This window comes from Tursiops truncatus, chromosome 7 (assembly GCF_011762595.2).
Source record: "Tursiops truncatus isolate mTurTru1 chromosome 7, mTurTru1.mat.Y, whole genome shotgun sequence".
Taxonomy (NCBI): domain Eukaryota; kingdom Metazoa; phylum Chordata; class Mammalia; order Artiodactyla; family Delphinidae; genus Tursiops; species Tursiops truncatus.
Window position 1 is genome coordinate 4,162,337 of NC_047040.1, and position 1,153,433 is coordinate 5,315,769.

General features: G+C 47.6%; 6 protein-coding genes, 3 long non-coding RNA genes and 1 other non-coding gene across 24 annotated transcripts; 4 read left to right on the forward strand and 6 right to left on the reverse strand.

The window, feature by feature from the left end:
- Positions 1-360: 360 nt before the first annotated feature.
- LOC117313018 (uncharacterized) lies at positions 361-7,430 on the reverse strand. The gene is made up of 3 exons (XR_004527505.2): positions 5,864-7,430; positions 1,218-1,361; positions 361-534 (listed from the first exon to the last, which is right to left on the reverse strand). It is a non-coding gene; the product is annotated as an uncharacterized lncRNA (long non-coding RNA).
- A 1,414-nt stretch (positions 7,431-8,844) lies between these two features.
- ACKR3 (atypical chemokine receptor 3) lies at positions 8,845-21,264 on the reverse strand. Of its 3 annotated transcripts, none has more exons than XM_019923652.3 (3): positions 21,142-21,229; positions 19,915-19,957; positions 8,845-10,798 (listed from the first exon to the last, which is right to left on the reverse strand). In XM_019923652.3, exon 3 carries the CDS (start codon positions 10,770-10,772, stop codon positions 9,684-9,686), a length of 1,089 nt encoding a protein of 362 aa, XP_019779211.1. In that variant the 5' UTR covers positions 10,773-10,798; positions 19,915-19,957; positions 21,142-21,229; the 3' UTR covers positions 8,845-9,683. The 3 variants fall into 3 exon arrangements, with proteins under 3 accessions (XP_019779211.1, XP_033715366.1, XP_004318379.1); XM_033859475.2 differs by having other exon boundaries at positions 19,862-19,957; positions 21,142-21,158; XM_004318331.4 differs by lacking the exon at positions 19,915-19,957 and having other exon boundaries at positions 21,142-21,264.
- A 49,542-nt stretch (positions 21,265-70,806) lies between these two features.
- DRC11 (dynein regulatory complex subunit 11) lies at positions 70,807-241,012 on the forward strand. The gene is made up of 19 exons (XM_019923654.3): positions 70,807-71,160; positions 80,047-80,371; positions 83,984-84,103; positions 87,908-88,099; positions 90,533-90,604; positions 107,810-108,015; positions 133,472-133,556; positions 142,557-142,679; positions 154,774-154,849; positions 161,854-161,960; positions 162,118-162,219; positions 182,279-182,331; positions 185,757-185,839; positions 193,487-193,594; positions 197,747-197,946; positions 211,587-211,673; positions 221,984-222,161; positions 229,478-229,716; positions 237,430-241,012. Exons 1-19 carry the CDS (start codon positions 71,150-71,152, stop codon positions 237,556-237,558), a joined length of 2,496 nt encoding a protein of 831 aa, XP_019779213.2. The 5' UTR covers positions 70,807-71,149; the 3' UTR covers positions 237,559-241,012.
- Positions 241,013-272,127: 31,115 nt separating this feature from the next.
- ASB18 (ankyrin repeat and SOCS box containing 18) lies at positions 272,128-335,876 on the forward strand. Its single transcript, XM_033860369.2, has 7 exons — positions 272,128-272,506; positions 273,672-273,674; positions 294,497-294,616; positions 298,290-298,557; positions 317,635-318,139; positions 333,657-333,770; positions 334,525-335,876. Exons 1-7 carry the CDS (start codon positions 272,302-272,304, stop codon positions 334,708-334,710), a joined length of 1,401 nt encoding a protein of 466 aa, XP_033716260.1. The 5' UTR covers positions 272,128-272,301; the 3' UTR covers positions 334,711-335,876.
- On the reverse strand, positions 310,653-353,184 carry LOC141279123 (uncharacterized). Its single transcript, XR_012332908.1, has 3 exons — positions 352,867-353,184; positions 318,700-318,816; positions 310,653-315,648 (listed from the first exon to the last, which is right to left on the reverse strand). It is a non-coding gene; the product is annotated as an uncharacterized lncRNA (long non-coding RNA).
- On the forward strand, positions 352,163-355,318 carry GBX2 (gastrulation brain homeobox 2). Of its 2 annotated transcripts, XM_019923434.3 has the most exons (3): positions 352,163-353,091; positions 353,394-353,414; positions 354,125-354,375. In XM_019923434.3, the coding sequence occupies exons 1-3, from the start codon at positions 352,565-352,567 to the stop codon at positions 354,231-354,233; spliced, it is 657 nt and encodes a 218-aa protein (XP_019778993.1). In that variant the 5' UTR covers positions 352,163-352,564; the 3' UTR covers positions 354,234-354,375. The 2 variants fall into 2 exon arrangements, with proteins under 2 accessions (XP_019778993.1, XP_004323562.1); XM_004323514.4 differs by lacking the exon at positions 353,394-353,414 and having other exon boundaries at positions 352,163-353,087; positions 354,125-355,318.
- Positions 355,319-391,795: 36,477 nt separating this feature from the next.
- Positions 391,796-947,284, reverse strand: AGAP1 (ArfGAP with GTPase domain, ankyrin repeat and PH domain 1). Of its 12 annotated transcripts, XM_033859479.2 has the most exons (19): positions 791,550-792,658; positions 758,865-758,923; positions 752,438-752,525; positions 729,656-729,741; positions 725,147-725,288; positions 719,989-720,123; positions 677,304-677,431; positions 675,263-675,418; positions 667,751-667,843; positions 590,267-590,371; positions 566,956-567,124; positions 545,771-545,929; positions 512,046-512,207; positions 459,193-459,347; positions 456,169-456,259; positions 452,336-452,558; positions 451,446-451,578; positions 450,949-451,033; positions 395,713-395,850 (listed from the first exon to the last, which is right to left on the reverse strand). In XM_033859479.2, exons 1-18 carry the CDS (start codon positions 792,517-792,519, stop codon positions 450,995-450,997), a joined length of 3,093 nt encoding a protein of 1,030 aa, XP_033715370.2. In that variant the 5' UTR covers positions 792,520-792,658; the 3' UTR covers positions 395,713-395,850; positions 450,949-450,994. The 12 variants fall into 12 exon arrangements, with proteins under 12 accessions (XP_033715373.1, XP_033715372.1, XP_033715367.1 ...); XM_033859482.2 differs by lacking the exons at positions 450,949-451,033; positions 451,446-451,578; positions 791,550-792,658 and adding exons at positions 391,796-393,146; positions 946,493-947,284 and having other exon boundaries at positions 395,595-395,850; XM_033859481.2 differs by lacking the exons at positions 450,949-451,033; positions 451,446-451,578; positions 791,550-792,658 and adding exons at positions 391,796-393,146; positions 917,260-918,084 and having other exon boundaries at positions 395,595-395,850.
- On the reverse strand, positions 399,208-421,113 carry LOC141279124 (uncharacterized). Its single transcript, XR_012332910.1, has 2 exons — positions 413,341-421,113; positions 399,208-413,007 (listed from the first exon to the last, which is right to left on the reverse strand). It is a non-coding gene; the product is annotated as an uncharacterized lncRNA (long non-coding RNA).
- LOC117312921 (large ribosomal subunit protein eL21-like) lies at positions 798,198-801,240 on the forward strand. The gene has a single exon (XM_033859486.2). It carries the CDS (start codon positions 800,007-800,009, stop codon positions 800,487-800,489), a length of 483 nt encoding a protein of 160 aa, XP_033715377.1. The 5' UTR covers positions 798,198-800,006; the 3' UTR covers positions 800,490-801,240.
- A 146,372-nt stretch (positions 947,285-1,093,656) lies between the features above and the next one.
- On the reverse strand, positions 1,093,657-1,093,728 carry TRNAA-GGC (transfer RNA alanine (anticodon GGC)). Its single transcript has one exon. It is a non-coding gene; the product is annotated as a tRNA-Ala (tRNA).
- Between the last annotated feature and the right edge of the window lie 59,705 nt (positions 1,093,729-1,153,433).

Genomic DNA, 1,153,433 nt, shown 5'->3' on the forward strand with positions numbered 1-1,153,433 from the left:
ATAAAAAGAAATATAAATACACATATACACGTGTGTGTATGTGGATATACACATATATATCAATATATAAATGTGTTCACCTTGACTACTCACTCACCTTCTACTTTCCATCTTCTAAAACTGCAACGAAATCAGAAGGCTTGCAGAGGGAGACACCAGTAAGAAACAAACCTATTTATGCCACAGATTCCAAAAAGCCTTAGAAATCTGAGCTACCAGGTGCCAATGAGAGGGTGATGTGGCCCAGTGGTGTGGTGCGTAACATACAGTTTGCAAGAACCAATTGCTACATTTCCAAGATGTCTGTGAGTCAGCTTTTAAACATGGCGATTAACAAAACTTAAATTATATAAACTTAGAATTTAAAGTATTTTATTAAAAACAAAGATAAAGGGCTTCCCTGGTGGCACAGTGGTTGAGAGTCCGCCTGTTGATGCGGGGGACACGGGTTCGTGCCCCAGTCCGGGAAGATCCCACATGCCGCGGAGCAGCTGGGCCCATGAGCCATGGCTGCTGAGCCTGCACGTCCGGAGCCTGTGCTCCGCAACGGGAGAGGCCACAAAAAAAAAAAAAAAAAAAAAAAAATCAACAGAGATAAAACTCTCAGGATGCATCACTTCCTAATTCTTCTATCACATTTTGCCACCGTCTGCTCTTGAGGGGACCCCGGTCACTTGTGTCTATGTGAAGAATATGCTACAAGCATCTCTTCCCGAATCTGCCTTCAGTGACGTCACATGGTAGCTTGAAATGGACCATGATGGGAATATTTACACCACAGGAATCAAGAGACAATAGAAATCAGGGCTGTTTTTTCCTTCCAGAAGGTAGTTGTTAAACATTTACCAAGATGCCACTGGATGCAACTGAAGACATGTGATCTTAGACCCTCCCCATATCCCGCCCCTACTTCACATTCAGAAGACCACCCGTCCCAATCCAGACAGAAGAGTGTGTCCTATGGGGAAACTGAATCGGAGTCCGGGAAATCGGAGTCTGGGCTTTGGGAACTCAGGCCCAGCAGACAGTGGGTACAGGAGGAAGGACTAAAAATAGGGCAGTTAAGCAAAACTGTCCCCCCAGATGGTGAGACTCGCTAACCCCCTTCCCTTGTTTCCTTTCCAGGATGCCACGCATCAGGGTTACACTTCCCACACCGAAGGAGGAAGATCTGGAGAAAGAGACCAGCCTGAGAAGAAAGGCCCACAGCCACTCACCCTCAGGGCGCCGAGGTGAAGCATCCCGGCCCCGTCAGCTAGTTCTTCCCCAGGGTTCGCTGGCCTCAGGGCCCCTCAACGCACAGTCAGTCGGACTTTCAGCGTCTCACTGTGAACGGTGGCTGGATCACCAAAGATCAGTAACTATTTGAGAAAAATCCTAATGTGAAAGACAGAAACCAATACCAACCAGCAGGCAAACAGGGGGAGAAGGGCTTGGCTGGAGCCCAGTCTGTGCCAGGTCCCACGCATGCAGGGCTGGGCTGGGAACCCCATCCCATCCATGGGCAGGAGCGTCCCCGCAGTGGGTTGACCAGTGTCCCCGCAAAAGACACTGCCAACGGGAGCCTGTGAATGGGGCCTTATTGGGAAAGGGTCTTTGCCTAGGAGTGTAACTTGTACCTGGAGTCCTCCCTGCCTGAAGCCCCTATACTCCCACATGCCCAGGCAGTGGCCACATGCCCTCCGGGGCATCCCCAGCCATCTTACAGACCAGGAACCCCAGAGACCAAGGGCAAGAGCATGAGGTTCCACTTAGCTTACAGATCCTGTGTGTGATGGGGAGAGAATGTGACGGAAATCCTGGGAGCCCAGCTTTAAAAGTGGCCTCCGTGCCCTTCTCCGTGAACCTCCAGAGACCCTCCAGCTGCAATCAGCCTGCAGCAGGGCTGCCGAGCAGGACGGGAGTCCAGGCTCTCTGAGAACCGCCCATTCCTTCTAGAAACACAGGTCTAGTGGTCCATCCTACAGCCGAGAGAGCTGAACACCCATTCCCCGAAGCCTCTGTCGGCTGCCCACATCCTTGTCTTGAAGCTTCATCTTCTGTTCTCTGGGTGTGGGTGGCCATGATGACTTTGGCTTCTCACCTAGAAATGGGCTCCGATCACGCAGTGATTAATGACATCAGTGTTGATTACTTCTGCACACCTCAGATGCCTTCACTTCTCCTGAAAGCATTTACTTCTAACAGTGACGCCATTCCAGAAACCGTCCTGGGGACTGCCAGCCCACATCCGTCCCCTGGGCCTGCCCCCTGGGGTCCCTCAGGCTGGGAAGGGAGGACCCCTCTTTGTAAACGTTCCCTGATTCTTCCTAGAAAGGTTCACTTCCCCCTCTTGGCTCTGAGCATCTCCAGAAGTGGCCACCAGGAATCTTCTCAGCATCCTGCCCATAACAGTTTCTCAGCATCTCCAGAAGAGGCCACCGGGAATCTTCTCAGCATCCTGCCCATAACAGTTTCTCTGCATCTCACTGTCCAAGCCCCCTTCCAGGCTGGGAGCATAGAAAAAACGAAAAACTGGGACTTCCCTGGTGGGCCAGCGGTTAAGACTCCACGCTTCCAATGCAGGGGGCGTGAGTTTGATCCCTGGTCAGGGAACTAAGATCCCACATGCCACGTGGCACAGCCAAAGAAAGTTTTTTTTAATTTTTAAAAATTAAAAACAAAATAAGAAAAACCAAAGCCACATCTGTCTCTGACATGTTAAAGACAAGCACAGAGCCTGGCACACAGTGGGCGCTCAGTAAGGCTTCTCCGACCCTGGCTGAATGAACACATGCACGGATGGATGAATAAATTAAGGGGAGCCAGTGTGGAATAAATCACAGGGAAAGATAATCACGGGCTGCACAGCTGGGCAACGGGCGATTTTTCATTGACACTCCAGCTCCGCACAAAATTCAAATTCTCATTAGCACACAGCCTAAAACACAATCCTCACTTCTAACCACGACCCTGAGAAAGGCAACGGTGGGGGAACCTTTAATGCCTTCTTCCTATTGATCACAGCCTCGCCAAAAGGAATGAAAAGCTCAGCTTCAAACACTTTGCTGTGAAAGGCTAAAAGGAAGCAAATTCAGCGTGGTATCGTGAGGCCCGGGTCCCTTTCAGGCACACCGCGGCCACCGACTCGCCGGGTTTGTGACTCGCCCCGTGACATGCCACCGTGCCAACACACATTCTGAGTCACCCAAGCAGATTTAATGCCCTCGCCACAATGACTCTCTCGGCCTTTTCTTCTAAACACGGTTAAAGGGAAGATTCCGACCTACCTAGGAAAGGATTTTAATCAGTTTAGTTCCGGAAATAACTATGGAAATTCAGATTTTTCCATTCTGCTGCTTCTGAACATTATATGCTAACAAATGGCTGATGAAGCCACCCCCAGCCCCGTTCTTTTCTTCCCCAGCCCATCGGGAGAAACGACTTGACTGGCAGCCCTTCTGAATCCCACATGGAAAGGTCTGAGTGAATAAGCATATGAAAAGGCAACAGAAATGAAGCTTCGGAAAATAAGAAAAACCCCCAAATCACCCATCACTCTTCACACACCCTACAGATAACCAGGCCCTCCCATGAAGAGCCCTCCCGCTATCGCCAATTATCTCAGTCCTTGGGAAGCACGAACCTGAGAAATCTAGACAAGGACGTGTGTACAGTGACCAACTGTACGATGTACGGGTGACCATAAACTCATTTGTAGACTTAAAACAAGCCCGGAAGGTACAGGCTGCTCTCGGGGTATGATATTGAAGACACACCAGGCTGCACCGTAGTTAAGCACTGGGGCAGCGTGAAATGAATCATGCAAAAAGCTTGGGGAATGTTCAGGGATTCTTTGGGTGGCTTCCCAGCATCTTGCAGCGTTCACCCTTTTAACCCGTCGCTCAACAGTACTTACTGGCCTAACTGCTCCTTTGATCTTTGCAAGAACCCTTTAATGGAGGTGGAGAAGTCTTTTTTTTTTTTTTTTTTTTTGTGGCCTCACCACGCAACTTGCAGGATCTTAGTTCCCCGACCAGGGATCGAACCCTCTCCCCCTGTACTGGAAGCACAGAGTGTTAACCACTGGACTGCCAGGGAAGTCCTGGAGGAGTCATTTTAAGGGTGAGAAAACTGAGGTTCGTGGAAGAACTTTTGCCAGCATCACAGAGCTATCGAGAGGCAGAACTGAATCTGTCACCCCGGTCTCCTCAAGCAGCCCTGTCACTAACACTGTTCTTTCTGGGGCCTTTAAAACTAAATGGTGTAAATATTAAATTGGAAGGTGAAACCTCCCAAGGGCGCTTCAAATGTTGACTGAAGTTTAATTGGTGTGTGCCTTTTTTACAAGCATGTCTTTAGCTCTTAACCAGATTTGCGGAAGTGAAATCTCTTCAGGCACCATGAGGCTCTTGGTCTGAACCCTGCACGAGGATTGAAGGTACGTCTTGCCCTTGCCTGTCAGCTCGCAACCTTCTGCAGAGTTGAGGGGCAAGAAAAGGGAAGCTGAGGGCTCGGAGGCCCCCCTAGGATATACCCCCAGCCCCGGGACTGCCAAAGGGCCCTGCTCCGAGCGGATCATAGGAAGTCATTGCATAGCAGCCAGAATTCGTGTGTCTAGTGGTTGGCTAGTCCGAGACCAGGGTCCCTCAGTCTCAGCTCTACCGGCATCTGGGGCCAGTAATTCTTTGCTGGGGGCCGTCAGTTCATTGTAGGATGCTCTGCAGCTTCCCTGGCCTCCACCCACCAGATGATGGGAGCATCCCCACCCCAGGGGAGACAACCAAAAATGTCTCCAGATACTGCCCGATGTCCCCCAGGGACATAATGGCCCGGTTGTGGCAGATGTGCCTCACTCTTTCAGTCACTGCCCGCAGGTAGATATTCTCTCCCAGTATTTCTCTGGAGTGCATTGTTTCTTGCAAAGAAAATGCAGACTGTGCCCCGAGGCTGTGGACAGAGCAGCCCTGGACCTGAGCACGTGCTCTGTGTGCCCCGGGGCTGCTGGCGAGCACCTTGTAGAGGCTGTGGAACTGGGTCATCACAGGAACCTTGTGCAGCAGGTACTATTATCATCCGACTTTATGCATGAGGAAACTGCGAATTCCCAAAGATTCCCCAGGACGGTAGTATTGAGGGCTCTTTGGGCCTCACGCTCAGCTGTCCCCACTCCAGCAGAGGCCCTCACTTCCCGAAGGCAGACCTCAGTGCTGTGGCCCAGACAACGGCTAGGCCACCCTAGACACGACCGTTGAAGCCGTGTCCGTGATGCGTGTGTTAGTGACCCCGTATGGTAACGAACCCACGTGTGTGTGTGTGTGTGCGCATGTGCGTGTGTGTGTGTGTGTGAGTGCATGAGAGCCGGCTCTAGGGAAGTAAACTCTTAGTATTTTACAGAAATGTCAGGCCACCATCAGTCACTCAGAAAGCAAAAAATAAAAAAATTTTAAAAATTGCTGCAAATACAAAGTGCCTACAATAAGTAATCTAATTTCCTACGAGCCCTTTTGCCTAAACGAGCATCATTCCATGTGAAATGTCCCTGGATATTTTAGGATCCTGGCAGGCACTGCTTGTACGTGCACCATCAGGGGTATAAAGGAGCTTTCCTTGGAGGGTCCAAGACCACAGGCAAAGAGGAGTAAAGTGTTTTTTAATGCTGACTGGACCTTTTCAAACATTTAGCTCACCGAAAACCATTGCTCTGGAGAGATGAAATCTCAGGGGCTTGTATCCACACAGAGTGTCACCCTGGAGCTTAAGACTGAAGCCTGGTCCTTCCAGAAAGGAGCTCTGCGGACCTTCCTGCACTAATCAGCCAACCCACTCACCCCATTCAGGGCAGATTCATGTGTGTCCCCAAATTCTGTGATACTGGGCTTACCTTAGATGGAATGTCTCCTGGACCCCTGGTTGGGGGTCAGTGTCCTCACAGGAGGAGCCCAGCAAAGGCAGAATTTCCACATTCCTGAAATGTTGGGTCACATCCCTGAGCTGTTGTCTCCTGGGGAGACCCTGAGAAAAGGCCAGCTGCGAGTGAGTTAAAATTCCTCGCTGCTCCGTCAGAGATCTGAACACAAACACGCACGGGGTCTCATCCCAGTTTGCTGCCAGGCTCCTGCGAGGACTAAAGTCCGTCGGCCAGCGAAGCGTTTTATGCCCACAGGATTTTCCATCTGGGGTTTTCAGTGGCATTATTTTTCTTCTTCACTTTCTGGGAAGCCAGTAAATTGCTCATACGTTGAACCAAGTGGAAAGCATTTATCCCTGACTGACAACAGCCTGCCGTCAGGGTGGCTTGCGGTGGTCCCGCTGGTCGCTGCCATTCGGAGCACAGTGCCAGGCGGGAGGGAGGGGTGCGGAAAAGCTTCCCCATCTCGGGCTCCAGCCAGGGCCTGTCGTGGAGCTGATGGCTGCTTTCCTCCCCAGCCCAGACCCCACCCTACGCTGGAGCTCCCGCCATCCACATGGGGTCCAAATGACTAACAGTGTTATTACTATCTGACGAGGCTGGCATTTTCAAAGATCTTTCCATCACAAAGGACGCCAGAAGAATGGGCCTCGCATGGCAGAATTGAGACTCTGGCCTCTGTGTTTGAGGAGGGCCAGGGTCTTCTGCCCAGCCCTTCTTCCCCACCAACGCCCACCTCGTACCCCAAACCTGGCACATGACCTCTGCCCACCCCAGGTCCACATCCGCGAGGTGGGCAGAAATTGTTTAAAATGTTAACTGATGATACCCCCATGGGTATTCTGTACCCTTGACCTGGGCCTCTGTCATCACATCTGCAGTGACACCATCCAGTACCACTGCTCCCGAGAAGGATGTTATAGCCAGAGATCAAAGGGAAGGCTTTTGAGTCTGTATAAGCAAGTCTTCAAGCCCCAGGCAGGGCAAAGAAGGGGATTTCTGGAAGGACCAGAGAGACCTTAGTCACTGGAGCATCCCACAGATGGAGCCTGCATCCCGGAGACCTGTAGGGTCTGCGACACTGTGTGCTGAGCCCTGCAGGGAGACGAAAAATCCACATGATGCGTCTAGATTCAGTTCAGCCTCCCTCCCTCTGCACCTCAGCGCAGGAGGAAGCAGCTGGTGATTCTCCTGGGCTTCAGAGAAGGCAGAAATGCAGAAAAGAGCCAGGGGCAGCCCCCCGAGTACCCGAGTACGCCGTGGTCCAGAGAGGTATGGGACGGCAGAAAGAGACCCTTGAACAGGGCTGTCAGAAGGAGCCCTGCATGAGGACCAAGCAGGCAAGAGGACATCTCAGCAGATGCCGACAGGGATGGGGGAGTTGGGCATCTCTGAACTGACCCAAGATGGGGCCTCAAAAGAGAAATTCAGTTGAATTGCTTCTGATACGCCTATTGTGGAGCTGAGCTTGGGGTGCAATCAGCGCCCCACTTCACACTGGCTACGTGCTAAGTACGTTTCTGTCTGAATTTAGGCCACCAGAAAGCACAGAGCAAATTGCAACCCTTTTCTATTCTCAGGAACCTGTATTTGGGTCATAATTTTCTCTGATTTCACTTTGCCATTCTGCTCTTATTTCTGCTTGATCTTGGTGTCTCACCTATGGTTATGCCGTTATCCCACTACCCACATTATTATTATCTGACCCGAATCCTATTTGGAACAAGGCAAGGCACATATGGACCTGAGAACATATGTGTGTATCAAGTAGATATTTAAAGTAAGTTATAACCCAGGTTTCAAAACTCTCAGGCATAAAGCCCTCTGAGAAGGGGGACCTTTCCTGCAGGAGGTTGGATCTGAGGCCTGGGGGCTGCAGGAGGCTATCCACTGTGGGCCAGCAGGGGAGCTGAAATGCACGAGGTGCTTTCCTATAGGATAGCAGCCCCCAAATTCACAGGTGAGACTTGGATCCTGGTCCGGGTCGACCTTTATGTTGGCAAGTAGCTCTCTATGCTCATCGGTCCCATCAGAGGTGGAGCTGGTCAGGGCAGCGTTGGGGCACCAGGTCCTTCTCTGAGCTCCCGCCGAGGCTCAGCTGCTGAAGCCCCCACTGCTCCTGTGGCCCAGGTAGAGCTGGTGAGGGCACAGCAGAAGCGGCCATTCTGAGAGCGCGCTTTCAAACTACTAGTAAAGTGGGTTTACTTGGTGATGCACAGGCCAGGAATATACTCACTGCAAGGCTGGAAGAAGAGCGTCATGGATGGGTTAACTGTTAAATGAAGAGTCTGTCTTGACCAGAGAAAGAGAGAGAACTTAAACCACAGAACCTCGGCAGGGAAGGTTCAAGGCCCATGTCGTATGGCCTGGGGGAACACGGGGCATATATGAGGATCGGTTCTGGGGCCCAAACCCTTTGGGCAGACACAGCAGGTGGGGACATTTCTGCACCAACTTTGTGCTGACAGGGGCACCAACCAACCATCTCCCCTCCCTCAAACACAGGGCATGAATTTTTTTTTTTTTTTTTTTTTTGCGGTATGCGGGCCTCTCACTGTTGTGGCCTCTCCCGTTGCGGAGCACAGGCTCCGGACGCGCAGGCTCAGCGGCCATGGCTCATGGGCCCAGCCGCTCCGCAGCACGTGGGATCTTCCCGGACCAGGGCACGAACCCGTGTCCCCTGCATCGGCAGGTGGACTCTCAACCACTGCGCCACCAGGGAAGCCCCAGGGCATGAATTTAAAAAAAAAAAACAAAAAAAAAACACTCACACTCAAATTTTTCTCCTTTTATATCATTTCATCCAAGTTAATCTCTTGGGCTTTGCCTTTACGGTAGTACTCTTTTCTTTAAACACATTTATTCGGTTGATCATCTATGCTGTAAATATTTGTATTATCGTCAAACATGCCACCTAATGCCAAAGATGCTTTTAAAACTTAGACCCGAACGCCTTTTTAGGAAAAAAAAAATCTTTATTAAAAAAAAATAACTTACAAATGGAAAGAACTCTCTGAAATACAAGGTTTGTTTCGTGCGCCGTGTTACAGACTGGAATAGTGTTGCTTTCTTTATTTTCAATGTAACTTTACAATAATATTAATGTCACAAACTGCATTACAGAGCAGTTTTCGTTCCATATCCCAGACCGGGTCAAAATACCACACAGATAGAAAACTATCGTAAATAAAACATTTCAGCCGAGACTGGCATGTATTTATACATATATTTATATGTATGCGTGTGTGTGTGTATATATATATATATGTATACTTTCAAAACAGCTAACAATTAATGTCATCCTTAGTCAAAACGGAAGTCAAACTAATGTCGAAACTACAACACTGAATATATGTCAGCATTATACCTCCCATACAATATTTAAAATATATTTAAACTTTCAAATACATTTAGAAGGTACATCAAGGGTGAGAAAAATAAAGTCTTAAGATTTAAATACAAGCCACCATATAAAACCTTCAGGGAGCACAGAAAAGTCCTATTTTACAGAAGTGCAGGCAAGGCTGTCCCGCAGCTGGTGTGACAAGCAGCGGGCACTGCTCGGCACAGCCCCGCACGGTGGGTGCCACTCCGTCGGGACACACGGCCAGGCGACAGACAGCCGCGTTGGCACGAGAGAGAGAGAGAGAAAGGAGCCACAGGGACGCACGTTCCCCTTTTCACGCAACCGCGGCATCAAGCCTGAAGCCACTTTGCTTTACTGTGGAAAATGACGCAGCCCAGTGCCCTGCTGGGAGCAAGTGCACACATCCCGGAGGCCGTGCAGAGCGCGTCACTTGGTGTTTTGCTCCAAAGCCGAGTACTCGGTCTCCGACACCCGGGAGGCATCGATGAGCTTGGTGAGACCCGTTTTGGCCGAGTACTTGAAGATGAAGGCTTTCATCAGCTCGTACCTGTAGTTGCGGTTGATGAAGCTGTACAGCACGGGGTTGACGCAGCAATGCACCAGGGACAGGCACTGCGTGACGTGCAGAGCCGTGAAGAGGAAGTTCTCCAGCTGGCAGGTGAAGGGGATGTAGTGGAGGATGGAGAAGATGTCCAGCAGTACCACGACGTGGTAGGGGAGCCAGCACACGAGGAAGACCACCACGTAGGAGAAGATGATCTTCCGGCTGCTGTGCTTTTCCTGGTCGCTGGAGGAGGAGATGGCTCGGGCGAGCAGGAAGTAGAAGACGGCAATGATGGAGAAAGGGAGGGCAAAGCCCAGGACCACGGAGATCAGCTCCATGCTGATCAGCCACTCCTTGACGCTGTGCTCGGGGTAAAACGACCGGCAGTAGGTCTCATTGTTCGAAGCGGACGTGACAGTCTTCAGGTAGTAGGTGTCGGGCAGGGACACGCAGAAGGCCAGGAGCCACGCCAGGACACACACGGCGCGACGCGTCATCTTCTTCTTGCGGCTGGAGGTGTTGGTGAAGTAGGCGACAGAGAGGTAGCGGTCCACGCTCATGCACGTAAGGAAGAAGATGCTGCCAAAGAGGTTGATGGAGAAGATGAGGTGAGTGACCTTGCACGTGAGCTCGCCCATGGGCCACTGGTTATGCTGCACGAGGCTGACCACCCAGACCGGGATGGTGACCACCACCCACAGGTCGGCGATGGCCAGGTTCAAGATGTAGCAGTGCGTGTCGTAGCCCGTGGTCTTGGCCTGGATGTTCACCCAGACCACCACGGAGTTGGCGATCATGCCAATCACGAAGATGAAGATGTAGATGAAGGAGAGCGTGTACAGCAGGACGTTCTTGTTGGGCATGTTGGCGCACTGCACAGTGTCCACGACGATGCAGTCACTGCTGTTGCACGGCCAGCTGATGTCGGAGAAGTTCCCCGGTTCCGAGTAGTCGAAGACGTGCAGATCCATGGTGTCACGGGCAGCGATCAAACAGCCTATGTGCAAAAGCGAACGAAAGGATGGAAGACCAGAACGGCTCCATTAGCAAACACTCCAGATCTGTAAAACGCTTTCCCAGTGCCCCTGTGTGCTCAGCGGTTTCCCCGTAGCTCCCTAGTATCTTTGCGAAGAAAGGAGAAAAGAAACCAAACATAACAGAATCTGCAAAAGAAAACACACCCAGATTCTAAATCTCTGCGGATCTAAATCCATCTCTCTCAAAGAGAGAAACAATGTTTGCTTTCTCTGTCTTTGCAGGGTTGTGTTCTCAAGACATCGTCAGCCTGGCTGTGCCCAGGGTGTGAAACCGACACAGTCCAGAGGCCAGAGGGACATCAGGCCCTGAGCGTCAGGCCCAGTAGTGCTGAGGGCCCGCTCACTCTCTGCTGGGGAGGGCAGAGCCATCTCGTCTATGTCCCCAAGAGCGGCGGGGTGGGTCTGTTCCTGGCACTGGTGTATTACAAGTGTCCTGCTCGCCTGTCTCAGGTCCACTGCGGTTTGCAGTCAGGAGGCCCCTGGAGATGCGGGCCGCGTGTGGCACGCCCTGCAGCTTCCCTGCACCCCAAACCTGCAGCCTCTGACTTTGCCATGTGGTTCACAACTCAGTGCAACCAACCAACTGTCTCAAAGTGTGGGCCATTGCCTAGTTTTCCATCTTCTATTTGTCCAACTGCTTCAAGAGTAACTGGTGTCAAGACCCAAAGCACAAAAACCACCACCTGCTGCATCTCTAGAGGGGCTGACTTTTCTCGTCTTCCCTGCTGACCCGGCATGAGGTCAACACTCTCAACTGTCACCATTTTAACACCCATGGAGAACCTAGGCCCAAGGCTCCACTATGCCTGGAAATGATTCCCCCACAAACACCAGCTTCGAGAGCTGCCCAGGGCTGTCTTCTGCTGACTGGTCCACCCAAGGGCCCTGAAATCCCTCCACCACCTGCCGTGGGATGGCAGCCTCACTGCATGACTACGGGAAGGAAGATGTAAAATGAAACTATTCAACCTGAGGGTGCCCCGATCGGAGTTATCACCTAGAGTAAGGAGTTTGTGCTTCCTTTTCACCTGTTGCAGGTAATGACTGACCACGGGCCAAGCTTATTTGCCAAGTTCATTTAAAGTGGACTCCAGGACTTCCCTGGTGGCACAGTGGGTTAAGAATCCACCTGCCAATGCAGGGGACATGGGTTCGAGACCCTGGTCCGGGAAGATTCCACATGCCGCAGAGCAACTAAGCCCATGTGCTACAACTACTGAGCCTGCGCTCTAGAGCCCACGAGCCACAGCTACTGAGATCACGTGCTGCAACTACTGAAGTCCGCGAGCCTAGAGCTTGTGCTCCGCAACAAGAGAAGCCACCGCAGTGAGAAGCCCGCCCACGGCAACGAAGAGTAGACCCCGCTCGCCGCAACTAGAGAAAGCCCGCGCGCAGCAACGAAGACCCAATGCAGCCAAAAATAAATTAATTAATTAATTTTTTTTTAAAATAAAGTGGACTCCAGGCCACATGTAAGAGCTCCCAGAGGATGAGGACTGACTATGGCCCCTGGGTCAGTGCCCAGGTGACCGGGCTAAGGGTCTGCAGAGGCCCAGCTGGGAAAGCACCCATCTGGCGATCAGACCTTCCTGGATTGGGCTTCAGGTTCCTCACTCATTAGTGTTTAATTTGAGACGAGCTAACCTGTCGCGTGCCGCTGCTTTCTCAGGACACCAGCACACATCTCACGGAGCTGCTTAAGAATTCACGGGCCTGAGACAGAACCTAACACAAGCAGACACTCAAAACTTCACGCCCGCCCCTCCCCCTCTCTTTACCTATTAGAAAGCACAGGCTCACTTAGCTTTTGCTCCACGTTCAAAACCGACTCTTCCCAGCTGCTGGGAAACGTCCTGCCCTGGAGGGAGACGCAGGAGCCACGCAGAGAGCACGGTTTGATGCTCTCACCTCCAGGCTTCATGAACAGAATCCCAAGAAGTGAGACTGTCTGCTGCCTCCCAGGGCTGCCTCCAAACTCACGGCAGAGGACCTGCTCTTGAATCCCGTTTACGGAGACAGCCCTCAGGCTCCTGTCCCTTCTCCTCCGTGGGTTGTAAGCGGCCTCTGGTTCCCCTCCAGGTGACCCGACCACACCTCAGTGTCCCCTGCCGCTGACGGAGACGGCTGGACCTCCCAGGAGGTGGCTGGAACCGCGGGCCCTGCAACCGGGAAACCTGGTGGTCCTCAGTCACCCCACCAGGAGGACCCTCGGGCCCTGGGACCACCAGCTTGTCGCAAGACCTGACCCGTAGCGCGCCCACGCAGAGTCAGCCGGGTCAAGTTAGGACAAATAAACTGCTCACGTTAAGAGACTCTGGAATGCCCTGTCCTAAGAGGCAGCTCCAGGACCCCAAGAGGACACGGACACACAGAGGACGCCTCTGAGAAGCCAGGCCCCCGACCCACCGGATGGGCCTCAGGGTGGGCAGCCACCCCCAGACCGAGCCTTCGAGGTACTACCGCCCCCTCCCGCTGCCCGGGCTGCGCACCTGCCTGGAGCTGACTGCGCCCGCGGCACCCCTGACCCCAGATGAGGGCAACAGGGGATTTGCGCTGTCCTCGCCTGCCTGGCTCTAGCGTGCTGACGCTTCTCCCCCGTTTCCTTAAAATGAAACACATTTGCAGCATGGCTTAGTTTTATAAAGCGCTTGCACCCCGTGACCTCATCTGCCCCGAGCCCCTGCAGAGCAGAGAAGCTCAGCTAGAGGACGAGCCACAGCCCCGCCACAGCCCCACAACGGTGGGCTGGCCCCCAGCTGGGGCTCCTTCGTCTGCCCGCACTGGCACAGCCCTAGCAGGCCTCGGCAGACACAGCCAGAAACCCTGGAGTTTGGGTCATTCACAGGGGCTGGAGGAAAAGGAAGGACCCCCAGCCTGTGCTGGCCTGACTCGGCTGCCGCGTCCTCACCTCTGTCTTCAACCCAAGGAGTCATTCCGCTCGCTGGGACACTCTTGTGCCCTGCAGGGTCCAGGTGGCGGGGCACTGCTCAGTGTGGACAGAGGGACGCACGCACGCAGGGGACCTCGGGGAAATGCCAGGCGTCCGTGTCCCTCTAGGACCCCACTTCTCCCACACAACAGACCGTCCGCACTCACACCACTGGGGCTGGGCCAGCCCTCGGTGTTCCCTGAGCCGGAGCCGCGGTGGGAAAGGGCTCGGGGACCCTGAATCGGTCCTTTGGTTTCTGCCCTCTGGGTGATGAAAACTTGATTTAGTGACCACTGGTCCTCTGAGCCCAAAATGTTACTCGTGAACCGGGCACGTCACTCCCTGCAGCCGTCCTTTCCCCTCGCTCCTGGACAGCATGAGGGAATCTTCCAGAAAGGGCTGAGGGGAGAGCAGAGGCTGGGGGGCTCCTCGCTGGAGCTTGAAAGCCAATTGGCCGGGCTTCCCTGGTGGCGCAGTCGTTGAGAGTCCGCCTGCCAATGCAGGCGACACGGGTTCGTGCCCGGTCCGGGAAGATCCCACATGCCGCGGAGCAGCTGGGCCCGTGAGCCATGGCCACTGAGCCTGCGCGTCCGGAGCCTGTGCTCCACAACGGGAGAGGCCACAGCAGTGAGAGGCCCGCTTACCGCAAAAAAAAAAAAACCAATTGGCCCCACTGATCAATCACCGATCATCTATCACTGATCACCCATCAGCCCAGGAGATGAGGCCAGAGGCCCATGCCTTGACCACCAGCCTCCTGCTGGGGAACCCACCCACCCCGACCCCACGGCCAAGGCTCCAGTGGTCCAGAGAAGGAAGAGAAGCACCAAAAGAGGAGGTTAAACAAGCAGTGCAGTAATCCAGTCCTTCCCCGATTTAAACGGGAAGCTGAAGGGGGAAAAAAAGAAAGAACGCCAGACGATAGCGTAGCTTCGGTCATTTGTTATTTGACATGCATTCTGCTCTGGAAACAAACAAGGGCTGTTTCCAGAAAAGAGAATATTATGATATAAAGACAATCTGCCATGTTACGTCACACGTGGTCCGTGGCTGTCTGAGCGTGTGTCCCAGAGGTCTGGGGCTAACGGTGTGCGCCCCTCACTGTCCCACTGAAGACAAGAATCTTCCTAAGTCACTGGCTTAGGTTTTAACAAGTGATGCTCTCAGAGCTCCTGACCCAAACAAACACATGACACAGCAACTACGAAATATCGACCCAGGCCCCTGGTTCCCCAAGACCTGGCCAAACCTGAGGGAGGAGGGGGTGAGGGAGGCTTTCCACCGAGCCCCTGGGGCCACTCAAACCCCCTGAGATCCTGCACCAGTCTCATCTCCAGGAAAAGCGGGAGTGGGGATCACCCCATCCACTGTGGAGGCCCCACTGCCTGTGCCAACCAGGAAGGACCTGCGGGCCCGACACTCCTCGTATACACAGTGACACCTCCCAGCCGTGTGGCTGGGCTGCGGACCCTAGGGCCTGGAGCAGATGTCCTCGTCCACTGGGACCTGACCCCCTCTGCTGGAATAAACCAGCAGTTCTGTTCCTGTCAGCTTGGGCCAGAGCTGAGGAGGGACTTCTGGGTGTTAGTCCCACCTGCCCACTGCCTGCCTCCCTGTGGGCCAGGCCCCCCGCCGGGGTGGACAGGAGAATGAGAGACTACTTCTGACACAGGTCATAACATCTGCATAAAGATTCCTGATGGAAGGAAAAAAACGGGGCTTGGAATAAAAGATTCTTACCATTGTTTAATTTTACAAGTTCACACGTTCTCCTCTCAAAATATATATTCCCAGGTCCCCAAATGTACATGCAAAAATGTTTACTGAAGCACTATTTATAAACCAGCAAAAAACTAGGGACAACATAAATGTCTACCCACGGAGGACAGCAAACCACTGTCTGGAATATAATGCAGCTGTACAAAGAAATAGGAAACCTCCTTTTACGAACGTGGAAAGGTACACTTATACATATACCGTAATCTCATGTATGTTAAAAAAAAACCAAAATTATGTGTTTTTTTATAGATAAATATATGGGCGTAAAGGAATGGGAAAAAGATCTGTGGTAAGTATAACTTTGGGCTGGGAGTGTGGGATGAGGGGACAAAGGCGGAACTGTAGTTTCTACTCTATACGCTTCCGTATGATTTGAAACTTGCTATCAAGAATTCGGTAAATGTGAATAGAGGGAGGAATGTTTCCCAGAACAATAAAGGTTCACGGCCCATTTTTTTCTAGACCAGGGAGATCCCACTGAGCACAAAGGAGTAATCATCACTTTTCATTCCCTTTTCCCCAACACGTACTGCTTTATCTCACAGAACCCCCCTCCAGGGATCACTTCCCGCAGATTCCATGCCCAACACCTGCTTCTGGAAAGCATCGCACTTCTGCCAGGACAGGAAGTGGATTTTCCTACAGCCTGAGGATGGAGGGCCAGCATCCGTCCATCCCGCCTCCCGCACCGGCCTGGGGTCTGTAAAGGAACTCATCTGCCACTCGCATCCCCAAATGGTGGAAGGGAGATGCACCACTCATTTCTCAGGCTTATTATTCATCAATCGAGTATCCTTGGCAACCACTTCAAGCGGCCTGACACATTGAGCTGCCTCCAAATGGTTGCCCTGCGCTCACCAGGCCAGCTGGGGGCAAAGCCAGAACGAGAATCTCCAAGTTCAGGGTCCCCATGGGGTGGCAGTTTGGCCTGCAAGGAATATGTCCTTTCACTGGCCAAAAGTCACTCCCCTCCAGGACACAGACTGCCACGTGTTCAGGTGTCTGGCCGGTGTTCCCCCAAACTGCCTTCAGTATGTTTGCAATTTCCGATCACAATCCCGGAAGACCCTTCCCGACCAACCCCTGAGCCCCTCGCTCCCCAGATAAATTCCATCCCAAATATCCCCTCTGTTTCTCCCGCCTCCTCCCAGCCCGGCCGCGCATCTCCAGTCTGTGTCACTGGGCTATTGGTGTGTCTCCCCTCATCCCAAGCTCCCACCCCACGACGTCTTACTCTCTGTGTACAGAGCAGCCAGCAATGGCACCTGGACAAAGTAGGTGTTCAATGAATTCATAGTCAATGAATCGACCTCCCCCAAGACCAGAAATCTGAGGTTATCAATGGAAATGGAGGCCCAGAAGGGACCTTTCTGAAATCCTCACAGAGCTAAGATAAACATCGCTGGTTTCTGTGTCCCCGGATGTTTGTGGAGCCCCTTCTGTGAGGGGCACTGCTCTGGGGCATAACAAAACCGTCTGCCCCCAGGAACTCGCCAAGTAACCGAGAGGTTCAGGAAGGCAGCAGGGCGGTGCTGGACAGCCCTTGAGCACAGTGGTGAGGGATTTCCACCCCAGTGGCTGATGGGGACCCCCAAGGAGAGAGGGGGTGGTGGGATGCTCAGTGATATGCCATGAGGAGGGTCACCGAATCTGGCTGAAACAGTCAGGCGGGGCCTGTCCACGCAGGAGCCACCAAGGCCTTGAGCAAGGGACTGGCTTGGGGGCAGAAAAGGAGGAAAGAGGTGACACAAACCACGGAGAAGGCTTGCACTGGAGGCTGGGTGCAGGTCAGACTGGAGGCAAACGCCAGGATGCCGTGCAGAGAGGCGAACACAGGCCAGGCCGCCCAGGGCACCAGCTCGGACGCCAAGGGGCCCTCTGGGCCCTCCAGGACCTCTGCCTGCAGGTGGCCTTGTTGACTGGTCTTCTGCAACTGGGACTTGTGTCCTCCCAGGGTGGAATTTCACGGAGCAGCTCAGTGTTGTCCCAACAGGATGACCCAGCTCGGCTAATCTCGCTGCTGGGCACCTGGAAACTGAGGTCAGACAGGCAGCAGGACCAACCATCTCAGGGGTGTGGCTCGTACCAGCTCTCGTCACTCTCCCCACTCCCCAGGGACTCTCCAGTGGCACTCAGCCTCTGGTCTCCTGTGAAAGCCCTGGCCCTTCTACTACTCAGCCCAGGGCAATGTGCGTAAAGAGGGCCCGCATCATCTGTAAAGGTCATTAGGAAACCGCACGTCATTGGCGTTTGTTTCACTTCTTACCAGTCCTGCATTAGATCTACGGAAAAGTCCAGGAAAGCTTCAGCCCAAGCCTGGGAGGCCACCTGCTGGGGCTGAGAGCAGAATGGGGGCAGCGTGTCCGCCACAACGTGTCGCACAGACAGAACAATGCTGTCCTGACTGCTTACTTTACACAAGTCAAGAATTGCTCTGAATCACTCGAACACTTAAAAAAATAATAGAGAGAGAGAGAGAGAAAGAAAAATCCAAGCCCTAATTCAGATATGGGCCACCTATTTCCAGAGTCCTCAGACGCACTACACACGGACACACAGGGCAGCCTTGTCCACTGTAAGTATTGGGGGAGATAAAACGAACCCCACATCCAGAAACCTGATCTGCTCTATTGTGCTTAGCAGCCCAACAGGGAAGCAGTGCCGGACCCAGAAGGGCAGATCCAGAGATTCCCACGGCACAAAGGCTGCCGTCTGCGTTGATGGGTGTAACCAGAGCCCTAATTCCCACCCAGCTTAGTATCAGGATGAGGTAGTGGGAGGTCAGCCAGCCCAGGACAGCCACTCACCTCCGGCTACACACAACGGGGTTCCCAGGAGAACAGGACGCAATCTTAGACAAAATTAAGCGAAGACCCGACCAAGATTTCTGTTACAATAAGAGAACTGGAAGATGCTAGCCACCTGGCTGGCAGGGCCCTCACCATGCGGTCCCCATGCGGCCCCCTGCACTTTTATCTGTCCCTTGACCTAGAGCGGTCCAAGGCCACCTGAGGTGGTCTCAGTCCCTCCACCTTTAAATGCTTGGAACAAAAAAAGAAGGGGTCAGCTTCCAAACCTACTTGGGGCTCAGCAAAATTTTCACTGTAAAAATACGTAATTCTCTCATCACTTGAAGAACCAAGCAACGTTTGTTTTTTTCCAATTCTAAGCTAGTAGATTCTTATGTAACCAAAGTATCAAAGATTCCCTGCAGAAAACCATTAAGGATTCAAAATCAGAGGACTCCCCCTTTTTTCCTTTCTTTCTTTTTTTTCTGCTTGCTTGCTTTTACTTTAATAAGACATATGTGTCCCAGAGCTACAATTTCCTGGACTTTAAAAACACTTGACACGACACACAGATGTCCACCTACACACATGCAATTCGATTGGAAGCCCTTCTAATACTGTTTTTGCTCCTGAATAAAACCAAGCTCCTTGGTTGCCTGTACGAAAAGGACAAATACTTTCTAGCCCCCAATTTCATTCGTGTTCTGCAAAATCACTGAGGACCATCTCAAGTCCTGAGTTACTCTTGGGGCTCACAGAATGACTCTCTTTCAGTCTCAGGTTTGAGTGACCAACTTCCCTTGTGTCTCCTGGAAAACGGGAGCCTCTCTGCCTGGAGTGATCACACAAAAAGCCACTGTTCCTGATTAAGTAGGTTTTTTTGTTTGGGTTTTTGTTTTTTTTTTCCATCCAGAAAGCCTATACTTTGCCTGTTCTGGACCTGATTAGAAAACATAATACCTTCTCCAGTCTCTCAAGACTTGCTGTTAATATGGGATAACCTCACCTCCGAAGTCCTGACTCAGTTAAGCATCGTCATGCTGCCTGGACTGTACTCTCTGGAACTTTTTTTAAAACTACGATTGCAATGCGCACCCCTTTAAAAAACTCAGATGGGCGGCAAAATGCAGGCATTTCTCAATTTTCTTTTGCTTTTCCACTCTAATCCCGTGCAGCCCTCCTCCCCCACCCGGTTTCCAGGAGGCTGTGGCATCAGGCTCCACAGTTGTGTGCACACTGGAGTGTTTATTGCAGAGACTGGGAAAAAAAGAGCAAATTGTTTCCAAGCTAGAGCTCCCATGTGCAACTCCGCTTCAGAAGAAGGTTCTGCATCTGGGGAAACTCAAGGGCTGATGAAAGAAGGGCAAGCAGTTTATCCGTTTAAAATCTATGGGAAGTTAAGCACAGACACCAGCAGCCTCCACTTTCCTTTCTAGGCAAGCCTATTTGATCTCTGCATTTTCCTGGAATAAATAAAGGGACACAAAGGCAGCATCGGCGCATTTAAAAAGAAAAGAAAAAGTTACCACATTGAGATTTTGCAGAATGAAGTTTCAGGGGATGTCAGGGCATCAAATACCTTCAAAGGGCTGTAAACCATTTCAGGGAGGCCTCTTCTACATCTGGAAAACGTAATTATCCTGGTGTGAGCAAGTGAATTGAGAGAAAAGAAGGAAGGAAAGAAGAAAGAAGGAAGGACAGACGGAAGGAAGGAAGAGAGAGAGAGAGAGAAAGGAAGAAAGGAAGGAAGGAAGAAAAGAAAGAAAGAAAAGAAAAGAAAGAAAGAAAGAAAGAAAGAAAGAAAGAAAGAAAGAAAGAAAGAAAGAAAGAAAGAAAGAAAGAAAAGAAAGAAAGAAAAGAAAGAAAGAAAGAAAGAGAAAGAAAGAAAAAGAAAGAAAAAAGGAGACAGCCAGTCTGACTTTTACAACTTCTCATTCTCCCTGGAACTTACAAGTCTTGGCTAACCACCCAACCCTGACCTCACTGCAAAGTTTTTACTTTCCGTCACCCCTCAAACCTTTATGCAGGCTAACAAAATTCATGTTTTACTTTAGGAGTATAATTAAATTGCAAAATCCTACACTTGTGTGTGTGTCTTTTTTTTTCCAGCTGAAGTTGGATTTAACACCTTCTGAGCGAACAATAGATACTCAAATTAGATCAGGAGGGATGCAGTCAAGAGACAAGACCACCGAGCTGTATTTAACATTCACCCTTACAGCTTCCGGACTTACAGGCCCTGGTAATCCTCCAAAGCAGTGAATTCAAACCACTCTGGACCCAAAGAGATTCTCAGCCCAGTTTTCTTCTTCGCTCAAGGATGCCTCTTCATAAATGGTACATCTTTCTGGAATTACACATTCACTGCCAATTCTATTTCCCAGTGGATATGCCAGAAGCAAAACAGGTAGGCAGCGGTGCCAAGCTGATCCCAATGCCAACCTTGAGCAAGCTGAATGGACAGTCTGCCTTCTTGTGAAGTTCTCTGCTTGCAAATAAACCCCAGATTCCTCAATCCAACGAACACACACACACACACACAGAGTGCCTTCCACTTCAGAAAACTGCCCTTTTTTACTTTCTGCAGCCAAGGTGAAGCCCCCAGTTAACAACCACACTCTGCAATGCAGCCCTGCAACACGCAGCCTGTGCTTTCAGAAACCAGACCTGCAGACTCTCCAACACCCATCACAGCTTATAAGAAAGAAGAGCTCTGAAAAAGACCACTAGCTTAAGAGCAGAGACCCTGCCCGCCATCCTCCCTTCCTTTCTAAGCAAGGCTGCTGACCCAGCACAGTTTCCTTACCTCCCGGCTGGACTCCGCTCCGGCTTGGGGCTCAGGGCTCGCCTTCCCAGCTCCTGCGCTCACTGCCTTAGGGTTGAGCACTTTGCAGGAAGTGTGAGCTCTCGGGCTGCACATTTGCGTTATATACGCTGCAGGGAGGCGGCCTCTAGATGGCAGCTTTGCAACCCGCATCTCCTCCCTCCCTCCTCCAGCCACCCCCTCTCTGCGCGCGCGCGCGCGCGCGCGCACACACACACACACACACACACGCTTGCATGCACGCACACACTTGCACCCGCGCACACACACCCCTCTTGTAAACCCCGATCTGTAATTTCCGGCCAAGCTCTCCCACACAAGCACACTCTTGGGAAACCCCAGCCTGCCTTCATTTGCAAAGTTTAATGAAGCTACAAGGTCCAGACCCCGGGGGGAGATGTGTCAGCAGAAGAGAAAAAAAAAAAGGCAAAGAAACCCTAGTGCTTTGCAAAATCATCAAATATTTATCTGGTCTCAGGTATATCTTAATAATCCCATTAACACCAAGAATTCCTTTGAATGCCTCTTAGCTCTAGGGAAGACTTTGTTCCCAAGACAAATTGCTCTGAACTTCTGAACTTCGGTGTTGATTTATTAAGCCTGGGTTGTCTTTGTTAATTCCTCCAAAACAGAAGTAACAATTTTGGTATGGGAGCAATGAACGCGTACCACAGCATATACAACCAAAGTGAGGGAAACGGCCTTGCAATAGATTTTAGTCGATTTTATTTAAATACTTTTATCTGTAAAGGCCTTTAGGTGCAAAAACCTTGAAAATCTAATGAAAATGATGTTCTGAAGCACACCCAGTGCCAGGCACACATTAGAGGCATCACACATGTCTTTTGATAATGTCCTTTACGGAAGTGAATTTAGCAAATATTTCTTTATTTTTATTATTGAAATCTACATCCTTATCTAGACGTGGGCAGCTGGCATTCCATCCGTGGGGGAATTGGACCTAAAAATGTGTTCCATATAATAATCACCTCTACTGCCCTATTTACATAGATCAGGATGACTTAAGCTTTCACTTTTCAAGCCGCCCTGAGCTTTTCCCCCCAGTAACGCGCAGGGTTGCGGCTTTTGTTTTGCTTCTGCTTCTCATGGCGTTAGTTCTGTGGCTCAGCTCCCTGCGCGCTGGCACCCGGTGTTCCCACTCTCACCCCAGCTGAAGCTTTTTGAGGTTCTTTTTATACCTCTACTAAAAATACCAGCAGACAGCCAAACGCTCCGTCTGGAGGATTGGGAGGTCAAACTCTCACGCGGCCAGAAGGCCTGGGTATGCAGAAAGCCCTTAACAAAAGAAATATTTTGTTTAGATGAAACTTCACAGAGCACAGTGGAAGTCACTGCAAAACGGGAGCTAAGAGCACACCTGCTCCGAGGGCTCTCACAGGGGTCTGCCCACCCTGTCCCTGCCCATCCGGGCGCTGTCCTTTAGAACTGGCACGGATCTTCTTCCTGTCCTGTTGCCTGGGCACCCAAAGCCCCATCTCCGAGCTCCCACAGTGAAAGCTGCTGTAAAGCAAGACCGCAGGCAGCTGGCTCTGCGCGCACGCAGGATTTGGGGAGACTGTACGAAAACCCTCGTGACTTTCTCGGTCCTGTTTTCTAACAGCAGGTGACCCTGTGTCTGAGCCTGATGGAAATGTACCTGTGGCGGCCAGAGCAGAGATCTCCTCCGTGACACTGACACCCAGGCTGACTTTCTATTTCTATGAACGTGATCTGTCCCTTAATGCGATTCTCTTTTGGCAGGTTTGGGGGCAAGACCGAAGCGCAGGATGGGTTTGAATCTGCTCTCAATTAAGTGCGCTACGTTGAAAAGAAAGCAAGCTTTGCCGAGAAACCCGCGACAGGACGCAGTTGCTGAAGTGGAGGAAGGAAAACGCAAAGTAGGTGTTAAAAAAAAAAGAACACGCTTCAGTTCAGACGCTGTAGGACCCGCGCTCCCCAGTGGCAGAGCTGGGGCGCCTGTCGCAGCACCAGGAGGACGGCGAGGGGTGCAGGAGCCGCGCGGGCACAGTCTGAGTGCAGAGCTGTGTGCATGGGTGCCCCCTGGGACAAGGCCTGCAGCCCTCCCGGGTCTGAGTTCTGCCTGGGTCTCCCCACCCCTGACGGAGAACCCAGTCCTGGGGGAATTGAGAGGGTAAGTAAGCCAATGTTCTGTAAGGGAGGAAGATTCCATCACCCCAGGACCTAGAATGTCTCTTGGAAAGTTTGGAAGTCTGCCCCAGCTGGTGGAAGGATTGCATTTGGAAGGGAGGGTTAGTCTCAGAGGAATGAGTTTGGTTCCCCCGCAGTGGGAAACTGAGAAGGCAGGAATGGATCGCTCTCCCTAGAGCTGTCCCGGCTGACCCAGAATTCATAGTTCCTGGACCTGTTTTGCTCGCCCTGACTACATAGTGCAGCGGGGGCGGTGAAGGGGTTTTCAGCCAAGCCCCACGCCCCATCCTTCCCTGTCTATAATCTGCACCTGGGATTTCAGACTCCGCAGAGCAGGCTGTCGCCTCTGGGCTCTGATTTGCCTGCAGATGTGGCACCATCATCCTCCTGCCTTGAAACCCCACCTCACTTTCAGAGGGATCCTGGAGGGCCAGAGTTGCGGCTGGCGGGCTGAGGGCTCCAGGGGAGCACAGTTAGGCTGGAGAGAGCGTGGACTCTGACAACTGCAAATATGGTCCCAGCTCATCTGCATCATCAGCCCAAGGGCTGAAGACTGGCTCTGCCCGAGGGCGGGCGTTTCGTGCATCCTCAGAGCATCACACAAGGTGTTACGGATTCCTAGAGCCAGCCAGTAGACATCTTGGCCCGGCGGGAGTCATCTCAGCCAGAACTGGACATCCCCCCAGAATAACAGATACTGACGCCTTCTGTGGGGGAAGGACCTGGAAGGAAGGACAGAGCCCTGCCCACAAGGGGATGGGGGTCCCAGCCTGGGCTCCATCCAAACAGGCCTGATTTGGAACCTGAATTATACATCGTTATCTCCTTAGGCAACCAACCTCTTTGGGATCTTAGGTTCGGGTCTTTAAAATAATTATAATAGAACGTTCTGTTCTCGGCAGGTGCCTCTCGGGGTTAAATGAAAAGGTTAGAGGCACCTCGCAGGTGCCAGGAAGGCTAGTTCTCTCCCTCTTCCTCCTCCCCTGGCCGCGGCCAAATTCTGGTGACACAGAGCATTTTTGAAGATATACAACCCAAGTCTTGCCACATTTTATGAGCTCTTTCATAAAGTTTGGCAAGTTTGCACAATAACAGCTCTGAGTGTGGAACTTTTGCCGGGCTCTGTGCTAAGGGCTGCGTTCTTTCAGTTAATCTTCACAGCAGCAGCCATTAGCCTAAAATGTCTCTAGTTTTGTCCCGCTTTTCTAACTGAGAAAACTAAGGCCCAGAGAGAGTGGGCAAACTGCTCTGGATAGCTGTCAGTGAATAGAAGTGGGATTCAAACCTGGGTTTGCCCAGCTTCACAGCACATGCTATTACCTGGTGCCGCAGAAAGACATACTCTTAAAACAGAAAAACCATTGTGAGACATATATCAGGGTGTGTTAAGTTGGTTCCCTGAAAACAGACTCTCAGATGAGAATTCAGGGCAACTGTTGTGTAAAGGATGTGCTCCCAGAAGAACCTGGCACGGATAGGGGAAAAGACAACCAGAGGTGCCATTTCTAGCTAAGTCTCAGCTGCAGCCTGACCCCTCATGTCTCCTTGAAGCCTAAGTTCCACCCTAATTTGTCCCAACTCCAGGCAAGGGAGCTGGCTTTTGTGCTCCTATATCCTTCAACCAGTGGATTAGGGCTACTGGCTGATGGATGGGGTAATGTAACCCCCAGATACTCCCCATTCTCAACCTGTGTGGGCAAAGCTACTCCAGTAGCCCAAGGTCAGTCTCTCAGAGACTCACCCAGTCTCAAGCCTGGGCAGTAAACCCACATCAAGCGCTGGGGAGGGGTGCACAGAACTAGAAAGGGGTCAGAGGGAGCTGAGCGCAGCACCACCAGGGTCCACCGCACTGGGCATCTGTGGCATCTATTGTATCAATTTGACCCAAATAAGAGAGTACTCTCTAATCAAGACTCAGACCAACTTGTTTCTATGCCAGGCCCTTCGCACCTGACATTTTCTGTTCTTGGAATGCTCTTTCCAATAACGGTTATATGGCTGCCTTCTTCTCACTATCCTGTTTCAGGCTTGAATAAAATTGCTTTAGAGAAACGTGCACCACTCTAGCCAAAAAATCCTCCCATCCCAGTTACTCTGTCATTATCCTGTTTTCTTCATAACAGTTAATCACCATCCAAAGTCGTCAGTTCCTTGTTTGTCTTCTCCCCACTAGAGTGTAAATTGCCACAGGGCAAGAATGTGGCTGTTTTGTTTCAAGGCAGTATGCCTGTGGTCACACTCAGTGCTTGGCCCGTAGTAGGTGCTCATAAATATTACCTGCATAAACTCGGAAAAATCTCACTTTTAAATCAGGTTTTCACCCGTCCCATATTTTGCTCACCTTCTGACTTGTAGAAATGGGGGGGGGGGTGCGGGGGGGACGAGGGAGAGGGTGGTATTTAGGAAAGAGCCCAGGTTAAGTGCTTTGAGGAAACTTAAAACATAAACCTTGAATTAGGAGGTTGAGATTAACATATACACACTACTATATATAAAATAGATGACCAGCATGGACCACTGTATAGCACAGGGAACTATACTCAAGATCTTGTAATAACCTATAAGGGAAAAGAATCTGAAAAAGAATATATATGTGTGTATCTATTCATCTATCTATCTATCTATCTATCTATATATATATATATATATATATACACACATATACTTATGAATTGCTGTGCTATACACCTGATTGTAAATCAACTATACGTCAATTAAAAAAAACATAAACCTTGAAAGTGGGCAGAAGACTTGAATAGGTACTTCACATAAAAGGATCTACAGATGACCAATACACATATGAAAAGTGTACGACTTCCTTAGTCACTGGAAAAATACAAATTAAAATCATAGGACCAGACAACTGGACACCCACCGGAAAGAATAAAATGAAAATGACTGAACGTTAGCAAAGGTGCGGAACCACCAGAATTCTCACACACCAATGCTACTTAAACTGTATGTGATGCAGGACCAGCATTCTTTCTTCTTTTCCAATTTCCAGTGCATTTCAGACCAAAATATTGTGCCACTGAGAAAGACTAGTATGGAACTCATGCTACCTGGGCCTCATCATGCAAGTGTGACATCTGCAGTGTCGGTCTTCACTGTCACACAAGGCTGCTGACTGTGGATTTGTATGCCACAGAAACGGCGCATTTCTATAAAAGTATCTAAATGCTCACTCTCGATTTCTGGACCTACCTCTTTGCAGACTAGTAGCAAATAGCTCACAACCCACACTTCCATTGACACAATGTGCCCTGATGGTGGAGGTGCAAATTGCCACAACCAGTTAGGCAGGATTTGCTAAAATTAAACATACACATACCCTCTGACTCAGAAAGTACATTGTAAGGTATATACCCAACTTGAAGGTGCAATATTGCAGCAAAAAATATACCAGAATGCTTATAACAGGACTATTTATAAGAACCCCAAATTAGAAATAACCTGACATTAGCAGAAAAGGATATTACAGACCAGTATCCCTCATGAACATAGACATGAAATCCTTTAAAAATAAAATCAAATACAACAATATAGTTATCATGACTAAGTGGGGTTTATCCTTGAAATGCAAGGCTGGTTTAACATTTGAAAGTCAATATAATTTAATTTACTATATTAATAAAATTAAGTATTTGAAAACATTCAAAATCAATTTGTGATAACAACTTTCAGCAATCTGAAAATAAAATGATTTTGATTTGATTTAATTCCTCAGTTTGATACAGGACATGTATAAACTTGATATAGGGCATGTGTGAATACTTAAGAGTTGACATCATACTTAATGGTGAAAAATTGAACATTTTACATCTAAAATTGAGAACAAGGCAAAGATATCTACTTTTACTATCTCCTTTCAACATTGTACTGATGGTCCTAGCTAGTGCCAATAAGAAAAAAAAAAAGAAATAAAGGCAATGGATTGGAAAACAAGACGTAAAACTTCTTTTATTGGCAGTTGATGTGATTATTTACATAGAAAATCCTGATTAATCTACAAAACAAATTCAAGAACTAATCAGTGAATTTAGAAAGGCCACAGAACACAAAGTCAGTATAGAAAAGTCAATCGTATTTCTATACATCAGCAGCAAACAATTAGAAAATAAAATTGAAAATTTTCTTTACAGTAGCATCAAAAAACATTTACTACATAGGAACAAATTTAACAAAAGATTTGTGAGACCTCTACACTGAAAACAACAAAAGCAGCAGTGAGAGAAATTAAATGAGAGGTATACCATGTTCATGGATTGGGAGACTCAATACTGTTAATATATGAATTCTTCCCAAATTGGTGTGTAGATTCAATGTAGTCCTAACCCAAATCCCAGATAATTCTTTGGTAGAAATTGGCAGGTTGATTTTTACATTTTTATGGAAATTGAAAAGACCTAACCATATCTAAAACTATCTTGAAATGAAAGAATGTTGGAGGACTCATATTTTGTGATTTCATGACTTAATATAAAGCCATGGTGATCAGTCTAGTGAGGTATTGGCATGATAGACAAATAGATCAAGGGAACTAAACAGTCCAAAAATAGACACACATGTACAATCAACTGATATTCAGCAAAGGTTCCATAGCAATTAGCAAAGTTTAAGAACAATGATATTTACTGTATCATGGTAGAAATCAAATAGTTGTCTATTGGGGTGAGGATTGACTGGAAGGGAATTTTCCGGGGTGAATGGCCATGTTCTATATCTTGATTGGGCTAGTGGTTACATGAGTGTATATATTTATCAAATCTCATCAAACTGTATGCTTAAGATCTGTGATATTCATTAAATTTTACCTCAATAAAAAATGCAAACTGTGGAATGTATATAAAGTGATATTATTTATATAAAATTTTAAAGCACTCAAAGAAAAGTATATATTGTTTAGGGAACTATAGTAAAAGCCTACTTAGATGGAAGAAAGGATATACACCAACCTGAAGACAATGGTTATCTCTGAGGAGAGAAAGAGAAATAGGATGGAGTGGGAAGCAGGAGCACATACACTGTCTCTATAATGTTTTTATTTCTTTAGGCAAAATGCTCTCATTTGTAAGATCTTATTGGTGGGCACATTGGAATACTTTATATTACTTGTTGTTCTCCGTATTTGAAAATTTTCATTCTTAGCTTTTAAAGTTTAAGAGAAGAAAAAAAAATAACTTGAATAGAAAATTCTGAGTGAGGCATTGCTTTCTCTACGTTTACTTCACTGTAAAGTTTGACACAGAAAAGAATGTTTTCTTATCTCTGAGGGAGACCAGGAAACTTCTGCCAGGAGAGTATATCAAAGCATGAAAGACCTAATGAGATACCAAGCACATCAGGTCAAACCTAAGTCTCGTTTTTTCTGAAACTTTGGCAACATTCTAAAGTATTGTGATTTCATATTCCACAAACTTCGATATAAAGATTTTAGCTTCAAAGCCTAAAAACAATTTCAGCTCAAAAATATCTAAACCTGAAAACAATCAAAGAAGAAATATCTGAGTATAGCTAATAAAATTATTTCAGCTGATATGAGTTTTAAGATTACAAATTTTATATATGCTAATAGGGTTATATATTTTCATTTCCACGTATGTTTGAAAATGCCTCTACATATCTTAAAACACCATATGAGGTCAAATTAGAATGGGAGACCCTTCCTTCCTTTCTCCCTCCTTCTTTCCTTCTTCCCTTCCTTCCTCTTTCCTTTTTATTTTTAAATAATTATAAACTTACAGAAAAATTTCAAGTAGAGAAAAAAGACTCTTCTTTCCCTGAACCATTTGAGACTGAGCTGCTGACATGATGCCCTATCACCCCCTAAATACTTAATGTGCATTTCTCACAAACAAGGATACTCTCCTTCTTTAACCCAGGGCAGCCACCAAATTCAGAAAAGTAACATCAAGACAGTCCTGCCTCTAAGTCTCCAGAGCCCATTCGAGTTTTGCCAATTTTCCCAATAACGTCTTGGGTAGAGGAAAGAGCCTCTGAATTGTGTGTTACCCTAAGTCATTATCTCTCTTTCCTTGTCAGCCTTGTAGACTGTCCTTACATTTGGGTTTGTCTGATGGTTCCTTGTGATTACATTCAGGTTATGCATTTTTGGCTGGAATCATACAGAAATGAGGGTGTGTTCTCACTGCAGCCCATCAGGTGGTGAACAATGTTCATCGGTTCCGTTACAGTACTGACAGTGTTCACTTTGATCTCTTGATCCCTTGATTCATTACAGTATTGACAGTGTTCACTTTGATCCCTTGACTCAGGAAGTGTCTGTCAGACATGTCCACTGTCTTACTCTTTTCTCCTACATAATTTTGACGGGACAGATTTTGAATGTATGCAGATATCTCATTCTTCCTCAAACTTCTGCTTTATTCATTGATTTATTTGTATCTATATGAATGCGTGGTTTCCTCTCTGTAAGTTACAGTCCATTGCTCTCAGTATTTATTTTGCAGCTAATTGTCCCTGATTTAACCAGTGGGAACTGGCTTCTGTGTTCTTTTTATATATCCCTATCATTCTTTGAACACTTCTTGTTTTCAGGCACAAAAAGATGGTCCAGGCTCATCTTGGACTTTCTCTAACCCAGCCTGGAATTGGCTTTCCAAGAAGCCTTAGTGGAAAATGGTATTTAGAAGCCAAAATCTAGGTGCAAAATGTGCTTATCGTGGTATTGCAACTCCCCGGCTCAATCCATTGTCAGTCAAGACATACATATGTATGCATACACACACACACACACCTATACAGACATACATGCACATCAAAATATTTATATACATATATATAAATATATAAAATAATTGGTTCTAACACCAACACTTCTAATTCCAATCCAATAGACAGGTTTTATTCAAGTACTCTCCCTTTCCATATTCAGAACTCCCATCTCCATAGCGGGGAGATTATCCTTATTATGATTACCGTCCTTATTATAGTTCTTTAGTCATCATTCCCTTTATACTAGTCTCTTATTGCTGCTGTAACAATTTACCATAAACTTAGTGCTTAAAAAAACCAAAAATTATTCTTTTATAATTCTGGACATTGTAAGTCTACAATCAATGTGCCCTGGGGGCTTCTTTCCTTCTGGGAGCTTCAGGAGTGACCTGCCCCAGAGGGTTCCTGCACACCTTGGCTCAGGCCCCTTCCTTGCATCACTCCAACCTCTGCTTCCATCCCCCCATCTCCTACTCCTGACTCCAACCTCCTGCCTCTCTCTTACAAGGATCTTGTGGTGACACTGGGCCCACCTGGGGAATCCAGGATCACCGCCCCGTCACAAGATCCTTAATTAATCACATCTACACAGTCCCTGGTGCACAGGTTACATTCACGGGTGTGGGGGACGTGGACATCTTTGGGGGTCTTGTCACCCCTTCTTCCTCTGGGGTTGGATGTCCTCTTCACCATGTCTGGGCCCTGAGACCTCCTGCAGGGCTGCCCGGTGAGAATGTCTTCCTCCCCCTAGTCTGAGCCTCCATGGCTTCCATGTGGGCCCCACCTAATCAATTTAGGACTGTACTGTCAGGAAAGAAAAGGAAGAAAAGGGGCAGAGCCAGAGCCTACTTTCTAATACGCTTTCCTTACAAATCATTAACAACTAATTTCTAGAGTTTCTATTTAAAGTTATGCTCACTTCTGCAGAAACCTTATCAAAGAAGTGAACCAATGGCCCTCCTACATCTTTTTTTCTTTAAAAGTCAGGAGGGCTACCGTTGTTATTCGTTGTTGGTAATTGCCAGGAACCCAACTTGAACTAGTTTAAGCAAAAAAGAGAAATTTATTGGCTCATGTAACCAAACCAAGGCAAAGAGGGGCCAGAACTGGGCTCAGAGATGGCAGGAACCAGGGGCTCCAATGAGGACACTTTCAGGACACTTTCCGTTTCCCATCTCTGCTTCTCTCTCATCTTGGATGCTTTCTCCCAGGCTGGAATCAGGGTGGAAGGGCTGCTTTTCCAGTTAATAACTTCTTAGCTTCAACACTAGGTGCGAAGAGAGACTTCTCTTTTCCAACACCAGCTTGAAAAGTCCCATTTCTGATGTAGATCAGGAGCTACCCCTTAGGTCAATCCCTTTGGCCAAGGAGACGGGCTCATTTATGAATGAAATGGTCCTGCTCCCTCTTGCACGAGCAGAGGACGTTTGGAACAGACATTTGTGTGGAGAAATTACCCAGTCTCATGCCTGGTAGAGTGAAAAGATTGTGAATGTCAGGGAGGTCATAGGATGTGTAGTTTACAAGAGGCAGAAGACTTGGAGAAGGAGCAAAGCAGGAGGGTCAGGTTCTGTCAGGTGGAAGACGGAAGATAATTATCTCCAGAACCAGAACCAGTGATGGATGCTGGCTCAGTATGTGGAGGGGCTGTCTGACCATCTCAGATGTAGATAAGCTGCCTTGCCATGGATGACTCAGAAGCTTGGCAACGCCACGCTGGGGATGTGAGCATCTGGATTCAATAGGACTTCTAAAGTCCTTTCCAAACATGGCACTCAGTGAGACCCTATTGTGATGCTCATTTATTTATTGCCTCCCAGCTACAGATTCAGCCCTTTTGCTTGTCCTGTGAAAGTGGATATGTGACGCCTTTTAATATCTTTCCTTTGCCAGTTAGCCTGATGTTCAGCTCTGTGGGCGGAAGGTGCATGAGGGAGCCCGAAGGAGGCAGGAGGAAGTGTTTTGCTTCCTAGTCTGGGTGCAGCCAGCAGCTTCCCCCAGCACCCCTGGGTGGTTTTTAGCAGAAACCTGGTGGTTTTTTGGTACAAAACTTGGGTAACCTCTGATGAGACATTTCCTCATGAACAGCTTTCTCCGGAACCCTAGAGCACAGGGTTCTGGTAAGTCCTGATGGGGCATCACCATAGCAACACCTCTGCCACCGCGGAGCCCCGGCCGTGCCGTCTTCAGTGAGGCCTGGGTCCCAGCCCTGGGGGTCACGGCTGCTCTTTCTATCTGCCAATCGTACCTTCTTCACAGTTCTCTTTACTTCTTACTGTTCATCTCTCCTTACTCGATCCTCTGTTATAGTTAATAATTCTTTACATTAGACCTCCCCTGTTCAAGTGGCCTGTGGCTTCTCTCCCCCATCTGGACCCTGATCAATACACCCCCCTTGTTCCCCATGATGACTTCCCTGATCCCTCCCTTGAGAATTCATCATTCCCTCAAGGATCCAGAGACCTTTTACCTAGATCTGTGGGCACAGGCCTCAATCATACTTCACTATATTTAGGTCAAATGCACAAAGGGTTAATAACCCCTCGAGGGTAAAGGAATGTGTCTTAATCACCTTTTTTCCCAGAATGGAGGAAGGGAAAGGGAGGAGGTATCACAACCAACTGGGAGCTTTCTCAAACCACACTTTCCTCCTTCCGATTAAGTTCCGCTGAAGCTTAAATCCACCATGGACTCCCAGCCATGACTCAACACTGCTCCTCAAGACACTGTGTCCTGCCCCCAGAAGCAAAAACACTCGGTGAGTCTCTGTCCTGGACCCTATCTAACAATGGCACAGAGACTAGATGTGAAAGAATTTTCTAAGCAAAGGCCCACACTCATGGAATAACAATGCTGGACAAATTCCCCAAAATGGCTAGAACAAGTTGAGATGAAATAATTAACCTATCACCAAAGAAAACACTTTCTTCTTCTGAAGTCTGTATTTTTTGAGACACTTCCTCCTCCCTTCACTGTATCAGATGCCCAACCAAGCTGCCTCCTTCCACAAGCCCAGCATCTGAACACAGCCGGGGTGGGTGGGTGGGGGGAGGCACGGGGTGGGGGGGGCTCCCATTCCCAACCTGCAGAGCCAGTTCTGCAGGCCTCTGACCAGCCATATTTCATGGACCGGGCCATCTAAATACTCTCAAACACGACCAAGGATGAGGGGTTTCCTCCCCACCTCAGATTTTAACCAGGTGCTTCCCTATCCATGCCTTAATTTATTGAACTTGGGGTTCTGCTCTGAGCAGCTGGGTCATTTTCCAGCTTCTCCTTGACTGAGACCCTCAGGAATCTGTTTTCTCGCTGTTCTGACTCTTTGTCATTGGCTTCTCCATGTCTTGGTCTTTCTACCTCAGGCAGAGCTCTCTTTAAAAGAGAATTATGACTAAACACACCTGTGCCACTCCAGACCCCAAAGCACCGGGAACGTGCCAAAGGGGCACTTGAAATCAGAACGGGAAGAGACATGCATTACCTGCTGGCGGTTAAAAGGTGTTCCTTCTACAAATGTCCCAAACAATTTGATACCAGGAGCCTCACCGGGGGCCCGGGAAGGGAGGATCCCGTGCAGGTGGCCAGCATGAGGTCCTGTGGACATGGCCGTGGCCCCTCTGCTTCCAGCTCCGGGACCCTTAGCGCTGCGGCTCTGTTACCCCACCCCTTCCGGTCACCGCACCCACATCTTGGTACATAGACCCTTTGTAGACAAACACACCTCATGGTGTCATCACAGTTTATCTTCTCTAATTTTTCAACAATCGCAGACATTTACATTGTTTCCAAATAAAAATCCTCTCCAAAGGAGAAGTGGTTCTGGGGTCACCACAGCCCATGGCGGTCAGTACGACGCACAGAATAAAACAGAGGAGGAAAAGGCTGGAAGGAAATACACCGAAACTCTAAGGGGGTTTTCCTTGGGTGCTGGGGCCCATGTTAATATGTTCCCTTAGTTCTGATTTTACGAATTTTCTCAGGTGTTCACCACGTAAAATAGAAATGAGTTAAATGAACTATAGATCAACGACAGACTTTGTCCCCTCCTGCTGCCCTCACACACACCCACGTGGACACGAGTCTTCAGCCAGAGGCCCCCTACCGGGGACGTCTCCTCTGCTTCACATCTCACTCAGGGTTTCACAAAGCCCGTTTACATCTTAAAAGTTCATCCCCAGTTTGCTCGGGGAACCCTTGAGTCTTCCCCCACAAAACTGTAAATACTCTGAATCAAGGTACTGGACGGGAAACCCTGCAGAAAGTTCCACAGGGGGAGGAGACCATGTTTCAGTTACTAAAGCGGAGAAGAAGGGAGTCTGAGGATAAGGAATTAAAGGCAGAGGCCAAACACGGGTACCTGAGTCCCACTGCAGGATGAGATCAACATCCAGACCAGGCGCTGGGCCTCTGAGCCACGGCCGTGGTCTCCCTGACCCCCTGGACAGGGCCAGCCGGCTCAGAGGTGGGATGGGGCCCAGCCTCCCTCGAGGTTCCAGCTGCAGGAATCAGAGAACCAGGGCCCCAGGCCTCCAGGCAGATGGAGGTCTTGGAGGTCTGGGCTGAAATATAAATCTCTGCTGGCTGACACTGAAAATGAGAAGTGCTGTACATTATTTCAAACAGCCTAAAATATATTTTGTTGTTTGGAAATATTCCATTCTGCCTTGCAGAAGCCATCGTTCTGTGGATTAAGGGGTCAGGGGCAGGGAACAGGCAGATAGGCCCCATACAACCCGTTTTGACTTTGGGGTCTGTTAGTGCATGAAAGGAGGTGCCTGATCCCATTCTTCTTCCAGAGACGGTGCACCTGGGGAGGGAGCTGGCAGCACGGCCCCCCCTCCTGTCAGGGCACGACAGCACATCCGGGTCTGAGGCCTCAGAATTCCAAGGGCAAAAGCTTTCTGAGTTCCCCGTGGGAAGCCAGAAGCACATTTTCCTTCCTGTGGCCACACGGCTGGCCCTGTGGGCAGCCACCTTCAGCTCAAAGTCACGGTGGGGTTCCTAGACACCTGGTCAAGGGACTTCCCCTGGCCGGGGCGGAGGGGCACGAGAGCTCTGGGACATGAAATGTCAGCCTCCTGGCCGAGCCCGGGTGAGGAGCCCCGATGCTCTGAGGATGAAGGAGAAGTGGGGTGCCAGTCAGGCAGCCCCTCATCATGTTACCCAGGCCTCTCTGAGATCAGCCCTCAGGTGGGATGTGAGATGCAGAGGCGGACGGTGCCCTGTGAAAGAAGGCACCAAGGGCAGGTGCATCTCCAGTGCTGAGGGACCAGGGAAACCAAGGTGGGAACACCCATGGGGAAGAAGACTCTGCCTCCAAAACAGGTAGAGGCTTGGTCATAAGAGGCCAGGAGCGCCAGATACGGATGGACATGATGCGGACTGGCTTTATTTTAACAATAAAAGTATGATGGCAATAATAAGTAAATCTTTAATGAGCATCAACTCTCTGACAGAGACCTTTTATTTATCTCTGAACCCCAGTAATAGCCCCACAAAAAGTATTAATATACCCATTTTACAGATGGGTATATTAATCCTCAGAGAGGCAATGTGCTTTGCCCAAAGCCTTGCCCAACTATTCAGTCTCTGGCCTGGGTTAGGGAGACTGACTCACTTGCTCTCAGAGAACCCTGCCTTGCCTGGAGCTGGTGTAGGGCTGCGTCTCACCCTTCGAGTGTGGCACTGGCCTGAAACAAAACTAAGTAGTCCCCCAGGCATGGATTTCCTCGAAAGGTAATGCCATCAATCAACGTGTATTTTACTGCCCGATGACACAAAGAACGTTGACTCAACAGGGGCAGCTGCACCACTGGAAACTGAGGTGTTGTCTCTAACCAGGCTCAGCAGGTCAGCACACTGGGCTGGCAGACGTGTGGGCCCCAGGATGCCCACCCACCCCCACATCTCCCACTGGGACCTCGTCTGGCAAAGCAGTATTCCTGCTCCAGCGTTCCAGCCCATTCCACCCCAGCTATAGACATGTGGAAGGACATTATCGATTTCTCCCCAGCACTTCCCACACTGCACAGCCTGCCTGAGGGAAGCCAGGCCCTCTGATGACCGTGGGGATGGGAAAGGACAGGGTAGGAAGCGGGAATCCACACTGCTGTGGCTTGGCTCCCTGCTGCAGAGCTAGAGCCCATGATTATCCACTTTGAGGGTGCATTTGTCAAAAGCCTAATGAGCGTCCCCAGTGGACAGTGCTGTGTCTGTCCTCGCCATCACAGTCACAGCACACAAGATTAGATCAGGGACGCGAGTCAGGTGGAAACGTCCTCAGTCACATTAGAGAAACTGATGATTTTCAGACACTATTTACCCATCGGTCCTCTGGCTCTCTGGAAACAAGTGGATTGATTCATGGTTCGCATCCAATTGTCTTCTACTGAACACAAAGCATAATGTCCACATTCAAAATGCACTCTCCAGGGATGTACTGGGCACGCACCACGATAACATGGACCTGCCACAGCTCTGCAGGCACTCAGGTGTTGGCTCGCCGCCTCCCAGCTGTGGCACAGGCTGGGCGTGCACCGTACACCAATCTCCCGGCACCAGCTGTGAGCTTCCTTCTGTTCTCATGCCCAGAACTGCAGCCAAGGGAGGAGGATGCCGCCTTGGCGAGCATCTTCACTCCGTTATGATTTAGTTAAGAACAAAATCATTTGGAAACCTACTGGCAACATGCCTCTCATGGGATCCAGACCCAATAGTTGGTAGAGACAACTCGCGGAGAAGAGCCCTTGGGCGGGATAGATCCTCCAGTGTGCTGTGCGTGGGGACCCCGAGGATGGGAGCCTTCTGCCCGTACAGGAGGGACACAGGGTACCTGAAATCACCCTCCATGCAAGAGCAAGGGACAGATGGCACGCCAAGAAAGGGGTGAATGACAGGAACCCAAAAAGGATGATGGACAGGTTTACAGACACCAACCAGGGATTGTGAAGCATATGGGGGCCAGCAAAGGTGGAAGCACCCCCTTTCTGCAACCCTTCAGGCCTGAAGGGTGGGGTCGGGGGTAAGAATGAAGCCTGCAGCAGGCAGAGCTAGAACAGGAGGAGAGAGTGGCTCCACGGACATCATGGGCTCAGACCAACCTCCCACACAGAGAGAGCAGGGGCAAAAATACCTCAGCCTTTCAAAAGCATCTCAACTCAATCTTATTGCAAAAGAGAAGAACTTATCTCATTTCAGATAAACAGAGTTTATCAAAATTTGTCATGGGTTCTTAGTAACTCACTAAAGCTGTCTCATATTTCCTTCCAAAGTTGAACTAAGATAATTAAGGTTCTCTATTGAATTAAACGACTCTAATTGATGACCAAAAGCTGGTCAAGTTAGAGTTTTAAGAATAGCCTATGTGTGCCCTTGCTGTCTGCCTTGAGGTCATATACCCCAAATGGTAATATGGCCTCTTTAGATACCTGTAAATGAGCTAATTGGCAAGAAACTCATCCAGTAAGTATAAATCACAATTAAATAAATACTGAACTGTGCCGATGTGAATTTTTATTGGCCGTCATGTCATAAAAAAGCCAACATCTGCAAGTCTCCTCAGATAATACTCTCCAGCCTCTCCGTGCATGTGTCACATGGAGCTCCTTTCCCAAGTGGAACGATGGCTCCATCCAGAGGTATGCAGTGTCCTCTCTGCTTCCTCTTGCTGGATTGGTTTGTTCAAAAACATGGGACAGTAGCCAAGGGGTCAGGTCAGGGACCTCCACACACAGCACCACACCCTCCGTGGAGAGGTCAGTTAGGGAGACGGTGAAGAATCTTATCCTCTTGGTCTTGGTCCTGCTTAGAGGGAGAGAAAATACTCCCCAGGATTCATAATAACAGGCCAGACTTATGTGAGTTTGGGGGCTGACTTCATCCCACTTTTGTGGTCCAAAAACACCTTGGCTGAGAAGTTAGTTTGAAGTAGAACTTCACGCAGGAGCCAGACTGAAGTAAAAACAAATCTCTCTGGAAGACAGTGCTCTCAAGCCAGGCCTCAAAGAGTTCCCTGAGATGAAGAGCACTGATCATGAGCTCACAACCAAAAGAAACTCAGAAAAATCACAGAATACATGAGCAGACAAGGGACCAGGAATGCTGAATGAGCAGAAAAAACAAACAGCAAATCCAAACTTGCAGACACAGGTATTAAAATTTGGGGGGAGAGACAAGAAAATAAGAATGTAGAAAAATGAAGACATGGAAATGGGAATGAGAAATGAAAAGATATGAAGGGCTAACAGGAATGTCTAAGATGTCTTCTGGAAATTCCAGAAGGAGAGACAGAAGAGAATGAGGAGGACACAATAATCAGGAAAAATAGTTCTGAATTGTCCAGAAATGATGAAAGACACAAATCCTCAGATTCAGGAAACACAACTGTTCTCAAGCAGAATACACAGAAAGAGCTCAACACCCAGATATATTATTGTAAAATTTCAGAGCACGAAAGAGCTCTCAGAAGCAACCCTCAAGAAAAGACAGAGTACCACAAAGTCATGGCCATTAGACTGAAATCTGACTTCTTAGCCATAATAATGGAAGTTAGAAGTCAGTGGGATAATTTCTTTACCATGATCAATCTGGAGCTCTCGATTTAGAATTGTCAGCCCAGGATAATTATCCGTTAAGAATGAGTGCAAAATAAAAAAACCTTTTGTAGCCACACGCTATAAAGTTCAACTGTTTAAGTGCTTTCTAGTATATTTATAGTTGTACAACCACCACCAAAATCCAATTTCAGAACATTTTCATCACCCCAAGAGATACACTTAATTTTAAATTTAGTCTCTACTCAGCCATAAAAAGAATGAAATTTTGCCATTTACAGCAGCATGGATGGACTTGCAGGGCATTATGCTAAGTGAGACAAGTCAGACAGAGAAAGACAAATACTGCATGATATCACTTATAGGTGGAATCTAAAAAATACAAAACACTAGTGAATATAACAAAAAAGAAGCAGACTCACAGATACAGAGGACAAACTAGTTGTTACCAGTGGGGTGATAAAAGGAGGGAGGGGCAATATAGGGCTAAGGGATTAATAAAGGATTACTATGGGTTTATATGAAATCGTATGTGTGAAATTTTTGAAAATTGTAAACCACTATAGAATTAAAATTTTTATTTTAAAAAATAAAAATTAGTTTCAAGTATTCATTTCCCAAATATCAACCACACACACACACACACACACACACACACACGTATATACTGTCAGAAATTAATCTTTTGTACTATCAAAAATTGAGTTTTTCACCAACAAACCTTCCTTAAAGGAACTTCTTTAAAGGTTCTACTTCTTGAATATATAAAATGATCTCAGGCAAAAAACGATCTGATACTCAAGAAGAAAGGATGAGCAAAATAATACAAATAAACTTATTTACAAAACAGAAACAGACTCACAGACTTAGAGAACGAACTTATGTTTACCAGAGGGGAAGGGTTGGGGGGAGGGATAGTTAGGGGCTGTGGGACTGACATGTACACAGGGCTATATTTAAAATGGATAACCAACAAGAAGGACCTACTGTACAGCACAGGGAACTCTGCTCAATATTCTGTAATTATGTAATCGGGAAAAGAATTTGAAAAAGAATAGATACGTGTATATGTACCACTGGATCACTTTGTTGTAAACCTGACACTAACACAGCATTGTTAATCAACTAGACTCCACTATAAAATAAAAAGGTTTTAAAAAAAGAAAAAAAAGAGCAAACAAAATCATAAACTTGTGGGTGAATCTAAAAAGATTCTGATTGTATATTTTTGGAGCTTATTCTTTCTGGACCAGGAAGATGTATGCTTTTGCAGATGAGCCTAGGGACACATTGCTTCTCTTCAGAGCATCTCTTAATTGGGAATTGAACTTCAATGATTGTGCTTAGACCTTTATGGTGTATGATTTGAAATAAGTTAAAAACAAAAACAAAAAAGGATAATATTTGTGAATAGTCATTATCTGTGCTGAGAGGCTCTGGGTGATTTTTATTTCCTTCTTTATACTCTAATATGTTTTCCTCATTTTCTAAAACCATCCTGGCAGAGATCTCAGAAGCATGGCCAAGCTGGCAGCCGGAGTGCCCGCTCCAGGGTGAATGGACATCCACCCACCTTTATATTTTATAAAAATACATAAACCTCGCAGGACGCTTTTACTACCTTAAATCTAATTTCTGACCGTAACCACCAAGAACTGAGCACATGCTTTATTCAATTTGTAGTGGAAAAGTAGCTGTGTATTAAAATAACCAGATGGGATAGGTCCTGCCCTTGTGCAGGGGGAGACTGATGGAGAGACACAGAGCAGAGTCTTCACTGGCCCCTGGAGCCGAGAGTCCTCTGTGGGTCGGTGCTGAGAAGACATCCTTCCAGAACGAGCCCTGAAGGGGGCTGGGGCCCCTCAAAAGCATGCCAGTCATCAAAGTCCCCATTTTACCTACGACTGAGAAACAATCTTCATATCGCAAATTCAACACGTTTAGCCAGTTACCTAGTTTCTCACAGGACCGTGGAGAGTCAGAAAGAAAATTCTGTTGTTCGGTGCTTTGCAATTCACAAAGCACTGCTGTGTATCTTCTGCAGTCACACACGTGATGAATCTCTGAAAAGGAAGCAAAACCCTTGTGGTCATAAGATGGCTCCCTCCTCTGCAGTCAGGCTGAAAACGGAGGCAGAGAACAGCTGCTCCGTAACTTCACTTCCTTTCCCACATGCTGTAGGCTTGGGGCTTTTCAGTTCTCACCATACTGTGTGTTTGAGGCAAGTGAACTGCAACCGCAACAGGCGAAATCACGCAAATAATTTCACCAATAATCGTGACTTCTCTTTCTAGTGATGCAAAAGTATTTATTGAAAACACAATACACTCTCCCCATAATGGCTATAAAATAAATTCCCAGAGGTTTTATTTTACATCCCCAGAGAGAAGCGATCCCATCTTACATACCATGAAATCTTCCTGTTTTATAACCAAGATGCAAAGAGCGTTAAACAGTTGCTGTACTGAGACTAAATCCATATGGTACCCCTCATTCCCTGCTCACTGTTGAAGACAAAAGTGTCTGTGAAGGAAGGAGAAGTAGAATATCAGGCCCAGCTGAACGTCCTGACCTTTTATTGGTTAGAACTACACTCAAAAGAGAAATCGATTGTGTCCACTTGCTCGCCTGCACTAAGTCCTTTCTGGAGTCCTAATATTGTGCGTGTCTTTACTACCACGTCTTGAACATCATCATGGAAATATGCCTGTGGCTCCCTGGGTCCATTATCATGGGGGCTAAAACATTTTCATTAGCCTCTTGCCTTTTTAAATACAGCACTTACAGAGGGTTCCAAGGACCTAGAGACGTGTGCACAAACGCGAAAGAAATACCCAAGTGGAAGCACTGAGAATTGCTATGGCTTTGAGACGGTGAATAAAGAGGGAAGCGTGAACGTTGTATTCTTAGGCAGGGTGACAAAAGGAGGGGCTGTGGACGCTCAGCAGAGGGGCACTTCAGAGCTGGGAATGATACCATGGGCACAAGTTCCCAAATGTGTTTGAGTGACAGAGCCCCTGAAGGTCAAGGTGTCTGTCTCACATCCTTCAGTTGCTAGAAACAGAAGCCCTCTCGACCTCACTTAAGCTTCCATCAATGGAGGATGTATAGAATGGGTGCAGGACGATCTAGAGAACCCAAAGGAAGCAAGAGCGGCATCCTGAGGGATTTCAGTGAACAGGAAACACCAGCCCCCTGAGATGCAAGGCTGCTGGGGGGTCACACGTCTCTTCCACCTCTGCTGTGGTTGCCCGCCACCATCTGCAGACCAGATTTCTCTCCTTTGGAGTGAAAAAGATGTAAAGATGTCCAAGTGTCTTCAGTTAAAAATAAAATAAAACCCCTATTGTGTCTTCTCGATTTCTGCCACGCTTTCTAGGTTTCTTAAAATAATAGCCTACACTTTGTACCTCTACTTTCTTCCCAATCTAGCCCAGATCTCTTTTCCAAGCATCAAACCAATATTGACTCCTTCCTTGACGCACCTCAAATTCCTGGATTGAGCCAATCATCGTCCCCCTAAAAACTGTTCCTCCTCGTATTCCCCTGGCTCAGTCATAAGACCAGGACCCGTCAAGCTGGTCAACCCGGAACTCTGGGGGGAGTCATCCCTCCTCCTCTGTGCAGCCTCGATCACCACTGATCCAGTCTCTGGATCGCTCTGGAATCTGCTGGCAGCTCTATGGTCCCAGATACAAGCCCTGTGCTCCTGCAGTGGCCCCCTCACTCATCTCCCTGTCTCTAGACTTGGGGCCATCCCACCCGATGGGCCACCCTGCCACCAAAGGCAGCCACGGAGATGACAAAGCTGTCCCTAACATGACCCACAGCACAACGGCCTCCCACTGTCGGCGGCAGCAGTTAGAACCTCTCTGAATCCTAGGCCTCTTGGTGTCCATATAAAGCTATGACCCTTTTCAGGGGAAAAAAAAAAAATTAGAGAGGTCTGTAACCACTATGTTGAAGAAGCATAATTCATGGATACAATAATCTGTTAATTTTATATAGAGTTCCACTGTGCCTTCAAATTACCCTGGTAGGCTGATTCTTCCCCTGCCCTGAGATGGAATTTGTGTCATGTCCTATCACTGTTCTGGTCACTTTCAACCAATAAAAGTGCCCATATCAGTCAGTAATGACAATGTCCCATGTAGTGACGTAATCAAAATATGTGATTTCATTTAAGAGTTCCCCTCCTGGCCAGCACATGCCCACTACAGGCCAGGCACCTGTTTGGGAGGGTGGGGCCTTCACCTCTCCTCCCCCCAAAATGCATATTTGCCCATCACCCCTTGGGGATAGGATTGGAACACACAACACATCAACGACCCCCCGAAATCTTCCCTTCGCCTCTAGGCTGGCTTTTCTGTAACCTCAGTGTGTACGAAGAATTAAAAGTAATAAAACAGCTTTTGTCTTTATTGTGTGTGTGATTTCAAATCATTTATTTTCAACAAAATCGAGGGAGGACTTGATTTAGCTGTCATATGATAGAAAATTAAAAATAATACTTGATAATGGGAACATATACAAGAAATTATTTCGGTGCATAACTGTTATAACCATGCTCTCCCTTCTCATCTACTTTTTATGGGAACAAGGTGGTTCTAGCACTTACATCTACATTAGTCCTTCTCAAAATGTGGTCCAAGGACAGCTGGGTCCCTGAGGTTCTTTCAGGCGCCCATCAAATCCTTTCTCCAGCTACAAGTTTGTGTGCAGCCAGATTTTTCTTCATATATTTCGATCAAAACAACATATTACAAAAGATTAAATGTATAAGCAAGTATGAGAATCCAGTTGCCTTTTAAGGAAGGCATTAAAGGGATTTGTGAAAATGGAAAAGAATGCCAATATTCTCAGTATTTTTTTGAAAATATAGTCTTCATTAAAAATATGTCCTCTGTGGTTATATGTAAGGATTTGTTACTTTTATTTTTCATTTTTTTAATTGAAGTATAGTTGATTAAAAATGGGTTAGTTTCAGATATACAGCAAAGTGATTCAGTTTTACATATATATGTATATTCTTTTCAGATTCTTTTCCATTATAGGTTATAGGTTATTACAAGGTATCGAATATAGCTCAGTACACAGCAGGACCTTGTTGTTTACCTAAAAACAGCTTTTGTCTTCACCACCTCCAGCACGGGGCCACAGGCTCCACTTTAGAACACGGCATCCATTTCTTGGAGTCTCAGCTGAAACAGAAACAAAGTGGTTCCATTTCAACACCCTGCTGCACACAGTTTCTGAGGCCGACAGCACATGAACCCCATCCTTCGTGCCCGCCGCTGCACCATGCTCTGGGCCCCAAAGCTCGAGGCTCTTCCTGGGCACCTTCTCTTCCATCTGCCGGAAGCAACCTCCCTTTCCTATCCTCTAGGGTGAGTCCTGTTCATCGTTTCATACCCCAAATAGCACCTCGTCCAGAGGACTCCCTGATCTCCTCTTAGGTTCAGGAAAGCATTTGTCACACTACCCTGCAATCGTTTTACTTCTTGGTCTCCCATGATAGATTTGTACTCCTGGAAGGCAAGAACCATACTCTTTGTAACCATACTCTTTGCAAACTGTTCAGCACAGGACCTGTGTGTAGTAGGTCTTAGACAAATCGTTTTCCATAGATAACTTAACTGGAAGACCCACCAGAGGGAACACAAACTATGACTGAAAGTACTAAAGCGTCATGGTGTGCTCTCAATTTTTTACAAGATGCTCTCAAAACGCAGGGTAAGAAATTCCAGGTTGGATTCTCCTACGTGAGCGGTGTCCCAGATCACTACTGCTTTCCCTGAAGGTTTATACTGTGTGTAAGGAGTGTCATATACTTTTTCACTTATATGTAAACTTAATTCAAACTGAAATGTAACTTCTCTTGAAATACCACAATGCTGCTCAGAACGAAATCTGTACGACTCCTTCCTAACCCGAAACACATGTAAGGAGGATTATAAGTTTCTTGCTGCCAATTTACTCTGATGGCATAAAAGACCCAAGAGATAGTCCAAATGCTATAGGATAATGATAGAACTACAGCTGGTTGGGAAAGCTTCCAACGCTTTTTGAGGATGTGTGCCTCTGAGTAAGTAGGGGTAGCACTTTTGAAAATGGGGTCCTTATCTTTTGCAACTGCTGGGGTGAATGAGTGGCTGGAAGGCAGATGTGGACTGGGATGCATGGCCCCAGAGCATCCTCCCTCTGGTCTCACCCACCAATGAGATGCCATCTGCAGAGGAGCCCTTTCTGGAGATCAGCTGTAAGGTTGTTCTGCGGCCAGATTCCATCATAATGCTCGGCACGATCATTTACATTAATTTGAATAAGTCTGGCCGAAGCAGTGAGACGTCTGTCCCCAGTGTCCCGACGTCATGAGCTCTCACTGCACATTAAGAGCACACGCGCGATCTCCACCTCTGCCCTGTCTCCCCGCCAGCAGCAAAGTCACCCCGTGATGTACTGGTAAATGTTTAACAACCTGTTCCTTGGGGAAAAATGTCCTAATTTGTAGCTCTTGCCAATTTCCATAGTGTAAATGCTCCCATCATGGCTGATGGCAAGCTACCAACATGGCATCCGTCACTGAATGTGGAGTTGGGAAGAGAAGCACAAGCTGGTTGGACCCTACATTTCCACCCCTGAGAGGGACCCAGGATTAGCCAATTGCTTATTTGTGCATCTATCCTACGAGCATTAAGCCCTCGCAGGATCACGGTGCTGTGCTGAGTTGCACAAAAGACAAAGCAGCGGGATCTGCACTGGGTGCTGGGACACAAGCAGACTTTCTCACAAGAAAGTACCAAGGTTTACAAGTATTGACCATTGAAAACGAAATAGAGATTTTTCCCTATACTAAGGTGACTCAGTCATCTTCCTTTAGCTGCACATTTCTGAGCAGGAGACAATGGGGTGGAATCCCAGCTATGGCACAGTTGTTACCGATCAGGGTTCTAGGTCTTCCTTAATCAATAGAAATTGATAAGAGGCCAGACGAGAAATTCAGGCAAGGCTTTAATGGGACTTGTGCTCCAGCACAAGGGAGCGAAAACAAGTAACAGGTGCCCTTGATGGCTTTCTGAAGGGACAGGGAGCTGGTCCCTTAAATGGGGTGAGAGTAGGGGGGATGGGGGGGTCTGGCTGGAGGGGTGACTTGGATGCCCTGCCCACCCCCTTGGTGGTGCTGGGTGCAGGAATCATGCTCAGGACCCTGCTTTTGCTCCCGACGTCTCAGAAATGACAGTTGGGTTTTTTAATCTTTTTGCATCTTCTTGTCCATAATTTGCCCCAACTGCGCATACCTGCAGTTGTTTTTAGTCCCTCATAATTTCTTTGTATTTTTTGCTTGAGGAGAGGAGACGTTTGTCCAGGTGCAAGCACTGCAGCAAAGGGTCCCAGGTCCCAGCCTGTCTCAGTATTGCTATAAAGACAGATGTAACGGTCAAAGAAGCAGAATGGGCCCAGGAATAGGCGCACATAGGCATACTCAATTAATTGTCAACAAAGACACCAATGTAATTCCCCGGGAAAGCAGAGTCTTTTCAGTAAACGGTACTGGAAAAACTGGACAATTATGTGGGCGGAAAATGAAGCTCCACCCTTACTTTCTACCACGCTTCCCAGCCTCCAGAACGGCAAAAGACGAATTTCTGTTGTTTATAAGCTACCCAGCCTGCGATGGCTTGTTATAGCCCCTTGAATGGACTAGGGCAGCTGGTAAGAGCGTACAACGGTACAACCATTGTGGAAGACTGATGGTGGTTTCTTGTAAAGCTAAACTTTACCATTAGCAACTTAACTCTTAGGGTTTCACCCAAGAGAAATGAAAATGTACGTCCACAAAATAATTTGTACATTGAAACACAAAACAGCTTTATTCATAACAGTTGAGAACTGAAGATAACCCAAAGGTCCAGCAAGCAGTAAATAGATAAACAAACTGTGGTACTTTCATTCAATAGAAAACTATTCAGTAATAACAGAAAAACAGCAAACTACTGATAGAGGCAGCAACGGAGAAGAAACTCAAAATCATACTGAGTGAGAGAAATAAGACACAAACAAGAACACTGCATGCTTTGATCTCTGTGAAGCTCTGGAAGCTGAGAGACCGATACAAGCCTGTTAAGAAAGGCTCGCCAGCACAGCCTGTTGGGGCCTCCTTTGCCCTGAGCTGGGGTTGCCAGGTTCAGCAGATAAAATTTCAGGACACTCAGTTAAGTTTCAGCTTCAGATAAGCCACAAATATTTTTTTTTAGTATAAGTATGTCCCATGCAATTATTTGGGACATGGGTGGCACGTATATGCATGGGACAGAACTTTACTAAAAAATGATTCATTTTTCATCTGAAATTCAAACGTAACTAGGCATCCTGTGTTTTATCTGGCATCTCTGCACTGTGGTTTCCCGTGGCCTCTCTAAAGGCAAGCCAACTACTGACCGAGAGGCCCCCCCAGGCTGGGTCCTTTCCCCCAGGCCCTCCTCAGAGAAGAGAGAAACAAGCCTGCCCTGGTCCTCCCAGCTCGCAGGCCCCAACCATGCTCAGTGCCAGTTCTGCAGTTGGTTTCTCAAAGGGTGGAGGGGTGCAAGGTTTTCCCTCCCTCCAAGGGTCGGGAGGTTGTGGGGGGAAACCCCACCCAGGGAACGCACGTGGCTTCCCCTGTGACCACAGATGGAGCCCAGTCTCTGGCTTGAATGGTTCCTTCTGACCACATTTTCATCATTTCACGTTGTGAAAAGGCACTGTTACCGTGTTTCTGTTTCATTTTGCTCATTCTTGCCTCCTCTGTCTTTCTTTTCAGGGGACATCTAAAGCTCCTGCAACTTTGCAGGACTCAATCACAGTTCATCAAGTTGGGGGTTACAGTGCACAAGACTCTTAGCCTGTTTCCAAGAAGTCAGACACCAGGTGTGATGTGCCCGGATATTAACCGCACCACACGAGGAAAGGGGGGTCTGATCCATTCATGTTGCTTTTCATAGTAGGGACAAAAGAGGCCTTTGAGTCAAAATCTGTTAAGAGTGGTTCAGGGAATTATATTTAAAAGAACCATTTTTTAAAAGACTACCTACTTGGAACATAAACACTTTCTTATTAGGTTATTTTTGTTTTCCTAGCCTGGCAACTAAAAGAGGTATAATTTGCAAGGGTTGACTCCCTAAAAGAAGCACATTCACTTGCTTAAAAGAGCATGAATACGTGTCAGTGAAAGAAAGAAACTAAATTTGTTGAGGAAATTATACCTTTTGGGGAAAGTGCAAAAAATAATAATAAAGTAGTAGACAGGAACACTTTGATCATAAAATTATTATGCATTTTTCCCTCTGTAGAATATCACTAACCTTGGCTCACATATAATAGTTGTAAAAAGATGAAAATGTAAAATTAAAAGCAGGCCACTTCAAGAAAGTGAAACTCGTGGAATCTAAAGCCATTCTGAGGGACGGGTTGTAATGCTCTCATTGTGTCCAGAGGTGTTCCAGGGGGCCTGCACCTTTTCTATTTATGTCAGGGTGACCCGACTAAAGTGGCTTTAAAACTTGGGGTCGTGGATCATTAAGACTCTAACAAAAATTATGAACCTGCTTCCTGGAAAAGTGCACATACACCCACGTGCACACAGCTTTACGGACTGTTTCAAGAGGTTCAGACGCTGCCCCTGAAGTTATTCATGGATCCCTGGCCCAGAGTCCCTGGGCTGAGCAAAACCCACGTGTTTACCATTCCCTGCTTCCTCATGGCTGATCCCCACGCGGCCTCTCGCACTTAGAGCCGGGGCAGGCTGCCCGCGGGGCTGAGCTTGGCCCCCTCCGTCTCCCTTTCAGCAGCTGGTAGCGTCAGTTTCCCAGCACTAGCGTTCCTAGAATGCGGTCACAAATCCCAGGAGGCTGGCCTCAGTGCTACACTGCCAGGTGACGCCCACCACGCTTTTTCCAAGACATAGAGAGAGCAGAGGCAGTGGAAGTCCCCCTGTGCCGCTCCCCGCAGGTCCCGGGTCCAGTCCCTTGTCTCTTCGAGTTTCTGTTTCCCCATCTGTAGATGGGGACGATGATGGTGACCACCTTAGGGGCTGCAGTGAGGATGACATGACATTACATATATAAAAGTTCCTGACCTGCAGCAGGCACTCCAGAAAGGTCAGGAGGCCATCTGTTCCAGCTGTCACATGGTTTAGATGTTGATGTCTGCCTTTAACTGTCAGTGTTGATTCAGCCTTGGACAATGATTTACAAACGGCAAAGCATCTCCACTGGCAATTCATTACTGATAATACTCACAACACCCACGGGATAGGAAAACTCGAGACTAATGCTCCCATTTTACAGGTGAGAAAGTTAAGTCTCAGGTTAAGTGAGTTGGTTCCTCCAGAACCAGACCACCGGGTGGAAACCCGATGTTCCCTCCTCCAGATAAAAAGACACAGGCCACCCACAAGCTACCAGTGAAGTTCGTGACAACCCAGGGGCTACTCAGTCCTGATGCCCGGACCCGCCAAAGGGCCCTGGAGCTGCATTCCAGTCCCTCCTTGAGCCCCACCCTACATCCTCTCCCCGCACCTTCTCCTGCAGCCGGGTTCCTGCCGGTGCCACCTGTCGGCACCTCCATCTGCGGCCCCAGGGCTGCCCTGTGTCCATGACACCTGCCTGGTACACCCATAGCCTAGAAGTACCGGGGAGGGACGCCGTGTAGTGAGGTTCCCGACGCGGGGCGCAGGAGCCCCAGGGAACTCCTCCCTCTCCCTCCTCAGGTAGAGCATTCTGGGAAGCAGGCTCCACGTGGCTCTCAGAGGGTGCTAGGGGATGGGACCCGACAACCCTCAGTGGTGGCCAGTGTCAGGAAGCACCTAGTAGGGCCCTGCCCTCCCAAGCTTCCCTCTCTCCAGGGCCCACAGCTGCCCCCTGAGATGACCTCCCCAAATAAACTCCATCCAGCTCTGCTTTCTGGAGGGGAATCCAGGCTGAGACAGGAGCCCACTCTCGGTCTCCATCTCCCCCCAGTGCCCACCCTCCTTCTGTGCCCACCTCCCTCAGCTGTCCCTGCTGATGGAGCCCACAGGCCAGTAAGAAAACCTACCTTCGAAAAAGCCACTGCAACTCAGGACTTAGAAGATTGCCGTCCAAAAGTACTGGGTTCCAATGTCAGGATTCCACACCTGACCGCCTGAGATGGCGCTGTCAGCTCTCCCCTTGCCTAAGGAGGCCCCAGCTGAGGCCTGGGCTTTCCTCGGTCATGGCCAACCAACTCTGGGGGGCAAAAGCACTGTTCCTAAGCCCCCAACCCAGGGCTTTGGGTCTTTCCACCACAGAGGAGATGCCGGCGAAGGCAGTGGCCTATGTGGGCTTCCACTAAGCCCGCCTTTCCCTACTTTGACCACCGGTGGGCTGCCTGACGCGTTAGCCAGGACCCCGGTCCCCACCCTGGACTGGAATCAGGTCGGGATGGCTGAGTCCTCGGAGACAGAGCCTTCTTCTGGGAGACCCTTGGCTTTCGGTGGGTCCCACACACAGCCCCACATAATCTCCCGCACCAGGGCCTGCTCATCCTGGCTGGCTGCTCCAGTGCCAGGCCCATATCTGCCTGTATACTTCACACACACCGCCAAGCTCTGCGCATGAAATGTTAGCAGCGTGATGAACCAAAACCATGGTTTTCCCTGGCACAGCTTCAAAAATCCTGCATCCCTCCCAATCCCCCTGTTCTAGACACCAACCCAAATCCCTGCTGAGGTTTCGACTCTCTTTCCAACCCTTCAAGAAGACCTCTAATCATGGGGGAGGACATGCCGGGAAGCACAGCAGGCAGGGCAAAGGCGGCCCCTGCCTTCAGGCTGGTATGTTCCTTGTCTCTGCTCCGCCCACGGTTGGGATGGGACTCACCTCAACCCTCCAAGTGCTGTGGCTGGGTTTGCTACTGTTTATGCTAACTGGTGCTCAACTCATTCCGAAACTCAACCAGCTGGTCACTAAGCTCTGTCTTCTCTCACAGAGAATTCCATACCCTTCACCCTTCTCCGTGGATTTTCTTACAGTTGTGCCTCTGCTCAGAATCAACTTCCCACTAGCCTTTCTCAGCTGATATGCCCACATCAATGTTGAGTTCAGAACCTGTGCCGAGGACTGAAGGAAGACTGGCCATATTTCACGTGGGCTGTCCTCACCTTTACGTGGAAGGTTTGAGGATGATATGACATCTAAGAACCCAGGTGTTCAGCTCTGAGCTCCTGATTACTTTTTGTACTTTCACTTGAAATTCTGATTTAAGTTTTTTCATTTTGTCAATAACCTTCAACATTAATTGCGTAATTGTTATATGGAGGCTGACTCTGAGATTTTTGCTTTTTTAATTTTTATTGGAATATAGTTGATTTACAATGTTGTGTTAGTTTCAGGTGTACAGCAAAGTGAACCGGTTATACATATACATATATCCACTCTTTTTTTTAGATTCTTTCCCTGTACAGGTCATTACAGAGTATTGAGCAGAGTTCCCTGTGCTGCACAGCAGGTCCTGATTAGTTATCTACTTTATATACAGTCGTTGATACTGCGATTTATTTGGCCGTTTTCCTAATATTGAACGCTGCTTTTTTACTGAAAATAAATTGGTACCGAGGGTTCCTCCTCTCTTAGGAGAGATTCCCAGGAGTGAGTAAACAGATTATAATATTCAAAATCACGGGCTTCCCTGGTGGCACAGTGGTTGAGGGTCCTCCTGCCAATGCAGGGGACACGGGTTCGCGCCCCGGTCCGGGAAGATCCCACATACCGCGGAGCGGCTGGGCCCGTGAGCCGTGGCCGCTGAGCCTGCGCATCCGGAGCCTGTGCTCCATAACGGGAGAGGCCACAACAGTGAGAGGCCCGTGTACCTTAAAAAAAAAAAAAAAAAAAAAAAAAAAAATCACTTCCCTTGGGGGATGGGAGATGTAATTATGTCCTTTGGTTACTCGTGGGAGGGAACATTTTTCCATCTTATTTACTAATTGTAGTTATTCTTATGAATAATACTCATAATCCTGTGCATTGGTTCACCAGCTACTGGATGCGACTCCTACCAATTTGTGTGGATGTCAGCGTAATATGGACATTTACTGTTATTTTTTATGCAATTCTTTCCCTCGTGTAAGTTATGATTGTAGACCTGCCTTGACCTTCCAGTTTGGGAGCTATTTCTGGATCCATCTCTGTGGTGAGCATTGCATAAGAGCATCCCGTGAAGGCCTGAAGCTAGTCAAGTTCATCATTTCCTGACTGAGTTCAGATGTTCTTATCCATACAACAGAGAAAGCTGGGAGACGGAGCCTCCTGGTACTGATGTCTGTTCCACCATCTTCTCAGATGCCCATCGTGAAACTTTCTAAACAACATCATTACTGTTTTTTGGGGGTTTTTTTTGTTGTTTTGTTTTTTTGCAGTACGCGGGCCTCTCACCGCTGTGGCCTCTCCCGTTGCGGAGCACAGGCTCCGGACGCGCAGGCTCCGCGGCCATGGCTCACGGGCCCAGCCGCTCGGCGGCATGTGGGATCTTCCCGGACAGGGGAAGGAACCCGTGTCCCCTGCATCGGCAGGCGGGCTCTCAACCACTGCACCACCAGGGAAGCCCCATCATTACTGTTTTATAGCCTCATTTTTATTTACTAATTATGTTTTCTCTTATATAAAAAAAAAACATGACCTACCCATTTTTAATGTATGGGTTAAATTTCATATTCAATGTTGAGGATCCGTAATAATTCTCTGTACTAAAAATCCTATATTGAGAAGATTCTATTAGAAAAATGAACGAGCCAAAAATGTTTAATACAGATGGCAACGTATACATGAAATTAACCTGACGCACTTTGTGAAGAACAATTTCACCTTGTTTAAAATGACTTGCAATTTAAACTTAATATATAATACTGGCCTTTCTGGTAGCCTTTCTTGTTCTTGAGTAAAGAATCTATTAGACTGTACACTATATTTTATCAAACCTGTGCTTCCCACTTGTGAAAAGCGATGGACTGGGAGGCAGAGTTTACAATCTGAAATCTGACAGAAGAGAAGAGACTAAAGCACAGAACAGACGAGCAGAGGGAAGCAGCCCCACGGGGAAGCAGCAGGTGTTCTTCTGGAACTCTGGCCCTCAGGTCCAACTAATCCCGGATTCTGGTTATGTCCCTGAATCTTCTTTTTTTTTCAGGAAAAATTGTTTATTCTTGTCTCTCACTAACTCCCAGCGCTCATGGTCCTTGAAACTTTGTGATCATATTCAGCAAACTATCAAATACAAATCCAAACCAACATGAAGGGCCCAGTCTCTGCCAGACACTGTCACACAAATAGAAAAATGTTTAAGGGGAAAAAAGCCAAGTCTCTTATTTTAAATCCTAGAGGGACAGTCCGAAATAACTTGTGGGGGCATGTACTTATGTAACTTTAGACTGTAATTTTTATTGCACTGTTAGTTCATGATCAGTCTTCTTCAAATGGGCCACCATTGAACCTTTTGAACAAACCCCTCTTCTTGTGTAAGTCAGTTTGTGCGGGATTCTTTTCCTTTTACCATGCGGTTCCAATAGGAATGTACTTTCCAAGGCTTTGTCAAATGCCATTTCTTATCGTGGGAGACTCTGGGGTATGAAAGTCTTAGGGCAACTGCACTCCTCGTTAGCTGTGTGACCTTGAGAAAGTCATATGACTTTCATTTCCATATTTATACAATAATAATAATAAGCTTGCCTCACTGGTATGAAGAGTGCTCATAAGCTATAAAATGCTACATGACCCTTTGATAGTATTTTGTCCTCAAAACAAGCCTGAGTGTTTTGTAAGGAAAATACCATCACAGCTGCTTTCTGGGTGAGGACTCATGCGATACGGAAGAGGAGGCCCAGCCCAGAGCTTGGTCCACGACAGCTTGGGCACAGAATCAGGGCTGAACCCCAGGCTGGGCCCTGGTCCAGGCTATTTCTGCAGGTCCACAGCTGTGAGGACCTGGGGAGGTAAGGCAGAAAATGAGTATGTCTGAAGTGATTTGGAGCTTTTCTTTCTGGAGAAAATACAAATATAAACAATAGGTTTTAGACATGGCAACAGACTCCCTCATCAGACCCTTCCAGGCAGAGAGCCAAGACGTTTCCAGGAATCACTCGCTGAGTCCCCAGCCAGGGTATTTAGACTATTGGCATTCAGAGCAATTACTGACATGGTTGGGTTGAGTCTGCCATCTTGTTCTTTATTTACTTTTTCTTCCTTTTTCCTCTCATCATGGAGAGGTCCAAAGGCCAAAAGCAGAACAGGCTCCATGATGGAGTTGCCCCAGGAAAGAGGCCCCATTTCAAGAAGGGAGAATGGAAGGATTTTTTAGGCTCCAAGAAAGCACAGAACACCCACCATCCTGTCCTTTGCCACTCAAACCAAGTTTATCTGATAAAGTTAAAGACGTATTTTTGACTTGAGTAAAAAACGATGGTTTTAGTTATTCGAATTGCCGCTGTCGGTTCTATTTCTCTGGAGGCACGAGAAAACATTATTTTGGCAAATGCTTTGAACTCATTTCTTCAAACAATATTTATAAACATTTATCAAAAAGGATTATTTCCTTCTTGTAAACTGGAAAAAGACAGGCAATCATCACCACAGATCAGAGGCTGCAACAGGAAGAGTATATGAACATATCGCACGTGTGTTAGGTTTTGAATGACACTGACACGAAAGACTTTAACATTCAAGCACAGATTTTGTGTCTTTTAGACTGCTGCAGCTTTTCCCCAGTGTGTTGTGTGCAGTCATCATGCTAATATTTGTTAAGAACACCAGGCACGTGTGAATAGGTGACACTGCCTCAGGATGATTCCGAGGTAAGAAGCACGAGGCATATTCTTGTGCTAATAAGTCAATTCCGTAAAGATTAGCCCCTCCTCAAAGAAATGCAAGAATAACTTTCAAAGTAAAACATTTTCATTTACCATAAGTCGTAAAAGAAAAAAGCTATCATTGTCTATCCATTAATATTACTTTCCGTCATTAACAACATAAATCATTACTGCACTTCCCAGGGCCCAGAAAAACAGAAAAGATACTCCAGTAGTCCGACCTTCTAATCACACGTGGGGCGAGATCTGTGCATTCATATACAAACAAAAAGAAAGAAATGAAGAAGTGATCCAGAGGGAAATATTACAGGCCCCATAACTCTTTAAATTAATGGATGGGGGCAGAAGCACGGCTGACTCAGGATCAGCTGGAGAAGCGATCCTTCCCAGGCCACCAGGCAGGGACTAAGGATTCAGTCGGAGATGATGAGACGCTAGTGTTTGCAAAAAGGAAAGCAAACCCCAATTTCAGCTTTGTGTGAAGGCTGTGTTAACCCCAAGGCTTTTCGGGTTTGCAGCCAATAAACGGTGCTTGTCGCTAAGCCCACTGGAGTTGGTTTCTCTGCCATTTACAACCTAAAAAAATAAACAACAGCCTGGCGGGAGTTTAGATGAAGAAGAGATTGCTGCGGCTGGGCTGGTAGAAAAGGCTTGTGGCAAGTGCTGGTGGGATTCATCTGGTCTTTGAAGGTCACGGAAGAATGAGGTTAAGTGAAGAAAGGGGAGGGTGAGATCATTTGTGATGGTGGCCAGGAAGGCGTCCTTCAGTAAAAGGTCTCAACTTGGTGGGGAAGAAAGAGAATTAAAATTTTGTTCTTCAGAAGAATTCAATATTAACAAAACAAACGTGGAGGCTCTGGTGGATGGTTTGGTTAATCTTTCACCGGGGAGATGAGAAGCAGCCCTCGTCTGATAAACAGCTTGAGATTCCAAATAGTCAACATTGTGCGAATTCATGGGATAAGCTTAGTCTTAAGCACAGCGTAAAAAAACCCACCTAGTGCAGCCACTCTGTAGAGCGACTGAGCATTCTCTCTTAAGTTGAAGAGAGATCTATCCTTCAATTCCACTCCGCTCCACTAGGATACATTCATTCAATCAGAAAAAAATTCTTGTACGCATACACAATGGCTCATGGGCCACAACGTTGGTAGCAGCACTGCCTGTGTTAGAAAAACTTGGAAACGATCCAGGTGTCCCACAAAGAAAGAATGGCCAGATATATTTTTACAGTAACTATATAGCAGTAAAAATGAATGAACTAGAGCTAAGAATATTGGGTGAAGCTCACAATATAATGCTGAGTGATAAAGGGAATTCACAGAAGAATACTTACATTATGATATCATTTCAAAAAAATCCAAAATCGTGAGAAACTAAAGTTTGTCGAAACTGTAAAGAAAAGGAAAAGAAGAGAAAGACTAGGTTCATACTCACCCTGGGGGAAAGGAAGGAAAAGAAGATGATTGGGGAGGATACATTGGGTCTTCAACTGAATTAGCAAAGATATTTTAAATCTCTGGAGTGGGAATCTATGTGCTCATCATGTAATTCTTTACACCTTTTTAGTTGCATGAGATATGTTACAATAAAATGTCAAAAAAAAAACCCAAAACCCTACCCAAGTGGGAACTTCTAGTCTAAGCTGAGATGTGGTTGATGATTGCTATGGAAAGCACGCCTTGTGTGCCTATATTTAAGAGAAAGGTAACTCTCTCTGAGCCTGGAAAAGGAGAAAGGCTTTCAGTAATGCCTCCTAACTTGCTACAAGTTCAAACCAGGTCAACATGTCACTCATAATTCCTTCATTCTGCAGATTACGTGGCTCCACCACCGGTATTTATTTTATGCCACGAGCAACAGCCTTGTTGCCAACCCTCAGCGAGCTGATTTCAGCAGCCGTGAGGATGCTGACGGTATCTGGGCCTTACACCACATGACTGTCAAAAGCCCACCGCACCGCCAGATTTCCCTGTAAACCAGATTCACCTCCACCTGGGAGGTTGGCAGCTCCAGGCTAGTGCAGCTCACCCTAAAGGCCACTGGTTACTACTGTGAACTTTTAAAGCATGTCCGTGTTCAGTTTCTTTTTTTTCTTACAGCAAGGCAAAGTAGCTCAAAATGGTATTTCGTGCCATGATGAGAGCCTCACTTACTCCTGCTTAGAGTGTATTGTTTTGTTTTGTTTTAACACGGAAACGTCTCTAAGAAGGCAGAGACCCTGAAGAGTCACTGCCTTTGGTGACATTTTTTCTGCTGATTGCGGGCACTCGTGAAATGCTCCGTAAAGGAAGCCAGTGAAATCGGCCGAGGAGGACCCTCCAGGACCCCGGCAGCCCCTCCCCGCTGCACGATGCCTGCTCTCAGCCTCACAACGTGCTGCTTTTAGGGTGGATTATTGTCCCTTTATTTTTTGGTGGCACTAAAGTGGATGCAACGATGATTAAGGTGCAAACTCTACGGTTGGAAAGGTTTCAAATTGGTAAGGGACAGATAAAAAGTACAAAAGAAATGACAAAAGAAGGTGGCATGTGTTAACTTCCTGTAAGAAGCTGAAAAGGTGATGGGTGGACTTCTGCTTGGGGGCGCGGAGGCAGGTGACGTAGACGGTCTCACTGCAGGTGCATGCACAAAGGCACACGGGAGTCCCGATTCTCTTCTACTTGTGGAAGCTTTGCGCGTGCAGGAGTCCAGTCGGTCTTGAAACAGCCGCACGTAGGACCAAGGTTTGGAGTAGCATCTGAATTTTACAGAGGCTGCCATTAAAAGACCTAACTCCTAATAATAATAATAATAATAATAATAATAATGTCTACTAATTGTTTTCTTTATTAGCCAAAGTGGTGGGTTGCTTTTTTGTAATTGAAGTAGAGTTGATTTACAATGTTGTATTAGTTTCAGGTGTACAGCAAATGATTCAGATATATATACAAACATATATATATGTATGTATACATATATGTGTATATCTGTCTATTCTTTTTCAGATTCTTTTCCATTATAGGTTATTATAAGATATTGAATATAGTTCCCCGTGCTATATAGTAGGTCCTTGTTGTCAGAATGGTTTTTTAAAAATCACCTGATTTCATAGCCTGTGGCAGGTAGAATTCTAAGGACTTCAATAGTCACGCCCCTTTATAAGACCCTCCCTGAGAGGGGGCAGGCCGGTGCCTGGGATGGGAGAGCCGCCCCCTTGATCAGGTTAGAAGCTGTAAGACTCCCTTGTGGCTCCCACAAGAGGGAACGTCTCTGGCTGGCTTTGGATAAGTGAGCTGTCTGCGCTGTAAGAGGGCCCTGGGGCTGGGACCTGAGGGTGCCTTCCAAGAGCTGTGTCCTGGGGCCTCAGTCCGCATGGCAGGGAAGCGAATTCTGTAACAAGCTGAATGAGCTTGCAGGGGGACCCAGAGCTCCATCAGGGAATGCAGCCCAGCCAGCACTCACCTTCAGCCTTGCGTGACCCTGAGCAGAGACCCCAGCTAAGCCGCGCATGCGGGACCTCTGACCAATAGAAACGGTGAGATACAAAACGGATGCTGTTCAAAGCCCCCCCGGTGTGTGATCATCATCACACGATAGAAAGTGCGTGGAGAGCACATCTTCTGTGATTTGTATCCACTTCTTCTTCTTCTTTTTGCCGTTTCTTCCCATCTGGCCATTTCTTTTCTCCATTTGCTTCTCCCTGAATTCTACACCCATTGTATTGTTTAATAGTAATACAGTCTCCAAATCACACAAGAAAGGAAAGGTGACCCGAGTCCAGCTCCTTTTCTAATTCATCCAGGCCTCGAAACAAGCTTAAATAAAGACAATCCCTCGATGACTTCTGGTTGTGTAGAAAACAGAATTGTATCCTCACCAGAGATCTCTGCATCTCTCTGCAGATGAACTTAAGCGACTGTCGAGATATGGGCACTGTCCGGTGCAGGAGGACGGGGGCAAGACCTTTGTGCTCAGCTCTGACTCTGAGGAGACCAGAACCTCTTTCAGAGTCTGCAGACCCTCAACATCCCACCGCCAGCCAGGGAGATGCAGGTCTGTCAAAACACGAAAATAATAACAACAGACATGGCCTCACCCAGGCCACCTCACCCTTTTATCCTTTGAGCCATAAATTCAGGCCTCTGGGGCACTTTGATTTTTTCTTGTTCATCCTAATGCCTTTTTAGAGGAATATGGATAATGGCTCCAAAGTCAAGAGGCTTGGGAAAGGAAGCCCTTTCTGGGAGGGGCCAAAGGTTAAGATTCTGGATGCTCTAATGCCAAACCCTTCTGCACAAGGAAACGAGAGATGGACACACATTTCAAATAACTTCTGCATTTGAAACGCAAGATTGGAAGGAGTATTTGTGAACAGTGACAATCATACATGGATGAAACATTTTAAAAGTTCAAGGAAATAACTGAAAATAATTTTGACTGCATATCATTCATTTAAATTCTAGATTATTATGATTTCATAGTGTAATATCATGTGATCTACCACTTTTCTGAAATGATTTTAAATTCAATCCGTCACAGTCATAGGAAGGTCATCAGCGCTGCAAACAGAGGTGCTGCTGTTTCTTATTAACTTCCTGTTATAGTTACTGTCTCTGCCATTAAATCTAGATGTAGCTAAGCATAAAAAGAACAGATGTTAAGAAAATAGTTCTGAAGCAGAAACTATAAAGGAAAAGTGTTTGGCCGAGAAGCAGTCTCTCAGTTCGCTGGAAGAGGAAGCTAAACACAATTATTTGTTAAAATAAACATCATAATTCTGTCCAGACCTGTTGAATTCATTGGTACTGGACCAGCCCTCCTGCCATAAACAACCATACAACTGGACAAAAGTTGGGGGTAAACTGTTTTTCAGACGCTAGGTAGTGAAGAATCTGAGAGAAGAGAAAAGCAAGAGTGGTGGGAATCACCTCCAAGATTATCCTCTCTGGCTCGCTCGCTCCCATGGAGTCCAGTCCCCTCCCGTGAGCCGCCCTATGGAGAGGCCCGTATGGAAAACCTAAGAGCCAACACGGAACTGAAGCCCTTCCATCCAAAAGCCCAAGAGGAACTTGATCCTGCCGACAGCCATGCGACTAAGCTAAGCCAACTCTGCCCCAGCCGAGCCCTCAGGTTTGTATTTCGATTAATTTTCAATAAATACATTCAATAAATATATTATTTAGTTTCAATATATTCAACATAGACTTGTCAGAATACATCGACATCATCTACAAATTAATAAGAAAAAGACAGAAAATTCAATAAAAATCGGTCAAAGATTTCCATAGGCAAATGGCCAAAGAAGCTTATGAAAGGGTTCTCGGGACCTTTATTTATCAGCGAAATGCAAATTAAAACCACAATAAGGGCTTCCCTGGTGGCGCAGTGGTTGAGGGTCCGCCTGCAGATGCAGGGGACGCGGGTTCGTGCCCTGGTCCGGGAAGATCCCACATGCCGCGGGGCGGCTGGGCCCATGAGCCATGGCCGCTAAGCCTGCACGTCCGGAGCCTGTGCTCCGCAACGGGAGAGGCCACGGCAGTGAGAGGCCCGCGTACCGCAAAAAAAAGAAAAAGAAAAAAAAATTAAAAAAAAAACCACAATAAAATAATAATACCACAATTTCAAAGAAAAAGAAAAAGACAGAAAATACCAAGTATTGGTAAACGTGTAAAGTGATCAAAATTCTTATTGGTAAAATTGAAGAAAATGCTACAACTTTGGAAAACTTTTTGGCCGTATCTGCTGAGGTTAGACATATGCATGCTCTGATCCAGCACAGGATGTGCACTAAGAGATATGCAGGAGATTGATCACAGCAGCGTTGTTCATAATAACCTCAGCCTGGGAGCACCCCAACCGTCCCTCACGGTAGAATGGATAACCAAACTGCAGTCTGTCCGAGGGAAGACTGCACAGCAGTGGAAACAAATTGCATCTCCGTGCAACAATGTGAATGAACTTCACACTCATAAGTAGGTCAAAGCTGCATTCAAAACAATGCACATCATCATATCATTCCGTCTTATAAAATGTAGTCTTCCCTTCTAAGGGAAAAATTAATCTTCGGTGTTCAGCAGTGTTGCCTTTGGGAAGCAGAGTCAGGGTGAGATTAGGAAGGGCTCAGAGAAGCTCTGGAATTTGGCTTTTCCTCTGTGTCTCGATCTATACAAGTGTTTGCAAGCTGAGAAGTTTCATTGAGCTGGACGCTTAAGAGTTTCACAGTTTTCAGCACTTATTATACTTTAAAGTATTTTTTAGATTGTAACTATTATTTTTTTATCTGCATTTCACCTGTCAAGACAAAAGAAAAGGATGAAATTTTTTTCTTAGCATAAAAAGCATACGGAAACAACTCCCTGGGAATATCTCAGGCAGGCACATGCCCAAGATGACATTAATATTTAAGCTTTAAGCTCACCTAAGGCTGCGCTGGTTATCTGAACCAGTAAGATGCCTCAAGGAAGAGGACCCCATCCTGAATGCTGTGGGGCCTCTCGTGTCCCAGCCCTGGTACAGGGCAATCCCACATCTCAGGAGGACCGCACTTCTAGAGAGAAAGGATAAACCGAGAAGGGCAAGCAGAGAGACAACTGGAAGACAGATGAAGAAATGCGTATAAAAATTCTTACTATCCTTCTGCCTCATTTTTTTTTTATTGAAGTACAGTTGCTATTCAATATTATATAAGTTACAGGTGAACAATATAGAGATTCACAACTTTTAAATCTATACTCCATTTATAGTTGTTATAAAATATTGGTCTATGTTCTCTGTGTCGTACAATATATCCTTGTAGCTTATTTGATACATAATTGTTTGTACCTCTTACTCCCCTCCCTGCTTCCCTCTCCCCACTGGGAACCACTAGTTTGTTCTCTACATCTGTGAGTCTGGGAGACGGATGGTGGAAGAAATGTGCATATAAAAATTCTTACTAGCCTCCTGCTTGATTTTTTTTAAAAGCAAGATTATATTTCTATTAAGTCCGGCAGTGTAAATTAATTGATTAAGTAGGTGTTTTCTCTGCTGTTAAACTTCATCTTACTGCTGTAGTCAGGGCCATTGGCAATGCAAGTCCCTAAATAAGCCTCATTAATGTACCACTTTTGTTTTATGAACAATGCAGCTGTTATTTGTAATTGGCTCTCTACCCTGGGTACCCAAGAACTATTGTTTCATTATAAGCATTGTGAGAATAAAATAGCAAAAGAGGAGGGAACACGTATGAGAGTCAAATGGAAACAAAACAAAACAAAACAGAAATTGGACAGACACATGCTGGTTATTCAGAAGTAGTATCAAAATATAGGAGACTGTCGTTTCTGAGGAAGGTTTAAGGCTGAGTTTATCAATGGCCTGTGGAAATCGTATTCATTTTTAAAAGACAGCAGGTGTTAAAACAATGAGAAGTGACCTCCTTTGCACCTGGGTTACAAAAGCTGCCCCAATGTGTGTGAAAAAACAGGATAATAATAATTTGAAAAACATCCTGCCTCCGGCTAGTTCCTTTTTATTTTTTTCTCACACTGAACAGTTTTATTTATAGATAATAAAGGCAGCTTATAAGAATCACACACACACACATACACACACACACACTCTTACACTCATTTCCCAGTGGAAGTGATGTTTATGTGACGTAAAGTAACTTTGGTGTTTGTAGACTCTGTTATCTTTGGAATCCCGTCCAGAATGTAACGTTCGGATTGCTCATATCCCTTTTAAATCAGTTTACTAGCATATTCTCAACAAACTCTACCAAATAAGACTCATTTCCAGTCCAAAACATCCTTTGATATGTGATTATAATGGACTAGAGAGAAGCCAAGATTCACAATCAAAACTTCTTGTTGCTTGGGAATGTCGATCTCACCTGCTGGAGGAGTTTGTAACTATCACCGTGGTGAAGGCGTGGTGAACCCCACCTATGGAGCAGGTCTTTGACACCCAAGATTTCTGTGAACCCCCAAATTAGGAGTACTGCTAGCTGAGTTGGGGATTTTGAGCAGACACCTAGGCTCTCCCAGGAGCTTAAGGACCAAGCTGTCACACAACAGCATGTGGTTCTAATTTGTGCCAAGGGCTTTACCTACATTATTCACCTAGTGCTTTTCATAATCCCTGGAGGTAAGTGGAACTGTCCCTCTTACAAATTGTAACGTTCATGGACATTGGGGTTGGTCAGGAAGAGTCAAGACAGGAAATATGTCAACACCAGAAGTCTACCAACGCTTTACTTTAATAATTATGAATTAATGAAATCCACTCTTGATTCATTTCCAGTTGTGTGTGCAAACATAACAAGTTAGCGTTTTATCCATTTGCTTTGGTACAGACAGCATCAGACACAAAAGCTGGCGTGTTACAGCAGCATCAGACACAAAAGCTGGCGTGTTACAGCAGAGAGTTTAATATCTGACATTTTAAGATACGCCTCTTCTGTAGAATGACATTTTATACTTAGAAGCATAGAAAATGCTTCTTACAGCTAAGTTGAGAGGAGAAGTCCTTCAAATTCGATTTGAACTTGAGCCCTTTTCACGTTTATCCATCCTGCTTCCTCTGCCTGCAGCCCTGCAGGCCCACCTGAGGAACACGTTGGAACTGAACCAAGGTCCACTCTGCTTCCTTCTCAAGGTGCCTTCAAGGCTCATCAGGCCAGGGAGGGACCACAGCCATCACTCCCCAAACTCCGTGGACACCTGCGTGCCAGCCTCCTCCCAGGCTAAGGGAACTCGCCTCTGAAAGATGAGTCCTGTCCCAGGCGCTCAGGGAGGGAAGTGGGGAAAACTGCCAACGATGCTTAAGCACCGAGTTTTCAGAAAAGCATCATGAACTAAACCTGCAGAACCCGAAGTACACAGAGTCGCAACATCCAGGATTCCAGCACAGGGCAATTCAGAGACCACCGGAGGACGAGGCTCACCACGGGCTTTGAGTGATGTGGGCTTTGCTCTCACTGAGGCTCAGAAATGGTACATAAGCTGCTTCAAGTCACCCTGTTAGGAAACGGAAGGATTGGGACGAGGTGTCTGACGGTTCCGACCGTCCGCTATTCCATTCATAGTAATAAAGCCCCCAGTTTTTTTTTTTTCTTTTTTTTGCGGTACGCGGGCCTCTCACTGTTGTGGCCTCTCCCGTTGCGGAGCACAGGCTCAGCAGCCATGGCTCACGGACCCAGCCACTCCGCGACACGTGGGATCTTCCCGGACCAGGGCCTGAACCCGTGTCCCCTGCATCGGCAGGCGGGCTCTCAACCACTGCGCCACCAGGGAAGCCCCAAAGCCCCCAGTTTTTATTTTCAAACGAACTATGGGCTTACAATTGGCCTGATTACACTGCAACCTGTTTTTGAGCATCAGCGGAGCAATTAAAGTATTAAAGGAGAATAAGCGACATCCTGTGCTCTACGGACTAATAAGCATGATCTTCACACGGGTGGTGTTTCAGGAAATCTGTAACTGGGCAAAGGATGGAAGAGACGCAGCGGGACACTGGGCAGGTCCCCGCTGAGAGGAACACACGTGTGCTGCTCCCTAGAGACGGATGTGCTGTTTTCTGGGTACATCTGGGGCGCTGGGGGTTACGGCAAACCCGCGGAGACTGCGTCGTGCTGCTGACTCCACTCACCCTTCAAAGGCCAAATTCCATTGTATGTATGGCACAAAATTTGCCATTTTAATCAATTTTAAGTATCCAATTCGGTGGCATTAACTACACTGACGATGTTCCACAAACATCAGCACTATTTCCAAAATTGTTCATCACCCCAGACAGCAATTCTGTAACCGTTAAGCAATAACTCTCCACTCCCTCCTCCCCTGCCCCAGCCCCTGGGAACCGCTAATCTATTTTCTGCCTCTATAACTTTGCCTATTCTAGATATTTCCTATTAAACGAAATCATACGATATCTGTCCTTTTGTATCTGGCTTATGTCAAGGTCCATCCATGTTGAGGCACATATCGGAACGTTATTCTTTTTATGGGTGAATGCTGTCCCACTGTATCTACACCTCATTGCGTTCATCCACTCATCGGTGCTTCTGGACTTTTAATTGGTCTCCCTGCCCCACGATCACGTGAGTCCTCTGCTCGAGTGGACCTCCACGGTCTACAGAGCTCAGTCCAACTCCTCTGGCTCTCCCTGAGCACACACGCCTTCTGGCCGAGGGCTAGGATGCCAAACCTATTCCCAGATCAGATCAAAATGTCCACCATCAGATGAATAGCTCCCCACACTTCTGCTTTTAAGCCTTTGCCCATGTTTCCCCTGCCTGGAATGTTCTCCTCCTGTTTCCTCAAGTCAAAGCCAGTTCAGATCCCACCTGCTGCATAACCCCTTCTACTTTCCCAAGGGCACGGTGACCCCTCTCACTCTTCTAAACTCCCAGGGGACTTGGCACCGTGGCATTTAATCACCCTGGAACTACCTCTCTTCTCCTCTCCTCTTTGAAGGCAGAATTCACCAGGGTCATCTTTTTTTACTGCCCAGTGTTGAGTACTGGGCTCTGTAGAGAAGAGGCATCAATCAACATCTGCCCAGTTGAGGTCACACATATCAGGAGGACGATGAGTTTTCCCAGAGAGCTGGCTGTTGAATTATGAGGCTGTGTAAAAAGATATGACCATTTTAAATGAAACAAAACACCAATTATTAGGACAAAGCATAGTCACTGTGGAAAAGATACTGATCAGTTTCGAGGAAATTGCAGAAAGGTGAGTCAGAGTAATGATTTGGGCCTCAGATGTCCAGGGAAGCAGAGAGTATGGTCACTAAACAAAATGAACTTGGTATTTTCCTGCCAGAAGAGAGAGAATCTAACACACCTGGGCATGGCAGGCAGGGACTCTGGGATAGACTCGGCAGGACAGAGAGAGATCAGGGAGGGTGGAGCAGAGCACGGGTCTCCCAGGAAGCCCAGGACTGTTCTGAGTCCTTCAGGGAACTAACCCCCGGGGCCATGTTGCTGCATCTGGTCAGTCCCCCAGCAGCACTGCCTGGCCGAGAGTTGGAGCCTTTCCTGGACAGGGTGCTTGGTCCAGCTGTAGAGTCTGATCATAGGGTAGAGTGCCTTCCTGCCCCATGTTCTAGTCTTGCTATTAGTGGGAAGAGCAGAAGGGGGTTTGCCGGCAAAGGAGGAGGGGCAAGGAGGCTGGGTCCTTGAGTGAGAAGGTGGCCCTGGGAAGCGGGAGGCAGTGCCCCATTCTGATTGGTTAGTGGTCCTTGAGCGAGAAGGTGGCCCTGGGAAGCGGGAGGCAGTGCCCCATTCTGATTGGTTAGTGGTCCTTGAGCGAGAAGGTGGCCCTGGGAAGCGGAAGGCAGTGCCCCATTCTGATTGGTTAGTGGCTTGTGCAGCACCTGGTGGTATGAAAAGGCCCTGCTCCTGGTGGCAGCTGGAGTTGTCCTGGGCTGAGGTTTGGACAGATGAGCGGCTCTGGGGTGTTTTAACTCTGGTGCAAGCCTTTTTGGAGATTCAGGTGTGCGTGAGGACCCAGGTCCCTGGGGCTGGCTGAATTACCATGCTTCACGGGAAAGCAGGGTCTGGTGGAGAGGTTCTCAGTGTCTGGTGACTCAGAAAAGAAAAGAAAAGAAAAGAAGGTCAGGGCTTCCCTGGTGGCACAGTGGTTGAGAGTCCGCCTGCCGATGCAGGGGACGCGGGTTCGTGCCCCGGTCCGGGAAGATCCCACATGCCGCGGGGCGGCTGGGCCCGTGAGCCACGGCCACTGAGCCTGCGCGTCCGGAGCCTGTGCTCCGCAACGGGAGAGGCCACAGCAGTGAGAGGCCTGCATACCGCAACAAAAAAAAAAAGAAAAAAAGGTCAGGTTCTGGTCTAGTGAACTTAACGCAGATCCAGAACAGATCACTAAAACGATTTGTGGGTTCTTAGAAAAGGAAGCAGAGACAAGTGGGTTCTCTAAAACAGGGCACACCTAAATTTCAATTTCCATAGTGACTAGCCTAGTAGAAAAGGACAACGCTGCAGTTGTAAGAGGGCTGTATATTAGCGACAAACTTGACAGCACCCTTATCTCATGGGCTTGTTGAGGACAGAGAGGAGACAGGGTGGCTGGGGAGGTTGATAACTTGTGGACTGATGCTAACTTGGACACATTTCTAGTGCTGTTCTGTCAGTCTGCTCAGCTTTCTCATAGAGAGTGTTTTCATCGATGGCCTGGACCAGATTTGAGGGATGACATGGAATTGGATGGAAAGGTGAGCACACGGAATGACAGAGGGCTCTGCAGGTTGACTGTGGTTGACTGCGGCCGCCCAGCAATAGATGGAAGGGGTGGGAACCAAGGTATGGCCCCTGATGGAGTGCCTACCAGCCCCCACCTGGAAGGTTCTGTTTCATCGGTCTATGTCTAAAGGACACTGACAGTGAGCAGAGATACAGAGGGACTGATGGCAGGGGAACTTGAAATCTGGTGTTGAAGAACGTGGTCGTGCTTACTCTGTAATTAAGAAGACTGGCGGGGAGGGGATACATGGGTTTCAATGTTTAAAAGTCTGCTCCTGTAGAAGAGGGTTGTTCTGTTTTGCCCTGGAGCTTTGATGGAAAAGCCAAGACTAATAGTGAGAGTTGTCCAAAATCAGATGGACTTCGTAAAGGGGCCAGGTGGTCCCTCCCGCTGCCAGAGTGTGGGCAAGAAGGGATGCTCAAGAAACAGGAATGTCCTGGGGGCTTAAAGCATCTGAGACAGAAGTAAACCAGACAATGGCTGGCTGGCTCTTCTGATGGCTCTGATGGCTCTTCCAGGCCTGTCATTCCTCCAGCAACGGGATAATGAAGCCTGAGATCATCATTCTCCTGGATGTTTACCTCCTCTACTCCTGGAAGGCAAGATCCGTCCATGCCAGACTCATCCTTTCCTCTTGCACAGTGGGAACCATTGTGCTTTGCATATAACAGGCATCATTTAATATTTGCCCAAGTGACTTCACATATATCCAGAGGACCGAGAAGATGAATTTGCCCAGAGACCTGGCAGTCTGATTAGTAAGCTGCATAAATTATTAACTACTGAGGACAAAGTCACCTTTTCAACTGGATCTACATAATTAAGTAGCAATGTTTTTTCTAAAAGGAAAAGTAGTTTGGGGAATACTCTTCTTAGTAACATTTGTCTCACAGGAAACCAAATTTTTAAACAAGTATCAGTTACGGTAGGTGTGGCTACCAACACAGAGATAATGATTAGGGGTGTGGTCTTTAAAGGGAGACTAGCAGGTGGTCCGAATACCAACTCCACCATCGACTGGAGGATGACCTTGGATACACAGTTACTTAACCTCTCTGAGTCTCAGTTTCCACGTGTGTAAAATGAGCATGAAAATATTACTCAACTCATAAAGTTAGTGGGACGATTTAATGAATGAGTATATATCAGGTCCTAAACTGTCCCTGGCGTGGAAAAAGTGGTCGATAAGTGTAGCAACTGGCAGAGCTCAAGGGATATAATCAGAGAACAGCTATGTTTGTTCTCCTGGTATGCAGAGTTGGGAGACCTTGTTTCCCTGTCGTATACTGAGTACCTGCTCCTCCTTTTCACATGACTTGTATCTTTCGATCACTGGATTTCATCCTCAAGCGTTTTATTTTCCAGAAGAGCTCATGGGATTTGGCTCATACGGAATGTTGCCAACCCAGCAGCCCAACTGCCTGATGCGGTTCTTTTATCTACCGCTCTCTCCCTTAATGCAGGTACATGCTGATTACGACAATAATGGCGGCACATTTCCCAGCCGGTCCTTTTTCTATCTTGAGATGTTACAGCGTGAGGCTGTAACATCTACAGCCACTGTAGAGGGAAGCCATCTGACATCCCAGGGATGACAGCTCCAAAAGATAGAAAGCCCATCAAAGATTGACGATGTCACTGAGCCACTGAAATCATTGGCTCCCAAAGAGCCTCACCTCTATTCTTGTTAAGGGAAATTATAAATCCTCTTTTTTTTTTTTTTTTTGCGGTACGCTCCCGTTGCGGAGCACGGGCTCCGGACGCGCAGGCTCAGCGGCCGTGACTCACGGGCCCAGCCGCTCCGCGGCATGTGGGATCTTCCCGGATCGGGGCACGAACCCGTGTCCCCATGTCCCCTGCATCGGCAGGCGGACTCTCAACCACTGCGCCACCAGGGAAGCCCTATAAACCCTCTTATTGTTTAAGCCATTGGACACTGGGTTTTCTATTACTTGCACTTGAAACAAGCCAATTTACGTGAGTGCTGTATTTCCTGAGAGCTTTCATATTTTGGAATATTAACTGCAATGAGTAGAAATATCCTGGTTCACATTTTCCCCCAAGAACTTTGTAAATACCTCTAGCTTTTCATCTGACGTTGAAAGGTACTGAGGAGAAATTCGAGGCCAACCAGATTCTCTGTATCACTTCTCCTTGAAGTTCAATAACATATCCAGGATATCTTAGGTGTTGGTTGTTCTATGTCAGTTTTTCCTGGAACACGATGAGAACTTTTGATCTGTAAGTTTCATTCTTTTATTTCAGAAATGTTCCTTTAGATCTTTGAAAAACTTAATTGGAGCTTTCTTTTTCAGGCATATCAAGTAAACCTTTCTAATTGCTTGAACATCTGTCTTTTCCTTTTACCTTCCCTGCAATTGATTTAAGCTTTTCCTCGAAGTCAGTAATTCAGATGAATTGTGCCCAGTCCATTCCTTGGTTTTTCTAATTTAGTTCCTATATTGGACTCCTTCTGATTTTCATGTGTTTCGTTAGCTATACAATCTTCTTTTCCTTCTAACTATGTTGTTTTATATTACTCCCAGCACTTACTCTATTAAACTTCTATTCTTATTAACTTATTCTATAGTATAAAACACATGTAAAGAATTCTCTTCTGTTTGGTTACCTTTTCCCCAGGCTAGGTTCTTCACCTGTCGTAATCCTTTTTTTCCTTCCCCTTTTATTGAAGACTTGGATTTAGATAGTGGATATACTGCTTCTTATTCATATGTAATATGGATTGCTCTTTGTATATCTTCCAGTTCCTCATATATAATGTGAGCAAATTCTCCTTGACTGCTTTCTCACTGTGTCTGACAGAGTTTGAGAGCTGGAAAAATTGTATTTTTATCCACCTTTCCATAGCCTGGACACAGGGTAAGGATAAGGACTGATCCTCTGAGTCTTTGCAAGGTCTGCGCTCTGCTTTCTCTCCTGAGATTTTGGTAAACTCTTTTACCACCATCCCTCACGCTTCTTGGGAGTATATCCTATTCCTGTGACAAAATGTCCTTTGACTTTGAATCTTTGCCTCAATTCAGTGTAAAGTCCTAAAAAGTGACAAGCCCTAGTGATTTTTTTCTAGTTCCGGAAGGGCCCTGTGGGTGGTAGTGATTGTTTCGACTAGTGCTAGTTTTATCTCACCTGGATTTCCCCAGGTAGCTCACTTACCCTACTCACCTTTCATCTCAATTATCAGATTCCTGACTTCCTTGTATTGAAAAGTATTAGTGAGAATTCTTGGTACTTTGCCTACTTGGTACTTTCTCTCCCTAGTAGGGATTTTGCAGGGGAGTGGGGATGAGATTAGATGCCATTGTCCACTGCAGGTTTCTATTTCATTGAGTAGCTTTTGAAGTTTATGGCATGAAGTTGTACTTAATTTTTTGTTTGGCTCTCCTTTTCTTTTCCTTTTTTTTCTTTCTTTCTTTCTTTTTTTTTTTTTACTATTCTTTTGTTCATTTCATTAGTAATTGTGGGAGAAGGGTTGTGTGATCCAGATTTATTCTGTCCTTTTTACGTGTTTGCCCTCTATATACTCTTTCAAGTGCATTAGTTCTAAAAATGTTCCACTAGAAATTGCAGATTATAAAATTTGCAAATAAACCTCAACAGTTACCAAAGATGATGAAAGAAGAACAATGCACACAAACACAGTGACTTGCTAATAACATCCACACGGCATCTTGCATTTACAACGCACTGTCGCCGTATTTCATTTTCATTTAGCCTCAGAAGGGCAGCATCTGCATCTGCCCTGCATCTCCAGAACCTAAGTCTGCGCTAGCCCAGAGTAGATACCCAGTAAGGTTTCGAAGGAACGAATGACTGTTACCCCACTTTACAGATGGGAAGACTGGGGCTACCATCATTAAGGACCTCGCCCAAGGCTACATATCTGAAGGTGGATGAAAATGGGCAAACGGGAAAGCGGAACAACGGCTTGGAGGACAACGAGCGAGCGGACAGGACCCGGGGCCAATCCCGCGGAACGCTGGGCGGGTCCTCCGGGAGGCGGGTACTACGCGTGGTTCCTGCGAGGATCGCCGGCCTTCGGCAGGCGCGGTTGCCAGGGAAACAGCAGGAGGCGGCGCAGGCGCCTAGCGCGAAGGGGGCGGGAGCGCGCCGGCGGAGCGGACCCGCGCTGCTCAGGCGTAGCGTCCGTAGCTAGGTTCCGCCTCGCGCCTTCTCACTGCCGGGCCACAGTAAGGTTCCGGAGCCTGGGGGTCCAGACGAGAAGCCTCGAATCCCACTCTCGGCGGCTGCGCGCCTCCCTGCCAATCGCCTTTCCCTTCCCGAACTGAAAAGATATCCCCAACCCTAGTCCCTCCCTCCAGAAGGAGCTTACCCCAACGCCCTCTGGCTGTGTCCCGACCCCTGCAGCCAGCCGCCCTTCAGAGGACAACAGAAGAGCTTCCCAGCGGGCGAGGGAAAGAGGGAAAGTAGCCAGCATGTCGAACGCGTAAGTGATGGGCCGCCCAGCCATAGCCATGGGGTGGGCTTCTCCGACAAAAAGATAGCCTGCTGTGCTTCTTTTCCGTTTCTTTCCTCCCCCACCTCTTCTTTTTGCAGTTTTAGCAAGTAAACATACACCTCAGCAGAGAGCATCAGCTTCTGTGGACAGGGAATGCCATACACTTAGACCTGCCAACTCCCCTGGTGCTATCTATCCCTGCCCCACATAGAGATGAGCTCCTCCAGGCCCAATGCTTATGCCCACTAAGCCCTTGTGGATGTATTTTTGAGGAAGCCGTGTCTATGTTCAGTTCATTGCCTGCCTTTTTGTTAATCTAACCCAGTAACATACGGTGCTTTGTGAAAACACCCAGGTCCCGATGTTTAAGAAAGATCTTGAGGAAGCTTTATTGTACCACGTTGCTTTTCACCAAGAAACGCCAGTCAGGTGGCAGTGGCACCAAAGAGTATTCACCCAGCACTGTGCCGTTTACACAGCACCAGCCCAGCAGTTACTTCATAATGGTCATCTCAAACATCTATTATAGTGCTGACCCTGCAGGCACAGTCTGAGTGCTTGAATAGTAACTCATGACTCCCCTGTAGCGTAAGAGCCTTTAATATTATTTCCATCTTACAGATGAGGACTTAGGCACAAAGAAGCTAAGTAGTTCATACACAGCAAGGACACGGTGTCAACCAGGCACTGCAGCTCCAACCTGCATTCCAGCTCTCAGTAACCCTGTTTTCCAGGCCAGGAAATAAGAGCAGCGGGGCTAAGGGCTTGCCGGGCTTTGCGGGTGGGGGAGATCAGGAGTTCAGCTCTGGACGTGTTGAGTTTGAAGTGCCTGTTGGACGTCAAGTGGACACAAGTAGACAGTTGAATTCAGATGAGAGGCCTGTGTATGAAATATAAATTCGACAGCTGTTGGCATAGACAGTCTTTATGAGACATGGGATGAGTGTAGACAGAAGAGAGAACAGGTCCAAGGACTAAGACTTGGTCATCCGATGGCAAGAGATGGAGGAGGAGAGACCAGCGAAGGAACCAAAGGAGTGATCATTGAGAAGGAAACAAGGTTTTGGTGCCTTGGAAGCCAGGAGAAAAAGTAGAGTTTCTTGGAGGAGGGAGTAACAGACTCTGTCAAATGCTGCAAGACAAGCCCGACGAGAGCTGAGAATTGACCATGGATTTAGCAGTGTGGAGTCCAGCGGTGACCTTGACCTTCGGGGGTGATGGAGTGGAAAGATGGACTGGAATGAATGTAGGAGAGAGGAAGAGGAGAGAAATCATAGACAGCACAGCACTGGCTTTTTAAAGGCATTTCGCTGTAGCTGGTGGCAAGGGAAATGGGGTCCAGAGAAAGAATTTTTTAAGATAGGAAACAATAGCCTATTTGTTTGCTGAAGGGAATGGCCAGTATAAATGAAGCGGGATGACATGGGAGGAGGAAGGAGAAGTGGGGTGACGTCCTTGCTAGTGGGGGCACGGGCCCCAGCAGACACAGAGAGGAGCTCAGGTGGTTTATGGTGGGAAGATGAGGCAGGGTAGAGGCTGTTTGATAAAGATGCTGTTCGGTGGGTAGATGTCCTGGTGGGGCCTGGAAAGATGATGTAGATGGTAGATGGTGGTGATGCTGAGGGGCCGAGGGTGATACCCTCTGATGAAATGAGGTTGCAAACCAGGGAGTGTCGGGGGTGGGAGGAAGAATGGTCTGGAGGTGGGCTTAGGAGCCAGGATCTGGCCCCACTCCGTGCTGTGGTCCGAGGGCTCTGGGACGGAGAGACGGCTGCAGGAGAGGCTGTGTTCTGAGGGGAGAGCCAGGCCTCCCTTAGAGCAAGAATGCCAAGGAATATTCCAGAAACAGTACAAACACCTAGATAGTATTGGAAGAATTTGAAGGTTTATCATATATAAAATAACTTGAGAATTCCCATTTTGCAAGATTTTGTATCGAAGTACATGTTTATGTCTGAATATTTAAGTCTTTTTTTCCCCCTCCGCCCACTTATGCATCAACCCTCCATCCCCCAGTTATAGGAAAACTGCCAAGCTGTAGAAATAACAATCTGGTCTTTTTCAACTGTCATATTCAGTCTTCTGCGCCCACAGTCCTTCTAACTTCAATATCTGTAACATTTCTAGGTCATGTGCTGAAATCTGAAACCAATCACGTACTTTAAAAAAATTCTAGGTGGTCTCAAGGATAAAATACTACCTTCTCTTTATAAGGCACGTTTAAAATTTCAAGAACACTTTAACGTCTGTTATCCCATTCCTCAGTAATCCTGTGGGGTGTCAGGGTAGGTGTCATTATCCAGATTTGCCACTTGAGGAAGTGAAGGTACAAGGTTAAGTGACCCTCCTGAGACCGACTACCTCAAGAGACGGGTTCTGATTGTAAGCTTGGAGCACTTACAGCTTTGAAAACCACCTTGCCATACGCCAGAGAAATAAAAACATAGGTCCACACAAAAAGGTGTATTGGAATGCTCAAAGCAGCATCATTTACAAGAGCCCAAAGGCAGAAACACCCCATGTGTCCATCGACTGATGAGCAGATAAACAAAATGTGGTATATACATGCAATGGAACATTATTAGGCAATAAAAAGAAATGAGATAGTGATACACACCACAACACAGTGGGCTTTGGAAAAGTTATACTGAGTGAAAGGATCCAGTCACAAAGGGCCACCTGTTCTATGATTCCACTTATGTGAAATGTCAAGAATAGGCAAATAAATAGAGACAAATTAGATGAGTGGTTGCCAGGGGCTGGGAGGAAGGCGGATAAGGGCAAATAGGGAGTGACTGCTAGCGGGTGTAGGGTTTCTCTTTAGAGTGGTGAAAATGTACTGAAATCAGAGAAAGGTGAAGGTTGCACAACTCTGTGCATATGCTAAAAAAAAAAACCCACTGAACTGTGCACTTTAAGAGGGTGCGTTTATGGTATGTGAGTTACATCTCCATAATGGTCCTATTGAAACATCATCTTGCCACATTCCGTGTCTCAGATCATCTTCGTGGGCACTGGCTCAGCAGAAGGATGCTGAGACCGTGGCTTTGAGGCAGGGTGGGGCTCAGGCTGGACTGAGGCTTCGAGGGACATGGAGGCTGCACTGGCTGAGCGATAGGGTTGTAACCAGTGGACACACGTGGAGGGGCAGCAAGGCAGCGGGGAAACTGGAAAGCTGAAGCCAGTCTCCAGGGGAGAGGGTAGCAGATGCAGGGTTGCATGCGCACACGGCTACTTAATATCTCCCCATCGACCAACAAGCTTGCCTGGTCTGCCCAACAAGGGTCCTCCGAAAGACAGCAGGTGAGGAAGAAAGAGGCTGCAGCCCAAATGTCAGGACTTGGAAGGATCAAGCCACCAGGATGGTCTTTGGCCAAAGGTTCCAGTTAGGAGTCAGCTCTGCCCTGGCTCTGGAGGGATTCCTGCCTCTTTAACCCTGGGTAGAAGCCCAGGAGTGCACGACACTAGGGCAACAAGGCTTCCCCAGGCTGGATCTGCCCCAAAGCAAAGTCTTAAATTCTAGGTGTGTCCCATCCATTCATTTGGCTTTTGTTTCCCCTGGTGGAAGCCTCCTTTTCCCAAGATCCCTCGCTAATGACTGGTGTGGGTCTTTATGGGATTCAAGTCACCCCCCTGCACCCTATGGAAGCAGCCTCCATGGGTGGCATAACACACCTGAATGCTTGCTGGTGCGTTAAATGCTTTGAAGTCTGATAAATACCCTCTATCTTTTATTATCAACTCCACCCCTACATATAGAAATTATCACTAGATTTATTTCCAGAGTCTCCTGGATATTATTACCAAATTCTTGGTCATATTAAATCTGCCTGTCAGTCTCAAGAATCTGCTTTCTTTCTATCTGGTCTCTCCAGGCAGGAACAGAGACCGCCTTCTGCCTGTTCCAGTCCTCTGCAGCTAGCATTCCAGAATTTTCTTCAGCTACGTCTTGTGTGGCTCTAGCCATATGTATTCTTGAATGTTTAATGTTCTTGATCAGCACTGCGAATGGGGTTTTGTTTTTCGTATTTTTTCTCTGCATTTAGTTTTGGGGGCTTTTATCTATGTCTTGCAACTCTGCTGTATTAATTGACTTCTTACTGATTTCCTTGGATTTTGCAGTGGTGTCATTACAAGCAGTTTTTTTAATCTTTTGTATTGATCCCTTTTCCATCTGTTTCATCCTTTTTGTACTTGTATTTTTTAGCTTTCTGGTGTTTCTCTACTGAAAATATTTATGGTCTCTGGTTTTCAGCATTTTGAAGAGGTCGTCATCAGCCTCTTTGGGGTGTGTGGACAGTATTCTTAATCAGGCATATGCCATAAATTAAATTTATTGAGCATCTTCTTGGCATCTGTGAAAATAATCCACAGTTTTTACTGTCCTGTGCGGTATTTTGTCCAGCTTTCCTGACTCTTGTGAATTTCCCGGGTGACCCCCCCCCCCCTTGGTCAGAGGGAACAATGCTTTTGATCTGGCGCTGTGTTTTGTTTGCTGAGTGGAATTTCAGATCCGAGTTCCAAACAAAATTAGCCTGTAATTTTCTTCTGTAACGTCGTCCTGCCACGTCTAGGCCCTGAGCCCTATTTATTCTACAAAACGAGTGGATTTTCTGTTTTATGGGAACATGTGTCGAGCCTGGTGGCACGTGGGGCCTGCGTCACCTGTCAGGTCAGTGAACGCCTTGGGTCCCTGGCCCCCTCTCAGATGCTGGAAGTCTGGGCTTTGGTAAACTAAGAACCTGCTCAGCTTCTTTGTACCCATTTATCATGCAGCGAGTGAGAGGTCCTGGGCTAAGTAGAATTCTAACTTTTTTTTTTTTTTTTTTTGCGGTACGCGGGCCTCTCACTGTTGTGGCCTCTCCCGTTGCGGAGCACAGGCTCCGGACGCGCAGGCTCAGCGGCCATGGCTCACGGGCCCAGCCGCTCCGCGGCATGTGGGATCCTCCCGGACTGGGGCACGAACCCGCGTCCCCTGCATCGGCAGGCGGACTCTCAACCACTGCGCCACCAGGGAAGCCCTGGAATTCTAACTTTTGGTAGTAACTTTTCTCTGTTATAATGAAGTTGTCTATCAGAGTGCTCTTTCACTAGCAGTATTTTTAAAATATTGCCAAGTTTGGAGAATCTGGTACTTGAACCGAGGGATGGAGTGCCAGGGACAATATTTAGCATCCAGCCTCAGTGGGGTGCTGGGAGGGAGGAAGAGTTTCGTTTTTAGCTATGAATCTTGGTTTCCTTGTGGTGTCCAGCACTCCTCTGCCCTGGGATTTGTCCTGACAAACTAGAGGCAATAAAGGTTCAGAGCCTGTACTCTGGAGCCTGGCTGCCTGGGTGTAAATCCTGTGTTCAAATCACACAACTTCGGGCAGTAACTTCTCTGTGCCTTGGTTTCCTCATCAGTAAACTGGAGTAATAATAATACCCACCTCATAGGGTTTTGAGAATTACATGAGTTAATATATGTAAAGTACTTAGAACAGTGACTGATATGATGTAAATGTGAGCTATTACCCGTCATCATCACCAGAACCCTAAAGACTTTTCACATCAAGAGAAGCTTTTCACTTTGGGCCAGGAAGATAAAAATCTCCCACCTCTGCTCTAAGCACATAAAAATGATAGAAACAGCAGAAATTAATACAACATTGTATATCAACTATACTCGAATAAAATAATTTTTTTAAGTATAGAAGTTAGTATAGAAACAGTAACAGATTTAAGTTCCTTTCTTGTTTTATGAGCACTAACATGTCAGTAGGTTTAGAAATTAAACAAAAGTCCAGCGAACTGAGGTTTTGTTAATACTGTGATTCCCATATTTATCTTTCTCTAAAATTAAGGATGTTGCCTTGTTCTTAAATTATTCCAAGTACTCAGAATTAACAAAGGAAATGTTTCTTTGGAATTTAAGGTGATTTATTTAGAGAGCAGAGGTAGCTCAGTAGAGTCCAGCACAAAAAATGAAGTGACAACATAGTACTTAATTTTGAAAAATGTTCAGAGTATAGCTAAGTGGCTTTCCATATTTAAATAACCTAGTGTATGACATCTACTTAGTAAATGTTAATTATTTTTAATTTAGAATTTTGATCAATAAAACAAAAATCAAATTATAAAAAAAGAAAAATATTTTTAAGGATTATTTTCATTTTTTATCTAAAACTTTTATTTTTTAATATTTTTATTTATATTTTAAATTTATATTTATAATATACTAATATTAGTATATTAGTTTATATTTATACATTTTTATTTTTTATTATATATATTTAATATATATATTTATATATATTAGTGTATATTTAATAGTATAATATTAAATTATAAAATAAAACTAAAATATTTAAAATTGAAAATAGAAAACCTGTGTGTTTGTTTTTTTAATCCAAGTTGAAAATCTCTGCGCCAGGAGCAGAGTGGAAACCCAGGGCAGTGAGCAGGCCAGACCAGGAGGCCGAGTCGGTCTGGCACGGGGTGGGCAGTGCACTCTGGGATTTCAGCTCCTGAAAGACCTGGGATCAGACCCTCCAGGAGGACGGGAGCTGGACTCCCATGGAATCCTGGGCAGGACCGCCCTTCCCAGCTGGGTCAGAGGCAGAGGGAAGGGCCGCAGCCCATCTGGGTCGTAGTAGGAAACCAGCTTTTCAGCCAGAAGGCAAGCTGTGGAACACATAAACTCAGAACACATGAAGAAGCCCCACAGTTTAGCAGGAAAACAATCCCACATAACAACAGGTAAAACAAACGGGTGAACAATTGAAGGAAGAGAAATTGCAGATGACCGGTAGCACGTGGAAAGATACTGTCTCGGTAGCAGCCGGGAAAGTGGGCGCAGAAGTCTCTCATTTCTTACTTGTCGTCGTGGCACACATTCTGGCTGTGTGTCTCAGGGCGGTGGCAGGGGCTCTTTTATTCTGGGGAGAGGTGGAGGTGGCAGTGTGGTGTGAATCGTGGTTTCAGCTCAGAATCGTGTAGACCCGGGTTCAGACGCTGACCCCGCCTCTGAGGGGCATCACCTCCCTCCCACTCCAGTGGAGCGGCGGGAGGCTTCCCCAGGGGTGCTTCGAGGATGACACGCAGCATGGAACATGGCAGGTGGTCAGTTTCAGCGCAAGATGTTCACACTTTCTTACCCACAGGAAAGTGGGGAGCATGCTTGAGGAAGGGCAGATAGTGGAGCAGAGGGCCAGAGGGAATGCCTGGGAATGACCTCGGGAAGGAGATGAGGGATCCGCAGTGAAACAAGGTGGATTGACCAGCATATTTATCTCCAAATGGCCTCCGAAATGGCAGTAAGGGATTTAAAAGGCTGTAAACACACGAGGGCCAAGAGAACATTTGAGCATTTGATAAGAGACATCAGGAAAATGTAAGAGGAGGGAAAGCAGACTTGGATGAGAGGGGAGAGGTGGGGTAGAGAGCGTGGCCTGCAGGCCAGCAGAACCCTGGGAAGGTCTTTCAGAGGTGGGGGGCACTGGTTGGAGATCAGCAGAGAGCAGGTGCTAAGCTGCTCCCATCCTGGCGGAAGAGGCCGGTGCAGCAGCCTGGACACAGGATGCAGGACACAGGTGGGCGTGGGAACGGGAGGCCGGGCTGACAGCAGGAAGGCAGTGAGAGCCCGCAGCCCCCTGAACCCGCTTGCTTCTCAGGCTGGAGGTTGGAGCCGCCCTCGCCAGTGCATCCTGGGAAGACCCTACAGACAGAGACGGGCATTGGCGGGTTTCACCCTCAACCCAGGGAGATGGCCAGGATCCTACCCACCCCATCACCCCCGGTTAAGCCCACTGGTTAAGAAGCCCCTTCCCAGACACAATGAACTTCCGGTTAGCTTTTCAGAACTGGGTCTTGGAAATAAAATAGGAGCCAAAAATCAGCCAAATTTTGAAAGAAAATAAAAGTCTCTGCCATGTGTATTGGTCAGAGTCCCAGCAGGAAAGAGGGCATACTCAGCAGGGTGGCTAATAAAGGGACCGGTGACAAAGCTGTGAGCTGAATCTCGGGAAACCAAACCAACAAGGATGGGGTGGTGTCCTGGGGGTGGCAGGGCTGTCACCACCCTAAGGCTTTGCTAGGAGGAGGATCGTTTGTTGACTCACTGGGGGGCCGCAAGAGAGGATACATCCCTATCTCACTCTCCCACTCCCCGGGCTCCCGGCTGCACCCTCCACTGAGCGGCTCAAACAAGAGCGGGGAGCCAGCCTCCCCAGCCACAGTCTGCACCTTACTTCCTATGGTCAGTGTTATGGTTCCGAGGTGTGTAGGTGTTGCTTAGAGCTGTACGTCGTTCATTTCTCACTGCTGTGTGTTTGTCTGTTGGAGACTATACTACAATTATTTATCCATTCTCTTATTGATGGACGTTTGGAATATCTCCAGGTCTTTGCTTTTATCAAGAAATGCTGCTGTGGTCATTCTTAATGCAGATTTACAAGAGTCTCTCCAGGGTATAATTGTTCATTCGTAGTTATGCCCATGTTCAACTTTACAAGGTATTTTCCAAAGTATTTGTTCCAATTCGTACTCCACCAGCTATGTATATGGACAGATCAGGTAACTATTCTGGTTATCAACTTCCTCATCTTTTAAATGGGTATAATAATACTGGCTTTACCGGTATAGTGAGGAATCACTTTATATCATTTAGGCAAAAGGCTTTTTAAACTATTTATTTGATGATAATAGCCGTGGTCGTATCCAAAAATCACACGCATAACAAAACAGGACATAAGTGGTCCAAAGAGCCTTGCAGCCATGCACAGTGTCCTTAGCGCACATTTACGGTGTGTTACATTTTGTTATACCAGATGCCCAATATGTATGCCTTGCAGAGTAATTTTTTCTTCTTGTATTGTTGACCCTGTCGTCCCTCAGAATGTATAATAAGATGTGGCATCAGACCCAGGAAGCCCTCAGTTCTTTGCTTGATAAAGAATCTGAGAAGATGATGGAACCACAAAGAAATCAAGTTTTCATCTTCCAGATGTTAGCCACCTTCTACATAAAATATGTGCAGATCTTTAGAAACCTGGAGAACGTCTATGACCAGATGGTCCATCCACAGAAACGCATACTGATCCGAAAACTCCTGGACGGGGTGATGGGTCGCATCCTGGAGCTGAAGAATGAGATGGTTGAATTGGAATTAACCGAGTTTCATTACTTGGATGATATCTTACAGGATCTAAAGTTGGTTCCCGTAAGTACTCAGGGTGTTTTTCATATTGGTTTCTTCTTATAAATAAGATATATAGGCCTGTAACCAATACTCTGCAGACTTTCTAGTCGCATTTATTAGTTGCATGTTGTATTGAAAGTCGAAGCACAGCCCTTCAGTGAAACTATACTGCCGTGGACAAGGATTGGGTTTGCCCAGTTTTGGGCGCAGACAGATCTTTGCACGGTCCTGGGGTCTGCTGGACACCGCTGTTGTGGCCTTACCTGTCACCATGGTGTCTGCCCAGGTAGGTTGGAATGGAGTAGGACGAGCCTTTCCCAAACATCCTCCCAATTTCCAATAGCCATGCCCCTACTTCTGTTTCCAAAGGAAATCTCTCTCTGGCCTTTGCTTCCCATCATCTTCTCGATGAGCAGCCTGTTGGTTCCAAATTCCCAGGAGGATGCATCTCCTCCTTTGCTTTGGGTCCATGGTGACTCAGGAGGTGTATGGCAATGGGACTTTGAGCCTCCGACACCAAAGAAGGGCTCCCTCCCCTTCTCTCTGATGCCCTGAGCACTCCCTGCCGGCACCTGTAACCACAGTGCCTACCTGTGAGCATTCTGTCCTGCAGCTGCCCTTACGACCACTGCCTGAGGCCCGGGATCTCGTCTGGCTGGGTCTCTAGGGGCTGGTGAACACCCCGTTTCAGTGTGAGGAGTCATATGAGTTCAGTCTTCATCTTGAAAAGATCGTTTCCCTAAAATAAAATTAGGAAGAGAAAGCGTTTAGTTTTCTACACGGGGTTTAATATTTCTTCCTTTTGAAAATATTCAGCCTTCTATAAAAGGATGTCCCTCTCTGGGATAAACTTTCCTAGCGTTATTACTGCATTGAATCAGAATGGACTAAAGAGAATACCAGGAATGAGTGAAGATGTTGAAGATCGTCTCAAAATGTTCGTGTTTGTTGCGTTCGTGTATAAGAGCATGGGTTAAAGCACTAGATTTTTTAGGTCAGGAGTACTTTACCCACCCGCAGTGTGAAAATATCAAGAACAACTCAGGACAAACATGAAATAAATAGTCATTAAGTCATAATAATAAATTTAATTAATGAGGTAATATTCAATGTATTAATTTAATTCCAAGAATATTAAGTAATACTCCTAAATTTAAGGAATAAGCAGTTTATGAAATTTAAATGGTGGGCTCCTTCAGTTTTTTCCCTGCTTTTCATCCTGTCTCAGCCCCTCTGCACTGGCTGGTTCATCTTCTTGAAGGCCATGAGCATTGAGAAGGGTGATGACTGAGTGACATCACCCAGGCAGCCTTCCTGATAGGAGACGATGAACTACGTGCTCTGCCAGCCCTGGAGGGTGTTGATGGAGCAGTACAATGACACTGAGCTCCAGGTGCTTAGGGGTGCTTCACGCTGCCTCAGCACAGGCTCCAGGAACAGTGCCCTTGCCAGGGAGACACACATGGACCAGCCTCTGGGGATACCTGTGTGGCCCAGTTCTGCATTTCAGGGTGAAAGCTTGACCAACCAGCATCCTCTGTGGCTGGGCCTCTGTGGCTATCACCCACAGCTCCTCTGTGTTTTGTTGGGCCAGCACGCAGATATTCATACAACATGACCACCCCTGACCGTGGCTCAGGGATGGAGACCTTGGTGGCTGCACCAGCCGGTCCTTCCTTGAGAGATTCGGAAACTGGGACAGAGAGAGAGTACTTTCTGTCTCCAGTTCTGAACTGTAGTCTCCCAAACTTGTAAGTAGTTGGAGCCTTTGTTCACCAGATGCTCCAAAGAAAGAAGCTTCAGAGAGAAAGAGCGAGAGAATAGAGAGAGAGGAGAACAAAGCAGGATCCAAGAGGAGTACAAGGAAATGGCAAGTTCCTGAAGGCATCGTCTCCCCTGGACACATCCCTGATGCTGGCAGACACCCAGCTTTGTTCCTGCCCTTGTCCCAAGAGGCCCCAGATCCTTCCATCAATGTCCCCTTTGGCTAAACTAGCCAGAAGACTGTTTCTTTAGGTCCCCATAACATAGAGAAACACGTAGAGAAGAGAGAGATTCTCTGTTCCAACAAATTTACTTTGATGCCACCCCATGGAGAATGGAAACCCCAAGGCATCTGTGATGGGCATAAAATATATCACGGATGGGGGCTTCCCTGGTGGCGCAGCGGTTGGGAGTCCGCCTGCCGATTCAGGGAACGCGGGTTCGTTCCCCGGTCTGGGAAGATCCCACATGCCGCGGAGCGGCTGGGTCCGTGAGCCATGGCCACTGAGCCTGCGCGTCCGGAGCCTGTGCTCCGCAGCGGGAGAGGCCACAACAGTGAGAGGCCAGTGTACCGCAGAAAAAAAAAAAAAAAAAGAAAAAAAAAAATATATATATATCTCACGGATGGGATGCGGCAGCAAGCCTGAAGCAAGGGATACCTATGTTCCCCTCTCTTGCATTCTCAAGTGCTCTGTTTCCTCACCTTCAAAATCCTAACTGTAACTTTATTGGTCCTACATGGACCAGACAGAGCCACGTCAGTAAAGTTTCGTCTTAAAATTTAGAAAAGCACAACACTTGAACATGCTTATTAATAAACAAAAATCACAACATTAGATAAAAGTGTCATCATTCTCCACTGACTGTCCACACTCACCCACTGGACCCTAGAAGCTCAGTCTTAGTTCACCCCAAACACTCCGTTAGCCTAGGAAAGTTTTGGTTTTCAAAAAGTGCTGCCACTTCCTGGAAGTCCTGGTTGTGCTATTCCACCAAGTCCTAAAGAGACAGTCCTGTATGCCAAAATGCTTTTTCAAGGGAAGGCCTATTCAGAATTCTCTGGACTGGGGAGATGTGGGGAGTCACACCAGAATGGGAAAAGGCAGAGCTGATCACCAGAACTTAGCTTCCCCCCAGTCAACTGGTCTACCAGAAGGCAGCCATGAGTGTTCTCATAGAGTATCTAGGACAGTGTTTCTAGATACTAGGGCCAAAGGCCCACCCATATTCTTGAATAACACTTCTACAATCTTGATTATTGACCTTGGAATGGTAAACATTCATTTGACCTCCACTAATTTGAAATATCTGTACATAAATGAAGAGCAGAAGTTTATATTTGTGTATAAAAACAAGTTTCCTAATAAAGCAAATTAATTTTGTAAATGATTTTTGTAACGGGGTAATTTAGGTCAAAATAAAACCAAATTATTTTTTTTAATTGTGACTGTTCACGTACACATGGTCAGTGGTGCTAATGATAAATTATTAGGTTTAATTCAAAGATCTCTATAGCTCAATTCTATGCTATCCTAATTTGCATTATTATTTTAGGTAAGCTCAGATAATATTATATTTCTTTAAAGAAAATTTGTTAAGCTGTCATTGGTTAATTGAGGCCTAATCGATATGAATTACTGGAATTTTACAGTAATGATCAAAATGGGCTATGGTTACACTTTCTCCTTTTGACTTCATTTATGTCTCCTTAGCGGGGAGGAACTGTCTTCACACCACTGGCTTCATCACCTCTTAAGTGAGGATGGGAAGTAAAGTGAGTCTCTGATGCCCTTGTCCTAACTGTATGTTTTAAATGGATTTGAGTCCTGGAATCATGCCCAAAATGCTCTTCTGCTTTCTCTTCTCTAGCAACAGTTAGATATCCCCATACCGAAGTATTTTCTGAAGGAGAGGTTGGAAGCAATAAAAGGAAGAGAGAAAATCCTTGCTCAACTATTAGCCGACAGTGGATTAGGCGTAACTGAAGAGGTTCGTATATCATTTTAACAAACATTATTCCATAATCTGTAAAACCTCCTTTTCTGCTGTTCCTAATTGTGCGACAAACAAGAAGACTGTTTTCGATGCGAGGAGCGTGGCACCCTTCCTCCCGTGTTATTCAGTCACTAAGGAGTTGCATAACCTTTGGGTGTGTTTTTGACCAGTCGTAACCATTCTTTTTTTAAGATCAAAACATAGTACTTCGTTGGTTAAATCAGCATCTCTAAGACTGAGTAGATTATTGACTCAGTTTACTGGTTCATCTCAAAGTCACCCAGCCTACAGTCAGAAGCAGAATGTCGTTCATATAAAATAATTAAGTGCTGAGATAGCTAGGAGCTAAAAAATTATGACACTCTGAAAATGCCGATTGACCTCTTGTAACTTCAAGCTGAGTGGCACTTAGATCACCTCGAATGGACTGTCTCTGGGGAAAGCGGGGGAAACCCTTAGAGACTCCCCTGGAAAGTCAAGGGCAGAACCCAGTGGGTGCCCTGGCCCCATTCCTCCTATATCCCCAGTATGTGCGCGGCTGCCCCCTTCCCGGTTTCCGCAGCTGTCTTCGCTCCGACCCTCACTGCCTTCTCGTGGATTCTGTGGTCATCTCCGTTCAGCCTTCTGGTGGGCAGCCCTTTCCACAGGGCACTGCCAGATGAACCTGATCAACCCCTCACTGCCGGCAAAACAGTGCCTCCCGCCTCTGGCTGGTCTTCACGGCCCAGGCATTAAGGCGGCAGGTGAGCATCACACAGGGACAGTTCAGAGTGGCCGGGGCACTGTTAGCAGCTATGCTGAGACTGCGTGCAGCCTGGGTGCACAGGGCAAACCGACACCTGTGGTCTTGGGGCAGGTAGGCCCCGTGGGGTACTGCCAGCCATGGTGTGAAGGAAGATTCCAGGTGCACCCAGGATGGCAGGGGGGAGGGAGAAGCGTGTGTCCTGTCTGCCTGCCGAGGGACCTGAAGTGCATGCGCCGGATCAGCAGACACACCACGCCCCGAGCTGTCTGTCCTTTTGCACAGGCAGCGTCTCGCCGCAGCGAGGGTTTGGTCTCCTCGCTGTATCCCTGTCAATGTGATGCTAATTCTGCAGAGCCCAAGGTGGCCCAACATCCCTGGAGAAACCTTTCTTGACCCACCTCACTCCCGACCGCCCCTCCTTCCTGTGCCCCTTCTCCAAACGACCGGCCCCCCTTCTACATTCTACGTTCCTTGAAGCGGATTCCTGGGAATCTGGCCTGGGGGTTGTCCAGCCGTTCCTTCACCACAGGCTCCTGGGTCTGTGCCGTCTGTCACCGCATCATCACCAGAACGGAGCCCTCCCTCCCCAGGAATCCACCCCAAAGAGGCCCTGGCCCAAAGCGTTGACAAGCAGTGCAGAATCCGCGGAAGATCTTCTAGGGAAGACAGAGAAGGGAGGTTCCACGGCACACGCTGCAGTCAAACCCAAAGTCTCCTCTCTGCCGTTTCTCCTCCCCACTGTCCCTCCCGGTTTGTGCAGGGTCGGCAGCAGGAAGGTTTCTCTCCTCCCTCACTCCGCATCCAGCCCTGGTGGCTCCTTTCTCCTTGTTACGTCGAGCCGTTCATCTCTGCTCCAGGCCCTGCTTCAGGGGTGCCTAATGCCCCGCAGAACACGGGGCTTCTGAGCAACACCCAGGCACCTGTGTGACCTTCCCATGCCCTTCAGTGTCTCACTGGACCCCCGCTCTCACCTTAAGCTGCTTATTTCTTGCAGGTATATGCAATGTATACCCCAAGAAGGATTTTGATAAGGGAAAATGACTGACCACTGCTATAGTGGTCATGCAGAATATTTCACTGATGTTCAAAAACTCCTTGTCGGACTGAGTAGATGACACAAAATCCCTCACTAGTATCCTGTAAAAGCTGAAATTATTTTAGAATGGCAGTATGGAACCTAAAGGAAATAGACGATAATAACTAACGTTTGCCGGGCACCTGCTCTGGGCTTAAGGGTTTTTACACACATCAGCTGCTTTAATGGCAGCATAATATTCATTTTACCCTCACGTGCAAAACGCATCATCGAAAAGGAGTGCTCACTGCAAATTCGAAGCAGTGAGATCCCTCTGAAAACCAAACCCTGAGCAATTGTTGTCTGAAAGAGCTTCCTCCCGTAAGGCTCTAGGTGTCCCCATGCTGGGGGCAGTGGGTGCTTTCGTGGAAAGAGCGTGGCCGTCTCGGTTCCAGTGGGCCCCACCCCTGACTAACCGTGGGAACTTGCGTAAATTATTTTACTGTTTCCACGCTCGGTCTTCTTAAGTGGTCACAGTAATACCTGTCTTGGCCTTTGCTCTGTGAAGTGGATGAGAACGCATGTGAAGAGCATCTGGCATCTGTGGGTCCTCAGTAAATGTCCCGTTTCTCCCCTACTTGCCCCTTTCTCTGCACCGTCCCCTGTTGCACAGAGAAATGACCAGACCGTCCCGGGAAACTTTGGTCCAGGGGCTGAATTGGAGCACCTCTACCTGGTCCCACAGCGTCTTGCCCTGGACCCTGATGGGGTGGCCATTGCTGTCCTCTGAGGCCTGGAAAAAGACTCAGACCATGATGGAGTGTTTTTCGAATTCGAAAGGCCTCTCCCTTCTGCCTCTATCCACGCAGGAGGCTTGGGTGAAGCTAGGCCAGGCCCACAGCTTATCCCTCCTTCCAGGGACAACGCCTGAGCTCACGCAGGACCCAGGATGCCCCCAGCAGCCTTGCTCTTGTCCCTCTCCTCAGAAGACAGCACCGCGCCTCACCGGACCTTGCCTAAACACACCCCGCTTGAGATCTCCAAAGACAATATCCTATTGCATGAGCCTGATTTTCTCAGTCTTGATAGTAACTATCACATTCAGATGTTTTAAAGTGCAAGTGTGCAGGCACTGGCACACAGTTCCCATATAAAGGTTTTTTTATTAATTAATTTTTATTGGAGTATAGTTGCTTTACAATGTCGTGTTAGCCCCTACTGTACAGCAAAATGAATCAGCCATGCATGCACATCTATCCCCTCCCTTTTGGACTTCCCTCCCATTTAGGTCACCACAGAGCATTAAGTAGAGTTCCCTGTGCTATACAGTATGTTCTCATTAGTTATCTATTTTATGTATAGTATCAATAGTGTATATATGTCAACCCCAATCTCCCAATTCCTCCCACCCCGCCTTTTCCCCCTTGGTATCCATACATTTGTTCTGTGTCTGTGTCTCTATTTCTGCTCTGCCAATTAGGTCATCTATACCATTTTTCTAGATTCCACATATATGTGTTAATATATGATAAAGTTAAATAGATACCCCTAAAGTGATTTTAATATTAGTCATATTCACTACATCATCCTGTAATTGATATTAAAGTCAGCATTTGACTTCATCTATATTTCACATTTCAAATTCTCATAGTAGATATGTTTTGAATTTGTACATTTCTACTATTAAGTGAATGAACAGTGACAGCAATTTCAAGTTTATTTCAATCCATTTTATTGGCATTCCTCGTATAATTTGCTACCAACCTAAAACCTTGTGGAGCTAATTAGTATTTTGTTCAAAACGGTAGAGGAGAGCTTAAGGGTCCTTAAGTATGGGCCCATGGCGTGAATGAGGCATAGTATCAAAATATATGTGTTCACGGGAAAAAATGATTCATATCGAATGGCTATCATGCTCTCTATCAGCAGTTTGGAGACTCTCAGCAGGGTGGTGTTAGAAGTTAGCATGTGATGTTTCTGGAATCAGCTGACGTCATGAACATGTTTAAACATTGATTTATCTTAAATGTTTTTGCAGAAATACCCTGTAAAGCCTATCCCCCTAGAAGAGGCTGTTAAATTAATCCAGGTCGCCGAGAGGGCGCGGCAAGGGCGCCTAAGAGCCATGTTCATGAAGCAGATCTATCTTCAAGAATTCAGAGCAATGCAAGCCAGGCTACTGGGCGAGAGAGTGGCCGACGTGGGGACTGCCGCACTGTGTATCCAGAAGGTGGGAACGGGGCGCTTTTGGACTCGGGGGCAAGGTGTCTTGACACAGCTGGAGATGCAGACCAGGGACGGGGGTGAGCTCTGAAACTCCAAATCCCCACATCCTACCTTTAGTAGGACTGGCCTAAATTCCAGAAGGACTGATTTTCTTACCCTGGGGAAACTGTTAAGCAAGCTTCGTTATGTTTTTTAAATTTTGTTATAAATAGGTGTGAAACTCAGGCATTTTGTTGAAATATTTTTAAAGATCACCGATAACTGTTGGAAAGAATGTTGCTATATAAGTCCTCACTGAATTTTTAAAAAGACATTTACACGCAGACGTGGTAGTTATAGAAGGGGAGCGGGTTAACACCTGGGAGCTTGCAGAAGCGTGTGCCGTTTGCGGAAGCTCCAGTGACCACCACTAATAACCAGAACACAGGTGGTCCTTTCAGAAGGGGCCCTTGAAGTTTCCTTCCCTTTGTCAGATGACCACCCTCGAGTTATACCCCATCTTTTTTCAAATTGTGACTGAGGTTGCTCATGGGAAAATGCAGAAGATGGCAACGTGACACAAGTTAGAATTAGGTTGGGGAGAAAGTAAGTACAAGGACATAAAACAGAGCCAGAAGATCAGGAATCTTGTCCCTAATTGTGTTTGAATGGGAGTGGTGGGGATGCTGGGGAGAGACAGATAGACTATTTTCTTTCAAGGTTCTGTGGGGATATAAGGTTTTTCAATATTTATTTTATTGAAGTATAGTTGATTTGCAATGTTGTGTTAATTTCTGCTATACAGAAAAGTGATTCAGTTATACATATATATATTCTTTTTCATATTCTTTTCCATTATGGCTTATCTCAGGATATTGCATATAGTTTCCTGTGTTCTACAGTAGGACCTTGCTGTTTATCCATTCTATACATAATACTTTGCATCTGCTCATCCCCAAACCATCCCCACCCCCACCCCAAGCCTTGGCAACCAGAAGTCTGTTCTCTATGGGATATAAAGTTTTAAATGAGCATCTGAGTCCAAAGCTTGACTTGTACGATTCTTGGGTGTTACTGTGTTATATGCCTCCATGTTACAGTGGACATTTTTCTGTTAAAACTCTGAAGTACCACCCTTAGATTTAGCCCCTCACTTCTGCAATCTAGAAGTTTCTCTTGAAGAAATACAGGTAGAGGAACCTCACTAACAAAAGCTATAGGCTATTTGCTCCCCAGCTTTACTGAGATATATTTGACATATAACGTTGTGTAACTTTAAGAGTAGGACATCGTGATTTGGTATCTGTGTGTATTTCAAAATGACTGCCACAGTAAGGTTACTTAACACGTCCATCACCTCACATAATTGCCCTTTTTTCTTGTAGTGACAGCATTTGAGGGCAACTCTCTTAGCGATTTGCAAGTATAAAATACAGTATTGTTAACTATAGTCACCATGCTGTACATTTTACCCCCAGAATTTATTCATTTTATAACTGGACGTTTGTGTCCTTTGACCACCTTCACCCATTTCCCTCCTCCACCCAGCCCCTGGCGGCCACCGAAGCTACTCTCTATTTCTATACATTTGGTATGTTTAGATTCCATATGTTAGTGAAGCATGAAGTATTTGTCTTTCTCTCTGTGTCTTATTTCTCTTGCCCACAAAATGCACACAAGTTGTCGCAGATGGCAGGATTTCCTTCTTCTCGTAGCTGAATAATACTTCACTGTATGTGGGCATCACATTTTCTTGATACATTCATCCATCAACAGACACTTAGGGTATTTCCATATCTTGGCTGTTGTGAATAATACTGCAGGGAACATGGGGGTACATGTATCTTTTCAAATTAGTGTTTTCCTTTTCTTCAGATAAACACGCAGGAGTGGAATTTATGGATCATATGGTAGTTCTATTTTTAATTTTTTGAGGAACCTGATTACTGTTTTCCATAGTGGATACACCCAGTTACATTCCCACCAACAGTACGGGAAGGTTCCCTTTTTTCTCCACGTCCTCGCTGACACTTGTTATCTCTTGTCTTTTAGATAACAGCCATCCTAACAGGTGTGAGGCTGTTGCTGGGTCAGCAGTGGACCCTCCAGTTGCTCCCAGGGACAAGGGTGGGTCCTGTCTTGTCCCTGGGTGGACAGAACTGCCTCTAGTACCCCTTGTTCAATAGGGAGGCCCTGGACAAGAGTCCTCATCAGGGTCCACCGTTGGGTCCTGGGAGAGTAGACAATGGTTTAGGCCACTTCTGTGATTCATACTTTCTTTAATATTTTTGCTTGTGATCACAAAAGAAAAAATACTCCATCAACACACACAGGTGCACAACCTTGACCGCATAATCATTACATCATTTGGGATGTGGAGGTTACATGGGAGAAACAGTATGACCATGTTTTCTTTATTTTTTATGTTTTAAACAAGTAACCATTTATTTATTTTTAGGTTTGGCGAGGTTTCCATCAGTGCAAGAGAACTGAAAGAGAGAGAGAAGAGGAGATGATATTCCTGGGTATGGTAAGTTTTCTTATAGACAAATAAGCATCTGGTTTTCTTAAAGACAGTAGAATCTGTAAGACTTGTGTCTTCCTTAGAGAGTTTTTGAGAGAAGAAAGGAAAGCAAAATACATGACTGGTGACTTAAGAGAATGGAATCGCCTGTATTATCTAGAAGCCTGCCCCAGGTGATCCAGAGACAGCAAGGTCTTGTCTGTTTACACGTCTGCCGGAATACACGGGCTGCTCCAAAGGTGGGACAAGCTGTGAGCTGCCCACCGATATCAGCCGTGCCCTGCACTTTGTTAATATATGTTCGTATATTGTCAGACTCATAGAGACAGGAAGTAGAAGGTTGCCAGGAGCTCAGGGAGGGGCAATGAAGAGTACTTCAATGGGTGTAAAGTTTCAGTTTGAAAAAAAAAAAAGTTCTCCAGATCTGTTGTACAACAATGTGAATATACTCAACACTACTGAATGGTATACTTACAAATGGCTAAGATGATAAATTTTATGTTATGTGGTTTTCACCACAATTTAAAAATTGTTTTTAGTTCACTGAACATGGAAATGTATATTGAGATGGTTCTATAGGAATCATCACTATTCACTAATGGCCAAAACATACAAGTTAAAAATTAAATGAGATACTGTATTTCATTCAATCTAAGATGTTGTTCATTATAAGATACATCATGATTGAAAATGAAAGAAAATGTTTGAGCAAATAAACCAAAACATATCCCTGATCATAATATACAGCCATCCCTGTATATTTAACATTTCAGGTATGTTAAACCATGAAAAATATGTATGTTAGAACTGATGATAGAAGGCAATTTGTATCTGTCTTATTGGGGGGAAAAAGTTTTTTCAAGTTATATTGGAAAAATCAATATCGTTAAAATAACCACACTACCCAAGGCAATCTATAGATTCAGTGCAATCCCTATCAAATTACCAATGGCATTTCTCACAGAACTAGAACAAAATTTTTTTGAATTTATGTGGAAACACAAAAGACCTCGAACAACCAAAGCAATCTTGAGAAAGAAAAACAGAGCTGGGGGAATCAGACACCCTGACTTCAGACTATACTACAAAGCTACAGTAATCAAAACAATATGGTCCTCACACAAAAACAGACACATAGATCAATGGAACAGTATAGAAAGCCAAGAAATAAACCCATGCACCTTGGTTCAATTAATCTATGACAAAGGAGGCAAGAATATACAATGGAGAAAAGACAGTCTCTTCAATAAGTGGTGCTGGGAAAACTGGACAGCTACATGAAAAAGCATGAAATTAGAACACTCCCTAACACCATACACAAACATAAACTCAAAATGGATTAAAGACCTAAATGTAAGATCAAGTTATAATTATTGACAGGAGTGTGATGAGATGCTTATTCTCATACACGGTGAGTTAAACTGATTCAGCTTTTCTGAAAGAGGCAACACGATCATTAAAATATATCCTTCCACCTGAGTTCTAGTTCTAGCTTAAGGAAATCATCAGAAATAAAGGTTTATGTGCATAGACATTTCCTACAGTGTTGTTTTAAATAATGAAAAATTGGAAATACACAATTCTAGCGTTCTAGAGTAGGGATGGAGTTGAATGATTTATGGTGGACCTACCTTAAAGTAGTGATAGACCACCATTAAAAAAATATGTTTATGACTCATTTTTGATGTGAAAATGCTCAGAGTGATAATACAGGATTTGGAATTGTACATATAATAGGATTTCAACTAAATAGATACACACATACATGCACATACAAAGGAAAGAAAGTTTATATCGTGTTCCTTTTTTCATGTCAGAACTCTGGAAGTTTTTTGTTTTAATTGTATTTTCCAAAATGTTTAAATTTTACTGCATTAACTGGAAAAAAAAAGGCACACATTTAAAAATAAAAGCAAACAGCCATAGAATATTATCAATTTTTTCTATTCAGATCTCCAAATTGTTTGGTGTATGTACATAGGTGGACAGTTTATGATACAAAATCGTTTCTCTGTTCTACCCGTTAGAGACACAGAAATATGAGATGTAATGATAAAAACAATGGTTATCTCCAATTTTCTACTTTAAAAATTAAACTTGCGGTCAGAAGATTCAATCTAAGATAATCTAAGTGTAACATGAAATTTTATGTAAGCAGCAGTTTGACTCAACCACTTCCATTTAATTTAATTCAGCCGACATTTACTGAATATGATGCGTAACAGGCCAGAAACTTAGGGAATGGCCAAATGCTATTTTTTTAACCTAAAGTCTTAATGGCTTACATTGATACCACATAAAGATAGAGTAACATGTTTTTTACTGTAATTTTCCTGTTTTACTTTGTCATTTGTATATGCTCAACTCAAATAAAGGAAGTCTGTTTTAATTTTTCAGCAGTACAGAGTTTGGATAGTAAATAGGACAGCTTGTCTGTTTTGTATTAAATGCGACTTTCTCCAGTTTGCTTTTTTTCCAAGCATGTCTTCTCTTGGTATTACATGTTCTATGAAATTTTACACCATTGAGAAATATATGCATTCAGTTTTTAAAAGAATGGTATCTTCTGTTTGCTGGCTGATAACCATAAAATCCATTACCCCAAATCCTGGGAATGTTTTCAATTAAATACATTTTCCACTATATCACTAATTAAGATAGTGTCTACTCATTTTAAAATTTCATTTTTCCATTATTTTACTTTGTTACATCATATCAGTGTATAAACCATTGACTTCTCTGATCAGAACAGTATTTGTATCTTTGTGGGAAGCTTGGCCTATTTCCAGGGGTGAGTATTTAGTAACTGAAATGAGAATTAGAGCAAACGACATAATTATGTCCTCAGTTCCTGACTAAATGTTGCCTTTACCATTGTCATATAAATTATTTTTTGATGTTGCCATTTTAAATATTTATATTCTAAAATCTACAAAGGAAAATAAATAGCACTCTAAAAATTCATGTGCAGTTATTTTAATTGGCAGAGCCAATGGAGTGGATGAAGGAGGACACTTAATGAATGTAATACATTTCATTCTGTGGGTCCCTTTGAAATAATGTGTCCTACAGCCAAGACCATGGTGTATTTTATGTTACCCTGAAGCTATCAATGTTTACATTATAATAAAGAACACTAGGGGACACTTATTAAACACGAAGAACTGTCACTTTGAAATGCATCAGCTAAATCCTCAAAACACCATAACACCCTGCTCACTTTCAAATTCTAACATGAAACAGGCTACATTATAGATTATTTTTCGGTCAATAAATTAGACTCATTTCTTATTAACAAATAACCCCAGGTAGGAGCTTGGGCACCCAATGGATGCTCCCGAAAGGCGGCTCTCTCCTGAGGCTCCCCTTGGTCCGGGGCCCTCAGGGGCTCCTCTTTGGGAACTGCTGTCAAAGCCAAAATGAGCGAAGCATCAAAATGAAACCGTCTTTATGATCACACTTCGATTTCAGCCCCAAACCATGGCGTCCGGCTTGGTCCTGTGCATTATTCATTATATTTGGCACCAGATGACCTTTGGTTGTTTCTAGAAATAAATGTATTAAAAACCAGATTTGCCATGATTTATGAGGTTTTGTTTTGCTTTGCTTTGGTTTTATTTTACTTTTTAAATACAAAAAAAAGCTGTTTCCCTAAGTGTCTGGGGACGACAGCATCTTAGAAATGAGTGCGCGTCTCCCCTTGGCCTTTGAAGGGTTGGCCTGCCAGGTGGATGGAGTGGCAGGTGTCTGGGGCGGCCCCTCTACCACGTGGGTCGCAGGGGGACACTTTGAGCCACTCACTCACCCTCCCCCTGGGCCTCAGTTTCTCCTTCTGTAAGGGCAGGATAGTGTCACCTGTTTCACAGAGCTGTTAGAAGGGCTTCCGGACCCGGCCTAGAGCTTAGACGGGTTGCCTTCAAGGAATGGTGGCTGATTGTTCATCGTCTTGGAAAATCACATTACGTTATCCCGATAACTGAATGATTTTGTACAAAGGAAAACTATCACGGTACATCACAACCTTTCTATGTAACAAAACAAAATATTTCAAAATAAGTTGTTGCCTAACACATGCAGGCCACTGATTTCAAAATATAAACTGACTTGGCCCTTGTTATTTGCTGCTCGTGTTACCGACCAGGATTCTCAGCCTCCTTAATCAATAGAAATTGATAAGAGGCCCAAAGAAATTCAGGCTAGGCGTTACTGGGGCCCCTGCTGCAGCTGGAGGGGGCAAACACAAGTAGCGGTGCCCTTGCTCACTCCCTGAGTGCAGGCGAGCTGGTTCCTTGTAGGAGGTGAGGGTAGGGGTGTGTCCAGGTGTTGGGCTGGAGGTCTAGCTTAGGTGTTCTGCCCACCCCTTTGGTGGTGGTGTGCTGGGGGCATGCGCAGTACCCTGCTTTTGCTCGCGACACCCTGCTTTTGCTCCCGGCTCCTCAGAAGTGGCAGTTGGGTTTTTGGTCTTTATGTATCTGGTTGTTCATGATTTGCCCCAACTGTGCATGCACGCAGTTATTTTTAGTCCCTTATAGTCCCTTTCTTTGCTTTTTGTTGCTGGAGGAGACGTTTGTCCAGGTGCAAGCACTGCAGCAAAGGGTCCCAGGTCCCAGCCTGTCTCACTTAGATTTATGAACCTGAAATTAGTCTATTAAAAGTACAATCTGGAAAAGCAGTGCCATTGGAACAGCCCAGCAGGGTCCGAGCCTCACCCAGCTGCAGAGGGAGGATTCGGAGATCCCTAGGGCAGCGGGTACTGCCCACCACGTACGCTGTGTGTGTTGCACCAGGAAAATGTTTGCAAACCAGGAAAAGCAGTGATCCTGATACAGGCATGCATGAAAGGCTCTTAGGTTGAGCAAGGGAATCAGAGCCCGGGGAGGACACCCTGAATAATTTCTGTGATTCGAAAGTCCACCTCAAGATGCTTTGGGAAAAAAAGAAAACTCACCATTTTCTTTTCTGTTAAATGAGATCTTACAGTCTAGTTAACTGGGAACCTTTAGTTTGTAAGTATTTTTTTATTGAAGTATAATTGTCATGCAGGATCATATTAGTTTCAGGTATATATCATAGTGATTTGACGTTTATGTACATTTTGAAATGGTCACCCCACAAAGTTATTACAATATTATTGACTGCATCCCCTAAGCTGTGCGTTTCACTCCTGTGACTTATTTATTTTATAACTGGAAGTTTGTTTCTCTTAATCCCTTTCACCTACTTCTCCTGGCATCCACCCCCACCACCACCCCCCCCCTGCCCAGTCCCCCTCTCCCCTCTGGCAACCACTTTGTTCTCTGTAACAATGAGTCTGTTTCGGTTTTGGTTTGATGTCCATGTGTATTGATTTTTAGATTCCACATATAAGTGAAATCATATGGTATTTGTGTTTCTCTGTCTGACTTATTTCACTTAGCATAACACCCTCCAGGCCCATCCATGTTGCCACAAATGGCAAGATTTCATTCTTTTTTATGGCTGAATAATATTCCAGTGTGTGTGTGTGTGTGTGTGTGTGTGTGTGTGTGTGTGTGATGTGTATTATATATTCATTTATTCATCTTCTTTATTCATTCATCTATGGATGGACACTTAGGTTGCTTCCGTACGTCAGCTATCATAAATAATGCTTCAGTGAACATGTATCTTTTCAAGTGAGTGTTTTTGTTTTCTTCAGATAAATACCCAGAAGTGGGATTGCTGGATTGTGTGGTAGTTCTATTTTCAATTTTTTGAGGAATCTACACACTGTTTTCCATAGTGGCTGCACCAGTTTACATTCCAGCAGTGTAAAAGTGTTCCCTTTTCTCCATATCCTCACCAACACTTATTTTTTTTTGGCTTTTTGATAATCGCCAGTCTGACAGGTGTGAGGTGGTGTCTCATTGTAGTTTTGATTTTCATTTCCCTGACGATTAGTGATGTTGAGCATCTTTTCATGTGTCTCTGTTGGCTGTCTGTATGTCTTCTTTGGAAAAACGCCTGTTTATGTCATCTGCTCATTTTTTAATTGGGCTGTTTGTTTTTTGACATTAAATTGTGTAAGTTCTTTATATATTTTGAATATTAACCCTTTATCAGGTACATAAGTTGCAAGTATTTTCTCCCATTCAGTAGGTGGCCTTTTAGTTCTGTTGATAGTTTCCTTTGCTGTGCAAAAGCATGTAGTCCCATTTGTTTATTTTTGCTTTTGTTGCCCTTGCCTGCAGAGAGAAGCCCAAAATAATATTCAGATTGATGTCAAAGAGTTTACTGCCTTATGTTTTCTTCTAGGAGTTTTACGGTTTCAGGCTTTACATTAAAGTCTTTAATACATTTTTAATTTATTCTTTTTTTTTAAACTGTTTATTTTTTTTTTAATTTTTTTATCTTTTTGGCTGTGTTGGTTCTTCGTTGCTGTGCACAGGCTTTCTCTAGTTGCGGCAAGCAGGGGCTGCTCTTCATTGCAGCGCGCGGGCTTCTCACTGCGGTGGCTTCTCTTGTTGTGGAGCACGGGCTCTAGGTGTGCCCGCTTCAGTAGTTGTGGCGCACAGGTTTAGTTGCTCTGTGGCATGTGGGATCTTCCTGGACCGAACCCATGTCCCCTGCATTGGCAGGCAGATTCTTAACCACTGCACCACCAGGGAAGTCCCTAATTTATTCTTGTATATGGTGTGAGATGGGGGTCCAGTTTCACTTTTTTGCATGTAGCTGTCCAGTTTTCCCACCACCATTTGTTGAAGAGACTGTCTTTTCTCCATTGTATGTTTGTGCCTCCTTTGTCGTAGATTAACTGACCATGTGTGCATGGGTTTATTTCTGGGAAGTATTTATTGTTATTCTTATTCTGCTTTATTCTTGCCCTGGGTCCCCAGGTCGTCAGAAACTCAATGAGCAAAACAATTCTCTTCCTTTAGTCACCTGATCCCAGGATTCTTTTATCCCTACTCTAGGGCGGGACATTTGCCCTTATTTATCTCAGATTAGGGCCCATTACAAAGTCCTTTACTGCAGCATAGTAGAATGGTTAAGGCCAGGAACTCTGGAGCCAGCCTGCCTGGGTTCAGACTCTGATTCCACCATTTACTTGCAGGGTGAACCGGGGTGGTGTCTTAGCTTCCTGGTGCCTCGATTTCCACATATGCAAAATGGAGACAGTGCTAGCACCCAGGCAAAGATGTGTGTTAAGTAGTAAAGAAATTGGTATCTGTAAAGCATTTAAAATAGTGTCTGACACACTGCACCCTGTGAGCCCTAGGTAAGCGTTCACTGTTATTTTTTGAAATGGCTTATAATCGTGGGTGTAAATGCTCACATCACTCATGATTTTAAAATGCTTATTAAATTGTCATTTTTAATCTATTTAAGTTGGCCAAGATCAAAATGGTTAAGGTCACAATGTTGGCAAGGTGTGGGAAAAAGGGCTCTGTCGTACACTGTTGGGGGGAAGAGTAAAGCAATCCTGCAACCTCTTTGCAAGGCAGCTTAGCAATATCCATTAAAATTACAAATGTATATTTTTGAGAAGTGTGATCTGTAGTACCCATAAAAAACCATTTTCAGACAAACTATTTTAAGCCAGAAGAAAACTATCAGTGAAAAGATACAAGAAAGCATATACAGGGTAAGAGCAGAGATTCTGGAGGTACATGCTTCGGGTCAAAGCTCCAGTCTGCCGCTTCCTGGCTGTGTGACCCTGGACAAGTTCTTTGACCTCTCTGTGCCTCAGTTTCTGCATATATAAAATGAAGATAGTAATGGTACTCATACATAAGGCTACTTATTATGAGGAACAAATTAGTTAATATTTGTAAACCAGTTAAAATAGTGTCTCGCAAACTTTAAGTGCCATGGAAGTGTTATTTTAAAACATTTTTAAAGAATGTAGGACACAAAAGTAGCAAATTTAGCTCCCACCACTAATCAATTACAGGCTCAACTATACAGTTCTATTCCAGCTCTTAATTAAGCAAATCTTAAAACTACTACAAGTTTCCAGAAAGTAGACTTAACGGACTAGAAATTGCTCTATTTTTAATTGTTTTGCACCCACTTGAAGTTGTGGCATCCTAAAATAAAGATTTACCGTAACTGTAGTATGAGCAGAGGGCAAAAGAAAACCATCAGCGGGCTTCCCTGGTGGTGCAGTGGTTAAGAATCCTCCTGCCAATGCAGGGGACACCAGGGGTTTGATCCCTGGTCCGGGAAGATCCCACATGCCATGGAGCAACTAAGCCCGTGCACCACAACTACTGAGCCTGCACTCTAGAGCCGACGAGCCACAACTACTGAGCCCACATGCTGCAACTACTGAAGCCCACGGGCCTAGAGCCCATGCTCCACAACAAGAGAAGCCACCGCAATGAGAAGCCCGCGCACCGCAACGAAGAATAGCCCCCACTCGCCGCAAGTAGAGGAAACCTGCCTGCAGCAATGAAGACCCAACACAGCCAAAAATTAAATAAATAAATTTTTAAAAATTAAAAAAGAAAAGAAAACCATCAGCCCTGACTCTCCCCACAACTTTTTTTCACTTCTTCTTGCTGGGTTCTTCTTTCTGAGTAGATGTGTTTATATAAACACAGATATACAAGTATAGATATATTACTGTGAAATGAAATGGTGAAACAGAAGAGCTTATTTTTATAAACCAAGGAACATCCATGCACACACACCCACATGCACACGATCTTAAAACGGACCAACCGAAGAGCAGTTTACTCCACAGCATGAGGCATTCCACGTGTAAAATTAGCGCAGGAAGCGCGTGGCGCGAGCCCATGGGCTGATGGGGTGGCTCTGAGTGCTCCCTAATGATGACCTACCGGGGGCTGCATGGAGCTGATTAATCTCTGCACTGACCACAGCGGTCATTTGTTGGAATAGACCCTCTGCCTTCCCCTCACTGCTCCATCCACGCCTTAAGTGACCACAATACCCCCAAGACCATGAGCTCCTCCAGGAAGTTGCCAGCATTAAATCACTTATTTGCAAGGGGATTTGTGACTGATAAATTGAACAGATTGTCATTTGGACAAATGTCCATTTTATCTTACTAATTTGACCAAGGATTTTTAAAGGCAAAGCCCATCAAACATTAGATAAGCATTTTAAGTTAATGGACCACAGAGTCCTATTTCTCCACAAACCCAGGAGTCATCATCTTATGTCCTATTTTTACAGCAACATCAATTATTAATATGTATATTTTTGCTGACAGAGGACCTTGCTATAAACTTAGGTTTCGTTAACCAGTTCTGGGTCATTAACTGTGGAAAGCTTGTAAATATAATGGTTTATTCACATGGGAAGCCTTCATTAAGATGCATTATTCTACAGCTGATGTATTTCCGTATATAGTATATTATTGTGTTCTCTATTTCCCTTTAATATTCGTAATTTATTTTTCAATGAGTTGCTGTCTATGCGGTGAGTTAACAAATTTGAATGCCATGAACAAAGTTGCTAAACAGGAAAAAGATGTTGTAGCCCAAAGGAAAAGCTACTCATTAACATAAGAATCTACATATATTATAACCTTTAAATTCAAAAGCAACTAGCGAAAGAAGCTACAAATGACCCCAAGTGTATTTTTGTCAGAGAAAGTCTATCTCAAGCAACATGCATGAATACACACATATTAACAGCCCAGCGTGGTGTAATAGGAGAAACACAGACCCGGAGGAATCCAGAAACCTTATTGCCAGCTTCTTCATTCACATAGGATGGCTTGGGAGAGTCATTAAGCGATGGACCTCAGTCCCCATCTGTTCAATGGGATAATCAGGTCCTTACTTCTGTCTCAAAAGATGGATGTAACATCAGTAAAGAAATGTAGAGAAAGAAGGTGTGGGACAGAGTGCCATGCCAATTACAGAAAATCTGATGAGCACTGGGAGACTTCTGTTTCACTCGTAGACCATGGACGTGCTATGAAGTTGGCTGAACACTGTGTAGAGCTTTGCCAGGACACCAGTCAGAGTTGCCTGCTCATTAATTCACTTTTAGGGATACAAAGGGGAAAAGGCCCAGCTCAAATATAGTTTGTATGTGTGAATCTATGAAAAAAATATGCTATGATTTACCATAAGAACAATGTAGTGGGGGGGATTTCATATGATTCACTGATAAAAAATCATAATATTAAAGCAAGACTTCAAGACAATTTTACACATTCATCAGAGACAAAGAAATTTGGGTCATTTGTAGCAGAGATGCATTTGAACATCTTCACGAAAACAATGGACTTCAGGGTAGTCATTGGAGAGATCAGATAAAAATCTCTGTGTTAGTTATAAACTTCTATTTCATAACACTAGGAATGTAAGACATTTCCTGAAAAATATGAGAATTGGATATTTCTTTAAATGATTAAATAAAGGGATTTCTTATCTCTTTATTTTGACACCAAGTAGATAATATAAAGTCATGGCTTTGAGCACTTACATCTTGAGTCAATTTAGATCACTGGCTTTTAACATTGTTCTTTAAAATGATTCTCTAATTCTTATTCTAGATCCACGTTCAAAGTCGTTTTAGGGGTTTTTCCCTATCAAGAGTTGTACATTCTCACGTCCTCATTATACTAAACTTAGACAGTTTGCTTAGTTTGTTACACATTCTAATGCATATTTTTATCAAGTATTATATGTGTGATTTTCTTTTCATTTTTTTCCCCCTGGCTTTATATCGTTAAGTGGATGCTGTATTCTGACAGCATCTCAATTGTGGATTCAAGTAGAGAAATCACAAACCAAAACAATGGTCACATTCCCACCAACAGTGCAAGAGGGTTCCCTTTTCTCCACACCCTCTCCAGCATTTGTTGTTTGTAGATTTTCTGATGATGCCCATTCTAACCGGTGTGAGGTGATACCTCATTGTAGTTTTGATTTGCATTTCTCTAATTTCATCTAATTAGTGATGTTGAGCAGCTTTTCATGTGCTTCTTGGCCATCTGTATGTCTTCTTTGGAGAAAAGTCTATTTAGGTCTTCTACCCCTGTTTTGATTGGGTGGGTTGTTTGTTTTTTTAATATTGAGCTGCATGAGCTGTTTATATATTTTGGAGATTAATCCTTTGTCCATTGATTCGTTTGCAAATATTTTCTCCCATTCTGAGGGTTGTCTTTTTGTCTTGTTTATAGTTTCCTTTGCTGTGCAAAAGCTTATAAGTTTCATTAGGTCCCATTTGTATATTTTTGTTTTTATTTCCATTACTTTAGGAGGTGGGTCAAAAAAGATCTTGCTGTGAATCATGTCAAAGAGTGTTCTTCCTATGTTTTCCTCTAAGAGTTTTATAGTGTCTCGTCTTATATTTAGGTCTTTGATCCATTTTGAGTTTATTTTTGTGTATGGTGTTAGGGAGTGTTCTAATTTCATTCTTTTACATGCAGCTGTCCAATTTTCCCAGCACCACTTGTTGAAGAGACTGTGTTTTCTCCATTGTATATCCTTGCCTCCTTTGTCATAGATTAGTTGACCATAGGTCATAAATCAAGCCTTAGGAAATTGAAATTGTATCTAGCATCTTTTCCAACACAACGCTATGAAATTAGAAATAAATTACAGGGGAAAAAATGTAAAAAACACAAACACATGGAGACTAAACAATACATTACTAAATAACCAAGAGATCACTGAAGAAATCAAAGAGGAAATCAAAAAATACCTAGAGACAAATGACAACAAAAACACAACAATACAAAACCTATGGGATGCAGCAAAAGCAGTTCTAAGACGGAAGTTTATAGCAATACAATCCTACTTTAAGAAACAAGAAAAATCTCAAATAAACAATCTAACCTTACACCTAAAGGAACTAGAGAAAGAAGAACAAACAAAACCCAAAGTTAGTAGAAGAAAAGAAATCATAAAGATCAGAGCAGAAATGAATAGAAACAAAGAAAACAATAGCAAAGATCAATAAAACTAAAAGCTGGTTCTTTGAGAAGATAAACAAAATTGATAAACCATTAGCCAGACTCATCAAGAAAAAAAGGGAGAAGACTCAAAAATCAGTAGAATTAGAAATGAAAAAGGAGAAGAAACAACTGACACTGCAGAAATACAAAGGCTCATGAGAGATTACTGCAAGCAACTATGTGCCAATGAAATGGACAACCTGGAAGAAATGGACAAATTCTTAGAAAAGCATAACCTTCTGAGACTGAACTAGGAAGAAATAGAAAATATAAACAGACCAATCCCAAGCACTGAAATTGAGACTGATTAAAAATCTTCCAGCAAACAAAAGTCCAGGACCAGATGGCTTCACAGGTGAATTCTATCAAACATTTAGAGAAGAGCTAACACCCATCCTTCTCAAACTCTTCCAAAAACTTGCAGAGGAAGGAACAGTACCAAACTCATTCTACAAGGCCACCATCACCCTGATACCAAAACCAGACAAAGATACTACAAAAAAAGAAAATTACAGACCAATATCACTGATGAACATAGATGCAAAAATCCTCAACAAAATACTAGCAAACAGAGTCCAGCAACATATTAAAAAGATCATACACCATGATCAAGTGGGATTTATCCCAGGGATGCAAGGATTCTTCAATATATGCAAATCAATCAATGTGATACCCCATATTAACAAATTGAAGAATAAAAACCATATGATCATCTCAACAGATACAGAAAAAGCTTTTGACAAAATTCAACACCCATTTATGATAAAAACTCTCCAGAAAGTGGGCATAGAGGGAACCTGCGTCAACATAATAAAGGCCATATATGACAAACTCACTCTCAGTGGTGAGCAAACATCATTCTCAGTGGTGAAAAACTGAAAGCATTTCCTCTAAGGTCAGGAACAAGACAAGGATGTCCACTCTCACCACTATTAGTTAACATAGTTTTGGAAGTCCTAGCCATGGCAATCAGAGAAGATGAAGAAATAAAAGGAATACTTGGAAAAGAAGAAGTAGAACTGTCACTGTTTGCAGATGACATGATGCTATACATAGAGAATCCTAAAGATGCCACCAGAAAACTACTAGAGCTAATCAGTGAATTTGGTAATGTCGCAGGATACAAAATTAATGCACAGAAATCTCTCGCATTCCTATACACTAACAACGAAAGATCAGAAAGAGAGATTAAGGAAACAGTCCCTCTTCTTTTTCTTTATCATCATCATTTTAGGCTTTGCAGGCCACATGGTCCCTGTCCCAACTATTCAGTGTGGCCGTTGTAGTGTGTAAGCCACCATAGACAGCATGTAAATGAATGGGCATGGCTGCATCCCAATAAAACTTTACTTACGAAAATAAGCAGTGGGCCAGGTTTGACTCGTGTGCTGTAGGTTACCAAACCTTTTTCTAGAGCAGTTAGTTTTTCCTCAAACCTGGATATTATCAGAATCACTTGAAGACATTCCCAAACTACTAGTTTCTTGCTTCTTCCTCACCCCCAGGATGGAACTGGGAATCCATATTTTTTTTTTACTGCTTTTCAGAATTTTGAGGAAAAACATGAACTTGGAAAAAAAAACCTCACTGGTATATTTGAAGATGTGTTGCATCTAAAATAATTTCCCTGAACAAAGTGACTACTAAAAACAAGAAAGGAGCAAATATAAAATAAGAAGGAATTTTGGGAAGATAAGAGCATGCTCTAAAAAGCAAAACAATAATAACCCCTCTAAAATTCTAAATAAATCCAAATAATAAATGGACATAACTGAAAGCCAAATTAATTGTGAAAGGTAAAGATAGAGAAATCTTCTGTAACATAGTGCGAGCAAGTAAAGGAGAGATGGAAAATACAAGAGAAAAGGCCAGATCAATCTGGCGCTCTGCCATTTATGTAATATTTGTTGCAGGGAGAAAAATGGAGAAAAAGAAATAATAGAAGGAAAATTTACAGAGGAGAAGACATAATTCTTTATATTGAAAGGACCCACTAAATGGAGAATGTGATGAATGAAGAAATGCTCACACCTAGATTCATTTTGATAAACTTTGAAAAGACGACGTGTAAAGCATCATAAGAGCAGAATAGCTTTACCTACGAAGGAACAGTCATCAAATTTCCAACAAGCTGTCGCTGGCAGCTCTGCCCATTAGAAGAAGTATCCTCCAGGGTAGCTACTAGGCTGCCGTTCAAGTGGGAAGGGCCAAGTGAGGACATTTTAGAAATGCAGGTACTTAGAATATTTGTGGCTGACCATATCCAGTCTGAAAGTTACACTCAAGGACATGCTTCACAACCTACGTGTCCATCGACAGATGAATGGTTAAAGAAGATGTGCCGCACATACACAATGGAATATTACTCAGCCAGAAAAAGGAATGAGATTATGTCATTTGCAGAGATGTGGATGGACCTAGAAACTGTCCTACAGATTGAAGTAAGTCAGAAAGAGAAAAAACAAACACCATATGCTAACACATATATATGGAATCTAAAAAAACGGTGCTGATGAACCTAGTGGCAGGGCAGGAATAAAGATGCAGATATAGAGAACAGACTTGAGGACATGGGGCGGGGGAAGGGAAAGCTGGAATAAAGTGAGAGAGAGGCATGGACATATATACACTACCAAACGTAAGGTAGATAGCTAGTGGGAAGCAGCCGCATAGCACAGGGAGATCAGCTCGGTGCTTTGTGACCACCTAGAGGGGTGGGATAGGGAGGGTGGGAGGGAGGGAGATGCAAGAGGGAAGAGATATGGGAACATATGTATATGTATAACTGATTCACTTTGTTATAAAGCAGAAACTAACACACCATTGTAAAGCAACTATACTCCAATAAAGATGTTAAAAAAAAAAAAAAAAAGAGAACAGTGAGACCAATAGCTCCCTCCCTCTGCTTGGCTCTAGCAGCCACACTTACACCTCTTCAGGAGCAGATGGGTGGATCTCTGTCTGCAGAAACCAGCTCAAAAGAAAGACATTCGGGTACTGATACTCAGATACCTCCAATAAAGCAGCTCTGACCTCACCAGTCAGCAACTCCCCTACACAGGTTCCAAACAGCTCTGGGAGCCTCCCTCCTAAATAAGCGTGAACCACAAAGGGTCACCAGTCACTTAGGAAAGACAGAGACCCAACAGAAAAGAAACTGGAAGAAAAAAAAGAGCAGTAAAATAAAACATAAAAAACAAAATTCTAAAAGTAATAACCTTATGGAAATAAAATAGGATTATCGAATCCAGAAATTAGAACAAAATTCCCCAAAACAGGAGAATCAAAGAACAGTTGAAGTGCTGCTGAAGAGTTCAAATATAATAATAGAAACTTCAAAATATAAAGTTGAAAGAAAAAATTAAGAAAATCTCCTAGAAAATAGCAAAATGACAAAGAGATGGATGAGGGATACGTGTAAAGAAAATTGCAGGAGTTCTGAGAAGAAAAGAACTAAGAAAACAGAGGAAGGAAATTGTAAAGGAACAGTAACCAAAAAAATCCTGGTAACAAAAGGATATGGATTTTCAGATTTAAAATGGTCCCTGGCTTTAGTTAGGTTGTATCCATACCTTGGCTATTGTAAATAATGCTGCAGTGAACAGGGGGGTGCAGATATCTTTTTAAGATCTTGATTTCATTTCCTTTGGATATATACCCAGAAGTGGGATTGCTGGATCATATGGTAGTTCTATTTTTAGTTTCCTGAGGAGCATCCATAGTGTTTTCTGTAGTGCCTGCACCAGTTTACATTCCCACCGACAGTGTACAAGGGTTTCAATTTCTCCACATCCATGCCCAACGCTTGTCATCTTTTCCCTACTTGATACTAGCCATCCTTTGCTGAATCAGACTATAGTTTTTGGATTCTGGAAGAATATTTCCTCAGTTTTGGGCGCTATGCACAGTGTAGGTGACACAGACACGACACACTTTTATGTTTATCTGCATTATTATTTTCTCTACCACTTTATTAAGTCTATACAATCAAATCACCATAGTAAATCAAGCCCTCATTTGTAGCATTTGCTAATTTCGACGGTATAAGTATTCCTATAGCCAACTGCAACACAGGAATACAGGAAGGTACGCACAGAAGTGACAGCATTATTACAGTATTTTCACCTTAGAGATACAACAGACATAATGACATCAAGAGCATAGATGACAATAAAATCCAGTAAAAATAATTATGAAGCAGTGAGTTTTTGGTATCGGTAACTTGGCATTGTTAACATAATTTAATCCTCAATTTATATAATTTAGCATTTAAAAATAACTGTGCCTCACAGCAAGCTTGCAAAATTTCTGAAAATCTGTCAACTGGATCTCATGAGTCATTACAGGCTGGCCCCAGCACACCACTGAATTTGTCCTTAATTTGCTAACTTACCTGGGCTGAATCTCTGAACTCCTTAGAGCTCAGGATCTTTAGCTCATACCTGTGATTCCCATGTGTGTTCTTCTTCTCCAAGTCCCTTTTAGTTCTTTCCATCCAGACCCACAAGGTAGCACTTTTATAGATCATTTGACATGGTTCCCTCTTGTGACGGACATTACTCTTATCCCGCCAACCTCATTTCTTGAGCGGTTCTAAAGAACAGGTATTATGTCTCAAAGTGACTTTGTATTTTCGGTGACCACAACCCTCCACATGTTGCTGGACCAGTGCTGAGCATTTGGTGGGCGTTCTACAGCTAGACGTTGTTGCCTTTCTGATCAGCAGATGTGGAGAGAGAACATTCTGACAATAAGATGTAATAGCGTGAATGTCTGGAGTCCGCTGAGAATTTCCTGCTCTGGAGGGTCTTTAACAATACAGGGGATGTTTTCAGGGTTGGTTTTGGTGTCATTTTTCTTGAAATCAGAACACCCAAACTCTTTTCATCAATTCTCGCTTCACTTACTTTCTAATGCTGTATTCTTTCCTCTCCCACTAACCAAGAAGATTTGGAAAACTTTACCTTCTGTAACTTGAATGATTTTTTGAACGATTTACCGAATAAGCATTTTTTAAGCTAATTACCAGTTTCTGGGAAATAGTACAGAGTGATCCCATACTTCCTCCCCATGGTTGTGAATTACTCCTTCAAGCCCTCCTGCAAGATCTGATTCTGTTGTTCTGTTTGTATTTCTTAATGGGCCTAATGGTAGAATGTATTTCTTAATGGGTCTAATGGTAGAATGTATTTCTTAATGGGTCTAATGGTAGAACACCATTGAAGATACTGACATATTTCATTATTGTCTAAAATTTTTCACCGCTCTGTAACCTTTATGATCTCAAACCTTTTGGCTTATATTTTCAGAACCCGCCTCCTTTGTTTAATGAAGTCAGTGCTGCATTAATCCAGGCTGACAGGGTGAGCCACCTGCGGGATGAGGTGCAGGTAAAGCATGAGGAGGAATACAGAGATGCCTTGGTTACAATCAAGGATGACTTGAAACTAATAGAAGGTCCCGACATCAAGGAGAACCTCCAAGATGAGATCCGGCGTTGGTTCATCGAATGCAGGTGAGTGTAGGACATCTATCCTGACAGTCGCTTCTGTGGCGGTTGACATTCTTGTGTGTTTTTAAGCACAGAAACATGTTGATATAGATTCATGTGGTTTTCTGGCTTCATTTTAGAAAAGTAGAATGTGAAGGCGAAGAATTTAGGCACTAATTCTTTTTTTAATGAAATTGCTTTTGTTCCTGTTTTTAAATACAGTCTATATAATACCTCTATAGCCACATGACATTGAACATCATGGGTGGATGACACAGCCCCAAGATGGTAAACCTTCACAGGCCAGGTCTGTCTGAAATCCGAGGGGTCCGGCCACAAGCAATTCATGCTGCCCTTCCTTCTGGGATTTGACCCTAATTGTATGAGGCTCCACAGTCTCAGTCATGCTCCTTCTCTGTCATAATCCCTTGAAGCAGCTGCTGACTCTGCGACCTGATGCCTGGCCCCCAGGCCTCCCGTGAAATGATGGGAAGGTAGCAGTTCTGGGGACAGGGCCTTATGTATATTAAGACCTTCTTGTGTTAAGGGTCTGCCTATATTAAGGGTCTTCTTTAATGCTCTTAAGTGAAATGTTAAGCAATTTAAAGCTTGTTTTCAAAAGGTGGCTTTTGTTTACAAAAGATGTGCTCCTTTATTAGAGAAGTACAGTAGAACAAACACTTAAAGAACACAGTACAAGTTTCCACACAGTAGAACAAACGCTTTGTAGGCAACCCAGTTGGAGCAGCTTTAAAATCTATTTCAAGGGCTTCCCTGGTGGCGCAGTGGTTGAGAGTCTGCCTGCCGATGCAGGGGACACGGGTTCGTGCCCCGGTCTGGGAAGATCCCACATGCCGCGGAGCGGCTGGGCCCGTGAGCCATGGCCGCTGAGCCTGCGCGTCCGGAGCCTGTGCTCCGCAACGGGAGAGGCCACAACAGTGAGAGGCCCGCGTACCGCAAAAAAAAATCTATTTCAAGAGGGGAAGGAAAGAGAGCAGATTGTGTGATCAGTCCCAGGGCCATGGAAGCAGACTCGCCACCTGTTTTCTTTGGTGGGTATTGTGCTGTACCATATTAGGTTCAGAGACACTCAGATTCCAACTTTGATGAGCTCGTCAAGACCAGGGAATTTAACTTGTTGGCAATAGAAAACCAAACTCCTTCTCAAAACATTACATTAAAAGATGTTTATGTCTGTGGTAGGCAGCCTCCCAGATGGCCTCTGCTGACCCCACCTCTTCCTCTGGTAATGTCCTCCCTTTGAGTGTGATGTAGACCTAGAACTTCACTTCTAAAGAAAAATATATGGGGAACTTCCCTGGTGGACCCGTGGTTAAGACTCTGCGCTTCCACTGCAGGGGGCACAGGTTCAGTCCCTGGTCGGGGAACTAAGATCCCACATGCTGCGCAGTGCAACCAAAAAAAAAAAAAGAATAAAAAGAACATGGCAGGGGACTTCCCTGGTAGTCCAGTGGTAAAGAATCCACCTTACAATGCAGGGGACGCGAGTTCGATCCCTGGGCAGGGAACTAAGATGCCACATGCCGTGGGGCAACTAAGCATGCATGCCACAACTAATGAGATCACGTGCCTCAACTATAGAGCCCACGCACCCTGGAGCCCTCGCGCCACAACTAGAGAAGAGAAAACCCGCACACCACAACTAGAGAGAAGCCCAAGCACTGCAATGAAAGATCCCTTGTGCTTCAATGAAGATCTTGCGTGCCACAACTAAGACCCGACAGAGCAAAAAATAAATAAAATTAATAAATCTTAAGAAAACAAATACGGCAAAAGAGGTGGGGTGGCACTGCCATCTTGCTTGCCTCTCGCCCCCCTCACTTGCTTTCACCCCTGGCTCTGAGAGGGGTCACCTGCTGCCCAGCAGAGGGGCCCCGTGGAAGGAATGGAGGGAGGTTTCTGGTGACAGCCAGCAAGCAACTTGGGCCTCCTTCCAGCCTGAGAAGAGCTGAATCTTGTCCACAGCCACACGCGTGAACTAGAAGGGCATTCTCCCCGGGGGGGGGGGGGGGGTCAGATGAGGCTGCAGCCCCAGCCAGCACTGTTTGCAGCCTCGTGGGAGACCCCGAGGCAGAGATACCCACCTGAGCCACATCTAGTTCCCTACCTACAGAAACAGTGACACAATAAACATGTGTGGTTTCGGTCACTAAGTGTTGGGGTGACTTAGCATGCAGCAACAGATGTCTAACGTACATCAATTATTTTACAATGATTCAGAAAAACTTGAACAATCATAAGCTTCTCTTGTGTTAATTCTGTATGGGATTCTAACATGCTATCTCCTCAATGATACTTAAATTTTATAACAAAGTTTCTTCAGGAATGTTTGATATAACAGTTACATGCTTTTGATTGGGGAGTTCTGTCCTTTATTATATAAATAGGGCTTTCAAATAGTTATGGGTTTTTTGTTTTTTTTTTTTTTTTTTGCGGTACACGGGCCTCTCACTGTTGTGGCCTCTCCCGTTGCGCAGCACAGGCTCCGGACACGCAGGCCCAGCGGCCATGGTTCACGGGCCCAGCCGCTCTGCGGCATGTGGGATCTTCCCGGACCGGATCTTCCCGGCATGAACTTCCCGGATCTTCCCGGGATCTTCCCGGATCTTCCCGGATCTTCCCGGCATGAACCCGTGTCCCCTGCATCGGCAGGCGGACTCTCAACCACTGCGCCACCAGGGAAGCCCATAGTTATGGTTTTTTAAAATTCAAAATCGATTAATTTTGTGAGCTTTTCTCTTTATATTGTATTTATCAGGGATATTTTATTGCCAAACGGGATATTTTAAATGAAAGGAATATTTTAAAATGAGAAATTTGACACTGTATTAATTCTATACTGATAACTGATAATAATAAAGAGATAGAGAAAAGATGCTGATAGGGAGGGAGATATTTACATACGCATATATCCCCTCTTCACTTTATCAGCTTCCTCCTTACTTTTTTTTTTTTTTTTTTTTGCGGTACGCGGGCCTCTCACTGCTGTGGCCTCTCCCGTTGCGGAGCACAGGCTCTGGACGCGCAGGCTCAGCGGCCATGGCTCACGGGCCCAGCCGCTCCACGGCACGTGCGATCTTCCCGGACCGGATCACGAACCCGTGTCCCCTGCATCGGCAGGCGGACTCTCAACCACCACGCCACCAGGGAAGCCCCCTCCTTACTTTTAATTCTGGTGATGGCTTCATGGAGACATAAGATATACATATACATGTGTGTGTGTGTGTGTATACATATGTATATATATATATATATATATATATAGGCAGATAGGTAGATATCTCAAACTTATCAGATTGTACACTTGAATATGAACAGTTTATTATATATTACACATCCATAAAGCTGTTAGAAATAGATCAAAGATATATCAACAAAGATGTTAGTGTTTCAGTATTTTAAAATAGCATGTTATTTTGTTATTCAAACACCAAAACCCAGTATTCCAATCACTAGCCTTGTTCTCAGACTACCCCGCTACCCCCCTGCCAAACTCCCACTCACAGTATAAGAAAAACTTAATCGGTAACAATTGTAGGTAACAATCTCTTCTGGCTTAAATAGCCTCTTTAAGGTTGACTGTCTATTTTGAGTAAATGTGCAGTCACTTCAGATGCCTCCCTATCACGAATGTCCCTGTTTTTCTTCCCTTGTGGCAGCTGACTGCAAAGGGAAGTTACCAACCTTCACAGCATCGGCTGGGGGCCAGCAGAGTGAACAGCATCTGGGCTCGGGCTATGTCAGCGCCCTGGCTGGTTTCCACAGGCGGGTGGTGTAGCCATCTGGTCCACGAGGAGAGACCAGTCCACCTGGTCTCTGGGGACCTCCTCCTGTGGCCTGTGGTTTCTGCCACGTGCCCTCACTCACTGGACAGCTACAATTCAGACCTCTCACTTCCTGAACAGGCCTCATCCCGCTGGACGCTGGTTCCTTCAGGACACCCACACTCCCCAGGAGCGTACAGGGTGCCCTTCTCAGGCCTTGGGGGACGGGCGGGATCTCTCAGACCTTCCAGCAGCAGGTCCCCTCCTCCTGGCTCCGTCCAACCCCATCATATGCTGCACACCCAGGAAGACAAGCACTGCCCAGATGGTCCCTGATGCTCTTCAGCCACTCCACGGTCTCTGCTGGGATCTCAGCACTCATCCCCTCCTTGGCTGAGTCCCCTGGAGGATGGGGCCCAAGACGCAGATGGTGTCCCCACTTGTCTACCTTCTCCTCCCTTCCCCCACCACTCTGCCTCACCAACTTCTTGTTCAAATCCATCCTCTGTATGAAACCCTCCCTGAGTGCTTCCCTACAGTTCCTCTCCATCTCCTCCTTGAGCTCTGCCCGCATCTTCCCCTTCCCGCTCCAGGCGATCTGCATAATCACAGAAACTGGAGCCTTGCTTCCTGAGAAATAGCTGTGCAGCCTTGGGCCAGTCGCTTAACCTCTCTGTGCTGTCAGTCTCCTCATCTGTGATATGAGAACAAGACTCAAACCTATTTTGTGGGGTTGTTAAGATACGGGAGACTTCGACCCCAGTATGCAGACCATTATTATTCCTACCGTATTGTACACACCTGCTCATTCATATGCCCCTCCCCCAGATAAATGGCAAACCCTGTGAGGACAGTGCCTCGTGCTGAGGAGAGAGTGGTGGATACAGTCCCCATCCAAGCAGTGGGTAGTGCAAGCCAGCAGTATTGCCCTTTTCCTTTCTTATCTAATTACATAATTGTGTCTGGAGGAAATATACTCAGGATGATTTTGTGCAATCGTGGAACTTTAAGCAGAAAGGCATTGTTTCAAAAGAACTGTCTTCTGATTTTATCACCTTGGTTTATAATTGAAACCTTCATTTTCATAGTTAATGAAGATGATATGCCCTGTGTTCATGAACTTTCCTTATCAGCAACTTTCCTCCCTTTTCTCAGGACATCAGAGAACAGATGCCCACAACCATGTTTTCTACAAATGAAATAATTCTTTAATTTTAGATAGACTTTTATAATCCAATTTATTGTTAGGTGATATAACCAAGTTGAAAGCACTATGTACAATTATAACTCCAAATAAGCTAAAATATATAAAATATATGTATACACACATATACAAAGATATATTCACACATGCATTTAATTTATTAAATATATGTATGCATATGGATGGGAAATTTCTGGAAGGATACACTAGAAACTTTATTAGCATGGCCACCTCTGGGGACAAGAGTAGTGATGTTACTTTTATCTCATATTCTCCTGTACGCTTAGAAGTCTTTCTTTCAATAAGTATTATTTTTATAATGAAAAAGCCTAGTTAAAACTATATTAGAAGTAAAAGAAAGGCAAGAAGTTAATTTGGGATGATCCAAAACAAACATTTGAAATGTTAAAACACCCTAATTTTTTAAAAAGTATATTGATGCAATACCTGCAGAACACTGCTGGAAATTCTTTTGATGAAAGGATAGGGCGCCTTGAGCTTGGCAGTAACTGTGAGTTGCTCCCCCGTCTGAGGTGCTGGGAGGGTCATGGGAGACTCCTGATGGCCTCCTGGGAGCAGCCCCTCCCATTGGCTCTGGGCTTTCTTTGAAGACCCAGCCCTCCCGGCCAGTCCCCTTGAGGACATTCCATCCTGCTGTTACTGACCTGACAGTTTGGAGGCTGAGTTAGAGCAGCTCCCATGGGTATCTGTGTGTAATTCACAGAGACGTAAAGATCCCTCCTTTTGAAGTAATGTAAGGTCGAGGGCGGATTTATTTTCATAATTGGATTACATTTATCTGATTGACTTTGATAAAATCCCTTTCCTTGCTTTTTTAAATCAAAGACAAATAAAAAGCAAATATTGTCTTTTGAAACATGAAACGTGATCAGTCTTCAGGATAAATTCCAACAGGACATACAGTGACAACTAAAAAATGACTAGAAGTTACAAATATAAACTCCCACAATTTTGAATACTAATTCTTAGCTGATTTAATCAATACTTGTAGTTGCCAAAAGTTGCCCAGTATTTTATCAAATACTAGGATTTGTGGTTCAAGTTGATTTTTAAATTATTTTAAAGGAAATCTTTTTTTTCCAGTGTTAAAACTAATACATGCTCATTGTAGAAAATTTACAAGACAGTTTAAAAAAGAAAATTTAAATTGTCTATAATTTTAGTAGACAGAGATAGCTACTATAAAAATTTTTGGTAAATTGCTTTCCAGTATTTTTCTCTCATGTGTATATTTTAACTACAGTTTTATGAATCCTTTTACTAATTTTTAAAAATTTAACACTGGGTTTCCCTACGTCCTTAAAATATTTTGCAAAAAGATGTCTTTCATGATTGCTTAACGTTCTGTTGGATGGATGGACTGGCTAATGAATCAATGATGATCTTTTTAATATTTTGTCAAATTGATAAGAGAACAGTGCTGTCCCTTAATTTGCATTCATTTTATTATTTGGAGGGATTGAAAAATCTTTTGGACTTTTTGTCAATAGCATTTCTTCTGTGAACTGCCCCGTCATTTATATGCTTCCCTTTGTGATGTCTTTTTTCTTAAGTGACCTCTAAAATGTAGTATATATATAAAGTAGTTTAACCCTTGCATTAATTTGCAATTACTGCTGTAAGGCATGACCACAAACTTGGTGGCCTAAACCAATAGAATTTTATTTTCTTCCAGTTCTGGAAGTCAGGAGTCTGAAATCATGGACTCGGCAGGACTGTGCTCCCTCTGAAAGCTCTAGGGGAGAGTCGGTTCCTCACATCTTCCACTTCTGGAGGCTGCCGACACTCCTTGGCTCGTGGCTGCATCACTCCCATCTCTGCTTCGTGGTCACTTGCCTCCTTCTCTTCTAATCTCTCTCTGTTCTTCTCTTATAAGACACTTAGGATTTCATTTAGGGCCCACCAGGATAATCTTATCCCAAGATTCTTAATCACATCTCAAATATCGATATCTTTGTTCTTATGAATAACATTCAGAGACTCCAGGAATTAGGACCCAGTATCTTTGGTGGCTGTTATTCAGCCTACCACAATCCCCAGCAACCCCATGAGATAAGTACTCTTCTTTCTTTCATTCGCTGGCAGCATTCCTAACGAAGGACAAAACGAGAAGTTCGTAGTCCTCTCGGTCAGCACTGTCCAATAGGACTTTCTGCAGTGGTGGAATTGGTCTGATGTGTTCTGTCCACTCCAGTAGCCACCAGCCACATACAGCTATTGAGCACTTGAAAGACGGTAGGGTGACAGAGGAGCTGAATTTTTAATTTAATTTAATTTTAATTCATTCAAATTTAAGCTTAGATAACCATGTGTCATTAGGGGCTACCATATTGGATGGCACAGTCGTGGGGATACTTGTTTCCAGAAACTCTCTTGCTATCATTAGTATTTCTTTTGGCTTGGGACCTGTCATAAACCGTCATCTAAGTGTTACGATCCACGGATGAGCTTCATTTTGAAGTATCATAAAGTAACCTCATCCAACCCCTTAGGGTGATAAAAGGAGAACCTTGAAGTCCGTGGGACTGTGGGCTCTTGTCCGTGCAACAGCCTCTTCCTCCATTTCCCTCACGAGCATCAGAGGCACCTGAGTAGCTGTCAGCTCTGAAAACCGGGCCAAATCGAGGCCTTTGTCTCTTTGCAATTGGTCCTGTGTGGACCACTTCTCCCCACCTGCATTTTTTAACTGAGTTTGTTGAAACTATGCCCGGCATCCAGCTCACCTTCAATCTAGAGAGAAGTAAGACCCTCAAATGGGGTGACAGCCCTGGGACTGGCCCTGTGGCAGTTCTCCTGGGGTTTTAGCAGGTTCCTTTTAATCTTGAGGAATCTGGAAGTGGTAGTAAATTACATAGCCTTATTCCATTTTTTAAGCCAACACACAGTCAGTCAGAGGTGATGGCTAAGAGGAAGGGCTCTGGGGGCTTTGGGATGCTGTTGGTCCTCAGCAGGGTGAGCCTGACTGCGAAATAAAATGCCTTTTAATCTTATGATGTGATGGCATCTATCATGCTCTCTATAATAAACAAATACATTACAAATCACACACGCACACACAGGAGGAGTGGTCTGAGAGCCAAGCTGCCTGGGTTCAAGTCCCGGCTCTAGCACTTACAGACTGTGTGTCCTTGAACCAGTTGCTTAACCTCTCTGTGTCTCCATTTCCTCAACTTAAAATGAGGATATTAACAGTATCGACCTCATGGATAGGATAACAGAGAATAATACATATAAAGCCCTTAGAGCAACGTGTGGCATATGATACAGCCTCAAATTATTTTAAACGTACAGGAAGGCCGGTACATTCTCAGACACACAGTTTGCAGTTTGGAAGAGTTGCCGTAGCCATAGTGCCCTGCGTTTTCCCTCCTGGGTCTGGAGCCTTTATATTCGCCGCTGTAAGCATCTTTTCAAGTGCTGCCTCCTGATCTGCAGGAGAGACTGGCTGGGGATGGAGGCGGGGGAGGAAGGGCTGCCAGTGCTGGGGGTGGGGATAAACTGAGGGATAATAACAGGGTAGGCGGACAAAAATTAGACGGGGTGGAATGTGCTCTCAGTCCCCAGGGCGGGGGAGCCAAGACGTGACATGTCTACAGATCACCAGCAGACGTACATCCTTCCTGGAAGAGGCCTTGGAATGCTTTGTTAATTTTTTGATTAAAAAAATTAAGATATAATTTAAATGCGGTAAAGTTCACCCTTTTGTGTACAGTTCTGCAGGTCAAGCTTTGTCATTTTAAGATATGTGGACCTGGAGAGACCTGCAGATTTGTCTCTCGCCCGCACAGTTTATGCCAATCTAGGGCTCCAGGAGTTTACACTGGAGGGGGCTCAAGAATTATCTGCAAGTGGAGAGGATGGTGCACTCACCACCCAGGAGAACTCCCAGACACGTGCAGAAATTTGCTGAGGATGGGGACGTGTTTGGAGCGAGGCGGAACGACGGAGTTTCCTATCAGCCTGGAAAAGTGTATGTCTCTTTTGGAAAAGACTTTCAGACCTCTCCCATCCAGCCTCCAATGCTGTCCCCCTGCCAGGACCTCCCGGGCCTGCACCGGCTTCCATCCCTGTTCACTCCTTCTGAACTTGCGTACCTGTCTACTGCTCCTCCAAGAGGGACCTCGCCAGGCGCTTCCCACGGATGCTCTTCTGGGATCCCGAGGCTTAGAAAGGCTGAGTGCCTTACTCGGGGTTCATGGCTCGTGAGAGGCCATTCATACTCCAGTCTCTTGATTCCAAAAGCGATGATGCTCCCCCAACGGCAAATGTGCCTCCTTGTTCTGAGCATTCGAGCAACGGAAGGCTTGTCCTGTGTGTCTTGGGCTCCGTGGTCATTTCATAGGAAAAGATGGCCGTTGCCCAAGGCCGTGTTGCTCACTAGGTACCACCCGGAAACCAGGAGCTCTCCTTGTTCCTGACTCCTTCTCTGTCCCTGCTTCAAAGCCTCTTCCCGCAGAGTGAGGTGATGGTCTGTGTAGGTAAGAGGGAGAAAGACAGAGGAATCGTGGGATTTGAGAAAACTGGCTGATTCCAATTATTTTACAGGTGACAAAAGGGACTCAGAGGGCTCAGGTAACTTGGCTAAAAACTTGGGTCGCTACGGGCAGAACTAAAACCAGGGTGAGCAGAGCAATGAAGCCTGATCATTGTGTAAAACGAGATGGGTTCTCAGGGAAAGGTTCAGAATTGTTCTGAGGACTTTTAAGGACATCGGAAAGAAACCACTAGAATGTTCACAATAGGTATCTTCCCGGGACTGGGACCACGGCTCTGTTGGTTCTTTTCCTTCGTATTCCAAATTTTCTACATTGAGCATGAGTTACTTTCAGAAAGAAAAAAGAAATTTCAGGAGGACAGTGGGAAAGGGATGGCCAGAGGAGGTGATTAGGGGTCGTTATTTTGAATTCCTTGCGTAATGATATTTTCAGTGAATTCTCAAAAGCAGCTGTGGTCTGTGGAGGAGATGTGAACACATGTGGATTACTCCTGTGAGAAGGTGAATAGCTTTTTTTTTCTCTGCCGTTCGCTTTGGTGGAAAATATATTAGGTTGAATGGAAGACATAAGAAGAGGTGGGTGAGAAATCAAGGTTATTCACAGAGGCCTTGGGGACAGGTGCACACCTGCGTGAAATCACGTATTTTGCTGTCAGTCGTCACAGTAAATCAGACTAAGAACACCCAGCAGCTACAGGCTCTCTGGGCTTATCCAGGCACCAAGTCATGATGAAAGACAGGCCCTGAGGCTCTTTTGCAAATGCAGCAGCCAGACTCTCTCTCTATGGTCCACGGTCATACCCCTGGCTCCCAAGGTCCCCCCACCCCCACTGAGCCTCTGTCTTTCCCTCTAGATTGCAAGCCTTTGCGGGGGCAGGGCAGCAATGTCCTCTTTGGTTTTCTTCAAACCCAGCACAGTGCCTGAGATTCAGCAGATGTAACGCGTGTGCTGAGCTGAGCTGCGGTCACGGGCAGAGGAGAGCTGAAGGTCCAGCGAGATACTGTAATTAACGTTGGGCCAGATCGCAGTGCCTCTCACGCTGCTGCATGCTTCAAAAGCAGCTGGACAGCCCGTCAAAACGGGTTTTACCCCCCACCCCCGAAGTTCTGATTCAGTAGACCTTGGGCGGGAACTAAGAGTCTGCATTTCTTTTTCTGTATAATTACTTCCCATTCGTTTTTGTTTGTTTGCGGTACGTGGGCCTCTCACTGCTGTGGCCCCTCCCGTTGCGGAGCACAGGTTCCAGACGCGCAGGCTCAGCGGCCATGGCTCACAGGCCCAGCCACTCCGCGGCATGTGGGATCTTCCCGGACCGGGGCACGAACCCGTGTCCCCTGCATCGGCAGGCGGACTCTCAACCACTACGCCACCAGGGAAGCCCACTTCCCATTCTTTTACTGATTTATTATTGTGCGTGTGATAAGAACACTTAACATAAGATCTACCCTCCTAGCAAACGTTTAAGTGTGCAGTGCAGTATTGTTAACTATAGGCTCTATGCTATACAGTAGATCTCTAGAACTTACCCATCTTGTATAACAGAAAGGTTGCATCATTTGACTAATACCTTCCTGGTTCCCCCTCCCCCCAGCCCCTGGCAACCACTGTTCTACTCTCTGCTTCTCTGAATTGGACTATTTTAGATTTCTCATATAAGCAACATCATGTAGTATTTGTCCTTCTGTGTGTGACTCACTTCACTTAGCACAGTGTCCTCAAGATTCATCCATGTTGTCACCTATGGCAGGATCTCCTTCTTTTTATGGCTGGATAATACTCCATCGCATGTATGTACCACATTTTCCTTATCCATATATGTGTTGATGGACTTTTGGGTTGTTTCCATATCTTGGCTCTCGTGAATAACGCTGCAGTGAACAAGGATGTGTGTAAAGAGAAAAACGTTTCCTCCTGTGTGTGTCTCCTTTACTCACCCACATCCACGCTGTCTTCTGACACCACGTGGGGGTGTCCACACATCAAGCAACTCTCTGCAACATCAGCTGGGTGTCCTACAATTCAGTGGAGTTCTGACACTCCCTGGAGAGAGCCTCAGACCCCCCAAGTTAAGGGCTCAGTCCCACAAAACTGCTTCCCCCAACATCAGATGTCAGTGTCAAATCCCAGGTTGTCACCTGTGCTGCTGACCAATCGGCTATAAATCGGGGTTCCCATGACTCCCCGCTTGGGTTCCATAATTTGCCAAAATAGCTTTTAGAACTCAGGGAGACACTTACTTACATTTACTTTTTGATTATAAAGGGAAATGGTAAAGGATACAGATGGACATCCAGATAGAAGAGACGCACAGGGCAAGGTGTTGCGGGGAGGGGCACGGAGCTCCCATGCTCCAGGCAGCACCCTCCCAGCTCCGCCACGTGTTCACCGACCCAGAAGGTCTCTGAACCCCATATACTTCGGGAAATTTTATGGAGGCTTCATCACGTAGGCGTGATTGATCATAAACTCAATTTTCATTCCTCTGCCCTTCCTGGACAGTAGAGGGTGGGGCTAAATGTCTCAGCTTCTAATCGTGGCTTGTCCCCGCCCCAGGAGCCCACCCAGCATCTCCTCATTAGAACAGAACGCTCTCCTCTCACGGAAATGCCAAGGGATTTAGGAGCTCTGTGCCAGCAGCCGGAGGCAGAGACCAATCGATACCTCTTCTGTTATTTCACAGTGGACGTGTAACTCTTTTTTTTTTTTTTCAAATTTTTGTATTGAGATATATTTGATAGACAGAAGACGTGTAACTCTTTGAGATCCCAATTTCATTTCCTTTGGATATATACCCAGAAGTGGGATTGCTGGATCACATGGTAACTCTATTTTTAATTTTTTAAGGAACCTCTCATACTGTTTTCCATAATGACTGAACCAATGTACATTCTCACCAACAGTGTTCAAGGGTTCCCTTTTCTCCACATTCTCCTCAACACTTATCTTTCCTCTTCTGATAACAGCCATCCTCACAGATGTGAGGTGACATTTCATTGTTATCTCAATGTACATTTCCCTGATGATTAGTGATGTTGAGCATCTTTTCATGTACCTGTTGGCCATTTGTATGTCTTCTTTGAGAAATATTTATTCACTTCCTTTGCCCATTTTTAAGCCAGGTTATTTGGGGGTCTTCTGCTATCGAGTTGTAGGAGATCTTTATATATTTTGGATATTAGTCCCTTATCACATGAATGCTTTGTGAATCCTTTCTCCCATTCTGTAGGCTGCCTTTTCGTTTTGTTGATGGTTTCCTTTGCTGCACACCAGTTTTTAGTTTGCTGTGCTTCCACCTGTCTATTTTTGCCTTGGTTACCTGTGTCTTTGGTGTCGAATCTCTAACACGCTCCTGGGAGATGCTCAGAGTCCTGGTCCTGAGATTATACTTTGAGTAGGCTTGGGCTAGAGGCGCTGCCACCCTCTGCACACCTTCCAGGGAGGTGGGAAAGTGTAGGAAATCGCCTTCAGGAGTGTCAGAAAACCACTGAAAAAATTAAAACCAGTATTATCCTGGGAATGTGAAAGCCCCGAAATCTACTGACTCTCTGCTAAAGTCACTGGAAGCCGCCTCCGTCATAGGTACTTCATACATCGCAAGGCAGGACAAACTGTTCTTTGGACATGGAGCCTTTGGGTTTGTTTCAACAGGCTCTTAAATTTTGTGTCGTGTGGTGACATATGTCGATACACGTGTTGCTTCAGACAGAAATGATCATGCCTTTATGTTTCATAAATAGGTGCTGGTCACTCGATAGAACTAAGGTCAGAGGATCTTCAGAATTAACCTTTATACTCTAAAGCTTCTCTTTTCTGTAATTCACTCTGTTGCTGTTTATGAAAGATTAATTTTGAAAGTAACGCATAGGCAATGAGTTTAAAATGTAAACATCTGTAAAGTTTCGTTTCCTAAACTTTCTGGACTCTTGAGTTAGGAAGGGCAGTGACTCACTCCTTTAAATGAGGAAAAGTCTATGGATGAATGATGTCTGGGCTTTAGAACTATAGGTGCATGAACAGAAATGGACGGCCGTCTATTTAAATGGAAAATTCTCTCCATTCCTTCCTAAAGTGATTTGTTCTTGCTTGGGTATGAATTTGTCTATACAGATAAATATTTCAGACAAAAGGTGAAAATAAAGCGTATGTAACATTTTCTCAACAAAAGAGTAACCAAAGTCTAAATAATCAATGACGTCATCTGTAGTATATTGTTCCTTTTAACAAAAAGTGAGCGCAGGGCAGGGAGGTTCCTGTAGGATTCAAGCATGAGCAACGATAATACTTTGGAATCAAGAAGGAAGCTTCCGGGTTTTTCTGGTGGCGCAGTGGTTGGGAGTCCGCCTGCCGATGCAGGGGACGTGGGTTCGTGTCCCGGTCCAGAAAGATCCCACGTGCCGCGGAGCGGCTGGGCCCGTGAGCCATGGCCGCTGAGCCTGCGCGTCCGGAGCCTGTGCTCTGCAGTGGGAGAGACCACAGCAGTGAGAGGCCCGCATACCACAAAAAAAAAAAAAGAAAAAGAAGGAAGCTTCTTTCTGGAGTAGCAACTGCTAATCATAGCCCACTGATAAGTAGAACCATCAATGAATAAATCAGATTTTGTAATGTGCCACTGAGAAATCGCCTTGCTTTGCACACGCCTTTTTCCACCTCTGCTTCGAGAGATGGCAAACCCCTCAGTTTCCCAACGAGGGCCGTGGTAATTAAGTCCATGTGTAGCCAATTGCCTTTATTGAGTGTAAGTGAATTTATAGGCAGCAAGTGACACTTTTGGAGGCTTCTGTGCGGTGGCACAAGCTGCTTTCTTTAGAACGCAGGAGAAATTTATGAGCCTGCTGACATTAAGGGAGGTAGTTGGATGACTTGGGGGGGACCGGCCGGAAACCCCTCCATCCATATATTTTTCATACTTGGTGAAACACAGATAAATCTCTGCCCTGGGCATCTGAAACGGTGGGACCGTTGAAGCTCAGTGTCAGAGCTCAGGGGAAAAATTTATCATTTTAGTAGTTCTGCTTTCTAAATCACTGCAGACTCTAGAGCTGGTCCTTTTCAGGTTTGTGAAAGAATTTTTGACAATATGCATAAATTTTTAATCAGCTCTAACTTTACCAGATGTTCTGTGCCTCACGTTTGCTAACTGAAACACAGAAGGCATGGGTGTTTTTCTCCTCAGGCTCCCTTAAATAAAAGAATATAAAGGCAGGTAGGTCTGTTGAAGGTGATTTTTATAGGAAAGTAACATTAATCGTTGAATATTCTGTAAGAAATTAACATTGCCCTTCCCCCATTAACATTGTCATACATGAATTATAGCTTCTAGAGCTGAAAGGAACTTTAGAAATTGTCTGATAGACACACATTACTTACTTTTTAATAACGAATGAATAAACCTAGTTCAACAGCATCATTTGGAGGAGAGGGAAACCTACCAGCCTCCCACAGTGATGGAGCGATTTGCTCAAATCACACCTCTGATTAGTGGGAGCAGCCCACTTTATTTTTATTTTTATTTTTTTATTTTTTTGATGTGGACCATTTTTAAAGTCTTTATTGAATTTGTTACAGTATTGCTTCTGTTTCATGTTTTGGGGGTTTTTTGTGTTTTTTTTTTTCTTGGCCGCGAGGCATGTGGGATCCTAGCTCCTGACCAGGGACCAAAGCCACACACCCTGCATTGGAAGGCAGAGACTTAACCACTGGACCACCAGGGAAGTTCCTACAGCTTTATTATTGGAACCTAAACCACCCGTGTGCCTTCCTTGGCCGTCAGCGCAGCTCTGCCTGTGTAAAGTGCCCGGCCGGGGAGCGGAGCCTGCAGGTTCTCGACTTGCTCCAAGCTTGGTTCTGCTGGGGCAGCCGGTGAAACTTGCTAAGCTTCAGTTTTCTCATCTGAAAAACGTTGACGGCAAAAGTAGCACCCACCTCACAGGGCTGTTGGGAGGATTAAAGGAGACCATGATCTCAGGTTCTGAGCGCGCAGTGCTTAAAAAGGAATATGTTACCATGGAAGATTCTTTGCAAATCATTTCAGCGCGGTCACTAGATCAGGTTATCCAGAAGTAACATTGCTTTTTTTGTTGTTTGTTTGTTTTTTGCGGCACGCGGGCCTCTCCCTGCTGTGGCCTCTCCCGTTGCGGAGCACAGGCTCTGGACGTGCAGGCTCAGCGGCCATGGCTCACGGGCCCAGCTGCACCACGGCATGTGGGATCTTCCCAGACCGGGGCACGAACCCGTGTCCCCTGCATCGGCAGGCGGACTCTCAACCACTGCGCCACCAGGGAAGCCCTACTGCATTTTAAATAAAGATACAAGGTCATCTCCTTCAAGCCATTCAGTTTATAGGAGAGAGCCAGCAGCCAATGTAGAGCGGAATCTGCCCAGTGGGGTCCTAGGACCTCGGCCTTTCCAGCTGGACAGGCCACTTGACCTGAAGGAGCCGCTGCCGCTCGTGAAATCATCAACTTTGCCCAGCAAATCCCGTCTTGAGGCTGATTTTGGTCACGTGATATAAATGACAGTCCAGTAATCTGAAAAGAGAGGAGAGAAATCCTCGGACACAAAATATACCCAAGTGTGTTGCTGGTCCCTCCTCTTAACAGCCAGAGGTCCAGGGCCTAGACCTTGCCTCCCTCTGTTCCCTGTCCCTCCTGGTGTCCATGGTAACCTCACCCAGGCTCACAGTGTTCCACTCCATCCCTGTTTGGTTGACTCCCACATGCGAGTCCCCAGCCCGGAGCGCTCGCTCTCCTAAACTCCAGACATGGGGATCCCACTGCCTACTCAGTATCCCCACAGAGAGGCACCTGGGGGTGGGGGCGGCATCTCAGGCTCCACACATCCAGAAGTGCACTGGCATCTTATCCTCCCAAAGCTTCCCCACACAGCCTCCCATCCCAGCAGATGTGAACCCACCCGTCCAGTCTCTTACCGTCACCCCCACTCTTCATCTTCTCTCAGCCCAGCCTGCAGTTGGCCAGAAAATCCCATTGGCTCTACCTTCCAGATATGCCCCAGGCCCACCGACCTCTCAGGCCTCTGACTTCACCACCACCTGGGGTCTGAGCTGCATCAACCCCAGCCTGATGAACCCACCTCCGCGCAACCACCCGGGCTCCCTGAAATCTGTTTTCAGGATGAGGACAGTGTATTCACCACCTATAGCTGCATACATAACAGTTATCACTCAGACTTGCAAACTTAGTGACTGAAAAACCACACCCACTGCAGCTCCCACGGTCTCTGTGGGTCAGGAGTCTGGGCTTAGCTGCATCCTCTGCTCAGGGTCTCACAAGGCTGTGGTCAAGGTCTCACCTGTTTCCATGCTCTCCTGGCTGTGGGCCTCGGTTCTTTGCGGTTGGCTGGAGGCCGCCCCCGGCTCCCTGCCAGGTGGGCCTCTCACCATGGCAGCTTGCTTCACCGAAGCCAGCAAGAGAGAGTCTGGGAGAGAGGTGGGAATTACGGCCGTGGAGAGCCATCAGGGAAGTGATATCCTGTCCTCATGCTTCCTGTGTTCTGCTGGCTACAAGCCAGTCCTGGGTCCCAGCCCCACTCAAAAGGAAGGAGAGACACAAAGGTGTGGACACCAAGACACAGAGAACTCAGGAGATGCCTCAGAGTCTGTGGACACAGAGAGGAAGACTCATCCTTCAGAAACCTAAGGCAGGTCTTGACCCTGCCTTAAAAAGTGGCTCCCTTTCCTCTCCAGAAAGGCAAGTTCGGGCTCGGTGTCCTGCGGCCACTGACAATCCTGGCTTTTCTTGGGGCAGCCCAGGGGCACCTCCTTCTTGGAGGATCGCCGTGACCAGGCCCCAGGAGCCTCCTCCACAGGGATTCTAGTGCCTGGGAGATATGCTTCCACAGTTTCTGCTCCCAAAACTGTCCCCAGTGCATGTTTTGTTGTTTCCTCTGATGAAATCTGGGAGAAGGGAAATTAGAGGCTTCCACTTATGTTACTGAATCCTCATTCTGCAGGATAGAAAATTATGTGTCATGATTATTTTTCTTGATTCATTTCCAACTTGTTTGTGTTTTGATTTTTCTGACTCACTTGTTCTTTCAGTTAGGACTTCTAGGTTTCCAAGTCATTCAGAGTTAGACACACGTGTTTATTCCTAGGAATAAAAATGGTTCAGTGGTAGGAGAATGCAAGACTACGTGCATCAGGAAAAACAATATTATCATTCCAGGTCATGCAAAAAAAATATTTGATGAAATGGAACGCCCACTTCTTATTGTAAAAATTTAAAGACAAGGGTTAATTCTTAGCACAATAAAATGTAAACTGAATAAAACAAGGATGTTTTTAATCTTCTGTTTACTGCTTTTTCCCTGTGCCTAGTCCAGTGTCTGGCACGTAGTTCTAAATGAGTGAACGAATGAATGAAACATCAAGTATTCTTTAAAACAGAAGAGAGCTATACACTTAATGAGGAAACACTGTAGGTCGTCCCACAAAAGGAAAGGAAACTATCGATGACTTTGTCCCCTAATAATTAGTGCCATGCTATAGATTATTATCAATATAATGACATCAAGAGGAAACAATATTTTTTTAAATGTAGCAAAATGTATTTTTTAAAAATCAACCACAGACTAAGTATGAAAGAGAAGTATATGAAAGTTCAAGCAGTCTATAAATGTTAAAAGGAAGACATTTTAAAAGACTTGAATAAGTGGTGAGACGTGCCATGTTTCTGGTTAAACAGAAAGATGACATGATTGCTCTGGGTAATTTATAGAAAGGACACAATTTCAATTAAAGTCCCAACAGGATTATTTATTGAACTTGAAAACGTAATTATTAAAGTCATTAGGATTAGAATAAGAAAATAAGAACCATAAGGAAGAACAGATGACACTTTATTTTCAAGAATATTATAAAGAAAAATAAGGTATTGATATAAATGCATTACACTAATATAAAAGCACAAGCATAACTCAGTGAAACAAAGTAGAGAGCCCAGGAACTGACAAACATAAATGGAAATAAATAGCATATGATAAATTAAGTTTAAAAAGTAATAAGAATGGAAGAAATATACTTGCAGTAACTAGATTGCCTTAATTGCTAAAGCCAACAAGCAGTAGAAAGCTGAATGGAGAACTTAACTTCCCTAGAGAAAGGTCACAGTTTTCTAACTATGGAAACAAAAATGTTTTCCGCTGGCTGTAAAAATTACAAGGTCTTTATAATAATCAAACCCTAATATAAGACAAAAAAGGGAGTCAAACAAAAATAAAATTTATTTTTTATTGTACATTATTTTACCTTACCATTTTATTTAATTACAAACATGATTTCTATTTGTCATAGCAAGGAAAGCAATACTGAAGTATGTACAGAAAAAAATGAATGGGCTTCTCCCTCCAGGCCACATCTCTGAGCTAATCCAGGTGGACAGTGTAGGCGTTCCTCCTGCACCTGCAAACATAAACACAGGCAGACAAGGCTCTCCTGTCCCCTTTTCTTTTGATAACCCAGGTCGCTCCCCAGCCCAGTCTTTCCCCTTAATATTCTATCTTTAACATCCCTGTCCACATAGAGCAGACTAGTCTTTAAGAGAATTGAATTTATTCATCCACCTAAGTACTTCTTAAGTGCTGGTGGTGAAAAGGTAAAGAGGAACAGGTGAAGTCTAGTCCTGATGCTGGATTCCACAGTGGGGCTTTACCATAATTACATAAGCATTCCCCATTGCGTGATTATTTGCAGTTTCTTATTACAGTTTTTTTTTTTTTTACAGCTTTTGCTAGTACAAATTGTGCATCACAACATATCTCTGCTTTTACTTCAGTAAGGATTCCCAATAGTGGAATTGTTGGGTTAAAAGTTGTGTACATGTGAAAGGTGTATAACACAAACTTGATAGCTAAAGAATTAAGGAATCCATTGTCTAAGGGTTTATGCAAAGCCAGTAAGTGACTGTGATTAGTAGAGACATCCTGGGCTTCTTTTTTTTTTTTTTTTTTTTTGCGGTACGCGGGCCTCTCACTGTTGCGGCCTCTCCCGTTGCGGACGCGCAGGCTCAGCGGCCATGGCTCACGGGCCCAGCCGCTCCACGGCATGTGGGATCTTCCCGGACCGGGGCCTGAACCCGTGTCCCCTGCATCGGCAGGCGGACTCTCAACCACTGCGCCACCAGGGAAGCCCCATCGTGGGCTTCTAGGCAGAATCCCAAGGTTAGAATTGAGGCACTTCTGTAAGGAACCGTTTGCCTTTGGAAAAGTCCCTTAAACTCTCGGATTTTCCAACTTCCTCCTTTGCAAAATGGACAAAAGTGCTTATCTCACAGAATTTCTGTAAGGATGAAATGAGAAACAATTTGTGAAAGGCGTGTGTGAAAATGCTTTGTAAACCTGCATGCAACAAACACACAATGATCATTTCTGCTAAATAAGTGGGTCCAAGAGGTAAGGAGACAGTTACACAAATGCACATGCGCATAGCAGGTAGCAAAGTGCCAACCTCAGTAGCAGCTAAAGAAATGCGAATTCAAATTGAGCTTCCATTTTATACCCAAAACCCATAAAGGCATCAGAGGAAGAGGAAAGCCAATGCGTTGGTGTGATAGGTGAAGCAGACTGCAGGGGGCGCTCAGAACTGTCTGGTGGGTTTGTGTTTGAATTCTGTTCTTTCCAGGAAACAACCAGGGCTTTTCTCTGTGTACTTCCATCACGGGCACCCCCTCCCCACCCCCGGCCCCAGAATAATTGGCTGGGACAGGGGGTTGTAGTTATACCGAATTTTAATTCTTCCCATTTAAAATAATGAGCCATCAGCATCCTGCCCAGAGCGTCCTGACTTTCAAGAACAGGTTGCGCCTGTTAGGAGATGCCTGTGAGGTGTGAACTAAGGTCACCTGAATTGATGTGAGTTTTGATGCTTGGAGGGCCAGGCTGGCCCCTCGGTGTCTCAGTGCTCTGCCGCCTGCCTCCAGACGTGAAGCCATTTTTCAGGCACAAAAAGGAAATGGCAACAGCATTGCCTGAGTCATGCAGATGCCGGACAAACGCTACTTGTAGGCTACAAGACGTGCAGGACACATATCATAGCTGCAGGGCCAAAGACAGATTGAAAGCCCAGTCATGGACCAAGGGTTTGGCTGGAGGTTTGGACCAAGGGTTTGGATGGGGGTTTGGGGAGGAAATTAGGTGGGAACAGTTTGGGATCAGACGATGGGATGGCTGGGGATTCAGACTCATTGCTTTACACACGTGAACCCTGCCTGGAAGCTCCTTTAGTGGAGAGATGGTGCAGGTCCCACTTAAGAGCCGTGGCCTTGGAGGCCGTTATCCTAGATAACTTTGATCATAAAATGTGGATGGGATGCTTTCTGAGTCAGTAACTAAGATTGGTATCAAGAGAAGAAGCTGGAAGAAATGTCAGATTACTAGAGCTTTCCAACCCTGGAGCAACTGCGCTGTGCCGTCACTTAGAGGGCTAATTCTCTGGTGGGGAGGGGGGCTCGGGGGCTTCTCAGCTTCTTTCCTTTGTAAGTTTCCAGGGGAGATCCAAATTTAGTGGTAGGGAGGTGTGACTCGTTTTTGAAAAATATTCAACAATCTCTAGTTTGTTGATAAATCTAAAGTTTGATAAATAATATATTTCATATTCAGCATTCCTATTCAAATTTTCCTACTTTTTATTTGATTTTTTTATTTTACTTTATTTTATTTTATTTTGTTTTTTAACTGACAAAGCAAAAGACTTTAACGGGAAGAGGTTCCCCGGGTGGAGAGCAGCAGGGTAAGGGAACCCGGGAGAACTGCTCTTCCTAAATACTTTTCAGGGAATGGATTTAATGAATACCTGGAAGTTTATCTTTTGGAAATGATACTTAATCCTAATGAAATATTGTTCCAAAAAGTTGAATTCTTGCTTTTAGAAAACATGTCATCCCCATGAGACGTGCCAGCACGTGCTTGGTGGTGACTAAATGGTGACTAGGAGTGCAGAAATATCTGGTAAATCCTGCCTGGTCGAGTTCCAGATCCCTTTCTCAAACTCTGTGATCTTGGGTGGTTTTTCACCTTTCTCGTTTCTCCTGTTCTGTAGATGCAGGTGAAACGTATATAGTGCAGGTGATGTTTCATGCAGCCATGTGCTGAGATCCCTTTTCTGCATCACTTGGTCCATCTGACGGTTTGGATGCCCATTTGAAGAACCTGCTTTGGCCTTGCCTATTGCAGCAATTTGAGGGCAAATGGAAATTAGTTGGTGGTGCGCGGGGGGAGGGGGTGGCACAGGGGGGAGGACACTAGCACACGCCTGCACGTTAACTTTGAAAATCAGCCGGACGATGAAAGTTCAAAGGTAATCAAATGTCTGTGGAGTTAAGATTCAAGCTATAATTGAGGGAAAGCTGTGATTTAAATAATCACCATGTACCACGTCAGGATCTTTACCATGTAATGATTTTGCAGAGGATTTTGTGTTAACATTTCCTTTAAGTAGAAAAGAATTCCCGCGTCTATGGAAGTACTTTCCAAGCTACAGAGAGAAACTGGGGTAATCATCCAGAAACAACTTAACATCCTCTCTCTTCTCCATCCCAAATGCACATCCCTCAGCAAGACCTTTGGTTGTGAGATAAGAGGGAACCTATTGTATTTGGTCAAGCATGTACTTTATGCAAGGTAGTCAGGGAAGGCCTCTGTGATATGATGACATTTGAACAAAACCTTAAAGCCAGTGGGTGTGTGTGTTTTCTCTCTGAACGTGAACATCTCTCTGAGCAGGGAGCATGGGGTGGATGGAGAGCAACTGGAATGATGAGTAGGTGGGGGAAGGCAGGAAGGCAGCAGGGCAGTACCAGGGAAGCCGCAGTAAGTGCAGGAACCGGGTCAATCACCATCCAAACCAGGAGACTTGTAAGAATGAAAGGGGGTGCTGTTGTTAATTACGTATAACTGGGCCTGTCCCCAGGAAAGCGGGCCATAGGTTAACCTAATTATGTGGGCGTTGGTTTCATTTGGAGGGAGAGTTTTGGCAAACTTGGAGCAGAGAAACGGCACGGCGTGACTTATGTTTTAAAAGCATTTGTTTTGAGTCCTCAAAAACACTCAAGCTTTACAATGAAACAATAACAATTTACAATGGAATTGCTTGTGAAGTTGGTTGTCAAAGAAATAAGGTAGGTGGGTGTGAAGAAGGGAAAGCGCTCTAACTTTTAATTCAGTTGTATTCCTGGTTTTTATCCAAGATCGTGTAGGCTGAATGATGCACACATAAGACAGAACTCGGTCAGGCAAGTTAACAAGGTTTGAGATATGAGTCTCGTAGACAAGCAGGATCTGGGGCCAAATCTAGGCATCAGCCCTGTGGTTGTGGAGTGTAAGCTGCGTGAGGACGAGGTCTGACATCTTTTAACCTTCAGATCACTGTCTTCCATTGCAACATCCAGAATCTAGTTGGTACTAAATAGATGTTTGTTGATTGACTATGTGCATGAATGGATGGACGCCTAGAAGGATGGATGGATGGATGGATGGATGGATGGATGGATGGGTGGATGGATGGATGGATGAGTGCACGAGGCCGCTCAGGTAGCTGCAGTCATGGTAGCTCCGTTGACAGAGTGGCACACATAGTGTGTGACCACCCGACTTCCCCACTGCCGGTGCGTATGTCCATAGAACCGCCCCCCAACCCCAGGCAGTGCACTGTGTTCAGTTCCTTTCAAAGCAGTACTGAGCAGCTGAGTCATGTGCCTGCTGAATGAGCCCATAGGAAAGTTTCAAGAGACAGTGATGTAACTGTCCTAAGATGTTTGAGAAGCAGTCTATGAAAGGGATGGGGCCAACGCCCTGTGGTGGGGACGGTTAGGGAGGTGCTGGCTGCCGACCTCTACCCAAGGCAGTGGCCCCAATTCAGACCCAATTCAGACTCGTCGCAGTTTTCACTGTCATGCACCTGCCTTTCTAAAAAGTTCCTTTAACAATATCCTTGAGGACCCCGTAAACAATAATTGTAAGACTCAACCCTTAAATACATAGCTTTTCAAAATTTACGTGAGGAACCTGGAGGCGAGGTGGCTGCCTTCTGCTGCACCCCGAAGTATGAGGGCCGCTCAGGATGGGCCCCTGCCATCTGTCCAGCTTCAGACTGAACCAGACACTTTTTCTGGAACCTCATTTTTCAGACTCAGGTTTGGGGCAACATTTTCTCAAAAATGAACCAAGCGAGCCTGAAGGAAGACAACTGAGGGCATTTGTCGCTAATAATATAAGTCAAGCTTTCTAGCGAGAATTACAGTTTTGGAAATCTTGTAGTCACCTCTGTGAGTCTGAGAGCTTCTCGTTACTTAGCTTTGGGGTATGAGATTGGTGGCGTCATTAATGAAGGTGATTTTTGGTGCGGTGAAATGTGTAAGCATTGGGAAGTTCCACATAAGTCAATGAATCATTAGCTTTGAAATGACCAAGATGTTACAGAATCATGTTACAAAGTCATTTTGGGGTGAAAGACCTATTCAATGCAGAGGCGCATGGGTTTTGATGTGACACAGGGAAGGGAAAGTTCTTGATATGATTTCAGATTCCACATCACCACCAGCCTTTAGGAAGCTACCACTTGTCGAGTTGTGGTGTAGAGTCAAAGCAGAATGTTCACAGCTATCTAAAAGCCTATTAAAACTCTCCTCTCGGGCTTCCCTGGTGGCGCAGTGGTTGAAAGTCCGCCTGCCGATGCAGGGGACCCGGGTTCGTGCCCCGGTCCGCGAGGATCCCACGTGCCGCGGAGCGGCTGGGCCCGTGAGCCATGGCCGCTGAGCCTGCGCGTCCGGAGCCTGTGCCCCACAACGGGAGAGGCCACAACAGTGAGAGGCCCGTGTACCGCAAAAAAAAAAAAAAAACTCTCCTCTCTTTTCCAATTACACAGCCGTGTGAGGCCAGATTTTCTTTCTATACTTCAACCAAAACAACATATTGTAACAGATTGAATACAGAAGCAGATATAAGCATCCTGCTAGCTTCCATTAAGCCAGAACAGTTACACTGTTCTCACTATTTTTTTTGTTCTGGGAAATACATTCTTCATTAAAAATTTTGTTTATGTGAACACATAACGGGCTTATTATTGTTATTTTTTAATGAAAATGCATATTTTAGAAATGTGTCAGGTTTAATGTTTAATACAGTAAATATCAATAGCTAGAACTCACATAAACAAAAGCTTTTGGGGATCATCAAAAATTATCAAGGGTGTCAAGAGCAACTAAGGCCAGAAGTTTGAGAACCGCTGTTACAGAGTCATCTGGAGCGTGGGCATCTCCTCTAACCCTCAGATTCTCTTCTTTTGTGGATTAATGGAACTAACTTGGTCGTTTTTTCTTTCTATATATGGAATAAATATAACACTCGTATCCAAGTCAGTTTCTCTTGGAAAAGTTAACTTCATTTCCCTTCTGAAATCCCTCAACATTAAATTTCAAAGTCTGCATTTTAAAACATAGAAACTATATGGTTACAGGAAAACATTACTATTTGGAACTCTTAACATACGGGGCCTTGGACTCGCTAAAATCTAAAGCGCGCATGCGTATCTCACGCACTAGTCCTAAATCTGTAATTCTAACAATGCCATGCTTCTGTTTTATGTCAAAATCCTGTGTTTATCCTAAATTTCAAACAGGAAGAAATAGTTTGTGCTTCTGTCTTTTCATTTTTAACACAAGCACAGAGTATCTCAGTAATTAAAAAGAGAAGGAAAAAAAAAGGCAGAAAATTACAATCTGCTTCAAAGAGAGGTGTGTCTGTCTCACAGTCACAACTGCCTTGAGGAAGGAAACCTGTTCCTGAATGTCACCAGGTCCTTCTGCTTCTTAGAGACCGGATGTCTGGCCAGCAACTGGCAGGGGGCCCCTCTCCTAATAACTGTCACTCATTTCAGTGAACCTGACCAGAGCCAGCTAGTGGGGAATGCAGCAGAGAGGGCTGTGCTCATGGATGTTCATTCTGCCTTTTTTCCTCCTCAGGAACTTAACGGGCACATTTCCCAACTACCCTACAGAAGAAGAAGGAGGTTCCGCTATTATTTTTTCCAACAAGACACGACAACAGGTACAAGTATGCGTGAGAAATAAAATGTAAATATATCATAATCGCATTTCTTTAAACTTTAGAGATAATGACTTTTGCAGTGTTATTAGGTCTTGGTTATTTCCCTACAGATGTTTACCTGGAAGTACTTTGGTTGTTTATCCACTAAGGTGCTTACAAAATTTTTTAGATGAATCCATGCTTTCTCCTGTCTTTGAAAGTGATGTGACATCACAGGAGTCTCATCTTCTTAGTCAGTGATGAGCAGCTCGATTCCAGGAACCCTTTATGTTCTGGTCCCTGCCTGCCTCCCAGTATCATTTCCTGTCCCCGTCACCCCATCTTCACACCGTCAACTCCAGCGGTCCACTTGCTCGTCCTCCTCGCTGCTCACGCTGCTGCCCCTTTAGTGCCTTTGTACATCTTATGCTCTCCCCTCACTCCAGGATGCCTTCTGCCCTTCCTCCTCTGCTTAGCTCCTGCTTGCCTGTCAAGACTCAGCTCTTTGCCATATTAATGCTCTTCAAGAGAAACACCCTTGGACCATCTCTGTAGATGTTCTAGTGGCATTTGATGATTGACATCCAAAGCTGCTTTTAGAAATGCCTTAATAAACCAGAAATAGGAACACTCTTCTTAACCTCAGAGTATTTATCACAGAAACCAAGAGAAGATTTGCATTACTCAACAGTGAAACGTTTAGAAGCATGACCATTAAAAGTGAAACTCAAGAAAAGAATAATTGCTATCAGCACTATTAGTTACTACTCTCTGGAAGTTCTAACAAATGCAATAACATAAGAAAAAGAAAAGAAGTTACAGATGTTTAAAAAGTGGTGATTTTATTATTGTTTTCAGATTATGTGATTATATTCCTAGAAAACACAAACTTATCAAAAAATTATATTGACATATTATGCAGAGTTGTACAGAATTATACAGACAAAATTCACTGAAGAAAATGAAAGAAGACGTGAATAAATAGACTGATGGTTTGTTTCTCTGGATAGAAGCATTCAATAAAATACACATTATCTTTCCATTGTTTATGCAGTTAGTGCAATTCCAATAAAATCAAAACAATTTTTATTGACAAAATTATTCTCAAGTTTATAGAGAAGAATGAATGCATGACAATATCCAAAAAGTTTATGAAAAAGAACTGTAATCAAGGGAACTTGCCCTACTTGGTTATAAATCAATTTATAAAGTAATTGAGCCATCACGGTACTGGGAAAGGAGTAGACAGATAACAGCAATAACAAAAATAGTATGTCATGTGCAGCATTTATTGGACAAATATTCTGTGCCGGGTCCTATGCAAAGAACATTATGTAAATTATAACTCATTCAATCCTCCCAACCCACGAAGATCAAGCCATTTGGCCAGATTCACAGTTAATAAGTTGGGGAGCTGAGATTCCAACCCAGATAATCTGACTTCAGGATAGTGTGCTCAGAAATTGATTCAGGTACTAGTTGGAATTCAGAAATATAATCCTGACCTAAGTGGAGAAGGATTAACTATGCAATAAATAACATTGGGACAACTGGCTCTCCATTTGAGGAAATTAGTTGAGCTTTACCTCCCTTAATATACAAAATAAATTTCAGATGCATTAAGTATTTACATGTAAAATATTAAACCACAAATTACCAGTAGAAATTGTTTGATATTTAATAATAATGGGGAGTAGTTTTATAAGTATATCACCATAGGCAGAAATCATAAAGAGAATAAGCTGACATCTCTGACTAAATGAAGCTTAAATAGCAAAAAAAATCATAAATGAAATTAAAATCATGTGATAAAATGGAGAAAATGTTAGCAACGTAGCTGACGTTAGGTATCTTTCATATGTAGAGTTCTTAGTAATTAGAAAAATCTGAACACCTCAGTAGAAAAGGCAAAAAATATTAAAATAATTTTAAAAATTTTTAACTCACTAGGAAAGAAATTTAAATATAATGTTACTGTATCTCTTTTCACCTATAGGATTGCTAAAACTTTTAACTTGTGATAATAATTGGAGTTGGTGAGCATGTGGAAAAAAGTCACTCTCGCACATTGTGGCTGGATACATAAGTTAGCATGACATTTTTTGAGGGCCATGGGCCAAGTAAATATCAAAATATTTACTGCGTATACCCTTTAACCCATAAATGCTCTTCAAGGAATTTATACTAAGGAAAAAATGGAAACAAGTTGCCATAGATGGGCAACAACAGACTTTTTCTATTAGCAGCAAAATAGTAAATATTTGTGGAACATACAGTCTCTGCTGCAACTACTCAACTCTGCTATTATAACATGAAAGCAGAGACAATATGTAAATGAATGGGCATGGCTGTGTTCCAATAAAGCTTTATTTACAAACACGGGCAGCAGGCCAGATTTGGCCCATGTGATGTGGTTTGCTGATACTTGCCATAGGTGACTGAAACAGCTGTTCTTGTCTGCACTGTTCACAGCATTGACAGAGAAGAAACAGGCTGATGTTCATTACTAGGGAATTAGTTAAGTAACGTGAAACATTAACTAAGCAGCAGTAAAAACCATGCTGTAGATGAGGTTTTGTCAGCACTACTGACGCCACAGTCAGCATCCCTGGCTTCCTCTGCTTCCCCGCCTGAGCCCTCAGGATCAAGGGGAAGAGCTCTTCTCCCAACTCCCTGTCAAAAGCCAACATCAGCTCCCAAAGCCTTCTCTCCACCCTCCTGTCCTTCTCCCCTGAACTGTGTGACCACTTAATAACCACCCTCTTGTTGGCAGTTCGAGCCCTCCCTTGAGTGACTGTCATTTTGATGTGATGTTATTTCACTTTTTTACATGTTTAGGTCTTGTCCCTCCAGCTAAATCATCCGGCACAAGTTGTGTCTTGAAAGCCCATGACAAGCAGCCAGACATGTTTCATGTTAGTTTTTAAAGGTAACAATTATAGAATTAAGAATGTTGGTGGAATGTCTAAATTGTCCATCAGAAACTCTCAGAAGTAGAATTAATGTCCAGTCAAACTAAAAGCAAAAGAAAACAGAAGACGTCTGGTTAACACGTACACTAAAATCAAACAAAGGGAGCCCCAAAGCAGCATGACTTTAAAAGGCAGATGACTGAAGAGTCAGGACAGCATTGTGGTGAAGAATCCGAGTTCCACTAGGTCTGCAGCCTTAGGCAAGTGACTTCCCCGCTGCGTCTCAGTTTTCTTGTCTGCGGATGGAGATGCTAAAAACACCTGCCTCCCTGGGCCGATGCAATAATTAGATGAGATGATACACGTAATGTACTCAGAACAGAGCTTGGCACCCTGAAATCATTCAGAAAGTCTTAGCAATGGTTACTAATGGGAGGAGAGGGAGCAGGAGGGAGAGGAAAAAAGGAAGAGGAGAAGGTGGGAGGGGAGGGGAAGAGGCAGAAGAGATAGACCAAACATAATCACTATAACATACACGTAAACAGTCAAATTTCTATTTGTAAAAACAAAACGGTGCAAATACTTTTTCTGAAGTGAGCGTAATCACATTGATGCCAAGCCCCCCAAAAGATGGAATACAAACAGAACCCCAGGTCAGTCTTCCTTATGAGCATAAATGCAAAAATTCAAAGAGAAATATTAGCAAAACACTACAATCAGTGGTGTTTACTCCCGAACGCAAGCACTGCTGTGTTTTGGATGTTCTGTGAATACATTGCATCATGTAAAGAGATCCAAAAGGGAAAACCATAAGCTCATCACTGTGGGTGCTGAAAGGGCATTTTACAAATTCAACTCCCTGTCTTGATATTAAAAAATAAAACAAAAAATGGAATATATGGATACTTCTTCAACATGACAAAATATTTCTTAGTTCAAAAGTTAATATCATGCTTAATGAAATTCACAAGAAACATTTCCACTGGTGTCATGAAAAATACAAGGATGGCCATTATCACCATTGACCCACAGGATCTATTGAACACTATTACACAAGAGGAAGAATGTAGAGATAGAGAATTGGAATGGAAGAGGGGAAATGGTCACTTTTTGCAGATATGTTCTGTACTTAGAAAAGCAAAGAGAATAAACTGAAAAACGCCTTAAACAATATGAGAAGTAAGACGGGGAGTTACAAAATTAATATGCAGAAAGAGAAAGCTTTTCGACGTTCAAACAGCAGCTACATGGAAAATATATTAAAAGAGTCCATTTAGGGCTTCCCTGGTGGCGCAGTGGTTGAGAGTCCGCCTGCCGATGCAGGGGACACGGGTTCGTGCCCCGGTCTGGGAAGATCCCACATGCCACGGAGCGGCTAGGCCTGTGAGCCATGGCCGCTGAGCCTGTGCTCTGCAACGGGAGAGGCCACAACAGTGAGAGGCCCGCGTACCGCAAAAAAAAAAAAAAAAAGAGTCCATTTACAGTGGCAGCAATGACACGAAGATAAAATATCCAGGAATAAATTTGATAATAAATGTGTGTTCTATGGGAAGAAAAGCTTAAAACATTCTGAAGAATGAAAATGAGCAGATGGAAACCATATTGTGTTCTTAGGTAGGAATACTCAATGTTATAAATACTTCAACACTCCCAAACATCATCTATACATGCAGTACGATCCAAATAAAAATACCAATAGCATTTTGTTGGAGTGGGGAGTCAGGGCATGCAGAGGGTGACTGATTTGATTCTAAACTTTAGGTAGAAAGTAAATAACCAGGAATAACTAGTAAAATTCTGAGAACGAAGGGTAATGAGGAGGAACCAGCCCTGCCAGGTATTAAAACATGTTTTAAAGAGCCCATTGATACAGGCACATGACTAAATGAAAAAGAAAAGAAAATCAAGAAATATATCCAAATACACATGGAAATTTAGTATATAATAAAGAAGCATCTCATCTTTCTTGCAGAAGGAAAAGAAAAAAGACCATTTAATGAATGGTATTATAATAACCAGGTTGTCAACTGGAAAAGAAGAAAATTAATCTCTATCTCTTGATACTTTAGCCCAGAATGATTCCAAATGGATCAAAGATTTAAATGTCAAACAAAACAAAAACACAAAAGAACCAGAAGCAGCCAACAAAGAAATATGTCATAACCTCAGAGTGGGAAAGACTTTTTACCTCTGTCGCACAACCCAGGAGACATAGAAGAAAAAAAACATAAATTAAACTACATTAAAAAAAATTTTTAACCTGCATGGCAAAACCGACACCAAGTAAAGTCAAATGACAGATGACACACTGCAAGAATTATTTGTAATGAGCATCACAGATAAGAGATCAGTTTTCTAATATATAAAGAGCTCCTGCAGCTCTATAAGAAAAAACTCAATAACCCAATATTTTTAAAGCCAGAGGATATGAACAGTTCTCAGAAATGAAAATCTAAATGGATTTGAAACATAATAAAAGATGTTCAACATACAAAAAGACAATCAACCTCACACGTATAAGAGAAATGCAAATTAAAGCTACACTGACAGACAAAATTGATAGATTAAACCTCATCAAAATTTAAAACTTTGGGGCTTCAAAAGATGCCATTAAGAAAGTGCAAATACAAGAACAGACTGGAAGAAGGTATTTGAAAACTTATACTTGATAAAGGATTTGTATCCAGAATGTACAAAGAACTCTTACATTTCAATAATAAGACAAACATCCCAATCAAAAAATGAGCAAAAGACTCGAATAGACAATTCACAAGTGAATATATATGAATAACTAATAGACACATGGAAGGATGCTCAACACCGTTAGTCATTAGGAAGATGAAAGTTAAAGCTATAATAAGGGACCATTTCACAACCACTAGGATGGCTGTAATTAAATAAAAAAAAAAAAAGACAATAACAGATGTTGAGGATGTAGAGAAGAGGCAATCCCCCTACATGGCTGGTGGGGATGTAAAGTGGTGCAGCCACTTTGGAAAACCAGTTTGTCCATTTTTTAAAAGTTAAATACAAATTGACCAAATGACTCAGCACTTCCACTCTTAGGACTTTATCCAAGAGAAATGAAAACATATGTCCATGCAAAAAAAAAAAATTGTATGTGAATATTTATAGGAGCATTACTCATAATAGCCAAAATGTTGAAACAACCTAAATATCCATCCGTTGGTGAATGGGTGGGTGGAATGTGGTATATCCATGCAATGGAATATTACTCAGCCATGAAAAAGGAACAAACGATTTATACATGCTATAACTTGGGGTAACCTCAAAAGCATGGTGCACAGTGAAAGAAGCCAGACGTGAGAGACCACATAGTGTACAATTCTGTTTATATGAAATGTCCAAAAAGAGTAAATCTATGGAAGCAGAAAGTTGATTAGAGCCTGGGGAGAAGGGCAGGAGAGGGAAGACAGATTAACAATTAATGGACATGAGGGGATCTTAGTCGTGGGGTGATGGAAATGTGCTAAAGATGATTTATGGTGATGTTTGCACAACTTGATAAATTTACTAAATAATGATTGAATTGTACACGTGAAATGGGTAAACGTAGAAAATGTCAAATATGCTTCCATAAAGTTATACATATATTTTCAAAAAGAAAAATAAAACAGGTAGCAGGCCAGATATGACCTTTAGTCCCCTTAGTTTACCAAAAACGTGATGGCTGACTTCATAGGCACTAAAGTGCCCCTCTAATTTTGGGAGGTTTTGCTATAGTTGAAGATCACGAGCAAAATAAATTCCATATTGACACCTAAAAAAAAAACCCCCAAACAAATACAACAACATGCCATTTTCCACCCGTTCAACTGGCAAACATAAGCGCCGTGTCGGTGAGCGTGTGGGGAAATGCGCAGTTGCCGGCATCGCGGGCAGACGTGTAAATCAGCAGGACCCGGTGGAGGCCGTTTGATGGTCTTATACCTGTATGTGCACGTGATCCAGCGTCTCTCCTCGTGGGAATTATCCTGCACGTATGCGCGCACACTTGCAAAATGACATTTGCATGCGTTGATTCATGGCAGCTTTGTGGGTAATAGCAAAAGATTGGAAATAACCTTAATTTCCATTGGTAGGAGAATGGTCAAATAAGTGACGAATGGGGAGGAAACATTTCACTACATGCTCTTTCGTAACTTCTGAAGTGTGGATGGTGTAAATGTTTTATCTATTCAAAATAGTAAATAAACTGGGTAAAGATCTAGAGGGAACAAACAATGCTGTTGATGCAATCGATACACTGAATTTTATGCTTCACAAATAAGGATTTTATCCTCTTTTCAGATGCATATGTATATATATATATATTCAAGTTTCTGAAAGTTTCCAAACTTCCGAGAACCAAAACATGTCCATTTTCCATAAGTGCACCAGAGCATAAAAGTCCTGGCAGCCACAGTTTGGTTCTATGAGTGGAGGTGAGCCTGATCCCCAAGGAAAAAATTACTATTCTGATAACAAGGGACTTTTAATCCTATCTAAAGACACCCTTTTTATTACCAAATAATGTGCACAACATATACATCACCTCAACTCCCCAGTACCCCCTCGCTGAGCGCCCCCCGCCCCTGCAGAATCTTCATTAGAGCCTAGGGGACGGGTGAGCCTGAGGGTGGTGTGGAGTTAGACACATGACTGTAGGTTTTATTTTTTTAAGTCCAGATGGTGCCTGAATAGTCTGCTTTGTTCATGATAAAGCTGTTTTGAACACTTTTAAAGGTACGAAGTAAGCTCCTAAAAACAACATAGCTATAAATTCAAAAATACAATACTAGAAAATAAACTTCAGCATTTTAGCAAATCACAGCAAGGCAGAATCAAAGCAGGCTTGATCCCAGGAGGATGGTTAAGTACAACACACTAGGGGTGAAATGATATTAGCCCTTTTTTTGAAGTGCATACCTTGCTCTCCAGAAGTAACCACTGTGCTGAATTTGGTGTTTATCATTCCCTCACATTTCTTACACTTTGACTGTGTGTGTATGTATCCTGAAACCGTAACCGTCAAGTATCATTTTTTTGTTTCACTAGATGCATTTCACAATGAAGGATAAATTTAGAGGTATCGTTCAGCATCTTGCCTCTTTACCTTCTACATTATGCAGGTCATCCCGGTTAGCACCTGTTTGAATCCCGGCTCAAGCCACTTACTAGCTGTGTGTGTTGACCGTGGGACTGAACGCTCTGCGCCCCATTTCCCTCATCGATAAAACAGGTCGCTAACAGCTTCCACCCGTGGGCTGTGCTCGGCAGTAACTGAGCTCGTCTTTGTGACGCTCTTAGAGCCATGCCTGGCGATCATTAGTGCCGTGGATGGAAGTGTTGACTTCATTCTAAAACTGAGGAAACTGAGGCTCAGAGAGGTTATCCTGCTTGTCTCAGTCACGTGACCAGTGGTGAGCAGAGCCCGAGGGTCAAACAGGCTATGTGTCCCATCACGGTCACCATCCTACCTCCCAGAATTCACAGTGGGAGAGAGCTCAGTAAATACCTGCTGTATTGAATGGAATTATATAGCTTTTTACAGACTTCCACTAATTCTCCGGTGATGCTAATCCTATGTGAACCAGGTATTTTTTAACCAATATTTTAAATTTTAGGAGAACAAATGGATTTTCGTAGGAAATACAAATTAAATCACAGGTGAAAGACACCACCTCTGAGGAGAGACGCATGATCATATATGGAGTCCAAGCAGGAGTCCTTGGCTGGGATCTGGGGAAGGGGTGTGCGTGGGCCGGTGCTTGGGCTGCGGCTGAGATGCTGACGGAGCCGAGACCTTTCCTGGTGTTCGTGGAACCCCTGGGAGCCAGAGCAGCTCTGAACCCACAGGGAATTGGTTCAGAAATGTCCACCCTCTCTATATATCTGCCCTCCAAGATCCCACTGCTGCCTCCACTGATGAATCCAGCCAAAGGCAGATGGCAGGAGGGAGACCAATGCTGCTAGGAGGGCTGGGTCTGTGGGCCCAGAGCAGGGCAGAGGAGGGACACTGCACAAATACTTCCTTCCAGATGGGAAAAATGGTCCTCATCTCGATCCAACTCTATGAAAAAGCCACGATGATTTTGTTTTTTACCAGGTTATCGAGGATATTATTGCAAGCCAAGAAGAGGAGGAAAAAACCAAAAAGAAGAAAGAGGAAGAGAAACCCAAAAAAGGCAAAAAAGGAAAGGAAAAGAAAGAAACAAAGGAAAAAAATAAGGTAACGTATTTGGAATTTGGGGATTTTTTTGCTTTTTTGCTTTAAATCCGTGGAATAATCTCAAATTTGTTGAGACTATAGTCACTCGTTTCCTTGGGAACCATGCTATCTACCAGCTGTTTTCCTTTTTTTCTTCTTTTTTTTTTAATGAAAGCTGACACTTTTATTTTCTTATTTGTTATTTATTTTATACATATTCGTGTATATATGTCAATTCCAGTCTCCCAATTCATCCCACCACCACCGCCCCGCCACTTTCCACCCTTGGTGTCCGTACGTTTGTCCTCTGCATCTGTGTCTCTGTTTCGGCCCTGCAAACCAGTTCATCTGTACCGTTTTTCTAGATTCCACATTTGTGTGTTAATATACAATGCTTGTTTTCCTCTTTCTGACTTACTTCACTCTGTATGACAACCTCTCGGTCCATCCACGTCTCTACAAATGACCCAATTTTGTTCCTTTTTATAACTGAGTAATATTCCATTGTATATATGTACCACATCTTCAGTTTTCTTTTCATGTTGGTCAACAGTTGCCATCTTTTCTATGACTCATAAATACCTATTAGGATAAGGAGTGGTTTCAACAACTCAGATACTTTACATTATTCACAAATGTGATAGCTTTGAATTTTCATTCTTCAAGATAAATGATTCCACGCATCTTTTCTCAAGGGTAGAGACAAGGAACGGTTCTTGGCAAACTAAGTGACCGCTACAAAGTCAAAATAATTGTGTCTGCTTTCACCAAAGTGTGTTCATTTCCATTTATCACTTCACGTCGACATCTTGGACCTGTTTTAACAGGACTTGTTTCTTACTACCCAAAGGAAAGCAGAGTTCAGAGTCACTGCGGGCCGGGCATACCCTGTGCAATGGGGTTGCTGGGTGGTGGGCGGGCAGGGGGGTGCTGCTGTCCTGGGTGCGATCGGAGGGGTTTTCACCCTCAAACATGTGGAGAGACCACTGCCAGGGTGGTGGTTCTCTCTCTGCATAAACTCCTTCTTTGGGAAATGGAATTCAGGCTGAAAGCTAGTGTCGTCTGAAAACGTGAATATGTTCACTGTAGCGGCTGGCCCAGACAGATACTGCTTCACAGCTGACCGAAACCCTGATCTGAATCGGAGCGGATCCCGCAAGGTTGTGTCCCTCTGTGACTGTCCAGAAGCAGAGGCCCAGGTCTAGCTCGAGTAGCCGTGGCCACGATCCTCATGTTCTGAGGATGCCCACTGACGCGCAGACTCGCAGATTTCTCTGTGGGAGAAGCAACTCCCTGGGGTCTGGTAGGTGCATCACAGTGAGAGAAAAATCGGACGGGCTACGTAGTCAAGGAGTGATTGGACCAAGGAGGCAGAAGTTGTGAGCAAGGGAGAGGGGGTGATGGTGAGTATAAAATGTCAATACCCAAAGTCCACGAAGATGCAAGTGATAGAAGCCAACCTCTTGTTTAAAATCCTTTGCCTTGATTGAGGCCGACACTGCAGGCGAGGGTCCTTTCCAGTGGTCACGCCTGCACGGTGATATGCGGAAATCAAGCACCTGCCCCTGCTGTCCTGCCCTCTCTAACTGTGTTCCATTGTTTTGCTGTGCGGACAAAAGAAGAGAGACCCCTCCCCACTCATGTTGAGAACAGCCCACTCCACTGTAGTGGATGCTGAATGGGGCCCCTCTGATGCCCCCTTCAGGACCAAGGGGCTCAATCCCCAGCTACCCAGGATGCGGTGCTGACCCCTCACACTTAGTCCCTCCCCAGGAACTGTTCAGGGTCTAGGGGGGTGCTTCAAGTGATGTGAGCCGCCGCCACGGGGCACGGGCCTTCAAGGACAGTCACATTAGGGACTTCCCTGGCGGTCCAGTGGTTAAGAGTCTGCGCTTCTACTGCAGGGGCACGGGTTCAACCCCTGGTTGGGGGACTGAGATCCTGGAGGCCTGCACAGTGCAGCCAAAAATAAATGAATAAATAAATAAATGAAATGAAATGAAATGAAATGAAGAAATAGCATCATCTTGGGAAAAAAAAAAAAGATAGTCACATCAGGGTACAAAGACCCAGCCCCTCACCTCCCAGGACAACTCTGAAGTGTTCTCCTAGCTCCTGGGCTCCCTGTGGGATCAGCTACCACTCTCTTGCAATTGCATCCCAGTTCAGCTCCCCCTCTACCCAGTTCAGCTCCCCCTCTGTCCAGCTCAGCTCCCCTTCTACCCAGTTCAGCTCCCCGTCTGCCCAATTCAGCTCCCCCTCTACCCAGTTCAGCTCCCCCTCTGCCCAATTCAGCTCCCCCTCTACCCAGTTTAGCTCCCCGTCTGTCCAGTTCAGCTCCCCCTCTACCCAGTTTAGCTCCCCGTCTGTCCAGTTCAGCTCCCCCTCTACCCAGTTCAGCTCCCCCTCTGTCCATCTCAGCTCCCCTTCTACCCAGTTCAGCTCCCCCTCTGCCCAATTCAGCTCCCCCTCTACCCAGTTCAGCTCCCCCTCTGTCCAGTTCAGCTCCCCCTCTACCCAGTTCAGCTCCCCCTCTGTCCAGCTCAGCTCCCCTTCTACCCAATTCATCTCCCCCTCTACCCAGTTCAGCTCCCCCTCTGTCCAGCTCAGCTCCCCTTCTACCCAATTCATCTCCCCCTCTACCCAGTTCAGCTCCCCCTCTGTCCAGTGCCACTTCTCTCCCTCCCTCCCTTACAGGTGATATTCCCAACAAGCCACCTGCACGTCCTCCGTCTCAGTGTTTCCAGGGAACCCCACCCAAGGGACCAGCTATTTGCTCTGTCTCATGGACTTACAAAGCTTTCAACCTTGTTACCCTTGTGATATTTTAAAAAGGGTCTATTTTCCCTTTATGGAGATTAGTTGAAATATTCAGATGTTTTTATATGAGATCTTTCCCAAGTTTTCTGACTATATGTATGGGGCTGACAACTGAGAGATGACCAAGTGTTATAAAAATACTCAAAGAATAACCATACAGCTTTGCTGTTGTGGTTAGGGGTTAGAGTTAGGGGTGAGTCAGTATCTGCAAGTTAAACAAAACTCGTTTCCTCTGTTTCCTGCCTTACCCTCTAACCAGGATGAATAATAGACGTCTTTTTCTACAGGTCAAAATACTAATTTCCACACAAGGATTTGAATAGCTGGTCTCAGGAATGCTTCCTGATTCTTTAGGAATGATTTTAGAATAAGACTTTAAAAGTCAATGGAAAAGGCAATCTGATCTATAAGAAACATACCAACATCATTTAATTGTATCAAGCTTTCGTAGAGATTAACATTTCACATTTTAATAATCACATTGTCACTGTGTAGACCTGTACTTTTCATATAAATTCATTTGTAAGTAATTCTGAAGGATTTTCCCCATCATTTGCAACTACTTCATAAATGCTGATGTACTCAAACTTTGCTTTTTTGTCCAAAACCATTCATCATTAAGTGACTATTTAAGAGCTAGTTAATAAAACACTATCACTCAACAAAGACCAGATTGTGTAGCAGATAGTTTCAGATTTTTATGGAACAAGCTTCACTAACAGTGAATTTTAATTTGCAAGTGTCAAACTCACTCATGCATATTTAGAGGAAGAGATGCTTAGAATAAAATTGAAATTCTTCCAGTTGTCCCTTTTCTTAGGCTCTGCTTCAAAATTATCTTGCCAGGTGGAGGAGGGTTTTAAAAATTAACTGTATCAAGTGAGCTGTCTTTTGGGTTTGGGGTTTTTTTTTTCTGGAACAAATTAGAATTTTACGGGTGCAGGCAGAACAGTAGGGCAATAGGGGGTCTATGGGTTCCCTGGAAACACTGAGACGGAGAACGTGCAGGTGGTTTTTTGGGAACATCACCTGCAAGGGAGGGAGGGAGAGAAGTAGCACTGGACAGAGAGGGGGAGGTGAACTGGGTAGAGGGGGAGCTGAACTGGGTAGACGGGGGAGCTGAACTGGGTAGAGGGGGAGCTGAACTGGGTAGACGGGGGAGCTGAACTGGGTAGAGGGGGAGCTGAACTGGGATGCATTTGCAAAGGAGCATAAATATCCAGGGAGTAGCTGTTGGGAGGGGCCTGGAGGGTGAGTGGATCGTAAGGCTGGGCGGGGGCAGTATTCCAGGCAATCTCCAAGCCACAGAACCAGAGGACAACTTCAGAGCATGGATGACAGGAGGCCAGGATAGCTATGCAGTGTGTGGAACCCGGAAAGGCTGCAGCAGGCAATGAGTGATCCCTTGGGGGGCCTGGCAGAGACTTCTGCAGAGAGAAGGTGGACAGAGAGAAGACCCTGTAAAGAGGCCGAAAAGACAAGCTATAGACTAGGAGAAAGTATTTTCAAATTATATATCTGACAAATAATTTGTATCTAGAATATATAAAGAATTCTCAAAATTCAACAGTAAGAAGAAAAAGTGTCTTTCTTTGAAATCTTTTGTTTTAAATCCATCTCTAAAAGTATTGAGGATTGCAGGTAAGGAGATCCCCTTAAACGAGGGCTTTGATAGAGGAGATGCTGGTGGCAGAAGGACATTTTCTGCAGACCAATAGCAATCTCTGCAAATATGATTTCAATACCAACATAATTTTATTTGCCTCACTCTGGACCTCATGTTGGCTTTAGAAACAAAAATACAGAAAAAGAGCACTCTGTGATCCATCCCTACAATTCTTTTCTCTTTCTTGTTTTTCAATGTTCCGAATGTTCCACCATTTGGAGCTACTTTCAGTGGTTTTGTCCTGCCCATGACACATGCTCACGCGAATACTAAGGAGTCTTCTGTAAGTTTCCTCCAGCCATAAAATGACCTGACGTGGTGCTCACTTCTTCTGGAAAGATCCTTGGACCTATCCATATGCAGCACGATTAGCTTGAAAAGCTATTGTTTGTCCGCAGTGCCACCCAGCCGCTCTGACCACAGTGCCCCTTGGCCCAAGGAGGTGCTCCACATTGAACCGTGGAGCCAACCACGTTCTTATATAATTTTAGAGTATTTCAAACCGAATTTTGCACTACTTCACACAGATGGAAAAGTGAGTGTCATGGGTTTCCAGAGGCTGCTATCAGGAACAAGGATTTCATTATGGAAATATACATACCGAGCATCTTCTGTGTCCACTGAAGTGCAGTAAGAGAGCGGATATAAGGAAGTGAGAGGCTTCTGGGCTGTAGAGGCAGGGGCTCTTAACCCGGGGAACACGGACCCTATGGATACACACCCTGAAATTGTACAGAATTATGCGAGATGCATTCTCCTGGGAAGAAGGTGTATGGGTTTTCTTTGTGTTTTCAAAGGATTCTTCCCTCTAAAAAGCTCAAAAACCACTGCATACGGAAAGGACATATTGGGTTGTTTAAGGGAAGGGCCAAGAGAAGCACTGCAAACTCAGAGGAGAGTGAGGCTCTATCAGCATTGGAAAAGGTGGAGGCTTCCCGGAGGGGGTGGCGTCTCAGGAGAGCTACCGGAGTGTACGCACATCTCGTCATCTCAGGGGAACAAAATCTCCTGGCCGCTGCCCCACCTCCTGTGCTGCACTTGCAATCTCTTCTTCCCGCAGCAGCCAGAGTGCCCGGACTCCAGTGTAACTCTGATCAGCACTCCTAACAACGCTTGAAACTCAGGAGCTGTGCAGTATTTATTTCTGAAGGAATGAGGAAGTACTCAGGTGAGGACCCTAGGGTGGAAATGGTGGATGGAAAAACATGGAAAAGATGCAGGAGATGTGGCAAAGGATAACCAGCCTGGTGGACTGGGTGTTTGAGGTGGAGAAGGAGACCAGGAGTGGAGGTGGCTTCCAAGCGTCTTGAGCAACAGGAACTGGCTTCAGAACCTTGATGGTGGGACATCCAGGTAGATGTCCGACAATCAGCTAGAGGTTCAGCATGAACTCAGGTGGGGTCAAGACATGGTGTCGTTGCAGGAGTTGCCCCTGTGCAGGAAGCCCTAGTGAAGGCGGGAGGATGGGTGGGTTTTAGGAAAATCAGTGTGGGTATATGTTGGAGGGTCTGGATTACATCCATCTATGAGGGCAGGGGGAAGAGGTGAAACCAACCAGGGAGATGGAGAAAGCCTGGCGGCAGGGAGAAATTCAGCACAAGGCCGCTCCTATCTAATTTTCCACCTGGGTGAATTTCTAGAAGGAGGAAAGGAACGTTTCCCTTCTGTTCCCCTCAGTCCATTCACCATGAGAAGTGAAAACTAAGAATACGATGGAGGCAGAGTCAGGAGATTCTTGAAAGAGAAGGGACCACCGGTGTCAAATGCCACAGAAAAGTCAAGGAGGAAGTCAAGGAGGAAGCTTGAGAAAGAAAGTGTGGTGACGAGCACATCACTGGGACTATTTCAGGGCGGCAGGTGACAGGCAGGCAGGGGACTCTGGCTGAGACATGTGGGCAGCTGGTGGACACACCTCCTTCAGGAAGTTGCAACATGATGACGTTAGTCGAGAGAGGACTTTAAGATGGGGAAGAACTGTAAATGTGCCGGGACCAAGGGAAAAGTGCCCCTGGCCTGGGAGAGCTTAAAATTATCAGGAGGTGATGCCGAATAGAGTAAGACAAGGTTTCTCGGCAGCAAAAAGCAGTCGAGGAGAAGCCGGGAGAAACACAGGCGTGTGAAGAAGTGAGAAGAGTGTGGAGAAGGGGAGACCATTGCATTCAAATGGCCTCTGTCTTCTCAGTATAACAGGAAGCAAGTTTGAAACTGGTGTGACACTGCTCCGCTAAGAAGGACACAGCGAGATGCATGCAAAGACAACAGGCAGGTGGAGAACCCACTTACACGGGGACCGTCTCGGGCTTTGGTTGCTACAGCTGTCCCACCCCACCAGCTGGGTATCGCCCGGACCAGAACCAGACTGATTCAGGTGGACTGTGTTCTCTGGACCCTGATTTCCTAAACTGTGACTTTCTGGAAAGGTCATAGAGATTTCCTTCCAGGAGAAGTAAGCGCTAAAGACGGGAGGATCCCGGGATTCCGTTGCTGGCCTGGCCCTACCCTGCCAAGGCTCATCTAATTAGCACATCAAGCGTTATATAACGTCACTCAAGCAGTACGTGTTCAACGGAGAGGGGAAAAGAATCACTGCTTAGCAGAAAGAGAAAAATAAATAGAAGTTGCCCTTGCACCCAGGACCCAAAGTTAATTGTCATTAACATGTTGGTGTATATACCCTTCCAGAAAGTTCTTTATGCATATATATATATATATATATATATATATATATATATAGTTTCTTAAGATACATTATTTCCAGTAACTGTTAATTGTCACGTCCTGTGGAGATGTGAAGTCAAGATACAGGTAAGGATTCTAAGCAGAAGCGTGTCAGTTAAGCTACGAGAAGGCTGAGTGTTCGCTTGAGCTAAGTCTTCTTAAAGGGCAAGGAGGTCAGCCAGGTGGACAAAGGTAAGAGTGGCTCCCCAGCAAAGGGGGCCTGTGAGGCCTCCAGGGGTGGGCGCAGAGCCTGGGTGGTGGTGAGTGGGCTGGGGAAGGAGACACGCTGGCGGTCCGGATGGCCTGAGGGAGAAAGTAGTATATTCCACAGTAATAGCCAGGCAGCTCCTTCTGACAAAAATTAAACCTAAACACCCACAGAGAACATTGGGACAGATGTATTGAGGACATCGCTGTACATTTTTAGACTTCAAATTGTAGGTTTTGTCGGATCCGCCGCACATCTTTCATGTGGGAAGGCCAAAAAGGTTGAGTAACTAATTCTCCAGTCTCAATGGAATGTGAGAGCAGAAAAGGCAAATGGCATTCTAAATGCAAGCTTGAAAACAGTCATGAGATGATGAAGTATTTTTACAAGTCAAATTTCATGAGACATCACATTATTTTCATACATGTTTATTTTTAAAGGCAGTTTTTAATGATGATAGCTTCTGGGATGATTTTTTCACTTCTGGATCTAAAAGCGGATTATAATTTCACTCTCAGCTCAGTGGGAAGTAATCAGCCTCTTCCCAGTCACAGCAGCCTCACTCCTACCCCAGGACAGAGACCCTAAGGGAACCATCAGATAATCTGAAAGCCACAAGCGATCAGTTGGACATTTGGACTTGTATGTTAATAGGTATATGCTGAAACACATACCCCCATTTAAAAAACGGAACAAGGAGCTTCCCTGGTGGCGCAGTGGTTGAGAGTCCACCTGCCGATGCAGGGGACGCGGGTTTGTGTCCCAGTCCGGGAAGATCCCACATGCCGCAGAGCGGCTGGGCCCGTGAGCCATGGCCGCTGAGCCTGCGCATCCGGAGCCTGTGCTCCGCAACGGGAGAGGCCACAGCAGTGAGAGGCCCGCATACCGCAAAAAAAAAAATTAAAAAAAACGGAACAGGGACTTTCCAGTGGTTAAGTCTCAGCGCTTCCACTGCAGGGAGCACGGTTCGAGCCCTGGTCGGGGAACTAAGATCCCGCATGCCGCATGGTGTGGCCGAAAAAATTTAAAAAAAAAAAAAAAAAAACCGGAAGAGTTGTGACCCTACTTGAATTTTGACACTTACCTACTAATGTGAAGTGCCGACCGTCCCTCCACCCACAGACCACCTCAGATGCACACGTTGGCTAATAGAAAATTTCAAGAGGGCTTCTGTTCATCTGAGTCCCTCTTTAAGCCAGGCTAGAAATCATCCTAACGGTTAACATTTGGGGAGGGGCGTGGCCAGGCACACTGTTTACCTCTGTCTGCTCTCCTAACTTCACCAAGACAAATACCTAGGATACGATATCTGACAATGAAAAATCTTTTGGAATCCTCTGCATTTTTCTCTGTATCGCTATCTCGATGATTAAGGAAAAAAATTGTGTTGTATAAGGACCCATGTCACACGATAGATGGTAGATAGATGGTAACTTACTAAAAATTGTCAGTGTCAGTGATATTTACAACATTTCTGAACGAATGCAAAGGCTGGACATGTCTAAGACGCTGTCTCTTATTGGGACTCACTGGGCCTACTGGGTGGCAACACCAGCGCACTCAGGTCAGCAGACAGTGAGATGGAGCCAGGGCGCGTGGAGGGCTCAGGACCTGGCCGGCGTGGGCTGGAGCCGGGAGTCGCAGGACCCAGGTCCACCGGGACCAGCTCTTCTGTCCACCCCCTTCTCTGAAGAAGGCCGTATGGTGGCTGGGACCACCTGCCTGCCTGTCATCTGTGTGCCCCCGCCAGTGCAGAGGGAGCCAATGTGGCTGCCCAGTCCAGCTCCTCGGGGTCAGGCTGCTCCAGGAGAGGCGCGTCTCTCTGGCTAGAACACTCTCCAGCCACTCGGCTGCGCTGGGAGTTGTGCCCGAGGAGCTTCCATCAGAAAGGGATGTTGTTCAAGGCAGGCACCATTGACAGGTGCAACTGTACTTGTATGACCCCTTCACGGTGAAAGATTCAGAAAAAAAAAGTGACTTTGGAGTTGAGAGGGTAACACCTCCTCATGGAATTTCTCTCTCCCAATAATTGTCAAAATGAGAAAGATATTAAGTGTTTCAAACAGCAACCAAAGGAAAGGATATGTCCAATGAACTATTGACCAAAGGAAGAAATATCTCTGAAAAGGAAAGCAGACGTGTTCCATCGTGCTTTCTCTCTGGTTAAAAGGTGTCTCCTGTGACGGCCAGTTATGTCATTACCACGTGGAAAGCCGTGGGAACCGCTAACGTCCACTGTCATTCTGTGCAATCAGGATCAGATGTTTCCAAAACTGGTCTTAACAGTGTTTTACTCCCCTTGAGAACTTGATATTTATTATAGAAATAAAGCTGTACAAATAGACCCATAAATCTTATTTTTACTTACGTGCGTTAAACGCCTGGAGAACAGGCCTGATGCTGGTTCCATATGGGGTGCAAAACGTCAGCAAGACGGAATCCTCCTCCATGGGGGCCCACAGCCCAAGAGAGCAGCTAAGGCAGGCACACAAATAGCCCATAACATGCACAGAGAAACAGGCGCCGGGAAGGATGAGCAGATCCTGCTGAGCGAGGGGAGAGTCTTTCTGACCTGGGACAATCCAGGACGGCTTCACAGAGGAGGGGATATTTGCCTCAGACCTAAGAAGAATTTTCCACAGAAGAAGATGGGAAAATGAATTCTGGTCAGAGATAGGTGGGCATCCTGACCCCCTCCGGCCTGTGCCCGTGCTCCAGCCAGAGTCATGACCCGACAGGCAGATCCATTCATGCCAGGCTCCTGCGGGGACCGCCAGGTGGCTGCCCTGCTCTCAGACCAAGTTCACACTCTCTGAGGAACACGGCTCATGGGCCTTCCAAAGCCCGTCCCCTCTCTGTGTCTCTGTCTCTGTGTCTCTGTCTGTCTGCTGGCCCTGTTCCGTACGCCCCTGCCCTACTAACTTCCAGTTACCAAAGGCAACGCGGCCTTCCAGCTCAGACTCACACGGACTGGTCCCTCTGCTGAAAGCGCTTCCATGATGCTCCCTTTGCTTTCCCTCCCCCCGCCTCACCTCTACCCATGAAGGCGCACACTCACCACCTGTAGGGGCTCCCAGAGGCCAAATACAGGACGATCTGAGTATCTAAAACCAAAAGAGAAACAGCACGTCCATCAGCAACGCACTGACTAAAAAATACAAAAGATCCGTGAATGCCTGATGATACCCAGGCGGGGAGAGAGATGAGGAATATCTCTGAGAGTATTCATTAGCTATTTTAGATGCCCCTTTCTGTCCACGAATCATCTGTTTCATCCAAGGACATGGCTTTTTCCAGCACTGGTCTTCTCCGTGCTTCTCGGGCTGATTCTTCCCGAATGCCTGGGTGTCCCGGGCTGTGTGAGTGAGTGGGGCTCCTTCCCCCGTGAGCTTTGATTTCCTGTGGATCCTGGAAAGTGGGTCAGTTGCGCCACAGGCGTGGAGCCCCCAGGAGTTCTGGGTCCAGGTTCTCCCCCCGCTTCTGCAAGGCAGGTGGCCTCGCGAGGAGGCTGTGTTAGCCCCTGCGTGTTCTGTGAGCTGTGGTTCAAGCAGGTCCCCCGTGTCACCCCACCCCCGCAGAAGGCAGAGTCCTCCCGCCACCCTGACCTCCTCCTGGGAGCTCCCATCGCTCTCGTGAGCTCGTTTCACGTGTCTTCCCGACTGCCACGTGGAGTAGGGGAGGAGAGGTAGGCGGGGATCCGGCACACGGGCGCTGCCGAACCACGGCCCATGGCACGTGGGGTCCCAGAAACGAGAGTGCGTCCTGTGCCCAGAGTCACCAGAGATGCTCACCGTCTTATGGCCGCTCCTCCTTCAAGCTGTACAGAGAGCACTTTGATTGCTTTGGGAAACTCCCCATAGACATGGTGTAGACCAGCATCCTTCCTTTTGCCCTTTGTGGGGTGACAATAACCAGGATTTTGGTCATCGGGCACCAGACTCTTAATACAGTACAAACATTATTGCCCAGAAACGTCAGATGGGGCTTGGCGAGGTATGGCTCTTCAGGACGCGGAACAGCCCTGGTGGTGTAGGGCGACTTCTGCTGGGGGTCGGGGCAGACCCTCCAGCTGCAGTGGCCGGTGTCCCTGCAGCTCTGATCTGGCTGCACAGGGGCAGCCGGGACCAAGGGTGGCATGGCCGGGCTCTCTCTGCAGCGGGGGCCCGGGGCAGGGAGGGTGGCAGGACCTCCAGCTCAGGCTGGGGCTCAGGACTGGCTTCCTGGCCCAGGGAGGGGACAGGCAAGCCACGAAAGGAGCAGCCCAGGTGCTCCTGCAAACCACCACCTGACAAGTGGTGGAGCAGAACACAGACGGAGAGCAGCAGCAAACCTGGGTCACGCGAACATGGCGAAGGAGGTGGCAGGACGTGGGTGGGCATCAGCTTTCAGAGCAAGGAAGGAGCAGAGCATCAGAGGACAGGACCAAACTCGGGGTGGGGTACCCCAGGGAGCCTGAAGGTAGAGCCAGGTCTCCACACCACCCCCGCCCTGGTCGGTGGACACAGCACTCCCTGCTCAGACTGGTCAGCAGGGAAACTGCCCAGGTGGGCAGACGAGGGGCTGGGCCTTCACCGCACGAACCAGAAAAGAGTCTACGTGCTTCTCTGTAGCCACAGCAACCACGATGTACGTGCCTCTTGCTGTCTGATCCCGACAGGTAAACTCTGCCTGGAGTTAACAAGCGTATTATTCTGCTTTCACAGGACGAAGGTGACGGCTGGCAGATGTCGCCGAGTGTTTTCCTTCATACGATGCAAGAAGGAAACGACGTATACAAAGGTCAGTTGAGCAGAATAGGTGTGCTCCTGTCCACCCAGTGCGGCCTCAGCCTCTGTTGGGCAGAATTTGGTGCCCAACCACGAGAGGCTGCAGACATGCAATTCACAGCCAAGACCTTCTGTCCATCTCTCTTTTAGAATTCCTTTGGGTGGCTTCAAGGCATATACCTGGTAAAAGAGAAAGATGAGAACATCATCTAAGCCCCTGTTCCGTGTTAAACCCTTGAGACTCCAGCTGAACATTCTCTTGCTAGGAATGAAAGGGAAGAAGGATTTTCCCTGGATTGTTTAAATTAAGAAAATCAATGCCGTATGTACAGTAAAATGTTTTAATCCTATTAGACTAAGACTCGTGCCTGAACACTGACACCTAAATCTTTTCTCCCATGTTCAGCATACTTAGCAGAGTATAATATGGCTCATTCGGCAAGTGTATGAATTGGTCTTTGAGATACTCTCATTATACTTTCCTGTGGTCCCACTCCACCCTCACAAAAAACCCCAACACAGAAGGACCTGCCAAGGCGACCCTGGCCATCAGTGTTATTTGGAAATTCCTGAAAAATGCAATAAGGGCGTGAAGTAGAATATTTCCAAACTCCAGTCACATGTGTGCCTCCTTCCTAATTCTGGTCTTAGGTGGACAGCACCGCTACTGTTATTTACTTAATATCTATTTTTAATTGATGCACGGTTTTTATCCCAATTAATTGAGCCTTATCCTCAGCAGCTATATCAAAAGTCGTTGCAGGTTTGATATGCCGGTTCTATAAAATAAGAATGTCCGTGGACTTCCCCCCAGCAATCCAGTGGTTAAGACTCCACACTTCCACTGCAAGGGGAGCGGGTTCACTCCCTGGCCAGGGAACTAACATCCCGCATGCCGTGCAGTGTGGCAAAAAAAAAAAAAAAAAAAAAAAGAATGTCCGTGTACCTCCTGAAATTCTTTCACTTACCACTAGTGGCAAGGGTCCCACTCTACCTGAGACGCTGAACGAAGGCAGAAGCACAGGGATAGGATGACCCCAGCAGGATTTAGCGACTGCTTTAATTGGGGAGGAAGGAGGTCAAAGGGTAAATTAACACCGATTAGGTGCCCGAGACGCAGAAGGCTTTGTGTTTTCGTTCCCATCTTACTTACCTTTATAACAACCAGGAGCGGTAAACATCACTTACCCACCATCAGCAGGTCTGATCTTCTATCAGGTCTACTGATAGAAGACCTGCCATCATTCACGTTTAAGAACATCAACTCTTTTTCTTTTCCATTATGGTTTATTACAGCATATTGAATACAGTTCCCTGTGCTATATACAATAGGACCTTGTTGTGTATCCATTCTATATAGTTTGCACCTGCTGACCCCAAACTCCCACTCCAACCCTCCCCCATCCCCGTCACCCCGTTGGCAGCCACAAGTCTGTTCTCTATGTCTGTGAGTCTGTTTCTCTTTCGAAGATTAGTTCATTTGTGTCATATTTTAGATTCCACACGTAAGTGATATCATATGGTATTTGTCTTTCTCTTTCTGACTTACCTCACTCAGTATGATAATCTCTGGGTCCATCCATGTTGCTGCAAATGGCGTCACTGCATTCTTTTTCATGGCTGAGTAGTATTCCATTGTATATATGTACCACATCTTCTTTATCCGTTGCTCTGCCAATGGATATTTAATTTGTTTCCATGTCCTGGCTATTGTAAATAGTGCTGCAATGAACACTGGGGTGCATGTATCTTTTCAAATTACAGTTTTGTCCGGATATATGCCCAGGAGTGGGATTGCAGGATCATACGGCAGCTCTGTTTTTAGTTTTGAGGAACCTCCATGCTGTTCTCCATAGTGGCTGCACCAACTTACATTCCCACCAAGATAATACCAACTCTTTAACAAACAATGGTGCCAAGCAATCACTATCAAAGCATCCATTCACTTACATATTCACGCAACAAACATTGATTGACTCCAGTGTGCAGGTGCAATGATAGCCTGGAGCTACAAAGCTGGCGCATGCCGTCAGCAGGCTCACAACACACCAGGTGCGGTGGCGGTAGATGGGTGGGGACAGTGGCACAAGTTGGATGGCTTGTTAGGTTGGCCTCAGCCGCCTCCGAGGGACCCAGCTAGGAATCGCAGTAAGTCACAGGCCTGGCTGTGGTACCCCCGGAACTCAGGGCTGGGTCGCAGACAATAGCTGCCGTTTGTGAAGACACCACTTCACATGACTTCATGTATTGGTCCGTACACACTGTCTTTTGTTTCGTATTCTGCACATCTATCTCCAACCTTCGAGATAATTTTCCAGGCCTTCGAACGCGTTAGGTAATTGACCAGCTACTCTTCTTCTGAACACCTCCCTTCTGGAGCCCTGCCAGCTGTCCTCCTTGGGGCTTCCTTTGCCTTCTCTGACTGTCACCCCTTCATTTTCCTGGTACTCCCTCATTTTGGTGGAGCCTGTCCTACTGGGTGTCCTGAGAGGGGCTGCCGGTGGGGAGTCTGAGGTGCCAGGTACATCTCAATGCACTCGCACTCGGGATTTGGAAGGCCTGGCTCCCTTGGCCTCTGATGTAACTGCATATGGAGAAAGAAAGAAAAATGGGGAAGAGCAAAATTCTCACCTACCTTAACAAGGAGTCAGGAGCCCGTGTCTAAAATTGACTCATCAAGAAGCAGCAGTATACGCGTGTTATCTAGACATTGGGAGAGGAACAACCAACCAAAAGAGCCCACGTGAAGCTAGATCACTTCACGCCCCCCTCCCCTGGGCCCCCCCCGACCTCAGGGCTGTCGTGCTTTCTGTTCCCCTTGCCTGGAATGCTTTTCCCTTCAGGCCTTCTCCCGCCTCACCTGTGCCCGCCCCTGACCCCACTTTACTCACCTCCCTCTGACTTCCGTGTGTGTGTTTGCTGTCTCCCCGCAGCGGGTGGGAGGGGGGCGCCAGGTCCATGAGGGCAGGGCATGAATTTCATAATTTACAAATAGATCAGATTTATGAATAAATCTGAATCTAGTCAATGCATTTTTGAATGAATGAATGTGGGAATAAATGCCACTGGACAGTGTAACTGGAAGGCAGAGTTTTTTTATTATAATCTTTTCGATACTCTGACTTTAAAATAAGGTGCATGCATTATTTTGATAAAAACAGTAATTAATTTGGGGGACATCTAATGTTCCCATGGGAAGCCTGCAGCCCCACCCAGCAAAGCTCTTGAACCGACCCACACCTGGTGTGTAATATCTGTTTCCATCAAGACTAAGAAAACACAAGCCACTCGGGAGCAGGAAACATGAGGCGTGATTTTCCTAGTTGGCTGTTGGGGCATTTGATGAGCTATCTGTCAGGTCTTCAGTAACTTACAGAAATTAAATGTTTTCATCTGAGAATTCTTTTCATAAAAATCAAAGCTTTTTCTTCTCAGATGAAACATTAGCATTTTAATCACTGAGATTAAGCGCCCTCCTCGGTCACCCCTCCACGGGCAAAAGCTGCCGCAGCTCCCGCTTCCCAATTCTGGGATAAAAGCTCATTCTCTGCTGTAGGAAAGAGCGGGCCGTTGTTTTCCTTTGAGAGCCATGAACAGCTTCCTGCATTCAGAAATGTCCATGAAATTCTTGAAGGGATTGAGAAGGGCCCTGTGCAAAAGCGTCATGAGAAAAACAAAGTTGCAGTGGAAAACGAGGTCCATTTACGCGAACTAGAGGTGAAACCGGGAAAGGCTGCTGCGAACTGCTTTATCTGTAGAATATAGTTACAGCTCCAGAAATGGGAACGTCACTGCTTTTACATAAATAATCGCATCTTGCTTTCCTTTCTGTTGAATATTCTGTGTTCCTTTCATTTTGAAACGCATTGCTTCCCAGTCTTAGTAAATCAATCCCGTGAAAAAGCAGTGTAGCTTCCTTTAAATAACAAAGCAGTTTTGCTCTAAAAGATCTTAATGAAACAGGTGGCTTTTGCTGTGGGAGGAGATTCAGTCATCATACAAGGGGGAAATCTGCTAGGAAAGAGTTGTTTTTCGTGAATAGCACGTTTTAACACAGTTACAGTATTTTCAAGGGGGAGAGCTTACAATTGGAAACCCATAAAAAAGAAGCATTATGTTATTCCTGCATTTCAAAGTGTTCCACAGTCTAAGCTTATGTAAATTTCAGAAAACGTACAGAGAAGGGGCGGTTGCCTTCAAGCCCGTGAGCCAGCCTCGCCTTTGTGTACTCACACCTTCCAAGCTCACTGCAAAATCCCCCTTCTGGGGGGGAGGGCGGACAGGTGCTCAGGCCAGAGCAGAAACTGAGGTCACCCTCAGACAGGCATACAGGAGGCACACCCCCAAACCTCTCCTGCCGTATCGTCCCGTCCCAGCGTCTGAGCCCTCGCGGCTGGGCCACCTCTCACGTGGCCACCCTGCTTGGGAAGGACATGTGGGTGAATCAATTCTATGAAAATCTCACCCCCTCTGTGATGTGTTTCTTGTCGATTTCTTATAAATCCACACTAGCCACCCTAGAAAAAGTTTGGGTACTTTCATCCTCATTTTCAAAAATCTGCCCCTGAAACGTTGCATCACCCGTCGGTTTCTGCTTGCTATCTTCCTGGCGCAGACTGTGACCAGACAAGGGCTGACCCCCTCCAGGCCGCACTGCCCTTGGTTGGCTGGTGGGAGGCCGGTGAGCCTAAGAGCCCTCGCCGGGCCTGGAAGCCAGACAGGCCGACCCCTCTGCCCAGCTAACTGACCAGGAAGTGAGCCAGGCCTGACCTGTGTGTGGCCGTCACCTTGTGATGCCCCCTCTCGCTTCCAGAGATCTCCATGCCAGCCTCTGGGAGCAGCGTCGGGGTCTCCAGCCTGTGGCTTGTGGAGCCGACCCACACTTTGGGAAAACTGGAGCTGCACAGCCACATCCCGTCTTGCTCCCCTTGCGTCCTGTGTGGCCCTGACTCGGACGCCGCGAAGAGGACACGCCCAGTGGTCCTCCGCCTCCTCACTTCCACCTGCTCTCTGGGCACAAGTGTTTTTAGAGTAGCCGCTGTCCTGCCTGGTTCCTCGCCCCTCGAGAGGTGGAGACTGTTGACAAGGAAAGGGAAGACTGTTAAGACCAGCAGCTGGAAAGCGGTAGCATGGGGGACCCACCTGCCGGGGCTGCCGCCTGGCTGGAGCCCTCCAGGCGATGCCCTCGCCCAGTCGCCCGTTCTTGTGCATCTGCATCTCGTTGCCCTTTTGCTCCATCTCCCCAGGATCTGCAGCCATTCCTGGCTCACACCACGTGCCGTCCCTTCTCCTTTCCTTTCTCGCAGCTTCTGCTCATCCCCGGCCTCCATGATTTACGTGGAGATTCCACCCTCCTCTCCCATCTGTTTGCCCACTTGACTCTCCGAGAATCTTCTCTGCTGTCCACCTTCACAGTTGACACCTTCTGCTCTGTGCGCCCAGATGTATGTTTCTGCCTGTGACCGTGACTGTCCTCTATGGCTTGTCCTCTAATGCCGCCCTTCTTGATGAGCTGTATCGGGGGACACAGTCCTGGCTAGTCTCAGGATCCCGTGAGGTGCTCGTAGGAGAAGCTGTGCTTGAGAAACTTCCATCCCATCGTTCACCGCCTGCCATCCAGGCCCCGCACGACCCCCTTTCTTCCCACGCCATAGCCGTTGTCAGACAGAGGTGGGGAAACCCCTGCCTGGGGCCCCGTGGCCCTCGGTTGCCTTCCCGAGTTGCACGGCATCCGCGCTCCAGGGATGCGCTCCCGGCAAAGTGGCCCAGCGGAGTGGTGGTTGCAGGTTTGGTTCCAGAAATTTTCCATCACATGCTGAACACAAATTCAGGGAAGAGATCTCATTTCCCAAACTGGCAAGTCTTTTTCCCCTGGGAAATCCCCCGGTCCCGCCAGGATCCAGGGATCTGCACCTCTGCGCAATTTGGAATTCCCCTTCTGAGAAAACAGGTTTATTCCCATTTATTCCAGTGATACAAAATTACCCTTATTTCCTCTAGGGTCACATTTCTCTAACCATCCTCCTAACTGCCAGGCAAAAGGGAAATGTAAACTGTGTGTGATTTCAAAAACATCCAAAAAGTGATACAAAAATAGAGCCGTTGAATTAGGGGCGCGTAGCGGGTACTTGTGTATTCAGTGTTGGCTTTTACTAGGAGCCAGGGTAAACTACTGGTGAGTTGAACTAGCAACAAAATCTCTCCTATCTTAGCACATCATTTGAAGAATAAAAATAATGTAAAGCATATTACAGAAACAGTCGCCTATAACTGTATAATCCCACAATTAACGTATTATTTTTTACATGTTTTTAACCGTATGGAAGAATACTGTTTGTTTCGTGCTTTTTTATTGGATCTTTACACATTAGCAGTTTCCTTCTTTATTTTCTAGATATTGTACAGGCACAATCCTTCTGTTTGGGAAGTGGAGAAGGATGCAGGGCAGAAAACTGAGTTGTGTTATATGTCACAAAACTGCGTTCCTTAGCGTCAACCGCAAAGGAATGGGCACTGGCCCTCTACCTCTACAAGGATTAGATCATGAGCCACTGCGGCTGCTGACTTCCAACACCCCCTGAAAGGAGTTCAAGGTGGAGAGCAGGCATGAGGCCCTCTGTGCTCTGGGAAAAACTGGCAGAGCAGGTCTTCAGAATAGTTAGATATTTTCAGGAGAAGATTTTATGAGCCCAATTCTTGTATCTCCTCCTATCTAGAAAAGCACTGAAATCCTTCATGGTGACGACTGCTCCTCGAGACGAGCAGAAACCTTCTGCCAAAAAATATGCTCGATTGCCTGGACTCCCCCTTCACCAGAATCACATATATGCTGACCTTCCCCCCCGCCTCTTCAGAGCAGTTTCTCAGAGCTCTCTGAGACGCTGTCTCCCGGGCTATAATCCTCATTTTGCCCCAAATAAAACTTGACTCACAACTCTCATGTCATACATTTTTTTTAAGTCGACATTAGTCTTCACGCTGAAAAAATTTCATTTTCTTTATCCTTCTGGAGTACAGACCTGTGGAAGAATAAAGATGAATCGTGGAATGTCCCCCAGGGCTATGATCCCGAACTGATCAAAGCGGACAAACGGAAAGAATTGGAGTCGGAGATCAGGCTGCAGGTAAGACTGCTTTTATGCTGTAGTCCCAGCAAGTCATTCGCTGCAGTGCTTTGTTACAATTTCCCGTTAATAACCTACCCAGAATTTAAGCTATTTTTAACTTCACAAAGAAAACACAAGTCATGCGAAGTCACCTAAACCTTTTGTATTCACCTAGGTTGACGAGCTGATGAGACAGGAACTAAAAAACTTAAAACTAGCTGTGAACAGAGAGATGGAATTATCGGGCAAAACAGGAAGGAAGAAAGGAAGTAAAGAGGTGAGTGGTCCTTATGCACGGGAAGCAGAGGGCAGATCCCAACCACGACCAAGAGCCCGGCCCCCGCGGGCGGTGGCCCATCCATGCGTGCTGCCTGCGGACCCCGGCTGTCCCAGGCTGATTCTCCGGGAAACGTGCCTACCTTTGGTGAATTTACGTTGGTCCACCAGGTAGCCCTCAGGGCTGTGGGCTCATAAATGAGATAAATCCAACAGTCTGGAAGTAACTTCCCCAGTCCCCCATCACTGCAGATCCGTGGTACCCAAGCCCCACAAGTGGGAGGAGACCTATCGGAGGAGCTGGGGCATGTGTCTCAAATGCCCACCCGTCTCTCCCTGTAGAAGCTCTGTAGGGGAAGCCAGTGGCAATGAGCAGGTTCTTTGTGAGTCGGGGAATCCGATGAATTGAATTTTCAGTTGCCACCCATCCGTCTCATAGTGGTTTAGAGTAGCCAGTTGGATTCCAGTATTCCATGTTCACATACTAGGGTCCTGAGAGATAAGAGAAAATATACATATTGGTGTCTGCCCCTGCTTGTTGGCAGGGAGCTCCTGGAACCCTTGGAAATTCCTAAGTGACTGAGTAATATTCCATTGTATATATGTGCCACATCTTCTTTATCCATTCATCTGATGATGGACACTTAGGTTGTTTCCATCTCCGGGCTATTGGAAATAGAGCTGCAATGAACATTTTGGTACATGATTCTCTTTGAATTGTGGTTTTCTCAGGGTATACGCCCAGTAGTGGGATTGCTGGGTCATATGGTAGTTCTGTTTGTAGTTTTTTAAGGAACCTCCATACTGTTCTCCATAGTGGCTGTACCAATTCACATTCCCACCAGCAGTGCAAAAGTGTTCCCTTTTCTCCACACCCTCTCCAGCATTTATTGTTTCTAGATTTTTTGATGATGGCCATTCTGACTGGTGTGAGATGATATCTCATTGTAGCTTTGATTTGCATTTCTCTAATGATTAATGATGTTGAGCATTCTTTCTTGTGTTTGTTGGCATCTGTATATCTTCTTTGGAGAAATGTCTATTTAGGTCTTCTGCCCATTTTTGGGTTGGGTTGTTTGTGTTTTTGTTATTGAGCTGCATGAGCTGCTTGTAAATTTTGGAGATTAATCCTTTGTCAGTTGCTTCATTTGCAAATATTTTCTCCCATTCTGAGGGTTGTCTTTTGGTCTTGTTTATGGTTTCCTTTGCTGTGCAAAAGCTTTGAAGTTTCATTAGGTCCCATTTGTTTATTTTTGTTTTTCTTTCCATTTCTCTAGGAGGTGGGTCAAAAAGGATCTTGCTGTGATTTATGTCATAGAGTGTTCTGCCTATGTTTTCCTCTAAGAATTTGATAGTTTCTGGCCTTACATTTAGGTCTTTAATCCATTTTGAGCTTATTTTTGTGTATGGTGTCAGGGAGTGATCTAATCTCATACTTTTACATGTACCTGTCCAATTTTCCCAGCACCACTTATTGAAGAGGCTGTCCTTTCTCCACTGTACATTCCTGCCTCCTTTATCAAAGATAAGGTGACCATATGTGCGTGGGTTTATCTCTGGGCTTTCTATCCTGTTCCATTGATCTATCTTTCTGTTTTTGTGCTATTTGTAATGAGGTGGATAGACCTAGAGTCTGTCATACAGTGAAGTAAGTCAGAAAGAGAAAGACAAACATTGTATGCTAACACATATATATATGGAATTTAAGGGGAAAAAAATGTCATGAAGAACCTAGGGGTAAGACAGGAGTAAAGACACACACCTTCTAGAGAATGGACTTGAGGATATGTGGAGGGGGAAGGGTAAGCTGTGACAAAGCGAGAGAGCGGCATGGACATATATACACTACCAAACGTAAAATAGATAGCTAGTGGGAAGCAGCCGCATAGCACAGGGAGATCAGCTCGGTGGTTTGTGACCACCTAGAGGGGTGGGATAGAGAGGGTGGGAGGGAGGGAGACACAGAGAGAAGAGATATGGAAACATATGTATATGTATAACTGATTCACTTTCTTATAAAGCAGAAACTAACACACCATTGTAAAGCAATTATACTCAAAAAAAAAAAATTCCTAAGTGATAAGCACACTGGAAGCGTCTTTTGTTACAATGAGGCAATGCTGGGTGGGTTCCTAGGTGGCTCCCAGGTGGGGGCTGGTTACAGGGGAGACCAAGCCATGATTAGAAGCCTGGAATTCTCAGCTCCACCCACCCCCATTCTCTAGAGAGGGGACAGGAGATGGAAATGCAGTTAATAATTGATCAAGCCCACATGAGGAAGCTTCCGTGAAACCCCAATAATGATGGGATTTGGAGAGTTTCCAGGTGGGTTAACACTTCCACATCCTGGGAGGGTAACACACCCCAGTGTCACAGGGGCAGGAGCTCCTGCTCTCAGGACCCTCCCAGACCTTGCCCTACATACCTCTTCATCTGGCTGTCCTTCTGTATCCTGTATCATATCCTTTAATGAACTGGTGGATGGAAGTAAGTGTTTCCCTGAGTTCTGTGAGCCACTCTCACAAATTAATCATACCTGAGGAGGGGTTTATAGCCGGTTGGTCAGAAACATAGGTGACAACCTGGACTTGGCAATTGGCATCTGAATTGGGGTGGGGAGCAGTTTGGTGGGACATCACCCTTAACCTGTGGGATCCGACTCTATCTCCAGGTAGACAGTGTCAGAATTGAGTTAGATTGCAGGACCCCCCAGCTGGTGTTGCAGAAAACTGCTTGGCGGGGGAAAACCCCGCACATCTGGCATCAGAAGTGTTGTGAACATGGTCCACTTTGATTCAGAGCCAGCCCTGCCTCTGGGGCAAGGATACTCCAGGCAGAGGAGCTGGCAGGACTGTGGGCAGCCTTTGCCCTTTGAAGGCTTTCTCAGGTTTCCATGGTCCATCACCTCTTCCTGGGACTCGCACACTCCCTCAGAGTTTACCACACTCCCAGCTACGTTACTGACTAGCTTCGCCAGCCCAGGGGCTGTATGGTGTCTTTACAGTGGCTCTATCCTAATGCTTTTTGTGTTGACTCTACAGTTTACAGTTTAACTCTGACTCTGAATGTCCTTCATGGGCCTCTACTGAGGCTCCATCTCTGTAGCCCACTGAGGGCTCTCTATAGGCTATTCCCTCATCAATAGGAAATAAATATGCCACCCATTGACCCTATTAATGGATTTCACATCTTCAGAAAGTGATACTTTCATGACTGAACATGGAAATCAAGCCAAACAAAACGGAAAATGAAGCCAGGAGGTGACTGTACCCCTCCAGCTGAGAACAGGCTTCCTCCTCTTACCCAGCATCTGATCATCAGTCTGGCCCAAGGGCACCCTCTCACTCCTCGCAGCCTGGTGTCTGCCCTCACCACGTCCTAACTCATGACATGTCACAGGGTGAGAAATTGCTATGAATTTCTCTCTTGGAATTAAACTGGTTGAACACGCAATAGATGCACTCAGGGTACCCCAATAGATTGATGGTAATTGTGTAACTGTAGAGTTTTCAGTTCTCAAAATTCCAATCCAAATGACCTTGGGAGACATAATTATGATTTAATTTCGTAAGCTGAAACTTAATTAGCTATACTAAATCCCCTCCTTAAGAAGACCATTAGCAGAAGGGGAATGGGCAACCTTGAACATAGAAAAGGAGAAAGAGGACTCAGAGGGATAGAATTTGACAGTATTATTTCAGCATTATCCAGAAACAGTGACTTGATCAGAGATTATACAGCAGCCTGAGTGCTCCTTTTGAAATATAAATATGACCTTAGCACTCCATGCTGAAACCCTTCAATGACACCCCGGTTCCCCCAAGGATAAAGATGACAGGCTTACAAGGCCATGACCAACCTTGCCAGTGTCCTCTTCTTCAGGCTCATCACCCACCTCTCCTCCCTGGCTGCACTCCAGCACCCTGATCTTCCTCTTTGTGCCTCAAACACTCTGTGCTCCCTCCCACCACAGGGCCTTTGCACATGCTGTTCCCCCTCAAGAACTGTCTTTACCCCCACACCCTCAGTCCCGAGTGTAGTTAACCCCTACTCATTCTTGGGGTCTCAGTCCAAGCCCTTCTTCCTCAGGAAAGCCTTTTGGGACCTCCAAAGTAAGTCTGGTTGCTACACATACACTTGATGCTGAGTACCGTGTCTTCCTGGTGCTTTATATCACAGTTTTAATGTTACATTTACTGGTGAGATCATTTTGTTTGTTTCTGCCTTCCCAAATCTACTACTGAAGGGCCATGAGTCCAGCGACTATGTGACTGTCTTTTCTGCTCACCTTTGTAACCTTTTCTGGCACATAGCAAGTCCTCAGCACATAATATTGAATGAATGAATTAATCAAATCTAGATCCTATGCAGATTGACCCCTATAGGCTAAATAAGTGCCTCAAGATGTCACAGTACGGCATAGGTAGCAGTTCGGAGCATCCAGCCACCTCCTTTGCTTATTCCATACTCAACAAGCAACCTTCTGGTGAGTTATTGTAGTTTCATGTTCATTTTCTTACAAGAAGGAAGGTTACAGAGTCTGTTTCCCTTGGCAATTATATTTCACATTATAATTTAATCTACTTACATTGCAGTCTACTCCACCTTCTCTTGTGATTTAGAGATCCAAAATCAGATCTTGGGGGACGTATCATCTTTACTGATTGTTTCATTTAATATTATTTATTGGGCACTGTATGCCAGGTAGAGTTCAAGGCATTTGAGGTACAGAAGATAACAAGACAGACAAAGAGTCTGTACTTTCAAAAACAAGTTTGCAGATATGCAGGACTGTGAATCAACCCTGGATTTGCTGTCACCCCCATTATGACATCACTGAGTGAGGTCCTGACTCTCAGAGGCCATCTCTCTCTCTCGAGCTCCTCTCTTGTTCTAATCACAAAAACTTTAAGGACATAGGAGTTCCTGAAGTGGCCATGAAGCTCCTTGAGGATAAGATTCTTGACTGGCTCTATATTTTGCATTCCTGAGTGCTAGCATATATAATGGGAAAAAATGCCATATTTAAATAGAAATTTAGAATCTACATTTAAAAGAAACAAATAAACATTCTGCAGTTGAAAAATATGGTATCCAAAAATAAGAAGTCTTCTAATTGGTTTAACAACAGCATAGACATCGCAAAAGGCAGGTTGGGGCTTCCCTGGTGGCGCAGTGGTTGAGAGTCCGCCTGTCGATGCAGGGGACACGGGTTCGTGCCCCGGTCCGGGAAGATCCCACATGCCGCGGAGCGGGTGCGCCCGTGAGCCATGGGTGCTGAGCCTGCGCGTCCGGAGCCATTGCTCCGCAATGGGAGAGGCCACAACAGTGAGAGGCCCGCGTACCGCAAAAAAAAAAAAAAAAAAAAAAAGGCAGGTTGACCTCAAAAACAAGTCAATAGGAAATCCAAACTGAAGTACAGAAAAAACAAATACTATAAAAAACAGAACAGAGAAGAAGAGAGATTTGAGACATGGTCAAAAGTTGTAACATATGTGTAATTAGAATTTTCCCCAAAAGAGGAGAATGGAACAGAAGCAATACATGAAAAAGTAATGTTTGTGAATTTTCCAAATCAGATGAAATACACACACCCACACATCCAAGAACCTTACTGAGGTCCAAGAAGGATGATTACAAAGAAAACCACATCTAGACACATCACAGTCAAAATACTGAAAGTCAAAGATAAAAGGCAAACTCTTACTAGATTTTTTTTTAAAGGCACATTTCCTTCAGGATAACAAAAAATAAGAAAGACTACTAAATCTCTCAACAGAAACCATGGAAGCCAGAAGGAAGTGTGAATAGCATCTTTAGAGACTGGAAAGAAATAACTGCCAACCTAGAATTCTATACCCAGTGAAAATATCCTTCAAAAATGAAAATAAAATAGAGACAAACAAAATCTGATTTGACTTGGCAGCAGCAGACCCATAATATGAAAATACTAAAAGGATATTCTTCAGGCTGAAGGAAAAGAATCCCAGATAAGAGAACAAAAGTGTAAGAAGGAATAATCATTTCTTCAAAATGTAAAATTTGGGCAAGTATAAAAAGCTAACTATTCTTAAAATATTCTGGTTTTTAAAGCAAGAATAAGGGTCTGTACCATACATACAAAGAAAATATATAACAGCAGCAACAGAAAAGTTGGGTAGGAATAAACGGACTTGTGAGATTGCTGCATTGTTCAGGGAGCCAAAAAGAGCTAATTTAAGGTAAATTGTAATAAATTAATGATGTATTTTATAATTTTCTAAATCATACTAAAATGTATAGCAAAAAAGTAATAGTGAAGATAAGCAGAAAATTTTTAAATAATTAATCAAAAAGAATACAGGAAAGGAAAAATAGGAATAAAAAGAAAAGAAAAGAAATAATAAAAAGAAAGCAAATATGAATTTGATAGAATTAAATCCAATTAATTTAATCCATAATTACCTAAAATGTAAGTGGACTAAATGTTCTATTTTAAAAGACAATGATTGTCAGACTGGAAAAAAAACAAAACTCAACTATATGCTATTTATAAGAAACACACTTTAAACATAACAAATAGATATGTTAAAAATAAACTATAAACTATAGATGGTAATCTATAAACCATCAAAGTACTAGCCAAAAGATAGCTAGTGTAACTCAGTATCAGACAAAACAGGTTTTAGTTAATAACCACCCTGCACCATCCAAACACCACAGAAAAAATGTGGCCCCACTCCAGTGCACACCAGCAAAGGCTCCATGGGGAGCCTAGACTTCTTCCCTCATGAAGACATAGGAGACAACCCAACACCCTCACTGGAGTGGTGTCAGAGAAGATCAAATAAGGAACAAAGACTTTCATTCCTGCCCATTGGTTGTGAAGCCTTCCCATCCACTGTGTCAGTGGAGACTACATGGGGAATCTATCTGGACTCCACCCCCAACCAGTGATAACAAGGCACCCCTCCCTCCCTGCTGGGATGAATCAGAGGAGACCTAGTGCAGAGTCAAAACTTCACCAGTTCCCAGTGGTAACAAGGACACCTTCACCTCAGTGTGAGTGGAGACCACATGGAGAGCCAGAACTCCCACCCCCACCCAGAAATATAAGGAGCCCCTCCCACAATGGATTGGGTAACCTAGACTTCTACCTTCCTGGCAGTAACAGCACAACACACACACACACACACACACACACACACACAATTCCCCTGCCAGAGCAGTGTCAGAGTTAAAACAAGAGATTTAAATTAAGTTCAGAGTCTCATAACATAATACAAAAATGTTTAGGTTTTATTGAAAGTCAGTCATCATAGAAGAACCTGGAAGATCTCAGACTGAAGGAAAACAGACAACAGATGCCAAGTCTGAAGTGTCAGCAATGTTAGAATTACCTGGCAAACATGTTAAGGCAGCCATGATTAAAATGCTTCAATGAGTAATTATAAAGCTGCTAGATACAAATGAAAAACAAAAAACCAGAAAGCCTTAGCAAAAAAGTAGAAGATATAAAGGAGAACCAAATGGAAATTGTAGAACTTAAAACTACAGTATGCAAAATGCTAGATGAGCTCAGCAGCAGAATAGAGGAGACAGAGGAAAGAATCAGTGAATTGGAAGATAGAACAATAGAAATTACCCAATCTGAACAACAGAGAAAATCAACTGGGAAAAAAAAAAAAAAAAGCTAAACAGGAATTAGGAACTATGGGACTATTAAAAAAAATCTTATATTCATGCCATCAGAATCTCAGAAGGAGAAGAAAAAGAAGATGAGGCTGAAAAAGCACTTCAAGAAAGAATGGTTGAAATCTTCCCAAATTTGACAGGAGATATAAACCTGCAGATTCAAGAAGCTAAATGAATACCCAACAGGATAAATCCAAAGACATATGATCTGAGACACATCATAACTAAGCTTCTAACTACAGAAGACAAAAAAAAAAATCTGTAAAGCAGCCAGAGAAAAAAATGACGCTTTACCTATAGGAGAAAAATACCTTAAATGACTGTGGGTTGCACACCAGAAACTGAGATGGAAAGAAAGGGCACAATACTTTTTCAAGTGCTGAAATAAAATAACTGCCAACCAGAATCTATACCCAGCAAAAATATTCTTCAGCTGTGAAAAAGAAATCAAGATATTTTCAGATGAAGGAGAACTAAGATAATTTTTCACCAGCAGATTCACCCTGAGAGAATTTCTAAAGGAACTTCTTTAAATGGAAAGAAAATGGTTCAGAAAAAAAAACCTGGAGCATCAGAAAGGAAGAAATAACTTGGTAACCAAAAATATAGGTAATCTGGGTATCAGTGAAATCACAAAACACTCCATGTCATGGACCTCCTGGGTACTTCAGAAATACTAGAGGTGGCAGGTGCTCAGTGATATAACCAAGGATCGTCTACCTCGGGAGTCTCAAACTCAAATGCCTTCAGTGTCAGTCAAGTTCCATAAATGAGAGAAGCAGGCATAGGACTGTGATGAACTAAACAGCACACATGACTCAGCTCTGGCCAGTGATTGCCAGGCGGGAAGGCATACCCTGTCCTGCCAGATCTTCCGACTTTTCAAGAAAAGCCAGAAATCCTAACACAACATTGTAAGTCAACTATACTCCAATAAAAATTTATATATAAATATATAAATAGAATAGGCTTTTCTTCCCTTTCTAAATTATGTTATTTGATTGAAGCAAAAATTATGACATTGTTTGACTTGGTTCTCAGTGATGCAGAGGAAATATTTAAGACAATATTACAAATGACAGGGGATGGGTAAAGGCATGTAAAAGGAAATAAGATTTTTCTACTTCACTCAAAATGTGACATGAGTAGACTCTGATTCACTATGCATATATAATGTAACACCCAGAGCAACCACTAGAAAAGTATACAAAGAAATATACTCAAAGAACACTATCAAATGAAATTCTAAAAATGGTCAAGTCATCTACAGGATGACAGTTTTCCCTGTCAGGAAAAAGAAATAAAAAATATAACAAAAAATAAATAAAATGGTAGACAAGTCTTAATATATCAATAATTACATTAAATGTAAACAGTCTAAACACATCAATTAAAAGACAGAGAATACCAAAGTAGATTTAAAAACATGACCCAACTATATGCTGTCTGCAGGAACCTCATTTGATATATAATGATATAAGCAGGTCGTAAGTAAAAGGATGGAAAGAATATATCATGCAAACAATCAAAAGAAAGCAGGAATGGCTATTCTAGTATCACATAAAGTAGATTTCAGAGCCAAGAAAATTATCAAAGTCAGGGAAGAACTTACATATGATAAGAGAGCCAGTCCATCAAAGACATATTCATCCTAAATGTGCATACACCAAACAACAGAACTATAAAATATAGGAAGCAAAAACCAATAGAACTGAAAGGAAAAACAGACAAATCCACATTCATTCTCAAGAACTGATAGAACACTAGGCAGAAAATCATCAGCAAGGATACTGAAGAACTCAACACCATCTACAAACAGAGTCTAATTGAAATTTATAGAACACTCCACCCAACAAACAGAATACATATTCTTTGCAAGTGCCCACAGAATGCATTCCAAGACGGACCTTATCTTGTGCCGTTAAACAAATCTCGACATATTGAAAAGAAATGAAATCATAGAGAGTGCATTCCCCTACCACAATGGACTCAGACTAGACATCAATAACAGAAAAATAATAAGAAAATCTCCAAACACACGGAAACTAAACAGCACACTTCTAATTCATAGGACAAACAAGAAACAAGAGAACTCAAAACATATAATGAAAATACAAGATATCAAAAATATCTGGGACAGGGCTTCCCTAGTGGCACAGTGGTTGAGAGTCCGCCTGCCGATGCAGGGGACACGGGTTTGTGCCCCGGTCCGAGAAGATCCCACATGCCGCGGAGTGGCTGGGCCTGTGAGCCATGGCCGCTGAGCCTGCACGTCCGGGAGAGGCCACAGCAGTGAGAGGCCCACGTACCACAAAAAAAAAAAAAAAAAAAAAAAAAAAAAAAAAAATCTGGGACACAAATAAAGTAGTCCTGAGAGGGAAATTTATAGCACTAAACACATACACTAGAAAAAGAGGAAAAAGTTCAAATCCATCATCTAAGCTCCCACCTTCAGAACTTCAGAACCTAGAAAAAGAAGAGCAAAAGAAAAAAAAAACCCACAAAGTGAGAAGAAAGAAGAAAAAGATAAGAGCAGAAATCAGTGAAATTGAAAACAGAAAAACAATAAGGAAGTCAATGAAACAGAGCTGCCTCTTTGAAAATTATCAACAAAATTGACAAACCTCTAGTAAGACTGACAAAGGAAAAAAGAAGTCACATATTACCAACATTAGGAATGAAACAAGAGGTATCACTACTGACTGCAGATATCAAAAGAATAATAAAGGGATACTACAAACAACTACACACAAAATTTGACAACTTACACGAAATGAACACACTATTCCTAAAAATACAAACTACTGCAACTCATTTAATATGAAATAGATAAATTGACTAGCCCTACATCTATTAAGGAAGTTAAATTGTAATTAAAACAATTCCCCAGGTAGAATCTCCAGGACCAGATGGTTTCACTGGAGAATTCTACCAAATATTCACAGGTAAATTAACACCAATTCTACACAGTCATTTCCAGAATAGAAGAAACACTTCCCAACCCATTTTATAACAAGCTAGTGTTACCCTTAAGTGAAAACCAGACAAAAGCAGTACAAAAAGAAAAGGAAAAATATAGGCCAATATCCCTCATGAATATAGATACAAAAATTCTTAAAATATTTTCAAATAGAATGCAAAAATAAAGAGAATTATAAACCCTGACCAAGTGGGGTTTATTCCAGGAATGCAAGCCTAGTTCAATATTTGAAAATCAACAATGGAATCAACTATGTTAACAGACTAAAGGAGAAAAAAAATCACATGATCATATCAATTGATGCAGAAAAAGTACTTAACGCTCACCCATGATAAATCTCTCAGAAAAATTAGAGAACTTCCATGACTTGATAAAAAGAATCTACAAAAACACCTACAGCTAACCTTCTACTTAACAGTGAAAGACTAAATGCTTTTCTCCTAAGACTGGGAATAAGGCGAGTGTGTCCACTCACTGCACTTTTATTGAACATAGTACTAGACGTTTTAGCCAGTGTGGTAGGACAAGCAAAGGAAATTTAAAAAATAAACAGTCCCTATTTGCAGATGACATGATTGTCTATTTAGAAAATCTCAAGAAATCTACAAAGAAACTCCTAGAAATAAAAAAGTGCGTTCAGCAAGGTTGTAGGGTACAAGGGGAACATATAAAAATCAATTATATTTCTGTTTACTAGCAATGAACAGATGGACACCAAGATTAAAAATATAGGAGAAAATCTTTGGGATGTAAGGCTAGCAAAGAGTTCTTAAAATTAACACTGCAAGCGCAAATCCATTAGAGGAATATTTGAACTTCATCAGAATTAAAACTGTTTGCTCAGAGAAAGACCCTGTTAAGTGGGTGAAAGACAAGCTACAGACTGGGACAAAACATTTGTAAAGCACATATCTGACGACGAGCTAGTATGTAGAACATACAAGGAACTCTCAAAACTCAACAGTTAGAAAACAAAACAATCCGATTATAAAATGGACAAGAGACATGGAGACATTTCACCCAAGTGGATGTACAGAGGGAAAAAGAGCACAGAAAAGGTGTCCAGCATTGTTAGCCATTAGAGAAATGCAAATTAAAACCACAGAGAAATCACTTCATACCTATGAGGATGGCTAAAATAAAAACAATGGCAACACCAATTGCCTAAGATAATGGGGGACAAACTAGATCACTTTTACATGATTGGTAGGAGTGTAAAATGGTATGACCACTCTGCACAAAATTTGGCATTTCTTAAAAAAAACATACAACTACCATAGAACCCAGCAATTGCATTCATGAGCATTTATCCCAGAGAAATGAAAACTTACACACACACACACACACACACACACACACACACACACACACACAGACATTTGTTGCACCTTAATCAACTCATGATAGCCCAAAACTAGAAACAGCAATAAAAAAAAAAAAAACTATTCATGCATACAATGACCTGGACAAATTTCTTGAGAATTATGATGAATAAAAAGCAAGAAAGTAACATACTCTATGATTCTGCTGATAGAACATTCCTGAAAGGACAAAACTGTAGAAACAGAACAGATAAGAGGTTTCTAATAAAGCTGGATTGGCTGTGGGAGGGAAGCAAGGGTTACCCTGAAAGAGCAACTGGAAGGACCCTTGGGGTGATTGAAACATCCTGGATCTCAACTGTATCAGTATCAAGTCCAGATCATGGTTGTGACCTTGTGAGAAAGTTCTGCCAGATGTTACCCTTAGGAGAAACCCACTAAAGGTTACATCTCTCCATAGCAATTCTTACAGCTGAATGTGAATCCACCATTATCTCAAAATAAGAAATTTAAATTTTAAAATACTGAAAAACATGAAGTATAGCTATGTGCAACCACATATGTGAATCTTGGAATTGTAATACTGATTGGAGGAAGCCAGACCTAAAAGAGTTTATGGGGTGCAGAGTCAAGGTGGTGGACTAGGAGGACACGGAATTCACATCTCCTCACAACTAGGGCACCTACCAGGCACTGGTGGGGGACCACGGACACCTAAGGGGACGGGAGGTTGTTTTTTTCCTCTTTTCGATTGGAGTTCTGTTTAACCTTGTTGATTCTTTGTTGTTGATTCTTTTATGTTTTTATTTTTCTAACAAATCTTTTATTTTTCTAATTTTGTTTCATTCTTTATACTTTGTTATTGTTCTCTGCTTTTGGCTTGTTTCCCACCCACCCTTTTTTTTTTTTTCCTTTTTTCTGTTGTGGTTTTATTTTATCTTGTTGCAGTTGTTTCAACTGCAGTTTTATTTTTCCTAATACATTTTTTATCTTTCTAATTTCATTTTGTTTTTTATTCTTTGATATTGTACTGCTCCTTTTTTTCTTTTCTTTCTTCCTTCCTTTTTTTTTTTTTTAACCATGCCACAGAGTTTGTGGGCTCAAGGTCGGGCTCGAGCTCCTGTGATGGGAGCTCCAAGTCCAAATAGCTGGATTAAAAGATAACTTCAGACCCCAGGGAATATCAATCACAGTGAGGCCTCCCGGAGGTCCTCATCTCAGCACCAAGACCCAGCTCTATCCAACTGCCTGCAAACGCCAGAAATGGACGTCTCAGGCCAAACAACCAGTAAGACAGGAATGCAGCCCCACCCATCAAAAAAAAATGAACCAACAAAAAAATATGTTACAGACTAAGGAGCAAGGTAAAAACCTACAAGATGAAATAAATGAAGACGAAATAGGCAACCTGCCTGAAAAAGAATTCAGAGTAATGATAGTAAAGATGATCCAAAATATCAGAAACAGAATTGAGAAAATACAAGAAACATGCAACAAGGATCTAGAAGAATTAAAGAGAAAACAAACAGTGATGAACAATATAATTACTGAAGTTAAAAATACTCTAGGGGCTTCCCTGGTGGCACAGTGGTTGAGAATCTGCCTGCTAATGCAGGGGACACGGGTTTGAGCCCTGGTCTGGGAGGATCCCACGTGCCGCGGAGCAACTAGGCCTGTGAGCCACAACTACTGAGCCCGCGTATCTGGAGCCTGTGCTCCACAACAAGAGAGGCCGCAATAGTGAGAGGCCCGTGCACCACGATGAAGAGTGGCCCCCAGTTGCCACAACTACAGAAAGCCCTTGCACAGAAACGAAGACCCAACACAGCCCTAAATAAATAAATAAATAAATAAATTTTAAAATAAATAAATAAATAAATACTCCTCTTCTCTGTTTAAAAAAAAAAAATACTCTAGAAGGAATCAGTAACAGAATAACTGAGGAAGAAGAACGGATAAGTGAGCTGGAAGACAAAATGGTGGAAATAACTGCCAGGGTGCAGAATAAAGAAAAAAGAATGAAAAGAATTGAGGACACTCACAGAGACCTCTGGGACAACATGAAATGCACCAACATTCGAAATATAGGGGTCCCAGAAGAAGAAGAGAAAAAGAAAGGGTCTGAGAAAATATTTGAAGAGACAATAGTCAAAAACTTCCCTAACCTGGGAAAAGAAATAGTCAGTCAAGTCCAGGAAGCACAGAGAGTACCATACAGGATAAACCCAAAGAGAAACATGTCGGGACACATATTAATCAAACTATCAAAAATTAAATACAAAGAAAAAATATTAAAAGAGGCAAGGGAAAAGCAACAAATAATATATAAGGGAATCCTCATAAGGTTAACAGCTGATCTTTCAGCAGAAACTGCAAGCCAGAAGGGACTGGCAGGACATATTTAAAGTGATGAAAGGGAAAAACCTTCAACCAAGATTACTCTACCCAGCAAGGATCTCATTCAGATTTGATGGAGAAATTAAAAGCTTTACAGAAAAGCAAAAGTTAAGAGAATTCAGCACCACCAAACCAGGTCTACAACAAATGCTAAAGGAACTTCTCTAGGTAGGAAAAACAAGAGAAGGGAAAGACCTACAATAACAAACCCAAAACAATTAAGAAAATGGTAATAGGAACATACATATTGATAATTACCTTAAATGTAAATGGATTAAAAGCTCCAACCAAAAGACATGACTGGCTGAATGGATACAAAAACAAGACCTGTACATATGCTGTCTACAAGAGACCCACTTCAGACCTAGGGATACATACAGATTGAAAGTGAGGGGATGGAAAAAGATATTCCATGCAAATGGAAATCAAAAGAAAGCTGGAGTAGCAATTCTCACATCAGACAAAATAGACTTTAAAATAAAGACTATTACAAGAGACAAAGAAAGACAGTACATGATGATCAAGGGATCAATCCAAGAAGAAGATATAACAATTGTAAGTACTTATGCATCCAACATAGGACCACCTCAATACATAAGGCAAATGCTAACAGCCATAAAAGGGGATATTGACAGTAACACAATAATAGTAGGGGACTTTAACACCCCACTTTCACCAATGTACAGATAACCCAAAATGAAAATAAATGAGGAAACACAAGCTTTAAATGACACATTAAACAAGAAGGACTTAATTGATATTTATAGGACATTCCATCCAAAAACAACAGAATACACTTTCTTCTCAAATGCTCACAGAACATTTTCCAGGACAGACCATAGCTTGGGTCACAAATCAAGCCTTGGTAAATTTAAGAAAATTGAAAGGGTATCAAGTATCTTTTCCAATCACAACGCTATGAAACTAGATATTAATTACAGGAAGAAAACTGTAAAAAAATACAAACACATGGAGGCTAAACAATACACTGCTTAATAACCAAGAGATCACTGAAGAAATCAAAGAGGAAATCAAAAAATACCTAGAAACAAATGACAATGAAAACATGACAACCCAAAACCTATGGGATGCAGCAAAAGCAGTTCTAAGAGGGAAGCTTATAGCAATACCATCCTACCTGAAGAAACAAGAAACATCTCAAATAAACAACCTAACCTTACACCTAAAGCAATTAGAGAAAGAAGAACTAAAAAAAAACCCCAAGTGGGCAGAAGGAAAGAATTCATAAAGATCAGATCAGAAATAAATGAAAAAGAAATGAAGGAAATAATAGCAAAGATCAATAAAACCAAAAGCTGGTTCTTTGAGAAGATAAACAAAATTGATAAAACTTTAGCTAGACTCATCAAGAAAAAAAAGGAGAAGACTCAAATCAATAGAATTAGAAATGAGAAAGGAGAAGTAACAACTGACACTTCAGAGATACAAAGGATCATGAGAGATTATTACAAGCAACTATATGCCAATAAAATGGACACCGTGGAAGAAATGGACAAATTCTTAGAAAAACACAACTTCTGAGACTGAACCAGGAAGAAATCGAAAATATAAACAGACCAATCACAAGCACTGAAATTGAAACTGTGATTAAAAATCTTCCAACAAACAAAAGTCCAGGACCAGATGGATTCACAGGCAAATTCTACCCAACATTTAGAGAAGAGCTAACATCTATCCTTCTCAAACTCTTTCAAAATATAGCAGAGGGAGGAACACTTCCAAAATCATTCTACGAGGCCACCATCACCCTGATACCAAAACCAGGCAAAGATGTCACAGAAAGAAGAAAACTACAGGCCAATATGTCTGATGCAAAAACATAGATGCAAAAATCCTCAACAGGATATTAACAAACAGAATCCAACAACACATTAAAAGGATCATATACCGTGATCCAGTGGGCTTTATCCCAGAAATGCAAGGCTATTTCAATACAGTCAAATCAATCAATGTGATACACCATATTAACAAATTGAAGGATAAAAACCATATGATCATCTCAATAGATGCACAAAAAGCTTTTGACAAAATTCAACACCCATTTATAATAAAAACTCTCCAGAAAGTAGGCATAGAGGGACCCTACCTCAACATAATAAAGTCCATATATGACAAACCCACAGCCAACATCATTCTCAGTGGTGAAAAACTGAAACCATTTCCTCTGAGATCAAGAACAAGACATGGTTGCCCACTCTCACCACTGTTATTAAAAATAGTTTTGGAAGTCCTAGCCATGGCAATCAGAGAAGAAAACGAAATAAAAGGAATCCAAATTGGAAAAGAAGTAAAACTGTCACTGTTTGCAGATGACATGATACTATACATAGAGAATTCTAAAGATGCTACCAGAAAACTACTAGACCTAATCAATAAATTTGGTAGAGTAGCAGGATACAAAATTAATGCACAGAAATCTCTTGCATTCCTATACACTAATGATGAAAAATCTGAAAGAGAAATTAAGGAAACACTCCCATTTACCACTGCAAGATAAAGAATAAAATACCCAGGAATAAACCTACCTAAGGAGACAAAAGACCTGTATGCAGAAAACTATAAGACACTGATGAAAGAACTTAAAGTTGATACAAACAGATGGAGAGATATACCATATTCTTGGATTGGAAGAATCAACATTGTGAAAATGACTATACTACCCAAAGGAATCTACAGATTCAATGCAATCCCTATCAAAATACCAGTGGCATTTTTCCATTGGTATGAACCAAAAATTTCACAATTTGTAGAGAGACACAAAAGACCCCGAATAGCCAAAGCCATCTTGAGAAAGAAAAATGAAAGAATCAGGCTCCCTGACTTCAGACTATACTACAAAGCTACAGTTATCAAGACAGTATGGTACTGGCACAAAAACAGAAATATAGATCAGTGGAACAGGATAGAAAGCCCAGAGATAAACCCACACACATATGGTCACCTTATCTTTGATAATGGAGGCAAGAGTTTACAATGGAGAAAACACAGCCTCTTCAATAACTGGTGCTGGACAGTGCTTTGTGACCACCTAGAGGGGTGGGATTGGGAGGTGGGAGGGAGGGAGACAAGAGGGAAGAGATATGGTGATATATGTATATGTATAGATGATACACTTTGTTATAAAGCAGAAACTAACACACCATTGAAAAGCAGTTATACTCCAATAAAGATGTTAAAAAATAATAATAAGTGATGCTGGGAAAACTGGACAGTTACACATAAAAGAATGAAGTTAGAACACTTCCTAACACCATACACAAAAATAAACTCAAAATGGATTAAAGACCTAAATGTAAGGCCAGACACTATAAAACTCTTAGAGGAAAACATAGACAGAACACTCTATGACATAAATCACAGCAAGATCCTTTTTGACCCACCTCCTAGAGAAATGGAAATAAAAACAAAAATAAACAAATGGGACCTATGAATCAACTAACAAAGGATTAATCTCCAAAATATACGAGCAGCTCATGCAGCTCAATATCAAAAAAACAAACAACCTAATCCAAAAATGGGCAGAAGACCTAAAGAGACATTTCTCCAGAGAAGATGTACAGATTGCCAACAAACACGTGAAAGGATGCTCAACATCACTAATCATTAGAGAAATGTAAATCAAAAGTACAATGAGGTGGCACCTCACACTGGTCAGAATGGCCATCATCAAAAAGTCTACAAACAATAAATGCTGGAGAGGGTGTGGAGAAAAGGGAACCCTGTTGCACTGTTGGTGGGAATGTAAATTGATGCAGCCACTATGGGGAACAGTATGGAGGTTCCTTAAAAAACTAAAAATAAGTGGAAAAAAAAAAAGCTAAAAATAGAACTACCATATGACCCACCAATCCTGCTACTGGGCATATACCCTGAGAAAACCATAATTCAAAAGGAGTCATGTACCACAGTGTTCATTGCAGCTCTGTTTACAATAGCCAGGACATGGAAGCAACCTAAGTGTCCATCGACAGATGAATGGATAAAGAAGATGTGGCACATATATACAATGGAATATTACTCAGCCATAAAAAGAAATGAAATTGAGTAATTTGTAGTGAGGTGGATGGACCTAGAGTCTGTCATACAGAGTGAAGTAAGTCAGAAAAACAAATACTGTATGCTAACATATATGGAATCTAAAAAAAAAAAAAATGGTTCTCATGAACCTAGGGGCAGGACAGGAATAAAGACACAGATGCAGAGAATGGACTTGAGTACATGGGGAGTGGGAAGTGTGAGCTGGGACGAAGTGAGAGAGCGGCATGGACATATATACACTACCAAATGTAAAATAGATAGCTAGTGGGAAGCAGGCGCATAGCACAGGGAGATCAGGTCGGTGCTTTGCAACCACCTAGAGGGGTGGGATAAGGAGGGTGGGAGGGAGATGCAAGAAGGAGGGGATATGGGGATATACATATGCGTATAGCTGATTCACTTTGTTATACAGCAGAAACTAACACAACACTGTAAAACAATTATATTCAAAGAAAGATGTTAAATTTTAAAAGAAAAGAGTTTATATTGTAAGATTCCATGTTCAAGAACAGGCAATGTGAATCCCCAGAGAAGTCAGAGTGGTGGTTACCTACAGACCCCGGAAAGCAGTGTGAGAGAGAATTCAGGAATGGTGAAAATATGTTCTGTATTTTCAGCTGGATGGTAGTTATATGATTATAACTACATTTAATTTTTACTATGTAAAAATTAAATGTAAAATGTTAACCAACCTGATGTGGGTATACTTTATGTATACTTTATGTACATTATGCTGCAATAAAAACAATAAATGAAAGCATGAATGAAATGATAGGGAGCAAGAGTCACCTGAGAAGGCCTGGGATAGAAGAAGAGACAACAAAGGAAGATAGGGGCCAGGCTGCAGAATTTTAACTTTATCCTGTGGGCAATGGGGAGGTACTGATGGATATTTTATTTATTTATTTATTTGTTTGTTTTTTGCGGTACGCGGGCCTCTCACTGTCGTGGCCTCTCCCGTTGCGGAGCACAGGCTCCGGACGTGCAGGCTCAGCGGCCACGGCTCATGGGCCCAGCTGCTCCACGGCATGTGGGATCTTCCCGGACCAGGGCACGAACCCGTGTCCCCTGAATCAGCAGGCGGACTCTCAACCACTGCACCACCAGGGAAGCCCACTGGTGGATATTTTAGGCAGAATAGTGCAGCGATAAGCACTGCTTTAACGGACCACGTTCTGAGCACTGCCCTCCAGCCGGCACAAGGATCTGAGTGCAAAGCCCTTTGGGAACCAAAGTTGGATGGTTGCCTCAGTCTTTGGGCTCCAGGTTCAGGTCCTGATGCTAACAGAGAGGTGATCGGATACCAAAGAAAAGCACAGCTTGATAGCCTGTGCACTCGGCACTCTCATCCTTTGTAGCAAGCGTGCCAGGGCCCAGAAGAAGAACCAGAATGCCCGGGGCCTGTTGGGACTCAGTCCATGCAGGTTTCCGGGTGGCCACCTCACCTGCCAGTCCCTATGTTCATGCAGTAAGTGTTGGAGCTCCAGGTACCGCGATTGACTTCCCACCTCCCATTCCCTACGCCACCACCCAAAACCAGCTTCCTTAGCTAATCTCTAGAGCTCATTTTTCTTGTTTATACAAAGCTTGATTTTACTAAATGGGTTTTTTTTTCCATTTTCTTCCAGAAAGACAAAAAAAGGAAAGTGGGGAAGAAGGATAAAGACCCAACGGCTGACAGGTGAGGGGTGCATACGGGTGGGGGGCACTGCAGAAAAGAGCATAGGACATGGCCTGAGTCCTCGGCCTGGTCTGGGAAAGGCAACCCCCCCCCCCCCCCGCTCTGTACACCACACCCCTTCATCCTGGAAGAGTATGGTGGGGGAAAGCACGGAGACCTCTCTTCAGTCCTGCATGCAGGCCAGCATCCTCGACTGGGGAGACGCAGTGGAGAGGGGGGGCCTGGGAGGCAGACTCAGGCCCCATCGCTTCTAAGGCCGTGTGACTTTTTTTAAGTTTTAAAATTCATGGGGTTCTCAAGAAAGTTTTTTGAGAAGATAGCATCCTGCTACAGCTTTTGAGGGAACACTGAGACTGCAGCCCTTGAGGGCAGAGACGGTTCATATTACATGCCCGCCCCTGGGCCCGCCCGCTGAGGCCCTTCGTAAGTGCTCCTTGAAGGAGAGGGTGAGGATCTGTCTCATTGTGAAAGGATACTTCCATTTCCTTAAGCCTCATCGGCTGAACTTTGATATTAACGATTATAAATGCTCATTTTTAAGCTGAAATGGCCTTCGGTGCTTTAATATTGGAAATAAATAGGGCCTAGGTTTTCAAACATTTTCAAGGAATTTAATTAAAATCCCTAGGAAGTGAATGTCAGAAATCACTTTGAACATAGACCTTTTTTCCCATGGGTTTGTTAATGGGTCACAGGTGTTGCTCCCTGTTTGGGGTGTTCCCTTGTTCCCCTTTTGGTGCGCTGATAACAGTCCCAAACTCTGCTTGAAAGAAGACCCATGAGAGAGGAAGCCAGCATGGAACCATCCACAGGAGAAGTGGGGACCGGAGCACCCCAGAGCTGGTGCACACACCCAGGGCCCTGGCAGGCAGCCTCTGGAGAGACACCCAGCCTTGGTGTGGGCTTTGGCTCTGGGGAGAAAAGGCTCCCACGGGATATCGCCAGAGGGAGGAGCTGCAGGCTTCCTCACATGACGTTCCATTGTTTAGGGAAAAGTTCAAGTTCAAGAGCTTTGGCTGACCGCTGCCTGGTCAGCATTCTGAGACTCAGGCGCCCAGTTCCTGGGAAGGAGTCCATCTACCGACGCGCCAACACTGACGCCTCCTCGGGGGGATGTTGTAGTCCCTTCCCTGGAGGAAGGTCCAGCCCCTGCCTACCCGCAGGGCCACTGCTGTCTTTCGGGGACTTTCACATGCCACGTTTCTCCTTTGTCCTTACCTCAGTCTTTCAGGAGAAGAAGATCCTGCTAAGTGTCTTATTGAGTGACCACCCAGAGCTAAACCCAAATCTGCCAAGATGAGCTGACCACTAAGTAAAAGTTATCTATTCACGTTCTCTGCGCTTAGAGAGTCGCTTAACTGAATACAATTCTGCTTTAACAACACAGAGCACGCACGTGGCTCGTGGACCGTGTCTGTTAGCCAATGAATGTGTTCTTTGCATAGGTTTCTTTACAGTTGAACTATTATAAATGAGCTACAGCAATTCTCTAGTGAAATGAAGAAAGACCAGTAGTATTTTATTCACTTTTATACCCCAAAGTACAGAAATACCTGATCATCCTATTCCTGGAAGACTTTTCATTTTAATTTTAAAGACTCTATGTTATTCATTAAGTGGGATTCAGTAAATGGGCTAGTTCTCTGCCAAGACACTGTAAGACAACTTATGTTTCTCTCATCCAGTTAGTATAAACCTTAAATCAGTATTTTTATCATAGTTTATAAGGTGGTTTTATTTTATTTATTTATTTTTCCCCCATCACAAAACTACTCAACAGTGTGCTGACAGTCAAGGTATTCCAGGGGCATTTTATGCTCCCTGCCATTCACAGGGATTGTTATTGTTGAGTATTGTAATGGCCTCCTGAAAAATCAGTTTAAACAGATTCATCACTCTTAGCTCCCTCATCTCTTCCTGGTCACTGTATGTGGCCGTGCTCAGAAAGGGACCATCTCTTCTCAGCCACTTCCTGGTTAATGATTAGGATGATCTATTATTAGTTTACAACTTGGGATTCCTCCCTGCCTATTCCCGGGCATGATGCTTTTCTGTTCAGTCAAGGCAGCCCCAGGCTGGTAGGTTGGCCGCCCAGACAAAAAGGGACCTAGGGCTTTCAAACTTGCTCCGCCACATAAGGTCGCCATATAAGGTACTTTTCGAGTTGAAATTTTTTATTCTGTCGCAAGAGTTTATTTCACTGGAAAGATCCAAATATAGATTTCTGTTCCCGGAGTCTTAAGATATTTGGTTTGGATTATTTTAGAGAATCTTACTCAATTTTATGTTAATATTTTACGCATATGTTTATGTTAAACCAATATTCAAGTCAAAACACTGCCGTCGATACTGCCTTGGTATAGGTCAGATACTGTCATCCCAAATTCCATTACAATTAAAACGTTCTTAATTCTCAGCTGAGGGCACACGATTTTAAATATATCTGATAGAATAAAATTTCAGTCAACCAAAGACTGGCGTCACTGAATTAACATCTATCCCGATGGTTTTTGGCTTGAGTCTCACTGATGTTCTTGAGTCTCTTTTAATCACACTAACTTGGATCACTGAACAATCAAAGAACACTTTAAAAATAGTTATATTTACAATTCTTCAGTCTAAAGAAAGACTGGGGTTGAACCAAAGCATCAGGCCCCTAAAAATGGAAAGGGAAAAGACAAAACATCTCGAAGGTCTCTGCTGCACCGTATTTGAGCATCTGTTCCAGCAAGCCAAGCCCCAGTTAATTTCATTGGGAGTTTCATTCATTAAGTGGGAGACTATCTCCATTTTTTTTCCCCAAGTAGTATAAATTACCACCATGCTGGCTACATACCCGAGGCCGCCTTAGAGAAGAGGCTTTGTCATCTGTAAACACTATGGAAGAGTATAACGTCCTCCTAAAAAATTATAATATTTTGTCTTTCATATTAAAATGATTTCCATTATAAGCCTTTGTTTTTTATAGATATTTCTTTTAAACTATTAGGCTATGGAGTTAAAAGGAAATGTCAATTTCACGAAGGATTGATGATTTTCTACAGCGTGCAGACGCTAACTGAATATATAATTATGGCCCCGTTAGGTTACTGTTATTGGGTCATTTCTAATTCATATTTGTGCCATCATGAAGGCTGATGAAAGGGGAGACTGCAGGAGTCATAGCTGGTCTCAGATGCCCAAAGGTATAATTCTTATTCATGGGAAACATCAGGTAAACCCATGGACGAGTGCAAGTATTGTTTTTAAAAAGCCTAATTTATCCCCCAATTGTAGTAACGCTTCAAAAATCAATTTATTTGCATACATACAAATGTACTTTGAATGAGATCTGGTTGAAGTTCTCTTGAGTATGTGATGATTAACGTCAGTACTGCTGATCTGATGTGTTTGCTCACAGAATACATGGTCTGCTTTATCCCCAGGACCATCGAATCTCTGTACAAGGAACTAGTGGAAGAAGGCTTACTGATCCAGGCTCTGAAAGTCAACCTCTCTGATTACATTGGTAAAGTACACAAGGAATAATGCACGTATGTGTCACAGATGCATGTCACCCCTTGGGTTCTGAGGACCCAACAGCCGGAAGTATGTTTCATCTGTGCTTTTGTGCAACCTAAAATCTGGACCTTAGTGGCTTGCAGTAAATGTTTGTTGGATTGAATCGATTTGAGTTCATGCTGTGCTGGGATCTAATGGGTCCAGCTCTCTCCCCTCATGTGGTAGAAGCAGGTTTCCAAACCTACTAGCAAGGTTCCTGGAGGCATTCTTTGTGGCTTAAGCTGAATTGAGGAAATGAAGAATTGTTCATGCTCTCTGTTTATCAAAGTGCCCTAGGGGGCAGCCCCTGGTACTTCCAACACAGAGTCCTCACAGGAGAAATTCCTTCCAGAATTCCATCTAGGGGCCACCACAGGAGTAGCTGGAAGGAAAAAGAGGGGACATTTGCTCTCACCATCTTCAGCTAATGTTTTTTTCTTAATTTTTAAAAAATACCATGAGGATCTGAAAACATATTTAAAGCTTAAAATTCGTCATACTCCTACCACCCTAATGCAGATATCATTTTCACTTTCACACATCTACAATCAACTGAGGACATTTCGCCTACATAACCACGAAAAGATAATCACACTCAGAAAATGTAACATTAATGTTGTACTGTTACCACTAGGTAATATCTAGTTAATACTCAGTTTTCCCGATAGTCCTAATAAATAATGTCCTTTGTAAATGTTTGTCTTTCTCAATCCCAAATGCAGTCAGGGATCATGGATGTGACGGATCTCTGTCGTCCCTTTCATTCCTTTAATCAGCACCAATTTACAGGTTTTTCCAGTCCTTCACAGCATTGACATTTTAAAAAGTCAGCTATTTTATAGACTCTCCTTCAACTGAATTGGTTTGATGGTTTGATGGTTTCCTCCTAACTCGATTCATGTTAAACATTTTTTACAGGGAAACTACAGGTAATATTGTGTCCTGATTCCCAGTCTTTCACATTGAGGGCACAAAAATGACGCTTTGTCCCATCACTGGTGATGTTGGGTTTAATCACTGGTGAAGGTGCTGTTCCACAGATTTCTCCATTGTAAAGCTCCATTTTCCACTTTGTAATCAATGAATAATCTGTGGGGGATAGTTTGAGGCTCTGGAGATTCTGTTCCCAGCCATCTTAAAGGTTTAGGCATCCGCCGTGATGACTTCTGCCTGCATCAGTGTTTGCTATGGTGGTTGTAAAGTGGGAATATTTCTATTTCTGTCTCCTCTTCTAGCAGGTACCATTTTTCTGGAGAGATTTCCCTCCCACCCTCCTTTTAAAATTGTTTTGGTATTAGAGTAGACAGATGGATTCTCTCTTTCTAAAATTGTATTACAACCCATTTCCGAGTTATTCATTCCAGCGTTTACACTGCCCCAGTTTTGGCCTGCAGGAGCAAAAAGACTGACATTTCCCTTGGATCAAAAAACTGATCACTTTAATCCCTTTGAAATAAAGCCAAATTTCCTTCTCAGGGACTTGGAGGAGCCTTCGTATTTCCTAATGGTGTAAGATTTTACCAGAATATGTACTGGAATATCTGTTGGGTTTCTATTTATTTTATGTGTTTCTTATTCAAGTACTGCAGGGTTTTCTCCTGGATTGCCTTGATTATGTTCTGTTAATTCTGTTCATGTGAAAAAATAACACTTTTAGCAGAACCTACCTCTTTACTTACGACTGGGATCTCTAAGTGCTCTCTCTCTCCTTGTCTGGTTTCTTTCTTCATATCATGTGTTTTTTGCTTATCACTGAATTCCTAGTTTTTAGTACAGTGCCTAGCGCATGGCAGAGTCTCAGAGAATTAATGGACATATTTCTCATCTTCTTACTAATTTCTTATCCATCTTGGACTTCCTCACTGATCTCTTTGTCAGTTTCCAGGCAGCATCTTGAAGACGCTTAAGGTCAAAGCAAATGAAATCAACCTCTTAAGAGTGACCTCAAATGTAAATGACCCAGTCTAGCAAAATCAGTCAAACTGCCACAAGGATTGGCTCCCTTTGGTCTTTTCCACGTTTGTCTTCTTTCTCCCGGTTAAGATCCTTAGCTTGAAAAGACGGCAGTGCATCTTCCCAGATCCCCACATAAAAATAGACTAAAGCAACTAGATGGCAAAAGCAAAGGCCTGTGGACAACATTAACATGAAAACGAAATAACCAAGTTTCCCCTCAAAGCCCAAAGTGCAAGCCACTGGGGACAAAAAACAAAAGAACCCCAAAATAGCCAGCAAGCACTCACTGGAAAGCACAGCAGACCAGGGTAGTAACTGCAGCTGGAATTGGGAGGGGTTTGCCCACGTCAACAGCAGATGCGTGAAAATGGATAGAATCAGAAAGTATGAACGGGCGAGAACACTCCAACCTCTGGACGCTCTTGAAATTGACCCTTCCAAGACACGGCCTTATACTGAGAAGAAACTCTTGGGAGTAGAATCACAATTGAATAGGAACAACAGAGATGAGGGAGAGAAAAGGTCCAGAATAAATTGGGGGAGGGGAACAGAACAAGGACACCTCAAAAAGCAAGCCACCATACTCATAACATATATGAAAACAACAGAAGAGGGGACTCTATGAAATTTAAAAAGCTACCCTGACCCAAAATATCTTCTAAACATATAGGAATATTAACTCATATAAATTTAAGCAATGGAAAGTTTCAAGGTCAAAGCCCATGCAAGATGTCTATTAAAAAAGAAAGAATAAGGAGCAAAGTGTCATCACAAAAAGACACGCCCACAAAGCAGACATAACTGGAACCTCCTCTTTCAAACCAAGCTAATATACATTAAGAAAATTATAGAAGATATGTAAGAATACATAAAGTGGAATTAGAAAAGTGCAGAAATGAGTTACACAAAATTCCAGGAATATTTTGGGGGCTTTTTGTTTGTTTGTTTTTGTTTTTGTTTTTTTCTTTTCTGCGGTACACAGGCCTCTCACTGTTGTGGCCTCTCCCATTGCGGAGCACAGGCTCCGGACGCGCAGGCTCAGCGGCCATGGCTCACGGGCCCAGCCGCTCCGCGGCATGTGGGATCTTCCCAGACCGGGGCACGAACCCGTGTCCCCTGCATCGGCAGGCGGACTCTCAACCACTGCGCCACCAGGGAAGCCCCAGGAATATTTTAAATAAAGGAGAAAATTCGTTTTAGGACAAAACTAAATTACAGTGAATATAAGAATGAATAAAGTCCACAAACCATGCTTTACGAGAAATGAAATGTGAAAGACAGAAATTTTTTTTAAATAAAACTAGAAATGAAGAACAAGATTACAAGGTTTCCAAAGAAAGTAACAAGTACTAAAGATAGGCAAAGAAAATTCACATAGGCAGGCAAACATAATACACATCCCTGAAGAAGAAAACCAAAGCCAAGGAACAGAACAAATACTAAGAACTTTTATTCATGAAAAATTTCCTAAAACAGAAATGCAAACCACATAATGAACGATCACACTTTGGATGTGAGAATATCAACTCCAATTGACCAACACCAAGATGTATTCTAATAAAAGTACCAGACCTTAAAGTAAAGGGGAAAAAGAAACCTTGGGGCATTACCCCTTCTTCTTTTCCAGCCGGCCCAGAGCTGGACAAGCAGGGCAGGGTGGGTGTTGGCTGTCCCTCAGCAACTCCCCATGCAGGCAGGGACGGAGCACAGACCCTCAGACTCACAACGTGGCCGCATGGTTTGGACATTCCCCACAGCCCAGGAACCCTGTATTCACAGCCAGCCCAGCTCAGCACTGCCGGGACACGAGTTGTTTGGGGGGCTTCCACTCTTTTCTAAACACCACTCAAATCCAAATACACACTAGAATCACAGCAGTTAGGGCTGAAGGAGACTTGGAAGGCAGGAAACTCAAGTGCGTAATGTCTGGTTCCCCCAAGGCCCAGCTCCCAACTCCCCCCACCCCCAGTTCCTTGCTCTGTCCCTGCGCACCTGCCCAGCTCAGAGCGCTGACCCTGTGCCCAGGAACCAGCTCCCGCCACAAGCTTGGGTATGCAAGAAATAGCACATTTCCTTATTCTTTAAATCACCGTAACTTAGCATCACGAGGGCTGAACTGCCAAGGTTATTCAAATTCAATCCTTCTTACAAGTCTCCACCCCTGCCCCCAGGTACCATCAAGGTCCCTGATTCCCAGATGGTGCCTGGATGCTGGGGAGAGATTCTGGGCACTGGCGTCCTCCAAGACCCCTTGGTGCCTGCCTGGGGCCCTCTCTCAGCGAGGGGCTCTCTCCCCTGCTCCCTCGTCCTCCGTGCCACCAGGACACGGGGCTGATGCCCACTGACCAGAGACCCACTGACCAGCTGTCCCGCCCAGGCTGGGAATGTCTTCTCCCTCCTGCCTCTGAAGCTCACACCCTCTGGGTTGCCAGTCCCTTCTGTAATCTTTCTGTGCCTCAGTTTCCACAATTATGAGGATGATAACAGCAACCGCCTCACTGAATTGCTGTGACGGTTTAATGAGTGCGGAAATGGAACACCTGAGGGCGCGCTGGTACAGAGCTAGCTGGCTGCCCCCCTGTGTTGCCGCGGTGGTAATCTCACCTATCTTCCGCGGGCTCAGGGTTCTCCAGCAAGAGGGCTTGTGACTTCCTGGTGCCTCCGTGCCCCTCCCTCCCTGTGCACGTCGCAGAAGTGCGAGGCACCTGGGTCAGCCACTGCTCGAGGGGAAAATGCAGAGGGAGCAAACACAGCCAATACTCCCCTAAATTACCTGGCTCTGCCTGTGGTTCTGGAGCTGCTGCGTTCAGTGGGAACATTGACACCCAGGCCAGGGCTGGTGTTTCTTGCTTTCTCCTTGGCATCCAGGGCCTGTCCTAAGAACAAGAAGATTCAAAGGGTTCCTCAAAATCCCACCTTACAAGACTTGACTTAGACATTACACGTGGAAAACATCTGAAGCTTCGGAATACCTGGGCCCCGGGGCGCATAATCTTGGCAGAGATATAATAATCTCTTGCAACCAAAGGTTAACCTGAGAAGTCTCTCTGTCGACCTCATTCTGGAAGCTGGTAGCCTGCATCCAACGTAAATTTTTATTGTGTAAACAATTCAGGAACCTGGATTGTAACCACGTAGCATGTGTCACCGTGCTCGTCATCATCAGAAGATGCTCTGTGCAGCCCTGGCAGTGCCCAGGGCAGAGCTGGCGTGTCCTGGTGCAGGTGGGAGGCCCCAAGTCCTACGAGGATTGTCTGCTGACTTGAGGCCTCCTGTTTCTCTCGCTCCTTTTCTTTGAGTAACTTTTTTAAGAGGCTGTTATTTTTTTATCAATTGTCTGTTCTTTATTCTCTTTTCAATGCTCTGTGGGGTAGAATGGAAACGTTAGAAGCTGATTTCACCTTGCTTTCTCAAATATTTTTTATTTCTCCTTATTTTTTAAGTGTGCTCGTATGTTCCCAGTCTCTACAATTAGTTCCTCCTTCTGTGTTCATTTGCTAGGACTGCTCTAACAAGTACCACAGTAGGGCAGCTTAAACAGCAGAAAAGTACTGTCTCCCAGTTCTGGAGGCCGGAAGTCCAACGCCACGGTGTCAGCAGTGTTGGTTGCTTCCTCCTGGAGGCTCTGAGAAGGAATCTGTTGGCTGTAGCCTAAGAGCCCCTTCAAGCCCCCACCTCTGTCCTGCTCCCTGGACTTGTCAGTCCTCCCCTGCCAGGATGCTGAGCTGCCCTGGGGCTCACGTGGCCTAAACTGACCTCTTCCCCTCATCCCTCGTCTTGTCCCCTGGTGGTTTGCTGGTGATCCTTGGCTTCTGCTGTATCACCCTATCTCTGCCTTCAGACCTGACGTGACCTCCTCCCTGTGTGTGTGTCTGTGTCCGAACTTCCCCTTTCTATAAAGGACACCAGTGTGTTGGATCAGGACCCACCCTAACAACCTCGGCTTCATTAACTACATCTGCAGTGATCCTATTTCCAAACAGGGTCACATTCTGAGATACTGGAGGTTAGGCTTTGACATACGGATTTTTAAGGGGACACAATCCTACCCATAACACAGTCCTGTTTCTTTTCCCGCTGTTGTCCTAGGTTTCCTTGCCCTTTTTCATGCTTTCTATCTCTAACACCTCTTCATCTGTTTCCTTCTTCCCTCGCTCGTGGAAGACCTGGTGTCTGTGCAGGGAACCCTGAAGTCTCTAAATTCTGAATGAGTCCGTGGGAGGGGCTTATGGCTTCCGTGCTGGGCAATAGCAACACGTAGTAACACACTTTCAGAATGAGTCTCCTCACTTGGCAAAGGGTCGTTCCTTCTATCAGAACCAACAGCCAACAGTTAACTTCCTTCGTCTAAGTCTAGAAAATATGGCGCATCTAGGTATTAACTTGGATTTACTTAAGCAGGAAAATGGGGTCACTTTTATGCCCCCCCAGTGTCATGTTTACAGCAATAAGTGCTGGATTTAACGGTGGCTGCAGGATCCCTTCCTGCTCTAGTGAAGGCGAAATGAACCGCTCTTCTATTTATTACCTGCTCATTAAAAAGCGTGCAGATCGGAAGCCATAATAGATGCTTTTCATTATCACTCATTTCCCTCACCAAGACCATTGCCCTTGCCAAGGACTTTCTTTCATGCGGAGGCTTTGAAAGGCTGTGGCCCACAACAAAACAGCAATCATGATCTGGATTTTAACTCTCATGTTCTTAGCATTTGAAAATGCTCTAAAGCCGTTGATATTTTCAGGATTTCATAGACGCCTACATGTATTTCTTCAGTGTTTGCATACACGCATAAAGGCATTTGTTTTACATATATAACATTGAAAGCTCTGCAGATCCATACATGTTATGAAAAGAAAAAGTCAGGAGGAAACAACATCAAGAGATTGTGATTCGTTTATCGAATATTTTTCCTTCAGATTCAGGTACAAATCAAGAGAGAATCGTATGAGCATGTAAAAGTCCATCCTCATGACAAGTGAAGGCGGCAAAGTAATTTTCGTGTGACCTTATCTAAATTAGTTGGAAAATAACACTTCAGATTTATGACTAGTTACAATGAAGCTCTTGGATGCCTTCTAATTAAACCTGTAAAGATTTATTTCGATATTATTCCTTCGGTAATCCTTTAAAAACGATAAAAATGTTAATGACTATCACCCTCAAAAGGAGACGTTTCTGTTTGTCCTAAATTAGACTCAGATCCTACCTTTCAACTGATTGCATTTCAGGATCAGATTTACACGGCTTCAATACAAATTCCACATCCATCTTAAGTTATTTTTAAAGTTTGTGCAAATGTTAGACATAATCTCTTGGAATAGAAATTAAACCAAACATACGTTGTATGTTCTTCATGTTAGAACTTTGCTCTTCACATATTCAACATTCAGAGGTGATTTTTTAAAATAGTGGGAGGTTAGTATCATACTCAACATAATTCTCAGCTATTGTAGCGAGTATAGAAATGTTTCTGTGGCTGGACAGTTTCTCTTCAAGCCTTTATCTGAGAAGTTCTTTATAATGACTCTGCGTAATATAATTATATTTGCTCAGAAATGTTAAATTTGTATCCTGTGTTAATTTTGCAAGTGTCCAAATTATGCAACTCAGAGTAGCGTAGTTTCCCATTCATTTGTCCTCTATTTTTTTTCTCCCCAGGTGACTACAGCTACCTGGGGAGTACTCTTCGCCAGATGTCCACAGAACCCATGCCTTCCCTCCTGGATGTCCGACAGCTCATCACCCTGTATGGGATCCTGCCGCTAGGTAAGGACTCCACTTGCCCTGCTGTGCCTTTGCTAGTAGCAGGCGTGTCTGCTCGTGTGTTCCAGGTCGTCATCAGTGTGCATTGCAGCTTACCTCTTCTACTGAGAATTGTGAGTGAGGGTCGTTCTGCTGGGCTAGAGCATCCTGGAGCACAGAAAGGTACCGCCCAGGAAGCATATCTGTAGCACCTTTGAATGTCTGGTTAGCATTCTGAAGGTCCTGGAAGCTGTCATCTGGAGAGATGATGACCGAGGCAAGCACCCGCGATTCAAAGCGACCAAATTAGACAAAGGCTGAGGTTAGGCTTACCTGTTACACACAGGCTCTGTCACTGGGTCCTTAACAGAGCCGGCCCTTCGGGAGTCAGTGAAAGTGTATTTCTTGGATCTAAAGAATCAAGGCTCTGCCAGTTTCCACGGAGATTCAATCATGGTTGTTCAGACAGATGGACCAGAGTCTGCAGAAAAGTCGGGGCTCTCCGTAACAGATACCCACTCCTCTCGTTCACTTTTATTTATGTTTTCATGACTGCGTCACCTGGGGCAGGGGCAGGAACTCCAGCCAGGCCGTGCTCTGATGACCGTTCTGAACTAGAAGTCGCATTTTGTTTATTTAATTTGCTTCAAAGTAAGATGGGAATCGTTTGGACACTTCTCACCTTATTCCACTTTGACTTAAAGAAGAACTTAAACCTATTGGCCAGAAATAGTTCATTCTTCTTTCAACTTCATGTCAGAAGCAGTCAGTAGAATAGGGGTCAACATAAATAAGATACATATATAACACAGTATATAATACTTGGGGATCAACATAATTTGGGGTCAACAGAATCAATATACAATATTTAATGGGGTCTGCGTAAATAAAATAAACAGATGAGCCCTCAAACCTCATCGCAGAGTGATGGAAGGCAGTGGAGCCAAGGACATCAAGGGGTGTCAAGATTTTAAGGGAACTCCTCCCAGGTGAGCGCGTGGTGTGTTTGCATCCTCCACTGGCAGATACAAGGCGATGGGTGTCGTCTCCAAGCTGACCTGAGGGTTCTGGAAGAAGCGGGCCTGGGAGGCGTCCCACTGGACCCTCCGTTTGTCAATGAGAAACCTGAAGTCTCCCTGGTGGCTGACCCGCCCCACCAGGCCCCAGAATCAGCGGGGCTTTTTTTCTCGTGACGGGTTCATGAGTTTGCACTGTACAAACAAGTCAGACAGAGAAGTTCGCTCACACAGCAGCCTGCCAGGGCTTCGTCTAAATTTCATACGTCTAAACTAGTATCCGGGCACAAAAGGGAATGTGTTTGTTGGTCTGATTATTCAGGTCACCCCTGCCAGGACTAGGCAAGGCGGCCACTTGGAAGAGGGCACTGAGGACACACCGCAAGGCCACTTCCCACCCTGCCAGGCAACAAAGCTCGCACCGGCCCCCAGGGTTCCAGGAGCCTCGGCCAGGGCTCCCAGGACGAGCTGTGAACTTTCAAAGCCGCAAGGGCAGTGAGGGAATGCCCAGGAAGCATCTGGTCAGCATTCACCCGCTCACTGCCCCCCGCCCCGGAATGTCACTGTCCCTGCAGCGTGGAGGGAGAGAGGGAAGCGCGGGGGGAGGGCGCTCACGGAGCAGAAGCTGCGTTTTATGTGCGGTTTCATTTCCCAGCGGAGGGGGACGTTGAACAGCTCTCACAGATGAGTAAGCCTTTCCAAGATGCTGAGGAACTTTCTCCAAGTCCGAGGTTGGAAGGGACAGAGCTGGGCTCAGGACACGGAACACTGGCTTCCTCGTGACTCTTTAAGCCTCCGAAAGTTGAAAAGGGTGAACGCACAAAAGCCTGGAAATTTCCTCTGTCTCTTAGCAATTCTAGGCAATTTGTACAACTGCCCTTGAAAGGCGAGATGAGCAGCTAGAGCCATGGACGCCGTGGCAGGTCTGTCCCCAGCAACTCCCCGGCCCCTCCCTGCCCTGCCGTCTGATGAGCTGTCCAGAGGCCAGCGAGGCGCCGGCGAAGAAGCCTTTCTGGACCTCCCTCTCCACCTCTGCACGGCGCTGGTGACCACCCCCTTCCTTCTGGAAAGTCACATCCCTGGGGTAGATGACGTGTCCGGGTCTCCCCCGCCTGTGCCCCTCCCCCAGCGCTGTCCTCCCCTCCCTCCACCCCTTCCGGAACTCTCCTGGCCCCCTGGCTTCGGCCACCACTCTAACCCCCATCATCTTCCAGGGACCCTGCCAGCTGGCGTCACTCTCCGCCCCACCCCCTTGCTGACCCCAGCTACCTCGCAGCCAGAATCATCTGACCTTCCGCTGCAGGCTGTGGTCACTGCGCCCCACCCCCTTGCTGACCCCAGCTACCTCGCCAACCAGAATCATCCGCCCCCCCAGGACCTGCCTGACCTTCCGCTGCAGGCTGTGGTCACTGCGCCCCACCCCCTTGCTGACCCCAGCTACCTCGCCAACCAGAATCATCTGCCCCCCAGGACCTGCCTGACCTTCCGCTGCAGGCTGTGGTCACTGCTCCGCCCCACCCCCTTGCTGACCTCAGCTACCTCGCCAACCAGAATCGTCCGCCCCCCCAGGACCTGCCTGACCTTCGCTGCAGGCTGTGGTCACTGCGCCCCCTACTTGCATCCTTCTCAGACGCCCCCTTCCACCCTGCCCACTCTTCACCGGCCAGCCCAGACGCAGCCCCTCTCTCTGAAGTCCGGTCTGACTCACCCCCATGCACCCACCTCATCCCCCAAATGGGAAGTCCTTTCTTCCCTGAATCTCTGTCTCCCTCACGGATCTTAGCACGGATCTTTTCCTCCCCTTCTAGTTACTTCTCAAGTTTAGCTCCCCCCGGCCATGAACTCTTTACAGCAAATCCTGGCTCTTCCGCATGAGCGGCCCCCAGCCGAGGCCACAGACTGAGCCCTCAGTTATCCAGGTGTTGAGCGGGAGACGGGAAGAATGGCATCTCTCTGCTGCTGTGGAAAACGAGGTCTGCTTCACCGTAACACATTGCCGTTTCCCACGCTAACCACAATGGAAGCGTGCCCGTTTAGCTTCATTTTAAAGAGAACTTGCTCCAAACTACCTTCCAAGTTTTTGCAGAGTGTAGTAGGTAACTATAAAAATTTGTTTCTAATGATGAGATAAATTCCCTAAGTCTTGTCAATCACACAAGAAAAATGAAAGAGAAGCACAATAATAATTAGAATGTTGATATGTTTACAGCTGATCCAGAAGAGCCCAGCAGCTGACCCAAAGCAAACTAGTGTGATAGCCGACGTTCCAATCACAGCCTTCTGCAGGATTTCATTCTGTTCACTCTCTAATTACTTAGCGCCGACGTCTGCTCTGCTCGTGTTCAGGATGGTGGAAGAAATCAAGCCCGAGTTCCAATCTGGGCTCGAAGGAGATGGGCGATGAGGTTGAGAGCACAGGGCAGGGACCTCTGCGTGACCTAATAATTCACGTCCTTTATTATCAAGGGTCAGGTTGACTCTGCCCCTACCGACAGACTAGAAACCAGGACAGACGAAACCAACAGGGACCGACTGCATAGCACAGGGAACTCTGCTCAATATTCTATAATAACGCGTACGAGAAAAGGACTTGGAAAAGAACAGGTACATGTATATGTGTAACTGAATCACTCTGTTGTATACCTGAAACCAACACATGGTTAATCAACTATACTCCAACATAAAATAAAAATTTAAAAAAAAAGCCAGGCTGCTGCTGCCTGGATCTTGTTTTTTCCCCCTTTCCCCCTGCATCTTCCTGTCCGTCGCACATTCGTCTTCCTGAGCCTTCATAGGCTGTAGTGCTGCTGAGAAGCAGAGAAACCCCCAGCCCTTCCCCCAAAGTGCCAGAGGTTAGTTACCGCAGGAATGTCCTCTAAAATTACGAGTGTGGAGGGAATGCTGGGGTGAGGGGTGAGAGAGAAGCAATGTACTGAACACCCAAGGAGACCTGACAGCTCCACCTTGACATACAAATCAAACGTGTCACGGAGCTGGCTGAGACAGGAGGCGTGCCCCTGGTGAGAAATGCCTTCCACGCACCCATCACTGTTGCCGAGGCTGGTGTCGTGCCATGGAGTCGCGGCCTTGAGGAGTCCCCGTCTAAGAGCCACTTATTTCCTTGGCGGGACCTTAGAGCCTCTGCCTCTGCATTTTTTAGGTTCTGAAGCAGTGCATGAGAAAGCTCCTTTGGTGAAATCCCTGCTCCTGGCTGGCCCATCTGGGGTGGGGAAGAAGTTGCTGGTCCATGCCATCTGTACCGAAACGGGAGCCAACCTCTTCGACTTGTCCGCAGCCAACATTGCCGGCAAATACCCGGGCAAAAGTGGCCTCCAGATGATGCTGCATATGGTCCTCAAGGTATTTATCACATTTCTTGACCTCCAGTTCTCCTCCACCTTTCAAATTGCATTTTCAAATGCTGCCGTTAATTTCCTTAAGCCGACTAGCACAGACCCTCACAGATCATTTCCTTAGGCAGACATGCACATCCCTCTTAAACTTCCCCATTGCATCCTCCTGTAAATTACTTTATTATTGCATCTGGCTGAGCGTCCAACAACCAGACACAGCTCCTTTCTTTGCGTAAACGCCCTCCTGTGCCATTCAGATCAGCCTCCTCCTGCCACAGGAATCCTTCCTGCAGCGATCACAGGTCTCGTTAAAAATCAAATCCTTTTTCAGCCCACCTCCCTCCAATAGTGGCATCAGATGTTTGCATTTGCGGGTATTTTTTCTCACGTGGCATACATTGAGGTCAGCTTCTCACACAGGAGATAAAGGAGGAACCCACAGGAAGCTAAGCTGACCACAGTAGTGTAGATATTCAATTATAACCCAGTGCCAGAGGATGCCATGTCCTCGAAGGTGCATACACAACCCAGCACTGTGATCTTAGATAAGCTCTTCACCTGCCTGGGTCTCTGTTTTATCGTCGCTGAAATGAAGGAGTCAAACCAAATGATACTGTCAGCCCTAGAAGCAATGCTTCTCTGATACAGTTTAGATATAGATGATGATGAAGATACATCAGTGGGTGGATGGATGGATGGATGGATGATAGATAACAGATAGCTGGATAGATAGAGACACAGTATACATACGTACACTTGAGGATTACCAAGCTTTAGAGCATTCTGATACTCTGTATTTGATATTAAAACTTCACAGGATTTCATTTTCATTTGTTTGAGTCCCTCAAGGTTGTCCTTAGGCTGTTCAGTTCCTTTTCAGTTGCTAGCATGTCCGATAAGCCAGCTTTTACTATATCAAAATGTACGCGGAGCAAGGACTGTCCGGTACTTGGGGCTAGATGTTAGCTCTGCCTCTGCTTTCAGGGGAGATGGTTACACACGAGCAGCCGCTCGTAGAAATGGTTCCTTTTCCGTCTCCTCCTAACAGCCCCAGGGAGGAAGTGATGGCAGCAGGGTTTCCTCTCCCAGCCACATGGACCCCACGCTGCGCAAGTTAGGACATGCCCCCCCGCCCCGCACTTTCGTCCCTTGCTTGTCCTGAAGGAATCCATGGAGAGAGAAGTTTGGGGAGCTGGGAGGTGAGAAGAAGAAGGAGGGTGGGGAATAAAGAGCGAGCATTAAGCTATTTAATAGAGCGCCCCATACACGCTAAATGCTCCATGTCTTGTGTCATTGGATTTAATCTTCACGGCAGCCCAGTGAAGAGTTCATTCTCATCCCCATTTTACAGATAAAGAAACTGGGGCTCTGACAGTTTAAGTAACTTGCCCAAGGCCACCGAGATCAAGTGGCTGAGCAGAGTTCAAACCTAGACCTTTCTCTTCCTGACCCTCCTGCACTATTTTTATTAAGGTAAAATTTACATACAGTGACATGCACAGATCTGAAATATGCATATTAAGTGTGAACTTTGAAGAAATGGATACAAATGTGTCACCACCATTTTCATGTGCTTTTTGGTCCTCGTATAACTTCTTTTCTGAAATGTCTGTCCAAGTCATTTGCCTGCTTTTCCCTGGGCTGCTGGCCTTGAGATTTGGAAGAGTTCTTTGTGTATTCTGGATCCAAGTTCTTTGTGGGACACACATATGGCAAATGTTTCCTCTCATTCTCTGACTTGCTTTTTCGTTTTCTATTTTTTGTTGTTGTTTACTTGTCCTATCAGTTACTGAGAGGGGGTATTAAAACCTCCAGCTATGATTGTGGAATTCTTTATTTCTCCTTTTAGTCCTGTTGGGTTTTGCCTCACATATGCTGAAGCTCTGGTTTGCATAAGATGTATCCACACTTAGGATGTTATGTCTTCCTGATGGGTTATTTTATCATTATGAAATGTCCCTTTTTGTCTCTAACAATACCCCTTATATTGAAGTCTACCCAGTCTGATATTAATGGTGCCACATCAGCTTTCTTTATACTCTTTTATTTTCAATGTCTTTAGAGTTAAAATGCCTTTTTGTGGATAGCACATACTTGAGTCTTGCTTTCTTATCCAATCTGACAATATCTACCATTGAATTGGAGCATTTGCTCCCTTTATAATTATTCCCATGGTTGAGTTAGGTCTCCCGTTTTGCTGTGTGTTCTCCATTTGTCCCACTTATTTATTTCTCCTTCTTTGGGGTAAAGTCAGTACTTTTTATTATTTTATTTGAATTCCTCAATTGTCTTTTTAGCAATGACTCTTATTTTTCAGTGACTGCTCTACAAATTACAATAGTCTTTTTTTTTTTTTTTTTTTTTTTTTTTTTTTTTTGCGGTACACGGGCCTCTCACTGCTGTGGCCTCTCCCGTTGCGGAGCACAGGCTCCGGACGCGCAGGCTCAGCGGCCATGGCTCATGGGCCCAGCCGCTCCGCGGCATGTGGGATCTTCCCAGACCGGGGCACGAACTCGTATCCCCTGCATCGGCAGGCGGACTCTCAACCACTGCGCCACCAGGGAAGCCCCAATAGTCATTTTTAACATAACACAGCATTAATATTGTACTATTTTCCTTAAAATGTGAGAATCTTACAATATAATCCATTTATTATCCCTTGTCCTTTATGATTTTATCATACATTTTACATCTAGAAATGTTGTCAACAATACAATAGAGTGTTATTATTTTTGCATTGAATAGTCATTTGTCTTTTAAAGAAATTCAGCAGAAAAATTTAATATTTTATACTTACCCACACAGTTACCATTTTCAGTGCTTTCCATTCCTTTCTGCCAATCCAGGTTTCCATTTGGTGTCATTTCTCTTTCAGCTGCAGAACTTCTTTTACATTTCTTTCAGTGCAGGTCTGCTGGCAAAACATTTTCTCAGCTTTCATTTTATTTTTAAATGTTTTTACATTGCCTCCATTTTTGAAGGATATTTTTGATGGATATAGAATTCTGGGTTGACACATTTTTCTTTCAGCACTTTAAAGATGTTATTACATTGTCTCTGTAGCTCCATTATTTCTGATGAAAAGTTGTCAAAAATTCAAATTATTGATCTCCTGTGTGTAATGTGTCAATATTCTCTGAATGGTTATAAGATTTTCTCTCTATCTTTGTTTTCATTCATTTGGCTATAATGTGTCTAGATATTTTTGTTTGTTCTTTGTACTTTAACTACTTGTGGCTCACTGTGCTCATTGAAACTGTAAATATATGTTTTAAGCCAAATTTGGGAAATTTGAGCCATTATTTACTCAAATATTTTTTCTGCCCCACTTTCTCGCCTCTCCTTCTGAGATATATATATATATATATATATATATATATATATATATATATATATATATATATATTTGACTGCTTCATATTGTTCCACAAGTCACTGAGGTTCTGTCTCTCTAGTTTCCACATTGGATAATTTCTATTAATCTACATTCAAGTTTACCTACCCTTTCTTCTACTATCTCCAATCTGCTATTAAACCTATCTCGTGGATTATTTTTTTGTGTTTCTGATACTTTGCTTTGCAGTTCTAGGATTTAAATTTGCTTATTCTTATACATCTCTATTTCTCTGTTGTAATTCTCCATCTGTTCATTCAATGTAGCTATCTTTTCTTTTAAGTCCTTGAACTCAGTGGTTGCCTTAGAGTCCTTATCTGCTAATTCCAATACTGTGTCATCTTGCGGTTTGTTTCTATTTGTTTTTTCTTGTCTATGTGTCACATGTTTCTGTTTCTTCATATGATTGATCATTTTTTATTGTACATTAGACATTGTGGACGATACATTGCTGACTCTGAAGCATGCTAGGCTTGGTTCTATCAGGCAGTTAAGTTGCTGGCTGATCAGCTTGAACTTGCAGAGGTTTTGTTTTCTGTTTTGTTAGTGTGGGTGTATTTTGAGTTCGCCCTTAGTCCTGGAACCTTGTCTTTACTTTGAGGTCTAAAAGGACAGCTTGACGTGTTTACCAAGCTCTTTTAACTTGGCAGAAGCTAAGGTATGTGCTCAATTAGTTTAGTTTTCCAGCTGTTGCTTTCCACTGAGCTTGTTGGAATCTTCCCCCATGCATGCACACTTGCAGGGTTACCCAAGAATTTGAAGATGAGCTGGAATTTGAAGCCCAGCAACCTGACTTGTGACCTCTGTGTACTTAACCACCAAGCTCAAAGCACTAAGTTCTTCAGAGGTAAAGTAAGAGAAACCCATCCTCTTGCCCAAAAGAACACCTAAATGCACTCATTCTAAATGCTGAATTTTGTTGACATTGTCAGGTAACCAACAGAAGCACATGAGTATAAAAATATTGGCATTTCGTGAGCATCTATATATCACAGACCTTACACTTCTCTCTGTTTTAACTCATTCACTCCTCACAACAACCTTATGAGGTGGGCAATATTGTTATTCCCATTTTGCTGATAAGAAAACTGAGGTACAGAGCATTTACGTGATTTTCCTGGGTTGCAGTGCCATGATGTGAGCCTGGTCAGTCTAGATGCAGAGGCTCCAGGTCTAACAGCTGCATTATTCAGCCTCTGAATTAAGCCGCTCGTCTCCAGCCACCAAATGGCTCAATTGCTCAGACTCCAGGACAGAGCCAAGGACATGATCATGATGTTCTCACTCTCAAGAAATTATTTGCTCGTGCCACTGAGAGGTTTGTCTTGATATCAGACGAGCTATCTTTGTATTAATTAGAATCACTGCAGACTGACATTATGTGGACCACAAAATGCTGGATGTCAGATTATCAAAATGTGGAACAGTACATGCATCCGCCTAGACCACTCCACGTCGGAGGACCTGACACACACCTCATTTACTGTGTATATAGCCGATTAATGAAAGACCAAGAGGTCTCTGGAGTGAAAGTCATTCATTTAAAGATCACATACAGTGAGCCTCTGTGTCCTGGCAGGACTGACGGAGCAGCTATCTGCATTGCAAAGAGGTATTTGCCTTTAATTAACCAAAGGAAAGAGGGATTTTATGGCTGTGCTGGTGAATCAGGGGCGGGAAGCTCCAGTGCGGTCCTGTTATGTGGGCCGGGGCCGCAGCAGCTTGAAGGCAGCAAAATATGGATCTGAGGCGTTTGCTGGAGAAGGTGAAATAACAGAAGGGCCCGATTACTCATCACGTCTTCTTATAAAGAATTCCTCCGACTGAATTAATCTCGGCAGAGCAAAGAATGCAACGCGTAGGAATCATCGTAATTTCGCTTCTGGCCGGAGGCATCTGCTTTGCCCGCAACACCCTGTGCACGTGAAAACACGCTGGCAAAACGAGTTTCTGATCTGTTTCCCAAGCACAAGTTCAAATCTGTCTTGTTCTCATTATTTTGGGAGGGTTCCTTTATTTTACACACGATAACTCCAATGCATTCCTTGAAGAAATGCCTTTACCGTACCGGTTCACAAATGTTATTTAAAATTCTCTCTTCCAGCAAAGCTATATGTGGAAAGGAATATACATCTATTTAGCTAGGAAATATTAGAAATACATCTAACAATTAAGAGACACGGGATAAATGATTAATATTTAATAGGTGTTTTACAGACTGAAGAAGTTATCAAGGCAGGGTGCCAGCCTCCTCAGGTGTTTATGATGGTCAGGCAGGGGATGGAGAAGCGGGGAAGACTCGTTTTCTGGCCAGAAGCTTTATACACACTTTCCCTTTTAATTGCCCCAATCCCTGATAGGCAGGAATTCATGTCTCCATTTTACAGACCAGAAAACTGAGGCTCAGGGTGCTTAATTCAACCAAAAATACAAGAGAACTAAGGGGCTGGCATCTGGATTTAAGCCTAGATCTGACTCCAAAGCCATCACCTGGCCCCCGGCTGGCCTCCGAGAGAGTGAAGGCTGTGTCGTGCCCGGCCCTGTGGAAGCTGGGCCCTCGTGGTGGCCCGAGTGCAAGGCCATTCCTGGGCCAGAGTGTCAGCGTACCCTTTTCAGCATGAGACATTTCAGCGTGAGAAGGTGAAGAAACCGGAGGCTGTAGCGTCCCGTTGGCAGCTCCCGTGGCACCCCACGCCCTCCAGATTTCCCCCTTCCCTGACCCTCCAGACCGCCCATGAGCAGGCGGAGGGGAGGCCAGCAGCACCGGAGAGCAGGACAGAGCAGAGCGTCCTAATCCTGAGCTCTGGGTCCTGGGAGAGATGGTCCCTCCCTCCCCGGGGTCCTGGCTTCCTCCCTTTCCTCCTTTGTCAGAGGTCCGGCCACTGAGGGCTGGACTCAGACGGAGACCTAAGAGAGCAGGGCTAACGAGGCCGCCCAGCCGGTGTCTGGGCCACGTGGCCCGTAGTGGCCGGCGAATCTGGACAAAAGAGCTGAGATGCTGCTCGTGCCTCAGCGCCACCCACCAGGGCTCCGTGCTGGGCTCCCAGCCAACGTCCGATGGCAGCTGGCCAAGGGATTTTGCCCAGATGTGCTGGTGTAAACAGCTGGCCCAGGAATCAGCAGATGGGGAGCCCAGCCAGTTACATCTCTGTAGCTCGTGGAGACTTATACTCCTGGTTAATAACCCAGACAAAGACATCGTGGCTGTTCGAGGATGATCTTCAAAAAACAACACACAGATGTACAATAAATGTAATAAATATGTTAGTCACCCTTTTCAAGGTGAAATTCAGTAAGGGTAAAGCAAAGACCTACACCTGGCCCCCCAAAACAGAGCTGCTCAAATGATAGAGGGGGTAAGAGAGGAGGGGGAGAGGAGAGGGAAACAGAGAAACAGAATTTAGCCCCTTTCGTGCAGCATCAGGTGTGGCAACACAGAAACTGGGGGCTGCTGCCCATGAGCCCTCAGTGGGCTGCTATCAGAGAGTTGGGTCCCCTCCCGCTGGGTCGTGTAGACAGTTTCAGGTTGAAGAAGGGAACGCACGTAGGCAGCAAAACCTTTTTTTTTTTACTACAGACTTTCCATTTTGCAGCGGTTTTAGGTTCATAGCAAAACTGAGCCGCAGTCAGAGCATCCACACGTCCCCACAGAGGATGGGCGGCTGGGTTGGGGGGAAGGGCGGGTCCCAACCCCCGATGATCCGGGCGCCATCTGCAGTGAGGTGTGTGGAAACGCGCTGTGGGCTGTAAGGCACGTAAGCGTCGCTGCATCTGCTCTTGTTCTGTGGTGGGTAATGGGAACGGGGTCGATGTCACAGGCATTAAAGAATTTTTAACCAGCCTGGAAACGCTTAGAGCGGGGAGTGCCCTAAATGTGGCTAAAAGGTGCATGGGGAAGGTGAGCATGGCCTTGCACCCCGGCGTTAACCCCTGTGCTTCCCAAAGTTGGCACAGAGTCAGGGCGGGTGGGCGTGAATCCATTAGTTCTAATGGATTAGCTGGGAGTCGGCTGGGAAGAGGGGGTCCCAGGGGAAAGTCTGGGTGATCTGTAAGCCTGACACCTGTCACCATCCAGGCACCATCCCCTCGAATTCCACCTGATAATCAGCAATGGTATCAGTGGCTTCCTGGCACCAGCGCTGACCTGGTTCCCCCATGTCACCTGTCCCAGTCCATCAGCTGTGCCTCCCTCCTGGTCCTCTCCTCTGCCTCAGTTCACCTTCCTTTCTCTACAGGGTCAGCCCAGCCGGGCTCCTGACTCTTTAATCCACCTCTGCTCTTCCTGTGATTGTCATTCGCGGTTTATCCCAGCTCACACCCAGCAAGGACCTGAAGTAACTCCTACAATCACATAAAAGATAATGCAAGGAAATAGAAAGTTTGAAAATATCATTTGTAAATAATGGAAATAGAGAACAAAATGTCTTCACATATTAAACGGAAACAGAATCCGAGGGACTGTAGTTCAGAAAGCTAAGCCCCGCCCCCCGCCCCCAGGAACCGCCCCCGAGCTCCTTCCCAGCCTGGCAGCACCTCGCTGACGGCTGCCTGACTGCCCAGCAGCTCCCATTCAGACACGGGAGGCCACACACTCTGCAGGCCGGGACCATGTTTCCCAGACATCCCTGCCTGTCACCACAGATGCTCAGCAAAATCTGTGCGGGTTGGATGGATGGAAGGGCGGACGGACGGATGGAGAGGCGGATGGATGGTCCTTTTCAGTTTGGTAAACTAAGACACAACCACTGAAAAACGGAGCTGGGTTTTCCTGGCGTTCTCTATGGCAAACAAAATAGGACCCTTTCAGAAAGAACTCGCAAAGCTTCCAGGGGTCATTTGGGCAGATCTAATTAGTAATTCAAGCGTGCCAAACACAAACTGGTTTCCATTGTTGGGCCATTATATCCCAACCAAGAGAATCTAATTCCGATGGCGGATGCTTGACAGCATTTCTTTGGAGAACACAAAAGATCAAATCCATAAAACTCACATGGATGGAGAAGTAACTGTTTGCTAGCCCTTCCCAGAACTTGAAAAAGCACGTTTTGGTTGAAACGCATCTTTATGCCGGAATTGATATTCAATAGGACTGCAGAGCCCTCTACTGGCGGCTGAAACAAACTATCCCCTGTAACTTCTGGAAAGTTCCATTACGAATTAATTACATTTAATTGCCTGTGACCTCAAACTATCTGTGGGTAATTTAAATAAAGCCTTTTCGTTGCTAAGTGAAAATTAAAATAGCAAAGGCTACCATTTTTCATTAACAAATTGGCAAAGAGTTTTTTATGGTTAATACTTGTTGAGAGTAGAAAAACAGATCCACTTATTTGTGGCTGGAGAGAGTGTGAACAGAGGGCCTCCGGGAGGGCAGGTGGACCACACGGGTGAGGACGTGAAGAGCTGGCAGGCCCTCCGACCGACTAGCTTCATGGACCCAAAAGCGCCCGTCTAAGCGCTGTTTGGTTTAGCAAGAAGGCGGAAAGCCATCCAAATGTTAAAAAAACAGGGGTTAGATCGATAAATGATGAGACCCCTTGCTAAAATGATGTTGGAGAAATAAATTTCGTACGAAGTGAAGAAGAATATAAAGCAGTGTGTGAAGAACAGTCTTGTGCTTGCAAGTTTCGATACTGAGAAAGGTCTGTAGAGACAGGAAAGGTCTGATGAGCTGTCCTCAGTGGAGGGGGCAGAGAGTGTTTATGCCTGTCTGAATATGTATTCCGAAATTTTTACTAACCAGCGCTGCTTGTGCATGACAATAAGAAAGGGCTAAATTTCCGGAGCACGTGTTTTCAAAGCTCAGCCTTGCTTGCCTGGTGCCCCCGTGGATGTGCCTTGGCTCTCCAGCACCTGCTTGGCCCACAGGCATCCTTCCCCTCCCCGTGGCTGTGAAGCAGGGAAGGCGTCTCCCCCGAAGGTCATCCTCTCCCGCCTTAGCTCCCCACCCAATGCCATCTCTAAACTCTGCCAGTGTTTCCTGTCTCTGTCCCATGCACTCCTCAGCTCCCTGTCCCCTGGCTTCTGTCCCCTCCACACCCTGCCAAGGCCACCAGTGACCTCCTGGTTGCCAGACCCTTGGGCCAGCACTGGCTGCCGTCGCCCACCCCTCACTGCCCTCCACCGTCCCTGGGCTGCAGGACGGCTCCCTCTTCCGTGCCCCTTTGTTCTCTCTGGGGCTTCTCTTCCTTCTCTCCTCCATCAACGTCTTCACCCTTGGTCCCCGCTCCGCAGCCCTGGTCTGGCTTCCTCCCCTCTCCCCCTTTCCTTGGGAATCCCCTCCATCCATTCCCATGGCTCTGCTGCCATCTTCAGAGCCCTTTCCAGCCCCCCACCTCCCTCCTGCCCCCCAGACCCATCAGTCCTCCCGCCTGGATGTCCAGCTGCCCTCGGGCTCCCCTGGCCTAACCTGACCTCATCCGTTCATCCCTCATCTAGTCCCCTGTTTGGATTCCTGGGCCATCGTCCTCCTATTCTCCAGGCCTCGCAGCGTTGGAGACCCCCTACTTCCTCATCCCTCCCCCAACCATCACCAGGTCTGGCAGATCCTAAATGCCCCTCCTGTCCGTTTCCTGCCCTCCCCGCCACTCCTCTGCTCCAGGTCTCACCTCCTTTTCCTCCAACAGCCTCCGAACCCTCTCCCTGCCTCCAGCCTCACCTCTCACCATGCCATCTGCACACACACACCCATCTCTTTCCCAGTCTCCGGGGAACAGTCATGCTTCACACCCCACCAGGGGGATTTTTCTCTAACACAACCAGCATCAAAGGTCACGATTCAAGACCCTTACAGACTCTCCACAGCTTCCAGGGTAGAAGCAACTCTGTAGCGCGGCCAAGGACTTTGTGGCACCTTCCAGAATGACCCCGAGCAGCCCCGTTCGGGCACACCTAGCCCCGCACCTTGGCTCCTGTCCTGAGCATGGCAGATGCATCCCCTTCTCCAGGCTCTGGGACCTTCTGGAAACCATTGGAAGGTCTGTCTCCTTTAACCCTCATCTGCAGTCTCCATTTCTACTTACCCTCCTCATCTACTTCTCCCTCTTTCTGTCATCGGTGGTCCTTGCTGACAGCCCATTTTCCTTGTGCCCCCCTCCCAGCTACACATCTGCCCTCCCCTTCTGTCGGTGGGGACCCCTTGAAGTCAGGGACCCCAGCACCTACCCCAGTGCCCGGCACACCAAAGCCCCTCTATCAATGTTGTGAATGAAAAATGAGAGAGTGGCTTTCATTCTACACGCTGGACCCAAAATAATAAAACCAGACTTTCTTCCGCCTGACAGCCTTTCAACTATTTGAAATCAGCTCACTTGCCCCCTTGAGTCTTCTTTTCCCCGAGGAAAAGAGCCTCGGCTCCTTCCATTCTTCCTGGTGGGAGAGGTGTTCGGCCTGGGAGGGCCCAGCCTTCTGTACCCCTCTTCTCTGCCCAGAACTGACCAAGGTCACCAGAGGTCCCCTGACCAGGCACGCCACCGAGGAAGGTCAGGGAAATAGAGATTCATGCTCTGGAGGACAAGACAGTGATGGTCTTAGAGCCCTTCTTCCTGTTAGAGGGAAAGGTGATAGAGGAGGACACGGGCCAAGGGTGAGGAGATGCTCTGGAATAGGCATCTTCTCTCCATGGCAACGTGGGAGCCTGCTGCCTGGATGATGGTGCTGGTCTGGGGGTGTCGGGCCGACCCAGGGCTCGCTCTGGGCTCCACGTCTCTCTGTGCCGGGGGAGGAGGGGGTTTTACTGACTTCCTTCTCTGCCTCGGCACCTTATGTGTCAAGGGGAGTCGGGTGGGGCGCGCTTGCCTCCGCGTGGGGTACATGGAAAGGGAGTAGCAGTGCTGTCCTAGATCTCAAGGCAATTTGCAAATGACCATTCTTTGTATTGTTAACATCAAAGAACTCGCTTGGGAAATGTTTTCTGCTCATTTGATAATGACTGAGCCCTTCCAAACCATGTGGCCACCCAGGTCCTCTGCACAGCCCTGGGAACCCCAGAGCAGGTGACCGTCCGGAGGAAGGAATTCCTTCACAGGTGCATGTTAGAAACACAGGAAGTGCGGAATTCCCCCACCGCTCAGAGGGAGCGCTCAAGTTCAGGGAGCAATGCATAGCGTTCCCATTCAATGGAATGGTGCGGCCAGGTTTTCAGAACAACTTGAAATAAGGTGCGAGAAATAAGACTGCTGCTTTCAAAGTTATCCCAAACTAATAAGATGCCTGTGTTTCAAGTCCATCTATGTAGCTTGCCTTGTTAAAAGCGGAAAGAGAAAAGGAATGCTGGAATACTTGGTACTCACATCTGCAATTTCCATTAAGAACAGCTGGATCTAGAGAAAAGAGGCACACAGATAAGAGCCATGGAAGATCCGGTGTTTGCCAGGTGGACACAGGAGAGGCCGGTCTGCTGCCTCGGTGAGCGCACGAGTTAGCCTGAGACAGGAGAGAGCTGTTTATGAGAAAACTGTGTTTACATTGGTTTCCGTTCTAAAGCTAGGATTTTCAAGAGGGATTGAAAAGAATAAGATTTTTGCCTTTGTTATTATAACGTATCTTTGTTCAGAGAAGCTGAAAACCTTTTATGTAAAGTATCTCACTTTCTTATTTTCTTTGGGGGCTGGAAGTAGGGAAGCTCTTGACTTAAACCCCAGATAGCTTTCAGTGGCACAGTGGTTCCTTGGAGCTGCCCCTCTGACCCTTGAGTGGGCCCCGCTGACTGCAGTGCGCAAGACAGCTGGAAAGAAGTTGGGGGTTAAAGTCAGGAGCTGAGAGAATGGATGCACTGATGTGGTTGAAAGAGATTAGGAGGGGGGACGGATAGACTTGAGGATGGTTAGACGTGGGAGGTGGGGCAAGGGAGGATGCTCGAGCATCTGGCTGGAGGAAGTGAGAGGACCCGAGGACGTGGCCATGCCCCCAGCACAGACCCGGCAGCCATCCATCAGCCTGGCCTCGCAGCCTGCTTCTGCCACTTCCTAGCTGTGTGACCTTGGACAGGTCATGTAGTGTCTTTGAGCCTCGGTTTCTCCATCTGTAAACAGGGATGATAATAACGCTACCTGCTACATAAGGGCTGTAGTGAGCTCAAATGAGTTATCACAGGTGACATCCTCCGAGCAGAGGAAGTGCTGGTCTGTGCCGGCCCTAATCTTGTGTGTGATGCCCTGTACGATGCGTGTGGCCCGGGCCTGTCTCGCTCGCTATTTTCATTGCTCCACGCCAAGCTGCCTCGGGTACTGGGATTGAAACTTGTAATTCTGAATTCTTAAACTCTGTGGCTCAGGGCCTAAAGAATAACGCTGACCAAAGAGTGGTTGTCTGGTACCGTTTCCTCTCTGAACGTCCTGGCATCCCGGCGTGTGTGGGACTGGAATACGGCCAGCCCGGGGGTCGGACTGGCACGGGGAGCAAGCTGAATCCACTTTTGTCTTTGAACATGCATAATCTGCTTCCCTTGGTACGTAGCGCCGGCGGAAACAGACTCAGCCAGTGTTCCTGGCGATTTTTCCATCATTTATTAAATGTCTGCCTTGGTGTAGGAATCATATCTGCTGCCTTAATGATGTTTAAAGAAATATAAAAATAGGAGTACGTAACACTGTATGCGCTGTGGCTGGAGACCACTTTCATCTGTCACCATTTTGCACAAAGCACAAATTGTTGCAAAAATACCCGAACTCTGCTCTCATGGGGGCGCTTTGAAGAGATTGTTAGGTGTGTGGCAATTACTCACGGGCCCACGGTAAGTCCCAGCGCTGTCACGAAGCCCCGCTCGCCCTGGAGGGGCTCAGAGCCACCTTCCAGACGAAACCACGGCCGCAAAGGCGCAGCCACACGGGGACGAACAAATGGCATCACGGGGGCCCTGGTGCTAAAACAACTTTTCTCGAAATGAGCAAACTTGAACCAACCTGGGCGCGGGGCGTAGGCTGTAATTACAAGTCCTGGCCCAATTCCCTTCGTTTGCAGGAGAAAACTATTGGTTTATTTCAAGCCAAACTGAGTCGAGGCTCGGGGTCCAGGAGCAGAACGCACAGACACCCAGCGCATCCTGACCACAGGTGGAAGAGGGCCGGGCAGCGCCCCCATCCCGCGGTGAAGGAGGCTACAGGCCGTATGCGCAGTGCAGCCCCGCGAGCCCCCCCACCCCACGCCAGCCGTCCCCGAGCCAACACAGCGGGCCGCCGAGTCCTGCTGTTGCCGGGGGTCAAGTGTGCACCCCAGAGGGAAATGCATTTACAACCCACCATTTCTCTTTGCAGGTGGCCCGCCAGCTCCAGCCCTCCGTGGTGTGGATTGGAGACACCGAGAAAACCTTCTACAAAAAAGTCCCCAACGCCGAAAAGAAGGTGAGGGCTTCTCATTTCTTAACGTGGCCCTTTCCCTCCTACAAAGGGGCCCCGTACCAGGGACTACCTCGTTTTTTCAAGACGGTCTTGCTTTTTCAAAGGAGGAAGGAAACGGAGGGGCAGCCGTCTCTCTGCCCTAAGCACTTGACTGCATTTGAAAGGATCCAGTGTCTGATTTTACGAGGCATAATTTAGAAGAAATGAAAAAAAGTATGGAAAAGGGGGGAGGGGAGCGTTAAACCCAAACCTACCGATTCAGGGGTAAGAAACAATTGAGAGAACTGTACTCAGTTACAGCAAATGGCACACACAGGAGTTATTATTAGGATTTCCTATTGTTCATTATAATAAATAGCAAAAGGCCTGCAATTTATGAACAAAGACCGTCCGTAGAACTGCCAAGCGCCCCACATTGGGTGTCCCCGGGGAGTCTTCTGTCAATTGCTTCCTTCCTCCTTTTCTCTCCTTTCAATGGCTCCCCTCCCCCGCACTTCCCCCGGCAAATCACCAGCAAATTTCCCACAAGTTAAAAAAAATTTGCAGATACACATGATTGTTATTCCACATCAATTTGCACCAAAGCAAATAGTGGTTAACTGTGAATTTCTGATTAAATTCATAAGGATTTTAATCACTTTTGCTCCTTATGTATTATACATCATTTTTAGCAGGTAGAGATGATTTGGATAAAGAATGAAAGCTGAATCTTTTCTTCCCCAAATGAGCCTTGATTGCCGTCATTTTAGAAACTCTGAAGAGGACTCATTTATTATTTAATCTGGGAATCTGGTAGGTAGCTCCCTCTGCTGGCGAAGTTGCTACGTTAAAAAAAAAGTCCACATACAGTAAAGCAACTATACTCCAATGAAAATTAATTTTAAAAAAATAACAAAATAGGGCTTCCCTGGTGGTGCAGTGGTTGAGAGTCCGCCTACCGATGCAGGGGACACGGCTTCGTGCCCCGGTCCGGGAAGATCCCACGTGCCGCGGAGCGGCTGGGCCCGTGAGCCATGGCCGCCGAGCCTGCACGTCCGGAGCCTGCGCTCCGCAACGGGAGAGGCCACAACAGTGAGAGGCCCGCGTACCACAAAAAAAAAAAATAACAAATAACAAAATAAAATAAATCCTTTAAAAGGCCACATACATGCGAACTTGAAGGCAGCAGTTACCACGGTCAATCTAAAGAGAGATGCAAGGCAGCGTTTAATCCAGGTGTCACACACTTCACGTCACCAGAAGCTTTGTCTCATGAATGGGCGAGGGCTCTCGCACTGGACATCAGCCTGGAGAATGAGAATTCAGGAGACGTATGTTCCCGGCCTGCTTTGCCCTTCACCTTAGTTGGCTGTGTGTCCCTGAGCAAGTAATTTAACCTCTCTGAGCTTCCACTTCCCTTAAGTATCTAATTAAAGGGCTCCAGAGAGAATAGCCTCTGAGTTCGTGAACCCCTCTCGAATTCTCTCCCGTGACCCCCTCGAGCTGTCGGTTTGTCGCCAACAATTACGTCTGCTCTTCTGTACCCCTCAGTGGGTCAAGAGTAAGAGGGATGGACACACCCGTTTGAGAGAGCCAGAGGGGCCCTGGGGGAAGGGCTGGCGGGCTCTGAGGGAGCGTCAGGCAGGAAGCGAGATGTGAGTTCAGTAGATGCCCCCCCAAGGGGAGTCACTGTGAAAGAGCAGGAGCCGGCAAAGGAGAGACTCCAGAACCCTCCCCTGAATAGGCCCTTCCTTGCTGATCCCGAGGGGTTCTCTCCAGCACGATCTGATTCCCACAGATATGGTCACCGACTAGTCTTACTCCTGCAGAAAATGAAGGCCTTTGGTGGTACAGTCTTTGCTGTGGACAAATCGGACATTTATTCTGTCCACCTCTGCATTAGAAGAGTCTGTCGTCCGTCCGAGGAATTAACTGCACTGAGGACTGAATCACAACCTGGGAAAACCCCAGGATGCCTGATGAATACAAGCAGAAGGGTCCCTGGGTCCCCAGATGTCCAGAGGCCGGCTGGGGGCCTGAGCCACCCCAGGCACAGACAGAGCTGCAAGGGGCATGCCCACCCCTGCAGCAGTGCAGCGGCCCCAGCTCCAGTGCCCCAGCCAGGGGAAAGCACGGTGGGCAGAGAACCGTTGCCTGGGCATCCTTCAGCTCGACGTCCTTCGCCTGCCCCTCGGAGAGCAGGGCTGCAGGGTTCCTGCTGCCTTCCTGCCTCTGGGGCCACTGCTGGGCCAGCTCTCCTCTCCTTCCCACCCCACCGCCAGCTTCTGACTCCTGTCCTTACCCAAGTCCCTCAGCCTCCAGGGCCTGAGGCAGTCATGAGCATTGGACGTCCATGCTCTGGAGGTGATCACCAAGTTCCAAGGGCAGCAGCTGCATCCGCCAACGAGAGGCACCAGGAGGTAGCACGACCGGCTCCACATTGCATCACCTGGCCATCCAGGAACCCGGCGTCCTTACTACCACTCAGCCCAGCCTCCGTCCCAAAGGCTCCCCCGATCCCCAAGGTGCTGAAACCTAGAGAAGAATGTCCACCTGCAGAGAAGCCACCACCTACAGCCACAACACAGAGCACTCCCAGCGTCCGCCCAGGGCAGTGGAGGGATTCCAGGAACGCTCTTCGAGAAAACCTCTCACCCACAATGACTAGCTCCACCCCCGAGGCCTCCACCTCTGGGCTCAGGCCCTTTAGGAGGTACAGTGTGGAGGCTCATGCAGCCATAAGGAGGGAGGCAACGGAGAAGGCCAGGTGGCAGCGATGGCTCCTGGGTGCAGAGCCGGGCACAGGGACCCCTAGGGCTGCTGCCACAGAGGACGCCCAGGGGCACAAGGCGTAGGTCAGGAAGGTCCTAGCACCCTGGGAGGGAGGCGGCCTTCTCCTGTTTTGCAGAAGAGGACAAAGGCCCGAGAGGGCGCACAGCTGGTCAAGTGCAGAGCTCAGACTCTGAGGCAGGACCCCTCTCCCTGCTTGGGTGCAGCTCCGGTGTCAGCACCGGCTTCCCGTCTGACCCTCCTCGCTTCTACTACACCTGCGTCCTCCCTCTTCCCCTCTTCCACCCCCAGGCTACTTTAAACCACATCCTGAAGACTGCCCGAGGGGCCCTCAGGTCTTAGAGGCAAATGTGTCAGGCTCCAGAGACCCCTGGACCCTGACCACCCCTGCCCCCCACGTTGTCCTCAACACCCAGCCCCCAGGGACCTGGCAGATGCCTGGACAGCGCCCTCTCCCTCCCCTCCCAGGAGGAGGGCCCTCCTTTCCACCATCTGAGGCTGGAGCCTTGGTCAGCTGTTGGTGTTTGAGGCGAAGGCAGTAAGGAATGAGGCAAGACGGGCTGCTGATGCATTTTCTGCTCCGTCACCCTCATGACTCCATCTAGCAGGAGCCCTGCCCACGTGACAGTAGGGCCTCCACGAGGGAAGCGCTGGCTGGGTTGGAGCTGGCCGCAGAAAAGCAAATGGAAACTGCTGCATGGGTGCCAGACACTAATTTGAAATTGCCCACAGTAATAAGGCGGTGTGGGGCTGGCAGGTCCAGCGGTGGGGGCGGCTGAGGAGGTTGCCAGGTGATGGGGAGGATGTCGGCTGACAGGATGGTTGAGCACACCAGTCTCATGCATAATGGACGCGGCTCTGAACCGGAACAGGGGTGGCCCAAGTGCAGAAGAGTGTTGGCTGAATATACTCACCTTTCATTTCCATCCCCTCCTAATGGGACTCGCCATCAGTGAAGATATCACTCTGGACGCGGCCCAGGATCAACATTTGTTATCCAAACAGGCTAATTAAGTTCAGTCATCCCTGCCGTTGTCAGGAGACACAGACAGCAATAGCATCTCCTGCCTCAGAACAGGCAGGGCTGCACCACTGTCACCATGGCAACCAGGCTGCTGGGGATGGGCTCAGACCTTGCAAGCATGTGTCTGCCCCCGCAGAGTAGTAGTCTCCAGTCTCACCAGGTTACCTGTGTGAGGTAGGGGTCAGTCCTTCTTCCACCGGTCTTTGGGCAGCTCCATGTGCACCCCACACACGCCCCAGTCGCCCCTGCCACCTTGCATTATTCTCCGTCAAGCTTCTTAAAAGACTCTTCTCACCATCCCCACTCACTCTTCAACCCACCACTGTCCACTCGATGCTCTGCAGCTCCATGGAAACTGCTCTCACAAATTTCTTTGAAAGCCATTTCGCCAGTGGGCCCCAGCTTGTAAAAAAAGCTCTGTCCTCCCTCAGCCCCCATAGCCTTCTCCTGGTCTCCTCGCACCCCGCCAACACTTTCTTCTGTGTCTCCTCCATGCGCTTCCACCCACCCCTTAAATACACGGGTGCTCACTGAGATTCCGTCTCAGGCCCACAGACCTTTTTGCTCTCCTCGCCCTCCTTGGGCACCAGCTTAACAAATCACCCCTGAGCCAGCGAGTGCCCCCACTCCATCCCCAGCCCGCAGCTCTCCCCTGAGGCTCGGGTGCAGTCACCCGGCATCACCCAGAACCACCCATGGGATACCTCCCCCACAGTGCTGCCGACTCAGGCAGGGCCTGTCCCAACTCCTCCTCCATCACCACCTACCACATGACCCTGCCCCTCCTCCTGCCTTTTCAAAGGGTTACGTTTTTAGTAGAACAACTTTTCATAAGAGAGCTTTGGATCCACCCTGGTAAAGTGAATTCTGAATATCTCCAGACGCTCCAAGCCTTGTCTAAACGCAGTGGGTTTTTCCTGGCACAGGTGTAGATACTCCTGTAAGGAATATTCTTCCAGAATCTCAGCAGAGGCCTTTCCTCAGTGGCATGAGGCCCAGAGGCAGCTCCTCAGAGATGAGCAACTGACGCCTTATCATCCAGTGCAGTGGAAACTGGGGGAGATTTTTACACCGTCATTTTCAGCCCCATTGGCAATATTGCTAGTTTCCTTCAAATCATAAAGCCCCCGTTTTTCTGACTCTCCCCTTTAGAAACCTTTCTCTTCAATAGAGCAGACCTAGCATTGATTTCCTACCAGCACTTATATTTCAAGCACCTGTCAGACAGACACATTATGCCGTATACTCCTCATGGCATCCCTCAGGTTAGGACCTATGATTATTCCCATTTCTCAGATGCAGGGACTAAGGTTCAGAGAAGTTGAGTAACCTGCCCAAGGTCACACATCTGTTAAGAGCAGAACCAAGACTGAGATCAGATCTGTGTGACCCAAAGCCCGTGCACTGAACCATTTGCTACGTCATCTGCCTGTTATGGTGGAGTTTGTTCCTTGAGCTTTTCATTTATGCACAGAGCCCGACCCCTGAGGGAAGTTCAGTAGCAAAGTCAAGCCCCACCAAACATGCGTCCCTATCCTAGGCCGCCCAGAGGCATGGGTCTGAGCAAAGGCAGGTTTCTGCAAAGACCTGGGGTAGGGGTTGGGGAGCTGCCCCTTCGAGAGCAGGTTTCCATCCTCATGCCCATTTCCGGGATTTCAGGGAGTCTCATTCTGGGTCATCCCTCTCCTGTGCTTTGCCCTCTTTTAAGCTCCTCTGTTGTCCCCAACCCCCATTCATGCTTCCTGGGTGGAGTCCTGCAGGGCCATTGTTCCCTCCTGATGGAGCCAGGCAGCCTCTGGACTTCTGTGAGGGCAGGAGGAAGGGATCAGAAGCTGCCTGGTGATCTGGCTTCAGGCCCAGCCTGTGAGATTTATTTTGCTGTAAAAATCCCATCTCTTTCTCTGCTGTGAGTTACATTACAAAACGTCCCTTTAAACTGAATCCAGCAACACAGAAGAAGGATTATACACCATGACCAAGTGGGATTTATCCCAGGCTTAACATCCAAAAATCAATTAATGTAATATACTATATCATTAAAAATAAAGGACAGAAACCACACCATCCTCTCAACAGATGCAGAAAAAGCATTTGACAAAATACAACACCCCTTCATGATTAAAAAAATAGAAAGAAAAGGAAACTTCCTCAGTCTAATAAAGGGCAACTACAAAAAAATCCACAGCTGACATCATCCTTAATGGTGAAAGGCTGGATGTTTTCCCCTTAAGAGCATCTCTTCTATCCAACATTATATTGGAGGTTCTCACCAGGGCAATCAGGGAAGAAAATTAAGTAAGGCATCCATACTGAAAAGGAAGAAATACAACTATATTTGCAGATGACATGATCTTGTATACAGAAAATCCTAAAGAATTCACTAAAGCAGTATTAGAACTAATAAACTAGTTCGGCAAGGTCGCAGGATAGGATACAAGATCGATATACAAAAAGCAACATTTCTATACACTGGCAAGGAAAAGATTAAAATTAGAATTAAGAAAACAATTCCAATTATAATAACATCCAAAAAATCGGAATAAACTTAACAAAAGAAGTGCAAGACTTCTACTCTGAAGACTCTACTCAAAAGACGCTACTCTGAAGACTTCTACTCTGAAGGCTACAAAACATTGTTGAAAGAAGTCAACGAAGACCTCGATAAATAGAAAGATACATCATATTCATGGATTGAAAAACTTACTGTTAAGACGACAAGAATCCCCACATTGATCTACAGATTCAACACAATCCCCATCAAAATTCCAGCGACCTTAGTTGCAGAAATTGACAAGCTGATCCTAAAATCCATATGGAAATTCAAAGGACCCAGAATAGCCAAAACAATCTTGAAAAAGAACGGAGTTGGAGAACTCACACTTCCCAGTTTCCAAACTTACCGTAAAGCTGCAGCAATCAGGACAGTGTGGTACTGGCCTAAGGAGAGACATATGGGCCAATGGAATAGAACTGGTCCAGAAATAAACCCTCACATTTACAAAAAAATTGCCTTTTTGGACAGAAGTGCCAAGACAATTCAATGGAGAAAGAATAGCCTTTTCAACACGTGCTTCTAGGACAACTGGATTGCCACATGCAAAAGAATGAAGTTGGACCCCTACCTCACACAGCTAACCAACAATGCACCACAGACCTAAAAGCAAGAGCTAAAACTGTGAAAGCCTTAGAAGAGAATAGAGACATAACTTTCTGTGACCTTGGATTAAGCAATGGTGTCTTGGATGCAATATCAGGAGCACAAGCAACAGAAGAAGACTTAAACTGAACTCATCAAAACTGAAAACTTTTTGCTGTAAAAGACATCAACAAGAAAGTGAAAAGACGACTCAGAATGGGAGAAAATATTTGCAAGTCATTAATCTGACAAGGGACCTGTATCTAGAAAATATAAATGACTCTTACAACTCAATATTAAAAAGACAAGTAACCTTGGGCTTCCCTGGTGGCGCAGTGGTTGAGAGTCCGCCTGCCAATGCAGGAGACACGGGTTCGCGCCCCGGTCCAGGAGGATCCCACGTGCCGCGGAGCGGCTGGGCCCGTGAGCCATGGCCGCCGAGCCTGTGCGTCCGGAGCCTGTGCTCCGCAACGGGAGAGGCCACAACGGCGAGAGGCCCGCGTACCGCAAAAAAAAAAAAAAAGACAAGTAACCCAATTTAAAAAATGGGCAAGGGATCTGAATACACGTCTTTCCAAAGAAGGTACATATGGCCATTAAGCACGTGAAAAGATGCTAATAACATCTTTAGCCTCCAGGGAAGTAAAAGTCAAAACCACAATCCAATACCACTTCACACCTACCAGGTTGGCTAAATAAAAGGAAAAAATAAGAAAAACAGTAACAAGTGTTGGTAAGGGTCCAGAGAAACTTAAATCTGCCCTCTGCTAGGATTGTAAAACGGTGCAGACGCTTTAGAAAACAGTCTGGCATTTCTTTAAAAGGTTAGACAGAGAGCAACCATAAGACCTAGCAATTCAATTCCTCTGTACGTACCCAAGAGATACGAAAACGTTAGTCCATACAAATTTTATACACAAATGTTCATAGCAGCGTTATTCACAACAGCCAAAAAGCGTAAGAAAAACAAATGTCCATCAGCTGATGAGTAGATAAGTAAAATGGGGCATAACCGTACAATGGATACCGTTCAGCAATTAAAATGAAGTCCTAAAACACGCCACAACATGGGGGAATCTCGAAAATGTTACCCTGAATGAAAGAAGCCACACACACACATACAGACACATATGGAATGATTCTATTTATGAAATATCCATAAGAGACACATCTGTGGAGACAGAAAGTAGATTAGTGATTGCCTAGGATTGCAGAAGGAGGTTGGGGGAAATGGGCAGTGACTGCGAATGGGCGGGGTCTTTTGGGGGCAACGAACATGAAAACGTTCTAAAATTAATTGTGGTGATGGTTGGACAACTCTGTGAATATACTAAAAACACTGAATCATACATTTTATTTTTTTAATATTTTAATTTTATTGGTGAATCATACGTTTTAAATAGGTGAATTATATGGTATGTGAATTACATCTCAATAAAGCTGATCTATACCATGATAATGATATAAACATAATAATAGATAACATAATATAACAATAGTAGATATTTTAAGTCTCCTTTGCAGCGCTCAATCGCTATAGGCCCCTAAACAGGAAGGGAATTGGGGGTGGGGCAAGCAAGGCCCCCCACACATCCCCTCTGAAAGGCAGGGTCCCCAGAGCAGGGGCAGGAGCAAGGCTGTGGAGTCACTAACTCCGTGCTGGCAGCTGGGGACCGGCTCATGAACTCTGGGTCTCGGATGTCCCTTGGTCTCCTTGTGCCTCAGGCCAGCATCTCCGGAGTGAGGGTGAGAACGGGTCCCTCTCCTGGGGTGGCTGCGAGGATAAGGTGAGAAGGTTCATGTCAGGCACCGAGCAAGACCCCTGGAACACAGGAAGCATGCAGTCGATGCTACCAGTGCCATGGAAGCAGCCTGGGCGTAAGAAGTAATGAGCGAGGCTCACGGGCCGGGAAGTAACAAGCTGCGCTGTCCTGGGAGGTCAAGGCAAGCCCCCAACCTCTTGCCTCATTGGAGCCAAAAGTTTCTGCAACTTCCCACTGGGCTTTCCTCCGAACGGCCCCTCGGCCCGGCGTCTCGCTCTTTTCTCATCCAGTATTTTCCCTGCACCCCGTCAATCCAGACATGGAACTGGGCCTTTCTGTTGGTCAAACAAAAGGAAGGAGGAAGGGGCACAACACTGGGCCCCCTGCATGGCCACAGCCCCTTCCCTCCCCGGCATCACCCACCCAGCTCACACCCGCCCTGCAGACCACACTCCTAACACCACCCTCCCTCCCTCTGCCCAGCAGGCTGCCGTTCCAGGTCTGACTCCCAATTCCACGGGGCAGCCAAAGGGCCTCCCAGGGAACAGATTCCCCAGCACACGAGTGTCCTTGTCCCAAAGGCCCTGCAGCCGTGCACAGCTCTGTCACCCCCATGCCTCCAGTTTCCTGCCATTCGCGTTTATTCTCGAGCGTGGAATTTATCCCATGCCCACTCCTTTCCCTAGATGTTACCAGCCCCTTCCTGCAGGCAGACGTGCGGGGCTGTCTTCCGGCCAGGTGTGCAGGACACACAGGGCCAAGCAACAGGCGGCCTCATCTCTATAGAGTAGCTCACATGTGCTGGGGCGGTTCCAGGAAAGCCCCAGGATAGGTGGGATCTTTAACTCTCTGGCTCAATTGCCCCTGAGCCAAAGGGGAGCAAAAAAGGCCCAGATTGTTCTTGGGTGTCTCTGTGGAGGCCCCCCCATCACCCCTAGCCGCTTCCTCTTCTCTTGCTGCACTAGTTGTGGTTGATTAAAAGCCCATGCGTTGCCATGGCAACGTGGCCAAATCTGACATGCCCCCCACCCCACCCAGAGGCCAGAAGTTATCTTCCCTCAGGTACCTCAAGTCTTACTCCTGTCCCTCATTAGTGCTGAGATTCTACTGAAATAATACAGGTTCAAACTACACCCAAACTGCTTCAGAGAGAAGTTTCACACTCTTATGTAACCAGCTGTTTTCAGATCTGAGATCCAAGACCTTGGTCCTCGTTGTCACAGCCGTCAGCAAAGGAAATCTTGAGTTCACCTTCAAAACAGCTCAGAGGAACACACTGGAAACCAATTCTCAATCCCAGCCAGTTTCCTTCCGCTTGGAAATCCGCCCTGTTTCCCATTCTTAGGGCTAAGATGCTGGTACGTTCGGTCAGGTGCTTCCTTCCTTCCCCCTTTCCAAATCGGAACACCAGATTTAAGGAAAGGAAGAGCCAGCAGTTCAGACCAAGCAAACCAGGAACCACGTCCCGAGACCCGACGCAGAACAAACTCTAAGAAAGTGTGTTTGGGCATCACTTTTTAACAAATGTATGCCACAGTGCATCCAACGCTATATTTTCTTTTGTTCTTGATTCCTTTTTTCTATGTGTGGGCTTACTTTTTCCCCTCTCTCTTCCTCCCAGATGGAACCTAAGCGCCTGAAAAAACAGCTTCCCAAAATCCTGAAGCTCCTGAAACCAGATGACAGGATTCTGATTGTGGGGACAACACAGCGACCTTTTGACGCTGAACTTCAACCTCTTTGCAAAGTTTATCAAAAAATTATTTTGGTTCCCAGACCAGACTATGCTTCCAGACATGGCAAGTACCCCTCACCCCTTCCAGTATGCAGTAACCGAAGCTGGGCCGTCCGGTGTGGGCTTGCAGGCACGTGGGCTTGAGCCAGGAGGGTGGCCTTCGTCACCCAGTGACCATCAGAAGGTGATGTAAGTCCCAGTGCCCCAGGACAGTCAGCGAACTCCAAGCCATAAACATAAACTCCAGGTCCCAAGAGCAACAGATCTCTGTTCTGTTGTTAATGTAATTCTTTTTACCCGAGACAAAAGGAAACAGGACAGGGATTATTATTTTGAGCCCTGAAGGAGACAAAAGCCCCTATGGGTAAGAATTTTCCTTTCGACAGGTGGATTAGGGTCACTCAGCTCGTCCCCGCGGCGGTGATGTCTTTCCCGTGCAAAAGCATTTCTTTTCACCTGGTCGATTTTTTCTTTCCAGGCTCAAAATACCAGTCCAAGGGAATGTTGATTTACTTAAACACTGAATACAAGAGCTTACTTTTTTTCCATTTTTTTCCCTTGGACAGACAGATTCAAAATCACTTCTTTTGAAACCTATTTTTAAATGGGAACAATACAAAAAAGTGACCCTGGGAGGCAGTGCAGTGAAATTGGGAAGAGCCGTGGCACGTGGGTTCTGACGAGCCCTGGTTCTGATCCTGGCTGTCCCGCCGAATAGCTGATGACCTTGAGAAGTAGGCTGACATTCTGAGCCTCCATTTTCTCAGCTCTAAAGTAGGAGAACTGTTCAGTTCCCAGGGCTGTGGTGACCCTTATATGAGATGGCTAGAATGCCCAGCACCATCTCAGCTCCCGGAGAGGACGGGTGGAGGGGGAGAAGGCGGTGATGGGGGCGTGGAGGAGGAATATTTAAATGGAAGGTCAGTAAATGGCCCAGGGAGCCGGCAGTGGTGCCGGTGGTGGTTTCCATTATCGATTGCTGTGTGACAGACCTCCCCAGTGGCTTGAAACCATAAAGTACGCCTCTCATGATTCTGAAGGGCCACTGGGCTCAGTGGGGGCGTTCTCCCCAAGGTGTTTCATGATGGAGCAGTAAATGGCGGCTGGGACTCCAGCCATCTGAAGACTGGACAGGACTGGACATCCAAGACCATTCCCTCCATGACTGTGCTGTTGCTGGCTGTCAGCTGGGAGCTCAGCTGGGGCTGGTGACCAGACCTCCTCTACCCGGCCCCTCCCCGTGGCCTTCCACGGCGCGGCAGCTAGGTCCCCAGGGGGAACATCCTAAGGGCAAACATTTCAAGAGGTTCAGGCAGAAGCTGGAAGGATCCTTGTGACCCAGCTGCAGAAGTCACACAGAGTCACTTTCACCACATTCTACTGGTCAAGAGAAAGTCACAGGCCAGCCCAAGTTCAAGGACAGTGGACTACACAGCATGTGAATACCAAAGGTGCGACTCATTGAGGGGCCGTCCCGGCCGCCCATGGTAGTGGTGGTGGTGGTAGATTTGGTTTAGAGATGATGATGGTGCTGTTGGAAATGGCGGTGATGGTGACCACAGCCTGGAAGTGGTGGAGATGCTGGTGGTCATGACCGCAGCCTGGAAGTGATGGAGATGCTGGTGGTCATGACCGCAGCCTGGAAGTGATGGAGATGCTGGTGGTCATGACCACAGCCTGGGGGTGATGGAGATGATGGTGATTGTGACCGCAGCCTGGTGGTGATGGAGAAGCTGGTGGTCATGGTGGCAGTCATGGTAGAGGAGATGGCGGTAGCGATGACCTGGTAGCCATGGTGCATTGCTGATAATAATAAAAACTATTAGGTCAGACTTGGTTTCTATTCATCCTTCATTAGTCACAATAGCACCACCAAAACAGAGAGGATATATGTCCTTTCTGGTTGATCTTAAGTTCCTGGTCAGTGTGATTTGCTAGAAGAACAACCCTTTACTCCCCATACATTATAAACTCTTAGCTTATTAGCCACTCCGTTTGCAATATGCATTCGTTTCTGTCTTGATAAAGTGTGATCATAATCACAATGTTATACGCAAAGCACAGGAAGACTTTGGGCGCAGTTATTTCTCCACCCATCTAGGGACTTCTCCATCTTCTGGGGCCTGCAAGCCCTCCACTGGATCCTTTGCAACCAGCCAGCATCAAAGGAAAAGAAAGAAAGATAGTATAAATGATCTCTCAGGAGATTTAGGGACCAGACTGAGGAGGGGCCAACAGTTCTTCTAGCCACATTGGCCAGAATGCCTCACGAGGCCCCACCAGGGTTCAAGGGGGCAGGGATGTGTAGTTTAGCCAAGGAAGGAGTCGACACAGAGATGGGTGTGCACCAGCGTTCTCTGCCCACTACAGAGGATTCCACGCTCCTGGCTTCATCAGAGCTTTCCCACTCCCGTGCCCCTTGGTTAGATTCTCTGTGTCTCTCTGTCTCTCTCTGTCTCTCTCTCTCTCTCTGTATTGTATATATATTTTAAGCTATCTTAATGGAATAAGGTAGAGTATTATTAATTTTCAGGGCCTAGAACATTATTCTTGACTTTGAACAGTTTCGATTGTCTGACAAAACCATAGGCCCTTTCGAAATGAAGCTATTGATGTATAACAAGGACAGGTGTGTTCTTTTGATAAAGTGCCAGGCCTCTCTAGGGACTCAGATCACAAGACAGATTCCAGCTTGAATCCCCTCACGGCAGCATCGTGGGAGAGGAAGGAGGAAGCATCCCTTCACCGGTGGGCGGATGATAAACCTGCAGCAGTGGTCATCTTGGGCCCAGGGCTCTGTCCACTCAACCACATGTGTCTCACATATTTCTTTCTCGGTGGGTGATTTGTTCAGGCTGCCATTCTCACCAACATCATAAATGCTGCCCAGCGTTTCCTCCAGTGACCTTGAAGTTACCATAGCCACAGTGGCTGGGACATCTATCTTAAAGAAAGACTATTCCTGTCTTTGCAATGATCAAAAACAGTCTCTTGGGCTTCCCTGGTGGCACAGTGGTTGAGAGTCCGCCTGCCGATGCAGGGGACGCGGGTTCGTGCCCCGGTCCGGGAAGATCCCACATGCCGCGGAGCGGCTGGGCCCGTGAGCCATGGCCGCTGAGCCTGCGCATCCAGAGCCTGTGCTCCGCAACGGGAGAGACCACAACAGTGAGAGGCCCGCGTACAAAAAAAAAAAAAAACGGTCTCTTGCATCCTGTAAAGCCTGGGCTGCAGATCCATAACTTGGGCCCTTGCTTGTCCACCTGTCTGCTGGCAGCCGAGGACCAAAGGTGCATGGGACACTCGACCCAACTTCTCAGATTCTCCAGGCGGTGTGGGGGAGTGACAGGGCTGAGAAGAGAAGGGCAGATCAGCCAGAGGAAACGCGGTCCTTAAGGTTTACCAAATATAATTCAATAGCTACCTGCTTTCCCCAAATCAAGCGGTTTCCTTCAAAATGTCTCTGCAAAGAAAATCCACCCCCAGGTTGATTAATGCCATGTCTAGTCCCCAGAAATCCCTCTGGGCTTCCTTCTCGCCACGTTCCTCATGCCTCCTCCTGTCTCTCTTCCCTGGGGTCTGCTCCGCTAATAACCCGATTCATCACAGGCCCCCCACCTTAGACCCTGTGTCTGCTCGGAGGGGTCCAGCCCATGTCTTTCTTTTTTTTTTTTTTTAACATCTTTATTGGGGTATAACTGCTTTACAATGCTGTGTTAGTTTCTGCTTTATAACAAAGTGAATCAGCTATACGTACACATACATTCCCATATCTCCTCCCTGTTGCGTCTTCCACCCTCCCTATCCCACCCCTCTAGGTGGACACAAAGCACCGAGCTGATCTCCCTGTGCTATGCGGCTGCTTCCCACTAGCTATCTATTTTACATTTGGTAGTGTATTTATGTCCATGCCACTCTCTCACTTCGCCCCAGCTTACCCTTCCCCCTCCCTGTGTCCTCAAGTCCATCCTCTACGTCTGCATCTTTATTCCTGTCCAGCCCCTAGGTTCATTAGAACCTTTTTTTTTTTTAGATTACATATATATGCGTTAGCATACGGTATTTGTTTTTCTCTTTCTGACTTACTTCACTCTGTATGACAGACTCTAGGTCCATCCACCTCACTACAAATAACTCAATTTCGTTTCTTTTTCTGGAATCCTAGACTGCGGAGGCCAGAAGCTCATCCCAATCACATTATTCACCCTCTTGTGCTTTTGCAAAATCCCAAATAAAAATGAATTTTAAGAGACTGTGTCGTCTCAAGCACTAGCCAGGATAGAATCAATTGGGAATGAATCAACTGGGAATGCCAAGAGCAGAGAAGGGGCCCCGAAGACCAGATTCCTTTCAGCCTAAAGAAGGGGAAGGGGATGGAGATTAGTCTGAAGAACTGAAGAGCCCTCTACATCCGAGAAAGGAAGGTAAAACACGGCAGCAGGTCCAGAGAGCCCCTCAGCTGCCTTGAACCGTTTTGTAGCCCCGGCCTCTGGTCCTCACGGCCACGCCCGTTGCCAGTCCCCAAGCCTGTTGTGCTTTTGTGCCCACCACCACCCCTCCCCCGCTGGACCAAAGGCTTGGCAGCCTGCTCGTGCCTCCAGTACAGGCTGTGGGGCTGCCACTGCAATGAACCACCAGGCTAGAGCTCCCTCCACGCCTGAATCCCCTCTTTGCCCCAGAGCAGCTATTTAAGGGCCAAGAACCCATGATCCGGTGGCTTTGTACAAGCAGTAGAAGCTGTTCTTTTAAAGGCTAGTAAGTCTAGTTCATCAGACATGAGAAGGGAGTCAAGCCTGATTCTCTCTCCCCTTCTCTGGATCTGGAGATGGCTGGGGGCAAGTGGGCAAGTCCCACCGCAGCTGTGACTGCACCACCATTAAAAAATGATGAGCTTGGGGAAGTCATCAATGTTTTAGGTATTTTGATGAAGCTTGACCAAGACTTTACACGAATGTCATACACGTTCATTGTCAATAGGGTGTTTACATGCCCACGCTAGACCAGAGTAATTGTCGTTTTTTGCATCACTATTTTTTTATTGGAGTATCGTTGATCTACAATATCGTGTTAGTTTCAGGTATACAGCACAGTGATTCAGCTGTACGTATATATGTATATTCTTTTCCAGATTCTTTTCCCTTATATGTTTTTACAAAATACTGAGTAGAGGTCCCTGTGCTATACAGTAAGTCCTTGTCGGCTATCTGCTTTATATATAGTCGTGTGTATCTGTTAGGCCCGACGTCTGCATCACTATTACTGAATCTTTACTCGCAGAGATTTTTGTGTTAAAATACAGGGAGGCTGTGACTTTCATAGCTTAACAGGGAGGCACGGGAGAGCTGATCTTTGTCACTGGGAAGCCCTTGGCCCCCACTGTTTGTCCCGTCCATGCTGCAGGTAGGAATTTCACCCACGGGTGCCCACGTCTGAAGCTGCTCTGGGTTCCCAGCCTGGGGTATCTACCAGGTCCCCAGGTTTAGGGGTTCTCACCAGTGACTGTCCCATAAAACGTGTTCCCTTCTCAGGACCCAGAGTCACCACTCAGACCTGTTTGCACGGCTTCTAGATGTTATGAATGAGGACAGGAGACAGACGAGATCCCAAGGGATGGTGTCATCTGGTTGTTGTTGTTGCTGTGTGTTTTTACCACGGGCTGTGTCTCCTGATGTCTAACTCTACAGCAGTTGTATTTAGATAAGGGTAATCCTCCCCTGTTCCAATCTGTCTTTTACACAGATATGCTTAGAAATACGCTGTAGTTTATTTTGTGTTAGCTTTTATAATTGATGTTTGACTGAGCATTAGGAAACTTTGGTACCAAGTGGAATGACTTGATAGTAATAAAATTACAGAAATAAGAGTAATAAAGCTACAGAAGAGAAAGTGTCCACCATATGCCAGAAGAGTTTCTTCCAAGTGATTTGTACACATTCTTGTCCTTATTTCTCATAGCAGCTTGAGAAGGAAATCTTTCTACTCCCACTTTTACCTTAGATGGGTTCAGGTTCAAATAAACCCACCAAGGAAGTAGCAGTGTAGACGCAGGAGGAAGATGTTGCTTTAGGCAAATTTGGGGGCCCCCGTGGCCCTTGCTGGTCTCACTGCAGCTCTCATCCCTTGATGGCTAACCTTCCACCGTTGGAAGACACCACAGGCCCCATGATAACATGCACCCCTTCCCAGCAACTCAGCTCACCTTGGGGCCAAGGATCTCCTGCCAAGGAGGACAGTGGAGGCACATTGTTGGAATAACTCGTGGCCCCAAAAGCCAGACTCTGATGTGGGTCCTAGTTACGTTCCAAGTCATTCTATCCCTTGACAGTCATTGGACCTTTTCATCTCATCAGGTACTTTTGGATCAATGTAGTTGGATGCTGCAGTCACGTCACACACCTGACAGTGCTCAGATCATGCAGTAAATCTTCAGTTGTTTAAACACTGTTTCAAATATTCCTCAAAGAAGGTCAAAATGCTCTAGAGACATCTGGCCAGATCTTCTCAGTACCGCGGCTGGTTCTGATACGGAAGGCCTTACCCTGTCTGCATCCTTCCTCACTGTCTGGATGGATAGAACTAAACACACCACAGCAAGTCTCATTTATTTCCCTGGAGCCTCTCTTGACAGAATAGACATAGTTCTCAAAGTGTAATCTCGTCTCAAATGTTGTATGGAAGACCATCCTATCTCTAAGGTTACGTAAACATCAGGGATAATTTCATAATTCATCTTCACAGCATCCCTGTGTTCTAAGTGAAATCTCCCGGTCACCCCAGGTCCCACTGACCCACACAGCAACAGGACACCCATCTGGTAGATCTGTTAATCTGTGCTGTTTTTCCATTGTTGGGGGCAGAGAATAAAGGGTCCAGTTGCTCTGTCTAATAGGACGTGTGGGACAGTGTCTTACACCCAATGGGAACCGAGCCCAGCCATGGCTGATAGAAATTGGACTCTGCGTTCCAATTCCACGCATAAAAATCATGTAAGAAATGAACTTTATAGCTCAAAGAAGTCCGACTCCTACTTAGCCAAATGCCATAGACACCCACGTAAATTTCCAATGTTGGAAGATTTTGAACATCTTTGAAGGTACCACCCTAAAACTATACTGACCCTAGTTTAATTTTTCCTTGTCAATTCAAGGGGCTCGTAGTCTGCAGACCTCAGGGCCATCCACGTGCATCCCTTATGCTTGAAAATCCCTCGGGGCAGAGCATTTGGTCAGGTGGCTTCCTGCTCATTTGAATTACAAATCGGAGCAGACCTCCTGTGCTCTCCTTTCTTGGTGAGCCACCGCTTTGTCCTGGGAACTGGGTCAATGCTGCTTTCTCTGTGGTGACTCCTGTTCTCTGTCTTTTCCATCACTTTGGATACAACAGTTTTGTGGAAAGAAATCATTCAGCGCCACGGCGGAGTCATCACCGGTGCCCTGAGTGTCAGTTGCTTGGCAAAGATCACCGACGGCTTCACCCAGGGCCACATCGTCCAGGTGGTGAAGGAGGTGCTCACGGAGCGCAGAATCCGGCAGCAATCTCACAAGCCGCTCACCGCCCTCGAGTTCATCCCGCCTCTCACCAGCATGAGTCCCGTCTACCAAGAGGAAGAAGAGAGCTTTAAGGTAAACGCAACGCCTACCTGGCCAGGTCCTAGCAGCAAACACTTGTCACGTCACCTCCTCCCTCCAGTCCCCTGGGATTCATGCATTTGGACTCTACCATACCCAGTAAAATTTAGAAACTCGAAATTTGGGGGCCACAGTATTTTTCTGGCCTTAGCAGTAAAGCACGTCTTCCAAATTTTAGGAAAATTGTGATCCATGACCTTATAAATGAACAGCCAAATTGCAGAACTGAGTAGCAGCTTCAAAACCATTGGATTTGCACACACACACACACACACACACACACACCCCTCTCTTGGTTCTCACTGGGTTTTACTTCATAATTCACGTAATGGAACAAGTTTTGCATGGAAAAAACCAGTCCCTAAACAGTGTACTTCCAGCCAATGCTGCTTTTGCTCCATATTTGCCCTGGTACACGTCATCTTCTAGTACACTTGCGATAGGAAATCACAAGAAAATTCGCCAACATTTAGTTTTCGTATTTTTTTTTTTTTTTTTTTTTTTTTTGCAGTACACGGGCCTCTCACTGTTGTGGCCTCTCCCGTTGCGGAGCACAGGCTCCGGATGTGCAGGCTCAGCGGCCACGGCTCACGGGCCCAGCCGCTCCGCGGCATGTGGGATCCTCCCGGACCGGGGCACGAACCCGCATCCCCTGCATCGGCAGGTGGACTCCCAACCACTGCGCCACCAGGGAAGCCCTAATTTTTGCATTTTTGAACACACTCTGATATGTTCACGGAACTTTTTAGATCTGGAGGAAGCTTTGAGAATTAACTCTTCATATCCCTCGATATGGAAGGAAAAGAACTAGCCAAGAGTGATGTGCCTTTTCCAGGTACAATGAGTTTTACAGCCTTCGTCCCCAAGGCCCAGGCCAGCAGGCAACCCCTCCAAATCCTGTGAATAAGAATGAGTACAGTTGTGTTCTCTTTCTGAACCTAAAGGTAGTTTTCTTGGCCAACTGGGAAAAAAAGGGAGGAGAACTGTATCCATGCAATTATATCCACCACCATCTTAGCCATGCAGTCACCAGAGAGAGAGTTGTAATTCCCATTCAAGCCTCTTGTCTCTGAAAGCCTGCTTGGGATTAGGAAAATTCCCTCTATGAAGTGTCACTTTTCCACCAACTCTAGAAACTGTTTCCCCTCTGCTTTGCTGCTGATGCTTCAGTGAAGGTTGAAAATAGTCTCAATACTGATCCCCAAAATAATGATCTGCACAAGGGTTGCACAAGTAGTTGATCTTGATCTTGATCTGCACAAGTAGTTTCATTAGGTCCCATTTGTTTATTTTTGTTTTTATTTCTGTTTCTCTAGGAGGGGGGTCAGAAAGGATCTTGCTGTGATTTATGTCATAGAGTGCTCTGCCACTGTTTTCCTCTGAGGGTTTTATAGTGTCTGGCCTTACATTTAGGTTTTTCATCCACTTTGAGTTTATTCTTGTGTATGGTGTTAGGGAGTGTTCTAATTTCATTCTTTTACATGTAGCTGTCTGTTTTTCCCAGAACCATTTATTGAAGGGGTGTCTTTTCTCTATTGTATATTCTTGCCTCTTGCCTCCTTTATCAAAAATAAGGTGACCATACGTGCATGGGTTTATGTCTGGGCTTTCTATCCTGTTCCATTGATCTATATTTCTGTTTTTGTGCCAGTACGATACTGTCTTGATTACTGTAGCTTTGTAGTATAGTCTGAAGTCAGGGAGCCTGATTCCTCCAGCTCCGTTTTTCTTTTTCAAGATTGCTTTTGCTATTCAGGGTCTTTTGTGTTTGCTTACAAATTGTGAAATTTTTTGTTCTAGTTCTGTGAAAACTGCCATTGGTATTTTGATAGGGATTGCACTGAATCTGTAGATTGCTTTGGGTAGTAGAGTCATTTTCACAATGTTGATTCTTCTAATCCAAGAACATGTTTTATTTCTCCATGTGTTTGTATCAGCTTTAATTTCTTTCATCGTGTCTTATAGTTTTCTGCATACAGGTCTTTTGTCTCCTTAGATTTATTTATTCTAGGTAGATTTATTCCTAGGTATTTTATTCTTTATCTTGCAGGGGTAAATGGGAGTGTTTTCTTAATTTCTCTCTCAGATTTTTCATCATTAGTGTATAGGAATGCAAGAGATTTCTGTGGATTAATTTTATATCCTGCTACTCTAACAAATTCATTGATTAGCTCTAGTAGTTTTCTGGTAGCATCTTTAGGATTCTCTATGTGTAGTATCATGTCATCTGCAAACAGTGACAGCTTTACTTCTTCTTTTCTGATTTGGATTCCTTTTATTTATTTTTCTTCTCTGATTGCTGTGGCTATAAACTTCCAAAACTATGTTGAATAAGAGAGGTGAGAGTGGGCAACCTTGTCTTGTTCCTGATCTTCGAGGAAATGGTTTCAATTTTTCACGATTGACAATGATGTTGGCTGTGGATTTGTCATATATGGCCTTTATTATGTTGAGGTAGGTTCCCTCTAGGCCTACTTTCTGGAGGGTTTTTATTATAAATGGGTGTTGAATTTTGTCAAAAGCTTTTTCTGCATCTATTGAGATGATCATATGGTTTTTCTCCTTCAGTCTCTTAATATAGTTTATCACATTGATTGATTTGCATATATTGAAGAATCCTTGCATTTCTGGGATAAACCCCACTTGATCATGGTGTGTGATCCTTTTAATGTGCTGTTGGATTCTGTTTGCTAGTATGAGGATTTTTGCATCTGTGTTCATCAGTGATATTGGCCTGTAGTTTTCTTTCTTTGTGACATCTTTGTCTGGTTTTGGTGTCAGGGAGATAGTGGCCTCATAGAATGAGTTGGGGAGTGTTCCTCCCCCTGCTATATTTTGGAAGAGTTTGAGAAGGATAGGTGTTAGCTCTTCTCTAAGTGTTTGATAGAATTCGCCTGTGAAGCCATCTGGTCCTGGGCTTTTGTTTGTTGGAAGATTTTTAATCACAGTCTCAATTTCAGTGCTTGTGATTGGTCTGTTTATATTTTTTATTTCTTTCTGGTTCAGTCTTGGAAGGTTGTGCTTTTCTAAGAATTTGTCCATTTCTTCCAGGTTGTCCATTTTATTGGCATAGAATTGCTTGTAGTAATCTCTCATGATCCTTTGTATTTCTGCAGTGTCAGTTGTTGCTTCTCCTTTTTCATTTCTAATTCTACTAATTTGAGTCTTCTCCCTTTTTTTCTTGATGAGTCTGGCTAATGGTTTATCAATTTTGTTTATCTTCTCAAAGAACCAGCTTTTAGCTTTATTGATCTTTGCTATTGTTTCCTTCATTTCTTTTTCATTTATTTCTGATCTGATCTTTATGATTTCTTTCCTTCTGCTAACTGTGTGGGTTTTTTGTTCTTCTTTCTCTAATTACTTTAGGGGTAAGGTTCGGATGTTTATTTGAGATGTTTTCTGTTTCTTGAGGTAGGATTGTATTGCTATAAACTTCCCTCTTAGAACTGCTTTTGCTGCATCCCATAGGTTTTGGGTCATCGTGTCTCCATTGTCATTTGTTTCTAGGTATTTTTTGATTTACTCTTTGGTTTCTTCAGTGATCTCTTGCTTATTTAGTAGTGTATTGTTTAGCCTCCATGTGTTTGTATTTTTTACAGATTTTTTCCTGTAATTGATGTCTAGCCTCATAGCATTGTGGTCGGAAAAGATACTTGATACGATTTCAATTTTCTTAAATTTACCAAGGCTTGATTTGTGACCCAAGATATGATCTGTCCTGGAGAATATTCCATGAGCACTTGAGAAGAAAGTGTATCCTGTTGTTTTTGGATGGAATGTCCTATAAATATCAATTAAGTCCATCTTGTTTAATGTATCATTTAAAGCTTGTGTTTCCTTATTTATTTTCATTTTGGATGATCTTTCAATTGGTCAAAGTGGGGTGTTAAAGTCCCCTACTATGATTGTGTTACTGTTGATTTCTTCTTTTATGTCCCCTTTTATAAAAGGGGAAATAACTGTCTACCTAAAATTTGTATCCAGCTAAACTAACATCCAAGAGATCGGAAAAAATAAAGATACTTTAAGACACACAAAGATTGAGATCGTGTCCTACTCACTTAGCATTTGCCTTATGTATTGAGGTGCTCCTATGTTGGGTGCATAAATATTTACAATTGTTATATCTTCTTCTTGATAGATCCCTTGACCATTATGTAGTGTCCTTCTTTGTCTCTTGTAATAGTCTTTATTTGAAAGTCTATTTTGTCTGATATGAGAATTGTCACTCCAGCTTTCTTTTGATTTCCATTTGCATGGAGTATCATTTTCCATCCCCTCACTTTCAGTCTGTATGTGTCCCTAGGTCTGAAGTGGGTCTCTTGTAGACAGCATATGTATGGGTCTTGTTTTTGTATCCATTCAGCCAGTCTATGTCTTTTGGTTGGAGCATTTAATCCATTTACATTTAAGGTAGTTATCTATATGTATATTCCTATTACCATTTTCTTAATTGTTTTGGGTTTGTTATTGTAGGTCTTCTTCTCTTGTGTTTCCTGCCAAGAGAAGTTCCTTTAGCATTTGTTGTACAGCTGAATTTGGTGGTGCTGAATTCTCTTAGCTTTTGCTTGTCTGTAAAGGTTTTTATTTCTCCATCGAATCTGAATGAGATCCTTGCTGGGTAGAGTAATCTTGGTTGTAGGATTTTCCCCTTCATCACTTTAAATATGTCATGCCACTCCCTTCTGGCTTGCAGAGTTTCTGCTGACCCCACATCCATTTCTGCTTCCTGTCATATCTCCAGGACTTGGCACAGCGCCTGGTCCCACCTAGGTGTTCAGTTAACTTCTTTAGCGGCAAATGGGTTGAGCAGATGGATAGAAGGAATGAAACTGTCACTCTGCTGAGTAATGTGATTCCATGGCTGTAGTTGCTGGTAATCAGGTCTATCATTTTCACCCTGAGAAATTTCACCCAGCTGCGCTTCTGACAACATGTCAGACTAGGGTCTTGCAGATTCTCCAACACATGTACCTGCACAATGGACATGATGGAGAAGATATTGAATGATAATGATGTAATAGTTTTAATAGTGTTAGCTAATACTTATGACTACTTATGTGCCAGGCACCCTATTAACTCAGTTAGACCACACCATTTACCCTATTTTGCAGATGGGGAAACTGAGTTATAATGAGGTGTAGTAGGCAGAATATTGGCTCCCCAAAGAGGTCTACATCTGGGTCCCTGGAACCTGGGCCTATGTTAGGTTACATGGCAAAGGGGAATTAAGGTTTCAGATGGAATAAGTTTGCTAATTAGCTGACCTTAAGACAGATTACCCTGAATTATCCTTATGAGTCCAGTGTAATCATAAAAGTTAGAAGAGGGCACAAGAAGAGAAACCAGAGAAATGGCAGTGTGAGGAATCATTGAGACTCCAGGTAGCACAACACTGCTAGCTCAAAGCTAGAGATGGGGCCACAAGCCAGGATAGCCGGTGGCCTCTGGAAACTACAAAAGACAAGGGGACAGATTCTCCCCTGGAACTCCAGAAAGGAACACAGCCTGCAGACACCTTGATTTTAGCCCCATGAGACCCATTTTGGACTTCTGATCTACAGAACTATGAGATAATAAGTGTTTTTTTAAGCCATGTGGTAATTTGCTGCAGCAGCCAAAACAAAACAAACAAACAAACAAAAACCACAAGAGGCAAAATGACTTGTTCCAGGTCACACAGCTTAAAAGGAGTAGAGCTAAAATTCAAATCTCACTCCAAAGCCAATTTTATTGACCATATTCCATACTGTGCCTCAGTAAATTAGGAGTCCATCACCTTAAGTACTTGGCCACCTCACCTTACGTTGAAAGGTGAGTCAATGCTCAAAGAAGAATGAGAAAATCCCCAAGTGCCAGAAACAAAGATAAATCTCAAACACAGGGACAAACAGATGCCTGGCAGGTAGCATAGAGAGAAATAAATGATAGAAAACAAAGATTAGGAGTTGTAGCAGATAAAATGACAAATCTGCTGCTTCTGTGACTGGATCTTTGATATCCCAATATCACCAAGGAGAATTAGCTTCTATACACCCTATAAGTCCTGGTTCTAGATGTGGGTTTAGAGAACCACGTGGAAGCAAGTGCAGTACTGCTAGGGAGGTAGGTATAATGAGAGAGAGAGAGAGAGAGAGACCAAAACAAATCTGAAAATCAAAATTCCAAAACATTTTAGGAAATCTAGTGTTACATACAATCTTCAAACAAAAATGATTAAAAGACAATAGTTTAAACAAAAACATTTAGATTAATATGATTAAGATGTTCAAGAAAATAAATGAAGGCATAACTTCCATTAGAGATACACACAAAGTTTTGAAACAAAGACAGGCAGAAATGGAATAAAAACAGATAATTATGAAAAAAATCACAAAAAGAAAGCTTTGAAATGAAAAATAAGGTAACTAACATAAAAAGCCAAAAAATAAAAGAGGTGTGAACTCTTTTCACAACTCTTTCACAGCTCCCCCCAGAAGGCAACATAGAAAAATAAAAACATAAAACCTATAAACTGCAAGTAAGAACCTTTGAAGACACTGACACCCAACTAATGGCAGTTCTAGCAGAAGAGAAGAAATGTCAGAGCAACAATTATTTGAAGAAATACTTGCTGAGAATTTTCCTTAATTAAAGACCTGACTTCTTAGATTAAAAACAAACTCCACATGACCAGCAGAACACATGAAACAAATCTACACCTACATGCATTATTGTGAACCTAAGAACAAGGTAACAGGCCAGTCTTAAGACACCAGATTACCTGCAAAGAAGCAACTGGGAGATCAGACATCTCCTTGGCAAAAATAGACACCAGAAGAAAGTGAGAGTATATCTGCAAAGCGCTGAGGAAAAATAACTGTCTACCTAAAATTTGTATCCAGCTAAACTAACATCCAAGAGATCGGAAAAAATAAAGATACTTTAAGACACACAAAGACTGAGATAGTGTCCTACTCACACACTTCAGACTACAGTTTGGAAATACCAAATAAAATTGAAGATGCTCATGGCCTTCAACCAGGAGTTCTATTTCTGTGTGTATGCCCCAGGGAAGTTTTCTCATTGGTGTATAAGGAGATATAAAAGTTGTGAATTTCAACACGGTTCATAATAACAAAATATTGGAAATGACCTATATGTCCATTAATGGGAGAATTGATAAGTAAGTTGTAGCATAGTCATTTAATGAAATAATATAACCACAGAGCTTGTAAACCAAAGTGTTTCTCAGATTTCAAATAAATGTGAAAGTTGAGAAAAATGTCATCACAGGGCCAGCTGCAATCATTAAGTGCTTTGGGGTGCTCCAGTATTTCTGCCATGTTTTTGACAGTATCCCTCAGTCCAGCTGCTGGTGGCCTTGTCTGAACCATAGGGAGCCATTCACATTACCAAGAAAACCCACACCTTCAGGATAGAGCAAGCTTCCCAGGAAGTCAGGTGACTTAGTTGGGAAGGGTCGTTGGTTAGATCTGGCCAGTGATCCTCCTTAACCGTTAACTCCTTGAGATAGAAGTTTCAAATTGTATAGAAATACAGGTTGGTAAACCCACGTAGAAAGAATTTGTATTGAACATACATTAAATGCCCAACGTTTAATGGCTGCTTGCCCCTTTCCGTTCAGTGAGCTTTTCTTTATTTTTAAGGGCATACTAGTGAATTCACATCATTTTGATATTTTCCTGAACGTCTGTTCGATTTCAGGACTGGTACGCCAAGACCCCTATGAGTAAAAAGCGAGCCTTGGCATTAACAGGAGATAACAAAGAAAACGAAAAGGACAAAGGAAAAGAGAAGGAGAAGAAAGGGATAAAGGAGAAAAAGAAAAAGTAATGCCTCTCTGAGGAGCCAGGGATGGAGGTGGGCCCGACTCTCCAGGGGGGAGATTGACCATTGCCTGTGTGAAGACCCACACTGATGCCCTACGTCCGCCAGCCCTGCCCTCGCTCAGTTAGATCTTCGTAGGCTGACCACCAAGTCAGTTGTGCATAACAAGTGTTTCTAGAGCTTGTAATTATCTCTTAATCTATATTAAAGTTTGTATATAAGCAAAACTCACTCTTCACACACTCCACAATCTATCCCAGTTGGACACTTCATCTCATCGGTACTAGTTGCTAAATTTAAATTTTGATACTTAGAAAATACCCTAATCTGACAACTAGTAAATTCATTCAGTCATTGGTGCTACTAGCTTTTTATTAATAATCTTGCACATATCTTAATAAATTAATTCTTTGCTCTATTCATGTATTCTATATAATGGAATAGAAACTTTTTCTTGGACTGACTCAGTAATTTGGTTGCTGGAGCTAAAAAAGATCTTTTAAATTAATGCTTTCAATCTTCTGACTTTGAAGATGGGGAAACTAAGGCCCAGGGCCACACAGCTAATATTTGGAACATTGGGACTATGTCATTGCCTCTTAGTTCCCGGGTTCCTGCTCTTGGGAAACACTGGAGCAGCGGCAGGCCAATGGCTAGATGAAAACTACGACCCCAAATAGGGTAAAAATAGGAGAAGAGAAACTCTAAATAAAGAAGTAAGAAATTCTAAGAAAGAAAAAGATTAAAGAATAGAAAGGTGAGGGTCAAAAGATAAATTTCAATTTTGTAAGAATCTGAAAGGTTACTTGGCGGCATATTGTAAGTAACCCGCTTCTAAATTGTGGTGAGAACACAATCAAAGGAAGGAGACAAATTGAGCTGCGATAAATTCACTGGAATTTAATTCAAATTAACTACTGCGCAGTTTTTGGTTACACCACAGAAAGTTCTACAATCTCCTGGTCCATAGACCAAGCTAGATCTCCAGGCTTTCCTGGGATTTTCAGCGGGTTAGATCTTTAATGCCCAAAACTACCAGTGGTTCCCAGCTGTCTTCTGGCCACCAGCACATACCCCTCAGCCTGTGTCTGTACAGGACACAAACACAAATTAGGACAGAAAGAGACAGCCCCAGGCTCCCGAGTTCTGCATGTGCTCTGTACACACTGGAAAGCCATCCCTCAGAGTCTGTCTTCTTGAACAAACTCCACCTTCCCGGTGCCCCGCCATAGATTTGCCTTCTCATACCAAAGGAACCCCAATTTCTGCAGACGGTCTGCCTGCCCTCCCCTTACCTACCCCAGACTGTGTCTGGCCAAGGCTCAAAATGGCCTGAGGGGTGGGCGGACTCCCCATCCTAAGCTCAGAGAGCCGTGAAATGTTCGTCTCTCCAGGGTGGCCCACGGAAACCCTTTCTTTCACACGTCATGGGAGCAGACTCTTGGTTTTGACCCAGGATGAGAGCTCCAGGGCTCTAGGGTTTGGTGTTCATTGCAAAATAATAGGATCTGGATTGTAAAGCAATGAGAATCATGACTGTAAAGGAATAAGCGTTATGAAAATGTTAATGGTGGACAAGACCTTTTAACTTGGTCTGACTGTGAAAAACAAGCACACTTTTCAGAATGCATACAAACCTGTGTAGGTAGAGCTTACTCAACAATCACTAATTAATTTATAAAAAATGAGACAGACCCACAAACATAGAAAACAAACGTATGGTTACCAAAGGGGGAGGTGGGAGGATGTTAGGAGTTTGGGATTAACAGATACACACCACTGTAGCTGTAGCACAGGGAACTGACTGTATTCAGTATCTTGTAATAACCCACAATGGAAAAGAATATGAAAAAGAATATATATATATATATATCTGAATCACTTCACTGTTCACCTGAAACTAACACAACATTGTAAATCAAGTATACTTCAATAGAAAATTTAAAAATTTAAATGGCCACATGTGGCTAGAGTGCCTGCCATATTGAACAGTGCAGCTTTGGAGTAATTTTGAGTCTTAAAAATTGGCAAAGATCGTCTACATATCGTCCCTATGGGCTCACTCTCTCATAGCACATTCACACTGAGACGTGATCTCCACTGGCCCCTCTGTTTTCTCCCAAACTGTGACTCCCTGCCCTTTCCAGTGCTAGGTTTTCACTCTGTTCCACGTGACTCCCATCAGCCAGCCCCACCTGGTTACCAAGAACCACTATGTCCTCCCACCCCAGCCGGCTTTGCCCAGCTCACAGGTGCCCCCAACTCTGCACAGAGTGGGCCCCCTTGTAGGTCACTGCAGACTGCACAAGAGCCTGACAAGCTATAGCCCAGCGCTTGGCGGTATTTGTACCATGGCGTCCTGCTCTGTGTGTGTGCCAGGGGATGGGTAGATTCCTGCACGTGTACTCACAAAAATATATTTCACTTTTTTTATACAAGTGGTAACATAGCATATATATTGTTCCACCCCCTTGCTCTTTTCACTTAATTATATACCTTGGGTATTGGTTCATATCAGCACACACAGATTGGCCTCATTTTATATTAGCTACGTAATACCCACTTGGTGGATATAGCATAATTCATCTGACCAGTCCACTCTTGGTCAGACATTTAGATTGTGTCCACCCTTTGCTATCCCATCAGTGCTACAATGAATACCTTTATACATTCTTCTGTGTGGACGTGTACAGGAGAAAGATCTGTAGGATAAATTCCTAAAAAAGAAGTTATGGCAACGGAATGCTATGCAGTCATTAAAAAGGATGAAATAATGCCATTTACAGCAACATGGACTATTAACTACAGATTATCATACTAAGCGGAGTAAGTCAGAAGGACAAATATCACGTTATCACTTACATGTGGAATCTAAAATATGACACAAATGGACTTATCTATGAAACAGAAACAGACTCACAGACATAGAGAACAGACTTGTGGTTGCCAAGGGGGAGGGGGGAGAGGGATGGGGTGGGAGGCTGGGTTAGCAGATGCAAACTATTATATATAGGATGGATAGACAACAAGGTCCTACTGTATAGCACAGGGAACTATACTCAATATCCTGTGATAAATCACTTTGCTGTACAGCAAAAATTAACACAACATTGTAAATCAACTATACTTCAATAAAAACAGAAGTTATTGGGTCAGATTGGCCATGCACTTTTATTTTTTAGTTTTTTTAAGATTTTAATCCTGTTGGGACAAGTCCCTTTATTTATTTTTTTTTAATATTTATTTATTTATTTATTTGGTTGTGCTGGGTCTTAGTTGTGGCAGCCGGGCTCCTTAGTTGCTGCTCATGGGCTCCTGAGTTGTGGCATGTGAACTCTTAGTTGCGGCATGCATATGTGATCTAGTTCCCTGACCAGGGATGGAACCTGAGCCCCCTGCATTGGGAGCACGGAGTCTTATCCACTGTGCCACCAGGGAAGTCCCTAGCTGTGCATTTTTAATTTGGGTCACCCTTGCCAGGACACCAGGCGCTCACCCACCCGTCCTGCAGGAGGATGCTCATGACGTCATCATCCACTGGGCAGCTCATCAGACTACGAGCCTGTCATCAATCCATGTCTAAAATCCAAGGTCCCCCTGGGAAAGCGATGCAGCCATGTGCTACAACTCCCATTCTTATCTGACGCAGAGACAGGAGTCGTGACAGCCCTGATGGGAGGAAAGCAAATAAGAGAGTGTGTGGGGTGGAAGGGCAGAGGGACTGGGGGAAAGAAAGGGAAACAGACCCTTCCTGGGAGTTCTGCTGGGGCCTGAGCTGTTCCAGGGTCATTATGTGACAATTAGCTCCTCTGGAGTGTGTTCTGAAATGAAGGGGACAGTAATTAATGTCATTAACCCTCATTAAGGAGCATCTATGGAATGCAATCTGATTAAAGTGGAATTAAAGCTCTCGGTGGCTCTGCCCTCTGCCTGCCCTGAGGAACCAGCAGGTTCCAGGTCCAGAACCACGGCATTCCTTCGAAGATGTTCTTGAGACCATCCGGGCTTAAACAAACACCTCCATCCAGAACTAGCAAGTTTAAGACCCCTAACGCTGAGGAAGCTACTTTTTTTTTTTTCGTGGTACGTGGGCCTCTCACTGTTGTGGCCTCTCCTGTTGCGGAGCACAGGCTCCGGACGCGCAGGCTCAGTGGCCATGGCTCACGGGCTCAGCCGCTCCGCGGCATGTGGGATCTTCCCGGACCGGGGCACGAACCCGTGTCCCCTGCATCGGCAGGCGGGCTCTCAACCACTGCGCCACCAGGGAAGCCCTGAGGAAGCTACTTTTGAGGCTCTTCGTAACCCTCCATCCACGTGTGATACGAAGACAGTCACGGTGGTCGGTGTCACGGGCTGTTTCAAAGAGCGACACTATTTTCAGCCACTAAAGACATTGTGGGACCCAAACAACTGAGAGAAGTGGCTTCTGATGTCCTCGCAGGTCTGAAGATTTTAATTTAAGAGAGGCGTGGATGATGCTAACGAAAGCAGAGGAACCACGAAAGACCAGTGGGCTCGAAACCAAGCTGGCAGCTACCTCAACAGTGAGGTTTGGAAAATCAAAGGGAGCTTGACCCAAAATACGTGTCTCCAAGCACCTGTAATCCCCACCATTAGACTCACTCATTCGCCGATGCGTGGTCCCCTTAACCACCCCGGGTCACTAGAAGTCACGGCTGCAGCATCGCAGCGGTGTGGGGTTCACTCTCCAAGTCTTTTATTGAGCGCCTTCTACGTGCCAGACACCGAGATGCCCAGGGGAGCTGCTTTGCAGTCTAGTGGGAGAAGGGACATCCATGAAACGGTTGTGCAATGAATGTGTGTGTCCAGATCTGCACAAGGGGTGTAAGTACTGGGCACCCGACCTTGTCTAAGGGATCCGGCTTACGGCCGCCTGGCCTCATCCCTGCAGGAACGTTTTCCGGATGGAGAAGCTGAGACTCCATGAGTACCTGGCAGGTCTGATTCCTTTCCTCTTCAAACCGGCCACACTTGGTGCCCATATAACTACCTAAGATGGTGTATTTCGGGCCCCCAGCACATGGGATGTACTCAGTACGGGTTTATTGCCTCGTACACATTCTGCAGTGCACTTTTCATATGGGGCTTTGGGAGGCAAACGGGAGCCCAGGAGTCGGCCTCCAGGAGTTTTGGCCTCTACCCCCCGCTCCCCTACCCCACGCACTGGACTGTAGTGGGATGACTCTCTCTTCACCCCAGCTCACCCAGTTCCTCCACGTGGCAGACAGACACAGGACCTTGCTCTTCCGTTTGGCCTAGGGATTAAGCATCTTAGCAATTTGGTCTCTGCAGTCAATTCTAGTGGTTTAGAGCAAAGGCCTTGCCTGACCCAAGCCCGGGCAGGCAGTTGGTCTCCACCCTGCGGGGCTGCTGGGAATAGTGACCCCAGCTATGACCCGTGCACCCAGCACAGCGGCCGACACCAAGTGAGGTCTCCGTGAGCACCACTCGCTGTTCCATGACCACAGATCTTGCGCTACAGGGGAGATGACAACACAGCGCTGCGATGAAGGTGGGGTGGGGGAGGGGAGGAGGGACACGCCTGCATCCCCAGGGCCAGGGTGCACAGTCCTGTGGGAAGCCCGGAGGCTCTCTGCCGGGTCCCCTCTCACCCTCCATCCCCAACCATTTCACTTGGCTCTGTTTCCCTTGTTGAGGGCCAGTTTGGGGGTCTGGTAGACCTCCGTCACCCCTCTGGGATACCCCTGCTCCCTCTCTAGAGCCCTTGGGTGGCCTCACTCCGACCCGTCCTCAGGCCTCTCCCCACCTGTCTGGAGGGAGGTCAGCCAGTGTCTGGGAGGAGGGCCGTGGCTTCTTGGAAAGCACCGTAGGCTGAGCTGGGCTGGGTCCAAATACACAAATGAGCTGGGTGACCTCGGGCCAGCCCAGCCACACATACACACACACACACCACATATTCACACTGCACACAGAAACACACATGCCCCACACACACACATGCCCACACACATGAACACACCAAGAGACATATAAACACATGCACAGATACGCACATAAACAGCCCACACTTATAAACACATGCACGTGTTCACATGCATACACGCATGTACACAATGCTATACATGCGTGTTAACATGCATGTACACATGCTGTTCACACGCATGCATGCATGTACACACGTGCTATATGCACAGCCCCCTCCCGCAGCCCCCATTTCCTCAGCAGGGCTGATGGCAGATGCCCGTGACCCTCGCATCCCTGAGCCTCAGGCCTCCCCCCAGGGGAGGAGTGGGCACTGGGGAGCAGCAAACTGGGGAGATGTCCCCACCGGTGCTCCTGGGCTCGGAGCTCTGTGTTTACCGTCTACACTGAGCGAGTGTTTCGTGAAAACATCCGCTTCCTGCTCCTCGAGGGAGGGAGTCGCGGAGACCCCAGCTGCGGCAGGAAAGGCTGACGTGGACGCCCACGGCTCCCGGCTGCACATGGAGCAGGTAGGGCAGGAGGGTGGCCCAGGAGAGCCTGCAAGTACATCCACGGCAAACCGAAAGCAGACTCCCTACTCCCCAGGTGGGGTCAGAGAGGTCAGCAGTCTTGCCAGCGTCACAAAGCACTGCTCGCAGACACCACCAGACCACACACTCAACTCGGAGGAGGGAAGCTGAACGCAGGGTGATGTGGGGCCCATCCTGGGGGCCCCCAGGGAGCCATGTTTGTTTCCTCATCTATAAAAGACCTGGGGTGAACCCCATAAGGATCCTTCTAGCTCTGAGTTCCTATTGCCCATAGGACAGAAGCATTCCAGAGATGAGGGATCTGTAAGCTTAATCCATGACAGTCATCAGGGTCATTTGTGATAAGAGGACCGTGACCAGGTTCACCCCGCCTCCTAAACAATTGGGATCCAGACACATTCTTGAGAAAGCACCCCAAATATCACAGGGCAGAGTCCTCTACCTGCAGCTGAATGTTCAACACCACACAGCAAATGGAGCAAAGCGCCGAGGGTTGTATCCCGAGAGAAGCAGACCCCGTGCTGATGAAGAAAGTAAACAGCTAGAGGTCAGAGCCGGCGTGCTCTCGCTCCGCACGTGATTCTCCGAGCATCCTGGCTTATTTTATGTCCCAGAGCGACAGCTTTAGGGCTGGGGCCCTATCTGGTCAGAGGTGGCCCTCATCTTGGAGAGCAGGGGCAACTTTCATCCTTGACCGTTGGCGCCTGACGATGTCTTACTCAGGCTGCGTCAGCACCGCTCAGGTGGCCCCGTGGGGAGTTCGGCTGCTTCTGCATCCTCCAGGCACCAGCCGAGCATCTTGCTGGCCCTGCTTCGGGGTCAACTCCATCTCCAACAGTAGTGCCCACCCTGCCCCTCTGTCCTCCTGTCTTGTTTCATGTTGTATTGACCACACTTTATTTACCACCACCCGACATGGTAGACATCCGTCTGTTTTCCATCCTCCCCCAAGCTGCACTAGAACATACAGTCCACCAGAGGAGCAAAGTGAGAGGCTGGATGAATCCAGGGAGAAGTCCTCCCTCACCTTCAAGTGGACTCCGAACGGCCGAGAAGCTTCTATTGTGCGAAGCCCCCGAGAGCTTATCGGGGTGGAGGAGAGCAGAGAGGACCAGTGGAAAGGTTTTAGGGGCCAGGCCTGCAACAGTGTACACATCAGGTCTATTTCCTTGGTCACTATGCAATCACACGGCCACGCTCAAGAGCAGGAGAGGGGGAGAAATATAGGAAAGCTGTATGCCCAGCCTCTACCACAAATGGAAACATGAAAAATTACCTCCAGTTTTTAAATTGTGGACTCAAGTGTATGAATTCAAGAACGTTTGCTACTTCCAAGCAAAAACACTAAAGATAAATGAGCATTCCCTTCTGGACAATCCCATTCATTGCTCTCTGACTACCTGAAATTTCATTCAGAGAGTCGTTCTTTTGAAAGAAAACTTTCCAATAGTCTTTTATCAAAATGTGAATATCCGTAAGAGGGGATGTGCACTTGTGTTTTTATTGAGTTATGACGCAAGTAGGAGAAAGGCACAGTCCAGGATATGAAGGGGAGGTGTTGTCAGCCCCTTAGAAGCCCACATGCATAGATGTACGTTGACAGATGAATGGATAAAGATGTGGTATTATATACAATGCAATATTACTCAGTTACAAAAAGAAGGAAATAGGGCTTCCCTGGTGGCGCAGTGGTTAAGAATCCGCCTGCCAATGCAGGAGACACGGGTTCGAGCCCTGGTCCAGGAAGATCCCACGTGCCGCGGAGCAACTAAGCCCGTGCGCCACAACTACTGAGCCTGTGCCCTAGAGCCTCCAAGCCACAGCTACTGAAGCCCGCGCACTTAAAGCCCGCGCTCTGCAACAACAGAAGCCACTGCAATGAGAAGCCCGTGCACAGCAACGAAGACCCAACGCAGCCATAAATAAATAAATAAATTTTAAAAAAAAAGAAGGAAATAATGCCATTTGCAGCAACATGGATGGACCTAGAGATTGTCATCCTAAGTGAAGTAAGCCAGAGAAAGACAAATATCATATGATACTGCTTACATGTGGAATCTTAAAAAAAAAAAAAAAAAGACAGATGAACTTCTTTACAAAACAGAAAGAGACTCAGACATAGAAAACAAACTTATGGTCACCAAAGGGGAAAGGGGTGGAGAGGGATAAATTAGGAGTTTGGAATTAACATATACACACAACTGTATATAAAATAGATAAACAGCAAGGACCTACTGTATAGCACAGGGAATTCTACTCGATATTTTGTAATAACCTATAAGGGAAAAGAATCTGAAAAAGAATATATATAAAAATAACTCAATTATATATATATATATATATATAAATAACTGAATCACTGTACTGTACACCTGAAACTAACACGACACTGCAGATCAACTATGCTTCAATAAAAAATAAATCAATAAATATTTTAAACAAAGAAGCCCACTTGTAGCGCTTCTGCACTGGGTGTGGTGCACACGGGCCACGTCCAATGCCATCCACCCAGTGAGATGTGTGCTTCCCCACCAGCCAGGCCCCCATGTTTATGGGACTCAGCAGTGGGGAGGTCTCATTGGGTGGTACCCTAGCGGGGCTGGGCCTGAACAGAAGCTGATGCCACCCAGAAACCTCAGTCTCCCCGTGGCACACGCGGGGCTGCCATGCTCGGAGCCCAGACTTACACCCAGTCCTGGGGGCTCCCACAGCTCACTGAACACAGCACGTCACCCCCCGGGACCATCGTGCTTGACTCAAACAGCCAGAGCAGGGATGACATCCTCCCTCCTGAAAGATCATTTTACTCCAAGCGGAAACACTGATTCTGCCTCAGCAAATTTCCCAATTTGCGAGAATTCTACAACTGACAGATGAGCTGATGGGGAACGTTACCTTTATATAAAACAGTGAGCCACAGACTTCAAAGGGTTCTCGAAGGTAAATTTAATTACATCCTCCCCAACAAGACATCCAAAATACCCTCGCTTAGCTTTTGTGCGTGGACTTATACCAAGCACAATGCCCACGTCCTGTGACATTAGTATTTCTCTTAACATCATTGAAAACAGGAGTCCTTTGGAACTGGTTGGAGCAAATTATAATGCCCCTAGCCAGGGCCTTTTGTTACACAGCTCTTCAAAGGGGGTGCCTGCCTGGCCCTCTGAAAGCTGTCGGACCACTGGAGTTCATTTGAGAACCCTCTACCCCAAGTTGGTCTTGCAAATTATTTCTGCCCTATGCAGAGAGTCTTTTTACTTTCCTCATGGCATCAAGTGACTTTGAATCTTGCATAATACGTACTCACACATACACGAGGAAGGGATTATTGTGTTGCCAGGATTAAATCACGCTTATGATAATGAGCTGGTAAGATGTGGAGTGACAGAGGTTTTGTGTTTGTCCCTGGAGCACGGTGGTGCCGTGTCCAGTGAGGGAAGAGCTGCAGGGCTGTCTAGGCTCAGTCTGCACCTACAGACTGGCCTGCGCCATCCTTCAAATGCTCCAGATCTGGATTGGGGCTACATTTGACCTTGGTGAAACCCATTCCTGCCTTCTCTCCTGGTCCTGGGAAGGGGAAGAGTGATAGGTCAGCTAACACTAAGATGACAACTTGACCACACCAGATTCCACTGATGCTCGTGAGCTTGGTTTCCAAGGCTGGGCACCAAGGGGCTCTCCAGCCCAGATCCTCAGCTCTGTGAGGAAGGTGGACCCAGCCTCTCTCCCACCAATAGGGAATCAAACTGGGACAGTCACCCATGCATGGATGGCAGCAGGGAGCTCACTGCCCCTGCAGAGACTGGCATCGCTTCTCCAGTGGCCAAGGACATCCAATGCTCTCTGTGCAAAGCCAGCACAGACTAGCCAGTCAGTTGACTCAAGGCCTTTGTCCTTGACGAGAATGGAAATTCTCCTGTTCCTCAAGGAGCACGTTGAGAGTTTGATGAAGAGCTGGACCCGTCAGGCACTTGCCCAGGGTTCCAGTTGAAAGGGACGCCAGAACAACCCTGGGACCACAGTGCCCTCAAGTGGAGATTGGCAAGCACCGCTCTTGGTCAGTTCCAGGTTGGGAGCATGCTCTGTGACATCGGGAATCTTATTCTGAAGGTAAAGATGGCGATAAGTCATGTTATGAATAAGTATCTTTGTTTACTCATAGAATATAAGCTATTCTACCATCTCCAGTAAGTGAATGTACAAATATTTAAAGAATGCCCATTTTTTGTCTGCTTGGGGGGTCTCCACACCTCCGCTTGTCCCTGACATCTCACCCATTCTGCATATGCTCACAGGCAATGTCCATCACAGGGTTGTCCCTTCCTTGGGACCATGGAGCATTTGGGGGATGGACAAGTACATGTCGAAAAGGGAAGAAAGAGTGACCATGCGTGAGAAGAGACACTTAGTGAACAGGCAATTCCTTTAGTTCTATTTTGTACAAGACACAGGCATCTATCAACCTCGTGATGCAGGTGGTTCTCAAGTGTGAGCTGACTGAGCACTGCATGGACTTGGACTCGAGGTGGATCCTGGCCACCGGGGGAAACTTGGAGCACAGAGTTGCTGTGGCCTCCGCTGACTGTGCCTGGTCCTGTGGTCCCTGCCAAGCCCTCGCCTGTCTGATAGGAAACAGTACAAGTAAGATTCTGGAGTCCTCCTTGTGTGTTTCCCCTGGTCATCCGTCACTAACTTCTTCTACTGGATCATTATCACTGGCTAGGGTCTGCCGGGGAAGACCATGACTTTGCCTTAAAGGATGGATCCTGAAGGGCTTCCCTGGTGGCGCAGTGGTTGAGAGTCCGCCTGCCAATGCAGGGGATACGGGTTCGTGCCCCCGTCCGGGAAGATCCCACGTGCCGCAGAGCAGCTGGGCCCGTGAGCCATGGCTGCTGAGCCTGCGCGTCCGGAGCCTGTGCTCCGCAACGGGAGAGGCCACAACAGTGAGAGGCCCGCGTACCACAAAAAAAAAAAAAAGATGGCTCCTGAAGACTGCTGCCGGCCGTCCACCCTGCAGCTGAATAACATATTCTTAATCTCAGCAGTATTAGCATCAGCTGACCATCTGGGCCATGACAGTCATGCCACAACAAACGTCATCTCACACAGAGCTTTGCTCAGTGCCTCATCTATTTCTGCTTGATAGAGTCTCAAAAGTGGCCCAGCTCGGTCAAAGTTTCATCTACACAAAAAGCAGAAAGTAGAGGGGAGTGAAAATCATAGACTACAGGGCCGTGGCCTCCTGCCAGCCCTCCAGGGGTGAGGTCCCAGCCGGGGTCATGGACACCCCCAGCAGAGGATGCCTGTCAACCATTTCTGTCATCATAGAAACTGGCCAAAGGCAGATGTGAGTAAGGTTGGGAGAGCCAGCCCTCATCGGACACATTCACTGAATCATTCGCATCTGTAGATGCCTTCAGAGGGGCCCCAGCGCTGCCATGGTTCCACCCTCTCTGGGGTCACTTGCCAACGGGAAAGCAGGTGGGCCATGACACCTGTGCTGCCGTGTGTTGAAAAGATCCAGCGCCTCCTGCCACACCAGACACAAAAGGAAAGAGAAAGGGGCAAGGAAGCCACTGTCAGGAAAGTGTTGAAATAAACTCCAAATACCTTGAGAGCAGAGCAGGAAAAGTGCCTCAGTCAGAGTCCCATTTCTGCACTCACTGGCAGATAGACATCTCTGGAAAGCGCCTCCCTAGAAGATTGCTGCCGGGAGCTGGGCGTGTGTGCACACCTTAACCCTGCTTGTGATGGTCGCAGAGGATAGCACTGCTGCCGATGCTACCTGGGATTGCTGGCAAACATCTGAATTTGCATCAAAATGAGGCAATGGGTGGGGGGAGGGGGAAATGGGGAGCTGCTAATCAATGGATGTAAATTTCAGTGAAGCAACATGGATAAGCTCTAGAGATGTGGTGCACAGCACTGTAACTATAGTCAACAAGGCTATATTGTGTGCTTTAAAAAGGTAGATCTCATGTTAAGTGTTCTTTCAAAAATGAAACAAATTTTTTTCAAAAATGAAGTGATGGGGAGAGGAGCTTCAGACTACGAGGGATAGAAAGTCACCGTCTTGACACTGCACTTAAAAATATGCTCTAAGGGCTTCCCTGGTGGCGCAGTGGTTGAGAGTCCGCCTGCCGATGCAGGGGACCCGGGTTCGTGCCCCGGTCTGGGAGGATCCCACATGCCGCGGAGTGGCTGGGCCCGTGAGCCATGGCCGCTGAGCCTGCGCGTCCGGAGCCTGTGCTCCGCAACGGGAGAGGCCACAGCAGTGAGAGGCCCGTGTACCGCAAAAAAAAAATATATATATATGCTCTAAAAGAGCATTTTAGCAAGAGTCCCTCAAAAAGAAATGGAATGTGCTGTACAGGGCAGCTGGCTCGAGGGTCAGAGACCTGCATTAACCAGCCTCTACCTGTGCCCCCTCCTACCTCCTGGGAGGTGCTCTACCCTCCCACGTGCTCTTATGACTGGTGACCTCAGGATGCAGAGGAGATGCTTGAGACGGGAGCTCTATAGGGGCTACGCCCACACTAGACACAGGAGAAAAAATTTTTAGCACAGAGAATCCAGGAATGGATGAATCCATCTAAATGTCGCCCCTAGAGTCCAAGCACACTAAGGGATGGTCCTGCTTCAAGTGGGCAGCCCTGCATGCACAAGGTGAGGAGAGGACAAGACCCACCTTTGAGGACAAACAGCTCTGACGGTCAAGTGCAGACTCCACTGCAAGCTCACTCCCCCATCCCCCTTAAGGATGCCCCCACTTTGTCACAGGGGTATGAGTTTTAATGGTGGAGAAAATGGGGTGCAGGATGGGAGGGGTCATGCAGTGAGGAAGGGGACGTAACTTGTCTTCACTTCTCTGATAATTTACACACAGAGTAATAGTAGTGAGTCAAAGCTGCAAAGAAGTGTGATATTAACCAGACAGGCTTAATAGTCAAATGGATTTGGACGAAATGCAGAAGAGTGGAAAACTTGCCATCTGCTCTCTCTTCTTATCAGAATTGCGGATTCGACAAGCCATGCCCAAAGCTACATAAATCCGTGTTTGCCCATTATTTTCTGTTTGCCTTTGGCCAATTACAGTAGGATACGACGACAAACCGCCATCGCTGCCATACCCAGATGCACGCACACACACACACACACACATCTCAGCTGACGTATATAATTGGGAAATGTTAAATCCTAATGACTTCCATTGACGGTGGAGAGAAGAGCTAAGGTCCTTTGAACAGAATGCATTTTTCAAAGCCTTCCTCCCTGTTGCCTTGGTGAATCCCAGTGGAATGGAGATTGTCTTGGTGATAAGAGGAAGCCAAACCAGGAGAATGGAGGAGGTGGTATATTGGGGCCAATAAAACCTCCTTGAAAGTTGGTTTCTTGGAGACAAGTTGGGGACACCACGGTGGTTTCACCCAGCTGTCCCGCTGGCATTATTAGGTCAATAAACTCTCCTAAGTTTCTATGAGCCAAATGGCCTCTCTCTCTGCACATTACCCCCAGCCCAGGCCCCGACCTCCGTGAAGGGGAGGGATGCTGCTGTCACGTGGCCACCTCTAGGATGCCTTAGGGCATCTGCAGGTCAATAAAATGTCCTCGGACCCTGCCTGCCAGACCCCATCTGTGCCTGAGTCCCTGGGATTTTAGTGAGAATACAGCTTGTAAGATGGGGAGAAGGTCCACTGTACAAAACAGATGCCTATTAACTAAGAAGACCACCGGGGGAGGAAGGGAAGAAGGAGGGAGTGATGGTGGGTCATCAAGTTGGCCTGAAAGGAAAAAGTATGAAAGATCCAGATTGATCTCACAGAACCCGCCTGGGTACCAGGCAGGCTCCTGGCAGAAGCTCAGTGCAGGTGCTGTCTGCGGACTGTCACCAGCAGCTCAGGGTTCCTGCAGTCGCTGCACTGCTGCATCCCGGAGCAGCCCGTCTTCATGTCGGATGTGCATTTGAATCTCCCAAGGAGCTTGTTAACATGCAGGTTCCTTATCCGTGGGTCAGGATTGGGGTCCAAGATGCTGCATCTCTGACAAGCTCTCAGATGATACAGATGCAGCTGGTGCCTGAAAACTTCATTAGGAATAGAGCATCTTGGGCTCCACCGCAGACCTAGAGAATCAGAATCTGCAGTTTATCACAACCCCAGGCGACTCAAATGTACATAAATTTTCAGCAGTTTTCTTCTAGACACTACTTACACGCTGGAAATCAGGAAGAAGGCAAGTCAGAGGAAATTGTCCTGAGCACCCATGTTTGGTACACTTGAGCCAACCAAGGGACCATACAGAGCCATCACCTTTGAGTGTCTGCCGTCAGGGAGCAAATCCGTCACACCTGCAGACGCCACCAGACTGAACATGCCAGACAAGGATGGGCAGTTCATTAGGCAGGACTCACGTTGTACACTTTGTCCCAGGGGCCCCTACATGTCATCCATTCACGTGGCCATTTGGTCATTTGTGTCACGGCAATAATGCCCACAATTTTCTCTGATTTTCCAAAGGTAAGAAACCAATGGTTTTTGTGAAAATGTAGATGTACCAAAACATGTTAACACAAAGTTCCAGGAATTAGTCCTTACGGGTCAAGGTCATGTGTGCTTATGTGAAAATTCAATGAAGTCACTGAAACACAAGTGGAAAATACTTTGGGAGCCTTTGATTTTAGGCCTGGCAGGAAGCAAAGCATTGTTGGCATAAAGGAATAGACATAGAAAAGCATTTCAAGAGTCTTCCCACTGATAGAAAAACCCTAAGTATTATCAGCAAAAGGAGCTTCCTTAAATTAGTAAGAAGTGAAAAATAATCTATGCTTTATCCAAAGAAACAAGAAAAAAAAGTGAGAATAAAGAACACAGAACAGAGAAGAAGACCCCGGCACAAGCTCAGTTTTGTCACCAATGGGTGTGTACAGACCTTTGGCAAAACTCAATCTGCCCAAACCTCAGTTTCTTTGTCCCTAAAACTGGTCACCTGACTAGTCCACAGCTCATTCTCAGGTCTTAAGAATCAAAATTGTCAGAAGTTATGACTTTACATTTTGCTGCTTTTTCTGTGGCTTTCAAAGTAGACATACAAATGCATTTAAAATATCTTTTTAAAAATAAGGAACTGAAAAGACAACCCACAGAATGGAAGGAAATATTCGTATTGGGGTCTTTTCAGTTGGGGTTTATTATCCAAAAAAGCTGCTATGAATATTTTTGTACAGGTTTTTGTGTGAACACAAGTTTTCATTTCTCTGGAATAAATTTTCAGGAGTGAAATTTCTGGGTCTATGAAGATCACGTGTTTGGTTTCATAAGAAATGGTCAAGCTGCTCTCCGGAGTGGCGGTACCACGTTACATTCTCAGCAGCGATGGATGAGGGATCCAGTTTCTCCGCATCCCGGTCAGCATTTGGTGTTGTCACTATTTTTTATTTTAGCCATTCTGATAGGTGTGCAGAGACATCTGACTGTCATTTTTTTTTAAACTTGCATTTCCCCGATGGCTACTCATGCCGAGCATTTTGTGTGTGTGCTTATTCGCCATCTGGATCTCCTCTTCGGTGAAATATCTCTTCATGTCTTTTGCCCATTTTCCCTCCTTTAAACTAAATTTGATTAACTAAAACACTCAGGGCTTCCCTGGTGGCGCAGTGGTTGAGAGTCCGCCTGCCGATGCAGGGGACACGGGTTCGAGCCCCGGACCGGGAAGATCCCACGTGCCGCGCAGCGGCTGGGCCCGTGAGCCATGGCCGCTGAGCCTGCGCGTCCGGAGCCTGTGCTCTGCAACGGGAGAGGCCACAACAGTGAGAGGCCCGCGTACCGCAAAAAAAAAAAAAAAAAAAAAACAAAACTCAGTGCTGCTTTTAGAGGAATAGGAAGCATGCATCCCTGACCAAAAAAAGTGGGGGGATGTGCATCCTCAAACATTCACGGGAAGACCGGCAGAAACAGCCATAAAAATCAGCTGAATTTATTAAACAGTCATTGTCGGGAAGAGCATTCAAACACAGACGCCAAAGCCCCACTAGTTTCTGCCGGATCTCAGAAGGCTCCAGAAGAACATTTCTGTACAATGCGCTTCCACAAGTCAATGTCTGTTCTTATTTGAAGGGGGGTGGCGTCTTCATACTTGGGCTAATGGGTCTTAGAGGATCCATTAGGATTCAGACCACTGGGTGGTCTGAATCAATACCCAGCGCGGATTCTAATACATGGAGCTGTAAGAGGCTCATTAAGATTCTATTTTGGTGGAAAATAGACATTAGGGAGCCCCTGGCTTCCAATATTGCAGACCACAATCATTTCTTCTCTGCCTGTGTTGCAGCATTCTGGAAGATACCTGGGCATTCCAGAAAGTAAATAGATCAGAGTTGCTTTTGTTTGAGAGAAATCCCAGGGCTGGGAACAGGAACTCCTGCAGCCCCTCTGAGCAGGGGTAGGGGGTCCACAGCGAAAGCAAGGCACAGGGCGGGCATTGCATGGGCACCCGTATTCACAGCAGCACAGTAGCCACAGAGATGGAAGCAACCCAAGTGCCCACTGATGGATGAAGGGATAAACAAAATGTGGTCTATATATACAGGGGAACTCAGTTTTTAAAAGGAGGGCTTCCCTGGTGGCGCAGTGGTTGAGAGTCCGCCTGCCGATGCAGGGGACGTGGGTTCGTGCCCCGGTCCGTGAGCCACATGCTGCGGAGCGGCTGGGCCCGTGAGCCATGGCCACTGAGCCTGCGCGTCCGGAGCCTGCGCTCCGCAACGGGAGAGGCCACAATAGTGAGAGGCCCGCGTAACGCAAAAAAAAAATAAAATAAAATAAAAAATAAAAGGAAGAGGATTCTGACACAGGCTACAACATGCATAAACCTTGAAGACATTAAGCTAAATGAAACAAGCAAGTCACCAAAGGACAAATTGTGTATGATCCCACTTCTATGAGGTCCCTAGAGGAGTCAAAGTCATAGGGACAGCAAGTGTAAGGGTGGTTGCCAAGGGCTGGGGGAAGGAGAATGGGAAGCTGGTGTTTAATGGGGACAGAGTTTCAGTTTTGGAAGATGAAAAAAGTTCTGGAGAGGATGGTGGTGATGATTGACCAGATGATGTGTATGTACTTGAAGCCACTGAACTATACACTTAGAAATGGTTAAAAGGGCAAATTTCATGTTATGTATATTTTCCCACACTTTTTTTAAAAAGGAAAAGAAACGATGGGTTCTTTACTTTCAGACACACTTTGATCTCACCCTCCCAGTGACTATCCAGGTCTGTTCAGAAGCAGCCTTGTTTTGATTCCCCAAACCTCCAGGAAAGAACAAAGCGGAACAACCCGGCAACTGGTTCTCATTACCTTAGGAGGCAAAGACTCTTCTCCTATCAGCCAGCAGCTGAGTCCAGCTTGATTAGGTCCACTGGCAACACTCCTGTCCCCTTCGGAACAGCAGGAGAAACCGGCTTTGGAGCAGAAATTTAATGAAAATGCAGGTCTTGTTGGCAGAGGAGAGATTTGCTGGTTTTTTCTTATCTTCACCATACTTGGTGGACTCTGCCTTGGGGGATTCTAAGCATTAACTTTGTTCAGATATCAGAGTCTTCCGAGCTAGAATGGACCCTAAAGATGGTTTACTCCAAGCCCAAATGGACAAGGAGACCCCACATGACAACAGGAAGGGACAGACCCAGGCCACTGCCCTCTGTCCTCCATCCAGCTTTGGACATTTTGTGCTTCGTTTATCACACCGTCTAGACCCCCGGCGAGGTCGTTATTACGATCAAAGAGCCCTGGGAGAAAAATGCCTGACTTCTTACCTGTGTCAGGCCCGTGAGCTGTCAGCAAATAGATCCACCGTCCTCTGCAGGGAAGAGGGAGAAAGTCCTGCCCTCACAAAGGTCACGTCCACGGTCACGGGGTCCTGATACTGTACACTCGGTGCCACGTTGATGCCTCACTGAAAGACGTTCAGATAATCAAAATAGGAACATTGACTGCGCCCCTGCCTTGGGGCCACACCGTTCATATATCAATGCACAAGAAAGTGCTGTGTCCCTCCCATCTTGCGGATGAGACAACTAAGGCTCAGAAAAATCAATTAACCCACAAGGCACGTGGCTGGAAGATGCTGACCCAGACCAGCTCCGAAGACTGAGATGGCAAGGGGTGTTGCCCAACCTCAAGGTGACTGAATCCCAGGTCCCTGTGGTCCCAGCTCTCGCTGCTATAGCCCTGGTCCTCCTTCACAAGTGGACGTACAGCATCCTGAGGGCTGTGCCCTGTCACCATCATGAAGGTCACTCCTACCAGGGGTTATCTATAGTTCTGAGCCGGGGTGTGAGTGGACCAGGTGGTAGGTTAGCAGGACGGGCATCTGGCCGCTGCTGCCCCCTGCTGGAGGGCCTGGGTTCAGCAGCCATTTGCTGGGGGGCCCACCCTGGAGAGAAATCCCCTGTGGGCAGTGCTATGAGTGGCCACTGCTGGGAGGTCACCTCTCCCACTCCTCTCCCCGCCGCTGGTCCTCCTCCCGGGGGGAGTGGATGGAGGAACTGTGAGTGGATTTCTCAACATCCCTAAAACAGCTTCACCAGGGCGGCATGTGCTGGTCCGGGAGCCCTGGACATGAGCCTCTCCTCCAGCCAGGGGAGGATTTCCAACTATACCTCGAGTGGGGAAGGGCCGAGGTCGTTCAAAAACAGAGCCAAGGGCTTCCCTAGTGGCGCAGTGGTTGGGAGTCCGCCTGCCGATGCAGGGGACACGGGTTCGTGCCCCGGTCCGGGAAGATCCCACATGCCGCGGAGCGGCTGGGCCCGTGAGCCATGGCCGCTGAGCCTGCGCGTCCGAAGCCTGTGCTCCGCAACGGGAGAGACCACAACAGTGAGAGGCCCGCGTACCACAAAAAAAAAAAAAAAAAATTTCTAGATTTGGAACTAGTTGTGTAGTTGTCTTGTCAACCGTCATATAAAGCCTAGAGAGGAGGGATTATGTGGTTTTTCTGTCTCGACTCTCCAACGTCTTACAGTGTCAGGGAACAGAGAAGGCGTTGAGCGCAGACTTGTTAAACGTGATGACTCTCTATTTCATCCTGACCTCCACGTATGGGGGGTCCCAACCTCAGCGGTGACAGACTCCCACTCAAGGAGGGTTACCCTGGCCTGGGTCCCTGCCACTCCAGGCCATCTGGCAAGGTACCAGAAGAGTGAGCCCTCTCCTCTTCCCAGGCACGCGTTCCTTTCCCCCCACCCCCACCCCAGTGACAGTGTCGTCTGGCTGCTAGGAGAGGTGATGGGATGACCTGTGCACGACGGATTAGCCCCATGGCCCATCGGTCTGAGGGAACATGACACCTCTGCAGAACCACACCTTCTCAAACACCCGGGCTGCTCTTACATGTCTGCTTGAAAACAGCATCCCCTCCTTTCTGTGTTACTTCTTTTGATTCCTCCCAACTTTCCCCTGGGGACAGTGTGAACCACCCACAGAGGTTCAGTGGTGGGGCTCATTTCCCTGCCCAGCTGGATGTGGACGTCCACCTCCTTGAGTGTCCTAGATGACCTTGGGTGGTGCCTGGAAATTCTTCTTGGTGACACTGGACTTCTCATTTATGCTATACATGGAGACCAGTGAACCCTTCCAGACTCTACTCCAGCTGGACCCTGCAGGCTAAAGACCTGGGGAGGGCTGAGGGAGCCAGACTAAGAACCCGTCACTGCCTGAGAACACAGTCCACATCCAGGGACGGCAAGCTCCCAGAGAAGGGAGAGAGATAAGATACGTGGGGAACGACTGCAAGCCCTCGGAACCGTTGAGTAGAAACTACAGATAATTCTGATTGTTGACTTGTGGTTACTTCCCCTCCTCCCTCCTCCCCTCTCACCACCAACGGAGAGGGAGCTTCGAGCCAGAATACATTTGAATGGCAAAATAATTTATGCTTAATTAGGGTGCTGCATTTAAATTAGAAGTTTCGATGCAGAAGCACATGGACTGTTTAATCGCATTGGTTTGCCACTCATTAGCCACTCTTCTCAGATGTCTGTGACCCTGGCGCCTTCTCCCGATTCCTAGGCACCCCCTTTCTTCTCTATAAACTATGGCAAATTCATCTTCCTAAAATGCCACCCTGGTCATTTCATAAGCTGCCTCCAAAAAACTCGAAGAGTTGGGCATCGATGGCGTTTAAGACCTTCCCACGGCATCACTTCCACCCCTGCTGGCCGGGTCCACACAGCTGGTGGTCCCTCCATATCCCTTTGCTCACTGTCTTCTCTACATCTGGGAGGGAACCTTTTTACCTAACAAAATTCTGCCCGTTCCTTAAGACTCAATTCGAAAATCACCTGCCCATGAATTCTCTGGTGACTGCAACAAGAAGTCTTCTCCCCAGCACCACCGCGGATGCCCAAGCTGATCGAGTTCCTTATTATATCTTCTCGTCCAGTTGGTCCTGGAACCAGACACCTTGTTCTACAAGCCTTTGTAGCCTACAATCGGGGCTCACTAAGACGATTCTTTTGGATTAAGGGTAAATGAAAGACAGGCCCTGTTTCTCCTTAGCCCTTTGTGATAGCTCAGAGAACAGTAAGACGTGTGATAGGCTCAGAGCACGAAGCTTCCCCTACTGCAGATGCCACTAGAATTCACAGGCTCTCGATGCCGTACACAGATTTTCTCTTTGCTCTTGGTCAGCTCCCTCGCCCACCAGCCACACCAGATATTTCTAGTTTTCACTGCTGTGTTCAAGCTCTTTACCCCAATCATCTCTCCCACCCCTCAGCAAATGACTTTGACCCTCATTTCAAAGAAAAGACACCATTAGCTCTCCTCCCTTCCTCTTCTGGACCTGGAGACAACCTTACCTCTGTCTTTGGGGCATCTGTGCCTTTCTGCTTCCCTCCAGCATCAGGTGTGCTCCTGCTTCCGCTAGAGGCCGGGGCCCCCAACTCAACCTGGTGACAGCCCGTGTGCTCCATCATTTATTCCACTTTCTGCAGTACTTACAATAGTTCTGTCTCTATAAGCTTTATACCTCGTAGAATATAAACATGTTCGAACCTCTGCCCCCTCACACAATTACAGGCCTATCACTGGAATGGTTAATTTTATGTGTCCGTTTGACTGGGCCACAGAGTGTTCAGGTATCTGGTTAAAGATTATGTGTAGGTGTGTCTGTGAGGGTGATTCCAGATAAGACTGGCATTTGAATTGGAAGCCTGAGTAAAGCCAATGCCCTCCCAATGTGGGTGGGGCTCATCCAATCCACTGAGGACGCAAATAGAACAAGAAGGCAGAGGGAGGGACGATTTGTTCTCTCTGCCTGTCTGGGCTGGGACATTGGTCTTTTCCTTCCCTTGGACTAGAACTTACATCACTGGTTCTCCCGGTTCTTGGGCCTTTGGGCTCAGGCTGGAGCTCCCCCACTAGCTTGCCTGGGTCTGCAGCTTACGGAGATGATGGGACTTCTCAGCCTCCATAATCATGCAAGCCGATTCCTTACGATAAATCTAGACAGCTAGTAAAATGACTCAAGTACGTCGTGGCACTGGCCAGGGCGGTCTCAAGCTTCCTTCTCACAAAATAGATGGTTTTTCCTGTGGGTCTTTACCATTTGGAGTCCAGAGCCCAGAGGTCTTTTCCCTTTAACAGGAGACCCCTGTAAGCATTTTGCCTAATTGACTTTGTCTCGGATATATTGGTTCATTTAGTCATTTTATAACTGAGTCTTGCTGACCTGAGAACCATTCTCTCCTTTTTTACATTTTTATGGAAACTATATCTATTATGTGTTTTCTTATAAAAGATGTAGATGCTCATTACAGAAAAAATATAATGTAGGTAAGTGACCAGAGTAAAATAAAATACATCCTTCAAATCTTTAAATAAATAAATACAGGGTTGGTTTTTTGTTTATTTTATTGTTGTTGTTTACAAATATTGGATCACAGCATACATTCAGCTTTGAAACCATATTTTCACTTAAAATAAGCTGTAAACAAACTTCCATACCGTTAAATATTCTATCATCACAGATTTCCGTGGCTCTGTAGACCTCCATTGAACCAATGTACCATAATTTATTCAGCCAATTCCCTGTTAATTGGATATTTGGGTTTTTGCCAACTTGCTGGGGTTCATCAGGTAGTCCCTCCCAAAGAAAAACCCCACCACAGAAATGGCTTGCAATCCTCCAAATGATAGTTTTTCAGCTTCAACGATTTTTAGATCCAGCATCCACTGAGAACTAGTTCTGACCTTCTCCTCTGCTCCATGGGTTTGCTATTCCCTACACCCGTACCACACCACTAATCATTGTTGCTTTCTACCTTCTAGGGAAATTCCATCTTTTACACATTCCTCAAAGTTTTCTAAACTATTCTCATATCTGTATTCTTTATTTCTTTAGGGGGGCGGGTACTCTCTCAGCATACTTACAAAAGTATCATTTTATTGCAGAAAACTGAGAAAATACAGATTTTTTAAAATACTCGTTTAGAGATAACCACTGTTAACGTTTGGAATCCGTCCTTCCAATCTTTCTCCAAGCTTAATTTCGTATATGCTTTACCAAAAATAAAATCATGCCATAGCATGCTGCCCTCTGGTAATTGTACATCTGCCAGAAATGTATGTAAATACCCCTTTCCCTAAAGTCACCTCAGCACCCAAGCATGCACATTTTTAAAGATTTGTCAATTTAACATCTGGTTTTAATTTGCATTTCTCTGAATACTAGTGAAGTTTAACATCACTTTAAGAGATTTATTGGCATTTTTATTCTTTTTTGTGAGATGGCTATGAATGTCCTTGGCCCCTGTTGCCATTGGAGACTTGGAGTTGTGCTTATTGAACAGTAGGAAGCCCTTTACATGTGAAGGCTCAATCCTCTGAAAGATTTCTCACAAGTGCTCTTACCATTTGTTTTTGGGGCTTTTTTATATTTAGAAGTTTCAAATTGCTTATTTGAGCAAATCTAGATTCTAGATTCTGTCTTTGTTTTAGTATTTAGGGAGCTCTTCTTCAGCCCAAGATAATAAAAACATGTATCTATATTCTTCTTTAGTGGTGATATGATTTTATTTTCAGTATTTTATTTTTTTAATCCTCTGGGTCTTCTTTTGGTGCATAACACGACAGATTTCACTTTTTATTTTTTCAGCTACCCCAACTCCATTTATTGAAAATCCTTCCCCTCCTGGTGAATTAAATGCCAATATTTCATGATCTAAACCTATTTATTGTTTCTGTTTCCAAGCTTCCCACTGTCTTCCATTGATCTTCCATGGAAGCTTTTGCTGCTAACGCACCTGGAAGAATTATTGGTGCTCTACCCTGTATTTTGCTATCTGGTGAGGCAGATTTTCTCTCAACGTTCTTCTTTTATTGAATTTCCTGAACATTGATGTGAATTTACTTTTCCAGGATTCTCTCCTCTACACCTTGCCCAATTGTCTAACTTTGCTGGAATATAGAAAAGCCATTAATTTTTTTTATTTGGGGAGGGACATAGGCTAGCTTACTGAACATTTTTATAAGTTCTAATATTTTTTCAGTTGATTCACTTGGATTTTCCAAATAACTGTATCATCTGCAGATAATGGTTGCTCATGTTGATGTTTTTTAATACTTGTTGTTCTTATTTCTTTCCCTGACTTATCACACACTGACGAACTTCTCGAAGGGTGTAGAACGTTGTTAGAGCTCACCTTGGCCTCATGCTTCCATACACCAAAACTTGGACTTGTGTGATGCTTCTGGCCTTCTGATCTCATACCTTTCACTCTGGGAGTACTTTATTGGTATCTCTGGGAGAAAGAATTTGCTTGCATGACTTAGCCACTTCTAGATTCATCTGGGATCTGTGTATCTGAGGAGAGGGTACTCTGCGTCTCTCTGCTTCTTGGGAAGTGTCAGTCCTTGTTGGGTGTGGGTGGGGAAAGGAGGGTCAGAGCTGCCAGGGACTGCGTACGTTGCCTAAGTCAGGGATTCCTAGTAAGCTCCTCTAGCTTCAGATCTAAAGCCACCTACTTCAGTTGGCTTTATCAGTAGTGAAGCTGACACTTTGAGCCCCATCTGTCTGATGCCTCCTCTCAGTTGATTCCAAACTGATACATGGAGGACATAATAATACAGGGTTGGCTTGCCTGTTGTTCTTGTCAAAATAATCTCTGTTTCAGCATTAAATATGAGGTTGGTTGTTAATTTTAGAAAGATAATCTCGATCATGTAACAAAGTATTTTTTTGATCTAGTTTACTAGAAGTTTTAATATGCAATATGTTAGATGTTATAAAATATTATTTTAGTATCAGTTGAGATGATCATATTGTTTTCTCCTTTGACATATTATGAGATAAAATATATTAGTAGATTTTTTTTTAAAAAACTAAAAATATTTGGCAATCCTACAACAAACTCTACTTAGTCAATGTATTATTCTTTTAACACATTGCTGGATTTGATTTGTTGATGTTTTACATAGAATTTTTGCAGTTATATTTGTAATTGATATTGATCTAACTTTGTTATTATTGCTATGACTGCTATTATGTTTGTTATGTTTTATTTTGGCTTTTTGTGAATATTTCTTTGACTTTTTTTTTTTTTACTTTTGTCAACAAAATTGATGTACTGTGGTTTTCTACTCCTTCGTTATTTCGTTTTTGTTTCTTTTTATTTTCCTGAAAAATCACCCATCCCATTAAGACTTTCAGACAAATTAAAACATATTTTCTTAAAGATTTAAAGTTCTATTCCTTATCTAGTTATAGCCTCTTTTCCCTTAAGGTTATGTATTTGTGCCTATTCTCTTGGCTTTTTACTGATCTTTTTTTTTTAATTTTTTTAATTAATTTATTTTTGGCTGCTTTGGGTCTTCGTTGCTGCTCGCAGGCTTTCTCAGTTGCGGCGAGTGGGGGTTACTCTTCGTTGCGGTGCGTGGGCTTCTCACTGCAGTGGCTTCTCTTGCTGTGGAGCACAGGCTCTAGGCATGCTGGCTTCGGTAGTTGTAGCACATGGGCTCTAGAGCGCAGGCTCAATAGTTGTGGTTCCTGGGCTTAGTTGCTCCACGGCATGTGGGATCTTCCTGGACCAGGACTTGAACCTGTGTCTCCTGCATTGGCAGGCAGATTCTTAACTACTGTGCCACCAGGGAAGTCCCTCACCCATTTTTTAATCTTTACATAAATAATGTCATACGGAATTCACTCTTTCATTTGTTCAACACTATGTTTGTGAGAGTCAAGCACTGTCGCAGGCAACTGTAGTACGTTCCCCTTCATCATTGTATCTTTTCCATTGTAGGAACACCATTTATTTATCCATCCTACTGTTACTAGACAATCGGATTGTTTCTAGTTTGAGGCATTAGGAACAATGCTGTTATGAACATTCCTGAACATGACTTTTAGTGGAAATGTGTACACATTTCTGTTGAGCATTTACCTGGGAGGGAGATATTTTTGTAACTAGATGTCTTTGCCTTCAACTTGAGTAAATAATCTCAGTTTTCCAAAGTGGTTGTACCGGTTTATGCCCTAGTAGGTTTTGGAAATCTGCATTGCCCCAAATCATCAAAATGAAATTGTAGGCATTCTGGTGGCAGTGTAGTTGTATTTTAGTGGGGCTTTAATTTGTATTTCTCGGTTGGCTAATGAGAATAGGCCCCTTACATTTATGTATTGTTACTTGCATATCCTATTTTGTGAAGTATCCACTCAAGTCTCTTGTCCATTTTTGTACTTGGTTGTCTCCCTTTTTCTAATTGATTTGTAAGAATTCTTTATCTGAAGGTGAACATTTTGTCTGTTTTACATTTTGCAAATATCTTTCCCCATTTTTTCTCAAGAGATGATGTCTGTGAAATATTTTCCAAGTCCTTTCACGACTGAAGATCTCGTTCTGATTCCCCACACATGAACATTAGATTGGTTGAGAATGGACTTCTTGGGTTATAGTATATTTCTCCCCCTGCAAAAAACTTTGTGGGTGTTATTCTGTTGCTTTGTGCCACCTTATTATATAAAGAAAACTGCTCTCAATTAGGTAATGTGGCTTTCCTACAGTAAACTTATGAGAGCTGTTCCTTTCTTTATCCTTGAAATACCAAAATGTCATCAGAATATGTTCAGGTATGTTTCTATCTTTTCAAAGAATCTCTTGAAGGATACTTTAAAGACAATTTTTAATTTTAAGGGTGCTTAAAGGGAGTTTTGATTTGGAGAGAACACATTCTTCAGCTCAGGAAACTTATCATAGCCCATTTTTGTTATGGGCTACCATAATAAAATAGCATAGACAAGGTGGCTTAAAAAATAATGTATTTCTCACAGTTTGGGGGACTGGGAAGTCCAAGATCAAGGTGCTGACAAAGTGGGTTTCATTCTGAGGCTTCTGCTCTTAGCTTACAGCAGCCACCACCTCGCCATGTGCTCACATGGCCTTCCCTCTGTGTGCCCAGGGAGAGGGGTCTCTGGTGGCTCTTCTATAAGGACACCAGCTTTATCAGATCAACCCCCCTCCCCACTCAAGACCTCATTTAACCTAAGCCACCTGCTTAAAGGCTCCATCCCCACCAGAGTCACATAGGGGGTGAGGGCTTCAACATATAAATTTAGTGGGGGACACAATTCATTCCACAGAAGAACTTACCTTTATTATTTCCTTGTTTATATGTTATATTCTCTCTGCTCCTTTTTCTCCTAAGATATAAAGAAGTTTCTGAATCTGTCCTCAATGTTACTTTTCTTTACGTGCATCTTTTTGTCCCTTTTATACTCTGAGTATGAGAAATTTTCTCTGTCCGGTCTTAAATCACTGATTTGATTTTCCGCAATCTCCAATCACTGTGTCAACTGCATTTTAAAACTTGAAGTAATGGTTTTCATCTCAGAGCAATCTTCCTTGATCTCCTGTTGCTCCTTTTCCGTGGACATAATGTTCACCTAGATTCTCAGTGGCGACATAAATCAGAGATTTTCTCAAATTTTCTCTTGTTTCTTGCAGCAACTCTGGTTCATAAAGAGACATTTGCTCTGATGACTCAAAAGAATCCATCCTTCTGTGGTTCTGAATCAGAGTTCATGTCAGTTTATCCTTGAGTGAGGAAGGAGAGAATGAGAGAGGGAAGAATGAGGTCCATGGCTTTCTTAAAAAGGTCGTTCAGGTGATGGATTAATTATGTATTATTTCATAACAAATTACCCCCAAAACCTAATGGCTTAAAGCAACAAGCACTGACAATTGTTCAGTTTCTGTGGATCAGGAATGCAGGCATGGCTCAGGTGGGTGGTTCTAACTCAAAGCCTCTCATGAGGTTGCAGTCATGTCAAGACTCAGCTAGGCTGGCAGTTCCACTGCCAGGCCCCTTCACTGACTGTTGGCAGCCTCAGAATGTCCACTTTCAGGTTCACTCACCTGGATCCCTCCACGGTGCCGCCTCATCACATGGAAGCTGGCTGCCCCCAGGATGAGCAATTCAAAAGGGAGAGAAAGACAGCATGCAGAACAGAAGCTGCAGGCTTTTTATAACCTAATCTCCGAAGTGACAATCCATCCCCTCCGCTATATGATATCCATTAGACGCAAGTCACCAAGTCCACACTCAAGGGGAGGGGATGACACAGGGTGTGAAGATCATGGGCAGGTCAGTAGGGCCATCTCCGAGGCTGCCCACCACAGTTGGGTAGATCATAGATTGCATGTGTCTGAGGTCAGACATTTTCAGACCCAGACTAAGAGACAGAGTTTAACCTTACAGACGTGGTACTTTTCTATAACAGGTTTGTGTAGATTTGGAGAGAATTAGCCACAGACATGGCCAGGAGCTTCACCACTGGGCAGAGTGTTTCTTTCCAGGTTTTTGTTTGTCTTGTCGTCTTTTAACGTATAAGCCTCTGGAATGGCTGCTGCGATGCTCCTTTCTGAAACGTGCATGACTGAAACTAGAGGTCATCAGATGCAGAGTGTGACCTGAGGTGCTGATGTTCTGGGAGTACCGCGGGGCTCAGGGCTCTCCCCCAAACTGCTGAAGAGGCAAGATCCACCCCACACCCACCGCAGGGCTCCTCTCCTACTTACCCATGGTGAACCCACGGGGAGCTGGTCAGCCCTTCCTCAGTCTTGCCTGCCCTACTTCTCCCAGGAATTCCCCAACACTTCTGTCATGGTGCACTCCGTCCTTAAGTTCAACCAGACACACAGCTCTCCATTTTTCTCCCTCTCCTATATTTCCAAGATTATCTAAGATGGGAGGAATTAAAACTTGAAAGCAGATTACAAGCTGTGCTTCTATATCCTTGAAGTTGTCAAGGTCAGACAAGCGGTATACAGTCTGCTTTGCTCTATCAGGTTGATTTTAACTTTTAACTCTCGGAAGGCAAACTTTCCACCTTACAATATTTTGCCTGATGGGCGCTGCACTGTCTCCCCCAGTCAATGGCCGAGATATCCATAATTAGCTGGATTACTCTTAAAAAGCCGTGACCCTGGTGGTCTGGGCTCAGCACGGTGTCTTGATTAGGGGAACACCCTCCAGCAACCGCAGATGACTTCAAAGCAGTTGTCTTTCTTTCTTTATCCAATTCCCACATACGTCATAGCTGCTCCCAGGCCTTTTCTCCCAAAGTCCTCCAAATATTCCTGGTCCCTGCCTTAGCCCTTGTACCTCTTTTCTTCCCTCCCATGCCTTCCCCATCTCTTTTCACAAGACTGCATCTGGAGAAAAGAGCAAACTAGAAAAGAAGGAAGAGGAAGAAACGGATGAAGAGGGTGAGGAATTGGACCCAGTGGGGGTTTGAACGAGAAGCATGGCCACACAGTTCTAATGAGCGCAGTTAAACTGCCCGCATTTGCGTCTTAGCTCTGCCGCTTAGCAGCTGTGAGGCCGCCAGGAGATTGCTTCACTAGTCAGGTTCCCCATCTGCCAGATAGTAATAACGATAGCCCCTGCCTCGCAGGATTGCTGAGAGAAAGAGAGTTTACATGTGCAATATCTTTAAAAGAGGACCTATGCAATAAGTACCCAGTATATAGTATATATAGTATACAGTATGTAATATACTATATTCTCAGTACATCAAGAGTACCTGGCATATATGAGGGCTCAAAAAGTGTTTATTGGAGTGGGGGAGGAGTAAATTAGGAATTTGGGATCCGCAGATACATTCCACTATATATAAAATAAACAACAGGGACCTAATCTATAGCACAGGGAACTATATTCAATGTCTTGTAATAACCTATAATGGCAAAGAATCTGAAAAAGAATAGATACAGATGCAGATAGAGATATGTGTAACTGAATCACTGTGCTGTACACCTGAAACATTGTAAATCAACTATACTTCAATAAAAAAGTAATAAAAATAAATAATTAAATAATTCTGCTTCAAAAATGTGTTTATTGAGTGAAACTCATTTGTCTGTTATTTTGTCTTTGATGGTTATACTAATGGAAAATGTCCACATCTCCAGCTGCATAACTTCATCCTTGTGTCAGCATAAATCATGCCCCTAACAGGAAGAAAAAAAAAAAACAGGCAAGAGTTGTAAAGGGCTTTCGTCACATCTAGCTAGTGCCCACGTGCCATCACGTTGTTTCAAGGACACAAAGGAAATGAAAGTGGCCCGTGTTTTCTGGGTGCGTGACTTGCTGCCCATAAAGACCACGTAACAATGCCCCTTCACAAAGCAGTCCCCACAGCCTAGCAGGTTGACGGGTGAGCCCTTCCCGCCACACATAAGTCTTGGCTGAAACTGACAAGCCTGAAAAGCTATGAGGAACCCCTTAAAAAGGAATTTAGAAAAATCTTCCACCGAGTTGAAAAGCTTCCGATCCCAGGGAGACACCTCTGTGTTGCTGAAGCTGGGAACTGGGAGAGCCGGACTGCGGGGACGGGAGAGAGGAGAGAACAGCCCGAGGTGGATGGAAACACCACGGCCAGGAAGGGAGCCCCAGACCAGCCCCGAGCTGAGAGGGTCCACAGCTGAATTGCACGGTGAGGTTTGAGCCAAGAGCACTTGGGGGCTGACCTACGGGGAACCCGTGTGTTGAAGGAGCAACTCTCCAGGACCTGAGGATCTAAGAGGGGCCTTTCAGGCTCGAAGAAGCAGCCAGGCTCAGAATTGGACCCACTCACAGCGGAATGATGCCACAGTCACTTTGAGTGAACCTGGATATGCCTGGTGTTTGTCCCTGACCTGAGGTCACAACGGGGTCTGCCTATCTGGGACTGACCATTTCTCCCAGACCATGACCCTCCATTGGCAACCGACTCACTGATTTTCATCCTAACACGGGGCTGAGACTAAATTAGACCCACACTGTATTCATGTATTCATCAGGCATTGTTATCTTGCTGCAAAATAGTTCAATACCAAGAGTGTTGACAGAGAAAAAGTTCCAAGGCTGGTGGTCTCTGAAGGCGTGCTACCGGGCTCTGCACAGCTATACCAACCTCACTGGATGCAAACTTCATGACGCAGCAGAATTCTAGCTAATGTTCATGCTTCTCTGTGAGGATCTGTTACCAGAGTCCTCATCTAAACACATCTGTAAACATAACTTGATGTAAATCACATACAATATATCACTGAAAATCTGTGAATTATGGTACCCTCTGATGAGCATTTCAACATCCAAGCAGAACAATGAAGCGACCTTTATCTGATTCAGAGAAAGCCAGGATCCCTCTGCTATTGATTGCTCAAATATATTCTGCACCTTCAAGGACAGTCAGCGAAGGAGAAAGTCAAATACAAGGCTTCCAAGAAGTTAAGGGGGAAATATTGATACTGCGTCCCTCCCCCCTCAAATGATTGTTCAGCCAGTGGGGGACTGAGGCAGGGTGGGCAGTAGGGGGTCCCATGAACTAATCAAAAAAGGAAAGACAAAGAAATAGAGATCAGAAGATTTCACACTGAAATAAAGAAATTCGTGTTGCCTTAAATATAATTGGTGTTAGTTACATTTCAATTCCTAATTTATACATAGCGGGGTTGATAAAGAATTACATTATAACAAAATTAGCCAGAATAATTAGCATAGTATATATGCTACTGATTAAACACCCAGCAGATAGCTTGGTAATTAAGATCAGCGAGTGCCGTATTTTGAGGCTTTGTCATCTTATTATCTGCCTAACAAGTGCTTCCTCTTTAGCTCCCTTCTGATTTGAAGTTTGATAGCAATCTCTAATAATTCTCAGTTTATTTCTTTAAATTACCGTACCCAAATTCCGATCATTTTCCTGCGGTCACTACCCTCCCTCTCTTTGTATCGACACAAACGTGCTGGTGTCAGATTTCCTTCTAAACGTAAAGGCATCTGATGCTACAAGGCATTTGTGCTTGGAAATTCAGGTTCAAAATCTCTTTCAAAACCCATCATTCTTTGGCTGAAAGAAAGAACCAGAGGCCAACCACACGCTCTGCAAGTTAGTCAAACGTCTGAATACAGATCTATAGAGTTCATACCTCCTTTCTAGGCAGAGCCCCATTGCCAGCAATTCCAGGAATGTGTCCACCAGGGTCCAACAGCAGCCCCTCAAGTGGCCCTGGCTGCTTGCTCACTGATGACCCTAGCCCGTGATGCCACTGCTCCGTATTCGGGGAGTCTGGGGTCAGCTGCTGCCCTTGCAACACACAGTGAGATTTTGTCATGGAAGACAAGAGTTCAACTACCAAAGAACAGAAAGCTTGGGGGCTGACTCACATTCTTTTCACAGGCAGAGCTGTGTCTGCTGCATCTCTTTAGACTGAAACCAGAACGTGTCCATGGTTTTAAAGGCAGAGTGAACACACCTGCATCAACCAGGAATACTTTTAGCTGCAAGTCACAGAAAACACATGAATAGTACTTAAGGAATAAAGACAAGAAGTCTGGCAGTTGGCGGCCTGGAGCTGGGGCAAAGGTTCAGAAATGTCATCAAGGAACCATCCGTCTCGTCCCCTCTTTCTGTCCCACTCACCTGAGTATGTCGAGCCTTCATTTCATGTCCATCACCTCATGGCTGTAAGTTGGCTGCCACAGCTCCACACATTATGTCCGTGTTCAAGGAAAGAAGAAAGGGAAAGGAAAAAAGTGCCAACCGCTACTTCCCCTTTCAATCAGAAGAGCAAAGAACTTCCCAGATGCACCAGAGCAGACCATGCCTGCCCTCACTGGCCAGAACGGGGTTGCAAGGGAAACTAATTCTAGAGTAGCTAACAAGGAGACTAGGGCGGAAGTTACTGACTTAGATAAACATGATTCATCACCAGGGACCAGGCACACGGTCACAACAAAGAAAACCCAGGGTCTCTTAGGTAGGAGGAAGGAGAACAAATATTAAGTAGTAACTTCAGGGCTGGCTCCTCAAATGCAGATGCAGACATGTCGGGAAAAGCATCAGTGTATGGAACAGAAGCTGCAAAATCATGCAGAGGAGCTGAGAGGAGGGGGTGTATTATTCAGGGCTCTCCAGAGAAACAGAACCAAGAGGATGTGTGTGCATATATATATATATTCTTAAAATAAAGGTATATATGATTTATTTTAAGAAATCAACTCACGCAATTGTCACAACCAGCAAGTCCAAAACCTGCATGTAGGCCAGCAGGCTGAAGACCCAGGAAGAATTGCAGTTCTAATTCAAAGGCCGTCTGCTGGCAGTATTCCATCTCGCTTGGGGGACATCAGTCTTTGTTCTAGGAAGGCCGTCAACTGATTGGATGAGGCCCACCCACATTATGGAGGGTCATCGGTTTTCCTCAAAGTCCACCAAATTAAACATCATCATCTCATTAAAAAAAAAAAAAAAAGAACTTCACAGGAGCATCCAGTATATGTTTGACCAGGTATCCGGGCAGTGTGGCCCAGCCAGATTCACACATAAAATTAACCATCACACAGGGAGACAAGACAAAGTAAGAAAGGGAAGAGGTAGCAAGACTGGGACACAAGGTGAAGAGGGCTCTATAAAAGCTATGTGATATATATACATATATATGTATAACTGAATCACTTCACTGTACACCAGAATATAACACAACACTATAAATCAACTATACTTCAATTTAAAACTTATTTTTAATTTTTCAAATTTTCAACTTTAAAAAAATAAATCTATGTGAGGAAAGAGGAGAGATGTCATTGAAGGGCACAAACTTGCAACCAGCAGGTAAATAAGTCCTGCAGATCTAATGCACAGTATAGTGTCTATAGACAACAATATTGTATTATGAACAGCAAACTTTCTAAGACATGAAGAAAAGTTCATTATCCCACCACAAAAAAAGAAGTCATAACTCTGCAACATGACAGAGGTGTTAGCTAACAATGGCAACCATGTTACAATATATAAATGCATCAACTCAACATGCTGTGCACCTCAAACTTACATGTATATGTTATATGTTCAATGTATTTCAATTTTAATATATCCAAAAATTAATTTTTAAGCTAAACGGCATAGCCTGGGCCCCTCAGGTCATTACAGCATACAGGCGCTGCTGGAGCAGCTGTGTTTTGTGCCCAGGTTCAGGTGGGGAGATACAGGACCACTAGAGACAGAGGTTATGGAAAAAAAGTCCACTACCCCCAGGAGTGCATAGAAACCAACATGAGTGCTTTGCACTTCCACGGGGCACAGAATTGGGTGCTTTAAGCCAAAGTTAGCAGCCTTAAGAAGTACAGAGGCTGCTGCTGATACTTCGGTTACTTTCTGGTTCACTTATGTGATGCTTTCGTCTTCTCGAGACCAGCCAGTCCATCCTGAATTTGGAAACCAAAGATTTCCCTGCATTCTCAATTTCAAGGCATGTCCAATTTATAGTCAACCAGGCTCTCTTTTTAGATGAAGTGAAGGAATACGTGGTGTAGAACGTTACAGTATGTTCCTTTCAACAGAAAAAAGGTTGCAAGCCCAGGCTCGGGAAAAGGATTTTAAGGTTTCAGGACAGAGTCTCACTTTGATAAAAGAAGATGTTGATCAGCAGTACCGACAAGAGATTTTTTTTAAAAAACACTGTCCCCTCGGCTTCTCCCACTCACAGACAGGTCTACTGCTCCCCTGTCTAGAATGATCCTTAAGTGAGGCCTTGGGGAGATTAATTCCCATCTCCCTCTGAGGAACGGGGTGGGGAGGACTGCTGGCGGGTGGCCGTTCCCAGGGCTGTAACCGGAGCCACGTTTCTTCTATTTATAGACATGCCCGCAGCCCTCTCCGCCCAGCTGCTGACTTTGGACTCAGTTGGGAAGCAGAGCAGTTTGGTCAACACACAAACGACATCACAATGTCCATCTCTGATTGCCTTCCCGATTACCCGGTCAAGTCGGATTTCGTAAATAGACTGAAGTCAGCCCTGGAAGCCAGGGATGAGGCGACAGTGAGGGATTTGATCTGTACTGAAGTTCGGCACGTGGACGCCGTGATAGAACTGGCCAACGACGACTGGATGAAGGACCCCTCGGCCCAGCTGCCCCCCGGGGTGCTCCTAGGTAACTGCGATGAATCCGCTGCTTCCCCATCGTGTGCACAGGGTGGGGTGGGGAACATTCGGGGGTGGAAGGGCAAATGGTTGAAAAAGGCGAATGATACGTGCCCAGCTGTATGATTCGTATTTATATACATATGCACTGTGTGTATATACGTATACTGTATATATACATGTACCTAGTATATATCTGTATATATATACATAGTATATGTCATAGTATATATATATATATCATAGTATACACATATTTACTGTATTTACTATACAGTACATAGTAAATATACATATACTATGTAAATATATACACAGTAAATATGTATATATGTACTATGATATATAGATCTATACTATGATCTACACTATGTGTCTATATATACACATACACACACATATATATACACACAGTATGTTACATAGGCAACAACTAAAGTGCAATATACAAAAAATTTAAAAAGAGAAAAATTAAACCGTGGCACCGTCATCCCGACCCAGCACCTCTTTTCGTTTCTCCACTTTTCTCCAAGCTAGTCTATTTGCATGTGTAAATTTCCTCTCCTTATAACCGTGTGGTAGATAATAAGTTTGTGTCCTGTTCTGTTGAGTTAATACACCTAAAGTACTTTCCATATTGCTACATGTCTTCTTAATTTCAATCACCTATTGAGGTGATTAATGACAAAATACTTAAACCAAACGCCTGCAAGAGGGGGCTGTGTGTTTACATCTTTACTACTATCAGTAATGCTATAATTAGCGTCTATATTAGCATTCATATGCTTTTTTCTTATTCAGCGTTCTGTCCTTAGGATAAATTCTTAGGAGCTGTATTACTGGGACAAGGATAACAAATGTTCCAAATTGTTTTCTGAAATGATTTCTATTCCTCCTGATAGCGAGTGTGTGTCACATCACACCCTGAACATTATGGGCGGTTAATATTCATATTTAAATCTCCAGTTTAGTAAGTGCACCCTGGTCATTCTCCACTGCCTGCTCGTCCATCCTTTTATGTTTGTTTTTTAACATCTTTATTGGAATATAATTGCTTTACAATGTTGTGTTAGTTTCTGCTGTATAACAAGGTGAATCAGCTATATGTATACACGTATCCCCCTATTCCTTCCCTCTTGTGCCTCCCTCCCACCCTCCCTATCCTACCCCTGTAGGTGGTCACAAAGCACCGAGCTGGTCTCCCTGTGCTATGCAGCTGCTTCCCACTAGCCATCCATTTTATATTTGGTAGTGTATATATGTCCATGCCACTCTCTCACTTCGTCCCAGCTTCCCCTTCCCCCCAACCTTTCTTTACTGCTCAGAACCAAGTCTTATCTGTAGGGTTTGGGTTTTCTTTGTAGACCTTTTTACATGTGGGCCCTTGTCTAGTCAGGTCCTTGGGCAATATCTCCTCATTTTTTTATACCTTTTTGGTCATTTTGTAGGTCTCCTTCACATAACATGTGTATAATCCCGTTGTCATATTTGCTGAAAATGATATCCCTGACCACAGCTTAACTGTTCACTGCATCGTGCTAATTCTAGCTTGTCAGATGTGCCCTCCACAACGTTAGTCTTGACTCCTAAGGAATGTTCAGGGCTCCCCTCCCCCCACTAGACAGACTCCTTCCCAACACATGTGAGTGCATGCACACACGCGTACCACTGCACACACAAGGCACAAACACACACGTGCACAAACACATGCTCACACACCCAGGAAGGACACCAAAAGGGAACGTGCCTGGGACGTTGGTGCTGGCAAGTGGAGCTTTAATGTGATGAAGGGACAGATCAGAGACTGGAACTTCTAAGGCGGTCTACTCCCCTGTGATGTGGGTGCACCCCCGGTGCTGTCTCTCACTGGTGGTGTAAACAAGCTGCGGAAGGCTTTAGGGAGAAACCGGCTCCTGCTTCTTCTTTTCCTTGGTTTTCCTAATATCTGGGGCGCCGATCAGGGTGAGGCCCCAGGAGGCATGAGCCCAGAGAGCACCACACCTCTCTTCAGACCTTAGCTCTGCCTGCATGGGCAGGGGTCCTCACCGAGACAGCACCTGGTACACGCAGCAATCCAGGAGCCTGCCCTGGGGTGCGGAGGGGACTTTGAAATCCTAAACTGCGCTTTGGCCGGGAGTGTTGAGCTCTGCATTTTGCATGTGCACTCCAGACCCACCCTGCCCGCTGCCCAGTGCCTGCCCATGAGGTGCTCTTATGAGTCACATCATCCTGGCCCACGCTCTCTGACCCCCATTGGGTGTAGCTAACGCAAGGTGCTGCAAGGAGCGGGGAGGGGAGGGTATTTGCTCTGGGGACCCCTCCCTGCCAGATCATCGCTGCGATTTGGCTTCACCATTGGGCTGAAGGCTCAGCTCCTGCGTGGCACCTCCTACCTCCCTCCTTGCCCCTTCAGACACAGGGAGGGGGGCTCCCACGGTGGCCCTGGGGACCCCAGCTGGCTTCCCTGGCCCTGCCCGCCTTTGCTACGCCCTGGAGTTGCGCCGTCTGCTTTCTGCTGGGATTCTGACTGGAGCAAGTGCCCACTCATCACAGCCCCTTTTACAAGCCCATCCCAGCAGGTTGGGGATTTGTGTATTTGGAGCCCCTGAGTTAAAATATCATTTCTTGTCCTTTAACAACAGCCCTAATCTGTTCTTTAGATTCATTTATTAAATAGCATAAGTGTTTTCACAGTAGGACACGTCATCAGTGTTACACATTAATATAAATTACAGGTAACATCTTACTATTTTAAATGAACTACGTGAAAAGCTAATGATGTGGTAATATTTTTCTTTCAGTATTAATAACATATTTTTTATTAATCCAAGATAAAAATCTAGTCTTTCCAACAAAAACTAAAATAAAATATCATTTCTTTTCACATTACTAATTGCCCTGCACCGTCTTTACTGTCCCCACCACTTTACTAAACACTTGAAACCAATGAAATCTGTGTTAAGAGTGTCCCGTTCCCTCCCACGAAGAACCTGTATGTTCTAAATCGTATCGTGTCTACTTCTCCCTGCCGAACGGCACAATTCAGGACGAGAACAGGTCGATGCTGCTGACATCTTGTCAGGACTTGGGCTTGTTCTGGGTTGTTTTTGTTTCGGGATGATGGTAACTGAATGATTAAGCCTGTGACCTCAGGACACATACTGTTGCCAATGATTTTATTGCAGGGGAAGCAGGCTGGGCTTGAAACCGGGGTAGAGATGCAGCACGCTCACACCTGCATTGGGGGGCCGCCTCTCTGGCTAACATGTGAGAGTAGGATTTGAAGGAAACAAGAAAGGTTAGGAAACAAGATCTAGTTAGGAGGTGATTGAAGGCAGTCACTCAGGTGAGAGATGACAGGGTCTAAACCAAGAGAGTGGGGTACACACAGAGATAAAGGCGAGAAATGACAAAGCTGAGAAATGATGGGAAGGGGTTGGGGGTGAGTAGAGGATAGTGCCACCGATCCAGACAGAAATCAGGGGGCTCTGTGACTGTGACAAAGTTTGAGCCTTTGCTATGAGCCTGGCAGTAATGAGGGGAGGATAGAAACAGGAATAACACACAGGACTGCCTCCCAGGAGTTCAGAATCCAGCCTGTGTCATCACAGGTAGGCTATCAGGTGCTTCAAGTAGCCTTGGAGTGAGACGCTCCAGAGGGAAGCTTGGGCTCTGCCACAAACGAGCTGTGTGACCTCAGGGAAGTCACTTTCCCTCTCTGAGCCAGTGCCTTTACTTATTAACTAGTTCTTGAGATTCCATTAGTGATTCCCAAACAGAGGTCCCTGAACAAAGCTCCACGGGGGAGGTGCCCGGAGAACCACGCTGTCAGAGAATACGCAAGGGCAGGTTAAAGGCTGGCTGTGGCTTCACCACCACCAGGGGGACGGGTGGCTTGCAGATGCGCCTTGGGCAACGCTGGCTCAGATCACTGTTGAGGCCCCTTCCATCTCCAGGCTTCTCTGAGGCCGTGATCCCAAAGTCTCCCTGTCTCAGCCCAAAATGGAGCGAGGCCTCCTTTCTCCTGAGTACGGGAGTGAATGGGCTCGTTCTCGGGGGGTAATTGTGAGTCATGGGGGAACAGCCCTGAGAGAAGCAAGAGCTGTTTGCATTCAGACATACACGTGGGGTCTTTAGAACGTGTGAAGAGGGGTCAGAACTTGTAGCAGCACCTTGAAGGGCAGCCCACATTGGGAATGGATACTGGAATTTCAGTCCTCCTGAGGAGGAAGGTGAAGATGAAAGGATGATGATGACCAAGAAGACAGGGCCGGGCCCGGCGAGGGGCAGGGGCTGCAGGTGCCCACCCCGGCCAGGAGAAGGCAGAGCCGAAGGTCAGGTTGAAAAGGCTTTTTGGGGAAAGGGGAGGAAGAGTTGTCCATCCCAAGGACAACGCTTGTTCAAAGAACTCTGAGTATTGTTCACAAGATGACAATTTGCAAAACTAAGAAGAAGAAAAGTGGGCTTCCCTGGTGGCACAGTGGTTGAGAGTCCGTCTGCCGATGCAGGGGATGCGGGTTCGTGCCCCAGTCTGGGAAGATCCCACGTGCCGCGGAACAGCTGGGCCCGTGAGCCATGGCCGCTGAGCCTGCATGTCCGGAGCCTGTGCTCCGCAACGGGAGAGGCCACAACAGTGAGGGGCCCGCGTACCGCAAAAAAAAAAAAAAAAAAAAGAAAAGTAACAATTCTTTCTGCTTGTCAACATAAATATACAAGGACCTTGCTTCTCTCAGTGAGATCTCCATGCTTGTGTGTGAGCTTATTACTCCCACCAAATAGAGCAGAAAAAATAATTATTATTTATTTATCTGCAGCCATGTCACATCACAATAAAACCATAGGGAAAAGAGGTACCAGCCAAAAAAATGGCAGGAACGACTTGTTCTGGAGAACCCCTCAGGTATACACGGGTCCCCTTAAGGAGGGCAGAGGGCAAAGGAACTTAAAAATTCAGCCCCAGCAGGTAGTGGGTCAAAGTACGGAATGTACCCTCCCTGCCTGGCCACGAGGAAGAAGAGTGGTCCTCAATCAGGATTCCTCTAAAGACGCAACTCACCTGTGCCCTTGTGAAGCCACCTGCTCTCCTGCAAAGATGTACTTCGGATGCCCTGTGGGATGCTGGGAAGGGCATGGAGGTCTCTAACAGATGATCAGCCCTCTCCCTGCTAGTCAGACTGAGACTGGCCCGCTGTGAGGGACCCGGGAAGGAGGCCTGGGACTGGGGCACAGCAATCTCTCTCATTCTCTCCCTGTGTGTGTGTGTGTGTGTGTGTGTGTGTGTGTGTGTGTAATGAGAGGAACAGAGCTGAGGCCCCAGCTCATCCACAATCTGCTCCCCCATCTTTCCCACCTACCCCCTCCCAACAAGAACCTTCCTGCCAGGACGACACCCAAATCCCAGGGCTTGTCAGGACCTCCCCTGCCTCCTCGGTTCACCTAGGCCATGCCCTCCTTCCAGACCCCACACACGAGGGCCCCCCTGCACACCCGACCCACAGACCCACCACTTCCCTCCACAAGAGCACAAAGCCCTCAGTCTCCATCAGTTTCCGAAACACGCAACCTCGCCGGGCTAATTTTTTTTATTTATATATATTTTTTTGCGGTACGCGGGCCTCTCACTGTTGTGGCCTCTCCCGTCGCGGAGCACAGGCTCCGGACGCGCAGGCTCAGCGGCCATGGCTCACGGGCCCAGCCGCTCCACGGCACGTGGGATCTTCCCGGACCGGGGCACGAACCCGCGTCCCCGGCATCGGCAGGCGGACTCCTAACCACTGCGCCACCAGGGAAGCCCCCTCGCTGGGCTAATTTTTATACCCACTGAATATTTCATTCTCAAATATGGCCTCGTCGAGGGCAAGACCCTTGCCTGGTATCCAGAGCCTGGCTCAGGGTCTTCGCCCTGATAAGTGTTCAAACTCTGGGTGCCCTGGCTGCATGGGTTGGCCAAGCTCTTTTGCTAACATTCACCCGGGTGGACACAGACTGCGTTTCCACAGACATGACTGGGATGAGTCTTTCTGCAAAGAAAGATTCGATTCTACTTTCTGCTAAAGGCAAGTCTCTACTGTTGAATATTAGCAACAACGGCATTACTCGTCCTCGCCCCTTTGCAGTGCCTATCATCTCACTAACCAGCGAGCACACAGCAAGGGAGAAAGGGTGGCGGGGGAGGGGTGGCGAGACCCCGCTTGCCCCCCAAACACATCAACTGTACAATTTGGTAACTGGCGTAATCAAACTACTTAAGAAACAACTGATTACTAATTGCTATTATTAAGGATGTCAGCATTCCATGATTTTGCTGCTGATATCTTATGTACAAGTCAAGATGCTACTTGAATTCTTGATTGAAATAGAAAACTAGAGGCATTATGGTGTGTTTGGGGTAATGGTATTTAAGCATCTGGAGGCAAGTTAAAGAAATACTAATTGGGTTTTTATTAAGAGATCTCACCCAGCAGCAAGTATAGGTGGGGAACGAGTGTGGGTGAACGTGGGATGGACATAGACCCAGTGGGTCCGTTGGCAGGATTTAACTGTTCATTCAACCAGCTTGACGCTGAGCGCACTGTGCCATCCGAGGTACACCTACTCCCTTTGTCCCTGTGTGCGGAGGGGAGCATCGCCCACGGAAAACCCAACAGCTGAACGTCAGCTGAGTAAGCACAACCCTGCCTTGGAGGACTCACATTTGAACCAATGACAAGTGTGTGTACGTTGCTGGTGTCATGGATACAGCAAGAGATTAATGGGGAGGTGACCCTGGCTCTCCCACGGGCTGAGTGGTCTTGAACCTTGAACCTGTGTGGTCAGTCCATCTCTCTGAACCCTAATTTCCTCATTTAAAAATATGGGATCAGTGGGGTCATCTCTCAGGGTGTTTCCAAAAGGGACGAACTAGGGTTCTAAGAACAACGACTTGTGTTTATGGAGATTAACAAAACCCCGCTGCCTTCACAACACCTTCAGGTGTCGTGCACCCTGGCAGAGGCCTGTGTAGACTGGGCCCCAACTTCAAAGGAACGGCTGGCTCCAGGCCAGATGGGCAGGGAAGGTATCGCCTGGTGGGAGGCTGGTTTACGAGCTCGAATCACCGAAGACCAGCAGCCTTGCACAGGGCCAGTCCTGTTCTTGTTGTTAGGAGACTAAGTCTGAAGACCAGAGCTTGTTAGCACTGGAGCCAACCGCAAGTGGGGGCAAAGATGGAGGAATCACATGCAGTGAGCACTTCTCTTAGGTATGCGTTTCCCAAGGACTATTATCTTTCCCAGCTGAGAAAAATGAGGCTCAGAGAGGGTGAGTTCCACACCTCAGATGCCACAGCCGGAGGAGGTGGAAATCCAGAGCTCTTCCTGGCACTCCTTAATGCCTGTAATTGTCCTGTGGCTGCATTATACAGATGGGGACACCAAGGCTCACATGTGTTCCCTTACTGGGCAACAGCCAGGTAGGAACAGCACACAAACCGGGTATGTTTTCTGAGTTGTAGTCAAGGGTTCTTGACACATACCCACCCAGAGATGTGTGGTAGGAAGATCCATGAAAAACGTCCCCACTGAGGCTGTGACAACCGTTCGACTTTACGTCAGACACACACACACACACACACACACACATGCACACAACATCAATAGCATGGAGTCCATCGCTTCAAATCATTCAAATAAGAGTATTAAGAAAAAACATGGATGAATGAACGGGGCGCTCGGCTGCAGAATAAAAACAAAAATGGGAAGCAGGAGGTCAGTGATGACAGGGAAGGATGGAGAGGCAAGAGCTCTGCCGTCTCGGCTGCAGCCCTGATCAGAGCGTGTGGGGGCAGGGAGACCCTGCTCGAAGCAAAATGAAATTAAACCTTTCTAAGTACTTATAAATCAGCACCTAATGACACCATCCCACCACCAGCCGGAGCATTGCTCTTATTACTTTGATTCACAAGCCAGGAAAAGATCCGGAATTATGCACAAATTATTGTCCCATCTTCTTAATTAACGCTGATTGCAAAATTCTTGCTAAAGTCCTTGCTAACAGACTCAATTATGCGCTGCCTGAATTGATTCACCCAGATCAAGTGGAGTTTATTAGAAATACACTTTCCTACAATAACATCAGATTATCTTTGAATATAGTTAAATTATTTAGGAATAAAATGGCTCCAGCAGCATCCCTTGTTTTAGCTTCAGAAAAAATATCTCCCACCACCTAGAATGAAGATATTCCTTTGCTTTCTGCCAGACACACACCCTAGGCTCTATTTTCTCAGGAGCAGGTTGAATTGCTGTGGTGAGATGAGATATATGGCTTTGAGCTAATGGTCCAGCTTCAAAGCATATAGGCAGGAAGAAATATCCGACAGGGTCAAGTCTCAGCTCCCCCCAGTATGAACCGTCACTGCCTGTGGAACACAGTGAAATTGCAATTAGGCTAAATCAGGATATTTTCAGAATCAAAATTGAGAAACAGGTTAATAAAGACATAATGTATGCTGATGACATACTTCTATTAGCATCACTCCCCAGCACACTGGAGAGTTTTGAAAGAACAAAAAGAAACGAGGATAAGAGGGAAGAGGCTTTTCTACCTTTTTCCAGGATGATGGTGGTTCCTGCAATGGTGCACTCTGCTGAGGATAAACATTCCAAAGAAACGAATTGGAAATGGCAAATGCACTACCTATAGCCTGGTACCAAATACCAAATTGAAAAGCTGGATATTGAACAGGGTCTGGGCTTGTCCTAATCACCACATCCTGGCACATAGTAGGTGTGTAATAAATATTAACAGACCAAAAAACATATGGAGGACACAAAATCTCCTGGGTTGGCCCTGGAAAGATGAACGTGTTCTTGACAGGCTGGGATGGAAAGGAAGTTATTCCAAACTGAGGGAGCAAAGGGAGCAGATGTGGAGCACACAGTCTGCACTCAGGGAAGTAGGCGCTGGCTGGAAATAGGGTGTGTTAGTCAGGGGAGAGGGAGGAATATCTGGGCAAGCACTTTGAGACTGCATTGTACTGTGTGAGGCCACAAATCCTAGACATAGGCATTTACACTTAAATGCAAAGGCAGTGAGAAGCCACTGAGCAATGGAATGAGATCATCTAATTTGGAAAAAAATGAAAAACTCCTACATATGTAGGAAGGATAGAGGTGGAGAGACTGGTGCCGGGAGTCATGGCTAGCTGCACACACCCACTCCCCCTCCTCCTTTACCAATAAAGTCCCTATGACAACACCATGTGCTGTCATAAGGTGGAGAAAAAGCAACATTTCCCCACCTCCCCTGAAGCCAGGGCTGGCCTTGTTCAAGTCAATAATGGACTGAACAGCAGATCAAAGATGACGGGAGAAAGAGTCAGTGAATTTGAAAACAGATCAATAGAGAGTATCCAGTCTGAAGAACAGAAAGTAAAACGATTGAAAATAAAATGAACAGGGACTGTGGGACAATATAGAAGGTCTGACACATTCAACCAAAGTCCAAGAAAGAGGATGGAGCAGAAAAAATATTTAAAGAAATAATTACCAAACGTTTCCCAAATTGGATGAAAGATAGAAACTTACAGATTCAAGAAGTTTAGCAAACCCAAAGCAGGATAGGCATCACAGGAGACAAATGTGTGCCTGGTGTCTGGATGCTCTGTTGGCTGCTGTTCAGTCAAACTTGTCTTGAAAATAAAGAGCACATTTCATTGCAGTGAAGGGAGGGAAAAAGGTATGCAGAGAAAAAGACGCAATAACAGCTTCTTATTTGTGGGTGCATGTAACTCTCCTTTTCACAAGCCTGCAGTCGTTCCCTACTGCCTACAGCAAAGGTCGGCAAACTATGACCCTAGGGCCATCTACCTGTTTTTATAAATAAAGTTTTACTGGAACACGGCCCTGCTCATTCATTTACACAGTGTCCATAGCTGCTGTCATACTACAATGGCAGAGCTGAGTAGTTGCCACAAAGACCATATAACGTACAAAACCTAAAATATCTATCTGGCACTTTACAAAAAGGTTTGGCAACCCCTGTCCAACAATGTACAGTTGCAATTTTATAGCAGGCGTCCAAGAGTCCAAAAGATGTGCTGTGAACTAACCCACCCCACCATCTCTCCCACATCCTTCACCCACCCTGTACACCTGGGACTCTGATCAATAAAGACACGACTCATAGCTCAGTGGGGAGTAGGGGCTGCTCTGCAAAGTGTTTGCCATGAAAATTGACAGTGAACATTTAGAAACGCTGACAGCAATTTGACAATTAATATAACACCCACGTGTGTGATTACTGGACTTGTAATTATGCCCTTTTTCCATTTTATTCTTTCCTGTAATTAATTTTAATTGTATTTTGAAAGAGAATCACTCTGAGACAAACTGGGACCAAAAAAAAAAAAACATCCTTGGTCCTTCACCTGATGTGGTTGAGAAACCCTGGTCCGAACCAGGCCTCAGTGATACCCCCAGGCCCTCTCTCCCCTCTTGGCCTTGGGGCAGGCCTTCTCTGATCTCCTGTCTTCACGTGCTCTGACAACATGCCCACCCGTCCTTCCAGGTGGCCCAGGAGCCTCGGGGTTCACAGTTGGGTGCCGTTTGCCTTGCAGGGTATTTGCTGGGGATCCACACCTTCGAGGGGGAGGGGAGAAAGAGGGATTGGCCGGTGACCCAGGCCCTGCCATGCCTCGGCCAGCCCCAAGGGGAGCTTTGGAGCTGATCCACGTATCATGGTTTTCCCACATGGGGTCACAGTGGCAGGACCTGTCTACCGGTACCCATCAGTCACTGGATCTGCCACGTCGAGAAGCGTATTCTGGAGTAAGACGCCTCTCTACCCAGAAGGAGCACACAGCTGGGGCAACAAGTCCTCCCTAACAGTGGGGTCTGGGCAGCACACCTCTGTGTCCACCAAAGGTCTTGGCCCTGCCGTGCACCTTGGCTCTGATCCCTCAGACCTACTCTCTGCGGCTTGCATCTTCCCCAGATCCCCGCCCTGCTCTCCCGAGCGCCCACCTTCCAGACTGCACCCTGGGCCCCACCAACACAGCCCTGAGGCCAGGGACACCTGTCTGCCTTTTGCTCAGAATAAAGGGACACTCATCCCCCACCACAGGCCAAGAGGAGGAGACATACACCCTCAGGGGCCATGAGCCATCTTTTCCTTCAGTTCCCTCTGTGCTTAGCTCAGATGCCACCTTCGGAGAAAGCCCGTCCTACCCCTACTTCCTGTCACTCTGACACCTTACCTGATGCGTTCTCATCTTCACACCTGTACCCCTATCGATCAGTGATCTCACTCCACTTGCCAGCTAACAGCCTCCTTGTCTGTCTCTCCCACAAAGTGTAACCCTCCTTAAAGGCAAGGATTTCTACTCTGAGTCTCCACAGGCCTCTAGTACCTGAAAAATGCCCCTTATGTGTACACTCACTACAGAATAATTCCAAATGGTATAGAAATGTACCCTTCCACCTGCAAACTCTGAAAATACCAGTTTCACTAAACACTTCCAAAACTTGATTTTTTAAAAACCTTTCACAACTGGATGGGTAAAAAAGATGTTTTCTTTTAACTTGTGTTTCTAATTAGTAAAAATGGACATTGTGTATATGTTTAGTGGTCATTTCTATTTCTTATCATGCTCTTTTCCTATTTTTCTGTTGGAAATTCAAAGTTCGCATTCTTTGCAAACCGAAACATAAGGACAATGAACTTTAAGTGCATCAGACACCACTGGGCTCGCTTTGGTCTGTGCACACTTGCAAAGTAACCAAAGGACTCCACCAGAAGCAACCCCCCTCCTCAACTACAGGACCAGTAAACTTCTCATTTCTCGAAGGGAAGTAAAGGATGATAGGGCATAACCGTCGGACCGAACCAACTTCAGGAGAGAAGTATTTTGCTCCCCGTGTGAGATTCATAAAAAACAATCAGTCTGAACAAGCAATTTGTCTCAAGAGGCAGGAGCTGCAATTTTATCATGTAATTAAATCCCCATGACAGTTGTAAAGAAACTTCGTCACCTTTATCAGGGAGAACTTCAATGAGAGGCTTTCCAGCTCCATCACCAGAGTCCATAAGTGTCCTTCCAGGGCTGTTTACTCGTGGCTGTGCCTGCCGAGGTCCGGGCTGCCCCACCTCCCGCTCAGCCACAGAGGTGGGCAGTGCTCAACGGCACCTTTGCTTCTGAGCTCCCGGAAAAGCCCTCCTGGGCCCCGCTGAAAGCAGCACTTGACCTTTGGATGAGATGGCATTCGTGATGAGAAGTGACCACGCTGCTTTGCAGGAGCTGCACCAGGCTGGGTAGCGCTGTCGGGAAAATAAGTTAGCGAGGTGTCGTCCCCCGGTATCGTACTCTTCCACATGACGGGAATGAGATTTCTCAATAATGTGAAATGAGTACAGACAACTTAATTCATTATTAATAGATACACTTGATCTGAGGAAGTAAAATGTTTTAATGTTTTGTTAAATGAGGTGTGCTGTGCTAACATTGTTATTTGGAGAGAAGGTTAGGATACGTTCATATTTTTGGATGTTAATGTCTGTGTGACTAACTCTGGTGAATGGGTGGGTGGGTGTGTCCTGGGCTCTTAAAAGCAGAGCCTCACATGCCGGCTCAGCTTATTATTTTTTAAAAATGTTTTAATATTTTTGGGTGAATTGCTTCTTTCACTTACGTAGTATTTTCTCTTTTTTTATTAAAGTATAGTTGATTTACAATGTTGTGTTAGTTTCAGGTGTACAGCACAGTGATTCAGTTATACATGTATATATATATTCTTTTTCAGATTCTTTTCCCATAGAGGTTATTACAAAATATTGAGTATACATAGTTCCCTGTGCTATACAGTAGGTCCTTATTGTTTATCAATTTTATATATAGTAGTGTGTATATGTTAAGGTTAAATCCCTCATTTAGCCCTCACCCCACCTTTCCCCTTTGGTAACCGTAAGTTTGAAAAAATGTTGTAATTTTAAAAAGCTAAGGGAGTAGGGATGAAGGAGGAGTGGGCTTTAGAAATTAAATAAGGAGAGTGAGGGTCAAAAAAGGTGTGAAAGTAAATCCAAGGTAAGACCTGGGGCCAGTGCCAGGCGGTGGGAACATTGAATTTAGTCTGTCGGATTTAGTCCATGGCCATTTACAGAAACAATTCGGGTAGGAAGCAGAATATTGATCAGGATAACAGGATGCATTCGTTTGTTTGAGAAAGTAATCAGAATCTCATTATGTCCCCAACGGGAATGACTTCCTGGCCTAGTGTTCCCATTTACTTGGACGCTTGACCCCAGAAGGAAGCTAGATATTTGCCCAATGGCCTAGGAAAGATTCCACACAGTTGCCCTTTCCCAAGAGCACAAGGAAACTCTACCTCGTGGCCCAAACACATGGGCAGTCACGGCCCTGGATAACCAGCCTGACCCTGTAACAAACACACCAGCCCCACATTTCAGGCTCTGCTGGGTTGTTCCACAGAACATCACCAGAGCTCATCCTCAGATGCTTCTGAGGAAAAGGAAATCATTCATCAATTCAGTGGCAAGATGCAAAGATCCTGATATTGCGTGAAAATAATAATTACCATTTGAACGCTACCATTTTTATCTCATTATCATTTTAAGGTGGATTTTTTTTTTTTGTCTCATTTGATGGAGAAGCAAAAATTCCCCCTTGTTAGCTACCAACGCTACGAGACTTGGTATGGAGAACCAGTTTTGTGTCTCCCATGGGCAAAACATTATGCTTATAAGTCCCCAAAATATTGTTTACAAAAGTATATTCAGGACTTGAGGACACAGGAAGGGGGAAGGGTAAGCTGAGACGAAGTGAGAGAGTGGCATGGGCATATAGACACTACCAAACGTAAAATAGATAGCTAGTGGGAAGCAGCCGCATAGCACAGGGAGATCAGCTCAGTGCTTTGTGACCACCTAGAGGAGTGGGATAGGGAGGGTGGGAGGGAGACGCAAGAGGGAGGGGATATGGGGATATATGTATATGTATAGCTGATTCACTTTGTTATACAGCAGCAACTAACACACCATTGTAAAGAAATTATACTCCAATAAAGACGTTAAAAAAAAAAAAAGTATATTCACATCCAGTGGACTACCTGGCAAGCTAGGTAGAGAGATTTAGTCTGTTCATTGAATCATCCAGATAAAATTTGGATATCCTCTTCTGCTTGCATTTTTGTCTTCTCCTAAGTTCACTCCACACTCTGCAATAAAAGGCCTCAGCAATTAAATTTCTTTACAAATGGGTTTCCTCCATCAAATAGGTACCATCAGAAACTTCATCTGAAACACTAAAAGTATTCAACATATTGATGTGGAGAAAATTGTATTCATCAGAACCCCTCTCTTTCACGAAGGGCACTGTATTTGTTCTTGACCAGCTCTGTGAAGCTGAAACTAGCAAGGCCTGAGAATGTGTGGAACCACACTGAAAGGGAGATCAGGGAGGAAGATTGCAGTGTTTGCGCCAGAGAGCAGGGAAGCGGAGATGGAGGAGACTCGTGGGACAAGCCTGTACAAACCGTGATAGACCCCTTCACATCCTCAGTATAGTTACCCAACTCGCTAAGTAATATTGTTTGTTGGCTAACTTGAAAGCAAACAAACCAACCAGAAAAAAAATTCAGTGAGCTAACTTTGTGCCACAGGCAGGACAGAGCACACACATTCGAGCAGACACAGAAGTGGGGAAACACGAGGAGGCAAAGCACAGGGGTGTTCAGGGTTCTAGGGAGGACTCTGGGTTGCACAAAACCAAGGGTCCCAGTGAGTAAGGGAACTCAAACGGACACAAATTACTCTATACAGGCATGCTTTGAGGGTTTTAAAATAAAGTCAAATAATTTGCTGCACTTAGGCCACCTAAAGTTAGGTATAAACGTCACCACATCCATACCATGGCTACCTCTGAGCTTAAAAACAAGAAAGAGAAAACTCGGGGCTTTCCTGGTGGCGCAGTGGTTGGGAGTCCGCCTGTCAATGCAGGGGACACGGGTTCGATCCCTGGTCCGGGAAGATCCCACGTGCCTCAGAGCAACGAAGCCCGTGCACCACAACTACTGAGCCTGCGCTCTAGAGCTCTCGAGCCACAACTACTGAGCCCACGCGCCTAGAGCCCGCGCTCCGCAACAAGAGAAGCCACCACAATGAGAAGCCCGCGCACCACAACGAAGAGTAGACCCCTCTTGCCGCAACTAGAGAAAGGCCCGCACGCAGCAACAAAGACCCAGCGCTGCCATAAATAAATAAATAGATAAATAAATAAATAAAATTTTTAAAAAAGAAAGAGAAACCTCTAGTGCCAGAAACGAGGGGACCCCCGGCAGTGAGTGGCAATTTCAACCAAGTGATTCACGGGGACAACAGGATCCTATGGACCTGGGATGTTGGTTTCACCCACCAATTTGATACCCACTCGTCCACGTGTTCACTCGAATCATCAGGAAGCAAATTATACAGGATCAGGCTGGAAACAGATTCTGGTCTTCCCTTGTGAGCAATGGTTCTCAACCTTGGCTGTATGTTAGAAGCACCTGGAAAGCTTCTAACCCCCCTGATGCCCACGCTGCCCGCTCCAGCCCATTACATCAGAATCTCTCAGGCTGGGATCCAGGCATCAATGTTTTTAAAGCTCCTCAGTGATCCCACTCTACAGCTGCTGCTTTTTAGGGACCATGTCTATTATTTCTCCAGTTCAAGTTTTTTAGCAATATTTTCCTAAACAAAGACCCATATTTTTCCATCTTCTCTAAAAGGTTTTCAACCTTCGATTACAGGTTGAAATATTCATACCTATGCCTACATCTCCTTGCATATTAATGAGATAACCATGACACAAAAGAAAATTCTTTGAGTCCACCCTCACTTCTTCCTAGTGACCCACAGAGCTCCAGGTACCCCCACTTCCTTTTCTAAATACTCCCAACCAATCCTTTTCATGATCCATTTAGGGATCTTGCCCAGAACTGACGTCAATTCAGACTTGAAGAATCAAGTTCTTTTCCTATTTGAAAACGAAAAGTCTAGTCTTCTGGTCCTTCTTCTGTTTTATCTCAGTTTCTCAAAGATTTTGACAATTGCAGAGAAAGTTCGTACGCAAATTCACCCTTGGAAGAAACTGAGTTTTCTTATGGACTGAAGTAGGCAGAGAAGATAAGACTTGAGTTACGTCTTGAAGGCTATGCGTTGCCTTTTAAACAAGCTGAGAAGGATGAGGATGATAAAAATGAGATACGAATGGCTTGATCCAAGCAAGGTTTTGATGGGCAGAATTGGTGTGCAGCAGGAAAGGAGGAGCCCAACCAAGAGAGCTGGGTGAGGAAACAGTGTTACTCACATAACTAAAGGACATCGTTCAGCTGGTGGGAAGGAAGATAAAGAACTCCTGTGTGTTGGGGTCCGATGGTCACTGCTTTTTTCCATGTGATCTTCTTTATCGAGTTATGATTAACACACAATATTACATTAGTTTCAGGTGTATAACATAGTGATTCGGTATCTTTATACATTATGAAATGTTCACCACAATAAGACCAGTTACCATGTGTCACTATAAAAAGTTGTTACAATATTATTGACTATATTCCCTGTTGTATTATTACATTCCCTTGACTTATTTATCTTATAGCTGGAAGTTTGTACCTCTTAGTCTCCCTTAGCTATTTTACCTGTCCCCTCCACCCCTCTCCCCTTTGGCAACCACCAGCTTATTCTCTGTATCTACGAGTCTGTTTCTGTTTTGTTTTGTTTTGTTTTTGGCTTCTACATGTAAGTGAGATATTACAATATGTGCCTTTCTCTGTCTAACTTATCTCACTTAGCATAATAGCCTCCAGGCCATCCAAGTTGCCCCAAAGAGCAAGATTTCATTCTTTTTACGGCTGACTAATATTCCGTTGTAAACACACCACATCTTCTTTATCCAGTCATCTCTGGATGGACACTTAAGTTCCTTCCGTATCTTGACTGTTGCAAATAGTGCAGCAACCAACATAGAGGTACATATATCTTTTCTAATTAATGTGTTTTTTTTCCTTCAGATAAATACCTAGAAGTGGAATTGCTGGATCATATGGTAGTTCTATCTTTAGCTCCATACAGTTTTCCATAGTGGCTGCACCAGTTTACATTCCTACCAACAGTGCACAAGGGTTCCCTTTTCTCCATGCACTCATTAATATTTGTTATTTGTGCTCTTTTTTGGTGATAGCCATTCTGACAAGTGTGAGGTGGTATCTCATGGTGGTTTTGATTTGAATTTCCCTGATGATTAATGATGTTGAGCATCTTTTCATGTGTCTGTTGGCCATCAGTATGTCTTCTTTGGAAAAATGCCTGTTCAGGTCCCCTGCCCATATTTTAATTGGATTGTTTGTTTTCTTGATATTGAGTTGTATGCATTTTTAATATATTTTGGATGTTAACTTCTTGCCAGACATATCATTGGCAAATATCTTCTTCCATTTAGTAGGTTGCCTTTTTGTTTTGTTGATGGTTTTCTTCACTGTGCAAAAGTTTTGTAGCTTGAATTGGTCCCATTTGTTTTTGTTTTTTTTTTGCTTTTGTTACCCTTGCCTTAGGAGACATATCCAAAAAACATATTGCTAAGACTGATGTCAAAGAGGTTACTGCCTATGTTTTCTTTTAGAAGTTTTATGGCTTCAAGTCATATTTAAGTCTTTAATCAATTTTGAGTTTATTTTTGTGTATGGTGTAAGAGAGTGGTCCAGTTTCATTCTTCTCCATGTAGCTGTCCAGTTTTCCCAACATCATTTATTGAAGAGACGTTTCTCCATCATATATTCTTGCATCCCTTGTTGTAGATTCATTGACCATATGTGTTTATTTCTGGGGTCTCTATTCTGTTCCACTGATCTATGTGTCTATTTTTGTGCCAGTACCATACTGTTTTAATTACTATAGTTTTGTAGTATAGCTTCAAGTCTGAGAGTGTGATATCTCCAGCTTTGTTCTTCTTCCTCAAGATTGCTTTGGCTGTTTGAGATCTTTTGTGGTTCCATACAAATTTTAAGATTATTTTTTCTAGTTCTGTGGAAAATGCCATTGGTATTTTCATGTGGTTTGCATTGAATCTATAGATTGCTTTGGGTAGTAGAACATTTCAATGATATTGGTTCTTCTAATCCATGAGCACCAAATGTCTCTCCATTTGTTTGTGTAACCTTCAATTTCTTTCCTCAATGCCTTACAGTTTTCTGAGTACAGGTCTTTTACCTCCTGAGGTAAGTTTATTCTTTCTGATGCAAATGTAAATGGGATTGTTTTCTTCATTTCTCTTTCTGATAGCTCATTATTAGTGAATAGAGATGTAACAGGTTTCTATATATTAATTTTGTATCCTGCAACTTTAGTGAATTCTTTTATTAGTTCTAGCAATTTTCGGAAGAGTCTTTGGGCTTTCCTGTATATAGTATCATGTCATTTGCAAATAGTGACAGTTCTACTTCTTCCTTTCCAATTTGAATGCCTTTTATTTCTTTTTCTTGACTAATTGCTGCGGCCAGGACTCTATGTGTTCCCTGAGAGTAAATGTGTATATTTTTTGTCTCTGAATCCCCCAAACCTAATAGCACACCCTACAACATAATATTACACAAATGATTATTGAATAAATAGGTGAATGAATGGGTTGATTTTCAGCCATTTGTGGGGGTTTTCTTGGTTTTGTTTTTATTTTACTTGGCTTTTATTTAATGTAAGAGTCACACATACAGGTCTTCTTGTTCTTTAAAACAACAACTCTGCCGTGCTGCCGTGTAGAACTAATCCCATGTCCTACTCGTGACACCAATTCTCTCTACCGTAAGCTATTTTTAAAGCTCTCACAAAGAACCAAGTCTGTTTCTGGACTACTACCCCATATCCACTGAAATCAAGCTTGAGTATTTAGGGTGCTGTTGACAAATATAGCACTTGGAAAGCTAAATTTAGCATAGAACACAGGGTGGAATGGCTCTTATCCCTGGACTCACCTCCAGGGTCCCACCCCTTTTAAATATAGCCCATGACAACATGTATCAGGTACAAAAGAATGCTCCAGTTTAAAGTACAGGCTCCAGTTGGATCCTGGATTATAGTTGCATATGAAAAGTCTTTCAGAAATGTATCTAATTACAAGCTATCGGTCTGAGAAAATAACAGGGCAGAAAGGCTATGTTTAAAGAAACGAAATACCTAAAGAATTAATATTGCTACTGAAATGAATAGAGCAATGACATAATATGGAAATGAAGAAGGAAGAGTAGATGACTTTATTCTAGTGGACGTTCCAGAAAGGAAATGGTTTCCGTAGTGTTGCTGTTTGTCATCCTCCGTAAGCTCTTGTCGCTTGCGTCTGATAAAGGCTGCATGCTCCTTGCAAACATGGTCTGCATAATCTTTACCACTGCATTTTCCATAGCACTCCTCAGCAGTGCTCTGGGACACCCCCAGCCCCTACACTATCTTCACCAACGTGAGCCCTTCAGCCTTTGAGGCACTGTCAACACCACTTATCCGCCTGCACAAAGCATCACAGAGGAGCAGAGGCTACACCTCTCCCATCCCAGCACCCTGCAACCCCCTTCTGTAGAGAAGATGTGGGCTTTACCATTTGGGGGAAGCTCCAGGCCTTGGGTCAGCCCGTGTAATACAGTTATGCCTGCAAATCAGGTCTATGATGAGAGTAAAACATCTTTATTAAATTATAAGGGCATCCAATCTCCCCTCCACTCTTTACTGCAAGCCTTGCTAAGAAAGGTCAAGGGTATTCGGCTGAGTCCCCCCCTTTGTGGAAAATCTCAATGAAAGGGGCACCCCAGGGGCCAGATTACTCTGAGAGATCCTGCTCAGGCTTTAGAGGGACTTAGAGAGAGGCAGGGGGTGGTCAGGGGGCAGCTTTGGGGAGTGAATGAGAGTGAGAGAGAGGGACACGGGAAAAGAGGGTGCTTACGAAGTCCAGCTCTGACTAAAGAGGTGCTGCCTCGTGAGCCCTAATCCTTGACATCAGGTCTTTTCTCCTGCTGTCTCTATGCTGTTTGACTGCAACACCACATAGCAATGGGTCCCACGATCCCTGGGCTACCGCTGGCACTGAGAGGATGGTGGCTACTGATACGCACACCTCCCTCCCCCGGAGCCTCTGTGCCTAACTCTCCTGGGCGCATGCTCCACCCCCTTTGCTGGTCCAGGCAGTGCCCTCCCGACTCTCCTTCCTCCCTCTAGCCTCTGGTCACATTTTTTATTGTAAGTCACATAGACGTGGCACAGGATCCTGTCAGCCAACTGCACTGGCCCATCCCAGCTTCCTAGCAGGGGAAAAACAAGAATTGGAAAACATATATGAGAATTGTGTTTTATCTATGTTATAAGAAAACAGTGACCTTATTAATTTTTTAAAAAACTTTCCATTGAAGTATAGTTGATTTACAATGATTCAGGTGTACAGCAAATTGACTCAGTTTTATATATATATATATATGAATATATATATATTATTTTTCAGATTCTTTTCCATTATAGGTTATTACAAGATATTGAACATAGTTCCCTGTACTATAGTAGGTCCTTGTTGTTTATCTATTTTATATATAGTAGTGTGTATCTATTAATCCCAAATTCGCAATTTATCCTTCCCTCCCCCGCTTTCCCTTTTGGTAACCATGAGTTTATTTTCTATGTGTGTGAGTCTATTTCTGTTTTGTAAATAAGTTCATCTTTATCATTTTTTTAGATTCTACATGTAAGTGATATCATATTTGTCTTTCTCTGTCTGACTTACTTCCCTTAGTATGATAATCTCCATCTATGTTGCTGCAAATGGCATTATTTCCTTCTTTTTTATGGCTGAGTGATATTCCATGATAGATAGATAGATAGAAAATAGGCAGATAGATAGATAGATAGATAGATAGATAGATAGATAGATAGATAGACAGATAGATAGATAGATGATAGATAGATCACACCTTCTTTATCCATTCATCTGTCGATGGACGTTTAGGTTGTTTCCATGTCTTGGCTATTGTAAATAGTGCTGCTATGAACATAGGGGTGCATGTATCTTTTCGAATTAGAGTTTTCATCTTTTCTGGATATATGCCCAGGAGTGGGATTGCTGGATCATATGGTAACTCTATTTTTAGACTTTATTAATTTTTAGACAATAAAATAAAGCCCTGAACTACAGTGTAGCAAGTAGCTAGTAAGTTACTAATAAAGAACTGTTACCATCCATTAAAAAAAAAATTGTGGCATCTCTCATCTTCAGCAAGGGATGTGCATTTTGGGATCAGTTCTCAACAACTGGAAGAAACTCACAGGCCACCTGGGGCCCCAGATGATGCCTTTGGAAATCACTGGTGTGTCCTACTACAGAGCCTCCCACCCGGGGACACTTGTGCACAGCCCGGTCATTTGCAGTGTCCAGCTGGGCCTCCCTCACACAGCCTTGGGACTGACACAGCCCTCAGAATACACATCCGTTCACCACTGGCCACAGCAGCTAAGGAAGTGGACGGGATGAAAGCAAGAAGACACACTACAGAGCAGGAAAGAGAAGCCCTGCCTATTTCAGGCTGTGTCTGCCCTTGTCGTGCGGAGAGCTGTTTGGAAGATATACAGATGTGCCTGTCTCTAGAGTTTACATCTATACAATCACAAGGGGGTGGCTGAGCTCTTTGGCGTATTAGTGGTCACGTGATGCTGGCCATATCAAGTAACCATTATCACATCAGAGCCCACAGGAGTTAAAAATACACCACCACCCGAGCCCCAACTGGATGACAATTGAGTAATAACAATAGAAATAGCTCACACTCCATAAGACCATCTTTCCCCTTCCTGGAGAACTTTTCTGAGATCATCGGCACTGCAATGAAGAGACAGCCAGAGCCAGTTACAGGGAAACTTCAGATCTTTCAGAAGATGGGAAAAGAGCCTCAAGCAAGAACTGGGTGGCCGGTGCTCGAGTACCATGCTGCCTTGGTCACGGGAGACCTGGACCGTCTTAAGCTCCTCATGGACCAGTTCTTCCAGGACGCCAACGTGGTGTTTGAGATCAAGAAGGATGAGATGGAGTGGCAGGTGAAATCCCCGGCCACGTTTGGACCGTCAGGTACCTTTCCTCCTTTAAAGCCCGGTTATTTATTTTTTTAAGGAGCTACTAACACACCTCTGTGTGTAGACTGCTCACACGGGTGCTGCCTTTAACATACTCGAGCAAAAGACATCTAGAAGCCAAACTCTGCGTGCATGATTTTTAAGAAGTAGTTTTTGTTTTGTTTTGTTTTTTGCGATACGCGGGCCTCTCACTGCTGTGGCCTCTCCCGTTGCGGAGCACAGGCTCCGGACGCGCAGGCTCAGCGGCCGTGGCTTACGGGCCCAGCCGCTCCGCGGCATGTGGGATCTTCCCGGACCGGGGCACGAACCCGCGTCCCCTGCATCGGCAGGTGGACTCTCAACCACTGCGCCACCAGGGAAGCCCTAAGATGTAGCTTTTAGGTGAGAGATGAGAGAGATCAAACTGGAAAGGCCAAGCTGTTGGTGAGAAGGGCCCTTCCCACGCTGGAGGTGCCTCTTGTCTTTAAAAAGAGCTTTGGTTTGAATGCTGATCTGCCAGAGCCTGGATCCAGCAGCGAGGGAGGCAGAGATAAAGTACAGCCTCTCCTTTGGGTGCGCCTGGAGCGGGCCCCTGGCGAGCAGCCATGGGCTAGTTTCCCCTGTGAATCCGTGAGCACCACGGCTCCAGCGGGGAAGCTGGGACACAGCCAGCGTCGTGGAGGAACAGCTCTCGGGAGACGCTCCTCCTGGAACCCAGGGGAGCCTGGGAAGGGGAAGGAGGGGGAGAAACCAGAGGTCCTTAAGTTGTATATGTCTGCATTCTTGTCGCCTGGACACTGTCGCTATGTGCCGGGCAGGCAAACCTACCCCCAGGTAGAGAGAAGTCCCCTCACCCCATCTGGGATGAACAGACCTTCTGGCCATCAGGCTGCAGTGTGACCCCCTTGGCTGGCACTCTGCCTTGGGCACCCTTCCTCCCGGGCATCCCGATGCCACATGTTTACCGAGAGGGTTCGTGTGTCGGAACCTGTGAGGGTTTCAGACTCTGTGGTCAGTGGGCCAATGGCCAGTGCCCCGTGGCCCTGACTCGTGATCTCTGGCAGGCCAAGAATGAGGAAGGGCAGTTGCCAGAGCACTGATCCAGTCTGTGTACACCTCACACAGGGAGAAGGGAATAAACCCAAACCCTGCCAAAGGGCTAAGCAGCTCAGAGCCACCAGCGAGGCGGCAGAGGCTGCGGGGAAGGCACACGCAGGTCTAGTCTGGGCCAAAACCCCTCCCAGCCAAAGGCACCCCAGAGCCTTTTTGGGTCTCCTCTCCCTCACCTGTCCCAGATGGGGCCCACATCTTCCTCCAGAGGGCTGTGTGACCATTCAACCAAGAACGCCAACTGCTTGAATGTTCGATTAATGTCTTTTTTAATCACATGCCTCGCAGCCCTGGACACACACACACTCAGATGTTGCATTGATAGATATTAATGTCAGTTCATGGTCTGAACCAAAGCCTCCTTCCTGTTTTCCCCCTCAATCTTTCCACCCCTAAGTTTGCTGTTTTTCCATGGCACCGCTGTACGACAGGAGATTAGAGCATTGTGGCAGTGAGGGGACCTGAGATATTACCGAGCAAAAGGGCAGCCCTGGGAGTTAGTGCTGGCCTGAGGCCTCAGTGCAGGCTGGGAAGAGAGGATGGACACTTCTGGACTCTGGGCTCTTTCAGCTCAGCCACCTGAATTCTCCCAGCTGGTCCAGCAGCAGAAATGACCAAACCCAGGCTGAGAACAGTGGCCCCGACACTGCCCTTGCTCATACGAGGACTTCCTGGAGGCCAATTCAGCTCCTCCTGAAGGGAGGCATGGGGAAGGGGATACACAGGTTCACAGTGGCTGGCTCCTGGGTACCACACCCACGATGGAATGCTGGCCCATCAAGCTCGCGGTGCCAGGAAAGCATTAGCATGGAGGAGTGGACGTTTAGAGGGAGGTATCACATGGGGAGAAGCCTGCTCCTGTGCTCTCCCTGGTGGCAGAACCTGGACCAAGGGTGCGATTTACAGGAAGCTGATTGATGATTCAGGTTTACTGAATGAGAGAGCTGCCTTTGAACGGGACTCTCTGGAAGGCCTGATAGAAGCTCATCAGCATCTCCAGGGACCTGGAGAAGGGGGCTGGCCCTAAGCTATGGCTGAGCTAAATGCCCAGCCAAGGCCCCTTCCCGTCAGTCCAGGGGAAGACTTGGGAATCTTGGGTGGGTGAACAGAGCTGATGGTGGGAATTTAGCATGCCCTAGAAAATGGAGTACCCCCTTCCTTGACCCGCAGTAAGTAAACTTCCTATCTCAGGAAAATGAGTAGAATCAACAACCAGGAGCTGCTCCTACAAGAATGTAGGTCACTGTTACGGTCATATCCATCATGCCCCTCAAATCAGACCCAGTCTTCACTGGGCAGGGCAGCTCAAACCCATGCAGGCCCACGTCCGCAGGGCCTCCAGCCACCATCACCCACCACCAGGACGACAGGCCCCCTCTTCCCCCACCGAGCGTGCACAACCTCCAGGCTGGGCCTTGGGGACGCGGGGCGGGCTGGAACCGTGCGCTGCATGGAGGTACGTAATTACGAGTGGTCTTTCAAACTGCTCAGCATGGGTCCCGGGAAGGAGGTGGCCTGTGAAAAGGGTCTCCTCCACAGCTCATTACAGCCACAGTATCGATTCTTCCATCATTATCAGAAGGCATCCCTGCCATGTGAAATCCTGTCCCTTGAAGTGTATTCACCAGGGACAGCTCTCCCCCATTTCCAGGAGTGCCCATGGCTGCTAACAACCTTCCACAGGCCTTTTGAAAGCCCAAAGTTTTCAGAGAAGTGAAATGTATAGTTCCTGCTCCATTCATCCCTCAAGAAAGAGCAACCCTACACACACACACACACACACACACACACACACACACACAACCCTAAAGAGCGCAAAGGAACAAACCAGAATTGTGCTCAATGCAGACCACCACATCAAAGGGTGCTTCTGAAACCCGGCCACTTCCAAGACAACTAAACTTTCCGAGTCCTTTTCTCGAGCAACCTTGGTGATGGGGGTCAGTTTGTTTTGTCTGTTGTCTTCTCCTCTTAATGATAAAGGGGTAAATTCGGGGCTCGAAAAGAGAGGGCTTGGATTCCAGAAAAATCCACAGCTCACTTTCCTCCCTCAAGCTGCCCCTAATTCAGAGTCTGGAAAATGTGAATTCCTCACGTAAATTCTCCCACTGTCCACCCTGCTTGTTCAGCTTTTAACTCCTCAAATCTTAACCAAGTTACCCTCATATTTCGCAAAACCCTCGTGCTTCTCAATAACCGCCCACCCCAATCTCTCCTTTGTATTTCTTCTCTCCCTGCTTCTCCATCTCTGTCTTTCCAGTGTGTCTCTGCCCTGTGTGCTGTTACTCTCTTTCTCCCCTCTTCCTACACTTCTTTCCCTTGCTACCTCTCTGCCCCTCTCTGTCAGGGCCCTTTCACCTCTACCCCCAGGCCTCCCTCCATCCCTCATCCCTGATCCAGTTGCACCTCACTGGGTCTCTCTGTCCCGAACCCTGAGCATCTTTGTGTATCTCCCTACGTGCCCACCTGGTACCTGCTTCTAAGAGATGGTTTCACCCTATTTCAGTCTTAATGGACACCGCTCCCCACCAGCGTCCCCCGACTCACCTGACCTCTCCCCACCTCCCCTCCACCCCCAGGCCTCTGGACCCTGGAGTACAAGCGCGAGCTCACCACGCCCCTGTGCATCGCCGCGGCCCGGGGCCACACGGCCTGCGTGCGCCACCTGCTCAGCCGCGGCGCGGACCCCGACGCCAGCCCCGGCGGCCGCGGCGCCCTGCACGAGGCCTGCCTGGGGGGCCACACGGCCTGCGCCCAGCTGCTGCTGCAGCATCGCGCCGACCCCGACCTGCTCAGCGCCGACGGCCTGGCGCCCCTGCACCTCTGCCGCACGGCCGCCTCGCTGGGGTAAGGAGCCGGGTGGCCCCGGCCACCCACCCGACCCTCGACCCCCGACCCCTGACCCTGCCCCCGGACGCCCTCAGCGCCCGACCCCACTCAGACCCCGGACCAGGCCTGTGTCACCGCTCCAGGCCCCGCCCCCAAGTCCACCCCCGCAGGCCCCGCCCCCAGACCCTCGGCCTCGGCCCCGCCCGCCGCCTGACCCCGCCCGGACCGGGACCCAGACCCGGGAGCTCTCGGCCACGTCCGTCAGAGCCCCTTGGAGGCCACCGGGCCCCCCGCCCGGGCCTCGGCCCCAGCCCGGGCCCCGCGCCGGCTTAATTAGCGCTTGATTGCGAGCGCGGGGGGGGCAGGCGCCACACGGAGGTAATGAGCCGGTGATCACCGGCCCGCAGACGCCGGCGCTGGAGAATGCTAAAAGGCCACTGGCGGGGTTGGAGGCTGAAAAATTAGGGTTTTTAATGATAATTTTATGCAGAATAATTGTCACAGTGTGACATAAATGGTTAGCTCCTCGGGCGGGGCTTCGGCGTCCCACAAGCCAGCCGAGCTGCGCCCGCGTTTTCGGGGCCCACCCCCTCCCAGGTGCCGGGGTTCTGGAAGTTCTGATGGTGCCGGGTCCAGCCTCGCGGCTGTCCTTGCGGAGGGTCTGTCCCCTCGGGGTCCAGTAGGTCCTGGGAGAGACGGCGGGGGCCCACCGCGTCATTGCATAGGATTTCTGTTCCGGAGGCCCAGCTTGCGTTGTGTCATCTTGACATTTCTTTTAGTCCCTGTTCTTGGGATCAAAATTTCTTGGCCTCTGTCTCTGTGATGACGATTAAATAAAATCACCATGTCAAGCGCAGGCAGGCAGGACTACTGGGCTCTCAGGGACCAAGGCGGAGGGGCACCGCCTACCAATGTCACGTGGAGCAGGGACTCAGAAAGGCACGTGGACGACCAGGAGTCTTGAAGGAAAGTGACTGAAAACAATATATTTTTCAAAAGCAGCTTTACTGCGTTGTAATTGCATATAGTAAACTGCGCATTGTATATCAGTATACAATCTGATAAATTTGGACACAGGCATGCACTCATGAAACCATCCCTGTAATCAAGATAGTGAACCCAGCCATCACCAGCAAAAGGTTCCCTTGTCCCATTGTAATCTCTCCCTCCTGCTCCTCCAATTTCCCACTGATCTGCTTTTGGTCACTATAGTTTAGTCTGAATTTACTAGAATTTTATGTGAATGGAATGTAGTCTCTTTTGTCTGGCTTCTTTCATGCAGCAATATTACTTTAAGATTTGCTTTGAAGCATATATTGTATTTTTTATTTTCATTTTATATTGGAGCATAGTCGATTAACTGTGTTACTTTCAGGGGTACAGCAAAGTGATTCAGTTCAACATATACATGTATCTATTCTTTCTTCAAATTCTTTTCCCATTTAGGTTATTACAGAATATTGAGCAGAGTTCCCTGTGCTATGCAGTAGGTCCTTGTTGGTTATCTATTTTAAATAGAACAGTGTGTACATGTCAATCCCAATACTTTGAGAGCTGTCATACTGTTGTGTGTATCCATAATTCACTCCTCTTCATTGCTGAGTGATATTCCAGGGTAGAGGATAACACAATGTATCTATCCACTCATATGCTGAAAGACACTTGACTGTTTCAGGCTTGGGGCTGTTACAAATAAAGTCGCTATGAACATTTGTGTACCAGCCTTTTCCTGGGTATCCGCTTTCGTTTCTCCTGGATAAATACCTAGGCAGAGCTGTGTCACATGATATGACTAAAAGATAATCTTTTAGGAAATGACCTTCCAAATTGGATCTACCATTTTACATTCCCACCAGCAATATATGAATGTTCTAGATGCTTCCCATCCTCTCCAATACTTGGTATGGTCACTCTTTAGCTGTAGACATTCTTTAGGTACTTAGGAATATTCCATTGTAGTTTTGATTTGCATCCCCCTGATGACAAGTGATGTTGGGCATCTTCTCATGTAATTATTTGCCATCCATTTATCTTCTTTGGTGAAGTGCCTGTTCAAATCTTGTGCCCTTTGAAAATATTGGGTTGTTTGTTTTCTTCTTAAATTTTGAGATTTCTTTATATATTCTGGATACAAGTCCCTTGTCAGGCATGCGATTTATAAATATTATCTCCCAGTTTCTGGGTTATATTTTCTTTCCTTAAAAGTGTCTTTTGGGGCTTCCCTGGTGGCACAGTTGTTGAGAGTCCGCCTGCCGATTCTGGGGATATGGGTTCGTGCCCCGGTCCGGGAAGATCCCACATGCCGTGGAGCGACTGGGCCCGTGAGCCATGGCCGCTGAGCCTGCGTGTCCGGAGCCTGTGCTGCACAACGGGAGAGGCCACAACAGTGAGAGGCCCGTGTACCGCAAAAAAAAAAAAAAAAAAAAAAGTGTCTTTTGGAGAACAGAAGTTCTTGCTTTTGGTGGCATCCAGCTGATCATTTTTTTTCTTTTAGGGATTGTGTTGGGTTATTTTAGCTTTAAAAAAAAAAAAATCTTTGCCCAACCATGGCCACAAACATTTCCTCCTATGTTTTCCTCTAAAATTTTTAAAATAATTTTATATGTTACATTTAAGTCTGTGGCCCATTTTGAGTTAATATCTGAATATGGTGTGAGGTATGGATTGAAGCTTCTTTTTCTCTGCATGTGGATATCCATCTGTCAAAAAGCCTTTCCTTTCTCCATGGATTTGCCTTTCCGCTTCTGTTGAAAATCAACCGACTACATATGTCTGGGTTTATTTCTGGCTCTCTTGTCAAGTACACACACAGGGCAAGGCCTGACCGATTCAACTGGTAAAGATCCACAGAGCCACTCGTAGATTCGGACTTTTAACGCTTACATAAACAGTGAAAAGAGTAATAGCCAGAAGTACCAATTCTGCACGGTCCCTGTCCCACACACCACAAAGGACAACACCCAAACGAAAGGGGCCAGACAATGGCAATGTGAGTTGCAGGAGACCCTGATACAGAACACCCAAATCTAGACCTCAGGTGAGCGGCTTTACAGACTGCAGCTCTACTCTGAGGGGGGCAAGGCAGGAAGTCCCAAACCTCATCAGAACCCAGGAGGTGATGAGAAACGTCTCAGGACGGCCTCCCAGGGGCCGTAGGGAGGTGAGTGGACGATGGTCTTGTAGCAACTCCTTACAAGACTTTCATTCTGGAAGATCACATAGGTCAGCAGTGGTTCAAACTTTTGTTTGCATGGCCTGTGTGGATACGTGCAAGTCGCTGGGGCTCCACGGCAGAGCTGTGGTTCTGTGTCTCTACTCCATTCCATTGCTCTATTGGTCCTTTTTGACCCCAGTACCACATTGTATTGAATATTGTAACTCTGTAAGAAATCTTCAAGTCAGGTAGTATAAGTTCTCCAGCATCATTCTTCATTTTCGAAGTTGATTTGGCTGTTCTAGCCTCTTCGCATTTCCACATAAATTTTAAAATCAGTTTGTCAATTTCTACAAAAAAAGCTGCTGGGTTTTGACTGAGGTTAATGTGAATCTATAGATCAGTTTGGGGAGACTTGACTTAAAAATATTGAATCTTTCAACCCATGAACCTGGTAAATCTCTCCAATAATTTAGATCTTTAGTTTCTTTCAGCTTTGTTTTATAGTTTTTAGTGTGCAGGGCTTAAACATATTTTGTCAGATATATCCCTAAGTATTTCATATTTTTGATGCTTTTGAAAGTGATTTTTTTTAACATTTTTTTTTAAATGGGCTCTCAACCACTGGACTCTCAACCACTGGACTCTCAACCACTGCACCACCAGGGAAGCCCTGAAAGTGATATTTTTATTCAAATCTCTGTTGTGGTAGCTACTATATAAATTGATAAGAAGTTATTTTTGTATGTTAATTTGAAACCTGCAACCTTGCTAAGCTTACTAACTGTTCTAGTAGCCTATCATAGATTCCATAAGATTTCTATGTAGACAATCATGTCATCTGCAAATAAAAAGAGTTTTACTCCTTTTCCAATCTGGATGCCTTGTAGTACTTTTTCTTGCTTTATTGCACTAGATAAAACCCCCAGTACAATGTTGAATAGAAGTAACGAGAGCAGACAACTTTCCTTATTTGTAATCTTAGAGGAATTAAATCTTTCACCGTTAAGTATGATATTAGATGTAGATGACATTTTTCGGATTGAAAGAGTGCCTTTCTATCCCTACTCTGCTGAGAGTTTCTACTATGAATGGATATTGAATTTTCTAAATGCTTTTTCTGCATATATTGAGTTGATCATATGGTGTATTTTTTAGCCTGTTAATATAATTATTTACACTGATTGATTTTCAAATGTTAAACCAACCTTGCATTCTTCAGACCACAGTTTATAAATTGCTAGGTTTGATTTGTTGAAGTTTTTTCAATCTGCACCTATGTTCATGAAAGGTATTGATCTGTAGTTTTTTCTTGTAATGTTTTTGTCTGGTTTTGATATCTGAGTAATGCTGGCCTCAAGAATAGTTGAGAAGTGTCCCCTTCTTGTCTATTTTCTGGAAAAGCTTGTGCAAAATTGTTATTATTTCTTCCTTAAATGTTTGGTAGAATTCATCCGTGAAGCTATCTTGGCCTGGAGTTTTCTTTATGAGAAGGTTTTTGGCTATGAATTCAATTTCTTTAATGGCTATAGTGCTATTCAGGATATTTCTCTCTTTTTGAGTGAGCTTTGATAGCTTGTATCTTTCAAGACATTTATCTCTTTCAATTGTTAAATTTATTGTCATAAAGTTGTTCCCTATTATCCATTTAATAGCTGCAGAATCTGTAGAATCATCATTCTCATTCATGATACTGGAATTTGTGACTTTTATTCTTTCTTCCCTGTTCAGTCTTGTTTTGCGTTTTACTGGTTTTCTTTCTTGTTTTACTGTTTTATTTTTTCATTCATTCTTGATAGGATCTTTATTGTCCTCCTTTCTTTACTTACATTGAGTTTTATTTGTTCTTGTTCTTCTATTTCTTAAGATGGAAGCTGATGTCTTTGATGATTTTTATTTTCTAATATAGGCTTTCAGTGTTATACATGTACCCTCTATGTACTACTTTAGCTGAATCCCACAAGTTTTAATATGTTAAAATTTCACTTTCAATCAGTTTTAAATATTTTCTAATTTCCCTTTAAATTTTTTCCTTTTGATTTTTTTTTCTTTGAAACATAGGTTGTATAAAAACATGTTATTTAGTTTCCAAATATTTGGATATTTTCCAGATATCTTTCTATTATTTATTTCTAATTTAATTCCATTATAGTGAGAGAACTTACTTTGTATCACTTTACTCCTTTGAAATTTATTGAGTCTAGTTTTATGATCCAAAATATATTCTATCTTGGTAAAATTTCCATGTGCACCAGAAAAGAATGCATATTCTGCAGTTGTTGGGTGGTGTGTTGTATAAATGTCAATTAAGTCAAGTTGCTTAATAATGTTGTATAAAACTCCTATATCCTTACTGATTTTCTGCCTACTAGTTTTACAGGTTATTGAAAGAGGAGTGTTGAAATCCTTGACTATAATCATAGATTTGTCTATTTCTCTTTGCAGTTCTATCAGTTTTGTTTCAAATATTTTGAAGCTCTATTATTAGTTACATAGATGTTTAGCATTTTTATTGCCTCTTGAAGAACTGACATCATTATTAAAAGATATTCTTTATCTCTGGTAATATTCTTTGCTCTGAAGTCTCCTTTGTCTGCTTTAAAATATCCAGTCTGACATTAATATAGATTTCCTTTGATTAGTGTTAGCATAGTATACCCTTTTCCATTTGCATTAGTTATCTGTTGCCATGTAACAAATTACCACAAACTTAGAGACTTACTACAACACCCATTTATTGTCTCATGGTTTCTGTGGGTAGAGTTTGGGTGTGGCTTCACTGGGTCCTCTACTGCAGAGTCTCTCAGATGACTGCCATCAAGGTGTCAACAAGGGCTAGGGTCTCACCTGAAGGGTCAACTGGGGAAGAATCTGCTATAAAATTCATATAGTTATAGGCAGAATTCAGTTCTTTGGGACTGTTGAACTGAAGGTCTCAGTTCCTTGCTGACTATTGATTGAAGGCCATGCTCAGTTTGTGTCTTTATTTTTAAAGTGGATTTCTTGTAGGCAGGTTATAATTGAATCTTTTTTAATCCAATCTGGTAGTATTTGCCTTTTAGTTGGGTGTTTAGATCATTTACATTTAATGGGATTTTGATATGATTATGTCCAAATCCTGTTATTTCTTTCTATTCATCTCATCCATTCTTTGTTCCCTTTTCTTCTTTTTCTACTTTCTTCTATACTGAGTATTTTTCATGATTCCACTTTATCTCCCTTTTTGACTTTTATATATAACTTTTGGTTCTGTTATTTTAGTAGTTGCTTTAGGGTTTATAGTATACATCTTTACCACAGTCTACCCTCAAGTTGTATTATACTACTTCATGTATAATATAAAAACCATATGACACTATACTTCCATCTCTCTCCTCCTGACCTTTGCACTATTGGTATCATAGATTTTACTTCTGTATATAAGTCCCACAATGCATTGTTATTATTTTTGTTCAAAGTCAATTATCTTTTAAATATATTGAAATAATAAGAAAAAAAAGTTTTTATGTTTACCCATGTAGTTCCTATTTCCAGTTCCCTTCATTCCTTTGTATAGACTGAAGATTCCATCTGGGATCATCTTCCTTCTGCTTGGAGGACTTTCTTTAATATTTCTTATAGTGAAGGTCTGCTGGGAATGAATCCTTTTGGAGTTTGTATGTTTGAAAAAGTCTTTATTTCATCTGAGTGTTTGAAAGGTACTTTTGTTGGGTAGAGAATTCTAGGTTGACAGGTTCTTTTCTTCTTTCAGTGTTTTACACTCATGGCTCCACTGTCATCTAACTTGAATTTTTATTTATTTCTTTTTTTAAATAAATTTATTTATTTATTTATTTTTATTTTTAGCTGTGTTGGGTCTTCGTTTCTGTGCGAGGGCTTTCTCTAGTTGCGGTGAGCGGGGGCCACTCTTCATCGCGGTGCACGGGCCTCTCACTGTCACAGCCTGTCCCATTGCAGAGCACAGGCTCCAGACGCGCAGGCTCAGTAGTTGTGGCTCATGGGCTTAGTTGTTCCGCGGCATGTGGGATATTCCCAGACCAGGGCTCGAACCCGTGTCCCCTGCATCGGCAGGCAGATTCTTAACCACTGCACCACCAGGGAAGCCCTAACTTGAATTTTTAAGCTTTAAATCTTCTATCTATCTGATCTTTGTTCTTTTGTATATAGTGTCCTTTTTTTCTGGCTTTAATATCTTCTCCGTTTCACTGGTTTTAAGCAATTTGATCATGATGTGCTTTGATGTAGTTTTCTTCATGTTTCTTGTCCTTGAGATTTACTGATTTCTTGGATCTGTGGGTTTATACTTTTCATCAAATTTGGAAAATTGTTGGCAATATCCCTTCACATATTTTCTATATGATCCCCTCTTCTGCCTCAGGGACTCCAACTGCATATATGTTACACCACTTGAAGTTGTTCCACAGTTCACTAATGCTCTGTTTCTTTGTTTTTTTTGCATTTGTTTCTTATGTAATTGATTTACCTTTTGTTCTGAAATCCCTGATCTGCCGTTAATCCCATCCAGTGTATTTTTCATCTCAGACATTATAATTTTCAACTTTAGAAGCCCAATCTTAGGTCTTTTTAAAATATCTTTCATGTCTTTACTTAACATGTTCAATCTTTCCTCTAGCTTCTCAGATATATGGAATACAGTTCTAATAACTATTTTAATGTTTCTGTCTATCAATTCTATCATCTGGGTATGAATAACATTTCCTTTATTTTAACTTTGTTCATTTTGTAAATTTCAGATTCACATAAGGCATAGTTGTGAGAGATAAGATATGTAGGTATAAGAGTCAAAGTAGAAATGCTTATGAATATATTTCTCAATGATTTTTTTAAAGCTCTAAGTCGATAGCTATTCTGCATGGATACTAAATAAAGATTAACTTCTACCTCATTTTAACTTACAATTTCTATCCTTGAGTCATTTGGTAGATGATTTGCTGGTGTACAAAGTTGCCATCTGGTGACAAAATTATAGAAACCCCATCTATTTTTGAAAAGCACAGCTCTAAGTTCATCCAATAATGATTCCTTCCCTACAAGCATCCAATTGCAAGTTGTTGAACTCTACAAGGTGCTGGGGCTGCGCTGTGTTATACACAGTCTATTCCCGCAAGATGCTTTTGGTTTCAAAGGAAAGGAAGGTAATTTACAGCAGGTGCTAGACACTGAGCCAAGCATATGTAGAATCCACTATGTGCACGAAGTTGAGAGTGTGGGCTGGTAAATCTCTACTGGAAATTTTCTAGGAGAGAAAGAGGCACCAGCTCTATTCAAGGACATAAGCCAATCAAATCAAAGCAAATGTCTTTCTATATACTAAGAAAACGGGCAAAATTATTAGGCAGTTTTACATTGATTGCACTCAGTTTTCATCATATTTTTATACCCTACAATTTTATATGTTACAAGTACATAGTTTGCTACATCTGAGGTCTGGGTTGAATCCCAATTCCAACACTTACTAGCTGTGCAAGCTTGGGTAAGTTATTTCATTTTTCTGTGTCTCACTGTAATATGTGAGCCTACTATGTAGGGTGGTTATTATGAGAATTAAATTAGCTAATGTAGGAAAAATGTTTAGAAGAGCACCTTGCATATAGTTAAGAATTACGTAGGTGCTGACTGCAATTCCTGAGGCCTCTTGTATAATCATTGTGTCTATCTTACGAGAATTGAAAAAACATTTCACTGTTTTTAATTAATATGGGGTTTGTGGTTTCTTTTATCTCCATATTTGTTGGTCATCTATCATTTATTCCTAGTAATATCTCTAGTCAAGAACATACTCCCAATTATAACATATTCCTATGGAAAATATAACCCATTTGATGATATTGCATGTCTAGGAACACACCATGCTTCCCACCCCCCCAAGAATGCATGTCTATATTTACTTTTCTCTTGTTCAAAATTAACTTCTCTAAATGCAGCATGGTATCCTGGGTTGGATCCTGGAACAGAACGTGAACATTAGTGGGAAAAGTGGTGAAAGTCAAACAAAGTCAGTTAATAGTTTTGGACTGATGTTAATTTCTTAATGTGGGCAAAGGTACCATAATAATATAAGATGTGAACTTCAGAGGGAGCTGGATGAAGAGCATTTGGGAACTCTGCACTATCTTTGCAACTCTTCTGTAAATCTAAAATAATTTTAAAATAGAAGGAGTTTTAAAAACCAAGTTTTCTTCATACCTTGGGCTCCAAACTTCCACCTTACAGTATTAGAAAAATATTGCTCTTTACTAAGAAATGAGGATTATCACCTACTCAGAACACAAAATATTGTGAATCCTGACAACAGCCCTTAAGACAAACCAACAAGCTTACATTCGGAGCTGAGACACATGCAGACCGTTCAAGCTACTCGGCTTACACACTGTGCGATAGAAACTCATTTCCTGGCTTCAGCTGGTGTTTCAGAAATCATTCAGATCTAGTACATTGTTTAATAAAGAAAGACTTTTAAAATGTCTTTATATTAACATGGGGCTTTTAAAATCTCTTTTCTTTTGTCTTTCTCTTCCTCTCTGTTCTTTTTCTTCTCCTTTTCTCTTCTGTCTCCTTACGTCTCTCTACATGACTCTTTCTCCCCGGTGATTTCATTTGACAGTCTTGACTTCGTTAAATCCACGCTATTGGGGGAAAGTTTAAGATATGCGACGAACACACCAGAAGTTCAGGCAGAACTATGCAACAGCTGACTTAGAATATCAATGATTTGATGGAAGATGCTGGCGGGTCCCCTTGAACACCTCTACAATAACATAGCCAACTACCTTGAAGGATAAAAGTTAACAGATGTCAGAGAGGGCCTGAGGTTTAGACTACGGCTTTTCAGCTCTGAAGAGTCCCCCTAAAGTTAGACTCCGAGGAGGTCTGGCTTCAAGTAGTATAAACATTATCACTTTGACAGGAAAGAGCTACTTTCTCCAGAACCTTTTTATACATAGTAGATTTTAGGTCATCCTTAATTTTTTTACCTTACAGTAGAGAGGGGGTCGTTGACCTACATACAGAGCCACTTCATTTTCTTACTCTTGATGACAATGGTCTCCACACCTAGGGACCCAGTTCTGCTGCCTCCCCTTTTAGTCAGCAATTCTCCATGGGTGCAGGACTTTAAAACCTTTGAGTCTCTGAGTTCCTGGGATTTAAAAAAAAAATTATCTGTGCTTCCTTCCAACCAGCAAGCTTCAGAATTCAGAATTCAACACACAAAAAGGGATATCGGAGCTTTAATCTAGGAGCCTTTTGAAGAGATTTTCCCAAAAAGAAAAGTTCCAGTAAAGTTACTCTCTTCACGTTAGTAGCCTGCATGCCAGCCTCGCCCTATTTATTATCAGACTCCTCTCCTTGACCTTTTTAAAATTCTGAGATAATTAAAATGAGAAAAGAATGAACAGAGTCCTGATTCTTTTTCTCATCTAAAGCTGTCTTGATTTAAACAAAAGTGAGGAGGGTTTGCTTCCTTCACAAACGTATTAGTTAAAAAGCATGCAAGTTTACTTCTTGGTCCCAGTTGTGTCAATTCAACTAAATAAAAATTCATTCGTAAGCCAGAATTGGACTTGTGGAAGCAGCTAATTATCTTGGGAGGAAAAAATTATTGAAGAAAATCATTGGACAATTCTTTTCTAACTCAGACCTGGCACGTTGAAATCTGGGCAGAGAGAAAGGAAGTATGACTCTTCCTGAGGAAAGAAAGGCACTCTCTGGTCAGGATTTGAACAGGGACAACTATTCTGAGTCCTCGCCCCAACCCCCAAAGCCTTTGCCTAATAACAGGAGGTTTGCTTGCATGAGGTTCCAGCTCATGAGCATCGATGTATATTCCACTAAACGGTCCACTCTCCACATCCCAGATGAGTGACGGATCGTTGTTCAAGTGGAGGGGAGAAAACATGGTCTGCTTCAACAGGACTTTGAGGCATCTCAAGGAATATTAAAGAACAAGGTGTCAGCTAGGGGCTACTCCCACTGGATGATTTGATATTTGTAGAAGAACTTCACTTTTTTTTTTTCCTTTTCTGCCATGCGGCACGTGGGATCTTAGTTCCCTGACCAGGGATCGAACTCGCGTCCCTGCAGTGGAAGCACGGAGTCTTAACCACTGGACCACCAGGGAAGTCCAGAACTTCACATTCTGAGCACTTGCAAGTGTCTTACATGCTATGATCCTCCCCGCAGGCCTGCAAGGCATGGTTATCCCCAGTTTACAGGTTAGAAACCTGAGGCTCACCAACAGCCCATGTTTTGCCGTTAAGTGGCACAGTGTAAACCGTCAGAGCCAGGTTTGAAAGCCAAGCGCCATAAGGGAGACGGATGTTGAGAGGTAGCGTCTCCCTTGTTAACCTAATTTTTTCAAAAACTGCCGATAGTCAGAAAGTAGCTCTGCTCATCTCTAATCACGACCTTTCAAACATGTCCTATCATAGGTTTAGCCTCCTTCCTTGCCACGTCTGGCATCTCAGGCAGATTCCTCAGTTTTCTGGTCACTTGCCAAGTTCTATTTGAATACAGACAACTCGCTGTCAGGAATTAAAAGAGGTAATCCAGGCCAAATCAAACCTTCACCCTCTGGGCAAAATCCTTGATCAGACACCTCAGGAAAGATATACAAATGGCCAATAAGCAAACGGAAAGGTGCTCAACATCACTCGTCATCAGGGAAACGCAAATTAAAACCACGAGGAAATATGCTTTACGTCACACCCGTGAGGGTGGCTAAAGTCAAAAAGACAGACAACACCAAACACTGGCAGGAATGTGGAGCAACGGAAACGTCACACACTGCTGTTAGGAGTGTATAATGATGTAATCACCTTGGAAAACTGTTCAGCAGTTTCTTTTAAAGTTGAATATACACCTACCAGCAATTCCACTTCTAGATATTTATCCAAAAGAAATGAGAACGTATGTCCACAAGAAGACTTACATTAAAATGTTCATAGCAGCTTTATTCATAAGAGCCAAAAGATGGAAATACCCAAATGCCCATCAGTATCAAAAGGAGAACGAATTTTTTCATTATGGTGAGTCCATACAATTAAATATGACTCAGAAATAAACCAGAATGAGTTACTCACGCATGCAACAATGTGGATGAGCGTCAAAGACATTCTGTGGAGCTAAAGAAGCCAGACACAAAAAGGTAGAAAATTCTAGAAAAGGCAAAACATGGTGAGAGAACTCAGAACCATGGTTGCCTGTGGGGGTGATGACTGGCTGGTAGCAAACACAAAGGAAATTCTTGCAGAGATGAAAATATGCTACGTCTTGGCTGGGATGTTGGTTACAAACTTGTATTCCTTTGCCGATTTCTGCACCTGTGCGTTTCTCTGTATGCAAATTTACCTGACTTAAAAAATATATGCATATAAAACTGTTCTCTCATACAAGTCCCAGCTCCCCCCCACCTCACCCTCATCCCTGCCTAAAAAGCGAGTAGAGTCTTTTATTTCACTTTTCCTCCTTCTCTTCACCTCACTCTGATGCCTCTGGGTCTCCCTCTTCATCCAGTGTGCTGGGGCCGGGGGAGGAGAGAAAGGCTGCCCATTTCTTGTTGAGGCGGGGACACTGGTGAAGCTTCCAGAAAGTCAGATACTCCTTCAAGGGCAAGTGAAGCAAACAGTGGAGCTATAACTTCTCTAAGTTTGCTCCCTAAATCAGTCCTCAGTCCCCCAAAAGGCAGAATTTCACTCGCTGTCTGGGGAGAATTTGCCGAAAATACCCGCTGCGGCCACAACCATCCAACACTTCCGAAGCAAATTAAACGGCAGCTGTTGCTCTAAGGGCAACGCAAGGATGGAAATGGCCGGCAGGTTCCCTCTCCATCTCCCCGCTACCCTTAAGCATTTGTCCGTTCACATCAGCCCTTTCAATTGTAAACCTTTATGCTTGATCGTCTCACAGCTTAGCATCCCGGGAGATGCTAAGGGAGGGAGAAGAAAATACAGAGCAGAAAGGGGCGGGTGGCAGGTCCCCCAAGGAGAGGCTCAGCAGAAGGTCCTGGGAAACCAAGTGGAGTCGCTCCTCCATCAAAGTCAGGGCAGCGGCTTCCCCACCCTTCGTCTGGAGCCAGCTGGGGAGTCGATCCGCAGAGGGAGTCTCCTTTCAATGGAAAGCACGGCTGTGTTTTCCTCCCAGGTCTCTCCCCTCTGTCCCCTGCCTCCCCCCATTCCTGCCTTGCCCAGCATCCAGCCGATCTGCCTGCCCCCACCAGCGGACCCAGGCTTCGGGCTCCAGCCACCCTGCCCCGGGGACACGTCTCCAGCCCATCTGCCTCTGCGTCAACTCTGAGTAGGAAAAGCAGCATAAAGATGATTCAACAAGACTGGTTCATGACACCCATGACTCTCGCTGAGCACACTGCCTGGCGCGAAGCCCCTCCCATCTGTCAGAAGGGATTCGGGCAGCAACCACGGGAGGAGGACAGTGAAGGATTGCCCAAGGACTCTGACGACGTCCAGCCACTGAAACCGTTGCTCAGGAGACAGAAGCTGAACACACCTGACAAAGGGCTTAGAAGCAATGCCTGTTTCCCCTTGAAAAACTTTAAGCGATCTTGGTGAATTTCGCCTTACGTTTAATAGTTCTTTGTCACTGTTGTCTTTCAGGACCATCATTAGGTCGTTGACTCACTCTCTTAGCCAGCAGTAGCTGGGGTTCACATCTCAAGCAGCATGTTCTGTGGCGTCACCATCACATCCCAGGTCCCCGCCCTTGAGATCACTGCTGACCCCTCAAACACATCTTCACTGAAAACCAGGGAGAATGAAATCTATGGCGCAGAGGTGCCCACAGGACTGGACGAGCAGCAGGTTCCTGTTGTGTGTTGTCGTATAGCACGAGGTCCACGCGCCAGGAGACCTCCTTGGCCTTCTGCTGCCTTCAGTGTTCTGTCAGTGAGTCTGTCCAGGAATCCCGTGGAGTGCTCAGAGAAGAGACGCTCCCCCTCACCTTGACAAGCTGCTGGCGTACAGAGCATGGGGGAAATTCTCTACTTATTGAATGAGCCAATGAATGAGAAGTTTAGAGAGAACTTACGGGAAATGCCTAGTACCATGCCCGGCTCATAAAAGTGCTTAACAAATAGTACCAACGGGAAGAGCAGCCGGGCGGGTAGGGTGACTGAGAAGTAAGCCAGACACAGCAGCCAGGGTCTCTGCCCTGCCACCTCTGGGCTGGATGGCCCTATACAAATCACTGGTCTTCTTCTAAGCCTCAATCCCCCCCCCCCCCGCAAACTCCACCTACAACACAGATTTGTTGCAAGGACTAAAGATAACATTCTTCTAAAAATAAATAAAAAGACCATGTGCTGGGGAATGCACTGACCGCCCAGCTCAGAACCAGAGGCTGTGAGATACCACTTTTGAGGGCTTTGTGCAACTAGACGGATGGTGAGGAGGAACGCGGGAGAAAGAAAGCCTGGAGCTGGCTCTGTCTCGTGGGGCGCAGGGCGGCTTGGCAGGTGGTGTGAAAGGGTAAGGAAGAGGTGAGCAGTGAGGAAGCCCGGGCTGAGGCACTCGGCACCTTTCTGCACCTGCGAGGCGAGTGGGAAAGCCAGCGCTTCGGGAAGATGCTGGAGGTGGCTGGGAGCGGTGTGTGGGATGTAGGCTCAGAGTCCCACTTCCCTCTTTAGAAATAAGTTAAAATGACATTCATTCAACAGCCCTTGATGGGTTCATCTCTATTAACTCCTGCCTTTTGGCTCAAGCCACTTTTTCTGTGTGCTGTCAACCTTGGGCCCCATAACAGCTTGTCACCTCGATCATTATCAAAGATGGGGATGAGGGATGGTGGTGGGGTGGGGAGTGTTTGCCCAAGTTGCTTCATATCTGAGGTTGTTCAGACAACACAGCATCTCCTTAATCTCGTAAGACAGAGACAAGTCATTCTGACATCGTCAGATGGGAACTTACCCTTGGTTCCCGACAGCGACTGTCCTACACTGGCTCCAGGCCCTCCTTCTTGTGTCTATCAGGATAGCAGGAAACCTGCTCACAAAATCTCCCCTGGGAGGAAAGCGCTTGGCCAAAGCTGGGTTTCCCACACAGTCCTGCAAAGGCTTGGGTGGTACTTTCCCTGCTGGACCACCTCTTCCTTGACTGGAGACACGGACCCACACAAGGTCAGGTCTTGCAGGTCCCCAAGACTGTTACCACTGCTCTGCTTAGCCCTGAGGACCTTCCACCCACCCCCACCCGCTCCTCTCGACTCACCTTCTCGGAGGCACTGCCATACGTGCTTTCCCAGATCGTTGCTTACGCCTGGACAGATCAATGGAAAATTTGAGAGCATTCTGGAAACCTGGAAAGCTGAGCTGACATTCTTAGAATCCAAGAGATGCTGCTGTAGCAGTGGGGGATGGTTTTGTTATTAGTAAGTAACCTCTGTTTTGGTCCCTCTGTCAAATTGCAACTCTGACTCATTTTGGAAAATGAATTTGAAAATACAGGCAGGCAGAAAGGAAACAAAAGCACCATCACCCCATTATCCAGAGGTAAACTCGCTGGCTTGTGTATTTCTAGGCTTTCTTCATATGCACATACACACCTGCTCTTTTTTTTTTTAAATGCGAGTGCTCCATGCGGTTTTGTAACCCGATCTTTTCACATGACCACTGCAAATAGTTTTCCATGTCATTAAACAGGTTCCCACAACTTCATTTTTAATGACTGCCCAGTGTGTGCCAGCAGCTATGTGCCCCAGTCAATTTGTTGTGTTGTTTTTTTCTCCTGCCTGTGGTCTGCAACTTACATCATTATCTGCTCTAAGGAAGTACCAAGGTTTAGCCAATTAGAAGCTCTCCATTAAAAATGAAAAGGGCATCTGCAGCCCTCCAGAGGGTGGGCCAGTGTCCTCATTCTTCTGAAAGGTATCTTTGTTGCAAAGAGCAACCTGGCCGGCAGCCTGTTAGGCTGTGGACGTGGAAAAGAGACCCACTTATATTCCCCGGTGGGCTTCTTCAGAGAGGTTGGGCTGCTTTAAAAAAAAAAAAAAAAAAGAGCAGAAGAAAATGTTTTGTAATTGTTTGTGAGTGCACACAGGCTCAGTGGCAAAATGAGACGGAACCCTTGATTTCTAACCTCCTGCTGCACTGTTCAAAATTCCTCCCAGAGAGGCCAGGAGGAAGCAGATCTGAAGCACTCTGATTGTCAAATTTGCATCTTCTCTTAGCTGGTTATCGTCCCGAAGGACATTTCACATCAAATTGTACTTGTCTGTAAAGATCTTCCACCCAAGACAGACCACTTCCCAAGATACTGCTGACATGGAGGCTAGAGAAATACAGAGAGAGGATTTAAAACATTGAGAGTCCCTGGGTAGAAATGCAAACAGATTTCAGGGCAGCAGCTTCCGGCCTGGAAACCCCCAGAGGATCCCGTTCAGAGCCCCAGTCAGGTAAAGAACAGGACAGACAGCCACCACACGAAGGAAAACCGGAGGAAGTTCATTAACGAAGTGCGTGTGTGCGACGTGCTCTCAGGGAACACCAACAGTGGGCTAGCCCTGCCCTCGGCGCGGAGAAGCAGAGATAAATAACCCCCCATTTCTACACCCAAGGAGCCAACCGTCTAAGAGAGGAATCAAACGTGCCGGCGAACATTTGAAACACAGTGTGACAAAGGCTGCGCCCAGACACTTAGGCACGAGGAACACGACAACACGGACGTGTGACCCAGAGGAAGAGGAAGGAAGGACAGGACGTGGCCTAAGAACCACACCTGGTCAGGGAGGATCGAAACACGGGATGGAGCATCAGGAAATGAAACTGGTGAGGCCCACGGAAGCTGGAGCACGCGGTGTCCTGCGTCCCGCGGAAAGGAGCCTGGGCTTTCTTCAGCCGCCGGGAGGAGCCTCTGGGTTTTCAGCGGGCACAGGTCTTACGATTCACACCGGAAAGGCTCTTTCTGGGTAGTACGGAGCTTGGTAGACTGGCGCAGGGAACAAATTAAGAGACTGTCGTTAGCTTCAGGCAAAACATGACTGGGGACCTCAACAAAGGATGGTGACAACGGGGATGGAGGGAGGAAGCAGTTCAGGTGATTATTCAAGAGATGGAATCGACGGGGCTGAGTGGCCCACTGAAGAGGGGGTGGGGGACAGGGGGAAAGCGAAGAGCAAGTACTGCCCAGAGCGAGACCCCCAAGGAAGCAGAAGAGGACTACACCTGGGGCAAGAGGATCCGGAGGGAGCCCCTTCCTCAGACCTATGGAAGTAGGAGAGGGCAATCGTGTAGACGCAGACGCTAACAGGTGTGGGGGCCGACTAGACGGCACAAGGCGGGAAGGACGGCAGTTCCTGGGAGAACGTGCACTCTGAGTGAAGCAGGGGTAGATTGCTGAGAAGGAGGAGAGTAGAAATAGGACCTCTTGGGGACAGCGGTCAACATTTGGAACAGCCAGTAAAGGGCAAGGAAGGAGAAGCTGGTGCTCAGTCCTGGGAAGTAGAACCAAAGGGCCCTGAGGACCAGCTGAGCCCAGAGGCCGATCTCCATGCATGGTGTTCCCTCCAGCAGCACCCTGCCGCCAAGGCGGGGAAGAGCAGGTGGGTGATGATTGGGTTCCCAGCTGAAAATGTGGCCAACTGACGCAGGGGACGGCCACGTCCCCTCAACTCAAGGGACCTGAGGATGCCGAGAAGAGAGTGGAGGGCTGCCCAGGGAAGGAAGTGAAGCCAGGAAGGGCTGAGAAAGCCAGGGGCCGATGACCCAAGTCTCAACAGAGCAGAGATGAGTACAGTACCAACAGGAGGGCTAGCGAGACGGACCAGAGCCTTACGCCGTGAAGTCAGCATGCTGGCGCGTCCGACGCCAGAAGTGGAGTAAACACACTGATGGCAACGTCCAGGAGGTGACCCGGGAGTGGGGGACTGAAGTGGGGCTGGTGTTCTGGCAGTGCCCTTGAAGGACAAGGGCCAGCAGATGGAGGAGGGTGGTGGGAGGGTCTCTGAGACTGTCCTACTCTCAGGCTGGTCCAGGCTGAGTTCCCCACCAGTGTCTGAGGCCCCACGTCCAGCATGGGCCTGCCCAGTCAGCAAATGCCACCTGGGCTTGGAGTGAGGGGCCTGGAGCTCTCCCAGGTGGAAGCTGCTGTCCTGGGAGAGGACAGTCTTGGGATCCACCTGATGGACCTGGAAGCAGCAGGAGACACCCACCTCTGGGGGAGACCACAGTGTCCCACGGGAGCCTACAAACCCCAGGACACCATCGTGGCATTTAGCAACAGCCAAAATCCACAGTCTGTTCAAGGAGAGCTTGGTTGAAACCAAGATAGTCCCACAGTTGGGCATGGTTGTGGGTTTCGCCCATGCATCCAGTGCTGTCTGAGGACACCCCAGTGCCATTCTGTGTCCGTGTCTTGAGGGATGGATAGATTCCCTCCCAGGGAGTAAGGCAAGCCTTGCCTCACACCGTTGCCAAAGCGCAGGTACCTGCCGGCTGATAAAGAGCCCGACGGCCTAAGGGGCCCTCCTTAGAACCCTGACTCCCAGACCCTTCAAGTGCCACCTGTGACAAAGCACCCGGGTAATTCGTGTTTCCAGCACCGTCACCTGAACCACATTACCTTCCAGGGTAGCACCAAGTAGTTACAAATTACAAGGTAAATATTAACGCGGCGCGTGGGTTCTTAGGAAAAGTTCCAAGCTGTTGCCACCATTTGGTAACCTGTACCCCCAGGTTTGCCTTAATCTTTTTTTTTTTTTTTTACAGCTCAGTTTGAACTCCTATAGCCTGGGCACGGGAGACCTGGATTCCTGTCCTGGTTGTTTTAGGAGCCAACACCCCCCTGTGGGGAGGGAGGGGGGGTCCGAAGCGCCGGAACCCGCAGGCAGGGAGTGCCGGGCTGGGGGAGACAGGGCGCCGGTGCCGGGGCGTCCGCCGGGCCCAGCCCGGGTGACTGACCTCGGCCTCCCCGCAGGTGCGCGCAAGCGCTGCTGGAGCACGGTGCCTCGGTGCAGCGCGTGGGCGGCGCGGGCCTGGACACGCCCCTGCACGTGGCGGCTCAGCACGGCCTGGACGAGCACGCGCGCCTCTACCTGGGCCGCGGGGCGCTCGTGGACGCGAGGAACGCCCGCGGCGAGACGGCCCTGAGCGCGGCGTGCGGCACGGCGCGGCGGCCCGACGAGCAAGCCCGCTGCCTGCGCCTGTGCGCGCTGCTGCTGCGGTGCGGCGCGGCGGCGGACGCGCGCGACGAGGACGAGCGCAGCCCGCTGCACAAGGCCTGCGGCCACGCGCGCCACGGCCTGGCGCGCCTCCTGCTGCGGCACGGCGCCGACGCGGGCGCGCTCGACTACGGGGGTGCGTCGCCGCTGGCCCGAGTGCTGCACACGGCCGCCTGCGCCCCCGAGGCCGCGCCGCAGCGCACGCTGCAGGAGCTGCTCAACCACGGCTCCCCCACCGTGTGGCCCGACGCCTTCCCCAAGGTAAGAAGGGGTCGGGGACAGGCCACGAGGACTTGGCATGGCAGGGACCCGGCCTGCCGCCGGGGGGCATTCAGCGCTTCTCAGACTTTCAGGGGCCCGGAACGCCCCCTGGAGACTGGTCCAGATGCAGATTCTGATCCCGCAGGAGGGGATGGCAGAGTCTGCATTTCTAGCAAGACTAGAGATGAGGGTGAGGTCTTGGAACCACACTTTGAGGAGCCAGGGCTGGGCAACCCTTTCTAGAGTCACTAGAAAATGAAAAGGTTGGGGGGTCAACAAGCATACTCGAGTGAGACCTTGCAGAGTTGTCACCTGGGGACGCCAGGCCCCTGTTTCTATGATGCCGTCATGGCTCAAAATATTTTAGCAGATTATCTTTTGGTGTAACTGATGAACAATGAAATCAGTCTCTTGTCGCATCTGGTATTTGGCTTGAAATGAAATACGCAACGTGACCATCCACCTTATTAATAGGATTAATGATAGCACTTCACAGATTTCTCTCATTCAGTCCTCACCACACGCCTGTGAAATACACCAGGTTCCTGACATTCCCTTACCTGGATTTCAATCAGGTGAAATGCCCTGTTGAGGGTCAAGGTTGTGTTGGGACCTCAACCCCACTTTGCAGACTTGGCTCTGAGCTGCCTGTCGCCTTTCCACGTGTCAGATCTGCACTGAAATGACAAAGATGAAGAATAAACATTTCTTATCAGAGAAAATAAAGACAAAATGTTTCCAAAAGGAAAGTTCCCAAGATACTAGTTAAAATAAGCGATTGTCCTCCCCCGAAAGACTTCATTGAAGGGAGGTCATTCCATTCGATGTAAAATTGGCTGTGCTAAATTTAAAAATTATCCCAGACTCACCAGTCATATGCCAGAGACGTGTCTGGCCTGATAAGCTTTACACAAATAGCCTAAAAGCTGTTATCCTAAAAGGACAACAGCTAGATGGTCTAGATGGTCTGAAATAGTGAGATTCACACATTTCTTTCAGATGCTAACTTTGCATCCCAGATGCATACAGAGTAAAACTCTTGTCTCTCAAAACACAGGTGAGAAATGGAAAATCCACCCAGACAATTCCCTGGGTGCTTCCTTACTTGACAGACTTGATGACAAGTTTCTTACGCCGAGTCTTGCACTGTCTTCGAGTCATCCTCTTGAGGCATTCTACTAATGCAGTGACTTCCATGCCGTGCATGGACTCTTGAAAGGGAAGAAACGCCAGCCTTTTTGTATTCTGTAACACTTCCCTTTTATATTCATGATTCACATTTAGACGTTTCCCAATATTAGCAGGCTTAGTTCATCTACCGATAAAATGGAAACCTACCACCCCTCCAGTTCACACCGTGTGTGCCTTAAACCAAGATGCACCCTTCAGCCCTTATGGTGTGAAACGACATAAAGAATGAACAAGAAACAACGAAACAACAAAGAAAGAAACAAGACTTTACATGATGCCCAACAGTGAAAAACACCTGGGACAAATTCTTTTAAAGAAAAAAGAAAATCAGTATATTTCAGTGGTGACCAGTACTAATCCTTTGTTAGCCTCGAAGGCATTCGATTGTTAGAGACCGCTGTCCAGGTTTCAATGTCCGAGGTGCAGCCCCACAGGCATCATCCCGGGGGACAGGACTTCTAGTACCTGAACTCTGTCTCCAAGGCTGTGGGAATCACCCCACGCTGACCTAGAGATGCAGAGCAAACCCAGTGCCTCCCCTTTGGGCCTCCAGGGGCCCTGTCCTGGGATCCCCTCACGACATCCTTTGTCAGCCACACAGGAATGGAGCAGGTCAGTGGGTGGGGTGCGGGGTGGCTGTGGGTTTGGGTCTGGGGACAGTTAGTTACGACGGGGGCCCGGAGGCCACGAGAGGTGCTTGGCTTCTGTGGACGATGATGGGTCTCCCAGCAGAGCCCCAACCACTGCGGAAAGAACCGGAGTTTCTTTGAGAAATCTTAATACTTCCAGGCTTTCACAGAGCACAGTGCAGGGAACCTTCAGTCAGTTTGTTGAATGAGAGAAGGGGATTCCAGCAACTCCGGGGCACGGCGCTGCAGTTAAAATCTTTGGAAACGGGCCTCCGATGTCTTTGCGCTGAGACCCGCCTACACCTCGAGGTGGGGGGGGGGGGCAGGGGGCGGTGCGGAGGAGGTCCGCAGCCCCCTGCCCCCAGCACCCCACCCCCGGCGCCCCCGGCTAGGAGGAGGTTGCGGGCAAGAGCGCGTTTACTACCAACCTGGACATCCTCCAAGCCAACGTACAAGTGCCTGTGAGGCTCTGGCCTCGCCCCAGGACAACCAGGGCGAACGCTCTGGAAATGTGGCCATCAGCATCCAGACCCCCTGCATGTGCTCCACCGGGAAAGGGGTCTAATCAGCACGCAGGACATCAAAGCGCAGACCCGACTCGCTCAGCAGCCCCGTGGAGCGCGCAGCAAACACGCTGAAACGAGCCACAAAGATGCTCTGCAGGCAGGACTCAGCGCCATGGCGAGGCGTACACAGAGGCACCGGGGAATGTCACAGAGCACGCCGGCCGTGGGCAGCAGCCGCGCTTTAAATAGATGTAAAGAGACACCCACGGAGCTCAGAATTACTGAGGCAAAAGGTTTCACAGCGAGCTTATGACATAAATCACAGTTCCCCGGTGCCCAGACAAAGGCACCAGCGCCGCAGCAGGCGGACTCGAAGCATCCGTCGGAGCCGCGCGCACTGCGCTGCCGCAAACATCAAAGCGGTGTCACGGCTGGGAAAGCAAAGCATGTGGACAATGCCAGGCCTTTCTGCCCGGCTGACCGCTACTTAACACCAGAGTCAGGTGGGGACGCGAGGGCAGGTGCAGGTGCGATGTCAGGATGCGGCCAGGTTTGAATTCTGGAAGTTGCCGGGACGCAGGGGGCCCGGCCTGGAGGAGAGCGGGCAGGAGGGCAGAGAAACGCCCACGAGGGTGGATCCAGACTAGCTGCCGCTAGTTGACTTCGTGGGTTCGATACTTGGTCTGGGATAAAGGCCTTTGCTCACGTGCCTCTCTCCTCCTGCCCCTCACCTGGGCAGTCATAAATAACTCACACTTAGATTTGCCCAGGAGCTGGGGAAGTGCCAGGCCAACACCGGTGATGAAAGCTCTCCCCCACAGGCGTCCCTTAAGCACTTATTCATTCAACAAACATTTCTAGGGAGCGGCTGTGCTCCCGTGCGGGTGGTACAGTGTTGAACCGGAGCATGGGTATTTCCTGCCCTCATGGAGCGCCAGTCAGGTGGGTGAGATGGCCTTGACTCAGACAACCACACACACCACTGGGAAATTGCTGTGACGTGAAAAGCTGCAAAGCCAAGGCCCTCCAGACCTCGAAGGTGCCAAACGAGGGGCCAGACCTGGCTGAGCAGCGAGTCCGAGGCCCCCTCGAGGGCTTATAGAGTGATTCTGGATCTGAAGACTGGAGACTTAGCTGTGTGAAGAGGGGAGGGGAAATCATTCCAGGCAGAAGAAACAGCAGGTGCAAAGGTCTTGGGGCAGAAGGAACTCTGCAATATGTGCAGCGGTGGGGGTGGGGGGATGACCCAGTAGCTGGAGGGGAAACAGCAAGAGCCGGGACTCTAGGCAGGGCCCCCATTAAGGGTTTGCGCCTTTGTCTTAAGAAAAATGGGAATCTATTACGTCATCTTAAGCAGACAGGTGACATAATCCAGTGAGAATTGGCAGGTGATTTCTCTGCTCAGGGGTAGAGAACATGCTCTCTTGGGGGCTGCTGGGAAACCCCTGGCTGCTGTGCGGTCCAGGTGAGGGATGCAGGTAGCTGGAGCAAGGGGAAATGGGAGGTGGAGGGCGAGAATGACAGATTCTAGAAATATCTGCAAACCTCTGGTCTTGCCTCTCCTTCTGGGCATTGACCACGCTGCACATATGGACCTGAAGTTGTTGTTTTCTTTTTACCGAATTACAGAATTAGGTAACGTGACTTCACACTCCAATTTCCTAGAGTTTTCCGTGGAGCGAGCCTGGGGTCGCAGTAGTCAAAACCCAGGGCTCCCTTCCCTGCCTTTACACAGCAGTGCCTGCACGCTGCCCCCGTGGGAGCGGGGAGGGGAGCTATCAGCAGTAGCGCGCCTCTGTTTTCCTTGCTTTTGTTTTATTTCTCCATCTACATAGAAAGCAGTGTGCCCGTGTGATTTTTCCCCTTAATTTTCTTTCTGCCGCCTCATTAGCTGAAGAGAGTGTGCGCGGACCCTAATGCCATCAGCGTGTCAGAGTAACGTGGCAGCCGCTTCTCCACAGACAGCAAGGAGGCAGCGGAGATTTTTAAACTGTGTTGGCGTAAAAATAATGAAGGCAGCCAGCTGCCTGGCAAACGTGAGGGGAGCACAGCACGGAGGGGTTGGGAAGGGCCCGGGAGCCCCAGAGAGGTGGAACAGAGGAGAGACAGGAAATGAATTCCCAGAGACAGGCAATAAGACTTTGTCACAGTCCATGACCCAGGGAGGAGGGGCCTGGAGGAGGGGAGCTCTTACTGAGGGAGAGCAGCTGTTCCTGGGGGCTGGGGCTTGAGGGGAGGGATGGGGATGTCCAGGTAGCATGCAGTCACTGGGAACCATTGAATATTTTGCAGAGAAGTGAGAGGGCCAATGGGAGGGTAGCTGGAGGGTCCAGATTGGCCTGAGGAAAGTCTGAAGTTGCAGGAATTGCCTAGGATACCATGTAAAGACAGACAGACTAGATCTGGAGGGATCCAGTGTGAACTGCTCTTTTCAATGGCATGGTTTCCTTCCAACACAGAAAAGGGGCCGATGGAATTCACTGTGCTCCCGGAAATGGCATGTTAGTGGTGGCTCGTGTAAGCCAGAAATACCAGCCTGTCAAGAGCACACGGTGGGGTGTGAGGCTGGGCTGGGAAGATGCACACCTGCCTGGCTCTCCCTCTGCAGCTCAGCCTACCGTGTTCATTCTCTCCTTCTCTAAAGCCCACTTCAGCCGGAGCTTGTGACAGTAATGGATTAGGGAAAAAACAAAATTGGGGTAGGGAGGGGACCAGAGATGATAATAGTAATATGATCACCAATTTAAATGGGCAGCTGCTCCTGTCTTCATGTTAAAATACCTGTGAAGACATAGACAGGAGGAAGGAAGGATGGAAGGAAGAGGGGGAGGGGGAGAAAGCAAACCCACGGCACCAACAGGAAGATCTCATGTCTGAGTCAGGAAGGGCTGACGCGGCTCTGCTCCACGGCCCTGAGTTTTCAGGCAATCAGGCAGACATTACAGACAAATAATTTAAGTCCACCGGGCAGTAGGGGATGCTTGTGGAGGTGCAGTGCATCATGGGAGATGCAGTAAAGTGCAGAGGTGGAAACTGAGGAACCCGAGTTCCACAGCAACCTGCTACTTTGCTGGAGGGAGCGGGGGAGGAAGAGGCCTCCTGGTGGAGCACAGGTCACCAGGCTGGGCATCGCCCTCGCCAGCCTTCCTCCACTTTGCCCCTCCACCATCTCACAGGTGAACAGAGAACGGGACCATGGACTTCCCCTGCATGTTGACAGACCTCGTGTCTGGATCTCACCTTAATCAGAGATGAATACAGAAAAAAATTAATGGATTCATTGTGGGGAAGGGCAGAAGAAGAAAAATGAGATAGCATCCTGAGAGTAGAGATGAAATCTGTACCTCTCATCAAAAGATCCAGAAGAAGATCTGAAAAATTGTGTGCCCTGTGTGCCATCCTTTATGGAATGCAAGAAGATCTCGTCTTTAAATCCATAAAACCAGACAGGTTAAGCTGAGGAGTCAATAGAATGGCATGAAAAGGAAGATGGAGATAAATTTATACCAAGAAAGCAAGAGCACAGTGGTAGGTCAGATTACACATTAAAGGAAGTAGAAGGCAGAACTGATTCATTAAAAACATCAAATCAATGATGTAAGTGAGGGCGCTGTGCTGTTTGCATGTGTGCCCCCAGATCCAGTCCCTGCTGCCTCTGTGTTCGGCTCTGTGTCCTGATAGGGTACAGGGCCCCTTCAAGCTAACACGGAGCCCCATATCAGCTGGCTTCTGACTGGGTTCAGCCAACGGAGACACCATGGGGAATTGGAGGGGGAGGGGGAAAAGCCAAGGTATTTCTCCCCCTCTTCCTCCACCTCAGGTAGCTTCTACTGCAGCACGTGCATCTCCATGGCTCCAGTACCCCCAGGCGGCTCCTTCTCATAGTCACAGCCCCACCAGGCAGCCCCTTGGTTCCAGCCTCCCTTGTATCTCTCCTAACAAGAAGCACAGGCTTCAGGATTGGTGGTTTCTGAGTCTCAGTGACATCATCAAAGAACCAGATGCCTTTCAAGCTCAGCAAGTCAGCCTTGCCCTCAAAATGGTCCTTCTCTTGGTCCCTAAATGGCTTCCAGCAACTGGGCCAACCAGCCTCCTATTCAGATCCAGCTGTTTTCTCTAGAAGCCCTGAGGAAGTCTTTCTTTGTGTCTTATTGGCATCAGTTGGCTTAAACCTGCCCTTCCCCAAACCATTAAATGATGAGTGGAATAGAATTATCATGATTGAATTAATCTAATCATTTGGAGTGTTGGGAAGTCAACCACAATGTTCACTACAAAGGACTAATATTAAAAGATCTTCTGGGGCTTCCCTGGTGGCAGAGTGGTTAAGAATACGCCTACCAGTGCAGGAGACACGGGTTCAAGCCCTGGTCCAGGAAGATCCCACATGCCACAGAGCAACTAAGCCCATGCGCCACAACTACTGAGCCTGCGCTCTAGAGCCCCCAAGCCACAACTACTGAGCCTGTGTGCCACAATGACTGAAGCCTGCGTGCCTAGAGCCCATGCTCCCAACAAGAGAAGCCACCACAATGAGAAGCCTGCACACTGCAACGAAGAGTAGCCCCCACTTGCGGCAACTAGAGAAAGCCCACATGCAGCAACGAAGACCCAACGCAGCCAAAAATAAAAATAAATAAATTTATTTAAAAAAAAAAAAGAGGGCTTCCCTGGTGGCGCAGTGGTCGAGAGTCCACCTGCTGATGCAGGGGACACGGGTTCGTGCCCAGGTCCAGGAAGATCCCACGTGCCGCGGAGCAGCTGGGCCCATGAGCCATGGCCACTGGGCCTGCGCGTCCAGAGCCTGTGCTCTGCGACGGGAGAGGCCGCAGCAGTGAGAGGCCCGCGTACCACAAAAAAAGAAAAAAAAAAAAGAACTTCTGAAGTGCAAAAGAAAAAACAAAGCCAAGAAACTAAAAAACAAAGTGATGGTCGTAAAGGACAAAGAGCAGAGAGCCAATTCACAGATAAGGGATATTATTGAAGAACATACAACAATGGATCAGAAACAATAATCAAAGACATAATAGAAGAAGACTTAGCTGCACTAAAATATCTTAACATAGAGAAGTTGAATGGACATTCTCTGCAAATCAGTGATGGGAGACACAGACCTATATACATTCTAAAAAAAATGTTCTAAAAAGGCTTGCAGAGTATCCAAGCAGCAAACAGGTTATCATAAGGGAATAAAAATCAGGCTGGACTCAGATTTCTCTGCTGCAGTGTTACTGTAAGACAATGAAATATCACCTACAGACTTTTAAAGAAAAGGTTCGGACGCTAGAATTCTAGTTTCAGCCAAGATAGCTTTCATTTTGAGGCAAAAGAAAGACACTTTTAGATATCAAGGGCTCGTAAGACATGCCTTCCTAATGCATTTTTTTAAAAGAAAAAATATTTCTGTTTACTGCATTATTTATTCAACAAATATTTATTGAGCGCCAGCCATTTGCCAACAACATACGAGACGCTTAGGATACCTAATGAGTGAATAAATCAGGGGAAAAAAGCATTGCTTCCCTCATGGAGCTTCCATGCTAATGGGGAAGACAGACATTAAACAACAAGCATAAAAAAATAAAATAAAATAAAATAAAAATAAAATAAAATAAAATAAAAAAAAAACAAGCATAATAAATGGGCCAATAAAATGATAAGGGCTAGGGGAGAAGAAGCAAGACGGGAGACAGTGCGTTTTAAAGACGGTAGTTAGGATGGGTGGTTTTTGAGTAGACTTGAGAGAGGTGAGGGAATCAGCTAAGCAGATGTCTAGGCAAAGAGCAGCCCAGCAGACAGGCCAAGAGTCTGTGGCCCCAAGGCTGGAGTGAGCCTGATCCACGTGGGGAACAACAGAGGAAGCCGTGTGGCTGAAGGTGGAGAGAACCAGTGAGACAGTAGCAGGAGATAAGATGGGAGAGGTGGGGGAGGGGCACAGACCGTGTGGGGTCTCGTAGGACATTGCAATGACTTTGGCCATTGGAGTGGTTTGTGCAGAGGAGGGGTATGGCCTGACTAACATTTTATGAGGCTTCTTGTGGTCTCCACGTTGAGAACATACTTTAGGAGGAACAGAATGGAAGTGGGGAGATGACTTAGGAGGTTGTGACCTTAATCCACCTGAGGGATGACGGTGGCATGGACAAGGGAGGTGGTCTGATTCTGGATGTATTTTGAAGGTGGAGCCAACAGGATTTCTTGACAGATTGGCTGTGGGACATGAGAGAAGAGGAGTCAAAGATGACTCCAAGACTTTTAGCCTGAGAGACTGAAAGGTGAGATGCACCATCAACTGTTATGGGGAAGCTTATGGGGAAAGTAAGTCCGGGGGTGAGGGGGAGACTTGGGATTTACGTTTCCAATACATTAAGTGTGAGATAGAGCCAGCCACAAGGAGATATCAAGTAAGCAGTTGGATATTCAAGCCTGGAGCTTGGGAGGGAGGTTTGACTGACCTGGAGATATGCTTTCGAGGGCCGGTGGCATATGGATGGTATTTAAAGCCAGGAAGCTGAATGAGATCACCAGGAAGGGAGAGTAAATAGAGAAGAGGAAGGAGGACTAAATCCAAGGCCGTTCCAGCAGGGAGAAGATGCAGAGATGAGAAAGTAGCAGAGGAAACAGAAGGAGCAGCAGTGAGGGAGCTGAAGGAGTAGAAGTGTGGCTTCCTGGAAGCCAACAGAAGAACACATCAAGTGGAGGACGTGATCAACTGTGTCAGAAGTGCTGATACACAGCACGAGGCGAGGCAGAGCCGTGACCACCAGATGCAGCCTGCTCATGGGCGCTCTTGGCAAGGGCGGGTTGGGTGGAGTAGTGGAGACAAAAGGCCAGATGGGATGGGAGTACCCAGCTGACCAAGACGTGATGGGAAAGACTGTCTCAGGATTGGGAAACTCAATCTGCACATTGTCTCAGGTCGACCTCTTAAATATCTCTCAAAATCCTTCTTCTCTTTCCATCCTGGCTGCCACCAGCTGAGGTTAGGCCACCACCATCTCTCTGCTAGACTGCAAAAATACCCTCGTAACTGGGCTGTCTGCCTCCAATGTGGCCCCATGAAACTCTTCTCGACACTGTAGCCATGGTGACATTTCTAAAATTAAAACCTGACCCTGTCACTCCTCCACTCATCCTTCAAGGCCTCTTGGGTGCCCTCAGGGTAAGTCCAGCCTCCCTGTCATGGCAGACGGTGGTCTTCTAGATCCGACCCTGCTTTCCTCTCCAGTCCCAGTTTTCACCACTCCCCGTGTCCAACTCCATGCCACAGCCAATATTTTTTGTTCCTTTTCACCTCCCAAGTTTGGTAAATGTTTTCTCCACCGAGAACATCTTGGTCCTCAGAACTCTCCACACCTTTCGTAACTCCTACTCCGTGTCTTAGCTTGAATGTCACTTCCTCCAGAAATCTTTCCTTGATCAACTCACCACCCCATTGCAAGTCTAGGTCTGAGTTAGGTGTCATTTCTAGCACCTGGTGATTCTCTCACCATAGTACTACGGCACCTATACATTTATTTTTATTCCTACTGTTATTTGAGACTGTATCATTTGGGACCGTGAAATTCTGTGAAGCCAAGGCTTGCCTTTGTTATCACACAAACATAACACAATCTTTAACGTCTAGTAGGAAATTGATTAAATATCTGTGGAATGAATGGCTTAAACAATCCAGTTAAAATAGAGACAACTTAAATAATTGTCAGGCAGGTGGTGAAACTAAATGCAACTACCAAAAGTTATTTCCCAAGGAGATATATAGCATAAAATAAGATCTTGTACTAATTATAATCCAGAACACAAACTTCAGATGTTACTAAGGAGGGAGAAGAATTGGTTAAGAGAGGTGAGAGAAGGGATAATGGTACATCTAGAGCGCAAAAGATACTACTTTGATGTTTAGAGAAGTATAGGTTAATATTTTTTTATTCTGAAGGTAACCACTAGTACAATTTTAAATAAGATATAGACTTCCAAAATATAAAAGATAGGGACTTCCCTGGTGGCACAGTGGTTAAGAATCCACCTGCCAGTGGAGGGGACATGGGTTCGATCCCTGGTCTGGGAAGATCCCACATGCTGCGGAACAGCTAAGCCCGTGCACCACAACTACTGAGCATGCACTCTAGAGCCCACGAGCCACAACTACTGAAACCCGAGCGCCTAGAGCCTGTGCTCTGCAACAAGAGAAGCCACCGCAATGAGAAGCCCACGCAAGGCAACAAAGACCCAATGCAGCCAAAAAAAAAAAAACTTTTTTAAATATATAAAAGATAAATACAAAGAAAATACAAACCTGTGTAACAGAAATCAGACAACAAAGGAAACAAGAAGCATAAAAAATCGTAAGGAATAAAACGATAGAAGTAAAACCAGACAGATTATCTATAACAATAAATACAGATTTCTTAAGTTACCCTATTACCAGTAGAGACTCTCAAACACTTTAAAACAACGTGAAACAAAAGGTTAGAATTAAAGAGTGGGCAGAGGTAATTCTAGCAAAAACAAACTGAAAATAAAATGATGTACTGATATCAATATGCAATGTAGAAGAGTCCCAGGGAAATACGCAAAATGAGAAGAAAAGATTCGCTCGACACTGATAAAGGATACAGTCCACAGTGAAGAGATAACCATTAAGAAGCTTACATGCCAAAAAGAGATTATGTTACAATGGAGAAAGTAACTGAAAAATAATAATTCTAGATGATTTTTAATTCATATCTCAGTCTTTCCCATAGATAAAGTAGGGAAAAAATTTTAGAAGCTTCCAATCATAAATGTGGCATATACATGTTGAACTTTGAACCGTCAAACAGAATACAACTTCTAGTACTTCAAAATCAGACATTATTTAAAGCCGGAATACAATACTCCAGAAAATTAATAGCAGAAGTTAATTTTTAAAAATAATTTATAGAGTTCCTTGGTGGCCTAGTGGTTAGGACTCTAGGCTTTCACTGCCGTGACCCGAGTTCAATCCTTGGTTGGGAAACTGAGATCCCGCAAGCCGCAAGGCGCTGTGTGGCCAAAAATTTTTAAAAATTAACTTTTTGAAAATTTCATCACACGCTCCCAAATGAATACTGCATCAGTAGTTATTTAATTGCAGACTGTTTAAGAAAGAAAGACAGTGACAACATTGTGCGTCAGAACTTATGGCTCTGACCACACCTCTGTTCAAAGGAAGATCCAGAGCGCTTGAAAAATTGCTTTATTGTGACACAAGGGAAAACATATTGTCAAGTTAACTGAGCAGTCAGTCCAAGGAGCTGGAAAGAGAAATGGAGAAAGGGATTAATAACGATAAAGGCAAAAAGTAATAGACTGGAATATTTTTAAAGAGAACTGATCAATGTAATCCGATAGCTGGTTTCCTGAGGAAAAAATTAAAATAGACAAAATTCCAGCAAGAGTAAACATGAAAAACAATTGCAAATACAATCACAGTGAATCTCAAATGAGACAGGGTGCTTATTCCTATATACAGTGGAGATACGCCCCCGCCCAGATTTGCTCTCCACCTGCGTGGACACATCTGCAAGGCTCCTGGCCCTTGCTTCCTGGGTTTCACCAGTGCAGTGTCCCAGAAGCAGGGGAGGAAGGAGAGTGAGGTCAGAGGATGTATCCACTTGGCGCCCTCTCAGCTTCAGGCTGGTTGTGTGTCCCCAGCCCAGGATCACCCACCCCATGCTCTCACCCTGCAGACCCAGGAGTGGAAGTAGCTCTGCTGCCGGCTCTATATCAATGCACTGTTCCCTGTGGTTCCCCTGGCTATAAATAAGCCCCGTATCAATAAACCCTCCTGGAATGATCCTGTATCGAGTACGCCATCTATTCCCTGTTAGAACCCTGACTGATACACATGAAATGCTAAATTTCTTTTCTTTTTCCAGGAAAATATAGGTGAACAAAATTGAGCCAAGAAGAAATCAAAACAAAATATGCCAGTAACCATGAAAGAACTTGAAAATATTAAATTATCACCTACAACTAAAGGCTAGGCTTAAAAACTTCAAATGAAAGGTCCGTCATGCTTTCTTATTTCCAATAATTATCTGCTTTTCAAAATCTACCAGAGTATTAAAAAGATAGTTTTCTCAGATGGTTTTACTAAGTTAACATAAAGTGATATTAAAACCTGACAATAGGGCTTCCCTGGTGGCGCAGTGGTTAAGAGTCCGCCTGCCGATGCAGGGGACGCAGGTTCGTGCCCCGGTCCGGGAAGATCCCACATGCCGCGGAGCGGCTGGGCCCGTGAGCCATGGCCGCTGAGCCTGCGCGTCCGGAGCCTGTGCTCCGCAACGGGAGAGGCCACGGCAGTGAGAGGCCCGCGTACCGCAAAAAAAAAAAAAAAAAAAAAAAAAAAAAACCTGACAGTAATAGCTCAAAAAGCTGAAACTGTAAACCACATTTAGCTATCAAGAGAGCTGCAAAAATCTTAGCAAGTTGAATCTGCCATTCTATTTAGAAGAATAGCCAGAGTCTGTTTTGTGAAGGTAAAAATGGGTTAATACTGGAAAGCCTTTTGGTATCAACTTGGCTAGAAAAAGGCAAAAAAAATAAATCCTAAAATTTGTAGTAACCTAGGAATACAAAGATATTTCCTTAACTTAGAGTATTTATATGAAACTAATACCCAAGATCATGGTGAAATGTTAGAGACAATCCTATTAAAATTAGGACTAAGATGCTGATGCCTGCTATCAATGTTGCTATTTAACATTGAATTTTAACGCTCTAGCCAATGTAATAGGACAATAAAAATAAATATTAATATTGAGGAGGAGGGCTTCCCTGGTGGCGCAGTGGTTGAGAGTCCGCCTGCCGATGCAGGGAACACGGGTTCGTGCCCCGGTCTGGGAAGATCCCACATGGCGCGGAGCGGCTGGGCCTGTGAGCCATGCTGGGCCTGCGCGTCCGGAGCCTGTGCTCCGCAACGGGAGAGGCCACCAGCAGTGAGAGGCCCGCATACCGCAAAAAAATAAAAATAAAAATAATATTGAGGAGAAGAAAATACCATTATTTGTGAAAATGATTCCCTACCTGAAAAATAACCTTAATAAATAAAGTGTACTTATAAATCAATAGAAAAAATGAATACACTGTAGAAAAAATGAGCAAAAGACATAATTCAGCAATTCACAAAAGAAGAAAGGCAAATGGTCAGCCAAAAGTAAACATGCCATATTGTACCTATCAGATTTAAATAATTAATGAGATGGTCTGGGTAGGAAGAAAGAGGCACTCTCATACTCAGTTCTTTAAAAAGTGTAATAACTTACTTATAATTTGACAGTATGTTTTAAAAGCCTTAAAACATACACAGCCTTCGACCCTGCAGTTCTACTTCCAGCAATGCAGAATAAGCAATCTAAATAACTACAGCTGGGGGCAGAGAGAGAATTGTGTTCACAGATGTTCACTGTTTATAATATCAGAAAATACTGAGGCAACTTACAGTAGTTCATTCATTGAATTCATTATGATATGTTCATACAATATTTTATGGCCACTAAAAATGATGTTTAAATGCTCATTTATAATTTTTGAATTGTTCACAATCTATTTTGATAAAAAATAAATTTTCAAAATGATGTACAAAGCACTGGCTCATTTTGGCATATATATTAATTCCTTGTCTAAATGCATATAACCTTAGTATATACAAAATGTTGACAGCGGTTATCTCTGAACAAAGAAATGTGAAATTTAAAAATGTTGCTTTCCTGGGTCTTAAAGGGATGTTAGATCTGAAAGAAGCTAGGTACGCTGTAAAGGGAGCAACCGTATTGGGTGTGTTCAAGGAGCACCGGTGAGCGTGCTGCAGGCCAGGCTTGCCATTGGCTCCGACTGTTGTCTACTGTAGGTATTTGGTGCCTGACCTTAGAAAAATTGCTTCACCTCAGTTTTCTCAACCAGGAAATAAAAAGAACAATTCTGCAACACTTGGTAAGTCCTAAACCTCACAAACAGAGAATAATGAAGTCGCCCTGCCCCTCCCCAAAATCAAATCTGAATTTGGTCAAGCTTCTGAACCCAACTACTAATTTACAGAAAGCCGAGAAAGAGCGGCATGCCCCAGGGATACAATCAGCAAAATCCCAACGGTGAGAAACTCTACAGGACAAATAACCTAGTTTCTTCCACAAATATGTCAACATGAGACAGAAAAGAAAGACCTGAAAATATATCAACCCCAATGTAAAGGCGTTGGTCTGATTTGAATTCTTATTCAAACAAACAAATGACTGTTTTTGATATAATGGCATTTAAGAGAAATTTGTGAATTTAACCATTGACTATATATTAGGTGCTACTAAGAAACTATTGTTAATTTCTCAGCTGTTACAGTGACAACTGTGTTTGCATTTCTTCTAAACTTCCTTTAAGAGACACACAAATATTTACGGATGAAATGATGATACACTGAATTTGCTTTAAAATAACATTAGGGAGGGGATCTGGAGGTATGGATAGGGGAGGATTGGCCATGAACTGATGTGGGTACGTGAGGGTTTCCCCTACTATTCAGTCTACTTTGTGTACTTTCGAACTTCTTCATAACAACAACACCAAAAAGAAGTTTATGTTTTAAAAAGCAAGTACTGTTTCCATCTCTATGATGAAGCTGATGGACTTGAACTGTAGACTTTGCAAATTAGAAAATAAACATTCTTTGCCAGTGGGGACTCTGAAAATAAAACGGAAAGGCCAAGTGGAGAAGAAATGCAACAGCGAAGCAATTCTTCTCCCCCAGTTTCCCAACACATTAGAAAATCGAAGTAAGAAACTGGGAACACCATCCCTGGGCCAAATTCCTTCCCAGCAGAGCATATTTCCTTTTCTCTGAGCAGCTCCCCGGAGCCAAAGGAGCCTGCCCGGCCATCAGTATATTCCTCCTGGGAACTTGAATGCCTACCGCTTGGCCCAGACGTTTCGTGTTGATAAGACAGCCCCTTACAGAGCTCTGCCCTGTGCTTACCTGTGCACTAGCTCCTGGGGCCCTACAACGGCCCTATTGTACTGTTACTGGGATTGCTACTGTTCCCTGGAAGGACAGTGACGTCGCACAGCCAGGAAGTGGCAGCGGTGGGACCCAAGCACACCCTCCTGTCTCCCCACCCTTGCCCACCTGGACCCAAAACCCAGCCCACCCAAACTGTGCCTCCCACCATTTCCAACCAGGTGCTGAAGACCTGCGCGCCAGCCCCAGCTGTCCTCGAGGTTCTTTTCAACTCCTACCCTCAGCTCCGTGTGTCAGAGTCCTGGAAGGAGGTGATCCCTGAAGAAGTGTTTCAGGTGAGGAAGCTGCCCCTTCTTCCCCCGTTAGTACAAGACTGTCGTCTGTTTCTGTTCACCCACGTGTGTTTTGCACTAATACTCAGGTAAGTAGAAAACATCTGGAGAAGAGAAGAGAAAGGCTAATTGGGGGCATATCTGATGTGTCTGTTTTTCTTCTGGAGGCCCAGTAATCACACAGCCTGTGGTTCTGATTGGGGTCCTGTGGGCTGCAAGGAACAGAAAACCGACCCACACAGGCTTAAGAAGCTCAGGGCTGCAGTAACCACTGTCCAGAGGAGGGTGGGCCGTGGAGGTCCTGGCTCCTGGGTGTCAGTTTCTTTCTCTGACATCTTAAGATATGGCCGAGGCAGCTGCTGGCACTGCGTCCACACACAACAAAGTCCACAGGTGACTGTCAATTTAGAAAGAGAGAACTTTTTGTTTCTAGAAGCCTCTAGAAAATGTCCCCTCATGTTTCACTGACTTGAGTCCTGTTCAGATTACTGAACAACAAAGTGTGCTCTCCAAAGCGGGTGGGCAGAGGGGAATTCTAGGAGGTTCTACCCATAGTATCTGAAATCACCCAAAGCAGACTTCCGTCTGACTGGGCAGGAGCTGCACTTGAGAAAAGTATCCGGACCCTCTCGGGGAGGGTTGTCCCGCATCAGTAGCCGGGAAAGGATCACCTGTGCCGCCAGGGCTCTTCTGTCTGGGAGAGAGACGTGCGTCGGTTCCGTGTGCCCAGACTGACGTTCCCCCGCCTTCCTTTCAGATGCACCAGCCTTTCTACCAGTCCCTCTTTGCCTTGGCCCACAGCCCGCGCTGTCTGCAGCATCTCTGCCGCTGTGCCATTCGGAAGCTGTTTAGCAGAAAGTGCTTTTTCCTCGTGCCCCAGTTGCCCTTGCCGAAGTCCCTGCAAAATTACCTTCTTCTGGAGCCAGAGGGGGTTTTGCACTGAAACCCAGAGATTTGGACCAAGACACTTGTGCTCTTCTGTGGAGGCTCCAGGGTTACGAGGGGCCCTGGATGGAACTTGGCACCCACCCTGTGCACGGACCTCACCCAGCTTCAGGTCCACCTGGGCATGGAATTGGCAATAAAGGCCCTTTCTGCCTCTCAGGGTTGCTTGTAAGGACTGGAACTGTGAATATCGTAGTACTTGTATCAGAAAGTACCTTTCAACGGAGGTTGAACTAAAAGGTATACATATTTTTCCAAGGTCTGTCTCCTGCCCACAATGCGTTGGCAGCATTCGAGCTGCACCCCGCCCCCCCCCCCAGCCTTCAGACCCTCTGCCTCAAGGGGAACACCCCACCCTTCCTAGTGCTCAGACCCTTGGAAAGACTTTGTCCTCCAAACGTGACAGACGTACACACTGAGAGAGGACACTTCTGTATCGAGAGCCCCTGCCTGGGAGCCCACTGGTGCTTCCCAGCGTATCACAGTCCAGAGTCCCTAGAAGGACGTCAGAGGGGCGGTGAGCCAGACGTTCTGATCCGATGTGGGTCTTCTGTGCAACAGCCTTACCAAACGCCAGCGGATCCAGCTGTGGGGAACAGTCCAGGAAGCCAGATGCCAGGGACAGACACGGGTTCCTGGAGGTTGCCGTCAGCTCAGCCCGACCATCCGGGATCGGAGAGCATCCTTAAAGGTCGAGGGCTGTGTTAACTGTCTTTTATTTTCTGTATTCTGGTGCTTCGACATCTGGGGCCTTTCGGACCCTGGAGGGACTGCTCCTCCCAGGGTTAGCCAACTCCTAGAGATTGTAAACAACATGCCCCCAGGCATCCTTTTCAAATACAACTCGACCAACCCAGAGTTCACTACCTACCACCTCCCTGGAGCTCCAGCCACTGCCCCTCCAGAGCCAGTCCCGACAACCAAGGCCAGCCCCTCTGCCCTGGAGCCCACTGCAGTCATTCAGACTAGCCAGTCCTACGCCTGTGTGTCCTGCCTCGCCTATCCTTTCCATGGAAACCACAATAAAGTCTCTTGCCCATGTCCCCTCCCCCCACTTCCTGATCAACCCTGGTGCCTCCCCGTGTGGTGTGACCCTTCTCTTGGGAATGGTGACTAATAAACTATCTCTTCATTGATAACTGTCTCCCAATCTGTTGGCCCTACTAGACCTCACATTTTCTATTAAAAACCATCTCTTAAAACAAGGACTCTTTGTTTTCATCCTCTGAGGATAAGCAGTGGCTGCCCATTTTCCAGTTTGAGCCCGTGCAAGGTGCGGCTGGGACGAACCTCAGGAGGGCGGGCACGCCATCCCACTGTTTGCAGTGCGCAAGTGGGGGTTCCACACCCCAGTAGATAACTGCGGTCTAAGGTGGGATGCTCTGTCTGTGAGTGAAGCCCACTGTGGAGGTGAAAAGAATGAGGGTGGGCGTCACGAAAGGAGTAGACCGGCTGCGCCTTGGTGGATGGCCAGATCTCAACACAGCGGGTCAGGCCAAGGGAGGGATAGGACAGCATCCCCCTTCAGCTGACCCACCCACATCCTGCCCTTTGAGACCGACATCTCACCCAAACGACTACGTAAGCACGGTTCAAGATCCCACACACCCTCACCCCAGGCAGATGGCTCTCCCCGAGCCCCTCCCACGTAGCATTCTGGAGCTGCCCCTGGATCAAAAGGAAAACTTGAACAAAGGCAGGGGTGCAGGGAAGTGCACACACCATGGAGGAACAGTGATTCGTCCGCCTGGAGGGGAGGGTCCCTATGCTTCGGCCACTGGAAGGAGGCCAGTCGGGAGGGTCTTGGCTTCCAGATCAAGGATTCTGAACTTCATTGCACAGGCCATGGGGAGCCACAGAGCAGGTGAGCAGGTGTGACCCCAGTGAGATTCTAGGAAGTTCCTGCGTCCTGGAAAGGGATGCAGCACACCAGAGGGCGGGTAGGAACCCATGGTGACACCCCAGAGGTGGGGCTTCAGATCCAGGCTGCTGCACTGAGCAAGGAGAACAGTTACAGGTATCTACCGATCGGCTGCAGTTTGCTCAGCTGGGAAGTGAAAGCGTGCGTACCTCTCTCACCGGGCTGGGACTCGGTGAGATAATTCGTGAGGGCAGCAGGCTTCTCCAATCTGAAGGGATCTTGTTGAAATGCAGATTCTGACACTGGCGTCTGGGGCGGGGCCCCAGATTCTGTGGGTCGGCCAACTTTCACGTTGCTGACGAGCTTGGGTGACGCCCCTGCCCCTGGTTGGTCCTACTGAGAGCAGAGTGCAAAGCCCTTAGGCCCAGAGGCGGCCCAGAGAAGGAAAGCAATAAATGGTTCCTTCTCTTATTATGGTTGTTTGATTATTAGGAGAAGAAAATAGCCTAATATTGGGATAAAGACTGCAAAAATGGAAAAGCAAAGCAACGTTATTTATGAGAAAAATGAGAAAGGCGGAAACAGTAAGAAATACAGCCCCAGCAGCTACTAAGGAGCCCTGTCCTCACGGGATTTTGCAAATGAGAATCTGAGTGAGCCTCTGCTGCCTGACACAGCCTGTTCTTCAGCCTGCCCTCTCCACCCCCCTCCTCCTTAGAAAACAGGTGGTATTTCTGAATGCACTAAATTTTAAATATGTTTTGGAGTCCCGGAACAAAGTAGAACTCTTTTAAAACACATTGACTTTAAATTTCTAAAAATCTGATGAATAATGACCAATTATTACATTTTCAAAAACATGTTTTTCCCCAAATTACAGCTTAAAAACAACAACATGATTCTCAGAGTGAGCCCCAGACATCTCCCCATAGACGCCGAAATTCCACCCCTGTGGAATTCTTATTCATTATTTCACCCCCACCCCCCAAGAATTTTCTTTTAAAAAGCACATGCTCCCAGGTAGAGCTAATCCATGAAGTTCCTTGGGGATAAACCATTCACTCATCCATTCAGTCATTTGTTCATTCCTTTAACCAACCCTGTCTGAGCCTGCTGGGGGTGGAGCCCAGGGCTTAGGGCTCAGGACCCACCACCCACAAGACAGGCTCCTAGTGGAGCTCACAGCCAAGCCAGGAAGGCCAACTTGTCAGCAAGGCTGTTGGAGAGACCTGGGCACATCGGGGGAGGTGTGGAGAGAAAGGGCCACTTTCTCCGCTTTCTCTCTGGCTTCACCTCTGCATCGAATGAGGGCCTCTGTTCCCAAGGCAGGTGGCAGTGCGGGCGCTTTGCAGCTTCCCTCACCAACACACTCATCAGGCAGTCACGTGACATCCCCGATGAGCACCCACTCCGCCCTCCCCCACCAGCCAGTACCATATGCGGTGGGTCCAGTACCTCCAGTGTAGCAGCGCTCTTGGTCAACATGGACCCATGTGCAACGGAAACAGAGCAATGAAAGATGTCAGGAAGTCCTTTACCCTGCCCCCAACTCAGGTACGTGACTGCTGCACAGAAAAATAGGAAATAAACCGGCGCTAGAAATTAGTTCTGAATCAGCCGCGTTCTAGTGGCTCCAGATGTGCTGAAAACGATTCCTGATGTATGGTCATGAGTGCATGGGACAAAAATGGCAAGTGTGGTGGTTTGGGGGTTATCTTAACCATCAAATGGGATGGAATTCATTCCTAGTTTTTCAGAATTTAATTACTGCTAGCAACTTGCTTTGTTAAGCAAAAAATAAAATAACTGAAAAAATTTGTAGTATTGATGACTGTCTAGCTTTGCCCTATGGGTCATGTGGCAGGAGGTTCTAAAATGAAGGAGACTTGCATAATTCCACACAGATAAGGGGAGGAGGGGAAGGACGAGACTAAGAGAAGGAGGGAGGGAGAAAAGGTGGGAAGGAGGAAGCGAAGTAACTTAGCTGAGTAAAACATCCGAAAACACATTATGCTTTGCAGCTAGAGTTATCTTGTCTGTCTTCTTTTCCAGTGAACAAAACATACCCTGGTATTTCTTTTTTTTTTTTTTTTTTTTTGCGGTACGCGGGCCTCTCACTGCTGTGGCCTCTCCCGTTGTGGATCACAGGCTCCGGACGCGCAGGCTCAGCGGCCATGGCTCACGGGCCCAGCCGCTCCGCGGCATGTGGGATCTTCCCGGACCGGGGCACGAACCCGCGTCCCCTGCATCGGCAGGCGGACTCTCAACCACTGCGCCACCAGGGACGTCCCCTGGTATTTCTTTTATTAAAGGGTAAAAGTGTTTTCCATTCTTAAACAGTTCATATTAAACATCATTATTTTTCTCTCTGAGTATATTACATAAACTCAATTCCATAAGACCTAAACTTTTTAAATTTTAAATTTAGTGTTTAATGATGCATTCACATGGTTCAAAAGTCAGAAGGTAATAAAAGAGTAGATGATGTTTCTACTAAAAAGGAAAAAGATAGCAGAGGAATATTTTCCCTCAAACTTTGAGTATCTTTGACTATACAACTGTCATCTGACCGCAGAGAATTCAAAAATACGCACATGAGGTTCTCTGCCTACAATGGTCCTGAGAAGTTTCACCCCTTTCCATCCCGACCATACCCTGGACAGGATGAGATGTCCACAGCACAGCTAGATGGCCAGACACAACCCACAGCCCACAGGCAGGCAGGGCACGGACATGGCACGGTGTGATGTGTCATGTTTAAAATTCTGAAGGCGGCATTGGGCTTCTCTTATTAGTGAACTTAAAATCCATTTAATTTTAAGTTCCATGACAATCAACCATTCTGCATGTTTTGAAGAAAATCAAAACCACTGACTCTTTAGGAAGCATTTGCTAATCCCAGTAACTGTATATAATCACCACAGTTTCAGTCTCCGAAATAACCCTTACGTTTTCACGTTGATGGGGCAGGCTGTTGAACTTTTGCAAAGAACACTTAACCCTCTACAAAAACGGTATAAAATACAGGCTTGGAGAATGAGTGGGTCTGCTCCAGTGACAGGTCCTGACACGGACATCTGAGAGAGAGCTTAATCACTGCAATTGCGGACGTTATTAGCTTGCCAAGTACTTTTCATCTTTTAAGGGCTGCCCAAGGACCAAGTGATAAACCAGGAATATTGCATCTTTTATTCCATTATTTCAAGAATAAATTATTCCTTAGTCAAATTTTCTATGTGCACTTGGGATATTCAGGAGTCCCAAAGTTTCAACTAGGATAAAGGTCGCGTCTTATTTTTGGCTTTCAGTCGGCTTTTCAAACTCTAGGGTTTGTCTTGAAATTGTCAGTATCGTTCTGATTTAAAACAAAAATTAATCTCGTTAAATTGCTAAAAAATAAGCCTGAGTGAGGTCAATTCCTGCAGCCCAGCGGGAGGATTCCAGCGTTGAAACTTATTTTCATGGAGTCCTGCAGGTGGCGCCATAAGCAAACGGTCTTAACCGGCCCACCAACCGGCTCTCCCCGGAATCAGAAGACAAGATTTTAGCTCACATGCTAAAGGGGCGGAGAGTATAGGAAAACTATAGAATCGTGACATATCATATAGAATTATGTTGCTATAATTTTAAAAATCCGTAATTAAAATATTGATTATGGGTTTGCCTACTTCCTTTGTATTAAGTATGCACGTTTTATAGGCAATGTGTTTATAAATGAATATAATTTTAAGTTGACTCTTTTACGATGCCATAATGACAGCCCAATCCTCATTTATGTGTTCAACGTGTTCTTTAACAAAATTATACATTCACCATTGCCATGTAACTAGCTGGGTTTTCAGCCTTCATCTAATCTTCCGGAATGGTATTTCTGCAGTCCTAACACTCTGCTTAATCACTCCAATAAAAAGAGTAGATTTCTTTGTAATGCAATTTGTAAGCAATAAACATGATTGAGAATGCAGTGTTTGCTGTCGACTATGTTTAACGCAGGGTTTTAATTCGGTGTGTAATTATTCATTTGGTAGGCACTTTTCCCATTCACGTATCTTTTCCCTGCTCTGAAAAAAGTTGGTAAGTTGGGAGAACATTGGGGAAACAGGATTTTCTAGTACTTTGTGCAAGCCGGAGTTTGATGCAGATGTTATGGAAAAAGAACCTTTTTTTATCTGCTAAAAACAGGAGGTCATATTAACTCCCAGTACAGACACATAAAAATGTGATTATGGGTTCTAAACACAACGCAGTGGGCTCCTAGCTAACAATGAGATTTCTAGGAAGTGATGCATAAATTCTTCAAAAATGACACATTTCTCACGTTTCATTCCAATTAAATTACTGAGGCAGCTAACAGCGAGGAGCACAAAGTACGGGGGTAAAATGAGGGTTTTCTTCTTGTAACTGTATCTCTGTGAAAGTATATTTTTATGAGAAGCAGTTAATATTACGCTATTATTTTTCAACTGCGCTGGGAGGGATATCTTGAGTCTTTCTTGTCGAGAGCTCTCCCCGGAAGAGTCTGCTCCTTTGTTTCCTGCGTTTACTAATAAGGGAGAATTGCTCCGCAGGCTACAGCCCCAACCCGGGTCTCTGGAGTGAAAGAGCCCAGCCTGAAAGGGGTTCCGGGTGTCAGTCCTCAGGGTCCCAGGGTTGGGCCCAGTAGCTGCCCACAGGCCTACGGCCGCGTGACTCAAATACGCCCGGAGCTCCACTTACAAACTGCGGCGCGGGGCCGGGGGTAAGGGATTGGGGGTCCGCACCCACCCGCGATCCGCTAACACGCGGGGCGGGTCCTCCAGCGCCCGGCCCAGGTCTCCGGATCCTGAGTGCGGGGGAGGTTCTCCGGGTGGGCCGGGAGGGGGATCTAACGGGGGGGAAGACCTGCTAGGCCAGCCCGCCGTGCCCCCCCTCCGGGCGAGCCTGGGGGCGTGAGGGTCCAGCCCCGCTCCCAGGACGACTGGGCTCAGGGCTGCTCCCCCGCAAAGGAGGCCAGAGGAGCGCAAGACCGCCCGGGGGGAGGCGGGAGGGGGCGTCGGAAGACAAAAGGATGTGAAGCTTTAAATTCAAAAAGATGTTTCTGAAAGCCTCGTCCTGGGGTTTGAAAGGCGCACCGAGGACAGCGGCAGAGCGATCCCAATCAGAAATGCGATTTGAAGTCCTAATGAACTTGATTGCGTGAACATTTATAATCCCCCATGGCCCTAAATGAAATCAGATATAATCAGAAGATACCGGGAAGGGAGTGTTTACAGCCGACGCCGGGCGGCTGCGGGACGGGGTGATGCGGCCCCGGTATTGATGTCGAAAATGATGGATAACGCGGGAATGGCAAATATACTATTTGTCTAATGGCTCGGCAATTAAATTCCCCTGTAAATGACCCATGCCTCATTTCATCCTAATCTATGGAATTTTGATTGAATTCGTCAGCTCTAATTGAAAAATACTGCACTTTAATGTCTGCATTGCAGTTTCAGGACGACAGTGGTTTTAATGAGACAGTGCCCCCCTGACCCGGGAATATTTGAGACTTTCACTCGGAATTTAAAGCCAGAAGATTGCTCAACTGAGCGCTGCGATATCCGCCCCTATATCCACGTTCATCTATCTCCAGACGCGATTTAATAAACGCACTTGGGGATAAATGCGCCCCGACCCTCGCGCCCACGTGGCAACCAAGGGGCGCCCCCTCCCGGAGATAAGCGTGGAGGGGGCTCGGGGCGGTGCATTGGCGATCCAGGGGAGGGGGCCTGTCCCCTTCCCCGCCCCGGTGCCCCGCCCCCGCCCCCGCCCCGCCGGCTCCAGGCCCTATCGCTGACCACTGCCTGCGACTTCCCGGGCCAAACTCAGGCATCCCCGCCCCCCAGGAGGCGGCCCAGCTGCCTGCAACCCGTGCACGGGAAGATGGGGCCGACTTCCGACGCGCTTTATACGCAAACGACGAGGCGAAGACATCCCTAAGAAATTAGCTACTTGCCGAAGCATATTTACTACACTGAAATGAATTAAAGAGAGAAATTTTAAGTCGTGCCAACGAGATAATTGGGCCACCTTAAAACTGGAGATTTTGCCCCTTTCCATAAAAAAAGCAAGCCGGGGGTGCGGTAAAAATCGCCCCCCACACCCGAAACGAGATCAGGCCCGGCTGCTCAGAGAACGGAAGTCTGGGAGTGCGAGGGAATAGTCCCGGCGGGGACCTTGACGCGGCGACCCTCCAGCCCGGCTCCCCGGCTCCAAGGGGCCGATCCCGACAGAGGCCCGCAGGGGGCGCCGTCGAGCCAGGGTCCTGCAGCGAGAGCGGAGTGCTGCCGAGCGGAAAGGGCGGGTCAGCCCTTGGTCCCTGGCTGGCAGCTCGCGTCCCACCTCCCAGCTTCGTCCGCCCGCAGCGTCCCCACGGGGTTCGAAACTCCAGCGGTGGGATCGGGATGGGGGCCCTGGGGAGATGGAGTTTGGGGGGAAGCAAGACGCCAAAGTGTTCAGGTTGCCCACCCCTCCCCAAAGAGGAATGTATTTGAGCTTTGTTCGTTTAGCACATGAACACAGTTTACAGATATTTTATTTAAAGTAAAATAATCTGAAATGACAGAGAAGTCATCTCCCTGGGCAGGCAGTGCCTAGCGCCCTTCTAATGCTAAACTTAGTGATGAGGGCCGACTGCAGAGGGACGCTCCGGGGCCGGCGACTGTCGGCGCCTCGGCCTCCGTTTGTGCAAAGAGGATGAAGCTGTGCCGACGCAGGGGTGGCGCTTCGGGACCTCTCTCCTCCCGGGGAAGACCTCGTGTGTCGTTAAATACTGTACCGCATCCTGATCCATTGGTGGCCTGTGCTTTGTTTTCAGTGCTAAAGAGTCTTGAGATCAGAGGCTGCCTCAAATTGATACTGTCGCTCTGAGCGCACAGGCTTGCCGCCCTGCCTGCCCCGCGTCCACCCAGCACCTGCAGCGCTCCAGGGCGGCAGGCTTGCTTGCAATTTAGACACCCTCCCGAGCATTCGCTCCGGGCCAGGCGCCCTGCCACCTCGTGCTACGCGATCTAGTTCAGACCACCCGTGACATAAGCAATCTGTTAATTATCTGCGTTTTAGGGATGCAGTCAGGCCGCTGGTGAGACAGAGCCGGCATTCCCGCCCATTATGCGGATGGAAAAACTGAGGCCGGGGTGAACTCAGCGGTGCACCCAGGCCCCTCAGGCCCAGGTGTCAGAAGGTTTCTTATCCTTTCCGCTTCTAGGCCCTGCTCAGGAGGAATCAAAGAACTAGGAGAACTTTTACATGGATTTTTAAAGAGAGACAATGTGGTTTTTCTGTGATCACGTCCAAAATCTGATCATATATCTTAAGGCCTTGCGCAATCACGCAAGTCTGATTTTTACCCCCTCATTTGTGACAAAGCCTTCTCTTGTAGCCTAGACGTTCAAAATGAAAAGAAATTGGGACTTTTTCTGTGCAGTTGTAGACATGAAAAAGGTAGACTCCTCGGCCCTTCTAATTCCGCAGAAGGGGAGCCCGCTTCCGTCCCCTTGGAACCGCAGAGCCGAAAGAGGCCCTAAAGCCGATGCCATTATCCACATGACACATAGGCGGCACTCTAGATCGCCGCGCGCTCCGCACACCCACGGTGCTTTCCACACTAATATTTTTGAAATTTCAAAGTCTGAAATAAAACTGTTTCCTGCCATTCTCTCATTAATTTATTAATATATAACACTTTTTTTGACTTCTGTTTACAGATTTTAAATAACCTTGTTAGATTATTAAAATTAAAATGTCAATGTGACATTTGCTTCCACAATAAATGATCCATTTCTTTACATTTTAAAGTATAAGTTTCTGAATAACTTACAATATACTGAACGAACTGAATTTTAAGGGTTTTGGGGTAAGAATGAAGTTGAACTTTAAGAAGTCTCTCATCTCTTAAGTCTTCTGGGGTTTTCTTTGCAGTTTAAGTGGGTCTGAGAGAAACTTGAGGAAAGAGGGAAAATTATAACAACCAAGAGATGAAGTAGCCTCATACGCTCAGGGGGAGAGCTGAGGGGCAGACGGCCTGAAGGCGCCCACTCACCGAGCCTTCGCCTCTGCCCTGCTATGGGGTCTGTGACTGTCCTCAAGGGCTGCTCTGCTGTGGCCTGGTCAGAGCAGGCAAGGGACACCCAAGGGAGCCTTCAGAAGCAGCCTGGGAGCCCCTCTGCTGGTGTCAGTGGCAATGTCCCCTGCAGGTGGAAGTCACCTCAGTAGGGCTCACCTCAGTACATGAGTGTGAAGGAGCTACGAGAATAACCTCCCCTCCCAGGGGTGTCATCATGCAGAATAAAGACTACATAGCGAGATGTGAGCAGCCTTTCTTTAATGCTCTGCTCATCGTTCAGAAACAAAACAAAACACTCTTTCAACAAACCCACACACACAAGGGGCAACATGGCCCGTGCAAAATATTTTCATGTCCTACAAAACCCAGAAATGTCCCCTAGGGAGGTGTGGGGACAGCATTCTAAAGTTTTCTGGGTTTTTCCCACTGTGTCTCAGAGAACTGCACTCCTCATTCCCTCATTTTCCTGTCTGGGTGCGAATGCTCATGTAGGTTGTCCCCAAATTAAAACACATGCGGAGGGGCGGTATTAAGGTCTGCTCTCTATCCTGGTTCTTGGTTCCTTCTTTCTCTAAAGTTTGGGGACTTCAGGCTGCACCCACAAGGGAGATACAATTGTTGGTAGCAAACTTATGCAAATTGAGCCTTCTGTATATTTTCAGATGATAAATGGAGGAAATTCAAAGAAATTCTTTTGTTTCGGAGGCCTAGGAGATCAGCATTTCCAATTATTTCTGCAATCACCACCAAGGAGGGGTTGTATATTGGGGGACATGGGGCGGAAGGTTTTAGAGGTTTGTTTAGAGACCTGAAAACAAGGATTCCCTCCTCCTAGTAGATTCCAACCTTCTCAGGCAGTGACAAGGAGCAATGAGGACAGTGGGTGTGTACGATCGAAACTGGGAACAGTGTATATTGTCCCAGCTTGGCAAAAACAGATGCCCAGAAAGCTGGCTCACCCCCTTGAGCCATGACTTACACCCATGACTTACCCATGACTTACAGCCACCCTCAGGTCAGTGAGCAAAGGAGCCTGGGGAGGTGAGGGCTCAGAGTCTGAGTGTCGAGGAAGGGGGAGTTGAGTCCTGTGGCCAGCCTCTACTGACTGTCCTTTTCATGAGCTCTGGTTCTTGGTGGCTTTCAAGCCCCTCAAACAAGGGTCAAAGATCTACACTGGAATTTTCCTCCAATGTGGAATGGGTCCACCCCAGTGGTTTGGGGGTAAGCACTCTTCTCTTCCATGCTTCTGTAAGTTGGGGGCCCTATTATAAGTGAAGTGTTCCTGGTTACCTTTTCAAGTGGCTTCCACATCTACAGTTAGTTCCATTTAATGGTTGATTATAATAGAATGGCTCTCTCCCCACCTCCATCAGCCCACACCGGCTCCTGTCCTCCCATGGGAAACATCTGTCATTTAAGTCAATCCTCCCCCGAGAGTCAGATCTGTCCTCTGGGAAAACCTCGTGGAGCTGGGTTGGTCAGTTACAGACATACCTACCCTTGAGGTTCCCAGATGAGCTTATTGATAAGCGAACTTTTTACAATGACCTTTCCCCCAGAAATCCACGGGAGGGATTCGTTAGGACGAACAGAGGCCATCCCAATTCTCCCTCCACATTTAGCCAACATCTCTCCCCTCTGTTTACACCCAGTGCCATGCCCCGTCCGGTGACATCCTTTCTGGGTCACAGTTTCTTAATCAGAAGGGGCAGGAACCAGAGGACATCCAGGCTCTGCTTTGCAGGCATCTCTGGAGAAAGGAGAAACACAGTGCCGCCTGGGAGCATCTCTGCATTTTATTCGGTCCCTGTAGAAGTTGAAGTCGGAGCAGCGCCCTTGATTGTGGTGGCAGTTGATCCAAACACCCTCTTGCTCCCTCCAGTGTGGTTTCCAAAGGGTTAAATGGATGAACTCTAGGTAAACCTCGTCCTCTTTAACAGACAACACCCCTGCAGGGGGTCGGGGCCATCGAGGGGTGGCTGCTCGGCCGTGGTTTGCGAGGGCCCAGGAGTCCCCAGAGGCTCCAGTCTGAGTCCCTTGGCGGGCTCTCCCGGGCCACGCGGTCTCCTCCCGAGAGCTGGAAGCTGGGAGGGCGCACTGCTGAGCCCCGGCCACCGGTCGCTTCCTACTTCCGCATCCCCTGGACGCCGGCTGTGTCCGGCCCAGGACCGTCACAGTGTGTCCGGCGCCTTCCGGATAAGGCGGGCGGGATGGGACGGGAGGGGGACAGTAGCTGACCCGGGCGTTCCAGGAGGGTTGCCAGTACGGCGGTTCCCAAGGCCCCCCGGCTCAGGCTGGCGCACCCCCTCACCCCTCGGTGCCCTCTGCCCGCCTCCCGGGCCGCCGTTTACGCGGCCCCGGGATTAGCATCTCTGTGAAGTCCCGCAAACAATGCCCGCTGTGCGGGGGAGATGAAAGTCGGGCGCCGGGTAGCGGGGCGCGTTTGAAGTCCCCGAAAGGTGGGGCCGCGGGAATCCGAGGGGGCAGATGCGTAGAGATAAAGGCAGGTGAGAAGTGCCGCGCGGCCTGCGCCTCCCTCCCCGGCGCTCCCGGGCCTGGGGTTAGTGAACTCGCGCGGCCTCCCAGACGCGCGGCCCGAGCCAGGCCCGCGGGAAAGATGCGGGCGCTACTCCCCCACAGCCAGGCCCTCGCCCGAGGCCTCGGCCCCGCAACTACGGCCCTCGGGCCGGCTCCCGGCCTGGCCTCCGCCCGGTGCTTCTTCCTCCCAGCTTGGGAGCTCCGGGGTGGACGGGCTCAGTCCCCGCTGAGAATCCGCTTTGCCGGGGCTGGGTGCTCCCGGGGAGATGCGTGGTGAGCGCGGGCGCGGGGCTTCCAGGACGAAGGTGTCAGGCGATCCAATACCCCCAGTGGTCACGAACTCCCCACTCCAAGCTCCGGGGCTATTCTGAAAAGGAACTAGGACCCCTGCCTGCGCCCTTGGACTCCTGGACCCCGGCTCTGGAGCCGAGGCCCGCGTGGGGTGCGGGGGAACCTCGAGCTCCACGCGCTCGCAGCTGGCGTCTGGGTGCGCCGTCGGCGCGTCCGCGTCCGCAGTCTCGCGGCTCCCGGGAGGTGTAGGACCTCCCCGCCCTGGTCCCCAGATCCCACCAGGGCTCGGCTCGCGGGCCACGCGGCCGTGGCTCCGCCCGTTCCTCCGCGCTGGGGTGGGGAGGGCAGCGCAGGTGTGAGGGTCACGTTTCCCCGACTGCAGTCCTGCGGGGAACAATTTCCAACTCCTCCAAGGAAATGCAAAAAAAAAAAAAAAAATCTCTTCACGTTTCTGGTTTGCGGTTTTGTTTCTGCTATTTTGAGGGTGGGGGACAAAAAGCAAAACTTTCTACAGAAGAATGTCGCAGCACACACGGTGCTGCAAAGTGTTTCTTCTTCAGGGCGCTTTAGAAAACCCCCCGGTCCTGCTTTCTGCACGGCCAAGGAGCAGAATAATGAAACCAAAGACTTTTATTTTATAAACCACTTGATCTTTGCTTGGGAAACTCTATTAATTGAATGGGTTTGCCTTTTTTGCCAGTCCCCTTTATCATTATTTATGGGCTTTAAATTGTTTAAAGTTCCCTTGACGTTCAATTTACAAGTTTGGGGACTTTTTTTGTTCTGCCTTTTGTCCTGGAGAAAGACATCGTGTTGGAAGTGCTTTGAAAAGCCAAACATGAGAGGTTGGCAATGAAAGGGAAGCGGGCGAGATCCCTTTTAATTCCGTTCTGTTGGTGAATGGCTCTTTTACATAATTGCAGGAGCTATTTCAAAGCCAGCCAAGGGCTGCCTTCACTTAGAACCACATGGAGTCTATTTTGGGCTTTCAGATTTAAAAAAAAAAAAAATGGCTGAATAAAATAGTTAAAAAAGATGAGGCTTCAATGCTTTCTACTACTTGCAAATTGGTGTGTCTGATGGGGAATTTTACACAAGCACCCCTTTGTAAGTGCATCTTGGGCTTGGGAGGGACTGTTCTGGGTTAGCTGGGTGTGAATCCCAATTGCCCTTCCATAAATAAAACCCATCCCAAGCTATTTCCCAACTATTGCCAGGAGCAAGAGCTGCGGCAATGACCTAATGATCAGGCCACTCAAAGTCCCTATAAATAAAAACAACATGGTTGCCCGAGAAACCGGCCTGTAGCCTGGGACTGGGCGGCGGGCCGGAACACCCGGCCCGCTAAGCCCGCGGGTTTCTCCGCACCCACGGAGACCTGGGGCTCCCACGCTGCCTTCTCTCCACGACCACCCGGGACCTCGACCCTGGCGGCATCGTGGAAGCGCGCGGTTCGCGGTGCTTCCTTCTCCGGGCTGGACTCCACAGGCCAACACAAGTTTGCTGCATGAATATTCATTTCCTTGTGCATTGAGCATTTTACACTCAGCCTCCACACACCTGCGTGCAAACGCTGACTGGGACAGCCCCGAAGCGCGGCGACAACTTAATTACCGTCACATTTACTGACGTCTGATGTTTTAAGTGGCCTAATACTGTCTTGACACCAGCTTGGCACCGGCCGAGGAAAGTGTCCAGGGGCTGGGCCAACTTCATCCCGACTGGAGTTTCCCCGGGAAAAAAAAAAGTTCGCAGAAGTTAACTGGAGTTGGAGGACGCAAGATCTCCCTTCGGGTGCATCCTTCGCTCTTCCTCCTCGGAGGGAGGGGACAGGGGACACCTAAGGCAAAGTTGCAAAGGTCTGTGCCGGCCGGTTTTCCCGCGCAGCCTGGGCCGAGCTGAATCACCGAGAGCTCTACAGTTGGAGGGAGTTCCGAGCTAGGCAGGTCGGAATCCGAAGGATGGATAAGCGGTGTACCTGTCTCTCGCTGCCCAGAAATCTCTCCGAGGAGCAGTGGAAAAACTCTAAAGGCTTTTATTATCCACTGTCCCCTCGCTCTGAACGCTTTGTAGGTAGCTCAGGTGCCCCGAATGAATCTCGTTAACCACGGCGAAACACAAGGATCCTTTTATGACGCGAACAGTCGTTTTCTAAGCAGTTAAGCATTAGAGGAGAAAATATGACTGCACTGCATTCGAGAAAAAGCACACTGGTAAATAAAATTCATATTGAGGAGAATTCCCTTCACTCCTTAACTAATAAAGGACATTAGGACTATAACCCCTGTAGTCAATACTTTCCACGGCAGTTTACGGGTGCAAATAATACGCCATTAAATTATTTCAAGTGTACCTATAATTCAGTGGACCTCAATCTCCTTGCTGAACTTTAAATGTGGAATTATCACCGAAATAATCAAAGGAACCTCTGTCCCTTGGAGGGTAATCAGGGGATGGAAGTCCCTAGAACATTTTTACGCCAAAATAGCAAAGTGGATGGCAAATCTGCTTAGGTAAAATGAGTAACAGCTTACACAGACATGCCAGTGTCAAGCAGCGAAGGGACCCGGCTGTATCAACGTAAATCAAGCAGTCGAGCGTTTTTTTTTTTCTTTAGTATTCAAAAAACAAGGTAACCCTGCCCAAGACGGTGTGACTGTAACTATCTCACAATGAGAGGGAGTATTTATTATGCTCATAAAGAAACCAGACTTTTGCCCTGGGCTTCGATTTTTTTTTTTCTTTTCCTTTTCTTCTTGTGCTTCCTTTGCAGGAGTGGAGAAAGAGGGATAGCGCTTACAGAGCCCACAGACGTCTCCTTCGCCATGTATCCCAACGGGAATTCATTTCCCCTCACGCCGCCTAAGCCACCTCGGGGTCTGGGCGTGAAGGGAGTGGAGGCAATACAGGCAGCGTCCTAATGAATTCCTTTCAAACCGCCTGCGGCCGGAGCCATCTATTACTGCGGCCTGGAGTGGGGAAAAACGCTGGAGACGCCTTTGTCCTGGTGGGGGGGCTGGGGGAGGAGGCGAGGAGAGGGAGGGCGGCTGGCGGCAGGGACAGCGAGTTTTCTCAGCCCTCCGGGGCGCCGAGGATGCACCCTCCCCTCGCTCCTCCAGGGCCCGTTGGGTGGGCAGTGGGTCCCCGGCCAGACTCCCGGCTGAGGAGGTGGTCCAGGATTAAGACGTCCCCCAGGGGGCCTTCGGGTTAAAGCCAGAGAAAGAAGAAGAGCGAGAAAGAAGAGCTTCAAAGAATCAGGTCGATAAATTCATAAAGATCGATTTATCTTTATCTCCCAATTAAATGTGCTTGTAAGTGATACACAGCACACGTCCAACACGGGCCAACTCCCCGACCACTAGCTCCTTGGCGTGAGCTGATTTTTAATGACCGGCGTAACAGTGCTCTTCTCTCCTCTCCTCCCGAGTCCAGTGCTTGTCGGCCGTTCCGGGCGAACGTCTAGACCCAGGAAGTTGGAGCCGAGGCCCTGGAGGCGCGTGGAAGCCCCGCGCGCGCTGGCGCGCTTTGCACGGTCTGCCCTTGCCACGAAAGGATTCCATTTTAAAAGGGAATACAAGAGCTGAAAGTTTTGTTTTTATCATGGTGAAGGGGATAAGAACATTCCTAACACTCACCCCATCCCCGCCAATTCCCTTACTCCCAAATTCTGGGTTTTTACCACTGTCGAAACGGGGGAAACATCTTGAGGGAATCGGCTCCATCCTGCAGTAGGCAAAGGGGAACCGCGCACCCTCGAGTCCTCGCGCTGGAAACCTGGCGGCGGCGCCGGGGTGAGCGCTCCCTCCGTTCTCAACGTGCTTAATTAGCGCCTATTTACAAAACGCAGCATTTATTTGCGCAAACATCATAAAGCTTTCATCAGGATAATCTCACGTTATACAAACTGGAGGCACAGCAACTCCCCCCTTCCTCCCCGAGGATGGAGCAGATAAAGGACTCGCTTTATTATCATAATTATCGTGGCTGTTATTTTGGTGCGCAGGCAAAGTGTGTAAATAGGTGCGATGATTAAGAATGTCATGAAAAATGAGGAGGGATCGCTCACTGGAGGGCCCAGCTCGGGATGGGGGCATCAGCAGCCTCCCCACGGCGCCGGGAACGCGGGGGCGCCTCGAGCAACCCGGCGGGTTCCCTGCGGCGGGCAGGGGCTGCTAGCTCCCGGCCGGCGCCCTAGAGGCGGACCTGGAGGGGCAGGACCTTGCCCCCAACTCCGGGAACCTCGCCCGGACCCCGGGAGCAGCAGCAGCAGCACGCCGCAGGTTTGCTCCAAAGCATGTACCAAAGAAATAAAATGCCCGCGGTTTAGACGCGGCCGTCGCTAGACCCGAAAGCCGCCCTTGGAGGCGGCCTCGTTGAGGCTGCCGAGCCCCGAGTTTCGAGCCTAGGAGGTGCCAATGGCCCCTTTCAAGTTTGCGCGGCGCGGGCCAGGCGCACAAGCTCCGGCTCTCTGGGCCGCGCGCTGCGCTCGCGGCGTCCACAGCCTGCTCTCGGCCAGCCCTGGTGGAAGGGGCGGAGCCCCACTTTAGCCCCGCCCACTCCTGGCGCAGCCAATAGGCGGCGGCTCCCGGCCCCACGTGAGGGGAGCCCGGCCGGGCAGCAGGCAAAATGTGAATGAGAAAGAGGAGCGCGATTTAAAGGTGCTGGCGGCGCCCGCCGAAGACAAGTGCGCCAGCTTCGCGCGCTCCCCTGCGGCCCGCAGGAGGCGACCGACAGCCAGACAGACAGACGGACGCGCAGACGGCTGCGAGCCCGGGCCGAGGGCCGCGGAAGCGACGCGCGCGGGCTCCGACGGGCAAACGGCGGGCGGCAGCTCCAGAGAGCCCGCGGGGCCCGGGCGCCCGCTCCACTCCGGGGCGCACGGCCTCACCCGCCCACCGCCCGCACCAGCTCCCGCCAGGCATGCAGCGGGCCCAGGACTGAGGGGTATCTGCTCTCCGGGTCCCGCTCGGCCCCTGCCCGGTGCACCAAGTTGTGCTCCCGGCGCCTGGCGGGCTTCCCGGTGGCGGCGCGGCGCGGGGACTTTTCGCCTCTCGCGGGCCTCTCCCGAGCGCGTCTATGAGCGCAGCGTTCCCGCCGTCGCTGATGATGATGCAGCGCCCGCTGGGGAGTAGTACCGCCTTCAGCATAGACTCGCTGATCGGCAGCCCGCCGCAGCCCAGCCCCGGCCATTTCGTCTACACTGGCTACCCTATGTTCATGCCCTACCGGCCGGTGGTGCTGCCGCCGCCGCCGCCGCCGCCGCCCGCGCTGCCCCAGGCCGCGCTGCAACCGGCGCTGCCGCCCGCGCACCCTCACCACCAGATCCCCAGCCTGCCCACCAGCTTCTGCTCCAGCTTGGCGCAGGGCATGGCGCTCACCTCCACGCTCATGGCCACGCTGCCCGGCGGCTTCTCCGCGTCTCCCCAGCACCAGGAGGCGGCGGCTGCCCGGAAGTTCGCGCCGCAGCCGCTGCCTGGCGGTGGCAACTTCGACAAGGCGGAGGCGCTGCAAGCCGACGCGGAGGATGGCAAAGGCTTCTTGGCCAAGGAGGGCTCGCTGCTTGCCTTCTCCGCGGCCGAGGCTGTGCAGGCGTCGCTCGGTGAGTCGGCGGCGCGCGCGACCCGGGCGGGAGGGCGCGGGGGCGCGCCAGCTCCGTGTTCCCGCGGGGACCGAGGGGATGAGGCCGAGCCCCCGCCCGCCCCTCGCCCCGGATCCACCGGCCCGAGGAGCCGGAGGATGCAGCGGAGCTGCGCGGCGGGGCCTCCGGAGGGCATTTAGAGCCACGCAACAAGCGCGGGGGCGGGGGGGCGGTGTGCGCATTCAGAGCCCCAGGCCAGCTGCTGCGCTGAGCGGCGAATTTATCTGCCGGCCAGTTTGGCCGAGTCTTGCACTCCCCCATCTCCAGCGCTGTGACCTGGGATCCCGGGTAGGTTTCGGCCTTTGGGGAGGGGGGTTGGGCTGCGCGACTTCGCAGGGAGGGTGCCGAAGGGCGTCCAGACCTATTAAACCCCTTTACCAGGCTTGCTGCTTGCCTGGGAGAATCGGATTCCTAGGAGGCTGTGCGTCCGCATGTGTGTGCTGGGGTGTCCGGTGGGAACTTCTTCTAAGGCTACAAAACTTCCCTTTGACCAACATCATCTGTCTCAAAACCCGACATGGTCTGGGATCTGCACCTCCCTGGGCACTCACTCTGGCTGTGATGAAATTGAAGTTCACAGAATTTTGGCGGCGGCGGCGGCGGGGAGGGAGGTGGGCGGGCAGGATGAATCGTGAACTCCCCCTCAGTCCTCACCCAGCCCCCACCCCGGGGACAAAGAGGACGCTCTCTTGGGCCTCACGCCTCCTGTTACTTCTGCCTTAAGCTGCGGGAGGCTGGGAGGGTGCAGAGGAGGCCTGGTGGCCCCTTGAGTGATGGTTCTGGGCAAAGGGCCGTCGCCTGTACTGTCTCCTCCTCTCCCTTGAGCTTTCTCACGCCCCCCCCCCCTTCTCTACCCCTCAAAGGCCAGGAAGTCACAATGTGTTAATGTCACAGAAAGACAATCCGCTAAGGGGGGAAAATGCCCGAGGGACGGTGGGAAAGGGAAAGGAAGGCCAGTGTGCGAAATGTAATAAAACGCCGTTTGGTTTTGCTTTCAGTCGGGGCTGTCAGAGGGCAAGGGAAAGACGAGTCAAAGGTGGAAGACGACCCGAAGGGCAAGGAGGAGAGTTTCTCGCTGGAGAGCGATCTGGACTACAGCTCGGATGACAATCTGACTGGCCAGGCGGCTCACAAGGAGGAAGACCCCGGCCACGCGCTGGAGGAGACCCCGCCGAGCGGCGGCGGCGCGGGCAGCACCACGTCCACGGGCAAGAACCGGCGGCGGCGGACTGCCTTCACCAGCGAGCAGCTCCTCGAGCTAGAGAAGGAGTTCCACTGCAAAAAGTACCTCTCGCTGACCGAGCGCTCACAGATCGCTCACGCCCTCAAACTCAGCGAGGTGCAGGTGAAAATCTGGTTCCAGAACCGCCGGGCCAAGTGGAAACGGGTGAAAGCTGGCAATGCCAATTCCAAGACAGGGGAGCCCTCCAGGAACCCCAAGATCGTTGTCCCCATCCCCGTCCACGTCAGCAGGTTCGCCATTAGAAGTCAGCATCAGCAGCTGGAGCAGGCCCGCCCCTGAGGGCCCAGGGAGGGCTAGGGCCTGGACCACCGTGGAGAAGCCACAGTGCCCGAGGGAACCCATGGTGGACTCCACCGTGTCTGAGGCAAAACTCAAAGTCACCCCCCAACTTTGGACATCCCCAGCAAATTGAGAGTATATTCATGAAACAGGCTTGAAAGACTGCTTTTGAAGGGGCCACAGCTACACCTGAAGACACACTAAATATTTATTATACTACCCTACTTTGTACATTAGATGTCTATATAGACTGGATCTCAGCTGCTGTATTTTGAAAGTTATAGGACCCAACTACCCAGTAATGTCCTCCAGCCACATTCCAGAAGAGAACAAAACCTCTGCTGTAACCTGCCACGCACAGCAGCCGCTTTTCCATACTTTTCCAAAGGTAAACATCACATGCAGGAACGAACACTGGGGTCTCCATTTCTTTTTGTTTCTATTCTGGCGTTTTTAGTTGACTGAAAAGCAGACGTTTTGGGGCAGCCTGGAAATTCGCTTTGCTTTGGTTTTGCCTGGCTTTCTTTCCTGGGGTTGCATATCCTATGAGCCATGTCTGAAGCACGTCTCCGTTGTGTTTAATTTATTTCAATGTAGCTTATTTTCGTATAAGTTATGACATTAAAACAATCTCAGTCTTGTGAATAATAAAAAGGAGAGAGAGAGGGAAAGACCAATTCTTGGGTCTCATAAGTTTGTCCAGATTTGACTGCTTAGAGGGAACCGCCTGCCGGCGTGTGGCCAGGCAGCTGGTCTGAGACCAGTACTGGATGAACACCCCGTGTCCAGGGCCTCCTCAAGCCGGCCGGACGTGAGCCGCACAGCACCTCACCAGGTTTGAAATAGGCCAGCAAGAGCTCCAACTGGGTTATCAATTTGAGCAAAGCTAATTTTCACTTTAGAAATCTAACATCTTCCCCTCTGCTCAGCCTAACCAGTACCTAGGAGGCTGGCAAACTTTGGCCGGAGGAGGTGGGCGCCGGAGGAGGGAAAGTGAATGCGGGTATGGGTGGCTTTGCACAAACTCCTGATTCTCTAAATCGACGACAGCCGGGGAGGGAATGCGTTTCCTTACAAACATCCCGGACCCGAAAAGAAGCGGTGCTCGCTCGCGGGGCAGGGCCGAGCGCTCATAAATCAGCCTCCGGGCGTGATCTTCCGACGGGAGCAGAAACCCGACTAGCCGAGCTGGGCTTCCCGGCAGCGCTCAGCTCGGAGGCGGAGGCGGGCTGTGAACGCCCGCGGGCCGGGCACCTCCCTCTCCGGGCGGGGTCGGAGCGGGGCGGGACCCGACCACCGCCCCACCCCGAGGAACGCCGGCCAGCTGGGGGGGCAGGTCCGCGGGGCTGGGGGTGGGAGCTGGGCATCTCCTCTTCCTCGGGGTGGGGGGCGCGGCCAGTAGGGCGCGGGAGGGGCGTGTCAGGATTCCCAATCCCGCTCCCCGACCACAGCAGACCGCGCCCCCCGAGCCCGGCCAGTTCCGCGCGCTGCTCCTTTCCCGACCCGAAGCGCCCAGCCGGACGCGAGCGGCCAGGCCTTCCGGAGATTGCCGCGGACAGGCCGCGGGTGACCCAGGGGCGCGGTGCCAGAGCCCTCGCGGCCACCAAACCAGCAGCCCGAAGAGCGAAGAGAAGCCGGCGGCTTCGCCAGCCTCAGCCTTCAGAATGGAGGCCGGGGAACGGACTGCGAAGCAGCCGCGCGCCTCACTCACCGCGGTTCTCGGTCCAAGAAGGCGAGATCTGTCGCCGTGGGTCAATACTAATATTGACTTAATTTATACGGCTTACAACCCGTCACCTCTGCGAGGAGGAGGGGCATTGGGGACCGAGGTTTCAGCCCGAACTTCAGGCGCAAAGTGAGGGCCGGGCGCGACCGAGACACCGATTTCCGCCGCGTTCCCAAGATTTCCAGGGACGGGAGATGGCCCGGGCTTGGTTTTTGAGCACAGTGATACCGAGTGGCCGTTCCTCCGAGGGCCTCAGTCCGCTCTGCGGGGAGCGGAGAGCTGGGGAGGCTCCTTGCTGCCCCCCACCCAGCGCCCTGGGGCCTGAGGTGGGAGGTGCGCCCGGGCCGCTCCCTGCCCGGCGCACGGTCCCCAAGGCCCAGCCGCTCCCGCCGATGCCGCCGGTAGCCCGCCAGTGATCGCGCCCGGGTCGCCAGTTGGCGTCATCTGCTCGCGGCAGGTCCGCACTGGCCACTGGCCGCCGCCGCCGCAGCAGCAGCAATGGAGGCCCGTGGAGCCGCCGTCCCCGCCCCCCATACCCGGGCCTCTCCATCCCCAGGCCGGATACGTGCCCCTGGCAGAACCGCGACCGGTGGCGCAGAGTCCGGGCCTGAGGATCTGGGGGGGCTGCGGCCTCCGCGGCGGGGACGCCCCCACCTGGCGCTCCGGGTCTGGGGAAGGAACCCCGGGTGTTGAGAGCAGGGCACTCCCCGCAGATCCTGGCGTGCCCCCCCATCCCATGTACCCTTGCACCATAACAGGTGTAACCCCTACCCACATTCTCCAAAAGCCCATGGTAGGGATGGAAGGCACAGAGTGGAGGGGCCCAAAGCCTTGGCTTCAGAAACCTTGGGGGGAAAGTGAAGCTCCCTAGCAGGGAGGGGGGTGCCTTCAGGGAACCTCATGGTGGGGCTCGAGCTCCCAGGCCCACACCAGCTGCGCTGGTCCTTGGCCTTTGGAAGCAGGAGGAGTAGAGGGCCTGGGGCTACCCTAGCCTGGTGGACAGCGCGGCACCGGCCACCACTGGGCCCCCCTGCCCTCTCTGGGCTCTGTCTCCCTCCTCCCCAACCTCCGAACACCGGGCGGCCCTGAGAGCCCAGCGCGGAGGCCCAGGCCCGAGAGACAGGCCGAGGGGAGGAAGATAAACAAGCGGCGCTTGATGGCCGCTGTCATCATGGCCGTCATCATGGCTTTCATTTGGCTGCCTAATGAGTCACATCACAGGCAGAGAGAAAAATTGTCAATCGCCCGGGCCCTAATGAATTTTTTTGCAAATTGTAATCAAGCCAGGCCGTCTCAGCTGGCTGATTAATGAGACCCACGAGGCTCGGCCAGCACCTCAGCTTTTTATTCCATCCCGTCCTCTCTGCACTAAATTAACAGCAACTTGTCTGCGCTTCAAATTAACTCCCGATGATTAATTCTGATGGGGGGGCCTGAAGAATAGCTTGTTCTAATAGGCTCTGGCCTGAGATGCTGTTAGAAATTAATACACTTCCCCTTTGGCTGCCGGCTTTAATCCAAGGTTGGGTTTTGACATCACTATATTTGTTGTTACAATAAATCCCACTTACATCTGCAGATCAAATAATTACGCTTGGGAGCGCTGCGGACCTGCACCCACCCCCTCCCTGCGCTAGGGCTCTTGGAGCCCGTCTGCACCCTGCATCCACCAACCAGGGTAGGGATCCTGGGGGCCGGGGGTGGGGGGCGCGGAGGAGTAGTCACCCAGCCCCAGCCCTAGCCCCTAGCCTCGGGGAGCTGGGTGCCCCTGGCCTTTGCAGAACTGAGGGTACTTTGAAAACCTGCAGCCCCGTCTCCACGTTCTGGGGGCAGGGCCCTCTTAGATGGGTCTTGGGCCTTAAACAACATCCTGCCCCTGCTCCCCGCTGGGGCTGGGAGAACCCCTCGGAGCACCAGGGCTTGGACTTTCCCCTCCCAGCCCTGTGCTGGGATTGTGGAGACTTCAGCACATGCTTCTGAGCCCAGTTTTTGCCACCCAGTCCTCAGCCCCAGGGTGGTATTTCGCAGGGACTGTCCAGCTAAAGGGGGTGGCCTGAGGGGGAGGGGGCAGGGGGGGTGGCCTTCTAGGCCTCTCAAGACCAGGTTTGCCTGGCGGAACCATCCCGATTCTACGGCTGTCTGCGCGCCGGCCAGTCCGCACGAGGCGTGTAGCTGGCCGGGGCACCTGCATTCCACCCTTTCTCTCAGGGTCAGTGCCCGCTCGGTCTCGCGTCTGTTTGTTCGAGCTTAATTGGCTTAATCATTTCAGCTGTGTCTGGCAAGCCTCGAACAGGGCCTCCGGGCCGCTCCCTCCGGCCCCGGGCCTGTCCCAAGCAGCGCGGCGCTCTGTCCTCCCTGGCAGAGGGCTCTGCTGGGTGCTGGAAGCTGGGAGGGACACTCTGGCGGCCTCAGGATCTGACCACCGCCTGATTCTCGCCTCGGGGCCTTCTCAGCTCCCTGTGGCGGTCCCGAGTAGGGGTCTCTCGTGGTTGGAGCGCCGCGCATTCCGCGGCCTTGGCCACAGAGTCGGTTGCCTTCTCTTGTCACCTGCAGGAGGCTTGGGTGACCACACGGCCTAGTGGCATGTCCGCGCTCAGCCTCCCTGGCGAGGACACTTTTGTGTATGTGCCCCTATTTCTGTCCCGGGAGACCCCAGGCCTCTGCCCAGGCATGCACAGCAGGAACAGGTGGTCCGCTTGCACCCTCTGATGTGCCAGGGCTTCCCACACAGCCAGGGCACAGCGGGGCCTCTTTCTGCCAAAGCTGGATGCCGGGCTCTGAGGTCTAGAGGGGAGCCGAGGTCTGGGGTCTGCCGGGAAGGGGTTGCCGGGCAAAGGGAGGTGGCATTAATCTTCATTTCGGCCCCTTATGGTGTAAACAGGAGAAATACGATCTTGGTAACCGAACATGAATGCAAATCACACCGTCAGAGTAATAAAGCACCTGAAACCCCGACACACAAAAGCAACACCATATGTATGAAGACAACCTGCATAAATTATAAATTACATCATAAAAATTGATTGCCGACTTGAACAGTTCAGAAGTGAGGGACCTAAGCTGACGTCCACACTCCCTGGCTTTGGGGAAAGGTCTGGGAGCACATTCCCTTCGATGGGCATCGGACCAGGGTAACTGGGCCCAGGGTCTCCTGCCAGCACTCTGGACCCATCCGCTTGCATCGGAGGTGGGGCGCGCACCGCCGGCTCTGCCCGGAGAGGAGAGGAGAGGCCCGAAACTCTGGAAGCCCTACGAAGTTCCGTGCAGGTGGGGCGAGAGGCGCCACAGGCACCGGGGCTGCTGCGCATCAGGGCCGGGTCTGGATTCCAAAAACCGCCCCACCAGACCAAGGAATGCCGCCCCTCGACCCCAACCCTTCCAGCCGGCGCTCAGATGTCTAGCTCTGAGCCAAAGTTCCCTGCGAGGGTGTCCCTCCGCGCGGAGTCGGCTGTGTGATGAGCAAGGGTGTGAGTGTGGGCGGGTGTGTGAGCGCGCGGAGAGTGCTAGCATGTGTGTAGTTGTGCGATTCCCCTCTCAACGTCTAAGCCCGCTTTGCCGAGTTTCTCGGAATTCCTGGATCGCGGAGAGCCAAGAGTCCGACCCCGCTGGAGAAGCCGAGACCCCGCTGGAGGAGCCGAGACCCCGCTGGAGGAGCCGAGACCCCGCTGGAGGAGCCGTTCGGGGGCGCGCACTGCACCTTCCCCCGCGGGAAGCCGGGCCTGCGCCTCGGAGCTCTACCTCCACTCCTGTCCCACCGCGTGGAGGCCCCCGGGTCTGGTCTCTGGCCTCCACCGCCCAACCTCTAGCGCACTCCGTCCCCTTTGACCTCTCCGCACACACCCCTAACCTTTCTGATCTCTGGGATGACGTCCTCCCCCCACCCCACCCCGGCCTTCGAGCTCTCCCGGGTCTGGACTCTGGGCTGCGCCCCTACCCGCCCCCGAAGTCCACCCCGCCTCCTCCTCTAGGAGCTCCCCCAACACACACAGCTGGGGGGCCGGATCTACCGCCTCCCGCCGAGCAGACCCGGCCCGGAGCCGGGCCACACACCGGACCAGGGAGAGGAAAATGAGGCCGGCGCAGCCCCGGCCAAAGCGCGGGGAGACCCTAGTTCTGCCCGAACCGTCAGCGTCCCCTAGGCCTCGAGGGAGAGAGGAAGGAGGTCGCGATCGGACCCCGCGGTTCCGAGGAGGCAGGGAGGCCGTCGGCCCGCGTGCGGTTCCCGGCCCCGCGCGACCTTGCCGGGGACAGGCTCCCGGGCCCGGAGTCCCAAGCTGGGGGCCCATTCAAAGGCGCGCCCGCAGCCGGAGAGCTGCCTAGGGCCCGGGAAGAAGCCGGGGGCAGAGCCCGGCCTGGGGGGCAGACGTCATGCTGGGCGCTCCACCCCCAGCCTCATCTCTTTATTTCCCGCCACTGCATCCCGCGCCTTTGTCATGCCTGTCCCGCTCTGGTGTGGCCGCGCGTCCTCTTAAAGGGCTCGGCCCCCCAGCTCGGGCTCCTCGGCCGCCCGAATGACAAAAGCTGAAATGAGATTACACCGACCAGATCCCATTAAGTCGGCCCCCCGGCCCGCGCTCGGGCCGACTCAGATCCCTCAGCCCACCCGTCCCCCCTCTCCGCGCCCCCAGCCCGACTTCCGCAGACGCACCTGGCTCGGCGGCGGGGACCCTGCAGCAAGCTGAGCGCCTTGGGGGTTTGCAAGTGGCCGCCTGACCCCAGGGAGGGAGCGCGGCCCGGGCTCTGAATGACAAAAGCCCAGCCCGGCCACAGCGCAGAAGGAAACCGAGAGGGGCTGCCCCCAGCCCGGCTTGGACTGGGCCTCCCTGCGGGCAGAGGCGGGGTGCAGCCCAGGCGGTCAGAACCCAGGCCAGCTGGTTCTGTATGGAAGTTTCTGGGGCGCCTCGCCCATAGGGCCAGACAGGTAGCTGGAGCCTAAGGTGCACGTAGGAACAGGAAAGACACCACCACCGCGTACCCAGTGTTTTACCTGCCCACTCATCTCGCAGTTACTGGGAACACAGGGGGAGGCTCCCTATCTGCAGATGTAGCAGCCAGACTGAGGGAAGAGGCTCCAGTCAGGGTGTCGCTTGCAGTGGGTCCCGGGTCACCCCAAAATCCGATCGCTCCATCCGAAAGCTTTGGGTGCTGAGGCCAAGGCCATTGGCACACACAGCAGCCCCCAGTGTTGGGAGCCAGGGCTCAGGTATTGGCCTTTTGGGGCAAGGCTGGTGGTGGGGAAGGGCTGGTGAGTCAGAGCTTCGAGCACCCTTGTTGCTGCATATGGGATGGTAGGACGGGGCTGGAGATGCCTGGCCCTGTTTCAAGTTTCCCTTTTGCTTCAGATAAAGAGTCCGTCACCTTTAGATGAAATTGGGTAGATCTTCCAGAGACGGGGCGCAGGGCAGTGCAGAGAACACTGGAGGGAAGTCACACCCTAATAGGAGCTCCCCTTCGCTAACCTTGACCAAACCACTTCCCCCATCTGAACCGTTGCTCCTTCACGTGATGACCTGGGACAAGGTTCCAAACTCCAGGTTGTCTTGGTTTCTGGGGGAGTTTACGATGAAACACAGATGAAGCGCACGGTAACATCAGGGCCTCGGCACCAGCCCATTTAGGACCTCGGTGCACAGCTTTGAATGCAGACCACCTGGGTTCCCACGCTGGGGGGTTTAACTCTCCAACCAAAGGTGATGTGGGCAAAGGGCACTGGGCAGAGCTGGGGCACGCAGGGAGCCAGTATTAGCCACTGTTTCCGTTTGTATCTGAACAGAGGCAGGTTCCCCAGCTGAAGGCTGGACGGAACCAAGGGCTGCCCTTCTGCCTCTGCAGCTCCTCCTCTGGGTTGGGGTCTGCTGTGTGACCTCAAGCTCCTCGGTGACTGCCCTTCCACCGGCCCAACCCAGGTTTGTCCTGTCGCAGCTGAGGCCATCGTTCAACCCTGTCCTTTGTGGAGATGGCCTGGAGTCCCCAGCACCCTCTTCGCTCACTTGGTAAACGGGCTTCAAGTCCTGCACCGGCACCTTCTGTCCTCGAGGGCCCCAGAGTCTGTGGGGAGGAGACAGCTGAATGGGCTGGGGACCACTGCAGCAGGAGACAACTCTTCAACCCATGAAGGCTATCGCAACTCTATTCTTCTCCATGACACCAAATGACTTCAGTGACCCTCATGTGCTATCTGATCGGATCTGCTGTGATATCTTAGCCCTGGAGTCGGGGGTCCCGGAGGCTGGCCTGGGGTGGAGGCAGGACTCTAGGTCTAACTTGTTCTTCTGCACAAAACCCGACAGAGGAGGTCTCAGTGAAGGTGTAAATTACGGATAAAGACGTGAAGTCTCTTTTCAGAAGGGCCTGAATCATTCCTCATATTCTCACAGTTCCTTCTTGGTACGGACACCCATCTCCCTCCAGAGGAGCCTGGTGGGATTATTTAGAAAACTGGCAAGAGCCCAAGCACTGTGAAAACTAAGATAAGCATTTTAAAAGCATTGTTGTCGCTGTGCTTAGGCAAAGAATCCCTGAGCTGAATGAAATCTCGCCAGACTCCTCATTTGGTTTTCCAGTAACGGGGGGCACGGTGCCACCCACGTGCAGAATGACCACAGACCTTCATGCGATCATTCAGAATATTTGTGTCACCAAAGCAATTATTTAACATACATGTATGTGATTACTTCGGGCCTTTAAACTATTGATCATTGAAAAACCTTTATCAATGGTTTTGAAGTGCATTTCCATTTTCCATGACTACGGCTGGAATTTTTGCCCACAATAATTTTCCTATTTCAGGATTTTGAAAGCTATAAATTGAGAGAAAAGAATGATAATTGCCCATCTTTAAATGAGAAATTGTTAATTTGGGATTTACAAAGGACTTTCCTTCATGAATAATAAGTGAAGACAAATTTGTCTTCCTGCCTCATCTCTGGAGGCTGCCGTCTCCTTACAGCGCCACCTATAGGCAGGGCATCTCTACTTGGTGTTTTTGGCATCGCCGGCAGGACAATTCTTTGGTATGGGACTGTCCCATGAATGTCAGAGATATGACCCAGTTAAATGACAGCCAACAGTGCCCTCAAGGAGAATGCAGCTGTCCCCAGCTGAGAGCACTCCTGCTAGGCATGGGGACCCGATGGGCACCTGGGTGCAACGCACACCTTTGGGCACTCGGTGCCAAAGGGGAAGACAGCTTGTTCCAATGTGGGGAGACCAGTGTGCCCTGAAGCTCATGGCAAGACCCTCGTCCCCAGCCAGTTTGGGCAAGAAAGGCGCACAGGGCAGAGGCTCCTGCGGGGAGGCTACGGGTGAACAGGCCTTTACCAGGGTCTCTCCCCGCACCCCAGTGACCACAGTGGGGCTGCTCCGGGCACCCAGGGCCACCAGTCAACACAGCAGTGTTTGTATGACCAACTGCCTACAGCTCAGCGCCCGGAGGGCTCACCTGGCTCCTCCGTTCAGTCGCTCCCCGGGCTCTAGGCTTCCTGCTCCCCTCTAAGCCTCGTCCTGCTTCTGAAGCTGTGGGAGCGATCCTGCCCATTCGAGCTCAGTAGTCACAGCCAATCACAGCTGGCACAGCTGCATGGGATCGCAGCACTCCGGGCACCCTGGCTGAGAGCTGACAATGAACATGGGCAGGTCCACCCCGCGGGAGTTCTCCCTTCCCAGGGCACTTCCCTTCTGCAGAAGTTGCCCAGCACTTACGTGGTTCAACGTCCCATCCCTTAGGCTCAGGACCGAAATGGCCTCCAGTGTGTCTCAGGGGGCACGAAGGCCTTCACGGGGGTCCACACTGGCAGCCTGGAGCTCCTGAGGGGGCTCTGCTGACCTCACTCTCCACCTGGGCCTTTCGAATGCTTTCTCAAAATGAATGAATGATAACAATAAATAATAATAATAATAGTTCTTCCCCCCCTTACTACCCAGCCCCAGCCACTGGACTGCCAAAGAAATCGAAGGGTTTATAGACGAATTTGGAGATATGTAGCCAAGTCCCTGATGAGACCGGAGATCACAATTTTCAAGTAATTCAGTCCATTAAGCCTATAGCCTGCCAACATTCCAGAGCTTCCATTGCTTCAGCTGGAGGAATTCGATGATACTTTCAGGAAATGTTCTCAGTGACATTACTTCTTGGCAAGTCCACCTTGGTCTTGAAATAATGATTTAGTAATATGAGCTCATGTCCCCTCCAGCCCCTCCAGCCCCTCCAGCCCCTCCAGTCCCTCCAGCCCAGACTAAGAGAGTTCCTGCTCCCCCCTTTCTCTCCTCTTCTCCCTTTAGCTCTGCTCAGACATGTCAGAGGGGACTGGAGTCCATGGGAGAGCAGCGCGCGGCAGGGGGAGAGGACAAGGGTAGTAAGGACGTCCATGCTCCCCAAATTAACTGCTAACATCAAGGTAATCTCAGTCAGAATCCCAGAAGAATCGTCTGAAATTTGACCAAACGATCCTAGAGTACATCTGGAAGATGGACGAACAGATGGACGTAACTGGGGAATTTTTGTTTTGTAATTTTATTCATTTATTTATTGAAGTATAATGGGTTTACAATATTGTGTTAGTTTCAGATGTACAGCAAAGTGATTTAGTTATATATATTTTTTCAGATCCTTTTCCTTTCTAGGTTATTACCAGATATTGAATATGGTTCCCTGTCCTATACGGTAGGTCCTTGTTGTTTATTTGTTTTTATATAGAGGAAAGTGTATCTGTTAATCCCATACTCCTAATTTATCCCCCCCTTTCCTCTTTGGTAACCATAAGTTTGTTTTCTATGTCTGTGAGTCTGTTTCTGTTTTGTAAATAAATTCATTTGTGTTATTTTTTAGGTTCCACATATAAATGATATCATATGATATTTGTCTTTCTCCATCCGACTTACTTCATTCAGTATGATAGTCTCTAGGTCTATCCATGTTACTGCAAATGGCATTATTTCATTCCTTTTCTATGGCTGAGTAATATTCCATTACAGACACACACACACACACACACACACACACACACACACCCACCCCACATCTTCTTTATCCATTTATCTGTCAATGGACATTTAGGTTGCTTTCATGTCTTGGCTATTGTAAATAGTGCTGAATTGAACACTGGGGTACATGTATCTTTTCAAATTAGAGTTTTCATCTTTTCCAGATATATGCCCAGGAGTGGGATTGCTGGATCACTTGGTAACTCTACTTTTAGTTTTATAAGGAACATCTATACTGATAGCCATTCTGACTGGAGTGAGGTGATACCTCATTGTAGTCTTTTTTTTTTCTTTATTTTATATTTTTTTAAAGAGTTTCCACTTTATTTATTTATTTTCGGCTGCACTGGGTCTTCGCTGCTGCGCACAGGCTTTCTCTAGTTGCGGCGAGCGGGGCCTACTCTTGTTGCCGTGCGTGGGCTTCTCATTGTGGTGGCTTCTCTTGCTGTGGAGCACAGGCTCTAGGTGTGCGGGCTTCAGTAGTTGTGACACGCGGGCTCTGTAGTTGTGGCGCACGGGCTTAGTTGCTCCACGGCATGTGGGATCTTCCCGGACCAGGGCTCGAACCTGCGTCCCCTGCATTGGCAGGCATATTCTTAACCACTGCGCCCCAGGGAAATCCCCTCATTGTAGCCTTGGTTTGCATTTCTCTAATAATTAGAGATGTTGAGCATCTTTTCCTGTGCCTCTTGGCACACGTGTGTCATCTTTGGAGAAATGTCTATTTAGGTCTTCTGTAGCTGGGGAACTTTTAAAGAGAAGCGTAATGATGAGGCGCACTTCTTTGATAAGAACGCACATCTAATGTCCGTGGGTGACGGGCCCTCTTCTGAGCCCTATAGTCATTAATTAGTTGAATCCTCACAACAGCCCTAAGAGCTAGGTATTGCATTTTACCATACGAAACTGTTGGTACTTGCTAGCATTATTTTACCTACAAAGTGGCAATTTTGTATTATGGCCATCCACATTTTGCAGATGAGAAAACCAGGGCACAGAGAGGTTAAGTACTGTCCCAAGGTCACACAGCTAGCAACTGGTAGATCCAGGATTTACACCCAGACAGACTGGCTGCAGGGATAGTGCTCATAAAATGATATGATGTGACTGACAGATTACTCAGAATTAGACTCTAGAATATATGAAAATATAATCTATGATAAAGAAAGCTCCACAAATTTGTGGAAAAGGAAGAATAGTTGCATACATGGTATTTGGAAAAACTGGCTAATTAGGGGAAGAGACAACAGATCTTCACCTGCCACCTTTACCGCAGATCAATTACAGATGGATTAAGGAGTTCAATGCATAAAAGGAAACCTCTAAAACCTAGAAAAGAGGATTAGCTGAATAATTATCTGCCGAGTGGAGAGGACACAAGGAGAGAATAGCAAAGCTGTCTACATAAAAAAAAACTGGAGCTCTTGTTCATTCAGAAGATCATAAAACAATTAAAAATACAAGGAACAACTGGGAAAAACACTTGTCAGAAACATGACAAGATGGATTAATACATTTCCATATAAAGAACTAGAATAAAAGGGAAAGGAAACTGAGAAAGCGCATAGATGGACAATTCATGGAAAGTGAAAAGCAAACTCATTGATTCCACAAACATTTATGGGGCACTTATTACTTGCCAGACACTGTTCTGGGCTTGAGAAGGAGCTTGCCTTCTATGCGGTGAGACGGGCATGAAACAAACCAATAATGCCAGGTGTTATGAAGACAGGTAAGTGATAGGAAGGAGAATAAGCAGAGTAAGAACACGGGGAGTGGGAGGTGCTGTTTTAGATGGAGGGTTGGGGACAAGCTTGCTGCTAAGGTGAGAGCTGGGTAGCTCCCCGAAAGAAGTAAAGGGGCAAGAAATGCACAGGTCTGGGGGCAGAGTATCCCAGGCAGAGGGACAGCAATGAGACTAATGTCACTGGAGCAAACTGGCAAGGGGGAGAGTGATGGGATGATGGGGCCACAGAGGCAGTCAGGCACTTGACCATGGAAAGCTTTGGAGGCTCTGGGAAGAACTTGGATTTTATTTTAACTGATACAGGAAGCCACTGAAGGTGTCAGAGTACAGGAGTGCATACTTTTTTCTTTAATTGCTAATAAATAAATAAAACTGCTAATACTAATAAATATATAAAACTGCTAATACATTTTTCTTTAATTGCTAATAAACATATAAAACTGTTCAAAGAGATACAAATTAAAACCAAAATGAAGTACCAAGGTAATTCTTCAAATTAGTAAAGTTTATAATATAAAAATAATATAGGAATTTATAATATTAAAAAATTTGTAAAACCGGACAGGGATATGGTTCAGGGAGGTGGACACTCATCTGTGGCTTGAGGAAGAGCATCCGTTCAATCAATAGTGATTGAAAAGGCGCCATGATTCCAAAATGAAAAGACAACCTGCAGGATGGGAGAACATATTTGCAAGCAATGTAACCAACAAGGGGTTAATTTCCAAAAGCAGCTCATATAGCTGAATGTAAAAAAAAAACCCAAACAACTGAATCAAAAAAAAATGCAGAAGATCTAAAAAGACACGTCTCCAAAGAAGACATACAGACAGCCAACAGGCACATGAAAAAATGCTCAACATCACTAATTATTGGAGAAATGCAAATCAAAACTACAATGAGGTATCACCTCACTCCGGTCAGAATGGCCATCATCAAAAAGTCTGCAAATAATAAATGCTAGAGAGGGTGTGGAGAAAAGGGGACCCTCCTACACTTTTGGTAGGAATGTAAATTGGTGGAGCCGCTATGGAAAACAGTGTGGAAGTTTCTTAAAAAACTAAAAATAGAGTTTCCCTGTGATCCAGGCATCCCACTCCTGGGCATATATTTGGAGAAAACTAATTCAAAAAGATACATGCAGGGACTTCCCTGGTGGTCCAGTGGGTAAGCCTCTGCGCTCCCAATGCAGGGGCCCTGGGTTTGATTCCTGATCAGGGAGCTAGATCCCACATGCATGCCTCAACTAAGAGTTTGAATGCCACAACTAAGACCTGGCACAGGCAAAATAAATAAATAAATACTAAAAAAAAGATACATGCACCCCAGTGTTCATAGCGGCACTATTTACAATAGCCAAGACATGGAAACAACCTAAATGTCCATCAACAGATGAATGGTAAAGAAGATGTTTTATCTATACACACACACACACACACACACACACACACACACACAATATGGAATACTACTCAGCCATTAAAAAGAATGAAATCATGTCATTTGCAGCAACATGGATGGACCTAGAGATTATCATACTAAGTGAAGTAAGCCAGACAAAGACAAATATCATATGATATCACTTACCTGTGGAATCTAAAATATGATACAAATGAGCTTATTTATGAATCAGAAATAGACCCACAGACATAGAAAACAAACTTATGGTTACCAAAGGGGAAAGCAGGGGGAGGGATAAATTAGGAGGCTGGGATTAACAGATACACACTCCTATATATAAAATAGATAAACATCAAGGACCTACTGTATGGCACAGGGAACTATACTCAATATTTTATAATAACCTATAATGGAAAAGAGTGGGGAAAAGAATAGATATATATGTATATGTATAACTGAATCACTTTGCTGTACACCTGAAACTAATACAACATTGTAAATCAACTCTACTTCAATTAATAACAAAAGAAAAGGAAACCACGAGCCAGATAGTCTTTGAGGGGCTGCAGAGGGGTAGCAAACAAGAGAAACAAGGGATCCATGCTCAGGAAGTAGGGTAAAAATTTTCTCTCAGCCTATTTTAAACTTGTTAAACAATAAGCAATAACCTTCATTATAAAAAACAAATAGGAAAACCATTATTACTACTTTTATTCAGCATTGTAACTAGTGGTCCTAACCAAAGCAGTGAAATGAGAAAAACAAATAAAAGCCCTAAGGATGAGAGGGGGAAACTAAAATCAAATTTATGAGAGACACATTTAAAAAAAACAAAATATAAGGTACTCAGGAAAAATTATAACATTTTCTTGAGAGACATTAAAGAACATCAGAATAAACAGAGAGAGAAACCACGGCTATGGATGAAAAGGTTCAATGTCATAAATACGTCAGTTATTCCCAAATTGGGTTAGAAGATTCAGTGTATATAGAAAACAAGCTTATGGTTATCAAAGGGGAAAGGGGGTGGGGGAGGGATAGATTAGGAGTTTGGGATTAGCAGATACAAACTACTATATATATAGTCGATAACCGACAAGGTCCTACAGTATAGCACAGGGAATTATATTCAATATCTTGTTGTAAACCATAATGGAAAAGAATATGAAAAATATATACACATAAAGAATATATATATATATTTGAATCACTTTGCTATAAACCATAAACTAACATAACACTGTAAATCAACTGTACTTCAATTTAAAAACAAGAAGTTTCAATGTGATTCTAATAAAAAACCAGGAGGGCTTTTGAAGAGCTTGAGTTAAGAATAATAATGGGGCTTCCCTGGTGGTGCAGTGGTTGAGAATCTGCCTGCCAATGCAGGGGACACGGGTTTGAGCCCCGGTCTGGGAAGATCCCACATGCCGCGGAGCAACTGGGCCCGTGAGCCACAATTACTGAGCCTGCACGTCTGGAGCCTGTGCTCCACAACAACAGAGGCCGCTATAGTGAGAGCCCCGTGCACTGCGATGAAGAGTGGCCCCCGCTTGCCACAACTAGAGAAAGTCCACACACAGAAACGAAGACCCACCACAGCCATAAATAAATAAATAAAAATTAAAAAAAAGAATAATGATGACATACATGAAGAAGGAGATATGGTGAGAGGACATATCCTACAAGATATCAAGCCTTTTAAGGTTCCGGTTATGAGGGAAGTATAGTGTTTCCATGGGAATAGATAAATTGAACAGTGAAACAGAATTGAAAGCCTAGTACATATACCCCATGCATATATATCACAGAGCTTTCAGTAAAGAGTGTTGAAGCAATTAACGATCTCCAGTAAAAAAAGAAACTGGATGCATCTCTCACATTACACACACACACACACACACACACAAGTTAATTATAAATAGATTAAAGATGTTGATGGAAAAGACAAAATTTTAAAATTCTTATAAGCAAATATTCGAGTATTCTTTCTAAGGGAAAGGATTTCTTCAACAAGTTGCAAAATGCACTGTTCATCAAATGAGAGCATTTTTGAAAAGTCACAAACTAGAAGAAAATCTTTGCAAGGAATTTGTATAAAGAACAATAAAAAAAAACTGTTATGAGTGAAAAAGAAACAGATTAATCAGTAAAAAAAATAATAGGAAAGGGGCTTCCCTGGTGGCTCAGTGGTTGAGAGTCCACCTGCCGTTGCAGGGTACATGGGTTCGTGCCCTGGTCCGGGAAGATCCCACATGCCGCGGAGCGGCTGGGCCCGTGAGCCATGGCCGCTGAGCCTGCGCGTCCGGAGCCTGTGCTCCACAACGGGAGAGGCCACAACAGTGAGAGGCCTGCATACCGCAAAAAAATAAAAATTAAAAAAATAATAATAATAACAGGAAAAAAATATGAACAGGCATGTTTTAGACGAGCAACATTATTAACAAGTAAATTTAGGAGTAGATGCTCAGTCTCACTGGTAATCAACGAAATTTAATTAAGTCCTAAATGAAATACTATTCTACATCCATCAAATTGGCAAAAACTTAAAAATCTGACAATACCAAGTGGTAGCAAAGTTGTAGAGTACCTAGAACTCTCATACATAGTTGGGGGGAATGTAAATTTGTACAACTACGTTGGAAAACAATTTGCCTGTTACACTGTGAAGTCAAACACATGCATAGCCACATGGCAATGTTACTTTTAGGTATTGAAAAAGTGAATGACTAATGATCATCTAATAAACCTTTTGCAAGTCAGGTAGTTTCCAATTCATTGTTTCCAATGACATGGAACAGAAACCAATCCAGTTACCAGCTGGTACATCGTTAAAAATTATGTTTAACAATTAAAGAAATAAGGTCACAGGAAGTTAAAATAAATTTTTAAAATTCATGTTATATACATATTTGCATTGCCGAGAAGTATAACAGGGTGATCAATAAATGACGTTTAAGGATACAAGTCAGGATAAAGTTTTCAGGAAGGAAAAGAATGAAAGCACAATTTCAATAAAAAAAAGGAAAAATGTAAGATTTCTGAGTGTTGAAGAGTTTGTTCATGTAGCTTTAAATAGGATGATGATGGATAATAAATTGCCATGGTGCTTGGATTCCACTGGACACATTTTTTAAAAGAGTGCTGAAGAGCTAGCAATAAGAGCTAGCTAGCTATAAGAGCAAACTGTGAAGTGAGGCAAATAGTAATCTATTTATTGGCCATTAACTGTCAGAGTAGGCTCCTTCCAGCTTTATATCTTTGGCAAAATTCCTTATTTCTTCTATGTTTCTTATATAATAGGAATAATGTTAAGTATAGTATATTTGGAATACAATGAAGTAATATTTTGTCTCAAAAAATACTTTATTTTTAAGTGTTAATATTTATAATGTGCCCAAATTATACCATTTTCAAAAACTTATGATAAAAAATTGAGATTTCAACTGTAAAAGGTGCAAGAGGATGCACAGTTTTTCAAATTCTGTTAGAGAGTGCATGAGGGGAAAGTTGGAAGTTCAGAGAAACTCTTGAACGTATGTGCTGGAAAAATGTACAAAAATATTCTTGGCAGCCTGGTTGGTGATGGTGAAAACTGGAAACTCAAATCAAGAGGAGAAAGAATAAATGCATTGTGGTCTATTCACATTCTGGAGCAGTACAAATGCAGGAACTTTGGTGACATACAACCTGGACAAATCTCCAGTTTTATAAAGCTCAGAAACAAAACTAATGTGGTTTGTAACTAAACTATTTTTTGAAAAGCAAGGGAAAAATTGGCACACAATTCAACATAATGGTTACCTCGGGGGGTAGAAACATCCAGGGGGCAGAATTACCCAGGGGGCATTGGTGATTTTCTAGTTCTTAAAATGGGATAGTGAGTTACTTTATTATTCACTTTTATAGCTTACATATATGCCATTCTACTGTCACATCTTAACCAATTAAAAATTTTCAATTTTTATTTTGAAAATTTTCAAACATATGGAAAACAGCGTCCAATATGCAGTTCATATTTGGATTTCCTCAATTTTTCATATTTGATAGCTTTTTAAAAGACCAACATCCAGTCGAGACTCATAAATTGCATTTGATTATTATTAATTTTAGTCTCTCTTATTCTAGAATAATTCACTCTCTTTTTATGACATTGACTTTTTGAAGGCTTCAGGCGAACACTCTTATAGACTGTCCTCCTGTCTAGTTTTGTCAGAGTATTTTTTCCTATTCTCTTAATTCCTCTTGGTGATTAACCTACTGGGGGTTGGGGGGTACTTCTAAGAAAAGAAAAACAGTGCATTTTATTATATAATGGTGTCACATTTTTATGTAGTCAAATCTGTCCATTTTTTTAAACTTTGCGTTTTTTATCTTAATGAGGCAACCTTTTTCTAGCCCAAGATTAAAAAACTATTCCATATTTTTCTAGTAGTTTTGTTTTTACATTTTGCTTAATTTAATTTAATTTAATTTAATTTTATTTGGCTGCGTTGTGTCTTAGTTGCGGCATGCAGGCTCTTGGTTGCAGCACGGGCTTCTCTCTACTTGTGGCAGCATGTGGGCTTCTCTCTAGTTGTGGCATGCGGGTTTTTCTCTCTCTCGTTGTGGCACGTGGGCTCAGTAGTTGTGGCACAGAGGCTTAGTTGCCTTGCGGCATGTGGGATCTTAGTTCCCCAACCAGGGATTGAACCCGCGTCCCCTGCATTGGAAGGTGGATTCTTTACAACTGGACCGCCAGGGAAGTCCCTACATCTTGCTTTAATCTATTTGGAATTTATTTTTGCATACGGTAGGGTAAGAGTCAAAGTATACTTGCCCCCAAATATATGGCCTGTTGTCTCCCCTGTTTATTAAATAGACTTTTACCATTGATGTGAAGTGCTACTTTTATCATATTCTAAATTCCATATATCTATAATCCATTTTCTAGAACTTAGCAACAACTCTGATCTATTTGTTACTTTCTGTTCCAACACTGTATCACTTTAATTTCTGTAGTTATTTTGATATCTTTTATGGTAAGTTCTTCCTCATTGTGCTTCATTTTCAATTTTTTCTTAGCCAGTGTGTCACATTTTCTTTTCCAAAAGAATTTCAGAATCATCTCTCCAAGTTATTTTGAAAAATTCATTTGGAATTTAGATGGCAAATGCACTAAATTTATAGGATAAAGGGTAGCATCTTTACAGTATTGAGTCTTATCATGTAGGATCATGACCTGCTTCTCTTGTTATTCAGATCTCTGCTGTCCTTTCGTAAAGATTTAGCATTTTCTTCATATAGGCTTCATGTATACCTTATATAGGTTTATTCCTAGCTATTTGGAAATATTAGTTGCTATTATAAATGGGAACCTCTTTTTCTTTTTACATGAAAAATTGCTAGTTTGTTAATGGTGATGGTATTAGAATGCAATTGAATTTTTATGTGGGTTTTGCCTCTCCTTTTCAATACTTAGACACCCTTTTTTTCTTGTCTTATTGCACTGGCTCCACCCTCCACTCCAATATAATAATGAATAGTAGTGGCGATGATGCGCATATTCCATTTCTCCCTGATTTTAATGGAAATGCTTCCCTTTGTTTTTTTCTCTATCTCTGTGTCAGGTTCCAATTTAGCCTGTGTGCCTGTGCACACCCCCAAAAGCAGAGCTTAGATTACTCACTTTGGGCTGTAGTCGATCACATTTCAAGGGTGCTCAGGCCTTGGGTCAAACTCCAGCTTTGCCTTTTCACACAGTTGTATGGCCTCTGGCAGGTTCCCAACCTCTCTGGGACCTATTCTGCTCTTCTGTAAGAGGGAGACACTGATGCCTCTCTCTAGGAGGACAATTACAAAGCTCCCACTGAGGGGAACGCTTATCCCATGCCAGCACCCACTCCCCTTCATGGCTGCGCTCCCGTGGGGCAAGGACTGCACTTGAGATCATGGCCTTAGAAGGGGCAGGAAGCTCCTTGCGCCCTGTGGAGGGAGGCCTACTTGGAAAAGAAACATTTACAAAAAATAATCATAATGCGGGTTGCAATGCTGTCAGACAGGCCAGGTTTTTCTGGCTCCACTTTTCCTTGACAACCAGCTCCTCTTTCTCACCCCTCAGATTCAGAAGTGTCCTGGGCAAACACATTAGCAGCTGAATCCACCATCATTGTTCATGATAAAAAGTGTGACTAAATATATCATTAAAGTTGGTAACTCAAGAAGGTATATTTCCCTTTGTGTGTCCCTGAGAATAGCAGTAACAAAGGGTGCATCACATGAAAATTAATTTGTTAAATTCAGTCTCCTTACTCAACCTCTTCTGGAAGCCTTCACTTTGCCCATGCGAGGCCTAGGCTCCAGAGCGGTGCAGGGTCCCTTATTCAGCATTTTCCATGCGTATGTGAGCACAGAGCAGACGCTTTCTTTCAGGTGTGCGGTAAATGCTTAACAGTCGGGGGGAAAAAACCTCTGCTGTATAGTGTTTGCCAATTTCCTTGGTGTAAACACTCCAACCACGACCAGTTTCAGGCTACCTATGGGATGTCACTGAGCACGGAGCTGGGAAGGGAGACTCACAGTCAGCTCTCCGGAGCTGGGAAAAGCTGCTTCCAGCTCATTACTGCTCAGGGAGAGGAAATCCAACAGGTTCTCTGATCCTTAAGGGCGGGGAATGGTGATGCACTTCCCTATGCCCAACAGGGGTCCCAGTTTTTTGTGTTCCCTTCCAGAAGTTGCTTTTATGTGCGCATCAGTGTATATAAATGGATAAACAGGATGGAATCATATGCAGAATCACATCGTTCTGCACCTTGTATTTTTTCACTTAATGTATTGTGGCCAGTTTTCCATAATCAGAACACATGGAAGGGTCTGGATCTTGTGGTCAGCTGCTCCACAGTCTCTCTAACCAGCTCCCCACTGCTGGACATTCCAGGCATTTGCAGGCCTCTCCTGGAACAATGTTGTTCTCTGCAAGCACACATTTCCTAAGCCTCCCTCAGAGGCCCTTGGGCAGCCTGGCCCAGCCCTGCCTGCTCTTCCACTGCAGACACCTGCTGAGTGGTTGAGAACTAACCCTCTTTTGGTATTAATGCCTAATAATAAACCAGTCAGTGCCCTTCCCTGAGCACTGGGTACCTTCCCTCTTGCCCAGAGCTACAGACTTGCAAACGCATTCAGCAAAGACAACCACCTGGTGCGACTGAGATGGAGGAAGACGTGGACGCTCGGCATCTTGGAGCAGGAGGGATCTCAGGGGCTGCCAGCAGCGTTGTGGAATCCATCCCCATCTCTGGATTCCGCGTCCTTGGTGGGGCAGCCCGTCCTGACTCAGAGTGGCCGGCATGACTGTTTGCCAGACTCATGAGTCCATCAGAACCTGTTCCAGGCTGGCCTCTACTGAGGCCTTTGACCAGGAGACCAGGCACAGGAGGGCGGGCATCCCCAGTGCCCCCTCTGTAGGGGCAGACAGTGCCTCTCGGTGCTTTTTGTTTGGACTGAGCTGAAAGGGTGGCTGGAGTGGTGGGCAGAGGCCCCAACCTCAGGGCTGAACTAGTATGCCTCTGTCACCAGGGGGCCCAGGCCTGACATCTGCACTCCTGCATGGCTGTCCCTGTCAACTCTGGAAGCCCAGGGCAGACATGTGGGCTAGACAGGCCCGGGTCTTCTGAGGGTGCCAGCCAAGGCCACATGCCAGGAGCCAGCTCCATGGGGCTCAGCAGGGAATAAATCTGAAAGCCAAGGAGGCCGCCCCCCCACCCCCTTAGGATGCCGAGGACCAATGCCCGGGGCTGCTGGGCAGAGCGGGAGATTAGGGGGGAGGGCATGGCAGCTGCCTTCAGCAGAGCTGGGGGTTTAATGAGGAGGACTTCACGTGCATGCATAGCTATCATGCAGGGGAGGAAAGTCGGGGGGACGGGTGATGGGGTCGGGGTAGGTGGGAGCAAGGAAGGGTCTAGGGTTTTCCTTCTTGGCATGCCATGACGCCTCTGTGTTTCACTGAATGAATGAGGGACAGATGGGCCGTGTTCTGCTCCGGACCTGGGCTCTGGGATGTGGCTCGCTCAGAGCCTGGTGGTACCAGATAAGCTGCCTGAGTCCGGGGGAAGGACATCTCTGTGAGGGAGACTGGAACTGCCGCCCGGTGTCTGCCCTTCAAGAACATGTGTTCTGCTGGGACAACGCCATCCAGAGTGGAGACTTCACACCCGGCCTCCCTCGCAGTTGGACGTGGCCACGTGATGGGCTTCTGGCTGGAGAATGAAATGGAAACCTTCCGGGCCAGTGCCCTTTATTGTCTCTGCCTCTCTTCTCCAGTCTGCATGCAGACGGCGCCTGGGGCCACACGAAGGAGGGTCTCACCTAGCGATGGTCAAGTGCTGGGCTCAGAGGACTTGGGTCCCCAAAGACTCGGCCCTCCATGGCAGGACTCCCAAATTTTATATGATCCATAACGGAACGTGAGTCTAAACTTCTGCCTTGTTGGAACCACCACCGCCATTTTGTGGTTTTCCCTTTCTGGCGCCGTCTGAAATCTACCCAACACGGTACGCCCACGAGGGCTACTGGACCCCAACCTGGCTCTCGCTGACACACCGTATTAGCTGTGAACCGTGGGTGGTGCCTGGGACCCACTGCCAACCATGAAATTGGAACCTTTGGAGATGAGGTCAGCATTGTAGTCTTCACAAGCTCCCAGTGAATCCAGCGGGAGCTGTAGGTGGGAGCGAGTGATCGACATAAATAAAGGAAAATGGAGTGTATCTGTCCCTCCCCCAGCCATGCTGAAGTCAGGCACTGGGGGCCTGTCTAGCTGCTCCTCCGGGCAACTCAGTGTCGTGAGCTCCAGGCTGGGTGGGGTAGACTAGTTAACAGTTAATGAACTCCCTGAGCAATGCGGAGAGGTCCAATGCATTTATTCGATACATTTATAAGCACTTACTGTACGCGAGGCATTGTTTTAGGTGCTGGGAAAAGTGGTCGATGAGACGTGCATAGGGCCTGCCCCTCCGGGGACTTGTGTTCCCGTGGGCGGTGCACACTTCAGCAGGTAACAATGAACATGTGGTGTAATTTCAATCGGGGTACGTGCCATGAAAACCAATAAAGTAGGATAAGTGGGGAGAGAGTGGTGGGGCTGTTTCAGGTGGGGTGGTCAGTAGACCTGAGCTCCGAGCAGAGACCTAAGGAAGGAGAGAGGAGGCACGTGAAAGGCAGGATGAGGAACAGAGTGGGTGAGGGAACGGCAAGTGCAAACATGGGAATGGATCTATTGGCAAAGCTCAGGAACGAGCAAGGCCAGTGTACCTGTGGGACGGGGAGCTCGTGCAGGAGCCGTCAGGGTGGTGGTGGGCAAGATCTCATGGGACCTTTGCAAGACAAGGCAAGCATCTTGAATTTATTCTAGGGATGCTGGGAAGCCATCAGTGTGGACAGCACAGGTGTTTCAGGAGCTGCCTTACACTTTAAAAGGGTCCCTCTGGCTTCCAGGTGGACGTTAAACAAATGGGGCAGCAGAAGAAGCAGGGAAACAGCCTGGTATTGGAGGCATCCGGCGCCTGGATCTGGGTGGCTGTGCTGCAGGGAGTGACACGTGGTCAGCTCTGGGAGGTATCTTTGGAGATGATGGGTGATCGGAAGGGACAGAAGTCCTGGATGACTCCTGCACATCTGGGCAAGCACCTGGCAAGGGCGAGCTGGTATTTACGAAGATGGGGCTTCTTTGGGAGGGTTGTATTGGGAGGGAAACATTAATTTCTGTTTTGGAAACGATGCGCTTGAGATGACTATTAGATATCAGAGGAACTATTGATTGGCTACCCCAACACCTATTCCCAGCCTCCTTTTGTTCTTTTCCACCCACAGGACAGAGGCTGGAAAAGATAGATACTTGCTTCATATGACCAAGTTCTGGCCAATGAGTTAGTCACAAAGGGAAAAATTGCTGGAAAATGGTGGAAAATCTTGGAATACCTTTGCTTTCTTGATAAAAAAGATAGATGTGGCCAGTGCCACCCCTTTATCCCATGGACATGAATATAATGTCTGGAGCTATGGCAGCCATCTTTTGACTGTGAGGTGGCTTGCTAACGAAGTGGAGAAGCATGAAAGAACCTGAATTACAAAAATTAACACTGCTGAGCCACAGTACCAGACCTGGACCGTCTGCCTCTAAATAATTTGTTATGTGATACAATTAAGCATCTTTAATGCTTAAGCCTCTGTTACTTGAGTATTCCATTATCTATAGCCAAAATAATTTGTAACTATACAACATCCAAATACCTACTTAGTGGTGGATATAGGAGTCTAGAACTCAGGGCAGAGACAAGGCTAGAGATATACATTTGGAACTCAAGGGCAAATATTGAAAGCTCTGGGCCTCAATGAGATCATTTAGGAAGGTCTCATGATAAAGAATAGTCTAAAGACTAAGTCCTGGGACATCTAGCATTTGGGAGTCAAAAAAGGAGGAGCGGCCAGCAGAGGAGACCAAGAGGGACAACAGAGTATGCTCTGTGTGTGTGTGTGTCTGTGTGTGTCTGTGTGTGTGTATGTGTGTACATACAAACACATACACACATGGGACCTTTGGTTTGGGGGTCTCTTGCTACGTGTCTATGCACTGATCTGCAACTTGACTTTTTGTTAACAGTATATCATGGACATCTTCCCCCATCAGTACATACAGGTCTACTCTATTCTTTTTAATGGCTACTATTATTCTATTATATGGATATTCCATAATTTATGCATCATATGTTAAAAAGGACTTCCATCCTATTGTTTCATACATGGAATTGGTACGATTAGCTAGCCATTTGGAAGAAATAAAATTTTCACAAATGGAAGATGGATGAAAGGTTTAAATAAAGTACCGTAAAATAATAGAAGTGTACTAGAAGAGAAATTGAGTTTTGTGTAATTTGGGTGAGGAAGGACTTTCTAAGCGTCACACGACGGGCAAGAATCATAAAAGTAAAGACTATTTGAGGATAGAAATCTTAAAATTCTGTACATTAAAAAAATCATAAAATTGGAAAGGAAATGAAACAATGAGAAAAAATTTTATAAATGTGCTATATAAAGGGTTAATATCCTCTAAGTTTACACATCATTAAGAAAAATGTAACTGCTCAGAAAGAGAAGGGAGCAAAGTATATGCAAGGGTAACAGCAACAAAATACAAGTTGTTATTAAGCAAAAAATTTCCACCCCAATAGTGTTAAAATGCAGATAGACTAAGAGATCCTATTTTTTTGCCTTTCGCATTGGAAAAGAAAATGTTAGCACCATATCGGTAAAGTGCTGGGGACCAGGCAGCCACATTCCTGAGTGAGTGTTTAAATCATATGAGCTATTTTTTTTTTTTGACATGAAAAGTTGTTCGTGCTCAGGGCGCCCAGTGATTATTGATTGGATCTTGGATGACAGGAAAATCAGCTATAGACATTATTGGGACAATTGAGGAGATTTGAATATGGGCTGCATATTATATCATATCAATGGTAACTATCTTGGGAGTGATAATGGTCTTGTAGTTACGACAGAGAAAGTCCTTGTGCTTATTTATTTAAGGGTGAAAAATCATGATGTTGGTAATTTACTTTCAAGTGGTTCAGCATCGTGTGTGTGTACATTATCATCTTTCTATTACCTATTTATCTATCATCTATCTATCTACCATCTATCATCTTTCTAATCTCTATATCTATCATCTATCTTATATCTATCTAACCTATTATCTATCTATCATCTATATAGAAATCACCAATGTGTTAAAATGTTAACAATTGGCGAATACAAATGAGGTATCTCTGATGTTCAATGAAATATTTCTTCAACTTTTCTGTAGGCTTGAAAAATTTCTGAACAAACATCTGCAGGGAAGAGCGGCTGCAAAGGTTTGAAGAATGTTATTTTATTTTTTAAAAGAAAAGTACATCTGTATGTTTTAGAAGGCTGAAAGGACACGCATTCAAATGCGAAGAGTGCCCATCTCTGAGGTGTTGGTAGTTGTTTATTTCACTTTCTTTCCTTAGTTTAAAAACAGTTATAGTAGTAATAAATGTTCAGATGAATCAGAAAATTCAAATAAGCAGAGAACAAGCTAAAATCATGAATAATCTGAGAGAGAACTCCTGTTAAGGTTCGCTGCACCATCTTTTGGAGCGTTTCTATACCTATATACATATATGTCATTCTATGTACTTTTTCCCAGCCAAAATAGAACTCATGGTCTACACACTGATGACTTGCTTTTTGCAAACTCTCACTCTGCGTTATAAACGTCTTCTCATCTCCTGCAAAATGTTTCCTGCTTGCATGTGGATTAGGGGGGATTTTAATATTTGTATGGTGTTGCTTAATTTGATGTTCCAGATTTTCTGTGACCTTAATGATGGTGATGATTTTTAATCCTTACTGTGCACTCACTAAACACTGTTCTAAGAAATGTACTAACTTTAGCCTTCACAACCCTCCAGTGTGAGTATTACCATTACACCCCTTAGACAGATGAGCATTCAGACTGTCATAGGGAAGAACTTTTGTATTCTATCACAAGGTTTTTTTTTTTTTTTTTGGCCATGCCGCACAGCGAGCGGGATCTTAGCTCCCCAACCAGAGATCGAACCTGGGCCCCAGCAGTGAAAGTGCTGAGTCCTAACCACTGGACCACCAGGGAATTCCCTCTATTACAAGTTCATCACTACAGGGATGTTGCCTAGAAGCTTGAATGATATATAATGGCCCATCTCTGGGAACCCTGCCTCCCAGGTAATGAGCATTAAGCTAAAATGCCTTTGTTTAGCTCACAGGAAACATCCTGACCAGGCCCACCTGTGAATGACCACAGGAAGGAGGAAATGAACACATCCCCTCCAGAGTCTGACTGGAACCAGGAGATGTTTGACTTTACTCCCTCCCCTTCAGTGTAAAAGCAGCCTGAATTCTAACTCAGGAAAGACGGTTCTTTGGGACACGAGTCCACCGTCTTCTCGGTCTGCCAGCTTTCCGAATAAAGTCCCTGTTCCTTGCCCCAGCAACTCATCTCTCGATTTACTGGCCTGTCGTGTGGCGAGCAGTAAGAGCTTGGACTTGGTAACAAGAGGATCTAGGAAGCCCAGGCTGTCTGAGTGTACAGCCCACGTCTTAATCCAATACACTGCTTTGGCAATGAGCATGACAGTTTGTTGCTAAAAGGCAATATTTCATTTTCATACCAAACAGCTCAGGCACTGGGAGCTGCAGCCAAGCTCTCTGGGAACTCGGCATCCAGGCCAGCACCTGCTGCTCAAGGAAGTCATTTCCCTGAGTGTGGTTTGGGAAAGCCAAGACGAACGCGATGGAGCCACAGTGACCAAACTGCCGTGCATTCCGCAAGTCCACACAACCAGGGCGCAGGGCCTGGGCTACTCTGTCCTCCCAGCCCCTCCCCAGCCTGCCTGGTGCAGAGTCACCTGGACAGATGGCACAGGAGTGGGCAGCCACTGGGGTGCTTGATCTGTTGAGCATTTAGCAAGAGAGGACCCTGCACACAAATGATCACTGGATCCTCAGCCAGGAGCAGTGCAATGCCAAAGTTCTCACCATTCCTGTTCACGTGGTGTGTGTGTGTGTGTGTGTGCGCGCACGCGCACGTGCGCACGTACGTGTGCTGTGTGGTGCACGTGTAGTACGTGTATTGTGTGTGGGTTGTGTGTGTTGTGTCATGTATATGTGTGTGGTGTGTGTATGTGTGTAGTGTGGTGTGTGTGCACGTGTGGTGTGTGTGTGGTGTGTTATGTATATGTGTTGTGTGTGTTGTGTGTCATGCATATGTGTGTGGTGTGTGTGTGGTGGTATGTATATGTGTTGTGTGTCATGCATATGGGTGTGGTGGTGTGTAGTGTGTGTGTGCACGTGTGGTATGTGTGTGGTGTGTTATGTATGTGTTGTGTGTTGTGTGTCATGCTATGTGTGTGGTGTGTGCATGTGTGTAGTGTGGTGTGTGTGCACGTGGTGTGTGTGTGGTGTGTTATGTATGTGTTGTGTGTCGTGCATATGGGTGTGGTGTGTGTATAGTGTGGTGTGTGCACGTGTGGTGTGTGTGGTGTGTTATGTGTATGTGTTGTGTGTGTTGTGTGTCATGCTATGTGTGTGGCGTGTGTATGTGTGGGTCGTGTACCCTCCACAGTGCAGTAAACCAGGTTCTTTCTCTCCAGCTTGGAGCACAGACAGACCTTGAGGCCAGAGCAGAGCTTGGTCAATACCACATGCAAATAAATAAGTGCTAATTGCCTGCAGTGTCTCTGGGTGTCAGGTGCGGTTATCGGACTGCGTTTATGGGCCAATTAGGCTCCTTACGGGACTCGATGGTGATAAATCGTGGCTTAGCGGCTTCGGGAATGTGCTAGGGCTGGTGGGGCGGTGGCGCTCCACGCGGGCTTCTGGTCGTCCCTGCACGAGCGCGCTGGGACCCGAGGGGCGGGGGGCCAGAAAGCCCCGCACATCAATGACCGACCCTGGCCCGGGGCCTCCACCGAAGTGCCTGGGGACCTCTGGGGGGACCCGACTGCCTGGCGGAAGGGGCGAGGCGCTAAGCGTCCAGCTGCGGGCCTCCCTCTGGACCCTTCCCCCTTCAGCCCGCTTGGAGTGACAACCAGGCTTGGTTTCCCGAAAAGCAGAACCCCCCAAAGAAAATGGTGCAGGGGAGAGGGATGAACTGGGAGTATGGGGTTAACAGAACGCACATTACCATATACAAAATAGGTAATCAACACGGTCCTACGGTACAGCATGGCAACAGTATTCAATATCTTGTAATAAACTATAATGGAGAAGAACTATCAGAAAGAATGCATGTAGACTTTGCTGTACACCTAAAACTAACGCAATATCGTAAATCAACTATACTTCAATAAAAACCCTTAGACTTTGTGTTTGTTCCCCGTATTTTGTTATTATAGAAACTGCAGCCACGAACATCTTTCACACAAATGTCGAAGTGCTCACATTACCCCTTGGCCAGATTCCTAGACATTGAATTTATTCATGTAATTAACACATTTATGGAGCCCCCCACTGTGATGAAGCCTCGTCTAGGCCCTGGATTCCTGGGCCAGAGGGAACATTTTCAGTGTCTTTCAACACAATTGCGTATCGCTGTGCAGAAATGCTGTTTGACTTCGTTTCCACCAACAGCGTGTTAGGGACAGTCCCACTGTAGCCTGGCCAGCACTGCATACGATCACTTAAAAAATCTTGGTTGTAAAATCTAGGCACTCAGTCTCACTCTAGTTACCTCACTGAGGCCGCAGAACTTTCCGTGGCCTGGAAAGGTGAGTGATTCAGTTCCCCACCCCGGAGGCGGAGAAGCTGTGATCTCCCAGGAGGGAGATGGACGCTCCGAGGCTGACTCAAGAGCACTGGAGGGAAGGTGGGGGCGGTCAGGACGGGGTAGAGACCAGGCCAGGCCAGGAGCCGCTGAGCAGGGGTGAGGCCGGGCCAACCCGCCTACCGGGCAGCTCTCTGGGGAGTCTGGGTGTTGACAGAAGGGTGTGTTTGGATGTTGGGGAAACTTACGGGCGGAGGGGCAGAGACCGACGGCTGCCCACTCAACACGTGCTCCCCGCTCTTCCTTACCACCAGACCCTGCCCCACTGAGCCCCCCTTGCAGCCCTGAATGACGCCACCTGGTCTGGCCGGCTGTGTGGCAGTGGTCACGAGCGGGGCTTCGAGGACGCCAAATAGAAGGGCCGTGTCGGCTGCACCTCCCCTTCTCCCCACCTGGAAGGCAGACGCTGGATGTGGAACAGCCCTCTGTGGGGGCCAGGAGGTGATGGTTGACCAGGTGGCCGGGAGGAGGCTGGGCCCAGATGGCCTTCTGGAACTGTCCATGCAGCCCTGGCCTGCCTACCTCTAGGTGTCATCCCTTACTTAAAAGAACTGTTTTGTAAATCTCTTACCAAATAGATAACCAATATGCACGTGAATGCAGCTGATTCCTCCAAAAAGCAATGTTCTTGGTCCTTTTTTGGCTTATTTACTAGAAGACAGGCCACCTTTGTCATGGTTTGAATTTGGCCTGCTGGGGGTCATGTGACTGCGTGGCTGGGTGGCTCGCTCCCTTCTGTGTTGTGCAATTCACCAGACACTCTGTGGCGCTGTAGGCGCCCCACGCCACGGGGAAATCCCAGCAGAAACTGTAAATACTACCTGTCCTGTGATCACGCGGCTCTATCTTTACTGACATGGAAGCCTGGGGGGTTGGAAAGCCATCCGTCTGTCTGTAGAGAGAAGAGTCTGGACGGTGCTCCAATCACTAACTGTGGTGACGTCCGGGTGGTGGCATTTTGGGTGAGTCTTACCTTCTTTATACTTTTCTGAATTGGGGGATAAAGATAGAATGTTATTTTGCATGAGAACATTTTAATATTAGTAATAACACCGTCCTGGAATGGGTTTATTTTCTAGCCACCGCTGAGTCCTTATCACATATCTGGGGCACTGTGGGTCCAGTGCAAAGATACAGCTGAAGCATCTGATGTATCAGAACTTCCGGGCCCAGGCGATCCCTGGCTGGAGGAACCAGGGCCTCTCGGAATTTCTTGTAAATAGGTCAGAAGAGCTGCTCCTTGTTTTTTTCCTTCTTGCCATGACTGTAGCACCTTGGGCCAGTGTGCTCATGCACGGGGCTGCCCGGGCCTAGTAGCAGAATCCCTTCCGTAAGCACTGAGCTGGGAATAGAAACCCAATTCATCATGACAAAAAATGCCCTCCCCTCCCCTCCCCACCAAAAAAAAAAAAACCCAAGAAAAACCTCCACGGAAGCGGCGTAGACGTATTTCCATTTCTTTATTAGAAAGAGGCCTCTACGCTATAGCCACCTCTCTCCGTTACTTTACACATTTTTCTTTTTCTTTTTTTTTGTCCCCTTAGAATACTGTACAGCTGACACAAAAAAATCCCAAGGCAGGAAAATACAAACTGGCATATTTAATCAAAACAAGATCGTAGGAAATAACAAGCCAAGTGAAATGTCTGTCAATGGTTTTAATTACAGTACAAACAATATAAATAAAGCATCATTGAGTCATTGTGAAACAAACTTGCTGAATGAGGTAATATAAAAACAACCAAAAAAAGAAAAGGAAAAAACCCATCTCTGGATGAACCCCAGGCTCCGCTTCCGTCTTCTATACAGGGCTATTTACAGAACAGAGAAGTGTGCTAAAGTGTGGCGAGGCGCGGCCTTCCCTAGTCCCTCCTAGAAATGCCTCCGTCATCGCCTTTGACCTGCTCGGCTTCCCTTTCAGAAACACAGCCAGTGGCAAGATGAGAACCCAGTTCCGAGTCAGGGACAGGAGAGCGGGGCTTGTCTGGGGCAGGAAGCCACACCCTCGGACCCACGTGACGATGCCTGTGGCTGGTGCGGCCGAATTCCAGCCCTTCCCTGGGCTGCCAGCCCGGTCCTTCCGGGGCTCGGCCTCTGATCAAGTGCACACGGCATCCCCAGCACACGGGAACTCAAGCCAGGGCAGGGGCAGCAGCCCCAAGAATCTGATATATTTTACACACAAAAACTCAGTCGGAGGAGAGAAACCGTGCTGCGTTTGAAGGCTTGGAGAAGGCATTATTTCTAAGACCAAGATGCGTGAACAGCCACAGAGCAGTTTGTAAGGGTACCTACCCCCCGCCTATCCACCACGGAACAGCTCTGACCCTCACTCAAGCCCACCAGTGCACTCGTAATAGTCCTGGTGAGAAAACTGCCGGGACCCCGTGGGTGGGACTGGGGGGCTGAGAGGTGCGTGTTGGGCTCCCATGAGCAGTAAGCGCTAACTCCCTGGCTTGTCCCCAGCTCACGGCACCCTGGGTCCAGCCTCTGTCCTCCCAAGCGGGATGTACCTTTTCCCCAGGCGGCTCAGTCAGGTGCAGAGCTGAGTGCAGTGTCCCCAGCTGGGCTGCTCACCAAGGTCTCTGCACGAAGCCAGGCACTGTGGGTTTCTAACACAGGCGTCGTTACAGGGGTGGGGAGACCCGGGACGTCCTTCACCCAGCCCCTGACACACCTTTAATTTCCACGAGCCAGCTCTGAGTACGAGCTTCTAAGGGATGGGCAGAGTCTCCTTATGACAAGAGTATTTGAACCAGCTCAGACATTAGCTTCCGGGCCGGTGTGGATGCCGTCCGGCACTAGGGAGACAGGGGCATAATCTGATTGAGGGGTGACTGTTCCCGACCGCGGGTGTGTTACGGGGGTCTGCTCCATTCCAAAGCCTCCCCAGCCCTCTCACATCTTGTTTGGTTCCTTTCTTTCATCTGCATCTCAAAAGCTGAAGGTCATGGAACGCTCACCGACACTGAAATCTAGATGAGTCCTAATTGCACTCGGACAGGTGAGGACCTCTCTTACGCCTTGATCACGACCCTCGGGAGTCCTTCTCTACAGACGCCACAGCCAGGCCCAACACAAGACAAGCCTCAAGCCCACCTCTCACTCATGCAGCCACCTTGCCTCTCCTTGCGCACAGCCGGCGCCTGCTGGGAGCCGGGTGTCCCGCGGTGGCTGAAGCCCGCGATCCCGTCCTTTTAACGGGGCAGGCTCATGCTCGCACACCTGCAGCCTTTAGAACCACCTTGGGTCTCTGCTGGGCACGCCTGCCCCAACCCTGCCCTCTCCCCGGCACCGAAGGCCTTCTTCTGGATGGCTTGAGGGCCTCAGATAAGGACACTTTCACCAAAAAGGCGCAAACCCCCAAACGCTGACAACAAAAACAACACCTCGTAAGTGACATGCCTTAAGGAGGGGTTTTCAAGTTCATGGTCACCGCACCCTTGCTTTGCCGAGGGTGCTTGCTACACTGGTGAAACAAATACTTCTAAAATCTGGGCTTTAAAAAAAAGAATCACAGATTAAAAACAGACTTTTTCGTTTTACAGAATCCCCTGCTGATGAAATGTCCTCTAATTTCAACTCAGACCCAGACTGCAAACGCCAACTGGAAAAAAGTGTCAATCTATGTTTAAAAAGCAGCAGACATCCAAAATGAGACAGGGAAGTTATTCATAGTTTTAAAAAACATCTGTTTTAGGACAGCATTACTTTTCTAAGGGGGAGAAAATCTGTGGTTTGGGGATGATCACGTCTTAGGTGGTTGAACGTCCAACGTGGAGGTGCTGACCCTGTGTGGCAACATTTCTCTCTCAGATGTCACAGCACCTTGGGTTCCAGTGACTACTTCCTGGCAGTGGTGGAACTGAAAGTCTGAGCAGTGTTTCATCTACCCCAAGGGATTAGCCCACCCGGCTTCTCCCGTCTGCATAACTGGAAGGAATCTGATGTCTTGACTGAAAGGCAGCTGATTTAGAAACTTGAATGAAAAAGGACCTGTCAGCGTAGGGCACAGAGCAGGGCAGAAGCAGACCCTGCCTCAGCCGCTTGGGGAATCCAAAAAGAAACATGTCTAAACCACGGCTAAAAGAGAAAGATGCAAGTCTCGATGCCAAAGGCCCTTATTTAGCTTTTTGGTTAAGGATGGGGCTGAAAATCACTCCAGGACACGACTTCACAGCGTGTGAAGCCCACGTGGAAAGAGGCCGTTAGAAATGAATTATATTTCCTGGGAAAGAAAGATGTGTATCTTCAGCACGTTTCTATCAGAGTTCCTTCCTGACGGCTCTTCAGTTTGTTTGCCTGAAGGACATAAATACGGTCCAGAGGAGCTGCAGAAAAGTCGCGATGACCTTGCGGGGCACCTGACAGAGGATGTGAGCGAGTGGAAGCAGCCCGTCCAGAGGTGACGGATTTGCTTTCCAATCATCTGTGTCTTCTGAGCAGTCTTTGAGACCTGACCCTACTTTACCCACTGAGGACCTACATTGTGGCAAGGCTTCGGAGCTCCCCCCCACCCCGCTTCCAGAACATTCTAAATGCAAAGAGAAAGGACTGGCGGGGTTGGAGCCACCGGGGCCCATGTCACCCGTGAGCACAGCTCGGCTGGGGGTTGGGCAGGAGCCAATGGCCACTCCCAAGGGGGAGGATGGTACCACCAAGGGCAGGCCCAGGACAAGGTCACTGGCCAGCCACAGCAGCTCAATGAGGGACAGAGGGAGAGAGAAGGCTGCCCTGGAGCCTCAGGCCACACCCTGCCAGCCCAGAGTGCCTGCAAGAAGCTCTGGTTTTAAAGCGGAAGCAGGATAAGGACACCGAACGGGCCCCAAACACGAGTGTGCCCAGCGGCCTCTCAGTGCCGGAGGAGGCGTCTGAAGGACAGAGGCCTTGGGATCGATGACACAGCAGAGGGTGCGGGAGAGAGAAGGGTGGTCTCGGCCAGAAGCAGCGGGGGTGAAGGGCCTGAAGGGGACACTCACCCTTCCGTCCCCTAGAAAATCAAACTCAGACTCAGGCTGGTGGGCGCATGGCGGTGAGTGACGGGGAGGGGGCAGTGTGGGCTCACCCCTGGGGGAGGGGCTGCCCGGAAGCAGGGGTCCTCGGAGAGCCTCGCTCCCACCGACGACGAGGAGGACGACAACGGCGACGGCGGGCTCAGCAGAGACAGAGGAGGGTCAGAGCCTCGATGGGAGGGCCTGGCCGCCCCCGCCCCCCCAGGGCACTGGCTGGGGACAGTTTCCTGGCTGGCGCTCTTGGCCCCGTCCTATCCACGTTCTGCTCTCCTGAGCCTCCCGCCCCCGGCTGGGCATTGGGCCGGCATTTACCACCCTGGTCCAAACGTCACCACACCCTGCAAGGCCACAGGGTTTCCCAGCTGAGGAAGGACCCTGGGCAGCTGGATGGGACGGCAAGGCCAGGTGAACCCAGGTCTGCTCGGCCCCAGGGCTGCCTTTCTTGTTGGACTATTGTTCCCTAATGAAGTAGTGACAGCTCCTTTGCAAATGTGGGGAATGAGCCTGAACGTGTTCAGGTGGCACCAAACTGGGAGGCCCGGAGCTGATGCTGGAGGCCGAGGCTGGGTCCAAGCGGACCGCGTCAGGCGGCACAAAACCTCAGAGGAGGGGGCAGAAGTGCACGGCCCTGCACCGGTGCTACAAGGGCCGCAGCCTGGACTCGTGGCCCTGCAGGAAAGGTGCTGCTTTAAGGATTCCAGGCCAGAGTAATTCAGGAAGAGCTGCTCTCTCCTGCACCCGACAGCCCAGCGGTCAGCAAGCACCCGCTGCCCTCACCTGCTTTCTGGGATAATTGCACATAGGGCGGGCTTCCTGGGGGACAGGAAACTGTACCTGCTTGTGGGACCAAAGACTCATGGCAGGAACGTCACTCACTCACCCTCGACTGCTCATCTGCTGGGAAGACCGGAGACGGAAGGAACCCGGGACCATCTGTCTGTCCACCCCAGTACTCGAGGTCCACCCACGCACCGTCAGAATCAAGGCTCCTTTCTCCGCAGGGTTCTCTTGGCCACAAGAGAAATCCAGAGAGGTCTGCAATACACCCAGCTCACCTGTGCAGGTGCCCTCACACGCGGCCGCCTTATCATATGCCTTCCCCAGCCAGTGGGTTTCTCGTCAAGGAAAAATTTGAATTCTGAATAGAAAAGGTTACGTGGATTCTGCAGTGGTGGCTTCCTGTGTCCTTGTCATGTCCCTGAACTTACATGGAAATAAACTATGAAAGCTGGACCCCCTTCCTCAACTGGTTATTTCTAACACTGGCCCTGGGTCCTTGCTTCTCTGGCCTTGGTGTTAGTAAGGCTTTAAGATGGGAATGAGAGCGTTGTCAGCAAAGAAAGGACTTCTAGTTTGACACTGACATACAAACAGACGAGCCGCCGGTCACCTTTATTTTAAAAGAAAACCCTTGAAACCCACTACCGCCTTTTCTCTGTTGCCAAAACTCGGGCTCGAGAAAGCAGGCTGCCCCCTGCAGCAGATCAATATCGCTAAAAATAGCAGGAGAGGGGTCGAGTTTTCTAAGGAGGAATCAATGAAGTCCCAGCGCTGGAGGGAGGGAAGGGAAGAAACCAGTCTAGCATTCAGGTCGTGAAAGGCTAAGTGAAAAAAGAAGTCATCTGGGAAAATATTATATTATAAACACATATAATAATCTGTACACACCCATATACATCCCAAAGAGAAGCCTTACAAGGAATTCCGTTTCTTTTCAAAAGAAGGCTTCACTGTGATAAAGCATTCCTACAGTGGGAATTAACTACAATGAAATAATTTAAGAATTTCGTTTATACTCTATCTGTGTCCACTACGTAACGTCTATGCTAACGGGGAGGCGAATGCGCGTGGCTGGATTAGAACAGTGACGCGTTCTTCAAAAACAGGAAGGACTTTCTTCTTTCCTCTATTCACATTCAAAATAACCACACAGCGATGAAACAGAATTAAAAATCGGGTGGAGGGATTACGGACCTGTTGTCAAGGCTTCCAGGCTGGAGGCTTCCGCACCTGTTATCCTGGGAAAACGCCGAGTTCCACAGAGCTGCATCAAGGTTAGAAATGCCCATGAAACCCCGACCCAGGTAGAAACCGTGTAAAGCTTTATCTTTTCCCCACCTACTTTAATTTTTTTTAAAAAAGTGAAAGAAGGGGAAACACTCTTACAAAATAGAAGGTTTAATATATGAGAGCAAGGAACTTCCCCGGAGGCGGCAGGGTGAACGTGGCCCTGTGTTTCTGTGCTACCTCAGTCCTGTGCCGTCCTTCAAGGTGACGCCCTCTCCCCCCTCAGACTGCCAAAGGGCTCAAGGCACAGTTGCCCCCTTTTCTTTTTCACCTAAGGTGTCACGAGCTGGTTTACTATGTTTGGCCACCACGTTGAAGGTGGCCGAAGTCTGAAGCAGCCAGAAACCGTGACGACGGCAAATCGGGTGATGTACTAAAATGATGGGCCTGGACACCAGGCAAAAAAAAAAAAAAGTCTCAGGGCGTTTCATGAGTCAGTCTGTGCTCCCAAATTGGCAGCGGTGGTCAGGATGGACCTCTGCAAAGCGCCCGGGTCTGGGATTTGGAAAGTCACCCCGCCCCCCGCGTTGCCACAGCCTGTTCCTCTGGGTGGGCAAAAGTAGGGTCAGATCTCAATCGTGCTTTCCAGTAACAAGGAATGACATGCCTCTTTCCCCCGCTAATATGCTTTTATCCCCCCCTTTCTTGATTTTAATAAGCAAATTGTACCACCATCTTACTCTGATATGCTCCTTTTTAGAAGCTGTATATCACATTAATGGAAGTGTTTACTGCTGGGAATATTTCCCGTGTACAATGATCTGTAACCCTCTTATCTCAACTAGTTGCATATTATTAGTTCACATCCAGTTCAATTTATAAATTAACAGAGGTGCCATTTGTCTGTATAGAAATCAATGCATATTTATGAACTTCTTTTATTCAAATAGATTTTGAACACATCTCATCTAAAGACAGAATACAGAAGCCTGTGTGACTTGGGCAACGTGGCCCCCGAGTGACTGAGACCCAAGACACCCACCTCGGCAAAAGGACACAGACTACCTCTCAGGTTTGGGCAAAAAAACAGCCTTTTACGCATTTACTTAGTTCACTAAATGTGCTCAAAATGCTGTCGTTAGCTGAATTCGTGATTTCCTTTTGAACTTCCAAGTCACCCTTATTTATCTTTTCCGTTTTGTTTTTGCGCCAAGGAGACTGCAGTCAAATAACACTCGGCAACTGGTTTCCTCTCTTTGGACTGAAAAATTAAACAGATACTAAATTATGACAGTGAATTTAGAAAGGAGGGCTCCAAGGGCTTGAAAGAACATGTCTGGGATAATACGATGCTTCTAAGAGCATTGCAGTCACATCGCGGCAATCGCCAGAGCGTGCTGTGTAACTACCTCCTCGGCTAATACGCTTCCTTCTCGGTGATGACTAATCATGTTCTATTAAACAGCGGTAATGCTGGAAGAACTCAGCTGTACGAGTGTAATGAAGCCGGTACTCTCCCTGGACAGATTAGCTACAACTGATTTGACACATACCATCATAGGGGCTTCAAACCTGACAAACTCTTCTTGCTTCTGATTTATGCCGTCAAGCTCCTCGGAGAAGAGATGAAACCCAAGCGTTCCGTCTGGTAGAGGTGAAATGTACTGATGTGCTGAACCCCCAGTTAAGGAGTGTTGCCCCTTCTCCTGGCTGCGCGCCTCCCCTCCCCCATGTCCCGTCCCTTGTGCCACGCTCTGTCTCCCGGCCACCGGAGGGACCGGGGTCCGGCGCCGTGTGCTACCATCAACGAACCCAGGCCCGCCGGTCGCTCCTGTGTGTTGATCAGGGGAATTTATGCAAAGGAATCAATGCTGCAGCCTCCGAGCCTCCTCTTCGCCCCTTGAGGACCATCCGGGTTTTGTGATTTCACTTGGCGTGAGTGGGGTGGGGTGGAGGCGTGGGGGGTTGGCTGGGGACCACCAGGAGGAGTGAGGGGACGCGACGGGACTCACGTGGCGTGATCCCTGAGGGCGCGCGGGAGGCTGCGGGCACCGCCGGTCCTCAGATGATGGTGGGCACCCTCCCGCCGCTGTTGTTCCGGTTATTGTTCTTCCTGGACAGGTTGGGGGTGGCCATGAGCACGAAGCGCTCGTCGGGGCAGCCGTACTGCAGCAGGACGTCGGTGCACTCCTGGCTGGAGGCCTGCCGCGCGTAGGCCAGCGCCGTGTTCCCGTGCGCGTCGCGGGCCATCACGTCCACCCCGTACTGCAGAGGTAACAGAACCGCATTAGGGTCACGGGAGGGAGGAGACAGGGCGCCTTGTTCAACCCCGCAGGCAGCTGGGGCAGATGCGGACCCCGGGACGCGCTACCGGGAACCCGCGGGGGAGACCAGCGTCCAGTGTCCCTGCCCCCGTCCCCCCTACCCCCGCCAGGTGTATTCTTTTCCGAAAAGAGTGTGCTTTTTGCATCGAAAAGCCCTTCCCCTGTGCAATAGGAACGGACCAAGGATAACTCTAGTTTTGCTATTTCTATTTTGACTTTCCAATTATAAACACAGAAAACGATCACTCTTTTGATCTCAGAGGCGATTCATTTTCATTGAAGGAAATACATAGGTAATACGTAAGAGCATAAGAAGAAAAAATCACGTATAATCTCGCTATTCAGAGATAATCTTGGTTAATCTTTCAGCGGATTTCCTTCTAATGGTTCTTCTTTGAATCTAAATGCATATATGAATAACTGAGATAAAACTTGCACAAATAATTTTTATCTTTTTTTTTTTTACTGAACTTGGTGCTCTGCTCATTTTCTCAGATCATTAAAAGTTATTCAAAAGCATGACATATAACAGCCACATAATATTCCTCCGTATGAACATAACTCAGTTACTCTGTCCTCGGTAGCTACACATTGTGTTTTATTTTTTTTTAAATTATTTTAAAAAATTTATTTATTTTGGCTGTGCCGGGTCTTCGTTGTGGCATGCAGGATCTTTTTTTTTTTTTTTTTTGGTTGTGGCATGAATGTGGGGATCGAATCCTGACCAGGGATTGAACCCAGGCCCCCTGCATTGGGAGCACGGAGTCTCACCCACGGGACCGCCAGGAAGTCCCTACACATAGTGTTTTAAAGTTGTCATTGGTCTAAATAGTGCTGTGATGTACAGCCTCATACTGAACCTTTCTCAGGATCTCTGATTGTCAGAGTGATGACTAGAAGGGGTAACACGAGATTAAATTACACAAATAGTTTTAAGCTTCTGGATCTTGAGAAAGGGTGGACTGATGTCCACTTCCACCACCATGGATGGGAGTCTCATCTCTCGTCTTCAGGAAGCATGAGCATTAAAGGAACTCTTGGCCAATTTGAGGGGGAAAGATGGCATGCAATCTGTTAATGGAACTGTGTTCCCCCAAACTTTATATGCTGAACTGTATTTGGACATAGGGCCTTTAAAGAGGTGATTAAGGTTAACTGAGGTCATATGGGTGGGGCCCTAATCGAATATGACCTGTGTCCTTATGAGAAGAGAAAAAGACAGCAGGGATGCATCTGCACACAGAGGAAAGGCCCTGTGAGGACACAGAGAGAAGTCTGCAAGCCAAGGAGAGAGGCCTCAGGGAAAAAAGACCCTGCCCTCACCTTGACCTTGGACTTGGACTTCCAGCCTCCAGAACTGTGAGAAAATAAATTTCTGTTGTTTAACCCCCCGAGTCTGTAGTGTTTTGTCAGGGCAGCCCCAGCAGACTCATATGCAACTGCTAACATGAAGCTGAACACTGAGTGTTTCTGATATCTGTGTATCTAATTCTCCCATCACAGCCATCCCAAGAGTCAGGTAAAAATATGTAGAAACTGGCATCGTTCTCAGCTGTGCTGGACAGACCCATCGCCTGCCCCTGGGGCTGGGAACAGAAGAGCCCCCAGCAGGTGACCCACCTCTGGACAGTGTCCCACTGCTGGTGAGCACACACCCCTCCTCCCTACCCAGGACCCTCTCAACGGGCAGCTTTCCGCCACCCTTCGAATGGGGGCCTGCTGTGGCCAAGGACCCCAAAGGCAGGCAGGCAGCGGCCAGGCAGGGGGTGCGGGCGTCTCCGAAGCAGCTCCTGGCGGCACAGTCATTGTCTCCCTTTCTTCTCCCCGTTCAAGCTGATGGCAAATGCTTCAGTGGGGATTAGAAAGATAACTCTCCCCAGCGGAAATTAATCAGGAGAGTCCAGAAGAAGCCCTTTGACAAACTCCCACCACATCAAGGCTCAAAGTCTAGGGTCCAGCATTTTTGTGTTATGTGAACGAAACATCCAAAGGTGTGGCAACGGGCAAACCACACAAACCGTTCAGTTTATAGCCTCTCCCTCCACCCCTTCCCCACAAAACCATGGTGGGAGCCTTTTGTAAAAGCAACAAGAGGAACATCACCAACTACACTTGACCCAAGGCGGGGGTCATCCCAAAGATGAAGCCGGCAGAAACGCTAGCAAATGCCGTGCAAAGTGGACCACTGTGCCCGCGTAAGGAGACTTCGTTCCTCCCTTTTAAACTGGTGCTCTGTGTGTGCCCTCACACAGGTGGGCTGAAAGGGAGCCCCCCCACCCCAAAGCCTAAATTCCCTATTACTAATGCTTCCCACTTCCAGGCGGGCAACGATAGCCTTCTCCCAGAATGATGCCCGCGGAGCAGTGCCGAGGGCGCGTGGGCGACCTACCCAGATGAGAAGCTGGGCCAGGACCACATTGCCCTTCCGGCAGGCCAGGTGCAGCGCCGTGCGGCCGTCCCCCTCCCCGCAGGTCTCGTTCACTTCGTCCCGGGAGCCGTGCGCCAGCAGCAAGATGACCGTCCGCAGGTCCTCGTCGGCGGTGGCCCGCAGCAGGTGCTGGCCCGGGGACAGCTCCGTGCACGCCAGCGGGGCCAGGAAGAGCTTCTGCTCGTACTTGGCCCGGATCCACCTCTCCTTCTCTTCCCTGCAAGAGTCACCAGACAGGCGAGGTCACGACCGCGAGGCAGAACCGAGGCTGCACCCCTCTGCCCAGCCACCACCATGTGTGTGGTGTGTGGTCCGGAGGCGTCCAGGAGGCGGTGACAAGTGTCTTCACCCGGCACCAGGAAGCCCCCCTCGGGGGAAAGGCTTCCCTACAGTGTACAAAGTGGGTCCCCACCAGGAGCACCACCTGGGCACCTGTTAGAGATGCAGGTTCTCAGGCCCCGTCCCAGCCCCCAGAATCAGAACCCCTGGGATGTGTTTTAACCAGCCCTGCAAGGGATTCTGATGTCCTAAGGTGTGAGAACCAGGGATCGGCCTTGAGCTCTCATGTGATTTCTTTTTTTTTTTCTTTTTTTTTTGCGGTACGCGGGCCTCTCACTGTTGTGGCCTCTCCCGTTGCGGAGCACAGGCTCCGGACGCGCAGGCTCCGCAGCATGTGGACTCTTCCCGGACCGGGGCACGAACCCGCGTCCCCTGCATCGGCAGGCGGACTCTCAACCACTGCGCCACCAGGGAAGCCCTCTCATGTGATTTCTTCTGCTTTTTGTGGCCCCAGAAGAATCACCCCGCTGCCCGGGGTCCCGCCCAACGCAGGATGGATGCCACAGGCTCGGAGGCCCCATCCACTTTAAGCGGCCACAGTCAGAGCCAGGATTACAGACCACTTGGCTGGAGTCCAGGGGGCAGGGTGGCCGGTGGGCTCTCCCACCTGGTGTGACCTCGAGGGCTTAGTTCTCAACCTCATCGGCCGGGGAGGGGGTGTGTGTGAGCTCGGGGGTCTTACAGACACTCCCGTGGAAGAAAATGCTGCTACAGACGCCACATGAAAAGGCAGCGAATCCAACGGGGAAAAGAGATGCAAGCGAAGCTCGTGACCCTGCGCGGCTTTCTTAGCTCTCGGGACACCTGGGGGAGCCTCGGACACCTGGGGGAGCCTCGGGGAGGGCGTCAACGACTCCTTCAAGACGAAGAGCAGCCGGGGGGGTTTTCCAGGGAAAGTGGGCTGAGGCCCAGCCTAGGAGGCCAGGCAGGGGGCCCCCTGAGGCCAGAGCTGAGTCAGGGTGCAGAGGGCAGGAGGACACGGGGAGGGAAGGTGTGAGGCACGATGGGCATGGCAGCTGGTGCCCCTCCCCCAGGAGCATAACCCCAGCGGGGTGGGAGTGCTAACAGGCCCACTCTCTGGGGCCCAAAGAGGACAGTATGTTGCCTGAGACATCTGGAAGGAGGGCTGGGGAAGGGAGGAGGGGGCAGGATGGGAAGAGAGGAGCTGAAGAAGGAGAGAAGAAACCAACAGCAAGGTGTGTTTATATTGACCGGAAGGAGAAGACCCCGGGCCGTCTACTCGTGCACTTGGGCCGCTAAGGGTGGATTTGGGTGTTGCCTCTTCTAATACAGGTGAAGACCACTGAAAACAACTCAGTAATCCTCAAGACTGCAGCACTGCTGGGGGGAAAAAACTGGGGGGGAAATGCACAAGACAGAAGTGAGATTTCACAAGTAGCTCTTGAAATGAGAGAGTCTGGGAACAGAATGGGGCCGGGGTTGGGAGGGGGGGTAGGGGGAGTGGGGTGGGGGACCTTAGGCCGGACAGATGCTTTTTTTTTTTTTTTGATGTGGACAATTTTTTAAGTCTTTATTGAATTTGTTACAATATTGCTTCTGTTTTATGGCTGCGAGGCATGTGGGATCCTAGCTCCGTGACCAGGGATTGAACCTGCACCCCCTGCCGTGGAAGGCAAAGTCTTAACCACTGGACCGCCAGGGAAGTCCCCGGACGGATGCTCTTTGATGAGGCTGATGAAAGAAGCAACAGAAGCCCTAGAGATAAGAAGTGACTGTAATTACCCACAGAGACGTACATATACACGGATCCACAATTGCCCTGTCCTAAAACTCAGCATTTTCTCCGGGGGAGTCAGGAGGGTACATAGCTACAAACCACACAGGGGCATCACCTGGGGCCTCCGCTGGACTGGAGAAAGAAAACTCGTTACCCGTGACATTTTTCCTTTCCAAGTACAGAATAAAGGCCCTGTTTACACCTTTTACCCGTGTTGACATTGCTCCTGGTGATGTAGTGTCGGGTTAGCCCTAATCTGTTTCTAAATACTTAGGCAAACATTTTCTTCCAGGAGTAAATCTGGATTAGTTTTGCTTCGCTTCCTGGTCCCTACGAGGGACCCCCGAGCGACCCCCCGACCCTTTTCATTAGGCCATTTCTAGGACGAGCACGTGGCTGCAGCTGAGAACTCACACCAGCACCCGGAGGCCGGCTGCACAGCCTCCCTCACTTGGGCCAAAATACAAGCACAAAAGCGCCGGCGACACCTTGGAAATACCGGAAGAGGTGAAAGGCGAAAAAACCCCAGGCCGGGCCTTGCTGTTCGTGTTACTTAAAAACCTTATTTCAAATGTATTAAACATATGTTGATGCATTTCATAAATCGCCGAAGAGCAAAACGCGAATTAAATGAAAAGGGACAGCAGTGGGCGAGATACAGCCAGATTTTCAAGTTCCAATCTGCTAATTCTCATTTCTTGGTAGGCATTAAAATCAGACCTCTTTTACTCTGCTCCGATTGATTTTAATACTCATTGCCAAGTCATTCAGGGACAAACCAGAGGATGGAACACGGTAGCTCCAGTCCTAACTGCAATTATTCCATTTTCTTTTTAATATTGGAAGACCCCAGCCAAAGAACGAGGTCAGACCCCCCAGCTTCTAGCTCCTCTGCCGTGGTCCATGTGGTCTCTTGGGGAACGCCCCACCCCAAGCTCACCTGAATTCACTGAACTCGACACGTGTCTGAATGATGAGTGCATTTAAGCTGTTCTTTGCTTTTAAAAATCAGTGTCGTTCGCAATACGTAATAAAGGCAGGTCCAGGTTTCGTGGGGCTGAAAACACGTACCATTTGGGGAGCCTTCTGTAAGAGGAAGACTCTGAGATTATGTACGTGAAACGAGGAACAGGGAGGAGGGCCTGGGGCTTGGGCTTCCTTAGCCTGGAGCGGGGTGATGATTATTTGTGAGGGTTTCAGAACCTCCAACAACTCAAATACAGAAAACAGGCTTGATACTGGGAACCGTCCCCAAGTGATGCTGCCAGGAGACAAAAGCAGCGAAAGCCTCTAGGCAGCCTTCTCGCTGGGGCCCACCTTTCCCAGCCCCACGTCCACACGGCCCCTCACCTCCACCAAGGGCCTCCCCAGATCTGTTCAATGCACGGTTTTTATTATCTGACAGGACCACGGCTCTTCACCAAAACTTCTTGTGTTATTTAAAAATAAGCATTCGATGCCGGCTTCTGGGTCCTGCAGGACGGTGATGTTTCAGTGTTTGTTTTTTTTTTTTTCAGACACCAGGAGGCCGGAGAGCAAAGGAAGGCAGACCACTGGGCCTTGAGTCTGTGTCAGGCGTGCTGCTTCTCCACAGCTGAAATCCAACTGGAAGGAGCAGGGGATTCAGGAACGTTTCTGTTTTGTGGGAGCTAATTCAGCAACCCCCATGCGTGCATCAGCGCTTAATATTAGTTACAGCCTATGTCCTGCGGTCACTGTCCACGCTGACAAACCGGGAGGAAAGCTTAATTCTGCATGCTCCCTGCAGTGGCCAGAGGGAGGGAAAAGAGAGTCCACACTGAGCTAAAAGGCTGCGGGTTTCGGCCTTGGAGAGGCTGGCGTTCATGTGCTTGCTTTGTTCTTCTTTGTGGTGCAGATCTTTGCAACTTCAGTCACTTCCTGGGCCCTCGTTTCCTCATCTGTAAAACGGGCACAGTGACGTCTACAGCAGGCAAGGTGGTTTTGGAATTTGAAGTCACGTGTTCGGATGAAGTGCTGGCCGTACACAGTGGTTCCCTGACACATGGCGGCCGTGGCTGTCCTGATGCTTGAAGAGAAGAACATCTCTCAAGACTCGCCCTGCTGTCGTGCACACAAGCGCTCCCCGTGGGGGCGTCGCGGGTGATGAGGCGGCGTTGGGGGCAGGGGGGTGGGGCCTGACACTCCCGCTGGGTGGGCGAGGGGACCCTGGCCAGAGGCCTTGACAAACCCATGGGTGTCCTGTGGGGCTCCCCCTCCAGGGTGCAGAAGGACCTGAGACACTGGGGTGAGGAGTGCTCAGCAAATTCGAACGACCCCATAGCTGTCAGGACCTCTGGGGCCAAGTCTGGTTGGCCTCTGCCCGTGGCCTTGAGCATCTAAAGCCTTCCTGGATGTTATGGACTGACTGTGTCCCCCCCGCCCCCGATTCGTGGACTGAAGCCCTACCCCACCCAACGTGACTGTATTTGAAGACAGAGCATTTAGGAAGTAATCGAGGTGGACTGAGGTCACGGTCCTGGTCCGTATAAGAAGGGGAAGAGACAGCTGGGGGTCTTCCTCCCCGTGCACAGAGGAGAGGACACAGCCGGTAGGTGGGTCTGCAGGCCAGGAAGAGGCCTCAACAGAAACCAACCCTGCCGACACCCTGACCTTGGATTTCCAGCCTCCGGAGCTGTGAGAAAATGAACTTGTATTATTTAACCCCTCCGCCTCCTCTACCCCGTCTATGGTATTTTGTTATGGCAGCTGGTCTGACTAATACACTGGACAGCCACATGGTCCACTGTTTCCACTTGGCTTCTGTGCCAACAGTCACCATGGGAAAGACAGATACTCTGACGATGATTCCTTTTCTGCGAGAATATTCTGTCTAAAACCATTCGCCCCAAGAAACCACGATGCCAAAGCACAGATACCCTAATGGTGACTCTGACGTCCCAATCTTGCTTCTGGGATTCCCGGCTTGTCTCGGCCCAGCCTTTCTTTTTCCCCAAGGAAGGCCAGTTCAAGAGCAGTGTAGCTGGCAGTACATCACCTCACCTCATTCCAGTCCCCTGGAGGCTCACTGCTCACAGCCTCCGTTAGCTAATGAGCTAAAAAATGAATTATTGGCACGGCTGGCCATCAGCACAGAGGAGGAGGCCCCGCTCCTCATTTGAGCCCTGCGGTGACACACCTTTAAATAAATCAGCTGCACGGGACCAGGGAAAATGAGAGAATGGGCCACTCATCACAAGACACCAACCCAATCCCCCCAAAGAGAAAGACAAGATACAGTCGAAGGTACAGGAGTAACTGTTTTCTCTCCTTCTTGCCTAAGATGAAACCCTTTCCAGGTAGCCTTCCATGCCCTCTGGGCCCAGGAAACTGCCTCGTGTGTGAGCCTGGGGCCCAGGTCTCGGAAGCCGTGACTCCAGGGTCCTGTGGGGTTTGCCGGGCTCAGCTGGTCTGCTAGGACTGCAGCCTGACAGATGAGGCTTTGCCGCACTTGACCTTGAGGGGTGTTGACTCGGCCAAGGCTCCACCAAAGGTGATCCCGGGGGCGCACCTCACCTGCAACCCGCAGATTTAGTGCCTGCCGAATGGAATCAACTACCAGCACCAGTAAATACCGCGAGGCCCCACTGAGGAGGGGCCGTCTCCAAGCCGCAGGAGCGCTTCCTGTGATGGTGCTGCTGGTGACGGTGACGATGGTGACAACAGTGACCGGCTTTGTGGACGATTCCTGACCCTGGAACACCCGCCGTGTTCTTACGAGTGACCTACATGTCGAATGCTGAACACCATGCATGTGTGACGGCAGAATTGTGGCCATATTTTGGGAAATCATGACATAAAGGAAAGGCTTCAGGAAAAGAGATGGGTCATTTTTGTGGCAAGCTTCAGAAGATGGGGAAAAGGGTGGAGTCTGGAATTGACAGACACGGCTTTTTTTTTTTTTTTTTTTGTGGTACGCGGGCCTCTCACTGTTGTGGCCTCTCCCGTTGCGAAGCACAGGCTCCGGACGCACAGGCTCAGCGGCCATGGCTCACAGGCCCAGCCGCTCTGCGGCATGTGGGATCCTCCCGGATCGGGGCACGAACCCGCGTCCCCTGCATCAGCAGGCGGACTCTCAACCACTGCGCCACCAGGGAAGCCCGAGTTACCTGTTTTATATATAGTACTGTGTATATGTTAATCTTTGTTTGCAGTTTTATAGTAAACTTTAAGCCTTTCTCATCCTTCCTTGACCTTTATTTACCAAGCAATGGACAGGTCACTGATAAAATAGCTGGACTCTGTTGCACACACTAGGAAAATCCCCAAGAGCATCAGAGCTAATGTTTATTAAGTACTTCTGATGTGTTAGCCGCTGGGCTAATTATCTGGTTTCATTCTGACAACACCTGGTGGGGTAGGTCCTGCTATCATTCCCCCACAGTTTAGAAGGTGAAGACGGTCTTGCTGGGCCCCCGACCTGAGACGGCCCAAGCGGCTGTCCCCGGTGGTCACTGCCTGAGCTCTTCCTCCAGGCTCTGCCACCTCCCAAATAAGGAAACTTGATCCCATCTGGAAGGGCATCGCCTGCGTTGTGGGATTCCAGCCGAGTCCCCAGCACTCCGCCCACCCGTTCTCTTCAATCACCTCACCACGTGGTGATGGGTCAATGTGAGTCGCTTTGGAGAATCTAGAGCTGTACCACCCCGGGGGCAGCATGAGCCACGCACAGGTGTTTGAATTAATCCAGATGAAACAGCAAGTCCCGCTCCTCTAGACGCGCCACACGGGTCAAGTGCTCAGTGGTGCCAGGGCTGGCGGCTGCTGTCTCGGGCAGTGCAGACGATCTAGAGCGTCTCTATGACTGGATCTAGAGCTGCTCCATCCTGGCAGGGATCGTGCTCATCCAGACAACCTGTCTAGATCAGCATGAGGGAGGGTTTTTCTCTCCCATTTTTGTCTTACCCAAATTATTTGGGAATAACCATAAATGCAGAATGAAGAGAAAGGAAATCACCAATGTCTGTGTGGGAGACGGAGTGGAACGGAAGCCAATGCAGAGGCCAGCACTCAGGACAGCAGCTTCTCTAGGCAGCCGGGTCCCGGGGGGCGGGCACCTGTCACTGCTGGTGGCCATGACGTCACTGGAGCACCGCAAACGCACGCTGTCAGTGAGGAGCTAAGGGCAGGGCGGGTCTCAAAGACCCTTCGGGAAAGCTGAGGCGAGCCGCACGAGACCCGCGCCACGCCCCTTAGAGAAACGCCGTCTTGATGTGGTCGGTGGCCCCTCCTCTGTCCACCGGAGGGCTACAGGGATGCGGCCACACTCAGCCGCCACCAGCTGTGCTTGGCATCTGGCAGGGAGGGCCCGGGGTAACAAGGTTAATGCGCTGGCTTCCCAGCAAAGACCATTTTAGCAAATAACCACAAAGCTTCTGATTGACTTCCAGCACCGTTTTGTGGTCCCCAGGAGCAGACACGGGAGCCGCGGCCAGACGTTCCCTGGGTCCTCAAGGGGCCCACCGTGGAGGCAGGATGGACGATGTTTTGGGGTGACGTGCGGAGCGGTCAGCCTTCCCATCTCCACAAACGAGGCTTTCTCTGGCTCGGACCCTGGGCAGGCATGGCCTTTCCCAGAAGCCCCCTCAGTGTCGAGCCGAACGTGTTCATTTTGATGGGAGACCCTCCTCCCGAATGTTTGAAGGCCAAGAACTTTTTGGGGGCTTATCACACTGCTTCTTCCAGAAACATCTTTTTTCTTTCCCCCTCACGGGGTGGGAAAGGATTTTTCAATAGTGACTTTATTTATTTATTTGGGCGCCCCACGCGGCATGTGGGGTCTTACTTCCCTGACCAGGGATCAAACCCGCGCCCCCTGCACTGGAAGCGTGTGGAGCCTTAACCACTGGACCTCTAGGGAAGTCTCTCAACAGTAATTTTAAAGGAGATTTTGTAGCAAAGTGTACCAGAGTGGAGGAATGTCCTTTGGGGTGAGGTGGAGAAACTGGAGGAGACCTGCACTGCTTTAAATGGTGACCCAAGAGGCCAGGAAGAGGAAAGAAAGCGCTAGCTAGCAGCAAGGAATTTCCCAAGTGTCTTTCGGCCTCAAGCAAAACAGGAACTGGAAGGGGAGGCATGGTAGAGGGGGCTGGAACAATATGTTAGGAAAACAGAGGGGCTTCCTCTCTCTGCAGGGGAAGACCCCGGCCCACTGCGAGCCCCGGCACGCATGCTTTCTCCCCCGGCCGCGTTGCCAAGGGGGCCGGCCTCGGGATGGGGGAGGGCAGCCAACAAAGACTGATGGCTATTTATTCCTTAATTACCAAAAGCTTTTAAGAAACTGGCCACTGTAAATCCCACATGCAGAGAGCAGAAGGCAATGGACAAGGATTTATGCTCACGGGGCAAAGACAAAATAAATATCCTGCCTGACTTCGGATCAATATTATGAGTGTTTTTGCCAACCTGCAGGGTGCTTTATGAGCTCGGAGGAACAGAACAGGATCATTATTAATTAAATAAAGTCAACTGCATTAGGCTTATTATTTCGGCGAGTCACAGTTAAGTGTGCCAGGCGGCAGGGGTTGGGGGCGGGTGGGCAGATCGCGGCCCCGGCAGCCCAGGAGTGAGAGTCTGTGCTCAGGTGCAGGCCCCGTGCGACAGGCTCAGCCCTGCGCCGTCCCAGAAGGTGCGGGTAAGGGCACTCGTCTCCCCGCACACCTTAGTCCGAGGTCCAGGTGGAGGCCTGGGGCCCTCGTGGCTTTGTTGTCATGAGCACTGGGCATCTCCCAGCACCTGCCTGTTTGGAACCTGACCGGGCTGAGTGGGAATATATCCCAGGATACAAGCAGTGACGCAAATGCAACATCATCCCTCTACAGGTTTGAGGCAACCTAGGAGGATTTTGCTTCGGAACCTCAAAGCCGGAATAAAGGAGACGTCAGGCTGGGTCACCGGCTCGCGCTGGCCTGGAAGTGAGCAGGCATTAGATGAATGAATGCACAAAACCCGGCTCAAGTTCCACAACCTGTTGGTTGTCTGCAATGTGCTGGTGCTTGCAGGGAAAAAGAGACCCGGGCCTTTCGGGGAGCATGGCTGCACTCATCCTCTCCGCAACCTCGGTTTCCCCTCTGGAGAGGCTGCTTCTGAAGTTCAAGGCCCCCACGAGCATCCGCTTGGGAGGTCAATGATGGATGGAAGGTGCCCCCCTGGGACTGGGTGAGCCCTGCACAGTCGGGCCAGACATCCCCCCGCTTCCCGGGTCTGTGCGACGGAATGCCTCCGCTGAGCCTTCTGTTTGGACAAATCAATCTGTACCTCGCGCAGCACCCAGGGCAGCCACCCACTCATAGCTTTCAACCACCTTGTTTGGGACCAGCTCAACCTCGGGCCACTCCCAGACGAGGCAGAGATGCAGCCGAGGGGCCTCTCCAGTGGATGCTGTCCTGCTGCCACCAGCACCGTGACCCCGGCAAGCGGCCCAGAGAGTCTCCCTCCCCCGCTGCCCCGCTGCGAGCCACCTGCACTGCGTTCTCAGGCTCCACTCGTGAGAAATTCATTCCAGAATGAAAGAACCTGCTGCATTCATTTGCTGGTCCCTGGAATCGCAGCCCCCAGAGCCCACCTGTGTCAACCCTGCAACTGTCCGCTCAGGAGGCCACCAGGTTAGAAAAGGTGGGTATGGGTCAGGGGAAGGCAGGACAGGGGTGGAGGGCTGTCTTCCGGGTGCAATGGACAGAGCTGGGGGCAGTGCGCAGGGAGCCCAGAGGCCGGCGTAGGCGGCAGGTGGAGTGGGGAGGAAGCAGAGTGGGGACGCTGAGAGCAATTTCGAGAAAGTCTAACTCTTAAGTGAATCATTTTCAGAAGCAGGTTACGCCAGTAGAAAAAGGCAGAACATCAGATTGTTCCAGAAGCAGCTGAAATATGTTCAACATTTTTTTCAATTTTTAAAATTTTCAATGTTTTTTATTTTCAATATTTTTATTGAAAATATTTTTTATTTTTAAGTTTTCACTATTTCCCCCTATTTTCTCATCTATCGTAAAATAAGACAACAAGACACAGGAAGTTAAAGGGAAACATGGCCGTGGCACTCCTCCCTCCACTCACAGACTCTCTTCTTGTCTCTGTGCTTCCTCCTTGTCATTTCCACTCACAGACACAGCTCATCTCGTTGGACTTTTAGCACAGACGCCTTTATTGTTACGTGCAAAGCTGGTCTGATAAACTAAGTCTGTGAGTCAGTTTGCAAATTGAGTGTGGTTTTTACACAGTAACCCTAGCTCAGCTGCGGGAGCCACACACACACTGGATGCTTCTGTAGGTCAACACTAGAAAAAAGGCGGACAACTGTTTGAAAGCATAAATCCCGATAAATCTGTGCCAAGTGAGAGGGAGCCTGAGGCAGTCAGGTGAGGCGGTCCTAGATTCTGCGTAATGTGGCATGAAACGGGACGCACCCCGGCGGCACTCGCGGCAGCCCTGTTGGTAGGACCCCCATCACAGCGAATTAAGTTCACCATAACAGTGGCTGATGGGATCGGCTTTGGAACATATCACATCATAAACAGATAAGGGAAGAGAAATGGCCCTTTTCCTCCACTCGGAATACTGTAAAATGGATAGAAGCCTTTGCTGGGTGTGCACCAGTGCCCTTTAAACACCAGGGAGCAAGAACTCCATGGCTCTTCTTAAAAGAAAAATCGAGTGACAGGATGGAGTGGGGCAGAGGGCCAAGCATGACCCGGTGGCTGCTGGCTAAGTGGTCATTAAACACACAGAGAGAGAGAGACAGAGAGAGAGACAGAGAGAGAGAGAGGGAGAGAGAGAGGCTGTAGGTTATGGAGTGGTGACTCATTTGGAAAGCAATGGAGAGTTGAGTAGGTTTCTAGTAAAAACTGCCAAGTGGCTTTAAGAACTACAGTCTTTGGTAATATTATTATTTTTTAAGACAAAAGATGATTGATTTTAAACAATAAAGAATCATCTTAATGTAGATTTCCTTTTAATTTTTTTCTGGGGGTGGGTGCACAGAGGGAATTGGAAGAATCACATGGTTCCTCAATGGCAAAACAAACAAAACAATAACAACAACAACAAAATGGATTTTAAAAGAGGAAAAGCATTCCAGAGGGTTTGCAAATGGATAAGGGCATTTAGAACAAATTTGCATGTTATCTTTTTTCAAAATATGAAAACACAGAAACATGCTGAAAGACACTAATATGATTGGGGTCAGCTGGACTGACACATTCCTTACAGTGGGGATGACTTGCCAGCAGCCACTCACACGGGCCAAGATGAATTCCATTCCAATGTAATGACAACTGAAAATTTATTAGAGACCCTCTTAGAGAAAACCCAACAAATGAAGAATGCTAGTTTTTCATTCTCAACTAATCTTAAATGTTAAAAATATTAGACCCACATCGACACATCCACTAGGTAGTGTTTTTTTCTAAATTTGGTTGTGAAGGGGTGGGGCTGATCCCAAGAACGATCATCAGGAGTGTATTCGTGAATTCTCTGGAGTAAGGAAAGCATTTACTATGAAAGAAGCTAAAGATAAATTTTTTCCTTAAAATCACCAAACTTCTATCTAATGGGATCGGAAGGCAGAAACTGGTCAGATGTTTTATTTTCCACAATCGACACAGAGTTTAACTTGCCCAACGGCACTGTCTTTGATATTAAGACATTAAAACATTAATGGCGACACTCGAGTCTATCTGCTCAGCTTTTTCCTGGAGCGGGAATCTTAGCACAGTGGCATGAAGAAGACCTCGGGGGCTCACCAGCCCGAGGCCAGCTTCATCTGGGCGGGCGCAAGCTCTGCAGCTGCACCCTGAGCTCACAAGGGGCCTGTGCTTGGTGTAATGGTCTAAGGGTGCTGTCTTGAAATTCCTGCTAATGACTGGACAAGGGCTGCACAGTTGCATTCTCTACTGAGCCCCATAACTTCTCTAGCTGGCCCAGGACAGGCCAGTCGCTTTCAAGTATCAGTTGGTGGCAAAGCTGTCGCCAATCCACTGTAGTGAGCTTTCCATAAAGCTAGATTTTTAAATTTTTAAGGCAGGCCTTTTTCTGATGCTACATTCTTTCTGCTTTTCTGGATGCTAACACGTCCTTTCACGAAATCATGGTGATAGTAAACGATTTATTTAATTTCCTAACTTGGCAACGTTAAGAACCAGCTACTACCACATCTACCCCCTAAATATATTTTACAACCTGACGTAACTGGGAAGCTCCATCAGCCCAGTCCCTTTCTGCGGATGGTTTTGTCCAAGGCGGGACCGCTCGCTGGGGCAGCCAGGAGACCAGGGCAAGTCTCTGCTCTCAAGCCCATGCTCTGGGCTTTCCAATCTGTCCTTGTGCATGAGGATGTTTGAGAGACTTTAAAAAGTCTCTTAGAAAAAAAGCATCTCATCGAGACAGCCGACACTCCATTTTTAATGTGTCAAAAATCCAGACCCACAAAAAAAAAAAAAAAAAAAAAAAATCCAGACCCTGGGAAAACAGTATGGAGGTGCCTCAAGAAACTAAACAGAATTACTGCAGGGCCCAGCAATCCCAATTCTGGGTTTATAGCCAGAAGAACTGAAAGGGGTACTTGTACACCTGTGTTCACGACATTCCTCACAATGGCCAAGAGGTACAACTCAAAGGTTCATCGACAGATGAACAAAATGTAGTCTAGCTATGCAGTGGAATATTAGTCAGCCTTAAAAATGAAGGGAATTCTGATATTGGCTGCAACATTTGTGGACCTTGAGGACATGATGCTAAGTGAGTTGCACGCAAAAAATATTGTATGATTCCTCTTACATGAGGTCCCGAGAGTAGTCAAATTCATAGCGGCAGAAGGTAGAAGGGTGGCTTTCAAGGACTCGGGGAGAGGGGATGGGAGTTACTGTTTAATTGGGACAGAGTTTCCGTTTGGGAAGATGAAAAAGTTTTGGAGAGAATGGTGGTGACGGCTGCATGACAATGTGAACGCACTTCCTGCCACTGGACTGTACACTTAACATTGACTAAAACGGTCAATTTGATGTTCTATGTATTTTACCACAATTAAAGATAAAATCCAGAACCTGAATGCTCTCTTGTTCCCTCATACAGATACCACTGTGTGAGTCTCTGACATTTCATGCCTGCCTTTTGACGGCTCATACACTATTATACTCCAGGACCTCAAAAACAATATAACATTATTATTGCTAATATGTGGTCTATGTTCGGTTTCCCCCAAATGATCCCAAAATGTCCCCTAGAGTTGAATTTTCCTTCCAATTCAGAAGTCAGTCAATGAGGATGCGATGCACCTGGTCACCCCACTTCTTTCATCTCCTCTAATCTAACAAACAGTTCCCTCCCCTTTTTGGTCTTTCATTATATTGACTGTTTCAAGGACTCCAAAAGCTAGTTCTATGGTAGAAGGTCCCCCACCCTGTTTTGTCTGATTTGATTCAGGTCACATATTTCTGTTGCGAACACTACACAGGTGGCACGTTCTCCTCTGTCACATCAGGAGGTACAGACTGGGGGGTGGTCCCAAGGCCAAACCTGAGCACAGGGTTAAAGCAGGGCCCCTGGTCCTGTCCTCTCTCTGGAACCTTCTTCCTCTTAAAACTAACAAGTGATCTGGGGGTGGATACCTCGAGCCGGTGAATCTCCTGTTCCTCTAAGACCTTTCCCTCTGGGGGCGGATACCTCGAGCCGGTGAATCTCCTGTTCCTCTCAGACCTTCCCCCACAAGTGCTGTGGCATCACTTACGATCGCCGATCAATTATTACATTCTCAGTTACAAGACAGAGCTTTTCCGATTCTCTCATTCTTTCTGTTTATTAGTTGGCATCTTCTGTAAAGAAGAGGTCCCCCCCTGCCCCTTTCTGGAGTATCACTGTAGATTCTTAGACTTTAGAAAACTAAGTGTGTCATGTAAACTATTATCAACATGATGCTTTTTGATCCTTAAATTGCTCCGGTTTGGCCAGTGGGAGGCCCTGTGCGCTGCCTGCTACTCTATCTGACATGTCTCCCTTCCTCCCTGTCGGTCTCTTGCTTTCTGGTACAGCAGGATGTCCTAGGTCCATCCTACTTTCTCAGATCTGGAATAAGCCGTTTCCTTAAGGAGTCCTGATTCTTTTTTACGGAAGCCACCATTGATTTTGCTTTGTTTTTATCATTTAAAATTTGAGATAATTGTAGATCACATGTAGTTAGAAGAAATACCGAGAGATCCCATGCACCCCTTACCTAGTGTCCCCCAATGGTAGCATCTTGAAAAACTACAGCACAACGTAACAGTCAAGGTATCTTGCTATCGATACAATCCAGCCATCGTGTTCAGATTTCCCATTTTACTTGCAGTTGTTCAAATCTGTGTGTATGAATTTAGTTCTACGCAATCTCATTAAAGGTAAGTTTCCGTATCTACTCCACAGTCAAGATAAGGAGCATCTCCCTTACAAGGGTCCCTCTGGTTGCCCTTTTATAACCACACCCACCTCCCTCCTGCCCATTCTCTGCATCTCTAACCCCCTGGCAACCACTCGTCTGTTCCGTTTCTATAATTTTGCCGTTTCGAGAATGTTTTGTAAATGGAATCATGTGGCCTGTAGTCTCTGGGGATGGGCTTCATTCACTCAGTGTAATTCTCTGATGACCCACCCAAGCTGCTGGGTGTATCACTGCTCACTCCTTTGCACTGCTGAGTACTATTCCATGGCACGGATGTGTCCCAGCTTGCTTAACCGGATCACCCACTGAAGGACGTCTCCTATTCTGGGCTGTTACAAATAAAACTGCATGAACATTCGTTAAAAGGTCTTTGTGTGAACATAAGCCTTCTTTCTCTGGGATGAATGCCATGGGGTACAGCTGCTGCCGGGTCATGTGGGACTTGTGTGTTTCGTTCTAGAAGAAACTGCCCACCTGTTTTCCAGAGTAGAAGAAATCAATTTTTCAAAACAAGAATTGATAAAAAGCAATTCCTTTATGAAAAAGGCACTGTGGGGCTTCCCTGGTGGCACAGTGGTTGGGAGTCTGCCTGCTGATGCAGGGGACATGGGTTCGTGCCCCGGTCTGGGAAGATCCCACATGCTGCGGAGCGGCTGGGCCCGTGAGCCATGGCCGCTGAGCCTGCGCGTCCGGAGCCTGTTGCTCCATCCGCAATGGGAGAGGCCACAGCAGTGAGAGGCCCGTGTACCACAAAAAAAAAAAAAAAAAAAAAAAAAAGGCACTGTGAGGGCCCTTATGATTTAGAGGGACGTGACATCCCCGCATCAGAACACGGTACCCTGGGCCACTGCAGCCTCTGTCTTCATCCCCTCCGACACCCCTGGGCAGACTGAGGGGCACAGATTAGCTTCAGGAATTTGATGGGACAGAAAAATGAGTACAGACACGCCAATGTGTGGGGGGTGTGTGGGTAGAAAGCACGGCTGAAGAGGTGGCACGGGGGATCAAAAAGGGGGTTCACACGTACATCGACAAGCGAGGACTGAGTTTACACGGTGGTCAGTGAGAAAATGGCAGCCCCGTCTCTGCTAGTTTCCAGTAGAAAAAAAGGGATGAAAATAACACAAGTCTGAACACCCGAGAGCACACTGCAGACGCGTCTCCTGCACACCGCCGTCCCCAGTTCTTGGCTCCGACGGGGGCCTCTGGCTCGCCTGGAAAAGCTGTGTCTACGTTCCCACACCTCTCTCCCGCTCCTCCCCAGTCTCTCCGGGGCACATTTGGAAATTATTTTAAAAGATAAAATGCCTCTAATCTGTTACCCATTAGGAGAAACACGTGAATATTATTTTCTAATTTGTGACTCTTGAGTGTGTCTCAAACACCAGAGAGAAGTAATTGAAATAATTATGTCTGATCCTGCATATTTCTATTATGTTCCCGAAATAAGAGGGTGGATGTGTCCTCTTTGCGTGATATGCCCGGGGGTTGAAAGTATCCCTGAGAACATCAAAGCGCTGGACAAGAATGGCCACAAAACTGCAATTTCTACCCAGCCCGGCGGTGGCCCGAGCAGCTGGGGCCCTGGGCCAGGCAACGGCTGAGTGGAGACGTGGGGGGTAGTGGGGCTTCCCGGTAAATACGGGCTCTTCCCTGCAACCCACTTGCCCCAAACTCCCCTACCCAAGTGACTAATTTGCTGCTGGAGACCTGAAGTATGAGGCATCAGCCTGATTTATAACATGAGCCGCGTGGATTTTTTTTTTTTTAAATCCAGTTATAGTGCGACTTGAGTGACTAACTCCTGAAAATTGGTAATTTCTTGGTGGTTAACAGCAGAAGGTCCACCAATGAGAGGCGAGGCCCGCTAACAAATTTATAGGGCGTTATATGCCAATTAGACCTCGTCAGCCATTCAAAAGGCAGGGACGCCAATCAGGTTACCATTCCACAAATGCACCCTTTATCACTGACACTCCTGCAATTCAATCCCCCTTTATATGTTTGAAAAGCAGCATATTAACGCTGACTGTACAGGAACCTAATTTTCAGACGGCCTTTCTGGTTAAACCACCTCCCTTTTCTTCTATGCAAACTCGTCTTTGTTCTCCAGCGGGAAACAAGGACCTGACATGAGCATGAAATGTACATGGGACAAGATGCATTCCAGACTCTGGGTTTCCCCGCCAGACACCGGCCCTCAGGGGAACCTCAGGGTTTACTGGTATCACTATGCTATTATTTAGTCAGGCACCACCTAGTCATATGCTAGCACACCCAAGGCCTAGTGGGCATTCATCTCCACCTCGTGGTCACTGGACAGTACATCTGCTGGAACGCAGTCCTGGCATCTGGGGGACCAAGAGGCACAGAGGTAAATACGCTCTTTTCGGAACAGTGAGGAAACAGGTAGACCTGCCCAGGGAAACAGCATGGAAGTTTGCTCGTTGCATTAAAGCAGCTGACTGGACTTTTAATTTTGTATGTTTTCTTTGAAGGAAAAAAAAATTCACAGAAGTGCACGCTCTCTGAGAAAAAGCCAGCTGTGTAGAAATGTACAAAATGGACTTAGCTGCTGCTGCCCACATCACTGGTCTGGCTTGCACCCTCTCCTCCTGGACATTTCCTGCTCTGCACAGCACCCCAAGTACGGTCTCCACCCCTTCTTTTTCCATTCCCTGAAGTGATGAATGTCAGCTCCCTTCCACCTCTATACTTTGAAATATAGACTCCTTCTTCCCCTTACCTGAAGTGAGTTCTTTGAATCTGATTTGATTACCACCAACATCTAACGCCCTATGAAGCATTCGTTCTTTCAAGGAATGTCAATCGAACACTCACTAGGAGTGAGGTACCGCACTGTGTCAGGTTCTGGGCTGCAGGTGAACAGAGGCAGACGGATAAATAAATACATCACAGTGGGAAAAGAACTACCTTTGTAATATAGGCTGTGGTAATGGGATTCACAACACACTGCATAAGAGAGAGAATCTGTGCTCTTCGTTTGGAACTACGTGGACGGCCCTGGATTTAGTTTACTAAATTTAAAGTGTAGCTAAACCCAGATGAAAAAGGAACCCTATTTCCTGCAGCTTAAGAACACAAAATGCATCAGTAAATATCAGAGCATCTACAATTGGTGGGCAGCCTGTGAATCACTTAAACAAATACTTAAGTTCACAGAGGCACCAACCTCACGATATACCTACCATCCACTAGCCCAAGAGTAAAGGCAGCCTCTTGGGACACGCCAGCCCACTGACATGTGTATCAGAAGTGGCTGGTGTTTCAGGATGGTGTCACAGACAGTGGCGACACCAGGCCCAGACTCCACATGTGTCCTTGCTTAATGGGCCTTTTGGTTTTCCAGCAGAGTTGGAGTCAGAGACTCCTTCACAGCACTGTCCAAAGAGACCTAATTCCCTGCAAAGAGATCAAGATATCTGGATGGAGAAAAACATGCAGGCAGGGCCACGATTCGGGTCGGGGGTCGATGATGGGGCCACAATCTCTAAAGAGAAAAGGATAATGAGGAAGACAGATAAAAGCTCCCCAGAGCTGTCCATGTTCTAATACCTGGAACCGGTGACTCTGGGACCCCACTGTGGCCGTATCACTGCGGGGCTGGAGTCAGAGAAGATGTGATGGCAGATGCAGAGGTCGGAGTGACGCAGAGCCACGAGCCAGGGGAAGAGGGCAGCTTCCAGAAACCGGAAAAGGCAAGCAGATGGGCTCCCGTGGAGCCTCTAGAAGGAATGCAGACGTGTCCACCCACTTTGGACTTCTGACCCCCAGAACTGTAAGATAAGGAATTTGTGTGACTTGAAGCCACTGAATTTGTGGTCGTTTGTTACAGAAGTGGTAGAAATCTAACATTCACACTGTCAGGAAGATCAAGATATGCCACTCAGGCAGAAGGACTATTTTGAACTGAAGATATCTGAGAGTCAACAAATGCAGGAAAAGGCTTTCTCTGAGCTACCTGTATCTGCCTACAAACAGATCCTCCATGAAGAAGAGCTCAATGGCTGTAAATCCCCTCCCTGGGAGTTTCATCGACCAGGGAGGAGGGACTCTTACCCCAGGAGCGATGAGAAGTTGGCATCACACCCATATAAACTTTGTCACCTCCTAAGGGCCCAGTGATCTTTCCTAAAAGTTGTTTGTTTTCCCGTAAGCGGCCTTTCTCCTCTTCCCTTTCCGTTATGAAGACGGCTAGTACATAAGCGCTCAAATCTCACCATCCTTTTGGGATTCACTTCTTTCTTGGATGCCCCCATGCATGTAAGATTAAAAATTAATAAATTTGTATGCCTTTTCTCTTGTCATTCTGTCTGCTGTCAATTTAATTCACAGGCCCCCAGGTACTGAACCTAAGAGGGTAGAGGAAATGTGTTCTCTCCCCTGACAACACCCCGCCCCACCCCCGGCCCCCAACTGCTTGTGGAGGGGATAACTCTCTGAGACCTGGCAAGGCTGGGACCCAGGAGAGGGTGACCAGCATGGGTCCAAAATGAAAGGACACTGGAGTAGCTCCCCACCTTTCTGGAAATGACAGTTACGGAAGCTGAGGGTCTCTCTTGCTCCAGTGGGGAATCCTGCCCAATCAGCACATCAACAAACTGGACAACCAGGCCTTTCTGACCCGTCCCTCAGGCCAGGGGACGTGGATAACCCTGGCCGGGGAATGGTGCTGACGTTTTACCTGACTTGCCAGGTACAGTCACGTGCCTTCTGTGAGGCTGACCAGCCCTCAAGGTCTCTGCACACCTTCAAGCTTCTAGAAGGGGGAGCTCAACCACACAAATACCCCCTCCCCACAAAGACGGCTGGCCTCCCACCTCCGGCCACAGCCCATTCTGGGGTCCTGGATAATGATTAATCAGTCTGGGTTCACTGAAGCCCACCTCCCCCCACCCCTGATTTGGTCCTTCCTGGACAAAGGGGACGGCTATGTCTCTGTTGTCACCTAACAGAAGATGCCCCGTAACTGCCTTAACAGACTCCCCACTGCACCACAGGTTCACAGAAGAAAGCCTTTACAGATGCCAGGTGATCATGCCATCACGCCTGGGAGGATCCCCGTCCAGAGCCTCGAACTGGTCCTGTCCCTACTGCCCACCCCGACCCCCATTTCCGCAGGAGCCGTGGGGGGCAGGGCGGGCTCTGGGGACGACGTGGGTGGATTCGCCGAGATGGATGTGTCACCAGGTGAAAGGGCGGAGCTCCCGAAGGCTGCCCTTCGCTCTCCGGGTGGTCTTCCTTGGAGGGGGTGTCGGGGTGCAGACTGACACTCCCACCTGGGCTCCCTCACACTCCCACTTCGCCCCTAAACAGCAACGAACGCCCCGTCCCCTGATGGGCTCCATAATGAGAAGCGCTGTCAATCACAGCTCCATTAGCCGGGACAGACTTTCACTTCCTGAAACAATTTATTGGATTCCCAGAAGCAAACGGCCTTCTTCCTTTTCAGCTCTGTTTTTAGGGAGCTATTCAGAGGGAGTGTGTGTCCCTTCTGTTCCCGCTGGGCGGCCTTTGTTTCCTTCATTTACTCACGAAGACAGTTTCCTGAGTCTACCTACCTCCTCTGTCCTGGGTTTCCCGAGTATTTGCCAAAACTTTTCCCCCCACTGGTTCAGTGGTTACAAAAAACCCACCAGCTGTTTCCAGCTACTGAACCAGGGAGGGAACCGTGAATTTTATTTGCAGATTTTGGGAGGGGGCAGGGCAGGGCGTGGGGGAGGGGAGAGGGGAGGCACATACTTGAAGAAATTAAACTCGGGCAAAGAAATAAAGAAACCAGGCTAAAGAATGGAAGGCAGACGATGCGCCTAAGCTAGAACTCTGGGGTCCCGGCCCTCCCTCACTGCCTCACTTCCGACGAAGAATTCTATAAAGAATAAAGATGCCTGGGCTGAAATTGTACCTTAAGAAGATTTACAATTTTTGGACCATGTTCACGCTTACAAGATCTATGTTACGAGTGACACAGTCTTACTGGGATAGAATTTCCAACTGTTTAAAAAACCTACATGACCTACAAGAAAAGTGCTGCCCAAAGGATTTCAAAGGTCAGTGTCTCTCCCCGTTATGAGGAGAAAGAGAGGATTCAAAATTACATAAAATAATATTTTTCTTCTACTGCTCTTCTTCAAGAATAATATACACCTAGCAACTGCACTTGAGCCGGGAGGCCCTATCCTTGAAGCATAAATCACTTTCACTTTTAACCTGGGAAAATAGGCTGAAGGAAGCAGTTATGTCTTGCCTCTGAGAATTGCACGTCAATAGTAAATCGGGGGGCACGTTGAGTGCCACTGAGATCCGATCAGGGTAGAATTACGCAGCCACGTAAGAAATAATATCTATTAGGCTAATGTAATCACTGAATATTTTACAGATGAATTAGAATTTAGAATCCAATTATTTCCAACATTTGGACTGTCAGAGCCTGTTTCTAAGCAGGGGGAAGAAAAAAAAGCGGGGGGGAGATGAGGGCAGGTTTTAAAGATGCAGTGACTGGGATGGACCCTCTCCTGCTCCCAGGCTGCCAGAAGAGCAGAGACATGACAACTGTGATCAGGGTTTTGGCCATCGCCCCGCCCCACCGAGCCCAGTGAACCCAAGGCCAGGATTCGGGATTGTTATCCCTGACGGACAGCCATTGTCCCTGCCGGGAGCCCTCCTCCCAGGCTGGCACGCTTTCACAAAGGAAGCTGGCCGGGCCACATCCTGGGGTGGCCCATGGAGCAGGACCGCAGACCGCTCTCCAGGCCTGGAAAACCACAGGGTGCCCTCGGGGGCCACTGCAGGGGCCTGGCCACGCCCAGGCCTGCCTACCCCTCTTCCAGCAGCATCCCCCCACCCCCGGCTCCCTTTAGAGCTGGGTTTCTTTTTATGGATGGTCAGGGAATGAGGCAGAGACAAATGAGGAGAAGGAAGCAGCTCGAGTGAGCTCTGGGATCTATGTGAGCTGGTACCACCACCTGGGACGGGCTCTGTGGTTCCAGGTGTGGGGAAACAGGGGATGGGTGGAAACTGAGGCTCGGCTGTGAGGTCAGCACTAGAGCAGCTGCAATGGAAATGAGTAAACAAAATTCTTACAATTGATATCGGAGTGATGAATAGATTTGTCTCAGAGTTCAGAGTTGTTTTTTTAAATTCAGAGTTTTTAATTACTTAGATCCAAACAGAGGTTTCTCTAGAGGAAAATGACTGAAAAATAATTTTTTTTTTTCTTTTGCCTGTTACTTTTTTTTTTTAGGACAGAAATGTGCAGGAGCCCTTTTCATCATGGCTGCTTTGCAACGCTCAAGAATCTCCCACAGTCTCATAACAGAGCGGGAATGTTAGGGAGAAAACCCTCCACTTAGAATGCATTCCGGAATGATCCTTACAGTGTGGAATGAACGAACGGGCCGTGCATTTAAATTTTAATATGCCAGCAGGTCACGGGGCTGGCCGTCCAGACTGAATACACTTGTGTAGGTTTATGGCAGCTGGGCAGACACCTCCTCTGCAGGAAGACACAACTAAAGCGAGTTACAGCCATTACCTGCTGGGACCTCCCAGTCGTACACCCCCGACGGGAGGGAAGTTTGGTGTTTACAGGCCACGGGCTTTTATGACGGGGGTGCTTCCTGCCCGGCTCAACAGACAGACGGGGCCAACCTACAGACTTTGTGAGTCCTGCACAGTCTCTCCCACCTGGCATACAATGCGTCCTTATTGTCCCTTGAATTACTGAGCTGGACCGCCCTGCTCCCTCTCAACTAGAACCTTTGTGTGCGCGCGTGTGTGTGTGTGCACGCACACATACACACACGCACACACACATTTATCTCTTTGATTCATTTAATTGAGGGCAGGGCATTGGATAGGATCTCAGGCCTCAGAAGAGGCCTCCCTTGTTCTAGGATGATTTATCACAGCTCTTGAAAACACCTGTTCATCAGTTTATCCTTTTGTACAAGATCAGACAATATCCAGTTTCTTTAAAGTACTTATAAAAATCTTCCTATGTAATACATTAAGTTAAAAAAACCCCACAAAATTATAAGAAAACAAACTCTATTTCTCTGTTTAACAGTAATTGTATGAAAGCTTCCCAAATTGGGGTGATTGTATCTCTATGTATCCACGCACACACACATACACACAATTATACGGAATTCCGGTGATTTCTTAGTCATGGGTATTCTCTGCTCAGCAAAGGTTAAGCTGGTAATTGCTGAAAATAGTGTCTTCAAGGCAAAGCGTGTGTGTCTTCTTCTCTGCAAAGGAGAATCACTTGAAGCACTCATGCATCCTTTGATGGGTGCAGACCAAAAAAGTCACTTCCTTATGGCCAAACGAAAACAATCCTTTAACCTTTCCCTTAGGACAAAAGTCAGCCTCCGACGTCACATTATCAACGTGACAGGCCTGCACGGGAAACAATACTTACACGTGACAAAAACTGAGCTCCGCACACGTTATGGGGAACACACAGGCTGACTGAAAACCCAAGACGGAAGGCTCCCTGTCGGTCACCGCTTCCCGTAAATTCACCGAGTTGGCCAGTCTAGAAGGTGAGACCTCCTTGCTTCTTTATTTACTTATTTAAACAATTTTTATTTTATATCGGAGTATAGTTGATTAACAATGTTGGGTTAGTTTCAGGTGTACAGCAAAGTGATTCAGTTATATGTATTCTTTTTCAAGTTCCTTTCCCGTGTAGGTTATGACTACAGAATATTGAGCAGAGTTCCCTGTGCTATACAGTAGGTCCTTGTTCGTTATCTATTTTAAATACAGCCGTGTGTACATGTCAATCCCAAACTCCCAATCTATCCCTCCCCCGCACCTGAACTTTACCATAAGTTCGTTCTCTGTGAGTCTGTTTCTGTTTTGTAAATAAGTTCATTTGTATCACTTATTTTAGATTCCCCAAGCGATGTCATAGGATATTTGTCTTTCTCTGTCTGACTTACTTCACGTAGTACGATAATTTCTAGGTCCACCCACTCTTGCTTCTTTAAACTTGGTTAAGTCTCCTAATCCAATCACCACTGCAGGTAAAGTTGTTTGCCCCTGATGGGCCTGGGGGGAATCATCTTCCTTTCTGGAGGGGACGGAGCAGTGCTCCCCCCAGCCCTCATCCGCCTGGGTGCTTGGGAAAAGCTCTCCCTCCCTGAGAGATCACGTGGGCAGCAGCCTCGAAGCAGGACCTGGTCTGTGAGCTACTGCAGCCGCGTGCTTAATTAATGACCCTGCTGGTCGCAGCTGGAAGAGCTGAGCTGGGGGTGATTAATTAAATTAGCTGGCAGAGGAAATTACAGTGGAAAAGCCAAAGTTTGATTGCTCCATAATTAACCGCAGTGCAAATAATATCTGCATCTATAACTTCCAGCGATGAGATCAGAAGCCAATTGAATTTGGCAGTGATTGAGGCTGGAAATATCCTGTGGTGAAAAATGATAGGTTTGTTCTAGAGGGAAAACTTACAGAAATGGACATCTAGCAAATGTGATCGGGGAAAAGGGCACCAGGGGAAACTGCAGGAAGGAAGCCTTACCTTTCAAGCTGCCTTTTTCCAACATTAAAACAACTCTTCTTTTTTCATATTTCTTTTGGATTAGTGACTAGGCGTGATAGCCTATATACCCTGTCTCTACATTTCAGATTTGACTTCCCATGCCTGGAACCTACGTTAGGGTTCCATCTCCCTTCCTCGTTCCAGGGATTAAAACGCAATTCTCAAACAATTTCATAGACTGATAAGAGGGGATCACTTTCATCTCCCCTAGAGAAGGAATCCTCTATTTAGACCATCAGATGTGTGAGCTATTGCTGCTTTTCTGGATAATGACATTTTTTTCTTCTTTGTAACAATTTCATGTTCAAAATATGGTTTCATTAGCGATAGGATTCTACTTAAAAGAAAAAAAAAGTATTTTATACAGATAATTGCCCTGCAAAAAACTGCAGAACTTTAAGCAGACGGAAACATTACATCTTCCACCATCCACATATTTTCACCAGCAAGTCGTTTCAAAGCAGAAGTCATGCATTTCTACAGGAAAAGCTCTCGCTAATGACTTGGTGGCTTTGGACTAGGAGGTGTGGCATCTGCCTGGCAAGTGGTCAACATTTTACCCCAATCTTGACACACAGAGACGCTCTCAGTCAAATGGAGGGGACACTAGAGCTGTAAAAATGTGACATACAGGGAGTTTGGGATTAGCGGATGCAAACTATTATATATAGGATGGATAAGCAACAAGGTTGCTACTGTAGAGCACAGGGAAATATATTCAATATCCTGTAATAAACCATAACGGAAAGAGTATGGAAAAGAATATATATGTGTGTGTATATATATATATCTGAATCACTTTGCTGTACACCTGAAACTAACACAACATTGTGAATTAATTCTACTCCAATAAAATAAATTTTAAAAACGTGACAGAGTGGCAACGTCTTAAACGTCGTATATGGTTCAGAAACGTATCCCTAGGAATTTCTCACTTGAGCTGCACAACAATCTAGTGGGTAGACAGGGCAAGTATTGTTACTCTCAGTTTTTTATTTAAGTGAGAAAGTTGAGGCTCTGGGTGGTCACTGTTATGGCAGAGTTTGACCCAGCCTTCCTGCCCACAGCCCTCATTCCAGCCTAGGATCCCCCCTCCACCTCCTGACTAAACACGATCTTCCTGCCAAGAGAGGGCTCCATCCTCACCCCAGGTTGGGATGTGCCCACAAGCACCACACCTGGATGGAGAAAAACATGTAGGCAGGGCCACGATTCGGGTCGGGGGTCGATGATGGGGCCACAATCTCTAAAGAGAAAAGGATAATGAGGAAGACAGATAAAAGCTCCCCAGACCTGTCCATGTTCTAATACCTGGAACCGGTGACTCTGGGACCCCACTGTGGCCGTATCACTGGGGGGCTGGAGTCAGAGAAGATGTGATGGCAGATGCAGAGGTCTGAGTGACGCAGAGCCACGAGCCAGGGTCTTCCCCTGGCTCGTGGCTCTGCGTCACTCAGACCTCTGCATCAGGGCAGCTTCCAGAAGCCGGAAAAGGCAAGCAGATGGGCTCCCGTGGAGCCTCTAGAAGGAATGCAGACGTCTCCACCCACTTTGGACTTCTGACCCCCAGAACTGTAAGGTAAGGAATTTGTATGACTTGAAGCCACTGAATTTGTGGTCGTTTGTTACAGAGGTGGTAGAAATCTAACATCCACGCTGTCAGGAGGAGGACTGGGTGGAAGATGCACGAGGGGCTGCTGGCTGGTGTCCCGGCTGAGCTGGCGGGGGCCTGGCAGACAGAGGGCCCATCACCCTGGGCGCCCGGCAACCTCAGCCCCTCGTGGCCACAGGGTCTCCAGGAAATCATCTCTGCCTTCACAAACTGCTCTCCTATTTCCTCCCCAGCTGCCCCTCTGAGCCCGAGTCAGGAAGGTTCTGGACTCTTCCAGAATCGAGGCTGGAGACTGGAGGGAAGGGGCCGTCTGTCCTGTCTTCCTTCCTCTTGCTGAGAAACGATTCTTCATTGGTCTCTTGCATCTGCACGGCTTTCCAGCAGAGGCTCAACTGCCTTTGTGTTCGATTATCTTTCCAGGAGTGCCTGCAGGGCGAGCAGCCTTGGACCAGAGGCGGCCGAGATAAAGTGCTTTCTGCCCCTCACTGAAGTTTCGGGTTCCCTGAGCGCGGGCTCCTCCACTGTCTTGTAGCCCGCTGTGTGTGCGGATGTCACCTGGCCTCAACCGCATCACCCTGGAAACTGAGGGCACTGCTACTGCTGCAGGTAAGAGCTTTTCTTTGTTTCTGACCCAGGAATCACATCATGAAACAGCTCCATGGAACTGTGGCGGGCTAACTTGCCCATTGGGGAACATTCCAGACCCATCAGCTTCTCACTCCCTGCTAACTCCAGCCTCGAATGCTGGTCTTCAGCAGCAGTGAAACACATGGTAGCGTGTCGTGGTGGGTCCCTCTTCCACAGCTCTGCACAGACCGCCCCTCTCTCCATGGCATCCCTCTCCCAGGTCCGCCAACTTCCTGCCTGGAAGCCTCCCTTGGTTTCTCTGTTCCCCTCTTCTTGCTGCCGTTGGGTATGTATGACATTATCCAGCAGTTTTCAGCACTGTCTGTCTCCCCTCTAGGCAGTGAGACTCCGGAGGGCAGGCATGGTGTCCCCAGGCCAGGGTATGGGTTGGTGCTCTGTCTGGTGTCATCCCTCATGAGGACAGGACTGGAACCTCACTGCTCCAGCCCTGGGCTCACCGTATTTGGCCAGACCTGCTGCTGGGACGGAGGCACAGTGGGTGGCGAGGAAAGGCAGGCAGTGGGTGTGGTCACTCATTTAACCACATGGGATGAGGGCCGCTCCGGGCGGAGAGAAAGGCATAAGCGAGGTCAACGACATGGTACAGGGCAGGAGCCTTTGTGGAGTGATCAGTCTGGCTCAAGCATAGGATTCCTACAGGGAGAAGGGGGCTGGAGGGTGGACTGGGTCCCGTGTGTGAAAGTACCAAGTCACAGGGGGCAGGTAGGGGACCGAAAATGTGAGGCCCGTGTGATGTCAGGGAATACTGAAGTCGTTCAAGATGCCACTTGGTAGTAATACTTATCCAGGGAGACTATCCCTTAAAAGGCAAAGGGACCCAATAAAATGCAGTCTCCTCCCCCTGCCCCCGCCTGCAAGGACAGACAGCTGGTGGCTTCTGCTGGGACGAATTCTCCTGGCAATTGGAGCCAAGGCAGGTATGATGGCCAGTATCATGTGTCCACCTGTCCAGGCTGTGAAGCCCAGTGGTTTAATCCAACACGTGTCTAGGTGTTGCTGGGAATGGTTAACGTCATCTACAATCCGCTGCTTTTAAGTGACGATGGCACTCCACGATGTGGGTGGACCACACCCAATCAGCTGAATGTCTTAGGAAGAGAAACCCGAGGTTTCCGGGAGGTATTCTGCCTCAAGACCGCGGTGCTGACTTCCATCTGAGTCTCCAGCCTCCGGCCTGCCCTACAGATCTCAGAGTTGCCAGCCCTCACTATCACATGAGCCAGTTCCTTACAATAAATCTTTCTCCCTGTACATGTGTCTGTGTGTGCGCACGGGCACGCGCACACACACACACACACACACACACACACACACACAGAGTTGGTTCTGTTTCTCGGGAGAAACCTGGCTGATAGAGCAGGTTTCTGAGGAGAAAAGTGACCTGATCGAAGCAGTGCCATAGATTCATGAGCCTGGACTCAAGGACCGGCTTCAAGGGAGTAAGGATGACGCGGTGAAGGATGGAGAGAAAGGCGGGATGCGTGGGGGGAGGGGTGGGCAGAGGGCACCATTCTTCTGGAGAGCACTGAATTGACACGAATTAAATTCCTCAAAAAGTCTATAACGTTTGATCTAGTTAGGCTCCTTCTGGGGACCCAGCCTTAGAAAAGCATGAGTCATAAGCCCCTCAAAGATGTACACACAAAGGTGCTCACTCCAGCCGTCTTTCACTATTTCATTATGAATGTTCCCTAAGTCCAAAGGTGAAGGACCAAATGATGGCTCAACTGTCAGATGAATTACTACGACTCCGTTAAGAATAATGCTCTAAAAGAAGTATGTAGCGATGGATAGAGGATCATGATATACTGCTAGTATGGCGGGTCCTTAAAAAACTAAAAATAAAACTACCGTATGATCTAGCAAATCCCACTCCTGGGCATATATCCGGAGAAAACCATAATTTGAAAAGATACATGCACCCCGATGTTCACTGCAGCACTATTTACAATAGCCAGGACATGGAAGCAACCTAAATGTCCATCGACAAGAGGAATGGATGAAGGAATGGTATACATTTGGATATATACCAAGGTATATATGGTACAGATCTACAATGGAACATTACTCAGCCATAAAAAAGAATGAAATGCCATTTGCAGCAACATGGATGGACCTAGAGATTATCATACTAAGTGAAGTAAGTCAGACACAGAAAGACAATTATCATATGATATAGCTTATATGTGGAATCTAAAAAGATGATACAAATGAACTTATTTACAAAACAGAAATGGACGCACAGACTTTGAAAAGAAACTTCCGGTTACAAAAGGGGAAAGCGGGGCGGGTAGGGATAAATTAGGAGTCTGGGATTAACATATACACACTACTATATATAAAAGAGATAACCAACAAGGACCTACTATATAACAAAGGGAACTCTACTCAATATTCCCTAATAACATGTACGAGAAAAGAATCTGAAAAAGAATGGATATATGTATATGTATAACTGAACCATTTTGCTGTACACCTGAAACTAACACAACATTGTAAATCAGCTATACCCCAATATAAAATAAAATTTAAAATAAATAAATAAATAAGCTAAAAAGAAAATAAAATATGTAACAACAGAAAGGATCATGATATGCTAGTGCTCGCCTAAAAAAGGCTTTAAAATTGTTTTTTAAAGCATTGTTTCTTTTCAAAAATTGTGTATGGGAAGACTGTATGCAATACATCAAACTCTTAACAGGGGGTGAAATCCCAGATGTGTACGCGTAGATGCATGTACAGTGTATACATGTATACACGTATATATACACGCATATGTACATATTTTCAGTTCTCTGTGGGAGAGCTTCCAAAAATGTGGCCCTTGACCTTTAGAAAGTATTTCTTTGGGAAGGTTCTGTTAAGTAAGCCTGGGAAGCACTGCCCTTGCTCGGATGCCCACAGCACAGAGCCTGCACCCCTTACTGGAAGAAGCCACTGTTTGTTTACTTTGGTTCTCAAATACACCTCTGTTTCCAGAAACACCTGTCACCACTTGCTGGAATTAAAACTCACAGGAGTACGCTCTGGCTTTGACACAGCATCCTGGTTCCTACGCTGAGAAGGTCTGGCTGGCTTACAGCCCATGTTTAAGATATTCAGGAAAGAGATGTTCTCAAGACTTAAAAAAAACCACATAACAGTCTCCGGTTGCTGAAAATAATCTTCTGTTCTTCTCCAGACCTTACTGAGAAGTACGTGTGAAGGAGCCCGTGACGGGGTGGGAGGGTCCCAGTGGAGATCCGAGTTGCCCCACGGCTCCCGGAGGTCCGTATGCGATGTCCCGGCACCGCCTGTGACCAACCCGCCCCTGCTAGGCCTCCTTGGCCCCATGGCTGCTGCCGACCTGTTCTCACTGAGGCTTCCTCTGAATGGGTTTCTTCTCCAAATACATTTCGGATTCTGAGCCGCTTGCCCCGGCAGAGGATTTCGAATCTAAAACCACTGGCGGCATCTTCATGACACGCCGGGCCATTGGCACGGTGTCCTCACTGTCAGAGGCCCCTTGGAGCCTCTGTGACATGTTGGACCGTCTTGGAGCCTCGGGAGGAGTGATGAGGTTCCTCCGGGGCCCACAGGGGGACCTCAGGCCACTTCTGGTACCTGGAAGCCCCAGCAGGTTCCCTATTTACCAGAAGGGCTTTGGAAACCAAGGACTAGAGACAGCCCAGATTCCCTGGCCCTCATCCCAGGCTGGAATACCATTCCCTCCGACAACTGGATCAGGAGACCCTTGGTGGCTGTGTGGGCCCCACTGATGTCGCCTCTTTTTGTCCTATGCTTTCTTTAGCTTTCTTAATAAACTGGGAGCCCCCTGGGGTGGGGGAGGGCAGTACTAAATCTTTTTTCCCCTAATAGCTTTACTGTGGTATAATTTACATACCATAGAATTCACCTATTTAAGCATACATTTCAACAATTTTTAGTAAACCTACAGAGCTTCGCAGCCATCGCCACAATCCGGTTTTAGAACATTTTTATCACCCACCAAAGCTCCCTCACACCCATTTACAGTGAATCCCCAATTCCACATCCAGGCCACCACGAATCTGCTTTCTTTCTCTACAGATCTGACTTTTCTGTCTGGCTCTTTTCACTGAGGACTCCAGTCCTTATGTCCATTCCATAGACGACTGTTAAGTCCACGAAAACAGGAATTGCAAATAAAAGACACATCTGAGAGAGGGCTTTGTGTTGAAGAAGTGTCTGGTCACCGTTCAACTAATTCAACGCACGTTTCGTACCATTTCTACACGTCTGTTTTGGTTTGGAAAAACCTACTGTATTTAGGTGCTGGGTTTTATGTAGACTACTAGGAAGTACAAACGGACTCTTCTGATGTTTAAGATGAAATTGCTGAGTTTAAACCCTGAAAACGAAGAACAGCCTACGCCGTGCCAGATAAAAACTGATCATGAACTTCCCAGAGTCCACGATGTGAATTCGCCCTCAGTATCTTTACATTAACCCGATGATGAAGTTGCCCATTCTGAAGAGACGGTTAGGGTGATTAAACGGAGGATGGGAGAAGTCTCTTTGTAAGACGTCTTTATCTACACTCAGTCTAACTCACACCAAGGGAATGTTGAGACCTTTTGTGTGGATCGTAAGTGCGGAGGGAGAGGAGTCGCAGACGGGGCTCCCTGGCGGACCTCTGCTCAACCTCATCTCTTTGCAGAGGACACGGATGTTAGGATAAGTGACCTGCCCTGACATGGGGCTCAAACGGGTCATGAACCTGCAGTTTCTACTACGTGGAGCTGCTGACTCTCACAGTCGGCTGGTGCGCAAACACCAGTTTGGAAAGGACTAACGTGGTACAAAGGATGTCGGGACAGACGTCTAATGAAAACTGTCATTGGACCTTTAATGAGAAGGAGAGTCGGCTACTCTGAAGGACTGTCTGAAGTCAAAAGTCAGGGGCTAGGGCTTCCCTGGTGGCGCAGTGGTTGAGAGTCCACCTGCCGATGCAGGGGACGCGGGTTAGTGCCCCGGTCCAGGAAGATCCCACATGCCGCAGAGCGGCTGGGCCTGTGAGCCATGGCCGCTGAGCCTGCGCGTCCGGAGCCTGTGCTCCGCAACGGGAGAGGCCACAGCGGTGAGAGGCCCACGTACCGCAAAAAAAAAAAAAGATATAAACAAACAACTAACTAAATAAATGTCATCCTGAGGGGCAGAACCAGCCCCAGGTGAGAGCCTCGCTCTAGGTAAGGTCCCAGAATGCAGAGCAGGGGTTCCCGACCTGCGACACACAGTGTAATAACACCTGGGAGGAGGGGGTGGGGCTTTATAAAATGCCAGTGTCCAGGCTCGACTGGCAGAGTCTGGTTCCGGGGGCCTGGAGAGAGGCTGCAGACCCCCAGCGGATCTCACGTGTAGTCGGGGCCATGAAAAGGCCCACAGGTGATTGTGAGGGAAGCCACGTTTGTGGCCCAGATAAAAAAGCATGATCTGCTCCACCTGCTGATGAAGAAAGACAAGTTCCAAAAGACTAAGTGCCTTCCTTGCTGTGACGGACCCTGAAATTGAGACCGGGTTACTTAATAACCATTCCCAGGTTACTTTGTAAGACATTTATATGTGAGTATCCCTGTAAGGTCTTTGCAGGAGACTAACTTATGAAACCAAGAGCATCATAATCGGACATCCCACCCCATCACTGTTTTACAAGTTGAGAGGGCAAACACCACCTCTGTTCTGATGAGCTGTCTAGACCCACAAGTTTGAAAATGGTGGCCACTGGCCACATAGGACCACAGGACGCCTGAATTGGGCAAGTCTGAACGAAGGTGGGCTGTGTGAAACAAGAGACCGGGTTTCAAAGTCTTAGTATCAAAGAAGAATGTATCTATCTCATTAATACTTTTAGATATTGATTACTATGGTGAAACAACAATTTACAGATAATGGGTGAATTCATCATATCTTTAAAATTACTTCCCAGGTTCTTTTGACTCTTTAAGATGCAGCTAATAGAACTTTTTTTTTTAAACATCTTGGGAACTTTTAAATTATTTTGTTGTTTTTTGGCCGCGGCGCACAGCTTGTGCGATCTCAGTTCCCCCACCAGGGATTGAACCCGGGCCCTTGGCAGTGAAAGCATGGAGTCCTAACCACTGGATCGCCAGGGGATTCCCTAGAAAGTTTAAAATGATATACGTGGACCACGTCATACTTCTGGACAGTGCTGGTGTAGACAGCGGTGAGGATGGGTGGGAAATGTAAGGAGAAAATGTAAGACTGTTCTCCAAGAGAAGAAACTGTTTTCTGAACAATGCAAAAGAGAAGGCCAGGTTAGGTGAGGTTCCTCTCTCCTGCGGGCCTGTGTTCCATTTGCTCCTGGAGGTGGGCAGGGACAGCCGTGTGAAGGAGAGTCACCATGAGCACTGGCACCTGTGGACAGTTCTCAACCGCCGGATACTTCCAAAATCCGGCTTGGCTTTTAGAGCTGAGAGAAACTCTCCCTTGGTGCGGCAGCCGTACACAGCTGGAGCACCCCAACCTGCTCCACTGAGGAGGCTGCCGAGGGTTTTGAGGGGGCTCTGGAAAAGAAGGGGCAGCGCAGAGACTCCAAGGCAAAGTTAGGAAACAACCCCTCCCCCTGCAGTCCTTGTCACCTTTTTCTTCTTTTATTAGAACTCTCACCTTTAATTAAGCTCTTCCAGAGAAATAAGCCCAATCGGCCTCACTAGGCTGTTAAAAGTCAATGAGCTTAGCATAGCACAGGGAGATCAGCTCGGTGCTTTGCGACCGCCTAGAGGGGTGGGATAGGGAGGGTGGGAGGGAGAGGCAAGAGGGAGGGGATGTGGGGCTGATTCACTTTGTTATACAGCAGAAGCTAGCACAACACCGTAAAGCAATTATACTCCAATATAGGATGCTGGTCCTAACTACCAGCCCCACCCACTCCCCTGGCAATCCAGCCTCAGGGAAGAAAAAGAGAACCACCAGGTCCTCTTACAAAAGAGGAAACTGAGGCCCGGGGAGGGCTTTTTTAAGGCTGTGCGGCTCAAGTCCGAGTACGATGCCTCTTCCAGCTTCAGTGCCTTTAGCACAGGGCCACAGCCAGCGGGTACCAGGGCGCAGACAAGGGTGCCCTTCGGGCGGCACCCGCCAGTCTCGCTCTGTGTGAAAAGCACGATCACGGTCACGCCGTTCGCACCAAGAACGCACCCTGCGCCTTCAAAGGTTTCAATCTCATAGACACTGTATACAAAATCTAACCACAATTTTAAAATGGTAGAAAATCAGAAAGTAAAGACAAGCAATAAATAAGTCAAAACCCCATCCCCCAGAAAATAAAAAACAACAACTTGGGGTACATTCTAATTTATAAGATGCTTTTAACTTAATATACTGTGACCCCCCTCTCGGGGTTACTACATTTTCAGCTGCACCATTTTTAGAGGCTTCAAAATATTTCACTGTGTATACTATTTACTGTAATCACCTACACATTTAATATTTGTAAATAGATACATTATTTATATACTAAAGAAAATACGACTTATTTGATCATCTATTTTGGATTGATGCTTTATTTAAACATTTTTGACTATTACGAACAACAATTCAGTGAGTACTTTTGCAATGGAATCTTTTCACACAGGCTTCATTTTTTTAAGGATAAATGTTAGGAGAAGAACTGCTGGGTCTAAAAGCAGGTCCTCTCAGCTTCACATGTGAATTCTACCAAACATTCAGAGAAGATTTAATGCCTATTCTTTTCAAACTCTTCCAAAATGTTGAAGAGAATGCTTCCTAAGTCATTTTGGGAGGCCGATATTACCTGATACCAAAACCAGACAAAAACCATACACAGAAAGAAAGTTACAGGCCAATATCTCTGATAAGCATAGGTGTAAAATCCTCAACAGTCAGTGTGATGCACCACATACAAAATGAAGGATAAAAACCATACGGTCCTCTCAACAGATGCAGAAGAAGCATGTGACAAAACTCAACACCGTTTTATGATAAAATAAATATAGAAGGAATGTACTGCAACATCAGAAAGGCCATACGTGACAAACCCACAGCTAACATCACACTCAATGGTGAAAAACTCAAAGCTATCCCTCTAAGATCAGGAACAAGACAAGGATGTCCATTCTCACCATTCTTATTCAAGGCAATATTGGAAGTCCTAGCCAGAGCAATTAGGCAAGAAAAAGAAATAAAAGGCATTCAAAACAGAAAGGAAGAAATAAAACTGTCACTAGTTGGGGACATGATTTTATATATAGAAAGCCCCCCAAAAACTATGAGAAATAATAAATGAATACAGTAAGTTGCAGGGTACAAAATCAATATATAAAAAAATCTGCATTTCTATACACTAACAATGAACTAGCAGAAGGAGAAATTTAGAAAACAATCCTACTTACAATTGTAACAAAAATAATAAAATACCTAGGAATGAATTTAACCAAGGAGGTGAAAACATGTACACTGAAAACTGTAAGACACTGTTGAAAGAAACTGAAGAAAACACCAAGAAATGGAAAGATATTCCATGCTCATGGATTGGAAGAATTAATATCATTAAAGTGTCCATATTACTTAAAGCCATCTAAAGACAATGCAATCTCTATCAAAATCCCAATGACATTTTTCACAGAAGTAGAACAACGAATCCTAAAACTTACATGGAACCACAAAAGACCCCAAATAGCCAAAGCAATACTGAGAAAAGAGAACAAAACTGGAGGTACCACACTCCCTGATTTCAAATTATATTACACAGCCATAGTAATCAACAGCATGGTATTGGCAGAAAACAGACACATAGATCAATGGAAAAGAATTGAGAGCCCAGAAATAAACCTACACTTATATGGACAATTAATTTACGAAAAGGAGCAAAGAACATACGGTGGAGGAAGGATGTTCTCTTCAATAAATGGTGTTGAGAAAACTGGACAGCCAGATGCAAGAGAATTAAACTAGACCCACTATCTCACACCATATACAAAAATCAGTGCAAAATGGATTGAATACTTGAATGTAAGACCTGAAACCATAAAATTCCTGGAAGAAAACATGGGTAGTATATTCTTTGACATCAGTCTTAGCGATATCTTTCTAGATATGTCTCCCCAGGCAAGGGAAACAAAAGCAAAAATAAACAAATGGGACCACATCGAACTAAAAACCTGCTCAGGGGCTTCCGTGGTGGCGTAGTGGTCGGGAATCTGCCTGCCAATGCAGGGAACACGGGTTCGTGCCCCGGTCCGGGAAGAGCCCACATGCTGCGGAGCAACTGGGCCCTTGAGCCACAACTACTGAGCCTGTGCGTCCGGAGCTCGTGCTCCGAGGCCACGACAGTGAGAGGCCCGCGCACCGTGATGAAGAGCGGCCCCCGCTCGCCGCAACTAGAGAAAGCCCTTGCACAGAAACGAAGACCCAACACAGCCATAAATAAATAAATAAATAAATAAACAAAATTTTAAAAAATAAATAAATAAAAAATAAAAACCTGCTCAGCAAAGGAAACCATTAACAAAACAAGAAGACAACTTACCAAATAGGAGAAGATATCTGCAAATCATATAGCTGATAAGGGGTTAATACCCCAAACATACAAAGAAATCATACAACTCAACAACAGCAACAAAACCAAACAACCTGATTTAAAAAAAGGGCACAGGAGCTGAATAGACATTTTTCCAAAGAAGACACACAGTTGGCCAACAGGTATATGAAAAAAATGTTCAACATCACTAATTACTACGGAAATGCAAATCAAAACCATAGTAAGCTACCCCCTCACACCTGTTAGAATGGCTATCATGAAACAGGCAAGAAATAACAAGTGTTGGCAGGGATATGGAGAAAAGGGAACCCTCATACACAGCTGGTGGGAATGTAAACTGGTAGAGCCACTCTGGAAAGCAGTATGGAGGTTCCTCAAAAAGTTAAGAATAGAACTACCATGTGATTCAGCTATTCTACTGAATACTTCCGGGTGTTTACATGAAGAATACAAAAATACCAATTCGAAAAGATATATGTACCCCTATGTTCTCTGCAGCATGATTTACCATAGCCAAGGTATGGAAGCAACCTAAGTGCCCACTGATGAATAAATGGATAAAGAAGATGTTATAAACACACACACACACACATACACACACACACACACACACACAATGGACTGTGACTTAGCCATAAAAAAGATGAAATCTTGCCACACCTGAAACAACACGAATGGACCTTGAGGGTACTATGCTAAGTGAAATAAATCAGATCGAGGAAGACAAATACTATGTGATTTCACTCACACGTGGAATATATAAAGGAAAAGAAGAAAACGAACCAAGCCAGACACGTAGCTACGGAGAACAGAGTCATGGTTACCAGAGGGGAAGAAGGGGGAGGAGGTGAAACGGGTAAAGGGATTCAACTGTACGGTGATGGATGGAAACTTTCAGTGTCCAACACACTGTAGTGTACACAGAATTCAAAATATAACGTCAGATAAATTAGGAGTTTAGGATTAACAGATACATATTACTATATACAAAATAAACAAATGACCTACTGTATAGGTAGGTCATTTAATTTATGACCTACTGTATATTACAATATCTTGTAATAACCTACAATGGAAAAGAATCTGAAAAAGAATATATATATTAAAAAAACGGAATCACTCTGCTGTACACCTGAAACTAGCACAACACTGTAAATTAACTATATTTCAATAAAAAAATGGCTAAGAAAAATGAAATACAATGTGGTATACATGAAACTTATATAATGTTATAAGCCAATGGTACCTCAATGAAAAAAAAAAAAAGCTGTCCTCTTAAAGATGTCCTTTTTCATGCCACGTTCTTTCCAGGAAGGTTTCCCAATTTTTACTCTTACCAGCAGTGTTGGCAGGGGGGGGGGGGGCTGAGGGCACATTTCCACGAAGCCCTGGCCAACACGAAGCGTCACTATTTTCGGAAACATAACTATCTTTTTTTTTACCCATCAGATGTTGCACACTGACTGGCAGCTAATTATTTGACGCCAGTAAGAGTCACTCCATTTTATAGGAACGTACACGACATGCCCTTCTCTTTGCCAGACCAGCTAGCAGAAGACCGATGGCTGACCTTGAAAGTCCAGTGGCTGTGACTCGGAACATGGTGTAAAATACGCCAGGGATGGTCACTGCTCTTTGGCTCCTGTGACCACACATGAAAATCACTTGGGATTCCTGAGTCTTGCCTTGTATGTACAAAACATGAAGGTTGTAACGGATGCAAAAGATGTCTAAGAGATAAGCCTGCTTGCCCAGAATCAAAGGAGAAAGATCACTTCATTCTCTTCTTCAGATATGTGTCACTCGCAGTCTTGGCCACAGAATTTAGCCCATGGTAACGTATATTATTTTACACTACATCGTAAGAAAATAATTGAATTGTCTTTCCAGAAACATCCTTCCTGTTGGTCCCAAAGGGGTTGGCACAGTACAAGTATTACTACAGATACTGATGACATTCTCTGATCACTCATTTGATTTAGGACCTTGTAGCCAATGTGATGTGTGGACGCTGTAATTTTTATATGAGCTTGTTGAACTTGACCCTAAAGTACGTGAACTTGTAGAAATGTTTCCCCTTTAAACGCTCGGTGACTTTTCCTTAGAAAAACTATAGATGACATTTATCTAGAACTCAGACCTTCATTTAGAAGATTAGGTATTCAGCACGGTGCCACACATACTGCTCATTCAATCCTCAAAATCGTGCTACGAGGCAGGTACTACAATTAGCCCTACTTCGCAGATGGGGTAACTGAGGTCCAACACAGAGGTCCAACGGCCCAGGATACACAGCAAGTCAGGGACAAACTAAGATTTGACCCTGGTCAGTTGAACCTGAGCCTGAACTTGAACCTCAGCTTTGGAACCAGACCCACCTGGACACGTACGAAGCTTGGTACATGCATCTGACATGGTACTGAGCTCTTAGGTCTTAGTGATTAAAAAATTAAAAAGAAATCAAAAACCACCATTGATGAGAAACTATATTTCAGATATACCTTTGAAAGAATAAAGCGTGCAAAAAAAAAATACCACTGATAGAACCCCAATCCTTTTCAATACATTTTTTGAGGGACAGATGTCAGCCACAAAAACAGTACATACCCCCTAATGCTATTTATATAACTTTTTAGAAAAGGCAAAACTAATCTTGTCCTGATAGAGAGCAAATCCACGACCATTGCATAACAGAGACATTAACTGGAAGGGGTACGAGGCCCCTTCCTGGGGTAAGAGAAATATACCCCCAGGGGTGTGGGTTACACACGTGCATGTGGTTGTCAAACTGCTGGAACTCCTGGCTCCCTCAGAGGTGCAATGCACTGTATGCAGAATACACCCTGATATAAATATTTTAAAATGACCCCTCCTGCCTCGCTAAATCATCCAGTAGTTGTGAGATTTCATGCTTTATCTCAACCATCTCAGCAGGACACTTTGAATGAGTCTTCTGCCCATCCTTGGACTGAGAATAAGATATTCAAGCGACTGGTATGGGCCTGGCACATTCAGGGCGTCCTGCAGGACAAAGCATCCCGCAGTCCGTGCTTCAGTAAATGGATCCGCGAAGTGAGTGGTCCTTCCTGAGCTTGGGAAGGGTGGCCCTGTGATGACAGGGAAAGACACTGTGGACCAGGAGTCCGGCCAGGGGAGCGGGGTTTTGCAGGACGCACGGGCAAGTCACACTGGGAAGCACAGTCACCAGGGTCACGAGCGGTGACGCTGACATCACCGGACACACGCTGACGTGGGGTCATCCTGACCACGAGATAACTACTCCATCAAATCTCAGTAGAAGCACCATGGGGAAAAGCCACGGTGACCTGCAAGTCTGTCTTCAGGGACCAAAGGAGTGTCCCAGCAGATGAGTTTGATGGACAGCACTAGGGCCTGGGAAGGCCACACTAAAGCCTGGAACGTTGGTCCTCGGTCCCTCATTAAACAACCGCCCAGCTGGCCATCACAGGACTCTGGGGCTCAGCGTGTGGCAACTGTCAAAACATCCCCCTTTTTAAAAGGACCAGGGAGATGGGCTGTTCCGGCAACAACTGGACCCCACTCCCTCGCCTTGGGAAACAGGATTTCACCGTAAACATGCACATGAAAAGCGTTGCTCCTGTTTCTACGTGCTCTGGCCCCCGTGGGGCCCAAGTGCCGGCGGGCTGGCCAAACACCATCCCTGTTCTGCAGAGAGCCCGAAAGAGTGTTAGCAACGTATCAGCAAAGCCCTCCAGGCTGCCTGCGAACAGATCGTTTAGGGGAGCGTCCTTTGATGACTGCTTCACAGCCAGATGAAACCCAGCGGCAGGGGGGAGCGTGTTTCAGAAATAAGGCGCGACCCGGTGGGTGCAGGGGACCGAGCAGGCGCGACAATGGGGTGAGCGACACGCAGGGAACCGCAGGCCCCTAGCTCAAAGCCAGTGGCTGTGTTCCTTGACCTTGAATAAGTCATTCAGCCTCCCCCTGCACCACAATTTCCAAACCACGTGTGCAAACATCAGGGACAGAGTCCTTTTCAAACTTGTGTTGAAACCAGGGAGATTTCAGGAAGCCATGCTAAGGTCGGATGTTCACGTCCATCTCACCGGAGTGCCTCCACCTCCAGGAGATGAACCGCCTGATTTCTGTCTGTAGAAAATCAGACTTGAGAAGCTGCTGCAGAGGCAAGTCGCCTGCTGGGTTCCTTTTCCTCCCTCCACCTGCGCTGTGGCCAGGCGAGGATCTAAGTCCCTTGCCGCCTCCCTGGGGCCTGACTCTCTGCCCACAGTCCTTGTTTCCCGCATCACGTTCTTTGCCCACTTAGAGGGAGGCGCTGGATGACACGGCTGGCTTTATCTGGCTTAGTAGGTTTTAGGTGAGGGTACCAGTCAGTGTCTGGAGGGCCGCTGGTAGGTCTGGGAAGCTGCATATTAGCATTTATGGAGGGGGGCAGGCGAGGCCCAGACGTCAGGTCCCATATATGCCAGCACAGTGGCAAGGACAGCTGTGCCGTTTGGTGGCTGCAGACCACACCCCTTAGCACCCGGTGCAGCACCACCTGCTCCAGTTCCCCAATGCCCTGGGGAGAGCATCCTGGCAGCCCCCCAGCCAGCAGCCTCCGCACCTGCATGTGCCCCTCCCACGGCTCTGCACGGCCCCAGGCTACCTCCCGGGAGAGTGTGGGGAGAAAGGCAGGGAGTTAATCCTGGGTGACCATCAGACCTCGAGACTCATCTCTTAGCAGATGTGGCTCATTTGACAACGTGGCTGCAGGTTAAAGAGGGCTGAAAATGACTCTGGAGCGAGGCTTGGCCTTCACCTTGCCCTAGAACAACCCTCCTCTACCTGCTCCATTCGCACCTGGGCCCTTGTGCCTGCCCTGGAGCTCAGAGGATGACCTGGGAGCCGCCACCCCTCCCGGTCCCGCTCTGCCCCCGTCGGGTGCTGCGGGGCAGGTGAGAGGTGCTGCTGGGCCACCGGAGGGGCCCACCTTCCCCAGGTCCCACCTCCCAATGCCTCCACCCTGCCCGGGGTGCGGGGAGACAGGGTCCAAGAGTGCTCGGATAATGAGGTGGACTAGACTCACACCCGGGGGAAAGCAGGACACACCTTCCACCTTTCAAGTGACCAGGTCAGAGGCTGGAGTCAGGAGCAGGGCACGCAGAGCAGCGGGGCTGGAAGGACGGAGGAAGGCGCCTGGTCGGCCCTCATCTCGGCCTCTGCCCCTGCTGCAGCAGGAAGATGAGTCAGCGCCTCTGTGGGCTTCCCACGCATCTTCTCATGAACGCACAAGCATCTCAGGAAGCAGGCACCACTGCTCCCATTTTACAGATGAAAAGACTGAGGCCTGGCCATGGTCTGCTAACTTGCTGCTGGGGACCAGAACCCAGCTTGGGCCATTTCCATAGCTACTGTCTTTGTCCTCTCCTGAGAGCTGCTGTCTGAAGCTTCCACCACAGATGGACGAGAAAAGCCATTATGCTTATCTTGGTTTATCTTTAAAATAAACTTCCGAAAGCACCTTTCCTGACCTCCAGATACTTTAGGAGACTAACCTGATTAGGAATGGATGTTCCTTAAGTGACAGCAACAATGCTGCTTGGGGCCTGGGAGTTTGCTCACCACCTTCCAGGAGCCTCTCCAGGGTCATGAACCGGCCTCCGGCTTTCTCTCTGCCTATCTCCCTGCCTCTGTCCAGCGGGCTCGCTCCCAACTTCACCTGCTCACCACGAGATTTTTTCCAAGTAAGGAGGTTGCTGTCAGGAAGAAAACCTTCCGCGCCTGGGTTACAAGTCTAAGCGAGATCAATATTTCCAGTAAGCACCACAAAATGCCTCCCTTTCCTGCTCTTTCTTCATACAAAGTGCTCAGAGGACTCTCCTCTCCCAAAACAGACATGGAGTCCAAGGCACAGGCAGGCTGCAAACTCGACAAAGCCGACTAGTGATTCCTCACCTGGAGGAGGAAGGTGGGTCTGACCAACACGCGTCTGGGGAAATCAGAGCTCAGTGTATCAAGATGGAGATTAAGGAGACTGACCAGTGGTCCCTCGGTGTTTGCTGAACCTGAACAATAAACTAAAAATGTTGGCTGTCGTGTTTCTGGCCACCATTCTCCACCATGTTCAGAGGGCATCATGGTCCCCAAGCAGCTGAAAGATGACAACGTGCCACATGGCAGGGGTGGGCGTGGGAGAGGGTGAGGCCCTGCCCCAAGGTGACATGGATGGGAGGCGGGGGGGGGGGACAGGCACAGACACACTGCCCCCTGGTCATCCTGCGTCCTGCTGAGCCCGATGGCAGCTGTACTGTGTCTCACTGCTGTCCAGTGTCACATGCAGTTCCCTTTGGTCACCGACCCCACAACGGCCCAGCAGCAAAGCACCGAGGCTCAGAGTGTGGGCTTTGGGGACAAACTCCCTGTCACCAAGTACCTGCTGTGTGACCTCCGTGTCCTCAGCTATAACATGGGGACAACAACTGCAGCTTTCCAAGGGGTTTCTGGAGACTTAGATCCGGATGCCGTGTAAGACAGCGGCTGCGCTCGGGGCCGTTAGGATGCCAGGGGCTGCTGTAACTCACGCGTGGGCCAGCGCTGCAGGGGTCGGCCGGCCCGCCCCCGGTGCTGCCACAGGTGGGCAGGCAGTGGACGAGCTGGCACATTGGGTCTCTGCAGCACCGAGGGGCCACGTCCATCCTGGAGGTTGCGCTTTGCAGGGAGCATGGAGAACACCAGCCTTTTCCATCTGCTAAGGATGCGCTCCTGCCGCCCCGGGCCTTGGGGGCTCAGCTTGTCTCTGGCCTTGATGGCTTTAGTGTGATGGGTGTGAGAGGCCAAGGTCACCTTGCTTTGGGCCGTAAGATCTCTAGCTGGAAAGGCCTCTCAGAAGCCCCATGACCACGTAAGACGCAGCGGCCTGCGTGGATCACCACACATTCATGGTCATCACTGAACACGTGGGCCCAACTCGGGGCGTTTTAACTCTTCTGACCGCAGGACCTCACAGGTGTCACCGAGCATCCCGGGAGCTCCCTGCCTCGGACGCGTCTCTCCTCACCGCTTCTTGGCTGCTGGTGCTTTGCCATCTTGGAAGTAGGTTCCTAAACATGACGAGGATTGCATTCTAATCCCTCACCACTACCTCCCAATCACAGAGACTCTCCTCCCCTCGACACTGACTTCACGCGGAAAGGGCACCCCGCTTTGTGACGTCAGAGTCTAGGGATAAACGCGTCCTCTCCTGATAGGGTGGAGGTCTCCTCTGTCAGGACTGCTGATGAAATTACGTGCAGGTGCCCCCCCTCGCATGGCACAGACACTGGTTCTTGATCCACTGTGGAGAACGGGGTTGATCCCAGGAGATTAAAAAAAATCTCACACACGCTTTGTCAAGAAGAAAGCTGGTCGTTAGAAACCAAAACTGTCCACGGACACAACTGTAACAGAAGGACTGAGAATTTTAAAATCACAGATAATTTTCTGCTGTTCCCACTGGATTAGAGCAGCCTCGATGGGATCGGAATCCTACCTTTACCTCCTCTGTCCCAGGGACACCGCTTCTGTAAACAGTGCTAGGATGCCCCGCGCCATACAGTTCTCCAGACTGTCTTCCGACTGTTAAGTGAGTCTGGGTTGCACACAGCCGTACGGAGCTGTGCGTCCATCCTTTAACTGTGAGGCCATGTCATAATCTCTAAGTACTGAGGTCAGCCCTGTTTTGTGTGTGGAGTCGTCCACTGGATGGACACTCCAAGGAACCTTTGGCTGGCCACTTACTTTCACTTCCCTTTTATCTGCCATGCGGCATAGCCCCAGCATTAGTTTCGGGAAACAAATAATTAAAAATACAAGCTCTCAAGTATTTATTGAGCCTCTATTATGGTTCCTCGGAAACTCTACGGAATAGGTCATTATTCTTATTTTCATTTAACACGTCTGGAAAGGTAGAGTCTGACATTCTAGAATGCGAACGTATTCGTCTTCCTTGATTTATCCATTCCACACCCCCAGGAGGAAACTCCGGGGAAAGTGACTGGATTCTTAGAGGACTTCGCACGCGTTCTTTAAAAGACGCTGATGATCTCAGGAGGCGAGGGCTGTTTGGGGTCGTTTTTTCCTTGCTCCGTAGCAGGGGTGCTGCTGGCATTCTGGGCAAAGCAATTCTCCCTTTTGTAGGACTGTCTGGGGCTTCAGGGTCTCAGGCCCCTAGGACTCAATGACAGTCATACCCCCCCCACCCCGCCCCATGGTCATTTCCAAATGCTTCCTGGGCTGAGAACCACCAGATGGTTAAGAAAGGCTGGCACAAGGACCGTGGCCGTTTGCAGACAGAATTCCATGCTCACAAGCCATGCAGTCGACTTCTCTTCGGTGCCTCCAGGTGACCCGTGTGAGCTACGTTCAGCCTGCTCCCAGGCACTGTGTGAGATTACAGGAGTCGCCTTCCCTGTCTGGGGTCCTCTTCTCCGATCGTAAACACAGACATCTCCTAATTTCACTAAGACCGTGAGGACCAGTGTGAAAACACAAGGGGCAGCACGTGGAGGTCCTTGAGGAGAAAGTCACAGCTAAGTCACCATGGTTACGTGTTCATCCTCAAGGGTCATAAGATCACGCACATTAGAGATGCTTTTCATGTGAGTCCCTAAGATTGAGGGATGTGTACTCCAGGTAATGTTTATCTTCCGGACTCCAGGTTGATGAAATTTTGTATCAGTTACAAACGACATTTAAGTATTTGAAGCTTTAGTGCTGCTGTCACTGCTGTTCCCACTCTCCAGGGCCTCAAGCAGTTTCTTGGAGAAATCGGGACTCTGAAGCTGGGAGAAGCTTGCTTTGTCCTGCTGGCTTGGGATGGTACGCCCTAAAGCCCAGAGACCCTGCTCCAAAGCCAGGACTGGACAGGCAAGGCTGGGCCTCGGCCACGCTGGACCACCTCCTCAAAACCACGGTGCATAAACGGGTGCAATGTCCACCTTTATTAACACGAAATCAAACTGCCAGGATTTCACGGCTGAAATTACCTTTTATTTGTTCTGCCTGTCATTTAAAGGCCTCGCCATCCACCCAATGGCTCAAGAAAGAAAACTAAGTATCACCTTGGATGTCTGTCCTTCCCCAGGCCCCCAGCTGGGGTGAGCCCTGATGATGTTATGTCCCCGAGATCCCTTCGGTCCAAATGCCTCTTGAGGAAGGGCTGTGCAGCCGGCAGGACCCGGGTTGGATTCTGGTTCCTGCATTCACAGGCTGAGCTTCTCAGGCCAGTTTCCTTGTCTATTAAAGGGAAGACATCGGTTTGTCCTGTGGATTCCAGGAGCCAATGGCTGTGACATGCCCGGCCTCTCAAGGCTCTGGAAGGCCCTCATATCACTGATTATCACTGATTCCAACCCACCAATTCACCTGGACATGAGGCGCCTCTTTCTCCCTGGCCTCACCCTCCTTTGGTCTGCCCCCCCAAGTGCAGGGGGTTTTGGTAGCAGTGCAAATCCTGCTCAGAGCTCTATGCTGGACGACCCCCTCCCGCAGCTCCCCCAGCCAGATGAGGGGCAGACATGCTGGCCAGGCCGACCTTCCCCCACCATCCGGGCTTCAGCCACCCTCGTGTGTTTCTGCCTCTTTGCCCAGAATGTTCCCTCTTTGTGGAATGCCCTGCCCCATCTGTGCTCCTTGGAAATTCCTTCTTTTTTAAAAAAAATTGACACAATTCATATACTTTTTCACATTTCCTACAATTCATGCTGTAAATGTATATGCTTTGGTGGACTTTTAGTTTAGTTACAAGATTGCAGAGCCATCGCCATCATGGAAATGCAGACAATTTTCACTATCTCCCCCCAAAAAAACTTGTATCCTTTAAGCAGTCACTCCCTGGACACCACTGCCCCTCATCCCCCAGCCCCTGGCAATCACTGATCTACCTTCCATCTCTACGGATCTCCACATAAACGGAATAATACAATACGCGGTCTTCTGTGTCTGGCTCCTTTCGCTTAGTATAATGTTTGCAAGGTTCATCCAAGTTGCAGCACATACGGTGTTTTATTGTTTTTTTGTGTCTGAATAACATTCCACTGTATGGATGTACCATCTTCTGTTTCATCATTAAAATTTTTTATTTTAATTCATCATTAAAATTTTTTATTTTATTTTATTGAAGCATAGTTGGTGTATATCCATCATTTGATGGACATTTGGTTTGTTTTCACTCTTTGGCTATTATGAATAATGCTGCTATGAAAACTCGTGCACAAGTGTTTGCCTGGACGTGTGTTTTCATTCCTCTTAGGTGTGTATGTAGAAGAGGAACTGCTCGGTCATACGGTAAGTCTATGTTTAACTTTTGGAGGAGCTGCCAGACTGCTTTCCAAAGTGGCTGTGTCATCTAACATTCCCACCAGCAGTACATGAGGGTTCATATTTCTGTACATTCCACCAACACCTGCCACTGACCTTCTTTTTTATTACGGCCACATCTTAGTGAGTGTGCGGTAGCATCTCAGTGTGGACTGACTTGCAGTTCCCTAATCAGTAATGATGTCTGGCATTTTTCTCATGTGCTTATTGGGTATTTGTATGTCTTCTTTAGAGAAATGTCTATTCCAACGCTTTGCACGTTTTAAAACTGCGTTACTTGTCTTCTGTTGCTGAACGGTACACATTCTTTATACATTCTGCATATTAGACTCTTATTCGATATATGGTTTTCAAATATTTTCACTCATTCTCTGTTTTCAATTTCTTGATATTGTCCTTTGAAGCACTAAAATTTGTAATTTTGATGAAGTCCAATTTATCTATTTTCTTCTAAAAGTTTTACAGTTTCAGTTTTTACACTTAGGTCTTTGACTCATTTGGAGCTAGGTTTTGTCTACGGCAGGAGATGGGGTCTAAGCTTCATTCTTTTGTATGTGGATATCTAGTTGTCTCAGCGCCACCTGTTGAAAGACTATTCTTTCCCCAATGAATTGCTGAAAATCAATTAACCACAGAGGGACGAGCTTATTTCAAGACTTTCAATTCTATACCATCAATCTATATGTCTATTCTTATGCCAATATCACAATCTTGGATTACTGTAGTTTTGTAGTAAGTTCTGAAATCAGGATATACGAGTGTTCCAACTTTGTTATTCCTTTTCAAGATTGTTTTGCCTGTCTGAAGGTCTTGTGAATGTCCACATAAACTGTAGGATCAGCTTGTCCATTTATGCAAAAAAAAAGCATCTGTAATTCTGAAAGGGATCGTGTTGAATCTACACATCATTTGGGGAGTGCTATCTTAGCAATATTAAGTCTTCTAATCCATGAACATGATGTCTTGCCAATTATTTAGGTCTTCTTTAATTTCTCTCAAAGATGCTTTGTAGTTTTCAGTATATAGGTTAACTTTATTCTTGAGTATATTAATATTGCAAATGCAATTGTCCATTTCTCACGTAGAGAAGTACAACTGAATTTTGTATATTCCTGAGGTCCTTTATTAGCGCTACTAGTTTATTTTGAATTCCTTTAGATTTTCTATATATAAGATCACATCATCTGCAAACATAATTTCACCTTCTTCTTTTCTAATCTGAATGCCTTTGGTTTCTTTCTCTTGCCTAATTTTCTGGCTCAAACTTCAATGATGAAGAGAAGTGGTGACAGTGGATGTCCTTGTCTCGTTCCTGATCTTAAGCGGGGAGCTTTCAGTACTTTACCATTAAGTTTGATGTTAGCTGTGGGTTTTTCATAGACACCCTTTATTAGGTCGAGGAAGTTGCTTTTTATTCCTACTTTGCTGTGTGTTTGTATCATGAAGGGGTACTGAATTCTGTCAAATGTATTTTCTCCATCTCTTGAAATGAGTGTGTAGCATTTGTCCTTTATTCCATTAACGTGGTATATTACTTTGACAGATTTTTGTATGTTGAACCAACCTTGTATTCCTGGGGAAAATGACATTTGAACACAGTATATAATCTTCTTGTAATGGGGGCAGACACAGAGATGTTCTCTGTGGGTTGTAGCACCTTTGAGATGGCATATTGGATATAGAGTACGGTAAAGAAGGAGGACAGATACCTGGGTCTTAAGAAATGAGGAATAAAGTCCAGGGACTTGGGCTAAGACACGGAGAGGGACTCCAGGTGGGTTGTGGGCGTTCGTGGATACTGCTTGGTGTAGACCACTGCTTCTCAAACTTTAATATGCATAAGAATCACCTAGAGAGTTAACACACATCGTTGGGCCCCACCACAGGGATACACTTGGAATGGGGTCCAAGAACGTGCCTTGCTGATGCTGCAATAAACCACTCTACAAAGCAAAAACAAACCCGGACCGCATATGCCACGTCAGCAGACCCTCCCCAGCCCCCGAGAGCACACAGGCCACCTGCCTCTCTCACCGCCAGCATGCAGGGACCCAGGAACAAAGCTGATTGAGCTTTCCAGATAAAGAGCCCAGGAAACTTCATAAATAGTATTTTCTTTTAGCATTAGATCTACATGATTAAGTGGGTGGGCTAATGACTAGTTTCATCTTACAAATGAGAACATTCCCTGGTTTTTAAAAATCAAAATCACAGAAGATGCTGGCTATGAAACCAGGACTAGAAATCCTCTGGCCTGGCTCCCTATTTCATCACGCAGATAATAAATATGTGAAGCTTTCGGAAATACAGGCTAAATGTTTTCAACAGACAGTGTTGGGTCAGGGACATGAATGGAGGGAGGTTCAGGCAGGAGAAGGATGTGGTCACGTGAAAAGCTGGGGCTCGAACCGTGTGACTACGTTGGCTGATCTGTACGTTTAGGTCTCGGCACTGTTTTCCGGAGAAGCTCTAAGGATTAGCACTGACTGCAGAAAATTAAGACTTGAGAATCACGACTGAGTGACTTGACCAGGTTTGCTGTATGAACGCAAACTAAAATGAATGATGCTTTATCATCTTTAAGTTGCCATGAATGAGGCTATTAGATTTTATAAGTGGACAGACATCGTAGTTATGCTGTTATACATAATAAATTTACACTAATAATATATAAACACCGACACACTAATGGCGGGTAGGAGCATGAGCTGGGGTCAAGGGGAAAAGAGGGAATGTACACTGGTGAACACAGTGGTACCTCTAGATGCCACAACTGACCGTGGGACATGGCCATATGACGCTGAGCAGAAAGAGGATGGGAGCAGCAGAAGGACCAGGGCAGAGTGTCAGGAGTCAGGTCCTGCGTTCAAGTGATCTCTGCCCCTTAGTCCCGGGCGAACCTCGACAAGTGACTCCAGGACCCTGACCTCACAACCTTGTCACATGGGAAACGGGGGTCATCCCGTGTCGCAGGACGGCTCCGTCCTAAGAAAAAGCACCCAGTACACTGTGAACCCTGGACCCAGGCTTGTCTGCTTCTGCCTCTTCTTCATTGTTAGGAAGAAGAAAGCAGGACCCTCCTCAGAAGAGAGGAGGTTTCTGGTGCAAAATGATCAAAGCACCACTGAGAGAAATGACCTTCTGGAAAATGCTCTACTTTTGGAGGAATCAAAACAGAGGCAGTTGTTTTAGCGTATTTCTAGGCCCCCGTTTAGAAGGGCTCCACGATCTAGAATTCGAGTCTAACAGGTCGCCTCCACATTACATTGCTTCATCTACGGACGCGGGCTCGGAAGTGGTCAGGGCACCTACAAGAAACTGATGCTGGCAGGTGACTCGCATTTGCAGCTACCAATGATAATAAAAATTCTCAACCATAAAAAATTCCTTGATTGTCTCCATGGCTACATTTCAGAGAGTAAATGAGAGGGGTTTTCAACCCAAGACAGCTCTCCGGTCGCAAAGCTGGCTCCCACATTTGGTTTCCTACAGGATCAAATAAAAGACGGGCTTGTGTGTGGCAGGAGGACGTAATAAACCAACAGCACTATTTCATCCATCTTCTTCAAAGGCAACTGGAAGGAACAGTTATGCTGTAAAACGCGGAGCGCGTTTTACTTAACCTTACGGAGAATCTTGTTAGATCCGCCTTTCTTATAATTAGGGCTAGTCTGTCCTGAGAGCTTAATCGGAGAGCACTGCCGACGCACAGATTCCCTCCACGCTCCCTGCCTGCAGCGTACCAGGGGAACTGCTCTCTCTCTCGTCAACCGTAATCTACAGGTATTATTTCTGAGGCAGTGTTAATGCGCGTCTCGTTTGTACGTTTCCCTAACTGACTTAATATTGATAGTGCAATATTTCCCATCTGGGTGCAGAGCTCAGGTAAACCCAAGCATATTTAGCAACGTGCTAATGAGGACCATCCCGTCAAGGAGGGTGGCTGAGTTACGGCTCTCGGGGTCTGATTCCATGTCGGCCTACTCTGAGAAGTCCCTAAAATATCTTAAGTCAAATCCGAGGTCCCCGAGCCGCTGCTGGGTTTGCGGAGCCGCGGACGTGTGAACTTTATTGGCAATAAACGTCGCTCCTGCACGCGGATGGCGTGCCTGCAAACCCAGGGCTCCTCGGAGCCTGCCACTGTCCCCACTCACTCAGGACACTGTCCCCGCCCGGACCCGAGGCCGGGAGGGTGGGCCCCGCTCCGGCGGCTGGGGCCAGGGCATGCCCGCTGACAGGCGCGCCACGATGACAGAAATGCACTCTGAGTTGCAATTAGTGGCACTGTCATTTTCGGGGGCTCCTGCCAATTAATTAAGCCTGTCAAACAGAAAAACCACAGCGCTCACATGATAATTTATATTGGAAGAGACGAGCCTCATGGAGCACAGCGGCTCCCTCTGCAAACAGAATTCTCCCTCCGAGCATGGAAATACATAAGAGAAAATAAATAAAATAAAACAACAACACAAAAGGGTGGATGGAGGGGAGGTGGAGATGGGGTCCTGCACGGGGAAGAAGAAAGTGAGGCTGTCCTTGTTATAACTGTTAACTCTGATCGCCAGAGTCGAAGACAGGCTGATTAAAACTCCAAACGAGCCCCCAGCTCCCTGAACCCTCTGTGTCCGTCCGGGATGATAGAATCAGGAGTTTATTCATACCATTAAGCCCCAGAGAACTTAATTGAAAGAAGAGCACAGCCCGGACCTTGACAAGCGGGAGGTCACGGTAATTGCTGCCGGACATATTTAACATTAAGATAATCAGGCCATTAATTACCCTTCGGATCATTAAATCAGCCAGTTGCAAAATGAAATTTCTGCCTCTATTACTCACTTGAGAGACCACAGGGGTGGCCTTTAATTTATCAGTGAGCTTGAGATACAAAGGCTGGGGCTGGGGGAGGGCAGGAAGGGAGGGGGCCGAGCGGTGGCAGTGGCAGCGGCGGCAGGGCATCAATTCGCCATGCTCGGTGATCCTGGCAAATTAACTAGGTAAGATAACCTCCGCTTCCAAAGGCAGAAGCTGGGGGTATGTAAATAGATGAGGGCAGACAGGGAGATCAGAGTCTGCACACCACTTAGCAGGATAATAAAGGAAATCATCCTTGATTATCAGTGCTAATTTGGACACTGCCGGTAGCTTGTTATGCGTGTTCTGAGTAGCATTTAATTAATTCAATTGCTTGTTAATGAGGGAAGTGACATGTGGGGAGCAGATGCCACCCAACTGCAGATGGGTTCTGGTCATCACTGCAAAGTCCTTCCCCCCCCCCCATTTCTCCCCCTGCCCATTTTTCTTTTTTTTTAAGGAAAGAAAATAGGAAAAGGTGTCAAGCATAGAGGAACACTCAAAAGAGACAAAACACTGACCTCAGCAGGGCCAAGAACTGTTGAAAAATAATAAGATGAGACAATCCTGGGACCGCGTGGGCCCTCATGTTCCCCGAGGCCGCATTTGGATCAGTGCATCTTTATGCCAGAAATTTGAGCCTGAGATTACTATATTGTGATCTTATGATCAAACCTAACGAGACAGAGACGTGGCCAAGTGGTGCTGCTTTTAATATCTCAGAGTTAGCGGTGGGGATCCAATTATTTTCAGTTTGGATACATTTCCCCTTTATCAATATCTCCATGTGCATAAATAAGATGAAAGTGGCGTTCGGAAATGAAAAGGACACGGAACTTGGATCACTGGGCAGACTCGCTCCGCCTGGAAGTGAGCAGCCCGTCTCTCCCACGCGGATTTCTGACGTCCGGCCCCCAATCTTCCTCCTGAAGTGACATCTTTTTAGAGGTTAAACACAAGAGGGGAGTTTAGGGGCGCAGGTGAACTGACAAATAACGAAACCCAGAGAAAGGATGCTAAGAGAGGGAAGGGAACGTACGCTAAATCAGCAAACTCGGTCCCCTTCCATGTGGGATCAAAGAGGTGACGGGGTGATTTCAGTTGGGCCTAGAGCTTCTCCCGAGGGCTCTTTCATGGAATTGAGAATACAGCTCTCCACTTCCAGGTTCCTTTGATTTCCTAGACCAAACCGGCAGGCCCCAAACCACCTTGTAAACAGGATACCTGCCCTGAAATGCAAATAGCAACTGGTCCCTGGTCCCTCCCGGGCCAAAGCCCTCGACTCGGAGACACAAAGGTGGAAGACGAAGAGAGAAAGCCGCACAGCCCAGCTGAGTTCGGCTTCTGCCAGGAGGAAGGCGGTTCCAGAGAGCGCCGATCGGTCCTGGTGGGAAATTATTTTCCCTGCGGTCAATCGAAAAAGCTTCTAAGTGAAAAGGGGGATGAGAATCAAGAAGGACCTGCCTTAAGTGATGCAGACGGGCCCCGAAAACACCAGTGCGTGGCCGAGCATGAGAGGATGCACAGAGAGGTCTGTTTGCGACGGCTTCACCGTGTGCTGGGAATTTCACTCACAAACACATGGGGGAGTTCTGAGGCCCTGAGGATGCAAAGCCCCCCCGACACATGTATTCCAAGCTGACCAGTTTCCTCTTTCTCTCCTTCATCCATTCGTTCACGCACTCCGGAAATATGCACGTGACTGTTTTAACATCTCTACCTCCGAGCTGTGTCCTGACACCGCAACCAGAGCCCTGCCTGGTGGCTCCAGGCCCCGCGTCCAACTCCACAGGACAACGTACTCTAAGATGCAACACACCAACTCACATGCTGACTGTCCTGCCGACAGCAAACTGCCCCTCCTTAAGGCCCTAACACCTAGTTCATTCTGTTACCACTTCTCCCCTACTCCAGCAGCCCCATTTACAATCAATATTTTAAGTGTGTGCTTAAATGGTATCAATAGCAATTAGAGGGGGATTCTGATTCTACCCCAGAGGTAGTTAATTGTTACAGCATCGATCTTCTCTACCTGCTCCTTTCTCCAAATTAAACCTCCATTACAGAGGGGGATGAAGGGCATCCTCTCCCCTCCTGAAACAATAAATTTCATATCGAAGGCACTGGAAAAAAAATAGCAGTTGTTGCAGAATCCATCCAAAAAGATTTTTTTTTTTCTTCCTGGGAGTAATTAAAAGATGCTTTTCTTGACTAATGATTCCCCGGTTTAGGAATGGGAAGTCAATACTGCTTTGCCGCCGTCAGCTTCGATTGATCTCAAAGCTGTTCAAGTTTGAACGGCAGTTCTCAGGGCAGCTGAGAATCGCTGGAACCAATTACGTGCCGTCCAAAGCTGCCCTAATCAGGGGTGAAGGCCCAGCAAGCAGTAGGGCAGACGGCTGATCAGAGGAGCCCGTCTGGGTGACACCAATGCGAGATGGCTTCGGTTGTTTCTTTGGAGAAGGGTCTGTCGTGTTCTACTTCTCCATGGTCCTGAGTCTGTGTGTGTGTGTGTGTGTGTGTGTGTGTGTGTGTGTGTGAGTCTGTGTGTGTGTGTGTGTGTGTGTCTGTGTGTGTGTGTGTGTCTGAGTCTGTGTGTGTGTGTCTGAGTCTGTGTGTGTCTGTGTGAGAGTGTGTGTGTGTGTGTCTGAGTCTGTGTGTGAGTGTGTATGTGTGTGTGTGTGTGTGTGTGTGTGTGCGCGCGCACTGGGGGAGGCATGGCACATTTCTAATTATATTCCACTGTCAGAATGAATCTTCTGAACAAGACAGAATGGATGGAGCTTCTCGGGAAAACAGCTGGGCCCTTTTTCAAAGAATCAGACTGGATATATTGCACTTGGCTTTTCCTCAGACAGAGATAAAATTTTATTAAAATATTTCTTTTTAGTATTACCTGAGGGCCACATTAGAGAGCCGTCCAGCTTTTTTTGTGCTAGTGATCACAGGCCCTGCAGAGAGAGCGAGGCAGGGTGGGTGGGAGGGCGTGTCTTTCCTTGTCTTGGAGAGGCAGGAACCAAACTAGATATCCATTCTCACACCGCAGACTGAATTCCATGTGGACATTCCAGCCCAAACTTTGGGATTTTGATTCTGTTTGAGGAAACTGCAGGAGGTAGTGAAGGAGCTGGGGATCTGGACTGTTTTACAATTACACTGAGTGGTCTTTGAGTGTATCTGAGGCTTTGCCCACGTTCCACCTGGACTACAGTCTTCCAACTGACCTCCTTGCCTGTCTCCATCCTTTCCTAGGATGCTGCTGGCTGCCTCTAGTGTTCCTGACAACAGGCGGAACATATATGAACACAGAAAGAGATCCAACAACCCACCCTCTGCCCAACCGCGAGAATCGCTGTTAAAACACTAGCCCGGCTCACCAGGCCTTTGCTCTATTATGGCCTTCCCTTCCCCACTTCTCACTGTGCTCAAGGGTCCAGCTCCCCATGGGCCCTGAGGCTTCCACGTTCCTGTTTGTGTGTAGGTCCCTCCCATCCTCCAGCACACACACTCCCCACGCCCCTAGGCCTGGAGATCACAGTACAGTTTAAAGTCAGCTCAGAGGACATTTCTCCTGGACCTCCTGGAGCAACGCAAATCCCTCCAGTCTGTGAACGCCACCGAGTCCTGGCACCCTTGGCTGGCCCTGAGAACATTCGCCAATCACTGCACACTTACGGTCGTCACCTAGCAATCACTTCTTTTCTATGAGGAAGCACTCAATGAATATTTGCTGAATTTAATTAAAAATAAAACTCCCTGGGAGAATTACTAAAGCACAAAGGTATATTCAATTCTCAAACATGTTTATCTTCTTAAAGATGGACAGAACTTAGAAACCCCCAAGTTACCACTGGAAATACGACGTAACCACATCACCTCACTGTAGGAATTTCACAGCAGTGACTCCACTGGTGAGAAAGAAAGACTCAAATGTCTCTAAAATGTAAAGATACGACGTGTACAACACTACACAGAAGAGGAAGTTACATACTCAAGAGGTTAATTCAAGTGTACAAGTTAGAAGGATAAAATACCCTTACATACACCATCTTCACTTATGAGGATGCCATTATTATATAATATTTCCCAGTTAAAAAATTAACCTACGTCTTTGTTTGTAATCATTCTAAATGGTTTCTAATTGTGATAGACGGAAAAACAACCAAACTTTTCTAATCCATGTATTAAAAATAGTATAACTGCTCCTTTTACACACAAACAGTAAAATGTATAAAGTTAATTTTTTCCCAACTTACTTTAATGTTTTCTGCATTCACACGTTAAACTCAATCCGATTTCCAATCATTTTTCTTTTTCAGATCTAAATACCCTCCAAGGAAACTATATATATGAAAAAATAGACATTAAAACACGAATTAATCTTTTAAGAATGCTCCTAGTGGACAACCCTGCGGATTTCTATATTAGTGTTAAATCAAAATTAAAAAACTGTAGAAGTGTATCATTTCTTCAGTCTGTGAGACAGCTGCCTGCGTGTACACGACACAGCATAACTTATATAAAGAGCTCATAGCGCCAACCTGCTCGATTTTAAACAGATGTACTTCGTGCACATTTCTTGCCCACCCCCGTCCCCTCCCCACAGAGCACCTACTAGGAAGGGCAGGGTTAATGACACCAGCTTCATTCTCTCAAGTCAACCGAAGGGGGCACCACAAATTCATTTTTTAGTGTTGATGAAATGAAGCCCACAGGTTTTCCATGTTATTGGCGGTAGAAACCAACTTCTTACCCCTCGCATGTGGCCCGACCACAGACGGACACCTGGGTTTCCTTGTTGTCTGACCACCAGCAAAACAGATCCGTGCTGATGCTGGGAGACCTCTTCTCCCCCCTCACCTCTGCACACACCTGAGAAGTGAAGGCTGAGCCCATCCCGTGCCCCTGCTTCAGACGCTGGGATGCCCCCCAGCTCCCCGAACAGCCGTGGAGACAGGACGGTCCATCCTGCCTCCGTGAAAGAGGCTTTCTCAGAAAACGCGCCATTTTACCACCCTTAGGTACATTAAATATGCATGTGTACTAAGAAATGGCTTATAATTGCTGTCAGTGAAAAATGAGAAACGGAATGGACTCAAAATAAATGCGTTTTTTACACTGGGTAACAATTAACATTAATGAGGGGCCACCATTAAGTTATGCCACACTTGGTTGATTAAATGTGTTAGAAACGTATTTCAGAAAATAAAATATATTTGGTTCCTATAACCTCACTTAGTGGGGGTCGGGGGGGAGAGGGGAACCAATGGAGTAGATGCTTATCAAAGACATAAGAATAACAAAATTAAAGAACCCAAAATTCATAATTAGTGTTAACAGCCTAGCTTATGCCTATTAGAAGTATATTAATTAAAGTGATATATTCATAAGGTTAGAAGCTTAATACATTTCTAAGAGAGGAAGAGGAATCCCCAAAGTGTAAAAACAAGAGTAAAAAATTAAGGAGTTTGAATTACCCGTGTCTGCGGAAGAGCAATTTTTAATACAGATGTTTCTGTCCGGGGTAATCAGCTTCCCACTGGTTGCTGGGGCAGTTCCAGTGGTGGCTGTCATTAAGGTCATTTCTGGTTGTTGAACTGCCTGCAGAATGCCCCATAACCACATGCCTTCCCACGTCCCTACCTTGTGGAGTCCAGCGAGGGCTTCGTCCGCCCCTGGGTGCTCTCCTCCCAGATGCTGTTGGCCAGCTCATTCCCAATGGACGACATCACCTTGATAAGCTCAATGGGCCAGTCATCAAGGTCCAGAGATCGGACTCGAGAAAGGTGGGTGCCAAGATTCCGGTGGATCCCTGAGCACTCAATGCACATGAGGGCTCCCAAGTTCAAACTGGCCCAGTTGGGATCTGTGGGAAGAGGAAAAGGGCGCCATATGCAATCAGACCGTCATCACTCATCCCAACTGTCCTTAGGTCTCAGGAACAAAACGGCCAATCGGCCTTCCCATGCAACAGTCCCTCCCTAGAATCACATGGTTTGAAAATGCTCCCTGGCCGGTACTTGGAACTGTCTCAGGCATCTCAACAGATCTGACATGTTGGCGGCAACTTTCAAACAACTGGCTTTAACCAAAGCCTTGGAAACAACGGAAAGCTCGGGTTTGGATAGAAAGACGCACTTTTGGATACTTCCGCAGCGGCACTCCCCTTGAGCAGGTGGACACACGTGGCAACGAAATCAGGCACGACTTGGTGCCTACTGTGGACGGCAGCTGAGAGCGGGAAAGAGAAGGTGTGCTGAGGGACAGCTGGGCCACTCCCAAAGCTACCAGGTCCCCCGTGACCACCTCTGCAACCACGGGCACAGCAAAGTTTTTAGCGACATGATGCGCACATTTGCAAATTTCAAAGATGAAAGAAAGGCACACCACGATGAAGAAGTGTGCTTTTCAGGGATCTTATTTAAGGGCAACCACCAAAGCAACTCCCGTTTCTCCATCCTTCACTGCTGGCAAGATGGCGGACATGGTCCTTTGGTTAGGTTACTACCCAGGATGATCGACCCTGATTCTCGGAATAAACGGTGATGGGCTTTGGGCTGTGACACTGCACCAAGGGCACTGAATGAGTCCAGAGCACAGCACCGGGACCCCTGAGTGGGATCAGTCCCTGTGTGAAACTGGCTGACACAGTCAGAAGACTGTGGATTTGGACCCAGGGCTGGCTTCATGCTAGAATCACCAGCTGATTTGCAAAGACGGGGCTGACCTTGACAGTCAATGGCTTTCACCACCGACAGAAGCAAATAAGGCTTACATCATCCAAGAATAATCAACATTTACCGCAGGTGCACTTGAAGAGCCAACAAAAAACCAGGTAGCTGACATCATATTTATTTGGAATCACTCTGGAAATGGCAAATGACCAGGAGTGGCCTTATGCTCATTCAGCAGAAATCAGCCAGTGATTCACTTAATATCTGATACAAAGGCAGGAAGGTGGTGATAGAGACCATGGTGGGGGGCACACGAGAAGAGGGGTCTGTGACCTCAGAGACCGTCTGGTTGGGAAGAGGAAACAGATGCCCCTAATAATAATAATAATAATAACACATAAAAAACAAAACACCTTTGCCAATGCGCCATCTCTCATGTCCTTGACCTCAGCCCCTCGACCTTCCCCTTGTCCTCTGAGAAAACACAGCAGGGCAGCCAAAGGCCTGATTTGAATCCAGCTACACAGCTGGCTCTTATGATGACCTGGGGTATATAACCTGACCCTTCAGACTCTTCATGTCACCCTGTAAGTGGGACATACTGTAGCAACAACTATTACAGTCACAAGAATGGAAAGAGACAGTGCATGGTGGGACTGGGCACAGACCTGACAGATAATGTGTTTAAGGAATGGGAGTTTAAGACCTCTTTTCTCTCCAGATTTGTCACCCTTTGTCCCTGGATTCCTACTCAGGTGGCCTCATTCTAAACAAACTGGCCCCGGAGGCTCCCCCAACCTCCCTCTTCCACCTGCCCTCCCCACCTGGGCACTCGCCTGCCCAACCCGGCTCTCAGAATGTTCTCTCGACCTCCAATTGGCCACACACGGCAAAGCTCAGGAGCCACGGAATCTTCCCGTTAAAACAATCCTGTAGATGATGGTGGAAACCACTGCAGACGTTTCTCCTAATGGAGGTTCCGATATGTCTCCGATTTTGTGCTTTTAAAGACGTTACTTTGAAACTTCCTGATAAAAACACACTTCAAATAACGACTTCTCTCTTCTAACTTCATGTCATGACACATATTGAAAGTAACATTTAAAAATTCAAACAAAAGAAGATGCTTTAAAGTCCCTCAAGAGCTTCCCTGGTGGCGTAATGGTTAAGAATCCGCCTGCCGATGCAGGGGACACAGGTTCCATCCCTGGTCTGGGAAGATCCCACATGCCGCGGAGCAACTAAGCCTCTGAGCCACAACTACTGAGCCTGCGCTCTAGAGCCCAAGAGCCACAACTACTGAAGCCCACGCGCCTAGAGCTCGTGCTCCGCAGCAAGAGAAGCCAACGTAATGAGAAGCCCGCGCACCGCAACGAAGAGTAGCCCCGGCTCGCTGCAACCAGAGAAAGCCCGTGCGCAATGAAGACCCAACACAACCAACAATAAATAAATTAAAAAAAAAAACTAAAAAAAAAAAAGAAGTCCCTCAAGATACCTGAAGAGGAGACCCCTTCTTTCACCCGGAGGCCTCAGACATGGCCTTGCCGTCCTGCCCTTACCTGACCTGCCAACCAGTGGTCTCTCCCCTTTTATCTGTGACAATCCTGAGTTCTTCCTGTTAGGTCACACAAATCCTACCTGGCCAGCTTCCTACCTGAGCAGCAGCTGCTCTTTCCCTGAACAAACCAGAGCCATTCAGTTGTGCGTCCTGCTGCTTCCCTGACTCACAATGACCCCCTCCCCACCTGCTCCAGTCCCGCCCATTTCCTGCACAAGGTGTGCTCTGAGTTGCTGTGTGCCCCTAACGGCCTTGCTCCGTGGCCCCGGGCCTCGTGGCCACTGGGTCCAGGCCTCGCCCACTGGGCTTCAGGCTCGGGATGCCAGGGCCACCTTACACCCTTCTATTTTGTTTCAACTGGACTCTAACAACAGTAAAAATATATGATTGGAAAAACTTTACTGAATGGGCCCAGCACTGTGCCAGGGCTGGAAGGTGAAGAATGAGAAGTCAGTCCTTAACTTCAAGGATACGAACTACAAAAGGACTTTCTCAAAGGGAACGTGGCATTATTCCCTGGACAACGGAAAGCATGGAGGAAAACTGGGTTGCTCCAAGGCACAAAGCATAATTATGAAGTCTGTCAGTTCAATCAAATGCTTTTAGTGTGTAGCGAATTCAAGATAAAATAAAAAGAGACCATTTGATAGCAAAATCTAGAACATATGATTTTGAAATAAAGAAAACAAAGCCCAGAAGTCTCTGGGCAGGATTTAACCAGCCGTACTCTATGTTTATGGAAAAAGCAAACAAACGTATGATCGTTGATGAAGCCAAAGGTTGGTTTCTGGATGCGGCACAGAATCCGGGCAGGTGGCCTAATCCCTACGGCATCTGTGGTGTGACTGTGGCTCATGGGAATGCCTGAGGCATAAACAAGACTTGTGATGAACCAGAATGGAAAAGAACACGAAGAAGAATACACACGGGTCCAGCTGAATCACTTTTCTGTACAGCAGAAATTAACACAACATTGTAAATCAACTACACTTTAATAAAATTTAAAAAAATCAAACAAACAAAAAAGAATTGCAGTGCCATCAGAGAGGCGTTTGTGTGAAGGGCACTGTGTTAAAATATAAGTCCAAACAAAAATATTTCAGTTCCTTAAAAGCCATTAAATCATGTTATAAACCTTACATGCCAGATGACAGATGTGGGTTTGCTGCAATGCACGCTGCGTCGGACCACCCCATCTCCCTCTGCCGAGGGCCAAGCCCTACCCCGTCCTGGCTCACACTTACTTTGGGTCTCGCAGTCCACGCAGTGGGAGTTCCCTCGGATGTTCCGTATCGACTGCAAGGCCATGGCCTCACTCTGGCTGGTCAGTCGGGACTGGCATACAGGGAGACATACAAAGCCAAGATATGAGAACTCCGAGAAAAAGGTATATACCTGCTAATAAAGCCTGGGAAACACCAAACAGATGGCGAGCGAACATAACCCGAGGGCAACGTCAACAAGGGACTCCTCGTTAGACGTCTTTAGGATGGAGCCTAGCGGGTGGAGAACGGACCGGCACTACCTATTAGGATGCGTCAGATGAGAGACTCATGCCCTAAGACACATCTCGTGATTCCTCGTCAGGAGACCACACGTGTGTGTGGCTGGGGGTGTTCATGCTTCAACGTACACTTACTTGTCTTCTCTAAGCAAGTTAGAAAAACACAAAGAGGGGAAAAGAGGAACACAAAAATTATAAACTATCATGGTTAAGTTTTATTAACATTGTGATATCTATTCTTCTGGCCTTTTTTAAAAAAGCACATGTATACAGATAGACGTGCTTTAAAAAAAAAAGCCAGTGTGGGGTACGTTGCTTTGGAATCTGCCTTTTTAGCCTAACGACATAGTGTCACCTCTCAATGGCATCACATAGTCCCTGGCATTATTTCATTTTATTTATTTCTGATGTGACAGATGTTCAGAAGTTTTGTTTTTCTATATGTTTAAATTTGATTTTGGAAGGTAGCTATTACCTATGTTACTGATTTTCAGTCTTTCAGCACCAAGACTCCTTAGGAAAAGGGTCAGAGCAACTCTGGCATCATTTTAAATGGCTGCATAATATTCCACTTATGAAGACTTAGTTACATTGTTTTCCTTGATGGACATTTAGGCTGTTTCCAACTTCTGTCTGCTATCAGCAGTGCTGTGAATAGCTTACTGCTAACTCTTTGCACAAATTCGTGATTATTGACTAAGGATGAATTCTTCAAAACAGGAGGACCAGGTAAAAAGACGTACATGGTTTTAAGGCTTATGACGCATCCATTTAATATAACGGCTAATGCCAAATAAATCCCAGAGGGCACTTAGAATAAGCTTGATTTTCATGTAAAAATTATTCACAAGTGGAACCATCTTATGTCAAATTGTTTGCTGTGAAACAATTGCTTACTGCTTAATCGTAAACTGTAATTTATTAATTGCCACTGTCTGATTAGCATAATGCATCATTGCGGTTTTATTCCCTTTGGTTAGATGCCCAAGTATTCGAAGTGTGTTTAACAATTTCTACTGGTATCTGGAGTGTGTGTGCGCACGTACAGAGATGTGTCTTCTGTCTACCTCTATAATCTCTAGGGCATAAGTACGTATATCTACAATTGCTCCCAATTCTGAATTAGCCACGGGCAGCTAGAACACCTTACAGCCCATTCTCAGCGGAGGCTGTATTTTCCCCTGCAGCTGTTCCTTGTGGCTATTATTTCCATGCTGTGCACCGTCACACCTGTTCACCAAGCGCCCAAAGTGCTCAGTGAGCCCTTCTCTCACGGGGAACGCTGGCCCCTGATGGCACACGTCTATCGAGAGAAAAGGGGAAGCCCTGTAAGGTTGGTGCTCGCATCAGGCCGAGGTGACACTGTCTGTTTTCACAGAGAGCGGGGAGGCATCTGGCAAGGGTGTGAAACAGAAAAGGCACGTGCCGTCCCCCACCCTCCTGAATCCGATGACCCGGCATACATTCAGGGTCTGACTTGAGATACTGTGATTTTATGCAAAATTTGGAGATGCGTTTGTCTGTTCAGCCACACGTGCCCTCCCAACGCCTGTTCTGAAACCGAGTTCCTGAGCTTTGTGGGTGACAGGTGTCCTCAGTCCCCATCGACAGGAGATGCGGAAGCATCCCGAGTTTGCTTCAGAAGCCGCATCTGCAGCCGTGACTCAATAAAGCCAAGGTGCTCAGAAATGAAAGGCCCTGATTCTCCTCACTGTGGGTATAAAACATCTTTAAAAAAGAGAGGCAAATTACATTATAACAATAATGACTGTGGTCTGGTTTACCCTGGTTAAAGAGGGTAATAAAATAAGACACTCCATCTTTTTGAAAGACAGACTCCCTTCTTAATGACAAAGCGGAACATAAATCACTGGCAGAAATGTCTTTAAATGGCTACAAACGAAATTGCAGGTTGGGAGGCAATGTTCTTTCTCCTGGCTTCTGGTTGTTCACAGTTTGAAAACTCAAAATGCTCTCCGAGACTTTAAAGTGTCCCAGAGAAGGGGTTAAAAATATCCAAGCATTAAAATAATGATTTGTGAAGGAATCTCTGCTGGGAAAAGGGAAATGAGAAAAATGACCTTTGTATAAGGAATATCACTGGGCAGTAATTCAGAAAATGCAGGTTAAAGTCTGCTTTTCCTGCTAAACAAATGCAAAAGAATGAACTCTAACTGAATAAACCCCATACCAGGCTTTATCAACAGAATTTAGAAAATGGACATTTTCTCTTCCCTAAGCCCTTTGCATATGCTCATATACGTGCATGCGCTTTTCATCCAAGCCTGTACTAAGGGTCAGTTTTCTAACTCGACGTGGATTTGAATTTGAGACATTTATGAGAACGGAACAGTGCCTCCTCTTAAGTCTGCACTTCTTTTCCTGAGGGTATTCAGCCTAAAGCAAAAATCAGTGTGAACAAAGAAGTCACAAGGGTCCAAAAGATTCTACGATCTCCAATAAAAGGTCAATACTTTACATTTGGGATGAGTCGAGAGAGCAAAGATTTAAACTGGGATATTCTGCCATCCGAACGTGGTTAAGCTAGGCTACTAATCTATGACACAGGACACATATCGACACAATTCTTTTTTATCTTTGCAATTATTTTGCATTCTGCTCAGAAACATTTAAGAGTCTTGCCAATTGCACGTCTCACCCGATGCTCTCCCCTCCCCCACCCATTTCCGTTTCAGGATCAGCGCTCTTGATTTTGGTGGTGGGGCCTTGGGGGGGGGGCGCGGCAGGCTGCTCCGGGTTTTACCTTATTCTTGCTGCTCTCGCACGACTGTAAGCTGGCGAGGATCTGACTCTCGATGGCCTGGACCCACGCGTCTCGCTCCTCGTAGGTGGTGGCTTCAAAGTGCCACGTCTGGCCAGTGAGGGACACAATGATAAACTCAAAGTTTTCTTCTTGTTCTGAAACACAGAGTGGTGGGGATGAAGAGTTTAGCTTTCATGAGATCATGGCCCCTCCGCCAGCCCTCGGTCATGAAAGTGCCTTTGGGTTCAATCGCGCCTGCATGGGGCCGAGGCACACACAGGACCGGCCGCCCCGCAGCGGAGATCTGAATCTGCAGACCTCCCAACACTCCAGATTTGGTTCCTAAAGCCAGCGTGGCTTAGCTAGGTTTCAATCAATGCTCAGGGGATGAGGAAAAATGAAAATCAGCGTGTGATGTCAGTGTCTCTGTGCTGGGCACAGATGAAGCAACTCAGGGACGTAATATTGTAACTCATGGCCGGCTGCTGAAATTGACAGGGGGATGAAAATCAAGTGAACACTGCTCATCTCAGGATACAATTTAATTTCTTCATAAGCACCTGTGCGCCAATCCACAGATACACCCCGGCAAAGAGGGAGGCCTGAGGACGTCTGTCCTTTTAGGGCAGAAGACCAGCTACAGCGGGGAAGGTTTTAGTCTGGAGGAGCGAGTGAAATTCCAGGCGATTTGAAGGGGCCACTGTGTACCAGGAAGGGGGGTCCTTACATTTAAATCCTGCTCTGCCACTTGGCATGCTGGAGTCTGGACAAGTTCTCAACCCGTGCTGGGTTCATTTCCTCACCCTTAAAATGGGAGGGGAAAGCTGCCTCCTTTGCTGTGTTTTCCACTGGCGAAATGACGTACACTAGCTCAGGCCCACGCCCAACACCCTCCGTGAGCGCTGGTGTGCGTCCCCTGTTCTGATCTAACCTCCGACCTCTGCCACGGAATGAAAGGCAGAGCAGGGGCCACGTGCAGACAGCGTAACCAGCCACAGGTAACCATGAAGACGTGTGGAGCTGGACTTTCAGGCACCAGCATGTCTCACGTGATCGGCAGTTTCCCATCACTTGTTGCAGAGCCAGCTGCATCACGAGCCCCTGGCGAGCAAGTGTTACTAATAACGTGAATAACCTGCTGCCCACCCAGCTGACCTCCACGTTCGTCAATTACCTCTGTCACCCACACTCGGCTTGCTCGCATCTGCACAAACCTCCCCCTTCCACACTCTCGGGTCCTCTAGCCTGTGTCCCCAGCACTCCTCATGGCCCCTGACCTCTGCAAGGCTCCGTGCTGCCGGGTTGGCCCCGCCCCTTCTCAAGGCCCTGCCTCACTGGAGCCCTCGGCCTCCGAGACAAGGATGCTCCCTCAGTCTCCGAAGCAACTGCAGTCACCTCCAGACGCCCTCTCCTCCTCCCCTTTCGTCTCAGAAGAGAAGCAGCTCCCACTACTGTGGCTGAGAGCCCCTCCCACCTGACCCCACTGATCTGGGCAGGTGGGAACAGGATGCTTGTGTCTTTGTCGAGCACACCCAGGTCTGGGGAGCTGCTCCAACACAGACTGCCACAGACACAGGGCTATGCCACCTTTTCATGAAATCTTTATGTACCCTGATAACAACAGTACCGTGTTCTCGGTGACATCAGCATCGCTGCTCTTTTAGAATTCAACCTGCTGGCGGGCTGGGCCTCAATCTGTGGAACCTGTTCTCAACAGCACGTGAAGGAAGGTCAGGGACTCTCCTATCGGTGCGCCCAGCCTCACGGGGGGTAACGTTTCTCCAACAAGAGGGTCCACGGCCCCCGTCAGCTTCTCAAAGCTCTTAAAAAACAGCTTAAAAAACAGCTCTTAAAAAATAGCTCTTAAAAAACAGCTTCTCAAAGCTGTTAAAAGCTCCTGGGACAGGGGTGCATCGTGGGGCTGTGGAAAAGCAGGCGTGGAGCGCAGGCCCACCCCGCGTAAGGGGCCAAGCAGGGCGTCACCTGGAGCGGACCCGGGACAGCTCAGGGAAGGGGCTGAACGAGATGGTCTCGGTCCCCGAAGGGGGAGAGGAGAAGGGCAGCTGGGATGCAACCGACACACGGAGACAGGAAATCTCTCTTTCAAGAACCAGAGTGGAATAAGGATATTTTCATATAAAAAACTGAAAGAATCAAGAGCCCCTCCCTAGAGGAACTGGTAAAAGACACACTTCAGAAGATTCTACAAAGGTCTGAACCAGATGGGTTAGGGAGCAAATGGATAAGTATGGAAATACACCTAAATAAAAATTATATCAAATACTACTTTTCTTATCACGTCTAATTTGGGGAAGGTGCAAAATACTAGAGAAATGAAAGTGGACATGGGGACCCTGGAGTTAAAATGCCCTAGGACTTTGCATTGTTCCACAGGGGAGTTAAGAACTAACTTTAGACTTTGGTAAACTAGGCACACATGAGAAAATACCAGGGTTAACCTCTATGAGAAAAGAAGTAGAATGTATAACTCCCTGACAAAGAAGAAGGAAAATTTAATTAAAAATATGATTAAAATCTTTTATCAAACTAGGAATAGAAGGGAATCCTCTTTCCGTGGAAGAGTACGTATCCGAACCCACAGAACCGTTATTCTTTTTTTTTTTTTTTGCGGTACGAGGGCCTCTCACTGTTGTGGCCTCTCCCGTTGCGGAGCACAGGCTCTGGACGCGCAGGCTCAGCGGCCATGGCTCACGGGCCCAGCCGCTCCGCGGCACGTGGGATCTTCCCGGACCGGGGCATGAACCCGTGTCCCCTGCATCGGCAGGCGGACCCTCAACCACTGCGCCACCAGGGAAGCCCAACCATTATTCTTGAGGATGAAATGTTAGAAGCAATCATTTCACACCAGGTCAAGGGCTCTCAAGGCCAAAATGTTCACGGTACCAGCCCCCGTTCAGCCCTGCTGGCCGGTGCAGTGACACAAAACAGGGAAGTGACAGATCCAGAGACTGGAAAGATAAAAGACACCAAACTGTCATTCACAGATTACAAGATTGCTTACACAGGAAACCCCAAGGAATCTACAAATGTCAAGAAATAAGAGTAGCAGTTAGTAAATGGGCAAGATTTAAGACCAGTATAATGAAACGTTAATTGCATTTCTGTACATGAGGATCTAACAGAAATCACGTTTAAGATATATGTTTATAAACTCATTTCTCTCCATCTGTGAGGTAGGGAAAGAGAGATGCAAAGAAATGTTGAGTAAGCCAAACAATTCCCTAAAAGTAGCAACACAGAGGATGACTCGGAACCTGCAGTCTCTGGTAACAGGTAGTAAAGAGAAGACTCCACACTGCGTTCGACGTGACGGATTAACCCAAGCTCGGGAGTGGCCAGAGAGGTTTCCTGCTTGTCTCTGGAAGATGAAACCCTGGCTGATTCGCTAACAATAACGAAACACCAGGAAGGCTCAAAAGATCAAAAAGATGCAGGACATCCCGTGCCCCCAGCCTGGTGGAGAGCAGCTCATGAGAAAAGGCTGGGATTGGAAAGGTGAGCCCCGTGAACACAACTGCATGACCCTGGAAAGCACAGCCACGTTTCACATCCTGATTAAGAACCAATGGTGCAAGCGCGCCACACGTGCTTCATCTGAGACAGTTTCCTTTTGGAGGGGGTAGGCCAGTGGGGTGACTGCCAGTCTGGAAAGGCACACAATTATACGAATAATGAAGAGGGGAATCAGAACCTACAGTCCCAATACTTCGGTGACCAAGTCAGCTGCATCAATAAGCGGTGATGGCCGTGACCGTCTGTGTACGAGTTGTCTGCTTCTGAGGGCTTTGAAGCGTGCACATGTACTCAGGTACGTGTCAGGACTTGTGGTCAAGGCTCTTCACGCTGTAGCAGCTCACTATGCAGTGAAACGCTGACCAAGCGTGCTTTTGCGAAATATTTATTGTTTTAACCGAAGGGCTTGGCCTAGCCCTGGAGAGGCAGGGGACGCTCCTCTCCAGTCTTGTCCACACAGGGTCTGGCAACAGCTCCCAAACAGAAAGGCCTCTGATGGTGCCTCTGTTCCTGGGCTGGCCTCTCCCAGGTGCGCCACACTGAGGGGCTCCTTGCTGAACTGTGGATGCGAACATCAGGGCTACCTGGAGGACAGGGGCCCAGCTCGCCATGGAGAAGGCAGGGAGGAGGGGATGGAACCGCCCCCTAACACCGTTTCAGTACAGAGGCAGCCCCACAGGGGTGCTACTCCAAGCCTTCTTTTGGATTTCAGGCCCCGGTGAAGATGTCTTTATAAGAAGCCGGTTAGCTAGGATTCCCCGTTTCCTGAGTAAGGGATTCAAATCTGGGCATGTTTAGTTGTAATCACTCTATACCACCAGCATCAATGGAACCCAGCTGATGCTTAAGTTTCCGTGTGTTTCCCAGGGTACTGTCTGTACGTGGCTTTTTTTTTCTTTTTGAGGGAGGGTAATGTGTTAACCCTTACAGATACAGTTAGGGTTTCAGAACGAAATTATACCTGCTTATGACTTTCCTCTGCCTCCTAAGATCAAAAAAAACAAACAAACAAGGATTATAGAGAAGTTGCATTTTTAATCATGTTACATATGACTTCCATGAAGGACTACTTGTTTCTTTGTAATGAATCTACTGCCTGGAATAATAAATATAAAAAAGAATAATACCAAGTTCGTGTCAGAAAAAATGCTGAGGCCGTCACAGGCATCGTCTCTTTCAGTCTGATTATTTTCCTCTCTCGAGGTGGCCAGCAGTGCTTTGTTTCTCAAAAATAAAACAGTAAAAAAAAAAAGTTCTCCTAGGGTGTCCAGCAGGAGATGGATGGGTCTCCCCACTTCCCAGTGACCTTTTCTGTTATTTTCCCTCACTCCTGATGTCAGAAGAGCAAGCTGCCAGGGTCTTTTAAAGGTAATTTCCCCAGAAACCCCTAACCAGCTTGTTGCTAGTGTCATATTTCTTTTTAACTGGTCACGTCTGGAGAATGCTAGGGGACATGATGCCATGGATGTGGCAGTCTAAGCTGGGGACATTCCAGCTTCCATCTTCCTGCGTTTCTGGCTCTGTGGCCAGTGATTGGTCTGCACGGGAAGGAAGAACGGTCCCAGCTACACCAAGACAATCAGAGCATGGGAGGCTCTTGGCCACTGATCTGTCCTAGTGGGGGGCACATCACCCAAATGTCCTACTCCAGGTTTTCTCATCTGAGCTGGGGTCGCAGAGCCTCCTTCCTCTTACCTTGGACTGAACAAGACAGAGCTCACAAGTTATCCACGGGAAGGAAAGCCTCTGCTATCTAGGCCACTATCTGTGGACAGGTGAGAACACTGCTGACCAGCAGAGAGAGGCAGGGATGGGATGGACCCGATACCTGCCAGGTTCCTGGGTCCCTGCAGCCAGCCCAGCTGCCTGTCCTACAGTTGGATTGGATAAATGAATCCATTCTCCCTCCTTTTTTTTTTTTTTTTTTAACCTAAATCCCTTTATATTTCTGTCACTTCCAAATCCAGTTCTAACTAATCCAGTGGAGAAAAGATCTAGCCCTGATGGGAGCCTCCAAGCTGCTGCCTGGTCATCTTCTTGAATCAACACCTGGCAGATCTCTAGATTTAATCCTGGCTTATATTTCTGTATCATGGCACTGACCATGAACACTCATTAAGTAAACAGTACATCTGGGGACCTAAATATCACCCCCTCCTCTGTGTGGACAGAACAGTCACAACATAAGCTCCTCCTCACGTTCAAACAAGAATTTCTGTCAGATGATACAGCCCTATTCAAACCACCAGTGGACCAGAAGGATCCCATCACATTCTGAAGTGACACTGTGATGCTATTTTAGTATCAGCAACTAGATAAAAAAATGATAAAAATAATAATTGGCAGTGGGGGGCCAATCAGTCAGAAAGACAGACGGAGCATTACTCTCCAATGTTACCCTCACTTAAAATGTGAAGAATGAGAGCTCAGAAGGTGAGGACGAACAGTGGCTACGTTTCAAGTGGTTTCGGTTCACTGACACAAACCGACTCTTTGTGACAATTACAGCAGCTTATATGTAATTCATTCTGTAAAAATAGAATTCAGGCTGTAGAAATTCCTGATGACATCTACGTTACAGGAGGTTTCTTAGTTTTAGATACACAGGTGATCATCAAAATTCAATCCCCCAGATTCCCCCCATCATAAAAAATCAAAGCCCGCCACACCCAGAGCCCGAAAAGAAAAGAACCGTGTTGTTTCCCAGTGTGGCATTCCAGGGCTTAGTGGTTTAATAAAGTTCTGTGATTGGGCTCATAGGGATTTAAACAGTTTTCCGTGTTTAACGGTTAGCTGTGGAAAGGTCCACTATAATAGTATTTTAGCACCATGAACCTGTCGAAATCAACCTGCCCAATTATTCCAAACGACATTAATAACACCGGATATTACACTAATTGCGTCCAGTTTCTATGCAGACGAGGCCCCGTGGGGCTAATTTCGCCTCCTTAGGGGCAAGCAACTCAGCCACCAGACTGATTTCACAAGGAATCCCTCCTCATTACACAAGTCCGGGCTGTCAAACTTTTTTTTTTTAAAGGTTAATGGGCCAATCAGTCATCAATTATTTTTGCCGAATCCTAGCAGGCAAAGGGTTAAAGGGCTAAACACAGCTGTAACTCATTTACATTTGAGGTTGCTTTCAACAGCAGACATCTGACAAGGATGCCTTTTGGGGGAGCGGGTGGAAGGGTAGGAAGACGGACAGACGCATACCTCTGTCTTGAGGGGCAGGAGATCTGGGACCAGAACCACTGCCCTGTACTTCTGCAAGGGCCGAGGATCCGGACCCTTGTGCCCATTGGATGCACAACGGCTCAGAAATGCCTGCGAGATGCAGGTGTACTGTGTACGGGGAGGCTGAGATTTGTTTCTCTTCTGAATTTACAAGAACCCAAAGTGTCTGCAGAGGTCACTCATCCCACTTTCTTCGTTGGCGGGATGAGGAATCTGGGTCCGCGTTCCCGGGCTCCCCTGCAAACCTGGAACCCAGACCCGGATGCCTATTTCTGTCCACGAGGCTAAGTGTCCTTCCCGACACATTTAATGACAAACATGATGAAAACCTGTTATTTAAATGGTGCAGAGATGACAGTGTCCAGCACGGAGGGGCCATGTGCCCACTGGCAGAGGTGGCCAAAGGGTCCACCAAGCCCAGAGGCTTCTAGATGGTCACCATTTAAAAATGATCTGACCATCAAATAGCCAAGGCTCGCAGGGAAATCGCTGTCGTCTCCACCTGTGACTTCTGTTGTCGCAGAACTGGGACTTTTGTTTTAGGGTACAGCACAGCGCCCTGATGATACAGCAACTCAAACCACTGGTCAAGGGGCTTTTCCTCATTAACGAGTATTTGCAATGGGTTTCTCTCCATTTCTGCCTGAATCTCCACATTCTCTTTCCTTCGTGTCCTTGGGGTCTGGGGCTCCCATTTTTGGGGTCCTCACTCCCGCTTTTGGGGCCTTTCCCACTCTGCCATCTACTAACTGGGGCTGAGCTGCCCACTTCACCCTGCTGGTCTCAGCTCTGTGGTCCAAGGAGGCGCCAGCAGGGACTGACTGGGATGACAAAGGCATATGCTGTCCCTCCCTGAAGGCCAGGGAGGACCTTCATCACTGACCCCAAAGGGCCTGAGGGAGCCTCAGAATCTTTCCTAGCCCAGTTCTCCAGGTAGCCACTATCAATTCATCAAAGTTGGAAACCGAGATGGAATGTGTTTGCTATTCTGCCCCCTCCCCAGGTCCCCCACTATCTACACCCTTCGAGATTACGCCAGGCTTGGTCAAACACAGCCCCAGGCTCTTATGCTAATTCTGAAGAGTCCCACAATTTGTAAAATACTTCAATATTTCTGCTTTCAAAGCATATATTAAATAAGCATGTGGTTTAGATATTTTGCCCAATTATGATGAAAACGACACACGTTTAAGATTTCAGCCCCAAACCCACCACAATACTGAAAGTCAGATTTTATCCATTTTCGATTTTTCCTCCCATTTTTGTAAGAAAAGATAAATGTGAAGGATTTGCTCCAGGACCGTGCAGAGCCAAGACCTATGGCAAAAAAGTAATAAGTTAAAAAAAATGCCCTCTTCCACTTGAGCTGTTCATTTTCAACAAAAAGAAAACGTTATTTTTTGGTCTTTATAAACACACACAGGTCATGGTTCTTGGGTAAATATTTTTGCAAGCTCTCAACTTGGTAAATATCTTTGTTTAGCCCAGAGTCCAACGGAGGTGTCGTACTGTGGTTTAATTTAGGACAAGAGTAGAATTAATTTTGTGAAGAAGCAAGACCCCAGAGGAGGTCACCGAGTTAGGACTGTTTACTGCTAAATGTTATCACAGGAAGATCCTCAGGAAACACAAAGGAAGTTCTGATTTTCCAAACACATTAGACAGAGGCGGGAGGGCAGCCGGAGAACCAGGCAGCACGAAAGTTGCTGCTTCCGGAAGCATAGGGGGCCACGTGTTCCCTGAAATTAAGGAGAGTGTCTAAAATAAAACTCCTGAAAAAAATAAATGACTGGATCCCAAACTGCAAACCTCTCAGGAGGCAGAAGACGGATGTGTTACCATGTTTTCTGGCACCTGCTCAGGCCCAGGCACCCCGGGAAAGCTCGAGGCCCAAGCTTTTGGTTTAGAAAGAGCAAACCTGGAGGCCCCCGTTGTCATTTACCGGTCGCTCTACACGCTTACTGTTTGTTACTCTTTCTAACTTACACTCAGCACTTTTCTGAGGTCCCCTGCTCTCCTAATCACAGGGACACGGGGCCCAGGGCCCCTCCTCTGCTCAGAGCCTGGGGTGGGGATGGGGAGACTTGGACTGGCAGGCTCCAGAACCTTCCACGCTGCCTCCGCCCTCAGCTCTTCTCTCGCGGTTGCGGCTCAGCGCGTGGATGACTGTCAATCTCATCATTCTTTTAAAAGTTGAGGGCTGGAAATACCCGCAGTCTTGCATCTCTCCCCCAGAAAGTCAGTCCTGGAGCTAGTGCTCAAAGGGTTTCTTTCCTAAATCTGAATTTATCTGCATGAGATCTTAACCTGTGCCATTCATGCTTGACGAGTGCTGGCTTTGGCCCATCTTGCCCTGCCTGCACGGACACATTCCACAGGCCTAAAACCTGTGTGCTCCACGCACTGTGTTCCTGGAGATGGTTTTCCATGACGTAAGCATTTGTGAGTTTCACAGCAACCACCGCGGTCACCCTCGCCGCGTGCCCAGCTCCCTGGTTAGGGCTTCGTCCGCCTCTCTCAATTTCTTCTTCAATTGTCATTCGAGGTAGGTTTTACGGTCTCTGTTTCGGAGAAAGAAAACTAAGCAGGGGAGGAGACACCCAGCAACCCCAGTAATTCACACAGCTCGGAAGTGGCAGAGCTGGGATCGGATACAGGCATACTGGACTCAAAAACCCAATTTCTGCATCTGACGGTTCTTTGGAGGATGAGAGTAAATGCAACTGGGGAAGGGTAGTGAAAAAAGTCTGGGAAAAAAGAAGTTTGACTTTTAAATCCCATCTTACATTTTCAGGGGCAACGTTTCCTGCCGAATCTCTGCTCCTCACTACGTAAATGGCGCTCAGGCATCTGAATCCTCTTTGCCGTAGAGACTCCCTGGCGCTCCTCACGCTAGCAGCAGTGGTAGTGGCGACCGTGGGCACCGTGTTACCTGCCTCTGGATAGATGACCTCACCGACTGTCCCCAGTTTACAGATGGGGAGACTGAGGTAGAGGGCGGGCACAGGAATGACCCCAAGGTTAGAGCTAAGCAGTGGGGACGTGAGAACCAGACCAGTACCACCTGCTCAAGAGTCTGGGCTTGAAACCACTGTGCACACCGCCGCTCACGAACCCAAGGTTGCACGGCTTCTGACCAGGAACCAGGGTTGGACTGCAAGTATGTGAATGACTTAGGGTGAAGAAGAGCCCGGCCTGAGCGTGGAAGGTGGCCTCAGACGGTGGCCCCGCACAGGCCTGCAGGCACACGGGGCTCGGGGAAAGCTGCTGGGGTCTGGGGTGGGCACTGCATTCGGACACTGCAGAGTCCTTCAGAAGGATGACTTGTCACACCAGCTCAGGCCTTTTTCCTCCACTGCGGTGACAGCCGTCTGCTGGGCGTCATGGTCCCGACGGGGATGTGTGCTCCACGTCCATTGCTGAGCCCTCATCCGGGCTTCAGCTGCAGCTCTGACCCAAACACCTAGCCCACATGCCACGGTCTCCACGTGCCAGTGTGCCTTCCCGGGGCTCCTGACTGCCCCCTCTGTGCCTTGGTTTCTCCTTTTGTAAAAGATCAAGGACACGACCTCTCTTAGGGGTTACTGGGGAGCCACACGACAGGATGCCAGGAAGTCTGAGTACTCAGCCCTGCAGGCCGTCATGACTCCGAAACCCCTGAATCCAGTGTAGTCTCGCACTCCACTAAACCCGCAGGGCACCCAGGGCCTCGCTGGAACTCCTCCCTCGCTCTGCCTGACCCGCCTGGGCTGACCGTCAGCCTGTCCCCTCCATCTGCCTGGGGCCCAGCATTGGGCACCCACACTGTGGCAGGAACCCAAGACCTGGGCAGGCTCGTCACCGGCTCAGGAGGGATAGTGTGATCGTCATCTGTAATTTAACTGGACTGGAATGAGGCGGACGTCTCAGATCTGTGACTGTGGACATCGGAGGGTGGAGAGAGCATCATGGAGCTAGGCTGGCCACGGGAAAGGCCTGCTCTCATTTGCTCATACAGAAGGGATGGTCTTGGCCATCTGGTGGAGGAAGGGGGTGCCAGTCCTGACCTGGGCCCGAGGGACGAACGATGCCCACCACGTGTGTTCTCCAAAAGGAGACTCGTGTTTCTCCACGGTGCGGCCTGTCTGGCAACACTGTGTCCGGCACCTCTGAGTTCATCCATCTGGGCCACCACGTTGTGGCAGGGGACCCCAAACAGGCTTCACAGGCCTGTCTCTGGGGCAAGTTCCAGATCCAGGGACACGGACTCTACGAGCAGGGCTGAGTCGGGACTCTGGGCTACACTGAACCCGGCTGGTACTTGCGTGGCGCGGCCTGTTGGATGCATACAACGTGGGTGGGCCTGACACCCCAGGAAACGCCCCTCATTCCCTAATACATCTCTTCTTTACCCATTTACGCTTCATCACGTGCCTTCTTCTGCAGGAGCAAGGAGAGCTAAAACACCCCGGAAGAGTCCGCTGTTGGCCCAACTCACAGTGGGTGATGGTCTGCCCTGTCCCCAGCAGCGCAGGGAAGGAGAGGCCTGAGGACACCCGCACAGAGTCTGTGTGATCCCTCCTGGGCGACACTGCTCACAGACCGCCAGCCGGCCGCCCTGCCGCGTGTCCTTCTACACAACGTCCACCTTCTGCTCGGGTCTGAGAAAAATGTTTCCAATGGAGTCGAACATTCCCAAGTCCAGCCTCATCCACCCAATTTGATATACATTTTCCTCGTGGCTTAGGAGGCAGCTACGAATTGGGAGAATCACAGCATAAATAAACTTTCCGTCGCAGTCCGCAGGCTTCTGAGATGGAAAAGTTAAAGTTGCATTCTTGTGGAAGGAACTTGAATTTCACCAACCCTGGGAAAGAGCTGAATTGTTACAAAGTAACAAAGATTTTAAAATTAGGGCAATACAATACACACCAATGAGGTTTCCAGCTTGGTTTCAGAGATAATTAGCCCAATGGACAAAAAAAAAGGGGAAGAGAAACATATTTTTGTTTGTTTTCTAATCCTGTCTATGTGCTTCCCCAATTAGTTCGGTTTAATTCGTTTTTATCACTCCTGACGTCCATCTTTGACCATTTCCATGAGCACCCAGGAGTGGGTCCTGGAGCTGAGAGATCTGGGCATATGTCCTGTCTCCAGAAGATGCCAGCTATTCGTCCTGCAGAATATCACTTGACTTGTCGAAACTCCAACTTCTCTTCTGTAACGAAGTACCTACCTGCCAGTGAAGATTCAATGAGATAATGTAGCACAGAGGCCAGAACGATGAACGTAAGAATAAAAGGGCTTTGGAGAAAGACCATCAGGTTCATTTCTTGGTCCTACCTGTCTTTCACCAGCCTGAATCCTCGGGTGAGTCCCGTAACGTCTGGGCTGTTCTCTCTAGATCTGCACTGAGGGGCGTGGACATGCTTCTAGGACAGGGCCTGGCGCACAGCGGGCACTCTCCCCTCTCCCCCCTCAAGTCCTAACTTCCTCTATAAGAAACTCCGGTGTCAACAATATTTTGTGGGTACCTCTGAACAGATTACTCAAGTGGACCAGTTTAAAAACTAGTCCATTTGGGGATGGGTGTACTTAGTGGAACACTCAAGGTCTCAGGTTACGACAAAAGTTAGAATGTTCGGGATATGAATTTTCCGAAAGGATGATTTTATAGACAGAGAAGATGTGATGACATCATATAGCAAAAGACCGGAAATCAGAAAGGCATTCTGATAATTTATGTTATATAATTATATGAATTCAGTACTATTATACTGAAAGCTGTATGAAATGAGACTGGATGCAGACAGACATTAATCTCGAAAGAAACCTAAAGTAAATGAAGAATGGTCATGTCGCTTAACTGAAGATTCATAAATGTAATCGAATGCCGAAGAGAAATGAAAGAAAATGTGAAGGAGACTAGTCATTATTTACTCCGATATGTTCAGGACTGCCTTGCGTAGCGTTGGCCATTGACGAGGGACCCTGAGTGGGTAGTGTTAACCGTATTTACAGATTTCAGACAGCAGAGAGCATCATGGTCCCTCCCCACCCAGGAGGGCTGGGCAGGGCAGTGTTGCAGGTTACCTGGTTGGTCAAGGCTGAGAAGTTCCCACTTCTGCAAACTGTCACACCTGTCGTGAGACACCTCCCTGCCAGCGTCTCCAGGAGATCCCCAACAGCAAGTCTCGGGGGGGCTGTCTGCCTGCCTCCTCCTGCCCCCCAGCTTTGTAAATAACCACAGGTAAAACCAGACCTCACCAATATTTTTTAAAGGCTGAGAGTCAATAAACACACTTGTTGTGATAAATGCACACACATACAAAAGAAAAGCGTATCTGATACGGACACAGGGGAGAGATGATTACGCACGCTAAGTTGAAACACTAACATTAAAAAATAGTGAATGAGAATACTTAATACCCTTTAAAAGACAACAAGACATAATACTGCATGTGACTGTTTCTAAAATTCTGTTCTCTTCCTCTCTCATTTTGTCTCTCTTAAACGAATGCTTTGAAAGAAGATACGGGGGGGGGGGGGGTCAAGTTCCATTGGTACCTTAACAGACGACCGTTTCCCCTTGAGGAATGAAAAAACAAATGATGATTAAAAACAGGTCTTTAACAAGCCATCGTGAAAATGTAGTTTTGTTTTCCGGATTCATTTTTTTTTCCTTCTGGCTGAGAGCAGGGCTTTCGGTGGCGAGACAGGAGTAATTGTGAAAGGAAGGAAAAAAGGATGGTGATATAAATCAGCAAAGGTTAATGACTGGGATGTGAAGAGGGGGACTTGTTTACAGAAATAGTGTGCAATTTAAAATTTACAAGAGATTTAATGCCACTGCTTGCCAATTGCTAAAACCAACAGCCCAGAAAACAGTGACATTAAGAAAAATATTACAGTTATAATCACCCCCAAATAAGTCAATTAGTGTTAGGGCACGAGCTTGCGATTACTTGACCCATTTGGCTTGCATTTAAGTGAAAAAAAATGTCCCCCTATTATCCCGAGATCACTGGATTGTGACCTATTTTGCATCACACGGATTGTACGCCAGCCTCCCTTATAAGGGCCTGGGCCGATGGGGGTGGTTTTCCTTTGCTTGGCATCAAAATAATTCTGACCCTTGACATTTGTAATCATAAAAAAAAAGGGCAATTTATAATTGTGTTGTTTCAAATGAAGGCTGGGGTGGGGGGAAATTCAATCTGCTATTATACAAAAGCAATGACGGCTGTCTTCGGTGAAAAAAGCAACGCAAGTCAATTTGTGAACTTTGGCACCAGACGACCTTTAGAAACACAACAATATACTGAATTTACAAGCAATAGCAGGCCATGCAAATGACCCGGGCCTGGCTGCCTCTGTATTAGAGCTGCAGAGAGCATTATGGAGAATGTTTCCACAAAACAAATTAAGACTGTTACTTAAATGTCACGGCACACTACTGTATTTGGCTACAGATCATTACACCTGATACTAACACTTTTAAAAACTGTAATAACTTGGGAAACATTACATTGAGTGCTCACATGTATAAAGGAAAAGAAAAAAGAGAAGAAAATAGGTTTGTGAAGTAATTTAAACATCACTACGACTGCAAGGGAAAGGTCAAAATTTAAGTAAGCTGGAAGGAACATGAATGGGAAAATAAAACACACAAACAAAAAGATGGAAAGACCACGGGAATGACTGTGCAAACACAATCAGGGTGCATGCGGCTTTGGGCGAATCGCATTTCCAGTTGTGCGCTGGAGAGGCAGGGAGGCAGGGAGGCTGGGAGGACGCGGCGTGGGGGGGGAGGGGGGAGGGGCGGCGTTACCTTCGGTGTTGGTGCTGCTGTTGTGGATATTTCGCAGGCTACCAACACGGTTTAGTTTCCATGCTTTGCGTTTGGCTGCATCCCGAGAGCAGATAGGGGAGAGGGGGAACAAGAGAGAAAACAAAAAGGAAAAGAAACAGATGAAAAGGGGAGAAAAGAAATGTCCAAGTAGCACGTGACGTCACCTCCGGCCTCCCGGCCGGGCCTCACCACCCCAAAGCGCAGAGAAACTCAGGAAGGGCAGAGGAAGGCCAAAAAGCATCCTTAGCTTTGCACAGAATCCAACAAACGCCCAGGCAAGGAAGCCCATGCACCCCTTTCGCCCTGCTGGGTTCCACACGCGGCTACTCAAGACAGTGCAAAGCTGGTCTCTTCCCTGGGGGCTGGTAGCATCTTTTGAAGGAGCTACGAGGCGGGTCGCCATAAGCCCTCTGATTTGGCAAAACGCTGGGAGCATGTCAAATCAGAAGGGACTCTAGTGATTAGCCGTTCCTGTGTATGCTACAGACGGTAGGTGTGCAAAGCCCAGCACTGTTAAAAAATGAAGTACTTTCTCCCCAGACGTATTTTGATCTGGACAGGAACCTACACTAGCAAAACTCGACTACCATCTTGCTGTGGTTGAAGGGTGGTCCATTCTCCTTCCTATGGGGAGGAGGCTGGAGGCTCTGAATGGAGGAACCCACAGAGCACCTGCCTCCTTAAGCTCTCAGCTCACTGAAGAAAGCGTCCGAGAGAAAAAGACAAACACCAGGTTACCCACAGAGCAGTCCTGGGTTCAGAAGTGAAGTGCGGGACAAGTTTAACACAGGCATGACATGCCCACGGCTGACACGGCGTGCTGTGACTAACAGGGGTGAGATGCCCCCCTCCCACCTCCGCGGACCCTCTTCTCCACTGACACCTCCTCACCTCCTCCGCCCTCCCAACCCCCCACTCAGGAATGCAGACACCTGTGGCCAAGAGGCTGCCTCCTGCCAGCCCTTCAGAGGAGACACGTTGCAAAAAGCAAAGAGTTAAACAGGGTTTTGAGGAGCAAGTCTTCAGGCTAATGTGACTACAGATCTAAGCGCTGGACGGACAGCGTGGTCGGTGACAGCCAGTCACCCACGCTCCTGAAGAAGGGGCATAATCGGACCATCTGTCTCTTCTGACTTCCACAGCCGGGAAGAGAAACTCGTCAAACCTTGCACGCGGCTTTCATTGGATGACCACTTGTTTATGCAGGTAAGAAGCGCTCACCTGGCGAGGCAGGTGTGTGCATTTCCGCAGGTGTGTCTGAAGCTCACCGCAGAAAGCTAGGCTAACCCACTCGGTCACAGGCTGACCAAAAAGCGAGGCATGCACTGGCCAGTGGCCAGCTCTCTCACCCCAAAGCATTCCTGGCTTAGGACAGATTGGCTGTTCTTGCCTTTGGTAGCATTAAGGCCAAAAGGCTCAACCTCAACTAGTACGGTGGAGGCTTCAGGTCTTCCCAGAACCCCAGACCCCCGGTCTTCACAAGGGGTTCTGCTGCTGGAGCGAATCTCAAGCACTTTGGTGCACATTGGATTGCTCTGGGGCGACAATATAAGATACACGCGAGAAACAGGAACACGGAAGGGAACCAACGCAATTCCCAAACGGTACTGTATAATCAGGAGGCAAATTTTATGTTAATGAGAGTACAAACTAGCTGTGAGTTAGCTGTCACCTGATTCGAAATGAGAAAAAGTGAAGCTATAACTAACCAACTAACAATGACCTTGTGGCTTGAAAACCCAAATAATTTAATAAAAAATGTCTTGGGAATTTGGGGTTAGCAGATGCAAACTATTATATATAGCATAGATAAACAACAAGGTCCTACTGTATAGCACAGGGAACTATATTCAATAACCTGTGATAAACCATAATGGAAAAGAATATGAAAAAGAATGTATATACATGTGTTAACTGAATCACTTTGCTGTACAGCAGAAATTAACGCAACATTGTAAGTCAACTGTATTTCAATAAAATAAATTTAAAAAAACAATAAAAGAAATGTCATCTCTAACCTAGTAAGGTTGGTGACTGAGACCCTTCTATAATATATGCGTCTAAATTTAGTCTTCCATCAGTGGAGAAGTTTCCCTTATCTCTACATCCTTAAGGTATCTTATCTCTAAGGTTACCTGTCCCAGGTAACACCACACATGGCAACGGGAGTCTCAGGTACACCCACTATTACAAATGTCATTCGAGACAAAGGAAACCGGTCACGGTTTTCGAGTGTTTACTTTGGAAATGTTCAGTGGATATTTACTGAGTTCCTCGTATAACTGAGACATTCACAGAATTAAGCGTGTGCTTAATTATTTCAACAGCCCGAGCTCTGGCGTCTTGGCCCATGTTTCACAAGTTCCAGAAAGTCGTGGCCACAGAGGCTGCACTCCTCAGTGGAAAAAGTTACCTCTTTCTAAAGCATTTACATATAAATAGGCAGAATCTGGGCTGGGCACCTCTGTGCAAGGGAGGGGAGCTCTGGTGCAGAAAACCTTTCCTGCCTGCTTTCCGCCTTGCATTTTTCATACCCCAGTCTCCCATTACCATATGGATATATAAGCAGGACGTGAACTTGCAGCCTGGTTTTCTATTAACCTATTGATGAAATAATCAATTTTAATGTGTAAAATGTCATGCCTTTTTCTTCCTCTTAAACAAATGGACTTTTTCTGGCTGATACCAAGGTCCTGAGACGTGCATTTGTCTCCTGGGGCATTGATTGCTCTAAGTCCACTTGTTTAGAAGCTTCTCAACGGGCAAATACAACCATATTATCATCAATAAAATCTCTGGTTATGTGCAATGCTGCTGCCTGGATTCACCGCTAAAGGAAACGAAGACACCGCACCACACGGACCCAGGAATTATCCAACCTGCTGCCGCGGGCTGGATGCCGAGCTCCACTGACCAGCACACGCATGGCCGTCACGCTGGCAGCACCCCGTGACCGCAGGCCTTTGGAATAGACGGTGATTCTTTTTTTTTAAAATAAACTTTATTGTTTAGAGAAGTTTTAGGTTCACAGCAAAATTGGATGCAAAATAGTGAGTTGCCATGTAGCTGCTGTCCACCCCCTACTCACCCCACACACAACCTCTCCCAATATCAACATCCCACACCAGAGTGGTACATTTCTTAGAATAAATGAACCCACACTGACGCATCATTATTTCCCAACGTCCATAGTTTACATGAGGGTTCGCTGTTGGTGTTACACTTTCTATGGATCTGAACAAATGTATACTGACGTGCATCCACCCTTATAGCATCAGACAGAAGAGCTTCACTGCCCTAAAATCTTCCGTGGTCTGGCAACCACTGATCTTTTCATCAGTTTTGCCTTTTCCAGAATGTCATATGGTTGGAATCATACAATTGGCAGCCTTTTCAGATTGGCTTCCTTCGCTTAGTCATATGCATTTAACTTTCCTCCGTGTCTTTTTAATGGCTTGATTGATAGCTCATTTCTTTTTTTTGTTTTGTTTTGTGGTTACGCGGGCCTCTCACTGCTGTGGCCTCTCCTGTTGAGGAGCACAGGCTCCGGACGCGCAGGCTCAGCGGCCATGGCTCACGGGCCCAGCCGCTCTGCGGCATGTGGGATCTTCCCGGACCGGGGCACGAACCCGTGTCCTCGGCATCGGCAGGCGGACTCTCCACCACTGCGCCACCAGGGAAGCCCGATAGCTCATTTCTTCTAGGTGCTGTATAATACTGCCCCAACTTGGAAGCAACCGAGACGTCCTTCAGTGAATGAATGGATAAACAAACTGCGGTAATCTGGACGGCGATTCTTGAGGACGTCGCGTAGACTAGCTCAAATGACTAAATTTTCTGGATGATTTTTATTTTAATTAAAAAATTTTGTTTTAAAAAATATTTCAGGAATATAGTTTCTTTCTTTTAAACAAAGATGAACTTACTTTGCTTTTCTCACTCATGTTATTTCTCATGAAACTATTACTTCAATACAAGAATCTCCCCTGGTTTTGGACAAAAAGGCAGCAGACTGTGGGCATTCCATCAGTGTTTTCCATTCTGCTGTTCTGCTGACTGGATAAACAAGAGTCTCTTCTGTGAGCAAGTTGCCACGATGCCTTATATAACTATTTAAATGGCACATGTCTCAGCATCTTGTCCGGTGTTTGAGAACATGCATAACCTCTCAGTGGACACAGAACCCCACAGCACGTAATCCCAGATCTAGTGCAAACCAACTGTCATCCCCAATGCAGACGGTGAGATGGGCCACTTCTCCTTGCAGCCTGCAAGTTAAATGGAACTTTCTGAACCCCAGTCTGGGTTGGCAGAAACGTCAGCAGACCCAGGAAAGGGAGCCATCAGCAGGACAGTGTAGCATTCTCCCCATAATGGCGCCAAAACGTGAACCGTGAACTTGGGTTAAACACCAGGCTACTACGTGAATATCACAGCAAGAGGCGGCACACGGGACACACAGCTGATGGTTGAGAATTAAACACAGAGGAGGGGGTGAAACTCGTCATTAGGTTGGTTGGAAGATATTTTCTGGGGATTAAAATTTTGCAAAAGGCAGGTGAAGACAGTACTCATGCCCCACATGATAAGAAAACACAAAGTTTACCGCCCTATAGTAACAGTGGTATTGTCACTTCCCCTTAAAATTAATAAAGAGCCCTCTTGCATATGAACACTGAAGGTGTTAGTAAAACCGAATTTTTAAGGCGATCTTTGAATTACAAAGGGAGGAAAAAGAGAGGTGACTCTGGTACTAACGGTGACCAGTGTAGGAGCGTGCGCACTGGGGGATGTCACGTGACACTGTCCCCTCCTGAGCGCAGCCCTGAGGTCCACATTCTGCACTGATTAATTTTCTGGGGCAGTGCGCTACCAGATTGGCAGGTGGGTGGCTGTGACCCAGCTCACGCAGCTCCCAACTGCTGCCCGTCCTGAGTCGTACATCTAAAGAAGAAAAGCTGATATGAAGCTGAATTCACAGAACATTTCTCTAAGGTGTCTGGGAGTTATAAATGATGATTTTTGTGCTCGGATGACCGTATGAGGTATAGCAGCATACACTCAACTCCTCGAAATTACTAACAGACAGTCACCATCTTTTCAAAGGAAACAGAGAGAAAGGGAAAACGTGCAAATTACGGCTTTCTACCAAGAGTAGCTGGAATCATTTAGAGTTAACGACCCCCAATCATTACACACCGATTTATTTCTGGAAGCTACAGCTTTTCATACAAGTTCCTGTCATGATCACGAGGCATTTAAAATTTTATTTTAAAGGAAAAGTCATCCTGTTTCTCTAAAAACAGCAACAACAAAATTTTAACTACGGCGAATGAATGTCTGAGAACGAATCACACGGCAGAGCTCCAACGTGAGAATCCTCTGACTAGCTCTTTACAAGTGGAATAAAAATATTCTGCAGTCTGTTGGCATGCTCAAACAGGCAGGGTTTTATCCTAAACTCTTCCTGCATCCTAGTACCAGGAGGCCACAGACTTGTATTAACGCCCCCTCTGGTCTCCTTCGGACAGCGCTCTCTGTTGATTAGATAAATATTCCTCAGAGAGCTGATTAAAAAATGATGCAGCCAGGAGCTGTGTGTCCGAGCCCTGTCAGCCATGTTGGACGCTCAAGTGTGCATGAATTACATCCCTGGTGTGCACCGAGCGGGGCTGGCGAAATGCACGCTGCGGCCCTCAGAATCAATTACGAGAACTAATCGGACCTTTCTACCTAGGCAGAAGAAGGGGCTGGCTTGACGAGGGTGTGCCACTCATTTCTAAGACTGTCTTGTCTCAGCACGAAACAAATAACCGTCTCCATTCCTACCAGGGAGTGTAAACTTCTACCTCCTGGAGGAGCCACGTGATAACCTCGTTTGATAGCACTGTTCCTCGTCCACACGGATGTGTATTTATTTATTTGTAGAGATGCCATCAGTATAAATGCCACATGTGCAGGGGGGACTGCATGGGCTCCCTGGAGCATTGCAGCCGGACCGTGGCACCAGGATGCTGGATAAAGGCAGTCCCCCAGGAACCTCTGCAGGCAGGGTCGGATTCTGCTGTGGTTTTGTGTCCCTTCCACTTTAGTGCGCCCGGTGTCCCGCGATCTTTTGTCGGTGCAATTTCATTGTGAGGTTAGAGATTGGAGATTTCTTTTGTGCCGGCCATCTGAACATTCATGTGCTCAACAAGACTGGGTAAATGTTCTGCTCTTTTATAAAAAGGCAGTGGGTTTTTTTTCTTTTTTTCCCATAAGATGCAACCCCGAAGATTCTTCCACTATGTGAACTCACTACTTTAGCTGTGAAGGGGCTTGACATAATGGTCGTTTCCTAGAGGCTACCACACAGAGAGGTAGTCATGTTGAAACGTCCATTAAAAGGGCCTTTGAGAGGATTAAACAAAACCCGAGGCCAAGCAAAATAGGACAAATGTGCAGGAAGCAAAATAACTTCATCCTTCCCCGTTTCCAGCAAGATGAATGTTCTTTTCGTAATTTGAAGTCACGGGACACAAGACAAAATACCAAACCGAACAGAACTCTGAAATAAGGAATCGACCCTTAATTAGACAATTTTAATTCCATTTCCAATAACTCATAACTGCTTTCTTAACAGCCAATACAATTTCGGTATCGGGGGCTTCTTTACAGCTCTTAGGATTTGAAAACTGCCGAGGGCTTCCACATAGTGGGCTAATGTAGACGCGCGCAGAAAACACCATTAACCCCGGAAAACATGGAAAATAAAAACGAAACAAAAACTCCAGGATACGCCATAAAACCAGAAGTTCCAATTAGGTGGAGCGTTAGTTTCCCTTTCGGCCTAGAAACACACTGAGTTGCAGAGCGAGGGTTCAAGGGTACCCCAAATTAATTGGGTATTTCAGTTTGACAACTGCGAGTATAACTTTCAATAGGGACTGAAATAAAAAAGTGACTTCACGTAGAATACCCCCGTTTTAGCTTTGACACATTCTCAGGTGGAGATGAGAAATACATCAGTACATGATGGAAACTTCTTTCCACGTCTTCAGGGAGTAGCTACTCATTTTGAGAAGGGGAGGCTTTTGCGGGGCGGGGGTGGTGGCTTGTCAGGATGTTGAAATCGGGGCTCCCTGGCCTCTCGGCTTCACTCTCTTTTGGGATGTGAGAAGGGTGTGAGAACAGAGGCCACTCGTGACTGTTGGGTCCCCAGCATCACGAGGAACACTGCTTTTTTTTTAGGCCTGGTTTCTTAGCGAACAGGGTAACGTATACCCTAATCCTTCCGTAGTAGAGGACTGGACACGTGGCATTCAAAACAGAAACAAAAAGTAAATCAAATTCTCACGTAAGCAAGAAGAGTGAGGTTCAAATCAGTTTGTTCAAGCTGGATGATGTGTGTGAAGGTCATCTTTTGTGAGATCCGTGAGCAACCGTGCTCGCCCAGGCAAGCAGGGGCAGCGTCTGGGCGAGGTGGAGGGTCTCCCGACCTGTCCCCGTCTCGTGCCCCTCTCCGAGGGCCGGCTGCTCTGAGAAGTGGTAGGCAGGCCCAAGGCTGCCAGTGCTGGGAGGGGAAGGCCGGCACGCGGGGACCACCTTAGGCTTTCTGAGACTGAAATGAGTGATAATGGGAAACATTCGTCTTTCCTTTTTTCCTCTTTCCTTCCTTTTTCTTTTTCTTCTTCTCAATCTCCTCCAATAGAATACATGGCAGGCCTTTTTCCGATTTTTTTTTTTTTTAAAACACAACATCTTTCTCAGCAATTCTAGAAAAAAGTTTTTTAATAAAACTTCAAATTGCACTATCACATTTCAAAGGCAATGAGCAGTGAGAGCACCTAATCAAAGGCAAAATGATTTAATGACTGTGGCTTGTGCTCCCTGGAAGGGCTGTAATTGAGGGGCTGTGATCACTGGACCACCAGCTTCAACAATGGCAGACATTGCATTTGATCTGCCATCTTTGTAGCTGACTTCCTACAACCACCAAGTGAAATGATACCCTTTGGGGTTATTCAGTCCATCATAGTCCCCCTGTGGCCATCTGAATCTGAGAAGACTGGTGAAAATATCTTCTAGAAAATGTTTTTAACATTTTGCATTTAAAGAAGGACTTCACCGGAAATTCTCAATAGCATTCTGATTTGTGGCTTGAGAAATCCTGGAAGCCATAAGATCCTTGGTACTTACTGAGTCAATCAAGTACAAAGATCAGAGGAGGAAAACAAAAGAAGAATTCGAAACTTTTGATTCTTCTTGCTATTATGGAAATACATTCCTTTAAGCGCTAACAGATTTCTTCCCCCTAAAACTGCTTGACTATAACTTCACAACTTCTCAGCATGCTCCTTGGTTATTGTGAATGATTAAACAATGTCGTTATTATCCAAGGAGGGCCTGGAAAAGTACTGCAGTGCTGACACAACAAAATAACAAATGTGTCATTTCTTTCATTTAAAAATAATTTAAATACATTAACTTTATTCAGCTTCCAGCAAGAACGCGTTCGATTACTTGAATATTATTGCAGAAGCAAAATTAATTTCATAGCAGTATATAATATTAAGAATAAACCAGGACTAATCTAACTACCCCTTCCATTTTCCTTTTAAAGTTCTTATCCATATACATATGTAATTATCACACTTGTAAGTATAGCTCTGACAGAGCTGTACTACTTTTGTATGTAAGGTGTTACAGTTACCAGAGTTTTCAAAACTATCCCTTTTAACAGTTGCATTGTGGAGTTAAAATATATCATAGTTGTAGCCAATCCTTACTGTTAAACATTTAGTGATTTCCAATTTTATGCTATTAAAGATACTATAATCTGTTTCACTTAATATAGGTACAGATAATTACATATAGAAATATTTATATATATGTGTATATACATGCTAGAATACACACATGTATTTCTTCTCTTTGCTAAGTCTGCTGAGAAGACCAAGAAGAAATGACATCCCAGTAGCAACGAGCATACCTAGACCCCAGATCTTGGTTTCTTATACCATCTCCAATCAACAGAACCAGGGGTCCTTTGGAGAAATGGCTAATTCTAGGAAAAATGCAACATGCGCCTGAAGCATCTTGTAGTTCTAGAGAGTAAAGAAGTGCTAAGACAAACAGGTAAACAAAACCCACCTGGATGGGGGTAAGGACAAAAGGGCGCGGGAGCTAAGTGAAAGAGCCCCCGATGGCTGAAGCTGGAACAATTTGAGCATGAAGAAAAACAAAGTAGTACTGGATGATAACCTCAAGTATAAAGAAATATCCAAGAGTCCGTGCCGATATAAATGACTGAATAAATTAATAAATGGGGAGAAGAGGCCAAGCTTCCATGCAGAAAGAATTTCAAAGAGTTTACACAGGTGTCCCACCTGAAGCAGGTGGTGCATAACTCTCCACTGCTTAACTGAGGGCTGTGCAGAGAGACTCCCCGTGAAGCGGAGAGTGTGGAAGTGGGGATGCGGAAGGGAGAAACCCACAGTGGAGGAAACTGACAAACACAGCGTCAAGCTAGGTGATCAAGGTCAACACTGATAGTCACAGGTCACGCTGATAGTGTGTACCCTCGATATGACGTGATGACGTACCCTCGATATGATGTGATGAAAAGGGCACTTTATCTCTGTGGTCTTCCTTCACCAAACCTGTAACTCCAGACTGATCCTGAGAAAAATATCAGACAGATCCCAGAGAGGAATATGCTGCAACATGCCTGACCAGTGCTCCTCAAAACCGTCAAAGTCATCAAAGACAAGGGAAGCCTGAGAAAACGTCCCAGCCAAGGGCAGCCTAAGGAGATGTGAGGATTACACGTCACGAGGCATCCAGGATGGGACAGAGAGAGGCATTAGGTAAAAACTAAGGAAATCTGAATAAAGTACAGACTTTAGTTAACATTTATATATCAGTATTGGTTCATTAATTATACGAAATATCCCATACTAATAAAAGATGTAAATAGGGAAAATTGTACGTGTGTGTGTGTGTGGCATATCTGTACTATCTCCTCAAATTTTCTGTACCTCTTACATTTTTCTAGAAAATAAAGTCTATTAAAAATACTACAATCAGCATCTTTGGGCAGGAATATGTTTTTGCCTCCCAATTATTTTAATTGTTTCCCTGGAATAAAATGGCAGGAGTAATATTACCGAATGAAGGGAATATTCTGTAACGTGGAATATATACGGAGAGAACCATCTCATCACAATATATCATTTATTCTACTCACTAAACCCACTTTTACAAGCTAAAGACAATTTGAAATCTTAGTGTGGCATCAATATTACCTGTCACATGTGCCACTGAAGTTCTCAATAACTTGAACGCCTACCCCAACTGGCAGTTGTGTGAAAAGATGTGCTATTTATGATGGTGAAGGTAGGCTTCAGAGTATGTTTGCTAACTAATATTCTTTAGAAGCAATAATATACCAATGCTGGTTCTTTGGGTTACTGTGCTGTCTCCTTGTATTTCACTTAGAATTGTTGACCTTTAAATTTTTTTTCCCCTTTAGTGGATTACAATGTATATTTAATAAAAATGTACCATGTTTGAACAAGTTTCCAGCTAACTTCCAGGATTAGCTTTTAACAATTAAAAAATGAGCTTTGATCCACTGAGAAAAAAGTGTTTGTGCTCACGTTGAATTTAGATCTCAGCTTCTAATCAGCACATAAAATCGTCTTTTAAATAAATGTGACAGGGTTTAATAAAATTAAAGAGGAGAGTCATGCTAAGCTGGCTTCCTGAGATTCATCTGTGGTGACTTACCTATTCTGGGAAGGTCTGAACTTAAGAACGGCCTTAAGACTTTTGTCAGGGGACAAAATTAGCATCTTTTAAATGGGGATGAACAGTGATAGTTATATACGAAAAACAAGTTTCTAATCACTAGTGCATCCAGAAAATACGGTCCAAAATACATGTTTTACTAGGACACACGATATGAGGTGCTATTCTCACCAATGCCCATTTTGTATATAAAAACCCCAAATAAATTGCAAGAAAAAGAAATACTGGGCTTCCCTGGTGGCGCAGTGGTTGAGTCCGCCTGCCGATGCCGGGGACACGGGTTCGTGCCCCGGTCCGGGAAGATCCCACATGCCGCAGAGTGGCTGGGCCCATGAGCCATGGCTGCTGAGCCTGTGCGTCCGGAGCCTGTGCTCCGCAGCGGGAGAGGCCACAACAGTGAGAGGCCCGTGTACCGCAAAAAAAAAAAAAAAAAAGAAAAAGAAATACTAAACTGACTATGTCACAGAAGTACTGAGTTCAAGGCCTGATGGTTTTAAGGTTTTCAACCATCACTTTCATGAATGGATAGGGAACATATAAATCTGTACCATATATGCATTATTTAGGTTAAAAAAACCCTGTATTGTTTAAACTTCTCTAAGTCTTTGGGGGAGACAGTGATGTTTTACAGAGTGGGCAGGGCAGGTAAACGGCCAAGAAGAAAGCATCAGGACGACAATGCACCGCTCCCTTCAGGGAAGAGAACTGGCTGCAGGGCGTGGGTCTGGTCTCAGCGGGTTAATGACTGAATTTGATCAGTGTGGCGTCTACACTGCTTGCTCCCAGAAGTGCCAGGTGTGAGGTACGATGAAGAACAGCTGGGCAGTGGGGTAGGAAAAGCTGGCGCTCAGGACTCTCGCCGCCCTAGCCGGCAGCAGCGCAGGGTGGCCGTGGGGGGAATGGGGCTCTGTGACGGGTCCCGTTGGCATCAGCTCCATCCCAGAGCTGCCACGAGGAGTAAAGCAGACAACACACCAGGAAGGGCAGGAAGTCTGTGGGCTCAGGACCACTCTACGTACACAGACGCATGGACAGAAAGTCTCAGACCGCATGAAGGACACGAGTGAAGGCAACTCCGGTTGAACCCGTAATTTGAATGATTTTCTAATGAACTTCTGCATTAGTTCTGTGGACACCCCCAACTCTCCTTTTTTTTTCAGTGAGCAAAGTAAAAGAAGTGCTGGAAATAGAGCAGATGTCTTGAGGGTGTGCTTCAAATCCAGGCACTCTGCCCCTCCTACTCACACAGATTTCGTTCTTAGGAAGCACAGTCATTAAAAAAACAATCTGAGGGGGCTTCCCTGGTGGCGCAGTTGGTGAGAGTCCGCCTGCCAATGCAGGGGACATGGGTTCATGCCCCGGTCCGGGAAGATCCCACATGCCGCGGAGCGGCTAGGCCCGTGAGCCATGGCCGCTGAGCCTGCGCGTCCGGAGCCTGTGCTCCGCAACGGGAGAGGCCACAACAGTGAGAGGCCCACGTACCGCAAAAAAAAACCCCAAAAAACAATCTGAGGACATGCTGAACTCAAGGCAAGAAATAGTATAAATGGAATGAAATGTGTTAATGAAATAGCTTTCCTAACTTTTGGTAAAGTTCAATAATTTTATGAAGTCATGGCTCCTGTGGCATCTCCCTCCTTTTAATGTTTAAATGCCCCATCCAAGAGGTACAGAAGGATGCAATGAGCTCCATCCTCAAAGGCCAAGAACCGCCAACGAAGAGAAACAGATGAAAGGCTTTCTTACCAAAAAAACTCTGTAACAACAGCTGATGACCCTGCCATAGGGGGTGGTGGTGACGCTATTTGTGAACATATTCTTTTCACATCCCTTTTGCCATAAAACTAGAATTTGAAGCAGTTTATGAAACATACAGTAGCTCTCTCTCACACACAGGAGGGTTGGAGAGAGGGATTTCAACAGAAGGCACTACTGGAATTAAAAGACCAGAACCTTTCATTTGAATGGACTTAGAATTTTTCAGATATCAAGAAGACAGGTTTTTTTATTACGTATCCTGGAGATGGCACTGGAGTGGCTGGAGCGGCTTAGAAGGTCGCAAAATGACATCTTCTTAAACAATAAACCAAACATTTTAGCAGGGATCAATATATAATCAACCACTAACCATATAGTATCTGGACACAGGTGCTATGGGAATTGAAGGTGCAAGATATAGCCACAGCTCTCAAAAAAATGTACGACAGAGAAGAAAAAATACAGATGATTAATCTTAAGATAGTACGGAGATATTTCTGAAAGTTGTAGAAATACAGTTCAGAATGGTTTCTGGAATCATAATATTTTATAAGTCCTTCATTAAGGGCACTATGCATGTTGCTATATACACACACACACACACACACATACACACACACACACTTCTCCACTGCTGGCCATGTAACGCTCTACTGGAATCATCAAATAAGGCCCCAGTGATATATAAATTCAGTGAGGTTTCTCTTCTACTTTTAACTAGTGGTAGAACTATATTTTCTGATAAACTCAACTTGGGTGAAAAGGTAACAACAAATTGGCAGACATCAATCTCTCCCAGCGGTCCCCAAGTTTTTAAAAATATGCACTCCCTTCTGGACGACAATGATGCGGCAACATTCTAAAATGACTTTGCTTCCTGTCAATCACAACGTCAGTACACATACACTTCTGTCTATACAGAGGACACCTGGACTCAAGACCCTTGGCATCTCCAGAGGTCCTTTATCTGCAGGCTGGGAGCTATGGCTCCATCCTCTTTCCTCCCTCCAGATAAACTGGGTTTGATGACCAACAGAAAGTCCCAAAGGGGCAGCCTGAGAGTTGGCAGGCTTAGCTCTCCAGCTCATGCTTCCACCCCTGACTCAGGGGCACGCAGAAGCAACATCACCTCTCTAATCAAGACAGGTGGCATTTAAAGGGCAAAAAAATTTAAATAAAAGGCAGGGTGGGAGGTCAAAGAAGAATGCCCACCCAATGACTAGAAACCATGTCAAAGCGTAACTTTAAAAATTAGAAGACATACACCAGACACTTCACTTCTCTCCCTTCGTCGAGCTGCCATGACTGGCGAGTCTGGCAACCCTCCTGGGGAGAGCTGGGCATCAGAGGTGTCCTCACCTCCCGTGCAGATGCCGGGTGCCCGCTCAGCCAGCAGCTCTGAGTGGTTAAATACAGATGAGTGAATGACAATGGCTGCTACTAATCGTTTACTGAGTAATGAAACTGACACAACTGATAAAAGGGTTCAATCTTGAGAAAAATGATTTATCGTTTTTCAGTTTACTGGCACTGCCATTTGTGTGACAAACGGTTGCAAAGCCCCCAGTTAATCTCCGCACACCTCCAGCCTGAAAAGGCAGCTCCAGCCTGCGCATTCAGGTAAATCAGGAACAGCTAATACCCCGGCTGCGCCGAGGCAGCCAGGGCTAAATACTGGTGTTTTATCAAGGCTGATCTCCGCATCAATTTGCACAATGGATTTTTTTTTTTTTTTTTTGGCGATGGATGAGGGAGAGAAGAGACAGAGAAAAGAAAGAGGTACAACAAGAAAGAAAGATAAGGCACAGCTAGAGAGAGCACGGTCCTAACACGGAGAAATGGAATTGTCAGTAGGATCAAAGCATGAATGACTTCGGATCGTCTCTGGATGGCAGATAGATTTTCTCCATGGCAAAGTCTGATCTGCGGGATCAAAGCGCCCTATCGAGGTTGTTTGTCACCTGAGAGTGCAGGGCTGCTGTGCACAGAATGCTCCTTCCACCCATGAGGAACAGAGGATGTTTATCCTTTAGGTATATTTTTTTCTGTTTTCCTATGGGTGGGCTGCAGGTGGGGGGCAGTGTGGCTTTAAGGACATTAAAGATTTTATTTATGTACAACACTCAAAAAAACACACTTATTTCTATGGCGTTACACGTTGAGTCTTATTCTAATTTTGGTAAGAATCAAATCAATTCAACAGGCTCTTCCCCCGAGAAACTGACATAACAGGAAAACCAGAACAGCTCGGCGTTTTGAGCCCTCTGCTGCTGCTTGGTGCCTGTGTCATCAGATGGGGGGTAAGTAATTAAATAAGATAATGCACAGTGTAATTAGTATAGAGTTGGCAGAGGATAAACAGTAAATGTTAGCTATGATGGTGATGATGATGATGATCTACTTCTCAACTTTCAAGCCAGAAAGGAACAAGCCTCTACTATACTATTGTCATATCAATCGGTAAATTTAAGATGTACATAAGCGCAAGCTCGACGGGATTTCAGTTACAGGAACAGAAATGAATGTGAGGTCCATGTTATAAATTCCATCATCTCTATCGGCTAGTCTACAGCGAGAAGAAGTTGGGAAAGACTTCTAAATGTAACCAGGAATTTCAGGAATGCATAGAAACACAGGCAGGGAAAAAATGCTAAATGCAGTGGATTTCAAAGATAGGCATTCTCTAAGATAACCGTGTTTGCTGAGATGAGATTTAATTAGGACACATATGGAAAGTGTGTTATCGAACTTCAGGTGATAGATGAAGCGTACTTTAACCCAAGCACCGAGTCCTGGAGGAATTAGAGGCTGCGGATCGACGTCTAGATGGAGGCGCTGGGGAAGGTGTCTATACTAGAAGCGCTGCCTCGAGGGAGCCATCGTAACCTTCCTTCCGAGGCTGAATAAGCTAAAGGAGGGGCGGTTCTTTTCCTTTCTTTAAATGGAGGGCTTCTCAGCGCCCTCAAGTTGCTAATGTGCATCTAAAACTCCAAGACGGAGCCAGACTAAACAACACTCTGCAAACTTTCGTCTTTCAGAGCATCTCGTTGGATTCATGTTCGATAACACAAACTTTTGGAAAACACTGGTTTATATCACATAAAACCATCCTCATCCAAAAGAAGCACTTTGGAAGCCAATCAGTACCTCCAAGCGGGCCCTTCGAGGCACTCTTCTTTTTCTACCTGGTGGACCAGCAGCCACGAGGTACACACCACGGGCGGGCAAGGTGCTGGGCTTTTTGGGGACACGAGCACATAGGAGGGTGTGTCTCCTGCCTTCTCGGGCTTTCCGTCTAGTGGGACGGGTAAGACTAGCCCATGTGAAATGTTTCAAACCAAACATGTCACGGACACAATACAAGGCTGCCCTGTGGCAGAAAGTAATTGTCAACCGAACTGCGTAGAGCGACGTGAGTTGAGGAAAAGATCACTGTGCCCCCTGCCCTCCCCCTCCCCCTCCCCCACCAAGGGTCAGGCTTTTCAGCTGTACGACCGTGAACTGTGGGCATTTTATACATCTTGCTGTCAGTGCCGAGGGAAAAAAATGCCACGCAGGAACTAGAGTGTCTAAGATGCAGAGTCTTTGGTAAAGTTTCATTTTCAGGCCATACACGTGAAAATCCATGTCTTAAAATTAGGAAGTTTTTCTTCACCTTCAACGGTAACTTTTGCCACTACTTTACCAGGGACCTTCCATGACCTTGTCATGATGGTGGTCATGACAGTGCAGACATTTCTAGGTTTGCCTCTGTGGCCGGACAGGCTCCCCAGCCCTGGACGAACTAGAGGCAGACGGAGCATGGTTCACCCTGAAGATCTACCAGAAGGAGCTGGAAGAGCCCAATGAGCGGGACCCACTTCTGCGTGGCAACAGCTCTTACCCACCCCAGTGCGCACTGGGAGTGTGCACTCTCCCTGGTGCCCACCTGTGCTCACGCACCCACAGGTGGGTAGGACATTAGCGGGCGGGGTACTCTGGGTGAGTAGAACGATCAGCTTAAAAATTTCATCCATATGCTACTTAATGCAATAACCTCTAGGGGTTACTGTCTACAACCTTTGAAAGAAAGACAAGTATCATATGCTATCACCTATATGTGGAATCCAAAAAAATGGTGCAAACGAACCTATTTACAAAACAGAAATAGTCACAGAGGTAGAAAACAAACTTATGGTACTAAGGGGGAAAGGGGAGGGGAGGATAAATTGGGAGATTGGGATTAACATATACACACTACCACATATAAAACAGACAATCCACAAGGACCTACTGTACAGCACAGGGAACTGTACTCAGTGCTCTGTAATGACCTATACGGGAAAAGGATCTAACAAAGAGAAGATATATGTACATGTGTAACTGATTCACTTTGCTGCACACCTGAAACTAACACAACATTGTACATCAACTAGACTCCAATAAAAATTAATTAAAAAGAAAACCATCACTGTGCTGTACACCTGAAACTAACACATTGTAAATTAACTAGACTCCAATAAAATTAAAAAAATAGAAAATAAAAAAATGAAACTTTGATTTATATGCTTAAAGACAAAAACAAACAAACCAAAAAAGAAGAAAAGCACAATTTAACAAGTGATCCCTTAAGTCAGAACCCAGTGTCCCTGGGCCTTTGGAGATGTATAATCTCTAAATTTACTGCGAGTAACTGGGTTCCCAAAAGTAATATTTTAATATATATGAACTGGGTCCCAAGACAGGAACTCGGGGCAGGCTCTGTCCTACACATGCGCTCACGGAGCCCTGACAACAGTCCTAGGTGGCTCACTGTCCCAGCTTTTACGGCTGAGAACTCTGGGGCAGGAAAGCACGGGGAACCAGCCCAGGCCATCGCCCCAGTAAGAGGTGGAGCTGGAATTCAACCCAAGATGGACTGAGTTCCTGACCATCCCCCCAGCTGCCGGGCATCCTTACCTGCACCAGCACAACCCCTTTTGGTGCTTGGCCGCCTGCCTGGGTTGGCCACACACTGTGGGAAGAAACATGCCAGGAGAGCGGAGTCTCACTGATAATTGAGGAAGCATAGGCATCTGGGCACTTGCAATGCTGGCTGTTTCGCTTTCATGGACAGCGAGATTCTAAGCAGTTTTTAAAAGTTTGAATCTGTAGAGAATCTTTATACTTCTTTTCCCCGTGACTCACAATTCAAGAAGATATTAGAGGAGACCATCAGAGGTAAAAGGAACATTTTCCGAAGTCGGAGCAATGAGTAGAAATAAAACCCTTGCAAGAAATATTTCAGCAAAAGAGAAATTTCTTCTTCTTCATTAGAGTAAGGAATTGCAGAGTGAAATGCCTTAATTACCCATGAAGCAAGATAGCCTTATGTGATTGCCTTCGCTTTGAAAGCACTAGAAAGAATACCCAGTGCTAGATGCTTGTGTCTTTTTCCAACTGTTGGAAAACTCCCAATGCCATTCGCCAACCTCTGAAAGTAATCCTATGCAGAATAAGACTATTTAAAAACTTTAAAATATTTAATCTACTTTATCTTAAACTGTTAAAGTGACGTACGTAAAAAGGGACCCATTTTTCTTGGGCATCCCTCTGTATGTGGTGGTTCTCTGGACCACTTTTAAAAACAGTACGATTTTCTGATTCATAGTGCTGCTTGCAAAGAATCAATCCTGTAACTATGGGAATATAATTGGATGTGGGGAACAAGCTAGCAGATATTGAAATTAAAGACTGGAGAAATAAGGAACGTATAACAATTCTTCTTCTTTTTTTTTTGGCCATGCTGTGTGGCTTGTGGGATCTTAATTCCCCTACGAGGGATTGAACCAGGGCCCTGGCGGTTGAAACAGCCGAGTCCCAACCACTGGACCGCCAGGGAACTCCCAACAATTCTTAAAAGAAATAAACTATTTCCCCAGTTATTTTACCAGCAATTCCAACGCTGAGATTGAAGTGAAAGTCAGCTTGTTTAAAATGATACGGTAGCACGTAAACATGCATATAGATCACTGTATTGACTAGAGACAAGTGCTGAGTTTAATGAGGCCCCCATAACTAGAGCGAGATCATGATTCCTTCGCCGGGAACACGCGGACCCCAGAGGGCCACCTGCCGCCAGCCTCGCCTCTGCGGGCTCTCTGCTCCGAGTCTCCTCGGGAGCCTTCCAGGCCCCTGTCCCCGAGAAAATAACCTGGTGCACCTGACTCTTCTTCCTCTGGCTCATCTCATTCCACTGCTTGATCACAACCGGACGTATCATATATTTATTTACTACCTGGGACACATTTTCCACAACGGCAACAGCAGTATGGGGGTTCACAGGCTTTTCTAGAATATTGCCACATTCCGGCAGGAGTGTGCCTGGAACCAGGACTTCGTGTTTCCTAGAGATGGACAGCGTGCGTCCTCCGAGGCGAGGACACAGGAGGAAACGTGGCTCCCGCAATGCTGGCCCACCATGCTGGGAGGAGGCCTGGCCACGTGGAGGGGTCCTGTGTAGGTGTCTCGGCCGACGGCCAAGGTCCCAAGAGGCAGCACCAACAGTCAGACACGTGGTGACCGGCCCCCCAGACGTTTCCAGCCCCTGGATTTAGAGTCTTCTAGGGGAGGTCCCAGACACCGCAGAGCAGAGACAAGCCTTCCCGGCTGTTTCTGTCCTAATTCCTGAGCCACAGATGGCAGAGAAGCTTCTTACGGGGTGCTCTGCTCCAGAGGGTGGACATTCCACCTGTCTGTCTATGTGGCCGGCCACAGCAGTAGGTCACGTAGAGAGGGAGGGGCAGGTGCTTTTCAAGGGGCAGGACTTGCCTTGAAAACAGCAGCTCAGATACTAATTCTGGTATGTTGTTTAAGAAAACAGATAATGATATTTGAGCTTGTATATGTTTGAAATTTGGTTTAAACCAATGAAATTAGGAAAAATATAAAACCAATATAACAGATGAGGGATTCTAATGGTAGAGCACCCGGGGCAGGATAATGATGTCAAGTCGTAAGAACGTCTTCTGGGGGCTGCCAGGTCCTGGCGTGTGACCTGCACTCTGCTGGGTCTGAACCTTGCGCGTGTTCACCCGTGACACAGTCCTAGTTGACCTTCACCTGGACCTCCGGTTCTCACTCCTGGCTCAGTTGCAATCACCTGGCGCCCAGGCTCCCCGCAGGCCAGCTGAACCCAAATCTTGGTTTCCAATCAGTGATGTAAACATTGTCCAGGGAGCTGGCTGGCCGGCCGGCCTCTCCCCGCGCTTTCCTCCTCCCCTGGGCCACAGCGATCCCGCGGCTCCGCCACCCCGGGTGTTGCCTCCGGGGCCTTTCACTCCTGCAGGCCTTTCCCGCAGGGGCTACCTGGCCTGCCAGCATCTTCATTCCTTCTCCCCACGACAGGGTCCTCCAGTGCCCCTGTCCTCTCGGTCTCCTGCACTCCCTCCTTTCTCCAGCTGTGACCCTCAGGCAGGCACACCCCTAACTGTCCTGCTTCAGTTCCTGACCCCCACAGCCTGCAGCTTCGGCACAGTCCACGCGGGGCCTCCTTGCCCATGCACCGCCGTGCACAGGACCCTTTTCCAGGCCTTCTTCCCTGAACAACGCTCCCCCAGCCGAGCACATCCTCCCTCGACAGCCCACCTCTCTGTTACATGCGTCACTGCCGAGCTACCGGTGACCCTCCTGCTGTCATCACCGCCTCTTCTCGTCTTCCCCCTCCCGCCACAGCAGCTGGGATGTCGTTTCAGAAATCGGAGGCTTAGAAAGTCCCCGGGGGGCCAAGGAGCTGGGGACGCTGGCCTCGGGGAGGACAGCATACACATCATTCCCCCTCCTTCTGGACCACAAGCTCTCAGTCGGCAGGGCTACCCCTAGCTGGTCTCTGGGTCTCAGAAGCAGCATGTAACAGTGTCCTCTGGGTAGCAAATGGCCAGTAAGTGTCTGTTATTAATCTGATTTAAAGATCCTTAAATTCCAAGATCAAAGGAGGCTACTAGAGGTAACACATTATGAAGATCTGGTATTGCCTAAGTCTTGAGGCCAGTTTTTACTACTAAATATAATGATGATAATCTCACAACTTTATCTGATGGATAAAGGAGAGGAGGCCTGAGGGGATTAAATTCTGAAGGACAGAAAAACCAATAAACTACAACCGTCGAGGGAAACACGAAAACACGGCATTTGAAGTGATCTGATGCTTTCCTTAACAGACCGAAACCAAAGTTTGTAACAACATAAAATCAAAAAGGCACAAGAACTAGAGAATCATCACCACTCAGCCCGAAGTGCTCTTAAGAAAACTGAGATTAGTACCAGGTATCTGAAATCGTCTGCTGGAAAATGCCCTGAATGGTGAGCATCACAGTGGTGACAGTGACACCCCATCTAGGAAATAAACACGCAATGACCACAGAGAAATGAGGGGCGACCGAAGGGAAGTGAATGCTAAGTCACTAATTCTGCAGCGAAACAGAGAAGCTAATCACGGCCCAAGGGAGGTTGGCGGAAAAAGAAACAATAGTCTCTGGTCTTTAAGATTCCATTTGCCCACTGGGCCGCTCATTACTGGGAAGTTATAGAAAAAATGCAAGTGTCCCAGAGATGATGGAAAAGCTGACCTCTGCAGGCAAACTGAAACGGGAGAGATGCCCGTGTGCCTTGACTACGTAACTACTGCTGCTCGGTAGAGAAGCCGGGCTGTCCAGAGAACACTGACCCTCGAGATTAGAGACCGGGCTCCCAGTGGGGAAGAGCACGGGATGATGGGAAATTCCAGAGTACCTTAGGGAGTCTGCGACTGATCCACGGGGGCAGGGAAGGGGACCAACGTCACTCACGTGCCAATGAAAGGAAGTCTTAACTCAGGGTACTTAGGATTTTTCAAAAAGAAAAACAGGAATGATTTAAAAATACATTAAAGTCATAGACTTCTGTAATTAAGAGGGAGCCAAAAAGTGGATTCACTCAATTGTAGGAGATTCTTCCGTTTCGTATTTTAGAGGAGGGAGAAAGGGAAGTCAGACAGCAGCGTAAGAAAAGAGGAAACTTGGCAGTTCTTCAAAAAGCTACGCATACTCCTAGGTATAGGTAGAAAAAAACCTGAAAAGAGACTCAGATATTTGCATGCCCGTGTTCACTGCAGCATCACACAACAGCTGAAAGGGGTCCATCAGTACCTGAAGGGACACACAAAATGTGGTCTATCCACACACTGGAGTACTGCTTGGCAGCACCAAGGAATGACGGCTGGCACAGGCTACAACATGGATGAACCTTGAAACCGTGACGCTAAGTGAAAGAAACGAGATGCAAAAGGACAAATATCATATGATTCCATTTATATGAAAAAATGTCCAGAACAGGCAAGTCCACAGAGACAGAAAGCAGACGAGTGGTTATCAGGGCCTGCGGGAGGAGACGGGGAGTTATTGCTTAATGGTTGTGGGGTTTCTATGTGGGGTGATGACAAGATTTTGCAAATAGCTAGTGGCAGGTGAATGTGAACTTGGGAATGTAATCAATGTCAATGACCTGTATGCTCAGAAATGGCAAGTTTTATGTCATATTCCACCCCCCCCACAAAAAAGTTCCAAAATAAAAAAAAGTAAGGGAAGAGAATAAGAAAGTAAGGGAGGAAAAAGACGACGACGGCGTGGATGGGAAAAGAGGAAATAAGAGAAGGGAGAAAAAAGCGAGAAAACTCTTGGATGGAGGAAGGAGAAAGAAAGAGAAAGAGTGAACTGAGGAAAGAGAAGCAAGAATGAGGGAAATGAGAGGGGAGGGCAGCCCTGGAGAAAGGGCTGGAAGCAGAGGATGGGTCCCAGGGAAAGGTCCTGGAGCAGCTCTGCCCGACGGCCCCTCCTGATACCAGTCCAGGGTTCCCTGCAGTAGCCTCGGTCCTTCCTCGACACCTGAGCCTCTGCTCAGCTCCCACCTGCCTGTCCCCTGGGGTCACACCCGGCCCCGGCGTCCCAGGAGACCCGAGCCTCTCCCGGGGCGGCCTTCCCTTCCCAGCTTCCTCCGTGCAGACCACCTGATGGCCCTGCAGTGGCCAGCACGTCCGCACGGACTCCAGCACTGTGGGATGTGCTCTCACATGTCACAGTGGGCTTGTCCACCTTTATTGTGTGGAGCAGTAATTCGAAAGACTTTAGGGGTTAGAAAAAAGTGACACCAAGATCTAGACTTGGCCCATAAATTAATGGCTTTCAGATCCTACCTTAGAATTCTTCAAGCAAAGAAACTTGGAAAAACATAGCTCTCCTGGGCGAACTAAGCTGATTTGTTGTGATCAGAAATAGAAGGTAGCAAGTTACTGATGATAACAACATACTCATCTCCAAAAGAAAACCAAAGACCCTCCACGGACATTCGGGAACCACTCCTGGTTTGGAGGACATGGTGGCCCCGGCAGGGGTGGCTCTGTTCTCCTCCATGAGGGCCCGTGATGGGGGTGTTTCTATGCCGTTCAAAGACAAACGGGGCCAAACCGTGTCTGCATCCCTTCCCGGCGAGTAGAACAGGAGGGAGGCTGCGCACACCCGTCTCCGTGCTGGTGGAGAGACAACAATGATACAGGCTTCATTCACCGTTCACAAGCTGCTCAAGGAAAGGTCCCAGGCCACCCGCCACCATGGTGGCTCTTAACGCAGGCACATCAACAGGTGACCACGGGCAGGTGAGTTCTCTCCCTCCATCAGGTCACGGCGGGCAGGTGAGCTCCCTCCCCGCTTCTCACTCCTGCTGCAGGAGTCTGATCCCACAGTGAGGCAAAAACTAACAACTGGGGAAGCGGTGGAGGGATTCAAGAAAGTAGCTAACTTAAATTGTTTACATTCTTTAATTAATCGGCCTTTTCAGGGTAATTACATGGTAATGACAGCACGTATTCTGCACTCGTGATGAAACTGTATTTTCCAGGTACTGACTCTCTCTCTTTAAATGTGAGCACTGGACTCATCTGCTCAGGTGAAAACACCAGGCTGTAATCAGGTCGTCATAGTGCATGCCAGCTTTCTAAAGTTCCTACCTTAAAACTTGAACCATTTGCTAATTGTGAATTTGATATTTTCCAACTGCCATAAAAATACATTTTGTCAATCTACTGAAACATTGCCGGGGTAAAACGACAAAAATTTTTAATGGCTTGAATATTAACTTATTATAATTAAGAAATATCCTTTTTGACAGCCTATTGTACAATTCTTTGTTTTATATAAATTTAATCCTTAGGGAAAGTCCTAGATAAGCCAAGATTTGGAGTGAGGGAGACCACTGAAAAGACACACATGAACTTTCAAAGGGAGGGGTGGTCGCTGTGGAGACTCAAGCAGGAGTTTCCTGTGAGGGTCACGAGAGGACACACAGGGAGCGTTTCATCGCAGTGCTGATGTGTAGCAAGGGGTCAATAACTGGGCGCAATGATTGTTGCTAATAGATGGTCAACCGTGGCTTTCTGCTTTGTGATTTTCTCTTTTAAAGAAACATCACGAAATCTAAATTTTGATAGAAGATATTTTATTTTCATGACATCGAGAACAAAGAAATCCTCTGTGTGTGCGTGCGTGCGTGTGTACACGTGCAGAACATGAAGTTAAGGATTCTGGTAGGTTCTCCTAGGGCTGTTTAGTAACCATGCCTACAGTACACGTCGATTTTGCAGAAAGTCAAGTGACGTGGAAAATCATTCCCTCCTGCAGAAAGCAAGGGCAATCCACATGGAAACCAAGTCAAAGAATAAAGCTACCTACTTATTCAATTCAGAAGAGTCAAATCAGGCTATCGAGGTGCCCAGTGTGCAATGCGAGGGTTCCATCCTCTACGTCCCCCCAATGACTGAGGCCACAGGGAGCACCAAACCCTTGGTGGATTCAAGATAGATTTCTGAAAACATCCCACACTGATCGCTTGCTTGGGCGTGGCCAGTTCCTCACCTCGTACACAAAACAGTAGAAAGAACGTTCACATTTTCCTAGCTGATGACTCTCAGACAATCTACACACCAAGAATCTGAATTGAGAGTATGACATATGAGGAAGAAAAATCTTGGTTTACAACAGTTTTCTGCATATTATCATGTGCCTGACTGAGTTAGCTTCATAATGGGCAACGTCAGCGATCATGCTGGCAGGAAAAAATCCCACCCTTTCAAATATCACTCGTCTTCGAGACCAATAAGGGGAGGTACACAGCCGGGGAAACGACGTGGTGACAACCCTTTGGGCAGAGACAGCAGAGTTCACAAAACCCAGCCATGTCGACGTGCACTCCCCACAATTACTGAAGACAAGCCAGTCGCCTGAGGGAAGAATTCATTACCTCCTTTTTTTTTTTTTTTTGCGGTATGCGGGCCTCTCACTGTTGTGGCCTCTCCCGCTGCGGAGCACAGGCTCCGGACACGCAGGCTCAGCGGCCATGGCTCACGGGCCCAGCCGCTCCGCGGCATGTGGGATCTTCCCGGACCGGGGCACGAACCCGTGTCCCCTGCATCGGCAGGCGGACTCCCAACCACTGCGCCACCAGGGAAGCCCTCATTACCTCTTTTAACGCTTTTTGCCGAGAAGGAAGCTAACCGACAGAGATCTTATCTCCCCAAAGCGCGAAGCCTCCCTGGATGAATCCGGGAACCTGAACACAGTGGTCCCGTAACTGAATCTGTCCTCCATGCTCAACACGTGCGCTCGGCGGCCAATGCCATGAAATACCTTCAGTATTCTCAAACATGCTATCATTAAACAGAAATTAGACGGAAACAAGGGAAGCCTAAAAACTGACTAGGAGTTCGGATGCTCTAAATGGCTAATACGTCCATTTTTCGCCCGAAACCCTCTCCAAATGCAGTTTTGCTATTAGGCAAAACCCAAAGAAAGGTGATCAATTCCCACTAAAAAGCACTTATCCTGGGAGGATGGTGTGCACGGCGCTTCAAATCCCTGGCTGCCTGCCAAAATCCAGACACCAGCCATCTATGTTTCTGACTAGGCGAAGAGCACAGGGGCCATGCATAATTGACTAGAAGATGGGCTAGAACTGTGGCCAATCAGTGTGTGATCAAAAACGCGTGGAATATTCAGCACCACTTGATTACATGGAGGCTCGTCCTCTCACTCTCCTCATGAAATCTCTTCAAGGTCCAGAGTACTGTAATAAGATCATTACTGTCAAGCGGTACGAATCGCAGGCAATGAGTCTTGGGATAGGAAGTCATACTTCACAAGCTCCCCTGGTCTCTCTCTCTCTCTCTTTTTTTTTTTGTATTTTACTGCACGCAGAGGCAGCAAGGCAACGAGGCGGCGGATAATGATCACATCGCTGTGTGGCAACTAGAAAGGCACTTTTAAGAAAAAGCAGAGAGACATCAGCTTAAGAGAAACTAAAACATTTTCCCTTTGCTTTTTTTCCCCCTTAAAAAAATTAAATAGAATTAAACTGTGTGCGGTAGTCGCTTTCATGCACTCTGAGATAATGTCATTGGATTTAACCATTTGAGAGATTTTCATATGGCAGCAAGGCCCATTACCCCACAGACAAATGGCCAATTTTCTCCATGTCCCAAGTACAAAAGAAGCCTTGTTAGGTTGTGTGTGTATCTCAGTGGCGATGCCTGAAGTTTGCACCGTACCTGCTTCTTTCGTTGGTGATGACACCCTGGGTTTAATACCTGGGGCCTGTTATATGTCTGAGACGAGAAAGGGGTGGCGTTGAAAGGCAGGGCCGCATTAGCAAAGATTCCTAAATAAACGCACCAAGTTGATCTCCAGCCACACCCACTCTAGAGCGTCAATCATACGTCGCAATAAAATGAGAGCGCGGTGATCACACCCGGCAACAAGGTGTGGCAGACATCTGATCATACTTAAATCAGCAAAGCAGGATTCCAGTGAATGATGGGGAGAGCTTAATCAAGAGCTCCCCTTCTCCCTCCAACTGTCCTGAAAAATGCTCACTCCCCTTGTCCAAAAACCCACAAAGGATATCATCCTCACAACGAACTTAAAAGCTGGGCTCACTGCATCTGAGTTAAACATCCCTAAGTTCAAAAAAGTTACGTGATGTTCCCTGCCTGTTCTCTAACCCTGCATGTTCTAATTGTCTGCAGAGTAGCTGAAGCAGTGATCTGCATCCTTCGTGGAATGTACAACACACACACACACACACAGACATAATGAGAAAGGCAATACTGCTTATAAAGAAGCCATGTCACAACAAGCGTCCTGAGAAAAGAGGCTGAGATCAAAATTAGTAAAGGAGTCACTGCTTCCAAGTTCTTAAGAGCAATGGTGGGGGGTGATGGGCACGCAGCCCCCGACCAGCTGTGATAGGGAAAAGCAGTGCCAGGAGACACAGGGCTGAACCACGACCTGCAGAAAAGGCTCCTCTTCACACCCAAGCCGCTGAAGGCCTTTCCAGGTGGACAGCACAGGTACAAGGCAAGCCACACTGACTTCCAAGTCCTAGAGGCCTGATGTAGACCCCAAGTTCGCACTCACCTGCCCATCTCTGGCAAATTACTTAACGTCACCGAACCTTTGTCCTCATTGTGAAAACAGAGATAACACCACCTCCCTGCCGGACACTATGGGTTGTATGAAGGATGCAATGAGGTAACACCTGTCTAAGAGCAGGCACTGAATCTTGGCTTCCTTCTTTGATGCTTAAAGACCTATTCTAACAACGGAGGCAAGACCCCGGGGAGGGAGGGAGCAGTGAACAGAACAGGCGTGATCTGCAGTGACCGTGTCCATGAAGCCCACAGATAGGAATAGAAAGTTACAAGGCTTTGTGGACCGAATGTTTGTGTCCTCCCAAAGTTCATCTGTTGAAGCCCTAATCCCCATGTGATGACACCTGGAGATGAGGACTGTGGGAGATAATTAGGGTTGGAAGAAGTCGTGAGGGTGGGGCCCATGGGATGTGGTTAGTGGCCTTATAAGACAGAGAGAGAGAGAGAGAGAGAGCGCTCTCTGTGCACTGAGGCCCCTCTTGGACCTTGGTCTGAGTAGATCACATCACACCCTGGGTCTCAGTTTCATAGCGGAATGAAGTGACATCCAAAGACTCTGACAGCTCCACCATTTTGAAAACATCAAGAAAATGACTGAGAGATTATCTTGGAATCCCCTAAAAGTCGGCTGACTCGGGGTCTCCCCCCCCCGCAGAATTCCAACCCCAGGATGCCTGGGGAGAAATGCCTGTCCTAAGTCCTCCTGACGGACATTGGAGGCTGTGGGTCGTTCATGCAGAAAAAGCAGCTCTAAGTTTAGGGCCAATAAAAGGAACTGGGGTCGGCCGCAGATCTGTACTTGTAGACAGCAAGCTTGAGAGCAGTTTGCATCTTTCAAAGGCGAGTCCACTCTTATGTACAGCAGGAGGCTGAGTATGTCTTGTTGCATCAGGAGTGTCTGCAGGGCCCTGGAGCTCCAAGCCACCTTATACCAAGATTTATCGTGTGTTCACTTTGCATATTTTTTCCCTTTTTTGGAACAGCAGATATTTCATTCTGGAGCCTCCAACACCCAGGGTGCTGGGTCGAGGTCCCTTGGGCTCCCTGCACAGGCTGCTCTGGTGGCCACAGCTTACTTAGAGATCTGCTTTCTCCACCAGACAGTGGGCATGCTGAAGGCAGGGGCCCTCAGTCACTCTTCCATCCAGTCCCAGGCATAGCTCTTGGCCTGCAGTAGGTGATTAATGCACTTTCATGGAACTGAATCTAACTCTTTAGTTTGCGTGTACTTAAAAAAAAAAAAAAGGACCAAAAAATCCTTCTCTTGTTGTCAGCTCATCATGATGGGAATCCTCTGTTCTGGCTTCTCCTACTGTGATCAACTCATCTTTGTTTATTTCCGACCCACAGACTTCCACAAAGGATCTGTGAGCACTGACAGCTTGTGTGTGTTTGTGTCAGAAGGACTGTACCCTGCAGGATGGCTTTTGAGTCAACTGTGCCCCGTCTAGGATGTCAATGTCTAGAGTAAACCCAGGTCTACTCAATTTTAGCAAGTTCATTCTTGTGGAAGCTGGAGTTACAACCTGAGAACTCTCTTTGGAAAAATGATCTGGTTTGTGGGAAGTAGGCAAGTCCATCAGAATATCCAGTGTCTCCTATCACTTCCGCCTCAAGGGCGAAGAAACCCAGCCAACCTGGCTCCCTCATCAAAGTTGCTGCATTTTAGGAATATCATCCAGGAAGATGGTCCAGTTCTTGGTTTTTCCCATTTGCTCTAATGAACTGCTCAGCTTACTGATTTAGAGGCACGTACCAACTAGTTTACTAACAAGGAAGTTCAATTAAGAAGTCCTTCCTGTTAGAAGGAATTACTGTTGATTATGGAATTTTGATGGAATGGATGATGGAGACTTCTGATTTTCTTTCCTTTCACTGAAGGGAGCTGCCAAACTTGTAACAAGGGGTAGATGAGGAGTGCTGCTGAAATGGTCACAAATAGGAGAGCCAAGAGTGACCCACAAGAGTCACACTGGACAGCTTTCATAATCTCCCCTAGCTTTCCCCTCTAGACACCTCCAAATAATACAAAATCACACGAATCACACGAGAAAGCCCCTGTGGACAAGAAGCAAGCCATGGTGGTAGCTCCTTGGCCATCATGGGTTTCTTGCCAGTCATGTGTGCACCATCGCATCTAACATGGAGTAACCAGCATGTTAACTGTGCCCAAGGAGAGAGGAAGGGTGAGAACATCCTGGTGATAAGACACTTAAACCACAAAACTGCTCTCCTAATCGTGCTGTGCAAAATCCCCAAATTACCACTGATGCCCCAAACTGCCCAACCCTCCACATGACCCAATGGTCACGATGAACCCGAGCTGTGATACACCTGTGGACGGCCTTCTTGTAAAAATGAGTACGCAGGGCGCTTCCCTGGTGGCACAGTGGTTGAGAATCCACCTGCCAATGCAGGGGACACGGGTTCGAGCCCTGGTCCGGGAAGATCCCACATGCCGTGGAGCAACTAAGCCCGTGCGCCACAACTACTGAGCCTGTGCTCCAGAGCCCACGAGCCACAACTACTGAGCCCGCATGCTGCAACTACTGAAGCCCGCGCGCCTAGAGCCCGTGCTCTGCAACAAGAGAAGCCACCACAATGAGAAGCTCGCGAACCACAAGAAGAGTAGCCCCCGCTCGCTGCAATTAGAGAAAGCCGACGTGCAGCAACGAAGACCCAACACAGCCAAAAATAAATAAATTTATGTATATATAAAAAAATGAGTATGCAGGGAAAATGTTGTACAATGCTCCTGCGTAATCATTCTTCATTTCCTCTCCAAAGTCTTCCAAAATATCAACTAATTAATAAAAATTTTTTCAGAAGATAAAAGGTAACTGATCAATTACAGCAACATCTGTTTTCTTAGCATCTAAGTGAAAACAAAACTTTGTTTTGTGACTAATTCAATCACTACCACTGGTGTTTCAGGTTGTTGTAAATAGAAGACATTTAATGAAAGAGTGATGCTTTTTGTGGCATTTTATTAAATAAGATAACCATTATCTATTAAACCTGCAGAATCTACAATGAAGTTCTGCAACATGTTAGCTTCCCCCAACCTTTACAACTCAATGCTGTGCTGTCTTTCTTCTGGACCACCCATGCCTCTCTTAAATATTCTGCCTGAAATCCTAGGTACAGTCTCTGGTGCAAGTCTTCTTCCCATATTAAGGCTATGAATGCCTTGGGGTGAGAGAGAAACTGAGTTTTAATTCTCTCGTCTCCCATGGAGCCAAACACACAGTGCTTCCTCTGTGCTTGTTGCTTAATATTTGATGAAAGAATAAAATGATTCACAATGTCAGGTTCTTCTCTGAAAGAATGAAGGAAAACTAAGTCCTGTCTGGCCTCTGCAACTTGAAGTTAATGTAATTTGTAAACATTTTGGAGACCTCATCTCTGATGGCTTAGTGGGTACAGCTGTGATGGGCAATTTTTCTACTGTAATGGACAGAGGCCAGTTGTGACTTTTTCTCTACAGGATAGTATTTCAATATCTATCCAGGATCAACCATACAATGAGTCTATAAAGACCCAGAATGAACAACCAGGGCGTGGAGATGAGAAGGATAAAATAAATTTCCTTCTGACCTTTAGTAAAAAGCACCATGAACCCAAGGGGACCAAAAAAACCAAAAAACCAAAAAACAAAAAACCTCACAAAAAAGAAACAAAAAAACCCCACCACCACCAACAACAGGATTTCTGCATACCCTCCTGTATAATCAGATTGGGTAAATCCAGACTGGCCCTGCATTTTTAAAGAAAGATCTTTGCTACACAACTTCTAGATGTGATGGTCTGTATAAAAGTCAGTGTCTTTACATGGAATCTGAGAAATATCAAGGAAGCCACTCTGCCTGCCCCACTCCTAGATTCAAAAGCCGCTCCACACACCTCAAAGACTTGCTTTTTGCCTGGTGGAAAGAGTTTGAGGCAGAGAATCAAGAGACAGTTCTGTCACCTACCAGCAACCTGACCCTGGACAAGAAAGCCACTTAACCTCTCTCTACTTCTGCCTTTTCACTGGGGAAACAGGAAAATTAACACTGGATGCAAACTTGCATGAATGTTATAAAACTAACGAGAACCACCAGATTGGGGAACCACAGAACTGGGACCGCAGAGACCACGGGTACATTTCAGCCGCAATAACCTCACTCCTGAACCCTGGATAAGAAGGTACCCAGAAAGGAGGGTGATTCAAAGGCAATGCCAAAAGACAGCAAGTCATTAGAGATCTGCAAAATCCCCACTACCCAAGAGCTTTCCAGGCACACACCCTTCAACTTGGTTCTGGCCATGAACCCAGGGCCCCTGGGGCTAGCATCCTTCTAGAACCCGGATTCCGCTACAGTGGCCCAACCAGTGCTGGACTTGCTACAGGAGACCAGGAACCTTGCCTCTCAGGACAGCCCTGGCTCTTACAAAGTTTTCCTTTTAGTATCTGAACCAAAATCCACCTCCTTGAAACTTCCACCCATTGGTCCCAATGAAACCCATCAGGGCCACCCAGGATGATTCGGGACTCTCTTTCCATGGTTTGAACACAATTAGGATGCCCCCATGCCTCTTGTGCTGTGTCACCATCTTGCTTACCGACACGTGGACTGGCTTCTGTTGATCTACGATCATCACTGAGATCAGCATCCAGATCTGAACATACCCATTTTCTTAAATATAACTAATAATCCTGAGCAAATCAAATCCAATTTAAAATCAAGACTGTCACTGATATTTTAACATCTGTTGTTCCCAATGGTCTATTAAATAAGAATACAACTAGTATTCGGGATTCAGAAGTTTTGTTGAAAAAGGTTAATAATACCACCTTCACATTTTTAATGGTAAGGCTGGAGGGTGCTGATTTCCAAGAAGCTTACCTCAAAGTTAAACTCAACGGTGAAGTCCCTATTTCTGACGTTCTTAACGAACAGTCGTTTTCCCAGAGAAAAACATCACAAAGGTGCATATCATTACAAACAGGGCCACAGAATTTGAAAAACTCTCACATATTTTTAGAGACAGTATGTATGGAAAGAACAGATCTAAACCTGGGGGAGCCTCCAAGTAGGTAGATAGGGGGCCAGATGCCCGGTGATGCGGAATGTGCTGGAGAAGTACAGAGGATCCTCCAGCAGTTAGCATGGCAGCCCTTCACCTGCCCAGGTCTCAGTCCTGGGAACACCTAGGCACACACCCACCTGTCTGAGGCACTTCTGCTTTAAATGACATACGTCACCCACACTAGCTTGTACCTCTCCATTCTTCCACACTTACCTAAGGAAGGGGCTGGAATACTTTACAATACTGACTCTTTTAATGAGAGTAATAATTATATGTGAGCCCAGTGACCATGCTGGAACTCAAAATACTCATAAAGGAATTCTTCAGTCATAGATTCTACTCCGATAATTCACCAGACTCATTCCATTCATTTTATTTAAATTTTTAAATTTTATTTATTTTTTTATATAACAGGTTCTTATTAGTCATCCATTTTATACCCATCAGTGTATACATGTCAATCCCAATCTCCCAATTCATCCCACCACCACCACACCGCCCCCCCCACCCCCGCCCTGTGGCTTTCCCCCCTTGGTGTCCATACGTTTGTTCTCTACATCTGTGTCTCAGTTTCTGCCCTGCAAACCGGTTCATTTGTACCATTTTTCTAGGTTCCACATACATACGTTAATATAGGATATTCGTTTTTCTCTTTCTGACTTACTTCACTCTGTATGACAGTCTCTAGATCCATCCATGTCTCAACAAATGACCCAATTTCATTCCCTTTTATGGCTGAGTAATATTCCATTGTATATATGTACCACATCTTTTTTATCCATTCGTCTGTCGATGGGCATTTAGGTTGCTTCCATGACCTGGCTATTGTAAATAGTGCTGCAATGAACACTGGGGTGCATGTGTCTTTTTGAATTATGGTTTTCTCTGGGTATATGCCCAGTAGTGGGATTGCTGGGTCATATAGTAATTCTATTTTTAGATTTTTAAGGAACCTCCATACTGTTCTCCATAGTGGCTGTATCAATTTACATTCCCACCAACAGTGCAAGAGGGTTCCCTTTTCTCCACACCCTCTCCAGCATTCGTCGTTTGTAGATTTTCTGATGATGCCCATTCTGACTGGTGTGAGGTGATACCTCATTGTAGTTTTGATTTGCATTTCTCTAATAATTAGTGATGTTGAGCAGCTTTTCATGTGCTTCTTGGCCATCTGTATGTCTTCTATGGAGAAATGTCTATTTAGGTCTTCTGCCCATTTTTGGATTGGGTTGTTTGTTTTTTTAATATTGAGCTGCATGAGCTGTTTATACATTTTGGAGATTAATCCTTTGTCCGTTGATTCGTTTGCAAATATTTTCTCCCATTCTGAGGGTTGTCTTTTCGTCTTGTTTATGGCTTCCTTTGCTGTGCAAAAGCTTTGAAGTTTCATTAGGTCCCATTTGTTTATTTTTGTTTTTATTTCCATTACTCTAGGAGGTGGATCAAAAAAGATCTTGCTGTGATTTATGTCAAAGAGTGTTCTTCCTATGTTTTCCTCTAAGAGTTTTATAGTGTCTGGTCTTACATTGAGGTCTCTAATCTATTTTGAGTTTATTTTTGTGTATGGTATTAGGGAGTGTTCTAATTTCATGCTTTTACATGTAGCTGTCCAGTTTTCCCAGCACCACTTACTGAAGAGACTGTCTTTTCTCCATTGTATATCCTTGCCTCCTCTGTCATAGATTAGTTGACCATAAGTGTGTGGGTTTATCTCTGGGCTTTCTACCTTGTTCCATTGATCTATGTTTCTGTGCCAGTACCATATTGTCTTGATTACTGTAACTTTGTAGTATAGTCTGAAGACAGGGAGTCTGATTCCTCCAGCTCTGTTTTTTTCCCTCAAGACTGCTTTGGCTATTTGGGGTCTTTTGTGTCTCCATACAAATTTTAAGATTTTTCGTTCTAGTTCCATAAAAAATGTCATTGGTAATTTGATAGGGATTGCATTGAATCTGTAGATTGCTTTGGGTAGTAGAGTCATTTTCACAATATTGATTCTTCCAATCCAAGAACATGGTATATTTCTCCACGTATTTGTATCATCTTTAATTTCTTTCATCAGTGTCATAGTTTTCTGCATACAGGTCTTTTGTCCATTCATTTTAAATTGTAAGTATAAGAAAATGATCGTTCTTAATTTAGGTGATAGCATTTTCTTTTTTAAAAAATTTATTTTATTTATTTTTTCATTTATTTTTGGCTGCATTGGGTCTTTGTTGCTGCGCGCGGGCTTTCTCTAGTTGTGGAGGCTACTCCTTGTTGTGCACGGGCTTCTCATTGCGGTGGCTTCTCTTGTTGTGGAGCACGGGCTCTAGGCGCGCGGGCTTCAGTAGTTGTGGCTCGCAGGCTCTATAGCACTGGCTCGGTAGTTGTAGCATACAGGCTTAGTTGCTCCGCCGCATGTGGGATCTTCCCGGACCAGGGATCAACCTGTGTCCCTTGCATTGGCAGGTGGATTCTTAACCTCTGCGCCACCAGGGAAGTCCCAAGGTGACAGCATTTTCTCCCATTCTGTGTAGAACTACTGTTTTTCTGCAGAAAAGAACTACTAAAATCGAGTCCGATGAGGGCCAGGGCAGTGAGAAATTCATGGAAGGAAGATCCTTATTTCCATCAGGAGCACCAAGGATCCCCAGGTGGACAGAGAGTTTCTGGCTTTTCAGGCAGCATAAATACTGATGATACACTTTAGCCTTTACTTTCTGAACAAAGATGCCACAAAGGTAAGGAATATCCAGCGCTAGAACCTCTGTGCTCAGCTAAGAGACTGGGAAGGGCGTGGGGGCTCCCTTTCGGACTTGGCTGGGCGACGGCTCAGAAGTGCATCTGGGGAGCTCTGACCCCTCCCTCGGTGGGGTTCAGGCCAGGCCCTCGGGGGCCACGGTGGACAGAGGCTTCTGGTCTACCGTGCTGATGAAAGATCAGCGGACAGACGTGCCCAGGGGCTTGTAAGAGGCACCGTGAAAGGTGTGGGCAGCACATGGCTTCCGCTGGCTCACCTCCACCTGCCCTCCAACGCCCTCAGAGGCAGGCCTGGGTGGCGGCAGCAGTAGTTCTCACACCCTTTGGCTTCTGGTTGGGTCTGGTCAAGGAGGTGGTGGCATGAGACCAGAGGCAGGGAGGAGAGTGAGGTTAGGCTCCTCCCCTGTGCCCCCTCACCCTTTGGGTCACTGGGGTGGCACATGTCCCTCTGTTGAAGGACACAGCTCCTGATGGAGACCTCCCCCAGACACCGCCCTCTCTGGGTCCTCATAACCGGCCCCTCCTTTCCCCATCACCCCACTGGGAGTCTGCACCATCCCTATAGCTCTTCCCACACCCTGCCCACACCTCTGTAGATAGTCCCTGTGGAAAATTCCTATCAACGACCCAGTTGAGGGTGCCATGTTTTTCCCGGGACCCTGACTGAAATAGCTGAATTTTATTTTTCTTATACTCTAAAGAGATTTGAGTCTAGTCATCTGTTCCAATGGGGTATGTCAAAAACTACACAATCCACCTACTTTATGGACACCATCTAGAGAACTTTTTGCATCTGCAATTGCGACTTTCCAGCACGAGGTCAAACAAAAGAGAATATACTGGTAATAACAAGTCATAGTGCTTTGCAGGAAAGAGAAATATTTTTTTACCATCAAAATGAAACAGCCCTCTAAAAATATACAACTAGCTTTCATTTCAAGAAGAGAAGGCTTAGTGTTGATGGTTCCCACAATACACTTTGATTAATAAGAGTTGCTAAGAGTACTAAAAAACATTGTATATCATTGAATCGAAAATGATCTCAATTGAACGATGCCTTCTGACTTCAGGGATGCGAAAATGTGAAGAAAAGAAAAACAGTGTGTCTTGGATACAATCAATACAGCCTGTCTCCGAAAAACGACTCATTTATAGGTCGGCAGGTAACCTTTCCTCGGGAAAAATGATACGTTCTCTTTTTACCGAGAACTTGTCTTATTTTCTGTTGGAAAGACGTCACACTGTGGCATCACAGAGACAGTCCTCTGAACTACAAAGTGAGGCCCGGCTTCCTCTCTAATCATTAGTGTTGAACTTCTGAACACACACAACCACCACTCATCGTTCATGCCTGAGATGCTGTTGTGGTTTCTAAATTGGGTGTTTCTTTGGTGGCCGGGAGTCTGTCTTTCTGTCTGCATCACTGCCTCAGCAGTAAGGCCCTTTAATGAAAGGGTCTCTGGTTGGTTTGGGGTTGAGGATATGACTCAGCCTCGTCACAGGCTATTGCTTGGAGCACACAGTACAACCTCAGTAACTCAGGCGGTGGAAGATGGAAACATCTCAGGCATCCGACAAGCTTACAGTCACTTGGCAAGTTTTCTGCAAACTCACTGGATGACCGGGATGCTGATTTGAACCCGCAGCCCGATTAAACACCCAACCACTACTGATTTACTTTCAGTCTGTATCTTACTCACACAGCTTTCACTATGTCAGTAGGTGGGTGGGATGATTAGAATGTGTAAAATGTGTGTAATGTAGTGAAGGGTGGACTTGATCCCCAGTTTCTACCAAGTGGCAGACACTTTTGAAAAACGTCATTGGTTGGAAACACATGACAGACACGGTACAATATTTATCCATGAAATGGGCATGAGGCCTTTCCATAGAGCAAATCTTACTCTTCCCCTGGGTATGTGGGGCACAGGTTCCCCACCCTGCTGAGAGGCCATGCATCTTCCTGGCTTTACCTCAGTCCTTTTGTTGGTGGGGTGTGGCCATCTGTGCATGGCTGGGGGCTTTTTGCTGAAGTTGTTGGAAGGTGTCTCATCAATGCTCGGCATCTGTGGCCGATTTCTTTTCCAAAGGGGAAGGTCAGTGGTGTCTGGGTGGGTGCTTTGATCCATAATCATTATTTTTCACCACTGCTGATACAATAGAATCATCCTCATTTATCGTAACAGGAGAGAATGGGTTTTTATTGGCTAAACTTGTTAGCAGGGAGCTATGGGAAGCAAAATGGTAAGAAGTGTGGTGAAGAAGGGCTTTCAGACTCCTCCCTGCCACCGTGGGAGCCCCAGCAAGCTCCCTGACACTCTGAACCCCAGTCTCCTCGTTACAAATGAAAACGCCACCAACCAACTCACAGGATTACGGGAAATGACACAGAGCGTGTACTGTAAACTCCGTTCCTTCCCTGCTAACACATACGTTGTGGGTCTGCGGGCTCATCTTTCGATATTAGGAGGGAACAGGCACTTTCTTTAACACTGAGACTTACAGTTTGAACAAAAGAGTATTCAGAAAAAGTGTGGCAGAAATAGAGAAAAAGGGTATCAGTTATGAGGGTATTTCTAGCGTATATGGAATCCTTGTTGAAACCAGATTCTTTTACTACTATTGGTCTCACCAATGATTATTCATGTTATACAACCATGTTTGGGAATTTTAATTTTCCTTTGAAGTATCTGTTTAACTTGTTTATTGAAACTACATTAATTTCACCTCCCACAATGTGTGTGTACGTGTGCATGCGTGTGTATCTCTACTTGCATCCATGGAATAAAAGAACACAAGTCCATCAGAAGGGGCCGCTTCTGAAAGATCACATCGGGCCATCGCTGAGAATAAAACCCGACTTCAACAAGTCAAAGGAGAAGCAAGACAAACTGTGTCAGCGGGAATACTAATGCAGCTCACAAAACAAAAAGAGTGACGGACGCTAACAGAAGGGGCGTTTATCATCACACGTCGCTGAAAGTCAGCATCGGAGTCGCTGTCGCACTAGAGTTAAGTCTACCGGTGTCAGGGAAGATTCCTAAATTAGGAGGCGCCGATCTTTTTTGGAGGAAGACAACATGGCACAGCTCGGCTGGAGCAGACACCTCGACCCCAGGTTGCCGGGGTCGGGGAAGACCAAACAACTTGACCAGATGTCACGAAGGGGACACCAGCGGCACCATCGACCAGGCCACAACCGCCAGGAGGTAAGACAGCTGCTGTGGTTGAACAGTCTCGAGAATCAGTGAGTGAAGAGAGGGTCCCCTAGCACCGCCTCGTTAGCAAAAAGCACACGCACTGACCTGCGTTATTGTGCATGTGTGGTTCTGAGGATCAATGATTCCACAAATGAGAAAAGTAAAAATCGATTTTCAGGAACGCGGACTCTGGCCCTGAGGTCCCGGGAGGCCTTACCGTCAGCAGTGCCTGAGAGGCCATCGGCTTTGAAGTTGCTGGTACTTTTCTTCCTCCGATGCTTCTTTCTGTTGGCGTGAGGGGAGGGGGGCGGGTCGAGCTTGGGGCTGGTGGTGCTGGAGATGCTTGGGCTGGAGCACACGGAGTCACCGAGCCCCGTGTCTGCCACCGGACCGGAAAAGGCAAAAGAACGCAAAGGTCAACACTTACAAAGTAGACTTCGCACAAGTACTACAGCAACGTTCCTCCAGTGCCACATCATGCTCCGCAAATAACCCCTGGGCCGGAGGCCCAGAGCATCCCGTGTTAGAGGTCACAGCGCCCCTGCAGTTCAAAGGCAGGCTCTCCTCTTGGCGTCATCCTTACGCTCTGGAGAATTTAAAGTTCTCTCTCTCTCTCTCTTTTATTTTTTAGGCCTGTGCTTCTCCAACTTTTTTTTTTTTTAATTTTTATTGGAGTCTAGTTGATTTAAAATGTTGTTAGTTTCCGCTGCACAGCAAAGTGAGTCAGTTATACATACACATATATCCACTCTTTTTTAGATTCTTTTCCCATACAGGTCATTACAGAGTACTGAGTAGAGCTCCCTGTGCTCTACAGCAGGTCCTTATTAGTTATCTATTTTATATATAGTAGTGTGTATATGTCAATCCCAATCTCCCAATTTATCCCTCCTCCCTTCCCCCCCGATAACCACAGTTTGTTTTCTACATCTGTGACCCTATTTCTGTTTTGTAAATAAGCTCATTCGTACCATTTTTTTTTGATTCCACATATAAGCAGTATCCTATGATACTTCTTTCTCTGTCTTACTTATAAAGTTCTCTATTTTGCATAATTGGAGTTCTGGAAAAGGAAAGCGGGAGGTGGGAAGCTTTTTCCTTATTTTTCTCTTCCCATAATTACTGTGATATATTAGGAATGAAGTAAAGACTCTTAGGAATACACGTGAGAGTGTCATCTTAAATGGGGTTGATTCCGTGTGTGTACACACGAGATAAAGGCATTCCTGATGCTCTGTCCTCTACCCCCAACGTTATGTATGGCGTACGTTAGTTTATTAGTAGTGAAAATCGGCATGCCACCTCCCTCTCCCACTGATGTCCAGCAATAGGGTTGGAAGTCCATAGTAGACCTGCCAATGTTTGATTCACAGAAGCTACTTACAAAATTTTAAAACCAGTGCACAAACGTGATCATTCACTGGAAGTGAAACTCTCAATTTATTATGTCTGTTTTTACTTTATCAGAGAGAAGAACAGAATGCCATGAAAACACCTGAAATGAACATGAAATTCAACAGAACGGAAAAGTACCCAGAGAAAGTGATGGGGGAACACCATCTAAACACCTCCAAAGTTCTAAGAATTCTGTATTTCATGATTCAGCATCTTTGTAACTCAAAAGACAGAACGTTCTGTGCGATATATTTCATTCATTCAACAAATATTTTTTGAGGCCTACTGTGGGCCACCACTTTTCCAGATGTTTGGGATCCATCACTGAGAAAGACAGATAAAGGTTCCCGTCTGAGTGGCACTGACACAGTAGTGGGGCCACAACCCACAGCTCATTACGAGGTGGTGAGAGCTGGAGAGGGAAAAGGAGGGCGCGAAGGGTGGACACCGGGGAGGCGGCAGCACGGTGAGGGGGAGTTGCCATTTTAAATGACAGGGTGGGTCTCACTGAGAAAGTGACGCGTGAGGCAATAGTTGAAGATGGTAAAGGCGTGAGAAGGTGAATGTGCACCTCGGGGAGGAGGTAGTTGTCAGAACCTGGCCCGAACACCAGGTGTGCGCGCCTGGTGTGTTCCAGAAGCAGAGGGGGGTGCCAGTGGCCGGGGCCAGTTGAGGATGGGAGACTCACAGCAAATGGCACTGGAGAGAGGAAGGGGCTTGGCCACTATCTAGAGCCCTGGCTTTTACTCTGGGGGAAATGAGGAGCCTGGCAGGATTTTGAACAGAAGGATGACATGATTTCAAATATAAAGATACTCGAAATCAAAATGAATTTAAAATCTTTTCATTTTCTGATGTTCTAGGACATTTTATCATGTACTGAGAACTGTCAAAGAACACAGTATCTTTTTAGCTACAAATATGGTTCCAGGAATGCCCTAGGATGCAAATTCCTGATATCCTAAGACCAGTGATCCCATCCCATCTCTGCACGGTCAGAAGGACCAACCTTCTTTCCATATCCCCGTCACCTGTGGAGCAAAGGCCTCTGGGAGCCTGTCCTGGGAGGGGTGTGAAGAGTCAACCCACGGCTCCTGCAGGAGAACCTGCCTCATGGAGTCTGGGGCTCCAGGTTGCATCTTTATCCACAAAGTGGCCATTTATTCTGCATTCTCTTTCCAACTTCCCACCTGCTCTCCACCGAAGCCACACTCAACCTGGGTCCGATCCTTACCCCCCAGGCCTGGACGGTACAGCTAACTGCAGGAGGGCTCTCTCCTGCTGGCTTGCCACCTTTTAAGTTGTCCCAGTCTTCCGCAATACGAATCTTCTAAAAGTGGCAATTCTTACATACATTTTTTTAAAAAATGCTAGATCCTACTGAATATCAGATGAAAGCTGTAGGCATCCCAGAAAAAGAAAAAAAAAAAGGCTAGTCTAGTTAATACTTGTGCGCAATTTCAGAGGGTTCAGAAGCTGCCTGATGTTGCTAAGAGGTCCAGGGACCCCAAGACCACTGGCTGATCGTAAAGCAACCCTTTCACATGTTAGTCAATGCTCAAACCTTACAATGAATATTTTTGTACATTTCAAGTATTTGCTGCCCAGGTTTCAAAAGTCTTCACCCTCTGACTGCATCCTCTCTGACTCTGAAGTGTTAAGAACCCATCCTGTGCCGGGTGTGGTGACAGGCCATGGGGAAACAATGGTCCCAATGACCCTCCAATCGCGGAGGCAGATGAGGGGCGCAGGCAGAGACAGCTGCCCTCTGCTGCAGCACGGCTGGCGTTTCATTATTTCACTCTGTCCCTCAGGTGTCCCCTCAATTCAATGCACAATGTTCATTCCCAACTACGCCTCTTAATCCTTATGTCACAATCTCTCCCAAGCTAACATTTCTCATCTCTGAACCCCTACTGATCCTAGAGCTGGCGCTTCCTGCCCTTGGCCGTCTGTCTGTTACCTGGATGTAGCTGGCATGGTTGTTTCCCAGGGCAGCTAAAGGTGCTCACCCCCGTCCTGAGCCGCCCGATGCTGGGCACGCCGTGGATGCAGCATTATAATAGGGACACCTGGGTCCCTTCCATCATCCAGCAGTTCTTTAAGGTGGGTACCAATATCTCTTTTTAAGATGCTCAGAATATATACATAAGCTATACGGTCATATAGCAGGCTTCCGTATATGTGAGGTGGCTCTATTTCTGGGTTCTCTATTCTTCTCCAATAATCTTTCCACCTATCTGTGTTCTATCAGCACACGGTCCTGAACGCCACGGCGCTTTAGTCACCTCGGTAGCTCATAAGGTAGGGCAAGTCCCCACACTTCGTTATTCTTCACAATTGTCTTAGGTCTTGTTGGCTGTTCTGAGCACACAACTTTGTGTATTCATCCAAATCGATGGAAAAGATATTCAACAAGGTGAGGTCAAGACAGAGCCTTGAATCTTCACTCACCAATCCACAACCAGAAGCTCTGTTGAGTGATCACTGAGCAGGACCTGGGGACATCATACTGTCTGTGCATCCAGCTCAGACACCTGTGAACTTGCCTATGAAGAAACTACGGTACGGCCTTGTCAAACACTGTTGACAGCTAGACGGGTACCCAACTTAACAGATATGTCTGCCAATGTAAAAACAAGAAAGGGAAATCCATATAATACTTCTCCTCCTTAATGAACTATCTCTGTTCAATTAAATCACTGTTTCCTTTTCTATACGCACACAAAGCACAGAGTATTACCAATCTAATTCAGAATCCGACCTGGGCTGGATTTTAAACTCACTGGTTTAGGGCTCAGAATTCAGCATTTTGGAAACCAAAATGGCAGGCGCCTGTTTCTAGGCAGCTCCCCTCACCCCTTCCGACTGCAGGAAACTTTCCGCAAAGTAACTGACAGGGACACGGCAATCTCATTTCCAAGGTTTCTGAGTATCTTACAATACGTGCAATTGAGGGGGAGATTCCTGACTCGCTCGAAGAAAGTAGCTAAGTGCCAGTCTCGAGAAGGAACTACTTGCAAGTGGTGACACCCACCTTCCCCTAAGGGACCATCAGAGCCAAGCTCACCTGCATCCTTTACAGCCTTCCTTTCTGGGAGCCCATCCTCAACACCAGTGGCTCTATCCCCACGTGGCTCCACGTTTCCAGTAACCCGCCGGCTCACCACTGGGAACCCTCACCCAGCGACATCTGGAAACGTCTGGAGACATTCTTAGTTATCAGACCGAGCAGGGTCGGGGTGCCACAGGCATCATGTGGGCACAAGCCTGAGACGCTGAACACACCCTACAACACATAGCACAGCCCTGCCGCGGAAAACCGTCCTGCCCGAAACGTCAGTAGTGAGAAACCTGTGGACTCGGAAGGGCTCTTCTATTCTTCTTCAACCTCTCAGACTCCTCCTCCAGAATCCTGTTCTGTGAGGGCTGGGGGCAATGTTCCTCACACCAGAGACCCTCCCGAAGGCTCCCTTTCCCTGGAGCTACCCTGGCTCTCCCCCAGGACACGTCTCCCCCTGCACCACAAAGCACGCAGGTGGGCGGGGCGTCCTCCCAGCCCCGCGCTGCTGCTTGCAGACCACTCTTTCTCCCCCCAAGTCCTGGCCCCTCTGAAGCCTGTGCCCTGGGATCGCGCTCGCTCCCCAAGACCCCAGGTCCCACCCCTTCACTGCCCGTTTCAGGAGCAGATCACCCACCCTGACCTGTGATCACGTCCGGCGCCTCCTGGGCACTCCCTCCAGCATCCTGGCCTCTGGGCCCCTCCCAGGTGACCTCGTGAAGCTCTTTCCTCCCCTCTGCCACCGCATCCGCTGCTCTCCTGGTCCGGACCCGGGCCCGCCTGCTGTAGGAACCGGCCCCTTTGGGTTCTATTCCCCGCCCCCGCCCCCCATGCCCAGTCTGCCCAGCTCACCCACACCGGGGCCTCAGGTCCCATCTACCGGCCCCATCGGTCTTCACCGACTAACATCCACCTCACGTTCCATTTCTCTCCCTACCCCGCGGGACGACATCACAGGCACTGCTCCTGCAGATTTCAGCCTCCACGCCCCCTGCCTCTACCTCTCCTGACCACAGCCCCCAGCGTGACTGATGATTTCCACCCCTACCTGTGCCGCACCAGGACTCAGGCCCGGGATGGAAGAGAACAGCACCATGCCAACTGCTTCCTCTACTGTGTGGCCCCTTTGTGGTGCTGGGGTGGGACAGGGGCCCAACCTCTGGCCTGTGCTTCGATCCACTGCATTCTGGAAGTAACTCCATCCCTCCCCCTCCAAGAGGCTCTATCACCCCTTCTCCACTCCCCTCAGACACCCTGCCCTGCATCCCACCCCCCTCGAGGACCCCCATTTTCATTTCACTGCAGACACAAAAAGAAACAATAAAAGCAGCAACCAGAAGAGGGCACCCCCCTTCCCGTCCCGGGTCCCCACGGACTCGGGGCCTCCTCGCCCCACCCTGTTGCCAAAGCAGCCCCTCCCCCGTGAACTGGCTTCCACCCGGCAGTTCGCACCCGCTCCTGCCTGCATTAAACGTGCTGCATCGCTGTAACATCGCCGCTCCTGACGAAACCCTGCCGTGACTCCAGGCCCTCACCCAGCCACCAACTGGCTTCTGCTCCTCCTTAAAGGAAAGCCCCTCAGAGCTGTCCTCCTCCTGGCTGCCTGTGCCAGGTGTCATCTGCCCGCGTCTGACCCGCCAGCCTGACACGCCCCTGCTGAGGCCCGGGAATCCCCACAGCCTCGTCCGTGGGCAGGTCCCAGCGGGATGGCGCCCGTCTCAGCAGCGTCCCACGTGGTTCCTGGCTCCCCCCCTGGCTGGGAAGACGCGGCGAGGCCTTACACTAGTTGGGTGGGAGGAAAACTAGGAAGCTGTGGGTCCTGGGATCCAAAGAATGATGGCCGGGAGAGGCCCCCATTCTGGCCCTCGTCCTCGGTCACCTCCTGTCCAGCCCTCCTTGCCTCCCTGGTGAGGCCGCCCTCACCACACGGTACACCCCATCAGCCGTGCCTTTGTCTCTTAGTTAACTGGACACCTTCTGAAGGCAGGAACGTTCTTCAAACCTCTTCACCAAGACAGAGCCTGAAACGTCCTGGGGATGAATGATCGGGGTTCCAGGCATGTCTGTGGAACTGAGTTTTATAAAGAGTTGATTCTCTCTTGCAGAGGCTTTAACACAGGTGGATGACACTGCTTTGGGTGTGTAACAGAGAATCACCTTTGCAACTTAGTTTTAAAAGTAACCACAAGCGGGCTTCCCTGGTGGTGCAGTTGTTAAGAATCTGCCTGCCAATGCAGGGGACACGGGTTCAAGCCCTGGTCTGGGAAAATCCCACCTGCCGCGGAGCAACTAAGCCTGTGCGCCACAACTACTGAGCCTGCGCTCGGCGTCCGCGATCCACAGCTACTGAAGCCCGCACGCCTAGAGCCCGTGCTCTGCAGCAAGAGAAGCCACTGTAATGAGTCGCCCCCACTCGCCGCAACTACAGAAAGCCCAGGAGCAGCAACGAAGATCCAATACAGCCAAAAGTAAAAATAAATAAAAAATAGATTTATAAAAAAAAAAGTAACCACAAGCATGCTTCTGTGTTAAACTGCAGTCAGTCGGGTAAGTTTCCAGCAGTCTGGAACCTATTTTTAGGTGAGCAACTAAGACGGTGGATAAAGTCTATTTACGTTTCCAAAGTATCTCCCTTAATAGCCCCCTCCATCGACCACACCCACCTCGTGGGTCCTCTGTGCTCTGGGGGCCAGCTCTGCCTAGGCACCTGGGTCACGTCAGAGACTAGAGGGTGAAAATCCCTGTCCCCGAGTTGATTCCGATGACTGAGAGGATGCCTATCTGATCAGAGGACGAAAAGGGGAATCAGATGTACGGCGAGCACACCAGCTGCCTGGATTTAAACATATGTACACAGAAGCGCCACCTGCGTGCAGAGAGAAGTGAGGTGAGGAACCGTCCTCACGTCCACTGTCACCAAGGCGAGCACAGGCAAGCCGGCCCCATGGCCTCCCTTGAGAAACAGGAATATGACCCTGGGACGGCTGCTCGGGCCACTAGGACTCAGAGTGAGAGTGACAGAGAGCCAAGGTCAGGGGAAGGCCCAGGAGCGGGGCGGGGGAGGGAGAAGGGGAGGGAGAACAGAAGAACATGAGTCCTGCCCTGGCGCCTGGAGGAAGGGAGGGAGGAGGACACGGGTTGCCATCTCGTAATAAGAGCAATAATGATAATGATGAAATCAGGAAGCAGGACCAGCCCTGGTAAGCCCCACAAGTTCTTCCGCAGGCAAGGAGGAGCATGAATAAAGTAAGGGATATGCACCAGTCTCCTGGAGACCAAGAAGCATTTCCCATCCATGGCCTGGTTTGCTGCTCACAGGATCAAGGTACCGCCAAGAAAACCATCACTGCCCTGATGCAGAGACTTTCCAGGCCCTCCTGCAGGTGAGGCTGGAGCCCCGAGCGCCTCCCTTCCTGTGTCAGTACTCCACCACTGTGGTCCAGGCCCTGGACACGTGCTCCTAACGTTTTTGCTGGAGGTAGCCACTATGAGGTCAGGCGTCCCGGTGGCCGGGCTAAGGGGGTGCGAAAAACCAGATGCTCTGGGGTGGGGACAGTGGGAGCAGGCACAGCTCAAGGCTGGTCAGCTGGGCGAGGAAAGGCAACTGCCCACAAACCACGAGGGCCCACTATGCGAGGGGACCTGCACCAGGGCACAGAGGAGGAGGTCGGAGTGTGAGTCATGACAGAGGCCAGGGAGGGGCGGGGCCACGCGTGGTCAGGGAGGCCTGGAGGAGAGAGGGGCCCTGGTAGCCCTGACCGTTCTCGAGGATGGGGGTCACGTTGAGGAAGCTCTGGTTTCTAGCTAACTGGGTCCCAAGTCCCAGTGCCGGTATATGAATGCCTGGCTTCTAGATTTGGAGAACTCCCTTCCAAGAGGAGTCATTTAAAATTCCCCTGGTTTAGGGCTTCCCTGGTGGCGCAGTGGTTGAGAGTCCGCCTGCCGATGCAGGGGACGCAGGTTCGTGCCCCGGTCTGGGAAGATCCCACATGCCGCGGAGCGGCTGGGCCCGTGAGCTATGGCCGCTGAGCCTGCGTGTCCGGAGTCTGTGCTCCGCAACGGGAGAGGCCACAACAGTGAGAGGCCCGCGTGCCGGAAAAAAAAAAAAAAAAAATTCCCCTGGTTTAAAATATGAGCAATCAAAACGCACCAGGCGTCTGTGCTGTGCTTTTCCATTTCCAACAGACTCCGCTTGCCTGACAAGGTATCCTTCAAACTGAAGAGACCCCAAAAGCCCAGCCCCAGACACTGAAAACGAGCCCACAGAACGCAGTACAAATAACGCATCTTATTCTGTATCAACTACTGGGCGTCGGGGCAGACAGTACCGTCGACAGCCTTAAATACGGGAGGGCGCGTGCAGAGAGCAGGGGAGCGGGGGGGGGGGGGACGCCGAAAGGAGAAAGCCATGCCAAATTGAAAGAGGCAAGCGCCTCATTACGCCCCCTCTAAACCGGCTCTGATGAGGGACCGGAGCCCCCAAGACGAGGCGCCGAGCCGGGACAGGCCGGTCCACCGCCGTCCCGAGCGCTCAATGTCGGCCATTAGTTCTTCCCAATCGGGCGTCAATGTTCAACGCACACCCCAAAAAATATATAATACGAGCAATAACGATAACAATCTGCAGTGTCTCCGAGCTTCAGTACGTGACGTATGAGTCAAAGAAGCAGTTTCACTTTTCACTAGGAGAGCTGACAAGCATGACTGGAGGGGGAATAAAATAACATTCCGTTCGCATAAATATCAAGTAGCCTGCTTGCGCCTGCTGCGCCAGGAACGTATTCTCAGCCGTCATTCCGGCAGACAGGCCCAAGGACACTCATAACTTATTTTACAATCATTTAGTTTCAGCTCAAGTGGAAAACGTGACAACTTATCTCTGCTGACAAGATGCCATATCAAACCTTACAATTAACTCTCGTCCGATTATCTGCCCAGCCGATCATTAGCGGGGCCATCTTTGATGAACTGCTGCAGAGAGCATGCCTCGGTGATGGCCGTCAGCGCCAGGTGTGAGGATGGGTTTTCTGCTATCCCGGCTGATATTCAAATAGACCGGGCTCCACGCCTGTGATTCCCGTGGCCCTGCTTCTCCCAAGGGTCTCCAAACGTGTATGCCGGGGGAGGTGTCCTCCTGCACCTCGCTGGGAAGGAGTGGGGCATCCCTGCGACTGTCATGACCGCAACAACTACTGGCGTTCCTACCGCCATTGCACGTCCAACGCCCTTCCCCGATTCCCACTCTGGAGTGCATTTCAGGGAGCTGTGGACCCTCTGGAGGGATGTCTCCCTCCACTCTTCCGTACTGGGCTCGATTTGGAGAGTGGACACCCAGAATGTGCTGCAGGGAGCCCGCCACGCTATCTGGGGGAGCTGCCAGGAGTTCTGAGGGCAGGCTGATTGTTATTTCCTGTGTGCTGACGAAAGATAGGAATTAGGAATTGCTTTAAAATGCATGTTCACAAGAAGCCTGAATCTCTATTAAAAAAATAAAAAAAGGAAAAGGACCGACTGTGAATGCATATTAGCTCTCCTCTCTCTCACTTTCACATAGTCCCTAACTTACTCATCTGGCAGGATCAGGAACAATATATTACTAAAAATCTTTGTTTTTTGGTATTACAAGAATTCAAAATGATCAAAGACAGGGCTATTTGTCAGTGCCGGGCTGGGGTGGAGGGAATCAGCTGAGGGTTAAAACCTTCCAAAAACTCAAGATGGAGTCCCTGTAGGAGCTGGTTAATTAAAACCTATTCCCTTCAAGACAAAGCCAACAATCCAAAGCTAATTTGGATCTTCACTAAGGGCTCTGTTCTTTCTGAAGCTCAGAGAGATGTGTGGGCTGGTAAATAAAGAACAGGCCACCTCTGCCATCCAAGGAAATCACAACATCCCGGCTGCTGTTAAAAGGTGAGTGTGAAGTGAAGTTCAAAACCTCACCCCTTCTCACAGTCCTTTTGACGGGAGCTTTCAACAGGAGGACGTTTACTTGAATCCCAATCTCTGAAGATGTTTCAGAGCCCGGCATATTGTCCGGTTCCCTTTGCAGCTAGCGGCGCTCACACAGAGGTACACGGTGTCAGAAGAAGGGGCAGCGGGGACACTGCGGGGGGCCCAGGAAGATGACAGGTGTTGGGGAAAAGGGAGAGACAACACAGTGTTAGACTGAGTTACAAAAGTGGGAGGAAAGGAATACAATAGGAGGGGCTAGAATGGAGAGGAAACATAGGGAGAAGTATTTCCTACCCGGGCTGTGTTCAGTTACACCCAGAGGTCTCTGTAAACGACGCTGGAATTGGTCTTCATTTACATGAAGCCCTTACTTACTGAAACATGTTTCTATGACAGCCTTAAAAAAAAAAAAAAAAAACCCACAAACTCTGATCGCTAATTAGGGTTCGGAGTTTCATTTTGAGGCAATGAAAAATGTTCTATGGTCGACTGTGGCGAAGGCTGTGAACATACGAAAAGTACTGAATTGCAGACTTTAAATGGATGAAGTTTATGTGCTGTGAGTTTTAGCTCACTAAAGCTATTTTAAAACAAAAGAAAAGGGCGGGGGTCCATTGTGTTCAATGCTACAACGCCACCAAACAGGGAAGACAAAAGAAGGTAATGGGAGGGACCAGCAAATGCAGGTTCGGTGTCAGAGCAGGGGGTCCGGGTGGGGGGGGCGGTCGGACGACACTCAGAAACTTAAGCTAAGGCCGTTCACAAGACTTAGGTCACAAAGTTGAGTGTGGGGACTGGATGTGGCTCCCTGGGCCTCCAGACAGCCACCAGGACCTGGTTCCGGGTCTCAGAGAAGAGGTGGACCCTGGGATGTTCTGTCCTTCTCTGAGGGAGCCGTCCCGCCCTCCCGCGTGTCCTGTGCAGCAAGCACATGTCCAAGGGCGGAGCAGCCTCACTCCTCTCGTTTCCTCACATCCTCCCCCCTCCCTGAGCTACATCCGCCTCCGCTCTGGCCTCCTGGTGCACGCCGTTTCCTTGCACCCGGAATCACCTTGTCCCCGTCCCTTCTTGCCCGCTACAGCAGGCTCTGTGAGTGCGTCCGTGAGCCTCATGCCGGATGGTCAGCCTGTACTCATACCATCACCCGATCTGGGGAATGCAGGTCAGGACTGTATATTTCAGCGTCAAAAATTAAATTGTTCTCTGGCGGAATTTTAGCTGAATCAAGCGCACAAAGTTTAAATTAATCCAGTGTACTCCGAAAACGTGTACAGGCACTCTGAGCAGCACCGTTCGGTGGAAATGAAATCACTTCAAGAAATGCCTGCACCTCGTTTTACATAATCAGTCATAACCATTTCTCAAGTGGGGCGCTTACGGCTGCTCAATGACAAAGAGATTCTCTTTCACGTGGGAGGCTCCACTGGCTGAGCAGGTTGGGGAACGGCTGAGATGACTAGAAGAAAACTCAATTAGATAGAGAAGTTAATTAAATGCATGATCCCTCTTCGATAACGTAAATTTCCCATCTTTAGAAACCTAGCTGCTTCTATTAAAAGTCACTTGGAATCAAATTCCCAACTCCTGCACAGGAAATGGTCCTGTCTGAGGCAGGAAAGGCCAGCTTCAGTTCTGCAAGTCCCCAGCGGGCTCTGTCCAGGGTCCTGAATATGTTCACTTGGTTCCTTCTTCTCAACGTACAGAAATGCATCAAAACAAGGCTGTTTCTTCATGACCCATCCCTGCTCTTACTCTACTGATATCACGTGGTTTGAGAAAGTAGAGCGATGGTGTCCCCAGCTTTAAGAAAACCTGATATACAGAAGCCCAGACTAAAACAGGAGGTCATTTGGTTGTGATACACCATCCCATTGCTCCAGGGCCAAGTGTCAAAAAGGTCAATAATCTAAAGAGTAGAGTGTGCTTCAGTGTGCTTAACTATTTCCCTAATGCTTAGATGGACTGAAAAATTCTGACCGTAAATCAATACTTTTCATATATTTTCCATATTCGGAATTATTGCATGAGGGCAGTTTTCAAGGGATGTGGGCCCAAGAAAATGAGTATTCGTGGGGCTCGGGATACCTGATGCTAAACTGCTCCCAGAAGCTTTGTGCTCCCCCCACGGCAGTGTGCGAAGGCATCCAAACCATCACGTCCCTGAAGCCCAGGAGCTGATGCACATTCCAGCTCCTACCCTGACCATTTCCCGATGAAGAAGTCCATGGTCCTCAAGATGGACAACATCAAGGGGCCCAAGAGGGATGCAGATGGGGGGCAGGAAGAGAAGCACAGGACGAGTTCCTCAGAAGGAACTAGCACAGCTGTGGAATCAGAAAAGCAGTTCAGAATCCCACCTGGCTATGTGACTGGGTAGTTCATCTCTTTTGGCCTCAGTATCTCCACATGTAAAATGGGCAGGACAGCACCCCTGAACACCTGCCCTCGGCCTGCCGCAGCCCGGCCTCTCCTTCTCCATCCTGCCCAACACCGACTCCACCCTCCAGGTGTGCAGGCCAACAGCCCCGGGCCATCCTGACTCTTCTCCTCCTCTCACGTCCCACACCAGTCCAAGAGGACACACCACCACACAGGGCTTGGACCCTGCCCTGTGCTCACTGTGGTACTGACCAACTGCCAGACAAATGGGTGGACAGACAGACCCACTCACCCCGTCAGGCTCTCTTCTAGAGCTGTAACAACGGAAGTAAATAAAACAAATCTCCTGTCCTAGAGAGCTGATGTCCTGGTGAGGGGATATCATCAATAAACACACACTAGACACAGACTCACACATTAGAGGGATGATGATAGATGCTGAGTGGACGGGTAATCTAGGTGGTCCTGGAGGGTCACTGACATGCTCTTAGCCTCCTTTAATCCTGAAGACCATGTAAACATGGCCACAAAGGGCAATCAAGTTTTTTAAAACAAGCCATCCACAAATAACAACTGCTGGTGAGGGTGTGGAGAAAAGGGAACCCTTCTGCACTGTTGGTGGGCATGTAAATTGGTGCAGCCACTGTGGAGGTTTCTCAAGAAACTAAAAATAGAACTACCATAGGAGCCAGCAATTCTAATCCTGGGTAGAATTTATTTAAAAAAATAAACAAACAAAAACCACTAATTCAAAAAGATACGTGCATCCCAATGTTTACAGCAGCATTATTTACAACTGCCAAGATATGGAAGCAACCTAAGTGTCCGTCGACAGATGAATGGATAAAGAAGGTGTGAGAAATCTATCTACCTCTATCTATACATCTAGATACCCACACAGTGGAATACTACTCAGCCATAAAAAAGAATGAAAATTTGCCATCTGCAACAACATGGATGGCCTTGGAGGATATTAGTGAAGTAAGTCAGACAGAGAAAAACAAATACTGGTATCACTTATATGTGGAGTCTAAAAAAACTAACTACTGAAGATAGTAAAAGAAACAGACTCGCAGATATAGAGAACAAACTAGTGGTTACCAGTGGGGAGAGGCAAGGGGGAGGGCAAGACGGGTAGGGGATTAAGAGGAACAAATTACTATGTATAAAATAAACTACAAGGGTAGATTGTACAGCACAGGGAACGCTGCCAATAGTTTGTAATAATTATAAATGAAATATAACCGTTAAAAATTGTGAATCACTATGTTGTATACCTGAACCTTACCTAATACTGGACATCAACTATGCCTCAATTAAAAAAAAACAAAAAAGAATAACCATCCAATAAGTTGAAACTAAGGAATCTGAACACAGAACTGCAACACAAAAAACATATATTACTGATACCAAAAGAAGATTATAAATTTAGGGGGAAGTTCTGATAACTACTAGAGAGGATCTGGGACGTTCACGCTTAGACATCCCGAGATTAAAGCTGGACGAAGTACAGTGCCGACAGCAGACAGCTCACGGATTCCTGCCGGGGTGGGAGCCCAGGGCCAGACGACCCTCATCGTGAAGTCCTCCTGGCCCCTCTTCCCAGCTCCCACACAACACTGCACTCCTTTCATTGCCTTCTGAGTGCTGTGATTTGGCTCTGGGGATGCTTCCCTTATTTGGTGGTGTCCCTCTGAGTTTTAACTTCTTTACGTACGCTTAGCAGCCAGTAGGCACCAAACACCCAAAATAGATGCTCAGTAAAAAGTCTTCCAAAAAAAAAGAAACGCCAACACAAACTGCAGCGCGTGCGCGCACACACACACACAAACAAAAAAATCCACAACAGACAAACAAACAAAAACCCCACATTTAAGGAAAGTCTTTGAATGCTGGAAGAAACAAAAATCCGTATATCTATCATTGTATATCTGTGACCTAGAGGTTTTAGATATTATTTAAATGCCAGCTGAAAAAATCTGCATTAAATACCCTCACAGTTTTGAGCCCTTTGTAGAATAAATGATTACCCTATGAAGACGATAAATTGTATCTTCTTTTAAAAAAGATCTAGATTTCCCTTGGGCATCATCACATGTCACGTTATGTTATGTTTCAACTCAACAGATGGCTTTTTTATTTTGGATGAAATCAAATGGTAATTTGCAAAATCATAGAAATAATATCTTCTCAACATTTAAAATGATACTTGAAAAACTTCTTGTTCTATGTCATCTCACTACTGTCTCCTAAACCGTGGGACAGGAGGTTTGATTGTGGTTCCCAAGCCTTTGTTGATGCTGGGTGGCACGCCAGTGAGAGATGGTATCAGGTGCCTCAAACGTCGGGCTGCTTGAAAGAGAGGCCCCACAAGTCTCAGAAACTCTATTCCTTTCCGTCACACCTGGGCCCTAACAATCGCCCCAGTCAGTGGATTGGAGGCTCCTGTGCGGGACTCCCTCCCACCTTGAGCCACTAAGCCCACGGCGGAGCTTTGAAGGGTTGGGTTCCATTGGTAATCCCCCCTCAGCGGTCTTGCACAGAAAGCCCTGGAGCTGGAGCAGGGCAACTGGCAACCACTGGGGACCAAAGGTGACAAAGCTCCCCACTTGGACGAGCATGACCTTGACGACATATTCAGAGAGCGTTTGCACGTGCGCACACAGACACCAGCCCACAAATAACCACCCGGCGCCTGCTTTGTGGGAAGCACTGTTTTAGGTCCTGGGAAAATAGCCGGACGATACTATGTGTTTAAAAAAACAGATCCAATTAACACTGCAAAAACCAAACAGATCCAACTGTAATTCTATACTGCATGTGTGGATGCAAGAGACACTCAGAATACATTTACCTAAATTTGCATCGTGAGCTGCCTCGGTCACCTGTTTCATACCTATACACCCTTCTAACAGAATAAACCTTTTTCATAAAAATATGGGACAAAAACTCCATAGGTAAACGCGAGGATTTGTCCCATGAAAATCTTTTTTGGAAAAGTGTGAGATGATTTCTTTAACTGCCACCGAAAAGAGAATATTTCTCTTTCCTGCTGTTTCAGAATTTTGCTAACGTGCTGCTGATGACTAACGACTGTGCTACGTACTTTATGTAGATTCCAAGGCTGGGGTTAACCTCTAACTTCCTCTGCCTGAACGCTAGATGTATTCAACTCACTCATGTCTCCAACTAGCGGCAGCTGAGGGCTGGGGCTGAATTCATTTGAATAAAGAACTTGAGACATTCAGGTCGTCTGTACTTTGAATTCTGGAATCAGTCTCGTGTGGTATTAAGAAGATGAGGCCAATGACCTTTCACTTCTGATTACACTGTTAAAACAACTGCATTTAAAATACTGACCAGGTCACAAATACATATTAGGTAGGATGATAAAAGGTTCCCCAAGCCAGAGGGCAACTGAGTAGATCAGAGTGGGCTGTTTTGTTTCCACGCCAAACCTGTAGTTAAGATTTCTCCTTCTTTCGAAGGAGCCTGAGTGAGAGCTTCCTACATGTGGCAAGTTCTACATTCTGATGGTGCCAACACTGCCCAGTCCACGCAGGGAGTGGCAGGCTGGCACGGTGCCATGCAGCTGAAGCCCAAGATTCTGATCACCTAGGTTACAAGGATACTGCTGACTCTGTACCGGAAGAAAATGAGTAACTCTCATGGACAGTACCCATGAGGAACAAAGGCTGCACACATGGTACTCAGATGAGCCACCTTGACTAGGGTGACAGTCACCCTGCTTTGCCTGGTACAATCCCTGGTTATGCCTGTTTCCCAGCATAATTAGTAACATATGGTCACCACAACCTTAATCCCACTCTGCCATCATTTCTGAAAATGACAAAAAGAACAAAGTTCAAAGGAAATCTGATAATTATGGTTATTAAGCTTTGGGCAAGTAAGGTTTCCTGAAAGTCGAAAAGCCCCTCTAAAATCCTACCCTAGGACTTCCCTGGTGGCGCAGTGGTTGAGAGTCCGCCTGCCGATGCAGGGGACGCGGGTTCGTGCCCCGGTCCGGGAAGATCCCACGTGCCGCGGAGTGCCTGGGCCCGTGAGCCATGGCCGCTGAGCCTGCGCGTCCGGAGCCTGTGCTCCGCAGCGGGAGAGGCCACAACAGTGAGAGGCCCGCGTACCGCAAAAACAAAACAAAACAAAAACCTACCCTACTTTTTTGTGTTCTTTGCTATTGAATCTCATGATGATTTCATGTCAATCTCAAAAAACCAAAACAACAAACAAACAAAAAACACGCCTGGGACTTGTAAAAGCTGGAGAAGTTTGTTATGTGACAGATAATCATGTTAACTCGCCAGAAAATCTGTTGAATATTATACTTGGGATAGTTGTCCCTACTAATAACCCCATGGATGAAGATACCATGAATAATATCTCCATTCAAAACCACAGACCAAAAATCATTTCATTTCTGAAGTGGTGTTTAAAGTACAGCCTTTTTCAGCAGTTTAATAATACTGGCCCTTTTTCAATGGTTTAATAATATTGTGGCCAAATGAGTGACTCTTATTTTGTCTTTTCCACAAAAATGAGAAATCGGAGTGTAACCTCTAAAATTAACGACGGTGTTTGAAAACTAAGATTAAATTACTTCTGACAAAAAGCGATGAATAATTTAGCCTTCACTCCAGAACATTCTTTTTAAAAAAGAACTGACTTCATTTGTACTCCTCTAATTTTGTCCTTTTAACTTCTAGCACTGTCTTGGAATTTGGGCTTTGTCCTGGCAAAAGTGAAATAAAACGCAATAAAATACAATAAAAAAGAAAGTGTCTGGAGATCCTGCGTTGGATCTGCTTTGAGTTCAAAGCATTTTCCTTATCGTGGCTAAAAATTTTGTCAATATAGTTCAATCAGATACTGGGGTGGATCTTTGGGGAAATTGCTGTAAAGTAAAATGAGAGATAAGATTGTGTTCCCAAACATAATAACTGACATTTTCCTCTTCTTCCTTAAGCAGAAGCCCAGCCCCCCTGTGGCCGGCACCAGGGTCGGGGAAGGATGCGGCGCCCCGGCCGAGGAGTGGAATCTGTCGCCTGCTATCCATCCAAGGACCGCTCATCCCCATTCTTCCCACTGCTGCCTCTTGTCCCCTGGGGTGAGGTTAGAAGCAGTGACGCCCCACCAGCCTCCCCAAGCAGGACGAGGCCTCCTTGCTGCCTCCACGGTGCCCCTGCCCCCGTTCCTCAGGAATACATGTCTTTGCCTCTTCTCCCCTCCGCCCCTACAGAAGGTTTCCGTCCGTCCATAATTTTCTCTCCAGCACACTCTCGCCAACTGTCCCCGCCCACACCGCCGGTGATGCGCTACAGCACAGCCAGAGGCTGGGACCGGGCGGCCTCTCCAGCTCTTCACTGGGATTCTGTCACTTGCGAGGGTGGAGGAAACTCCGGGAATCCGAGGAGGGAGGGATTTTAGGGTCCCCTGAGCACAAGACTGGAAAGGCCATCTAGGTCCACTGGGGCTATAACCCCACGGTCACCCCGTTTCCCGCAGCCTCAGACTGCAGCGCAGATGCGTCCCGACCCTGAGCGGCTTTAACTAGCCATCACCTCACCCTCCATATCCCAGCAGCGAAGGGCTCTTGGGGGCAGTTTTGTTGCTGTTTTTAGTATCTTCTCTGATTTCCTGGCTCTGGCTCAGAAAAGGAAAAAATAGGCGTTACGTATTTTCTTCCATGAAATTCAAGTTCGTTTTCTAATCCTGGATCTCAGGACACTTTTTCACAGGTGAAGGCATCTCTTCTGTCTTTTCCAGAGGAACCGAGTCTGACCTTTAGAACTACAGTTGTCCGAGTTCCCAGAACATCCCGCAGGCCGCGGGGTGCATCTAGGGGGTGGGGTGCAGCATGGCTGGGCTCGCTCGGTTCTGCCAGGGTGTTTAGGTAGCTAGGACAGCTCAACGTGTTTCTGTCCGTATTTCATGAGGGTCAGTGGAAAATGGAGAAAAAGAAGATGTTGATATTCGTGAAAAGAGCTCGGCACTTATAAGCTTTGTGTGCAAGATGGGCACAAGGATGGATTCAGGAGGCGCACTCCAAGTGGCAAATCTACAGCCTTGGATGCTCAGGGGGTTTGGGCAGATCTGTTCTATTGTGAAGAAAGAGAACACAATGATGACATGGAGACACGGTGCAGAAAACTAGGCTGGGATGAGGCATAATTAGGAATTGCACAGTATCTTCTAGCTCTTTCGAAAAGCACAGCCCTGCCACCACTCTCTTCTGAAGTGTTACAGCCATTGTTCTTACAAATTCAACTTTTTTTTGGCCATGCCGTGGCGGCTTGCAGGGTCTTAGTTCCCTGACCGGCGATCGAACCCACGCCCCCTGCCAACGGAAGTGTGGAGTCCTAACCACTGGACTACCAGGGAATTCCCACAAATTCAACTTTAATACATGAAAGAAAATCAGTAACAAAATTATATACTTAAGTATCTGACTTCACATCTGGAAAGTCTCAGGAAGAAGCCTATTTGTTCAAGCCGTGCTTGTGTGGGCAGGAGACGGGGCCGGGCAAGACCGGGATTCAGAGCCTTGTTCTAGGTCCACGCAGATGAGAACATTCACTGACTATTAAACATTGCAATTTGCTCAATGCAACGAAATGAAATGCAATGAAACTGTGATTCATCCTCTACCGTGGACGCTTCACGCATGTGAATAATTCCACTTACTGCCGGTACAACGTCTGCTTTCCGGGACACAGGACAGGCCCCGCGCAGCTTCCCCATGACTCTACCCAGTTGCTCTGAATTGAATTGGGTCTCCTGGTATCTCTGTAACTGTCTCCCCTGTGTGGCAAGTGGCAGAATGGGGACAGGGACTCAGGCATCCTGACTTTGGTCTCTGTTTGCCCCACCAAGTCCCAGCTCCCCTTCTGCTCCCTGCCCCCAAAGCCTCAAATGCCCCCCCCCCCCACCTGCTCTCCTCTTCTTGGCCTTGCCAATGCCAGTCAAGGACCACGCTTTTCTGATCAATTAAAGTTGCAAACTGAATTAAGTTTGCTACTAACGAAGTGGAAATTCTCAAATGTTCATGGCTTCATTTGTGTTTTTTCTAACTACAGAATTCATATTTGAAATAACTTTAAAAAATTTTTACATAAATAATAGGTATTCATTTCTGAAAGCTCAAAAGAGAACAAGGGGAAAACAGTTAAGATCTCGTACAACTCCCTCACCCCGCACTCTTTCCACCCAGGAGCCCTTTACACGCACCCTGCCCAGCCCATCGACGCATAAAACACGTGATCCTGCCAGCTGTGTGACCTGGGGCCAGTTATTCAGACTCTCTAAGACTCAGTTTTCTCATTTAAAATGAGGATAAGAGCACTGCCACACAGAACTGTAACAGGTTTAATGAGCAATGTGTCTAAAGCACTGATCCAGGGCTACTGCAGGGCGGAGAGCATCAGTACATTACATAAGCCCGAGGGGAAGCTCACTGGGCAACCCGTTCTCAGCCCTGGGAACAGAGAGGTGAACTAGATGGAGTCCTCGCCCTTAAGAAGCGTACATTCTAGTGGGGAAGATGACAGATGATAAAATCAACGAGTGAATTACAAAGGTTGGAAGGGGAGAGTGGTATGGAGGCAGTAAAGCGGGGAAGAGGGCTGTGGGCAATTTTAAGCTGGGAGACACAGAGGCCTCACAGACAAGGTGGTATCTGATGGGACATGAGGGCAGGGAGGCCATGTGCGCCTGGGGAGAGGTTCCCCAGCTCGGCACGGGACCAGGCCGCAGAGTGGGTGGGACCACACGAGGGTGACGCTGAAGCCGGTTCACAGCACGGTGACGCCTACTGTTTACATGAACATCCTTCCAAGTTATTACACGGAAGGCAACATTTTCAGGGCTACGTGGCATCCCTTTGTGGGGCTTTACTGTAATTCATTTAACCAGTCCTCTGCTGCTCGTCACAGAGATGGTTTCCTATGCCTGGACTATTTTCAGATAGAGTAGAGAAACTTAACACATCTATAATTAAAGCCAGTTACGATGTAATCCAACTTTTGGAAATAAGTAAGAACACAGACATACGCACTGGAAGGGGACACATCCCCCCAAACTAAAAGCTTAGGGTAGGAGTTTTTTTGTTTTAACAGCAAAAAGCTTCTCTGCTTTTTTAATTTTTCTAAAATGTAACGTTTTATAATTAGGGAAAATGCAAAGTTATTATTGCAAAAAATGAAAGAAGGGATAAGGTACTTAACCCACTTGCTAGAAGGAGGAAGAAAGGCTTCCTAGAGTAGGCTGAAGTATGCATAACTGACACCAATGGGATCCTCTGTGTTTTAGCCCCATGATGGACGGATGTCACATTCATTGACTGGTGAAACTTTTTACATAAGTATGTCTATCATCCAGGCTTCTAGAAATCAAAGAATTTTAAAAGTGAAAAACAGAGCATAATGAACACAGTGCTAAGGGAAAAAAATGAATATTGTTTGAAAGGACAAATAATTTCTTAAAAAAAAATTAACTGTCCAGGCACTTGTATTCACGTGATTTGATGGCCAACGCTTTGGTTTACAGTTTTGCCAGCGCCCTGGGAAGACAGACGTGAATAAAAACCGGGTGCTGGGGCTTCCCTGGTGGCGCAGTGGTTGAGAGTCCGCCTGCCGATGCAGGGGACGCGGGCTCGTGCCCCGGTCCGGGAGGATCCCACATGCCGCGGAGCGTCTGGGCCCGTGAGCCATGGCCGCTGGGCCTGCGCGTCCGGAGCCTGTGCTCCGCAGCGGGAGAGGCCGCAGCAGTGAGAGGCCCGCGTACTCTGGGGGCCTGAACTGCATGTCTTGCTGGCGCTACCCCTGCCTTCTGATTGATGGGGGCCTTACGGGGCCCCAGACTTCAATTTCCCTCTGCGCCCTCACCATAAAGGCGTCTTCGAAGGGAGACGGTGAGGTGGTGCTTCTGGGACATTTTGACATAGAAGGAGAACAGCCCTCAGACAGGATCTCTGAGGGCTGCTTCGGGGCGTGGACATGCTTATTTCACTTTCTGCATCAGTGCAAAGCTTGCTATGAAATGAACCAAGAGCCAACAGCTGGTTGCAAGGCGAGTTTCCCAATCTTGTAAAATTAAGCTTAAAATCCCACAGTACATTTTTCTGTTTTCTAATTACGTGATACACAGAAAACATTTCCAAAGTAGCAATGCTTTATAATTTCAGAGTTCAGCTAGGGACTATATGCTTATAAACACTCTGAAATATAGAATGCCCGTGTGGAAAGGTAACTGGTATATGGTTGCAATCTTGGCTAAATGCTGCAGAGAGCAACTCGCACGTCAGAGCTGAGATCCTGAACTGCAACCGAGATGGAGAGATCAGGTGTGGGAACTGCGTAATGTATTTATCAATAATATCAAGCTCCCCAATACTATATTTTAAATTCAATTATAATTATTTCCTTGCAAATAAGTACACATTTTAAGAGATTCTGACGCAGACAAACATTTCCCTGCAAATGTAGTAAGATTTTAAAAATCCCACTGCAGAAATAATGTAGCAATTAAAATAGCATTTATAACAAAATATGTTTAAAATGTTTCTTCCTATAAAAGAGTAAAATTTTAAGTCATTTAAAATAACCATCTGTTTCCTCATGACATAAAATTTTTAGTATCATGTAATTAATATTAATATCACTTTCTGTTAATAACCTTATCTGTCAGATAATAAAGCAAAGATGTAAGGAAAGATATACTCATTGAAAGAAGTTTAAGAATGCAAAACCGAAGTAATGTACAAGTACTAAAGGAGTAAATACACAGAGGGTTTGATGATGACCCTGATCTGTACAAAGCTACCTGTCAGCCGTATCTATCAATCATCTCTCACCCTACCTACCTACCTACCCGCTTACCTACCTACCTACCTTATCCATCCATCCATCCAGCCATCCATCCAGCCATCCAGCCACCCACCCCGATCTATCTCCCTATTTTTATCTCTATCTATCATCTATTACCCTATCTACCTACCTAATCTTATCTGTCCATTGGTCCATCCATCCATCCATCCACCCACAATCTCTCTCTATCCCTATCTATCTTTATCTATCTATGTCTATTAACTATCTATCTATCTATCATCTATCCACCTACCTATCTCCTTCTAACCATATTACAACCAATTGTATTTTTATAACCACTCCTCTGCTACATTTACTTCCACTCCTTTCTTCCTTATCAGTATCTAAAAAATGTTAAGCCCTTTAGGTCTTTCCCTCTTTGTATGCATTTGTAAATAACAGGAAGCAAGGGAAGGATGGAAAGAGATCTGACCAAACTTTACTCTAATAACTGAAAAAGTCACCAGGGAGACAGCATCACTGAAGTTTCTTAAGCTATTTGATTCCTAGGTTGAGGACTTGAGCAAAGCAGAGGAATAAAAAATGAATATTTTCCTGGCTCCAAAGTGGTATGAAATCACGAGAAAAAGTCCTATATTGCTTAAAAATATACAGTGTTATAAAATCAGATGGTTTAATGTTGCAAATACAAAAGCTCAGAAAGTTTTCTTTCCAGTTGGGAAATGGCGGTATATACATTTGACAAATCTTTTTATGCTACTCCACCTCGAAGTCATTGGATGCGGGGCAGTAAATGATGCTTTCTATCTGTTAAAAAAATTACCCTAAAATTGAAAGTTTGCAAGTAAAACTGCTGGGACCAAAAAACCACCAAACAAAAAAACTAAGTAACTGTAAAATTTTAGACTTCTGTATTTTAGGAAGCTGTAACAATTTACATTAATAACACGTTGTTGCGCTGAGACCAATGAGAAATGATGTTACTAAAAACACCAGTGGGATGGGAAATGCAAGTTTCAGCGACAGCTCTGCTGGAGACTTCTAGACTTCCGGGAGAATCAGGGGTTGCTGGGCTTGGATTACCTCCTTCTCTCCTAACCCACCTCTGCCTCATCTTTCTACACCAGATGATAACCCATGCTGACTCAGGAGTTGGCTTGTAAAAGTCACAATCTCTGCTCCCTGAAAATCATGAGGGGCGCACTTGCCTGCCCAGACTCAAGTCCAGACCTTTTGTGGATCCTTTTTCTAATCACCCTTCCTACCTTCATGCCTTGTCTCCAGCTAAGTTCCTTCATTACCCACGCCACAAAGCTCCCCAGACACATGCCCTTCCCAGCCTTCACACACACGCTTCCCTTCTCTGTCATCAGAGAAGCCAAGAGAAGAGAGAGTTTCCAGCACGATGGAGCGGTCACTGGGCTCCCCATCGCTAAGAAGCAGATGGCGACGGGAACCATGCTGTACCTGGGGTGGACAGCGTGGGTGGCCAGGCACTGGATGAGAGCAGTGTCCGGGCAGTGCGGGGAGGGAGGACAGATCGGGACGGATCAAAGAGAAGGCAACTGGTGAGTAGCTGGAGACACTGAGTGTAGACAGGAGTCCCAGGAGGGTGTATGGAGAAGAAGGCTGAGAAGGGGCTGGAAGGGCAGAGGGCCACGGAGCCAGGATGGGAGATCCTGGAGCAGGCCTGTCTGCTGAACAGAGGGACCCAACGTCCGGGAGAATCTGACGGTACAGGAAGCAGACAGGGTAACTGCAGAGGCAGAGTTCTTTGGAAGTGAGAGGTGATGGGTCCAGAGGTGGAAGGAGCAACACTTCACAAGGGCAGGGACCATGCCCCCCAAGCCCCTGGCCAGCAGGAAGCAGCACAGAGGCTGCAGCTCCAGGTGCAGCTGGGGCGTGGGGTTGGGAAGATGAGTATGCGCCTTCCCCTATTTCACTGGTGAGACTTCAAGAGGGTCATCAGGTGAGGGAGAAAGTGAAAGATTCAAGAGGAAAATTTTTGAAAGAGTCATTTTGAAAAATTATGCTCTATCATATTACTTTACGCTACTTTGTGTCAAAATTGTCCCAATTCCTGTGCTATACGGTAGGTCCTTATTAGTTATCCATTTTATATCTAGTAGTGTGTATACTACCCAATACTCTGTAATGACCTACATGGGAAAACAATCTAAAAAAGAGTGTGTATATGTATATGTATAACTGATTCACTTTGCTGCACAGCAGAAAGTAACACAACATTGCACAGCAACTACACTTCAATAAAGGTTAAAAAAAAAATTGTCGGGCTTCCCTGGTGGCGCAGTGGTTGAGAGTCTGCCTGCCGATGCAGGGGACACGGGTTCGTGCCCTGGTCCGGGAAGATCCCACATGCCGCGGAGCGGCTGGGCCCGTGAGCCACAACTACGGAGCCTGTGCGTCCGGAGCCTGTGCTCCGCAATGGGAGAGGCCACAACAGTGAGAGGCCCGCATACCGCAAAAAAAAGTCACAATTCTTTCCTGTAACTTTGACCCACTGTCCCGAGTTCAATTCCCTGGACGTACACAGGGTAAGGCTCCTATCTGTTACCTTGACCGCCATTCGCACGCAGTGTTCAACCCCGACCCCAGCTCCAGAAGAGTGGATCTCAATCCCAGCTGCACCTTACAAGCCCCCTGGGAACATCTGGTGCGCAGGCTCCACCCCAGGGCCAAAGAAGCCCATCTCCAGCCCTTGGCCCCAGGAGCTAGTACTTTTGAAAAGCACCCTCCAGAGCAGGATCAGGGACGCCCCTGCCCCAGAGGCCCCTCCCACCTCCCAATTCCTCCATCCCTATCTCTGACGTGGGTTCCAGAGCCTTCTCTACATCCCCATCCACTGCTGTGAACAATCCCCATTTGCCAGTGTCCTTCTGGAAATGTGGTCCCACAAGAGAGACGCCTCCTTCTCTTAGGGCAGAGGAAGTCTCGACGGCATTTCGGCAGATGAGCTACACCCAGGTCAGCCTCGTCGAGGCAGGGTTCCCCATTCTACGTGCGCACGGTTGGCTGGCTGAATCTGAATGCAGGATGTTTATCTTAGTTTCACTTTGTTAGCCCCGACCCATTCTGTGGTCTCTGAATAGGGAGGCTGCTGAGATGACGCCCGCCAATGTGTCGTCCGCGCGTCCTCAGCACGGGCCGACGGTCAAGGCCACCCCGGGTCTCCCTCAGGCAGAGTTCTTGGGGCAGCTGAGCGTGGTGGTTCAAAGTACAGCACAGTGGAGGCTGAGACACAGCCTGAGATGGAATCCAGCCTTGGCCACCGGCCTGCTGCTACCTCTGTTTCCTCATCTCAAATGGGGATGGCACTAGCCCGCCTCTTCCGGGTCCTCATGCCTGACAGGCAGGGAGTGCTGGATGGATGTCCTGTGACATCATCACTGGTAGTAGCAGCAGAACTGCCACGGGGCTGGTACAACCCCCGCCTTCTGCCTTGGGGGACGTTCTGGGAAGCTGAGTTGAAAGTCTCGCTGCGGGCAAGGCACTGCTTGGGTCGGCTGTAGTCATTCTCTCAAGAAAGGAAACAGCCTCCCTTTTCTTTGGGAAGGATTATCATTTAATTCACGGTGGAGCACAGTGACGGTGGCTGCTAGGGTCCATAAAACACAAGTCTTCATTGTTCAGACCAGGGTTTCTGGACCTCGGCGCTACTGACTTTGGACCAGATGGTCCTCTGTCGTGCGGAGCTGCCCTGTGCACTGCAGGGCGTTCACAAGCTTCTCTGGCTTCACCCCCTCGATTCCAGTAGGAAACCCCTCCAACCCCCTCAACTGTGACAACCTAAACTATCTCCAGACACTGCCACATGTCCCCAGGGGAGGGACACACAAAATCACCCCTGGGTGAGAACCACTGGTCTAGATGAAGATACCGAGGGCCAGAGAGACCAAAAGATATGGTCCAGGTACCGTAGCAACTGGCAACGGTATCCTGCTCTAACATCTGTTTAAAATGATTTCTAGACATTTGCCAGGCAGCAAGAGAATTGCTGGCCTGCAGGTATGCAATCTCCTGCTCCCGGTCTGATATGGGGGCAGCGTTTCCCCTAGTCAGCACCTGCTGCTAGAAATAGCTGTTAGGAAGGAACTGAGGAGGCAAAGTACAAAGTAACAACGTTCTGATTGGGAGGAAAAAAATACACCTTTTACCCCCTGCGGCCAGATACCCTAGGAAGCTTCTGCTTTCTCCTCGGTCCCATGCAGAGAAAGGGAAGCAGGTTCTGCCTGCAGAAGGGAACTGGGGTCATCCCTTTAATTAGGCCGAGGAGCCTGGTGGGGGGAACAGACCGCAGCGGCCGAGACCGGGCGTGCCCAGCTTTGAGATGAGAGCCCACAGGTCCTTTAATACTGAGCTTAGCTGAAGGTTGATGACAACCCCCAGGGAATGGTTTCTGAATGCCAGCCAAGATTTGGGAGAAACAGATGAGAAAGGCAAAGTGCAGCAGAAGTGAGAGAAGGGAAAATGTCTACCTTCCCTTAAAAAGCAAGCTCTATGAAAAGATAAACAATTTTTATGATACGTTGTTTTAATACTAAGAATTCATTTCTCCTTTAAAAAAAATAACAGAGAGGAAAACTATAAGCTTTGGAATCAGAAAGACCTGGGTTTGAATTCTGGCTATTAAGAGTGTGGTCTTAAGATCCTCGACCTTTTGGAACCTCACTTAGGAAACAGGGATAATGATTCTCAGGAAATGGGCATTAGATGTCAAGCTCCTGACACAGAGACGCAGCTGTACAAATTCAGACTCTACGTAAGATGGCCAAACAGGCACATGAAAAGATGCTCAACATCGCTAATTATTAGAGAAATGCAAATCAAAACTACAACGAGGTATTAACCCACACCAGTCAGAATGCCCATCATCAAAAAATCTACAAACAATAAATGCTGGAGAGGGTGTGGAGAAAAGGGAACCCTCCTCCACTGATGGTGGGAATGTAAATTGGTGCAGCCACTATGGGGAACAGTATGGAGATTCCTTAAAAAAACGAAAAATACAGCTACCGTATGATCCTGCAATCCCACTCCTGGGCATATATCCAGAGAAAACTCTAATTTGAAAAGATAAATGCACCCCCAATGTTCACAGCAGCACTATTTACAATAGCCAAGACATGGAAGCAACCTAAATGTCCATTGACAGATGAATGGATAAAGATGTGGTATATATATAAATGGAATATTACTCAGTTACAAAAAGAATGAAATAATACCATTTGCAAAAACGTGGATGGACCTAGAAAATATCACACTAAGTGAAGTAAGTCAGATAAAAACAAATATCGTATGATATAACTTACAGGTGGAATCCACAAAAACGCTATGGCTGAATTTATTTAGAAAACAGACAGACTCACAGACATAGGAAACAAACTTATGGTTATCAAAGGGGAAACAGGGGGTATAAATTAGGAATTTGGGATTAATAGATACATACTACTGTACATAAAATAGGTAGCCAACAAGGACCTACTGTATAGCACAGGAAACTACATTCAGTATCTCGTAATAACCTATAATGGAAAACAATCCAAAAAAGAATAGATATATATGTATAACTGAATCACTCTGCTGTACACCTGAAACTAACACAATATTGTAAATCAACTATACTTGAATTAAAAAGGAAAAAAAAAAAAGTGAGCTGTAGTGTCACACTACCGCCACCTGCTGGTCACATGATAAAATTGTTAGCATAGAATCCAAGAAGAGAAAAAAAAAAGTGCTCAAGCTGTAAAAATTAAAATTAATGAACTGACAGTAAACCTTCCCAGAACCCAAAGTTACGGCATGCTCTCTGTAATCTCAAATGCAGGGCTGCCTGCCCCTCCTGGGGCTGGCTCTATGAGAAAGGAGAAACCAAAGGAAGTGCAGGACACAACGACAAGAGCTGAAACCTGTGTTTCTAACTTCTACCATTAAAACAAGCCTTGTAAAAAATGTCCATGATGACAAAAAATATTTAAAAGTTAGCAAAAATGCAAGCGCTTCAGATTCAAGATTGGCTGTCTAATAACCATAGATTCTGGTGGGAAGATGTGTGGTTAAATGGTTAGAAGGAAATGGGCACACACACACCTTCCATGTGGAGGAGTGAAAGATGGGTATGGTTTTTATACTTGGGGCTGACAAGGCTGGACGGTGGCCTGGTGGAGGCAGGTGGAAGTGAAATGTTCAAGAGTCATCTGAAGCAGTGCAGTACTGCCGGTGATGGGCAGCCAGGGTGGCAGAAGATTAACTCTTGGAATGAAGCAATCAGAGATGGGGTGGAGCCATCAGAACAACCTGACAGTCAAGAGGGGTGGGGAGTTTGGCTGCCACGGCAACGGCCACCACTGAGACCCTCGGCCCACAGCTGGCAGTCACAGGAGATGGTGTGGCAGGCTGCCAGGCTTGCCGAGACACGCAGGACCCCTCGCAGACGGATGCACAGGGTTCACGGCATTGGCTCGGGCCCTCAGCACAGGTGGGATGCACCCGAAAATGCATTTTGCCTCGGAGCAAGATATGACAACTAAGTATACTACAAATGACCCCCCCGGGGGTCCCCTGCCACCCACAGTCATGCTAACTCTTGGCTAGCACTTCTAGAGAAAATTACCTATAGAGAAATGCTTAATCAAAAAATCACAGGCTCCCAATGAAATTGCAGAGAATTCTCAGCCAATAGTTGTTGCAGAGATAATTGTTCTGAATCTATCAATAAAGCTGAGCTGCCCCTTCATTGACTGCAAACACCAATTTCTTTCACCCAGGATTATAAGTTGGTGTTCACAGGCTCACTCCTGCCATTACCGTGATAAACAGCTGAAACCACAACAGGGTCTGACATGTAGATCAATTCTGGGTCCATAAAGAATCTACACAAGAGGTTCCAGGACAGGAATTTACAGCCACCAGTTTTTATTCTCTCTTGCTGCAAAAATTACTTCTGTCAAACACTTAGGAGAGTGAGGAAAAATGTAAAAAAATTAATTTTTCATGTACTACGGGAACAGCCTTTTTCAACGCAGAAGCTCAAGATGAATACGTTTCTGCATTTAAAAAATTACGCTGAGCAGCCTGTGGTGCTTAGCTGGAGTGGGACCCAAGCCTCTGTGCTGCAAGCCGGCAGACAGCGATCTGAAACCCTGAGCTGAGCTGTCTGCATTTCCTCTAAGGGCAGATGCGGGTCTCACGATAGCAACGCCAAATTATATTAGACATCTAATTTTAAACCTCAGGTACTTAAATGTAAAACCTTACAGCAGTAATAGTCATAAAGCAGTGGGGCATTGCATTTCACAGAATGGATTCTTCTTTCTTCCCCCCTTAATTTAACCAGAACCTCCTGTTTTGTAGTTTCACACACCACAAAGTCATCTATCTAATTAGGAGTTGCTCACAGCTGCTTAAAAGACAGAAACCCCCAGGGTACCTGTGCGTCTAAAGGGGAAGACTTTACAGAGTTCTCTGGAGCCAAAGTCTTAATTTAGTGTGGACAAGGGGGCAGGGAAAAATGGAACCCCAACGTCATGTATTATCATGTACAATAAAAATGTGGGACAATGGGAAGGCATATTCACCAACACATGGTCATTTGGATTCAAAAGCTGCTTACTTCTCCCTGTCCCTGCTGCTAGCACAGTGTAAGCTTTTTTATGACCCTGACATCCAAACCAGAGACTGGGGTGAGGGAGAGAAAATGATTAAAAAAAAAAAAAAAGAGGGTGGAGTTTGTATTTCACTGCGACGTAAAGAGAAAAAGCATGACAGAGAGCTCTTAATCATTGTTTGTTTCTTTTGTGATTATTTTCCAAGCATGGCAGGGAACGTGGATGCCCAAGTTGAGGTCTTGAAATCCATTCATAAATGTGTTTTCTTGAAGTCAGCTGTCAGATCCTGTGCCCTGATTTTACTAACAACTGCTTGGCGTCTGGGAGGATGGTACTAATGGGAGGGAAGCCAGGACGTTACTCTGGCTGCAGGCAGACAGGGCTACTCCACACGCAGGCGGACCCGAATGGCCCAGGATTCTTGACGACGTGCACTCTGACCCAGGAAGTCTTGCTGGAGCCTGGGACTCTGCATTTCTAGGAAACTCCCAGGGGCTGTCAGATACCAGTCAGTCTGTGGACCACACTCAGAAGCAAGGATTTCGAGCAATGGTTCTCAAACTTCAGCATGCAGCATCATTCCGTGGAGGGTTTGCTGCCACAAAGGTTGCTGGGCCCCACCCCTGAGTTTCAGATTCAGTGGGTCTGGGATGGGACTTACGAATCTGCATTTCTAACCAGTTCCCAGGGGATGCTGCCGCCACAGGTCTGGGAAACATATCTTGAGAAGTGCTGACGTAGACTCTAAGGCCTAGAATCAGGCCACCTGGGTTCACATCCCAGCCTTACCAGGACGTGACTCTGGACAAGCAGTATTGAACCCTTCTGTACCAGAGTCTCCCCACCTGGAAAATGGAGCTAAGAGCAGTATCCACTCCACGGGGATCAAATGCCCTCAATAAATACTAGCTCTCGTTATCATTGCTACTGTTTCTCTTTTCAATCATATCTTGGGTATGACATACCAGCCATCCTCCAAAAATACAGGCGTCAAGGAAGATGCCTGAGAAACTATAGGAATCTTACTTCTGTACAACATTCCGTTTTCTCTCTGGATCTTTGCTATTTAAAATGTCAGCTGTAAGCCTTAAAATAAGATGCTAATTAATGTGCGATTCTGACCCGTTAATACTCATCTCTCTTCTTCCTCTCTGTCCTCATTTTCCTGTATCCCAACTAATACCTTGCACTTCCTTGTGGCCCCTCGACTGTTCCATGTTGCCCTTTCCTCCTCTTCAAGTCTCTGTCCAAACTGCCTCCATGTTTAGAACAACTTCCTCCTGTGGTTTTGCACACACACAATCCATCTGGTTCTTGAAACGCTGCTCAAGTTTCAGTCTCTTTGGGAAGTTTTCCTTGATTAACTCTCTCCATCCTTAAACTACCTGCACAATTTCACCCCGGGCTTTCTCCATCCACATCCCGCAGTAGGCTCGTACCAGGGCACAGACTGGCTTCTCATCTCCTGTGTTCACGGTTCAAGCTCTGGGGCATCAGGAAGCCTAGCTAGTCTAGTCTTTCACAAACACACAATGTGACAGAACAATGGATACCCGGTGCATCGGCATGTGAGAAATCGATTTGTAAATTTAAAAACAGCGTTCACCCGTAGGCAACCTCAGTCACACAGGTACTTTATAAATATGCCCGTACGGACCAATACGATCACCTTCCGTGGGAAGAGGCTTCTCAGCAAGTCAAGGGTCTGGCACTCACGGAGTCCCTGATGTGACGGTGTGGAGGTGCCCTGGCATACACACATGACCAGATGCAAAGAGCTCTCGGGTAGAGGGGAAGTTAGCTAGGGAGTCTTTATCAAAGAGATAATTATGCGAATGGAATATCTGTCAAGTGTGGCTTTTAGGTTAATAGGCTGCTTCCAATGCTTTTTCTGGAGGAATATTCTGAGTGTGGGGGGAGGCAAAGACTTGGGGTGAGGATCTTGCTTAGGAACTTGTTCTTCTATCCCCTCCCCAAATATAACTCCTACGGCGCATAAGGAACAGAACCTAGAGACCGCCGCCCTCATCAGGTGTGGTGGTGACTCAGCAGTTCTCACTCACAAGAGGAAAGCTTTAGAAAGGGTGCTGCTGGGCAAAGCAGCGTGTGCACCAGGCCAGGAGGAGCCAGCCGATGACTCCTGCCCCCCTCAAACGTGGGAGCGCACCTTCTCAGAGGGTGCCGGAACGAACCCACTCAGACAGTAAGGGTAATGCTGGTCGAAAAACGGCTGCATTTCCAAGTATTTGATAATGCAATTAAGCATGTGAACTGCTTGCCCCCCTAAAAAAAGTAACCATGGCAACCACAGCAGATGCTCAGTGACAGAAGCCACAGATGGACACTGCCCTACATACCTACTGACCACGCAAGGGAGAGAAGGACACACCCATTTAAGATTAGAACACAGAGGCTTGCAGAGGTAAGGCCGCCTGTCAAGGCCACCTGCTCGGCAGGTCGGGGGCCTCTGCCTGGAGCACGGACGTGTCTGCTGAGGAGGCCCGCACCAGGCCTGCCGGGGCACCTGACGACTATGAACGCACAGCTGTCGCGTTACAAGGGAATAAACTGTACGCGGTTCATTTATAATGACTTTAGCCTCTTCATTGAGCGTCTTAAGGTGCTGTCATGATTTCAGACGAAAGGTGGAAAGCCCAGTCCCTGAAGAGGCTGGAGACAGACGTTCGTTCTCTACCGAAGCATCCTGTTTTGTCTGAGGAAGGAGCCGGGAGCGTGCTGGGCACAGGGCAATGCCGTCCGTGCGCCCCAGGCCCGCGCCGCTGTGGCACCCGCTGGAGCTGCCTTTCGAGACCTCACTCCTCCTCCTTGGTTTGGAGATGCCTTTTCTTTAAGGCCTCTGCTCGGCAGTGTCTGATGGAGGAGCATGGAGTAACTAGAAATAAGATGATGTTTATCCAAAGCACACGTCCTGCTGCAGCAGCTCTGGGTCTACAGGGAAGACCTGATGCTGAATCTTTTAATTAGGACAAATTATGCTACTATTACTCTAAAACCCTGTCTGAGAGATGACACACTACAAGTGGGAATTCCTTTAAATACCGGTGAACAGGTCATAGACAAAATGCCACAGGCAAAGCATGTTGTGGTAAAGTGCAGCCTCAACGCTGCATAGTTCACGCACTCACACATTTGTCAAGATAGTTTCCAGCGTGCACATCTGTTTCCCTAGAAGCTGCCCACACTTTTAAAAAAAAAAAAAAGGCAAGAGGGAAGACTCTCCAAAACTTAGATGATATACCAGGAATCTTGGAAAACGGATAAGGAGAATGAATTATGTGTTTTCCTTTGATGCAAAAACACCGCAAAGCCTAACCACATAAAAGGCACACTAATGATGGAAAGTGTAGGCCACCTCATGTAGGGAAGTGTGGTCAGGGGCATACCACCTGCAGTCGGGTCTCAGCCCTGCCTGCAGTCTCAGTTTCCAAATCTGTCAAGTGGGAACGAACACCTACTGCTCCCTGCACCAAAGAAGGTCACGAGATGCTGTGGGTGAGACAGCCGATCGAGGATAAAGTGCTCCACGGGCGGAAGGCGGGCCAGGCATCGTCGACAGGGTGGCCGCCCTCAGAGCGGAGCTCGGAGAGCTCGGGGCGTCACGTCCAGCCCCTGGCTTACAACCGAGGACCGCGAGGTGGCCGCAGGTCCGTGGGGCTGTGCCCTCTCTTACCACTGCTGATGGCTGAGTTTGCAATGACCGTAGCCTCGCTCCACTGGTCGGCACTGGAGACAGAGTAGGACCGTTGCTGCATGCCGTCCGGTCGGCTGTTGAAGGAGCCCAGGCTGACGCCGCTCGCCATCTGAGACCCAGGCGCACTAGTGACATTCCCTAGGAATAAACAAGTCAGGTGAACACCAGCGCGCACTGCACACCCGAACCGGCACGAGTTAGTCTAGGGGCTTACACGCCTGCACACCGTGGACCTGACACCGAGAGCAGCCGGCGTCCCGATACAGGGCAAGTGGAAGCATCACATGAAACCATGTTCCAGAGGAAAATAGGGTGAAGCAGGTCTTATGGTGCCTGACAAAGGAATCCGATGCTTATGATGGCTACACCCACCACGGTCCAAGACAGAGATGCACACCACCACCACCGCCACCTCTAGATGGAGTAGCGGTGAAGACAAAAGACCCACTTTTGGGAAAAGCGATATTCCTGGCAGGCCAGCGAGCCGGGCACTGAAGGAGCCCTGCTGCATCCACACGTCAATGGAAATGAAATGATCACCAGTCGGGGGTCAACTGTCTGATGCCAGAGGAGTACTTTCGCGGGGAAGCTATACTTTATGATCAACACAAATGGAAGCTGCCATATGCGACATCGCTGGAAACGCAGACTCTTAAACCAGGTAAGTTTACTCTTAACCTTGAGAAGACCGCGCAGAGGCAAAGTAACCTTAGCAACTTCACAGCACGCACACAGACTGCGGTGGAAAATGGTTCCGTCGTACACGTAATGATTTGAATCAGTTGCTCAACATCAAAATGAATTATCATCTATCTGGTCACCCCAATTCTAGACTCAAAAACATAATTAAGTGCCTTTCTCCAAAGCTCAGCCAATCACACCTTGCTGCCAGTCAGTTGGTTTGTTAGATCTGTATGCAGATCTTCAAAGGTATTAGGTTTCTTTTCTTAAACGTTCCTCCCATTGTTTTAGTTTGGAACCAATTAAGTTCAAAATTGTTTTCATAGAAGGTTTTCATAGCACAAGATTTTAAATACACAGACCAATTACCAGAATTACCCGTGGAGCTTTTTAAAAATAGAGGCTTCAAGAAATTCAAATTTCGATTCAGGAGGTCAGGGGATAGAGCTTGAGGGGATATGCATTTTCAAAGGGACTTCGGTGATTCTGGTGAGCAGCCAGAGGTAGGAACCAGGGCTCCACCACAAACACGGTCCTCACTCTAATCGCACACAGCGTCCGGAAGTGACAAAATCATCAGTGAAACACAAACGTGAGCAAATAGGACAAACGAGAGGTTAACGAACAGGAAGGATTTTGCTTTGAAAAATGTATTTCTACCTTAAAAAATGATGCCGATTTTACGCTGTTGGGGGAACTGGGTACATTTTGAATGTCGTAAAAGTAAGTATTCCTAGGCAGGTTTACCGGATTCCAGAAAAAAAGCCAGAAGTACCACCTAAGAGAGGAAGAATGGGAGCCCATGTATCTTCCCAAGTGCGGGCCTCATAGCAGAAGCAGCTGCACCGCCTGGGAGCGTCTTCGAAAGGCAGGCTCCCTGGCCTCACCCCCGCCCCTGCTTTTTTTTTTTTTTTTTTTTTTGGCGGTACGCAGGCCTCTCACTGTTGTGGCCTCTCCCGTTGCGGAGCACAGGCTCCGGACGCGCACGCTCAGCGGCCATGGCTCACGGGCCCAGCCGCTCCACGGCACGTGGGATCTTCCTGAACCGGGGCACGAACCCGTGTCCCCTGCATCGGCAGGTGGACTCTCAACCACTGCGCCACCAGGGAAGCCCGCCCCTGCCTTTTAGTAAGAGCCCCAGGTGACATGTGCACACGTAAAAATATGAGTGGGCCCGCAGGAGAGCTCTGATTGATTTAAAAACCAAACACTTAAACCAGAAAATAACCATGGACACGAAACAAAAACTACAACGAAAGCTCTTCCCTGCCGCGGACACTGAGATCGACGGACGCTCCCGTGAAGGGCACCCGCCCTGGCTCCTCGGTTGAGCTGCAGAGGGTCTTCAGCCAGTTTCCCGTCTCCCTCCCAACTCTGATGTTCTGATTTTAGGACCTGTCCGAGCCCTAAAAACGTGGAAACTCGTGCCTCCTGAATGGCAGCGTCAGCCAGAGCTGGCGCCCGCTCCAGCACCGGTCCTCAGCAGCCTGGGTAGCAGGGCCAGGTGCGTAGCATCTCTCAGGTACAGAGGAGCCAAGCCTCAGAGAGGCAGCGCTAAGGGACACACCACACGCTCCTCCGGGTTTTCTCCACGTGTCATCCATCATTTAGGGCGCCCTGGAGCTGTCTTCGGGGTGCGCTTCTCCTCAGCCAGATCCCTGTACAACAGGGCACTGGAACAGCCGGACGGCATATGCCCAGCAGCTGAGCAGGCGTACCTGTCGGGCAGCGTGGCCGGGTCTCCTCCTGACCCTGTGCTGACACCCGCGCCTGCCACCACCTTCTCCCCACACCTTCTATGCCCTGCTCCCTTCTGAGGAGGGCACCTGTTGGGTTACCTCTGGCTCCCAGCTGGGCTGAACGAGGGGGAGGCACAGGAGTGTGAAGTGGGGATGTGCACCCCTGGCCCCCTCCCTGAGCGGGCGCCCTGGGCCACCCCCGCCCTCCTTTCCCTTCGGGTCCGTGGTGGTCCTGGTGCCACTCTGCCAGCCCTGGTGCCTGTACTACCTCCCGGCTTCTCTCTGCCCACACCTCTGTCCCTTTGCAAAGAAACCCTTCTGAGCAGGAGGGTGTGGGCCTCTGCCTTCCCTTCCCTGTGGACTCTGGTCCCACACGCCCACCATTTAAGAGGGGTTCACAACTCCTCCTGAGGCTCTGAGGCCCCTTCCACTTTCACCACGTGAATTCATGAAAATGCTAACATTAAGGTACTTCCCTGGTGGCACAGGGGTTAAGAATCCACCTGCCAATGCAGGGGACAGGGGTTCAAGCCCTGGCCCGGGAAGATCCCACATGCTGCAGAGAGACTAAGCCTGTGCACCACAACTACTGAGCCTGTGCGCCTAGAGCCCGTGAGCCACAACTACTGAACCCGCGTGCCACAACTACTGAGCCCACGTGCCACAACTACTGAGCCCGCGTGCCACAACTACTGAGCCCGCGTGCCACAACTACTGAGCCTGTGCGCCTAGAGCCCGTGCTCTGCAACAAGAGAAGCCACCGCAATGAGAAGCACACGTACTGCAACGAAGAGTAGCCCCTGCTCGCCACAACTAGAGAAAGCCCACGCGCAGCAACAGAGACCCAATGCAGCCAAAAATAAGTAAATAGATAAATAGATAAAAACTAATTGTATAAAAAAAGAGCTTTATTTTAAAAAAAAAGCTAACATTTTTATGGTGGGTGGAAGGAAAAGGAAGTGATGGAAAGAGAATAGGAGAAAAAGTACAATGAGAAGCTGCATGTGGGCTGCGACCCCACTCTGAGCCGGGCCCCCTGAGCCCGTGCTCCCACGGGGACACCTACTGTTTGGTGCACACGTCAGGGGGATCATTCCTTCCTCCCTTCAGTGCTCATCTGTACCCCTGACAAGTCGTTATCAAGGGTGGGATTTGTCCACAAAACCTCATTTCATACCACCTGTAGGCACACAAGGCAAAACACCTGAAAAACCAAAAATAAATTCACCATCCATCCGCCTTTGGGCAGATGAGTCCAGCAGTGCCCCTTTCCTTGTTCACTCTGTCTGGGGTGTGGCTCCGAGGACGACCAGCCCCAGACCCTCCTGACATACTCCAGTCAAAAGGTGGAGAGGATTATCTTAGTGCGTCCAGCACTGACTACTTGGTGCCAAAGTCCAGGAATAAGTAGCCACAGGCATTCGGGACAGCCAAGTCCATCTGAGCTCTGGGTCAGGGACGCAGGAAACATTCCAACAGAGACATTGGATAAAGAGGTAGTCTTAGGATGACAAGTTCTTCATCTGAAGGCTAAACGTCTACCAGGGAAAGAGCAGGTTCCTTAAAATGTACAAGCTAATGAAAAACTATGTGATGCTGACCACACAATCTGGTTTTTAAACGTCCAGCTGTTCGTCGAATGGAATTTTCAGCACATTAAGCTGCTGGTGGATCCACTCTGGGGTTTAGCTCCTGAGGGGGCCCCCAAGGAACCAAACTGAGATCTCTGGGGTAAAGGAACTCCTGTCAAGGCTGTGTGGTCCTGGTGTCTGATTGCAGAATCCGTATGAAACCCTAAACAGCTGCATGGAATCATTCCGAAAGCCCACTCTGAGGGCCTTCCAGCTGGCGAGGGTCTTCTTAGCCCAACCACACCCAATTCCCAATTGTCAAGACTAAACAGAGACACCACAACGCCATGACTGAATTTTGACCAAATGAATGTGTGTACATGGACACGTGGTTATGGAAGTAAAACTTTAAAACAGGTCCATAATCTTGGGGCCTGGCGTCGGGGTTGAGCTCATAGATGTGTTTTTGCTTAGGGGGAAATGATTTCTTTTTTAAGTGGAATTAAATTTGGGAGGGTGCATCTGAAAATCTGTGGTTTCTGGCAGTGTTTGAAAAATAAGAATATGTGGCAGCCATGGGCCTATGTTTACGCTCAGAAACAGTCAGTTGACTCCATGCCTCGAATCTGTCTGGGTTGTGTCTGAATCTACACGGCAAGAAGCCAGGGCCCACACCAGCTCTCCTACCCCCCAAAGTCACTCAATTACCTGCCTGCCTAGTTCCTGATCTTTGGTGACCACGAGTTACAAAATCTTCCAAAAATATACAGAGGCCGGTTCTCATTTCAGAAGGAAAACATGTCTCATTTTCTCTCAAGAGAGTAAATCTCTTTTTTATACATGCCCATCTGCTTTAATTTCAGTTAAAATGTTTCTGAAAATCAAATAATAAAAGATCAACTAATTGTGACATAAGGAAACAAAAAAAATTGTGAAGGGTAAGAAATATTGTTTCTGCCCTAAATGTATATACTTTGGAGTTCCACAAACAGGTGCTTGCCTGTAAATGTAAACGCATAAAGACACACGTTCCAACTCTGAAGCAAACCAGGGGTCCGTAGGCTTGGTCACGACACTGTGAAAGTAGCCTTGCTGGCTTAGCGTGGCTCGTGACACATCTTGGCCCAAGCATGAGCAGTCTTGGGCCAGTGGTCATATTTTGAGGCCTTTCTACTTACTTTGAGTAAATCCTTCAGTCAAAGCAACCAACTACCCTCCAACTGTTCCATGAATATCTTTAGTAACTGTACAGAGTTAAAATCTAATGATAGTATTTTATGTCATAATTTCTGATGCTTATTTTCAAATGCATGCACGCACACACCCACCCAACAAAGGCTAGTGCACACGTTCATTTCTGTTCCTGAATGAACCTAACTAACTGGTCAAGTAATACTGACCTGTCCCTGCTTCTGCCCTACGTGTTAGCACTCAGGGAGTGTTCACCACTTCTGAAAACACCTCTAAGCATATAAGGAGATGCTAAGTTTCCAATCAGCTTCTCTCCTCTCAGAGTACTCAAGGGTGACCTCTCTCATCGAATGGCAACTCATTTCACATTAATAAGTTACTAATTAAGGCTGCGGGTCTGGAGTTCTCACTTGTGACTTATCTGATTCCCTGAGAGCGAAGGGTCTTAAAATCAAGACCACCCGCGATCAAGTGATGCCTAAACGCTGTTCTAAGGGCAGTCAGGGTCAGCCTGAAGTGAGGCAGAGGCCTCGGCGCCCCGTGATCAAGAGAAGAGCTGGGGATCTAAAGCCCAAATGGCCCACAGCGATCCACAGAAACACCTCGCTCTGGGCGGGGCGGCTGCCCTGTTGATTAACTCATCACCGCAGGGGCACTCGGTCTGAGAGGAGCCCTGCCCGACCAGGGCCCTGGTGATACCCAGGGGAGAAAGACTGCTTCCTCTCCCAGGCAGCTGACCACCTAAACCGTATCTGTTTGCTACAGAATTTCAAGAAAACAAGACAAGAGGCTGGGGTCTCTCCAACGGGGGGGACTCAGAAGAGGGCTGGAACTTGCTGTCTTTCAGGCACGTCTGTGTTTCTCTAGAGAGAGGAGATTCCACAAGCCAGACTGGGACGTCCCCTCCCCTGGAGCACAGGGGGCAGGTCTGACAACTGGTTCTAGCTCGCTGAGCTCCGAGCAGACACAAGGCCTTAACAGGAGGCGGGTGGATACTCACCTCCCCGAGATGCGCACCAGGGCTGTGCCTGCCTGTGGGTGGGAAGGGCACTTTTCATCTTTCCTTCCCTTCTCTCCCCTCATATCCCCGTCTTCCACCCTCCCTGGGCCTGAGCTCTCCCAGGAGACCCCCTCCCGCTGGTAGACCGGTCCATGGGTCCCTCATGGCATGGCACAAGGGGGTGGCAACTTCTTGTTCTGATGATCTTCTCAGGAATGTCTGTGCAGTGAACAGACTTGGCTGATGGAGAGACCGTCTTCCTCCAGAGGAGGGCGGATTTGTGTGCTGTCGGGATGATAACGTCATGTTCCAGGGCAAAGGCTGGGCAGGCGTGCCTGTACCCCATTACACAAGACTGGGGTTTCCTAAGCTTGGGGTTCCTCTCCTGTAATATGATGCACTGTGTATGCTGGTGTCACCTGGCCCCGAGAGAACTGGTGCACGACACTGCTGAGACTCTGGCCACTGCTACTGCTGTGAGTAATGAGCCGTCATCTGTCCTGACCCAGGGGTCTCACCATCCAGGAAACAGGCAGGCTGGCTGAACTTGCAGGGAGGGTAAACTCGGACCCTGCACGGTCCCGGCCACCAGTTCTAACACCGACCTACTTCTACCTTTCCTTGTCTCACTGCATGGAACCCCTGCTGTGCTGGGCACAATGAAGAAGACAGCCCCTGGACCAGCCACCATCTGGTCCAGGAGAAGGTCTCAGACAAGCCCACAAGTGGCCAAAACGCAGGGCAAGGAACACAAGAGCCGTGAGAAGGTCAAAGAGGCAGGATAGCATGCCTGCTGGAAGCTGCAGGAGAAACTTCATGGAACTCTGCAGACTTATTTTAGACTTCGGAATGGGCCCATCTCTGTAAATAATAATATCGAAAGAGGCGACACTACCTAACACTATTCCTCTGGATTAAAATCACACCAACATAAACAGATGAATGGATAAAGAAGATGTGGTGTGTACACACACACACACACACACAGAGGAACATTACTCAGCCATACAAAAGAATCACATTTTGCCATTTGCAGCAACATGGATAGACTTGGAGATCACTATGCTAAGTGAAATAAGTCAGACAGAGAAAGACAAATGCTATATGATATCACTTAATGTGGGATCTAAAATATACAACAAATTAGTGAATACAACGAAAAAAGAAGCAGACACACAGATACAGAGAACGAAGTAGCTGTTACAGGGCTGTGCTGCCTGTGGCGAGGGGAGAGGGGAGTAAGTGGTACAAACTATTAGGTATAAAATAAGCTACAAGGATATACTGCACAACACAGGGAATACAGCCAATATTTTATAGCAACTCTAAATGGAGTATAACCTTTAGGAATTGTGACTATATTGTACACCTGTAACTTATATAATATTGTACAGCAACTATACTGTAATAAAAAAAGTAAAAATAAAAAAAGGACAAAAAAATCACACAGACATGCAGAAACAACCCACCAGAACACATGTACAAGAATGTTCATGGCAGAATTATTGAGAACGGCTGAAACGTCCATCCACCCACCATGGGTACCTCACAGTAGAGCCACACCGGTAAGAATGAATGGCCTCTGACGTGGGCCACAACAGGACAGACACCACAGACAGCACGTGGATCCGAAGGAGACACACACGAGGGCTCCGCCTGTCCTGGTCCCACACAACCGTACGAGGGGTCAGACGCAACAGGCAAAGCCCATCTACGGAGCGGGAAATGAGACGATGCTCACTCTCGTGTGTGTGTAGGGGCAGATGCGAACAGTGATGCGATGGGGCCGGGGGCTTCCTGGGCTGCCGGCCACGTGCTGCGACTTGACTTATGTGCTGGTCACCCGTACACTTAGCTAGAACTTAGGATTTTGTAAGTGTATGTTAATCAATAAAATTTACCCCCCAACCCCCCCAAAACTCATTTGAATGGTTTGTGAATCCAGAGGTCAGATCAGGAAGTATGAGAACAAGTCACCAAGGAGCGAGGAGACGGCTTCACCGGTGTTACATCCCAAAGAGCGAGCGGCCCGGCCCTACGGAGTGCGGCATGCTGGCACCCAGAGGGAGCGAGGCACAAAAGGACCCATTTGCTATTGTCTCAGTATTTTTTTGTCCCAAACAGTATCTGCGTTATGATGACATGCGTGGCCGACTTCCTGGCCCATTCTGAACACAGGAGAGTGTGTCCTCAAAGACCCCCTCTACTATCAGCCGGCTGCCGGCCTTGCCGAGCAGGGGCCGCCGCATTAGGATGCTAATCCAGGGAGCCCCACGCCAGTGCCTTGATATGGAGATGCGTGTGCCCACTGGGCCGGCTGATTAGCGCAAGCTTCCAGGCGTCCAAAGCGCCAGATTCTTCCCAAAGAATAATTTTAGCTTTGCTTTTACATCCCTAAAGTGTAAGAGTTGATTTGAAAAGGTACTTACCTCCACCATATGCTATTTTTCTTTAAACCATTTGCATTTCAAAGCGAATATGGCATTTATAGCTGCCTGATCTCACACGAGCATGAAAAAGATGCTGGTTTTCTATTGAACAGGAATGTTTTCATCCTCCAAATGACATCGAAGGGAGAATTCCTCTTTTAAGCTATAGGCTTATTACATTAAAAACAGCCTATTCTGATTTTTAAAAATATACCCTAAAATAAGGCTTTTCATAGCATTTAAATAGAGATTCATCAACAATTTTTGTTTTTTTTCTTAATACAGAATTCTGCTCACTGCACATCCTGACTTTGGTCTGCCTTCAATAATGAGACTTGACCCTACCAAGGCTTCAACTAGGAAAACAATACTTGGCATTTGACTTACTGGTGAAACAGCCTGGAAAAGGGCAGAATCGCTTGGTGATGGTGATAATGAAGTTCTTCGTACACTGAGAGTGGAGGAGAAAAACCCAAAGAAGATTCTATGAGCACATGAGTGTGAAAGAGACATTTACGTCCATTGTGGGACTTCGTAATTTTTTTAAAAAATCATAATTACAGAAATAGGATTGATAGGAACTCACTCTTCCCCTCGAAGGCCTCACCCTCTGAAACAGCGATTGCTCTTATAGGCTCTTTTTCATTCCTATGTGGCTTCAAATGTTATAAAAACTCAGAGTTCAAGGCTACTGTGCAAACCTACAGCCACACCATGCCCCATTCCGAGCGCGGGTGGGAAAACCAGGTCTGCTGGAAGCAGGACTGGACGACCGAGGCTCTTCTAATGGCCACATCACTTCAAACTAGGCCTTCGCCATCTGTTCCGTCCTCTAATTATAAAGCCAAAAATAATATAATTCACAACACTACCATAAAAAGTGAGATACGAATGATTTAAGTGCCTGTGAGGAGGGCCCATTCGCCTCACTATTTGCATTGGAAATCTGCCCTCCTTTTGGCAACCAGGATTTCAGGCTAAGAGGATTTTTTTTCCAAGGACATCTTCAGTAGCTTTTCTTAAAGACGTAACATTATGTAATACTTGTTTTGTAAACGCGTGCAATTCAACACATCTACTATTGAGATAGGAATCTTGTGTTTCTCAGAATGCTATGCATTTTATTTTTTTGTTATATGTTTTCTGCAGTATGCTTACCAGAGAAAAAAAGAACGTACAGAGTCCAGACCCAGTGGTAATGACACAGGTGATTACACTACATGCAACACTGTGGCCACGCCCAGAATTGAAACTCCTGGAAGTAGACAGTTCACGGTTATTTTTCCTAAACTGTAGAGATAGCTCCTTCTATTCTGATTTCTCCCTGCTCTAATGATGATGCCATGGGGAAAAAATGGGAGCATGTTTTGTTCTCTAAGTTACTGAAACTTACTTTGCAAGGTTATGCAGATACACAAATCATGTAAAACAGAAGTCTACCAAAATCCCACCTAATAGATCAACTCATTATTGAACATACGCATATATTTTTCTTAATTGTGACAACAGAAAAGATGTAATATTCTACAACACTTCTGTATTATGACTTCCCAGCCATTTCCCCATGTTGTTCCAAAACCTTCAAATAATTTCAGACATATAACATCTTACAGATTTAATGTAGATAACTTGCACTGCCATTTTCCTACATCTGGATAGTTTTGATTGCTTGCAATTTCTCATCATTATAAACAACACTGCAAAGGACATCTTCTACTTTTAGACGCTTCCTTAGGCTGACATCCCAGAGGAGTTATTATTGGGTTAAACAGCATTAACATCTTTCTGACTCGTGATATATGTTATTAATTAATTTTCTTAATGACCCGTGGGCTAAAAGAAGATGGAACCTGGGCATCCTGAAAACAAGTCAGTTCAGAATCTGTAAGATGGAAAGAACAGTAACAATGATGATAAAATGGAGATAATAATGATGATGATCATAATATGCCCCCTGTGGTTAATACAAGGACCAAATTACATAAAGCACTTCGCATACTGCAAAGCCTCTGAAGATAGTAGTTGTTATCAATTTCGCCAACAGTGAGCTGCCCTTTTCTCTACAGTTTAATTTTTTAGCAAAAATGGTGATACTGCTAATTTTGTTTGAATTTAAAATCTAAGAAGTCTGGATATTTCACTCCTGTTTCTCTCGTGGCGGTGTCTCTTCGTGTGTAAACTGCTCGGACTGTTTGCCTCCTATCTGTGTTTTGGTGTCCTAGTCATTCATCACTTCACATGAGCCCACACACTCATTCACCGATGGTGTTTCTTGAACACCTACTCCTGTATATGGACCAGTACAGCATTTAGCATTGGGACAACTCGGCAACACTCTTCCCACTCTTAGTCTCCCCAAATTCCAAATGTAATGCCAAAGTCATCAGAAGTAGAGTTCATAAAAGGAAAGACAGAAAGGAAAGAAGTCATGTGCTTGGGACATAACGCAAGCAATGGATGAATGAGATTACCTGACGGGCAAGGACAGGTGAGCTACAGTACCCATGGTCCTGCTTACATCCCATCCCTGGGATGCTGCTCCACCTTGGGGATGGATAGAATTTGGTGCTTGGTATAAATTAAGAAGAAAATATTAAGCACAATCAGAAGGTAAGTTCTGATATTTGGAAAGAGTTTAAATATTTATTGCTATGACAAAATCTGCTTTTTCCAGTTGGGTGTCCCAGCATTCATCACTGCAGAACGACACCTGCACTTCTCATCCTGCCCATTTATATCTATCTGCCTGAGGAACACTTGCTACTACGGATTCTGAAGGTGTCTATGGAGACTGTCACCATAATGCTTACTTATGCACGTGATGCTTACACAGTGCTTACTCACCTACAAGCCATTTCTTGGTACGGGTTACATGAACAAGTTTATATGCAATACAGTTATAATGAGGTATTGTGACATTACACAAAAGGAGGCTGAAACTAAGGATTTTTTTGAGCAATAAAATATGAATATAGCACTCAAGTAATAATGTTTTCTAAAACAGAAAGTCCAAGATGCTCATATCATCTTCTCTCCTAGCTTCTTATTTGGTTCTATGCCCGCAACAACTTAATTCAATAGTTCAGTTTCCTCCTTTGCCATGAATAGTAGTCCTGTCTTTAAAATATTCTTTCTCCTCCATCTGATACCTACAATAGGTGTGTTTCGCACAAAATTCAGTGTGACTTGACAGCACTGCTTTGAGGGAAGTCTTCCCTGGCTCTCACTGAATTTTATAAGCCCTTTCAGGGAGGTGGCCACACAGTCCCACCCCCAGAAGTGCTCACTTGGATTTCTTCCTCTCCCATCCAGGCTGCATAGAACCATCTCTTAGGACGGAACAGAGAGAGCCTGTAGGGGGTGAGGGCACTGAGGAACTCCATGCTTGCAACTCTGATGATGTGAAGGGGAGCTGCTTGTCTGTGGGCCAGGATGTTTTGGGGTTTAACCACTCACTAGGAATATTCCAGAGAGAGAAGCGCGGTCTCTGTATGCATGGTTTCTCAAAATGTCAGGCCACAAGGTTTGGAGCTGGTACAACATCATGACTAAGACATCATCCATGACTTGGAAAAGTTCTCCTCTGCCAATGTGGGAATGATTATGGAGCAAGTGGGCCAACCACAGACTTGACTGTAGCACAGAAAGGCTCTAACCCAAGACCCTGGTCCCAGGTGAGGCCCCGGCCAGCTACCTTGCTGAAGGCCGTTGGGTCAGTGAAAGCCACCCTCTTTCCTAGAGCTCTCCCAGTGCTGACCATTTTCCCAATCTTGAAAGCATCAGGTCAACAGCTGAAACACTATTCTTCACTGCACACACACATTTTTGAGATGGGGGAAAAGTTTCTAAAGCAACTTTTATTTACTAATCGGGATATCTGTTCCCATAGAGATGTATGGCTCAGTACCTCCATCATCCTTCTACGTTTTTAACGGAAATCATCAAGGATTAACTTGCTTTTGTCAGTTCTTACAGAAAAGAACACTCCATTTAGAGTTCAAATGATTGAAGACAGTCTCCTTAAACTGGAAGGCATGGCTTTGATTTATATGTGAACTGTACCCCAGTAATCTTGATCACGGAATGTTGCAATGGAGGAACTGTTATCTGAAAGCAAACAATACTTACTCTCAATATTTATCACTTACATCTCACATGATGGGCGATACTCAGGAATATTTACTTAATGCAAAAATAATTGCTAGGTCACGAAGCTAGGAGGGGATAACAAAGGAAGAGAAATAATGGTCTACGCCTCGAAGAGTTTACAATTTAATGATGGAAACCATGTAGCACACATTTGCCTAAATCTCAGTGGGAGAATCGTCTAAACACAGAAACCACTAACAGTAAGAAGGCATTTCTCCTGAAAGCAGATGCCAAAACTCTTATAAAGAATCAAAGAACAACTTCAGAGCCATTTCATTTCAGATGTCACCAGCTTCTTCAAATTTTAGTCTTAGAGAAACCCCACAAAACGGTTTTAACCGAAAAATAATGAATTATTAATTAGCCGTCAAAACCTACTCCAATAAAACCTGGTTTATGGAAGCAGACATCACCACGTGGTACTGGTTTTGGGGAGTATTCTCCAGCAAATTAATTCTCAACCAAGAAGGCGATCGTCTGCAGGGGCTCCACCGAAGATGCTAGAAGGCTGTTTGGCCACAGCATCCAATTTATGTTACCGGCGGATTCATGCTGCAAACAGAATCCAAAGTGTGGGAAATCATCGGGTGACCAAGGGCTCTGATGTCCTAACGAGCCTGCGACTCGACCCACCGGGAGGAGACGGCTCATCCGGTGCACAAAACAGATTCCACAGACTCCAGAGTTATGAAAATGTCTTCTAGCCCATTTGAAACTAAACAAAGAGAAACTTTGTCTCTACAAGACAACCATGGATCTAGTTTTGATGTTGCATGTTGCGTTATTATTATTATTTTTTTAAATAGCTATTACCGCTGTAGCAGCAGCTTAGCGACTCAGCGTCTGCAGTGTGAGCGGTTTTGATAAACAGCCTCTGCGGGCCACACAACGGGGATAATGTGTCCTTAAGTACCGCCAATGAGCTGCCATTCTGCACAGCCAATTACTTCTGTGCGTCTGTCACTCAAAGGAAAAATGACTGAGCCCATTAGATCAAACCTTTGTCACTGTTCCTAATGCACTCTTAGGCCTCATTAATCTCCGGGAGCAGCAACAGAGCTGCCGGGGTCTCATTGCCTCCCCCGACCAGGCCCACGTGAAGCCTCTCATCTCTCCCCCAAGTGTTCCGCGTTAATCAAGCTCTCCTTATTACCCCAGTCCCTGTCACGGCGGAGAGCGCGCTCCCTCTTAAATGCTCTCATTATGACCCATCTTTAGAGCCGGCTAAGTGGAAAAAAAAAAAGAGAGAGGGAGAGAGGGAGAAAGAGGATGGGAGAGAAAGAGGAGAGGAAAAAGCAAGTCCGATCACATTAATATTCATGACACTAATTACTATTCTAGGTCACTGAATATTCATGCTATTAGTTGGGTTTTTTATGGGTTTGCTGGATGCCCTGATTACTGAAGTGTGGAGGGACACAGCATGGTTGAGACTTTCGATGTCCACAGCGGTTCAATACTCAAAACACATTGAGATCCCTGCCCCCACCCCTGGAAAATCAGCCTCAACCCTCCAGACGGCTTTCATATTTTGAAACCTCTGGGGGCCTGAGTGCAGGGGGGTGGGGGGGCGGAAGACGAGGCGGAAAGGTCTCCCCGTCACGCAGGTCTCAGCATCAATCTGGTTAGGATAAAAACACACCCACAGTTGCAAATACCCAACAAAGACACACTATAGGGATGAGAAGATAGCTGTCATCTGGGAAGCAAATGTCGCAACCAGGAGTTACGGCGAACACAGGAATAAAGAGAGGATGGACACACAGAACTGGAGCAGAGCCCCCCATGCAGATCCAGGGAAGTCCTGAAGGGCATTTCTCTGGCTGCCCAGCTCTCTGCCATCATGGGGGCAGCTGTGGGTTGCGGGGCGTGGGTTTAGTTGATTCTGACCCACTATGTCTACTCAAAAGCTAAATAAACACTTCATGGCATTTACCAAAATTAATTCAAAAACATAATTTCTCAACCCTCTTCCTTTCTTTTCTTCACTAGTGATGAGCACGGCTATTATGATGGATTCCTGATACAGTTCTGAAGAGTCACCCCGGGTCAGGCTTTGGAGAGGCATGCAGTGTGTTACCCTTACAAGGATGGGGGTAGGCACTGTTTTCCCATTTTCAAGATGAGGAAGCTGGGGTTTAGGTCCTAAGATGGGGAAGATGGGATTCAGTTTGGTGTTTCTGGCTCCAAAGCCCCTACTGTTGGCCATTATGTTTTCCTGCTGTCTACTGAAATGTCAAAATACCTGTCAGAGCCGAAACAATCCTATATTCTGTCATATATGAATATTATTCTACCAACCCAGCCAAAAACTCGTGTCAGAAAATATTTTTGGACATTTGACCCCCTTCTCTGGAAGCGTCCCTGAAATGACAGTTGGGCAGACTCTAAAATGTGGTTTCCGATGGGTTCCCATTAGAATGGCAATGTAGGTTCCACGCCGAAGGAACGCAAATGGTGGATACTGCCCTGGGCATCCTCAGCAAGTGACCTTGGAGGAAGGGGAAGATGTGATGGGGAAGGTGGAATTTAACCAGGTCTGAATAAAGAAATATCTTCTCGATTCTTCTCCTCCTTCTCCTTCTTCTTCTTCTTGCAGTAGATGCTTAAGTAATTTTTTCAGAAATCCGTTGAGAGGGAAGTGTTCTATATCCCTGTATGTGACCTAAAAATGTCTTCACACTTGATTGATAATAGTTTGGCTCTACATAAGCTTCTAGATTCAAAATTATTTGTTCTTGTAACAAATACAAGGTGTTACTCTTGAGAAGGTCAAGGACTATCAGAGTTTTCTTCCTTGATAGGTAACCTCAGTCCTCCCGTTACCTTGGATGCTTTTGGGGATCTGTCCGTGTTTACAGCTTCCTCTCCCATCCAGTCTGTTACTTGACTCTTCAGATGGGAAGACACTGGCATTTCCTTTGTCACCTCTAGCATATTTTCTTGTTACACTGCCAACAGTATCTCTAAGCCAAGTTCTTTATAGTATGTAATCCATCTACTGAAATTTTTAGTTTTGCAAACTTTCTCCTTAACTTCCAAGAACTCTTTCTCCCCAGGTTTTTCATGTCATCTTTTGTCTGTTTGTTTCATTTTGGAATACAAAAGCCAACCTCTTAAATCTTTCTGATGATCCCAGTTGTAATTTCCTCTTAAGTTCTCTTTCCCCAAATTATCACTCTCTTTCTTCCAAGATCAGTTGTCCTTTTGCTTATGTTGGTCTTTCACATTTTGACTGCTGGTGTCCACAAACGTCTTGGCTGTCCACTCATGTTTATGAGTAAGATCAGGGCTGAACAGACCCGGCAGCCCTGGAGCACGTGTGTGGCACATGCTAACTGGTGGGTTTGTCTCTGACCAACAATACAAGTTCATGGGCGGGCTGGCACACCTGCATTACGTCCCTCATGGTCAGAGCTGCCCTTCCTTGCCATTCGTTTATGTTTCCCCGGGTCTATGCAGAGGTCTGCGTTTTCCAACCTGCTTCCTTCTCTTGCAAGCATGAGCACCCACATCAGGATATCCTCCCCAGGCATGCTGCTCACTTTCCCAGTGGGGCTGGTGGTGGGGATGCCACTGGGCAACTCTTCCTGAACGTGTCCCTCAGCCTGCAGTGCCTGCATCCCACAGGTGCCCAATGGAGCTGGCAGCCACCCCATCTTCACGGCAGCTCTTCTGCTCTGGTTAACTCGCGAGCCCCCAGATGAGACCCAGGCTGGGTTATCAGTATGCAGGTATGCAGTATCAGGCATGACAATGTGTTTCTCCTCCTCTTCCCCAAGTCCCTGGCGAAACTCGGTATTAAGAGTATCACATTTCTAGCATTTTAATGTTTGAAAGGTAGTCAGCATTCCAATACTGGCCAACCACTCCCCGATACTAGGAATAATGTAAGACCACCATCTCCTGCAAGTAGTTTTCTATCCAGTTGCCCCTTTTAGACCCTTTAGCAATTACCACCAGCTTCAGTGGTCTTGCTTGTGTGTCTATCTTCTGATTCTTCCACCCCCCATCGGCATGTAAGCCCTTGGAGGAAGGGCCCCCTGAATCTCCAGAGCACTCCTCAGGGCTGGGCGTGCAGCAGACTCAACGATGATGGTAAGTGAATGGTACAGGAGGCAAAGCAATAAGGTATCCAAATCATTAAACTGGTTGGGAGAAACTAAAAGTCAACATCGACACACAGTCAGGCATCATAATGTTTGAAACATGGAATGCATTACGACTCCACACTAGAAAACTAAGAGAAACATCTGGATAATTATTCCAACTCAGGAAGAGTTCAGTAAGATGGCTGGATATAAAAAATACAAAAATTAGGATCTTTCTTATTTCTTACTGATTAGATGATAGAATAGACAACCCCTCGCCCCACCAAGTATCAGCTTCACACTTCACCAAAAATTATAAAGTAATAGAACGGATTAGCAGGACACATACAGGATCTAAATGGAAAAAAGTGTTAAAAGTTTACTGAGGGGTATATAATAAGTCTGAATAAACTGGGAAAGAATTGTGTTCTATGATAAACTCAATATAGTTAAGATGTCAGTTCCTCCACAATTAATTCATAGATTAACAGCAATGCCAGTTAGAGTCACAATGAGATTATTTTTAGGGGGGGAAGAGAAAGGTTTCCAGTTATTCTGAAGTTTGCTGGAAAAAATAAATGGTGGCAATAACCAAGAAACACTATAAAATAAAAGAGTAATATGAAACCATGTTATATGTTACGTTACCAGATATAAATTGAGCCATGAATCTAAGACAATGAGGTAAACCCACACAGCGCGGAGAAAGTAGGTCAATGGAATAAATTTTCAAGCCCAGAAACGTAGCTAATTTGATTAAATGAGTTAGTTGTGCAAGAAAGGTGACAAACAGAATCAACAGGAAAAGGAAATAACAAAGAGAGAGAGAACAATTAGCTATATATTTGAATAAAAAGTTTAACTAGATTTCCTATTATATATAATAGACCCAAACAAATTAAAGGTGGATTAGAGGTTAATTATAAAAAAGGGGAAAAGGAACAACAATAAAATTATAACTCTGAAATATATATATATGAATTATGATCTTATTTCAGGATTATTAAAGGCTTTCTAAATATCTAAAGTAGAAACTACAGAAGTACAAGTCTTATGATTCGATTACATACTAAAGAGGGGGAAACTCTGTATGTAAATAAGACTACAAAATTCAAAAAGCAAATAGTAAACTGGGGAAATAGCTGCAAAATATATTACAAAGTGTTGTTATCCTTAATATACGAAGAGTTCTTACACGTCAATAAGCAAAAGACAAGCACCTAGTGCAACAATGGACAAAGGATACATCTACACACTTACAACACAAGAACCACAAAAACCTCATAAATATATGAGCTGTTCAACCTCACTACTAACTGAAGAAATCCAAATAAACAAAACACGAGATATTTTTATTGCTTATAATATTAACATAGATTCTAAAAATGTGTAGAGGTGAAATGAGCACTCACTTTATGGACGGAAGGGTATTTTATATAAAACCTTTCTAGAAATGAATTTGGAAATATGTACGGAGAATCTTGTAAGTGTTTATATCCACTGGCTGAGTCACTCTGCCTATGGACTTTTATGCTAAGACATTAGTAAGTTACACACAAAGATTTCAGTACAAGTGTGTATCAGGTCTATGTGAATGAAAAAAATGACTAGAAGGGAAGGCACATAACATTGATCTAATTCATAACATGGAGATAGAAAACGAATAAAAAAGAAAAAAGCTAAAAAGAAACAAAAGACGCCCAGTTACTCCAGAGGTCTAAAACAAAATGGCAGAATTCAAATGAGTTGAGAATGAAAGATGAGGTTAAGTAGTGGGTTAAGTTCTTCGGCAAGTTAGCTCTAAAATAACTAATACCTATCTTTAGCTAAAAGTCCATCACTTAAAAGTAGCATCCATTTACTTGAAATTAAATTTGCTGGGTTGGAATTCTCCACGTGAGAGAGTTCTATGAACAACAGGGTAGAGCTCTGGGTGATGCCAGCCAAGGACGTTGCCCACAGGCTTAGCTGAGGGCACCATCCCTGGGCACTGCTGTGACCATGAGGGACTTTCCACAGCACAGTGGTGCTGTGCTCCTGCGGACATCATATTCCCACTTCCGAGTCCCTACTTGTGACCCAAAGAAGATGAAACATCTACCAGGCTCCTTGAATGGGGATTTCCCCAGCTTAGGGTCGACAGGATGTGCTGTAATAAACCGACCATGGGTGTGACCATGGAAAAGGGATTTCAATCGTGACCCAAATCTTCCCATTCACCCAATAGCAAGAATCTTAAAGAGAAAGCAACTGGGCATTGAAAACTCAATCCCTAGCCGAGGCCCATGACATAACCTCCTCTGGGGATATGATAAAGTTCATGTGGCATTTTGTATTCTCTATTTGTTATCAAACATTACATTTTCCTTAGGACAGTAAGTGGCAGTTAAGCCCCAAAGATGTCTCTAGATGACATTTCAAACTCCAAACCTACATAGCCGACACGTCTTCAAATCATCAGGACTCTTCCCTCGTCCTGTGTGCCTGGCAAGTTCCCATCCTTTCTTCACACCCCACACAGGCATCCCTCAAGCCCTGAAGCCTGGCCCCACCTCCTGGGGTGAAGCCGAGCACATCACCCCTGGGCCTTCACACCTCCTATGAGCTGCTGCACTGCACTGGCTCATCTGCTCACCTTTCCCACCTCCCAGAGGGTGAGATTCCAGAGGATAGGGATTATGCCTCATTTTTCTGTACCCCCAGAGCTCAGGACAGTGACTGGCACACATTAGAAACTTCATACATGCTTGCTGACTTGAACAAATAAATGGACAGATGTGTCCAATGGTTAGAAGGGGAAGTGGAAAGTTGGTTATAGGGTGACTGCCTCGCACAGGAGTTCTGGAGGTCAGAGATTCTGGATCCACAGAATGCACAATTCCTGGCACAGAACAGGTGCTCAGCAAGGACTTTCTGAACAAATAAATAAATTAATGAAGACATTAGCTTTTCATTCAGTATGGAAACATAGTTTTTCTTGGGCGCTTTTCTCTCCTCCCATCCCATGGAGTTAGCACACCATCTAGAAAAGGAGAACTCATGTACCACTTGGAAGGAAGGTCAGCAGGTCATGAGACCACATAAAGTAACCGTATCACCTTTCTAGAATGAACTAATGTCTCTGTTATCAGAAAGGCCAGTTTTATTTTGATTAGTCACAAGAGCTGATGTTTGTATTGTGCTTCATGAGTTTCCACAGCACCTGCCGTCACACCTCTGTGATGGGGGCAGGGCCAGGCAAGATCAGCCTAATGTAAAACATGGTTCAGTTACCTGCTCAACACCATGCAGCACCGGGCGGTAGAGCCCAGGCTGCTGGACCCCAAATTCTGTCCCCTTTTTCTTACCCTCCTTTTGCCAAACAATGTCATTCATGCCATGGAACTGTGGGGTCAGCATTATTCCTCTTTAAAAACATTTAACATTTCAGAAAGGAAAAAAGGCAGCATCTTTAAGAAGCAGAGACATATGCTAGGAATGACTGCAGAACAGAAATCTATTTTGAGAAGATCAGATGTAGGTTGGAGACAGGAAAGGAAACAACTGAAATCTGTGAAGGGATTTCATATGTTGGAGGAGTCTGAGTTTGTTGGTGGAAGACTTAAAGCGGTTCTTACCACCTTTTCTCTGATAAGCGATCATGGGAAGGTAACAGCCACAGCACAGTTTGCCAAGACTCTTAAACAAAAACAAACCACGACACTCTGAATGGTTTGCATTGCACACCGAAGCCAGGAATTTCTCAACACATCTATTCCGAGAAAACACTAACTTTCTCTGATCCTGAGCAAAAACCAAATTCTCCCTTAAAAGAGGATAAAGAAAACCAAAATTGTGTGAAAGAATCACATAACATTTACAAGAGAAAACTGAGAGAATCTGAACTTTTATACAGGCCTAGGGGTTTCCTTTAAATCTTGCTCCAAATGGCTTTTCCATTTTTCTAAACACAGTCACTACGAATTAGTTAATACTAATCCTTGACACCTTAACAATGAATTCATGTTTTTTAGAAGGCCCTTAAACCTCCATCATGTGTAAAACGTGACTTTCAACCGCCCAGCCCTGGGAAAGCCTAGTGGTTTGTGCAGCTGTGACTCAAAGTGCCACAGTTTGCTTGTTGGCAGTCCAGGAACCCAAGGGTGTAGCGGAAACAATCATCCACAGAAGAGATGAGACTTGTAAACCTTAGTTTACAACCTTAATGGTCAAAATCTCCACTTAATCCAAAAACCTCAGCACTGTCCTCCAGCCAGGACCACCCATTGCTGCCATTGCGCTGGATTTCTTCAGCATGTCGGCTGTGAGCTTACCTGAATTTGGTGAGATGTGCAAGCTGCTCATGTCCTTGGACAGGCCGTTGGTTTTCGGGCTGGAGATGGGCGCGCAGGCCGATGTGGCTCGGGGCGGCCTCTTCCCTGGGACTTTCACAGTGGTTCTCAGAAGATCAATCTCTTTGCCATGAACATTCTGCATGTAATCCTGTTCAAAATGTTAAACATCCAAGAGAGATTAAAAGAAAGACCTTTTACAATCTAGGACAAGAGGTTCTATCAGACATCCTGAGTTGTAATCCTATGACCCTTCCACGGTGGCAAGTGCTTAAAAATAAGGTTTTGATCTGTCTTGTACTGGTGGCATCATCATTACACTGATATCAGCTCTGCCTCTGTGTCCTGAACTAACCCAGGCCCTGGAAATACAGGAGACACAGTCGATGCCTTCTACCCAGGAGGATGAGACACCAGTACGGACATGAAATCCTATTTTGTGAGCTGCTGCACATTAGATGGTACATTAGGAACCTGGGCTCTTCCTGTAAGTTTTGGGTAAAATTCCATGGAGTAGGAACTATTTTGTAATAACCTTTTTGTCTCCGAGAGCAATACCATTAGACATCTAGGTAAGACTGAAGTTGTCTGGTGGGAACTCAGGTGAAAACTCTAAGTAAGAGGTCAAGCATTTTGTTCAGGAAGATGTCTGAGGGGGTCAGTGGTACGGTGCTGAAAACACATGGAGGTCACAAGAGCTGGATGCTAAAAAAGAAGGCGCATTATTTTTACTCAAGCATTATGTTTCTCCAAGTGATTCACTGTACTCGGAAGAAGTATCTTGCTTTTGTCTACACTTTGGAGGTCAATGACTAGCAGTTATCACGGAACTAAAGGGAAGTCTAGGTACACAGGGAATTCTTTGTGCCGTCACCTAATTCAATATGGAGGAAAACAATACTTAAGAATCGGCTGTTGGGTGGGGAAAGAGAAGACAACTGAGAGCGAGAGTGAGGGGCCTCTTGACAAATTAGAGGAGTTATTGACCCTTTCATATATTTTGGGGGGGCAATGAACCCCCGTCTCTGCAGATATATCATTAAACCAACATCACACATGAAGAAAGGATACAATCTAAATCACTCTTGGGTAAATAATATTTCAAGTGTTTTAAGACTAACCAGGAAATGAAATAAACAGATTCCTTCCTTGGCAGAATCTTGGTGGATTCCTTTTAGGATATAAAGGGAAAGACCAATAAATCTGTACTGATTATAAACAATAAAGTTCACGTCGATCTATTTTAGAAGAACTGCCAAACGATCCGGCATGCGACTGCAAGCGACCCAGGGAGTTTGGAGAAGCGAGCTGTTTCCTTATAATTGCCAATCAACAGAGTCAACAGATACAGAGAGAGAACTAGATGAAGGTCTACCGGCAAAGTGCACGGGTCAGAGGCCTCGGCCTGCAGGACGAGGAAAGTCAGTCCAGGTGAACGGCAGAAGCTTCAGAGCGCACAGAAGGTGCTAGGGAAGCCAAGAGAAGGACTCCAGTGGCTTCTTTTAATTGCAAGACAATGTCCATATTCCATAAGGTGAAGGGGTTGAGAAGCAGTCACTGGTTTAACCACAAGTAGGAAGTTTGCTGACAGAAGTTATGGCACAAAAAGGAACTCAAAGTACTAGATTCCAACACAGGGGGAAGAACCCGCATATGGGTCGCTGGGACTGTACGGGACAGAGAGAACTGTCCTCCCTCCAGCATCTGTAGGAGGGAGGGCCAGCTCTGAGTGTCAGACCTCACCTGAAACCCAAGCAGTTGGACTTGTGGCCGCATGGGAGCCACCCCAGACTTAGGAAAGGGAGTGGGCGAATTCTCAACACAGGAGGAAGGGCTGGAAGAGAAACTCCATAACGTGAACGGGGGCCTTGTGATGGAGATTACAGAACCCTGGAAGGTTCACCAAGCAGCAGCCCAGGAGATGATGACGCAGCATCCAGGGTGACTTCCTAAGGACAGACCTCAAATGGCCAATTCTTAGTGCAGAGCTCAAGGTCAAAAAGCTGAGGCTAGAATCAGGAGGAACGTGGGACTGAAGACAAACAAAGGATCAGAAGCTGCACCAAGTAGGGGCAAATTCAGATCAGCTCCTCCAGGGAGGGGCGAGGCTGGGCCTTCCTCAGCAATGACAAACCATCCGGAGAGAAGCATCTGCACCAGCACGTATGCTGTCAGCCGGGGAAGCCAGGAGCAGAGGTGCTGATGCACCCTGGGCTGCCCAGCTGTGCATTTCATCTCCCAGGGCAGCTTAGGGAGGGACATCTGCCGGGGTCGGCCACGGGCATCTAGGAGGAGGGTCATCACAGGTTTGGAGAAGGGGTGGGCTGTGTCTAGCTGGGAACAGACTAAAGACTCCACTTGAAAGGCAAGATGCTTCGACTACCCCTCCCCCCCGCCCCCTGCCGCAAATATAATCTACTATGAAAAAAGTTGTGGTTTTGAAAGGATGAGGACAAAGGATGGAAAGAAAGTTATTATCATTAAATTAGGCTAAAGGATAAAGCGGACTGAAAGAAATGTAGAAGTCTCGTGACCAAGCTCACCACGAGGATGGCCGACAAAAAGCACACGGAAGAAGGAAGTGGCCTTTGGTCAGTACAGGGCCAAGGGTCAAGGTTATTTAAAAAAAAAAAGGTTGTTCTTAAGCATCTTTCATTTACTTCCATTAACATTTACTCCAAACAGGCAAACCCAAGTCCCAAAACCAAAGTTAATGCTTGTAAATAATGAATTCCTTCTTGCATAGTTACTCCTTTAAAAATATCAAGTTGCTACAACTTTTTTCTTTAATGCCAATTCTTAACAAATTAAAATACAATAACAGGAGTGTAATTGAGCATTTATGGCTTATGGGCTCTAAAATGAGGCTAATCAGAGAGTGACTAAGCCTCAGCGTGGTCTCTTTTTTAATAGGCATGTTTTAACATACAATAACCAGGATATTTTATTTAAAATTAGTATAGAAATGTACCAAGTGTTGGCTCTCTGGATTTGAACGCGGCGACAGAACCCATTTATCTTTGGCTCAGCATGGGCTGGGGGATCTGTTTTCCTGCCTGAGTTAGGCATTGAAAGTGCAGAAGAACCAGTTCTTAAGAAAATCAGAATATAAGTCTGGCAATTCACTAAAATTTATAAAAATGTGACAAGACCCATTTCCTAATCCATAAAAGTCTTTCAGAAACAGGTGGATATGTGAGCCTGAGGCTTCTAGCTTCTCCCAAGAGAAACAACACTGAGTTTTCCGTTTTTGAAAGAACTACCCTTTTCATCTCTCCCCAGCTTGGTACTTGAGGAATTAAAGCTACAACCACCAAACAATGTCGCCTCCTCAGAAGTGGGACGCGCAGCCTGATGGTCCGAGGTAGGGACCGTGCAGGGGGAAATAAAGCCAGCGAGCTTGATTTTGATATGCAAACGTTACAGATACAACCCCTCTCCGTGTTCCTTGCAGAAAATGCTGATCGAGGATAAAAGGGGAAAAAACCCTTTAACAAGGCATGAGGGTAATTCAAAGCCAAGTACTTTTAAACAGCACTTAACAAGTCCCCGGGGCCCACTCAAGAGCCAGGCCCCCCAGAGGTGCTATCTCCTGCCCCTCAACAGCTTGAAAAAGTAGTAATTGCAAACCTATTTGCATTTTTCTTCTCAAGTTGTCCATGCTCACCTCGTGGATTATTTTTTGCAGGCAGGCGCCGGAGCAGAGGGACCCGTCCCCGACCGCGTGGATGAAGCTCCAGGACCCAGCACAGCGTCCCCCTGCCACCCCGCTCCTGCACCTTTGCCATCCCTTGTTTTTTACATTTTCCTCCTAATTATGTTGCATCTATTGCCGTACACTTAATTAGCTGCATTAATGTGATTTCTTTTCACATAGTCAAGCAATTAAGAGCTATGATTGAGTTTCATTCAATTAGCCTCAACAAACATGCTAATTGATGTCCCAGATGCAAATGAGGTGCAGTGAGAGGAACCTGCTAGCAATGGAGAGCCGTGTCAGGGACCCACAGCTTTCAGCTTGCTGACAGAAGCACAGCTCAGTGTGGCTCCCACCTTCGGTGGGGCTGCCTTGGGAGAGGGCGTGGAGTCCTGAGTGCCTCGGTGGGTGTAACCAGATCCCTCCGGATTCGAGAATTAACGGGTTGGCTGCTGTCACGCTGTTGTCCTAAAATCTCACAGTTACCCATTACCAGGACTGGGAGGTCATCACTGGATGGCACTCAGCTCCGGCAATTAGAGTGGTACCAAGTCCTCATCAAGATACCGCACAAAGCTCCTAAAAACACCTCACCGGAGTTCTCCCCAGACGGCCAAGGGAACGATGTGTGGGGCTCGTCTTGCCCATCCCAGAGCCCTCTGTGTGCGTGATGGCCTACAGTTCTCAGTAAATGGTGAGTTCATCTTAGTCAGCTCTGGGGCATTGGCACTTGAAGTTAAGCTCAAAATACAGCAATCCATCAATAGTCCCTAAAAATACTCTTACTATATTGATTCTCACTGCCTCCCATCCCTTTGTTACCTTTGGCTGTCTGGTGAAAGATGGTTTGCTTCGTGTGTTCATAGGGTACCAAAAAGCAGTTAACGAGATCTTAAAGCTAAACCCAAATGCATCAATGATGTGACTGGCATCTCAAGATTAGATCATCAGCATAAAACACACAGCTTTGAAATGCAATCAACATTGCTCCAGTTTTAACATATACTTTTTAAAGGTATAAAGAGTCTTCATTCCCATAATTAAATGATGGAAAAGTTACAGAAATCTTTGTTCTAATTAGGTTTTCTCAATAAGCTCTGGTTTCTAACTGTACATAAATGTTGAGAAATTCATTATTTTCTATTACTATCTAATATTTTGTCTAAGTGAGGTAACTGTTAGGACATACTGATGCTTGCCTTGGTCTTTTTGCCACGGCTAATCTAGTCACGTGTTTTCTCTTTGCATAACCTAAGTTCAGCAGTCCTCAAAGTGTGGCCCTCAACACCCTATCAGGGGCTTCATGAGTTCGACACTATTTTCAAAACAACCCCAAGACATAGTTTGCTTTTTCCCTCTGTTGAAATTTGCTTCGATGGTGCAAAAGCAATGTGGGTAATAAATATCGCTGACTCCTCAGCACGAATAAGGCAATGGTAACCACGTTGTACTTTGTACCCTGTCAGTATTTTACCGATTGTCACGCTCTCTAAATACAAACAAAAAAAAAACAAAAAAGTTTCACCTAAGGATGTTTTCTTTTTTTTTTTTGTATTTCCTTTGATTTTATTGGTCTGAACTCATTTTACATTAACACTTCAACATTTTAATTTCCCGTAACTGTAAAGAAGAAAATAGAGGAACTTGAGAGAATACCGAACCAGAGTTGGTGTTATAAGAACACTCACATATCTTGCTAACAGAAGGATATTCACTGTTAAATCAAGAGCCTGAAAAAATGGCCACATTTTTTCCCCCAGGAATTTCCCTTCTAGGTAATAATTCTAAGGCTCAAAGATACGACAAAATTGAGTTCAGGAATTTTCACTGAAGTTAGATAATGGTAAGGATAAGCAAGCACCTAAATGCCCATGACAAATATTTTGAATTATGTGATAATTTAGCCACTCAAAATCATATTTTGAAGAATACTGGCTAACTTTAGATAACAAAGTATGTTCTTAATAAACCAAGAAAAAACCCCACAAAAAACCTACTGATTAAAAAAATTCTAACCTTTGAGCTTTTAAATTTCCCAGGTGATGCCGCGGCAAGTGTACTTAAGTGTTTGTGCTGCGCCGCGAGGCTGACCATCCTACACAGGAAAGCTCTTCCCTGAGTGTTTCATTCACAAGCTGAATTCGCCACTTGTTTGCTGGGACAACACTTCAACTTGAAAGAATGACTATGTCAGACATTAACTATGGTTATTCGGTCTTGGGTATGTGGTAGATATTTTCTTGAAAAAGAACAAGTACTTTTCTTGTGTTTGTACTGTAAGGAAAGCGGCTGACAGTATTTGTGGCCAGTGAGAGAGTCTGAGCTTTCCAGCAACAATGAGAATTTCGAAAACTTGTGTCTCTCACCATGACACCTTCCAAATACCTGGAGACTTTTCTGACAAGACTGGTGGTGATATTAATGAATGTGATTTTGGGGGTATTACTTGATGAAAAGTATCACCATTTGGAAATCTGCATACCTCAGTTAAACAAGCTTTTTGAAATGACTGACACATGGTGTGTCACATGCATGGATACAAGATCATTCAAAGTGCAAGACAGGTCATTGGATGTAATGCAGCAGAGAAGGAAAATTTCACTGAATTCCTAAGCTTTAATAAACTGTCACATGTCAAGTTTTAGTGTAGTATCCAACAAGAACATGCATGATCTGAATGACCTGAAATGGCTATTAAAATACTCCTCAACCCTCCTCCACTGTTGGTGGAAATGTAACCTGGTGCTACCACTATGGTACACAGTTCGGAGCTTCCTCCAAAAACTAAAAATAGAATTGCCATATGATCCAACGATCCCACTCCTGGGCATATACCCAGAAAAGACAAAAACTCTAATTCAAAAAGATACATGCACCCCAATGTTCACTGCAGCACTGTTTACAACAGCCAAGACACAGAAGCAACCTAAATGTCCATCGACAGGTGAATGGATAAAGAAGATGTGGTACGTGTATACAATGGAATACTACTCAGCCATTAAAAAGAATGAAATAATGCCATTTGTAGCCACACGGATGGACCGAGAGATTATCATGCTAAGTGAAGTAAGTCAGACAGAGAAAGACAAATACCATATGATATCACTTATATGCGGAATCTAAACTATGACACAAATGAACTTATCTACAAAACAGAAACAGACTCACAGACATAGAGAACAGACTTGTGGCTGCCAAGGGGGAGGGATGGATTGGGAGTTTGGGGTTAGCAGATGCAAACCATTATATATAGGATGGATAAACAGCAAGGTCATACTGTACAGCAAAGGGAACTATATTCAATATCCTATAATAAACCATAAGGGAAAAGAATATGAAAAAGAATGTATATGTATGTATAACTGAATCACTTTGCTGTACAGCAGAAAGTAACATAACATTGCAAATCAGCTATACCTCAAAAAAATAAATTTTCAGAAAAGCACACTTAAAATAAAACTACTCCTTCCTCTTCCAACCAAATATCTCTGTGAGAGCCTCGTCACATACTTTAACCAAAACGACATGTCTCAACAGACTGAAGGCAGAAGTAGAAATGATGGTCTAACTTTCTGAACTGAAATCAAAGAGCTTTGAAAAAATGGAGAACAATGCTACCCTGCTTATGATTTCCTTTTGTTTTGGAAAGTATCTTTTTCATTAAAAAAAATGTTATTTATGGAATAATATTTAATGGATAGGTTATTATTTTAAATGAATTATATGAATATTAAACGCTTTCTCAGTCATTTCTCAGTCATTTCTCCCATGATAAATCAATAGACATAATCCACAGAAACAAAAGCTCTTTCAGATTCTTCAGTTTTTAGGAAGGTAAAAGGGCCCTAAGGCCAAAAGGTTTGACACCCACTAGTCTAGCTTGATGTTCACAAAACAGCCAAGGGCTCTGTGTGTGTGATTTTACGCACACAGCTGGGGGAGGGGCGTTGCAGCCTGAGCTGTGCAGATATTACAAATGGTCTGCAGATATGTCTGTCTTCTCCTGGAGGAGAGGAAGAACTCAGTCTTCCCTATTTTCACTCCACTTCATGAATGTGTCCAGGTTCAAGAGGAACAGTAGTTTATATTAATTCTGTTTTTTAAAACCCTTACTTCTGGGCTCAAAAAAAAGATGTAAGAGAAGCCATTGTCAGATGCACTGCTATTCCCAAACTCCACTTAATACTATTTTCAAAGGAAACTCATCTATAAAGACATACATAGTACCATCCCTTCAAAGAGACCAAGCAAACGCTTAAGTCCGACATGGATGAATAATAAACAATAGCCTCATATATAGTCACAGGCACAGAGGAAAGTTAATACCCTAAAAACACTATGAAAATAGTATCGTAAAACTATGCGAAATCTCCCGGCCACATCCTTTCAGATCACATCCCTCAAAGAAGACAATTTCTCCTTCTCTCCAAAGGATCACAGTTACAATAGCAAAGGTAGCAGGCAGCTTCAAAGAGAAAAACCTTATGAGAATCAGTCTGCTTTCCCAAAGACAGCCAACAGAATCCCACTTATGAGAATCAGTCTGCTTTCCCAAAGACAGCCAACAGAATCCCACTTATGAGAATCCGTCTGCTTTCCCAAAGACAGCCAACAGAATTCCACTGTTTCACTTCTGGAGCTGCTTCGGAAAGACCACTTGACCAGCGGATGTCAACGTGACCTGTGGCCACCGCAGGAAGAAGACACCTGGCAAATTGGATGTCAAATGGCATCTGAGGCAAAGGCAACGCTTAGGACACCTGATTCTGAACCAAGGCTTTACTGGGCCTGGGTAACTACCTAAGAGGTGGTAACGGAAAAGGTTGGTGAAGCGTCGTGAGGGATCCGTGGTGGCACCCTTTGCTTCCATAGGGAGCTCAACACCACTGAAGCAGGGCAAACCTCTCCGGTGCATGTGTTCAAAGCGCTGGCATCCAACACATGTGGGCTCAAGCCCAACATTAGCCCAGGGGGAACAGGTTAATATAATATATATCAAAATAGCAGGGAATTCTACGTTGAATTATGAATATACCTTTGCTTCTTGACTGCATCTGCCTTGACTGACCCAGTATATTGAGCTTCACACTGCAAGAAAGATTTTTCTCATTTTAGGTTAAATTGAACATTACCCAGTTGTAGCCCATGCGTGCTCAGACCTAGCCTATACAACAGCAGTGTGTTGGATATGCGGGCAGGTCTCTCCCAGAGGCACGCATGAGTGAGAGTTCACAGCAATAAACCACAAGGAGCCAGCCCCATTCCCTGGCTCCACGACTCTTTTAATAATTAAATATGGCTTGAAACAACTGGACCAGTAGTTGGATCCTGGAAATTCTGAGTTATGTAGGAATGTTCACCATAATGATAATTAGCTCTATCTGAACCACTTTAAAACTTCAGATTTCCTGGGATGAATTTGCTAGAACATGAAGCACTTAAAGAAACAGATTTATTTTTATTTTTTTTTTTGTGGTACGTGGGTCTCTCACTGTTGTGGCGATTTTTAAAACATTTTTACAAAATGTTTATTTGTATATTTATTTAGTATCTGTGAGCTCTGTGAGGGCAGGGACAGTATCCCCAGCACCAAGCAAGTGTCTGACGCAAGACAGACACACAGTGACTTTTTACTGAAGAAATGAAGCAGTAGGATTCACACACTCGGGAAAGCAACTCAGACACTGCAAAGGAATGGGAAGGAGTAAAAGCATAGGGACACCACTTAAAGGAGTGCCTGAAGGAAGGGATGGCGACAAGAGATTTCCTAGCGGGAAGAAACAGATTTTTAAGACAGAAGAAGAGCACACACGTCTGCCTTCAGAGGACACTAATGATCGCTAAGCCTTTTCTTCTACCATTTGGCCCAACGCAGGACAGGAAAATTCCCACTTCGGTTTTTGCCCATCACAAAATTTAAGTACTTCTTCTAATTTCAAAACTTTCACCAGGCCTGTCTGGAAGTCTCCTTATTTATTTTTTTTCCCAATGCATTGCTTTTTTAGGAGTGATTCTGTTTTCCTAACGCTGCTTACTGCCCGCCAAGGCGGTTCACAGTAGTATGATCAGATTCATTTCAAATGAATAGCAGTCAGGTCACTGATTAACATAGTTTTCTGGTTTCCTAAACCAAGGATGGATGTCCACAGAAAACAAAGTTAGCCTCCTCCGGGCCAGAGGATGGCCTCAGAGCGAGAGTGCCTGGGAGCCTCTGCCTGTCAGGAGCTGTGGGCTTGGGCCACGCTATTTAACCAGTCTGGGTCCCGATTTCCACATCTTGAAAAATAAGGGTGTTAATAGTTCTTGCCTCATGAGATTGTTGTCCCGATGAACTGAGACAATATACAAAGAGCTTGAAAGAATGCCAAAGCGCTTTAGAAATGCTGGCTCTACTGCTCTTGTCCAATAAAAATACTGAAATACTTGCCCTCTGATTTTATGTGGGCATTTCCCGAAGTGCGGGCAGCATCCCCACTGGGGGTGGCCATTCCGACAGGATAAGCCATGGGGGTGACCTGCAAAGCTAGTTTTCACTTCACAGCATAGGAAAAAAAAAAAAAAACTGTCCTCTGCAAACGCGTGACATTTTCTACATTTTTCTTCTTCTTTTTCTCCCCCCTCCTCCTTTTTCTTTTCTTTTCTTTTTTTTTTGGTGGGGGAGGCATGTACAGGGTAGTCAGACATTTTTATTGCAAAATGCCGTCTGGAAAAGATGCAAAACAAAATTGCTAACATGCAAGGGAGAAAAATAAGGGAGAAAAACAAAAGGCCCCCTTCCCTTTGCTTATTGAGTTCAAAGGCATAACAGGCAAGCACCCTGCAGCAAATGGGAAGCTACACTAATTTTAAAGCCATAAAACGCTATCAAGTTCCCTGCGGGGCAGGACTACACTGAAGCTCGTGGCACCTAAATAAGATATGGTTCATTTACTTCGCAGCTTAGCCTAATGTAATCATCAGCGGAGTTTTAGCCTAGAGTTGTAACAGGCAAACAGCCGCTGCGGCAGAGGCGGTACTCCCAGCCATCGGCGGGGCCGCGGCTAGACGGCTGTTGATTAGAAGATTTTTCAGTTTTGACAAGCACTTAATGAACATCAATCGCACCTTGACTGGTTTCCATCTGGGGCCACAGGCACACCTGAGAAGAAGCAGGTCTCTCCGCCTCCGCCTCTCCTTCCTTCCCAACACTGTGGCAACCAGCCGGCAACCAGGTTAGAACCGGAGAAGCACATACTTACAAAGTCGAATAATGAAATTCCATTTCTTGGCAGCAGGGAAAAAGAATATTCCCGCACTGTCCCCCACGTCCGATCTCTCCCACTGAGAGTTCTCCGGAGCGACTTGCCGTCAGTGAAGAAAACGGACGGGTTTGATTTATTTACCTTTCGCAAGAATTTCCGGCCATAATTAGTAACCCTCAAAAGGCCCGAAATGGAAAACCAAGTGATACAGCTTGGGCACAAGGATGAAGCATCATGCTGCGTAATGATAAGACGATATTCCAAGGACTCCTCTGGAAGCTTTACTCAGATCCACAGGCTACACGGTTAACTCTGCACAGTTATAAAAACATATATATACTTTTTTTTTTTGAAAAGCAAGAAGGCAGAAGAATTTTTCAATGTAGAAAGATTTTTAAGTTAGGTAGGGTCTAGGCTACCCGGTGGTTTAATTTCTATACAGATAGGAAGACCTTATTTGTCTGATCTCACCCTACTTATGGTCACTCTGTTCTCAACATCAAGACGTGTACTATGGTGAGCCTGCATTTTGGCCATTTTAACCATCAATCTAAACACTTTCAAAGCCCAAGGGCTACCTAAAATAAACAAGGAATTCCTCAGGGCAGAAATAAGAGTTTGATAAAGATTCTAACATTTTTGTGTATGTGTAATAGGTATGAGTTTTTCAGTAGTCATCTTTTTCTAACAAAATTTGTAGCTAGGGGCTTCCCTGATGGCGCAGTGGTTGAGAGTCCGCCTGCCGATGCAGGGGACACGGGTTCGCGCCCTGGTCCGGGAAGATCCCACATGCCACGGAGCGGCTGGGCCCGTGAACCGCGGCCACTGAGCCTGCGCGTCCGGAGCCTGTGCTCCGCAACGGGAGAGGCCACAACAGTGAGAGGCCCGCGTACCGCAAAAAAAAAAAACAAAAAACAAACCAACAAAAAACAAACAAACCAAAAAACCTTGTAGCTATTCCCGGAAAATATTTATACTACTGTGGCAGTATCATTCCATGGGTTTGAAATCACTGATATACGGGAGAAATAATTTATCATACTATCTGAAACTTGCTGGATGAATGCCAAAAATATTTCCCAGGTCACCTAAAGAGCAGAGAGGGACAGCCTCCCTCACCTTTGGCGGGCACTTGGCAAACACAGAGAGAGCCCATGGCCCGTGTGGGCAGGGCTGGGTGGGTGTTTGCGTGCCACGTGGGTTCCAGACCATGATTCAGGTTATGAATCCTCCAGAACCCACCATGCTCATGACTGGGCCTAGCGATTTCTCTGTGTTATTTCTCATCCAGGGCCCTCATGAATGCTGGGCATCTTTAAGTTCAGCCATTCTCAGTAGTTCTCCCACACTGTAGTTTTTACATTAAAACCTCAAGCTCCAGAGAGGTATCTGTACACCTGTGCTCACAGCAGCATCATTCACAACAGTTAAGAGGAGGAAACAGCCCAAGTGTCCATCCAACAAATGGATACACAGAATGCGGTATGTATACCTGGAACTAGTGCCAGGACCCCGACGGACACCAAAATCCGCAGATGCTCAAGTCCCTTGTATAGGGTGGCACAGTACGTGCATATAACCTGCACGTACCTTCCTGTGCACTTTGAATCAGCTCTAGATTGCTCGTAATGCCCAATGCGATCTAAGTGCTATATAAACAGCTGCTGGCATGCGAGAAATTCAAATTTTGTTTTCTGGAACTCTCTGGAATTTTTTTCCCGAATGTTTTCGATCTGCAGTTGGTTGAATCCCTGGACTGTATACATCCAATGGTATTGTATGTATATACAATGGAATATTATTCAGCCTTAAAAAGGGAGGAAATGCTACAACACAGATGAACCTTCAAGACAGGAAGCTAAGTGAAATAAGCCAATCACAAAAGATAAACACTACACGATTCCACTCCTACGAGGTACTCAGTAGTCAAATTCATAGAAACAGAAGGTAGAAGGGTGGCTGGAGGAGGGGGAACTCAGAGTCAGTGTTTAATGGGGACAGAACCTCAGTTTTGCAAAATGAAAAAGTATCGGAAACGGACGGTGGTGATGGGTTGCACAACACTGAATGGCCTCATCACTCCTGAACTCATCTGCTTAAAAATGGTGAAGACGGCAAATTTTATGTGATGTGTGTTTTACTACAAATAGAGCAGAACAAAACCAAAAAACATCTCAAACTCCTGTCCAACCTTGGTGACCTGCTCTTCATTCTGCAGAAATGGAGCCTGGAAGTGACTGTGACACTTTTCTGTGGCTTAAAAACATCACATGGCGGCTTCCCTTCCTACAGTTTCAGAACTGCAGGCCTACAGGTGTGAGGACAGGCCACGCGTTCGGCTAATCGTGCCATCATTCTTTCACTCTTTCGACAAAACAGCACTGGCTCAATGTGACGGCAACGCTGGCAACAGGACCCAGAATGTCTCCGGCTCCGAGGAGCTCCCAGTTTTGGGGGAGAATCGGGGCCGTGAAATAAGGCAAGAGAACAGGGAAATGAGCCAGAGGGTAAGGTGCGGGCACCCAGCAGCGGTGCCCACACAGGCCTGCCTAGCAGGGGGGGAGGCTTCCGGGAGGAAGTGACATGTAAGACACCACCAGGAGGGGGCAGGAAAGAACACTGCTGGTGGCAGCGACGGCATCTGTTAGGACCTGGAGCCCCCAGAACACGGCCAGTGCCAGGAACTAAAAGAAAACCAGAGCTGTGGAGGAGGGATGGCGGGAGACTGAGGGAGCAGGTGAGGCCCGGAGGGGCCTGCTAGGGAGCAAGGACGCCGTCTGAAGTGAAGCGGGAATCCTCTCGGCACAGAACGTCTAAAAGAAAGAAATGCAGGGACGGAAATCAACGTGTGACGTGAATTACAAGTGAGGGATCATGGGAAGACCTGCTCTCCTCCGCACTGTGCAGACAGGTTTTGGGAAACGCGATGGGCAGGTACCACTCTAGGAGAACTGAGCAGACGTGCAGTTCTGAAAGTTCAGGACAGGTAGGGGTTGGGAAGTCGTCTCTCTAGCTGTGACCTCTGAGGTCTTCCTGATGAATTCCCAGGGACTACGGTATCGAGAAAGAGAGGCCAGCAGAGCAATCACCTTGAAAGGGGCCTCCTGATTCCAGGGAGCCGCCCAGTCCCAGGGCTCCACAGGGGATGGGGCCGTGCCAGGAGCCGAAACCACAAATAAGGGGGCCCGGTCCATGGCTGCTTCTGTCCACCTGCAACCAGAAGGTATCGACTCGGGGGGGCGGGGTCGGGGGAAGCTGACGGAACGCCTTGGAAATCAAGGAAGGAAGGAACTATAAGACGGAAGGAGGTAATGAAGTTTGGGAGCCCAGAGATGCAACACACCTTGTTCGCATTCTGTAGATAAAACACACTGAATGAAGTTCCGCCCAGAGCCATGTGTGTATAAACATAAGAGCCTATGCTCCTACGTTGACTAGAGAGGGGTGTATTTAAGAACACACTCTCCCATCAAGCGCCTGCTATAAGCTGCCTCGGTTCCTGCCCTGGAAAAGGCAGAGCATTCAGTACGCCTGGAGGTGGACAAATCAACACCTCCAGATCCTTGAGGTGATTCCCACAACACTGGCTTGAAAGGCCAGGTCTGCCCTGAAACGGATCCGTTTGGATAAAGGGCCTGTGGTTGCTTCTGGGGAAGCAGAGAACGCTGGAGACTGAAGGACGTGAGCCTCTGTCCCATCCTCGACAAAGCCCCGCACACAGGGCTTATCCCTTCAGGCCCAGAAGCAGGAGACACACTTGGGATTTTCGGTGCTTCTGAGAGCTGTCTCCTGCCATCTGAGAAACTCTTGCAGAAACACCTGTCGCGGTCCAATGTACTGGTCGCGGCCCGATGTACCGCTTACAAACCCTTTCCCACTTGTCTAAACAGGCAGTGAGACGAGAGAACAGAAGTGCTCATCTGTTGCCATACAGCTCCAGACCTTTGCTCCCTGACACCTACGTATTTTCCTAACCTCCTTTACCTGGATTGTTCTGGGTTCCAACACTCTTCTAAGATTTTATGGCATCCGTATCATGCCATTTGTGTGTGTGTTCTCTTCCGACCCCGACGTAAGCTAATCTATTCTTAGGGAGGTCTAGCTGTGCAATGTGGGTGGCTTTCTCCGTCTCAGTCTCACCAGAATTTTTAAAGCAGAGCCAGGATCACCAAGGACAGGTTTGGAGCCCAGGGCCCTAGGAGCACAGACTTGACATGAAGCTACTGAGCAGCCATGCTCCCTGCCACGTGGCCCCTACGTACGGGCCTGTGTGCTGAGCCCATGCTAGCCCTGGGCAGACGGGGGACTGGGCACAGTCCTTGCCCTCGGTGAGGCTACACTAGACGAAGCGGTACAGACGCGAGAGGCGCCAGGACAGGTGGGCAGTCTGGGAACCAGGTGTACCTCCAGCGGACAAAGGGCATGAAGGTCCACCTGCATGACAAGCATCAGACCAGAAACACAAGAAGCCAGACTGGAGAGGAACGTTCAGACCGAGGACGGCTTCCGGCACTGCGGCTTCTACAGGGGTAGCAAGATCCCGTAATCATTCATCACAGAATGATGCAGGTCGACTGCCGCGGTGTGGCACAGCCAGGACACGCCAGACAGCATCTTCTCAGAAAGAAAGGGAGGCCTGACTGCTCTCTCAGGGTTATCAGTCATTCCATGACTCAAAGCTTCTACATCTGGAAATCTGGGCTTGGAATCTGTCTGTCTAGCCCTGTAGCCTGGCTTCTGCGATGTTCTGGGGAAAACAAGGGAGAGGTTTTCCGAGTGTAACTCAATTCACCACCTCAAGAGATAGGGGTCTCCCTTCACGGGTGTGCAGCGGGCTGAAGGGACAGACTCTTAGTGAATCCTCAATCCTCAAGTAAAACGTCCCCATTTTATGTGAGGATTGTGTTATTTTATTTTTTTTACTTTTGGCCGCACCTTGCAGCTTGTGGGATCCTAGTTCCCTGACCAGGGATTGAACACGGGCCCTCGGCAGTGAAAGCGGAAGAGTCCTAACAATTGGACTGCCAGGGAATTCCCAGGATTGTTATTTTAAATGACACTTACCAGCAGTGGGTACAGGCAAGAGTTGTTCTTACAACGAATGGTATCTTCCTTTTCACCTTTAACTATTTCTTTTGAGAAGCATACCTACTTAGGAAAGCATCTCACATCTTTTTGTTATTTTGGCATTAGTATCAATAAACAAGTGGATTTTTCTGCCTGACTTTGAAACTAGAAACATACTGCAATCAGCATTCCGATGACAATTCAGAGTTCAAGTCCATGGGGGAAAAAACAAGGAAATGTCAGCAACCTGCAGAATCCAAGGCTTTGTGGAGCCGGAGAGTCTAAGGCACTTGATTAGGAATGAATGTCCTGTAAGAAGGAAAAGCCCAGTTCTGCAGGGCAGGGAGAAATGACAGCACCCCAGCTGCTGCTATAACTCAGGCAACATACAGAACGGGAAAGAAATCCAGGAGGGAGGATTTCAAAAGTGTGAGCAACTCGAGCACGTGTCAGCCAGGTGGGCTGTCCACACCTGCCACGTGTGCTCAGGAGGAAGCTGGGAGAACCCCCCTGGTCTGGGCACCATAAAGTCCTTGGCTTGACCTGCGGCCAAGAGAGAACTCTTACAAGTCCATTTAGGAATCCCCCGCCACACCCCTTTGCCAGCAGGAATTTCAGCTGTGCCCTCGACGGCAGCTCCTTCGACACGGAAGATGAATGGGTGGCGATGCTGAACTGTGCAGCCCCGAGGTCCAAGTTCCTTCTCATTATCCTCTCCATTTCTCTATCAAGGTGCTCCCTAAGGCTCACATTCAAGTCCATAGAAAGGGAATTCAAGGATCTCAGAACAGGCTGCCTTTCACCCACCCAGACTAGAAACCAGCAAAGTGTCACAAAACCTTGGGACACTAAGACGGGTCTCCCCCGCAAAAAGTTAAGCAGGTAGGGCTTTTTAAAGGTCTTGTAGTTGTACAATTTTCTCCGAGGATCAAAAAAATACAGACCACGGAGCAGCAGCAGAAGTCAACAGCTTGCTTTTTATTTATTTATTTACTTTTAAAGTGTGTTTGTCTATTTTTGGCTGTGTTGGGTCTTCGTTGCTGCACGCAGGCTTTTCTCTAGTTGCGGCGAGCGGGGGCTACTCTTCGTTGCAGTGCGTGTGCTCCTCATGGCGGTGGCTTCTCTTGTTGCGGGGCACGGGCTCTAGGGCACAGGCTCAGTAGTTGTGGCGCCCGGGCTCAGTTGTTCCGCAGCATGTGGGATCATCCCGGACCAGGGCTCGAACCCGTGTCCCCTGCATCGGCAGGCGAGTTCTTAACCACTGCGCCACCAGGGAAGCCCAACAGCTTGCTTTTTACTATTTCAGTCTTATTTATATATTTAGGGCTGTCTTTGCAAAATGCCACGTGGAGATGAAAGAGCAGTTAAGCTGGTCAGTGCTGAAGCTCGGGTGACCAGCTTCTCCCAGTTGCCTGGGACTTCCCAGGTTTTAGCACTGGACGTCCTGCATCCTAGGAAAACCAGGGCAGTCGATACTCTACAACGCCAAAGCAGCTTCGTTATCTCGGTTGAGTTTTCTATGTGTTATCTAAACTGCGCTCTAGGTTTTATTTAATTTAATAACAGCATCTTGAGAAAGAAAGACGAATCAAATCAACTGGCTTGTTTTCTGAGCCCGGGTCTTCGTCTTACCATGAAACTGATCCCACCCAGCAACTCCAAACTTGGAATGGGGTTGTCCTTAGAAGTCCAACTGACTCTGCGAGCCTCCATTCGCTAGGGGTTCCTGGTGACAATTTCAGACGCACACACCCTTAAGAGTCCGAAGTGATCTTGAGAAGACAGTAACAGCAAGCATGCCCTTGCAGTTAAAGGATTCTTTCTCTGGATTTCCAGAGCAGACGCTGTGCAGCCAGTTTCTCGATGTCTACCTTAAAACGCACACTGAGAAGAAATGAAGCCTGACTGTATGCAGAAGGGTAGGATGTGTGAGCTGAAGCTTCGCAGGCAAGTTCCACCTTCTGAAAAGGCGGCAGCCCAGGTCCACCACAGACCAGGCGCTGATACACTGAGTTACAGAGACAATGCCACGGACCTGTGGGTTCCTTCAGTCCTCCCCCACCGGCTGCTCTGCTCAGCTATTCTGCCCCTGCCATCAGACCGCACGGCTATCCTTCCCCAGCGCGGGAACCACCGATCTTTAGGAACACCTAGGTTGAAATCCACCATCACTTCTTCCTCCTATGCCTGCATCTCCTCCTCTCTACCTACAATGCAGGAGGGAGGGGGACCCCATGAGCCCAAGCCAGCCACTGCTGGCGGCCCCCGAGCCCCTGGGGAAGAGCGGAAGCAGGCCAGGAGGGGTGGCAGTGGGCGAAGGGTGGGGTTGAGACTTCACGGACCACAGAGTGAGTAAATCTGGGGTCCAGAGGCATCGCTGATATCAACTTGTAGGGAACTTTCTCCGTCTGGGTGGGATCAATGTTTGGCCCACTTTCCCTCTCATTTCCAGATGATCACTTCGTATGATCTGGCCACACACAGGCGATTCTACTCCACTGCCCGGAGAGGGTCTCTCCTCCCTAAGAGAAGTGTTTAAGGTTTTCAACAACAGGAAACATGCCTGGGGTGAAAAAGCTTCCTTCAATGATGTCTATCTGTGGTACAGGGAAGGCTTAGGGACACCTGTGCTACAGAAATGGCAGAATGAGGCCAAGCTGTGTGTCAGAGGGACCAACGATTTGGGGCCCCTAAATAATCTGTGTAGGAGCTGAGATGAGGCTTGGGGTGAAAACCAGAAAGACACGTCCGGGATGATGCCATCGAACTGGGCCGACTTTGAGGGCTTGGGAAGAAGATGTGGCTGGGAAAGGGTGTGCCAGAAGGGAACTCTGAAGCTGCGGTGACCAGTGGGAAGTGATGTCCTGGGGACACCACCCGAGGTCCCTTTCTATTAATCTTGTGCATGTGAGCTCTGAAGGGGACAGGTCATCCAGGGGCACCAGCGTCAGACTCCCTGGCAGCTGACCCATTCCAAGCACTCGGTGAACTTGGTCTCACACCAACCCCACTGCCGGCTGCAAAGCTGAGGCCCCCCAGTTTCATGACTGCCAGCCTGTTTCTTAAGCCCCAGTTTCTGACAAGCCAGAGCATGTCATCCTGCTAGGATTCCACAAGCTGGGCACACAGCTGGGGCCACACACTGACTGTTTATTTTGTCCAAAGGCTGGGTCTGTTTTCTACCCCACCAACGCGTGCGAGACATCTGCTGGGATTGAAACTTGTGGTTCGGGTCCAAAGGATGATCTTTACATAAACACTTCCATAGACACCTGTGTAATGAGGAAACCGTATCTGTTTCCCTCAATAGAAATGACCTCTTCTGGGAGATCTTTTTTTTTTTCGGTATGCGGGCCTCTCACTGTCACAGCCTCTCCCGTTGTGGAGCACAGGCTCGGGACGCGCAGGCTCAGCGGCCATGGCTCACGGGCCCAGCCGCTCCGCGGCATGTGGGATCTTCCTAGACCGGGGCACGAACCCGTGTCCCCTGCATCGGCAGGCGGACTCTCAACCACTGCGCCACCAGGGAAGCTCCCCCTTTTTTTTTAAAGGAAGTGGTCAGTCTCCTGCTTCCACAGCGCCCGAAGTAAGTTAAAGGTAGAGCCCAGTGCTGCTGGAGCATCCTGTCCAAGGAAACATCTGAGAAAACCATCATTGCTGGCAGCCCAGGGGAGCTGAGGGGTGATGCGGCAAGGCTGGGGGAGGAGAGGCTTGCGGGGCAGGCCGCTCGGGCCAGCAGCAAACTCCGTACCCTGTCATAAACTCTTGGCCTTGCCTGCCTGCCGGTCCAGGGACACTGGTCAGGGTGGTCATCTGGGATTTTAAATCGGCTAGCTAACGAAGGAGCCGTCTAGATCAGCCCCTGCAGAGGGGGTCCAGCCTTACAGACCACGCTCTCTGATGCAGGCAACACTCTGCAGGTGACGCACCTTGACTGCAATAGAACAATTCAGGGCCCTCACCACGCTGGCCTGTTTCCCCACAAGCTTGATTCAGTCGTTTACTCTTGCTCCAGTCCTCCTGGTGTGCAAGACCCCGCCGAGACCCTTGGGTTCAGCAGGACACCACGTCGAAGGTGACTCGTGATAGAGTCAGGGTCCAGCCTGATGCAGTCCGTGTGCAGTGCCTGTGCGCACAGGAAATGAACGCCTGTCCACCAAGAGGAGAGCCACACGGCCACAGGTAAATGCTGGTTTTGAAGGGGCCGCTGGGGCTGCTACAGGCCCCACCTAACATCTGTTTGAATGATACACGTTTTGTGTATCTCAAGCCTATTGCTCTCAGACGCCCAACCCCACCCCATTACAGGCGCATTACCTTATTGGAATCCCACGCTCCAGAAAGCATGCCAGTTTCCTTTTTGGTAAATAAATTACCTCATCGTCAAAAGTTACGAGGATACACGGGAGCTGGCACAGCTATTCCACCAAAAGGACAAACACAATCTTTGTAGAAAAGTATCTGAAAATGTCAGGCTGTTTAGCCAAGTTCTTTTCCTTGGCTCCCTGGAGAGGAACAGGCTGTAGGTTCTGCTACTTGAGATCAATGCAGGTCCCCTGCTCCATGGCCAGTACGAGGGTGATGACCGACAGTACTGAAACCCAAAGCCACCAACCTGGGCAAGATTTCCCCAACATTTAACCACTTAGGTCCTCAGCACAAGTAGCCAGTAAGCTTAGCGGTCCTCCTGCCATAATACATCTCGGAGATAACCCAGGGAGTGAGTGATAGTGTGATCAGTGTTGGAGACCATCTGGTTCTATCACCTTTGAAATTTTCCAGACCCGTTCTCCATGACGCAGAACTCTGGGACCTGAGTTAGCCACACATCTGCATGCTCCCAAATTTCTTATTAAGGAAAGTCAGGATTCTGCCCTTGGACATCCCCTTGAATACCTCCTCCCATCTGGAACCAAAGAATGCCAGTCTAACTCAGCTGCTGGGGATCTGTAGCTCCCAACAACTTCGACTAGGACAGATCCGTTCCAGGTACCTGCCAGAGAATATACCTGAAACTCAAAACTCAAAATATACCTTCACCCAAAGCTTAGCTGTATAGACAAAATCGGTGAAGGATTACAATGAAGGTCATGCCACCCCGTCATGCTCCAGTAATTCAGATCCACTTCTAGATTAAGCCACTCCCTTAGGGAACTGTGTCCCTGCATCAATAATTCCAGTTCCCAAGAGACTGGCGTTAACTGAAATGCACTTTAAAATGACACTGGCTCTTGCTTGCCCTACAATTACATAACAAAGCCCCACTGTGCTCCTTTGCCGGATTCCAATAATATCCATGCACACATAGGAAAAAAAAAAAAAGACGGCACTGAGGGCCGTGAGAAGCAGCAGACTGTGTGGGAGAATGTTTGAAGAACCGATGCTGATTACATCACCAAGCGGTTGAGATGAAAAGTATGTGGGCATCAGCTCTCCTACAGGAATGTTCCAGTACCATCTTTTGTTGTTATCATCTTTCCCCCTTGGCAAGTAGGAGCAAATGCCCCTCTGATGGCACGTGAGCTTAGCAGGTGAGCGTAAGGTGACTTAAGATGCATCGTCAATCAGATCTCACTTTATTTTTACTTCCCAGCAAGAAGATGGTGATTGCACGTCTCCCTCTAAGTAACATAAAGCAAATGGGTCAATAATTAGGCTTCGCTCTCTGACGGGGTCTTTGGAAGAACTACGCCAGTGAAAAAGGGCCGCCTCCTTGCTGATGGGGCAGCTCTGCGGAGAGAACCCCAAAGACCTGGAGAGGGACAGGACTGCCACAGGCAGGCCTCATGGGATGGTATTAAGTCTCTGATTTGGAGGTCACTGGAGAAGCAGGCGGACTCTACTCCCCAAATAACCCCAAATAAATCAAGCACAAAGGAATTTCCTCTGTAAAAGAAGGAGTATATATCTCAAAAGTCTACTTAATGGTGAAGCATGGGAAGCATTCCATCGACAGGAGAAACACACCAGAGACACCTAAAGAAACATGCTTTTGAACACGGTTCAGAAAGGTGAAGCCACTGCTGTAAGACAAGAGGGAAAAGGGCAATTCACCCCAGCAAGCAAATTACACAGCGAGGGTACCGTCTGTTACCCATCCTATTGGAAAGGTTTCTGAAAAAGGGAAATGTTCCTGAGAGTGCAGGGGAAAAAGCCAGAGGAGATGAACGGATACCGTCTTTCCAGGAATTTGGCACTACATACCCAAAGCCCATAAAAGCATACACTGTTCAACTCAGGAAGGCTACGGCTAGGAATCTGCGGGAAATGGATGAGGACACAGAAGTGTCAAAAGGAGACACTGATTAGAGTTACTTACAACAGCAAAAATCATTCAAAATGGAAATTTCCTGCCAGATGTCTGTTCTGGAGATGCTGTTAAGTCAGTTAGGGCACACGTGCAGAATGAATGCTATATAACTATTTAAAATGGTGGCATACATTTGCTGACATGGGAAGGTGCCTATGATCTTGCATCGTCTAGGAGAGCAGGCCACATGCCATGTGCACAGGGGGGCTGCATGCTTGTGGAAGGAAGAAGCACAGAGTGTAGAAATGGCTGGGGACATACACCCCAAAACGCGAGCAGTCACGTTTTCCAGAGCGTATTTGGGGATTTTCATCTTCTGCAGTACGTTTACTTCTAACTTCTTGCCAGTCACCGTGCAATGTTTTTTAAAGTATTTAAAATGAAAAGCTTAACACTGTGATATAGTCAAACAACCAGCTAATACTATATATTCTAATCTACGCCTTTGCCTACATTAAGGCAGGTAAACATCACGCAGGATTCAGGGAATGTGTCGTTCTGGAATAGGCATTACACCCCGTCTTCAGGTTTTACCACTTTCTGAAAGAGCTCACCGTGGGTGGAATGTCTGCTTTCCCCCCAGTGATGAAATCAATTGTCTTTTAATCTATCTTATAAAAATCACCAGTATAAGAGATTCTATTACAGAGAAAACGAACTTGCCTCACAAACCGGTATGTGTCCTTATTGGACAATAAAAACTGACTCATGAATTGCATGTAATTCTTGTTTTGGTTCTCAGCGGCTCAAGCGGACCCTGGGTTCCCCAGTCTAGATTTTCAGACAGATCTCTTTTTTTTCTCCTTTCTCTTTTACCGCTTGCTCCTGTCTCTTTACTCTCACTTAACATTTTTAGTCTCATTTAAATACTACTTTAACCTCCAACAGAGCTGAAAGGCTTGACGGTGACTGTGCTGGGACCCCCTCCGCCCCTCCAGCCCAACACCTGCTACTTTCTCCGAAGGAGCAAATACTCACGTGTAAACTTGGATGATACGTCAGCACACCATTGTCACACAGGGTGACGTATTTCTTTTTCCATTCTTTGTTCAGCGATTTGCCACTTCGCTTCAGCAGCATGCCCTGTAAGGAAAAAGGAGGCAGACAGAAATGAATAAATATAAGTTATAAAGTCCTGGGTCCATTTTTTTAAAAAAAGAGCAGGCACATAGGTAATTTTTAAATTGTTAAACTTTCATTTTCTCTATGCCATCTTAAAATGGAAATGACACATTTTTAGCCTGGTCATTTGATTTTCTCCCTCTTTTTCATACGATATATTTATAGTCAACCAACTTCCTTTTGTGTATGTGTGTGTAGAACCTAACTTTCTGCCATTAATGAGTGCTAAGATACGCCATTGGTTCAACAAATACGATACAAACCGTCCTGATGTGCCACATCATACCTTTTCTTATAGCTAAGTTACAAGCACATGGAGCCCCTAAAGGTATTAAAAAGGAACCTGCATTTCCTTTTCTAAAATTAAGACAGTAACCATATTCTTACCTTATGATATTTACACATAACATTTTTTTATAGTTTTTCATTTCAGATCTGAATTTATTAAAAATGAAATTCCATTTGCAAACTTAGCAACGGCATTCAATAGATGAACTGTGTATAATTTCCTTTAACCCATTTTTAATGAAATCACATTAGGGCTTCTTGAAAACCATTCAAAACTGGAAACCAACACACTTCTGAAGTATATTTGATCCAGTCTTCCTTAGATGACTGATGAGAATTTATGCTTGTTTTAACTACCAATTCCCAGCAAACCTTCTGCCTTGTTTGTAGGTTTTCCTGAGTTAAGAAAACCGAAGGCAGCCCTGAGCTCTGCCAGGCCCAGCACCTCGACTTTGCACTTCCTCTTTCCCTTTTGGGGCTTCGCGCCTTCTGTACTCAGTCAATTTCAACTTGAGCTTTCACATCTGGGTTCGTCTAACCCCTGTTCACGGAAAAGAAGGAAAACAGAAGAACCTCCTTCCTTGCCCTTCCTCTTGCTGCCCATTTATAAACCTACATAATGATGATTATGACTGAGAACGCATAAGACTAATGCTACTGAATTCACCCAGATGGAGGCAGAAAGAATGTTGTAAGTTTGAGATAGAATCCGACACCTTAAAGAAGCAGAGGCATCCTGAGTCCCCTTGGGAATTTTTACCAGCCTCCATCCACCTCCTGACTCTCTTGATCGGAACCAAAATACAAGAAAAAAATCAAGTAAGCATTTTTTTATGCAATAGAATTAAGTTCCAATTAACTACCAATATTGTGACATTAGTTTTACACCAAAGTTTACAAATATAATGGATTATGAACCAACTCGGGACTCCGACCACAAACGTTTATTGTCGCTGAAAGAAAATATTTCAAAGTTTGAGGCAACCCACAAGTAAACCTTTGGAAGAGCATTTCTTTCCAAGTTCTTACTTAAAGAAAGCACGTGACATAAAGCTGCAGACCTTGATTTCTTGGAATCTCAACCAATATACACCAAACATGGCACTGAGACCAACAAAGGGAAGCAGGCCCAGAGGAAAATTTTACTTACAAACCAAGGCGACGCAAGTTCCAGGACATAGTAAGAACCAGTGGGAGAGGGGTGGTCACCACTGGTGACAATGAATTAGTGACAATGAAAAAGCAACACTTAAAATCATCAAATGTCCCTCCCTGGTGGGATTTCTAAGATATTAAAACTTAGCATAATAAAACGTGACACAAGTTCTCCTGCAGGCTCACATTTTCCCACCACCATCCATTTTAGCTGGAATCCCAACAATACCAGGCGCTGGGGTTACTACGTGTCACTGGTAGCAGAGAGCCGCCCTGGGCCTCAGAAAGCTTTTCCTCCGGCCTCAAACGAAATGCAGGCCTCAGGTCACACCCCGGGGCTCCGTGCAGAGGGACGTACAGAAGTCTCTCAGCTAGCACGTGGGCACTTTCAAGAGCAAATCCTACGCTCCCCGGTGAAAGGTATAAAGACTTATTTCTTAAGGGAATAAAGGGAAAATTTATCAGGAGGCCATGTGAAGAGACGACGTCATAGTTTCCTGGGAAATTAAATTAGGCCAATTTGTTTGGTCCTAGGAAAACTTAATGTCCTGTTGAAAAAAAAAAAATCCAAGTCTTGACAAATCTTGTTGGAAAAAAAAAAATTCAAATCCAAATCTTGATTATTCAAATGCTGCACCATTCAGCAGACCTGAACACCCTGGTGGCCTAGGAACCATATTTCTGCCCTTAAGTCTTGGCCCCAGCTGGGTTTATTATCCCACCCCTCACAGCCCACCCCAAGGCTGCAGTAGAGACTGAACCGATTGGCCGCCTGGCTCCCCACGTCATGCTGCACGCAAGAGGGGGTCGCCCAGCTGCTGGTCTGGGCAGAGCTGGACCAGGGAAGGCACACTTTTCTTTCAGTGGCTTGAGCGCTAGCAGGTGCTGATGCGTTTCTAAGTGTCGGCATTTTTCTCTCTCTCACTCGCTCGCCATAGGAAGCAGGGCAGGGGTAGCAGTTACGACGGCTCCCTCGTTACAGACGTGTACTCTGACCAGAGGTAAGGGAGCTCGTTAGTGATGGGAAGTGACAGGACCAGCCTCCGTGCTCTCTTCATTCCTGCCATTACACGGGGCTGCTAAGCTCTGGCCTGTGGGCAGTGACCACAATGGTCAAACTGACCAGTGTCCCCACCACTGCCTGGCCTACAGCCTTCAGTCTCGAAGCACCAGCTCATCCTCCCAGGGCACAAAACCCAAACCTGAGAGCGGCGGGTCACCCAGGATCCTGGCAGGCACCTCCAGTCTGGTTCCTCTCTGGAGAGGGCACTGAGAATCCAGGATCGCAAGGGAATATAAAATACCCGTAGCACTCGGGCTGGTATTTTACATTCACGCAGTGAAAGAACAGATAAGCACCATTCTAACGTGAACAAATTCAAATCTGTTCCTGAAAATACATTGTATATGGATCCAGAGGAAGGGGTTTCTGTTTGCAAGTCTTAAGAGTACCCTGAAAATGCCCTAAACTCTGTGTCCTGGAGAGAGGGGAGACCGGGACGAGGATTTATGGAAGCAAATCTCCAGCTTTACTAAAAGATCCCAGGAAGCAGGTGGTCAGGCTGTTGCAAGTGGAGAAGGCCAGACCTCTTGATGGGGTGGAGAAGGTCAACGACGCATAGCGGAGCCAACGGTCCAGGGACGGCGCCCTGGACTGAGCAGGGAACGCAGGGTCCGCACCTGCGTTTCCAGATTTCCTGATGACCCAAGAGAAGAAGAAAAACTGGAGCTTTAAGTGACGGCTCCTTACTTTAGAATGTCAGCAACGGATTATACACCATCTGCGTGTAATTCAGGCCAAACCCGACACGTCTGCAGGCCAGACGCGGGCACCTCTGTGTCTGCGACCTCCGGCCAAGAGTTAGCAGAAGGCGGTAGCGGGGTCTGGACCAAGGTGCTGGCCCTCCCACGGCTGGGCCACGTGGGACCTCCATCCTATCGCCCAGACGACAGCCATCCACAGGCTTGCACTTCCTGGAAGGGGAGTCCTGGGAAAGCCCAGGGCTGTGGATTAATGCCCACAGCTCTGGACGTCAGGGTCCACTTCTGCACTTACATGTGTGAACCTTTAGAAAAGGTCATGCAAAACACTAGGAGAAACCAGCAAACCGTGTGGTCTCTCCATAAATAGTAAGAAGAGCCCCATCCTGAGAAACACGACGAGACGCGAGGTCTCTGATGAGTCGAGGGCGTGGGAGGCAGCAGAGCAGGATGAACTTCTGTAATCAGAGGTTTACCTGAAGTTCAAACGAGGAGACTCAGGAAACAGCTTCTGTGGATTAAAGATGTGTTTCCTTTTGCTTTCTTTCCATTTTTTTTTCTTAAATTAATTCTGAACCCTGATTTTTAGAGAGTATTTGTATCAAGTGGGAATCACAGAATTTCAGAATCACTGGAGACTCTGGAAGTCAAACCATTCCATCCTGAATCTGCTAGACCAATATTTGTGCTTGATCCCTGCCCGGGGTCACCCTGCTCAAGAATCCCTGGGGACAGTGAACCCATGGGCCTGGACCCCTAGAGCTGCCTGAGCAGGGCTTCGCTGCCCTCTGGGGGGCGGGCCTGGTCTGTAACTCTGGAGTGCAGCCTGCGCCCAGCATGCCCTTCTTTTCAGGGACCAAGGACAGTTGCCACAAAGACCCAATGAGATGTCACACAGCTACACAGCCAAGCCCGTTCTTAGCCCCAGACTCCTCCCAAAGCAAAAGGTTCCAGCGCTCTGACGTGGTGAGACTCTCCTCTTGAGCACAGGTAGCATCCCCCAAAGTGCTGAAGGGAGAGAACCTATCACCTCCCTTTAGGACAAACTTCTACCGATGAAGCAGGATGCTCTAACATGCTAGCAGCCCCTCACTGCAGGCTGAGCCCCTAGACTGGATCCCCCATGCTTCTGCCATCCCAGACTTACACAATTTCTACTCTAACTACCAGGAAAATGGAAAACCCTAAAAATAGTTCATTTTAAACTTTTGAAGGACACGAAGCCCTGATCCCACAAGCTAGAAGATGACAGAGGCCGGAAGGCGCTCTGCCAGAGACACACGGGTGGGCAGCTCCCATCAGCGAGTGTAAATGGCCCTTCTGATTCTAAGTCTCTTTGATTCTGTGTGACCCAGGGCAAAACCACACGGCGGAATGTCAAAATGTATACTTGGTCTATCTTTCAGATGCCACTTTTGTACATGTAAAAACGATTTCCTGTTTAAGATCGTTTCTTGTGGACCAGCTATCCCAGCGTAGACATCAATTACAGTTAATGCTTTATTTGAATTTCGTATGGCTTATGCATGTTTTTAAAATTTTTTATTTCAAAACAATATTGGGCTCATTGTGAGCCAGATGCTGCTCTAAGAGCCTTAGAGGTAAGTATTAACTCACGGAAAGCTTATGATGACCTGATGGTAATTACTATGACTCTCCCCATTTTACAGATGAGGCCACTGAGGCACAGAGAGGCTATGTAACTTGCCCAACTCACACAGCCAGCTTGGTAGCTGATTTCAAGACAGCTTCCAGTGCACCAGGCTTCGTGTCCCTGTGTAAATCAGCCCACACTGACTCAGGGGTGCCTGAGACTCACTTTAACCAACAGTAGCAGCTGCAGTGATGCTACCTACACTGGGTTTAAACCTTAAGAAATCCTGGCAGCTTCTGCTTTGGGGAGCTCTGACCAAGAAGCCATGCTGTGCTCTGTCCATTGTTCTGAACCACAGAATTATGAGAAATAATAATAGTTTTTTCAAATCATTAGGGATTGGGGTAGAGTGTTAGGCAAAAATAGACTAGAAAAACAGAACTAGTGTCCTGCATTGCTGTAAGAAAAATCAAAAACACATGTCCCTGGCTTGCAACCAGGCAGCTGGCTGAGGCTGGCAGGGACTGAACAGCTGGAAGGACCGTGAGGAAAGTGCTCCCTGAGGTTGGAGAAAGGGGTCCACCTTGTGTGCTGGCAGGACGGACAGTCAGCAGACCTGCTCCCTGTGGGAACGTGCAGCACAGCCAGGATGCGCAGTGAACCCCTGCACGGACCTGGCTAAGATTTCCGAGCAGAATGCCAAACACGCTAACTGCTCTGATGAGCTCTGATAAGTCTGGGAGGAGGGAGAGGAGATCAAGGTAGTTTACAAGCAGAATTAGAAAAAATATTTCTGATTTAAAAACCTCACTGGACCAGACCACGAGAAAAGCTGTTTCTCAATCCCAGCTTCTCCTGCAGTAGAAAACTCTGAGAGTAAGAACTGGCCTCAGAACAAAGATCGAATCCAGGGAATGGCAGGGGATATGATCTCAGAATAAAGACCTCACCAAGAGTGTGGCAGTCAGACCCCCTTCTTGAGAACTCAGAAAGATTTCAGGTAGACGTTTCCCATTACCAGAAGACCTATGGATCAGAGACAGGAACCTGTGGATTGGCTTTTGCCTAATGGACCAAATTTGTAATTTGATACAAAGGACACCCACAAAGCTTTTAAAGGAATTACACCACTTTGGATTAAAAAGCACAGAGGGGACTTCCCTGGTGGCGCAGTGGTTAAGAATCTGCCTGCCAATGCAGGCGACTCGGGTTCAAACCCTGGTCCGGGAAGATCCCACATGCCACAGAGCAACTAAGCCCGTGCGCCACAACTACTGAGCCTGCGTGCCACAACTACTGAAGCCCGTGCACCTAGAGCCTGTGCTCCGCAACAAAGAGAAGCCACCGCCATGAGAAGCCCGCGCACTGCAACGAAGAGTAGCCCCTGCTCGCCACAACTAGAGAAAGCCCGCGCACTGCAACAAAGACCCAATGCAGCCAAAATAAATAAACAAACAGATTTATTAAAAATAAAATAAAATAAAAAGCCAGAGAAAAGAGGCCCTGGGCTTTCAACCCAAGTACAGGCTGAGAAAACTACATAGCTGTACACAGGCCATTTCTTATGGAGAAGGAAGGATGACTCAGATAGCAGAGCCCAGGGCCAAGGAGGATGGCCCTAGGAGCAGAACATACCCTGTGCTGTGGACCACTGATATCTACAGGTGTTCTGTCCCTCTCCTCCTTTTTGGAATAAGGTACCTGCTGTGGTTCTCCTGCGCCGGTGTCAGCACCGTGAGCGTGTGCGTGCGTGCGTGTGTGTTTATGCGTATGATAACTTGTCCCTTGAGTACCTGGTCTTCAGATGGAAAGGCCATATCCCAGGAGCCCCATCTACATGTGCACCTGATGTAGATGACAATCTCGGATTCAAGCCTGAGCCAGATGCCATGATGGAATGAGACCTGGTGAATCTGGGGACAGGGTGAGGGTATTTTGCACGTGGGAGGGCAGATCGAAGTAGCTAGTCTCCAAAGATGACCCTCAAAAACTCAGCTCACTCTGTCACCCCAGGCCCTCAGACTCAACTCAACTAGTAGAATATGGTGGGAATGATGCTACTGTTCCGGCTGAAGCCTCGAGAAGGCCTGGACGCTCCTGCTTTTGTGCCCTTGGGAGCCCTCGCATCCTTGGAAGAAACTGGACCACATTTCTAGGGAGACAGTGAGAAGGGAGAGACCCTGAGACTACATGGAGGAGAATCGGGGTCTTGGATACACGACGGTCGTCGACCTGCTGGCGTCAATCCCCAGCCGTAGGAGCCACGTCTGCTGAGGCACCAGATGTGACTGAAGAAATCATCTTGTATGCCTCAGCCCTAGAAGGCATTTTGTGGAGCAGAAACGAGCTGTCCCCAACATCCCTGCTCCAAATTCCTGACCCACAGAGTCATGAGCAATAATGAAATGGTTACTGCTTTAAACCACTATGATTTGGGTTAATTACCAGCAACAGATAACCAGTGCAGTGGGGCGAGCCGGGAGCGATAGTCTATACCCATAACCGGAAGGTACACCACCTCCCAGTGAGTCATTTCACCCTCCAGACCAATTTCAAAGCTTTAACATCTTATACTAGTTTGCATAGTAAGAAATTTAAGGGCTTTGTGACATCTCAAATAGTCCTCTTCTCTTACTTAGAAATGGCAAACGTTGACCTAATTCCTACCACCTCATTCATTTACTGATGCATCAGAAAGACTGATTTTTAATGATCTACAACCAAAACATCAGATTCTAGGCAGGCATTTCTTGCTTTTTTGGCTCAGGGAACTTTTTCTATGGTGGAGCAAAGAGTAGAATTGTCTTTTGGATGCAATCTCTTTATTAGTCATGTGTATTCTCTGCGTAGTCCCAAGCGGTCATTGAAAGCCAAAAGCAATGTTATTAAGGGTACAAGCTTTAAATAACTTACAAAGTTAACGTAATGAATGTAAGTGCTACCTGAAATCCACCACTCAGTGGCCGCTGCAGCCCCAAGCTGTGATAAAACACCACTCATAAATTTATATTAAAACCCTGTTCGATAGCAATTATTTACCAACAAAGATTTACTGATTGCATTAGACACTGGGGGTCTAAAGCAGGCAAATCAGTCTTTGTTTTGAGTTGCAGGGGCCAGTGGCGTTGGCGTCTGTGAGCACAGAGATCATCGCGACACCGGGGGAACATTTAACAGCCAGCCAGGGTCCTACGAGGCAACGGAGGACCAGCCAGCTGCAGGCTGCGCCACGGCAAGATCAGACCATCGACAGACACGAAGCACTGATCTTTGCTCTGAGGCAGCATTTCTCATCTGCTTTAACAGCCACTGGAGGCCATGCATGCATCTGACTGAAAGCAAAGGAGAGGCCATGTGTGATTCAGCAGTGATATAAATTGAATTATCCTGCTGCACTTGAGGGGGTGCCAACAGCTTCCTAATTACCAAGTTTAAAATGACGATGTTTTTCCAGGGTTTGAAACGTTCCACACAGGTTCAGAAATGTTTAGCATTTCTGCTTCTAAAAAGGAAGTGCGGTTTGAGTCCTTCTTTGGTTCTACAATGAACACTTGTTAAGGGCGCCTCGGTGACTTTATGACTCACGTTCTTAGTACTTTTGAGTAGATTCTCATGATAGCAGTTCAAGGTTTTCTATGGAATTTCTAAAATGTCGCAGAGAAAAGCTGGCATCTTTACCTGAGATCCAAAGAGTAAGATCACCAATCATTCGATTTTCACATTTGCATTTAGTACTTTTATTCCCATCAAGATTTTTCCTGTAACATGTATTATACTTGTAGTTTACTTATGCTTTGTTGACTTAAAGGAAGAAAAAAACAACTAGGAAAGGGCATCTGGGTGAGTGGTCCATTTCATCATTAGAAACTGGGGAAGCACAGGAGTCGGACGACCATACAAGGCACAGGGACATTCTCCCCTGTCAGGGGCTCCTGCAGAAGCCCCTCCGGCTGCGTGTCACTCCCCGCTGTGTCTCCGCCAACAGCCCACCCTTCCAGCATGAAACTTCTCTCTCCATCCTGCTCCTGCTCTCTCATTACGCTAAGCTGTCCCTTGCAGATAACAAATACACACTTTACCAAGAGTGTGCCTGGACCCAAAGGAGTGGAAATCCACGCACAGAAGTGTCTGTTGCAGGGGGTGAAGTCTGTGCCTGCCTCCCCTCACATCCTTCCATCACTTACACGTGGGACCGAGACGACATCAGCAAACTCCCTGTTAGGAGCGTTGGATGTATAATCCTGAGCGTTGGGCTCATCCCCATGTTAACAGGAATCTCAACGCCAGTGCACCCTGCAGAGACTGCTAGCGCTGGGAATTCTGCAGCACTGGGGCTGGCAAAGTCTGGCCTGTGGGCCAAATCGAATCGTCTGCCTCTTTCTGTAAATGAAGTTTCATCGGAACGCAGCCGTGTCCATTCTTACACAGGGCTGCTTTCACCCAGTACAGCTCCGGAGTTGCAGGAAAGACCGCGTGACTTGCAAAGCATAGAATACTAGCTATCTGGCCCTTCACAGAAGAAGGTTGCTGAGCCCTGCTACAGGATCTGGAACCATGAAGAAGCAATTGGCAGCCACTGACTTAATTCACTTTATTTTTTAAAAATAAATTTATTTATTTAATTAATTTATTTTTGGCTGCGTTGGGTCCTCATTGCTGCGCGCAGGCTTTCTCTAGTTGTGGTGAGCGGGGGCTACTCTTGGTCGCGGTGCGCAGGCTTCTCACTGCGGTGGCTTCTTTCGTTGTGGAGCACGGGCTCTAGGCACGCAGGCTCAGTGGCTGTGGCGCACGGGCTTAGCTGCTCCACGGCACGTGGGATCTTCCCGGACCAGGGCTCAAACCTGTGTCCCCTGCACTGGCAGGCAGATTCTTAACCACTGCGCCACCAGGGAAGTCCCAACTGACTTAATTTAAAGTTGGCAAATTCTGTTCTTTTCCCCCAAGTGCCCATCTTGCATCCTCCCCTTACTCCTGCTGAAGACCCCCTTACACTCTAGCACTCTATGGAAGCTGGGCTCTGGGCTTCCATAACCTCTGCTGAAACAAGCATCACCTGGACCCTTAGAATAATGGTTGCTCTGGGCTGAATTATATCCCCCCTAAATTTTTATTGTGAAGTCCTAACCCCCAGGACCTCAGAATGTGACTGCATTTGGAGACACAGGGCCTTTAAAGAACCTATGGCTAACGAGGCCTGCAGGATGGGCCCTAACCCAGAAGGACTGATGTCCTTATAGGAAGAGATTCAGACACAGACACACATGGAGGGAAGATGATGTGAAGACACAGGGAGAAGATGGCCAACCACAAACCAAGGCAAGAGCACTCCAAAGAAGGACATCACCTTGATCTCAGACTTCCAGGCTTCAGGACTGTGAGAAAATAAATGCCTGTTTTTTTTTTTTTTGCGGTGCGTGGGCCTCTCACTGTTGTGGCCTCTCCCGTCGCGGAGCACAGGCTCCGGACGCGCAGGCTCAGCGGCCATGGCTCACGGGCCCAGCCGCTCCGCGGCACGTGGGATCTTCCCGGACCAGGGCACGAACCCATGTCCCCCGCATCGGCAGGCGGACTCCCAACCACTGCGCCACCAGGGAAGCCCTAAATGCCTGCTTTTAAGGCTCCCAGTCTGTGGAACTGTAACCGAGCAGGACCCTATGGGGCCTTCCCGGGACAGATGCCCTCCCGCCCCACATGTCCTCCACCTGCCCCTTGTCTGTAGAAAACCTTTAATAAAAGTTTTGAATAAATGTAATCAGAGAAGTGAGGAAACGCAGGAAGAAAACAGTCAAGCAAGACCAAGTAATAGTTTAGCCATTAAACAAAGTCAAGGACCTTTAATTCCTCCTCAAGGGCTACAGATAATATTCTAAGTCATCCTTTGAGCTGTTTTGCAGATACGGAAACCCATACCAGGTGGGAGAAGTTAACTGCATGCTGCCCACCAGCACACAGACCCCAGATGGGCTGGAACCAGAAGGCTGGTGATGCTGACTCCCGATGACCTCACCACCAACCAATCAGAAGAGTGTCTGTGAGCTGATCACACATCCTCCAACCCCCCTCCCTCTCCCCGTCTTTAAAAACCTGTCCCTGAAAGCCAACGGGGAATTCAGGCCGTTAGAGCACCAGCTGCCTAGACTCCATGCTTGGTGCCCTGCAATAAACGCTGCCTTTCCCCCTTCGCCACAACCCGGCGCCAGGAGCCTGGCTTTAGTGCGGGCAAGGGGACCCGGGTTTGGTTCCGTAACAGTACTTTGTTACGGCAGCCCTGAAAGACTAGTACAACGGTGTACAAACAGGTTGTAAGCTGCCGTAGGACAGAGAAATGGTCTCACCCACCAGCACCCAGCACAGCAGGTAGTACAGCCCGGACCTCACCACGAATGCCCTGCAGGTCCCCACGTCACACAGCATCTTCAGCTCTCAACTCCCTGCTCGCTCGAGTCTCACTTTTCCTCCCCAGTAGGACGCGTTCCCTGAGTATCCATCAGGCACCTCAAATACAGCACACCCCAACAGACTGGGAACTCTGGGGCGCCAGGTGTGCCGGAGCTGGCATGCGGTGAGTCCTAAGTAATCACGCCCATTTACAGACGTGCCTGGTTCTAAACTCTCTCCCCAAATCCGGAACGTCTCCAGATAGCAGAGGAATCCATCGCAAACCTAAAACCAAAATCCAGAACGCAGGGAGGGTGCAGCAACCCGCCACTCAATTACGACGCCACTGAATCACATCGGGATGAGGGACCCACCTGCTACAGGTTTAACAGGAAAAAGCAAGTGGGACAAAAATGACAGGACTATACACTGTGGATCAAAACAGCTTGCGGTTCTAGACGTAGAAAAATACTCTTAAGTCAAAGAAGAAAGTCAGTAACAACCGTTCATTATATGCAAGAAGATAATTCCTATGAAATGGTTTCCCCAGATGCTCCTCAAACAGAACAATTCTAGCAAATTCATACACGTGAGGTTTGGATGTCAGTGTTGGTAAAAGGAGACGGACCAGTTCGACCAGGACCTGGAAGCTCTGCCAGGACTCCACCATTTTAACTTTCCACCTAGTTTAGAGTGTTTCCATAGAAACAGCGGGAAGCCCCTCTTAGCTGAGCTCTTTTTTTGGAATGGTAATATCTGCATCCCTAGCCCCCCATCCAGAGGATCTATTATCCCACAAATGGAAGCTTTGCTCCAGCCGGTGGAGGGAGTTGGGGGACGAGGCCAAGGCACCAGTGAGGATTCTGGATCCCTAAGCAGCTCCCTCGCGATGCCCTCCCCTTTCTGGTTAGTAATATTTCTGTCATTCTGCCAGGTTGTAGGGTACAAAGGGTTCCACTTTAATTGAGCTGTCAGCATCTCCGACAATCCTATAAAGCCTCGATTATGCACGGCGGGGTTAGTGACACACTTGTTATTGTGGATGCCCTATTTGCGAAACCCAAGCCTGCACCACGCGCGGGTCAGCTCACCCGCGCGACCTTCCTGTCATTAGCCGCGTCGATTTCTACCTCACCGCTGAGAAAATCACACGGCGCGGCTTCAAAGCGCCGGCCGGGACTGGATTCGACCAGGAGCTAATCACCCACAAATCCAGCTCAAATGGCAATAATTGGCTAAACTGCTCCCCTCTCCAGAGCTCAGCAGTAATTTGGGATAATAAAGAAAAGAATTATTCAGCCAACTGCCCCGGAATGGATGCTTTGTGACCGACACACTTCACATTTTAATAATGATGGACACAGAATCCAATTTAATTCCGTGTCAACTGAATAACGAGACGGAGAACAATGATGGGGAAGGGAAAAAAAGTTTGTTGGTTTTTTCTCCCCTTTTTAGAAAAGCACGTTAACCCTGAGGAACGCTGAAGAGATGTGGACTTCACGTTAGGTCTGGCTGAATTATGAAGTCCCCACGAGGACCAAATGAATTCTAAACAGGGGCGGAAAAACAAAACAACGAGGCTGCTATATACTGGGATAATTTAAAACAACCACCAGAAACACTCCCCTCATCGAACGAAAAGAAAGGAAACGAAGAAGAAACCGTTGCCACCAGGATGGACAGATCCTTCTTGATTTTTCTAGTTAATATCACCTCTTGATCACTTCGTTTGTCTTCCCTCTTACCTTGCCTCTTTCTGCCACCAGGGTTGCGGCAGCTGGGATGAGAGCTCTGCCTTGACGGCAGCCTGGTGACACCGCTGCAGTCACCCCGCAACACTGACTGCCGTCCGGGGGCCCAGCGGGCGCGCGGCGGAGCAGGGCTGCTCCGTCATCATCCCGGCCCTGACCTGTCCTCCCAGCCAGACCACTCCTGGAGGCGAGAACCACAAACAAAAACTGCGGGCGGGAGATGGACGCCACTCGCTCGGAGCCGGTGAGACTTCTTTTCCTAAAGAAAATCAAACTGAATTCAATCCCCCGCCTCGGAAGCCAGAACACCCCAGTGTCCAGCCAGGTGACAGCGTGAGGCCAAGGATGGAGGGGCCCCTTTGTGCGATGGGGGGGCATTGCCCCAAGTACAAACTGTGGGGCGACACACGCGAACGTGTGTGTGCAAACATGGCAGAGAGGAATTCCTGGACAAGCAACAATAAAGAACCTGTGGCTGCTTCTTTATTCAAGCAAATGATCCCCAAACCCAGTCATCAGCCCCCACAGGACACCCACCAGGGCGACTGTTAGCGTGCGTGTGAGCAAGGTGTGCGTGGAACATGGAAGTTACCTGGTGTGAGACACCAGGTGAGCTGCGAGATTGCACATCTCCATCAGCTAAGTGTTAGTCTTCTGCAGGGGAGATCTGTCTTTTCTCCCCTAACCAACACTTCTAAACGCGTTCTCCTTGGGATATGCTCTGTTCTCACTTCCTTCTCGTTTCTCTCCTACCTGTCTGCCAACTGCTCACCCACCTGCCTCACATGCTGCCACTGCTGAGACCTGGTTTCTTTCCAGGTTACACTCTGCCCCTAGAAAGTCACCAGCAGCTGTGGGGAGCTCTCCCAGGGCACCCCAGGTAGTTCCTTCCCACCGTGTTCAGGCTCCCCATCACTCCCAGACTGGGCAGCACTGCCAAACTGGTGAGAGTTGTCACCAACTGTGGCGCCCCTCCCCCTGCCTCTCCCGCCTCCTCAGCAGGCATCTCCTAGTCAGCTTAAGTCCCCTCAGCTCTGGGCCTGCTCTGCCCAGCAGAGTCACCACGAGCCCCGGGTGACAAGTGAGGACTCCACCTGTCCTCAGCTCTGAGGCTTGCTGTAGGTGTAAACCAAAACCACACACCAGATTCTGAAGGCTTAGCAGGAAAAATGGGCAACTTTTTAAATTGGTTACATGCTGACATGATTTAATTTGGGATAGACTCAGTTAAACAAAACATTATTAAATTTCATTTCACTTGTTCTTATTTACTCTTTCTAATATGAATACCAAAAGAGGGGTGCGATTGTATCTGTGGTTCACATTCTGTTTCCATCTGACACTGCTGCCTACCCAGATCACATCTGCTCCCCCCTGTCGGGCTCCTGGGCTTCTGCAGCAGCAGCTTAACCAGGGAAGAGGCCATTCTCGTCTAGCTCATTTTTGTTTCCTACAACCTGGCACACGACAAGTGCTCAAGAAAAGGCTGTTGGACAAATGAACACATAACTGTATGACATAACCATCGCCGTGAACGGTAAAAGGTTTCGTGGAGATTAAATAATCGTGCGATGTAATATGGCCAGTGAGGAGTAAAACCCAAATCTGCACCCACGTTGTCTGTAGGGCTCCAATCCTCTTACGGTAACCACATGCCTTGCACCACACAGCAAAGGTGAATAGAAATCGCACGCTCGTAAGGAGATCGCATCAGACACCGAATCAGTACAAATCGTCTTCCTGTACGCATGGTAAGTGTAAAGTGCTGCTTTGGATACAGGGAGGCATAAAGAAGAACACTGCGCGGGGCCTGCCCCTCGGGATTCTTCTATTTTGGAAATTAAGATGTGGGCACAGGCAGAGGAAGGCAATTCAAACCTGGATTAGAGTTTCTACCGGAGAAATCAAAGGAGGGAAGGATGACTCACTTTGCTCCTGGTTAAGAAAAGAAGAAAGTTGGTGCCAAGAGCCATGTTTCGCTTTTAAGCCAAGACTTAAACCAGGGGTGGTACCCGCTTGGCGGGCAGGCTCCCACTTCGCCACCCTCTAGGCACTTGCGAGGGCGAGCATCGAGCTTTCTCCACACAGCCCTCCAGGCAGGCTCTACTGTGGATGAGAACCGGCACAGAACAGGAATCCACAGCCGTCCCGCCCCTGATACTGCTAAGCCCTGGTCTCCAGAAACATTCCACATGCCATCTTTTTTTTTTTTTTAAATGTTGAACCTTCTTTTAATTTATTTATTTTTATTTTTGGCTGTGTTGGGTGTTCGTTTCTGTGCGAGGGCTTTCTCTAGTTGTGGCGAGCGGGGGCCACTCTTCATCGCCGTGCGCGGGCCTCTCACTGTCGCGGCCTCTCTTGTTGCGGAGCACAGGGTCCAGACGCGCAGGCTCAGTAGTTGTGGCTCACGGGCCCAGCTGCTCCACGACATGTGTGATCCTCCCAGACCGGGGCTCAAACCCGTGTCCCCTGCATTGGCAGGCAGATTCTCAACCACTGCGCCACTAGGGAAGCCCCACATGAGATCTTTTTTTGTTTTGTTTTGTTTTTGTTTTTTTTTGCGTTACGCGGGCCTCTCACTGTTGTGGCCTCTCCCGTTGCGGAGCACAGGCTCTGGACGCACAGGCTCAGTAGCCATGGCTCACGGGCCCAGCCGCTCCGCGGCATGTGGGATCTTCCCGGAATGGGGCATGAACCTGTGTCCCCCGCGTTGGCAGGCGGACTCTCAACCACTGCGCCACCAGGGAAGCCCAACACATGCGATCTTTTTATGAGCAGCACAAATATTTCTTTCCACGACTATCTTCTATCCCAGCGATGCCGATGATTACTACGACCACTATTACTACTACTTAATTTCTTGGAAACTGAATACTGTTGTGAACTGATTAGAAAATGACAGAGACAGAGACAGAGAGATAGAGACAGAGAGAGACTGCGTTTCTGGAAAACCAAAGTGAATCTAGTCAGTGCCACGTCCTGGGGCTGTGTGTATACTCAGAGCTATCACTGAAGGCCCAGGACGGCAGGGTCTCTATAAGCTAGTGGGTGAGTTTTCATTTCAGACCATTACCTGCCAAGTGCTCAGTTACTAGGTTAGTCTGGCTGAAGGGGGCACCCCTGCTCTCAGTCTTTGCCTAAAGGCGTGAGTTCAAACAAAGATACCCAAGACACCCAGGACAGGGTGCAAAATGATTCTCTTCCTCCCAAATGGTCTTGCTGTCTTACATCTAAGACGTCAGGTGGAACTTGTCTACAGATTCCAGTGTCTTCCCCAGCAGTTTCATTTGAGGAAATGTCAGGTTGCTGAAAACTGCCATCAAACGGATATATGTGCTTACAAGTGTAAATAGGCATAAAGAAGGTAAAGGGCCATCCCTAGAACTACTCCCTTGGTGAGCGGGAACGAGCATGCCCACCCATCCACCAGCTGCCCACCAGGGTCACTAGTGGGTCGTTTCACAGACAGCTCACGTGTCTGAACATACCTGGAAGGAGAGGGAAGATAGCCGTCAGCGTGCAGAGCCCCGAATTGCAGGCATGGGCTACGCTGCTGAATACACACAATGCATGTGGGCGACAGAGGTGATGGTGACTGTGGGGCAGGTCGGATGTGCTTCTTTTCTACCAAACATCCTCTCCCAACGTCTTCTGTGCTCCAGCTTAGAGGCTGTTGCCATCAACGAGAAATGTGCTCCCTAATTACGGAGTAAAATCAAGTGGCGTCCATCACACCTTACTGACATCAAAACTCTGGATAAAATTCTCAGCAGTCATCAAAAATGTGCTTAAGGAAATGTCCACATAAAAAAGACGATACCTTATTTCACGCCGAAGTCCTCAAATAACAAAATTTAAAACATAAAAGAGGGTGAAGTCATGTTCAACCAATCCTCTGATGCATCACATTAGAAAAACAATGACTCCAACGGTCTCACTCTAGAAGGTGATTGTTAATCAGGGCAATTTAACGATGAAACACTGCAAGTATTGTGTCAGCAAGTTAAAAATGGCCTTGTTTCAATACAAGAATCACTCGGTATATACTATATATGAAGTATTGTATTTCATGCCCCATTTACTGTAACACATTAGTGGGTTCAATCATCAAGTAACAACTGTTTCCTTGCCAGGTTCAGATATTGGGGAGGGGGGGTGTCTGCAGTGGGAGAAGAGCCCCTCTAGGCTCAGAGGGCCGCAGGCACGTACAGAGATTTGGTTCTGTTCATTTTATGGGCCCTTCGACAATAGTAAATAATTGCACGTCTAGATTTTAGCAAATAATAGTCTTAGTGAATGCTTGTTTTTTAAACGCCAACTAACTGAAACACTATTAGACATGTTGTTCTTCATTGAATTATTTAAGATCACACAGAAAGAAGACTAGACAGCAGAGCCTTCCTGCAATGATGTGACTGATTCACTTCACTATGAAAATGTCACAAAGAATAAAACAGACTGCAAGAACCCTCTGCAAAGCAAAAAGCTGTACAGTCTTTAAATATGAACTGTTTGCAAACTCCAGTCACTTCTTATGTTAAAAAAAATCCAAAATTGAGACTAAGACAGGATATTTCACAAATTGGATTCTCTTTGGTTTAACACTATCCTAGATACTATTCCTATTGATCTGTGATGTGACAGTAGAAGGTATGGGGAGACAGCGGTGATTGGAAACCTATGTGATTAGAAAAGCTCACTCGTATACTGAATCCATAAACTATTTCCTTGCGGGGGGGGGAAAAAAAAAGAACAGCAACCACGGTTTCAAACGGTTGGTTAAGAGGTTTACAGGAAATGCCGGGCACTCGCATAATGACTCTCAACAGAGCACAGATCTGTATTTTCCTTTTCACCTTGACTGCCAGGATGCTCAGAGATGTTACATTTTTCTGAGTAGGTTTTCTGGTAAGTGCCTTTTCCTTCGGTGCCCGGCACTTTACTTTTTATAGTTTTCACAAGTGTCTGTGTTTCTTTTAGTGTAAGATAAAGTTGAAAGAAAGAGAAGAAGAAAAACACTTGAGAGGAAGGTTTAGCCCCCAAACTCAGGCCATAAGAAAGCAGTTAAGAGACTGGTTTGGGAGGGAAAGGGAGCCCGTGTGGCTGGTGATCGCAGCCTAATTCCCCTTCAAGAGGCACCCAGGGGCAGTCACACAACCTCTGCTCGGTGGTGTCCGCCTGGGCTCCCAGGCAGGACCCGAGCTGCCCTCGAACCTGAGCTGTTTGTTACTTCTTGCTGCCGAAAAGAGGCTCGGAGCCAGGGCTGAGGGATTTCGGTCTTTGAACTGCTTTCAGTGCTGTGAGGGGCAGGCCAACGGCTCTCCAGACAATAGTTCAGAACTTGTTCAGCAAAGCTTGATTTTTTTGCCTTCAAAGGTTGAAATTTGTTCTACAGATAAAAGTAATGCCTTCAGGGAAAATAACTCTAAGGCATTCCTGACAAATTCAAGTCCCTCCGAGCATCAAGCTACTATTGTGCTAAGGTACAGTCAGCTATGAAATACAGTTAGAAAAGGAAAGCCAGAACTTAAAAAAAAAAAAAAAAAAACTGCCCAGGAAAAACAAGCAAGTAGAAGGCCTGATGCTACTTGGTTGTTTCTATCTGAAAGCTGGCAGCCCCAAGAACATACACGTTTATAGAGGTAACAGGCTCCCATGTTGAAAGGGGAGGGAACAGAAAAAAGAGATGTTTGTAGATTTTAGGATGCGGGCTCTAATAGGACAAGAGCGAGCTATTCTTCCTCAAGGACAGAGAATGGTTCTCTAGCCTTGGCAAGTATTTCCTCCTATTTAACTTCTTTTAAAACTTCTCATGGGTGGAGAGGGAGTTAATAAAAGAAACAATATGTATAAGAAAGTGCAAGGTGCCCAGCATACGGCTAATAGAATTTGATGCTGGCTTTAATTTTAATGAAGAAAGTTGCCAGTAGCAACAAAACTGTCAGCAGCCGCTGAGGACCATTAATAAAGACGGAGACGACATTAGTGCCCGGCACCAGTACAAAAGGTTCCCCTCGCTCCATGCTGTGCTAAATTGGCTGCCCAATTTTTCTTAAGTGTCCATTCTATTTAGAAGACAATTTATTAATTTTTGCCATTTATTGTCAGTTGACAGGCCATCATTTTGTAGCCCGAATTTTAGATGAAAACTAATTGAAAAGACTGGCAGTATTTATGAGGGGTATTATTTGTCAATTACAGCGGCAAATACTCCTTGCTACCACCGAGTTTGATGCCCCAGCTCCCTGGGTGTGAGGACTGGTATGGCTGGCATTAAAATATGAGTGAGTCTCTCCCAGCTCATCAGCTCATCAATTTCACAGGCACGGAGGGAAACCACCTTCACGTTATAGGGACCTTTCATGGTAGATGGATATGTTATAACTTTTGACAAAGGGGAAGTACACAGCAAGTAATGAGAACAGATAATTGTGCACACAGAATGTAATTCACTGCGAAATAATTCATATTCACTACTTTTTATCATCTCTGGATAAGAGTCATCATAACTACTTAAACAGTCTGCTTTCTTAATTTTATACATTTTAAAGTAATTTCCCCTAAGTTACTATATTTCAAACAAATCCAAGTAGATGTATATGTTCTGCCTGTCGATTTTCCAACTTGAAGGCTCAAATGTCTTTTTTTTCCAAAAAACACTAAGCCTTATCCTTTATAAGGAAAACTGCTTTTACTCAGTCCAAACCCCTCCAGAACCTTGCAGCTAAAATGTTCGATAAATATGTCTCTCTGGAGATGTTATGTTCATATGCTACAGTATTATCTTTTCATGTTTTAACTAATGTTTCCAAAACCTTGGATACAATGTGTTGAAGCAGTGAACAGTAATTTGCTTACCAACTAAAGAAAAGTTAAATGAGTTATAATTTTATGTGCCCAACTTAAGTTTCCTTTCTGTAGTAATGTTGATGGTGGAATTTGTTAAAGATTGCTATATTGCCTGAATTATGTTCCATTTGAATTTATACAAAGTTAAAGGTTTTAGCAATTAAGATAAGCATTCTCCCCAAACGGCAATACTAAATTAAATGACGTACATGGCGTCTTGCCAATTACCCAGTCCTCTGCCAGAAAAACGAGAATTCCCTGGGATCACCCAGGCAGCCGCGCGGAGGGTAGCTATGCTCACCTAAAACATTCAAACGCTTAAACAAAAAACATGGCACAGATCAAAAGAGATATTTCAGGATGAACTTCAGTAAACTTCTGCATCCTTCAGTGCTTCTAACTGGAAAACCTTTCTTTGTACCCAATCGATTCCCAAGTGACTTCTGTGCTGAATTCTCGGAAATCAGTTACAGGCATCCATAGAAAATGCTTGTATCGGTCTTTCCTTATCAGTAACTGACTGTATTTGCTGCCATCCCAAAGCTGACCGGCGGGCAGAGGGGAGCTCATCTGTCAACTCAGGTACGGTGCACACACGCAAAGAGGGACGACATGTGTGTGACACGCAAGCCACGTTTTTGTGCGCATCCACTTTTGTAGTTTCTGGTTTGAAAGTAACGGCTGTGGGACTGCCAGTGCAGGGGACATGGGTTCCAGCCCTGGCCCATGAAGATCCCACATGCTGCGAAGCAACCTGTGTGCCACAAGTACTGAGCCTGTGCTCTAGAGCCCGCGAGCCACAACTACTGCCTCCCGTGCACCCAGAGCCCGTGCTCTGCCAGAGAAGCCACTGCAACGAGAAGCCCGCGCACTGCAATGAAAGAGGAGCCCCCGCTCGCCACAGCTAGAGAAAGCCCGCACGCAGCAGCAGAGATCCAACACAGCCATAAATAAATAACTATATATATATGAAAAAAGTAACGTCTGCGACCAGGGTGGTGTGCCCTGGTCTCCTCAATGGACGTGCTATGAGCAACCCAGGAGGGTCGGGGACAGGAGAGGGGAGGGACCACATCCGAGGTCCCCGTGTGATGCTCAGGGAAGGCTCCGAAGAGCAGCGTCCCAGGGATGCGGTGCCTCTGCACTGAGCTGCTGACTGCTGATGCAGCATCTGGGTGGGCTCCAATGAGGGCGCTCCCCGGAGGGCTTGTTCCCATGCAAGCAACTCTGGGCCCATTACATGGGGTGTGATTTGAGTCTGTGTGTCTCTCTGCACGTCTACAGCAGACTGCCCTCGAACACCGAAGATGGCCAACCAGGCTACACTGTCGGGACCAAGTGGCTTCCCAGATACCACACGGCATGAGCCGACCCTTACTGAGGAGACGTCCCTGGGGTTTAGCCTCAAACAGGCAGCACTGTCTGAAGTAGTTTATCTTCTGGTTTCATTGAGAAACAATTGACATAGGTCACTGTGTAAGTTTAAGGCACACAGCATTGTGGTTTAACTTGTATATATTGTGCAATGACTCCCACAGTAGGTTCGGCTAACATCCGTCTTCTCATATACATACAATAAAAAGAAAAGAAGGACAAAAAGAAGGAAGGGGGGGGAAGCTTTTCTTTGTGATGAGCTCTCTTAGGGTTACTCTCTTCACCTTCCTATACACCACAGAGCAGTGGTGACTGCAGCCATCATGCTGTTCCTTACATCCCTAGTACTTGTTTATCCTGTTAACTTATTAACTGGAAGTTTGTACCTTTTGACCACCTCCCTCCAGCTCCCCGAGCCCCTACTGTTCCCCTTTGGTAACCACAAATCTGATCTCCTTTTGTATGAGTCTGGTTTTGTGTTCTTTACGTTCCACATATAAGAGAAGTGTTGGAATTTAATGGCAACCCCGGCAGGGACACTTATTGGTGACCCTCCCGCACTCACCCCTATTCTCATTTCGGCCGGTGTACGCGGGGTGCCCTTGGTCAAGGTCACTGCCTTGCCAGTGCACACTGTGTCCCTGACTCATGGGGGCTGGGTCAGAATTGGACTGGCATTTGGTCCACGTGAACAGCACTTGGGGGGGTCTTCTGTTTGAGGCTACTGCTGGCTTAGAAGTGGTAACCACAGGAGGGCCCGGGCTTCAGCACACGGAGCACGAGAACACGCAGGGCCTGAACCCAGAGAGGTCAGAGCTGGGAGATGCTCCCTGGTGCCACAGTTTGGGGTTGCCCCTCTGCTTCCTGGCTGCCACCAGGTGAGGTGACTTTTCTCACACACACACACCCCAAATCATTGTGGGTGAGCCACCAAGGATGGGGACAAACCTCAGGGAAAGAGCCACGGCCTCAGCAATGCTAGATTAAGATGCAAATTTTAAATATCTTCAGTACTTCTGAGACAAGACTGGCCTTCTGGGAATGCAACAGCCTCTGTGCCTCCAGAGACCCCCAAAGGGTCCCTCCTCCCTACCCAGATGCCTGGTCCTCCACGTACCAACAGGCCTCCCAGTTTCCAGCATCGTGGAGGCAAGAGAAGGAGGTCTGGGTTGATGTGTCCAGACAATATAAAAACCCAAAAGTTCAGGGAATGAGTCTAAAGGACAGGAAGACAGATACTCTATTGCTATTTAAACCTGGAATCACTCCATTTTGAATTTAGTGTAAGTCAACTTTTAAAACTTCAGAAATATATCCAAGATAAAATAAGCTTAGAGTTAGGTTTCTTTTTTTTTTTTTTGCAGTATGTGGGCCTCTCACTGTTGGGGCCTCTCACCGCTGTGGCCTCTCCCGTTGCGGAGCACAGGCTCCGGACACGCAGGCTCAGCGGCCATGGCTCACGGGCCCAGCCGCTCTGCGGCACGTGGGATCTTCCCAGACCGCGGCACGAGCCCGTGTCCCCCGCATCGGCAGGCGGACTCTCAACCACTGCGCTACCAGGGAAGCCCTAGAGTTAGGTTTTGATAAACCTGAACAATGATAAACCTGTAACTGACTTAATAACTAGATCTAGAAATTTTGATGATGTTTAAATAAAGGTGAGCAAAGAGAACTTAAGATTCCAGGTGGCGTTTCCTTTAGAATAAATACACTAGTGATTCGGAAATGCCTGCCACACCACCACAAGCCCCCTGATCCAGCCGCATCACCATTTTCCATAGACTTTTGCTGACAGTCGCCCCTCCGGCCAGACTTTCCTTTCCATTCCGGGCCCAACACACAGCAGCTCACACATCAGCAAGGCCAGGGGCTGCGTGATACACCTGAGAATATGGCTTGTTGGACATCACAAAGGAAGGACTTCACCTTGTCTTCGTTTCAACTTTTTCTGCTTTTCTTTTCTTTCACAAAACTAGGTAAGGATCCATTAGTCATCGTAGTTTAAAATAAATGATGTTGAAATTTCAGAAGTAACAGAGAGAGAAGAACTGAAAGCTTTCCCGCTGGAGCACCCTCTCGGGATGAACAGGTCACACCGGGAGAGCTGACCGATGTCCTGGGCCCTGGCCGCGGCAGGGAGCTAAACGTAAAGGGATCGAAACTTCCCGGGATACCGGCTCCAAAACCAAGGAAGACTAAAGAACTGTTTCTCGTAATTTGCTCTATCAACTTCTATGCAAAAAAAATAATAAAGTAAAGCGGGGGAGAGGGGTATTAGCCATTTCTGAAACCCTACATCGAGACTACCTGCCATTCACCCACTCAGGGGGACAACCCACAGCTTAACAGATGACGCAAGTAAAGCTTAATTAGGCTGGTTAAGAAACTTCCTCAAAGCATGGCTAACAGGTGGAAGTGTAGGCACTAGGTGCTGGGTTGGCCTGGACTCAAAGCCCCTTGTGCCCTCCATCTCTCTAGGCCCTGAGCTAACTTCCCCCACGGGGAGTCCGTCTGTGGCTACGACCGACCGCATCTCAATCAGCTGTTGGAGAGTCAGCTGATGGTTTGCAGCTACAATAGCAGTTCAGGGCGGGCTGAGAAAAAGGCTGGTTCTGCCTCTCTGACGAAGGGCAGGATAAGGGGGATGGGAGAAAAGGGGGAGGACGCACCCACCCTCTCTGCCTCTTGCCACGTGGTTTGCCGACAGGGCCGTGATGCACGATTCAGTTGGAAGCAGAGAAGGAACGTTGTCTCCTCCACGCAATGTTTTCTATCTGTTGACCTTGATCAAGAACTGGGCCTGAACTGTCTCAGCTGTGACAGCAGCCTTGCTCATAGGATCATACGGATTTTTGTGGGCTTCATACTCGGTTTGTTGGACGTCACCCCAGGAATTCTGGAAGGGAAGGGAAGGCTGGTTGGGTGGAGTGTCTGCTCCACAGGGCAGTTCCACTTCCTCCAGCTGAGTGAGTAATCTGGACTTCACATCTGGGTCTCAATCATCCTATGAACCTATGCATGTGATTCCTTTTTTCTTCCCCCAAAGAAAGCCCAGAACTGGCATATTTACCATACGTACTTGCTTCATGAAAAAAATGGAGTCGTTAGGTACGGCTCAGTTACAGCATCTAGTATTTCTATACTGGAAGGTGATGAAGATGATCGGCATTTACTAGGAATTTTTGTTAATAACGTCATTTCCCAAATTGATTCTGAGAGCAGTCGATGTTTGTTTCTAACCGAACCCCAAACAAATAACCATTCTCTCCCCCATCACAATACACCAGACTGGGGGTTTCTCATTTTACTCCCCCCAAATATGAACTTGTTTGTTCTATAAATTTCAGCACTTGTAAATGCACTTATCATACTTTACTCCCTAAATGAGGTTGAATAATATATCTGGTCTGATTAAATTTTCATTAACATTCAAAATCATTATTCAGTCATATTGTCTGGTAAAACACTCTGGCTTTTGAGTCCCCAAATAACGACCAGAGGGTCTTGGAAAGTGAAACCTAGTCTTGCTAACAAAGGAAAACAAAATCGTCTCCTAGACTACCTAAAATAGATAGCAACTGCAGATGGAAAAGAAAGATCACATCCTCTTATTCACCATATCCCTGGGGTATTGAGAGATTTATGTGTACCTGCTTGGGGCTTAATTAGAAAAAGAAAACAACTAACATCACAAGGAAGTTGACATTACAAGTCCAGGATTTTTCTAATTCAGTATCGGAAGCCTTAAGAAAGGCACAACCTTGTTCCTTAAAAAACTCCTCCCTGAACTCACGCTATCACAGGATTTTTAATCTTTAAACAGAGAAGGGGGAAGGTTTCCCCCCCATACAGTCTGTAAAATGCAGACCTGACACAATCTTTGATTTTAATGCCTTACATTTGCACTGTTTATTGCTTGTCCTCCGAACGTGTAAAGCGCCAATAAATGGAGGGAGAAATGAAGAAGCAGCAAAGGTGCTCAAGGAAAGAGTGGAAACGCTCATTCATTTCCCTCCTTTGCGGAGCCAATCGCCCGGCTATAGAAATTAAGGGGTATTGTGTAAGTTGCCCAACTTTCCGGAGGAGCGATCCATCTCTACCTTCTGTAACCTCTTTGTTGGAAGACGTCAAAGGTCTATCAGAGATGCGCTGAAGTCGGGACCCACAGAAGCAGCCTGGGAGCTATCAGGCCGATCTGGAGTCCACCTCTGTGTTCACTCCCACCGCTAATTCATCATGGCCTGGACAGCTGGGCTGATTGCCGGCCTCCTAGCACAAAGCAGGGCCGGCTGACCACCCCTGGGCCCTGGCCAGGCAGGGGGAGGGCTGCCGGCCCAGCACGGGCGGCCCTAGATAAGTGCTGGCTGTCAGTGCAAGGACAAAGAAGGGCAGGCCCTGGGGAGAGAAAGGAGATAAAAAAAAATTCCTCACAACTGCTTTATCTGATGAGGGTTATGGCTAATTAATTATAAACTCAATTACCTAACCCTTACTTCAGCAGTCTCTATTCATTAAGAGATAAAACATGACTGACGGCTAACTTTCCCTCGCACACATACCCACACAGCAGGCTTGCTTGCGTTTATATTCGCTAACACCCCATTTCCTAGAAAGATGTCCGAAGGCAGCCATACCCGTCAGGTGCCTGTCACAAGCTGGCCCGGGTCGGGTACCCCCCTTTCCAGCCCCGGCTCCCTCTGCCGCTCTCCTTTCCCATGCTGGGCCCCGCTCTGTGCGGAAACACCCAGACCCCAGACAATAGACATTATGGGCACGCGCCCCTGTCTCTGCTGCATTTTACGGGGTCCTTTAATTTGGGTGTAAAACTGGGGAATCGGCTGCAGCGCGGGTTTTCCTCTTTCCGAGTAAATCTCCCCAACCAGGAAAAGGGAAGCGAGGGCCAGGCAGGCGCTTCATACTTTTACATGTCAATTTCCACTCCCCCACCTCCAAAAATTCTGGACAGGCCTGACCTTCTTTTCAGCAGCTCACACCTCATTTCTGAGCCCGCAGCGGCTCACAGGCCCGCTTCATCAATAGGCTCTATTCAGCGAAGGTTGTTAATCTCTTTCACCCTCTCCGCTTTGCCCACTTTAATGTATTTTCATGTCTATAAGTTCTTTTAATAAGCTGGGAGGGTCTGGGAGAGAAATACTTCAGGTTTCCTTACTGCTTGTCGCCAAAATTACCCCTGGTGTTCCGCGGACGAGCTGAGCGGGCTGCGCATCCAAACACCAGGATCTCTTTCTTTTCTTCACAGGAGGCGACCGGAACCCCCAGCCTTCAGGTTGGCGAGCGGTCAGGACGCGCTTCCCCCCCTATTCCTCGTTCACATGCTCCTGCACTTGGACCTCCCGGCGGCCTCCTGGGTGTTCACGGTGCCCACGGGTGACATGTGGCTGCAGAGCCCCACGCCCCGCCCTGGGCAGCCTGGCCTCGGCTGCAAGTGCCCCGAGGTGGGGAGACCGAGGGATGCTGCTGGCAGGGCAACGCCACGTGCAGACAACGCACCCCGCCTGAAAAGTGCCCCCAGCCAGCGTGGTCCCCTCACACACCCCCACGGCCCCTCCTGGTGCACGGGGCGAGGCAGTTTACGGGAGGGCGTGGAGCTTCCTCTGCCTTCCCCTCGAGCAGGCCCTGCCTCGCGTGTTCACCTCTACGTGTCCTCCAAGCCCAAACCGCAAGTTCATGGAGCCTCTCCTCCTCTCGCCATGAGAGCAGGGGGGCCCCGGTGGAGGCTCACACACGGTCAGGACCGACGGGCTGATGGGCGCTGAGCACCGCTGGCGCCAGCATTCCAGGCTGGGCTGGAGCTCAGAGATCCCAGGGAGGCCGGCTGGTGGGCCCAAGGCTGACCAGCCGGGAGGACACGTAGAGGCCAGGTCTCCTGGACGTGGGAGGGCCCTGCGAAGGCCGACACAGCACACACTCTGCCCGGGAGACCCCCATCGGGTGTGGCGGGGAGGGAGCACGGTGCACGGTGACGGAGGCTGTACCGAGGGGAGAGACCCAGAGTCAGGGACGTCCCGGGCAGGGCCCCTGCCCACAGCAGGCGATGGTCCCCGCAGACGGACACAGACCTGCAAGCTCACAGACCCCCTGGGATAGACTTGGTGGGAGTGGGCTGTGGGGCAGCCATGGAGCTCCCCGACCTCGCTGTACAGCTGTCACCTCTCCAAGTCCACGATGGTACAACACCCATCGCGCAGAGACAGTGAGAACACAAAGGGTGACGGTGAACGCGAATACTCTTTGCAAAGCAGATATTTTTTTCAGGAATACACAGCAGCTATTCCAAGTCGCCCCAAAGTGTTTCTCGTCAAAGGCCTCCCTGCCAGCAGCCTCAGGTAAAGGAACGCCTCACCATCACTTTCCAACGTGGGCTCTGAACGAAAGCTGCTAGAATAATGTCACTGCAGTGAGCGAGTGTTGATCTGAGACCTCGAGGTCACAGGTGCCGGCGTCCAAGGAAGCCAGGTGATTATTTTTAGAGCTTGAGAAACGTCATCAACTTTTAAAGTAAGATTAGGAAGAGGGACGGCGGTTAATAACTGTGGCTATTGACAGTTCCGTCGTATTTAAATAAGGCAGAACTTCCCACGGCTGTGTTTGAATTCTGTCTCTACAGCGCAGGATGTGTGGTTCTTTCTCCATGAGTCTCCACTCCTCTGGCTCCTGTGCAGCATCTGTGTTTTCTTCTTGGTCACACTATTCGCCCGCCCAGGCTTGCTGCCATCTCTGCACTGTAAAGAGCTGCTGCTGCCAGCAGTGGCCCAGGGGCCGGGATGGGGAGGTGGACAGGAGCGGAGGCAGGTGTACGGGCCCTGCGGGCGAGGGCCGGGAGGCGGGGAAGCCTGGGTCTTCTCAGAGCGTTCACACGTCTTACTTCCTTTCCAGTCCGCATCCTTGGGGATCCTTCCTTTCCGTTAGCATCCTCCCTGCATGCTAACGGGGAACAGCAGCAAAGGAGACCGAGGTGGAGAAGCCAAGGGGGCGGGGCAAGACAGGTGAGCCTGGAGAGGTAGAGGTTGCATCTCAAGGAGAGAGACGGCCTGTGTGCCACGTGCAAGAGGAATACGGGCACATGGGGTGCCAAGAACACATCTTCCCACCCAGGAGCAGAGGGTGTGGGGCGTGGACCAAGAAGTATGGAAAAACCCTGTGTCCTGGGGAAGGGTGAGGCAAGGGGCCAGGTGGGGCCGGAAACTCCAAGCCCGACAGGTAACAACCTGCATGGGGCGGTTACCCCACCCCGGCATCCTCAGAGCAGGAGAACGTCATCAGGATGCACTCGGGGAACCTCTCCCAGCCACACGCTGTGAAGCTGCTACCCACCTGGGACGTGATGCAAACCCACACCATGGACCAGCACGAGAGGAAAGACCACTGATCGAAAACTCCGTGTCCGCATGTTTACATCACCACCACCACGCCCACAGAGGCATCACTTTGAAATGTGACTGGAAATGATGACTACTTGGAGAGACGTTCAGAAAAACCAGTTAATTATAGTCATGTGTGTAGTCATAATTGGGCCTTGCTGGCCAACAGAAGGAAGACATTTGCAACTTTTCCCAGGAAATTATATTCTAAATCCTTCACGAGGTGGACCTCGTCCTTTTTTTCCGAGAAAACTTGATGGTGGTCTTTAGTATTCACTGGCATAATTAGGACTGCAGTTAATTTCATTAAATTCTCTTGCTGCTAAATGAAGCAGATTATGAGACATCTTTTATTGCAAGGCGTGAAATTACAGCCTGTCAGCTGCCAATGGTGGGGTGAAACTAATGAATTACAGGGTAAATAACACCAGAATTAACCAGCCAATTTAACATAGCGCCACAGAGCAAAGTCATTTTACTCAGAGCCTTAAGAAGTAACATGGGCTTCCCTGGTGGCGCAGTGGTTGGGGGTCCGCCTGCCGATGCAGGGGATGCGGGTTCGTGCCCCGGTCCGGGAGGATCCCGCGTGCCGCGGAGCGGCTGGACCCGTGGGCCGTGGTCGCTGGGCCTGTGCGTCCGGAGCCTGTGCTCCGCGGTGGGAGAGGCTGCAGCGGTGAGAGGCCCGCGTATCGCAAAAAAAAAAAAAAAAAAAAAGAAGTAACATGGCCAGGACACCTCTGAAGCACACGTATCAACAGGGAGCCTGCCCATCCGGACCCCAAACACTGAGAGGGCAGTGAGGGGCAAGAGAAAGGAGCCATGGATGTGACTCTCAAACAGGGAAAAGGCATTAAGAGCCCAAATGAGAGAAACTCTCCCAAATAGTCACAAGCTGGGGAAGAAGTTAAAGAAAAAGATTATCAAGGTGCAACTGAGTGTTTCTCACTCACTCTACTTGTTAAAAGGCTCAGGAAAACTCCATCTGTGTGCTGTGTTGAATGGCTACGTCTGGACACGCCAAATAGGAGACTTGGGAAATACCTAAGAACTCTGAAACTATCAATAGTACCTGACACATGAATTACATGATCAGTATTCGTCTCATGAGTAATGATCTCACCGTGAACATCACAACCAATGGATTATTATTTTCATCATGAATGATTTCCCCTCTTTGCTAGGTCCAAAAATTTGTTAATAACTTTTTTCCTTTTTTTTTTTTTTTAAAGAAAAACCAGCATCCGACATGGCAAAGGCAGTACACCAGCTCCCAGTATTAGAAGGAAGCTGTCTGCCTAAGAGTGCGCCTGTATCCACAATTCAGGTACCAAGCGCAGACTCTGTCTCAGGTGCTGTTCTGAGAGGAGGGCGGGGCAAGCAATATGGTGACAGGGCTGTTCCCGGAAGAGCTCAATGCCGCTGGGCAATTCTGATAGGTGAGCAGACACATGCAGGTCTTAGAGGAAGGACCAGAAGTTGATGTTAAAGGTTCTAAAGCCCCCGCCCCGATGTACTGACCAGGCTATGAAACTCTAGGACCTTATAATCCTGAGTGGAAAGTAACTTTAAAGGCCACCCGGTAAAGTCCAATTTCTCATTTGGATGATGTAAAATGTATGTTGGGAACGAGATAACTTCATGGGGAGTCTGCCCTCCTCGGGAGAAGAAACAGAAAGTAGAGCCCTGGGGAGGCACGGCTCAGGCTGCAGCTTCAGACGAGACACAGAGGTCAGGTGCAGCGGTGTGTGAGGGTCCCTGTCGCAGCAAACGAACCCAGAAAGGCACGTGTCAGGATCTAGGAACACCACTGGAAGGGTAGGGATCATCTCTTTAGGGATGCCGAACACACTGCTTAAGTTATGACTACTCAAAAATAGTGTGAGTTTTTGTTTGATAAAAGGACAGATTAAATGAGTTCAGTTAGAACAGGCTGACTCACTTCAACCCTGTTCTACCTTTTCAAAGATGTACGTTTCTCTGCAGAATAAACGTCAAGCTAAATAACCTAGGAAGAGGTTCACTTCACTTACGAAGTTAATCCGGAGCATGTATATTGTGCAACAACATCATTTCCACTGGGAAGCGTTCTTCTTTTGGACAAAATCAAAAGCAAGAGTGATGTGAATGGAAACAGGATTCTGAATCTGAGGAGGGTGTAAAAGGCCAGAACGGCCACACTCCAGAGGAAAAAAAGATGGTCCAGGGTTTTTCAGTGCCAGTTTCCTTTCTAAAGCAATGCTTTTTTTTTAAAATGGAATTATCTTTTCTTCCTCAGTTTCCGATGCTGGTAACAAACCATCGTCCTTACAGGCTCCTATTCTCAAAACCTAAAGTCTCACGAGACGCTCCCTTCCACACTAGACTGGAGACCCCACTGGGCCCTGGGCACTGGTCAGCCTGTGTGTCCCCCACCCTCCAGCGCCCCCTGCCTTTGCATCAGCCTCCAACCTTCTTGTTCAACATGTTCAACCTGGGACGTGTCAACCCCTCTGCAGTTTTTAACTCCGTGGGATGAGGAGAGGGGAAGGCCACAGCCCTTCTGAGAGCCGCGGCCCCTCTTCTGAGAAGGCGCTCTTCCAAACTCTTCCATCCCACTCGGTTTCCAGGGGTCTATGCATTTACCAACGGCTTTCTTCAAAATCTCTTTCTCCTCTGAATCCTAGATCTAAATTCCCAACTCTCCAGTACACCGTTTAACAGGATGCCTGTTAAACACACCAGCTTCTGCAAAGAAACACACCTAAACACATCATCTCAATAAAACACGGCAATGGAAAGTAGCTCTGAGTGAACAGTGAAATGAAAACTTCTAGAAAAGAGGAGGTGGAATTTGGCTTGGCAGACTCAGTATGCCAGGGGTCCCCCCAAGCCACCTCCTGGCTTATGACTCATACAGCAAAAGGACACAAACCACAATCAGCAAAGGGAAAAGGCCCCTGCGGTGACGTCCAGGGGAGGCCAGGCCTGCAAGGGGCCCCTCCCAGCGGAGCCACACAGGACGCACTCAGTTCCCGCCCCCGTGAGCTGTGACAACACGCGTGAAGTGCTGTCCACCAGGGACGCTCATCAAAGACTCAGCGCTCAGGGCTGGTCCCAAAGGCACCCTCTGCCTGGCACGGACCCCAGTTCCAAACTCCCCGGAGGACAGCAGGTGGTTGCGCAAACAGTGCAGGTGCACAGAGCTGCTCTAATTGGTCCAGGGAATGCGGGCACCCGCCCCCCGACATCCAAGTTCCCAGACCAGCCAAGGGCCACCCCGTCAGCAGTCAGGCCTGCGTGGGATCTCTCTCCTGCACAGCCGGCGGGGAGAAGGGCGGGTGGGCAGGCGAGGACATTCTGGTGGTGGGAGGCCTGGGTACAGGAGCACCAGGGCCGAGCCAAGGTGCAGGCTCCTGAGGGGCACAGAGCGGACATTTGACAAGACCAGGCAGAGTCCCCGGTTCCTGACTCGGGGGACTCTGCAAATGTCACCAAGATAGACATGCACACACATGTGCTCAGGAAAGGAGGAAACAGAGGAAGATCCCTTGTAGATCAGCAGGGCCAGAGGTAGCCAGCAGGGGCCTGACGAGGGTCCCGAGGAAGCCCAGGCCCAGGGCTGCCCAGCCCCCGAGCTGGCCCCACGTGCTGCTCTTCTATTAAGGAGTGTCGGGCACGGCAGGTGTTTCTGCATCGTCATCTGTAACCACCTGCATTCACGGAAGCGGCACAGTGTCTGACTTGGCTCCGATGCCCCTGAAGTCGTCATAAAGGTGGTCTGACTCAGGAGGCGGCTGGGGGTCTGGAGGTCGCCCTGCACTCCCTTGACCCCTTCTGAGATGCCGGGGCATCCCAGCTGTCGGTCACCCCTGAGGCTCTTGGGACTGAGCTTTGGTCCAGGGCGTTTTTGTTCTCGTTCAGGTGGCCCGCCTGGCCTAACACAAGGCCCGTGGCCTGGAGGCTGCCTTTTCAGCTATTCAAAAACAGAGCCCAGTGGGCAGGCTGCGTCCTGCTAGGTCCTGGGGACCCCTCTGACAATAAGTTGTAACTGCTGAATCACTGTCTGTGGGGGGGCGTGGGAAAGATATCATCCATCATCAGTACCCAGTGTGACAAGCACCACCGTGTTCCTGTGCAGAAGGCTGTAGGAAGAAAGCCAGGAAGGCTTCTGAGGGGTGGCGGTGCTGACACCAGACTTGGGCCAGCAGGACGAGCCAGGTGGAGGCACGATGGTCGATAAACGCTGTGTGCAAGGGCACAGCAGTCAGGTGGCACCTATGCCTGGGGACATGGGTGGTGAGCATGGCCGAGACGGACAGAAGCTGGAACGGGAGGCCGGAGACGGGCCGAGCCGGACCTGTAACACTGCCGAGATGGCTGAGCTTCTGGGGAAGCCTGGGAGAGGGTCTAAAGCAGAGACCCACCCTGGCGGCTTGGGGGGCCGTTTCCAGCCTACAGATACCTTCACATCAGCCCCTATGAGCGCTTAATGTTTTCCGAACTCAGTTGCCAGCATTTAAAAATGAAAGTATTTGATACGCAAACCCAGATTCCTGGCTTCCTTTAAAAACCAGAACCATCTGGGAACACGGGGGCCACAGAGTAAGAGGGATGTGGATGTGAGCGCCGGCTGCCCCGTGGTGGGAGCTGCTCTCGTGTGAATCAAACTCTTAGCCAGCTTCCCATCCCAGGACGCACTCATCACACGTGCCTGCTTGGCCGCTGTGATGCACTGGTGTTTGTAATTCCCGCACTAAGCATTTTTATTCATTTGGCCACAGGCAACACAAGTCCACACCAACCACTGACATCCTGGCGTCAGGCGGAAAGGTCCCACCAGGAGCTGGATTTATGAGACCAAAAAGACCCCAAGGGGTACGGATCCTGGGAGAGGGGGGAGATCTCTAAAAGTAGAGATCTCTGATTCAGGGCAGAATGCCAAGAGCTGGAAGCCCAAGATGATGCTATTTACGGGGTAAGACAAAGCGGGAGGAGATGCCGCAGAGACAGGACACCCACAGGTTCCGAGAGGAGAGTGGAAGCGAGGCGTGGAAACCCCAGAGGAGAGAGTGTCACGTGGGAAGGAGCTCTGACCGCATCACTCCCTGGAGAGAAGTCAGGGCATTGCTTCTGTGGAAATGGGAATGTCACTCATTGGCCCCGGGACATACAGTCCCACTAGGAGGGGGACCCGATCCAGAGGCACCGAGCAGGTAAGCAGAGGCGGCTGCAGCGCTGGCGGGCACAGGAGCAACCCTACAATGTCCCTCAGCAGAGGAAGGGAGAGCGCCCAGTGCGGGTGGGGAAGCGTGGATCCAGGACTGATCCCAACAAGGGGCGGGGAGTGGGGGGGATGGGGGGGAGGGGCCTGGGGCATCACCAGAGACCAGACAGGTTCACGCGGCCTTGAAGGGAGAGCTGGACAACAAGCCTTTTCACTCAGTTTTGAAGACCCATGTCCTTGATTTTATATAAAATTTTACATGAGATAAAAACACATTCCATTTACAGAATTGACTGGGTAGGAAAACATGAATCCCCAGGGAGGCTTGCTGGGGGTGCGTCCCTCTGGGCAGTTCCTGGAGGATCCTTTCTAAGAAAAATGTCTTTCAATTCGCTGGAATACAAAAGATGGTAGAATACAAAATATTTTGATTGCTGCCAACTAAACTGAAAGGCGGCCATCAAAATATGTGTAAAGCGTCTACGGCAGATAAAGTAAACAACGCAACTCTTCGTTACCACTTCAAGATCTAGCAGGAGAGCTGGTACCCGCCATGCTTCCAAAGAGTGGGAGTGTAGGCCACTCATCAAATTATCTGTGACAACTGCCACGTGAGGTGTAACAGCCACGACGTCTGTGGGTGACAGAGTCCGGGCTCCGCTACCGCTACTGCGGGTTGGTGTCTAGATTCACGTTTCCGGGAAATGCCAAATCTCGGTGGACGTTAGTAGAAATAAAGATGAATTTCCCCCACCCGCATTCTTGGGTCCTCGAATTCTATCTGCAGAGCCCGTTAAGAACTGTTGCTGGAGAGCGTCTACTCTGGGCTCGGGAACTAAGCCGTCTCTCTGGACCAAGCCACTTGCCAGCTGCAGTGGCTCGTGCGTTGGCATGACCTCCTTGATCTGGAACGTGTGGTCCTTGTTCTTGGTCTAAGACATGGAGGATGGGAGGGAGGCCCACACCAGGAGAACATGGAGGGGGGCACCTCGGGGGGAGCGCACGCCACACGGCAGCACCTCGTACAAGGCGGGAAGGCAGGACTGTCATCGTGGAGTGGCGACCACAGATTTCTTTTAAATATGCGGACGTCTGCTAATTAAGTGCCTGAAGTTCTTTAACTCCCTGATGAGTAGAGGTTAAGACTCCACAAGTAATAATGGAAGTGGCACCCGGAGCTTTTGAGGGAGAGAGTGGTGGGCATATGGGTGAGGAAACAGGAAATCGTGGGAAAACGACACCAGGATGAGGCTGTGAGGAGGGATGCATGCTTGAAATAATTTCTTCTCTCAGCGAAAGCAGAAGGGAACAGCATCTCAGAACCACCTGGAAGGAACTGGCCGTCAGGAAAGTCAATGCGTTCACAACGCAAAGCCAGATCACCGTGTCTGGCACGTGGCAAGTGCCGGATGAACACTGGGAATTGTTTATAAGTTGCAAAATGATAAGCAAGTAACTATTTTTAAAATAAATGTATGTCTAGTCAAAAGTTTCCTAAGGAGTGAGACTGCTGGCAACTTCTGAACAGGAACTCACAGCAGTACGTTATTCATCCTTTGCTGTTACACATTAATCAGTAACTAAGACCTAGTTTCCTCCTTTCCATTGCGGTCAGGCTTGCTGAAGTGTTGTCTACACTCGCTGTCCCCTGAACCAAAGGATAACTTTTGGTCCGTTTCCTATTTGATCTCCTTTTAAAAGCCACACCCTCTCTTCCCTCTGATGGCGCAGTCTCCTAGTCCTTCTCTTGTTGCTCTGGTCCTGTTTCTCAGTTTTCTCCATGGGCTTCTCTTCATGTGCCCATTCCTGTAACATTCATGTTCCTCAGATGCCACCCCAGCCCCTCGATCCCATTCTGTGCAATTCATTGATCTCACGTGCTCTTATGTCTTCAATTGCCATTTCTGATGTATTAATGATCCCCAAATATACATCTTCAGCCCAGGTTTCCCTGATCTAGAAAAGCATCCACCAGTTGGCTTGCTGTGGATGGTCCACAGGCTCCGCAAACCCAGGGCGCCTAAAACGACACTCACTGTCTTCTGTGGTCCGTCCTCCCGTTCTGCTTCTCACCTTGTGACTGGACCAACTTGTATGAAGCTGACCAAGCCAGAAATCTCAGCATCATTCCTTCTTCCTCTGTCTCTCTCATCCTCTACATCTAACCAACCAATCAGTACTGCCCATCCTACTTCCATAAAATCTCCCAGACACATCCGTTTCTCCCCATTCCAGTAGCCACAACCTGCCTGAGCCCACCCGGCTCTCGCCCGGATCACTGCTCTACCCACCTTCTGTCAGAGCCCCTGGTGCCTCTGATAGCTAGAATGACAATGCTGTCGTACATACTTGAATGCCACGAGTAAAACCTGGACCAACGGATGTGGAGTTTTAACCCGTCCCATGGCAAAGCTTCCAAAGGGGGTAGTTAGAAAGGAAGACGGAGGAAGAGGCCTAAAGACAGGATGGTTCCAACTCTTTCTGGGCACAGGTGACAACACGGCAGGGAATGCAGTGTTTCCTCTCTCTACACACGTCACTGTGCTGTGTCTCAAAGCCACCGCTTTCCTTAAACAGCATCACAATGGTTGAAGCCATCAGAATCGGCGCCACTGGACACTGGCTGACTGTCCTGAAAGACCGACCGTCAACAGGTGTGTGGCCTCTGAGGAGTCCGCTCGGTGCTTACCCCACGGCAGGCCCAGGAGCAGAAAAACTGCAGCCTTGGGCTGCAAGGAGATGGTGAGTCCCCCAAAGATAGCAGTATGATCTGATTAGGAACATTCCTCTCAAACGTTTCGAGTAAACAGCTAATATACTCTTAGCTGGAAAATTATTTTGCTCATAAATTATTTCAGATTTTAATTTTCCCCTTTTCTGGTTATGCTGCCTCCCTTCATTGACTTTCTCATTTTAAAAAGAAGTTCATAATTCTTTCTAAGTTTCTCTCATCCTGTGCTGGTGACATCTATTTCTGAGTGGAAATCAAGCTACAAAAATGTCTTTCAAACGACAATCATCTGCAAATAAGGAACCATTTCATGTGTGAAAAGCACAAACAACCCCTTTCCTAGGACTCCGGGACAGGAGGCAGCAGCAGCCTCCTTCATCTTTGCCTTGGGTTTCCCTAGAGCAGTGGTTCTTAATGGGGTGGAAGTGGAATCGCTGGGAAAACTGGTTTGAAACCAACCTCCCCTCCCCGGGAGCCCATTCACAGGGCCTAGGGTCTGGCTCCTCCGACACTGTTTTGCTGGGTTTGTGTAAAACCCTTCCAGGTGACTCTGATGAACAATCTTTGAGAATCACCTAGAGAATACCACCAGACTCAACCCGGACCACATGAATCTGGATCTCCGTGGAAGGATGTACGTGAGCATCTATGTGTGTGCAGAGATGTGAACAGATGTGCCTCCGAGATTGAAAACCACTGGTGCAGAGGCTTTTGGGGAGTCCCTCGTGCAACATGTAAGTGGAAAAGAACTGCCTTGTGTTCTCATTCGACACTTTATTCCAAACCCCTCCTTTTGTTTGTAAGCTTTTTCCACAAAAGATTGCTTCATACTAAATGCAGACAAGTCCCTGGGGAGAGAAAAACCATGTTCCTGTCTTCTGATGTCTAGACCTTTGTCACATTAAACACCCAACATGGTTAATTTGCTAAATACGGAGACACCAACAATGTGTCTCAAATACATCCCTTGTCCATCGAGGGCAGCTTAAAGAATGGCTTTATATCTTAAATTCCTGATTGGCAAAATTTAACCGCAAGTCTTAGAAATGTTCACTTTAAGTCCACAAAAATTGTGTTCACTTCTAATTTGTGCTTAAAAAAAAAAAGTCTTCAATCAGATTCCAAAAGAAAAGGTTTCCTGTTCACTAAATATCATCTATGGGAAACACTCACAAGATGAGGATGCAGTAGATAAAATGTTCCCTTCTGGTCCCCTGGCCCTTCGTGCCGCAGCAGCCAGCAGAGTCTGGTACATCCGGGACCTCCTGAGATAATCCTGGCTTTCCTGCTGGGAGTATAGCCTGTCTCTCGTTCAAATCACTTTCCTTTTTATAACTAATGATGGCGGCCAACACGTACATGGGTCAGCAAAGGCCACCTGAGACGATCTGTAGTCAATGTGATCATTTCCTAATATTCTGGAGCAAACTGTCTTGAATTCATTACGTTTTCTAAACACTTATCCATGGGCAAAATTGCAAGAAAGAATGAATACTTCAGGAAGCACAGTTCCTATTCTTCCTCCTACTATACGAAGGGTTAGAGTGAAGAACGTCATTTTTTAATGCAAATAATATCTTTTTCATTTTTAATACAATTACTTTGAAGGGCAAATATTCACCAGTGGCAGGCTGCTCATGATGGCAGGCAGTCGGACGGCTCAGCTGTCGATTAAACGCGCTAAGCAAACATTACAGGTTTGTGAGATAACTGTCACTCCATCCTGACACTTACGCTTGGACCCTCCACCTACCACGTTTATGTTCAACTTTTTCCCTTTATCTGAAATTAAGAGCAATAAACTTATTGATGAGAAAGGAGAATCTCCTCCCATATGTAATTACCATGATCTAATAAAGTTGAATAGATGGTGTCTCCATATATATTTACTTTTACGTGAATGCAGACATGGCGATGGCAGTCACCGTACTTCCTGAGCTGTTGATTAGGTGCTGCCTGCTTTCCGGAGGCCATCTAGCATCCTCTTCATCCACCCACCGACTCTGGAAGAGGGCTATTCTACCAACCCTATTCTACAGGTGAGGTACCTGAGGTTCGGAGAGAGGGTTGGGCGTTTGCCTGAGGTGCACAGCTGGTAAGTAGGGTTTCATTCCAAAGCTGGGATCTTTGCACCTTCCAGAAGGTCCTGTCCCTGAACATCTGTGTCAAAGCTCGTGCCAACGTTGTGCATTGTGATACTTGATATTAAATGTTCCATCTCAGTATCTAACACTTACTAGTATATATATATATATGTATTTTTTTTTTTTTTTTTTTTTTTTTTTTTGCGGTACGCGGGCCTCTCACTGTCGTGGCCTCTCCCGTTGCGGAGCACAGGCTCCGGACACGCAGGCTCAGCGGCCATGGCTCACGGGCCCAGCCGCTCCGCGGCTTGTGGGATCTTCCCGGACCTGGGCACGAACCCGCGTCCCCTGCATCGGCAGGCGGACTCTCAACCACTGCGCCACCAGGGAAGCCCACTAGTACATTTTTACTTTAATGTAAGGCTGTTATCATATTTAACCTGAGCTATTCTCAAAACCCTTGAGCACATTACCCCTCTGCCTGCCCGATCCACGACCTCCAGTTTATACCAGCATCTGAGGTCTGGGCAGAGGAAGCCATGAAGACCAGCGTTTGCTGCTGCAACGCTTCTCTTTTCCCTTCCTTCTGTGCTCACCTTGCTCTCGGCTTGGTTCCATTTCTCTGCCCGTTAGCGCTAACCACGGAGGCCGCGTTAGAGAAAACGGCAAGGGCGCTGTTAGGATGCAAACAGGCCCGTCTTATCAGCGAGGCAGGGGGCTGCCTTCTCCATCTCCCTGCAAAGGCAATGAGCCCTGAGCTTCTGGAATCACCCATCTTACCCCGTTAATTTTAAATGCATGCTCTTCAAAACGGGATGCACATCACCATGGTTTGAGATCTGAGACTCCCAGAGGAGAAAACGTGTGATGGACAACAGGTTTCATCTCTCTGGCCAAGGCCCTGCTGCACGCTGGCTGGAACTGAAGCATTATTACCTAAGGGCCAGAGTTTTGCGGCAGCCCCGGTGTTCCCACAGGGACTGGACGTGGTCCCCACAGGACCACTTCTCTGGCTCTCCTCCCGAGTCAGGTCCCTAACCACTTCCTTGGGTCACCATCACAGCACTCGGGGCCGCCTGCTGCAGGGCTCTAATTTGACTATTACTCTTTGGATATGGCTTTTGATCGCTGTACCTTTACTAAAGAATTCAGGTAACGGGAAATGTACGACAGTATTTATAGCATCCGAAGTTTGCTTCATTCAGAACCAGCTGAAGGGCTCGAGCTGCTTGCTGTTCAGTTTACTCTTCTGATTGCTTTGCTACTATGTAAATCAATTTGTTAATGTTCCTTACAAAATGCATGAGCCAGTTATACTGACAAACACACAAAGCTCATTCGTAATTAGCAGTTAATTAGGAAGAAGGAACAGATGCTGTTGGAGCTTCAGCAGGCGAACAGGTTCTGTAAACAATGCTTATAAATCTAAATGAATTTATTAACCACAATACAACTGTCAGCATTTTGTTGGCAACCACACAAAATATGGCGGAATCCCCAAAATGTCTTCGCAATGTGTTAATAATCACGGTGACAGCCAGGGCCTTTCCAGCCACCGGCTGGCTGTTCTCAGCCACCTCCTTTGTCTTCCTGAGATGCGGCGGCTTAGTCATTCCTTCTTACCTTAATCTTCCGTACATACTGGTTAGTAACAACGTTTAATGTGATGCAAACTTTCTACAACTGTGGCCTGTTTTGGACGCTCCAGCAGGGCTACAAGTCAACGGACTCAGAACTCAATGACCATCGGGAGGGACACATGTGCACTACTCCCCACTCCCACAAGAAAAAGCTGATGTAATGTGCCAGGCACTTAATAAAGGGCCATGGGGGTGGGCAGAGGTGGGCCTGGGATAAATATGGAAGGTTTCAAAAGAGAGGGGCTGCCTAGGCAGCATCTTAAGGATGAGAAGTTTAAAAACCAGATAAGGTTGGTAAAGAGCAAACAGGCTACCGGCTGAAGAACCTCTCTGTGGGACGTGGGGAGACGCCAGACACGCTATATTTGGAAACCTGCAAAAGTTTATGGGGTGGTGGGAGCTCCGGGGAGGCTGTAGGAAACCAGATTGGCGCCGGGTGGTGGAGGGCTCCTGCCCTGCCACGGGCTTTGGCCATCTTGGTACAGGCCGTGGGGAGCCATGGAAGATTGTAAGCTAAGTGGTGACAGAATCTAATTGGCATTTTCTGAAAGCAACCTTTGGCCTCAGTGTAGGTCAGGGATGGAGGGGGAACGGGCTGGGGTGGGCACTGGCACGTGATCCAGGAGAGCAGGGGAGGGCGGGGCAAGGAGGTGGGGTGGGCGTGAGAGGCAGGCAGGGGTGACACCAGCTTTTGAGTTAGTCTCTTCCCCATCTAGTTTCTGAAAGTCATTACCATTCACCGTAATTAACGAATCAAATGTTCCCGTGGTATTACACACGTGATGCTGGAAGGGCTGTGACTCTGCCCCGCTCGCCTGGAGCAATCCCGGCGGGCTCCCGCACGGTGGTCCCTGCAGCCAACCCTCCGCACCCTGCCCAGGTCCCCGGGATGGAGCCCTCCCTCCCACCAGCCTTCTCGCCAGCTGCCCATCTGCTTCAGAGCTGTTCCTTCTTGGGTGACCTTTTATTTAAATGGCATTTTCCTGTCCTCTCGTGGGGACCTCCTTCATAATAGTCTCTGCTAAATGAATAACTGGCCAGCACAAATGAGAACTCCAGCAGACAGGCCGCCCCCGCCGCCCCCCGCTTGACATTCCAGATAAAACATTTTCTCAAGGCAGACACAGAATGTGTGAACTAAGAGCTGGAACGATGGGCTCGGCCTCGGAGACACGTGGGAACTCTGCTCTCCTGGTGCTCGTGGATGTGGCCGCACCCAGCGAGGTCACGCCCCTCCACGGCTAGTCTGCAGCTGTTCCGACGGGGCCGAGGTAGAAGTCAGGGCAGGACTGGCCTTGACACGCAAATACCTCCCTGGACTGGCCGGGGCCCTTCACACTGACAGGCCAACAGTGGCCAAGGGGCCGATGCTACCCGGATGGTGTCTTGAAGAAACGTGTGTCACGCCAAGCAGCTGGTCAGGAAATCACTGTAACGGGTTGTAACCGCACTTGTCAAACAGGACAGAAGAGAGCAGGCTGGAGCGCAATGCACTTAATAAGCATTACTTCACAGAACTCAGATTTCAGTTGGGCACGTATATGCACGTACACACACACACCGCATCCCAGGGGGAGATACATTTCCTACTCTGTGAATTCTGAAACATGTCGCAACAGCTGGGAAAAGGCCTGTGGTGACTTTTGCAGCAATCACACATATACATGTGGCCGAAGTGAGCTTATGTAGTCAATTGCTCTAAGTATATTCCGGAGAGTTAAATGCACATGAATGTGTAACGTGAGGAGCGCGTGCCGCTGAGGCCTCGGACAGGAACTCGCTTCGAAAAGCAAAGGGAAGAGTTTAAAAACCAGCCCCTCCAAAGCCTTAACCTGCAGGCATCAGCAGGGTCTTGCTTCCCTGGCCCCTGGGACCTGCAGGGTACAGGCTGCTGCCTTCCTAGATAAGGCCGCTCTCTCCTCTGCCTGGACACCCCTGAGAGCTCAGCCACCAGCCTCTGGAGACCAGGTTTTCCAGGGCCTCTACCCAAACACGATCATTTCAGCTGAGCTTCAGAGACCCCAGAAGGCCACAGTCATAGGGACTAGGTCCCGGCCATGACCCAGAGTGGCCAGTGACCAGAAGACCCTGTGGTCAGATCATGCCCCAGCTTCACACAGCCCTGTCCTCCTGGCCACTCCCACAGTGGGAGCTGGCAGGGATGGCCCCTGGCCACCCTTGTGGCAAGTGACATCACCTCTGTGCAGACCCCTCGAGTTTCTCCCCAACTCAGGACTCTGCAAGGACCACACAACAATCTAAGTAAATTGGCAACAGCGCCCAGCCCATAGCAAGCTCTCCACAACCATCGGCTATTAAAGCTAATAGTGTCTTACATTCTCCACGGAACGTTCTCACCCCATGGAAAGCCAACAGCCTTCCCTGATAGCTGGCGCCTCCCACCCGTTCCTGAGCGACAGAATGAAGGATGGGGCAGCCCAAGCTTTACTCCCCAGAGCCATGTGCAAACCATTCCTCTCCACCGTCTGTAAGAGCCCTTCCTGAAGGAGCTCTCCTGCCTGATCCTAAAGCTTAGTTCTAAACCTGCAGAAAGGGACCTGATGGGGTGCAGCACGGACAGATCCTGTCCTGAGACACTGAAGTCTGCCTAATTTGGTAACGGTGGCATTCAGATCAGTAGAGAACAGATAAGCTCAATTGACGAAAGAGCTTAACTACCTGGAAGAATCAAATAGCAAAACAGTGAAAGGATGAAGTTGTAGGAGGACTTGGGAGGACAGAAGACCTTCAAAGCATAATTAACAAAGGAGGCAACACAAGATGAATAAGACTTTACACCAGAATTTTTAGAAATCTTCTCAAGGTCAAAAATTACTGCAAATAAAGCTGAAGTCAAAAGATAAATACAGAACACACGTGTATAACATAACGTATATAAAAGCAAAGGGCTTGGGCTTCCCTGGTGGCACAGTGGTTGAGAGTCCGCCTGCCGATGCAGGGGACACGGGTTCGTGCCCCGGTCCGGGAGGATCCCACATGCCGCGGAGCGGCTGGGCCCGTGAGCCATGGCCGCTGAGCCTGCGTGTCCGGAGCCTGTGCTCCGCAACGCGAGAGGCCACAGCAGTGAGAGGCCCGCGTACCGCAAAAAAAAAAAAAAAAGCAAAGGGCTAACATGCTTAATAAATAATGAGGATTAACAGGCCAATGCTGAAGATACCAACAGAAAAACGAGCCACCACTTAAACAGGTCCTTCACACAAAACAACACAGGTAGCCAATAAAAGTGTTTTTAAAAACTGGTAATAAATAAAGACTTTTTAAAACAGTAGGGTGCAATTCTAACACAGAAAACTCATTAAGATTAAGAAACACATATGTATATGTATGTGTACACACACACACAAATACCCAAATGCAGATGAAAGTATGTAGAAATATCACTTGTAAAGGAGTGAATTCATGTATTTTCTCTACAGAAAAATTTGGAAATATCTATCTAAAGCCTTAAAATTCCTATGCCCTTTGACTAAGCAAATCTACTGTTAGAAACATACACTAGGGAAATCAGGAAGAATCAGCATCAAAAAGATCTGGCTCCCTGGCTGTCACTGCAACCCTTCTGTCCTCCAGTAATAGGAACCAGGGGTTCAAACGGATCTACTCAGACTGCCTCAAAGATGCCTTCGAGGCTCAACGGCTGGCACCCAGAAGCAGGTTCCAAATGCCTTCCCTATACAGTGTGATGTATACTCAAAGACACACTGTTACTGTTTCTTTCATTCATTCAAGAAACATTTATTGAGCACCTATTATGATATTAACTGTAACCAAGAGTCAAGATTTCTTCTGTCCTGGAACCCAAGGCAGGTGAGGCCAACCAGGTGACATAAGTGCTCCAGGGACGACCAGGGTGACAGGGATGGAAGCAAGGGGGACCTCTCAGGGAGTGGGTGGGCAGGTTAGAAGAGGGTTCCACACACAGTGAACCTGAACAGGAGTCTGAAAAAACGTGGGTTACCACATGGCTCACGGCACCATGGGTGACTTTTCTTCTTGTCCTCGTATATTTTCTAATTTTACTACAATGAGCATGTGTTACTTTACTTTTGTTCTGTAGTTTACAAAACAATTCCACCCAGGCCCCATCCTGCCCCCACCCCTTTCTGGCCGCCTGTGGCTTCTCCCCGTCCCCAGGCATCCTGGGCTTCCCTTTAGCTGCAGTTCTGCCAGGCAACCACCCATGTCCCAGCGCCTCCTTCCTGGCTTCCCCTTCCCCTTCAAGCCTCACGCTCTACTCCTGCCCACCCCCTGGCCTGGGCTGCAGGTTGAGGGTCCTCCTGCAGCACTGCTCCAGTCCACAATCCCTCCACCCAACAGCCTGCTTGCTGACAAGCCCTGGGTCCTGGAGCAAGCCTTCTACCTCCCTCCAAGGACACCTGCTGTCTGGCTTCCTTGTTCTCTTCTGCTGCATCCCCCAGCCCATCAGCCCTTCCAGCCTCACTTCCTTGTGAGTCTGTGCCTCAGGAGTCAGATGTGACGTGGTCTCAGAGCAAAGGAAACCCTGCCTTGTGGGGAGGAGGAGGTTCCCGTCCTATGCCCACAGAGGAGGTGGGAGAGCCAGCTTCTTCCTGGCAACTGATCAACACCATGAGCTGGCCGCCCCCCTACCCCTTTATCCAGCGGGTAGATATCCTCCCTCAAGGCTCAGTGGGTCTCCACCCGGTTACTCCAGGCAATAAACACAGAAGCCAACCGGCAATTGACTACTCCCCCAGCTGTTAATTACAGACGTTGACACTGACACAGGACAGGGAGAATTATTACACCGTCCTGAATGCTTATTATTCTTATTAATTGGAATCAAGGTTTAGAATGTCTACACTGTATAACTTAAAAAATGTTTCAGCCATTCTAAATTTAATACGGTGTATCAAGTACTTGGAAAAATTCTATATGCTCCTGAGCAATTATGTAATCAAGAGTTGATGATTTTGAGGACCCGTTACATTCAGTGTATAATGGTTGAAAAGTAAGCAATAATTCTACTCAACTGCAAAGAAAATGCTAATCACACACTGTAGGCAAACCAAACAAGCCCAAGACTGAAATGAAGGGCACATCACTAACGACGGCCGGGAAGAGACTCAAGAATAATTGTTAGAAGTGGAAGAGGAATGATCAAGAGAATGAGAAGGCAAGACATACACTGGGAGAATTTAATATTGAAAGACATATCTGATAAAGGAATGTTATCCAAAACGTACAAAGAACTCTTAAAAATCAACGATGATAAACAAACGACCCAACTGAAATATGAGAATATCTGAACAGACACTTCACCAAAGAAGATGTACAAATGGCCAATAAGCACGTGAAAAGGTGCTCGGCATCACAGGTCATTGAGGAATGGCAAATTAAAACAATGACATACCATTAACACACCTACTAGAACAGCCAAAATCAGAAACACTGACATCATCAAAAGCTGACAAGGATGTGAAGCAACGGGAACTCACATTCACTGCTGGTGGCAATGCAAAATGATACATCTGCTTTGGAAGACAGTCTGTCATTTTCTCACGAAACTAAAAATATTCTTACCATACAATCTAGCAATCCCACTCCTTGGCATTTACACAAGTGAGTAGAAAATTTGTGTCCATACCAAAATCTGCACACAAAATGTTTACAGCAGCTTTATTCAAAATGCCAAAACTTGGGCTTCCCTGGTGGCGCAGTGGTTGAGAGTCCGCCTGCCGATGCAGGGGACACAGGTTCGTGCCCCGGTCCGGGAAGATTCCACATGCCGCGGAGTGGCTGGGCCCGTGAGCCATGGCCACTGAGCCTGCGCGTCCGGAGCCTGTGCTCCTCAGCGGGAGAGGCCACAGCAGTGAGAGGCCCGCATACAGCAAAAAAAAAAAAAAAGCCCAAACTTGAAAGTAACCAAGACATCCTTCAATTGATGAAAGGACAAACTGTGTTACATCCAGACAATGCAATATTCAGTACTAAAAAGAAATGCACTAACAAACAATGAAAAGACATGGAGAAACCTCAGATGCATATTACTAAGTGAAAGTAGCAAATCTAAAAAGACCAGATACTGCATGATTCCAACTATACGACGTTCTGGGAAAGGCAAAAGTATAGAGACAATAAAAAATTCAACGGTTGCCAGTGGTGGGGGGAAGGAGGGATGAACAGGCAGAGCACAGAGGATTTTTAGGGCAGTGAACCTACATGCCGTGACGCTGTAATAATGGATACATGTCAGTGAATATCTGCCCAAACCCAGGGGATGTGCAACATCCAGAGTGAAGGGTAATGTAAACCATGGACTCTGGGTGGCAGTGGTGTGCCGGTGCAGGTGTACTGGGTATAGCCAAGACTCCACTGTGGTTTGGGCTGTCGTGAAGGAGGCTGTGCACGTGTGGGCAGAGGTTACGGTGGAACTTTCTGCTTAATTTTGCTGGGAACCAAAAACTGCCCTAAAAAATTACATCTACTAATGAAAAAGAAGAGGAAGAGGAGAAGAGTGAGATGCTCATGACCAATCAAATGAAAGTCCCGGGTGTGAATCACCGACAGCTCTAACCTCCAGGGAGAGCACCCAGGAGGTACCAGCACAGCCCAGAGTCCCACAGGCCATGCCCCTTCCATGGGGCATCCTGTAAATGCACGAAATGCCAGCCTCCCAGAACTGCTCCGAACTCACCCATGGGGATGCATCTCCCATGGGCATCCCATCAAGAGTCCCCATGTCTACTTAGTTGTGGACAACTGACAACTGAGCTTTCACTGGTTAACCACTGGACTCACCGAAGGGTGTATCTGAGACGACTGTGACTGTGAATAGCATCCGGTGTAAGATAAATGATTTTTAAAATTCCAAGGAAGAAACGTGTTGTAAACACCTTCTCCAAACTGCTGCCAGGTAAGTTGTCTGGGAGCGGCTCGTTAACGCTGCGGCTTCGCACGCTTGGGGCCGGCAGACCTTCCCGGGCTGGCCGGGGCACCTCTGCCCCCTTACAGCACAGCTTCTCCCCAAAATGAACCCTGACTCCCTGTGACTCCCAAGGTATCTGACAAAGAACATCCAGCATGCAACGGCTACCCTGAGGGAGTTACATTCTTCCTTCTTTTAAAAAATTTTTATTTATTTTTTGGCCGCACCTCACGGCTTGTGGGATCTTAGTTCCCCGACCAGGGATTGAACCCAGGCCCGTGGCAGTGAAAGTGCCAAGTCTTCACCACTGGGCCACCAGGGAATCCCCTTCTTTAAAACTGAAGTATAGTTGCTTTACAATGTTGTGTTAGTTTCAGCTGTACAGCAAAGCAATTCAGCTATATATATACTCTTTTTCAGCTTCCTTTCCCTTATAGATCATTACAAGATAGTGAATATAGTTCCCTGCGCTATACAGCAGGTCCTTGTTAGTTATCTATTTTATACTTTGTAGCGTGTATATATGTTAATCTTTACCAGCGGCTTTCTGAATTCTCCAGTGTTCACTGAAATGAACACCGTGAGGGAGAAACATTGAGTGGATGTGACCACTTCGATGCCCTTACAATTAGAACACTCCCTGGGCTTCCCTGCACTGGAGGGAAGGCAACTGCAATGCTCGCTGGTGATGAACAGCACGGCTTTCCTCACAGAAATTTCCAAAGTGCAAAGAAAAATGCAATCTACTAAATAATTAAGTAGTCTCGTTAAGCACACGGATCCTCCCTGGCCACCAAGACGGCCGACTGCAGGCCCATCTCCCGGTGTCAGGGAGAAATTCCCCGGAGCCCAGTCCCTCCTCGTCCACACCTTCCTCCCGTGGGCCCCCTGCTCTGTCCTCACCCTCTTTCCTGGGTCGCATCACAACGGCCTTGCACTGGGAACTACTCCTCAGGCCCCCTGCCTCTGTCTGTCAAGATGGAAAGCAGCTGCATAGCACAGGGAGATCAGCTCGGTGCGTTGTGACCTCCTGGAGGGGTGGGATAGGGAGGGTGGGAGGGAGGGAGACGCAAGAGGGAGGAGAGATGGGGATATATGTATATGTATAACTGATTCACTTTGTTATAAAGCAGAAACTAACACACCATTGTAAAGCAATTATACTCCAATAAAGATGTAAAAAATATATATATTTAAGAGGATGTTATAGATACTAATAAATTCTAAATCTAGATGGAGTGATGTTTTAGGAGTGTATACATATGTCATAATTAATCAAATTGTGCACTTTACATATATGCAGTTTTTGTATGTCAATTACGCCTCAATAAAGCTTTGGATTAAATGAAAAAAAAAAAAAGATGGAAAGCAGCGCAGCTGCCCTCCGGCTCTGCTGTCCATGGTCCTGACCCCAAGCTTCTTCCTACTGTTTCCAGAGGAAGTATCCAGGTACCTGTCACCACAGACTGCTGGTCGTTTCCTGAACCCCCTGCTCCCCCCGACCCCACCCCAACCATTCTCTGTGCTCCCGCTGCCCTCGCCAGTTCCTGCAGACGGATGTGTCACCTCGCTCCTCCTGGGAGAGCGTGTCTGGCTCTGTCAGCACTTGCCACACACTCAAGCTTTCTGCCCACCACCCTGCAAACGCCTCAGGGCCCCAAGGGAGCCTCTGTCCACCTGCACAGCCCAGTGCAGAGTGTACCCACCAACTCCAGGACGGATGTCGCCATCACGACAGAGGCAGACCAAACCCTCGTGCAGTTGGAAGGATTTCCCGCAACGAAAAAGATGCAGAAATATAATAGCATGAAAAATGAAAAAGCATTTATCATCAACATTAAGAAAAAAATTGCATGGCCCAGCATGTCCTCAAATGGTCACCCAGTGGCCTCCAAGGAATGCAGGCTCTCAAAGTGAACATGTGCCCGAATTCTACCCCAGACTGTCCTCTAGACTTCCAACCCCAAAAGCTTATATTCTAAGGTTATACACACTCCACCCCATGGGGCAACTCCTCACTGGCTCTCCCAGGTGCTTCCAGAACAAACGTGACCCTAGGGAAGCCCCACAGACAGCTTAAGTCTCAGCATTCCCAAGCTGTGTGACACTGAACATGGGCCTTAACTTCTCTGAGCATTTATTCTGTCTAAAATGGGGATTACTCTGTTACCCCCACAATAAGGCTGTAAGAATTTAACTTTTTCATTCAACAAATATTTATTGAGAGCTTACTTGCTCTAGGGGCTTGGGACAGACCAGTGGCCAAAGAGATTATTTTTTTAAAAAATGTCCTAACCTCAAGGCATTTACTTCTATGGGCTGACAGCCGGGGTGGGGGTGGGGGTAAGTCTGGCACACAGTGACACTCAGCCTGGGCTAGCTCTTATTTCACAGATCTCAAAATATTTCCTCTTCTGGCAAATCTTGTGCCAGGAAGATCCCTGCCCATTATTTCCTAGAAACCTGACAACAAACGAGAAAACATTTGTTCCCAGAAATGTAAAATTTGCTATCCATACTCACCTTTCTTTGGGATACTTATCCTAATCCTGTCAAAACACACCATCTTCCTGTGTAAATACGGCCTTGGGTGATCGGTACCCAAGGTGGCCTGGGTAAGCCTCGGGCGCTGGGAGGTCTCCTGCACGGAGCAGGAATCCTGCCAAGCCTACTTGCTCCAAAACTCTGGCATTTTTTTTCTTTCTTTCTTTCTTTTTTTTTTAACATCTTTATTGGAGTATAATTGCTTTACAATGGTGTGTTAGTTTCTGCTTTATAACAAAGTGAATCAGTTATACATATACATATGTTCCCATATCTCTTCCCTCTTGCATCTCCCTCCCTCCCACCCTCCCACCCTCCCTATCCCACCCCTCTAGGTGGTCACAGAGCACCGAGCTGATCTCCCTGTGCTAAAGGGCTGCTTCCCACTAGCTATCTACCTTACGTTTGTTAGTGTATATATGTCCATGCCTCTCTCTCACTTCGTCCCAGCTTTACCGTTCCCCCTCCCCATATCATCAAGTCCATTCTCTAGTAGGTCTGCGTCTTTATTACCGTCTTGCCCCTAGGTTCTTCATGACCCTTTTCTTTTTTCCCTTAGATTCCGTATGTATGTGTTAGCATACGGTATTTGTTTCTCTCTTTCTGACTTACTTCACTCTGAATGACAGACTCTAGGTCCATCCACCTCACTACAAATACCTCAATTTCATTTCTTTTTATGGCTGAGTAATATTCCATTGTATATATGTGCCACATCTTTTTTATTCATTCATCCGATGATGGACACTTAGGTTGCTTCCATGTCCTGGCTATTGTAAATAGAGCTGCAGTAAACATTTTGGTACATGACTCTTTTTGAATTATGGTTTTCTCAGGGTATATGCCCAGTAGTGGGATTGCTGGGTCGTATGGTAGCTCTATTTTTAGTTTTTTAAGGAACCTCCATACTGTTTTCCATAGTGGCTGTATCAATTTACATCCCCACCAACAGTGCAAGAAGGGCTCCCTTTTCTCCACACCCTCTCCAGCATTTATTGTTTGTAGATTTTTTTGATCATGGCCATTCCGACCTGTGTGAGATGATATCTCATTGTAGTTTTGATTTGCATTTCTCTAATGATTAATGATGGTGGGCATTCTTTCATGTGTCATCTCCAAAATTTACAAGCAGCTCATGCAGCTCAGTATCAAAAAAACAAACAACCCCATCCAAAAATGGGTAGAAGACCTTTCTGCAGACATTTCTCCAAAGAAGATATATAGATTGCCTCTGGCATTTTCAATTTCTGGAAGCTTCTATGGGGGGACCTCAACCCCCGTAGATACTAGCAACCCCCCCGGCTGGGCCTCTGCACTTGGCGTGGGATACAGCCCCCCTGCCATCTGCGAGGCTTACCCTGACAGATCTTTGAATGCAAACAATTTTTAAGGGAAATCCTCCATGGCAAACGTTGGAAGTGCAATCCGACCCCTCTCGCGTGATTTAGTGATGAATCTTGTTCTCAGAGCCGCAGCTCACAGGCGGCAGGGGGGCGGGTCAGGGAGGGGCTCGGCACTCCAGCCACACCACGCTCCCCCTTCCTTCGGGGGCCACTGCAAAGTCCTGGCAGACCAAAGAACTTTTAAAAGTCATTGATAAGGCTCATTACTGTTATCAAAATGTCACCTACTCAATGTGAAACATTAAAAAGTATGAACACGAGTATTAGTAGAAATAGTCATGAAAGTGCAGAAACATCATGGAGGAACCGTCATCACCTTGGAGCTTCAGTGCCAGCACTGACTTCCCGCTCCAGAGCCCTGAGCCTGGTAGGGCAGGGGATGCACCCTATGCTCTCAACCCAAGACCCTCGGATCAGAGCCCTGGTAAACCCCTGGGTTTGCAAAGTCCTGACGTACATTTGAAACCACGGCACGAGGCAGGTCAGCCCTTGGTGGAAAACCAATTTCATTCAAACACGTGGGAGACACAAAATCAACAACTTAACTGATAAATTAATAGAAAACATTCAAAGACAAGATATGTTTATGGAGCAGAAGGGAAAAGTCACATACATTTTTCAAATAAAATGTTTACAGCTGTGTCCTTCTAATCCCTCAGGGGGACGGTGTTTTCTCTTCTCCGCATTGTGGGGAGAAACACAAGCCCAGACTGCAGACCTGCCCAGGGCTGTAAACTTCCCCTCCTCCCAAAACCGCCTCAGGGTCGGTGATGGGATTTGGTTCTAAATTCTCCAGCAGGGAAACCACCCTGCAGGTCATCTGAAAACTGAAGGCACATTGATCTAACTCAATCAACGTTAGCAGTAATAATGGAGGGGGCTATAAAACCATTGCTTCTGGGGTTGTTAAGCTAAATGTTGGTGTTTCTGAATCAAGCCATAGAGAAAAGTGATGGGTCCCCTCCAAGAGAACTTTTGTGAAGTACCTTTCAGGAGAGCTAGTTCTGTGAGAAAACACTTAAGGTATGAGGAGTGGAGAAATGGAGATGGAATCAGAAATGATACAGCCCAAGGGCATGACGATGAGGCGTGAACCCAAGCTTTCCTGTATCCTCGGTCAGATTCCACATCTGCCCAGGCAGCATCTCTCAGCAGGCCAGAGGCTGGGTCTTAACGGATCCCTGCTAAACCATATTAATGAGGAAGATGCCAGCAATCCCACCTGGGGGTAGCGAGAAGGAATCTATCGGCGTGAAGAGCACAGAGTGTCCCTTCTCTGCATACTGCAGCCCAAACTAGCCAAGCAGCTGTTTCACCCCGGGGCTGGGTACCACGGGAGCCTAAGTTAGCTCGCGTGCCTCTTCTGCTCCTGTGCACCCAGTCGGGACGGCTTCGAAAAGCCCGATTAAACGTTACTTTTTACTGTATATACTGACCAACATGCAAACATAGTTAGCTTGGTAAGTGAGTAATTGTGCCAAACTTGTAAAGGATTTGTTCTAGCCAGAACTTTATACTTTTTAATAGATGCAATGCTAAGTGCAAACAGCTTCTGCTTTTCCTAACTGAAAATAAGATATTACCATATATTTTTAAGAGTAGGCATTGAAATAAACACCAACTTCCCTAAACTGAGCAAAGCATGATGACATTTATACGTGTAGGTGATCGTAGGGGAGGGCAAAAGAAGAAAATAACAGACTGACCTAAAATTAATGTAATGATATATATTTTTAAAAAAGTCTTTTATGTTACTTTTCACGCCATAAGCACAGCCAACAAGCTGTAAAAAACGTATTCTTGGGCTTCCCTGGTGGCGCAGTGGTTAAGAATCCACCTGACAATGCTGGGGACACAGGTTCGAGCCCTGGTCCAGGAAGATCCCACATGATGCGGAGTAACTAAGCCTGTGGGCCACAACTACTGAGCCTGCGCTCTAGAGCCCACGAGCCACAACTACTGAGCCCATGTGCCACAACTACTGAAGCCCACGCACCTAGAGCCTGTGCTGCGCAACAAGAGAAGCCACCGCAATGAGAAGCCAGCGCACCGCGACGAAGAGTAGCCCCCGCTCGCCACAACTAGAGAAAGCCTGTGCGCAGTGACAAAGACCCAACACAGCCAAAAATAAAATAAATAAATTTATATATATATATAAAAAGTATTCTTTGCAATGAAGCTGAGGCTTCCGTGCTGGCAGCTGTCCAAAGGGCAGTCAGTGCTTCTTTCAAAAATCCAAAAGGATGGCAGTTCTTGCCCCCTTCACAGAAGCAGCACAAATACATGCATCAATCCCAATGTCATTCCCAGTCTGTCAACAAGAAGGCAGGGAGAAGGCGGCCACAGCAAGGGAAGCCAGACCCCAGAGAGGCTCCCTCTGCCACCCTAGGGTTCACGGTTCTCTTCTCAGATCCACGCTCAATTTCAACGCAGAGAAACAGGTCTCATTTTCTTCCAATATCATTTCTAGGAGCAACTTGCACTTGTCTACAAATGGTGTTTTGTATGGTTATTCTTGCTGAATTGTGAACAACAAGGAAAGACTTTCATAAATCAAGTCTGCTGACTCTCTTCCTCTCTTGATAATAAAAAGAGGGTTTCCATTAGGAGAAAAAAAAAAAAATCAGGGAAGCCTCCCTCCAACACGGGACACAAAAACATGCTTCCCTTTTGCCGAGATGATCCAGTCCCATGAACGCCCGGGTTACTGTGATGAGCACACATCACACAACAATATGCCTGTTGTGTTGAAGGCAGTTCCTTTTTTTGTTGTTGTTCTGCGAATATGAACGTGGGCAGTCTGATGTAAGGACATATCTAAGTGAGAAAACTATTTTTACTGCTCACTATTAACTGAATACAACAACAAAAAGAGGGGGGAAAAAAAAGAGCATGCAGACCCGAGGGAATTACCAAATCAATTAACAAGTAATTCAGGAACTAATTTCTATATTGCCTCTTAGCACAAAATTGTATCTTTAATTTCTCCTGCAATAAGCATCTCTACGATGATTCTAACATACACTGCCGCTGTAAATGAGTTTACAAGGATCTCTTTTTGATTGGCTCTACATTATTTCTTCACAGTTCAATGCTACTGTAGCCAAGTGCTCTGAAATATTTAATTATACTGGTAGCTACCAGTTACCAATTTGCAAGACCCACAGTGAGTACAGTACATTTTAAAGAACTAGTAATCAACTAATTAAAACCACAGTGAATTCCAGATACTTGAATTACAAACAACTGCTGTGGAATACACTTAGAGGATGAAGGGGAAGGAGATCTTGCAGAAGGTCTGGCTGTACCGTGGAGCGCGGATGCCACCCACCGAAGACCCAGCAGCACTGGTGCTATTAGGAAAACACATCTGCACTAGTCCCTGGGTGTTGCTCTGGGCCTGGATTTTTCATATCACATGGGAAGCCCAGTGGTAGATGAGGGCATTCAGTGTGAAGACCACAGGTTTTGGAAAAGAGGCAGATTTGGGTTTGAACATTGTCTCTGCCTCTTCCTGGCTTAATGAACCTATGTACGCTGAGCCTCGTCTTTCTCATCTGTAAAATGTAAAGAGTAACAGTACACAGCCTCCTAGGGCTGCTGGGAGATCAGCGAGCCTGCTGAATAAATGCATTAAAAAAAAGCTTCGCGGGCGGAGACTGCGGGTGGCGGAGGGGGGAAGCTTCGGAGCTGCGGCAGAGAGCGCAGCAACAGGGGTGAGGCGGGCAAAGCGGAGAGATTCCCGCACAGAGGATCAGGGCCGACTGGCACTCACCAGCCCGAGAGGCTTGTCTGCTCCCCCGCCGGGGCGGGCGGGGCTGGGAGCTGAGGCTCGGGCTTCGGTCCGAGCGCAGGGAGAGGACTGGGGTTGGCGGCTTGAACACAGCCTGAAGGGGTTAGTGCACCACGGCTGGCGGGGAGGGAGTCCGGGGAGAAGTCTGGACCTGCCGAAGAGGCAAGAGACTTTTTCTTCCCTCTTTGTTTCCTGCTGCGCGAGGAGAGGGGATTCAGAGCGCTGCTTAAAGGAGCTCCAGAGACGGGCGCGAGCCGCGGCTAACAGCGCGGACCCCAGAGACGGGCATGAGACGCTAAGGCTGCTGCTGCCGCCACCAAGAAGCCTGTGTGCGAGCACAGGTCACTCTCCACACCCCCCTTCCGGGGAGCCTGTGCAGCCCGCCACTGCCAGGGTCCCGGGAACCAGGGACAACTCCACCGGGAGAACGCATGGCGCACCTCAGGCTAGTGCAACGTCACGCCAGCCTCTGACGCCGCGGCCCCGCCCCGCACTCCGTGCCCCTCCCTCCCCCTGGCCTGAGTGAGCCAGAGCCCCCGAATCAGCGGCTCCTTTAACCCCCTCCTGTCTGAGCGAAGAACAGACGCCCTCCGGCGACCGACACGCAGAGGCGGGGCCAAATCCAAAGCTGAGCCCCGACACGCAGAGGCGGGGCCAAATCCAAAGCTGAGCCCCGGGAGCTGTGAGAACAAAGAAGAGAAAGGGAAATCTCTCCCAGCAGCCTCAGGGGCAGCGGATTAAAGCTCCACAATCAACTTGATGTACCTGCATCTGTGGAATACATGAATAGACAACAACGAGTCATCCCAAATTGAGGAGGTGGACTTTGAGAGCAAGATTTATGATTTTTTTCCCCTTTTCTTCTTTTTGTGAGTGTGTATGTGTATGTTTCTGTGTGAGATTTTGTCTGTATAGCTTTGCTTTCACCATTTGTCCTAGAGTTCTATCTGTCCGTTTTTTTTGTTTTTTTTTTTACTTTTAAAAAAAATTTTTTTCTTGGGCTTCCCTGGTGGCGCAGTGGTTGAGAGTCCTCCTGCCGATTCAGGGGACACGGGTTCGTGCCCCGGTCCGGGAAGATCCCACGTGCCGCGGAGCGGCTGGGCCCGTGAGCCATGGCCGCTGAGCCTGCACGTCCGGAGCCTGTGGTCCGCAACGGGAGAGGCCACAACAGTGAGAGGCCCGCGTACAACAACAACAACAAAAATTTTCTTAATAATTATTTTTTTATTTTAATAACTTTATTTTATTTTACCTTACTTTATTTTTTTTATCCTCTTCCTTTCTTTCCTTCTACTTTTTCTCCCTTTTATTCTGAGCCGCGTGGATGGAAGGCTCTTGGTGCTGCAGCCAGGAGTCAGTGCTGTGCCTCTGAGGTAGGAGAGCGAACTTCAGGACACTGGTCCACAATACACCTCCCAGCTCCACGTAATATCAAACGGCAAAAATCTCCCAGAGATCTCCATCTCAACACCACCACCCAGCTTCACTCAACGACCAGCAAGCTACAGTGCTGGTCATCCTACGCCAAACAACTAGCAAGACAGGAACACAACCCCACCCATTAGCAGAGAGGCTGCGTAAAATCATAATAAGGCCACAGACACCCCAAAACACACCACCAGACGTGGACCTGCCCACCAGAAAGACAAGATACAGCCTCATCCACCAGAACACAGGCACTAGTCCCCTCCACCAGGAAGCCTACACAACCCTCTGAACCAACTTTGGCCACTGCAGGACAGACACCAAAAACAATGGGAACTACGAACCTGCAGCCTGCAAAAAGGAGACCCCAAACACAGTAAGATAAGCAAAATGAGAAGACAGAAAAACACACCACAGATGAAGGAGCAAGATAAAAACCCACCAGACCTAACAAATGAAGAGGAAATAGGCAGTCTACCTGAAAAAGAGTTCAGAATAATGATAGTAAAGATGATCCAAAAATCTTGGAAATAGTATACAGAAAAGGCAAGAAACATTTAACAAAGACCTAAAAGAACTAAAGATGAAACAAGCAACGATGAACAACACAATAAATGAAATTAAAAATACTCTAGAAGGGATCAATAGCAGAATAACTGAGGCAGAAGAACGGATAAGTGACCTGGAAGATAAAATAGTGGAAATAACTACTGCAGAGCAGAATAAAGAAAAAAGAATGAAGAGAACTGAGGACAGTCTCAGAGACCTCTGGGACAACATTTAAACACACCAACATTCGAATTATAGGGGTCCAGAAGAAGAAGAGAAACAGAAAGGGACTGAGAAAATTTTTGAAGAGATTATAGTTGAAAACTTCCCTAATATGGGAAAGGAAATAGTTAATCAAGTCCAGGAAGCACAGAGAGTCCCATACAGGATAAATCCAAGGAGAAACACGCCAAGACACATATTAATCAAACTGTCAAAAATTAAACACAAAGAAAGCATATTAAAAGCAGCAAGGGAAAAACAACAAATAACACACAAGGGAATCCCCGTAAGGTTAACAGCAGATCTCTCAGCAGGAACCCTACAAGCCAGAAGGGAGTGGCAGGACATACTGAAAGTAATGAAGGAGAAAAACCTGCAACCAAGACTACTCTACCCAGCAAGGATCTCATTCAGATTTGATGGAGAAATTAAAACCTTTAAGACAAGCAAAAAGTGAGAGATTCACCACCACCAAACCAGCTTTACAACAAATGCTAAAGGAACTTCTCTAGACAAGAAACACAAGAGAAGGAAAAGACCTATAATAACAAACCCAAAACAATTTAGAAAATGGGAATAGGAACATACATATCGGTAATTACCTTAAATGTAAATGGACTAAATGCTCCCACCAAAAGACACAGACTGGCTGAATGGATACAAAAACAAGACCCTTATATATGCTGTCTACAAGAGACCCACTTCAGACATAGAGACACATACAGACTGAAAGTAAGGGGATGGAAAAAGATATTCCATGCAAATGGAAACCAAAAGAAAGCTGGAGTAGCAATTCTCATATCAGACAAAATAGACTTTAAAATAAGGACTATTAGAAGAGACAAAGAAGGACACTACATAATGATCAAGGGATCGATCCAAGAAGAAGATATAACAATTGTAAATATTTATGCACCCAACATAGTAGCACCTCAGTACATAAAGCAAATACTAACATCCATAAAAGGGGAAATCAACAGTAACACATTCATAGTAGGGGACTTTAACACCCCACTTTCACCAATGGACACATCATCCAAAATGAAAATAAATAAGGAAACACAAGCTTTAAAGGATACATTAAACAAAATGGACTTAATTGATATTTATAGGATATTCCATCCAAAAACAACAGAATACACATTTTTCTCAAGTGCTCATGGAACATTCTGCAGGATAGATCATATCTTGGGTCACAAATCAAGCCTTGGTAAATTTAAGAAAATTGAAATTGTATCAAGTATCTTTTCCAACCACAATGCTACGAGACTAGATATCAGTTACAGGAAAAGATCTGTAAAAAATACAAACACATGAAGGCTAAACAATACACTACTTAATAACGAAGTGATCACTGAAGAAATCAAAGAGGAAATCAAAAAATACCTAGAAACAAATGACAATGGAGACACGATGATCTAAAACCTATGGGATGCAGCAAAAGCAGTTCTAAGGTTATAGCAATACAATCCTACCTTAAGAAACAGGAGACATCTCGAATAAACAACCTAACCTTGCACCTAAAGCAATTAGAGAAAGAAGAACAAAAAACCCCCAAAGGTAGCAGAAGGAAAGAAATCATAAAGATCAGATCAGAAATAAATGAAAAAGAAATGAAGGAAACAATAGCAAAGATCAGTAAAACTAAAAGCTGGTGCTTTGAGAAGATAAACAAAACTGATAAACCATTAGCCAGACTCATCAAGAAAAAAAGGGAGAAGATTCAGATCAACAGAATGAGAAATGAAAAAAAAGTCACAACTGACACTGCAGAAATGAAGAGGATCATGAGAGATTACTACAGCCAACTCTATGCCCATAAAATGGACAACCTGGAAGAAATGGACAAATTCTTAGAAAAGCACAACGTGCCAAGACTGAATCAGGAAGAAATAGAAAATATGAACAGACCCATAACAAGCACTGAAATTGAAACTGATTAAAAATCTTCCAACAAACAAAAGCCCAGGACCAGATGGCTTCACAGGCGAATTCTATCAAACATTTAGAGAAGAGCTAACACCTATCCTTCTCAAACTCTTCCAAAATATACCAGAGGGAGGAACACTCCCAAACTCATTCTACAAGGCCACCATCACCCTGATACCAAAACCAGACAAGGATGTCACAAAGAAAGAAAACTACAGGCCAATAACACTGATGAACATAGATGCAAAAATCCTCAACAAAATACTAGCATACAGAATCCAACAGCACATTAAAAGGATCATACACCATGATCAAGTGGGGTTTATTCTAGGAATGCAAGGATTCTTCAACATACACAAATCAATCAATGTGATACACCGTATTAACAAATTGAAGGAGAAAAACCATATGATCATCTCAATAGATGCAGAGAAAGCTTTCGACAAAATTCAACACCCATTTATGATAAAAACCCTCCAGAAAGTAGGCATAGAGGGAACTTTTTTCAACATAATAAAGGCCATATATGACAAACCCACAGCCAACATCGTCCTCAATGGTGAAAAACTGAAACCATTTCCACTAAGATCAGGAAAAAGACAAGGTTGCCCACTCTCACCACTCTTATTCAACATAGTTTTGGAAGCTTTAGCCACAGCAATCAGAGAAGAAAAGGAAATAAAAGGAATCCAAATTGGAAAAGAAGAAGTAAAGCTGTCACTGTTTGCAGATGACATGATACTATACATAGAGAATCCTAAAGATGCTACCAGAAAACTACTAGAGCCAATCAATGAATCTGGTAAAGTAGCAGGATACAAAATTAATGCACAGAAATCTCTGGCATTCCTATACACTAATGATGAAAAATCTCAAAGTGAAATTAAGAAAACACTCCCATTTATCACTGAAACAAAAAGAATAAAATATCTAGGAATAAACCTACCTAAGGAGACAAAAGACCTCTATGCAGAAAATTATAAGACACTGATGAAAGAAATTAAAGATGACACAAATAGATGGAGAGATATACCATGTTCTTGGATTGGAAGAATCAACATTGTGAAAATGACTCTACTACCCAAAGCAATCTACAGATTCAATGCAATCCCTATCAAATCACCAAGGCATTTTCCACAGAACTAGAAGAAAAATTTCACAATTTGTACGGAAACACAAAAGACCCCGAATAGCCAAAGCAATCTTGAGAACGAAAAACAGAGCTGGAGGAATCAGGCTCCCTGACTTCAGACTATACTACAAAGCTACAGTAATCAAGACAGTATGGTACTGGCACAAAAACAGAAATATAGATCAATGGAACAGGATAGAAAGCCCAGAGATAAACCCACGCACATATGGTCACCTTATCTTTGATAAAGGAGGCAGGAATGTACAGTGGAGAAAGGACAGCCTCCTCAATAAGTGGTGCTGGGAAAACTGGACAGGTACATGTAAAAGTATGAGATTAGATCACTCCCTAACACCATACACAAAAATAAGCTCAAAATGGATTAAAGACCTAAATGTAAGGCCAGAAACTATCAAACTCTTAGAGGAAAACATAGGCAGAACACTCTATGACATAAATCACAGCAAGATCCTTTTTGACCCACCTCCTAGAGAAATGGAAATAAAAACAAAAATAAACAAATGGGACCTAATAAAACTTCAAAGATTTTGCACAGCAAAGGAAACCATAAACAAGACCAAAAGACAACCCTCAGAATGGGAGAAAATATTTGCAAATGAAGCAACAAACAAAGGATTAATCTCCAAAATTTACAAGCAGCTCATGCAGCTCAATAACAAAAAAGCAAACAACCCAATCCAAAAATGAGCAGAAGAACTAAACAGACATTTCTCCAAAGAAGATATACAGATTGGCAACTAACACATGATAGAATGCTCAACTTCATTAATCATTAGAGAAATGCAAATCAAAACTGCAATCAGATATCATCTCACACCAGTCAGAATGGCCATCATCAAAAAATGTAGAAACAATAAATGCTGGAGAGGGTGTGGAGAAAAGGGAACCCTCTTGCACTGTTTGTGGGAATGTAAATTGATACAGCCACTGTGGAGAACAGTATGGAGGTTCCTTAAAAAACTACAAATAGAACTACCACATGACCCAGCAATCCCACTACTGGGCATATACCCTGAGAAAACCATAATTCAAAAAGCGTCATGTACCAAAATGTTCATTGCAGCTCTATTTACAATAGCCCGGAGATGGAAACAACCTAAGTGTCCATCATCGGATGAATGGATAAAGAAGATGTGGCACATATATACAATGGAATATTACTCAGCCAGAAAAAGAAACGAAATCAAGCTATTTGTAATGAGGTGGATAGACCTAGAGTCTGTCATACAGAGTGAAGTAAGTCAGAAAGAGAAAGACAAATACCATATACTAACACATATATATGGAATTCAAGAAAAAAAAAATGTCATGAAGAACCTAGGGGTAAGACAGGAATAAAGACACAGAGCTACTAGAGAATGGACTTGAGGATATGGGGAGGGGGAAGGGTAAGCTGTGACAAAGCGAGAGAGAGGCATGGACATATATACACTAACAAACGTAAGGTAGAGAGCTAGTGGGAAGCAGCCGCATAGCACAGGGAGATCAGCTTGGTGCTTTGTGACTGCCTGGAGGGGTGGGATAGAGAGGGTGGGAGGGAGAGAGACGCAAGAGGGAAGAGATATGGGAACATATGTATATGTATAACTGATTCACTTTGTTATAAAGCGGAAACTAGCGCACCATTGTAAAGCAATTATACTCCAATAAAGATGTAAATAAATAAATAAGCTACTTTTTTTTTCCACAAAAAAAGGTTCATATTGGGAATCAGATCCTTTCAAATACAATGATTTCTATTTCTTCTCTTCCTCCTTTTTAAAATAGATCCAACAGTATGAAGCTGAAGGATCCAACTTAGGGCAACATGGCCAGTCACAAGAAAATCAGAATATCTGCAGACATCATTTGTTATTTCTATTCTTTTAAAAAAAGGTCCAAGGAAGAAGAAAATGCCCAAGATGTTTGGTGTTAATAGTGGAAAGGGCATTGGGGTGAGCAGCTGAATGATGGATCCTGGATCCTGCACGCAACGAAGTGTAACGTTGGGTACGTCATTTAACCTTCCTGGGACTCAGTTTCCCTATCTGTAAAATGAAAATCCTTTCCAGCTTTAAAAACCAGTATGTTTGTTGTCCTAAGACACTGTAATTTCAGGATGGACTCAAGGAGAGAATTTGGTTATTTGGGCAAAAATGGCATGACCACAGGGAAAAAGAACTCTTATGGTTATTATTTAAAATTAATATATGTTAATATATTATAAAAATATATACATATCAATATATATATAAACACACACATATATATTCTTCATTCTCTGAGATAAATTACTTAAGAGAAATATGTAAAATTTTGAGTAGAATTTCAGTTTTCAAGCAAAAAATGATTGGGGACCAAACTGAAACAGATCTTGGTTTGGAGAAGTACCTTGGGAAAGCTTCCCACTTTACACCAACCCTGACCCCAGCAGCACTCAAAGCATAGCTGCTGTTTGATAAACAAGACTGACCAGTTTTTAAATGAAAGAAGCTGGCAGCTGTTGGTGATTCCTTAGGATTTGCTGAGAATCCACCATGGGCTCACATTCCAAGGCCCACAGCCTCCGGTCAGCCTTGAGTTTGGGAGCTGCCCGTCCATCCTCAGATCTGTCTCGCCAGGTCCACTCACCCTCCCAACCTGGCGGCCCCCCTCCTCTCCTGGACCCCTCCTCACCCCAGGTCCTCCTCAAAGGCCCAGCAAGTTTCACATGTGTCCCCCTTTGCCCCTTTCCCCCAACAAAGGAGGGGGCTAAACAAGCACTTAATTGGTTCTCAGATGGTAAATCAATGGAAGACTAAAAGGAGGAAAAAAAAAAATCACACCGGGAAAATATTAGTTGTCCTTTCTTTCAGACTATGACATATTCCTGAGTTACAGATACTACTATGTTAAAAGGCTGATAAGTACCTGAAAGCACTAGTTTATGTATAACAACTACTCTTGAAATTCCTTTGATCAGGAGAGGCCTTTCGTGGAAGCCTTTCGTGGAATTCAGACTTCTAATTCACCTGTTATAGAAGAGGGGAAATAAGCTTTGTTCCACTTATGTACTCACGGCACCCGGGGCACTTTGCTCAAGACTACGTACATTTACCAGAAGGAAACTCTTCATTTTTTAAAAACCTACTTATTATTGAACGCAATTTATATCATTAAACATGTTTTTACAGAATATCAGCACAATGTCGAAGTGTCCCCCTAAGATACTTATCAGTAACTTCCTCTAAAGGAAGAATGGTAACTGCCAATTGAGAAACCCGCAGACCCCACCTTAACCAAATGACCAAATGACACTACCAGTAATTAGATATTTGGAAAGCATGTGCTCCCTGTTGAGGGCACTGGGAAGGGCACAACGCTTCTTGTGTTCCTGCCATAAATGCATAACCTCAATCTATTCCAGACAAAAACGTCCCAGTGCAGATAGAGAGACATTCTACAATACAGCTGATGAGTATTCCTAGATGGTGTCAAGGTCATGGAAGGTAAGAGAGACTGAGGAATTGTGTCAGTGTGGAGGTGAGGAAGTGGACACAGCAACCAAATGCAAGGAGGGAGCCTGGCCTGCATACTGGGATGGAATCCAAGATGAGTCTGCAGACAGAGCAGTGTGTTATCCGAGTCGTCTCCTGCTTTGATACCTGTTTAGGGCCATGTAAACTGTTCACATTAGGGAAGCCAAGTGCAAGGTATATGGGAACTCACTGTACAATTTTTACAAGTTTTGTACAAGTCTAAAATTATTTCCCAATAAAAAGTTAAAATTTTTAAAGTTCTCGGGCTTCCCTGGTGGCGCAGTGGTTGAGAGTCCGCCTGCCGATGCAGGGGACACGGGTTCGTGCCCCGGTCCGGGAAGATCCCACGTGCCGCGGAGCGGCTGCGCCCGTGAGCCATGGCCTCTGGGCCTGCGCGTCTGGAGCCTGTGCTCTGCAACGGGAGAGGCCGCAACAGTGAGAGGCCCGCGTACCGCAAAAAAAAAATTTTAAAGTTCTCATTTAATCCCACACAAATTTACTTATTTGTGTTCCTATTCACCCACTTTTATACCGAATGTACATATATTTTCATGTGCTTATTATAAATACAGTTTCACGCTTTCACTTAGCATTTTCTAACACTTCTCACAGCTCTAAAGAGCCTTCAAATTGACCATTTTAGAGGCTTTATATCCTACTACTGGTTAGTTGACAGTCACTAATTTAACTTCTTGGACATGTGTAGTTCCTGGAATTTTAGTATTATAAATAAACTTGCTATGAACATTTTTGTACCCTTAAGATATTGTCCCTTTCTCCGAGTAAATTATCCCATTGGGATGAATTTCTAGGAGAAAGGGAGAAAGATTACTGGGACAAAGTGAATACATTTTTTTATGTCCTTTATATACTGCTAGATTATCCTCCAAGAGGGCCGGGCCAATTTTTAGTAACACAGCAATGCATTTCTAAAACTCTGTTTTCCCCTAATTTTTGCTAAGAGTAGGATTTTATCATGTTTTGTTATTAATAATTATAAACCTAAGTGTAAAATTATTTCTCATTGTTTTAAATTTCTAACAGTTTAGGTATGAGCAAAGAAAACCCAAACGTCCATCCATGTTTATTTCCTTCTTGTGTTTCTTCATTTCCAAATCATCCCTTGTATGTTACTCATATCCCCAGCAGTTTGTTAGTGTAGTTGGCATATTTATATATTTCCATAAAATTCGTTTTTATGCATATTAAAAACAATATAAATCATTTTTCTGCAGAAGAACTTCTTGATGATAAACATATTCTTCTTTGGGGGACAAATTACAATCACAAAGGCTATGGTTGATGTAGGCTGAATAATGGGGTAAAAATCTGGCAATTATGAAAACAGTCAAGTGTTACTAAAATTTGCTGGTTTGACGTGAAACAATTTTTATAAACAAAATTACATAATGAAGACATCTATTTACGGACTTCCCTGGTGGCACAGTGGTTAAGAATCCACCTGCCAATGCAGCGGACACGGGTTCAAGCCCTGGTCTGGGAAGATTCCACATGGCGCGGAGCAACTGAGCCCGCGCGCCACAACTACTGAGCCTGCGCTCTAGAGCCCGGGAGCCACAACTACAGAGCCCACGTGCCACAACTACTGAAGCTCGCATACCTAAAGCCCGTGCTCCACAACAAGAGAAGCCAAAACAATGAGAAGCCCGCGCACCGCAACGAAGAGCAGCCCCCGCTCGCCGAAAGCCCGTGCGCAGCAACAAAGACCCAACACAGCCAAAAATAAATAAAATAAAATAAAATAATTTTAAAAAAGACATCTATTTAGACGCAATTTCTTCTGTAGTAAAGAAGTTTTAGAAGAAACTACATTTCTAAAATCATTTAGGTCACTGACAAAGGTTTTACTCTTTGAGGATTAAAAGATGTACCTCTTGTGTTTCACCTAAATAGAGTATTCTATGTATATATGAATCAGAGTTCAGAGAATGTTGGATTAAAAATTATTCTGGGGCGAGAGAGAGGCATGGACATATATACACTACCAAACGTAAGGTAGAGAGCTACTGGGAAGCAGCCGCATAGCACAGGGAGATCAGCTCGGTGCTTTGTGACCGCCTGGAGGGGTGGGATAGGGAGGGTGGGAGGGAGGGAGACGCAAGAGGGAAGAGATATGGGAACATATGTATATGTATAACTGATTCACTTTGTTATAAAGCAGAAACTAACACACCACTGTAAAGCAATTATACTCCAATAAAGATGTAAAAAAAATTTTTAATAAATTAATTAATTAAAAAAGTAAAAATTATTCTGGGGCTTCCTTGGTGGCGTGGTGGTTGAGAGTCCGCCTGCTGATGCAGGGGACGCGGGTTCGTGCCCGGGTCTGGGATGATCCCACATGCCACGGAGCGGCTGGGCCCGTGAGCCATGGCCGCTGAGCCTGCGCGTCCGGAGCCTGTGCTCCGCAATGGGAGAGGCCACGACAGTGAGAGGCCCGCGTACCGCAAAAAAAAAAAAAAAAATTATTCTGTATCTTAAAATATAACAACGTAGAGTATGACTTCTCCAATGTAACATATTCTTTAAAAGAAACATAACATTGTTTTGGGGGAAAGAAAAACATTTCACACTATTGACCTATTCCATCTACCACATATACTTGCCTACCTACTCGCCCTGCCCTGTGGACACTCGGGAGAGAAACACTGTCAAAAGAGGCAACGCCCCTCCCCCCCACCCCTCCCCCCAAAGCACGTGGGAGTGGGGGGCATGAAGGATGCACGTGTCCATGCATCTGGGAAGACGGAGGCAAGATCCCAAGGCCTGACGAGGTGTCAGGGGAGGGCGGAGAGAAGACAGCACATCTCCTTGGGGACAAGGTACGTTTTCCTGGAACAGAAGGCATGTGACATGGGCCCTGAAGACAGGAAGACTGTGACAAACAGAGACTACAGGGACCAACCGAAGCTGGGAGCCCTATGTGTGCAAGGAAGGAAGGGAAGCAGCCCTGAGGCAGGGGTCCCTGACCCCCGGGCCATGGACAGCCTGTTAGGAACCGGGCCGCAAAGCAGGAGGCGAGCGACGGGCGAGCAGGTGAGGCTTCATCTGCCGCTCCCATCGCTCACATGACCGCCTGTACCATCTCCCTCATTCCCATCCGTGGGAAAACTGTCTTCCACGAAACCGCTCCCTGGTGCCGAAAAGGTCGGGGACCGCTGTCCTAGAGGACTCCCGGGTGTGAATTCCAGCGCTGCCACTTACAGCTCTGTAACCTGGGCTGTGTGACCTGACCTTCCTAAGCCTTGGGCTCCTTACCTGTCGCTGGCAGTAAGTTGTGTCTGAGGCTGGTGGAGAATTAAGTGAGGTCATGTGATTAAAGCATCTAATATAGTAACTGACGCACAATGAGCACCCGGGGGATCGCCATCATTCTTTTAATAAATTGAACACACAGCAATCTGGTCAATTGTGATGACTTTCTAAGTAGATGGAAATGTCACGAGCAAATATAGTGGGGTGTGGGTCTGATGAACTTGGGAAGGCGCTAAGTTGTTAATAGTATTTTTTAAAATCGAAGTATAGTTGCTTTACAATGTTGTGTTAGTTTCAGGAGTACAGCAGTGATTCAGTTATACACACACACACACAGAATATATAACATATACAGATATTCTTGTTCAGATTCTTTTCTCTTACAGGGTTATTCCAAAATATTGAGTATAATTCCCTGTGTTATAAGTAGGTCCTTGTCGGTTATCTCTTTTATATATAGTAGTGTGTACATGTTAATACCAATCTCCTAATTTATCCCTCCCCCTGCTTTCCCCTTTTGTAACCAACAGTTTGTTTTTTTTGTCTGGGGGTCTACTTCTGTTTTGTGAATAAGTTCATTTGTATCTTTTTTTGGTTTTTGGGGGGTCAGATTCCATATATAAGTGATATTTTTAAATGTTTCTATTTCACCAGTCTATAAACATAACTATAATCTTAAGTGCTTTATAGAAAATGTTTAACTGCAAACAGATTTCTCAAACCTACAAATCCTTCCACGTCTGTTTTATAACATTTCAGCAAATTTCTAGATATTTCATTACGGCTGTCAGCTTTGGTACCAAGGGTTTGAAAACGTGGCCATCGGTACCTCCGTTAAAAAATAAATTCCCTGGGGCTTCCCTGGTGGCACAGTGGTTGGGAATCCGCCTGCCGATGCAGGGGACACGGGTTTGTGCCCCGGTCCGGGAAGATACCACATGCTGCAGAGCGGCTGGGCCCGTGGACCACGGCTGCTGAGCCTGTGCGTCCGGAGCCTGTGCTCCACAGCGGGAGAGGCCATGACGGTAAGAGGCTCCCACAAAAATAATAAAAATAAATAAATTCCTTGAGTGAGATGCAGGAAGGCAAATATGTTTTTGCTGCTCACATCTAGCAGATAAAATGTTGCTGTCTTGATGACCTTCCTGAGAAGGGAATGGTGAGGACGTCTGAGGACATATCCTTCACAATTTCTGGGGCCAAAGGCTCTGGAGTGAGCAACCGGTGGAGCAAAGTCATGAGAAGGGAGCCTGGGTGAGAAGCCACGTTCTCCGGTTTTTGGAAAAGTGTCCAGTCAAGCAGCCAAATGTCTCAGAGGGTTCCACTGTTGCTGTTTTTACACAAAACATGACATTTTAAAAAAACTGAAGTATAGTTGATTTACAGTGTTTCAGGTATATAGCAAAGTGATTCAGTTATATATATATATATATATTTTTTTTTTTTTCGTTTTCACATTCTTTTACATTATTACAAGATATTGAATATACTTCCCTGTGCTGTGCAGTAGGTCCTTTTTGGTTATCTGTTTTATATATAGTAATGTGTATATGTTAATCCCAAACTCCTAATTTATCCCTTCCCCCCCTTTCCCCTTTGGTAACCGTAAGTTTGCTTTCTATGTCTGTGAGTCTATTTCTGTTTTGTAAGTAAGTTCATTTGTATCATTTTTTTTTAGATTCCACATATAGGTGATATCATGATATTTGTCTCTCTCTTTCTGACTTACTTCGCTTAGTATGATAATCTGTAGGTCCATCCACGTTGCTGCAAATGGTTTTATTTCGTTCTTTTTTTAAGTGAATAGTATTCTATTGTATATACAGACCACATCTTCTTTATCCGTTCATCAGCTGATGGATGCAAAACATGACATTTTGACAGCCCGTATGATTCTTCCTGCCAGAAAGTGAGGTGCTCACTTGTTTCAAACTTTACGTTCACAAAGAACAAAATCCAAGCTAGCCTTAACCGTCATGAAATGCACTGCCTAGAGAGGGAGCCACAGGCTTAGTAGAAGGAAGCATTCCTACAACAGTCTTACTTCAAATGATAAGTTTACTGCAACTTAGGAGAATTTAAGTTCAAATGCTTAACTCAGAATATTTCAAATACCACGTGTTTCCTAACTAGTACATGGAGCCTCCTAAAAAAGGTTCTTCCGATTCTCAAACATACGGACAGGAATAAAGTGGCCACACCTTGTAATCCTAGGAAGGCCTAAGGCAGAAGAACGCGTCGATGGAGAGATTGTTTCAGATGGCTCCTAGGGTCACACAGCCTGGCGCTCCTGTCCCAGCACCAACTAACCGTGTGCTACGGGCTGAACTGTGTCTCCGCAAAATTCACAGGGTGAAGCTATAACCCCCAATGTGACCTTATTTAAAGACAGGGACTTTAAAGAGGTTATTAAGGTTAACTGCAGTCATAAGGGTGGGCCCCAAATCCAATACGACTGGTGTCCTTATAAGAGGAAGACTCAGCAGGCCAGGAAGAGAGTCCTCACCAGAAATCAATCCTGCTGGCACCCTGATCTTGGACTTCTGGTCTCCAGAGCTTCTGTTGTTTAAGCCTCCCAGGCTGTGGCACTTTGTGACGGCAGCCCTGGCAGACGTACACAGTGTGATGCCAGGCAGGTTACTCAGCCCCACCTTTCTCATCTGTGAAATGGGCACCATCCTATTTCCTACTTCACGGTTCAAAGGGATGACACTGAAGCTCTTCCAGTGTCTGGCACTCAGGAAACAGCCAGTAAACGTCGTTCACCACTAGGACCGTGACAGATTATGATCGCCCCGTGTCATAAACACTACGGGGATAAAGCTGCAAGGGGGAGGACACCCTCTGACCGGGAAGAACAGCAGCGACAGGCCCTCTGAGAAGTAAAGGCTGCTCTGGCCGGCCCTCGGGGACACAGCCCGCAGGCGCTCTGCCCCGGGGGAGCCTGGAGCCCTGAGCTCCACGCACTCAGAAGTCTCCCACCCTCATGCTGCCACTCAGTGGGGACGAGTCATGACTCCCCACAGCCGAGGCAGAGAAACTGACACCAACACCCCTCCGCAGGGCAGTCAGAGCCCTCGGCAACGGGACGCCCCGGCCGTTCCAGCTTCCCTGCCTCACACCCCCTCCTTCTCTCTGCCCTGCTCATATCCTGCCCCCGCTGCCTCTGATGACTGCCTGCTCATACCTCCAAGTCCAGAGGGACTGACCAGCCCAGTGGAATCCACCGTTCCTCCAGGGGTACAGGGCCCTTTCAACACACCTCCACTGCAACGCCCACCCACCAGTACTGGAGGGCAGGGGTAGGGGCCTCCCTCAAAGTCTGAGGCCAGCCTGGGTGGCAGGCATCTATCTTCTGTCTCTCCAAGCCCCTGACAGAGTCCCCAGGGCGTGTCCACACAGGATGAGTGTATGACAGTTACAAGCCAACTGAGTCTGGTAAGAAATAATGCCAAAACCAAGTATCTTATTGATTCATCCACAAGCTTGGAGAAACTTAGCTTTGAGCAACTTCCCTCTATTTGTGTGTGAGTTTATCTTTCTGAGCCCACAGGGAATTGGGTTTTCATCACCACTGTTGAACTTTTAAAGAAAATAAACAACCTTTAGGTGAAATGAATCACTAAATCAGGTATCACCCCAGCTCCTGGATTATGGATACACAGAGGACACACTCAGTCGTAAAACAAACTTCCACTCTTGGAAATAACATTATGTTTGCAGGCTAGTTTACAGCGTATAAAGCGCTTCATTGTATATTACTTTGTCAGTCGTAACACGAACTTCCACTCTTGGAAACAACGTTATGTTTGCAGGCAGTTTACAGCGTATAAAGCACTTCATTGTATATTACTTTGTCAGTCGTAACACGAACTTCCACTCTTGGAAACAACGTTGTGTTTGCAGGCAGTTTACAGCGTGTAAAGCGCTTCACTGTACATTACTCCGTATCGCCGCCCCGCAGCCCCCGACCAAGGGAAGGACTAGGTTACATCGCCCTGCAGATTTATATGTAAAGTATGGATTTGCATTTCAGTCATGTCATTTATTTCAGCATTTTGAGCATTTTGTACACACCATACTGCCACCCACCTACACTGGCCAAAGTGCCAGGGGGTCTGCCTTACTCATCAGAGACGGTTGACGGTAAATTCCAGCGCAGGCGACCAGATATTCCAAAGCGTGCCGAGAGTGCCAATGACACTATGAAATCTGAGGAGCCAAATGAAAAGCGTGTGTGCCCCCCCCCGACCTATGAAATTAACAATCGTAATTGGCTGAGTCTGTCGTGAACCAGGTCGGATGCAATCCTCACAGGGCCCTGTGCACCCAAGTGAGGTAAATTAGCTTTCAGAGCACCGGGTCTGTGTCAGTAAATTACCTGCTTCTGGGGAGCTGGCTGGGCCCCCGTGGGTGCCGCGCACAGCCGATTTGCCACACGGGTGAGCAGAGTCTTCTCAGGACGCTGGTGCTCACGGAGTAAACAGGATCCCTTGTGGACACGGCGCCACGGGGTGAGCTCTCCCCGCATCCCGGGACGAGGGCACAGCCGGCCCCTTTCTCTCCCTGCCAGTCTCTCTAAAGTTTCGGCCCGGTCACCAATCTTGTTTCCTCCAGGAAAGCAGACGATGGCTGGGTGGCCGCCCACCCGGCTGTGAACGGGGTCAAACCTTCCGGAGATGCTACGAGTGAGCAGCGTCGGGCGGCTTTCTTCCTGCGGATGCCACACCCTCCACCCACCTCCCCACGCCCGGGTAGACCCCAGGTACCAGACCACGCAGGTCAGCGCCTACAGCAGGCTGGCCGAGGGGGTTCACTCCAGAGGATCCTTTCACTTAATGGACAATTGCTGCTTTCTACTCAACCGAGAATCAAACACATGTATGGCTTCAAAACGGCTCACGGGTGACGGCTGAGCGCCGGGGACAGTGCTACCCAGGCCGCTCTGCCTCTGATGCCCTGGGAAGGGCTTTCCTGTGGCTTCAGTGGCTGCAGAAAAGGCCCTGCTGTCACTGGCTGTCTGTCTGCCCCAGAGGTGGCCAAAGTCCATCAGGGTTCAAGGTCAAAGTTAAGACCTTAAAAAAAGTCACATGAAACCAACAAGGCCCTACTGTACAGCACAGGGAATTCTACTCAATATTCTGTGATGACCTACAGGCGAAAAGAATCTAAAAAAGAATGAATATATGTATAACTGAATCACTTTGCTGTACACCTGACACTAACACAACACTGTAGATCAGCTATACTCCAATAAAATTTAAAAAATAAAATAAATAAAATGCTTCCAACCACTCAGGGGAAAAAATCAAAAAGTCACACGAAGACACTTGGTGTTTGGTGTCTCCCTGGAGCATCCCAGGATTCAACAGCTGAGCCGGGTCTCCAGCAGCACCTCAGGCCCGAGTTCCGAGAAGGTGCCTGGGTTGGACCAGGCAGAGGAAGAGCCAAGCGGAACAGGTGGCCCCTGAGTGCCTGTCACAGCTCGGGTCCCCGCACACACCTCTCTGCCTGCGCTTCTTCAAGGTCAACGGAGACTTGTTTCTCTCAAAATAGCAACCAGTGGACGAAATACAGAGAAGACTTCTGAACGCAGGAAGCAAGCAGGCGCGGTGCTTCGCCCACGAATCTCTAAAAGCTGAGTCCCGCCGGCACTTACATCTTTAAGAGACAAGCCACCAGGCAAGCGGCACCCCAGCCGGGCCTCACAGGCCCGTGCGGGCCCTGCCGGGGGGGTCCACGGGGACAGCGAGGGGTCTTCGTTGCGGCCGGATTTACAGGCAGGCCCCGTGCTCTTCTGCAATCTCCCCTGCTGCCTCACCGGGAATGCCCACCCCTTAGGGCCCAGCCGTGAACGTGGGACGGGTGTCAACAGCTGGATAAACACCATCAGTCTGTCTGAAGGGGGGAAGACCCCCAGACAGAAGCATAATAAAGCAGACAGTAGTTTCCACTCTTTTTCATCCTTGGAAATCCCAGGAGACAACATTTAGGGAGGCATGCGCTTGTTTCTTGTTTGTCCTCACAAATAAAACATACATACAGGTATTTTCAATTGTGTAAGCGAGACAAGATAAACTGACCAAGATTTTAAAAATTCCAACGTTCACACTCTAGCGTCAGTTACTAGGTGTGAGGCGACGAGGCCCTGAGGTCTGTTTTCCCCGCGTGAACACCGGGGGGCAGGACGAGCCCCGGGAAGGGGGAGGCCACGCTGAGGCTGAGTATCTGGACCATAATATAGAGACGAAAACATGCGGAAGGGAAAGAAAGAAGAAAGAGCACACAGCTGCCGTCCCCCAAACAGACCTCCCATCTGCCACCCACGATTTGCATGTCACCTTCTCCGGGCTCATTTGTACTTCATTTACTGCCAGTGACTTAACAAGATTTATGCAAATGACACCATAGGAGCTCCCCAACTCCCACCGCCATCAAGCGATTATGCATGTGCAACTCTCCACAGCAGTGAAAAATTAATACGTGACGAGCCCACGCGCTGCCGGGCCGGGCCACTGGCCTTTTCTTTTTCTTGCTTGGCTTTTTAATTTTTGTTCGAATAGACCTTTTTGAGGAGGAGAAGGAAGGAGACGGAGAAGCAGCGGCAGAAGCAGAACTCTTTGAACCAAACCTCCACTAAGACCTCAGAAAGGACGAAAAGGCAAGGTGGGCCCAGGTCCACCTCAGGAAATGAAGTTACTTTGCAGAAAGTAAGTCATATCCTTGACGAGAAAGCTTTCACTGGGGAAGGAGGGAAGAGAGGACCACTGCCTGCCGTGCACGGGCAGCTCCCACGCTGGGGGAAGAAGCCTCTGTCTCACAACGAACGGACAAGCTGTAAAGCGTGAGCCAAACAAGGTTAAAATAACCGACCGGAACACGTTTGATCTGTAAAAACACGAGTCAGGCTGCAGAGCGTGTTGCAAGTGGCCTCACCCGTGCCCTAAACCGCCCTGGACAAGACGCCTGCACGGAGGGGAAGACAGACCCCATGATGATCACAAATCCTGGCCCGTCCCAAAGCCACCCCCAGCCCAGCCCCGCCCCACCGGGAGGTCCCTGAGGTTCAGGACAACTTCTCTGTTGTTAGGCAAAGGGCCCATGAGCTGGGGTTCAGGGCCCCAACATACAGACCAAGCCCTGAATGCAGGCTGAGTATGGAGACAAGTGCTCGGATGCTGGTGGGAAGGGCAGGCTATCGGGACAGGATGAAGGGGCCCCGTGCAGCCCCGGACAGATGCGCGAGGACCCGTGTCCCTGGAGAAGCGCGTTGCCGCAGGCCCATCTCAGAAGGTTCCTCTCCACAAGCAGGAGGTATTTCTGTCTGAGGTCAGGGGTCGCATGTTTAATTTAAAACACGTAACTTTGCTTCTTAAGCTTTCTGAAGGCTTTTTGCCAACAGGCAGTGTACAGCACACGGCCGTGGGGATATGGGGGCCGGGGTCCGAATCCTGGCCCCTCAGCTTCTGAAGATGCCTGGTCTGGAAAGCTTGCCCTATGTGGGTTTAATTTAAAAATAAGGATAACACGGCTACCCGAACCGCGCAATGTTGAGGGTTCGGTGACATGCTAGATGAAAACAGCTTAACGAATACTAAGCCGTCATTTAGTTGTTCCAGTTCTGTAGTGTCTAGAACATTCCGGCAGGTACTGCCCCACTGGGCTCCGTCCTCTGTAATCCTCTTGCTTCAATTCTACCGGTTGAAGTCATCACTGGGAGGGTTAGGAATTTAGACTACCTCTAATGGTCTCGGTTCCTTTATAAAACTACAGATAAATCTGTATGGCAGCGTGCAAACCCACGTCGGTCCCTGTGACCCGCAGCAAGGCTCCGACGACAGTGTCCTGAGCAAGACCGATCTGAAAGTCCGGTTTTGCTGGAATCTAAAAGTTCTCGCTGGCATCTCCACATCCAGTGTCCCAAGCGAGTCGGTATCGTCCGGAGCCCATTTCACAGATGAGGATTCTGAGGCCGGGCACAGAGTCCACGGGACTCGGACGGGCCAGGTGAGGTCTCTGGGAGGCGTCTGGTCTGTGGCCACACGCGGGGGGCAGCTATGAGAGAAACAAGCTACGTGCACTGCCTGTGTCACGATTCTCCAGAAAACCAGACCGTGATTTAGAGTTCGACTGGATTATTTGGAACATACACGACTGAAAGCTTCCAAGGAGTGGATAATACAAACTTTACGCCGCACGGTCAAGCCCCATCGGCACCCATACTGAAAGCCTGGCCTGTAAGGCGAGCGCCTCCACAGAGGAGCCTGGGGGTCTGCCTGGCTGGTGTGGAGGCCAACGCTCCCACCCGAACCCACAGGACACGTGACTTAAGGCAACAGTCTAGTATTGAGTTCTAATATTCCCAAAAGGAAATGTCCCGGGACCAATATTTTAAGTGAGAGGAAAAGAGTTGAATGCTTTTTCTAATTCTAGTTGAAACAGCATCAACAGAATGAAAATTACACATTAAAATGACCTTCTGTGGAGAGTTACGTTTACAAGTAAATGCACAAAGAATAAACCACCGTGTGCTTGCATCTCTACAGCTAAGAAGTTGTTTAAGAGCCTTCAGAACACACTCACAGACGCAGAGAACAGACTCGTGGTTGCCAAGGGGGGCGGGGATGGGGCAGGGACGGACTGGGAGTTTGGGATGAGCAGATGCAAACTATTATATATAGGATGGATAAACAACAACAACAGGTCCTACTGTATAGCACAGGGAACAATATTCAAAATCCTGTGATAAACCATAATGGAAAAGAATATGAAAGAGCATATATATATATGTATAACTGAATCACTCTGCTGTACAGCAGAAATTAAACACAGCATTGTAAGTCAACTATACTTCCATAAAATTTTTTTTTAAAAATGCAAAAGTCAGGGCTTCCCTGGTGGCGCAGTGGTTGAGAACCTGCCTGCTAATGCAGGGGACACGGGTTCGAGCCCTGGTCTGGGAGGATCCCACATGCCGCGGAGCAACTAGGCCCGTGAGCCACAACTACTGAGCCTGCGCGTCTGGAGCCTGTGCTCCGCACCAAGAGAGGCCGCGAGAGTGAGAGGCCCGCGCACCGCGGTGAAGAGCGGCCCCCACTTGCCACAACTAGAGAAAGCCCTCACACAGAAACGAAGACCCAACACAGCAAAGATAAATAAGTAAATTAATAAACTCCTACCCCCAATATCTAAAAAAAAAAAAAAAATGCAAAAGTCAAAAAAAAAAAAAAGGGAGAACAGCAAAGAGGAGGAAAGAGGACTTTCCTCAGTGGTTCTCCACGCCAGCCCACACACTGGCCACTCAGCGTCTGAACACATCTTACGAAAACCTCGTGGACTTCCTGCTCTGGTCTCACCTGTGACGCTGGGGCCCAATCTATCCCGTCCCTCCCCACACCTCTGTGCAGAAATTGCCCAGCCCCCAGCTAAAGCTGTATTCCTACTGTTTCAAACGGATTACACTAAACTGTGGAAAGACTCCAGCCCTTTTCAAGGGTGGTCAGTGCCAACACGAGTTCCTACAGGATTGGTGAAACTGTCTAAGTACCCGGAGAAGAGGCAAAGCTGTTATCCTGCCCACAGATTCCCTTCCTCTGAAGCAGAATGCACTCTAAATCAACGGGCCTTCTTCAACAAACTAAAAGGTGGCATTTCCAGAAGCCATGGTGCCGGGCTGAACACTTATTTTTATTTTCCTGGGAACTACCGCAGCCAAATAGGTCCGATGAATTCCCGTTTTACTTGAGACATAAAGTAATTTGGTACCCGGCTTCTGGGCTAATGAAAAACGATTCCAGGCTAGCAACATAGGCCAAAACAAATGCCTGCATTCGAGTCCTGTTGTGTAATGAGGAAGTTTAATTAAGGCCCCGCATTACAGCTGTAAATGTTCCCTTATATAATAAGGTCTAAATGAAACTGAACCTAATCAAAGTTACAATTCCTTCATTAGCAAATTACAAACAAGAGCGCACAGCTGACACACCGGCTATGATTATCACAACTAATTGCCTCGTTGTTACAAACCAGCCTGAAACAGTGTTCAGATGTCCGTCTGCGCGAGCAAATTAGGGCCACGTCGGGCTACTCTGTGATCACAAGGGGCTCTGGTATGGCGATCTGATTTACCCCTGTCGACTGGCGGCCAGCGGCCCAATCAAAGCCGAGCTACAAAGGCAGCCTTTGAAGCCAGTGCACCCTCCAAACACACTCCATATGCAGCGGGCAGACTGCACTTCATTAGATCTGTTGTCACATTTCCCTCTTCTCATTCTAATGATCCCATTTTAATACACACAGGAACCTCTTCTAATCGATGTCAAGTGAGTGACTTCTACATTCATCAACAGAGCACATCAAACAAACCTTGGCGCACGAGCCGGCATCACAGTGAGCAGAGAGCCGGGGTGTGTCTCCAGCTACAGGGACAGGCAGGGGGAAGCAGCATACCTGTTTAATTGGGATGGCTCGACCGCTCCCGATGCTGTCCGCCCGGCTCTCCAGGCCTTTTTTCTCTTTGTCTGGGTCACTCCCTTTCCGAGACTGCAAAGCAAAAATAAAGTTAGCATTTGGGGAAGGGCTGCGGTTCCCAGATCGTGGAGGTGAGCCCCATCTGCATGGTTGCTGCAGAACACACGCCCAGAAGCCCTGGGTGAGCTATGCGTGTACCCACGTGCGCACACACAACCCAGGAGCAGACTGCTGGGGCGCCCATCGCCACCGAGCCGCGACGTTACAGGGAGTTTTCTAAACTTTTCTTCCTACTTTTCCACTGCAAAATTATCTTTTAATTCTTTTGTAAAGAGTTCAAAATTCAATTACTAGAAACCAGTGGACCATACAGGAAAGTAACGCCCAACGGGAAAACACACTCTAAAGCCGCAGTTAGTCCAGCCGAGGAGGAGAGGATTCCTCGCTGCTTGTTTGGGAAACCTATGACATAAACGTATATATTTAATTAACATCTGAAGGATTTAAAAGCTTCTATTAACGTTTCGGCTGTGCAATTCAAAGGGACACCCTTAATTTGTATCAAGGTGCCATTAATGTTCCTTTTGATTGCTTCTGGATAGCTAGAAAAGAGCAAATTCAAAGTTAAAACTAGTTTAAGATACCACAAAAAATAACAAAGGGAAAAAAGTTGAAAATACCTTTTGGGGCAAAACAGTACTCTGGGGAAAAATGAGTGGCTTTGTTTGCCAAGTTCCTGAACAGTTTCCCTGGCCGTACTGCCGATGTACGTGCACTGCCCAGGAGCGGGCAATCGGCGGGGAGGGCGGCAGTGGTCGCCCCAGTTTGGAAGCCACAACTCCAGCACACGGTGCCTTGGGGACACTGAAGGAGCACCACAGCTAAGTCTCCCTCTCTTGGTGGCATGAGAAAGTGTGAGCACAGTGATTTTCTGACAGATTTATTTTATTATGAGAGAAAGATCTGAGATTCGTCCTCCTTAATAACTGCTGACAAGTGACAACTCCACTCCATTACTTTTCAATGGGAACATTACTCACGCAATATTGAAAATGGAGAAACATTTTCATGTGCTTTTCAAATCTGGGATGATATATGAAATGAACAGACTTTGTGGTGTCCAGGGCAGCAGTGAGAAGCTAATGAAATCCAGTTTTAAAGGGCGTGAGATGGGGCCGCTGATTTTTTTTTTTTTTTTTAAATATTAAAGGGGGCGATGTCGTAGGGCATAAGGGAGAAAAGTCCCCATGATGTAAACCCGGATCTGGGACTGCAAGGGGCACAAGGACTCCTCAGAAGACAGGCTTCTTGGATGATGCTAAGAAGCCGACATTTATTTATTGAACACCTACTAAGTGCCAGGCCCCGTGTGCTTTTTTCTTTAGGATGCTAGAAGCCTGGAATGAAGTACCAGGAAACGAAACAAGCAACCAATAGGAAGTTTCAGAAGAACATAAAACATGACGTTTAACCTTTGGGCTAGGAAAGAAATAGAGATTTATCAATTCCTTGTCGTGAATTTTAGTTAAGAGTTGCGGGCTCACTTTTCTCTTTAATTAACTCTTTAATTAATAATCTGTGGTAAGAGCTACGTGACAGCCTTAAATTCTCTTTTCCCTACGTCTCAGTTCATAGAAAGCTGGAATTTCAGGTTACTATTTGTAAAGTGAGATTCAAAGCTCACGGCGATGACTTTTAAAATTGTTTTAAATCAACAGAGACCATTAATGGTACTTTCAGAATTCTATGAATTCTAAATTTCTAAATCTGGAAATCTATCTTCATTATTCTCTATTAACCAGAATAATTAACAAAACAAACATTAAAAAAAATCAACGTCTTCCTCAAGGCAGCACATCTGTCCTCACAGCCACTCTGTCGTCAGAGCAGAATTTCCAGATTCCACACGAAGCAGGATTATGAACTAAGCTCCATGTTTGATCACACTCCCTGAGATGAAGGAGGTCAAAACTGATGTAAGACTTCACTGACAAAATGCCACAGAAATTCCCTACGGCTCCAACACGTTGGTGGAGAGAGTCATAAAACTAAAATTTCAAGACAGATCAGTGGTTATTTGTTAGGCAAAAGACCTGGTATCGCTGTCTTACAGTGACTTTTGGTACAACGGGCTGTGATATACGTCATAAAACTGAAATCCAACAACGAAACTAAAACAAACCCATTGGACATAAGACACCGCAGCACGTACAAATTCCCAGTAAGGTTCCTGATGTTTCTGCCAACTCTGAGACTACATCAGCCACGTCCTTACGTTCCAGCTGGAATGGCTCCGTGAAATCAGATCCGAAGTCTCTCTGGGTACCGCTGCCTGGGGCAGGAGTGAGTGTGCAAGGCATCCAGCCTGACACACAACCAGAAACCTAACGGGAGTTTATCACACCCATCACAGAAGGTCGGGGGGAGCCGGAAGTGGGACCGTGTAGCCTCCGCAAACAGCGAACGCAGAGGAAAGAAAGGCTAGGATAACTCTCATTACCATCTCCTTCTTTAGAGGAATGTTTAACTTTCCCCCAGGCGATAAAAGAAGCCGTGAAGGGGCACCCCGTCAGCTGCCTGCTTCCAAGGACAGGCAGCATCGCTGACAGGAGCCCTCACTATTAAACAGAAACCTGCTTTCCCCTTTCTAACTGATGAGTAAGTCGAAGGCTGCTGGAACACATATAATAGGATCCACGCTCCCCTTCTCTACAGAAGACAAAATACCATTCAAACAGGTCTATTTAGACTATCAATTTTGCTGCCTTATTTTTACAGAGCGTCTCTATGAGCTGCGCTCTGCCTTTTTCACAATCTTAGGTTACTGGGTATGCTTGGCTCTGTGTCGGGATGTCGGCATTACATGGTAAGCTTTAAAAAATACCATGTAAGTGACACCACGATTATAAGGCTTGAAAACAGGCAAAGCAACGTACAATTGTGGACACGTACTAGAATGAGTTTAAGACATGGATACAGATAACAGACACCAAATCCAAGGGAATGCCGATCCCTGGACCAGGGGTCAGGGGGACGTATTCTGGAGGGGCACAGTTTATCCGTGACGGGGTTATTTCTAGAAGAAGTAACCGCTGCAGTGGCAGAAAAATGCTTGTATTTGCTGAGTTGCACGGTGAGTACATGCATGTGTTTTTTTAAACTCCTACATGTTTGAAAATATTTCCTAATAAAACATCTGAACCACACGTAAATAGGGCTACTAAACTAATCATCCTAAGTGCCAATATTAGAAACCAGGAAGTGAACGGAGATAGCCTTTGAATATTTCTTTTCTCAAAACAATGATTTTTTCTCAAAGAAATAAGCAAGATAGGATATAATTTAGCTTTTTTATCAGTGAAGTACCGTTCTTACCGCCAATATAACACATAATTTGCTACTACAGGAGAGACTTTTTAAAGTTTGTACTATTTTGTAAAAGGTGCGTGTGATTTATTTTTGCTTAAGATTTTCCCTTATTTCTGCACATGTGTGTGTGCCAACAGAAACATCTGGGACTGAAGAATGTTAGCCCAGAGTGGTACATTTACAGGTCATCAGATCCGAAGTTGACACAATTCGTAAGCACGTTATTTGAAAAATGGTGTGTGTACTACTTAATTACCTCTGGCCTCTTTATGAGGGTCCAATAAACGAGGACAATGCTCCCTCATCTGGGCATTACTGTCCCAGCCTGCGTGGACTTTTATTCACTAGGATTGTTCGGCATATGGTACTTCTGTCCTCCTAATACACGCTTTTCAATAAATACACTTTTGCCAATTTAAGCCAGTAACTACCAATAATCGCCAGGGATGAAGAGTCTACGAAATTTTACATATTTAGGAATAGATGCAAACTGGTAACAAGGAGAATTTAGTTTCCTAAGTGGCTACAATTTCAAAATTAATTTGCTTCTTGTCATTCCTTGGATGACACTGACATCTAGTGGAGTTGACACTTCGAAGATCTTCAACCTACAACACCCACCCGGCACCACCACCATCACCATCTTGTTCAATGTCAAATCCAGTAATGACGAAGACACAGGATCTCAGCCGTCTTTTCCTTGAACGCCGTGATGCAAACCCGCCGTGAGGTTAGCTTCTTCCATGACCTGATTCCTGTTCCCGCTAATGACGGCCGAGCAGCCGGATTCGATTTCTAAAAGGGTGTATCTACTCTCAGACCATTTTCCAGCACTTAAAGAGATCAAGCACTGATCCCGCACAGGGTCACAGGCAGGCCCCCGCATCACTAGCTACGTTAATTATGACACAATAAATGAGGGCGAGTTCTTATTGGCTCCGGCACTGCCCCACCCGGCCTGGACAGCTGCGCCCCTGGCCTCTGCCCGGGTGCCTGGACGCGGCGGCGGTGCATACGTGTGCGCCGCTCCAGCAGCGGGGAGAGTGCCCCCTCGCTCCAGTCTCCGCTCTCCTCCTACCAGGCAGATCCCCCGGTCTCTAATCCGCTTCCTCTTGAACGTGGGTTAGCTCCCATAACACTATCCCTGATAGAAAACAGAACCCAGCTGCGCAGACAGCAGAGGGGAAGGGAACGTTTATTACCCGAGTTACCGTTCCTTTGCTTCTTCCTGCCTTAAACTTGTCTCCTTTGTCAGTTACCCAGTGAGCGGGGTCTGGGACACTATTTTCCGGCACATCCCAACCCCAGGACTGCCCTTATAAGGGGTGGGGGTGGGCACGTGTCAGAGCAGCCCCAATTTTTTTTTTTTTTTAATGGTACGCGGGCCTCTCACTGTTGTGGCCTCTCCCGTTGCGGAGCACAGGCTCCGGACGCGCAGGCTCAGCGGCCATGGCTCATGGGCCCAGCTGCTCCGCAGCATGTGGGATCTTCCCGGACCGGGGCACGAACCCGCGTCCCCTGCATCGGCAGGCGGACTCTCAACCACCGCGCCACCAGGAAAGCCCAGAGCAGCCCCATTTTAAAGAGACTTCCTGGTTCTCACCTCTCACCTTGAACAGAAACCAAAGCCAGGGACCAGGAAAGGTGACCCTTAGAAGGTGTCGTGAGCCTGGGTGTTCCCTCTTCCCGCCACACCCTAGAAGGCCCCTCCCCGCTACGCTGGTGCCCTGCTCAGGGACCAGTCTCTCTGCATCTTCGGCAATGGGCTTCTCAGGTCCACTAAGCCATGAGTCAGTGCACAGCCTGTTCTGCGAGGTGACACCTTCTCACCTGGAAGACCCCACCTGGGCGGACAGAAGTGTTACAGGTGTTGGATAAGCCAGACGTGCTGCTTAGGCAACTGCTGTTATTCTCGGTATGTCTGAAGAAATTCCACAGTAAACATCTTATTCACGTACAGATTTACGCATATCAGATATTCACCTGTATTTTGCAGACACCTAATTACCTCCCTCCCAATCTATTACACAGCCCTACAACTACTTTCTTTTTTTTTTTAAATTAACTTATTTTTGGCTGCGTTGGGTCTTCGTTGCCAAGCGCGGGCTTTCTCTAGTTGCGGCGAGCGGGGGCTACTCTTTGTTGCGGTGCGCGGGCTTCTCACTGCGGTGGCTTCTCTTGTTGCGGAGCACGGGCTCCAGGTGCGCAGTCTTCAGCAGTTGTGGCTCACAGGCTCTAGAGCACAGGCTCAGCAGCTGTGGTGCATGGGCTTAGCTGCTCCACAGCATGTGGGATCTTCCCGGACCAGGGCTCGAACCCGTGTTCCCTGCACTGGCAGGCGGGTTCTTAACCACTGCGCCACCAGGGAAGCCCTCTACAACTACTTTTGCTTATGCATTAAGAGAAATCGTTCCATAACATTAGTGGTGGTGAGATAAAAATGAAAGCAAGGCCACAAAGACTCTTCGCCCCTACAGGGAATCTTCTTAGCAGCCTCACCACAACTACCGTTGTTTCCAGCTCAGAGAGGTTAAGTAAGTTGCTCAAGGTCAAGCAGCTGCTGGCAGTGCAGGACAGGGTCTGAGCCCGTCTGATCCTCACTCTGGCCCTCCAACAGTAGCATCTGGCAGACCTCACATGGCACAGGGCAGAGAGCAAAGGGAAAGGGAGAGTTGTGAGGAGGGGGTGTTCGCTGTTGGCAATAGACCTTGGCACTAAAGACTTATCTGATGGGAAACCTGTTATGAACGTGGTGGGAAAGGGATGGGGCATCTATCATACTTGGTAGCCTCGTTCACCATCAAGAACGCCATCTTCAGGGAATTCCCTGGCAGTCCAGTGGTTAGGACTCCATGCTTTCACTGCCAAGGGCCCGGGTTCAATCCCTGGTGGGAGAACTAAGATCCCACAAGCCTCGCAGTGTCGCCAAAGGAAAAAAAAAAAAAAAGGAAGAAAGAACGCCATCTCCAAGGGCAGTGGGTCAGATAAGAGACTTGCGGCCACCCCTGCAGAATCTTCCTTCTGTTTAAGCCAGGAAATACTGAACTTCTTTGCATCTAAGTCAGCGATACTCAACCAAGAGGAGAAGTCAAGTGGTTTACAACAGGGCACCCTGACACTGGCGGTCGGAGACCTCTTTGTTGTGGGGCTGGCCCGTGCATCGCAGGATTTCAGCGGCTCCATGGTTGCTACGCAGACTAGACGCCTGCAGGACACACCCACTCCCACCCCCGAGCTGAGACAACTCACACTTTCTCCAGAAATGGCCGAATTTCTGGGAGTGCAAATCTGCCTGGTTGAGAACCCCTGCTTTGAAAGCATACGCTTGTAATGCACAGACCTAGTCCCGGGAGGGAAAGTGTTCTTCTCAAATCAAATGACTCTAGTCACAGGGCAGTAGCCGCTCTGCCTGGAGTTCTGTGGCCCCGAGTTCTGGGCTCCACTGCAAAGCCTTCCATGATTGATTGGTAATGTCTGCTGTGTGTCCTCTGTAGTTCAGGGGTTCTCTGCGTCCCAACTGCCCAGGGAACTTTTAAAAACTACACACGCCTGGGCCCCACGCACAGATCCTGAGTTCGTAAACCTGAGCCCTGAGAGCTGATGTAGAGTTTTAAAACGCTCCGCAGATGGTTCTGAAGAAAAGTCCAAGCAGACTGGCTTCTGTCTGTGAGCTGCTGAAGACCCTGAGCTAAGTCCTCAGTGCTCCAGCCCGAGGAGAAGGGGTCTGTGCATTGATGCGGCTTTATACACCCCATCTGAAAGGCCTGAGGCACACGTCTGGGGAATTCTGGCGGAGTCTGTCCCCTCCATGTATCTAATGTGACAAGTCCTTAGCTAGAGACCAAGAAAGTCACAGGATAACAGAGACCTTTATACAAACACCTTGCTCTTCATTTCTGACACGTCAGGACTCCCTGCAACCGAGGAAGGCCCACCTGGCTCTACACCTGCGTCGTGGCATCCTATCATTTTCTGAGACTTCCACAGAACTCAGCACTCTCCTCATTAACTTGGTTTGGATGCTACACCTGTCGTTGAGCCACCTGGCGGCCAGAGGACCGCTAGGTGAGCAGGAACCACGCTCCGATTCCCCCCCACCCCGCCCCCCGGGGGGACACTCACGGTGAAGAGGTTGGACCGGCGCTTGGACTGCTTGCGGACGGGCGTGGGCGTGTTGGCCGCGGGCGGTACGTCGATACGCAGCTCCTTTTGGCTGGTGCTGGGCGTGGACGGGACAGAGGAGGAATAGTCGCTCAGACTCCCGCCTCCGTTACTTGTCTGTAATGATCGAAAGCCAAGGTTCTGTTAGGACACGCTCCAGGAGCCCAACCCGCCTCGTGCGTGGGGTCATAACCCACAAGCCAGCAAGTCGCATGGAGACGCGGCCCGGCCGGTGGCATCGGCATCAAGCAGGCACCGTTTCATCCTAGAACAGACCCATCAGCTCGGCAGCGTTTTGTCCAAGAAAAGTGACTTAAGACAGAGAAGTCTCTTTCGTTTGATCTTATACACGACCAAGTGTAAAACAGATGCTAGGGGGAAGCAGCCGCATAGCGCAGGGAGATCAGCTCGGTGCTTTGTGACCGCCTAGAGGGATGGGAGAGGGAGGGTGGGAGGGAGGGAGACGCAAGAGGGAGGGGATATGGGGATATATGTATACGTATAGCTGATTCACTTTGTTATAAAGCAGAAACTAACACATCATTGTAAAGCAATTATACTCCAGTAAAGATGTTAAAAAATCTGAGAGTTAAAATGTCATTATTTTCTATTTCCTCCGAAAGGGGAAGGGGTTGGTTGAACTAAGTGGTTTCTACAGTCCCTTCACTGCTCCAGATTAGAAGAAGAAAGAGTGCAATTTTGCCCAGTAGAACCAAAACTCACATTTGGAAAATGACCTCTTGAAGGGATACATTGGGAGATTGGGACTGACATATACACACTACTATATATAAAAATAGATAACTAATACGAACCTACTGTATAGCACAGGGAACTCTTCTCAGTGCTCTGTAATGACCTATATGGGAAAAGAATCTTAAAAAAGAGTGGATATATGTATATGTGTAACTGATTCACTTTACTGTACACCTGAAACTAACACAACATTGTACATCAACTAGACTCCAATAAAAATTCATTTAAAAAAAAAAAAGAAGAAAATGACCTTTTGGAAATGTGAAAGCTTCTGGAAGATTCTTCAAGATCCAGAGAGAATTACAGATGCCTAGAGTGGGATTTAACATCCTTGAGCGTGCCTTCACAGGACCCCGCTGTAAACGCACTTCCTGACTCTTCAAGCTACCAAAAGCACGATACCAAACCTTCTCGCTACATCTCTTTAAAGAATATAACACCCGCCTAAGAAATGTTAACCGAAGACACACGGGCAGGCAAAGGTAAGCCAACAGTTCCTTAGTGGGTTTTTGGCTAGGTTCTTCAAAGTGACAATTATATTGTTTGTTCCCAAGTAAACAGCAAAATGTTGCAATGGAAAGATACTAGTTTCCACAGGGCCTAAGGGAGACGGGAATTATAACTGAGGGCTGCTACCATATTGAAGCATATTGTAGGATTAGCCACTGAGATTCACCCACAACTGCCCAACCTACAAGCAGACGAGAATGAGGACCAACGTGGGGTCATTTAAATCAACAGCAGAGGGCTTCCCTGGTGGTGCAGTGGTTGAGAGTCCGCCTGCCGATGCAGGGGACACGGGTTCGTGCCCCGGTCCGGGAAGATCCCACGTGCCGCAGAGCGGCTGGGCCCGTGAGCTATGGCCGCTGAGCCTGCGCATCCGGAGCCTGTGCTCCGCAACGGGAGAGGCCACAACAATGAGAGGCCCAGGTACCGCAAAAAAAAAAAAAAAAAAAAAATCAACAGCAGAGACGGCAGTGCACACCCTGCACCTCCACTCCAGCCAGCATGCCTCATAACACAGGCAGCGTGAAGACAGGGAATATTAAAGAATGATTCCCATCAAAACCACTTGGCCACAGCAGTTTCTGAAGGAGATGTTACGTCAATTACCGACATGCTGTTATTTATAAAGTCGAAAAGAAAAAAAAAATCACCTTGGAGCTGGCTGAGAACACTATTTGGCAGGTGTGTCTCCTGGGTTCTGACCTGCTTTTCAGTCCAACCTCTCAAGGGACCAACATACCTGGCTGATGTGCACGGCAGACACCTGTGCGGAACAGACAGATGAGTGGCTCGGAGAGTTGGGTAGGGACTTGCAGGGCCCGATGGACAGCTGCTGCTTCTTCCTCGTGGCAACAATCTTCTGGGCAACTAGTGGACAGGAAGACAGAAGAAGTCTACGTGAGGCTGGTTTCCAAACAGAGGGAATGTGGCAGAGACCGAGGGCTGTCTCCGTTATCCACTATTCCTTTCATCCGTGGTAACAGAATTCCTGATTTTTAGTTGGGCGCAGGACTACCAGAATAGATATGACATTTCCTGGAGCTTCCTCCAGTCCATCCCCTTGCACCCCAGCTAAATGTGGCCATGCAAGCAAGCTCTGGCCAATGGGATGGCAGCAGGAGGGTCACATGGCGGTACCCAGGAAACATCCTTGGGTAGCTGCCCCCGGCCCATTTCTTCCTTATGTCTCTTTCCTTCTTGCTATGTAAAAAGCACATATGTTGGCTGTAGCTCCGGAAGCGATCTTGCAGAAGGAAGCCGCACTTGGTGGGACACAAGCCCCTTCGAGGGGCTAGGCCTCTGGCTCGGCAGCCTCGCGCAAACCTCAGACGCTTTGTATGTAAAACACAAAAACACACACCTATCTTGTTTAAATTATTCTAATAATCGGACTTTCCCCCCAGTTACTTGCAGCAAAAATAATCCTAAATAAGACAGGGTAAGTTATACCAAACCCTTTGGAAAATCAAAAATCTATTTTTTTTGCATAGCCTGAAGAATTACTCTTAACTCTACAGGCTACTGCATAGAATTATATTCAAGGACATGTAATTATGTCAAAGGCTTTTTTTATTTAAATATACGGCTCTACACGTTGGGAGTTTATCTTAATCAATACAAACCTAAACTCAACCATTGGCAAATAGGCCGGCTGATACAGCGCATTGGATTTAACTGGAAAGGAAGCCAACGATTAGAAGACTCTTCCTACACCAATAGGTGTCACTACCGGAGAATAACTACAGCTTTTATGTGAATAGATGTGTGTCTTTGGGGAATAGCTGTAATTAAGTTCAATGATATTCAATCCTTATCTTTGTCCAGAGAGGGTTGCTGATTTAAAAAATACCCACGCAAAGGAAAACACACCACTGTCCCCAGCAATAGCTTATGTTACAGAAGGAGCACACACAGTGTCCGCAGATGATTTCTTCTCCAAATGAACATAATTTTAAGAAGGAACTGGTCTGTCCACAGCTTATGGCTTTCATGTAAATGAATGATAGTATAAATATGATTAAGTGAAAATACAATATATAAAAAATGGCTCACAGAGATGAAGAAGCAGCTTTTCATTAGTTACATCCCACCTCCGATAGGCCTCTTATCATCCTGAAAGGACGATATCAATTAATTTATCCTCCCGTAGTGTATTGATCATAACCTTCATCAGCTAATCAAGTTTAAATTACAGAGGAATATTGCAACACTCTGTCATTTCAAAACCATTGGCGTATCGATCTGGGGTCTTTGAAGACGCACATTAGAATATTTTAAAAATCATTATGTGAACTCAAAACTAAAACCTAAGATCAGATTCCAACAGCCGCAAAACGTGTGTCTTATAGGTGAACTGAAATCCCCAAACCAAAAGTAAATTAACTTAAAATCATGATTGTTTGGGTGAATGCCAAATTACTTCTATTTTTTTTCTTTTTTTTTTTCTGAAAAAGAGCAAAAGGTGTTTTCTTGTGTTCAACTACTCCTGGCCTCAGAGTCACTATTCAGTCGGATGACCATACTGACTTTCACCTTAAATCTCATAGAAAAAACACAAAGGTCAGAATTAAACAGGGCTAAGCTGTTGGGAGAACTTCATAGACATTTTCTATAAGTGTTTTCTACTCTAAGGGGAGATTTGAGAAACTTTCTAAGACAAGTCAAATATGTTATTAAAATCCTCATTTTATGAAACTCCAAATGCAAATCAATGTTCCCTCCTTCCCACGTGGAGGCTAGAAAGAGCAAGTTCATGGGCAGAGAGAACCTTTTCCCATTAAACCCTCTCACAGAACAGGGCTGTGTAAAGCGTGAACCACACGTCAAGTACTACGGTTCTTCTGTCCACTGAATTGTTGCTTGGCCACATTTATTAAAAAAACCCAAAGTCACAACTGCTAATAACTGGTAGCATTCTTTCAAATTTAACTAGAACCTTCAACCCTATTTGTTGTATTTCCCCATAATTTTTATGTCTACACACACATGGAAGAAAGGAAATGAGTTACAAATATTTTGCTCTAAAATACATAGACTGCTTTAGGAGTTACAGGATCACCCATAAAAGTGGGGGTAGTATCTGACTTAAGAAGGAAAAGGAGATAAGGGGACTGTTTTGTAAGGCTGGGCCACCTTCTCCTCCACAGTGAAAAGCCCCCGGCCCACTGTGGGCCACAGGGCTGGGCTGGGCTGTGTGAGCGGAAGGGCCCCCCGCCCCAATAAGAACTCAAGGGAAGCGGGATGCCAGGGGCAGGGAGGCGCTGTTCTCTTGTAACTATAATCATCAACTTTTCCTGAGATTTGGAACATTTAAATGTCAGGAGACTTAGAACATGAATATTACTTACACCCCAGATTACACTGGCTGGGAAATTTTTATCATCACTGAGTTTCTGTCTGCATTGGATCATTCCACAAATGAATACGTCACGTATTTTATATAAATACATGCAATGCACGAATGAGAAAACAGAAACACAATCCCTTGAGATTCCTTAAAGGAATCTGTGATTCACTTTGTTGTAAAGCAGAGACTAACACACCATTGTAAAGCAATTATACCCCAATAAAGATGTTAAAAAAAAAAAAAAAACCTCATGGTAACCACAAAAAAAAAAAAAAAAGGAATCTGGACTCTATCATCGAGGTGTGATGTTTTTCCTATTTTGGTGACTTGCTTTCCTATAAAGTTGCCTGAGGCGCTAAGCCTAGGTCTGAAATGCTGTCGTTGGCAGATACGGAAAATGTGCTCCTTTACCAGACACCCCACCAATTCCATTAACCTGATACGGCAATGCTAGTACCTGGTGTCATTTTAAAAGTCACTTCCTAGGGATGTGATGTGCATGATAAACGCACAACGGTTAACACAGCTGTAGGTTATACATGGACGTTGTTAGGGGCGTGAACCCTAGGAGTTCTCATCAATGTAAAAAACTTCCATTTCTTCACTTTTGTATCTATTTTACATAGATATTTTATTATATCTCAGTAAAACTGGAAGGCAAAAAATGTTCAAATACCTTCAAGTATAAATGAATGAATGAATGAATGAATAATGGATATGACTCCCTCCACAATTCTGAAATTTTATTTGGGTAATAGATAAAACATACCCTTTAACGAACCCCTTCAACCATATCTGTAATTACACTGTAGAAACTTCAAAACCAAGCAAGCAAACTGCTGGTGCCTGGGAGAGGCATGAGGGGCTCCTGGGGGCTGGCAGTGGCCCCTTCCTGACCTGGGTGATGACTCTGAGATCATTCTTTTTTAGCCGTACCCTTAAGTGTACTTTCATAAACTTATTTCCATTCTTCAACTAGAAAGAAGTCTATTTACAAACTTAAGCAACAAGAAAAGCGAGTTATACGTTTACTTTCCCCACAAATTTTAAATTCTCTATTGGATAGATGATAAATGGCATCTTTTAATTAGTGTGTAAAGATAAGACTCTCAGATAGCTCGCAAATAAGACCTCATTAAATCCTGGCCTAATGCCCGATTTCTGCTTCCGCTTTGTTTCTCAAATCATTTGCACTAAAGGAGGAGCAGAAAGAACGAATCTGGTCACACCAAGGGAGTCAGGCCCACCTCTCACCAGGTAACTAGGGGCGTCCCCCTCCCCTCCCTCTCCCCCCTCTTCTTTGTCCCTTACATCTGAACGATGGGCCAGCGGTCTGCACTTCCCGTCTACTGAGTCATTTAATCCTCGCAGTTGGGAAAACAAGGCAGAGGGGGCACCGGCAGCAGAACAGGGGTTCAGACACTCTGTCGGCCCCCATGACGACACCAAACACTGCCACCCGGCAAGGAAGCACCCCCCCACCCCGCGAGACCCTACGGCTCCCAGGACAGGGACTGTGTACCCTTTGGCCCTGTCCCCTCACAGACTCTCCCTTGCTCTGCTGACCACTGCAACCCGGCTTCCGCCTCCATCCCCTTGGCTGGACCTGCCATTGCCAAGGTCGCTGGTGACCAGCTGGAGGCCAGGCGCATCCTTCTTGGCCTCTGGGCCGCCCTAGGCACTGCTGATGGTTCCTCCTCCCGTGACGCTGACTTTCCTGTGTTTCCTCCCCTGGCTGGAACCTCTTCTCAGCCTCCTTCACCGGTTCTTTGAACGTGGGCGCTTCTAGGCTTCCTTCTTTGGCCCTTTTCTCTCCATGCCTGTGGCTCCCAAATCTGTATGTAGCCTTGCTTTGTGCCCTTCCTACTTCTAGAACCGTGTATCCCATAACCAGCGCCACACCTGCCCTTGGAGGCACCTCCGTGTCCCAACCTGGGCCTCGCCTCTAACTCCGCACCACCCGAGCAACCCCAGGGCAGGGACAGAGGAGCCAGAATAGATCGATTCTGCCACCGGAATTTCTCTTCAGTTCACCCTCACTGCCAATGCCTTGACCCAAACCTCGTCTGCCTGTGGCTGGTTTCTGAAGCAGCTTCCAAAGCTGTCCTCTCCTCACTGCCACTCAAGGGACACACTGCACGGCGACCTCCGCAAAGGTGACCCTTACGGGCCTTGTCCCGCTCAAAGTTCTGCAAACGCTCCCGTCACCAGACAGACGTCAGAACCGAAATTTCTCAGCAAAATGGGGCCCTTTCACGCTTGGGAGGGGTGGATTCTCCCCTCCTGTTATCACTTCCCATGCATCCCGGCTCCCACGACCCAGACACTCCTGGCCTCTTCCCAAGCCCTCCAGTGAAGGTCCGACCCACTGACAAGTGACTTAGGTGATGGCCGGCTTGGGACAAGCTGTCCCTTCTCCATCCCTTCGGTCTGGGGCTCCCACGCTGCCTGGAACCATATGGGCAAGTCTGTCTGATTCTGGTTCCCAGAGAAGGAAGCCCAGATAAGCTTCATTTCCCAGGACAGCTTTACCAATAAAAAGTAGTCATCCGATCTTCCAGGGTCTTATTCCTTAACGGGTTCCGAACCCCAGGGAGGACAAGGGTCCCCGCCCAACCGGACACGGCCTCCCTCCAGCCTCGCTGCCGGCCCCCAGGCTCACTGCCCACTTCCGAGCCGGACAGAACCCACTGCAGATGCCACAACGTGTGCTCTCTGAATCCTGCTACACAAGTTGCCACCACGGCCCAGACATGCTTCTCCTTCTCTTCATGGCCAATTCCTTCTCAGAATCCGTATCTCGAGCATCACTTCTCCTAGGCAAGCCTTCCTCTCTAACCATCAGGTTCCTCTAAGGAGACCCCGCATCCCAAATACCAAAGGTACGGACACAGCCAGCTCCGTATTTCACCCAGGCCTTGACTGAGAACCACTGCACAGTTACGCACACACACACGCCCACACGCACACATACACATACAGTCAGGGCCAGGCTGAAGAGCTGCAATTCTACTTTTCAGCCCCGAATCCCTAGTGCCTGGTGCATAGGCATTGTGCAGTAAGCGATTATGTAATAATCCCAAACCAGACACGTCATCATTCACATCAGGTCCTGGCCTCCTGATCTCTACTCACAGGGCGAGGCCCCAGGACGGGGGTGTCTTTGACACTCCTCTTGCATGGTACCACCTGGCATCGGTAACGTCCACAATTAAGCACTTAAATTAAGCTTTTTAAAATTTCATTAACGATTATGACATTCTTGGTAAAGTCCAATGAGTGTTAGTAATTTAATCAGCAAGATATCTTCTCTGGTTTAAATGATTTACTTGAATTAAGTCAATTAACAGAAACGTCTGAAGAGCCACCTATGGGCCCAGAGAAGGAAGGGAAGACGGGAAGAGGCATGTGACCTGGTCTCTAGCCTCATGCAGCTCCCAAGCCAGGAGCAAGGCCCTCTGCATCTCACATCAATAGCTCCAAGGTTTCACCAGAGACAGGACCACTGAGAACTGCTCAAGTGCTCCGCCGGGTGGTCCCTGTTGCCCCATCCTTTCTTCACTCCTTATTTACTCGGCTCCTACGACCCAACCTTCTCCCTGTGCAGGTCCTGAAGGAGCAGAGGCTTCTCCATCAGGCAGCAAACTGGCTGCCCTTTCACGTCCCTTTTGCCCCAGTTCACGGAGGCAGAGGAGACTTAACTCATCAACCAGCTTTGTGATGATCTGCTTTTGAACATTCGCCCCATACAGCATCAGCTTCCGCTACGCGAGCCCTGCTGTATGAGCAGCACGGCCCCTTCTGGAATGAGCGGAGCTGAGCCCCGCGTCCTCGGGCTGCACTGGGGAGCGGGTGACTCTGGGGCCTGGGGAGAAGTGGGGTCTGCAGCTCAGGATGGCACTGTGGAAGCATGTACACCTGACTGATGACGCAGGGTCCCGGGTAGATGCCAAATAGAAACTTGGTGTGAATCAAGCCAACTCTGAGGAAGAGGACGATCCTTCAGCGACTAGGAAAAGCTCTATGTAGCCCACTGGGGCCAATATGGGGTGGCAGTTCTGCGGAAACAACGTCAGATAGGAATTTAAGTATGAATGATACATCTATTACAGTAATATTTTAAACGTTTATGATAAACACACTTAATGAAAATCAACTAGCATGAGGCTCATTTTGCTCCACAAACATATCTGAAAAGCGCAATTGGAGGTTGGGGTTCACGCCATCGTTCTATCTCTATTTTTGGTGCTACCACCCAAATGTAACATTAACTGTCTTCGCACTGAAAGGCTCTTCCATTAGAACCTTGGAGGGCTTACCGGGCAAATCCCCATGAAAAATGAAAACCACCAGGGACTGTAAATTTTCCAGTAACAAATAAAAGGTCCCCTAATGTCACAACTCAGTTTTAAATTACAGTTGAGTGATCATTAAACTATCTTGTTAATTAAGTAGAAATTAATTACCACATTATCTAGGTAGTTCTGAACTTGTGACTTAGGAATGAAAAAAAGTTTGAAGTGGAACTTTTCTCAAAGTTAATGAACGTTAAAGGAGGTGTGGTCTGTGTTGTTGGGAATCCTATACCCATCTCCTAGATTTGTTTTCATATGACGTTTTGGGAATAGAGGAAGCTATGCCAGAAAAACCATTAAAATGAAAAAGAGCGAGGGAGGTGGGGAGTGGGGAGGGGGGTCTTCTCGAAGGCCTCTTGGGTTGTGTGATGATGAGTGACAATTAGTGAACCACAGGGACCCACAGCCCTGCCTGGCCCACACACCTGCGGAGATCCTGCCAAACTGAGCCGCCAATTGGAAAATACAGTCAGCTCACGTTCCAAGACGATGCGCCAATCCCACGGACCTGCACGTGACTCGAGATGCTAGACGGGATGCCTCATTTACCTTCCTAGGGTCCACATGGACTTGACATTCAACCAGCACTCACCAACTGGGTCAATGAACGAACAGATGGATCAGCCATGGGGACGGGGTGAGGACATGAGGAGAAGGAGGGGTGGAGAAGCAGCTGGAAAGACGTTTAAGGATCCCGTATGCAAAGTGTGGATCGTATCCTTAAGGCAACAGGGAGCCGTCAAAGCTATTCACGGGCCAGTGACGAGATCCAGGAGTTGGAAGGACACCTGGTCTGTGTGGTTTGCAAGATGCAGGTGATCTCTACCTGGACAGTGGAGACAGCAAGCATGGGGGGGCGGGGGGGTGGGCGCAGGGTGGGGGGGATTTGGGGGGACGGTGACCGAGCGGCCGTGGTCTATATGCAGGACCCCGGCTCTCTGCTATTCTGTTTTGAGACTCTCGTGTCTCAGACTGCTTTTACTCTACCCTTACACATGATTAATATTTTCAAGGGGTATAGAACTCTAGGCTGATTACACGTCACTTGATGATTCAAAGCTACCAAAAGGAGTTATTCTAAGGGTATATGAGCTCACTGATGTAGTATTAGCTAAATCCCCATAGTTTAAAAACTTTCAAAGCAGATCTGGACATTTAACCTAGTCTAAGCTACAGTTCCTAAATCGGAGTATACGCCCATCTTCCTTAGAAAGACAGGCTGCCCCTGTTCTTTAACGTGTGTTAGATCTTCCTGTCGGCACGGCGACCCGCAAGGAGAAGCTCATTATCTTCGTTCTAGCAAAGCTTTCATCTTTTTTTGCCACTACCTTTAAAATCACCCAACTGCTCTCTCCGAAGCCGACTTGTCCCCTTCCAAACCATCCTTCGTATGGACACGTTTATCATTCTAAAAACAGGCCTGGCTTGACCACTTCCACGTTTCATCAGGACAAACTATAAACCATCAGAATAGTTTCCTAATTATAACAAATATTATTAAGGAAGGAAACACACCCTGGAACTGAACAGGCCATAAAATGAATTTAGGGGTGCATGAAAAGGAAACACTCGCCATGCATTTGTTTATTGGTTCCTTGTCAGTGAAAACCTAACGAGAAGCTCTTCCAAAACCCCGTGCCCTTACCTTGTGTCCCTGAGCACAACATATGGCATTTCTATTATATTAAAAAAAACCTCTAGGCCAAGACAGGCCATGGTCAAAAAGCCAAATTCTCTTTAATTTCTTCTAGCGAAGCTTTCAAGTTTTCCATGAAGTAATGAAATCTGAATTCTTAATCGGAGATTCCGTTCCTGCCTGTGTTCTTTTTATCTCATTGCATTAAAACAAATTTATCTTCATTTATGTCGCAATTACCTATTAGGGTTGTTAATTTGCTGGAAATGAAGCTATTGTTTAATTGCTCCTATTAATCGGGGGATTTAAATGCCGACTGTAATAAACAGTTACCTTCAGGATGGAGCAAAGTCATGGCTGCTGACATTAATTTCACAATTTCACAATGAGCGGAAATTTCTCCCATGTCCCAGGCAGCTGGATTTCCCTTTTCCTCCCAGAGAAAGTGCAAGAGTTTTTAAACATAAAATGTTTAAAAACTCATGCTGAAATAAACACGGTCTATTCAACGTGTTTTATACGTGTACCTAATTCTGATGTAAAGTTATTCTTTGTGGCAGGGGAACATCAAATCATCCTGCCAGAAACCCACATCCCTTTTTCATGCGTTTCTTCACAGCACAATTTTCTCTTAAAACCAAGTCCCCAAGTGGAGTTGCCAGCGGGAAGCTCTGGGTCCCAGCGGCCCCAGATGTTGGGCTGGTGGGCAGCAGGCGCCAGGACGCTCACCACCTGCTGGGGTTCTAGGCCTCCGAAGGACACAGGGTTCCTGTGTCCACACGCAGAGGATTTTGAACATTCACTGGTCTCCAAACAAGTAAGTTTCAACATATCCCAGCACCGTATTGTCAGACGTCCTTCAGCTCGTCTGCACACGGCACTTCCAGGGCTGGACTCGGCTTCAGTCAGCCTTTCTCCGCTAGAAGGAAGGCAGGCATTCCATTCAGCCCTGCCTAGAGTCCCCTCAGGGACAGCATCGCAGGCCCCAGCAGCCCTGTGCACCGCCAGGACGCCCAGTAGATGGTCAGCTCCAGACTCCTGACGCTACCTGCAGACACTGAGGGATCCTCCAGTCCCTCTGCCCTCCCTCCCCTCGTGCCGCCGGGTCCTCCCTCAGCACCGCCCACATTGCTGTGCCTTCTCCAGCCTGCTGACCCCACCAGCACCCTCATCTCAGACCACATCACCTCTGCATCACTGTGCAGACTCCAGGTTTTCGTCTCCGAGTGCAGAGGAAAGAACATGATACTACCCAGCATCTGGGACGAATCCAATGCCTGGTGGACGCCTGGAGAATCAGGGCCCCACTCAGGGATGGGTTCACGCTCCGGACAAGTCCGAGGCCCCCAGCGCACACTTGTGCCTGTGCTGCTTGGATCCAGGGGGGCCTCCGGGGTCTCAAAACGGAAATGAGCACCACAGACCTGAGCGGTGACTCTCAGAAGGGCTAATGGGGGGAAAGAGACATCTGGGCTCCGCCCCTCCTTCCCCTGCCTCCCCTTGGGCACAGGTGAGACCAGGCGTGCATGAGCCAGAGGGTGCAGCATCGATGCCAGTGACCCAGGCTGGTCCTAGGACACTCTCGGTCCTGCCACGAGTCTGCCCTCTTAATACGTGGAGTCGGCTTTTCCCTTCCATGGGTCGGGGCGGCGTCTTCCCTCTGCTCTCTGGCATCCCTCACTCGCGATCTATTCCTTCATCACATCTTGGAGCAGCTAGTATGTGCCAGGCAACCTGTCAGATGCGGGAGACGATGGGGTCCACACCGGCCTGCCGGCCACACCACTGAGGAACCAGGGACCAGGAGGCCTTACACGCTTGTGGTGAGAGCGCCCTTCAGAAGAGATGGTCACACAGCCTCCATGACTTCTTTCACTAAGGTCTCAAGAAGCAGCACTTGGCAATCTTAGCGGAGAAGCCGCAAACCTCTCACTCCGCACCGGTGTTTCCGGTTCAGCACCTACCTCCTTCCCCAACAAGTGTGTCAGGCACAGGACCAGCCGGGGCTTTAACAGCGCCCTGAGGAGAGCTGTGTATCTGTGACATCAACGTGGGGATAATTTTCAAGAGGGAAACATTGGTGAATTGTGACTATACTACATAGACACTCAGGAACCATAAAAAGCAAGAAAAATCTGGGGGAAAGGGGACTGGGGAGGGATAAATTAGGAGTTTGGGATTAACAGATACACACTCCATTATAACAGATATAACAGATTATATACATATAACAGATAACCAACAAGGTTATCTATATATCTATATATACAGCACAGGGAACTCTACTTGATATTTTGTAATAACACATGAGGAAAGAGAATCTGAAGAATATATACGCATAACTGAACTGCTGGGCCGTATACCTGAAACTAACACAATATTGTAAATCAACTATATTTCAATTTTTATTTTAATTTTAAAAAAGCAGGAAAAATTTGGAAGCGTGACCGGAGCACAAAGCACATCGAAGTGTCCTGCCTGAGGAACCGGCAGTGATCAGAACTGGATGAGGGCAGGCCCTGATGAAACAGAAAACCGTGGTGTGCGTGTGGCCGCAGAAGCAGCAGCAAGGGGTGCATGTGTGCCCGTTGGCGCAGTCCTGAGCCAGGACAAGATAAGTAGTCTGAGGACGTACGAGCCAGGAGCAGTGAGGGGGCTGCTGCTGGCCGTGGGCTCTGAGCATCAGCGAAGGGAGATTCCAGGAGGCGGGAGCTGGCACCCCTGACAGGTGCGGAGACCTGGGCAGGGGCTGGAACGCCACTGGTCACCCTGACCCTAGAGCTTTACTCTGATGTGCTGCATAAGATTACAAGAGTGAGTACCACCTACTCAATGCTCACTGGGCACTCATTACTATGACTCTGATTAATGAATAATCAATTAATAGAAGCCAGCAGGGTTTAAAAGCAGGGGACGCAGCTTAGGTGAATCGCAAATGTAGAAAGATGTACCCAAAGCATAAATTAAAGACCTTTCAAAGAGCGGAGCTTTCCGGACTGGGGCACTGTGACCTTCTCACCAACACCCAGGTGAACACAGAGCTGCACCTAGACTCGGACTCCAAAACATTCCAAATGCTACAACTAAACCCAGTGCAGATCTGTTCGAGAGGCCGCGAGATGATTAACTTTCTCTCTCCCTTATTCTCAAGTTGGATGCAAATCAGTGTCTTTCAAGACAAGGCAAGTGAAGATCCCAATAAATTGGCAATACAATTTAGATGGCAGACAAGGATCTAAAAGATAAATGGCTTAAACAAAGAGGGGGAAAAATGAACCTGTCACTTCTTCTCAACTCATCAAGCTGTCTCGCGGAGAAAGCTGATGATTCCGGAGCAGAGATGTTTCTGACACCCACTGAAGGTGGCGGCGTACCCTGGATGCTTTCATCTGAAGTTCCTCACCATTTTTTCTGCACCAGGAAGGCTACAGGACTCACCTTTTAGATCCCCTATTTTTTTTAAAAGGCCAAATTACTGGTCACAAAATAGACTAACACAGTTATATGAGTCAAGTGAAAGAAACACCCAGGATAAATGCAAATAAATGTAGTGATACCGGAAGAACACAATCCATGACAAAGACAGAAGTGACACAGGAAAAAGGTGACTGCGATAAGGATTTTAAAACACGATAAAAGAGAAGATACCAAAAGAAATGATAAAATCACCAAAAGTGGCTGAGAGTCCGCCTGCCGATGCAGGGGACACGGGTTCGTGCCCCGGTCCGGGAAGATCCCACATGCTATGGAGCGGCTGGGCCCGTGAGCCACGGCCGCTGAGCCTGTGCGTCCGGAGCCTGTGCTCCGCAACGGGAGAGGCCACAGCAGTGAGAGGCCCGCGTACCGCAAAAAAACAAACGAACAAAAATCACAAAAATGATTATTCAAGCTAAAGAAACTGCATGAAAATTTAAGATGAGGAGATGAAGATAAACGAGGAACAGGAGACGAAAAGGGTCCAAAATAAGAAAATATGTGAGACAGAAAGGCCATAAGTGGATTTTTAAATCGGGAACCTTGAGACAAATACAGTTAAGTACAATCATTGGTTTTCTCTTTAATAAATTAATAAAGTTTGGTTAATATTGCCTTAACCAAATTGGGAAGGTCTACTTTGCTTCCTATGTTGAGACACATGCTCACAGAAAAAAAAGGGAGTTTTAGAAACTTCTTTAATCTCCCCATTTGTCACAAACACATTCTCCTACAGATATCTTTTAACTTTCAAGAAAAATGGACTTATCTATCACAACTGAAGCTGTTTTCCTATTTCCGGGAATAATTATCCTTACAACAATCTCCATTAAAAAAGACATTTTCTTCTTAAAGTGGGGGAGAAGATGTCTTGGTTGGAACCTGAGAAAATTATTCCTCTCTCCCCGGCTCTGTTAATAACAAGCCAGCCGCCGTGCTCCTTGCGTGAAATGCCTTGGAAGAAGTGACAGTGACACACAGGTTGAATTATACAATGTATTGTGATGCAATTAGGAAGAAGGATGAGACGACAAAACAGATTTCCACTTGGTCTTCAACAGGGCTGTGTGCACTGAGTCACTGTGAGGCTCTGCCCACCAACCATCAATTACTATCATTTACCCAGCACCACCACCCAGAACCCTACCCTCTCCAATACACACAATTCCTGTGGGTGAGTCTGGCCTTTTGTGATACTTCAGCGATATTAGGCATTTAAGTTATATGAATTCGAGGGCCCAAGTAAAGAAATGATATATGATTCCATAGAATTAATATAGCACCCTAAACAGATAACTAATAAGGCCCTACTGTACAGCACAGTGAACTCTACTCAATACTCTGTAACGGCCTTTATGGGAAAAGAATCTAAAGAAGAGTGGAGATATGTATAACTGATTCACTTTGCTGTACCCCTGAAACTAATACAACGTTGTAAATCAACTAGACTCCAATACAATTTTTTTAAAAATTTAAGAAATTTTAAAAAGAGCATCGTAGATCATTCTTTTCCATCGATCACGGTTACTGAAGAGTTACGTACACAGTGTGGAGACACTTTTTGCAAGTTTCTTTTCTTCAACAAAAAATAAGTGTATCAATTCCCACTGCAGTTACTCACAGCACCCCAGGTGATTAAAAGGCTCTAAATCTAATTTTATTTACATCTAGAAGACCTGAGGTCACGCCATCAAGATTTCACTTTTGTGACTAATCATGTTTAAGTATTAATTAGAGTCCGGCGGAGGATATCGATTGATTTCTGAATCTGTAATCTGCTGTGATTCAGAAACGGTGAGGAAGTCAAACTATCCCTACCTGGTACTGCCGGTTTCTACGAATTATTGAAATTCTTGCAAGAATCATGCATGCATTTTAATTCTGGAAAGCCTCATTTAAAAAAAAAAAAGAAAAAAAGAGCTCAGAGTAATACTGCACATTCCCCCTGTGAGAAAGTACTTCACATTAAATTCAGTGCATCTGGACCCATCTTACCGCAAAATACCGACAACAGTATTTTATTTTATTATTATTATTATTTTTTTGCGGTACGCGGGCCTCTCACTGTTGTGGCCTCTCCCGTTGCAGAGCACAGGCTCCGGATGCGCAGGCTCAGCGGCCACGGCTCACGGGCCCAGCCGCTCCGCGGCACGTGGGATCTTCCCGGACCGGGGCACGAACCCGTGTCCCCTGCATCGGCAGGTGGACTCTCAACCACTGCGCCACCAGGGAAGCCCAACAACAGTATTTTAAATGGAATAACAATTGCTTTTCTTTCCCCCTAAATTTTATAACGCACATTTATAACCGTGGACAAAAAATGGAAAGAAGTGTAGCTTGCACGCCCACGTCCACACCACCTAGATTCTGTAATTGTAGGTGTTGCTCTACTTGGCTTACTGCATACCCACCATCCATCCATCTTATTTTCTGATGCATTTCAAATACGGGGCAGACATCAGCGCTCTTCACCGCTACACTCTTCAGCATGTGCGTAATTAACTGCCTGCATTAACCGGTTAAGGTTCCTTCTTTTGAGATTGAAGGTACATACTGTGAAATGCAAGCATCTTAGCTGTACATTCCATGAACTGACAAATGTCACGTAACTCAAATCACTGTGAAGCTTCAGAAGGTTGGTGCCCCTTCCCCAAACCCACTCCCACCAGCCCCTCTCACTCTCAAAACCACTCTTCTGACTTTTTTACGTGCAGATTAGTTTTGCCTGTTGTAGGCCTTCATATAAATGAAATCATTCATTTACTACGAATGCCTCTGTTCACTCGACATCATGTTTTGTGGATACATCCGCAACAAGTTTTCAAACTAACTTCAGCACTGCCACACCGAATACCAGAATCCTCATTACAAAGTGTTCATCTCTTCCCAGTGAAACACAACAGGTCCCTACGAGAAGATGGCGATCTTCTACCGTAAGGAAAATAACACCTAATTACCATGAACTTCTCTGGTCCTGCCAAGAATGAAAAAGGAACAAACTGTCCATATTTTTTGAACCTACTTCTAAATTTATCTGACCTCGGGTATATGTGTCAGCTGTAGGTAAGAAGTCATAATGACTCTTCAGACCATAAGTTCAAAACCCTTTCTACACATGGGAGGCTTCCTTTAATCCACCCTAAGAAAATATCCCTCATTAACAAAAACTGAGGAATGTTATCCTTGGTGACATCACGGTTCAAACTCACTGAGAAAAATGGCATTAAAAAACAAAAAGTCCACAGTGGACACTTTGAAAACAAGTCACAGAATCTCAGACTAGATTCCCACACCTCCGCCTACACACAGCAGCAGGTCACAAAAAGTTATCATCTGTATTCCAACAGTTTAAAAGGTTAAAAACTCAACAACGACATAAAAACATCCATTCACAGCACTTACAGCTGAAGACAGTGGCCTCTTACCCGATGCCTATTCCATTGCTGCAGGATGCCCAGCGACTCTTAAGAACATGGGCAAAAGTCACAGTGCAACTTCAACACGTTATCTTAACACGTTATCTTAATGTCGAAAACTGTAAAAATTAAACACACAATCCCGCTACTTCAGCACCCGTCCAGGGTGACACCTACAAAGAAAGAAGGAACTGACTGCAAGTTTTATGAAGTTATTCAGAGAAAGAAGGTTATTCTTCCACTGATACTGCTACATGTGACATTTTATCTACTAACGACATGTATGTTTATATATCAATATAAGCTTTTCTAATAAAGCTTTTGGGAATTCATTTTGAGAAAAAGAAACCCAACGTGAATAGATGAAAAGGACTCAAATGTGTGCTAGTTAATACCCAAATCATTATCTACCATAAGAATTAGAGAAAGTAATTTGAAAGGAACGCTCCCTCTCCACTGCTGACACCCCAAATCCATCTGTGGCTGAGACACAGAAGTAAAAGGCAAATGACAGCCCCGGAAATTTAACATACTAACTAAGGACGTTGTCAAAGAAAGTTCAGAAAACACAGGGGGTTTCCCTGGTGACGCAGTGGTTAAGAATCTGCCTACCAATGCAAAGGACACGGGTTTGAGCCCTGGCCCGGGAAGATCCCACATGCTGCGGAGCAACTAAGCCCGTGCGCCCCAACTACTGAGCCTGAGCTCTAGAGCCCGCCAGCCACAACTATTGAGCTCACGTGCCACAACTCCTGAAGCCTGCGCGCCTGGAGCCCATGCTCCGCAACAAGAGAAGCCACGACAATGAGAAGCCCGCTCACTGCCACGAAGAGTAGCTCCCACTCGCCACAACTAGAGAACGCCTGTGCGCGGCAACGAAGACCCAACCAAAGCAGCCAAAAATAAATAAATTTATTAAAAAAAAAAAAAAAAGAAAAATCCAGGGATTTATTTTCTTCCTCCAAACAAAAATTATATAAATGCTAAAAGATGATACAGATATCTGTCTTTAAAACAGATTTCTCTTTTGATGGGCAAATATACAAACATGAGGGAGAGAAAGCGCATCGGAGCTAAAGCTCCCCTTCAAATGTATTACCAATCCACCCAACAACGGCTGGAACCTCAGGCCCATGAAGGGGAGGACGATGCCTTCCATGCTCTACGCCTCGAACTGCAGCCTCTGCCCCGGGTGGGGTGGGGCACCCGCCCATCTCCGTCCTTGCCTCTCCCTGGCTGAGGCTGGCCCCTCAGTGAAGAGCTAGTCCTGCTGTCCGGTCAGAGGCCTTAAACCAAGTCCACAAACACCAGCGGGCAAACAGTGGACAGTCAGAGGAATCCCACTGTGTCACTGGGTCTACAGGGTAAGAAGAGGGTCACAGCTGCCAGGAGTCACGGCTTTAAGCCTCTGGATCCCACAAAAGGAATTCAGGAACTCCTTACAGACTAGAGGCATTCCACCAGAGAAGACGACATCTGATGAGAAGACTCATGTACATCCCCCAAAGCAAACCGGTAACGGGAAGACTCCCGTGTGTACTTTCCCAAACAGCTTCCGCTGCCTGTGCAGTGGCTCAGAGGTGCACTGGGTCCTACCTGGCTATGACAGCTTCCTGGCACCTGAAGACTGTTAACAAGACAGGAATTCACAAGTGTCCCCTGAAAAGATGTCTGCGCTCGGAAAGCCTGATTTAGCCTCCAATAAAGACTCGACTCTTCATTTGTGACTTTCTGGCCTTTATAAGCATTTAACTGTCATAACGTCTACAGTTCAGCACAGAAAAGGCATCACAGGGCGTTTATTATAAATCTTGCAAAACATATAAGGCCCCTTTGCACTTTAATCATTTGCTAACAGTTACAATAAGATTGTATTAAAAATTTAAACTGCCCTACTTAAGCCATTTACCTTCAAACGTCCATTTCCAGGGAATGAATCCAAGGGATATGAATGTCGAACCCTAGCTCAGATTTATCGCACCAAAGAATATTTCTACTGATACAGCTCTGATGAGTGAAGTCTAATGATTGTAGTTTTATTACTTTTTAAGCACTTAATGGGAAAATTTAGACATTTTCACAAGACCGAGCTTCCACAAGAATGGTACATTTAAAAAGTGACAGGCTGGGGAAGGTCTATGAGATTACTTTAGACATACCCAGACGAAACACAATCGGTGGGAATTTTAAGGCAGCATCTAATGTCACAGGCTTGCCTCTGACATTATTGGTTTGGTTCCCCTCATCAACATCTTAAATAGTCCAGGGAATATTTAGCCAAGAGTAACCATAGAGAATCTTATTATTCTACACATAAACTTCTAAAGCCATTTAGAAAACTCCACGGTATTTAATATTTTTCCCCACACTTACAACCACTAACCATAGGGAGGTTACAGAACAAATACCATAATTATCTCCACGTAATTACCCAAGCCCCGGTGAGGAGCAACTGCGTCTATCACCAACCAGACTGTCAGCGGGAAAATCATCTTTAAAATGTTCAGAAGCAAATCAGAAAGTTTCCCTTTACTTGAAGTGACTTCCCCCCCACCCCGCATTGAAACCCACAGCTGTGATCCCTCAGCTTTCAATTAATGCCAAGGCAGTAATCCTATCAATCACCGAGGACTATAAATTTCTTATCTTTCTCATTAGCTGCACCTTGGCACAGCTTAAATATAAACACACCTTGCCACCAGACTGTAAATCACTCGGCACCAGCGACTCTACCCACGGTCAGAAGGGGCAGCAATGACTGCAGCAGACCCGTCGTGCGCCCGCTACAACGAAGCTGATTGACACTTCCCCCCAAAAAACAGAAAACTACCGAGATTCACACGGACACCACCTCTCTTTGAGTTTGTTTGGCTTAAAACTGGTCATGACCTGTCTTTATTAGTATTACTTAGCTTTATGCGCAAAATCCAATTTTCTGTGGAAATATATTTTTTGCTGCATCTGCCAATAATATCTTGTGTGGTTACCTGTAGCTATTAATTTTTCCAGACCTAAATTCTTCAACTTATTTTTAAAGCTGTAAAAAAAAAAAAAAAATCAACCCTCTTCTTGAAATAAAAGTGGGCACAACTATATCGAGAGAGGTGGCAGGCCCGGGGTGGGGCAGCCGCTCCGGAGGACCCGCCTTCTTTTTCAGGTAACTTTTGGGGTGCACATCTTGATACCAATATTCTGAGCTTCATGTGAATAGTTTTATCAGATGTTCTCTAGTGAAACTATGCGGTCCAGTCCCTTAACAAAAATTCAGGCTACCTAAGTATTTTTCCACCAGGTGCAAACTTTATAAACTGTGTCCACTCGGTGGACCTGGTGGCGATTTCGCCCACTGGCGTCGCAAAGCTATGCGAGGACTCGGAACCTTGGGCCGCGCTGTTTCAGGAGCTGACCGTGCTTCGGCCGTGAGCTTCCAGTGTCCCATCACATCCACTTTAGGCCTAAGTTAATTAATTGTATCTTTCAAATTAAAATGGATGGGGCGCATTAACTCACCACCTTCAGTCTGCAAAGCGCAGAGGTTGATGAACTCCCCTGAAGGAAACCACGGACAGGCGGCTCTGGCCGTGGCAGTACTGCCATCTAGCGGCCGCTGCTGTCATTGACCCGACCTTCCAGAGCGGCTTGGGCTCTGGGGCTGAAAATACTTCTGAGCATCTCAGGAACGGCTGGGTTCTGACATATTCTAGGGCACCCAAGTACGCTATTTAAAGAGCTTCCGGAGAATAAACTGTGATGAGAAATACTTCATAGGGTACGGCAAGGAGACGCCATTAGTCACAAACTGCTCTCAGGTGACAAACATCTAAGACTTGAAGCAAAAAGTCCAAACCTCAAAATCAAAAATAAACAGGTAACGTTGACGGTTTTGAAAGGTATCTCAGTAAAGCTGTTATTTAAAAGAAAAACAACTCGTCAATGCTTCTATCAGGATTTCCTTTTTCAAGTCCTCTGATGAGGATTTCTCAAGTTCCTGAGGACTCTTTGCTCCTTTAGCTGATGACTCCATGGAGGTTTCTGGTACATATTTATCGATCAAATTACAAAGGCAGTAAGTGCAACAGGGAGGAGTGTGGGTGATGGAGCTAGACTGCCTGGGCTCCCATCTCAGCTCTGCAACTGATGACCCAGATCCCCGGCAGGTGACCTGGCCATCCTGTGCCTGCTTCCGTCTCTGTATATGCCTCACGGGAGGGGGGTTTGAGGAATAGGTCATCTGATGAACAGGAAGCACAGGAAACGTGCCAGCCTCGTGCAGAGGGACCACAGGGTGTGGGTGACGTTGAAGATCAGCTGGGACACTGACTGGTCTGGGCGCCGCCTCTGCTCTCTTGGGAGTTCACAGTCCAGGTGAGGAGAACGGCCGTCAGACAGACCATCACCTCTGAGCCTGTGGAGCCCTTATTCTTTGTCAGGACCTGACCTGATCATTGGACCATGACTGACTCACAGCAGACTACTGTCATCTGCTAACTGAGAGACCTGGCACCCTGCCCCAGGTACGGGGACAGCAGAGAGGCAGCCTCCTGACTTCAGGGCTCCGATCTGAAGACTGAACTTGGGAGGAGAGAGGGACTCTGAGGACAAAGAAGCAAGGAGGGCATCTGGTGGAAGAGACAGGAGCATGGGGCAGGTAGGAGGAGGCTGCAGGGGGCAAGGGGGACACAGGACTCACAGACTGGGGGAGTCTCGGAAAGGCATTAGGAGGTGCTGTCTGATAAGAGCTGAATTTAAAAAGCCCTGGCAGAAGGACTGGAGGGGGAAAGGGGGGACGCCTACAAAGTGGAAAAGTGCAGAGAGGGGCCCAGTGGGAAGGGCAGTGGCTTGCGCCAGGGCACTGCTGGTGGTGACCACACAAGGTAAGTGACCAGAGAGCCAGCCAGTTACACCAACAGAACGTGGTGAAGCGCACGCAGAAAGGAAAGCAGAGAGGGGGATCAGAATGGCCCCGGCTGTCCAGTCCCAGTAACAGGATAGATGTGTTGGGACTCCAGGATCAGAGGGGCAGGTGCGGAGCCTGCGTGCCCCTCCGTACCCAAGAGGAGCAGTCCCGTAGACAGCTGACGGGGACAGCTCTCAGAAAAGGGCTCTCCACTGGCAGAGAGCTGAACTCTGCTTAAGCAAGCAGAGATCTTAGGTCAGAGGGGACAGGGAGAGGAGGAAAAGCAAGGCCAGGACAGAGCCAGGAGCATCACAGAACGAGCCCCCAGCCCACAGCAAAAAAAAAAATCCATTTTATTAAGAACATGTTCATGCGGAAGCATACTGAAAAGTATACAATAAACACCTTGTAAACCCACTGCCTACATGCAACACATGCAAACATTTTACTCTATTTGTCTTATTTCTGTGTTTATTAGCTGAACCAATTAAGTAGCAGGTTATCATTTCCCTTCAGCTCTAAATACTTAGAACACGTTCCTTCTTGAAACAAGGACATTTTCCCACACAGCCATCGGAGACCCACAGGAGAGTGTGAGTCTGTGCCCGTGTGCAGGGGGCTTGGGGACGCTCAGATGACTTGCTGAAGGACACCAGTCCCCAGGATCAGGGGGATGAGACGCGCCTGGAGGTGGGTGCAGGTGCAGGTGCAGGGGCATCATCCTTTGCACTAACAGAGGGCAAAGAGCTCAACCAACCAGGGCACCGGGGAGGCTGCAGGTGGACAGAGGGAGCTCCCATTTGTCTCTAAGACAAAGAGAAAAACAGACAACGGGACAGAGGGATAGAACTCTTCAGCACCGTAGTTTTCTCACGTTTGTCCCACTTCTGCTCATTTCATCCCTCCAGCTCGGAAGAGCCCAGTGAATCGCTTCTGTCTTGACTTCCTCGTTTCTCTGCAGGATCCAGCCCGTCCTCCCCAGCGAGCAGACACCCATAGGATATGTGACACCCTCACACAGGTGAGCCGAGAGCTCACCTAGGCTGGGGCCCGGGCTCGGCGAATGGGCGCAGAGGCAAGCAGAGGCACATCCCCTCCTGCTCTGACGCTGCTCCCCGCTCGGGGCAGAAGGCAGAGAGGGGGGCGAGGAGAGGGGCTGCGAGCTGGGTGCCCACGTCTGAGGGACCAGAGGACTCTGCTCAGTGGAGGGCATTCCAGGCCAGGGCAAGGGCGTGGCAGCTCAGTGTACCTGGGCCACAGGTGTGCAAAGGGAGGGACGGGACAGGAGGCAGGTGTCTGTCAGCCCCGAGGGAGGGTCCTCTGCTTCTCACTCCTGCCGAACTCCCACCTGGGGGGGCGGCTGGGGGAGGCACACGGGGGGCCCTTCATCACCCACAAGGAGCTGCTGCCTGAGTGAATGCAGGTTAGCGGCAGGAGGTGCTGGGCAAGCAGTCGGGGATCTGGGCCGCCATCCACCCTGCCCGCTGCCCTTCAGGTTGGGAAACGCCTCCCAAGAGGGGCTCACAGCCACAATCAAGTTTGGAAACCTCCAAGGTGGTCGCCAGGGAGCCATCAAAGGCTCCTGAGCAGAAAAGAATCATGTCTGAGCTCCATTCTAGGCAAGGGCATGGAAGACAGTGCAACACAGAGGCTGAGAGCAGGCTCACTGTCTGCTGACCAGCGGCGTGGGTGGCGGCGGGACCTCCGAGAGGGCGGGGGGGAGAGGCCGGAGGGCTGGACGCAAGGCCATGCCCGCCTGGCGTGCACAACCAGCGCCACTTAGTCATTCAACCACAGTTACGGGAAGTTACCGTACGCTGGACACCGTGACCACCGTGTTGACTCAGATCCACTTCCTGCCCTCGTAGAACTTAAGGTAAAATCATTTCCACAGAGGGTCTCACATCTAGTATGTGTTCAGAACAAAACAAAACAAAGCACAGTCTCCTCAGCTGTACGATGCCCTGTGTCTACGCTTTCCTATGAAACAGAAAACACCGTAGAACCATTCACGGATAGAAGCCAGCAGGTGCACAGGGTGGTCCCAGGCACGGGGAAACGTACAAGCTAAAGGAGCCAGCAGGCTGCCTTCACGTTACCTGGTTCCTTGAAAAACGCGTCACAAATTCCTAAAACTCGTTTCCAACATTTTTCTGTCTCTGAAGTACTTCCAGGAGACTAACCGCTTGATTAATTTCATGGACTTAGAACTTAAGACAAAGTGAAGGCTCTCCCCGCCGCCCCAAGAGCCCAGAGCAAACTGAGAACAGCAAAGTACGGGCAGCAAGTTAGAGCGTGAGTAGGAACACGCTGGGCGAACCCTTGTCTCGGGGGAAGGACTGTGACACTTCTCAGCCTCACAAACCAGTAAGCACTGACCTCCCGGCTGATGGAGAACCCAGGCTGCTGACGGAGGAAAACACAGGTCCATTACACTTCCATAGAGACTCGTCCCGAAGATGCTGCTCTTGTTTCAATGGGAAGAATGCCATTACGTCCATGACTGTGGGGAGCAGCTCTGATTTTTCTCCTGGTAAAATCTGATCTCTGCTGGTTTAAAATGCGCTCAAGGAACTTATTTCAGCCATCGGGGCTCAAATGAAGACGACATCAATGCAAATCTTCTCCCACTGAGGGCGACCCTCCCCACTACCTGGTGCCCAACGGTGGCCGATTACAGTTTGGGAGCTGGTCCAACTGTCATCAACGGTCCGTGCGCGGACACCGGGCATGGCCTGGGGCTCCCACACCGCGCTCTGACCCTCTTCCTTTGCCCCACGAGGCTGCTGGCCCACCACACAGCTCTGTCCAGCACTGCATTCTACCCGCCGTCTTATTTTTATCACAACTACTTGAACTTCCCCTCGACTGTTCCCAGAATTGACAGGAAGGGAATCCTTTCCAGGAAAAATCGAATTCGAATCTCAGAAGGAAGTTCTAAATCTTCCCTACTGACGCGTACATTTGAACTGTACCCTTATCAAGGTGCAGGTGGCCTTGTTTTTGTGGCCCAGGGACAAGCCCAGGGCACCTGAGCGAATGGAGGGAATGAATGGCCCAGCCCACGATTCAGAGCATCTCATTAGGGTTTCCCTCCCGCTGCCCACGCATCTCTCTCATCTTCTCTTTCCCAAGATGAAAAACGGTAATTACTTTAGAACCATCTGTTTTCTGAGACTTCACCGAAAATACCAAAATAAGTTCATTTGAAAGCTCTGATTGGAACCCGAGCACCGCCATAAAGATAAAGGCAGCTTGCTGGAGCAAAGGTAATTGGGAGTCACCTGACAACTATTTTAATTACTGCATTTACACCGGGCTCCACTTCCAGCCCTGGCGTTATTTCCATTTTAAATGCTACATTTCTCAATCGCTGCTCGCTTTACGATCAGCAATGTTTTAGGCTGTACACACGAAGGTTGTGATGTTTTATTCGCATTTTCTCATCGCCTACTCATCATGCCCAAATCCACGCTGATGTGGGAGAGTTTTGAGGCGATGTTTTGAGGGGAGCACGAGGTCCTCCAGACACTGTCGTTTCTGAAAACAGGAGAGACGTGCGTCCACGTCTCAGCCGTACCATTTACACTTTAGTTACAGGCCCTCCGTCCGCAGACACCTGTCTCCTCACCCAAAGAAGGAGGTAACAGTACTAAGGACCCTTAAAAACAGGGGTGGATGTAGTGCTGTTTTGTGGATTTTCCAGCCATGGGTTCTTAATTAGACATATGCCACATTCAGGGGCGGGGGATGTCTGTAACATCCTGACAAAAGGTATCTATTAATTGAATTTTCTTTTCAAAACTTAATACAAAGAAGCTCAAAGGTCTGCATGTTTAATTGCAGAATATATCAGAACGGGCAAGACTAAGAAATTTAGCTTTTGTTCAAGTAGTAACTAGTGACTACGTACTATCTCTTGATGCCATTTTTGCTAAGAATCCTAGAAAAGAAGCGATTGGTGGAAATGACCAGCAGGTGGGATAAAGGGGTGGTCATCTTAAGCAGAAAGAAAAAAACTCTTCAGTGAATTTTGGTAATATTTTCAAGAAGGAATTCATTTTTTTAGGTGTGAGGACAAGAAAGGCAACCAGGAGGACTCAGTTAATTAGTAGATACACTGTGGTTACCCAGAGAGACGCCCCTCCCCCTGCCACCGCACCCCTTTAATAGGGGAGAATGTGACTAACCGAGCAATTCACTTAACAGGTCCTCAAGAACCGTTCTTTAATGAATGAGTCGGTGTTATTTAAAAGAACTAAAATTTATGGTGAGTTAATCTGCGTCCAGAACACAGAGGGGGAGAGGTTGTTACAGGAGACTCAGTGCATTCTGGCCTACATCCAGGTGGAACTGGACAGAGCCGTCTCAACACCTTTCCTGGACAGGTGAGGCACAAGCGCCAACCCCAGAAGGGCTCCGAGACCTCCCTGAGGGCAGAGAGGGACCAGCTCGCATCCCTGGGAGGCCTTCTGCTACTTCTTCGCTAGGTATTCTTTTTCAAAATCCTCCCGAGCTAGCCACAGACACATTTCAGTTATTTTGGCCGCCCCCTACAGGGAAGCAATAATGGGAACAATGTCCCCACTCCACAGGTGGGTAAGCTGAGGAAGCGAGATGCTGAACTGTCACGTATGGCGGGAAGATGAAGATGGAGCCCAGTGTTCTGTGGTCCAGCCCAGCATCCATCCCCGGGCCACCCAGGGGCAATGGTTTCTTGGTAATTGACTCAGGAACATCTGAGATTATAATTCACTACCTGTTGAATTCCCAAGCCTATCGGCGGGTAGCGATTCAATACAGCTGTCTTTACGGGATTAAGCAGGAATTTCTCGTCGAGAGAAATCGGAGTTTCTCGGTGTCTCATGTCATTAGTGATGGCTCAGCCTGTCTCATCATGAGCAAAGTTATAAGCAACATCTGGGCTTTTAGATGTTCCATTTACTTCAGCCACCTTCTAAATAGAATAGTTCAATAATTCCACCGGAGTTCTGTGGTTTGTTTTCTAAACCCTGGATGCATCGCTTTAATTCCCTGTTATTTTGAAACAGGTAGAAGGGCTGCTGAACAATAAAATGCAAAATGTAATAAAACTAAGAAAGGAAAATATTCTGAACCCTGGACTCACTCATATTCAAATACTTTTCTAGTCGTCTACAAACTCCCAAATCAGCTGCATGGTTTTAAGCATGCCTTTCCCGGTTCTGAAAAGGCTAGTTGGGACACACCAACTGCCAGGCACTGCTAAGGCTGAACATGTAGCTTCTGGCTAGGACCCACCGTGGCCGGTCAGCGTCACGTGGACCTGGGGTTACTGTGGCACCTCCAGGCGACGGACAGGAATCCAGCGTCACGCAGTGAGCGTGCTCATGTACACACACTGCACTCAATAAACGCTGATGGAGGTCAACAGGGGCCAATGCCAATGGTGGGTCTCGGCACCATTTCTCACAGGTGCCTGGCAGAAGTACCAATGCAGCTTCTTGTGCATAAACTATATCAGTTGAATCAATGGAATGGGTTTGGGCTGTGGACCGAAGAGAGAGAAGATGCAGTGGCCGAGGATGGGGTCTCAGTACATTCCATGGACGAAAGAGGCTGGGGAGAGGTGGAAGGAGGGTTGTTGCTCCAGGAGGGGTGGCAGGTGTCACAGAAGGAAAGGTCGACGGGTGAGGGAGGGATGAGCACTGAAAGTGGCCACTGGATTTAGGCAAGAAGGTCACTGGCGAGCCGGTGAGAGACGGAAGGGTGGAGTGGGGTAAGGAGTGGGAAGCAAGAATTAAGGTAAAGCAGCCCTGATCTCGGGGGCCTTCAGAACTGCTGGAAAACGCCAGCAGTCTGACCACCTGGCCCCGGCCTGAGCCTGCTCGGGCCCCTGCAGGCTGGGATCGCTCCCCTGGGAAGACCAGACAGCAGACCAGAGCGCTCTGCTGCCTCTGGTCACCGGCGAGCACGCGGTCACCCGCTCCACCCATCAGAGTCCTGCCTTCTCGTCCTCAACCCCACTTAGAGCCACTCCTGTCCTTGTAACACTCTTCACGAGCCCCACGTCCTCCTGGCTGCAGAAAGCCATGTCGCGTGCACCGGCTTCTGGTGGTGCCTCTGCTTCCGGGTGTGCACGTGCCCGGTGGGCATCTGAGCCCCGGGCAGCTCCCTCAGCCCCCTTTCCCAGGCTCCTGCATCACCACGGCAGGCACAGCTGAGACACGGACTTTCCTCCTGCCTTCTCGAGTCACCCGGCCCATTTCTGCCTACAGGAGCTTCCTAGGGCTGCCCTAGCACATCCCCGCAGAACAGACGGCTTGGAATCGGCAGAAACAGGTTCTCTCACAGCTCTGGAGGCCGAGAGTCCCACATCCGTATTGCTTGGCTGAAATCAAGGTGCTGGCAGGGCTGTGCTCTCTCCAGAGGCTCCAGGGAGAACCTGTTTCTTGCTTCCCCAGCTACGGGTGGCCGCTGGCGTGCCTTGGCTCGTGGCTGCATCACTCCGCCTTCGACTCACTCCGCCTTCGACCCCCTCCGCTCCATCCTCACGCGTCACCTCCCCTGCGCATGCACTCAAATCCGTGCCTCCCCCTTACAAGGTAAATGCAACTGCTTTCAGGGCCCAACCAGAACATCCACGGGCCCCATCTGAAGACACTTAACCACACCTGTAAAACCCTTTGTGCCTCTTAAGGTACACCCACAGGTTCCAGGGATTAGCACGTGCACATCTTCGGGGGGGGGGGGCATTCTTCCGCCAACCACACCATCTCAGGCTGTGGCTCAGACATTCCTCAGCTTTGGAACCCGTCACTTCAAGCGCCATTTTCCTAACACTGATGAGGGAAGTCCACCTAAGGCATGCTTTTCCCCCACATCCACCAGCTTTTCTAATTAGTTTTAATAAAATTCTGAAATGACCACTTGTCCTTCAATTTAAGCTTTTAACTTTTTTTAGAAGGATTTGTATTTGGACAAATGAATACATGAGATCTAGGAATAGATCTTTATAAAATGTGGCTTAGTTTGGGTCATTTGCCAGAAAGAAAGGGGTCCATAAAATGAGCCTATCTGGTCCTGTATAATTTTTGTCCAGTGTATTTAATGGTATCGATTCCTTTATTTCCCAAGAGGAATCTACACACCAAAGAGACAGACTCTCTTCTTCCAGTCTACCTACCTGGAGGCCCATTTGTAACCACAGTTCACTGGTGATCAGAGATGCAGGAGGGGGGCCCCGACAGGCTAATGTCTCATGCACACAGGCAGCGTGAGATGCAGCTGCCCACCCGGACCTCCCGCCCGCCCCCCGCAAGCACCTCTCCCAGGCAGGGCTGGGAACGTCACAGCTGATGGTGCCTGATTTAATGGTCAGAACCTCAGATGCTGTGAGCAGGAGCGGGGCACTCGAGATATTTAGGGAAAGGATCTAGAGAAGGTGAGTCTCCAGACGAGCCTTCTGTCTCCAGGGTTGCTGAATCCAGGCTGGCAGATGCCAGCATAGAAAGGAATGCTGTGAAGTCATAAAGACACAGTGGAAATTAACGCAGAAACCATTCCCAGGTCTTTTTAAAGCAGGTTATTAACAAGGATATAGAATAAAATGCCAATTTTGTTTTAAAAGTATTGAACGACTAGACTGACTAGATGGACATAACAATAAAATGTTGATCGCGAGGCGGTGGGATCACAGGTGATTTTAATTGGCTTCGTTAACAGTTTTCTGTGTTTTTACAAACAAGTGTTATCCTAACCGGAACAACACGAACGTGTAAATACACAGAAATAGGTAACACATGAAATATACATGTGTATTTTCGAGTAAATGGATGTGAACCCGGACTCTGAAAAGCAAAACTCCAGGGAAAGGGTGCGGCCAAGGGACACACGCCCACCCCCAGTGCAAGACTCACTCAGGGAGCCTGGGCTTCGCGCACCCTGACCAGCAGCAAAACTAAGAACAATGAGCTCCGCTTCCCCACTGTTACCTGGCCAGGTGGGCGGGGTCAGCCGCACCTGAGGCTTACTCATGGGATTGGCTCTTTTCCACTCTCCCTCCTTATTTTAGCCATCATATTTATAGCAAGTAAGTTAATGACATATCACGCTGAGTGATTTCCTCTGGCTATCATCTCATTTCTTCAACGGCCTCCTAACTGTCCCTGTAGCACACAATAGTGTGACCTGCCCAACTAACTGCATTTCTCCAAGGACCATTTAGGGAGAAAGGGCAGGAGACAAAGGACGGGCACTCCCAAAGGGCCCCGAGGAGGGAGACGCCCGGGAAAGCAAGGTGTCCAGGAAAGGAGCCCCTGCTCTGCTCAGTGTCGGATCTGATTTTATGGGCATTTTCACCCACATTTATCTTGAATTACTCGATTCATCAGGGTATTCGTTGAGGATTTCCATCATCAGGGATGTATTTATGAGATCACTGTTCTTCAAACTCCTCTAGCAGTGGCCTTCCTTCTTCCAGAAGAACTTCATCAGGCAACGCCAACAAGGAAAGATTCAGCCGGCTCCTCTGGCTGAGCTGGAGCCTGGCCCCCTGCAGCCCCTGCTCAGAATACGAGGGTTCCCAGGACACTGTCCACCGCCCGCCGACCCTCGAGCCAGCGTGTGTGCATCCCCCGCTCGCTCCTGAGCCAGGCTCACTTTCTGCAGGGCCTGTGGACCCACGCTGGTGCCCTGTGAGTGGTTTAACGCACAAAGTGTGTATTGAATTCAGTGGAAACACCTGCACCTGGGGCCACTGCCCCACCTCCACACGCCCTCCCTCTAATGCTCTCATTTGCAGGGGCTGGTAAAACAGTCTCTGGCTCTAAAAGAAAGTCCGTGAAAGCTGCCCTCCCAGAGGGGCTCTTACGCCTCATGTGGAGGAATTTACCCCACTTCTACCTAACTTCTTGCTCAAAATACCCTGTCCTGTTCCCACTATTCCAAGGACTGAAAACTGTAGAACTCTCCAAATTATATTTTCTTATAAATTCTAAACACTCCATTTGTAAATAACCTATAAAAAAAAATCTATATAGAAGAGGCTGTGACTTGATATACTTCTCACTGGAAGTACCAAACGTGTAATTAGTCCCCTTTTCCAAATAAAGAAACTGAAAATTTTCTGAGCTGAGATGCTACAGTGTCTAATGGAAACGATGCAGTCGGAGAAAATAAAGGGTGAGAGCAAAATACAAATAAATGGAAAGTAACAGGGAGAAGCGATCCACCTTAGGGGGAAAAGAACTAACAGAACGAAACAAAAAAGAAAACAAAACACCACGTCTCGAGAAACTAAAAGATGCGCCCAAGGCAAGTGCAGTCTCTATCAGAGACTCCTTCCTCTCCTGCGCGCCCCCAGCCCGTCACTGCTGGTCCACAGAAGAGGCCACAAGTGCCAGCTCTCCGGAAGGGTCCTCAACACTTCAGGTGCCTAGAAACCAACCACTCGGCACCTGACCACTCTCAGTAATGGTGCTCTCCTGTGCAGAAAAGGACATCCGTGTTTCCCCAAACTGATCCACTCTGTCCCTCCTGCCCGGGGATGTCAGTCTGACTGTTGTTTGTCTCATCACTAAGTACCAGGCAGCATGAAGAGCCCACAGTCTCCCCAAAACAGGGAGAGGCAACAGCTGGCTGCGCAGGGAAGCTGATGGCCAGGGCTCCACCCCAGACACCTGCTTGGCCCGGGCGCTGGTGAGAGCGCGGCCTGTGCTCCACCGCCTGCCTTCCCATCAAGGGTGCAGACCCTAAAGTGGGGAGCCTGGGCTGTCACTCAGGCTGACGGAACTCTTGGTGGCTTCTGTTCAAAGAGAATGGCGGACTAAATAAATCCATTTATTATACTGTATTAAAAAATAAGCCTAGTTTGCCAAACTTTCATTGATTCTTCTCTAAAGTTACACGAGAGGCAAAATTAGGAAAAGGGGATCTGGGTCCCTTTAACCACAGACTACATCATTTCATCTCTTTTTATTTTATTCTCCTCCCCATTCCAATGAGTGAATGAAACGTTACTTCTGCGTTCGTGCACTGCTGATCCAGTAACTTCACACACTTTATGGAGTGTATCTTACTACAGGTCTAAATGGCCTCTTAAACCAGAGTGTTCGTTTTATTACGTCTGTATTCCGCACAGTGACAGCAAAAGTTAAAAATATGTGAGAATCATCCTTACGAGCTCTTCCGATGCCCCCTAGTGGCATCTTACTAAATTACAAAATTGAGTACTTTCCTTTTGCTATATTTTCATTGAATCTCAGAGACCCTGTCACAGGTCTCCTTCTATGACGCACATATTCTATCACATAAAGAAAACAGTCTGTGTGAATGTGTTTTCATTAGACAGTTTATCCGAAATATTATAATTTATAACTACAGCACTGCATCTAAGCCGACATCCCTCACTGGTGAAATGGCCTTACACGCTGTATCAAAAATAATGATCGCTTAAAGGGCATTTTCGTTCACTACCAGGTTTAAAATGTAACCAGCGGCTTTTGAGTATAACATTTTCAGGACAAAGGTAGAACTGTGCAGGCAAGAGACGCAGATCAAATTTCTAGCTTCTGCTTTGCTACTAAGCTTCCTCCCTGGCGGAACCGGCCCCAGGGGCCCCGCCCGCTCGTCGGTAAAGCGAGCGGTTGAGCGGGACAGCGTCTCAGGTCCTTCCGGACGTGAAATTCTACAAGCCCGCAGGTCAGGCAAGAAATGAATTTAAATGCAGGAGACACCTGGGTTATTTCCTTTAATATTGAAATGCTGGTGCATGGATGGGAGTGCTCCCTAACATCTAGGCGACTGCACTGGCGCTCAGTATTTTTTCATTTGGTTTACACACCAAGTTAATTATGAGGGAGTTTCCCGAAATGCCAAAGTCCACAGACAAAACATTCCTCCTTCAACTATGGCTGCACGTGGAGCACAGCTGGCCAGGGTCGGGTCGCAGCGCCCCCTGCAGACAGAGACACGCACAAGCGAAAGAGCCGCACAGCCCTCTAAGGGGGTGGCACCTGGGGCCGGGTGACAGGCTGGCTGGCCAGACCACTCCCGACGAACATGCCTCAGGTTCTCTTTTCTTTTAGGGCTGACTGCTGTTTGTTAATCACATAGTTAAGTACAGGCTTGCAGGTCCCATGTGCACCCACTGAAGGGCATGTGACTGAACACGGCAGCACTTGGGAGACCTGCAGAGACAGAAAATCCGGCAGCACCACCTGTGCTCCCGGCGGCTGACACAGGTGCCCAGGACACGGTGTGAAAAGAGCACATGCTTACGTCTGCTTTCTTCCGTGTTCATAGCAGTGACTCCTGTGGGTTCGCAAATTTTGACATTTCAGACACTTGATAATGAAATAAGAGTTTTATGTTCCCCCAAAGGGAGGATGTGCTTCGAGCACCTGGGAAACATGGGTCGAGATGAAGTTCCAAGCCCAACCCCAGGAGGAGGACCCAGAATGGCAGCCCAGGGACCTGCCCCGCGGCTGCCCTGCTCTGCAGCCCCGTCCCTGCAAGGAAACGAGGGGCAGGACCAAATCCAAGGACCTGGGTGTTCCCTCTGCTTCCCTCAGAGGTCACTTCACACCGGGGGTCTGTCTCCCACGGTGACACAGGCAGCGCTGGTGAGAAAGTCTGAGGGAACACTGCACCTCTGACACCCAGCTGCCGAAGTCACAGCTCTGCACGGCTCTGGGGACCAGGCCCTGGGGACCAGGCTCTGGGCCCGGCTGCCCTCTGGGGAGCTGGGTGCTCAGGGAACCCACCTGGTACACCCGAGAGGGCATGTCTGTGAGAGCAGCAAGGACCCCCTGCTCCCCACGTATCATCCCAGCCAAGAAAATGGCTGCTACCTCCTAACAAATAAGCTTTTTTTAAATTAAGGGACAGACCTACTGAAAGTAATATTTGGAAAAAACCAGAAGTTATGATTATTTTGTCTATAAACAATAAGCACTTTTAAAATGAAAATATCCACAGTGGCCAGAGTGCAGAAAAAGGACACCTGACGGAGGAAACCTGAGTCGATACAGACTCCCCAGAAGGTTAAGGCTATCAAACCACAAGGACCAAAAGCTTTAAAGCTATGCAAGTCGCTGACCAGCAGTCTCAAGTCTGGAGGTGTGTCCTAAAGAAATGATAATGGGGGGCTTCCCTGGTGGCGCAGTGGTTCAGAGTCTGCCTGCCGATGCAGGGGACACGGGTTCGTGCCTCGGTCCGGGAAGATCCCACATGCCGCGGAGCGGCTGGGCCCGTGAGCCGTGGCCGCTGAGCCTGCGCTTCCGGAGCCTGTGCTCCGCAACGGGAGAGGCCACAGCAGTGAGAGGCCCGCGTACCGCAAAAAAAAGGAAAAGAAATGATAACGGGTGGAGATGCAGCTTTAGGCAAAGAGCCAACCACTGAAGCATTAATTCTAAAACAACAAATAAATGGAGGGAGCGGGTCACAAAGTGTCTAACAGAGGACGGGGCCAAAAAGTTGTCACAGCCACTCAACGAAGGCAGTGCAAAAATCAGAAACTATTTTGTAGAAAAAGTATTTCTGTGAAAAAGGTTGTGAAGTATCAGAATGCCCGAGAATCCATTTTTCAAACGCATGGGCGTCCGTGTACAGCCCCCTTCCCAGGCCTTAATGATAATAGCCAGTGGGCGGGGGTCTTCCGGGTGGTATTTATTTCCGTATTTCATAACCTTTAAAAACCATCTCTCTCTTTTCTTTGGCAAGTCTCACAAAACCCAAGTTACTCATCAAAGTTTTTACATCCGTGTCTCTTGTAGACAAACTTACAATCCACTTTTCACAGTTTACTTTTCCCCAGATCAGGGATGATCGCTGACAGAGGTGCTAACGCATCATTCCCCTCTTCACAAAATGTCCAATGGCTCTGCACTAAATGCACAAACCAGCCCCAGACTCCAGAGCCTGGTCTTTGGGGGACCCACCATCTGCTCCAACCCTGGCTCCCCCGCTCACTCTTGGAGCCAGTGTCCGGCCAGGTTCACCTGGCGAGCGGCATGTAAAAAACACCCAAGTCCACGGAGAGAAGCTATGCTTTCTCGTATGAGAGCATCTCACAACTAACTAAAAGTCAACCTCCTTTGAGGATTACTTTTGTCTTTCACGAACGGAACCAATTTGGTGCTGCTAACCTAGTGGGTAGTGGGTAGTTCCTCAATGAGTATAGGTTACTCAAAATCTGGCTATGTCAGAAAACAGACTAGTGGTTGCCAAGGGGGAGGGCAGTGGGGGGAGGGATGGAGGGGGAGGTTGGGATTAGCAGATGTGAGCTATTATATACAGAATCGATAAACAACAAGGTCCTTCTGTATAGCACAGGGAACTATACTCAATATCCTATGATAAGCCATAATGGAAAAGAACATAAAGAAAAGTGTGTGTGTGTATACATATAACCGAATATATATATATATATAACTGAATACATATATAACTGAATACATATATAACTGAATACATATGTAACTGAATACATATGTAACTGAATCACTTTGCAGAAATTAAACAACATTGTAAATCAGCTACACTTCAATAAAAAAAAATCTGGCTATGTCCTATAAGGGAAAAAAATGTTATAAAATAAACAGAAGACTCCAAAATAACTTGGAAACATCAGCTACAGATCGTAACAATTTCTCACTATCCTAATTAAGTAACATCTTCATATTCTTTTGATCAGAGACTCTGTGGAGGGTTAAATAGGTCAAAAAATACATCACCGTTTAATCATCTTAAAAACATTAGAAAGAGCAGAATGCCGTGGCATTAAGAACTGATTAGGAACAAAAATAAAAGCCATTTGTATGCATTAATGATACATCAAGCTAATTCAAGCTGGCTGAAGTCATTAAGAGGAATCCTGGGGCAAAACACAGCTCTGGTGCCACAGCGCGGCAAAGTATTGAAAGAACCATTTTCTATGGCACTGATACAATTAATTCTCTGAGCAAAAGATAGGCTCTTAACGTGAAAATCAAAACACAGCACATTTACTAATAGTGTGTTTAATGGCCTCGTGTTGGTAGTGTGAGAGTTAACTCAGGCATTTCTGTGCACTTACACGAACACTGGGACCCACTCAATGCTCCCAGGGGAAGCACAGCATGACAAGTCCAGACTCAGGGTAAGAAAATGCCAGGGAAGATCCAAGCCTCTATCAACACAACATCCCACGACACCATGAGATAGAAGGTGGCTCACTGTCTCTCGCTGTTTATAATATCATCGATCTTGATAAAGATTTTCAGATGACTTCTATGTTATTTTTTAAAAGAATTAAAATGCCTCTCCTTGTAATGGTTCCTTCTACTCACATCAGAAACCAGTTTAAGAATTATCATTTCACACCTGATTCCGTATTGTTATGTTAAGGCCAGTACCTGCAGTCTGTGGAGTATGAACCACACTGATAATTTAGAAATTCCCCCCTACCTAAAAATTGTCATTTTGGGTAAGTGATTTTAAGCAAATCAGTCAATATTCCAAGGAGATAATTCCTCTTTGAAAGGAATTATCAGTGGACCTCTGGGTCCACTGAACATGATGGGAGATAAATTCTTAAAAAGGGCAACTTCTAAGCAAAGAGACTCCAAATGAGGAACGAGCTGATTTCATACTGGTGACAATAATCATGTTTTAAAACACTTGAGTTATTCAAGGTTCATCACCTCTCAGCCCCGGATTGCTCAGTGCAGCCCAGTCACTGGTCTCACCTTGATACATTCCCTACCTGTTCACCGTGTTTGGAAGACCTGGTTGCAGATCACGTGCCAGACGCACCGGGCTCCCCACCCCTAAGAACTTTTGAGCTCAAAGATTTTTTTCTAAGAACAGTAAAGTAACTCAAAAGTTCTTCTGTTTTTCTTTTGTTTTTGTTACCTCTGAGAATACAGTTTACTACACCAAGTGTTGCTATGTTACTTCTGGCATTCATTCATTACTTCGACGTGTGATTTAACTCTGTTACAGAGAAAGCTTCCCTGGTTAAGAAATTCACTGCATTTGAAAATGCATATATAAGCGGTACTGACAATGTCATGTTTCATAAAAATAGTTACTATAAATCATTTACACACTTCCTCACCCAAACATACACGAGGGTTACAGCACAAGGAGAACCACCTCCCCAAGCCTACACATCCCTAATCACTCCACGCCCCCTCCACTCACAGGCTCATCAAAAGTCTACTTAGCGCTCGGGATATTTTCAGTTTGGTGAGAGATGATCCGCGATGGGCCAGGTATGGCTTTTTTGGAAACAACTTGCAGATTCTAATTTCCAGGGAATGAGACCATGTTAAAAGCTACCAGGCAGTGACAGCCAAAGACACCTGTGGTTAATGATGACATCAGGGCAGCTGCAAAACCAGGGTGAAGACCGCCTTGTAAGACTTAACCAGTTAACTTGAGAGGAACCTGATGACTGTTTTCCTTTTCTTTTGTCCCCCACCTTAGCATCACCACGTGAGTGCTACGTAAGACTTAGGTAGGTAACTTTTTTCACGTCATCCCTGTTCTTGGGAAGTTTTAAACTAGTAAAAACCTTTAAAAAGTGTAATTTAAGCAGCTGAACCTTTTTTGCCCCATCCTAATACACACTAACCAACCATCTGTCCCAGGAAGTCCTGCGCATACAACTTTCCACTGCAAAGAGGGCAGTGAGAGTGGGCGGGGTGGGTGTGGGCACAGTGACAGTGATGGGCACAGAGGTGCAGTGAAAACAGGAAACGGACACACGGGCCCGACACCAGCCGAACGATGTGACTTCAGGAAGCCAACCGCTCAGAGAACGTGGCCCCCCACTACAAGTCAGGCCTCGTAAGATCTACTACCTTACACAGTAAGCCCTTAGCTTAAACTGCGACATAAACATTAGTCATCATCATAAATGATAAAAAATACATATTAACAGATACTCAATGACACTTAATGACTTAGTTCACCTTTTCAGTATATATTAAATGCCAAATGGACACACATGGCTTGCTTTTGAACATGAAAAATCTTATCTTTGAAAGTACTCTTTTGGAAAAGAAAACATATATATAAATAACAATAAATTGGCTCCAATCTGATCTCTAGCATAATAAAAATAGGAGAAAAACAACAGCAACACTACAGATAACAACATAGGCCACCCCGCCGGTGAAAAGTAAGCTGGTTCCAGGAAAGAATGGAATAGGCCTGACACATCCCTCAGCAGGAGGAACAGAAGACTGTGATGTAAGCAAGACAAGACGGTGCCAGATGGGGCCTCCCTGGCGGCGCAGTGGTTGAGAGTCCGCCTGCCGATGCAGGGGACGCGGGTTCGTGCCCCGGTCCAGGAAGATCCCATATGCCGCGGAGCGGCTGGGCCCGTGAGCCATGGCCGCTGAGCCTGCGCGTCCGGAGCCTGTGCTCCGCAACGGGAGAAGCCACAGCAGTGAGAGGCCCGCGTACCGCAAAAAAAAAAAAAAAAAAAAAAAAAAAACAAAACGGTGCCAGATGATGCCACACTGGGGAGAAAAGCCCAGAAGACTGCTTACACTTAATGATGCCCTAACACATGCAATTAGGTTCCACCAACTGGGCTCATTAACACAGCTACCCCTGTACTGGACACTCCTGTAATTAGGGCCAAGCAGCTGCAGACGTTTCACGTGAAAGGGGATTCTCTGTACATCAGGGTTTCAGTTTTTGGAAGCAAAGGCTGGAAAGCACACTGACGCTGCGTGCGGCACCACGGGACCCGGCAGGTGTGCGATCTCTCGGGGCTCGGGCCTCGGCATGAGGGAGCCGACCCCCAGCAGGCGTGAAACCCAAGTAGAACAGCTTCTGCGAAAGCATTTTCCAGAATGTTGACTGCAGCACACATCTGAAGAGCTGGGGTGGGATGAACTGGGAGATTGGGATTGACATATATACACCACCGTGTATAGAACAGATAGCTGAGGGGAACGTGCTGTATAGCGCAGGGAGCTCAGCTAGGTGCTCTGTGGTGACCCGGATGGGTGGGACCGGGAGGCGGGGTGGGAGGGAGGTCCAAGAGGGAGGGGATATAGGGATGTACGTATACACAGAGCTGATTCACTTCGTTGTACAGCAGAAACTAACGTAACACTGTAAAGCAACTATACCCCAATAAAAATAAAAAAAAGAAAGAAAGAAAGAGCTGGGTGATGGTGTCGCAAGACTGCTGTGAGTCTTCCTAGGAGGGGGGCTGCTATAGATAAACGTCCACCCCCAGGACAGCTGGAGGGAACCCTCAGTAAAGCAGAAGGTCTAGCAAGAGGCAGACAGCGACCTTCAAATGCTACTGCCCAGCTTTGCCAACCACACGTACCTAAAACTAAATCGTTTCTGTTAATATAAATAAAGCAGACCCGTCCTAGAGCAGAAGGTCTCCCACGTGAGATGACGGAACCACCCCTGACAAACAACCCAGTGACAAAATCCAGCAGCCTTGGGCGGAATGAAGCAGGATGGCAATCTGCAATTTATCTACATCTTGGTCTATACGGATCTTGAGCTGGTCCACCAATTACTGTCAGAGCAGAATCTTGCAGGTAGGTTTCCTACTGTTCAGTGAATAGAAGCTTAAGAAGTTAAACCTTTAGTGGGGAGTATGCCTTAACGTGTACAACAGGATGCTCTGAATCAGGATTTAACAAATGACTGCAACTTTAGAATGTATGTGCAAGAATATTAAATTCTGCGTACAACTGATGCTGGGAGGCATAACACAACATCCTATACGTAAAACAATACTGTTTACGATTCACAGAAATCTGCATCAACTCATGCTGGGGGCGGGGGAGGGAAGGAGGGAGGGGAAGGGCATAAAGCAGCTTAGATAAGGGAAAGACAAGATGGTGTTCTGTACCACCAGCTGGTTCTACGTCGCATTCCGTATAAAGGGAAGCCACTCTTCTTTAGGTACCAGAGATCTTTAAAATATGCAAGCCAGATGCCATAATTTAAAGATTATAAAATATACCGCCAAAACCTTAGAGGTCCATCAGCTTTCTTCCACAAAACGCCAAAACAAACGGATCCTCCCTCATCCCTAGGCTGAGATAACTGTTCTGTGACACAAATCACTATGCTCATCACACGTCCATGACACACCACTGCCACTCTCGGCAAGACAAGCTACAAACACGGACACCCGATATAAAGGTGAGATATTTAAAAGTGTTCAAAGAGTGACTAAAATCCACAATTTCCAAAACCCAACCCCAGGAAACTAAAATCATGGCTGCTCTATCGTGAAGACTTTCTTGCCCCCAAGACGGCGCATGTAACCCTCCAAGGGGCACTTTCACCACCCACACCAATGACTTTTCACTACCTTTAAGCTCTGCTTGGTCTTCTGAGGGAAGAATTCACTTTTGTCGTTAAGCCGTGTTTATTTTAGCTCATCACTGAACGTCTCGCTTGAAAACTCCCACCAGCAACACCACCTTCCTTTACCTGCCCAGAGGCTGAACTAGAGCGCCGTGAAAGCCGTGCTCACTGCAAGGGCTCTGGCCACTCAGACCTGGTTCCTTTACAGAAAGTGACACTTTTCTTTTTTTAAAAAAAAGGAAGAAAAAAAAAAATTACAGCACCAGAGAAACGATACCTGCCGAGAATGAACTTTATTTGCTGCAATCCTGTTTCTGCATGTATCCAGGCCCTAATCTGGACAAATGACCAGGGACTTTCAAAACATTGAATGCCAAACACAGAAGTCACTGTAATATTAAAAATACAACAGCCTGCAGTTCCTCTCCCAGACATGCCAGGGGCAAACAAAACAGCACAGAACGGGACTGAGAGACATGGGGTGGGCCCCGGGCAGCCCACAGGGCCCCAGAACGCCCCGAGGGCCCTTCTGGGAACCCAGACAAACAGATGGGCAACCAGGCCCCAAGCCAGCTTCAGCTGCCCAGATTAAGTAAAAAGCAACGAGTGTATTAATTCTCAAAAGGCGAATCTGACTTACAGGAAGCCCCTGTGCAGGCCAGATCTTTCTTCTCCACAAGCTACACAAACTAAGAAGCAGAGGGTGACCCCAGGCTGTCAAGCAGGGGCGACGGAAAGCACCCTAGTCCGGCACTACCTCTTCTCCGCCCCCAGGCAAGATGTCGCCTGCATTTCTGGGTGACTGTTCTAAGTTTATCTTCCCTGCTGGACTTTCACTTCACCAGGACGGGGGCCCTGACTGTGCTTCCAGGCATGAGGAAGGCTGGGGCTCAACTAAGGGAATGAATGAACGAACGCAACAACCAACCTGCTTCGCTTCCTCCTGATACCGAGAAGCGAACAGAGAACCTCCCTCCTGAATCACCTTCCAGGAGATACGTGACGACACCAGCAAAACCATCCTGTTCCTCCACTATTTTCACATTCTGTCTTCTGTGTTAGGACACTTAGAGAAGCAAAGACTAGGGCCCCTGGTCTCGTACAAAGCAGAGCTGGGCAGCCAGTCGATCGGGAGCTCGGCCTGCAAGAGCAGGGGCAGGTCGGAGCTGGGGTAACACACCGGGTCTGGATGCTTCTTTGATCGATAAGCTAATGGTTACACAGAAGTCACATGCTTTTTAAAAAATTTTTCTACCATGCAAAGATATAAAAAGTACACAAATAAAAGTAAGCCCTAGGGCATAGAGAAAGCCCTCAAGTCAAAAAAAGAAATCCAGATATACCCAGTCCGTGAGTGGGCAGTGAACCTGTGCAGTGAGTGTACCCTGCCCCCAGCCTGCCCCGGGTATGTGGGCAGGACCCAGATGCTCTGTTTTAGTGACAAAATGGTTAAGGCTCTAGGTTCCCGGCTCCCAAGACTAGGGTCCAATCCACGCGAGTACCTGTGGTCAAGGTACCTGACCTTTCTGAGCCCTGAGTTCTTTAGCTATAAACCTTCCAAGTTGGTTTTTTTTTCTTTTCTTCCCTTGAAGATTAAAATGGATGGTTATTGCTAATGATTTCCAAGTACTGAGTATATTCCCCATTCGGTGAGCCACTACTTTCACCACTAACAATTCAAGAGTTTACGATTAACAAATAAAAAGGTTTACCATCTAATTACCACAGAAAATATGCAGAGTAACCGCAATCTCATTTTAGAAACTTAACCTTCACGTAAATAGAAATATTTTAAGAATAAAATCACAACAGTCACAGAAGTTGCAGTATCATGCAGACTTTGTACAATCCAAATACTCAATGGGACTGTATCGTTTCTAAAGTAATAACAAAATGTTCTGGAAATCTCGCAAGCCTGTGAAAACTCACACTTCGAGTGTAATATGGTTCACCTGTGGAATCACTGAGGAGCCGTCACAGCAAGGAAACACTGGTATTTTAACCAATGACTTTCGGAAAGGTCCTTCCTCACACTCCCCTTGCCAGCTCCCAGCTTGAGGATGACAGGGAAGCAGCCCCTGCACACTGGCCCCCGCCCACTGCCTCGGATCCCCTGGGTGCTGGGCAGGGAAGCTCCATACCTCGTCATCCCTGAGCACTAGTTAGTTTACTATGTGTAGGAGGAGTTCATTTATTTATGGGAAGTTCACATTTGCAAACCTCCATCAACGTACAAGGAAAGCAATCACTGTGGAGAAGAAACTCATCCACACAACTACATGCCGATCCTCTACGTCAGGGATGGGCAGACTTTCTGTAAAAGGCCACAGAGTATCTCAGGCTTTCTTGGCCAAAAGGTCCCGCTGGAACCACTCAACTCTGCGGCAACACCCAAGAGCAGCCCAGCCCACCCCTCCCGCAGCCTGTAAACAGAAAAGTCTGTTTATAGAAACAGGCTGTTGGCCAGGTTTGGCCCCTGGGCCCTAGTTTGCAGACCTTTCATCTGTTAATACTCCACTTTAACCATCACAGGGGTTTCCACTATTGGGGCAAACGGCGACCTCGCCCACTGGAGCCCACCGCTCGGGAGAGCCCCACAGGCTTCCTTGCGTCATCCTTCACGGTGTCACTAACGTTCAAGGGCTGCAGATACTGGCCCTGAACGGCTTTTAAGTGGGGTCTGCTCCCGAGCACGGGTGGGCAGGGCCCGAGGAGGCCCACGTAAATGTGCGGTAAAGGACAAAGGGGGCGCAGAGCCCTGGGGGCTGGGGGCTGAGCTGGGAGGGGAATGTGACGTATAGGGACTAAATAGGATAAATGTACTGAAAGATAGAAAAGGCTGATAATTATCCGGGAGGCGGATAAGAGGAAAGAGATGGCAAGCTTAGAAAAGGAACTGGCTGCTAAGGAAAGTGGAAGAAAATGCAAAGTTAAAAAATGGACACAATCTTTGAAATTTAATAAAATGGCGAGAGTGTGCAATTCCTATAATTTTCTCTGAAAGCTCGTTTGGACATTTAAAAAAAAGCATAACCTGCCCGGTTTGGGGAAGTGCTGGGAGCACCCCATCATTACTACTCTTCCTGGCATTAACAGTCTCCCCAGGGCAAGGCCTCCACGACCCCAGGAGCAAGGGCGGCCTCCAAGGAGACCAAGCCTGGCTGCCCTGCTCAGCCCCCAACAAGCCCCGGCACAGAGCTGGGGATGCAGAGGTAGGTCTAAACCAGATTAACCCAGAAGAGGAGGGGGCCTAGGATTCCCATGACGCCCATCAGAAACAGAACCCTCTGCCGGGAGCATCCTTCTCCCGCGTCTTTGATGCTAACCTACCCCAGACCCTCCCCGACCCCACTAGACCAGAGACCACCTTCCCCGCTACAGACCCCACCCCCCCGCCTCCCTCTCATCCCCACCTGCTCTCTCCCCCGCCCTCCAGGCCTGACGTCTGCCATCACAGTTGTGTACGGGGGGGACCTCTGCTCCACCAGGAGAATTTCCCACCTGAGGGGTGGCTGTCCTGGAGGTGAGGGATCAAGAAGGAGGCAAAGACACAATTCCCAAATGCTGGCGCTCACTTCCAGCCAGCGGCCCTGAGGCGTACTTACTTCTGGCCAAACTTGACTCTCTCTCTTTTCTGCTTTCTCTCCTCCAAACCCAGCATGAAATATTTAAACCTTTTTTTTTAAAATGGGGCTGAATACACAGTGAGCACCTACAGTGAAGCAGAAATGATGCGTGTGTGCGTATGACACGTCCTGTGCGCCAATAACCATTTGAGAGATGCTTCGTCCTGCGCAGAAAGAGGCCACCAATGGCGCACACAGGACTGCTTCAGGGTGGACGCTCAGCGCACCCCCTGAACGCGACCCGGGGCTGAGGGCCCCCCTCCCTGTAGGGAGCGCTCGGGGTCACGTCATCCGCGTGGACCAGCGACCGGTGTGAGGTGAATGGATGCTGCAGGCACAGCACGAGTATTTACCGTCCTGGAAGACCCTCTCCACGTTCAGCCCGTACGTGGCGCACGTCTCGTAGTACGTGCACCTCTTGAGGTCGCTGGAGAGCTTCCGCGCCCTGGCGTCGTCGATGACCCGCGGGTTGGTGGAGCTGATGGCATCTGCAACAGACCGACAAGAAGCGGCGACATGGTGACCACGAGCGGCCTGGGGACGTCCCACCACTCACGGCCCCCAGGAGCTCAAAACCTGCCCCACGCTCAGCACTGCTGGGATTCTTTTCAGGACCTGGAGTTTTCAAAACACCGTTTATCGCCAACATAATCATCCCAGACACCACAACGATCAGGCGTTTCAGAGGATCCTGCTTCTGAATATGAAATGAAAGAATGTCCCCGAAGACCGGAAGGAAAGGGTGCGAGTTCAGTGTGGCTCCAGAGGACAATGCTTTAACAAGGAAAACCACACGGTCGCTACGTGTGGCAACCCCGGCACACGGCACCCGGGGAACGCACGCCCTCCATCTGCCCGCTGGACACGCGCTCATGGAGCCCTGTTGGGTGCCTGGCCCGGTTCTAGGCACGGGGATGCCCCCCAGGGAACAAAACTCTGTGCTCTCACAGAGGGGACATTAGGTCAGCTGGGGAGGGAGGCAGAAGATAAGTAAGACACAAACGAGGAAGGACGATGGGTGTAGGATGGGACGTAGGGTAGGAGCTGGGTCACAGGGCAGGGATCAGAGAAGCCACACCTGCAGCAGGTGGCGGGTGGGGGAGGGTGCCTGGGGCAGGGGGCGGCAGAGCGCCGAGCATTTAAGGGGGACCCAAGGGCGAGGCAGGAGTGGGAGGGGGCCTGGGGCACTGGAGGGGGTGTCGCAGACTAGTGTGCGAACCACGTTGGCTCTTAACAGGTGGCTCGGGTGGGGGACTTCCCTGGCAGTCCAGTGGTTAAGACCTCGCCTTCCAAGGCACGGGGTGCGGGTTCGATCCCCAGTCGGGGAGCTGAGATCCCACATGCTTCGCGGCCAAAAAAAAAACCAGAACATAAAATAGAAGCAATATTGTAACAAATTCAATAAAGACTTTAAAAGTGGTCGTCATCAAAAAGAAAAAAAAAAAGATGGCTCGGCTGGGAGACACCCCTCACCTCCTTCAGGACCTGTGTACAGATGGGGGCATCTGAGCCGCGAAACACATGTCAGGCACCAGCCACTAGTCTCCTAATAAAAAGAAATGCAGCCCTTCTTTTCTTTCAGCTCGGCATCCACGAGGCCCTCTCCCCGTTCGTTCTGTTACTACTGAGTAAGTGGGGGGCAGCCACACGCCCCGCACACAGGACCAGAGGACGGGCTGAGACGTTCCGGCCGGCGTGCTACCCTGCGAGGACACACACTTCACAGGGCTGCTCCTGACGTGGCATTTTCCCCGAGGGCACGAAAGCTCCTGAGTTACAGGAAACGCTCAACATCTCTTTAACCAAAAACCCGCCACCGGCATTTTCTGTACTAGTCCAGGGAAAAGCAATGTAAGTCACACAAGACAGTGACAACCTTCTAAATGCACAGGAAGTGCCTGAGGCACTCAAATTCCTGGAAGTAGTAAACAAAAGGGACATCTTGAGGGAATAATTTATTGATTTTTCCCCCCTCTTTCTCTTCTCCTTACTCCCTATTTTTTCTTTTTTTCCTAGTCCCATGGAATAGGTTTAACCGATAGTTCTGAATTACTCCTAGAGAAACTATGATTCAGGACCCTTCTCCTGACAATGACCGGAGCCACCTCAAACAGATGTTCCAGAACATTCCCTGGCAGGGCCTGTTAGAGGGATTTCTTCAAACACTATCTTGTCCTGTCTTCTTACCTTACAGAATAAGAAATTTGACTTGGATTTCATAACACTTAAGGAAAAGAAGTCTGTTTTTTTTTTAAAGGTGTAAACATCTTTTAAGAGAACAGTAGAAAAAAAGTTAGAAACCCAGAATTTTCCAGTGCTTTGGTATAAACTAGAAAATACACGCCACAGAGCATGAATCCCGCTTCAGATTTATCCTGACCCCGTAATCCCCCAGGCCCTCCTTCCCCGGTGGGTGCCCACTCATTTCTGTCCCATCTCAGCTTCCTTCCAAGATACACTGTCATGTGTCAGAAGCTAGACCCTACACTTGAATGCTCTTCTGGCCTTATTTTTCATTCCTCTTGTGACTCTGCATCTTTTCACAGCTTGGGCTTCGCCCTCCAATCAAGATGATCTTCAAGTCTTTAAAACAGATGTTTAAGAGACATCACACCATCACCTGGTCCTCTGAGGAACATCCTCCAGCTCCCCGATGGTACCCGGGAGAGAACACGTCCCCCCACCTCTGGGTAAGGCCCCACACCCCACGTACCCTTCAGGAATTGTCATAATTCTTCTCTATCTTCTCCATCCCATAATCTCCCATCTCGAGGCCACCAGCCCCGACCGGCTGGGAGGGAAACCTGAGATCCCCTCAGCCGTTGTCTCTGGCACCCCACGCAGCCTGTACAGCATCAGGACAAGCGTGGCTTCACAGAAAGCGAAACGAGCTAATGGTACCTATGGGTGGAACCTTCCAGAAGCCCACACTCACTCCACCTTCCTGCCACGGGGGCTTCCAGGGTGCTCTGGGAATCAGAGGTCTGGCTGATGACCACGAGGAGCCCTCAGGTGAGGACTGTCCCTAATTGATAACATTCCCGTCCTGCTCCTTTGGGACATGGCTTTGCTGAAGTCCAAACAGGTCTCACAAATGAATATGAGGGGACAGGGAACAAGCCCTCCAGCAGTGCTCCCAGGTGCTCGCTGGGTGCAAGCTCCCAGGTGTACCTTGCAGGTACATGGCCCTCAATCGACAGACGCTTATAAAACTAGAGGGAATAAAAGGGGGCCGGTTCCTCCACATCAGGGCTTCCCCAGAGCCTCTGTGGAGCCATCTCCAGGCCTCCCTGAGACACAGACCATCCACCATCCTGGTGGGAGGTGAAGATGTGCCTTCCTTCAGCTGGGGCGGGAGACACAGAGGCTGCACTTATCTCCAAGGTCCGCAGCAGGGAGAGATATGCATCTGCAATCCCAGCAGGACCTCAGGAAAACTGGCCACATGTGGAAACATCAGGAACAAAAGCAACCACGCACTCGACACTGGTGTGCCCACGGATGCCCCCACTGCCTTACGGGATTTCCTCCCTTCAAGGCCTGGTAGCGTCAAGGTCAACAGCGGCCTGGAGCGAGTGATGCAGGGTTTGCACGGCCACGTGCAGGGACCCCAGACTCGCCACCCCTACTACCCAAAACACTGCTGTGTAGGAAAGACAACAAACTGATCAAAGTTACCTTTCTGGCCTGGATTGAAAACCTACCTGCCCTTTATCCCGGTGAGTCCACCGCAGAAAGGCATTCTGCATCCTGAACACAGATCCCCTGAACCCAGGCGGCTGGTAAGGAGCCGCCCATACAGACCCTGCTTTGGCTCAGAAATGCCCTCGGTAGGCCTGCAGGAAGAGGCGCTTACTGGAAATTAACTGCCTCGATGTCGATTTCAAGGCAGCTTGAAGCAAGGTCTTCTTCAGACGAGCTGCCCACTATAAAATATTACGTATTAAGAATTTTCAGGCCAACTCAAATATGCCAATTCTGCACATCCGAACAAGAACCAAGGGCTTTTTACTGGCGTGCCTTGTCTCCCAGTGACCACTAGAGGGCGCTTTGGGCATAAAAAACCTCTCAAGTCCCATGTTGGTCTAAATCCACCTCTGCTCTGAAGGTTTCAGGTGTGAGACCGCTGGCCACGACATACATGCTATTAAAAAAAAAAAAAAAAAAAAGAGAGAGGGGGGGACTTCCCTGGTGGTGCAGTGGTTAAGAATCCGCCTGCCAATGCAGGGGACACGGGTTCGAGCCCTGGGCCGGGAAGATCCCACATGCCGTGAAGCAACTAAGCCTATGCATCGTAACTACTGAGCCTGCGCTCTAGAGCCCACGAGACACAACTACTGAGCCCGTGTGCCTAGAGCCTGTGCTCCACAACAAGAGAAGCCACCGCACCGCAACGAAGAGTAGCCCCAGCTCACTGCAACCAGAGAAAGCCTGCGCACAGCAACAAAGACCCGATGCAGCCAAAAAAAGGGGGGTGGGGTGGGGTGGCAATGAAGTTCTCTCCATGAAAACCCAACCCTCCCGTTTTACGTCTAGCACCCTGAGCAGATGACTTTAGTTTATTCCACACTTTTTTCTCCCAACACACACACCCACTCCACGATCCAGGCTTATCCTGCCAAGGCAGCGGATTACCCCGCCAGAGCTCTCAGTTATATTAGATCTGGTGCCACGCACGCAGCTAATTGTTCTTGCTTGTTTGACGCAGCTGGTTTCTTATTTGGAAAAGTCTTACATCAGGGCATGCAAGGGCAGACCAGATGTGCTCATTCTAAAGGAATTAACAAAAACAGAACCTGCACCAAAAAATGAAAGGAAAATCCAGTGTTTCTTGACATGATTATATTTTTTAAGTTCCCCATTTTTCTGACAAAGCAGTTTTAAAGTTAACCTTCATCTGACTTTTAAAAACATTCCGTACGACCCCTTAGTTAAGTCCCCAGTGGCAGGCACCAGCACATCAATGAATCTATGATCAAGGGCATAGTAAGTGACGTCACTTTACTAAAAGACCAAGTTTTAAGTGTCCTAGAAAGAAACACAAAACCTACCCACATGGTAAGATTCTATGCTTTCTAAGGGATCTGCTAAAAATGAGATACAGCTCATAAGACATTAAGAAATAGAGCAGAATAAAACAAAACTCTGCATTATATCAGAAATCAGTATTAAAGGTACAAAGGCTAACATAAATAACCTTTTAGGGCGCTTATATATTATTTTGTAACAGAGAGAATTAAGATATCCTAATATAGAAATTAGAGCACTTGGGAGTGTAGGAGGGGTGTTTTGTTTTGAAGTTGCCAAGTGACTTCTCCACGGAATCGAATCAGGGAGTGTGACAGTGTCAGTTTCACGGATGCTCACTGTAAAAAGGGAGCCTTCAGTAGGAAATTACTGCTTCTTTAAACCGTTTCCAAACCCCTCCACTCTGAAAACACAGGCCAGGAATCACTTACTGCTCAACTGCTGGAGCCATAGAAGCACAACCTGCCCTCGGGCACCACTCACCCTGGGTTCCCACCAGGACCAGCGGAATCTCACTCGTGTTCCGGTAGTTGGCCATCCGGCTGTAGTAGTGGTAGACCGTCTGGAAACTTATCTCATCCTCCAAGCTGAAGACAAATATAACAGCGTCCACCCACATGGCAAACTGGGGAGAAAAGAAAGGCAGGTGAGCAGGAGATATTGAGTGAGGAGCTCACGAGAGAAAGGCAAAGGAGCAGCATGGGGTCACCTTCATGAACACAGGACGAAAGGCCGGCAGACACGCCTCCAGCCGGGCCACGTCCGACATCTTATAGCGCATCGCTGGGGCGTCACGAACGCCCTTCTCATCCTCGCACACACGCCTGTGATGGCCCTCAGCCCCTTCCCACCCAGGCCACGTTGTCTCCAGAGTAAAACCTGACATCCTTCCCCAAGGGAGTGTCTACCCACTGGCCCGACTCGGCCAATGGAAGGCAAACCCCGCGCACAGCAGAGCCGACCTGGAGATAGGCACGGAGGGCGGCCTTGCAGCTTCCTGTTTCACCCCAAACTCCCCAAGAAGGCCACCCAGGAAGCCGTGCTGGACCCCTGAGATGGGGCTCTTCCTCTGGGTGCCCATGGCTCAGAAATCCTCCACCTCCAGGGCCAACTACTCCCTCAACATGTGAGGCCTTCGTGTTGTAAAGATCAGCCGTCCCTGATTAATTCCAGCACCCTTCAAGGAAATCATGACTCACTGCCGAAGAAATTAACAAAAGCAATGCACAAAACTTAGGGGAAAACAATGAAAACCCCACAACGGCCGACTCCTGTCATTTTATTCTCATTTTTCTTGCATCCAGCTGAACTCACATCAGATCCTCTCTCTGGCAAATAACCACACCCTCAAGCACACGTTATCTCGTGGAACACCCATAACTGTCCTGTAAAGCTGGAGCCAAGAGAGGAGAGGGTCCTGGAAGCTCAGCAGCTTCCCAGGGCTCCCAGGGTCACAGAAGTGGCGCTGAGGAAGAGACTTAGCACCAGAGACCCTTCTCTTTGATGAAAGACCCAAGTGAAAATAAAAAAAAAAAAAAAAAAAAAAAAAAAATGCCCCACATGCTTTCTCTAAAAGAACCTGCAGCTCCCACATAAGTTCTGCTGGTCAAGGCATCAGCTCTAATGTTTGGTGAAATTTTCAGTGGGTTAAGCTCTGACTTCCACACATAAATGAAAAGCGTATTCAGTTACAAATGGAGATTTTATGCAACAAAACGTAAATACACCTGAAGTTCAAACGATAAATATGAAATTAAATGAGAAAGAGAACTTGGGGCCAGTAGCCTTGGGACTGGCTGATGCCTCCTGAGGGCCCAGGACTCAGGCTGACACGGCATCTCCTTCTCCCCTTCTCTACCTTGAGATGTGTTTTCCTTTCTCTTCCCAAGAATCGGGGAGAAGTCAGCTTCCCCACGCCCAAGAGCACCTTATGAATGCTTGTGGTCCCTGGGACCAGCCCGCACCTCCCAAAACTGACAACCACCTGACCCTCCGTGCAGAGGAAATGCAAACCAGGCCACATCCTCTCAAGGGTGCATCCTGAGAGCCCCAGGGCCTAGTGAGCAGTGGGCACTCCACAGATGTCCCCCATCCACCCCAGCGGCTTCTCCACCAACTGCAAAAAAAAAAAACAACCCAAAAAACCAGTTAACTGGCAGAGTTTTCACACCACCTAATAGGACACCAGTATCCACAAAATCCTGCAACTTCACTCATGAAGCCGTCATTACCTTCGCAGACTATATGACATGATCTGCAACAGTGGAAACAAACATCATGCTCACATGTGCCTAGGAGTGGTGACTTGAAAACAGTTCTTTTCCTTGAAGGTCCGAGTACACTCGGCCTAGTTTTGAAAGGCTCCATTTGACATCCCCTCAAAGCAGAAATCTGCACTTTAACCAGGGTAAGCTTCTAGCCTAATGATGCTTCTGTGGGAAGTATGTGCTAGAATAAGGGACTGGTCCCCAGGGAAACGCACGGCCAGGGGCCAAGACAGAGACCTCCTGGGGGCCCTAGTTCTACCCCCGGCGGGGCGGGGGTGTGGGCCGGCCACCTCGGCCTGTGCCCTGATGCCGTGAGATCTCAGGGCGTCAGCGTCCTTGGTGACGGGAACGCTCAGAGCATCGTCCCCCAGGGTCATCTCGAGGATTAAGTGAGCTGCACCACTCGGGGAAGGTGGCGGGGCAGGGGGCTCAACCAGCGTTACCGATTCACAATATGTGTGCTTTCCAGACACGAGAAGAAACTTACAAGAGCTCCATTATTGCTCACAGGCCTTAAGTTTTTTTGTTTTATTCTTAAAAGCCAATTCTTTAATTAATCAGGGACTAAAAGGAAGGAAAATGATTCTGTGTCGAATGACATCACATGTCCTAAGCATCTGAGGCTACGGAAAAGATGTATTCCATAGGAATACGTGCTTCCTAGAGGAAAGATGCTTCTCAGAGGGTACATACCACTGGAGAGAAAAACCCCTGGGATTTTTAATGTCACCGTCTGGGGATGTGGGGAACACTGGGCCTGAGCTTCGTAATAAGAGAACCACCCCCCAAAAATACTTTCATTAAAAAGGCAACCCCAACAGCAATCATGGCTGATGAAAACTTCAGGGTGGGGCAGTGCTCCGAGCCCCTAATTCCTCGGGCTGGAGTTCCCTCTCCAGTGTGGGCATGGGGCTCCTTGCGAGACTGGTCTCACTGCGGTTAAACTCTGGCCCCGGGCAGCCTGCTCACTGCTCCACGACTGGCGTCAGGGGAAGCGCCGTGTCTCTGCAGCCCTGGGCCCCCCAGCATCCCATCCCTGGCAGCATCCCGGGACAGCAGTGCCTCTGAAGCCACTACACCAGCTCCAACATGCGCTTCTGTAAGCCTCTCAACTTTCTTCTTAGATTCTTTATGTCAGAGCTAAGGTGTGCTCTTTACATATGAGATTGCCCCTGGTCACTCCAAAACATTTACGAGCTAGAAAAGCGGAAAATCACCCCAGGTGACACCCCCACTTTACCTACGTCATTCTCCTATTACCACCTGCCTCGGAGGGAACCCTTGTGATAGCAGGACAGACGTCCCACGGGCGAAGGACCACTCAGAAAAAGTGACTGAACTTTCAGCACCATCATGAACCTTGTAGGACGGTGTCAGACATCACACCCTGTCCTGCGTAAGTATAAAGTAACAGACGTGCGCTGAACCCGAGCTCTCACAGCTCCGTAACCTACTGTTTTTCATGTTTAACATGTCTTCAGTGTTTCCTTACTCTCATCGACTATGCTGTTTCAGCAAAGCGAAAACAAATCTTTTCCACACTTTAACTAACGTCTTTGCTATCAGAACATACCTTATGGACTGCTTTGTTTCACAGTTTGACAGCATTTTTCTTTTAAATACTGGTATAGCTTACGATCAGTGGCATTTCAGACTCACTAAAACATGGTAAATCCACGCCATTTTTCTGTAGCGCTGCACACACCTCAGTGTATGGAGTTCTAGAATTTTAACAACCTCCATATTCAACATCGTTCGCTTAAATCACCAATAATCCTGTGTCGCACTTTCACCAAAGGGTAAGTTCAAGAAAGAACGCCAGAGAAAATTTGTAATATTAAGTTCACATTAATGGGTCTTGACTATTACTAGCCCTCGGTCCCTTCAAAGTGTTCAGCTAGTAAATTATATAAGTACAGTAATAAACTGGAGAGTGAGTAAACCAAAGAAAAAGGTTTTCCACACTCATGCTGGTTTTTTTTTTCCTCCACAACACCCATTTTTCAAGGAACTTTCAAAGAAATCACACTGTGCTGCATCCTGGTTTGCGGCGGAGAATGATCCGGGCTGAGAAGCCTGGTGGGCAGCCTGGCAGTAGTGCTCAGATTTCCAAATCCCATCCAACTTTCTAAATGACTGTACTGCTCTAGAGATCAAACACAGGATAAAAGGAGAAAAAAAGGGCTATAGACACTTCCAGATGTCAATTCAGCTGAGTTGACAAATCAGTGCAGATTCTGCTCTTCCTTCCTTCTTAAAAAATGCAAAGTGGGGCTTCCCTGGTGGCGCAGTGGTTGAGAGTCCGCCTGCCGATGCAGGGGACACGGGTTCGTGCCCCGGTGTGGGAAGATCCCGTGTGCCGCGGAGCGGCTGGGCCCGTGAGCCATGGCCGCTGGGCCTGCGCGTCCGGAGCCTGTGCTCCGCAACGGGAGGGGCCACAACGGTGAGAGGCCCGCGTACCGCAAAAAAAAAAAAAAAAAAAAAAACGCAAAGTGAAAATCAGCCACACAGCCCAAACTTCCCTCTAGGTTTCTGTCTGAAGGAACAACGGAATTAGTCTCTCAGGGATGAGAAAAACCTCAGTCACAGAAAGCATTTTCCTGGGGCCTCTCTCTCACCTTTTCTTGTATGCACCTGACCGACTTCTTAGAAGCACCTGTGGAGTCAGACCCTTCCCAGGGAGGTCCAGGTGACAGCGGGTCACCAGCGTGCGTGCAGTACTCACCTGTGCCTCTGGAGGGCCCCCTTCATCCCTGATCAGCAGCAGATAGCTCTGTCCGTCAACAACAATCTCTTTCTTGAATCTGCCACCTGCCACACACACACAAAAAATCTCGTTACGCGGGAAAGACAGAGCGAGGGGAGGGCAAACAGACGTGGGCTTCGCTTGTGGAAAAATACACCCTAGGCTGTGGCCCTGGGGGCAGCCCTGAGTGTTTAGTAGGAGTCGGCTGCGGCTCTGCCTCCAGGGACCCCTGGACTTTAAAAGAACTACTGAACTCAGATTCAAATATCCATCCTTAAGAACCCGTGTTCCTTTCTAGTTAGAATACACAGCCTCCATGCAACGCCAGGATCACTCGTGGCTCAGAAGCGTGGGATTTTAATGCAGGCTTTGTGTGTAAATTCAGGAATTCTCTCTCCCTGGGAACACGCTGATACCGAGTCCAGAAACAGAGAGCCCGGAAATTGTTCTCTCGTTGGGTTCACAAAACCGAAACGAATTGTATCTGCTGATCAGGGGCCTGGTCTCCAGCACGTTGACAAATTCAAGGGCTGAGAATCTGTATTCTCCTCAAGAGAAACCCAGTTCTTGGAAGGAAAACATAGAACAGCATGGGGATGGTGTTTCCGTGTTCACAGTTCACAGGTAAGGGAAGGGTGCTCAACTACCACACACGGGTTAGACACAAACTACTGGACGGCAGCTCCGCACAGGTGGAGACACAGCAGCGCAGCTGGCGGACGGAGAGCGTTAGAGACCACGCTGGGTTAGCGAGAGACCACCAGGGGCCCCGCCGGAACACGGGGGGTACGGGGGTGGCCACGTGAGGGCGGCAGGGGCTGACCCCGCCCACGCCCCTCAAACATCTCCCCTCAGCGCCCCGGTTCGGACTGCTAGGCCTCCCCTGGGCAGCGGGAAATACGTCCGCTTCTGGGTCCCTCTGCCACGCCCTCTGCCACCTCCAGAGACAAACGACCTTCCCACGCTCTGGGCTCTGAGCCTGCGGCAGTCACCCCTCACTGGGCTTCGGAACTCGTGGTCTCGAGGGGAACACGCCAGCACCGGCGCTCACTTCAGCTCCTCGGCACAGAGGCCTTCCAGAATCACCAGCTAACCCCGAATAACTGGAAGCCCGCGAACCTCGCTGGTGGAGCTTCCCCACCGGCCCCAGAGGCTGGGTGTCGGCCCCCTGCCCCCCGGAGTCACACCTGGCTCTCCGCCACAGCGGCCCCTCGACGACGCGGACCTTCCCTCCGAGAGTCCGGGGTTTGGGCCATCCCAGCGCCCGAGAAGCAGAAACTAGACTCCCCGTCCCAAACCACCCCACCTCACCTCACCGCACCCCTAAGAAGTGTCCGCAGGTGGGCCTCTGCCACGTGAGGCTGGGGCGGCCCGCGGGGAGGTCGCCTCCGCAAGCGAGCACGCATGCGCACACGGCCGCTCCCGCCCCGCATTCCCCCCCCACCCTCCGCCCCGGGCACCCCGTCACAGGCAAGACGCACGTGCTTAAAGAGCCAAACTTCAAAAACCGAAGAAACTTTCCAACTTTAAAATGGAGAAACTCTCATATTGATCCCCCTCACCGCCGACACCGAAAAAGGAGGGCAGACTCCGTGGAGAACGGACGGAGGGAAACACATCTGAGGGCCGGGGGCGGGGTACAGAGCGCATGCGCGCTGGACCAAACGGGCTGAGGCCCGCTCTGCACCTGCGCATCTGGCTGTAGGAGGATCCACAGTGATTCACGGTCCCTGTGCCCCGCAGCTCCCGCAAACGAGCCCTGACTCCCAGCATCTGAGCGCATGGAGGCCAGCCCTGGTCTGATGAACTCAGGTTCGACCTCCACGAGCCTTCACAGCTGCCCTGGGCACGCTGGTCTCACACGGCCAACTCCTCACTAGTCCGCGTGGTCTCCAGAGCAGGAGGGGAGCTCCCGCAGTACCAGCACCCCTCCGCTGCCAGCCGCCTCCCCCCATCTCCCTGGGGAGCAGGCACCCGGTGGGCGTCACCATGCAGCTCTCCCGGAATGACGCCCGCTGATGGCCCTGCTCCTCCCCTGGGTCTCTATGCCCTCGTGTGTCTTACAGGGTAAGGGCTTGTTGGATGAATTTCACATCTATTCGTTCATTCACTTTCTTTCACAAATTTTTGTGGAGTCACGACCCCAAGTTATGTGTCCAGATAGCTGAATCACAATACTAAAGTTAAGAAAGGTTTGCACAGAGTTCTTTCTGCTCCTCTGCTTTGTAACCTCAAGCAGAGGCCTCTGGATCTAATTTTCATCAGCTCTAAAAGGAGGGGTGATTCTCTCCTCCATCCTTAAGGCCCCTTCCAATTCTAAAATCACTTTGCATTTCCCCCCTAAGATATGTAATTAGTATGTCTCTTCAATATTTTACAATTGCAAATATTAGACACTTGCAATGGACTTCTGTGTTTTCTCTGGTGTTATACATCAGGAAACAAAAATGAAACACTCAAATGCATTTGCCATGAACCCAAAGGTTTGATTAGATAAAATTCAGCCAGGTGTTTAAGCACCCAGATTGTGAAAAAGTAAGACTACGATTAATAAAATTATATATAAAAAATAAACTCCTACTGCTGATAGATTGTCAGCAGGCTCAACGGGAACACAGACAACTGGGTACTGGAGAAACACAGCCCAGCAGGTAAATAAAATTCGACTTTAAAATCCGTTTTCTACAGTTCACTTTAGAGACACAAAGGGAAAAAACCTTGGGATGAAGGTGGGGGTGGTACCAAGCTGGTCTACACTCCCCAGGGGCCACCTCTCTCATTATCTGAAATTCAAACCCGCCATCCATCCCAGCCATTAGATCTTTCCCTACCGAAATATTAGAGCACACTACCAAACTCTACATCCAGCTTCATTTCTAATGCAGATTTTTAAATGCCTATTTTACAATCCTATTTCCAATTACAGTCATCCCTCAGACTCCACAGGAGACTAGTTCCAAAATCCCTTATACAAAATGGTGCAGTATGTTCATATAACCTACACACACCCTCCCGTATACTTTAAATCATCTCCAGATTACCTATAATATCTCGAACGGTATACATACCGCGTAAATAGCTCTAAGTTCAACATAAATGTTACGTAACTGGCTGCCAGCATGAGACAAATTCAAGTTTTGCTTTTTGAAACTTCCTGTAATTTTTTTTTTTTTGAGTGTTTCAGATCCGTGGCTGAACGAATCTGTGGATACAGAGGGCTAGCAGCTCTGTTGCACCGAGCTCTGTATTCCCAGCATTTAACGCACTGCCTGGCCTGCGGCCCATGCTATAAACTTGTTACACGAATAATCGTCAACCGTCTCTGACTGCCAAATACTATTACATGACATTAAAGTACCTGGGGGGTAGTTTTACTTTTAGAAAGTGTACCCAAATCTGACCCCTGTATTGGGAACGATCAACATGCCCTTGGCTCGGCCCACCCGTGCATACGTGTGCAGTGTCCCCCCCACAGCTGCCCGCCCACCGAGTACACAGGGGTACAAGGGCTCTGTACCTGTGCTGACATCCCCATGAGAAGGGAAAATGGAGATCCCTCCCGCACTTAAGTCTGTTCCTTCCAGAGATGCCGTGAGGTCAGCAGAGGTAGAGAGCACCACATTAAGTATGCAGCAAACAGGTAGAGATAAGTGAGCAGAACCGAGTTCATCTCTGGGCTTTGATGTTCGTAACTGAGTCTCGCTGGACAGAAGTGTTTGCATCTCGTTAGAGCACACAGAGGGGACATTCTTCTTGTCAGAACTCAACCTCACATGCAATTTATTAAATTTCTGGTTCACCCAAAGTCTAGTTTTCAGAGTTTCCAGAAAACTGCCCTGGGAAACTTTGTTTGCCCTTCAGCTTGCCTTCTTAAGCAAGTCATGGTCTTAATTTCTTCCAAAAATGAGTAAAAGATGGACCTGAATATACCTACCAAGAACAGGGATGCTGGGTGTGTTGTGAATAGCACACCAGGAAGAAAAGGTCAGTTGTTTTGTTTCTTTAATATCTTGAAAAAAAGACTCAAGGGGGCCCCTTATAATCCACTGGTAACCAATCAGTATCAAGGTTTCAAGGTTACTACCCTGAGTCCTGATCTCATGCTGGGGGAACCAGTTTTGAATCTGGGATGCTGGCGTAGGTAAAAACAACTGGGTTCCCTCTACTCTTTAAACTCAAGCTAGGTAGGATGGACCTACAATGGAGCCCTATTAAATATAAGGGCTGTCTACACTGAAGGAGGTATAACCATATCACCTGGGTTGGCATTTCTGCTTTAAGGGGGAAAAAAAGAAAATCAAATTTTCCTATTCTCAAAAAAAAAAAAATCTTGTTGGGAGTAAACACTGAAACAGATGTTTGACATTTCTGTCTTTTTGGCTAATTGGACTAAAATTTATTATCATATCATTAACAGCTCTCCAGGCAACAGCAAGCCTTGTAATACTTTACAAAGCACTTCTCTTCCCACATCATGTCCGTTGTTCCTCACAGCATCTTATGATGCAAATATCACCATCAACCTCCACATCTAACTTGGCTGGAAAAGAAGTTCAGACACTGACCAAACCCCCACAGCCAGCAGGCATGAGACCCAAACCCAGAAGTGCTGACTGATTCTCACCTCTGCCCTCTTCCCTGTGGATTTTTGCTGAGACAGTTCACGGCACACAGTGTCCACAGACGAGCTTGGAATCTTTCGTGTAATTTCCTAGCACCCACAGGGCAACACCGAGAATGCAGGGCAGTGGGGCTGAGGATGTCTTTTCCTCGCTCCACTCACAGCTCCGGAAGGGAACTGCCTTCAGCCCCAAATGGTAATCATCCCTGTGCTTAGGAAACTAAAAAGAAATAGACCTGCCTATCACTTTGTGTCACAGGGAAGAACCTTTTGTATTCTATTACAAGTTAATCATTATAGGGATGTTGCCTATAAGCTTAAATGATACATAATGGCCCATCTCTGGGAACCCTGCCTCCCAGGTGATGAGCATTAAGCTAAAATACTTTTGTTTAGTTCACAGGAAACATCCTGACCAGGCCCACCTGTGAATGACCGCAGGAAGGAAGAAATGAACACACCCCCTCCGGAAGCTGATGGGAACCAGTAAGTGTCTGACTTTACTCCCTCCCCTTCTAGGATAAAAGGAGCCTGAATTCTAACTCAGGCAGGATGGTTCTTTGGGACACGAGTCCAGCATCTTCTCGGTTTGCGGGCTTTCTGAATAAAGTCGCTCTTCCTTGCCCCAGCAACTCATCTCTCGATTATTGGCCTGTTGTGTGGTGAGCCGTACGAGCCTGGACTCAGTAACATGTTTCATTTTTTTTTCCCGCTGATTTCCATCTTTACTTTTCCACGCATAAGCAAAGGATGAATATCATTCTTGAGTTTAAAAGTGCATTTGTGGAGCACGCTATTTCCCTTTTCCATAAGAAAGAGGAGGGGGGGCATTATTCCAGCATCTGATCAGACAAAGTCAAGCCGCTAAGACCCTCCCCACAGCTGCAAGCTGGCCTCACATCTTGTCACCCTCACGAGGCCCCAGCTCAGGAGCACCTGATTTTCCCGGAGGAACGGTTTAGAGATTCTTGTCATTTGTAACATTTGCCTAAAATTTTCTTCTTACTTAGCCCCAGAACAAATATCTGTAAATGTTGTTGTTCCCTAATTATTTAGGACTGGCGGGATGAGAGGACTACACTGGAGACAACTATGAATATTTTCATTTCTCCCCGGGAGAATATGAAAAGTCTGATCATGAATGTGCCAGAAAGGCTTTAAAATTAATTTTGCTCTTTTAACTCTGATCAAAATACTGAAGTCAGGTACCTATTACTGAGGTTTTGGAGAAGTTTCATATCATGACATTTAAAAGGGATTTTGGATCCCATTATTATTTTTACACTGGGGAAGAAAAGTTTTACTGGTTACACGTCCGTTTACAAAATTAAACCAAATCAGACTTCATTTCCCCTGCCAAGTTTTAAAAAACTTACACTGTTTAAAAAAGGGGAGGGCAGGGCTTCCCTGGTGGCGCAGTGGTTGAGAGTCCGCCTGCCGATGCAGGGGACACGGGTTCGTGCCCCGGTCCGGGAAGATCCCACATGCCGCGGAGCGGCTGGGCCCGTGAGCTATGGCTGCCGAGCCTGCGCGTCCGGAGCCTTTGCTCCGCAACGGGAGAGGCCACAACAGTGAGAGGCCCGCGTACCGCAAAAAAAAAAAAGAAAAAAAAGGGAGGGCAGGGACTACTATAAAAATGTACTAACACTAAGGATCTAATTAATGCGTGGTGACTGGTAAGTTCACGGGTGAAATGCTCACGCTTATGACTTCAGGTGAAATGGGGTTTAACACACAGGCCACGGTCTTTAACAACTTCTTTTCACCCAGACCTGAGTAAAATGAAGAAGGAAGACGGAGACAGAAGTCAAAGTTCCAGGGTAAGACGAAAGATTTGAACTTTGCTATAACCAAATTTCCTTTCTTCCATATCTAATAAAATGAGGGGGGAAAGTAAAAGCCAGATAAAAAGTTCACCATCCACCAAGAAAAGAAGCCAAGCTTTACAGAACCAGCCTCGAAAACACTGACCTTCAGAATGAACAGGAGGACTCCAGCCCTGGGTGCAGAGTGGCTGCAGATCCCCCAGAGAGGGGGTGCTCAGGAAGGGGCAGCATGGCCTTTGTGCCCTGTCCCCTGACGGTTAGGAGGTTCCCAAACGAGCAGCCGCCAGGGCTCTCTGCAGGCCAAGTGCCTGCGATACCCAGACTGCAAGGAGGGGCCCCCGCAGGGAGTGACGTATAACACAACCCCCGCCCAGCCCGCGCGGAGGCAGGGGACCTGGCGCAGGGCATCCAGCAAATTACTACGGACTGCAAGCGCCCTGTGTGTCAGGGCAGCTCACCTCTGTCTGGAGGAGATGCCCTCAGAGGACAAAGGGACTCATGATACACTGCGATTCTCAGGGAAAGTAACATCCAGCCTCAGCCTTCCGTGCTTCCCTGCAGGGGCCGGGGGTGTGACGGAGGTCTGGGAAATGGGAACTCGGGCAGACTGCGCCATCCCTCTGGGCCAGGGATGTCTCCTCTAGCCTGTGTCCTGCCCCAGGAGACCAGATGGCAGGGGGCTCCCCACGTCCCGTACCTGACCCAGGACGAGTGGCCAGCCTATGTGAACGGCCTGGGCAGTGCGTGTATCCCTGCACTTGACTACAGTCGAGACAGCGCCAATCTCAGCAAAGGGGAGGAAAAAGCTAAAGAGATGGTGAGACTATCATGCAAAGATAGGGCAAGGGGAAAAAGACACGGAGGGATTGCGGGAGTTCCCTGGTGGCCTACTGGTTAGGACTCCGGGCTTTCACTGCCACGGCCCGGGGTTCAATCCCCGGTCGGAGAAATGAAATCCTGAAAGCCGTGCAGCGCAGCCAAAATAAAAGGGGAGGCGGGTTGCAAGGGAGCCCACAAAACCCAAAGAGCCAATGGAGGAGGAAGCAAAACTCAAAAAGCAGAAGGAAATCCCTTCTGATCACTTCCCTCCCTAATGCCACTTATGAACAGACACTGAACAAGACAAGAACTCCAGGGAGAAGAAACCAAAACAATGAGGGAAGAAATGGGAACCTCTAGAACTGAGGACCAAACCAACATTTTGGAACGGACGAATACAATGTGAAAAAGTAAGGGAGAGAAGAAACACCGCTCAAAGCTGAAATTCTGACATGGAGGAATGGCTTGAAATAAACTCCGTCAAGATGAAAAAGACAGAAGTTAACTGACAGGAAGACAAATGAAACTAACAAAAGGATAAACGGCACCTCTGACAACAACTCCCCAACGAAAGAGCTCCAAGACTATTCAGAGATAAAATACAGAGGCATTTTCTTGAAATGCAAGAAGATAGGAACCTGCAGATCAAAACAGCCCATGATCTTCCAAGAGAAAAACACAGACTCTCAACGTCACTTTAAGGATGGAGCAAAACCAAGGCCCTGGTGAAAAGCTGCCACGCCAGCCAAGACGGGGCTCTCATCCCACAGCAGGACCCAAGGTGCAGCCCCAGGAGCACACTCCAGGGCCACTTCAGGGGGCTGGAAAATGGCCAACGGAATAAGCATTTTTTACATACGTACAACTGGTGTTGAAACGGCTGTCACACGGCAGGTATGTTACACACTAACCCAGAGACCAAGATGGCGGCTCTTGCTGCATCAGGTAACCCGGGCAGAGGCAGAACCCACCTGCTGGGATACGGGGAAAGTCGCAGCCTCGCCCTGGCCTTCTAAAAATCTCATCCTGCATTTGTTTGCGCCTGAAAATCATGAAGATTGCACAAGCAAGCAACCTGCTTGGGACATGTCCCACCTTCCGTGAGGGACAAGCCGGGCACACGTGCGGTGACAGTTTTTTGTGTGATGCAAGTAATTTAAGCAACAACAAGGAGATAGTTAACCAGCTGGCTCTTGGCGATGTCACAGTGCACTCAGTGCTGACCGTGGTCTGGGGGGCGGGGCTCCTACCTGAACACTTCTATGGAATGAGTCACTGCCTTCATTGATTCAACCTGGAATTTCAAGAGTGCTACTATTCCTACTACTTCAACACTTCTGGATGTATTTAATGGAAGAGTACCTTGAAATGGCGAATAAGGTGAATATGTACATATACATTTATACATATATATATATATTTAAGTGTCACCTGTGTAGCTCAGGTTTTCTTGACATCAAGTAAATAAAATCAAAAATTAACTGGATGAAAAGGCAGATATAAAACTGAAACAGGAGCCCCTTAAGCCCTATTCTGTGTTCATAAAACAGCTTTATTGCTGTCTCTGATAAGCAATGAGTCAGAAACTTATAAACTAGAACTTGTACAAGTTTTATTAACAGAACACCATGATGTATCAGAGATCTACTTAAAACATTTTGTAAAAGCGGTATTGCTGCTCAAAAAAGAAGCCGGAAAATTAATGTTTGGGGAAGTGGTTTGTTGCCCAAGAGTTAAATTCAATTTCTTTACTTCCAAGAACTTTGAGAAAAAGGTAAATTAGCAGTTTAACACATGAAACCCATTAAGAGTCCTCTCTTCCAAGTGCTATCTTCTCACGACTAAAACAAACACAGAAACCCTGGGAAGGTGCAGGCTGGCTGGCCTGGACCAGTCTCCAATCATCAACGTCCAGGGACAGGCCCAATTCCACTTTCGTAAGTTTCATTAGCTTTTCCCCTGCAAAAAAACACTAAAATGGCTGTAAGATAGGATTAACCCAACAAAATGTTCTCTGTAATCACAGCGGCAGAACCTCAGGTACTGCAAAGAATAAAACATGCCCTGCGATACCAGCAGCCCCAGAAGAGGCCGGCAGGTCCTGGAGGCAAAGCATCCTTCTTCTTGTGAAGATGTCCACGGGCCCTGTGGTGGACACGGGACGCTCTCCGGAAAGGGAAGCCTGGACTTTGCTGTCCTCAGCTCACACTCCAGGTGTGATGCTGGCGCCTGGGCCCGCAGCCTGTTCCCTTGGGCTCAGAGCCCCAGGCCCATTCAGGCTGCCCTGGCTCCACACACTCAGACTTCCCTGCAAAGCTGTCTTTGGAAGTTAGGACCCACCCCCAAAGTTCACATACTGTCCTCCACTGAACTCAGTACTTTCCCCAATAACTCAGCAGCTGTTCCAAGGGACAGGCAGCCTGCAGGGGCCGGCACGGCCCAGCACGCAGGAGACCTGGTGACCTGAGGTCCCGCTGAGGCCCCTGAACGTGGGTGCTGAGCCGTCAGGCGGGCTGTGGCCATTTCAGGACAGCAGAGTGTGTGTATCCAGGCAGGGGGAGCACAGTGCAGAGGAACGGGCTCGAAGCCGCCCGCCAAGGGTCTGCCTCTGAGCTGGGCGACCCTGTGCGGCTTCAGTAGCGGCTGGTGCCTCAGCTCCCTTGTGTGAAAACTCAACGGGCACCACCACCTGCCTCTGCAGCCACAGCGAAGGTGAGCGGCAGCTGATCTGCGGCAGCTGTCAGGCTCCCGGAACACTACCTGTGTCCCCTGAACACCAACCAAGCTCTGCTGTGTTACACTGGCGACTCTGTCTGGGGACTTGCACATTGAGGGAGAGTCTCAAAGTGAAATTCAACGACAAGGAAGAACCAAGACCACAGTAAGCAGAGAATGAAAGAAATTCCCTCAGTTCGCTCAAATTCCCATATGAAAACCAGGATTCCCCTTAACACTCTGTCACATTTCCAGGTACTCTGGGAGATCCAGGGTAGTAATCATTTTTCCCAAGTCTGAAGAGCTCACAAGATACCAAGTTCTGGACGGTGCTACTCACACTGCCCCAGGGAGAAGATTTTGTGAGTCCGAGTAACCATCTCAATATTTATCCACGTGTACGGCGTGTCTCTAATCTCAGACGGGGACTTCCATGCAAGCAAGCAATAGAGGAACACAGTGGAATGGACCTGATTGACACTCCACCTGTGACACAGTTTGGCTCTTAGTGGTATTTGGCAAGGGTTCTCCCCCTGTGTTCGCCGCTCCCCATTTCTCTGTTAGCTCCCTACACTGGGGCAATAAAACCTTGGTCTTCAGAAGCACCACTCAGCAAGCCTTTAGCAAAGCCCGTTGTGGGCCAATAAGAAGCACAGTGCTGGTGAACAGAGTGAACAGGACAGAATCTCTGACTGTCAAGGGCAGCGGGAGGACACGGGAACTGACCAGGAGAGCCAGCTGGGTGGGGTATGGGAGGGGACTGGGCACCAGGAACAGACACAGCCTGTGCCCCCTGGAACCCGCTGGGAACCCACCGAGCGGACGGGATGGGGGGGGCATGGTTTTCAGCCAGCCCCCTGAAGGAGGAAACAGCCACGTAATGATGGGCCCCTCCCTATAAAATCTAATACATGGGCACACCTCGGAGCTCCTGTGGCTTCAGTTCCAGACCACCGCAATAAAGCGGGTATCACTATAAAACGAGTCACGGGAACGCTGGGGGTCCCCAGTGCATGTAAGTTACGTTTATACTATACTGTAGTAGTCTATTAAGCAGCATTATGTCTAAAAAACAACATACATACCTTAATTTCAAAATACGGCTAAAAAATGCTGACCATCATCTGAGCCTTTATCAAGTCGTAACCTTTCTGCTGGTAGAGAGTCTGAAATATTTCAAGAATTATCCAAATGTAACACACAGACGTGAAGCGAGCAAGGGCTGTTGGGAAAAATGGCGCCGACAGACTCACTCGATACGGGGCTGCCACAAACCTGCCATTTGTTTAAAAAATAACAAAACTGCAATATCTGGGAAGTGCCAATATGCCTGTGTGACCAAAGAAGGAAGCTGTTTGTTGGAAATGTTCCGATACCCACTGTGGTGGCTGTACGTGAACATTCCAGCATCTACTCCAGTCTCTGAAATAGTTCGGTGGTGAGGGGAATATTAGTCGTGCACATCCTTGTTTCCCTGGGGGGAAATGTACTTAAGGTTATTTGTTTTATTTTTAGTATTCTGCACATTTATTTTAAGCATAAAAAGGGATAAATTACAAAAAGTACTGCAGATTCAGGAGAAAAGAGCCCAGCTGCTCACCTGGTGCCTTTAAATGAGGCCAAATCCCGCCAGCCGTGGCCTGGGACGAGTCCAGGGGCAGCAGCCTCAGAAAAGGGGGTGAGGAGGTGAGCTGGCCAGCGCCCAACAGCACCTTGGCGGGTTGCTCAGCTCCCAGCACACGGGCAGATGGTCTCTCAGTCCCTCAGATTTTACTGCTCTCAACTAGTGTTTCCCACGTGAAAATAACTTGTCATTAAAAAAAACTGTCGTGTCAACTTTGTTTTTGAAAATGCAATTGTTGAATTGGACATGTAGAAGTACTGGCTTTAGAACTGTCTGTTCACACACATTTCTCTGAATATAAATCAGGTGCTTGTTTCAAGAAACTAAAACAGGATGGTGGTTGTGAGATTAGACCCTATGGAGAAACCCAGAAATCCTCTGCATTTTAATACCTGATGTGTTGACACTGCAGAGCAGGGTCACAAGCCATCACGGGCGAAGGGCCACCAGACAGTGGCCTTGCGGGCAGTAGCCTTGCTTCGGGGTCGGGGGCGGGGTCAGGGGCGGGGTCGTTTTTGTTTATTTATTTTTACAGATCTTTAAAAATGCAACAATCCTTCTCAGCTCAGGAGCAGCAACAGTACAGGGAGGGGTTGACGGCTGTGGGAGAGCCGTCTCCCCTTTGATATTTCTTCTGGGAACATGTCACTTTTTTTTTTTTAATTTATTTTATTTTTGGCTGCGTTGGGTCTTCGTTGCTTTCTCTAGTTATGGCGAGCGTGGGGCTACTCTTTGTCGCGGTGCGCGGGCTTCTCATTGCGGTGCTTCTCTTGTTGTGGAGCACGGGCTCTAGGCACGTGGGCTTCAGTACTTGTGGCTCGCGGGCTCTGAGCGCAGGCTCGGTAGTTGTGGCGCACGGGCTTAGTTGCTCCGTGGCATGTGGGATCTTCCTGGACCAGGGCTCGAACCCGTGTCCCCTGCATTGGCAGAAGGATTCTCAACCACTGCGCCACCAGGGAAGTTGGGGACACATCACTTATTGTCTGGACTGTCCTCTTCCATTTCCGGGGGCGGGGGGAGAGGTGGAGGCTCACTCTCTGTAACTGTCTCATTCCCATGGAAACACTGTCAGGACTTTAACAGCAGGATTCCAGGGGGCTCTGTCTCCAGGTCACTGTGCCCATCCTAGAGGGTGATCTGGTCTCTGAGAAGGCCAGCACCCTGTGAGCTGGACACCACCAAGACCTGGAGCAAAGCCCACCACCCAGGGCTGGCAGGAGACAGACTGCCCTGGGGTGGGGTGTGAGTGAGAGTGTGTGTGAGTGTGAGTGTGAGTGTGAGAGTGTGTGTGTGTGTGTGTGTGTGTGTGTGTGTGTGTGTCTCCCTCTCAGGCAGATTCGGAACCTGCCCAGCCCAGGAAGCCCCTGCATCTGCATCTTGGAACACACTTAGCTTGCACCTGTACTGCCAGGCTCCTGCCCAAACCGGAAGGTGGGCCAGGGCACATCCTACAGCCAGTACTTCGTGGGACTAATAAGCTGCCGCCCCTCCTGATGGGGCAGCAGTGGGTCCAGTGGTAAATGGTCCCTGCGGCTCATTCCCACCATGCTGTGTTAGCTCCAAGGTCCAGAGGTTGTCTGAAGACTCCTCCCAACTGCCCTGCTGTGTCCCTCGCCAAAGCCAGCGCCCGTGTAATGACTGCTGGGAGCCCAGGGGTCCGGCCCCCAACTCCCTTCAGAATCCTTCTACGCACGAGGGCAATGGGAGATGCACATGCTGGCAGCCCGGTCCACCTGGAGATCACGCGGTCACACCCCGTGTAACTGACAGTCCCTGCACACAACCTCCCTCTTGGTTCAGCCTCACCCGCTCCCCTCCGCTGCATGGAAGGAGTCGAGGACACACTGCCACCTGGTTTCTGTCACCAAGCCCCACCCCCTCCACACTTTCAACATGCTTGTCCCACCCAAGTGGCCCTCAAAGAACAATGCTGCTCTCGTCTTTTGTTTGTGGTGTTGCCATTTTGTAAAAGAAGCAAAACGGTAAGAAATGGGGCTCAGAAAAGGATGGCGTGCGGGCCACACATGGTGCCCCTTGGGCCACATGGACGGAACCGAGCAGCTTCCAGACGCAAGTCAGGGGGACCATCTGCTACATTCAGAACTCTTCCCGAGCCAAGATCCTGCCTCACGATCCCTCCCAACACAGGATATCCAGGAAGCCACTACGACGGGTAGAAGACTACGCTGCGAGTCGCATGTGGTTTCCACTTATGGCCTGGGTCAATCATCAAAGAACTGATTCGGTCAAACCATTTCAGTCATGTCGAACTGTCACCTTTTGTAGATAATGGGCAGCCGTACGCGGCGTGCACGCAGGTGAGCGCGCACGCACGCACACGGGGGCCTGTCCCAGCCCCTCAGGTCTTATGCCCACAATGCCCCAGCTCTCAGGGGGCACCTTGGGGGTCCCTGAGTCCTGCATGAGGAGGTGACGTGGAGGGGAGAGTCTGCAGGCACCTTCATCACACTACACACCCTCCTCGTGTAATTCTTTTTTTCGGCACTTGGCCTATTTTGCTACTAGTATTTTCCCTCCTGCTGCCTTATCTCCACGTCCTGGCCCTGGGAGTTGACCATGGCCCCAGTGAAAGTCTGCCCTTAGAGTTCGAACATCCAGCAGGCGTGATCTCCCAGCGTCATCCTACAGGCGGTGCGTCTTCTTCACGCGGCAATCCCGTCTCGCACCAGCCGTGGCCGGAAGGTGGGCTCCACGCTGGCACATCCATCCCCGTCCCCGTCTGGAACGTACGCCTGGCCCCCTGGCCCACTGCCCCGCATCTGACGGTGCTGCCTGCCCCCCTTTCTTTCTCCTCTGCCCGCCCCGAGGCTGGCCTCAGCCGGCATTTCTTCCTTTCTGTACAAACTTGCACAGAGAACCTCTCAACCTGTGGTCAGACTGCCTCGGTCAAGGACTGGTTATGAGTCTCAGATCTTGCCCTTCCCTGGGACCAATAAAATGGGGTGGGAGGGTGGGAGAGAAGTGAGCCTGTGAAAGGCAGAGATTTGCGAAAGGAAGCACAGAGGTGAGAGCAAACAGGACCTGGCCCTTCTGGTCTCCGCGGCACCCTGTTCCCACTGGGTAAACTGAGTGGATCAGGTCTGTTCATCAGGGAAGAGATCTGCATTACAAAGCTTCCCACCGGTTAAAACTTAGAGTCTGCGCCTCAAGCAATGCCATCCAGAGGTGTCTCTAAGTCTTCCCTCGGAGCTACTGAGAAAAACATGCAACTCTTCCTCCCATGAGATGTGAGTTTTGCAGACCACGCAGTCACGAGGCCACCAAAACTGCCTGCCGCCAAGTGGGGAGACCCAAGCAATGGGAGAGGCAGGTTCCTCACTAGCTCACGTGCATCAGGTGATTAGGGGCTTTCTCAAGCTATACACCCATCCCCGGAGCTGCTCCAGGTACATAAGTGAATGAATTCCCCCTTTCTACTGAAGCTCAGTGAAGCTGGTCATCTGTCCTTGCAAGCAAGGGATTCTACACTACGACAGTGAACATGAACCAGACCAGAGCAGGCAGCTGCCTGGGTGAATAATGGACTGGTTGGCGGCCACGTGGTTCCCTGGATCCAGAGCCGCTGCCAGCAAGACGACAAAGTCAGGGCCCAAGGTCATGGGCCGATGTAGCAACGGACCAAGGAGAAAACACCTGGTGGCAATTCAGCTTTGACAGATCCAAGGACTATTTTCTAATTTGCAATTAAGTCGTGCACTTAAAGGTCTAAAAAACCATCTTGGGACTTAAAATTTCTCTAGAAAAAATAATTTCTAATTTCAAAGGTGGAACTTTCTAGAACCCAGTCTCCTTTTACCTATTAAAGAAATGGTTTTGTCCTGAGGTGTCTTAGGAAAGACACGGTTGTGTTCCCAGCATGCACGCTACTATTCTGGGGTCTCTGTCAATCAAATGACATGAAGGAGGATGTGTGGGCTACCCTGGGAGCCCAGGGACACTTCCCGCCTGAAGCCAGCATGCAAGGCTGCTCAGCTGACCAGGTGTAAATCACCACCGTGAATTACAGTTATTCATCCAGAAGCTTCTTCTCCCCTCTGGAACACACACACTGGCCACAGGTGCCATGCCCAGCTCTCAGTAGGCCCTCAGTTTCCCGGTGAATTAATTGTAACAATACAGGACAATGTGTTCTAAGTCCCAAACAACCAATTCAAAAATACATTTTGTCCTGCCAATTTTGTCAATGCCAAAACCATAATCTCCTTATTCTAATTTTACAGCTGTCTTTTTCTTGTTTAAAATGAAGTAGAACACCCTTCTCTCTGATGATTTCTTTGAAGTTCTAGTGATTATTTCAGTATCTTTGCCTATTTTCAAGGCACTATCACCTGATCCTCAGTATGGCTTACGTGTGAGGGGACAGAGTCAGCAGACGGTTACACAGATCAGAACCATGACAAGAATCAATGATATTCCTATAGTTAGGGACTGAGTCAGCATCTGAAATAATTAAAGAAGATGGTTGAACTGGTTTCTGCTTTATCTATTAAGCCAACCTTCCGGTGGGCTCTTAGTTTTAAGGCTTCAGATAATCCTCATTAAAAACTTATCATGTACTTATGATCACCTGGTTGCAAGTAAGATGGTAAAGTTACGCTGAAACATTTAACTGGCTAGATTTCAAAACTACTCGAATTTTATTAGTGTTTACATATTTTGTTCATTGGAACACTGAACAGCACCAAGAACGTGTTTAGAAATAAACCTAACATCTGCTGAGCAGTGGCAGCTCACAAAAATGTTTTTTAAGTTTATTTGATTTGGAAAGGGTTTCTGGAGCTGACAGTTTAAATGCATTTCACATGTCCCAGAAAATAAGGCTGGTGTTTACCACATGGCTTGTTTCTAAGAAACTAAGTAAACATTCATTTTTAAAAAATGACTTCAGATACCCATGCTCCTGAGAAGGCTTTTGCTGCCCTGACGATAGACACATCTGTTGGGAAACAATTCCAGGCAGAGTCCTCAAGGGAAGTGGCAAGATTAACAGAGGGACATCCAGCTCACAGTGACCTGATGGCCAGCAGCCGCTGACCTCGGAGGAAGTGACCATTAGAACTGCAGCCGGTGTGTGACGTCCCGGCTAGGCACGGGCAGGGCACAGTGGTAACCCCAGGGCCAGTCACCCTCGGGGGGGCACCCTCGGATTGGAAACACCGGAGAGAAGGCTAAGATGGGGCTGTCTCATCCATCACAGTGGCCACCGTGCTCTGAGGCCACATCCAACCAGAGAAGCTCGTGACCCTGCAAGCAGCCCAGACAGAGTCCCCACCGCCCGGGTGCAAGAAAGACCTCAGAGAACTCAGCCCCATTCTAGAAGCCCTGTGGGGATGGGGGGCCAGTTTAAATTCCATCCTTCTTTCTAGTTTCCAAATGGCCCGATTAGGTCCCAGGCATCTTGTACAGCTCTCTACTGTCATGACCTGAGCTGTGCTTAAAGCTGTTAGAATAACCGCACTGGTGAGGAGAGACAGTGCCTCAGGCATATTCGAGCCAGGCCTGAGCTGGTCGAGGACCAGGACGCCTGGGGCACGAGCAACCGGGATCGTGACCTCGTGCCTGGTGGACACGAAGTCCTGAAGCCACACCTGTCAGAACAGCCCAGGAGGCAGGGCTGCCCACCTGAAGCAGAAGATGGAGGAGCGAAGGGGCAGGACCCTTATTTACGAGGTACGCGTCCCTGAGCCCTCTCTCCATGCCAGGGCTAACGCAGTCTTCTGCACGCTTACACTCATATTCAGTCCCTACAAGGACTGGGGAGCAGGGAGGAGTAAGCTGAAGTTCAGGAGGATGGGTAACTCACCCAAGGCCACAACGACAGTAAGTGGCTACGACAGGCTGGGAACCCGGGTTTCAACCACAGGCAAGTGCGGGCCTGACACGCGGGTGAGAGGCGGTGCCGTCGCAGCCTTCGTGCTGGCACGTCCCCCATTACCGGGCTCGTGGCCGGAACCTGCAGGCTGCCGGCCTAGATTCGGGGCTGCCATGGCCTCGGAGCTTTTTTACCCAAAAATGTGAATTGGTGAAGAGCCTACAGGAAGCTGGAGTCATTCACTGAAGGAACGAACCTCTGATGGATTCAGCTCCTGAGGACCTGGGAACGACAGGGTCAGCCGCCCCCAAGTCACACCAGGCCGAGGCCCCGCGCCGCAGCAGGTGGCGAACCCACCTGTGTCACACCTGGATGAGGGCTTACTCCAGATTCCAACGAAGGGGAGCTCTCAGACAGCGTGACATCATCCTAGCACTTCCCACCCATTTGGTGGCCCTAAGTCCTTGAAAAATTAGCCAAGAGCAGTTAACTTTATCGTCACAGGAAGGTCGGTCTCTGGACGTCCTTAAAGTTGTTTCCACCAACCTTAACACCAGCTACTCAGTCTGCTGGGCACTGTAGTGCATCTTAGAGCTAGAGGCCCCTTCCCCTCCTCCACCGCCATGAGAGCCGTTGCTGGGCAGCAGCCTTTCTGGGCCCCAGGTCCCCTGCGTGGCCCACCGTGGGAAGCACAAAGGGAGGGGCACACAGAGGGAGACGTAGCGGGACAAGGTCTCAGCAAGGGCTCAGCTCTGAAGCTCAGAGCTCTCGGGGACACCACCGTGTCCCGGTCTGCAAGGGAAAGTGTCTCAGGTGGCCCACGTTTCCATCAAATTCCTACATAATACTGGGCAGCCTCGGTTTTCTTTCCTTTTCTTTCTTATTTTGAAGGAAGAGAGCAAAAAACTGCGGCAGGCCCGTGGAGTCTGTGGCGGGGGAAGGCAGGGTGCACAGCAGACATCAAGCGCACAAGCACATGAGATGGAACTCGAATTACACGCCCAGACCCTCATTCACTGTCCTAATTAGCAGCCACTAATAGGGCACTGGATGGCAGAGGAATAATTTCCACCCGATTCTTTCCATCAGAAGTGAGTGACAGCTGTGAAATTCCATCAGAGGTGTGAAGGTCACACGTACACTAACCTAATGTTTGTGACGTTCTAGGAGACCAGCCATGAGCATGGCCAGTGAGGTCTGGGGCAGCGAATCGCCCTTCTTGTCACCAAGAAGTAACGGGGCAACTTCAACAGGTCCGAGTGCAGCTTCTGTTTCAACACCAGATGTGTAGTATGCACATACTATTACGGGTTAAATTCTGTCCCCTAAAAATGTGTTCCAGTCTGAACCCCCAGTACCTGTGGGCCTAAATCCAGAGACGAGTGTCTTCATGAGATGAGGGAAACCTGGACACAGACCCAGGGAGAAGGCCCCGTGACGACACGGCAGAGACTGGAATGATGCGTCCACAAGCCCAGGAACGCCAAGGGCTGCCAGTCACCCGGAACGTGGATTCTCCCACATTCCCTCCAGAAGGAGCCAACCTGTCAGCAACTCAATCTCAGACTCCTGGCCTCCGGAGCCGTGAGAATACATCTCCACTGTTTCAAGTCACACAGTTTGTGGTAATATGTCATGCAGCCCTAGGACTCGGATACACACATGTATCTCACGCACACGCACGATTAAAAGGGTATTTGCCTGCACAAAAATTTTACTCTTTGGATTATTTTTGTGGACTTACAGGCTCCCTACTGGGTTACCCACTTTTGCATTGTTAATCCACTAATTAAAAAACACACATAAGGGCTTCCCTGGTGGCGCAGTGGTTGGGAGTCCGCCTGCCGATGCAGGGGACGCGGGTTCGTGCCCCGGTCCGGGAGGATCCCACATGCCGCAGAGCGGCTGGGCCCGTGAGCCATGGCCGCTGAGCCTGCACGTCCGGGGCCTGTGCTCCGTGACGGGAGAGGCCACGGCGGTGAGAGGCCCGCGTACTGTAAAAAACAGAAACAAAAACAAACAAAAACAAAAAAACCCACACATAATATTTAAATCCATTCCCTCATTTCAGTTGTATCTTTAAAATAATCTAAATTGTATGAGTCAGCTGCCTTTGCCACGGGGATAAAGTACCAACCCAAATGCATAACACGAAGCACAACAGGTGTCATCCTCGGAGAGGCGATGGAACCTGCACTCTGGCGAAGGCTGGGGGTCCGCAAACAGAAGGCCCTGACCACCTTCACCCTCCCAGCAATCTAAAGATGCCCACCACAGGTCAGAGTAACACTAAAGGACATTTACACATTAATTAAAGCAAAAGAAGAGCCTGTGCAGACGGGAGAAGGGCAGGAAGCGCCAGTGGGCTGTGTGCACAGGCAGAGCCCCCAGGAACACGCCTCCCAGGTAAAGCCGCTGCGCTGTACGGGGCAGGCAGTGGATCACTCCAGCCATTTTAAGAGGAAAGGGGGATGAAGCTGCAGGTAATAATAACAGCAAGAAAACGGAGAGGTCTCACAGCTCAGCCAGAGGCCAAACCTCTCGGCCTGGCGACCGTGACACACACCTTCAGCTGCGTACTAACCTGACCCTTTGCTACGAACGAAGCTGCAGGTGGTGCTGAGCTGTAATCGGCTTCATCAGCCTCCCGCACACCCCAGAGAGGATTCCCTTTGCCCTGATGTTCCCCATAAACCTGGGTGATGACACAGAACACTGCAGCTCCAGAACATTCTCCGTGGAAAGCTTCTCACTGAAGCGAGCAAGGGTAATCGATGGATGTTAATGCATCCGGCAAGGACTGAAATCACTTTGCAGCCACAGGCTCTGAGACCGGGGGCAGGGACTTCTGTGTGCCAAGACGATGAGAAAGCAAGGCTTTTCTCATTCATTTCCTTTTGGAAACAACAAATTACGGTTCCCTCCTGCTGCCACGTGGGACTCGCCCCAGTACATGGACAGAACATGGGAAGCAAAGACATTCCCACCTGCCTGGTTCCAGGGCGGCTGGCCTCTGGGAAACAGGGAGTCGTGGGGACTAAAGGCTTCCAGGCACCAGGCGGCGCCTCCTCACAATTCTTCCGGGTCCCAGAGGACCTGACGCACGTCCCCTGGGGGGACCTCTCTACGCTCCTGGCAACGTCAAGGAACAATCCCCTGACCTCTCAAACGGTGAGAGGACAGGTGGCCAGGTGGCAGGGCCAGCTCCTGAAGGGCGCGAGCAAAGATCTCGGACAATCTTTTCCCTGACCGAGGAGCCCTTGGGCACAGACCCCACTGAGGGGTGAGATGTTTCCACTTTGTAGATGAAAGAAGGGATGTCCCGTTACCGAACTCGAGAATGCATCCACCCTGTAAAATAATGTACTCTGAAAATCGTATGATACCATGAAATTCCCAGAGTAAAATGTGTTACCTGGAAAGTCGAAGAAGTAGGGCTGTTACAGAGCACATTTAGGTCTCCCCACTGGGTACAGTTTTTACTTTTGATGTGCGAACGTTCAAGAGAAAGGCTTTTGTGTTCATCAAAATATAAGGGCTCGCCACAAAGAAATCACAGTCAGGGCCAAATGCGATGGCACAAACTGAACGCCCAAAGGAAGATGGCAAAAGCCACAGTAAGGACGAAACAGCACCACGCGGGGAAGGGGAAGGCGGCCACAGGCGGGAGAGCCGGGACCCGCGCCAACCACGCCAGACGTCGAACGGAGCACAGGAGAATCCAGCTCGTGGCAGCAAAACCAGGGCCCAGACCACGAAACCTCCAGGGACCCCCGACCAAGGGGTCCCCTCAACTGAAATCCTGAGCATTCCAGGGCCCACAGGCAGCTTTACTTGAGGAGGTGATCCTCTCACTTGCAGTCCAGCTAATGAGTCCATCAGCAGCTCGTGTCATCAATCTACACAATTGCTAGACCCGAGGAATAAGGAGAACCCCCAAGAAAAAGGCTCTAAACAACTCTCGGGTATAGTCAAAATGACTATGGCTAAAACCCGCAGTCACACACAAAGGCACAAATACACAAGTACAACCCAGGTACGGATTCCAGGAAAGAAGACGGCCAACTTTCTCACCTCTCTGAAGCACGTAATTTTCTAGCATCTGTATCCATTTCTCAGTGTCTAGCTATGCTTTTCCTCATTGATCCCCACATCTGAGCCCTCACTTCCAATCTCCCTTAAACCATCATTTCAATACGGATAACGAAAAACGTAGGCCTTTCCCTCATGTGACCACCACGAGACTTTCATGGTGGGATCGCAAAATGCTGCAAAGTCACGGCAGAGCCCCACGCAACGACTGCCACAGAATTCCATCTGCCACACTTTTCTGAACGGTTACACAGTATCCAAGACAGGAGTTAAATACTAGAACAGGTGTTACAGGAAACATGTGAAGCTACTCAGCACTACTGCTAAAAAGACATCTAAGGGACAAAACAGGGTGAAATGTTGAACTTAAAAAAAAAGGAAAGGATCAAATGAAACAAAATAGGATGATATACACAGAACAAGGAGGGAAGGGAAGACTACAGCACAGAGTTGTGTCTCTCCTTGCTCTTCAAACAAGACAAGCGCTGCCATGAAGAAAATGTATAGTTACCTGCGTCCATATCTGCAAAGAATGGAACAGCCAGTAAGAAAAAGAAGGAACCAGAAATTCAGTGTCTCAGAGTTGGATTTTCAAAGGTTACATGGAGAGAAAATATAATTTAGAAAACTGTGTGTGGACACTCTACCTGGATTTGGGGACACGGGAGCTAAGCGGTTTCCTAGCATTACTACCATCATTTTATTTAAAGCAAAAAAACAAAATATGGATATGTTAACTGAAGAAGTAAAAGCCTCATGGCAAAAGAAATAGCTTCTTCTCATGCAAAGTGATTATTAAATGTTTACAATACAATATAAGGGGGAAAACATACTCAAACACATGGTGGTGGGTCATCTGAAGGCTCGGATCTATGACTAAGGAACAGTACACACAAATTAGGTATAAACTCAAGATCTAGATCAGAGAAACGTCCAAGCAGTAACAGTTAAAGGAGCGACACTGGATTCACATCTGAAGGGACAGAACTATTCGGTACGAAATACATTCAACAGCGTTCATGGTTTGACTCTATCTGCTCCAAATGCCGAGATGGTCAGCGAAAAATACTACAGAAGAAGCAACGTGCCTACGGATCTTTACTGCTTGGTTATGTTGTGATTACTTTTCTCGACATGGGATACGTCACAGTAATGATTTAGAATATGCTAACAAAAAATTCAGAACACTAAACTCTCTAGAGGTGGAGACTGTGTGACACACGCAGCATACCTTCGGGAGACTCCTCCTGGACGTACGTGCCGGTCAGATAGCGATGCACCAGGGCCGACTTGCCACTGGCTAAATTACCCACAATGCCCTGAAACACAGAAATGGGCAGTCACTGAGGAGTAGTCAGTCTATCATGCGATTCAGCAACCTGCAATAGAGAGGTTAAAATGGACGCAATCCTGAACACCACGACCAAGCATCAGTGGGATGGCCGAAAATGGGCTAAATGCTTCTGCTGGAGAAGAAGGGATTCCAACACCTTCAATTAACCTCTCACGTTTCATCAGCCTCTACAGCCTGAAGAATCAACATGGTTAGAACACACACTGAATCCCGTGAGTGCTGGTTACATCAGGAAGGTGTACAGTGCGTCAGCCCACCAACACGTATTGTGGACCCTCGAAACGCTCAACAAGGTACGAGGTTCAATGGGGCGCAGTGGCAGTGCAGAGCCACAAGGGGATTGGGAGGACGTGCATTCCGTCACAACTCTGGGGTAGGATTTGCAGCCGGGTGAGACTAGCTGATAAAGAGCCACACCAAAAAAGCACAGTGCCGGGGAGGGACCGGAGGGGAGAAAACTGGACCAAGGCGGGGAGGGGAGGAGAGCCGGCCTGCATCTCTGGACACGGGGTCCACACGGCAGGACAGAGCAGGGACCCACGGTCAAGGCGGCAAAGGTGTTCATGCTGGATGGAAACCAGGTCAGCATGACGTGAGGGCCACTGTACCAGCAAGCGGGAACTCAGTCACCGGCAGGCAAGGCTGGCTTCACCCTGCCTTCTTCAGAGAAAGCTCCCGTGTTAACACAGCTGACACACCCGGACTCAGGTGGCTGTCCCTGGGGAGGCCCTCCCTCTGCTCAGGATCTCACTCCCCCTCTATCTTCCGTGCAAAGACTCTCCTTTCCCTCCCCGGCTAGAACTTTCCCCTCTGCATTTAAGCATGATCCAACCAATTCTCTCTTGAGGAAAAGCAGGATGAGAGACCTGCCCTGGACACAGGTCCCCCGCCTACGAAGAGCCTGTCTCCCTCTCGCCCACTCTCTGACCCTACCCACCCCCAGCCTGCTGTTTTGACCCTATGGCTACAAGGACACCGAGGACTTCTGTTTCTAAATCCCCTGGCCCTCCCCTTGCTGCGTCACCGGAAGCTGTAGAGGAGATTCTCTTTCTTCAAACTTCCCGCTCTGGGCTTCCTCTTCAAATTACCCCCAGCCCACGCTGGCTCCTTCCCTAGACCTCCTAGATTCCCTAGATCCTGGATTCTAAGTACCCCCCTCCAACCAAGGGAGCCAGGCTACATCCCACCTACTCCCAGTAAGCTATGGATACCCACTCTCATTCTCCAGCCCCACCCCCTCTCAGGTAAACCCCTACACACCTACACTGGTACTGAAACCTCAGCATGTCCAGACCTTACCGTTCTCTCCCCAGTCTGCTCATCATCCTGTGATCACATCACCGCTCAGACTCCCAAGCCAGACACCTGGACGCCGTCTCCAATTCCCACCCCGCCCAGATGTGCTTTTGAGGGTCTCCACACTCCCACCCCCACCCCCACCACGGGGCAGGCTGTGCGTCCGTCCACTGGATCCTGGGAGAGCCTTTAGCTTATCTCCCTGCCTGGGAGCTCCCCCTCTTCGCCCAGAGAATACCAGAGATTCTTTAAAATTGACACTGCAAAGATGCGACTCCCTCATTTCACAACTCTCGGGAAGCCTCCCACTGCCTGCAGGCCAGAGTCCAAGCATTTCATGAACAGACCACAAAGCGTCTCCCTCGAAATGCTCACGATCAATTCTGCCGCAGGCACCCAGGTCCGGCAGGGACCACACGAACATACCACTCACCTGGGCGCCCCTCCCTTCCCCCGAAGAGTTTTGGGTGGCTTCCTTGCTTCTCTACACACCCAGAACACTTCACACTGACTGCTGACGCTCTTGACGCCACCCCCCAGTACGCGTGGGTCCCCGAAGACCAAGAACTGTGTCTCTGATGCTGGCAAGGACACCTCTCTGAATGCCTACACTCAGCACTGTCTCCGGCCCCAGTAAAGTGCCGGTAAACATGGGATGGTTGGATGGATGGATGGAACGGGGGGTGGGGGGTGTGCCTGGTTGGCTGGATAAATGGGTGACGGTGCCACTAATGAGAAGAACAAACATAAAAGCGAACAAATTTGCCACAAGATTGTGGAAAGTAAGTTAAAACCTGATCTAAAACCCTGAACCATCCTGTCCCTCCCACCGTCATGGTCCTTTCGTCCTCAGCTTCCCACTCCCTGCTTCGTCCTCGATATGCCAGTGACCAAACACCATCCTAACAGGCCTTGCAGACTCCAGACGCCTAGATCGTTCCACATCAATCGCTGCCCAAAATAATACTCCTACTCATGGGTCAGCAATCGGTTCAGATGTCACCTCCTCTGAGAAGCCTTCCTAATGCCACAGCCTCAACCGGTGCCTCTCCCCAAAGCTCCCTTAGTGCCCTCCTCCTAACGCTACCTTGCCACTTACCTCTTTGTTTCCCCAACATCGGTATGTGGGTCTGACTCTCTCCAGTGCTGAAAAGGGACTGGGTCTCGTTTGTGTCTGGTTCTCTACCCCCCAGCATCGCCCACGGCGGACTCCTAGCAACACTGGGTGAATGAATGAATGAATGACACTAACGCCAGTGAGGAGAAACGAGATACTTTATTACTACAGCTCCAAGCCCCAGACTACGTGGACGGATCCCTTCCTGATTTGACTGATGTCTTCCCTTCGCTTTGGGCCTCTATAATCTGAGAATTTCTACCTGTTAATTATTCTCTTGCTCAAGGGTACCTGCTGCTTAGTCAGCTTCACGCTGAGAAAATCCGAAACAGTATGCCGCAGAATTGAATTTTTAATTAAGATTAGGCTTTTTCTTTCCCGAGGAGGAAAATGTTCAAAATCACTGTTCAGTCTGTGCTTTCTGTGTGTGGCAATATTCCCTCCTTCTTACATGTCAATGATTTGCTAAGAATTTACTCACCCCTTCTAGGGATCAAATCACTCAATCCCGGGGGCGGGGGGGGGGGAGGTGTTTTATTTGGACTGAATGGCCATCTCATATACCTCCTTATGTCTGCGCACCGTGGGCATTATTTTAATTTGAAACACTGGCAGAAACAGCCAGCCAGCTGTGAGGAGGAAATAAAGTGAGGGATGAAAATGCTCTTTAAGCTGTAAAGCTGCACGGGGATCCATGAACTGCTACTGGATACAAACCAGAGAGAACGGAATCAGGCCAGTCTGGGTCTACAGGCTCGGGGAGAAGCAAGGTAACACGGGAAAAGGTGCCCTGAAAATCACAGAACTCTGTATTCTGGTGGCGACACGTCATCACACGGGCCCGGCATCCTCTGGGCAGGGCTGTGAACAGTCACATCACACGAGGTGTCTTTCTAAACTGAGTTCTCTACTGTCCCACACTTCACCACGTACCAGCTTATACACGTGGTTTGCTGAAAATAAAATCGAGGCTTTTGGTAAAAATCCCAGTTGAGAATTCAATGAAAACGCGCAAATAGGATATGACGGGTTGCTGACAGACGCCCACCTCTACAGGCCAGGGATCTACGGAGTGGTTTCCTTTCCGCCCAGAGGTAAGTGGTCAGCACGTGCTGCCTGGCACACGTCTGCAGGGACCCGAGTGTGGACCCAAAGCAACTGGCCCCCATCACACAACCTCAGGAGGCATATAGCATGGCACTACCACTCTTGAAAAGAATGCAAACGTTGGGGAATTCCCTGGAGGTCCAGTGGTTAGGACTCCTTGCTTTCACTGCCGAGGGGCCGGGTTCAATCCCTGGTCAGGGAACTAAGATCCCACAAGCCATGTGGTGGGCCAAAAAAAAAGAAAAAGAAAGCAAACATTGACATTTTTTCTCTGACAGATTCCAGATGGTTTATGGCTCGCTTGCTATCATGTCACTGAATTGCTGCGTTTCTGAAAGCGTCAGGGGTTCCGAGGGTGCTGACCTAAGGGACCACCTGTCCCGGGTACTGTACCCAGGCAGGACACAATCGCAGCCCTGCGGATACACACAGGCTGCCCCGAACCAAGGAGCATTTCTGTAGACGCTGGGAACGCCTCAGCACAGAAGGGATCTGCTGAGGAGGCCGAGCTGCCCGCTGCACCGCCCAGGCACGAGGATGCCCGGCCCAGAGCGGAGCCGGCCGTCCTGCTGGGGTCTGGGCCGTCCCCGCACGGGTCGGGGGCAGGGCGCCTCCCCCAGAACTGCAGAATCCTCCCCAATTACTTCTCCGTGAGAGGGAGTCCACCGCTCCTGTGAATTCAAGCCAACTTTGTGAGAGTTCTGTTTTAGGACCATAAATCCACACCACCGGTTAACACAAGCGCCCCTACACCTCCACGCACTGATTCCAGAAAACTCATGCTTTTGAAATACCAGCAGAGAACAGGTTTTGGTAGGAGGCGTCCTCCGTCACGGGCTGCTATGCGGGCTCTGGTAGAACCCTCACCACCTTTAACTCCCCAAACTGGGTCTAAACCATGGGCCTTGACACCCTTCAACTTTAAACTTCAGCTCCTCCCTTACACTGGCCACACTTCAGATGCTCTACAGCCGCACGGGGCCCATGGGTGCCACCCTGGAGACAGAGAACATTTCCAGTTGCAGAAAGTTCTGCCGGCAGAGCTGATGCGGAAGCACAAACTCCAGGTTCAGATACCGGCTCCGCGTCTCACTAACCAGGGCTTCCTTGGGCCCACTCTCAACACGTGAGGCTCCGCCCCCGCTGCCTGGGGAGTGGGGACAACAGCACGACCGGCTCAGGACTCAAGGTGACGGCTCCACCCAGGAGGTACCCCACGTCCCGCACAGAGTAAGTGTCGTCACCAGAACGCTGTTCCCCTTGCTTTACTCCGACGGCAGGACCCCAACCTTTGGCTGGCTCAAGAGGCCGCCTCTGAAACTGGGAAAGCTCCCTGGGGACCTCCAAGCAGCACCTCTGGCCGCGCAGCCGCGATTGCTGACGTCGCTTCCTGACAGTGTCCCACGGGATTCGCTCTGTTCCGGGGACAGCGTCACAGAGCACAGGGGACAGAGCGGCACTGTCCCAGGGCTGGGCTTGCGGAACCCGCGCTTCTGGAACGGCCCCGGAACCGTGGGCCCCTTTGCCTCCCTCCAAGGAAGGAGCCATCGAGAAAGGTCAGACCTGCTGGGAGGAAGGAGCGGGGACGAGAGGGGAGGGCAGGAGGCCTGGCTTGGACGCCTGGCAGTGGCAGCGGGGACACACCAGACGCCCTCGGGCCGGGGGGATGTCAGGGGGCCTGCCCACGAGCCCTCCCTTCAGGCCTTAAGTTTCAAAACCTGTTCTTCCCGGTGACACTGGAAGTCACAGACACACTTGTCCTTGCTCCACCTCCTTGTCTCGGAGGGAGAGGCCAGAAGGGGCCTGTCCCCCGCCCCCCCGGGTCCACCCGTGAAGCACCGCAGGTGGCTGCGGCCCCGGGAAGGGCATCTGAGGGCCTCTGGGGTCACCGGGCAGACAGGCTGGAACTGCTAACAAACCCTGGGGCCTCAGAGAAAGGGCACGTCGGGGGACAACATGCCGAGGCTGAGGGCCCAGGTGGGCCGAGCAGAGCAGGCCCAGGGCCTGGACAGGATGAGCTGACCTGCTGTCACCACGGTCAGTCTGTCACGTGAGAAGTTTAAGACACACACACACACACACACACACACACACACACACGTCCTCCAGACGCCGCGTATTTCATAACAATGTGATTTTTTAACAGTTCTAGCTGTCCTTTCTTCCATCCCCAAGTGCGGGGGGCAGGTGAAGTGGGGAGAGGCTCAGAGGTGTGGCTGTTAACAGATCCAGTCATTTTTTATTTAAGTCAGTTTAAATAGTGTCACTGAAAGAGTACTTAAAGTTCATAATAAAAACAAAACTTTAAATTTTATGCTACTCCTCTGTAACACAGTATACAGTCACACCTTCTCAGTGATGAATTAGAATTACATCTTGATGCCTCGCTACAGAGACTGTCCATGACATCCTGCAAAGGACTAATGAGCTGTGTGCGTGTGTGCGCGCGTGTGTGTGTGAGACAGAATCTCTCTCTCACACACTCAGATACAAGAGACAGTGGTGGGTGGACCCAGCCCTGCACACAAGGCCACCTGCCATCTGTCATGACCGTCACGGGCGCCCTCGGGACTCCAGCCCTAACCTCAGCCTCACCTGGCCCCTCCCCAGGACACAGCAGAACACGGCCCACCTCTGGGCCCCAGGGAATGAGAACCCTGACGCCCACCAGGATGCGGGCTTGGGGCACTCACAGGTCACACCTCACCCCTTCCTGAGCCCCCCTCCAAGCCCCCCTCCTGCAGGTGAGGAATGACCACGCCCAAGGCCAGAGCAAACACTCACCACTTTGAGCTCCGGGACGGATCGACTTAACGTCCATTCCTGGCTGTTCACAAAGGCATCTGTAAAACAGGAGGGTAAAAGGAAGTGAGATGCTGAGACTTACCAAAGTGCAAGGTCGAGATACCCCCAAGGTGCCAGTTTTCAAACGGGAAGGACACCGAAGACGGTCCAGCCCACCCCTAGCATCACTTCCACCCAGAGAAGCTGAGATGTGCCTGGTTCACACGGCTGTTCCGATTCCAATCCGTGTCCTGCCTCTTAAAACGTAACACACGCTCCAACAACTCCGAAGTCCTGCCCCAGCCCTGTAGGGCCCACCCTGCCCAGGGGTGTTAAGACCCTTCCTATCGTGAATGTGGGCAAGTGTGAGGACGAAGGGAGCTCCTGGCTTTCCTGGAAATGACCCTGTAGCCAGTGAACTTTGGGCCTTTTGGGTTTTCACTAAAATACTCACTTGTCTGAAATCCCCCCAATAAAGTTACGGTAGGTGATGGCTGGAAAATCCAAGTGTTTACAATCCGACACTATGGTTTAGAAGAAGACTTTCAAGCTGGAGTTTTGATCCTTAGAAACATATTATTCAGTTCTCACTGAAGATCCAGTGAGAACACCTTGGGATGCGTCAGAAAGTCAAGGGGGAGGACTTCCCCGGTGGCGCAGTGGTTAAGAATCCGCCTGCCAATGCAGGGGACACGGGTTCAACCCCTGGTCTGGGAAGATCCCACATGCTGCAGAGCAACTAAGCCTGTGCATCACAACTACCGAGCCTGCACTCTAGAGCCTGTGAGCCACAACTACTGAGCCTGTGCTCTACAGCCTGCAAGCCACATCTACTGAGCCCGTGCGTCACAACTACTGAGCCTGTGCTCTAGAGCCGCGAGCTACAACTACTGAAGCCCATGCACCTAGAACCCGTGCTCCGCAACAAGAGAAGCCACCGCACCGCAACGAAGAGTAGCCCCCACTTGCCGCAACTAGAGAAAGCCCGCGCACAGCAACGAAGACCCAACACAGCCAATAAATAAATAAATAATAAATAAATAATAAATAAAGTTATTAAAAAAGAGAGAGAGAGCGCTGTTGCTGTGCTTGTAACAACCCAAGGCTGGTTACATACATTTGGATACATCCACGTAATGAAGGCTAAGTCGCCAACAAAATGTTTAAAACCCCAACGTACCAAAGTGCAGCCATCCCAAAGCTATAGGGTTGGGGTGTGTGGGGGGGGGGGGTGTGGGGGTGTGCGTGTGTGTGTGTGTGTGTGTGTGTGTGTGTGTGTGTAATACCCACACAAGCTTGTCCATGCTGAGAACACTTCTGGAAGGATTTAAAAACACTTCACAGTTGCTGATCTAGGGTTAGGGAACCAGGTAGCCTGGGGACAAGGTAATGAAGAGATTTTCTTTTCATTGTCACCTTTTGGTACCTTCCACATTTTCTACCATCTGGCATGAAAAAAAAATTCAATAATATAGTTTTTAATAACCTTAATTGGAAGACAAAGAGAGCAAAGTGGGAATTAAAATGAGCTCCATTCACTAATGCACGGCCGATATTTAAGCACATACCACCAAAGATTATGTTTATCACAAGTATTACATATTCATTATAGATTAAGCAGGGCTCCATTAAAGAAAGACGCGTATTATATAAACACTGCAACAATGTGTGTGGTGCCTTTTTAATTGCAAACATATCTTCCCTCGAATGGAATATATTTGTTTGTGGCAACTAGCTTAATAAAATTAATGCCTGATCTACCTGACCAGATTAATAAAATTAATGCTTGACTTAACCAGAAAAACACATCTTCACTTTTTGAAGATTAACTTTAAAAATGTTCATCACCTCCATCATTGCCCGGGCAGGACTGAATGCTGCCTCCCAAGAGGCTAAATGAAACATAACAAAGATGCAGCAGAAGACGTACACACCAGATACTCCTTCACGCTAGTCCTCTATGGATCGGGACCTTTCTGTGGGCTGGACTCCCTAAGTGGGAGCTACAGGGATGACAGTGCAGCCCCTCTGGAAGAGTTCCTCACGGGGTGAGCAGGGTGGGGACCATGGCGACCAGACCAGCCGGCTGCTCTATTTAAGTCCCACGGTGCAGCAATCCTTAAAGGATAAACACACATGCGTCGGGGGCACACACCCAGCAGCCTGTGCATGTGTGCGTGTATGGCAACGCGTGTATGGGAAAGCGTGTGCACGTGCACGTGTGTTCTCAGAGCAGCTAGAACCAAAAGTCACGGAAGATGTGTCTCATTTCAGAAGAGGCCATTCTGCGTTCCACTCAATTCCCCCACTTGGAGTAGAATAATCTTAAGAAAACACATCCCCATGCGCTTTTGAAATGCTACTGGACTTGAATTTAGAATAAAACACACCCAGTAAGCGCTGACTGACTGCTTTTAGCCTGTCGGGGACACTGAGGCCCCTTTAGCTGTCGTCACTGGGGGCCAGCATGCTGGGCGTCCTCTGTAATGACCCAACAGGGTTTAGGAAAAGAAGCCGGTTAGTCATTCCTGATCATTAACATGGCTCCACTTCAGGTTACATTTTATCTCTTCAATTGAAATCATAATAGTGAAAAGAAATTCTCAAAGAACACCAAGATTAGGGAACCTGAAGTAACAGGGAACTTTTATCAGGAGTGAAGAACCCCAACTATTAGCTTCTTCAGAACAGAAATCTGAAGGCAGTTGGAGAAAGAAAGTGACCTCCCCCCCTCCACCCCCACCCCCCCACACCCTCCACCCCACCCCCCACCCCCCACCCCCCACCTCCACCCCCACCCCCCACACCCCCCCCACCCCACCCCCCCCACCTCCACCCCCACCCCCCACCTCCACCCCCCCACCTCCAAAGTAGACTCAGGGACTGGGCCTAAGGACACAAGGGGAAGTTATCAGGACGGAGCAGGAAACCAAAACTGCTCAGCACTCGGGGTGGGGGGAAGTGTTAGGAATTTTAAGCAGAAATTCTCGGCCTAGTTATTCTGAGTTGATGACCAAAACGTGAAATTAAAGGAAAAGACACCAACTCCCTGCTGTCTCACGGGTGTGCCCACAGGTCACACGCATGGCATATTATTTTAGGACTTAAGAAAGGGAATTCTAAACAGTTAAATGTGGATGCCAGTAGAATTCCTTCCTAGCTTAGCCCTATGTTAAGATAAAGTCCAGCGAAGCTCACACATGAAAATGCACTGTATCCACGCGATGCACACTTTTTAAAATACATTTGTTTATTTTATTTATTTTTATTTTTGGCTGCGTTGGGTCTTTGTTGCTGTGCACAGTCTTCCTCTAGTTGTGGCACGCAGGCTTCTCGCTGTGGTGGCTTCTCTTGTTGTGGAGCACAGGCTCTAGGCGCACAGGCTTCAGTAGTTGCGGCACGTGGGCTCAGTAGTTGTGGCTCGCCGTCTCTAGAGCACAGGCTCATTAATTGTGGCACACGGGCTTAGTTGCTCCGCAGCATGTGGGATCTTCCCGGACCAGGGCTCGAACCTGCGACCCCTGCATTGGCAGGCGGATTCTTAACCACCGCGCCACCAGGGAAGCCCACAATGCACACTCTTATGATGCTGAGCAAAGAGGAAGCTGCCAGACCTACACTTTCAAAGGCGAAGGTGCTTGGGGTTTGGACAATTCGTGCTGAGCCCCAAGAAAAATGAAATTCAAACCACCTGGGTCATCCCTTTACGGCGTCCTCAGCAGTTTCTTTGTCTTTACGATTCTGGTGAGTGATGATGGAGCAGGCTGTGCACGTGGGGGGCGGGCATAAGGGGAATCTCTGTACCTCCCTCTCAATTTTGTTATAAACCTAAACTATTCTGAAAAAATAAGGTCTCAAAAAATGTAAACAAACATATATGTATATATACAAATACACACATATATGTAATCTACAAGCACATACACACAGACACACAATGAAATGAAGTGCCGAGCCCGGACCCCACCCTGCAGTGACGAGTAAAGTGCAGGTCGCGGAAGACGGCCCAGACAGAATGTATTTACAACACCACACTGTATTTATTCCTGTCTTCGTCCTAACACCGCTGACCACGCGGGTCACTGAGTGATAAACGTGTTTACACACACAGCGCTGCTGGAGAGCCAGCTCCTGGTGCCGCGCGGCCCGGGGGAGCCCTGAGAGCAGCGGGCAGCCTGGGCAGAGGGCCGGGCTCCTGCAGATTCCAACCAGCCTCCACCCAGAGGCCGTCTTGACAAATGGAACCACACACCGTGCACCTGGACCACCAGGGTGTGGTCAGCTCTCCTTAGCGTCCCGGAGACCCCCTCTTACTCCAAGCGGAGGGTGTGACTCGGGCTTTCTTAGGAAATCTGAAAGCGTGATGCAGGAGGAAAGCAGGGATTATACCAACACCAGGAGAAACCCTTCTCTGGGCCAGTTCCGCCTCCTCCAAGTAGACCTCCTTCCTCGTCCCCACTGGCCACTGCTTGTTTCCCAGGCCCACGGGCACCCCTGCCCCCGCATCCATCTGGTTTCATCCTACTGAGGAGCAGGGTTGGCCCAGCTGGGCCTGCTGACCTGCAGGGTGAGGACAAGCAGACGGCCTTCCACGGAGGGGCACAGACATCCTGGAGCTGGAAACAAAAGCCACACGGCAGAGGAAGGGGCCTGGACCCTGCAGCGGCCCCCGATCCTGGCCGGTCTAGGGGCCCCTCACCGCACCCCCTACACCCCAACGCACTGGCGTGCACCCTGCTGTCCCTGAAACAGCCTGAACCCTCTTCCAGAGGACACGCACAGATCAACCCTTGACGGGGCTCCGGAGAGCATCGCAAGTGAACCCAAAGGATCGCAGAGGCCCTTCCCGGTTCTTCTGAAGGAGACACTGTCACAAAGGACGCGGGCTCATTTCAGAGAACAGCCCCTCTCCCCAGCAGCAGAGCTGCTTCTCTGAGCCCCTGGAGAAGAGCAAGGACGCAGCGAGGCCTTCTTTCCGGAACCTCCCTTTCCAGGACCACCTTCAGCCACACCCTGGCTGCTCTCGGTGACAGAACAAGACCCTGGACCCCAAAGAATGCGAACAGCTCCTGACACCGACAGATGGGAGAACAGGCCTAAGACCGTCGGGGCAGGAGCCGCAGAAAAAAAAAAAACACAAATCCAACGACAAAGCTACTCGGCTGTTTATTTTTATTTTCACTCCCAGGAGGACTGTCTCCTTTCCCTCGCCTGGACTTTCTCAAAATTCATCCTGAGTACAAACTCCCTTCAGTCTCCGCCTGCTAAGAACACTGAGGGACTCAGCTCTGGTCTGTTTCCAAAATTATTCATATGCAGAACCGCACAGTTAACCAGGAAATGTAAGGCCCTCATTTTACTACACACACAATAGGCGCTCTGACTCGAAAGCCCTTGAAAGCCGTAATCGCTCCCTTTTTTAACAACCCCCTCCCTTTTTTAACAACCCCCTCCCTTTTTTAACAACCCCTTTTTTAACAACCTCCCTTTTTTAACAACCCCCCTTTTTTATAACAACTCCCCTTTTTTAACAATCGCTCCCTTTTTTAACAACCAAAGACAGAACAAATGGGGTGGGGGGTGGAGGGCAGGGACCTGATTCCCAGCTGCTTAATTAGCAACTTGCTGCCCATGGGGGATCACGGACAAATCACCTAATTCCTAAATGCTAGGAACACAGGTGAAGAAATGGTCCAGCGAATAGACAAAATCATAGTGAATTTTACACTGCGTAGAAAGCCCCCCGTTTTCCCCTTGGTGCTACTGTATTATTTTGTATTATTACAGCACCAACTCTTCCACTCTCTTGATTTGATGTATCAAAAGCCAAAAATTCAAGTCTTAAAACTGATAGGATTTTGCAAAGTAGCCCAAAAAAAAAAAAAAAAAAAAAAAAGAGTACTTCTTGTCCTTCAGCATTTTCCTCCAATACCTCGGAGTTTATTTAATTGCAGGGCATGAAGATGGCCACAGACTACATTAACCTCTGGGTTCCAGCAATAACCAGGAACCCTGCGTTAAGATCTACCAGGGAGATTACCCCTTCATTACTCCATTTCCGCTGAGCCTGGACCAAGCAGTTACACTCTGACATTCAGAAAAGCATCAAAGCTGTGGTTGGACTTCCTTCTTGTGCACTTCATGTCAAAAATGAGCAACATGGGGCTTCCCTGGTGGCGCAGTGGTTGAGAGTCCGCCTGCCGACGCAGGGGACACAGGTTCGTGCCCCAGTCCGGGAGGATCCCACATGCCGCGGAGCGGCTGAGCCCGTGAACCATGGCCGCTGAGCCTGCGCATCCGAAGCCTGTGCTCCGCAACGGGAGAGGCCACCACAGTGCGACGCCCGCGTACCGCAAAAAAAAAAAAAAAAAAAAAAGAGGAACTTGAGAATAAACACAGCAATCTACTGGCCTAAGAGTACACCTCGATGAAAATGATTGATTATGAAGGACAATCTTAGCAGCCTATCTGGTAGGGGGACTAAAATCCTAATAAAAAGGGATGTGTTTTATTTTCTCCTTGTATTCCTGCCCTGAACAAGAGAGTGAAAGACTTTTCAGGAGCATAGAAATCAGAATGAATAAAAAGCATAAGTCTTCTTTACAAAATCAAATCAAATCTCTTTTGCAATACAGGCAAACGAGGCCATTCTTCCATCACAATGAATCTGGTCTGGAGACAAATGGTTTCAGTGATTACAAACAAACAAACACCTCAGAAGGAAAACTGCCCTCAGTGCGCATGACTTCACCACTGTCTATGCAACGAGGATCAACCCTGCACACAGGCCCGGATGAACGAAGCGCAGAGAGAAAACAGCAGAGAGTCTCAGCGACGTTTACGACTGAGCCTGTGATACTGACGACCGTCCCCTGAGCACTGCTGTGACCCAGGCTCACCTGATGCCATGGCAGCATGGGGACAGGCTCTCACTGCTCCGGGCTGCCCGGTGCTGCTGGAGAGGGGTGGTCCCTTGTGAAAGGTCAGGCCAGCAAATCCCTCCCTCCTCACCTGCTGTGTTCCCCCAGGTGTGCTCCTCGCCCCACCCTGCCCCAGACTCACCTGGGACACCTGGCAAAGCTGGCAACAGGTGAACGTCAGCCGGGACCCATCCTATCCGAACTTCAAAGTCCGCATCGCTAACCAACTCTCTCTGGATTTCTTCACTCCCTCCGCTTTCCAAACTTTGCTAAGCAGATGCGACCAATGTAAAATTCCAATGTCAGGGATTCACACCACGGACTGTGGGAGCCCTGCTTCTCCCACCTGGCCCCAGCTGTCCTAATGTCCAGGACCCCAGAGGAGCACAGGGAACTCGGCACGGGGAGCCAGAAGCCACGGGCTGACGGTGGCCTCCACCTTCTTGGGTGACTTTCCGAGTCTCTCTGACACTGTGTTTCCGCACCGGTAGAGTGGAAGTCCTTCCCCTCCACTCGAAGAGATGATGTAATCCCCTCTGCTAGCAAAGGGCCCAATCCCCACAGTGGAAGCCCTCCTACGGCCTTTGTGGGTGTGATCAAGGAGCAAAGCTGCTGGTACCCCATCGCCTGGGTCCCGCAGCCTCTGGGGTGGACACAGGCCACCTGAGTGCACTGCCTGTGTTGGGACCACAGGTGAGCCCGAAATAGCACGGGGCCCGAAAAGGCCTCATCAAGCCATCGAGCCACAAGTTATTAGCTATCGGCATTCAAAGCAAGCCATTAACTCTAAAGTGAGTAAGACCCGCTAAAAGGTACTGCCGGTTAGTTTCGATCCCAGGCCAATTTATATTACATTGAACCTCCTGGAATTGTCATTTTGTCAGTCAGAAGTGGCTGAGTAGCAATTTCATGTGGTTCACGCTATAGCACGTGAGAATGCAAGAGGAAAGAAATGTATCCATGTGGCACGATGACTCATATATAGCAAAAACTCTGCAGGGCTCTAAAAGAATCCTGAATTCACTGTCTCTCAGCAAAAAACAAAAGAAGCAAAGGAACACAACAAGGGGGCTACGGTAAACCAAGAGATCTCTCAATGGACGTGAACTGAGACCATAAAGCCCCACGTCCTGGGCCCCCATCTTGGCAGCAGGAGAACCTGGCTAAGGACCAGGGAAGGGCCAGCGTCGCTCCTGCTGAGGCCCCCGTCTCCACAGCTGTGTCCTTCCTCGGGGTCTTTCGCGATCGGCTCCCAGCACCCCTCGCTAGACAAGGGCGCTCGTCTTCAAGCACACTAACCCAGCCCCCCGCTGGCTCCTGGGCTCACTCCCCAGCAGAGCTACGGGCTCATTTCTTCCTCCAAATTCTCACGCAGAAGCACAGCACGTGGCCACGATTAGACCGTTACGGTCTCTCCTTCCCCCGCAATCCCGTTTGGATCCAGTGGCCACGAATACAGGTTCCAAACAAACCTCCCGAAATTATATTTAAGGGTTAAAAAAAGGGACCCTGAAATCGCAGGTGACTTTTTAAAAACTACATATTATCTCCGGGATTGAGATGTTTGTTTGAAACCTTAAATTTCACAAGAAGTTTTTTTTTAATATTCTTTTTAGCAACAGAAAAGTGAAATAGCGTTTATTTTTAGTTTAAAGCATTCAGAATCCCAAAATATAAAGGGAAACAACAATGGGAAAAAGGAAGCACAGTCCCCGAGAACAGAAGCACTGGAGGAGACCACGGCTCCCGTTGGGCCTCGTTTCCGTGCTGAGACAGGAAACGCATGTCCCTAATAAAATAAGAAATCCATTTCAATGCAGCAGGGAAGAGCCACACTGCAAACTGGTTAATACATTAATACACTGATGACTCTCAACTGGAGGGTTTACCAGAAGCTCACTGGCACAGTTTTCCGTAGGGTGATTTAATTTCTTATTTGAAAATCCCTGAGTCTCTCTAAGAAATGGAATAAACCATAAACCCTTGGGATACAAGATTCATTCCAGGCTTGCCTGGAAGTTCAAGTTGCTTTCCAGTGACCTCAAAGACCCAGAAACCAGTCTCCCACCCACACGTTCCCTGACAGCATCCAACCCCTACTCCTAAGATGCTCCCAGGGCAGGGTGACGCACGCCAGGCCACCAAGACGCCCCCAATCCCACCACCGCAGACACGACCAAGGGCTTGCGATCCCAAGCATCTTCCTTCCCCCGAGCCCTGACGTGACTCGGAATCCTTCTCCACGAGACCAGCCTCTAAGGGGATCCTTTCTCTTCTGCCTAAGGAGCGCCCAAGGCAAACGATGCCTGCCCAGATGAGGTCCAGGGGACGTGCGAGCTTCCAACTCCTCAGAGCATGGCTGACTCCCTTCCCTGCCTTTCCCCCGATGGCGTTCCTACATGCTGCATAGAGCACCTTGCTTCAGAGCTCTCTGAGAACACCACTGCTACGCTGCGTGTGTGAAAAACGGCTTGAAAGACTCGTGTCTGAGGATAAGGAGAGTAGAGGGTGTGAGGATTTGAGAATGGAGAGGAAGAAAACGTTCCTTTCCTCCTTCAAGTATGAAAACTGATGCCTCTCTGCAGCCCAGAGGGGGAGCAGGGCCGCCTATGAAGGACCCTTCTGTGCGGCCCTGACAGCTCTGTGTTTCGTATTTCCTTCAGAAGGACGAGCACTTCATTAGCTGACGCCGCTCCAGAGTATTTTATTCACAAACAACACAGCAATCCAAAAAGCTGTGCAACCTGACTCCATCCGATTTCTGTTCCACGGTCATAAACCCAGGGCAACGGTGGGTTTTGCTGCAGATGTCTTTCTAGAGCAGGCTTTGGATCCCCAAACAGGATAACCCTATGGTCCTTGCTCTGGTTAACCCAACAGACATCATGTAAGCATCTCCACGCAAACAGACAACAGGCCGGTCTCCAAGCTGAAGTTAGGGGCCTTCTATCAACACCAAAGTTCCTAAAAGAACCACTCTCAGGGGAATGTGAATTGGTGCAGCCACTGTGGAGAACAGTACGGAGGTTCCTCAGAAAACTAAAAACAGCATTACCATATGTCCCAGCAGTCCCATTCCTGGGCATATACCCAGACAAAACTATAATTCAAAAAGATACACACACCCCTATGATCATAGCAGCACTAATATTTACAATAGCCAAGACAGGAAAACAATCTAAATGTCCATCAACAGATGAATGGATAAAGAAGATGTGGTGTGTATCTATGTATGTTACACACACACACATACACACACACACACACACACACACAATGGAATATTACGCAGCCATCAAAAAGAATGAAATAATGCCATTTGCAGCAACGTGGATGGGCCTAGAGATTATCATACTAAGCGAAGTACCAGTAAGTCAGAAAGAGAAAGACAAATACCATATGATATCATTTATAAGTGGAATCTAAAATATGACACAAATGAACATATCTATGAAACAGAAACAGACTCACAGACATAGAGAACAGACTGTGGTTGATGGGCGGGGGGGATGGTTGTGGGCAGAAGGAATGGGAGTTTGGTATTAGCAGACACAAACTATTATACATACGTGTAGGATGGGTAAACAACAAGGTCCTACTGTAGAGCACAGGAAACTCTATTCAATATTCTGTGACAAGCCGTATGGAAAAGAATATGAAAAAGAATATATATACCACATAGGAAATGTTCAACCTGGACTTTATGAGGACTTACAGCTGAGCCCTGGGTAAGAGCTTCTGTAAGTGGGAAGACTAACAAGAAGTTCTAAGTGATGGCTGGTGTGATTAATAATTGTGAGACAATAACACTGGCTGCCACACTAGGGTCCTGAGACAAGGACCCTCAGAACATACGGAGCCCCACCACTAAAATGCCACCTCATGGCCAAGGACACACAGCCTCCTGGCACATCTAAGCAGTGGCAAAATGCTGTCATCTCAGACCAAAGTCAGAATCCTACATTTTGAAAAGATTTTAAATTGTAAACAGACTTTAAGGAGTCTTTAAAACATCTTAACACCTACAATGAAACTGCCAAGTCTTTGAAAATGAAAATGTTTAAATAAGGACGTTTTATGAAAAGGTGTGAGCCAGAAATTGCCAGACAAAATAAAATCGGCAGGTTAAATTCACAGCCATTTTTCTGAGATAGGTTACAGCTGTTTTTCTTATTGAAGTTTGAGTGAACACATGAATTAAAAGGTAATTTTTAAAAATGTATTTATTATTTATTTTGGCCGCACCGCGTCTTAGTTGCGGCATGCGGCATCTAGCTCCCTGACCAGGGATCGAACCTGGGGCCCCTGCATTGGGAGCGCACAGTCTTACCCACTAGGCCGCCAGGGACGCCCCAAAAGGTAATCACTACTATGCAGCTTAGATGTTGCTGGTGGGCAACAACCACTTTATTTGTGAAAGTTAAGACAAAGCTGAAAGAAGAAAATTTCCCTGGTTAAAATAAATCCTGGAAAAAAACAGAGATGGCTTAGATATTTACAATTCATAGGCTGCACTTCTGTCAGTCCTGTGCTGGATATAACTGAGCCCGACAGTTTTAATTTCATAGAGAATTACAAACAGTCAGTAATATTTTTTACTTCTTGGTGCGATCAATGTTTATAATAAGGGATGGCTTGGTAACAGATGACAATGAATCCGGAAGATGACTACAGAATGAGCAGGCAGAATTAACTCTTTCCCTATTGCCCCTGAATGTCGTCTAAAAAACCTGTAAGGTTGGTGGACAAGCGGAGGCCACGTGGCCAGCGGGGCCCAGGACCACACAAGCCCCGCCGCAGGGGCAAAAGGCACAGAGCCCGCTCTGAGTCGGTTACCACGGCCTGCCCATCGCCGTCGGAGAATCAGCATTCCATGCGGGACGGCAGGCGTCACAGGGGTGTGTGGCATGGATGTGCTCCACCACTTCTGAGCTGCTTCACAAGGACCAACCGCACGAGACAGGAGACAGTACCCAGCACTTCTCCAGCTGGAGGTGGGAACTCCTGCTTCCAGGAAGCAAGTCAGTTGGCCTCTTCGGGCCCCCATCCCTTCCCCTGTAAGACACGAGGGCTGCATCTGGTCCCTTTGGCCCTCACGGCCTAGAATCTTCTCTTCCAGGACCTCCTTCCACGCAGACCCACGGCGGGCTGGTGCTAAGGGCAGGCCCAGCCTCTCTCCATTTAATGGGTCTGCGCTGACCAAAAGGGAGGTTTCAGAGATCCTGGTTTCTCGACACAGCCTCATAATGGCCTTTGGCTAATACAACCCTTGACTTAACGTCGATAAAAGCAAATCAAAACAAAAAGAGCTGGGATATTTCTCTTTACAAGGTGGAAACAGGGCTCATCTTGAGTTAGCCTGAATGATTTTTCCCACAAATAGGTCTGCAGCCCTTGCACAGGAAATGGGTGGTGATTTCACGGTGCCACTACCAATTCTGCGGCCGCATTACAAGATTAAAATAAATACTGCCCGTTAGGTTGTAATGTCCAGCAAATCTAATCACGATCTTGGTAGAAGGTCCGTTGAGTCAGCTGAAAAACACGGATCGATGTCTCCTCCCTGTGGGCCCGGTCCAGGGCCTCCTGTCTGAGAGACAAGGATGCGGACTGCCGAGTGCAGAGATGAAGGCCCACCTCCATCGTCACACCTGTGTGTCCACCGTGCACTTCAGGAGCTGCACGGCTTCTGGGCCCCTCTGTCACTGACATTCAGGGTCACTACTGGTCACGAGCAGTGGATGAAAAACTGGAAAACAGAGCAACTGTGCCAACGCTCTCTGCACTGGTCAGGGCAGTGCCCGTCGCTGTACTGCTGACCCTGGCAACCCCGCCCCACACGCACGCACCATCTCGGCCCTCCCCTGTTCTCAGCACAGAAGAATTTCCAGTGGTTATACACAGAAAGGGATCAAAACCTGAAGTCCACAACAGAGGGGCTGGCGACGGTCAAACCCGTCATCTGCATCCGGCCTGACGATGCTGCCCAGCATCTGTGCAAGACCTACCTCGGTCCCCTGCTTGAGAAGCTCCTGGGGACGACGGCCACCACCCTGCTCCTCTCCTCTGCTCCCCGGGCTGGGTGCCCAGCGGTCCCGTCACACACACGCACCTGCGGGACTCGCCGCCCACTCTTCTCTCCCTCCCCAGCAAGGCGCCCCGCTGCACCTCACCCTGTGCCCCGATCAGCTCCAATTCCCACGGAACAGGCGCGGCTGTAACGGTGTGTAAGCTCGGGTGCAGACTGCACGAAATACAACATCTGCCTTTGCGTGGAGAAGCCCCAGGGCAGATGACGTGCGATATGCCGAGCACAGAGACGGGGTCGCAGGACGTGTCACCTCAGCCCACAGCTGGGCACCAGGTAATTAATGAGTGAGCTCGACAGCACATACACCACCGCAAGGAAGGCTGTCTGCAATGACAGCCGCTGCTGTGAGGTTAGTTGGGTTATTATCTCTAGGAGGAAGAGGCAGGGGGATCTTTTCGCTTTTACTGATTTGGGTCCTGTTTTAATTCTTTACCATGAGCAGGTATTATCTTTGTAATGAGAAAAGGTGTAGAGATACTTTCTTCATAAAGGACTGGCTCCTCTTTACGCTTCTAACAACCAGAGGAGCATGAGGTGAGCCACCCACGTGGTCATCAAGGTAGCACAGGAGGAAGGCTTTCAATGTCAGCCTCACTATCTAAGCATCGAACTAGGGAGAAACACAAGGAGACGGTCCCCCTTACTTCCAGACTTCTCAGTCCTCAGACTGTGACTGTCAGAGATCCTTAGGTGGTTCTGAAGTTACGAGGTCCATTCAGTAGTAAAAGAATGGACATGGGCTTCCCTGGTGGCGCAGTGGTTGAGAGTCCGCCTGCCGATGCAGGGGACGCGGGTTCGTGCCCCGGTCCGGGAGGATCCCACATGCCGCGGAGCGGCTGGGCCCGTGAGCCATGGCCGCTGAGCCTGCGCGTCCGGAGCCTGTGCTCCGCAACGGGAGAGGCCACAGCAGTGGGAGGCCCGCGTACCGCAAACAAACAAACAAACAAACAAACAAAAGAATGGACATGAAATTCTACGTGTATGTATGTATATTCATTCCCCAACTCGGGGGGGTGCTGCCCGTCATCCCCGCCCATCACACCGTGCAAAGCCACGGCGGAAACTCATCCTGCACAGGGAGGCCTGTGTCAACGCCACACAGGTTAAACAGGGAGGAAGGAACCTGAGTCCCCACGCATCCTGGCCGTTCATCCTCTACATCTGAGCTGTGTTTGCTTTCTAATTACACACGGCCTCTCGGGAGGGAAGGAGTCCCATGTGGACACAAACAAGGCAGGTGTGCAGTGACAGCAGGACACCTCGCCAGAGGGCTGGAGAAGATGCTGAGCAAGGTGAAAGGAACAAATGCCCCTGTGAAGCCAGAAGATGCACAGAAAGGAGCTTCCAGATACCTTTATTCCTTATTCTTTACGTCACTACACTTAAAGCTAAGCAGATGGTCGCCTTCTAGAATCAGAGATGATTTCTGTTACTTTCTATGAAACATTCATGATACGTTCTGCAAAATTAGTAGCATCCAAACTGTCTTGTTTCCCAAATAGAAAAGCCATTACTTCCCAACTGCTGGGGAGCAACTCACAGGATCTGCTACTACTTCATAGGAACCTGGATCATTTCTGGGAGAGACAGAATTTTCTGCGTGTGAAGAAAAGCTAAGTAAGATCAGTTCTCAGTTAACTCTTCTATTTAATTTCTACATCCTCCTATAAGAAGCAAGTACCACTGCTTCTGATTTTTTTTTTTTTTTTTTAATTTTTGGCTGCGTTGGGTCTTTGTTGCTGCACGCGGGCTTTCTCTAGTTGCGGCGGGCGGGGGCTGCTCTTCGTTGCAGTGCGCGGGCTTCTCATTACGGTGGCTTCTCTTGCGGAGCACAGGCTCTAGGCGCGCAGGCTTCAGTAGTTGTAGCACGCGGGCTCAGTAGTTGTGGCTCGCCGGCTCTTGGGTGCAGGCTCAGCAGTTGTGGCGCACGGGCTCAGTAGTTGTGGCTCGAGGGCTCTAGAGCGCAGGCTCACTAGTTGTGGCTCACGGACTCTAGAGCACAGGCTCACTAGTTGTGGTGCACGGGCTTAGTTGCTCCGCGGCATGTGGGATCTTCCCGGACCAGGGCTCGAACCCGTTTCCCCTGCATTGGCAGGAGGATTCTTAACCACTGCACCACCAGGGAAGTCCTCTGATGCCCTTTTAACAAGCGTTTCTGACAAAACCTTCACGTGACCATGGAGGGCGGCATCCCCGGGGTCTGGCCGTGGGGAGTGTTGGTGGCTGACTGCCTCCTGATTCTGATACAGTGGCCGAAGAGAGCATCGTAACCCAAGCACCCAGCCCCTGGACGGCTGACCACGGACGGGTCCCAGGCATAAAGGCCTGGCCCGCTTCCCTGACCTGGACAACTCTGGGAACTGTCCCAGCTCCAAAGTCCCTGCCCTGCCCACCTCCTCAGGGTGCCCGAACCCCGTGGGGGGACTGCTCTGCAGCCGGGCAGCCTGACCTCCCCCACGGTGGGCGCCAAGAGCATGCAGGCCTCAGGGGATACTGATGCTGCCCGCCTCCTGGAGGCTGCTTCCCTGAGGAGCTGGCCTCCAGCAAGGGCCTTACGCAACAGCAACGGCCGCAGAGCGTGACGGGGTGCCCACCAGGAAGGCCCCCAGATCACGGGGCCAGACCTGGGGAGCATTTTCTGACGCTCCGCCGACCATGCTGGGTCACAGGGGCCTCTCTGCTCGTGGCACCCCGCCAGTCCCGACCCAGCCGCCAACTCCGGGGCATACCGTGCACTCATCTCGGGAGCCGGGCAGCACCAAGGACCAGGGCGCGCCCTCGGCCAACTCCAACCTGACCCCGCCCTCAGAAAGCCTCTGTCTAGGGCAGAAGACCAATGAGCCCACAGACAGGTCTGGAAGGCCAGCCCGTGATGCCAGCAGGATGTACAGGGACCCAGGAAAGGGACGGGGGGAGGAGGCCCGGGGCAGGCAGTCAGGAAGGGGGCTCGGAGGCGCTGGCATTTAAGCCTGGGGCCTGGAGGACGGGGTACAGCCAGGGGAAGAGCAGGCAGCGGGGGGGGGGGGGGGCAACTGAGGAAAGGGCGGGGGTGGGAGCAGGACGGAGTGTGGCTCGATCCTGGGGTGGAGGACAGAGTGCGGGTCTTCTCCTCATGGGAGTGAAGTCGCCTGGCCTCTAAGGGTGAGAAGATGATACAGGAGTCATACTTTCTGGCTGGTGAGAGACCGGCTGGGAAGGGCTGGCGGAGAGGCCCCTCCCTCCTGCTCTCTGCGGGCCCAGGCTGTGGAGGTCTGGGAGGTCTGGGGTGGGGGGGAAGGGGAGGGAGAGGTAGCGCTCCCAGGACCGCTGAGGGACCAGATGCAGGAGGGGAAGGCCAGGTGCCCGGCTGGAGGGGCAGAGGGAAGGTGAGTGCCACGTGCTGATATGGGAGAGGGGCCAGAGGCCCAGGCGGGGTTGGGGCAGGGGGCAGCTCTGTGGAGACGTCCACACGTACTGCGCACGAGGGGCCCAGCCCAGGTGGATGCCTGCCGGGAAGCCCCCTCTGTGTGTGGCTCTGGCTACATAAAACACCTCCTACAGATATTCAAGGTCCACTCACTGTGCGTGCTTGGGGTCTGAACTTACTGTTTGAGTTACATCCTCTCAAGACAGCTGTATAATTTTTGCAAAGCGATGTATCTTGCAAGTAGCTAACCAACTAGCTATCGTGATGTACTCATTTCTTCGGAAGGCTTCACGATGCACCGTGTAGTTTGCTCCTAGGAAATTTACTTTTGCATCCCTGCCTTGCCTTCCAGCGCCTTGGACGTCATCAGCCGCTATTCCCAAGCTTGGCCAGCACTGCATCCCAGTGGTGGAGGGGCCCGCATGATGGAGGCCACACTGAGGAGGAAGGCAGAGGCAGGTCCCCAGAGCATGAAGCCCCCCCAGGCTCTCTGTCCCTGGGGCCCCTGCAGATGTGAACCCACAGCAAGAAGTACATCTCACCGAGGGTTCTCCTGGCGTCCGCTTGGCAGTATTCACCAACACGAGACCTTACTGTGGTCACATGCACCGTAACAGTGGGTATCTGATCATCTTCGACCCAGCGCTGCTCTGTGGTGAGGGAAGGCACGGAAGGAGGTGAATCAGAGCCAGTCGCAGACTCGCTGGAGCCCCACCTGGATGCTGGCGCGTCTCAAATCATTAACCTCGAGGCCGTAAGCAGACTCCGAAGATGTGTCAAATGTACTTTTGCTTATTGCAGTGGAAACGTGTACAGTCTCCCACCTCTGGGAGTACGTCACTGGCAAGCACAGGCTTTCGAAAGAGCCAACCTCTCCCCTCCCTTGATGAGCAGTGGTCACCCGCAGAGACACTGGCCTTGCCCACAAAAAAGAAGACACCCAGCACCTAGCACCCAGAGCCCCGGTCCCTCACAAGGGGGCAGACTTCCCTGGGCCCTGCCTGACCTAGGGAACAGAATCTGGAGGGAGGGTAGAAACTTCCAGTAAACAGCTCCCACCCCAGTGCTCTGGTACTCTCACTGGACAGCTCTGAGATCCCCAGCTCACCGCTTAATCAGAGAAAACCCAGCAGTGGGCGGCTTCCAAGAAGGCTCCTGGCATTTTTGAAATAGCCACAAATCCACGCTAAACCCTAGGCCCAGACTCCAAGTGTTTACACGGCTGGATTTAGAACTCTGAAAATAAAACCATTGATTTGGACTTCTCAAAACCAATCCTCAAACTGGACGGGAGGGGGGAAAAATCGTGAGCAAAGAAAAAACACAATGACTTCATCCAAAGATACAGCAAGAGATTGCAAAATCCAAGACCAGCGCACCCACCCAAGCTGACTTGGGTCCACCTCATGGGGAGGCCGTGTCTCTGCCAGAGGAGCCCCAGCATCTGGTTGCCACCAAGCACGGCCCCTGGGGCAGCAGGGCCGTGTCAGTCTCACAATCTGCCTGCAAAGGCTGAGGGACTAAGAATAAACTGTGCCTGGGGACTTACCTCCCTGGCGGTCCAGTGGTTAGGACTCCGCGCTTCCACTGCAGGGGGCGTGGGTTCAATCCCTGGTCAGGGAACTAAGATCCCACAAGCTGTGTGGCGTGGCCAACAAAATAAAAAATACGAAAGTAAGGGCTTCCCTGGTGGCGCAGTGACTGGGAGGCTGCCTGCCGATGCAGGGGACACGGGTTCGTGCCCTGGTCCAGGAGGATCTCACATGCCGCGGAGCGGCTGGGCCCGTGAGCCATGGCCGCTGAGCCTGCGCGTCTGGAGCCTGTGCTCCGCAGCGGGAGAGGCCACAGCAGTGAGAGGCCCGCGTACCGCAAAAAAAAAAAAAAAAAAAAAAAAAGAAAGCAAGAAAGAACCAACCGCGTCCCTTCCCGGTTATTACTTTCCTTCTAAACTAAAACCTGTGCCGAAAAGTTTCAAATGCCACACATCAAATGCTCCAGTTGGAGCTCTGCCTCTCTGCAGCTAGATGTCACCTAGAGCGCCAGGCCTCGGGGCAGAGGGGGAGGGAGGCTGGGGCATCTGAGGCCTCAGGAGCCCACCTGGGCTTGTCCTTTCGACAGCCAGGGCTTTCACCTTTAGAAGGGTGGGGTGGAGCCGTGGTCACAGTCCCTCAGCTCTAACTTTCCAGGGTCCTTTGTTTCAGAAATGCGTACTGAAGTCCTCTGAGCAGTAAACGGGAAGCCACTGCACTGGCCCCAAGCAAGGGGCAGGAAGTAAGTCCCCCTCCTTGTCCAAGGAAGAGATAAGAGGCGCACCTTCGGACCCATCGGCGACTGGAAAACAGGGACACTACTGCGTGAAAACCAGCGAGGAGTGAGACCCGGGGCTCGCAGTCACCTGTGCGTTGACTACAGTCTCACTTCATCAGACATATGTATGCAGCTGTTAGATACCTCTACCATCAGATACAATCGGTCCAGGGAAAACAGTAAATAGAGGAAATATTGTTTAAAACACTGTCAGGTGCTTCCCTGGTGGCGCAGTGGTTGAGAGTCCGCCTGCTGATGCAGGGGACACGGGTTCGTGCCCCGGTCTGGGAGGATCCCACGTGCTGCGGAGCGGCTGGGCCCGTGAGCCATGGCCGCTGAGCCTGCGCGTCCGGAGCCTGTGCTCCGCAACGGGAGAGGCCACAACAGTGAGAGGCCCACGTACCGCAAGAAAAACAAAAAAAAAAAAACACAAAAAACACACTGTCAGCACCACTAAACATCCTCAAGGGCTTAACACAGCCTGGAAAGCAAACTCTCCAGCCTGAGTGCACTCCCAGCCTGGGGTGCAAGTCACGAGCTCACTGCCCACCTGCTTGGACACAGTCAGCCTCGGCCCGGCCAGCCAAGGCTGCACAGGTGTGTGAACACACACGTACACACACTTGCACGCGAATCTACCACCATCCCAGCTCTGAGAGGCAGAAACCGCAGGGGAATCCAGGGAAACATTCCCGACCTTTCATGACTTGGGTTGAGATGCAGGAGGCAAGGTAGGGAAGATCCCCATTCCAGGCCTGCCAGATGGAGGCCCCTCAGGAATCACACCTTGGAAATAAATGACAATGAAAGCGGGGAGGCCAGGAGAACAACAGCCCTGAGACCATGGGAACCTGCAGAGGCCAAGACCGCAGCCCCACGCCATCCCTGCCCCATGGCTGACAGACCTGCACACGTGCTCTGCCTGCCCCTCTCTGCGTGGTCCCCAAACGTAAGCTCTGGGGCTGCACGGAGACCCACTGCAGTCGCTGAACCCCGCCCGTTAACGAAGTCGCCTGGTACTGTGTCAGCGTCTCTAAGAGCCTACGAATGGAACAAGCTCCGGCCCTGCCACCCACGGGGCACGCAGTGACAGCGAGGACAGGCAGCCTCACTTCTCCCACCACTCCCATTCCAGCTCCCACAGCCCCCGGGCCATCTCCGGGCGGCAGGGATGTTAGAGTTGAGCGCAGGTCGTAAGTGGACCAACTAACAGCTGGAGCCTGGGAGCCCCCGACTGACGGGTGGTATGGGCTCCTTCCTCCTCAACCTCCCCGTCCATCTCCACAGGCAGCTCCGCAGAGGTCTCTCCACAGATAAGCCAACAGCCCTACTGATGTGCAGTTTCTGGAACAAGCCGAGCGCTCCCAACAGGGCCCAGCCTGGAAAACATTACGTAGGTGTGGCTGTCACTCTCAATTGCCTTATTGTGACACGACAACAAAACAGTCTAAAAATAAGCATAATTGGTCTGTTCCTCAAAGAGCACAGTCTGGTGGCAGGAGCTCCAGACTGCGGGGCAGGGAGGGGATCTAGGATGGACCCGCTGTCCCCCTCGCTGCTCCCGAGACCCCAAAACTCGGTCCCTCCACTGCCAGAGGCCAGGCACCACTGGACGGCCCCGACCCGTGAAATAAATCACGGTTTCTATTTCAGCCGCAGCGACCCCTGTCCTGGCCGTAAAACGGGCACGGGCCGTCACACACAGGCAGGACAGAAACCTCAACGTAAGGAGAAAGTCCAATTCACCCGAAACCAGAAACGACACAACAGACCCTCGCAGGGCCCGGGGCGTGAGGTGCTGCGAGCTGATCCTCCTGAGAGCAGCCTGCATCTGCAGGGCACGCCGAGGGCCCCGGGAGCGGCAGAAGAGTCCAGACGTGTGTTTGAAGCAGAGGGGCCGGCGATGCGAACGGCAACTGAGCTGTTGGGGCCTCGCTGACCCCTAGAGCTGGAGAATGAAGGGACGCCTCTGGGACGGGCAAAGCGCTCCCCGCCCCCGCCCCGCCCGCCGCACATCCAGGACCTCACACCGCAACAGGCACTCTGACCCGACACCTGAAACCTCCTACAGACACCGCGACCGACCACAGACCCGGAGGATGGGACACAGCCCACACCTGACTGTCCCAGGACAGAGGTCAGAGGAGAGATCCAGGGGACAACCTTCTACCACAGAGAGCCTAAACTCCTGGGCACGTGAGCTTCCCCTCAAGAGATGCTGAATGCTGAACTCCTGCCCTCCCTCAAATCTGTTAATATCCCAGATGAATCTCTGGCCATGCCCTGTGAAGGAAGGGACCATTCCTGTTTATTTTGGAAACAGAAGAACTGAAGAGCTGACAGGTCATCTAAACAAACAATTTGAGTTTCAAAGGCTGGTTGCCACGTATACAGGGATTTTATTTGCAAGTTTTATCAAATTGTAACTGACATGCACCAAGTACATCTAACTTTGGAAACTCACCTGAAATGGAACGTCAGCTGGTATCTAAGGTGAAGGGCCTTTCTAGGATTTGCTTGGCGTTAGACGCACAAATCATATTATCACCCCAAAGGCACGCCTGCTACAAATAAAAGTCAGGCTTCAGGGGCCACGGGGACGAAATTCCTGGGCATAAAAGGTGCTGGTTAACACCTGCCACCCAGGAAGCCCAGACTGAAAGGTCGACCTGTCCTGATGGAACCTAAGAACTTAAATCTCCTTCCCAGGGATGGATCTCTCTCTAAAGACTTTAAAGAAAAGGGAAAATGCCACGAAAATCTCCTGCCGTGTGGAAAACTAACTGCCTCCGAAATGCACACTTGTTTGACAGCAAATACCTGGATTCTTCTGCCGAGAACAGTGCGCACGTTCAGAGCTGGGGTTCATCCCTTCCCTGCTTCCCTGGACAGAGGCTGTTACAGCCCCCATCTACCTGACCTTTAACCCGCAGGTCTCAGGGACAACCCCATAAATAATAACGTCGTGGGATTCATCAGGACGGACGGGACGGGGAACTGGGGAAGGAGGTCATGTGGAAAGCTTTCTTCTGAGTCATAATTTAGAAGTGGCATTTGAAACTGTCGGTCAGGGGCTGTGTCCAAACCTCCTGTAGGTGTTGTACGTATGCAGGCATCCTCCGCAAAGGGGTATAAGTGGAGTGCAGGCCTCAGCATGGGCATCTCTCAATCCCAGCTTCTTGGCCTAACTAATAAGTTACTTGCTAATTTCAAAATTTTTTAACTAATTTAAATATTAAATACTAAATTTATTATTTTGTAATTTATAAAACGTATATTTGGATAATGTATGAATATTAAACAAAGTAAATATGAAATTTTAAGCAACATTTTAAAAATATGTATTTCGGAGAGATGAAAGGGGCAAGTACATTTCAAACAAAACAAAACGAAACAAAAAAAATCAATGGAACCCCAAATCGTATCCTCTTCCCAAGGGGTCATTATTTTTTACCCATGCCACCTTAAACAGAAGAAAGTATTTTTCATTTTAAAGGAGAGTAAGATTTCTCACATACACAGCACCCAGCTCTCCCCGCTGGCCAGGGTGGCAGCACCTCCTTCCGGAACAGTTCCTGTCATTGGCGGGGTGGGGCATCCCCAAGCAGGCCACACGTGGCGCCCCTGCTGCCCTGAGCCCGCAGGGTGGCACACACTCACCCTCGCCCCTCACCACCAGCCCAGGTCCAGTGCTGTTATCAATCCCTATTTTCCAGACGAGGAAACCGAGGCACAGAGAGCTTAGAGAAGACGCTCAAGGACACACAGCCACAAAATGGCAAAACCAGGCGTCTGGCTCCAGAGGCCTCGTTCTCAGCCAACAAGCCGCACGTGCCCCGTGACCAGCCTGAAAGGGCTTCACAACACACCTATTACTATCCCGGTACGAAAACACAAGCAAACAAAAAATAGCTGAGTAGCATCACGGTATAAAATACGCACGCTCTCAGATCCTCTGCCAGACGCGACGTGATGTATACGTCGGTGGAAAACAATACATTTCCCGGATACTCTAATTCTGAACCGATTCCTCTGTTAATGATCTACTCCTAAAAGTCAATAACCCACCAGAGCTGTAGGGCGTGGTATTCTCTAGGCGCTGGTCGATGTTAACAGCTAATGTAAAAATTACGATAACTGTGTTACATTTCTAGGTGCTATACAGAATTCAACATTTACTCATAAACCTGAGATCTCAGTTTAAGGATGGGCGGGGGCAAAGCTAAAAGCTCTGTACAGAGACAAGCTCCCTCCCAAGTGGCTCTGCGTGTGTCTGGCTGTCTTGGGAAAAGTGGAGGCACAAGGCAGTTAACTCAAGTGGGGCGGAACTGAGCTGAGGACAAAAGCACCAGGCTTGAAATAACTCCCTTACGCTGCCGTGCACGCATTCTACTCCCGGGGAGGAACACAGGAGAGTCGTGGTGGGTGAAAAAGGGGCGAAAATTCTCAAAGAGGTGAGCATCTTGACCAGGTAAAACGGGACGGGACAGCAGCCCCCGGACACGGGTCATCTCATCTGGTGCCCGCGGCCCGGAGCCAGCCCCAGGCGCACAGATGGGAAAGCCCGCCCGGGGTGGTCCAGCAGGTGCTAGGAGGGTAATTCCGAGCAGAGCTTCTGGGGGCCCACAGTCGCTCTTCCCACCAGGCCACGAGCTTTTCCTGATGCGGCCTGAACAGGACAATCTGCAGAAGAACTGTCAGAGCAAACACTCCAGACAGGGTGAAGCTCCAGCCACGGAGACTCGGGCTGGGATGCTACCTGAAGATGCGCTGCACGCGTCGGAAGCAGACCAAATGGATGTCACCTGCTCCCGGGTAGAGACAAGGCCCCAGAAAAGGCCAGGCTTCCCACCTCAGGAGGCCACCTGGGTCCCCTTTCACCGGCACGCAGAGAGCCAGAGGACAGGCTTGGGGGCGTCACACATCAAGGGCCACATGGACATCCCGGAGGGTGCATCCCAGGTCGCAGCTTCCAGAAAGGGCTACCATGCCTTTGACCCTCGAGACACCTGTACACATGCAGACCCTCACTCCATCCCACCTTCACTGGGTTCAGGCCCAACACGCCTCCCACTGCTAGATCAGAGCCTCACAGCCTGCCCCAAGCTGCCCCGTGTCTTCACATCTGAGCCTCTTTCCAACAACAAGGCAGATTTTCTCAATCTTCCATGAGCGTACACTGAATTAGCACTCTTCAGTCTCGGGGCGGGGTGGGGGTCGGGGGGGTGCGTCCCAAGAGGAAGCCCCATCACGGGCCCAGCTCCCTGCATTCTGACCTCTCCCATGTGAACCCCAAGTGCCTCTCACCAGGGTTACCTGCTGGCACGAATGATGAACAGGTTTTATGACACGATCTTACACTGTCGAGCCACAGTGCTCTCATCCAAAGCAGCAGTACTCGATGTACAGAAGAGTGGGAATATCAGCTTGACAGCAACACGGGTCCAAAGACACCATCTCTATCACGGTGTTGGAAAACGTGAGTATCTGAAGATAATATGGGATGCTCCAAACGGTCTTGGTTACACTCCACCCCACTGAACAAGCAACATGTGGCATCAGTGCCTGTCACTCTGAAGGCTGTAAGTCACTGCCAAGAGGAGGATCCATCACTGTTCAGTAAAATAGGAAGACGGCTTCCTCTAGGGATGCAGACAACTCTGGTTTTCAGGCAACACACTCGCCCGGAGAAAAGCACAAGCAGGGATCACGAAAGGCAGGTTGAGGACGCAGCGCTCGGAATAGCTCGTGGAAATAAACACATATTTGGCTCGGATCAGGAATGAAATGAATCCACATACTACTAATGGAGTTAACTCTTCTGGTTACAGGAATCAAGAGGGGAAAAAAGATTAAGCCCGGGGGGGGGGGAAGACCACTGTGCTCTCCCACTTATAAACTGAAGGTATGATGGTCAACAATTTAAAAAGAAGGAGTTAACCGGGAAATAATTAGAAAATACAGGGTGAAGTAGTGAAAACAAAACACAAGGTTGATTCATACTTGTGGCTTTGGAAACGCATTTGCCCCACCTGGGCCAGCTTACATGCGAGAGCAACCGTAAATCCTAGCATATCCACGTAGTTCATATGTTCTGTCTTTGGGTCTTTTGTAAAACACACTACAGGCAATCATTCTAAAGCAAAGCTATTCATTCTGGCCTTCCTGAGAATCAGCCCCCGGGATTCTAAACACCTTCTTAAATAATGAGGCAGATGGGGCTCAGGGCAATGAAATGACTTCTCTGGGCACCTTGAGCCCAAGTTTGCGGCCAAGACCAAACCTATTCCACTGACTCTGGACGCCGCGCCTTCTCCACGTGGCAACTTAAAAAAAGTCTCCCACGATAAACAGAACATTCCTTCCTGCCACCATCATCGACTTACTCACATACCTGAAATCAGTTTTCAAGGCAAGAACACTAAGAGAAAGCAAAAAAGAAAGAAGTACAGGCTTTGAGAGAATCAGATTAAGATCACGCCGGGACATCACCCACCACCTTGAAGGCAGAAGGACAAAAGGCTTCAGTACCACGAGGGGCTTGATGGCCCGACATGAGCCCAGGAAGCACAAGCTGTGCTGTGGCAGCTGCGGAGTGGCCATGGGGCAGGCGGGATGGGACAGATCATTTCCCCTAAGTCCCAGGTTAGCCAGCAGAATAAAGCAGCAGGCACAGGTACAGCCAGGTCTGGGGGGCCAGGGGGGACCGGGGAGCAGGCAGGAGATCAGTACAAGGAAATTACAGACAAATCTACCTCTCTTCCTGTACGTTTGGGAGAAAGCTGCTTCCTGAGAGACCAGGTACAAAAATCATCAAAATCCTAGATCCTGAAAGGACTCTTGACCTTAAAAACTAATATGGGACTTGAAGACCACCAATTCTAAGCCCCAGACAACGAACACGGGACCCCTTCCAACATTCCCTGACTAGCCTGTGCTTGGAAGCCTCCTGTGACCGGGAACACTTCACACAGGTAAGCGGCCCACCCCTCAGGTGAGAGCTGGCTTGTGGGAAATGCCTGCCTACCTAAGTTCTGAGTCAACCTGGTCCTAAGGCATTGCACTCTCAGTGCTGACTACTGCGTCCTTCTTATGGCTGCTCCTCAAAAACCGGGAGACAAGTCTCCATGCTCCCAGGCTTCCCTTGCAAATTAAAATTCCCCAAGTGTCTTCAAATGAACTTGGCTTCCAGAGTCTTCCAGGAGCCAGATCCGGCAAGTAGATTAGGCATCTTCTGTTAAATGCAAGAGAGGCCAGATTCTCAGAAGGTTGGCATTCTAGTCTGGCAAGTAAAATAACCAGAAAAATAAGATATTCAGGTATCTGGGAGCTGTGGATGAGCGGTGGGCACCACGGAGACAGCCTGCCTTGCTGGGTCCACCCCTCCACCAGTGACCGGGCCAGGGTCTAAGGGAGCGGGACTTAAGTTGCAGGAAAGCAAGTTACAGGTGTGCATCCCTAAGTCCCAAGTCTTGTTACACACAGTTCACAGGCCAACTGGTTTTTCCATTGTTTTAGAGCCCTTGCTAATCGGAGCAGGAAGGTACAAGATGGATCAACACGCGACATCCCGACCCCACCCCCATCAGCTGAAGAAGTGGCATGTGAGTAACTCTGGTCTGTGTGAGAACGAGGGAGGGCAGGAGCTGCGTCAGAGAGCCTGGGGGCATTGTTCACCAGGTCAATTCTCAAGTGTCTGACGGTCAGCAGCACAGCTGAAAGAAGTCCTTGCGATGACAGGCACAGGGGCCAGAGGGAACACAGCTGCCCTTTGACAGGCATCTCAAACAGATGAGTATCCACGCACACATGCATTTGTATTCCACTGGTACCCAAAGGCAGCCCTCGAAATAAAGGGAGTGGTCCTAAGTGTCGACCAAAGGAAGGGCACACGCTAAGTCAGGCGAAACCTTGCACCTGACGAACACACCTGACACAGACCCAGTGCTTCGTAACTATTCTCAACAAAGGACAATATAAGAAAGTAACCCGGGCTTCCCTGGTGGCGCAGTGGTTGAGAGTCCGCCTGCCGATGCAGGGGACACGGGTTCGTGCCCCGGTCCGGGAAGATCCCACATGCCGCGGAGCGGCTGGGCCCGTGAGCCATGGCCGCTGAGCCTGCGCGTCCGGAGCCTGTGCTCCACAACGGGAGAGGCCACAGCAGTGAGAGGCCCACGTACCACAAAAAAAAAAAAGAAAAGAAAAGAAAGTAACCCTCTTTTTCCCTTTCACTCCCACCAAATGAAGTGTACCTCTTCAAATTATCTTCACTTGTTAGATAAGGAGAAGCCAAATGATCCTTTCCCAAGCCTCTGGCTGGTACACCCTGGTAATGAAGGAGGGAACAGAGATTCCCATCCTCCAACCTATGAAGCTGATTTCTTTGTAAGCTTTCTGAACCTTCAGATCCATGAGTGATGTCAGAATTGAAAACCAACCTGAAAATGAAATTAACGAGGCTATGAGAAAACAAAGGGTCAAGATGCATCTTTGAATTAAAACCAGCCAAATGAATAGTTGTGTGCTAAGATTTTTTAAATTACGGGAGCATCTACAGGTTTGTCTTAAGTAAATGAACAGGAGAAAAGAAAACTAACAAATGTGAATGCCTACCTCAGTGGAAATGTATGAGAAACAGAATGCCTGAGGCTGTAACCTACAAACAAGTAAATATCATCACCACACCACACTGGACTCTAATCTGAGCTGAACAAAACCTAGACCGAAAACGATGGTGGGCAGATGGTACTTTCTCTCAAAATGATGCAAAGACAATAATCGCCCTTCCTTTTGCTAATCAGTTGACCTTAATACCAATTCTGTTCATCACCTGGGATATAACTGCAGCTTGCAGCTGTACATACTTTATCTCAATCGTTGCCCTAATAAAAACGTTTTCTTTTACTCACTGTCAGCATTTTAAATAAATATAATTTTTCAAATTACAGAAAATAACAATAGCCTATAGGCAATTTCCCATGATAAACAAAAACCTCATGCCAAAAAAAGTTAAAAAAAAACAAACCTCCTGAAAACCATAACATCCTTTTTAATGGCTGACAGTGGCATCAGTCATATAGATCTGGTGAACACGAATAATTTTTTTAGGAGTTAACTATAGAAATCCCAACCAACTTGCTGGTGGAGAATCTCCTCTTTTCTACCTGGTAAACTCCTACTGATCCTGCAAGACCCAAATCATTTTACCTCTCTGTGAGGCCTTCATTCACTCCTTCCCCTCTTCAAGGACATTTCCTCCCCTTTTTGTGTCCCCCCCCCCACAGTCATCTCAGTTCCTCCCATAAACACCTATTACAAGTCTACGTGCCAAGCACAGTGCTCTTAATTCTACAAAAGAAAGAGGAATAGGACGCCCAGGAGGGACTCATTGACTATTAGAATTGGCAGACGTGCAAACAAGGTTACTGTTACACATTAGGATTAGTGCTCGGATGGAGAAACAGTCATACCTTCCCCTAAGTATCCCATGAAAGTGTGACTCACAGGAAACTCTCCATCTCCCCCAACAGGCTACCGACCTTGGAAGTCGGGAACTGTGCCCTAGTAAGCCCTAGCTCTCTGCTCCACTGCAGATTACACCACAGAAACTCAAATGTTTGTTAATGCAAGAGAACAACAAAAAGACTGAAAATACAAAAAGTGGTACCAGTGCTTTACAGTTGGGTCTTATTCTTCCAAACAGAAGTACTTGATTGTATAACCGACCAGATGGCTGCAGTGGATCCATGTTAAAACTGGAGGATTTCTTTAGCGGATGCACTTTTGAACATCCCTTTGGGGGCAGGATATTCCAAGCCCAGCCAAGCCCAGATCACGAAAGATGCTAATAGGTGACTATGCTGTAATGTGGGCTCCAGCTCAAGAAAATAAATGTGGCAAGACACAGCCTAAGCCTCCAGTGCCTACTTCGAGGGTCTCTGGCTGAGCAGTGCAGCTCTGTCTGTACCCCAATGGGCTGCTCCAACTCCAGGAAAACTATTCAACCTTACGACTAAAACGATGCGGATTTTCCTAAATTGCTACCTAGAGTCATTTATTCAAAAATAAAAACAAGACAAAACAAACAAACAAACCCAACACACACAAGTGAATTTCAAAACACTGAGTATGTAATTGGTTCAAACTGTCTCAAATGAAAAACTTTCAGTTACATCCTTTCTTTAAAACCCTGTCTTTCTCAGCAACGAATCAAGTTCAAAAATAAAAATGCATCAAGTTATTTCAGTCATTTCATTTCACTGTTGCTTCTCCTCTTCCTGAAAGTTTTTATTTTTACTATAAAACAGTCTATCACCCTACACAAATTGAGTGATACAAATCAACGGAATCAAAAATTAAAGAACAAAGCCACTCATCAAAATGTGCTGTCAAAAATCAGCTGTAAATTAGTCATTTAAAGAGCTAACCTCAGTCTGGGCTATCAATGAATTTATTGCTGTAATCAATCCTCCCAGACAGCAATAGAACACCCTGAACACACGTGCGGCCCTAGACTGGCACTGCTGGCAGCTGGTTCCAAGGATGCCGGCAGCTGGTTTCATCCATCAGCAGGCTGGCCGGGATGCAGAGGGCCCTCACCAGAGAGCGACACCCTACAGTGGAATAAATCATTTATGACGCGATCTTTCGCTGTATTACATGATAGTTGTGTCAACAGACTCTGCCCTAATACACGCATATCAGATAACAGGAAACTGCCCTTGATCTGACATAAGGACTCTCTGAAATGCTCTAGGGCTCCCTGATATTGATAGTTCCAAAGCTGACAGGGAGGAGCCACCCTGGAACCTGGGAGGCGACTGTTACATGTCACGGTGGGGGGAGAAAGAGGAAGAGCCTCAACAGACCAATAGGGATTAAAAGGTACGAGAGAGTCATCCAGGAGCTTTCAATTCTTTCATCCTAATGCCTTGAATTCAGATTATAAGAAAACCACAGCTATGGGATGTGTGAGCCTGTGTGCGTTCTTAAAATAAGACTCTAACCGTCTTGCAAAGGTACCTTGCCTAAGCAAATTAACTCTGAGAGGCCAAGTAAATAATGATAATTAATTCGGTAGTCTTTTAAAGTTATTTTCCTATAGTCAATTCAAACTTTTAACAGCTGAAAGAGTGTAACAAAAGGAAAATTTGCCTGATGACAAATCTTCTCTAAGGTCCTTTATACTCGAAGGATGTCAAATTTTGATACAAAGTGGCTGAGATTTAAAACTAGTGACTGCTCCTCCTAATATATAAATATATATATCTCTCTCTCTCACATTACAGGTCTGCAGCGGCTTACCTGTACCTCTGAAATCCAAACAGGTCTGAAAATGGAAGCTCTGTTCGCAAATGTTTAGCAGCCTCGTGGTGGCAAAGCACATTAACCATACCGAGTGTGAATATCTCCGGCTTTGCTGCATCTTGCTAGTGTCTGATTACAGGGTGCTGCCCGACCTCACGGCCAGTGTTCTGTCACACACACCACTTTACCTTCCTAAAATCCAAGTTTTCTAAGTCCTGCAGATCCACCTGGCCCCACGGTTTAAGGCTCTGGGGACCTTCGCTCTATGGACATTCACAGGGAGATTGAGCCCGGGTTCCACTGCATCTGAATGTTACCCGAGAGAATTCTACCCTAAATTCAAAACTTCATTTAAATAGCACCTAAAATTTGCATAATCTGTGTCACAGGAAGCAAATATATAAAAAGTAGAAAAGTAGGATAAAAATGAGAAGACCCAAAAGCCGTGGGGTGCACCTTTTACTTGTAATAGATACAGGCCTTACAAAACTCCTGAGAACGCTGACATTTCAGGTATTTTAGCCAAAGGCAGGTGAAGGAGGTAGTTTTGTGAGTACCTAGAACTTCGAAGTAAGGCCCTAGAGTTCCAACTGTGTGTTCTGTAACCTAGTTCACAAACATTTGGTTTTTCTACACAACCCACAATGCTGTTATGCTCAGATGAAAGTAATTCCACCCTGAAAAGGAATGGCCACAGGGACAAAGCAACCAAGCATTATTTTAATTATTACTCTTGTTATTATCTTGTACAGCCCTAGAGGGAAAAATTCCCATACACTTCACACCTTTACTACTCCAAATCTACTATCAGTCCGTTTGACAGGAAAGGAAACATCCAAACCCCAAAGCTTTTAACTTGTATCAACAGCCACCACAATGAAACACATTCTAAGTGCTGTCTGGGCCGGCTCCCTCCCGCTCCTGCTGAGGTCCCCCTCCCCCTCCTGCCGAGGTGTACCTGCCTGGAACCCAGGCAGCTAATGACTATTTTCTACAAAGCCCCTGAGAACAAAGATGCAAGCCTGCCGTTAGAGGAGGAACCAGCTGCCTGCGCGTCTGAACTTCCACCGAACACAGGTGATGGCAGTGGTAGCTCCGTACAAACCAAGTGTCTCAACAAAACAACTCACATCATTTTTAAATATTTTAAGGGCACGCGGGAAGGGGCTGAGATCATGGCTGGAGTCAAACACGGTGCTTTCTACAGTATTCCAAGGCAGGTTAAAACAAAAGACGTGTGCAGCAAGTTAAACTAGTGCAAGCCCGACGACAGGTAACTTGATGCTACAGAGCCTCCCTCATCAAAAACTTCAGACTTTAACACTACTTGCACATCTGACTGCTTGGTTTTAGATACTTTCTATCATATCCTGAGGCTCAAAGGGAGTGTATTAGAACATGACATCATCTGTCTTCAGTTTACCTTAAAAGTAACTTCAGTGAGGGCAGTGGTTTCTTTGTATTGGCTGGTTTTAATATACGCCCTCGGCAGTCAGCTAACCTGTGAAGTCCGCTAAGGAGGAATACGCTCTCCGGGGCTGGTGGGTTAGCCGCTGAAAAGCTCTGATGAAAAGCCCACATTGCAGTGCTTCAACTATCTCCATCTCTATCAGAAGCAGGGTTCTGGTAATTAGCAGAAGGATCGTTACTAGTGATTTTTCTGTGATGAAATGCCCAGGGGACAATATTCTTAGGCATCCCCCTCACACCCCTCCCCATGAGAAGGACGCAACAACCTAGCCTAACACCCTGCCCCCAGCCTCTTTAGGGCGATGCCCAGGCAGCACGTAGAGAGTTGTTCTGTTTCTGGAGGATTCTGACCCCCAAACAACTACCAGAAGGTCAGCTGATACTTGCAAGAGAGGGTTACCACATCTGCCTCCAGAACCTTCCCTGTTGGAGGTCCAGAGAACTGAGCAGAGTAGAGAACGGAGATTTCAGGATCAGCGTGGGGCTGTGGTTTTCCCTGCCCGTGTGCTCTAATACATTCCTAGGAAACAAGAGTCCTGGCCCAGACGAGCTCTCACCATATGATGCCACTTGGCAGGAAGGCTGTGGGCAGAGACCCGTCTCTGACCACTGGAGTGAACCCTCCCTACCAAAGGGCGAGCGCTGCCAAAGCAGCGAGGACGCATCACACCACTCACAGATGGTAGTACCTACAGTGAGATAGAAATTAACCAAGATGAACACCCCCTCTCCTGGCCACGCAGCACCACCTGCGTGGCGGCTTCCGGGACCAAGCCCCAGCTCCCTGCTGCAGCCCACAGGTATCCCAGCCGGCAAGAGCACGGTGCAGCACGAGCTCACGGGCCCGCTTATGGAGAACTGGCTGCGCCAGCATCTGCGGGAGAAAGGCACCGCTTGGCAAGGTGATGTCTCCCTAGACGGGCTCACAGTGGCTAAAGTGACAGACCCTGAAAGGCACCAACACACGCAGTTGGGAGCAGGGGCAGTCAAGAACTTCCAGAGCTGCGGTATGACTGGGGAAAAACCGCAGTACCGGAGTTCTCTTCCAGCACGGCCACTCGCCGGCTGCTGAGGGCAGGTCCTTTAGCCGTTCCCAAGTCCCGGCGTGTTCTGCCAGGCAGGCCGCTGCGGGGCCCCCGGCCGGTTCCCACCACTGCCCTCCCCTGCCCGGCCGCGCTGCCCACCTCTGCGCGGGGACCCGTCGATGCTCTCGGCGCTGGACGAGTGCGCGTCGGCCGGGGCCCGCCGCAGGCTGCTGAAGTAGCCGCGCGGCCGCGAGGCGCCGCTCCGCGGGGAGGGACCGCCGCCGGTCGCGCCGTCCCTGCGCGCGAAGATACCACTGAAGAAGCGCAGCAGCCTGTGCTCCAACGCCGCGCCGGAGCCCGCGGCCGCCGCCCGCGCGCGCTCCAGCCGCTGCAGGTCGCTGTTGTCCAGCGTGCGGTTCTTGCTCTTGCTGCGCTCCCAGCGCTCCAGGTCCGAGAGCGCGTCGTTCTTGCTGAGCACCTCGCCCACGTCCAGGGTGTTGCGCTTCTCCGAGGCGGGCTGCCCGGAGGCCGCGGGCTCCAGGGCGGCCCCGGGGTCGGCCACGGCCTCGCCGCCCGGAGCCCAGGCCAGGCTCCCGGAGCTGCTGTGGCGCCTCCCGCGTCCCAGGGCCCGGCCCCGCGGCGCCTCGGGCCCGCTCCAGTGCCTGAAGCTGAGGCTGCGCCGCAAGGGCGCGGCTCGAGCCCCCTCCACGTCGGGACTGCCGGGAGCGGGCGAGCCGGTCCCCTCCTCCACTGCCGGGGGGCTGCCGGCCAGGGCCGCGGGCTCCCGGCCGCGTGCGCACGGCCGGAGCCGCCCGAGCTCCAGCTGCCCAGTGCTGCGGGTGCGGAAGGTGCGGAAGTCCCAGGCGCGAGGCCGGCGGCCCTCGGGGTCCTCAGCGCACGCCACCTCCTCCGCCTCCTCCACTAGCCGCCCGGGCGCGTCCGGGGAGCGCGCGGGCCGGGGCCTCCGGGCCGGGCGCGGGTCGGGGCCGCCGGGGCCCGGCGCGCCTAGATGCTCCTTCCTGACCATGGTCACGGAGATGCGGTAGACGGTCTTCTTGGGGGGCGTCCCGCGCGGCATCGCGTCCGCGGGCGGAGACGCGGGTTCGCCGCTGTCGTCCAGCAGGTACATGTCTCCCGGGACCGCGGCCGCTGCGCCGCCCGCCGGGGCTCCGCCGCATCCAGCGCGCCGCGGGCCGGGCCGCACGGTCGGGGCGGTCGCCGCGCGCGGCGGCGGGGAGGGCGGGCGCGCCCGGACAGGGTCCACGCCCCCGGCTCGCCGCGAGGGCCGCGCTCAGGCTGCGGGAACGGCGCCCCTGGTGCCCGCCGGCCCGTGCGCCGCGCGGCCCGAGTGCGGGGGTCCGGGCCCGGGGCGCCGAGCCATGGGCCGGCGGGGCCGGGCGGGCGGACGGTCAGGCGTGGGGACTGTCTCGCCGGCAGGTGCGGTCGCGGCGCGCAAGACCCGTGGCGGGCGACGGCGCCCGCGGCTTCATTGTCTACGGCGCGGGGCCCGCTCTCATCCTCGGGCCTTTTCTGCACAGTTCGGCGGCTCCGCAACCTCCGCCACTCCGTGGGTTCGGGACGCGCGGGCAGCTGCGCCGGCCGCGGGCGAGGGTCTGGCGGGCGGCGGTTTAAAATGGAAATGCGCGCCGGAGCGGGGCGGGGCGGGCAGGGGCAGACGGGCAGGGACCGCGGGCCGCGCGCCCAGCCCGGCTGCCGAGTCCCGGGAGCGCGTCGGCGGCGGCGGCGGGCGCGCGGCTCGGCGGCCAGGCCTAAGCGCCGGGATGGATAGCCGCCGCCGCGCGGACCGGAGCCTCCGGGGGATTGGCGGGGTGGCGGGGGGCAGGAGCGGGGGAGGGGGCTTGCGCCCGCCTGAACCGACACTCCGGGGCTTGGCTTGCAAAAGCAAACAGAACATGGAGCATCTCTCACCTGCGGAAGGTTTATAGGAAGAACCTCTCCTCATCAAGGAGCTTTGAAGGAGCGACTCAAAAGGTTTGTTTTCAAAAGCAAGGTATCTTAGGTACTTGTTGCCCTAACTACAAAGGAGCAAGTGCACCCCCAGGAAGGAGAGAACAAAGAAGGGCCCAGGAAGGCACCATCCGGCGATGGGGGTGCGGTTCACACCAGGGCCCTCCAAGTGAAGGACCGTGCAGTTTCACTCCTAGAATAATATTTTGGAGTATTTTTCCAACGGGTGGGGGAAAACTGCTGACAGGCAGGCATTTGCTGTCTTGGATAACAGGCCAGAGAATACAGTGGCTAAGAGCAGAAGAAAGAAGGCTGCCTGTCCCAGCCCTGCTTGTCCATTTCCTTCCTAGAGGGCTCAGTTTTTACACCTGTCAAGTGGGGATGGAAAAGAAATACAAAAACAAAAACCCAGTACCTAAACGCTGAGCGTTCTTGTGAGGACTGAATTAGCTGAGACTATGTGCAGGCATTCTGTGTTAAGTGCTAAATACTTACCATTAGTAATTTTTTTTAATCAACAGGTTGTTTTTGTTTTTAAATATTTATTTATTTATTTTGGCTGCACTGGGTCTTAGTTGCAGCATGCAGGATCTTTTAGATGCGGCATGTGGGATCTAGTTCCCCAACCAGGGATTGAGGCTGGGCCCCCTGCATTGGGAGCGCAGAGTCTTGGCCGCTGGACCACCAGGGAAGTCCCTTTACCACTAATATTTAGTGTTGATTTTTCTCCCATCATTTTCCCACCAGCTACATCTTGGCACTGCAGATACTGGTTCTTCATATTATCTGATGCAGCACTATATTCACACGTACTTGATCAACACATTAGTTCTTCATGATGTCCTGAACATAGATCTCTCTGTTTAAAAGCTTCAGAAGGAAAATGTGGTAAAGACAACGTCCACTCATCAAACCGGATGCCTTTACAGCCTTCTCTAGGCCTGGAAATGCCAAAGACTGAGAGGCTGTTTCTAAGAAAAGTGCTCGAGGCCAGGCCAGGTGTGACGCTGGGATTAGACAGCTGTTCCCAAGTGCTGATTTCCCTTCTTTAATCTCTTAACAAGTAATTATGGGGCAACTATTGTGTTTGTGGCACTGAAAAGGATATGAAGATGAATCGTGAGGTCTCTTACGAAGGAGGTTATAACCTAGGAGATCTGGATTTGACCTCAGAGTGAAATGAAATATTTGGATTTGATGAAATAAACCAAAAGGTGGTTGAGTTTATTTTTAAAAAGAAACTTTGTGGCATACAGGATTTTTAGGGCAGTGAAAATACCCTGTATGATATCATAATGATGGATACGTGTCATTACACATTTGTCCAAACCTATAGAACGTACAGCACTAAAAGTGAACCCTAATGCAAACGATGGACTTCAGCTGAGGATGACGTGTCAGTGTAGGTTCATCAGTTGTAATGTATCACTCTGGCGGGGTATGTTGATGGTCCAGGATGCTCCGCATGTACTGGGGGGTGGGGCGGGGGGGAGGATGTGGGAATTCTCTGTACCTTCTTTTCAATATTGCTATGAACCAAAAACTAAAAAATAAGGATTATTTTTTTTTAAGTACTTTAAAACACACTTGACCACCCTCGGTGGCTCTACCTGGACACAAAATTGCCACTGTCACAGGCTCACAAGCTCCATCCACCTGCTCTTGGCACTAAAGGATTCAGGACTGTGTCTCTCACATGTCCTCACTGCAAAGATGGGGACCCCAGGACAGATCAGTCTTACCTTTTGAGTTTCAATAAAAAGCCCCCTTTGATGAGACACACAGATCACCAACTTCTAGACCTAGAGCCAGGCAGGAATCATCATCTATCAGAATGAGGTTTCTAGAACCCACAGGTTAGGGGAGTGTAAAGGCTCAGAGAGGGTGTGTGCTTTCCCCAAGGCTACACAGCTCATGGCTGAGAGCTAAACCTGGGGTCACACCGCCTGTGCCCATTTCCAAGCTTCAACGTCATTTCTTGTGTCAGCGTTCTGCTTTGTGGACATCAGAGAGAGAAACAAGTGTGTGACTATTACTGCATTTGACACTAATTGAACACAAATGATGTCTCAACATCTCAGCAAGTTTTCACTTATTCCTTTTTCCTTTTGTTCATTTATTCATCAAACATATATATTGAGCATCTACTGTGGCACTCCGCAGTGAGAAGGCAGAGTCTCTCTGTCCTCCGAGAAGTCACAAACCTGTGAAAGACGCTGCAGTTCTCAAGGCCAAGTGACGTAACACACAAAGACAGACAGGAGGATGAAAGGGTGGTACAGGGCAGGGCCCAGCATGGTCTGATGGACGAGCACCCAAAGAGACAGTAAAAGCCTCCAATTTTACAGCTGTCGAGACTTAAAGGTCCACCAGGGTCTATAAGCAGAGAAACTGAAATTCAGCAATGCAGAGAGACCAGGATCTCTGTTAGGACCAGAATCCAAGGCCCTAACTTAGCCTGGCATCCATTCTCACTAGTATTTGAGACCACGGCAACTTCCAAACATTGAGACGAATTTTAATATGAAATCAGCTGCCCCATAAGATATAAAATACATCTTGTTATCGTGGGCATTCACAGAGCCCAAGGAGGGGAAACAGCATTTCTTTTTTTTGTTTTTTTGCGGTACGCGGGCCTCTTACTGTTGTGGCCTCTCCCGTTGCGGAGCACAGCACAGGTTCAGCGGCCATGGCTCACGGGCCCAGCCGCTCCGAGGCATGTGGGATCTTCCCGGACCGGGGCAAGAACCCGTGTCCCTGCATCGGCAGGCGGACTCTCAACCCCTGTGCCACCAGGGAAGCCCAAAACAGCATTTCTTCAGAACTCAAATACTGAACTGTGAGGGTCCTTCCAGTCACTCCGCGGCTGTCTGGAATCCAGCCCGGGTTTTGCACTTTGCCGCCCGAAGATGCAGGCTGCAGAGTAGAAGATTCCATTCTATCCACCTTAGATAACTTGGCATCTTCGATGACACTGAACAAGGAGACCTCTTTCTGCTACAGCCGGTGGTGTTCACTATCTTCCAATGCTTTCTGCCTCACAAGTAGCACCCATTTTCCATACCCATCGTAACGATTCCGTGTGAGGCCTGATCGTCTGCACTGAAAAACCCGGGAGAATGGCCTCTCCCTACTGCCCTGGATACATGGGCTCTTCCGATGCAAAGAAGACAGAGAGAGGCTCGGCCAGAACCTGCCCCTCCAAAATAGAAATCCTTTCTCACAGCCAGACCTGCCTTTGAAAAATAAAAAATAATCATACTATATGTGTTCAGGTGGGTAGGACTGCTTTATCTTCCTGTTGCTTTGGAAAGCAGCCCTGCTAGACCATTACCTCTTGAATTTTTCCATGCCATGGAGTATATCTGTATCACCATTTTGGCTTTAAAAAAAAAAAAAAAGAACGGAAGACTGTAGTGGATCTCACTGCCACATCAAAACCGCGCAGCCGGCAGGCAAGCAGGCAAAGCCTTGGCACTGCAGAGATGCCAATGTCAGAAAGGGAAGGACCACACGGGGGGTCCAGGAGAGGGGGCCGGCCCTACCTACGCCCCCACTCATCACCTCGGCAGCTGGCTTCCCTCCCCCAGCCTCAAGTTTATGAGATCCTTTGGCCACCCTCCCACGACTTCCCTGTCCCGGGCCATTTCTAGCTGCCCGTAAATTAAACATCCTGCGTGAAAATACTACTTTGCAAGCTTTCCTAGAGCTGATCAGCCTTGTTTAAAGGAAACCCCTGGTAGTCAGCAGAGCCATCTGTTCCACAAGCTGACTTTCCAAGCAGCAGAACGTGCCAGCCAGGCATCACATTTACAGTATCCTGGCAGAACCACATCTGTGGGCAACAGAAACCTGCAACCCGCTGACCGTGCCCCGGCCTCCGCACACCCGCCCCAGGAGCCATCAAAGGATCCCTCCTCCTGTCACGGGACATGGGACAGCCTCTTTTCTGGCATCAGGTTGACCGACAGATACAAATAGGAAGCAAGGAAAGACATGTATGTTTTCCTAACAATTTCACATTTTACCTTTTGGCAGAAGACTCGAGTCAGACCCTTGCGGGAGGAAGGGTTTCTGACCTAAGATCTACTGTGATGCTCAGCTTCTGCAATCACCCTGCCTGGGCTGAACTCATCAGGGGCCCCATTTTCCCTCATTTTATAAACCGCAGGTTCAAGTGGAACTCAACTGAGAGGCCCTTGAGTCACAGAAGGACAAGGCACGTGCTCAGTCCCTGGGGCGAGGGCATTCAGCAGAAGAAAGACCACAGGGCGCCTCTGAGCACCTACGTCTTAGCGGCATTCTTCCTCAATGACCGACAGCAATGCGGTCACTGCCAGCCGAACGACGGGACCGTGGGATGTGTACGGAAGCACAGACATCGCAAGGCAGCGCCTGTGCTCCACACGCTTCAGTTTTAACAGGAAGCCCCAAGGTGCGGCCTCAACAGGCAAGACAGCCACACTCCAGGCGTGAGAGTGAGGAAACCGGGTCAGCAGCTACTGATCACAACTGAACTTGGTGTGACCTCAGAAGAAAGGGTTTTCTCAATCCACTGCCCATCCGAAGGCATCCTCAGATCTGAGAATCAGGCAGTTTTGTCCCCATGGAAGCCAGACAGCTGGGTGCCCCTACAGGTGGGCCGGGGCAGAGGAGGGGCCGGAGACCCACGCACCCACCCTCAGCAGTAGCTCAGGTCCAGCTCAGGATCCTGCCAGCAAAGGTTTCTCTGGGGGGGCCCTCCTGCGGATTCCAGGTGACAGGTGATCGCTACCAGATGCCGGCGGTCGGCACCACACCTGTGCGGGGCAGCAGCGTGGGCGCTCACACTTGACTTGCAGACGATTTCATGTCGAAGGTGAGTCAGGAACAAACACCCTGACAGTCGGTGGACCTCTGACAGCGGAGGTTGACAAGTGTCACAAATAACCACCAACCAGAAGAAAGTGTTACATGTGGTAAGAAGAAGGTGGGGAAGAGGAAGGCAGAAGATTATTATTTCTACCTGAAACACTCAAAAAAAAAAAGGTTTCCGAAAGGGAAGCGGTATCTGGCCTTCATCCAGAGCAGGGTGTGTCCACCGCAGCGCTCTGGGCTTTCTGGGCATCGTAGGGTGTTCAGTTAGCAGCATCGCTGGCCTCTGCCCACTAGATGCTAGGAGCACCACCCCCGCCCTCCCCGGTTCGGCAGATACTGGCAAATGTCTCCTGGAGGCAAAATGCCTCGGGCGGGTCCAAAGGCACTGGCGAGACACACCCACGTGAAAAGGGGACTAGGGGTTCCCGTCTTCTCAGCTTTTCATTTTACCATTTTAATAATTCAGCCAGTCCTGCCTGCCTCTGGTTGTAGTAATGGAAAGCTCCAGACACTCTCTCTAAAAAAAGAGAAGCAATGATTTCCCGTAGTCCTTCCCCAGATCCGAAGAACAGCAGGAGTTACAGAGGAGGCCACGACTGGTCCTCATTCTGTGACAGACACGTCATCAGTTACAATTAGTTAAAATGAATAAGTATCATGGATGTGATTAAAACGCTGGAAAGGAAAAAACTGAAGTTCTGCCCTATCTTATTTAAAATCCAAAGCAATGTTGTATTATTTTAAATCAGAAAATGTCCGAAGCAAGATGCTTGGAGACTTGGACCCAGGACTGCCTTCCAGCACTGCCCAGGTGTGGAAAGAGCACCTGAGGGCACGTGGGATCTCAGCTCCCGCCACGAGCCCCTGCAGGGACTTGTGCGCAGGCCTGACAGGCCACAGACCAAGGGCTGGAGGTACTTTGTCACACGGTCCGCTCCTGCCTTAGCTCAGGGTGATATCACTCCATCCTTTGCAAATGGGAACCGCTGTTTAAATTACAGCAAGCTACAGCTGGAAGAGATTTTAATTTGACCCATTTCACAGATATAGCAGCGGACTCCACGGGAAGCCACCTGCCCGAGGCCAAAGGGGAAGAGCAGAGGAGAGGGCCGTCCACACAGCTGGAACAGGAGCCCCTAGGAAAGCTCACAGCCACTTCAGCAGCCCAGTGAGGCGCAGTCCTGATTTCAAAAGGATGCCCCCTGTCAGTTACGAATAGATTCTCACTCCCAAATACAGGAATGTGTCAGAAACATCTTCCTGGGCTTCCTTGCTAAGTGTCAGGCAAAAGTGACTTAAGATGCTGATAGAATGGAAGCCAAGCCTCCTCCCTGTCACTTTATGGAAACAAATGCCAACACCCCATGGAGTGACAACCAGAGCAGCTCCCACCTACGGTCACCCTTGCGATGCCAGATACTGCGCTGCAGCCGGGGCTCCCCGCAAGGATGCTCCCCTTTTCCGGCCTCCAGCTCTCTGTGGCAGTTCAGCTGATGAGTCAGAAGGATTTAATCAAGGGCAACACACAACTCTGCACCTGTCCCCTGAACAGCTGCAAAGAGGCTCTGGAATTTGTGTGGAGAAAACCCAAGGAACTCCTACAGATTACCTAATCCTCCCAGCCTTCGAGTGCATGAGGGGCCGAGGGGCTGGGCTGATCTGGTAACATTTTCCTCTGCAGGATCCCCCAGAAGGGATTCCCCTAACAATAAAATCTGCCCAATCGTTGACAATCAAAACCCAGGGAAGAGCCTTTCAGCCGGAACTGCCATCTTCCAGTAATTCGCCAAAATGACCAACACAAAGGGAAAGAGGAGGGGCACCGGCTACACGTTCTCTAGGCCTTTTAGAAAACATGGAGTTGTTCCTTTGGCCACATACATGCGAATCTACAAGAAAGGTGATAATGTAGATATCACGGGAATGGGCACTGTTCAAAAAGGAATGCCCCACAAATGTTACCGCGGCAAAACTGGGAGAGTCTGCAATGTTACCCAGCATGCTGTTGGCATCACTGCAAACAAACAAGTTAAGGGCAAGATTCTTGCCAAGAGAATTCATGTGCATATCGAGCCTATTAAGCGCTCTAAGAGCCGAGACAGCTTCCTGAAACGGGTGAAGGAAAATGATGAGAAAAAGAAGGAAGCCAAAGAGAAAGGGACTTGGGTTCAGCTGAAGCGCCAGCCTGCTCCACCCAGAGAAGCACACTTCATGAGAACCAACGGAAAGGAGCCTGAACTGTTGGAGCCCATTCCCTATGAATTCATGGCATGATGGGTGTAAAAGAAAATAAAAGACCTGGACTGTAAAAAAACAAAAAACAAAAAAACACAGGGAAGAGTCTGATACGGACCCTCCTAACAGCCTGTGGAGTAAAAACAAAATACCAGGAGCTGTCGAAGAGCAGCCACCTAAGTGTGTGTGACGACAGCCGGACGTTTTCCAGGCTGGTCTTTAGATCCACGACCCCCAAGATGCGTAAAATCCAGAACTTCTGTGGAACTGACGATCGAGTACACAAATAATGCCGTGGGAATTATTATCTGCACTGTTAACAGAGCTCACCGTCAGGAAGGGCCTGTTTGAACACGAGTTATCACTACTGCATCCTGTGTGGGATCTGACTGCAGAGATATCTGGAAATCTTTCATCTGTGCCCCGGGGACTTGAAGGTTTGATATATTTTTCTCTAAGGGCTGAAAACAGCATGTGAAGATGCCTGTTCGAAGCCCAAATCCCCCCTCTGCCCCAAATCCGCAGCGAGAGACAGGTGACCAGCCTCCTGCCTTCGTTAGCCAATGTGTCACCAGCTCCGTGGTCCCCAGGCTCGGAGGATAAACGCTCCACGGCGGCTGATGGCAGCAGCCAGCCCCTTGGTAGTTACAGTTTGCATTAGAGCTCTGGGGACAGAAGACAAGTGGGTCGCCGGGATGAGTTCTGACGCAGTAAGATGGAATAGAACATCTACGTCTTCTCCTCATCTGCTTGCCACACACTGGTCGTCATCAGCCAGTGCACAAGGAGCAGGGGCGAGGGGTGAGGGGTTCCTGGAGCAGGAAGGTGGGAAGACAGGGGGGCGCAGGGGGAAGGCAAGGCTGGGTCTCTAGCCCAGACAACTAGGGCAGCTCTGAGCTTCTTCACCTAGTTACGGTGGTGTCCTACGCTTGCCTCCTTTCAAAAATCACCACCAACCCCAGGCATGAAAAAGGATGGACCGAGGGGGGAATGATAAATAAAGCGGCCACGGCCAAACAACCCACAGGACTCACAATCTTTACTGACTCTCCCCTCCAGCGTCATCGCTGTTCCCCCAGGAGCGCTGCTAACACTTCTGTGATCTACCTGGCAATGAACCAGCACAAGACTTTCCAAATTTGGAAAAGGAGGTGCGTGACGCCTAACCTGCCAGCTCTGGGCACCACTGTGGGCGGATCTAGGGCAGCCTGAAAAGCCTCTGAACTACAAAGTCATATAACCACCTAAGACATGACTAGTTGGCTCCGCAACAGGTGATGGCGGAGCTGGGGTTCAGGTGCCATCCCTGGGTCCCTCTTCTCCTGTCACTCTGTCACAGCCACTCCACCCCAAGGGGGGCGGCCGGGAGAACCAGGGCACACACACCTGCCTCCTCAGCCCCAGTGGCCTTGTCCTTCACTGGCTTCCAGAGGCTCCTCCCACGGCCACACCCAGAGCTAGCGCTGTCCTACCATCCTCGTCTCCAACAGCTGTTCCTCTGCCCACAGCCCTCCATGCCGGCCAGCCTCTCCTTCCAGAACTGCGCCAAAGCGGTTATTTTAACGGAGCCTCTCCTTCCCAATCCTTCAGATCCTTCTGTATCCGGCAAAGGCCGAGACCTCTCATTGTCTACACCAGCCACGACCCTCCCAGCCCCTGGTGCCTCGGAGAACCCTGCTCCTGCGCTCCCCACAAAGCTGCGTCCATCCAAACTCCACCCCACTGGACCGACGCTGCTCACAAGGTGTCCACGGCCCGGCAGCACGTGGCGCCCACCCGACCCTCTGCATCTCCAGGAGGCTCTCGTGCAAGCTCAGGCGTGGAGGCACCGGGCCCACTGCAGATGCTCGCACAGCAGGAAGGGCTAGATGCCAGCATCCTGCAGCCCTGGGCTCCCACCCACCCTCCCCATTCCAACTTTCCGGGCCGACCGCCTTCCCTGAGAACGCCAGGGCACCAGGCCCTCTTACGAAGACTTCGGGCCAGCGTTCAGGGCGGCCTCACTCTTGACCCTCACAACCACACCCACGTCTCCCGCTCAGAGTTGGCAGACGGACCCTGTACCATCCATCACAATCGTGTTCTCTCCTTCGGCCAGGCCAGCCCATGAAAATGCTCAATTATCTCCCATTTAATAAGAAACAGGAACAAGAGCCTCTCCTCCATCTGCGTGCCCTTGGCCTCTGCCAACGTCCTCCCAACTCTCCTTCCTCCCTCCATTTCCCCATCCTCTTCATCCTCCCCCGGATTCCCAGAGCAGGCGGGCCTGGCTGCCCCACGCCCCGGCTTAGCCCGCTCTCGGGCAACCATCCTTTCTGCTGTGATCAGACTTTTAGGGCACAGTTCCGCTCAGACCCCCAGAGACTCGTGTCACCTGCAGAGGAAAATGCCCATTCCTGCACTGGTGCCCCAGGCCCCAGACAGCCCCCACTCGCCCCTGCAGTATACAGCCACCGGGGTGCCAGACTCCAAGGCCAGAATGATGCAAACCCCGTGTGACTTCGGGAAAGTGACCTAGAGTCTCTGCACCCAGTCTCACTTATGCAGTAAGGTGATATAATCACAGGGCAGATGTGACGACCAAATGTGATGAAACCACAGGGCAGATGTGACGGCCAAATGTGATGATGTCTGTGAAGCACCGGCCCCAGTGCCTAGAGCAAGCGTGTGTCGTCTGCACCCCCAGAGTCTTCCCTGTAACCCATCAAACTGCTTCCTAGTCCAGACTCACCCCCCCACCCAGTCTCACCACTGCCTCCTGCTGGGGCTGCAGGGTCAGCTACCTCCTCTCATCACTGGGGCCCGGGCTCAGGTGTCTGGGTGTGGCTTCCCCGCCACACACACCTGTGCACACCCCTTCTGGGTATGGATCACCCTGCTCTGACCTGACATTTGCCATTTACGTAACCACCTCCCCCAGAAGATCAGGGTTCTTGACATGGGGCCACCAACTTCACCGCTAAACCCCAGCCCTTACCAGCGTTCTGCTTAAGAAACGCTGCCTGATGGTTCACTTGATCAACCCAGGTGGCTGATCCAAGCTGAGTCCCGGAGGGGAGCAGCAGTGCCTTGGTCGGTCGTGTTACAGATAACGGCAGACGTCAGCTGAGTTGCTGGCCCCACCCCACTCTGGGATGCCCCAGTTTATACAGCTACACCGCAGGGCCACCCAACCCCCTCAGAGTTTATCTACAAAGTCTCCAGCGGTTAGGGAAAGACACGGCGAACAGGGTGATTCATTTCTTCCCCTGGCCACAGACCGCCTCAGCTGCAGCTGATCTTGGGTGGCTGCCCCCCCCACCCCGAGCAAAGGTGCCCCTCCCTTGGTAGAAAACAGGCAAACGTGATGGGGGGGGTGAGTTCCCAGAGCCTGACTGCCTGCGGGGAGTCCCCCCCCCCCAGCAGAAGCTGCATTTTAGGGAGGGGAGTGCTGGCCAGAGGGCAGACAGTCTGGAGCCTGGAGAAGGCCTTCCTTGGAGGGATCCCCTGGTAGGGCGCCTCCTTCCCCGCCCACCCCTCGGGCCTGGGCCACACCTACTATGCAAAAGGAGGCGGGAGGGGAATCGCCCAGGGGTCCCCAGCCGGCGCCGGATGGGGGTGGTCAGCGGGGATTCCGCACACAGGGGCTCCCCGCCCAGTGCTGGGCGTTTCCTGAGATAGAAGGAAATGCAGGCTACTGAGCCAGGTGCTTAGAACACCCTCGAAGAAATACAACGCCTGAAGTAACTTAGAACTCTTTAAAGGGAGGCCACTAATGGGACCTCCCCCGGAGTTAATGCAAGGATCCAAAGGCTCTGGGCACCGGGCACTTCAGAAGTTCTCAAAATAATGGTTTTCGGACTTCCCTGGTGGCACAGTGGTTGAGAGTCCGCCTGCCGATGCAGGGGACACGGGTTCGTGCCTCGGTCCGGGAAGATCCCACATGCCGCGGAGCGGCTGGGCCCCTGAGCCGTGGCCGCTGAGCCTGTGCGTCCGGAGCCTGTGCTCCACAATGGGAGAGGCCGCGGCAGTGAGAGGCCCACGTACCGCAAAAAGAAAAAAATAATAATGGTTTTCCTCACTTTTCAGATGGCACATTGAGGGAAGCCGCCGGGAGCTGTGGAGGACCCACAGCGATGGCCACTCTGCAAATACCACATCGCTGCACCCAAGCCGTCCGAGAATCTCCAGAGAAGCGACAGCTGTCACTGGACATCCCTGGGTGCAAAGAACGGTGACCTAGGCAGCAGAATGTTCATGCAAAAGACCTTTTTCCCAGGAAGACTGCTCTATGGAATTACAAGTTCACACCCAAGGAAATTCAATTCAATTGAGACGGCCATCCACAAAAACCACCGGCACACACCACTCCCCTGGAACTTGCCAGCGTTCACAGGCTGTCATCAAGCGAAGGGATGAACCGGGGCCTGCAGCCTGCTCACGCCACCTCCCCCAGGCTGTCGTGCAGGGGCCTGGCCCACTTCCTGCGGCCAGGCCAGGGGCGGGTCTCACTCGTGGCCAAGAATGAAGGGCCGCAGTGTGGCCATTCTTTGTAAGCCACACGTGCAACGCGCTTTCAGTTTACCCACTCCCTTCCAGACAAGATGTAAAAAGGTATTTTACATCGATCGAAGATTCCCAGTTCCAAAGCCTACTGTGTGCGGCTCCGTCCTCCCAGAGGCTTAACCTTTGAGGCTTCGAAGACACCAGGCCACCAGCAGGGCAGGCAGGCCCACCCCCAAGCCAGCCCTTCTAGCACTTCCACCCAGACCCCCAAGGGGCCCGCTCCCCACCCGCCTGCAGCCCAGGCTTCCCCTCAGGGGGCCCGCAGGCTCAGCCAGAGCAGCCCTGGGCTCCTCTTGCCGAAGTGGCCATGGCCAAGGCCAAGGCTGGAGGAGGGCAGGCCACGGCCAGGCTCAGCCAGAGGGCCTTCACAGACGCTTTGACACAGTTCATCCATTTTATTCCCCCAATGCCCCGATGAAGTGGGCACTGCTATTATCCCTAATTTTACAGACTTGGAAAGTAACTCACAGAGGGGTTGAAAAGGTGCCCTGGATCTCATTCCCGGTGTGCCCTGCCCCGACACCCTCCCCAAAGCACCGACTGCACCCAAGGGGTGAGGCCGAGCCCACAGAGGAAGAAGGCTGGACTGGAAGTCAGGGTGGGGAGACAGGGTGAGAGTGCTTTGTGGAAGAGAGTCAGGGAACTTCATTTTGCTGTTGCAGGTGGTGCTGGGTAAAGAGGTAACAGACTTCGGAAGCAGGCAGGCAGAGGAAGTGACACACACACACACACACAGACACACACACAGACACAGACACACACACACACACACAGACACACACAGACACACACCCGGCTCCATGCGATGGGAAACTGAGAGTTCAAGGCAGCCTGGGGTAAAACAGGCTCCCATTTCACTTGAACCTCTAGGGACAAGGTACCAGTCCAGGGGTCAAGATTAACCCCAAATCCCTCCCTCAGGGCTGAGCAAAGCCCTAGGCTCCCTCCCCTTCCCCGTACAGGCTTTGAGAGGGCTTCCACCTCCAGCCAGATTCCAGGGCAACCCTCCCAGGAAAACCTAATGGCCCCAAATCACCAACCCACTGCCCAGTCCACCTGCTGAGCCCGCCCCCTCCAGGAGAGCCCCCTCCGGCCCCCCCCCGAAACCTGCCCCCTGCCCCCCACCCTGTGTGCCCCCAGGGCCCTGTCACCCCTGGTCCCAGCCCCTGACCTCAACCCTGGAAGGCAGCAAGCAAGTCTGTCAATTGCAGTCCTCCCTTCCCTAAAGAGGAAGTACTCACTTACGAAGCCATAAATTCTTAGCATCAGACATACTCCGCATACAATTAGATCAGGACCACGGCAGGCATGGGCATCAGGAAAACTGCCCATCCCCCAGGGGATCCAGACCTTCCGCGGTTTCGTCAACTCAGCTCCTCCAAGGGTTATATTAGCAGCGTTATTTCTAAAGCAAAATCTCGTCATTTCTAGTAACAGAAGAGATTTATTTTGCTAACAGAAAACGGTGTGCAGAGAGAAGCAGAAATGATTTCCAAAAGGATTAAAAAGGGTAAAGGAAAATGTCCATAAATGATTAATTGGCTACCAAGGTTTTAACGACCTTGCTGACCAAGACCAACAGTTTGACGTTCATAATGGCGTTTGAAACATCACTGCACTTGTCTTGCTTGGGCTGGTGTCACAAAGTATCACAGACTCAGGGGTTTAAACCACAGAAATCGTGTTTTCTCGCAGCTCTGGAGGTTAAAAGTCTGAAGTCAAGGTGTCGGCAGGGGTGAGTTCCCCCTCCATGGCTTGTAGGTGGTGTTTTCTCCCTGTGTCTCCACATCGGCTTCCCTCTGTGCCTGTGTCCTACTCTCCTCTTGTAATATAGGACACCAGTCTTATTAGATTAGGGTCCATCTTAGTGCCCTTATTTTAACTTAATAACCTCTTTAAAGGCCCTGTCTCCAAATACAGTCATAGTTTGAGGTACTGGGGGTTAGGGCTTCACAGCTCATGGCATCTTCCAGATGGCATCATGGTTTAACCAATAACAACAGAACTTCTTAAAGGAAGGGGTGCATTCAATATCTAATAGTCCCATTTGGATTTACAAAAGGCATTTTTTGCGGTAAAAACTCCAAGCAAGCCCGACATCAACAAGGTGCTGCCGTGCTCAGCTCAGCTCCCGAGCTCCCCAGGCCCCAACGGGAGTAACAGTCGCTAGTGGTGAAACTCAGGACAGAGGGAAACTCAGCTTTTCCTGGGGGAAGCCGAGTCTCACCCCCGCCAGGCTCACTGCCATCCTCTTGGGGAAACCTGGAAAATTCACAGCACATGTGTGGGCTGGGATCAGTCTTGACTCTCATTTCTACCTTGTCGTGGACGTTGCTGGATTCCTTGAAAACCAGGCGTGTCTTGCTCAAATATTAAACCAAAACCCATGTGTATGGTCAGCAGTTTCAACTAAAGACCCCTGGCACACAGCGGAATGCAGTGCTTCTCCGTTTCCTTTGTAGCTCTTATGTTCAGCCTGCGTTGTTCGCTAGGCATAAAGCAAGATTTTAGGCTTAAAATCTTTCTTCTTTCTTTTTTTAAAGTAGCCCTAAGAACAAGTGCGTGAGGACTGTCCGGCCAAAGAGGTGTGTCACGTTCAAACCCGAGCCTCCGCAGTGGTAGTAAGGCGCCAGGATAAATGAAAGCAATATTCTCTCCCGCCTGGTGTCCCCATCAGCCAGCAGCAGGCATGACCGACCCCCCAGGCCAGTTGGAATGGGCTGTGGTCTGGCGGTAAAGGACGACTCCTGTGTCCTCACGGGGAAGGGGACATGCAGTGGACGGCCTTCCCAGACAAGACGCTTTCTTCCCTTGTCTGACTGAGCCTGTGCAGCCCTGCTAGTTACTTACTGGAAGGTTCAAAGCCCCAACCGCCTTGCCTTCCTCTGCACTGCCCCCTCTGATCCAACAGAGGTTCGCCCACAGCACGCAGGACAGAGTCTCACTGGGGGGATAAAAAGGAGGCTGGAAATCTCCACTGAACAAATTTAAACATGAATAAATCATACTTTCTGGAAAATAAAATATATATGGTTAAGTTAGATTACTTCCCACAAAGTAAGGGATTCTGCTCCAAGGCGACCCACAGAGCAACAGGGGAGCCACCTGCTTCTCTCCAAGGTAACTGCTCCACTCAGGGTGTGGCTCACACACAGCCTGGCTTGAGAAACACCTTGTTATTAGTTGGTCAGATAAAAGCACTCAGCAGGGTCTGCTCTCTCCATCCGCTTTCACTCTGGAGGTCGAGGGCAGGGAGTGTAACACTGGTGAAATAAAGGGATGACGATCAAGAGGAAAGTGAGGTGAGCCTGGGAGGCTTCTGGACGCCTAATTAATTCCATGTCCTCAATTCCAGCATGAATTAATTTTCCAAGCATATGTATGTCTGCCTTTAAATCTATGCTGACCTTGGGTGGAATGCACAAAGGTTTCTGTTATCACGCAACTCAGGAAACAAACAAACAAACAAAAACAACCTGCGGATCCCTCTGGGTACAGTAATTAATATTCCTTATTCATGAAAGAGCTTTGTTTGAAAATATATGATTCAATCAGAAAGTCATTTTCTTTCCAAGTTTGCTGCGTCTCCTATATGAATGCAAATCATAGTGACAAAGACACAACATAAAGACCGAAAACTGCATGGCTTACTCCTTATAATGTTTAAATTTGGTCCAGATAGAGCCATGAGAAGCAACTCAGAGAATCTGATAGAATACGTTGGATATTCTTATTCTCATTTTCTTGAGACGATCTGCCTTCATGAAAATAAAGCAGAGACCCATGATGGAGCCTTTTCGGATGAAATTATCGTCAAGCGCTGTCACGTGGGACGAGAAGAGACAGTCTAAAAAGTCCTGCGGGTTAGGACTGGAGCATGTCAACTTTAGGACTGGCCAAGGGGGACCACTGACCACCAATATCTAGTTCCTGTCACTTGAAATGTGTCACTGTCCTGGGATCACTTCATCTCCACTAAACCCATACGCGGACGTCTGTGGATGACCTTGGACTGGGTGAACCACGCTTTACTCTGGTCTCTACCTTCGGACAGTGATGCCGTGCCCATTAGATTTTCTCTGGTCATCATTCAATCAGCAGTATCCGTGATGCAAAATATTGTGCCCTTTTTCAATCTGTCATATATCAAAATATTCAATTGGAAAGTCTGTTTCCTTCATCTTGCTATTGTTGTTACATAGTTAAGCAGTCCCAGCTGTCCAGGAAATACCACCGCAATGAACACATTATTGGGCAAAGAAGAATGAATGCAGGTTGCTGACAACCATTCCCCCGGCTACAAAGAGGCCAGGAAAAAAAGCGCCCGCGTTACATGAAATACACAGTTATGAATAAAATCCCTCCGCTGCCTTTTATCACCTCCTCACAGGCCAGACTGAAATAAGCAGCTGGAGGACGCTGATTATAATCTCCTCTCAGTACCGGTAAGATGTTTCTTCTGGTTCTTTATCTGTATTTTCTAAACTTGACATGTACTGCTTTTCATAAGAAAGGCTATTTTTAATGTTTAAACTTGGGCTGAGGCTGGCTTTCAGTAATTTTGTTTATGCTCTCAGCGAGACAATGACTTTAAAACCCATCTTTACATCTCTCTCCTCAAGCCGACCACCTTTAAATCCTGAATGTTTCCCCTTTACTACTTAATCCATCCGATAATAAACAAAGTTGGGACAAATCAGGCAGAAGAGAGCAGTGAACCTACGCCACTATTCTGTATGCAGCAAAGCAAAGAGGGCCCCCCCCACCCCCACCCCCCGCACAATGGCTGGGTACCATTTCCTCCCTTCAAGAGGAGGAAACAGGCTTTGGGAGGTCAAGGACTTGCCCCAGGCCAGACAGCTAAGGAGGGATGACAGTTAAGGGATTCCTGGAGAGGTCAGCTGACTACAAAGCCAGGCCCTTTTCCTTCCAGGTGCTGTGCTGCCTTCCCACCCTTGCTGATCACTGGAAGCACAGGTATTGCTATCTTTCACACTTTTGTTTATCTCCAGCGCTGAGCCCTCTTCCCCAAGGTTTCAGCAATGTCTGTGCAATAAAGTTTTGAAATCTCCTGTGTTCACATGCACAGCCCTCCTCCAGCTGTCCCCTTAAGGTGTAATCAATGTTGTCATCCCACAGACATGTGACCAGGGAATTTGCTTAGGGCAGTTCCTCAAGGGTGAGTGAACCAACGCGGAGAGGGTAGGAGAAGAGTCTCAAGACGTAGGAACCCAGCAGGTGGGTGGGCAGAACCTCAGTGGGTGGTGGACAGAGGCTGGAGCGCGACCAGGTGGCCTCGGTGGGGTCCCCCGATAAACCTGGAAGCCAGGCCCAGCCACCCGGGGTCGGGTCGCCTGCTCCAGAGGGACACACTTGCAGCATCCCTCCCTATGCCTTCGGAAAGGCTGTCAGCTGGTCTCCTGCCCAGTCCATGTGTGTCTTCAAATGAACGCAGGCCGACCCTCCTGGTATGATCCACGGTTGGCGTCATCCTGTATTTCTCCCTCGGTTAAATAACCATTACAAAACTGAGCTCAAAAACCAGAAAGGTGCCCCAAACCCTAAGCATTTCCTACTAGAAGACACTTTGTGTAACGTAAGGCTAATTTGCATCAAGAGAAGACATTTTCATCGATGGTACTTGCCTTACCCCTTCCATCACTGTAGGCTACTTTATATCTTTTTTGGAACACGACAGGGTAGAAATACATATTACTCCATCAATTGTTGTGAAAATCTCTTTAATTTCTTTAGCTTAGATTCCTAGAAGCGTAATTCCTGGGTCAAAGTGTACAAACCATTTATCTATTCACATTTCCAAACTGCTTTCTAGAAAGGGTAAATTATTTTGACTGCCCCGTCATTATTTGGGGGCCTCAGTGTTGCCCTCTCCCTACCCACCCGACAGACAGGCTTCTTTGGGCCACCGTCCAGCCCATCCCCACAACACGGCCACAGGAATGGATACCTCTGTGTCACTGTCACCGCTGGTTTTAATCTTCGTTTGCTCAAACAATGGCATCTCAGCTTAACTGGGTTTCGTTCATTTACCTACGGGAATCTTCATGTTCATTTGTATGAGCTCTTTAAACATCAGTAACAGCCACTTGTCTGGAACATTCAGTGCAAGTATGTTTTCCGTAACGTGTCAAAATGGAGATCAGAGTACATCAAAAAAGATTTTCAAGAATACTGCTATGCAGACATCAGAGCACAGTTTTCTCGATGGTACCAGATCTCCCTCCCGGTTGGCACTGCCCACAGAGCGGCAGTCCATCTTGTCTCTATATTGGCTGCTCTTAATTAAGGCTGCCAACAGTCACAGTGGCTGGGGTTCTTCTGAGGAGCATGCTAGCTCTTCCCACAAAACGTTCCTTGATAAGTCTTTCTAGACTTTTAGCCGCAGTTGAAAGCTAAACTCACAGGTCTGTAATTTGCAGAAACCACATTTTTGTTTTCTACTCTGAAAACGGGTACTTTTTTCACGTTGAATTTTCTGTGCCCTATTTGCCAGGTGTTCTTCAGAACAGCAGGGTGGGAGGGGGAGGGTAATCTCATTTACAAGAATCCCCCGGACCTCAGAAGTTATGCAAGCCGTAGCACAGGTGTCCAGTTTTATGTCCTTTCTTCTCTGCTGTGTCCCCAGTGCCTAGAACTGCCATGGAGAACAACTAACTAACAATAACGGATGGAGGGAGTGGGGGAGGGGAGTGAAAGAATAAACCCACCCAGCCCCCAGAGCAGCAAGGGGCTCCCTCACACTCCCTTCACTCCTCCTGGGTCGGATCAATGCTTACTTTCATCTTTTCCATCCAAAGCTCACTCTCCAATCAAAAACACATTTTTCTGGGCTTCCCTGGTGGCGCAGTGGTTGGGAGTCCGCCTGCCGATGCAGGGCACGCGGGTTCGTGCCCAGGTCCGGGAAGATCCCACATGCCGCGGAGCGGCTGGGCCCGTGAGCCATGGCCGCTGAGCCTGCGCGTCCGGAGCCTGTGCTCCACAACGCGAGAGGCCACAGCGGTGAGACGCCCGCGTGTCGCAAAAACAAAACAAAACAAAACAAAAAAACAAACACATTTTTCTGATCGTCCACCAACATGGTCATGGAGTTTGATTTACTGAATTCTGTTGCCTTGGCAACTCCACATATTAACTCGAGCTAGAAATTAAAAAGCCACTACTTTGATGTAAAAGGCACTCCAGCGTAAATGATAAGAGAAGCCAGCTCCCGATCTAAGTGAAGAGCTGAAGTGTTGCTAACTGATTTCATCTCCATCAACCTCATGACACCCAGGCACAGCCCAGACCCTTAAGTTAGTGACACCTGATACACTGCATACGCCATCGCGCCCTTTAAAATCCAATGCTCCCTGCTTGGCGTGTGGTCCCCGGACCAGCAGCGTCGACAGAGAATGTGGCACGAGTGTTAGAAATGCAGACTCTCAGGCCTCACCCCAGACCTTCTAAATCAGAATCTCTGGGGGTGGGGCCCGGGAATCTGTCTCAAGAAGGTTGCTTCTTAAGCATCTCTATTCAAATGTGCAAAGCGCTGCTCCAGGACACAGAGGGCTGATGTCCTTTCGGACATTTCTGATGTAACAGCCCATTTTAGATAAGCACTTTAGCAAATGTCTTAAAACGACTGATTTAGTAAAACGCCAGATGTTCTATTTCCCCACCCTTTCTTATTTCCCCTGAATTCTGAAAGAATGGTACGGCATTGAAGGATCATTAAAGTAACACATTTTTAAAAGACATATAACAAGTGTGAAAGGCTTTTAAAGTATGACAAAGTCAATGATGGAATAATGGAAAAATTAAAAATCTCCTGGAAGTAGAGGCAGAACTGCACCCAAAATGTCTCTAGGACTTATTCTGTAATAGGAAAATAAACGTCTCCTGTAGCCTCACTCCCTATTTTAGAGGCAACTGCCCTTCCCCTCCGCCCCACGAAGTCCTCTGGGTCCTGGAGCTCTCTGCCCAGTGACCACACCCACCTCCCTCCTGGGGCCCGCCTCCTCCAGGGAGCCCCCTGCCCATCCCTAAACAGCAACACACCTAAATTCCGGTACATGTCAACGGTTTTTAAATAAGCTTTCTGGAAATGTCTAACCACCCTCCTTTGGGACCCTCACGAAGTCACACCATTCTGAGTCCTCCAAGATGCAATCAGAGGCGCCACTGTACTGACGGCATCAGCAGGGTGACCACAGTTGGACCAACGATAATCTTGATGAAAGTTAATGTGCAGGTGCTCAAAGCACCACGGGCACCTGGGCTTGCGCATTTTAGATCTGATCACTGCCCCCATCAACTTCTGGAGGTGGACACCATTATCCCTCTCCTTTTTCTAAATAAAGGGCTAGAGACTTGGAGGGGAATCACTCAGTCACACAGCAAGCAGTGTGCAGGAAGGGAAGGCGCAGAAATCTGAACCCAGTTCAGCCTGATTCCAAAACGCTTGGTCCTGATTTAAGAGATGGAGAAACAGTAGGAGGGGCGGAGGGTGTTCTGCAGGGAGCTGCCGGGACCAACCCATCCTTCCCCACTATGGCTCTAGCGTGGGGTGCGGGAGGGGTGCCCTGCGTCTCACTCCTGGGAACCGAGCCCCACAGCTGCGGCTCTGCGGTGGCCTCTGCTCCTGTCTTCGTATGGCTTTAACTCTATGGCAACAGCAACTACAAGATGGCATCACCCTGAAGAGGAGGAACCGTTTTTCAGGCTGTGGCTGGATTCACCACGGACATGGAAACCCTCTCTCCAGGGAGATAACCACTCAGGTGAAGTACCCTTGCTGCTGGCCTCCTGGAACCTCCGACTTCAGGCACTTTAACTGAGACAAGTTTGACATTGTCGCCTGCAGACTCCTCAAGGGTTCTCATTACACAGTTCTCCATATGAAGTGGGATGGAGCTGGCCCGTCCGTGGCCCATCAGAGGCCCAGATGCAGGGCCACTGCGTCGTCACAATTTCATGACCCACCCTTAACCTAAGGGCTGAAGGTCAAAAAAGAAACCAAAGCTCACTGCCCTGGGGGGGCACAGGAAGCAGAGGGGCAGGAGGCTGGGGGCAACCAAGCAGTTGGGGGAAGACAGAAAGAAGAGATGGGAGTGGCACCGTGCCCACCGGATGGACACACCCACGGCCAAAGCTTCTCAACACTGGCCCACAATCGTGCAGGGCTTTCTAAGAACAGAGGAGGGTGAGGGTCAAGAGAAGAAGGCACTTGTGCTAATCTCAGTCACCCCAGTACTCTCGACCTTCGTGTATGGTTGTGTTTGGGGGTGGGGAGGCTGCATTAACTAAAGGATTTAATTTTTCTGAATGGCAACCATGTGCTCTAATCCAGACTGATGGGGAAGCGGTGGCTGTGTGGTCCATGATGCAGACGAGGGGGAACCACCAGGTCCCACCTGGGCCCCCATGAACTGGTCAGCCATGAGCCTGGACCATAAAGTGATGATGAGACTAAAACGTTCACGGAAGTTCATTCCAGACCTCAAATTCCACCATTTTTTAAAAACTTTATTGAAGTAGAGTTTATTTACAGTGTTGTGTTAATTTCTGCTGTACAGTAAAGTGATTCAGTTATACATATATACACATTCCTTGTTAATATTCTTTTCCATTATGGTTTATCACAGGATATTGAATATAGTTCCCTGTGCTATACAGTAGGTCCTTATTTTTATCTATTCTATATATAATAGTTTGCATCTGCTAATCCCAAACTCCCAATCTTTCCCTCGCCCAAATTCTACCATGTTAACATCAGAATTCCTCTCGTAGGCCACTACAAGTGATTCCTCAACTGAAAACCTCGATAAAGTTCACAGACCTCTGATCTGAAATATTCAGGTTACTCAGGTGCCCTCAGGTAAACATTTTTCTCCCTCCTGCTCAGCAAATCACTGAAATACGATAAGGGTAGACCCGTGATCAGTTGTCAAGATGATAAACTCATCTGCATGCAGTTGTGACCGAACATTTAACTAGCATCTTAAAAAGCAAACAGAAAGCCACCCTCTGTGTCACCGGGCACTCCTCACTGTCAGGACACAGACCCCCCAGTCGACTTTCCAGAACGAGGATGACCTTGCTCCCCGACCTCCTTCACGCTGGCTACATCTATCCTCGTGAGCAGCTCCAGCCCACCTTTTCTTTTATGTACGGTTAATTATTTTTCTGCTTTGATGCTACCTCTTGTCCTAGGGCAGCACACAGCTGTAAGATCGGGAGCCCCCTATCTGGACGGTGTTGCCCCCTTTACACTTAAATGTGTTCTACACATTGGCTACACAAGCCATTCTTAAAAGAGAGCAAAGCTGCTGCACTACCAGAACTATTTCTGTGCATAAGTCAGGATATCAAGCGCTGGGCTCTCTCCAACCAGAGCTCACGGCGTACCAGGGGACAGGACTCCAGCCAGCGGGCCTCACGGCCACAGTCCACTGTGCTGTATTTCGGTCACGTCTCAAATCCCAGAGCCTGTTTAGCCAGCTTCTCAGAGATTGTCTCCTGGTCTGAGTGCCTGACTCCGCTTTGCCTCGTGCTTATTCGATGTGGACGTTTGAATGATTCCCTCCACATGGAGAGGCTATTGTTGATCTCCCGCCCAAGGGATTAAGAGTCTGCAAGTGAACTGTTTATCCCAGGGCAGAGAATGAGGACGAGCTACTCTCAGATAAATGGGGCCTTAGACTTCCCTGGTGGCGCAGTGGTTAAGAATCCGCCTGCCAATGCAGGGGACACAGGTTAGATCCCTGGTCCGGGAAGATCCCACATGCCGCGGAGCAACTAAGCCCGTGCGCTACAAATACTGAGCCTGCACTCTAGAGCCCGCGAGCCACAACTACCGAGCCCGCGTGCCACAACTACTGAAGCCCGTGTGCCTAGAGCCTGCGAGCCACAACTACTGAGCCCGCATGCCATAACTACTGAAGCCCATGTGCCTAAAGCCCGTGCTCCGCAACAAGAGAAGCCACCACAGTGAGGAGCCCGCGCACCACAACGACGAGTAGCCCCCGCTCGCCGCAACTAGAGAAAGCCCGCGTGCAGCAATGAAGACCCAACGCAGCCAAAATAAAAAAAGGGGGGCCTCCCCTGTGGTCGACTCCCTGGAAACGCCTGTGTGAGCACCAGCAAGTACAAGAGAGAAACATCAACAAGAACGCTCCCAGGAAGTCCCCAGGAACGGGGACACACACACACACACACACACACACACACACACACACGGTGAACACGCCATGTGACAGCAACGGGCTCTGCTCCCCTCCAGCTCCCCCTCCAGATTATCTAATGGGGAAGAAATCTGACTGCTCTTCCAGACTTTCTTCTCCCAGCCTCCCATCCCGCTTCCAAGGAGGTCATCCAGGGCTTCTCGACCACCTGCAGCGGAAACAACGCGGAGAATCCCAAGACGTCTGCAAGGCTGACTTTGCATGGTCAGAAAGCCACCCGTTTCCAGAATGGGAAGGCTGCCCTGAAATCTGGCACCCCGCTTTGTGGCTCGGGGAGCCCCCGTCCCGCTGGTCCCAGGCCTCCTCCACCACGGGGGCACCAGACAAGGGGCTCTGTCACCTGCTTCCTTTCATTAGATCATCTGTTTCTCTCCGAGAAAGATCCCAGGATGTGGAAGACCCAAATGCACGTGCTGGCTCAGATACTGGGGACCCCATAGAGACAGCATGACTGGGGGGGCGGGGGACAAGCCGTTCTTGACAAAGTCTATTTCTGAGTTATGTTTCAACAGTGAACTTGTCAATTGCTGGCTTCCTATCCAAAGAAAAGGAAAGAGAATTGTGCTCAGACCAATACGCAAGATAATCTGATCTCCAGGGCCCCGCAGATGGATAAGGTAAATTGCTAAGGGCTCCCCAGCGGAGATGCTGTGGGTCTTACTGGGCAACGCTGAACAAGGAGACATCCATCTGTGTCACACAGAGAGGGTTTCCAGTTCCTTCCATTCCCCCGTTCACTACGATCACTCCCCCCCCCCGACAAACACAATTAAAAGAAACGTTAAAGGTCATGAAAGGGGAAAGCCCTTCCAAGAAAGCACGTATTCACCGGCCTCCCCTTCCCCAGCAGGGCGGCAGCAGGAGAAGATGGTTGTTGCTACGGTACAGTCCAACTCTGTGTCTTTCCCAATCCTCCTGAGGCAATCTGCTGCGAAAACTGATCCCAAGTCACTTTTTCTCCATCTAAAAGCGAGAATGAGTCTGCACTTCCTCGTGAACAGAGCCTTCTGCTGCCACGTGACTTCCTGAGCCCAAAGGAGCCTGTGGCCAGAGGTCCTTCACCTCCCAGCATACCGCCTTCGGGGGTGGGTCTGTCTTTGGACAGCTGGGCCCTGTGGACGTCTCTGCTGACAGCTGTTAGGACACAGGGAGGGAGCGGGGAGAGGGCCTGCGGGGACCGTCCCTGCAGAGAACTGCAGAAGGCCCCTTGCCACCTCTGACCCAGGCCATCACTGCCTGCGGCCATAGCCCGGAGGGCCCAGGAAGGTTGGGGGGTGGGGGAGTGTGCGAAGACTCCAGCCTCACGTTTCTTTGGAAATGCTCCCCGTTAAACGCCCCAGACCTCAGTGACGAAAGAAATGCACACTTGAGCATCAATCCCATCGTACATGCAATGAGCCAGTGGGACTTAGGAGAGGAACCCCTGGTAGGAGGAAGGCTGAGCTGAGCGAGGGAGGGGCACACAAACTGAGGATGGGGACACTTTGGGACGACCCCTGGGAATTATCAGAAAACCACAGGGCCATGTGTCACCTGAGCCCCAGGAAGCCACGCGGGGACTTCAGGCTGAGCAGAGACTCAGGGTGCAAGGAGATGACGGAAGAAATGGCTCATCAATAGAGAACAACCTAATGGTCACCGAAAAGGGATCAACACAAACAGATAGACAGACAGAGGAAGGCATGTTTGAGAGAACCCTGTGCCACTGTCGAAAGGTTAAGGGTCAAGGCCGAGCAGTGCTGTAGAAGAGCCGGTGACCACTTCTCCGCAGCATCACCCTAAGGTCATCTGCACACAGAAGACCAAGGCTGGAGGAGGACGTGGGAAAACGAACGCAGGGCATCTGTCGGGTTGGTGAACCCAGACTGGGGCAATCGTTCTTTAATGATCATCTCCTACCCCGCAGTAACACCACATAGCAGTAACATCGCTCGCGTGTCCTTTCCACTTAGAGGACAATGTCACTGAAAGTCGGGGGACAGAAGCAACACTCCGGACGGAGACGGAGTAGCAGGTTTTGAGCAGGACCAGCCGGCAGCCACGTGGGCAAGAAAGGAACCCACGGAGCCCAGAGGAACAGGGTGCGACCGGCTCTGCGGCTCCAGCTCCTTGACGTTTACCAAAGTGCTGCTTGAATCGCAGCCCTGGAATGCACGGGCAGGCCTTCGACGTGCACACAACACAAAGGGCATTTCTTTTCTAATTACAAGTTTCCCTAAAACACAACCAAGACCTATTTAAAAAAAAAAGAATTCCACATTCTGGGGACATTCACATATTTCTGTAGAGTTGTATTTGCCTGAACTGTATCTGTAAGATTAAAGAGGTTTTTTTTAAAGTTCAAAACTTCCATTACACATTGTTTCTGGGATGGTGTAGGCCTGCACGTGTGTAACTGGCTGGTGAGCAAGGACACAGTTTGCGTGATTGATGGGAAACACCCTCCAGTCATAACCTGATTTTTTCTGGGGGCATCCATCGTCAGCTCAGGCGTCAGGCTGGTGATTACAAAAAGGCCGAGGTGGAGACATCGTTCTGGGGCAAGAAAACACTCAGAAGTACAGCCTATTCCTAACCCACCTCAATCCAGCTCAACAGATCAGGACTCTTCTCTCCCATCTTTTCCAGTCCACCAAACATCTGACAGCTCTCCTTCAAGGGGAAAGAACAAACGTGCCTCCCTGCCCTGTCAGGCAGGCTTCCCAAGGTGCCGTTCAAAGGGTTTGGCCGCCACTGTTCTTTAGAATTTGCCCCCAAGACATTCTTAAAAGATGACAGGGGAGTAAAAATGGTGGCAGGTAAGAGAACATACAAATGAGTTAAAGATGCTGGCCTGTCCCACTCATGGCTTCTGCTGCATGCATTCCCAATCAGACAGTTTAATTACAGACCTTAGCTGTTTATGGACCAGAAGTGTCAGGAAACAACCAAGGAAATGCAGCTCTGCACTGGTCTCTCATTAAGCTGAGCCTGTCTGTCTACCAGCGGGGGAAATGGTTCTTTGGGGTTTTAGGATTTCTTTGCTTCTGAGTCCTGAGATGGGAGCATGTGATTTGGGAGGTGATGCACAGTTCATTCCTTTTCTGGAAGATAATGCTTCTGCCCTGTGTCAGGCTGGCCTCTCTTGACCCTTGATCTCTTGGGGGAAGGGACAGCACCTTCCCTCCTGGCCTGGGGCCAAAATGGCCACTAGGGATCTTAGGGTTTTTTTTTGCGGCACGCGGGCCTCTCACTGTTGTGGCCTCTCCCTGTTGTGTCCTCTCCCGCTGTGGAGCACAGGCTCAGCGGCCATGGCTCACGGGCCCAGCCGTTCCGCGGCATGTGGGATCTTCCCGGACCGGGGTACGAACCCGTGTCCCCTGCATCGGCAGAAGGACCCTCAACCACTGCGCCCCGAGGGAAGCCCACTAGGGATCATTTTTAACTGCACGGTAAACCAGCCAGAATCTTGGGAGGTGGGCCAGCTTGAATCTTAAACAGAGGCAGGAAATGTTACAGCATCTTAGGCTCTCAGAGCACTATGTCTCTGTCCACCTGGGAATCCAGTCCCTGACTGACAAGGCTCTCCACACCCAGTCACTTCCGGGCCGGGGGATGATCTCTGCAATGAATGATGCTGTGAGTGTCCCGCAGGAGGGAAGAGGCTAAGTGCCTGTGCATTAGGCTGCCCTGGGCGCTGACAACCACCTCCCAAGGGGACACCAAAAACCCAGTGGAGATCCTCACATCAAGGAAAACTGGAAGTCTTTTTGAGCAACTGTGCATCTCTGAACCCTGTGACGGGAAAATCACAACTAGAAAGATGCCAATTTCCCCAAAGGGAAACTGTCTATTCCTGATGACACTATCAACTCCTGGGTCCCTTAAAACCTCAAAAATAATCCTAAAAGGAAGTTCCAGAACAGTGTCACTGGCCCTTAAAGTGTTCTTCACAGCTCTGAGAAGCAGAAATGGACGGCACAGACACACGGGGTGCAACACGCTGCTTCTGGTTCGACAGACGAAGGTGCAGCAAGCCACAGCTCCCCGTCAGTCTTCAGCAAACAAACGCACCTCCTGTGCGCCCAGAAACACAGCAGACGGCCCCGCAGTAAAGGCCGCGGGAGGATGCTGGGGAAGCCCCGCCCCCCCCGGGGTCATCCCTGAGGTTTCTGCATCTGCCCTGAGCTTCCCCTTCACCCCCCAGCAGCTGCTGAGCAACGGCTCCGGCTGGAGAAATAAACTCGCCTCTCAGCATCCTCTTCTGCCCACCCTGGAAACCCTGGGATTCCCCAGGCTTCTCTCCCAGGCCACACAGTCACCCTGGATGAGTTCATCCGCCCCCGTGGCCTGCTCTCCATCTCTGGATGACCTTCAGATGGATGTCTCCTGCTCAGATCAGAGTCTGAGGGCCGTTGGCCCTACAGCCTTTCCTACAGGCCCACTCAACTGTCCCACAGAAGCTTCACACGCACCAACGGCGCGGCCACCACGGACCTCATCCCGGTCCCTCCCCCAAACTGAGACCCACCGTGATCCACCCAAGCCCCCAAGCCCCCAAGCCCCACGCCCACCCTCAGCCTTGCCTCTGCCAAATCCAGTCAAGCATCCAGTCCTGTACAGTCTCCTCTGGGATCTCTCCCGAACCTCCCCCCTCCCTCCGTCCCTACCGCCATCTCTGGGCCAGCGGTTCTCAGCGGGGCAGTTTGCTCTACAAGGAGCATCTGCTTAGGACTGTCTGGAGATGGTTCTGGTTGTCACAGCTGGAAAGGAGGGGGCCACTGGCCTCTAATGGGTGGAGAGCCCAGGGACGCTGCTGACCATCCCACAATGCACCGGACAGGCCCCGCTCAAGGTGTCAGTACGGCCGAAGGTGAGAGTCCCTGTCGTAGGTCCACACCACCCCTCTCCTGGATTCTACCAGCTTCCCCACTGGACTCCCCTCTTCCAGTCCCTGCTTTCCCAGCCCATGAGCGACAGGGAAGCCAGGGCAATCTCTCTCTCCAGGACACACATGATCACAGCCTTATTCTCCCCCAATCCTGGAAAGCAAAGCCAATGACTTGGAATCTCCCCACTCACAGACAGCTGCCATTAACACCATGGTGTTTTTCTTTCTGGTCATTTATCTGGGCATATTATATAGATTTTTTTAAATCAAAAGAATATATTTTTTTTTGTTTTACAAAACTGAGATAGCATTCAACCTACTATTTTGTAACAGGGTTTAATGTAATAACATTTCCCCACGTCATTTTGATGTTTATCTTTAATTTGACCGTTCACAACTTTGTCGTGGAGCACACTCCAGCTTTCTTCACTCTTGGAGTCAAATGTTATGGGACCCCTCACGTGCAGCCCAAGGGGTAAGACTAAGACACGGCGCCTCCAGGGGCTCCCACTCCCAGAGCTGCAGCCGTGACAGTGCCACGCTCAACTTTCACGGTCATAACATCTTGGGACCAAACATCATCATCAGGTCTAACTTCCTATTTTACCGCCAAGGACGCTGTAGCCCAGTGAGGCGGGGGGTCGGTACCCAGGCCACGGAGCTGGTCTGTGACACACCAACCAGCATCCTGGCTGCCCATCCGGGGCACTTCCTCTTCCGTCTGGCAAGGGCTGAGACACACTGGTCTCTGGCCTGGAGCGTCCGTCGCCACGTTCCTCCCAAACGTAATTACAGTTTGAGATCCCGTGAGATGCTGGGAAACTTACGAGCCTACAAGGCAGGTCTTATCTTCACTGTACAGATAAAGACACCAAGATCAAGAGCAAATGCCCCACACCACGTGCTGAATCACACAGTGAGCTGGTGGTATTTTCATTTCCTAGGGCTGCTGTGTTGAAGCTATTGGCTGGGTGCCTCAGGCAACAGCAATGTATGGTCGCACAGTCCTGGGGGCTAGAAGTCCAACAAAGTGTCCGCAGGGAAGGTTTCTTCTGAGGCCGTGAGGGAGAAGCTGACCCAGGCCTCTCCCCTGTGTCTGGGGGCTGCTGGCCATCGCTGGTACTCCTTGGCTTGTGGATCTCTGCCTTCCTCTTGCCAGGGTATGATACACACTTATCTCCCAATTCCCCGTTTTTCAGAAGGACACTAGGCATATTGGATTAGGACCCACCCTATCCCGCTATGAGCTCATCGTTACCAATTACATCTGCAATGATCTCATTTCCAAATAAGACCATATTCTGAGGCGATGGGGGGGTTGGGACTTCAACACATGGATTCTGTAGGGGACACAATTCAACCCCTAACAAGTGGCGATACAAGGATTCAGTCAGGCTGACTCACCTCCAAGCCAGTGGGGTCCTGGGAAAGCTGGTGTGGAGGGTCCCAGAGAACGGGCCATCTAGGGGTGGGCACTCCAGACTCTGGAAGGGGAAGGCTTGGTTCTGTACAAGGCCTCTTCCACCGCCAGCACTGACCCAGGGGGCTGGACACCTGCATCCCTTCGCAAAGTCATGACTATTCCCCAAATTGGAGAGCTTTACCCTCACGTTCCCTCTCTGAGTCCAGCAACCGTAGAAACTCAGCAGGGGTGTGTTTATTCTTTAGAACAGTCACCCCCAAAAAGCACAGTGCACAGGATGCCCCACTGTCTCTCTGCACGTGGCCACAGCCCTGGAAAGGCGCCCCAAGGTAAAAAGACCCAAAGAACTTGCTTGAAGAAAAGGACAACTGAGCTGGATGAAAATTCAGGGTCACCCGCATCCTCCAGAACCCTTTTCTCGATAAGATGGGATTTCAAAGCACTGAAAGGAGAACACCAGTCCTACACAGGACAATGCTGTTCGCCCCACACCTCCTGGGACGCTGCTCCCTGGGGCGTGGCTTTGGCGAGGGCAGTGGGAAAGCTCTGGACAAGGCCTCACGGATAACTCTGACACTGACTCTAGAAAAGTCACTCGTCTGATTCTTCCTAAAATGAAAGCAAAGCGCATCCCTGCTTCTGTGTTCTTGTGTCTCAGAGACTGAACCCACTGTTGCCAAACCATTTAAAATAATCTCAGGAACTGGAAGTTTCTGAATGATGGGTGAGAGAATTAATCCAATTTCAACACCTAGAGACTCTACCAAGCTTTCAGAGTAAGCTGAATACCCGGAAGATGAAGGGCAAAACCTATCCGACAGAGAAAAGGGGAAACGGAAGAAACACCTGCATCTCACGGAGCCTGGCAGTGAGCACAGCGTATGTATACGGAGCTCACCTCCTTCCCCATATGACCTTGGGTGGGTTTCTCATTCCCATTTCCAGAGGGGGCAGCGGAGGCTCAGAAAGGTTGGAGGCCTTACCCACCGCCATGCAGCCAGGCTATAGGGTTAGGATTCAAACTCAGGACACCTGCTGCTTACACCACAGGTCCCGGGGCAGAAGGCTGTGCAAGATTCCTCATCGGGGAAGAAACGTTCACACTGTCTGAGGGGAAGCTGGTCCTGGACTTGAGGTCCCAGAAAATCCACGCAGACCTGACAACATACAGCCGGCCACCGTGTCGACACTTCAGAGGGATTCAGGGGAGGGGATGGGGCGGACAGGGGACCACTTCTCCATCCACTCATTCATCCCATGAAAGGTACGGTGCCCCCAACCAAGAGCCAAAAGAGAGCCTCCCTCTGAAAATTCAATGCTCTTTTCAACACTCTGAAAAGATTTTATTTTGACCAAAATAAAAACCAGTGTTCTCAGGTTCAACAGCACAATTAAAGTGAGAACAGGGAGAAATCTGATGAAGAAACAGCCACAAAAACACAGGATGAAGCCTCGCTGGCACTGGGATGCTGACAACTGCAAACGCAGCAGAGAAGGTTCCGCGAAGCCCCTGGAAGGCTCAGCCTTTCCTTAACCGTCCTCCGTGTCTTGGACACACAGCTGGCCCACAGCACCAGTAGTGGAACTGATTAGAGACGGGTTTAATTCACGGCTTGAGCGACTCGGTTTTGACCCAAGAAATAACTTTCTGATGGACAGTTTCTCGGCTCCAGTTACCGTGAGAAGCTGTAAACAAGCGCCTTCTGGTGGGATGAGTCCTGTCTGAGGGACGCCCGAGGGGACCTTCCAAAGCCAGGGCTCTCCACCGTTTTACACAGTGCCACACACAGGGGCTGTAATTCTTACAATGACGCCGTTGCTGCTTGCATGGAAGACTCCTAAGGGTGTGCAGATGAAATGTAAACATACATCAGCGCTACCGTGTTTACACACAGAGCTCTCAAAAGCACAGCTTCCATCTAGCCAGGTGCCAGTGCGGACTCATACCGTAAGTTCCTCCCAGGACCCTGAGGAGAAACTCAAGAGACAGACACAACTGTGGGAAAATCAAGTAAAAAGCCCCAGCGTTTGTCTTAAAGCCGCAGCTGCTTTTCTCAGCCCCAGCAGTGTTCAGCCCCTGTGCACGGGTCCCCCATCCAAGGCCTGGAGAAAAGCGGGGCACCCAGCTGCAGCTTTTGAGGGAGGGGCTCAAGCAAAGCAGCACTCAGAAGCCCACCAAACCCACCCAGAGGGAGGGGTGAGACTGCCACTGGGCTTCTGACCTTTAAGGAAACAGAGATACCCTCCTACACATGAGTCAGGGCCAGGCAGGTCTGCCAACGCAGCTGTCTGTGTTTTCCGGCAACTAAACTCCTGCACCTTACTCTAAAACAGTGATGCCTGTCCAAACAGGAAAATCAAAGCGACAGCACACGTTATAAACCTCCAGTGACATGCCATCGGGCACCCCAACAGGAAGGCTGAGCAGATGAACAGGCAACAGCTGGCGATCGTGCCTCGTGATTAAAGCGGTGGGCGCTGTTCTGCAGCAGACACGTGACCACCTAAACAGCAGGAGAGACAGAGCCTGGATCCCCGGACAAGCCAGGTGGAACCGGAGAAACAGAAGCATCCCGAGGTTCCCGTCCGCAGCCGGGACCTGCGCAGGCCTGCTGATCGCGGCTCAGAAAACCAGCCGTGTAGAACTCAACCATCAACAGATGGTCACCGGACAGCCCCAGGTGTACCTCGGATCTGCCAGCTCACCAAAGCCTGTGCCGTGGCTGCAATCGGCATGGAGATGGCGAAGCAAAGGGCCCCTGGAGGAGAGCACAGGGCAATTCGCCCAGCCATGCAGCGGCCTGTGGGGACTCGGCCACAGCCAGGCAGTCTCCTGGGACCTCTACTCAGGAGGGGAGCTCTGAAGTCGTAAAGACCGCTTGTTAATTCACCTTGAGACACTGAACTGCTGGAGCAGGTAACCTCTCGGCTCTCGCAGACAACACATTCTCACCTTGTGCATTAATTAGGATCACGTGGCCACATATGACCGAAAACCCCAATAACGGCGGCTTAAATCAGACAGAAGGGCAGTCCCCTCGCATATTAATGAGGTGTCCAGGTGGGCTGTCCCAGGTGAGGCTGGGGCCCCATAAACCTGGACCCCTTCCAATTCCAACGTGGCCGTCATCCCTCCTCCTTGAGATGATCAGAGAGGAAGGGGCAACAAGGACCTACCCTCGTAAGGAGGGCGTCCAGAAGCTGCCACATAATGCCCCCAGCTGCATCTCAGGGGAGCAGCCATCCCCAACAGCGAGAGGGGCTGCACGGGGCTTCATTCCGGGCAGCCAGATGAGGACCCTACCGACGACCAGCTGCACGGAATTAGCATTTCCCACCTGCCGCAGCTCTTTCTAAGCATTTTTCCATGCATCCCTCATTGAATTTTCGCTGGCAGCCATGTTGCATAGATATCACTACCCCCCTTTTTCAAGGCACACGGGGGCTCTAACCTCTTACACGGAAGTCCAGCCCATGGAAGCTGGCTCTGGAAGGCTTAGGGTGCACCCTGGGAAGAAGCAGAATGGGCAAGAAAAGTCCTTTATTTAGGAGGGGTGGTCCGTGAGCCCAGGGAACTCTGGCAGGAAGGCAGGCCAGTCGCAGCAGGTACAACATGGTTTGGTCCTTGGGCACAAGGCCCCTCTCGAAGCCAGGGCAGCCTGCCCCACCCTCCTTACCCGGCACCTCCCTGGCGACTGCCCGAGCCTGGCCGGTCACAGGTGGCCAATCCGTCACCCTCCCCTGCGCCAACCCCAGGCTCCACGCGCGGCTTTTTCAGTTCAGTCCTCCTAAAGCACCCTTTCCAAGTGTCCGGGGACACCCTCTCATTGCCTTCCAGGACCTGACAGCATCAGAATCAAGTTGGCTAGGACTTCCCTGGTGGCGCAGGGGTTAAGAATCCGCCTGCCAATGCAGAAGACACGGGTTCGAGCCCTGGTCCGGGAAGATCCCACGTGCCGTGGAGCAACTAAGCCCGTGCACCACAACTACTGAGCCTGCGCTCTAAAGCCCACGTGCCACAACTACTAAACCCGCGTGCCTAGAGCCCGTTCTCCGCAACAAGAGAAGCCACCGCAGTGAGAAGCCCGCGCACCTCGACGAAGAGTAGCCCCCACTCGCCACAGCTAGAGAAAGCCCGCGCGCAGCAACGAAGACCCGACGCAGCCAAAAATAAATAAATAAACAAATTTATTTATTTAAAAAAAAGAATCAAGTTGGCTATTTACACATTAGAACAAAAACAGGGCCTTTTCAGCGACGAACCCTGATGACATCGACAGCGCCCCCTCTGCGGATTCCCCCTGGGGAGTTGCCCTGGGATCCAGGCGTTGCCAACACATTTGCATAAGAAGGAGCTAGACGGTGGGCCCTGTCAAAATATTTCGTGACGGCCCAGAGACGAGTTTGATGACAGGATGCGCAGTTACCGGGGAATGTGTTCACAACATGTCTCCACAAGCTGCTGGCTCTCAGAGGCGGGCTCTTTGTTTTGATCGGGCTGCGCGCGGGCTGTCACTCAGGTTCATACATTATGCAAGCCCGGCAGCAAGCTGGGGCAGCACACCGGCCTGGGTTCAAATAATTAGCAGGAGGACCAAGCGTGGAGGAGGCAGGGCTGAGTGTTGCCATGGCGACAGCAGGGACCGCAGCCATGTTCTGATGAAGCACAGATGCCTCCACCAGAGCTGCTGGGTTGCCAAACAGCATCAGTGCAGTGAAGAAGCAGAATCACTTAACATTGAAAACTGAAGCCTAATGCAGCCCACTGCTCCCCCCAAACCTGCACCTAATTCTTTGACAGGTACAGTGTACACAGAACACGGATGTGCTGTGCTATGACACGACGTGGGAGATGCTTAGGCTGTAAGACTCCAGAATCCCATCTCAAACATCTCATGAAAAAGGACGTACAGAAAAATGTTTAGCAGAAATTCCACCAAAATATTAACAATGACGTATAACAGGTTTTCAGAACAATAACTTGCCTTTCAATATGCGTTCTGTTTGGCATAAAATCTTCCTACATTGCTCTGCTCTGAAGTTTTGTATTCATGTATTACTATTCTAATAGAAACCAATGCAAGGCAATATTCCCTATACAGTGATGAAATGGTTAATATCTGCTTCAGAAGTACTTTTGACTAACAAGGCTTCATAAAAATCCCGAGTAACAGTCATTTCCTGCCTTCAATGAAGTCTATTCACATCAGGTTACCAGTGGTGGTCCCTACGCTGGACGTTTGGTCCCCATCCTGGAGTTGCTCCTCCCATGTGTCTGTCCTGTTCTCCTTCTCCTGGTCTCGAGCATCTGGCTATGGCCGCAGCATCCTAACCGGCCTGCCTTCATCCCGCTCCCGGAGCCTGATGAGGCCACATCTCACTGAAAAAGCCCTCCAGGGCCTGCCCACCTTCCCTGCACACCTGATCTCCACCTTCCCGGCTCTTCCAGGCCTCTGAGCACATGTACCTGGCTCACCCATCCCTCTGCCCAGACCACACCTCTCCAGGCTTCCCTTCTGCCAAGCCCATCCCCAGAAACCCAGCAAAGAGCTCCTCCTTTCCAGCCCCACCCCATCCCCGGGGGCTTCCTGCCCGGTGTCCCTGCCCAGTCCCCGGGCTCCTCCACGGGGACACCAGGCACAAGGTCACAGCCATGGTCTGGCTTCATGTCCTCTGCTCCAAAAGCAACTCTACTACAGTGAAAGGCTCAGAAGTGACACCTCGGCAATGCCCAGTGGGTGCTTTCCTCCGTCTGCTCTGAATGACCTTCCCCAGAGCAGTCCGAGCCCCTGACTCACCGAGGGTCTTACACTCCCCTCTCCTCCCACCAGACTTGCCCTGGAGGACGCTCGCCCAGCAAGTGAGTGGGACCTTGGCCGTCTTCCCCTGTGGGTCAAGGACACGGTGCCCACTCGGGTCATCCCCCCCTTCTTTTCCAGCAAACATGGCCTTCCTTTCCTAAGTTCACCTTTCCTCCCCCAGTCAAGAACATTCCAGGACATATTTTCTAGTTCCGACCCCATCTTCATCACCCTTTGGCCAGAGCACAAAAATAACATTCAAACCGCTGAGAAAAATCGCCCCCTTTCAGACAATCAGACCCACCATTCTCCCCACCGGTAACACACGTTTCTCCAGAATATAGAGCCGGCCCTGACCCCAGCCATACAGACTCCTGTGATCCCCTCCCGCTGCCTCAGCTGGGCTCTCCAGTGCCCGAGGCTTGCCGTGCATCATACCTTGTCCAAGGAGCCGTGGCACAGCTCACCCCACGCTCACTGCCGCTACAGAGGCATCATCTCAGAGCCCGAGATGTGACTCTCTGTACGGCATCCTGAAGCAGTTCAGGTCTGGGAAGAGTTTACTGCTACAGATGCAGATGTCAAGGTTATGGAGCAAAAGAGAGCCGCACCCCAAGTCCCATCCCAGCACCTGGAGCCAGTCTGGAGAGCCCTCCCATGAAACACTCACCCCCACCACAATCTGAGAGGCTGTGGCTGAATCCCCCTGGCAGGATCTGAATCCCCCTCAGCCTTCCACACACACACACGCGCACGCGCGCGTGCAGGCAACTCACTTTGCAGCTCACACACAGAAAACAATTTTTAGTATTTAAAAATGTTTAATAGTTTAAACAAACATGCAAGTATTTAACTATGAAACAGTACGTTCTAAATGGAATATTCTACAGCAGGTAAAATGAAAGAACCAGAACGACATGTGTTAACACACTTTTTTTCATTCACAAGGCAGAGGATATCTTCAGCGTGTGTTAACCGGTGGGTTCTTACACACACAGCACACCACTTACTAAGGACACATGCTCAAGTTACAGTCTAAAGAGATGTAAATGGGAATTCCCTGGCGGTCCAGCGGTTAGGACTCCGTGCCTTCACTGCCAAGGGCCCGGGTTCAATCCCTGGTCGTGGAACTAAGATCCCACAAGCCGAGGGGCGCGGCCGAAAAATATTTTAAAAATTAAATGAAGAGATGTGGATGCAAAGACACAAACCATGTCAACACAGTCGAGGAGGTGGTACTGGTGCTGGTGGGCCTCCCAACTATGTTTTGTTTCACAAACACACAACCACACCCCACATAGAAAAAGCAAACGTTAAATTTTTAAATCAAGGAGGTGCATAATCACATCCACCACGGTCTTCCCTGTGGATTTCAGAATTTGAACCGTTTAATACTTTCAGTGATTAGGATACAAGGTTCTCTCAACCGTTATGAAGTTTCTTTTCAGCAAAGAGTCACTTGGGACGGCGGCTGCAGAGCTGGTATCTGGTCACCAGCTCCAGAGCAGCTGGCCACGGTTCCGTGTTCTTCTGTAATTAGCAATGACAGATTCCCCTTGAGGCCCCGCTTCTGGACACACTGGTGTGATCTAACTCATCCATGAGGCAAGCTTATACCGGAATTATCTTTAAAACGGAAATATTCCTCTTGGGTACTACACGTTATTAAATCTGACCTTTTTTCATATTACAAATACTAAGTGCTTCATAAAAACTGAAAACACTACAATACCCAAGAAAAATCTGAGGTAGAAAGTAACAACCTGGGGTGGCAGAGAGCAGAAGCGTGTCATTCATTCAGAGAAAAATGGCTGAAGTGAGGGGAGGGGTGAAGGGCCAAAAGTCAAGAAATACACCCCAAATGTGTCACTGGGAGGCTTCCAGAAGTGCGTGTTTGGCACGGGCCTCCAGCACCCTAACCTTCCACTCACGCCCAGCCTTGCTGGAAGGACCACAGAACTTGCAGCTGGCGTGGAGCACAAGGCTGGGGACACACCAGCACAGGGAAGGGAACAGGAAAGACGCTGAGACAAGGTCCTGACCCAGAACGGCTCAGGTCACCCTGAAACCTTGAAGCAGCAACTCTCAAAGCCACCATGTGCAGAACAAGTGAAGTCTGATAACCCGCTATTTCCAAATGAACTAATTTTCTGTTCCCAAAACATGTTTTGCTAATGTTTACCCGAGTTGGCATGAAGCAACGCAAATGTGGCTGTGTAGGCTGCCGCCCATAGATTTCTGTGTTATGCACGGCATTCTGCATCAACAAGCGGAGGTCAGCCTACAGAACACAGATAAATCCCCAAAACAGTCAATCGATTCGGATGCACTGTTTCTGCAGCTGCATTTAAAGTTCCAAAGGAAAGGAGAGGCCCATTTATGTAAAAATTTCATAGCTGCGGCATCCTGGAGAACATCAGGCAATCAACAGGAAAATGAGCTCAACCCGAGAATATACTTGGATGCAAACTGAGAAGTGCTACAGTCGACCCCCTATTCTATTCCCCTCCCCGCTCCCGCCAGGGTGCAGGTGGGTCCGAGGGTGCGAGATGCCTTGAAAGCCAGGGGGAGGTTTTGGCCAGAGAGGGTCACATCTGACTTGGGTTTGAGGGCTCCCTCAGGCTGCTATAAGAAAGAACATTCCAGCACTAACTAGAAGGCCGCAGCAGTGACCCACCGAGTGACACTGCTGCCCAGGAGGGACAAGGGTGCCAGCAGCTGATGCCCAGAAGGCGAGGAATCTCAGCACGGGTCACGGGAGGGCTTCAGGTGTGCCCAGTAAGGTCTCCAGGGAGCCCAGGGCAGGTGCTGCAGAGGCCCGCCGGAGGATAAGCCACTACAGCGAGAACAACGCGGTTCTCCTCCAGACGTGTAGCCAAAGGCAACCAGCCCAGCGGATGCGGAGGCTCAGGAAAACCGAGTCCCACACAGACGCAGGCTGCACATCCTGGACAAAGTGCACAGCAAGGCAGACGGGGGCCCTCCGCACGATGCAGCAGGAATCACCCGCGTGTCGGAGTGCTGCAAGCAGGGGACATGTGAGCCAAGGGCGCAGCGAGCAAAGTCCCAGTAGTAAGTCCCTACACTCAGTATCTTGTTTCTTATTGCCGCTGTAATGAATTCACCACAACTTAGTGGCTTAAAACAATACCTATTCCGTATCTCACAGCCAAAATCAAAATCAAGGCAGAGCTGGGCTCTTTCTGGAGGCCCTTTGCCCTTTCCCACTTCTAGAGACGGCCCTTATTTTTTGGATCACGTCTCCATGGGTCCAACTCCTGTATCTGTCTTCACCTCTTCTTCTGTGACTCTGACCCTCCTGCCCCCTCTTGCAAAAACCTTTGTAATTACATTGGGTCCACCTGGATAATCCAACATAATCTCCCATTGACTGGACCTTCATTTAATCACTCCTGCAAAAGCCCTTTTACCATGGAGGGTCACATAGCCACAGGATTCAGGGATTAGGAGGTAAACACCTTGGGGGCCATTATTCTGTCTCCCAGATTTATTCTCCCACATTTTCTGTTGGTTTTTGTTTTTGTTTTTCAGGCGAGGATTAGATGAGATTACATACGCTAGTTAACTGAAGCTTGATAAAAATTTAAATATTACTATCAAAAGCTTATTAATAATAGTGATTAACACTATTAAAATTAAAAACCTTCTAATTTTAAGCTTTGATTGTACATTGTCTAAATACAAGCTTAATGATGGATCTTACTAATGAAAAAAAGATAAGGCCTTGTTAGTCTGTAAATCCCTACTCTGAAGCTTGTTAATTTGTGCTTGAATTGTGTCTGAAAACTTCTGTATTAATGTAAAATGGGTCTGTAGAAAAGGAGAAGCTAGAAAAGAAACAAACCGCAGGAAGCCAATTAAACCAGACAGATCAGGGCTGAAACTGCAAGAAGAGAAACCAGGCGCCCAATTACAGATTGCACTGGCCGGGCAGGGCAAGTGTGGAGCCCGCAAAAGCCAAATGCTCCTGAAAATCACCCACAAAAACCTACTGGAATTTTTCAGCCCCTGTGGTTCAGTAATGATGAGGGAGAAATTATTAGCATCTCACGAACTTGGAGCTCTGGGTCCCAACCAGAACACAGTCAAAAGTCACAGTGATGGAGGTGCCTTCAAGATGGCGGAGGAGTGAGACGTGGAGATCACCTTCCTCCCCACAGATACATCAGAAATACATCTACACGTGGAACAACTCCTACAGAACACCCACTGAACGCTGGCAGAAGACCTCAGACTTTGCAAAAGGCAAGATACTCCCACGAACCTGGGTAGGGCAAAAAAAAAAAAAGGAAAAACAGAGACAAAAGAATAGGGACGGGACCTGCACCTCGGGGAGGGAGCTGTGAAGGAGGAAAGGTTTCCACACACTAGGAAGCCCCTCTGCGGGCGGAGATTGCGGGTGGTGGAGCGGGGAAGCTTCGGAGCCGCAGAGGAGAGCACAGCAACAGGGGTGCTGAGGACAAAGCGGAGAGATTCCCGCACAGAGGATCGGTGCCGACCGGCACTCGCCAGCCCGAGAGGCTTGTCTGCTCCCCCGCTGGGGCGGGCGAGGCTGGGAGCCGAGGCTCGGGCTTCGGTCGGAGCGCAGGGAGGACTGGGGTTGGTGACGTGAACACAGCCTGCAAGGGGCTAGTGCACCACGGCTGGCCGGGAGGGAGTCCGGGGAAAAGTCTGGAGCTGCGAAGAGGCAAGAGACCATTGTTTCGGGGTGCGCGAGGAGAGGGGATTCAGAGCACCGCCTAAATGAGCTCCAGAGACGGGCGCGAGCCGTGGCTAACAGCGCGGACCCCAGAGACGGGCATGAGACGCTAAGGCCGCTTCTGCCGCCACCAAGAAGCCTGTGTGCCAGCACAGGTCACTATCCACACCCCCTTCCGGGGAGCCTGTGCAGCCCGCCACTGCCAGGGTCCCGGGAACCAGGGACAACTTCCCCGGGAGAACGCACGTCGTGTCCCAGGCTGCTGCAACATCACACCGGCCTCTGCCGCCGCAGGCCCGCCCCGCACTCCATGCCCCTCCCTCCCCCTGGCCTGAGTGAGCCAGAGCCCCCGAAGCAGCTGCTCCTTTAACCCTGTCCTGTCTGGGCCGGAACAGACGCCCTCAGGCGACCTACACGCAGAGGCGGGGCCAAATCCAAAGCTGAGCCCCAGGAGCTGTGCGAACAAAGAAGAGAAAGGGAAATCTCTCCCAGCAGCCTCAGGGGCAGCGGATTAAACCTCCACAATCAACGTGATGTGCCCTACATCTGTGGAATACCTGAAGAGACGATGAATCAGTCCAAAATTGAGGCAGTGGACTTTGGGAGCAACTGCAGACTTGGGGTTTGCTTTCTGCATTAACTTGTTTCTGGTTTTATGTTTATCTTAGTTTAGTATTTAGAGCTTATTATCATTGGTAGATTTGTTTATTGATTTGGTTGCTCTCTTCCTTTTTTTAATCTATATATACATATTTTTTTTCCTTTTTCTCTTTTTGTGAGTGTGTATGTGTATGCTTCTTCGTGTGATTTTGTCTGTATAGCTTTGCTTTTGCCATTTGTCCTAGGGTTCTGTCTGTCCACTCTTTGGTTTTTTTTAGTATAGTATTTAGCATCTGTTATCATTGGTGGATTTGTTCTTTGGTTCAGTTGCTTTCTTCTTTCTCTCTCTCTTTTTTTATTACATTTTTATTTTTAATAATTTTTTATTTTAATAACTTTATTTCTTTACTTACTTATTTTTCTTTCTTCATTCTTTTTTTTTCCCTCCCTTTTCTTCTGAGCTGTGAGGCTGACAGGGTCTTGGTGCTCTGGCCAGGTGTCAGGCATTGAGTCTCTGACATGGGAAACCTGAGTTCAGGACACTGGCCCACCAGAGACCTCCCATCCCCACATAATATCAAATGGAGAAAGCTCTCCCAGAGATCTCCATCTCAACGCTAAGACCCAGCTCCACTCGATGACCAGCAAGCTGCAGTGCGGGACACCCCATGCCAAACAACTAGCAAGACAGGAACACAACACCACCCATTAGCAGAGAGGCTGCCTAAAATCATAATAAGGTCATAGACATCCCAAAACACACCACCGGATGTGGTCCTGCCCACCAGAAAGACAAGATCCAGCCTCATCCACCAGAACACAGGCACCAGTCCCATCCACCAGGAAGGCTACACAACCCACTGAACCGACCCTAGCCACTGGGAGCAGACACCAAAAACAACGGGAATTACGAAACTGCAGCCGATGAAAAGGAGACCCCAAACACAGTAACTTAAGGAAAATGAGAAGACAGAGAAATACGCAGCAGATGAAGGTGCAAGGGAAAAACCCACCAGACCAAACAAATGAAGAGGAAATAGGCAGTCTACCTGAAAAAGAATTCAGAGTAATGATAGTAAAGGTGATCCAAAATCTCGGAAATAGAATGGAGAAAATACAAGAAATGTTTAACAAGGACCTAGAAGAACTAAAGAGCAAACAAACAATGATGAACAACACAAGAAATGATATTAAAAATTCTCTAGGGGCTTCCCTGGTGGCACAATGCTTAAGAATCCACCCGCCAATGCAGGGGACATGGGTTCAAGCCCTGGTCTGGGAAGATCCCACATGCTGCGGAGCAACTAAGCCCGTGCACCACAACTAATAAGCCTGCACTCTAGGACCGCGAGCCACAACTACTGAGCCCATGTGCCACAACTACTGAAGCCCGTGCAACTAGAGCCCATGCTCCACAGCAAGAGAAGCCACCGCAGTGAGAAGCTCGTGCACCACAACAAAGAGTAGCCCCCGCTCGCCGCAACTAGAGAAAGCCCGTGTGCAGCAACGAAGACCCAACGCAGCCAAAAATAAATAAATAAAGTTTAAAAAAAAATTGTCTAGAAGGAATCAATAGCAGAATAATTGAGGCAGAAGAACTGATAAGTGACCTGGAAGATAAAATAGTGGAAATAACTACCACAGAGCAGAATAAAGAAAAAAGAATAGAGAACAGTCTCAAGAGACCTCTGGGACACATTAAATGGACCAACATTCAAATTATAGGGGCCCCAGAAGAGAAAAAGAAAGGGACTGAGAAAATATTTGGGCAGATTGTAGTTGAAAACTACACTAATATGGGAATGGAAATAGTCAATCAAGTCCAGGAAGCGCACAGTGTCCAATACAGGATAAATCCAAAGAGAAACATGCCAAGACTCATATAAATCAAACTATCAAAAATTAAATACAAAGAAAAAACACTGAAAGCAACAAATAACATACAAGGGAATCCCCATAAGGTTAATAGCTGATCTTTCAGCAGAAACTCTGCAAGCCAGAAGCGACTGGCAGGACATATTTAAAGTGACGAAACGGAAAAACCAACAACCAAGATTACTCTACCCAGCAAGGATCTCATTTAGATACGATGGAGAAATTAAAACCTTTACAGACAAGCAAAAGCTAAGAGAATTCAGCACCGCCAAACCAGCTTTACAACAAATGCTAAAGGAACTTCTCTTGGCAGGAAACACAAGAGAATGAAAAGACCTACAATAACAAACCCAAAACAATTAAGAAAATGGTAATAGAAACATACATATCGATAATTACCTTAAATGTAAATGGATTAAATGCTCGAACCAAAAGACATGACTGGCTGAATGGATACAAAAACAAGGCCCTACAAGTGGGTCTCTTGTAGACGGTATATATGCCGTCTACAAGAGACCCACTTCAGACCTAGGGACACATACAGACTGAAAGTGAGGGGATAGAAAAAGATATTCCATGCTAATGGAAATCAAAAGAAAGCTGGAGTAGCAATTCCCATATCAGACAAAATAGACTTTAAAATGCAGACTACTACAAGAGACAAAGAAGGACTCTACATAATGATCACGGGATCAATCCAAGAAGAAGATAGAACAATTGTAAATATTTATGCACCCAACACAGGAGCACCTCAGTACATAAGGCAAATGCTAACAGCCATAAAAGGGGAAATCGACAGTAACACAATAATAGTAGGGGAGTTTAACACCCCTCTTTCACCAATGGACAGATCACCCAAAATGAAAATAAATAAGGAAACACAAGCTTTAAATGATACATTAAACAAGATGGACTTAATTGATATTTATAGGACATTTCATCCAAAAACAACAGAATACACGTTCTTCTCAAGTGCTCATGGAACATTCTCCAAGATAGATCATATCTTGGGTCACAAATCAAGCCTCGGTAAATTTAAGAAAATTGAAATCATATCAAGTATCTTTTCCAACCACAATGCTATGAGGCTACATGTCAATTATAGGGAAAAATCTGTAAAAAATACAAACACATGTAGGCTGAACAATACACGACTAAATAACCAAAAGATCACTGATGATTTCAAAGACGAAATCAAAAAAATACCTAGAAACGAATGACAGTGAAAACGAATGACAATGAAAACACGACAACCCAAAACCTATGGGATGCAGCAAAAGCAGTTCTAAGAGGGAAGTTTATAGCAATATAATCCTGCCTCAAGAAACATCTCAAGTAAACAATCTAACCTTACACCTAAAGCAAACAGAGAAAGTAGTACCAAAAAACTCCAAAGTTAGCAGAAGGAAAGAAATCATAATATCAGATCAGAAATAAATGAAAAAGAAATGCAGGAAACGATAACAAAGGTCAATAAAACTAAAAGCTGGTTCTTTGAGAAGATAAACAAAATTGATAAACCATTAGCCAGACTCAACAAGAAAAAAAGGGAGAAGACTCAAATCAATAGAATTAGAAATGAAAAAGGAGAAGTAACAACTGACACTGCAGAAATACAGTGGATCATGAGAGATTACTGCAAGCAACTATATGCTAATAAAATGGACAACCTGGAAAAAATCGACAAATTCTTAGAAAAGCACAACCTTCTGAGATGGAACCAGGAAGAAATAGAAAATATAAACAGACCAATCACAAGCGCTGAAATTGAAACTGTAATTTTAAATCTTCCAACAAACAAAAGCCCAGGACCAGATGGCTTCACAGGTGAATTCTATGAAACATTTAGTGAAGAGCTAACACCTTTCCTTCTCAAACTCTTCCAAAATATACCAGAGGGAGGAACACTCCCAAACTCATTCTACGAGGCCACCATCACCCTGATACCAAAACCAGACAAAGATGTCACAAAAAAAGAAAACTACAGGCCAATATCACTGGTGAACATAGATGCAAAAATCCTCAACAAAACACTAGCAAACAGAATCCAACAGCACATTAAAAGGATCATACACCACGATCAAGTGGAGTTTATCCCAGGAATGCAAGGATTCTTCAATACACGCAAATCAATGTGATAAACCACATTAACAAACTGAAGGATAAAAAGCATATGATCATCTCAATAGATGCACAAAAAGCTTTTGACAAAATTCAACACCCATTTATGATAAAAACTCTCCAGAAAGTAGACATAGAGAGGACTTACCTCAACATAATAAAGGCCATATATGACAAACCCACAGCCAACATTGTTCTCAGTGGTGAAAAACTGAAACCATTTCCACTAAGATTAGGAACAAGACAAAGTTGTCCACTCTTACTACTATTATTCAACATAGTTTCGGAAGTTTTAGCCACAGAATCAGAGAAGAAAAAGAAATAAAAGGAATCCAAATCGGAAAAGAAGAAGTAAGGCTGTCACTGTTTGCAGATGACATGATACTATACATAGAGACTCCTAAAGATGTCACCAGAAAACTACCAGAGCTAATCAATGAATCTGGTAAAGTAGCAGGATACAAAATTAATGCACAGAAATCTCTTGCATTCCTATACACTAATGATGAAAAATCTGAAAGAGAAATTAAGGAAACACTCCCATTTTCCACTGCAACAAAACGAATAAAATACCTAGGAATAAACCTACCTAAGGAGACAGAAGACCTGTATGCAGAAAACTGTAAGACACTGATGAAAGAAATTAAAGATGACACGAACAGTTGGAGAGATAAACCATGTTCTTGGATTGGAAGAATCAATATTGTGAAAATGACTCTACTACCCAAAGCAATCTACAGATTCAGTGCAATCCTTATCAAACTACCAATGGCATTTTTCACAGAACTAGAACAAAAAATTTCACAATTTGTATGGAAACACAAAAGACCCGGAATAGCCAAAGCAATCTTGAGAAAGAAAAACAGAAAAAAAATGTCATGAAGAACCTAGGGGTAAAGCAGGAATAAAGACGCAGACCTCCTAGAGAACGGACTTGAGGTTATGGGGAGGGGGAACGGTGAGCTGTGACAGGGCGAGAGAGAGTCATGGGCATATACACACTACCAAACGTAGTAAGGTAGATAGCTAGTGGGAAGCAGCCGCATGGCACAGGGATATTGGCTCAGTGCTTTGTGACAGCCTGGAGGGGTGGGATAGGGAGGGTGGGAGGGAGGGAGACGCAAGAGGGAAGACATATGGGAACATATGTTTATGTGTGACTGATTCACTTTGTTATGAAGCGGAGACTAACACACCATTGTAAAGCAATTATCCCCCAATAAAGATGTTAAAAAAAAAGAAAAACAGAGCTGGAGGAATCAGGCTCCCGGACTTGAGACTATACTACAAAGCTACAGTAATCAAGACAGTATGGTACTGGCACAAAAGCAGAAATACAGATCAATGGAACAGGATAGAAAGCCCAGAGACAAACCCATGCACATATGGTCACCTTATCTTTGATAAAGAAGACAAGACTATACAATGGAGAAAACACAGCCTCTTCAATAAGTGGTGCTGGGAAAACAGGACAGCTACATGTAAAAGAATGAAATTAGGGCTTCCCTGGTGGCGCAGTGGTTGGGAGTCCGCCTGCCGATGCAGGGGACACGGGTTCGTGACCCGGTCCGGGAGGATCCCACATGCAGCGGAGCGGCTAGACCCGTGACCTATGGCCGCTGAGCCTGCGCTTCCGGAGTCTGTGCTCTGCAGCGGGAGGGGCCACAACAGTGAGAGGCCCGTGTACTACAAAAAAATAAATAAAACTAAAAAAAAAACTTTAAATAAAGAATGAAATTAGAACACTTCCTAACACCATACACAAAAATAAACTCACAATGGATTAAAGACCTAAATGTAAGGCCAGACACTATAAAATTCTTAGAGGAAGATATAGGCAAAACACTCCATGACATAAATCACAGCAAGATCCTTTTTGACCCACCTCCTAGAGAAATGGAAATAAAAACAAAAATAAACAAATAGGATCTAATGAAACTTAAAAGCTTTTGCACCACAAAGGAAACCATAAACAAAGGAAAAGATAACCCTCAGAATGGGAGAAAATTTTTGCAAATGAAGCAACTGACAAAGGATTAATCTCTAGAATATACAAGCAGCTCAATATCAAAAAAAACAAACAACCCAATCCAAAAATGGGCAGAAGACCTAAATAGACATTTCTCCAAAAAAAGATACACAGATTGCCAACAAACACATGAAAGGATGCTCAACATCACTAATCATTAGAGAAATGCAAATCAAAACTACAATGAGGTATCACCTCACACTCTTCAGAGTGGCCATCATCAAAAAATCTACAAACAATAAATGCTGGAGAGGGTGTGGAGAAAAGGGAACGCTTTTGCACTGTTGGTGGGAATATCAATTGATACAGCCACTATGGAGAACAGTATGGAGGTTCCTTAAAAAACTAAAAATAGGGCTTCCCTGGTGGCGCAGTGGTTGAGAGTCCGCCTGCTGATGCAGGGGACACAGGTTCGTGCCCCGGTCCGGAAAGGTCCCACATGCCGCGGAGCGGCTGGGCCCGTGAGCCATGGCCACTGAGCCTGCGCGTCCGGAGCCTGTGCTCTGCAACGGGAGAGGCCACAAGGGTGAGAGGCCCGCGTACTGCAAAAAAAAACACCTAAAAATAGAACTACCATACGACCCAGCAATCCAACTACTGGGCATATACCCTGAGAAAACCATAATTCAAAAGGAGTCATGTACCACAATGTTCACTGCAGCTCTATTTACAATAGCCAGGACGTGGAAGCAACCTAAGTGTCCATCGACAGATGAATGGGTAAAGAAGATGTGGCACATATATACAATGGAATATTACTCAGCCATAAAAAGAAACGAAATTGAGTTATTTGTAGCGAGGTGGATGGACCTAGAATCTGTCATACAGAGCTAAGTAAGTCAGAAAGAGAAAAACAAATACCGTATGCTAACACATATATATGGAATCTAAAATATATATATATATATATATATATATATATATATATATATATATGGTTCTGAAAAACCTAGGGGAAGGACAGAAATAAAGACGCAGACATAGAGAATGCACTTGAGGACACAGGGAAGGAGATGGGTAAGCTGGGACGAAGCGAGAGAGTGGCATGGACATATATACACTACCAAACGTGAAACAGATAGCTAGTGGGAAGCAGCTGCATAGCACAGGGAGATCAGCTAGGTGCTTTGTGACCACATAGAGGGGTGGGATAGGGAAGGTGGGAGGGAGATGCAAGAGGGAGGGGATATGGGGATATATGTATATGTATAGCTGATTTACTTTGTTATACAGCGGAAACTAATACGCCATTGTAAAGCAATTATACTCCAATAAAGGTGATTTTAAAAAATCAAAGAAAGAAAAGTCACAGTTACTAATGGACATAACGGGTTACAAATCACAACCACAGTAATGGTAAAAAGGGAGTAAATATTGCGTGCATCAAAAACTGAATTTTGCAACCCTACAAAAGGTGTACGTGTGCTTAGAGACGTGAATTTTCCCAATGTTGATTTTCTCAAAATTAGAGGAGTCACATGCACTCGGGTAATTCTTCATGAAATGTTGGTTACTTAACTCATTTAACTCTCCCTGCTCCCAACCCACATCACCACAAAGACTCCGGTTCCCAAATCACTGTCTTAGTGTTTAAATTTAAAAGTGAGTTTATGCATAGCCTAAAATTAGTCACTGTATTCACTTACTTAGTAAAAGAAATCTGACTTCAGAGAGTTTAAAACAAAAAGCAGCTCGAAGGTAAAATATGTTTCCTCCCAATCCTTTACCCAGGTCCCAGATTAGAGATTATAACTTAAAAGCAAACGTTCTGCACAACAACAAAAGCAGTAGCAGCAGAAGCCACACTCCTGATTTGGGGTTTAATTATTTTAACCACTATCCTACCTTCCTCTTAAACCCCAGCCTTTCAAAACTGTTTGCACGTAAAGAGTAACTTTCTGTGTTTTGGAGAGAGCGAAGTCTAATTCTCTGGACATTTTAACCTAGTTTTTAAAAATTATTATTTTGGTATCTCTTCATCTCTTTACATATATTTGGTCTGTGTTTCAAGAATGTTTTTCTCCTATATTACAATTAATCCTTAAAATTATAAAGTTACAGTCCCCTGGTAAGGCCACTGCAGCATGCCAAAAATGAAAGCAAATGTTTCCCTTCTTTACTGCAAATTCATAAAATGTGAGCCCTGCCCAATCCCTGGGGAACTGGTATGACTTTGACTTTTTAACTCATCTGAAGTTAAAAAAAAAAAAAAAATTAAAGATTCACATTCGTTCGTTTTACAAGCATCTCTGGGGAAGTTAATAATGGCATTTAAAAATTACACAATATCCCCCTCACTTCAAAGATGCAACAAAAAAGGCATCTTTCCCAAGCTTTTATTAAGCTGAAAAGTGGTTTTTTTAATTATTATGTTCAGAAATTTTTTTTTTTACTATTCATTTTTGTAAATTTTTTCAGGGCAGAAACATTTATGAAAGGTCCACTCCATGCAAGGCACCCAGTGATGTCAAGTTAACCACAGCTGGGCAGGGTGAGACCCCAAGTGCGGCCAGAAGCCATAAACCTGTGAGGTTTTCCATACACTCACATGAGTGCTTCATTTATTGGGCCAAACTGGCAGAAGGGTTAAGGGTTGTTAGGCAGAGTGGAATTGCTAGGTCAAAGGCGACATACCTTTTTAAGGCTTTTATTACATTTCGTCAATTTTTTTTTCCCAAAGGGCTATCCCAATTTACATTCCTTCCTCTCATGTCCAATGGAAATACTATGGTCTGAAGTCCCCCTCAAAATGCATAGGTTGAAGTCTACCCACCACCAAGGTGATGGCATCAGGAGGTGGGGCCTTTGGGAGGTGATGGGTCATGAGGGTGGAGGCCTCATGAATGGGATTAGGTACCCTGTCCCCTCCAGCCACCTGAGGATATAGTGAGAATTCAGGGACGCAGCAGAAGGCCTTCACCTGACCGTGCTGGCACCCTGATCTCAGACTTCCACCCTCCAGAAGTATGAGCTATAAATTTCTCGTTTATAAGCCACCCAGTGTGGGGTCGTTTGTTACAGCAGCTGGAACGGACCAAGGCAGGAACCGATTTCCATACACCTTTGCCAATATGGGGTCTTTGTTTTCAATACTCTACTTAACTAGGTGAAAAAGTCAACTCATCATTTTAATTGTTCTTTAATTAACAGAGCTAAATGTATTTACATATTATTTGCTCCTTCATTTCTTTTTATGAACCTGTGTCTGCTTCTTTTGTTGGGGAATTTCCTGTTCTTTTTGTTTTATAATATTCTTTACATATGGAAGATAATCCTTTGCCATACATTGTGAATATTTTCCCAGTTTTTTATTTGCCTTCATATTTGCGTAAAGTGTTGGTGATGTTCAGAAGTTGTTCACTTGTTGTTCAGATGTTGTCAAGGCAAATCTCTTTTTTTTAATTTTCTGCCTTTGATGGCCATCCTAAGAATAAATGACTTTCAAGATTTGTTTTGGAGGAAAGGATTCTGTCTTTGGAATGGCTATAGGCAAAAAGAGAAAAACAGTAATTTGACCTAGTTTCATAATAACCCAGCTCCCCAAGAGGGACAGAATGCATAGTTATACTGTGAAGTCAGGAGACCAGAAGAGAGCTGACCCCACCGCCTTAAAATACTTGCTCTTGGCATAAAAAGTAGGCTACAATGGAGAGGAGAGTAATGCCAAACATACAACTGACCCACGCTTACAGATAAATTCAGGAAAAATGTAATAAATTCTCTGCCTAGAAACAAGAGAGATAATGCTTTGAAAAAGTATCTCGGGCTGTGAGTAAAGAATGGGATCATTCCAATTTTAGGTCATTTTAGATCATTCCAATTTTAACAATACTGGCAAACTCCTCAGTGGGGCCAGTTAGGAGAGTATGAGGCACAGTGGAAAGATGGATGCTGTGCTCAGATGTCCTATGAAGTCTGGTTCTCTGACTCCCAGTCACTTGACTCTGGGTGACGAAGCAAAGCCAGGGACACGGCTCTCCACGTCCCGGACCCTGGAGGTGACAACGCCCACCTCTGACCACGTGAGGAGGCAGAGGGCGTCACCCTCTCCGCACTCTTCACCTAAGAGCTACCCTCACTTTCACTTTATGAGCAGAAAAACGATCCAACAGAGAAAGCACTCGGCTGGCATAGAACCTTCTGTGGGCACACGACCACAGGCAGAGGTTCGTTGGCTGCAGGTGTTTGGAAGAACTGAAAGCCTTGTAAGAACATCACATATGGCACGTGCTCCAAGCAGAGAGCACGTCTGAGCTAAACAATTAACAGTATTCCCAAGAGGCAAAGAAAATGGGAAAAGACAGCACCCAACGCCTGGTTCTATTTCACACGAAGTCCTCACGCTACATACGTACCGCGGGAGCTGTTCCAGCCTCTTCCCAGACCATGTGGCCATGGGTGTCTGGCCCTGTGCCTGGCACATCCCACACCCCACACCAGGTTGCAGGGGGGTGGAGGGTGGGGTCTGGGGAGGACATTGCTAGGGACCCTCAATGCTCCCAATGTAAGTGGAACTGCCAAAGATTTTATACCAGAAACCTCTGACGACTTCACAGCCTTTATAAAGAACAGCCCCCTAACCCTGCCCCACGCATCCTGCACTCCCTCACCGCTGAGCTGCAAGAGGCTTCTTCCACATATTCCTCAAATACGTCTCTCCCGCACAGGGCCTTTGCACATGCTGTCCCCCCTCCTGAAAGAAGTGCACTCCCGTCCCCACCGAGACTGAAGAGGAGTGGCAGCTCGTTAAGCTGGGTCACCGCCCTCCTCAGAGGCCCTCCTCTGACCCCGCTGCTGACCTCACTGAACTGTATGGTTATGGGGGTGACCCTGGCCAACCTTGCCTTCCCTTCGAGACTCCAAGTGCCGGAGGCCAAAGACCTTGCTTGCCTTGGCTCGCCAGCACCAACAGGAGGCCAAGCACACTCACAGATGCTCGATAAATATTTGACGAATGAATAAAATGAACAGACACAAATGCAGAAAATTTAGGGGCTTTCATGATCATTTAGCAGAACGTACATGTGTGTCCGTGTATGTGTCAAAGATTCTGACACATCCCTACATTCTGAAATGACAGAGAAGTCTTCCAGGCCACTGCTGGCCAGGTGTCACCCCCGTTCCCTACACAGCAGATGGGTGAGGACGCCCCGCGGCCCACGCTGTGTTGCAATATGCTAATTTGCTGTTAATTACAGCCTCTGCTAGGAACTGTAGGTGGAGTGGCAGGTTCTATGGGGAGGGCTGCACCAATTAGGCACACTCACAAAGGAATATTTAAAAATAATTACCAGTTTAGTTTAAAGGCTTCCTTTAATTTATCAGATCACCTGGAGTAAAAAGCAATAAAGTGGTTCTATTTACCTGTGATATAGTTTCCTCTTTTTTCCTTTTCCTTACAATTTCTAGCAGCTTTTTTCCCCTGCCAAAGGGAACACCCATGGGCAAGAATAGTGTTGAGCTAAAAATTCTTTCCCTAGCCTTGATCGTTTTCAAGGGAATAGAGTGTTCTGTTAGTTCCTGAATCCATGGTTTCTATTCAAATAGACCTAATACTTGTCACTAACAGAAGCTGAAAGGTTTGGGGGACAGGGCTTCTGACATATGCATTACATGTAAACCCGTTTAGATGACAAGACAGAACCCGTTTTATTGTAAAATAAGTTGCCAGATTAAGGTACTTATATCCCTAAGGCATCTGCCTCAAAACCTCACGTGAAGAGTATTAAATGTAAAACTATTTCAGTACAACTTATATTTATTTGCTCCCCTTGGGCAACAGAGTGTCCATGTACCTGCCCATCAGTAAGAACGCCCCCAGCCACGAGGAGAGAGGAGGACACCTGAGAGACGAAAGGGCACCAAGACAACCCAAGCTGAGAGTCTCGCATGGAGGCAGAAGCTAGAATCTCGAGAGGCTGGCATCCACGCCCACAGGAGCACAGCGCTGGCCGGCAGGACGGGCGGCCACAGGCATACCTGGGGGAGAATCACCCAGCCTGGCTCTCTGGCCATCGCACAGAGAACGGCCACCACACCCCCCAACGACCCTGGACGCGCTGCCGAGACGCCCGAACTCTGTCCCACCTGAACACGACCCTTCTTACACTAACTTCGTGGATTCGTAGGTTCTCAAGGGTCAGAGCGAAACCCCCACGAGGCCTTGCTCCTTCCCCTCGGTACCTGAGTACGACAGGCTATTAAGGGTGCATTTGTCAGTGTGAATAACTGCAAAGGCAAAGACCAATCCATAAATCATCTGAGGGGTCTGGGCACTCATGGCATTGCCCCTGAGATCTCATTACCGAGGGCAGGCGCCCCGGCTGCCTTGAATTATTTACTGCAGCCCTGGCCCTTTGATTATGCCCGTGAGTTACATGCGGCGAAGGTGCATCTGGGCCCCGCTTTAAACAGGCTCTGTCCAGAGGCACCGGCTCGAGGCGAGTGAAGGGTGCAATCGATGAACAAGCTCTCTGAAGCCTCACCAGATGAGAGGAGATAAACGCCGGGATTAAAGCTGGAGAGCCCTCCCTGCCAGCAACAAATCCGCCCCACAGGCTTCAAGCGGCGGACGACGGGCTTCACTGAGAAAAGCAAACGTCTCAAACAATAAGCAATTGGGAAAACAAAATCCTGAAACAGCGCTGGAATTATGACTGCAATTAGAAAATAAAGCATGTCTGATTGTTCCAGTGAGACCGCAGGCTGCAGACCAGAATAATTTTACATAATTATCAACATCACCATTGACAGAGGACTCTCCAGAAGGGAGTCACGCTGTGCCTGGGTCCCTGACCAGTGGCCTGAGATGTGGTTTCAGTCCCGGAACGACGTTCCCAGTGACCACGTGGTCTGAAACTGGGACAGAAGATGGAAGCACTTCTTTGTCTGAAATGTAAACATATTTATGTGGAAACTCCTACAAAGGTATGAAATTCAGGCCATATTTACAATTGACGAATACTCTAAAGAAATGAAGACCTATACGGCAAACCTAAATTGTAGCAGAAACTCAAGACTGTACTTTTTACTCTACCTGTAATGGACATACACAGCTGTTCTTTACAACTAGCTCAATCCCCTGCTTATCAACGAGGAGACCCAACCCAACAGACTCGGACTCCTGTTCAAAAACACACAAGAAAGAGGGAAGAGATATGGGAACATATGTATATGTATAACTGATTCACTTTGTTATAAAGCAGAAACTAACACACCATTGTAAAGCAATTATACCCCAATAAAGATGTTAAAAAAAAAAAAAACACACAAGATAGGGATTCTCTGATTACACCTGAGTCCATATTGAGGGCTGAGCATCCCAGTTACCTACACGGTGTTATCACCCAGGTGTGCAGCTCCTGGCAAACAAAAAGGAAGGCGCTCTCAGCACGCAGGCGAAGCATGTCCATGATTGGTTTTCATAACCTGGAAGAACATCATGCCGGAGGAAGGCATGCCTCCGACTCTCAAGCAGCGTCAGGTAACAGTGGGGTGCGACACTGCCAGCTGGCGTCAAGCTGAACCCTTCCTCTTGCTGAGGTCAGCACTGCCACAAACTGAAGAGCTGACGGAGCGTCTACATGCCTAGAAAGCCCTAGATTCACGGTTCAAAAGCACTCACCCTCCTGTTAACGGTGCTCACACTGGCCCGCAGGAAGGAGATGCTCAGTTACCCTAAGGTGGTCAGCCAATCACCTCCTGTTCCGGCCCAATGACTGGACCTCAAGCAACTAGCCGGCGGGTCTCCACTTACCCACCTTGGAGGCGAGAAGCCTGGAGCCGCACCTCCAATCCTGCTGCAGCAAACACTTGCATCCCTCCCAATGCACTTCCTGGCCCCCTTGCGGTCATGGGACCACCTACCAATCCTGGCCAGTGAGCTGGGAGCAAAAGTGACCTGTGCAACTTCTGAGCATCTAACTGCAAACACGAGACCCTCTGCCAGAGCTCTCTTCCCCGGCACAGAACCAGGAATGTTCCAAACGTGAACCGCTCCATCAGCCTGGGACCCCGAGGGACCAGATGCACAAAGCCCCTCTGGCTGGCCTCGGCACGCACGCAGATCCGGGGTGAGAGCGGGAAGCAGCCCTGGGCTGCCCGAAGCTCAGCTGAGGCTGCGCGGTACCACCGCACAGCCCAGCCCCACCCTACCGACACCCCTACCACGCGCTTTCCCTCCACTGCCCTTGCCAGTCCCTAGCCTCTATTTATTCTTATTTCTCTAAATCTCAGATAATGTTATCCCAGCCAGCCCCCTCGGGCTTCGGGCTCCCTCCCCAGAGCTCCCTCCCTCGCTGTCTTCATTCCCCCGCCCCCAGCACCTCTAGGTTCCCTTCTCCCACTGCGGACCCAACTCCACTGCTTTCTCCCAAGCACCACTGGTCACTCCAACTCCACCTTTTCTTTTTCTCTCCTCTGTTCCCACAGCTTGTCTTATTAAAATCAGGGCTCAAGAAAAAGTGCTCAGACAGCTGCATCATAGCACCTGGCCGCAAACTCTCCCCACACAGCAAGACAGAAAACCACCAAAAATAAGACCAAAAACAGGAGGAAAGGAAACCACAAAGCCCTTGGTAATAAGCATCCTTCAAAATGACAAAGCTCTGTGCAAAATTACTTCTATGCAGAACTTAACCACTGCTTCCCTTTTCTATGGTCTCTTAAGTTTGCTCTTTTAGTTCTATTATTCCATCTTTATTACTATTATTATTACCACCTGCTGCCTCCAGGGGGCCCAGGGCCTGGCCGCCCCCCACTCTGAGCATCCCCAGTGCCCTGGCCTGAGACGGCTCCACCTTCCAAGGACCACACCCCACAGGATCCTTGCCAACGCCTCTCAGCTGGGAACTCTGACCAGCAGGGCTCTTTCCAGAGCCAGATTACAAGGGGGAAAAAAACACACGCCTTGGAATTTTACAGAAGACAGCCAGCCAGCTCTGATTCCAGCAGTCTGCAGTGCTGCGGGGCAGAGCTCCTTCTCTGTGAGAATAAGAAGGGACCACGACGGCGACCAGGCAGAGGAGTAACCCCGAGACTCAACGAGGGGCCGTTCCAGGGAAGTCAGCTGTGAAGCCAAAAATCCCAGCGAGCAAAACTAAGAGCTCCACAGTCTTCACTCAGGAGACTAACCCTCCACTCCCCCCGCCCACCCTCTAAACGGGGCATCCCGCGAAGTACAGGGCCCACAGGTCATCGGCTGCCCTGCAGCTGGGACACAGCGGGCGTTCGCGGATGCGTTTCTAAGTCGGGCTCAGCAGATCTGGCTGCATTTTTTTGTCTAACATATTTTCAAAAGAACAATATTTGTTTTGGTGGAACCCAACATCTAGATATTATCTCTCCTTTAAAAATTCTAAAACACTCACAAAACCTCGAAGAATGTTCCCACCAGAGTGTCAGGGCTGGGAATCCAAGCCTCCAGCGGCCAGTAGCCTCCTCTCTGCCACCCGGTCGCCAGGATGATGACCGGAGCTGGAGCTCCACAGACCTCCAGGGAAGATGCCAGTCGGTCCCCCGCGGTGGGGAGGGGGCCTCACAAGGTTCAGGGTCCAGCCCCTTCAGGTGACGGCAAAGCAAAGGCTAAGAGAGGGGCACACTCGATCACACACTCGTCACACTCGATCCACCCGACAGGGAAAAGCCAGGCTTGCGGGCTGCCAGCCAGTCCCCCCAAGGCCCAGAATGCCCTCCTCCTGCCCTGGGCTCCATGTGTCCTCTTATTCCTGCAGAGAGCACTGAAGGGAGACCAACAGAATTCCATTTAACAGTAGCTAAATTTCCAAATAATTAGCTAGATTTCATTAGTATAAACCATGCTTTGGTCCTTCTATAAAACCTCCCGTTTCCCACCTAGGACCCTCCCCTGAATGGTTTGGGGACAGTCTGGGGTCGGGGAGAGATGGCTCTGGCCTTAGGGACACAGGAACTCACTTTGGTCCCAACTCTGTTACTTGGGAACCTGGGAAAAGTCCCTTATCCACCTGACCCTGTTTTCCCATCCAGAGGATATAAACAAGAACTAAATACCCTAACCTTGCCATCTCCCTGCCTCGCTGGGCAAATGGGACAATGTGTGTGAAATGGGTTTATCAACGATGGTGATTTATAAGAAGGGCTGCTGCTCGCTTTGAAACTCCACGGCATCAGTCAGTGCTTCTGCCTTTATTCTCCTAGGATTGGTTTATGACTCCTTCAGCCACATGCGAGATTCGCCGTGATGCCCAATTATCTTTTCCAGGAAAAGGCTCATTCTGGGTGTGATACTGGACATTCAGAACACAAGCCCTGCTGACGGTTTCATCGAAGCAGGACTTGGTCTCTGAATTGCGGAGAGCTATCTCCCCATCAGTCATGCTGTCTTACCACCCCTCCCCAAATCCACTAGAGGATGGATGGCCCAAGGGTGAATTAAAGTTCATCTTGTGCAAACCAGTTTTGCTTTCATTAAAAACTGACACATCGGGGGACTTCCTCGGTGGTCCAACAGTTAAGACTCCACACTCCTACTGCAGGGGGCAGGGGTTCGATCCCTGTTTGGGGAACTAAGGTCCCGCATACTGAGTGGGGTGCGGTCAAAAAGAAAATTTCTTTTTAATAAATAAACTAACACATCAGTTCTCAGCAATCTAGCTCATACTGTGACAGAGAACACAGCTCTCTCTCCCCTGCCCCCTGCAGCAGATTCACCAAGAGGTTGATAAAGGCCATTCGTGGGGCAGCTGCACACGCATCTGGACAGTAACGCCAAGCGTGACAGACGCCAAGTAAGCGACTGGCGCTTCACACCTACGAGAGGCCTGGAAAACAGCCGATCTTGGTAATCAATGATCGGTATTAACTAGTGTCCAAAGACGACTTCTCTGCAGACACACAAGCATAGCTGCTTTACTGTTTTCATTATAAAATGCATGCTTATGAGAGGAAGTCTAGAAAATCCTTAAAAGTGGGAAGAAAAAAAATCGGAGTTCCAGCAGGCAAGTACCTCTTCGTGCCTGCAGTGTTTTGGTGGAGCTCCATAAACCACCAGACTGAAGCTTCAGGAGGTCGGGGAGGCCGCCGTTACCATGGTGACACAAGGCCGTGGATGGTGGGTGTGGCTTCCTGTGCACTCCTCAGGTCTGTGGCTGCAACTCTAGAGTCATTGACTAATTGCTGGTTGAGAAGAAATGTTACACAACAAAAATGTGCTGACTGCGCACAGCCGGCGATTTTTAGAAAGCAGTATCTTCGGAGGCTCCCAATTTCTGATGCAGGATAAGTCTAAGAACTTTAAATTTTTGTAAATGTGCTTACATTTCTTAAATGCCGCCTTTCTTATGTCTTCCCTTAGGGTGTCTTCATTTCTAGTATTTCACCTGTTACACATCCACACTGCACTTGGCAACACAGCAAAGAGAAAATAACTAACAGTGATAAAAACAATTAGGGTGCCAAAGACGTAGTGCTAAGTGCTAAGCATAAAAGGTTCCAACCAGATGCTAGAATTAGATCGCAAGCGGCAAATACCATCAGGTATTAGCTGTACAGCCCTGGGACTTTGCCCGTCTGTAAAATGAGGAAAATAGTAATGATATTAATGAAGATGATGGACATGAAATGCACAGCACAGAACACAGAAAGCACTCAATGTTAGCCTCACTTACTCACTTTTATTATGACTATTATTAAATATTATTGGCCAGAAAAGAAATATGCATGTGCAAGCTGAAACCAAAAAAAAAGATGGCATAAAGTGTAAAGTGACAAGCAATATTCCTTTTATATGTGCCCGTTGAGAAGGAACGATAAATGTGAACTAAAAACATGTTTTTTTTTTTTTTTTTTTTTTTGCGGTACGCGGGCCTCTCACTGTTGTGGCCTTTCCCGTTGCGGAGCACAGGCTCCGGACGCGCAGGCTCAGCGGCCATGGCTCATGGGCCCAGCCGCTCCGCGGCATGTGGGATCCTCCAGGACCGGGGCACGAACCTGTGTCCCCTGCATCGGCAGGCGGACTCTCAACCACTGCGCCACCAGGGAAGCCCCTAAAAACATGTTTTTAATTCTATTCCTGATGCCAAGTTATAGCTGGAGGTCGCCTCAATTCTGAGGGCAATGATCGTATTTATCTTAAAAGGAAAACGAAATGAAAAAATGAATTGCATGGCCAGAGAGCTCTTAACAAGATCCCCCTGTTATGCAACAGTTTTCTTCACCTGAATTCTGAGGTAAGGGATCTATTCATAGTAAGCTTTCCAAAGCCACAGAAAGTTCAACATGGGGAACGAGCACTGACACAGGGCCTTCACCTCCTGAGTGCCAGGACACAGGAGGACCAGAGCGTGTGTGCAGGCATGCGTGGGGCTACACAAAGCCACCTCTGACCCACAGTGGGAAACCCGCTCGATGTGCCCCTTTCTGATGCAGTGGGATAAAAGTAAACTAATTCATTAACTATTGAGATTTCTAGTGAAATATTTCCCCACGAAATATTTCACCTCCAAAACATTTACAAGGAGGGCTTTGCAGACAGGGGGAAAATACTTCACACACGTGGTAAGACAGATATTTTTTACTTCTTCTTAAAAAAAAAAAGAAATCGCTGGAAGTTTCATACTCACAGAACCTAACACATTTTGTTTTGTTTTGTTTTGTTTTGTTTGCGGTACGCGGGCCTCTCACTGTTGCGGCCTCTCCCGTTGCGGAGCACAGGCTCCGGATGCGCAGGCTCAGCGGCCATGGCTCACGGGCCCAGCCGCTCCGTGGCACATGGGATCCTCCTGGACCGGGGCATGAACCCGTGTCCCCCGCATCAGCAGGCGGACTCTCAACCACTGCGCCACCAGGGAAGCCCAACATGTTTTTTTATACACAAGAGAAGGGGTATCTAACAAAAACTTACATACCTCCCCCGGAGCACCTAAATTGCGAATATTTATTCTACATCAAGTCTTTCAACCAATACGGACCGAACACTACGAGGACTCCTTTCTGATCTTAGTGTTTGGGCCCAAAGAGACGAAGACCCCAGTCGTCGGGAACTCGAGTCCAGTGGCAGCGGGAACCACGAGAAACAAGCATAATGAGAGCACCGGACAGTGACGGGGCAGGAAAACAGAAGAGGAGGGGCTGCGGGCAGGAGGGAAGCCCAGCGCTGAACCCCTGGGGGCCTGAGGTCTGAGCAAGGGCTTGAAGGAAGTGAAAACCCCATGAGGAAGGGCCCTCCCGGCAGAGGCACGGCCACAGCCGCGAGGTCAGCCCATGGGAGGAAGAGGGTGGCCTGGCTGGAGCCGAGGTAGCCGGGAGGTCGGGGAGGAGCAGAGGCCAGAACAGGGCTGGCAAACCTCTCCTGCCAGGCACCGGAGAGTAAACCGTTTAGGTTTTTCGGGCCAGGAGACTATCGAGGGTGTCACAAAGGTCTGTGTCTCGAGGACTCAACTTTGCCGACACCTGAAGGCAGCCGTGGAAGGTGTGTAAGCACACTGGCGTGGCTGCGACGTAGACGCAGAAATGTCAATTTCCTAGGCCTTTCACAGGTCGCAAAGTATTTACCTTTTGATTTTCCCCCCAAGCACTTTATAACCATCAAAACCATTCTTAGCTTAAGAGCAGGCGCAGGACGGATTGGCTCCTGGGACTTGGTAAAGGGCCACTGCAAGTGCAAAGCTCTGCAGTGACATGACCGACTTGGGTTTTAACAATCACCTAGAAGCTCTTGCGAACAGGCCCCTGCAGGAGGGGTGAAAGCGAGGGGACCAGCGCATGGACAGTGTGACAACCCTGGAGTGAGGGGGTGGCAGGACTCCTCCCGTGTCCAGGGTGCAACAGGGGGTCCCAGCTTGACTGGAAATGGGGGATGGTGAGAAAAAGAGAGGCATTGTGGATTATCCTGGGTTTGGGGCCTGAACAGCTCACTGGGAAAATGAAGTGACCGCCAGCTGAGATGGGCCAGGCTGCAGACGGGACACAGGACAAGGGGCCAGGGAGGGGGAGCTTCAGACCCGGGGGAGAGGAAGCCAACGCACCTTCCCTATTAGGAGCAGCCCATGGTCCAGCGCAGGGAGACGTCAGTATTCACAACCGGGGGTAAAGAGAGGCTGTGAGTCGCCTCATGTTAGGTCCCCAAGTCTGGCTTTGCTGCCAAATGAGTTACAGAGCGTTTCTATTCTTGTGGCTTTCTGATAGGAGACAAAGGACTTGAACCTTTTTGCTGAATAAATACCTAAATGACTACAAAGGCGGGTGCGGGGGCTCCTGGAGGCTATTTATGTGCCTCTGAACTTGGCAACCTGGGGTTTACCGTGCCTGCAATTTGTCCCCATTTGTCCTTAAAGTCTGGAAGAATTTCAAACCTCCGCTAGAAACAGGAACTGGCCTGAATCAGTTACACAGACTGAATTCCTTGACCTCTGCTGCTTCCGTGTCCTGGATCCCGGCACTGCCTGCCCCACCCCCCCACCACCCCCCCCCCCCGGAATATCCTAGAGAGCAGAGCAGACCATTCTCATCTGGGGGGAAAAGCCCCTCACCGGTCTGGGCCAAGCCTGCCTAGCCAGTGGGTGGCCAAGTGGAACAAGTGACGTCCAAAAAGGATCCCATGCGAGTGATGCTTGCAAGTGGCCCTCTAGTTTCTCTCCTTTTCCGCCCAGCTTTACTGAGATATAATTGACAGATAACATACGTAAGTTTACTGTTTACAATAGGGTGATTTGATACACATATATATTGTAAAACCATTACCACAGGAGGTGCTAACACCCCCCCATCACATAATTACCTTTTTTGTGCGGTGGGAACATTTAAGATCTACTCTCAACAACTTTCAAGCACGTAATACAGTACTGTTAAGTCACCATGCCACACATTAGACCCCAGAACTTACTCAGCTAATCACTAGCAGTCTGTGATTTCACCGACATCTCCCCATCCCGCCCCTGGCAACCACCAATCCGTTCTGTTTCCACGAGTTTGCCTTTTTTTGATTCCACATATAAGTGAGATCATACAGTATTTGTCTTTGATTTATTTCAATTAGCACAATGCCCTCAAAGTTCATCCATGTTTTCACAAAAGGCAGGATTTCCTTCTTTTTATGGCTGAATAATAAATTCTATTGTGTATATACCACATCTTCTTTATCCATTCATCCATCCATGGACACTTAACGTTGTTTCCACGTCCCGGCTCTTGTGAATAATGCTGCAATGAATGTCGGGCTGTAGCTATCTCTTCTAGACACTGTTTTCATTTCCTTTGGATATATGCCCAGAAATGGGATTGTCAGATCACATGATGTTTCTATTTTTAATTTTTTGAGGAGTCTCTATATTGTTTTCCATAGTTGCTGTACCAATTCTCACCCCCACCAACAGTGCAGCACGAGACTGCCCTTTTCTCCACATCCTCTCCAACCTCATTTTGGTAAAAAGCCATTCGAGCAGGTGGAGATACCATCTCATTGTGGTTTCCCTGATGATCAGTGACGTTGAGCATCTTTTCATGTACCTCTTGGCCATTGGTATGTCTTCTTTGGAAAAAGTCTATTCAGGTCCTTCGCCCATTTTTTAATCAGATTGCTTGGGTTTTTGCAGGTTTCTGTTTTAGGACTGGTGAAGGGGCTCTCAGAACCATTTCCAGAAGGCTCCGTGGGCACGTGAGCAGTGGCGGAAGCCCTGAAGTCATGTGCAGTTTTCCAAAGCTGAGCGACCACTTTGTGCAAATCCTGACTTGGTGGGGAATTTCTTTTTAAATTTATTTTTGTAGCCACGGAATAAAGCCTCACATGACCCTGTCATTTCCCACACGTGGAGAAGGCGTCACCAATTACCACCCTTCACGCCTGGTTGATTAATTACAGCCCACCCCCCCCAAGGTCCTCTACAGTTCACTCTGCACTGCCCGCTTCCCTGCCCTCCCCCAGTACCGGGCACCAGGAAAAAGGCAGAGACTGCCTCCCCGGCGTCCTCGCCCCCAGCCCCACCTTCTCTGTCATCTGATTCCTCCTGGGCAAAACTGGGGCAGGAAGAAAGAAAACACACAGCCCGACACACACAGTGTGACTCACTCCAGCTCGCACTCCCCTGGTGGCTAAAAACACACACCTGCACAGGCTCTCTCGGCACACAAGGCAGGGACCGGCTGCAGTAACTTGGAGGGCCCTCTGGGAGCAGCCAAAAGTCCCCATTCTGGCTTCAAGTAAGTCCTCCAGGAGGAAAAACGGGAAGCCTGTCAAACTGACTCGGTAGAGCACCCAAAGGCCTCCGGGGAAACGCATTTCACCTGCTGTGAGGAAAACAAAGGGCTCATCTCTGTGCACCACCAGGCAGGGAAGGATCGACCAAAGGAGACCCGCCGCTCTCTGCACCAACCAAACACTTAAGCAGCCGAGCTCCTCCTCCACAGCCCTGAGCACTTACATCAGTGACTGAAGACTTCGCTTTTCACAGGCTTTTTAAATAAAGGTATTACTCCAGCGCCCACAGCAACTTAAGAAGGAAATGGGGCCCCAGCTCACCGCTCTGCCCATAAATGAGAAATAAGCAACCCGCCCCCCGCCTCCCTGGGGACTTGAGGGTCCTCCGACGAGTCTCTCCCTGGACCACCAGGCCTGCCTGCCTTAAGCATCCCACAATTCCACAGCTCTCTGCTCCCTGACGTGAGGCAGAGGGCTCCGATGTCACAACTGCCATGGTGACCCCCTCCCAAGGCCCCCACCATCCTGCCTGGGCTTCTGACGTCATTAGTCAGGGTTTCACCTGTGTCAGGTACTACGTGTTCACACGCAAGGCCTCTGTGCCAACTCCACAGTTCCTATAACTGTAAAACGCAACGCCCTCGCGATGCCTTGCGTGACCTTAACAGGTGATGCACAGAGTGGAGGCTGATTTTATCAACAGTGGACAGCACCTGGACAGGGTTTCCCAAAAGGTCATCAGCAGGCTTGGTCCCGGCAACTTGCAGGGGTTATGTGTTTTGATTCAAGTATTTAAAAATTATCTTAAAAAGTTAAAGACTTTGCCGTGAGTCCAAGAGAGGTAGCTGGGGAACCAGGATGTCTGTCCACCAGCCTAAGGAGGGCCATACAGCAAATGCACCGAACCTGTGCCACCCCAGCGACTGCAAAAGTCACACCAGGGGGGCGGCTGACTTACAGCAGAAGTGCCCCGTCTGTAACAGACTCACAGATAGAGAACCAACTGGTGGCTTTACCTGTGGGGGGAGGGAGGGGGAGCGGCAGGATAGGAGTGGGCGATTCAGAGGTACAGACCACTAGGTGATAAAATAAATAAGCTACGAGGATATATTGTACAGCACAGGAAAATACAGCCATTATTGTATAATAACTTTAAATGGAGTATAATCTATCTGTTGATTCACTATGTTGTACACCTGAAACTAAGTCAACTATACCTCAATAAAAAAATAAAGTATTAAGTATGTTAATACAGAAAAGCACCCCATCTAATTCATTAAGTGGTTCCTTCTCATGTCGCTGCATTTGACGTAGGAATTTTGAACTTACGGCTGGATTATCCAGGAGTGACGAACACAAGAAGGTAAAAACTATTAGTTCTGCGTACATTGATAAGTAACCACAAAGAGACAGCACGAGCCAGCTGTGGGCCGTGAAGCACGGGAATATTTCCTTTGCTGTTGTGCATGACTCAGAGCTGAGACACTGCTCAGGGCTCGGGGCTCTGGTCCCAGGAGACACAGTAACCACCCCACAAGAGGAAAGGAAGAGGGAACAGCAGCAAACCCACGGGTGCCGGCTGGGTGGTCGAGGTGCGCCCCTGGTGTCTCCTCTTGATAAGGAAACAAATCCCATCATCTCACAGCCCAGCACAGTGGAGATTAGGGCCTCCACACGGGGGGAGCACAATTCTGTCCCGAGCACTGACCTTAGATAACATTAGTTTTCTGGTCTCCAGGGCTGGGGTGGATGAGGAGGGTTAGGGCTGATCTCCAAGGCGTCCTGGAGATCTAAAATTCTGCCGATTCTCAAAACTGATTTAACAGTCAATATCCACTTACACAGTCCCATCAAACACAGCCCCACAAGACACAGCACCCCTGACAGCCAGGAACCCCAGTGTTTTCCCAGCCTCACTTGCCTCCCCGAGACCAGCAGAGGTGCTGTCGAAATGAGAGGAAAGGCTGTGTTTCTAGGTAGCTTCCATGGAATCACGGCATCCCTCTCCTGTCGAGAGCCCTGCAAGCTATCAGGGCAACCACTGCATTTACACAAGCACATCCAAGAACATAACCTGCTAGGCGTGAGAAACGCCTGACACGCAGTGCATGACGTATGCAAAGCAGCATGCCCTTGCTTCCTTCTGAAGAGAGAACATTTTGACCTTGTGGTTCTCTATAATGTATAATAACCCACCCTGGTTTATGTTGATTTATTCTTAAACGGCTCTTAGTAAGGTAAGTTAATGCATACATGTTTCTTACTCTCCAAAGACAGAGACGTTCTAAAATGGACTTCGCCACTTCAGGCTGCTGTCAACAGCTAGCTCTTGTTCATTTCATGTAAACCATCCGCTATAAATACCTCGGCTGTCTCTGCAGGGGATTTATTAGTGAGCTCGGCTTAGCCATGGATTTACACCAACAGGAAGTGGCAGGATGGTCACGCCCCTCTGTTTACACGTCTCACTCCCTCCATCTACCGGCGGCTGCTGAAAATGAGTCCTGAAAAGGTCCAGGCTTGAATGTTTCAATAATGGACACTAACAACTCTATAGAGCCTTGCTCCACGTGACTCATAAAGACCAGCATGATGTCAGGTGCTCTGCTTAGTTAACAAAATTGAAACCATGTGAGCAGGCGAATTACGGCAAGAGTGGACCAGTGTGTAATTAAGTAAGGTGAATTCTAGACTTCAGTGACACGGACATTATGAGACTACACCTCAGTGTTTAGGTTGGATTTGGGGTGCCCGGGGTTGCTATCACCGTTTCTGGCCGTCCAGAGGCCACGCTTTCCCGGGAAGCCTGCTTTTCTAAGGGTCAGCTCTAAGAAGCAGTGATGGGCTCCAGCAGCTGTTTTTTAAGGCGTCCTAACCGTGCTGGCTGGCTCCCCAACAGATCCTTGGCTTTCCAGCCACTTCCCCTAGAGGCCGGGCTTCACTTTTCGCTCCTTGGCCGGGGCACTTATGCAAGGCCGCCCCCATACTCTCTGAGACCCCTTTTCTGGGGAAATGTGAGCGAGTTCTTTAGGCGTGAAGAGGCTCCTCTGGGCTCCACGCCTGGCCCATCTGGCCCATCCCCACACCCCAGGCTCTCAGACAAACAGACGGCCCTCTTCCTCCCCATCAACGCCAACTGGGGGGTCCCGACTCCAGCCACCTCCTCTGGATAGGCTGAGGTTAAATTTCCTTAAAATTTATTTCAATGTCTTTGTAACTGTGTTGATATCATTAAAAAAAAAAAAAAAAAGTCTGGAAAACTACGCATCCTATGCCCAGTCCTTTAAAATAACAAGACTGCTCATGGAATGCCGACCGTGGTGCCCAGCACACAGTCGTGCTCCGCATGAAGGAAGGACAGAAGGACAAAGTAAACTGGACAGCACCATATAATCATTTTAAAAGTTGGAACGGCAGAGAGACCAGAAAGCTATTCCTGTGTTTATGAAGGAGAAGGACAGGCGAGAGAGACCACTGCTGATTCCAGTTTTCTTTTTCAGGTTTAATAATAAAAATAATATTTAAATAGAAAACAAATCAAAATGCAATTCTGCTGCAAAGAACAGACAGTATTAGAATGCGTTTCATCACCAGAAGGGGGCAGTGTCTTCAAGACTACGTAAGTCCTTACCCTGCCTCAAGTCAGCTCAAACACTGAAAGCCCACGTGAGACTAAAAATACACCAGGTTTCCGTTTAAATATCTCACTCTCCACTTCCTTTATATCACTAAAAAAAAAAAAATTATTACATGTGAACCTATAATTAAAATTTTAATTAACATAGTTATGATACATTATAAATTAATGCAGATATTGGTTCATCCTTTTCCTTTCGTAGTTGTGGTGCTCTCTTACATTACATGAATACACACTTTTTGAAAATCTCAAAGCCACAGGTAATCCCGATGTACCCTGCAATCAGGGTGGCTGACCTCAATAATCAGTACAGAACTACGGACCCACAACCTTTACGGCATCATTTCCCACCATCTCACACGTGGCCAGGTAAGGAGGGCCTTAAGCAGGATGGCGCCACCTCAGGCTTGTTCTAGCTCAGCCGGCCCTCGAGGCCACCCTCCTGGCCACAGTCCCAACACCCACCATCTGATCATCACCGACCGCAGCGCTCAGACACCCCCTCTTTACGTGGAGCCAAAACGTGTATTCCTGGGATCCCGACATTCGTGGGAGCCTTGCAAGGAGAAGTTACACCCACCCCACCTTCTATCTCCCAATGCCTCCTCTCGTCTCCAGGAAAAGAGTAGCTTCAACCCTGAGAGGGCATGGCTTTCCCGCCATTACCACCCTGAACAACCTCAGCCAGATTCCATGTTCCACGCACGTGTGGCCCACAGTGGAAGCTCTGGCTTCCCTCTGTCTCAACTCTGCTACGATTACTGGTGTCAAGTCCCTCCCAGGCATGTCCCACCTGTGAACAAGGAGGCCTGCCTGGAATTACTGATCACACCTGCAGGGAGGAGGGCCTGAGACGTTCCCTGGAGCACCCTCTGCCAGTCTGTGCCCCCAGCCACAAATCCCCCCGTGGTCCTAGTTCCAAAACCGCCAGCCTGGAACCAGCCTCTTCTGGAGCCCAGCCCCCCAGAACACTGCAAGACGGGGTCTCGTCCAAAGGAAAGGTCCCCCAACTCCATCATCACCGAGCTCCTTCTATGCGCCCTGGTTTGTCTGCTGGTCCTCAAGAGCGTGGTGTCCAGAGCAAAGCCCACATCCCAGCGGTCTGAGCTGTCGGGGACAAACACCTCCTCCATCTGGGGCGGGGATGACAGGCATGGATCCCGGCTGCCTCACCAACCCCACTGGACATAGCTCCCCATCCAGCTGGGCCTGGACCTCTCAGAATCAGAGCTGCCTCAATTTACTCCCATCTCAGACTTGAGGAAAACATACACACACAGCTAATGGGGCACACTAGCTCTTTGGGGACCACATCCCACTAAGAAAAAGAGCGACTGACTCTCTGAACCCAAACCCATCGGCCTTTAGGACATCTCCCACCAAGGGCTGCCGGGTTCCAGACCCAACACCAAGATGTCACGTTATTTCCTGCTCAATTCCATCACATCGAATCAATTCATTCCTATCGCTGTGTATAGGGACATACACTGGCCCTTTAAATGTGTCTGATCCCATCAGATTTGATGGGCAGGTTTCTTTACCCTTGGATTCGATGGACTGGCTGTGGCTGAGGGTGCAATCGGGGGCTTTGCTGGGTGTGACCTTCGGGGAAGCCCACCTCTGCTGGATCCCTGTCCCAGCATCGCCTCCCAGTGAGCCAGGAGGCCGTGCGGGGAGGGGAGCACTCTGCCACGCTACCATCCACTGGCGGCCCCTTGCAGAGGGCCTGTCCCTTTCTTTGCATCGCATTCACAAAAGAACAGATAAGGTCCTTCTTCTAAGATCCTTTTGTATTCTTGGCTGGGCTCAGCTTTTCTGACACTCCTCTCCCAGCTCATCACCCGTGCTTATCCACCACCAACCTCGTGCCCATCTTCACACCCAACCTGGACGCCAGGCAGCTTGGCCTCCTTGCCCATCATTAGTACGTGCAAACACCCATACCCCTGGGAGACGCGGCATCTGACAGAGCAGGAAGGATGTGCACGGAAGGCTTAATAATATTCATCTTTGTGGGGAGAAATTATGGTTGCTTTCTATTCATGTTTTTATAATAAGAAAAATTAGAACTACTTTTAAAAATCCAAACCTTAAAAAAGTTCCCATTGAGTAAGAATTGGGATAGATGGTAACAGTGACAGAAAATGAAAGATACTTCCTAATCCTTCCCAAACCTTCTCCTAAGGGATCTCTCCTCTTCCTCTCTCTGGACTCTCTGGAATTCCGTGTCCCTTTACCTGGACCATCCCCACCTGTGCCCTCCTTCTCCCTCCTGGCAACACATGACGACACAAACCCTAAGATGACCATCACGTCCTCCAATCATCTTCACTCCAGAATAATTTAAAATATAAAGACAGTCATCCCAAAGAGAAAATGACACCTGTAGATGGTAAGGCCCACTTCCCCGCTGAAGAACCAGGAGTCACGTGTGAAAAGTTCAGGTGGAGGGAAAATTCAAAAATCAGACACCGAAACAAAGATATCTCTCAAAGCATAAGGGTACCTAGCAACCTTTCTTGAGGGCTGGACCCAAGCAGGACCAGGGAAGGGCATTTCCAGAACTCCTGGAGAGAGGAGTGCTTGGAAACTGTGGCAGAGCTATGACTACAGACTGAAGGTTTGTGTCCCCCCAAAATTCATATGTTGAAACCTAACCCCCCAAGGTGATAGTATTTGGAGGCAGGACCTTTGGGAGGCCATTAGGTCATGAGGGTGGAGCCCTCATGAAAGGGATTAGTGCCCTTATAAAAGGGACCCCAGAGGCTCCCTGGCCCCTTCTGCCACATGAGGACACAGTGAGCACACAGCCATCTATGAACAAGGAAGCAGACCCTCACCGACACCAAATCGACACCAAATCTGCTGGTGCCTTGATCTTGGACTTTCAGCCTCCAGGAGTGTGATAAATGGTTGTTTGCTGCTTAAGCCCCACCCCCACCCCAGTGTACGGCCCTTTTGTTACAGCGGTCTTGACTGACTAATGCAGATATATTCCAAGTAAAGGAAACACAGGTGTATTTCAATATGGAAACAAATAAGTAAGTGCAAGCATGAAGAACAGCAGAAATCCAAACTGCTGATAACCTTAGGGGCCAGTTAAAATTCCGAAGTAAGCTCGGAAGACAAGCCACTTGAGACCCTCCTCTGCTGGAAGAGTCTTTAAAAGAGTCCCATCAGTAACAACAATCTCCAGTATATTCTATAAAGGGAGCCCACCTGTAGTCACAGAGCCTAGGGATAAATTTTAGTCATGACATTTACGGCATTCTCGATCTGTAATTTACACTAATAATCTCCAAGTAAAGAAGGATTTAAAAGGAACAGAGAAAGTAATCACTTGTGTCTCTCTGTGAACTTAAGGAAATCCAAAAATCTTCCCAAAAAGACACTCAGGAATGTGCATGAATAGAGTATAACTTCTTAACAACCGGCTCTGGGAGACTGTTAATAGCTCTACTAAAAGCCAAGTATTACTTTAAATCAGGATTTTATTACCATGTGGAGGGGTTAAGTGTCGGAGGCCACACCTGATCAGGTGTGTCAGCAGTAGTGAGTCAGGGGTTCTAAAGAGGTTTGCCCATCTCAGCACCAAGGACAAGCGCCAGGGTGAGGGGTGGATCTGACTTTAAATATAGAATAGGGCGAGTGGGTGGGAGGTTGATTGTAGAGTCATGGAAGAAGGAGAAGGAAGCATAGTTTTCCCTTCATTCTAAGGTACTTTATCCGTAATGAATTCTGAGAACTACCCTTCCCTGTGATGATTTTCACTTAGCAGTGGTTGAACAAACTCCTCCAAGTAAAGTGAAAGTTCCTAATAACCAGCAAATGACTGAGCTTCAGTTCCTGGGAAGCTGTGGGAGAGCGGCAGGGCTTGCTGTTTACCCCTGGCTCCCCACCTCCAGGGTGGCAGCTCCACTCACCACCACCCCTGCCTCAAGCAACCCTCCAGTAAAACAGATTCTTGGGCAACAAAGGAAACAGTATCTTTCCAATCCTTCCAACTGCGTCAGGCTCCCAGTGAGCTCAGAAGTCAAGTCACACCTACGATTATTACAGGGAAGATGCAGGACTCAAAGGAAGCTGTCTTCTCCAATTTTCTTTCATTCTCCAGCTGTCTGTAGCTCCATCTGCTTTAAAAGACAAGACTCAGTCCTCCTTTGATCAGAAACTCTTTTCTCCTTTTCCACCTGCTGGCCCCTAGTAGAAAGCTCTCCATGTAATGAGGAGATAAGAGGTATTTGTGTAATTAACAAGTGAGATACAAGTGATTCTATTATTGCAGCCATGTTTATATTTGGGTAAGACCTCCTCCCTATAAACGGTTCAAAAATTATTCAATTGAAGGCACTGACTCATCGGTTCAAATAAGGATTTAGTGAGCAGTTCCTCATTAACCTGCAAAAGAACGAACTAACAACAGAGTTAGTGAAACTGTCTGTCTGCGTGGGACTGGAAACCGCCACCCTGGTAATTTTTTGCGTCTTGATTGGGTTGCCACTTACACGCGAGAGCTCTCCTGGTGGAAATTCTCAAGCTCAATTACACTCTAGTGAAACGTGCCCAAGAAAGCCACCACGTGTGCACCATCCCCTGACCCACTGTCCAGCACCCAGAGTCCGGCACCCAGCGTATCCTACTGCACCCAAAACACCCTTCCGAAGTGAGTTTGCAAGAGGTAAGCCTGGGTAGTCCGCCAGTGGTGAGTGCAGTGGCTTCTGTCTCTCCCAGATTATGTACCCCTGCAGGCAGCCTGAGGGCTCAGCCACCCCAACTCGCTCGCGCGCGCGTGTGTGTGTGTGTGTGTGTGTGAACCCACACCGTAGTGCTGAGTCATACTGAGTCGACTAAAGTTCTTACACCTACTGTTTATCCAGGAGGCGTTTCTTTTCAGCCACGCTTCCCCCACCTGTACCTGACTAGCTGACCAGCCAAACTCCGGCACCTCTTCCTTGCCCCTGCCCACATCTAATCCACAGTCAGAACCTGTCTCAACACGCCCCTTGGTACCAGCTGCAATCCGTAACCTTCAGTTTAAAGGATTCCTCCAGCTGGTTCTGGTTTGCACAAATCCGGGCTGCATGCGGCCGCAGCTCTTAACCGCTCCCCCTGCCGTCTCAAGATACGCTCCAACTAAACAGAAATGACCAGACTGGCTTTGTTTGGGGGTCTGCACAAAACAAGGAGCTGACCCCACGGCAGAAATTAAGACGACGGTGGATGCCAATGGGTGAAAACCTGGTGTGCGACAGATCTGAATGTACCTGTTGCTTTTAACTTCTAGTTTTTAGGAAGGAAAAAATAGGTTTAGTTAAAACGGACTCACACTTCTGTGGGATTCTTTTTTTTTTGGCCGCACTGTGAGGCATGTGGGATCTCTTAGTTCCCCGACGTGGGATGGAACCCGTGCCCCCAGCAGTGGAAGCACACAGTTTTAACCACTGGGAGTCCCTGTGGGATCTTTTTAAGCCTGTCCTCCAAACCTACCATTCACCCCGAGCCTCCGTGGGATGGCTGGTGCCACCTCCCTCCTTCCACAGACTGGACGTCAGCATGACCCTGCTCTGCCCTTTTCCTGGCAGACAACTACTGGCCTGAGATAAAGTCACAGGTCCAAAGACATTCCTTTGGCGAGATGGCCATGGCTGTGGTCTTCTAACAGTGATGCCCAGTCTGGGGTGGCCTGCCTGAACTTGTCCCCTTCAAAGCTGCCCCAGGACCTTGGCTTTGGCCTTTCACCTCTACGAATCAGGGAGAAATGAGGATTATTCTGGAAAATGCACATGTGGGGCTGGAGATGGCCAGTTAACTAGGCAATCATTTCAACTTTAAAACACAGGGGCACCCGGCAGGTTCAAGGTCAAATCCTACCAAGAGTTTTAAATGAATGAAAAGCTCTTTTAAACATTTTCCCCCAATTCCAGAAACACATTTCATCAAAAGAGTTCTGTCAATTCTCGCCAAAGCTGCTGCCCGGGGTCATTAGTGTTAGAAAGGAAAGTCAGGACCCGGCACAGTATGCTGTGATTCCCGGGAAGCTGGGAGCAAGGGCGCTGACCCCAAACTCTGGTGATGGCAAGACAGGCTGAGGCCCCAGGCTCCCAAGTTCTGACGGATCCTGGGCTCCCTTGGGCCATCACCCCAGCTGCAAAATCCTTGAAGCCCGCTCCATGCTTTTGTTATAAATCACAGTTGAGAAACATTTACACATCCTTCTAAAAAGGGTACTGCTCTTCGATGTGAGAAGCCCAGATTTTGGCGTCCCTTTGATCTCAAGGTTGCCACTGAAACCTGACCCCATGATTATGCACACGACCTGGTGACCCAACAGCAGAGGGCTCTGTCAGTGCAATGAGGGGCCGCCACTTCTAAGGAGACGCCGCGTGGTTCTCAACGGGCCGCCACTGGCATTTGGGGGCGAGACAGTTCTACACAGGGCAGGCCTGTCCAGCACATTGGGAATGAGTAGCAGTCCTGGCCTTAGGGCACTAAAGGCCATGGTGTGATGACCAAAACTGCCACCACACACTGTCACACTGCCCCTGAGGGCAGCACCGCCCAGCTGAGAGTGGAAAGGGCAGCATATTCAGAGGTCTGCCAAGGTCAGGCCCAACCTGGGGCCAGAATGGGCTGAAACCACAAATAGGAACCCCAGGGCCACATCTGGGGGCCAGATGTCTCTTCTCCTACGGGGCTGGCAGCCCCATGGCATCCCCTCTTGAGTCCCCAAGCCTCTCTCCAGCATCACTCCCATCACGATCGTGTGCTGTCTGCTGCAGTAACACCTTCCCTGGATGGGACAAACAGCTCACATCCCTTAGAGGCTGCTGTAGTCCGTCAGGTTCTTGCTTGAAGGCCTTAAAGATCTCCCTGGGTAAACACGCAACAATAAAACCTTCCTGCTTGCTATTCAAATAACCACATTCCACAGTTTTCTTCTTACACGTTTCAAGCTTTGCCACCACCAAGCTTTGTCATTTTTCAGGATGTCCCTGTGTTTGTAGGATATCCATGGTAACATCACTAAGTTTTCATTTTTCCTTTTAAATAGCTTCCATTAATATTTCCATCAGTTTCACACTCAGTCCATTAAAAACAGAATATAGACAATCATCCTACTTTATGATCAAATTCTGTATAAATCAGGGGTCACAAAACAAGCTTTAAGACTCAGCATCTTGACACACAGTGTATAACTTCCAAGTGCCAAACTCTTTGAGCATCAGTTTCTTCTGTTTGTTTGTTTTTTTGTTTCTCATTTGTCAATTTTTTTTTTTTTTTTGCGATACGCGGGCCTCTCACCGCTGTGGCCTCTCCCCTGGCGGAGCACAGGCTCCGGACATGCAGGCTCAGCAGCCATGGCTCACGGGCCCAGCCATTCCGCGGCATGTGGGATCTTCCCGGACCGGGGCACGAACCCACATCCCCTGCATTGGCAGGCGGACCCCCAACCACTGCGCCACCAGGGAAGCCCCTGTCAATTATTTTATACCTACAGAAAAGCATGCCAAGTACATGTATAATCTCTTCAAAAGTTAATAATATATGAAGGGAAAAAAGATAACCAAGGACTATCATGATATATAACTACCATCCTCCAAATATATACATTGATTTAATGAAATGATGCCTGGAATATAGGCACAAAATAGACAATAAGTATGTATAGAATACCTTGAAGAAAATGTCACAACACTGTAAATCAACTATCCTCCAATAAAAATTTTTAAAAAAAGAAATAAAAATAACCCTGCTCACAAAACTAAAAAAAAAAAAATTAAAAAAAAATAAAGAACCATTAGGATGGAAGGTGAGAATTTCATCATAAGCATCAGTTTCTTGATAAGAAAACCTCACTCCATACCTCACGCGGTTATAATAAGGACCAGATAATGTAACAAGCTCTGCAAAAGTGCTGGGAAGTCGTAACGCAAGGGCAGCGGTTAGTACTTGTTATTCACCATCATCACGGTGGGGCTGCATCGTTACTGGATAAAATCTAGAGCATCTTATACCCACTGCTCAGAAGCAGAGAAAGCACCTCTCACACAGAGCCTGATTCAAAGGTTCTCACTTGATTGTTTTTTCTTCCACGCTGTAGCTGAGCTGTCACTTGTTGGGTATTTATCGAAGTGCCGCAGTTAAAATACAAGGGGCCAAAGAAGCGAGAACAAAGTAAACACAAAATGATGGCTATCATCAATTAATTAACTGATCCTAGGTAACAACTCTCTGGAACGACTCCTGTACTTGAGGATGCCCTGAACTCAGGCACACAAGAACCTCTTCTTTAGAGCAAGTGTCATGTATTCCAGGAGTGAAGGGACCCTTGGGATCATTTGGTGCTGCCCTGAGGGGACTCCCAGAAAGTGGGGAAGTACACCCCAACCCCCCTCTCTGCCCAGAACCCACAGAGAAGTCACTGCCACCTAGAGGGAGATGAAAGAAAACAAGGAAGCACCCTAGGATGGTTAATTTTATGTGTCGCCTTCTCTGAGCCACAGCGCTCAGCTATCTGATCAGACATTATTCTGGATATTTCTATGAAGGTGCTTTCTGGATGAGAAACATTTAAATCGGTAGACACTGAGTAGAACAGGTTGCCCACTATAGTGGGGATGGGCCTCATTCAATCAGTTGAAGGCCTTAAGAAAAAAAGACGGACATCCTCCAGATAAGAAGGAATTCTGCCAACCGATGGCCTTTGCACTTGAGATGGAATGTCAACTGTCCCCTTCATATTTTGGGCTTATACCTCCGTAATTATGGAAGTCAATTCCCTAACATAAATCTCTATCTCTGTTAAAAAAAAAAAGAAGGAGGAAACAGGCAAGCGGCCAGCATTTCCACATTCTCGACAGTAATAAGAAAAACAATGGGGGAAAGTTTAGTGGTTCCTCAAAAAGTTAAACACAGAATTACCATATGACCCAACAAGGCAGTTTCTAAGTACATCTCCCAAAGAAATGAAACTCGATTAAACACATATACACACATGCACCAGCAGCAGTGCCCTTCACAACAGCCAAAGGTGGAGACAGCCCAAACGCCCGACAACTGATGAGTGGACAATCTGTGGTTAGAGTCCAACAAAGCAATACCATTACCCAGCTTTAAAAAAAAACTACTGACACGGTACCTCAGGGATGGACCTCAAGAACATCTGAGCGCAAGAAGGCAGACATGAAAGTCCGCAGTGTCCAATTCCGTTTATTTGAAATGTCCACAGAATAGGTAAATCCACAGAGACAGAAGCCGAATGGTGGTTGCCAGGGACCTGGTGGGGGGCAGGGGGGCGGACGGGGAGTGACTGCTAAGGGTACAGGGTTCCCTCCTGGGGCAATGCAACTGTTTTGGAACCAGACTGAGGTGGTGGTCGCACAACACTGAGAATGTACTGAATGCCACTGAAGTGTTTACGTTAAAATGGTTAATTTTTCATTACAGGTGTGTTACATCCCTCGATCACTAAAAGCAAGGACCACAAAAATGGCAACAACAAAAGGGCCGGGCCGGTTCACCCGCTGGGAGCCTGACCCAAGGCTGTACTGTGTCCCAAGAAGACTCTTGTGCCCGAGGAAGATGCCTGTAAAAGGAAAAAGGTCTGAGACCACAGAGCACAGGGAGATGAAGGTCATCTGACCAGGAAGCAAAGGCACCGCCTGGAAACCTTCAAGTACTGACCAGGGCTCCTTCAGGACAGCAGCCTGATGGCCCCCAAATGCTCCCTGTCTGACCTCACGGTGAAGACTGTCAGGGGCTCCCAAGATGCCTCCCACAAGGAGAAAAGGGGCCCGGCTCCCAGAAGCCGGCTGGTCATAGCAGAGGAAACCTTTCGCTTCTGATCTCCTAGCTGGACAGACTCTGCCCCAGTGCACCCTTACCTAAAAGTTGTAATTTGGCCAATAAGCCGTGAAAATGGGCACCCTCTGTAACAAGAGTTGAGGAAACGATCATTTTGTTTCCTGATTTTCTCTCCAAGATTACTAAACTGGGTACCTTTTAACTTTAGCCAGTGATAATGAAACCCTCAATTCTTCTAAGACTTAAGACTATCAAAGAAAAGGAAACAATTTTAAGATACAGGTTTGTATATCTAGATAGACACAGATGCCTAACATGCATGATTTATATGATAGACAGGTAGACAGGACTACACTCTAGATGTATAATTTTGACCCTAAAAACTGAAAAACCATCAAGCTTTAACACAAATATTTAAATAGTGCACTGATTTTTTTTAAATCCTGGTGAAAATAGACACATAACATAAAATTCACCATTCTACACATGTTTAACCACGGAATTCAGTGGCTTTAGGAACATTCACTATCATTTTAAAGGTCTCCATCACGTCACTGGCTTCTCACAAAGATATCCGGGAGTAGTAAGGCAAGCAGGTCCCTGGGCCCCAGGCGCAGCTCCAGGCTCCATCCCCATCACACTCCAGACGCAGATGACCTGCCTCTCAGCAGGGGCATGGAGTCACCACCACAGCCGGCCCCTGGGACGGTCCCTGTGAACACCGTCCCGCCTAGGCAACAGCCCTGTTCACACCAGGCCCGGCTTGGGTTTGTTCAATCAGCACAAAAGGCAATCTATCAGGTCGGAGCCCACAGACGTGAGGCTTTTGTGCAGCGCTGACAGAGAGCGACATTTCAGGAGGGGCCAGCCTGCCCTCCCCCCAGAGGAGGGGCAGATGAGCCCGTGCTGAAGGGACTTTTTGTTTATGGCTCAATTAGCCGAGCCATCGTAGGGTGACGACACACACTCCCTGCTCGGGGGACGCTCAGGATGCTCGGAGAGAACGGTCACATAAATTACCAGGACCGGGGCCACACAGCAGTGCTCTGGGCCGCAGGGACTCTGGGCCACCACTGACCCCAGCAAGTGACACGAGAGCACCCGATGACTTCCAAACACACGAAGGACTCAGTTCCAAGCAGGCACTCGGCGAGAGGCAGCGTCCATTCCATCCAAGGCTCTGGGCAGAGGGTCAAGATGCCGGATTAAGTCAAAACTGTCCAGGGGAGGCCACCAGACACACACAGCTACCGAGCACTTGAAATGAGGCTGGTCCGACTCAGATGCGCCATGGGTGAAGAACGCACCGCAATCCAAAGGCTTACAACCAAGAAGGATGATATCCACCCCCCTGATAAATCCGATATGTTGCAGATGGGGAGGATGGGACTTTGCATGTGCTGGATTAGACACGAGGTATTAATGTCTCAGTGAAATGAATTCCACCTGCTCCTTTTTACTTTTTTTATGTGGCTACTTGAGAATGTTTAAGGACTCATGTGGCTCACATTCTATTTCTACTGGACAGAGCTGCTAAGGGACCTCAAGAAAGACCCAGATTTCATGACAATATAAATTCTTCCCTTGGGGAAGATGCAGAGGTGGAGTTTGGCACACAGGGTACGGGTGGGAGATGCAGGTCTGTGGAAGGAGGGGAGAACAAGGGCCCGCGGGGAGCCCCGCAGCATGTGCAGCCTGTCGGTACCATCAGGATGGGCCCAAACGGCCAGACCATCATGCCAGGCAGACCACTGGAAGAGGGCCCAGAGGGATGCGCCCTTACGTGGGCATCTCTTTCTGCAGGGGCTACAGCCAGGGATGCTCCCTGCAGCTGGGCAGCATCCTCCCCAGGAGGGGCTCCCAGCACCCAGCATCCATCTCCCCGGTCCTCCACCTGCCCGTCTGCAGTACTCACGCCAGCCGCCACCACACAACATGACCACCGGTGAACATGGCAAAGATATACACCACAAAGTTCTTCAAAGCAGATACTGGGTCAGCTCATTAATATTGGGCAATGCTTCCAGGTCACGCAGAGACCAAATGCTCACTGAGCACTCAGGGTACCACCTCCCAGCTCCCAAACAGCAGCTTAATAAAAAAAAGCCTGGAGAATGAAATGAGTATGGTGCTTGATGGACTGGACAGACTCACGGCACAGAGGCGAATGAACAAAGCCCAAACCCTACTTCTGCCCTTTGTCCACGGGGAACCTGAGGCCCGATGTCACGCAATATACCGAGCGTCGGCAGCACCGTGACCCTGGCCTCTGGGCCCCCAGCCTAGTGCTCTGCCTGCAGGTCCCCAGATGTTTCGTTCTTGCCAAAAGCTCAGCCACCTCATGCCAACTGCTATTCCCAAAGCAGCTTGCCAGCTCAACCCCTGGGTGGCAAGCTTGTCACTTGAATGTCTCAGGTCACTGTTCCTCCACAAGTGCCCCAGAGGCAAGATCATGCTGCACCCCCCAATTCCAGGTCAGACTCTTGGGACGGAGCTGCTGCAGGAAGAACCCAGTATTTCCAGATAAGATGGGTCTTGGTCAGCTCTGGCTGCTGTAACAACACGCCACAGACTGGGTGGCTTAAACAAGAGATGCTTATTTTCACAGTTCTTTTTTTTTTTTTGATGTGGACCATTTTTAAAGTCTTTGCTGAATTTGTTACAATACTGCTTCTGTTTTACGTTTTGGTCTTTTAGCCACAAGGCATGTGGGATCTTAGCTCCCCAACCAGGGATTGATCCCACACCCCCTGCCTTGGAAGGCGAAGTCTTAACCACTGGACAGCCAGGGAAGTCCCCTATTTTCACAGTTCTTGAGGCTGGGAAGCCCTAGATCAAGGCACCAGGCAGTTTGGTTTCTGATGACAGCTGCTTCCTAGCTTGTGGAAGGATACTTTCATGCTGTGTCCTCAAAAGATGGAGAGAGAGGTCTCTCTGGTATCTCTTCTTATAAGGGCACTAATCCCATCATGGGGCCCCCACCCTCACGACCACATCTAAACCTAATCACCTCCCAAGACCCCACCTCCTAATGCCATCACTGGGGTTTGGGGCTTCAACATGTGGATTTGGGGAGGACACAGTCCATAGCAGGGTACACCAAAACTTTGTCATAAGTTGACCTTCACGGCTACAGAAGACGAGAAACTTCTCTTCTGCTAAATCCTCAAATTTCCTCTACCTGGCTCAAAATCATGTTTGGTTCTTCTAGTCAGGATCTGTCAGCTGAAAGTGGCAGGTGAGTGTCAGGAAACTGGCCATGGACATTCACACCCATCTGTCTGCCTCCTCAAGCTACATCCTCACTGAGGGCCAAGTGGACCGCCTCCACCACTCTGCACCTTCAGCCCCGCAGGTCCCTCTGCCTGCAGATTGCTGAGCACAGCCAGTCCCTGGTCACATGCCGCAGCCTGGCCTGTCTGCACCTGTTTCCCTGGGTGCTCGGTTGGAACTTCTACCTCTGCTGGACAATGAGCTTGGGGTTAACAGATACACACGACTATATATAAAACAGACAACCAACAAGGCCCTACCGTACAGCACAGGGAATTACACTCAATATTTTGTAATAACCTATACGGGAGAAGAATCTAAACACGAATATATAACTGAATCACTCTGCTAAACACCAGAAACTAACACAACATCGTAAAGCAACTGCACTTCAATTAAAAAAAAAGAATAAAAACCCTATATATTCAGTGTGATCACCACAATGTACAAAAAAAATCTGTGGGGACTTCCCTGGTGGCGCAGTGGTTAAGAATCTGCCTGCCATTGCAGGGGACACGGGTTCGAGCCCCGGTCCAGGAAGATCCCACATGCCACGGAGCAACTGGGCCCTTGCTCCACAACTACTGAGCCTGTGTGCCACAACTACTGAGTCCGCATGCCTAAAGCCCGTGCTCCGCAACAAAGAAGCCACCGCAACGAGGAGCCCGCGCACCACAACAAAGAGTAGCCCCTGCTCGCCGCAACTAGAGAAATGCCGTGCACAGCAATGAAGACCCAACGCAGCCAAAAATAAATAAATTTATTTTTTTAAAAAAATCTGTGAATGAAAAAAAGAAAAATGTTCTTTTCAGGGAACATTGTTTTACAGGACTGGAAATCAAGAAGGAAAATGATGTGGCCTCAGCTTTCTGAGACGCTTTAGAGAACACCCATCCTGTACCAACAGGAACAAAGTGGACAGTCACCTAAGATGTAGGGTTAAATGGCATCCCCAAATCTAGAAAGGAAGACAGATCTACATATACTGTGTTCTCCTGGACTGGTCAAGGTGCCAAGGAATTTACAGGAAGGCATCCCTTAATTTATTGATGCTATTAAATAATAAATACACACGTATGTAAAATGTATGTAAAACCTTCTAAAATTCAAACTGCCACGTGAACACCATCTGACCCTGTTGGCCTCACTCACGTGCCCTGTTTCTTTCCTACGTTACATGTAGGATGCCAGGAAATGAGTTTGCTGCCACCACTAAGATGGCATGGGAGCCAGCAGGGGCACTGGAGCTGGCTGGGAGCAGGGGTGGGCTGTGTGGCCCGGACCAGTCATCCAGCTGCTGCGGGTCAGCCTCTCTGCTGCCAAGCATGGGGGCGAGTCTCCCCAGGGTCCTGTGACTCTAACAGGAGGCTTTCACCGGACCCAGGGGTCAGACGGAGGCACAAACCTGATGTGCTGATTCTGAGTCTGTGGCTCGTTCTGCTCCGGGACCTTTGGTATCACTAACTGAGACACCTGCCATCCACACAACAGTTCTGACCCCAAACGTGCAGGGTTTTTCCACACCAACACCGATTCTCCAATTCCTCGGACAGCAACTTGGCGTCTGAGATTCAAGTGAGTTCTGACGCCACCCAGAATTAGTGTCAGACCCCACAGGTTAAGGGGCTGGTCCCACAAGGTTGCCCCCGCCTCAGGTGCCGATGAGAACCAATCAGATGCCTCCCATCCTTCTGAACGACCAGCTATAAAGGGGATTCCCACCTCCCCTCCTTAGGTTTGATCATTTGCTAAAATGGCTCACAGAACTTCGGAACAGTTTACTTACCAGTTTATTATAAACAGCCAGACAGAAGACATGTGTCCGCAAGTCATGGGGAAGGGTGCAGGGGCTTCCGTGCCCTCTCCAAGGGCACCACCCTCCCAGTACCTGGAGGTGTTCACTGTTCAGGAGTTTTTCCAGAGATTAATCTCCAGCTTCTCTTCCCTTCCCGGAGGTCAGGGGGCGGGGGGGGGGGGGGGGGGGGGGGGGAATGAAAGCTCCACCTCTATTTACTTGGTCTGTCTGGTGACCACCCCATCCCGAGGCTATGCAGGGCCTCACGCTGTGAGCAGAGCAAGGCGGGAGGATGTGAGGAGTCCAGAGGGCGGGGGAGCCCCAGCTGGGGCAGGGTGGTGCTGCCCAGGGGCGGGACCCCAACTGCCCAGAGAACCAGCCCGGCCTGCAGGAACCAGGGACTCAGGCCCTGGGGTCTGATCACACTCCCTTACAGCAGGTACTGCGACGGTGGCCGGACACCTGCAGGGGAGGCCTCGAGTCACGGTCCCCGTAGGAGCTCCAGGGCAGCAGCCTTCGGGGGCAGGCGCTCAGTGCAATTCCAGTGAATGTCCTGGAATTGTGCACGTGTAAGAAGCTGGGTCACACCGCACACACTCAGGAGCAGGCAGCTGAAGGACCAGCTGACCCAGAGAGGATGAGGCGGAACGCGGAGGAGCTCTCAGCGATGCTAGGAGGTTGTTAATGCCTTTTCATTGCAGTTGTCCAGCAAAATGCAGTGAAGTTCAGGGCTTACGTAGTGGTGCAGTGGTTGAGAGTCCGCCTGCCGATGCAGGGGACACGGGTTCATGCCCCGGTCCGGGAAGATCCCACATGCCGCGGAGCGGCTGGGCCCGTGAACCATGGCCGCTGAGACTGCGCGTCCGGAGCCTGTGCTCCGCAACGGGAGAGGCCACAACAGTGAGAGGCCCTCGTACCGCAAGAAAAAAAAAAAGTAAAAAAAAAAGAGACAGGTTCTCTAATATTTTTAATCGTGGGCCACTCACCCCATTGCTTGCCTTAGATTTTCAATGCTGGTTATAATGTTTAATTCCATAAACATTCTAAATTTATACCTTGTTTTTTATTAAGGACGTAAAGAGAGCACCAATCTGAGAAATGACAGCGTCCACTTCTGGGTACTGACTAGCAATGGGAATTTCGGGCCCAGGTGGTGTGAGGAATAAATACTACACATGGGTCAGTCTCCGAACCAACAGGCTCCAAGACAAGACCCCACTTCCCAGGTCCAGTGAGGCCGAGAAGGGCCGAGCCAAGGTGAGACCACAGACCTTCCCGCTACGTGGGCCCAAGCCCTGCGGTGCCCCCCATTTCCTGAATTACCTGAACCTGAGCACCGGGTTTGCTCACAGACTGTTCTCACCTGGGTGCGGGCAGAACCCTGGGCTCAGAAGCATCAGGGTCTCTTTCCATTTTGCCCTTTACTGCATGGGGTCCCTCAACATTTGAGCCTGTTCCCCCACCTGTGGAACTGAATAACAAAGCCCACTCTGGACGGTCGCTGTGAGGGTTGAATGAGAATACACGTAAAGGGCTGCTTGGCCCCAGACGGGCATCCACAAGTGGTCGTGTCACTGCACTAAGATCCCTTCTGACGGTGTGCGGTGGACTCAGTTAGCAGGCCCACAAAGACGTCCACTTCCTAGTGCCCTGAATCTGTGGATACGCCACCTCACAGGGCAAAGGGGACTTTGCAGCTGTGATGAAGTATCTTGAGCGTAGCCCGGATTAGGCACTGGGCTCAGTGCCGTCACAGGGTCCTTATACGAGGGAAGCAAGAGAGGAGAGTCAGACAGGGCAATGGGACGACGGAGCAGAGGGACAAAGAAAGAGACTGGAAGATGCCCGGCTGGCTCTGATGTCAGAGGAAGGGGCCAGGAGTCAAGGGAAGCGGGCCAGCATCCACCCCACACAGACCTCCTGGTGCCACGACATCTCAGGGCTGGGCGCTTTAGGACGGGCCTTGCCCTTCCGATAAACCTCAGCTTCCGCCTCAGAAAAAACAAGGCGGACTCTGTTCCAATGGGCTGTGCGTCTACTCAACAAGAGAACAAGCGTAAACGCTTAGCGGAGCCCGGGGCAGTGCAGACAGCAAGCCAACAGCGGCTCTGGATTCATAAACACGGAACTGTGCTTCCATCTGTAAGCACCCTGCTGCCCTCAGACTAGCTGGCAGGGCTTCTCAAGACCCAGTCAGGGACGAATCCCACACTGGCCTCGGTCTGACAGCTTCTGCCTGCGGGTAACCCCTTTCAGGATGCCACACAGGGGTCCTGATGGCGCCAGAGCCGTCGCAGTCAATAGGCAATCCCCACGGAGGGCACCAGAGGTGGAAGGGCACTGGCAATGTCACCCACCCAACACGCTCTGGGACAACCTCCCTGAGGGCATCCACCCAGCAAGTGGCTGGCTCCACAGCTACCTTCTGGAAATTTCTCAGCTGTGACCCACAGCTTCCTATCCCCACCCCTGATCTCTAGGCGAGCATTTAGACAGGTAGCAGCCCCACCAAATGGTACCGGCTGGGAAGCAGGTTGCTGAGGTACCCCTGCAAACACGGCATTGAGAGCTCCCAGCCGTTGCCCGGCAGACCCCTGACCTGCAGACACACGGCTCAGGTAGAGCGAGCACGGTCCCCGCCAGCGGAGAGGCCCAGGCGGAGAAGGGACACTGGAGGAGAGCACAGTCCCAGCAAAGGTGCAGACGTGGTGAGAGGATGAGACCCCTCACAGGGTCAGGCGGCTGGAGGGAGGGCAGGAGGAGGGCAGGGCTTGGAGATAAAGACGAAAATGCCAACAGGCAGATGGTCAGCCCCAGCAGTGCCCAGTGCTGGCCTCCCAGCCGGGGAGAGGGTCGTTGGGCTTGAGAAGGGATCACTGGGGAGAGAGGCCATGGCTCGGGCTTCTCTTGGGACAGACAGGTTCTCTCCCAGAAAACAGAGTGTGTCCCCGCCTTTTCCCAGGATCTCCACTTCCAAACATCCTTCCAGCTCAACTGTGACAAGAAAGAAAAGAGGGGGGCTTCCCTGGTGGCGCAGTGGTTGAGAGTCCGCCTGCCGATGCAGGGGACACGGGTTCGTGCCCCGGTCTGGGAAGATCCCACATGCCGCGGAGCGGCTGGGCCCATGAGCCATGGCCGCTGAGCCTGCGCGTCCGGAGCCTGTGCTCCGCAACGGGAGAGGCCACGGCAGTGAGAGGCCCGCGTACCGCAAAAAAAAAAAAAGAAAGAAAGAAAGAAGAGATTCCAGGGACTTCCCTGGCGGTCCAGTGGTTAAGACTCTGCTCTTCCAATGCAGGGGGTGTGAGTTCGTTCCCTAGTGTTGGTTCCCTGTTTCCCACATGCCTCCCCGCCAGAAAACCAAAATATAAAAAAAGAAAAACAGAAGCAATATTGTAACAAATTCAATAAAGACTTTAAAAAAAAAAAGAAAGAAAGAAAAGAGGCCAAGACACCAGCCCACACACCAAGTTCTGCCTACAGCTGCCCGCTGGCCTGGGGTGGGAGTGGGCCCCTCCTTAGGGGCATGGACCAGGGCAAGAGGCCCACGTGGCCCCTGAAGCCAGGCTCGGGCCTGTACTGGGCTGAAGAACGTCCCTCCAATTCACATCCACCCGGAAGACACACACAGGGAAGTAGGTCATGTGATGACAGAGGCAGAGACCGGAGTGACGCAGTTACAAGCCAGGGGACGCTAAGGACTGCCAGCAGACCCAGAAGCTGGAAGAGGCAGGAAGGACCCTCCCCCAGGGTCCCTGGAGGGAGCACGGTCCTCTGACACCTGATTTTAGACTCTGGCTCTCAGAATTATGAGAACAGATTTCTGTGGCTTTAAGCCACCCAGGTTGTGGTCCTTCATTCTGGAAGCCACAGGAAGCTAACACAGGGCCTGTCAGGCAGGGACTTCTAGGTCCACACACACTGGACCCAAAACGCTTCCTGCCTCATCTGCGGCCACTCGTGTCTCCCTCCAACAGATTCTCCTGCGTGCCGGCTGGGTCCAGTTGGACCACATAGATATGAGACACGGAGACGAAGCACCTTCTCTCACACTTAGAACCTGCCCTCCACTTCGTACAGTGAAGAGGTTGCCCAGAGTCATCGAATGGCACCCTCGCGAATGTGCATTTCCTTGTTTATAAATGTTTATCTCAAAAGAAAACACAACTGGAAACCAATCTCAAACTTGAGTTAATAACAGATGATATGCACGTGGCAGCACTTAGAGGGAGATGTACTGAAGTCTGCAGTTGACTCTGAAACGCATCCGAAAAACGAAACAATGGAGGGACGGACAAATGTGCTCAAGCCAGCACAGCCACATGCTAACTGCAGAATCCAAGTCGTGCGGATACAACTATTCACTGTAAAGTCCTTTCCGGTCTTCTATATGCTTGAAATTTTTCATAATAAAATATTGTAAAAAAGACTACAGCGGCAAGACATCCTTTGAAACTTTCTGGAAATCAGTGACATGAGAAGCTTTGCGTAGATACACTTCACAATGGCCTTTTAGGAACCTTTTCATCACAAATAACAAAGCAAAGTGCATCTTCCTAACAGCACTGGAATACGTGAACGCCTGGTGGGTTCCTCCCAAGAATCCCCTCCCACATGTCACATGGTCAGTCAGGCAGCTGCTACACTGTGAAAGAGGGCACTAAAAAGATGAACCTTCTAAAAGCACCCCCTTAATGCCCTTAAAACAGATACCGCAAAGCTAAGCGGGGCTCCTCCACCTTGGTTTACGACGCCGGCAAGGGGCCCAGAGCTCCACGGGGAGGGAGCTAGTGCCAGGACCCGGGTGATGGGGATCCAGACTGACACCTGGCCCCAGGTCTGGCTCACAGCCAGCAGGCCCTCGATGTGTTAAATGGATGAGTGATGCCAAAACCCAATGTTTAGGAGAAGCACCTGAAGGCATCCTCACAGGCACTGATACTTCCGCAGAACGTGCAGAAAGCTGGTCTCGGGTATTTGGCCTGAGAAACTGGATTAAAATCCTTCCCCCATGTGAGGACACCGGGAGGCTTCCTTGGCCCACTGCATGGCAGACGAGACCGATGTCTGTGGAAGGTCATGCTCAGCCACTGTTGCAGTGCCCCCACTCCCCCGCCCCCTCAGAGTCTGACTGCTCGAAAGCAAGGCTCGAGCCTGCAATTTACACCTGGTTCCCCAGTCCAAGGAAAGCATCCTATGATGTCACGTCTTAGTCCTTAGTAGCTTGACCACTTTAAGGTTCGATGGATAGAGGCCAGGGTCATGATCATAAAAAGGTTTTAAAAGGTTATGTGGGGACTTCCCTGGTGGCGCAGTGGTTGAGAATCCGCCTGTCAGTGCAGGGGAAACGGGTTCGAGCCCTGGTCTGGGAAGATCCCACATGCCGCGGAGCAGCTAAGCCCGTGAGCCACAACTACTGAGCCTGCGCGCCACAACTACTGAAGCCTGTGCGCCTAGAGCCCGTGCTCCGCAACAAGAGAAGCCACCACAATGAGAAGCCCCTGCACCTCAACAAGGAGTAGCCCCCGCTCGCCGCAACTAGAGAAAGCCCGCGCGCAGCAACGAAGAGCCAACACAGCCAAAAATAAATAAATAAAATAAAATGAGAAAATGTGCAGGATGAAAGGTAAGTGCCAAGAGGAGGCCCTTCTGACTTCTCCGGAGACCACTTCCCCCGGCGGAGACGCACAGACCGGCAGAAGCAGCAGGAGCACCACCTTCTGTCTGTGGAGAGGGTCCTGGGGCCACACAGAGCCTGGGCATGGGAACCAGAGACCCATACGGACCACCTTCTCATTACGGTCACGTGACCTGTAGCCAGCTTCCCCACCTGCCCAGCCTCAGTTTCCTTATCTGTAACAAACGGATGATACCACCCACTTCATAGGGATTTCGACAAGAATTAAGTCAAATAACACTCGAGGAGCTGGCACAGAGCTTGCCACCTCTGAGACACTCAAGAAATGCTAGTTTCCTTCTCTCTCTCCTGCAGGGGCCCCTTCCCAAGCCCCAGCAAAGTTAATTAGGATCAAGAAAATACGGCAAGTTCCTAGAATTTACCCAGAAATCAAAGAAGATCACCCTACCAAGAAAAGGATGATAATTTATTATAACAATCCAAGTCCCCCAGGGGTGTAATCTATAAAGAGAGAGTTCTAAAACTACAACTTCCTGTCCGATTGTAAAAATAGAACAGTGTTTGTCGAAGATCCTGGATCCAATTAATGCATTCATTTTCTCCAGAGAAGGAATCAAAGCCTCTCAGTTTGTACCCACGCGGAGGAAACTGGGAGCGACGGCGGGGCTCGGGAAGCTTCTCGGGGCCACTGCCATTGTCTGGGTAAGAGTGAAAGCAGGGTGACTGAAGCCACAGCCCCAAGGATGAGGGTCCCAAGGCAGAGTCCAGAGGATGGGTGGGGCAAGGCACCCCCAGAACCAGAAGAGAAGGGGCAGGACGGACAGAAAGACTCGCCATCCCTAGGAGCTGGGGACATGGAACGGGCCTAGAGCTCAGAGGTGTGGTCTGGGGGCACAGCTGAGGGCTGGGGGCATAGCTGAGGGCTGGGAGGAAACCCTACAGCATATCCAGTCCCACACCAGGCACGGGGCACAGACGCCTTCTGTAACCTGCACGGCACCCCAGGACGTAAAGACGTGCACCGCAGCCCCCCACTTTACAGATAAAGCAGGGCAGCTGACCTGCCCAAGGTCACCCATTTCAAAGGGGCAGAGCCAGGACTGGAGCCGGAGCTGACTGTTAGTTTTACAACAGAAGCTACAGGGCAGGAGGGTTTCCAGAAAAAGACCAAAAGAGAACCCCTGGGTCTGGCAATTAGAAGGCCACTGGAAAGCTCCAGGAACAGGGAGAGAAGTCCACGGTCAGGGATTGAGGAGGGAATTGGGGACTTGGGGGCTCAGGGGGTGGAGGGGTCATGCGGCCAATGCCATTCAAGAACACACACTCCAAAACGCACAGGAGAGGCCACGTCCCCGGCCGTCCCCGTGGTCAGGGCTCGGCACTGTCCTAAAAGACCTGCATCTCTTCCTCATTCCTCAACCCCACGGTGGCAAATATGTACCCAAACCCTAATCACTTGATTACAGACATAATATGTTATGATTTGACTACACTGCCGGATTATTACAGTGTGAGAAAATACAGGAACTGTTTCCATTACGCCTAATGTAACAGATGAATAAAGGGATTGCTTTCAATCATGGTGAACGGCCTCAAACGCTGATTTCCTTTAAGATTGTTTGAGATCGTCTCTGATGTGCAAAAACTTTAAAACTAACACAAACCAATCTCTAAGCTCCCAGATTTTGTCACCATTTGTTGGGAGTTTTGTATGTCTGCTCATCTCAATAATGTCACAGAATTAGCTAGTTTGTTTGGACAAAAACCTCAAGCTCGTCCATGGAAGAGCCGTATGTGTGAAAATGTAAAGCCTTGGTGGAGCAGTGGTTAAGAATCTGCCTGCCAATGCAGGCGACACGGCTTCGATCTCTGGTCCAGGAAGGTCCCATATGTCGCAGAGTAACTAAGCCCGTGCGCCACAACTACTGAGCCCGCGCAGCACAACTACTCAAGCCCACGCGCCTACAGCCTGTGCTCCGCAACAAGAGACGACACCTCAACGAGAAGCCCACACACCGCAACGAAGAGCAGCCCCCGCTCGCCACAACTAGAGAAAGCCCACGTGCAGCAACGAAGACCCAATGCAGCCAAAAATAAATTAAAAAAAAAAAGTTTAAAGCCTTGTGTTTTATGAAATAGGATAAAAGTCAAGCTCAGAGGACATAAAAGAAGTTGCATTTCAGCCTGGACTGGCAGGCAGCCCCTTCCTCTGCAAACAGAAGCAGCTTAGGTTCAAACCTGTCAACAGTTTTTAAATCAAAGGCCTTGGTTTCTGCCTCATCACTAAGTCAATTACAGTTCTAACCTGAAAAAGGTATTTAATGGGCCTTTATTTGAGTTCACAGATATTTTCCCCAAATAATGAATTAGCAATTTAATCCTCTTATATCCTCACCAGACAGGCAGATGGCAAGAGCCTCAGGAACACTGCCCGGGGGAGCGGGACAAGGGTCGAGGTTGGCCCAGGAGGGACCAGGCCCTCCGCTCGCACCCCCAGGTCAGCAGCCAGAGGAAACACCTGATAAGGGGGTACCCGGCTGCACACCTGGATCAATTGTGGGGAGTTGAGAACAACCCTAACATGTCAGGGAAACCCTCTAGCTATCCCCCCACCCCAAATCAGCAGAAGGCAACTGTAAGCCCTCCCATTCTTCCCCCCCATACCCCGGCAGCCTCCCAACCTCCAGGGTTTCTCAAAGTCACTTGTTTGTTGATAGTTTTGAATTCCAGACACAAAGAAGTAACACTGGAAATGGTGGCTAGGTCCCCAGCCAGCTTTCGAGGCCTTTCTGGCTAGAAAGGAAGCTGAAATACTGTGTCCATGCAAAGAAAACTGACCGGAAAGCAGAGCCAGGGTAAGATGATGACCTGACAACACAGGTCGTCCTGCAGTGTCCAGTCCCGGGACAGCCCACCTTGGTCGCCTCTCCCCTCCAGCGGCTTCTCCACACAGTCCAGACATCACACTTGGAGGAAGCACTCAAGTCCTTTGTGCTGAGTCTGATCAATATTTTTTATGACTTTTCCAACAAAACAGGAGGAACTCTGACAGGGCGTTGGGGGGGGGGGGTGCACGCATCCAGCAGTGACCTGAGCTTCCTGGAACATGACTTTGTCCAGTAGGGCAGGGGTCCCCAACCCCCAGGCCATGGACTGATACCAGGCCGTGGTCTGTTAGGAACTGGCTCACACAGCAGCAGGTGAGCGGCAGGTGAGTGAGCGAAGCTTCGTCTGTATTTGCAGCCGCTCCCCATCGCTCGCATTACCTCCTGAGCTCCACCTCCTGTCAGCATTATGAGTTGTATAATTATTTCATTATATATTACAATGCAATAATAACAGAAATAAAGCGCACAATAAATGCAATGCGCTTGAATCATCCCGAAACCATCCCCCCTTCCCCAGTCCATGGAAAAAGTGCCTTCCACGAAACCAGTCCCTGGTACCAGAAAGGTTGGGGACCACCGCGGTAGAGAATGTAACACCTGAAGTTGACAACCTCTGAAAAGGTAAGTTTATTCATTTCCTGTTGCTACTGCAAGCAACTGTCACAAACATTAAAGGACTTCCCTGGTGGTGCAGTGGTTAAGAACCCGCCTGCCAATGCAGGGGACACGAGTTCAAGCCCTCATCCAGGAAGATCCCACATGCCGCGGAGCCATCATGAAAAACTGACTAATCTTCGAGAACACGCCTTACAGTGACAGACACTTCCACTAACACCACCGTCACCCTCGCTTGCCCCGCACGAGGCATGCTCTCTGCAACGCCTCACCACCTGCCAGAGAGATGGCCACCAAGACCCACGACCATGAGCACTCAGCTCCCTGGACGATTTCCAAACAGTCTCAGGACACTCATATCACCCCCATCATCGTATCCTCAGAAATTCTAAGCTGGCGAATACTTTATTTTTTTTTTTTTTTTTTTTTTTTTTTTTTTGCGGTACGCGGGCCTCTCACTGCTGCGGCCCCTCCCGCTGCGGAGCACAGGCTCCGGACGCGCAGGCCCAGCGACTTTATTTTTTTTTAAAGCCTTCTATGAAATGTGTAATGAACTCTTTCCCCCTAATTACAAACAGACCTGTCTGAGGCTATGGTAATGCGTTCACAGAGCTCAATTCTGTGTACGCTGTACCTTGGGGCTCCTCGTGAAATCAATCTGGAAAGTTATCTTTCTGGCTGAGAGTGTAATCATACTATTATAAACTACAGCACTTGACAGTTGCTGCATCTTTCTAATCAAACCTTCCGAGGCTGCGTCCTTTGTGAGGAATGGGGCCCTGATCCCATCACAACATTGCTCCTCTGGGAAACGCAGACAAGGCTTCCTGGAACTCAGGGTGAGGGAAAGTGGACTGGACTCTCTGGGGCCCTTCTGCTTCTGACGGCTAGGACTGGAGGGTAGCTGGGATCAAGTAGAGAGAAAGGACGTGGATGGAGATGGGAGAACATTCTGGAAGGGCTCTGAGTATTTTCTAGGACTTGAGAGGTCAGATTTCAACACTGCTGGTTTTCCTGGTCACATGCTATTCTTAGAATCAGAGGTACCAGGAGACAGGGCCACCGAGATGCAGACACACAGAGAGGCCCCCAAGGGGCAAAGGCCAGTCAGACGTGGACAACGGCAGACGCGAGGAGGAGGTGCCAGAAAGGGTTTTCAGGGGAGGGAAGTGGCTCAAAATACAGGGGAAACAGGTGGCTAACGTCATTTGAGGGAAATACGTGACGAGGACAACAGAGAGTTAAATAAGAAACAAATCACGAGGGCTTCCCTGGTGGCACAGTGGTTGAGAGTCTGCCTGCCGATGCAGGGGACACGGGTTCGTGCCCCGGTCCGGGAAGATCCCACATGCCGCAGAGCGGCTGGGCCCGTGAGCCATGTTCGCTGAGCCTGTGCGTCCGGAGCCTGTGCTCCACAACGGGAGAGGCCACAACGGTGAGAGGCCCGTGTACCACAAAAAAAAAGAAAGAAAGAAAGAAATCATGAAATGGGGGAGACAAGACAACCTGCGTCCAAAAGAGCCAAACGCTCGGGGCTCCTCACCCAGAGGAGGAGAATGTGGGCAGTCCTACGGCATCAGTGCACACACACACTCACACACAGAGACACACGCACGGAGGGAGACAGAGACACACAGACATGCATGCACACACACAACAGACACAGACACACACAACAGACACACACACAGAGGCATGCAAGCACACACAGGCTCACACACACACAGGTGTGCACTTGCACACAAAGACACACACACAGGCTCACACAAACACAGACACACACAGAGACAGAAACACACAGACACAGACAAGCATGCATGTGCACAAAGAGACAGACACACAACACAGAGACACACATACTTAGACACAGGCGCGCACACACACACACAATAGACACAGACACAGGCACGTGCGCACACAGATGTGCACTTGCACACACACAGAGACACACATAGAGACACACAGAGACACATAGGCTCACAGGCACACACAGGCTCACACACGCACAGGCCCATGAGGATCTGAACAATCTCCATGAACGTGCCTGCTTACCTTGTCCCCCACCCCACCCCGAGCACAGAGCGATACCCTTTCTCATCTCATGCAGGGGGACCTCATCCCTCCACAAGGCAGCCCTGGTGAATGGTACTCCTCCCACTTACAGACGGGGCCTGAGGCTCAGGTGGGCTGAATACCAGGGCCCCGGCCAGAAAAAGAGGCGAAGCTGGGACTCAGGCCCGGGCACATCCTCCTCTACACCCCCTACAGCCCCTGCTCTCAGTCCAAACCTACCACTTTACAAACAGGTGAGTGAACCTGTCCAGAACCAAAACGTCACTCACATGAGGCAGGGCTGGAGGAAGCACCGACGTGGACCTCAAATGTCACTCAGTGCAATAGTTAAGTGCAAATCAAAAACGCCTCTGCAACAGAGCTAAGTGGTCACTTTCACACATGGGACCAGACACACAGGCAGGAGCCGCTCCGGGCTCAGGTGGTCTGGGTGGGCTCTGGTCCCACCAACTGCACTGTGGCCCAGGACAAGTTCAGGAAACCTCTGTGCTTCCCCTTCCTGTCTGAACAGCAAAGCAAGTCCTAGTTACAGGATGGTGGAAGGATTAAGTGGGTTCCTTCGGGTCATGCATTCAGGAGCTCTTGGCACAGAGAAAAAGCCAACGAAAGTTCATCCACATCACTGCCACCATCATCATCAACTCTCGTTTTCCATGTCTTATTAACTCTCAAAAGCCAGCATCTTTGGGGCTTCCCTGGTGGCGCAGTGGTTAAGAATCCGCCTGCCAATGCAGGGGACGCGGGTTCGAGCCCTGAGCCAGGAAGATCCCACGTGCCACAGAGCAACTAAGCCCGTGCGCCACAACTACTGAGCCTGCGCTCTAGAGCCCGCGAGCCACAACTGAAACCCACGCGCCTAGAGGCCGTGCTCCACACAAGAGAAGCCACTGCAATGAGAAGCCCGCGCACCACAACGAAAAGCCAGCTCTTTGGAATGAGTTCAGACTCCATTCCTTTCACCAAATCAAAATAACGCCAAGCCTCTGCCCAGCGCCGCTGTCTTGCTGCGTGTTTGCCAGCACCCATGGCACTGATCCTCCCGAGGGGAGGGACCGAGCAAGGCTTTCCAGCCCTAAAATAACATCAACACACTTCAAGGAACAGCTCTGAAGAGCAGAGACGTGTGTGAATCACAGGGAAGGAGTGAGGGCCTGGGAGGGTTTGGGCAAACCCGTGGTGGCTGGCTCAGTTGCCCACCCTTCCCTCCCATCCCCGGTGTCTCTCCGGGACCCACTGTGAAAGCCTGCAGGACGCAGACCTGGTTGGCAAGGCAACAGACCCACAGTCTCCAGCATCCTTCCCAGACCGCACCACAGACCCCGGGTCCCTGCCGGTTGGGAAGCCTGGGACGGCCCTTTGGGCTTCCACCTCCAATCTCCAGAAAGCCCTGGGGCCACAACGGTACCTGCTAAATACTTGGGTCCTCGGAAAACAATCAAGCCCGGCTCCAAAATAATACAGCCTAGCTCAAACCTGACTTCTGCGTTCCCCCGCAAAAAGCAAAAGACCGCCTGTGTCCAAAACGAACGTCCACACACACAGTGCCATGGGGTAAGTGCACACGGACACTGGTCTCCCGCTCACGACGAGGCCACCGTTCAATACACAACCAAAAGCACTTCTACACTCCTGACCTCGCACCTTGGTAGAGAAAAAGTTAAACGCAACCTACGGCACTTTCTAAGGCCGCTGGGTGCATGAGCACACGTTGGTTTGGATGGATGTACACGTATCACTTTATCCCCACGTGCACACGCGGAGGCAGGGGACACACACGGAGAACAGAGTCCCCACTGCAGTCTGCAGGAGGCTCCAGACGCCCTCCCTGCCCAGCTGCGGGTCACTCACGGGCCCTGACACCCGGGCCACTCTGAGCACCGTAAGGGTGAAGGGTCAGGCATTCGTGGCATCTCCACTGACGCCCTTCTTGGGGCTGTGCACCCCAGATTCCCACGTGGTTCACCTACGGGACGTGGAGGGCCAGGGGCTGCCCCCGGGCATCGTTCCATCCTGGAAGGCCTTGGCGTGGGCAGCTGGGACAAGCCTGGCTTGGGCCATGGGGCAGGGTCCTCCTATCTTGTCTGTGGCCACTGGAGCAGTGGCCGAGTCCTAGAAGGCAGGTGTAGGCCAAGGACAAAGGGACTTGGGGGGGTCACAGGTCTGTTCCTGAATGAGGCCAGTGGGCAGCAGAAGCCACGACACCAAGCTCCCCAGGAGGCAGCTCCCAGAAACCGGGGGCCACCTCCGCTGCTGGCCAGGCGACAGGCACGGCCAGGCTGGCGCCCACCGTGTACACACCCCTCCCGGCTCAGTGCCCCGTCCCTCCTCCCTGAGCGAGGCTGCAGCCGAACCCCGCTCTCCCCTCCGAGGAGCAGCTCCCGCTCACAGCCCGCAGAGCAACTCAAAGACAGCGGCAGGCAGGCCTGGGAGGCCTGCTTTCCAGTCTGAGTAGCCCAGCCTGGCCGGACACGGCCCAGAGGAGGTGCCCCAAAACCCCAAGCAACCTCCTGGCCAAACCCGCAGCGGCCACTGGCCGGCCTCAGACCAACAGCACGCCACCCACCACGAAGCTTTTAACCTCAGTAACTCGGGTACGGGCAGCGACCCCCAGACCTCTTCTGCTGAGCACCTCAGGCAAGCACGGCCTCCACTCGGGTGTGAATCACACAGCGAGGCCGCTTACAGCCCAAGTTCACACGTGTGCCCTGGGGCAACATCCTCCTACCTTAGCGAAAGCAACCTGACGACAGGACACGAGGGCTGAACCGACGGTGAACACGAACACGGCTGCCTCCTCCTGCTGTGTACAGCTTGGTGGGCGTGAGGGGTTGCTCCCTGCACAAGCTTCCTCTGCTTGCAGCAGCGAGGTCCCGGCCCCCGCCAGCCCTGGATGCTGCCCTAACACGCGTGCACCCTCCTGACGGGTGCAGGACGGCTACAGATGAGCATCTCCCTGTGCCCGCGGCCGGGCGCCAGACACTGCGCTGGGGACGGGCTTCACTCAGAGACTGGAAATGGAGAACAACGGGACGGGCACAAGTGAACAGGGAGCCCCCTCCTTGGTTCTCAGCTGAGCAGACCCGCCACGCTCGCAGGACGGCCCACGGAGCAGGACCGCAGGCTCTCCGCATCACAGAGGGATGGGGACGGCTGAAGGGTGGCACTGCAGAGCAGGCATCTTTAAGAAGCAATGCTTTCCTCACTAACCCAGATTCCTAAGAAAACGATCCCTCTGGAGAGAAGACCCACAGAGCCGTGGCAGCTCTGCCTAGAGGCACCTGGGAGCCTCTAGGAGCCTGGGGCCCTCCACCCCACCCGACCGCGCCAGGGCTGCCCGGTTTCCGGGATGCTGAGAACCCAACCGCTCACACCCACCCCAGGAAACCACCGCCCCACACCTCCCTACGATTCTACTGGCTGGAGAGAAAGACTGTTTGACAGACTCAAAAAACATTTCCAAATGGCATCAAGGCTCTCACAAGGCCCTCCAACTTACAGGCGTGTAAATGGAAGTCTCTTCCCGCCCTGACCAAAGCTGGAGGCTGCCCTGGTGAGGCCCCAAGCAGTCCGGGCGCAGGAGGCCCAGGGTCAGGCAGGGCCTCTGGTTAAAAGGCTACGGCAGGGCAGCTGGGTCCCGGTCTTCTTTTCTTACCAGGAAAGCTCCAAGTGCTCCCCGGGTCCCCTAGAGATGGTGGCCAGCTCCCAGCTAGGGCTGGAACCCAGGCAAACTTCCCACATAAGAAACCCAAATAAATCATGAGGCGCAGCTAAGCAGGCCACGCGCTCTGCTACAGCACAGCCTCCACCGGGCAGAGCCAGGCTAATTAAAACAAGACACTCAAGATCAGAGCTCCCAATTACCTGCCAATTAACGCGCTGCCTTACAGACTCCCTGCCCCTCGTCCCCAAAGCCTACCTTCAATAAACCTTTCTATTTCTGAAGACTCCCCGGAGCCCTTCCACAAGTCTCCTGCAGAGACCCCGACTCCACCTTCGTTACAAATAAGCTTCCCTGCACTTCTGCGCAGAGGTGACTTGGGGAGAAAACTTTGTCCACCCAGTACCAAGCCCTGGAGCTGTGACCGCAGCTCAGGGCCCCACCAGCTGGGGTGGGGAGTGGAGGACACAGCGGCTCCCGGATCCCTAAGCTGAGGTGCTTCCACACGCCAATCAAAGCTCAGTTAAGCCACTTTCAAGGGGAACTACTACTTCCACTGCAGAGGACGGACAGTGCCACTCAGGAATGTCACACGTGCTTACGGGCGCCCTGAGTGGCTCCCACCCACACCTGCCAGAGGCCCTGCCCTTTCTTGGCTCAGTCCAAACCCAAGACCCCGCGAGGTGGCTGCCCAGGCGCCCTGCTGTGGCTCCAGATGGTAACTGTTAACTGGCGTCTTCGGGGACTGGGCACCAATTCACACACAGACTCACTGCCACCAAATGCCAACCAACAGGGCAGGGAGATGTGCGGAAAGCCCTCTTCATACAGATGATGATGAGGGTGACAATGACTGGAGTAGCAGCGACCCCTCATTAAGTACTCACCATGTGCCGGTGTCCTGGAATCTGTTTTCTTAACTAATCCTAACAACAACACAAGACAGGCATTAATGCTACCTGCGGAGAAAATAGAACGAAGGCACAACTAGGAGGTCATCAGACTCACACCCAGATACACGCTGTGTGCGTGTGTGTGTGTGTGTGTGTGCGCGCACATGCGTGCATCAGAGGTTAGGACCAAGGTAGGCACGGCCTCTCTGCACTAGCTGGGCCCATAGCCGAGGCCCCCACTGCTCAGGTAAGAGGACACAGCCTATCACACTCACCCGCAGACACTAGAGTCTGCACCTGGGTTCCTGAAACCCAGCTCTCTGGATGGCAGACACTGCTCTCACCTGGTTCTTCCACACCTCTATGAACCCTCCGTTCTCTGAGTTTGACCCTCTCTGCATCCACAGCAGCCCTGCATACTTCGGCCACACCTGTCTGCAGACCTCTGACAGGTGCGTGCACCTGCCCACCACCCCCCGCAGGTGGAGGAGCTACGCCCACCGCCGCGTCCCCACTGCCCGGCAAGTGGGAGCTGCTCCTCTGACATTTTCAGGGAGTGAAGGAGAGGTGGAAGAATTCCACCCTTTCCGGAAAGTCCAGTCCCCGGGGTTCTGGACTTTCTCCAAACAGCCAACGCTTCTACTTGACCAAGCACCTCAGCTGGTCTTCCTGGCCTCCACCAAGGCAGGAGTTAAACCTGCGCTGAAATCCCACGTGCACTGTAGGCACACCAGGCAAGCGACCCACACCTGGTTTCCTTCACTATTGTCACTTATAAAATGTCCCTTGATAGAATTTCTTGGCACCAACTTCCCTCTCCTCCCTGCAGTAACTGTGTTTCTCGATGCCAGCAATGTGCAGAAGTGAAAGTGCGACCCCTCCAGATGAACGTGGCAGAGGGGAGACCGAACAGCATCGAGACGATGCTCAAACTCATCCGATTAACGCTTCTCCCAAGTCCTGCTCAAGGGGCTCGCGGGGACCAGACTGAAACCATCTGTACCTTAACTCCACACCAGAGGTCTTCAAGGGACTGCGAACTTCCTCTATCTTCTTTAGAGAGTTTGGAGAGACGTGACAGAAGCCCCGCCCCCAGCCGCCTCCTCCGTCAGGCTCCTCCCCCTTCACTCTGAGCCGAAGGGCGGCAGCGGTGGGCATCGCCGGAAGTGTGGCGGCACACCGCTCTCTGCTCTTCCGCACCGAGCATGCCCCGCTTCACCCGCCAGACCTGCCAGTCCAGGGAAGGACAGAAGTGAGCCCCTCTGCACATCCCAGAGAAAACTTCCGGCTTGTCCCTCTTTCTTTAAAGGTGCCCCACTCACAAACCCTCAGCACACGCCGGCCGAGTACACGCCTGGGAAAGAAAACGATTCAACCGGTCTCATAAAGGGGCCTGAGAATCTTCAACTCGGAAGATCCAGAGGCCTGGAAATCCCATTCCCAGAAGACAGACAAGCAGGCAAAAGGGAATCGACCATAGCCTGAGAGTGAGACACAAAGACAGGGCCGACCTTCCCCAGGTGGTCTCACCTGTGCGGAGGTGGGTCTCACGTGATGCTTCCTTGCTCCCTCCCTTCCCCACAGACCAAGCATCAGCTGCCGCATCCCGGCCCGCTGAGCCTCCCACCTCTCCTCTGAGGTCAGTTCTCTCTTGAGAAATGCTGTTTTATCAGCAGACCACGAGCTCACTCTTCAGCCGCAGGAAGGACGGAGGCTCCCACCACCCTGGGCACGGCACCTGCAGGGCCCGCTCCTTGCGTTGAGGACGTAAGAGGCTCCGACCCGAGTCCCCGCCGACCGTCAACACCACCAAGGCAAACATCTGCCCACAGCGGCCAGAGGGAGCCCGTAGCACTTCCTGGGTCAGCAGGTCGGGGGCTCCGAGAACTGGCATTCCTGACAGCTGCTGGTGGCGTCACTGCTGTCAAGGATCGGCATTTGGGGCGAAGAAGGAAGGGCTGGACCATGAACTGAGGAGACCCCCTGCCCGCAGACCTTATCTCTGTGGGAGGAATGGCCGGGAGAAGCCCCCCCACCCCCTCCCCAAGCAGCAAAGGGTTTCAATATTATAAAGAGCTCCTCAGGCGAAGGCGGGGAAAGGATCCCAGAGGAGAGGCCAGCTGCGGGGCAGAAAAGCCTCAGGCCACCTGTGGGTTCAGAGCCTGCGGTCCCGAGGCGGGCCCTGCCCACCCCCGCCCAGCACTCTACCCCGAACAGGGACACGCGCCACATCTCTAAAGCACCAACGCCACCAGCCCTCCCTAAAATCCACCCAGCCTCATAAGGACAAATACAAGGACGTGCATCATTTTAAACAGCGGCGACCACCAAAGAGCGAGCCGAGTCCACAGAGCCGAGCACCAACCCTCGCGGAGGCCCAGACACCCGACCTGCGGCCACCAGAGGACCCAGGGCCTCTCCGTGCCCTCCCCCTGGGACGCACCTGTCCCCCACTCTCTCCAGCAGCTCTTCCTCTTTCCTCCGTGACAGCTGGGCGCCACCGAGTGGCCACGGGAACATCTCAGGCGAGCCCTGCCTGCAGCGGGCGAGCCTGAGAGCTGGGTAACGAGAGGCAGGGGTGCCCTCACCACCAGATCAGGGTGACCTTCTGGCAACCGAACCCATCACAGACCTGTAACATCAGGTGTCTGGCAGGTCACTCTGCACAGAGGCTGCTGGAGTGGCTCCAGGACAAGCCCAGGAGGGACCCTGGGAGGGTGACCGTCCCTCTTGCTGGTGGCGGCTCCCAGCGGCCAGGAATCCCTGGGAGGAGGCCCCAGGCCGTGCAGAAGGAGCTACCGGCTCCTGCGCCCACAACGGCCTCCCTGGGGCGGTGCCTGCCGGTACAGGTGACACCACACCCGCGGGGTGACGGCACCAAGAAGCAGAGGGCACAGCAGGGCTGCACTGCCCACCCTCCTGTCTCCTTCCACATCCATAAAACAGAAGGAGGACCGATTAGCGGGGCTGACCAGAGCCTCCCAAACGGTAATGTGTCCCCGTCACGTGGGGATCCAAATGCAAGTACGACTCGGGCACACGCCTGCACTTCTGACGTGCTCGCGGGCGACGCTGTCTTCCAATCACTCAGCGATGTGCCGCCCATACTTCCTGCCTTGCGTCCCGAATTAACAATTCATAGTGGCTTCCATGGTTCTCCTCCGTAGACCGAAGCCGCCATGGGCACTCATAAGATCCGTGGTGCTCAGAAATATCAGTACTCTTCATGTTACTCACCAGGTGCTAAAATGCAAACAGTGTTACCCTCGTTTTAAAAAATTAGATTGTGGAAAAGGGCTTAAAAAACACACACTAATCCAAGGGAACGGAAGCGGACCATGACGCCCGCGGAAGATTAACGGGCAAGTACAACTTGAAAGAGGAAAGCTAGGACAGGTGGGCCGAGCTAAAAACAGCAGCTGTTTGCAGAGCGGTGCTCACTGCTGGTGAGGGTCCTGCATCGCCTCCAAACGCCCACGCAGCTCTCCAAACACAGGAGTCCTCCGAGAGCGGCAGGCTGGCGCAGTCTGCAAACCAGGACTCCGTCCTTCCAGAGGGAGGCAATGCGATGTCAACCCCTGGGACATCCCGGGGGCTGCACTCACTGACTCTCCCTGTTCCTCCCAGCTCGATTACCTATGGGAGCCTCTTCTAGTCCGCATTCCTCACATTCGAAGGGTCTGGAGAACCCCACTGATCTAGCGCACCTTCCTCCAAAACCGTGAGGGACACGATACCAGAGGAAGAGGCAGCCTGAAGCTATTCAGTCACCTGCGTGAGCTCCCAGGACTACGGGCTGCTTCTCCAGAGCGAGCAGGTCACCGTTCCTGCACAAGCCCCAGCGCCTGGACCCTGGACCACCACCCCAGCAGGCCAGTTCTCGCCAGGGCGGGGTGGAGGCACGTCTGTAAAAGGTCAGATGCAAAAGCAGCCAGAGGCAAGCACAAACAGAAGACTGTGGCTGTTCCAATAAAACTTTATGAACAAAAACAGCGGGGCGGTGGCCCGGATTTGGCCCTCGGGCTACAGTTTTCTGACCCCACCCACCTTTCATCAAACACGTGGATAATTCCAAAGTGAAGTGCGAGCACCTTCACGTGCGTGCGCGGACATATACATAAAGAACAAAAGCAGCGTCCCCGCTCAGGCTTTGCTGCCACATGAGCAGCGCAGACCTAGGAGCTCCTGGATTTCCCAATTCCAGGGAAGGGGCTGTGGGCCTTTATGGACCCCAGTGTTTCTGGAAATAAGTTGTGGGGAGGTGAGAGAGGAGGAAACAAAAAGGAGAAAATGAGCCCACGACACGCCATCTTTCAGTGCATCTCAGCACATGGATCCCACCACTGGAACATCCTCACGGATGTGGGGAAGACTGCGCATCCCAGGACCCCAGGCCCACCAGGTTAGCGTGTCACCTTCCCTGGAAGGCAAACCGCAGTCCACCGGCTGAGTACTGAATTAATGCCTGAGGCGCCGGACTTCGCTCAGGAACTAACAGGAACCTTGTAGCAATCGCTCCGATTGTCTTCTTGCTCTAAAACAGACATAAATATTCTGTATTTCAAGGTTCATGAGAAATATTCACTATTTCTCATGACACCTGGGCAGAAGTGGCAGCCAGAAGCTAACCTCCCAAGGCTTGGGTCACAAATATTCACTGCACCTGTTACTACTGCACACGCATTTTCACAAAACCACCGCCCGCCGGAATTCCACTGGGCTCTTTTCTTTCCGACGCACAGACACTGAGCACCTGCCTGCTGCCTCCACTCCCAAGTTCACCGCCACGCCCGCAAGTCCAGCCTCTCACAGGGACAAGGTGAAATAAGGCCACCCCACAGTCTAAAGGACTCACACAAGCTAGGATGCGGTTATCTGGGAGGTGGGGACTTGAGTGTTTCCTGGAGGAAACGTACTCCTTTCCACATGGAACACGCGAGATGCATGTTCATCATGACATCACCCCACACAAGCCCCAGGCTGAATCTGGGAGGCTGGTGGGGAACAGGGGAGAGGCCTGAATCACATGAAGGCAGGCCACAGGGACGCCAGCAAACAGGAACACTGAAGGCCCACTCCCCCTCCCATCTCTCCTAGGGCTCGCTAATCTCTGTGTTAATGGACTTCATGGCACCCACGGGTTTGGCCCGTGCCAGGCTGGAAGTGTGGCCTCTAACACCCTGTGGCCTCGTTCATCTCCGTGTAGTTTTCCTAGGGTGGCAGATGGAAAATGTTGCAAGAATGTGACTTGTGTCTCTTATTATGTTATAGATGTTCTGAGCAGTAAAGCAGTGTTCATATACCCACGACCAGGAGGGACAAGGGAGCTCGAGGTCACTCTGTCACGCTATGGGAGTTTGGAAAGCCACTAGAAGAATCAATACGGCAACATGTTACTACTGCCTGGAGCTTTGTTCAGGCGTTGGGAAGCAAAAGTTACCTAAGATATGAGAGCAAAGGTTTGCTAAAAGATTTCTCAAAGCCTTCTGAATCACAAGAGGAGCGTGTAACTTTGGCAGCGGGGGTACCATGTGGCTAAGCCACGTCCTGGGGGCCCAATCTCCAAGTGCACCACTGCCATCACCGCCGCTCTCTGATGAGAAGCGGAGCATCTCTCTGAGGTGCATCTTACACCACCATCCTCAAACCTGTGTCTTCTGTTACACGGTCAAAGGTGTCTTTTTTGCTGACGCGGTTCACCTCTGCACAGCTCTCTGGGCAACAGAGCAGGTCCACATGGACCATGCGTCGAGTACCACAGACGGCCTGCTTCCTCGCCCTGCTCCTGCAAACTGCTTGCTTCTCGTTAACCTTCTTTAATCTGATTCAAGATTCACAGCAGCATATAAATAAAATCTTTTCACTCTGTCACAGAAGAAACTGAAGACCAGAGAGGCAAAGCAGCATTCCAGGCACGGAGGAGCACATGAGGTCTCGGACCAGCAGTTCCTTGTCCGGGTCCACACAAGGGCACCCACGTGTGCTGGACTGAAGGACTGGTGGTGAAATCAGACAAGCCATCGCTGGCATCCCCAAAGACACCCCCATCACCCCCAATACCCACCCCTAAGCTCCCACCCCATCTTTGGCATCATCACCATCAGCTGGGAAATAACCTGATTCCTGGCTGGGAACCAGAGTCACCTTGGAAGGACCCCAGCCCTGTTTCTCAACAGAGATCCAGGACAGATGTGCTGATCCCAGGCATGCTTCTGGAACCAGAATTCCTTCTCTTGCTAGGCTGCCAGGAACCACCAGGAGTTCAAACCTGGCTAATTTACAACCAGGCTCCTTCTAGACTGCAACCTCCACTTTTCTTGTCCCCTCTGCCCCTGAAAATCAAGACCCTGAAGAAGCAGGATGACCCCACTGGGGGTGGAGGGCCTGCTGGGCACTCAGCCGTGGGATTCCCTGCAGCTCCACTCTCGGCTCAGATGAGTGACCTTCACATACGAGGCAAAAAACCACCTGAGCTCTAGGGGGACAGCCCGGATTGGTCTGGCCTGCTGCGGTGACGGCTGTTCCCATGTCCCTGAAATTCTGCCCTCTGACCCCCTCCATCACAGACCATTACAGTCCAGTGTGGAAAACTGCTCCCCATGTAAGGCAAAGCCTGGGCCAAATCTTGCAGAATGAGGAGGTCCCAGCCAAGGCCTTGGGGGTGGGGAGGTAGACAGTCCAGCAGAGAGGACTCCGTGCACAAGGGCCTGCAGGTGAGAATCTCATGTGGTAAGAAGAGAGCTTCTTAATTCAATTTTCAGTATTACCTGTCCTAAAACACCTTTTTAGATTTTTTTTTTCCCTAATCGCTCTCCCCCATGAAACTTTAATAGCAGAGGTATACCATACACCTGTTTACATCCTGTGGCCCACCAAAACCACCGTCATCTCTAGGATTTGTTTTTTCTCCTCTCAAGAACCAATTTTCACCACCACTGAGAATGCACTGTATAAAGGGATTACAAGCAGCTTGGGCTGCTGAAGAAACAAGCACGGATCCCACTCTGCCAGTGGGCGTGGCCCCCACCCTGTCCCCCAGGGTCGGGGTGTCCCCTTCTGGGTCCTGCCCGCCCCACCTGTACTGGAGCCTCGACCTCTCTCATGCTCTGTATCCAACAAGTACTCAGTAAGCACCAACCAACACTTGGTGCTTCGGCAGATAACAGGGTGCGTAAAAGGTGGTTCTGGTCCCTGGCGCCGTGAGGACCAGTAGAGGCACACAGGGTCCAGTCTACCCATCACAAAGCAACATCCAACGGGGCCAGAATAAAAGGGTGTCACTGCTGAAGACAGAAGAGCTGGAGCCGCCGGGGCAGCTCCCTAGAGGGGCACTGGAGCTGCTAATGTGCTGGGTCCCACAAGCAGAATCTGCAGAGACAACTCCAGCTAACCACAGTGACACGGCCTCCCCACAGCCAAGGAGCCCGACGTCTGCAGGAAGTAAATGGCTTCAGGAGGCAGTTACTGAGGTCGACTAAATCTCACCATGTGTTAGAAGCAGAAAATGCCATCTACTATTTCCCCGGCTTTACCAGCAGCAGTTGCAAGACACCAGGTAGGTTTCAGCTCAGCCTCAGATTTCCTCCAAGTAAACCTCGAACTAAGGTTTCCTTCACTGGCCCTCCGGAACTGCAGCTGGGACGGATGCATGGTTTCCTTGAAACGCACAGCCTCTGAATAATCATCCCTTCCTTTCACTTACACCGCACTACCTTCAACAGGACAAGGAAGTCCGAATCAAGATGATTTCCACCAACAGCCCTATTATTAACAAGCCCTTTGAACCTAGGCGGGTCCTTCGGATCAGCTTTGGGAGTGTCCACGGTCGCTGAGAACACAGCGTCTCCTTTTCCCGAGCAGAGGATGATCTAAACAACAAAATGGCGAAAACCAGGGTAAGGGAGAGGAGACAGAAAAGAGGCTGTGGAAGACACATCCGTGCGTTGGAATGACTGCTCATCTCACTAGAATATTGGTTTAACTCAAGCCGAAAGTTTAAAACTATCAAAAACCCCCACCCACAGACTACAGGACCACTGAGAAGAAGGTAATGTGACCCTGGACCAGTCTTAACCAGGAGGAAACAAAGGAACTCTGAAACCTGACACAAAAGGTTCCCTAGAGTTGACATTCCAGCAGGAAGGCTTTTCCTGGTTAATCAACCAGAAATTCGAGTCTGACAGCTATGGGGACGGGTGTCCAGCAGGCTTCTGCACTTCCAACCGGCCAGGCACACACTGTCCCACCCTGAGGGTGTCAGGCAACAGCCCCTCGCTCATCTGGGTTACTTCGCTGTAACTAACAGGGGAAGAGGCTCAGGTGCTCGGCCCCCATATGCTTTGAGAGCCTGACTTGGGGTGAACGAAGCCTGTTTCCAGCCCCACTGACTGTGAGAAGGATCCTATTTCTACCTCAGAAAGGCTGGTCACGCCCCAGAGAGCATTCTTCTTTCTAAAACTTACGTAACAGAAACTGAACACACACCCTTCTAGAGGGGGAAAGCCAATCCCTGCAGACTCGGGGCCCTCGTGAGCGGTTCCAGGGGGCACAAATCTCCCACTGTTCCTGCACAGCTTTCACAAAGGCAAACTGCAGCATCCTCTGTGTCTCTGTTGGCTTTGCTCTCTCCTGCCCCAACGCCTGAGGGACCACTGCTTGGACCACTAGATGGGAGATCTCTTGCCACTCACTCCCATCAAGCTCCTGAAACCAGTGAAACTCACATCTGAGTGATCAGTCATCACTCATCAAGATGGCCACTCACACGTTTTGTGAAGCATCTGTGCACCTTCAAGGTTAGCCTTATGAAACTGTCTCCCCCCTGGGTCACTCTGTATTCAAACATGCTTCCTTGAAGGGAGGGAGAGAGAGGTGACGGAAGAGCCAGCACCCGAGGACCAGGGCATGGCCTGAGCCAGCCGAATTCAGGTCACAGCAGTGCCAGGGGGAGGGCAGCACACGCAGGCTCCGCTGTGAAAAAGGCTGCCGAGCCCCCGGGGGACGTCGTCTCAGATGCGGCCTGTGATCGCCCCCGAGGTCATGCATTCAGGGCACGTGCTACCACTGGACACCCCAGAGAACACCTGCTGGGCCAGGCAGGGCTCCGAGTGGCCGAGGCTCCTGCACACATGTAAGGCCGAGCTCACCGCGGGGCTCTCGGCTGTGGTCACGGCCGCAATTATTCTGTAGCTGCACGAGGGACTGGAGGAGCCCAGGAGGCTCTTGTCATAGGATCACTCTCCGCTCTCAAGGGCAGAGCCATGATGCTTCCACGAAGAGAGCTCCTGCTCTTCCCAGGAGCGTCTACCCTGCTGAAGAGTGCTCAAGAAGCTGCTAGAAAAAGGTGCAGAAACAGAATCACTACCTTTTGCTCAATCCATTCGGAAACAGCATGTCAAATTTACCATCTAGGGCTTCCCTGGTGGCACAGTGGTTGAGAGTCCGCCTGCCGATGCAGGGGACACGGGTTCGTGCCCCGGTCCAGGAGGATCCCACATGCCGCGGAGCAGCTGGGCCCGTGAGCCATGGCCGCTGAGCCTGCGCGTCTGGAGCCTGTGCTCCACAACGGGAGAGGCCACGACAGTGAGAGGCCCGCAAAAAAAAAAAAAAAAAATTTATCATCTAACCCCACCAAGGAGAAAGCCACACCCCTGAGGGAGTCAGGGTACCTGCCGTAGAAGAAGGTGCTGGCACTCCGACCCCAACGCCCGGTCAGAGGCTGGCTCTGCCTTCCTTCAGGGCGACCATGTCCGGGTTCTTCCCTGTCATGACAGGGTCTGCACCCTCTGGAGGTGGTCACAGTTAACAGACATACTTTGTTTCTAGACCAGGGAAAATGACCTTTCCAAGCACCAATGCTCCAGGCAAGGCAAAGCTGGGGGGCACTGCAGACTTGAAGGCTGAAGAGGTCTTTGCGGGAGAGGTTAAACTTCAAAGGGAAAGCAACAGGGCAGCCCACGGTCATCCCAGCCCCCCAGCCTGCAGGACACAGTTGCAGGCCAGACAGCCCCTGCCCTGGAGCTCAGTCCAGCAGCATCCTTCCTCCAACCTCTCACCTGGATGCTCTGACAGTCTCCCAGTGAAGAGGCAAAGCTAGTAATTCTTACCATACGCAATGATGGAACATCTACCAAAATTCCAGACTCGAATTTAACCATCTCCCACTGAGCATGCTCCGCAGGACTGGAAACTTAACAGCAATGAAGCAGATACCTTGTGTCCTGAAGACTGGCTACATCCTAACCAGAGGTACTTCTTCCTGATGCTTCAGCACTTGCCCCTCCTCGGTCCCATCCTCAGTCAGAGCCTCCCGGTGACCCTGAGCTCCTTCAGGTGGAGCCACAGCCAGCCCTCCTCCTCGGGGCCCAGCCTGTCCCCGAGAGCTGCCTGGGGAAGGGGACTGATCCAGCCCATCACACTGGGTGGGAGCCACATTGCCCAGGGAAGGACAGTGCCTTGACTTGCCCAACGGGTCCTGAAGAAAAGCCAGCACGTGGGTGTAACAGGAGCACCTGCTCAGAACACGCCCAAGTCCTGAAAATGAGCGACAAAATCCCAGCTGCAATTTGGTCCTCCTGGCAGTTCAGTTCATGCAGGTGAAAGTAAAACGCTGACAATTTTCTTAAAAGCCCCTGGGAGATGAGTGGGCAAGTGAGGGTTGTGAATAAGGCCAGCACGGGACACTGGCACTGGGTTAATGTCCTATGGTCAGTGGATACTGAGGAGGTACAAGTGGCAGTATCTGATGCTGAAGTGTCAGGATGCCTGCAATGCAGGTGCAGGAAAACAAAACAAAACAAAACACAAAACAAACAAACAAAAAAACACAAAAATTTACGTATACATAAGTAAAGCAAATGTGGCAAACTTTCTAAAAAGTCTCAGAGAAATTCAACTTTCTTTTTAAGATCATTTACATGTAAAATATATATAGTTTCATAAGCACTTTCTAAAATACGAGTGGACACATCAAATTCATGGATTAGTAGCAGATGGGTGATGAGAATTTATGGATTCTTTTCCTGGTAGTGTTTTGTTTCGTTTTTTTTTAAAACAGTGAACGGGTATTATCAGAAAGAAAATGAGATTTTATTTTTCGGTGATGGAGGCTGGGAGTTGATGGGCTCTTTTGATCTGATAGAGAAAGCGCTGCCTGAAACCACAGGAGGAAACAAACTCCACTGATTGCTTCCTTTTCATCTCAGGAGTCACTTCCACTCCCACGTGTGCAGACAAGGAGAGGCTCCCTGAGGCCAAGGTCGAGACCCCAACCCTGGCCCTGGCCCTTGTGCTCAGGATGGGTCCCTGCTCTTGGGCTTCTAACACCTGACCTCCGGCTTTTGGCAACCAGCCTACGGGAACCCACTCTTTGAACTGCACTTTGCTCCCTGGGTCCTTGCTCTAAAGATTTGTTGCAATAAATCAAAGTGAAAGATACACAAACAGTTCCAGCCTGAAGAGCAACACCCCCGCTTCCACAAAGAGTATCAACTTCACTCCTGGAACAGTGACCATTCACCATCTGGACCCTTATCCATTTAAAAAAATGTCACATGACATTCAGCGTCAGCAGGGACAAAATGATGCAGCCATGAGAAAGAATAAGACAGAACCACAATGGTGGCCACGCCTTGTAACTCTTCACAGGAATTCTATACAGCAGTGAAAATGAAAGCACCAGAGCTACGTGAGTTAGCGCCTCGGTAACCAAAATCATGTGTAGCCAAGAAAAGCCAGGCAGAGAATCACATACAGGTGGATTACATTTACATAAGGTTGACAAAGACAGGCAAAACCAAGCGATACATATTTTAGGGAGAGACACATTAAATGACAAAACCATAAATGAAAGAAATGGAACAACAAAAAGAACATTTAGGATAGTGGTTACCTGGGGGGGGAGGGGAACACGGGGGTCTGCAAAGGTTTTTGTAAAATGGTTCTTCAGCTGGATGGAGAATGCAGGCATTCACCTTATTGTTCCCTAATCTGTACCTACTGCTTGTGTTCACTGTCCTTTGCGTGAGGCAAATCCACGTGACCTGCTGCAAGACTGTGTCCAACAGTCATTTGTCGGATAAAATAAATGTGCTTCACCGTTACAGAGCAAGAGATCCATGCTTACGTAAGACGAGAAAACTTCTTGAAGAGTGCAAAGAAATTAACCACAATTACTTTTGATATTTATACTCCTTTTTCCCCCCACTGCGAGTATTACTTTATTTTTATTTATTTATTTATGTATTTGTTTATTTTTGGCTGCCTTGGGTCTTCGTTGCTGTGTGCGGGCTTTCTCTAGTTGCGGCAAGCAGGGGCTACTCTTCGTTGCGGTGCGTGGGCTTCTCACTGCGGTGGCTTCTCTTGTTGCGGAGCACAGACTTCTAGGCACACAGGCTTCAGTAGTTTTGATGCACAGGCCTCAGCAGTTGTGGCTCACGGGCTCTAGAGCGCAGGCTCAGTAGTTGTGGCGCATGGGCTTAGTTGCTCCGCGGCATGTGGGATCTTCCCAGACCAGGGCCCGAACCCGTGTCCCCTACATTGGCAGGCGGATTCTTAACCACTGCGCCACCAGGGAAGTCCCGCGAGTACTACTTTATTAAGAAATAAATTCTCCTCAAGTCTAGGTCTATCTAGACCTTGCTCAAGCAACTGAGCGACCACATAGAGAACCATGCTGGGTAGAAATCAGCTACAAACATCCCTCCAAATCCGCAACTTGTGTATTCTGTGCCCCAAGTACCGGAAGCCCTTTTTCCCATAACACTGTGCACCAGCCCTGAGTGCCTCCTCCTACCTTTTACGCTGTGAGGCACGAACTGGATAAACACGCGACCTTTGTAGGTAACGCCATATCCTCCTGTGCTTTTTTCCCTTCATCATGGTCTCCTCTTCAAAGATCTGTTCACTCTCATTCTCAGACACTGTGAGGTTCTGCAGAGATTTCCTCCAGTCTCTTCCCCTCCAAAGAAAGCACACCCAGGAGAGTAAGTAGAGGGTTTCCCCAGTCCTTAAAAGCATCGTTTCTTGTGCTTTTCTGATAACCAGGCTCTTTTTCCTTTTTGATCTTATTCAATGAAAACGACATTCTCTCCTCAACAAGGATAGAGAAAAGGGTTGAAAAGGAGGCCAACGGGAAGTGTCCTCACCTGCGTCCATTCGTCCGCTGCCTGCTCCTCTCTCCAGGGACCCTTGGGGAGGAAGCAGGATGCGGATGGCTCTCTAGGCAGGACTGGTGTCCACAGTTCCCTGGGCCTGACTCAGGACCAGGAGGACCAAAGTGGATCTCCAGTGCAGGCACGAGGTGCTTCCTTGACCCAGACTGAAAGGCCCAGACTTCTTACGCCCAAAACCCTAGTGGGTCAGAAATCTACATTTCCCTGGCTGCCCCGCAGTCTTCGTTCATATGTGCTCCCATACACCCACCATGGGCACCCAGCACTAACACGCTCCCCACGCGGACGCCGCTGCAATCATGCGCTGCAACATCTTTCATCGAAACTTCTCTTCTCAGAGACAGATGACCAGGGGGAGGAGGACTCGACATGAGACAGACCTCAGTGACCTCTGCCCCACAGTGTGGTACCTCCAGGGCCACCTCACACCTCCGTCTCCTCCCTCCCACCTGATGGGGAAAACGGGACGGAGGGTGGACAGGAAAATTACAAAAGTAGGTTCTACACAAAAAATAACCACTCGGGCTTCCCTGGTGGTGCAGTGGTTAAGAATCCACCTGCCGATGCAGGGGACACGGGTTCGATCCCCGGTCCAGGAAGATCCCACATGCCACGGAGCAACTAAGCCCGTGTGCCACAACTGCTGAGCCTGCGTGCCGCAACTACTGAAGCCCATGCGCCTAGAGCCCATGCTCCGCAACAAGAGAAGCCACCGCAATGCCCGTGCACCGCAGCAAAGAGTAGCCCGTGCTCACCACAACTAGTGAAAGCCCGCGCACAGTAACGAAGACCCAACACAGCCAAAAATAAATAAATAAAATAAATAATTTTTTTTAAAAAAAGGCCACTCATTGTGAAGGACCAAGCATGGCATCCTGAAAAGGACCACCGAGAGTTGGAGGCAGGAGACCAGCGTCCTTCAATTTTATTGAGCCAGAAACCCCTCCCCAGGTAGCCCCAGGCAGGGACAAGATCCATCCTCATATCTCAAGAGTGTGGGGTTAATTTAGAAAAAGTCCCTAAGAGATCAGCTACCTGGCACATTTTAAGATTCCAAAGCACTGTCTGTGCTCTGCATTCTCCGTGCTAGCCTCTTTAAGCAAAAACAACACAACACACCATAAAATTTCAGCCCCAGAAGAAACACCCCTAACACTTTCTCCAAGGAGAAGCTGTGCAAAGCCTAAGTTATTAAATGCGGTTGGAAGTTTGCACACCAACTGTTGCAATGCTGCACGGGGTCTTCCACACCAAGGGAGACCAGGACTTTCGATCAGGAAAAGGCAAGCATACGTGCCAGTTCACTGTGCTTTTTCATAATATCTGAAAGTTTGCACGTAAGAAAGTAGCTGCTGCTTCTCTGTGAACAATAAATAAACAATTTAAAACTCACACTTCGGGACTTCCCTGGTGGCGCAGTGGTTAAGAATCCGCCTGCCAATGCAGGGGACAGGGGTTCGAGCCCTGGTCCGGGGAGATCCCACATGCCGCGGAGCAACTAAGCCCGTGTGCCACAACTACTGAGCCTGTGCGCCTAGGGCCCGTGCTCTGCAACAAGAGAAGCCACTGCCATGAGAAGCCCGCGCACCGTAATGAAGAGTAGCCCCCGCTCGCCACAACTAGAGAAAGCCCACACGCAGCAACGGAGACCCAATGCAGCCAAAATTTTTTTTTAATTAAATTAAGAAAAAAAAAGGGTAAGGCTCTTTGAAAAAATTTAAAAAAATAAAACTCACACTTCAGAAAGTGGTTGATGAGACCCAACCAAATTTTTCTTTCTGCCTCCCACCAGGAAAAAAAAAAAAGGTTTAAAACGCTATAATAAAATAATCGCAGGTTCAAACATCAGTTTCCAGTGACTTTAAATGGCGTTAAAATGCTATAATAAAGTACGTTGAAAAAACATCTTTCCTCTTATTTTTTCCTTAGGTAATCTGACTCCCCCCCACTGGTATTCCTTGTTCTGCTCTGGAATACTAAATCCTACCTTGGAAAACACACTTCAAAAGTGTCCTCCACAAGGCAAACTCATCCAAAGGAGGGAACGCTGATGAGAAGGTGGGAAAGGAGGCCCTACGCGGAGGGCTGATGGCCTGAGATGCTTCGGTCTGGACCAAGGAGGCAGAGGGTAGCTCCCGCTGAAGGAGGGACCACCAGGTGATAATCTGCTCCAGGCACTCCACAGGGACCCAGCAAGGGGCACAGAAACCTGTGCAGAGAGAACTTTCCAGAGAACGGGACCCCTGGGCTCAGGAGCAATGCCCCATCCTCTGTGCAGCGGTGAGCAAGTGTACATACGTACACGCACACACACACGCCAGCTGGGGCTTTTCCTCCAAAGCCTGGGAGAGAAGTCGGTCAGCACATCCCCGGACAGACAGTCTGCGTACAATCCAATGCATTCTGGGACTGAATAACGCTCAGCACATAAAGACAGGATGACGCCCCATCACAGGCACAACATGCATCAGCCAGAAACCAATCTGGTCCCTGCGCCGGACATTCAGATTTTACGCTGTAAGTCAGGACACCCAGCCTGCACAACCGTAAACACCCAAAGGCTCGAAATAAGCCTATAACCTATTTTCTTTTCAACATCAAAATATGGATTAGGCGTTACAGTTCTTCTCTGAGTTTCTCCTGGGAGGCAGGGCAGAAGCTGAGATTTAGTTTTTATCTCCAATGGGCAACAATTCTGACTATCAGGCGTATTAGCAGCTGCAGAAAATATGAATTAAGAGCTAACCTGAAGCCACTTCGTGCGGCTGGTGTAATATATTAGAAAAAGTCTTCAAGCCTGCTCTGCAGGGGAAAGCATGCTGGTTTTTCCGATGACAGATGCACAAAATTTTTAATGTGGCTGACTTAATGCCACACAGGAAAAAAAGGAGGGCAAGGGAAAAACAAGGAAAAAAAGGCAAGTGATTTCCAGCAGCAAGTCCCCGGCTCACTCGGTGACTTTGGCCTTAAAGCATCCATGACCCGCAGTCAATGGTATCTCAGTTGCTGAGAGAATTATTGGACTGGATTCAGAATTCAATAATATGGACTCGAAAGCTCCTACGGGCCAGCACTGTTAATACTAGAAGTGATAATTACACTCAAAGTGACAGTGTTCGCACGGGGAGCTGCACGCTCCTCGGGTTTCTCCTACTTCACCCGCGGCCGGCAGTGGGGGAGCAGACACTCGAACGCAGGCTGTGCTGTCATTGCAGTGCTACCCTCTCCCTGGGGCCCAACGGCCGCCAGAGTCCATCCTCTCCCTGCTACCACTCGGCCCACACAGGGCCCGCTTCGGCTGGTCCGCGTTGCTTCTCTGAGCTCCGTCAGCCCTCTCCCCTGCCTCCCTCTGTTCCTAAAGCCTCAGGGGCCCCTCCAGCTCAGGGCTCCGCCCAGAAGCTCAGTCCATCCCACCCAGACCTCTCCATCCACAGGTGCACCCTTCTCCAGGGCTGCGGGCAGCTGCCCCTCTCGGCCAGGCCTTCCACGAGGCCACTACACTTTCAACACCCCCCATCCCACAGCACACACTCACACCCCTTCCCTGCTGTGTGCTTTTCCTTGCCCTTCGTACTGGCTGCACGTTTAAGTAGTACTTTACTGACTTACTTTGTACGCTCCACCCACCCCAAAAATATTAGCTCCAGGAAGGTGAGTTCGCACCTGTTTGTTCACTGTTGATCCCCCAACGCCTGCAACTGGACACAGTTTAAACAATGCGGTGTGAGACTCCAGCGGGAGCCCTCCTCTCCGGGGGACCTGGTTCCCACACACGGGGTGCTGGGCCCCGTACGCAGTAAGCACCAAGGTACCCAGGGTGGGGACAGGCAGGACTGGACACAGTGTCCTGTCTGAGGGACGTGCGCCCACACCTGTACACACTCTCACGTGCACACATGTGCGTGCACAGACACCGGGCTCCGTGTGTCTGTGCTGGAAGCAAACGAGAAAGGGCCACAAGGAAGGCAGACACCCCCTCCCCACAGGGAGGAAAGGGAGATAGTTTTCAAGGGAAACTGAACAGTTGATCTGTCCTTGATGTGTTATTAAGCTTTCCACTAAGGGAAATAGAGATTATTCTTGATGGAAAAAAAAAGTCAAAGCCAGGAGAAACGCAAGGCGCTTTTAGCATTACAAGAGTTAAAATTAAAAGGTGGGGCTCACTGGAAGACAAGTGAGTAACAGGGAAGAAGCAAAGGTCTGAGTCCTACAGGACAAGCCAGAAAGACCTCTGCGGCCAAACCCTGGAGAGCTCAAGGTAGCGCAGCCGGGGTCCTGGGCTCCAAACGCGTGCTCCCCCCGTGGAGGAGGTTCCAGAAAGCCGACCTCTGGCCGGCAGGGATGTGCAGAGCCAGGCACCGGCATGTCCTCCCAGCAAACCTGCCTCCGGATCCAACCCTCTGAGCTCATCAGGGGCACACTGGCTCACTTACACACTTAGGCGTGAACATGCAAGCTTGTTCAAGGCTGCCAAGAACCTTTTCTTCTGGAATGAGAGTGCCAGCCCGGAAGAGCCGGGCACGTGAAGGGGCCGCAGCTCCGAGCCAGCGAGGACGCACAGCCCGGCCCGGGGTCTTTGAGGACACTTTCACCACGAAGTGAAGTCACCACGACTTCCTACCCGCCCGCCGCGGAGAACACAGAGAGGGGAGGATAAAGAGAAGAGGCGGCGTTTCAAGAGTTCAAGGCGCTGTTTCCATCCAAGATGCTATTCTGAGATCCATTCATCCCGCAGGGGAGGGGCGGTCAAGTTCTCATTTCATTTGCAGTGAGGACATAATGAGGGTCGACAGTGGCGACCTCCACACCCTCTTCAATGAACTTGCTCGGCACACACAGCCCTTCCTTTCAGAGGCTGGCACATGCGTGTGCGCACGGACCATCCGGGCAGCGCTGGGGACACCGGACCCTCCCCACACTCCTGCCAGCACCAGCCCGGCTGTCCTGGAATACCCTTGGCTGCAGAAAGCCGTTCATGTCAACAGCTGGTCTCTTGACGTTCAAGCCCGAATTCCAGCACAACGGAACCAGGAAATGGGCCAAAGGCATTTGCAAGGGGAAAGCACCCCTGGGCTACAGCTGCAGGCTGGCGTTGGCTTCCTGCTGTCACTTTCCTGGGCTTCGCTGCGCTTTTTCTGTAGAAAAGGTCAATACTACAACTGAGAACTCATCTAAGGAACCCCAGACAGGGCAGAATGAGGTTAAAACAAGATGCCTTGACAATTTGAGAGAGAAAGAGACAGAGACAGCAGCCTGCCGCCATTCCTGGGCATTGATGTGTGCAGGGGGCTGCTGTGAACACTTCCACGAATTACCGTACTTGAATTTCCAGACGCTGCTCTAAGGAGGTACCACCGCTACCCCTGGTGTTGCGAGGTGAGGAAACCGAGGCACAGGGCATCCCTGAGGTTTAAGGAGACACTCTGCAGAGGGCATGTGTTAGGATTAAACGGAATAACATAATTCACACATGAATGTGTGTATATCAAGAAGCTTCTAGTTTGATTACGTTTCGAACGTTCATCAAAAAAGGTAAATAAATGGCCCTGAAGCTGACATGGGTTATGGAGACAAAAACAGTACAATCAAGAGCCATTAAAAAAAAAAAAAAGCCAATGGGAGAGGGCAGCGGGGCAGATCGGTCCCCACACTAGAGAAAAATCCCAAAGCTGACTTGGTGCCAGCCTCCCAGTGCCATTCTCCGAGCATTCCTTTGCATTAAAGCAAAAGACAGAAGAACAAAGACCAAAAAAATATAATAAAACCTCTGCCTGATGATTTTAAGAACTGGAGTAGGATGCCTGCCACGTGTTCAGTCTCAGCCAGAGCGTAATTCCGGTCAACATTCCAAGCAAAATCTCTGCTGTGATGCTTAGCACAAAATGCCGCCTAGTTTCTAATTATCTGACATGCTTCCACGCGATGGTGATAACAACGAGCAACGGACGCACACGCCTCCCTAGGACCGTTCTCCACTTGTCTGGTCCAGAAAACTTGGCCGTTACGATTTCTTACATAATTTCCTGCCTGCCACAAACATTTGCATCTTCATTAGCTCTACAAGGAAGAAAGTCAAAACCTCTCTCATCAGAATGCAACTGACTGTGGTTTTGAATGAACCTGATCATTTCTGATATTTAATGGACTATTACCAGATTGAAAAATAATTCTTTCAAAGCAAAGACGTCCAAAGTAGGGCTGTAACTCCCTGCTTCGGATGCTCATTCACTGCTCACGGTGTGTTCTATCTCCCTTCACTCTCATTACACTGGCGCCTCACAAATAGTTTCTGTCTGATTTTGTTTTCCTTTCCACCATCAGTAGCCATAGATGGCTCCCTTCTTTTTTTTTTTCCTTCCATCACCGCCATGACAGATCTGAAGCACTGATGACACAACTGCACCAAAGAAAGCAACACCCGTGTCTGCCAACTTACAGAAGCGGCTCTGAACGAAGGGAGACCCCAGTGTCCACAGCTCATGCGGAGGATCACGGCCCCCGTCCACTCACCAGGACCAGGAGGGAGCAGGCCGGCACACACCCTGCCAGCCACAGACAGGCAGGGGATGGGGGTAAACTGCGCAGGGTCTCTGGGTTTTCTCTTCATCTGTTTTAAAATATTAATTTTTGTCATTTTTTATTTGATGCACTCAAAAAGGTGTTTTTTGTTTTTTTTTTAAATCTACTTTGGGATGAGTCGATTCCAATACATCCACATACTTAAATATCATGCAGCCATGAAAAAGATCGCTGATGAGAAGGCGAGGACACAGGAAAAATGTCATTGTAACAAAGACTCAGTAGGAAAACACTGGACACACCATTGCTTACGTGACACTTACCAACCCTCATAAAACACCAAGGTGGGAAAAGGAGAAAACCTCCCCGGAGTCAGTAGTTGCCTCCAGACGGAAGGATCACAGGCAACTTTTCTTCTTCTTTATAGTTTCCACATTCTCTATATTGAGCATATAACCTGTTAATAATCAGAAAAACGGTTGATTCATTCCCTGCAAATTCTCCTCTTTGTGATCAACTCTACCTTTTCTGTTTTCTCTTTTTCCTGCTGAAAAGTCTAAAACCTGGACAAGCATCCGCCGGGTGAACAATCTAATGAAGGTACCACTTCTCAGGGTCGGGGCTCCTGCTTACCTAGAGGTAAAGGTGGGCAGAGAACCAGGGCCTCCCAGTAACCTTGTCCCACCACAAGGACCCATGCACAATTCATTATGCATCTCAAGGCAGAAAGTGGCAGGTGACGTGAAGAGGGTCGGTCACAAGCTATGGGACTTGAGAAGAGAAGACCGTCCAGGAGATGAGGACACACAACCCTGGGCGAGGCTACAAGGATAACTGGTGTTCCCGCAGGAGCGGAGGAGGGGACAGGAGCAGGTCCAGCCACGAGGACACTGTGGCGAGGCGAGCAAGGCGGCCTCTTCACGTCGACGAGCGGGGGGCGAGGCCACCTGCAAGAGGAGCTCTGCCTCCCCAGCAAAAAGGGGGAACCCCAGTCGGTTCAGGACAGCCACAGGCTTCAGTCTGGACAAGGAGGGTCAGCTGGGATTCCAAAATCAGCCTCTTCGTGCGGAGTCTAGGTTCGTGGTACACGTGCGTTCACAGGTCGCGATGGTTGCCCAGAATCGGTACTCGTTTGCTAACTGTACTTCCTAAACTGAAGTGGAAGTCGGCAGAGAGAGCCAGAAAGCCTGACGTTCCGCAGTGCCCTCCCACCCCCCGCCACCCCGTGTGAACAGCAGAGCCCAGTGATGACAGGTGTGGCCTGTCCGCACGGCAGGAGAAGAATTGCCTGCAGGAACGTTGGCCCTGATGAGAAACAGACCCGGGGACTGCGGTGGGCAGAAACGTGCCCCCGCCCAAAGATGCCCCCGTCCTAACCCCCAAGTCCTGAGACTACGTCACCTTACATGGCAAAAGGGACTGGGCAGGTGTGACTACGTGAAGGTTCTTAAAATAAGGGAACATTTTGGAATATCCAGATGAGCCCAATGTCATCATGAGGGTCCTGAGAATTCGGAAGAGGGAAGCAGAAGAAAGAGAGAACATGACGTGAGGATGGACGGAGCGATCAGAGAGAGATCTGAAGATTTTACACGGCTGGCTTCGAGGATGGAGGAATGGACCACCAGCCAAAGAGTACGCGGAGCCCGCAGGAGCTGGAGAAGGCCAGGGGATGAATTCTTCCCTAGAGCCTCCAGAAGGAGCACGGCCCTGCCAACACCTTAATTTTAGGACCTCTGACCTCTGGAACGGTAAGAGAATAAATCTATGTCGATTTAAGCCACTAAGTTTGGGGTGACTTGTTACAGCAGCGACAGGAAACTGATACCGGACCAAGGTCACAAGGGACCCTGTGAAAGTCCCTGAAACTACTTGCTACATGGAGTAAAGCACAATCTACGGGGATATTACATTTGTCTTACAGCAAACCAGTAGTGTGTGGAAGACCTCAGTAATGAAGTCTGAGACACCGACACAGAACTGGCCGCACTCACTCCGGACAGCTTAGTAACCTGGCAACAATTTGACCCCTAATTGCATCTTCTGGATGCAATTGCATCTTCTAGATGTAACTGCATCTTCTGGACCCCCCTGGTAGCAAGACAGTGGGGTATCACAGGCACTTTATAACTCACATCCTTTCTTTGACACAATCTTCAAGGCTTCCAGCTCTGTCCACTTCAGAGATAAATGGTGAACCTCTTGACAAAGACAAGATGCATGAGACGGCAGGCTGCCCGGCCTTGCGGGGCTGATTCTCGCCTCCCCAGCCCTACTTGCCTCCAACACCACACACCTTACAGTAAGGATGCAACACACCCTCCCTAACCTTCCAAGTCCTAGAGAACAGGGATTCTTGAAACCCATCCCATTACCCAATGAGGCACACACAGCCTCCGCCCAGCCCAATCACTGCCCCATCGCAGCTCCGAGCCCTCCTCCAACTGCTCCGCTGGGCAGCCAGGGGCCAGAGATCTGCCTGCCCAGCTTCCCTTCTCTCCCCCACTGCTCAACCTCTACTCCCCATACTGCCGACAGTCCTGACTCACACAGGCCAGGCCGAGGGGATGAAATGCATGACGGTCCCGAAGAAGGTTCACACGCCAACGTGTGCACCTCACACAGGGGATGGGCCAGGTGGGGACAGGTTAGTACAATAATGAGAATAACCTGAATGCGGAGGTTCATTGTTCCCTTCCAGCTCTCAGACATGGCGAGCTGAACTCTTTTGGCCCGAGCTCTCAAGCATTTTGTCCCAGCTCCCTGGAGCTGCCCAGTCTGATGCTGGCTGTGCATGTCTGTCCCGTGTCCCCTGGATACCATGTGCAATGGACGCCATGGGCTCTGGGGTCAGGCACACCTGGATACCAAGCCTGATTTCTCCACTCACCGCCTGTAGGACCTTACACGACATCCGTATTCTCTGAGTCTCTTAATCCCTACCTGCCACGATAATAGGGATTCCGTAGATTATTATAACAGGGAGCCAATACACAGAAAATTCTTCACATGCAGCTGATGCCCACGAAACTGTAGGTATTACAACCACCAGCCCAGGGCAAGCTCCAGCACACGGTACAGAAGTCCGAGTTCCCTGGAGAGGACTTACGACAATTGCTCCCCATAACATAAAAGGACCAGGGCTCTAACTATGGCGAGGCAGCAAAGGGGCCTTCTCACAGTGCAGCAGAAATCTGCCCAGGCAGCAGAGCGAGGGCCTGGAGCCACTCCCCACACAGAGTTAGAGTCCCAAGAGGGGGGACCTGGAAACCATCGGCACTGCAGACAGGGAAGGAACGAGAAAAATACAGTCGAACAATCAAGTAACCGACAGCCAAACTGGGATCAAAACTATTCATCACACACAAGGCTGCCTGCACACGCCGAAGCTCACGAAGGATGGAAACACGTGTTCTTCCGAAGTTCCTGCAAGAAGTAAGCTGGGCAAAGACACTCTGTTGAGAAGCCAGTCTTTCACCGACTACATGACAATGACAGTCTCAGCCGTCTCTCCCCAGGCAACTCCCACACACTGTGCGTTTACTTTCCCCAGAGTTCTGGAAACTTCTCCATCCCACTCTCTAGTTCCAGACCTGAAATGAAAAGTCCATAATCAATACCCTTACGAAGCCTAAGAAATCACAAATAGCGGCGGAAGGTGGGGATGACCCGTGTGTGCAGGTGGCAGTCTGTCCCAGGGGCCTGCTGGGAGAAAGGACAGACTTGGTCCAGCAGCCGGGCTAGTAAAGGCCACCCCCTTCCACCCCTTCCCTCTGGAGTGCGATGCCCAAGTGTGAAGTGGGGAAGGGAGGGTCCATTCTCCTCATGGGAGGATAAATGGGTACAAACTTTCTGGAATCAGTGCAATAATACATTACTTTTATTGGGGAAAAAAAAACTTTGATAGAACAATTACCCATCTAGGATGACATCACAAAGAAATAATGCTCAGTGCTGTAACTATGAAAACATCCTTTACTGCATTGTTTAGAACAGCAAAAACTCAAGCACCTTAAATGCCCAACAGAGTGTGGCTAATTCTGAAACATCCATTCACTTGAAAGGATAACACACATGCAATTTGGTAGCGACGCTCCAGTTATATCACCGGATATTAAAAACAGGGGTTGAGGACCTGAGCACCATAAGAGCCTCTGTTGTAAGATGTGAGAGGAAGCAAGCAAAGACCATGTGAAACTCACGCGAAAAAACCTCAACACGACATCTTGAAATGCTCGGTTATGGGCTTTTTTCCCCCATCTCTACTTTGAATAATCCTACAATGAACACAAATTACAAATGTTTAAGCAGTCTGTTTAATAGTCTGTTTAAAAATAACTGGATGGGGCTTCCCTGGTGGCGCAGTGGTTGAGAGTCCGCCTGCGATGCAGGGGACGCGGGTTCATGCCCAGGTCCGGGAAGATCCCACGTGCCGCGGAGTGGCTGGGCCTGTGAGCCATGGCTGCTGAGCCTGCGCATCCGGAGCCTGTGCTCCACAACAGGAGAGGCCGCAAAGGTGAGAGGCCCGCGTACCGCAAAAAAAATAAAATAAAATAACTGGATGGGACTTTCCCTGGTGGCGTAGTGGTTAAGAATCCTCCTGCCAATGCAGGGGCCATGGATTTGATCCCTGGTCTGGGAAGATTCCACCTGTCACGGAGCAACTAAGCCTGTGCTCCACGACTACTGAGCCTGCACTCTAGGGCCCGCGAGCCACAACTACTGAAGCCCACGCACCTAGAGCCGTGCTCTGCAACAAGAGAAGCCACTGCAGTAAGAGAAGCCACCGCAATGAGAAGCCCGCGCACTGGAATGAAGAGCAGCCCCCGCTCGCCACATCTAGAGAAAGCCTGTGTACAGCAATGAAGACCCAACGCAGCCATAAATAAATAAATAAATTTTTATAAATTCTATATAAAAAAACTGGATGCCTGTTTTTCAGGCATTCTCCCCACTTACTAATAATTTCTTGACTTGGGTCAGTTTAAATACATCCCAGGCCACACCTCCACACTGAGAATCACGTCTGGCCAGCGGCTTGACAACCTGGATTCTCCTCCTAAAATCACACACCACCCCCCATTTCTGGTTTCCTGGGGATTTTGCAATCTCCCATTTCATACGGGTTCCTACTGATCACTGTTGCCGTGAACAAAACACTAAGTTGATACAGAAGAATTGCTACTTTACTTTCGCTTGATACAGTTTCGTGGAAGACTGGAAGCCTGACAGTATTTCCACTTCAGAAGAAAAACAAGACTACCGCCACCACCCCAAAAGTACGGAGAGAAATGCTTCCCAAAACAATCCACTCTATCACTTCCACGGTTTCATTCCATCAGTGGAAGTCTGCCTGTACAGTTTTGGGATAAATGCTACAAGAATTCACCCACATTCACTTATTATTTGCAAGGAAAAGTGTTCCATTAATTTTTAGGTTTATTACACATCATCACTATTCTCCACCTCAAGAAGCAACAAGTGCGTCCAATTTCCAACCTCAGGCTGGTGGTGAACTTTCTCACACAGGCCCTGCAGTTCACATCCTCATCTGCATCTCCTTTTGATTTTAATTTACGCACAACGATCTTTTCAAGCTCCTACTGCTTCTAAATGTATGCTTTGTGAAGGTTTTTCTTTTCGTCTCCAAATAATTCATTCCTTGTTACCGTAACTTATTCACAAGAGGCTCTTTTTTTAAAAATGTAAGTAGTTTTCTATCACAGGATTACAAGGGTGATATTCCACATTTTCAAGTGATTTTCTTGCTGCAAAAAATAAAAATCTAACTCATGGTCTCCAAGTAAACAGAGATGAATCACAAGGCAACAGCCATGCCCGAGCCTTCCCCTGGGAGGAGACAGGCCAGGACATCTGTTGCTACACGGAAGGTCTTCCCACAGGGCTGCTCTGTGGTCGCCCGTCACAGCTGGTCCCCAGGTTTGCATCGACCGGGACAACCCAGCTATGCCTCTGGGTCCACATGGCTAAGTGGCCTTGACTTTTTAAAACAGCCATCGGACAGAACTCCCACGCAGCTTGCCCACTTTATAAACTAGTCTTCTCTCTTGCAATGGAGACATTTGCTGAAGACCACATCAATACCTCCAGTTTCAAAGGAGACCCCGACGTAAAACAGAAATTTAACATTCAACAGTGACCACCCCAAAAAAGGGGGTAAAGTCCATTAAAGGGATCAATCTCAATGTTCTCTGCTAAATTTCATACCTGCCTTATCTCATCACCTTAAGAAATTTAACCCTGAAATTTTAAAATGGCATTCACACTGTGCAGACCCAAGAGGAATACCTGATACATTTTCAAGCTTTCTTTTTTTTTTAATGGAAACTCCTATTTTTCCATGAAGACATTTTACCTAGAATTTGTACACAGAATTAGTTTATCTAGAATTTAATACATACTTAGCCAGCAATATCCAAGAATCGATCCAAAGAGATGCAGGATCCCTAGAGTTCCTCCCTCGGTCATCTTGGGGCCCAGATGTGCCCAGTGAGGTCGATAAGGGTGGTATGTTGCCCACCATCTGCTTCTCTTGGATGTACATCCCGCCCCCCGACCAAACCCCCCAGTCAGTGAGCAGGGCCTTGCTGGGGAGGCTCTCCAGTACAAGCTTCTGTTTCCCCGCTTTGTGTGATAAGAACATTTCCTGGAAGGGAGGGGTGAGGGCTGTACAGCCAGCTCGTCCTTTGGGGGAAGGCCTCGGGCATATGGCGAGAGGATGCGGGTCACGCTGACTCGCGGGCAGGACCACGGAGGCCCCGTCCTCTGACAAGAGATTGCGGGCAGCCGTCCACCTGCATCCTCTCCTCTCCAGATCCTCAGCTCAAAGCCTCCAGACCTGCCTCCACCCCTTTGCACCACCCCTGGAGCCTGCATACAAAGTATACCGGGAGTTGCTAAGCCACCCTGTACCGTTAAGGTTACATCTTGGGCCTGAGCCATCCCCCGCCTCACCCTGGCGTGACACGCTGACTCCCTCTGAGCAGGACTTCTAATCGGAACCAACATCCGTGGGTGTCGTTGGGATCAGGGTCGGCCGCCCTAGCCACGGGGAGCCAAGTTCAGCCAGCTGTCACGTGACAGTGGTGCCCCCCCCCCCCCCGCCCCACCCACTGTCACAACCATTTTACGCTCGGAACTAGGAACACAGATTAAGCAGCATCTACACCGTCCCAGGCGCTGTGCTCAGCGCTGGCGTGAATCACCCCTCTGGACACTCAGCACAGAACTCAGAGGAAATGGGCGGCATCGTCCCCGCTGGACGCCGGGGGCGTGGAGCTCAATGCCGCCAGCCGCCGAGGTCACAGGGAGGTCCAAGCGGCACTCAAAGCAAGGCTGTCTGGCCACCGGCCACCCCCTCCCCGTCCACCCACACGGTGCCTCCCCCATGGGCATCCAGTCCGGCCAGCTCTGCCCCTGGGTACACACTTGCTGTTTCATCCCTGGACGCCATAAAACACTTCTCACAGCTCATCTTGGTGAAGGTGACCAGGGCTGGGGCAGGTGCTCGGCAGATGGCTCCCACCCTTGAGTGGAAAACCGGGACCCCGCTCCCAGGAGCCAGCGCCCAGCGAGGCGCCATCCACACCAGCCTGGGTCTCGTCCTAGGTACTGACAAACCCGGCGCGGGGGTTTGCTGAAATGTACCAGCAATCACCACGCCCCAGAGGCAGGCAGAGACTAGATCCCCCCGAAATGTGCCAGCAATCTCCACGCCCCAGAGGCAGGCAGAGACTAGATCCCCCCGAAATGTACCAGCAATCTCCACGCCCCAGAGGCAGGCAGAGACTAGATCCCCCTGAAATGTACCAGCAATCGCCATATGCCCCAGAGGCAGGCAGAGACTAGATCTGCACCGGGAAAGAAACACTTCCTTCCCAAGCGCTTTGCAACAACCTGGAAAGAATGAATGACAAAATCACAAAACCTCCAGTTTGCAACCTCTTAGCATGAACAGATCCGGAAGATGACGATTAGGTACTGCTCACATCAAAGAAAGACAATTCAAAGGTCCATCCCATGATGAAGCCCGGCCTCCACCCAGGAAGTCGTCTGGCCAAACAAAACCAGAACTGGAGTCAACACAAGCCTCCACAACCACTAATTTACAGGGAAACACAGAGGCGGCATGTTACATAATTCTAAGGGGATGCGGTCCCAAAAACTCCAGACCAACAAGTGCCGCAGGGCGCACCAGCTCTGTTAACAAATCTATTCCACAAGAAGAGAAGGAAGACGGCTGTGGAACCCACACGTTGGAAGGGACTCAGGGGAAGCATCAACCACCCGCACAGCCTGGACCTTATTCGGATCCCCGTTCAAACAAACTGAAAAAAAACAAAAAATCACGATACTCCTGAGACAATTGGAAATTCGGACACCAACTGTGTATGTGATGGTATTAAGAAATGGTTCATTTTTTAAGTGTGATAATGGTGGTGTGGTCACGTGCACTTTTTGTTTGTTTTTAAGAGTTCTCCTCTTTTGGAGATGGACACTGAAATATTTATGGATGCAATGACAGGATGTCTTGGACTTGCTTCAAAATAATATTGGTGGGTGGCAGGGTGTCTCAAGGAAGTAAGATTGGCCACGGGTTGGTACTTATTGAAGCTGGCTGATGGGTGATCTGGGAGGTGATTATGCTATTCTACATACATTTTACGTGTTTGAATTGCTCTGTAAGTTTGAGAAAGCAATACTTAACTCAAAAAGTCAAGCCTAGGCTTTTCTTCCTCCTTCACCCACTATGCACACCCAACGTATATACACATGAAAACACACACACGTACACACAATTCTCTATTTTCTATGCATACACTAGACCTTCTCCTTAGGGAGGGAAATGAATGATCATTCTACTCCGAGTCTCGAGCTCCTACATCTCTAAGTCGAGAATTACATCTACGTCTTAGAGTCACTTGAGGATTAAACCAATTAATAAATATAAGCTGATTAACATAATTCATGTCGCATAACCTGCAAACTGCTATCGCTAACAGTACCGGTTTCAAGCGTGCCAAGGTGGTTTGCTCTGACAATTCTCCTGGCGGGGGCCTTCTGTCGCTATGAATTCAAGGAGGATCAAGGGCAGAGGGGCAAGATGCACTAAAGGAGCGATGTCAGAGTCACCAGCCTGGAAATGAGGTGACCTAAGGATCCCGTTACTGATGGCTATGCCGTCCCTCTGGTTTAAGACGCAAAAAATCATACTACCTTGAGGATTTAAAAGTGAATAACCATTCTTTTTGCCCTCGTCTCTCTGGACTACAGCAGGGGACACCAGCTGAAGCTCTGCTCCGCACCACTCCCAAAGGCTACTGCGCACAGCTGACAAGCACTGACTGACCTGCAACTGCCAGCCTGGCTCCCGTGTCAGGACACCGGGGATCAAAGTCAATTCCAGCAAGCCAGCGGGGGGGGCGGGGGGGGCGGGCGTCACACAAAACATCTTGAAAGACACCATTTGGGGGGTATGGGGTTTGGGCTGACAGCTGATTTTATTTCTGTCACCTTTAAATTCTTTACCAAAACCCTTTTATAAAAGCATTCACAGACAATAGATGAAAGAATAATCGAAGTCGCGAGACTGTCCAAAGCTGGGTTTGGAGATGATTGGTATGACTCGATGCACCGTTGTTCTTGCTCGGACCGAGTGCCAGAGCTACAGAAAGACTGAACGTGGCAGCAGGGATGTGGCAGAGCCGTGGTCTTCAGGCAAAGGGGAGAGAGTCGGCCCTTCGCTCTCTTCTGGACCACATTTCTGGGCCAAGCTCGCGGGATGGGCTGCTGGGCTCATTCCTGCTCCGTGCCCCGGGGGCCCAGGCCTGGCTGAGCTTGGATCCTCTCACCTGCCCCTGGGGCAATAACCCTAAGGGGGTGGGGGGGACCCCGGGAGGCATCCCTGCACTTAAGTCTCACTGCGAACGATCACTTCTGCTTTTCATTACGCTTCTTTCTTTAAACAAATTTTTATTTTTTTATCATCTGTTTTATATTTTTAAAAACTGCTTGAATCTAAACATACTCTTCTACATTTTTTATAAAACAGTAACCTCATGGCTATTATTTTTTTCCCAGTACAAATTAGTCTCTGCAACCTCAATTAAGATAAAATTATAATAAACATACAAAATACAGATATGCTAAATATAATTAAACATAATGTAAATTAAAATATTAATGAAGAAGTAAAGATATTATACGTTATAATAAAGACAAAAAATAAATAGCTCATCTCAGGTTCAGAAAGTCACTGTTTCCTGGTTCCATTCACTTTGGAAGTCAAGGGCGGGCTGCCCCCCATACCTGCAGTAGCGGAGACGGCTGTGCAGTCGGAGCCCTCATCTGAGTGGGTGATGAAGAAATGCTCAGGTACCACATACGGGTGATATCGGGGAGGCCGGGGAAGGGAAGGACACTGTTACAGACTGAATCACGTCCCCCCACCCCCAAGTTCCTATGTTGAAGCCCTAACCTCCAATGCGGCTGTAAACAGGGCCTTTAAGGAGGTAAATAAGGTCAAATGAGGTCCTAAGGGTGGGGCCCTAATCCAATAGGACTGGTGTCCTTATAAGAAAAGAGACCCCAGACATGTGCACACAGAAAAGGCCACATGAGGACACAGGGAAAAGGTGTCCATCACAAGCCAAGGAGAGAGGCCGCAGGAGACAACCAACCCCGGCCACACCTCGATCTCGCACTCCAGCCTCACAACCGTGAGACAATAAATGTCTGTTTCTTAAGCTCCCCGGTCTGGGACAGTCTGTTACCCTGCAGACGGACACAGACACCAAGCCCTTCCAATACGCCACCGTGTCCCCAGCCAGTCAGATCTTACCCTGCAGGACCAAGGATGCTTCTGCCGGCAACTGTCCATCAGCAGCATTTGCACGGCTGGCTTTCGGGCCAACCATGTTAGAGAGGGTGAATCCCACTGCGGAGACCCAGCTTGGGGGGGACCACCCTCCACACAGTGTGCCCTCCCAAGCTGAGCACCCCCCCGCTGACCCCCAGGACAGGGAGAAGATCTGAAGTCTCCCGAGAGGGGCGAATGAACGTACATCCACTCGACAGACCTCGGGCTGAGCAGAGGGTGGGGAGGGGAGAGTCAGCGGGAAGAGCAGCTAAGGGTACCAGGTGCTGACACTCACTTCCTCCAAGTAAAGTAGGAGGAAACTGAGGGTCAGAATCCAAACGGCTTCCCCAAAAGCACACAGCCAGGAAGAGCAAGACCAGACATCATTCAGACACTCTCCTTAGGCACTACACACTATATGCCCCACAATCAATAGCTACTATGACGGAGTAAAAGCAGAAAATGCCAGGAGGGAGGTTCAAATAAAATGTGCCCGGGTATGAGAGAAGGCAAGGGCACAGCATTTCTGCTTTATTCCCAGGCTCGGGGAGCAGAGTAGAACAGTCAGGAAAGCCATTCCTTCTCCTAGCAGAGAGTTCTGGGGTGTTTATTGCTGCCAGGCATGCGTACAGCTGGGGTGCCTGTGCCCTGAGGGACGAAGGCCGGGAGAGGAAGGAAGCCCAGGCCAGGCGAGTGTGTGCCTCCGGGAACCACCTGGTCTGAGGGAGGAGTGGCAAAGTCCCGGGGCAAGTGGGGGGGGGGGGAGCTGGAGCCCAAGCGCTGAGGCAGCCCAGCCATCTGTCACCATCCGAAGCCCACAGGCAGCCCAGCGACTTCTCCCTGCACCTAGCAGGCCCTCGAGCCGCATCACTCAGCTACCCGCGCTCTGAAAACTATCTCACTTCAGTGAACACTTAAAAGGCAGCGCTGTCCTCTGGCATTTTCCCAGCTCCCTGGATGTTTAATTTCCAGCCTTTACATCTGCAAGGAGGAATTCAGAATGGCTGAAGCTGCTTACCAGTTGACACATGGTGTTTGCGCATCTTAAAGAAGTCACCAATGAACCCATCCCATTCTCTTTGAAACACTGCAAAATACCCAACCATAACCAGACTTGTTCGTGAAGAATTACAAGGACGCAGTGGACTTGGGCGGATGCAGGAAATCACGCTCCAGACTCGATGAGCATCTCACTGCTGATGGGACAGCCCACGTGTCTTCCCCACCGTGATGCACTGGCACTGCTCCTGCCAGCTGGGCATCCGTGCCCCCAGCTTTCGGAGGCAGCTCCTCCAACTAGCCTTTGAGGACCTGCCCCTCTTCTTCTCTACCACCCTCCTGGCACCGTCAATCAAGGTGGCCAAGAGGTGGCTGATTCCCTCTGGCAACAGGAAGCCCAAGTGGTGGCCCAAGAAAGAAGTGCAGTACCCCAAAGACACAGGGGTCTTGGACCCCTCAGCGGCCCTGGTTCAGCCCACCACCAGGCCTGGCTCTCAGACCGGCCTCCCATGCTCAGGACTGCCCCCCACATCCTGCTGGTAAATTCATCCGCTGGAATTTGCTAGAATGGGATTCCGATGTTTTCAACCATGGACCCAAACAGACCGATTTATCACGCTCCCCAGCTTAAAAGGTAAGCAAATTCTGGCCATCCTAAAAGGCAAAGGCCACTTGCTGAGAGCAAAGATTGCCTGAATTTAGGAACTTTTTTTATTGCCCTAAGTTCTGAAGGCCATTCCCAAAATGGTAGCCACAGTAACCTCCAAGTCCTGGGTACCCGGCCTCACGGACTGGTTACTATAGCCTCGGGCCTCTTCTCTGGGTATTTCAGTCCTTTGGTCCGTGTTCATCAGGTGCGTTCCCTGTTGCTACATACATACGGCCTCATTCCAGGGAAGACGCCTTCAGGAGCTTGGTCCTCCCCTCTCACGCGGTCAAGCTCCACGGACCTCTCACCACACGGTGGGTCCTGCGTGGGATCCTGGGATCTGGTCCCACGACCACAGTCCCTGAGCACCTGGAGCCTGCGCTGGGGAGAGACTGGGGGGCTGGGGGTGGGGACACAATCAGAGCTGGGGGCACAGGCTGCCCGCCTGGAGTCTCAGCCAGGAGACGTCTGTACGGCCTCCAGGGAGCAGTGACACTTGAGCTGAGTAGTGAGGACGTCAGCTGGGTTAAGAAAAGAGGGGCACGCCTGCCTGGGGGCAGGAGCTGGACCACCAGAGGCCTTGGTGGAGCCCGAGATGACAGGTGGCCCCCAGGGAGCCATCTGCAGAGGAGGTGCCTGCAGGGAGGGGCAAGACCACGCAGGCCGGTCACCAAGGGCCCTGGATGCTAAGAGAAGCAATTCCATTTGCATTTCTTTATTTACCCCATGACTTGTTCTAAAAAGGCTAAGGGGGTGAGGCCAGGAATTTCGACTTCACTCTGAAAGCCCTGGTGAGCCATTAAAGGCTTTTAAGCAGGGCAAGGCCTGGCCAGATTTGTTTTGGAATCTATTTATGGGTTAGCTAAGCTGTCAAACACGAATTACCACATCAGCGTCCTCGGACATCTGAGCGCAGAAGCAGAGACGTGCCTGCGCACACCGAGGGAGGCTGGTGAGGACCGCCAGTGCCTGATCACATAAACATAAATACGTGTTTACTACACAATCAAAGATGCGGGGACAGCACACAACCTGTGAAGCTGATGATAAAACATGTCAGCGCCATCCTACGGGTTATCACCCTGTGAAAACCTGAAAAGCTATCAAGTCTTCATTTATATGAAGAGCTCAGCAATTCTCCAGCAGGCTTGATGTGGGGGATCGCATGTTGCTGGGCCTTCTGGCTTTTTAACTAAGAAAGGCCTGTGAAAGGGGGCAAGCTCACGGGCATCCCGTGATAGCAAACCACACCACCGATGCTTCCTGAGCCCACTGGCTAGGACGCCGGGTCCTCCACCCACCAACGAGGCACGTGCCCACAGGGCCTGTCCACATTCCAGATTCAGGTCACTCACCGCTCCTCACGTCGTGACACCAGGATTGGGAGACCTGGAGCAGTGGTCCCCAAAGTCCAGTGCCCCACCCAGCAGCAGCAGGGGCAGCCCCTGGGAACCTGTCGGGGAGGCGGCATCCAGGCCCCGCCCCGGACCTCCTGGCTCAGAGCCTCTGGGGCACATCCGGTGCTCACACGCTGTCCGGGTGACTCTGAGAATCTCTGCTCTAAAGGCCACCAGCTCTACAGCCAGGCCCGCGGGTGGGCCCGCCAGCCTGGACAGGTATACGGGAAGGGAAGCCATGCCTTACAAACCCACGGTGGCAACACAGCAGCTCTTGAATGGAGTGAGGGGGACACAGGCGGAAGAAAACACATGCTATGTCATCAAATTTCATGATCTCAACCCTTTAAGACAGTTTGGTATCAAAGAGAAGCTAGGGAAGCTACGTTTGAACTAGAAAAGCATAAACAGGCCCAAGAAAACTGCAAAACAGACTTGAAGGGAAGTGACCTAACCTGACAGGGCCTGACCTGAGGAATGACCTTGAGGAATGACCCTGAGTGGACCGGGAGGGCCTGACTCCAAGCACCACTGTGGACAAGAACCCCAACTCTGCAGAGGGGACCAGACCAGCCAGGAACCCCTCGCTCTTATGAACACACAGTGCACTTTTTATAACATCCCAAGCACTTAATATTTCACAAATAATACATTCATGAATGTTAATGTCCTGGCAAGGGAGACAAAGGGCAGGTTCTCTGACTGGTGCAGAAGTTAGCTGGCCCTCGAGGGGACACCGGGGCTGCTGAGCAGTGGCAGGACCCCAGAGAGGTCAGGGTCTACTTCCAGTTCAGAGGTCAAGGTCAGCTTTCAGTTCAGAGGTCAGGGTCTACTTCCAGTTCAGAGGTCAAGGTCTGCTTTCAGTACAGAGGTCAGGGTCTACTTCCAGTTCAGAGGTCAAGGTCTGCTTTCAGTTCAGAGGCCAGGGTTTACTTCTAGTTCAGAGGTCAAGGTCTGCTTTCAGTTCAGAGGTCAGGGTCTACTTCTAGTTCAGAGGTCAAGGTCTGCTTTCAGTTCAGAGGTCAGGGTCTACTTCTAGTTCAGAGGTCTCCAACCAGCAGTGGGCACACGGCACATCCTTCCTAACAGAGAAAGTGAGGCAGGAATGGGGAAGGAAGTACAGGGGTTATTTTTTTATTCGTGTGTCAAAAAAAAACAGTGTTTCCCATTCTTGCTATTATCCCCCAAAAGCAAAAAAAAAAAAAAAAGAATAAATAAGCGAACTCCCAAGCAGATAAAAGTCAGCTCTGCAGTACTTTGCTGATGCGGCAAGAAGTGACGGCTGACGTGGACAAGGGCTGTCATCTGCCCGACACACACTGAGCCCCACTGTGAACACGTCTGTGAAAAGCTTTGTAGGAGCAAAATCTGTGATTTGAGGCAAGTACACAAGAGTTTTCTCCCCACCCTATAAGTAAAAGAACTGCCAAGGGAATGCTCCAGAATGTGGAGCTGTCAAAAAGATTTAAGTATGAAAGCTTCCAGGAGGTTTCCTCTTGGCCAGAGAACAAGTGAGTAATTTCCCTGAGCCAAGCGAAGGTTAATAATCAACGAAGTTCGTTAAGACAGCCCTGAGCTCACGCGGTTAGTCGTAAAGCGCTGGGTGGAATTTGCCGACTCAAGCAACTGGAGGAAAGTCACATCCTCACCCAGGAGCCAGCTTCCTAGAAGCCTTAGAGGAGAAGGTGCTGGCTGAGTCTCACACAGCCCCTGCCCACCTTGAGAGGCTCGGGCAGATCCAGGCGACAAGGCCAGCCTCCCTTACTGAGAAGTGCTTGATCCCTGACAACACGTGGGTCCATTACCCCACAGATAATGCCACTGGTTCCCACCTGAAAAAGCAACGAGTACCAGGCTGACCCTTGGTCAGCGCAGAGCTCTGCACTGCAGATCAGAGGCCGGCAGGGTCCACGGAAGTCCGGCTGGCGGTCTTCAGCCCAGCACTGTTGAGATTCTGGGCCACCCTGTGCAACGTCCCTGGTCCCCACTCACCAGATGCCACTAACATCTGTCTCCCCAAAGCTGGGACAACCAAAAATTTCTCTAGACGCTGCCAAATGTCCTCTGGGGGCAAAATGTGCTCCTTCTCTTTGTTAAGAGCCGCAGATCTTAGCCAAACACTTGGATTGACAAGGAGCGAAAGTGACGTCAGGGGGGTCACAAAGTGCAAAATATCTGCCACCCATGAGACAAGGATGGCAACTCCTCTCTCTCAAGGACACGTGCTGTCCTAACAGCCTGCTGAACTGACAGGCAGAGCAGAGACGCTCAGACTCCTGGCGGGAGGGTAAAGTCCAACAACCAATCTGGAAAACCGTCTGGCAGTTTCAAAGTTGATGCTACACCCACCACATCTCCCAGCCACTCCCTGCTGGATATTTACTCAAGAGAAACAAAAGCGCGTGCCGATAGGAAGAACAGTACTGAGTGTTCACAGCACATTACTCGTAAAAGCCAAACCCTGGAAGTGAGTCAATCAATATCCAACAACAGGATAAGCTGTGGGGAGCACACACAATGGAATACAACTCAGCAGTAAAAAAGAGCAAGCGACTGATACACACAACGACTTGTATGAATCTCAAAATCCTGACACTGAGCGAATGAAGCCAAACGAAGAAAGCGTCCATTACTGTGTGATTCCGCTTCTGTTAAATTCTAGTAAATGCAAACTAATCCACAGGAACAGGAGATCAGTGCGAGCGGATGGGGGTGAGGGGATGGGTCACAGGGGGCAACGCCTGAGGAGATGAACACGTCCGAGAGCGTGACTGTGGTTTCGGGGTGGCCCGTCAAAACTCATCAAAGTGTAAACTTTCGATGTGTGCACTTTCTCTTGCAGAAATTGGAAGTCTATAAAGTGGTTAGAATAAAATAAAGTAGGTGCAGAAAGGGCAAGGCAGCTGTAAAATTCACCGAGAATAACTGTTCCGTCCCGTGGTGGGGGGGGGGGGGGGGGTCACACGACCTTACAGGTAAGTCCTGCCTAAGCAGGTGGGGACTGCTCAGGTGGGAACTCTCGGCCAGCAGCGCTGCACCCCCTCCCCCGACACTGCTACGATGCCAGGGGATGGGCACACAGCCACCACCTACACTTCCCACTCCTTCCCCACCACCCAGGGGCCCATTGCCCCTCCCCGGCCTGGGGCAGATACAGCAGTCTGCCCCCTGCACAGATGGGGACTAAGCCCCGCCTGAAAGGCGAGTCTGGTCTGGTACAGAACAAGAATGCAGACCGTCACCAAATGCCCTTGGAAGGAATGTTGTGGACAGAGCACTAGACGGGCATCAGAGAACTGCCAGCCTGACAAAGTCAACTACGGGACAAGCCTGGGTGAGTCTCACCTCTCTCCGTCCCCAGAGCCACTCTCTGAAAGAGGGACGGCACCGTCTGAGCCGCCCGACCACACCTGCGGTGGAAAGCAAATCCTGTGCGGAGCCCCACGCAGAGTCTGGCTCTGCTGCCCCATGAAGCCGGCATCAGAGCCGAGCACAGGACTTGGCCACCTCCGGCCCTGCCACCCGGCTCTGCATGACCTCAGGTCAATCACGGTGACTTTCAGGGTAGCAATTTCTCCATAATGTGCTAATTATAGCTCAGAGGAAAAGCAACGTCTATTTATACGTGTTTAAAATGACCTGCTTGCCAGCATCTTTATTATTAAGATGTCACATAGGGGCTTCCCTGGTGGCGCAGTGGTTGAGAGTCCGCCTGCCGATGCAGGGGACACGGGTTCGTGCCCCAGTCCGGGAAGATCCCACATGCCGCGGAGCGGCTGGGCCCGTGAGCCGTGGCCGCTGAGCCTGCGCGTCCGGAGCCTGTGCTCCGTAACAAGAGAGGCCGCAACAGTGAGAGGCCCGCGCACCGCGATGAAGAGTGACCCCCGCTCACCGCAACTGGAGAAAGCCCTCACTCAGAAACGAAGACCCAACACAGCAATCAATCAATCAATCAATCAATAAAATTTTTTTAAAAAAGATGTCATATAATTCGGGTGCCTTAAATTTAATAGCTATAGTTTCAGCCAGCCCAGAATAAAGGTGTCACAGATGTTCCGAACTCAGGTGAATTTTCAAAGCCACGCTGTCTGGAATCTCTCCCTCCTCCCAGACTGGGAAACTGTCACCACAGGCCACCAGCTTGCGCCGGGTGTCCTTGCCGTGCAGTCAAAACCGCCAGCCAGCATCCCGACGCCACCAATCACAGCAACGGAGGAAAAGCAAGCTAGCAGCTGTGATTTTCCTGGTGACCACAGTGAGTAAAAGACACCTACAGGAGGAGCACAGAGCACAGAGAACTCCTCATGCCCTCTGCAGACCTTGGGCGGATCTGAGAGGTCTCCTTTCTGCATCATTAAAAATGTCATGAAGGGGCTTCCCTGGTGGCACAGTGGTTGAGAGTCCACCTGCCAATGCAGGGGACACAGGTTCATGCCCCGGTCCGGGAAGATCCCATGTGCCACGGAGCGGCTGGGCCCGAGAGCCATGGCCGCTGAGTCTGCGCGTCTGGAGCCTGTGCTCCGCAACAGGAGAGGCCACAACAGTGAGAGGCCCACGTACCACAAAAAAAAAAAAAAAAAAAAATGTCATGAAGAACCTAGGGGTAAGACGGGAATAAAGACACAGACCTACTAGAGAATGGACTTGAGGATATGGAGAGGGGGAAGGGTAAGCTGGGACGAAGTAAGGGAGTGACATGGACATATATACACTACCAAATGTAGAATAGACAGCTAGTGGGAAGCAGCCACACAGCACAGGGAGATCAGCTCGGTGCTTTGTGTCCACCTAGAGGGGTGGGATAGGGAGGGAGGGAGGGAGACGCAAGAGGGAAGAGATATGGGAACATATGTATACGTATAGCTGATTCACTTTGTTATAAAGCAGAAACTAACACACCATTGTAAAGCAATTATACTCCAATAAAGATGTAAAATAAATAAAAATTTTTAAAAAACACACAGAGAGGTAGGTGGGAGGGGGAGCGGGGGGGGGGTTAGTGTGTGAGTCCTGAGTTCGAATCCAACTCAGCCACCTCCAGGTGTGGGCAGATTTGGGCAAAGCTCTCAACGCTAGGCCTCAAGCTCCCGGCCCGCGAAAGGAGGGTTCTCCCACCTCTGTGCCGGGGTGACCAGGTAAAATGGCACAAAGCACGCTAAGCGCTTAACACAGGGCGGGGTCCCCCACACAATAAACAGTCGGTGCTATTACGGATTTTATTAAGGGAGGAAAAGGGAAGAAACCACGAGTGTGTTCATGAAATGTTTAATAGAAATTTCTGGAATCTGGAGCAGGGGCAGCTGTCAGGGATGCCTCCAAGCGACGGTGTCATTTACAAGGCAAACCCGCGCCCGGCAGCCGCTGGGGCAGAGCTGCACCCCAGGTCCACAGGCCGAGCCAGACTCCTCCGCCAGGGCACCAGGCCACTCACCCACTGCCTCGTGCTGGCCTCTCCCCACTGTCCTCGCGGTACAGGGCATTTTTAAGTAGCTACTCATGTCCTCTGTTCCCCAAAACTAATTCATAACTGCAGTCTGAAAGGGAACCACGGGGGGAGGCGGAGGCAGGGGCTGGGACTCCTTAGCCAGCTGGCGTGGGAGCGAGCCTGGCCCACGGGACCAGCCGTCACCAGCCAGCAGCTCCCACGTGACAGGTCCTGAACAGCTGCCTCGCTCGGGGCTTTCCAGGTACAGAAGCTCGGCGCAGAGAAAGGTCCACACGTGATGGCAAAATAATCTCCTGATGAAAGAGCAGGAAGTTCTGAAGAAGGGCTCGGCTCCACAGGGTCGGCCCAGAGCAAGTGTGGCCTGGCTGCTGGGGGGCTTCAGGGAGAAGAACCAGCAAGATGCTGCTGCAGCTCCAGCCCCCTTCAAGCTCATAAAAAAAGACTGGAGCCTAAATAGTAGAGATCGTAACGCACAGAGAAAAGAGCAAGAAAACAGACTGGGCAGATAGCTGGGGTCTCTGTCCACTGTGCCCTGTCCACTCGGCTCCTTGTCCACCACCAGGCCCCATGTCTCCCCTCTTTGCAGTGTCGGTAGAGGACAAGGCAGCGTGGATCTGGGTGGAGGAATAAGTGCTGGGCCTTCACTAGTGGCTTCAAGTCTCGGTGGTCCTGCTCATGTGGACGCGGCTTCTCACAGCTCCTTACCAAGAATGGTCTCGGTGACATCACGTTTTGAAACCGAGAGAAACTCTTGGTCAAATCAACTCAAGTTTCTGATTAAAAATTTTGTTTTTGTGTCCAGAAAGCCCCAAAAAGGCAATCTCAAAGTCATCACTCTTTAGGTCGTGTTTTTTTTCAACACTGGAACCCAGGCTTAACAAACGCCAGTAGCTGAATCTAACCGGAGTTATGTAACAACAGCCAAGGTAACAGTAGCCATGGAAAATGGATATTCCACACACAAGTTACTGGAAAAGTTCACTGCAATTAGCTTTGCACAGTACCTTCCTACAGAATTCTCAGACAGGGCTTGTTTAAGAATCAACACACGGTTGCAGCAGGATGGAGGGTCCTGTCCCCTATGGCTACAAGCCTTGAACCCCAACCAAGACGGTCCATGCATCTCTCCATCCCTCACCTGCTAAGGAGCATTGTCAAGGCTGACGGGACAGCTCTAGGGATAAAACAGAACAGGACTCTGTGCTCCCACCCTCTTGGGAAAAGACACCCTTAACACATCCACGCAAACATCCACACTCACAGATGTCATTATAAATCGCATTACGTTTCCATGAGAGAGATGGCGGGCAGGGCGGACACCAACAGGGAGCCCGGCTACAGGGGTGACCGAGGTGACTTCCCTAGGTCCCTGGGGTTTAAGGTAAGGCCCCAAGAACAAGTGGTTTTTTGATACTTAAGAGAGTCAAGGGGGACTTCTCTGGCGGTCCAGTGGTTAGGACTCCGAGCTTCCACTTCAGGGGGCACGGGTTCAATCCCTGGCTGGGGAATTAAGATCCCACATGCCTTGCGGCCATTAAAAAAAAAAAGAGAGAGAGAGTCAAGCCTTAAGGAGAACTTTGGTTGCCTGTTGTTGAAATAGACAAGCAAGACATCTGAAATCCTTCCACCATGAAAACGCGCGGAGGCTGGGGCATTCCTTGTTTTATTTTTTAATTTATTTTATTAAAGTATAGTTGATTTACAGTGTTGTGTTAATTTCTACTGCACAGCAAAGTGATTCAGTTATACATATATACGTTCTTTTCATATTCTTTTCCATTATGGTTTATCATAGGATATTGAGTATAATTCTTTGTGCTATACACTAGGACCTTGTTGTTTATCCATCCTATATATAACAGTTTGCATCTGCTAACCCCAAACTCCCAATCCATCCCTCCCCTGCCCCCGCCAGGCAACCACAAGTCTGTTCCCTATGTCCGTGAGTCTGTTTCGTAGATAAGTTCATGCGTGTAAGTGATAGCATTATGGTATTTGTCTTTCTCTGTTTGACTTACTTCACTTAGTATGATTATCTCTAAGTCCATCCATGTTGCTGCAAATGGCATTATTTCGTTCCTTTTTAATGGCTGAGTAGTATTCCATTGTGTATATGTACCACATCTTCTTTAACCATTCACCTGTTGATGTACATTTGGGTTTGTTCCCACGTCTTGGCTACTGTAAACAGTGCTGCCGTGAACATCGGGTATCTTTTCAAATTATAGTTCTGTCCAGCTATGTGCCCAGGAGTGGGACTGCTGGATCACATGGCAACTCTATTTTTAGTTTTCTGAGGAACCTCCATACTGTTCTCCATAGTGGCTGCACCAATTTACATTCCCACCAACAGTGGAGGAGGGTCCCTTTTCCGGGAGCATTCTTTTTTAACTAAACTGTTAGAACAAGAGAATCCCTGTCCCATCAGCAGGTGACATGTTCGAAACTTAAGCTTCCCCCACTTTGTGGGGAGAGGTGGTCATTGAAAGCAAGTCAGAGGAGAGCATGGGAGGAAGGGATGGACACTCAGAGCCGCCCAGAAGCTCAATCCCTAGTCAAGTGACAAGAGGTGACAACTGAAATGTATTTTGCCATAAGTGCCCCTCAGCTAAAAGCCAGCCTGGACTTTGAAGAGATAATCATGACGAAGTGGAAGTTAAAACCCAGGGCTCTGGCTGGATATTTTAGACCCACAGGCTCACCAAATGGAAATTTGGTTTGGAAGCAAAGGCAGGGCTGTGAGCTAAGATGGCTTGAAGGCTCGAGTCCAGGGAGAAAAAAGTCTGACCTGCCAGCATAACCTTGGTGCAGCCCGGAGACGCACCCTGTGACGTGCAGACAACAGCTCAGAGCCGTGGAGAAGACACCAAGAGACTATACAGGGGAAGGAATCCGCTGATTCAGTGCCCCTGAAAGGCTGCGTGGTCAAAGGCCAGCTCTGGGCAGGATGTGGAGGGAGCTGCAGGGGGTCGACGGAGGAGGAGACTACGGACTAATAGCCCTTTGTGAAGTCATCGCTGGCTCAAGGACAGCTCAGAAGACATGCCCCACGTGGGCCCAGTCTGGGGAACAGGAATTTGGGCCTAATCAGGTTCTGTAACTAACGCTGCTGAGACAGGAATCACACTATAATTTGGCTTCCAGTTCAGCCCAGGATGCTCCCTAAACTCATCAACTGGAGAGGTGAATGAGAGCTGAACTAGACACCTAGCATACAGGCCATACACACACACAGGCTCGACAACCACACCTGCAGCATTTACCATGTGCTCACCGCGGTGACAATGACCCAGCACCGCCAGGATTACGGAGAGTTCCACGTCTGCTTTTCCTATCTCTGGCTAAGTCTGGGGAACCAGGGTACAGTGGAGATGTTGGAGATTATTATCACGGACAGGGTTCCTTCTGCAGACCCCTGCACACTCTCAGATGTCACAACAAGGCCTTCAACGTGTGTGCACCTGTTACACAAGGCACACAAGGGCTAGATCACCCACGTACTACATGGATCACATACACACATACAAGATGTTTTCTTCCCCTTTTGGCTATTACTCTACTGAGTGAAATTTCACTCTTGGGTTTGTTGAGGCAAAGAAGACTGTGGGTGGAACAAGTGAACACAATGCCCTGGGACAATCTGGCTTCCTCTGACCAAGTCTTCTCCTCCCCACCCTCCCCATCCCCTCCTCCACCTCTACCAGACCAGGTCGGTTCAGGGACTGAGGAGCAATGGATGGGACAGTGGCAGTCACTCTGGGGACTGGAGGAAGCTTGAGCTCAATCAAAGTTCAACACCATGGATTCTAGACTCTGAAACTGAGGCCGAAAGGGACACGTGTGTTTCCCAAGAGTTCCATAGCACGTCACTGAGGCAGGAGCCTGTCTTGGCTCCCCCAGCTAGGGTTGCCTGTCCCCCTACAAGTCACAAAGAGTCATCAGATCCTCCACATCATTCTGCTTCCAGGAAGTGATCATGGTGGAACATGATCCAACAAGGAAATGCCTGTGCTCCGTATCAACACACAGACTATTCCTAAAACCAAAGTCCTGGACAAAGAGGATGGCGTGCCACCCCAACAACCAAAACCCCCAAGGCCCAAAGTGGGGCTGCCCTCCCCCACACACACGCTCAGCCACAGAATTCAAGTCAGAGCTCAATTCAAAGTGTCCCTGTGGGTTCAAGGTTGAACTGTATCGAAATTAACAACACACACTACTATATATAAAACAGATAATCAACAAGGACCTACTGTGTAGCACAGAGAACTCTACTCAATATTTTGTAATAACCTATGAGGGAAAAGAATCTGATAAATATATATATTCAGTTATATATAATACATATATATATAACTGAATCACTTTGCTGTCCACCTGAAACTAACGCAACATTGTAAATCAACTATGCGTCAATAAAATAAAATACAAAAATAAATTTTTAATTTTTCTAAATTTTATTGAAGCATAGTTGAATTTAAAAATAAATTAAAAAAAAAAAAGATTAACAACAAAAACTGTCCTTCCGAAGCACACGTTAAACCAACTTCCCCTGCAGGAGACACTTCACGTTCAATCCACACTTAACAAGCACCTTGTCCCTGCTGTGCCTGCACTGCACCTGGAATCTGACACCATGACACCCAGGTGGTACCAGAAATCCTTCGGATTCCATGCCAACGTGGAGCCAGCCTAGGAAAACCCTGCATTCTATTAAAAATGCCTGCTGCTGGGCTTCCCTGGTGGCGCAGTGGTTGAGAGTCCGCCTGCCGATGCAGGGGACGCGGGTTCGTGCCCCGGTCCGGGAAGATCCCACATGCCGCGGAGCGGCTGGGCCCGTGAGCCATGGCCGCTGAGCCTGCGCATCCGGAGCCTGTGCTCCGCAACGGGAGAGGCCACAACAGTGAGAGGCCCGCGTACCGCGGGAAAAAAAAAAAAAAAAGCCTGCTGAACTATCATCCTCTGGATGGAGAGATACACAAAACATTAACTAGCGGAGAAGCAAAGCAATGGGTGTGTAGGAGTTCACTCTGAACGTTCTTTCAACTCTTCCATGTTTGAAATTTTTCATCACAGTGAGTTGAGGAAAAGAGATCCTCCTCAACTTGTAAACAATGTTCATCTCTTTTCATTGCAAAATGTCTTGCTCACACAAATCCCAGACCCTAGGCTGTGGGACACGGAGACCCAGAGGGGGTGCCTGCAGTCCACCCAGGGGGTGAGGGCTCTGTGGACTCAGGTGAGGGGGCTCTCTTGCCACGCCCCGCGCTACACAAAGCGCCCAGGTGTCTATACCAAAGAGTGGAGCAGGGTCCCATCTTCCCGGATGAGGGAGACCGCACCGCGCTGAGATTCTTTTATGTCCAAGCAGGTGACCTGGAAACTGAAAACCCCAAAAGTGCACCCCTTCAACCCGCATCCCCTCAGAAGTTGACGCTGGGATTCTAGAAGAAACAGGCTCTCGCGTCTGAGCCTGGAATTCTGAGCCACTTCAGAAAAAGCAGCACTGCCACAAGGCCACACCCAGCTCGCCATCCGGGCAGGGTCCCCAAGACGCACAGACAGAAACACAAGAGCCAACTGCCCATGATCTGAGCGCCCACCACTCCCCCCACCCCACAACTCTCCTGCCAAGCAAGGAGTTGAGGGAAAGAGTTTGGGGCTTCGGAGGTTTTTATTTTTTTTGGGGGGGGGGGGGGACTCTAGATTTAGAGAGCAGGCAGGAAGAGATAGATATATAATTTTTTTATGCCCCAGCATAAGATGACCAGAAGAGCAAGTCCAAGTTGAGAAACCTGGGTAAAACTAAACTTATTCAAGTGAAAAAAAAAAAAAATAGAAACACACTTTTTTGTGTGAAGACAGTGAGATTTCTTTGGGCAGAGATGAGAGTTTACAAAGGCCTCCTTTGGAAGCAAGATGCCAAGATGCCCAGTCAGCGACCCCCCGCCCCAAATGGCATTAGCTCCCCATCTTCTGGGGCTCAAACAGCGAGCGCTTCCTGCAGGAGCTCCTGGGCTCCCCAGGGCACCCCCTCCAGCCCTCCTAGCCCACTGCACCCCGGCCCGAAGCCTGTGCCTGCGCTGACCTATACAGCAAGCAGCCTGTTCGCCTCTGCGCTCCCAGCACGTGGCTCTACAAGTCTACGGATTAAAGCCGTAAAGTGAAAAAATAAATACACACCTAATAGACAGATACGGTATAGCGACAGAGACAGAGAGGGAGACACAGACACAGAAGAGATTTAGGCACCAGTCCAGCACCATGGGACACATGCTCTGAGGCAGGCACAGGTGGCCAGGAGACGACCTGGCTGGATGAGCAGGACCGCAGGGCCACCAGAGCCCAGGCTCAATCATACACGTCCCCCTGCGGGGACTGATTCAGCTCCTGGAGAGCAATGCACACTAGCTGCACTCCTAAGAGGCTGCCGTACCCCTCAGACACCCAGTGAAGCTTCTGCAGGGGAGGAAGTGGCTGCCGTACATCCCAGATGCCTGCCCCTCAGCCTGGATGACAGACGGGGGTGACTCGTGAATCTATACATCTGAGCCCACCCTGCAGGGGAGGGTCCTCCCACCACAAATCCCAGGTAACCGGGTAACCACCCTGCTGTGGCTGTGAGCACCCCTCCGGCCCAAACCTGAGGGCTTCCAGGGCATCTAGAGGTGGAATCCCCCCACACGGCCCCGCTCCTGCGTTCCGTGGGTCAAACTTCGCTCCTTCCTCCTGCCCCCTCCACCCGAGACTCACAGGCAACCTCAGGCCTGCACCTGCATCCTTGGGTGCCCATCTCTGTTCCCCTGCTCCCTTGCCCAGGCCCCCACCTCCCCTTGCAACAGCCCAGTTTTGTGGGTTTTTAAAATTTTTTTTAATTAATTTATTTATTTATGACTGTGTTGGTCTTCGTTGCTGCACGCGGGCTTTCTCTAGTTGCAGCGAGCGGGGGATACTCTTCATCGTCATGGGGCGCGGGCTTCTCATTGCGGTAGCTTCTCTTGTTGCAGAGCACTGGCTCTAGGCATGCGGGCTTCAGTAGTTGCAGTACACGGGCTCCGTAGTTGTGGCTCACGGGCTCTAGAGTACAGGCTCAGTAGTTGTGGCATGCAGGCTCAGGAGTTGTGGCTCGTGGGCTCCACAGTTGTGGCTCACGGGCTCTAGAGCACAGGCTCAGTAGTTGTGGCACACGGGCTCAGGAGTTGTGGCTCACGGGCTCTAGAGCACTGGCTCAGTAGTTGTGGCATGAGGGCTCAGGAGTTGTGGCTCACGGGCTCTAGAGCACTGGCTCTGTAGTTGTGGCTCGCGGACTCTAGAGCACGGGCTCAGTAGTTGTGGCACGCGAGCTCAGCAGTTGTGGCACACAGGCCCTAGAGCACAAGCTCAGTAGCTGTGGCTCGTGGGCTCAGGAGTTGTGGCTCGCGGGCTCTAGAGCACAGGCTCAGTAGTTGTGGCACGCGAGCTCAGTGGTTGTGGCTCATGGACACTAGAGCGCAGGCTCAGTAGTTGTGGCTCGTGGGCTCTAGGCACGTGGGCTTCAGTAGTTGTGGCACACAGGCTCTAGAGTGCAGGCTCAGTAGTTGTGGTGCATGGGCTTAGTTGCTCTGTGGCACGTGGGATCTTCCCTGACCAGGGCTCGAACCCGTGTCCCCTGCACTGGCAGGTGGATTCTTAACCACTGCGCCACCAGGGAAGCCCGACAGCCCACTTATGAACCCTCCCTGCCACTCCCCACCACCACCGGCCGCCACCACCATTTCTATCCTGCCTGGTAACAGCTGAGCATCATGGCACAAGCTTTTCCAAATGGAAATCCATAATCTGTAATTTCCACGGCCCAATAAATAAAAGCACTCCCAGCATGCTCTCTGGGGCTCACCGGGCTCTTCTCCATCCTCTGGCCTCTCCTCCCCAGGTCCCCACAGGCTGCAGAGAATGGATACTGGATGTTCCACTCCTATTACCCGCCCGCCCGGAAAGCCTCCACTGCCTGACTCCCACCCAGCTTCCAAGTCCAGTTAATCCCACTCCCCTCGCCTGCATCACACCACCTGCTTATCCCAGTCTAGACCAGTGTGGCCTCCTGGGCTAGGTCCGACTGTGCTGGGAGAGGGGCTCCAAGCCCACACATCTGCCTGTACCACCAGATGCAAATAGAGTGCTTTGCCCACTGTCAGTGCTCGATAAAATCTGGTCTACTGATTCTCATATTGGCCACTTCCCATACTAAGCAAAGTGAGGGTAAACCCGGCCCTCCCAACCCCCATCCCTCGAAATAAATATTTGCGTTTGTACAGCCACTGGAGACGTTCACACAGGCACACACCCCTCTCTCTCTCTCTCAGGCCCTCGAGTCCTTACCAGCTTCCCGGGTTTGGCCTCGTGAGTGTGGCCTTTGTGGAGGGGGATGGGCAGCTCCCAGGACACAGCAGAGGAACAAAGAAAATAACCCCTTGAGAGTAACAGACAGTTGGCAACACTTCGCTGATCTTTTTCCCTTTTGTGTCTCCGCATAATTGCTACAAACAACAGAGACTGAAGAGCGCTAATATGTAACCATTAAGACCACGGATCAGTTTGGACGGGGAGTACAGAAGGAGTTTCCCTTCCGATGCCAACAGAGACGCACAGGTCACCTGAAACCCGGCGCCGAGGTGTGAGATAGACTCGGGGCTGGTGTGGGCTCAGCCAGTAGGACCCCCACTGACCACTGATGTCGGGCAGGAGCCAGGGAGAGCCGAGGGGACCCCGTTCCAGTCCCGGGGGAATCGCGCCATCCGCAGTTTCGAGGAAAACACTTCCTGGTGAAGGATTTCATTCTCACAGCTCCACTTACAAAGCTATACTTATTCCACTAACAGGGAATGAAGAGCCTATAGAATATCCAAAGCTAAAAACCTGATGTCTAAGACAGTGCCGGAAACGTATAAAGCACTTGACTATTTGTTTCTGGACAAACAGCTGGAAAGAAGGAGAAGCAAAGGACGGAGGCAGCAGGCAGCCACCATCCTGAGTGTCTGCAATGAACCTTGAACAGCAAGGAAAGGTCTCCAGACAGAGGCCACCAACGGAGCGGGTTCCGGAGCAGCTGCGCTGACCTGCGAGAAGGGCTAACAGGACGCAGCGCTCGGCTCCCCGGCGTGCAGCCCCCAGCAGGAACGGGGACACGTGGGCACCAAAGGCACGGCAGCCCTATTCCCAGCAGCCCCGAACATGAAACCACCCAGATGCCCATCGTCGGGAGAACAGGTAAGTAAGCGGAGGCAACCACCTCCAACCACATGCAATACAGGTGAGTCTCGCCCTGCGCTACGGCCAACTCAGGTTTTTTGATCTGGAGGCTGGATGTACCCACGTGGTCAGTTTGTGAAAACGCCCTCCCTGACGACCTGGGCATCCTTCTGGATCTATGTTTTATGCCAAAAAAAAAAAAAAAAAAGAGCTCAAAACAACTAGGGCGTTTGAAGTGGTCTCAATCCCTCCAATCCCAAACTCCTAATAGTAACACACGGAAAAATCAGAGATCCAGGCTTGATCGTCGAAGCGAAAACTGAAACAACTGTTTGTCTGTCTGAAATCAGGTTCACCAGCCTGACCTGACAGGAGCGGTGCCGGGACAGGAGAAGACTGCGTCACTGCTCCCAGCAGCACCCAGATCTTTGGAAACCACAGCAGAGGGTAGGCAGGCAGGCCCACGGAAGTCCCCTCCCTGGAAAATACGCCGGTTCTCCCCTCTCAGACAAGGTCAACTGGAAACACAAACAGAAGGCTCTCAGGGCAACCCGCTCTCTCCGAATTCACTTCTATTTCATTACAAAAGGGAGCCAGTAGCTACCACATCTGTGAGACCAAATCTTGCTGACGGCCACCATCTGCCCTGACACAGAGAATGTGAAGGAATAAAAACTCTTTCAGGAAACTAAGGTGGGTCTTGTTTTGTTGTAGGTCCTCACGAAAAATTCTTTTTCTGTCGTATGCTCAGTACTGCTGGTAGACTATGTCCATATCACCTAAAACTCACCGAATGAAAACTAAATTCACAGCCTGAAGATACTGTTCCCCCTTTAAGACTATCATCTGAGGATCCAGTAACAGTAGCTTTGTGTGCTAAGCTGGAAAGGGACATGGTTCTCTCTGCAAGAGCCTGCTGGATGTTGACATTTCTAAGACCAAACATAAATCGTTTGTGAACATGGCCGGTAATTATTTGGAATTCTTCTCCCAGAACCATGAAAAGTGTTTCCCATCCTTTAAAAAAAAAAAAAGCAGCTTCTAACCAGGATGCTAATGACGACCAGACGGCATAGGCAGTTTTTGAAGATCACACAGTCGCTTGTGTAGAAACACTGCACAAATACTCCCAACACTGCAGCCCAAAAAAAGACAGTCCGCACCAAACAGCGGGAGAAGTGTGAAGTCTGCAAAGGAGCCCTGGTTAAACAGAAACACCAGTCTGTTCGCAGAGAGCTCAGGGCGGCCACCTGTTCAGGGCCGGTGGCGAGTTCTGATTAGCAGTGGGAGAAACAGTATCAGAGCGATGACAGCCCCCGCTCGGGCCCTGGGCCCAATCCTCCAGCCTATATTTAGTCTGCTCCTTGTGGAAATGTCCCAACCTCGCACACAGACAAGCTCTCTGGCTGGCTGCTCAAAGGGTCCAGTAACAAATCTCTTCTGCTGGGGCAGGTACCTTCTCTCCTTCCCTCCCTGGCCGCCACATGCAACCAAGGCAGCCCCTCCCGCCGGGTCAGTCGTGAGCAGAGAGCACAGGGAGGTGAAGGGATGGGGCCCACCGCGACGCCAGCCCTGCCCCGGGATGGGTCATCACCACGACCCGCTGTGCAGGCTTCCACACCACAAGATGGGAGCCAACGGGACTCAGCCTCAGAGCCCCGCGGCTCCGGGAAGGACGGGGCTCAGGGCAGCACACACCGGGCCTGGTGCTCAGAACCTGAGGAAAATCACAGATGCTGCAGAGATTAGAGATGAACATCTGCAGAGTTCATTTTCCTTCTCGGAGAAAGGTACTTAACAAAGGGTAGGAATTATGTGGCTAAGCACAGATCAGAACCCCCAACCCTGGATTTTAAAAATAACTAAGCCTGATCCGCTTTGCCAAACTCAATCACTTGGGCGAAGGCCTCAAAGAATCTGGAGTGTTGGGCCGGGGGGAGGGGTGGGGGACACGGGTTTGCTGGAACGTGGAGAAACAAGAGACAGGAACAAATCGGTAGTTCAAACAAGCCAGAGCTAGACGCACCAACTGTAAACACCTGCAGGGTACACAGGAAAAAAGGATGCAAAATAAGAGATTTTAGTCTGAACAAAATAAAAAGTCAGTTTGAGACCAAAAAAAACCACCACCAACAACAACAGAGGGGGTAGTAACAGGGCTCCAGGTTCCGCTGTGAAGGTTCCTGCAGCTGCCAGGGCTGCTTCTCCCTCCTGAGTCACTTCCACCAGGCTCCCCACACAGCCCTCTCAAGCTGCTCATAACATACAGCTCTCCTGTTCAGAAACGCTTTTAGCTGCACAACAAAAACAAAACGTATCACCTGCCAAATTATCGTAACAAGTGAATACGGAAGAACCCCACTTAAACACACAGGAGACTACCTATGGATCAACAACCGACCTCAGAGACACAGGAAGGGAAGCCCACAGAACCCAGGACCGGGATTTACAGTCTCCCTCCCTAAGGGATGCCCTTGGCAATGTCCACCACCCACCAGCCACGCTCCTCGCAGGGCACTCAGCATCAGCACCGTGGAAGCAGAGTGAACCTGGACTTGAACCCATTCGAACCTGGGCTTCAGGGCCTCCTCCACTGTGTTTAAGCTGTGTCACCAGAAGCAACGCCCTGGGCTGTTGGCCCCCGCCTGTCACCCACAGGGAAGGACAAGAGGACGCCCCCTCGCTGACTGAAAGCAGTGCGCAGAGCCCTGGCCCAGGGAAGATGCCCGGTCCGCCACCGAGCTCCGCCCCCCCCCCCCCCCCCCCCCCCCCGCCCAGCCATGCTTCTCAAAGTGCCTTCCCTAGACTGACAACACCAGCATCCTCTGGAAACTTGTCGAAAGCACATTCTCAGGCCTGCTCCAAACCTACGGAACGAGAAACTCTGGGGGCAGGGCCAGCAACCTGTCTTCCCAAGCCCTCCATGTGATTCGAATGCGCGCTCAACTTCGAGGACCAAGGCTCTCTACGTTCCACTGAGGATGCTACATTACGTCAGCCACCCAGCCTGTCACTCATCCATCCCTACCAATGGTATCGATTCTGGGTCTGAAATTCACTTCCACCCAGGAGGAAGAAACACCACCCTTTTGCCGAGAGCCAGGTTGAAAAAGTTGCCAGGATTAAGCAAGCACGTCTTTTTCTTCCCCTACATGCACTAGAGAAAACTTCATTTCCACCCAAACACACACGGCATTTAGTTGCCACCCGGGCTAATCCACCAGACCCCAAAACACCCCGGCCCTGACACCTGTGCTCTGGTGACAACTAGCAAAACACCGTCACTTCTGCTAGAGGCTCAACATTGTTCAGATCACCAGCAAGAAGCAAGAGGACCCAAACGCCAGAGAAAACACAAGCCCTCCGCCCCCCCCCGCCCCGCCGACAAGTCACCCGCTCAACAAACAATTCCCGGGCGTCCTCCAAGGGCCAGACACGACGCTCTGCATCACCGCGGAGATGGAACACAAGCACGACCTGATTTTCCTCAGAGGGCCCCCAGTCCCTGCTGGGAGCTGGGGCCTGGGACAGACAGGGAAGATGCGGACTTCAGCCAGGCTGAAGGGACGCCCAGAATCCGGAAGGGTCGGAGACCGTGAAGGTATGAAATTTAACCTGGAAGTGACGGACCGCCACCCGAGAATTACCTTGAAGGAGGAGACTGTGACACTCATATCAATAACGAAAAGGCCCCATATTTACAACTTGTATTAAGCCTGCAAGATTACGAACATAGTCAAGCGTGTCCAGGAAGGGTTATGCTCATTCACGGCAGGAAGAAGGGATTTGTTCCTTAAACACACACACCTGCCCCAACCAGATGAAATCAATTCTTCTAGGCAAACAAACTCTTACAGAAGTTTTGCCGAGGTAAGCCACCACGCAGAGAACGTAAGACTTTCCGTTAGTGGCGGCGTCCGCAACCCCTTCCTGTCTTGGGTAAAGGGGACACGTGCTTGGGGTGGTTTGTACGTTCAGGCTGTGGGAACTATGAATAACCAGGAGCTTCGTTCCTAGCTCAGAAACGGCTAGACAGCCAGCGATGAGGCTGACCAGCCCAGCCCATCTCTTTCCAGCAAGTTCCCTACCCTTTCTGGGCCTCCAAGGTGGCATCTGTGTCACTGGATCATCACAAGATGGACTGAGATGATGGAGGTCAAGCACTGGGCACTCTGCTGCCCACAGGTGCTCAACAGAGCTGCTGCACCGTGGGATGAAAGGCGCCCCCTGCCCCATCTTCCCAGGTTCCCCAAATGCTGGGGCTCAGCCCTTCAATGCCCCTGTGTAAGTGCCCTGGCCAGGGGTGGCAGGCAGAGTTCTCTTGCCGAGGACTGGGCCACTGTGACCTCTCCAAGCCCTCCCAGGAAGCCACGCAAACCACCGGCGGGGCCAGTGGGGAACTCGGTTCCCCCCTCCCCGAGCAGCTGCTTGGTGAGTGTGGAGGCATGAATGCTGGTTAGGGGCTCGACCACGGCCCGGCGTATCATTTGCATCACGGTTCTGCGGCAGGCAAGCTGAATTACAAGGTGCAATGGCTAACAGAGGCTTTACCCGTACTAGAAGAACAAGCTTCATTTAACAAGAAAGACAGCTGACTCATTCACCTCAACTCCATCAACCCCAGGTGGGCTTTTTAAAGGAGAACTGGAGGGGGGACCCTAGGCGAGATGCTTGCTCATCCAGGAGGCAGGCTGGTTCCCGTTCATTTCCAGGCACGGAGAACATCCAGGGTGCTGGCCACACCCCCGGGGGACAGCCCAGAAATCTGACCAGGTCAATCTGAAAACAACAGGCAATGCTTCCTTAAACTCCAGGGATTGGAGGGAAAAAATAAACCTCTCAAAGTCCGAAGTAAAGATTTGAAAAAACACTTATCTTTTTTCTTTTTTCTTTTTTTTTTTGGCAAGGTGATGTTTTAAAACAGGACTGAGAACTAAATCACATTCCCCATGCCTTCAAACAGGGTCACAGACCCATTCAGATTTGGGGATCTTGGTGAGCTCTTTCGACTAAAATATATACAGTTCAGCCCATTATTAAGAGATTTTCCAGTCCAGACCCTCTTAGAATCACTTTGAAATAAGCATTAGCTGAAACATCCTCCCCTTTGACAAGCTCGCTCCTCACTGCAACAGCCAACGATTCCTGAAAGACTCGGGAAAACGGGGAAATTGTACGTAAATTATGGCACAAATGCTGGAACCTCACACCGATGTGATACATCGTATCTCTGAAATTGCTTCCTAACGTTGAAAAGTGCTCACTTTATGCTAATCAGGTAGTTTTGTAAGTATGACTCCAACTTTGCTTAGGTCCACACAGAGGCAGGAAAAATGCCTAGCTGCATCTCCTCTAAAATGCAGGCAATTTTCTGTTTGTTGAGACGAGCGATGTTTAAACCATTTGTTATGACGTGCATATACTTTCCTGATTGGAAACGGTCTTATATTTTAAAATTCAGAGAGGTTTACGTTTTGCTACTGTACCATCCTCACCTGCAAGGTTCACAGGCAGGGGCAGATCTGCGTGCGTTTCTTAGAGGTACTGTGATCCTCTGAGCGCACACTCAGTTACAGCGCGGAGTTAAATGCGTCTGCAGTCTCCGTACCCCACGGCAATGCTCTCCTGCTCGGTGTGAGTGAAGAACCCATATCCTACACAGTTGCACAAAACTGTTTCTTGCATGCTTCTCTCCTCACAGGAAAAATGTCATCCTGCCACAGCTGAGCAATCTTCTCAATTTCCAAAATATCAATGATGTAGATATAAATCACAACCGTATCTTAAAATTGGTAGTGAGAACATTTCATTATAACAAATGAACTTATATTTCATTAGGAGGGGCAGTGGAAGGTGCTTTGGGGGGCTGCAGACCTAGGTTCAAAGGATCCTTTGGTTCAGACCCGACTTTAACCTCAGTCAAACGTTCAGGAGGTCATTATCCTTCCCCGAATGAAGCCGGCCCACATTCTCTCACAGGGTTGGTACAGCTCCACATCGAGCTTATGAATGCAAGAGCATGCTTGCTAAAGTTCTATACAAGTAAAAAGTGGTATAGTTGTTAATAATAATGCAAAGAACAGAATCATATTTGAATGGTTCTTAAGCCTCATTAAATTAACCACAGCCCTGACACAATATAAACATTCCTTTTTCTAACAAAAAAATAATAGCATTGCCAAAGTCCCACGCAGGATTCATCACTGATTCTGCGTCTTATTAATGATAACAAGGTTTCCAGCCAAGAAGGGGCCCAAAGTCTGACATAGTACAGGTAGACAGCAAGCTACCAGAAACCACCATCTAGGAACCACACAATGTTTTGGTTTTTTTAGAAAAGAAGGAAAAGAAAAGAAAAATGAAACCACATCCTCTTGCTAGAAAGTCAAAATGCTTTGCGAGGGGTGCCCGAGACCCCAGAACTGGGCTTCGCGATGGGAAATGAAAACGAGGCAGCATGACTCACACTCAGCTAGAGGTCTCTGCACAGAGACTAGGCGCTCTCAGCCAGGTGCTTTCAGTGCTAGTCACCAGCTTTCAAAGTGTTTCATCAGACTCCTGTGGATGCTGCCAGAGAGCTGCGCAGAGACAGCGGAAACAGGCACAGGAGCCCTTCACTTGGGTGGCCGCGGAGCCAGAGCCCCGGCTCTGGAGGAACGTTTCTGCAACCTCACCCAGCATCAGCAGCCGTGTGCCGGCCCCGCGGCCTCCCGGAAGTCTTGTCAGAGCCACACTGCAGCCTCTGCCTCTCCAGGAACCTGGAAGCATCTTAAACTGCCAACAGGGCGGCCAGGTGCTCTGAGAGCCAGGCTGGAGCATAAGGCTGGAGCACTGTTCAGATCCTCCCCGGAATTAGCAAGTCCCCTATGGATACAGGCAGCCAATCAGCAGCCTGGCTGGGATGCTGTTCAAGTCCATAGGGCTGCCAAATGCCAAGAGGATCAGCCCCACCACATCCACCTTCTCCACCTAACTGGTCAAGCGTCAAACCAAGACACTCTGGGGTGAGCAGTTCAGGCAGCACGGCGCCGCAGCAACGCTCTCCTGAGGCCAGTGCCCCCTCACCTGCAGACGGAGGGGAGCTGGGCGATGCCTGCGGCTGGGCTCCCGACACACTCCTGCCAGGCCTTAGAACCTTCTCAGTGTTCCTCAACTGTGGCCAGAGTGGTTTTTGGTTAGGACAGTTCTATATTATGGACAACCCACCCTTCAGTTCTTTTACCATCATTGACCAATGGCAGTGAGAAGGGAAGCAAGGGAACAAACCGGAAACCGAATAGCAGAGACATAAGAGCCATGGCAAACCCGAGAAAACACAGGCCCAGGAGAGGCAGAACTCGCCTGAACGGCTCCGGAGGATCACTGCCTCGCCTGACTCGCAGGAAGGGTGGGTGGCCTCCCAGTGCCAGGTGTGTGAAAGTGAGACCCCCCAGGGAGGGTTCTTCTGATGTGACCCAGGACTTTTGATAGAAAACACGCCATAGAGGAAGCCAGCTTCTGCACAGGGGCAGGTAGACCAGCATCGGGACACGATGCAGCCTGCAGCGGGGGCTGGCTCTCCGCTCCGGCTAAGGTCAGCTCTCTCCACTGTGCCCCCGAAATGGCCAAAGACACCAAAGGGGTTGGCCCTGCCCGCCTCAGCACGTCAGCCAGAGCCTCGCCCCCAGAAGCAACACTTCTCAAAAGACCTCTTCAACGTCCAGCAAGACGCTCGGCCCCAGCCTGGTAACCTGTCGCGGTCCGGTGGCGCCAACTCCTCCGGCTGCCCCAGGGCTTGGGCTGGGTCACTCGGGTGGCCCAGGACGCGGCCACACGGAGCCACTTTCTCACCGGAGACTCTACTGCCCATTAGCACATTATCGCCGGCGATCCATCTTCGCTGGCAGAGCTGGCGGCGCGCTCGCCCAGCCCTCGGCCTCCCCCTCCGCTCTCGCCCGGCCTTGCGGGGTGAGACGCACCGCAGTGCCCACTCGGCGGGGCAGCCGCGTGCCACGGCCCGGCGCGTGTGTACACACGCACGCACACACACGCGCGCGCCCGCTCCCCCGCGCCTTCCAGAAGCCCCGCGGAGGCCCGGCCCTCACCTTCGATGGCGATGACGTGCTCCCGGATCTGGTTCTGCAGCACCGGCTCCTCCACGCGCTCCAGCAGCTCGTAGATGGAGTAGATGTTGGGGTGGACCGACTCGAAGCGCTGGATCTCGGCCCGGATGGCAGCCGAGTTGGCCAGCTGCTGCTGGTAGTTCATGGTGCAGGCACCGCGCCCGGAGCCGCGCGCCCCCCGCCGCCGCCGCCGCCCCGCGCCCCGGGGCCCGCGGGCCGCCGAGCCCGGGGCGCCGCAGCCCCCGGGGAGCCGGGCCCGCCGGCGGCGGGCGGAGGAGGCGCGAGAAGAAAGGAGCGGGCGGAGCAGGCGCGGGGCCGGCCCGCCGACTCAGTTCATGGCCGGGACGCGCGGCCGGCGGGCGGGCTGGCGAGCGAGCGGGCCCCGGCGCCCCGGGTCAGCGGGCCCCCATGGAGCGCCGCGGCGGGCGCGGCCGGCCCCGGAGGAGGCTCGCTCGGGCGCCTTCCTGCGCCGCAGCCGCCTTCCACCCCTAGGCGCTGCCCCGCCGAGCAGCCATTAAAGCCCAGGCAGCCGCCGCGCTCTGAGCGCCGGGGCCGAGGGCCGGCCCCCGGGCAGCGGCCGCGCCGCTCGGGGCGCCCGGCCGCGGCGTGGGTCCGCGCGCTGCGTGCTGCGCCGCCCGGCGCGCCGGGGCCCCTGCGCCGAGCCCGCCGTGCGCCGCCCGCCGAGCCGGGACCGAGCCGCAGGCGCCTTGCAAGCCCCGGAGCCCGCGCCGAGCGCCACTCGCCGCCTGCCCGGCCGGCCCCCTCCCTGGCACGCAGGGCTCCGGCCCACGTCGGCCCCGCCTCCGCCTGCGCCCCGCCCGCCCGCGCGCTTGCCGCTCGCCGCTCGCGGCCCGCCGCCCGCCGCCGCTGCTTCCTCCCCGGCGCTTCCCAGCGCGCCGGATCCCGGGGAATTGCGCCAGGCTCCGCCCTGCGCCTGCCCCTAGGCTTCCTGGGACTTGTAGTCCGCGCCGCGCCGCGTCGGCGCCCCGCCGGGACTGCGGGGAGGAGGTGCGCACGACGCCCGGGGCTCCCGTGCGGCCGGGGCCCCGGGGGCGAGGGGCCGGGCTGACAGGCTAGCAGACCCGCGACGCGGCCGCCCCCTGCCCCAGCCTCTCCACGAGTCTCTGCGCTGCCCCGCGGCTGTTCCGCCGTCTCGGGACCCGGGAGGCCGTGCACGACCCCGCCCGCGTTTTTGTTTGTTTCTGGGCGGTTGGTTAGAGGAGCTTCTGCGACTCACCGTGTCCCCCGACCGCACTTTGTTGCTTCCCCTCCCCCCAGCCCCAGTTTTCACTTGCTGTCTCCTTTTGCGAAAGTGACACGAGTGCTTCCTCTAAATAAACTTAATTTCTTCCCGAAGGCGAAGAGCCTCCTTAGCCGTGGCGGCGTGGATATTCACACTCCAGGAGTGAAGTTTAGACGAGGACACGAGGTGCTGTGAAATACCACGGAGGCTCCCTAGGCATCCTTTTCCTTTAAAATTAAAAACAAAAACAAAAAAAACAAAAAACCAAGCAAACTGAGATGTGGGTCCCCAGCCTGTTCACCCACCCCAATCCCCGCGTAAGCTCAGCGCCCGGAACCCCGCGGAGCCTGACTGCACTGCAGCAGTGGGCCCAGCGCGCGCAGGAGGCTAATCCCGCAGGTTCGAGGCAAACCGCATAGTTGCAGATGTGCTGAGCACCGGCGCCAGGTTTGTGCGCACTGGCCTGGTCCCTAACCACGCCCATCCAAGTGACCTTTTGGAAACGCGAGTCTGCTGCCCTGGCATCCCTGATCAAAGCCAGCTGAGTCTTCACCTGGTTCATGTGCAGCCTGCGTGTGGCTTACTCACCCTGGTATCCAGCATCCTTGGGTTACACTTCGGGTTCAGAGTTCCCCCAGACAAATGTGCCGACCACCTTCAGCACTCTGAGCCCTTGCTCATGCCTTCCTCCCTATCCCCAAACCCAGCAGGGTCCCTGATGCCTAAGGCAGAGTTCCAGGCTCCCTCTGTGATATGCCTCTGGCTTTGCTCTCATCCTACCTAACTGTAGTAACTGAGATGCTGACAACGTGCCCTCATCTTACTTAACGTCTCAGCAGTCATTGGTTGCTCCCCTCCTTGAACCCTTCTCCTGGCTGCCGGGATAACATGATCACCAGGCTTTCCCACGACCTTCCAGGCTTCTCAGTCCGGTTTGTGATCCCCTCCTACTCCTGTAACCTTTAAATATGGAGAGCCCCCGGGGCTCATCTCCGGGTCTCTTTTCTGTAAGGGGGGAATCGCTGTCTTTTGGGTGTGAATATCATATACAGGTTAATGAACCTCAAATTCATATCTCTAGCCCAGACCTCAACCCTAAATCACAAATTCATATCCAACCGCTTCCTCAGCATTCCTTGGATGCCCGCTGACAGCTGAAATCTAACACGTCTCAGACTGAACTCTTGTTATGCCCTCTTTTCTGCTCCTCCTGAAATCTTCTCTGTTCCAGTTATGGGCAACTTCAGGCCTCTTTTTGCTCAGGCCAACAACCATCCTTGATGCCTCTCTTCCCCATACCCCAAATAGTGTCAGCTCTACCTCCACAAGATCCGGAATCTCACAGCTTCTCACCAACCCCGCTGCCACCAACCTACTAAAGTCGTGATCATCTTGCCTCTGGGTTATTGCCAGGAAATTGATCTAGCAATTGATCTCCTTGCTTCTTATCTTGTGCCCTTACAGTCTGTTCTCAAGAAGGCAGCCCTGGTGACCCTTATAAAACCCAAGTTAGGTCATGTTAAGCCTCTGCTCAAAACCCTCCCATGACTCCTGTCCCATTCAGAGTAAAATTCAGCTCTTTATGGTGGTCTCCAAAGCCATACACACACTAGAGCCTATCAAGAGCTGTGCGGGGTGTGATGGTTCCCCCTACTTGTAAGCTAACAAGGTAGCCTGCCAAAGACACGAGACCCCTGGGTCAGAAACAAAGGACTTTACTATTCATAGCAATCGCAGTAGCTAGAGGATCAGCATTTTCATGAGCTGGTAGTTAACGGAGCCCCAGTTCCCAGAGGGCCAAGAGGTCCAGATGCACATATAGTGGATTGACCTATAGGAGGGGAACCCTGAGCTTAGAGAACCCCAATCTTTTATATGGGCAGTAAGCATTCTGCCCTGTAACTGTGACAGGAAACCCTATCTTCATCTCCCAAGGCTGTTTGCTCTACAAAAGTTCTTGAAAAGATAGTTCAGAAGAAAGGCGGTCAAAGCCACAACTACTGAACCCGTGTGCCACAACTACTGAAGCCCGTGCACTCTAGGGCCTGCGTGCCGCAACTACTGAGCCCGCATACTGCAACTACTGAAGCCCGCATGCCTAGAGCCCATGCTCCACAACAAGAGAAGGCACCGCAATGAGAAGCCCGTGCACTGCAACAAAGAGTAGCCCCTGCTCACTGCAACTAGAGAAAGCCCGCACGCAGCAACGAAGACCCAACGTAGCCAAAAAAAGTTTTTAAAAAGAACAAAGGCAGTCCATGCCTCTTCACTCAGACATGCAGAAGTGCAAGAGACCTAGGGAGGATTATCTCCCCCAGCTCCTTGGTACATCTCCCACCACAGCATCTGTCCTTCTTCCCCATTCTCCCCTCTTTAGCCACGCTGCCTGGCCTCCTTGCTGTTCCTTAAATATACCCGGCACACACCCGACTCATGTATTTGCACATGGTATTTCCTCCATCAGGAATGTGCTTCCCCCAGCAATTTCAGCAGCTCCATCATTTCCTTCACACATTACTCCAAAGCCACCGTCTCCGTGAGCCCTCTTCTGACATTCTGTCTAAAATGGCATCCCTCTTCACCAACACTTCACGTCTTCCTTCTTTGCCCCCAAACATGCCCACATCCTAATCCCTGAAACCTATAACTATGTTATCTTACATGACAAAGGGGCTTTGCAGATGCAGTGAAGTCGATGATGTTGAGATGATTATCCTCGACTCTCTGGGTGGGTCCAATGTAATCACAAGGGGTCTTATAAGAGGGGAGGCATCAGGGTCAGAGTCAGAGAAGGAGCTATGAGGATAGATGCAGGGATGAGAGGGGGAGAGAGAAGTTGGAAGATGCTACACTGCTGGCTTTGAAGATAGAAGGATGGGACGATGAGCCAAAGAGAATAGGTGGCCTTTAGAAGCTGGAAAAGGCAAGAAAATGGATTCTCTCTTAAAGGTTACAGAAGGAATCCAGTCCTATCAACTCATTTCTGACTTGTGACCTCCAGAACTATAAGATAATAAATTTGTGTTGTTTACACCACTATGTTTGTGCTAATTTGTTACAACAACAATAGGAACTTAATACACTTGCTTAAATGTTTTCTTAGCACTCATCCCCATCTGATACAGTACATACTTTACTTAGTTATCTTGGATGTGTTCTGTGTCCCAACCAGAATATAAAGTCTATGAGAGCCAGGATTTCCGTCTGCTTTATTCCTTGTTCTAGCTCCAGCACCTATAAGTGCCTGACACGTAGTAGGTGCCCAATAAATGCTTATCAAATTAATGGCTTCTCCCATTAAATTGTAATTTCCATGAAGACAAGGACCATCTCTCTTCTGCACAGTCCTTGGTCACTGTAGGGGCAATGAATTTTCAACAAGTTAACTGATGAAAAATAGTAACTATCTCTCCTAAGGTAAGGGCTCCCCTCCCATCATACCAGGCACATAGTAGGTGTTCAATAAATATTAACTGAATTAAAATGAAAGTTAGTTTTTCTAGTGACATGAGACCCAGTGGCATTTACAAGGAGGTTACTGGAGATTCATCTTTTGTGAATACAGCCAAGAATTCAGGCCTATTTTGATATGATAGTCCTTCCAAGGACTTTAATTTGTGAGTGAAAACTTTACTATGAAAGCAAGCTGGCTCTCAAAGTAGTGAATTTCTCCTGTCACCAGAAGTATCAAGGAAAAGCCTGATAACCATCCCATTCATTCATTTGTTCATTCTCTCATTTATTCATTCAACAGATCTTCTTTGATCACCTACTCTGTCCTAGACAGGGTGCTACATTCTAGAAATAGAAAGACAGAAAAGATGATGCCTGCCCTTAGAGAGCCCCTTTCCAGGGGACTATCTGTAGAAGAGGCATTGCTTTTGGGGTTCAATTTCTGAATCCAACACAGAGATTGTGAACAGAGCGTGAGAATAGTTATAAATGAAGGTGGCCGTGAACCCCCCCTGCCCAACACACACACGCATATGAACACAGGGTTTACACACTCAAACATTCAGTGACTGAGTTACAGTTGGGTGAATGATTCTGGTCGTGTCTAAGTAAACGTGTAAATCTAGGGCACTTCTGCTAGTGCCTAGCCATATACCTCTACGTCCTCCTGAAATGAAGCAGTGTGAGTTGTGTCCTCCAGAGGAAGAACTTTATTGTCATAACTTTAAACATCAAAATTCTCCCCATCCCCCAAACGTGCACAGGTGCCCTTACACATAGCTACATAGCTATTCCACCTAAATTATCTCTAAGAAGTGATTTAGAAAATTTATAAAACATTCTGTGTCTCTGGATTCTTAGGTTATTTACCTGAGCTTGAATTGATTTCATTAGGTGACTTTGCACGCTTGATTGGGGAGCTCTGAGATTTTTATTTGACATGTGTGTAGACTGTAATACGACAGAGGTTGCTTCATCTCATGGGGTCATCTGCAGAGAGCAGAGGGTCGTTGTGGGGAACTAGCGTCTCACAACGGCTTTGGGCTCCAGATGGAGGTGGGGAGGGGCCACGTAGGGCAGGAGAGGAGAGCAGAGACCAGAAAGAGGCATAATTCAGAAAAGGGCCAAGATAAAATTTCCTTATCTTGCATTTTGCTCTCTGAGGCAATGACTCTGGGGTGAGGACGAGAACACACACAAATTGTGTTGGCATTTTTGCAGTTTGAGCTCTAGGCTGATCCAGACTGGGCTCTGTGGGGCCCCGCCTCTCTACTCCATGTAGCTCTCATTCTCCTCCTGGCACTGCAGGACTTCAGGAGCCATGTGCGTCTCTCAGTGATTGGGAAAGTTCAGGAGAACAAGCCCCATTGGGCAAGCTCATTTCAAACCTCTTCACATTTGCTGACATCCCCATGGCCAAAGCAGGTCACAGGACTGTGCCCAGAAGCAGGGGAGGGAAGAACACCCCACCCACCATGAGAGGACCCTGCAGAGTTATGTGGCAAAGGTGTGGCTGTATAATCCTACTGGTGGAAGGTAGTGCAGAGCTGGTTATCAGTCCAGTGGGCCATGCCATCCTTGGCCAGGTAATCGAGCCCTTTAGCTGAAATTGTGTCCTTCATTCAGTTGTTTGGCCCAGGGAAGAAAGCAGTGACATCTCACAGGGCAGTTGTGAGCATCTGAATAAGGTATGTGGGCAAGTGCTTTGTCACCTGCAGGTATTATCCCAGCAATGGAACAGGAGTTCTATAAGCCTCAGTTTACTTTTCTGTAAAAGATAGATTATAACACCTAAAACATTGGATTATTATTGCTATCAGAGCTATAGTCAACTTTCCCAAGTTCACAAGGCCGTAGTAAGCAAATAATCCAGATCTGATTTACTCCACTTCTCTAAGGGAAGAAATAGAGGGGCAGCTTCCACCTTTTCTGTACGTGCAACTTTCCCAGCCATCGAGTGCAGCAGAAGCAGTGATGCAGGACTTCTGAGGATGGTTCATATAAAGCAGTATACTTCCTACTGGTCTTATCTTTCTCACCCCTCCTCCACTCTTTTCACTGGCCCTTGGCCACCATGTTGTGAGGAAGCCCAAGCCACAGGGAGAGGCTACAAGATCGTGTGAATACAAGATCCTTCAGATGATTCCAGCTCCCAAGCTTCAAGTCTTCCAGCTGAGGCCCATGTAAGGTAGCGTGAGACAACCTGTTCTCTCTGTGCCTTGTCTGAATTCTGGACTCATCGAAACTCTGAGAGCTAATAAACGATTATCGTTTTCAGCCTCTAAATTTGAGAGTGACTTGTTCTACAGGAATAGACGCTAATGGAGAGGGGATCCTTGAACCTGTGAAAATGTATGAGAGAATCATGATATGTATGTGAGAATATATGACATGTGAGAATATATGACATTTTTGTTTCTGGGTTCATCATTTGTTGACATTTGCCCTGAATAAGGGCCCCCTTGAGAGAGAATCCAGTTCCCACATCAGCTCTGCTTGTCCTCTCCAGGCAGCCCTTCTCTGGTGCCCATGGCTCACTTTCTGAAACAGAGTCATTGGTTTTCTATTGCTGCCACCAACACAAATGTGTTATCCTGTAGTTCTATAGGTCAGAAGTCTGACACGGGTCTCATCAGGCTAAAATCAAGGCACCGACATCACGGTCCTTTCTGTAAGCTCTGCATAGCATCTGTCTCCTTGTCTTTTGCAGCGTCTTGAGGCTACCCGCACTCCCTGGCCTGTGGCCCCCTCCTCCATCAATTTCACGGCCAGCAAAGGTGAGTTGAGTTGTTCTCACGTCACATCACTCTGACCCCCTCCTTTGCCTCCTCCCGCTTGTCAGAACCTTTGTGATTATATTGATCCCACCTGATAATCCAGGCTCATTTCCCCATTTCAAGATCATATGATTACTAACTTTAATTCCATCTGCAACCTTAATTCCCCTTTGCCACATAAGGTAACATATCCACAGGTTCCAGGCATTAGGACCTAGACATCTTTCGGGGGGGGGGGGGCATTATTCTGCCTATAACTCATTAACAGATGCTGCCAGTGTTCAGTATGCACTTGTTGTTTACTATTTGGTGGTGTCAAGTGTCATAGTAGTTGCATTTGAACCTACCTATGCGTAACTAGAAGGGTTTTCGAAAGAAATGTTGGGTTCCCAGAATCAGCCTTGGACCCACCCACACTCATACCCCTCAGTACAAGGTAGCCTTTGAAACTCATGAGATTTGTGTAACCTGATAAGTCACCTACTACTAACAGGCTCAGAATCCCCCCATAGGCCCCCACAGCTCCTGAGGCAAAGGGATGGAAAGCAGAAACACAGATGAACACAGTCTTTAAAGGCTTCATTTCTTTTGCACTTACATTTTTAGGTCAGTCAGTGCTCATTTGCAGGGTTAAAAGAATATCTTCCTAATATGCAGAGTAAACAAAATGAGCAGTAGCACTATTTAGCTCAAGGTCATTTAAAAAAGATTTTCATGGGACTTCCCTGGTGGCGCAGTGGTTAAGAATCCGCCTGCCAATGCAGGGGACACGGGTTGGAGCCCTGGTCCGGGAAGATCCCACATGCCGTGGAGCAGCTAAGCCTGTGCACCACAACTACTGAGCCTGCACTCTAGAGCCCTCGAGCCACAACTACTGAGCCCACGTGCTGCAACTACTGAAGCCCACACGCCTAGAGCCCATGCTCCACAACAAGAAAAGCCACCACAATGAGAAACCCGCGCACCGCAAGGAAGAGTAGCCCCCGCTCGCCACAACTAGAGAAAGCCTGCACGCAGTAACGAAGACCCAACGTAGCCAAAAATAAATAAATAAATTTATTTTAAAAAAGGATTTCCATGTTTATGGGCTATCCTTAAAATTAATAATGAATGCTATATGATTTTATCAAGATTTTCAAAATCCCACTGAAAATGCAAAATGTTTCCTGTATGAAATCCAAGTTTTATTTCTCCAACTGTCACTAAAATGGGAGTACAGTTCTTGAGGACTCTTACAAAGCTTGGAGCAGCAGAAAGTGGGACGGGGTAAGTCAGAGTTTAGGGTAGATGGGAGCAAATTGCAGCTGAACCCTGAATGTTACTTTTCTGGAAAGTGTCTTTGTTCTGCCACGTGGAGCTCTCACTCCTGACCTTTCTCCTCGAACCCCGCTTTCTCTGGAGGCCAGTTGCTCCTCTCTTCACAGTCCCAGTTGTCCTGAATCACCAGAAAGGAATTCACCCCAAACCACGACACTTTATGAGACTGACTTTACTCCTTTGGTTAAAGGTCTGGGGACACACACACACACACACTATCACCATATTTTCCTAAATTAAGGAGAAATTGTTATTCAGAGATGCATTCTATGGGCCATGATTCTTTAAGAGGTTGCGAAACCAATCTTATCAGCAAATAGAATAGAATAGAACAGAATAGAACAAATAGAATAGAATATCAGTGCATCATAGGTAGTGGGGGTGAGTGCTGTCTAAAGGTAGCAGTTGTTCTGTGAAACTTTTGTTGTTTTGTGAAGACAGCAAGGAAGTACTACTTCTCAAAGGACAAACATATAAGCAAACCTCTCACCGCCCCCACCCCCGCCTTCTCTCTGGGTGTCTTTGCTAAGCATAACTCTTCCACCGTTTCCATGTGGTATCTGATTCCCATGGCTCCTGCAACAAATTACCACAAACTTACTGGCTGAAAACAACACCTATTTATTATCTCAGTTCTGGAAGACAGAAGCCTGAAATGGGTCTCATGCGGCTAAAATCAAGGTGTCCATAGGCCTGCACTCCTTTTGGAGGCTCCAGGGGAGAATCTGTTTGCGTGGCTTTTCTAGCATCTGGAGTCTGCCTACAATCCTCGGTGCATGGCCACCTCTTCCATCTTCAAAGCCAGCATCATAGCATCTTCACATTTCTCTCCCACCCTCCTGCCTCCCTCTTTAAAGGACCTTGTGATTACTTTGAGTCCACTGATGATCCGGGACAATCTCCCCATCTCAAGATCTTTATTTTTATCACATCTGCAAAATCCCTTTTGCCATGTAAGGTAGCGTTTTCACAGATTCCAGCTTTAGGACACAGACATCTTTGGGGGCCTTGATTCTGCCTTCCACTGATGCTGACAGTACAGTGGAAACACACCCGGGCTTTGCATATTTCAGTGAAATGTATCATGGGCTGTCCCTCAGATAGATCCACATCAACACATGCTTAGTGACCAGCGTCCCCAAAAAACAAAAACAAAGAACCCAGCCTCCCTGTGGAAAATTAAAGCACTGTGAGCTCTTCTCATTTTTATCTAAAATTTAATTTAATATTCTAAAAGTCATTCAATGAAATACATAGGACTTTGAAGGAAACCAGTTATACTGAATTAGAATTATCAAGATATCTAACAGTTTATGATATAGGAATATATCTGCTTCTTTATTAACATATCAATTAACAAGATGTAGCAGCCAGTCTACTAATAGAACTTTGAACTGCTGATAAACATAAACAATATTTTAAGGAATTTGTAACATTCGTGATAGGAAAGAATCTGATTTCTCTCAGTGACAAAGTCTCAGACACTGCTGATACTTCTGTGATTTACTATTTACATCTATAGTGGAAGGAAATACCACATTTTAATTAAAGCTTAGTGAAATTAAAGATATAAATGCTTCCTCATCCAAGTTCACAGACTCCTCTGTTTAAGGCCAGGACAAAGTAGGCAAGACAAGGTCCCCAGCCCAGGCGGAGGCTTGGGGTCTCCTAGGGCAAGTCTTTTTTTTTTTCATTGTGGTAAAATACATATAACATAAAATGTACCTTAGTACCAATTTTAAGTACACAATTCAGTAGTGCTAAGCATATTCACATTGTTATGTATTCACTCTCCAGAACCCTTTTCGAATTGCTAAACTGAAACAATATACCCATTTAACAACAACTTCCCCTCCCCCCTTCCCCCCAGCCTCTGACAGCTACCATTCTACCCTTTGTCTCTGTGAATCTGACTATTGTAGGTGTGTCTCCTATAAGTGGGATGGTGCAGTTTTTTATCTTTTTGAGACTGGCTTATTGCCCTTAGCATAATGTTTTCAAAGTTTATCCATGTTGCAACATGTGTCAGAATTTCCTTTTTAAGGCAGAATGATATGCATGTATGTGTGTATGAGTGTATATATGTTTATGTGTGGGTATATATATATATGAATGTATATCACATTTTCTTTATCCATTCATCCACTGACTGACATTTGGGTTGCTTCCATCTTTTGGTTATTGTGGATAGTGTTGTTATGAACATGGGTGTGCAAATATCTCTTGGAGACCCTGCTTTCCATTCTTCGGGGTATATACCCAGACGTGGGATTGTTGGACAGAGCAAGTCCTCGTGATGACTGTCAGAGGGAAACAACTCTACCAAGATCAGTCTTCTTCCAGACCAGGGTTCCCGCTCCTAAGAGTTGTGCTGGAGAAAAGTAGTTAGAAATCTGGTCTCAGATTGTCACAGAATCAACACTACGGAAGAGACCTCAGAGTCCCTTTCATGTACCAGCGAAAAAACTGAGGCCCCTGTGGGTGAAGTTACTTCCTGAACTACTTGTTAAAAACGAACTCAGGAGTGGAACTGGTCCTGTGAAAGTTACCAATTCCTGAGCCCACACAGGGTGGGTATCAGCATGGCTAAGACCCAGGCAGCCAGAGCAGAGGGAGGTGCTGGCTCCGGTGCAGAAATTCCACTGCTTTAGTGGAAATGCCCTTCCCCTTGCCTGATAGGAATACAGCCACACAAGAACTGTTTCCCTAGAATTTTCCCATGAAGCCAGCCACTGTTTCTTTTTCTCTTTTCCAAATGAGGACAAAAGGCAAAGATGCCTTATTCTCCTAGCAACCCGCTCAAGCCCTCTTCTGCGTGTGCCATGAAAACTCTGTTCCGAATTCACATCAGCTCCTGGGGGTGTGAAAATGCAGCACACCAACCTTGGATTTGCAGCAGTTTTTAAAGTGGATGTTTATAGAGACACAAGCTAACACAATTCTGTAAATCATTCCTCCTTGTATCAAGTGCAAAATGCATAATAATTCTAAATGTAAGAATTCTTCTCTCATATAATGGAAGATTAATTTTCTTCTACACATTCTGTGAGCTGATTAAAAAGCTGGTTTTATACATATAGTTTTGGCTGATGAACAAATTAGACACTGAGAAATCAGATGCAAATGAGGAGTTTACAGACACTTTTGAAATTACATAATCTTCTCGCAGATCATATGAAAACCAAGTAACTGAGTTAGAAAGGATCTGTTGAGGTGTCTGAAAGGAGGGTTTCTGTGATGTTTACCAACTATTTTTTTCTAATCACAATTGCCATATATATATATATATATATATTTTTTTTTTTTTTTTTTTTTTTTTTTTTTTTGCGGTACGCGGGCCTCTCACTGCTGTGGCCTCTCCTGTTGCGGAGCACAGGCTCCGGACGCGCAGGCTCAGCGGCCGTGGCTCACGGGCCCAGCCGCTCCGCAGCATGTGGGATCTTCCCGGAGCAGGGCACGAACCCGTGTCCCCTGCATTGGCAGGCGGACTCTCAACCACTGCGCCACCAGGGAAGCCCTGCCATATATTTTTGCAAACATCTTTGCACTTGTGCTTTGTATCTGTTTGTTTCATAGATTATTTGTTACAAAACTTTCGGGGGGCGGGTTGTTAAACTTTAGGATTTAATACCTTTGGTAAACATCCTTTTGCTGCACCCACTGAAAGTACACTAAACAACAGCCCCCCAAAAGGACTGCTTTTCTGTTCTTCAATTTTCACTTGGTGTCCAAATACAGCTTCAATTTAAATATTTATCGAAAGGTCGCTAAATCCTGGGCTGGGCACCTGTTGACATCATCTTATTTAACCCTCTATGACATCACAGGGCAGCTGATGCTGTGCACCTAAGAGGCCCGAGGGTCAGGGAGGAGGTGATGGGCCCAAGGCTACAGCCAGACTCGACACACCCGGAGGGTAAAGCCCGGTTTTCTGAGTGTGAGCACACCTGTTTCCCTTCTAACCACAGTGAATCTCTAATTTTAAAAACACAAGGGAGGAATTCCCTGGCGGTCCAGTGGTTAGGACTCCACGCTTTCACTGCCGAGGGCCTGTGTTCGATCCCTGATCGGGGAACTAAGATCCCACAAGCTGTGTGGTGCGGCCAAATTAAAAAACAAAAACAAACAAACAAAACCCACACGGGAATGTGTGATCACAGAGACATTTTCTGTGATGTGGAAGATGAGCCTATAACCAAACAGATCTAGATCAGTGTGCATGGTTTCTGTGGAATGGAAGAGCATTTTCCCTGCCTTAACTCCAGTCTCTCCTGTTCTCACCAGGCTCTGTGTTTTGACTGTCATTCGATGCTCTGCTAAGCTGTGACCCACATGTTGCCTGACAATAATCCCTTCCTGTGTGTGACACTCTGCCCGGGGTGTGAGTCTGCCCTGTAGAGGAGGCCCTGGCATGTGCCCGGCTGGGATCCACGGCACACTTGGCTTCCAGCATGCTGGCCAGCTTTCTGCGTGTATCCCAGGAACGTAAGACTGCCTTTGGAAAAGGAACAGCAGTGGTGTTAGGACTTGCCTCCTCTTCTTAGGACAGTGGTCATCCGATTGTGCTCCTTGGAGCCCCCTAAGAAAGCCGGCTGGCTGTGGGGTTGGGATGTGAGTGCATGGGGTTCTCCCTCACCCCCAACACCGGCTCCCTTTACATAAAGCTTCACTTTTATCTTGTTAACATGCAAGTTCCCCCATTAGATTCACTTTGGGGCAGGGGTGTTATTTAAGAAGCAAGACACATCAGTACAAGATGTCAAAAAACTTTCTAGGTACTTAAATACTTCCTAGACCCATGACATTTCTGCATGATCATCTGTAGGCCTTATCTACTTGGGGTGGTTTTGTTCTACAGGACATGGAAGATGGGGCACAGGGATGATGTGGGCAGAGGGGAAATTTGCTTTCCTTCCCAACACCTCCCTCCGGTTCTATTATATTTTCCTTCCCTCCTCCCCTCCACCGAGTGGAGAGCGGGTGACAGAACACCAGGTTAGGGCTTGGCAAAAGACAGCCAGCAGGCCAGATGGCCTATGAGGTAAGAATCATTGTCACATTCTATTTAAAAAGTCAAAAGGAGACTATTTTTATAACATTTGGAAGTAAATAAAATTCAAATTTGGATGTCTAAATAAAGTTTTATTAGAACACATGCGTGCCCATACGTTTGCACATTGTGACTGGCTGCTTTCACACCACAGAGCTGAGTAGTTAGGACAGAGACCCGAGGCCTGCAAATCCTAAAACACTTACTGTTGGGCCCGTTGCAGAGTTTGCTGACTGCTGCGCAAGTTTTAGAGGGTCCAGCCTGGTTTTAGAGGGGCTTCTGAAAGGTGTTGCCTTAACAGCAGACATTTTATTTTTCTTAATCAAAAAAGCATTTTAATCATCTTATCTCATTGACCTTTCTCATGCTTGAAGAAAATCTGAAAAAATGTTGTTTGCACAACTACCTTCTAACCTACGCAAATGAGTCAACAGCAGACCTCTAGTCGTAACAGAGCAGGGGAAATCCTGGGGAAAAGTCAGAGAGTCCTTAATCTGGACTCCCTTGTAGCTACAGCTATTCTGTGGGCGACCTCTGAATACATAATGAAGGAGTAGCACAGTGAATACAGAGCCTTTATTTTGACGCCCATGGGACTGAGTGCATAGGAACTTTATGAATATGCAAACAGTACGCACCAAGCTTTGGAAACTCTTTTCTCAATTTCACTGGTTATGTTTTACCAACCAAGTCTTTGAAGCAGTTATGAAACCAAGACAAACCTTACTGAGTATCACACAAAGCTGGACAGAGCTTGGTGGGTGGCCTGGAAGGAGAATAATTTGGTGCCTATCAAAGCAATATTCACTGAGTATCTAATGTACATAGATGTGAAGCTAGGCTGTTCCAGGAATGTAAAGAGAAAGGTGTCTTGGGGTAGCTCAAGTCAGCCCTGGTCCCCATTCTCCACGGCAGTTCAGCTCTGCCCCAAACCTGCATCACTCATTCACAGAACCAAAGTTCTGGAGGAAACCACCCTCCCTACAGTGCAGCGTGGTGATCATCTTTGGGCTTCTCATCTCAGTCCCGTTGGATTGCTTCAGAAGCAGACTCTGAGAGGATTCAAGGGCAAGGAGCTGATCTGGGAGGTGATCCCAGGAATCCCCAGAAGGGGTGCTGGGAAGTAGGATAAGGAAAGGGAGGAAGCCAGCTTAGGGTGTGCTCCTGAGAAGGGTGTTGCTGTAGGGCAATGGGGGCTCCTTTTCCCAGGTCCTCTAGAAGACTGCATGGGGTCACCCCAAAGTGGTCCTTGTGCCCCACAGGTGAGGAAGCCAAGGTATTTACCCACCGATTCATTCATGAAGGGCTGTCTTCTGAGGCATCAGTTCCCTGACATTTCAAACCTAGCACATTCTGTGGTCAAAGAGATCTCAGGTTCCCACAGGGAAAATCCATGTGTGGGTTTGGGAGGCAAGCCTCGGGCATAGGGAAAGGTACCAGCCGTGGTCCCCACATCCTTCTCCACACACCGTGCACTCCCTGAGAGCATTCTGGGAGGCGTGCATCCTCCAGCTCCTTTCTCTTGCAGGCGTGCTTTGTGTCCCTGGCTGTCTGCTGCTCTAAGGGGCCACACAGCTGGCCCATCCTCCACCCATCTCTGGGTCAAGGGGTTGGAGAAGAGAATCTCATAACTGGGGGGGGCGGGGGGGCAGGGGGTGCTGGGGCAGAGGAAGGAGTAGGGACGAGCCTCCCCTGGGCATGGGGGCTGTGGGGCTTCCCTGTCACAGCCCCCCACCTTCCTGTCACCTGGAGTAAAAGACTTCCTCTCCTGGGCTTCCACTTCCTTGCTTGAAAAATATCACATGGACCAGAGGACCTGTAGGCCAGCACTTCTCAGACTTTAATATACGCACAAATCACCTGGGGTCTTATTAACACTGCAGGTCCTGATTCAGCAGATCTTAGGTAAGGCCTGAGATTCTGCACTTACAAGTTCCAGGTGGAGCCGTTGGTCTCATCTGCTGGTCTCATAAGGTATAGTCAGGATGTTGTATACCTGGTCCATCAAAAATCTCTGGTTAACCAGGATGGTATGGGAATGGGGTCTTACAACTTCATAGCTGTTAATGGAAACATTTTTTGTGGTTGCTCTTCTGATCCTGGCTATTAAACTTCTCTCTAAAATATTTTAGATCACAGACCTGTTTAAGGAAGCCCATACTATTTGTAAAAACCGAGCAGTTTCTAGAAGTTTCTTAGAAATGAATGCTATCCCTTTGTATTTCCCTCAAAAAGCTAATTTCTCTGGGACTCCAAAGGGCCTGCTCGTGCCGTTATCCCACTTATCACCCGCTTGGTTACTAGAAGCACAAAGTCACCTCCAGGTTTATAGGATGAAATTTCCTAAGTGGGGTGAGGTAGGTGTTCTATCCAATTCTTCCCCCCAGACCTGGAGTAGAATCTCACAGTCCTTGGCTTCTGGCAGCAATTCTGGCCCCGGGCAATTCACCCACCTGTGCCTCGCCAGCAGTCTGGACCACGTGCGGGCTCACTCTCTGTCAAACCACTCTTCCTGGCAGTGATGGTCAGCCTTGTGCTTGTGATGTCACCATGCCAGAACCGTGCACAGCACCTCCAGATGGCTCTTCATTATGGATGAGAAAACAGCGGCTTAAAGCTAGTCTCAGGTCACCCAGAAAACAATGGCAGATGTAGCAGTAGGAGAAAATATCTGGTCCAGAGCCCTCTCTCGGAACCACTCAATCTAACCACAGATAGAACGCGCATACACCAGTCCACTTAATTCAAATTCTGGCTACTGTTAACTAAATGACTTAGGTGAATTCATTACCATCTTTGGGCCTTGGTTTTCTCATCTGTAAAATGGAGCCACTAAAACACCTACTGCATACGGTATTATGATTATGTTTCTGGGAATCTTATTAGTAACACCCGCAACCTTATTAGTAACATCAGTTACTAATTTAATTTACACACAAGCAATTATAATGTTTAATGCCCTTTTACATTTCTTCTCAAACTCAAAGTATGTCTACCTGAGTTAGGTTAAATGCGCCCTCTAAAATCTTATTTTATTTTTTAAAATATATGCATGCATAGGCTATATTGGGGTTAGCATAAAATGGGACCAGTCGACCAGCCAATAAATGTTTACAGAGCACCTACTCCGTGCAAGGCGGTCAGCGTAATGGAGATTTGGGACACGATGGTAAATAAAAGAGACTCACTTCCTTCTCAGAGCTGTCAGTGTAGATGGAGGTAAGCAAATACTTTCTCATCACTAATTAACTAATTCCAAGTGTGTGCTCCAGCGGACTTGAGGTGAGCTGCTCTTTACATCAGCTTCAGTGCCTTCTTCAGCCCAAGTATCTAGGCCAGATTTCCGTTTTCTTTTGCCTCAGGTTTATGTGTTGATTACCCTGTAGCACCTGAACTTCCCTTTGACCTTGACCTTCATGGGAAAGATGACCTGAAGATCTAGTCTTGAGGAGCAGAATCTGCTCCAGTTTTGGTGAATGACTGGGCTGTTTGTTTTGAAGAAAGGAAGTAAATGTTTGCAGAAGAATAGAGTTGAAAAGCCTTGGACAATAGAAGGTGATTTCAAGGCTCTGTGGGAAGAGATGGGGAGAGTGGAGGCTCAGCAGTAGGTACTCTGGTCTAAAACCTAGAGAGAAAATGAACATGACTAATGCGGAAACTGCATTAAGTTTTGCTATATGACATGCATTTTCTTACCCTATATGGCATCCTTTCCTTTCCATGGAGATCAGTAAATTCTGCATTACTTGCACATGTGTTGGATCCAGATGTGGATTTCTTTCTGGATGGAGGGGGTGTTGAGACTGGGTGGGGGAGCATGCAGCATCACTCAGGGTTCTCCCACAGGTACAGGTGTGTGTGAGGGGGTAGGAGCAAGGGTCCTAGTGTTGCACTGAAATTAGCTCATACAGCTTCATGCAGCAGTTCTGCGTTGGGGGACAGAAGAACCCCTATGGCCAAAATGTTGATCCCCAAGGGGTTGTCCAGGGCTGACTGGCCAGGAGGTATGGAGGGTCCTGCAGAGGACAATATGAGGCAAAGGGCACGTTTGCAGCACACTTTTCCATCTTGCCTGGAAAGGAACAGCCCAGCTTGTGTGATATGTTTTATCGTGGTGATGGAGGGGAGGGGATGGGGACTGAACTGGGCAGAGTCTGGAAAAGCTGATGCAACATGAACTAATCTTTGTGAAGCTGACTCCTTTGAGTTCAGCCTGAGCTCTTGTATCACCTGTCTCCAAGATGCTGGAGCTGTCTGGGGGCCAAAAATGCTTTTAGAGATCCTCTAACCAAAAAACCTGTCTTCATGATGCTATCCCAGGATCCCATGGAAGCCGGGAAGGTCCTGGTGGTGGTATCAGATCAACCTAAAGTCCGAAAAGATTGGAGATGGGAGAACCTGAGAGCGGATTGCTGAGTGTCAGGTTCATTCTGGAATGTAGAAACCTCATTCCCAATTCGCTTCAGCTGAGCTCATATCCAATGCTCATCTATCACAAACAAAGCAGGTTGGAATCAGTTTCCAGGTTTCAGTATGGAAATCTAGCCTTCCCTGTCCCTCTGTTTTGTTGACTGTCCCCAAAACTCTGTTAAAGGTGCAGAGCTCTTGTTTCCTTGTCACACATGACACTCAGGATTTTCTCCAGAGAAAGGGTTGGTGTGGTCAGGTATCCTCGGGTGGAGCTGGGCTCAAATGGTCCAGGAATTTCCCTAGTGGGCAAGGCTGATGCTACAGGCCGAATTGTGTCACCCAAAATTCCTGTGTTGAAGCCCTAACCCCCAGTGTGACTGTATTTGTAGATAGGATTTTTAGAGGCTTAAGGTTAAATGAAGTCATAAGGATGGGATTGGTGGCCTTATAAGAAGAGGGAGGGAGCTCTGTATCTCCACTATGTGAGGACAGAAAAAAGGTGGCCATGAACAAGCCAGGAAAAGAGCTCTCGCTGGAACTCAATTGTGCTGCCGCTCTGATCTTGGACTTCCAGCCTCTAAAACTGTGAGAAATGAGTTTCTATTTTTTAGGCCACCCAGACTATGGTATTTTGTTATAGGGGCCCCAGCTGACTAAGACAGCTACTGTGTTCCTGGCTTTGTGGCTCCATCCCTGTCTAGCAACTTATAGGCACTGAATACTGTTATATCCCATCTGGAAAGCAATGTGGCAACACGTTGCAAAATGTTATGTCTTTGGTCTTATAATTTCAGTCCTGAGTATTTTTAGGAAGTAATTTAACAGGGGGAGAAAACTGTATACCTTGAAGAGGTTCATTGGAGTAGTGTCTTTCAGGTTTTATCAAATCAAAAGTATCCCACAATGTGGACTAGGCAACAGTAGAACAGGGTGTCAACTTGGGCAACATAGATACATTTTATATTATATGGTTTAAAAAGGAAAAATGATACATTTTGTGTAGGTTTTAATTAGAAATGTGAAACATATGTGTCTATGTGAAGGAAGAGAGAAAGGGAATATGTCAACATCCAATGAGTTAATTTAGGGCAGTGGGATGTTAGGGAATTTGAAAAATGTAGACATTTTCCCTTATTGACGTTTCATTTTTGCTACAGAGAACAAAACAAGGCTTATACTTGTCAGCTTCCACCCTCGGCAGTGCCTCCCCCCAGCCTGCTTGTCCCCTCGGGGCTGAGTTTTCAGAACCACAGGAGGCCTTCCATGCCATCCCCAGGGCTCTGTTTTATAATAGAACACCCACTTGTCACAGGAACTGTGTCCTCCTCTCTGTGTAAACTTCACTGCAGTCCCCAACAGCCTCCTTTGCATCTTGCCATTAACCTCACACCTGGGCTCACCTCTGGTTAATAGAAAAACCTCCGTGAAGCCAGAAGCCAAGACCAACTTCACTTTTCCACAGGTTTACAATGGCCGGCCGTTTCTCTCACTGGGATGTCACATGATTTGCTCTTGATGACCAAATCCCCTGGAACCAGATCCTTCTCTGAGTCAGAGCTGATCCTCTTGCTGAGTATCTGGTAGCTTGAGTCAGGCGATACCTAGCCTGGCGTTTGGCCACTGAGCCCTCAGGACCGGGTACTCCTGCTTTCAATGTGCGCTGGGGCTGAGTTTCATCTCGCAGCCCCCAAACTCGCCCGAGTCCCTTTGTCTACATGACTTGGGTAAATACGGTCCTTTTGGAATTGAATTTAGATAGGAAGTGATGAGTATTTTCCACTTGTACAGAACCTTTATCAATTTTTGAAACTATTTCCTTTCTAATGTAAACAAATGGATGCAAATGGTAAAACAAAACAAATGAATGCAAATGATAAAACAAAACAAACATCCACAGAAAGGTCAAAAGAGAAAAATGAAACTATGCCGCATCCACTAGCTCCACTCATTGGGAGTAATTATTAGCAGATTCTTGTGTACCCTTACATCTATGCGTATCTGCATCTATGCAGCATCTATACGTATATTCTGCACATCTTAAAACAAAACAAAACAAAATCAGGATGGTACCATGCACTGTCCTAGTGTTACATTTTCACTTAATTATATTGACATATCTTGGGATCTTTGTCAGCACATTTAATAGGCCATTTGATAGATATTGAGGTTGTTTGTTTTGCTGTAACAAATAATGCTGCAAGTAACCATTTTGTGCACATTTGCAAGTTTATTTGTAGGGTACATTCTTAATGATGGAAATCCTGGGTCAAAGGTAATGTGCATTTTAAATTTAGATTTCTACTGACAAACTGCTTCCAAAGAGGTTGCTCTTGTTTATTCTTCTACCGACAATGTATGAACCCCCTAGGTTTTTCCACACTCTAGCTCATGATGTGAACACAAACTTTAAAATTTTTGCCAATTAATAGTTGAAAAGTGGCCTCTTCCATCATTATTTAATTTTCATTTCCTTCATTATGAGTGAGGTTAAACATATTTTCATATATTTATTGGCCATTTATATCTTCGGTTCTATAAGATGCCTGGCCCCTGGCATATTTTGCTGTTGGGTATTTGTCGTTCTCTTATTATTTTATTAAGCAAATTAGCTCTTTATCTGCTTATGGGTTATAAATCTTTCCCTAATTTTTTGCTAATGTTGGTTATGAGATTATTTTTCATACAGAAAACATTTAAAATTTTTTCTTAGCGATTGGAGCCACTTTTCTCTGGTCTCCAGGTTTTGGGGTTGTTCTTCTTCTTCCATTTTTTTTTTTTTTTTTTGGCTGCACTGGGCAGCATGTGAGATCTTAGTTCCCTGACTGGGGATTGAACCCTTGCCCCCTGCATTGGAAACGCGGAGACTTAACCACTGGACTGCCAGGGAATTTTCTGATTTCAAGATTATAAAACTTGTGTTTATTTTTCTTCTAGTGCTTAGTAGGTTTACATTTAAACACTTGAACCATTTAGAGCAGGCTTGTTCAACAGAACTTTCTAGATGATGAATATGGTCTGTGTTGTCCAATGGTAGTCACTAACCACATAGGGTTCTTGAGCACTTGGAATGTGGCTAACATGATCGAATAAATGAGTATTTACTCTTATTTAATTTTAATTAACTTATATTTAAATAGCCACACATGGCCTGTGGCTACCGTATTGCAAACCACATACCCAGAATTTATTTTGGTGTTAAGATTGCAGGAAGGATCGCTTCCCCTCTCCTCCTGAATGCCTAACCAGGTGTCCCAATGTCATCTGCTGAACCTATCTTTTCCCCTTGATTTAAAATGTCACCATTACCATATGCTCAACTCCTGTGTGCACTTGCATCTATTTTTGGACACTCTGCTTGGCTCCATTGATTACACAGAACCTTTATAACTGCAAAGAGCTTTTAGAAAGCTTCTCTAGTTACCGTATCTCAGAGCATCAGGATTACTTAACAGAAACATCTCTTCGTTAGCCTTTGCATAGAGGATGGCAATTCACTCCCACATTTTTCTGTCCCATTCTATTTTTGACGATAATACTTAACATTTAATGTCTAAGCTAACAGTGATGGTGGAGAACAGGGGAAAAATAGTTAAAGGATTGACATGTGAGATTTTAAAAACTAAAATGCACATGCACACGAACACACACACACACACTCACACACACACAGATTTTCCAAAGATTTTTGGGGAGCCAGCTCAAGGCAAATGAGGATGTAGGTGAGCGTTGGCTTCAGCACCTTCAGCTATACATTTCTGGGCCCTCTCATCCCAAACAGCAGTTATCCCTTGTCCATCCTGAGTCTCTCACAAAGCTCTTGGTCATGACTGACTGTTGTCCAAACATCGGCTCTTTTGTCGCACTCGAGGTATCAGCTCTTTGGACGGACTGTTCCCTGACTGACTTATTGCAAGTTTCCTCAGCTCTTTCCCCAGGGGTCCACCCCACAGCCTCTTACAGTCAAGGTTCCCTTGGCCTTGAAGGTCACCCTCTTGGGTGGGTTCCCATAAAGTCAGTTCTAGCAGGCTATCTTTTCAGCATCCCCTTGGCCCAGAGGAAACTCATGCATTTGTACCACATCCATATTGGGGTCTGTGCTATTGTATGACTGCCCTCTCTCCCAGGGGGTCCAGTCAAGTCTCCACCCTTGGAGCCTCCAGTGGGGAGCAGGCTCCAGTGTTCCCAAGTGCCCCCCTCCCTCTAAGCTTCAGCTCAGGCAGCAGGATGGCAGTGAGTTGCTGCATCTCAGCTGCCATTCAGGTGGGAGAAAGACACGGGCACCAACAGTCTCTAAGGAGGGGTCTCTTGGAGCCTTTGGGGGTTGGAGGGGAGTCATGGGAAACACCTTTGCCCCTCCCCCACCCCACGGGCTGGTTCTGCTCTGTTGCCACCCATGATCTCCGATAAGCTCGAGTCTGTGCTGAGATAGCCTGCCAGTAGGTTTGAGGATTACGGGCCTACTTGGTCAACTCAGGATAAGTCCCGTGCGGATGTGTCTTGAGGGTCTATATTAGAACCTGAAGTTATTTACTGCCTACTGCCCTCAGGAATGGGACCTTCCCTGAAATTCTAAGACAGCGCAGAAAGAAACATCATATGTATGGTGCGTAGCCCCTCTTGCCACTGCTTTGAACCTTCTCTAATTTCCTTTCCCCTCTCCCTCTCAACCTTTTAACACACCCTCGTTCTTTTCCCAGAGCTCCTAAGATTATTTTATTATTTTTTATTTTTTTTATTTTATTTTTAATTTAAAAAATGTTAATACAATTTTTAAAGGTTGCTTTCCATTTTCAGTTATTACAAAATATTGGCTATATTCCCCATGTTGTACAATACATCCTTGAGCCCAACTTACACCCAATAGTTTGTACCTCCCACTCCCCCATCCCCATATTCCCCGCCAAATGGTAACCACTAGATTGTTCTCTATATTGGTGAGTCTGTTTCTTTTTTGTTGCATTCACTAGTTTGTTGTGGCTTTTAGATTCCACATATAAGTGATATCATACAGTATTTGTCTTAAGATTATTTTAGAACAAAGTACCAGGACAATGGTAAAATAAAAAGAGAAATTAAAAAGGGTTGGGGACTTTCCTGGTGACCCAGTGGTTAGGAATCTGCCTGCCAATGCAGGGGACATGGGTTTGAGCCCTGGTCTGGGAAGGTCCCACGTGCTACGGAGCAAATAAGCCTGCGAGCCACAGCTACTGAGCCTGAGTGCCACAACTACTGAAGCCTGCGTGCCTAGAGCCCGTGCTCCACAACAAGAGAAGCCACTGCAACAAGAAGCCCACGCACCACAACGAAGAGTAGCCCCCGCTCTCTGCAACTAGAGAAAGCCCGTGTGAAGCAACAAAGACCCAATGCAGGCAGAAATACATACATACATACATACATATTAAAAAAATAAAAAGAGTTGACAGGCACTAATATCCATTATAAAGTCCTTTTGCTTAGTATGATAATCTCTAGCTGCATCCATGTTGCTGCAAATGGCATTATTTTGTTCTTTTTTATGGCTGAGTAGTAGTCCATTGTATATATGTACCACATCTTCTTTATCCATTCATCGGTTGATGGACATTTAGGTTGTTTCCACGTCTTGGCTATTGTGAATAGTGCTGCCGTGAACATAGGTGTGCATGTATCTTTTTGAATTAGAGTTTTGTCTGGATATATACCCAGGAGTGGGATTGCTGGATCATATGGTAATTCCATTTTTAGTTTTCTAAGAACCCTCCCATACTGTTTTCCATAGTGGCTATACCAACTTACATTCCCACCAACACTTTGCTGTACAGCAGAAATTAACACAACATTGTAAATCAACTATACTTCACTTAAAAAATAAATAAATAAAGTTCTTTCATTTTTTGGTGCTACTGGGGAGCCTTTCTCCCTCTCCGGCAGAATTATCCTCCATTCCAGTTCCCTAGCGAGCACATGACAGCAGGCATCCTACCAGGCTGGAGCTGCAGCTGGGTGGGGGCCAACCCAGGGAATCAGGTACAGCAGAGGTGCCCAGCAGCACTTAGCACAGCTACAGGGGCTCCTCATGGGAACAGGCAGAAATTATGCTGTGTTCAGATAAGAGGACTCTAATTAATAAGAAATTTAAAGAAGACCAATTTGTGCTCCACGGTGCACAAATTCTGCAGACCCGTGGCTGTTTAGGGACCACACAGCCATAATGGGCCTAATTGTCCTTTATTGAAGAACAGCAGAGCACAGTTAAGAGGCAGAAAAGGGGCTTTGGGAAACAGGTATCATCTGGTTCCACATTCACCTTCTTCAATTGCTTCTGAGCAGAGAGATTTTCCTCACCAATGAAAAGCAAAGGCTTATTTTCCTCTGTGCCAATACTGAAGTTTGGAAATCAGGTTGGAGGGCTTTTGGTCTTGGGTTTAAGTACCAGTCATCTATAGCCAAGGACTGATGGCTTTGTCAATGCTGGAACACCAGAGCGCGGCTGCATTTGTATTCAATTCTCTAAATCCATGTGTTTCAGGATTTTCTCTCAAGTGGAGCAATTGTTTTGTATTGATAACAATCTCCCAGATGAGCAGAGGCAGGAGAAGGGAAGCAGGTCAGGAGGCGTGGATTCTAATCCTGGCTCTGGGTGCACCTCGGAGCCCCTTCGTGTTAGTTTCCTGGGGCTCTGGAACACGGCACCGCACGCTGGGTGGCTTGAGGCAACAGAAATTCATTCTCTCATAGCTCTGGAGGTAGAAGTCCCAAATCAAAGGTTTCAGCCGCGTTGGTCCCTCCTGGAGGCTCAGAGGTCAGCTCTGTGCCTTTCTTAGCTCTGCCAGCATCCGTGGCATTGCTTGTTTTGTGGAGGTGTCACTCCATCTCTGCCTCAGTCGACACGTGGCCTTCTCCTTGTGTGTGTGTCTGTGTCTCTTGCCCGCTTCTTATGAGGACTCCAGTCATATCAGATTAAGGGTCTACCCTACTCTAGGATAACCTCAACTCAGCTTCCATCTTAATTACATCTTCAAAGACCCTATTTCCAAATAAAGTCACATTCATGGGTGCCTGGGGTTAGGACTTCAGCCTATTTTTTGAGAGGGCACAATTAAACCCACAGCACCCTCTAACCCCGGCTTCCACTCTTTGAATATTTGCTTCCTCTGTCATGAGGCAGATCACTGGTGCTAGGTGTGGCTCGGCCATCTTTCCTGGTCACAAACAGCTAGGCTGTGCCCAACGACATCTTCCCCAGGGCTCCTGAAGGGCATTCCTGGGCCCCCCCAGGGATTGTGATCAGGGCTATTAACTTGGTTGCAAAAACCCCAAGCTGATGCACACAAAACAAATGCAGAATGTCCCAATTAGTAACTGAAACTAGTAATATCTTTTTTTAATCTCTTCTCCACAAATCCCAAATTCTTTCCCGCCGCTGCCCTCCGGTCCAGTGGAGTTATGGTACTTGTTCCCTTGACGCGTTTCTTTCCTTCTGACGTCTGCGGTGAATTTCCCTGAAAGCACACGCTTGCCAGGTTTCTTCTGCGTTCTCGCCCCTTTCATTCTAGGGCTTTGTCACCAACACCTGCTGTTTCCGGTGCTAACAGGCCAACGGTTTTGCTCTTATCTTTGCTCCCCGGCAGCGCGTCTCTCTCTGGGCTGTGTCCCTAGATACGGTGTAATTTTCACCAGTGTTTATGGAACATTCCCTCTATCCTGTCTCCTCTGTCTGGCTTTCATCGTGTTCAGTTTTGGGAACTTCAGATTGGCCACTGTTTGTGGTCAGGGCGGCAGATGTGACCCGAGAGCCACACAAAGGCCAATAGCTTGTCCTCCACGGTCACTTCTTCACTCCTTTTGAGAAACTGGATCCCACTCTACTGACCTTGTCAATTTCCTCTGCTGGCTGGGCTGTGTATATAGCTGGGAATTCCTGATGTTGATATTCTCGTTGGCCTTTTCCAGAGGAGATGCTGCTGCCAGCATCCTGCCTGGAGTTGTTGGAAGAAAGGGGTCTCAGCATTCATGAGGCAAACGCACGTTCAACCTCCCTGTCTTTGGTGGAGGGCCCCGCCCTCGATGGAGCCTGGGCACCCTGTCCAGAGGCCATGGTCTTCCCTCTCTCCAGAGGGTCTACTTCCAGGCTCGGCAGGGGGTGGGAAGGGGCATTTCTTCTGCTGAGAGGAGGGGTTACCTGAACGCTCACTCAGCCCCGCCTGGTTTGCCTCTATGCCACCCCTCACTCACCCCAATTCCTAGACTTTTGGGGGACTCTGCTCCTTGGTTCTCAGCATCTCATTATCTGCTTAAGGTTCTTAGCTGTCAGGTTAGTTCTACTCATTGCTCTGCTTCCCAAATTTCAGACCTTATTGCTGTTGTTTACGCTTCCATTTTTCTTATTTGTATGTCTTTCAAAAAAGCCATTTACTGTTATATGACTCTATTGTAATATACCTAATTAGTCAACGATTGTTTTGGAAATTCATATCGTTTCCACTTTCTGTTATTATAAAGAAGCTGCGTTGAACAGCCTTGTCCATATCTGTTTACACAGCACTTATAATACATTCTTATAAGAGAAATTGCTGGGTACATACACACATACACACACATTGACTATATATGGCACATACGTATCAAGACTTGTGAGTATATATACTCACATACATCATACTCACATGCATATACTCACACCCATATATACACTCATGAACTTATCTGTGAATGTATGTTTGTATATACTCATGCATACCTAATGAGTTTTTCATGTTCATATGTATTTTATATGTATAATATATTGTCAACATGGTTCTGGTATTGTCCACATGTGCTTTTCATTTATATATATATGTATTTATTTTATTTTTTATTGAAGTATAGTTGATTCACAATGCGGTGTTAGTTTCAGGTGTACAGCAAAGTGATTCTTTTCAGATTCTTTTCCACTACAGGTTATTATAAGATACTGAATACAGTTCCCTGTGCTGTACAGTAAGTCCTTGTTGTTTATCTATTTTATATGCAGTAATATGTATCTGTTAATCTCATACTCCTATTTTATCCCTCCCCCGACCTTTCCCCTTTGGTAACAACAAGTCACATTTGCTTTTCTTTCATTGACTTGAGAGTTTTGGGGTCAAATTGCTTGGGCTCAAGTTTCATCTCTCCCGTTGCTGGTCAGCCTCTCTGTGCCTCCGTGTGTGGAGATAGAGCGTCTCCTCCCTGAGGCTGTAGTGAACACTCAGTACAACAATACTGAACATTCCTGTAATGTCCTGGCGCAGAGCCCGGTGCCCAGCCAGCCCTCAGGAAGGGTCAGCAATGTTTGCTTTCAGGGTCAACAAGTGGCACTCCCCTCCCACCCGATTTCGGAATAATAATAAACTAAGACAAAACAATCAGCAGATAGAGACCTCGATAGCACCTTTGTCACTGACGAGACCAGGTTCAGGAATGGTCTGCTGGCTCCTTGCCTGCAGGGAGCAAATGTGCAGCTGACAGGCCTCGCCCTGTCCTGCCTCGGGCTGGGCTGGGTGGGGGGATGGGAAGACAGACTCTCACGGGCATAGATGACGTCAGGCAAGTTGCTTCAGGGTGGCTCCTGGCGCTGAGGGCTGGTGCCTCGCCGGCAGGCCTTGCTCCCCTGCTGGGTGTGTGGGGCGGTGGGAGGGCTGGAGGGTTCTGGGAAAGCCCCTCCCCTAGAGAGCCAGAGGGGTTCTCCCAGGTGACTGTGTTCTTCAGCTGCCCAGCTCACCTGTTGGGCCAATGGATGACCGAGGCCAAGCCCCATCTCAGGGGAGGGGACCCGCAGTCCGTCAGGGCAGGTCAGCTCCCACCCTCGCAGGACGCTCCGCCTACACCAGGCACCGGTCTTTTATGGATTCTCTTAGGAGCTTAGATGGCAGTACAGACTCCGCCCCCGAATAGCTCAGAAATCAGCTGAGTTAAATCAACTCAAGGTCACTTTTCTCCCAAGGCCACACACTCAGATCTAGCCTTGTGTTCAACACGCCTATCAGAGGTCCTGCACTGGGACCAAATGACATCCTAAAGATACTCCAGGGGCTTCGCTGGTGGCGCAGTGGTTGAGAGTCCGCCTGCCAATGCAGGGGACACGGGTTCGTGCCCCGGTCTGGGAAGATCCCACGTGCCGCGGAGCGGCTGGGCCCGTGAGCCATGGCCGCTGAGCCTGTGCGTCTGGAGCCTGTGCTCCACAACAGGAGAGGCCGCAACAGTGAGAGGCCCGCGTACCGCAAAAAAAAAAAAAAAAAAAAAAAAAAAAAAGCTACTCCAAAAGTTAACAGGTGGTAATAAGTTACCCCCTATGTAAATATAGGCCCTCTCTTCATTAAGAAGTTCCTGGGTATAAAATAAAGCCAGAAGATTAAATCCTCTTACAAGCTAAACTTCAAAGAAGTAGAAGTCCAATGGAATCAAAGTTGGAATTAAATATTTTGCCCTTGTGAGTTAAAAGTCAAAGACATTAAAGACCAAAAATCAAGCTCCCAGCTTCTAATTCCTCTCTTCTCAGCCAGGGACATTCTTGCCGGGATGATGGGCAGACCCCCAGACGGGCAGCTGGGGGTCTCTTCCATTGGAAAGGCCAGTGTTGCCAGCCTGGCCACGTAGCATGGTCAGCTGCTGCATTCATTTCCTGGGCCTGCTGTAACCAAGTGCCACAAACTGAGGGGCTTAAAACAGCAGGCCTTTATTCCCTCACAGCTTTGGTGGCTGGAAGCTCGAAATCAAGATGCTGTCAGGGTTGGTTCCTTCCGGAGGCTCCGAGGGAGAAACCATCCCATGCTTTCTGCCGGCTTCTGGTGGTTGCTGGAAATCCTTGTCATTCCTCTGCTGTGGGTTCATCCCTCCAACCTCTCCTTCTGTCTTCACAGCGACTTCTCTGTGTTTCTATGTGCCCTTTCTGTCTCTTATACAAAGACACTCTCATTGGATGTAACGGCCCCCGATCCCGTGCAATCCGGTGTGCTCCCATCTTGACTGCAAACTAATTACATCTGCAAAGACCCTAGTTCCAGATGAGGCCACATGCTGAGGTTCTGGCTAGACCTGTAGAGTGTGTACAACCCACAGCGCCCAGGCCGAATCCCACAGCTGTTAACTCAGGGGCTCTGGGGTGGAGCCAGGCGCCAGTCGTTCGTCAAGGCTCCCCAGGTCATTCTGATGTGTAGCCAGGGCTGAGAAACTCACTGAGGTCTAAAGAGGTGGAGGGAGTCTCTTTTAAAGAGGCCAAGTGTTAAGGGGAAGGAATAAGAGAGCACGCATGTCACACTCACCACCTTGGCGAGGCAGGCCAGTGCTTAGCCTTGCAGGGATCTGGGGGACGTGAACAAAGGGTGGGGATGGAGAGAGCCTTGCTCTCACTGCACCCCTCACCCAGGCTGCCCGTCGGTCTGTGAGGATCGGTTCAAGTCCCTGGCCTCTGAGTTACACTCAACCAAAAGAAATCTGCCGTCGAGACATTATTTATTTATTATTTATTTGAAGTCCAGTTGATTTACAGTGTTGTGTTAGTTTCTGGCGTGCAGCAAAGTGATTCGATTATACATATATATATTATCTGCAGACTTTTTGATGATGGCCATTCTGACAGGTGTGAGGTGATACCTCATTGTAGTTTTTTTTTTTTTTTTGCGGTACGTGGGCCTCTCACCATGGTGGCCTCTCCCTTTGCGGAGCACAGCCTCTGGACGTGCAGGCCCAGCAGCCATGGCTCACGGGCCCAGCCGCTCCGCGGCATGTGGGATCTTCCCAGACCGGGGCATGAACCTGTGTCCCCTGCATCGGCAGGCAGACTCTCAACCACTGCGCCACCAGGGAAGCCCCCCTCCCTGTAGTTTTGATTTGCATTTCTCTAATGATTAGCGTTGCTGAGCATCTTTCATGCACCCCGTTAACCATCTGTACGCATCGAGACACTGTGACGGTGTGTGTTCATCTCATCTGGGGACAACCCCCTGTATACGTGAGACAGGGCTGCCTTCTTGCAGAGCTTTGCCATTTACAGTTTAAGGCTCATTCCTGGGTCTTGTTTGCAGTCTCTTCCCCATTCTGCATGAGGAAACCTCTGGTTCTGGTACTTTGGTACCTCGAGCACTTGCTCTGCTGGTCCGCTGAGAACGCTCCCTTTGTGGGCCGGCCCCCCAGTGGGTTTCCCTCCGCGGTCCTCTTCCTCCTGAGGCCCCCTTTGAGTTTCCAGCAGCTGAAGCTACTTTCTGAACGGCTCCCTCTCCTGTCCCACACACCTTTGGTTAGAACCATATCCCCATCTGAGTGCCTTCTCTCCTAATTCCTCGTGGCTTTTGTTCTAAGATATTTCTCCACCCTCTGCCTTGTGAGACTACCGAGTGAGCCAAAGGAAATAAGAAGGTTCTAGGTCTGCGACAACTATCCAGTGTTCAAGGAGTTCTCATATCCTTACGACTCTGTTCCTGAGTGGGTCATTCCACCGGGAGGGCACCCCTCCCTGAGGACGAGTATTTCAGCCAGGCTGGACTTGCTCTAATTACTGTCCTGGCTCAGGGCATCTTGGCTGTACCTTTTCATAGAGCACTCTTGTTCCTGAGCTTGTTCTCACAGGGCAGGAAGTACTGGTCCCACCTCGACTGTGTCACCTTGAAATGCATCTAAGGAGGCTTCTTCGAGTGTTTCATGCTGGTCTGGGTGACCTTCTCTAGAATCTGTTCAGATTTTCTGTAACCACTTGGAATATCCATCCAACATTAATGGTAGTTTGCAGTTGCTCTCACCACAGACACTGACGCTCTGGACACCTTCTCCTCGCAGAAGGAGGTCCTCCCAGCAGAAGTCCTGAGATGGCAGAGTTGTCAGATTTTATTGGACTCCACTGTTTCTGACCTGTTAACAACCAAGATCACATTAACAACATCCCCCTATTTCCCTGTTAGACCTGGGGTGCATCTCCTTTCCTGTTTATAATGTCTTTCCTGGCCCTGAGATCTCAGTTATTCCTCCTGGACTGTTTTGGGTGTTGCTAAAATCCCACCCTTTCTCCTGTCTCTTAAAGAAATCTCTCTCTCTCCAGTTGAATCCTCCCAGTCTGCCTTATTTTATTTTCACTTTTCCTGTTCTGACTGTAAGCCTAAAACATTTTTGTTGGTTTGTTTAACGTCACTCTGATTTCGCCTCAATTTTCTGAGCAAATGTGATTCTTAGAGGCATGGGTCTTTCTAGCTTTTGGATTTGCAACGATTTCACTGACTTGATTCTCTGCCTTCACCAAAAATGACAACATTTGTTTCAGAAGAGACCCTTGTTTCTTTTTATTTACTACTGAAAAATCTACCACCTCCTGAAGGTGAGTCAGTTTGGTTCTCTGAAGTCAAAAGCCAGGGTCAGAACTTACATAATGAACGTGTCTAGAGCCAGCTCGAGAGCCTATGGGGAACCCTGTGATTAAAGCTTAGTTCCTCCAGCCTTTTCCTTGGCCGTGTGTGCAGAGCGAAATCTGGTGGCCAATCTATTGCTGTCTGTCTCCCCAGGTTTAGCACCCACATTCTAGAGGTACAACTAACTCTCTGCAAAAAATGCAGAACTCAGCTGCCTTCCAGTTTAAAAGCAGACCATGTTCTGCCCACCAAGGTCAAGGTCAAGGTCAAGCAGGGTCTCCTCCAGCCTCAGCCTCACCTGGGGTACTGGTGCGCATATTTAAATGTCAGCTGTGTCTGCACAGGTCCAGGTCAAGCCGTGGCAGCTGGCGCGCCACGGCCACCCACGCAGCTCATATCTGACTAAAGTATCTGCTTGGTTCCCAGCAGCACACGCCTTCGCTAAGGCCTGGGCTCTGTGTCCTCCATTTACTGCCCAGGATTGCTATGGCTGTCACAGGCTGGGAGCATCTGCTAAGGTGTGGGTGGCCTGGGCTGGGTCAAGGTCAGGGCTGCTGCCCTTCCTTTTGAAAAACAAAACTGTCCAAAGCTGCAGTGGCTCAGCAAGGTCAAATCTCACTTGAAACAGTCTTAAATCTGCTTGAAATTGTCAATATCCAAAAAATACTCGAGTCCTGTCTTCACAAAAGCTTCATCTACCCTGTGTCTTGGAAAACCTCCTCAGGTGTGATTCTGGACTGGGAAAGCTTGGGGCCGGGAGGAGTAAACCAGAACGTCTGCTCTCGGATGGCATGAGGCGTATGGGCTGGCCAAACACGCCTGCTCTCTTTCCCTGACTGTCCAATCAGGTCACTGACCCCAGCTCCCTTGGGAAAAGTAAGAGGTTGGACAAGGAACCAGAGTGTTTATGGAAAATTCCTCTCGTGGAAACCAGCGTAAATGCTATTATTTTTCTATTATTAAGTAGGAGGAGCTCCCTACCTTCTGGAGTATTCGCACTATTTGGGTGTTATCACCAAGAAGTCTTTGGTTAGCTTGCATAATACAGTAGGCCTCACATCACATGACCATGTAAACCCTGGGATTTCAGTCACTCTTATTGAAGTGTTTTCTCAAATTATATGCGACTCTTCCATCTGAAATGCAATTAGTTGCTGTGGACTAGTGCAGCTCCAAAGTCAATAAGTGTAATTTTAGAAATAAAATTCAGCATAATACATGCATCTTAATTTATCTGAATCTTGGCCAGTCGTAACATTTGGAGGACTGACAATTGTAATTCGATCACTTTAATTCTCTTTTGTACCCTTGGCTTTATGATCAAAACACATGACAAAGGTGATTTTCTTATTCCCATTGGACCCTGAGGCCCTACATCTATTTTAAGTTATGGCACTAGAGGAGAAGCTTAAAAGATATGAACCCCTGAGGGGTGTCCATGAGACCCCAGGGCTACAGGATGGACCAGAGGTTTCTGGAGGATTGGTTTTGCTTTCATTTCCATGACACAGGTAGCCTTGCCCATGTTTTTACCTAGAAAAGGCTAAAATGAACCCTGTGGTGTTGAATTGGGATCAGAGGTATCAGTATAAACTCATGATTTTATAGAGACAGAGAAATACCGATGTGTGTATCACATGGGTTACTAGACATTTACATATACATACATGTCTTAGCTCTGTCTCTGAGAGAGCCTAGAAGCAATGATACCCCAGTAACAATGAGCACACCTGCTGCCCAGATCCTGGTCTCTAAACAGCATTCTCCAGAAATAGGAATCAGGGAAAACTGGTTGATCCAGTGCTGGGGCAGGAAAAATACAAGATGAAACTTGTGGTGGCAAAATAAAAAATAAGGAAATGCTCAAGTAAAGATGGCAGCTTATCAAAGCAACACAAGAGTCAACATGAAGGAAGCCCACGTGGCCAAAGCTGAAACATTTGATCAACAAAATAGATGATGATAGTGTTGAATTTTAACATATAGCATAAAATTAAAAGCCATCATGAGTTCCTACTGGTCTAAATAAATAACTGAATAAACAAGTAAGTAATAGGGGAGAAGAGACAGCTCCTTCTCAAAATAGAATTTCAATTGCTAAGTAAACACAAAAAGAGGGAAATAGAGAATAACCATTAAGCAAACACCTCAGTAATAATTGTTGCAGACTAGATCCACCAATGCTAAAATTAGTGGGAGAGAGTTTGAGAAGTAGGGTTTGCATAGTCTCAAAGTATCTGTCTCAAGATTCTTATCCACTACTGAGAAAAGAAAGCATGACTTTACAATGGAGAAACCCAGCAGACACCAACTTAACCAAATTATTGAGGTAAGCGTCACAGTTAACAACACATCTTGGCATCACGAACCCCTCGATAAGAAAGGATATGACGTCATTCTTGCCATATTTTGTTTTGCCATATTCTTGTTCCAATCATGAAGAAACATTGGCCAGACCTTAACTGAGGAACATCCTACAAAATAACCCATCAGTGTTCTCCCAAGCGTCAAGGTCATGAAAGATGGGGAAAGACTAAGGATCTGTCATAGACTGGAAGAAACTAGTGAGACCCAACAACGTAATGCAATGTGGGATCCTGGACAAGAGTTGGGAACAGAAAAAGGACATTCGAGGAAAAATCGTCAGATTCTGATAAGGTTTGCAGTTCAGTTAATAATATCATGGCAATGTTAATTTCCTGTTCTTGATTAAACTGTGGTTGTGTTTCCATGAGCTGGAAGCAGGGTATACTACTTCTACAACATTTTTTATGTCTAACGTTAATTCAAAATACAGAGTTTAAAGAGAGACGTTTTCTTGCCCCATGATTTTACGCAGGGACAGATCCAGATTTTGCGGATCTGAAGCTTGTACAATTTGTGCCTGAAGCTTGTACAATTTTGGAGGGCCTCATGAGGAAGAATACAAAATTATGAATATAAAATTAGGCACAAAATTAGTATTTATTTATAAAGAGTAAAGAAAGTGCAGTAGGTTTTTTGATTACACATAATTTGGTAATGGAGTTGCTCTCATGCTACAAATTACAGAAGAATATTGTTTTTGATGAGAACCTGGTTGGCCTAGGCCGCTCTACTGATACATGGCAATTTGGCATGTTGTTTCATCTAGAACCATCAGACTTTGTAAGGACAAAAGGTGTCAGATATGGGAACACACAATCCAAAATTTGGGGTGGGTGGAATATGTATTCTTATACACAGAAATGCTTACCGTTTGTATTACTGCTGCAGGTTAAGACAACTTTCATAGAAATTCTAAGTTCTATTTACACAATTCCCATGGATAAAGAGAAAAATATGGTCCATTTATAGCTGTATGTGCAGGGTTATAGGTACATTCCTGTCGGGAGAGAACTTCTGCTTTAGCTGGGCATCGATAAGAACTGAATCCTCAGCTTATAATTTTGTATATGTAATGATTGGAAGGATTTCCCACAGTCTAGATACTGGCTTCTTACTTTAAACTTATTTTTGCTCCTCTCTGCACATACGTGTGATGCTGGGAACCGAGGGATACCTTCATGTCACGGAGGGGCCAGCAACACATCAGAGAGTCCTGGAGCGGGTGATAGCGTTATCACTGGCAGCCATTCCTACGCTGAGTTGGCTGGAAATACCGTAAACTCTGTACAGATAAATATATCCATTAAGCCCCCACTGAATGTTATCACCAAGGCAACTTCCTCTCCGTCAGATCCCCAAACTGCCCAGTCCACTCCAGTGCCACAGATGTGAGGAGCTGACAGAGAGGAACAAGAGTGGAGAAAGAGAGCGAGATCCTAAGAAACTGCTGTTAAAACATCTTACTTTTGCAGTTTTCAAAAACATATATGACCGTGTCAACGCATTACGCGGCCCCTCCCCGCATCTTGGAAGGGTCCTTGTGAGCCAATGGCCCCAAAGTGTAGAGCTCACTGGCTTCACACTGAGTCAGCCTCTGGCTACCCCTCTCAGGGGGGAAATGGAACATTTCCTGAAGCTGCGGCTTTCTCCCACTTTCTGTTACGGATTTCCAAACTAGCCCCTTTCAGACATTTGTCCAGTAATCCTTTCCTGTCTCTGTTTCCCATGTTCCTCCTTTCTGGTCCCACGTAGTGGGGTCGCCTTTGACTTTTTCACTTCCTGTTCTTCTCTTTAAGATGCCACAAACAGGAATCCCTTCCTGGAGGAAGCTGGAGAGATGGGGAAGATGGGCACGATCCTGCGCTATGATCGCTTGTCTCTGTTTCGCACTGATAGTTGGGTTTCTATTATAACCATCATTTATTAATGGCGGCTGGGTTGTATGCAGTACCAGCTGATTCCTGTGCATTGTCTCACAAGACTCCATGACTCCAGGAGATGGGCAAGAGTCCACTGGGGTGGACTGGGCCGTTTGGGGATCTGACGGAGAGGAAGTTGCCTGGGTGATAACATTCAGTGGGGGCTTAATGGATATATTTATCTGTACATAGTTTATGGTATTTCCAGCCAACTCAGCATAGGAATGGCAGCCAGGGATAACGCTATCACCCGCTCCAGGACTCTCTGATGTGTTGCTGGCCCCTCTGTGACATGAAGGTATCCTTCAGTTCCCAGCATCACACGTATGTGCAGAGAGGAACAAGATACTCCAATTATTCAGCTGTGGTAGGGCACGAACAATGATCATCAAAAGTGGACTTGGCCACAGTGATAAAGCAGGGTCCCAGAGGCATAAACCCTTTAGTTGAGGGGGAACTGGGGGAGAGTCCTGGGGGAGGGGTGGGAAGAGTTGACATGGAGAGGGTTCAGGCAAAGAGATGAGGACAGTGGCTATTCACCAGCTGGTACAGGACTAGGTCAGCATTTTATGGTCCTCCTGGTGCCAGTAGCTGAATACCAGCCCTGGAGGTAGGAAAGGATATTGTCCTTATTTTGCTGAGGAGAGAAAGAGGCTGAGAGAGGTCGAGTAACCTGCTCAGGCTCACACAGTGGTAGCTGGTGGAGGAAGGAGTCCATACCTGGTCTCTTAACCAATGGCTTCAGAGCCTCTAAATGAAGGGTCTCCATCCTCTGGTCACTGTCGTTTAGTCTATCGCTTCATGTTGCTGTATGTGGACCTATGTGCAGCCGGAATGGTAAGTCCACATCTTAAAGGAGCTGAAAGACACTGAGAGTCTCCCACTGGGAACCACCTGGGCCCAGGAGCCGGCCTGTGGCACCTGGGAGGGCCTTTCTCACCAGAGGGATGCTACCCACAGCCCCTCAACCTCTGGGTCACTGAAGCCCAAACTGGACTCTGCAAAATTGTTAAAAAAAACAAAACAAGAAACAGGGCTTCCCTTGTGGCACAGTGGTTAAGAATCTGCCTGCAAATGAAGGGGACGCGGGGTTCGAGCCCTGGTCCGGGAAGATCCCACATGCCGCGGAGAAACTAAGCCCGTGCGCCACAACTACTAAGCCTGTGCTCTAGAGCCCACGAGCCACAACTACTGAGCCCACATGCCGCAGCTACTGAAGCCTGCGTGCGTAGAGCCTGTGCTCCGCTACAAGAGAAGCCACAGGAACAAGAAGCCCACGCACTGCAATGAAGGGTAGTCCCTGCTCGCCGCAACTAGAGAAAGCCCGCACGCAGCAACAAAGACCCAACACAGCCAGTAAATAAATAAATAAATCTATTTATTTATTTAAAAAAAAAACAAAAACAAGAAACACACTGTAGATATGTCAAGAACAGCCTGACAAAATTAGCAAGGGAGCCTCTTACACATGCTGCCACTTAGTATGAGAACGTCTTCCCCCAAAGCCTCATCAACACTGGTGATCTTCTAGCCATTCAGTCTCTGGCGATCAGGGCAGTGGGAGACGGAACCGCGCTGTTGTTGTTGTTTTTTCCTGCAATGTTGTTTTGAGTTGCATTTGTCTGTGAGTGAGGTGGAACACTTTTTGAGTAAATGTTTAGGAAGACAATTTGTTTATCAAAACTCTAAATGTCTGTACTCTTTTACACATGAATTTTACTTACAGAAATGTATTGTTTATTCTTGCAAAGGTTTCTAATAATAATATTCAATAATTACTGTGTGTTTATAATATGCCAGGCGCTGTTCTAACTGCTTTCCATTATTATCTCTTTTCACCATCACAACAACCTCTTGGGAGGTAGAATTTTTATTCCCATTATACAAATGAAGAGATTGAGATAGAGTTGAATGAACCTGCCCACAAGACACAAAGTTAATTTTCTTTTTTTTTTTTTTTGGGGTGAAGTAGAAAAGAGTAGCTTTATTGCTTTGCCAGCCAAAGGGAACCAGAGCGGACTAATGCCCTCAGAACTGTATGTCACGACCCAGCGGGGTGGGGTTGCCTGTGAGGAGTCTTGTCGTCCAGGGGTGGATTGCTGATAAGGATCGGGGTGCCCTGCAGGGCCCGCATCACTTCGGTCCAGAGATCATCTGGCATCAGGTGATGATGGGCGAACTGTGACCTTCTCTGGAATGAAGAGTGCTTCATCAAGTAGTTAACGTCTTCCATTCGGTGGGGTTTTAGTTCTGGTTTCCGGACCTAATGAAGCTCAGGCTCTTGATGTCTTATCGCAGAGAGAGCTCAGTGAGAGACACAGTGATAGGGAAGAAGTGGATTTATTCAGAGAGAAACACACTCCACAGACAGAGTGTGGGCCGTCTCAGAAGGTGAGAAAAGGCTCACAAAGCTAACTTTTCACAACACTGTGTGTAATTGTACCGTCTAGAAATAACTTATATAGCTATCAGTTTGGGACCCAGCTGCATAAATTGTGGAACAGCCATTCAATGGAATACTGAACAGCTGCTTGGAAGAATACCATAGATGCTTCCTTCTTTACTGATAAGGGAAGATGTCTAAGATCTATGTCTATATCTACATCTATCTATATATATGGTAAAAAATCAAGTGGAAAATAGTATCAGCCCACTTAGATAGAAAAAAAGTATCTATTATAAATGTATCCACGTATGGGTCTGCTTCTCTACGTACAGACGTTATCTGGAAGGATATGTAAGAAACCTCTACAAGATAAATAACCTACTTATGGTTTCTTATGGAGCCTAAGTGCTGGGAGGGAGGGTGGAAGGGAAGCCTTATTTTTAACTTTATACATTTCTATAGAGTTTGATTTAAAAAAGCAAAAACCATGAGTGTGCATTACTTTAGAAATTTAAAAAAACAATAGAATTATGTTTTCAATGGATATAGTGGGCTTTCTCTCACAGTGCTGTTTTAAGAATGAAATAGGATGACAGTGGAAGAGCCTAGCTGCGCCAGCTTAAAGGTGGGGCTCGGTGAACATGAATTCTGAATCTAATCCAACACGGGGCACAGGGCACATGGGACGTCATTCTTGCCTGGAGAGTGGGAGTCACAGGCCAGCCTTGAATGGAAAGGCTCAGTGCTGTGCTTTGAGCAAGGACGCGGATTGCTTGAAACCTGTTTCTTCTTAGTGACAATAACATGAGAAGAGTAACATCTGGCTGGTAGAAGTCAGGACTGTTACAAGGATAAGCGTGTTACAGAGAAAATAACCACGGGAACCACGAGAGCTGGGTGAGGATCTTAGCTCTGCCCCTCACAGGTGTGAGCCTGTGCAGACTGTGGGAGTCTCGGGTTGCCGTGAAGATCAATTAGATTAGGCTTCAAGGGAAAGGCTTTTATAAATTGCAAAACACTATTCATACACTTTGTTTCATGGATGAAAAAGTAGTGTGAGAAACAAACCCTTCAACCCCCAAATGTTAGTCATCAAGAACAAAACAAAATGAAATAAATTCAGAGGGAGCCCACAGAATGTATTCAATTTAATCCTTTAAAAAAACCTCTTTAGGGCTTCCCTGGTGGCGCAGTGGTTGAGAGTCCGCCTGCCGATGCAGGGGACACGGGTTCGTGCCCTGGTCCGGGAGGATCCCACATGCCGCGGAGCAACTCTGCCCGTGAGCCATGGCCGCTGAGCCTGTGCGTCCGGAGCCTGTGCTCCGCAACGGGAGAGGCCACAGCAGTGAGAGGCCCGCGTACCGCGATGAAGAGTGGCCCCCGCTCGCCGCAACTACAGAAAGCCCTCACACGAAACGAAGACCCAACACAGCAAAAATAAATAAATAAATAAATAAATAATCCTTCCTTCTACTTAAAAAAAAAACCTCTTTATTCTTTTCAAAAAAGGAATAAAGGTGGGGGGAGGTCCAGGTTCTGTTTACGATGTAGAAAGGTGGGAAGAGCCGTGCTCCCCGCAGCAAGAAAGAAGAACATTCAGCCTGAAGTCTAGGGAAAGACACGGGGCTCCAGGAAGGCACGGGACAAGAGCACCTGTTCTGGTCCGAGCAGGGAGAGGATGGGCCGACACACAGCAGGTGGGAAGACGGCAGCCCAGTTTCACCTCATTGTCAAAGACTCAACGTGGGCTCTTCTGAGCGTGGAATCCGGGAGCTGCGGACACAAGGGGAACCACACCTGTTCATGGTCTTTCTGCATGGACCTAGCTGATGGGAAAGATGGGAGGGGGCGGGAGGGAGGAGAAACCTCCGCAGGTGTCGGGGAGGGGCAGCCCTCCAGGACCTTCTCACACAGGAAGCCGGAGCCCAAACTTTTTGGGGAAACAAACCCCGTTGCCCTGCAGGGCTCAGGTCAACACCTTTTTTTTTTTTTTTTTTTTTGCGGTACGCGGGCCTCTCACTGTTGTGGCCTCTCCCGTTGCGGAGCACAGGCTCCGGACGCGCAGGCTCAGCGGCCATGGCTCACGGGCCCAGCCGCTCTGCGGCACGTGGGATCTTCCCGGACCGGGGCACGAACCCGTGTCCCCTGCATCGGCAGGCGGACTCTCAACCACTGCGCCATCAAGGAAGCCCAACACCTATTTTGTTGGAGGAAGGGAACAGAAAAGAAACCATCCTGGACCCAGAACATAAGAGATCTTCCCCAGGGAGAGACAGGGAGGATGAGAACGCAGGGAGCTAGACCTGGCCGAGACTGAGGATGAACCGGGACACCCGAGGACAACGCCTCTCGCTCCCAGGCTCGAAAGCATGATGAACAAAGAACAGGGTCTCCACTGGCGGGTGGGGCTCGGGGCACTGGAAAAAGCAGAGATCTTTCCAACTCGTTTTTAAAATACAGGTGTAGGTGCTACGTTTATATCTGCCCGTTTAAATTCTGTCCTCTTTCGCTTCTAGAATTCTGGTGCGGTAAATCGTGGTTTCCTTTTAATGAAGCATTGGTAATGGAGTATCTGGTCCTAGTAGGAAATCATTCCTCACCTGTAACGTGCTCCAAATGCAGCTTCCTTTTCCAGAGACCTTGATGCAGAATAAAGTGTTTCATCATTAGGTGCAAAAACAAACAAACCAAAACCCTCTCGGTTGGCAGGAAAAGCTCAACGTTGAGATTAGAACAGGAACCCAGAAAGACACTCTGGCGACCCAGGGTTTGGGGTCTGGGAGGAGGGCTGGAGGAAAGCAACCTGGGTCTTTGCTTATCTGGTGCTGCTGTGGTCCAGCCTGGGCGTCCATGTGCATCCTCCTGCCGGCTCTCCCAGGCACAGGTGGGTGTTTGGCTGGAGGCCACTCGCTGCTCAGTTCTCAAGGCTCCCGCTTGCCCTCTTCCAGCCCCAATTCTGCCCCGGGCCACACGCTCACAGCCTCCTCTGTGGGGCCTCCTCTCCAGACGGGCAGCCCTCTCCAGGGGGACCCTTGCTGCCAGACAGGATGAATAGAAATAATTTAACTGAACTTTTTTTTTTTTTTTAACATCTTTACTGGGGTATAATTGCTTTACAATGGTGTGTGAACTTTTAAGTATTTTTAAATATTACTTTATTCTTACAGGAATGTTTGTGTCTCCCAATTTTTCATAAAACCGATTTGCTTTTCTCCCTAGATGTGAAAGCAATCTATGTACATTGTCAGAAATGTGGAAAGTCTGGAAAGGAGAGAAGGGGAAATTTCAGACCCAAACTTCTTAGCCTAAGAGCTAATGTCTAGCGTTTTGGCTTCAGTCTGCACTTCCCACTTTCTGTTGCTGCCTCTGCAACCAGCCAGGGGCTGCCTTCTGCGTCAAACACACCTCTGTGCCCGTGCTGAGGCTAAGCCCTCCCTACCAAAGGGCTTTAAACTTGCCACTAAAATACAGCAAGCTTTCTGGTTTACACTTTCTTCAAACGCTAACGTCTGTCTCTTTCTACATATATATGCTTATGTAACTCGAATGTACTATTTTGACTAAAGCTTTTGATAGAAAAGCTCAGCCAGGCAACCCTTTCCCAACAGGAACAGAGGCGACAGACTTTGATATTTCAAACCCCTCCGGGAAGAAACAGGATGGCGGTACCAGCATCAAACCGCACGCCGGAAGTGAAACAGCTTCCTGCAAACAGAATTTCTCTGTGGAAATTAGACCGGGGTCCAATGACTTTGAACCTAGTTTCTTTCTTTCTTTCTTCCTTCCTTCCTTCCATTTTTCCAATATTTATTTATGTATTTATTTTGGCTGCACCGGGTCTTAGTAGTGGCACAAGAGATCTTCCTTGTGGCATATGGGATCTTTTTTTAGTTGCGGCATGGGAGATCTAGTTCCCCGACCAGGGATCGACCTGGGGCCCCTGCATTGGGAGCGAGGAATCCTACCCACTGGACCACCAGGGAAGTCCCTTTTTTTTTTTAAAATGACAAGCTGGAAGGGAAAAGACCTTTGCTAGGCTTCTTTCCTCTTTTTTACCTTCTGCCATTATTATGTCACTCAGGGCTTGGCCACCTGTGCCAAGGGGGCCACATGGTATGAAAGGTGACCCTAGTGGGCTCTGACGATGGGCACAGATGGGTTTGAAGCACAGCCCGGGCTACTGGGCACGAAGCTCGTCCACCTTAGCTGCTGCATGAGCCTGAAAGAAAGAGAGAGAACGAGATTTCCCAACAGGTCAGACATGCTCTACCTTCAAAGGAGACAGGTTTTTTTTCTCCTTCCTGCTTGTTCGTACCTGGGGGGGGTCAGACTTTCTTTCCTCTCTTCATTTTCCCCTTACCTTGAAACCTACTTTAAAAAGTTTACTGTTATTATTATTTAAATAACACTGGATCCTTCCTGACCACCTAACAGAGGTCATGACCAGCTCTTATTGTTTTTTCTTTACTTTTACACGTCAGTTCTTTTCAAAAAGAAAAGTTAACGTAGAGTTTTCAAGGTAATAGGGCTACAAGGAAATAGGTGTCAGTGCTAATTTCTAACTTATACATTGAAACATTTCCCAAATTCTGTTCTATGGAACACTGGCCGGTGTTCATGACTATTCCATGGTCAGAGCATCCTGTGATTTAAAATATTTGATAAAAGGATTTATGAATATTGGTGATTCACGTAGAATAGATATTAGCATTTTAAAGGCTTCTTTAAGTTTTGTCATAAAGAAGTCTGTTTAAAATTGCTAAACCTAGAGTTTTTTAAGCTTATTTGACTCTGGAAAAATTTTCTTTAAGAATTCTCGATCAATTTGAAAAAATCTGAATTGTACTGAATAAATAAAAATAATACTGGACTTCCTTGGTGGCGCATTGGTTAAGAATCTGCCTGCCAATGCAGGGGACACAGGTTCGAGCCCTGGTCCGGGAAGATCCCACATGCCGCGCAGCAACTAAGTGTGTGAGCCACAACTACTGAGCCTGCGCTCTAGAGCCCATGAGCCACAACTACTGAAGCCCGTGTGCCTAGAGCCCGTGCTCTGCAACAAGAGAAGCCACTGCAATGAGAAGCCCGTGCACTGCAACGAAGAGTAGCCCCCGCTTGCTGCAACGGGAAAAAAGCACCTGTGCAACAACGAAGACCCAGTGCAGCCAAAAATAAATAAATAGAAATAATATTGTTTTTAACAGGGCCTCCTGCTTCACAAGCAGTATAAACGTAAACTTGAGTTCTTGCTGCAAGAAGAAATTCCGAGCTTCTATTCAAAATCTTCCTAACGGCTTCCCTCTTCTAATGTGCCATTTGTCCTTTGGACCCTAGATAGCTTGTTTCTTTGTTCATCCACCCATTCATTCATTCATTCATTCATCAATGTGTTTGTACTTAGGGAATCCAAAATGTTTTCCTTTAGGGTCTCTGCTTTTATGAACCTATAATCTAGAGATGAAGGACATGACCAATGGCTCCACTGAAGGGCAGAGTAATATGAATAATATTGATTAATCAATTAATTAACCTAATAATTAAATAGATATTTACTGAGTGCCTACGATGGACACTCAACACACAGATGGAGGCACTGGAGAAACATCCGTGAACAAATGAAATCCCTGCTCGGGGAACTAGTTCTCTCTTTGGGGAGACACACAGTAAACAAACGCTGGTGTGTCAGATGGTGACAGGTGTTGCAGAGAAAAGTAAGGTAGGCAAGGGACAGGGAGTCCCAGGTGGGGAGGGTGTGAGGCTTGCGGTAGTCAGAAAAGGCCTCACTGAGTGGTGACATTTTGATCAAAGATGCAAAAGGAGGTGAGGAAGGAGTGTTTTGCTTTCCTGGGGAAGAACATTGCAGGCAAAGGAAAGAGCTGGTGCAATGGTGGGGCAGACGAAGACCTGGGTAGACAATTTCTTTTCATTGGTTAGAATTCTGTTTTTAAGAATAGTCCTGCAAGTGTTTAAAGAGAGTTATTCTGTCCTTTCCTGGTTCCTTACAAGTTCTCACAGTCATTTTCCATTCGAATGAGGCTTCACCCATCCCAGATTATACTTCCCTAAGAAACACTCCTGGTTTCTTTCAATGTCTCCTTTCAAACATCTTTCCTAGAACTGGGACGGATGTGGTCTGACCACACCAAACACCGTTACCTGCCTTGATATGACACAGTACTCCAGTCTTTACAGCCCAAGATGATACTTGGATACAAGGCAGCCATGTCCTTGAGTTTGTGGTCAACTTCTCCAACATGAGTTGCTAACTCATATTCATCCATCTTCTACCCATGAAGATGACTTTAAAATTCACAGCTGGACATAGCTGATGACACAGATCCGAGAAGGATAATTTGGTTGAGTGATTAGAGATTCAACATTATCCCAATAAGCTAGAATAATGGGTGAAACTAACAGAGGTAAATCTAAGAGAGATTAAAATCCCATGTTAAGGTCAAAGCAGATCTTCTGGTTCCTGATTAAAACACTGTGTTCAACGAGTCGATTTATTCTACTTGGACGTCTTGAATCTTCTGTTCTAATTGCACGTGCAGCCTAAAGAAAATGCCATAGCACTAGGTCTTTGGTTAAGGATTGTTTCCCTTCCTACCATGGCAAAAGTAGTGATTGACAGTGGGCTTTGCACATGTATTTGTGTGTGTGTGTGTTTGTAGACTAAGGCGTCTTTTATCAGGGCTTTTCCATTCCTAATGTTCCAATGGTAAGACTCAACAGAAGGACAGTAACTTCACCAGATTCCAGCTGTCAGTACCTCATGTTGGCCAGGAGTGCATATTAGTTATCAACTGCTTCATAACAAATTATCACAAACTGAGTGGCTTAAAACACCCCACATTTATTAACTCACAGTTTCTGTGGGTCAGGAATCTGGCATGACTTGGGAAGGGGGTTCTCTACTTAGGTTCTCACAGGCTGCAATCAACATGTCAGCTGGGCTGTGTTTTCATCTGAAGGCTTGACTGGTGAAGAACCCACTTCCAAGTTCATTCGAGTTGCTAGCATAATTCATTTCTTGTGGTTGTAGGACTGAGGGCCTTGGCTTTTTGCTGTCAGCTTGAGGCTGTACTCAACTCCTAGAGACCACATGAAGTTCCCTACAATGTGGGTTTTTGCAGTGTGGCCAACCCCAAATCAGAGCCTCTAGCTCTGGTTTGCTTATGGAGTCTTATATAATGTAATATAATCATGGGGTAACATCCTATCACCTTTACCGCATCCTGTTGGTTAGAAGTAGGTCACGGGTCCTACCCACAGTCAATCAGAAGAAGCTACGTGAAGGTGCCACACCAGGAAGCTGAGGTCATGGAGGTCCTCTTAGGGTCAGTCCACCACAGGGCATATCCCCTGGAGGCCAGCTCACACGGGATGTTGAGAAACTCATGTCTCTGAAACAGCCCACCCAAGTATATGGAGAATCTCTCTCCTGTAAACTTACTGAGAACAGGGACCCAATGCTCTATACACTTCTGTATCTCCAAGTTTCAGCTTAGCACCAGACGTGTAGTTCGTACTCAATAAAATGTTTATGGAAGTGAATTATGCAGAATAAAGTTGACTTGCATTGCAGAGTATTGAAATAACTGGCAAAGGTGAACTGCTCTGACAAACCCTGGCAGTGATGATGAAAATCAGGTGTGTGCCTGAGGACCCAAGAGGGTACAAAATAACATTTGAAATGGAAAGAGAAGCGATATATGATTATAGAAAATGTAGTGTGCTTCCTGAAAAATGTAAGATCGTATTAAAGGGTTATTTGTGAGGCAGTCATTAGCAACCAGCAGGCATCCACTTCACAGGTCATGGTGTTCTCACAACAAGCCTTTTGCTGGTAGGGGGATTGGAGGAGCAGATGAGCGGGTCATGGAATCCAGGGTCATCCCCGGGAGGTTCCTAAAATCCTCATAATATCACTGGGGTGAGAAGCTCACGATGTGTTCTGGATTATGGTTCATACATATAGCTGCTGAAAAGCTATACCCACAGAACGTTGATGAATTGACCAATGTCAACATAAAGAATGGTTTCCTATAAGTGCTTCACCTCGTCCGGGTCAACAGTTAAAAAGCCCGAAGCCCCTTACTCATTTGCAGCGATCTACTCCTCTTTGGGGACTTTTGTCCTAGACACAGTCCTTAGCTCAGATTAGCCATGGAACTGGCTTTGCATACTGTTCGCTTCTTGGCCATCATGAATGCCAAGGTGGCCTGTCTCCCAAGTTGCATCATGTCCACAGCACTCATGGGCTCTTCCTTGTTGCTCAGCCTCTTATTAGCCAGTTCTTCTCATAACCTTGGCTGCCTTCTTAGTAATGAACTTGTTATTAAAGCTAGCTAAGGTGTTTTCCAATCCCACTCTGGGCATATATCCAGACAAATCTATAATTCGAAAAGATATATGCACCCCTATATTCATAGCAGCACTATTCACAATAGCCAAGACGTGGAAAGAACCTAAATGTCCAGCGACAGATTAATCAATAAGGAAGACACAATAAATATCTATCTATATATATATGTATCTACATACACACACACACAGACACGCACGCATGTGTGCACACAATGGAATATTACTCAGCCATAAAAAAGGATGAAATAATGCCATTTGCAGCAACATGGATGGATCTAGAGATCAACGTACTAAGTGAAGTAAGTCAGAAAGAGAAAGACAAATACCATATGATATCACTTATATGTGGAGTCTAAAATATGACACAAATGAACTTATCTATGAAGCAGAAACAGACTCACAGACATAGAGAACAGACTTGTGGTTGCCAAGGGGGAGAGGGAGTTGGGGAGGGATAGACTGGGAGCTTGGGGTTAGCAGATGCAAATTATTATATCTAGAATGGATAAACAACAAGGATCTACTGGGTAGCACAGGGAACTATATTCAATACCTTGTAATAACCTATAATGGAAAAGAATCTGAAAAAGAATTTATATATGTATATGTATAACTGAATCACTTTGCTGTACAGCAGAAATTAACACAACTTTGTAAATCAACCATACTTCAATAAAATAAATTTAAAAATAGCTAAGATGTTTTTGGAGACTCTGCTTTTAGCCATCCAGTGGACACCAAAGTCTTCCATATGTTTCACACCACAGTTTGCTTTCATAACAGATTCTTTGATGTGGGATGATTTAGGTGTAGGGTGGAATCACATACCTCCTCTGAAAGGCCACACTTCCTCTCAATTAGGATGGTTCCTGGGGGTGTTTCTGCTGCCTGGGTCAGTCTTCTTCTCCTTCACTCCGTCCTTCCCCAGATTAGTTTCCCCTCCTCTGTCGGTACATCTAAGGGGTCTCAATTCTGCCTAATTTAGCCAACAGGGTTTAATGAAGGCTCAGCTCCCCTTGGGATGGAATATGAGAATTCTTAATTAAATCTTGGAATATTGAGGTCTGAACCTCAACCTTTTTTGACAATTCCAAAATTATTTCCCCTGGAACATTTAAACCTGCAAAAAGGTCATGAATGTACAAGGAAGCATTTTAAAGTCACATTGGAGATTATGTTCTGAGCCATGACTTATTTTCTTTTAAAAATAAATTTATGTATTTGTTTATTTCTGGCTGCGTTGGGTCTTCGTTGCTGCATGCGGGCTTTCTCTAGTTACGGCCAGCGGGGGCTCCTCCTCCTTGCGGTGCGCGGGCTTCTCATTGCGGTGGCTTCTCTTGTTGCGGAACATGGGCTCTAGGCATGCAGGCTTCAGTAACTGTGGCACGTGGGCTCAGTTGTTGTGGCACACGGGCTTCAGTAGTTGTGGCACACGGGCTTCAGTAGTTGTGGCTCACAGGCTCTAGAGCCCAGGCTCAGTAGTTGTGGTGCTCGGGTTTAGTTGCTCCACGGCATGTGGGATCTTCCCAGACCAGGGCTCCAACCCGTGTCCCCTGCAGTGGCAGGCGGATTCTTAACTACAGCACCCACCACCAGGGAAGTCCCATGATTTGGATTTTAATTAGGAGTAGGATACACAGTTGAAGTAATGTCCCTTCTAACTTTGGAAGTTATTTTTATATGTCTTAGGAAAGTCTTTGGGAGTGGTAGGCAGGTTGTACTTTTCTCAATTGTGTTCTCTACCAGGGGAGAGAGCCTGCCTCTTTGGGTCCAGCCCCATCCTGTGAAGTCGGAGTGTTTTTCTTAGCAAAGACCAGCTTCTGTGCCCCTAACCACGTGGTCTTTCCCTTGGGCCCCCTCCAACAGGATGGAGTGGGCACACGGTGCCAAAAGACCCAGAAACAGGCGGCAAGCTGAGTGCAGAGTGGAAAACTACCTTACATCCTGACATCCACCAGACCGCTGCACTCCGCGCAGTGGGCCTGAGCAACGCACAGGAAGAAAACCTGCTCACATTCCCATCACGGAACAGGGTGGGTTCATTCTCACACTTGCATTGTCTATATTTAGGCTTTTCCTTCATTGAGGGAAACACCTGCAGGTCACCCACACTCTATCTCAAGGTGCTGATCGTTTTTCTTCCAAAAATCAACATGTCTAGGGGTTGATATGCTACAATGACACAAAAATAGTCCAACGCTTGCAACCACTGAAATATGTTAAAGGACCCTGGAGGAGTCGTGCTTGGGAGTTGCCAGGTGAGCACATTATTTCTTACTGAATAAAAGCTTGCTTTGAAAATTTTGTATTTATCATATAAGTAATATATGTTCATTGCTGAGCTATCAGAAGATACAGATACACCAGGAGAGAAAGTGAGAAAAATACTTGTAACCCCAGAGGTAACCACACTTAAGGATTTGCTGTGCACCCTTTCAGAACGTTCTCTACGTTTAGTATGAATCAATCATACATACTATTTTATAACCTGCTTTTTTGCTTATTATACAACATGAATAACTTTCCATGTCGATGAATTAATTTCTGCAACTACAGTTCTGGTTTCAGTTCCAGTGTGTGGGTCCCCCCCCTCCCCCCATACATCCAAGCAATTCAGGGATACGGGGTGGAGGGTCCTACAGTTTAACTCAATTCTGACTATTTACCTTGAGATAATGTCAGATCCCATAGGTTGAGGGCTCCATCCCACAAGCCTGCTCCCCTCCCCCTACTTCAGATGCCAATCATAAGTCCAGGTTGATAGTTACCTGTGCTTCTGACCTGCTGGCTATAGCTCAGAGGTTCAATTAATTTGCAGGAGCAGCTCGCAGAATTCAGGGTAACATTCTACTTACTAGATGACTGGTTTATTACAAAAGGATATAACTCAGGAACAGCCAGATGGAAGAGATGCATAGGACAAGGTATGGGGAAAGGACACAGAGCTTCTGTGCTTTCTGAATAAGCCACTCTCCCCCAGAACCCATGTGTTTACCAACACGGAAGTTCTCTGAACACTGTCTGTTGGTTTTTTGTGAGAGCTTCCATTACACAGGCATGATGGATTAAATCATTGGCTATTGGTGATTGAACTCAATCTCAAAACCCTCTCTCCCTGTCCTGGAGGTTAGGAAGTAGAGCTGAAAGTTCCAACCCTCTAATCACATGGTTAGCTACCCTGGCAACCAGTCCCCATCCTTGGGAGACTTAGGGGTTTTCTCAAAGTCACTCATTAACATAACACAAAAAGCACCTTTAATACTCTCCTTACAGGAAATTCCAAGAGTTTCAGGTGCTCTGTGCCAGGAAAAGGACCCAAGTCCAGATATATATATTTCTTATTATAAATCACAATATCACACTACAGTATAATTTTTAATGGTTGCATATTACTTTAGCAAATGAATATACCATAATGTTTTGATTGGTCCCTTAATTCTTTAATAGCTAAGTAGCTTCTAGTCTCTCACAACTATTCCTGTAACAAAAGTTGTGTACGTTCATCGTTTTTAGTTTGTTTTGTATCTTGGTGCACAGAACTGGATTGTGCATTACCTCCAGCTCAGGACACTTTATCTTCATTCATCCACAAAAATATTTCATATTATTTTATTTTCTTCTTCACCCAAGTCTCACTCCATTTTTTTCCCTTATAGATTCTACTTTTGAATATTTTATGTGTGTCCTTCTGATCTATTTTCTAGACTTCGATTTATACATATATGTAATTTGGTGAAGCATTTATTGCTTTATGTGCTTTAAAGTTGACACTTCTTAATTTTCGTTCAGCATATTACATATTGAGCTTTTCTTTCTTTGATGTATGTAGCTTCTGTTCCTCCCTTTCCCAGGTAGAGAGCACTCAGTCATGGGCATCCACTGTTATGTATCTGTTCATCCCTGATGCTGGACTTTTAGGTTATTCCCAACTCTGTGCTGTTATAAACAACACTGCATGGAACATCCTCATGTGTGTCTTTTTTTTCTTTTTTTTTGTGGTACTCGGGCCTCTCACTGTTGTGGCCTCTCCTGTTGCGGAGCGCAGGCTCCGGACGCGCAGGCTCAGCGGCCATGGCTCACGGGCCTAGCTGCTCCGTGGCATGTGGGATCTTCCCGGACCAGGGCACGAACCCGTGTCCCCTCATCAGCAGGCAGACTCCCAACCACTGTACCGCCAGGGAAGCCCTCATATGTGTCTTTTAGTGAAAGTTTCTCTCAAGTATATGTCCTGCAGTGGGATTTCTGGGGTGATATCATATGCAGAGTAATTTTCACTAAATATTTTCAACTTATTCTGCCAAAGAGCTTTGTCAGTTTATACTTCTACTAATGGTGTGTGAGGATTCTCATCTCCCCCAGTATTATTTCCTTTTGAAATCTGGGCCAGTCTGGTAGATGCAAATGACAATTTTTATTGATTGAATTATGATTATTAACAAGGCTATTTCAGTCTATGTTTTTTAGCTATTTGATTTTTTTCCCCAATATGAGAATAAACTATTCATAGCATTTTCCTATTTTCTATTTTTCCGTATATATATATATATATATTTCCATATATATATTTCCTTATATATAAAAACTTAAGAGTTTTTTTGGATTATATATGCTGAAATATCATCTTCCAGTCAGTTATTTGCTGATTAACTTTATCTCTGAATTGAAATCTTTGCCTTTCAATTGGCTTTAAACCATTAACTTTCCCTTTCATGGCTTTATCTTTCAGAATCTCATGTAAGAAATCATTTCTTACCTCAACATAACAAAGAAATCATTTCTCACCCCTTCTTAATTAACTATTTCCTTAGGGTATATTATTTAGAAATGGTATTTTTGGGATAATGAATGTACATCAGACCTCTTTGGTTATAAGTGAAAGAAATTTAGCTCAAATCAGCACAATGCAAAAAAAAAAAAAAAAAAAAAGGAAATAAATTGGCTCATTTAACTGAGAAGTCAAAGTTGTGGGGGTGGTTTCAGGAACAGCTGGATCCAGGGGTTCAAATAATATAATCAGGGCACTGACTTTGGCTCTTTTTATTGTTGCCCTGCTTTGCCCTGTCTGGGCTTGATTTTCAAGTGAGAATTCCCAATGTGGTGTCAAAAAGGAATAGTGTCCACTCTTGGCTAATAATGTCCATAGAGATTGCAACTGTGTCTTCCCTGATAGCCCTGGGGAAAGTCCTGAGGGAGGCTTTGCACTGTGGCTTGAGTCTCATACCATCCTTGGGAGTGAGGAGAAATGACTCTTTGATTTGAAGTCCCATGAAAGTCCCCCAGAGAAGAAGAGTGGTTTCCCAGAAAAGGACCTGCTGGACAGCTAAACATGTGTTCATATTTTTAATTTTTATATTTTGATAGTGCTGATTCCAGAGTGGTTGCCGCTTCCCCCAGCAGATAAGCCAGCCCCACCGCAGAGTCCCCTCAGCCTCAGGCAACCGCACGTATCCTCCCGGCTCCCTCCATTTGTCTGGGTCAGTCTTCCTGGGCATCAGGGTCCATCAGGGGAGGTCCATCTCTCCTGTCTTTGCAGGAGATTCACAGTGGTGGCTGCTCTTTCTTGCACCGGCAGCTTCTCCCTTCCACACACCCTGCCCCTCTGCGTCACACAGAGAAAGGGGGGCTGCTTTTGTGCCAAGTCGGCTGCCCCCAATCACCTAAGGTGGTGTCTAGGCAGCCGGGCTCCCCAGACCGCTGTGCTCTCCCCCGGTCCAGCCCTCTTTGCTCAGGAATCCCTTGGAACTAACAGAAATCCAGACATGGTGGAGGAGGGTACCTCCACCCAGGGTCCTGGGGGAGCTGGACAGGACCAGTCATCACCCAGGAGCTCTGGGCTCAGCCCTGCCGATCTGTGCTGTGACTTAGGGTTGGTTTAGCTTCCGGGTCATACGGCCAATTCTGGGGGAGTAAGCTGAAGGTTCTGGGGGCAAAGCAGGGGGGCCAGACTGTAAACGTAGCTTGATGAATCACTTGTAAGTATTTAGGCCTGTGGTTTGGGGCCCTCCATTTCCACATGTGCATTCACTCCTGGGTTCAAGAGATGCCTGATTTTCCACCTCCCCCCTAATCCCCTGTCTCTGTCTGACTGGACAGACTTGGGACACCAGCTCCAGCCTCCATTGTGATCTGTAGGTTATCACGTGCAAAGAGAGAAAACATGGGCAGGGGCCAGCCCTGTGGGTGTCTGAGGGCCCGGACTGTAACTTCCTGGTGGAGAAACAGGGAAGAGCTGCCTGGGGGAGAGCACCCGCTGGAGACCTGGTCCATCCTCCTCCTTGGGGCGACAAGATGGCCTTCAGGTGAGACAGAAAATGGGCGCCCACCAGGTTACCTAAGGTCAGGTCACGGGCTGGGTGATGCGTATCTGGAATGGACTTGAGATGCCTGAAGAGACCTCACAAGAAACCATTTGCTTGCTCTGCTGGGTGGGAGACAGGCGAGGCACAGGGAGAGATCAAGGTTTGCCACCATCGCGGAGGCGGACCAGATGCGAGTCCTCTGTGTGGTCCTGATGTGGAAGGAAGCGTGGGTACCACAGTGATTCTCAGAGGATGCTCTGTGAACCCTGGCTGCTGAGGTCCCCTACTGGGCCTCGCATGGATGCCCAGAGGCAGGTTACTTTTTCTATCTTGTGGACTGAGGCGCACCATAACCAAGGACTTGCATGTTACTCCTGACCCAGGGCTGTTACTAATAGTTATCAACAGCTTCTAAAATGGAGCACTTCATAAACCACAATGGATGCGTTACTGGCATGTCCAAGATTCATGTAGTTGGCTTCTGGGAAAACTGCCTGCTGTGGGGAGTTAGACATTTCTACCAAGCCTGTGTACATGTGCATTACCAAGATTCTTATTTGGGGGCAGGTTGTTTCATTTTTTTTTCCTTTTTATCAGTACGTTTTTCATGTTATCCTCAATTTAGTGTAGTGATTAATCTTAGCGATTAAAAGTCGACTTTATTAAGGTGTAATTTACATACAACAAAATGTATCCATTTTCAGTGTGCAAGTTGATGAATTTTGACATGTGTGACCCATAAAGCCACCAGCCCAACCAGCACTCCAGAAAGTTCCATCATACCCTTTGCATTCATTATCCACCCTCACCCCTCCAGGTAACTGCTCATCTGATGTCCATCACCACTGATTAGTTTTAGCTGCTCTAGATTTCAGAAAAATGGAACCAGCCAGCATGTATTCTGAGGTAGCTGACTTTCTCTCAGCATACCTGTGACATGATTTGTGTCGCTTGTTAGAATTTTATCCTTTCTCATTGCAGTTATAACTCTTCTCACTTTCTAATTATACATTCCAGCTATTTGACCTTTCTCCTAATCCGTTTAGAAAGTGGTGGGCTGTTCGGCTGTTCGGGTATTGCTTCTGTGTAGTGGTATATATTTCCTCAGGAATTCTTTTTCAGCCTGGAAGCGTTTCAGTAATTTTAAACAGGCATGCATTCTAATACACGGGAATTACCCCTACCCCCATTGCTAAGCTGGATGTGGTAATATACGGCGAGTATTCACGAATTTGTGATGTTTCAATACTTTGCAACTTACTCACAAGGTGTGTGCGCTAAAATCTCTCGGTTGGTTTTCGTTCCTAGACCTTTATTTTATGATGGACAGTCATGCGTAAAAGCACGTACTCTTCTCTTGTTTGTTAACAATAGTGACTCACTCTCCTCTTTCACTTTTCCTATATAGGTGGAAACCCTGGAGCAATAGCTGTCACTCTCGGTTTGAGAACTTACCCTTTCTGAGCCGTCAAAAGCCTACACATGGTGAGAGCTGAGTGTGGCCTGAGCCCCCATCACACCAACGTCCCCCCAACATTCCCCTCCCTCTGGCCTCTAATCATTTGTTCTCTTACCTCAGAAGGCACCTGATACCTAGAGGTGTGGTTTTCATATTAAGGGTCATGACCCTCTGGGAGTCATGCGATGAATTTGAAGGGTTATAATCTGCATTTAAAAAAATGAGATAGAATAGAGAAAATTACATAGTGCATTGTACTAAGTAAGAGTAACATTTTATGAAACTCTTGTTTCAATTGTGTATTTTCGTGTGTGTGTTTGCGTGTACATAGGTGTGTGAGTGTGTGTGTGTGTGTGTGTGTGTGAGTGTGTGTACATAATGGGTCACCATGGAAAATGTATTTTTTATTTCATGGACAAAAATGACATTTGAGAAGCTCTTGTCTGGAAGAGACCCAGAATCTCTGTCTTCCTCCTGTGCTGAGGTGACTGTGGCTGCAGAGGTGGGTGTCCATGTGTCTGCAGGAGAGCCCCCTGAGGTCACCCTGCCCCTCCTTTGGGATGTTCTGGCTGCCCCTCCCCGCTCCTCAGGACAGTGGCAGGCAGGCTGGTTGCCACCTACCCTGCTCTGGTGGGTCCAGTCCGTTTTAAGCCTGCTGCACCCACTTTGACCCAGACCCCATCACCACTGCCCTTCCCCCAAGGATACAGCCACAGCTCTTCTTCCAAGACGCTGTGGTCTCCACTCCTGGTTGGCGGCTGCCACAGCTCCTCTCGTTCGGCTCCAGTTGGCCACTCTGGGTTGCTGCCGATTCTGGTGAGCTCAGTCCAGCTGAGCGTTTTTAGAAGTTGGGGACCCTGGGGCCTGGACCAGATTGGGTGAGAGCTACACAGTGGTGGCCCAGGTGATGCCCCTGCAGGGAACACTGACTGAGGAGGGAAGGCACCAGGTGTGGGATTAGGCAGGGAGGGGGCAAGGCTCAGACGGGCGAGTCACCAGGTTGGTGTCGGGAGGGTTTAGTGTAAGTTTGGTGTGACAGCAAGTCAGCTCAGGACTGACAAAGATGGAGTCCGTGAATGGGCGGGGGGTGTCAGGGGACAGCCCCAGGGACCAGGTAAGCTGGCCGCTGCCCCGAATCCTCCACTCAAAGTCAGTCCGTTTGTTTCTCCAAGTGTCCTACCCAGGCCTTGCTGGGAGGTGCCAGTCTCCTGCTGGTTGTTCAGACTTGGAGTATTTTTTTTCTTTTCCATTATGGTTTATCACGGAATACTGCATATATTTCCCTGTGCTATACAGTAGGACCTTGTTATTTATCCAGCCTGTATATAATAGTTTGCATCTGCTGACCTCAAACTCCCAATCCATCCCTCCCCCGCCCCCCTCCCCCTTGGCAATCACAAGACTGTTCTCTATGTCTGTGAGTCTGTCTCTGTTTTGTAGATAGGTTCATTTGTGTCATATTTTAGATTCCACATATAAGTGATATCATATAATATTTGTCTTTTTCTAACTTCACTTAGTATGGTAATCTCTAGGTCCATCCATGCTGCTGCAACTGGCATTATTTCATTCTTTTTTATGGCTGAGTAATATTCCATTGTATATATGTACCACATCTTTATCCATTCATCTGTCAATGGACATTTAGGTTGTTTCCATGTCTTGGCTATTGTGAATATTGCTGCAATGAAAATAGGAATGCATGTATCTTTTTCTTTCTTTCTTTCTTTCTTCCTTCCTTCCTTCCTTTCCTTATTTCCTTCTTTCCTTTTCTTTCCTTCTTTCCTTCTTTCCTTCCTTCTTTCTTTCTTTCTTTCTTTCTTTGTTTCTTTCTTTCTTTCTTTCGTGATTGGTAGACATGTCTCTTAAGTCCCTTTTAATCTATAGGATCCTCCTCCATATTTTTTTCTTTTTCTCTGTCTTCTTTATTGTGGTAAAATTCACATAACATCAAATTTACTGTTTTAAACATTTTAAAGTGTAGAATTCAGAGAGGCATTTAATACATTCAAAAAGTTGTGCAACCATCACCACTAAAAAGTTCCAGAACATTTCATCACCCCCAAAGGAAGCCCTTACCCGTTAAGCAGTCACTCCTATCCCCCTACTCCCCAGGTCTTGGCAAACGCTAATCTGTTTTGTGTCTTTCTGAAGTTGCCTTTTCTGGATATTTCATAATAATGAAATCAAACAACATGTGGTGTTTTGTGTCTGGCTGTATCTTTTTGAATTGTAGTTTTGTCCGGATATATGCCCAGGAGTGGGACTGCTGGATCACATGGCAACTCTGTTTTTAGTTTTTGAGGAACCTCCGTACTGTTTTCCAGAGTGGCTGCACCAATTTACATTCCCACCAACAGCGTAGGAGGGTTCCCCTTTCAGACTTGGAGTATCTTAACCTAATTGCAGGTGTTAACTCAAATTAATGCAGACTTTAAATTTAACTGGAGCTCCAAATCCTTCTCGAAGACCCTCTGCATGCAATTTAGGGCTCCCTATGCAAATGTGGTTTCAGGACATCCCAGAGCCCCCAAATCGGACCCCAAAGGAGAGCCCCAACTTTTACCCAAGCCGTGACTGAGCATTCAGTGGGAGACCCTGCACACAGGCCAGCACTGGTGCACCGATTTTGTGTTCCAGGGGTTCAGGGCCCCATCCTGCTCTGCAGACCTGGAACTCCGTCCTGCAGATGAAACATGGGCTGTGCCACGGGTCTGCAGGAGAATCCTTCCTGCCTTCCATTAATAAATGTACTTTATTTGGATACATGCTTTCTTCCTCTTCAAAACCATATGCCCTTTGGAGGCTAGAGATAACATATCTTCATCTTTTATTGCTCATCACAGCCGGGGACTTGCACACAGTAGGTGCTGGTTGAGTACTTGTTCACTGGAGCTGGAAAGCCCAAGTAAAATGTTTTCCCTTCCCACAAAGGACTGACTGTTCCTCTCTCTTTATAAGTCTCCATCAAGAGCTACACCATACTCTTCCCCACGAAGCACGAGTCTGTGTCAGCTCTGGATCTTCTGATGCAGCAAAAGCATTCTCTCTCTCTCTCTCTTTTTTTTTTAAATAACGGCACCTCCTGTTCTGATACTTGTCTTCTTAATGGGAAATAGCTCCCATGTGTACATGAATTCCTTGCTGGAGAGGTGGGTGTGGGTATTGGGTGGAGCAGGGGGAGGGATGAGGTGTTCAAACACCACGTGGTCAAGAAAAATGGTACAGAGGAACTGGTTTGCAGGGCAGAAATAGAGACACAGACGTAGAGAACAAACGTATGGACACCAAGGGGGGGACGTGCGGGGGTAGTGGTGGTGGGACGAATTGGGAGATTGGGATTGACATATACACACTAACATAAATAAAATAGATAGCTAACAAGAACCTGCTGTATAAAAAAAATAAATAAAATAAAATTTAAAAGAACACAAAACACCATAGAAAGAGGATGTATTGAAATAATTGAAGGGCAAGGGTGGCAGCTGTGTCTTCCCATTTAATTAAGTGACTAGGACACTTATTGGCTAAACACAGCTTCATGCAGTGGATGCCCCAGCTGGGCCAGCTACAGTCGAAAGTACAAGAAGCATGAGCACTGGAACGCTGAGGGCAGCCTGACTGTGCCTGACCACTGCCACTCTCCTGTGCCCTGCGATGCAGGGGATGGTGCAAGTGGCCAGGAGGCCACTGGGGGTGGGGGAAGGGCAGTAGCCTGGAATTCAGGACACCAGGTGGTACCCCTCATCCCAGCTCAGCCTCTAACTTGCTCAATGACCTCGGCAGGTCACGTCACATCTTTGCAATTCAACATCCTCACCTATAAATGGGTTGAATGAGTGACCCCAGAGGTTCATTTCCTCGCTGACATTTTGGGTCTGTGATTTCCTTTGGGCTCTAGCTTTCTCTGGTTGAGAGGGCAGAGCAGCGAAGGAACAAGACAGACTCTGAAGTTAGGCACGGTTGGTGGAGGCTTGGGCGTGACTGAGGTCAGTGGGCATTAGTGACACTGTCTTGACACAGCATGTACGTGCAAGTGCAGGTCTGGCCAGTCCCCCAGTGCTCTAAAATTCTCAAGCCATCAGGGTGCTTAATTACATAATTTTTCCAGTTTTCCACTAACGTAGCTGTTGAGGACGTTTATGAAAATCTCCTCCTGTGCGAGTAATTAGGCCAAAGCCTTTTCTATTGAGGTTCAGTATTGCACATCTCACATACAAGCACATCTCCTAAAAGCAACTGCGCCTCGGAAAAGTCACATGTAAACTCTGTGTGGCCTGGGGAAGTTGCTTGCTATCAAAGTGGAGTCGAACAATAATGTAGGTTCAATGTAGGCAAATAATGTCATTCACACTCAGACAATATGTAGGGCCAGTGGGAAAAGATTTTGCATCTATAGCTTCAAAGAGGACGCTTAGATCCACCATCCTCTTTCCCACCTGATGTTCAAATTTTCTCTACAAGGAGTGGTCTAAGCTGGTGTTCAGCTCAACATTTCTTGGATTTGCTGGGCAGCAAACAGACTCACCAGGGAAACATTTCTTTAAGACACTCAAAAAATTATACTGCTTGGAAAAATACACGTCCCCAGTTAGAAAATCATATAATATTTTTTAAAATAAATTTATTTATTTTTGGCTGTGTTGTGTCTTCGTTGCTGTGCGCGGACTTTCTCCAGTTGCAGCGAGCTGGGGCTACTCTTCGTTGTGGTGCACGGAATACTCTTCGTTGTGGTGCACGGGCTTCTCACTGTGGTGGCTTGTCTCATTGCAGAGCACGGGCTGTAGGCGAGCGGGCTTCAGTAGTTGTGGCATGTGGGCTCAATAGTTGTGGCTTCCCGGCTCTAGAGCACAGGCTCAGTAGGTGTTGGGCTTGGTTGCTATGCGGCATGTGGGATCTTCCCGGACCAGGGATCGAACCCGTGTCCCCTGCATTGGCAGGCGGATTCTTAACCACTGCACCACCAGGGAAGTCCCCAAAATCAATCTAATATTTTGGATGTTACTTTGAAGTTGAAAAACAACAAAAGGAAAACTACTGGATGTTGCAGTATTCTTCCATGTAAATAAGGACAAGCACAGTGCTTCACACAGAATAAGAGCTTGAAAACGTGTTAGAAGGCATGTGTTTTCCCTAGAAAGTTAGAGGACCTGGGAGGCTCCAGAGCAAGGAGTTAATCATGAAAATGTGAAATTAATTCACTGAGGACTGCGGTCGCAGAAGTCTCTACCATACGGTACACGGGTTTCTTCGAAAACAACTGATAAAAGCTGATAAACTATTTATAAAGAGAAATAGGTTGTTTTTTTTTTTTACACAACTGCAATGACTTTCTTCAAGAGTAATGCCAAGAAGCAAATATTTTTGTGTATTTATTGTCTTAGCCTGGGCTACCATCACAGAATACCATAGACTGAGTGGTTTTAAACAACAGAAATGTATTTTCTTACAGTTCTGGAGGCTGGAAGTCCAAGGTCAAGGCGCCAACAAGGTAAGTTTCCAAATACCATCCCGTTGCAGGGAGGGGGTTAGGACTTCAACATATGAATTCGGGAGGGGGACCCAGGCATTCAGTTTATAACACTTATTATATATATGTACTCTCGTATACTTATTTACTCAAAAGATATACTCCTTTTAGACTGTTGCCCTGAGGGCCAGCAGCTGGGAAAGTCAGGGATACCCAGCCAGCGCCGGGGCTGCCCAAGAGGAGGTGAGTGGCACCAAAGGGACACAGAGCCCGGTAGGGAGCCTGCCCTGGCTTGGGAGTGGGTATTTGTGGCACTGTTTCATGACCAGCTCTGCGGGGACTCAGCCTTACCCCCCAGCCCTGCAGCACACCTGGGGTGGGAGGGGGGGTCGGTGGTATTGGTTAGAAAGTGCTCTTTCCGTGTGTCCATGAGTTGACTGCAGATGAGAAAAGTCACACAAACCGTGAGAGAGTCGTGGGGAAGGCTGGTGCAGCCGTCTAGGAGGTCTCTGACAATCACGTTTAACCAAACAAAGCCACAGATGGTGGAGTAGCAGGAATTCCGAGAGGCCGTTTCTCACCACTGGATATCCTGTTCCTTTCCATGTGCATTTGCTAAGCTTTACTCGCCTCCCAGCCCCCAGATACTTGGCAAGCTTAGGCCCGGCTCACGTGTCAATTCCTCTTTGGGGGAAAGCGATCCCCACCCCATCCCCACCTTTAACCATCCGAACCTCCATCCTTGGCTCAGGGACCAACTTCTCCATGACCACACAGCACACAGTCTCTGTACCGTCTGAAACATCTTGCAGATTCCTCGGGTATCAACACAGAGATTTTGAGGTCACTAAGGTCAGGGGAAAATACAATCAGATCCTTCTTTGAACTTGCCCGGCTGCTGAGAACCAGGCTAGGAGGAGGTGCAGGAATGTTTGCTGATTGCATCAGGCCCTCAGATCTTAGCTCTTGCCAAAAAACAGAGCAAAGGCAGTTGGAAAGTTCTTCCCTAGACCTAGGGGGCATTCTGTCATTGTTGTGAAACATTATCAGTTACGAAATTCATGGCGATGTGCAACTGCGAAACTGTCCCCAGTTAAGTATCAGGAGAAAGAGAAAGGAACCAAAATTTATTAAGTGACCACTGAGTGACAGCAGATTCTTTTTTTTTTTTTTTTGGCTGCTTTGGGTCTCTGCTGCTGTGCGCAGGCTTTCTCTAGTTGTGGCGAGCGGGGGCTACTCTGCATTGCGGTACACGGGCCTCTCATTGCAGTGGCTTCTCTTGTTGTGGAGCATGGGCTCTAGGCGTGCGGGCTTCAGTAGCTGTGGCTAGCAGGCTCAGTAGTTGTGGCACACGGGCCCAGTTGCTCTGTGGCGTGTGGGATCTTCCTGGACCAGGGATTGAACCTGTGTCCCCTGCATTGGCAGGTGGACGCTTATCCACTGCACCACCAGGGAAGTCCCAGATTCTTTTCACATTATTTAATTTAATTTTCACAATAAGCCTATGAGTTAGGTATTTGTGTTCCAGTAGTACAGATGAGGAAGCTGAGCCTTGTGGAGATTATGTAATCTGCCCAAAACCACACAATTAACAAGTGAGAGCATAGGGAATAAAATTTGGGTTTGTCTGATTTCTAAGTCTATGCTTTTTCCTATATCAAGGAACCTTCCAAAGCATTGTGCATATATAAGTATATTGGTCATGGTAAATTTCAGATGAAAATATGCTCTTTAATATCAGGGATTAGGGACTTCCCTGGCAGTCCAGTGGTTATGACTCCGTGCTTCCACTGCAGGGGTCACGGGTTCTATCCCTGGTAGGGGAACCTTAGTTCCCTGCATGCTGCACTGTGCGGCCAAAAAAAAAAAATCAGGGGTTAAATACATTCATGGGTCCTCAGAGCTTCTCCTTTTGACAATGTGGGGGGTCTTTGCCCAGCTCGACAGCTGTGACCAACACCTATGTCCTTTCTGAGTCTGGCAATATTTTATTTGTTTACCTGAATCTGAAGTGATGTCCCTCACCTCCTTCACGTCCCTTCTTAGGTCAGGAAGTCAGTCATTTATTGAGCTGTGAGGAGGAATTTTAAAAAAGAAAGAAAGAGCACATGAAATGATGCTCACTGTCATAAATCATCAGGGAAGTAAAAAAGCCCCACAATGAGATAGCACTTCATACTCGGTAGAATAGCTATAATCAAAGACAGGACATAGTGCGGGCAAATACATGGAGAAGTTAGAACCATATATTCTATGGTTGGTGGGAATGTCAAATAGTGCATCCACTCTGGAAAGTAGTCAGGCAGTTTCTGAAAATGTTAAACAAGAGGAACTGTATGACCCAGCAATTCATAGCTATATACCCAAGAGAAATAAAAACATATCTCCACAGCAACTCTTGTATGTGAGTGTTCATAGAAATACTATTCATAATAGCCCCAAAGTGAAAATAACCTAAATGTCCATCAATGGATGAATGGATAAACAAGTGTGGTTTATTCATACAGTGGAATATCATTTAACATAGAGGAATGAAGTACAGCTTCAGGCTACAACACGGGTGAACTTGGAAAACATTATGCTAAGTGGAACAAGCTAGTCATAAGAGACCACATATTGTATCATATTATTTATACGAAAAGTCCAACATAGGCAAACAGGCAGGCAGTAGATTAGTGGTTTCCAGGGACTGCAAACAGGCAGGCAGTAGATTAGTGGTTTTAGGGACTGGGGAGGAGAGGGAGAGACTGCTAGTGAATACAGAATTTCTTCTTGAGGTGACGGAATATTTAAAAATTACATAATGGAGATGGTTGTCAACATTGTGAATGTACTAAAAACCATTGAATTGTACACTTAAATAGGTGAATTATATGGTATGTGGATTATATTTCAATAAATATGTTATTAAACAAACAAGGAGGATGGAAGGAAGGAAGAAAGAAAGAAAGAGAAAGAAAGAAAGAAAGAGAGAGAGAGAAAGGTATTTACTTCCTGTCCTTATAGGACGTGGGGTCTGGTTTGTTCAGGGACCCTGCCTCCTCGAAGTGTTTTGAGTCCTTCAAGGGCTTTCCTAACAGCATGCCTTTATTCCTCCTTCTCCCCTTCCTGGAATGCCCCTTCCTCTCCTGTCTGCTGGGCAGACCTACTATTCCACCATCAGGGCCCGCTTCCCCACACGCACTCTTCCCTGGGGTTTTCGCAGATCAGCTGGCAGCTTGCCTTACCCTTTTCTCTGTGCCCAAAGACTGTGCTCCTTTTGGACATGTCACGTGGTATCGTGGTTCCTGGCTACCCGTCCATCTTCCTGGTGACCCTGATGACCCTCCTGGGGGGCCAAGACACTGTCCTATCCCTCTATGAGTACCCAGCAGCTGGCACAGGGCCTGGCAGACAGCAGGGGTGAGGTGGATGCTTGCGGAGTGAAGGGCACATGCCCACACAAACACCTTCCAGAAACATGCATCCCTGGGGAAAAGCCAAGGCAAAGTTCACTGAATTTCTCTGCAGCCAATTTCCTCCTTCCTGTTAAATTTCAGGCAAGTGATCAGGTATACCCTGTTCTCACTGTGGTTAAAAAAACAACAAGCCAGGTTTGAAATTTAGGAAACTGGAGGCTCAGCTACTCAGGGCTGAGAAAGGCCGGCAGATTCTCTAGAATTTCAGAGTGCCAAAAAGTCAAAGGCAATTACCTTAAAAATAGCAACTTACTTTGTGCTACCAACATATTTTGCCGTGTATACAAGAAACCAAATTGATTTAATTTAATAATTTGTTTGCCAATTCTGAGAAAGCTTGGTCAGAATAGTAAATAATTTCAAGGAAGGTAAATAATCGCTGCTTAGCTGCCAGATGAATCTGTTCAAAATTCAGATGAATTCTTTATAGGTTCTTGACAATATTGATGGAAAGTTCTGATTCCTAACTGATCAATGCTGGTCTTCCTCAATCACAGCTTGTATTACTTAGGAATTTTGGTTGCAAAGCCCAGAAAGTCATGTGAGCTGGTTAAATAAGAAGGGAAATTCATCTTAAAGGCACAGGGAGCCTCTGTGAACCCAAAGCCTGGAGGCTACTGAGTTTCAGGATGGAATGGAACCAGGCCTGAGAGCTCGTTGGGACCCTCAGGGAGACCACTCCCAAGGGCTCTGTTTCCTTTGTCCCTTGGTTTCTTTGAAGGGCCATCTCAGCGTCCTATTCAACACAGGTCAAAATGACGCCCCCCACAGCTCCATGTTGGCCTTGACTCCCCTCAAGACAAGAGTCAGGCTGACCTGGAAAGTCTCCCTTCCAAATTACATATACATTAGATGTAATCTCGGTAAATTTCAGATTAAAGGCATCCCCTTTCATACCAGGAGTTCAGTACGCTAATGGGTTCTCGGAGTCTTCTCCCCACAGTACGCTAATGGGCTCTCGGAGTCTTCTCCCCACAGTACGCTAAGGGGTTCTCGGAGTCTTCTCCCCACACAAAGAGCTCTTTCTTGGCTTGGGTCAGCTTCCCAGCGTCATGATGTATGAACCTGGATGCTCCCGGGGGGCCATGCAGATGGGCAAAGTCGGGGAAAGCTGGTCCCAGCAGAGGAAGGGGCTGCTGAGCAAACAGTAGGGTCCTCAGCACAGCCACACTGGAATTTGCCTAAATTTTGCCCTTTTCCACTCAGTTCTGTTTCCTTAAAAATGCCATTTAGTTTCCCTAGCACTTTATAAATCTTTTGCATTGCAATACGGATTATTTTATAGGCAACCCTTGGAAAAGTTGTTTCCATGAAGGTAATTTGGAGGCACGGGGCTCTTCCTAGTGGTGGGAAGCAGTGGGCGGGCTCAGGGAGTGAGGCAGGGGTGTTAGACCTCAGACCTCCTGACAGCATCCAAAGTCGGCCTGCATTCCGCGCGGTGGATTGAGGTTGGAATCCGAAGTCTGGTGGGATATCTGGTCAACAAGACAGGAGGAGACGGAAGAGCTTTGACTGCTTCCGTGCGTGTCTAGGGCTGGTTCCCTGCAGCCCGGGGCTTAAGCGGTGATGAGACACAGACCACATCCGTGAGGGATCACGAGCCCTGTTATCCTGCTGGGCTGAGCCTGAGGGAGGTGAGACTTTGCTACCTAGAGACTGAGGATGGAAGACTGATGGGCCAGGGAGTCCAGGGCCCCGGCCTTCAGCCGGTCCAGAAATGGCAGTCATGGCGGGATGGGGGGCTGGATGGTGGGGGTTGCAGGAGAGGAGCCGACTGACAAATCTTTACAGCCTTTTAGGCCCCGAAGCCAATGGGATCCCGAGATCGGCCTGGGACTCAGCAGAGAACTTGCCTCTGAATCAGGACAGCTGGGTGAGTTTCTGCTTAGTCATGGCTGAAGCGGGTGGGCAGGAGTACCCTGAGAGAGTAAAGAACAGCCCTGGTCCCTTCGCACTGGTAGAGCTGAGGCTCCTTTTTTCCCTACCAGGATTGGCTCGGAGCTGGGGGTGTGCGGTGGGGCTGGGCTGGCAGTGACAAGGTGATTGGGGGACGGGGTTCCACTTGCATTGGCAGGAACACTCAGATCCAGGGTCTGAAGACCTGGGGTCTCACGAGAGCTCCTTCCTCAGCAGCCGCTGATCTCGAGGAGTTACCCACCTCTGAGCATGCGTCCTCGCCTTTAAAACGGGAAGAATGGCAACTCCCTGTGAGACTTACGTAAGATCACATACCTCGAGCCCCTGGCACGTAGCACTTGGCATGTGGTACAAGCTTAATCAGCATGGATGCCCTGCCCTTTGGCTTCTTTGTGATGCTGAGCAAACTACCCATCTCCTTGTCTCATAAAAGGGGATGGCAACATCTTCCCTTTTACTCCACCGGGACAGTAGCCGGTACACATTCGGGTCCCCGGGCTGCGACTGTTAGTGATTATCCAACATTCCTCTTCTCTACCATTCCCGGTCCCCCTTGAAGTTAGGCTGTGACTGGGTTCCAGCTCACAGCACGTGGATGGAAGTTGTGTGAGCCACTTCCAAGCCTGACTGTAAGAATATCCTTCCAGATTCTCCAGTTCTCTCTTCCCCTGCCACAATGACCTTGGAAGCCAGAGAAGTAAGTGGGCTCCCCAATCTACACTGTGAGAAATCAACCTTGATTGAGGGCTTCTTTGTTCTTGCAGCATAGCTGAGATTATCCTGACAAATTCAGGCACTGTGGAATTCCTCAAGTTTTATCTACCGCTACCCCCACCCAACCCCCTTCCCCCCAAATAAGACATTATCTACAAAAAAATGAAGACTTTAAACCCTTCATATAACATTTCATTGACATGACCTTGAAGGGCTGGTGGCCAATACCAAAAGGGTCAGTTTTCATTGTACGGTCAGCTTGGCCTTCAGAAGTGCTGAAGTGGCTTCTTGCTTTCAGAGTAAACGTGTCATGTACACCTGTGCAGCATCTTAACTTTCAGTGGGTATGTTTTCTACAATTTAATGTTCCAGGCTAGAGAGTTGCTTTATACTACTCTTTATATCATAAAATTAATACCTGCTTATAGTAAAAAAAGAAATTCAGAGCACAGACAGGCATCACCTGAAAAGTAGAAGTCACTTTCCCCTCTTAAACACAGTCCTGTCCCTGAGCTAGTTTTTCTCATAGGACTTCTCTTTAAGTATAAGCACTTAAAAACAATCACAATCAGAATTCTCCTATATATATTCTTCAACAATTTGCCTTTTAAGTTTGAAAGTAGATTTTGAACATCTTTACATGAAGCTCTATTTTAATAAATGACAACATAATATTCCATCATGTGAATATACTGTAATTTATTTCAACATTGATATGGTTTCCAGAATATTTCAGTTGCAAATCATGCATCCATGTTTACATTTGTGCACGTTTGTGGGAGTTTCTCTGCAGGATAAATTTCTGGAAGGAGAATTTCTGAGTCAAAGGGTATGTGCTTTAGAAATGCTAAGAGATTTTGCTGAATTGTGCTTCTCCAATGCAACACCAATTTACACTCCCCAGAAGGGTACATCAATGCAATTTTTGTATTCATTCATGCGTGCATGAACTCAATCAATCGACCAATTAATCAATCACTCAGTCAACAAAATATTTATCGAGTTGTCTTTTACGTGTCAGGTGGTCTGTGGGTACCATGTTGAGGGAAACAGAGGTGACCCCTGCTCTAATGGGGGTGACAGTGTCATGGGGAGATAGATGTAAATTATTTTATTTGCTTTGATAAATGTGATAAGAATAAGGTGTGGGGACCGTGAAAGCACGGAGAAGCTGGTAACCTCTATTTTGTGGGCGTCAACCTCCACTGCTTGCAAGAATGACCATCTGGCGTGTGATATTTAAACCTCTCAAAAGCTAACGAAAAACCTCTCTGTGGTCTGTGTTTCTTCCTTTTTTGCTGTGGTTCGTATTATTTCCCTCTGTTCTGTATCACTAGGCAAAATTCAGCCTTCCATTTTTCTATATATCTTTTATTAAATAGGCCTGACTGTTGATAAATTGTATTCCCTTTTGTTGTAAATCATTGTGCCTTTATCTTTGTGTAATGTTTAGACTTTGGCTTTTTTTCAAAAGATTTAACAGATTTTAATAGTAGTAAAACGTACAGAATATTAAATGTACCACCTGAAACATTTTTAAGTATACAGTTCAGTAACGTTAAATATACTCACATAGATTTCCAGAACCCTTTCATCTTCCCAAACTGAAACTCTGTACCCATTAAACAACAACATTCCACTCCCTTTCCCCCAGCTCCTGGCACGGGCCGTTCTACGTTCTGTCTTTGAATTTAACTCCTCTATGTGCCTCATGTAAGTGGAATCATACAGTATTTGTTTTTCGTGACTGTCTTATACCACTTAGCATAATGTACTCAAGGTTCATCCATGTTGTAGCCTGTGACGGGGTTTCCGTACTCTTCAAGGCTGCATAATATTCCGTTGTATTGATCCACTACATCTTGTTTACCTATTCATTGTTAGTGGACCCTGGCTTGTTTCTACCTTCTGGCTATCGTGAATAATGCTGTTGTGAACATGGGTGTACAAATATCACTCAGAGACCCTGCTTTCAGTTCTTTTGGGTGTATACCCAGAATTGGGTTCGCTGGATCATACAGTAGATTCTGTTAACTTTTTGAGGAAACACCATACTCTTTTCCACAGTGGCTGCACCATTTTACGTTCCCACCAACAGAGCACAAGGGCTCCAATTTCACCACACCCTCACCAACAATTGCTCTTTTCTGTTTTTCTTCGATGGTAGCCATGCTAACGGGTGTGAGCCGGTAGCTCTCTGTGGCTTTGACTTGCATTTCCCTACTGACTGGTGATGTTCGGCCTCTTTTCACGTGTTTCTTGGCCATTAGTATACCTTCTTTGGAGAAAGGTCTATTCAAGACTTTTATCCATTTAAGAAACTGGGTTGTCTTTTGTTTTTCTTCCATTTTATGTAGATAAGAACATGCAAAAGTGAGTAAGGTGACTTTTGAAAGATGCCTTTGAAGCTTTTATTCTGAAATGATAGTCTCAACTCCTGGCCCGGGGCAACATTCTCAAACTAACAACAGCCATTTCTTCTCTTCAAAGTTCCAGGAGTTCAACGCCCACAGAGTTGTTTGCAGAGCACTGGCCTTAGGCCAAAAGGGCATCGTGTTTCTCCAAGAACTACATGGATGACACCTCCTGCACTGTCTCTTCCTGGTGGGGAGGGGACTCCTGACAAAATGCTCTCCAATCTTGGGTCTCAACAGAGCCCCTCACAACCTGGCTGCCACGTCACCTGGCGGCCTCTGATGGACCTTGACCTGCACCTACTCTTCTCCACATTCCCTTTCCTGTTTTTCTTCCCCTCCGTCTCTCCACAGCTGTGTTTTGTCCTCGTGGGTCCTCGGAGGAGACTTCAGGTCCTTCAGATCCTATAGACTGAAATATTTGCAAGGCAGACAACCCTTCTTCATATAGATATTGGTCGACTGTCAGAGCATAACTTCAAGTCAGTGAGTTAGAGGCCAACAAGGTTTCTGTTGTTAAGAAAGTGGTCTTTGCAGTGTTAAAAAGCCAAATCCAGCTGAGTAAATTTGAAGGTCTAATGGGGCTTATTGGGCGATTCATGAATCAGCCAGCCTCCCATCTAGCAACTGTTGTAGAAGGGCACTTCCAGCGGTGGTATAAAATGGAAGGTTTTTCTAGGAAGAAGGATGGGACAAGGGAGCATTAGCAAAGAAAAGAAAGGACTGGTTTTAGGCCAGGATGTCTTCTTTTTGGGGGGAAAGGAACGCAAGGGTTTTATCATGCAGATTGCCTCTTCTTCCTGGGGGTGAGGGCGGGGTTGGGGTGGGGTGTGGAGAGTGAAAGAGAGGGCCCAAGTGACAGGTGGCTTCTTTGGTGCTGAGCAGAAAACTCCAGGCTGGTTGATTAAGATCCCATTTCTGATGACCTTCCAATTTACTTGGTTGGACATTTTTTTTTTAATCACTGGAATAGATTAGGTATTAAATCTATGTTTGATATCATGGGCTTTAGCACAAGGGATGCCATTTTAGGCCTGTGCTTTTTCTCTTTCATACCAGGAAGGCGGGTTGGGACGGAAGAAAGCATAGGGGCTCCCACATAAGATTTCATTTAAAGGAAGAGCTCCACTGGTTTCAAAAAGGAAGGAAGGAAGAGAAAGAAAGAGAGCGAGAGAAGAAGAAAGGGAGGGAAGGACAGACACAATAAGAAGGGATGTTTGAAAACCATCCCTCTAGGTCAGTATCAGGGGTCCAGCTAGGAGAGTGGTGACTCAGGAGCACTTGTGCGGGGGCTAGTGCTTGCTGCATTTGGGAGCACTGCTTTTTCCTTCTGGAGACTGGGATAAATTATTTGTGCAAGGTTTCACGTCTCTCATCTAGGCTCTCCCTTCTTGGGAGTGATGAGCTCTGCGTGTTTAGGAGTCCAACACTGGTGTCCACACAGTTTCAGCAGAAACACACTGTTGCGTTTAGGGCCCAGGGAGGATACACTAGCCGCCCCAGCTCTGCCCCCGCAGAGAGTAATGAGTCACCAGCCCATCCTGCTACTGGTCACATGAACCCTCCCACGTGCATGGCGGACCGTGGCTCCGTCTCACGCTTCCATGACTTGCATAAAAGGCAACAAAACCCAGAGAGTCTGTGCGAAGTTGTGTGTGATTTCATATCCACACTTCAGCCCCCTCGAACATGAGGGCAGTTAGAAGAGGCCTTTTAGCAGGCCCCTCAGATAAGGAATTCTGCATATTACTTAAAAAAGTTTTAGAGTTGGTAATAAACATCTGGTTATTAAGAGTCATAAGATAATTTGGGGGTGGGTAAGAGGTGAGAACTGGAAAAGATTTCTGTTTTTGGTTAATATCTATTCTTTACTACCTGAAATTTTTATAAGCATATATAGCATATTTCTTTTTTAATATGAAACCGCGTGTGAATAAAGGCTTAAACAAGATACAGGTATTAGGAAGATTATTTTCATCTAGAGAAGGAATCTACAATTTCAGGACTGTAATGCACGTTGGAAGCAGTGAAATTGAATGTCTTAAGTCATGAGTTGATAACCCGTTCTGGCTGTGCTGGGGGCAGGCTGCAGAGTAAATACTGTTTCCTCTCTGCTCTTCTCATAATAATACATTATATTTAAACTGTGCTTTCGAGACTCACTGGACTTAATATACTTCAAACGAACCCTGTGACTTCGGGAGGAACAGATTTCTTCCCCTCATTTTATAGGTGCGGAAACTGAGGTCCAAAGAGATCGAGTGACTTGCCAGCCCCAAGATATAAAGTGGATGCCAGAGTCAGGAGCTGGGATTTAAAAATGCTATTTATCCCCTTCCATTCCAGGGATTGGCAAACTCTTCCACCTGCTCCAGCAAGAGCAGGCCTACTTTTATTAACTTTGTCTATTAGAATCTGTACTTTGTCTAAACATTTTGTTTCTCAGGCCGCTTCTTTGCCTCTGCTCTTCCCTTGGGGCCCTTCATAGTATTGAACTCTGGGCAAATGGTGCCCTAAGTGTGCAGTTTATTTTTATTTTAAAGGCCAAGTTTTTTTATTTTATTTTAGGCTGCATTGGGTCTTTGTTGCTGCGCACAGGCTTTCTCTAGTTGCAGTGAGCAGGGGCTACTCTTTGTTCCGGTGCACGGGTTTCTCATTGTGGTGGCTTCTCTCGTTGTGGAGCACGGGCTCTAGGCATGTGGGCTTCAGTAGTTGTGGCACGTGGGCTCAATAGTTGTGGCGCACGGGCTTAGTTGCTCTGCGGCATGTGGGATCTTCCCGGACCAGGGCTCGAACCTGTGTCTCCTGCATTGGCAGGTGGGTTGCTAACCACTGCGCCACCAGGGAAGCCTGAATGTGCAGTTTACAATCACAGGACTGCCTCTCCCGCAGGGCATTTGCACTGAGGAGAGTTTCGATATAGTTAGCAATACACCCTATCGTATATTTAAAATTGTCTAAGGGGGTAGATCTTATGCTAAGTGTCTAATAATAACTAATAACACTAATAATAATAGTGTCCCCTCCCCCACAATTAATGTCCACTGGAACCTGTGAATGTGACCTTACTTGGAAGTAGGGTCTTGTAGATGTGATCAAGCTAAAATGAGGTTATCTTGGATTAGGGTGGACCCCAAATCCACTATGACTGTTATCCTTATAAGAAGAGGAAAATTTGGACACAGAGACAAATAGGAGAGAAAGCCACGTAAAGACAGAGACTGGAGTGACACAGCTGCAGGCCAAGAAACAGAAGAGGCAAGGAAGGATTCTCCCCAAGAGCCTTTGGAGAGAGCCTGGCCCTGCTGGCACCTTGATCTTGGACTTCCATCCTCCAGAGCTGCGAGTGAATACATTTCTGTTGTTGTTAAGTCACTTGGTTTGTGGTAATTTGTTACATCAGGCACAGGAAACTAATTTACAAACTGTCTTTTTTCTTTTAATGAAAAATTGCTAAGTGGGTAATTTGAAGTGGGACTTGTAGCTGTTCCTAATGACAAAATGCTCCTTGATGTTTTTGAGATTGGTACATTCTTTTAGTATATTTTATATTTATATATATATTTTTAATATTTATATATATTTAGTATATTTTATATATATTATATTTTTATATATACTTACATATAAGTATATATATACTTATATATTTATATATTATATAAATATTTCATATTTATATATTATATATTTATATATAAATATTTTATATATACATATATATATTTATATATAAATATTTTATATTTATATATATATATATATATATTTTTTTTTTTTTTGCGGTACGCGGGCCTCTCACTGTTGTGGCCTCCCCCTTTGCGGAGCACAGGCTCCGGATGCGCAGGCTCAGCGGCCATGGCTCACGGGCCCAGCCGCTCCGCGGCATGTGGGATCTTCCCGAACCGGGGCACGAACCCGTGTCCCCTGCATCAGCAGGCGGAGTCTCAACCACTGCGCCACCAGGGAAGCCCCTTTTATATATATATTTATATATATAAATATTTTATATTTATATATATACCCACTGCCCTTGCAAATGCTCTCAGGGACCACAGCATGCATTTCATGTTGTGTAATATTATTTGTTTACTTGTCCCTTCTTCTTAATCTTGGAATCTTCAAAGTCTAGCAAAGAGTCTGATCACGAATTTATTCTTTTTTCTTTTTTTTTTTCTTTTAGCAAGATCCATGCTTTATGAACACATTACTCTCACACGTCTGGGTGACAAGTTTGACACAAGAATTCATTCTTAATAACATTTCTTGAATGAATGAATGAATGAATGAATATAGGAATGTAGCCTTTTTCTTTCTTGTGAGAAGTCTCTGATAATTTATGCATTATGTCAATCACGTCTATATCAATATAGGATAAATAACCTCTAATACTGACTAACTTCAGATATGGAGAATGGCAGTTAGGACGCTTAGCTTTTCTAAAGATAGAGGCCAGACCCCAAAACATATACACTTCCCCAGTGCTAATTAATATGACATTCTGCCAGCTCAGACCTCTCCCAGTTAGAAAGAGAACAGCTCTGGAGTGTTTTAGGGTGTACATGGGGTCGATATAACTTATTTTTCTTTCCAACTTTAATTACATATGGTTAGACCCTCACTCAGGTTTGAAAAGCAGCTTTGCTGTGTTCAGGTATAGAAGATTCCAGCTCATCTTTTTTTGTGAGAGTAACCACATTATCTTTGTCCTTTACATTAATTCATTTCAGCCTTTATACCTGACACTATCACACAGCTTATTGGATCGGGCAAACTTCTTCAGATTCTTTCAACCTAGTCTATGCTTTCCTGAGTCTCATTCTGACCTATTCTCACTGAATAAAATTTCTAGTGGATAGAAAGTTGAAATTCAGGGGAAAGGGAATGTTTATTGCATAGGAAAGAAAGGAGAACAACTAGAAACCAACCTAGAGTGCAGGCATTCTGGTAGCAAGTACCGTACTTAAAAATAAGGGAAGTCATTTTCTAGTTTTGACACCGAAAAATACTTTTGTTACTTATAGTTTCTGAAAGTAACTTAAACTCTATTTAAAAACAGCAGGGGGCTTCCCTGGTGGCGCAGTGGTTGAGAGTCCGCCTGCCAATGCAGGGGACACGGGTTCGTGCCCCGGTCTGGGAAGATCCCACATGCCGTGAAGCGGCTGGGCCCGTGAGCCATGGCCGCTGAGCCTGCGCGTCCGGAGCCTGTGCTCCGCAACAGGAGAGGCCACAACAGTGAGAGGCCCGCGTACCGCAAAAAAAAAACCCAAAAACCAAAAAACCCCACAAGAACAACAACAACAGGCCAACCTTGTTTAATAACGTTTGTTGGGAGATTTTCCTGGGAGGGGGTGGGTTGGGGCCTGGGGAGTCGTGACAGCTGGGAATTTTTATTTTCATATCTGTATATTGCTTGAGTTTTCTAAAGCAAGTTTGTATTACTTTTGTGATCAGAAAAAGCAATAAAGAGAAATTATTTCCTTGAGGGTAGAAATGTTGGGAAGGAATGAGGCCTTTAAAAAATTTCTGGAAAGCCTTATACAATTTCAGGTAAGCTTCTGTTGCTAGGGAGTTGCTAAGGAACGTCAAGACTCTAATGGAAATCTACTAGCAGTGATGAATGGGAGAAAGGAAATGCCATATTCCTCTGATGGTAGGAGAGCATTCTTTTCTGCTGATTAGAAGAGATCCAGGCTCAGTTCATTGTCACCGTACCAGGAGAGAATGTCTACTTTGCCTTCTGGAGAGCCAGTGAGAGGGGTTAGTGCTGATGGAGATGGGAAGTAAGCCAGGAGCCACATGGGGACACCTGTGACGCAGAACTTGGCCCGATACAGACACTCGGGTATTAAGTCTCACCACCAAAATGGAAAAACTGTTGGGCGATGACTTTCAATAAAAATGGCAAAGGAGGGCTTCCCTGGTGGCGCAGTGGTTGAGAGTCTGCCTGCCGATGCAGGGGACACGGGTTCGTGCCCCGGTCCGGGGAGATCCCACATGCTGCGGAGCGGTTGGGCCTGTGAGCCATGGCTGCTGAGCCTGCGTGTCTGGAGCCTGTGCTCCGCAATGAGAGAGGCCACAACAGTGAGAGGCCCGCGTACCGAAAAAAAAAAAAAAAATTGGCAAAGGAGAACAGTTGCAGAAATGAACTGAAATTTTCATACTCAGCAAGAACTAGCTTATTGTCATTAATCAGTTCTGATGTCACAAAGCCAGGTTTAGCCTTGGAGCATCGAATTCAAGAAAGGATTAACTGTTGTAAACTACAGAGATAGATTGTGATCCATGTCTCTGCATGATACAGTTGGAATTGGTTCACAGCAGTTTAGAAATACTGATGAACGGACCAAATTATAATCAGACATTTTTATAATTGTAACCATTACCGGAGAAGGAGAAAAGGAGTGGACTGTTTGGAATTGGGGGAAATTTTTCTCCATTACTTCTGATGGCTCAGGAACTGAGGTAGTGGCTAGTACCTGTGTCAGAGCCCACTGGTGAATCCAAATGCCCGTTTTATGGGAGAACTAGGCTTGCATGACTGGGGGTACCCATCAAGTGTCTGAGGACAGGGAATTGTATTGGGTAGGGGGAAGATTCTCACTCGAGGCAACTCTGGGGAAAGCCGAGATTCACGGGATTGGGTGGTCAAGGACTTAAACTCCAGGCATAAATGGTGAGGGACAGCACTGAAATCAGGATAGTGACAACAAGAGTGTAGACTTCAGCATGAGATCAGGGTCATAAGAAAGTCAGGGTGAGTGCCACGGTCATCTTAGCGTGCCCACAGCTTTTCTCTTTAGACTGGTGCCTACTGCCTGTTGAGATGAGCAGATTTAATGGGAAAGTACAAGCAGGACATGCTTCCAGTGGTCCTTAATCTGGACTCTTCGACTGGCTTCATGGAAAAACTCCGTGGGAACCTCCTAAAATTGTTTGCAATATTTTGTGTATGTAGCCATCGTATTTTTTTCCTGTTCTGCTCTGGCCTCCACGTCCTGGCTGCTACTCCCATGAGATCTTGTACATGCCAAGGCAGTAGCCTCCAGATGCCTCAAAGCTAAGTTTCTTCGTGTGTCAAGAGTGGAACTGCGTTCAAGACAAAGGTGAGAAGAAGGGCCTTTCCCCCAGTTCAGTGCCACACTTTGTCACGTGGTCCCTCAATGCTCTATTGTGTCCAGAGGCTCATGTGTTTCTTTTATAAAAGCAATTCCACTAGCTCCCAGCCCAAGCTCTCTAAATATAGAGCCTCCAACCTAGTTCAAGGCACAGGGGTTGCAGAAGGGAACAGAGCACTGTTATTCTTCCTTCTCTTTTATCCGCTCTGTTGACCCTTCTCCCCAAACCAAAGTCTTCCCAATTACCATATAGAGATAACGCTGTGGATTAGCTTCCTATTGCTGCTGTAACAAATGATCACAAACTCAGTGGCTTAAAGCAACACACAATTTTTTATCTTACAGTTCTAGAGGTCAGAGGTCCAGAGTGGGTTTCACTGGGGGACTTCCCTGGTGGTCCATTGGTTAAGACTTTGCCTTCCAATGCAGGGGGTGTGGCTTCCATACCTGGTCAGGGAGCTAAGATCCCACATGCCTGGTAGCTAAAAAACCAAAACACAAAACAGAAGCAATATTGTAACAAATTCAATAAAGACTTTAAAAAGGGTCCACATCAAAAAACAAAAACCAAAAAACCCCCCAAACTCTCAAAATGGGTCTCACGGGCTAAAATCAAAGTGTTGGCAGGACTGCGTTCCTTCTGAAGGTTCTAGGGGAAAATCTGTTTTCTTGCCTTGTGTCCTCTTCCATACTGAAAGCCAGTGATGTCCAATTGCATCCTTCTCACTTCACATCACTTCACATCACATCACTCTGACCCTGACTCTCCGGCCTCCCTCTTTCACAGTTAAGGGTCCTTGTGATTACATTGGACCTACTCAGACAATCCAGGATAATCTCCCTACTCGACGGTCAGCTGAAGAACAATCTTAACTCACCTTTGCCAGGTAGCATACGGTATTCCCAGATTCCTAGGGAGCTGTTATTCTGCACAAGTCTAGATGCAAGTAATTCAGGTGGAATGCCCTATTGTCTACACTAGGAATTTGGTCTCCCCTTACTCAGCCTATGTTCCCTGTTATGGTCATAGCTGTTCCTGTTATTATTACATAACATGTGCGCTTGTAGGGGACACCTATCACTTTGTCCATCTACCTCTCTCCGGGTGACAGCACTTCCCTTCCAGCGTTGGGTGGGGCTCAGTCTCTAGAGCCAGAGGTCAGGGCCAAGAGCTGATGAGCACTGACTCGAAGGCTGTCTCGTATGAGAGCCTGACCCAAGCCAGGCCATTCAGCATCCCTCCCTAGACTCTTCTCTCCACACCCAAGGGAATCTGTCTCTGATAGTGGGAGACCCAAGATGTCAAACCCGATAGGTGCTGGCCACCACCTTTCCAACCATGTGGGGAAAGCAGCCTGAGGGGTGGGAATGAGGCTGGGAGGCAGAGAGGGGCTGAGATGAGAGAAGAGTGGGAAAGACAGGCAGCGTCTGAGTCCTGTTTCCGTGGTTTCAGCTGCACCCCGACTTTTCCAGGCTTGGGTTGGCCAACCCCTCCTGCCATTACACGAGCTATCAGTCTTCCTGTATTTCTCCCTTTTGCCTAAGCTAGTAGGTTTTTGTAGCTAACAAGTAAAATAATCTTCAGTAATACCATTTATATGTAAAAATAAAGACTAAGTGTGTAAAAAGAACTATAGTTGATAAATAAGATGTCTGTTAAAGGGAGGAGGAAGAAAATTGCAATGGAAAAGACATTTTTCGTGTGTGAAAAAACAAAAGAATAAGGAAGACATGAAGAATCCAAGCAGAGGCAGTGCTTGATGGGGAAGTGAGTGCCTGCCTTTCCTGGTCTTTGAGCAGAGGCTCAGGGAGAGACCATTTGTACCCCTGGCAAAGTGGGAGTATGATGTTTCAGGTCATTTGTGTATCTGAGATTCTGACAAAGATACTCCAATAATGTAGTTTTCTGTCTCTCTCTACTGCGACTTTCACCCTCCAACTTGCAATTTATGTTAGATGGATTCCAAACCTAGATGACTTCAGAAAATCCTTATTCTGGGACCTGTCCCCCAAATTGAGAAAGGTTTTTGGAAGATGAAGCTGTCTCATGTGAGAGTAGATACCAAGAGTTTTGGTATCTCAACGGCCGTCTTCAGAATCGTACAGCTGGAGAGGAGAGAGTTGAAGTCCCCAAAGGAGAGAAATCAAGTGATTCATTGAACAGCAGGGTAAGATGGGGGTTGGGTGTAGGCGAGCTCAGTGGAGGCTCAGAGTTTTTATTACAGGGGCTGGAAGAGAGAAGAGGAGGCTGGTGACCACAGGAAGGATGGACTCAGGTGTTTTACCCCAGCTTGAAGCAGGGCTGGTAGAGATGGGGTAGGAGGGGATCCCTTCCAGGCTTTGCATTCACTTGGTCCTCTAGCTAGTGGAGTTCATTGGCCAAGACTTTGTGGAAGTCTTCAACACCTTATCAAGTGGCCTTCCTGTTCCCCTGCAAAGAATGGACTTTCCCTAATTACTGGTTAGTGTCTGACCTCACAAGGGTGCTTTGTGGTGGGAAGGGGTGGGAGTGGAGGTTGGGTTGGTGGGTGAGGCAGTGTTCTAGGTGACAGTGTGACAGGACAAAGTGGTGTGAAGATCTGGCTGAGGGACAGGGTAGCAAACCATATAGCCACAAACAACTTGCCTGAAAGCAGTCTGGCAGAGAACAAATCGATCAACATGACCACTGGGTTGAGACAACAGTTTTGTCAAATGCAAGTCCACAATAGTTTGAGTGTTGGTAGTTTTGGGGCACCACAAAGATGGTTTTGCAGGTTTTTGGTCAATTTTTTCCCCAGATTTCTTTCACCATTCTGTTGACTTAACATTTCGAGTTTACTTCCAGAAGATTTTTCTTAACCAGGTTAACTGGAGTTGAGGAACACAGGTACCCTAGACCTTTTGCTCCAAGGAGTGGTCGCTTCTGAAACCAGGGAGAGGATGTGGTCAAATTCCAGAGTTAGGACAGGAGTTGGAGTCTGAGAGCTAGAAAAAGAGGATGGAGTGAGGATGTTGGAACGGAGTAGACACAGAGGGGGTCATCAGAACCTGAAACTAATAACCAAGGGAAACCTCAGAGCAGAGGCCATCACAGACTTGGTCCAAAGGTTATAGGGTCATGGTGGAATATTTCCAAAACCATGGCTTTTGGAGGCCATAAATTCCTTCCCACGGGGCTGTCCCTGAGTAATAAGATGGTGGAGAGAGTGCCTGATAATATCTAAATCCTGGGCTGGTGCAGGCTCCCAGAGGTGGCGTCTGCCCTCTTTCCACTTCTTGGAAGAAAGTCAGGGGCTGATGGGAGGCCTTAAACCAAAGGGAATCTACCAGCAGAAATGTCATGCAGATAGGAGGAGCTGGCAGTGGCCACGCTGCCCATAATGACATCCTCTCCTGCAAGAGAAACATCCATCCTCCTGCTTAACTAACGGCTTGCAGGACCTTCCACTCTGGAGGTCAGCTACTGCTATAGCCTAAGCCACTGAGAGCCTGTCGGCGCACTTGGAGACGGCCCTTCTTCAGCTGTTTTATAGCCTTTTGATTTTATTTAATATGATTCTATGAATTCTAAGTAAACTCATTCATCACACCTTCCCTGGGTTTTGTGATCTGTGCAAGCACATCACAGATCCTCTGCAAATACCTTCTCATTGAAACCTGAGGACCAGAGCTTGTAGAATAGTTGAATGTCTCACAAGAGTGTTTTTTTTTTTTTTTTTTTTGGCTGTGTTGGGTCTTTGTTGCTGCATGCGGGCTTTCTCTAGTCGCGGTGAGCGGTGGCTACTCTTCGTTGTGGTGCATGGGCTTCTCATGCGGTGGCTTCTCTTGTTGTGGAGCACGGGCTCTAGGCACATGAGCTTCAGTAGTTGTGGCACATGGGCTCAATAGTTGTGGCACGCAGGCGTAGTTGCTCTGTGGCGTGTGGGATCTTCCCGGACCAGGGCTTGAACCCATGTACCCTGCATTGGCAGGCAGATTCTTAACCACTGAGCCACCAGGGAAGCCCACAAGAGTGTTTTTTAATTAAAAAAGTAATACACACACATCACAAATGTAGACAGCGCTAAAGGATAGATAACAAAGATAAAATTCTTCATCCTACCCCAGGAGTTAAATTTTCCTTCCCAGCAGGGCTCCTGTCATTTCCCAGGGGGACACACCATTGCATTCCAGAAATTTCCATGCATGTACCCACTTTTGAATCAATGGCCAACTGTTTTTTTTAACATCTTTATTGGAGTATAATTGCTTTGCAATGGTGTGTTAGTTTCTGCTTTATAACAAAGTGAATCAGTTATACATATACATATAGCCCCATATTTCCTCCCTCTTGCGTCTCCCTCCCACCCTCCCTATTCCACCTCTCTAGGTGGTCACAAAGCACAGAGCTGATCTCCCTGTGCAATGCAGCTGCTTCCCACTAGCTATCTATTTTACATTTGGTAGTATATGTAAGTCCATGCCACTCTCTGACTTGGTCCCAGCTTACCCTTCCCCCTCCCCGTGTCCTCAAGTCCATTCTCTACATCTGCATCTTTATTCCTGTCCTGCCCCTAGGTTCTTCAGAACCATTTTTTTTTTTTTTAGATTCCATATATATGTGTTAGCATACGGTATTTGTTTTTCTCTTTCTCACTTACTTCACTCTGTATGACATACTCTAGGTCCATCCACCTTGCTACAAATAACTCAATTTCGTTTCTTTTTATGGCTGAGTAATATTCCATCGTATATATGTGCCACATCTTCTTTATCCATTCATCTGTTGATGGACAGTTAGGTTCAACGGCCAACATTTTTCAATCAGTTATTATTATTTTTCTCCAGTGACTCGACCTCGGAACCTGGCCGTGGCACCAGGGGAGGGGTGAAGACCTCCCTGCTCAGTGACAAGGGAGGAAATGTCCCAGTGGCATGAGTCCAGAAAGTGACCACTAGCCAGGGCGGCAGCTCTGAGCCAAGGGCCCAGGGGTTCACAACTGAGAACGTCATCCAACAGTGGAAAGCTGGCTTCGGTGACGCTCTCCAAACACATCAGTGTATTTGCCTTTGTTGCCGATGGCTGTGTCTTTCTGTTCAAAGGTATTATTAGATTATCCTCCAGATTGAAATAGTGTTATGCTGGGGACTGTCGGATTCTGCCACTGCCATCTCTGGGACACGACCAGGGCGGCTTCGTTTCATAACCTTCCGCCTGCGAGGCACGGGGGAAATACGAACCCCGTCCTTATTCTTTGCAAACCTCCTCCTCGAGTGCACACTGGTAACTGTCTCATCAGTGAATTTGTAGATTGTAAGGAGAGAAGGCTTTTGTGAGGGCACAGTTTACTTCACGAAGCTTCGCTATTTTTATGGCAGCTGTCCATGGAAAGATGAAAATCCTGAAGACGTTTGAACAGTCATACCCCATCACCAACCCATCAAAGAAATCAGGCCAGACCAAATGCTACAGTGTGCTCTGATCTGTTGATTTTCCTCTTAACTCTGTGGATATCCACTTTGAATTATGTGTACCAAGGGAAACCCAGTTGATGTATTTATACTTAGGGGTGCCTAGAAAGCCTCATCTTCACAATACTTCATATATTTACAGAAAACAAACATGTGGCCTGGTGGTGTGTTGGATATAAATTATATATATATATATATTTCTATTTTTTTATGTCTATATCTCAAACCATAGCTGATTAAAGTTGAAATAGATGATAGAGATCATCCTTTAACTCATAGATTTCAGTTCTACGGTTCATTTTAAGGTGAGAAAAACAAAGACATGGAGAAAGTAAATGTCTTGCTCAAAGAAGCAGAACTATTTGGTGACAGAGCCAGGCCAGAAACAGGAAGGCTGGTTAGCCTTGGTTCCCTGCCCTGCCCCCACCCTAGCAGGGTCCATTCTCTGCTTTTCTCTTCTCTCTTTGTCCCTGGAGACTAACCCCCGTAGTTGCATTTCCTGAGCTCCCTTCCCAGCTGGCTTCTCTTTGGATTTGACCATTGGGCGGCATTGGCATTAGGTGAGGGGGCAGAAAGAGAGAGAAGCTGGGGTATTCCTCCCACCCGCTCCCTGTTTGACATCTTGTCTCTGGTTGTAGCTCTGACCCATCACAATGACAGCTCCCTCCTGTACGGTTCCAGCTGTCACCTGTGTGCAGTCACCCCTTTGGCCCCAGGGATGGCACACTGTCCTCTGTGGCAAGTCTCTGGCTTCCCCAGCATCGCTTGTGTGGTCCCCCAGCCCTGCCCACACCAGAGCCTTTCCATTTGAACTGTGTTTCCTGCCAGGTCCCTGATGGACACACCAGTGTCCTGGACCCCCATCCAGGTTTTTCTTACTTCCCCATGTCGACTTGTGTGGGCATCTCTGCAATAAACCCCTATTACAGTGCTTGGCACACTAGTGTTAGAAAACATCTGTGGGATGGCTGAATGGATGCACGCACACACTCTAATCAATGCCTGCAAAAAAATTAGAAATTCTGACAGATGGAATGTTGTCTAATATTTGAGCAAAATGTATTCATTTTGAAGTTTCCCTAAAACTGGAAACTAATGTTGATGAGCAAAAGCGTTGACACATGCGTGAGCCAAGAAAGCACAAATATCGTCCAAGGAAAAACACTATGACTTAAGAGAGACGTAACCTGATTGGGGCACTAAGTTAGGGAAGCACGGCCGGCAGGTGATGTGTATACGTGAAGCAGATCAGAAACTGCCGTCTGAGCAGGGCTTCCCATAAGCCACAGCGGGGGGTAGTCCATGAGGGTTTTACAGATCTTCTCAGGCAGATCCCAGAACTGGAAAACGCAAGGAAGCAGATTCTTTCGTAAAGACTCCAGAAGGATCGCCGCCCCGCTGAGCCCTTGATTTTAGCCTTGGCCCTCCAGAACTGCGAGATAGTAAATGTGTGTTGCCTAAAACCACCCGAGTTTGTAGTAACTTGTTACAGCAGTGCTGTGCACCAAATGGCATCCCCACCCAAATTCACATCTTGAAGCCCTAACCCCCAGTGTGACTGTATTTGGAGACAGAATCTTTGGGAGGTAATTTAGGTTAAAGGAGGTCACAAGGGTGGGGCCCTTGTCCAGTAGGATGTGCCATTATGAGAAAAGACACCAGACTGTGCACGCTTTCTCTCTCTCCTTGCACCCTCAGAAGAAAGGCTTTTTGAAGAACATGGCCATGTGCAAATCAGGAAGAGGGCTCTCACCAGGAACCCAACCCTGCTGGACCTTAATCTGGGATTTCCAGCCTCTAGAACTACAAGAAATACATTTCTGTTATTTAAGCCACCCAACCTGTTGTGTTTTGTTACAGCAGCCCTAGCAAACTAATGCAGGTATACAGTATAGGTCAGAAAAGCCGAGGTCTTTCCCAAGTTCTGTGGGTCACTCATGGGCTGTGGGATCATGGGTGAGCACAAGTCCCCTCTGCACCTCAGCTTGTTCACCTTTAGGTGTATGTGTGTGTGTGCGGTGTGTGCGCGTGTGTGTTTTTAATTAAAAAAAATTTTTTTTGGCCGCGCCGTGCGGCTTACAGGATCTTAGTTCCCCGACCAGGGATTGAACCTGCACCCTCGGCAGTGAGAGCATGGAGTCCTAACCACTGGGCCACCAGGGAATTCCTTCTCCACCTTTAAAATGGAATCAACAGTATGGAGACTTGAACACTTCATCAGAAAGTTCTAAGGTTCTAATGCAATAAGTAAGCACCCTTTTAAAATTGTACAGTGTTAGATAGCTGTAGAGGGCAATATTTTTATAAGCTAGAGGCTTGAGAGGTGGTGTGTTATACTGAACATGGGGACACCCAGGACCCCAGGTGGATGGAGGGCATGGCTGTTTGTGATGATGAAACCAGAGCTGCCGTCTCTAGACACCGATCCTTAAAGTCATGCTTTACAGAAGTCCCTAAAAAATGACTTTGGAACCTGGCTATCTGAAGGGAGATTTGGCTTTTTAAGACAATTAGTGCAGTCAAAGGACCCTGATTAGGAGAGCATTAAGCATAAATCACAGTAGTTTTCCTCGGCCTATGGGGTAACTAGAAAATTGGAGGGCAACACAATGGTCAAAGTCCTACAGGAGCTCCAAAGCAAGTAATGATAGAGGCACAGGTCAAGAAGAGAAGAAGCTTTCCAGGGGATTGCACCTTTAAGGTTGAGAGAGTCTTCTATGAGGATGGGGCCCTAGGACCTTCACAAGAGGCCTGGCTGGTTAAAACAGTGTGGAATTGGTGTGAAAACAGACAAATAGACTAAAGGAACAGAATGGACTGAAGGAAAGAAATAAAGAGCTCAGAGACAGGTGTAGGTATATGTGCAAACCTAATATATGATAAAGGTGGCATCATAAATCACTGGGGAAGGATGGGCTGCTTTGTAAATGATGTTGGGAAAACTGGCCAACTAAATGGAGAAACATGAAATCAGATTACCACCCAGCAGCATCACACACAAAGGTGGAAACCACTTGGACCTAAATGTGAAAGGCAAATTAAGATGTTAATTGAGTGGTGTGTGTGTGTGTGTGTGTGTGTGTGTGTGTGTGTGTCCATCCTTGTGACTCAGGGAGGGGAAGGACTTCTTAAACAAACTTCTTCTATATCACAAACCATAAGGCAAAACAAAACAAAGCAAACTTGATGTGATTATATCAAACTAAGGATTTTATCTTCCATTGTTCAGAAAGTACATTGAACTCTTACCACTCAATAATAAAAAGGTAATTAGCCTAATTGAAAAATGGATAAAGGATCTGAATAGACATTTCTTCAGAGAAGATATACAAGTGACTGATAAGCACATGAAAAGATGCCCAACATCATTAGCCATTAAGGAAATGCAAATCAAATCACAATGAGCTACCACTCCATCTCCCTGAGGATGGCTGTAATCAAGATGGTTGTAACAAGTGCGGGTGAGAATGTGGGGAAACTGCAATCATCATGTGTTGCTGGTGGGAATGTAAAATGGTGCAGCTCCTGTGGAAAACAGTTAAATGTTTTCCTGAAAATGTGAAACATAGAATTACCATATGACCCCACTCTTAGGTATATTCCCAAGAGAAATAAAAATACACGTCCACTCAAAAATTGGTATACATCAATGTTTGTAGTAGCCAATAAGTAAAAACAACCCAAATGTCCATCACCCAATGAATGGATAAACGAAATATGGTATATCCACACCACAGAATGCTGCTCTGTAGTAAAGGGTGAATCACGACTACGTACTGCAACACAAATGAACCTTGAAAACATTAGGCCAAGTGAGAGAAGCCAGTCCCTGAAGACCACATAGTGTATGACTCCACTGACATGACATGTCCAGCAGAGGCAGATCTACTCAGGCAGAAAGAGATCAGTGCTCGCTTAGAGCTGGTGTGCTTGGAGGGGTAGGTAGTGAGGAGTGACTGCCTGCAGGTGGGTATGTGGCTTCTTTGGGGGACAACAGAAATGTTATTAAATTGACTGTGGTGGGACTTCCCCGGTGGCGCAGTGGTTGAAAATCCACCTGCCAATTCAGGGGACATGGGTTTGAGCCCTGGTCCAGGAAGATCCCACATGCCGCGGAGCAACTAAGCCCATGCGCCACAGCTACTGAGCCTGCTCTCCAGAGCCCATGAGCCACAACTACTGGGCCAAGTGCCACAACTACTGAGGCCCACGCACCTAGAGCCCGTGCTCTGCAACAAGAGAAGCCACCACAATGAGAAGCCCATGTAGCACAACGAAGAGTAGCGCCGGCTCAACACAACTAGAGAAAGCCCACATGCAGCAATGAAGACCCAACGCAGCCAAAAATAAAATAAATTATTAAAACAAAACTGACTGTGGTGATGGATCCTCAACTGTGTGAATGTCCTGAAAACCAGTGAACTGTACACCTTAATTGGTGAATTGCACCGTATATGATTTATATCTCAATAAAGTTGTTTTAAAAGTATACCATCAAGTTAATAAAAATATATAAATGTGAAAGAAGACACATCTGTAATAACTAAAACTGAATAGGAAATGATATTTGGGATAAATGAGGAAATACTGCAAATCTATAAGAAGAAGATATGAATGGGCAATTTACAGAAGAGGAAACTCAAAGAGTAACTATCATACGAAGAGACACTCGGACTCTTTCGTAAAAAGAGAAATTCAGGGTTTCACTGGTGGCACAGTGGTTGAGTCCGCCCGCCGATGCAGGGGACGCGGGTTCGTGCCCCAGTCCAGGAAGATCCCACATGCCACGGAGCGGCTGGGCCCGTGAGCCATGGCCACTGAGTCTGCGCGTCTGGAGCCTGTGCTCCGCAACGGGAGAGGCCACAACAGTGAGAAGCTCGCGTAACGCAAAAAAAAAAAAAAAAAAAAAGAGAGAAATGCAAATTAAAACCACAGCGAGACCTTGCTTTAAGTCTATTAGGCAATAATCAGAATATTAGAAGCTGGCCATTGCTAGTGCTGGGAGGGATATGGGATGTGGGAACTCTTGTGCACTGGTGGAGGGAGTGGAGATGGGTACGTCCATTGGGGGAGCCATCTGGCAGAGGTCAACTGATGAACACTACGGTCTTCATCAATCACTGCTTCTGGGTACCACTCCCCACACCCCTTGGCTATGCCCTTATGGACAAGCAGGAGATCGGTGGCAGTGCGTGTGGGGCAGGAGGAGTTGAAGCCAACTGCAGTGCGCATCACTGGGGGTGGAGAGGCAGAATGTGGCCCACACACGCCATGGAGGTCTGTGCAGGACTTAAAAATGTTGGAGGAGATGCTCGCTCAGCAGCGTGGATGCATCTTAAGTGCAGTGAAAAATGTAAGAAGCAGCTATGCAAGGCAACCTTATTTACAGACGTCAAACATACAGGCACACACCAAGAAATAGGCTGTTTTTTAAAGGATCCATCTACATTAAACAATGTCTACACCTACCCATTGGCACGGGAGCCTTATGGGGGTGGTTGAAACAGGAGTGTAAAACGCGCCAAAATCAATAAGTAAAATGAGAGGAGGCAGATAAGCTTAAAAATAATTTATGAGATTCTGTTCTCCACACTTCCCAGAAGAAGCAATCTGCGAACTTGTTCCGACCCTGTTGAGACTCTAATTTTAATGGACTCAAGCGGCCCCTCTGGAACTCTTCACAGTGCAGGTTCCTGGGCCAGAGCTTCAGGGCTTCTTTTTTGATTGGTTTGGGGTGGGAACCAGGATTCTGAACGAACAGCCTCACTCTGTGCTTCTGACAGAGGTGGCCTGTGGTCCGCTCGAGGAACCGAGCAGGATAGATCTCACCTTCCCTGGCTCCGATGATTCCTCTCCTTGCCAAGTGCTGTGGGGCTTGGCCTCCATTTGGCCTGTGGATTCTCAGTCACCCGTGCCCCACTGGCATCTGTCATCTGCTCTGTGCTGATCATACAGCTGGCCTGGCCCTCGCTCTGGCTTTGCCCAGTGGATGTGGTTCTGGCCCCCGACTGATTGCCTCCTGGGCTTTCATGATGGCTATCACCCCAGCTTAGTAGCCACAGCTCCTGTGGCCCCATCCCCAGGAGCCAAGACAGGGTGACACTTCTGGTCTCCACTGCAGGTGAGGGCACGTCATCTGGGCCTGGCGTGAGAGCCACCACGGGCCCAGACAGCTCCAGGAGCCCCTCTGCCTACAGCGGACACTGTGCGGTTTGCATGGCCAGTGGGGGAAAGTACAGATGGGGGCTCTTCCGTCCGGGTGGCACATACCATCCTGGCAGAAAAGCAACGACCATCATGTGGTCGGACAGCCACAGAGCCATTAAGAGGGCAGAAGGGAACTCACAGAGCAGAAATGAAATGTTCCTTCTCAGAGCTGCCAGGCCAGATGACGTGTCCTTAACAGTCACCACTTCCTTTTTAAGGATCAGAGCTGCATCATCACGTCCCGGAACCCAGCCCCATCACCCACAGAAACAGAGGCCTTTTCTTTCACAGGCTGGTGACTTCATTACACATTCCAGGACTGCGCGGGGCACGGGAAGGCTCTCTTCCGCCAGGCCTGGGACAAAGGCTGGGAAAGCAGGGGAAGGCGCACGGGGCTGGCTCCGGCTGAGATGAGACAAGAAGAGCGGGTGGGAGAGGGTGAGCCCGCGTCCAGAGCCCTGACGGCCACACAAAACCCCCTCTGTGTGTGGGTATCAGCAGAGCGGGGGTTGGTTTCCTCTCACACCTCCGTAGGGAGGGGGTGGAGCCAGCAAAGGGCAGGTAGTGCGGGGTGAGAGCAGAGCAGGGGCCCAGGAGTCCGCAGCGCTGGGTGTGCCCTGGTGGGGGCTGGGGTGTACCTGGATGCGTTCCCGAAGCTCCCGGGGACGCTTCTACTGTAACTGGAGACCGCGATGTTCACCTCCTAGGACGACTATAGGATCCAATTATAAAGTAAAAGCTAGGAGTCAGCAAACTCTTCCAGAACACTCTACCATGGGTCAGGCAATTAGATCTTTTAAAAAAAATTTTATTCAAGTAGGGTTGATTTACAATGTTGTGTTAATTTCTGCCGTACAGCAAAGTGATTCAGTTATGCATATATATCCTTTTTCATATTCTTTTCTATTGTGGTTTATCACAGGATAGTGAATATAGTTCCCTGTGCTCTACAGTAGGATTTTGTTGTTTATCCATCCTGTATATAAGAGTTTGCATGCGCTAATCCCAAACTCCCAGTGCTTCCTTTCCTGCCCGCTCCCCCTCCCCTGGCAACCACAGGTCTCTTCTCTATGCCTGGGACAGACAATTAGATCCTAACATCGGTGAATACAGTGCCACAACAGTTTACACAGCAAGGGTTCAGATTTCATTCTGACAACAACATTCTGACAATGATGTGGGTACCATCAGCCCATTTTACAGATGAAGAAATCGAAACCTGCATAGTTCAGGTAACGTGTTCACAAAGCCGCATTACTTGGCAGATCCTTTATCTCCAAATTTAATGATTCTTCCCCTGCGTCAACAATGACCCTCCTCTGTTCTATGTCCCACCTGTTTACCCAGCTGGAAATTCTGCCTCTTCCGGAGAACTCCATCTAGCCCCGGCCCCAACGTGAAAGCGATTCCTTCTCAGATCACTGTCTGGTGACAGCCCAGCCCTCAGCCTGGCCTGGCCTCCTCCTCCCTCCCTCTCCCCGGGGCAGACAGTCACCTTTCTTCCCGGCTGTGGCTCCTCTTTGTGACCTGTCACTCCGCAGAGGGCCTGATTTGAAATGGTGTGAATGTCCTATGCTGTAGACCCAGCGCCAGCCCGCCCATGTTCAGCAGGTGTCCAACCCTGGCTGTGGGATTCAACCAGCAGCTGTGCCTTCGTGCAGCCTGCATCCTCAGAGGACAAATGCTAGCCTGTCCTCACCCTGGGGGCGCCTCAGGGACTTTCCCTGGCACGTGGCAGGATGTGGGTTCCGGGACAGCAACTCTGGGCTGCTGGCCTTCTTTCTGACTTTAACAGGATATGTCTTGCAGAGATCCAAGTGGTAGAGTTCCAGCCCTTCATCAAGAGTTGCGGACCTTTTCTTTATTAACTAAATAGCTGAGTGTGTATGTTGGTCACTGTGGAACAGGGATCGACCGACAGAAGGACATCACAGACACAGTCAATAGAAGAGGACACAGGAGCCAGGTATCGACATAAGACAGGAGATAACCTGGTATGTGTTTTCCAGAAGCCCAGAGTTGCATGCACTGGGCTGGGCACGGGGCTGACCCCACCCACGAGGAGTGAGGGATCTGCCAGGTGTGAGAAGCCACCGGCACCTGGAGCACATCAGAGCAACGCCACGTGTGGGGTAGCTTTTGCCATTAAAGAACTTTACATTCTCTCCCTGGGTCTGTTGGCACCTTTAGCCCATCATCTTCAGTCATCATCTTACATCAGTCATTGGCCACAGCAAGGTAAATGAGGGGACGAGGGAGTGACAGCAGCATGGCGTGGTAACCAAGCACAGAGGTGGAGTCCATGATGTATCAGAGGAGATCTGGTGAATCCTGGTCCTGAAACATCTGGTGTGAACTTTGTCCAGTTCACTTTGTTTCTCTAGACAACAGATCTCTTTTTTGTGAATGAGTGTATTCACTTCCTATTGCTCCTTGTATCAGTCAGGGTTCTCCAGATACACAGATCAAGAGGTGTATGTTGTGTGTGTGTATGCGTGCGTGTGTGTGTGTATGCACGTGTGCTTGCATGTATTGTATGTATAAACATATGCAAAGAGATTCATCATAAGAAATCGGCTCACATGATTGAGGAGGCTGACAAGTCCCCACATCTGCCGTGGGTAGGCTGGAGACCCAGAGCCGATAGTATGGTTCTACTCCCAAGCCTGGCATTCTTGAGACCCATGAAAAGCCAGTGTTTCAGTTCGAGTTCAAAGGCAGGAAGAAAACCCAGTGTCCCATCTCAAAGGCAGTCAGGCAGCAGGAATCTCCCCTCACTCATGGAGGGGTCAGACTTTTCGATCTGTTCAGACCTGTAACTGATTGCATGGGATTCACCCACATTAAAGACGGCAATTGCTTTACTCAGTTTACTGATTCAAATGTTAATCTCATCCAGAAACACAGACACACTCAGAATGCTTGACCAGATGTCTGGGCCCTTTGGCACATCACAGTGACTTTACCTAAGAAATGTGCTTTATGCTGCAATTACACTCATCAGCTTTCTAGCAAGTTATGATGAATGTCACACAAAAGCCAAAGACTGAAACACTAGGTTTGTTTTTGGTCCTAAGGTAACTCAGTACAGGTTTCTAGAACAGATGGATTTGAGAAAATATTTGACTCCAGAGTGCTTCTCCTGTGTTAACCATCCAAGACCTTATTATGATGTGAAAGTTAAGGGTGGGACGGATACTGAAAACTCCAAGTTTCTAATGTGGAGAGCAGGAGCCAAATGGGAGAAAATGGGGAGAAATTCTGCCCATAGTTATGAGAAAACAAACATTGTAGTCAACCAAACAACATGCCAACCAACCAACCACCTACCAACCACCAACCAATCAATCAGCCACCTACCAACCAACCACCAACCAACCAACTAACCACCTATCAACCACCACCGATCAACCAACCACTGGCCAACCAACCAACAAACCAACCAACCACCCACCAACCACTAACCAATCAACCAGCCACCTACCAACCAACCACCAACCAACCAACTTACCACCTATCAACCACCACCAATCAACCAACCACTGGCCAACCAACCAACCAACCAACTGCCAACCAACCAACCACCCACCAACCACTAACCAATCAACAAGCCACCTACCAACCAACCACCAACCAACCAACTAACGACCTATCAATCACCACCAATCAACGAACCACTGGCCAACCAACCAACCAACCAATCGCCAACCAACCAACCACCCACCAACCACTAACCAATCAACCAGTCTCCTACCAAACAACCACCAACCAACCAACTTACCACCTATCAACCACCACCAATCAACCAACCACTGGCCGGCCAACCAACCAACCAACTGCCAACCAACCAACCACCCACCAACCACTAACCAATCAACCAGCCACCTACCAACCAACCACCAACCAACCAACATACCACCTATCAACCACCACCGATCAACCAAGCACTGGCCAACCAACCAACCAACCAACCGCCAACCAATCAACCAATCAACCAACCAACCAACAAACCAGCATAACCAAAGCTGTTGCTTGATCCCCTAATCAGTAATTTTTAAAATTCTTTTTCAGATTGTGTTCTACAGACTATATAAATCTCAAGCATTTGGGAAGTTTGCTAAAGACAAAGAATGCTCAGCCCCACCTCATCCCTGTTGAATCAAAATTGCTGAGTGTGGTGCCTAGGAATTTGGATTTTTAGTAAGTTTCCCAAGTGATTCTGACGAATGCTAGCTTGAGAACTCTTGCCTAGTGTATGCTGAGTATACCTAGAGCTTTGATGTACTACAGGTATGAGGAGATTTGTTTTGGATCTTGACCTTCACATTTTGAAATTAGTAGATTCACTTTTATATCACAAAGAAAAGACTTAGTCCTCCCTTCCCACTTCATTATTCGCTAACTCAAAGAGGAAACTGGGACAAAAATAGATGCATTTGAGTGGCTGCCATGATTTCTCCCCAGAACATGTTGGCAGGTGTAAAATTCCAGAATGAATCAATCCTACATGTGGGTTGTATCTCTGGCTAGTTTTGATTAACTACATGTCTGAGTGCTGCTCTATTTAGACTCTTCAACATTCTGGTTATATTTTATTCCTTAGAATCAAGATACTGTCAAGATATTGATGTGGGTATTTGGGGGGCATAAGCTTTATTTTATGTTGTCAAGGACCCCAACCCCTGGGTGACGGAAGAATATTATGAAAATACTTATTCTTTCACATACTTTAAAATCTTCATATTTATTTTGAAAAAAATTTAAAAATATTCACTCATTTTTGTACCACCTAGAATTGACAACTGTTAATATTTTTACACAACTTATCCCCTGATTTTTAATTTAAAAATGAAATCATTACAGATGTAGCTAATGTCCTTGAATCTGTCAGGTTGGTCCTCTTGCCACTTTAATTCCATATCCTTCTCATTTTCCCCAAAGCCAACTCCTCTCATGAGCTTGGTACATATTCCTGTGTTCCATTTAAGAATAATGTAAATACATATGTGTATATAAATAGTGTAAATATATATGTGTGTATATGTTTGTGTGTTTAAAACACTTTACACATGAATGGCACAGCTTATCATTCTGTATCTTGTCTTTTTCACTCGATTTTAAGTTTTTGAATCTATGCACATTGCCATATATGAGTTCAGTGCATCTCTCTTTTTTTTTTTTTTTTGCGGTACGTGGGCCTCTCACTGCCGTGGCCTCTCCCGTTGCACAGCACAGGCTCCGGACGCGCAGGCTCAGCGGCCATGGCTCACGGGCTCAGTCACTCCACGGCATGTGGGATCCTCCCGGACCGGGGCACGAACCCGTGTTCCCTGCATTGGCAGGCGGACTCCCAACCACTGCGCCACCAGGGAAGCCCCAGTGCATCTCTTTTAACAGCTGAAACTTATAGGGCTACATTTATTTTATTTGCCCAATTCCCCTACTGGTGGGTGTTGGCTTCCAGTTTCTTCTGTTGCAGAAAATGCTACAGTGAACACGTTGACGTGTCTCTTCGTGTACAGAGTTTCCCCAGGATACAGATATAAAAGTTCAACTGCTGCATTGTGGGGCGTGCACATTTTCCATTATAATAGGTGTTACAAAATACTCTCCAAAAGGCTGAGCTCATTTATTTTTCCCACCAGCAGTGTGTGAGATGGCCAACCGCCCTTCTCCCATTTTCACTAATGCTATGTATAAATTTACCTAATTTTAGCCAGTCTGATTGATAAAAATGATACCATGCTCTTTTAATTTTTAGGTTGCACTAATAATTATTGAGGCTGAGCATATCTTTTAGATTTTTTTTTTAAATAAATTTATTTTATTTATTTATTTATTTTTGGCTGTGTTGGGTCTTCATTGCTGCACGAGGGCTTTCTCCAGTTGCAGAGAGCGGGGGCTAGTCCTCGTTGTGGTGTGCATGCTTCTCATGGTGGTGGCTTCTCTTCTTGTGGAGCACTGGTCCCAGGTGTGCAGGCTTCAGTAGTTGTGGCACGTGGGCTCAGTAGTTGAGGCTCCCGCACCTAGTTGCTCTGCAGCATATGGGATCTTCCCGGACCAGGGCTCAAACCTGTGTCCCTTGCATTGGCAGGCGGATTCTTAACCACTGCACCACCAGGGAAGTCCCTATCTTTTAGGTTTTTTTTTTTTTTTTGCGGTACACGGGCCTCTCACTGTTGTGGCCTCTCCCGTTGTGGGGCACAGGCTCCGGACGCGTAGGCTCAGTGGCCACGGCTCACGGGCCCAGCCGCTCCACGGCATGTAGGATCCTCCCGGACCAGGGCACGAACCCATGTTCCCTGCCTCGGCAGGCAGACTCTCAACCACTGCGCCACTTTTAGGTTTTCATAATACTTTTTGATGAGTAACTCAAAGCCCATGCCTATAGATTAGAGACAATTTATAAGATGAATAGTTTAGACTTGTTAAGGGGGTATTTCGGTATAAAGTGATGGATCCTCAGCAGTAAAAATATTAAAACTCTACAGATTGGGATGAAGTAAAAAGTAAAAACCTCCCTGCTCTTCAACCCATTCCTACAGCTCATGGACCATGTGTTTTATCATCTATAAAGGGACCCTCAAGAGAGGGAAAGCATCACGTCTCGGGATAAGAGCTAGGAGCCACTGCCCCGGGGCAGCTGCTGGGAATAGAGTGTGGGAGATGTGCATTATCCCAGGCTTCTTCTGTGTCGAGTTCATAACTGTGTTCTGAAACTTAACAACGTATTAAGGACATCTTTCCATGCCAGCATACAATGATTTACTTCATTTTTTCTTCATTATTTTATACTTCGAAAAATTTCAAGCTTACAGAAAAATGGTAAAAATAAGGCAATGCATTTCTATATTCCCAATACACAGTTTGCCAATATTTTGTTAACATTTTGCCGTATTTGCTCTGTCTCTATATCTCTCCCTATGTATGTAATGATTGGTATTATTGCAGAGACATTTGGGAGTGAGCAGGGGTCATCATCATCTTTACCACTAAATTCTTCAGGTGTATCTCTGGAGAACAAGGACATTCCCTTACCCATGTAATGTACACATCATTCTCAGGGAATTTAACATCCATATAATACCACTGTCTAATATACAGTCCGTATTCAAATTCCACCAGTTGCCCTCATCATGTCCTTAATTGCAGTTTATTTTTTTCTGATTCAGGATCCTACAGAGGGTCACACATTTCGTTTGCTTGTCACGTCTCTAAATTTTTAAACCTGCGACTGTAGCTCATCCTTCTCTGTGTTTCATGACACTGAGATGAAACACATGGGCCGGTTGTTTTGTAGAATGTCCCTCAATTTGAGTTTGTCTGATCGTTCCCTCATTATTACGGTCAGGTCATTCACTTTGGAAGAAACACTGGGAAAGTGATGCTGTGTTCTATTCTGTGCAACCCACTAGGAAGCTCCTTACGTTAGCTTCTTTCAGCCCCATTCCTTTTAACGACTGCATGATAATTACATTCCATCCTGTGGATGGAATGTAATTACTCCAACCCTGCCTCTATGGGTGAGCTTTTAGTTTGTTCTGGTGTTTGGCTAATGAAAGGAATGCTGCAAAGAACGTGACAAGGAGTGTTTTAAATGTTAGAATAATTAGAGTGAATGTGATCAAGAAGATAAGAGAGAGAAGAAAGAACAATGGAGGATGGTGTTTTTTTTTCTTTCTTTTTTTACGTCTTTATTGGAGTATAATTGCTCTACAATGGTGTGCTAATTTCTGCTTTATAACAAAGTGAATCAGTTATACATATACATATGTTCCCATATCTCCTCCCTCTTGCGTCTCCCTCCCACCCTCCCTATCCCACCCCTCCAGGTGGTCACAAAGCACCTAGCTGATCTCCCTGTGCTATGCGGCTTCTTCCCACTAGCTATCTACCTTATGTTTGGTAGTGTATATATGTCCATGCCTCTCTCTCACTTTGTCACAGCTTACCCTTCCCCCTCCCCATATCCTCAAGTCCATTCTCTAGTAGGTCTGTGTCTTTATTCCTGTCTTACCCCTAGGTTCTTCATGACATTTTTTTCTTAAATTCCATATATACGTGTTAGCATATGGTATTTGTCTTTCTCTTTCTGACTTACTTCACTCTCTATGACAGACTCTAGGTCCATCCACCTCATTACAGATAGCTCGATTTCGTTTCTTTTTATGGCTGAGTAATATTCCATTGTATATATGTGCCACATCTTCTTTATCCATGCATCCAATGATGGACACTTAGGTTGCTTCCATGTCCTGGCTATTGTAAATAGAGCTGCAGTAAACATTTTGGTACATGACTCTTTTTGAATTATGGTTTTCTCAGGATATATGCCCAGTAGTGGGATTGCTGGGTCATATGGTAGTTCTATTTGTAGTTTTTTAATGCTCAACATCATTAATCATTAGAGAAATGCAAATCAAAACTACAATGAGGTATCATCTCACACCAGTCAGAATGGCCATCATCAAAATATCTAGAAACAATAAATGCTGGAGAGGGTGTGAAGAAGAGGACGGTGTTTTAATTTGAGTAAATCTAGGTGTGAAGCTTGAAGGAAGGATGGTTTGGCTCATGTAGGGAGCGGGATGTGATGGTAAAAGACAAGGTCACTTTGGCTGCAGGAGAGAGAGGATGTGTTGGAGGGGCAGGGTGATAACTTCAGAGTCTGTTCAAATAGCCGGGGGAAGAGAGAAGAAAAGCCTGAAGTTGAGCAGTGTTGGTAAGCAGATGGAAAGGAAGAGAACAATTAATTTTAGATGTACTGACACACACTGCAACTAGGATGAACCTTGAAAACCCTACCCTCAGTGAAAGAAGCCAGTCACTGAAGTCCCCAGGTTGCATAATTCTATTTTTTTTCTTTTGACCACACCACACAGCTTGTGGGATCTTAGTTCCCTGACCAGGGATGGAACCCCTGTCCCCTGCCATGGAAGCATGGAGCCCTAACCACTGGGCAACCAAGGAATACCCTGCATGATCCTTTTTATATGATATCTCCAGAATAGGCAACTCCAAGGAGACGGAAAGCTGATTAGTGGTTACCAGGGGATGGGAGGAGGGGGAAATCAGTAGAGGGAGTTTTTCTGGTGTGATGAAGAAACTTAGAAGCTAGAGAGAGGTGGTGGTCGCACAATGTTGTGGATGTGCCAAATGCCACTGAATTGCACACCTCAAAATGGTTAACTGTATGTGAATTTCATCTCAATTAAAAATAACAGGAGGTAAAAAATCTTCAGGACACAGGATTCAATGGACATTGTGAAGTGGCGGGGAAGAGGGAGAACTGTCTGTCTTTCAGATTTCTGGCTCAGGCACCTGGGTGGAAGGTGATACCCTTAACTGAAATAAGGTTTTCAAGAAAAGGAACAGCTGAGAATGGGAGAAAATGATGTGTTCAGATTTTTAGAGAGCTATTTATATGGTAAAATATCAAATATATACAAAAGTCACAGTGTAGGGTAATGAACCCCAATGTACCCATTACCCAACTACAACAATGACCAGTTATGGCCAATATAGCATCATCTGTAACACCATCCACCTCCCACTCCTATATTATTTTGAAATAAATCCCAGGCATCATATCCCATCAACCATTAGTAGTTCAGGATGCCTCTCTATAAGATAAAGAATTTAAAAAATTCAACATACCATTATTACAACAAAAAAATTCACAAGGATTTCTTAATATGATCAGACAGCCAGTGATCAAATTTCTAATTGTCTCCTAATTTTTTCTTCTTGTTTCTTAGAATCAGGATCCACATAAGATCCAATTATTATGATTGAATACTGTGTCTCTCAGATCTGTTTTTGTTTATATAGTCTCTCTCTGTCCTTTCTAATTTGCATGTTGGAAACTTAGGTTTTGTCACATAGTCTCCTGTGGTCTGGACTGTGCTGACTCTTCCTTATGGTATCTTTCACATGTTCTTCTATCCTCTGTATTTCCCATAAATTAATTGGTAGTTGGGTCAAGATTTTATCAAATCTGAGTTCAATTTTTTTGGCAAGAATACTTTATAGGTGATGGTGTGGTCTTCCATCAGGAGACATATAATGCCGCAATTGCCTTTGTATGTGTGTGTGTGTGTGTGTGTGTGTGTGTGTGTGTGTGTGTGATGTTAATAGCTGTTACTGATCGATGTCTAGTTAACCCAGACAACCTGCTCCCAAATTCCGGACCCTCTGAAACTATGTGAGAACATACATGTTCGTTGTTATTCTAAGCCATTCAGTTTTGGGAGGATTTGTTATGCAGCGACAGAAAACATTTACAGAAATGTTGGATCAATATTAGGAGACCCATTAATATAATTCATCATACGAATAGAGATAAGGATAAAGACTTAAAAAGTCATCTCCAAAGATACAAAAAAACCAGAAAGAAAGCATTTGTCAAAAGGCAATACTGGGCTTCCCTGGTGGCGCAGTGGTTGAGAGTCCGCCTGCCGTTGCAGCGGACATGGGTTCGTGCCCCGGTCCGGGAAGATCCCACATGCCGCGGAGTGGCTGAGCCCATGAGCCATGGCTGCTGAGCCTGCGCGTCCGGAGCCTGTTGCTCCGCAACGGGAGAGGCCACAACAGTGAGAGGCCCGCGTACCGCAAAACAAACAAACAAACAAACAAAAGGCAATACTCACTCAATAAAATAAGATTTGATGAATACTTTCTTATTATGCTAATTTATATATATATATACACATCTATATACAGACATATATATTTTATGCCTCCAAACTAGCACTTTACTTAATCAGAAAACATTTGAGGATTTCCCATTAAATGCAGCAAGTATGCCCACTATTTTCACTATGATTTAACAACGTGTTGGAATTATGAACCCCTGCATTTGACAAGGGAATGCAATAAAAGGCATTAGTACTGGAAGGAAAAACTAAAACTATCTTAATTTGTAAATGATATGCTCATGTATCTGGAAAACCCAAGTAAATGATGAAAAAGCTATTAAAAAATAGAACTTAGAGAAGTTTCCAGTTATGAAGTTAATGTATAAAAGAAAGAGAAATAACAAAATAGCTAGAATAAACTCAAGAAATGTCTTACACCTGCTTAAAGAGAGCTATGAAACCCTCTTGAGAAACACAGAAGTAGAACTTAAATACATGGAAAGACGTATATGTGTTTGGATAGAAAACTCAACAACTTAAAGACGAAGATTTTACATATTAATTTACATATGTAATGTAATCCTAATAAAAACACCCACACATTTCCCACCTGGAATTAGACTAGTCGATTATAAATTTCATTGGGTAGAACAATCAAGCAAAACTAGTTAAGAAAACCCTGCGCATGATGACTTTCATCTTAGTGATCTTTTTCTTAAGTGTCTGTGGATTTGAGAAGCCAGGTAGAAATGTGCAGCTGGGAGTTTGATATGCAAGGCTGAGCCCAGAAGTCGCCGATGACCTGTATGGGTAGGATAAAACCAGGAGGGTGCCTGGTCTTTCCCTGGAGAGAGTGGATGGGCTTTTCCAGGAAGGGCATATGGAATGGGTTGAGGACCCAGGAAAACTAGAATTTGAGGCAGCTGTAGGTGAGTGGGCCAGTGATGAGGGCGAGGTCGGGGAGAGGGAGAGTGAAGCAAAGGAGGAAACACCAGGGATGAAGGAAGAGGACCAAGGAAGAAGATGCCGCAGAAATCAAGAGTGTGCAGAGTTCCCACAAGGAGGCAATAAGGCCAAGGAGCTGAGATCCTGGAAACAACTGAACATTCCATCTGGGTCTGACAGGTAGGAATCCATGCGTGACTGGTATGCACCAAGTGGTGATACTAACCCTAACAGTTCAATATTTGAGTTCTAAAGAAATGCTGTTTTGGGCTTCCCTGGTGGCGCAGTGGTTGAGAGTCCGCCTGCCGATGCAGGGGACGCGGGTTCGTGCCCCGGTCCGGGAAGATCCCACATGCCGCGGAGCGGCTGGGCCCGTGAGCCATGGGCGCTGAGCCTGCGCGTCCGGAGCCTGTGCTCCGCAACGGGAGAGGCCACAACAGTGAGAGGCCCGCGTACCGCAAAAAAAAAAAAAAAAAAAAAAAAAAAAAAAAAAAAAAAAGAAGTGAAGGAGAGGCTGCTCTCATAACCAGGGGCATGAGAGCATGAGATTAGATATGAAACGAGAACTCTTTCTATATTTCATTATATTTTCTTGGTTACTGCTTTGACCTGAATGGTGACTAAACTTTTGCAAGACGTCATTACAGAAGGAAAAAAAAGATGTCTGCTGCACGCTGATTGATGTAAGCATGTGTTCTTTAACGGTAATTGTTGTAGCTGTTACAGGCGACATTTGATTTGAACCTATCCGTAAAGTAGGAGAAAGTTTCTCGTACTTGTAGGATGATTCCTGTGAGCAACTATTGCTTCTGACATAGTGACAAAAAATTTACTGCACTAAGAATGGCTCTTTAAGAGTAGATTCAATCAGTATTTAATTACGATATATACTGATAGAACATAAAATATAGGACAACATAGCAGAAGCTGTTAGATACACATCAGTTTAAAATATAATTTAGTCATGAGATACTGTCATCCAAAGCAGAAATCGTAAAGCAAAATATTGGTAGCTTTTACTTTGCAAAAGAAGACGTTAGAATCCCCAAACACGTCACCCTGAAAAATAAAAGCTGAACAACAATTAAAAGAATTTAAAATATGTATTGCATATATGTAATGAAAAGTCAGTATCTTTGTAATATTAAAATTATTTGAAATCAGTTTCTTTTACAAACACTGCAATAGATAAATGATCAAAAGACAAGAAAAATTTTCAAATGAAGAATGAAAAATTGCCAATAAATATTTTAAAAAGGACCTCTTCGTTAATACTCTTAGGAATAGAAACGAAAGCAATAATCAAATTTTCACCTTTCAAAAGGACACAGGTTAAGAAAAGAAAATGTTAAAACCCAGTATTCTCACTGGGCAGTTGTATGTTGTGGAATTTTCCTGAGCAGAATACTATTTTTAATTCTGCAAGATTGCAATATGTTTAGAACAGGAGAAACTCAGGCACAACCGAAATGTGTAATAATAGGAGGTGGATTTTATAACTTATGGAGTAGACTGTAACCCTGAAAAATGATGCTATAGGAGAAAATCACTTGGCTTGGTAAGTGACCCCGCTCTTTATCTGTTGGTTCAGTTTGTCCGGGACGCAGCTCTGCAGGACGTGTGGCAGCCCCCTTGGACTTCCAGGCAGGCAGCCTCTCCTTTGCTGAGCTCTGATGGAACTTTGATGATCATTTCAATGGAGACCTGTTCACTGTGTACGGCAATGATTTATGCATATTTCTGTCATTTGTAATTGACAATGAGCTCTTCCATTGCAAGGATTGGGTCTTAGCAATTTCTCATTAATTCCCTCCCTCACTCCCACGGCGCCGAGCACAGCACCCTGCCCACGGAAAGTACTCAGGACATGCTGAAGAAATGAGGACAGAGGTGATACTGCAGTTTTCTAGCAAGGCCAGAGGGCACAGAGCAGGGAAGCCAGGATCCGTAGGAGGGCCAGTGTTCAGACTTGACTGAGGTCAGAATCAGCTGGGATGCTTCCAAAAGAAATGATTCCCTGGTTTCAAGTCGTGCAACGTATGAGTTTGGAAATCAGCATTTTAAACTCCTTCGCAGGTGAGAACGCCGCTGCTGTACCAGTTCAGGGTCCAGAGCTGCCTCTGGGAAGCCCTGGGCAGAGCAGGGGCTGCGTGGAGCTGGCTGGAGATGGAGGAGGCCAAAGGAAGGATGTGCAGGTGTGTTGGGTGCAGGAGGGGGTGCAGGTGAGCTGCTTGATCCCTGTGACTCTGGGAAGAGGGCTTTGAGAGAAGCAGGAGTGTGGAAGCCAGATTGGATTTCTGCTAGAGCCGAGAAGTTGAGGGGGCATCCATCCATCCTGGTGGAGAAGTGTGGGTGAGACAGAGGAAACTGCTTCGTCAACAAGTTTGGAAGCGACACGACACAGAGTCGGGGCCACAGACGGGGTGTGCAGGGCCAGGAGGACACACACCCACGTCTCATACCTCCCGGAGACCAGCTGTCCCTACCGTGCCATGATCTGAGGCTGCTTTTTGCCTCTGGGTTTCACGTAAGTGCCAATTATAAGGATAGCAATTGCATACTTACTGCCGTTGCAACAGAATCTCTGAATAATTATTTTTACTTTACTTGATTATGTTGATCCAGTACCACAGGCACGTCGAATAGAATCTAACAATTTGCTGTTGTGGAAGGTGAGTCACTTACGGCGGTATCGGTCCCCGTTCCAGGGGCGGTGCCGCCTTGCAGGACATCGGTGGCTGGGGCACCCGCTTTTGCGGAAGTGCAGTGACTGGGGAGGGTGAGGGCCCGTAGCTTTCACTGAGTCTGAGGGATTTGTTGAACTCTTGAAATATGGTGTGTTTACAGTCTTGGGAGGAGAGAGGCCATTTCTGTTCATTTTGACTCATGTCAAAGAAACAGCCCTGTGCCCCGAGCTGGCGTCAGGCTGAGCCCAGAGTGTGGCAAGGACACCATGCCAGAAGGTGGGTTTTTCTGGCGTCCTGGGGTCTCCCTCTCTGGGGAGACCAGCACTGTGACACTCAGACAGCAGTCTCCAGCAGGACAAGGTCTTTTGACTCTGAAGCAAGTTCAAGTTCTACAGTGCGCCATTAAGATTTTCTCTGCTCTGGTGCGAGTTTGCTCTAGACGCCCTCCTTTCCTCCTTGTTCTGCTCCTTGCCCTACGCAGGAGCCAGGCTGGACAACCGCTGCTCCCTGACCGTGCTCTTCCTCCCCTGACTCTATCCTGCCCACCCAGCTCCTCCTTATTTCCGACATTCACGGTCCTTCACCGCCCAAGCCAGATGTCATCATCTCCTTCAAGTCACCTTCCTGCGTCCCAGTCACTGAACGGAACCTTTGCTTCCCTTCCTCCGAGCCCCATTGCATCCTGTCTGTTCCTCTTTCACATCTCACCCCATTCTGCCAGGAGTAGTGGGGCTGCCCTGCCTTCACTCCTGGTTTGGGGTGACCTCTCCTGCCATAGGGACGTTACCTTCCTCTGTGGGGGCAGCACCTCTTCTACAGTGGCTGGTGCATACAGTAGGGGCCTGTGGGTGTTTGCCCAAGACCTGATGGGAAAGCAAACTGCCATTGCAAGATGCCAGCATAGGGCAATGAAGAGGAAGGAGGAGATGTGGCCTTGGGGAAGACTGTCTTCTCTAAAGGAAAGTTTGGGAAAGCTTCCTATTTTTACCAGGCTAATTACGAGCCCTCATGGACTTGGTTTCAGGTCTCCCGCCCTTGAGCACTGCCTACTTGTGAAAGGAGCTAGATTTTACTTCCCTTTTTAATTTAAACTTTAGTACAAAGGCAAGTAATTCATTTTAAACGCTTCACACTTATATCAGCCTCCCTCTGCTTCCCAATGCTGATGACTCTTGAAAATGTGATAATTTGTTTTGCCTGGAGCCCACATTTTGAGCTTGGGGTGTGTTTGAACCATGATTTTGGTGCCCTTCACGGTAACACTGTCTTCCTTGCTGGGGAAATGAGCAAGGACTTATGTTGGTGAAATTCTTTTTCTCTTGCTTCAATGCAAATGCTTACAGATTGAGTTTGCTGCTCCTTTTCTTTGCAAAAACTGAAACCTACAGCTGATGATGAAGCCTTAAAAATAAACCGACTACAGAGCTTCGAAAATTGATACAGTACTTGCCGATTTACCCGTGGCTATTGACAGATGTTCTTCCTCGCGGTGCTAGCTAGCTTTTTCCCGAGGTGTTTTCTCTGATGTGTGATAAGCATGATTTCCTCATTGACTCTCCTTACTCCAAGTCACTTCATAAATGGTAAATGCATAAGAAGTCCAGCCCGTTATCAACACAACAGCCCCCTTGGCCCACCTCACTTTCCGGCAGAGGTACAAAGAGGAGAGTGGTCCCCAGGGGACCTGCTTCTTTCCTCTCTGACCACATCCTTGCTGAGACACCTTGATGGCTTTTATGACAACAGCCAGCACCCACGTGCCTCCACGCTCGTTGTGGTCCTGTTACCAGCACTTCAAGCTGAGACGCAGACGTCTTTAGGTCCCTCTGTAATCTCCTCCTCTGCCCGCTTCCCCCCCACACTGTGGGAGGAGCAGAACGTGGGCATGGGATGCTAAACTTCAGCGTTTTCAGAGCTAACATAGGCCAAAGCCTTTTTATAGGTGAGGAGACTCAAATGGGATGCTTTTGAGCATCAAAGTACGTGATCTAGTTTAAGTTGGAAAGAGACTGCAGGGGACAGAGCAGAGAGAGAGCACCGCTGGGCGTGTGCTGGCCTGGGGGAGGTAACGGAGCTGTGGGCTGGTATGCTGGCAGTAGGGACGAGGGTTGTTGTGTCCTGGATGTATTCTGAAGGTGGAACCAGCACGGTTTGCCGATGGATTGAATGAGACGAGTGAGAGAAGGGAGGCGAGTCAAGAAGGAGGTCATTGCTTTGGCCTGGTCTGTGCTGGATGGGTTTGCCCCTCACTGCTCGGGGCTGTGCTGATGGGGGAATGGGCTCTGTGGGAACAGAGCCCAAAGAAAAGTGCCGCTCGCACGCTTCTGTCTGAGGTGGCGACCATGACTGGGTGGATTTGATGGAATGGAGTGAGGGGTGGATGGAGGATGAGGGCCTGAAGGTGCCTGTACGGACAAGTCTTTTCAAGCGCTTTGCTACCAAGAGCAATGAGGTAATTGGGCGCGTTTGGACAATTTTCGAGATCTTGGTTTCCGCCCCTGCCTGGCCGGCTGCCCGTTTCCTCCGGTGACCCATATGGCGCAGGCCCACGGAAACCCGACCTAGGGCAGGTGTTAATGTGCATCCTTGGACTTAAATGAGTGCCTCGTTAAAGCGGACACAGCGGCGGTAATGATGCCTCGTGTCACGATTCAAAACCCCTGACTAAAAATAACAACGCTGCGAGCCCTTACCCAGCACTTTGCCGGCTAATTAGCTCATCCGTGCCCCTTACCGTTTGATTTATGTATCTCCTCCCTCAGCGAGGCAAGATCCCAGGTGAGGAAACGCTGGGATGCTGCTGAAGTGCACAGGGCCTGCAGAGCCCTGGGTCTGCGGAGCCAGGTCCAGCCCTCCGCCCCCTACCTGCTATCCCTGTTCTGTTCCTGGCTGGGTGGTCGGGAAGCTGCCCTTACAGGGGGAGAAGGAAGGTGCCCGGACAGGAGCGAGGGTGTAGCTGGAGCAGAGGAGGCGTGCGGAAGGCCGTCTCGGGGGAGGCCAGGCAGATGTCTGCGTGGGAGCGTGCGTGCCTCCCCCAGCCCCGCCCCTGGTCCTTCCCCACGCCAGCCATCACTCTCCAGTGAGACCAAACGGTCTCCCACATTCGTGCCTTCAGTGTCTCTTCCATCCTGTTCCAAAACAAGGTGTTCTGAAGGACGTTTTGGGTGGATCCTCCAGTACCGGGCTGGGAAGGGGGCAGCTGTGAATGCTGGGTGCACCGGAGGGGAGGTGGTGGTGACCTCAAGTGCTCAGGGTCAACCTCCGCTGGAGCAGCCTGGCCAATTCCCCGACCACCAAGTCCCACCCGACTTCATCCTCCCTGGTAGCTCGGCCCACGGGGCTGTGATTTAAGAGGAAAATGCTGCTGCTTCCGTTTAGTCAAGACCCTACTGCTCTCACCGGACAGGTCGATGGCCGATGGACAGCAAGAAAAGAGGACATTTGTGGAAGAAAGTGGCCATGGTCCCACCCTTCTGCAGGAACTCTTCCCTGAGTTAGAGGGAACTTCACTATTATTATCTGCCCAGGTAGGGAATTAACACTAAATAATTAGAGTCCTACTGGCCTTGAAGATAAAGTTGAGAAATCCTCCTGTTGCAAGGGAAGACGGACCTCTGCCTCTCCTTGTGTTGTTCAAGAGTCTTGGGGTTCCTTTGCTGAGCAGCCAGCTCTGCTTTGAAAGCTCCTTGGGGAGGGAAGTGGGCGAATCTCAGCTCTCCGAGCCGACCCTGGGTTTGGCTGCCGGCGCTGGACCTGGTGTCACAGACCCCTGCCCAGTTCGTAGGTCCAGCGTGCTTTACTTTACCCTCCGGGTCTCTGACTCGGGCTGGGGTGGGGCATCTCCCAGCATCGCTCTTCCCTGCCAGGCGACCTTCCCTCCTGGACCCCTTCCCCACAGTGACACCCCCCTTGCCAGTCCCTTGGATCCTTTTCCCTCCCGTGAGCCTCAGGTGGTACTAACGGCGGCCCTTAGGAGACCCCTGGAGTGTACGATCTCACCTTCCGGTGGGACAGACGAGCCTAACAGATCAGGAACACTGTTCTTGAGCAAAGTAATGTCAAGCCTGCTGCGCTTTTTCAGACTATGTGCTGTAGATCCTAACCGAGGTCAGATAAGTACATCCCAGAAATAGGTGCTTCAAGGACCTATTTAGGTGCTAAATTTATTTAGACATCCTGCTTTCCTCCCTCTCCGCCTCCCCTCCCCCACTGCCTTTCTTTTTTCTTTTTATATGGATGCCTCCATGCACAGGTTATGAAGAAACTTATCTTTTGCATCCCGAAGAGGGAAGACGGAAGTGAAAACTGGACTTTTTTTTTTTTTGCGATACACAGGCCTCTCACTGTTGTGGCCTCTCCCATTGCGGAGCACAGGCTCCGGACGTGCAGGCTCAGCGGCCATGGCTCACGGGCCCGGCCGCTCTGCGGTATGTGGGATCTTCCCGGACCGGGGCACGGACCCGCGTCCCCTGCATCGGCAGGCGGACTCTCAACCACTGCGCCACCAGGGAAGGCCCCGAAAACTGGACTTTTACTATGGTTTTGTGACTCCTGTTCCAGGATGTGGATAGAGAACTTCAGAACCTCCTCCGCCCGTGGGCTGGAAGGGACCCTCGTGATCCCCGCAGGCCTCCCTGAGTGGTGACCCCTGCGGCTCTCTGGGACATCCTCTGGGTCTCAGGCCACTCCAGCGTTGAAGGTCTCCATCTTCAGGGAGAGGTCGGGGTGGTGTGGCAGCTTCTGGACAGAGCGTGAAGTTGCACTTGACAGGAGACGGCGGGCGGAGAAAATCCTTTACGTGGCTTCTGTCTGTGGTGTCCAAAAGGTCCGTTTCACCAAAATCAGCACCGTCAGTGTGACTGGGGCTCCAGAGAGGGGGCAGCTCCTGGTTGGGCAGCTGCTGTGATAGGCGACTGTCCAATGTGTCAGGGAGAAAAGGCTCAGGTCTCAGGACCTTTCAAACCACCAGAGAGGGTCCTGCCGCCCCTTGCTTGCCCAAGGTCCTGGCTAGTTAATGACATTATTTCCATGGTATAAGTGATTCTTCCCAAGACAGTGAAGTCACTCCCGGGTGGCCCAGGTGGCTGCTGTCCCCAAGTCAGAGAAGCAGCTGGTGGTGCTGACGGCAGACCACTTGCCGATCATTGTAACATCCCCTCCCCCAACCAGCCCCCCACCCCCCCAAAAAGAAAGACAGTGGAGAGCGGAATGCTGTTAGATCCTGCAGCTGGCTGACGATGTGGCAGACACAAACCATTCAAATGGCAGATCCTTGGCCTCTGAAGACAAATAGTTTTTTACTAAATAATGGAAATACAATTGCAAGCTCCGTGACCGCGTAGGTGGGTGTTTTCAACGTGTAGTATTCAATGCTTCGTCTATTTCTCGCTCCCAAGGGAATTTTCTTGCCCGTGAAAAACAGTCTGTGATTAAGACACGAAGGTGATTCCGTCGGTGACTGATGAGATCGCTCCCCGCCCTGCTCTCGTCTACCCTTCCCCAGACATTAACTCCGATCTTGAGGGTTACTGACCCGGAAAGGGAGGCGGCCTTCTCCTCCGCTGCTTCCCACGCCTTGGAAATTCTGCACGTGGCTTTCACGCTGCATCTTGGCTGCTAAGTGATTGTGTTCTCTGTATGTTGGCAAAGCACTTCTCAACGTAGGTCTTGTGGAACACTGGTTCTGTAGGTGTTCATGAACAGAATGGAAAAATACTATTATTTGGGAAATGCTGGGTTAGACAGGTCTTCTCATTACATGACCAGGGTCCTTAACTATGTGTAAATGTGTGTCTTCGAAGGAGGGAGGACGCTTATTTGACTAAGGAACTCTTATGGTGGAGAACACCCCCCGGGACTCATATGCTTAGGAACATATTTGGGGAAATTGTGCCATAAAAGGAATTATTGACACTTAGCTAATCCTCCAGACCAGTGTTGTCCAATGGCCCGGAATACGAGCCACGTTTGTCATTTTAATTTTCCAGTAGCCACATTAAAAACTAAAAGTAAACAGGCAGGAACTTCCCTTGTGGTACAGTAGTTAAGAATCCGCCTGCCAATGCAGGGGACACGGGTTCGAGCCCTGGTCCGGGAAGATCCCACACGCCGCAGAGCAACTAAGCCCATGCGCCACAACTACTGAGCCCATGCGCCACAACTACTGAAGCTCACATGCTTAGAGCCCGTGCTCCACAACAAGAGAAGCCACCGCAATGAGAAGCCCACACACCTCAATGAAGAGTAGCCCCCGCTCGCCACAACTAGAGAAAGCCCCCGTGCAGCAACGGAGACCCAACGCAGCCAAAATAAAATAAATAAATGTATATTTTAAAAAAAGTAAACAGGCGACATTCTGCTAGTGATTCCTTCCAGTGTATTTTTCATTTCGGTTACGGTGTTGTTCATCTCTGTTTGTTTGTTCTTTAGTGTTTCTAGGTCTTTGTTAAACACTTCTTGTATCTTCTCGATCTGTGACTTCATTTCTTTTTCTGAGAACTTGGATCCTCTTCACCATCATTAATCTGAATTCTTTTTCAGGGAGATTAAACGGGAAATTAATTTTAATACTGTATTACATAAATTATATTAAGTAGTATATTCTATTAAGTATTATAAAATATATGTAATACACATACAATTATATGTTACATATGTAACTTGTATCAAAAATACGATTATTTCAAAGGTGATCAATATAAAGGTATAAGTACTGACATTTTTTTTTTTCCTACCAAGTCATTGAAATCTGGTATATATTAGACTCTTGCAGCATGGCTCAGAGTAGCCACCCACGGGGTTAGTGGCTGCCATACTGGACAGAGCATCTCCAGCCCAACCCTTGCCCTGTGCACCCCATTCAACAGCCTATCGAAGGCCATGCAGACTTGGTGAGACCCCTTCAGAGGTACAGGGATGGGGATTCGTTGCCAGGGGCTTATGTTCTGTTGGTTTTCAGCACATTCCTCACCTGTCTGCCTAATGCCCCACTAGGATCTGGGAAATCTGCCATGAAGAAACATTTTTCTTTTTCGTTTTTTAGAGGAAGTTTCTGCTCAGAGTCTGATCTCCTGTCCCAGCTGGGGAGGGCGATCAGATAAGCCAGAAGCAAACCTCAGTGCAAATGTCCCCTTGACATTGGGGTCTGGAGCTTCCAACCCTCGGTGACATTCCCCCTTAGCCGCTCGTTCCCTGCATCTCCCTCCAGAGACAAGGCCCCCAGAGTCTCAGCCCCTCCCTCCTCACCCGTTGAGTCCATCATGAGAGAAGGGTAAGGTCGTCATGACCCATGCCCTTCAGCTACCAGGAGGCCTTAGCCTGGTTCTGTGATCCTGGAAGTGTGTCTCCCTCTGACGTCACCTGAACCTTCCACTTCTGTGTCTGCTTTTGATGTTCTCAGTGCCAGACAAGCCTCTCTGAGGAGGTTGGAACAGAACTTGGGGTCCCCGTGTGTTACTTGTAGGACACCTCCTTCTATCTTTCAGATCTTACTGAACCCAAGTTGCCTCTTGGTGGATACCTTGCCTCTCTTCACGCTGTCTCAGGTGCCCGATAGCATGCTAAGCGCCCAACAGGAATTAATTGAATTTAGTCTACCACAAAGTTTGGAGGTAAATACTTTTGCTCCTCTCGAGTTGCGGATAAAGTCACTAAGGCTTAGAGGGAGGCCGAGGACGTGGGCCAGGCCGCCAGCTGGGCAGTAGGGGAGGGGTGCAGTCCCGTTGTCTGACTCCAGATGCCAGGCTGAATCCACTCTCCCCTCTAACTGCTCCCAGCATCTCTTTATCTTATCTCAGCCTCAGGGGCACATGGGCTGGGGCTCAGGCCTCTTGCAAAAGGCAAGCGTTCGAGTGTTTGAAACCCACCAACAGGCTTTTCCTCTCCTGAACAGTAGTTTTCACCTCTTTATTTGGAGAGAGGAAAGTAACACAAAGAGCAGACTGTGGACAGCCGATTTCCCCTGCCCATAATTTCTTTAAAACTGACAACTATAGCCACCGTGTCTAGAACCTCATTCTACACAGAAGCCCTTTCCTTTCCATGCTGTGGCGAGCACTTCCCTCGCTTCTGGCCCCAAGGCAGCCGTGGTGTCCCCTGGATGGAAGTGTGTGGTCTTGAGCAGGTGCCCAGGCAAGCGGCTGCGGCTGTACACTGATTCTCTGATCGAGGTGACTGGGGACTCATTACTCTCAAGGGCACAAATGTCTTGACCCAAGATGCAGGGGAATAGCCATCTTGTGTCCACGAAGAGTCTTGTACTGGAGCTAGAGTCAAGAGTTCTCCAAATAACTCCTGTGCTGGCCAAGAACAACTCCCAAAGGGCAGCAGAAGGGGTCGCCTGTGTTCCCAGCCACGGGGTCCTGGGTCAGGCAGCTGCATCAGCAGACCTGTCCTTCTGACCCCTTTGTCCAAGCAGCTGAGGCTTTGGGAGAACAGGAATCTCATCTCACTTAAAACAATGGTAGCAAATGCACCTGGTTTTACATAATCATTTTTCCTCATCATTATCTTTGACATGTCCCTAAAGCAGCAGTTCTGAATATGTCCCTGGACTGGTACCATCAGCATCGCCTGGGAGCTGGATAGATATTCAGGTTCTCAGGCCCCACCCCAGACCCACCAAACCAGAAACCCTGGGGGTGGGACCAGTGACCGTGTCTGAATGAGCCTTCAACAACGGCACTGTCCCATGTGGCAGCCTCTTGTGTCACAGCGTCCATCAAACACTTCAGCTGTGGCTGGTAAGGTGCACTTTGATTTTGCAACCTGATATGAGAAAAGCAGTATGCCAAATACTGCATTAATTTTTTTATATTAATGGCTTATTGAAATTATAATATTTTGGATATGAGTTAACTAAACTACATTATGGAAATTAATCTCACCTGCTTCCTTTTCCTTTTTTTTAGTGTCATCCTAAAAAATTTAAAATCACCTAAGTGGGTGGCTCTGATGCACATTGAAGTAGGAGAACGGTCGTCCTCAAGCTTAGGGCTTAGAGGAACTTGAGAGATACCAGACATCGTTCACAGCAGAGGACAGACACGTGCCACAGGCCAGGGAAATGAAATGGACTCTGTTACCTATTAAGAATAGTGGTAGATGGGTTGGGAACCTGAACTTTTTTGTTTGTTTGTTTTTGCCGTACACAGGCCTCTCACTGCTGTGGCCCCTCCCGTGGCGGAGCACAGGCTCCGGATGCGCAGGCTCAGTGGCCATGGCTCACGGGCCCAGCCACTATGTGGCATGTGGGATCTTCCCGGACTGGGGCATGAACCCGTGTCCCCTGCATCGGCAGGCGGAATCTCAACCACTGCGCCACCAGGGAAGCCCAGGAACCTGAACTTTGACTTTATATCCTTTGGTATTTGCTTTTTGTTTTTATACTCTTATAAAACGAAACAAAACTAACCCAAACTAAACAAATACCCACCTCCTCAACACCAAATAGACAAACAAACAAACAAAATGCCCCCAAAACCTAGTTAACAAAAAACCCAAGAAGAATTGAGGCAAAGGATTGGAGATGTGGGGACGGGGATTTGCAGTATTTTATTGAAAGCGGGGAGGAGGGAAAGAAACCTAGACTTATCACCGCTGATGCAAAGGGCGGATGCTATAGATTCCACAGACACACATACCTGCAGATGCAAAATCACGCTCAGCTATGCAGATTGGTCCTATTTCTTAAAATAAACGTCTTTGGTCCCTACATGAAAACAAGGCAACTTTGGATGGTCTGATCCTTCCTTTGAAGCACAGTAGACCTGAGCATCTTCACTGCAGAATCTTATAAAACAGCTTCCTCAGGGAGCAGAAGTTAGGATGAGTAGGAGAGGAAGGGTCTGGTAGGTTTTCGGGCTGCAGACTCGTGGCATTCGGTTGTCATTTCAGCTGAGCTCACGCCAGGGGATGACTATTAAATGAAAAGCGTGGCAGAGCTGAGCCGCCTGGTTGACTGTGTTGACGGCAGAGCACGTGGTGAAGGTCTTGTGCTGTCCCTGCATCTCCAGGGTCCGTGGTCAACAAAGCAGGTTCAGATCGTAGGAACGGGAGGGTCACAGGAAGGAGCTCTCTGTTACAAAGCTTAAAAGAAGTTTTTATTGTTTTGTGCTTTTAAACTTTTTTGCGGTTTTGCTTGAAGTGAATGAGAAGGAGGGTTAACTGAGAGCATGCACCCTTAAGGGCAGAAAGTACTGTCAGGCACGATTTGGGAATAAGGAAATGGGTGGGATCCTGATGCAGAAGGAAGCAGTACATAACTGAGGTGGTCTTTCCACCTCTAGCTGATTTTCTCTTTCAGAGCCACAGATTTCAAGAGCAAGTCCTTTAAGCTTTGGAAGGAAAAAATCCAGACCTTTCATATCCGGGAACGTGCTTGGTGTACACATCCACCCAAGTTCTGAGTGGAGATGCTAAAGACCACCCAGCCCAGGGACAGCCTGTTTTTCTCTTGACTGCTCCCTTTTAGAACTCATTTTTAAAAAACCTACGGCAATATTATGTTTTCAAAGAAGAGCAACTAACACTAACACAACATTGTAAAGCAATTATACTCCAATAAAGATGTTAAAATAAAAAGGAAAAGCAGATGGGCTGAAACAGTAACGGTAAGTCAGATCCTTTTAGGTTTGAGGTTTTGTCTCACTTAAGCCTGGTAGTGGGACAGCTAAGCTGAGCCTGTAATACTGAAGGGTCTTCTATATTTGTGTTGTCCAAAACCATATGTATTAGTCAGGGTTTTCCAGAAAAGCAGAACCCATAGGATGTGTACATACAGAGAGAATTATTTTAAGGAACTGACTCATGGATTATGGAGGCTAAGTCCAAAATCTACAGGGCGGGCCATCAGGCTAAAGACCCAGCAGAGAGCTGATGCTGTCGTTCAAGTTCAGAGGTCGTCTGCTGCAGAATTCTCTCTTGCTCCAGAGAGATTGGTCTTTGTGTTCTATTCAGGCCTTCAACTGATTGGACGAGGCCCACCCACATGGGGACAGCAATCTGTGCTACTCAAAATCCACCAGTTTAAATGTAAATATCACCCCCAAACCCCTTATAGAAACATCCACCTATCTGGGCACCCCACGACTCAGCCAAGTTGACACGTAGAATCAACCGTCACATCATATAACCTGATCTGTCACAAGAGGGGCTTTTCACACAGTGTCTTATTTAATCCCTTTATGTTTGAGGAAAGGGAGTCTGGGAACATCTAAGTCATTTGCCCAAGTGCCCTCAGCCTGGACCCCCCAAGGCCAGTGCCCGCTCCACCTGGGGCGGTGGCCTTCGTGCCTACCCCAGTTCTCCTGGCACGTCTGTGGAGGAGGTTCCCAGCTTTGCTCCCGAGCAGAGCTGAGGGCTTGCACTGCAGAAGGAAACTCCTGGGACTCTTCTCCCCCTTTTCAGAAAGCATGACGTCAGTGGATCGTGCTTTTCCAGCTGTAGCCTTTCTATACGTTAGGTTAGTTAAAGCTTGGCGCCCGCCTCTGCTTTTCCGTGGGCGGGTGCTAATGGGCGCTAATGGGCTTCCCATCCCACAGAAGTGAGCCTGCCACGGCAGCAGATGGAACCAGTAAGCCTCCTCTGCTGGAGCTGGACAGAACCCCCGTCCACCGCCTCCTGGGCAAGTACCTCATTCTCCTAATCCCGAAAAATCCCCCCTTCAGAGGGCTGTCGGGAAGAGTCTGTGCCTCCCTCTGCATGTTCCCAGCTCGGTCTGGGTCCCATCCACGTCCACACCTGCCTTGCTTTCTGGCCTGGGGGCCCGCACTGGCTAACGGTTGGGAGCCCGGTGATAAGAAGCTCCTGCAGCGACCACTCATCCTGGTTCCTCGTGCTGTGGCAGGCAGGACCTGACACTCCTCTCCTTGTGTCCATGCCACCCGCTGCTGGCCTCCCAACCCTGGGCTCTCCTGTGGCCACCGAGGTGCAAGACCCCACAGGACTTGAGATACGCCCAGGCCGGCACGACCTGGCAAAGGCCTAGAGCCGAGGAATGGGGCAGAAATTTGCCGGAGGTGGGGGTATTAGGATGGATTTGCCACCTAGGGTCTGAGCATGGAGGTGACTCAGAGAGAATCCTTCAGAGCTGGCTTCTAGCAGGAACGGAGTCCTGGGCACTTACCAGCAGAGATGAGTGAAGGTAAACTCAGTGATGGCTACTGTGGTCAGTGGGAGGCGCTGAGCCTCAGGGATCTGTTGACGATGACTAGACAGATGATGGTTTTCTCGGGGGAGAATGAGCTGGACAGCCAACTAGGGCGTTGCTTGATTTCTATGATCAAGAGCTGTGGGTCGACATGTGTCCCCCAGAAAGCTACATGGAGATCCCTGCATGGTCATCTTTGAAAGTGATCTTCTTGGAAAGAGGGTCTTTGCACAGATAATCAAGTTAAGATGAATCTGTGCGGGATCAGGGTGGGCCTTAAATGCAATGACTGGTGCCCTTATAAGAAGAGGAGATTTAGACATAGGGGAGACATGCTCACGGGGAAGAAGCCCATCTCACAACAGAGCCAGAGGTTGGGGGGATGCAGCCGCAGGTCAAGGCCCACCAACAACTCCCAGAAGCTGGGCCGAAGCAGGAAGGGCTCTCCCTTAGGGCCTGCGGAGGGACCGTGGCCCCGCTGATACCTCGATTTTGAACTTCATAGCTTTGAGAGAACACGTTTCTGTTGTTTTGAGCCACCCGGCTTGTGGGGATGGTCCCAGCAGACCTGGGAGGTGATATGAAACGGAAGACCCAGTGAGCAGTAGGCTGCTGTCTGCAGCCACGGAGGAAAAGTGTGCCCCTCGTGTAGCTTCCAAATCTGGGTGAGCTCATGGCGAGCCCACCCTGTTGTTGTTTCCCCATCCCTGATGCATAACAGGGCTTTGGGGCCGGCAGACCTCACGCCCAGTTCCTAGACGTGGAGTAAAAGTCGTGGCAGTAGAAGGGGTCTCGGGGAAGCAGCTGGGAGTCGGCTGATGTGCCCCTGCAGTGTGGGCCAGCTGCAGTCCTGGGGGGAGGTCGCTGCCAGCCTGGCCGAGGGGCCTGCTGTGGTGGCCGTTTCGGTCCATCGTGCCACTGGCAGGTAAGACTCCACAGCGCTTGCCTTTCCCCTACATCAGTGGCCTCTTTCTCCTTCTCCCGCGTTGTGGCCACGTGCACGATGCCGCAGGCCACTCAACCCCACACGTGTGCAACGAGATGTGCAGGGGAGGGGCTGCCCCGGGCAAATCCCTCCATGGGAGGTGGGGTCAGTAGAGACGCTGTCCTCTCATCCCCAACCTGGACAGGCGTTGTTTTGGGAAAGCCTCAAACCACACGGAATGAACTTGGGAAAGGCCTTGGCCTGAGGCAGCCTGGGGTCAGCTCCCTTTCCCACTGCATCCTTGCTTTGACTCTGTGCAGATTGCCTGACCCCTCTGAGTCTCATGACTGTAATTTCCTGACGGTGCCACCCCACAGGGTGGTAGAGGGGACCATCTGGGAGGCTTACAAGGTCTGCACATATGGGCACAAACGCGATTCTTTTTCTTTTCCCTCAGGAATCCCCCAGTCTACCAAACAGGAAATGTTGAGTCCCCTTGTCACTTCCCTTGCTGACACATTATTAGCCCTTTAAGGCAATACCACAGAAAAATATTACATTAAAATAAATGTGTCCCATGTATCTGGAATTAGGACTCATATTAGCAAAGTTTCAGTCTTTTAAACACCCCTCTGTACCACCTGTGACCAGTGAGAGAGCCCTGGTCAATCTTTTTACCATCTTGATGTCCTGCTGTTTTCCTGGGTCTGCATCAGACCTGCCTCATATAAGGTGAAGTGGAAAGGGGTCAATGACTCACTGAGTCAGAGATACAAGTCTGAATGAAGAAGCTTCTGGTAGCTGACTGCATGATCTCAGTGGGCTGGATCTCTCCAGCATATACTCTCCCACTTTTCATCTCGGGTGGTGTTGCAAAAACCTGAATGATGTTGAAGGGGACTACGTGTAGGACCTTGCTACAGCTTCTCTGTAAGAGAGATCCTAACTTTTGGAAAACAAATGTCATGGAAGATAAGTTTCTTTTACTTTAACCTTTGTATTCTGTGTTGCCTGTAGCCTGAAATATACAGGACAGCCCATTTGCAAGGCTCTGACCTTTAAGGGTATAACACTCTTCCATTCATAGAGACATAAAAATTGCAGAACAGAGAATAACATTTGTCTTGGAGGTTTACAGGAACAATGTGACCTGACCTGCGTGGACAGCTGCAAGAACAAAGGATGCCGACACCAAGCGGTTCGCAGCAACCAGCAATGCCCATCCCTCACCTTGAATTTAAAAACACTTTGCTGAAACCCTTTGGGGAGTGCGGGGTATTTTGGGGCATGAGCCACCCTTTCTCCTTGCTTGGCCCTGCAATAAACCTTTCTCTGCTCCAAACTCCAGCATTTCTGTTTGTTTGGCCTCACTGTGAGTCGGGCATACAAACTTGTATTCGGTAACAAATTCATTATATAAAGCTTACTGGAGACGTGGCACTCTACCAAAAACACCAAAGGAAATCATTTCCTTTTGTGTCTCTACTCATGTGATTTTTCTATGGCTGGCAAAATCAAGAGACAAAAACCTAACACACAACCCACAAACCTTTAAAAAAGTCCTCAAACCGCCAGCCTGCGGTGTAACCCTTAGTGTCTGAACCAGGGGCCTGAGCTGCTGAAAGGGCAGCAAGAGGAACAGAGCAGAAATAATTTCCACAATCAAAGGCTCTCTTAATATTTTACTACATTATTTACAGCTTGGGAAGACAGGAGCCTTCACAAAGAGCTACCCTTTGACCATATAAGGCAGTTTTAATGTAAAAATCAACTCTGACTTTATATCTGTTTTAATTTAGATTTCCATTTATTAAGGAAGAAATAACACACTCCAAAAATGAAGCTTGACATCTGATTAAAATGTCCAACCAATTTCTTTGCCCATTAGTCTGTGTAAGATGTGAGTCTAAATTTTTAGGAATCCTTTAAAGAATTTCGTTGGCCAGCTTTCATTACCTTTTTCCTTTTAATACCCTCCAGGCACCAATCTCAGAAAGTGTCTGTGTTCTGGTAGCAGGATCATTTCTAGTTCCAACACTAGATGAGATGATGAGGAAGTTGATGAAGTAGAAGTTCTGTATAAAAATTTAGTGCAGTCGTGAGGCTAGGTTAAAAAAAACTGCCTAAGGTTGGCCAGCCTCTCATATTCCCTCACAGTAACCTCTGCTTTTCCAATGTCATAGCATCAGGATAGAAGGGAAGAAAATACATGTAAGTAATGCTGCTGACTACACCTTCAGCAAATATAGTATTTGTTTGAATTTTTCCCCAGGGATAGCGAAAGATTTCCTTGATCTCTCCGTACATCTGGCTTCATCTCTTTGGACCAAAGTTTCTCACCTTCAGCACTATTGACATTTTGCTTCTTTGCTGGAGGGCTGTCCCATGCATTGCGGGAGGTTTAACGACATCCCTGGCCTCTACCCACCCACTAGATGCACCCACTAGTAGCACTGCCTAGGCCCAGTGGAGATAATAGAAAATGTCTCCAGACATTGCCACATGTGTCAAATGTTCTTAGCGGGGCCAGGGGAATTCAGACCTCATACTTTGTCTGTAAGGCTTGCAGTGCTCTTGGAGGACACCCTCCCTTACTTTTCCCTGAGAGTGAGTAGGTTTCGAGGTCAATTAGGCCAACCCAATAGTTCCATTTTTTGCAGGATTTACAACAGAGAAGTGCGGGGAAGAAGGAACAAGGACAAAAGGAGGGTGTGCATAATTCCCCTTTCTCCTGCATTGGAAGGGGTAATATGGGATTGGTGGAACTCTTCTCGGAGAAGCTGTCCTCAATCTTCCTGGGCTAAAAGGTCAGAGTGAAGCCGGGGGTGGAGAGGGAGTTGGGGGGAAGAAGAAAAAGGAGGCTGTGTTTTATCTCATGTCTGTAGCCCTCACACAGTGCCTGGCACTCGGTGGGTACACAGAGATGGGTCCATCCACAGAGCCTGAGCATAAATTCCATCCCGAGCTCTTCACACTCAGCAGCAGTGGTGTCTGTCCTGACCACTCATAGTGTTGTCCATCCTCATTCACAAGCAGAGAGACTCAAGAGTTTCCAGTCCTGGGCAAAAACCACCCAGCGAGTATCATGTCTTTTTGTATAACTTGATAGGTATGTTCCATTTTTACCACATTCCTTCCCACTACTGACATTTTTGTAATTCTTTTTAGTATTAATCACTAACTGGCCGATAGATTCTTCTGAAGTTATCTTTTGTGGTGTCAATAATTGGCTGGCTGGCTAAAATTGTAATAAGAAAGAACAAATCTGACTTCATATTGGATCTGTTTCTTTTACTTTAACCTTCGTATTCTATTGCTTTTTCTACAAGTTAAGAATGTTGCCTAGAGACAGAAATATACAGAATAGTCCATTCTCAAGGCTCTGACCTTTAAGGGTATAACACTTTTCCATTCATATAGAGATAAACAGCAGAACAGAGAATAACATTTGTCTTGTTGGAGGTTTATAGGAACATCATGACCTGACATATGTGGACAGCTGTAAGAACAAAGGATTCCGACACCAAGAAGTTTGCAATAACCAACCAGACTCCTCTCCTTTTAGTATAAAAGAAGCCTGAATTCTAACTTGGGTGAGAGTTTCTTTGGGACAGTGGTCCACCATCTTCTCTGTTTGCCGGCTTTCTGAATAAAGTCGCTATTTCTTGCCCCAGCAACTCGTCTCTGGATTTATTGGCCTGTCATGCGGTGAGCCGTATGAGCTTGGATTCTGTAACAAAACAAAGAACTTGTTTGTCCGTCCCCAGGGCCTTATTGAGTACAGACTGGGCACTTTTCCTCGTGGTACCACAGCTCTGGATATCGATTGGACATGAAAATTTAGGTGAGTAGATTGTAGCGACCACTTCTGTAGTGAGGTGATGCTCTGAGCATTTAAAACATTTGACATAGTGCATAATTGTTTTTTGTACGTATGTGGCAATACCCGATTCAAAGAGGATGAAATTCCCAGAGCACAACATGTTTGAATGTACTATGTTGTGATTAAATAGACTATATCCACATAACAGGGCTCAGAATGCAGCTTCCTGATCTAGGCCAGCTGTGAGTGTGTTGAGGTTTATGCTGAAGCTGAGAGTCTTGAATTTACATCTTCCGTTCTGACCTCTCTCTGGAATTCCAGACTTCCAACTTGACTTTCCCACTTGGATGCCCAACAGAGTTTCCAACCTATTATGTTTAAAACTGACTTCCTGACGCATGCAGTCCCCTGACCTGCCTGCCAGCATCCTTCCGTCTCTGGTGATGGCAACTTCAGACTTCCAGTAACTCCTGCCAGAAAATTTGGAAACCTTCATTCCTCTCTTTCTGTCTCTCCCCACATCAAAACCACAAAGAAGTCTTATTAGCACTGGACTGGCTTTGGAATTTATCCAGAGACTGATCACCTACCAGCACCCCTTCGCTACAGCCCTGTTTTACATTACTGTTATCTTTCTCCTGTTACTGAACTGGCCTCCCTGTTCCCATTCCTGTGCCCTGCCTCCTCTCTGACCCCAATCTTTTCTCAACACAGAGTGATCCTTTTAAAATTAAATTAAATCAGGTCACTCCTCTGCTCAAAAATAATCTCACAGAGATGTTTTCCCTTCTCATTATAATAGAAGCCATAACTCTCACAGTGGCCTCTAAGACCAACATATGTGCCCCCCTCCTGCTTTCCATTACCCCCTGGCCTCATCAGCCACCATTGTCCCGACCACTCATGGCCACCTGGGGTGCCTTACCGTTCCTCAGCCATGACAGGTCCTTTCATCCCAGGACTCTGTGCTTGTTCCCTCTGCCTGGGATGCTCACACCCAAATAACCCCATGCTAGGACCCTCCCTGCCATTCTTTGCTCTAATAGCATCTTTTCGGTTTGGTCCGCTCTGGCCACCCTATTGACACCTGAACCTTCCCCCCTCATCCCGAGACCTCCAATCCCTTACCTGCCTCACTTTCCCTTTTTCTATAGAACTCATCCCCCATCTCCTCACCCGCCATAGCCTCGGTTCACGGTCTGCTGCTCCAGCTGGAATGTGATCTTTCTCTCTTTTGCTCCCTGATGCATATTACAGCACCCGGCACAGGGTCTGGTACCCAACAGGCTCTCAAAGAGTACTGGTTACATGAATCTACGTGATGGAATGAATCTCTCATTTCTTCAGTTCCCATGTTATCTTTTTCTTTATAGTTTTGGAAGCAGTCTCCCATCTGCTCTATTGGGCTACTGTTTGCTTTTTGCAATTTACAATCTACTGTTCACTGTCACTGGTAAGTGAAAATCTTCTGACCGTGAAGGTCTCCTTTTGATTCGAGGTGGCTCATTTTTCAAGACAGCTTTGATTTTAAGGGTGTAAAGTCTTTTCAAATCACACTGAGAATATAGTAGAGTTTTAAAAAATTTGTTCTACTTGCAGCAAGTCTTTTACTGGACTTAACTTTGATTGACTTGATCGTCCCTTTGGAACTGGCCAGTCTCTTAATATGCTCAGTGATTGTTTTCTCTCTATTGACACTTTTTGGGGATTACTGGCTGAGACGGGCTCCATCAGAAATTGTTCAGGTCACTGCTCTCCTCTTTTAGCCACTGTCAAGAGGGAAAGGGAAACCTTTAGACCAAGTTGTATTTCACCTTGACTGTTTAAGCAACCCATCATTTTTTCTAAGGAAAGGGCAGAGCTGCAGCAGAGCACGGCAGCCCGACTGCTGGGAGTCTGCCCTCCCAGCCGGCTGAGGCTTGCCTCACCCAGCAGCGCTTGGTGGGGTCCCCTCTGCCGTGTCTCTGCTCTCTTCCGAGGGTCATCCCTACCTCCTGCAGCCCGGGGAGCAGGCTCTCGGGTTAGCTATGGGGCTGAATCAATGTGTCCTCTGTTTGCCATCTTTTCACCTTCAACCGTCCATCCATCCTTATTCCTTCCTACTCAGGTCCAAATGATTTGTGTGGTTTTTTTTTTTTTTGCGGTACACGGGCCTCTCACTGCTGTGGCCTCTCCCGTTGCGGAGCACAGGCTCCGGACGCGCAGGCTCAGCGGCCATGGCTCACGGGCCCAGCGCTCCGCGGCATGTGGGATCTTCCCGGACTGGGGCACGAACCCGCGTCCCCTGCATCGGCAGGCAGACTCTCAACCACTGCGCCACCAGGGAAGCCCGATTTGTGTGGTTTTCTAGGATAACCGTGTGTGTGTGTGTGTGTGTGTGTGTGTGTGTGTGTGTGTGTGTGTGTGAGATTTCCTGCAGGCTCCCTCACCCCACGTTTTGCACAAAGGCAGGTGAGTGCCTTCCCCCTCCCCCACCCATCCTCCACCCCCCTCGCCCTTCCTCATTCACTCTCAGGTGTGCTGTGAGCCGCACGATCTTCTCGACTTTCCAGGGAAGCATTTGCGAGCCCTTTCCATTTTCAGCAGTGTGTTGGTTTGTCTTCTGTTATGCTGGTGGTGAGAGAATATAAGTGAGAGAGTGATGACTTCTTGATCCTGCATCTCACGTTGCTCAGTGACTACCGCGTGTAAGTTGCGTGACATGCGTTGCACGGTGGCCAGGAGAGTGACACTGTCGTACGCTTGGAAACCTCGATCTGGCTGGCACAGAAGGTAGGTCTCACTGCAGCTGTCAGCCGTGGTCAGGTCCCATCCTCTCAGCTCCTTCCCTAGCACTTCACTGAGTTTCCTGGCCGCTCTTCTTGACATCATCCCTTCCCGTTGCCCCTGTGACAATGTGTAGCCTTGTCATCTCCAACTTCTTGGACTATCGCATGCTTCCTAAGCATTTGTGTCCCCATAGTCCCATCCTTAATCCTCTGTGCTCTCTCTTTATTCCCTTCCCTGGACCTTTCGTTCACCTTTGTGTTTCTACCATCACTGGAGTCCACGTCCATCACTGGATTCCGTGTGGAGGGGAACGGTTGTTCTATCTTCTTATTCTACAATTCCCTCTGCGTGGTGCCCTTCCATCCCAAATCTTTAAAACCTAATGGGCTCAGCTCATCCCCCTTCTACCTCTCTTCCATTTCCCTTTAGTTCCATGTCCTCTCAAATCCCTTTCCATTGGTACATCCTTCCCTCCTTTTTGATCTCCCTGCTGCGGCTGTGGTTTAGATTCTCAGTGCTTCTCTCCTGGGCAGTTGCATCTTCCTTTAACCCCCCTAACTGCCCCTGCTCTGGCCACCCTCCACTGTAACCTACACACCAAGGCTTCAGTTTGATCTCCCTAAATCACAGCTCAGATCATGTCATTTTCTCTGCTTAAAAATTTCTTGCTGGGAAAATGAAATTCACGTTTCCTAGCTCAGTAGGGATCCCCTGAGGGTTTGTCCTTCCACGCTCACTCAGGGTGTCCTGCTCCACACACGTTGTCTCCTGACAAACTGGGAGTTAGCGGTTCATGGCTGTGCTCTGCACATCCCCACACTTCTCAGCATCCCCTCCGTCTGGGATGCCTGATGCCCTAACTTTGCGTGTCTCCATCCTGTCTCCCCATACCTGTACCCGAGTGGCCCGGCTGCAGTGGTCTCTACCACGTCTCAATTCACCTAGGGCTTCTTAACACTTACCCCACACTTCCTTTGTTCCAGGTATTTATACACGCCTTTCTGCCCCAAAGCCTGCTTCTCCACTGGTTGTGTTTATGTACAAAGTGCATTACACAGTGCAGGACGCAAAGAAATATTTATCCGATGAACAATGGTCAAATAACTGCTGTGGAGTGTCCCCCTTGACATGCGTGGGGACTGTGTCTTGAGACCTTCGAGTGGTTAAGAGCTGTAGTTAAGAGCACGGAGTTTATAGTGAGACAGGTGTGGGTTTAGGCACCAGCTGTGTCACTAGCTCTGTGATGCTGCAAGAGTTACTTAATCTCTCAGAGTCAGCTCCCTAAAAATAACAACCCACAAAGACCTTTTGAGAGATGAGGTGTGCAGGCCCTCAGCCCAGCATTTGGCATGTAACAAGTGCTCAATAAATGCTAACTGTCAATATTACTGTCTTTTGCTTCTATCCAAACGCAGCACCAGTAAAAGGCAGGTGACCCTTCAGATCTGCCTCCGGTGATGGGCAGAGAAAGAGGTGGAGTTGAGAGGTCAGTGCTGGGCAGGTGGCCAAGTTTCCACACATGCTTTTCAGGGTGTCCCTGTCCTCCCCTGTATGACCAATTATTCACAAGCCCTGGACTTTTGGAGCCCCACAGCAGTATCTGAAATTGGGTAGAAATTAGGTCCAGGCTGTGCATGAATGGAAGTGCCTCCCTGGGGAGCAAACCAACTCAGCACCCATTCTTCTTTTTTAAAAAAATTTTTATTGAAGTATAGTTGATTGACAATTTTGGGTTAATTTCTGCTTATAGCAAAGTGACTCAGTTATACATATATATATATTCTTTTCCATTATGGTTTATCCCAGGGTATTGGATATAGTTCCCTGTGCTATACAGTAGCACCTGGTTTATTCATTCTCTATATAATAGTTTGCATCTGCTAACCCCAAACTCCCACTCCATCCCTCCCCACCTCCTTGGCAACCACAAGTCTGTTCTCTGTGTCTGTGAGTCTATTGCTGTTTTGTAGATAGGTTCATTTGTTTCATATTTTAGACTCCACATATGAGTGGTATCATATGGTATTTGTCTTTCTCCTTCTGACTTACTTCACTTAGTGTGATCATCTCTAGGTCCATCCATGTTCTTAGCACCCACTCTGACCTCCCTGAGAGCCCTGCCAGGCTGGAGCTGCTAACACATGCCACGTGACCTCAAGCTCACGTCTAACTTGTTTGATTTAGCGGTCTTCTGATGACCTACACTAGATCACTGGGGGCCGAGGCCAGCTCTGTAGACTTCTTTCTCTTCTGCATTTATCTACCATACGACAGTCTCTTCGTAGGTGTCACCCTTCTAAGAAAAAGGAGAAACATGGCTCTCCTAGGACGAGGCATTGTTTTATCAATAATATCACAATAAATCAGAGGAGGCTTCAGTCATGGCACTAAAGCAAGAAACGTGTGCTCTTTTATCTTATTTTTAGATGCTCATAAATGCAGCTCCATCCCTAATAGAAAGAGAGGCGTTTCCTTTAAATCAAGTTCATAATGACTGTTTAGAATCAGTAAAACACTGTTAGCTGAAATGACCAATCTCTTTCTCAAACCCTAACGCATCTCCTTTCTTGTTCTTGGGCAAGCCATGCAGAGTCCGTTGATGAGATCGATTGTTTTCTTATTTGTATGTCACACGGTGTTTTAGCTGGTCCTTTGGAAGCTGAATGACAGTCACCGTGGAGCTCCCTGGCTGGGGTCTCTGAGCCACAGAACCTGGTCAGGTAGGAAGGAGAGGGGACTCGTTACCCTCAAGGACACAACGTGTATCAGGTTTTTGAAAAATCAGTGGAAGGGTGAGGTTTTGTTGGAGAGAGACTGAAACTTGGCGACAAAGTCTAGGGTTAGGGAGACTGCTAGAAGGTTGGGGGCTGGCCTTAAGTTCCGAGGGGACATTTCAACGTTGGTCACCGTCCTGTAGGTTACTTGTGAAGAGTTCTGTGTCAGCGTGGAAGTGCTGTGGTTGGGAAGCTGCAGTGAAGATGCAGAAATATCACTGTTCCTGGTCCAGCTGGTGGCCCTGGGGATGACAAACACCCTGGAGAGGGTTACCAGTAAAACCATGTCCTTGATGGGGAGCCAGGAGGTGGGAGGAGTATTCTGAGAGGGTATGGAGAGGTTGGGGTATAGGTTTTCAAAAGAATGAAGGTTCCAGAAGACAGAGCAGAAAGGTCCCGCAGGAGGAGGATGGCTGGGGGAGCGACAGCTTAGAAGAAAGGGAGTGGGGACTCGGGCAGAGCTGGCTGGAGATGCTGGCATTGGGATGGGAGCAGCCAATGTGAGAGGTGTTGTGTGACAAGTTGCCTTGAGGATTAACAGGGTACAGGCATGAATTGGTTCATTGAGCATGTTTTTCCTGAAGCTTGGATGAATTGAAAATTTAAAGGTGGGGAAATGAAAGAGGCGGTGTTGTACGACCTGGGTGTAGCCGTTGGTCCTGACAAGACTGAGATGGTGCATGCAGGTTGGGTCATTCGAGGAGACTTTGATGACGGGCTATTTGCAAAGGTCAGAGAAGATGTAGGGAAAGTACCAGGGGCAGTGCACCATCCTGGCGCTAGTGCCAGTCGGGTATTCTCTCTCCCACGCCTGAGGGACAGAGGACAGCAGTGGGCCTGGACTGCTTCTTTAAGCTCCAGTCTTGGGTCATTGAAGGTAGGCAGCCCGCCAATGGTGATTCCATCCAAGGGAGCAGGGGCAATGCCCTAACCTCACTCTGTTCCTCCTCCCACTTCCTGCCTGGGCTCCCCCTGGCCCAGCCCACCAGAGTCTAGAAGCCAGTGGCCCTGGTTGAGGGGGTCCACACTGGCCAGCCTCCTGGGGCAGAGGGTGGCTCAAGGAAAGGTGGAGAATGGATCGCGGGGAGCAAACTGGGGCTGAGGCGGTCGAAGTAGATGCTGGGCTATTTTGGGGTGACCATCACGGACCATCCTGGGCCACCTCCTTGGATATTTTGCCCAGGGACAGCTCTGCTTTTTCTTTCTTGGAGGAGCCCCAGATAGACAGGCGGCCATCAACCCCGCTTACACTTGCGTCCCCTCCATCGCTCTGCCCGGCGGGGAAGCTGGCGTGACATGACACTCAAAGTGAAGCGTGATGCCCCCCCGCCCCCCCGTCCCATGGCGCCGCCTTCCACCCTCTGCTGTCAGCAGAGTTAGCAAAGGGCCTGCTGCGCCCAGGATGTGGAGCGCATCCATTTCTCCATTCCTGGACTTTCCCTCACAAAGGTATTCTGAACGTGGGCCTCAGGAGACACACCCGACAGGAAAACCAAAGCTTGTTTGGAAAAGAGAAATTCTGCACCTGCTCTTTGACCCACAGGAAGGTCCGTGGGAAGAGAACGTGTGATGTTCTCAGCTGCCTCGACCTGGCCCAGTTGGGAGATTCCTCCCTGGAAAGGAGAGGAGCTTCTCACCGGGAAGGGAGCTCTTCTGACATTTCAAAAGCTCGTGCATTTGTAGAAATTGATGGGAAATTTTGAACTTTCATCTGCCCTTAATCGCATTCGCTGATATCGCTCAGAAGTGTATTGATTGGATAATTTCTATTTTTTCCAGAAAAGAAAAACTCACCTTTGAGTTAGGTCTGAGCTGTGAAAATGACATTCAGAAGGAATACTTGATAAAAATGGGAAAACCTGGCCGACGTGGTGTTAGGGAGACATTTCCTTCTCAGCCATTGCTCTGCTTCCCTGGATGCTTTTGTCTTCGTGTGTAACACACACAACACGAACACACAACCACACACACACACCACCACTAGCACTCCACGTACAACACACCCACAGTACACCACATACGTACATACCATCTACCTCACACACAACGCACAACGCATACATCCAGGTCACACACACACAGCGCACAGCACAGCACGTACAAGCACCACCTCCCCCCGCCTCCCTCTTCTCCCTGAAATCAGGCTGCCTGACAGGAAATTAGATTTTCAACAGAGAGTCGAATGATTTTCTCTTCTGGAGAAAAGATGATGGCGGAGGACGCCGTCTGAGCTGCCACAGATCATAAACTCACAGTCGCTTTCTGCTGCCCTAACGAGACGCTCTGTTTTGACGGCTCACGTATGAATCAGTCCTGCATATGCTGAAGTTCAGGGGTGCCTCTGACCTTCACGTCTTCCTCGGGTTCAGCAGCTGAGTGTGTGTCGGCGTGTGAGTGTGAGTTTGTGAGCGAAAGGGTGTGAATGTGTGGGCACGAGAGGGTGTGCACGCCTGCTTGTGTGAGCGTGTGTGTTTGTGTGAGTGTGTGGCGGGATGAAGGGGGTGGCAGAGACAGGAATCATGTGTGGGAACACAGCTGAGTACAGTCAGCTTCATGAATGATTTAGGTAAACTCTGGTTTCCAGGAATATGATTGAGTCAATTGCCGCAATCCACTTTCCCTTCGACAGTCTGGGTTTAAAAGCTCAGAAGCACTGTGATATCAAATTTCCAGATTTAGAATCTCCCTGCACCCTCCAGCCCAAACCAAGCTCTTTCCTGTACAGACTCTTCGTTGCTGTATCCTGCGAGTGGGAGCCACAAAACCCCAGCTATAAATCGTCTGGTAGATACGGGTATCTGGCAACTCTGGAAACTTCCAGGCACTGAGGCTGGGAACTTTCAGTGGGAAGAGCAGGGGGGTTACTCTCCACTCCCCCCCACGGCCCCCCAGGAGGCGCTTTCTTCCCCTGGTGTGATGGGCTTCAGAGATGGCTCCTCCAGGCACCTGGCTCATAGGAGCAGGGTGGTACCCAGGAGAAACACAGAGGAGGCATCTTATCAGTGATTCAAACTGGGTTAGCTTTAGCATCATCTGAGAGCTTACTTACAAAGCACATTGCCTGAGCCACTTCCAAGATGTGCGAACTCAGGATTTCCAGAAGTGGTCCCCAGCAAGGGTATTTCCAAACAGCTCCCCAAGGGAGAGCGAGACAAACACTAATCTCTCTTGAGTGTTCCCTGTGGTCTAACCCAGCTTGCCAGGAAAGGAAAGCAGGGGTTTGGGAGCAGGAACTCCATCTTGAAAGATGGGTTTTGCCTGCTTATGCCTTGTTACATCGTTTTTGGTGTGAGATGCTTCCTTCCACTCTTTGTCTAGTCACTCTTACCCATTCTTTAGGTCTCAGTTTTTACTTTGCCACCTTCTCTCATCCCGCAACCTGCATCAGGTGTCCCTTCTGTTTGGTCCCACGGCAGTCTGACATTTTTTTTTTTATCATAGTTCCTAACCCTCTGAATTGTTATTTCTTGTTAATTTGTCTATGGCTGTCATCAGACAATAAGAGGGTAAGGATAATGTTTTGTTTGCATTATTTGTCTAGACCTGGCAGAGAGGTGCTCAATGAAGATTTTCTTGGGGGGTAAATTTCCAAACACAGAGCACTAGAAAGGAGGTGGATGCATAGACACAAGGCAGGACAGGAAACATGATTGACACCTGAAAGGCTTCCCTCATTTTCCAGGCTTTGACCCACAACAGCATCATTGCAACCTGTATCAGTCAGCTATTTCCATAATAATGCTGTGTAATAAACCGTCCAGAACCCACAGGCTTAGAGCAATAACCATTTACCCTCACTCTCAAGGGTTCACTGCAATGCGGTTGGGCTTCTTTTCAAGCTGAACTCAGGTCATGGGGCACGTTCTTCTCCTGGCAGAGATCAGAAGATTCCAGAGACCAAGCCAGACTATGGAAGGATGCTCACAACTTCTACTTGCATCACATCCACTAGTTTCACTGGCCAAAGGAAATCACATGACCAAGCTCAGTATCAACGGGGCAGGGCCGTATATTCTATCCACAGCATGAAGGGAAAGAATGAACATTTTCTGAACAACAATTCAAACTATCAAATAACTTAGTTCTGCTATCTCAGATTTTGATCATTTCTTGCTAAGGAGGGATAACAATAACAATATTTAACATGTTTTGAATCCTTATTAAATGTCAGCCATAGTTCTGTAGACTCTGTAGACATTTTCTCATTTAATGCCCATAAAAATCCCACGTGGTACGTACAACGTGTGTGCGACCTGCCTGAATCACACAGCTGGAAGGAGCAGGGTATGAACTATAGGCACTTCTGGTGCCCAACTCATGACACTACTTGACTCTTCCTCCTCTTTCATTTTCAAGCCTGAGTTTGGGTAAATGTTTAATTTGTTGCCAGTGCTTTACCCTTGGTGCAAATAATCTAAGCGAGATTATGGAGGGAAAGATGGAGAAAGAGGTTCTGAGGTGGAAGCTGGGGGAGTCGCAGAAGCACAGACAAAGCTCAAAGCCAAAGCCAAGCTCTCCCCGTTTCATTACCTGGTCTTGAGCTAACCCAGAATTAACATGCATATTTTCAAAACAACTGGTGGCCAATTACCAAGAACGTAGGATGTGACAGATGGCAGGTACCAGGATGTTTATTCCAACCTCCTCGTTTTACAGACGAGGAATTGGAGCCTGAGGGAGGGGAAGTAACTTGCCCAGGACATATGGCTCGTAAATGACAGATCTAGATAAAAACTAGATTTGTGATTCCAAGTGGAGAGCTCCGTTTTCCTGCTTGTTTTGTGGGAGCCATGAAGGTGGTGCTGGGTACCACTGGCCTGGGTGGGTTTTCTGATTAACTGATCCTGACAGAACATGCAACTGATTCTACGGAAGCAGTCAAAGCATTTGCATAGTGAAGTCCAGCAAAGCAAATAGACCGAAGTTTTCAATGTACAGCTACTCGCTTGGCATCCTGTAGGCACCGCCTGGATGAGTTTTACTCAACAGGCAGCCACCTGGCACTTGTGCATTCTCACAAATGATTTAGTGGCAGTGATGTAAATATTAACTGTCAGTTGATGTGTTTTATTTAACAGTAAAGAAATGCAAAACCAATTGAATGATAGGTTTAGAGAGGCAAAATTGCCTAGAAACTGGGTTTACTGTCAATATTTTTACATATTTAATATTTGTTCTTCTCAATAGCCAGCTATCTAAGAGTGAGATTGTTGGGTTGGCTGTAGTTGTGGTTACTAATGGCAAAGGGGGATCAGGGCAAATAAAGGGAAGAAGCATGCAAAGTTTTACACACTTGTACCATTCACTTCTGTACCTCAGGAGTAGAGGGTTTTTATTTTGACCCTCTTCTAGCCCTCAGTGGTTCTTTGCTTATGCTCTGTAGCAGATAGGGCTTACTGTCCTTCTCCTAGAGGTTCAAGACTTTTGTTCCCAGTGGCAAAGGGTCCAAGTGGGGCTACGCGTCTTTCCTGCATCTGTACCTGCTCCCTTCCTCCAGGCCTGTACCACTGAGGAAGCTATTTTCTGTCTCCTTGCCAACCTTTGACCATTCTTGTAAGCATTTGCAGAAGTCTGTGGAAAAGAGCCTGCAAGTGGGTGCAAACTCCCCTGGTGTCTGCTGAGGTTCTATGCTCTTGTGCAAGCCCATTTTCCAACATTTTGTAGTTCCTTAGAATTGTGGCTGAATTCTTCTTGCCTACTTATATGGTCTCAGCATCTCCTCCTCTCATGCTGTGCTACAGGTGAGCAGATGTCTGCACCTTGCCTCGGAGCTACCTTCATTTCTTTGGACTTCAGGATACCTCGTTGCCCTGCAACCTCAGATCGCTGATAGATCAAAATATGTTATGATTTTGTAATTTATCCGCTTTCTCTCATCATTTCGGTAGGAATAATGTTTATTCCAGCTTTCTACATCCCAGATGAAAGCGGAACACCACATTTCCCCCTGGTTCAACTTCAGTCTTCCTTTGGGATTTTCTTCTAAATATTTCTGAGAAAAAAGTCTTGATTTCTTCCCAAATTTGATGTTGGCATTTATGGATCTGCCAGAAGCAGCTTCTGTTTTGCAGGTCCTCTGAGCCTCTGTGCTGAAGAGAAGGCTTAGTAATTGGATTTAATTTTAATTTTTAAATTTATAGCACATTCAACCTTGTAATTAAAGGCTTTAGAATGATCCTAAATTTCTTTGAAGCCCATCGACTCGACCTATTTTATTGCCTCGTTGTGATGAGGTCTGTTTAACAAGCATCTGAAATTGTCCTCCTCCGGGCCATTCCCCATTATCATCCGGAACAGCCCTTCTTTTCTTTTCTAAATATGTTCCGGAAATACAGATATTCAGGGAAACCTAGACCAAAATGAACTGCCCAGAAATCTCCATCCAGTGAGGCCTCCTCGACCTAGCTGTTCCTGAATTCCAAAGCTACGGCTCACGTTCTTTAAGATGAAATTGCTCCTCCTTGCAATTTTCTCTGTGTGATGTTTTCTCTGTTGTTACAGCATAGGTTACTTCACTGCATCTTCAAGCTGGCTGTCAAGAGGGGAACAGTGCCCGGCTGCTCTTGTGTGCTCACGGCAGGCTCACATCCTCTGATCCTCTCATTAACAGAACCTTCTATGCGCCTCAATAAAGTCTCAGTTGAATGGCCACAGGAGTCATTTCCAGAACTGACTCTTTAGGGTGGCAATTAATCTATGGTTAATTAACTTTGGTGTTAAGCTTAGTCTTGGCAACGATGCTTGAAGTTTAAAGAGGGAAAGAAAGGGAGAGAAGGAGGGCCAACTCGGGCCAATAACAATAACAGAGCTGGAGAACTCACAAAGGTAAATAAGAAGAATTGATGCAGGTGTATTTTGTCTCACGGCTTCTTCGTGAGGATGCTTCATTTAGATTAATGCCCACAGTTAGAATAAAGTGGCGAAACAAGCTTCTTTTGTTTGACTAAGGGTATCGGCTTTAATTAGCAGTTTTTTAAGAGCCAAGCAGAGCTCTTCATCAGGGAGGGAGACTCATTAATAACACCATTCATTATCCTAGGGTTTCCTCCCCGAGGGTGGTGGTGGGCTTTGCCGTATAAGAATTCTCATGGGGATGGCTGACTCGTGAACACCCCACAATGGCCTGGTAGTTCTAGACCTGGGATGCGGTCCAGGGCACAGAGGGGAATCTGCAGATCTCACCTCCAGATCTAGCAGGGTGCAGAGGGAAAGAAGCCAGCCTGAGGAGTTGATAGATGACAGTTAAGCCAATTAAGACTTGGAAGTCCCCAGACTGCAATGTCCCTTCACTCCCTCATCTGACATTAGTGGTAAGTGAGGAGCTCATAGTATGAATGTCTTAGGTATAGGTTGGAAAACTATAGCCAGGCGCCAAATCTGGCCCACCACCAGATTTTATAAATAAAGTTTTATTGGAACACAGCTATGCCCATTTGCTTAGTGTTGTTTACGGCTACTTTCATGCTGTGATGGCAGAGTTGAGTTATCATGACAGAAACTGTACAGCCTGCAAAGAGAAAGTCTGCCAGTTCCTGTCCTCCGTCACTGAAGTGCCAAAACATGGTGATGCTTTGAGGTGGAGATCCACCCAGAATGCACTGCATATGTTACCTTTGTCTTTAAGATGAGAATACAAGGACAGTAATTTGACTTTGTAATAAAATGGCAGCCACTGGCCATTCAGTGTAGGGAAGCATCTTCACCCCACCTGGAGTCCAGAGGATGTCATTGTGTGCTGTTTCCAATGATAATCTTAAGCCCACAAGAGAATGATTTTGTCTTTTTTGCCTTCTTTTCATATTTTTTTTCTTACTGTCAGCTATGAGCATTGATTCTCGTAGCTGTCATTTACACCTGCCTCTAAATGTCCTAAGCTTTCTGTTGGGTGGTTAATCTGATGCTTCTGACCACAGAGGTTGAAAAAAATAAAGAAAATGAGCCTACGGGAATCGTGTCCAAAGTAAGTGGGAAGAGGCTGCTTCTACTTCATTTATTCCGGGGTCCCCAGGGAGGGCTGATCTGCCAGTTCTCTCACTGGCCGGTAGTGATGGAGGGAGACTCTGCTTTTGTCTCTGTTCTCACTGTCTAGTGGGGGAGCTGGTCACTTACCTGTCCCCCAGAAGAGTGTTTGCCTGCAGACTCTGGAGCAGGCTCTAACAGAGCGGGGCCCGAGTCCTACCTGAGCACGTGATTGGGGTGCCTGACCTCACCAGGAAGGCTTCCGTGGGGAAGGAGGAAGTGCCCAGAGGAGGGGACTGGGGTCGACCTGGGGAGACACCTGCGAGGCCCTGAGGCGGAGAGGGCGTGGCGGCCGGCCGCATGGCTGGGACTGCAGTGAGAGCCCCAGGAGGTGAGGGGGGGCCCTGTAGACCGTGGAGGGGAGTTGGAAACCCTTGAATGGTCTTGGGGTGAGTCTCAATGGGGATGGTGGGCAGGGAGAATGATAGGATTCAATTTGCCTTTCTCCAGGAAGGGCCAGAGGTAAGAAGGAGCCCAGATAGGACCCTGATGTTTCGGAGAGAGCACTTAGATTCTCGAAGGCCCTGAGACCAGGTGTGTGGCAGGGGAGGCACCTCCCTGGTCACGTGACCTTTCTCACCAGCACCCAGAGGCCAGAGAAGCTGCTGGGAAAGTATTGAGCCTCCATTCTGGTCTCACATGGGTAAAACAAAAAAGTACCAAATGTCTGAGACACACCCCCGCCCCTCCCCGCCATCCCCATCCCCAGAACTCCTTTGACTAGGAGACTCCCATGCTGGACCAGTTACGTGCAGCGCTAGGCAGGACTTGAGTAGGGGCCCAGATGTCCAGACGGACCTAATTCCTCCCGGTCCACAGACACAGCCCCTCCCCGTCCACAGGCACAGCCCCTCCCCATCAGCTTCCTTCAGGCCCGACGGAATTTTTAAATCGTTTCTGCTTTTGAAAAGCAAACAGTCAACATCTCTAGATTGCATTAGTTTTGTTGCCTTTCCAAGAACATAGGCGATAAGACAGCAGAGTACTTGAGCGTCGCCGTCTGGCCACCTGGATGGCCCCATAAACGGCCCAATCTCAGCTCATTCACTAACATCCTGGGTCTGGCTTTCAATTTTGCATCGTCACAAACTCTATTTTGTCAGTGTCCCGAGGCTGAGGTTTCCCTTAGGCTGCAGATCTGCCCGTCTCCCCAAGGCTGGTGCCCGGGTCTACCTGGAGCTGTAGTCACTGAGCACAGATGCTTGTAGGTGTGCTCGCTGATGTGATGTACACACGCATGGAACATGTCTGCCAGATTTCAGAGAAATGTGCCTGTGAGGTAAATGCTGGAGCCAGCTTGACCTCAAGAAAAGTCACGGAAAATGTAGTTTCCTGGGAGCCCAGAGTCAGTACAAAGGAAGCTGTTTGATCTCAGGAAGGTGACCTGAGTCACTGCCACTCAGAGGTGGCCTTGCCAGACGAGTTGTTACGGTCTGAGCTAGCACAAGCTTAGCCTCTGCAGTGATAGTGTTCTGCTCAGTCTGCTGTAAAAAAGGTACTACAGATCCGGGGGATCACACAACCAACATTTATTTTCTCACGATTCTGGAGGCTGGAAGTCCAAGATAAAGGTATCAGCAGGGTTGGTTTCTTCTGAGGTCTCTCTCCTTGGCTTGTAGATGGCCGTCTTCTCCCTGTGTTTTCACATGGCCTTTCTTTTGTGCGTGTCTGTGTCCTAATCTCCTCTTCTTAGAAGGGCGCCAGTCATCTTGGACTAGGTCCCACCCTAATGACCTCATTTTTAACTTAATTTCCTCCTTAAAGACCCCATCTCCATATACTCATTCTGAGATACTGGGGGTTAGGACTTCAACATAGGAATTTTGAGGGGACAAAATTTAGCCCGTGACATGGTCAAATCTAGGGCACCAACAAAGTTGGCTTCTAAGAGTCTCTATTGTTAAAAAAATGTTGACGGCCACGACCGACCCACCGTCACGGGCTATGATACACTTGAGCATATTTCTGCTCATGACATGTCAATTACAACGCCTCCCTGCCCTCCTGGGGTTTCTCTTGGTTGGTCTTTTGGATGTCCTCAGACTTTGCTGTCCCACATTAGCCACCTGGCAGTGGGTTCCCACAGATGGCTACTCACACCCATTAGGTGAGAGCTTTACTCCTCAAGCTGGGAGAGAGGCTTTAAGCGCAGGTTCTCTGGGGGTACCTTTCTGTCGCCTCCCGTAGCCACCTGCCACACACTGCTAACAGGTGTGACTGTATTACCAGTAAATAAGACAAAAAATGTAAAGAATGATTGGACTAGGGCCATGGAAACCACAGGGAGAGAAGTCTGAACAAAGAAAACATCTCCTTCTGTGGATGACACAATGTTGGAAGAAATCCAGACATATCTTGACAGCCTGGAGCAATGCACTGACTCTAACGAGATGAAGTCTCAGTTGGGATAATTGTGCGGTCTGGTACTTGCATTAAGACAATTCAGCTGGAGCACGTAAGGTGGAGGAGAGGTAGCATCACAGCAGGGACATGATGCAGAGACGTTGGCTGGCAGTGAGCTTGCTCTGTGCCTCAGCTCCCAGAGCCGGTGTGAGCTTAGCCCCTGTGACGATTGTGTTTTGTTTCAGTGAGGGAGGAAATAGTCTCATCTTTCTTGGAAGAGGTCAGATTACTCCATGGTCCATTCTTTCAGATGTGGCCACCACGTTTTAAAGGGGTGACAGCAAAATAGAATGATGGTTCTTGAAACTGAGTCCTGGGGAAAAGGTGAGGAGACAGAGGGTGTTAAGGAGAGAGGACTTGGGGCAGGACGAGCATGCTGGGCAGATTAGAGTATTTGCAATGCGGCCAGATCCAAGATAGATGGGACTCACTCTGTGTGGATTCAACATGAAGACCACTGGGTAGAAATTCACGGGGAATTTTATTATTTACCAGTATAGTATCTAACAGATACATCAGAGCTTGGAGATGTTTAAGCAGAAGCTGGGCTTGGAGAGAAACTTGGAAGAGATGTGGTAGAAGAGATTCAATTATTGAGAATAAAAGCAAAAGCATAGTTAAAAAATAGAAAACAATGTGGACAAAATAAATCCAAATACGTCAATAATTACAGCAAACATGAATGCGTGAGTGCAACCATTAGAAGATGTATAATCCAAACTGTATCTTGTTCACAGGAGTACAACATAAGCTGACACAAAAAGTTTGAAATTAAAGAGGTAGAAAAAGATACACCAGATAAATTTAACGGAAAGAAAGCTAGTTGCTTGCAGCTAGAAAGTAACAATATTAATATAAACAAATATATACAGTTCAAGGTTACATTTACTTCTCTATTTAAATTCTCTTTATGGCCCTTATCATTACCTGATATTTTCTCCCCCGCTCTACTCCAGGCTAGACTGTAAATTCCATGAGAACAGGGACCGTGTTTATTCTGTTCATTGCATCTTGAACATTTCTTGGACCACGGAAAATACTCAATACAGATTTGTCGAATGAAATAATGACTCCAAAGACTTTCTCTTTTTCTCTTTCGAGTATTGACATTCCAGGATGGAGGGCATGTGAACTGGCCTTTGTTCTGTCTGGTTAGCTATTGCTGCAACCAAACTACCTCAACACTTAGTGGCTTAAAACACCAACTTATTATCTACCGTGGTTCTGTGGATTGGCTGGGCTTACCTGGGCAGTTCTTTTTTTTTTTTTTTTTTTTTTTTTTTTTGTGGTACACGGGCCTCTCACTGCTGTGGCCTCTCCCGTTGCGGAGCACAGGTTCCGGATGCGCAGGCTCAGCGGCCACGGCTCACGGGCCCAGCCGCTCCGCAGCGTGTGGAATCTTCCCGGACTGGGGCACGAACCCGTGTCCTCCGCATCGGCAGGCGGACTCTCAACCACTGCACCACCAGGGAAGCCCGCCTGAGCAGTTCTTGTATGGGCTCTTTCACACAGCTGTGGTCTGCATGGCTGGGGATGGAATTATTTCAAGGCTCAACTTATATCAGACGTCCAAGATGGTGCACTTGCATGCCTGGTGGTTGACGCAGGTTGTCAGCTGGGAGTTCAGTTGGGGCTGTTGACCAGAGCCTCCATGTATGGCCTCTTCATGTGGCTTGGGCTTCTCACAGCCAGGTGGCTGGAATCCATCAGCAAGTGTTGTAAGAGACGGGAAGTGGAAGATGCCAGTCTCTTAAGGCCTGAGCCCAGAGAATGACACAGTGCCACTTTGTCACAATCTATTGGGCAAACAGTCATGGAGCCCACTTAGATATAAAGGTGGGGACGTAGATCTCCTTTTCATTCCCCTTGTCAATGGGAGAAGTGTCCAAAATTTTGTGGTCATCTGTAATCTACCACAGACCTTCAAATGAGGGAAACTGTTCCATCTCTACTGATGGCAGGACCTGGCAGATACGATTTGCTGAGTCTGAGGCATCTCTCTTCCCAGGGAAGGAAAATTCCATCATGGAAAGAAAAGAGTCCTGGTCTGGAATCTCTGCAGCATGTGTGGGTTGGATGAGATATCCCCCGAGACCCTTTCCCAGTGCCAACATTCTTGGATGGAAACCTCAGTGACAGACCAGGGGGAAGTCCTCATGATTCAGTTAAACCTCAGAGGGTTGTGGGTTTCACGGAGGGAAAGAAATTGAGGTCTGCCACTAAGAATTACTCACTTCCTCCTTTCTCACTTCACACCAGCTAAGCACTTTCGTCTAGAGCTGTGCATCTGGAACTGGAGGCCAGGAGCAGTGCTCTAAGCAACACAACACCTGTCTTGGGGACTGTAATACCTCAGAGAGGTGTGGATGCGTTGTGTGAACACTGACACTCATTTGGTAAAATGTAGCAATGGGTTTTCAATGCTTCTGTTTATGATTCATTTTTAGATATTGGACCCATTTTAGAAATTGCTGGTCAATTTCTCTTGCTTTCTTACCTCCCCTCGAATTATTAGCAATGAGTCCTTAGGCAAGTTACTTGACATCTCTGTGCCTTATTCTGTCATCTGAAAAGAAAAGACTAATGCTAGTGTATACTTCGTAGGGTCGTCGTGGAGATTAAATGAGCTGATACAACATGCTGGGCTCTCCTTTAAGACTTTACAAGGCAGGGCTCAATAAATTCTAACTATTGTAATTTTTCTTTTATCACAAAATTTAATGACTGCATAATAATCCACTTTACGAATGTTCTATAAATTATTTTACCCATCTATGAATTTTGTGTTTGTTTCTTTGCCACTGTAAAAATGACATTATGAATATCTTTAAGGGTAAATCTTTGTGCCTACCACTTAGACAACGTTCCTAGAAGTGGAATTTTTGGAGCACATTTTTTTTTTAACTGCATAATGCAGCTAAATAAAGTTCAAATAGTCAAGTGAGTGGGTGTTTGAGTTCTATAGGATTGGCATCTCAGTGTTCGCAGAACAATATATTCATCACTATCAACAAAACAGAACCGTACTGTGATTCCCAGTGATACCCAGATCCGCCCTGGACACCCACGGCCCCTCTAACTCTGCAGGGAATCATCAGACTTTCTCACTTCCTATTTTCCAAAATAAGTTTTTTTTTTTTTCTGTATTCAGTTCCTTTTCCAAGCAGCCCTTTACTCCATTCATCCACAACGTAGCCTGGCATTGAAATGACACCAAATTAATTGATTGATCAACCGAACACAATGTTAGTATTTTTAAATGGTCTTTGTATGTAACAAATTTTTCATTCTGATGGAAAAGAAGAGCTGTTTGTATCAGTTATAAATGGGAGAAGAGTACATGCTCTTCACAGAATCAGTCCCTACGACGTCCCACATAATCAGCGTGTGTAAGATTTCACACAGATCTCCTTGACTTCACATTTGTTGAGCAGTTTCCATGATCTGGCCCCGGAAGTAGTCTGGCCCCTTACGTGATCTCCTCCCACCTAAAGCAATAGCACTTGCCTCTTTATCCATCTATAAGGATTTCCTTTCTCTACCTGGAGATCTCTCCTCCTCATGGCCTTTTTTAAAGAATTAATTGTTTTACTTTTTATTTTTTGGCTGCGTAGGGTCTTCGTTGCTGCGTGTGGGCTCTCTCTAGTTGTGACGAGAGGGGGCTACTCTTCATTGCAGCGTGCGGGCTTCTCATTGCGGTGGCTTCTCTTGTTGTGGAGCATGGGCTCTAGGGTGTATGGGCTTCAGTAGTTGTGGCACACGGGCTCAGTAGTTGTGGCGCATGGGCCCAGTTCCATGACATGTGGGATCTTCCTGGACCAGGGCTAGAACCTGTGTCCCCTGCATTGGCAGGCGGATTCTTAACCACTGTGCCACCAAGGAAGTCCTCCTCATGACTTTTTCATTCACTATTTTCTCTGCCTGGAATGGGCTCTCTAGTTTTTCCATACTCAGCTCATTCTCATCTTTCTGGGTTCAGCCCAAATGTCACCTCTTCAGTGAGGCCCTCCCTGACTACCCCCTATAGCAGCCCCTCCACAGCCCCTGTGGGGTCACTCTGCTTCTCATAAAGTATATGTAGGAAATAATCTGAAACTATCTTGTTTTATGTCATCTTCTCCAATAGGTTGTAGGCTCACAATGGCAGGGATGCGTCTGTCTTTTTCATGGCTGTCTCCCATGGCAATGAGCATTGATGGAGTGAATGGATGTGTACAAGTGAGTTGCTGTGGAATATGGTGCTGTAAAGATGCCTGTGCTAGTTTCCTATGGCTGCTGTAACAAGTTACAGCAAACGGCGCGGCTTCAAACAACATAAATTTATTATTCTATAGTGCTGGAGATCAGAAGTCTTAAAACGGGTCTTATGGCAGAGTTGTGTTCCGTCTGGGGGCCGAAGGATAGAATCCTCTCCTTTTCCAGCTCATGGCCCGCTTCCAGCAGGGGCATCACTGGACCTGCGTCTGTTGTCACCCTAACATGAAATCCACAATATGGTTAGTTCTTTCACGTCTATCGCACTTCTTTCCCCACCTCTCATCCTAATCAGGCTTTCCTTCTGTGGGGAGCAGGGAGAGGCTGGGTTATCGTGCAGAAATGTCAGTGCTCTCTATTAAGTCCCCGCTGTCCCCAGTGACTATTCTCTGCTGACTTCCCACAATGCCAAATACATTTTCCCTGGAAGCCAGCTAGCTGTGGATTTTCCTTTCCAGAGATCCAGGGGTCCTCTCAGCAGTGGAGCAGCCATCTGGGCTTTCAATCAGTTTTCAGGCTTCGTTGATGCTGCTACTTGCCTGGGATTGTTGATCAATGGGAACCCCAGGGGAAGGCTAAGCAGTGGGGTTATCTGGCCAGGCTGATGGAGTTCCTCCAGCTGATGGAGGGCTGTCCCAGGCTGAGCTGCCCATCTCTATGTGCATGATTTAAACAGCAACAAGAAAGAAAGATTACCATATGCCTAGGTTACAGTTTATGTCACAGATGACAAAATATATCATTGATAGCTTTGAGGACATGAAGCCCAACAAGAAAAGCAGTAGAAAAATGTGCTTGTTTATGGAAAATTTACAATAACAGAGTTGGTAATTGTTGCCTTGCCAAGTACAGCGGGTTGAAGGGCCAATATTTCTATTTCTTTTCTTTATAACTTTTACCACTTTCAACATCCAATGTAATCTACTTCTTTTTCTTCTTCCCCTACCCCTCCCCCTCCCCTTCCCCTTCCCCTTCCCCTTCCTCTCCTTCTCCTTCTATTATCATAAATGCAAGCTCCCTAAAGCCAGGGATTTTTCCCTCAAGGATTTACCCAAGCACTTAGAAGAGTAGATGGTATATGGCGGATACTCAGTAAATATTTATGGAATGAATAAATGTGGGTGGGTGAGTTTCTCAGAAACCATCACGTGACATTGATTCAAAGGCAATGAAGCCCTTACTGCCTTTCTGATCCTATAAAGGTGTGGTTTGTCCCAGAAAGAAGTGAGACAGGAATACAAGGAAATAAATCTGCAGAGGAGCCCTTATTAAGAAATTACATCAAACACAACTTTATACAATTAGTTACTCTATTGCACAGATTAACTGATCCGTCTTCTTATAAAGAAGGTCTTGTACTGTGCAGTGGGCAATATGCAATCTATAGTTCCTCAGATTTGGCATTAGGGCTCATTTCTACAGAGCTATCATTGTTCTCATAGGAAGAATCCTTTAGTGACTGTAATATTATTTCAATGATAAAATCAGACAGCACCTAACTTTGACTTCTTATGATGGGCTCAGAAGTGAAACTCTTCTGCTGGATCTAATCTTAACTCTTCCGTGGAGTTTTGACTTTCAATAACAATATTTTAAAATTCTACTAGTTGATTTCTCTTTTCAAACCTATCCTTTTTTATTTCTAGAGTCTTTTGCTCTTTTCCTATGATTTCGACTCCTCTTGCTGTTTGTAGGTTTTGCTGTCTGATGTGGGATATTTAATGCTCATCTCCTGAGCTTCCATCAAAGTCTAGTGCTTTATTATTTTTTTGATTTCAAGTTCATTTCCAGTGTTTTTTCTTTTCTCTCAGTTGAATCCGTGGGATTTTCTGTTTAACTCTACCAGTACCTCAGCTGCGTTATTGCCCCTGTAGGATATATTTTGTTTTTTCCCACTATCTTCTCAGCTTGGAGGTTCCTCTAACTAGGGAATCAAATGGCAAACCCGCAGGAGGCAAAGGAAGGTGTTTTTCCCCACCCAGAGTCCAGCGAGTCATCTACTTCTCGTCTTTTCCTTGGGCTGGCTGGCACATTTTTTTCCAGCCATCACATTAAGAGCTGTGACTTTATACGTGGATCTCAGTCTCCTGAGATTTTACTCCTGCAAATCTTGTCCTTTGCTTCCTGGTTTGTGTTACCCCACACTCTGGCTCCTGTGTGGGGCAGCCCACACACCTACATGGCTTCTAGCTTATGCATCATCATTTTTCATTTTAGTTATATTTCCTCACATCTCTAGTGGAAGGGTTTTCACATTCGTTTTGTCATCAGTCTTACAAGAAACTAAAATCCCTTTAGTTTACTTCCCACCACCACCTCTCTCTCTGAACGCAGTAAAACCAGGTAAGGTGAGGTGTGGGTCTTAATGGAGTCTTTTTCCTATTGTTGATGCTGGTGTAGTGTCTGAAGTCTTGACCTTCTTGTCTTGTGGTCACATACTCTTTCCTACAGCAGGGATCCTCAGCTGGGGCTTCTTTTGCCCCCCTCCTGCAGGGGACGACTGGCAATGTCTGCAGACCTTTTTCGTACCATGACTGGAGGCTACTCCTGACATCTAGTGAGTAGAGTCCGGGGATGCTGCTAAACATCGTATGATGCACAGGACTGCTCTCATAACAAAGAGGGTTCTGGCCCCAAATGCTAACAGTGTCGTGGTGCAGAACCCCTGTCCTACAGGGACGGTGCTTTCTTAATTTAATATCAGTGATCACTGCGTGGTTATTCTCTGCTCCATCCCTCCCTGCCCATTCTACAACCTTCTCTGCTCTGTGACCAGGAAGCTTGCTCCTCAAGTCTGCACTGTCTGTCTCCCTTGTCCGCTGGCTTCCCACTGGCTTTGGCGTTTGGGAAGCGGTAGCTGACAGTTGGAGCAGAGAGAGGGATGTGGGTAGATCTTTGCCACTCCTGCCCTACTCTGGGCTGCCTTTCTCTGCCAGCGGCTGTATCCCTGCGTGATTCCTCTTCCTTGCAGGCAGCCGTCTCCATGGCTGTCACCCTTACTGGGATCTTGTTGGGCCATGTCCACACCTTTGACCTTGGGTGGTGATGGCAATGGCAATGCCCACCCCTGCTGGGCTCTGGGCTCTGTGTGTCTGCTTACCCTGCCCACAGCTCTTCATCCACTACTCTTAAACCATCTGAGTTGGATACTGTGTCCTGCAGGATGCTGGCTGGTACAGCCGCTGTGATTTCCTTAACTGTAGGGCATGATGACCTCATTCAATGCACCAGATTGTCTTTCATCTCTATCCTGCATCTCTGCTCCATTAGGTCCGTGTGGGCCCATCACCTATACGGTGACCGTTGTCTCCTTACAATGTAGTGATATAGTGGCATCTCTCAGCCAAGAGGCCTTGACCAGCGTTCTATTTACATGACAAGCTAGGGAGATGGAGCTGAAAGCAGACATGATTTGACTCTTCGGGGTTTGCGGCCAGATGCTGAGCTAGGGATGCCTTCCTTTACTTGATTCTAAATCATCTATAATTAGATATGTACACCCTCCATGCAGGTGTTTCCCAGGTTTATGTTCTCCCCTTTCTTCTCGTTCCTTTCTGGGAATCCTGCTTCCTTCTAAAGGCTTGGACCTTATACACCGCCCCTCCGTGAGGGTGACTGAGCTTTCAAAATCTCTCTCTCCCGGAACCCTGACATTCAGCTAGAGAAGAGCCGCGCTTTTATCCCAAATTTCTCTTGGGGGATAGTTTTGTATTTCTTTGACTCAGAGCTTGGTGGGACCTCATGAGTGTAGCCCTGAGCTACAAATTCAGAAGAATTTGAAACCTGAAGCAATTTCCTGTTCTGAAAGGTCCATGCTGATTTTTTTTTAACATCTTTATTGGAGTGTAATTGCTTTACAATGGTGTGTTAGTTTCTGCTGTATAACAAAGTGAATCAGCTATACATATACATATATCCCCATATCCCCTCCCTCTTGCATCTCCCTCCCACCCTCCCTATCCCACCCCTCTAGGTGGCCACAAAGCACTGAGCTGATCTCCCTGTACTGTGCGGCTGCTTTCCACCAGCTATTGGTAGTGTATATATGTCCATGCCACTCTCTGACTTGGTCCCAGCTTCCCCTCTCCCTCCCCGCGTCCTCAAGTCCATTCTCTACGTCTGCGTCTTTATTCCTGTCCTGCCCCTAGGTTCTTCATGACCCTTTTCTTTTTTCCCTTAGATTCCATATGTATGTGTTAGCATACGGTATTTGTTTTTCTCTTTCTGACTTACTTCACTGTGTATGACAGACTCTAGGTCCAGCCACCTCACTACTCTTTCTCTGTGAAAATACGTTCATTTGTGTCAGTTGTTAGATAATGCCTATAAGTGATATCATAGTATATGTCTTTTGCTTTCTGACTTACCTCATGTTCTGTGATTATCTCTAGGCTCATCTCAAATAACTGAATTTCGTTTCCTTTCATGGCTGAGTAATATTCCATTGTATATATGTGCCACATCTTCTTTATCCATTCATCTGTCGATGGACACTTAGGTTGCTTCCACGTCCTGGCTACTGTAAATAGAGCTGCAATGAACATTGTGGTACGTGACTCCTTTTGAATTATGGTTTTCTCAGGGTATATGTCCAGTAGTTGGATGGCTGGGTCATATGGTAGTTCTATTTTTAGTTTTTTAAGGAACCTCCATACTGTTCTCCATAGTGGCTGTATCAATTTACATTCCCACCAACAGTGCAGGAGGGTTCCCTTTTCTCCACACCCTGTCCAGCATTTATTGTTTCTAGATTTTTTGATGATGGCCATTCTGACTGGTGTGAGACTAGTTGAGAAGATAAACTAGAATGAAATGAATGAATGAAATTAGAACACTCCCTAACACCATACACAAAAATAAACTCAACTAGTCTCATAGCGTTGTGGTCAGAAAAAATACTTGATACGATTTCAATTTTCTTAAATTTACCAAGGCTTGATCTGTGACCCAAGATATGATCTATCCTGGAGAATGTTCCATGAGCACTTGAAAAGAAAGTGTATTCTGTTGTTTTTGGATGGAATGTCTTATAAATATCAATTAAGTCCATCTTGTTTAATGTATCATTTAAAGCTTGTGTTTCCGTATTCATTTTCATTTTGGATGATCTGTCCATTGGTGAAAGTGGGGTGTTAAAGTCCCCTACTATGAATGTGTTACTGTTGATTTCCCCTTTTATGGCTGTTAGTATTTGCCTTATGTATTGAGGTGCTCCTATGTTGGGTGCATAAATATTTACAATTGTTATATCGTCTTCTTGGATCGATCCCTTGATCATTATGTAGTGTCCTTTTTGTCTCTTGTAATAGTCTTCATTTTAAGGTCTCTTTTGTCTGATATGAGAATTACTACTCCAGCTTTCTTTTGATTTCCATTTGCGTGGAATATCTTTTTCCATCCCCTCACTTTCAGTCTGTATGTGTCCCTAGGTCTGAAGTGGGTCTCTTGTAGACGGCATATATATGGGTCTCGTTTTTGTATCCATTCAGCCAGTCTATGTCTTTTGGTTGGGGCATTGAATCCATTTACATTTATATGTATGTTCCTATTTATATGTTCCTATTTATATGTTCCTACATTTATATGTATGTTCCTATTACCATTTTCTTAATCGTTTTGGGTTCGTTATTGTAGGTCTTTTCCTCCTCTTGTTTTCCCTGCCTAGAGAAGTTCCTTTAGCATTTGTTGTAAAGCTGGTGTGGTGGTGCTGAATTCACTTAGCTTTTGCTTGTCTGTAAAGGTTTTAATTTCTCCATCGAATCTGAATGAGATCCTTGCTGGGTAGAGTAATTTTGGTTGTAGGTTTTTCCCTTTCATCACTTTAAATATGTTCTGCCACTCCCTTCTGGCTTGCAGAGTTTCTGCTGAAAGATCAGCTGTTAACCTTATGGGGATTCTCTTGTATGTTATTTGTTTTTCCCTTGTTGCTTTTAATATTTTTTCTTTGTGTTTAATTTTTGATAGTTTGATTAATATATGTCTTGGCATGTTTCTCCTTGGATTTATCCTGTATGGGACTCTCTGTGCTTCCTGGACTTGATTGACTATTTCCTTTCCCATATTAGGGAAGTTTTCAACTATAATCTCTTCAAATATTTTCTCAGTCCCTTTCTTTTTCTCTTCTTCTTCTGGGACCCCTATAATTCGAATGTTGGTGCATTTAATGTTGTCCCAGTGGTCTCTGAGACTGTCCTTAATTCTTTTCATTCTTTTTTCTTTATTCCACTCTGCAGTAGTTATTTCTACTATTTTATCTTCCAGGTCACTTACCCGTTCTTCTGCCTCAGTTATTGTGCTATTGATTCCTTCTAGAGAATGTTTAATTTCATTTCTTGTGTTGTTCATCATTGTCTGTTTGCTCTTTAGTTCTTCTAGGTCCTTGTTAAACTTTTCTTGTATTTTCTCCATTCTATTTCAAAGATTTTGGATCATCTCTACTATCATTATTCTGAATTCTTTTTCAGGTAGACTGCCTATTTCCTCTTCATTTGTTAGGTCTGGTGGGTTTTTACCTTGCTCCTTCATCTGCTGTGTGTTTTTCTGTCTTCTCATTTTGCTTAACGTACTGTGTTTGGGGCCTCCTTTTCCCAGGCTGGAGGTTTGTAGTTCCTGTTGTTTTTGGTGTCTGCCCCCAGTGGGTGAGGTTGGTTCAGTGGGTTGTGTAGGCTTCTTGGTGGAGGGGACTAGTGCCTGTGTTCTGGTGGATGAGGCTGGATCTTGTCTTTCTGGTGGTCAGGACCGCATCTGGTTGTGTGTTTTGGGGTGTCTGGGACCTTATTTTGATTTTAGGTGGCCTCTCTGCTAATGAGTGGGGTTGTGTTCCTGTCTTTCTAGTTGTTTGGCATAGGGTGTCCCACACTGTAGCTTGCTGGTCGTTGAGCAGAGCTGGGTCTTAACGTTGAGATGGAGATCCCTGGGAGAGCTTTCGCCATTTGATATTACGTGTGGCAGGAGGTCTCTGGTTGACCAGTGTCCTGAACTCTGCTCTCCCACCTCAGAGGCATGGGTCTGACACCTGGCCGGAGCACCAAGACTGTGTCAGCCACATGGCTCAGAAGAAAAGGGAGAAAAGGGGAAAGAAAGAAAGAAAGAAAGAAAAGAAAAGAGAAGAAAAGAAAGTTATTAAAAAATTATTAAAAATAAAAAATTAAAAAGTAATAAAGAAAGAGAAAGAAAGAAAGAGAGCAACAAAACCAAAACCAAATCCACCAATGATAACTAGCACTAAAAAGTATGCTGAAAAAAAAAAGAAACTGACAGACAGAACCATAGGACAAATGGTAAAAACAAAGTTATACAGACAAAATCACACAAAGAAGCATACACATACACACTTACAAAGAGAAAAAGGAAAAAAAATCTATATATATATAAAAAAAAGGAAGCGAGCAACCAAATCAATAAACAAATCTACCAATGATAATAAGCTCTAAATACTAAACTAAGATAAACATAAAACCAGAAACAAGTTAGATGCAGAAAGCAAACCCCAAGTCTACAGTTGCTCCCAAATTCCACCGCCTCAATTTTGGGATGATTCATTGTCTATTCAGGTATTTCACAGATGCAGCATACATCAGGTTGATTGTGGGGATTTAATCCGCTGCCCCTGAGACTGCTGGGAGAAATTTCCCTTTCTCTTCTTTGTTCGCACAGCTCCCGGGGTTCAGCTTTGTATTTGGCCCCGCCTCTGCGTGTAGGTCACCGGAGGGCATCTGTTCTTCGCTCAAACAGGACAGGGTTAAAGGAGCAGCTGTCTCGGGGTCTGTGGCTCACTCAGGCCAGGGGAGGGAGGGGCACGGAGTGCAGGGCGAGCCTGAGGTGGCAGAGGCCGGCATGACGTAGTGCCAGCCTGGGGCATGATGTGTGTTCTCCTGGGGAAGTTGCCCCTGGATTATGGGACCCTGGCAGTGGCAGGCTGTACAGGCTCCCGTGAGGGGAGGTGTGGAGAGTGACCTGTGCTCGCACACAGGCTCCTTGGTGGCGGCAGCAGCAGCCTTAGCGTTTCATGCCCATCTCTGGTGTCCGCACTGATTGCCATGGCTCACGCCCATCTCTGGAGCTTGTTTAGGCGGTGCTCTGAATCCCCTCTCCTCACGCACCCTTTCGGGAAGTCTGAGGTCTTCTGCCAGCGTTCAGTAGGTGTTCTGTAGGAGTTGTTCCACATGTAGATGTATTTCTGATGCATTTGTGGGGAGGAAGGTGATCTCCACGTCTTACTCCTCCGTCATCTTGAAGGTCTCCTCCATGCTGATTTTTAAAGAGCTCTGGGCAAGGAGCCCAGTGCATTTGCAGGAGAGGCTGAGGTCCTCTCTGGGTGCGACCTGGAGACGTTGCAGAGCGGCTCCTCCACTTCCTCTGCAACAGGCACCCTGCCCGTCCTGATATTTACAAAGAGGAGCCACGGAACAATGACATAAGAACCAGGAGGAGAGGGGCACTTTCCAGGCACCCTTCCATTATAGGCAGGTGCTGAGCAAGTACAGTGGACCCCCAGAGAAGCTTAGGACCTGAGCATCTGGGTGGAGAGGGAATGAGCATCTCTGTTCACTCTCATGTGTTTTAGGCCCCCATGGTGACTGCTTTAGCCACAATGTTTGAACAATATTCCATCATTATTCCACTAGAGGAAAATAGAGCCAATACCTGGAGGTGCTGGGGATTGAACCCAGGGCCTCATACATGCCAAGCATGTGCTCTATCACTGAACTACAGCCCCTCCTAACTAGCCACCATGAACTAAAGGCTTGTGGACGTGCATTGTCCTGTCCTACCCCATGGAGACTAACCAAGTTTTGCTCATTTGGAGGTTTCTGGGCCACCTTATGTCTCTTCTCCACAGCTGTCTATGGAGGGTGTGGGCTGATTCTCCTGGGGGTCAGGGTTAGGCTGTGGTTGACAACAGTTCCTACAGGAGAACTGTGATGCCTGGGCAGGCAGTGTGTAGGGCAGACTGCACCTGGTAGGTGTCTTAAGAGACATGGATTTGGGCTGAGGGCAGCTACAAGAGGACGGCGGGACTCCTGGGTCCTCCCCACGCCGCGGGGGAACCACTGCTCTGTGCAGGGCACAGATGTGCCAACTCCTTGGTGCTGGGGGGACTGGACAGCTCCCCCACCTCCAGCAGAAGACAGAACCCCTGGACTATGGGTGGAGGCTGGGGTGAGTGTAGCCTGGGAAAAAGCTGCACTTCTGAAAGCTTACAGGGATTTTTTTTTTTAATTTGTTGGTGATATTTCAAACACTTTACTTCCAAGTAAGCAAACTTCTTTGCATAGAAGAAACAAAATAATAGAAGCCAACAGATGAACAGAGAGATGAGGTGGTAGGTTATGCTTAGAGAATATTTGTTTTCTAATATTAGCTCAGATTAATCCATGAACTGTTTTATGTATTGTCACCAAAGAGAAGGAATAATACAAGAAGCTTACAATGACCTGCAACCAGCAGTATTTCTGCACCTCCATTTCATTGAGGCCTCTTGGTTATCAACTAATGAGACGTTTTCTCTCATGAAACTCGGCATATTCCTATTAATTGCTTCCTATGTCCAGGTACTAAGAGGTAGGTTTCTTTTTTTTTTTAATTTTTATTGGGGTGTAATTGATTTACAATGTTGTGTTAGTTTCAAGTGTACAGCAAAGTGAATCTTTATACAAATACATACTTGGAAGGCTCTTTAAGGCACTGGCTCCCTGGACATAAGTCTGCACCTGTGGGTAGTGATCTACCTGAAAGTGAAGGGCCAGCGATTCGGGAGACAGTGTCCTTCTGGTCCTCACTAGCCACTAGCCCCTGAGGCTGAGGGCTGGCGCACCCTGTAAGGCACCCACCTTTCCTCAAAGCTTCATCTGTTTCCCTTATTTTCTTGGAATCTCAGGTTTCAATGACCTTAGTCTTAAATTGCCTCTGGGGTGTGTTGTATTATTTCATTGAAATTTAATGATTTTCATTATATGGTCCTGCTTATTTCACTTAACTTCTATTTGTTTTTAATTAAGAAGTTTTAGAGGGAGGGAGACGCAAGAGGGAAGAGATAGGGGAACATATGTATATGTATAACTGATTCACTTTGTTATAAAGCAGAAACTAAGACACCATTGTAAAGCAATTATACTCCAATAAAGATGTTAAAAAAAAAGTTTTAGAATTTCTGTTCTTTTCTGTAAAATGGTTCTACTTTTAATTTTTAATAATTTCTTTTGTTTTATAATTTTTAACATCAATTTTTGTTTTAAAAATTAATTTCTAAAAAGTTTAAAAATAATTTTCAACTTTTAAAATTGCCTTTTAGTAATCATTTCATAATCTACGTAAATCAAATCATTATGCTGTACACCTTAAACTTACACAGTGTTGCATGCCCATTAAACCTCAAGAAACCTGGAAGACAAAAATTGCCTTTTAGTTTGTTACATTAACCTTTAGAAGATTTCCTTTTGATTCTTATCACATGGTAGATTTACTATTTTTACATTGGCCAGTAAAATATTTACATTGCATTTTACTCCCTTGCCATTTAATACTTAATGACAAAACTTTTCATCTTCTTTTATACTTTTACTTTTTAAATCAGTTTTTATTTTTGTTCTCTTTAGTGTCCTTTTACATCTTTTCAAAGTATTAGATGTTGTAGATAACCCTCAAAAATGTCATGTTTTTGAGCAGACCGGCTTCACCCTTTGTAAAAATTCCTGGTCTACAAGTTTGCAGGCACGTGTGTTGCTACAAAAGAGCAGGGACGTGTGTTGAAGAGTGAGAGAAAAGCCACGCCATAAACAGCAGGCTGTGCTGACTTTTGCTGCATGGCAATGAACTTACCACAGACCTAACAGCTTAAAACAGCACTCAGTTATCAGCTCCTAGTTCTGTAGATCAGAGGTCTGGGAGAGGCATGGCTGGGTCCTCGGCTCAGGGTCTTGTAAGGCTGGAATCAAGATGCCCCTGGGGCTGTGTTCCTCTCTGGACGTCCTGGAGAAGAATCCACCTCTAGGATCACGCAGGTTGTTGGCTGAATTTAGTTCCTTGTGGTTGTAGGACTGAGGTTCCCATTTCCTTGATGTTCGATTTCTGCTCCTGGAAGCTGCCTCCATCCCTCCTCAGATGTCTCCTCTCTATCTTCAAAGCCAGCCACAAATCTGTCTCATGAAAGAAACCCCATACCTCATTATCAGTCACTCCCCATTTCGCCTCAGTTCCAACTAGTCAACTCTCTGCTTCTACAGATTTGCCTATTCTGGACTTTTCATACAAATGGAATTATTCAAGGTGTGGCCTCTTGTGATTGGTTTCTTTCAGTTAGCATAACAAGGTTCACTCGCACTGTAGCATGTGTCAGTACTTCATTCCTTTTTGTGACTGAATAATATTCCATTGTATGGATATACCACATTTTGTTAATCCATTCATTAGTTGACGGACATTTGCGTTGTTTCTACTTTTTGGCTATTATAAGTAATGCTTCTATGAACATCTGTGTACAAGTTTTTGTGTGGACATATGTTTGCATTTCTCTTAGGTATACACTTAGGAATGGAATTGATGAACCAAATGATAACTCTATGTTGAACTTTATGAGAAATTGCCAACTATTTTCATGGCAGCTGCACCATTTTATATTCTTTTCAACAACGTACGAGGGTTTCAATTTCTCCACATCTTTACCAATAGTTGTTATTATCTGTTTTTTGATTATAGCCTTTAGTGGATGTGAAGTGGCATCTCATTTTTGATATGCTTTTTCTTAATGGTTAATGGTATTTTTCATGTGCTTATTGGTCATTTGTATATCTTCTGCAGAGAATTGTCTATTCAAATTCTTTGTCCACTTAAAAAATTGAGTTTTCTTTTTGTTGAGCTGTAAGAGCTCTTTATATGTTTTGGATACTAGACCCTTATCAGGTATTTGATTTGCAGATATTTTCTCCTAGTCTGTGGGCTGTCTTTTCTCTTTCTTGAGAGTGTCTTTTGAAGCATGCAAATTTTAAATTTTGATGAAGTCCAATTTATCTGTTTTTATTTTCCTTTGGTTTCTTTTGCTTTTGGTGTTCTATCTAAGAAGACTCAGCCTAACTGAAAGTCACACAGATTTACTCTAATACTTTCTTCTATGAGTTTTATAGTTTTAGCTCTTACCTTTAAGTCTGTGATTCATTTTGAGTTCATTTTTGTATGTGTTATGAGATAGGAGTCTGAATTCATTCTTTGCATGTAGATATCCAGTGGTCCTAGCACCATTTGTAGAAAAGATCACTCTTTACCTGTTGCGTTGTCTTGGCACCCTTGTCAAAAATCAGTGGGCCATAGATGTATGAAATTTTTCTGGATTCTCATTTCTAATCCATCGATCTTTATGTCTATCTATATGCCAATACTAGCTTGATTACTATCACTTTGCAGTAAGTTTTGAAAGTGGGATGTGTGAGTCCTCCAACTTTGTCCTTATTTTAAAAAATTGTTTTGGCTCTTCTGGATCCTTACATTTCCTTAGGAATTTTAGGGTCCGTTTGCTTATTTCTGTGAGAAATAAAGTTGGGATTTTGATAAGGATTGCACTGAATCTGTAGGTCATTTGGGGGCGTATTGCCATCTAAACAGCATTGAGTCTTCCAATCCATGAAGACAAGATGTCTTTCTATTTAATTTCTTGAGTGATGTTTTATAGTTTTCAGTACTCAAGTCTTGCTCTTCTTTTCCTGAGCATTTTATTATTTTTTTGATGCTATTGTAAAGGGGATTGCTTCCATAACATCATTTTGGAATTGTTAGTGTAGAGAAAAATAATTGATTTTTTAAATATCAGTCTTGTATCCTGAAACTTTGTGAGCTCATTTATTAGTTCTCAAAGTTCCTTAGGATTTTCTGTATATAAGATCATGTCATCTACAAAAAAAAGATAATTTTACTTCTTCTTTTTCAATCAGTATAAATTTTATTTCTTTTTCTTGCCTAGTTGCCCTGGCTAGAACCTCCAGTACAATGCTGAATAGAAGTTGTGAGAGGGTCATCCTTGTCTTGTTCCTGATGTTAGGGAGGAATTTTTCTTTCCTTCATTATTTAGTGTGATGTTAGTAATATATTTTAGAAAATGCTCTTATGTTATTTTTTATGAGACTTTGAAATGTTTACAGATGAAGTGAGGTGATACTTTGGATTTACTTTAAAATAATCCAGCAAAAAAAGAATGGAGGGTATAAATGCTTTTAAAGGGGAATAGACATATGTTGATAATTATTGAAGCTAGGTGATGAGAACAAAAGGGTTCATTATATTGTCAGCTCTAATCTTGTGTGTGCTTGAAAATTTACATAATAAAGCTTTAAAAAAAGTCCTCATTTTTACTCAGTCCTCAGATCCCTATGGATCATTGGTTGAGGGCTCTAGGATGGGATAGAGCCTCAGTTGGGTTTAATTACAAGCAACATGATGTAACACGTGTCCAGCTCTAGGTCAGATGCAGGAAGAACATCTTTGGCTAGAATATGCTGTCACTGTGTATCAGCAGAGGTCTGGCTTCTTTTGGAGACCAGGGTGCATGTATGATTGGGCCCTGGATGAGTGAAGCGTCAGTGAAAGGGACCGTCTTAGTCATTTTCCCTGGATGCAGGCTCTGGGTGGGGCAAAGTTTCCAGCCCCAGTAGTTACTTGGGTGGTAATCCTAGGGAACCTAGTGGAAAATGGAGAAGAGAGATGGGGAAGGGAGGAAACCCAACAAAGAATGCCTTATGAAGCCAATTACCACCTGTGACACTGGACCTTAAACTGCTAAGGAACTTTAGGTGAAAACACAGAACAGGCGTCAGACTCCTCCCAAACTAGGCGCAGGGGAATTTTCACACTGGCTCTGCCTTTTGTTGAGAGTTGCTCCCTGGGATCTTTAATTTTCCAGCATAAAGCCCTCCGACAAGGAGATGCAGCCGCTGGGGTTGAAAGTGGGGTGGGCAGACCTTCACTACAATGATGAGGCTCAAGGGCATGGTGGGCAGGGTGGTGGAGGGGGGTGGGCAGTGACGGCACCTGCCACAGTGAAATTTCTACCTGACGGTATAGTTACCTTCAATGTGCTTCCACCATTGTTCTGTCCTGCAATTACCCTTGGATGTCACTTAAGCATTCACCCAGAAATCCACCTCTTTCCCAGGAAATAGACTACAGAGTCGTCTTATTAGCCACGTAATTCAACCTCACCTTGTCATTCAAGGTCATCCCATAGATTCCCAGAGAAGTGATATTGAAAATGAAAGAAAACTGAGATGCAGTTCTCTGCATCTCTGAGCTGAGCTGTCTGAGCTGTCTCAGACATTTATTATGCAATTTGAGTCAGCGAAAGGCAACAGTAGTGACTCACGTTTTCAAGGCTAAGTGGAAGAATGTCTCTGATACAACCTCTGGCTTCAGCCATACTACCTGCTGGGAAATTGGATCTCCCACACCTCCATCTTCTTGGGCTCTCCAGCAGCCTCAGAAAGCAATTAGGAACCATGTGTCTGGTTCTCCTGGCAGCCAAGAGATGACCCAGCCCCATGGTATGTGGATAAATATTTAACAACTAGCTCTATGGGAAAAAAACCCCAAAGCCTGAGTTTTTAAACATTTGCCCATTTCCGTGGTGTAAATGTTCCCACCGTGGCTGATTTCAAGCTACCAAGGGTTTAACAACTGGCTTGCAAAATTCCTGAAGGTTTACTAATTGGCTTTTGTGAGCTGTTACCGACTGGCTCCAGCACACCACGGCCACAGAGGAATACTGCTCTCCCGGACCCCTGTGCTTCAAGCCGCCTTGGCGAATCTCGCCAGCAGCTTCAACAGCATGAGTGGTACCAGCCCTGATGGGACCAATAGGAAAGAAGTGGCTGACCCACACCCCTCTGCTAAGGGAACCAGACTGAAACCGAGCAGGACCCTATGGGGCCTTCCCAGGACAGACACCACCCCTCCCCGCCCCCCGGCAATGTCCTCAGCCTGTCTCTTGTCTGTAGGAAAACTTCAGCCAAAGGATAAATTTAATCAGAGAAATGAAAAATGAAACAGCAAAGTAAAATAGTCAAACAAGACAAAATAGTAATGGTTCAGCCATTAAACAAATCCAAGGGCATTGATTTCCTCCTCAAGGGCTACAGATAATATTCTGAGCCATATCTTTTGAGCTGTTTTGCAGATACTGAAACCTCCACCAGGTAGAAGTTAACTACATGATGACCAGACTGTGGCCATGACCTAGCTGCTCCATCTCACACAGTTCTGAAAACTGGCCTCAAACCAGCTCTGGAACTGACGCTTAACTGTACTTAAAACAATCACGATGACTCTGATCAGACCACCACATGACCAACTTCAAGATGATTGTCTGAGCTAACTGGGCTGTTCTGCACATAGCCCCCTCCCTATATACACCTGAAACTCCCCTTTAAAAGCTCTTGCCCCCTGATTGGCAGTGGGGAATTGGCTTTTGGACCTGTGTCTGCCTTCTCCCCAGGTTGCTGGCCTCCTGGATAAAGCAATCTTTCCTTTCCTTCTAATACTTGTCTCTCGAATACTGGCTTTCAAGTGGTGAGCAGCTGAACCTGAGTTTGGTAGCAAGACCTCACAGCAGTCCTGCACAGACCTTTGGCAGTTCTGAAAACCAGGGGAAGATAGATGTTGAGCCTTGGAAAGATGGCTGTTACTGACCAGCAAAGGCAACAATGCAGAAGTCCACAGCTGTAGGGACAGCCTTCCCCAGGCTAAAGGGAGGTTATCACGGAGATTGCTCTGCCTGTGCTCTTGGAGTTTGCAGAGTCCCAGCCGTCTCTGTCTTGGTCAGCACACCCTGACAGAAGTGATGGAGCTTTGCTTTGCTAACATAAACTTCACTTGAGTTTCGTAATCATATAGTCGCTCTTCATGAATTCCTTCTGCTTTCTTTAATAGAAGCCAAAGTTAATTTTTTTTTTTTTTTTTTTTTTTTTTGCAGTACGCGTGCCTCTCACTCTTGTGGCCCCTCCCGTTGCAGAGCACAGGCTCCGGACGCGCAGGCTCAGCGGCCATGGCTCACGGGCCCAGCCACTCCGCGGCATGTGGATCTTCCGGGACCAGGGCGTGAACCCGCGCCCCCTGCATCGGCAGGCAGACTCTCAACCACTGCACCACCAGGGAAGGCCCAAAGTTAAGTTTTGAGTAATAGACAGAGCCCAGTGTTTGGCAGGACATCTAACAGAGTTAAAGAGAAATGCCCATTTGCACGTGAGAGTGGGCTTTTGTACCCAAGAAGACAGGAAGTACAAACTCTGGAAAACTTCAGTTTGACCTAGTTTACTATAGGGTTACAGTTAACTTAGTTGGCGAATTATATTTAAATTAGTTGACTAATTTTCTAAATTGGTGTTTTGCTAGAACTCCAGGAAAATGTGGAGTGAGGGGGAAAACTGGGTTAGGAGATAGTATTTTAAAAATACCTAAATTTAGGATAATTTGAGAAATTATTTTTGGAGCGTCTCCAGAAAAATTTTGTAATTAAAGAGCGTGGCAGTTTGTTTGAGCCTAAGTTTTTGATGAAATGAACATACAGTACTTGCACTACAAGACAGTATTTATCCATTGTGCTAAATTGACAGGTCAGAGAATTACGTGTTTCTTTTGAAAGCTCAAAGAAGTTTCCATTGGATGCAAAATCTTTTAAAGCTTCATAGTTCTGGGCCGAGGAAAGATGGCCTCGGCTCACAAAGCTGCTGTTTCCTTCTGTTGTTTCCTACTGCAGCGCTGAGAGCTGCCTCTTTTTAAAAATAATTAATTAATTAATTAATTAATTAATTTTTGGCTGCGTTGGGTCTTTGTTGCTGCGTGCGGGCTTTCTCTAGTTGCAGCAAGCAGGAGCTACTCTTCGTCTCGGTGCCCGGGCTTCTCATTGCGGTGGCTTCTCTTGCTGTGGAGCACAGGCTCTAGGTGTGCGGGCTTCAGTAGTTGCGCCTCATGGGCTCTAGGGCGTAGGTTCAGTAGTTGTGGCACACAGGCTTAGTTGCTCCGTGGCATGTGAGATCTTCCCGGACCAAGGATCGAAACCGTGTCCCCTGCATTGGCAGGCGGATTCTTAACCACTGCGCCACCAGGGAAGTCCCAGAGATTCCTCTTTTATTAGCAAGTTTCCAAACTAGGAATGAGCACATAGTTCTGTTCATTTTTTGTCTGCGATATAATATCTTAGTGCTTCAGGCTGGAACAAAACAATTAAAGAGAAGGAAAGAAACCCTCCTCACTTCTACAAAATCCCTGGTGATGACAGTGATGCTGTTGATATCAAATGACTCATGGATAAAAGATACTGTATGTAAATATCGCCTGGGAGAACTACCTTAAATTGATCTATTTTAAAGTTGATTTTTAATGCATAAAATATCTTTTGAAAACAGTCTCTCTTGCACACGTATCCCGCTTTGTCAATTATCGCTAACAAATGACACCTGCCAGGGATGACTAGACACAATTAAAATCTGCTCTTTGAAAGCTCTCCAATTTGCCCTCAAATATATGTTTATTGACCCCTCTCTCTCTCTCTCTCCCTCTCCCTCTCCCTCTCCCTCTCCCTCTCCCTCCCTCTCCCCCTCCCCCGCCCCTTCCCCTCCCTCTCCCTCCCTCTCCCTCTCCCTCTCTCCCTCTCCCTCTCCCTCCTTCTCCCTCTCCCTCTCCCTCTCTCTCTCTCCCTCCCTCCCTCCCTCCCTCCCTCTCTCTCTCTCTCTCTCTCTCCCCCTCCCTCTCCCTCTCCCTCTCTCTCTCTCCCTCTCTCCCACTCTCTCTCTCTCCCTCTCTCCCTCTCCCTCCCTCTCTCTCTCTCCCTCTCTCCCTCTCCCTCTCCCTCCTTCTCCCTCTCTCTCTCTCTCTCTCTCTCTCTCTCTCTCTCTCCCTCCCTCCCTCCTCCCTCTCTCTCTCCCTGTCCTGTCTGGAGAAGGCTGGCAGGTGTGGGCTTGGGGAGAAGGTGTCAAAGGAAGCGTGATGGGATGCAGGGGAGGACAGGAGATGGGAAGTGAGGTTTCTGCTTGTTCTCACCCTAGTCTGGCCCCGGCTGCCCCTCTTCCACGAAGTATATGTATTCATTTTAAAAAGAGAGGAAGAAAACCACAGCATTTTTGCTTTTTCTGAAACAAACAAAACTGTCAAACTGGCAGTTTAAGTAAGTATTGAGGTAAAGAAAACTCTGCAGAACATTAAATTGAAAAATCTGTTTGGACACTACATCCAAACAATATTAATACTGAATTAAAACACAAATTTCCAGTTCTGAATTACTTACTTTCTACAGTGCAGATGGAAAACACGTTGTGTGCGGTTCCCTTCCCCTCTGAAAAGCATGTGAAGAAAACTCTGGATGGAGACGCAGGCACACAAACATTTTAGGAAACTAAACACGGGATTAGAATCCTCATAGCCTTTTAGCTAAACAGATGGTAACCAGTGACTAGGCAAGAAAGTGGGAATTTTGGTTTGACAATTGAACCAAAACAAAACCCCCATTCCTCGTCACAAGGACAGTGTGTCTGGTTTTGGGACACAAAGCGATAGAGAGGGAACCTACACTTTCCATTTCTCTTTTTTTTTTTAACATCTTTATTGGAGTATAATTGCTTTACAATGGTGTGTTAGTTTCTGCTTTATAACAAAGTGACTCAGCTATACATATACATATGTTCCCATATCTCTTCCCTCTTGTGTCTCCCTCCCTCCCACCCTCCCTATCCCACCCCTCTAGGTGGTCACAAAGCACCGAGCTGATCTCCCTGTGCTATGCGGCTGCTTCCCACTAGCTATCTATTTTACGTTTAGTAGTGTATATATGTCCATGCCTCTCTCTCACTTTGTCACAGCTTACCCTCCCCCCTCCCCATACCCTCAAGTCCATTCTCTAGTAGGTCTGTGTCTTTATTCCTGTCTTACCCCTAGGTTCTTCATGACATTTTTTTTCTTAAATTCCATATATATGTGTTAGCACACGGTATTTGTTTTCTCTTTCTGACTTACTTCACTGTATGACAGACTCTAGGTCTATCCACCTCATTACAAATAGCTCAATTTCGTTTCTTTTTATGGCTGAGTAATATTCCATTGTATATATATCTGTTTTCCCAGTGGTAACAACTGAGTTAAGTCATTCTGCAAACGCGGCTCATTAATTGGATTCCCTACTAGGCTGACTTCAGGACCCGGGAAGCCCAGCGCTGGGATTAGCAGCGGGGGTGCTTACAGTTGCCATGATTAAAATGATGGAGTCAGACCTGGAAGAATGTTATTGCTCTCCTTAGTGTCACTCAGAGGCAGGAAGGCTCTCCATCCGGTGCCCAGCCCAGGACTGTCTTGATATGTTTCATTTGAACAGGAACAAGGAACGTCCAATGTAATAAACATACTGCAATTCACAGGAGACCCCCTTGCGCGCAGGGACTCAAAGCCTGCTCTTTGGGAATTAGGATTGCTTGCCTTTTGTAGAGGCAAGGCCGTTGGTGCTAATGAGTCCCAGCGGCTATTTCCAAGGAGGGGAATAGTCTGGGGACAGCTTAAAGCACCACCGACCCACTAACTTGCAGGAGAGGCGCTTTTCTCTGTGTCAGGTTGTCCTTTAAGGCAGTAAAGCAGTTCTACGAGTGTGGTAACTCCTGGCTAAGCACATCCCTGCAGCTCCCTGAGATGTGTTCTGGGTATCCGATTTGATATGGCTAACAGTGGTGAGGCTGAAGGGAATTGCACTGCCCAGGGATCAGATAAATCTCCTGTTCTCTGATCAGCCATGAGACCTAAGCTCTATCCCAATTTGGGTTTTCACAGTGGACGAGCCCTCTTGGTCTGTCAGCTGCTCTGTGAGTCATCTTCTCTCTCGTGAGGTTGGCCAGTGTTCCTGTATCATCCCTACAATGATAAACTGTTATCAAGTCACTGGTCACATCCTAAATAAGTATTTTTTATCATGGTCACCAAATGGTGATTTTTCCCAATTTCATGATTCCTTTTACATGTATTAGTTGGCATTTTACTCTAAGGAGGAGATTTTTTTTCTTCCCCCCTTTGTTTGTGTCTGTCAGTATTTTATTACTATTTGTTTTGGTGCTTAGGCGGTTGCAGATTTGGCTACGGGAGTGCCTTCAAGATGGTCCCACATCCTTTGATTTGTTTTCATCCTTCTTAAAGCAGTCCTTATCTTCAGACACAGCAAGATGTTCCAGGTTGTTTTACAAGATCTTTACAAGACCTGGTTTTGAGTCTTTTCCATCTTCAGAGACCAAACCAGCTGTTATTCTAAGAAGCACTGGTTCTTTGTACCAAGATCTGAGTGATAGGTTTGCTCATTACCACTTAGTATCATTGCTTTTGGGCCCTCTTTAGCAGACAGAGCAAAATAAATATATCAGTATTTATCTACTTATCCAGCCATCATCTATCTATCATCTGTCTATCTATCTATCTATCTACCTATCATCTACCCACCTACACACCCATCCATCTATATCTAACTATTATCTATCTATCATCTATCTACCTACCCACCTACACACCCATCCATCTATATCTATCATCTGTCATCTATCTATCTATCTATCTGTATCTATCTATCTATCATCAAGTGTTCACACTGATACCTCCAGTATGTCACTTCAGGGTTTACTCTAACTTTCCTTCTTTCCATATTTTTAATTTCCTTCTCAGATGATGAGAAATCTGGCTCCCATGATCCATTATACGTGTTCGTATTTCTTCATTGCTAGAATATACAAAGTAGTTTCAAAAGTGCTGACACGTACTACTGAGAAAAACACAGCTTACAGCTAGAGTTCAATGCTTGTTGACTGTTCTTTCCGTCTCTGGCCCAAGGATGTGGAGTATTGAAATGTTATTCAGGTTTGTTCCCCTTCTTCACCCTTCAGTGTGGTTGTGTTATTCACCTGAAATCATAAAATAATTGAGTTCATTTGTAACTTAAGTTCTGTCTGTACTTGACTGTTACTTTTCTTGTTCTCATTCTTATTGATTTTAAGTATATGGAACATTAACGAGGTCCCAAAAGTCAGAACTAACTCATGGGTATACACTCCTCCTTTTCACCCTGTTCTTTGGAGGTAACCAACGCCATTAATTTCTGGGTTTTCCTTCTTGTGTCTCTTTTTGCACAGATGAGCAGAAACATGTACATTTTCTGATTCTTCCTTTTTTCCTACACAGAAGGTAGCATACTTTAGTCCTCTTTTGCACTTTTTCTTTTCTTTTTTTAACTTAATGTCTCCTGGAAATCCCTCCACATGATTTTATGGAGATCTTTGTCATTCTTTTGTATAGCTGTGTAGTACGCTACCATGTGGACGTATCACAGTTTACATCTACTCTCCTAGGTGTGGGTGTCTGGATTGTTTCTAATTACAAACAGTGCTGCGATGAATAACCTTGTCTTCATAGAGCAGGTTGCTCGATTACAAGGTAAACACCTGTATGTCGTTCTGTTCGAGGCTGCCAAATTCTCCTCCATAAGGATTCTAGCAATATTCATTTACATTCTCACCAGCCACATAGGAGAGAGCCAGTTTCCTCACTGTTTCACCAACTGAATGTGTTGTTATTCTTTTGAATTTTTGTCAGTCTGGTAGGTGAGAAATGAAATCTCAGTGTAGTTTTAATTTACATTTCTCTGATGAGTGAGGTTGAAAACATTTTCGTGTTTTTGCCCATTTATGTAGCTTTGCGTAAATTGCCCGTTTCTTTTGTCCCTTTTTCTATCAGGTTTTCGATTGCTTTCCTCTCAATTTTTAAGAATTCTTTATGTTAGAGATATTACCCTTTGTCCCTGCTGTATGTTGTGAGTCTATCCCCAGCTGTCATTTGTCTTTTAGTTTTATTTGTGATGATTTTTTTCTATACAAAAGATTAAAAAATTTTTTTTGGCTGAGTTGGGTCTTCGTTGCAGTGCGCGGGCTTCTCATTGTGGTGGTTTCTTTTGCTGTGGAGCACAGGCTCTAGGCACGCGGGCTTCAGTAGCTGTGGCTCGCAGGCTCTAGAGCGCAGGCTCAGTAGTTGTGGTGCATGGGCTTAGTTGCTCCGCCGCATGTGGGATCTTCCCGGGCCAGGGATCAAAACCGTGTCCTCTGCATTGGGAGGTGGATTCTTAACTACCGCGCCACCAGGGGAGTCCTGTACAAAAGTTTTCAAAAATATTTATGGAGTTGGGCTTCCCTGGTGGCGCAGTGGTTGGGAGTCCGCCTGCCGATGCAGGGGGCGCGGGTTCGTGCCCCGGTCCGGGAAGATCCCACATGCCGCGGAGCGGCTGGGCCCGTGAGCCATGGCCGCTGAGCCTGCGCGTCCGGAGCCTGTGCTCCGCGATGGGAGAGGCCACAACGGGGAGAGGCCCGCGTACCGCAAAAAAAAAAAAAAAAAATTATGGAGTCAAGTTTATCACTCTTTAGTTTTATCGCTTTTCCATTTTGTGTCATAGCTGCAAAGCCTTTTCCTTCACTAAGGTTAAAGAGAATTAACCTATGTTTACATACAGTATGTACATGGCTTCATGTTTTTACATTTAGATCCACTTGGAGTCTAGTCTGGCGTATGGTGTAAGGTTTGTATCTGATTTGATCGTTTCCCAATAGTTACTTAGTTGTCCTAGCACCATTTATTAAAAAGTTCACCTTTGCTCAGGCAGTTTGAAATACTAACTTTACCCTATACTAAACTTCCATACATACTTGGGTCTATTTCTGGACTTTGTATTCAATTCCATCTGTTGTCTCTCTATTCGTGACCCAGTGCTACAGTGTTTTACTTACAGAGGCCTCATAGGATGTTCCCACATCTGGAGAGCAAGACCTTATCGTGGATTTCTGTCCTTGTGTTTTCCTAGCTATTCTTGCATGTTTGATTTTCCACATGGACATCAGAGTCAACTTTTCCAGCTTCATAAAACTGCTTGTTGATATTTTATTGAAATTTCGATTGAGTTATAAATTAATGTGGGGAGAACTGAGATCTTAATGACATTGAATCATCCTATTCGAATCCCATCTTACTGCCTACTTCCTCGGGTACTCGGGCTGCCACCGTGTTCATTGGGTCCTTGGGAAGCAGATGCTGCCACAGAATTAGGAGTGGGAGAGGTTTACTGGGCAGTAATGTTTGTGAAAGTAACTAAAAATAGTGATATGAGTATATTGGGTGCAGGGAAGCGGGGGTGTTGATAGAATGAGATACGTCATCACAGACAGCCAACAGAAAATGAAAAGTTGATAAATCAGAACTGAATGGTATACAGAGAGCATTTAGACATACAGGATATAATCAGAAAAAAAGAACAAAAAGTTACATGGTGTTGCCTTTGGCGCGAGTGGGAGAGAAAAAGTGGAGCAGGAATTTATTGCCTTTTGCTCTAATCTTTTTGAATATTTTGATTTGTTTAAACCACGAGCAGGTTTTACCTTGTTAAACAACAAACCAGTTAAAGATACAAATTTCTACACAGATCAATAATGGTAAAAAATAAACCCTTAATAGTTAACTCCTTAAGGCCTCAGCGATAGCATGGCTGGAGCTGATGTCTAAAGAGGCAAGGAAAAAGCAAGCGCTGAAAATTGTGGGTGAATGAAGGAAACGGTTAATTCGGAAGCTGGTTTAAATGCCAGGAATAAAATTTATTCCACGCATCAGTGTTCTGAAGTGAGAGGGGGATTTGTCAGCCCACATCAGCTGGCTTCTTAATTACATCCTTGCCGATCCAAGACCCCCGGAGGCGTCAATCACGCTTAACTATGAAGTCATCCCCAGCACAAAAAAGCCATTATTTAACTAGCATCTTTTATTTGTGGTGGCTCTTCCTAGAGTTGTCAATGGACAAAACAACCGGTTAAAGGGAGGAAAGAAACAAACCCCAGTTTTTCCGACAGTTGTTTTTCCCTTAATTGTTTTGCTTATTATTTTTGAAGCTGATGGGCTATTTTGATGTCACGTACCTGTGGTCTCAGAACCGCTAAAGGCTTGAAGTCAAACGGTGTCATTGGAGCTGGGCAGCTGCGGCTGGCACTGTGGGAATCACATGCTCCCAGCTGGGGTGGCAACCATCAAGCAGGCTCAGACGTAACGCAGGAAGACACCGTGCCGGCCGCAAGGGCCATTTAATAACCATCTTCCTTCCTGCTAGTGTCAATCTTTTTACAATTGACTCCAGGGAGAATTGGCATCTGCAAGTTCACGCTGAGTGGAGGGTGCTGATTCGTTGAACATGCCCATCTATATATTCCAAATGTGTCCGATAGATTTATTTCAAGTGTCGGCATCAATCAATTTTGCAGGACCTCCTGGAGTGCAGTTTGAAAAGGATTTGGCTTATTTTACTTCGCATAATTATGGGTTCATCCACGTTGTTGCAAACGCCAGGACTTTCTTCTTTTTATTTTGTGTTTTTAATAAAAGTTGTGTATGTTTACAGTGTACAACATGGTGATTGGTACACATAGAGTATTGACAATTACTAGGGTCAAGGTAATGAACACATCCTCTCATCACATTAGTGTGTGTCATGAGGGCACCTGAAATCTGCTGTCTTAGCAAATTTCCAGTATTCAAGACCGTATTCCTAACTAGTCATTATGCTGTACACGAGGGCTCTGGATATATTCATCCTTCATGACTGTGCCTTTGAGCCCTTTCACCAAGGATTTCCTTCTTTTTTAAGGCTGATATTTAATTTTCCACTGTAGGAAGGGATTTTTATATTAAGAAAAGATACAGTCCAAACGCATTTGTCATAGAAACTTTTATACACCGAACACAGCTATCTAATATAGAAAGTGCATGAGAATTCAAAGAGGACTTGATCAAACTATACTGGAAGATAGCACACCAATCTCATGACTCGACAGATCGAATAGAAAAAAAATATTGCGGGCATTTGAATGATACAGTTACCAAGCACACGGATACATATGTACTTTAATGTTAATTCTATCAAGTGTTACTGAACACCTGCTTTTTGGTCTATACCAGGAAATTAACAATGAATAAGACAAACATTTCTGGTTCTCAAGGGTCTCCATTCAGTAAGCTGGCTGTGCGGGTCAGATCTGCTTCCCAGGGCCGGCGCCTCTAAGAGGTGAGGGCGCAAGGAAATAGAGTTTGGGGTGCTAATGGCCAGAGCTCACTACCTAATATTCAGGATCTCATGCAAATGAAAAACCAGGGCCGTGTTGCTCACAAAGCAAGGGCAAAGCTTTTCCTTTCTCCTGTGTTCTCTGTGTGGTGTTTTTTATTTGCTATTTAATGTCGGAAAGGGGAGGCTGAGGAAGTAAGTGCAGACACTCCCCAGTGCCTGGGCCCTGCCCCCGACTCAGTGCCTGGGATGTACCAGCTACCCTTCCCGTGCCCATGCCCACGTCTCCAGGAGTGTCTGCAGGGGTGAAAGGAGGAGGTGCTGAGAGTCTTTTGGGGGGTAAGGTAGGGAGGTGAGTGGCGCTCACTTCATTGTCTCAGTGGACTGCACTCATAAAACACAAATTCAAAGATAAAATTATTAAGAATTTTAACTCAATGACCACAGAGAATTAAAGCCCAGACGAGGCCCCCTTCCGAGGGCACGTCTCTGTGTGATTCCATGCCCATGAAGGCAGCACTGCTATAGTCTCTATAGTAGAGGCAGGCAGGGGAGAAGGGGACAGGAATGGAAGGCAGGAGGGCAGACCCATGGCCACTGCCACCTCGTCATGTGTGAGGTGTCCTCCATCTCTCTGAAACTTTACCAGCCTGGCAAACTGCTGAGTTAGTGACTGGTACTAACTCAAACCTTAGTGACCAAGCCATGTGGGCAACATCTGAAAAGACAGTGCGAGCAATGCCTTAACGTCATCCTGATATTTTCGGGCTTACGTGTTTCGTTTGGAAATAAAACTGAAGGGTAGTTTTGCCTCGAATATTTAACAGGAAATGTGACTATCAGCAGAGTTGACCCTTCCTATTCTACGCCGTATTTGGAAGTCTTTTGCATCATCAAAAATGCATTACTGCCAATCTGAAAAGTATTTTTAAGGTAATATGAATGTATGTTAATAAGTCTTTTTGAAGTCCCCAAATCTCACTTGAGCTCTCTAATTCAGTCCACACCACGTCTTCGTTCCTGTGATTCTTGTGATTCTAGGATTCTAGGATGTTTTGCTTTTCATTTTTCTTTTCCTATCACTGTATCCTCAGTACCTGGAACAGAGCCTGGAACATAGTGTTGACAAATATTTGTTGAATGACTGCATAAATTTGTTCAGAATTATTAGTCAGGTTTTATAAGGTAACTTACGTTCCTTAAAAGTAAAATCAAAATAGATTTTAGTCAATTTATTCAAAATTCTTAAAAGGCTTTTTCTTCCCCCTGTGGTTTTGTAATAAATGGAAATAATTTATTTTTCAATTTGTTTAAACATGGAATTTATTAGGACTTCTTATTTATTTCAATTCTGGATTGGGATGAAAAAATTAATTTTAACAGTAGAATTATGAAAAGAGGTCAAGTTAGGCATCTGAGACACTTGGTCTGAAAGCCCTGGTTTGGATTAAAGCTGAGAGCTAGAGGTTGGAACCAGAGTCTATAACCCATGTACCTCTACTCCAGCGCCCAAACTGCCCTTCTTTGGGACAGTGGCTAGCACGGAAGAACTCTGGCCCTTTGCCCTTCCACCATGTGATCAGAGATAAATACGAATAAGAGAATGAGCTCTGTTGTTAAACCTAGAGGTCTATCTACTAGGCAAAAGGCAAAGAATGTCACTGTAACCAGTATGTCCAGTTTGCACAAGCTTGGGGTACAAAGTCCCCCTTATAGTGAAACCCCTAATACCATGCCAAGGCTCTCCTGTCCCTGGTGTGGCTAAGAAAGGGATCTTTCATCCTGAGGTCAGGTCTAGTGCTTCTGGACCTGCATCAATGGAACAGGGATTCGAGTCCTCCCTGACTCCTGGCCAGGATGCCAGTTATCCCAGACGGGCCCTATATCTCTTCATGTCCCTTGGAGGTCATGCACTTGAAGATGAGTGAGCCTGGAATGGAGTCATTGCACCTGGGACGGAGAGACACCCATGGTTACCACAGAGTGAGGAGGACAGGGCTCCATTGGGTGCTCTCTGGTCAAGACTATGTTGACAGGGGGACAAGGGAGCTCAAGAGACTGGAAAGGGTCCTGAGGCAAGATGGCTCTGATACCAAAAAGTGTTGGAGCCCGGGGTAAAGTCCTTGTCCTTCCCACCTTGGCTAGCCAGGAAACATGTGCACATCACCCCACAGAGAGGAATGTCAGCCCCTCGGCTCTTCCTGGAACCCCTTGCTGTGGTCAATGAAGGCAAAGTCCAGGAGTCACTTCCTCCAGAAATTCAGGATGTCAGCAGAGTCATGTTCTGGGCTGTGACCACTGCTCCAGCCTCTGCTGTCATGGGTCCCTGTGGATTTCCTTAGATTGCAGGGAATCTTCTAGACCAGGTGGGTAGGCAAATTTGTCTTCTCTCAGCACTATGCCCAGATAAGATTGCATCAAGCCTTAAATGATCTGGCCCTAAATATTAAAACTCATCTTTCTCTCCCTCTCATATTCTTGTGTAGATGGGATCTTCCAAGAGGCAAATGCCAAGGTAGGATTAGACGTGCAAAGGATTCATCGTGGGGAAATGCTTGCGAAGGGGTCAGGAGGAAGCAGGGAGACTCTGTGGACCATTATGAAGATCTGACCCCTGGAAGGAGAGAAGGAAGGAAGGAGGGTAGGGTGGGAAGAGTCTCAGGTTGCAGCGCCATTCCAAGAATGGTTTGGCCAGGCTGATGGGGAGTCTTTGAGCCCAAAGTCACCAGCTGTAAAGAGTTGAATATCTGCCCAGGTATGGGTTTGAGCTAACACCTTTCCCCAGTGCTCGGGCCTTGACTGGGAGCAGCCTGCAGCCAGTGTGGCCTCTTTGGGGACATGATGATGGATCCATCTGGGGCCTTCAGTCAAACACTCTCCCTGTGACTGGAGATCTTAGCAGCTTATTTCTATGGCTGCCACAGCTCTCACTGCTCTTTCTTGCATCCTTGTCTTGCATCCTAGGACAGAACCATCCTAGTCCAAAGGGCAAGTTTTAAGAACTTGGAAACTTACAGGTTCTTTGTAAATAGATACAATTTTGGTGGCTGTGATTCAGATGACCCGTGGTGATTTCTACCTCCTCATATTCACACCCTTGTTTAATTCCATCCCCTTGAGTGTGGGCTGGACCTAGTGACTTACATATAACCAATAGAATATGGCTAAAAGGATGGGGTGTCACTTCTGTGATTAGCTGATTAGCTTACAAGAGACTGTAACTTCTGTCTTGCTAACAGACTTCCTCTATTATACTCTTCCTTGCTGGCTTCGACGAAGATGCATAGGACAGACCTATGTGGTGAGGATCTCAGGGCTACCTCTATCCAACTGTCACCAAGATACTGAGACCCTCAGTCCAACAACCTGCAGGGAACTAATTCCTGACAGCAACTATGTGAGCATGGAAGGGGATCCTTCCCCAGTTGAGCCTTCAGACGAGACCCCAGTCTTGGCCAACACCTTGACTGCAGCCTTGTAAGACCCTGATCAGAGGACCCAGCTGAGCTGTGCCCAGACTCCTGGCCCAGAGATGCTCTGAGATAATAAATATATGTTGTTTTGAGCTGCTAAATTTATGACAGTTTGTTACACAGTATGGATAACAAAGAGAGGGGCTTAGCCCATCTTTGACCAAGAGCATCTAAACCCTGAATTCCCTGGATATGTTGGGGGAAGTTATCAGATCCCTTCCAGGCTAAAAGTGCGAGGCCCAGCCCTGATTCTAACAAGCGTTTTTTATTTTACAAAATTGGGTTAATCATTGGCTGTACAAGTAAGTATGCAAAACACATGCCCCAGTTATCACGCTGGAGTTCCAGGAACCAATGCAAAATTCAATCAGGAGTAAATCCTGCTAAGACTCTGTTAATCAGTCATGCTTGGCACATGTTCACCTAAGGAAGAGAGCCCCCTCCACATGGCAAGCGTGCAGAGAAGCAGCAAAGGCAATGTTTGTCAGCAAAGCTGAATAAAGCCAGCTAGACACTTAGAGATCTCTGAGCAAAAGCAAAGAGGCTCACAGTGTCTAGACAATTCTTTGCCATGGCTTTATCCCAAGGATATTTCTGTCTAGAAAATGATTCATCCCTTTTCTGAAATGTATACATTCCTCAGAAAAAGGTGGCTTCCCAAAGATCTTTTAGAGATGAAAACACTACAATTTTCATGAAACATCCCAGATAAAAAAAACCTGTAACCCAATTTCTAAAAATAACTTGATATCAACATCATAACTGTCATCTCAAAAGTTTTCATCCTTAGCAGGGATAAAAAAGGGCAAAAAAAAAAAAAAAAAGTGAGTTCAGAATGCCAAATTTTGGTTCTAGAAAAAGGTGTCAGTGTTGAATGTGTATGTGGTAAAAGTTGCACGCAAGTGGAATTATGAGTGTTGAATAATGCCCTGGTACGTCACGGCAGAGACATCCACAAAAAACTACACTCTCGGGACTTCCCTGGTGGTCCAGTGGTCAAGACTCCACGCTCCCAATGCAGGGGCCCGGGTTCGATCCCTGGTCGGGGAACTGGATCCCGCCTGCAGCAACTGAAAAAAAAAAAGATCCCGCATGCTGCAACGAGGATCCCGCGTGCCGCAACCGGGACCTGGGGCAGCCAGGTGAATAAATAAATAAATATCTGGAGAAAAACCCACTACGCTTTCTCTTCTGAAGAATTTTTTAAGTAGCCCCATGTTTGTTTCTTGCATGTGGAGAAAGACTCAGGAGTGACTGTGATCCTTTCCTGTGCTTGCATTGAACGCGCTTGCTTATCCGCGCATGCTCTATGGGTGCTCTTCGTTACGCAAGAGGTCTGTAAGGAACTGGGTCCTTGTCTACAAGTCCAAGAGTGAAGCAGAGGCAGATGTGGAGTGTTTCAGATCCCCTGTGAAAATCTAAAGGGAGCTGTAGGCACTCTTCCCAGACAAAGGCACACCCACGCAGGCGCACACTTTGCAATGAATTTTGATAACGTGTTCTTGGTGTCAGTGAACTTCAGGGTCTATGGACCTCAAGGACAGGAAAACCCCCAGTTAGGGAAAGTCTTGCCTCTGGCTCATGCCCACTTTCTAGGGTGGTTCTTTAGGGCCCTTGGGCTTTTCACAGAGGTCCATGAAGACCCCAGGAACATTTTGTTAGGTTTTATTTTGTGGAGTAGCTTCCGAGCTGAACGACCACAGACTGGCCTGGGCGTGGTTTGTCAAGAGTGTGAGAGGTATGGGGAGGGGGAATGGTAAGCTGTGACAAAGTGAGAGAGTGGCATGGACATATATACACTACCAAACGTGAAATAGATAGCTAGTGGGAAGCAGCCGCATAGCACAGGGAGATCAGCTCGGTGCTTTGTGACCACCTAGAGGGGTGGGATAGGGAGGGTGGGAGGGAGGGAGACGCAAGAGGGAAGAGATATGGGAACATATGTATATGTATAACTGATTCACTTTGTTATAAAGCAGAAACTAACACACCATTGTAAAGCAATTATACTCCAATAAAGACGTTAAAAAAAAAAAAAGAGTGTGAGAGGACAGGCCCCAGGTTTTCCCAGGTACTACCCCGCCTCCCACACTCCCTCCCTGCCTGCCTGCCAACCTGCTTTCTCATTCATTTATTATGCAGGTCCGCCTAGAGAGAGAAAATGCTCTGATATTTATTACATGATTCATTATATTGTTCAATTTAATAACTCACCATCATTGTAAATTAATAAATTGACATTATGACTGCACAGATTACCTACTGTGAGCCTGACTGATTTTCAAAATCTTTAAAAAATTAATAGATTTCATACTTTAGAACAAATTTAGATTTACATAAAAATCAAACAGATGTGTGGAGAGATCCCACATCCTCCTTCTCCCCCTCGGAGTTTCCTCTATTAAGTAACATCTTGCATTAGTGTGTATTTTTGTTACAATTAATGAATCACTATTGATACACAATTATTAATTAATGTCCATAGTTTGCATTAAGGCTTACTTTTTTTTTTTTTGCGGTACGTGGGCCTTTCACTGTTGTGGCCTCTCCCGTTGTGGAGCACAGGCTCCGGACGCGCAGGCTCAGCGGCCATGGCTCACGGGCCCAGCCGCTCCGCGGCATGTGGGATCTTCCTGGACCGGGGCACGAACCCGCGTCCCCCGCATCGGCAGGCAGACTCCCAACCACTGCACCACCAGGGAAGCCCCCCTATGTTTCTTTGATATATCCAAAACATTGTGGGTTTTTTATGTTTTGTTTTTTAAGTATTTCATTACTTTCTGGCAATATAAGATGTTCCAGGTTTGTTTTGTATATTTCCTGCTTTAGTACTAGAATCAGCCATTTCTCCAAGGAGTGCTGGTGCTTTTATTGGAGAATGGTATTAGAAGCCAAGATTTGGGGAATAACTGTAATCATTCTACTGGAGTGTCATGCTTCTAAGCTCTCTCAGCTGACAAAGCAAGGAAATGTATGCATGTACCTCTTCCTTTTCACAGCTGCCTTGTATTCCATTGTATGGATGTGCCAGAGTTCATTGAACCAACTTCCTTGATTCAGTCGATTTCCTTGCTTGGGTGTTTTGGTAGTTTCCAATATCTTACAATTATAAGCAATATTTCAATGAACAACTTTGTGCATTTGTGTTTTCATATTGTTGGAGGTAAATTAGCGTAATTTTCCTAATATCTTTAGGATAAATTCCTAGGGATTGCTGGGTCTAAGGGTAAATGAATAGGTAGATTTTTTGAATATTGCCAAATTCCTTTTCATAAGGGTCACACCATGTTTGCGTTCCCATCAGCAATGTACGAGAATGTCTGTTTCCTACAACCTTGCCAACAGAGTATATTGTCAAACTTGTGAATTTTTGCCAGTCTGATGGCCACTAAATTCCCATGGAAGAATTTAGGCTTTCTAGACTAACAAGCTGACAGCAATGATCTATGACAAAGGAACCCAAAGGCTAGGGAATAGGGTACAGAAAAGGCCTCTCATGGGTTCCATTCTTCTGAAGTTTTAAGAATAATGCATAAATAATCTCATGTTGCATGTACACAAAGGAAAACAAAGATTTTGAACAATGACTCACAGGCCCAGAGAAAAACTGCCTCTTAGTAAATGTACTACAACCATGTGGCAACTTGTGATAGCACGTTACTTGCGGTTGCCTGTAGCCCAAATCTAACTTCCTCCAAGATGCTTTGTTTCTGTGGCTGCCCACTGAGGTTCTGGCGGTGTCATGGCCACACGTGCTTTTTGTTCTGTGACTTCTCTGGCATGCCAGGTTATGGTACAGTGCCCTGTAGAATTCAGTACTCGCTGGTCAACCCACATCCTTTCCATCACCCAGGATTTTTAACATGAAGCAAAGAAGCCAGAGGTACCAGGAAGAAGTTTTCCTAGTACATATCCAATTGTATAAAAATCATGAAAGAAATATCATTTTAATTAGCTTACTGTTGTCACAGAAGAAGAAAATGCTATAAAATAATGTCTACCACTGGTATTTAATGTCAGTTTACTTTTTCAAATCATGCCCACAGTCTCATCTGAGGATCGTTTTGTCTACCTTTAGTGAGGTAGGTGGAACGGCAGGCACTTTTTCCCCCACTATATGGTTGGGGAAGAGCTGGTACAGTTGGAGTAGGAGTCTCTGACCCAGATAACTCAGTCAACGAGAGAGCCAGGGAGACATGCTCTCCTAGCCCTTCCTCCACCATACCATGCAAGGCAACTCGGCAGGGGATGGAGTTTAGTTACAAAAGAAAACCAGGGGTCACACACGGAGTCTTCTCTCAGTGGGATGTCAGCCAAGCCATAGAACCTCTTTGGGTCTCACTTTATTTTATTTTATTTTTTTTTATTTTATTAATTTTTATTTTATGTTGGATATAGTTGAATAACAGTGTTGTGTTTCAGGTGTACTGCAAAGTGATTCAGTTATATATATACATGTTTCTATTCTGTTTCAAATTCTTTTCCGATTTAGGTTGTTACAGAATATTGAGCTGAGTTCCCTGTGCTATACAGTAGGTCCTTGTTGGTCATCTGTTTTAAATATAGCAGTGTGTACATGTCAATCCCAAACTCCCAGTCTAACCCTCCTCCTCACCCTTCCCCCTTGGTAACCATAAGTTTGTTCTCTAAGTCTAAATCTGTTTCTGTTTTGTAAATATGTTCATTTATATCATTTTTTAAGATTCTGCTTATAAGCGATATTATGCAATATTTGTCTTTCTCTGACTTACTTCACTTAGTATGATAATCACCAGGTCCATCCATGTTGCTGCAAACGGCATTATTTCATTCTTTTTTTTTTTATTAACATCTTTATTGGGGTATAATTGCTTTACAATGGTGTGTTAGTTTCTGGTTCATAACAAAGCGAATCAGTCACACATAAACATATGTTCCCATATGTCCTCCCTCTTGAGTCTCCCCCGCCTCCCACCCTCCCTATCCCACCCCTCCAGGCTGTCACAAAGCCTCACTTTATTTTTCAAAGAAGGAGAAGATACAGATTCTAGGATTCTATCAACTGGGGTCCCAGGCTCACATATACAGGGGAATATAATCATTTTTATTCTACCATACTATTCATTCATTCATTCAATAAATATTGACAGTCAAAACTGGATTTCAAGTCAATGGCATGGTTGTGTAGACCCATACTGGATGTTGTGAAGGTGCACTTCCATCAGGCCCAGTAGCATGAGATAAACTACCTATGCACTTGGTACCACATCCTCCAGATTCTACTTTAGCAGATACAGAATTATTCAAATCATAAGCAAAACTCCCAATACCTGTCCCTACAAAGAGATTTTCACTTCCAAGCTGAGCTTTTTTTTAGTTTAATATTTTTTTCTCACTCTTTCTGAAGGAGAAGCAAGATGTGTTCTTTTGAAAGTTGACCGTGAATGCAGCATGGATTTTTGAAGGGCTCTGTGGTGAAGTAAAACATCACTTTAATTGGGAGAGTGAGACACTTTGCAGATTATGAGGACCCCAGGATTGAAGAGGTCCTCTGCTGTCCTCTAGAGCAGAATTCCACTGGATGCATGAATCATCATCCCCTTTACTAGATCGTAGCCGTGAGTTTTTTGTAAATGTCATTGGAAAGAGCAGGTGGTCATTCAGCTGGTGTCTCCATTTAGCAATTACCAAAATTGAATTCATATTTGCGAGAACAAGAAGGCTGCAGTCCTTCGAGGTGGAACACTTAAAAAGAAATGCATTGAAGTAATGAAGCTCTTATGCATCCAGGCAGAATGGACCTATTAAAAGGTGGCAATAAGGTGGAATGCATCACAAGGAGTAATGAGAGTCTGAGGGTGGGCAAACCTTCATGTACAGTTCATCTCATTGGTTAAGGGCAGAGGAGAAACTGTGCTATTTATAAAATGATAATTTGATTTTTCTCAAAGTCTTCTGTCCACTTAAATAAATGGAAAACAAAGCAGGAGGATGGAGAAAATAAGGTAAAAGTGAAAAATAATTACAGTTGAAATGAAATTTTAAAGTAATTTTAGCCAGTTGGTAAAAAAAAATCTCTTTTCTCAATTTATAAAAGCAAACGAGTGGATGGACATAAATAATGATGGTAAATATAAACCTGCTAAGTAAAAATATGTTAATGATGGGAATATATTTAGCCAAGAGAAGAAGAAAAAGCTGAAAACCTAGAAAAGTCACCTTAAAAATAGTAGCTGAGGAATGGAAATGTGGGAAAACAACCAGGAAATATCACTGTAACCCTTCAGTGCCTTCTGAGTAGGCAAGAAATTTTAGTATCAAGCGTTTTGTAACAAGACAAATAATGCCTGAATTTTCCTCTTTAGACTGAGAATATAAAAGTAGGTTTCCTCCCATAATAAAGTATAGCAACTTCCCTCTGAGCTCCACAATTCTGGACTAGAAACCTCAATGAAGCTGATGTGGTCCCTGGTTACCAGGAGGTCTGGAGGAGAGACGGTGCCATAGCAACCTGGTATTGCTGCAATGAGCACTCGCATCTCTTGGTGGAAGTTCAAGGCTGAGGCTCCCATCTGCGGATGCAGAGAAAGGCTCAAAGGGAAGGGAACTTCCATGACCTGAGCTCCTACTATGTACCTCACTGTGCTGGACACTTCAGCCACATTATGTCATTTAATCCTTCCCTGTGCCCTGAGGGACTGTGATTATTACCTACATTTGGAAGATGTAGGATTTAGGGTTCAGGGAGACTAACTTTGTCTACGGATATGCAATTAGAAAGCAACATAACCAGTATTTGAAGGCGTGGTCGAGAACGACACCATATCTGTTATGGGCTGAGTAGTGGCCCTTCCTCCCCAACCCCCCACAAATTCATATGTTGAAGTTCTAACCCCCAGGACCTCAGAATGTGACTGTATTTGGAGATAGGGTCTTTCAGATGCTGATTAATCTGACTGGTGTCTTTATAAGATGAGGAAATTTGGACACACAGAGAGACACCAGGGATGCATGCACAGAGGAAAGGCCATGTAAGGACACAGCAAGAAGGTGGCCATCTGCAAGCCAAGGAGAAAGGCCTCAAAAGAAGCCAAACCTGCTGACACCTTAAGCTTGGACTGAACTGTTTGGTTACATTAAAGCTCTGAGATTTGGAATGTGTTCTTGCATAATTGAGAATATTTTTAATGTTAAATTGAAATAAAAAATGTGGATTCCACAGAATAAGACAAATCTACCTGGATTAGCAAACACGTGTCTTTGTCATTATTTGGACACAGAGATGATAAAGGGGAAGAGACTGCACAGTCTTGATGTAGAGAGGGAGGGAGAGCCTGGGGTGGGGAAGGGAGGAGTTTCTATGAGAACAGTAGCTGGGAGCAGGGAGCAGGGAGTCAGCTGGGAGTAAGAGGGATGCATCAATCTGCTGGCGTGAGAGAGCTCTGGCCACCAGGCCTTCCTGCCAACGGGATGGAACCAGAATGAACACACCTGTCCTGCTTGCCTTTGCTGCATGGAAGGACCCCCAGACCCCGAAGGGCATGGAGTTTAGAGAAACCTGGGCAATCTTGACAGCTGTCTCTCCTTGCCATCAGTGAAGAGGGATGAGTCCCCTCAGAGAGAGTCAAGATGGGGGCTGGCAGATGTGAATGTCAGCGTTGGAGGTTAGCCTCCGTTTTGAAGCCTTACAGCAAGACCCCAGAACACAGAAGAATTATGCATTTAATGAATTGTAGGTCTCTGTTTGTACTAAGACTGTGTTCCCTGACTTAAGATGAGATGAAGTGAGACTGTCTAGAGCTCCTGAGTCTCATAAGAAACGTGAGCTGATGACACTGACTGATGCTGGTAGGATTCAGCCAGCGACCAGCCAGGTCTGTGTTTCCCTGCCTTGGTGCCGACGTGGATGAAGGTCTGTTACCCCATAGGCATAGGCGTGGAATATGGTTTCAATAATGATGGTGGGTGGTGGGCTGCCCTGAGTCATCCTAAAGCATCCCTGCACTTGTTAAGCAAATGGTAATTGATTGTTTACTGTGAGTCACTGTGGTACATGCTGGGGCTTCAGCAGAGAGCAAGACAGCAAGGGAGAGAGTAGCATGGGATGTGAAGGGACGCTTGCAATTGTGAAATCTGTTGGTAGTAGGATGAGAACACAGAATTCCTTTTTTGGGAGAAAACTGCTCTTTGTTTAGGCAAAGAACAAAAACAGCCGTGAAAGGTGATGGTCCCCTGCTTAGCCTCCCCTGCTTAGCCTCTCTGGGAGAGGTTTAGACGGGAAAGGGTGGAAACCTCCTGCATTTGGGGAGACTGGGGTTCACAGGCAGGAGGAGTGGTACCAGGAAGGAGAGAAAAGGAGGACCCGGGAAGGGAAGGTCGCCCCAGTACCACAGCGGGACCTGGTCTGGTGAAGACGGAAGGATCTGGGGTGTGGTCGGATATAGTCTCCCATCTGAAGACTTTCTGCCCGTCTCAAATGTTTCTAGCTCCCCAAGTCTTGTGTTGGTGGTGCTTTGGGGGGACAGAGGTGAGGGTGGTGGAGAGTCACAGAATGTCAGGTGACCAGTAATGTGACGAGGACCGTCTACATGGACTCAGGTGGCACGTGGAAGTCTCCTGCTCAGCCCAGATATCCTTCAGTCAGGTGACTCTTCATGGGGTCCTTTGGGAAGGACTGGGACTTGAGCCATTTTGGATATTACAAGAGGGCACAAACCCCGTCTCAACCTGGAGAGAAGGGGTTTCTGAGACATTAAAGCCACCACCTGGCATAGCTAGAGTGGCATGGTGACCTCAGGGAAGAGACGTGGTGCTGGGAACATGCTGGTGGGAAGGTGGGGACAGAGGAAGCTTGCAGATGGTGGTAAGCAGGGTACAGGGGAAGGTTAGGAGGATGAAAGATGTGGGTGTCGAGTGAGGGGAAAGAAATGACAGGACATTGTAGGATGAAGAGTGGAATTAGGCAGATGGGGGCGGGACACGGGGAGCTCCAGGGTGTTTGAGAGGCTGCAGTGGGAGGAATTGGTCCCCCAGTCTCCTGCCCCGCAGTTGGGGTGGGGAAGGCGCCAGTGGGACCCCTGTCCCCGCAGCTGCAGCCTCCCTCTGCTCAGGTGGTCGATGTGTGTGGTTTATACTCTAGACTATGGTTCTCTTTCACCAGTGGCCCCAGGAGATTCCTGACAGCTCCCGAGTGGATGGCTGGGTGTGGAGGGAGGTCCTACCTGCTTCTCCTGACTCTGAGGGCTGGCGTCAGGACTGATGTTCCTTGGGCTTATCTTACCTGCCTGTGGGCACTGATAAACCAGGAACTGGAAGTTGGCACTCTCTTCCTCGTGCCAGGCAGGCACTAGGCTAATCCTCCCAACAGCTTGTCAGGTGGACATGGCCCATCTTACAAGTCAGGAAAAGGGGGCCAGGGCAGTTGCAAACACTCACACAGGTGGCCAGAACAGAGTGCAGCCGAGACTGGGGTCTGCTCGGCTGCAATGTGTTTTCCCATGCCCTCTCCTTTGCCAGCCCATTCCGTGTCCATCTCCTGCCTCTGCACAGGGGTCCCAAAGCTCTGCTTGTTGGTGTCTTGGTTTCCTTTACCTGGTGTCCATCCCAGCTCCTTAGAGCTGGTGAATTCACCCCCAGTTAAAATGTGTCTTTCTGTTCTATGCTCTGCAGCACCTGGGCTGGGGGTGGTGTTGGAGACAGGTTGGTACACTTGGAAGGGCTCAGTCCACAAGGAATGGACAAGGTTCCGGGAAAGCCATGAGGCTGGGGAGCTTGCTGGGCTGGGGGCATGGACTGGTCCTGAGAACTGGCTGTGGCGTTAGGAGAGACCGTCTATCAGCAAAGGGGCACACCACCTGGTGTCACAGGTGGTGAAAGGGGGTGGCAGCCACACCACCCCACAGCCCAGCAAGGCGGGGCCGAGGGGACTGACTCCCTGGCCTTCCTCCCCTCCTGCCCTTTGAGCTCCTGCCAGCACCTCCCATTGGCCAAACCCACCAGCCCGTGGAGGCCCAGCCCGTGCTCCCTGCTGGAGCGCAGGGTCCGCTGGAGCCAGTGGGGCTGGACCCGCAGGCCTGAGAGCACCAGCTTCAAGGCCACACCATCCAGCCAGTTATTTTATAGCTTTAATTAGGTTCCAAAGTTAATCATGCATTTCATTCTAACTTGCTACAGATTCTTAATCACAGCCTTAGGAGCAGTATACATTTAATACTCTTTCTGGATATTTAAGGATTTCATAAAAGCACCTTATTATATCCTGAGGGTTCCTCCTGAAATTTTATCTTCCTACGGCATGTAACCCTCTGAGCTTTGGAAGGTTCTGGTGGTAGTTACGCTAACTTGCTTTGGTACGTTACCTGTCTTGTCCAGTCTGTTCAATAGAAATGCAACGTGAGGGTTTCCCTGCTGGTGCAGTGGTTGAGAGTCCGCCTGCCGATGGGGTTCGTGCCCCGGTCCGGGAGGATCCCACATGCCGCGGAGCGGCTGGGCCCGTGAGCCATGGCCGCTGGGCCTGCGTGTCCGGAGCCTGTGCTCAGCAATGGGAGAGGCCACAGCAGTGAGAGGCCCGCGTACCGCAAAAAAAAAAAAAGAAAAAAGAAATGCAACGTGAACCTCAAATGGGGGCCACATATGTAATTCAAAATTTATTGGTGGCCACATTAAAACTGTTGTAAACTTGTATGCTTTTGGAGTCCAACAGGGTTGGATTCTAATCCTGGCTCTGTCATCTCTGAGCTGTGTGATCCTGGGCAGGTCACTTAACCTCTCTGAGTTCCAGTGTCTTAGTCTGTAAAGTACACAAAACATACCTATTCTTTATGGGTTTTGTGATATTTAACTGAGTTAATGTATCTAAAACGCCACCACGTAGTTTGAACTCAGCAAGGGGTGGGTATTGCTCTTCACTGTTGAGAAGCGTGTAGAGAATAAAAAAGGAAACGTGTAGATTAGACCCGCTGCTTGCATCTTCTGAGGGGCACGGATCCTTCAGGTCAAAACAATGATGTCAGATGGCCTCTGCAGATGAGAAAAAGTCTTCGGTTTAAAAGTGGTGGGGCCATTTGAGAGAGACGGCTCTCAGCTCTGATAGATGGCCTGTCTCATGACAGCTCTCGGGGGTGGGGTAGCAGTTAGAACCAGGGGCTGCCAAGTTCTGAGGCGCTGGATCTAGAGGCTCCTGTATCAGAGAGACAAGCCCTGAGGACGTCACAGCGGAAACCAGGCGAGAAAGTTGCAGGGAATATGAGTCAGAGCGAAGCAGGGTAGACCGCCGTCTGCTCTTCAGGCTTGTGGGCCCTGAGATCAGGAAACACCCGCTGCCTTCCTGAGCCCACGCTGACTGCACTGGGGAGTCAGGGTATCGATTTTCTTTTTTAATCACTTGGGTAGATTATACCATATGCCTGTTGTTTAAAAATTAAAGGACAATCACCTCTGGGGGTGGAAATCAATCACCACTTATAAGGAGAAACCTCTTTCATATGATTTTAATGACAGAGGTAAAGAAACCATTTATCCTCCTGCTTTTCAAAATAAGAAAAGCAGACATGCAACTTGGTTGGAAAAGCATGACGTATAGTAAACTAAATTTTGCAGCCTGATGTCATGAACGGGTAAAGGAGAGAAGGGGGACTGTGGGAAAAAAAGAGGAAAAATGTAAAAATATGAAGAGAAAGAATCACAAAGACCATCTAATCTAATCCCGTGAATCCAATTTGTCCAGCCTTCAGGCACAGATAAGGGTGTTTTTCTTGTTTTTAATCCAAGTGACAGAAATCCAGCTGAAACTGACTTAAGAGACATATTTTTTGACATTAATTAATTTATTGAAGCATAACTGATTTACAATGTTGTGTTAGTTTCTGCCGTACAGCAAAGTGTTCAGTTATACATACACATATTCTTTTTCATTATGGTTTATTACAAGATCTCGAGTATATTGGGTTGGCCAAAAAGCTCGTTCGGGTTTTTCCGTAATATCTCACAGAAAAACCCGATCGAACTTTTTGGCCAGCCCAACAGTTCCCTGTGCTATACAGTAGGACCTTGTTGTTTATTTATTTTATATAGAGTAGTTTGTATGGTTACCAGAGGGGAAAGGGGTATAAATTAAGAAACATTCTTTTGAATGTATTTACTGGGGAGTCTAAGGGTAAAGTGACCTTGCTGCCGCTGGGCTGGTGACTGGGGCAGGAGGGGAGCCGGGGGTCCTCTGATGAGCCCCTGTGGTCAGACGCCGGTCTCCAGGCTGGCAAATCTACGTCCTTGGAAACCGGTGGTTGGACTAAGGGAGAAGGAGGGGCGGCCACCGAAAGAGAGGGAAGATGGGGGCGGGGCTTCTCTCCCAGCCCGCAGCTCTGATGCCACTCCCCCAATCCCTTAGGGTCCCCCGAGTTCAGTTGCAAAAACCATCCTACACCTTCCCTCCTAACTCCTCCCCCCATAAATTTTGCAATAATGAACTGAGGCCAAAGAAGGAGATACAAAACACAGCCAATCATTATTTGTGGATTCGTATTTGGGGATTGGCCTACTTGTTAACATTTGTTTGTAACCCCCAGGTCAATGCTCGGGGTGTTTTCGGGGTCCTTTGCCGACATGCACAGAGCCTTGGAAAATGTGAGTCACCCAGCTGCCCTGTTCCCATACCAGGTGGCACCAGCAGCTCTGCCTTCTTGTCTCCTGCTCACACTGGAAACAGGGTTCCCTTCTACATTCTCTTTAGTGCCATGCGGTTCCCACTGGGGGCTTTTCCTTGGTGATTTTGCTGTTTAAAGTGGCCCCCTGTGCATACGGCCGAAGAGCTGTCCAGTGTCCTCAGCTCAAGAATGCTGTGATGTGCCTTACGAAGAAAATACAAGCGTTAGGTAAGCTTTGTTCAGGCCTGAGTTATAGAGCTGTTGGCCGTGAGTTTAATGTTAATGAATGAATCAGCAGTATATTAAAGAAGATGTCTTTAACACACAGAAAACAAGGTCATACATTGATGGGTGGACCAGAAGTGTGCGTGAACCTACCTCTGTATCTTCCCTACAAGCAGTGGTTCAGTGTCACTGGTTGCGTGTCCGCGGCGACGTTCTAGTCCATCACCATCCCTCTAAGCCGGAAGGGGGCCACCGAGGAAGCCGGCCCACCGCTTCCCCGCCCCACCACATGTAATGAGGGGGCAGAGATGCAGAGGGGAAGGAGGCAGAGAAACCATGATGGGGCGTCGAGGAAGAGAAAACAGCAAATACATGAGAAGGACCGAAGGGGAAGAAGAGAAGTGAACATCTGTAGGTTCAAAGTCTCTCCACAGCTACACTGGGTGTGTCGCACTGGACAGGTACAAAGGCTTTGGACATGAGCACAGGGTTTGTGTACGTGATGAGATTTTCATCAGCTCCAAATACTGTAACTAAGCCTCGTCTAAAAGTGTATAAACCCAGGCCACAAAGTTCAACAGAGGCTTGAACTTAATGAGAAACTTCCCATGATTTACACAAATGCTTTGAGCACGTGAAGACTTTGGTGGCAACATGACCTGGTTTAGGAAATAAGGGAGGTGAGAAAAGGTAATAATAAAACACAAAATTTAACTAAATAGGTACTTGGTGTCTATCTTTTAAAAAAAAATTCTGAGTCTGTTTAACAAAAGGGACAAGGAATTTTCCTATATGATGTTGAGGTTTGCATTAATACTTCTCTTCCAGGGAGAGGGGGTTAGTAAGCTGAGCCGTGTAGGAATATCATAGAAACTGCATCTGTTACAATGCTTGATGTGAAAAACTGCTCCTAGTAACTTCCAGTTGTAAATTACATGTGTCACAGGAGGGTGAGTTTACTCACCAGGCTGTGGCGTGATTAAATCACCGACTTTACCTTCCCCGATTCTGTCACATTTAACCCACCAATGCATCAAACCTTGCAGGAAAGGCTCCTCCTTGTGAAAGTCATTTTGACAAGTAAATAAGTGAGTGATACAAACAGATTAATACCGAAATATAATTTACATTTTCAAGGCACTTTTCTTTCACACATATTTCATCCAACTCTCTGCTCTTTGAAACTTTGATTCCAAAGTTTGAATTTCAGTATCTTAGAAAGTGTCCTTTCTTTTTCTTTTTTTAAAAGATTATTTTTGATGTGCACCATTTTTTAAAAGTCTTTATTGAATTTGTTACAATCTTGCTTCTGTTTCATGTTTTGTTTTTTAAGCGGCGAGGCACGTGGCATCTTAGCTCCCCCGCCAGGGATTGAACCCTCACCCCTTGCATTCGAGGGCGAAGTCTTAACCACTGGACCGCCAGGGAAGTCCCAGAAAGTGGTCTTTCTTGACCCCAAGAACATTGTGTGCTTTTATTTTCAAACTTCACAAAGTTTGTTTTAAAGATAAAATTTCACTTTCTCAAGGAGTTCTGAAAGATTTGAATACGTATGAATGAAAAATTTAGGATTTTAAAAACTGTCCTGCAGCCTTAGCATCATCTAGTAATGGGATGTATTTGCAGTTCCCTATTTGCATCCACAGATTGTTCACATCTTCACCATGGTTGCTGTTGGGTTCATCTTTGGTGATTTCATGCTTGCCTTTGGGTTATATCTGGAAATAGCCTCTAGTCCAATTCATGAGCCCCCTCTTCCAAAGCAAATCTTGGTGCTCTTGTACGTTGGCCTTAGAGTGACGAGCACTTGGAAAAATGCTTATGTTGCTGGTTTAAGTGTTAAGGGCAGGGTTACAGAATTGCTTCTGGCATCACCGGCAGCCCATGCATGCGTGTGTAAGCCTGGGGGGAGCATTCTTGCCAGCGTTGCCTGCTGATGACTTGGGGGATGGTTTTTCCGTCTATTTACTTTTTTTCGGCATTGTCAGTAACCCCCGCCTCTTCTTCTGGCCTCTGTCTTCCCCTCTCGTGGGCTTCTGCTTGGGCTTCTGTCCACACCATAAGTGGAGCCCTGAGAGGGGTGGGCCCGCCCGTCTTCCTGGTGGCTTTCCCTCTCCTTGGGGCCGGCCCCCTGACACCGGCAGGCTCAGCTCTCCCAAGGCTGCTGCAGCTCTGCCTTGATTTTGAGCATCGCCCGCTCGCTTCCCAGCCAGAGGCCACGCCCACACGGGTGCGCCCCTGCAGTGGCCCCGTGTCCTCTCAGCGCATTCCAGAACACTCAGAACTCTGGCCTTATTCTTCCTAACTGATCCTTCTTCAGGTCTTTGCCCCAAAGGGTGAGAACAGTGTGAAATGAGAGCTGCTGACGGAGGCCCCGGCCTCTCCTGTGACGGCAGGGATGGCTTCCCTGAGGAAGCAGCCCTGGAGCCCTGCCTCCAGCTTTAGTTAAATGATTTTTTTAAAAAAAAATCATCTTGGTCCGGACATTTTCAAAAATACGCAAATATAAAGAGAAGAACGTAATAATCACCACGTACCTGTCACGTAGCTTCAACAATTATCACCGTTTTGCCGAACTTGTTTTGTGTCCCGCATTGTTTTTCTGGACTCAATTTAAATAGTCATCCATGGGCTTTTCGGTTTAGGATCTGTCTCTGTGGACGCTCCCAGGGTCCCGTCTTGACCTCTGCTGTCCCAGTGTGCCACGCCCGGCCTGCGGGACGTCTCAGAAATCTGCCCCCGCGGGCCCGTCCGGATGCCCCACTGATTCACCTCATTGCAGGGGTTTCTAAGGGTAAGTGTCTGGCACTCCCTTACCAGCCTTGTCTAATCCCAAAGATTCCCTGTGAGGGAAACAGCAGTGTTGGTCCCAGCAATGTGTCTGTCTGGCCTCACCATCGGGGCTGTTTTAACAGAAACTTCAATTTGCAGGGTTCTTTCTAAAGAAAGCCAAAGGCTAATTAACGATCAGCTTTCAGATCCTGTCTTAGGAGCATGAACTAGTTATTAAGGAATAAACACTGAAGAAATTCCACTGCAAAAACTGGGGAGAAAAGAAAGTTCACTGATGTGAATCCAAGTCATTACCTGAGGATTACCGTCCGGATTGGCAATGGGTCCCTCTGCCACCTGCTGTTTCTCATCTAGTTTGCGGTATGAATACTAATGTGGGGGCAGAATTGAGCAAATAAAAGTGAAAATTACCAACTTGCTAGTGATACAAAATAAAATGAATGTTGATTTGGTTATTGAAGACCACATGAATGCTGTGTGACAACTCCCTAGCACACACGCAGGCTCAGCGGCATCTTTTTCCCATGTGTGCAGGGTCACCTTGGGGTCAGCAAGGGGGACCTGGTGACCCTGGTGATGCTCGCTCACAGAAAGGGGCGGGCCGGCCGCCAATGAGCGGCGGTGGCCGCGGTTTGGGACGTTGAGGCAGTTTGGCTGCGATGCACGTACCTTTCATCCTCCAGCAAAATGTCCCGGACAGGTTCTCATAACAATGGCACAAGGGCAGAGAGCAAGGGGGATGGGCACGGCCTCCTGAGGTCCAGTTTGGAACTGGGATTCTGCCGCTTCCATCCATTCTGTTGGCGAAGACAAGTCACAGGCCCAAGACCGACGTCAGAAGGCAGGGCTGGTGACCCCCCTCTTGGTAGGAGTGAGAACACGGCAAAGGTACCTGCAAAAGGCAGGGTGGGTGAAGAACTGGGCCCATACAGGGCTATCAATTTACCGGAACTGGTGCCTTTTCAAGTCAGCTTCAGACTTGAAAGATGATTTTAGTCCGTGGGAAAATAGCTGGGCCTTTCTTTTAATGTTGAAAAGAGGGCATTGACTTTGAAGTCCAGCAGTTTGAGTTCATATCCGGGGTCACCCAGCTCCTGGCTGGGTTTCCTCATACACATCACAGACTTTCAGAGTCTGGGTCCACATCTGTGAAGCGGGGTAGCTATCTCCGCTTCATCGTGCAAGTGTAGGGTCCGAAGCACAGAGAAGGGTGCCCGGCAGTGGCCGTTACATGCTGCGGGTGTGAAGAAATCGCTCTCCACACAGCATTCCTGCTAGTGCAGGCAGCGGGAGTGACTATCACCCAAAACAGATCCAGAATATAAACAGGAAGAAAACAGCTTATCATAGAAGACCACGTAATCCCTAGCTATAAATAAGTGATTTAAATGGCATCTCTGGTTCTTCATTTCTCCTCCTTACTGTCTGGAGTGTCCTGTGTTTTCTCCCAGGGCAAGTTTTCTCCCAGGGCAAGTATTTTCTCTTAGGTCAAAGTGTCTGTCCCCCTTCCTGGAAGAAGTGGAAAACAATCCCATGGGTTGCACAGGCTGGATCCCTGACGTCTAATTACATCATCATTTCTGTCCATCACCTGGCTGAGCTGACCCCTTGGAGACGAAGCAGGGCTTACACGGTGGCGGGAAGGGGACTTTGGAAGAAAGAGGGGAGAGTGTGTCGCCCTCAGAAGAGACGTGCATGACGCTGGCAGCTTCAGGCAAAGGTGGTCTTCCACTCGGGTCACACTGCTGCCCACCGGACTGTATCACGATGCTGCTGGCTTGGCCCTCTGGGGAGGAGGCTACGCTTCACGATGGGCACGATGTGGGGACCAGGCCACGTGGAAGGGGGAAGAACACTGGGGTCAAACACCCTCAGAGGCTGCCCAGGGGGTGCACTTTTGAACAGATAGGACAGAGAGCCCAACGCACACAGACTCCGAGCCACAGACACCTGCAGGAGAGAGTGAGGAAGAGTACAGGGGGGTCAGAGGCCAGGAAGCGTATCCTGGGGACAGGCCAGGAGCTTTCCCTTATCACCGGCTTGGATTCCACTGGTGGAAGGAGTGCTCAGCCCAGGAGAGGCTGGAGGGGGGTGAGGTAGGGCATCAGGCGCTGACGGGCAGCCCAGTGCCCCGGAGGAGAGGGCCTTCTGGTTGGTGGAACGCGGGACCTAAGGAGCCCACTGCAGGGGTCAGTGTCAGCGAGCCTGGACCAGACAGTGCACAGCCCAGATGCATTTTATAAAAACTTAATTATGGAAGCTTTTGAGATAATAATATAAAATTTTGAAACTCACTCCACCTTATGCACAAAATTTGGTATAAAGACCCCTTCTTTAAATTATTCTTACGAGAAAATTAGTCTTAAGTAATGCAAAACCTTCCAAAAATCCACCTTTTGCCTAAAATGCGACTTGCCCTTGTTCCAGAGGTTCAGAGTCTGGGAAGCGGCAGCCGGCTCAGGTCTTCCGGGCAGGACTGGAGTCCTTCAGGGTGGGGCTCAAGGAGGCCCTCAGACTTGGACTGAGCTGCCTTCCAACCAAGCATATTTTCTTTAGGCCCTGATTTATGGGTTCGTGAAATTTTGTACAGTTAAATTCTAAATTGTCTTCCCTTTCTAATCACGCTCTTTTTAAACTGCCCGCTCCCGTGTAGAGCAAAGATAAGAAAAAACAACTTGCATGAGCTCCAAGCGTTATAGTCTTCAGAGCTTGTTCACATCCTCCAGCCAGGATCTGGGTACCTCACAAGGGCCTCTGGATGCTACACTGGTACCCACTGAATGTTGAATGAATGAACGAATGAATGAGTGAACGCATTATCCTATGTGAGACTGGACACATCCCTGTGATACATGTTGTATTATTCAAGGTTCTCCAGAGAAACAGAACCAACGGGTGTGTGTGTGTGTGTGTGTGTGTGTGTGTGTGTGTGTGTGTGTAGATGGCTCCCACAATTATGGAGTCTGAGAAGTCCCCAGATCTGTCGTTGGCAAGCTGAGGAACCCAGGACACCCAATGATATAGCTCCAGTCCAAGCCCAAAGGCCTGAGAACCAGGAGAGGTGATGGCGTACATTCCAGTCTGAAGGCAGGAAGGAACTGATGTCCCAGCTCAGGGCAGTGAGGCAGGAGGCGTTTCCTCTTACTCCTGGACGTGGCTGCCTTTCTGTTCCATTCAGGCCATCGGTGGGTTGGGTGAGACCCACCCACATTGGGGAGGGCCATCTGCTTTACTCAGTCTACCGATGCAAAGTATTAATTTCATCCAGAAACACATCTTCACAGACACATCCTGCATAATGTTTGACTAAATGTCTGGGTACCCTGTGGCCCAGTCAAGTTGACACATCACACATATGTTTTATAAACGCATACGTTGCCAGCATTTACCTTCTCTTCCAACAGAGTTAATGTCTTTGATCTGGGATGGTATAGTTGCTTTTAGCTTATTTAGTACCAAGCAAGAAGTTTCAGGAAACAAATACACAAAACCTTCACCTATTTTTAGTTTGCACAAAATTTACTCCAGGTTTATCTTTTCAGTGAAAAGATGCCAAGATCAAATGTTTTCCAGGAGTTGGGAGGCCTGTCACAGTGTGCTGTACGCCTTCTGCCATAGAACAAAAGAAAAGTGGGTGAGCTGCGTCAATCTGGCCAGGGTTTCAACATCTAAATGAAACTTTGCCAGCCTGTTTTTCCTGATATTTCATTGGCTTCTGATGGAAGGCTCTGTGGTCCTGTCGCTAACTCATCCTTCACCTTCTCCCTGAGGTGTACCTGAGTCTCCCCTGAGAACACACAGTTGTGCTCTGTGTACGACCCTTAGAATGGGCTGCGTGACTCAGACATCAGCCAAACGGATCATTGTTTCAACAAGGACAGTGACCGTAAGGCATTCCTCAGATGCGGAGGTGACACCTGGCCACCCCCGTGTTGGTGTCCAGGCAACATCAGGTCACAGTGAACGATGTGACAGCTGTCTTAAATTGCTTGGTTCTAGCTCAGAGATGGGTGGGTTCGGCGGGGGAAGCGCAAAGATGAAAATAAATAAATAAAAAGGGGAAATCTGAGTAACCAGGGCTCAGGAAGGTTCAGAATTTATGACCTCAACATAGAGAGTTTGCGACGATTCACTCTAGTGCCCGTATTTCAACATATGGACCAACTCAGTTCCACTCTTTGTGTGTCTTCTACCCAGCTACCCTCTGGCTACTTTCTCTGAATCTTGGTTCTAATCCTGAGAAATAGAGGATCTGACTCAGTCTAAACACGAACCGGTCTTCTTAAGGTTATGTGTGTTCTGTCTCGTACAGCCATCTCTGGCCCAGGGGAGTCCCATGGCACCAAGATGGTTCCCCAGCCTCGATTATGACGGGGCTGTGGACAGGACCAGTTCCAGTAGAAGGGCCATGGGCAGGGCTGACCTGCCAACACAATCTTTTTTAATTGCTTAATCCAAGTGTGCTGGAGCCAACTCGTATTGGATGGTGAGAACTGACTGAAACTTCCAGGAATTGTGTGAGCCAGTTAAACACAGTCATGATTAAAAATTAAATTGTACGAATTTTCAATAAAACAAAATATAAATACGAATTACTTTACTACATTTTGCTATTATCTATGCCTAATAATAGATATCATCTATCTCAGTGATAGGTACTGCCTAATGGCGTGTTACCATGATGCGTCTCTACCCAAGTGCACATTTAGTGATGTCAGGTTGGCCATCAGGAGTATTTACACCATGGAAATTGTCAAGTGCGACATACTAGGGCTTAATTTACTGTGGTGTTAATTGTCTAGACTTAAGAAATTGATAGAGAAATGTTAATAACGCAAATTAGATTTGAAACTGGGAATGTCTATAGCCACCATATTATGAATAGCACAAAAAAATTGAGGAAATTTCTTCCAGTGTTTAAAAGTATTGTCTGATTCAGCAAAAGTGACTCACACCATTGATAAACAAGTTTCAACACACAACTTCGGTGTTTCATTTTTGTCTTTTTTAATTAATTTTTTTATACAATTGTTACAGGTTATACTCCGTTTACAGTTATTATAAAATATTGGCTATATTCCCCGTGTTGTAAAGTACCTCCTTGTAGCCCATCTTACACCCAGTAGTTTGTACCTTCCACCCCCCAACCCCTATATTGCCCCTCTTCCCCACTGGTAACCACTAGTTTCTTCTCTACATCTGTGAGTCTGCTTCTTTTTTTGTATATTCACTAGTTTGTTGTATTTTTTAGATTCCGTATATCAGTGGTATCGTATAGTATTTGTCTTTCTCTGACTTATTTCACTTAGCATAATGCCCTCCAAATCCATCCTTGTTGCTGCAAATGGCAAAATGTCGTTCTTTTTTATGGTTGAGTAGTATTCCATTGTCCGTGTGTGTGTATGTATGTATATGTGTATGTGTGTGTGTGTACATATATACACACCACATCAAGGAAAATATCAAACAACACTTGTCTCACAACTACACTTATTTGTCAGTGGCAACCATAGGTTGGCTGTGGATACAAGAGTCTACCAAAAATCAAAAAAATCATTGTGTCAGAGTCAACTGGCTACACAGAATTTACAGCAAAGAGTACGGTATATGTTAGAATTTGTAAATTGTATGTTACACATCCTTTATATCAATAACACTTATAATAACCATATATACGTGTATATACACATATTCTCTTTTTTGAAGGTGGGAAGCCCATTGATAAACCTTTGCCAGCACCCACATAGTCTTGCCCCTCCCACAGGACAGCTCATGGGTGAGGGGAGCACAGGAGGGAGCTGCGGCTTAGGTATCCGGAAAGAGCAGACGAGGCTGAGCGGGAGCTGCTTCTCCTGCAGGAGGGGATGATGCAGCCAAGAGTCCACGAATCCCCTGAGATAGTGGGATTCACATTCCCGCCCCAGACAGTACTGACGACCATGGGTGATGGAGCAGCAGGGACAGCCAACCAGCCAAGAGGGGATGTCAACTCAACAACTGGGTAAGGATCCATCTTCCTCCCGCACATGCCAGCACCATGGAGGGAGTGAGGTGGTGTTGCATTCCCCACCTCAGATCCAGACACATAGTGCCTGGGTGTAAACGTTTGCTCAAGGGAAGGGAGGAGATATAAATCACACCAGAGATGGAGGCTTTAGACTGACTGAGTTTTGTTTGTTTGTTTGTTTGTTTGGTTCCTCTGTCTTTTCTTCTTGGTGAGCCTGACCAAAGGTTTGTTGATTTTGTCTATCTTTCAAAACCAGGTTTTGGTTTTATTGATTTGTTTCTATTTTTAAAAAATCTCTTTATTTCTTCTCTGATCTTTATTATTTCCTTCCTTCTGCTGGCTTTAGGTTTTGTTTGTTCTTCTTTTTCTAATTCTTTTAGGTGGTAAGTTAGGTTGTTTACTTGAGATTTTTCTTGTTTTTTGAGGAAAGTGTCTATCGCTATGAACTTCCCTCTTAGGACTCCTTTGCTGCATCCCATAGCTTTTGTAAGGTTGTGTTTTCATTGTCATTTGTCTCGAGGTATTTTTTTGTTTCCTCTTTGATTTCATCGTTGACCCATTGGTTTTTTGGTAGCATGCTGTTTAGTCTCCACGTAATTGGTTTTTTCTCCTTTCTCTTTCTGTGGTTGACTTCTAGTTTCATGCCATTGTGGTCAGAAAAGATGCTTGAAATAATTCCTATCCTATTAAATTTGTTGAGGTTTTAGACTTGACTAAGTTTTAAAACCCAAAAGTAACTGGAAAGCTCTGGATTCTGTTTAATGCATTATTAAGGAATGAAAAGGAAGATCCAACAATATACAGTTCAAGATGCTGATGAAAGAAAAAAAATCCATATTTCTATCTCAAAGAGTTACAACTGATCACTGAAGAACCTGGCTAGACTTGTCCTGAATAACTTTTAATTTTATTATATGTGCAGTGACACATTCTCCTCTTTTCTTTGCTAAAATCTCAGAGCCAAATCAGTGACCACCTTTGCCAACTCAAAGGAAGTGATGGTATTTCTTTAATGCAATAATCTGTATTATCTTCCTGTACATATTTTCCAATGGCTCTCACTTCCTCAATTATTTATTCTTTTTTTTCCAGAAGAATCAAAATCTCTTATTTTTGTTCTAAAACTTAATAATTCAATTGTGCTTTTCTTTCCCCCAAACAAATAGATATAAACAATGATTTCAATAGTTAAATAAGTACTTTTCCATTTTAAAATCTTGAAAAAAATTTTTTTAATTTATTTTTTATTTATTAATTAAAAAAATTAAATATAGTTAATTTACAATGTTGTGTTAGTTTCAAGTGTACAGCAAAGTGATTCAGTTATTACATATAAATATATTCTCTTTCAGATTCTTTTCCATTGTAGGTTATTACAAGATATTGAGTATAGTTCTTTGTGCTATTCAGTAGGTCCTTGCTGTTTACCTATTTTATATATAGTAGTGTGTATACATTAACCCTAAACTCCTAACTTATCACCCCCCCTCCCGCTATCCCCTTTGGTAACCATGTTTGTTTTCTATGTCTGTGCCTGAGTATTTATTCTTATCATTTGTATCAGAAGTAGTCAACGGTGAAATCAAAGAGGAAACAAAAATTGCCTCAAGTTTTAGGAAGATGAATACTGGGAATAAATGAAAAAGTGCACTACTAAGGTAAGATATGACTATGGTGTTGGGAACTGTGAAGGAAGAATAAAAGACCCTGACCACGGGACATGATGGAAGTGGAAGCTTATGGTTTTTGACATTTGAGGAATCCAGCTACAAGCTCAGTTTGTGTTGATACTGTGAGGGCTTTGGTTTCTCACTTCATTTCTTTTTGGTTTTTAACCTCACAGTAAGACAGCCAAGTTAATCACACTTCTCAGTTCAGGACACTTTTCTGCTACTGATCCGTGCAAGGTGCCTCTTCCATTATCCTTTTGTCCCCATTCTGGTTTTATTTTTTTGCGGTACACGGGCCTCTCACTGCTGTGACCTCTCCCGTCACGGAGCACAGGCTCCGGACGCTCAGGCTCAGCGGCCATGGCTCACGGGCCCAGCCGCTCCGCAGCATGTGGGATCTTCCCGGACTGGGGCACGAACCCACGTCCCCTGCATCGGCAGGCGGACTCTCAACCACTGTGCCACCAGGGAAGCCCTTTTGTCCCCATTCTGAATTCCTCATTTCCATCTTCCTTGCAGCAACTATTTTAATGTATTTAATGTCTATCTTCTTGTTCATATGTGTATTAGTTTGATAGGGCCCCTGTGACAAAGCACCACAGATTGGATGGCTTAAGCAATAGAATTTATTTTCTCTCAGTTCTTGAGGCTGGAAGTCCAAGATCAAGATGTTGGCAGAGTTGGTGTCTTCTGAGGCCTCCTCTCCTGGGCTTGGAGATGTCTGTCTCCTTGCTTTATCTTCACATGGTCTTTCCTCTGTGTATATCTGTGACCTAACCTCTTCTTCTTGTAAGGACAACAGTCAGTTAAATTAGGGCCCACATTAATGACTTCATTTTTAACATAATTACTTCCTTAAAGACCTTATCTCTATAAACAATCAGATTTTGAGGTACTAGGGGTTAGGGCTTCAACATACAGATTCTAGGAGGACACAATTTAAGCCATAACAATATGAATTCCTGAAAAATTTGTATTTTTGTTTTTGGTGCTTTTTTTTTTTTTTTAGTAAAGTTGAACATCTGTTCATGTTTTTATAGTCCTGTATTTTATTGCATTTTCTCTCCAATGAAATGTCTTTCTACCTTTATTCCCTTCTGCTCTTGAGTTGTTGATCTTTTTTCAAATTGATCTGTTGTTGATTTGTTGGAGCTATTTTAAACATGTATTCTATGTACTCCATTGTCTGCATGTTGATTGCAAATATCTTCCTCCAGTCTGTTGCAAACATCATAAGTGTGTAGCTGAATGAAAATTTCCCCATGTTTATTGAGGCATAATTGAGAAATAAAAATTGTATACAGTCAAAGTGTGTGACTTGATGTTTTGATATACATATACATGATGAAATGATTACCACAATACAGCTGATTAACAAATCCATCACCTCACATATTTACCAATTTTGCGTGTGTTTGTGGTGAGAGCACTTAAGATCTATTCTCTTGGTAAATTTCAAGAATACAATACATTATTGTTAACTGTGGTCACCAGGCTGCACATTAGGTCTCTGAAGCTTATTTTGCATGACTAAAACTTTGTACCCCTTGACCAACATCCTCCACTCCCCAACCCCCAAGCCCAAGCAACCGCCATGCTACTCTCTGCCTCATGAGTTCAACTTTTATTATTAGATTCTACATACAGGCGACATCATGCCAATGAATTTTTATGAAGTAAACACAGTCACATGATAAGCACCAGTTCAGGAAGTAGAAGGTTTCCTGGCCCCCTCTGTGGATCCCTTCAATTGCTATTCTCTTCTTTTTCCCCAAAGGTAACTGCTATCCTGATTTCCAATGTCAATTGATTAGTGTAGCTATTTTTGCATTTCGTATAAATGAAATCATACACTATGACTTTTTGTGTGTCTGGCACCTTTTAGTCAACAATATGTGTCTGAGAATCATTCACCTTGATGCATGTAGATTAGTTTGTTTTCATTGCTGTATACTAGTTCATTGTATTGTTATATCACAATTTGGGTTGTTACCAGTCTGTGACAATTACAGATAACACTGTATGGAGATTCTTGAGCAGGTCTGTTTGTGTTCATATTTATGCATTTTGTTGGGTATATATCTAGAAGTAAAAGCGCTGGGTATGTTTAGTATTCTTAATACAGCCAAATAGATTTCCAAAGTGGTCATAGAATTGATATTTCTTGCCAGCAACAAATGAAAGTTCCTATCACTTTACATCTTGCCATGTCTAGTTTAGCCAGTGTCTTTAACTTTACCCATTCTGGTAGGTATCCAGTGATATCTCACTGTGGTTTTAATTACACTTCCCTGACTAATGAGGATGAAAACCTATTTGTGTTTATTGGTCACTTGGATAATTTCTTTTGTGAAGTGCTTGTTGAAATTCTTGTCATTTCTTATTAATTTTTAAGAATATTGTATATTTTCTGGATTTAAGCTCTTTGTCAGTTACACATGTTGCAAATATTTTATCTCATTCTGTGGTTTGCTTTTTTTTTTAATTTTTAAATTTATTTATTTATTTATTTTTGGCTGCATTGGGTCTTCTTTGCTGTGCATGGGCTTTTCTCTAGTTGTGGCGAGCGGGGTCTACCCTTCTTTGCGGTGTGTGGGCTTCTCATTGCAGTGGCTTCTCTTATTGCAGAGCATGGGCTCTAGGCATGTGGGCTTCAGTACTTGTGGCTCGCAGGCTCAGTAGTTGTGGCTCTAGGGCTCTAGAGCACAAGCTCAGTAGTTGTGGTGCATGGGCTTAGTTGCTCCGTGGCATGGAGGACCTTCCTGGACCAGGGCTCGAACCCGTGTCCCCTGCATTGGCAGGCAGATTCTCAACCACTGTGCCACCAGGGAAGCCCTGTGGTTTGCTTTTTAAATCTCATAATGATGTATTTTGTTGAACAGAAGTTCCTAATTATAACACAGTAATAATTTATCAGTCTTTTCCTTTATGATTATTGCTTTTTGGGTTCTGTTTAATAAATTTTTGCAATCTCAAGATCCTGAAGATATTCTGTGTTTTCTTCCAGAAGTTTTATTTCTTATCTTTCACACTTAGAGTTACAATCCTTGAGACTAAGTTAGGGTGTAGGAATGGAGATTCATTACGTTCCATATGGATATCTAGCTGATCCGGCACATTTAGTGAAAAGACCACAGTTTTCCTATTTACCTGCAGTACTATCTTTGCCATCAATCAAGTATCTTTTTATGTGGGAGTCTGCTTTTGGATCCTCTATTTGGTTCCATTGTTCCATCTATATTCTCTCTATTTGTCCCAATACGAGTAAGCAGAGTTTATCCTCCAACTTTGTCCTTAAATTTGTCCTTAATTCTAAGGATTACTTTGCCTATTTTTTGCCCTTTATATTTACATATATATTTAAGAATACACTTGCCAATTTACACACACACACACACACACACACACACACACACACACACACACACACACCCTGTTAGACTTTGCAGTGGGTGAGATGGCATTGAATTTATAGATAATTTGAAATAAACCAACATCATTATAATATGGAGCCTTTCAACACATGAACATGGTCTATCTCTCCATTTATTTAGTTTTTTATTAAATTTTCTCATTAATATTCAGTAGTTTTCCTTATAAAGGGCTTGCATGTCTTTGATAAGATCCATTCCTAGGTATTTGATGATTTTGGATGTTACTAAAATGTTTTAAAATTTAATTTTCTATTTGATTATTGTTGGTATGAAGAGATAAAATTGGGTTTTAATATTGACCTTTTATCCAGTGACTTTGATAAATTTGCTTATTAATTCTAATATTTAATCTAGCTTTTCTTATTAACATCATGTTGTCAGCAAGTAATGATAGTTTTATACCTTCCTTTCCAACCCTTACATCTTTTTGTCCCCTTGGTTTATCCCACTGTTAGAGCCTCCAGTGTGATGTTTAGAAGAGGTGCCAGTGGGCATCTTTGTCTTGTTTCTGGTCTAGAGAAAACAATTCAACAATTCACATTTAACCACCAAGTTTAGAAGGGCTTCTTGTATTTCTTTTCTTTTCTTTTTTCTTAATGTATCAAATTAAGGAGGGTCCCTTTACTGTCAGGTTGATGCCAACTTTTAACATGAATGAATGTTGAATTTTGTCAGATGCTTCTGCTGTACCTACTGAGATGATCATATGATTATGCACCTGTGTTCTGTGTATGTGATGTAGAGAATTGCTATGGAAGGTGGATCTTGTACCCAAAAGCTTGGAGAATAATCTTTTTTTTTACTCTTAATACTTTGTCTGTGGAGTCCATTAGTTTCTCTGGGTAGGAAATGTTCAGTCTGTAAATGATGATTTTTTAAATCTCTTTCTCCTTAATTCTTGTCTTTGTTTTTTCCCCTTCATTATTGGTCAGACCTTTGTCAGTGTCTTCAACAGTACCTGTAATAATGGGCATTCTTGTCTTGTTACTAATCTTGAAAGCAATGTGTCTAAAGTTTCTCCAACAGGATGATAAGACTGACTGCAGGGCTTCCCTAGTGGCGCAGTGGTTGAGAGTCCGCCTGCCGATGCAGGGGACACGGGTTCGTGCCCCAGTCCGGGAAGATCCCGCATGCCACGGAGCGGCTAGGCCCGTGAGCCATGGCCGCTGAGCCTGCGTGTCCGGAGCCTGTGCTCCGCAATGGGAGAGATCACAACAGTGAGAGGCCCGCATACCGCAAAAAAAGACTGACTGCAAGTTATCAAGTTATGGAAGTTCATTTCTTCTTCCAGTTTGCTGAGAACTTCTTTTTTTTATTGAATAGGTATTGAGCATTACTAAATACTTTTTCTCTATCAGTTGAGATATCCCAGGCTTTTTCTCTTCTTTAATCTATTATTGTTCTACGTTACTATCTGAAACTAATTCTGCGACTATATTGCATGACTGAGTATGGCAGCTTTCTATCTTTTTAAAAATTAATTAACTAATTAATTTTTGGCTGCATTGGGTCTTTGTTGCTGCATGCGGGCTTTCTCTAGTTGTGGCGAGCAGGGACTACTCTTCTTTGTGGTGCGCTGGCTTCTCATTGTGGTGGTTTCTCTTTGTTGCGGAGCACGGGCTCTAGGCGTGAGGGCTTCAGTAGTTGTGGTGCGGGGGCTCAGTAGTTGTGGCTCGCGGGGTCTAGAGCACAGGCCGTGTAGCTGTGGCGCACGGGCTTGGCTGTTCCGTGGCATGTGGGATCTTCCTGGACTAGGGATCGACTAGGGATCGAACCGGTGTCCCCCTGCATTGGTAGGCAGATTCTTAACCACTGCACCACCAGGGAAGTCCCTTTTTCTTCAATAAAGATGTAGCTGTGTGATTTGATTAAGTGGCCCAAACTGTTTTTATTTTATTCTTTTCCAAGATTGTAACGTTAAGCTTGTGTTTAGAAGTGGGTTCTTTAGGATTATAGTCCAACCAAGGTAAAATGCTCTTGACCTAAATGGGAGGGAAGCCTAAAAAGGAGGGGATATCTGTATGTGCATGGCTGATTCACTTTGTTGTGCAGTGGAGGCTAACACAGCATTGTAAAGCAACCATACTCCAATAAAAATTAATTAAAAAAATAAAAAAAGTCAATGAAAGTTCAAAAAAAAAGATAAAATGTTCTTGAAATCCTCTTAACTATAGTCATTTTTGAAAAGCTGCATCATGTCTCCATATTCCAGGATATTTTAGCAATTGTACTCACTCTTGATATGGAAGAAAGGGGGTGCAGAGGAAAAAAAATGTGAGGCATAATTAGGAGCGCCGTGAAATGTCAGCTCCACTTTCCTTTCTCATGCTGGTGCTTCCAAAGATAAACCCCTGGAGTCAGCTTTTGTGTTCATTTCTAGTTTATCTGAACCTGTTTTATGAGCCTCTTCTCCAAAAGGCCTTTGGGTCTCCTTGGGCATTGTAAGCAGATCATAGATTAAGCTCATCAGCTGTAGGGACGGAAGATGCTGGCACTACTCGTCCATGAGGACCGTCACACGGCATCCTGTCTTCACAGCAGCACAAAGCACGGCTGAGATGGTGGCTGGGACAACTTGGCTGCAGCCGGAGACCATCCCAGTAGAAGCTAGAAGTAAGTTTGTGGCTTCTGAGATGTTTTAAATCTTCTACAAGACTAAATTTAATCTACGGCATAATAAGAAAAAGAAACACTTAAGCTCTCTGTTTAGTTTTTAGTAAATAAATGTCATTTCTTTTTGTCATTTGTCTGTTTTCAAAGCCAAGTGTATAGATCTCGGGGTGTCATTATATTGAACCCTGCTCCCACTTTTAGTTACCTTTGTTGCAAAGTCTCATAAATACTGAGATACATTATTACATAAACTCAGGGCTGACGGGTCACCCCATTTGTCTCTCGGAAATGAGCGTGTTTTGTGACCGTGGGAACAGCCTGTTCTCTGGAGAGACATCTTCCACTTCCGGTGAGGGATCAGTCTCTGTCTCGGTTATAAAGGAAAGAATCTCCTCTCCCCCGTTCCCACGTTTGGCAGGAAGCCTTCTTCTGTCGCATTTGTTCCTGCTGCGGTTTTTGTGGCTTTATTCAAAGAGAGCAGAAATGTTCAGCCACCCTGGTCTCCTCTTCTTCTGAAGGCCCCCTATTATCTCCTTGTGGACTGGCATTTTGTAAAATGTGCCTCTGAAAAGCATTCTGTGTCGCAAAATGTCTACGTACACATCTGGAAATATCCTTCTGTAACGTCTGCTGCCAAACACCAGGAAAAGTTGCTGTTGGTCTATGGCGTGACTTCTCTGCTGCTTCTCATCACCCGTGGGGGTCCAGACAGCCTCGGCGGTTGACTGAGGGGGTCCCGCTCGGGACCTGGGCTGTGGGCCTGTTGAGAAACCCCCCTACGTGTGACAACAGTGGGGTACTGGTTGCCTCCCTTCCTAATTCACTGAAGGCCTGGACACATAATTGCACTTTTCAGGCCCTTGACTCCATTCATAGCAGGATATTGGACCAGATGATCTCTCAGGCTGCTCTCAGCTCTCAATTTTTAATTTCATTTCTTCTCACCACCGTTGCTTTTATTTCTTGGGGGATGCACTGAACTGTTGACGAAGCGTGTTCTCTTTACTGAGTCTCTGTGACAAACAGGTACCTCGTGCCATTTCCAAAGTGAGACACCAGGGCTTTGGGAAGTGGAGTCCAAGTCACAGCAGTGCGTCCCATCTAAACCCTTCTCTCCAGATGCCATTTTGATGAGGTCCCAAGAAAATTCTCTGAGCGCATTCTTCAGTTTGGCGGAATAACTTTTCCAGGTATGGAGGGTGGTTCCTCCTCCCCTGCCTTTCTCTAGTCCCTCTGCACATTCAGGCTGAAGGCAGCTGTGGAGTGGCCAGGCCTCTGACCAGGCCTCTGACCAGGCTTGGGCTGGATTTCCGGACACCTGTTTCCAATGCCCTTGGTAGTGATGGAAGTTGAGGGTAGGTGTCGTAAAGGACATGAAGTGACACCGTTTACCTCTAGGGAAAAGCAGAGACAGGATTGTCTGGGGGTGATTCTAAGAGATGGAGGAGGGACCGAGGTCCCTAGGCTCTGCCGGCCAGGAGGCGCAGGCTGGGCTCCACGTCAGCGGCCCACACTTGGCTGACTTCAGAGGGAGGGTGGGTAGGGGATGCTGGGCTCGAGGGTGCAGGGAAGGCACCGCAGGCCTGGGGCAGTTACTGGACATACAGAGGATGATGGATAGGACCTGCTCTTGACCCCCGTTGCAGTCTCCCACCCTCCCCTTTGTGTGGCCCCTATGCTGTTATTTTTAGGAAATAAAAGTGTTTTTTCTTATTTATTTATTCAATTGAAGTAGAGTTGATGTACAATGTTGTGTTAGTTTCTGCTGTACAGTAAAGTGAATCAGTTATACATATACATATATCCACTCTTTTTTAGATCTTGTTCCCATATAGGTCATTACAGAGTATTGAGTAGAGTTCCCTGTGCTACACAGTAGGTCCTTATTTATCTATTTTATATATAATAGTGTGTATATGTAAATTCCAGCCTCCTAATTTATCCCTCCCCGCTTTTCCCCTTCGGTAACCGTAAGTTTGTTTTCTATGTCTGTGAGTCTGCTTCTGTTTCATACACAAGTTCATTTGTATCTTTTTTTTTTTTTTTAGATTCCACATATAAGTGATATCATATGATATTTGTCTTTCTCTGTCTGGCTTAAAAGTGTTTTTTCCTGCACACCTGAATGTGCGGCCTGCAATTCATTCCTCCCACAGTAATTTCCAGCAGCCTGAAGTACTTTTCACATGTTTATTTTAGTGAAGACTGTGGAAAGTTCTGAGGCCAGTAAGTGCAGGGGTAGTCAGGGGAGCGTGTGAGCCACAGGGACTGCAGTGAAGCCTGGGGGACAAGGGGACCAGGGAGGAGGAGGGAGACACCCAGGAAGGTAGGAGAAGAGGGGAAATCCAGTGCTCTTGTAGAAGGTGGGTTAGGACAGTAGAACCCAAAGGTGTCCTAATAGGAGACACGAGCTGCTTTCAGAGGAGCTGCTGCAAGTTCCTTGCTGCCCAAGGGCCTGGAAGAAACTCTCAACATGCGCAAGACCAGGAGTGTGGAGAAACTCCTGCGTGAGAAGGGGTCCGTGGTCTCGGATGCAGTTTATTTGAGGCTGGTGTGTGGACAGAAGGCTGTGCGTGGGGGATAGAGTGTGGACACTGAAGCCAGCCTGTCTGGGACCAAACAGCTTCTCCATCTCACCAGGGGCTGCTCGCTTCCCTGGAGCTCAGTTTTCTCACTTCTTGAAAGGGGGCGATGATTCACGGTCATGACGGTTCACTGTGTTTGTCAACCTGGCTGGTTCACGGTGCCCAGATATTTGGTCAAACGTTATTCTAGGTGTTTCTGGGGTGTGTGTGTTTTCTTTTGGTGAGGCTTACGTTTCAGTTGGTGGGCTTTGAGGAAAGCAGATGCCCCCTATCATGTGGGTGGGCCACACTCCATCAGCTGAAGGTCTCCAAGACTGATGTCCCCCAAGCAGTAGGGAGCTCTGCCAGCAGACGGCCTTCAGACTTGAATTGCAGCTCTTCCCTGAGTCGGCCTGCCGCAGCTACCCCCTCAGAGTACAGGCTCGCTAAGCCTCCACAATCGTGTGAGCCAATTACTTAAAATAAATCTCTCTCTATACACATATACATCCTGTTGGCTCTGTTTATCTGGAGAACCCTGCCTAACATGGTGGTGTTACTCACCCCTAGAGTATTGTGAGCTCCCTCTGGGGATGCCCAGGTGAAGGGTAGGGGGATAGACCAGAGTAAGCTCATTAGACTCAAAATAATCCCTTAGAAAGCAAAGGCATAGGTTGGGGGTTGCCAGGGGCTGGGGAGCCGTTGTTTCATGGGTACAGAGTTTCCTTTCGGGGTGACGAAAATGTTTTGGAACTAGATAGAGGTCGTGGTTTCACAACATTGGGAATGGACTAAATGTCACTGAATAATTCACTTCTCAATGGTTAGCTGTATGTTATGTGAATTGCACCTCAACATAAATAAAAATATTCAATGTTTCAGGAAAAACAAAACAAAACAATGGCCTACTTTAGAAAAGTCAAAACCCTAGCCAAGTGCGGTTTATGTCAGAAAAAACCTATTTGTGTGTTAGCACTTGTCATGGTTGAATTGCGTCTTCCGGAAAGACGCTTAAGTCCCAGTACCTGTGAATGTGACCTTATTTGGAAGTAAAGTCTTTGTGGATGATCAAGTTGAGGCCATTAGATGGCCCGAATGATGTCTGGTGTCCTTATAAAATGGGGACATGTGGACCCAGAGAGAGACATACACAAAAGGAAGACAATGTGAAGACACGGGAAAAAGACGTCTACAAGCCTAGGACACCTGAGGTCACGAGAAGCTACGAGAGAGGCCTGGAGCACACTGTTCCCCACAGCTTTCAGAAGGAGCCAACGCTGCCGACACTTGGACTCTGGCCTCCGGGCTGTGAGACAACACATTTCTGTTGTCAAGCTGAGGTGACACTGACACAGCACTGGTGCCCCTTGTCTTTTTTTAAAACTTTATTGAAGTATAGTTGATTTACAATGTTGTGTTTAGTTTCTGCTGTACAACAAAGTGACTCAGTTATACATATTCTTTTTCAGATTCTCTTCTATTATGGTTTATCACAGGATATTGAATCCAGTTCCCTGTGCTATACAGTAGGACCTTGTTGTTTATCTATCCTATACATAACAGTTTGCATCTGCTAACCCCAAACTCCCAATCCTTCCCTCCCCCCTACCCCCTATTTCTTGGCAACTACAAGTCTGTTCTCTGTATCTGTGAGTCTGTTTTTGTTTCATAGACATGTTTCTTTGTCATATTTTAAATTCCACATATAAATGATATCATGTGGTATTTGTCTTTCTCTTTCTGACTTATTTCGCTTTGTATGATAATCTCTAGGTCCATCCATGTTGCTGCAAATGGCATTTTTTCATTCTTTTTAGTGGCTGAGTAATATTCCATTCGGGTGCTCTCTCAATGCCTATGTTGGTCACCATGCAAGACCTGATGCTCCCAACAGACTCCACTTCCAGGAGGATGGAGAGATGTGAGATCTTCCCACCCTGTTGTGGGCTGCATGTAGGGACCTGCTTCTGGCCAGTAGGATGTAAAAAGTGATGGAGGTCATTTTCATAATTAAGTTACATAAAATGGTGACTTCTGTTCTGCTGGCAGAGTATCCCCCTTCCTGCGAGCCTGCCATCCTGTTGGAGAACCAGTGAGGAACTGCATCCTCCCTACAGCCACGTGTGCTTGGGAGCCGATCGCTCCCCTGTCCACTCTCAGCTGCTAAATCCTCCGTGACACCTTGATTTCAGCCTGTTGCAAACCCTGAGCAGAGGCTGCAGGAAAGCTGTGTTCGGACTTCTGATCTACAGAAACCATGAGATGGAGTATTTAAACCGCTAAGTTTTGAGGTAATTTGTTACACAGCAATAGAGATTGAATACGCAATCCTGATAGCTTATTGATCTTCCTCTGAATATGCTTTAGACCAATTTTCCATCCCTAAAATCTACAGGGCTCTCTAATTCCCACCAATCTGTCACTCTCATCTAGGAGCCTGCCTGGATCTCAAACCTCTCTCTCCACTCCTGGGTACCTCCCCGCCTTGCCAGTCCTAATAAAGCAAGACACGGTGGTGTCCCGTGCAAGTAAAAGACACTGAGGGCCAGAGCTCATAAAAGAAGCACAAAATATTAGAACGAGAAGGAATTAAAGCCCCTCTAGTCCCACTTGATCACTGAGTAAAGAGACACAAAAACAGGGAAAACGGACTTTTCCCGTGTCCAAACTAGCCGGGAACAGTGCTGGTATACAGCGTCAGCATTCTGGATTCTCGACCAGTCTGCTTTTAGTTGCTACGTAGAAAACTAAGAAGCCTTTGTCAGATCAAGGGCCAGATTTAGAATGCTTATGTGGGCAGGGCAGGGGGTGGTGGATTAGGCAGGGGTGGCAATCTGGACCAAGGCTCATAGTAGAGAACTTGTCCCGGACTCTGCTTGTCTAACGTTCTATTCGATGGAGGGACACTTAACAAGCGTATCAAAGAATGAGGCCATCACTTGCATCCACATTTCCTTGACAGGCTGCTTGGTCAAGGGAATGGAGCTCAGAGAATCGCGTTCAACCACCCAAGACTCATCGCTGCAAGTGGCAGCATTTTTTCCATCCACCATATCTGCATCTTCATTTGCTTTAAGGCTTTTATTGAACGCTCCTAAGGTTTGCCACAAAACTCAACTCGACGTGGATTTTGCGTCCTTTTTACTGAGATCCTAACATATCAGATGGACAGATGTTTGGTGAGAAGTGCAAGAAAGGACTGAATGCAGGTGGCCTAACTCTCTCCTTAATCTAGGATGCTAGTATTAGAAACTGAATATTAAATATTAAATAAGCTTGCAATACCTGTGTACTTTGGGCTTAGAGATCTTATCAGTAAAAGCCCAGTTTAGTTCACCTTTGGTTTTTTGACTGTAGACCAGGGAAGCTCTGAACAGTTCTCATATTGTTGAAAGAGTCTTGAGACGCGGCAACTTCGCCAGCCTGGGAAGCCAGTTCGTACCACCCTGCACAACTGCCGAAATGAAAATGCCTTCAAGCCCCATCTTCCCATTCATTCATTTGTTCATTCAAAAAGTATCTACTGAGTAGAGAAGATAGATGCAATGGTGCACACAGTCAGACAAGCTTTCTGGCCTCATGAACTTGCGGTTGAGTTGGGAAGACAGACATTAATAAAGTAATCAGACCACACTACAGTGTCCTGCAGGGAAGGCCCCACTCAGGGACCGGTGCTTGGACTGGACCATGACAGGTGAGAAGGAGTTAGGTAGGCAGACTGCAAAGGGAAGAGTGGTCCTGGCAGAGGGAGGAGCATGTGCAAAGGCCCTGTGGAAGGAAGGACAGAGTAAGCATGTGAGGATGAGAGGGGGCTTTTTTCCTAGAGATAAAGGGGGTGTGTCTGGACACAAAGCTGGGATGAAGGAGGGCCCTGTTAGCAAGTTTTGTACAGCTCTCTGGTTGGAAGCAGCAGGCTTAACACATGCATTGAGTAACCCTTCTTCCTGAAATACCCCTGAAACAATAACAAAGGAGTTTAAAAAAAGGGGCTATCAGCCTACACAGATAGCATGAAAGAAGAGAGAACTGTACCAAGGAAGCAAGGGAGAAATCTGACTCACACCGTGGTCCCCGAAGGCTCAGGGCAAGGTTTTCATAAGGATGCTCAGACCCCAGGCTTCTTCCCCACTTGAATCCTGACACCTCCCTGTGGAAGGAGACGGGGAGAACCTACTCTAGGGACACTGCCCACCAGCGGTGAACACTTCCTGTTCATCTTAGCGTCCAACCTCTTTTTTTTTTTTTCTTTTTGTGGTACGCAGGCCTCTCACTATTGTGGCCTCTCCCGTTGCGGAGCTCTGGACGCGCAGGCTCAGCGGCCATGGCTCACGGGCCCAGCCGCACCGCGGCATGTGGGATCCTCCCGGACTGGGGCACGAACCCGTGTCCCCTGCATCGACAGGCGGACTCTCAACCGCTGCGCCACCAGGGAAGCCCCACTTATCCGCTTTTGAATGTTTCTCCCAGGTGTCATTCGGTATCTCCTAAAGAGGTGGGCTTTCTCAGCTGGATGCCCTCGGGCAAGCTGTACCACCTGCAACGTCACCTCCACCCCACGTAGGTCAAACAGGATAAATAAAAACCTTACTTTTCGGGGCCATTTTAAGAACCACACCAATTCACATCAAAGTGTTGTAAGTTGAAGTATGCTACTTAGAAAAATCTGCAAGTTCTAAAAGTATTGTTATTACAATGGCGCTCTTGGAATTAAGATTAAAATTATTTGACATCTCAGTTTAATAGGTATATACTGTCTTACATTCCCTTTCCATAAGAAAGACTACCTAGCAATCGTCTCATTTACGATACTCTGGGATGCCTCACTTTTAATATGAAATTCTCGGTTAAAATTTACAGTATTCTCGGGGGAGGGGGAAATGTGCCTTTTCCGACAAATGTTATGAAGCTTTGAGAACTTCATCCGCAGTACCTAGATGTGTGAGTGCTTCCACAAATACATCCCAGTCTGGGAGTTAGGGCTACGTGGTGGAGAAGATGTAGCCGTACCCTCAAGGATCTTCTGGGAGCTGCAGACAGAAAAGGAGCCAGACTTGCAGAATGAGGAGAAGCAGGCTACTGCGGAAACACAGAGGATGCCAGGGAAGGGCGGGGCACAGGGAAGTCCTCCCAAAGGAGGTGATGAGACTGAAGGATGAAGAACAGGCAGCTTTGATGGGGTGGGTGGGCAGGGAGCTGCTGTGCCCTGGGAAGCCCTTCAGTGGGAGAGGGTACTCTACTGGAGGAAACGCAGAGAGTTCTCAGACACTGTGTTCCATTTCCTCTCCAACCACTCCTCTCTTTGATATTATGCACATACAGTTTTATAGCCACATCAACTGTTTTCACTTTCCACACAGCCTTCCCATCGTAGTCTATATGCATGCATGCTTTCATCATTGCAAACGTAGCGCGCATGCAATGTATGTTCTTTTCACTTAACATCATATTTTTCAAGTTGCTCCAAGTTGGCTTCATTGCAGATTTAATGACAATGTCAAAGTTCTTCAGTTGATGTCAGTTACTGATTTCAGCTTTCCCACGTTGTTGGTTGTGGCTGTGTTTTAACCACTATAAACCATGCTGTGCCCACATCTTCATGTACATACCTTCTGCTTCTTCATCCTTTGGGGATGCTGTCCCCACGTGACTGAGACAATACACCCTGGGCTTGAATCCCGGCTTTGCCACTTCCTGGTTGGGTGACCGTGGGTGAGTCATTCCTCCTTCCTGGGGTTCTTTTCCTCATCTGTAAAATGAGTACAACAACGTTATCTACCTTAAAGCGATGTTGGGAGGGTGGAAGGAGTTACTGTGTCAACACTTAGAACGATGCCCAGCACATAGGAGGAGTTTATGGGTATTTAATTAAGTATCCTCGTTTACCTTTCCATCTATTATATACAAGTGAACAATGAAGTATGCTCTGTGCGTTGAAATCCTTTGTCCACTTATCTGTTGGAGCTTTAACTTTTTTCTAATCAACTTCTGTGAGCTCTTTATGGAATCTGGACATTTGCTGGAATGTTTTATCTCAGCCTGTCCTCATTTATATATTTTAAACATTTTTTATTACCAAATCTTTCGAATGTCTCTTGTGATTCCTTCAGTGAAATCAGAGCCCATTTAATCAATCCTTCATCGAAAAGTTAATATTCAATAACATTTTTAAGGCATGCTTTGATTATTATAATTTTATTTCAATATATAGTGTTTTATTTTCCAAATCAATTACTATTAAATCATTTCATTTGTTATACATAAGTGTTATTCAGGAGAGCACTTGAAAATGTTGGAGGGGATGGAGTTTCTCTGGTTTAAATATAAATGACTAATATTAGATATTATATTGGGTTCATAAATATGGATTGCAAGATTTCGACTTCGTTAAAATTTATTGAGAATTTCTTTATGACCCTGAGAAAAATATAATGACTCCCATAAATATTACTTAGCATTATGAAAATAACTAACACTGTCATGCTACTTTCCGGCTTACAAAACCCTTTTGTTTGTCTCGTGACAAACAATGTCAGGTGGTTGCTATTGTGTGAATTTGGACAACAGTGAGTTACAATCTCATATAACAATTGTATTTCTGTCCACTTCCCTTGTACGTCTAATAAATTTTCCTTTGCATATTTTGTTGCCGTGTTGTTTGACACATGAAATGAAAAGGAAATTTATTGAGCAGCTATTATCCAGGTTCTTGTGCAAGAGTGCTTCCACATACAGGTCATTCAATTCCACGGCAACGCTGCCAGGTCACTCATGGTATTTCTGCTGTTAGGGATGAAGCAAATGGCATAGAAAGAGACTTGTGTCCCCAACTGCTCTGGCCGACAGTAGGCCAGTGGCAGAAAGTCTGAGGACAGCCTTTCCTGAGGAATTCTATAATTAATTCCTCCAAAATGACAAGTTTCTCACAGTGCATTTTCTTAATAGACCTCAACTTTGTCTTGTGTCAATTTTCAATGTCTGCCGTCTCTTTGCTTCCATGCTGCCTCTTTTCCATCACCTGTGTCATTTTGTTGTGAGGCCATCAGTTTTTTTTGCTTCTTTTAACATAATCTCATTAGAACACTTTCCTTTTTATATTGGGATCCAGATTATCTAGATTCATTGCTATACATATTCATTTTTATTTTAATACATTAATGTGCATGAAAACAAAGGGTAAGATGGTGGTGCTGAGGTCTTAGGGTGGGGAAATGGGGAGATGCTGGTCATAGGGTATAAACTTCCAGTTGGAAGATGAATAAGTTCTGGGATCTAAAGTACAGCATGGTGACTATAGTTAAAAATACTGTATTAGAAACTTGAAAGTTGATAACGAGAACAGATCTTAAACATTCTCAGTACAAAAAAAAAAAAATTGCTGTTATGCACCGACTCATTGCAAAGACTCTAAGCTTCTGATATCATATATAGTATGTCCAGACTGGAATTATATATGGGTGTAATAAATGCGTCCTTGAAAAGTTAAAAAAAAAAAAAAAAAGGAGTTACGTAATGTGATGGATGTGTTACCTAACCTTCTGTGGTAATCATTTGGAAATATGTGTATCAAATCATCACGTTGTACACCTTCAATGTACACAATTTATAGGTCAAAGATATCTCAATAAAGCTGGGGAAAATAAATTTAGAAAACAAAATAAAATATGTACTAGAGAATTCTGTTGGTTCTTTCACAAAATTTCATTGTAGAGATTTCGGCAAATACTGTGAATCACCAGTGACCCCTCTGGCTAGGTAGAATCATTCTTACCACTTTTTGTTTCAGGTTTATATATGAAATTGATATGCTGAATATAATTGTCTTTTTTTAACTTACCATTACCTCATGAGCAGTTTCTCGTGCCATTGAAAACGTGCACTTTGATGATGCCTGCTTAAGGGGATGCATTACCATTTTTCAATCATTTCCCCCTTCATTTCCATTGT

Bases quoted from the DNA above. Each gene is read 5' to 3' on its own strand.
- LOC117312921 (XM_033859486.2), top strand. From the start codon at position 800,007: ATGACCAACACAAAGGGAAAGAGGAGGGGCACCGGCTACACGTTCTCT.
- ASB18 (XM_033860369.2), top strand. From the start codon at position 272,302: ATGTCCATCTCTGATTGCCTTCCCGATTACCCGGTCAAGTCGGATTTC. The intron at 298,558-317,634 runs GTAAGGAGCCGG...GCCTCCCCGCAG, and splicing joins CGCACGGCCGCCTCGCTGGG to GTGCGCGCAAGCGCTGCTGG. The intron at 318,140-333,656 runs GTAAGAAGGGGT...ATTTCCAACCAG, and splicing joins GGCCCGACGCCTTCCCCAAG to GTGCTGAAGACCTGCGCGCC.
- GBX2 (XM_004323514.4), top strand. From the start codon at position 352,565: ATGAGCGCAGCGTTCCCGCCGTCGCTGATGATGATGCAGCGCCCGCTG. The intron at 353,088-354,124 runs GTGAGTCGGCGG...TTTTGCTTTCAG, and splicing joins GGCTGTGCAGGCGTCGCTCG to TCGGGGCTGTCAGAGGGCAA.
- AGAP1 (XM_033859476.2), bottom strand. From the start codon at position 792,519: ATGTACCTGCTGGACGACAGCGGCGAACCCGCGTCTCCGCCCGCGGAC. The intron at 758,924-791,549 runs GTGGGCAGCGCG...CCTGTTTTACAG, and splicing joins CGACGGGTCCCCGCGCAGAG to ATGCCTTTGTGAACAGCCAG. The intron at 667,844-675,262 runs GTGAGTGTCCCC...TTTGCTTTGCAG, and splicing joins GCCGGTCCAACCTCTTCACC to TCTCGGAAAGGGAGTGACCC.
- DRC11 (XM_019923654.3), top strand. The intron at 108,016-133,471 runs GTGAGTGTAGGA...TTTCCTCCTCAG, and splicing joins CGTTGGTTCATCGAATGCAG to GAACTTAACGGGCACATTTC. The intron at 142,680-154,773 runs GTAACGTATTTG...CTGCTTTCACAG, and splicing joins AAACAAAGGAAAAAAATAAG to GACGAAGGTGACGGCTGGCA.
- ACKR3 (XM_004318331.4), bottom strand. From the start codon at position 10,772: ATGGATCTGCACGTCTTCGACTACTCGGAACCGGGGAACTTCTCCGAC.